Source organism: Melospiza melodia, chromosome 19 (assembly GCF_035770615.1).
Source record: "Melospiza melodia melodia isolate bMelMel2 chromosome 19, bMelMel2.pri, whole genome shotgun sequence".
NCBI lineage: Eukaryota > Metazoa > Chordata > Aves > Passeriformes > Passerellidae > Melospiza > Melospiza melodia.
In genome coordinates, this window is record NC_086212.1 from 3,832,819 (window position 1) to 4,986,251 (window position 1,153,433).

The window sequence follows — 1,153,433 nt, forward strand, 5'->3', positions numbered from 1 at the left end:
CACATCTCCCCAGCACACAAGTCTCCTGGCCAATTTACTCTTTGCAGCACTTTTTCTCCATTGTGAATTACTCCAAATTAATTACATTTTATGACAATTGTGCACGGCTTTTCAACTCAGCTCACTGTATAATTACTTGGGAATGGTTTATGGAGGCCAAAAGAAAATTTCATAACTGTATCCAGGTTTGGGAGTTCTGGTGGTTTTTGTTTTTTTTTTTTTTTTTTTTTATTCAAAAGAACGGTAAGAGTAGAATAGGCTGAATTATCATTATGATCATTAATGATAATTGAGCATCAGGCACTTGGGATGTTTCCAGGTTCCTGACCATTTTTGGGGGCTGTGGATGGGTGGAAGGGGCAGTGCAGCTGGGGAGGGGTGTGAGGGTGTGCAGCTTTCCCCTGCTCTAAAGCTCATTTTGAGCTCCTGGGGTGCATGAAGGCAAAAGGAATCTGCCCCAATCCAACCCTGGGGCTCATTTCTGCAATTGCCATCAATCCCAAGGACAAATAGCTGGAAGAAGTTGATATCCTTCAGCTCCTATCTGGCCACATCACGGCCCCAAAGGCTCCTTCCCCACTGGGCAAGCAATGCCAAAGGAGTCTGGCTGTGGGGTTCTCACCAGAGAAACCTCCAGGCTGGATTTGGGCTCTCAGGAACCATTTTGGGACCATTCCTCCTGGCTTTCCTAAGTGTCCAACACCTAGAACTCCTGTTGGTGCAGCAGGAGCAAGAGGGGTTTCACCTTTTTTGGACTCTGATTTGATTTTTCCATTGAATGCTTTGCCTCTCCCCCCAGAGAGAAGCAGCCCCGTCCCAAGTGTGGGCACACCAAGCCTGTGAGACCCTGCTCCTCTCAGAGCTCCCTCCCACACAGACACATCCCTGCTGTTTCCTCACAGAAAAAGCAAAAATGGGCTTTAAATTTCTACCATTCTGGGACAAAACTTGCTGGAAAAATATCCCCAGACAAAGGGGCTGGTGCTGCTCCCAAGCATAACTGGTGGCTGTGGTGCACATTTTTCCTGCAGTGAGGAGCAGAGTTTGATTCTTCTTCCTTCACAATCCTGGTCCTTCCAGCTTCTTTCCTTGCAGAATTGCTGCTAGCCCCTGTCCTCATGCATTTCCCTTCTTGTTGGAGTTTTTAGTTTTCTCCACATTTTTTCCTATCTCTCCCCATAGCCTGAAAATCAAATTAAATCACTTTATCCTTCATTACAAGGATGGACAGAGAGCTCTGGCTGGAGGGTGAAGTCCTTGCCTTGCTGTGGGGATAACTACAAGGATGTGGGAAAAATAATAAAGGATTTCTGGTTTTTTGAAAAGAAAGGCAGAATACAGTTTTGGGAGGAAGGACTGATTTCAGAGAGCTGCAAATTTCATCATCTTGTGGTGTTTTGGGACATTTTGGGTGCTTTCCCTGTGCTGGGGATACATCCCTGCCTTGGAGCCTCTCTGGGGAGCAGGTCCCAGCTCTGCAGGGCAGAAAGGGAGGGACAAAGATGAAAACCATCAAGAGGCTCAGTCAGAGCATTCCTGGCATGCAGTCAAACTCCTCCAAAGGCACAGCTGGAGTGGAGGGCAGGATTTTGAGTCAAAAGCTGCAGAGGGAGGATGGGCTCTGACTTTCAGGCTCTAGATGCTTCCAGGAGAGAGGGGACAAGAAGGGCTGGAGGGAGATGATCCCAGAGCAAAGGGAGCTTGTGGAACACCTCTGTACCTGCGCCTCCTTCACCCAGCCCAGCAAGGCAGGACAGTGGGCACAGTTTGCTTAACCTTGAATGCTATGTCCAAAATCAATCCTGATAATGTAACAGAAAGGGAAGGAGCCTGGCAGACATTGCTGAAGAAATGTTTGATTTCTGCTTTCACTCCAGGTCCTGCTCAGCCAGGTGGAACTCATGGTCTCACTGTTTGCCTGTTAACCTGGCCCTGAGTGATTTATTCATGGATGCTTTGAGGGGCTGAGGGTCTCTAGAGCTGCTCCTGCATCCCTGGGCATGAACAGGGAATTGTCCCCAAAATCAGGCCCAGCACCTGGGGGCTTGGAGCAGCAGGGTCAGCTTTGGTTTGATGCTGTTCCAATGATGTGAACCCCAAAAATCTTTCTGCTTTAAGGGGTCTGCTCTCAGCAATCATCCCCCTCCCTGAATGAATCACCCATCCCAAGGAAATGTGGGTGGCTGGAGCTGCCCAGAGGTTTTGATGAGAGCATTTCAAGCTTGCACACAAAGCTTTTGCCCAAAGCTGAGGTGCACATCCCACCTGGGAGGTCTCTGCCACCCTGCCCAGAGGCCATCACAGCCCCCAGCCCACCCAGAGCTCCACCTCCTGCTCCTCAGAGCCTTTCCTTTCTCTGCACAGCCACTCCAAGCTTTTCAACTTGCCTGCTGGCTAAAGTAAGTAAATGTAGGGTGAACATGATGGTTTCAATGCTCAGACTGTAACATCCCCCTCTCTGGGTCATTGTCAGGATCTCCAGCAGATGCTGTGGGTCTCTGCCTGTGTATTAAGAGGAAATGAGCTGGGTCAGCCCCTGCTCACGAGATGCTCAGACACACCCACAGGAGGGTGAAGGTTTAACCTGTGGCTTTTCCCCCTCGTGCATCAGCCTGGGCAGGAATGAAGGTGCCAATTTAAACTTTGGGCTCTTTGTGCTGATGGCAGATTCTGCCCACAGGGACCTGGTGTCCAGGCTCAGCACAGCTCCAAAACCACCCTCAACCTCCTCTGTGCTGCTCCTTGTGAGAACCATCAAGAGACCCAGCCAGCTGAAACTCCTGCAGGCTCTGGACCACACTGCACTGTGCCATCTTTGGTACAGTGCAAAACAAAAGTATCAAAAATGCTTTGGGAGCATTTTGGGAAAGGAGAAAAAAGAGGCATGGGAAATATTAGCTGTTACCCCATTTTGGAATTACAGAGGCCAGATCCAGAAGGCCATCAAGATGATTGTGAAGACTTCCCAAAGCTCTGGGTGAGATCCCCAGGGTGCTGGACTACCCTGTAAACTGGAAAAAGCCATGTGCTTGTGGGGCCAGTGGTGCTCCAAGGCAGGAGGGCAGGACCCTGGCTGGACTCACCCACTCCAGGGATGATCTCCCATGTTCACTGCCTGTTGGGGACCCCAAACTCATATCACAGGTGAAGAGAAACGTCTTCAGCCTCCTGGAACTTGCTGCAGCTTTGAAACCCTTTTGCCAGGCCACGGAGTCATGGATAGAGGCTGGTCCCAGGAGATATTGAATAAATAAAATTTGGAGACTTAGAAATGCCTACTCATTCCCATGTTACTTATTGTTTACTTCTTATTATTTTTATTATTATTATTATTATTGTTTACTCCCTATTATTTTCCATGTTACTTATTGTTTACTCATAGTACTCAGGCCAACCATACATGAAACAATCTGATATAAAGTGTTGGAAGCCAAAGGCTCTAAAAGACCTCTCCTAGAATTATGTAAGATCCATTTCAGGCTGCCCAAAATCTTTCCACAGACTAGTCAAAAGCAGAAGGAAAAGTTAGCATAGAAAATAGACGCAGTATGCCTCCCCCTCAGCCAGGAGAGCTGTATCTTACAAGCCAGGCATATACAGAACCTAAAAATACAACAAGACCATGACAATAATAATATAACAAATAAATAAATTAATTAAACTAATACTAATAATAAATATAGCAATTGATAAAACAAATATAATAAGAGCATGAGAGCCATTCCAAAAGGTTTGGGATACCCAAATGCCCCAACAGGCTCAGCCAGACCTGCCCTTGTCATATCTCAGCTGTGCCTCTGTGCCTTTCCTGCTGAGTATCCCTCATGTTGGGGAAGATTTTATTCATAGCCCACCACTTTCTACCTTTTTATTATTCTGTTATGCCCTCTGAGAAGTGTGTCCTGTGTAGAGCTGCAGATGAAGTTTTGCTCTTACCAATACATGGTGCGTTGAAAAACAAGATGACAACAAATAGAGAGCTGAGAGAAGCCTGGCTCTTATATAACACACAGAGTGTGCTGATATAAATGAGTCTTCAAAATGATAATGTCCTTCTCCCCCAGGCCTGCTCTGCCGTGAAGTTGGATTTCTGGGGCCAGAGTTCCATTTGCAGCTCATTGTGTATGCTGGAGTTTTTCCCTTTTCCCTATTTTTGAATTTGTTTGCAGGCTGTAATGGGCCCCTTTCTGGTTCTTTCTCATATCCTTTGAATTGTTTTACAGGAGTGAAATGGAGGTTTTTGATGTATTGAATATATTTAATATTTTAATGCTGAGAATTTGCAGGACAGAGCAGAGACTGCCTCTTGCGATAAGAGACATTATTATTGTTGTGAAGAATTCCTTTAAGATTCCATCTTAATCATTCTGCTATTGAAATGGAAGAATAAAGTAATAAATGGTTTGAATAGACTTGATTAAAAAGAATAATTATATTCTTCGTGTGGGTTAAATATATAAACTCTTTGTGGTTTTGCATTCTTCCAGCATTTGCCTGGTAGAGAGAGCTTTTCTCTTCAGAAAGGAGAAGGGAAGGAGAGAGTCCTCTTGGCAAGGAGGTTTGGATCCTGGTGGCCCCTCACCTGAAGCCAGGCACTGCCCATGTTTTTCTGCCCTGCCTTGGGGCCAGATTGCTGCCAGAAGTCTTCTCTGACCCCTGGGAGATGCTCCAAGTCCTTTGGGAGCTTCCCTCATTCCCTGCCTCTGTGGGGCACCCACAGTGGGCCCAGGGACCTGTGGTGGGATGTGTTCCAAGGAGGACACAGCCATGGAGCTCCTGACTCCCTGGGGAGAACAAGCTCAGGAATTTGGGCAAAAAAGGAACAAATTTCCCATTGGCAAAGGCTCCCTTGTATCCTGGGTTGTAAGATTTGTGTGTGCTCTATCCCCATGTGTCAGAGCTGGGCAGTTCTCTGCTGTCCATGGGGCAGTTTTTCCTTTCTCTCTCCCACAGCCAACCCTCCCTCCAGGAGATCTCTGCTGTCCATGGCCACTGAGTGTCCCTGCAGGGCTGAGCCAATCCCAGCATCCCATGGGGAGATGCTCCGCCCAGGGGAGGAGCCAAGCATTCCTGCCTGGATGCAATCTGAGCCTGGCACAGCACAGCAGCCTTTGCCCCCTGCACTGCCAGAGGAGCAGCTTTCTGCTGCCCTGCATGGCCAGAGGGAGCCCAGGCCCATCTGCAGCAGCCCTGGAGCTGCAGAGGAAAACTCCCCCCTTGTGCAGGATCCCTGCTGCAGCAGAGCCACAGCTGGCACTGCAGGAGGGCTGAGCCCCCATGGGATGGGGCTGGGACAACCCCTGAGACACAGGGGCCAGGGCCTGTGATCACTCTGGCAGTGGTTTTTTTTTGTAATATTACATTTGTATTTTTTAGTTTTCCTGTTATTCCTATTCCCACATCTTTGCCTGATAGCCTTTTAATTTCAAAACTATAATAATTTGGAGGGAGGAGGTTTACATTTTCCATTTCAAGGGAGGTTCCTGCCTTCCTCACCAGACACCTGTCTGTTCAAACCAAGACACCTTGCCAATGTCAGCCAGGTGCAGAGGTAGCAAACCTTGGGGTGTTCACCTGTGCACCCTCTGCCAGGCACAGCTTCCACCTGTCCCCTGGAAAGGATGGGGAAAAGCATTTCCTCCCTGCTGGAATCCTGAGATGTGACATCACGTTGCACCCTGGCTTAGGAGGGAATTCGGGACATTGTGCAACACCAAGTGCTTCAAGGTGTTTCTCACCAGCATCCTGGAATTCATGGAGGAGGATACTTCAGGTGGAACATTCTCCCCTACCTCCCCTACCTGTGTGAGCACCTTGTGGAGCCACTTGCTGTCACCTTGCTGAGGTGCTCACCTGTTGCCTGGCAGAGCTTCCTTCTGCACCTCACTCCCCTCTGATGGCATTCCAAAGCTCAGCTCCCTCCTGACAGCATTCCAGAGACAAAACCCACGCCATTGAATCCACATTCCCTGAAGGAAGCTGCTCTTCTGGAATCCACCTTCACCCCAGAAAAAAAAAATTAATAAGAAAAAAAATTAAAATCTCCTTTTCACTCTTGCAGTGCTGGGTCTCACAGGTCTGCCTTCTCCTTTGGTGCTTGAAAACTTTTCTTAGTGAAGAAGACTTTTCTTCCAACCTACATTTTCCTTTCCCCTCACGTCAGAGAGCAGCTGCCTGCCTCCCCCTTCCCCTGCAGATGTGATCATAGATGCTATACTACTAAGGCTTCATTATTTTTACAAAAATCTACTCCAGTAAGAAGTGTTATAAATAATTAAAGAAACACTAGAGTTGTCAAAATAAATGAACAAAGTACACTTTGAGATGCATGCTCTTGGCTTATTTGGGGTTTGTTCAGTTGGCAGCTGAATTTCAGAATTCAGTCCCTGGAAATACCCAGCAGAAATGCAACCAGTGAGGTTCAGCCATCCACCAACAAGGAACCTTTGTGTTTCCCCCAGAGCCATCTAGGAACAGGGCTGGACATCAAATATCATGTATAAAACACCAAGCTCAGTCCTCCTTTTGGCCTTTCCAGGGAAAGCCAGGACCCAAAGCCCATCCAACCATGCATCCAGAAGTTAGCAAGACCACTTGTATGGCCTGCTTTGTGTGATGCTAATGTTCCAAGTGAATGCCTCATTGCTCTGCACAATAAACCTTCTTCTCTTCATTCAATGCTCTTTTCCAGAAGGTCTTCTTTGTCTCCATGACGACAAATAAATTGCTTCTTGTTCACTGAAATCTGCTAAAAAGCTCGTTATTAAGCTAATGTGCCCAGGGTGACATCGCAGCAGAGGAAGACAGTCCTGCTCCAGCAAAGGATGCTTTTCTTCTCGGTTTCCCATGTGGACACCACTTCTCTGGGCTCTCAGGACGGCGTTGCTCTCATTTGCTGTCAGAGATGCTTCAAAAAATCGAAGACATTTGAGAGAGGAGGAGGAAGAACTCTTGAGCGCGAGCCAAAGACACTGATAATTGTCTGCCTGCCCTTTCCATCTGCTCCCTGCCTGCTGCTGTGCTCCTTCCAAACTCCCACCCCGGGGTTTGTGCTTGCCTCAGGCACACGGAGATCCAGTGCTGGTGCCACCAGTGTCCTGCTGCCGTCACCTCCAGGGAGCTGCCAGGGGGACAGGCCAGTGTGGGCAGGTGCCAGGGAATGAGGGATGGTTGGGGAGCTGCCAGGCTGTGCCTTGGTTCCTCAAGTCTCCCACACTTTGCCTTGGAGAAAGCCGCTGTGTGATTGCACAGGTTTTAGGTTTTCTATGGTTGAAATGATTCCTGAGGTGTTAGAAAATCTCTTTTTTCCCAGCCCCTGGCCGAAGAGGAAGTCGAGATTCATCAGTTCTGCTTTTCAAGGTTGTTTATTTTCTTCTATCTACTACATTGTTTTTTTGATTTGTTGAGATTTGTTTGGTAGGTCAGTTTGTGGCACAGTCCCTGCCCTTGGGGTGGTGTTGGCTTTTTATACTAAGAACCACGTGTACTTTATTGACAATAATTTTCCAATAGTTATAACTTAAATTAGGCAGTTTGTCTCTACTCTAAACCAATCCAAAAGTGGATCACAGCAGAAGATGGGGGACAAGAAGGACAGGACATGCCCAGATTCCTCCATCTTGCCTCTTGAATGCCCATTCTAAAAATTCCAAAATTCTACTTTTTTACCCTGTGACAAATTCACTATCATTCTATTCAAACTCTTGTGGCTTGTACACATTCACACAAAGTTGGTAATTGTTTCCATGGGCTAAAATCAAAGGCACAGGTGTGTTTGACTCCTTGCCAAGGTCTCTGAGCCCCCTGAGAGGGTCTCGAATCACCCAGAGAAATCTCCTGGGTTCTGACACACAGGATCTTCAGGAAAACCCCCGGAGCTGCTGGTGGCTTCTCATGGGCTGCCAACACCATTTAGCATTTCAGTGTTCTCCTGCTCCTTTCCCAACCACAGCATTTTTTTTACCATTTCTTGCTCTCCCCACAATCCAAAGTGCTAAAAGGTCCCGTGAGAGTAAACGGTGAGAGCTTTCATGTGGTTACTGTCACTAGGGAAACCACTTCCTTGTGATTCACATCTTCTCTGAGCCTCTCCTCCTTTCCCTCTGCATTCAGAAAGGTAATATTGTGCTGGTGCACATTGCGGGGATGGGGCAGGGAGCAGGAAAATGGATGAACATGCAATTGACTGCAGGGTTTTGGGGAAAATAGACAGCATTGTGTCAGGGTAGGGTAGAGGTCATCATTAGGAAAGGATTAAGAAAAAAACCAAACAAAAAACCCCAAACTGACTCAATGTGACAATCCCACCAAAAAAAGAAAAAAATGAAAAAAAAAAAAGGCTTTTTTCCCCTTCTCATATTACTTTACTTTTCCCTTCAACCTGATCACAAAAGAGCTCATCATTAAGACAAGTGGAAAAATTACAAATCACCACCATTTCTCTTCTGCTGAAGTGGAAGAGCCTGGTGGGAAGGGCCCTCTGCCCCCCAGGTGAGTGGGGCAGGACAGGGAGGTTTGTCCAGCAGGTCAGAGAGGGGCAGACACAGGGCTGGGGTGTGAGACAGGGCTGGTGGAACCAGCTGGGATGAGAAACAACAGCCAGGCAGCAGAAACCCAGGATGTGGAGAACATCCCAAAGTGCCCACAGGATCACAGAATGGTTTGGATTGGAAGGGACCTTAAAAAATCATCTTGCTCCACCCCCAACCATGTACAGGGACACCTTCCATCATCTCAGGGTGCTCCAAGCCCTGTCCAACCTGGTCTTGGGCACTGCCAGGGGTCCAGGTGTGCCAGATCCTCTGCACCATCATTGGGAACAATTTATTCCATATATCTGACCTAAATCTACCCTCCTTCAGCTTAAAGCCATTTTTTCCTACACCTGTCACCACCAGCCCTTGTCCCAAGTCCCTCTCCAGCTCTTGAAGCCCTTCTAGGCTGTAGAAGGGGCTCTAAGCTCAACCTGGAGCCTTCTCCTCTCCAGGCTGATCAGCCCCAGCTCTCTCAGTCTGGTTTCATGTACTGGAACTTTGGAGCCCAGGAACACAGAAGAAACCTGAAAGCCCTTGGTTATTCCATGTCTAGCCAGGATAAAGAGCTGCAGAAATGGAGGCTTTTTTCAAGCACAAATTACACACTTATTCTTGCTTAAAGAAAAAGAAACATTACTATCCTTTACATTAAGAGAAAAAAATTTTAATAGAGATTATTTTTGATCTAACCCCATTTTTCCATTTATGTTAATTTTTACAAACCATGTTTTCATTCAGAAGAAAGTGATGATTTAGGGGAGGCAGAGAGTGAAACCTCTGGAAACAGAAAGGCTGCAGTTAGCCCTTAACTCAGTCAATTCCTGGTGTGCTCCAAGCATGAGAGAAGTCCCAGGTCTTTGGAAGGGTTCCCATGCTGAGCTGGGGTGGGAATGTCCATCCTGGAGCTCCATCCCATCTGTGTTCCTGCTCTGTCCCTCACCTCCATTGCAGCACCTCACATCTGTGCTGGCTCCATTTGCTGCCCCACAAATTGAGTGAACATTCCAATCCCTTTTACAGCCATGGAAGGTGGGTGCCTAAATCAAATGAAGACGAATATATTTGCTGACATATAATTGTTTTCTTTAGTAATTGCTCTCGGGTCTCTTTGTATCTCATGGTTAATGCTGGCCCAGGATTGTTTGTGAAATGTCTCATTGTTTCTGATGAATCCTATGAAAAGTGACATTCCTGATTATTTTGCCATGCAGGAGATTATACCAGGCTCTAGTGCTAAGCACTATTGATAGACCCTGTGCTCTTTTGCTGTTTAGTTGCTACTAATAAATCAGAACTTGGTTTCTTCTCCACATACTGAATCTTTCATCACAAACTTAGAAAACAGCTTTGGATGTGGCAGCTTCCCAGGGGTGTCACATGGAGGAGTGGAGATGCTGGTGCTGCTCCAACATGGGGCTTGAGGAGGGGGTCCTTGTGACCATGTTCACAGGGGTTTCAGGTTGAGGGAAGAGATGAGGATCTGACTCCATGTTTCAGAAGGCTGATTTATTATTTTATTATATATATTACATTAAAACTATACTAAAAGAATAGAAGAAAAGGTTCTCATCAGAAGGCTAGCTAAGAATAGAAAAGAATGAATAACAAAGGCAGCTGTCCCAGACTCTCTGTCTGAGCCAGCTGACTGTGATTGGCCATTAATTAGAAACAAACACATGAGACCAATCACAGATGCACCTGTTGCATTCCACAGCAGCAGATAATCATTGTTTACATTTTGTTCCTGAGGCCTCTCAGCTTCTCAGGAGGAAAAATCCTAAAGAAAGGATTTTCATAAAAAGATGTCTGCAGCAGACATCTTTTGATCATCTTCTCAAGACCTTCCTGGTGTTGGCAGCAAGATGTGACCACCCCTGGTGGCAGCAGGACCTGGCTCCTCGTTTTCTCATGGAATGCTAAGCTTTGCTGCTGGTGCTGGGAGGGAAGGGGCTTGGCAGAGGCATGGCCTGATCCCAAAAGGGAGACCCCAGCACCTGCCAGGGCAATCACAGCTGCCTGACCCGAGACACTGTGAGCAGGAGGTGGCAGAAATATTTCATATGTGAGAGTTGCTGTGCCCTGAGATCCTCCTTTCCTGTGACAAACCCAGTGTGAGGGGTAGGAGGACATGATGTGCCCCATGCCAGGGGACAGGGACATGCTCCCTCCAGCCCTGGTGCCCTGGAGCCTCCCACGTGTGCCATGCTTGGTGCCCAGGTGGCAACATCCAGGACAGGATCCCATGAGTAGGTGGGAAATACCCCTGATGCCAAAAATCTCAGCCAGGCTGGGAGAAGGAAGGTGTTCAGGGGCCAGGAATCCCAAAGCTCAGGCTGCAGCATTCCCAGACACACTGGGGCTGGGGGAAGCCCTGGGTGCCACCAGGGACGACAGCGGCTCCATCATCCCCTGGGGATGGCCACAAACCTCAACCATCCCCTGGGGATGGCCACAAACCCCAACCATCCCCTGGGAATGCCCAAAAAACCTCAAGCATCCCCTGGGAATGCCCAAAAAACCTCAACCATCTCCTGGAAATGCCCATAAACCCCAACCATCCCCTGGGAATGCCCATAAACCCCAACCATCCCCTGGGAATGACCAAAAAACCTCAACCATCTCCTGGGAATGCCCATAAACCCAAACCATTCCCTGGGGATGCCCATAAACCCCAACCATCCCCTGGGAATGCCCAAAAAACCTCAACCATCCCCTGGGAATGCCCAAAAAACCTCAACCATCTCCTGGAAATGCCCATAAACCCAAACCATCCCCTGGGAATGCCCATAAACCCCAACGATCCCCTGGGAATTCCCAAAAAACCACAACCATCCCCTGGGGATGCCCATAAACCCCAACCATCCCCTGGGAATGCCCAAAAAATCTCAACCATCTCCTGGAAATGCCCACAAACCTCAACCATCTCCTGGGGATGTCCACAAACCCTGAGGGCCTGCAAGAAGAGGTGAGGGATCAAACAGGGGGAGTGAGAAGAAGCGCACACACACACACACACACACACCCCTGCATCCCCCCCCAGCCTAATTGAGCTAATTAATTTAACGAAGAGACAGCACTCTGTAATTTGCCTAATTCAGTGACAAGAGAGGCAGCAGCAGCAGCCAGTCCTGCTCCCCTGGATGCTCTCCTGCTCCTGCCAGGGCTCAGCACCCCGGGGCAGTCACACCAGTGCTGGCCACGGCTCAGCACCAGCAGCATCCAACCCCTGAGGAACTGAAATCCCACCAGCATTCCTCGTGGAATTCCCAACAGGAACAGAGTGACTCCAAACTGAGCTCCTGATGGTCAGGAGCAGGGAAATCTGTTTATTCTCCCAGTGTTAGGGTCCCCTATCTGTTGTGGTGAGAAAGCTCCTGGATAAGGGGTTTTTCACAGATTCCCCTCTTGCAGAAGCTGCTTTCCTGCCTTTCTGCTGGGGAAGATGGAAACAGGAAAGCCCTATAAATATGATTGTCTGGCAAAAGATCTTGAGAATATGGAAATTATAAGTGAGATTGAAATGAAAGCAAGCTTTGAGGTACCTCAGTTACTAAACAACAGGAAAACAATGGTGTGGCCAGCTGAAGGTGATCCCCTTTTGATGGAACAACACCCTCTGCTTGCAGACAGGCCCAAGGCTCAGAGCAGATCCTGCAGCTTGGCAGAAGGGGCCCAAAGAGGAGTTTTAGGGTTTAAAATGTAACACAGTATGGTAATGTAATGATTCTTATAGGCTGTATGGAAATGCTGTAGGATTTGTATCTTGTGCTAGATTGGTTAGTGAGAATCAGAATATTCAGCACAGAAGAAGATTTATTGTATTGGAACGGAACGGGAACTTCTCTCTCTTACCTCTTGCCTTTTACTCTCTTACGCTTTCGCTCTCTTTACCCTTTTACTCTCTCCCCCTCTCATCCTCTCTCCCCCTCTCCCCTCTCAGCCTGCTCTGAGCTGTGTCTGGCAGCTCCCAGCAGGGCCCTGCCCCCAGGCCCTTTGCAATAAACCCCAAGTTCCAGCCCTGGCTGCAGAGATCTCTCCTGTCCGTCTGTCCTGTCTGTCCCACCCCCCATCACTCTTACACCTTCCTTGCTTTTTTCTGTCTGTCTCTTAACGAAGGTGTTGTGTGCTCATTCTGGACATGGATGAAGATGTGGAGAATGCCTTTACAGGAGGCTGGAGGGAGCAGGTGGATGAGGAACCGTTCAGAGCCCTCCTGGCAGGGCCCCGGCGCAGGAGGGACTTCTACGCTGAAATGGAATGCAAAATAAAAATTGCATTGAGCTGAGGTCATTTCTTGCATGATGTATCTTGGGAAAAGAGGGGTTTCTCTTCTTTCCCTGAGATGTTCAGAAATTCAAAATAAAAGCTTTTCAGTGAGGTGAGCAGCCTGGCAGAGCAGCACAGGCAGGAGCTCAGAGTGTTTTTAATTTTGCCTTGATTTTTTTTTTCCCTCCCTATCTGGCAATCTTTAGGAAGAAAAAAAAAATCTTGACATTTTTGTTTCCTTATTTGCTTGTCTTCTCAATATGTCAGGCAAGAGACAAGATCATAACACAATCCCTGCTTGCAGCAGACATATATTTGCCATCCAAACAGGTTTTCCCCTTTTAATGTAAGCTATTAGCCCAAGTTGCTGCTATAAATGTAGCAAACCCCATCTATTTTAATCAGCTTGTTTATGAGCATCTTTCCATTCCCAAATTGCACAGGAGCTCTCCTGCTAAATACCCCTTTCTTTTTCAGGTAAGATAATTTCTGGGACAAAATGTCAGGGAGCTCAACACATCCCTTCAATTACTGCAGTACAGATTTTCTCTGAGCTTCTGGACAATAAGTAGCTTTCAGGGAAGCATTAAGTAGATTTGCCCTCAAGGGTTTGCATTTCAGTGGAGTGACAGTTATTTTTGTAAATACAAAATAAAAAAGAGAGGAGAAAAGAAGGGAAAAAACCATATATACACCTTCTCCCCAGCTCCAAGTAAATAGACAGACACAGGCTAGACAACTGCTTATTATCTGAGAACCTTGAATCAGATAGGAAAACCAGAGTTCCTAATGTCTTCAAATGTCACAGCATTATGATTTATACCAGAACACAGTGTACCATGCTTCATTACAGAGAAAAAAATAAAGAAAAATTGAATTACCGAACTAATGTCTTCTCCCTTTTTTATTTTTTTTTTCAGACTACTCTGAGGATATAAAATCCATCATTAGTTGTTTTTAAGCTTGTCTCTAATGATGAAAAAAATAATGGGGCATGAAACTCAGACTTAACAAAACAAAAATACAAAACACAGCATTTTACAGACTTTACGTAAACATAATGTGACAATGCACTTCCTTTCATTCTCTGCTATGACAGTTAATTCCAGACCAGGAAAACTGTCAAAAATGTTTAGTTCTGCTTGGGTTGAGTTAATTACAGGCCCTGGGGCTGTGTTGACTTTCTCCTGCTAATGGCACTGTGCTACAGGTAAAAATCCATTTGCAAGAATGTTTTCAGAGCTACAGATCTAATTTACTGAATATCAAATATTTATGCCATTGCAATTAAAGTGACAACGTTCCACCCCTCTTCAGCATACAAGCTTGGGCTTTTTAATAGAATTTATTATACAGTAAACATTTGGTAAAAAGTTTTGCCGGAGCTTATAATGTGAAAGCTTTGAATATTTTATTGATTTTATTTCTTTTGCACTCTATCCCTATCAATGCTGGGATGTTATGAACTTCTGCAGCACATAAAATTCCATTTTTTACTGTCAGAGCTCGCAGATAAAGGCAGGCACTGAGGGATGGAGCTGTGCTGTCACTGTCACATGAGGAGGAAGAGGAGGGACAGCAGCAGGGAGGGACAAAGTGCCAGGCCAGATCTGCCAAGGCAGGAGCTGGAGCACAAAGGAAATGAATTTTCCTCATTGGATGGATGGGTGAGGGGATTGTTCCTGGTTTATATCCACAGCCACTTTTTTTTTTTTTTTTTTTTTTTTTTTTCATCTGAATGATCTGACAAACATGCTCAGGCTTATTTGCTTCTGCTGAAGGTATTTTTATTTGCAGGGAGAAAATCAACAACAAAAAAATATTGTTTCTGAGCACGCGTTTTAAAAAGCCACGTTTGGTTAAGATCCTAAACACTTCCTACAAAGAAAAGAGCTGTGCAAAAGGGAAGTAAAGAGGGTGAGGAGCCATTAAAATTGCTAATTCTGCCTGAGGGGCAGCACCCAGGCTTGCCTGCATTAGGGAACAGAAAATCCTAGAATTATGGAATTGCAGAATGATTTGGGTTGGAAAGGATATTAAAGCTTACCCAGTCCCATGGACAGGGACACCCTCCACAAGGCCTGGAGCTCCAAGCTCCATCCAGCCCGGATTTGAGCTCTTCCAGGAGAGATCACCCTGTCCTGTCCCCCCCTCAGTGAATTGCTGCCCATGAGTTTGTGCCAGCCCCTCCTTGGGACAGCCATCTCCAACCCTCTGCTGGGAAAAGCAGCTCTCTGACTCATTTTTAAACCAATCCCCACCAGTTTATTGAACTCCTCTGCAGCTGCTCTGCAGCTTCCTGCTCTCTGCACAGCTCTGGTGCCCTTTTCTTTCATTTTTGGGCTGTTCCCTTCTTGCAGACAAGCACACAGGGCACAGGGTGGTTCACCTTGCTGCCCTCCCTGCCAAGCCTGACCAAGCACAGGGGATGCCCCAGCAGCACCTGCATCAACACTAAACCAGACCAGCATTGCCCCTCACAGGCTGTAAAGCTGTAAATCCTCCTGGGACACAGATTTTGTCACACAGATTTTGTCACAAAGGTTTTGTCACGACCTGGGCTGTGTGTGAGCAGCTGACATTTCCCACCCTCATCACCTGGCCTAAATTTGCAGCTTTGCTCATCCCATTTAACCTTTCTCTCAGGGTAGAATCACCCCTGCAGCATATTTGTGCTATTAGACCTTGGGTTTGCCACGCACAGGGATCCCCTCGGGCTCCTCTTTCCACCTGGTGTGTTTATGATGCTCTTCTGTCTATTCCACATGTCCTGCCACCCAGCCACCATCCTGCTGTGTTCCCATTGTGCCAGGAAAGCACCAATCCATGGATTATCTCCCTCCCCTGGATGCCCATGGAGCTGGGATCAGCGGTGATGCCAAGCAAGAGGCCTCATTCACCTTCCTCATCCATGGTCATTGTGTCCAACCAGTCCTTTTGGAGGTGCATTGAGCTCCATCCTTAAATCAAACAGGTCACGTGGACCAGGCATTCCTCCTCCAGTGCCCATTCCCCAGGATAAATATGGCCCAGGATCCCTTTGGGCCATGCCAACCCTCATGGGGCTCTGCCAAGATTAAGCTGCAGAACACCACCCATTGCCCCACCATCCATTGACCACCACCCCACAGAGTGTCAGGTGGTGTTCTGACTCTGGCAGTGTTGGTTTTAGTTTTATTTATTATTTTATCCTTTATTTTCTTCCCTATTATTATTTTATCCATTTATTTTATCCTTTCATCCTTTTATTTTCTTCCCTATTAAAGAACTGTTATTTCCTGCTCCCATAATTTTTGTTGCCTGAGAGCCCCTTAATTTAAAATTTATAGCAATTTAGAGGGTGGGGGTTCATTTTCTCCATTTCAGAGGAGGCTCCTGCCTTCCTTAGCATCTGTGCTGGGTGTTCACCTCCTGCCTCTGCCCCTTCTCTGTTCTGGGCACCATCATCTCACCACCACTCCTGATTCCTGCCTGCCCATCACTTTGGGGATCACCCACTGTAGCCCTGGGGGTGCTGCTGCAGCAGTCCTGGGTATCAGCCCCTGCCAGAGGCTGTGAACCTCCCAGAGCAGCCTCTGTGCTCCTGGTACCAACATGGACCACAACAGCTGGAAGTAATTACCTGGATTTTTCCTGTCCTCTCTGTATCTAGCAGGTAAATGCTCAGAGTCTGCTACCACAGACCAAAAGCCATGGGCAAGGTCCCTGTCTTGGTTTGGAAAGACAGGAGTCTGCTAAGGAAGGCAGGAGCCTCCCCTGAAATGTACACCCTCCCCACCCCTCTGAATTGCTATAAATTTTAAATTAAGGGGCTCTCAGGCAAAAATATGGGAGCAGGAAATAACAGTTCTTTAATAGGGAAAAGAAAATAAAAAGATAAAATAAACAGTACACTAAAACAACACTGACAGAGTCAGAACCCAACCTGACACCCTGTGGGTCAGGGTGTTGGCAGCAGTCCCATTGGAATTGTGGCTCAGCCCTCCTGCAGTGTCAGGGCTGGTTCTGCTGGAGCAGGGATCCTGGAGAAAGGTGCAGTCTCTTCCTCTGAAGATCAGAGGAAGAGGCAGAGGCAGCTGCTGTTCCTCTGGGGAATCCAGTGCAGAAGCTGTGCTGGTGTTCTAGAAGCTCCAGATTATATCCAGGTAGGAATGCTTGGCTCCTCCCTCTGGGCTCACATCTCCCAATGGGATGCTGTAGTTCTTATCAGCCATGCAGGGACATTCAATAGCTGTTATCAGCAGGTGTCTGCCCTGAGGGAGGAGTGATTGTGGTCACTCAAAGAGAGAGATAAGGCAAACTGCCCACTTGACAAAGGTAATCTGCCATACAGATGGTAATGGAAAACATCTTGCATTGCAATCTCCAACAGTCCCCTTGGGGTGAGGGTGCTCAGACAGTGCCCAGCTCTGTCCTGCCAGCCCAGGGCCCTGCAGTGCCCACCATGGCATCCCTGTGCTCTGCCAGCCCTTGCAGGCACTTGACCTTCATCTCCTGCCTCTGTGCACAGCCAGCACAGGCGCTAATCACTTCAAACCCCACTGCTGTCATGTCTTATTGCTTAAACACCAGCTCTGCCAGCTGCACATTTACATCCTCAGCATTGACTCAGCTAATGTAGCTGTCATTTAAGCACCAGTGATCTGCCAGAAATAATACTGGGTACAGCAGCCATGGAGGGTTGAGGTTTGGGGCTTCTGCTTGCAGGGAGCAGTTTCTGGATGCCCCAAGGAGGGCTTGTGGAAGCTCCCACTGATCGATGTTTACAGGATGCGGGTGAGCAGCACATCCACACACTCTGTCAGGGAGCTGTCCACACTCTCTGCAGCCCTCCTGGCAAGGGAATCAAAAAACATGTGGCATGAGCTCTTTCTGGAGGGGTTGGCAGGGTTCAGGGTTGAGGTGAGTGTGGTAGGGTCCCTGGGATGGGATGTGGACAGAGGCAGAATTCCTGATGGACAATTCCTCTGCTCTGCTGGGAGCTGAAGGTAGCTGGCTCTTCAAAGCTGCTGTGGAAGCTGCTCCAACACAGCACTCACAGGGATTTGTTCTCTCCACCCCACCCCTCTCCTCTCCCACCACAGTGTCCAGAAGGGAATAGAGCTGAAGGCAGCACAGCCTCTGAGCTGAGGCACAGGGGAGGCTGACAGGCTTTACAGGAGGATCCCATCCTGGAAAAGGGACTCTGCATGGACTCAAACTGCCTCTGACTGCATCCCTTACAGTGGAGGTGACATCCTTCAGTGAACCTCTGCAGAGCTCAGAGCTGCTCCCAAACCTGCCCAGAGCTCAAACTCTCACCTTTGGCTGTCTCAGCACACCCTGGGGGACAAAGGGGGTCTCAGAGAGCACATCTGGAGCTGCCATGGCCACAAGGACATCCCTTGGAGCAGGGATCAGACCTGCTGGGACAGTCTGTCTTTCCTGGTCCCTGTGCTGCAGGGCTGGGCCTGGAGGCTCCTCGTGAGCTGCTGCCAGGGAAGAGCTCATGTTCTGCCTTTGTCACTGACTTGTTGCCATGAAAGTTTAATGCACCCCCTCTGTCTCCCTGGCAGTGAGACTCCTCCTGTGTCCCTGCATGGAACAGAAGTCAGGCTGGGGAGGATGAATCCAGCCCTGCCTCCTGCAGCCCCTGGGTCCAAGCAGCACAGTGCAGATCAGAGTGTGAGAAAAGAGCCTCACTTCCAAAAAATACTAAAAGGTTTATTAAAACCTTATCAAAAATACAACACAAGACTGAAGAGAGAAAATATTACAGAGGATTTTCCCCACCATGTGCTCACCCACACCATGGAGATTTCACCTTTTAACCCTTTAGCCCCTCCCAAAGTTCTGTCCATTGCCTCCTTCTTCCCTGCCCAGTGGTGGAGATCACTGCCTTAAATCCTGATTGGAGCTCAGGTGCTGCCATAGTGACAAACTGACCCTCCCAAAGGTCCCAAACCCAGGCCAGCCCTGATAACAACACAAGGAGGTAAAGCACATATATATATGTATTAATATATATATTATCTGTAATATATCTCTATATTATATACAGTTATATTATAGCTATATATAATATATAGTTATAGTAGAGATATATATTATATATAACTATATAATATAGAACTCTATTATTATTATAAATGATATAATATATAACTATATTATTATATTATATATAGTTTTATTGTAACTACATGTAATATATAGTTATATTATAGATAATATATATATTATATATATAGCTATATAATATATAACTATATTACTATTATAAACTATATGATATATAACTATATTATTACATTATATATAGTTATATCATAACTACATATAATATATATATTATATAATATATAACTATATAATATATATTATTACAATAAACTATATAATGTATAACTATATTATTATATTAAATTATATATAGTTATATTATAACTATATATAATATATAGTTCTATTATAGATAATATATATTATATGTATAACTATATAATATATAGCATTATTATTATTATTATTATTATTATTATTATTATTATTATTATTATTATTATTATTATTATTATTATTAAAATTATTACTATTACTCCATTATTATAACTATAAATCTATAAAATTCTCTGAACATATATACATAATATCTGCCTTTTAATTGTGAGGGTCCACCATTGCATCACTCATCTATCACAAGAGCAAAGATCTTTGGCCAAACCCTCCCCACAGGTGGGGTGAGTGTGTGTAAGGAGGTCCAGCCCTGGCACTGCAATAATCGGGGCCAGGGCTCAGGGGAGCCTGCCCGAGCTCTTGCTGAGCTGGAGGAAGCAGGCAGACATAATGAAATCTTTCATTTGTCAGTAAATGTCACTGTATGAAGTGTAATTAATGGATTTACCAGGGCTGGATGTAGCCCAAACTGAAATATAAGCACTCAGGGAGCTGACTGGGAGCGGTGTCCTCTACACTGCTTAATTATAAGGTCACTGCCCGAGCACCAGGAGCCTTGCTCACGCTCTGGCCTGGGGAAATCTTGCCAGTTTGGAAATATTCCCCAGCAAAACGATGGATTTTCATGGCAGGGGAGCAGAGTGGGGGTGTGGGCAGAGCTGGATGGGCTGGCAAACCCCTGGGATGGGGCTGCAGGGCTGTGGAATGTGGATGTGGGATCACCCAGCCTGGCAGCAGGGAGCCAGCGTGCTCCCAGCTCTGGGCAGGGTGGGGATGTCTGCACTTGGCATCAAAATTTGTCCACATCTGGGAGTTTTTCTGCTGGTGCCTCTGTCTTGGTTTGAAAAGACAGGTGTCTGCTAAGGAAGGCAGGAACCTCCTTTGAAATAGAGAATTATTATAATGATCATATATATATATATATAAAATAATTATAATTATATATTTTATTATAATGTTAATAATAATATATTATTATTTATTTTAATCATAAAATGCTGGGGGTTTTTTGGTTTTTTGGGTTTTTTTTGGTTTTTTGTTTTTTGTTTTTTTTTTTTGTTTTGTTTTTTAATTTAAAAGGCTCTCAGGCAAAGATATGGGAATAGGAATAACAGTTCTTTATTAGGGAAGAAAATAAAAATAAAATAAACAATGCAGTAATACAACCCAACGCTGCCAGAGTGATCACAGGCCCTGGCCCCTGTGTGCCAGGGGGTGTCCCAGCCCCATCCCATGGGGGCTCAGCCCTCCTGCAGTGCCAGCTGTGGCTCTGCTGCAGCAGGGATCCTGCACAAGGGGGGAGTTTTCCTCTGCAGCTCCAGGGCTGCTGCAGATGGGCCTGGGCTCCCTCTGGCCATGCAGAACCTGGAGCTGTAATTGGACAATTAACCCCAACATGGAAATGGACCAAAACTGATAAAAGTGTGAAAACTTGTGACCAGTGTCCATCTTGGCCTGGCTCTTGTACTGCCCAAGGTGCATCCTTTAAAGTCCTTTTAATAAGTCCCTACTTTATTCCTTAGCTCTGCTCCAGGTTACCTCTCACAAGCAGCACATGTCTCCAGCTGGAGAATTTATTCAGCCAGGACATGTTTAACTCCCATTGAGCCCCAGCAGCAATGAATCTCCAGTTATTCTGCTATGAAAATAATAAATAATGGCCAAAAAAAGCCTGGCAATAGGCAAGAGACAGACACAAGCACAAGTAACCTGTTCCACTCCTGATGAGGATGTGGATCCTCTGCAGCACATTTCAAAAAAACCCCAAGCCCATTATGAGGAACAATCAGCAGCAGATTTTAATAGATGCATTCTGCACTCAGCTGTCACCATCTGTGTTTCCCCATTAGAAATGCAGAGTGAAGGAGCTGCACAATTACAGCTGGGAGGCTCTGGGAGGCCCAGCACAGCTCTGAGTGCAGCCAGCCCTGCTCTCCTCCTGCTGGGGAAATCCTGTCCCTCCAGCACAGCCCCTTGCAGCTGGGCCAGTGCTTGGGGGTCCCCATGGGCCAGGAGGGGGTCCCGGGCATGGAGCATCCCCCAGGTCAGAGGTGTGCAGGCTGTGGGGACCCAGTTTGTCACCCAGAAATGGTGCATGATGCCATGAGACACTTCCAAAGACATTCTGGGGGTCCTGCCTGAGTGCCCCTGACCTCACAGGGTTCCTGTGCACCATCCCACAGGCTGGTGAAGCCTCTGAGGTGTCAGAGGATGCTGTGCCTTTCCCTCCAGCCTTTCCCTGCCTGCAGGAGGGGCTGGAGGGCACCCAGCTCCATCCATGGCCACCCAGAGCTGCACAGAGCTGCCAGGGCAGGAGGGGATGTGTGGGGCTGCTCGGGCTGGGGAGACAGGAATGACAGAACCAGGGAATGTCCTGTGCTGGAAAGGACCCACAAGGCTCCAGTCCAGCTCTGTACTCTGCACAGAACACCCCAAAAAAGCCCCAAATCACCCCAAATCACCCCAAACCCAGCCCCAAATCATGCCCAGAGGGAGAAGAGCAGAAGCAGCTGTGCCTTGGAGGTGGCCTGGCACAAAGTTGTTCCTCCCCATGGAGAGGAGCTCAGCAAGGAGAGGGCCCGAGCTGGAGGAACCTGGTAGGACGTGGGGATCCACGAGCTGGCAGGATAATTACTTTTTTAATCAAGTCTTTTCAAAACATCTAATTTTATTACTTTATTCTTCCATTTCAATAGCAGAACGATTAAGATGGAATCTTAAAGGAATTCTTCACAACAGTAATAATGTCTCTTATCGCAAGAGGCAGTCTCTGTCTGCTCCATCCTGCAAATTCACAGCATTTGAATATTAAATATATTCAATATATCAAAAAAATCCATTTCAGTCCAGAAAAATAATAAAGAAGAAGGGGAAAAAAATCTGCACGCAACAGAATTTTTCCCTTCTTTCTGCTGAAAAAAAAAATTAAAATTAAATAGCTCTCCATTATTTTCCCCTCCAAACTGCCCTCTCCAGGAGGGAGGCAGGAGGGACCTCCTGCTGCTGCCAGGCCAGGCACTGCCTCAGCTGGAGAATGAACCTTTGCAGAGCTCTGATCCTGCAGAACCCACCCAGGATGTGCTGCTTGTTTGGAGGAGGAGTGGGCTGGGATGGTGGCTCCCAGTGGGGTGGCTTGAGAGAACACCCCCATCGCATCCTGAGGGTGATGCAGGGAGGGGATGCCAGCTCTGTCCCCAGCAGTTTTGGGATGCAGGAAGGAGGATCCCAGCCCTGGTTCCCAGTAGTTTTGGGATAAAGGAATGAGGATGCCAGCTCTGGCACCCAGTAGTTTTGGGATAAAGGAATGAGGATGCCCTGGTTCCCAGCACAGTTTTGGGATATAGGGAAGAAGATGACAGTCCTGACCCCCAGCAGTTTTGGGATGCAGGGAAGGGGATGGTAGCCCTGACTCCCATCACAGTTTTGGGATGCAGGGAAGGGGATGGCAGCCCTGACTCCCATCACAGTTTTGGGATGCAGGGAGGGGATGCCAGCCCTGACTCCCATCACAGTTTTGGGATGCAGGGAAGGGGATGGCAGCCCTGACTCCCATCACAGTTTTGGGATGCAGGGAAGGGGATGGCAGCCCTGGTCCCCAGCATTGCTTTGGGACCCCAGCTGAGCTGCTGTTGCCGTGCCAATGCTTGATTTGATCACAAGAAGAGACAGTGTCATCTAAATTTGGGGGTCATCAGCGTGGTCCTGAGTAATGCAGGCTGTGTTTGCATCCCTTTTTTTTTTTTCAGGAGAGCACAAGTGAAAGAAAAGCCTTGGTGCAAATGGACAGGGGAGGGGAGTGACAGTGGCAGGAATGTGTTTGCAGTGTGATTTTTGGTTGTTTGTGACAGGTCAGACCTAAACTTACCTTTCAGAACTCAGGCTGGAATAGGAAAAACCCAAAAGCTTTGTTTTGAGAAAGTGTCCACGGAAATAAGATAAAATGTTGGAAATAAACACAGATGACCCTGAGCTACTGTCTCATTCCAAAAGCATGCATGTAATTTCCTAACTTGTTTTGCTTTGCTTTGCTTTCTAAAGGAAAGAGGTAAAAACAAATTCTACTGTGTCAAACATCCTTTGGATGATTTCCCTTCCTGCCCTGATTCTGTCGGGATGTGCAGCAGGAGCTGCTGTGTGACAGCCCCAGGTTTCCCTGGGACAAAGCCCACATCTCCATCACCTGGCACCTGCAGGGAAAGGAGATGGGAAACAGGGCCAGAGTGATCAGAAAAAGAAAGAAAAAAGAAAAAAAAATTAATTGTCCATGTAATAAATAAAGTTTTGTTATAATGGCCATAAATAGATAATTATCTTTACTTACAGTGATTTTCTCCATTTTCTCTCCCTGTCTATCCCAGTGACTCCTGCTGTCTCACTGGTTCCTTGTTGGGGAAGATGGAACAGGAAAGCCTTATCAATATGATTGTCTGGCTAAAGATTTTGAGAATATGGAAACTATAAACGAGATTGAAATGAAAGCAAGGTTTGAGATAATTTAGTTACTGAACTGGGAAACAATGGCATGGCCAGCTGAAGGTGATCCCCTTTTGATGGAACAACACCCTCTGCTTGCAGACAGGCCCAAGGGTCAGAGCAGACCCTACAGCTTGGCAGAAGGGGCCAAAGAGGAGTTTTCAGGGTTTAAAATGTAACACAGTATGGTGATGTAATGATTCTTATAGGCTGTATGGAAATGCTGTAGGATTTGTATATTGTATATTTGTATCTTGTACTAGATTGGTTAGTGAGAGTCAGAATATTCAACACAGAAGATTTATGGTATTGTAAGGAGAACCTCGCTCTCTTAGCTCTTGCCTCTTACCCCATTTATTCTCTTACCCCTTTTACTCTCTCACCCTCTCACCCTCTCTCCCCCTCTCCTCTCTCAGCCTGCTCTGAGCTGTGTCTGGCAGCTCCCAGCAGGGCCCTGCCCCCAGGCCCTTTGCAATAAACCCCAAGTTCCAGCCCTGGCTGCAGAGATCTCTCCTGTCCGTCTGTCCTGACCGTCCCACCCCCCGTTGCACCAACAGTTCCTCTTTGGGAAGTGCTTCAGAGTTGTCTGGGTCTCTCCTGTGCTCTCCCTCCAGCACAGCTGCTCCATGCAAGCCCCAGGGAAGCTGGGCACTGCTCTGCCAGCATCCATGCTGCAGGCCAGGCCTGGTTTTGGCACCCAGCACTGGCCTGCAGGAGCCAGGCCTGGCATCAACATCCTCTCATGAGACCAAGGAGCAGCTCAGGGGAGCCTTCATCCCCTGGGAGAACCAGCTCCAGAGTCTGATGGACAGTTCCATCCCAAGCCTCAGTGAAATGTGATGGGAAACAGCAATGTGAGTGATCAGCGATGGTTGGGACACTTGTCCCTGTGATTTCTCACCCTGGGTCACTCCTGCCCTGGGGAATGTCCCTGCCAGCACCCAGCAGGGCACTGCTCACACAGGTCTGCAAATAAACCCCAGCCAGGGCCTTCCCAAAGCACAGCAGTGTCCAGCTGCTTCTGATTAACCTGGATTGATCATCTGGGGCTCTGGAAGGGTGAAGGCTAACACAGGTGTCGGACTGCAGGAGCAATCCTCAAGAAAACCAAATTTATTCCTGTGATGTCCCACAGACCCATAAAGCTCAAGGAATTTTGCATGGCTTCCCTGTGCCTCAGTTTGCCCATGAGCAGAATGGCATTTTCAATTCTCCCTGAGGTGAATTTCCCTGCAAAAGCAGCTGTGGGGAGCCTGGGGGTTCACATCTGTTTGCCAGAACTCTTCCCCACACACATAAACAAATTTTGGGTCAGGATTCTCTGATAAGAACCACTCCTCTCCCAGCAGGTAGCACAGCAAACTGCCTACCAACAGCATTTTGCTTTTTAGGGGAGCCCTGGGTTTGGATCAGTTACCCCATGGCAATTCTCTAATGGTTTCCCCTCTTCATCAATCCTCCCTCAGATGAGCAATTTTAAATTGATATCTGTCTCTAACAGACTTTCCTCTGTCTCCACGAGCTGCCTGAGCTGCTGGCTAGAGATGAAAATCTACCTGAACCTGCCCAGTTCATCATTAGTTGATGTGATCCCACTTAATATAAATTCTAATTAAACCAAAAACTGAAATAATACTTTTTTTTTGAATACTCCTGTGCTGGTGGCATGCTCTGCTCTGCTCTGCCCCTTCCAGACCTGTTATTACTCAGACTCTTGCCTTGTGTCTGCTGATGGATCAGACAACAACAAATAAATAGTGTTTTCATTAAAGTCTTTGCCAATCCACCAGCAGATTGAATTATTTGTCCCTCAAGGTGCACAGGAATGAGAGGGAAAAGACAGAAAAGGGAAAGAGAGCAGTGTGCTCCTGTCTTACCAAGCTGGAGCTGGATTCATGCTCTCTTTTCCTGGTTGGGATGCCTGGAAAAGGGATTTAAAGGAAGGGGGGCCCTGCAGTGGTGAGGGGCAGCCAGGTGGGTGTTTGGGGCTGGCAGCTCCTGAGGGTTTGTTGCCTGGAGCCAAATCTTCGTATTTTTAAAATTGCAGACTTGGGGCAGTAGAATGAACAGAAATACAAAAAATTCACACCTCCAGGAGGAAAATCAGGTTTTGTCATTCCACTGGGTGGGTGTCCCCAACCTCCAGGAGATGCTGCAGAGTTTGCTTTGGGGGCCATATCCATCCAGCACACCCAAGTATCTGCCAGCATCAGGAATTGCCTGGGACAGGCTGCCCAGGGAAGTGGTGGAGCCCCTGTCCCTACAAATGCTCAGAAATCAGGTGGATATGGGGCTTATTGACATGGGTGAGTGGTGAGCTTGGCAGTGCTTGGTCAGTGGTTGGATTTGATGGTGTTGGAGGTCTTTTCCAAGCTGAATGACCCTGGGGATCCCAATTCCCTGCCACTGGTGGAATTGTTTGTACCACACAGGTGAAAGGCAGCACTGGAGCCTGCAATTAGTGCCAAGAGTTGGGGCACCTCTGCAGTGGTGGTGGGATGGCTCCAAAGGGGGTCAGGATGTGCCTGCTGCCCATCCCAGACCCTGACTGCCCTCCCAGGCACCCCCCAGCTCTATCCCAGTGCCCAGCTCCCATTTGGGGTGCACCAGGTGCCCCAGGAGCAGTGACAGGCAGTGCCTTGGTGGCCTCAGGGTGTCACACAGAGCGTGGCTGACAGGTCACAGGCACAGAAATGACCTCATGAGTGGTGGCCTCAGCTCTCTTCACAGAGAGCAGCAGGCACAAGTTCCCCAGGATTTTTCCTGGAGAAGCACAGAGAGAAGAAAACAATTCTTATCTCTATTCTCTCTCCTGTTGTTTTTGCACATGTGGAATGTGTTATGGAGATTGTTTCACTGAGAGTGAGTTTGTAATTGGATTCTGGTGATGGTTGTTTGTATTAATTGGCCTATGAGGTCCCAGCTGTGTCATGACTGTCTGGAGCCATCATGGGTTTTTCTTTAGTATCCTTTTAGTGTCTCTGTAGTGTACTTTTAATATAGTATTAGTGTAATGTAGAATAACTTAATAAAGCAACTGCTCAGCATTCTGAACCATGGAATCACATGCCAATCATCCCCAGACACTGGAATTGCCCTGAATTCCACAGTGGCAGCAGTGCAGGTGCCAGGGATGGTCCCATCCTGTCTCCTCCCTGCCCCACCATGCTCATCCCCTGCCCCTTCTCCCCCATACCAGTCCCAAGCCCCTCACTCCATCTCTGCTCCATTGAGGAGCTGGGGCAGCACCGTGCCACCAATACATTTATTATTTTTAGGCCCAGTTCCTCAATCCCTCCCTGCTCCATGAATGCTGCACTCAGGAGCTGGGGCAGCACCTTGCCACCAATACATTTATTATTTTTAGGCCCAGTTCCCACAGGACACAATTTCAGAAATGCAAAATGCAGATTTTCAGGCAGGTACCAGGGAAGGAGAGGGAGAGAGACAGAGAGGGATGCTCTGATTTTATCAAAATCAGTTTTCCTGCCCAGGGGAGGATGGAAAGCAGCTACTCAGCCTCAGGAAGACGATTCTATTTAAACCACAGGATCATGTTGTAGCTGCTTCTTATTTACCAGACTGGAAAGTTACATTAAGAAGTTATCACTTATCTTGCAGGGGAACAGATTAGGAGTGAAGGACCATTCCCTGGTTTGCATAGAGCTGCACTTGCCAGGTTACTAAAAAGACAATTGATGTAGCAGTTCAGGAAGAAATATGATTTTCATTACGATATGCAGGCATCAGGGATTGTGTTCTAATGGTCCCCTGTCACCAGTGAAGAGCAAAATGGCCTGTGACCACTGTAATGGAAAAAAGCTTTCTGGGGTATTTTGCATAGCATGGAAGGAACTTTGTGTTTGGGGTTGGGTTTATTTTTTTTTGGTTTGTAACCTCCTGGTGGCAACATTAAAGGGAGAAGCACCTGCTTTTTCTAAGTAAAGAATTCAGAGCCCCACGGTGTTTCTCCCCACTCATGGCAGAAAATTTATATTTGAACTGAACTTTTTTTATATTTGAATTTTTTGATATTTGATTTTTTTTAATATTTGAAGTTTCTCCCCACTCCTGGCAGAATATTTATATTTTAACTGAACTATTTTTCTATTTGATTTTTTTTATATTTGAAGTTTCTCCCCACTCATGGCAGAATATTTATATTTGAATTGAACTTTTATCTACGAGGTAAAACAGCAGGCTGCATTTTCAGCAGGGGTGGTCTCCTAGACTCTCCTCACACCTCTTGGGGCAGCTGAAATAGGAAGATTGCATGGAGCTCCCTCATGGTACAACTCTGTTTTGGGGTCCATTCGTGCTTTTTTGGAGCCAATGGGCTTCAGGCTGTAGGAAAGCACCCAAGAGCAAAAAATGCTGGTTGGGATTTAAGCTGCAGAATCTGTCTGATTCACAAGGATTGCATCCAAGCTGTGTGAGCATCACACAGCCCCAGATGCTCCACTGCCCCTTTCCTCTTCTTTTCCCACCATGGTAGTTACTTAATGGAAGGGGAAAGTGTGAGTGAACACTTCACCGAAAGCAGAGTTGTGTTTCACCACAAAGTGCGATCTTCCACCCCAAAATTCCTGCCTGGTTGGCTGGGAAGCAGAACCAGAGGCAGGAACACACAGATGGCTCACCCCACCCATGTGAACCAAGAGGAAGATGGGAATATTGGCTATTTCACGTCAATTATCCAAGGATGATTCCCAGAGGAGAAAAAAAAAATAATCCAAACCACATTTGTGAATTATAGAAATTCTTAATAATTGATAAATTAAAGGATTTCACTCTGAGTTTCAGCAAGGAAGACAGGGAGGATGTAGCAGTAAGCGATGCGATTTCTCTCTCCTGTTTAATTACTTGTAAAAAACCAAACCAAGTTTCAAAGGTAACTCAAATTCCCTCATCACTAAACAGCACAGAGCCCTTCCCATCCTGTGAAATTGCAGACAGCTGGGCTGAGCAGCTTTCCTTTAAACCCACCTGAGTTAAAGACAAACAATTTAGGAGCATTGATCTGGAGCTGCGGAGCCTCCTGTTTAAACTCGGGGAGATGGAAGGAGCATAAAGAGAGTGCACAGGATTTTCTTTGCATTGCTTAGATTAAAGGACATCAGGATGAGTGGTTTGTGTGATGATCAAAAGATTCAACACACTCTGCACCTGTCACAGGTACGAGCTCAATTCCTTGTGGATAAAAACAGAGTGGAGCTGGCAGAGCATGAGAGACTTCCAGGAAGGGATGCACGGGGAGGATATTTAAAGCAGGCTGCATGAATATAGGATTAAATGTTAGTATTGGATGGGAAAATGTTAATTTTGCTTAATTAGGCTGTTTCTATCATAGAGTTCCTGTTGATCAGAGCACTCCCTACCAGATGAAGAAGGTGATAGGGAATTGTCCTCATAGAAATATGAGAAAGTTTCTAAATAGGGATTTGGGAAAAAAATAAAACCAGTAAATGGCTGAATTGATTCATGTTTGCAGCTGGGATGGAGAAAATGGGAAGCTCATCTAAATTAGCTGTTTTACTGTTCCTGCAGGGGGTCTGACCTGCCCATGGGAATGTGGAGTCTCCACTTTCTCTGCTCCTAAAATTGGCCTGGAAACCTGGAGATGCTGGGACATGAAGAGGGCAGACCTGCCCTCCCCAGCTGCATTTCCATGGTCAGAGACTGTTATTCCATGAGAGCTGGACTCAGCTGGAGAGATTGCATATTCCTTTAGACCTTTTTTACAATTTTTACCAATTCAACCAGTTCCTGGCCCAGCAGAGCCCCAGCAGCTCTTTGACACTCAGGATTCCCACTGCTGGATCTCCAAGAAGCCTCCAGCAGAGGAATGATCCATGCAGGAGGATCCTGAGCAAAGGGTGCTGCTGCTGCTGGGAGGGAAAATCAAGCTGGGTGATGCACACCAGATCCAGCCACAGGGCTTTAGCTGCCATCTGCCAGGATTTGGCACAGCTGGAGCCTGAAATCTTCACAGATTCCTTCCTCAGGGAAGAAAACCATGAGGAGTCAGTCTCTCTGAAAAGAACTGGTTTGTTAAGTGATCTCCTAAAGCTGAATTTCCATTTTTCCATGCTCAGGGCAAGTTAAAAATAAATAAATTCAGTATAACCATTAGGCAATTAAACAATGCCTGGATCAAGAGGGAAATGGGCAGGGTGCCAAGGAACAGGCAGTTGGGTGATGCTGATTTGGTGATACATTGCATTTTACACCAATTCCTTCTCATTACACGTGTCCCATCAGTGTCACTGGGCTGCCGTAACCCTGGTCCCCATGCGCATCAAAAGGCACAAGCAGAGAGGAGACAAAAAAGCTGGCAAGGTGCAGGTGCAGTGCTGTGCTCTGAGTTTGGCCACTGGTTTCCTTTTCTACTCAAGGACACTAAAATCAGCTCTGAAGATTTTTTGTTTCTCTAGGAATTAACTCCTTAACTTTCAAATCCTTTATTGGACTAAAACCAAAAACAAACAAACAAACAAATCCAAAAAAACCCCTAAATTAAAAAAAAAACAACCAAACAAATGAACAGAAAAACCCCAAAACCACAAAACCCAAACAAACAAACAAACAACCCCCCCCCAAAAAAAAACCAACAAAACAACAAAACAAAAAAAAAAAAAAGCCAAAAAAAAACCAGGGAGAAAGGGGTTGCAGGAGACAGAGGTCTCCAGCTGGCCTGAACCCCAAGGATGAGGCAGTGCAGATGTGCTCCTTGTGCTTTCAGCTTCATGGACCATTCCATGTCATTGTCACACTGTGCTGTGTCAGCCAGGAGAACCTGCAGCCAATGCCACACTTGGATTGTCAAATCATCCAAGCTGTCCAGAAGAGTCAGTGGCACAGGGACAGCTTTTGGAAAACCCAGCAGCAGCCTTGGAGGAGGCTGTGGGTGTTAAGAACTCCAACTCTTTGACCAGAGGTCTGAGGTACCCCAAGAAACCAAAGAGTTTGCCCTGAATGTCACTTGTGCCTCCATGTATCTGCCAAGATGGGTCTAAATCCTCTCTACAAAAGCCAGTCAGCTTTTTTGTACCTCTGTTTTGTATCCCTGCTTTGTAACCCTGTTCTGTACCCATTTTGTACCCCTGCTTTGATCATTGCTGCTTCCACTGAGCCAGCCCCATCCCACCTGGCCTTGGACACTGCCAGGGATCCACAGCTTCTCTGGGCACCCTGTGCCAGGCACTCCCCACCCTCACAGGGAACAATTCCTTCTGCATATCTAATTAAATTTCCCCTCTTTCAGCTGGAATTGTTCTGATTTCAGCAAGTGCTTGACTGAAAAAACAAATTCCAAGCAGGGATTCTTCCTCTGCACAGCTCCAAGCTCTGACGATCTGAGCAAGTGTCCCTCCTTCCCAACACTCCATGTCCAAGGCCAGGCTGGATGGGGCTTGGAGCACCCTGGAGCAGTGGAAGGGGGTGGAATGAGAAAATCTGTAAGGTTTCTTCTGCCCCAAGCCATTCTGTGATGCTGTGACACAGAAAGAGCCACCAAGAGTGACACGGAGCTGGCAGGGACCCTCACTCACCCTGGGAAATGAAGCCATGCCAGTGCTGAGCCTGGAAAGGGTTATTCTTCATGGAGGAAAAAAGAATATTTAAGACTGAAAAACTTCTTTTGACAGGGCTGTCTTTTAATTACCCTGTGGAATGATAAAATCCCAGCACTGAAAATGTGTCTTTACAAATCTCTAGCTGGAGTAATTAGTCCCGTGCCTGGCTCTCCTGAGAGATTATTGCTGCCTTCCTTTCAGATTACTTACCCAAATAGAAGTGGAATCATTGCTATGTTTGACAGTGAGATATAAAATATCAGATAAAGCTGTTAAAATACTGTTTCACACACTGTGTTTCTGCAGAGTAAGGAAGCATCTGCTCTCTCAGTATCAGCAGCAGAGCTGAGCAGAAAATTCACAGCTGAGGGCTGAGATGAATCTCACTTTTTTTTTTTCCTATGTTTTTTTTTGTTCCTGGTCATTCCTAGAAAGATCTAAGTAATCAAGAATTGATTTGTTATTCAAATACTGAATAATATTTGCATCTGTGTCCATTTTAAGGCTTGAATGTATTGGTGGGGGTTTGGGTGAGCCCCTCCTGTGGTCTGAGGAATTCAACCAGAATATTTGTGTGATGAAGGCAAAGGGGTAGCACTGAACCCCACAAAATCCAGGTTTTGTGAAACCAGGCAGAGATTTCAGGTGAAAAGTAAAGTCTCAGTGCAGAGGTGCTTACAGGGAATGCAAACACAGGTAACATTCCTCCTGTTACATCCTTAATGGATGCACTCAGAAGGAAGTTTCTCAGTAGATATGGCACAGATCTGCAGTGAAATTTGCCTCAAAGAAGTTACAGTTGCTATTTATTACTTTCTAGGGAAAGGGGAAAAAACCTCTTCCTTTGGGAATTAAAGTGCTTCCTACACTATGTCAGGCTGCTGAGCTCACAGTGCTCAGAAATGCATTAGTGACAATCCTCATCAGTGGCTGAGCTGCTGTGCAGATCCCACCCTGGTTATTCCCTTCTTTCCTCACCCCTAGGGCAGGTTTATGCCCATGGGAGGTGTCCCCAGGCTGGTGCAGGGGCAGGGTGTGCACTGTCCCCCTCAGGCAAGGAGCATCCCAGCCCTGCCTCTTCACTACTCTGCTTCCTGCCATCTCAAATAAATGGTTTTGTGCAAATAAATGTTTCATTCTCGCTCCTCCCAAGGCGGCTTTTGTGTCTCATTGACTTGTGGTGTAACTCAGCAGTGCAGTGGAGACATTACCTGGGTCACCAGAGAGACAAGGAGAGCTCAGGCAGCTCAGCAGGATGAGGAACCACCAGCTATCCTCTGTCCAGGGAAATTGAAACCATCCTAACGCCTTCCAAGAACAAACTTCATGGGTCAAAAGGCTCTGAAAGCCTCTAGTCCAGCCCATACACTCGAGTAGGTCCAGCTGCAGCAAGTTCTTCAGGACCTTCCTCACTGGAGCCCCAAACATCTCTGCAAACAGAGACCCCAGAGTTTCTCTGAGCTTCAGATTCAATGTTTCACCACCATGATGACGTCTTTACTTTTATAACCAAGCAGAACCTCCCTGGTGCCTCTCCTTCCCCCAGGGTGTGCCTTTGGGGACAGCCTGACCCATCTCCATGCACCTTCTGACCTATCAGCACTGAAACCTCCCCTGGCTCTCTCTGAGCTGCTGTGCAGATCCCACCCTGATGATTCCCTTCTTTCCTCACCCCTAGGGCAGGGTCATGCCCATGGGAGGTGTCCCCAGGCTGGTGCAGGTGATGTTGTGACTGCAGGGGCAGGGTGTGCACTGTCCAGCCACAGCTCCCTCAGGCAAGGAGCATCCCAGCCCTGCCTCTTCACTACTCTGCTTCCTGCCATCTCAAATAAATGGTTTTGTACAAATAAATGTTTCATTCTCGCTCCTCCAAAGGCAGCATTTGTGTCTCATTGACTTCTGATGCAACTCAGCATTGCAGTGGAGACATTCCCTGGGTCACAGACATCTTTTATGGAAAATCCTTTCCTTAGGGTTTTTCCTCCTGAGAAGCTGAGAAGCCTCAGGAACAAAATGTAAACAATGGTTATCTGCTGCTGTGGAGTGCAACAGGTGCATCTGTGATTGACCCATGTTGGATGTTTGTAATTAATGGCCAATCACAGCCCAGCTGGCTCGGGCAGAGAGTCTGAGACAGAGCCTTTGTTATTCATTCTTTGCTATTCTATTCTTAGCCAGCCTTCTGATGAAATCCTTTCTTCTATTCTTTTAGTATGGTTTTAATATAATATATATAATAAAATAATAAATCAGCCTTCTGAAGCATGGAGTGAGATCCTTGTCTCTTCCCTCATCCTCAGACCCCTGTGAACACGGTCACATCCTGGGTCACCAGAGAGACAAGGAGAGCTCATGAAGCTCAGCAGGATGAGGAACCACCAGCTATCCTCTGTCCAGGGAAATTAAAACCAGGCAGAGACCACCCAAGCCACTCCCATGGGTTTGCTGCCCTAAGGATCGTGGTCCCAAGGACCTGCCCACCCCTCTGCCCTGACCCGTGTCCCAGCACTGCTGCAGAGCCCCAGGCAAGGGCACCCACGGGGCCATGCTGCATTATTGGTGATAATTGGTGGCAGGCACTAATTCCAGCCAGCATGAAGGCGAGAGCACAAGCTGCTTCCCTTTATTGCATTTGATTACACTTTTTTGTTTTTGCATGATTCCCTGCAGTAAGTAGCTCATAATTAACAGGGAATGAATAACATTTCTGCCACTCTGAGCATTAAGTTTTCTCACAACAAATGAAAACATAATTGCCATTACACAGCGCCCTTATCAGAGGGAACACGCTGCTGTTGGGAGGAGGGAGATTTACTGATAGGCACAACTTGCACAGCTGCTCAGGGATGGGAACAAAACGCTGGTGGCTGAGGGCTGGAGCTGCTGGGCATGCTGAGCTGGCTTCCTGCAGCATCTCCTGGCAGTCCTCTCCATGGGCTCACTGCCAGGAGCAGCTCATGGGCTCTGCAGAACAGGAATCTGAGCCACAGGATGGTTTGGGTTGGAGGAACCTTAAAGCCCATCTCATCCCACCCCCTTTCATGGCAGGGACATTTCCACTGTCCCAGGCTGCTCCCAGCCCTGCCCAGCCTGGCCTTGGGCACTGCCAGGGATCCAGGGGCAGCCACAGCTGCTCTGGGCACCCTGTGCCAGGGCCTGCCCACCCTTCACCTTCTGCTGCTGCTTCTGCTATGAAGCCTCTGACCATGTTCACAGGGGTTTTAGGATGAGGGAAGAGATGAGGATCTGACTCCATGTTTCAGAAGGCTGATTTATTCTTTTATGATATATATTACATTAAAACTATACTAAAAGAATAGAAGAAAAGGTTTCATCAGAAGGCTGGCTAAGAATAGAATAGCAAAGAATGATAACAAAAGCTTCTATCTCGGACTCCCTGTCCGAGCCAGCTGACTCTGATTGGTCATTAATTAGAAACAACCACATGTGACCAATCCCAGATGCACCTGTTGCATTCCACAGCAGCAGATAATCATTGTTTACATTTTGTTTCTGAGGCATGTCAGCTTCTCAGGAGGAAAAATCCTAAGGAAAGGATTTTTCATGAAAAGGTGTCTGCGACAGAAGCCTTCTTGGAAAGGCTGCTTTGGTATTTCTCTTTTCTTTTTTTTTTTTCCTTTTCTCTTCACTTTTTTTATCCTCCTTCAGTAGGTTTGGGTAAAATAGAGACTCTTCAACCCTATCAGCACTGCTTTGCCCAAATCTTGAGTCTTTCCATTTGTCCAGTGATAGTTCACCCCCAGAGAGAACAATCTGGAGGATCTCTGCGTGGTTTGTGTCAGGACCTGGGACATTCCTCTGGCTGCCCTGGGTGATTTGAGACCCTGGCATGGAGTCAAAGACACCCATGCCTTCCATTTTAGCCCATGGAAACATTTACCAACTTTGTGTGAAGATGTACAAGCCACAAGGGTTTGAGTAGAATGATAGTGAATTTCTCACAGGGTAAAAAAGTAGAATTTTGGGGTTTTAGAATGGGAGTTCAAGAGGCAAGATGGAGGAATCTGGGTTTGTCCTGTCCTTCTCCTTGTCCTCCATCTTCTGCTGTGATGGTGGCACTTCTGGATTGGTTTAGAGTAGAGACAAACTGTCTAACATAGGTGATAGGTATTGGAAAATGATTGTAAATAAAGTACACCCAGTTTTTAGTATAAAAAGCCAACACCACCCCAAGGGCAGGGACTGTGCCACAACCCGACCTGCTGGACAGATCTCAGCAGGTCAGAGAAAGAACGGAATAGATAGGAGAAAATAAACAACCTTGAAAACAAGAACCGACAAATCTCAACAACTTCTTTGAAGAGACTGGGGAAAAAGAGACTTTCTGATACCTCAGGGTCATCTCAACCACAGAAACACAAGAGTTTGCTCCTGTGAAAGTCCCAGCTTCACAGTCACTGCCATGACACTGGCGTAATATCACAGACAAAATGTTTAGGGAGGATATAATTGCCAGTTGCTTCATGAGCTGCCTCCCAACATCTTACCTGGACTCTTTGAATGTGAATTCTCACCACAGGATAGGAGAAATAATGACTTTATTTCTGTGTCCTGGCTGTAATTCCCAAGCAAACAGGAGCACAGAGCACAGGCAAGGCAGAAAATGCTGAACTACACGGATGGGTTTGAGGAAAAGAGCTTCCTCACCCATGTGCTGAGTGTAATTAGCACTCATTAGAGCTCCTTATTATACAGACACTCCCAGAGGCCCTGCCAGGATTTCTGCTGGGCACTGAGCAAATCCATGGAGAGAAACTCCCTGCTCCCAAGGCTCAATATCTGAAAGGCAAATCTCCCAAGGGCAAGGAGTTCAATGAGTTCTGAGGGGCAGATTGATCACCTCGCCCCAGTGATGCACAGGGGAGCTTCCTGCACAGGTGGAGGGCAGGGCTTGGTGTCACAGGGGCTCCTCTGCTCCTGTTCTCCTCCATAAAGAGTCATGGACTCTTTCAAGTTGGAAAAGACCTCCAAGATCATCGAGTCCAGGCTGTGATTGATCCACACCAGAGCACTGAGGGTTTCTTGAATACCCAACAAACTGATCACCTGGGCAGGTATTTTCCTGCAGCCAGGCTAAAAGAGACTCCTTTTCCCAAGGAATATACATCCAATGCACATCCAAAACTGAGCTTTGACATCCCAACCCCCCTTGGAGTGATGCTGGAGACCCCACACTAATTGGGCACCACGACCCTCCAGGTGAGCCCCCATCACCACCCTCTGCATCCAGGGGGTCCCTCACCCTGGGCATCTGGACATCCAGAAAAATAACTATTTAACCATTTGGAAGCTTTGTCAGAATCCCTGTTGCCATCTCCCAAACAACCTGAGCCAGATGCAGGCTCATCTATTCACAGGTTTTAGAAAAGCTGAATTAGAAACAAACAGAAAGTTACAGAAATAAACCAGTTTCTCATCATGTTACTCCAGGGTGGCTGTACCTACCCAGGGATGCCCTGTGTCACAGACATCTTTTATGGAAAATCCTTTCCTCAGGATTTTTCCTCCTGAGAAGCTGACAGGCCTCAGGAACAAAATGTAAACAATGATTATCTGCTGCTGTGGGATACAACAGGTGGATCTGTGATTGGTCTCATGTGGTTTTTTGTAATTAATGGCCAATCACAGTCAGCTGGCTTGGACAGAGAGTCTGAGACACAAACCTTTGTTATTCATTCCTTCTTATTCTGTTCTTAGGTAGCCTTCTGATGAAATCCTTTATTCTATTATTTTAGTATAGTTTTAATGTAATATATATCATAAAATAATAAATCAGCCTTCTGAAACATGGAGTCAGATCCTCATCTCTTCCCTCATCCTCGGACTCCTGTGAACACGGTCACAGCCCTGTGTAAAAAAAAAGCACACAAATAAAACCAGTCAGGCAATAACCATCAATAATGATCCAAAAGAAGGACCCTCAACAAGCCCTGGAGTTACAACCACTCTGTCTTTGGACAGCTCCTGCCAGACCCTCCCAAAGCTCATTTCATTTTTATTTGTCAACCACAAGCGATGAGCTGCAATCCAAATACAACACGAGCGAAAACCACTCCTCCCAAAGGGATTTACAGCCTCTAAAAGATTCAAGCAGCCCTTCCAAAACGTTCCCAGGGCTTGGAGCTGGATGGTTCGCTCCTCACACCGACTTTGGGGATTTACACGCTGTTTTCACAGTGGCCACAGGCCATGGAGCAGCAAAGGGAGAGGTGGATCTTTGGTGACATCTGTCCGATGATGGAGGGGAACACTCTGTCCCCTGAAATTTGCATGTGGGTGTCATCAAAGGTTCTCACCACACAGCAGTGACGTAACAGGCTCAGGATTTGCCGCAATAAAGTACTTTTTCTAATTAAAAAAAATAGTCCTCTGTTTTTCGAATACTACAGCAGTACCTGAAAAGGCAGAAGTGAACAAGAAGACATCCAAAATCTTTTGAAAATGAAGAATTGTCTTGATAAATACATCTCTTAATGAAATACAAGCAATTAAACTAAAAGCCCTATCGAATACTGCTTGTCACTCCACACATCAACATTTAATTGAATTTTTTCCCATCCCCTGGTCCTTTTTCCCTGATAAACAAATTCATTCACAACGGGTCAGGTTTCACTAACCCAGAAACCAGATGATAGTCAATCAACTAATTGACACAACAAAGACATTTATATGAAAAAAAAAAATTGTCTAATTAAAGCTGAACTGAAATTTCACGATACACAGACATAGTAATGAACAATCTTCTTGTACTAATTATTTGGATTTTAACCCTTTCCCTTCTGGTCACTGAAATCATTAGAAGGATGAGGGAGGCAGAGGCAGTGCTGAAGCTGCTGTGTTCATCCAAGAGTTTGCAGAGTTCCTGACGGAGCAGGGGGCACCTGGATGACCCAAAATCTCCTTGGCTGCTCTGGGTCAAATCAGTTAAGTGCCATTGTCACCTCCTTTTCTTCTTCCCTGCCTGCCCCATGGTGCTCAGACTGTGACAGAGAGTGTCCCAAGATGGATGGATGGATGGATGGATGGATGGATGGATGGATGGATGGATGGATGGATGGATGGATTGATGGATGGCAGATGGATGGATGATGGATGGATGGATGGATGGATGATGGATGGATGGATGGATGGATGGATGGATGGATGGATGGATGGATGGATGGATGGATGATGGATGGATGGATGATGGATGGATGGATGGATGGATGGATGGATGGATGGATTGATGGATGGCAGATGGATGGATGATGGATGGATGGATGGATGGATGGATGATGGATGGATGGATGGATGGATGGATGGATGGATGGATGGATGGATGGATGGATGGATGATGGATGGATGGATCCATGGATCCATGGATGTATGGACAAACTTTTTCTTCTCTCACGGCAAGGCATCAGAAGCCCTTGGGAACTTCATTCTGGCCCAGCACCACAAAAATTACTCCCACAGAAAGACCCCCAGTCCCATCCCTGCATTCAGTGAGAGCTCTGCTGGGCATTTTGGCAGGACAACAGAGCCCAGCCCCACAGTCAAAATTTACCAAATTGTTGAAAACATTTGGAATTTTATCTCATGCTTATGAGCTTTCCTGAATAAAGTTGGGCTTGAATATGTGATTAAAGTTCAGTGGGGGACTGACTGTTTTATTGAATTGGGGCTTTGGTCCACCACAAACCTGGGCCAACTCAGGAGAGAAACTGAAAACCTCTCAGTGTCTAAAGTGAAAAATTCAGAAGCTGAACACTTAAAGGGAAGAACAGCAGATACTTCATCCCTAAAGCACATCAAATCTTAAATATATTTGTAAAAACATGGAATAATAGATTGTCCTGAGTTGGAATGGATCATTGAGTCCAGCTCCTGGTCCTGCACAGACACCCCAACAGCCCCACCCTGGGCACCCCTGGCAGCTCCTGGAGCTCTGGCAGCCTCGGGGCCGTGCCCATTCCCTGGGGAGCCTGGGCAGTGCCAGCACCCTCTGGGGAAGAGCCTTTCCCTGGTATCCAGCCTGACCCTCCCTGGCACAGCTCCAGCCATGCCCTGGCTCCTGTCCCTGTCACAGAGCAGAGATCAGAGCTGCCCTCAGGAGGAGCTGCAGCCCATGGTGAAATCTGATCTCAGTGTCCTCTTCTCCAGCTGAACAAAACAAGTGGAGAGGTCAGGGAGAGACCCGTGGAGCTGCTGCAGTGACTGGGTTGGGGCAGTGGCCCATGTCCCTCAGCAGGAGGAGAGCTTCACCCACACATCCTCAGAGGCTGGATCCTGGGTGCTCCCACAATGCGTGGAACCAGTCCTGATCAAAGCGGGGTAGGAAAACATGCCACAAATAATGAGCAGCCATTTGTCAAAAACCCAAAGAGAAGGAAGAGAGAACAGCTCAGCAGAGGAATAAGAGAGAAGTTTTAAAGCTGTCTAATTGTTCGTGCAAGCTGAACCCATGAGGGTGTCAAGTGCCTTTTCCAGCTCCTCCCGCACACAGCTCCGGCCCTTGCTGCTGCTCTTGGCTCTCTCATCAAGAAGTAGCTATTATTTTCACAATCATTTTCTAGTGCACTTTACACCACTAACAGAGCAAGCTGTTGTGAATGGTCATTTTTCTTCCAGGCAAGTTTGGACACAAACAGCACTGAGCTCTTTCACCAGCTGAAAACACCCTGGGCTTCTCTCCCTGGTTTGGAGCCTGCCAAGTGCCCAGGGCAATCCTGAGCCACGCTGCTCCCTGGGCACTGCCACTGCTCTGAGAGCTCATTTATGCTAAACAAAAGTTCACAGGGCACAGAGGGAAGGGGAAAGGGGAATTAGCAGCTCTGACAGACTCCTTCAGGTAATTATCGTTTTTCCAGCTAAAAATTACAACTGCTCTGAGAATGCCACTTTGTTCTGCTGGGTTTGGGATAAGTGTGAATGAAGAAAAGGTGGTCCTGCAGGGGAAAGCTTTGTTTTCCAACAGGTTTGTCAAAGGTGAAATTGCGGCTGAATTGCTTGTGACCAGGAAGAAATCAGCTCCTGGCCATTGCTGAACCCAAGGAATTTAGAGATACAAGAGCACACAACTGGAATACCTGGATGAAATGCTTCCTCATCATCCCAAAGCACAGGTTCCCCATCTCCACCCACCAAGGAGCTCAAAGCCAGGTAGCTTGGATAGGAGGTAGCTCAGAAAAGCCTGAGGCTGCTGGAGATGATAAAGAGACAATGCATCGGAATCTCCCCAGAAGTCTTTTTTCACAGAGCTCTCAATGATAGAAACAGCTTGTCCCGATCCCTGAGTGCTCCCAGCTCTTTCCCCAAAACCCTCTCCCCAGCAAAGATTCCTGAGTCCAACTCTCATCCCCCAAGGCAGAGAGGCTGTGGTGGCACTGGGACATATCAGCAGAAGGCTGTGACAGGGCTCCATGCAGGCATGACAACTGTGTGAGCACACGGAGACCAAAGATCCCTCCAGAAACATGACAGGAGTGCCTGCAGCCCCTGCAGAAAGCCCTTCCCAGACCCTCAGGAATCACTCCTGGCTCCTGTGGAAGAATCAACACCCGTGAGAGAGGCTGCAGGGCTTGTCTACAGTGCAGCTGAATTTCCCCTGATATATTGAGACATATTTCTTGACATTCCCAGAGATGGCAGCCTGACAAATGCAAGTACTCCAAGGGTTAAGCGCTTTTAAATGTCTTGGGAGTTATTTGCAAAGCTATTACTTCTGAGTTTGTTAATAAATCAGGATTTAATACACCTGAGTTACATTATCTCCCTGTTCTAATGTATAAATCCTGTCACTAAACCTTCAGGCCCAAGTGCTGTGTGCTTTTAGTCTTAGCTTTAGCTACCTGGTTTCTAAAACGTTGGATTGTTTCACAAGTCAAGAGATGGATTTTTAAATCCTTCACATCTCTCAGCAAGTATACAAATCTGTGTCTGGAGTTACAAATCCGATCAGAAGGTTTGTAAATCCTACAAAAGATTTATTTGAAAAAGTTTTCATTTACAAATTCTTGCTTTGCCTCTGGGACGTGTAAGTGACTTATGTGCCAAGGAGGATTCAGCAGCCCTGGGTTAGATTGAGAAATCCTTCCCTTCTCTCATCACACACAAGGCTGGCTAAATCCTCATCTAGCCACTCTGTAGCTGTCTCCCAAATGAAGTTTGGGGTTTGGAGGGAGCTCCAGAAAAGTTCCTGGAGAGGGATGGATGCTCTGGAGGGGTGTCAGCCTCTTGGCTCAGGCACAGTCTTGGGATTGCTGGGCTCTGGAGACACCTCCTGTCCCCACTGCTCCTCCCTGAGAGAGGGCACCACAGCTCACAGGAAAGGGCTCACAGTGAGAGAGCTTGGGTGTGATGCACCTGTCCTAGATGTGGACATGAGGGTCACCAGCATCCTCAGGAGTTTAGCTGGAGGAGGTCAGTGAGAGGTAGGAGTGCTGCAGCCAGGTACCATCCCCACTTTGGCCAAGGTTTTTTGCTGTTTGTGCTCCTGGAGGAGGATCTCGTGAGGTGTGAGCAGCTGCAGGAACAGCTGGCTCTGCTAAACAGGGGGTGACACCCAGCAGTGACAGCCCTGAGTGCCTCAGTGTGGGCAGTCCCAGCACAGGATCCAGGCACAGCCTGAGCAGGATCCCATCCCAGACTGTCCCATGTGGCATTCACATTCCCTGAAAAATCCCTTCACCCAGGGTTTTCCTCCTGGAAAGCTGAGAAGCCTCAGAGAAAAGGAAAACAATTCTTATCTCATTTGCTTCTCCTGTGCTGTGCTCACATGTGCAATGTGTTTGGAGATTGTTTACCCACAGGTGATTGTTCCATTGCATTCTGCTGGGAGTTGTTTTCACTCTTTGGCCAGTCAGGGCCAAGCTGTGTCAGGACTCTGGAGAGAGTCACCAGTTTTCATTATTATCTTTTGAGCATTCAGTAAGTATCCTTTCTGTATTCTTTAGTATAGTTTAGTATTCTTTAATATAATACAGAATTATAAAGTAATAAATGAGCCTTCTGAGAACATGGAGTCAGATTCATCATTCCTGCCTGCAAATACAACAGTCCCACACCCAGCTGGGCCTGGCAAAGCCAGAGCAAGGCTGGGCAGAGCCACCCCACCACTCACTCAGGTGTACTCAGGATTCCAGCACATTTGTTTCCTGCCAGGAAGAGGCTGTCATGCTGGAAAAATAAGGATGGATGTGGATGTGGATGTGGATGTAGATGGGGATGTGGATGTGGATGTGGATGTGGATGGAAGGCAGCTGAGCTGCAGCACCCACCTGGGGATGCCTCGAGCCCACCTTGACTGCAGAGTAAAACCTCCAGCAGCTCTCACTCTGTCCCTGAGCCAGTTTCCATGGTTCTGTCACCTCTGTAGGCACTCCCCTACCATGGAATAGAGTATTTAAAAAAAAAATTGGGAAGATCAGTTTGGGTTACATCAAATATTTGACTTTTTAAAATAATTTATTTTCTACTTTGCTGCTTCACTTTCTGGTTTCAGGCCCTTCCATTCACCTTAGAAAATTTTCCTGAGACATAGACCTCTGAGGACATGGAGGCAAATACAAAATGAGATGGGAAAAAAAAATCAGGGAGGTTTTATCAAAAGTAGAGCACATAAAACTAATTTAATATCATTTTAATAGGAAAATAGAGAGGAGCAGAGGAGCTAATCTGTCTAGGTTTAAACAAAATATTACATACAGAGCCTGATGGGAAATCAGTCTTTCAATAGAGATTCTTCCCAGAATCTCTGTGGAAAGAGTTACAGGAGTTACAAAGGGGGTGTGGGTACAGCTGCGCAGAATGAAGGAGAGCAGAGCCACAAGGAGCTGCTCAGGGGCCTGCCTGGGGGTCTCCATGCAAACATCTTATGAAATGGGGGAGGTGATGAAGTTAGGAGTTATTGCCAGTGCTGAAGGAGCCTGGGTTGCCAGACTAGAAATGTGGAAATGGATCCCAACACAAACATGGTCTGGCCACAGCGACCTCTGCCTGGCTGGTCCTGGCTAACCTCATGAGAGGGCTGGGCTCGGGAATGCCATTTCCCCAGGAAGAGGAATAGCAGAGGGGTTTTCTCTGGAGGATGGGAAGAGGTCTGGTGTCCAGATGATGTGGCTGTGGTGGGAGAAGACACCAGCAATGCCAGGGCAGCCAGTGCTGCTCTGTCCCTCTGTCCCACGGGGCTTTGGGAGGTGCCTGGGGCTGCACGGACCAGGCTGGAGGTCAGAGAATGTGGGAATCATGGAATGGGTTGGGTTGGAAAGGACCTTAAAGCCCATCCCATCCCACCCCTGCCATGGCAGGGACACCTTCCACCGTCCCAGGGTGCTCCCAGCCCTGTCCAGCCTGGCCTTGGGCACTGCCAGGGATCCAGGGGCAGCCACAGCTGCTCTGGGCACCCTGTGCCAGGGCCTCAGCACCCTCACAGGGAGGAATTTCCTTCTCATCTCTAATGTAAATGTTCTCCCTGCCAGTTTAAGCCATTCCCCCTCATCCTGACACTCCATGCTCTTGTGAATACTTTCTCCATCTTTCTTGTAGGCTCCTTCAGGTACCAGAGGTGGTTGAGAGAAGATGGTCAGGACCCTCCTCAGACCTGCAGGTCCCAAAGTCACAGCTCTGAGCCACAGGAGAGTGCATCCAGCCATGCCAGGGATCCTGGAGGTGCAGATTCCCTGGAGAGCTGGCTCCCTGTGCCCCAGGCTGGGGGTGTGTTGGAGCACAGCAGCAAATAAACACCATTTCCTTTGGTCCACAGCAACAAGAGTGGGCTAATATGATATGGCACTTCTTAATTATTGGATCACCAACATCAAATAAAAGACATATTAAACCTTCCAGGAACGGATGCAGCTTTAAACTTAGGCTTTAAATTAAAATAAAAAATCCCCCAAAGCTGGTTCAGTGCTGCTTCTCTGCGCGCCTGAAAATCAGAAATGGCTTTGCCATCTCATACTGCTTCTGTTTGTCCATTCTTCCTGTCTCTGTTTTCATGTTTTCATTTTTCTATGGCTGTGTGGAACACATTTCTCAGTTAAGTACTTGCTTTTGAGAGTTGTTGCCATAACAACCGTTTCATTCCACGATATGCACACTATCTCTGAAATACAGAATTTCTCCTTAAAGGAGCATGTGCCACACACATCAAAGAGGAATATGGACTCATTATTTTTACATTATTTTGTGGGCAAATAGATGTTTTCCAATACAGTTTTTTTTTTCTTTTCTAACTGAATTTTCTTGTTCAGTGAAACTATGGTTTTTTAAAGCATTCCTATCTCATAGTATAATTTTTTGCCTGAAACCCAGAATATTACAAGACAAGAACCTTTATTGTAGTTTCTTTTCTCCAAAGGTCTGAGAGAACTATGCTGCAGTTAATGCATTTAAAACCCATCTTATTAGACAGAAAAATTATGTAAATAAAATCCATTAAAAATGCATAGTTCTTGAAGTAAAACCTCAATTTTCCTGCATGAATTGATTGTGGAAGGAGGGAAAGGGCCAAGAATAGTTTGCTTCATTTTTTAGTATCTTGTTTTTGGTGGTCTCTGCAAGAAGCATTATATGTGCAACCGAACAGAAGGTTTTTCCCAAAAAGGCCCCCACAAAAATATTCTGTTTCTGAAATGTCAGAAAAGCAGAGTTTGGAATGAGATGATCTTTAATGTCCCTTCCAATCCATGCCATTCTGTGCTTCCACTGCTGCTCAAACATGAGTCCCGTGGTTTGCTCACCACAGAGGTGTGAAGCCATGAGCTCCAGCGTGAATTTGGATTTATACATTGATTTCTAGGATCCTTAGGAAAGTCAAGCTTTGCCTTGCAAACCCAGAGAGACCACAGCCATAAGAGCTCAAGGCCAGGGAGGATGGAGCTCTGAGCATCCTGCTCTGGTGCAAGGTGTCACTGCCCACGGCAGCGGGCTGGAATGAGTTGGGTTTTAAGGAGGTGGGCTTTAAGGTCCCTTCCAAACCATTTTGTGATTCTGGGATGGAGGAGGCTGTTCCTTCCAACCCCATACCCTGTTACCTGCATTGCTTCCCCTCCACAGGTAGCGGCCACACTTGGCACCGTGGTGCCAGCATGCAACTCCTGCATCAGTGCCAGAGCCACCACACCCCTCCTGTCCCTGCTGCATGACCCTGCCCAGAGCAATAAACACGGGCAGGAGATCTTTCTCCTTTTTAATGCCTTTATTAAAAAATCAGCTCCGGTGGGAAGAACTGATGGATCCACGCTCACACCGCCGCTGCTCCCAGGAGCGTCACAGAGGAGGAGGAAGAGTGCAGCTCTGTCTGCTGGTCTGTGAGCAGAGCTGGGGCTTCTGTCCTCACGAGAGCACCAGGAGATTCCCACTTTTTTGGCTTGACATTCAGGGTTCTCTTTCCAGCCAACATCTCTTTAGGTTAGGGTGAGGGGTATAAAGGGTCTTAGCGGACACTGGATTCTGTTCCTCACTTCTAGACATCACTTTGAGCCCTGAGTTCCATGTTGGCTTGTTGTTTTTAGGAGGTTTTGCTAGTTTTGGTGAGGGGTTTCTCCCTTTGCATGCCAACCCCAATGTCCCTTTCCCTTCACCATCTGGGTGCCATCCTCCAGGAAGGAGCAGGGTGCCACTCAACAAAAATTCCCAACTATCAATAACGGGTAGTCAGTGAAAAACTATTAACAACAGGTGATTACAACAACAAACAGTTAGAACTCCACCCTGGCAGCAACTGGCCCAACCTGTGAACTCTTCAACCTTTTAAAAAATGGGCACCTTTTCTACTCATGACACCCAGGAGCCACCTCATCCCTCCTGTCCCTGCCCAGGAGCCATGCCAGCCCATGGCTGTCCCGCAGCATCACTGTCACAGCAGGCAGTGACATCCCTGCCCCAGCACACACCCAGGCACGGTGACACCCCAGGGCCACATCAGAGCCAGCTGTTGTCACAGCCCCTGGTGGTGACAGGACCATCAGGGAAGCTTGAGAGGCCTACAGCGTGGAGCCAGCAATATTCCCGAGATCCCAAAGCCATTTAGGTTGCTCTTGCACCAAAACCTCTCTCCTGAGCCACAGCACAGGCTGCTCCCAGCCTTGAAACAGCCAGGAGATGCAGGCTGGGAGCAGGAATCTGCATCTGCAGTTCACACCAGTGCATATTTTAGCTCACATTTACAGGCTGAGAAGGGCAGGAGTGGAGGGATGTGGTAGCTAAAAACACTGCTGGGACAGGAGCTCCTCAGCAGCTCGGAAAAGTGCTTGAGAGGTGCCTTGTTCTGCATGTGGTGGGTGCTGGGGAGGGCAGCCAGAAAACACCTTTATTTCTGACATTGTCTGGCCCTGCTTCCAGCTCTGAGAGGAAAATATCCATGAATTGGTGCTCCATGCACTGGGGAAGAAGCTGGACCAATCACTCATTCATCTCTTTCCAAAACCAGCTGTGGACAGCGATGCTGGATTTTACACAAATCAGGTCGTAAGAAAGAGAGCAGGGGGAAGTCAGAACTCCAGATCAGTTCTGAAGGCTGGGGGAGAGAAAAATTTAAGCTCCAGGATCACAAAAATGCAGAGTAGCTGCAGCAGAGGTGCTCCCTTATGCAAAATATTTCACATGGGGTGTGCACCCCACACATGACTCAGGACAGATCCACCTTGTCAGTTCTGTTCTGAAGCATCCCAAGGGGTTTGTGGGGTCCCAGAATGAGAGAGAGGAAGGGCACCTGTCCTTCAGGAGTCAGGGGCTTGGTCCCCAGGATGGGCAGAAGATAGACAGAAATGTCAGAGTCCATCAGGTAACCAGCAGCAGAAGTGTTGAGGGGATGGGGTTGGAGGCAGAGAAAATTCAGTCATTTATCAGAAAACATGGCTTTTTAAGGGCCACATCACAACTCACTCTGACCTGCAGTTTCTGTCAGAATCTTCTACATTTCTGGCTCCCATCACCCACAGCATCTCTGACTGTCTGTGGATTGGAGGTGTCTGTAAGAGCCACTCCAGATCTCTGCAATGGATCCAGGACAAGAGTGAGGGATGTGCTCTGTGAAACCCAATTTCCTTCTCACTGGTGGGTGCAGGGCTCTCCAGCCCAGCCCAGGAGCTGGCTGCTGGTCCTGAGCAAGCCCTGGAGCTGCAGGCAGATCCCTCCCTGAGGCTTCTTGTCCCAGCACCACCTCCTCCATGGCCAGTGGTCGCTCTCCCTCGGTGTCCTTGGGCACCCTGGCAGCCACCAGCCCTCTGGAGGCACAGCCACCTCCTCTGGGACAGAGCCACCTCCTGCAGCAGCTCCCCAAGAGCTGCTCTGAGCCCTCTGCCAGCAGGAACATCCCATTGATTTATTAATGAGGGGTGCTCACAAACATGCTGGTGTGCTCCATGAAATAGCCTTTAGCTTGTGCTGATTACTCATGTTTTACATCAGCCTGATGTTTTCTAGATGGGTTTCAATCAATACAATGGCCTTTTTAGCACACATTACCGCTGCCTTTGGCTAACCAACCATCACATTTCTTCTCAAGTGCCCATTTGCATCAAACTAACCCCAAAGATGCATCAGCTCTCCTTTGACTGCCACCTGAGCTGACGCAAACATTCCCATTTAGGTTTCAAAATGCCTTGCACGCTCAAGCTTCCTTGCTGAGTGCTTCAGACAAGATGTTGGATGTGTTGTGTCATTCACGTCAGAGTAATTCTCCACACAACTTTCCTCACAACTGCAGCATGAATATTCAACTCTCTCTTCTTTTCCCCAGACTCAAGGTTTGCCTGTGCTGGCTTTGGGGTCAAGGCAGCTCCAAGAGGTAAATGCCAGCAGTCAGCTGAGAACAGGGGAAATATTTTGGCTGAGCAGGTGTGGAGTTGTGCACTGATGTGGTTTCATCCTTCTGGTACCCATGGTGGCTCTTTCCAGGTCAGCTCAGATTTGGCACCCAGAGCTGCTCTCATTTCCTTTGATCAGCACCAGATAACCTCTGCTCCTGGATGCTATCCAAGGTTTTCCTTGGGAAGCAATGGTTATGGTATCTGAGTGACCCTTGGAAAAATAGGAGCAATTTTTAAATTTTTTCATTTTAAAATTTTTAATATTTTAGAGGGTTTTTTTTTATGTTGGACCCTGTCTTTGAATATCCAGCAATCCTTAAGGCTTGCCATTAAAATAATATGTGGCAAATGGCTCAGCTCCTAAAGCAGCATAATTGTCCTTTTGATCACCATTCCAGTTAGTCCAGCCAAACCCAACCATCCTTGCCACCAACTCTGTTTTAAATGCTCCAGCTGCACTTTTACTGTTTGGGTCATGCTGGCCAAACCTGCAATTCCCCATTTCCCTGGAAGGGCACAGAGCATCTTGCCTGTTTTAAAGGCTCATTCTTCGTTGGTAGTAAAACACACACTGTTAAATAACACAGCTGTTGTCTTCATTTGTTCAGGAGTGAAGTGAAAGCAAACAAGGAAGGGAGGGGAAGGGACCCTCTTGTGCTGACATTGCTTCCACACACACACACCAGGACAAGCTTCCCAAGTCCAGTGTTTCCTTATTTAGATGCTGACTTTGGTGAATTCCTCTGGGCCACTGCTTGGAGCTTGTTGGCGTTTATTTAGACATGACAGAGTGACAACAGGCCAAGGACAGTGCCATTCCTGGCTGTTATAGATGGGTAATGAGATGATTGGCTCTGGCAATTAAATGATAGCTATTGTGTGAATATTAAGAAAAGCTTTAATGGTGTATAGTTATGTGTGACCGTGTTTACAGGGGTCCCAGGATGAGGGAAGAGATGAGGATTTGACTCCATGTTTCAGAAGACTTAGTTTATTATTTTATGATATATATTATATTAAAACTATACTAAAAGAATAGAAGAAAGGATTTCATCAGAAGGCTGGCTAAGAATAGAAAAAGAAAGAATGATAACAAAGGTTTGTGGCTTGGACTCTCTGTCTGAGCCAGCTGACTGTGATTGGCCATTAATTACAAACAAGCACATGAGACCAATCACAGATGCACCTGTTGCATTCCACAGCAGCAGATAATCACTGTTTACATTTTGTTCCTGAGGCCTCTCAGCTTCTCAGGAAGAAAAATCCTAAGGGAAGGATTTTTCATAAAATGTGTCTGTGACAGTTATGTTATTGTAGTTTAGATGTCCTCTCTTCTCCCCATAGTTCCCTTTTCCCCCTCCTGTAGTGTTACCATCAGACAGCCGGGGTTGTCTAGGACAGGTACAAAGAAGGCTGCACATGTGCCCCTTGCATGGGGCAGTTGGGAATGGAAAAGCTTGGTGCTTAGGGGGTGAGGCATGGCAACACCTCATCTCCAATCCAGTTACAAGAAAGCAATCTCCACTGATAAATGGCAAAGAAGAGCTGACTGACAGACCTTGGGAGGGGCCAGGGCTGGCTGGTGCAACCCCCAGGGGTAAAAAAGACTGAGCATCCATCTTGAAGATGAACCTGATGAACCTGTCACGAGGTATGCATGCAGGCAGTCCCCACTGCTGTAAATTTTTCCTTATGTAGTCCTTTTGTTGTATTTTTGTCAAGGTTTAATAAACCTCTTTAAATTTTCAAAGTGAGCAGTTGTTTCTCACATGCCTCATCCTCCCACACCTCCTTCCCCACCAGTCACACAGGCCATCCAAGCTTACGGTGATTTTGGCATCAGGTGGGACAGCTGGACCCTCCACATCCAGGTGCCTTTGGGGCTTGCTGAGCAGAATGAGGTAAAACACTGGAATGTGTTTTACTTACGGAGCAGAATGATGTAAAACACTGGAATGGGATGGAAGGGGCTGTGGCAGCAGGGTGTCTGACAGCCCCAGGGAGATGTGGTGCTCTCAGGCAGTGCCACCAGAGCTTTAGAAGAGGAGCAGGTGCAGCCTTAGGAGCCAGTCAGACATGAGCAAGTGCCAGAGCACCATGGGCACCTAGCAGTGAGTGCTTTCACCCCTGCTTTGTGGGAAGCCCCTGTTGGACAGAGATCACTGAGGTATCTCCCCTTCCCAATGCTCTCTGGAGCAGCAGGGCTCCTGTGATCCACATCCAGCCAGGCTCCAGTGCTGCCCTGCTGGGGAGGTGTTTGCCTCTTTTCCTGGAGTGCTTTTGTTCTTCCTCCTGTTCAACACTCACCCTGGACCTGAAAACATGTTTCACACCGAGCAGCCCAGCCAACTCCTGCTGCCAGCCATCAGCTCTTCCAGGCATCAGCATTCCCATTGCTTGAATTCCCTGTAAAAACCCAGAGCTGCTTTGTCTTTGAGGTCTGGACAAACACACTCCACTGCAGCTCTGCAGGAGCCCTGGAGCTCCAGAAACCCAGGGACAGACTGGATATCTAAGCACAGATTTGTTCTACCACAGAGGTGGGACAGCTGAGAATTCGATGCAATGGGGCCTATGGGAGACCCACTGCCTCTTGACACTCTGAGGCACCTTAGATTTCTGTCTTAAGGCACTTTAGTCACAAATTCTTGCTTTCTTTTTATCTTCCAGTGAGAATATATGAATGGGTGGTCCAGGATCTGCAGAACACCTGCACCCCACATGTGGTGGGTGCTGTGTCTGAGGTCCATGGGGAAGGTGTGTGGTCAAAAACTGGCCTAAGCTATGAGTGGTTTGAAAAAATATCATAGAAAACTTTGGCCACAGAAATATTCCTGCAAGTAACCTGGACTGACAGGATGAGGATGTATTGATTGGCCCATGAAGGACTCTGCTCCTTGCCATGAGCCCAAGGGGACCTTTACTTCTGGCATGGCAGTCTCCAAAGTCCAGGATAACAGTGGGCTGGTGAGAAACTTCATGGCCTCCTGCACTGTGAAAGCTGAGAACTGCAATAGGAAAGGGAGAGGGGAAGGTGGGGCAAAAAGGCAACTGTGGGTATTGGTATGTGGGACTGGGCAGGGAACTTGCCTGCTACTTTTACCAGGAGTTATCAGGTCAGCTAACATTTCTGAGCCAAAAACAACTTTCTGAAGGCAGCCAAAGTGGAGCTAGTTCATCATCTTGTCTGTTGCTCTTCCCTAAAAAGAGGGAGGAGACCCTCAACCCTGCATGGACACTAGAGAGGATGTGCTAATTATACCTTTATTCCATGAAAACAGTTTTAAGAGCCTGAATGAGGGATGTGGGACTCCAGGGGCTCTCCAAAATGCAGTTTATTGTATCCAAGGTGTTCCAGCAGCCCAGGGTTGTGGGTGCCAGAGCTGTGCCCACAGCTGTCAGCTCCAGCTGCAGGCAGGCCTGGAGACCCTTTGGTTTTGGTTACAATGCATTATAGACTTTTCTTTGCTGAGCATCTTCATACAGCAGAACCAATCTATACCTTAACTTTTATCTATAGCCTATCATAACTACTGTAATTACCATATTCATGTTACTGTTATCCAGTCACTAAAATTTAGTATGTTACAGTTTAAGCTAGAAGTTGTTTTTCAGTTTTCTTGCAGTGGAAAATTCTGGGACTTTTTTTCTACTTGCCACATTTGCTGACTTGTTTGCCTGTGCTATCTTTCTGCTTGGTAAAAACGTCTTCTTGTTTGGGGTGGGTTTATCCTTTGCTCTAAGCCATAAAAACCCCTTCTAACTAACACACCCTTTGCCTTTGTGGTTATCCTGGCTCAGCAATTCTTTTCTTCTCTATCACAACTTGCTTCCACCTCTATTCCTTCATCAGACTCCACATTTAAAAATCTTTCTGCTAAGCACACATATCTGTGAGACTTTCTTGCCAAAATTTCATCCTTCCCAACAGACAGTGAAAAGCAAATCCAATCCTAGGTGGGGTCCCAGCTTGGGGAAATCTCCCTCATCCCTCTGCTCCAGCCTGGAGCTGTCTCTGTGTTCTGGTGGGCTGCTTGCCCTGGCTCCTGTACTGAGGTGACTGTTCCTGGGTTTGCTCTGGTCCCCAAACATGCCCCTGGTTTCATTTCCTTGGTCCCTGCTGTGACAGGAACAGCTGTGCACCAGCAGCTCCTCCCTGCTGCTCTGCTCTGTTCTGGCCAGCCCAGGAGAGGGGCTGGGGATGCTCCAGAGGAGACCAGAGAGGGTCAGAGATACTGCCCGTGCTGCAGAGCCCAGAACACAACGCATCTCTTCATTCTAGAGGCAACATGTCAAGCTAAACTGAAGATACTAAATGTAATTGCAGTTTGCTTTAGCAAAACACACTCTCAGCCGTCTGCGAGAGACGTTTCAGCACCGAGTGCTCCTGATCCAAATATTAGCACATTTGTGGGATTACAGCTGCAGCCCACCCCTGGTGGGAGCTTTGCACTGGCTTCAGTGAGCACTCCAGGGCCGGGAGCTGCATCAGAACCTGGAGCTCCCAGGTGGGTTAACCCTTTCTGAGACACAGGTTGTTAGAAACAAAAAATCTGCCAATTTTTTGGGGGAAGGAAAAGAGTTGCAAAACCAGTCAAGCTAGTTGTTGGCAAGGTGAAGTTCTACCTGTTTGTTATTGTAATCACCGGTTGTTTTAGCTAATTGCTCCTTTTGTATCGGTAAGGGCCCTGCCTGGGGCTAGGTTGATGGCCCTTCTCCCCAGTGAGGAGAGGGGACATGGGGCATCAGAAGATGCAAAACAGCCTCGAGACCAGCATGCCATGGGAAGGAACTCTGCCAAACTTACCGAAAAGACCCCCAAAACAACGAGCCCAATACAGAATTAAGGAATTGGAGTGATGTCTAGACGTGAGGAACAGAATGCTGGAGCCTGCAGAGATGCTGAGAACCTTGTTGCCCCTCACCCTGAGCAACGACCTCATCTGAAACCAAGACCATGAGCCGGGACCCCCATAAATTGGCAAACCTGGGGTTATGCCCACTGCTTTCCTGAGGACAGGACCCGAGCTTCCCAACCTTGAGCTGATCACTTTTAATAAAGGCATTAACAGGAGAAAAAGTCTCTTGCCCTGTTTATTTCACAGGTGAGCGGGACAGCAGCATTGTCCCTCCAGGGGGAACAGGGTGGCCAGCAGGGCCACTCCAAGCCAGGATCACTTGCCATCAGCCTGTGCACCATGGAAACCACTGGCTGGAGCAGGAAGGACCGGGTCAGCAAACCAGGAGCTTCTACAAACCCAGCCAGAGGTTTTGGCATAATGAGATGAAATGGGAATATAAGGTGGGCAGCAGGAAGCTTGAGTAAGTTCCCAGAGTGATATTTAACAGGTTCTGGAGTAATCCTCCAGGGAAATGGTGGCAGGTCCACACCTTTAGGAATTTAAACTAAATTAAACACAAGACAATGGAGAGGAATGTATTTGCAGTGCAAAGATGGAGAAAGAGAGCCTGCAGGAGGATAGTGAGGGAAACCTGTGGTCCAGATTTGCAGCAGACTGCCAGGAATTGAGAGGGAGGAGGAGGGGGATAGCTGATGGATGGCAGTGCTGGGATACAGCTCTGTGGGACACAGTGACAGTGCTGAAACACTTGGAGGAGATGGACCCACCAGGGAGGACGGGCTGTGGGCACTGGGAAATGAAAAACACAGACAGATGCACACCTGCATGGTGGTCTGAAAGGGGATGGGGAGGGAGGAAGGGATGAGACTCTGATAGAAGTGAGGGAAGTGCTGAGGGAAAGGGGGAGATACGGTGAGAACAGGAGGAGGGCCCTGAGCATGACCCAGCTGTGCTGATCTCCACACAGGCACCAGCAATGGGCCCAAAGGAGATGGAAACTCCCTGGATTCTGCCCAGGCTGCCATCCTGGGAAAAGCAGGTTCCAGCTATGGAGTTCTCCTACCATCCTGTAAATCCCTCTCCTTGCCCTGTGCTGGGGCTCTGTGCCCAGGAGGGGCAGAGCCAAGGACCAGCCGTGGTTGATGCTGCTGCTTCATATTTTCCTCTTCTCTTCCCATTTTTCTTGGAGAGGGAGAGTGAAAAGCCATCAAGATGGGAATTGCTGAACTTTCAAACTTAATGCAAGCTGTTTCACCTGCTGAACATGTAGCCTGAATCTATGTTTCCAACCATAGTGAAGAATTTACTTTGGCATTGGTTTTTTTGTTGAAAATAAAACTGAACTGAGGGCAGGATGTTGTCCTTAACTAGTTTGAGATGACTAATTATTAAACTCATTTTCTAAAGGTTACCATATACAGAAAAGCAATTATACAGAGATTAAAACAAGTTCAGAAACCTGATTCATTCTGAAACTATGGTAAACCCAAATCTTGTACTATTTCTGATTTTTAATGACCTCAGGAACATTTTATTTAACTTCGATGTCAAATGCAATTCTGAAACGAGAGATTAAATACATTTTGTGCTTTTCTTTCCTTTATTTGTCCTTCCCCCTCCATAGCACAGTGCACAAATTTCCAGTGCTAATTCTGTTAGTGGATTTCAGCAGGCTGGCAGGAAAGCTGTGCATGGAGAGAGGATCCTGCTTAACCCCTGGGTAGCTGCACTCCTTTGAGACACTCCTGGCTGGGCAATGGGTGCAGCCCCAGAATCCTCACCCTCCATCAGACCCCTCTAAACCTCAGGCTGGGCTTTGGGCTGTGGGGGTGACAGCAAACAGGGTCTAATGATGTTTTTTCTCCTCAGGGCTGCTCCCCACATGTTCTGGCCCTGACACAGTGACCCCAAATCCTCCCCTGGAGGTTTTGCTCACGTGGATTACCTGTAAAAAGCATAATTTGGTTTTGTTTTATTTTTGGCAGTTCCTCTGATCCCAGTCCCTCAGGGGCATCTTGCCTGAGGGTGCTGACACTGAGCAGCACCAAATCTTTGGTCTTCTCTGCTCTGGGGCATGGGGCAAGGGGAAAATGCCCATTTTTAAGCAAGCAGAACTCCCCTGACCTGAGGACAGAAGGGGGATCAACATGAGATATGATGTACACATATTACATTCTTACTTTTTTGGTGTCTGCCTCTGACCACTGAGATGGACCCTCCATCCCAATCCTTGGGGTCATTCCTGGAACTTTAACATCAGTCAGGTCATGTTGAAGCAAATCTCAGCTCATCCAAGTTGGGAATGGGAGTGCAAGAGGCAGAAAGAATACATTTTGGAAGGATTCTGGGGAAAATATCACCTTGCTTTTGTTTCTTGTCTTTATTTGTGCTCCACAGGGGGAAAAAATGAGTAAAATGAACTTAGGACTGAGCATTTGGGCTTGGGATTCTAACAGAACATGAAGTTGTACTCCTGGACATCCCAGTTTCCCCCAGGCTGGCCAAAGACACAAGAAGAAGCATGAAGAAGAAACCCAGGATGACACCCTGTGCCCTCCATCTTGCTTCCATCCACAACACACTAAAAATCCCAAAACCTCAATTTCTCACCAAGTGATACACCTACACTGCTCTCTATAATCTATTGCACACTTTTGTGAATTCCAGTCTATTCTGGAGTTTAGGAAACTTTCTCCATGAATGAGGGTCAGAGTCAGTGCTGCCCTGGGGGTCAGGGCACCCCAGAGCAGACAGGGAAATATTCCCAGTGCCCTGGGTTTGCACACAGGGCCATGCACACCTCCCTGTTTGCAGCCAGGCTGGGTTCATGGCCCAGCTCCAGCCCAGGGCTCTGCGCCAGCCTGGTGTGCTGGTGGCAGTGGCACAGCAAGCTGTGGGACCTGCTCTGCCACCACAGCATCCCAGTTGTCCCCAAGGACACCCAGGGGATGCTCTTGCCTGGCTCTGCAGGACTGCAGGAAGGATCTGAGCAGGTCCCATGCTCGAGTCATGGCAGCAGAGCAGGATTTCCCAGGCTTTTCCATGATTACACAGCTGGAAGAGTTTACCCATCCCTGCGGGGACAGCCACCTGCCCTGCCTGACCTGGCCACCATCTCCTGTGCAACAGGGCTTTATCCCAGAGGAAACACGATCCTCTCGATGGCTGGGGATTAATTAGGGCACTGGCATCTTAATTCAAGGCGCACACTGGCCTCTAGTGGGCACAGGCAAATCCTGCGTGATGGCAGCTCCGGGGCTGTCACAGCAATGGGGACAGCACAGATTATATCACTTATGTTAAAATAAAAATAAAATATAAAATATAAAATATAAAATATAAAATATAAAATATAGTAAAATAAAAATAAAATAAAGTAAAATAAAATAAAATAAAATAAAATAAATAAAATAAAATAAAGTAAAATAAATAAAAAATAAAATAAAATAAATAAAAAATAAAATAAAATAAAATAAAATAAAATAAAATAAATATGCCCACTCTTGTATATGTCTGTTCATGCTTTATATATGTCTGTTTTTTTCATGTATTTCTATACTCACAAATAAATATCTATTTGACCATGTATTTATATATACACACATATATGTCTGTTTTTTTCATGTATTTCTATACACACACATAAATATCTATTTGCCCATGTATTTATATATACACACATCTACATGAGCTGTTATTCTGTGGGTGTCATACCTAACCCCAGTGCTGCCTTGCACTCGATTTCTCTCTCAAATCAGACTCCATGAGTTTCTGTATTGTCCCTTTCTGGCAGAACCAAACCAGCTCCCTGTGAAGCAAAGCTGAGCCATGGAATTAAAATCCAGCAGAGCTCTGGGGCTGGGTGGTGCTTTGGGGAATCTGTGGACACCACACATTGACTGATGGCTCCTTCTGGGTCCACATGAGCTGGAATCCAGAGAGGAGAGTGACAAAACTGGGGGGGGGAAAAATCATCTTGAGACTTTGAGATAAAAACCAGCTCCTCTATGAAAATTCAGGAGGGAGAAAAGTTGGTTTGGGCACACAGGGCAGGTGGGACCATTTGTTCCATCAGAGGTGTCTGACCAAGCAGATCCCAAAAGTGGGAGCCTGAGGAGCAAGGACTTCCTGGGCTGAGCTCCAAAGGACAATCAGAGGCCTGAACCTGTTTCTGCTGAAATCAGTAGTACATGAGTAAATTTGCCTGGTTCACTGGCAGATGTAAGGGAGCACAGCCAGATCCCTGCCTGAGGAACCTCCTGCTGCTCTCAGCTGGGGGAGCAGGAGAAGCTGCCCCTGAGGCTCACTGGGGAGGAAGAAACTCCTGAGATGCAGTCTTGGGCAATCTGATTGCCCAGCAGCTGGCACAGCCCCATCTCGGGGCTGGAAGGATAATTTGGTTTAAAAGGGACCTCCAAAGGTCTTCTAGTGCAACCTCCAGAGATCTCTCTGCCGATGGATGTTCATGGAGATGGATGTGGTTAATGGAGATGATTCTTTAAGGTATTCAATCCCTTAGCCAGGACACCTCCTGGAGAGCCAGGACAAGGGCAAGAGCCTCCCAGCACTGCCCTGTGCTTTGCTGAGCTCCTTCATTAGCTCCTGTTCAACCTCCAAGGGTTGCCTCCTGTTGCAGTTGAGGTGGTTACGACATAAAGCAGAGATTATAAGTAGTTTCAGTTGGTAACACTTGGTAACAGTTTATTAATGAAAATGGCTGATTTTTTATACACTTTTAAGTTGTTTATTTTTCTTCTACTTTAGTTATTGGCTACAATAACTATTGCTATGCTATTGGTGAAAAGTTATTCTGATTCTACTTAACTTTTTAAAAACGCTTCATTTAGCTGCAAAATGCTCTTATCTTCTTTTTCTCGATCTCTTTGGTTACGGCTTTGGAGAAAGCTCTTTATCAATTTCTTCTTCTTCTTACATCTCACTCCTTTAACTAACAAACTCACTACTAACCCCTTCCACAGCCTCCTTCCCAAGGGGATCTCATCCTTCATTCCTCTTCCTTTCCACATCCTGGTGCATCAGAAATGTGCAATATGTTCAAATTCGATTTTGCCACCCCCAGCCCTCCCCCTGGGCAGCTGCCACCTTCAGCACCCACTGACCTGCCCCAGTTTCCTGCTCTGGGAAGTGCCCAGCTGGGATGGGTCTCCTGGCAGAGCTTGGGTGGAGCTGCTGGGTCAGCTCTGCAGAGCACCAGGGCAAAAACATCACATCCACCACCCTTGAGTGAATGAGGAAATGGCCACAGACAGCCCCAAAACCCTGCTGGTCCTCACATCTCCAGGCTGCTCTGGCCATAAGTGCAATTTTGCCATGTGATCCACAGGCAGCTTAATATGGGGCAGCTCCCACAGGGGGGAAATGAGCCACTCATGGACTGAAGAATCACAGCAGCTTCAGCAGCTGTCAAAAAGCCACCTTATCTGCCAGGTGGGAAAAGGGATATTTACTGACTGCACCATGACAGGAAAAAAGGAAAGGAGGAGAGGAGAGGAGAGGAGAGGAGAGGAGAGGAGAGGAGAGGAGAGGAGAGGAGAGGAGAGGAGAGGAGAGGAGAGGAGAGGAGAGGAGAGGAGAGGAGAGGAGAGGAGAGGAGAGGAGAGGAGAGGAGAGGAGAGGAGAGGAGAGGAGAGGAGAGGAGAGGAGAGGAGAGGAGAGGAGAGGAGAGGAGAGGAGAGGAGAGGAGAGGAGAGGAGAGGAGAGGAGAGGAGAGGAGAGGAGAGGAGAGGAGAGGAGAGGAGAGGAGAGAAGAGAAGAGAAGAGAAGAGAAGAGAAGAGAAGAGAAGAGAAGAGAAGAGAAGAGAAGAGAAGAGAAGAGAAGAGAAGAGAAGAGAAGAGAAGAGAGAGAAGAGAAGAGAAGAGAAGAGAAGAGAAGAGAAGAGAAGAGAAGAGAAGAGAAGAGAAGAGAAGAGAAGAGAAGAGCAGTAGCTCGATGCCCCAGTGCTGGGCAGGGGGACCTGGATCATTACCCCAGGCTTTTATCCCACCACTGGGGAGGAGAGGACAGGAGGACAAGGCCAGACAGAGAGATGCATCAGGAAAGGTACCTCGTTGCTCAGATAAGCTGTGGATGATCCATCCCTGGGAACATTCAAGGTCAGGTTGGATGTGGCTCTGAGCAACCTGGTCCAGTTAAAAATGTTCCTGCCCACTTCAGGATGAGTTTTTATGTGACTTCCAACCCAAACCAGCCTGGGATTCTGTGAATTTCTGTTCAGAAATACAAAAAGGAATTGCAGGGTCCCTTCAGAAACAGCTCCAGAATCTCCAGGGCAGAGCAGAGGTTGGAGCAAACTTAGACAAACATGGAGAAAAAAGATTTTTTTTCTCTGGACCCTTCACCCTACAGGATGAGAAGCCAAAGTAGAGGGACAGAGAGGAAGGATCACCAGGACAACCTGATCCCAGCATTGATTCCCTCTCTAGCACAAGAAGCAGACCTGACCTATCAAGTTGTTGCTGTAAATATTTCTGCTTAGTAGCCAACATAAAAATGAACACGAGTTCTTGATCCAGGCCCAGCAAGGACAGGGTTTTTTCCCCCTACCTGAGTGAAATAGGGAAAAATAAAATCAGGGAATGTTTTGACTCCCTTTGAAACATTTTGACTTCCACTGAAGAAACTCCCTTGGGTGCCAGGACATTATTTACCATTGGAAATGGTTTTTGTGCCTTTGTAGTTTGTGTTCTCCCAGGCAGGTGCCATCTCAAAATAAAAGTGGGAAGATTTTGTTTGGAAGATTTTGAACTGATTTTTTTTCCTTCTCTTTTCTTTTTTTGTCAACTACCAAGCGAAACATTTTGTTCAAAAAATGCCTAAACAAAATATTTTGACATTTTCAAAATGTTCTCTTGTTCCCTTTAGCCAAAACACGTTGCTATATTCAAAGCAAATTCACAGATCCCTCCAGCCCTTCCAAAATGCTCTGGGTTTGCTGAACTGCACATTGATGGAGAGATAATCCTGCAGCCACGGGGGGCTGGTGAGGGAACTGAGATGGGATTTGAGGAGTCAGAGAGGGGAAAATGAGGGAGGAACAGCTTGGGGGTGCCAGGCGGAGGTGGGAGAAGCTGGGAGAGAATGAGGTGGAAAGAGTCAGGGCTGAGCAGCTCTGTGGGTGTGGGTGATGAGGTTCATGAGGTGGCTTAGGGGCAGAAAAACCTGCCCAAAACAGAGCCAGACACAGCTTTTGTTCCCACCACCTGTGCTACAGCTGCTGCAGGAACAGGAATATCCATCCCTGCTCCCTACCAGGCCATGCAGACAAAGGGATGTGCTCTTGAGCTGTGAACCCCTTCCTCCTGACACACCAAAGATCCTGGAGGAGAGCTCTGCTCACAGCTTTATCCATGGAGAAACAGGAGGAAAACAAAATACTCACATCTGAAAGGCTCCAGTGACTCTGTTCACTGCCGACTGTGTCAGTGGAAAGAACCCAGCCACCAGCACCATGGGAAGCTGCTCCCAGCTCTCCATCCTGGAGCTGCTCCAGGGTGGATGGGGCTGTGGGACACCATGTGTGTGTGAGGCAGAGGGATGGGCACCATGCATTCAGTCTCCAGGTCTGAGGGTGTCATTTGAGCTGGATGTCTCCTGCACAAGTCCTCTCCACCTCCCAGGGCTGGCAGAGGGGCACTGGGAGCTGTGGAGCTGTCACAGACACATTTTATGAAAAATCCTTCCCTTAGGATTTTTTTCTCCTGAGAAGCTGACAGGCCTCAGGAACAAAATGTAAACATTGATTATCTGCTGCTGTGGAATGCAACAGGTCCATCTGGGATTGGTCTCATGTGATTGTTTCTAATGAATGGCCAATCACAGTCAGCTGGCTCGGATTCTCTGTCCAAGCCACAAGCCTGAGTTCTCATTCTTTCTTTTTCTATTCTTAGCTAGCCTTCTGATGAAATCCTTTCTTCTATTCTTTTAGTATAGTTTTAATATAATATATATCATAAAATAATAAATCAGCCTTCTGAAACATGGAGTCAGATCCTTATCTCTTCCCTCATCCTGAGACCTCTGCGAACACCACTACATGGGGCACATGCTGTGGGGCCCTGCTCTCCCTGCCAGCCAGAAAAGGAGGAAAATCCAGCACCTGGATCCAGGAGAGAGGCAGCTCAGAGCATTTACTGTGCCAGTGCAAAGAGCCCAGCCACCAGCATCATGGGAAGCTGTTCCCAGCTCTCCATCCTGGAGCTGCTCCAGGCTGGATGGGGCCATGGGACACCATGTGTGTGTGGGGCAGAGGGATGGGCAGCATGCATTCAGTCTCCTCCTCCTCCTCTCCAGGGCTGGGGGTGTCATTTGGGCTGGATGTTTCCTGCACAAGTCCTCTCCACCTCTCAGGGAGTTGAACTGGGAGCTGCACTGCTCCGGAGTTGCACTGGGAGCTGTGGGGCAGCTGCTGTGGGGCTCGGTCATCCCTGCCAGCCAGAAAAGGAGGCAAATCCAGCACCTGGATCCAGGAGGGAGGCATCTACAGAGCATTTACCCTTCTGGGTGCCATCCCAGCCCGTTTCCATGGCAAAGGGCACAATCAGCCATGGCTGCCGCTCGTTGGGCCCTGTTATTTTTATTTCCTGTTATTTCACAGAGTTACACGGGATTCCCGGCTGAATCACGGGGTTCGTGACCTTCACAGATCCTCGGCTGCTGGGGACACTGTGGGTGGCTGCTATAATTAGTGACTAATTTGGTGAATTCAGCAGCACAGGCCTCACAGCAGCCTGGCACAGCAGGTGCCACCAGCAGGCCTCAGTGGCAGCTTGGTCACAGTTCCCCGTGGGTGACCCTGGTTCTCAGCACAGCTATGGAAACAAGGATGGGGAAGGTGCTGTAGGACCCATGTGCAGACCCACAACAGACATCCCAAGCTCTACCCTCATTCCATAGAGCTGTCCTGCCCCAAGACACAGCATGCAGTGATGATGGTCTCCACATCATCCATGCCCACACCAAAAAAGAGCCCCCGGAGCCCCGTGGTGGAGAAACCCCTGTGCTTGCAACAGCAGGAAAAAAAGGAGATGCTGAGAGGAAGGCAAAAAAATTGGAGTTTGAGGAGGCTGTGGAAGGATTGGGGTTTGTTTGATGTTTTGAGCATCACACCAATGAAAGATGTTCTGGGAGCTAAGCACTGGGGCCTGAGCTCATCCCAGGGTGAATAATGAAGATGATCCAAACTGGGAGCAGCAAAGAAGAGATTTGGAGAATTCTGGTGAAATAGCATGAAGGCAATTCCAGGTTGGCCAAGCTGGCTGAAAGCTCTGCTCTTAGCCTTCTTCTGGTACTGGTCAGAAGCCAAGATAAGACCAGGTGGGACATTCTCAAAAGGTTTAAAGGGACCTACATTTAAATAAAGCAGAGCAGCTCTCCACCCCTACCCTCCACCACCTCTCTGGAGCTGCTTGGGACCACTGGTGCCTTCCACATAACTCAACATGGTATGGGGTCTTCTGGGCAGGATTCAGCATCTCCCCCTCTTGACCATGCCACTACAAGGCCAGTTTTCCCAGCAGAAGTTTTGGCCCAGCAGTTTATCCTCCCATCAGCTCCCAAAGCTGCACAGATGGAGGATTTCAAGGGGAAATTATTTAGATAAGAGATTATCAGGTATACCTCGATGTCAGCTGAGCTTATGGACTTAATGCAGAATGATGAATCACCCATCCAAACACATATTATTTTCCCTGGAGGCATTGTCCTGTGAAATTTATTTCCCACTGAAGGGCCTTGTAAATCATTTGTAGCAAATAAACCAGAGTATTTCCAACCCTACATGTTCTAAAATCTGGACTCTTGTCTGAAGACTGGCCCAAAAGCCATGAGATCTTTCCCTTCTACCAGTTTCAGGAGATGGACCTCTCTGCTTTCTGGCCTTTTTCTGCTCTCTCACCCATTTTCCAAGCTTCCCTCTCCTCTCCCCTCTCCTGGCTGTGTGTTATTATTCATTTCCCTGTCCTTGTGCTGCTGGAGGACACGATTTGCCCAAAAGCATTGCAAATCCAGGCATTGAATCACTCCCACCACCAGAACCAGAACCAGCCTGTGACCGTGTTCACAGGGGTCTCAGGTTGAGGGAAGAGATGAGGATCTGACTCCGTGTTTCAGAAGGCTTGATTTATTATTTTATGGTATATATTATATTAAAATTATACTAAAAGAATAGAAGAAAAGGTTTCCTCAGAAGGCTGGCTAAGAATAGAATAAGAAGGAATGATAACAAAGGCTCTGTCTCGGCTCTCTGTCCAAACAAGCTGACTGTGATTGGCCATTAATTAGAAACATCCAACATGAGACCAATCACAGATGCACCTGTTGCATTTCACACCAGCAGATAATCAATGTTTACATTTTGTTCCTGAGGCCTCTCAGCTTCTCAGGAGGAAAAATCCTAAGGAAAATATTTTTCATAAAAGATGTCTGCGACACCAGCCCAGAGCTGCTGTGGGATTTGGGAGGCAGGGATTGTCCCTGATGGGGAGCAGTGCACAGAAGCACGCACTCCATGGCAGCTCTCTGCTTTTTTCAATCAACTGTGGGTTTGCTGGGGTTACCCAGGACAGGTTGTGCTGTCTCTTTGGCTCAAGCCATTTTGGAGGCTCTGTGAGGTGATTTTGGCAATGATTCCATTCTCCACTCCAGGGAATGGATGCAGAGTGTCTCAAGCATGGCTGAAGTATAACAGACAGTTTCCTTGCTCAGGGTCTTCACCATCCTCTGCCTGGGGACAATCCTCACCCACAGCTCCTTTCCCACTGCTCCATCTCACCCCAGCTTGATGCTCTCCTCATTCTCTGCCTCTTAGAGCTTCATTTGGAGCTGGTCGTTCATTGAGTTGGATTTGATGATCTGTGTGGGTCTCTTCTGTCACAGACATCTTTTCTGAAAAATCCTTTCCTTAGGATTTTTCCTCCTGAGAAGCTGATAGGCCTCAGGAACAAAATGTAAACAATGATTATCTGCTGCTGTGGAATGCAACAGGTGCATCTGTGATTGGTCTCATGTGGTTGTTTGTAATTAATGGCCAATCACAGTCAGCTGGCTCAGACTCTCTGTCCAAGACAGAAGCTTTTGTTATTCATTCTTTCTTTTTCTATTCTTAGCCAGCCTTCTGATGAAATCCTTTCTTCTATTCTTTTAGTATAGTTTTAATATAATATATATCATAAAATAATAAATCAGCCTTCTGAAACATGGAGTCAGATCCTCGTCTCTTCCCTCATCCTCAGACCCCTGTGAACACGGTCACACCCTTCCAACTCAGGATATTCTGATTCCATGATTCCTCTTTCTTGGCATCCTTTTCAGCCATCCTTCACAGCAGAGGCATCTTCACTCCCACCTTGGAGGCAGCCATGAACCTGCTGGCCAGAGATCAGCCTGGGCCTCCACCACTGCCCTCCAGTGCAGCAGATCCTTTGGCCACCTCCACAGCCAGCCCACACTTTTGGGGCATGAACATCCACCTCTCCTTGAAACAAGCTGGTGGAGGAGATCCTCTCTGGAGCAATGGTTGTGACAGGAAATGTAATGGGAAATGGCTCACAGCAAGACCAGGATTCCTTGCAACCAGCCTCAGGGCCTGAGGAGTTTTGTGAAATACTGGAGATCATGGATGCTGCTACAGCAAATTTTCGCCTCTCAGTGGACATTAGGAGGGAATAATTTGTGCCGAGCAAAGTCTGCAGCAGTTGCTGCCCCATATCTGATCATCTCCTGTGATAGCAGCTCGGCCCTATCTGATCCAGCAGTTATTGAAAACTCAGCTGAGTGTGACTGGGATCATTTTTCAGGGTTTTCATGCTGCTCTTTAACCATGGTGAAAATTAAAGAGCCGACTATGGAACGGGAGAAAGCGCTGTACTTTCACTATAACACTTTCTGGTAATGAGATATTTATTAATGTTCATTTCTTCTGAAAGGAAACAAACCAAACCCAATCCCTTATCTCTCTCTCGGTGTTTAAGTTATGAGTAACACGGGAAGCTTTTAGGCCATGAGACAGCAAATACACCCTGCCTGGGAGCCTGTGGGTGTAGGAGATGCAGTGATAAAACCAAGATAGATCAAATCACTCCCATTTACCTAGAGCTTTCTGCAGCTCTTGAAATGATGGAGGGATTGAAAGATGCTTTGTCTTTTTTATGAGAAAAGCAGCTGTGATTTAGCAGTTTAATCACTTTTGTCACAAAGAAATGCAAAACAAAGCCCATCACCAGGATGGATTTTTTTTTTTCATAGCTGTATTTTGTTTCCTATCGGTAAGGAATGATTTTAAATGCTAATGGTGGGCTGAGATAGACACATAGGAAGCAAAGTCATTGCTTATACAGCAGCCAGGCACAGATCAGCTCTCTGAAGCTGCTGGGGCTTAGCAATGGTGTTCATGGTCAAACTCTGCTGATTTTGGGTGCTGATTGTCACAGTCTGACCTGAGGGTGATTTGGAATTATCCACATAACCACGAGCTGCCTTAGCACCTTGCAGTGCTCACAGGGTTTTGCCAATCTCAGGTGACTTCTGAATGACCTTGCTGACCCTGCAGCTCACAGGCCTGGCTGCTGCAGCTCCTGGCACACACAGCCTGAGTTCTGGCAGCCTCGACTCCCTCCCACGCTCCGGACTTGCAAACTCCTCTCTGCTCCTCACACGGGCCCTGGGGTGAGAGGAGATGAGTTTCTTAAGAAGTAATTATTTCCTTTGTCATTATCATCATGCTCATGTGATTTATTATTAGCAGGGATGGAAACTTTACAGAGTTCTGCCAAGGAAGCTGTGGGTCTCACCAAGCCCTGCTCCCAGCCCAGCCCCAGCTCCCTGCACCAGGTGATTTCCCAGCTGCCCAGCCCCAGCTCCTCACAACAACCACAGAATGCTTGGGGTTGGAAGGAACCTTCCAGACCATCTTGTTCCACCCCCCTGCCATGGCAGGGACACCTTTCATATCCCAGGTTGCTCTCAGACCCGTCCAACCTGGCCTTGGACACTTCCAGTGATAGGAATATCTACTTCCAATGGTTTGGGATCTTTGTCTTATATCTTCCTATTTCCTCTTCCTCACTGCAGCCCAGCTCCCCCAGTACTTGGGAACAAGCCAATGTGCATGCAGGGGAATCCATTTCCCAGCCTTAGTGTAGATGGGAGATGCAAAACAACCCCTGAGTTCCATTTGGGGTGTTTGCTAGATGAGGTTTCTCCAAAGGTTTGTGGTACAGCCAGATTTGGGGCACATTATCCCCACAGCAAAAATCGCCATTTGCTCCCAGGCACCAAACCCTTACACAAAGCCTTCCCAAGGAGAGGGCCATTACATTGTGATGATTTTGTCATATATCTTATGTTTTACACCTTGAAAATTGTGGTCAAGGGATCCAAAGCTCACATGCTGCTGCCAACCTGGACAAGAGGGGTTATACAAGATTTGGAAGCTTTGTTTCCTCTGGAGCCTTTTTTAAGTCTCATTTTTAATTCCCTATTTGCTGGCTTTGATGTATGACTGCATTTCCCAGTGTCAGGCTGCAGCAGTGCAGGAAAAGCTCTTGTGGTGCTGGAGAGCACAAGGGGTGATGGCTTCCCACTGCCAGAGGGCAGGGTTGGATGGGATTTCAGGAAGAAATTCTTCCCTGTGAGGGAACTGAGGCCCTGGCACAGGGTGCCCAGAGCAGCTGTGGCTGCCCCTGGATCCCTGGCAGTGCCCAAGGCCAGGCTGGACAGGGCTGGGAGCAGCCTGGGATGCTGGAAGGTGTCCCTGCCATGGCAGGGGTGGAATGAGATGGGCTTTAATGTCCATTCCAACCCAAACCATTCTGTGATTCTAAGGCTCAAGACAAAGACTGGAAGGGGAAAAGTCTTCATGGAGCTATGGAGAAGCCCTTCTCCTGGCTGAGCTGTGGGGGTTCCCCACCTGGACACTCACTGGGTAGGTCAGCAGCCTCCAAATCACTTAGGCAGGGGCACTGCATGGCTGTTCTTATGGAGAAGAGCCTGCACCAGCATCCCAGCCAGGAGACACATGGTGTTCCACGTCCTACTCTGGCTGCATATTGGAATTAAATACCTATATAGCCGGATGGAACGTGCCTGGGCTTGTCTGGCCCTTGCTGCTTGACCAAGGTGGTGGTTTCACCCCAGAGACACTTTGGGCTGGCTGGGTGTGTGGTGTTTCACCCCACAGACACTTTTGCCTGGCTGGGTGTGTGGTGTTTCACCCCAGAGACACCTTTGGCTAAGCTGGATGCTGCAGCTGGGCCCGTGGGGACAAGTCCAGGCCTGCAGGAGCTCTGGTGGTGCTGGGATGGAGCTTCCCCCCATAACAGGGGCTGCTCCTCAGGTTTCCCTCTGCCAGAGAAGCTTTGAGGCGATGGTGAAGGAAAGGAGTCGGTTCTGATGGAGGGTTTGGATCCAGAGCTTTATTCTGGCCCACAGGCCTCTGAATGCAGCACCAGCTCCAGCAGAACTCCCTGAGCCCGTGGTTGCTGCTCCTTTAACCCCGGGGAGAGGGGCAGGGAAGGGGCAGGGAGCCACCAGCCAGGGACAGGAGGGGAGGGACAAAGGGACAAAGGACACCTGGATGGCCCAATGCCCCCCAGGGGTAGAGGGCATCCTGTGAATCTGCCAATCACTCCATGCCTTCTGGAATGCCAGGACTGACAGACAGTGCTGGGAGGGGTCAGGGAGGGGAAGGGAGAGGTTATTGGCACACCTGGGGAAGGAACCGGGATAACTGAGACAGGCTATGACATTACACTGGAACAGCTGCACATCCATCCCTGCCCCTGAGGTGGGGAAAATGCAGGCAGGAGCCAACAAATGAGCATTTACCCTCCTTACCAGTTATACAGCTGGAGAGTGGTGAGTGGGGACTGGGAGACTCATTTCAATGAGGGGTGGATGGGAGTGAGTCTCCCAGAGAAACACCACACAGGGAATCTTGTGAGTTTGCACTTTATTGCAGCCTTGAGACACGTGAAAAGTCTCTGTTTCGGCCTGCATGTTTGAAGAATGAGTCGGAGTTCTTCAGTTCTCAGTCTCAGAGTTGTTTATTGTATCTTATCTATAAAAATTTTTCTCCTGCCCTGCTGAGGTCCACTCAGCAGGACAGACAGTGGCACTCTGCCTGCCCCCAGGCAGTGGTGTCATGTCTTTATACTACAAACTACGTATAACATGTTTACAATTACTTTCCAGTACCCATCACCTATGTTAGACAGTGAACTTCTATTCTAAGCCAATCTCAAAGTGCCACCATCACAGCAGAAGATGGAGGTAGAGAAGAAGAAGAAGAAAGGCTGGACACGCCCAAGTCCCTCCATTTTGTCCCCAAGACCCCTGTTCTAAAAACCCCAAAATCTACCTTTTCACCTTGTGATAATTTTATTATTACACTACTTAAACTTCTGTGGCTTTCAAGTCTTCATACAAAGCTGGTAATTTTCTCCACGGGTCATAATCAAACCACAGGTGCTCTGGGCTGTGTGCCAGGGTCTCTGAGCCCCCTGGCAGGGGCTCCAACAACTCTGGACACCCAGAGGGATGCGCTGAGTTCTGACAAGGGAACATCAGCTCCCAAGTGGGTCTGGAACAGGAGGCAGCACAGGTGAGAAGGTAAGAGCCAGCCTGGCTGGGATGGATGAGTCTTGTCTCATGAGAAACTCGAGCGAGGCAGGTTTCCGCCGCAGCGCACGCAGTGGGAGCGTGTTTGTACCACAGGCAGCCTGCAGAGCGGGGTGGCTGCTCCTCAGCCTCCCCAGGAGCACAGGCACCTCTGATCTTGGTGGCAGTGCTGGCGTTTCCCATCCCCACAGCAGTGACAGCAGTTGCGAGATGAGCTGGCCGCTCGCCCCGCTGCTCCTTTGCTGGCAGCACGGCTGCTGCTGGGGCAAACTGTGCCCTTCAGGTGACACCAGCAGAGCCCAAAAAGCCACTGCTGTAGCACAATGCTGTAGCATTGAGGTGATCAATCCCATGGGACATGGCAAACCCCAAACTGGGCTGGTATCCACCCCACAGGCCCCACAAGAGGCAGTGCAGGCCTGTCCATGATGTTCTGGTGCCATCTCAACGTTGTTTAAAATGTCAAGACAATTTGATTCCTGGAGGAGTCACTGATGTACCATGAACTTCCACTGCTTTGGCCAAGCACTGGTGGCTCCCAGGAGGTTTGGGTTTTTGGGTTTTTTGGGTTTTGTTTTTTTTTTTTTTGTTTTTCCTGAACCCAGTGACAGGATCCAAGGGACTGGCATGAAGCTGTGTGATTAGGGTGGAGATCAGGGAAAGGCTCTTCCCCAGAGGGTGCTGGCACTGCCCAGGCTCCCCAGGGAATGGGCACGGCCCCAAGGCTACCAGAGCTGCAGGAGCTGCCAGGGGTGCCCAGGGTGGGGCTGTTGGGCTCCAGCTGGAGTCCCTCCAAGCTTAACATATCCCATTATTCTGTGATTCTATCTCAGCCCAGGCAATGCCATCCAGTTAAAGATCTCACCTGTCACTGAGAAAAATGAAGTTTGAAAAGATCTTGGACCCTTAAAGTCCAAGATCTTTTCAAGTCTTGGACCCTCCTCTGAAACAAGGAGGAAAACAGGCAGAGCTCAAAAGTTTTAGAACTTAGTAGTTCTGCAGCCCATATCGTGATCACTGTGCCCTGCTGGGCCCTCAAACCTAACACAGGGATCATTCATCTTCTGCTGCACAGAGTAGTGAGGACCCTTGCAGAAGATACTTTGAGCTTTCCTTATGGCAGGTTAAAAGATTTCTCCATAATCTGCAAAATAAATCTCTCAAGAGTGTTTTCCATTGGATTTTTTTTCTATTTTCAGAGAGCAGAGGGAAGTTCCACAATTTCTGAAAAGTCATATTTTCCCCATGAAAGCAGCTTTTTCAGCTGTATACATGTGCAAAAATTCAGAAAGTGTGTGTTAGTACCCACAAAATAGATTAAAACATAGATAAGCATCATCTGAATTTTAACTGCATTTCACTTGATTCACTATATTTTTGAGTGAATGATGCATGAAGAGGTACTTCAAGATGCTTTAAAACATCCAAGAACTAACCCATTTCTATTGTTAACCTTCACTGAGTTGAATAGAACAATAGAACAATAGTACACCACAAAAAAACCCCCAACAAAAAAACCCCACCAAATAAAACCAAGCAGAAAACAAGAAAGTAGAAAAGACAGGAAATGAGCCCAAACAACCAGGTCTCAAAATGAGCAAAATTCAACTCAGACTTGGCAAGCATCCTATGAAACTTGGTCCCAAAGTTGCAGAGCATGGTTGTGGCAGGGTGGTACCTTGTTATTGTCGTTTGCCTGTTGGTGCTCATCCAATTTACGAGAAATCACAACTGAAAAGTTGAGATGTACAAGCCACAGCCCTGAGGTGTTTAGCTTGGAAAGGCAGGTGTGACAAAGGCTCGAATGGGGACTTGTGAGGCTACAGCTGATCAGTGATAAATTATATACAAATTATAAATGCAGTTTATCCTCAAAACACTGTAGGAGAGATCAAAGAGAAGATCTTGTGGGACTGTCCATGGCATCCTCTACCCAGTCTGAGCTGCAGATAATGGTGCCATGTCGTAGATATCTTTTTGTGAAAATCCTTACTTAGGATTTTTTTCCCTTCTGAGAAGCTGAGGCCTCAGAAACAAAATGTAAACAATGGTTATGTGCTGCTGTGGAATGCATCAAGTGGATTTTTGATTGGCCCATCTTGGATGTTGATAATTAATGGCCAATCAAGACTGAGCTATCTCAGAGTCCGAGAGAGCTGCCTTTTGTTATCATTCTTTTCTATTCTATTCTTAGCTTAGCCTTCTGAGATGAACCCTTTCCTTCTATTTCTTTTTAGTATAGTTATAAAGTAATATATATATATCATAAAATCATAAATCAAGCCTTCTGAACATGGAGTCAACATTTTCGTCTCTTCCCTCATCCAAGAACCCTTCTGACCACTGTCACAGTGCCATGGTTAGTGGCTAAGTCCCTTTTATCACTGCTGCTTTCCCCTTTCCACACCAGTAAAAATCAAAAAGAGATGGGTTCAGGAGTTGGCTTGGTGGGTGGACAGCAACCTTCAGGAGCTCTCCTGGCACACTGCTCAACAGGAACCTGTTTTAGGGAGGTCACTGCAGGGAGTTTTGCACTGCCAGCTGTCACTTCCCCATCTGGGAGCCTGTCCTTTGGAATGCACTGCCACCATGTCACCTTGTCACAGACACGTTTTATGGAAAATCCTTTCCTTAGGATTTTTTCTCCTGAGAAGGTGAAAGGCCTCAAAAAAGAGGTTATCTGCTGCTGTGGAATGCAACAGGTGCATCTGTGATTGGTCTCATGTGGTTGTTTGTAATTAATGGCCAATCACAGTCAGCTGGCTCGGACTCTCTGTCTGAGACACAAGCCTTTGTTATCATTCTTTCTTTTTCTATTCTTAGCCTTCTGATGAAATCCTTTCTTCTATTCCTTTAGTATAGTTTTAATGTAATATATATCATAAAATAATAAATCAAGCCTTCTGAAACATGGAGTCAGATCCTCATCTCTTCCCTCATCCTCAGACCCCTGTGAACACCGTCACATCACCTCACTGCCTCAGAGTGAGGCACCACAGCTGGAGAGGTGACAGATGCTCCAAAACACACTTTGTCTGGCATGGAAATGAGCCAGCACTCGCCTTCAAGGCTCTAAATAATGTTAGCAGGGAAAAAAAATAAAGATCATTAAAATAAATATCATCTTCAAATAAGAGAACAAGGAGCCCTCCAGCCCACTGACATTTGAGTGTTCAGACAGCAGCAGCAGCAGAACTCCATGAAGACTGTCCTCTCATGACACAGACTCTACTGGACCACTTACAAGTACAGACACACAAATTTCCTTTAAAATTATTTTCATGTTGGCAGCTGTGTCAGCTGCAGCACTGTGGGCACTCCTGTGCTTGCAGCCAGCAGCAGAATGGGCTTTTCCCTGGGAGATTTTTTCTCTGGAAAAATCCCTTCACCCAGGATTTTTCTCCTGGGAAGCTGGGAAGTCTCAGAGTAAAGCAAAACAATTCTTATCTCATTTGCTTCTCCTGTGTTGTGCTCACATGTGCAATGTGTTTGGAGATTGTTTACCCACAGGTGATTGTTCCATTGCATTCTGCTGGGAGTTGTTTTCACTCTTTGGCCAATCAGGGCCAAGCTGTGTCAGGGCTCTGGAGAGAGTCACCAGTTTTCATTATTATCTTTTTAACATTCTGTAAGTATCCTTTCTGTATTCTTTAGTACAATATAGTATCATAAAGTAATAAATGAGACTTCTGAGAACATGGAGTCAGATTCATCATTCCTGCCTTCATTGGGACATTCCCAGCAAATTCAATAGAGTGTGGAGTCAGACACTCCTGTACACAGCCCTTGGCTGCAGCAGAGAAACAAAATTCACCCCTGCCCTTTACATAGCAGCAGGAGATCCCTGCTGACTGACAAGCTGCACTAAGTTTGTTTTACATGACCATAAACCAGGGAGTAAAATGTCCCTGCCACCTGTGTTTCCAGAGAGCCATGGGAATTTCTTCTCAATGCTTCTCTCCAGCTGCAAACTCAGCCCTTATCAAACTCAGCCTTTCTATCCAAACTCAGCCCTTCTTGTGCTCATGTGAAAGGTGAGGGATTCTCCCCAACACAACAACGATTTTGAACTTCAAAGTCCAAATTCTGGCTGAGCTGGAGCCACTCACCAATCTTCCCACCCCTTTCCCACTATGTATAAGCTAAATAACTGTTCTTGACATTTGTTTTTCTTTGAAAACCCACCAAGGAAAGCAAATGATGCAGTAGGAGCCTGTGCAGACCCTCCTGACCATCTTGGTGCAAGGAGCTGAGGGCAGACAGACCTCACCTCTCCCCCTGAGGACTTGTCCCTTGGCTATGGGGACAGGATGGATTTATTTCACAGAAATTCTGCCTGTCCCCTCTCTGCCTACAGCCACCACTCACCTGAACACCTCCAGATCTGCTGGGTTAAAAAATATCAAAGTGACATTCCCCATGGGAAAATCCTATCAGGGATAAAGAAAATGAAGCCTCATTCATGCAAATGGGACAGTCTTGGACTTTATTGATGTGAGGTAATGTGGGTGCCACAAGTCCCCATATTAAAAACCAAGACACACTGATGCTAACTCAGTTTTATTTTTGTTTTCTCACTTATCAAGACCCCCAACAGCAAGTCAGATTTTAACAAAACATTCCAAGTCTACACAGAGCCACAGTTCTTTGCGAACACTGTGCAAAATCTTCTGTATGACCCAGTTTGGAAGAGACCCAGAGCAGGAGTATGGCTTAAAATCACATCACCTAAAGGAAGGCCAGAAACAGGCAGCCCATCACTTTCCTGTGTTTTCTGTCCAACTATATTTTTCTCCTTTATTATGTTAGTCAGGTGCTAAACAAATAAAATCAATTCTGAACTTATAAAAAGCAATTGGAAATGTCTAGTCTTTTATAGTGAAATCTCAACTTAAGCAGCCCACAGCACTTGGAGAAAAATCAATCATCATTTCCATCCTGCTACGTGTGCTACTAAAATTAAGAATTGATGTTCGGCTGCAAAGGAAAATTATTTCAAGAGAACCACCTTAGCAACAGTGTTCAGTGTTCATAAACCTCCTGTTTACAGTTCTTCTCATGGCAGACAGACTCCTACATCCCACCATGAAATATAAATAATAATGAGGGATCCTGATTTACATACAGTTTCCATCTTAATAGGCATCAAAATTGCAAGCAGGGCAACAGCACCACTTATGGTAAATAGCAAGCAGTAAACATGTCCTCAGCCTAAAGAGGCCATAAACCAGTGTTCAACACCCCTGTAATTGCAGCCTCTCCCATATCCAAACCACAGTTCAGATGATTTTGCCAGTAGCCTTTCCATGAAGACAGAAAGCCTGGAATGGGGCACCTGAAGCAGCATTTAACTCTGATGCAACCTAAAGACTTTAGCAACGTGCTCTGCCCATTTGGAAGCAGCACTCCCTGCATCATTTTGATTTATTGCAACCCAGCCTATGTAACTTGTATGATATTATGTGCAAACCACATTAATATCTCCCAAAATATACCACAAAGCCATCCCTGCCTGCAAATAATCTCCAGCCCACCAGGTCTATTTATGAATGAGCACACAGGAGATTTCCCTGCCACGGGAGCTGCTGTTTCTCCAACACCCCGGGGCTGTGTGACATGCTGAGCACATGCTGTCCCCTCCAGCCTCCCTGGCTTCCCACAGATTTTCCTCAGCCCCTCTGTTGTGGGGTTTGTGGTGGCCACCTCACTCAGGAGGGGTTTGTAATCAGCCTGTGGCTCTCAGGAGGTGCCTGGGAGGAGACAGCCCCATCTGTCCCCCAGTCCACCCACAGGCTGCTTGGCTGTATAAAGAAAGGGTAAGGAGGGTGATGACCACTGCACCAAACCCAGTTTTTTAAAGTTTTTCCCAACCAGTTTTGATCTAGCTGGCTCTGCCAGCCGCTGGTTTCTTGCCCATCAATCTCTGGATTCAGTCCCACTTACACCACCCTCTGTTCCCCCCCTCTTTTAGTGTTTAATTAGTGCAATTAGCAACTGGGATGTTGCCTCCTGAGCCCAATTCCTCCTTGGAGAGCATTCCCACCTTCCTGGGTCTCCCTGAAGCCAGGATGGGGACACTGCACAGCTCTGGCTCTGCCCAGTCCTGCTTTTCTCACATCTGCTTCAAAAACATTGCAGTCAACTTTGAGAATTAAGTAAGTTTGTGTTAAGTTGTGGCTTTGACAGGGAAATTACTGATCCAGTATACAGCAAACAGCAGTGCTCTAGAACACTGTTAAATCCGAGTCTGGAAAATGAACTTTAATAAAAAGCATTCCAGCAATGTGTCGTGACAGCTTTTAGTGAAATCAGCTCCAGTAGTTTGATTCTCCCAGGAATACAGCAAGATACTCCCACAGCCTTGAGCCATGGCATCAGCAAGAAGATACTTTTATGATAAATGGCCCCAGAAACGCAAATTACAGCTGCAGCAAATGAACAGTATGTAGAAAATTACTCGGTGGTTTTTTGCCTGGGCTATCGTGCTGGTATCTGGGTGTGCACTGACACCTAGTGGGATGGCTCCAGGTTGGGAGCAGAGGGGTAAACTGGGTTATTTTCCTAAGGAATATCAACAGCCAGCCCCTCCTGATACCTTGGCTTTTAAGTTTTTCTGTTTTGGTGTGCAGCCTTTAGCTTTGTATTAAGTGTTACAGGGATCTTTTCACAGGGTGGTGAAGACAAAACAATCCTATAGGAATGGGATGGGAATAAACTGATACCTTTGGTTTGAAGTTTTTCTGTTCTGTTTTGGTGTGCAGCTTTTAGCTTTATATTAATGTTACTGGCATCTTTTCACAAAACAATCCTATTCCAGCTGGAGACTCAAGGACAATCTCTGCAAACTTCAGGCCCAAAGCATCAACAACGTGAGAAGAGGAAGGTGGGCAAGCAAGCAAGGAGGATGAAACCTCATCATTCGAAGCTGTTAATTGGGCAGTTCACTTCTATATGCAAATAGACTAAAACTAATAAAAATGTGAGATCTCATGGCCAAGCTCTCTTTTGCTGCCATCTTGGAGCCATCCAGGTACTGCCAGGGTGTGGCCTTTGAAGGCACCTCAATAAATCTCCACTTTATTCCTCTGAACTCCGTCCAGCCTCTGTTCCAGTTTCTCAAGGCATCAAAGCAGTGCCTGAATCCGTGCACAGAGTCCTGCAGTGCTGCCAGCCTCCTGCACTGGAACTGAGCTTCCAGTGTGCTGTTCCCTGTCTCAGGCAGATCTGAGGTGGATCCAAGACACAGGAGCTGAAGCAGCCTGGCTCCCTGGGAGGGCACTGAGTCCCCTGGGGCTGTCCCTAACCTCCCAGAGGAGCCATGGGTACCAGATGTCTCATCCCTGGCAGTGCCCAAGGCCAGGCTGGACAGGGCTGGGAGCAGCCTGGGACAGTGGAAGGTGTCCCTGCCATGGCAGGGGTGGGATGGGATGGGCTTTAGGGTCCCTTCTACCCCACCCTGTTCTGGGATGCTGTGCTGAGCTGTAGCTCACACCAGGAATGGTCCCTGATTTTGGCACCCTGCAGTTTAACCAGCACACAGAATTTCAACATCAGAGCCATTGGCTGAGCTCTCCCTCCACCTGCATCTCTAGTCTTGCATTGATCCACACCAAATCCCTGCTGTTCTTCCCACCTGTGCCCATAAATGAGGGGGTGACCCAGGCAGGGAGAGCAGAAACAAGAGAAGTGATGAATTAACCCTTTAGATGGCAGAAGTGCAACATTTAGAAATCAAAACTAAATCACTTTGCTTTCAGGAGAGGAAGAGGCACAAACAACCCAACACTCATCTCACAGCAGCTACAGACTCAAAGAATGATTTGCATGGGGAAAGGCCCCAGAGATCACTCAGTTCCAACCACTCCACCATGGACACAGGTTTAGTATCAAGAGTGATGCCTTGAGCAGCTGGAACAGAGGCTGGATGGAGTTCAGAGCAATAAACTGGATATTTATTGAAGAGCCTTCAAAGGCCACATCCTGGCAGTACTTGGATGGCTCCAAGATGGCAGCAAAAGAGAGCTTGGCCATGAGATCTCACATTTTGGTAAGTTTTAGTCCATTTGCATACAGGAGTGAACTGTCCAATTAACAGCTTCAAATGATGAGGTTTCATCCTCCTTGCTTGCTTGCCCACCTTCCTCTTCTCACGTTGTTGATGCTTTGGGCCTGAAGTTTGCAGAGATTGTCCTTGAGTCTCCAGCTAGGATAGAATTGTTTTGTGAAAAGATGCCAGTAACATTAATACAAGGCTAAAAGCTGCACACCAAAACAGAACAGAAAAACTTAAAACCCAAAGTATTATGTTTCCAAAGCAGGTCCTGCTGCATCACTCAAACTTCACCCAGAGCTGGGTTTGAATTTCAGGCAGAAACAGCATGAGGAAGGTTTGTCAGGAGATGCCTACAGGCCAGCAGTGCTCCAGCTTGTCAGAACCCAGGACATCCCTCTGGCTGTCCTGAGCAGCCAAGATCCCTGGAGGGGGCTCAGAGACCCTGGCACAGAGCCCAAGATGCCCCGATATTACCGCGCCTGAGTGGGTCGCAGCTGGTGAGAGAGAGACGGTGAATCTTGTTTCTTGAATCAGAAAGCCGAATTTATTATATATTATATAAAATACATTATATCTATACTAATAAAATATAGAGAGAGGTTTGCAGAGCAGCTAGGCCAGCTAAGAATAGATAGAAAAGAATCTATAACAAAGTTGTGTCCAAGGACTGAGTCCCTGGCTTACACTTTGTGATTGGCCCTTAATTATAAACAAAGAAAATGAGCCAATCAAGGTGCGTCCCATTACATTCCACAGCAGCTGATAATAATTCTTTACCTTGTCTTCTGAGGCCTCTGGCCTCCAGAAGACACAGAAATCCGAAAGAAAGGATTTCTGTGAAGAAATGTCTGCGACACTCCTGTGGTTTTGATTATGACCCATGGAGCAAATTACCAACCTTAGATGAAGATCTGCAAACCATGACAGTTAAGTAGATGATAGTGAATTTATCATGGGGTGAAAAAGTAGATTTTGAAGTTTTTTAGAATGGTGGTTCAGGGGGCAAGATGGAGGGATCTGGGCATGTCCAGCCTTTCTCCTTCTTCTTCTCTACCTCCATCTTCTGCTGTGATGGTGGCACTTTTAGATTGGTTTAGAGTAGAAGCTCACTGTCTAGCATAGGTGATAGGTATTGGGAAGTAATTGTAAACATTGTACATGTAGTTTTTAGTATAAAGACATAACACTGCCCAGGCAGAGTGCCTGGACTGTTTTGCTGAATGGATCTCAGCTAGACAGGAGAAAATATTTTATAGATAAAGAACAACCTTGAGACCGAGAACTTAAAGAGTTCTGACTCCTTCTTCAAGCGCCGGGCTGGGAAAAGAGACTTTCTAACATTTCTCGGAGTCACTCTGAGCAGCGAGAGGCCCCGAGACACCAGCTGCCTCACCCACATCCTCACACACATCCCGGCCATTTCCAGCCCAGCTCCCGGCAGGAACCGCACAGCAGCGGTGTCAGGCACCACGGCCTCTTCCCGGTGCCACCACCTCATTTCTGTGGATAATTTAAATAATGTAAGTGTTACAGATGGAAAAATCCTAACAACACCTAAAGCGCTGCCCTGCCCGCTCAGCGCCCTCCTGCCATTAGCGAGTTCCAGCCTCCGGAGAGGTACCACAGGAACCTCCCGCTTCTCTGCGAGCAGTCCCGGTGATAATTCCCGCAATGAGGGCCCCTCAGCCCGGCCGAGGTGGCAGCGACACCCCAAAATCCACCGGCGCATCCCCGCTCCGTCCGCCAGCCCCGTCCCGTCCCGTCCCGCACCGCCCCGGACGCGGCCCCGCCGTGCGGAGCGCTTCCGCCAGCGCGTGCGTCGAGCGCTCGCCGCTCCCATTGGCTGGAGGGGGCGGCGGGGCGGGGCAGAGAGAAGCGGAGAGCTCTTCCATTGGCTGGAGTGGGAGGAGGGGTGGGGTCAGAACTGAGGCTGCAGTGAGGGCGCTCAGGAGGGAGCGGGAGGCGAGTCCCGGTGCGGGGCTCGGTGCGGGACGCGGCCATGGGGGCTCCCGGCACGGCCGTGCGGCGTTTCCTCGGCCCGCTGCTGTGCCTCCTGGCGCTGCGGCTCCCGGCGAGCAGCGGCGCGGCCGCCCGCGGGCTGGACGTGGCTTCCTACCGGTGAGTACGGAGCGGGCGGTGCGGGGCCCAGGCGGGCCCGGGCTGAGCGCGCCTGCTTGTGCCGCAGGGAGCGGGTGCGGGCCATGTTCTACCACGCCTACGAGCACTACCTGGAGAGCGCCTTCCCTTACGACGAGCTGCGGCCGCTGACCTGCGACGGCCAGGACACCTGGGGCAGGTAAGGGCTGCTCCCGGGGTGGGATAGGGATGGGCCGCCCCCCTCTGCCGGGTCTCACCTCGCTTCTGTCCTCCGCAGCTTCTCCCTGACTCTGATCGATGCTCTGGACACGCTGCTGGTGAGTAGGTGCCAGCCCTGAGAGCCCGCAGACTGCTCAAGGTCTCTGTGTGCCACCTGTACACACCTGGATTTTATGTGGTTGGTGCCAAAAGTCAGTTATTCATTGACCTGAGAACTTTCCATTTCCCTTTGCATCACCCCTTGGGGAGAGTGGCAGAGCGCCCCTTTGCTGACAGCCTCTGATGTAAAGTTCTGAAATGTGTGAAAAAAGATTTTTGAAAGATGGAACTGTCAATTTTTAGTAATGTGAAAAATGCCGATCACTTGTTTTTAACAGTTTAATAGTAATAAAATGGTTATAAAAATAATAATACAATTAGAGTAATAATAATTTGGACAATTTGAATTAGGTCAATATGAGACAATTGAGACAAAGAGTTACGGACGTCTGGGTATTTTTTTCTGGGCAGTACAAGCCCCCTTAACAGAGGATTAACCCTTAAAAGCAACAGCCTGTTGCATATTCATACACCTCATACATGATGCCGAAATTCCATTCAAATGCAGGATTCTGTCTGGTCAGTGTCAGCTTCTTCCTCTGAATCCTGACAGCGCCTTCGATGCGGGAAGAAGTTCATTTCTTCTGATAATGGAGCAATAAATTCTTTTTCTCTGAAAGATTCAGGTGTCCTGTGGCTGCTATTTCGCTGCAAATCCTTTCTTTAAAAAAAGTATCCTACATAGCGTAGTTTCTATTTTAACATTTTTTATAACCTAAAACTATATTTAACACACTACTTAAGAGAATTAACACAGCATTGCTTTCTAACACAACACATATAATATTCATTTTAACATTTGCGAAAAGCCAATCATAAAATAGGCATTTTTCACAGTAATATCTGTAGTTCATGATGTCACCAAATAGTAAAACCAACTAAAAGCAGCCCCAAATATTGAGCTGCTCTTTGTTTTTCCATGAACTCTAAGCCTGATTCTCTGTTTCCCTGCAGATCTTGGGAAATGTTTCAGAGTTCCAGCGAGTTGTCAACGTGCTGCAGGAGGGGGTGGACTTTGATATCGATGTCAATGCATCTGTCTTTGAAACAAACATTCGAGGTGAGGTGGGGTATTCTGGGGGTCTGTGTTGGATTTCCTTCCTGTATGAGTCTCAGAGGAGGTGGTCAGAGGGAATTTGGGATGCAGAGTGAGAGGACCCATAAACAGAGAGAAAAACCCCAAACAAACGTCACTTCCTTTCAGTTTTTGCACATCCCTTTTTGCTTCCTGTCTCAAGACAAGCAGATGTGGCACTTTCAGTATTCTGCTGTGAGCTTTGGAATAAATATATTTTTCACTGCAGGAATACAGATTTTTATCCTGTTGTTTTTGTATACTGTTTTAAAGTATAGATTATCAATTTCTGGGAATTTTTTTTTTTCCTTCAAAATCACAAAGGCTTTTGGAGTCTTGCACCTTGAATGCCTGACTGCTTCAGTGCCATCTAGCTAAATAACACAGTGTTTTTTAAAAAACAGTGGGTTTTTTATAGGTATTTTAAAAAACAGTGTTTATTATAACTGTTAGTTATGCTTTTGTTGTTTGTCCTGTCAAATATTGCTGTGCCAATTTTTGCAGCAGTGTAATTTCTCTGTGGTTGTTATGTGACCATAGTGAAATACCTAATATTAGCTAATATAGCTGTATTAGCCATATAAGTAATTGCTGTATATAGCTAATAACTCACAGCTGCTGTCACATGGAAATTCTTGACTCTTCCAAAAAAAAAAAAATGTCATAGAATCTGAGAGTGGTTTGGGTGGAAAGGACCTTAAAAGATCATCTGTTCCACCCCCCTGTTGTAGGGACACCTTCCCCTGTCCCAGGGTGCTCCCAGCCCTTCCAGCCTGGCCTTGGGCACTGCCAGGGATCCAGGGGCAGCCCCAGCTTCTCTGGGCACCCTGTGCCAGGGCTTCAGCACCTTCACAGACAGAATTTATTCCCAATATCCCACCTAACCCTTCCCTCTGGCAGTTTAAAGCCATCACCCCTTATCCTGTCACTCCACATGTTTCTACTGCCCAGCAAGAAACAAATCACTCTTCCCTTCCCTAAACTCCTTCCTCCCCACATGGTGTAATGGATTCTGCTGTGTCCTTGCAGTGGTGGGAGGGCTCCTCTCTGCTCACCTGCTCTCCAGGAAGGCTGGAGTTGAAGTGGAAGCAGGCTGGCCGTGCTCAGGACCCCTCCTGAGGATGGCTGAGGAAGCAGCTCGCAAACTGCTGCCAGGTGAGCCCCTGTCTGTGTGTGACTGTGCTGGGGAGCAGGAGCTGCCTGTGCTGGGAGATGGCACTGTGGATGAGCCAGCTCACAAACCAGTCCTGTGGTCCCTGGGCTCCAAGCTCAGTGCTCCAGGGTAATTTGTGAGGATGATGTTGTTGTACGTGTGCATGCCAAGCGCTGTGTGTGCTTAGCGCAGCAGTGTGCTTGTTGAGGGGAAATATATTGAATATAAATAATAAATAAAGGTGTGAGACAGCAGCTTGTAAAGACAAGAGGATGCTGCCTCGTGTGCTCTTTGTGGGCTGTGTGCCCTCATGGCATGGCACTGCTCCCTTGTGTGCACCCATGGGCTGATCACAGCCTCGCTGTCTGCACTTTGCTGGCCAGTGTGATCAGTGACCACCTTGTGCTGGAAAAACACGTGGGGGTGCAATCTGCTGCTCTGGCAAGGTGCAAGAGATGCCCAGGAGCTTCCCAGGACTGTGTGTACTGTGGTGTTGTGAGGTCCCCAGGATGAGGTGAGAGACGAGAATTTGACTATGTTATCAGAAGGCTGATATATCATATCGTATCATATCATATCTATTTTCTTATATTATTTTCTTATATTATTTTCTTATATTATTTTCTTATATTATTTTCTTATATTATTTTCTTATATTATTTTCTTATATTATTTTCTTATATTATTTTCTTATATTATTTTCTTATATTATTTTCTTATATTATTTTCTTATATTATTTTCTTATATTATTTTCTTATATTATTTTCTTATATTATTTTCTTATATTATTTTCTTATATTATTTTCTTATATTATTTTCTTATATTATTTTCTTATATTATTTTCTTATATTATTTTCTTATATTATTTTCTTATATTATTTTCTTATATTATTTTCTTATATTATTTTCTTATATTATTTTCTTATATTATTTTCTTATATTATTTTCTTATATTATTTTCTTATATTATTTTCTTATATTTTCTTATATATTTTTATATTTTCTTATATTTTCTTTTATATATTTTCTTATATTTTTATATTTTCTTATATTTTCTTTTATATATTTTCTTATATTTTTATATTTTCTTATATTTTCTTTTATATATTTTCTTATATTTTTATATTTTCTTATATTTTCTTTTATATATTTTCTTATATTTTTATATTTTCTTATAATTTATTTTCTTATATTTTGTTTTCTTACATTTTCTTATATATATATTTATATTTTCTATATTTTCTTATATATATATTTATATTTTCTGTATTTTCTTATATATATTTTTATATTTTCTATATTTTCTTACGTATTTTTTTATTTTCTATATTTTCTTACGTATTTTTTTATTTTCTATATTTTCTTACGTATATTTTTCTATGCTCTATATTTTCTTACGTATATTTTTCTATGCTCTATATTTTCTTACGTATATTTTTATCTTTTCTATATTTTCTTAAGTATATTTTCTATGCTCTATATTTTCTTACGTGTATATTTTTCTATGCTTTATATTTTCTTACGTATATTTTTCTATGCTCTATATTTTCTTACGTATATTTTTTCTATGCCCTACAGTTTGTTTATTATATTTTATTTTTTTATATATTTTATATATTATATTGTATACTAAAACTATATTAGAGGAAGGATACATCAGAAGGCTTTACAAAAATGAGAGTGAAAGCTCCTGACTGACTCCTCAGAGTCCGACACAGCTGATGGTGATTGGTCATTAATTAAAAACAATTCACATGGAACCAATCAAAAATGCACCTGTTGGTAAATTATCTTCAGACCACATTCCCAAACAAAACCAGATAATTATTGTTTTCATTCTTTTCTGAGGCTTCTCAGCTTCCCAGGAGAAGAAATCCTGGTGAAGGGATTTTTCTGAAAATATCATGCTGACAGCGTGTACCTTGGCATACCCTCTCTGACCCACCCAGGACCACACTCAAGTTCTCATTTTGTTCTCTGCAGTTACTCCAGCCCCCCTCCCTGCCCGTGTGCAGTGGGATGTGAGGCACATGTTTGCTTCAGAGTCTGTAAAACACAACACTGAGCATTTCTGTGACCCCAAAATCCTGTGTTCCAGCTTTCCAGACCCCAACTGGGATGCCCTATGGCACAGTGAACCTGCTGCATGGAGTAAACCCTGGGGAGACCCCAGTCACCTGTACTGCTGGAATTGGCACCTTTATAGTGGAGTTTGCCACCTTGAGCCACCTCACTGGTGACCCCGTGTTCGAGGACGTTGCCAGGAAGGCTTTGAAGGCACTGTGGAAAAATCGCTCGGATATTGGGCTGGTGAGTGAGCAAAGGACCGGGGATGTGCTGGGCTGCTTTTTCTGTAGCTTTGTGGATGCAATTCTAGGCATGAAAAAGCACCAACAGAGAGGAGATGGAGTTGGATAAATACCCACAGTGCTCCTAACTGGGCTGAAGGCTCGTGTTTGCCATTGTTGCTGAACACCTGCAGCATCCACATCCCCGCTTCACTGCAGCAGCCCAACATTATCCATTGTTCTGGCCCACACCAGATGTGGCTGGGACACAAATGCCAACTGCTGGGAGCTGCAGCTCTTGTGACAGCAGCTGGAGCAGATTAATGAAAGGTCTGTCTGATGCCTGGAGGGACAAAGGCCTAGGGAAGAGAACAAGAGTAAAGTGCACTGAGATATTAGTAGCCTGTACAGCTCTGGGGTTCAGGAATACCCAGAGCTGGGAGTGTTATCTCTGTTTTCACTGTCTCCTGTTCTTTTCTGTTGCTGCTTTTTTAACCTCTGTGAAGTGTTGGTGTTGCATATGTGAACTGAAAGAGATTTATTTATACCCTGTGTTTATTGCCACGGGGAAATGTTTCCCTTTGTTTGCTTTGGGATTTATTTATTTTTGATTTATACCCCAAATCGTTGATCATTGCTGGCTTTTTTCACATTTGCTAAGAAAGACATGATTGTGTATTTAATCCTCCATCAGCTGGGTTTGTTCACAGGCTGAAGAGTGCCAGCATCTATTTAAATATTAACATGGCAGCTCTTGTGCCTTTGACATTCTTGGCCTCTGTCTCTGTATCTGCACCTCTCCATCCTTCTCTACTCATTTGTAAGATCAGAATTAGGACCAGACATTTCATGTTGAAATTGTGCATTTTTACAGTAGCATTATAATGTGTTGTTTTAGCCAGTGAAGCGTTGATATTGGAAGCATAAAATGTTTATTAGATATATAAAATACATTATCACCATGGAAATTGTATTTTCTACAGTTTGCATATAAGCATAACAGTTATATTGTCCTGTAATGGAAAAAATGCTGGTTGGAATGGACATTGTATGACTGAAAGATGGACCAGGATTTCTTGTGTCACTTTAAGCCCCTCTTCCTTTTCTCCTTCCAGGTGGGGAACCACATTGATGTGATCACTGCCAAGTGGGTGGCCCAGGATGCTGGCATTGGGGCAGGGGTGGACTCCTACTTTGAGTACCTGGTTAAAGGAGCCATCCTCCTGCAGGACAAGGAGCTGATGTCCATGTTTTTAGGTGAGTGGTTGTTGTCTGTGGGAAGGAGGAGATGAAAGATCTATTGGGGCACATTCAAGACTGTTCTGAAGGCTTTGCTGTAATTCTTCTGAACAGTCTGTGATAACAAAGTTACCAAAGTGAGCATCCTGGGAAGTCATTGAACGTGGCTCAAGTGAAAAAGGGGCTTCTCTCATTCTTAAAAATAAGCTTTTCTTTTTTTTTTCTTTTTTTTTTCTTTTTTTTTTCTTTTTTTTTTTTTCTTTTTGTTACAGATGGCTTACCTACCCATCTGTTTCTTTACAGAATATAACAAAGCTATCAAGAATTACACCAAGTTTGATGACTGGTACCTGTGGGTTCAGATGTACAAAGGAACAGTGTCCATGCCTGTGTTCCAGTCTCTGGAAGCCTATTGGCCAGGCCTGCAGGTAAGAGCTGTCATACCAGCAGCATCTGGTGATTCTCTGCATGTGTCAGGGGCTGGTCTTCAAGAAAAGAGTTACAAATATCATCTCACCTGTGCAGGTTTAAAAGTTTGGTTTGCTCTCTGGTGAAATTTGCAGTAGCCTGAGCCTGTAGAAGGTGATGTTGAAGAAAATGTACAGTCTCTCATTCAGCATGATGGGGCACTTCTGTGATAGCCAGCTCCAAATGAGAATGTGAGGAAAAAGAAACACACACCTCTTTTCTATCATCTTACAAATGTTTCATTTGTGTGAATATTTTCCCATCAAGAGCTTTGCTTTCTCATCAGTCTTGTTTGGACTGAGACCTTGTTTCCCTAACTAAGAGATTGGATGCTGTGATTGACTAAACATTTGACTGAAGAAACACAGCCTTCTTTAAAAAGCATCAGAGTCTTCATATGATTTCAGGTGTGGGAATGTGATCCACCAGAAAAGCAGCTTTTAATTCTTAGCTGTTCTTAAGGCATCATGCCCAGTATCAGTTACCCCACTCAGACCTGCTGAAATACCCATTTCTGTCACTGGGTATTTCCTTGCCTAGAGCAGTGCTATTGCATCAGTTCCTGTAGCCATTATATTTTCTGAAAAATCCCTTTGCCAGGATTTTTCTCCTAAGAAGCCTCAGAGAAAAAGAAAGACAATAATTATCTGCTGCTGTGGAATGCAAAAGGTGTCTCTTTGATTGGTCTCATGTGGTTGTTTCTAATTCATGGCAAATCACAGTCAGCTGGCTCAGACTTTCTGAGAGTCGTGAGCTTTTGTTATCATTCCATTCCTTCCCGTGCTAGCCTTCTGATGAAATCCCTTCTTCTTTTAGTATAGTTTTAATATATCATTTTCTTTTAATATAATATATATCATAAAATAATAAATCAGCCTTCTGAAACATGGAGTCAGATCCTCATATCTTCCCTCATCCTGGGACCCCTGTGAACAACCACCACATTTGGTGACCCTGAGTGAAGAAAAATTGCACAAATTCCTGTGCTGGTTTTTCACTGCCGTGTTTCTTTGCTGTTTCCTGTCTCCAGAGCCTGATTGGGGATGTGGACAATGCCATGCGCACCTTCCTCAACTATTACACGGTCTGGAAGCAGTTTGGGGGCCTGCCTGAGTTCTACAACATTCCCCAGGGATACACAGTGGACAAGAGGGAAGGATATCCACTCAGGCCTGGTAAAAAAACTGAAATTAAAAGGGACATGAACTCTTGCTTTAGCTCTGGTTGGGAGATCAACTGTTTGCAGCACCACATTTTCCTCCCCACTTTTGTTCTGACTCAGTTCCTGCCAGGATTTGAGCTGGGATTTCCAGAGTTAAAGCTGCAGATTTTGTTTTCCCCCATTCACAAAGACAGGAAGGAAACAGGAAGCAAACCATAGTGTTACTGTTGAAAGGTGGCCTGGTAATGAATTTTGTTCACAGTGTGGGATTTGACATGTTTAAGTGTTACATTGTCTGGCATGGGGTGCTTCAGTCACATGAAATGTTAAAGGGACTGCTTATGTCCTTTAAATTTGGGAAGTGAAAGTCAGTGTGAATAGACTGTTCCAGTTCTGCATCTAGGAGGGATTCTGTGTTTTCTGTGATACTGTAAGGAAATTATCTCTCTTTTTTTCTCATTTTTTACAACTCTGACCAAAAATAAAAAATTAAACTGATTAGTGGGTCCATAAATGTAAATGAGAATAAAGAACTTCCTTTTGGTCTGAGTGTTCAGGTGACACCCACACTGGACAAATTACCAAAAATACTCATCAGCCCTAATTATCAAAGGTGTTCATGTATAAACACCTGTTCCTTTAGTAAGTAAACACAGATGGTGCCTATGTTGTCTGCATAGAGTATTTCCACTCTATTGTTTAAAAACTCTATTTTGAGGATTGAATTTCTTGTTTGGAATCCTTTCCAGAAGCATTTTTTGTTAACTTTGACAACTGAGTATTAATCTTTTTGTCTCCTGCTTCTCTCCCACTTGCTGAATGTGGGAGGGAGCATTAGTGACATTTACCTGAGCTAGTTAGGGGGAATTTCTTTGTAGCACATCCTTAGGAAAAGGAAAATCTGTGCTTGGAGCCAGGCAAGCCAGGCTGTTCACCTGATTATGCTGAAGTATTTTTAAATTAGTTCAAGGAATAGCTTATCTTCTGTGTGTGTGTGTGTGGTTTGATAATCTTTGTGCTGGCAATGTTTGGGTGCTTTGCAGAGCTGATTGAGAGTGCGATGTATCTGTACCGTGCCACGAGAGACCCCACACTGCTGGAGCTGGGGAGAGATGCTGTGGAGTCCATAGAGAAGATCAGCAAGGTGGACTGTGGCTTTGCAACTGTGAGTGCTAAATCATCTGCCATGGCAGCTGAAGGGCTGCTAAAAATCAGCTTTCAGAAGGTGTTCTCATGAGTGATTATTGGAAAAGGCTCCCAATATTCCCAGTTAGATTGTGCCTGGGCCAGTCTGACCCTCGCTGCCGGGCCAAAGGCAGCAACTGCGGTGTATCACCCCAGAGATACCTTGGCTTGCTGGAGATTGCAGCTGGGCACTGAACAAGTCCAGGCTTGTTAGGAACCCCGTTTACCTCAGGAGGAATGGCTTCAGGCGGTGGTGAAGAGAAAAAGGAGAGGATTCTGCTGGAGGGTTTATCCAGAGGTTTATTCCATGGTTACAGAGGTCTGAACGTGAGCAACTGCTCCAACAGAACTCGGCCGCATGGTCTGATCACCTTTTTAAGCTCAGGGACAGGGGGAGGGGAGGTACAGGTGAGCCACCAACCAGGTGAGAGGGGCAGGGTCTCAGGGGAAGATGACACCCAGACAGGCCAATGATCTCTGGGCATAGGGGCATCCTTTGAACTTGACCAACCACACGACGCCTTGCTGGAATGTTCAGCCTGATTGACAGGACTCACTCAGCATGGGGGCAAGGGGGAAGGGAGAGAGGCATAGGCACACCTGGGGGAATGACCTGGAAGGCCAAAATGGGACATTACAGCACACCACAACAAGTGATGTTTTGTCATGGATTGAAGCTATCGTTTTGGGCAAAACATGACTCTTTTCCAACAAGCCCCTTGTATTTCTCTCTGAAGCTGCTCTGGTAATTGCTGGTCATGTTTCTGGTTGTAGCTTCCTCACAGGGGGCCAAATTCTATCATGGGCTGTTGTCCCAGAGCCCAAAACGTGGGAAAGCACCAGAAGCTTCTCCTGCATTTCTAGCAGGTGTTGCAGCTGAGCAGGAGGACTCTTGTGCAGGCTCCTCCTGCCAGGTGTGTGACCCTGCTTTCCCACTATGCCTGAAAATCTGGTCAAACACATGAGAAGTACAGTGAATGATTTTTATGAAGTTATTTAATAGAGGATTTCAAACATGCTATCAAGATCTATTTTACAAAAAATTGCTTAAAAATATTGGGAGTAAGTAGGTAAAAGCCTTAGGATTTTTTCTTTAGTGGGGAAATGATGGGAATCTCTTCTCCTTGCCCAGACTGAACTGAGGATGAGTTTAAATGTTAGGAAGAGATTCTTCACTCTAGGGGTGCTTAGGCCCTGGCACCAGTCGCCCAAAGCAGCTGGAGCTGCCCCTGGATCCCTGGAAGTGTCCAAGGCCAGGTTGGATGGGGCTTGGAGCAGCCTGGGATAGTGGAAGGTGTCCCTGCCATGGCAGGGGATGGAATGAGATGATTTTTAAGGTCTCTTCCAACCTAACCCATTCTATAATAAGATACAGGGTGAGTTGGTGTCATACTGTGCTGTTTAACTGAAATGAATTCCAAGTTGGTTTTATTTTTCTCCCTAAATTCATAACTTTCTGAATTCAATGTAACTGTAACCCACTCTGTTCTCTTGTAGATCAAAGACTTGAGGGACCACAGGCTGGATAACCGCATGGAATCCTTCTTCTTGGCTGAAACAATCAAATACCTGTACCTGCTCTTTGACCCTGACAACTTCATCCACAATGATGGCTCAGACTTTGATGTGGTGGTCACACCCTATGGGGAGTGTGTCCTGAATGCTGGAGGGTACATCTTCAACACTGAGGCTCATCCCATCGACCCTGCTGCGCTGCACTGCTGCAGGAAGCGCAGAGAGGAGCAGTGGGAGGTGGAGGACTTGATGAGGGAATTCTACTCACGGAAGAAAACCAAGAAATTCACTTTAAAAAGAGCTCCCGACCATGGTGAAGGGGAAAATGCTAAAGACTCCCAAGATGCCTCTTCAGAGAAAGCTGGAGAGAAGAGAAACTCTAAGAAAAGCTCATACTCCCTCCTGAGCTGCCCCAGTCAATCCTTTAACTCCAAGCTTGCAGTACTGGGACAGGTCTTCCTAGATAACACCTGATCCTCTTTGCATCACCAGTTTAAATTATTGAACTCGTTTCAGATTCTGGGAATATATTTTTATAGTTTCATAATGGAAAGTGTGGTACCTCACAATGTGAATTCTATTATGAAGTGAAACAACTTCCCTTTAAATTCTGCTACTGCTCCTTTCTAAGCCATGACTCAGATACCAGCTGTTAATGCTGTTGAGCTGCTGATCTCAAAGCAGTTGGTTGCCTGAATATCAAACAGGTGTCCAGGAAAAGAAAGGTCTCCATGTTAAATGTACCTGTTTTCTTGCATTTTGTGAGTTTTAGAGGCTTACAGAAAGATAGTAGCTTATTTTGTTCTATAAAAATGAGCCTGAGTTTCTTGTCATAAGGGGAAGAGGAAGAATTGCTGTAGCTTCACCACAATTCTCTGTGTGCTCCATCTTTTATTTCTGGCCACTTTATAAACACGTAGTTCATGTTGAAAAATTGCTGCCCAGTGGAGAAAAACTATTTATTTAGAGTTGAAGGCTCAGTTTTGTTGGGCATTAAGGATGGTGTGGGGGGAGAGGAGCACTTGGAACATGGGAAAGTGCTCAGTCCCTCTGTTTCAGATCAGTGTGGGTCAGCACCTCCTGCCTGAAAACCACTTTAGTGAATGTCCAGGTAATGTCTGGACAAAAAACTGAGCTGGAGGGTGGACTAGGAAATGTTTGGTTGGTTCCACAGTGTAGCTAGCTTATCTCTTATTTCCCCATTTCCTTCCTCTTTCTAACTTCCCTTTGGTCCCCCCCCTTTGGTATTTCACTGTACCTCAGTGCAGCCACCCAGGGTTGCCCCAGCTGAGCTGAACACGAGCCATGCACAAGGCTTGGGTGCAAGGGAGCTGAGCCCAGGCTGAAATTGCAGCTGTGCTTTGGTGCTGCAGGCAGCTGAGCAGATGTTCATGAACCTCTCAGGGTTCAGCTGATTCACACATCCAAACCTTTAAATACATTATTGGTGTCTTTGCAACAGCTGTGTGCAGTGACCAGGAAAGGAGGAATTAGTGTGGCCAAGGAACAACCAAAAGCAGGGCAAAAAAGCGTTGGAGTTTCTTCAACCCTGCTGCAAAGTGAGGAGGCTGGAGCAAGCTACAATTATTTGAGTGGGCTAGAGGTACAGGAGAAGTAAATCCCTGTGAGCAGGAAAATACTTAAATACAGCTGGACCAGTGCCCACTCTGTGCTGCTGTGTGGTTGCCTTGAGAAAGTAATTTTTTTGTTGTTGTTTTGACCCATACTAATGCTGTAAAGTTAAATAAAATTTGCATTTTACCCTTTGGGGTAGAAATCCTGTTGCAGTTGTGATTGAGCTATGGTAAGAGACACTTGCAGTGCTGGACAGGTATATTGAAAGGACTGGTAAGCTACAGAGCTTTTGGTTGTGTCCTTCTTTCTCATGGCTGCTGGGACAGTGCACGAATTCTGCATTGACACAGCCCTTGCAGCCCTTCTGAGACAGGAGCACCCAAAACCAGGCATTGTTAGACAATGATGAAGCTCTTGTTGTGGCTGCTTGTTGTCACCATAGGTTATCTTTTCATTTTCCAGCTGTTCACATCTCAAATGCTCTTCATTGTTTAATCTGCAGAAAACAAACCCCAGGCCTTCTCCCACAGCTTTTCTCAGTGCTGGGTCAGGTCCTGAAACCCAGCATTGTCCTGGCTGTGAGGTAGAGGAAAATAATGGGACAGGGGGTAGATTTCCAACTCATTAGATCCCTCCTGACCAGGGCATTTTGGTACCCTCATGCAGGAACTTCCAGCAGCAGAACCAAAGAGCTGTAGGCTGGGATATGAGGTTGTTCCTCAGCATGGTTGGAGCTGGGACAACTCATCTGTGCATAGCTACTGTGGGTAATTAGGTGGATCTTGATTAGATTCCCAGATTGTCTGAGTAGGAAGGCACCCAGACAGATGATGGAGTGCAACTCCAAGTCAATGGCCCGGACAGGAACTGAAACTTTGGTATTATGACCAACTGAGCTAATCTCAGATTAGTGCTGTGGCCTGGGTGACTCAGAACAACACAGAACAGCCTCACCTGTTCCTTGTTCCAGCGTTGTTCCATCTCACAAAGGTTTTTCAACAAAAACCAACTTTATTTCAACAAAAACCAACTGTGATCAGAGTCCTTGGTGATCTTTTCCTCAAACAGAAAAGAGAGTGGCTGGGCCTCACTGAGGGAAATACAGGCATTGGGATGGAAATGGGGTGGGAGGCAGAGCTGGGGGTGCCAGAGGTAAAAATCGATAAAGCCAATTTAATAATGTATAAAAATAATAAAAAATTATTGTAAAAATTAATAAAAATTATATTTTATTTTGTGATCGAAAATATGATCCTCAATAGCCACAGTCAGAGACAGCATCAAGCTTGGGTGAACCTCGGACCTCCCTCTGTTCACAAATGCCATCTCCAGGGCTATTTTACACAGATTTTTCTGCCTGAGGCAGAGGTGCCCCTATTCTTTTCTCACTCTGCATATGCATGAAGTCTCTTTTCTCTGTGCAGGGCTGGACAATGCTGTTTCTGGGAGTGTTGATGTCGGGTTAGGGGAATCCGGTATTCAGATGTGTGTTCCTGATGAATCTGGTTATCTTGATCGAAGATACTTATTGTGAAAAACACCAATCACTTGTTTTTAAAATTTTAACAGTTCAATAGTAATAAAATGCTTATAAAAATAGTAATACAGTTAGAGTAATAATAATATGGAGACTTTGATTTAGGACAATTTGAGACAATAGAGACAAAGAGTTAAGGACGTCCTGGTGCCTTTTTCTGGGCAGCACGAGCACGAAAAAGGACCCCCGTTAACAGAGGATTAACCCTTAAAAACAACAGCCTGTTGCATATTCATACACCTCATACATGTTGCATAAATTTCATTCAAACGCAGGATTCTGTCTGGGCAGTGTCAGCTTCTTCCTCTGAATCCTGACAGCGCCTATGAGGCAGGGAGAAGTTCATTTCTTCTGATAAGAGGGCGATAAATTCTTTTTCTGTGAAAGATTCAGGTGTCCTGTGGCTGCGATCTCGCTGCACGTCCTTTCTATAAAAACAGTATCCTACATAGCATAGTTTCTATTTTAACATTTTTTTATGATCCAAAACTATATTTAACACGCTACTTAAGAGAATTAATACAGCATTACTTTCTAACACAACACATATAATATTCATTTTAATATTTGCAAAAAGCCAATCATAAAATAGGCATTTTTCACAGTAATATCTGTAGTTAATGATGTCACCAAATAGTAAAACCAACTAAAATCAGCCCCAAATATTGGGCTGCTCTTTGTTTTTCCATGAACTCTAAGCCTGATTCTGTTTCCCTGCAGATCTTGGGAAATGTTTCAGAGTTCCAGCGAGTTGTCAACGTGCTGCAGGAGGGGGTGGACTTCGATATCGATGTCAACGCATCTGTCTTTGAAACAAACATTCGAGGTGAGGTGGGGTATTCTGGGGGTCTGTGTTGGGTAAAATACGCATTTTTCACACTTGTCAGGTGTTCACCGCTGTTGGGTAGCCCCGGGAAAGGCCCATCTCCGCACCGGCCACCTCCTTTCGCTTGCCAATGAGCCTTTATTTCCTTGCTGCCATCTGCAATTTCACAATTTCGACGTGGCAACCTGCTGAGTGTCAGTGTTTTCGATTTTTGTTACACATACAATTTTATTAACAACTTTACTTCACATATATATTTCCTAGAAGCACGAATTATCTCACACCGCACATAACACTGAGGGAGCAGCAGCGCGGCCAGGCCGCGGCTACCCTCGCTCCCTCCCACACGGCGGGCTCCCCTTCCGGCCGCCATGTTGGCGCGTCCCGCGGCTGCGCGCTCGGCGGAGCGGCCCGAGAGGAGGGCTCGCTGTTTGTGTCCCCAGCGCGGAGGCCATGGCGGCCGTGGCGGGGGCCGCCACGGGGCCCGGCTCCGGTACCGGCACCGGCGGCACCCGCGCCCCCACCACCAACATCTTAGCGCAGCTGCGGCACGGGCAGCTGAGCGGCCGCGGGCTGACCCGCGGGGCGCAGGTAACGTGGGAGCTGGGCCGGCCGGGCGGAGCGGGGAGGCCGCGGGGCCTGCGGGGGCCGTGGGGTTTGGGGCCGGGGTTCAGCGCCTCCTGCACGGCCGGGGAGAGCCCGGCTCGCCCGGCGGGGCCTGCTCGGGTAAAACGGCCGCTTCCAGGCCGGGCTTGGCGCTGCGGAGCTGCCCGGGTTTAGCCCCGGTGCCTTCGGGCTCCGAGCGCCGCCTCACCGGGCTCAGCCAGCTCGGGCAGCCCCGAGGAGCAGCGCAGGATTGTGCCCGGCCGTTCTCCGCCGCTTCGCTCGCTGCGGCCTTCCCTGCAAAGAAAGGAAACTGTGCCTGGGACTGGAACAATGCAGCATCGAAATTTAAACGTATTTCCTGCACAAAGGCAGCCTCGTGGTTTTAGGGCTTAGGAGACATTTTAGCTCTCTAACGCAGGTGGTTTTATGAGAAACTGCTTGAAGTCTGTTTCTTATTTGTCATCTTTCCCAGTTGATGATGCTGGGAAATACCAAGGAGTGAAATCAGTTCCTTACCCCGGGCCTGTGCCTGTCGTGTGCTGATACTTTTTTAGGAAAAACTGCTCAAGGATAGTGGACTATTAATTTCTTTTTATGGAGAATAATTGGCATTTTTCTTGCACGTTAAATGCAAAATGGTGCAAAGACTTGGAAAATGAAGCGTGAGGTACAGAACTTGCGTTCAGGTTCTGATTTATTTAGCTGAAGTATCTTAAGAGAGGTCAGATGGAATAAAAAATGGCATTTCTTTAATTTACTAGTGCAGACAACAGCATTTTTCTTGATAAACAAGGATTCTGAGCAATTATTAAGAGAAGATGTTTTTACGCCTTTTCAGGACTACCTAAAAACAGAGGCCAGACAAAATTAGGAAATAAAAAGCAGTTATATTTATTGAAGGGCCTTCAGGTACATACAGGGCAGACAAAGCCCCCCAGATCCACCCAAAAATGGACCACAGGTCATGGGTTTAACACTTTTATAAGTTTGGTCCATGTGCATATTGGGGGTTAATCTTCCAATTCCAGCTCTAGGTAATGAAGTCATTTACCCCAGGTTTGCTCCCCCAACTCACTTTTGTTTCCCTCTCTGGGCCCTGAGGCAGTGAGGTGTCCTTGATTGCCAGGCCTGGAGAGGAATTGTTGTGTCTGCCCAAGCTGGGAAAGCAGCAGCTCCCACTGAGTGTGGGGTTTGGAGTTCTACACTAAAGAACTGCAGGGTTACAAATACATGGAAAATAGAAAAGCTCAAATCTTAAAGGCACCATATTCATCATGAATGTCCATGCCTCATTCTCTAGCAGAGAGGTAAAAGAGCAGGTATTTTTTACAGCTATTTTGTCCTTATTTTGCTGCTTCCTCAGCTACTAGTTTGGTTAATCCTTAAGAAGAGCCACTAATTTGCATCAGTACAAACCTGTATTGACTCTTCTCCTTGGGATTGATTTAGGATTGGACAAACTTTGTCTCACTGCATTCCCTGTCCACCTCTGCACTCTTTCTTTCATGCACCTCCTCAGCCACTGCACTTTCAGTCAGGTAAACCTGGACCAACCTTATGCACCTCTGTTGTCTGTAGGATGGTGCTTCCACCTCTGGGCTTTGGTTTGCTTGAAAAATGCAGTGATACTCTTTTCATTTTAGGCTTTTAAGCTTTTATAACAATCAAGGAAATCTCTCCTGGTTTCATCCTCCTTATAATGCCCAAAATTTACGTGGGTTTTTGTTCCTGGGGTTTGGTTTGATTTTGCTTGAAAAATTTTGGCATCCTTGTGCTGCCCAGAGAGTTAAACCTTGGACACACAGACCTCCCACAACTCCATAAATGCCATAGGAGGGTATTTTAAATCATTTTGTGTCAGAGCATGGAGTGACAGGACAAGGGGGAATGGTTTCAAATTGACAGAGGGCAGGGTTGGATGGCAAATTGGGAAGAAATTCTGCCTTGTGAGGGTGGGCAGGCCCTGGCACAGGGTGCCCAGAGCAGCTGTGGCTGCCCCTGGATCCCTGGCAGTGCCCAAGGCCAGGCTGGACAGGGCTGGGAGCACCTGGGACAGTGGGAGGTGTCCCTGCCATGGCAGGGGTGGCACTGGGTGAGCTTTAAGGTCCTTCCCAATCCAAACCATTCTGTGATTCACTTAAACTCAAGCAGGGGGAATAAGTCCCTGAATGATTTTGAACTTTATGAATTCTGTGTCTCTTTACTTTTACCTCAAATCAGTTTTTTGTTTGTAGACAATCTAAATATAAAACACTTTGATGTAACTTTTAGAGAAGCAGTTTTGGCTGCTTTCCTTTTTTTTAAGTTCTATTTTTTATCACAGCATTCCCAGTTTTCCTGCAGTTGACTCCTCAGTGCAGCGTGGGAGCCCTTGCTTACATTTCTGAGCTGATTTATTCCTGCAGAGCCTCAGAGCAGGTCAGGTTGCTGTGCTGGGGTGTAGAGCAAGTCATGAGTGTCCTTGAAGCACTTCCTAGCTGTGTTTTGGAAGGAAGTTTTGTGTCATGTGCTGCCTGCACTGCACTGCTGGTGTCCTGTAGGGAGGGGAAACCCCTGTCAAGATGTGAATTCAGGGAGATTTTGAGCACAATTCTGTGCTGGGGTGCCTGCCATGGGCAGCAGTGGCATTTAGCCCTGAACAAAGCTTTGTGTGCTATTCTTAGGTGATCTCAAGATCCATTTTTGTATGGGGAAAGCAGGGGCTTAGCTGTGAGCTGGGAAGAATCACTGCATCTAAAAGTTCACACTCTGATCTTACAGGGACATAAAAGCATTTTTGACAGCAGCAGCCCCCTGAATATCTGGCAGTTTTGAGGTCAGCTGAGGCTCTGAAATCTGGATCCCTGAGTGTTCCTGCTGTGCTCACCCACCCAGAACCCTTGGCTTCCTTGCCAGTTGGTGTCTTGCTTTATTATTAATAAGAAATTATTCAGAGAAGGGCAGCAGAGCTGGGGAGTCATATGAGGAGTGACTGAGGGAGCTGGGAAAGGAGCTCAGCCTGGAGGAGAGGAGTCTCAGAGGGAAATTCTGGCTCTGCACAACTCCTGGCAGGAGGGGACAGCCAGGTGAGGCTTGGGGACAGAGACAGGAGGAGAGGGAATGGCCTCAGGCTGGGCCAGGGGAGGTTCAGCTTGGACAAAAGGAGGAATTTCTTAATGGAAAGGATGGATCAGGCAGGTTGGACAGCAGGAGGAGTTTCCCCATGGAAGGATGGATCAGGCAGGTTGGACAGCAGAAGTTTCCCCATGGAAAGGATGGATCAGGCAGGTTGGACAGCAGGAGGAGTTTCCCCATGGAAAGGATGGATCAGGCAGGTTGGACAGCAGGAGTTATGGAAAGGATGGATCAGGCAGGTTGGACAGCAGGAGGAGTTATGGAAAGATGGACCAGGCAGGTTGGACAGCAGGAGGAGTTATGGAAAGGATGGGTCAGGCAGGTTGGACAGCAGGAGAAGTTTCCCCATGGAAAGGATGGATCAGGCAGGTTGGACAGCAGGAGGAGTTTCCCCATGGAAAGGATGGATCAGGCAGGTTGGACAGCAGGAGGAGTTTCCCCATGGAAAGGATGGATCAGGCAGGTTGGACAGCAGGAGAAGTTTCCCCATGGAAAGGATGGATCAGGCAGGTTGGACAGCAGGAGGAGTTATGGAAAGGATGGATCAGGCAGGTTGGACAGCAGGAGAAGTTTCCCCATGGAAAGGATGGATCAGGCAGGTTGGACAGCAGGAGGAGTTATGGAAAGGGTGGATCAGGCAGGTTGGACAGCAGGAGGAGTTTCCCCATGGAAAGGATGGATCAGGCAGGTTGGACAGCAGGAGGAGTTACAGAAAGGATGGATCAGGCAGGTTGGACAGCAGGAGGAGTTATGGAAAGGGTGGATCAGGCAGGTTGGACAGCAGGGGGAGTTTCCCCATGGAAAGGATGGAGCAGGCATTGTCAGGGGCTGCCAGGGAGATGGTGGAATCCCCATCCCTGGAGATCCCAAGGAACAGTGGGGCTGGATGATAGGGTGGGGATAAATCACAGGTTGGACTCTTGGTCCTGGAGGTCTTTTCCAATCTAAATGATTCTGTGATAAGAAGTTGATTAGCTAAGGCAGATTTCAGCAGGTACTGCCATTATTTGTTCTGTATCCATTTTATCCATATTGCTGGCATCAGCTGCTGCCCTGCACACAAGCCTCAGTGTTGGTATCACATTGCATAACCTTGGATCAGGATGTGCCCTGCCCTGAGCACAGTGCAAGGGCTTTGCAGGTGCTGGCAACCAGTGGCAGAAGAATTTTCCAGAAGTGACACATATCTAACAAGGGGAGGAATATTGGTTGTGAGGGGCCTGGTGTGTTGTCCTCCTTGGGGCACAGCTGTGCCATGGACCACAGGCTCTGGGACATTTGTGCTGCTGTTCCTTGAAAGCCAAGAACACTCTGGCTCAGCTGATCCAGTTCAAATCTGCTTAGCAAGAAGGTGCAGACTTCATCTGCTGCAAGCTGTGAACAGCATGGATGTGGCATCAAACCAGAGGGTATTTGGGTGCAGCTCTGGGAATCCCTGTGGACAGAGCAGTGTCATAATGGACTGACCAGGGATTTGTTGGCAAACCAATGTGCTCCTGCTGCAGTCCCAAGAGCTGGGGGTCTGCACTGCTCTCACCCTCATAGGATTACCAGGACTTAGCTGAAACAACCAGAATGGAAAAAAGGATCCATTTTTCCAGCTGTATTTCATGCTTTGCTATCCCTAGGAGCAGACACTTCCTTTAGCAGCATAGTCCCTATCCACTGTAAAAAAGCTCTGTGGAAGGAAAACATTTTCTCCCTCAGACATCCAGATTTCAGGTTATCAGCAGGAGTAGCTTCCTAACCCTGAGAAAAGATTTTGGTTTTGAGTCAGTTTTTTGTCTCCTCCTTACAAGAGCACCAACAAAACAACATTCACATGAATATAATCCACTTGAGGAGCTCTGATTGTGTGGGTGTTAGCAGGCTTAGGCTCTTCAGGGGAGGACAGTGAGGGAGTGTTGGAAAGCCTGGACGTGCTTTTGTTATGTAACAACACCAGAGCTCTGTCATGCACTAGAAATGCTCCAAAAAGTGCCTGTGTTGGATTTAAGCTGTGTTGGTGTCTGATTTTTTTGTGTGGCTGAAGATGAGTGAGAAGAAAAATGTAGATGTGATACTCTTTATCCCTATGCTTTTTCTTAGATAGCCCTACAGATTTTGTTTTCTTTCAAAATGAAATAAAGAAGAAACTTAGAAAGTTCTAAGGAAAAAGGAAAAGTAGTAACTAAGAAGTTAATCTAAGGAAAGATTAAGACTAAGTTTTTCTAAGGAAAAGTAGTAACTAAGAAGTTAATATAATTTTGGTATAATTATGCATATTAATTGATTTATTTTTCTCTGAGAGTAAGGTCAGCAAAGCAAATATTGGTAGCTCTGTTCTGATCTGGTACATCCTGCAGTGGGTTTGGAGAGCTGCTGGTATTAAAGGTCTGTGTTGGAATTGGAGATTCAGGAGACCAGTTCTTGGTAGATGAGCTCTTCTCCCAGTTCTGGTGAGCAGAGCTGTGGTCTGGGAGCTGTGGCAATGGTGAGGCCTGGCTGGAAGCTCTGGCATGGTTTATCCCAGGACAGTGAGTCCCTGGGTTCATGCCTGGCTTTTGGCTTGGCAGGAGAAGGGATGGGGGCCCATGCAGGGCTGGGGAGGATGGAGAAACAGGGAATCCAGCTGAGGGAATCCTGATCTGCACTTGTAAAATCAAGGAGCTGGAGAGAGGCTGGACATAAGTGCTGTTACATGGACTTCTCCCAGCAGAGTTTCCTTTCAGGATTAATGTTTGTGTTTGATCAGAGCTGAGCTGTGAGTGACCACGGTGTGCTCTGCCCTGGAGCTGCAGGGCTCTGTGGGATCTCAGCACCTCAGGACTGAGGTGCAGAGAGACCGAGACCACCCTTGGGGGGCTCAGGAGTCCTGGAATGTTGCCAGAAGTGTCTGGTGGCTGGACTTTGATCCTGCACGGGAGATGACACCTGTATGAGGACGGGAGGATTTCACTGGGTGAATGGTGAAGGGATAAGTTAATTAGAGTGTGAAACACAGGGTTTGGGATTTCTGTACAGGGGGGTCTAGAGAAGTAAGATGGAGGAATTGGGGCGTGTCCTGTCCTTCTTCTTCTTCTTCTTGGCCTCCATCTTCTGTGGTGATGGTGGCACTTTGGGATTGGTCTTTACTAGAAGTGCACCGGTTAATAAGGGTAGAAGGTATTGGGGAAAATTGATAAATATTGTACACGTAACTTCGGGTATAAAGATAAGTGACCGCCCCGGGGGCTGCGGAGTGTGCCCATGGCTGACTTGCTGTGCAGACCTCTGTCGGGCCCAGAGAAAATCTTTTAGATAAACAATTAATAAACACCGAGACCGAGAAAAGATCAGAAGTCTCTCCTCGTCCTTTGAAGCGCCGGACTGTCCAAGGCCACCCCGAGCCTTTCCAGGCCACCTAAACAGCCGAGAAACCGACAAGTGGCATCCCTGAGCTATCTCTGGCCATAAATCAGCAAAGAGAAACATGGAAATCAACAGGGCTCAGCTTCTCCCTTGGAACACTTTCCAGACTTGCTCCATGGGCCAGCAGCTGTGTTCCTGCAGAGCTGCTGTGTTCAAACCAACACTTGCAGGGTCATTTGTCTTGGTTACAGGCTTTTGTGGGAAAAGTTGTGTGAGGGAGGAGACAGCTCAGCCAGGCTGATGGATGGGTGTTAGCACCTGGAAAGGAAAATGGAGTGCAGGGCTGGAATGGTGAGGCACTCCCCAAAATCCTGAATAGTCATTCTCCTGGCAGACTGTCAGAGATTACTTCCTAAGTTATTACTGTTCAGAGGAAAATTAAACATTTAATTGCACAAATTTTAGTTTCCTGGTTTTTTTAAAGGTACAGCTTTAATGGCTTGAAGGAAAGGATTTGCAAAGGCTTCAATTTTATTGGGAATACAGAGAGACCATGTGCTTGCATCTCTTTGTTGAGATCCATAATCTTGTGCCTGTTTGCTTTTAAACTTTCAAGACATTTGAATAGATACTTCAGAAGTGATCATGGAAAATCCTGAGAATGGAAATTCTGCTTTTTTAAAAAGCACTTCCAGTGTTAATTTGTGGTTGCAATGAGAAATGGAATTAAAAAACCTTGTAAGTGATGTGTCATAGCTGTGAATCCTGTCACAGCAGGATCCCTTCAGTGCTGTGAGGGATGCCTGGACACCTGAGTCACTGGTTTGCTTTCTGAAAGATGACAGCAAACACTCAGCAAGACAGTGGAATGTTTGAAGGGTAAAATGTAAAATAGAGACACAATTTTATCAGGAGACTGTTTGCCCTGCCCTGGAGAGCAAAGGGAGGATTAGCTCCTGGGATTTCTGCTGCTCTCACCACTGCTGGTGGTCAGCAGTTTGGGGAAGACACTGAGAGGTGTCACTGAGCACAGCTCAGCTTAGGAAAATCAGAGGTTTGCTTTGTAGGGCAAGGAGAATTGTCACAGTGTGGGAACAGAAGGATTTGGGAGCAACTTTATCTCCAGGAGATCTCAGGGCAGTAAGAAATGTTTTGGCAATGCTGAGCTCTTGCCAGGGCATGGACACAGAGCAGGGGGGAAGAGCTGTTCCTGTGCCTGGAGGATGGGCAAAGTGCAGGGGACAAGTAAAAAGGAGACAGACTGATCAAGGGGTGGATTTAGGCAAATATTAATTTATAATTTCATGAAGATGCAGGTATTATTCATGATATTTTTTATGCCATCAGGGGAGGTTTAGGCTGGATATTAGGAAAAGGTTTTTCCCCCAGAGTGTGCCCAGGCTCCCCAGGGAATGGGCACAGCCTCAAGGCTGCCAGAGCTGCAGGAGTATTTGGACATCACTGCCAGGGATGCCCAGGGTGGGGCTGTTGGGGTGTCTGTGCAGGGTGAGAATCTGGGCTTGACAGTCCTTGTTGTGTCCCTTCCAAGATGGGACATTCTGTGCTTCTTATAATTTTTTAAAAGATTTAAAAGACAGTAGGATTAGAAAGAAATTTAAACTAAATACTGAGAGGTGTGTGCAGTGTCTTTTTTCAGCCCTTTGTATACTGTCAAGGAAAATTATGCACAGAAGTTACTTAAACTGTGTGGTTGGAAAGTGTTCCCATGGTAGTTATCAGTCTTTGGAGTAATCTCCTGGGAAATCCTGAGCTGCAGTTCCTTAGGAGTGTTTAAAGAGAAAACCACTCAGTCTGTTCTACCTTGCAGGCATGGCTGGGCTGGTGACACATTTTTTATTTCTGAATTTAAATCCTGTCCAAGGTCTGTGATTGCCCTTCCAGCAAATGGCTTTGTGGCGTGGCTGGAGCAGGGGGACATGGAGGTCCTGGTGAGGTGGGGATCACCTGCCTGGGGAGCAGCATTCAGGACAGCACAGGTGTAAAAGCAGGATTGTACAGACACCTTTGGACTGGGACACAGCTTGGGAGCTCTGGGTGAGCTGCTGTGTGCTCAGGGATCAGAACAGAACCACTCTGCAGAGCCCCAGTGTGCTCTCCTCAGGTTTCTCTGTGAGCCAGAGCTGGGATGTGTTGCAGCAATGTGGGCAGTGATCTCTGCAGCCCTGGTGTTTGTACCAGTTTGGTTTGCTGTGCCTGGCTCTTACAGAGGTTTGTGCTGCTGCTCTGTTTTCCCAGAAGGGATCCTTATTCCCTAACATAATGTAATGCATGACAATTCCAAACCCAGCTGCCAGCACTTGGGGAGATTCTGGCTTTTCATGGATTCCTCTTCCAGCTGGGCTGCTGCAGCCTCTACTTCTTGCTAGATTTTACCTAACTTCTCACATTTTGTTGCAAGATTTCAGCTATTTTATCCAGAGCTTTTCAGTGAATGAAGAAAATCAGTGTTGGATTGCACTTTTTGTGCTTGAATGAGACCAGAAAATTCCACAGAGGAAAGGAGCCCTAAAAGACCCAGTGCTGATTTTGATGACTATTCAGTAAAATATCCTCAAGAAGAAAACCATTTTTGCTTATAAATGAAAAAAAATTCCACAGAGGAGAGGAGCCCCAAAAGACCCAGTGCTGATTTTGATGACTATTCAGTAAAATATCCCCAAAAAGAAAACCATTTTTGTTTATAAATGAAAAGCATTGACTAGCTGCTGTTATGGAAAACAGGAGATGCAGTTTTTGACCAAAATGGCTGTGAAGAAAGACAGCTCCACAAAGTCTGATTGAATTTTAATCCCTTCCCAGAATCCAGAATTCTTTGCATTGGCAAATACCACCCAGCCACAATGGAAATATCCAGAGCCAGGGTAGCCTCAAATACAGAGCAGAGCTTGCAGTGAAACCAAAGATGTGTTAAATCAAGAGCAAGAAAACCTTTTTTTAATTTTTTTTTCTTTTGAAAGCAGATAAAAGATGATGAGAGCAAGGAAACATTTGCTTCACTCTTTGAGAATTTCAGTTCTGAAAGTTTCCTGTGGCTGCCTCTCAGAGCCTGGGGCAGGGAGAGGAAGCCCTGCTAGTACAGAAATGGGAGTGGAGATGGCTCAGATGGATCCTGCCCCAAACCAAGAAGCACACATGTGATTAACAGTGTGGTGTTAAACCCAGCACAAGGTTTTAATGTTAATTAAAGGCTTTTGGCCTTCCCTGAGAGCATTTAAGTGCTGAATTCTTCTCTGTGCTGCTGGAACCTGTGCTGGCAGCCTGTGCACGTCATCCCTGCCTCTGGTATCTTCCACATCAGCTGGAGCTGCAGAGTTGGACTATTTCCCTGGCATTTTCTGTGTGTTCTGTGCACTCTGCCCAGCAATTAATCCCATTCCTCCCACTGCCTGTGGGTTTGTCCTCCTCCCACACCTGGGATGGGGCAGTGGCAGAGCTCCTTTGGCTCACTCTGTGCTTGGTTTCTCAAGGGGAAATGGAATCTGTGACTTCCAAGGAGCTGACCCAGAGGATGAGAAGTGATTTTGGCTTTCTGGTTTGATCCTCTGCTCTTTCTCCTGCTCAGAAGGAAACTGTGTCATTCTCCAGCAGTGCTGGTTGATTGCTTTGATTCAGAAAGCAGGGAAAAGTTAAAAACTGGAGAGAATTTTATGTCCCAAGTGTGCTCATGGTGCTTCAATCACTCCTTGTAGCAAGAAAACCTGGTACTTCAAGACCCTTGGAGTTCTTATTTATTTGAAATTCTTATTTACCTAAAAATTGAGGCATTTCATCAGGAAAAGAATCCTGAATACTTGGGAATCTTACAAAGAGGGTTGAGGACCCACATCAGCCTCATTGCCAGGCTGAGTTCTCAGCTTGAATCAGTTCTCTGATCTTCCTGTAAATCCAGGGAGAAAAGGGTTAAATTCTGCCAGGAGTTGGAGTATATTTGCATATAATTGCCTAATCAGGAATTGAATGGCCCTTTGGAATTGTGCACTGAGCTGTGTCTGAGAACCATGTCTTGGCTGAAAGAATAAGTGAGATTTAAGTAGCTGGGAGGGAAATGTCACTGAACCCCAGGAAGGTGCAGAGCAGAGCGGCTCAGGGCTTCAGCCTGGCAGTGAGGGCCAGCCCACAAATGTGCCAGGGAGGGTCAGGCTGGATACCAGGGAAAGGCTCTTCCCCAGAGGTTGCTGGCACTGCCCAGGCTGCCCAGGGAACGGGCACGGCCCCGAGGCTGCCAGAGCTCCAGGAGCTGCCAGGGGTGCCCAGGGTGGGGCTGTTGGGGTGTCTGTGCAGGGCTGGGGCTGCCCTGGCTGATCCTGGGGGTCCCTCCCAGCTCAGGACATTCTGTTTTCCAAGGTTTGCCTTGAGGTGCTGACCAGAGGATTGGAGTTTTCTTTATTTAGTTGTTTTTATTTGGAGAGCACATAAATCATTAGTAAATCCAAGCAAAAATCCTGCTGGAATTGTTTTCTGCTCTACCTTCTCCCTGTATAAGTCCCTGTATTGGGATTGGTGTAGGCACCTCTGAAGTACCACAGAGGAAAGGAGTTAAAGTTTGATCAGCATTGACTGCATGGTGGATTTTAATTGAATGCCCTCAGCTCCTCCTTGACAGATCTGGCATTAACCTGGAAGTATTCAGACTTCAAAGCATCTTTTGTGGATTTTAAGCAGAATATTTTAGTCTTGTGCTGCTACTTTTTTTTTAGGTGTTAAACACAGTGATGAATATTAAGATTTTTTTTTTTTTTTTACTTTAGGGAAGAAGGGGAAACATTGAAGAAAGTTTGGACAGCTGTAGTAGTAAATGCCAAGTGTTCTTTTCTGTGGTTGCAGCCTTTTTTCAGGATAATGCCAGCATTGTTGTTCTGCTGATTTAGTTGGTGATCTCCTTTTACAACCAGCCCAAGACTACAGAGGGAATTTTCTCTCTTTGATATGTTCCTGCTTGTAAACCTTTGTGGTTTGGGTCATTGCTGTGACCAATGACTGCAGGAATTTGGCTGAGGAAATTCTCCTTTCTAGCTGAATGCATCAAGTAATGAAGCCTTCCCCTCCTCAGCACTCTCCACCTCAGAGCAGTGTAATTTGAGATGGTCTCAGGGCACCCATTTCCTCCTTCACTGACCTGTCAGCTGCAGCTCTGCTAATGGAATTGTTTAGAGACTAATGTGCTGCCATTTTAAAATACACAATCAATATAAAAATACAGAATGAGATTGTGTACTCTAAATGACATCTGCTTTAAGCTCTGTGCTGCTTAAGATACTTTACATCTGTAAAATTCTGCAGCTGCCTGTGCTGGATAAATTGCTGCATGGAGGAAAGAGGTGCTGGATTGTCACTGTAGGACACAAAACAACACGACACAAACCACTGCTCTCAAGGTAGAAAAAAGGAAATTTATTTTATTTATTTCTGACTCCTACCTTTATAGTTTTCCAACAGTGACAGTGGATTGGAGGGTGACAGTGCCACCTCTCCAATGACAGTGGACAAACCAACAGTCCATCAAATTTCTCCTCCTCCATAGAATGCAAAACAATAAGTTATTTACAGAAAGTGTGTGAGAAAGTTTGCTACAAGAATGTAAATATCAGAAGGCTTAGAAAATCTTAAAAAATCAGGGTGACACTGGATGTTGTGAGCTCTTTTTCCAGGAAGGTGATAAGATTGTTTTCCTGGTTTTGAAGCTCTGGACACATGACTCACATTCTTCCTTCTTTGCAGATCACAGAGGCCTTGTTGAAGGAGAGAGATAAACAGGCAAAATGGAATGGGATCCCCTTGCTGTTGCAGAAGCTGTATGAGCACAGCCACCCAAACAGTGACTTCTCCCAGTGCCAAAGCATCCTAAAGGTACTGCCTGCACCCTTCTTCCTAAAGCTTCAGATGATTTTGTTGTGGTTTTCTTTAAAGTCTACTGTGCTCATACTGTATGAATTTTTTTAGCTGTCTGCATGATGATATCTGTCAGAAATTGGCTGGTTGGTAAGAGCTGGGGGTGCAGGTGATGATTAGTCACACAGATAGTGGAAGATAATTGTGTTTACAGTGATGAACAGTTTTCTTTTTGAACCATCTCTTTATTTTTCTCCTACCTGCAGGAAATTTCTCCACTTCTCTCGATGGAAGCCATGGTTTATGTCACAGAAGACAGAAAAGCTGCTCAAGAGTCCAGTTTCCCCAACACATACACGTTTGATTTGTTTGGAGGAGTCGATGTGAGTGTGTTTTTTCAGTATCTAAAGATCTGCATGATAATCATCCCACTGAATAATCTCTTCAGTGAGGTCTTTGAAGCTTCTAAATGCAAGCTGCAGAATGACTTTAGCAATTTAATGTAAAGCATTAGAATTGTGCCACTTTCTGTTAATCAAAATTGGAAAAGGGTGTATCTTTCAAGGTACTACATGCAAAGTGAGGTGTTTTGTTCTTATATGATACAGAATACTTGGCTGTTTCTTTAGTCAGTCTTTTTTTACCTTAAAAAAGATTAGACCTTTAGTTCTGAATGAAGACAGTTTCAAATCATTCCTGGTTGTGAGATAAAATAACCCAATTGGCATTGGAGCAGTGAGAATTTCACTTAACACTGGGGGATCTGTGGCTGTTTAAGCACACCAGGGCTCTGTTTTAACCAGGTTGTTTATGTTTATTGCTTCATCTCTGGCAAAGTTTTCAAGCAGAACTGGAAGGTTTCTGTGGACATTCTGGCAATTTATCATTTTGTTTATTTGCTTTAATTCTACATTGCACAAATACCCATTTGCTCAGTTTTATGGTGCCCAACTCTGACTTTACTTTCATTAGAAATGTATTATTTGTATTTTCCAGTGAACTAATTAGCACTCTCTTTAGTTTAACTAAACAGATTTTGCTATTTATTTTTTGTCACATTTATTTTTTGTTATTTTGTCTTTGTAACAGAAATAACATTTTTGTTATTTTATTTTTTTACACAAGTAAAAGCTTGCTTTTACTTAAAGCTGCTGTTGATGTTTTGAAATGAGCCCTGGTTTAGTTGCTGCTGTCAGTTGAGGGCAAAAGCCTTCAGCTACCCAAGCAAATGAGAACACTATGAAAATACTTTAAATTTCCCTTGTTTTTAAAGGGAAATAGTGGTAATTTTGTATAAATGATTTTAACATAGTGCACAGAATCTGTGTGTTTTGGGGACAAGTTTTTGGTTTGGTTGGTTGGGACTTGGTTGGCATCTCCCTTGGGCTGGAGATGGTAAATATCAAATCTACCATACCTGGTGGTATGGTCAGAGATTTGGATTGAGGTGGGTTTAATGTGATTAAAGGCAGTGATGGAAGCCAGTGCTGTGTGTTTTCAAAAATCCTGCCCTAGGATCTGAAAGGGAAGAAGTTTGATCTGCTGGTGCTGTGTGTGCCATGTGCTGATTTATGTTGCAATATTTTGAGCTGTGGAACATGAGTAACTTTGAAGGGCACTCAGTTTGCTGTGTACTTTCTAGGCTAGAATGTGTGAGAGTTAAAATATTTTTGGATTCTGACAGTCTTTACATTGAGGAAGAACAAAACCAGCTTGGTGGTTCCTCCCTTTGTATGGATCCATGTAAAATAAACACCTGAGAGTGGAAATACACAAACCTCATGGATTTTATACCTGAATGTAACCCCATCCCAAGAAACAGGATCTCATAATTCCCTTTCTGCTCCTTCTGCCTTTGGGGAGAGGCAGAAACCCCAAGAATTAAAGCATAAACCCCAAACTTTGAGAGGTGCATTCTCCTCCTAAAACACAAACAATTAATATGAGATCTGTATTACTGCAGTCGTTTTTCTCTACCCTATTAATGCTACAGCTACTACTACAAATATTGCTAAAAATGGATATTCCTCTTAAAAGCTGCCAATTTATTTATTTGTTGGTGCTTTTAATGTAGCCTCCAGTGATGTCAAGGTGGTTTCCTCTGTATGGATCGATAGTTCATTAAAAGAAGATGGGACAAATAGATGTTGTAAACTCTCAAATATCTTGTGAGTTGGCACTGATATTTATTACTGAGTGATACCTGCATTGCTGTCAACAATTTTAAGCTGAATTTTAAAACCAACAGCATTTGCAGTAGTTCTTGCAGAAGTCATCAGTTCCTTCTGTTTGCCAACTTTCATTTTTAAATAAAGTGCTGTTTTTTCAAATATTTAAAGCCAAACTAGACTAGAGCAACTAAAGATCAGTTCTACATCAGTCAGAACCACAGTCCTGGTTTTGCTAAGCTGATAATATTCCTTAAATGGAAATATAAATGTAAATATACATCCAGGATCCTGTACACAAGCAGTGGCTTTTTGGTGCTGAGATAAAATCTGGAGCTGCTAAATTCTGTCTGGACCTGAAATGTTTTTGAAGCCCAGCAAGATTTAGTGACTTTGCAAAATTTGCATCTCTTTGCAGATTATTGCTAAAGATTCCTTATTTTAAGAGATGTGTGATCACCATCCTTGATGTTATCTGGAGGCATTCCTTGCAAGCTCAAATTCTTTAAAACTTGCCAGTGGGAGATTATTTTGTACAGCTCTTACTGTTTCTTCAGGGTAAATGCAACTATAATTTGTCAATATGATTTTGACACCAGTTGGGGTTTGATTGTAGAGCTTTCATTATTCATCTCTGTGACTTCAGCAGAAACAAGTTTGGGTTTGACATTGGCAAATTAATTGGTTATTTGTATCTCAGTGATCATTCCCTTAATTCTTTGTCTTATTTTTACAGCTTTTAGTAGAAATTCTCATGAGACCAACTCTTATTACACAGAAAAAGAAGCAGAAAAGTAAGTAAATAGGTGGTTTATCTCTTTCTTTTCCCCAGTTATGCCTGATGGTTCTGCTTCAGACAGAAATTGTTCTATTTTTCTGTTATTCCCTTTCCATCCCAGCAATTTCCTGTTGATTCATTTAGGAGTGAATCACTGTTTCTTTGTTCTCCCTGGTACTGATTTGTGCTGGGATTTGGGAGAGTCACCTGTTTGTGGCACAGTTCTGGAGCTTCATACACTCAGCACAACAAACTTGACTCAAAGCACTAAATCTGCAATCACTGGAAACTCTTCTTGTTCCTGTGGCTACAGCTACAGTGAAAAATTATTAATAATAAACCAAAAACCATTGTTTATGTCATGGGAGCTGCAGAGATTGTAAGATGAGTAGCTCAGGAGAACAGCATGCTTTTTGTTACATGACTGCTCATTTCCACATTGCTGTAAGGACAGGGGGTGCAGTGAGTTCAGCTCACCCTTCCTGCTGGAGCAGCTTGGCTGCAGTGTTTTCATTTCCCTGCTTGGGATTCTGCTGGTGCTCTGCTGAGGGAAGGGAATGTCATGGTGCACCCTGTGCCTGCCAGCCAGGGAACTTCAAAGGTGGAGTGACTTCAACTGGAGCTTCAGGCAGTTGAAGGTCTGTACTGAAAACATGTTTTAAATATTAAAAAGCTGTGGCAAAGCAGATTGGAAGTTTTTCTATGAAGCCCAGGTGCTGAGAAAACAAGCATGAGTTTCTAGTGGAGAAAACTGCACGAACTGACATTTTTTTCTCCATACAAAAATAATTCAACATGTGAACAGGTCGGGTGTAGAGTGTTTGTTGTGGCTTCTATCCCATAAAGCATTTGCATGTGTGCTGTGAGCTGGCAGCCTGGAGTTGTCACCCATCCCACAGCTCTCCATGTCCCTCCCATGCCAGGGGTGTTCCTTGGCAGGGAATGGCTGCTGACTGTCTGCTCTCTCCTTGCAGTAAGTGATGACCTCATCAAGGACTGTTTAAGCATACTGTACAACACCTGCATATGTGTAAGTACAACTCTTCTGGTGACTTTTTACATGTGCTGCTTGATAAGACAATAAACAGACTCTTTTAAGTATAATTTAAACTTACTCTGAAGCTTTGCATAAAAATTCCTTCAGTTAAATACAACATCTGATGTGTTGCTCAAATAATTTGTTTTCTGACCTGCATTGTCAAGCTGAAATTCCCTTGTTTGGATCTTTCTGTCTCTGTGTTTCCATAGGAAGGCTGTGCCAGCCTTTGTCAATGTTGCAGTTTAAAATCTGAAGCTGAGAATGGATTCCTGTTAAGCCCAGCCACAGCTGGTCTTGTTCAGAATTGGGGCTGGCAAAGGGTTTTGATTTTGATCCTACAACTGCATGTGCTGGATTTTAGTTCAGTCCAGTCCAGTCATGGCAGATCAGTGCAAAGGAAGGTGCTGGGTTAAATACCTTGTCATTAAAATCCTGAAGCTAAAAGCAAAGGCCTCAGATTATGCATGCAGGGAACATCCTCAGGATTGTTTACTTCATCACACCCCTCATTATGCCAGAGCCTAGGGAACATTATTTAACAAAAATTTTAAAAAGAGCTGGTCAGTGGCTTGGAGCTCTTCCAAAACCATCAGTCTGATCTCCAGAGTTTGAGTCTTACTGGATCATGTCTCACTGATAAGGGTCTGTGTGCACATGGGACAGGGAAGAGAGGGAACACTTTTTTCCTTGGCTTGGATGATTTATTTTTTTAAACTGCAGGTAATGCAACTTTTGCAAACTGAGAATAGCATGATAAGCTAAAAACCAAGTTTTTAATTTCTAGACTAGCTGCTCTGTTTTAATTCACTTTGGTATTACTGCAGGGATTGGAGGAGAAGTGTCCAGGATCACAGAAATGGTCTGTGGGCAATATTAGCTGTTTTTATGCTTATCTGTAAATATTTGGGAATTATCTTTGCCACTCTGGTTCTGTGAGCACTGGGGATGGGTCTCATGGATAAAACACAGCTTTGCAAGCAGTGAGGGTGTAGCTGTGACTTCCAGGAAAGCCTGGCTGTGCTCTCAGCAGAGCTCAGAGCATGAAAGGCAGCCTTAAACTTGAGTTTCCATGCCTCAGTCTGACTTTGGGGTTCATCACCCTGTTCTTCTAGGCCAGTGCTTGATCTGGGTTGCTCAGACAGCAGTGCTGAGGTGTTGGGATCTTTAGCTTGTCAGAGTGACCCCAAGAACAGTTGGAAAGTCTCTTTTCCCACCCCAGGGCTTGAAGAAGGAGTCAAAGCTCTTCATTGCTCGGTCTCAAGGTTGTTTATTGTTTCTTATCTATAAAATTCTTTCTCCTGCCCTGCCGAGGTGCATCCAGCAGGACAGTTCCAGGCACTCTGCCTGTCCCCAGGGCAGTGTTATGTCTCCATACTAAAAACTACATGTACAATGTTTACAATTACTTCCCAATACCCATCACCTATGTTAGACAGTGAGCTTCTACTCTAAACCAATCCCAAAGTGCCATCATCACAGCAGAAGATGGAGGCCAAGAAGGAGAAGGAGAAAGGGTGGACACACCCAGTTCCCTCCATCTTGCCTCCTGAACCCCCATTCAAAAACCCCAAAATCTACTTTTCCACCCCATGATAACTTCACTATTATTCTACCTAAACTGTTGTGGCTTGCTGATCTTCATATAAAGTTGGTAATTTACTCCATGATCATAATCAAACCTACAGGTGTTTTGGGCTCTGTGCCAGGGTCTCTGAGCCCCCTGGCAGGGTCCTGGCCATCCTGGACTGCCACAGGGATGTCCTGGGTTCCCACACTGAGGGTTTAGGAGCTGCTGGGTGTGCAGACCATGGCATGGAGCTGCTCAGAGTTTGTATGCAAAGCAGAGCCCAGCCCCTGTGCTGTGTGCCCAGGCAGGCAGGGCTGCCTTTGGATTCAGGCAAGGAAAAGCTGCCTTGAGGTGAAGCCTCTCTCTCATCCCAGCGTTGTTGCCAGCGCCACAGTGACTCCACACCAGGACTGGAGATGTTTTTTTGTTCCCACAAACACATTCCCTGGTTTCAGGAGCAGCTGGCTCAGCACACATCATCTCTAAGGCTGTCTTGCCTGTGCCATGTGGCTGCTCGGGGTGGGCTCTCACTGGGTCTGTCTGTGCTCATTTCCAGACTGAAGGAGTCACAAGGCGGCTGGCAGAGAGAAACGACTTTGTGTTGTTCCTGTTTACACTCATGACAAACAAAAAGACATTCCTACAAACTGCAACGCTCATTGAAGATATCCTGGGAGTTAAAAAGGTTAGTTACTACTTTCTTAATATCATTTGTGTGGCTTTTCAGCCCAGTGGAGGAAAAGAGAGCTGTTTCTTTGAAGAGTGTCTGAGGATAGTCCTCAAAGCTGTCATTCTCACTTCTTGGAGCTTGTTTGAAACCTGCCTGTTCACAGTGGTAATTAACTTCAATCACTTCTTACAAAGAAGCCAAACTATTCCTGTGGTGTCATCCTTGTAGTGCTTTTAGCCAGTTCAGAGAATGGTGGCAGCTGTGTCCCCATGGTCTGAGTCATTAAAGACTTGCCAATATTACAGACAAAGAAAATGAACCTCATATAAATTCAGTTTTCATCCTGGCCTGCTGATTGTATTTGACATACTTCACTTGTCTTCCTCACATCTGGGAGGTTTCCTGTATATTCCTGGGTGGTTGTCACCTCTCTGAGAAGTTGCAGGTTGGGGACACAGGGCATTTAAATCTTTTCTGCACATACCTGGTTATTGAACTTATTTGCCAGCATCATTGCAGCTCAGTGCCCTGATGTGATGCAAGTAAAATACTCAAGGTGTAACCTTGGGAAAACCTTGATTGGAGGGAGTCTGTGTGCATTTTGTGGAGAAGGCCAGGAGTCTGTAATCTAATACTTTATTATTTAAAATAAGATTGAGGTTGATGTACCTCCTGAAATTGGAAACAAGCTCAGTTTATCTGAACATTTTTTTCTTTTGAAAGCTGTTTTCAACATCTTTTTATTAAAAAGAACTTCTGATGAAAAGACTGAGAAATAATTTAGAAGTTCTTATCTGTGAGTTTTGAAGAAAAGACAGGATTGAAAAACAAAATTGAAGTCTAGTACCTAAACATAATTTATGTATTAAATCAGGTTGTGGTTTTGTGATTTTTTTAGTTAAAAATAGACCCCCACTTTTTTTTGTAAATATAAAAGTAATATTTAAAATATGGATATCTGTACTTTGGGAATTGCTGAGCCTGACAGCTGTTGTAAATCCCAGCTGCTTCTCCTTTGCTAGACTGGAATAGCCCAGAGAGCTCCCCAGGGAGGATCTGCCTGTGTTCTCTTGCTGACCATCCCATGTGACTGAGCTGCTGTTGCCTCCCCAGGAAATGATCCAGCTGGATGATATTCCCAACCTGGCCAGCCTGGTGTCCAGCTTTGACCAGCAGCAGCTGGCCAACTTCTGCAGGATCCTGGCTGTCACCATCTCGGAGCTGGACACGGGCAGTGATGACAAGCACACTCTTCTGGCCAAAAATGCCCAGCAGAAAAAAAACTTGGGCCCTTCCCGAGCTGAAATTAATCAAGGTAATTGTTGTGCTGTAACAAATCAGAATAATCTCAGCAATGTATAAAGTTTTCCACTTCTCAGTGTCACACAATGTTATGTTTTGAAAGATACTGAAAGTGTTGTGTCTTACAAAGCACTTCTCTTGATTCACTCCCCTCAGACTGTTTCCTGAAAATAATGTTTCCTGTTAGTGAAACTGTGTAGCATTTGGTTTCATGTGGTGTTGCTAATTAGGTGGATAGTTTCTGTCATTTCAGCATTCTCTGAGTGGCTTAAAAGAATTGGATTTGTTTTCTGTGCCTTAGCCACATCCATGGACTTCCCATTAGCATCTCTCAATAATTCTGTGTCCTCCATAAAATATGAATTCCTGAAGTAAAGCTGCCTTCAATGTGGTTGCTGTTGGAGCAGTTCCTTCTCTGATTTTATCTGATATTGTCCTGAACAGGATGTCTTGTCTTTATCAAAAAGAGAAGTGTGTTTAATATTAGTTATGTTCCTCAGTGTTAGCAAACCAGCCTTGGAAATCTGTGGGACTGATCTCAGCCTTAACTTTGGGCACAGTGCAGCTTTCCTTATTGTGCTGAGTACTTCTCAGGTGCAGAAGTCTTGCCTAGAAGGATGAATAGGAATTGAAAAAGTTAAAGTATCATCAGATGTAGAATCTGCTGTTTTCAGCTCTTGCTGTGCTGAAAAGCTTTTGGGCTTCTGAAGCAGATATTTGCATAGGCCCATGCCAAGCAAATGTTTAGCTAATCTTTTTTTTTATGGGCACAATCAGAGACTGATTCAAAGGCTGTACAGTATATTCTATTTTTAAAACTTTATCAGGGAGCTTATTCATTCAGAGTTGCAGCCCTTTCATGTAATGTTCATGGCCAAAATCTTTGTCCTTTTCTCCTTGCCCCTGCAGGTGGGAAGTGAAGCTTTAGCCGTGTATCTTTAATAGACAGGTCCTGTAATTAAATTATTCTTGAAGGCAAACTGCACCTCCCCAAACATTTTGCAGAGCAGTGACTCCTGTCTTTCCACTACTCTTTTTGAGGGTGCAGCTCCACAGTTAAAACCCTCACACCTGGGGCTGCTGTGGTGTGTTCTCCACCTGTTTTGCTCCATGAGGAGCTAATTCAGGAACTTTTTACTTGAAAAGCTGTCAGATTCCCTCCCCGCTGCTGCAGGGAGCCAGTTCAGTCACTACAGACTAAAACCATGGGAAGGAAAATGAAGGAGGAAAGGAGAGGTGAGGCTGCCCCTTCCAAAGGCTGCTGCTTTATTTCTGCCAGCTTAGTTTTCAACCAGATCAGTTCCTTGGTGAGACTGTAGAGCAGCCCTGAATTATTGCTCTTTTCCAGTCCTTAACAGAAGAGTGTGCTGAGTTCTTCCATCTTCAGATATTTTTAACCAGCTCTTTTTAACCATACACTTCTGTATTCCTGAAGTAGATGTACTGGTGATCTTATACTGTAATTAAATTCTTTCTCTTTATTTTTTTTCAGCTACACTTCTGAATATTCCAGGCTTCATCGAGCGGTTGTGCAAACTGGCCACAAGGAAAGTGTCTGAAACAACAGGGACTTCCAGCTTCCTGCAGGAGCTGGAGGAGTGGTACACCTGGCTGGACAATGCCCTGGTGCTGGATGCACTGATGAGAGTGGCAAATGAAGAGGCAGAGCAGAGCAGCACAGGTACCTGGCTTGCATCCCTCCACCCACCAGCAGCTGATGAATGTCTTAACCTTGCTCAGGGTTTGCCACGTGTTGCTTTTCCTGTCCTCTGGTCCTGATTCCCCTTTCCTTCCAACATTTAGGTCTGACTGCTGCTTTGTTCTCATGTAGCACTGATTTTTTCACTGAATTAAAATTAGCTAAAAGAAAAACCCTCCAGCAATGTGTGCCCTTTGCATGCCTAGCTAATACTGAAGGGCTGTGCATCCTCAGCCCTAACCTCCTCTGGAGTGATTAAAATAACCCTCCTGAGGTAAGTGGCTTCACCAGCATTTTACCCTAAAACTTTGGCTCCTGACTGTGGGTTCAGATGCTTCATACAAGACAAGTGTCCCCTTCTTCAAAAAGGAAGGGTAGTTCCAGCTAAATTAAAGAAATTAATTGGAAAAACAAAAAAAAAATGTTACAGTGGAGGTGTTAATACAACCTTAGGAAAATGCTTTGGAGCATGTGTGTGGTTTGTTTCTTCACCCTTTGTTATGACAAAAATGCAGTGTATGTCTGGTAGAACTCAAAGTACTTCCTATTCCTGTTTCTGCTCTTAGCAGGGTAATTCTCTAAGGTTATGAAATTATTTAACTGAGGCCTAAGAATACTGGTACTGAGGTATGAAATAAAAATAGATTTAATAGTGCTTCTGATAATCTGCCATCTACTTTTATTATCTTTATGCCATGACTTGGTGCAGTAATCTGTTAATTCATTTAGGTGAGCCGACTTATTTTAAGGAGATGCTGCCATTTAGTCTGTTATGAAAAAAGAATTTAAAAATCTGATTTTATCTCCTCTAAATTTTCAGCTATATTTTTTCTCTAGCATCTAATTCAAATTGGTTATTTCCTCTACATTACTATTTTTAGTTAAGGAGAAAATTCCAGCAGCTGTGTGCTGCTCCTGCATCTGCAGTGTTCAGTGTAAAAGCAACAACTGTAACAAATTCTTTCCTGTTGAAGCTGCCTCAGTCTCACATCTTTACCATCTTTTTCAGAGTCTTCAGATGAGAGTGGACTGGCCAACACCTCCACAAGGACACAGCTGCCCCAGTCCATGAAGATCATGCACGAGATCATGTACAAGCTGGAGGTGCTGTATGTTCTCTGTGTGCTGCTCATGGGCAGGCAGAGGAATCAGGTGAGCCCCAGTGGATGCCCACACTCACATTTTAAACCTGAGTGCTGATGAGTGAGGTCGTGGGCACAGAAATGCCAGGGCAAAGCTCAAGGTACCAAGCTGGGCAGTCCTGCCCAGAAACCAGGCAGCATTTCAGTGGGAGCAGCTGGGGCTGCTCACCCCCTGCTCTGGTGCAGGAGGGATGCAGGAGGATGCAGCAAGTGTGTGGGTACCTGGATGATGTCAGGAGTTTTCCCCCCTCCTGGTGCCTAGTTTGGATGGAGCCCCTTCAGGCCTTACCCTTCTTTGGCTGCTTTCACTTTTGGAAATGCTCTGGATGATTTTTGCAGCGTATTGCCATGACTTGGCAAAGTGTTAAAGTCCCAGCACTTCAGTGCTGTCTGCACTGGTCACTGCCTGCAAATCCCACTCATCTGTTCCTTTGCCTTTCTTCCTTTTAAAATGAAAAAAAAAAAATTGTTCCCTGCCTCACACGGGCTTATGAAGAACCAGTCACTGCAGCTTGGCTGTGGTTTGATTTAAATAGGTCAAAAGCAGGTTGTGAAGGGAAAAGCAAAGCAATCCTTGGTGAGGTTTTGACAGGTTTCCAGCATTGGCAGTCTGCTCAGCTCAGCAGAGCTTGGCATAGGAGGGGCATTCAGATGTCCTGGACCCTGGGAGGGCCAAAAGAAAGGCTGTTGTGTTAGGCAGGAGAGGCTGTGTTGTGAGCAGGGGTTGGGGCACATTTATCTGGAGTATTTTGTTCTGCAGTAGTAACTTCCCAGGGTATCAAACACCCCCCAGGACAATCTCCTGAATCTCTTGATCTGAATGCAGGTGCAGCTGTAGCTCAGTCCCAAACATAACTCACCTGTTCCCTCCAAACCTGCAGCAGAGCTTGTGGACCTCCTGTCCCTGGAAGTGTTCAAGGCTGGGGCTTGGAGCAGCCTGGTCTGGTGGAAGGCAGGGCTTTAACATCCCTTCCATCCCAAGCCATCCTGGGATTTTGTGACTCTAAGCAGACACTTGGCATTAAAAGAAGCAGATTCTGCATAAGAGGAAGCAGAGGGAACCAGTAATTCTTGCAGAAACCATAAACAACTCCTAATCATGTTGTCATTCCTTTTAGAAGTCTGTTCCTGTTAGACATGAAATAAAATGTAAACAAAGCCCAAAACATAACTGAAACTAGCAGAACATGGATCTATTAGAAGGACTTTTTCTTTTCCATTGTATTCAGGCAGATAATTCATTCCTGCCTGAGCTCCCAAAAGAATTCAGGTTTATAGATTCTGCAGAAACTGCTTGCAGCCTGCACTCATCCTGCTGCAGCTGGAGGTCCTGGATTCCTTCCCTCCCTGGGTCACTTCTGGTGTGTTCCTGTCAAATGTGACAAGGCAAAAAAATCTGCTGCTGAAGCAGCTAGCTTTGAAGATGAATTTATGTTTTAATTTCCTGGGAACACAATTCTTATCCTTCATCTGCTATTTCTGTCCCCATGCAGATGGGGAAAGCAAGGATAAAGGTGGCCTGCAGTTCAGTTCTTCCCAGGACTTATTCAGGACTGCAGTTGAATTCAAATCTTGAAAGATTTGAGTTATTGCATTCCCAAACACTTCTTATCCATAGTCAGGGTTTTTTATTTTTTTGTTTTAGGGTTTTGATTTGTTTTTTGTTTGTTTGCTTTTGGGAGAGTTGGTTGCGGGGGGTTGTCCTTTATTTTGTTTTGGGTTTTTCTTTGTTTTGATTTGTGAAATCCTCTGCCTTTAAAGCACATGCTACATCCTTCATTCCTCAATCTGCATAAGATTTGTGTGGCAGATCTTTTTGTGTGAATTTGTGTGAATCCCCTGCCCTTCCTGAGAGCCAGGCACTGGAGCTGAGCTGTTCTCCAAGGGAAGCTCTGGAATGCAGGCACAGCAGTGTGCAGCAGCACCCTCAGACAAGCATCTCAGCTGCTTTTTGGTGTCTTTTCTGGGAAGGAATAAAAGCACAGGATTTGTGGTACCAGTCTGAGCAGCCAAAGGACTTGCTGGTTTTAGATTGGATTACTTTTTGATAGAATTTATTAAGGGCATCACAAACCTGCTTCAGTCTGCTGTAATAATTGACATAATGGTCTGGCATTTGCTTGAAGCAAGGTGCAGCCTCCCAAACTCAGCCTGTCCCCAAATGAATCTCTGAATGCTTGATTTAAACTTGATTGCTGGCTAATTTGCATAAATTGATAACTCTGGTAGCAGTGACTTAACTCCTCCTGTTGCCATGTTGGGGATGATCTCACCTTGGGAATAAGAGGTGTTTCTCTGCAGATCTGGGCCTTTGCTGCCTTCTCATTATGGTCACACCCTAAATTATTCTCCTTAGGTATTTTTCTAGGCTGTCCTGCATGTCTGTGTTGTGGTGAAGAGCCATCAGATGATTTCCTTGCTCCTGCTGTAGGGAGCCACACTGCACACACAGAAACAGCTTAGCAGAGACAGTTTTAGTGTTGAGAAAGAACAGAGCAATTCCTGTGAAGCTGGATGGCAGTAGGAAAAAGCCAAAGTAGCTTGAAAGTTGAATATAGAACAGGGATTGTCTTGGCATCCTCAGGCAGAGTAATTGTAATGAGTTTGGGCTCTGGGAGAGAGTGATGCAGAGGCAGAGATGTGACTGAGGAGCTTGGTCAGGTGAGCATTCAGAGCAAACTGAGCTGCCCAGATTTGAAATCTGAGTCATTTGGAGAGGAGCAGATTGAGGAGTTAACACTGAGTGTAGAGAGCTGTTCCTTTGGTGAGGGTTGAGGCTCTTGCAGGCAGCTCAGGCTCTTGCTTGGCTCCCTCCTGCTGTGCCTGTGCCATGGAGGGACAGGGGCACTACAGGGAGCACTTTGTGCAGAGGGAATCCTGTCCAAGAGTGTTTCAAAATAAAGGAGCACCAGAGGACTCCAAGCTCAGCAGTCTGTCAGGGCAGTGTGGGTGGGTGGGAAGGAGCTGGATGCTCCTCAGGTGTGTATTTGAGGTGTCCAGCATTAATTTATGATTTCCATCAAGGTGGGACAGCTGGTGGCTACAGCCAGAGGAGTGCAAAAAGCCATCAGCTGTGCTGCAAACTAGAACCAAAACCTGTAAAACATCATCAGCTTCAGATATTTTTATTCATTTAGGTGTTTGAGTAAATAAAACAAAGATTGATCTGTGTTAAATGATGCTGCTTACAGTTCTGGATATTCAAACAACCTGGGGTATTTTTAAGTGATTTTGTTTGTTAGTTTTAAGGAACATGTCCATTACTTGGCTACTTAATTTTTGCAGAATGTTGTACATTCCAGTCATGTGGTTTTCATGTGAAACCACATCTGAAAGAATGCTTGTACTAAGCCTACAGCTAATGAGAGTCCCCACTTTCTCTTTCCCTTACTCCTCATCTTCTAAACTCCTTACATCAAAAGTATCTCAGCTTCGACTAAAGGTATTAAACAGCTGTTCACACCAAAATTATTAGCTTTTTTTATAAGAATAAAAAAGATGTACCAGGCAGACTGATAAATGAGCAATTTGACTTTTTTTTTCTCTAAAGTTCAGCTTCTCTTTAACCTGAAGGAGCAGTGTGGTGTGGCTGTGTTACTGCTGGACTCTGCTCAGGTGTTTTGATGAACAAAACCAATATTGATGGAGTTTTTTGCCATCAGAAGCCTGCCTGAGCTGCAGCTGTGTGTCTGCAAAGGAAAGGACACTCAGGAGATTGAGTGGCTGCAGAATATCCCCAGCTCAGCTGTTTGGTGTAAAATGCATTTTCAGTGTGCTGGAAGTGATGTCCTGATGCCCAAAGCAGCTTCCAGAGACACAGTGGTTAATTGAAGTGCTGGTGAAGAGCTTTATCCCAGAATAAATGCTTGGTTTAAACCTGTTTTCTATCCAGTGTGGATGTTTTCTATCCACACCCACAAATAGAAACTGCTGCACTGTGGTTAACACAAACATTTGCTGTTTGAGACAAGAATTCACATCCTTTTGTCAGGGGATGACATCACTGTGCCCATCTGTTTGCAGACTGCATTAAATCTGTGTTTAGGCTGGAGCAGACATGTTTGTACCTGTCTTGTTCCCCAGGTTCATAAGATGATAGCAGAGTTCAGACTCATTCCTGGCCTCAATAACCTGTTTGACAAACTCATCTGGAGGAAGCACTCGGCCTCAGCCCTGGTTCTGCATGGACACAACCAGAACTGTGATTGCAGCCCGGTGAGCACCTCTGCACTTCTGGGTTTTCATCCTGGCACACAATTCTGAGGATCTGGGTGTTTGCATCATCAGTGACTTGAGATGTGGTAGCACTCAGATTTTGGGGGATTATTGATTTCATTGAAGTCTATCCTTGGGTCATGCTAGCAATGTAGCAGGGCCAGTTTAGCCTCTCCCCTCTTTCTTAGTTTGTTCATTTGAAGGAACATGTCCATTTTGGGAACTGAGAAAGGAGTACATTTCTGGACCCTGGAGGTCAGAGGTAGAAGACAACCAAAATTCAAAGAAAAGATTCCTAGGAGAGGCACAGGGCACAAATTGTGCCACAATCAGGTTTAGGGGGTTGGCTTTGTGTTGGACTCTTTATGTTTTTTTTCTTTCCAAACCTAGACATTCTGAATTGATCAGTACAATTCTAAGCTTTTTTGCCTTTGCAGTGAGAAGGAATTTATTACCTGTTATGTGCATAGACTTGGAGGCAATCTCCATTTCTATTTTGGGAAGTGCAGCCTCTCCATTTTTGCAAGTCACTTGCTCTGCTCTCCAAAGGGGTTTGATTTGGAAAGGTTTTCCATTCAGCTGTTTCATGCCTGCTTGGTAACTGATGATAGCCAAAAATACTAAAGTAATGATGTTTTTTCACCTTTCTTGTCTCCTTTTAGGACATTACTTTAAAGATACAATTCTTGAGGCTTCTTCAGAGCTTCAGTGACCACCATGAGTGAGTATGAGAAGCTGTGGTGGGTTGTGGCTTGGTGCTGTTTGCCTGGTTGTGGTTCCAGGTGTCCTGAGCACAGGGCAGGCTCCATGTGAAGGGAATGTTGTGCTGTCCCTAAACTTCATATTCCTTTCAGCTCTTGCTGTAACAGCCTAAGAATTTGCTCTGTGGTAGGCATGTCTGAATGTGTCTGAATATGGGTTTAACCATATTAAACCCATAATATGTGGGTTAAACCCAGCTCATTTTGTCTTGTGTTGAGATGAGCTGCAACATGTACAGGATGAGTTAACACTTTCTGGCTGAAGGAATAAGGAGGCAGCTTTCTTCTTTTTTGCCTTCTCCTGAGAGCTGACAATGCACCAGGGAAATACAAAGAAATCTCCTGTTTGCCTTCAGAATAAATCCTTTGGAAAACTTGGGTGTGCTGGAATAATTGGAGGGGTGGTGCAGTTTGCTTGGGGTTATTTAATATTTAATATTTAATATTTAATATTTAATGCTGTGCTGCTGGTACAGAGGTGTTTGGGACTTGCAGAATCCTGCATTCCATCAGTGTTGCTCTCATTCAGTTCTGGGAGATGGTGTCCTTTCCTTACAAACTCCTGAGTTAGAGCCATGTTGTACTTGAGGTGCTGCTCATTCCTAGAGCCAGGCTGGTATTTTTGTGCAGGATTTTAGTCCTGTTGGATAGATTTCAAACATCAGCCTTTTTGATTGTGAAATATTAGATTTGAGAATGCAGAGCTGCTGGATATAGGGAAGGAATGCTGACCTGTTGTAAATCCTTCATGCAAGACATTGTTTGCCTGGGAATCACTCCAGGTCTTCCAATAAAATCTCTACAGGTGATGTTACTACTAAAGTGGCTGCTGCAAAGATCTCAGGTTTGTTTGAGCAGCAAACAGCTCCCAGCTGTAGCATTGGAGCAAGTGGAATGTGTGGAATCTGTTGGGGGTTTAAATAATTACATGAACTTTCTATGAAATCACAGATAAGCTGAGTTAACTGAGGACAAGATGAGAGCAAAGTCCTTGTGTGCTGATGTTCATTCAGTGAAATTGTGTCCAAACCAGACTTGCAGAGCTGTTTATTGCAGGGAGAGAAGGGCTCTGTTCTCATTGCAGACACTGTTCAGTCCACATCAAAGGAATCTTTATACAAGAACCTCAGTGAGCACTAACCTGAGGAGAGTGTTGGAAACAAGAAGGAACCTCACACTCATCACTGCATCCTCTGCCCCCTGAGCTTTCCTAAAAAATAATCTTTGCTGTCTGATTTTGAACACTTGGAAAGCAGAAAGACTCTCAGGGAGCACACTGTGGGCAAAGGGGGCCCCTGGACTACATTTCTACTCTGTCAGATTTATTCTTTACAGACAAAATAATTTATTTTCATTATGAAAAGTTCAGTATTTGGTAAAGAATTTATGTACATTCCTGATTTATATTCATTTTTTTAATTTGGATCTTTACTTTTCATAATGTTTTTAAATATTTCCAGGGTAAAGTTTGTTCAGATAACAAAATGCCAGGATGATTGAGTCCTTTTTTGTAGGTTCTGCTTTCTTACTTAGAAAGAGATTTATTACTTTAAAAGAGTAGTCACTATAGGGTAGAGAAAAACTTCAGGAAATTGTGAAAAAGTTTGCTATTTCATACTTATTTTGGTCTGAAATTCAGCAAAATGTTGCTTAGATTTTTTAAAAAAAATGAGCATTATCCAGAAGAAAATATTTACAAAACATAAGATCCCAAACAAGTCAGCAAAGAACCATCATCTCAAAGCTGATCAGTGTTGGAAGTGGCATTTGGTAAATTTTGGAGGAGGTTTTCCTGGCTGGCCTGGTGCAGGGAGCAGAGTGGGAATGCTGTGAAGGCAGCTTGCCCTTGTAGTCCTGTGCCTCTGCTTTTCATGAAATTGCATTTTTGCCTCTTGAATTCATCCTGCTTTTCTGCCCTCCTTCCCCCCTGTCTTGCTTTAGGAACAAATATCTCCTTCTGAACAGCCAGGAGCTGAATGAGCTGAGTGCAATCTCCCACAAAGCCAACATCCCTGAAGTGGATGCAGTGGTCAACACTGACAGGTGAGAGGGGACTCAGGGTCACAATTTAGAGTTTTGGAAGCACTTCCAGTGTAAGTTTGACATCAGCTCTTCTGTTTGGCCTCTGTCTGTCCACCACCCTTCCATTTCAGTGACTCCTTTCAGTGGGAGGTGTTCAGGCTTGTGGGATGTTGATGGTCATTAGCAAATCTCAGGTGTGCTTGTGCTGTAAAAACAAAAGCAACTTTAAAACCCCTAAAAAGAGGGGTTTGAGTTCATGGCTCAAACTTCACTGTGATGTGCTGGATCTGCTTGTCTGGCTGTCCTCATGTTGAGCATTGCAGACAGACCTGGAAAGTAAACTGATCCCTCAAATAATTTAATTGCTATTAAATCATAGTCCTGGCATTCAGGAGCAGTGTGTGCACACATAAATGTCCATTTCTAGGCTGCATGAACACATCCAAGTGTCTGCTGAGAATATTTTACCAGCAGCTAATAACCAGAATAAACTAAATTACATTAACATGTTAAACCACTTAGAGAATCTCTTCTGTTGCATTTGAGTATCTGTTAGATGGACTGTTTTCATCTAATAATCTCTTTAATACATGATTCTGGTGTATAAAGCTCAGCAGATGGAAGGTTGTTTGCAGAATTTATTTTGTCAGAGTACTCACTCCCAGGGTATCAGCAGGGACTTGGTGTGCACGGAGCAGATTTACCTCACTCCAAAAGGGAATCTCTAAGAGGATTTCTAGATTACAGTTATTATCATAATACTGTGTCTAATTGGGAAGAACTTTTTTTTTTTCACCCTTAGCATTTAGTTTTCATGTTGCTTTTCTTGATAAATGAGATCAGGGCATTACTTCTGAATGAATTTCATGCAAGTGGATGCTCCACTGAAGGTGCTGTTCAAGACAAGTAAAATTGCAGTTGTACAGCCTAATGTAGCACACAGCTTTCCATACTCTGCTCTGCCTCCTAAATGGAATTTAGACTTTCCTTTACATTTTTTTGAGGGGAAAAAGAGGGGTTTCTTTCATTCCTAAGCTCAAATGCAGTATTTTTTTTCGTTGATTCACACAAGGTGTGAAATGGTATTTCTGAAATTATTAAAATTCGGAGAGAAAGTTTTTGTTTTGAATTTATTTGGAAGTCATGTTGCAGGTTTTGCAGATATTTACCAAGGGCGGTGAGGAGAACTCCTCTGCTGGTAGAACTAGCACAATATTTGTACTGTGTGCTTCAATACTGAGATTTTGATCATCAAAAGCTCTGGAGCAGTGATTGGATTCAGTGCTCAGTGCTTGCCCAGCCCTTCCACTCAGCTGTCATTTCTCACCTGCTGCAGGAGCCTTGTCTGTGATGGGAAGAGAGGTTTGTTGACCAGACTGCTCCAGGTCATGAAGAAGGAGCCAGCAGAATCCTCCTTCAGGTGGGTTCACTGTGCCTCTGAGGAGGTGTTTGAGACCCCTGGGATGTAGCTTTGGTTTTGTCCAGCTCAGAGCAGCTGAGAATGTTGGAGAACAAGCTGTGGAAAGGTCTGGCTTTGTTGTGCTGTGGTGGCAGTGCAGGTGGGAAGAAATCACAGCCAGTGATTTTCTGCAGGATCAACAGATCTGACTCCAGCTTCAGAGTGGATTGAGATTCCAGTGATTCCAGATCAGCAAACTGGATTTAAATTGCAGTTGTAATCAAGTACATCCCTTGCCCCAAAACCAACACCTCCTGTCTCTTTCTCAGGTTCTGGCAAGCAAGGGCGGTTGAAAGTTTTCTGCGAGGCACCACCTCCTATGCAGACCAGATGTTCCTCCTCAAGAGAGGGCTCCTGGAGGTAAGGAAATTTATGCCAGGTATCCTCCATAGCAATCAAGAAGGATTTATCTGCAGTGAACCAAAAGTGGATAAAAATGTAGTGTTAAATATTATGCTGGGTTTAAAACTCAGGAGGAAATGCCCCCTTGGAGTAGTGGAGGAATAAACAGTCAGGGAGAGAAGTCAGGATCACAGTTTGCTGGAGAAATCACAATAGATGCAACAATAATAAATTATAAACTGTCCCTTATTCCTGTGTAACTGTGACAAATGCTGGGAACACTTAAAAAATACCTGTGAATTCTGTTTGTGGCAGCCAGATGTGGCCATTTGTATAACCTGCATCACTAGGAACTCCTTTTAACAGGAGACTCATCTAAATTATAATCTTTAGTTGGTTTTGTGGCATTCAGTCACCCAAAAACTTGCAGATAAATGCTTTCAATACTGATTGAATCAGAGTCTGTGTTGTGCTGCTGGCTTGGACCAAGCTGTGGCAATAACATGTTTTCCTCCCCTGCCAGCATATTCTCTACTGCATTGTTGATAGTGAGTGCAAGTCACGGGATGTGCTTCAGAGTTACTTTGACCTTCTGGGAGAGCTGATGAAATTCAATATTGATGCATTCAAGAGGTTCAACAAATACATCAACACAGATGAGAAGGTAAATATTTGTAAGATCTGTCCCCTTTGGCTCAGATTACACCCTTTTATAAGCAAACATAGCACTAAAACTTGGATTCATTTGGGTTTGGTGTGGTTTCAGAGCTTGGGGCACAATAAACATTAAGGGCTGAGTTGCCAAAGCCCCTCAGTGTTTTCAGCAGTGCTCCAGCTGTCCTGAGTCACTGAGTGCTGAGCTGGTCAACAAACATTGCCCTGTTCATGATCAGGGAGGCCTAAGGTCAGGCTCAAGGGAGTAGAACATTTCCTGTGCAGTTGCCAGATTTGTGGTTAAGTAATAGTTGTGGACATTGAGACAGCTCCAAAAAATCTTTCACTGGAGAATTCCTTCATGAATAAGGCTTAAAATACTTGGTACTGCAAACAGACGTAGATATTTGATGTTATTTAAATTTAGAGACACTTTAAGAAGCCATGGCTTGTGTAATTAGCTGTAAAATTGAGCTGCACATCAGTGGGCAGCTCTATACAAAGTGGTTTCATGCTCTTGTGCACTTTGGACATTTAACATCAGCTGGTGGGTAGGTTCTGAATGGCCTTACACTGTTTTTTTGTTGCTGTAATTTTTCTCTCATTGCTGTTAGGTCTGGTAGGTTTTGGAGAAGGGATGTATAAATGTATTTTAAAGAGCTGTATTTATTTTGGAGGTTCTTCTCTAGTAAATGAACTCAGACATTCTAGAGAATGTCTTTATATTTCCTCTGTGCTTCCTGTTTACTGATCTCTGACTGGGTTTAGCTCTCATTCTGTGTGACTCCCTCACTGTATTCCTCCCTAGTGCTGTCTGCTTGTACAAAATCACTGTAGGAAAACATGGAGCTGCAGGAATTCTCCCTTTCAAAACAATTAGTGTATGAAACCTCACTTTCAATGGAGTGACATAGCTTCAGAAGCGATTTTAGGAGTGCCAGGATGGCATTTATCTATTCCATAGTGTTTTTAAGTGATCCTTTTGTCAGCCCTCAGTGCCAGTGTTGGCTTGGGCAGGGTGAGGCAGAGCTGGGAGTGATGTCTCCTCTTGCCTTGTTAGAGATACCAAAAAGGTAATGACCCTGAGTGTTAATTATTTAAATCTTTGAAATTCAACACTAAAAAGTGTTTCTGTTCAGTTCCAGATCTTTTTAAATCAGATCAACAGCTCTCTGGTGGATTCCAACATGCTGGTGCGCTGCATCACGCTGTCCCTGGACCGCTTTGAGAATCAGTCTGATGCTAAAGGTGAGCAGTGGGGTGGGACTGGGGGGTGTTCCCTGCTGGTAATGGTTCATTTAAATCTGGGCTTTGACACTTTGGGGGTTAGACAAGGAAATGCCACGTGGAAAATTTGAGCACCAGTTCTTACTGTCCAGGTGCTTGGATCAGTGTGTCTGAGCTCCAGCACCTGGAAATAGGAGTGTGCCTCCTGTTGATGGAGTGACAGAACTCTCCTTTGTCCCCTCAAAAAGGAAGGAAGCCCAGAAGTTTCTCTCCTCAGTTAGGTGAAAAAGCCACCTCATAGGCCTAGGGGACTTCACCTCAAACTTAAGGATAGCTAATTGGACAGGAGCCAAAAAGTCCCACTTGGGCAATTTACTAGACATGGACAAAGAAACTAATTGCTTTTGTAAGGTTTTTTACCAGAAGAAAAGATCTCTTGCACCTAGCTCAATTTTTCTGTTTGTTATTTTGCCTTTTATTAAACCTTATTGTTTCCAACACTGCAACAGAAGCCATCCTGCTGATTTTTATGCTTCCAAAGGTAGCTGAGCTATCTTGGGTGTGTTATAGACCTCTGAGAGCTTATCAGACCTGGCTCAAAGAAGCTGCTGTAATGTGATGATGTTCGCAGGAGTCCCAGGAATGAGGGAAGAGATGAGAATCTTGACTCCATGTTTCAGAAGGCTGATTTATTATTTTATGATATATATTATATTAAAATGATATATTAAAACTATACTTAAAGAATAGAAGAAAAGGATTTCATCAGAAGGCTAGAAAGGAATAGAAAGTAATGGAATGATAATAAAATCTTGTCACTGACCTGGGTCCGAGCCAGCTGACTGTGATTGGCCATTAATTAAAAACAACCACATGAGACCAACCACAGATGCACCTGTTGCATCCCACAGCAGCAGATAATCATTTTTTTTCTTTTCCTCTGAGGCCTCTCAGCTTCTCAGGAGAAGAAAGTCCTAACGAAAGGATTTTTCATAAAATGCATCTGTGACACTCTAACACCTGGTGATTGTGTTTGTTTGTCCTCTTGCTGCAGTGGCAGAGGTCCTGTCTGAGTGCCGCCTCCTGTCCTACATGTCCCAGATGTCCATGAGAATGTCCTTCCTCTTCCGTCTCATCAACATCATCCATGTACAGACACTTACACAGGTAAAGAGCTGCCAGACCTTGCACTTGCCTTACTGGGACTGCAGTGGTGAGCAGGGCTGAGCCTCCTGTCCCCGGAGGACACACACATGTCCCTTTTTCCTTGCAAGAACACTTCCACTGTGTGCTCCCCACAGGCTTGTTTTATAGGAACATGTATACAACAGCTATCTTGGTGTTTATTTTTTTTTTTTTTTTTTGCTGTGTCATTTTTACCTCCAGGAAAATGTCAGTTGTTTGAACACAAGTTTAGTTATCCTAATGCTGGCCCGAAGGAAAGAAAAGCTCCCTTTTTATCTGCGCACCTTGCAACAGATGGAATACACAGAGAAATACCCTGGCTTCATCCTGAACAACTTCCACAGCCTCCTGCGGTTCTGGCAGCAGCATTACCTCAACAAGGACAAAGACAGCACCTGCTTAGAAAATGTATGTGACCCTCTTAGCATGGCAACACGTGTCTGCCAGCCCCCTGGCAAAAATGGGAGCTTGGGAAGGGAAAGAAGGGAGGGAGGTCTGCCCCCAGTGTAGCTCTGTGGTGCTTTTCACACCTCAGTCAGGCTGCCACAGTGCAGGTGCTGGGCTTCCCCAGAAACAGAGCCTGAGGTCTGGCTGTGGCACTTGGTGAGACTTGCCAGTGCTGAGTGGGGTGGAGAGGTAGGGCTGGCAGGATGGCCAGGGAGGGGGAGGCAGGACAGAATGCAGTTCCCAGAGTAGTTAGCACCTTAGCCAGACTGTTCCCTCTTCCTGGTGTTGCAAACAGTGCAGGAAGAATATCTGATGTAGCTGCAGGAAGCCAAGGGAGCATCCTGCAGGTTTCTGTGCCAGAGCTGGCTTGTCCTGGGTCACTGGTGGGTAGGAATAACCAACTATCCAGTTATGTTGGGAACATGTGGCCTGGTGTTGGGCTGCTGGGGTGGCCTTTTGGCTTTAAAGGAATAATGCAGAAGGGGTGTGAGCAGGAAGTGTGTTGATTTTTGTGCTCTCAGGAGCAGGAGCTACTTCCAGCATTGGCTTATCTGTGGCACTACAGGGTACCAGTTTGTGTTTGGACTGAACAGCAGAGGAGAAGTTTGGATTATGGATGTAGTGGTCCAGGCAGGCTGGAGTCACCCTGTGCTGCTCTTAGCAGCTGCCAGAGGCACTGGGAGTCCTTGTCTGCATCTGGAGAGTGTAGAGGGTGTAGTTGTTCAACACCCAACCCTTCTGTGGGCCCCAAGGAGGGAGGGCAGAGAGGGGAACCCAAGGTGCTGGTCACACTGTGGGGCTGGGCAGCTCAGGCTGGACAGGGAGTGATTCTCAGCTTTGGGAGGTGTTCCCTGCTGTGGCCTGCACTGACCCCCTGTTATCTGTGCCCACAGAGCTCCTGTATTAGTTTTACCTACTGGAAAGAGACTGTTTCGATACTGCTCAGTCCGGACCGGACGTCCCCCTGTGCCATAGTCAGCTACATCGACGAGGCGTACATGGACATTGACAGAGACTTCTCCGAGGAGTAATTGCCACCTCCAGCTTGTGATGGGCAGCTCGGAGGGTCCCTCCCAGCCCGGGGATTTTCAGGGATACGCTGTGTAGTGTGTGTGTGCAGCTCGGAGCTGCGGAGCGTCGTCCCACCCCCGCCCCTGCCGGCCCCCAGCTCTGACCTCTGAGACTCGGACAGCTCTCTGGGCAACACATTCAGGGATGTATCTTCCAGTTGTTCTGGGATAAAAATAATCACCTGCACAAACCAGCCTGTATTATTTTTTTTTTCTCCTCTCTCCCAGTCCGGCGAGGCTGGCAGAAGGGGTTTTGCTGACGTGAGGGTTCTCTTCTCTGTATGTGCCGGTTGAGGGGTGGCTCTCTCAGGGCTGCCAGGACGAGCAAGTTGAAAAGCACAGCAATTGCCCTCCAAGTGTGAGGTCCAAGGAGCCCATCTGAGCAGGACCCCAGCACCAGCCACGTGCAGAGCCACCACGAGGACTCCCTGCAGGTGTTAACTCTTCCGCCGGGCTTTGGAATCAGGCCTTTGGGCTTGGTTAGAGCATGAGTGTGTGTGCGTGTGTGTGCTTTTAATTCCTGAGAGCCCCAGCTCCAGTCACCTCTTTACCATTGCCTTTTGGATCATTTGGTACTAAATCTATCTGCATTAGGAGAGAACCTCTGCTCCTGCTGTCCTTCCTGCACATCCTTCCCATCCGGAGGTGTTTGCAGTGCTGGAGAACAGAGACATTTCAGCAGTGGTGGAATTGCAACAGGGGTTGGTTTTTTCACGGAGCACTAGCATTAAAATGTACTAATTTTTTAAACTTGCGGCTTGTCCCTTCTTGGGTAACTAATCTGGTTTTAAAATCCTTTTCAGGACCATTGCTCTTGATGTTAACCTGCTATGCCTGGAAGTCTTATGTCAGTCTCTGCTTTCAGCCCTTAATATCAACACACACATTAATCTTGAAAGTGCAATATGTACTGGAGATGTCCGTTTTTTCCTGGATCTGTTTTAATCAGAATGTGTTAAATGCTGGGAATAAACACTCCTGGTTGAAAGTAACTTTGTAGGATATGTTGGGAAGGGGGAATGGGGTTTTGGCAGTCTTGATTGCCCTGCCTGCTCTCCAACACATTCCAATACCCAGGAATGAGATACACTACACTTAAGCCACTACATTTAAGTCAGAAATATGTCTTGCAGCTACAGCTAAAAGAAATCAGTTTTGAAACCACATCTGAATTTTTTTAACATTTTCTAATTTATTTGACGAGATGACTTCAGCTCTGTCCAGGCTTCAGAGGGGTGAGGATGTCCCAGAGCTGCAGCCTTTTGTCTCGTTGTTGCCAGCAGCATGAAACCCACCCTGAGGCTCCCTGTGCTGGGGCTGGAGGATTGAAGGAGGCTCCAGCCCCAGGAGTAGGACTTGTCTCTGAGCATCTCCCTTCCTCCTTTCTCTTCTCCCACTCCTCGGTGTCCTGCTGTGGGCTCACAGGGTGGCCAGAGCTGCTGAGCTTGTGCATGAAGCTGGAGCCTTGCAGGAGCTCCTGGTGTCCCTTCCTGGGAGCTGCACTCTGCTCTGGTGAGGGTACCCTGGGGAGCTTCTTGCCATGGCTGCTTCACCTCTGTTCCTCACCAGGTCACCCCCACCCTGCCCCTTCCCTCCCCTCAGCTCATTTCTTTCTCATCTGTACTTTTTTTGTTCTTGGGTATTTGTGTTTTTGGTGTATCTTTGCTTCTTCTTAACTGTAATAGATGTACACTTCAAATAAATGCTTCAAATTAAAAGGCTTTTAAGTTAAGGGATGCCTTTTCCACAGTGTAGTTAATGGGTGCATCCACTGATCGCTGCTGTAACCCTGCAGTCTCACTCCCCTCTGTGTGTTAAGGACAATTTGGGGCCCAGCTGCCTCTGGCCTTGCCCCTGGGCCTGGGGGAAGCTGAGCTGAGCCCACACCATCTCTGGGGGTCCTCCCAGGCCTGGCAGCACAGGCTGGGCTTTGCTTTTGGGATGATTGAGAAGGGCACAGGGCAGAAACCCCTGGCAGCTCCTGCAGGGGTGGAGCACGCTGGGCTCCAGGAAAAGGCTCTGCCCCAGGGCACAGAGGGTCACAGGCAAATCCCAGCTGGGGCCATGTTCCTTTGGGATGTCTGTCCATGCCAGATGCCACAACACCCTCATGGTGAGAGGGACCAGACCCATGGAGGTGGGCTGGGAGGGAGGTGGGACCCCTGGCACTAACAAATACCTCTGAAGTGTCCCCGTGGATTGCTGAGGTTCGCTTCGTGCTGCCCTGATTAATGCCGATTTGCTAACTGCAAATAATCATATTAAATGGAAACTATTAAAGAAATCTATTTTAAAGAAATGAGTGGAGGTGTCTTCTTTCCAGTGCCTTTGCCAAAGCCATAACCCCCTCCAGGGCTGTAATAGGGGGCTTTATGTATTCAGGAGTAGTGGCTGAGCTCTGTCTCAGTTCTGGTCCCCTGCAGTTAGACGTGTTCTGGTGGGGAGGTGTGAGGAAAGGGCTCTTTTCCTAAAACCCATCCCAAGCCAGGGCCATAGAGCTGGGAGAGAGAGGACTGAGCTTCTCTGCTGTCTGTGCCTCCCTCTGAAGATGCTCCAGGGGCAGAGGCCAGGCCCTGGTTACCCTGTGACACACAACACAGCCAGTCCTGGTAATCTACGTTTATTTATGCAAAGCAAAGCTGACAGTGACTGTTGCAGCCACTTGCCTCCAACCTACAGCAGCAGCTGGAACACGACAGGACAGCCAGGCTCCTAATGCTGGAAAAAATCCCCAAAGGGCTTTGGTGAGAGGAGGGATCTGGAGGCACAGAGCACTGCCACCCTTCAGCCCCGCAGTCAGTGGGCAGTGAGGCAGCAGTGCCTCAGCTGCTGTGGCTGTGCCTGTGGTCCCTGCCCTGGCTCCAGGCTGGCAGGAGCCGTGCCCAGCTCCCCACACTCCCATTGCAGGGGTGCCCACCTTGGAGATGACCACGTCCCTGCTGCGGGCGCGCAGTTTGTTGACCTGGCTCTCGGCGATGTCGGCGCGTTCCTCGGCGTCGTCCAGCTCGTGCTGCACCTTGCGGTACTTGACCAGGTTGGAGTTGGCCTGCTGCTCCTGGGCAGGGACAGGGAAGGGGAGGGTGCATGGGGCACAGGGCACAGCGATGAGCTCCCCACATTGCTGCCATGGAGGCAGTCCCAGGGAGGGACAGCCCTGTCCCCCATCCCAGAGCAGTGCTGGGCACTTACTGCCTCCTCAAACTGGCGCTTGTAGCTCTTGACCTTGCTCTGCAGCTTGTCTATCAGGTCCTGCATCCGAGCCAGGTTCTTCCGGTCCTCCTCAGCCTGCAAGTGCCCCAGCTCCCTTAGGCAGACCCCAGCAGCCCCTCACCTCCACCTTTATGGGAGTCCCAGAGGTGCCAGGTCACAAACACAGCACCAACCTGCCCCATCAACCCAGCCTGGTGCCACAGCACCCGTCCCTTGCTCCCCCCTTGTGTCCCATCACCCAGCTCAGGAGGTGCTGGGAAATGGGCAGAAGGACCCAGTTGTGACATGGAGAAGTTTGTGCCGTTGTCATTGCCCACACAGAACCCAGAAGCAGCCCAGGCTAGGCTGGGCTTTGTGGATGGGTTCTGGAGTAACAGAGGCCAAGCAAAGAGGATTTGTGCCAGCTGCTGTGGGACCAGGGCTGCACCCGTGCCCAGAGCTGCTGTACCTGGTAGCTCAGCTCCTTGATCCTGCGCTCGTACTTGCGAATGCCCTTCTGGGCCTCTGCCATCTTCTTCTGCTCCCCATCCAGCTCTCCCTCCAGCTCCCGCACCTGTAGGGGGCACAGACTGGCTCAGCACTTGGCTCCCAAGCACCAGCACTAGCCCAGCTAAAGCCAAGGCACTTTCCCAGCTCAGAGAAGCCACAGTAGAGGCTAAAAACATCCTGAGCTGGGCCCAGCCTGGCAGGGCCTTGGGGACTGTCCCTTGATCCCCCAGAGGCACCACCTGTCCTCAGAGAGATGGGGCAGAGTCTGGTGCCACAGGGACTGGGGCAGCCCCAGGGGTTGGCTCCTGAAGAACACAGCCAGGGATCTGCCCCCACTGTCTCACCCTGGCCTCCAGCTTCTGGATCTGCTTCTTGCCCCCCTTGAGGGCAATCTGCTCTGCCTCGTCCAGGCGCATCTGCAGGTCCTTGATGGTCTGCTCCATGTTCTTCTTCATGCGCTCCAGGTGTGCGCTCGTGTCCTGCTCCTTCTTCAGCTCTTCTGCCATCATGGCAGCCTGCAAGGCCAAGAGCAGGGGGACATCACCTCAGGGCCAGGCAGCCCTGCCAGACCAGGGCTCAGTGGAGGTGTGAGACCCACGTAGCAGTCCCCACCACTCTCTTACATCTGTGATGGCTTTCTTTGCCTTCTCCTCGGCGTTGCGACATTCCTGCACCGCATCCTCCACCTCACCACTCAGCTGGGAGACATCTGCCTCCAGCTTCTTCTTCTGGTTGATCAGCCCCATGTTCTGCACAGAGAGCAGGCTCAGTGTGACCAGGGCTGGTCACTCACCATGGCTGGACAGTCTCACCAGTGCAGGCAGGGGCTTGGCAGTGCCTCCTCACCTGGGAGTGGAGCAGGGTGACCCTCTCGGTGGCTTCCAGCAGCTCCTGCTCTGCCAGCTTCCTGCTCCTCTCGGCCTGCTCCAGCGCCGCCCGCAGCTCCTCCACCTCTGCCAGCAGCAGGTTGCTGCGGCGCTCCAGGGCCCCCACCTGCTCCTTCAGGTCATCATTGTGGCGCTGGGTGTCATCCAGCTCCATCTGCAGGTCCTGTGGGGCAGCGTGGGGTCACTGGGGACAGCCAGGAGCCGGGCTGGCAGCAGGGACAGCACTCAGTCTGTCCCAACCTTGATCTGGGCCTGGAGCTGGCGGCCCAGCTGCTGGAACTCGGCAGCCTGGCGGTTGGCGTGGTTCAGCTGGATCTCCATCTCGTTCAGGTCCCCCTCCATCTTCTTCCTCAGCCTCACAGCCTCGTTCTTGGCCCGGGCCTCTGCGTCCAGCGAGGCCTGCATGGAGTCCATGGCGCGCTGGTGGTTGCGCCTGCAGGACAGGGCATGCATCAGCCACGTCCCCTGGGGACACCCAGCCCTGCCAGGGCCACAGTGCCAGCTCTGCTCCTGCAGAAACATCCCCTGGGGACACCCAGCCCTGCCAGCTCTGCCCCTGCAGCCACGTCCCAGCCTGTCCCCTCACCCCACACACCTCAGGTTCTCAAACTCCTCATCTTTCTCTGCCAGCTTCCTGTCCATGTCAGCCTTGATCTGGTTCAGCTCCAGCTGGATGCGCAGGGTCTTGCTCTCCTCGTGCTCCAGGGCTCCCTAGAGACAGCTCAGCCATGGGAAGGTGGTTCCTGGGAAGGGGGTTCTCCCCAGCCACCCATCCCACCCTGGCTTTGTTCCCCAGCCCATTGCTATGAGGGGCAGAGCAGGAGGAGCCACCCCAGGGCCTGCAGTGGTTGCAGGACCCTCCTGAATGGGATTGCCAGGGGTCACAGCCTGGCTCAGGACTGTCACCCCACACAACCAGAGCTGCAGGGTGGGCCAGTGGCTCCTGGGGACAGCAGGAACACATGGGAAACAAGGACTCACCTCAGCCTCCTCCAGAGCTGCCTGGATATCGCTCTTCTCACTTTCCAGCACTTTCTTCACCTTCTCCAGCTCATGGATGGTTTTGCCTCCCAGACTGATCTGGTCAGTCAAATCAGCAATTTCCTCTGCCAGGGGCAGGAGGAGTTTGGTCAGGAAGGAGTTTGTGGGACCAGCCCTGTGCAAGTGACGTCCCCATCCCCCTGCCCAGGCTCAGCTGATGTCCCTCAGACCCTCAAAGAGCAACCAAGGCAGTGCTTGGGAACATTTCTGGGAGACCTGTTTGTCCAACAGCAACACCCCCAAGGCAGCATCATGGCACTTGGCAGCACCATTTGGGGACAGGACCCATCTGGGGACAGGAGCCAAGTGGCTGTGCCAGTCCTCCCAGAGTGTGCCCAGCATGAGGGCAGGACACATGCTGGCATCCCAGCAGGGCTGCTGCACCCCCCCAGTGGATGTGCTGAGCAGCAAAGCCTCTCCTGGCCAACAAGGGACCCAATCCCACGTGTCTGAGGAAAGGGCAGAAGCCAGGGGAGTGCCTGAGCCCAGCCCTACCCTGCAGGTTCTTGTTCTCCCTCTTAAGAGTCTCCAGGTTGTCCAGGGACTCCTCGTAGGCGTTCTTGAGCTTGAAGAGCTCCGTGCTCAGGCTGCGCGCCTCCTTCTGCGACGCCTCCAGCTCCACCTGGCTCTCCTCGTGCTTCTGCCTCCACTCTGCCAGGATCCTGTCGAAGTTCCTCTGCTTCTTGTCCAGGGCGGCGCAGGCCGAGTTGGCGCGCTCCAGCTCCACCGACAGGTCCTCGATCTCGGTCTGCAGCCGGTGCTTGGTCTTCTCCAGCGAGGAGCACTTGGTGTGGGCGGCCTCCACGGCCTCCTCTGCCTCCTGCAGCCGCGTGGCCAGCTTCTTCCTGCCCACGGCACCGCGGTGAGCGTGCCCTGCCCCAGTGACACCCTGCCCCACAGACTCTGGTCCTCACCACGTTTCTCCTCACTGAGAAACGCAAGGCACAGCTCCCCGAAGGTATTCTGAGACTCATGTTCTCTGAAGCTCAGAGAAAAGAAAAACAGCTCTTATCTCATTCGCTGCACCTGTGCTGTTCACAAGTAGAATTGTGAACAACATTGTGGAAGATTGTTTACCTGAAGGGAATTAGTAATTAGATTCTAGTGTAAGAGTTTTAATTCAATGATCAATTAAATTCATGTGTGTCACTGTCATAATTTCTGAAAAATCCCTTCTCCAGGCAAGATGAGAACCCTCAGCTTCTCCATGTTTTGCTGCTCTGGAATGTGGTCTGGAGATTGTTTATCCAAACACGTGAATTGTTCTAATTTAATGACCAATCATGGTCCAGCTGTGTCGAGGCTCTGAGGAGTGACGAGTTTTTATTATTCATTCTTTTCTAGCCTTCTGATGTATTCTTTCTCTTTCTTTAGTATAGTTTTAGTATAGCATAATATAATGTAATGTAATGTAATGTAATATGTTATTATATATAAAATATATATATATTATATATTTATTAAAATTATATACTATATATTTATATATATGTATATATAAATATACATATCTATAAAAACATATACATAATATATTTAATATATGTATATATTATGATATATACATAATATAATGTTACATTATGTTATATTATCATTATATATATAATTATGTATATATAATATCATAAAATAATAAATCAGCCATCTGAGAACCTGGAGTCAGATTCTCATCTCTCACTTCATCCTAGGGACCTCACAAACACCACATACGTGTGCATGTGTCAGGACTGTCAGCTGACAGTCACGAGATGCTGTGCAGTAAAATGGAGTTGAGTACTTAGCAGATTCAGTTTAGATGTAATGTAATGTAATATAGAATAATATAATAAAGTAATAAATTAACCTTCTAAGAACATAGAGTCAAATGTATAATTTTCTCCTCCTTCATCAGGGGTGCCCTAATTTTACAATAGGCAGGAGCATGCTATGTCACCCCAGGTCTGGGAGAGCCCCACTGCTGAACAGAAAGCCACCACCTACAAGGAGCTGACTTGTGCCATGGGACTTACTTGGCTTCCTCCAGCTCCTCAGTCCTCTGGATGGCATCAGTCTCGTACTTGGTTCTCCACTGGGCCACCTCAGCGTTGGCTTTGGACAAGTTCCTCTGGAGCTCGCTCTTGGCCTCGCCCTCCTCCTCGTACTGCTCCCGCAGCAGGTCACAGTCGTGCCGGGAGGCCTGCAGGGCGTGGGCCAGGGCGTTCTTGCCCTGAGGGAGAGAGAGCAGCAGCTGATTCTGGGCTCCAGGACACTGCCCATGGCACCTGGACTGGCAGCAGCAGCAGGGAACTTCTCTTATTCCCAGGTGAAGAGCTGCCCTGCGTGCAGGGTATGCCCCACCTCCCTCACAGTGTCACTCAGAGACCAACCATGCCCTGAAACCTCACCTTGGTCTCTTCCTCCAGCTGCCTCTTGAGTTCCTCAATGCTCTGTGTGAAGGAGACCTTGCCACGGCTCAGCTGGTTGATGAAGGACTCCTTCTCCTCCAGCAGTCGGGTGAGCTCCCCTGGGTTCAAACACAGCCAAAACAGCTATTTCAGGGCTGTAGGGCTGCACTCTGCACTAGCCCACACTCTCCCAGAGCCTGTGGCCTCCAGCTGTCCCCACACACAGAGCAAGCTAGGCAGAGGTGCACCCAGTTAAAGGCAAAGGATGCCAGTGAGGAATCCCTCCTGAGGTACACCTAGTTTTTCCTTCCATGGGAGGAGGAGGACTGTCACAAACATCTTTTATGAAAAATCCTTTCCTTAGGAAAAATCCTTTCCTTAGGACTTTTCCTCCTAAGGAGAAGCTGAGAGGCCTCAGGAACAAAATGTAAACATTGATTATCTGCTGCTGTGGAATGCAACAGGTGCATCTGCGATTGGTCTCATAGAGTTGTTTCTAATTAATGGCCAATCACAGTCAGCTGGCTCAGACTCTCTGTCTGAGACAGAGCCTTTGTTATCATTCTTTCTTTTCTATTCTTAGCTAGCCTTGTGATGAAATCCTTTCTTCTATTCTTTTAGTATAGATTTAATGTAATATATATCATAAAACAGTAAATCAAGCCTTCTGAAACATGGAGTCAGATCCTCGTCTCTTCCCCCATTCTTGGACTCCTGTGAACACGGTCACAGAGGACAGCTTGCCTGGCTGAACCCCACTCCCCAGCCTGGCTGAACCCCGCTCCCAGCCAGGCCAGAGCACTCTGAGGCAGATGGGTGCCCCTGGTTTTCGCTCGCTCACCGTTCTCAGTCTGCAGCCGGCCCCGCTGCGCGTTCACGTCCGTCAGCTGCCGCTGCAGCTCGTCCACTCTGGCCTTGGCCTCGTTCAGCTGGTCCTCGTAGGTGCGGCACAGCTTCTCTGCGTTGGCCTGCAGCACCAAGCACAGCCTGGCTGAGCTCAGCTCTGCACAGAGCACCATCTCCCACCCTGGGATACCCCGCCCTGCTCAGTGGATCCTACAGGAACACAAGGCAGAGAGCAGGAGCCTGGCAGAGCTCGCTGCCAAGCTAACAGCGGCTCTCTGCAGTCAAGCTGCCCAGGAAATGCCTTCCCAGAGCCTCCAGACTTGACTAGGACAAGTAAAGCATCCTGTAGTGACATAGGGACAAGCTGCAGGTCAAACAGGACTTGGTCATGGCAAAGCAACACCACCCCATGGACGTGGCTGTGCTGGTCACGCTGCACCCTGTCACAGACGTATTTTATGAAAAATCCTTTTGCTAGGATCATTTCTCCTGAGAAGCTGAAAGGCCTCAGAAACCAAATGTAAACAATGGTTATCTGCTGCTGTGGAATGCAACAGGTGCATCTGTGATTGGTCTCATGTGCTTGTTTGTAATTAATGGCCAATCACAGTCAGCTGGCTCAGAGTCTGAGAGTCACGAGCTTTTGTTATCATTCCTTTCTATGTCTTTCAAGCCTTCTGATGAAATCCTTTCTTCTATTATTTTAGTATAGTGTTAATATATCATTTTCTTTTAATATAATATATATCATAAAATAACAGATCAGCCTTCTGAAACATGGAGTCAAGATTCTCATCTCTTCCCTCATCCTGGGATCCCTGAGAACACCACCACAGCACTCAGTTGCACTGATGTCCACAGGAAAGACCAACCAGCCCTGTGGAGAACCAGGACTGTGAAAAATGTGTATTTTATTATTGGCTTTTCACAAATATGAAAATGAATATTATATGTATTATGTTAGAAAGTTATGCTGTATTAATTTTCTTAAGTGGTGTGTTAAATATAGTTTTAGTTTAGAACATAAGGTTAAAATAGAAACAATGCTATGTACAATACTTTTTTTCTGAAGAAAGGACTCACATTGAGATAGCAGCCACAGGGCACCTAAATCTTTCAGAGAAAGAAAATTAATTCTCCCTTATCAGAAGAAATTAACTTCTTCCCACCTTGCTCAGCCAAGTTAGGATTAAGAGGAAGAAGATGACGATGACCAGACAGAATCCTGTGTTTGAATGGAATTTATGCATCATGGATGAGATGTATGAATATACAACAGATTATTGTTTTTAAGGCTCAATCCTCTCTTAACATGAGTCCTTTTTCGGGCTTATGTTGCCCAGAAAAGGATACCTGGATGTCCATAACTCTTTATTGTCTCATATTATCCTAATCCAAATTGTCCAAAAATTTTATTACCCTAATTATATTGCTAATTTTATAACCATTTTATTACTATTAAACTTTCAAAATTTTTAAAACAAGCGACTGGCGTTTTTCACAAGGGCCCACCTTGCTCTTGGTGATGTACTCAACGTTGGAGGAGAGATCATCAATCTCCATCTTCATCTCGCTCTTCTCCTTCTCCAGTTTCTGCTTGACGCGCTGCAGGCCGTCGATGCGCTCGCCCAGCTCGGCCACGCTGTCCGCGTGCTTCTTCCTGAGCGCGGCCGCCGTGGCCTCGTGCTGCAGCGTGGCCTCCTCCAGGTCCCTCCTCAGCTTCAGGAACTCGGCCTCCCTCTTCTTGCTGAGCTCCAGCTGCGTGGCCGTGCTGCCGCCCGCCTCCTCCAGCCGCTCGCTCAGCTCCTCCAGCTCCCGCGACGCCTCCGCGCGCTGCTTCTCCACCTTGGCCCGCGCGGCTCGCTCGGCCTCCAGCTCCTCCTCCAGCTCCTCCACGCGTGCCTGCACACACAGGAATGGGCAGGTGATCCAAGATATGGGTGAAGATCCAGCATTGATATATGGTCTCCTTGAGCTAGGTCTTGTCTAGCTCGAAGACACCATATATCAACAGTGGAGATTTATATCTTGGAGATTTGTATCACACCCGAGATAGCTCAGCTACCTTAGAAGGCATAAAATCAGCTGGATGGTTCTGTGGTAGTGTTGGAAACGGAAAAGTTTTAATAAAAGGCAAAATAACAAAACTCTTTACAGAGTTTTACAGAGAAAAACCAATCCAGGTGCAAGAGGTTCTTGCTCCTGGTAAAACACCCCACAAAAGCCATTAGTTTCTTTGTTCTCTTCTATTTCTAGTAATTGCCCAGGTGGAACTTTTTGGCTCCTGTCCAATTGGCTATCCTTAACTTTGAGGTGAAGTTCCCCAGGTCCTATGAGGTGTCTTTTTACCTAATCAAGGAGATTAGATAAAAAATCTACCTAATATGGGCTTTTTCCTTTTTAAGGAGACAAAGGATAGTTTTGTCACCCCACATGCCTATGTAGCATCTCTGCTCTCCACAGTGGAGCAGCATCTCTGATGATGATGGGAGGCAAAAACCCACCAGTCTTGGGCTGTTTTGGGAGGCAGGTGCTCCTTGGAAGCATGTTTGGAGCTCCTGCTCTCCTCTGTCCCTGCCATCAGGATGCAGCTGGCACTAGCTTCTTTTCAGGGGAACATTCATGATTGTGGAGACCTGTCTCAGATAGGAAGAAGCCCAGTGACCTAGATTTGGATTTTCAGAGTTTGGTTACTGGATTACAGGTTTTATTTTGGACAGAGAACTAGATCTGGAAGCTGTTCCTCAGGCTGGTGATAGTGTTCACCTCAATAGCTCTTTCTTTAATTTTCAACCCATCATGTTCTGGCAGAGGGTTTGGCTCCTGCTACCCATGCCAGCTTTTTCCAGGGAGATGTCCCTGTGCTCAGAGGGGGACTGGCTCATGCAGATTCCCCTGCACATCACATCTAATGGAAATTTTGAACTCCCAGGATGTAAGAACAGTTCTTCCCACCATACCTGGACCTCCTTGATCTTCTTCTGCAGCTGGGCCTCCATCACTTGCCCATCTTCAATCCTTGAGTTCAGCTGACTCATCTCAAAGTCTTTCCTGTACAGACAGAAGACACAGTCTATGATCAGACACTGTCCTGACAGGTCCTTCTGGTTCCTAAATTTCCCTGCACTCTTACACCCAGGCCAGAGGATGAACAAGCCCACAATGGAAAGGGATTGCAGTGATAAGCAGCAGCTCATGGAAGGCTCACAGGAAGGGCTCAAGTAGCCAAATTGGCAGACAGCTGGCTCTGAGGGTTTTTCTCTGAGGTCCCAAGGTGTTCTGCAGTTCCCCAGTGAGAATGGGACATGACTGAAGACTGTACTTGCAGCTGAGGCCCAGCAGTGTGCTGGATCCCACCAGGCAGGTCCCTCCTCTCCAGCCCCATGGACAAAGGAAGGTCTGTGAGCCCTGGTCTATGAGCCTGCCACAAGCTCCTCAGCCTCTCTGCAAAATGCCCAGGAAATCCAAGCCCTCCCTGTGCCAGGACTGGTCACACAGCAGTGCCCAGAGGAGGATCACACAGCTCAGCCCAGCTGCCCCTGCAGACACCACACTAAATCTGATGGATTTAGAGGTGCCCAGAGCCCAGGCATGTGTCACACACTCACTTCTTGAGCTTCTCATCCAGTTGCTGCTTGTCATTCTCCAGATCCATCACAGACTCTTGTGACAGCTTCAGGTCTCCTTCAAGCTTCCTCTTGGCTCTCTCCAGGTCCATGCGGACCTTCTTTTCTTGCTCAAGAGAACTTTCCAGCTGGAGAACCAAGGGAGGTGGGGTAGGGAGGGAAAGGACCTTCTGCAGCCCCACCCTCACCCATGCCCACTGCTGTGGGAGCTCCACCAGTCCCCTGGGGGCCAGAGGTGCTCCCCAGCTGTCTCCAGTCCCACTCCCTCAGCTCAGGACTGCTCTCCATGAGGTGCTCTACACCACCTCTTGTTTCAGAGGTAGTTTGTCAATGGGATTATTCATCAACTGGCCACATTAAAGGGGGATCTGGTAATGATCCCACATTCCAGATCCCACTCAGGGACAGCCTTTGGGCTCTCCTGGAGATGTGACTCAAACCTCTCTTGCTTTATTCTCACTGGCCTGTCACTCACATCATCCACTTGCTGCTCCAGTTTGACCTTGGCTTTGGTCAGTGTGTTGACCTTGTCCTCCTCAGCCTGCAGGTCATCCAGGGCCTGCTGATGGGCCTCCTGCAGGGCTTTCTTCTCCTTTGTCAGCTTGGCAATGATCTCATCTAGACCAGCCATCTCCTCAATCAAGTTTTTAACCTGCATCAGTGAAGATAAAAGTAGAGAGCATCTCAGAGGGAGGTGCAAAGCTACTCCAGCAGCCTGACCCTTGCAAGGCAGGAGTCCATCCATGGGAGAGCAGCTCTGCCCCCTGTCAGCAGCCAGCCCCTCTCCCTTAGCCAGGCTGGCCCCACCAGGTGGGTTTTCCATGCCTCAGATCACTTGCCACAGCACAGAACCATTTGCCCACAGCCCTCTGGGCAATGAGGCAGGACACAGAGGGTTTTTCCCTCTCACACTCCCCTTTCCCTCTGCCCTGCCCCAGTTTCCCCACACCAGCAGCCTTATCCCAGATATTCCTCTGGTGTGCCCTGTTCCAGATTGCAAGGCAAGATGTATTCTCTCAAGATGTATGGCACTTCTCTTGTGTCAAGTGGGCAGTTTGCCTTATCTCTCTCTCAGTGACCACAATCACTCCTCCCTTGGGAGGGGACATTGCTGATAACAGCTATTGAATGTCCCTGCATGGCTGATAAGAACTACAGCATCCCATTGGGAGATGTGAGCCCAGAGGGAGGAGCCAAGCATTCCTGCCTGGATATAATCTGGAGGCTCTGGAACACCAGCACAGCTTCTCCACTGGATTCCCCAGAGGAACAGCAGCTGCCTCTGCCCCTGGATCTTCAGAGGAAGAGACTGCACCTTTCTCCAGGATCCCTGCTCCAGCAGAACCAGCCCTGACACTGCAGGAGGGCTGAGCCACAATTCCAATGGGACTGCTGCCAACACCCTGACCCACAGGGTGTCAGGCTGGGTTCTGACTCTGGCAGTGTTGTTCTAGTGTACTGCATTGTTTATTTTATCCTTTTATTTTCTTCCCTATTAAAGAACTGTTATTCCTGCTCCCATATTTTTTGCCTGAGAGGCCCTTAATTTAAAATTTATAGCAATTTGGAGGGAGGGGTTATACATTCTCCATTTCAGGGGAGGCTCCTGCCTTCCTTAGCAGACACCTGGCTTTCCAAACCAAGACAGTTACCTTGTTCTCTGTGGCATGTTTCTCCTTCTCCACCTTGGCCAGTGTGATCTCCAGGTCATCAATGTCCTTCTTCAGCTCTGCACACTCATCCTCCAGCTTGCGTTTCTTGGCAGTGAGCTCTGAGCTCATCTCCTCCTCATCCTCCACACGCTCTTGCAGCTCCTTCACCTTGGCCTCCAGCTGGATCTTGGACTTGATGAGCAGGTCACAGCGCTCCTCTGCATCTGCCAGGTTGTCCTGCTCCTGGGAGAGGCACAGGAGAGCAGTGCTCACCCTCTGCCCCAGCACTGCTCCCAGCCCTGCTGTCCTGCCCTTCTCCTTGTGGAAGGGGCAGAGCAAGCCCGAGGTGCTCATGTGTACAAAAAATACAGCTCCAGTCACTGCCTGTCATCAAGGTTCAACCATTCACACTAACCAGGGCCAAAGAGCAGCTCAATCTTTCCAGAGGAAGGACCAAAAAAAAAAACAGCACAGAATTTGGCAAGCAAACATTGCCATCCCCTCCCACCCCCCTGTGAGGAGAGCACCCTTCCTAGAGCCAGGGGATCACAAATCCCTGTGACAGCCCCAGCATGTGATGGTACTTCAGGACTGCAGTCTTAGGCTGTGTTTCAGACAGATTGTGACAATGAGGGAGCTTCAGAACTGCAAGAGGCGGAAGGAGGGTTCCAGGATGTTCTGCTCCTTCTTCCACCCATGGACCCTGCACTGTGTTAAACCCCACAGAGAGGGTGGGGCACTCACTGCCTGCAGCTGCAGAGCCAGGTCGTGCTTCTCCTGGATCATGGAGACTTGCTTCTCTTCCAGCTCCTTCCTCTTAGCCTCAGACTTCTCCAGAGCCTCCTTCAGCTTCTGGAATTCCTCCTTCAGGTTGGACATCTCCTTCTCAGTCTGAGCAGACTTGAGTAAAGGCTTGATCTTGAAGAACAGCTTCATCCAGGACCAGTTCTTGACAGCATTGAAGGCACGGATATTCCACTGGATGGTGTAGAGGGCTTCCCTGGGGGAATACAAGCACAGCATCATCAGGGGTGGACATTCTCCATGTCCCACCTGGCTTCTGCAGGCCTGGATACGGCTGCATTCTCCCCCAGCTGGACAAATGGCAGAATGGTGACTGAATGGGACACTGTCTGCACACTGTACTGGCCCTGCTGGGCTGGGTGGGGTGGCCTGGATCTCAGCTCTCCTCACTCTGCCTCCCTCTGAATCAAACCAGAGGCTCCTCACACTTAGATCCTCCCTACCAGGGCCATGCCAGACCTCTTCCAGGTTTGTCTCCATCCCTCAGGACCAATCACTGCCAGACACAGGTAAACCCCACGGGTCAAACCCATGGATACATGCAGAAAGGACAAGGTGACACAAAGTTCTGCCTTTTGCCCCCCATCTACCTCCTGCTGATGATCTTCTGATACTCCACACGCATGAGGAACCCCCGGATCCTGGCCTGGAGCATTGTCAGCACCTTGGCCAGACGTTCATCTCGCATCTCCTCCAGCAAGCCCAGCAAACCAGCCTTGAAAAAAACCTGGGGGCAAGAGAGTGGAGTCACCAGCAGAAGGACAGAGGGCTCAGGGGTAACACAGACTGCCAGGGAAACCTGGAGGTGCTCCCACACATGGCACAGGAACCAGACCTGGTTCCTGTCAGGCAGCAGTGACCTGCTCAGAGCTGCTCTTTCTCTTCCTCTGCCCTGCTGAGTCCCTTCAAGGGCCACACTGACCCTGCAGAGGGCACGGCTGCAGCAGGGCCGTGGCCAGGCACAGAGAACAACAGCAGGGGAAACTTCTCCCTGCCAAGGATCAGCTGCCCTCTCTCACCTTGGTGTGACCAAACTTGTACTGTGCATGGTCCAGCTCCAGGGAGCTCAGCAGCTTCTCTGTGGCCTTCCTGCTGTCCACAAACTTGTCTTCTGGAATGGCTGCTGGGTTGAGGATACGGTAGCTGTGGGGAAAGCAGAGGGAGGCCATGCAAGAGGGAATGCAGTCCCAGCATCACCCCAGAGCCCCAGGCATGTCAGTACCCACTGGGGCCACGGGGCTGTGTGTGAACCAGCTGCTCCAGGGCACAGCATTGCAGGCACCAGGGAACCCTGGCAGAATTTAGTCCCTGAACATCAGGGAGACTGTGCCAAGATGCCACTGCCCTCATTAGGCAGCATGGATGGGACCCTAAGGTGAGAACCCTGAGGATCCGTCCCAAGGGCAGAGAGAAATCTGAGCCAGGATCAGAGAAGCCTGAGCCTGTGGATGCCATGGGACAGAGACAGGGAAACAGCAAGTGTTTCTCACAGCAGCCTGTGAGAATTTTTAGGAAGTTGTAAAGATGTGATAACTTGTTAAGCATAAACAATCTGCAGGTGGTGTTTCTCTACTTCGTCTGTCTGTTCTCAAAAACAGTGTGTGAGGAAGATGTTTTTATTAGTTAGCCAATCAAATAAAATCTATTGTATCACTCTATAAAAACCGTGCAATTCTCTTGAATTAAGCCTTCTTTGCTCTTTCTACAATATTGCCTCTCACCTGCTTTTGTGTCATTATAAAAGCTGCACAGTTCTCTTGAATAAAACCTTCTTTGCTCTTTCTACAATACTGCTTCTCACCTGTTCCTGTGTCATTATAAAAACTGTGTGGTTCTCTTGAATAAAGCCTTCTGTGCTCTTTCTACAATCCTGCCTCCTCGTTTCTGTGTGATTCTCAGCACAAGAGTGACACGAGCCTCGCCACCTTCCCCCTGCAGCAGCACCTCAAACACCCAGATCCCACCCCAAACCCTCCCTGGCTGGCACCCCAGAGCCAGCAGCAGAGCAAACCCAAACTGGGCAGGCACTGGGGGTTCAGAGCAGCCCTGTACAAGCTGGGGAGCAGCTCAGAGCCAGGACAAGTCTGTCTGCCCTGGAACCACGTGCTGGGTGAGGAAGAGGAGGGCGTTACCGCTGCTTGAACTCTGCATAGAGGATCCTGTTGGGGAAGCCCTTGCGGCAGATGCGGATCCCTTCCAGCACCCCATTGCAGCGCAGCTGGTGCAGCACCAGGAAGGAATCCATGGCTCCTGTGGGGCAGGACACACACAGGGCACAGGCTCAGCCCAAGCAGACAGAGAAAATGCAGTTGCAGCCTGGGTGTGAACCCTGGGAACTTCCCATGATTTGAACACGAGTGTCAGCCTGTCCTGCAGGAGTGTGCTGAGCGCAGTGCTGCAGCCTGGGCCCTGCATGTGGAACTCTGTCACAGACATCTTCTATGAAAAATCCTTTCCTTAGGATTTTTCCTCCTGAGAAGCTGAGAGGACTCCAGAACAAAATGTTCCTGAGTAAACAATGGTTATCTGCTGCTGTGGAATGCAACAGGGGGATCTATGATTGGCCCATGTTGGTTGTTTCTAATTAATGGCCAATCACAGTCAGCTGGCTCAGACTGTCTGAGCCACAAGCCTTTGTTATCATTCCTTCTTTTTCTATTCTTAGCCAGCCTTCTGATGAAATCTTTTCTTCTATTCTTTTAGTATAGTTTTAATACAATATATATCATAAAATAATAAATCAGCCTTCTGAAACATGGAGTCAGACTCTCATCTCTTCCCTCATCCTAAGACCCCTATGAACACAGTCACAGGACTCAGCCTGGAGGACTCATCCCTGCCTGCTGTGCATCCCATTTTGGGTGTGCATCCATGCCAAGTGCCAGGCTGCACACCCAACATAAGAGCCTGGCAAAGCTCATTCTGCCCAGCAGAGAAGATTGACCTGGGTCACAGGAGTTTCAGCACTGAGATGGGGCCAGGGCTCAGTGGCAGCATGAAGAGGGCTGGGGAGAGGCTGGGTGGCAGTTCCCAGGCGTGGCTGTCCCCAGCCCCCTGAGCTGTCCCATACCTGGGGTCTTGGTCTCGTTGGGGATGATGCAGCGCACGAAGTGGGGCTGGGTGGAGCGCAGGTTGGTCATCAGCTTGTTGAGGTTCTCCTGCAGGGCAGACACGGGGTGAGGGGACAGCTCTGCTTCCCTGCAATGCTCCTCTGTCTCTCCAGCTCCTTTCCCCCACAGGCAGGGAGGGAGCAGGCCCTGAGAGCCCCTCATGGCAGCAGAAAGGGAATTTCCTCTGCTATCCTGGCAGGGGACATCCCCACCTGGGGCAGGGTCAGAGCCTCCTGCAGGGTGGGACACTGTCCCATGGCACAGGGGGCTGGGCTGGCACACAGGACAGATGGCACTGGCAGGTTTTGCTGTGCTACAGGAGTTTGCAGTGCCAGATGCTTCCCAAGTGTTTGTAGGTAAAGTTTTGCTGCAGGGGAGAGCCAGGGACATGGACTGAGCATATTCCTGCTACAGAGCTCTGTGCTCTGCACCCTGCAGTTCCAGTGCTGGTGTCCACACTGGCTGCAGACACAGAATGTCAGGATATGCAGGATTTCCCTGCACCTCTACAGTGCTTCACTCCCTTTGGCTGTGCCAGACTGCTCCTCCTTTCCTCTCCAAGGCAACTCCACCCTTGATCTTTCCAGCTGCCTTTCCCTGCTTGTACAGGCTCAGCCTGTCCAGGACCAGCTCAAGGAAGAGAAAACCTTCCCAAAGCTCCACATCACCATGGGGCACCTCCTCACCACAGACACCCTTCCCCAAGGCCTGTGACTTGTCCAGAAGGAACAAAGTCACACTTTTCCCTCAACAGGAGCTCTGCCACAGAGCTGCCTTCTGCAAGCACCTTGGCAAAGGATCACAGAATATCCTGAGTTGGAAAGAACCCACAGGGATCATCCAGGGCAGGTCCTGGCCCTGCACAGACACCCCAACAATCCCATCCTATGCCTGGGAGTGCTGTCCAAGCTCCTGGAGCTCTGGCAGCCTCAGGGCTGTGATCTTTGCCCTGTCAGGACACATCCCTCTGTGCTGGTTTCCAGTTGGTTGAGCTCTGGGCTGGACCAGTAACCCCAGTGGTGAGCATGGGCTGGAGCTGTGTGACATCCTGAGCTGTCAAATGGGCCAGGTCACCCCCCAGCACAGGGAACTGCCTGCTCAGACACCTGCAAGATCCTCCTCCATTGTCTTCTGTCCTTCCAGCTGACAGGAACGAGGAGAGAAGTAGCACAGACTTAAAGTGATGTTCATGGAATTAATTATCTAAACATCACTACAAGTCTTAACTGCCTCTCTCTCAGAGGTGGAGGAGCTGCTGCAAGCATCACGAGGGTGGGAGGAGCATGAGCCCAGCTCCAGGGGAAGGCAGCTCTGCCAGCCTGGAGCCTCCTGTCCTGCCCTGCAGCATGGGGACAGGGCTGGGACTCTGCCAGGCACAGCCCCCTTGGCCAGGGATGGAGGGATTTGGGGGCTTTGGGCTGGTGGTGATCCCTCAGGAGCTCTGGTGGTCCCTCAAGACCTCTGGTGGTTCCTCAGGAGCTCTCATGGTCCATCAGGCCCCAGGAAATGCAAGAAACCAAGTCTTGGCAGGAAGTGTGACTGCTGGTGGGACCCTCAGCAGGTTTCCCTGGATGAGGGGCTGGCTCTCACCTTGTGCAGCTGGGACACTGTTTGGAAAGAAGCTGCCTTCTTACGTTTCTCCTTGGTCCCTGGCTTGTGAGGCTCCTCTGTTGGGTTAAAATATTGATTATTTACATCAGCAAAATATCTGCCTGCCTTGAAGGACTCAGGGGCACCCCCAGACATCCCTAAAATACCCACAGCCCTTGGTGTCTCTAAAGCAGAGGTGGTTGTGCCCTGCTGCAAAACAAAGGCACTGACCACCACAAACACCCAGCAGCCATCTCCCACAGCACCCAGCTCTGGGTGTTGCTCCTCAGCTCCTGGTAGCAAGACATTCCTTCACATTCCCAAAGTCACAGGGCCACCACCACAACCCTACAACTCCACACAAGCCCTTAAACCAGCAGGAAAGGAAAAAGAGGGAAGGGAAAGGGAAAGGGAAAGGGAAAGGGAAAGGGAAAGGGAAAGGGAAAGGGAAAGGGAAAGGGAAAGGGAAAGGGAAAGGGAAAGGGAAAGGGAAAGGGAAAGGGAAAGGGAAAGGGAAAGGAAAGGAAAAGAGAAGACTGAGGTAAAAAAGGGGTGAGGGGGTTCCTCACCTGAAGCAGAGCCCACATAGTTCTCATAGAGGGAGGCCAGGAGCTTGTTCTGGGATTTCTGGAAGACGGACACCACTGTCTCGTTCAGGGGGTCCTTGTTCTTGTCCAGCCACCCCACGATGTTGTATGGCACCTGTCCCAGGACAGGGAAGGTCAGGCCAGCCCTGTCCCTGCCTGGGGGAGCTGTGGGGGCAGGGAGGAGCTGCCAGGGACGTACCACACCAGCGTAGTGCACCACCTCAAAGTGCGCCTCGTACTTGCGCTTCTTATCTGGCCGCGGCTTCTGGAAGTTGGGCGACTTCCCGATGTGGTTGTCGTAGAGCTTGGACTTGAAGGTCATGTCAGAGGCCTTGGGGAACATGCACTCCTCTTCCAGGATGGACAGGATTCCCATGGGCTGCAGGGAGAGGGAGGATAAAGAGGACTGAGCTTGGTGTTGCCACATCCCATCCCAAAACAGGGATGCTCGGGAGATCCCATCCTAGTCCAGGTGCAAGACACTGGCCATGGGGCCAAGTTGTCATTGGCATATTCCTGACCTCCATGTGGGACTGGCCAGGCCTGCAAGACATGGAGTTTTCCCTAGTTCAACAAATTGTTGAGAAGGAGGGATCTTCTCCAGGATTGCTCCTTTTCAAAAAAAAATTTACAAGTGTTTCCTTCATGCAATGGTGGAAATATTTTCTACAAGCTGCTCTGAATCAGTGAATGCTCAAGAGGCATTGATGGGCTGCAAGTGGGTAGGAAAAAAGGGGAAGAGATGATTGCTCTCTGGAGGAAAAGGCTGCACCAGTTTTTGTGGCTCCCCAGTGGGTGGAAATAGAATTTCCATGTTTTCATAAAGTCAAAATTTGTGTAGAAAAGGTCTCAAGGGGCTGGAGGATCTAAGCTGTAAGTATTGGGAAAAAAAATGTTGGGTATTTGCAACTGACCAGGGAGGGAATAATTAAATTTTGGTAGCAGAGCACCTCTCTGTTGCAGCCTTTGCAAACAAACCATCCCTCAGCAGTACCATTTCTGTGCCCTGCCTCACACTCTACCTTCTCAATCAGGTCAATGCAGGCCTGCAGGTCCAGGCCAAAGTCAATGAAGACCCATTCAATGCCTTCCTTCTTGTATTCCTCCTGCTCCAGGACAAACATGTGGTGGTTGAAGAACTGTTGCAGTTTCTCATTGGTGAAGTTGATGCACAGCTGCTCAAAGCTGTTGAACTGCAAGAACAAAGCAGATGTGAGTCAGAAGGAGGAGCTCCAGAAGGGAAGGTGTCTCCCAGATTTTTTAAGTTTTTCAAAGCTTTCTGATGTTCACATTCTTGTAACAAACTTTCTCACACACTTTATGTAAATAACTTATTGTTTTGCATTCTTTTATGGAGGAGGAGAAATTTGATGGATTGTTGGTTTGCCCAGTGTCATTGGAGAGGTGGCACTGTCACCCTCCAATCCACTGTCACTTTTGGAAATCTATAAATGTTGCAGTCAGAAATAAAAAGTGCTCTTTTTACCTTGGGAGAGCTGTGTGTGCACATTGTGTTATTTCATGTCCTATAGTGACACGAAGGGATCACTCTTGTGCTTTGCCTGGGTGTGAAGGGTGATCCCTGCCAGGCTCAGCTGTGTGGCTGCCACAGCAGATAGCCAGTAATCACTAGAGATGTGCCCACAGCAGTGTTAAATCATTCCTGCTCGTTCCAGATACATCAACCCAGACAAGAGCCCTTTTCTCATCAAGCACCTTCTTAGAGGAGCTCTCAAACCCCAGGGGACTGAACTCCCTGAACCCACTGCAGGGGCCTGCAGAACTCACATCAAAGATCTCAAAGCCTGCAATGTCCAGCACCCCAATGAAGAACTGCCTGGCCAGCTTGGTGTCCAGGGTCTTGTTGATGCGGGTCACCAGCCACTTGAACATGCGGTCGTAGGTGGCTTTGGCCAGGGCCCCCACAGCATACAGCACCTGCAAGGCAAAGCCCAGAGCACACAGGGAGTGTCATACACATGGTTGATGGAAAATCCTTTCCTTAAATGTAAACAGTGATTATCTGCTGCTGTGGAATGCAATGGATAGATCTGTGATTGGTCTCATGGGGTTGTTTCTAATTAATGGCCAATCACACTTCAGCTGTGTCTGACTCTCCGGTCAGTCACAAAATTTTATTATCATTCCTTTCCTTACTAGACTTCTGATGAAATCCCTTCTTCTATTCTTTTAGTATAGTTTTAATATAATATATATCATAAAATATTAAACCAGCCTTCTGAAACATGGAGTCAACATTCTCATCTCTTCCCTCTTCCTGGGACCCCTGTGCAAACTACCACAAGTGAGCTTCTCCCTGCTCCTGCAGGAGCCACAGGCTGACAGAAAGCTCCTCCTGGCACACAAAGGATGGACAGACACATCCAAGGAGTTTGTGGTCACAGCACAAGCTCCAAAATTAGCTTTGCATCCCTCGTAGGTGTGTTCCTGCCTATCTGGCCTATCTTGCCTCCAAGGTTTTAGGATATAAATTCAGTTTAAAGCGACATTTTCAGAAGCCTTGTGCTTGGCCAGAGACTACAGTCCACTTTGGATAAGATATCAGGTCCTGAGGTCCTCCTGAACTGTGCTCAAGGACTGGCTTGCACTATTCAGGCCAGGTCTGGGTTCCCAGCTAGGATGTGGCTGGAATCTGACAAGACACATGTTTGGTCCATTTCAGTCTTCTAAAAGATCAACCCAGATGAGTGTTTAGATATCCAGAGTTTTCTAATTTTCAGGGCTGAACTCTCCACAGGAGTGTGACTGTCTCTGAAGCAGACCCACAGGACCTGGACCTGCTCTGGCTGGGATCCAACCCACATTTCAAAGACACCACATTGAATCTGCAGCCTTGGTTAATGTGCAGAGCTATCAGCCAGCTCTGCCACCCATTTCCCCTGCTCCTAAAGGCCAAGAACTGTGGATACACCTTCTCTGCTGCTCTGGAGTCTCCTCCTACACCCAAGACAGTGAACTGAAGCAGCAGTGGCAGCCCAGTGTGACCAGGGGACACGTGTCCTGCTGTCCTGTCACTCACCTGCTCCACGTTCTGCCCTTTGGTCACGTACTCATTGCCCACTTTGACACGAGGATGGAGCAGCCCCTTGATGAGGTCAGCTGAGCTGATTCCCATGAGATAGGCAGCTTTATCAGCACCTGCAAGGCAGCACAAAGGCATGAGGAGCCCACAGGGAGGGTCTGGGAAGGGGGGAAGGGACCAAAATAAAAAATGACCTGCCCTTGTGATGATCAGTGCTAACCACACTGTTTTTCCACCTCCTCCAGTGTCTAATGTGATTTTCCATCTTGGATAGTCTACAATGCTTAAAGTTTGAACCTTCTGACTGAGAAGTTACTTTTTGGAGGCCTGCTGCACCTTATCAGGTGCTTATCAGGTTTTAGCCTTATTGATCTGGGATTCTCTATCTGGGATTCCAGTGGAAATTCAAACCTCCACTGGATTTTCCAGTGGAGGTTTGAATTTCCACACAGGGAATTTGAATTGGCCAGAAGAGAGGTGATTGTCTTCCATAAACTCCTGATAGCAGACTGTAGCTAGCAAATCACCTCTGTAGGGAAATCAGTGCCATATCAAAACCTTCATTAATTACCAGGTAGCAGCTAAAGGCTGTGTTGCCACTCCTGAGGCACAGAGAACTTTTCCTTCATGAATGTTAACATGACAAAGACTGATCCAGGCGATCATTTCTGCTGGATCCCTGTTGAAACCTTCCAAGTATGTGCTAGAGCTCCTCCTTCTCACCCTCCTACATGCTGGAAATTCATTCTGTCCTTTCAGGTTTGCTCTGCAGCCTGACTGTTCTTAGATTTGTGCATTGCATCAGACTTTGCTGAGCAATGAACCAGGAAAAGTGTGGACAGGGATTGTGTCCTACTCTAACAGCTCTGCAGGAGGCTGTGAGCTGGGCAGGTCCTGCTCCCAGCCTGGCTGGAGTGCTGTGCAGTGAAGGGCAGGAGGTGAAGAGCAGGAGGACACTGCACAAGATGAAGCCCAGCAGGGCTGTGACACCCTGTGATGCTGCTGAGACAAGTCTGACGCAGATGAGAACACCTTGAGAGAGACTGTCCCAAATATTCCTGCTCAAGGCCGAGCCCTTGGTGCACCCAGCAGGGCCTAAGTCAGTGAGGGATCAGGGTCCCTGACCTCCACAGCCCAGGCAGGGGGAGTTATCCCAGCCTGGGCAGCTCTGGAGTGCTGGGGAAGATGAAACAGGAAAGCCTTATCAATATGATTGCCTGGCAAAAGATTTTCAGAATATGGAAACTATAAGTGAGATTGAAATGCAAGCAAGCTTTGAGATCCCTCAGTTACTGAACAACTGGAAAACAATGGCATGGCCAGCTGAAGGTGATCCCCTTTTGATGGAACAACACCCTCTGCTTGCAGACAGGCCCAAGGGTCAGAGCAGACCCTGCAGCTTGGCAGAAGGGGCTCAAAGAGGAGTTTTTAGGGTTTAAAATGTAACACAGTATGGTGATGTAATGATTCTTATAGGCTGTATGGAAATGCTGTAGGATTTGTATCTTGTGCTAGATTGGTTAGTGAGAATCAGAATATTCAACACAGAAGATTTATTGTATTGGAATGGGAACCTCATGCTCTCACTCTCTTTTACTCTTTCATCCTCTCACTCTTTTGCTCTCTCTCATGCTCTTCACCACGCTCTTGCCTTTTACTCTCTTTCCCACTCTCTTTACTTCTCTTTTCTGCTCTGAGCTGTGTCTGGCAGCTCTCAGCAGGGCCCTGCCCCCAGGCCCTTTGCAATAAACCCCAAGTTCCAGCCCTGGCTGCAGAGATCTCTCCTGTCCGTCTGTCCTGACCGTCCTACCCCCGATGCTCCTGCACTGGAGCCCAGAGCCCCACTCACTTTCAGTGCCATCGGCCTCTGCCTGCTCCTCCCGCTGCTTTTGCTTGAATTTCATGTTCCCAAAGTGCATGATGGCCCCCACTATTTTATAGGAGCCATATTTCTCATCACTGCTGAAGCCCAGGATGTCCATGGCGTGCTGAGGAGACACAAAGCATTCAAGATAGAACAAATTCACCACGCTAAGGTGAGGGTTGGTTCTTCTCCCACTGTCTCCTAAGGTACTCTCCCTGTCCTGGGGCTGGGCAGGGTGCCCTCTCTGGTGGGCATCTAACCAAGGAATCCTGCCCATGGGGTTTGAATGTGGCTCTAACCAAGGAATCCTGCCCATGGGGTCTGAATGTGGCTCTAACCAAGGAATCCTGCCCATGGGGTCTGAATGTGGCTCTAACCAAGGAATCCTGCCCATGGGGTTTGAATGTGGCTCTAACCAAGGAATCCTGCCCATGGGGTCTGAATGTGGCTCTAACCAAGGAATCCTGCCCATGGGGTCTGAATGTGGCTCTAACCAAGGAATCCTGCCCATGGGGTCTGAATGTGGCCCCAGCTCCCATCTGAAAGCAAAAGGACTGGCCTAGCATCCACAAGGTGAAGGCTCCCCAAGCTGAGGGCTCAGGAGCTCCCTGGCAGGACGGGACAGCCAGGGGGGATCAGGCTCTGCTCCAGGGAACAGGGACAGGATGGGAGGGAACAGCCCCAGGCTGGTTCAGGTTGGACATCAGGAGGAATTTCCTCACAGAAGGAGTTGTGAGGCTTTGGCAGGGGCTGCCCAGGGCAGTGCTGGAGTCCCCATCCCTGGAGGTGTCCAAGGAAGGGCTGGACATGGCACTCAGTGCTCTGGGCTGGGTGTCAGGGTGGGGATAAATCACAGCTTGGACTCAACCACCTTGGGGGTCTTTTCCAAATTTAATGATTCTGGAATCTTCCTTCTCATGGGCACTATGGGAAATGCTAATGTGCCTCAGGCCCTTCCTGATGCAGGGATTGACTCTCCCTTCCCTGCCTGGATGAGGCTGTTGGTGCAGATCAGAGTCACTCTGCCCCTTCCTAGAGGCTCCCAACAACCACCAATGAACCATAGGGAAATCCCAACTGATTTAAAGAGGGGCACACAGAGGGAAATCCCGACTGATTGAAAGAGGGAAGGCAGGGCACACCCCCAGAGCTGCCCAGAGGAAGGCTGTGCCCTCCCCAGCCCCAGGGCTGTGCACATACATCTGTGGCCATGAGCTCCTCGCCGTCATCCAGGTTGTCCACTGTCGTCACCCCCTGGGAGCAGAAGTGGTAATCATAGGGGTTGAGGGACAGCAGCAGCATATCTGCAGGGGGAGGACATGCAGAGGGTGAGGCCAGCCTGGCAGGGACAGCCCTGCACACAGATGGAGCAGGAAGGCTTTCCCAGCCTCACCAGCTGGGGGAGGAACGGCCTCTTCCAGCACAGGCAGGTCCACACGTGGGTCCACCTCTTCTGTGCTTGCCTCCTGCTTGCTATCTTGGGATATGGCCTGGCTGCAGACTGATTTAGAAGTGGCCACCATGCCCTTGTGACTCCAGATAAGATTACTGCTCCCTCAGACCTGCCTAATAAGGTGCTGCTCAGCACCAAGCTCAGGAGCCCTCAGCCAAGAGCTGAGCACCCCAGGGGCTGTGCCAGCCATCCTTCTGCGTGGGGAAAGGCTTCCTGAGTGGGATGTGGCACCAGGAGGCTGCTCAGAGCTGCCCCAGCACAACCTCAGATCAGTGGAGCTGTCCTGAGGATCACATCTACAGCAGTGCCCAGAGAGAGCTGGGCAGCTGTGTCCCAGCTCACCTGGAACAGGTCCCACCTGCTGAGGAGGCTGCAAAACATTTCCCTCCATCCCAAAATGAGTAAATGTGCAGCCTGCACACGCTGAGGTCAGTGCTGTACCCACCAGCCCACGAGGACTCTGAGCAAGGCAGCTTTGCAAAGCACATTCCCACCTTGCAGACAGACCCTGGGTGACCTCTGCTCCTACACAGGGGCAGAAAGGGCTTTAGTCTGGCTTCTTAGCCTGTGAGGGTAATAGAGGCTGGGCTAGATGGCCTCTTGAAATCCCTCCCACCCTGAATTCCACCAATCCCATGATCCTGCACAGCTAGCAAAGCATTCAAGGGCAGGACCTGCATGGTGAGCTGGGTCTGCTCATTCCTGTGGACCCCAAAGAGCTCTCTGAGGCTGTTTTCAGGCCATCCTGCTCTAAGGGCTGTGCTGCATCTTTGGCTGCCCTACCTTGCAGTTCTGGTTTCTTCCCAGACAGGATCTGGTAGAAGATGTGGTAGCTCCGCTCTTTGGGTTGCTGGAAAATCACTCTGGATTTTTCCAGAAGATCTAGAATGAAGGAGGGCAGAGGGGTCAGAGCAGGGCTTGTCCCTTCCCAGAGCTGAGCACAATGTGGGATGAATTCTCTCCCCAGGACAGCTACTCACAGATGTCAATGTCTGCAGAGGCCAATTTCCCTGAGGGACCAAAGTGGATCCGGATGAACTTGCCCTGAAAACACCCACAGGAGGTAAGTGCTGGGCTTGTCTACAGAGCTACAGCTCTGAACAGCCCCTAGAAACTGAATTCATTTTCCAATTCTTGAGCTTCTGCTGATGCCAGGCAATTTACTGAACTCTGTAAAGGGGTGAAATTCTCTGCTTTGCAATGTGAAGAAGCTCAAAGAGCATTGCCCAAGGGTTTAAATACCAGGCAGGCAGAAATTTCACTGACAGCAGCTAAACCCCTGTCCTCAGGTCTATTCTTACCACTGAGCATTCTGTGACACAGAGGCTGCCTGCAGCCCCTGCTCCGTGCTGGGCTCAGGGTCTCCCCCAGCAGTGCCTCCCTCCCCTGCAGGCACAGCAGAGCCAGGCTGGGCTCAGCAAAAACGGTGCTGCTTCCTGGAAGGGACACACTTGTCTGTCCCAGAGCACTCCAGGCTGTGCTCAGTGTCCCTCTCAGCCTGGTCCTGTCAGGGATGTCACAGGCTGTGACACCAGGGCACTTCGTGCTGGCCACCATTTGCTGCACTGGAAAACCAGAACAACGTGGCTCTGGCAGTCCAGTGCCGCTGGGAAGCAGCTCCATCTCCCTGCCACGTGCCTGTGGCGCCCAGGGCACAGTGCCACCCCCTGTGCATGCAGCCCACCCCAGCAGCCCCAGCTCCCTGCCCGTGAGCCACTCACAAAACGCGAGGAGTTGTCGTTCCTGATGGTTTTGGCATTGCCAAAAGCCTCCATGGCAGGGTTAGCCTCGATGATTTGATCCTCGAGGGTGCCCTGGGGGACAAAGCCAAAGGGTGTGTCACGCACACAGCCAGAGGGGATCTGTCACCAAGAGCAGGAGCAGTTTCAGAGGCTGCACTCCTCAGCTGTCCCGAGGTATCTCCGTTTATCAGCACAGCTGGGGTTTGCAGCAGTGCCCAAACCCAAATTGGTGAGCAGAGGGCCACAGGGCTGGCACCAGCCCCAGGCTGCTGTCCCCTCTGCACACAGCAGTCCTTGCCCCCTTTCTCAGGAGCTACACTATGCAAACCAAGACCAAGCTCATGTTGTCACAACAGGCTGAATCATTTCAGGCTCTCTGGCATCAGGCATTTCCTCTTCTACCAAACCAAAGTCTAGGGCAGCTCACATCAACAGCACATTGTGAAACAAGGTCCCTACACCAACAACGTGCATTGCAGGGTCCCAGTGTGATGGGAATACACCACAAGTGCCAGCTGCGTGATCTGCTGCAATACTGGGGCTCTCCTGAGCAAGCCCTAAGATGAATCCTCTCCTAACCTTGTTTTCCATGTGTGTTTCTCTGTTCAAGGATAGAGACAGCCTCTGCCTAATGCAGGTAAAGCAGGACAAGGATTTGAGGAGAGGAGCAAGAGACTGCTCCAGTCTGCAAGAGACTGCTACACCATATGGAGGATGGTGGGGTTTGACCCCTGCTACAGAGTTTGGTGCAACAAACATCTGCAGGACTTTTCACGGGAGCTTTGCCCATTCTCTGACACATTCCAATCACAGGGCTTTCCTCAGGTGGGGAACATCAGCTCTGGGCTCTGCCCACCCAGAGCCACCCTCTCTTTCCAATGCCAGAACCACAACTGCTCCCCACCTCTGCAGCTCAGATGTGTGAAGGACAAAACAGGGAGCAGCTGTGCATCACACAGTCACCAACACACTATCACCTGAGTATCCCTTGAGCTCTTATCTCTAAATTCAGCCTGGCCTGGGCTGCCCCAAGACCCACAGGTCCAGCCCCTGAGCTGTCTCACCCTGTTTGTCCCAGTGGACACTCGTGTGATGATGAACATCCCCAGGCAAGGGTGTGCACCAGCTAAAGGCTCAGAGAAACCAAGGATGTGTGAATGAGCCCTTGGGGCATTGGGAGTCACAGGGGCTGAACCTTTGCTGGGCTTCCTTGGAGGAAACACCTCAGAAATGTCCCCCAGGCAAGGACATCAGCTCTAGATAGAAATGTTTCTATCCAGAGTAATTATCCCTTGAAGGAGAGGCTGGAGTCAGAAAGGCAGAAAGAGATGAAACAGCAAAGCTTCCAGCTGTGGGAAGGAGGCAGATACAAAGCCAAGAGGAGAACTAAACAGTGCCCAGGTGCTGCTCCCAGACCTAAGGAGGAGGCCCCACACATCACCCCATCACAGATCTGTGGTGCAGCAGAACTCTGTCCTCAGCATTACAGAGCCCACAACACTTACCCCAGTTTTAGTGGCAAGAGCTGCCTAGAGAAAGGAGAGAAAATGATCTTTAGAAATCCAGAAAAGCCAGGCAAGAACCACAAGAAGCACGGTCAGAAAAGCAGGGCATGACCATTTAGTGCCAAAAAAAAAGCCCAAGAGAAAAAAAAATTTGGAGGATTAAACTTTATAGGAGAGGCCAAAAAGTTGTTAAATAGATTAGCTCAAGAAAATAAAGAAATGCATCAAAAAGCAAAAACAGTTAAATTCAAACTTGAAGAAGAGGAAAGAAAATAATGCTGAAGTATTGTTTGTCTGATACCTAAAGCAGCCAGTTTGCTTCCTCGAGAGGAAAGCAGGCTGGAGCCTCAAAGTATCCAGAAGAAATAAGCAATTGCAAGGGCAGCTCAAAAATAACCAGCACCAAAGAAACGCAAGATTCAAAACAAGAGCAAGAAAAGCACAAGGTAGAAAAGGGTCAAAATCAACAAAAGGAGGGGGAAAAAAAGGAGAAAATGCTGAAAAGCAAGGCTTAAAAGAGGCAAGGTGGGAAATGGAAGGTTTACTTCATCGCTTTAGTGTTCCTTAAGAGGATCACTGGGGTGTTGAAAGAGGAAGAGAAGAGAAAGAGAGCAACTGAAGCACCGCTTCCAGGCTGCACAGATTGAGCAGCCACATAAAAAAAAAAAAATCCATTTCCCCTTGAGCAGAATAATTTCAAGCCTTGCTTGTTCAAAAGTCAGGGAAAAGCCAAGCCCTGGGTGGGTCAGACCAAAACGCAAAAAGTTGGGGAAAAAGTAAGAAGAAAGGGGAAGGTGGGGAAAAAAATTAAATAACAAAAAAAGAAAGAAAAGAAGAAAACAAGAACTTGTTTGAAAAGAAGATCTTACTAATTTCTTGCCCGGTGTGTCGCCCAAGGCTGCGACAATGGCAAAGTACTGAATGACCCGCTTGGTGTTTACAGTCTTACCAGCACCAGATTCTCCGCTTAGAGTAACAGAAATACACAGAGAAGGGCATGAGGCAAAGAACATGCACAAATCCTCCGCTTAGAGTGACAGAAATACACAGAGAAGGGTATGGGGGAAAGAACAGGTACAAATCCTCTGCTTAGAGTGACAGAAATACACAGAGAAGGGTATGGGGGAAAGAACAGGCACAACCATCCCTGACAAGCCAAGCCTCGGAGGATGGTGAGGCTGCGGCTCTCGGGGGTATGAGGGGGTACGTGCTTGTGTTTGGGGTTTGCCCTCAGTGCCACACCAGCTCTGGCTGTCCGTGTGTCCTGGCAGGGCTCAGCCGGCCCTCAGTGCCACACCAGCTCTGGCTGTCCATGTGTCCTGGCAGGGCTCAGCTGTGGGCCTGGGGGCTGCAGCTCTCCGGGACCAGCCCCGGAGCTCTGAGCATGGCCGGCCTTGCTGGGCATGGCGGGGATGGCAGCAGGGGCACGGTGCCGGGGTGCAGGGTGCCCGCTGAGGGGGGCTGAGCTCATCCCTATAGTTAGTGCTGCTGTGCCATTGTAATCCCGGAGCACAAAGAGCCGGGGGGAGCGGGGCCGCCACCGGACACTCGCCAAGCATCTCTCCGCAGCCCCTGCCTTTCCTAATTAGGCCATGGCCGAGGCTAAAAATGTCCCTGGCTCCTGGCAGCGGCGGAAGGTCCTTTAGAGTCCTTTATATAGCCCTTATCTAGATGTCACTTGAAATCAACCTGGCCTCCACCCTCCCACATCACCCTTCTCCCTCCGGCCACCATGTCGCTGCGGCCTTGGCCTCCATCTCTGCTTTCCCCCGGAGGGTGCCGGGGCTCGGGGCGCTCCCGCAGCTGTCGGGGTGCGGGGGAGCCCGGCCCGCGCGGGGCTTTGTCACCTGGCACGGTGGCGGGGCAAGGGTGACAGCTGCCGCCACGGGGAGGGGACACTGCCGGGGGGGGCTGCTCTGGGCACAGGGTGCCCGTGCAAGGGAGCACAGCACGGGGATGCAGGGACACTTACGTGATGAGCATGGACTGGTTTTCACGGTCTGCAAGAGAAGGAGCCGGTGTTAAGCAGCGCTGCCGGGTGCCAGGAGCCCGGGTGGCCGGGATGGGGTCCCCCAGGGCAGGGCTTACTGCGGAGCATGTCGTTGTAGGCGTTGTCAGCGATGGAGTAGATGTGCGGCGGGGCCTCCGAGCGCCGCTTGCCCTTGTAGGCTGCCACCACGGGCGCCGTGTACACCGGCAGCCACTTGTAGGGGTTGATGGTGACACAGAAGAGCCCCGAGTAGGTCTGCAGGAGGAAGATGGGTAGATGAGGGATGTCCCAATGTCCCCTGACCTCCCCATCCCAAGGGTGCTGTGGGCTTACGTAGATCATCCAGTGGGAGTAGCGGCGCTTCAGGTTGTAGAGCACAGAGGCCTCGTTGAGGTGTGTCAGCATGGCCATGTCCTCAATCATGTCAAACTTGGGGGGGTTCATGGGTTGCACCTCGTCCTCCTTCACCACCCGTGTCTGTCAGAGGAGGGGGACACGTCAGAGGGACCCCAGCCCTCACCGAGCACCCTCTGCCCCAAAACCTGCCAGGTGGGGACAAAACCCTGACAGTCCCGTGCTGGGGACAGCCTTGGTGCCAGTGCCTGCTGTCATCCTGGCAGGGCTGCCCAACGTTCTGGGTGGCAGCCCCAGGGCAGCCCCAGCAGCACCCAGCCACAAAGCCCAGCTGGGGCAAGCACACCCAGGTTGTTCCCTCCTCAGGGAGAGGGTTGAGCTTGAGCTCAAGTTGTTGCTGAGCCTGACAGGGGGGTCCAAGTTATTGCCCCAAAATTTGCTTGACACCCCCATCCTGTGTTCTTCTTCCCAGCCTAAAAGCCCATGCCAGCGCTGCCTTTTGCTCCAAAGACATCCCTGGTTATTTGGGCAAACAGCTGAAGCCTGTGCTCCATCACTTAAAACTGGATTTATTTAATCCCACGAGACCAAGCACGGGGAAAATATCACGTTACGTATCTGGCCTGGATGGAGAAGCTGGATTTAGCAAATGGTCTTGTTAATAAAGACTAAATTAAATCTTTCAGAGGTTTATCTTTTTCATGGGTGAAGATGAAGCACGTGGTGTAAAAAGGCACCAGGTGTTAAAAGCAGGAGGGTACACAGAATGATAAGGGAGGGCTTTATGTCTCAAAACTTTCTGCTGGAAATTCTTATCCAGGGAAAGCTGATATAGTTTCTGATTTTGTAAATCCATGACAAATCATTAAAAAGACAGTTTCAAGAGGAAACAGCAAAAAAGGTTTTGGAAACTGCTCTGTTGTCAGAATTGGAAGGTGTTCTAAATATCAGAAGAAACTTCTAAAAGTTATAACTCCTCTATGACAAATTTCACTTTGGAGAGGGCAAATCTCTTTACTCACTTTCCAAAATTCTGACAAAAATATTTTCAAAGCCTTAACACTTTTCAAAAACAATTACATATATCTTTTTTCACATTTAGCATGCACAAATCGTTCTTAGTACTATTCTAACTAGAGAAGAAATAGAAATAAAGAAATCTATGATCTACTGCCTGGTGAGGTTCTTGTTCCTTTCCCCAGTTTCACACCAGTGTGCTCTGCAGTTAAATTGCAGGGTCATGAGACTTCCATAGTGAAGAGAGGAATATTAATTAAGCTCATTTGCAGCTAATTGCACTGGATATTATCTTGACAAATACCAGCTGGTCCTTGCTTGTTCTGCCACGGAAAGCTGGAGCCTCTCCGCCCGTCACAGCCTGTCCTCCCAACAGCTCACCCCACTGCAAATCTGGGCTAAAAGGAGCAGGAATTGGCCAGCTGGCCCCTTACCTGTTGTTCCAGGCTCCGGGATGAGCCAGGCACTGGTTCAGCATCACAAAGGGCTGTGCTGGGGGTGCTCCCCATCCAGGAGCTGTGCTGGGCCAGCCCCACCGTGTGTCCTGCAGGACACCCACAGGGCTGTGACAGCAACCCCTCGGTGGGAGATGCTGAACTGGTGCCACTCTTGGCAAGGAACTGGCCTACGTGTGCTGACACTGCCGTGTGTGTCCCCCCAGGGCACCACTGATCAGGGTTATCAGCAAGAGCTCCTGGCTTCAGACGTGATCCTGTCACACGTATCCCCCTCCACACACACTTGCTCTCCCTTGGAAAAGGAAAGGAATTTGCTTACTTCCTTATCTTTGGTTTCCACAGTGACTTTGCCACCAGAGCTTTCTTTTATTTCCACTTCGATATAGGCTTCTTTCTCATCTGGGATCCAAGCTCGCTTCTTCCCTGAAGGAAAGGAAAGGAAAGGAAAGGAAAGGAAAGGAAAGGAAAGGAAAGGAAAGGAAAGGAAAGGAAAGGAAAGGAAAGGAAAGGAAAGGAAAGGAAAGGAAAGGAAAGGAAAGACAATAGAGGTTGTAATGTAGGAGACCATGTGAGATTGTCACTGAAAGCCACATAAAATGCATTTTGATAAAGTGGAAGGACAGTGATTATTCTTTCCTATGTTCTTGGTCATAGCAGCTGGGATTTCTTTGCTTTCTTCATGTTTGGCAGCTTTTTACTTAGGTGGGGTCAACTTCTAGCCTGACAGAAATCTGCTGCCTTGCCTCGTGTGCCTGCACTCGAGAAGGGAAGAGAAGGGAAGAGAAGAGAAGAGAAGAGAAGAGAAGAGAAGAGAAGAGAAGAGAAGAGAAGAGAAGAGAAGAGAAGAGAAGAGAAGAGAAGAGAAGAGAAGAGAAGAGAAGAGAAGAGAAGAGAAGAGAAGAGAAGAGAAGAGAAGAGAAGAGCCTTCTCTTCTGCCAAACTGCAAGGAGCAAGTTGGGCCCTGGATCCCAAGCCATGGAAGAGCAGAGGGGACACCAAAATGAAAGAGCTGTAGAAGGCTTTGACACCAGTCCCCCAGCCCTCCTGTCCCTCAGGGCCAGGGGAGATGAAGGATCACCTCCACCCACACCTCAGCAAACCAGGGGAAAGTCAAAAACCTGCTTTTCTCACTTGTGAGATCTTTCTGCCCTCCAGGATGCTGGGGGTGATGCCTTGAGGAGCAGCACAGGGAGAGGGGCAGGGAGGACTCCTGGGAGAGCCACGGCAGAGAGGCAGGCTCGGGGACAGACCCGAGCTGTGCTGGGCTGGGGGACACACCCGGGCTGTGCTGGGGACACACCCGGGCTGGCCTCGGGGACACACCCGGGCTGGGCTGGGGGACACACCCGGGCTGGGCTGGGGATAGACCTGAGCTGTGCTGGGGATAGACCTGAGCTGTGCTGGGCTCGGGGACACACCCGGGCTGGCCTCGGGACACACCCGGGCTGGGCTGGGGACACACCGGGCTGTGCTGGGGGACACACCCGGGCTGGGCTGGGGACACACCGGGCTGGGCTGTGCTGGGGACACACCCGGGCTGGGCTGGGGACACACCGGGCTGTGCTGGGGACACACCCGGGCTGGGCTGGGGACACACCGGGCTGTGCTGGGGGACACACCCGGGCTAGGCTCAGGGACACACCCGGGCTGGGCTGGGGATAGACCTGAGCTGTGCTGAGCTCGGGGACACACCCGGGCTGGGCTGGGGACACACCCGGGCTGTGCTGGGGACACACCGGGCTGGCCTCGGGGACACACCCGGGCTGTGCTGGGGACACACCGGGCTGTGCTGGGCTCAGGGACACACCGGGCTGGGCTCAGGGACACACCCGGGCTGGGCTCAGGGACACACCCGGGCTGTGCTGGGGACACACCCGGGCTGGGCTCAGGGACACACCCGGGCTGTGCTGGGGACACACCCGGGCTGGGCTGGGCTCGGGGACACACCCAGGGTGGGCTCGGCAGCTCGGGGCTCTCTCTTACCATCGAACGGGACGGTCTGGAGCTTCAGCTGCTCCGTGTAGCTTTTCCGCAGGTACGGAGCAGCCTCCCCAAACTCGCTCATGTCCAGCAGGGACAGCTTGTCCATCTTGGGAGACTCGGCGGCAGCAAAGGAAGAGTGAAAGACACCTAAATGCTGAAAGGAGGGAAAGATAAGGGGTCAGTGCATGGGGAAGGTGCTCACTGCAGGGTTGAGAACCACAAGTGACAGGGTCACCAAAGAAGCTTTTGATTTTAGGGAGTGAGAGAAGACAGGGACAACAATGCTAGCTGATAAAAATTATATTAATAAGACAATTAATGATACTTTCCCTTCTGATGCTGCCATCCCCCCACTGGAAGTCCCAGCTGGGTGAGCTGGAATCACTTTGCTGTCAAACTCCACATTCCCACTTTAGGTGAGATTGTCAGTAACAGCTCTTTCCTTGATAGCTCAGCTACAACCCATCCCAGCTCTACAGACCCGCTGGAGCCCTGGTGCCCTGCACAGACCCAGGGCTATTCTACTGAAGCAAGATAAAAGCAAGGCTGGGTGTATTATCTCTGGGAAGAACTTCTAGAAGGCTGCTGTGGCAGCTGCTTGGAAAAGCACTTTTATGACTGTGCTTCTTAATATCCATCTAATGCAGTGCCACCCTGCAAAGCCCTGGAATGCCGCTGCCATCACGGATGGAGCCACAACTTGGCAAAACACACAGTCCTAAGCAAAAATGCTGATGATCCAGGTCTGTCCCACCCTCCCCTGTGCCAGCAGATCCTCTGGGATCAGCCACCCTGCAGGGGTGAAGCGGGTTAGTACAGGGGACACGCGTGCACACAGACATGCTCTGTATTACTGACCTTGGTGCTAGGACTGAGTGGCTCTGTGCATGCTGCAAAGCCCCTTTTTATTGTGTCTGTCAAGGTCAGAGTGGGAAAAGATATGTCAGAAATTCCCATGTGTCATGTCCACACAGCTCCATTGGTGCTGCTGTCCCACTGCCCGGACAGACACAAAAGGCAAACTTCACTTTTATCTCTCTGCAAATGCAGCCTGGTTATTTTTATTCCTGTATTGTCAGGCGACTACAAAGGCAGAGTGAGAGACTGCAGCTTGGGAAGGCAGCACAGCCCTCCCAGCCTGCTCTGCCTGCTCCGGTGAGGAATGAGAGCTCTGCCAGTTTCTCCTGCACCTGAGCACTCAATCCTGCTGCTCCTGCCTCCCACCATGCCAGGGGAGCTGCTGCTTGGGGGCATGTGTGTGGCTGCTGCCTTTTCCAGCTGGAACATCCCAGCTTCTCACTCAGCTCTGCTTTAGCTTCTCCCAGACAGACTTTCTGGAAGGGGAAGGATCCTGGGGCTTGATCCTCCAGGTTCTGCCCCCTGAACTCCTCACCTTGGCACGGGAGCTGGTTTTGTGGCCAGGCCAAGTTCTTAATCTCTCAACAGAGAGGTTGCTGGGTTTCCTGCACACCATTTTCCCCAGAGGTGCTGTGTACAGCCTGGAGCACACCTCCATCCTGGCAGCACCACCATGGGCTGCCCAAGATGAGAACAGGACACCCTGGGGCTGTGCCAGCTCAAGGGAAAGCCATTTAGCTGCTGGCATCCAAAGTGCAATGAGGTTTCTACCCTGGAGAACCAGGGCCTGTGACTGCAGGGTTTGATATTTATTCCCCATTCAGCACCTCTCTCACCCCAGAGTAACTTGGGGCTGCTGTAGTGGGGGAAACTGAGGCAGGGAGTGGTTAGGGATCAGCTGTGCAGTGCTGTGCCCAGGCTGGATGTGGCACAGGCTCTGTCACAGCCAGAATAGCAGCACCAGAGGCTGCTTTGGGCGTGTGGCTTCAGCCTGGGCACACAGCCGAGGCTGCAGAGGGATTTTTGCAGCCCCAGCACCTGCCCTGAATGCAAGCCCCAGCCATAGTCAGTCTTTCCATCCAGCACTCAGGGTTGCTGCTACACCCCCCCAGTCTGGGTTCCCAGTGCCATCCTCTCTGCACCCCCAACAGAAAGGTCCCTGCCCTCCCACCCTGCTTTGGAGAGATGTCTGGGAGATTCATGGGGTGAAAGAATGTGGGAAATAGTAAAGGTAAGATTTTCAGAAAGCTGGAAAAGCAGGCTTTGGAAACAGAAAGAACAGAGAATCAGTTACAGCTGTGAAGTCTGAAGGTAGAAAAAGTTACAATAGTTTAGCAAGTAAGGACATAAAGAAGAGTTTGAGAAAACCTCCAGACACAGAGGAGGACTGCAGAGCCAGCCCCTGTGGGCTGAGCCCCAGAGGGAGGAAGGCTGGGCTCAGGGGTGGGTTGATGTCAGTGCTTTGCAGGGTGCCAGACTCCCCCAAGAACTGAAATGCTGCCATGGAGGGGAATCTGTAGCATGAACAAGGCCTTGGGTGCAGAAGGATAAAATGGGGTGCAGGGCCCCATCCCCGTGTCCCATGTGGGCACTCCTCAGCAGGTTAGTGTTCAGGAGTGCAGCTCCTCATCTGGATTTGTGAGCAGCTGGTGCAGAGCTGGACTCCACCAACACATCTGCTGCAGCCCCCCAGGGGAGACCACGGGGACACCAGTCCTGAGGTCCCTCTTGACCATGGCATGCTCAATCTTGCCAAGATGGCAGAGTTCCAGCAACCTGAAGAGCCAGAGGCTCTGGGGGACCACAGAGCCCTCTGAGGTTACCCTGGTGGTCTTCTGCCTCTCTGTCCTGGGCTCGGGGTCAGGTTTCCACCCACTCCCTGGAGGGACTCAAGGCTTTGGTGGGTCCTGTGCCAAGTACCTTTGCCACAAGTGCCCAGCAGTGGGATGAGCCCTTGGCCCAGCCCCACCAGCTGGCCCAGCCTCACACATTCTTCTCAGGGCATGTACTCACCCCACACTCTGCTCACCCTCTCCCTGCCTTATCTTTAAAGAGATTTTATTTTCGGAGATTCCTCCTGCAGTTCCTTCTGTTCGCCTCGGTTCCTCTCCCTCTTTGAAGAGCTTCCAGCAGGGTCCATCAAAGGCCAGGCAGATTTGTAGAAGAGGAAATGTGAATTGGTCACTCCAGCAGCTGCTGAAGGGTTCTTCCTCCAGGTTTGGGTGGTTTTGGCAGGTTTGGTGTTTGTGATGTGGTTTTTCTGGATGGTGGGGAGCTCATCCTTGTATGGTTGGCAGGGCCTGAGCTGTGTCCTGCTCAGGCAGGTGGGACAGGGCAGTAGGATCCTATGGACCTCTCAAAAAATCCCATGGTAGAATGAGGAGCTCATGGCTTCAGCCTGAGCAGAGGGGAGTTTTCTTTAGGTGGCTCTAGCCCAGAGTGAACAACATGCCCAAACGACTCCCCAGCCCTGCACACCCACCCTCAGCAGTGAGACCATCTCCCCTGACCACTGAGACACCTCTGCTCTTCCCCTGGGCTCTGTGCTTGGTGTTGGTGCCCCACAACGTGATGGAAAAGGAGAGGGGTCCTCCTGAGGGCTGGACAAGCCTCTCCCCATGGGACAGGGCACCACCAGCACCAGACAGCAGAGCTGCCCCTTCAGTGAACGTTTTGTGGTCAGACCAGCTCCTACCCGGCCCTGGAGAGCCAGGAGGGTGCCAGGGGCTCAGCCACCCTCTCCAGAGAAATCCCCTGGCTGCTCCCTGACCCCCAGCAGGAATGTTTCCCATTAGCAGGCTCTGATAAGGGGCAGGAAGGAGAATTACTGTCCGTGTCGGCCAGCTCACTAGAGGTTTCCACACTTAACATATCCCCACTATCAGCTCCCTGAAATGCACTGGAGGGGGGTGCAAAGGCAGCTGATTAGATAAAGACAATCTGCAGAGGGGCTATTTCAGGCATATTTCCATGGAGTGGGAATGTCTGCTTGCAGGAGGTGACAGGCCAGTGCTGCCAGACCGCTCACATCCCTCCAGCTCAGCCTGGCCATGCAAGGCCCCCTCCAAGGCAAAGCCCTGTCCCAGCAGGGTGACAGAGACAGCAGCCACCAGCCCAGCACAGCCCCCTCAAAGTGAGCAGGACATGCTGCTGCTGACAGCCCAAAGCTAAGGTGCTCCTGTGGGGTTTAGGATGGGGATCCCCTCATCCCACAGCTCTTCCCACCATGGAGCTGCCTGGATGTCCCTCCCTGGGGACAGTGCTGGACCCATCCTGAGCTGGCTGTCCTGCCTCTCTGACCCTCCATGAACACACACACAAAGCTGCTGCTGCCATGAGCACCCTCCTGCAGTGATTCCCACCTTGCCTGAGCAGCACAGGCATGTTGGCGGCTGACCCTCCACACAGGAGCCTCCAAAATGAGTATCAGGAATGAGAAAGTACCTGGAAGAGACATGGCATGAGGAATTATTGTATAGAGTTAGCAAGAAAAGTCACACACAGGCATGGAGAGAATGAGTGTCCAGACATCTTCCACTGGGAAAATTGGAGATGTTTTGTTTGTTTGCCTTGAATTTTCCAGCTTTGAGGTTCTGGGGGTTTTCTTTAGAGGATTGCCATGATGAAGCAGCTTGTAGGAATGAAGGTTGTACTGAACACTGCAAAATTACAGGAATATGTGAGCCTCCAGTGAGGTTTTGGCAATGCACTTCAAAAAAATGAGGGTAAAGAGAATCTTGCCCTGTTCATCTGAATACTTAATAGCACCTTAATTGCAGCTGGCCTGCCAGGACAGACCCTGGAACACGGCAGCCTTTGGAAATCATGACCAGCAGCTGCCTTGGAGGCTGCAAGGGAGGGGCAGGGGCTGATCAGAACCAGAGCTGGGCTGCAGTTCTGAACTGTGGGCACAGTCTGGCCCTGCAGTGCCTCAGCTGCTCTGGTTTTGCCTGTTTACCAGTTTTCATCTGCTGTGAGATCTGGAGCAGATTTGGGAGATTTTTGGAGGAGGTTGGTGAGTGTTATCCTGCACATACACACCAAGGCCACCCAACCAGTTCCTGGGGCAATCCCATCCCAGCCTCCTGCTATCTCCATCCCTCTTGCAGCTTCTCCCTCACTCCATGGGAAGCATCCTCACTGCTCTGGGTCATCAATCCTCAATGAGATTGAGCTCAGTCCATCTCATGGCAGGGGACAATTGTTTAAAATGGAGTGGCAACAGGCGTGGGAGCTCCTTATGGGATCTGCTCAGCTTGGACCTTTCTCAAGACCCAGGAGGGAGGAATATTGCTGCATGTCCTCACATCACAACAGGAGAACTTCTCACTATGGCACATCAGCCAAGATGTGCTTTTCTGTTTAAAACCACAGTGAATGTCTAGTTCCAGGTATCCAGTCTCTAGTCTGAACTGCAGACAGCAGCTTTCCCCTCTAAACCATCCCCTGTCCCTTAACAAGGCTCTGTCCTATGGCTTTTGGGCTCTGGGTTTTCCTGAGCACCCCAGCACAGCAGCTGAGTTGGACACACAGACACACACAGACACACACACATATACATACACAGAGTCCAGGCTCCCACCCACTTGCTGGCTGGTTGTTGGATTATGGCAAAAAAAAAAAACCCATAATCCAACATCCGGGAAAAAAAAAAAAAAAAAAAGCATAATCAGAAAAAATAATAATCCAGCAGCTAGTAAGTGAAATAACCCTCCCTAGAACTCTGTAAATCCCTCCTGAGTGGCAGTGGAGGGACAGGCTCTGATCTTTGCTCTGTGACAGGGACAGCACCCAGGGCATGGCTGAAGCTGTGTCAGGGAGGCTCAGGCTGGATACCAGGGAAAGGCTCTTCCCCAGAGGGTGCTGGCACTGCCCAGGCTCCCCAGGGAATGGGCACAGCCCCGAGGCTGCCAGAGCTCCAGGAGCTGCCAGGGATGCCCAGGGTGGGGCTGTTGGGGTGTCTGTGCAGGGCTGGGGCTGAGTTTGATGAACCCAGTGTGTCCCTCCCAACTCAGGATATTACAGAAGCTCCCTGAGGCAGTAAGGACTGGTGTTGGGGGGATTTGGGCCCAGGAGCAGCTGCTGGGTCCCTGCACTGGGGCTGTCCCTGCAGGGTCCTTGCTGGCAGAAGGGGATCCTCACCCCTGGCTGGTCCCCACTCTGAGGCCTTGGCACAGCTCAGGGGAGCAAAGGTGCAGCCTGGCACAGCAGGCCCGTTTGCCACCCCTGGTGCTCCTGCCCCTCTGGCAGACAGGCTCAGGTTATTTATACCTCACCCACAGCCACTTCATGGCACAGAAGGGTCTGGTGGAAAAGCCAAGGAAGTGAAATTACTTTGGGGAAGAAATGACACTACCCACTTATAAATAAACCCGGGTTTCATTGATCTTTTAGATGCTCCCTTGGCAGAGAGTCCAATGTCACCGCTCCAGCAATGCAGACAATACTGGGGCATTGTTTTATTCTCAGTTACACGGGAAGGGACAGCACCAGCTGCCGTTCTATCTTTAGCCCATGAGAGCACCCTTCAATTGTTCTGCACTTCAAACAATAGCCCCACGTGGGGGAGAGGAGGATTGCTGGCTTCACCACAGCGTTTTGCATCGAAATGCAGCCTCAGAGACAGCAGATTTCTGTCACTGTCACTTCTGTCACCTGGCAGAAGCTGGTGCTTAAACCACAAAGAAGCCAGGGTTCCAGAGTGTCTTGTTTTTCTTGTGGATGATGGGCCAGCAAGAGGTTTGGCTCCCCGAGGAGATCTTTGAACTCTCTTCCATGAAAACAGCCCTATTGTTCTGTCTTTAGAGTCTGGTGCTGGGCATCACATCATCTCCTCCTGCCGTGCCTTTGGGGCTGCTCTATTCCAAGCACTGTTTTCTGCACTGATGCCCACATATCCTGATGTAAAACAGAGCTGCCCAAAACCTCAGGCTGAGCTACATCGGTTTCTCTGCAGCTGGAAATGCAAAGGAGAACCCAGAGGGACTTTGTGTTTTTTTTTTTCCCTATTCCAGGGTACCAGGGAAGCGAGTGTGTGAGGGATGAGCAGTTCCTTGGAGGCGAGGAGGGGCAGGCAGTGCCCGGCTCTGCACCCACTGGCAGCTGCAGGGTATCGAATGCCCTCGGTGCAAAGCTTGGCACTGCCGTGGGCAAGCGAGCTGCTGCTGCCTCTGGTGGCTCTGCCCCTGCTGGTGCCCTCGGGCACGGCCGGGGGAGCTGCGATGTGTAAGCGAGATGAGAACTGACTTTAATTTCTGACACCAGGATGTTGTCTGATAATTCTGAGGAATCAAATTTGTCAGGTGAAGAGAGGGACCTTTCTTTGTTGCAAGTTGTCACGTTATGTAGGTCTACACCGAAAACAAATTGGCTGATGCAACATCTAAAAGCATACTAGTGACTTCCAGCAATATGAGCTTAACAGAGTATTTATTGATACATTTTGCTTTTAAAATCTCAGTACTTATGTTGACACAAAGGTTACGGAGATTATGGACCATCCATCCCTAAACATTTATTTCTCTTATCTTGATTCCACCTATAGAGAAGCACTACATGACTTCTTCCAGTCCCTCAAAACATTAGAATTCCTTTAACTCTGTTTTAAAAATTATAAGTTTACTTGGTATTACCATGGGTTCTGTTTAGTTGGTTGACTGTTCTAAAAGATATCACATAAATGTGCATCTATATCTATAAACAAGCTAAAAGAAATCGGTGTTTTTGAAGGGTAGTAAAGGTCTTTACACTGATTGAACAATACAGAAACCAGGTTTGAACGTGACTGCTTGCCCAGGAGATGTACCTGCTGCCCAGGGGATTTACCTGCTGCCCCTGGGATGTGATGTACCTGCTGCCCAGGGGATTTACCTGCTGCCCCTGGGATGTGATGTACCTGCTGCAGAGCTGCTGTTCTCGTTGTCAGGCTCGGCTCAGGGAGGACAGCAGGGTCATGGCACAGCTATTCATTCCCCCACCCCGCTGTGGCCGAGGTTGTCTCGAATTTCAATTGTCTGAGCGCAAGGCAGCCTTTGAAAGGGGATGCGACAGCCCAAAGCCACAAAGCCCATCTTTGAAGGCTCTTTAACAGGGAGAGGAGAGGTTTACAAATATAAAATGCTTTTCTTTAAACTTTGCATGGCTCTATATTTAGCAAATAAAGATAATGCCCCAGTTGCTGTTGTTCATCTTTTGTTGCATGGAACATGCCAAATACTTACCATGTCTGCCATATTTTTTAATGATTCAGCCTCCTCTGAGCTGCATTGCAGCTCTCTCACCCTGCAGCAGAGATTATGAGCAATCTGCATGTACAAATCCTCCCTGGGCTACTGGATTACTCTGAAAAAAATCTCATTCTCCAGAGTCAATTGGGAAAACAAGACAGAAAAGGCAAGTCACAGCTCTCTATAAAATACTTCTCCTATTCTGAGCAGGGTGCATTAATTCCAGGAACTCCCAAGGAAAGGGCAGGGCTTTTTTCTTCAGCTTTTTGCAATGAATTTGAGATTATTTTTGCAATGATTTGCTTAGAAACTGAAGCTTTTTATGCCCTTTCTCAGAGCAAACATCATGTAGGGGAGATAGAGAACCCTGAACAGGACTGAGGATTGAGAAGGGAAATGCTTCTGTTTGAGAAAACTTTGTATTTCTGCACCCTTATTAAAATTTGTTCCTCACTTCTGGTGGGGTCTGAGCTGGATCCTGGCCCAGGGCAGTTTTCCAGTGAGATAAGACTGAATTACCAGCTGCCAAATTCACAGCATGGATCTGTATTTATTAAGGTGTGAATCCACAGTTACTGATGGACGGGGCAGCAGAGAGGAAAAAGGAAGAGTAGGATTCTGTGCCCAGAAAACAAACAGGGTGGGTGTTTATAGAATCACAGAATGGTTTGGATTGGGAGGGACCTTAAAATTCACCTCATTCGAGTCCCTGTCACTTCCATATCCATGTCCATGTCCCTTCCACTAGACCAAGGTGCTCCAAGCCCTGTCCCATCTGGCCTGGAACACTTCCAGGGATGGGGAACCTGTGCCAGGGCCTCACCACCCTCACAGAGTAGAATTTATTCCCAATATCCCATCCAACCCTGCCCCCTGGCAGTGGGAAACTCATTCCTCTGGTTTTGTCACTCCATCCCTTGTCCAAAGTCCCTCTGCAGTTCTTGGAGCCCCTTTAGGCACTGGAAGGGGCTCTGAGGTCTCCTCAGAGCCTTCTCCTCTCCTCTCACACCCCCAGCTCTCCCAGCCTGGCTCCAGAGCAGAGGGGTTTCTGCATCTTCATGGCTCTGCTCCAACCTTCCAGGAGAGCTGTAACTACAGAGCTTCATTCTGGTGACAGATCCCAAAGAATAGAGCTAAAAGGCTCAAAATGACCTGGACAGCTCCTGGCACAAGTAGCAGGATGAAGAGCCAGTCATGTCCCAGCCTGTCCAACAGTGATGAACTCTGTGGAGGGTGACCAAAGGCAAATGTGACAACAGGCACTGTCCAGCTTGCTGGAGGCACATCCCAGAGTCAGGGCTGCCTTCTCATCCTCCTCTTAGTGTGTCCCACTTCAAAGTGCCCTCCTGGGATTTTCCCTTGCTGCCCCATGCTGGTAGAGAAGACAGAAAAAAATAAGTATCCAATGTCAGCACTCTAGAGTCAATTAAATAATCTAAAATCTCTCAGTTTAGTGACTGCAGGATCTGAGCATCATACATGAATTCACTCATCCCACTCCCAAAGCTGTACTAGTAAAAACTGAAGTCCAAAGATGCAGATGTCAGGCTGGTTCTGTTGGCTACACAAGCATCACACACGCATCTCCTCACCAGCCATCAATGGTTTCAAACTTTTATAACACCATTCCAAAGGCCGTCAGGGGCTGAGCAGAGTCAATGAGGGTCCTGCTTATTCTCTCTCTCACGATGGGGCACAGGGTGTTTGTAAAGTACTACTAAGTAAACCGCAAACCCTGCGGAAGCTGCGGGCCGGGGTGGGAGCGGACAGCGGCAGCAGCAGGGTTGGGTGCGGGAACAGCAGGGTTTGGTGCGGGAACAGCAGGGTTTGGTGCGGGAACAGCAGGGCTTGGAGCGGCAGCAGCAGGGTTTGGTGCGGGAACAGCAGGGTTTGGTGCGGGAACAGCAGGGTTTGGTGCGGGAGCAGCAGGGTTTGGAGCGGGAACAGCAGGGTTTGGTGCGGGAACAGCAGGGTTTGGTGCGGGAACAGCAGGGTTTGGTGCGGGGCCGGCCCGGCTGTGGGTCCGCAGGCGGAGCGGGCAGGACGGGCCGGGCCAGGGGCCGTGGAGCGGAGCAGCCAAGGCAGGAGAGCGCCGGGTGCGGGCCCGGGCTCCGCTCCCTGAGGGAGCGCTGAGCAGGGCTGCAGGGAGCGCTGAGCGGGGCTGCAGCGAGGACAGCGCCAGCGCGGCGGGTGAGACGGGCCGGCAGGGCTGCGGCAGCCCCAGAGCCTCCAGCAGGGCCGGCCGAGCCCCGGGGCTGGCCTCGGAGCCTGCAACGGGGCCGAGCCGAGCCCTCGGAGATCCCCCGGAGCCTCCAGCGCTGCAGAGCCCAGCAGAGCCCCCAGGGCTGCCCCCGGAGCCTCCAGCGGGGCCGGCCGAGCCCTCGGGCTGCCCCCGGTGCTGCCGGCCCCCTGCTCCTGCCTGCCCAGGGGGGCAGCGCCTGGGGGAAGCTGCCCGGGAAGGGGCCGAGTTCGGGCACTGCTGGGCCCCGGGCTCGTTGCACTCGTTGCTGTGTGAGCCCGCAGCCCTGCCCTGCCCATCGCCCCCGCCGGGGCTCGGTGCCAGCACCCAGCGCTCCCACAGCGACCCTGCAGCCACCGCGGGCACCGGCACCCGCAGGCCCCGGCCCAGCACGGCCAGCGCTGGGCCCTCCAGGCCCTACCCGAGTGGGGCACAGGGGCTGAGGCCGCTGCGGGCAGGGCAAGGATCCCCTCGCTTGGCTTTTTTCTCTTGAACAATCCGGGCACAAAGCTGGTGGGGAAGCAAAGGCTGGAGCCTTTGGGGGCTCCAGGCCTTTAACATCGGCCGCTGCAGCTGCATAATCTGCTCCCCAGATCCTGGCTCCGGCTGCTCCCAATGCTGTGATGACCTTCAGAGTGTGAATGTGGATTTTGTGTCCCTGTGGCCTGATGCTGGCTCGGCCCAGAAGTCCCCGTGGCCAAATGTTTCCTGCCTGCTTTGGTGACATCGCTGCAGGGGCAGCTGCTGTCAGAGCCCCCTCTCTGCTGGTGACAGCTTTGCTCTTGGGGACACCGGTCTGCAGCAGCCCAGGAACACGAGTAGTGCCCAGTTCCAGGAGTGGCATCAGTGGGACCCCCTGTGCACAGGGACCCCCAGCCCCAGGTGTCCATGCCAGCACCCCCAGGGACCTCCAGCCCCAGGAACCCAGAGAAAGTGGAAATCACAACTCTGCAAACACTGCTTGTGCCCAAAGAAAATGCAAAGAGAACTGTGACAAACAAGGACAATGTATTTACAGAAGAGGAGTAAAACCAACAAACTTATTTACATGATAAGAATCATTGTAACAACAACAATCTATAGAACATATTTACAGAAGGGTCCAAGAAAAAACAATCTTCAAAATGTATTTACACAAGACCCAATGAAATAACAACCTGTGAAACATATTTACAGAAGGCTCTATGAAATAACAATATTCATAACATGTTTACAGGAAACTATCAAAGAACAGCCTACAAAACATATGTACAAAATGAAGATTCCACAGCCAGCATCTCTGTCAGTTCTGGAAGAGAGGGAAGCAGCACAGGACCGTTCCAGCACAGCCCTGAGGGCTGTTCCCTGTGCCCCCAGGCTGGCACACGCTGGCACAGTGGCACTCTGCTGCCAGCACTGAGCCCAGCTGGGCTGGGAGCCAGGCCCCAGGAGCTGGGATGGGGCTGGTGTGGCCCAGAGCAAGCACAGGACAGGCTGGGGTGGTGTTTGTGCCACCACAATCCAGAGCCCCCTGGGCACCGTGTCCCTGAGCAGGGCACCCAGCCCAGCCCCAGCCTGGCAGCAGGGGACCCACCCTGCCTGTGGGCAGGGCATGGCCAACACCTGCCTGTCCTGTCCTGGGGCTCCATCTTCATCCCAGGATCATGGGCTCTTCCTCATCTTCCTCATCGACCTCCATGTCCTCCATTCTTCCTCCATAGCAACCTCCAGCTCCTCAACAAACTCTTCCACATCCACCTCCATCAGGGGCAGGGCATGGCCAGCACCTGCCTGTCCTGCTGTGGGGCTCCATCTTCATCCCAATATCATGGGCTCTTCCTCATCTTCCTCATCGACCTCCATGTCCTCCGTTTCTTCCTTCATCAAGCTCCACCTCCATCATTCCTTCATATATCCACTTCCATCTCCTCCTCTCCACCTGTCAGGCTGCAGCAGGAAGCCAAACCTCACAGTGGGGTCTCTGTTCCACACCATCCCCACTTTGCTCCAGCCTGTCTGGGCAGTCAGGGGTGCCCCCCTCCCTGGAATGGCACTGCACCTTCACTGGGGCAGCAGTGCACATCCTGCAGGGAAAATCCAGACAGCAGGAACAGCTCAGAATTGATGGACATACCGGGGAGCAGGTGACAAGTGACCACTGGCAGCAGGTGAAGGGTGTGCTGTGCTCGTTTCCAGCTGCTGTCTTCCAGTGCCATCTGGGAGCTGTGGTATCACCAGAATTCCAGGGCTGCTCTGCACTGGTGGATAAGGATTGTAAAATGATCAAATCCTTGAATGATTACACTTAGAAGGACCCTAAAGATCATTCCATTCCAACCTGAACAACCTCCCAGCAGCCCTGAGGTTGCTCAGGGCCCATGGAACCTGGCCTTGAATGTTCCCAGGGATGGGGCATCCACAGCCTCTCTGCACACCCTCAGAGTAAACAATTTCCTCCCATCATCAAATCTAAACCTACTCTCTTTCAGTTTGATCCCATTGCCCTTGTCCTGTCATCACAGTTCCTGACAGAGTCCCCCCACACTGCCCTGTAGCCCCTTCACACCCTGGGAAGGTGCTGGGAGGTCTCCACACAACCTCCTCTTCTCCAGCCTCAACAGCCCCAGCTCTCTCAGCCTTTCCCCATGGGGAAGTTCCCCTCAGGAACTTTGTGGCCTCCTCTGGAGCTTCAACAGCTTCTTCTGTCCTGGTGGAGCCCCAGAGCTGCAGGCAGCCCCACAGGCACAGAGAGAGGAGCAGAGAGGAGCAGAGTCCCCTCACTGCCCTGCTGCCCAGTGTGGGGTGAGCCTGGCACACGGGGGGTCTGGCTGCCAGGGCACAGGGCTGGCCCCTGTTGGGATGCAAATGTGAGGCTGCTGTCCAGCTCTTGCTGCCTCGGCTGCACATGAGCATCACACCCCATCTCCTCACCAGCCATCCATGGCTTCAGACGTTCCTAGCACAGGTGACAAACCAACTCCAGCCCTGCAGTTTTGGTTGGAGCCGCACGGTTCTGTCCTAAATGAGCTGTGAAAATGCTCAAGTCATTCTATTATTTCAGTGGATGCACAAATGTTTGCCTTGTGATGACAATAAATCTTGTTTCTTTTTACACTGTTGGAGGTACCAACACAAGGTTGTCCCATTTCATTACACTTATTCAGAGGACAGACAAACTTAGGACTGACAGTTCGTCTGCACATTGAAATAAAAAAGTAGAAAGGACCTGTTTGGGTTTGATTTATTTACATCCAACTTCTGCTTGTTCCTAATAGAAAATTAACCCTCTCGATTTCCCACACTGTCATTTCAAGCCCTTTTGTTGGGAATTGAATGTCCTGTAAGTACATGAAAGGGTTCTGAGACCTGCTCTTTGCCAGGCATCCCCAGGTGAAGAGGCCCAAAGATTCCCAGTCTTGGCTCTGTGTGACATGAGGGCAGAGAGCACAAAGCCACGGTCACAGGGCCAGAAAAACCTCAGCACTGTGCCCCAGGGCACCCAGAACACTGCTGAGAACCTGGGAGCACCTTCCTGCAGGGCACATGGCCGGGACATCCCCCGGGGACACCGGGGAGCACGGCACAGCTCCATGGGCACTACAGGGGACATCAGCCCTGGGGCTGCACAGGGAACCCTCGGCCAGCCCTTCTCAAAGGCACCTGCGTGAGGAACAGGGCAAGAAACGGAAAACAGAACAATATTCCAAATTCCCTTCCTCAGGCAGGTCCGCAGTTGCTCTGTTCTGCCCCGCCTGCCCAGGGTGCATTCAGCTCCCGTGAGGGCAGCAAGGGCGGGGAAGGTTCGCACGGAATTACAGGATCGGTGATGTTGGAGAGGGCCTCTAACAACAATCCGCCCACCGTTTCCATGGCTCTGGGCTCCCAGCAGCTCTGGCCCCGAGCAGCCGCCGCACGCAGTGGGCGGATTTCACGAGCCGCTTCTTCAGCAGCCTCGTCGCCCTCGTGATGTCGCGACATGGCGTCACACCGCCGTCACACAGCCCGGCGCGTGCGCGCTGCGCGCTCCCGACGCGGCTCCTCCTCCTCCCGCCCCCGCTGCGCGGCATCGCACACGAGGGGCGCTTTCACCACACTGATTGGTTCATTGAGCTGCCAATCTGCGTGAGAGGCGGAGCGAGGGGCTCGGCCCGTCCAATCACGGGGCGGTCCGCAGCGCCCGCACCGAGCGGCCGGAGCGGGTCCGGGTCCGGACGGCGGAACCGGGGGCGCCGGGACGGACCTGGGGTCAGTGAGGGGCTGGGACGGACAGCGGGCTTGGGGGTCAGGGACAGCGATGTACCGGGGACTGGGGCTCAGGAAGCGGGAGCGGGAACCAGGAAGGGGCCGGAGGTTGCCCGCCAGGGTCGGGGCGCGCTGACAGTCTAGGGGCAGGGGGCCGGCGAGGGGACAGGGAGCGGGGTGAGAGCACAGGGAGCGGGGACAGCCGGGTGCTGGGATCAGGGCGCAGGGGCTGGGGACAGCACAGGGGGTCGGGGCACAGGGGCCGGGGACAGCACAGGGGCTGGGGACAACCAGGGGCTGGCGCTCAGAAGCTGGGGACAGCCGGGGACCGGGGGTCAGGACACCGGGCCTGGGGGACAGCCGGGGCTCAGGGCACAGGGGTTGGGGGACAGCCGGGGGTTGTGGGTCAGGGGCTGGGGACAGTCAGGGGCTCAGGGCACAGGGGCTGGGGACAGCCGGGGCACAGGGGCCGGGGACAGACAGGGGCCGGGCTCAGGGCACAGGGGCTGGGGACAGCCGGGGCTCAGGGCACAGGGGCTGGGGACAGCCGGGGCTCAGGGCACAGGGGCCGGGGTCAGACAGGGGCCGGGCTCAGGGCACGGGGGCCGGGGACAGCCGGGTCTCAGGGCACAGGGGCCGGGGACAGCCGGGGCTCAGGGCACAGGGGCTGGGGACAGCCGGGGCTCAGGGCACAGGGGCTGGGGACAGCCGGGGCTCAGGGCACAGGGGCCGGGGACAGACAGGGGCCGGGCTCAGGGCACCGGGGTGGGGACAGCCGGGCCCGGCTCAGGCTGCGGGCCGGGCGGTGACGCCGTGCTTGCTGTGCCCGCAGCGCTGCCATGGCCGCGGCCTGGCAGGACGTGGTGCGGGACGCGGCGGCCGTGCGGGAGGCGGCGGCGGTGGCGGTGGACGCGGCGCTGCTGGCGGGGGTGCTGATGCGGACCGGGGAGCAGCCCAACGCCTCGGATGTGAGTGCACAGCGCGGGGAGGAGCCGGGGGTCCCTGAGCCCTTGGCAAGGAGCGGCTCCCCAAGGGACAGCCTTCACTGGGGTGCAGCTCACAGCCCATCCCAATGACAGCCCTGCCATACAGATTCCCTTTTCCAAGCAGAGAGATAGGTCTGAGAAGGCTTAGGAAGCTGCCTGTTGTAGTGCTGGGAGTTATTCCCTTTCCCAGCCTCTCACCACCCATATGAACCTTTGAACCAGAGGAGAGTCTCACAGAGGGGCCTCTTTTGGCATGTTCCCAGCTACAGTCAGCCTTTGTCCCATAACTAGGGTGAGGTGACAGGGGTGGAGATGGCTGATGTGTGGGATTTGCCTCTGAGCAATCCCTGGTGGATGGCTGGGGTGGGAGGGCTCAGCCTGTTGGAGCAGAATGCCATGAGGGGTCTCAGAGGAAGAAGTGCCCCTGTGCAGGAGGGGTGGGGCACCATTGGGGAAGGGTCCCTGAGGAGCCTGAGGGCAAGCAGGCAGCTGGCAGGGGTGCAAGGAGGGAGGTGTTCACCACAGCACTGCTACTTGATGTCAGATCAGGGCTCTGAGTGATCTCAAAGGGTGAGGGAGCCTGGGAGGAGAGGCCAAACACACTGCCAGTGTCCCTTGTTTGATGTGAAAATCCAGGTGAATTGGAAACTTCTCTCTGGTGTAATATATGGGCTGTGAGCGTGACCCTGTGCATGTAGGATGTGCCAGGGCTCTGGAGCAGGGATCAAAGGAAGTAAGAACCAAACAGCCAGAACCCAGGACTGGCAAATTACCTTTTTCTCTGCCCCTGAATAGTTCTGGAGGCAGTGCTGTCCAGTTCAGGGGGAGGCAGGGAGAGGCAGTCAGCCCAGCCCCTCTGCAGGTGGTTCATAAAGCAGAACCCTCAGAAGTGAGCAATCAGCAGGGTTGAGGCCATCCATATGTCTGCCCTGCAGGGCTGGGGGTGCCCTCAGCCTTCAGACAAGCAGAGGAAGCACCTCCTTAGCCCCTGTTGAGCTGCCCAGACCTGAGTGCTGTGTTGCATCCCTGCCTGCAGGTGGTGAATTATGCCCCCTTCACGCTGCTCCCATCCGCAGTGCCACGGGCCTTGTTTGAACAAGCCTATGCTGTTCAGCAGGATTTTAACCTGCTGGTGGATGCTGTCAGTCAAAACAGAGAATTCCTGGAGCAAACTCTGGCCAGGTAATGTTCTTGCATGTTGCATTTTAATGAAGTATTTTAAATGTAAAGCTTTATTACCCTTGTGACATCTCTGTCTTTCTGAGGTTTTCTTGGGCCCCAGAAAATGGGACATCTGGCCAAGACCTGATTCCCTGCTATCATCTTCAACTTTGCCACTTTTTCAGGCTTATAAATTCATACTTGTGGACTTTTGAGCCCCTGAGCCTTAAATGCAAATCACTGGATTCTCTGAGTCCTGGTTTTAGGAGTTTCTTTTAGTTTTATTCTGCATCTGCCTGTGTCTGTTCAGTACCCACCAGCTGTGCTGCAGCAGTGATGAAAAGGTGTCTGTTCTGTTTCCACACCCTCCCTCAGTCACCCCCTGCCCTCTTTCCCAGCCACAAGCTCTGGCTGCAGGAGAATTGTCCAGCTCTGGCTCCTGGGTGCTGCTGAGTTTATCTGTGGCTGTTGCATTTTGTCACTCGTGATTGTGGGGCTGATGCTTGCACAAATCCCTCTTCCCTTCCCACTGCCTGTTCTGTGCTGCCTGTGCATGTTCTGCTGCCTCTGGCACTGGGACAGAGCAGAGGAGGCTGTTTTCCAGCATCCTTTTGTTCTGTTAAATCCTCACCCTTTGGAGCTGTTCCAGAGCTGGCTGCAGCCAGAGCCTGTGGGGACATGTTTGTACCTGTGCTTAAAGAATGCAGCACCTGGGGCTTGTGTGTGCTCAGGTGCCTGCCCTGTGCCAGGGCAGCTCCCTGGAGGTGCTGTTCAGGATTTGGGGCCCTGAGGAAAAGCCAAGTCTGCTCTAGCACGGCCACAGTGTGTGGGGTTTGGAGCCTGACAGGACAGGGGGATTGGATGAAGCTTCTCTGAACTGTGTGTGCAGGCCCAGAGAGACCTGTGCTTTCTGCCTGAACCTGCAGAATTCTGTCTCATCTCTGCCCTGGCAGGGAGTCACCTCTGCACAGGAGGGCCTTTTGTGGAGAGGCTGTGCTTGGCAAGCTGGGTTTGTGTTGTGGTTTTGCACTGAGCATTCTTGGAGAGGTGTTTCACAGTGCTACAGCACTTGGCTGAGCCCCAGTTCAAACCCAAGAGATCCCCAGAGGACATGGTTCTGCTCTTTGTGCTGGAGAATGCCCCTGCTAAGGGCTTTTTCTGCAGAATAATTAATTTTCTTGTCCCTCTGTGACAGCAGCAGGGGACTGACCTGGTCTGTGTTTCTCTCTAGCACCATCAAGGTCGATGACTTCACAGCTCGGCTCTTCAGAATCTACAAGCAGGTTTTGGAGGAAGGCCTGGCTCAGGTACCTGGGCAGGGCATCCCAGGGGTCTGTGCCCCTTGGCATTGTGCTGGGGGTGCCTGGGCTCTGGCTGCAAGCTTTGGCACTGTGGACTCTGAGCTGTGCCAGGCTGGTCACTCCCTGCCCTGCAATGTCTTGTCACAGTGCTGAGCTCAGGACCTTGCCCTGTTGAACAGCTGAACTCTTTGGTTGGTGCTGCTGGAAACAGCCTGGCCTGGAGAGGGAGGAGTTCATGGGGTTTGTCCTCTGGGAGCCTCAGGGTGTGCAGGGACATGTGTCCTGTTGGGACCTGCACCATCCCTGCAGAATCTCCTTTACTTTCAGTGTTGGGATTCCCTCTGGAGCTCTGAGAGGGCTGTGGGCAGGGAGCAGAGCGCCCAGGGGTGTGACCTGCATGGTTTGTATCAAACTGAGGGTGACAGGACAAGAGGGAATGGCTTCAAACTGACTGAACAGGTTTAGATGAGATATTAGGAAATTTACTGTGCAGGTGGTGAGGTGCTGGCACACATTGCCCAGAGAAGCTGTGGCTGTCCCACCCCTGAAAATACTCAATTCCAGGTTGGACAGGGCTTGGAGCAGCTTGCTCTAGTGGAAGGGGTCCCTGCCAGCTGCAGGGACTGGGGTGAGGTGGTCTTCAAAGTCCCTTCCAACCCAACCTATTCTGGGATTCTCTGGATCTGCTCTGGGAGGATTTTGAAGCAAGGTCAGCAAAGGATTTGCAGTTTCAGACCACAGGAGACCCCAGCTGCCCTCCCTGTGTTGCAGACCGTGTTTTTGGGCATCAACCGCTCGGATTACATGTTTGACTGTGGGCTGGAAGGCACAGCAGCTCTGAGGCAGATAGAAATAAACACCATTGCTGCCAGCTTTGGAGGGCTCACCTCCCGCACTGCTGATGTCCACAGGTAAGGAACACCTGCCCCTGCATGGCCCCTGTGCTCTGCAGGCTGCTCCTTGCTCCATGGACATGGCATTTACAGCTTTGTGTTCCACAGGTTGGTGTTGAAAGTGCTGGGAAGGAGTGAGGAGGCATCACAGCTGCTGCCCAACAACCCAGCCAAGGGGCTGGCCTTGGGAATTGCCAAAGCTTGGGAGCTCTATGGGTCCCAAAGGTAAGGAGCAGTGCAGGGAGCCTGAAGCACAGAGATGGAAAGCTGTGCTGCTCAGGTGGGGTGATCTCAAAGGATGAGAGGAAGAGGGAGCCTGGAGGAGATGCCAAACACACTGCCAGTGTCCCTTGTTTCATGTAACAATCCAGGAGAGCTGGTGATCCAGCTAGGAGCATGTGGAGTGTTTATGGGTTTGATGATGTCCTTGGTATCTCTTCCAGGGCTGTGGTGATGTTTCTGGTGGAGGATGTCCAGAGGAATATTTTTGATCAGCGTTGTGTAGAAAATGAACTTTGGAACAGGTAAAGTTTGAATTTTCCTGGGATGGGAAAGGAAGGAGGTTATGTTTCAAAATCTGATATGGAAAGCTGAGCATACAGCTGGCAGATCTTAGGAAGTGTAGGATGGGTTCCTAAACTGGGAGTTTTTTGGAACAGGTAAAGTTTGAATTTTCCTGGGGTGGGAAAGGTGGGAGGTGATGGTTCAGTTTCTGATATGGAAAGCTAAGCAAGCAGCTGGCAGATCGTAGGAAACACAGAATGGGTTCCTAAACAGGGAGTTTTTGGGGATTTGTAGGATTTCTCTGGCTCCATAGCACAAAACTTCGGCTGTTTGTGAAGGAACCTATAGATGCATGAATTCCACCCCTGACCTGCAGCTCAGGTGCCTGTGGGCAGCCTGGTGACTGTGGCACTGCTCTTGCAGGAACATCCGCGTGCTGAGGAAGCGGTTCCGGGACGTGTTTGAGCAGGGCTCCCTGGATGCCAGCAGGAGGCTGTATATGTGAGTATGAGCCAAGGTGCGCACTCCTGCCTGCTCCTGGGCACCTGGGGCTGCCAGGGGGAGCCTGCAGCCAAGGCTGGCTGGAAGAAATGGCTGAGGAAACAGTTCTCTTCCATGCTCCAGGCTGCTGCTTCCTCCTGGAGCTGAGATGGCTGTGTGTTCACAGTGGTGAGATTTTGCAGATACACATCAGTGCCTTACAGTTGCAGTCATAACCTCCCTCCTTCAGCCTTCATTGCTCTGGGGGATCTTTACCTCCTGCACAAAGGTCTGCTCTGAGCAGCCCTGGCTGTTTGAGAGGCTCCCACAGAGCCATTTCCTGTTCACTGTTCACGTGCTGCTCTGCCGGGGGGAGCTGGGCTGGGTTTTTAGTGCAGGAGAGGAAGCATTCCATGTCCTCTGGGGATCTCTTGGGTTTGAACTCTCTGTGTCTTGCCTATCCCTGTGGAGACCAGGATGGGAGGATCACAGACTCCCAGCTGGTCCCAAGTGTGACGTTTGTCCTATTTCCAGGTAATGTGCTGGGAGCTATATGAACCCAAGGGAAGGGACTCTATGAGCTGGACTATGAACCTAAGGGAACATGTAGTTTCAGGACAATGATTTTTCTGTAGTGAGATTTTTTGACCTTTGGGGTCTGTGCTGTGTTTAATTAATGAATGTATTGTCATGGCTGGATAGTTGAGGGGAAAGTGTGTCCCTTGTTCTTCCTCCTGAGCATCCCCCCTGTCGCTGCTGGATATCTCCTGTCTGCCTGAAGGAGCTCCCAGACCAAGTGCACAGTTTGGATGCCAAAGCTTGGGCATGTGGTGCTACAGCAGTGCTGCCAGCCCAGCCCTGGCAGGCTGGTTTGGTGCCTCTCAGGTTGTTGAGTTGATGTCTTACCTTGAATTGCCACAGAAGAACTTTGTTCCTTCCAGCTTCAAGAATCACAGAGCTGTTAAGGCTGGAAAAGACCCCTGAGATTGAGTCCAGCCTGTAACCCAGCACCACTGAACACGTCCCCAAGTGCCACAACCTCACATTTCAGGTCCCTCCACTGCCCTGAGCCACCTGTCCTAGTGCTTGATCACCTTTTCAGTGAAGAGATTTTCCTTAATTTCCAGTCTAAACCTCCTGTGCTACAGCCTGAGGGCGTTTCCTCTTATCCTGTCCCTGTTCCCTGGGAGCACTGCCCAACCCCCCTGACTGTCCCCTCCTGTCAGGAGTTGTGCAGAGCCACAAGGTCCCCCCTGAGCCTCCTTTTCTCCAGGCTGAGTCCCCCAGGGCAGCTGTGGGGTAAAAGCTGTTAAAAATGAGGTGCTTACCTCTCTGCAGAGCTGGGTGTCAGAATTACTGAGCCTTTGGTTAGAGCAGAGGCTGGTGTCAGCTCCCCGTGCCTTGGGACAGGCTGAGCTGTGGTTCAGTGGAGAGGAGCCAGGACTTGCTGTGGCAGAGCCAGGCAGGAGCAGGAGGGCCAGAGGAGAAGGGGCAGGGGGCTGTGATCCCCCCTTGGTGCTGGGGCCTGGCTCTGTGAGCACTTCTGGTTTCCTTTCCAGGGATGGCCAGGAGGTCGCAGTGGTGTATTACAGAGAGGGCTACGTGCCCCAGGTCTACGATGAGCAGGTCAGTACCCACCCCCCTGCCCCAGAAACCACAGCTGGGCACTGCCCAGGCAGCTCCAAATAACCCCAGGGGCAGCTACCCTCTGAGGGGTGGGGTCAGTCCTGCCTGGTGGGGCTGAGAGCATTGGGAGGCTCCAGAGAGCAGGTGGGTGACCCTGCAGTAAGAGAAATGGGTGGCTTTCTTCTCCAGGGGGTCATCCCTTAGTGCAGCACTGAATAGTTTCTGTACAGTAGGGGTTAACAGGTATGTTGTACAGGTATGTTCTGTACAGCAGGGGTTACCAGGTATGTTGTACAGGTATGTTCTGTACCACAGGGGTGAACAGGTATGTTGCACAGGTATGTTCTGTACAATAGGGGTAACAGGTATAACTTACTTAAAGGTTTCAGACTTGGTCTACAGATCACTCTGTGCTCTCTTAGCATGATCAGGCTGCAGGTAGTAATAGCACAGAGCAGATCTGGCTGTTGTCTCGAGGTGGCAGCACTGGACCAGCTGGGGAAGGTGCACACTGTGGATTAATTTAACTGTGCCACCCAGAGGTGGCGGGAAATTCACGCCTGCTTTTCTCTGGAGTGCTACTCCCACCCCCTGTCCCTGCCAGCAGGCAGGGAGGAGACAAACCATATGTTGAGAACTGCACAGAAAAGAGCAGAGCAAACCTTTTGTGTGCTGTTTTCCCTCCTGGCACGGCTGCTCCTGCTCTGCCTCAGAACTGGGAGGCGCGGCTGCTGCTGGAGCGCTCGCGGGCAGTGAAGTGCCCCGACATTGCCACGCAGCTGGCGGGCACCAAGAAGGTGCAGCAGGAGCTCAGCAGGCAGGGGACACTGGAGAAGCTGCTGCCAGGCCACCCTGAGGCCGTTGCTCGGATCAGAGCCACCTTTGCAGGACTCTACTCCCTGGATGAGGTGAGTGGCAGCGGGGCTGGAGCAGGGAGGGACATGCGCTGCTGTGCTCTTAGCAGAGCCCTCTCTTCTTCTCAAGCAGTGGGTCTTGGGGAGTTTGTTGGTGGTTCTGCTCAGAGGGATCTGCTGAGGAGCCCCTGCTGCTCCCTGATGCTTTGCTGTTCACAGAATCATTTAGGTTGGAAAAGCCCTCCAAGAACAGAGTCCAACCTTTGCCCAGACACCACATTATCAACTAGACATGGCACTGAGTGCCACATTCCATCATTCCTTGAACACCTCTGTCACAGACCTATTTTATGAAAAATCCTTTTGCTAGGATTTTTTCTCCTCACAAGCTGAGAGGCCTCAGAAATGAAATGTAAACAATGATTATCTGCTGCTGTGGAATGCAACAGGTGCATCTGTGATTGGTCCATGTTGGTTGTTTCTAATTAATGGCCAATCACAGCCCAGCTGGCTCAGACTCTCTGAGAGTCATGAGCTTTTGTTGTCGTTCCTTTCTATTCCTTTCAAGCCTTCTGATAAAATCCTTTCTTCTGTTCTTTTATCATAGCTTTAATATAGCATTTTTCTTTGAATATAATATATATCATATATATCTCTTTTAATATAATATATATAATATATATATTATATTAAAAGAAAATGATATATTATGAAAATAATAAATCAGCCTTTTGAAACATGGAGTCAAGATTCTCATCTCTTACCTCATCCTCGGACCTCTGTGAACACCACCACACACCTCCAGGGGTGGTCACTCCATCCAGCTCATTCCCATATGAAACCACCCTGTCCATGAAGAAATCCTGGTGTTCACCCGTTTCCCTCCTTCCCTGCCAGGGTGAAGAAGGTGACAGAATGGCTGCTGCAGCCATCGCTGACCCCGACCGCTTCGTGCTGAAGCCTCAGCGTGAAGGTGGAGGTATGAGCTGGGCTCTGGAGGTGTGAGCTGGGCTCTGCAGGTGTGAGCTGGGCCCCTGGGAGTTTCCATTGTGGTTTGTGCTGTTTTTGGGACAGGCAGGAGCTCTGTGCCAGCTCCTGGCCTTGTGCTGAGGGATAAAGGGTGGCCTGTGGCTGCTCGTAGCCATGGGGACTAGTCCTGCCACTGAGGCAGTTCTGCTCCTGGAGGAGCTGCCAGGGCCCTGGTGCTGGGTGTGGGGAGCCCAGGCAGCACCTGGGGAGACAAAGGCTGGGTTATTTGGGCTGCCAGGGCCACAGAGCTGGGGCCAGGGGATTCTGCTGTCCTGGAAGGGGTTGATGTGCTGCTTTTGTTTGCCAGGGAACAACCTCTATGGTGAAGAGCTCAGGGAGGTTCTGGAGAAGATCAAAGACAGCCCTGAGAGAACTTCCTACATCTTGATGGATAAGATCAAACCCCAGCCAGCACTGAATTACCTGCTGAGGGCTCACAGTCCCCTCCAAGTGTCAGAGTGCATCTCTGAGCTCGGGATCTTTGGGGTCTATGTCAGGTGAGCAGTGTGCTTGTGTTCCAGGGCAGTTCTCTGCTCCTGATGTGGAGCAGGAGCATTTTGCCCTCTGTGCAGCCCAGGCACAGCTGCATGACAGATGTCTGGGGACATGCAGGTGCAGGGGACAGATGTGACCATTCAGTCTGTGCCCCTGGAGCAGCTCTGAGCACGTGAGCTGCTGCTCTAAACCTGCTGCCAAATGAGCTGTTGGAAAACCACAGGGCTGGTGCTGGCAATTATTGGTGCAGTGGGATCCTGGGCTCCATGTGTCTCATCCCTGATTTCTGGGGGCACTTCTTGGGTTCTGCATGCAGCCCCATGTGTGGCTTTTCTGAAGCCCTAATGATCTCTGAATACCTGAAGGCCTAATGCCTGTTCAACTCTAATAAGAGCTGGTTTTGTAACCCTCTTAGGCCACATTTCCATAGAGTATAAATGAAAGTCCTTTACACACAGTTTTGGGAACAAAGGTGCTCTGGCAGCATTCAGCCCCTGGCAGTGCCCATTTGCAGAATGGCCAGTGCAGCCCCCACTGCAGGGCCCCCACATTAGCCTTGGTGTGCCTGACAGGGACGGTGCAACCTGCTGCTCCAGAGAGCTGCCAGGGGCCCTGTGCTCTGCAGGGCTCAGTGCTGGGCAGAGGCTCAGTGTCCCTGTCTGTGCTCAGTGTCCCTGTCTGTGCTCAGTGTCCCTGTCTCTGTGCTCAGTGTCCCTGTCTGTGCTCAGTGTCCCTGTCTGTGCTCAGTGTCCCTGTCTCTGTGCTCAGTGTCCCTGTCTGTGCTCAGTGTCCCTGTCTCTGTGCTCAGTGTCCCTGTCTGTGCTCAGTGTCCCTGTCTGTGCTCAGTGTCCCTCTCTGTGCTCAGTGTCCCTGTCTCTGTGCTCAGTGTCCCTGTCTGTGCTCAGTGTCCCTGTCTGTGCTCAGTGTCCCTGTGCTCAGTGTCCCTCTCTGTGCTCAGTGTCCCTGTCTGTGCTCAGTGTCCCTGTCTCTGTGCTCAATGTCCCTCTCTGTGCTCAGTGTCCCTGTGCTCAGTGTCCCTCTCTCTGTGCTCAGTGTCCCTCTCTGTGCTCAGTGTCCCTGTCTCTGTGCTCAGTGTCCCTCTCTGTGCTCAGTGTCCCTGTCTCTGTGCTCAGTGTCCCTCTCTCTGTGCTCAGTGTCCCTGTCTGTGCTCAGTGTCCCTCTCTGTGCTCAGTGTCCCTGTCTCTGTGCTCAGTGTCCCTGTCTGTGCTCAGTGTCCCTGTCTATCTGTGCTCAGTGTCCCTCTCTGTGCTCAGTGTCCCTGTCTGTGCTCAGTGTCCCTGTCTCTGTGCTCAGTGTCCCTGTCTCTGTGCTCAGTGTCCCTGTGCTCAGTGTCCTTCTCTCTGTGCTCAGTGTCCCTGTCTCTGTGCTCAGTGTCCCTCTCTCTGTGCTCAGTGTCCCTCTCTGTGCTCAGTGTCCCTGTCTCTGTGCTCAGTGTCCCTGTCTCTGTGCTCAGTGTCCCTCTCTCTGTGCTCAGTGTCCCTGTCTGTGCTCAGTGTCCCTGTCTGTGCTCAGTGTCCCTGTCTCTGTGCTCAGTGTCCCTCTCTGTGCTCAGTGTCCCTGTCTGTGCTCAGTGTCCCTGTCTCTGTGCTCAGTGTCCCTGTGCTCAGTGTCCTTCTCTCTGTGCTCAGTGTCCCTGTCTCTGTGCTCAGTGTCCCTCTCTGTGCTCAGTGTCCCTCTCTCTGTGCTCAGTGTCCCTCTCTGTGCTCAGTGTCCCTCTGCAGTGTCAGTGTCCCTGTCTCTGTGCTCAGTGTCCCTCTCTGTGCTCAGTGTCCCTCTCTGTGCTCAGTGTCCCTGTCTCTGTGCTCAGTGTCTCTGTGCTCAGTGTCCCTGTCTCTGTGCTCAGTGTCCCTGTCTCTGTGCTCAGTGTCCCTCTCTCTGTGCTCAGTGTCCCTCTCTGTGCTCAGTGTCCCTCTCTGTGCTCAGTGTCCCTGTCTGTGCTCAGTGTCCCTGTCTCTGTGCTCAGTGTCCCTGTCTCTGTGCTCAGTGTCCCTGTGCTCAGTGTCCTTCTCTCTGTGCTCAGTGTCCCTGTCTCTGTGCTCAGTGTCCCTCTCTCTGTGCTCAGTGTCCCTCTCTCTGTGCTCAGTGTCCCTCTCTCTGTGCTCAGTGTCCCTCTCTGTGCTCAGTGTCCCTCTCTGTGCTCAGTGTCCCTCTCTCTGTGCTCAGTGTCCCTCTCTGTGCTCAGTGTCCCTCTGCAGTGTCAGTGTCCCTGTCTCTGTGCTCAGTGTCCCTCTCTGTGCTCAGTGTCCCTCTCTGTGCTCAGTGTCCCTGTCTCTGTGCTCAGTGTCTCTGTGCTCAGTGTCCCTGTCTCTGTGCTCAGTGTCCCTGTCTCTGTGCTCAGTGTCCCTCTCTGTGCTCAGTGTCCCTGTCTCTCTGCAGGCAGGGCAGGGAGCTGCTGCTGAACGAGGCCGCCGGGCACCTGCTGCGCACCAAGGCCACCGAGCACGCGGACGGCGGCGTGGCAGCCGGGGTGGCCGTGCTGGACACGCCGTTCCTGGTGTGAGGAGCCACGGCCCCACCCTCCTTCTCTGCTGCCTCAAGAGCTGATCTGCCCCAGGGATTCCTCCTTAGGGTGCTTGCCACGGTCTGACTGCTGGAGGCTGTGAGGAGGGACTGTGTGATGCAGCTGCTCAGAGCTCCTGGGTGCCAGCCCCAGCTGCTCAGGGCTCCTGGGTGCCAGCCCCAGCTGCTCAGGGCTCCTGGGTGCCAGCCCCAGCTGCTCAGGGCTCCTGGGTGCCAGCCCCAGCTGCTCAGGGCTCCTGGGTGCCAGCCCCAGCTGCTCAGGGCTCCTGGGTGCCAGCCCCAGCTGCTCGGAGGTGGTTCCCCCTCCAGGAAGGATTCCCTTGCTCTGCCTGCTCAGAGGCCCTGCCCTGGGCACAGCCCAGCTGTGACTCCCAGCACTGCAGGGTTCTGGGGGCAGGGGGATGCAGAGCAAAGGGTCAAGGTGCCATACAGGCCTTTGTGCTGCTCCCACTTCTGAGCTCCTTATGCTGCACGGTTTCTGGAGACATACACAGCCTAAGGAATGAGAGGAGAAAGGTGGATGGGCAAGGATCAGCCTTTATGTGCCTCAGTGCTCTCCAGATTAAAGAGGAGAGCCCAGCTCCACTCGCCATGGCCCCTCCAGCCCTCCTTCCCATGCTGCTGCTATCCTGATTTCTGTTTTCCTCTGTGCCTGAGGATCCTCAGGGTTCCTGCACCAGGCACAGCTGCCCTGGGTAATTTGCCCAAGGGCCTTTTGCTTTTGCTTTGCCCAACTCCTGTTTTATTGGACTGAGTGCCTCTGTGCCACACAGGGCAGGCAGCAGTGCAGGGTCCAGGGCAGGCTCCCTCTGCCTCCTGCAGCCATGTCCAACAGATCTCCACAGAATCCCTCAGAGATGGAGGCAGCTCCCAAGGCAGCAGAGAATTGGAGCCTTGTGTGTGTTGATAAATCCCAAAGCACCCTGGGTTTGGGCCAGTGCATCCCACTGCAAATCAAACCCTGAGCATCTTCCTGCCAGGGAGCCCCAGGCTTGGGAATGCTCCTGCTGAGCCTGGGAGCTCTGTGGTGAGCAAGGAATTGCAGGGGAGGCTGGGCAGCCCAGCCCCAGCTCCCAGCACCTTACTGTGGGACCAGTACCAGCAGAGGGGAAGATGTCGCTCCCTCCAGGTTTTATGGATCAGTGGGAACAGCACAGCAGTGGAGCAGTGTGGGCTCTCCTGCTCAAGGTCTTCTGCCTCTTCCTGCAGCCCCTTCTCCTCCTCAGCCCTAAAAGCTGCACCTTTCTGGCAGCAAAGAGCTCAGGCAGCCTCAGCCCAGCCCTGTCAGTAACACAGAACCAGCACAGAGGCAGAATCCCTGCAGAATGGGATGTGCTGAGTGGCAGAAGCAGCACAAAAGCAGAATTCCTGCAGAGAGGATGTGCTGAGTGACAGAAGCAGCACAAAGGTAGAATTCCTGCAGCCTGGGTGTGCTGAGCGCCAGCCCTGCTGGCTCTTTGCTGCTGCAGCATCAATCACCACTTGGTCACCTGGGAAACTGCTCCATTCTCCAGGTGTGACTGAAACTGGGCTTCCTGGGTGTTTTGTTGGGGGATTGATTACCCCAAGCCAGAGATTAAAAGGAATGTGCAATCTGACTGCTGTTTGTGCCACGTTTGTCCAAGCCCAGGGGCACACCTGGCCAGGTGTGCAGAGATCCATGGCTGTGCCTGCAAGGGGAGCAGGCCTGGGGTGGAGGTGGGGCAGCCCTGAACCTCCTCACCCAGCTCCCTGGAACCAGTGATGCACGAGGGGGTTGGTGACATGTGGGTGTCACACTGTGTTGTGCTTTCCATGAGCCTTGGAGCAGCACTGGCTGAAGAGCAGGGAGAAACTGAGGCACAGGATGGAGCCAGCACTGCCAGCCACAGTAAATCACATGTGAAAAAAAAAATAATCCATGGATAAACATCACTGGCAGGAACCTGCCCCTCCCATCCCAAAAGGCAGTCCTGGTTTCTGAGCACTGAGCATCTCCCACCCACACCCACTCCAAGCCTGTTTCCATTTTGTTTTCTTGAATTTTATTCAATTTTGCATTAAATTCTCACTGTTTTCCAGCCAAAATTACATAGCTAACAAAGAGTAACAGGAGGAACGAGGATGTAGGAATCCTTGTCACCAAGGTGGCACAATCCAGTGGTACAGAGCTGTGGGGGCACATGGGGACAGGCAGGCACCGAGGTTACAGGTGACACAGCTGCTGTGCCAGTGAGAGCAGCAGGTAACAAGTGAGATTTGGGACTTGGCCAACAGCCCAGAGGAGCACCCCAACACCTGCCCTGGGCACCCTGAGGCAGCTGCTCCTCCTTTCCAGCCCCAAGTCAGCTCAGGTTGCAGGTAATCCCAGGCCACTGGCACTCCCCAAAACAGCTGTTGCAGCAAGTTTTAAAGCCCAGTTCTCCTTTGGTTTAAGTGCAAAATCAAAGAGTTCACATGCAGGTTTCACAGAGACATTGCAAAGGAGGTATGAGCCCCAGCTCAGCCCTGGCTGGAGTTAAAGTTCCTTCACTGGAGGAAGGATGGCTTTGGCAGGACCCTGGTGGTGGTCAAGGCTCTTGGGGAAAAGGGTTGTGGGCCTGTAGCTCTCATCATCCTTAAGTCAGGTCAGATTGAAGCAAACACTGACTTGAAACATCTCCCACCATTTTTCCTGATGAGGAGATGAGTAGGACTCCCACAGCCCTGCCTGCCTTGGTTTCTCTGCTGTGGCAGTGCTCATGGTGCCATGGGAAAGGTGCCTCTGCCTGGCTCCATTTCCTCTCCTTCCTCCCCCAGGACACAAGAGGAGCATCCAGCTGCTCCAGCTCTGAGCTGGTGCAGCAGAACTGGAGGAACTGGGACTCCATGGAAACGTCACACCAAGGCTTTTACCTTCCAGTGGTGTCCATGGCCAGTGAAGGACCCTGGGCTGGGGACAATGCACCAGCTGGCACAACACAGTGAGGAGCAGCAGATCTTGGTATCAGATTGCCCCACAAAACCTGTTTAAAGCCCAGAGCTCCCTGGAGCCTTGCCCCAGTGCCCTGGAGGCTGCAGGGAGCTGTGCTAGCAGCAGGCCAGTGGATGCAGGACGAGCACAGCCCTGCAGTGATGATGTGGCTGCTGCAGTGCTCCTGCAGCTCTCCAAGCACAACAGGAAGCTCAGCTGCTCTGTGGGCAGTGGTGGATGCCCCTCCCAGGCCTGCCTGCATTGAGTAACTCCAGCATCACTTCCCCTGCAAGCCCCAAAGCTCCTTCCCACTGTGCACAAGGTGCCAGGGCCCCTCCAGACAGAAAGTAAGCTAACACCCTCTCCCTAACCCCCCAAAATTAAATTAAAACCAAGAACGAGGTGCTGAAAAAGGAGGAGGATGAGTCCCTCTGTGCACCAGGCTGACCCTCAGATGTGTGACATCCATCTGGAACATGACAGACACCTCACCCAGGGCATGGACACAGCCTCTCCAGAGCCAGACTCTCCTTGTTTCTACCATTGGTACATTTAATTCAACAGGTGAAGGTTTCCTTCCCGGGCAGGCAGTGGCTGTTGGAGGGACCTGCCCATCAGATGCCACTGCCACTGTCCTACTGAGCTGCTCCTGCAGGAGCAGTGTCACATCTGCTGTTGAAAAGCTGTGTGATGACACCCGGGTCTGCCAAGGTGGAGATGTCTCCCAGCTCGTGGTCATCTTTGGCAATCTTCCTCAATATGCGTCTGGTGATCTTTCCTGTAATGACAGCCAAGAAAGGGAAGCAGGAGTCAGAATCCCAGGATGGTCTGGGTTGGAAGAGACCTTAAAGATATCTCTTTCCAACCCCCTGCCATGGGCAGGAACAGCTTTTACTGTCCCAGGTTGCTCCAAGCCCCATCCAGCCTGGCCTTGGACACTTACAGAGATCCAGGGGCAGCCCCAGCCTCTCTGGGCACCCTGTGCCACGGCCTGCCCACCCTCACAGGGAACAATTCCTTCCTTATGTCTATTTAATCTACACCTGCCTTCCACCAGTTTAAAACCATCACCCCTTGTCCTTCATTATCTGTCTAGATAAAAAGTCCCTTTCCCCAGGAGTCAGGATCTCTTCAGCATCCTTAGCAGAAGAGGGAAGTACCAGACCTGCACATCCTGCTCACCCTGAGTTTGTACCACCCTAATCTGAGCAGCCCTGGACCAGCAGAGCAGGGCTGCTCAACTTCCACTGGCAGGAGCTGTCCAGTCCTGCCCTGGAACTCACCTGAGCGGGTTTTGGGCAGGCTGGGGGCGTACTGGATGTAATCAGGTGTTGCTATGGGCCCAATTTTGTCTCTGACTGCAAAAAAAAAAAAAAAAAGAGAGATTTTCATTGTAGGGCTGAGGAGAAGCCACACATCCTTTCCCTGATAAAAGGACAGAAGGGTAAGACACAGAGCCCAGCTCCTGGGACACCTGGCAGGGCAGTGCCTGGGGACAAGACCTACAATGCAAACAGGGCCAGAACCACAGCTCCCCAACACTGAGAGTACTCATTTTTTCACTCCCTCCATCTTCCAGACTCCTCCCTAACAGCTACAACCAACACCATGACCTTGATAGAGCAAGGATTGATTCAAATTCACTCTTGGGTTCCTCCAGAGGAGCAGCTGCCATTGGGTCTGTTTGGTGTATTCAATGCTGCAGTTTGCAGTGAAACAGCTCCTTGAGAGCAGAGCACAAACACCCAGAGCACCTCCCTAAAGAAACACCATGATCCTCTCAGGATGTCCCAGTCTGGAAGGGAAAGCCCTGCTGCAAACAAAAGCCTGCTGAGCACCCCAGCCCCTCGCAGGGCTGCCAGCTCCCAGAAGGCAGAGATGGCACCACATGAGCAGCCAAAGGCTGGCAGAACTAATTTTAGTCTTTGCCACCCTGCTGTGTAATCAAGAGGCACCTTGTGGCACTTCTCCACACTGCACCCCCCAGACCACAGGCAGCACCAAGCCTTCAACCCCTCCACCACCTGTGCTCCCCCTGCCTGCTCCCCAACATTTGCCTGTTGCTACCTTGTTTTTTGAGCTCATCTGTGAGGTCCTGGCTGAACTCGTAGCCCTCTCTCAGGGTCACAAAGCAGTAGAGGCACTCTCCCTTCAGGGGGTGGGGGTGGCTGACCACGGCAGCCTCAGCCACTGCAGGGTGCTCCACCAGGGCTGACTCCACCTCTGCCGTGCTCAGCAAATGGCCTGCAAACAAGGGGGACACAGAGCTTTAGAGACCTGCAAACAAGGGGGACACAGAGCTTTACAGGCCTGCAAACAAGGGGGACACAGAGCTTTACAGGCCTGCAAACAAGGGGGACACAGAGCTTTAGAGACCTGCAAACAAGGGGGACACAGAGCTTTAGAGACCTGCAAACATGGGGGGACACAGAGCTTTACAGGCCTGCAAACAAGGGGGACACAGAGCTTTACAGGCCTGCAAACAAGGGGGACACAGAGCTTTAGAGACCTGCAAACAAGGGGGACACAGAGCTTTACAGGCCTGCAAACAAGGGGGACACAGAGCTTTAGAGACCTGCAAACAAGGGGGACACAGAGCTTTAGAGACCTGCAGGAAGACGCCTGAGGCTGTAAAAGGCCCTAAACTACAGATCTGAGGGCATCAGTTTGATGTGCTTGGGAAAGGACAACAGCTGGAGAGTGACACTCGTTTCTGCAGTGCTCTGGAAGCTGCCAAGTGTCACCCAGCTGCAGAAGCCACCTCCCTTGGCTGCTCCCCCTCCCACCTTTAGGCTTTCTGGAACAGATCATGAACAGTTCACAGTGATGCCTTTCCAAGGCACAGGCTGAGGAGGAGCTGGATTTGGCAAGAGGAGAGCTGCCCACATGGTCAGCCAGGAAATGCAGAGGAAGAGGTTGGATCTGCAGAGTCCAGGCTCCAGCCCAGTGCTGTGGGGAGGGGCAGTGACACTCCAGATCTTGGGACAGGGGCACAACTCAGTCCTGCACACCTCTGCTCCTGTACCTGTGCTCTGACCTTCCACCCCAGCACTGCTGTCACAGAAAGCCACAGCAAAGTGGTGAACTCCCAGAATGATCAGTTGGTGGAGAATCAAGCACTGCTGGTCAGGTGAAAGGATCTAATTTGATCCAGGGGCAAGTAAAGCAGCACCTCAGAGCCAGCAGGACACCCCTGAAGGATACAGGCTCCAGGAAAGGAGGGGGGGAGGTATTAAATAGAGTACATGGAAAATTATGGGCTGAGAAGCAAGTGAATCTCAAAGACTCAGTTAAGAGAGGTGGGAGAATCTTCCGAGCTGTGAGCAGCCTGATCCAGCCTTGAGGTGAGCCTTTCATGGAGCAGCAGGTTGGATTAGCAACCCTTATGGTCCTGCCCAAACTCTGTGAATTCCCCGTGGCCCTAAATCCTGCAGCAGAGGTGCCCTGGCTGGTTACAGAAGGTTCCTTCCTTCCAAGGCTTTGTCTCCAGGGAAAACGGTGCAGAAAGTCACCAAGTCACAGGTTGGTGTGTCCCTGAAATAACCCTGACCCAGAAACTGGATCCACCTTGAGAACAAGTTGGACAAGCAGAATTACAGGTGCAGAACCATCCCCTTAGAGCAGGGGGCTTTTGAAATGGATGTAGAAGTGTCACAAAGCAAGGTGTCACAAAGCACATTGGTCCCTACTGAAGACAAAACTCCTTCTTACCAGAAACATTCAACATGTCATCAATTCGCCCTGTGATCCAGTAATAACCATCTTTATCTCTTCTGCAACCTAAAAATAGCCAGAAATGAGTGTGAGGCAGCAGTGCCAGCCTTCAGAGCAATTGATAAGGGATTCTGAGGGCAGGACAGGGCAAGATTCCCCCTGCTGTCCCCAGGCCCCTGTGACCACAGCAGCCTGGAGCCCCTTACCATCTCCTGTCAAGTAGTAGCCAGGGAACTTCTGGAAGTAAATGGTTTCAAACTGCTGGTGCTTCCCGTAGACCGTGCGCATGATCCCTGGCCAGGGCTGCTTGAACACCTGGGGTGAGACACACAGCTGGGCAGTGAGAGCCAAAGCAACAAGCCAGGCTGGCACCACAGGGAGAGAGATGTCAGACAGCCATAATCAGCACTCAGACACTTGCTGCCAGTGCTGATCCGCTGGGCAAGTCCCACCAGCTTTGGCAGGGGGAAGGAGCTTGGCTGAGCTGTTGTTCCCATGCTGCTGTCTTGCCCACATGTGCAAGTGCATTTAGTGATCAGCTGGAAAAGCACCCATAGTTCTGGCCTTGGAGGGAGTTCCCACCACCCAAGGGTATGTGGACCAGAATTAGTGGAGGCAGAATCACAAATTTTTTAAGGTTGGAAACGTCCAACCATCACCCACATTCACTATGTCCTCAAGTGCCACCTCCACACATTTTTTGAACACTTCCAGGGATGGTGTCTCTACCCCTTTCCTGGGCCAAAAGATGTGGTTATTCCAGCAGGAATGTCCCAGAGGCCACAGGGAATGGACAAAGGGAGGCTGGGGAAGATCAGCCCTTCCTTACCACATTATTTTTTAAAGCTGGAAATGTCCAACCATCACCCACATTCACCACTAAACCATGTCCCCAAGTGCCACCTCCACACGTTTTTTGAACACTCCCAAGGATGGTGACTCTACCCCTTCTCTGGGCTAAAAGATGTGGGTATTCCAGCAGGAATGTCCCAGAGGCCACAGGGAATGGACAAAGGGAGGCTGGGGAAGATCAGCCCTTCCTTACCAGGAAACCTTCTGCTTCTCCTTCCAGCTCTTGCCCCAAGTCGTTCAGGATGGCAGGGACCACACCAAAAAAGGGGAATGTCTGCCATGAGGACCAGGGAGAAAGGAGAGATGGAGGTGAATCCCTGCATTAGACCCCCATTAACCAGAGGGAGTGGGAGGCAGGGCAAGGGCAGCTTTGGAGAGCTGTGGTACATGGGGCCCACAAGTGTGGCTGCATGGGGATTGAGATTTTGGGTGGTGGTCACCTCCCCATGTGCACCACTGTGCCCCCAGCCCCTGGCAGGCTCCAACCCCCCAGCCATGGCACAGCCAGGGCCCTGCTGAGGCTGCTGGGGAGGAGAATACGAGTACTCACGGCAGAGCCTGGCTTCGTGGGGGTGGCAGCAGGAAGGGGTGTCAGCATGTGGCCTCCCTGCAAAGAGAGACAAAAACCAGTGAGTTTGGGCCATGCCAGCCCATCCCACAGCTGTGCCATCAGCTCTGGGAACAGCACATCCCAGTCAGGGCTACTCAGGGCAGGTGTGGAGATGGGCCCTGGGAAGGATATGGCAGTGGATGGGGAATCTGGGCACACACTTGGAGCTGGTGGAGAGAAAGAGGGGCAGGAGAGCAGTGTCCAGAGCAGAGTGAGGAAGAGAACCTTGGGAGAGGAAGGTTTCTCCTTTTGGAGCGTGCTTGAGTTGCAGGATAGGAAGAGAAGGAGCACATTAGGAGTTTCCTGGGCAGGCCAAACAAACAGACCCCACACACCCCAAACCCCACTAAGGGAAAGCTGCAAGGAGGCCCTGCAGGGAGCACAAGGGACAGAGAGGTGCCAGGGACACCCGGGCAGGACTCACCGTCTCTGTCTGCCAGAAGGTGTCCACAATGGGGCACCTCTCCTCTCCCACCACACGGTAGTACCACAGCCAGGCCTCGGGGTTGATGGGCTCACCCACGGTCCCCAGCACCTTCAGGGACTTCCTGCTGTGCCTGCAGAGAGGAGGGGGCGGGCAGGGGCTCAGCAGGCCATGGAGCTGTGAGCCAGCTGCACAGCAGAGCCTGGAGGAACCCCTGGGCTACTCAAAATGCACCTTCCAGGTACAGGTCAGAGATTCCTCAGCACTCTTCCACAGGGGAGGAGAGGAGACCTGGGTCATTTTGGCATCTGCTGTGCAAAGCCAACATCCTCCTTCTCCTGGGACTGGCACTCACTTTTTGACAGGCTCCTCGCCGTACTTCATCAGCATGCGGATGGCCGTGGGTGCTGTGTAGAACTTGGTCACCTTGTACTTGTCAACGACGCTCCACATCCTGCCAACATCTGGGTAGGTGGGGACGCCTTCAAACTGAGCAGGAGACAGAGCAGTGACACAGCTGCTCCTCACTGCTCCCCACCTGCAGCACCTGCCCAAGCAGGAGGAGCCAAACAGCAGCTGGACCCCAGCATGTCCCTATAGGGGTACGCAGTGAAACCAGCCCGGGTCAAGAACCCCCTCACTGGGCAGATGGCATCCCCCCTCATCCTAGCACGTCCCCTGACACCCCCTTGCAGCACAGGCACTCGGGTGGCCACCACAGTGACACAGTGCCACTGGCCCAACTGACCCTGCCCACGTGGCAAAGGGCAAGAGGTCCAAACACTGAGACAGAATCACAACCCAAAGCACCAACAACTCCCAAAAGGCCTCCCCCAACACAACAGTGATTTTCCTGCTTGCATTTCCCTGGGGATTCTTGGGCACAGCTCTCTGGCTCCCTGATCTGTTACACTGCCAAGAGAGATACAGGCACAGGAGTTAGACAACAAGTTGTCAAATCAACATCAGCAGGGAAAACATCACTCCCTGATTGAGTTTTTGCATTAAGTCAGAGCAGCACTGACTCCATTGGTACACAAGGCTTGTACTTTTTTGGGAAAGAAACAGGGGAGCAGTTTGAAACAGTTTGAAAAACTACAAAAATTTTTGTAGTTTGAAAAGGCCACACACAAACTACTCCTCCGAGAAGTCATCATAGAGCACCACCCTTGCTCACAGAGCCCTACACACCATCACAGAGCAATGCAGGGGTGCAGCTCAGCACCACCACCTCCCTTTTGCTGGAGTGACAGCAGCCAGGGGCACAGGGCACTCACCAACACGCCAGTGGCCCCGTTGGCCAGGGGGCCGTAGGTGATGTAGGAATGGCCTGTTATCCATCCAATGTCAGCTGTGCACCAGTACACGTCCTCAGGTTGGTAATCAAACACGTATTTAAAGGAGGTGGCGGCAAAAATCATGTATCCACCCATGGTGTGCAGCACACCCTGCAAGGAGAAAGCACAGCAATGTCAGGGTGTGCTCCCACCAGCACCCTCACCCTGCCAGGCCCAGTTGAGCATCGCTGCCTCCAACAGCTGAGCAGGAATGACCAGCACAGCCCTTTTCAGAGACCTCTGTGGCTCCTCTTCCTGCTGGGGCCTCCCAGCACCCCCCACACCAGTTCCCCCAGCTGAGGGGTCCCCAGGGCTCAGGCTGCCCTGTGCAGGGAGCTGGGAGCACACCTTGGGTTTTCCAGTGGAGCCGCTCGTGTAGAGGATGAAGAGCTCGTCCTCGGCGTCGCACCACTCGGGCTCACACTCTGTGCTGGCACCAGACATCAGCTCATGCCACCACGTGTCTATGGCTGGGTTCCAGGGGGTCTGAGGAAGGCACAAGGTTGGGAACAGGCTTGTCCAAAAACAAGAAAGGGGGAATGAGGAGCACAGCCCAAACCTTGCCCCCATCACAGGCCATTGAGGGGGATGTTCACAGCACAGCCTGCTGCAAACCATGCACCAGAGCTGCAGCTCCCACTCCCAAAGCTCCTTTTGACAGCTCACAGGCACAAGGAAACCTTCAAACACAATCTAGCTGCAAGGCCGTGTCTGAAGCAGTGTCCAGACCACAGGTGATGGTGGTGAATCCCCGTGGGTGGCAGCAGCAGCTGCTCTGGGCTGGTCCCACTGCCAGGCTCCTCCTGCCCTGTGCTGCAGTGCTACAGCCAAGCAGCAAGCACAGCCACCTGTCCCACACACCTTGTGGGGACCCTGATGGCAGCACGGCCTGAGCTGAACAGCAGCACTGTGGGCTCACACTGCTTGGCCCTGCAGGCCCTCCAAAATATCTGTTCTCTGGGTTTTTATATAATAACTACCCAGCTAAGAAGTGACTGCACCAACGCAGAGCCATGCAGCACTGCTGACTGAAGATGCCAGAGCTGTGACAGAGCCACCAAGCCTGTGGCTGATGGGCAGAGGGCACCCTGAGGGTTGTTCTGGCTGCCCACCTCTCCAGGGTGGTGGCACAGCTCAGGGCAAGATTTAACTTCCCCTGACCTTCTCACCTTTCCTCAGAGAAGCCTGGGGAAAGCTGAGCAGGGAATAAGCCCAGCCTCAGCTCAGACCTCCACTTCTCACATCTCTGTGAGGGCAGGACCTGACCCAGAGCCCTGCACATTTCCTCCTCACAAAGCCAGGCTCACCACAGCTCCCTCAGCTGGGGTGCACAGAGAGCAGCCCTATGGTGACTCTCTGCAGCCCTAAAGATGTTCATGAGACATCTGGAGGCACTGGGACCCCAGAGCTCTTGCACATGGGGAGGGGACACCAGCTGCTTGACAGCTTAGCACACTTGGAAAGCTTTCACAGACCCTCAGGCTCCTGGGTTTACCTGGCAAAGCAGTTTCCATAATTCTGTCCCACCAGCAAGCTCCCAGCAAGGCACCAGCTAAACAAGCCCAAGGCTACCCAGTAGTTTTCTCTGATTTAGCAGCCAGCCTCCAGTGCCCAGGGAGGAGGTCACACCATGGCACTGTGTGTCTGTGCCTGCCTGCCCTGGGGTCACAGCCACAGCTCCTTGGATGAGGCAGGACATCAGATGGTGGCTCTGGAGATGCAGGTTTGCTGCAGGCGCCCCCTGCCAGCCTCCCCACGAAGGGAAGGGCATTGTGAGAGCTGCTTCCGAAAGGCAGAGAGCCAAAGCCTGGCCTGGATGGTGACATCCCAGCGGCTCTGCACTCCCAGGGGTCACCCCTGTGGCTGTTTCTGAAGCACTGGTGGCACTGCACTCACCCCCAGGCCCTGGGCAGCCCTGCCAAGCTGGGTGGGCTCTGTCACTGCCATGCAGCTGCTGCACCACGGTTAGGAGGCCACGTGTGGCTGGGCAGCAGTTAAGGGAGGTGGGGAGCTGCATGGGAAGCACAGGGGAGGTGCCAAAAAGAGGAAGGCAGTGCTGTGTGTAAATACCTTGGGATGGAGTCTCTTTGAGCTTTCAGTCTTTTTTTCCTGTTAAAAATCCACAAAGAGGGTGTGAAATCTGGGAAGGGGGGGATCCACACCGGGCTTTGCAGGAAGGGAGCTGGAAGCCCACAGGCCTGGATGCTGGAAAGGCTGGAAAATCACCACCTGGCAGGCTGGAAAATGCTCAGAGATCCAGGGCCAGGCCAAGAGCTGCCCTCTGAGCACAAGCCTGCCCATTTCCATCACCTTCCTAGGGGACCAGCTGCCCCCAGGGCAGGTCCCCAAGGCCACCCCCTGCACATGGCTGCCTGGGAACAGAGGCACAGAGCCAGCACACAGCCCACAGACCATCCAATAGCCTCACACAAGCCAATGGAACAGTAAAATGCATCCACAAAGGAAAAAATCCTTAATAAAATATGGAAACAAGTAAAGAGAGCCAAAGCGTAAGAGACACCCTCCAGCCTCCCCCAGGACATTCTGCACAAAAACCTCACCTCACCTACTGGAACCAGCACAGGGACAGGCTGCCCTGCAATCACCCTGCCAGGGAAACCTCACACAGAAAGGCTGGTCTGCTCCACTTTTCCCATTCATTGCATCTACCCTGCTCTCACAAGAGAAATGGCAGAGCAGGCCAAGGAACACGGCCAGGCTGTCAAACAAAGAGCAACACCTCCAAAAAATTAACACAGCTGAACAAGGGAAAATAAGTCAAAGGTAGAGAATCTGCTGGACTTCTTGTTCCAGGGATGTGCACAGACCACTCCTCCTGAAAGCAGAGTCTAAAGCTCAAATACTCCCCAAAAACAACCCACTTCTGAGCCAGCAGCAGCCTGGGGATAACTCAGTGCAAATAATCACCCAACACAGAGGGACAGAAGACAACATGGCAAGATTTGGAGCTGTGGGGGAGCTGAAAGTAACCTCTGGAGCAGGTAAGGGCTGGGCACAGCAGGGCTGCTCAGGAGCTCAGCAGGCAGGACACCTCTTCCTTCCACTCCCATCTCACCACATGCCTCTGGCCCACATCCTTTCATCTCTAGCTGCAAATGAAAGCTCCAGCCTGAGAGCTGACAGAGTCCCTGTGGCAGCTGCACAGCCCCTGCACTGCTCTCAGCAGAGGGTTGCTGCCCTGAGCTCATGCCATGAGCACAAATCTCCTGGGTGTCCTCTCCTGCTGCCACTGTCACAGCTACAGTGCAGCACAGCATCACTCTCTGCACACAGGGGAGAGAGACAAAGGGTTAGGAAGGAAAAACCTTGTACTGGGCAGAGGAAAATGGCCATCTTGTCCCTAGTGGCTTTGGAAGCTTGCAGCTTGTGAGGGTGGCAAAGGAAGCAGCAGGGAGAGGATCTCGGTAAGGAATAGGAACCATTTTTCAACCACTCACACGGCAACATCAGCAAGGAGGGGTGAAACAGGAACAGGAGTGTTCAGAGAACCACTGAGGCGGTTTTGCACTGATCAATTTGCTGGTTCTGGCCTGTGATAATAAACCCCCCTCTCATGCCACCAGGAACACACCTGCAATTCCTGGCACAGCTTTTTCTGAGGAGGAGACTTGCTGCAGGTCCCAGCCGCTCCCGCCTCCTCCCTGCCCAGGTGCTTCACCACGATGCACTTTTTCAAAGAGAATCCCCTGTAAAAGGAAGGAGCTGTCACACTGGGCTGCTCAGGGGCCGAGCCAGCCCTTCCTGGGGTTCACAGGCAGCACGTGAGGCAGGGCAGGGGCCTGGAGCTCCTTTGGTTGAGCTGGAGCATTTGCTGCCATGCAAACTCCAGGTACACCATGAATTTCCAATGGCACCAGCCACAGGAACAGCTCAGACAGCAAAAACAGTCTGAGTTTACTGGGGATTTATCAGGTGTGATTCCTCGGGGTCCCACAAGTCTCTCTTCCAGGACACTGCTGTGGAGACTCCTTACAAATCCCAAATTTGCCTGCCTGTGACCAGGAACAACCCCTCCTACCAGATGTTAGTGGCTGCTCCAACCCCTAGGCATGACTGACTGCCTCAGAGGGAGGAAAAGCTTCCAAAGCTTGATTATACATCAAGGAGAGGAGTAGGTGTTTGCCCCCTTCTGAGGGAAAAGACAGCCTACAGAACACTGACAGAATGATCTTATTTCCCTTCAACCCTGTTCAGGGTGTCAACACATTCTCCACCAGTTAATTCCCAGCTTCAGGACCACTTCTGTCCTCCCAGGTACCTATTTTTACAGACATAAAGACTTAGATTTTCTTTAAGAGTTTGAATTTGTAATATGCAGACTATCTGCCCTGAATTTCCATGTTTGATCTAACACACAAACCCACGTTCAGTCTCACACAAGCTACACAGATGCTGTGTCTGTAAGCTTGGCAAAGGCATTTCAGCAGGATTATTTCCCTTTCTGCAACATCTGATGACTGTTTGTGTCAGATCTGCTGCAGAGTCTGCCCACCTATGACAACTCCCACTTGTGCAGGAGCAGATTCTGGCAGCAATGCCCTTTTCTAGAAGGGAATCCAAACTTACTTGTCTGCACATTTCTGGATGGCTTCGTCTGCAATCTGCTTCAAGTTGACCAGCTTGTCCCCTCGATAAAAAGCATCTGCAAAACATTGAGGGAAATGTCAGGATTTCCCAGCCAAGGCAGCCTGAGGCAGCTGGAGCAACAAGCAGTTTCAGGAGGACAGTGCAGACTCATGCACTGGAGTGAGGGGAAGCAGACAAACAGCTGATGGGAAAGCTCTCCTAATGCACCCTTTTATTAGCACAGAGAAACACATGCCAAAAGACACAGTGGAATTCCTTCTCTGGGAGAGGTCCCAGTTTGACCTGACAAATCTCTTGGGGATATTCTGTGGGAAATAATCCACTGCATCCAGAATACAGACTGCAGTTTAATGGGTCCTTTTCATGCCATGGGAATTAATAAAAACACTATTCCTTGCACTTTTGGAGAAAACAGCTGGGGAAGTGCAGTGGGCTTACATGCAGCTACTGCCACACTCTTGATCCTTTGCTTTAAAAAGCCAGGAGCTGCAGCAGAAATGTCCTTCAAAGTGGGAAAGGTGGGAATTCTTACATTAGGCCTCCCTCATGATATATCTTGCAAACATCTGGCTGATTTGCAGGAGAAACATGGATGAGAAGTGTTAGGAAACATTCTATTAGCAGCTGGTGACATCAAGCTTTACAGGACAAACTGAGGGGCTGCTCAGTGTGTGGAGTGGGAAGCAGCATTTGGGCACAGCTACAGCCCTGCAGCCACTTTAGGAGGCTCAGCTGAGGCACTGGCTTTCTCACTCCCACTTCCAAGCTTTTAAAATAAAGACCTTTCAGCCAGGCAACAGGAAGAGAGCTGCTCAGATGTGTGTTTTACCTGCTGTGATGAGGAGGGAGCAACTGCAGTCAAGGATCCGCTCGCAAAGGGAGTCAGCAGAGAAACCTGCAAACTGCCAGAGAGCACACAGCAGAGTCAGCAAGGACACACAGAAACCCAGCCCACACCCCTCAGCTCCTGTGCTGTTCACCCAAGGTAAATGATTCACCACCAGGCACTGATGGAGAGAGCTGAAGGAGCTCATTGCACAGTTAGTGCAGGCCAACAGTAGCGTCTTAACTGAGCTTCCATCCATCTCATGGTCAGCATTCATCTCTCCAGCTCCTCTCCCAAAACCAAGAGCTGCTTCCCTCAGAGCTCAGCACCAAGAGCAGCACCAAGAGCTTGTTCCTACCACAATAGAGTGCAGAGCTCCAATCCTGGCACAGGCAAGCATGGCTACGACCAGCTCCACGATCATTGGCAGGTAGATGGAAACCCTGTCTCCTTTCTTCAACCCTATGGAAGGAAAGTGAACATGGCATTTGTCAAAATGAACATTGCATGGCAAAAGAACAGGATATAGAAACAAATCAATTCTTTTAATTCTACATTTATATGCACACAATAAAGCTTCAGCTGCAATGAGAGCTGAAGCAGCCATGGGTTTCGCCTTTCAAGCACTCTCAGGATCTCTAGCTGGTCAGAGTGACCCCGAGATGGGTTAGAAAGTCTCTTTTCCCAGCCTGGTGGTCAAAGAAGGAGTCAGAGCTCTTCATTTCTGGGTCTCAAGGTTGTTTATTGTATCTTACCTATAAAATTCTTTTCCTGTCCAGCCGAGGTCTGTTCAGCAAGACAGTCCAAGGCACTCTGCCTGCCTCAGAGGCAGTGTTATCTTTTTATACTAAAAACTACATGTACAATATTTACAATTACTTTCTAATACTTATCACTTATGTTAGACAGTGAGCTTCTACTCTAAACTAATCTAAAAGTGCCAACATCACAGCAGAAGATGGAGGTCAAGAAGAAGAAGGAGAAAGGCTGGACACCCCCAGATTCTTCCATCTTGCCTCCTGAACCTTCATTCTAAAAACCTCAAAAATCTATTTTTCATCCTGTGATAAATTCACTATTATTCTACTTAAACTTTCATGACTTGTAATTCTTCATACAAGGTTGGTAATTGTTTTTTCCAAGGGCTAAGTCAAAGGCACAGGGGTCTTGGGCTCTGTGCCAAGGTTTCTGAGCCCCCTGACAGGGTCTCGAGTCCTCCAGGGCAGCCAGAGGAATTTCTTGGGTTCTGACAAAGCACTATGGCTCTTGAAAGATGATAACTAACAATTCATGTTCTCATCTGCCTCCCTGAAGGGAGCAGGAAAGTAACCAGAGCCCACTGCTTGTTGGAAAACCCCGGAGCATCATTAAACACTGATTTCTTCCTTGTACAGCTGACTGACAGAGCCAGGAATGAATCTGTGCATTGCAGAACAAATTACTCAACAGACTGGCAACCCACACAAGCAGTGACCCCAGTCTCCAAACCCTTGGCCAAATGCCTCCCCTGTGTGCAGTGCTCTGCTGGCCCAGCTGTGTACCTTGGCTGCGGAGGACATTGGCAAACTGGCACACTTTGTGCAGCAGCTCACGGTAGGTGATCTTCGCGGAATCCCCAGGTTCATTCCCTTCCCTGGAAAAGCAAGATAATCTTTGTTACTGTGCAGCAGTACAAGGTAAGGGTGACACTGAAAACTGCTCTGGCCAACAAATATGTCCTCCCTGCCTTTCTGAGCACAGAGTAAGCAAACTCCAGAAATTCAGTTCTGGACTAATAGTAGGAAAATCAAGTCCAAAGTGCCCAGCCCTGAGTAGATCACTACTGAAAGCAACTGAATGTGTGAAATGGAAATACTGGCACTTTCAGAGAGGCAAGAAGAGTCCAAAGCTCAACAAAGAACCAAAGCTAAGAGTGCACAGGCTCAGGAGCACTCTGGGATTTATGGCATGGCTCTCTCTCTCCCGGGTGCTCATGCCTGCAGATATCTTGGTATGAAACACAGCCCCCAAATACCTGACATCTGATGGGCTGTGATGGGATGCCAAGGCCTGTCTTGTTTTCCAAGGTCATATATAAATACACCCATGTATGTGTGTTCAGTGCAATGCCTGCTCTGCCCTATTCTCCCTGCGCTCCTCTGTGAACCAACTCTAAGCTCCTGCAGCCCAGGCTCGGATGGGAAGGCAAGCCAAGGGACAGGAATGTCACATCCCCAGGGAAATGATTTGCTACTGAAGTGAAATTTTAATGTGACTCAACACTTCAGCCATGTAAATCAGGTGGCACTCCCAAAGTATCAGGAGATTCAAAAAGAACTTGACATGACTTCACAGTTGAGCAACAGCAGTCTCCTACACTCTGGAAGGACACAGACACTTTGCAGGTCTCTCCAAGGCAGCCAGCACAGAAACCCCAGTGATCCATAGATGAACAGGGGTATCACATCACTCTCAGCTGCCAGTGCTTCTGCAAAAGTGTCCCCTCAGTGTGTGCAGCCAAATAAAAAGCACCACTGGTGCTGGGGAGAGGCCAGGAAGCACTTCCATGCCATGTGCTCCCTCAGGATTGCAGCCAGGCTCTGCCTAGCTCTGAAACAGAAATTACACCACTTTAACATGTCAAACAGAGCACTCCAAAACTAAGTATGGAATTCTAGCAAAACCACTTCTCCCAGCAATACAAACTGCAGGAAGGCTTCTGGGATGCAGAAATGCATAAAGCAACACCCGAATTTCCCAAATAGTACTGTAAATCATGTCATTCACACCAGTGACCACATGCTCCAATGGCAGACATGGTCCTGGTGGAGAAACCACAGCAACTGGGAGAGCCTCACTGATACAAGCTCTGCTCCTGCCCCATGTAGAACAGGAGTTACAAAACTGGGGTCTACACCTGGATCATCATTTGTGCAGCTGCTGCTTACACACTTGCCTTATCCCTCTTGATACCCAGTTACACTCCTGGCTTCCACAGTGCTCTGCAGCAACTGGAACCATGGATACCTGCACTGACACAGAACTGACAGGAATCTTCCCACCACTGGTTGCTGGAAGGGTGATTCCCTGCTTGATATTTTATGCAAATTTGGCCCCTTCTAAGAGCAAAGGGGAGAAACAGAACAATACAAATCTAAAGTAAAGTGTGGGAATGTGAACCAGTGTCCAAGGCAGGCAGCTCAACCTTGACATCCCAGCACTTTCCTCACCTTTTCCCATCACAGCCAGAAGCACAACTTTGAGCTAAATGACATGTGAAACTGTTAGTCAAGGTGCTTACAGCAAGACTCTCAGCTAGGAAAGGGAAACCAGGAAATCAGTTTCCCTTTTTCATTCTGTTACTTGAGGTCAAAGATGCAAGAGCTGATTCCAGTGCTGGGCTGAGCAGCTGTAACTGATCTGGCTCACAGGAACAGCATCTGCCTCTGCTGTGTCTGACTGCACACTGATTGCCTTCCCTCACCATCCAGCTTTTCCTTTGTGCACCTACATCAAGGCTGGTGCTGTGCAAACCTGTTTGTGTCCAGATGTACAGCATCACTGTGTGTGCAGCTCTCCCCTCAGCCACGAGCCTTGCTATGGAATAGCTCTTAAAAGACAATTATAATGCTTCCAAATGCAAGCTGGAGCAGCCCAGCCCACTAATCCCTCACCTGAAGGTCACTGGGGTCTGCTGGGCACCACAAACAGGCCCTGTGCAAGCAGCCCCCAGCTCAACAAACAGGGCAGGAGGAAGGATGTCCCTTTGTCCATGCTCCAGCCCAGGAAAGGATCTAATTACAGCCTTTACTAAGAGAGGAACACATTGGGAGGAAAGACTATCACAGGCTGCCCAGTGTGCTATTTGGGGGCTGAGCAGCCAAGGGGAGAGGCAGCCAGGTCAGCCAAGCTGTGGTTCTCAGGGGAACTGCCCTGCACAAGGTGCCCATGAGGGACACAGAGCTGCCCTGAGCCACCCGGCACGAGGCACTGCTGGGACATTCCTGGTCTCCCTGCACAAGAGGGGCACATCCCAAACACGCCAGGTCCTCCTCCTTGGCAGCATTTTGGAGGGGCATTCAGGCCAAGGAATGTACCCAGGCTAGTCCTAAGGCCTCTTGCATAAGGCACTGCAGGAAAAGCACAGAGCAGACTCAAAGAGATGTTAAACTTTTACAAGGATTTTCTGGGGTTTTTCAAAGTCCTTTCCATCCATTTGTGTGACTGTAAAACAGCTCCCCAACCACTAGCAGGGCAAACCTCAGGCTTCAGATTTTAAGAAGAGCTTTTGTTCAATGGGAAACAAACCATGTCCTTGTTTCTACAGGACAAGATGCCTCCTTTCAATGCATCTCCAGTCAAGGCCTCAAGCAGTCTCCCAAGAGCAGGCAATTGTTTTACGTATCCAAGCCTCTGAAAATAGTCTGGAGTGCCCACAGCTGTACTCAGTGGGCTACAGCAGCACTCAGGCTGCTCAGGACTCTGCTCTGGCACAAAAGCCCAGTGAAAGATGCATTTTAGACAGGGCATTTAAAGGAATGCCCACTTGCAAGCTATTGAATGCTCCCTGCATCAAAACCGAGCCTGTAAAGTCATGGCATCCATCTTCTGCCAGCAGCACCTTCCCAACAATGCCCTTCTGACATCAGTAAGAGCTGTCAGCCCTGAGTGTCTCACATGGGCTCCCTTGTCCAAATTCAACTGAAAAAAGAAATAAAACTGCAGAAATAAACCTCACTCTTCTAAAAACAGTGCTGCAGAACTCACGTCCACAGTTCTAACCCCACCAAATCCAACACTCCCCAAATACATATTTTTTTAAGATCTATTGGTGAAAATAGGTGGCAGCAGCGCTGCTGTGATTGTTCATGTGCAATCTGTGCTCTAACAGCAAGGCTTCTTCTGAAAGGAAAATCCAATTCTCAGCTCCCCAAACATCCCAGATACATCATTAGATGAAATACATGGTGAAGCATAGTGAGTCTGACATTTTTTTCATCTTCAAACCAAGTCCTACATTTAGCAACTGTAATCCAAAATTTTACAGTATCATCTGGCTCATGGCAGGAATGCATTTGAGATTTTTAGCACTTGAGAAGCCTGTGTTTTACATATTGCATGTTGTGTGAATTCTCAGCTGGAAAAAGACAAATTTGGCCATATGGAATACATAAGGAAGAAATTCTTCCCTGTGAGGGTGCTGAGGCCCTGGCACAGGGTGCCCAGAGCAGCTGTGGCTGCCCCTGGAACCCTGGCAGTGCCCCAGACCAGGCTGGACAGGGCTGGGAGCAACCTGGGATGGTGGAAGGTGTCCCTGCCCATAGCAGGGGGTAGAACTAGATGAGCTTTAATGTCCCTTCCAACCCAAACCATGCTGTGACTGAGTAAAAGCAGCAACCCAAAGTCATCAAGCACAGGTGGAAGGCACCTGAAAGATAAATTTTCAGAGCACAGCAAATCATCTCAAAGCTACCATGTCTCATTTTCTGACTGGCAGAGATTGATGGCAGGCCACAGAGCAATTTTTCTTAATACAGGACAAAGGTTCTGCATTTTACCAACTGGAAAGCACCCTTAAGAAAACACTGATTCCCAGTTTGGAAAAGGTGTTGTAAGAGGGAAAGAAACCTTTATCAGATGATGCCATGTCACAGGAACAATTCACACAGTGGGGAACCACAGAGAGGCTCAATGATCTCAAAGGTCTTTTGCAATGTGGTTATTTGTGTGATTCTGTGACTCCAGCAGAGCAGAGATGGGGACTGTGGGAATGTGTGGGATCTCAGCACCTCAGGACTGATGTGCAGAGTCACCGAGACCACCCTTGGGGGGCTCGGGAGTCCTGGAATGTTGCCAGAAGTGTCTGGTGGCTGGACTTTGATCCTACACGGGAGACGACACCTGTATGAGGATGGGAGGATTTCACTGGGGTGAATGGTGAAGGGATAAGTTAATTAGAGTGTGAAACACAGGGTTTAGGATTTCTGTACAGGGGGGTCTAGAGAAGTAAGATGGAGGAATTGGGGCGTGTCCTGTCCTTCTTCTTCTTGGCCTCCATCTTCTGTGGTGATGTTGGCACTTTGGGATTGGTTATTACTAAAAGTGCACTGGTCAATAAGGGTAAAAGGTATTGGGGAAAATTGATAAATATTGTATACGTAATTTTGAGTATAAAGATAGGTGACCGCCCCGGGGGCTCTCAGTGTGCTCATGGCTGGCTGCTGTGCAGACCTCTGTCGGGCCGAGAGAAAATCTTTTAGATAAATAACTAATAAACACCGAGACCGAGAAAAAACCTGAAGCCTCTTCTCGTCCTTTGGAGCGCGGGCTGCCCAAGGCCACCCCGGGCCTTTCCAGGCCATAAAACAGCCGAGAAACCGACAGGAATGTCTGCCCTAGAACATCTCTGTTGCCATCTAAGCTAAAACATGCTCAGAGCCCAAAATCCCTTCTAAACATGGAACCAAATGCATCATGAGAGATCTCCAGCTCCTGCTTCACCAACAGCCTGTCCCCAGAGCAGGGTCCAGGGCAAAGGAAGGAATTTTCCTGCTGTGGTGACAGCTCTTCACGTGCAAGGTCACCAGGGGCGGCCAGGAGGGCTCTTGGGCTTCCTGATCCGTTCCACATCCAGAATTAGAGCAGCCAAAATGCCAGGCAGAGCTGGGCCAGCCAGGCTGCTGCCATGTGGGGAATGTGCTCACGTGTGAGCTGCATGGGCAGCGAGAGCCCCCAGCGTGCTCGGCCACCGTGGTGTCAGCTGCTCACACACCTCCTGCCACAGCTGCTCCTAGGACAGCCCCAAAAACTGCTGCCTGAAAAGGCTCTGCCTGCACACATCTTGGTTTCTCAGGAGCAACAGCAGGCAAAACTGAAAAATAAATAGGATTTTTCTCCCTACGCCGCAGCTTTGCTTACGTCATTTGAGAGAGGAATGGCACTTGAGTAAAGACAGCCTTTAAAATCTGTTTTTGAGAAAATAGAAACATGAAGCTGAACATTGAAACATGAAGTTTAGGGAGAGCAGCTGTGCAAGATAATCAGAAAAAGACACCCTTTCATCAGGAAAAAAATTACGGTATTTGCATGGATTGTTCAATATGGAAATGCTCTTAACTGCACAAACAGATGGGTCTGCAGCAGGTCTGCAAAAAAACCTCCATGAGAACATTTCATAATAACGGGGCAGACTGCCCAGCCCTGCCCATGCTTAACGTCACCATCTCCCATTGCAGTAATGCAGAATTCCCAAAGGAGTTCTGCGAAGCCTGAGGTTCCCTGAGCAGCAAGTTTACCAGAAAGCTCAACCCCACCATCACCAGGCTTAAATCCTCTTGCATCACACCACGGATCAAGAAAGAAGAAGTTGCGTAATGACAGAGCTCAGCTTGGGAGGGGCTGGTGAAAAGGTTTTCCCAGTGTGTTCAGAAATATTTGGCAGCACTGAGAGAACATTGTTGAGAAAACCTGGGTACAGAAAGCCCAGGGAAAAGAAGAATCTTACCAGTTTAATGCCATCACTTCCTAAATCCACACAGCTGACTCTGACCACTGCATTAGAACCATCCATCAGTTTTCCCCTCCAGTGTCCCCCACATGCTTAAGTAGGGCCTAACCAAGCTCTGCTCTCAAATCCATCTCTGAGCCAAACCATCCCAACTTAAAGTTGATCATGTATCTAGCATGAACAGGCTCCTGTTGCTGTTATGAAACTCAAATCAGCTGTGTCAAAGCAGGAGCCCTGTGCTCTACAGGGAACAATGTTCTGTGTTCAATCCCTTCAGCCCAACTGACTCCAAAACAGGCACTATGTATTTTACAGAAAGCCAAAATGGAGCTTATTTCCAAAGGGATACTGGGTCACCATTTGCTCTTCAATCAAGGAATCAATCCTTTACTCACCTTTAAAAACAGCTATATGGACACATACCCTACAAAGCAAACACCCAACACCCTGCATAGCTGTTACGGTCCCATAGGAAAACCACATCCATCTTTCTGTCCTTGCTTCTCATTAAATACATACCCAGCTGCTCTTTGTATCTGCAGCCTTTCAGAAGCTGAACAAATACCAGATGCATCTAAAGAAATAATATTTATCTTGTGCAGCCCCACCACTGTTCTCTCTGCCATACCCTGAGCGATCCTACACCACAGAACCCAGACAGAGGTGGACACTGCTCCAAAACTACTCCTTATTTATCAACCTGCCAAAATTCCTTCCAGTTATCCCACTCATGCCAGGATATGCCCTAAAATCTACTTCAAGCCCCTTCCTTTAGGCAGTGGGGTGCTCAGACATCTCTAAAGGAACCAACACCTCCCGGTGCTGCTGGTTCATCAGCCAACATGGGCAGGTGAACTCAGTGCCATGGGATTTGTACACTCTGTGCTCACACCTGAGAGCCAGAACACCCCAGGGAAGAGTTTTGGGGAACACAGGATCAACAGCAGCCAGGAAATCCCTCTTCAAGGGAAATGTACTTTCACCCTGACTCATTTGACAAGATAAGTCATTTTACAAGTCATACAGACCACATGTAAATACCCTGGCAATGGTGTCAGCAGCCCCTCTGTGCTGAAGGGCTCAGCAAGGAGAATTTGCTCTCTGTGGCTTCATAATTTTCCTACTTGCTTGATACCAAGTAACCACCAAGTGAAGAAAAAAAGCATTAACTCTTACTTTCTGAAGTACTTTAAAACACAAGAAAACAACCAGTGGAGAAAAACAACAGCTTTTTGCCTATTTTATTTAGGGGAGAGGTTTTTTCAAGCAAATTTTAATTACTTTTTTAAAAACAAAACAATCATATAGCGTTGCAACAGAGATCATGTGCAAGACTGACCCAGCACATCAGAGTTTGGCTGCCCTCAGCCAGCACTTGTAACCCTATCAGCCAAAACCACTGAATGCTGCAGAAGAATATGCGAGTTTGACAGTAGGGGAAACATTTTAGATGTTTACCATCAGTTGAGTTTTCAAATGAGCATGGACTATTTTTACCAGTCCAGTGGGAGTAGGGCTTATATTCAGTACAAAACAGCTGATTGCTTGTTTAAACAATTTACACTTGGGCTGTTGAACACACCCTGGATGAAGCTTCTGTAGGTAAAATAATCAACAAGCCGTCTGCCGCTGGGAAATGCCCCATTTTGGGAAATAGATGCATCCCTGGTGGGAACATTCTGCCAGATTTTGTAGAGCTTCTAGAAACACAGAAAGCCAGGCAAGGCAATTTCAATGGAGGTTCAAACAATATCCATGAAGGGCACGGGAGGAAATTAAGCTTGTAATCAGATTTTTGGTGGACATTTCAATTCCATGCATCATAAATCTCCAGAGGTGGAGGCCAGGTGTCACCTGTTGGAATGTCATCTAGAAGATGGTCAGTGGCAACAGGAATGGAAACCATGCTTCATTATCACAGAATGAATCATAAAATGTCTGGGTTGGAAGAGATCTTAAAGACAATCTGGTTCCATGGGCATGGACACCTGCCACTAGACCAGGTTGCTACAAGCTCTGTCCAGCCTGGCCTTGACCTCAGGAATGGGACAGCCACAGTTTCTCTGGGCACTATCAGGTAGCTAGGTGTGAGAAAGCAAACAGGAAGGCCCTCAACTTCCTTGAGGGATTCCCCTGAACAAGGGAGGTGATATCTATGAAAATGTATTAATGGCAAACTGCCAGCGCTCACAATTTCTTACCGCACCTCATTACGACATTTCCAAGTGATGTGCAGAAATGCAAACAGAGAACTGAAACCCTGCCGCAAAAGGGGGGAGGTGAGAGCTCTTGTGAAACCACTGCCCATCAACACTTCAGCCCAGGAGCTCTGGGCATAGAGTCCCCCAGGCACAGCAAGTGCAGCAACCCACCAGAAAATGCCATGCTCTGAATGAGCACCCACTCACACCTCTGTTGGCAAAGCCTGAGCATTTTGTCCCCTACTTGGAGCAAGTCTCACCCACGTGTAGCTGGAGTCCTTGTCACTGCTGTTCCATTCAGGGTGCCAAGGGAGAACACACAAGCCATTCACACAGCTAAAATAATCAGGTTTTCTAGTCCAACGAGCAAACTGAAGGCTCTGATCTTCCGTGTCCTGAATCCATACAGAAGTTCACCATCCTCTCTGTCCATGAACTCCATTTATCCACTGCAAGTTTCAAATCTCCAGCCAATATTTGTAATATGCCATCACTGCACAACCACACTGCCCTTCCCTAAAGCAACCCAGTAGTTTTAAAACATATCCAGTTGTTTGTAACAGCTGCCAGCAGAATGAGACAAAAGTTTCACAGACATGAGAAAATCCAGGCGCCATCTTCTGTGCACACCCACCCCTCATACTGTCCAGGTAGTTATTGTAACAACCACACCCCCAGAACCATGCAGAAAGACAGCATTGCACAAAACCAACTTTTTCAGGTAGGGCTCTAGGTTCAGCACAAATTATTAAATCCCTCATGCTGTATCTAGAGAGCTGTCAGAGCAGTGAGGAGGATGAGGAAAAAGTACTAAATAAGAACATAAAAATTGTCACTGGTGTCATTTGCACAGCAGCATTGCACTTGTGCTCACAGCAGCTCAGCCAAGAGCCTCTCAGACTAAACTAAAGGACCATGTTAGGTCAGAACCATGGCTGGTGTTTGGCCTTCAGGTGCAACAGCAGCAGGAGGTGCTGTTTCTGGAGCACGTCAGCCTGGCCACCACCAGCAATTCTGTTTCAGCACTGCCCTTGGCAGTCCTGCTGCTGACCCTGAAGAGTGTCCACTGAAAGTGAGGAAGCAAAGGGCAAGGCTAAAGCAGCTCCATAAAAACATTGTTCTTCCAGGCACACTTGAACTACTTTCCTGAACAATTTTTTGTGGGAAACCTCCTGAAGAAGGTGTGAGAAGAGCCATCTCTGCATGCTCAGTGCCACCGGCCTCGTGCTCCGGCAGTCTGCCAGCAGCTCCGCCACCTCTCCCAGTGACCCTGTTCCACTGCACCCCCAGGGATACAAGTCAGATTTACTGGTTCCCAGGACCCTCTCCATTGCCCTCTCTGGGCTAAGGGGGACTGGCAACCTCCCAGCCCTTGGCACTGCAGCCTTTTGTAAATACCACCAGTATACCCTGGCCAGCAGCTCTGCAATTCCACATTTAAGTTCCTACCCCTATCTGGGGCACATGCCATTTAATCCTGGGCACTTATGGACATCCCACTTGTTTATCTGGTCCAATACTTCCTGGATAATCCCTTGGATTTATATGGATGGATGCTGTATCCCTGCCAGAAGCAGCTACCGAAGGTTTCTGAGCAAAAGGCTGGAAAGAAACAGATCCAACAAAACTCAAATGAAAGCTGCTCTCTTGATTCAAGGCAGTTGAGCTGCTCTCCCAGGCAGGAGAGATTAAACAATCCCTGTCCTCACTGCTTTACCATGGAGTAACCACCCAAGTGCTACCTGAGTGCCTTCTCTCTTAACAGATTTGATTCAACAGAGAAGAAAAATCCCACTGTCTCCAGGAGCAGGATTACGTGGTATTTGAGCTCAGTAAAAACTACTTCCAGAGGATATCTTCAATAATGTGGAATGCCCTCCCATGGAGGCACATGTCCAGGGGGGCTTCTGAATGGGCAAAACCACAGGAGACCACACAGGCACTGGGTAATCAAGTGTCACCAAGCTTTAATATCTGTCCCTTTCCTTCCCTGCACTGCAGAAAACAGCAGAACAGAGACTGAGAGCATTGGCAGCTCCCTGCTCCTGCCCTGCCTGGCATCCTGGGATGCAAGAGGCTCTGCAAAGCAGGAATGGGGCTTGAGATCTCCAAAACATCAAACTTATCACCCTTCCCTGCATCTCCCTGCAAACCAGCTACTGTACCTGACAGGGATGAGTCAAGTTCTGCTTTCAAGTCACTCCTTGCAATGGAAAAACAACTTCCAGGGACTCTGAGCATGCCAAGTGCCTGAGCACCACAGTGCTCAATCTGCTGACTCACAGCATCCAGGAAAGCACACCCCACATGTGCCTGAAGGAGGCAGTTTGCTGTTCTCAGATATTTATCTCATCCCTCTGGCACAACCACTCACCTGGGAACTACCCTGGAGATTCCACTAGTAATGAACAGAATGGAGGATGCAGCACATAAAGTACAACAGAAACACTTAGGACAGAAGAACCTCAAGATATGACAGGGGAAAATGGGTCTCAGCACACACACAGAGAGCCCTTGGTTACAAGTTTTAGATCACAATCCCTGTGTTTTCCTGCCCCTCAGGCCAAAGTGACAACCTCAAACCCTTAAGCAGCATCACCATGCTGCCCTGGAGCATCATCATCTTTGTATCTGCACCCTAGAGCAGGGAATTCAGAGCAGTTACATGAAATCAGTTAATTTTAAACCCATCATGACCTTGCTCCAAACAGCCACAGCCAAACCTAGAGACTCCATCCACCTATGGAGAGAGGTCAGGGAGCTACACCTGGGGAGAAACTGTGAGTCCCTCCTGTCCCAGCCTGTGCTTCATAAATGAGTGTCCAAACACAGGGGCTGCTTGCACTACCACACCATGCTGCTTGGTGACTGCCCAGATCTGGGAGAGGAAAAATTTCAAAGAAGGCAGGAAAGCACATGCCTTGACATGCCTGAGGTACTACACTACTCCCTGTTTTAATATCCCATGTTTCTATTGATGCTCCCCCCACTCCTGCACTACCCACACAGCTCAGTCATCCCCACGATGCAGGGATATTCCCTTTTGGAGGGATGAGAAATGCTGTCTGAAACTCCCAGTTTTGTCACCCTCTCCCACACTGGCAGATTTCAAAGCCCACCAGAAAAGAGCTACACTTTCTGTGATGGAATCTACAACTGTCATTTCCCTTGAAGAAGGTACAAGATTTACAGCTTCATAAAATACTAATATATTCAATGTAATTTATTACCTATTTTAGGTGCACATAATGTGCCTGATTTCCAGAAGCACAGCACTGTAGTGTTCAGCAACGCTTCTAAACTAATTAATATCTGCCAAAACCAACAATCTATCTCATCTCTGGGGCTCTGATCACCAGAAGAGCATTTAAAGAGGCTGCATCACTGGAAGGGTAACAAGTCATCCAGGAAGTCACCAAAGAATTGAATGGTCAGTTTGACACAGGATGATCCAAAATCCTGGAGCCAGTGGGAGCAGCAGAGCCAATGTAGAAGCATCATGTAGAAGCCCTAGGAAAGGCTGGATGTTAACAGCCAGCATCTGTGCATATAACAGATGTGTGAGGCTGGTTTGTATATTTTATTTTTTTTAACATGCTCTCATAGTTGTTTGGTTTTTTCTTATAGAAATATTTATAGGAAGAAACCTCAAGGCTACAAGGCCCTAAATCTATGATTACATTTTAAAGTCAAATCATATAAAGAAACCCGAACCAAACAAACCACACCTCCTAATTCTATATTTGCATGTCCTGTTTGTTCTAGGCCCAGAAGAGAAACCATAGGCACTTATTATTTTGTTAAACAAAGTTCCAATAAGCTCTGGCAGCCTTTACTATCTTTATTGCTCCTTTCTAGATGTGCAATGTCATATGCCAATAAAAATAAAAGCAGAAGGTGAATACATTCTCCCAGAGATGGCAGAAGCCAGGAGCACTGGCCAAGCCCCATCTCCTTGGTTAGAAGGACTCTAAAAACAAAGTTTTACCTCCTGCCTCTGCCCCTGGTCCCACCAGGCACTACCAACACTGCAGCTGGGGTAACTGGTTTGAGAAACAGAGGCACAGGTTACACATAAAACAGGTCTCATCCAAATACCTTCACATCCCAGGGTCTAATTAGAGAGTTTTGCAATAGGTGGCTTTTTTTTTTTTTTTTTTTTAATTCCCTCATGGTTGTATTTTTACCTCTACAGGCTGCCCAGGCTGAAGTTTGCATGAGATTATTAACAGACACTTCAGCACAGAACTAAGGGCTGTCCAAGTGACTTAGGCATGTCTACAGCAGGGTGAAGGAATACTGTGCCCCTGCCCTAATTAACCACCCCTCACAAAGTCCTCAGCACTGCTCCAAGTCCCCTTAATGTCCCAGTGACTGCTCCAGCCTGTCTCCCCTGCAAAGCCCACCACAGGTACCCACCTGCACAGCAACCACTGCTACTGACCTCAGCCTTTACACACCATTATGAGATTTCACTTTTGAGAGCAGCACTTTAACAGAAGCATTTCCTGGAGCTTCTGTTCCTTTTTTTAAGGCCACATCAGCAATACTAAGCAGAGAAAGAGGAATCAGAAGCCAAGAAACCAGAAATATCTGTAACGTTCACAAGCAGCCAGAGATAACCTAGTGAAAGAGAAAACAGGGAAAAATCCATGTTTCCTACCACCTCAGGATGGCCATTTGGAACTACATGGTCCTATGAGGAGGACACCACAACAGCAAATACCACCTATGTACAAGTTCTGCAGCATTAGGCAATGCCATGTGCTGCTCTTTGTGCTGCAAACGCAATTCCATGTGGCTTGGGATTCCACCCTCTGAGTGGAGCCAATTTGGGCAGTCCTGGACTGCTGCTGGTGCAGGAACCTTTAGTGCAGCTTGGCCCTAACCAACCCAGATGAGCTGCTTGCTCCTTCCCATCCAAGCAGGACTGGAGACAGCCACAGGCAGCAGTTCTGAGTTTTGTAAGGACATGTTGCTTCTCAGAGACACTCAGCAATGCTCCAAACATAATTCAACTTTTCCCTAATCTCCTCCTCTCTGAAAGCAAAGACCATGGTTCTGTATCTTTTCAGAGCTCTCAGAGCTGGGCAGTCAAGCAAACCTTGGTATAAGTTCAGCACCTCTCCCATCTAGTAGGCTACAGACTTTCTTAGGCGCAATCTAGTGGCTCAGGTGTTTAAAAATAAAAAAAAACTCTTCACCTTTCACAGGCTTTAATTTCTTTTTTGACCTTTCATACAATATGATAAGTCTTAAGTATTTCACGGAGTCAGGCTCATTCCAGAGTGTTACAACACAAAATGTGAGAGGACAAGATCAGAGAAATTAATTATTGTTTTGAAGAAAACCACGTGCCTAGAGAGGAGTAATTTTATGAGTTACAACCCTCAGCCCTGCTTTCCCCAGTCCTCAGTGCCACAGGTTTGTCACAGAGTGCCTGTTCCATTGCTCCTACCAGCGCTCCTGGCTGACAGCTCCACACTACAGTGCCTGGTCACCTGTGACAGAGCCACACTAGGAGAGTTTGTCCCAAAACAGTCAGGGGAAACTCTCTGCTTAGGAGGAAGAGATTTTATTTTTTTAGCACTGTGAGCACCATGACTGACAGCCACCCACCATTTTCATATCCACTCCAAGCTTTTCTCAGCATCACAAATACCCCACAAAGGCTGCTAGAATAACTAACAAGAAAAGTGTTCACCAAGCCCAAATTAAAACTGTGAGTAGCTACCTCACTGTCACACAAAGATTTACGTGCATGAAGAACCCAGTCCTTCAACAAACCGCAGCACAGGGCCAGCACTGGCTGCCAAATGGCTTTGTTTGCTTTACAGCTTTACCTGCAGGAGTTTACAAAGGAGTTTTCATTCAGAAGCTGCAGTCATTTTACATCTGAATCTAGCCAGCCATAGAATCTATTTAACTAGCATGGGAGTAAACACTTTCCAGCATTTCACCTGTGCCTTATCAATATGATTAACTACTAGGCAGTGTGTGTAATTCTTTCGCTGAAGGAAAAGGGCTGTGGATAGAAACTGCAGAAACTCTGTGAAGGCAATTTGACAGCCACTGTCAGAGCCACACTGCTATAACCATGTTCCCTTCAGCAGTGGGGTGGTTCCCCAGTCAACTTTACACCAGGTGACTCAGGGGGACCTTCAGCTGCACAATAAATCACTTAGACTATCTGATATTTTTATTGCAATGACAGTAAGATTTCTCCATCTGCTCTGCTGTGCTCAAGGGACTCGCCATATCCCAACGAGTTACTGCATGCGTACCATGGGGTACATCTAATTGTGCTTCTGCCCTGTCACATACAGTCACAGCCAGGTTACATGAATACAAGCTCAAGGGAAACAGCAAAATGCACAGGAGAGCCAGGCACAGCTCTGTCTGAGGACACAGCTGCCAGCTGAGTTAGTTCAGCAGGAGTGCATTACTTCTGGAGCTTGGATATCACGAGTGAAACCTACTTTGCATCAATATGAAAAGTAAGTTTTACATGGATTTTAACACTAGTAACTACTCTTGTGAAAAAAAAAAAACAAACAAACAAAAAAAAAAAAACCAGAAACATACTTCAGATAAGGCTGAAAGTAACTTTTCATCCCAAAGGTAGAGAAGTGAGGTGTCTGAAAGCACCTCACATTCAAGTTCAAGGAATCTACATATACACTCAGGTATTAGCAGAACCTTTCTGCCACAGGAGTGGAAACTCGCCAGCCCACAAAACATAAACACGAGAGATAATGGAGCTCATTAGCTTTTAGCCGTCGGATGTTGGCTGCTGCTCTATCCACATCTCCCTCCTTCCCCAGGCGGTTGTGGCACCTACCTCACTCCAGTCTGAGCGCCCGGAGCTCTCAGCAGGTGCAGCTGCAGAGGCAGAGCTGGGAGTCAGCGCTCTCCTCACTGCCATGCCGGGCACCTCCTGCATCCCAGAAGGGAAGAGAAGCTTCCCGGGAAGGGCAGAGAAGCTTCCCGGCACAGCTCTTCCCAAGGACACCGCAAGCAAACACGTGCTGAACCCACCTAAGGATTAGCCCCCCTCAGGTTTTAGGTTTTCATTCACCTCAGTAGAAACTGACACTGTTTGTACATTTCAGGGTGCTATTCACACATCCTCTCCACCGCTATAAAAACAGAAACTTACCAGTAAAAAGCAATTTTGTCCCCAAGCTTCTTTTCATTGACATTTCTGTCCAGGACGTTGTAGCAGATGTTGGTGGTCGCTCCTTTCATCCATTCGATGAAGATCTTCCCCTTGGTCACATCGAAGTTGTACTTCAGGAACGGTCCCGTGGGCTGACTCTTCCAGTAGAACTCTTTAGCGATGTCCCCCCAGAATTCTGCAAAGGCAAGGGGCACCGGAGCCCGTGAGCGGGAAATAGGGATGAAGGAAGGGGGATGAGGCAGGTAACGTCTGTGGGGACACGCGCGGCACCCCCGAGCACCCCACAGGCGGAGGCTCTCGGGGGGCTCCCCACAGCCCCCGGAGGGCCCGGGCAGCCGCCGCCCCGCCGCGCCGGCCCCGCTCACCGTGAGGCTCTTCCACGGAGCGCTGGTACAGGCGCTGGTAGTGGGACAGGGAGGGGATGTGGGCCGCGGGCAGCAGTTCGGGCCGCGGCGGGTAGACAAGGGCCTTCTCCCCCGGCAGCCCCATGGCGAGGTACCGTCGCTGCGCGCGGGCGGGGGCCGCCCAGTCCCGCTCCGCCGCCGCGCGGAGCCGGGGGCGGGTACGGCGGGCACGGCCCGCCCTCGCGGCGGAGCGAGGCGGCGGCCATGTTCAACGGCCTCTGCTGGTGGCACCGTTTGTCTCGTGTCCCGCTGTCAGCGGTGTCACCCTCCCTGCAGTGTCCCTGTGTCAGTGGTGTCCCCTTGTTTGCTTTGTCCTTTCTGTCTGCGGTGTCCCCTGTCAGCCGTGTCCTTGTTTCAGTGCTGTCCCGTGTCAGTGGTGGTGCCCTGTCAGCCTATGTTAGTGGTGTCCCCTGTGTCAGTGGTGACCCCCTATCAGCCATGTCACCCTGCAGCTATGTAAGCTATGTACCCTACACACTGTGTCCCTCCTGGCACCAGTGTGTCCCTCTCCAGTGGTGTTCCACTGTCAGACATGGCCCTTCTGTCAGTGGTGTCCCCCTGCTGGCCACGTCCCCATGACCAGCAGTGGCCCCTGGCAGCAGTGTCTCCTGTCAGTGGTGTCCCTGTGCCAGCCACATGCCCATGATCAGCAGTGACCCCTACACTGGTGTCCTCCCCATGATCAGCCATATCCCACTGTCAGTGGTGTCCCCCTAACAGCCATGTCCCTAAGACCAGCAGAGACCTCTGTCAGTGGTGTCCCCTGTCACTGGTGTCCTCCTGACAGCCATGTCCTGCTGTCAGTGGTGTCCCCTCACAGCCATGTCCCACTGTCAGTGGTGTCCCCTGTCACTGGTGTCCTCCTGACAGCCGTGTCCCCCTGTCCGGCACCATCAGCGCTGTCCCTCCATGCCAGCAGTGTCCCATATAACAGCCCTGCCCTGTCAGCCACCTTTCCCTCACCAGCAGGAGTTGTGTCCCCTCTGTGCCAGTCCCTGCCACTTTGCCAGGCAGAGGGATTGAGATCCATGAGCTCCTCCTTCACCAGCCCCAGCGCAGGCCAGCAGGTATGGCCACACTCCGTGCCTTGTCCCCATGCAGAAAACAACTTGCCTGTGGATCCATGGCCCTCCACTTCTCCACTGAGCTGTGTGTGCACAGCAAGCTGTGGCAGTCCACTGAGCACCTTCCTCCTGCAAAAACTTTGTACAGATCTCCTGAAGTAGTGAGAAATTAAACATTTTTTCACTTTTGTTCACCAAGAAGGCAGTCAAATGCTGGAACAGGAGGCCAAAGTAGGAGCAGGATCACAGTCCTCAGATACAGAGAAAATTCAAGATAAGCCCCTGAGTGGCCATGCCCATTGGAGCAGGAGGCTGGAGCTGGGGTCTCCCAAGGACCAACGTGATTCCAAGAGTCTGGTCCCAGAGCAGGAGTTGCCTGTGGTTGTTCCTCCTGCAGCAAACCCCTTCTCATCCCAGTCCTTAATATTCCCTGCATTGAGCCCAGCTGCCCCAACAGCATTGCCTGCCCCTATGACATTGCCTGCCAAGAAGATATTTCTTAGGAAGGCTGCCAAAACCTCAAATTCCTTTTCTTCACTGGGGAACTCACCCCTTGGAGCAAAGCACAGGCACAGGCAGCCACCTGCCCTGGGAATCTCTTGCTGGTTTGGGCCAGGGCCAAAGAGCACTCAAAAGATTAAAGTGCATAAACTTAAAGTTGGTACAGTGTCAGTGGGCAGGTACAGCCTACTCTGGTATCCTTGGGTTTTCCCAAGTGCTTTGTGCACTCCCTGGGAGTGTTGCCCTGCTCTAGGCTGGAGAAGACACAAACCTGTGGATTAGTGAGCACTGTCTGCCACTCCAAGCAATGTTCTCATCAGCAAAGAGGCCAGAAACAGTTCTGTGCACAAAAGCAGCAGCACTGGTGTGTATTTTTCATTAAGGATGTTCCCTAGTTTTGAAGGGCACAGCTGTGCTGCAGCTCCCTGCTCTGGTGTCAGTTTGCTGCCTGCCCACACTGCTTCAGGGCAAAGGTTCTCCTGTGACCCCTTGTGGGAGGACACAGCTGGTTTACTCCGAGGTGAAACCCAGGAGTAGCTCAGGTGATACCTCCCTCCGTGGACTGTGTCCTATGGGCAGTCTCACTCCAGAGATATTCTCTACACACCTCCAACATGAGCTCAGCAGGATTTACATCCCAAATCTGTCAGTCACCTTCACACCCTGCTGTAGTCCATGTAACAAAGCTTCCTCAGCCGTGTAATATAAAATCCCTGTTCTGGAAAGCTACAGGGTGGCCTTATATTATTTATTTTATTTTATTTTATTTTATTTTAATTTAATTTAATTTTATATAAATATAAATATAAATATAAATATAAATATAAATATAAATATAAATATAAATATAAATATAAATATAAATATAAATATAAATATAAATATAAATATACATATACATATACATATAAATATACATATAAATATACATATAAATATACATATAAATATACATATAAGCTATATATTATATATATAATATCAATATAGTTTATATATATAAGCTATATAGACATTATATATATCATATATATTTACACAATATATAATATATTATATAAAATATACATTTATATATTATTATTTATATATTACTATTTATATATTATTATATATAATATTATTTATATGTAATATAATATGGATAAAATAAATAATAAATAATAGATAATTTATTTATATACACATATTTATATATACACAATATTTATATATTGTGTATTTATATAATTTTAATATTTTATTATATATTATATTTTAAATTTTATTTTAAAAAATAAAAAATTAAAAAAAAATCACAGGAATATTAGTGTGAAGGGTCTCAATCTCTAACACACAGATGAAAGTGAAGTCTCCAACACAATTCCAATGCCCAGATTTAGCCCATTCCTTTTTAGGCTTTCAGCCTGCGATCAGCAGTTTCTGAGCCCAGGTCTTCTCTGTGGGTAAACCAGTAAGGATGCAGCCAAATCTTGCAAGAAGTTTCCCTTGACCAGCCAGCAGTATCATTACCTCCAAGTTCCCAATTACAAAAGGTGGGTTTTTTTTAAGAAAAAGTCATTTTGGCTCTGCAGCCTGAGCCCTTGGACAGGGGTATTTTTGAAGCTCCTCAGGCGTTTTGGTAGTTGCACTCCAGCACTGTCCTTGAATCGATGGTCTGGGAACAGCTCCATGAGTTTCTGGATACACTTGGCACATCATTTAACCCCAGCTGGAAACCACTCTGTTCCTCTCCTGAGAAGTGGGACAAACCCTGCACCTCTAATGGCCTTCACAAGACACCTCAAGCTGATCATTTTCTGAGTTGCTAACCTTCAGTTCCAGCAGCCTGTGTCCCAGGGATTTTGCATTTACCAGCAGCTCTCTAACAAACCGTCTGTCCCCCTCAGTGCCAGGAAGGAGGCTGTCACTCACCCCATGGCCTTTGTCACTCTCTTTGTCACAGGACAGTGTCCCAGAGCCAGTGAAGAGGTGGTTTGCAGATCTGGGAGGTGTCCTCTGCTTCCCTTCTCATTGGCCTTTTGCCTTCAGTGATTTGGCCAGCTGAAATCCCTCACCAGCCTCAGTGACAGCATGATTTCTGTCCAGCACCTGCTGCCTGGGTGTGTAGGACATTGTGAGCCATGAGGCTGGGACAGCCCCACAGCTGTCCTTATCCAACATTGTCCAGCCTGGGCTGCTGCAGCCAGGGAATTTTGTTCTTGTGCTGCAGCTGGCCAGCCCAGGAATCTGCCTGATGCGGAGAGGGTGTATCTCCTCTCAGAAAGCACCTGCAAAGCAGAAAATTCCAAATAGCCTCCTGTTGTTTTCTCCAGCTCTCTCATGTTCCAGTAAATCTCCCAGCAGTTGCATACAGGGTTGTGAACCACAGAGACCCATGGCACAAACACAGCCCTCCTCACCTTTTCATTTCAGTGTCTCACAGCTGGAAAACCACAGAATCATGGAGTGCTTTGGGTTGGAAGGGAAATTAAAGCTCATCTCATTCCAACCCCCTGCCATGGGCAGGGACACCTTCCATTAGGCCAGGTTGTTCCAGGCCCCATCCAACCTGGCCTTGAACACTTTGTGGGTATGCCCAGCCTTCCCTTGGTGATTTTACAGGATCTAGGAAAGGGAATCCTGCTGTGTGACCATGATTTGCTGCTCCAGTTCCTCCACCCCAGAGCAGTTTGCATCCAGCTGGGCTCCTGCCCTGGGGGCTGGTGTGTGCTGGAGCTGGATGCTGCAGGGTTTGCTCTGAGCTTGGCTCCCAGCTCTCCTAACTCACCAGGCAGTCCTGGAAAATCACATACATATTAGATTATTGCCTCTTCCTGTAAAGGAATAAAAGTACTTAAAGTGTGTATGTTAATGAAATTACTTAAAGTGGATATGTTAATATATATTAAGGTCTCTTGAAGAGATTCAGAGGGTCAAAAAAAAAATATACTGGCCAGGATATGTGGTATCTTGCTCACACTCTGCTTTGGATAGTCTGGAAACTTGGGGAAACAGCCTCTAGGGCAGCACCCACAGCAGCTCAGCAGCTGTGCTGGGATCCTTCACTGAAAGATCTCAGTCCTGGAGATGCTGGGGGTGGGGGAAAGAAACTGGAAAGTGTGGACTGGTTTGTACACCTCAGACCTTCTGATGCTGGTTAGGTGAGCAGGAGGCAGCCTCACATGGGAAACTTGTACTAGTTTGGGGTAAGTACTGCTCCAGGTGGGCAGGTGACTTACCTGGGGGTCCAAGAGGGGTCACAGGGCATTGCCTTCTGGCCTTATTGCCAATAAATGTGGGAATCACATCCCCATTCATGCAAATCACTGAGAGAATCAGGCAGGAAGGATCCAGGAAGGCACGGAGGTGTCTGAGCTACACTAAGGCACCAGTGGGATGGCTGAGCCTCATGGGCATGTCTGGAGGATGGCAGCAAGCCAGCTCCTCTCCCACTGCCTGTCCACTCCTCCCAGAGCATCTCCTGGGCACGGCAGCCTGGACCAGGGCCTGGTGAGGCAGGTGTAACACCTGTCAATGATGCTAATCAGAGAAAGCATCTTTTTATCATGGATCTTACTCTTGGTGAACTTATCACAAGTTTGTGCCTTGCATGGCTGTGCCAGAGGCACTTGGAGCCTTTATCAGAATATCCCAAAGTGGAAAGGGAAAGATTTCTTTAACCACAGGCAAGGGCAGAGAACTGAGGGGCAGAACAAAAGAGCAAAGGATCTGGAAGGAATCACAAGTGACACCAGCAAAAACTCCTGGGACCTGCAGAGCAGGGGTGAGATGGAGTGGGAGGCACAGGAGATGGAGTGAGAGGATGTGACCAGGCTGTGGATCTTCCTGCTGGGGCTTTCTGGGCTAATTTTCAGCACATAGCCAGGCTGTGCAGCCCTTCACTTGTGCTGGATGAATCAGCACTCAGCAGCAGCAGGGTTAAACACCGGGTTGTTCTGTCTCCCCACTGAGGACACTCCCCCTCGTCACTGGCTGCAGAGGAAATTTTAATCAGCACCGTGATAAGAGCCCTTCAGTCCTGCTGGGAGTTATCAGCTCCTTTGTTTGTAAATGTAACTGCTCAATACCAATACACTTGGCTCTGGGTTCCTGCACTTCCCTGCTCCACAGCCCTTTGGCTCAGGCTGCTCCCTCCCTCCAGCCACCCCTTAATCAGGGTGTTAAACCAGCCCAGGTTGTGCTGAAAAAACGGATAAACCCTGAGCTGTTTCCTTTCTACCCCTGCTGTCACTGGGAGACAGAGTTCTCAATCTGAGGCTGTTTTAAGCTTCAAGGAGTAGCTGATGAATATCAGAGCCTGGTAATTTAGCCCTCTGCAGAGTACAGACAATATATTCATAATCATTCTATATGGAGATGAGCTAGTAATGCAATCAGGCTTATAAATCAAACCCAGGAGACATGTTGGTGCTGTTTGCCTGAGCTTCTTGAACGATCTATCCACAGGAAAATGTCTGTCTGACTCTTAGATGGGGCCAATTAACTTATAAAGATGCTCTCTCCTCTCACAGTGGCTCATTTGTTTACTTGGGCTCTGCCAGCTGGTGCTGTTTTCATTCGGGGAGAGGGGGCCTGGTTGGTAAGAGATTTGTTGGACGCCTGGGCTGCAGAGGAAGGGAAACTGCCTCAGGAGAGGCAATGCCTTCATCAGCAGCACAGCAAGGAGACTGGGGTTTAATCAACAGCTTCCCTGTGTGAGCTGTCCCCAGGCTCCATAGCATGTCCTTTCACTCCCATAAACGTGCCTGCCTCCTTTTGTCCCTGTTTTACTGAGCAGGGAGGGATAGCTGGAGCTCTGATCATGCCCAGGGTGAGGCTGTGTGGGCACAGGAGCACATCCCACACTCTGGCAGATTGGGAATCAGCACCAGTGGGGCTGGGAGGGTGATGCCAGCACCCAACAAAGCAGCTCTGCTCTTGCTTTGCTTCCTTCTGGCCTGGCCACATCCTGCCCCACGCCATGTGCTGGGAGCAGGATGGGACCTGCTTTGAGTGAGCAGGATTTAAGGTGTGCCAGCAGCCAGGCAGGGCTGGGAGCAAAGGGACAAGGAGCAAAGGGACACAGCTGGAGCAGGGCCAGCACAGAGCTGAGATCGGTGCTGACACCAGAGGGTGGTGTGGTCTCACGCTGGAAATTCACCGCTGGAGACACATCCCTGCTCTGGCACGTGTGTAAGGAGACAAGCTCACATTTATTTTTTCATTGAGATTTTTAATGTTTATTTTTTAACAGACTCGGTTTAAATTTTTGCTTTCTACAATAATTCAATGTAAAAATCCCAGTACAATATACAACAGTTTGAACATTTGGAATAAGAAATCCAGCTTGGGGAGACACGTAAGTTCAGCTAGTTCCTAACACAGGTAGCAAATTCCCTCCACCCTCCCCCAGATTTCCCAGCCAGGAAGGCATATGGGCAGGAATGCTTTACAAATGTCACACCCACCCTATAAAGACACTGGGTGCTGTGTCCCTGCAGTGGGACATCCCCTAGGAAAGGGCATCCTCCCCTCCATGGGATGGCTGGGAGCCTCCAGCATGGCAAGGCAGTTTTCAGGGAAGCAAGGCTGGCTGGCCCTTGTGCGTGAGTGATACGGGATGCTCTGAGAAGTTCCTGCATGCAGGTCCTGCAGGGTTTGGAGCTCCCTTGGCATGGAGAGGAGACCTGTCCTCCCCTTGGCAGCACTGCCAGCAGCCTGGTGCCCTACTGCAGCTGTAAGGCTGTTGGAAGGGGATGGCCCTGCAGGGCCCAGCCCAAGGGGCAGAAAACAAGGATGATGAAAGATCCCAGGCTCTTGAGTCTGAGGGGACATCTCAGGGATCACTCACTGGCCTGGGAGCTGGCAGCTTTTTTAGAAAGCCTCTTTGGGTTGGTCCATGGTACTCAAGCAGCGTGGGAATAGTCCTGCTTGAACAGCCTGGAGTGGTCCTGCTCAAGTGACATGGGGTGGTCCTGCTTGGGCAACATGGGAAGGTTCTGCTCCAGCTACATTGGATGATCCTGCCCAAGCAGCCTGGAGAGGTCCTGCTTGAGCAGTTTGGGGTGCTGCTGGTCAAGCAGGGTGGGATGGTCCTACTCAATCAGCATGGGATGGTCCTACTCAATCAGCATGGGATGGTCCTGCTGGAACAGCATGGAATGGTCCTGCTCAGGCAGCATGGGATGGCCCTGCTGGAGCACAGTGGGACGGTCCTTGTGGAGCATGGGATGGTCCTGCTGGAGCAGTGTGTGTGGTGGTCTGCTTGAGCACCATGGAGCAGCTGCAAGTGGCAGGGATGGTTCTTCATGTCCTCCAGCATCCCAAGCATTGCATTCAAAGCCATTCCTGGCCTTTCTCGCCCCTCTTGGAAATCCTTCACTGCTGGAAGTGATCCTAGGGGGATCTAGTCAAGCTGCATGTTCCACATCAGTTATTGCTAATGTTAGATTGGGACATTGGTGACTTTATCTGGCTGAAACCTTTATCTGGTTACTGAAACCTTCCAAGGGCAGAGGACATCCCCTTTTCCCCCATGACCAGTTCCAGCTGCACTAGCCCTAGGGAGAAGTGTTTTCTGATGTCAGGAAGGGCCCTTCCTGTGTGCATCAGGGGTGGCTGAGCTGGCAGTAGCTTTCCTGGGTCGGTAAGGGATGGGATATAAGGCAGGAGAAGTGGGAAGAGAAGCAGAAAATTGTAGCTGGAGTCAGATGGGCTGGGAGTAAAAGAGGGCAGGGAGGAATGGAGAGGTCAGGCTGGGAGAAGACTGGAAGTCAGGACAGAGGTAGGAGATGCAGGAGAATGTAAGGCCAGTTAGAGAGGGAGCTGTGAGGTAAGGAAGGATGGCTGGAGGTCAGGGAGGGGTGGAGAGGGAAATTTGTGAGGTTGGTGGACACTTAGAGGGTAAAGAGGGATAGGAAGGTGGGGAGAAGTGGAGGAGCATAAGGAGAAACAGGGACACTGTGGGAGGCAAATGACACAGGATGGTGAGACAGCCAGAGATTGAGTGTGAGAGGGACAGGAAGAGGTGAAACTGCAGGAAAAAGTATGGGGAACAATGGGAAGTGAAGGGTCACAGGAAGAACTGAGATGGAGGAAGAAGTGTGAGATGGAGGATGAAGGAGATGGAAGATGGGAAGGACAATGAATATGAAAAGTGAGGTTGGGGAGGATGAGGAGGCCAGGCAGATGGTAGGAAGTGGAGGGTGAGGAAGGACAGGCAAATAGTGGGTGGTGTGGGGCATGGGGAAGGATGGAGGAGAGTGGGAAGTGGAGGATGAAGAAAGTGGACAAAATCGAAGAGGAAAACAAGAAGAGTGGAGGAAAAGATGGGGGGAGATAGAGAAAAAGAGGAGGGATGAGGAAACACTGGGAGATGGACACAGATGATAGGAGGAACAGAGAGACACTGAGGGGACAGAAGAAGACGAAGACTGGAGGGCAGTGGAGGAAGATGAATGAGGAAATGGGAAATGGATAAGCACAAAGAGGGACTGGAAATGTGGAGGTTAAGAAGGTAAAATTAGGTGACATTAGCAGTTGAAAGGATGGTGAAATAGTGGGAGGTGAGGGTGGAGAAGTTAAGGACATTAAGAGAGCAGACAGGAAGAGAGAAGAGGATGAAGAAAGATGTGGAGAAGATGAGGAGGGGAGGAGGTTGGGGTGAAGGTGGGAACTAATGGGGAATAAGCAGGAATAAACTGATGGTAAGATGTAGAGGGCAGCAGTGGGGGGAGCTGAAGAAGACAGTGAAATGTTGACATGAATATGAAAGGAAAAGCTGGAGGCAAAGCAAGGCAAGGATGGATGGGGCAGGGTGAAGGGGAAGAAGGGAAAAACATTAGAAGAAGGTGGGGGTGAATGAAGCTAAGGAACAGGATGGGGTGAATGGAGGAGCAGGTTAGAGGGATGGGATTGAAGTGTGGCAGGAAGACTGGAAGGTGGGATATGGAGGGCAGTGGGGGAGCACAGCAGGAGGGATGGGAGGTGATGGGTGGTGGAGCAGAACAAGGAGGGAGAGGATGCAGTGTAGGATGCAGGAGCACAAGAGGTGGGAGGGGACATGGAGGAGCACAGCACGGCAGGGAGGGATGGGACACAGCTGATGACAGCACACTGGAAGGAGTGTGGAAGGAGGGATGGGATGTGAAGGGAGTGGGGGGAACAGGGGGGATTGGAGGTGGTGAGTGACAGTGGAGCACAAGAAAGGACAGGACACGAAGGAGGATGCAGGACAGGAAGGAGGGACGAGACATGGTGGCTGATGGATGAGCACAGAACAGAAGGATGGGACCTGGTGGGTGATGGAGGAGGGTGGCAGGGAAGGATGGGACAGTAGATGACTACAAGGAAGGAGGTGAACAACAGAGGAGCCGTGGAAGAAGGCTTGGGACATAAAAGAAGATACACAGGAGGGATGGGGTATGGTGGGAACAAGGGAAGGAGGAATGGGATGGAGTAGCACAGGAGGGAGGAAGGATGGCTGGGTTGGGGTAGGGTTGATGAAAGAGCACAATAAAGAGGGATGGAAAATGGCAGATCAAAGACGAGGGATGAAAGGGATGGGACAGGAAGCATGATGGAAAAGCAAAAGGAGGGTGGGTTTTAGTGGGTGATGGAGGACCTCAGGGTGGGACAGTTTAATGGAATGAACCTGAGGGGAGGCTGGGACCAGCAGGTGATCAGGCAATCGCAGAATCATTAAGGTTGGATATGATCTCTGAGATCATCAAGTCCAACTGAAGCGCACAAGGGCAGGGAGCCATGGGCAGCAGAGTAAGGGGGATGTGGGTGTGTGTGCAGGCTGGGGTGAGCTGCTGGGCAGGCTGGCATGGCACACGGCAGCTGTAACAAACACCAGCATCACAGGGACAATGCAGAGCTGAGGGCAGCCTGGTGACAGTGCTGGCAGTGAGGACCCACAGGAGCTGACAAGCTGGCGTGGCACAGCTGGGATCAGCACATGGGGATGGTGTCAGGGACAGACAGGTGGGTGAGGAGAGCATGGGACACCACGTGTGGGCTGGGCAGCAGGCAGGATGGCAGGAACAGAGGCACAGGATCAGGTCACCCCACACCTCCCTCTGCAGCAGCACTGCCTCAGACAGGACAGGCAGCACAGTCCCCCACCACAGCACGGGAAGGCAGCACCAAGGGTGGGGGTGAGGGGTTGCAGGGCCTTTATTCATCACACAACAAGCAGGCATGACACAGGGGTGCAGGATGGGGTGGGCAGAGAGCCTGTCATCGGGGCAGGAGGTGCCCTTCATGCGACCTTGGCATGGGCTGGTGAGAGGCAGCAGGAGGACAGGGCAGGGACAAATAGCTTTACCCAAAACACCTCAGGTTTCACCCCAGGCTGGGCACTGGCATGTGGACAGGGGCAGAATCATGGAGGGGCTGGAGTAGAATCAGCCACCTCCACATCTTAAGCAAAGTTTCCCCACAAATTCCTTGCCGGCCTCATCTCAGCCCTCCTGGGAAATGCCCAGCACCGCTATTTACAGAGTAAGACAGAACTGACCAATATTACAAATAATTAAAAGGCAGTTTTAAAAATGAGAAACCACATTCCAAAAAAGTAGAGAGTCTTTTAAAAAAAACCAAACCAAACCAAAACCCCGATTATCCATGAAAATGCTAAAAACCACCCCAAAAATATCTATGTACAGCAGGAGATTGCCCGTGGCAGTGCTGGACCCAACAACTCCATGGCAGGCAGGGACACAGCCCAGCCCTGGCTGCTGGTGAGGGTGGGCAGCACCCAGCTGGGTGATGAGGGTCCCCAGGGGGCTGGCTGGGTGCTGCAGGAGCAAAAGGCCATGGGTAGTGGGCCTGCTGGGCCCTGGCTGATGCTGGTGTGTCCGGGGACACCGGCAGTGAGCGGCTGTCGCGGAGACCCTGACGGAGGCTGCGACGTGGCAGTGATGCAGCAGCTGCTGCGGGCAGGAGAGGGCAGCAGCCTCGGCAGCACCGGCAGTTCTTTAGAGAAACTGCGAGATGACAATGTGCAGAGGCCCTGGGAGCGGTGTACAGAGCTCCAGAGCAATGCACAGAGCCCTGGGAGCGGTGTACAGAGCTCCAGAGCGATCCACAGAGCCCTTGGGGTGGTGTACAGAGCTCCTGGAGCAACGCACAGAGCCCTTGGGGTGGTGTACAGAGCTCCAGAGCGATCCACAGAGCCCTGGGAGTGGTGTACAGAGCTCCAGAGCAATCCACAGAGCCCTTGGGGTGGTGTACAGAGCTCCTGGAGCAACGCACAGAGCCCTGGGAGCGGTGTACAGAGCGTCAGAGCAATGCACAGAGACTTGGGGTGGTGTACAGAGCTCCTGGAGCAACACACAGAGCCCTTGGGGTGGTGTACAGAGCTCCAGAGCGATGCACAGAGCCCGTGGAACAGCGTACAGAGCCCCTGGAGCACTGTGCAGAGCCCCAGAGCAATGCAGAGCCCTGGGAGCAGTGGATGGAGCCCCTGGGGCAATGCAGAGCCCTGGGAGCCGTGCACAGAGCCCCCAGAACAAGGCACTCAGCCCCAGAGCAATGCGTTGAGCCCCAGGCACCTGCAGGCAGCTCCATCTGGGTGAATCCCTGCCTGGCCCCTGGCAGGCGGCTGGAAAATAGGTCAGGCAGCTGCCTCAGAAATCTCTGTTCTCTCCTGGAGCTGCACAGGGGCACCAAGGCTGCTCTGAGTGGGACTGGATCGCAGTCCCCCAGCCCCAGGAGCTCTGCAGTGCTGTGGGGGCTGTGGCTGCTGCCCCCTCCCTCCCTGGGTAAGGCTTTTTCTGGTGGTGACAGAGGGACGTGCGGCGCAGACCACGGGCCACGCTGCAGCCTCCCAAACCACAATCTCTTAATCCAATTGGTGCCTCTCCAAAGTAGCTCATTTCGGTATTTTTAAAATGCACTTGGTTTTACATTGCAGGCTGTCCGGAGTTGGGCAGGGCCAGAAGTGGAGAAACAAAAAACAAAAAACAAAAAAACAAAAAAAAAAAAAAAAAAAAAAAGAGAAAAGAAAAAAAAAAAAAGAGAAATATGTATATTCAGCACTTGGAGAAGAAATAACTACAAGTGGCCCCAAGCAGGGAGGTGGGTGCAAGGCAGGGGCACCACAACCCCTTGGGAGCAGGGGATGTGCACACACACACACACAGAAGCACAGGCCACCTCTCCCCACGCTGTGCACCCAGCGATCCCAACCTGCAGCTGGAGGAGCCCGGGGACCACCCGGACCCCTGCCAGCAGCCAAGGGCCTCAGCAGCACCCCAAGAGCAGGAGGGTGGCCGAGGAGGGCCCCCAGCCAGCCCAGCCCGGGTGAGCACAGGGAGCCTCCCTCCTCCTTCCTGCCGGGGAAGCACGCTCAGCCCGCGGCTGATGCAACCGCACAGCAATCGGGCAACGGGCCCGGGATGGGCAGGATGCTGCAGCCACAGCCAGCACCAGCACCCTCCATCCGCGGGGTGGCTGCAGCATCACCCCTACAGCGGCCCAGCCCTCCCTATCGACAGCAGCAGCCTCCCCTGGCCGCTCTCCCTTTCTCAGCCCTCGGCACAGCAGGGTCTCGCTGACACTCCCGGCGCGGCGGCACCAGCCAGGATGCCCCCGTGCCGTCTCTGCACAGGCAGGAGGTGATGCAGCCACCCTGCCAGGGTGTCCCCGCACCCCGGGGCTACCTCTGGCTCCACATCTGCTTCGTAAGCGTCCCCGGGGCCGAGGGGACGTTTAGGAGACAGATGAGCCCGCGCCGCCTCCGCGAGGGGCCCCGCGGGCTCAGCGCGGGCGCTCTTCCGGCAGGACAGTGGATGGCAGGCACGCTGCGTCCCCCGGCCCCCCGTCCTCACTCACTCGAGGCCCCCGGCTTCTCCTCCGCCCTGGGGGGCTCCGCGGGGTGCAGTTTGCACTTGGAGGGGGAGTGGCGGACCGCGGAGCGGGACGGCCGGGCAAAGCACGAGGTGAGGGACTGGGAGCTGCAGTCACACGCCGTGTCCTGCAAAGATAGACAGGGCACAGCGGAGTTAGAGGGGTCAGGCACCCTGTCCCCCGCCACGGCGGGACACCCCGGGGGCCTCTGTGCCTCGTTACCTCGCTGGCTAGAGCCGAGATGAGGTCGGGGTCCCGCAGGGCTGCGTCCTTACTGCCCTGGCCAGGGGACGAGGGCTTGGGGTCCTCGCAGCTGCCCTGCTTGAGGACCTTCTTGTTCAAGACACGGGAGATGTTTTCGTGGTGGGTGGTGGGGCTGGGGTGCTCGGCTCTCTTGCTCTCTTCCCCGGTCGCCTCCTTCTTCTCCTGGGGGGCAGTGGGGCTCTGTGCCCGCCCGCAGACGTTCCTGAAGAACTCCTGCACGAGGCCGTACTTGGGTGCTTCGGGCTTGGCCCGGCTGCTCTCAGGGCAGCCCGGCTTCCAGATGGACTCGGTGCTGCCCGCGTGCTCCACCACGCTGAACAGGCTGGACAGGCCATCGTTGATGTTGCTGAGGACGGGGCTGTCGCGGGTGGTGGTGGAGCGGGCCCAGGCAGAGCCGTTCTGCTTGCTCTGGTGCAAGTTCCACAGGCTCCTGTCCTTGGAGGCGTCCAGCTTGGAGGAAGACCTCCTCTGGAGCTTTGGAGAGCCGTATTTTGGGGAGCAGCATGGCCGCTCGATCCTGGAGTGGACCTTATCCAGGGAGGAGGAGATCTGCTTGCTGCGCACGGACACGAGCGAGGAGCTGCGCGGGGACCAGCTCTTGCCGTGCATGCCGGCGCCGCGGGGCAGGTCGGTCTGCAGGCCCACGCTCACCGTCTGGATGGTCTGTGTGCCCACGTGGGCCAGCCCCACGGTCTGGCTGGAGGTGCTTTTCACCTTCCTCTCGAGCGAGCTGGAGCGGATGGCCTGGCGCACGCAGTTGGTGATCTCCTTCATGTCGTCGCTCATGTTGCCGGAGATCTCCAGGTCGTGCAGCGAAGAGGGGAAACGCGGCACCGGCGGCACGGCGCTCTCCCCCGTGCCACCATCCAGCAGCTCCTGCTGCTGCTTGGAGAAGTTGCACAGCCACTGGCTGTAGGTGCCCTCGGCGCTGGCCGACTCCTCCGGCTCCTTGGGCTTGGCCATGGTGAACAGGAATCCGGGCTCGATCATGATCTTGCCCTCCTTGTTGTGCACCAGCGGCGCCTCCAGCCGCCGCACCACCGGCGGGCTGTAGTAGATGCGGATCCCTGTCTTGTCGGGGGCCGTGTAGCTCCTCTGGATTTGTTTCTGAGCTGGGTCGTGCCCAGAGAGGCTGCTTGCCCGTGAGTAGTCCCAGGAGGAGATGCCCAGCTTCTCCTTGGCCAGGCTGTCAGGGACAGGTTGTTCGATATTCACATATGTACAGTTGGAGGGAGGGAGGCTGGCGCTGTCCCGGATCCCGTTGGGCAGCATCTGGGTGGTTGAGGATGACTTTTTGCACCGGGCATGGTCACCCAGCCCTGGCACGGTCTTTCCAGAGAGGTAGGGTGAACAGTCGAGCAAGCTTTCAAACTCTGACATGGAGGAAACAGACTTGGTCCTGTGGGAGGAGACAGGATAGGGATCAAAACAGGGCAGGGAGGGGGATTGGGGGACAGCTGAGACACTCTGCTTCCACCCCAATGGGACCTTCCTGGGCACCCAGTCCTGCTCCTCACAGGGATCCCTTTGCTTCCAGGACTATCATGGAACAGGGTTGCATCTCCTCTGTGACTCTCAGGGATGTTAAGCCCTCTGTGTTCCAGGGGCTATGGAGGCACCAGCACACTCACCTTTTGAGGTTGGTTCCCTTGGCTTCTGCTTCAGAGATTGTCTCCTTGTCTGTGATTTTCTCATTGAGAACCTAGGAGGGCACAGGAGAAAGCTCCAGGGTCAGATGGCACAGGACCAGGGCACAGAGATGGGCTGGAGCTCAGGGGCTGCATCCTGCTCCCCTCCAGCACCACCAGCTTCCCCACACACCGAGGCACAGCAGTCCCAGGACTGCATGGGGCTTGCTACAACCACATCTATTTAAAATCAGCTTTTTATAACCCCACAAAAGCTCTTGGAGATTCAGCCGTGCCCTTCATGCTCTCATTCTCCTGGTGTTCTCCCTTGCAGCCTCATTTGCTGTTTAAAGGGGTGTTAATTTGGGTTCACACATCCTCCAATCTAACCCTTAGCACAGATGTGGGCCCTAAGAGCATCCTGAGAGCACTCCACCCTCTCTTACTTACCTCTTTCCAGTTGCTGCCATGCTTCTCCATTTCAGAGTGCTTCAATGCCCATGGATTGGATCCTTTCTGCAACTGGAGAATGTATTGGTCACTCAACAGGTGACCAGGTCACTCAACAGGTGAGCCTCTCTGGGCAAGCAAAAGCATGAAACATTCTCGGGGCAAGCAGCAGAGGCTGGAGGACACGTGCAGGATGGGGGACACCATACCTGGTTGAGTTTGTTCTGCAGGTCCTTCGCTTGCTGCTCTGCCTGCTGCTGCTCCTCCTTGAAGCGAGCCAGCAGCTCCACCTTCTCCTGGTTCCAGTTCTTCTCGCTGATCTGCAGCTGCTTGGTGAGGTCCATGACAGCGCTGTAGGACTCAGCCAGGAGATGCTGGTGCTCCTCACGCTCCCGCTTCAGTGCCACCTTCCAGTCTGGCAGTGCACGCTCTGCGATCCCTTTGCCTGCCTTTGACTCCAGCTGTGGGGACACAGTAGTGGCTGTGAGGGACCCAGGGCTCCAGTGTGGTGCTGGACATCTCCAGCACACAGGCAGGGCTGCAGGCATCCCTCTTGCCAGTGCCAGTCCCATGCTGCCAGGCTGGGCAATAAGCATATCCACAAGGACGTGACACACACAACATGGCTTGCCAATGGCTTGCAGCCACATCATGCCAGCTGGCCAGCAGATGGTCAGCCAGCAGGACACAGGCTGAATGTCCTGCCTGCCTGGCTGTGCTCCTGCCTGCAGGACATGGCTCCTGGAGAGGGGCACCATCACCTGAGCAGCCCCCAAGGATGCAGCACCAGTGGGGCGGTGCCACCATAGCTGCTCTGCTCGCTTTTGAGGAGGAGATATGGGAACTGGGGACTCATGCTCTGCCAGGAGAAATCCTGCCTGCAAAGTGCTGGGGAGCAGAGCTGATGTGCAGCCATGGGCTGCTGTCAGCACAGCGTGAGTGGAAACCTCTCAGCGCTGGGAGGGCAGGGCTGAGGGACTGGTGGGACTCATCCTACAGGCAGGAGCTTCCCCCACTGCCCAGGCTGCCCTCCCTCCACCTCCTGCCTTCCCTGCAGCCGTGCATCCCTCCTGCAGCATCCACAGGGATCCTGTGCTGTGACTCAGGGTGGGGGAGAGCTGGGCTCTGATGCTGCTCTCAGCTGCCTGTCCTCAGGGGGGATGCTGAGCCCCTGCCCCGTCCCACCCTCCCCAGACAGGGAATAAAGAGCATCCTCTGCTGCTCCACAGGCAGATTTCCATGCCAGCCCCGTTGTCATGGAAACTCTCCTGCCTGAGTGGCTGCTAATTAAGATTCCCACAGTGCCACCCTGCTCCCAGCCCAGCGCTTGGCACAGGGCACAGGCAGGCCCCCAGCCCCCCAGCAGGCACGGGGGGGCTCTGCCAGCCCACAGGGTGCCCAAGGCTCCCACCTGGGCGATGTGGCACTTGAGCTCAGCACGCTCCATCTCCCAGGCAGCCTTGGCCTTGGTGAACTGCTGCTGCAGCTCGCTGGCACCGCGCCGCTCCTCCCGCAGCTCCGTGCACAGCTCCTTCAGGGTCACCTTCATGTCTGCCAGAGTCTTGATGCACTCGTTGGGCTGCAGGAGAACGGGGGTGAGCACAGGCAGCACGAGGGGACTCTGTGGGAGCTGTCCTCTCTGCATCCCAGCCCTGCAGGCTGCTGCCAAGGTGAGGGACGGGGGAAGCCACCAGGGCAGGGGACCATCCCCACCCAGCCATGCGTCCCGAGAGGAGCCACCAGCCCAAGCCATATAGCCACAGCAGGGCCTGATCCTACCCTGATCCACCCCTGGGCTCATGGGGACCCTGCTCACCGTGTTGGGAGTCCAGGTGTCCCCAGCACACATCTTGTTGTCTGCCTGTTGCTGTGGGGCTAGCTCCTCCTCTTCCAGCAGCAGGTACAGCTCCTTCATGCTGTTCACCTGTGGGTGACACCGTGGCTGGGGTGATATGGGGACCCACAGCCCCTGGGCAGGATGGGGGACACCCAAACAGCCCTGGGCAGGGCAAACAGGCATGAGGGACACACCCAACAGTGTGGTCTCCCCTCCATGACAGCCCACTGTACCTCCAGAAAGTCCTCGCCCTCATTGTGCACCACCTTGCCCTGGCGCCAGCGCTTGAGGAACCACTTGAGCTTCATGAAGAGCAGGAGGAAGCTCTGCCTGAACTGCTGGGACTCCTGCACCAACAGGTTCTTCTCCTGGCTCCAGAACTTCTGCTCCAGCCGCCTCTGCAGGTTGAGGCTCTGCAGCTCAAACTCCCGCCGCAGCAGTGCTTTCTGGTGGTCCTCCTTCAGCTGGGGAGAGACGAGTGGCTCCAGGACAAGCACTGGTGGCAACCATGTGATGCTTCCCACCCAGGGTCTGCGCTGAGCCTGGTGCCAGCCCCATATCCCCATCTGGGGGAGCTTCACCACTCTGGGAGCATGCTGGGGACGGGGGAAGCCCTGCATGGCTCCATGTGCAAGGAGGAGTGTGCTCAGCCTTGAAAATGGGATATGAGCCTGGTGCCAGCCCCATATCCCCATCTGGTGAAGCTGCACCCCTCTGGAGCTTGCTGGGGACAGCAGGGCCATGGGGGAAGCCCTGCATGGCTCCATGTGCAAGGAGTGTGCTCAGCCTTGAAAATGGGACATGCTGTGTGTGCTCCCAGTGACACCCAGGTCCCCAAGTGGGTCATAGGGCTGAGGCTGGAGGTGGCACTGCCATGGGTTGAGGACAGCTGTCTCCCAGGGGCTGAGGCTGTTCCCTACTCACCTGGCAGATCTTCTGGGAGAAGTTGTCCACCTCGTCCTTCCTCAGCTGCCTCTCCTGTGAGAGCTGCTCCTGCAGCCCCCGCAGGCTCTCGTTGGCCTCGGACAGCACCAGCTGCAGCTCCTTCATCTGTAACAGCCCCAGAAGGGGATGGCAAAGCCGCCCTGCACTTCCCCATGTCCCCAAAGCCTGTCCCACAGCCCTGTGGCCAAGGGGACACGGCTGCCAGGCTGTGCCATACCTCGGTGGCGTAGGAGTCGTTCTCCTCAGCCCGGCAGGGTTTGTAGCTCCGGGCGTGGGTGGGGTCCGTGTCCTTGGCGTGGGGGATGCGGAAAGGGTCGGCGTCCCTAAAATCAGGCTGCTGCATGCGTGGGCAAGTTAATGAGAACAAACCAAAAGAGCGGGAAGGGAGAAAAAAAAACAAAACAGAAAACAAAACAATGGGTCTCCGAAACAGTAAAGAACTACAAGACAACAAAAAGGATGAGGAGGAGAAGGAGCTTCATCACCATGGCGGGAGACAATGCGGAAACCAAAAGGAAACACAGGATGAGGAGACACGTGGCCTGGATTGTTTGGGGAAAGGGGAAAAAAGAGAGAAAGAGGGAAAAAATGTGCAAACACCAGTTACGGTGCCATGCAGTGACTGGGGGAGACTGGGACCTCGGGCTGGGGGGACCACATGCAGAACAATAGGACTCTGAACAAGGGAGTGTGCTCCAGAAAGGGGCTTGTGCCTGCAGCCCCCACCACCACTGACACCCCTGGCACGAGCTGGGACCCCTGAGGACAGTGGGACAGCAAGGCATGAGCTGCTCTGCACTGCTCCTAAGGTGTTCTCCCCTGGATGCAGATTTGCTCTGAAGCCTTTGCTCTCCAAATTACCCTGCCTGGGTGTTTCTGGGGATGGAGGATTCCTCCAAGTGGGGTCCCTGCAATTTGGGCTGCTTTCGGAAGCTGCAGGCTGCTCTCCTCCCACCCCCAGCTCATCCCCAACAAGTAAAGAACTTCTGAAACACAATGTTGGGCTAAGCCAGGGAGAGCAGCCAAAACATCAGTCCCTGCTAAGGTGGGATTGCACCTGAGAGCCCCTGGTCACAGACAGGGCAGCCTTGGCACAACCGGCCTGTGCCAGGATGCCCACTGCCTCCTGCCCTGGGCACACTCTGTTGGAGCAGAGTCCTACCTTGTCCCCGGTGCCACTGGCATGCAGTGAGGTGTTAGTTTGGATTTTGCTCTGGAGAGGCAGGAGGGAGGTTACAGTGGGGATCAGGGTTTGCTCCGTTAAAGCAGGAGGAAACGTGGTGGCAAATAAAGCGGCAGCTGCTGTGAGGGATGTGGGAAGAAGCCATACCTGGAAGTCAGAGACATGCTCTTTGGTGACATCGTGGCTGCTGGGGCTGGAGAAGGGGAACGAGTCCGTGTGCTCCTTGAAGCCACCGGTGAGGTGGTCCACCTTCCTCACGAAGCAGCCCAGGTCCTGCTGGAGCACGCCCAGCCTCATCAGCAGCACGTTCATCAGCTTGGCATCGCTGGGGCTGTCACCACCGCTGCCCACCGCCTCGCCCAGCAGCACCCCCGCACACTCATTGTCCAAGCACGCCTTCAGCCCCGCGGTGAACCCGTTGGCATCCGAAATCAACACGTCGATCGCTTTACTGACCAGCGTCGCCTGGTCCCGGATGCCCAGCAAGGTCTCCAGGTCCTTGGGCTTGAGCAGTTTGGCAGGGCCATCGGGCACCTTCCCGGTGCCCAGCCCCCTGTCCTGCCCGTCGGCCTCGCCGCTGCCCACACCGGCCCTCCAGCCGGCGGTGGGCACGCACTGCGCCGAGTCGCCGGCCTCGGCATCGGTCTCCAGCATGGGCCGGGTGCTCTGGCAGGAGGCCAGGTCGCAGCGCTGCAGGTTGGAGAGCAGCACCCTGTTCTCGTACTGCAGCTTCTTCACCTTGCCGCTGAGCTCGCTGATCTGCACCTTGGCCGTGGCCAGCTCCTCCTGCGAGGGCTCGCTGACCACCGAGCAGCTGTCCTCCGACAGCGTCACGTCCAGCTCGTGCTCCGACTTGTACTTGCTCAGCTCGCTCAGGAGCAGCTTGTTCTGGTCCTCCAGCTCCAGCAGCGAGCGCCTCAGCAGCTCGGCCTCCTCCTCCACGAACTGCAGGTGCCGCCGCAGCTCGGCCACCGTGTCCCCCGCGTCCCCGGAGACGCCCGCCAGGAACCGCGCGTCCTGCCCCGGCAGCTCCCTGTCCCCCTGGCCCTTCATGTCGTCCATCTCCGCCCGCAGCCCGCGGTTCTCCACCTCCAGCTCCACTATCCTCCTGCTCAGGATGTTGGCTTCCTCCTCCACCAGCTTGAGGTGGACCTTCAGCTCGGCCTCGCGGGAATGGGGGGAGTCAGCCAGCTCCTCCACGGACAGGGAGCTGTCCAGGTCACCATAGAGGGACCTGTACTTCAGCAGCTCCTCCTTCATGCCGTCGTTCTCCTTGGCCAGCTTGGTCAGCTTCTTGCACATCAGGGCTGATTCCTCCTTGGCAAAATGCAGCTGGCACTTCAGGTCTGCGCTGTCCTCCTGGGGACCCAGAGGGGGTGGGTGTTAGAAAGATGCTCTCAGGAACCATGGTGATTCCCAGAGAGCCCTGGGGACATGCCACCTGTCACAGACATCCTTTATGAAAAATCCTTTCCTTAGGATTTTTCCTCCTGAGAAGCTGAGAGGCCTCAGGAACTAAATGTAAACAACGATTATGTGCTGCTGTGGAATGCAACAGGTAAATCTTTGATTGACCCATGCTGGATGTTTGTAATTAATGGCCAATCACAGTCAGCTGGCTCAGACAGAGAGCCGAGCCACAAACCTTTGTTATCATTCTTTGCTATTCTATTCTTATCTAGCCTTCAGATGAAACCTTTTCTTCTATTCTTTTAGTATAGTTTTAATGTAATATATATGATAAAATAATAAATCAGCCTTCTGAAACATGGAGTCAGATTCTCGCCTCTTCCCTCATCCAAGAACCCTGTGAACACCGTCACAGCCACCCTCCCATGCCAGTCATCCCAGGGAAGCTGCTGGCTCTGCTCCTGGGGGAGGAAAAGCTTTGAGATCCATCCTGGAGACTTTCAGGGTGAGCCTGGAGATGGGACAGGATGCTCTGGATGAGGAGACCTGTGGGTCTTGCCCCAAGAAGGACATGGAGCCATCAGCAGGGATGTAAGGACCAAGTCCAGCCTGATCCACAACAGGGCAGAGGGGAAGGGAAAGATCTCAGGACTCCACAGGGTTTTTAAGGCTTTCTCCCCAAAACTGCTACTGAAATGCCCTCATCAGGGCTCTGCTTCTCTCACTCAGTCCCCACTCTCATCACAGGGCAGAGAAGCTGCTGAAAACCTCTCAAAGTCCCAACCCCCAGCCTTGCTGCCACCACCTTGCCAGGGCACTGAAAACCCAGGCAAAGCCTCACCGTTCCCTTCCCAAGCCCCTCTGCTTCCCAGGACTGTTTCTGCATGTGTTCTTTTTTTATTCAGCAGTTAGGCTCTTGGCTGCCTGCCCAGCCAGACCGTTTCTCTGCTCTGGGAGCTTTTTGGATGGCGGACCAGGATTTCCTGACGTCCAGCTCGCAGCTTCCCGTGCCCTGGGGTCACCCGAGTGCTCTGAGCTGTGTTGTGGTCACTGCCAGGAGGGGACTGGCTGGGCAGTGCCCCTCACCTCACTGCACCCACTGCAGCTGGGCAGTGCTGGGGGTGGCTGCTGGCCCTGGTACCCCTCTGCCTGGCTGAACTCACCCCGTTTCCCCCTTCCTTGGCTGGAAAAAACAAGCTGTCCCCTTCTTTGGGTGCTCTGCACCCCCAGCCACACCCATGCTCACCCCAAACCCCACAGCAGTATTTACTCTGCTGATTCCCTGCACTGCTCATAACAAGGCCAGGGGTGATGCAAAGGGGGGGTCCCATGAGTTTGGGGTGCCATTTATGTGCCTCAATGTCCTGCAGTGACCACAGGAACCACCCTGCTGCACTTCCATGCTTGTGCACGGGACACGACCTCACTAAGGAGCATTAAAGCTGTGCCCCCCTAATTAGGTGAGGAGATTAGGGGAGGGCTGCTGTGGGCAGGGCAGACATGACCTCAGTTCCTGTTTTTCCAGGGGGAAAAAAAAAAACAACAACCCAGTGTGTCCCTCTATGGCATCAGCAAAGAGACACACACAGGTCCCCAAAACCACCTGGAGTGCTCCTGGGGTCTGGGGAGACCTCAGTGTTGAGTCTGTCCCCACCCAGCTCCATTTTTGGGGAGTGCTGAAGCTCAGCCAGCACAGCCAGGCAGGAAAGGGGCCCAGGAAGCCACAGATGAGTCACAGCATCTGTGCCACAGGGCCACCGGCCACAGCTGAGCAGGGACAAGGAGCCCATGGCGGCCACATCCAGGGGCATCTGCACCCACCTGGGGAAGCCCAGAGTTCCTGGAACACTGGTCCAAGCAGAACTGGGGCCACCCTGACCCCAAGCTGAAGGGTCTTAGCTCCATAGGGAAGCACAGGGGCTGGGGTTGTTTCCTGCCCCAGGAGGAGGCAGATGAGGAGCTTGGCCTCAGGAAGGGAGAGATGGAGGAGCTCCCTCAGCTCAGGGCAGAGCTGGCTGGAAGTGCTCTCTGGGGAATTGAGGGGAAGGATGCTGGGACCATCAGCTGGCCAGAAAGGGCTCTGAAGAATGGAGTTAAAGGGAGGTGATAAATAAAGACTGGAAGGGAAAGTCTTTGAGGGCCTGGGGGTCTCTGTCCTGTGGCTGCACAGAAGGGCCTGTGCCAAGAAGGACACAGGTCACCCAAACCCCTGGGGCTGCTCAGGGCTCCTGCTGGCAGACACTCAGCACCATGCCAGGAGTGTATTTCCATCATCTGCCTCCATGTCCCAGCTTTGGGGGAGCAGATCTGTTCCCCAAAATAAACCCTTCAGGTCTGTTGCCTTTGAAAGAGGATTTCTCCTCTTGCCTTTCTATCCCTGCAACAGCAGCTCTGCCTCTCCAAGCCCTGGTAACAGCATTAGTGAGTCACAGCAGCTCAGCTCAACAGCAAGTGACAGCTCAAATCCTGCTGCCACTGGCAAATCCCCTGAGAGGGCAGGAGTGCTGTGGCCTCCAGCCATCCCCACAGGGACCCTCTGCTCCCCCAGACCCTGGGAAGCTCCCAGGGCACCCTCAAGCACAGCTGGAGGGACACAGGCTGCAAGAGCCACGGGAGCAGGAGCAGCTTGGCAATGTCAAAGCCAAACTCCTTCAGCTCCTTACACAGGGAAAGGGTTAAAGGCACTGCTGCTCCATTGATAAATGAGACAAGGGAGCAGTGAGGACAAAGAGGATGGCCCAGCACATCAATCCCTCCCTTATGCAGGGGCTCTGAGAGGCAGGAAAGCTCTGCAAAGCCCTGCAAGGGGGGGATGGCACTGCCATGCCCGGATTTGCTCCAGGTCTGGGCTCAGTGTCCAGCTGGCACCATGAGCTGGGGATTGGAGGTCACTGTGGCATGCCCTGGGTGCTCAGGTGATACCCTGGGTGATACCCTGGGTGCTCAGGTGATACTCTGGGTGCTCAGGTGATACCCTTGGGTGCTCAGGTGAGCCCTTGGGTGCTCAGGTACTGATACCTGCACTGATGGCTTCTTCTCAGTCTTGCCCAAGGAGCGAGAGCTCCGCTTCTTCAGGGAGTTCTGCAGGAAGAACAGAGAGTTATGATGGCCCTGCACCCCAGCAGTGACAGACAGACAGATTCAGTGTGCATGGACATTGGTGCTGACATTCCCAGGTGCTCCTGGACCCCAGGAGAACACCCTAGCCCTGGTGTTCCCTTTGCTTTGAGGCAGCTGGAGTGGCAAGCATGCATCATGAGGTTTGGTCAGAAATTCCCCCTGCAGGCAAAGGAGCAGTGCAAAAGCAGGAGTGAGCAGGAAATGAGCCATGGAGAGTGGAGAGGCTGAGTCACTGTCCCTGTCAGGGCTGGATGCAGCAGGGAATCCAGCCCCCAGGCCAAGGGACAGCTCTCAGGACAATCCAGTGTGCGAGCAGCAGATGATGACATTCCCCATCGCCTCCCCAAGCAAGGGAAATGTGCTGCTCCCTCAGCAGCATGATGCTGACTCTGCTCTCAAGGTCACAAGGGGACACAAGGGACAATGTCCAGGCTAGTGAGGACAGCTGGGAGGTGGGGAGGGCACCAGAGCAATAAGGCAGAGCAAAAACATGGTCAAAATGGAGATGCCCAGAGCAGAGCCAGTTATCTGGGGAAAGACCCTCAAGAACAACCACAGAGCCTCCCATGAGTGCTGGCTGATCCATGCAGCTGCCCTGGACCTCTTTCCAAGCTGGTGCTGAGGCCCCCAGCCAGAGAAAGCAGCTGTGAAATGTAAGCTGCTGCCTGTGCCAAGGTGCAGGGCTCCAGGCTTTCCTATTAAGGCCACGACCATGCCTGGAGCTGCTGGAGCTGCAGAGCCGCTCCCAGGGGCTGCTGGTGCCACATCCCATCCCTCACCCCCACCCTGCTGGGGACTGCAGCTGGCAAAGGGCAGCTCCAGGAGCCCCAGGCACAGCACCCTGGGGCAGATGTGGCTGTCACTGCTCCACCCTGGGAGCAGCCTCGGGGTGCCCTCAAAGCCAAGCGTGGTGTGGCAGGCTTGGCATGGGGTACCCAGAGTGATCCCACTTTTTCTGACCTCTTCAGGAGACAGGAGAGGGGAAAATGCCTGTGCCTCTGGGAATGATCCCCTAAAATCATCCAATTATGGGAGAAACCTCTGGGAAGGGAGGGATAATCAGCCCCGAGGGGTGAGTGCAGCCCTGCACAGCCCCTGGCTCTGGCTGCTAACAAGCTCTGCCAGGCTCTGTGCCCTGCAGCAGCAGGGAGGAGGAGGGCTTTTAGCTCACTTTGTCTCATGTTTGCCTAATTAGCACTCTGCAATCAGCCAGTAACCCCGACGCCCTTGCTAGCCTGGGGGTGTGCCATGCTGAGCTTGGGGACCATCTCTGAGCCAGCAGTGTCCCACCCCAGCCCCTTCAGCAGTGCCTGCCTCTCAGAGCTCCCCACAGAACCATTTTCCCTGCCTGTTTTCCTGAGCTCCAGCCCGGCTCCCACTGCTGCCATTTGTTATTCAGCCCAGCTCCCAGCTGCAGGGAAACCCATTTCACAGCTGTTAGCAGGGCTGTGCACGACACCAGAGTGGGGGACGCTGCTGAGTGTCACCAGCACGGCCACGGCTGACAGGGATGGATCCTGCAGCCTCCCAGGAGCTGGGCTTTTAGCAGGGATGGCCCCAGAGATGCCGAGCTGCCTGTGCAGGAAGCACAGTGGGGGAAGTGAGAGCCTTCCCTTGGCTGTGCCTCCTCCTCCACACTGCCCCGAGGCTCAGCCAGAGCCATCCCGAGGCTCCCCGGGGACCAAAGGCATCCTGGGCAGTAGGGAAGTGGGTTACAAGGGCTGCAGTGGATCTCAAGTCCATGCTGTCACCAGGATGCCTTTCCTGTCGCTGAGATTGACACAGATCCCAGCCACAAGCCGGTTCCAAACAGAGCATGGCATGGAGTGCCCTGGACCTGGGCATGTGGGTACATTTGTGGCTGCCCAAGGCACAGAGGGGATTGTGCACCCACCCAGCTCCACAGCAGCACTGGGACACTGCTGGCACCTGCAGGATGCAGCCAGCAGCAGGCTCTCTGCCAGGGACAGGGACCCCACACATCATTTGGAGCTTTGCCCAGATGGAATTGGGCACGGCCCAGGGGGCTGGGCTGAGCAAGTGGCCAGGGACATATAAAGTGTCCCCAGAGCAGTGGGGAAGTCCCAGAGGCCCCCCTGGCTGGGGCAGAGCCAGCAGGGTGGGATGGAGCACGCTGAGGGCAGGTGCTGCTCGGGTTTCACAAGCATCTGTAGCACGGTTTGGGTTTCAGTGACTCAGGCAGGGCTGGGGGATCCCATGATGCAGGGCCAGGACACCTGCTATGAGCAGAGCCTCGGGGACACCTCCTGGTCCCACTCACCTCTCTGAGCTTGTCCATCTCGTTCTGCACCACCTGCTTGGCCAGCTCTGTCTCGATGAGCCGCTGGCGCAGCTCCTCGTTCTCCTCCTCCAGCCGGATCCTCTTCTTCTCCACCACCTCCAGCTCATTGTGGAGCCTCACTGAGACGTCCTTGGCCACCTGGGGACACAGCAGGGCTCTCCTCAGACTGGGCACAGTGTGCAGGGGGCTGAGACTCCCGCTCCTGGGCACCCACAGTCCTCATGAGGAGATCACCAGGCAATTACTGAGACCCTCAGGGGGAGATTCTGGTCCTTGTGTCTGTCCCTGCTGTGACTGCTCTTGTTCCTTCACCAGCTGCAAGGCTGCCCTGCATCCCCATCCCCTGGCCAAATCCTGCCTTCCCCAGCCCTAGCATGATGCTGGGAGACATTAATCACCTTTCTCCCATACCACAAAGCTGGAGAAGCCCCCAGCAGGCTGGAAGAGCTGGTAGGCAGCAGCAGAGCAGGCAGCCTGTCACTGCAGGCAGCAGCTGTGCTGGCCAGGAGAAAGAGGAGCTGCTGCATCACATTACAGAAAAAGCAGCAGCTGCCCCAGGGTGAAGAGTGCCTACATCCCCCCCAGAGCTCCTCCTTTCCAGATCCCTGCACAGCAGCACTCCCCAGCATAAAGGGAGCTTAATAACACAAAACATCCACTCCTGCATTTGCAGGACAGCAAAACTTGTCCCAAATGCCACTGCTCTCCTGCACAGCCTGGGATATGAGCACTGTGGAGGCAGCAGCAAGCCCTGCTGCAGGATCTCAGGCCATGGGGCTGGGCTCTGCTCCCCCGAGGATGGGCTGTGCTTTCTTTCCCAGAAAGGGAGAAGCTGGAGGGGGTGTTTCTGGCAGCAGCCACCCAAGCTGGGGGGGAAGCTGATGCTGATGGGTGGTTTGGGGAGGGGATTGGGGCCCCAGCAGGGATGGGCAGCGAGGAGGGTTCACAGCCCAGCACTTGTGGCACGTCTTGGCTCCAGGACTGGCTGTTTTCTGCTCAAAAAACAAAGCCAGTCCTCGAGCTGTTGCACATCCATCCCGAGCTGTCTCTGAGTGCCACCGCACCCCCTCTTGGCAGCAGGCTCGCTGGTGAGAGCCCTCAGCAAACACTCACCAGGCTCCTGGAGGGCGAAGCAGCGTCACCCTGCAGAAATCCTCCTGTCCCTGCCCCAGCCCCCCGTGCCACCATGCCTGGGGCTCTGCAAGGTTTTCCTGAAGGCCGAGAGAAGCAGCTCCCAAGCCTGCAGGGTCCTGGTCCCCACCCTCCATCCTGCAGTGGTGGTCCCATCACATCCCCACAGGAGCAGGACAAGGGAGCTCAGCCCAAGGGCACAGGGCTGGCCTGGGCTCCAGCCTGCACAGGATGAACCTCACATATTTCAGGCAGTTTCAGGCACATTCTCAGGCAGTGCTGGCCCTCTCCACCACCAGGACCCCCTCAGACCTGTGAGCTGAAAGCACTGCTCCCCACTTCCCACATCAACACCTCTAGCAGGGAATTATAACGCCTCCAACCAAACGGCACATCCTCACAAACTGCACATCCTCACAAACTGCACATCCTCACAGAGCTCCCTGCACCCTGACATCCCCTGCCCACAACTCATCAAAACCCCCTTGTGGAGGGTGTCTGGGCGGGGAGGAGCCCTCCCAGGCTGACCTTGACGTCCTGCTCGAGGCTGTGGATGAGCTCTCCGTCCACCTGGCCGGTCTGTGCCACGCGCAGGCTGCGGCGCTCGGCCTTGCGCAGCCGGTACTGCAGGATGCGGCACGTCTTGCTGGCCTGGTCCAGCTGCTGCCTCAGCTCCTGCAGCTGGTACACGTCCTCCTCCATGTAGACATCCCGCATCTCCAGCATCTCGGCGCGCAGCTCCTCGATCTCATCCTGCAGGGAGATGGTGGGTTAGACCATGCAGCTTGCTCTGCTTGCTTTTTGCCTGTGACACCTCACTATGGCTCTCCATCCTCCATCCTCCATCCATCCATCATCCATCCATCCATCCATCCATCCATCCATCCCTCTATCTATCCATTCATACTCCATCCATCATCCATCCATGGATCCATTATCCATCCATCCCTCCATCATCCATCATCCATCCATCCATTCCTTGATCTCATCCTGCAGGGAGATGGTGGGTTAGACCATGCAGCTTGCTCTGCTTGCTTTTTGCCTGTGACACCTCACTATGGCTCTCCATCCTCCATCCATCCATCCATCCATCCATCCATCCATCCATCCATCCATCCATCCATCCATCATCCATCCATCATCCATCTTCCATCCATCACTCTATCTATCCATTCATACTCCATCCATCATCCATCCATGGATCCATCATCCATCCATGGATCCATCATCCATCCATCCCTCCATCCATCCATCCATCCATCCATCCATCCTCCATCCATCCATCATCCATCCATCCATCCATCCCTCTATCTATCCATTCATACTCCATCCATCCATCCATCCATGGATCCATCATCCATTCATCCCTCCATCCATCCATCCCCCATCCCTGCATCCATCATCCATCCATCCATCCATCCATCCATCCATCCATCCATCCATCCATCCATCCATCCATCCTCTCCTCCATCCCTCTATCTATCCATTCATACTCCATTCATCATCCATCCATCCATCCATCCATCCATCCATCCATCCATCCATCCATCCATCCATCCATCCCTCCATCCATCCCTCCATCCATCCATCCATCCATCCATCCATGAGCCATTTTCACAGGTCTCCCAGCCCCTGGCCAAGCCCAGTCCTTGCAGAGCAGGCTCAGAGCCAGCTGGATGCCGTCACCCAGGGGTGAGCCAGTCACGCGGGGGGGAACAGCCAACAAAAGCGCCTGAGAGTCTTTGTGGTAAAAGAAAGAGGAAGGTGGGGGAGGGAGAGGAGCTGCAGGAGCAGCTCAGGCAGCAGCCACAGGGAGAAGAAATTAGGTTATGTTTGGAAAAGACGTGTCAGGGAGGCAGGCGAGGGAAGGAGGAGACGGCAGGCGAGGACAGCTCTTAGGGGAGGCAATGTGGGGACATGAACCAGATGCCACCAGTGCTGGGGACCAGAGGCTGCCTCTTGTTTTGCCACCAAGCAGCAGTCCTTGGGCTGGCTCCCTGTTCCACCTCTTCCCAGCCTCATCGGCTCTCCCAGTGAGCTCCTCCAGCACAGCAGAGCCTCTGGCACGGAGCAGTTGCATCAGTGCCACAGCAGGGCCAAGGGTGACATCCTGCTGGCACCAACACTGACCCAGAGCCTCCTCTGGGGATGTGGCACACGACTGCTGTGGGGTCCCCAGTGCCACCTCCTCATCCGGAACCAGACTGTGGTCATGGGGATGCTCAAGGACTGTCCCGTGGTCCCTGGGGACTGACCAAGCTCTGTCCATGTCACCATGAACATGGTGCCAGCCCAAATCCCCCAGGCAAACACTCCACCCACCACACCAGTTGTCCTCCTTGACCAGACCCAGTGGGACCAGGGATCCCTCCAGAGAGGGATCAAGCATCTGCCGTCCTGCCAAAACCCCTGCCACTAAAGACTCCTGACACTGCCAATGCCACTGCCACTTGAGAGTGGCTCACACTGCCACTCTGCACTGTGGCACGGTCAGGGAGGGAACAAAAGGATGTGGCACAGGATTGGGGATGCTCAGCCCTGATTCCCCCTGGGCAGAGGGGACAGGGGACTGTCCCCTCATTGCTGTGACAGTGCCCTAAGCCTGAGATGGCAGCTCTGTGCTGGCTCTGCCAGGCGCTGGCACAGTGGCTGCCACACTCGCCCTGCCTGACAAAGCCCCAGCTGCAAGAACTGCCCGAAAGGAGCAGCCAAGCCTGGGGAAAGGGCCTGCAGCTGCAGGGACGAGTCACAGTCGCTCACTGTTGGCTTTAAACACTTTGTAACAAAGAAAGAACCTCAATAAGACAATCCCGGATTATCTCCTGGCCTGGGAGCCCGGTGGCACCACGGCCACCAGGGTCCTGCCACCCTCTGCTGCTCTGCTTCCACTCAGGGGGTCCTGAGAACAGATCTGCCTCTGTTCTGTCAGAACACAAACAGCCCCGAGGCTCTGAGATGAGCACAGGGGGTCCTGGGGACAGACAGGCTGCTCAGGGACAGCCAGGGACTGTGAAGGGATGTGAAGGGGCATCACTGCAGACATGTCTGAGAAAACCTCCTGGACAGGTGTGAAACCGCCCAGGGACAAACCACACGTTCCTGCAAGGGCTGGCATGCACCATGGGGTGACAAACTCGATGGGAATCCCCCACCAGCACTGCCACCTCCTCACCCTGGCAGGGCCACAGCAAAACCCCCATAAGGCAAACCAGGAGAGCTGATTTGTGGCATGTATTCCTTGCAGAGCTTTTGTAAATAAAAAGGCATTATGGATTGCAGGTGAGCAGGCACACTGCAGCGGGTGAGGAAAACCCTTCCTTTCACCACCAAGGAATCGTGGCTTGCATACAACTGCAGTCCCCCTTCAGTGCTCACCATTCCAGCTCTCACTTGCCATGTGGCTTTCCCAGGCAGCAGCTGAGCAGGGCAGGGAGCAGGGACCTTGGAAAAAAACCAACCACATCTTGCATTTGCTGGAAGAAAGCCTGGCCTTGCCCTGCCTGCTAAGAGCTCCTGCTTGTTTATGCTCTGGGTTGTAGCAACCGCTATTTTAGGGGGGAGGCTGAGTCCAGCCTGGGCAAAGCCTGGAAATGCAGCCAGGGAGTGGGGCTGGGGGGATCTGCAGCACAGCAGTGCCTGTCTTTGCTCCAGCTGCAGGAATTCACCCGCATCCATAACCTGATAAATCCTCTGAGTGCATGCAGCAGGCATCCACAGCCTGCCCCAGTTTGCCCCACGGAGGTAGAGCATGCTGCTAAGCCACAGTAAAGGGATTAGGATTGGAGAGTGGAAAAATGCCAGGGAGAGAGCTTGGAGGACAGAGCTGATCTGCTAAGGCAGCACATGGGGTGCACTGGGGTTCCCTCACAGCTGCAGGGGTCTGTGATGGCCACAGAGCCTCACCCTTTGCACATTTTCTGGAATTGATACCTAACCCAGCAAAAACTCAAAAAAAATTGGATTAAGGTGAGAGCAGAATGAGGAGAGGGGAGGAACCCCACAGAAACATCCCAAATTCAGGGGTGGCATTGAGCACTGATGTTAAATGAAGTGTGACATGGTGACAGGTGGGCAACACTGAGGAGGAGACAAATTACTTCTCTCCACCACAAATACCCCTGGGACTGCCCTGCTGCTCCATCACCCTGTAAACAACAGAATGCCCATCCCTACGGGAGTCACAGCCTCCCAGCACCCATGGGCTGCTCCCCTGCTTGTCCTCCAGGATCACCCAGCACTGCACCCTGCTCACCCCATCTCTGCAGCAGCAAAGATTTCACAGGGTTTTCCAATTCAAAGATTTTTTTTTTTTTTTACACCAGAAATTTCCTGTCTCGGAAAAAACGCTGGGAAGCTGCAGTCCAGAGAGACTCATTTGAACGCCCCAGGGATTGTGTGCAGAAGCAAACAGCCCATTTCGTGGCTGCAGGAGCCAGGTTATGCTCAGTGGAGGAGCTCAAGAGACAACCTACCTTCATCCTCCTCTGCACAAACCTCAGAGACACTGTCTGTCCCTGGGGAGATTATTAAGGAAGCTAAGGAGCGGAAAGGTGGGATGCAAAGTGCCTGTTTGCAGCTCAGGAGAAAGAAGCCATGCATTTTTAGGGCAGGAGGAGGCAGCAGCTGTGTCCACGCATCCACTTGAAGGACATCAGCTCTTTCAGGAAGGGCTGAGCTTTGGGGTGATGACCCTGAGCAGTGACAGGGCAGGAGAGGGACCAGCAGAGATGGCAGAGCACACCTCAGAGTGCACACCAGACCCCTTACAGGTTGCAGAAGCAGAACTAAACCCTCAGATCTCCTACCTGAGGAGGGTTACACGCTGACTTTGGCTCCTGCAAAATGCAGCAGGCTCTGAGCAGAGAGGGGGCACACACTGAGCAACCCAGCAGGACCTGCTATCTCCAAGGAGCAGAAAACAGCAAGGGACACACAACAGCCTCATGCATTGCAGCCATGGCTGGCTGTGCCTGGCTGATTATGGCAACCTTGGCAGGCAGGGCTGAGTTTAGGGTGATAACCCTGAGCAGAAGGACCAGTGGAGATGGCAGAGCACACTTCAGAGTGCAGACCTCACCAGAAGCAGAATTAAACCCTCAGATCTCCTACCCAAGGGGAGTTACACGCTGACTTTGGCTCCTGCAAGGATGCAGCAAGCTCTGAGCAGAGAGGGGGCACACACTGAGCAACCCAGCAGGACCTGCTATCTCCAAGGAGCAGCAAACAGCAAGGGACACACAACAGCCTCATGCAGCTCACCCACTGCTGGCTGTGGCAACCTTGGCAAGCACAACCAAGCAGCAGCAGCCTGCCCATGGAGGATGGGCAGCATTTTGGGGGGCACACCCTGCAGTTTCCCCCCAAACCTCAGCAGAGGAGGAGGAAGGGTGGGAGCAGGCTGGCTGTGAGGCAGAGGAGCCTTTGTGCAGAGCTGGCTGTGCTGGCAGGGCTGTGCCTGCGGCTGGCCCCGTGCAAAGATGGGGATTACAGTGCAGGAGAGCAACAAGCACGGCTCCCTCCCAGATTACAGCACAAAAGCAGCAGCTTTCAATTAACTCTGAGCAGGCAGCCCGGCAGGCAGCACAGGGAATTATGCCTGAATTTGCTAGGGGGGGAAAAAAAAAGAAAATCCAGAGGAGATTTTTAAAGGAAACTGCCCAGGGTGCTCAGGTATGGGAGATGCAAAGGGAATGCAGGAAATGCAGCACACCACAAGCCCACGGCAGGGTGCAGTGGGTGAAAGGATGGGCAAGGCACACCCATGTCACACCCAGGGGTTTCTCTGGGTGCATTAACAGCAGCTCTGACAGCAAACACTGGCCATCCATGTCGTGCTGGAGCTCAGTGCAGCAGCCTGTGTATTCATCCCTGCCCCTGGCTGGCATGGCAGCTCCCCCTTGGTATAGGGAGTGAGGGAAAAAATCAACATTTCTCAGCTTTACCCCTGGCCCCATAAATTACCAGGCAAACAGCTGGGGGCTCTCTGCAGCCCATCCCATGTTGTGCAGCATCCAAAAAGGCAAGGGGCTGCAAAAGCCCTTCCAGGGTGGCTGCTCGACAGAACTCTGCTCCCCAGCTCTGCAGGTGGCTGCTGGGGCTCCCAGGCAGGGCAGGGACTCAGTGCCAACCAGGCTGCCCAGACACAGCCCCCAGTAACCCTGTGGGCGCTCTCAGAGAGCCCTCGCTGGTGGCATGACCACCTTGGGGTAAACAAGGCACCCAGCCACATTAAATGTCTCTCCACAGAGCTGGGAAATGCATGTGAGCCCCAGGGGATGTGGGATGGCTCAGGGAGGGAGCAGGAGGGGGACAGCAGCAGGAAAGGGCACTCAGCTCCCAGGGTTACACGGCTCTTGCCCGAACCCCTTCCTTTGCAGAGGAGAGGGAGAGGCTTTGCAGGCATCCCCTCCCTTGCTCCAAACCCTCCCGTGCCCACTCTTTGTCTGCCCGTCCCTCTGCAGCTGCTGCCGTATCACATCTCACATTTTCCAGCCTGCTGAGCAGGGCTGGGAGCTGCTCTCCATCACACAGCTCAGCAACAGCGAGCTGGGGCAAGGACACCGAGCCACCTCCTCCCTCCCTCCCCTCTGAAAACAGCCCTTTTTGGGGAAACACTCAGAATAACCCCTCCAGGGGGGTCACAGCAGGTGCAGAGAGCTGAGGGCAGCGGCAAGAGGAGATCCCAGCACAGCCAGAGCAGGAGGATGAAAGCAGAGCCTTGCACAAATGCGGGGCGCACAGAGAAATGGGTGAAATGGGCTTAAACAAGTGGGGTTTGTATGGCAGCTGAGGGAGGATGGGACGTGAGCTGGCACTGCTGGAGCTCTGCTGGGAAGCTCCCAAGCCCAGCGTGCATCACACGGGTGTAGTAGCACCACACACGTCTGGCTCGTGCCACGACGTCACCAAAGCCCTCCCTTCCCACCCCCAAAAATCCTCATCTCGCTCCAAACACGCACTGGCGCTGATGAATACGTGAGAAAAATATTCATCTGCAGCTTTTTGGGTGAGTCCTAGGATATAAGTCACCTGGGATAAGTCTGATTCATCCACACCCGAGACGGGCAGTGCCAATCCCTCGGGTTAGGGCTTAATTTTTGTTTTTAATCCTGAAATGCCTGAATTTTTATGACAGATGGCACAAGCCAGCACTCTGCTGCAGCCCAGCCCAGTTTCCTGCTCCTTGCTGGAGAAAATAGGCAAATTTTCCAACATTTTTTGGAGCATGAGAGGTGTGTGCTCTGGGCTTCTGCCCAGCTGGAGCCAGGGCAGCACCCCAGCCACCTCCTGCTCCAGAGTTAGCAGAAGTGAGCTACAGCATGGAAACAGATATAAGCAGGATGCACATGTCCTGGCAAAGAAGGGATGGTGCCAGCATCCCCATGGCCATTCCTGGCGCATGCCTCCAGCAGTTCTGCCCTCTCCCACTGCCCCTGGCCAGGGGGTTTCAGCTGCCAGCCCTCAGGACAGGTAAATCACTCACTCCCTGCTGGCCTGCAGCTTGCCAGGAAGGAGATCACGTGGCAATGGAGGAAGCAGGAATGGCAGCACTCGTTCTTGGAAGCCCAGGGGCCTCATCTGTATTTTTCCAGCCCCCAGTAAATGAAAGCCTTTAAGCTGTTGCTGCTAATTTTGGCAGGAGTTGGGACAGCAGCCGTGCACTGGGGCTTTGCTGATGGACAAAGGGCCTGACTGAGCATCACCCAGTGCATCACCCAGTGCCCACCTCGGGCTGGCATCCTGACACTTCCACAAACTTGGGCAGCAGCAGAGGAGAGCTGGCCTGACGTGCAGCCTGCAGCACCCAAAGAGCAGCTGGGGAGCCCTGGTACCCAGCCCTGAGCTTGCCAGCAGCTGACTGCCCCAACAGCTCAGCCACAGCTCCACCAGGAAGGAGAGCAGAGGGCACCAAATCCCTGCAGCCACCCCAGGACGTGGCACCTCGTGGGTGCTGGTGCCCACCAGGCTGGTGTGTGATGATGGCTCAGCGTCCCTGTCCCCTCACAGCACGTCTGCCCCTATGAACCAGGCAGACCTGGAAAATGGCCCCAGGGAGCAGAGGAAGCAGCGGGAAGAAGAGAGCTGGAAAATGTCCCCAGGGTCTGGCAGCAGCAGGGGAGCAGCAGGGAGCCATGCCCACTGCCAGGCCATGCCCAGCTGCACGGGGTCGGGTTATGCCACACTGTGTCCCAGGCTGAGCACATCCATGCCATGCTGAGCTGTGCCAGCCCAGGCTGTGCCAAGCCTTGCCATGCCAAGCTGGGTCCATGCTAGGCTTGGCCGTGCTGCACCCAGTGTGCTGTGCCAGGGCAAGCCATGCCCAGCTGGGTCACGCCTGGCTAACCTGGCCCACGTTGTGCCAAGGCTGCCCTGTGCCAAGCCGTGCCATGGAACACTGAGCTGAGCAGTGCCACACCACGCTGGACCATGCTGTGCCAAGCTGAGCTCTGCTCTAAGTTCAGCATGGCCATGCCAGGCTTAGACAAGCCAGGCCCTACATCCAGTCATGCTACACTGTGCCAAGCCAAGCCGAGGCACAGCGTGGCAGGCCAGCATTCCCTGGCTGTGCCATGCTCAGGGATGCCATGCTGGGCTGAGCCATGCCAGGCTGAGCTGAGCTGTGCCCTGTGCCCAGCCATGCCCTGGCATGCTGAACTGCACCAGGCTGGACCCGAGGATGCTGTGCCACACGGAGCTACACCTTGGGATGCAGTGCCATGCCACGTCATGCCATTGCCAGGGATGCTGTGTCATGCTGAGCCATGCTGAGCCATGCTGTGCCATGCCATGCCATTACCACTGCCAGGGAAGCTGTGCCACGCTGCACCGTGCACAGGGATGCCACGCTGTGATAACCACGGATGCTCTGTTGTGCTAAGGGATGCTGCACCATGCTGACCCCTGCCCTGAGATTCCACCCCATGCCATGCTAAGGCCAGGGCTGCTGCACCATGCTGAGCCATGCCCTCAGATGCCCGGCAAAGCTCTGGTGACTTTAAACCACGCTATAGCCAGGGGATGCTCACCCTGACTGACCCGTGCCCTGGGATGCCATGATGTATCACTAATGCCCAGGGATAATACCGTGCCACACCGAGCCGTGCCAGGGATGCCACGCCGAGCCGTGACGGGGATATGACTGCACACAGAGACGTGGCAGGGATGCCACCCCGAGCTGTGGCAGGGATGCCACCCCGAGCCGTGCCCACCTTGAGATAGTCGTTCTCGGAGCGCAAGTCCTCCAGCTCGCGGAGCAGCCCGTCGGTGCCGGCGTCCAGCATCTCCTCGGTGAGGTCGGAGAAGGCGAGCGAGGTGCTGAGCTGCAGGCGGCTGCTGGCCACGGAGGCGGCCGAGGGCTCCTCGGGCAGCGGCGACGCCTCTCCGGCCGAGGGCGGCGGCGGCGGGGCGCTGCCCGGGGACTCGCCATCGCTGCCGCTCAGCCCCAGCTCCAGCGACAGCAGCTTCGCCTCCTCCGAGGCGCTGCAGTCCGACACCTCCGAGCTGCTGTCGGTCAGCCCCGAGCCCGGCCCGGGCGCGGCGGGCACCGAGCGGGGTCCCGAGCCGCTCCTCCTGGCCGCGGGGGCCGCCGTGTCGGCTCCGTGCCGCCGGCCCTTGGGCCGCACCGCGCCGCGCCCCGCCGGCCCCTTGCCGCCGGCCCGGGCCCCCGGCGGGCCCCGCTTGTCGGCTCGCCCGTCCTTGCCGCCGCCCGGGCGCCGCGGGTGCGGGTGCGGGTGCGGGTGCGGGTGCGGGTGCGCGCCGCTCGCCGCCAGCCGCGGGGCCGCGCCCGGGTGTCCCCCGCCGCCGCCGCGCCGGCTCTTGGCCAGCGACCAGCCCGGCACCTCCTTGGGGCGGGCGGGCGACGGCGCCCGCTGCGGCTTCTTCTTCCTCTCGGGGAGCGGCGGCGGCGGCGGCGGCGCGGGGGGACCCGGCTGTGCTGCCGGCGCGGCCTCCATGTCCCGCTGGGCTGCGCTGGGCTCGGCCCCGGCTGCGGCTGCGGCCCCGGCCCGGCCCCGGCCCCGGCTCCGCCCGCCGCCGCCGGGCGGGGACGAGCGCGGGCGGCGAACAAAAGGCGGCGGAGGGAGTGCGGGGGGAGGCGGGGGGCGGCCGTGCTGGCGGCAACAGCGACCCCTCCGCCCGCCCGGAGCCGCACCAGCCCACCCTGCCCCGGCGGATGGGGCATCCCCGGTGGGTAGAGCATCCCCGGGGTGAGGGGTGCCCCGCGGGTGTCTTCAGCAACGCGTGTTCTTTGGGGAGCCGTGACATGGCAGGCGGAGCATCCCTGGGGACAGGGTCCCCTCGCGTGTCCCCTGCAGAGCGGGTCGCTGCGGTACCCCTGCGGAGGAGGGTTACTCCGGGGTATTTCAGCTCCTGGGACCCCCCGAGGGTAAATGTCCCTGAGCACAGGTCTGGGGAAGGAGGTCCCCAGGGTGTTCCTGTAAGCGCAGCTCCTCCGGGGCAGATCCCCGAGGGACACTGAGTGTGACTGTCCCCCGGGGCACCACTGTCACTGCAGGGCATCCTCTGAGCTGGAAGTCCCCCATGTTCCCCGTGGGTGGGAGCTCCCTGTCCCCCCTGAGCCAGCTCCGCGCCCCTCACGCTGCCCAGGGCCGCTGCAGCCTCCTCCGGAGCCGCGGGAGCACGGTGCCTCTCCAGGGGGAAGCCTGGAGCAGCGAGTGCCTGTTCCAGTCTGCTCCCACCCACCCTCCGCGCCTGCCGTACGTTACCAGCCGGCCCCGAGCCCGCTGCCGAGCGTCCAGAGGCTCAGTTTGAAAAATGCTCCTCGGCTGTATTTGTAAAATGCTCCTCTGCGCTTTCCCGCGTGGCCTCAGCACGGGAAGCGATGCTCTGCTGCATCGCACAGAGCCCGGGAGCCGCTCGCTGCTCAGATTCCGTTCCCGATGCTGGGCGGCACAGCCCCAAGGCAGCGCCTGCTTCTGCCCGGGGCAAACCCGAGCCTGGCACAGGGGCAGAACCCGCTGCACATCTCGGTCTTAATCCGCCCTAAATAAACACACGTGGGGTTGATTAGCACGTTGCTCAATACCCCTCTCTGTTCAGCCCACAGCCCCCTGCCCCCCTCCCCAAACACCCTCTGGACACAGGCTGGGATTGCACTGCTGCTCTGCCCTGAGCCAGATGTGCCTCCAGCACAGGAAAACCGGGATTGTACAACACACCAGGGCTGTACAGCACACCAGGATTGTACAGCACACCAGGGCTGTACAACAAACCAGGGCTGTGCAGCACACCAGGATTGTACAACAAACCAGGATTGTACAGCACACCAGGATTGTACAGCACACCAGGATTGTACAGCACACCAGGATTGTACAGCAAACCAGGATTGTACAGCACACCAGGATTGTACAGCAAACCAGGATTGTACAACACACCAGGGCTGTACAACACATCAGGGCTGTGCAACAAACCAGGGCTGTGCAACAAACCCGGGCTGTACAGCAAACCAGGATTGTACAGCACACCAGGATTGTACAACAAACCAGGATTGTACAACAAACCAGGGCTGTACAGCACACCAGGATTGTACAGCACACCAGGATTGTACAGCAAACCAGGATTGTACAGCAAACCAGGTCTGTACAACAAACCAGGGCTGTACAGCACACCAGGATTGTACAACAAACCAGGATTGTACAGCAAACCAGGTCTGTACAACAAACCAGGGCTGTACAGCACACCAGGGCTGTACAGCAAACCAGGGCTGTATAGCACACCAGGATTGTACAGCAAACCAGGATTGTACAGCAAACCAGGATTGTACAACACACCAGGGCTGTACAACACACCAGGATTGTACAGCAAACCAGGGCTGTATAGCACACCAGGATTGTACAGCAAACCAGGATTGTACAGCAAACCAGGACTGTACGACAAACCAGGGCTGTACAATAAACCAGGGTTGTGCAACACACCAGGGCTGCAGTGGTACCTTTTGTTGCAGGTATCACTCCCTGCAGCTCGTGCAGCTGTAAATCGCTGTGTGCCTCTGGCCACGGCTTGCTGAGCCCCCCCGTGGCTTCAGGAACGCCAGGGCGGTGTCTCCAGCCTGTCAGCAGCTTGTGAGCATGACAAGGGGGCTGTGGGCGGAATAAGGGACCCCAGGAAGATGGGAAGGGCTCTGTGTCCCAGCCCCACCCTGCAGCACAGCCACTGCGCTGGGACAGGAAGGTTCCTGGGTATCCTGCCCTTTCCAGGAAGATTCGCAGCCACAGGTGCCGCTTTCCAGGCTCTGGCACGTTGCCTGGCACCACACCTTGCAGCAAAGCAGGCTGAGCGGTGCCAGGCGCTGTCCCACGAGGGATGCAGGGCGGGTGGCACAGCCGTGCCCTTCTGTACGTGCCCGTGGCCGGGGCTGGCGGCAGGGCTGCCCTCCCCAGCACCATTAGCAGCCGTGCCGGGACTCAGAGCTGCTGCATGACTGCACACGCCCCGAGCGGGACAGGCGCTGACCGAGCCGTGCTGCCTGTGCTCATTAGCGATCATCATTAGTCCTGCTCCCGGCAGTGCTAATTGCGTAACGCCGGCACACGGTGGGCTGCCCTCGGGGAGCCACAGAGCTGCAGGGCGGAGAGGGATGAGGGCAGCATGTCGGCAGCCTGGTCCTTGGGAACAGCCCCTGGACCTTGGGAACGGCCCCCAGGATGTTGGGAACAGCCCCCGGACCTTGGGAACAGCCCCCAGGATGTTGGGAAGGGAACCTGGTCCTTGGGAACAGCCCCCAGGATGTTGGGAAGAGCCCCCAGGATGTTGGGAACAACCCCCAGGATGCTGGGAAGAGAACCTGGTCCTTGGGAACAGCCCCTAGGATGTTTGGAACAGCACCTGGTCCTTGGGAACCACCCCTGGACCTTGGGAAGAGCCCCCAGGATTTTGGGAACAACCCCCAGGATGTTGAGAACAGCCTCTGGTCCTTGGGAACAGCCCCCAAGGATGTTGGGAACAACCACCAAGATGTTTGGAATAGCCCCTGGTCCTTGGGAACAGCCCCCAGGACCTTGGGAACAGTCCCCAGGATGTTGGGAAGAGCCCCCAGGATGTTGGGAACAGCCTTGGGAACAGCCCCCAGGATGTTTGAACAGCCCCTGGCCCTTGGGAACAGCCCCTGGTCCTTGGAACAGCCCCAGGATGTTTGGAACAGTCCCCAGGATGTTTGGAACAGCCCCTGGTCCTTGGGAACAGCCCCAGGATGTTTGGAACAGTCCCCAGGATGTTTGGAACAGCCCCTGGTCCTTGGGAACAGCCCCAGGATGTTGGGAACAGCCCCTGGTCCTTGGGAACAGCCCCCAGGGTGCCATGAGGAGGGACAGGACATGCCCCAAACTCTGCCTGGGGCTGAGCACAGGGTAGAAAGGCTTTCCCAGAGCTCAGCCTCCCTTAGGGAAGCCCACCTCTGTCAGGTCTCATCACTCACAGCCCCCCTGCTGGAGCCAGGCTCTCATCCCTGCCCTCCCAGCCTGGCCCTGGCTTGTCCCCACTCCTGTCCAGGTGCTCTCAGATTGTTGGGTTGGATTATTGACTGGGTTTGTGTGGCCACGTTTTGGCAATGAGGAGAGGGCTACAGGGGTGGCTTCTGCTTCCCCCACGTCCAGCAGAGCAAATCCCTGGTGGCCTCAAGATGGATGTGAACCTGGCTGTAAATCTGGCCAGCCCAAAGAGGATGTGAATGCCATCAGAGCAGGATGTGCCTCCCGTGGTACCCGTGCATCCCCACAGGCAGGTTGTGTCTCACCCCTCTTTGGAGGCTTTGGAGGCAGCTGAGGGCTGAGCCCCTTCTGGGACTGCTGTCCAAGGCAGGAGCAGGTTTGGGGTGGAAGTGGGAGGGATGTGAACAGAGCTCAGAACATCCCCTGGGGCTGGAGGCAGTGCAGGCAGCCAGGTTTAGAGCTGAGCCAAGCCAGGTGCCTTGCCCTGTGCTCACCTCCATCACCCTGGCACTGCCACGGAGCTGTGCTGGAGAGCACAGAGCCCTCCACGGCCAGAGCTGTGCCAACTGATCTCACCGATGGTCTGCTGTAGTGGCTGCTCCTGAACTAGTTGTTCCCAGGGGAATTATTCAATAAATTTGAATTAAATGTGGGCAGGCGGCTTTCTGAAGCCTCTGAAAGGAAAGCAATGAGCTTAAGCAGCCCCCTGGGCCCTCGGGAGGTCTGGCTGGCAGCCAACTGAGCCAGGATCCAGCACAGCCCTGAGCAGAGCAGGGGAGAGCTCTCACCAGCACCGTGCTGGGCTGAGCAGGGCTCTGCTGCCCACCCAGCCCCTCCTGAGCCTCAGCAGGGCCTGCAAGGGGACACAGGAGAGGGCACCAGAGGCACCAGAGGCAAAGTCAGCCTGTGCTGGCTCCTGGCACAGGGACAACCCTGCAGATAGACCCCAGCTGTCACCTCCAGAGCCACCCTTGCTGTGCACAAGGGCAGGAGCACCCCAGGGGCTCGGGGGATCACCCCAAACCTCCGTCCCCAGTGCAAAGGGCAGGGCCCAGGGGAGAAGCAGGAACCAGTGAAGGTGTTGACACGTGAGCACCCTTCTGGACCAGGCTCTGCACACTCCCTGCTCCTTCCCTGGCTCCCAGAGGCAGTGCTGGCTTCTCTCCAGCCCTGTGATGGGTGAGGCTGTCAGGTGCATCACAGCTGAGGGTGCTCAACCCTGTAGCAAAGTGCAGCAGGGCCTGAGGAGTGGCAGGAGGCAGGGCCTGAGCCCTCAGTCCCCAAGGTGCGGATGGACCTGGCCCAAGCTGTGGTGAGCAAAGCCAAACCCCCCTCCCTTGAGCTGATGATTCTGCAGTTTCTTAGGGAAAAAAGCTGTAGAAATGGTTGTTATGCTCAGGCACCATTCAGCATCCCCCTTGTTCAAACAGCATTTGCACCTGCTCTCCAGCACTTTATATAGACACTGACACACTGTTGGAATGACAAATATCCCAGGTGGATCATTTTTAAACACCTACACGCATTGTTTGCTGTTTACTGTGCTCCCCCTCCCCAGTGCTGCTCCCACTGAGGGGATTTTGCTGCCAGGGAGGGCCCTGAGCAGGGACACGAAGCCAAACACCCCAGGGCACTCTGTGTGGCACCCCAGGGCACTCTGTGTGGCCTCCCATGCCTTGCTCACACCTGGGGAAATCACTTTGCTCTCCAGCTGTGGCACATCTGCTTGCAGAGCTGCTGAACATGATGCTGCATCAGGATGGTCTGCAGCAGCCATAGCAACGGGGCTGCCTTGCATTCCTACCTTCCCCAGCAGAAATGAGGCTGATTTCTCCCAAATTCGCTGCTGCTGCCTGAGAGACACCAGCAAAAACCTCTGGCCAGGCAAGGGAGAGGAGTTCTGGGAAGGTGCTCAGGCTGAGGCTCTGCTGTCCCCTGTCAGGTGAGGGCTCTGGTGCAGAGAGCAGCTCCAGAGGCTCCAGCCAGTCCCACCTGCACCAGCTGGACCCTCCACAGATCCTGAGCTGCATCCCAGACCCTGGTTCAATCCTCCAGGGTGGGGAGCACTGCTCCTCTGCCCTACAGTTGGATTCCACAGGGGGCAGGAGGAAGCACCAGACACCCAACACCTCCGTGTGCCCGTGTTCACAGGGGTTCCAGGTTGAGGGAGGAGGAGATGAGGATCTGACTCCGTGTTTCAGAAGGCTTGATTTATTATTTTATGATATATATTACATTAAAACTATACTAAAAGAATAGAAGAAAGGATTTCATCAGAAGGCTGATGAATCTATTCCTTCCTATTCTATTCTTAGATAGAATAGGAAGGAATAATAACAAAGGTTTGTGGCTCGGCTCTGTGTCCAAGCCAGCTGACTGTGATTGGCCATTAATTAGAAACATCCAACATGGGCCAATCACAGATGCACCTGCTGCATTCCACAGCAGCAGATAATCAATGTTTACATTTTGTTCCTGAGGCCTCTCAGTTTCTCAGGAGGAAAAATCCTAAGGAAAGGATTTTCCATAAAAGATGCCTGTGACACCTCTGGGCTCAGCAGCAGCCTGTGGAGGGACAGCTGTGCCAACCCAACAGCAGAGCACGATGGCATTGCCCTCTGAAATGGCTGCTGGCCTTTGGAGATGGAGGCCCTGGGCCCAGGAATGGTCACAGGGATTGGGGGAGTCAGAACAGCCCTCCCAAATGCTGAGGGCTCCCTGGGATAAGGGCAGCACCCAGTTTCCATGGCACAGCACAGGCTTCTCCTTGACTGGCAGGGAAGGATTAAAAACCTGCAGGTGTAGGGAAAAAAACCAAACAAGAGACACTCTGGGCTCTCCTGCCCTGGCCCTGAGCTCACCCAGTCCTGGGCCAGCCAGGATCAGCACCCACTGCTCTGCCACAGCCTGCGTCTGAGCCAGTCCCAGCCCCCAGTGCTTTGCAGCTCACACTCTCCTGTCATCACAGCTTCCCCACCCAGCCCTCAGAGCAAGCCCCAGAGCCCCACTGAGCCCCCCAGCCTGCCCTGCCCTCCCCTCTGGGCCGTGTTGCTGCTGCTCAGTGCTCCTGGGACCTGCTTTGGGGAGGAAGTGGGGAGCTCTTGCTTTTGGGGTACAAGATCACCACACTGAGCTCCACGCTGCCCTCCCCTTGCCTTCCCCCACCCTGGGCAATGTGGCTCTGCAGGGACAGCAGTGCAGGACACCCAGGCTGGCTGTCCCCAACACCAGCGTGGCAGGGTGGGGATGTTCCTGAGCAGAATCCTGCTCCAGGAACGCAGCACAGCCCTCAGCACATCCCACTGGTGTGGGACAGGGAGGTGCCACACTGGCAGGACCTTGCCAGGGCTGCCTGGCTCTCCTGGGCTGGAGATGATGGCTCTCCCAGGATGGAGGAGATGACTCTCCTGGGCTGGACATGGCTCTTCCCAGGCTGGACATGCCTCTTCCCAAGCTGGACATGGCTCTTCCCAAGCTGGAGATGATGGCTCTCCTGGGCTGGATGTGGCTCTCCCAGGCTGGAGGAGATGGCTTTCCTGGGCTGGATGTGGCTCTCCTAGGTTGGAGGTGATGGCTCTCCCAGGTTGGAGGAGATGGCTTTCCTGGGCTGGACATGCTTCTCCTAGGCTGGAGGTGGCTCTTCCCTGGTTGGAGATGGCTCTTCCCAGGCTGGACATGGCTCTCCCAGGCTGGAGGTGATGGCTCTCCCAGATTGGACATGGCTCTCCCAGGCTGGAGGAGATGGCTCTTCCCAGGTTGAAGGTCGCTCTCCCAGGCTGGAGGAGATGGCTTTCCCAGGCTGGAGGTGCCTGCCGTGGTCCAGGAATGCCTGTGGTAATTTAGGACAGCAGAGTGGCCCCAGAAACGCTGAGAGCTCCCCCAGCCCAGCTGTCAGTGACTCCTGTTTGGGACAGGGACAATGGCCATGGGCCAGGTGGGTCCTGTCACTCGTGATCTTCTCCTACCCAAAAGCCCAAAGCAAACCGAGGCCTTTATCAACAGAGTTGTGCAAAAAACTCCAAATTTGCGTTTTCTGCCCCATTTCTGCTGGCGGGAGCTGCGGGGCTGCGTCGCCACCTGGTGGTCACAGGGAGTAGCGCAGCCGCCTTAGCGCTGCTGTCGGGAATGGGGGGAAAAAATGAAAAAAAAAAAAAGGAAAAAAAAGGGTGAAAAGAGTTTTGAACACTCTGCAGACACCGCAGCGTAGTAGAAGTACGGTTATAAATCGTTATCCATATGTATGTTACTATGTTTGCCTTCATATATAAAAGTGATACAAAGTTCCTTCAGTTTATATCCAGTGTTTAATTTGAATTTTGTATCCCTGTGCTGGATATCTCCAGGGCTTTTGTGCCTTTCCCCTGGAGAATGCAGCTGTGCTCCAGCCCTGCCCAGAGCACTCCAACCTGTTTTAGGCACTACCAGCAACATTTTAGCAGGGCAAAAAGCCTTCCCTTGGCTCCCGCCACACTGGTGGGTTTGTGCAAGGAACATTAACATGGCAAAGAGTGGGCTCATAGTGAAGGGATACAAAATATTAATTTATTTTTTTTTCCTGGATACCCAACAGAACATTTTAACAAGACTAGAAATGTAAAACCAAGTCAGAGCTGAGAGCACAGGCGTCCATCTTCCCTACAGCCACCAGAGACACCTGAGGATATTCAGTCAGGGCTCCAAGCTAGGGAGGAAGGACAGCAACTCAACCAAAAGCTGGAGAATACATAAAGAGAAACCTAAATAAACTCTTTCCTGTTGTTAACCTGGCCACTGAGAAATTACAACCTCCTGCTGTGTGAGAATTTTCAAGGCTGGACTCTTTCATTAATGTACTGACCCCAAATTGGCTTTTGAGAAGTCTTCAGAATGCATAACAAGCATTTAAATAATGTATCTGTCAGAAATGAAAGAAGCAAACAATCAAAGCCTGAAGTTTTAGCAATATTGTGAAGCCATTGCAGTATTCTGCAGCTCCAGCAGTGCCCAGGAGCTCTGACCCCAGCTACCCTTGCACTCACCCTTCAGAAAAGACTTTGTAATCAGAAACCCAGGGCAGGACTCGAGCAGTGATAAGGAAGAGAGTTCCTGAAACCATCAGAGCTGTTCCGAGGAGAGATCTCCTAAAGAAAAGCAAGAGCTGCACTTTGTAGCTTTCAAAACAAACTGTCAACATTTACCAATTGGATAGAGACAGCAAGTGATCACAAAGGAGAGGAAATAACCCACTCATATTTAATCTTTGCTGGGATTCCCGAGGTAATTTGGCTTTCTCTGCCAGCTGCACTGACCATTATGGGGGCTCAACTCATCCAAGCAGGGTCATTGCCTGACCAGCTACCCCTGATCAGCCTGAGCTCCCCCAGATCCCACCTGGGACCCCACTGCCACCTCCACATGAAGTTCTGGAGCTCTCTTTAAGTGCAAATCCCGGCTCCTCCTCTCAGGCCTTGCCCATGGCACTTTCTGGGCTGTTTTCTCTCTCCTGACTGCTCGGGGTGATGCTGTGAGGGAATTCCTCTGCAGCCTTTATCCACCTGGGCTGCTCTCCAACAGGCAGGGAGCGTTGCAATGGCTTTGCTGTTTGTGAACAGGCACATTTCCACACAAAGGAATCGTTTGCAGCTGCCAAGGGCAGTTTCCAGCCCTGACCCAGCTGTGGGCCAGTGCTATTCCAGTGGGAAGCCCTAGGGAAGAGCTGTGTTGCGAGGAGCATTTCCCCTACTAGGAGATAGGGGGAAATTCCTGTGCTTGCTGTGCTGCTTCTCCCCTGTTTGGTGAGTCCAGGGATGAACATCCTTGGGCAGCTCATCCTGGAGCTCATTTGGATGATCAGAGATCTTGATCAGCCAGACCTTCCTCTAGGGAAAATCTGGGTGCAAACTGGAAAGGCTTGGAAGAAGCAGTGAATGGTTCTCACACCGCCATGGGTGAAGCTCTTTGTGCTGAGAAAAGAAACCTTTTTTTCAGGCTCAGAAAAGAAACTTTCTGTCACCTTGTGGGAAGGGAAAAGGGCTGGGACTGAGGGCTGGGCCAGCAACTTCTGTGGTATTTTTGGGGTCCCCCATTGTTGGGAGGAATGATGAATCTGACTCCATGTTCTTAGAAGGCTAATTTATTATTTTATGATCTATATTATATTAAAGAATGCTATACCAAAACTAAAGAATAGAGACAGGATGCAGACAGAAGGCTAAAAGATAATATTGAAAACTTGTGACTCCTTCCAGAGCCCTCACACAGCTGGCTGTGATTTGCCATTAAGTCAAAACAATTCACATGTTGGATAAACAATCTCCAACCACATTCCAAAGCAGCAAACACAGGAGAAGCAAATCAGATTATATTGTTTTCCTTTTCTCTGAGGTTTCTCAGCTTCCCAGGAGAGAAATCCTGGGCAAGGGGATTTTTCCAGAAAATATTACAGTGACAAACTTCCTGCAAGGAAGAGGAGTGAGGGTGTCCATATGTGATGGAGGAGACTGGCTGGATGTGAAAAACAAGTCAGAAAAGTTAAAATAAGTTGTAAATTTAAATGTGGCAAGGAGGTCTCTTCAACCAAGTGATGGGACCTTGCACTGCTCCATTCCCTGTGCCCTGGATGTACCATGTCCTCCTCATCTTTCACATCTGTTTCATGTGTTGTTTGAAGATTGTTTCTAATTAGCAGAGCTCAGACAGCAAAATCCAGAGGAGAGCCAGTGCAGAGACCAAACCCCCAGAGTTCAAGGGGATTTAGTCCAGCCAAAAACGAATGGCACACTTAGAAAAGTCTCCTGAATTCAAGTTTTGGTCAGTCTGTGTCCCAAAGTGCTTGCATTTGGAGCATGAGGAAGGCTCTGTCTCTGGCAATTTTTGAGTTGTGACCTCTGTAGGAGCAGTACTGGAAATGTGGCTGCAGCTCTTTGGCCTGTGCTCTCAGCTCCTCTCAGCCAAGCTCAGCAGCTTTGTGGCAGGTCCCTGGTAACCAGGAGAGCTGGGATTTCTTGGGATGAGTGCCTCTCCAGAAATAAAACTCACACTGGCTTCGCTTTTTCTTGAGAGCTTGAGCAAAATGGGATTTTTACAAGTTTTATTCACTGTAGGGCCTTCAGACCATGTGAAACCAGCAAAGCCAAGGCAACTTTTAAGCAGTGGGGCAGATCCATGTTGAATAGAAACAAGTAGTTAATGTAAGGTAGATTCTCAGTATAAGGGATCAAAATTCTCAGATAAGATATAAGAATAAGGTAGAGAATTCTCAGTATAAGGTATAACAATAAGGTATAAAAATAAGGTGGATTCTCATTTTTTTTTTTACAGCTTAATCCCTGTGTTGCCTGTCTCAGCTCTGTTGCTGTCCCCTGCTCTGTGCAGTGTGGGGAAGGCCACCTTGGTGCTGGTGACAGGGACAGTCCAAGGGAAGGTGCCTGCAGTGCTGCCTGCCCTGAAGGTGGCAAATGAATCCCCTGTAATGAGCTGGCCAGGGCACAAGGGCACAGCCACCACCCCCAGATGGGCTTGGAATTGTTTGGCTTTGGGCAGCAGCCCTAATTACTGCTCATTAATGGAAAACCCTTTTCAGTTTAATTGCTGAGAGTTTGTGCTCTGATTTAGAGGGTTTGGTTTCTGATCTCCTGCTCCAAGCAGGTCCTGCACTTTAGGGAGGAACTTCAGCCTCCATCTGGTCACAGCAGAATTTGAAATGTGACTGAAGTTTTCCATGCTGGGCTTTAATTCCCAAAGATCTGGATGCCAACAGAAATCCTGTGGTGGTGTTTGCAGGGATCCCAGGATGAGGGAAGAGATGAGAATCTTGACTCCATGTTTCAGAAGGCTGATTTATTATTTTATGAAATATATTAAAAGAAAATGATATATTAAAACTGTACTAAAAGAAAGGATTCATCAGAAGGGAGCAAGGAAAGAAAAAGAATGATAATAAAATCTTGTGACTGCTCGCAGCCTCGACACAGGTGGCTGTCATTGGTCACCAAATAAAAACAATTTCCCATGCTGGGTAAACAATTCTTCAGATCACATTCAAAAAACGTGGAGAAGCTGAAGCTTCTCACCTTCTCAGGAGAAAAGATCCTGGCAAGAGGATTTTTCATAAAATATGTCTGCAACAAAATCCTTTCCATCTTTGCCTCTTATCCACTTCTCTGAAAAACAAAGCATCAGCCAGGCTTGATTTCAGTGAGTTTGAGGGGTGGAAGCACTGGGGAGCTGATGGGCTGATGGTGTGATAAATAAATGGGTTAATAAGTGTTGGAGAAAGCCCATGGGAGTGGACCCTTGGAATGTTTTGGGAGGTTTCAGCTCGCAGCTGACTCCCTGTGCAGGCAGCTCAGCCTTTCCTGGGTGGAGAGAGCACAAAATGCTCGTGGTGAGACAAAAATCTGTGCAAAACATGAACTAAACAAACTTCCCTGCACGGGCTGGCTCCTTCAGGGGATGGAGGAAGCTGTGGGGTGAACCCTGGGCTCTGCCCTGCTAAGTGGACTCACAGAATTCCCAGAATGACCAGGTTGGAAGGGACCTCCAAGACCATCGAGTCCAACCCAGCCCCAACCCCTCACCCAAACCCCGGCCCCCAGTGCCACATCCAGGCTTTGTTAAACACACCCAGGGATGGGGACTCCACCACCTCCCTGGGCAGCCATTCCAGAACTTTATCACCCTGTCTGTAAAAGCTTTTTCCCAATCTCCAGCCTGTGTTTCCCTTGGTGCAGCCTGAGGCTGTGTGCTCTGGCTGTGTCAGTGCTGCTGCAGACAGAGCCCAGCCCCAGCTGAGCACAGGCACCTTTCAGGAGCTGTGAGAGTGATGGGGGCAGCCCTGAGTCTCCTTTTCTCCAGGCTGAGCACCCCCAGCTCCCTCAGGGCTTCCTCACAAGGTTTGTGTTCCCAGCCCTTCTCCAGCCTCGTTGCCTCCCTAAACATCTCAACATCTTTGCAGAGCAAAGAGCATCTAGTGCAGAAGGGGAGGATGGAGCTTCCTGGCTGTCTGACACACCACATTTCCACGTGCTGGTGGAAAAAAACATAATAAATGGAGAACAAAAAACAAAAACAAAATATGGAGAAAAATAAATGGAGAACAAAAAACCAAAATAAATGGAGAACATCAATAACCCTCCGGGGCTGGGGTCTGGAGGAACTGGGAGCTCCTACAGCTCCAAGCTGGAGGTTGAATTCTACTTTTGGGTATGGAGGTGGGAGGTGTAGCCAGACATCTGGGGCTCCTGCCTTTGTGTGCAGGCTGCTGCTCCCAAAGGGATCCCAGCGCTGGGGGTGTGGGGGGAAGAGGCATTAGCTGCTAATTTGATGTGCTTTATGTCAAATGTTTGCAGCAGAGAACAGCTGTTTGCTACTCCCACTGTTCTCACTGCAGCTAAGAAGGGTGAGAGTTTCTGAAAAGGGTGATAATTTGATTAAAGATGCAGCAGAAGATGTTTTTATGGGATATCTGTGTGGAGGCCCATCAGGGCAAGCAGTGCTGCTGAAACAGGCTTGGGTGATGCTTTTCTAGCAGGTGGAAGGTGTTGGGTGTCTCCATGGCCCATGGTGGGACTCAGCTGATGTCCTGGACTACTCTTTCTTCTCTATTTTTCCCCAGTATCATGTAAATCCACAGCTGAGATGGAAATCATGCTTTTTTCCACGTAGAAAATAAGAAAAATTTCATTAAACAATGGTTTTTAACATGGTACCAATGTGGAAACCTCAGGAGGAAGAACAGGCTCTGAGTCTAAGCCTGGCACATTCTCTGGGCAGGAGCCTCCCCCATATCCAGGTCTGGACCCCTCTTCCCTGACACCCAGCAGTGCAGCCATGGCAAATCTTGTAAATATTGGAAAAATCATCCCAGTAATAGCTGCTCCAGTTCAGTCATGGCCTCCAAAAGATGGAGCCACAAATACAAACCTGTTCTTGAGATGATGAAAACTTTCTCTGTTCTAAGCTTCTCTTGCATATCCTACAGGCACATGTCTTGCATCCACTGAAAGGTCACCCAGACCAGCCAAGGAGAGATTTTATGAAATTATTTTTTGGCTTTGGGGATTCTTTTGGATTCTTCTCTCACTGATCCTGTTGTGAGACCTGAGCAAGCAGCACTGCAGGGTCTTCTGTGAAGGGTGGAGTTGCAATAGGGCACTTCACAGATGGGCTAAATAGTTCAAAGAATTCAATAACTCCATAATAATTCATGTGATTCAATAGTTCAATAATTCAGTTTGGAAAAGCCTTTTAAGGTTAAGTTCCAACCATTAACACAGCACTGCCAAAGCCACCAATAAACCCCATCCCTAAGCACCACATCTACACCTTTTAAAAACCATTTCCAGGGCTGATGATTCCATCACTGCCCTGGGCAGCTCTTCCAATGCCTGGCAGCCCTTTCCGTGAAGACATTTTTTGTAATATCCAATTTCCAATTTCATAGTGGAATATCCAATATCCAATTTTGTAATGTCCAATCGAAATCCCACTGGTTGTACTTGAGGTTGTTCCCTCCTGTCCTGATGTTTGTTACCTGGGAGAAAAGACCTGGATTTCTTTGAAAAGACCTGGATTTCTTTGAAGAGACATGGATTCCTTTGAAAATACCTGGATTTCTTTGATAAGATCCAGGTGCATTTGTGCACTTCTGGTCCTGGAAAGATAAACTCAGGGTGAGGCTGTGCCATGGAGGTGCTTCCCTGTCCCTTTTTAGGGGAAACACTGCAAGCCCTGCGAAGATGCAGTGTTTGTCCTGCTGTGCAGAGATTTGGAGCTGAGGGAAGAGCAGTGGCATCCTTGGAAGTGGATTTACTCCAGGCTGGTGGTTTTGCTGGTGGGTTTTTCCAAGCTGCAGTCTCCCACGAGATGGTGCTGTGGGATAGGGGACACTGTCACTCAGACACGACTGCAGCTTCTGGCTATAACAGAAAATGAATTTGTGGCTTTGTAAGAAACGGAGGGTTTTGTTTGCAAAGTCTCTTCAGGGAGAAAAATGGGGAGTGAGTAACATCAGCTGCTTTCCTTCCCCAAGAGCCCAATCACAGAGAAAGGAGTCCCCAAATCTCACAAAACAATTCACAGATGGCACCTTGTACTGAGTCATTTTTCACTCAGAAATTAATGCTGCTAATATTCTGCTTTTCACAGCATCACAGAGGGTTTTGGGTTGGGAAGGGACCTTTCAGATCATCCCATCCCACCCCCTGCCATGGCAGGGACACCTTCCACTGTCCCAGGCTGCTCCCAGCCCTGTCCAGCCTGGCCTTGGGCAATGCCAGGGATCCAGGGGCAGCCACAGCTGCTCTGGGCACCCTGTGCCAGAGCCTGCCCACCCTCACAGGGAAGAATTTCATCCCAATATCTCTGTCAGGTTAAAGCCATTTCTCCTGTCACTGCAGGTGAAAAGAAGCACATTTAACATGTGAAGAAAGCCTCACATATTACTGGTATGTTCAATATCTCAGTGGTTTAATTAGATAAGTTTTTACAGTAAAACAATTAAAGTATTTCTGCATGCACTTGGATTTTACTCTTTTTTTGTGGGGAGGGGTTTATGCTCATCTCTGCCTTGTTCTCCTGGCTGGGGAATGAACTCCTTGGTGCTTTCATTCTGGGAGATGTGAGGGATGTTACAGCAATTTGCCAGTGCCTGAATCCTTTGCTAAGGATGTGAAGTTCTCAGTGGTGATTTTGGATTCCTTGCCCCAGGCCAGTTCTTTGTTTGCTGACACACCTTTACACCTCTGCTCCCTCTCTGATTATTTTAGAGCACTGCTGCTTCCTTCATGGTCTAAATTTATCCCATGCACTTTTCATGCATTAGTTGCTGATTCTGCTGCTCCTAAACCCAACCCTGCCCAGCTCTGGTGCTGCATTTCCTTATCTGTCCATTACTGAGGTGTTTGCAGTCCCCAGTGCCAGCCTGTGTCACAGCTCCTGTCACCCCTCTGTGCTGCAGCCCATGGCTCTGTTGCAGTCCTGTGTCACTGTCACATTGTCTGGAAAAATCCCTTTGCCCAGGGTTTTTCTCCTGGGAAGCTGAGAAGCCTCAGAGAAAAGGAAAACAATATTTATCTCATTTGCTTCTCCTGTGTTTTGCAGCTTTGGAATGTAGTTGGAGATTGTTTACCCAACACGTGAATTGTGTTTACTTAATGACCAATCATGGTCAGGCTGTGTCAGGTCTCTGGCGAGAATCACAAGTTTTCATTATTATCTTTTTTTAAATTTATCTTTTTTCATTGTTATCTTTTATCTTTTATTATCTTTTAGCCTTCTGTCCATCTCCTTTCTGTATTCTTTAGTATAGATATAATATAATATAATATAATATAATATAATATAATATAATATAATATAATATAATATAATATAATATAATAATAAATTAGCCTTCTAAGAACATGGAGTCAGATCCATAATTCCTCCCTTCAATGGGAGTCTCAGAAAATACCACAGTTCTGGGCTTTTCTTAACTTGGTACAAAGCTTTTTTTGGTGATGGCACTGCTGGGTTCCAGGGTCTGTACTTACACTGTGGGATTTCTGTCCCACAGCCCTTTCAGATCCTTTTTCCTCCACTCACTTTATACATCCAGCAGATTTTTGGGTCTTTTTCAACTCTGAGCTGCTGATCTGAAAGTCTTGTTAGGGGAAAATGATTTTTTTTGAACATGCCCTGTCCAGTAATGCTCCTTGTTAATAATGATACCTTTGATCAGTGCCATGGAAAATGTGGACAGTGCCTAGATTTGGTATTTTGCAGAGAAACTGCAAGAAAGTGAAGGAATGGACAAATATTTGCCACAGGGATTCTGTTTTCTTTTCAAGCAAACATCCGGGTTATTCCAATTAAGAAAAAAAAAAAAAGGTGCTGTGGCAAATATGAAAAGATCCAGGAATTTCATGTCAGCCTGTGTTTTTATTCTTTAATTTCAGAGCCTCTCCATCTGGAAATAAAAGCATTACTGGGGTTTGATCTGGAGTCCTCTGAAGTCCAGGGAAGATTTCCCCTCCGAGTGCTTCAGTAACAGTAAATGCTGGATGGAGAGAGGCTGAATAATTTAGGCAGCAATTCCCAGTGCTGTGTGCTTGCTGCCCAAACACACTGTGAGCCAAGGGTGCCCTGAGATGCCCATGAATACAGAGATTCCCCCTTTCAGTGCCCTGGCTGCTTCCAGCAGCAGCTGAGTCCCTGCCAGCCCTCCTGGCTCCTTAAACCTCCCTTTGTGGCAGCTCCAGGGTTTTGTCCATGTTCCCACCGTGGGGATGGGGTGGGAATTGTCCCTCCTGGGTGTAGATTGATGATGGGCAGAGCTCTGTGCTCTCACCAAGTGATGTTGGTGTCTCTGTAGCCCAGGGGAGCTGTGGGTGACTGCCAGAGGCAATGGGGTGGCACTGTGCAATTAATTCAGTCAGCTGAATTTGCCTTTTTCTGTTTGTTTTTATTCTGAGGAGGAAGCTGGCCAGCTAACAAGTAAAACACAAGTTGGAACCTACTCCTGTAATGTGCCAAAAGAAAAATAATCTTAGTTTGGGGTTTTTCTCTTGCTCCTGTTGATTGGCAGGGCCCTTCATTACTGTTCACACAGTTATTTTAAGCTGTGCTTCTACAGCAGTAAAAATGATGATCAGTTGTATTTTTCACCAACAAATGTGATTAATTTATCTCACCCAGTCACTCAGGGGTGATCTTCCCCCAGTCTTTCCTTAATGAACTGTTTTGTGATATAATGCACCTCTGCTCTAAGGCTACAGGAATTGTTACCTGCTGCAAAGGGGGTCACGGTGGGTGGGCTTTGGGTAGGGAAGGTGTCCCTGTCCATGGCAGGGAGTGGAATGAGGTGAACTTTTCATCCCTTCCAACCCAAACCCTTCTGTGGTTCTAAGAAATGCTCAGCTCCTGATTTTGTACAGATGAATTCTATCTGTGGTCACTCCACTTGTGTTTCCTCTGTCCACACAAAAATCTCAGCCTGGCTCTTCAGTGTCCTCTGGAGTCAGAGCCATCAGCCCAATCCCCATGTGGCAGAGTCCTCAGCCTCTTCCCTGTGCCCTTCCCTCCTTGATCTGCTGCCAATACTGTGATTATCATTCAGGTCAGCTCCCTGTTGCTTCCTCAGACTCACATTTCCCTCAGGGTCCTGATGTTGAAGTTACTTCTGAATTTTACAGAATTTCTGTCTAATCTTTCTATAATTCAACCCTTCTGGTCCAGGGGTGCTGTGTGTGCCTGTCAGCTTAGCTAGGAATCCAGTGTTTCTGCCTCACTGCAGGGGGAAGAATTAAAAACTTCCACAGCCACAGTGGGTCTGGGGTTTCTCCAGCTTACTGCAGGTTTGGAGGTACCTCAAGACAACTCTAATTATTTCTCTTAATGAACTTCCAGAGAAATGCCAACCTGGGCAATGTTGTGAATCCTGTTTTCTTCTCCTCACCAAGACTTTTTTTTCATTGAGATGGAAAAGAACACCATGACTAGGTGTCCAGTAAACCCAGATATATCAGAAAATTGGGAATGTGACTTCACCTCTGGTGTTGTCATGTTCTTCCCTCAGCAAATGCAGTCCTGCCCCACTCAGCTTGGTTAAAGCTTCCTGAGAATCTTGTTTCAGCAAATTTTCTAGGATCATCTCCCCTCTACCTGCACCCCTGCAGCTCCCCTTCCCTGCCACAGCAAAAGCTGTTGTCTACAGCACCAAAGCTCCAAAGCTGTTGTTTTCACTCTTCAGGTGTCTCCAAGTGCATTCCTTCCCTGATGCTGCTCTGCCCTCTAGACAAGCATCTCTGCAGCCCCTCCTCAGCATTCCCCCACAGCTGGATAAAATTTGCCTGTAAAGAATTCCTAGATTCCTCACCATGGGCCTTTTCAAATCTTGACATCAAGTAGAGCTCCCAAATGGGATTTTTTTCTGTGGGGCTGCTAGTCTGTAGTCCCCCTGGCTCCTTATTGCTCCTTTGCTCTCAGTGAGGGCAGCAGGAGGTCATGGGGGAATGACTCATCACAGAATCATGGATTGGTTTGGGTTGGAAGGGTTTTAAGATTGTCTTGTTCCAACCCCCTGCCATGGGCAGGGACACTTTTCACTAGATCAAGCCCTGTCCAGCCTGGCCTTCAACTCTTCTAGGAATGGGGCAGCCACAACTTCTCTGGAAACCTGTGCCAGTGCATCCCTGTTAGCAATTTCTTCCTAATATCCCACCTAAATCTCCTCTCTGTAAGTTTGAACCCATTCCCCTTTGTCCTGTCACTCCAGGCCCTTTAAAAACTCTCTCTCCATCGTTTTCTAGACTCCCTTCAGTTACTGCAAGGCTGGAATTAGATCACCCAGATCCTTCTCTTTTCCAGGCTGAACAGCCCCAACCTGTGGGACTCACATTCCCTGAACGAAGCAGTGAGAGAAGCAGAGAAGAGAATGATTAAAACAATCCTTATCTCATTTGCTGCTCCTGTGTTGAGCCAAAGCAGAATGCAATGTGGAGATTGTTTACCCACAGTGATGGTGCTTTGTTTCCTTGGCCTGTCAGGGCCAGGTGTGTGCAGACTGTGGGTCAGCAGGCAGTCACAGGATTCTGGGCAGTTGAGTGCTTGGGCAGTCCCAGTTGAGATGTAGTGTAATATAGTATAGAATAATATACAATAATAAAGTAATTAGTTTCTGACATCATGGAGTCCCCCTCATCATTCCTCCTGCCAATCGGGTGAGATTTCACCAATACCAACTCTCCCAGCAGAGCTGCTCCATCCCTCTGGTGATCCTGCTGCCTCCTCTGGGCTCTCTCCAGCAGCTCCACATCCTCCTTGTGCCCTGTGATGGAAGGAGGTCACACCAGCTCCCTGCCCTGTGCTTCTTGCTGCTCCCAGTTCCATGGCCTGGAGACTTGCTCCCAGTTCTATGGCCTGGAGACCTGCTCCCAGTTCCACAGCCCATTCCATGGCCTGAAGGCCTGCTCCCAGTTCCACAGTCTGGAGACCTGTTCACAGTTCCATGGCCTAGAGACCTGCTCCCAGTTCCACAGCCCATTCCATGGCCTGAAGGCCTGCTCCCAGTTCCATGGCCTGGGGACCTGCTCCCAGTTCCATGGCCTAGAAACCTGTTCCCAGTTCCATAGCCTAGACCATGGCTGGAAACCTGCTCCCAGTTCCACAGCCCAGTTCCATGGCCTGGGGACTTGCTCCCAGTTCCATGGCCTGGAGACCTGCTCCCATTTCCATGGCCTGGAGAATTTCTCCCAGTTCCATGGCCTGGGGATCTGCTCCCATTTCCATGGCCCAGACCATGGCCTGCAGACCTGCTCTCAGTTCCTTGGCCTGGAGACCTGCTCCCAGTTCCACAGCTCAGTTCCATGGCCTGGAGACCTGCTCCCAGTTCCATAGCCCAGACCACAGCCTGGAGATCTGCTCCCATTTCCATGGCCCAGACTTTGGCCTGGGCACCTGTTCCCATTTCCATGGCCCAGACCATGGCCTGGAGACCTGCTGCCAGTTCGATGGCCTGGTGACCTGCTCCCAGTTCCCTCTGCCAATCCCACCAGTTTGGCATGTGATGCCTTCATCATGTGAGGCAGAGCCTCTTTGTGCTGAGAACACCCGAGCCACCGCCGTCCTTCCCGGCATTTGCGCAAACCATCGCTAATTGCATCCCCAGGCTCTGGCCTGCTTTCCTGCAGTCACACGGCCCTGGGGCCAGCATTGTGAAAAGTAGATATTTTCTGATTGGCTTTTCACAAATATTAAAATGAATATTATGTGTGCTGTGTTAGAAAATTATGCTGTGTTAATTTTTTAAAGTAATGTGTTAAATATAGTTTTAGGTTGTAACATAATGTTAAAATATAAACTCTGCTATGTAGGATACTTTTTTTAAAGAGAGGACTTGCACCAAGATAGCCACAGGAACCTGAATCTTTCACAGAAAGAGAATTTATTGCTCTCTTATCAAGTTCTTACTGCCTCACTCAGCCCTGAGATGCTGTCAGAATTAAGAGGAAGAAGTTGACGATGACCAGACAGAATCCTGTGTTTGAATGGAATTTATGCATCAGGTATGTGGTGTATGAATATGCAACAGGCTGTTGTTTTTAAGGGTTAATCCTCTGTTAATGTGTGCCCTTTTTCAGGCTTATTTTGCCCAGAAAAAGGTACCCAGACCATCCATAACTCTTTGTCTCTATTGTCTCATATTGTCCTAATTCAGTTTGTCCAAATTATTATTACTCTAATTGTATTACTATTTTTATAACCATTTTATTACTATTGAACTTTTTAAAATTTTAAAAAAAAGTGATTGGCGTTTTTCACAAGCATGCAGAGGGAAATTGGTGTGCTGGACAGGGCTGGTGCTGGCCCACATCTCTCTGATGTTCTTTGTCTCTGCAGCTCCCAGGCTTTGTTTGTCAGTGCTAAGTCACGATGCAAAGCGGAACAGTCCAGACTTAGGGAAACTGGGTCAAACTCCTAAGGAGGAGCACAAAAGCCTAGTGTGTGAGCTTGGGAGGGCAGAACAAACAGGCCAGGGCACAAAATGGAGAGGGAACTGGGAAGGACAGAGAGGAAGATGCTCTGCACCAGTGTGTTAGATGCAAGAGGCCATTGGGGAAATGTTGGGCTGGTCCTTGGAGCACAGGGAAGGTTGTGGAGGAGCAAAGCCCAGTTCGTTCCTGTTGATGTTGAATTGCTTCAGATTCAACTCAAATGTGCAGCTGCCACCAGGCAGCCAACACAAGAAAAAAGAAATTAAAAAGTGTGGATTGTTGTTCTGGAATCACGTAGGTGCTGGGGAAAATCACCACAGGGTGATTTGCTCCACCGTGGAGCTGCTCATCGCTGGTTTTGCAAAGTGTGAAAAATATGTCCTGGCAAAGATAATAAAAATAAATTCCCATTCAAATGGGGTTAAGGAAGCTCCATATACAGATCAGCAGTTTAACTTTATCTGCCAGGAAAATATTGGAGCAAACAATGAAAATGTTAGCACATAGTGAGGAGGTCAGCAGCATCCTGTGGGCTTGTCTAGAACAAGTGGCTTCCAAACAATTTTGATTTTTCTCCTGTGACAGTATAATTCAGTTTTAAGAGCAAAAGAAAAGCAGTAGATTTTATATAAATTGACATTAATAAAGCTTTTGATTTTCTCCAATTATGTTTTTGATAATCAAGATAGAGAAACCTCATTTAGAAGAAAATTTTCATTTGGTGGTTGCAAAACTGGTTGGAAAGCTATGCTGGAAAGTTGTTTCTTATCAAAAGAGAAAACTTCACAAAGTGGGGTTCTGCAAAGGGTTTGCTGTCAATCAGTGTCTTCATTAATCATCTCAAGGATGAGATAAAGATTGCTCTTATTAAATTTGCAAATGAGGTCAAGCAGAAAGTCTAAGCTGTAAATATGTCAGAGAAGAATGAGGATATAAAACTAACCTGCTCTCTTTGTCCACTGTTCATGGGAGGAGAAGTTATGGGTGTAGGTTCAGCTATTTAGAGCATTGAGTGAGACTTCCTAACAGGAAGGATGATCCAGGACTGGCATCAGTGGCCTCCAGCACAAGCTTGGCGTCAGAAAAGGGAATTAAGCTATGGCTTAATTGTGTAAAGATGATCCTCCTCCAGTGCAGAGAGCTGCTCTTTGAGGTGTCTTCCCACCTCATTCCTGGTCTGTAAGGTAGGAGAGGGCTCCTGGGATCAACCCCAGCATCAGGAACCAGCCCTGTGTGTGGCTGCTGGAAGGCAAGAACATGCAGGTTCCCCTGCCATGACTTCCAGATCTTTTCTTTTTACAGAGAATCTTCTGCTGCCTTGAGGACCACCAGGGCATTTAAAACTGCTTTTGCTGTTCCTTCAAATTTCTTTCGTTGTGGGGGTGAATGTGGGAATTCATAATGTACTTTATCAACTACACAAGTTAATAATGTGGATCTTGTGTAATTTGGAACACTACCAAAGGATGAATCAATGATGCACAGTTCTAAGTTCACTAAATCCCCAGAAGTAAAACTTATTCAAAATATATCTGTATCTGGAATAGTGTTGTCTTATCCTTTACACTTGTGTTTCTATTTCTGTACTGATACAGCTCATATAACATTTCATTTCCCGTTTTGAACTTGAAATGCAGCAAGATGAAAAACTCATTTTTGGTAAACAGGGATTTTTATTTTGGATTCTATAGAGAGAACAAAATTGGCTGTGCGTGGAAGCGCTTGCTGCTTTGAAGTGGTTAATTTGCCTTTATCTTCCAGACACATGACATCAGATTGGATCCAAGTGTGTTCCTAAGCAGAGATGAAGTCCTGACACCCCCTAACTTGGGGTTCATTTACAGCTGGATTCTAATCCTGCAGTAGAAAGCAATCCTCACTAGGGCCAGGCAAAACCCATGAGCTTTCCCCCAAACCTTGGCTTAAATGGGTTTTTTGAAACTAGACCTGACCTGGATGCTAATTTAGCACTATTTTTTTGTGCTTAAAGGCAATGTATAGGCAAGGAACATATTGTGCTCTGTTGTAATAAGATCTGAGTTTCATCAATATTCAGTACTAGCACATGCTGGGTGGTGTTAGGGACTGAGCAGATACTGCGAGCACCAGCTGCTGCTTTTATGCCAGTTTTTCATGCTGAACAGTAGGAGACTAAACTCTAGCATCATGCAGAATGGAGAGCTATCAGGAGCTGGGAGCAGCGCGGGGAAATTCATGCAAATCCCCCTGTGCTCGTTAATGGTGTCTGTGATTGGGCTGGAGGAGGCTGTGAGGGGCAGAGCTGTTCCCCTGTGCTGTCACAGTGGCTCTGCCACCCCAGGCATGTCTCCAAGGCATAATTATTTTGAGATATTGAGGTCCACAGAAGCCTTTACTTTAAGGTTGACTAATGCATTATAATGTCTTCAAAACTCTGGCCCCCGGGCTTCTTGGTGGTGAGTCATCTGACTAAAAGCATCTGGCCATGTGCTGTTCCCTCACTGTGGGAGGGTCTGCAGCTCTCTGGGCCCTCAGCTGGTGACACAGGGCTCCCCAGGGCCTTGTCCCAGACTGTCCCAGCCCTCAGGGTAGGCACAAGCACCCTGCCCAATCTGCCTTTCCTGCCTCTGCATGCAGCCATTTGTTTGTCTTAATTCTCAACCCTCTGCTTTGCACAATGACCTTGTAGGTGTTTTTGCTCTTTTCCCAGGTACTTTGAGAAAAGATCTTGCTTTAGATGACTCCAAAAAACCGAAGGAAGTGTTCAAGGATGACAAGTACTGGGGGTGGAGGCTGTGCTTTATTCTAGAGTGACAACCAGTCAAAGTTGTCATACTGCCTGCCCTGGGGCCACCACCAGTAGAGGCAGGTCCAGTGTTATCACCAAAGGGGCCTCCAGTTATCACCAAAGGGGTCACCAATTATCACCAAAAGTGTCACTAATTATCACCAAAAGGATCACCAATTATCACCAAAGGGGCCTCCAGTCATCACCAAAGGAGTCACCAATTATCACCAAAAGGATCGCCAATTATCACCAAAGGGGTCACCAATTATCACCAAAGGGGTCACCAATTATCACCAAAAGTGTCACTAATTATCACCAAAAGGATCACCAATTATCACCAAAGGGGCCTCCAGTCATCACCAAAGGAGTCACCAATTATCACCAAAGGGGTCATCAATTATCCCCAAAGGGGTATTGGGGACAGACAAACGTGATACAGAGACTCCATCAGCAGAAGGCATGAAAAGGAACTTTATTATTAGAAATTCACAGTTCTTATAGAAGCAATGGTGGACCTAAGACCTGATTGGCCTTTAGGAATCTTCTGTCACCTCTTGGTCAAGAAGGGACAGCTCCTTCTTGTAAACATCTTTGACAAACAGAGATTGCCTGCCAGGTGCGGAGATTGAGATAATAATTGTTTTAATTCTTTCTCTGAGCTTTCTCACAGCTTCCCAGGAAAATCCTGGGAGAGCTGTGTCTCTCTCTGCTCAGAGGATGTGTGATTACTGCACAGTGTTACCAGGAGATCCCATAATTGTCTTGATGATTTCTTGACTGACACTGGACCAGCCATCCAGCCCCTCCAGATCTCAGCAGATTTTTGTGGAGAGCAACAGTTGTCATTTTCCACTCTCTGCCTGCCTTGAGCTGTCAAATTGAGGCATCCCATAGTGGGATGTTCTTCTTTCAGTGACTGATCTATTGGGAAAGCTCAAATCTTGGTGGCAGTCAGGGCAATTTTAGAGCTCCTGGGGTTAAAGTGTTGGGACTAATGTCTGGAGAACCATTTTTTGGTCCTCTAAAATCCAAGCACAGCTGTTCATCCTCTTTCAAACTTGTATTTACAAAGGATATATCATAACCTTAGGAAATTCTCCTTTGACTAGGAGTGGAAGTTGCTCTGAGATTGGAACCTGCTTTGATTATAAGTCTGCAGTGTGTGGTCAGAAATCTCAATCTTTAATGATTTAGACATTTTTCCCCCAGTCCTGTTATTCTTAGTGGCAGCTTCTTGCCACAATATAGAATTTCAATTTATGTATATGTGTTTTTGAGAGCAGGTCTCCACGTTGAATGCCTTTAGGCTAACTGAATTCAGTCATCAAATTCCAATTAAATCACAGCTCAGAAATGTCTGTAATTAGGACTCTTTAAGGGTTGTTATTATTACTATTTTTGTAATTCACAATACAAAAGTGACTTCTAGTATCATGTAAAGTTTTACTGTTAATTTTCCTATACTGAAAGACAGGAAGCACTGTTGGACTTTATCTCTGATTTGCAGGAATGAGGGAGGTGGCATCAAACAGCAATTTCCATCCTGTCTGGTCCAATGACAAGATGGTGAATCTGCAGGAATGGGAACACACTGGGTTATGTGCCATTTGCCAGGGGAGGAAGCAATTTCCTGTGGAGACTGAAGGCCTCTGTTCCCTCAGCAAGGTCAGCAGAAGCATTTGCTGCCTTTGGCTACATCATAATTGCATTAATAAAGACAGCAGCTCCCATGGGGCAAAGGCTGCAATTAGCAGCAGCATCAGAGGTTTCATCCCTGCCTCTGCAGTGCTCCCCTGCAAGCAGAGAGGTTCTGCTGGAATTTATTGATGCCATTCCTGCCTTTGAATGAGCAGCTCCTGCCGTGCTTTCACCACCCAGCAAATCTCTCCACAGCTGGAAATGGGCTCTGGGGGTGCTGATGGGGAAATCAGGTCTGCCCCGTGCAGCCCCCAGCTGGGGGAGGTGCTGGGAGCTCCCCCCAGGCCAGCACTGAAAATCAAATGATTTGGGGAATCATCTGGTTCTTGCAGGGAAGGAGATGATCATGAGCAGCTTGCTGTGGTTGTCTGACTGTGCAGGGTGTCTTGGTGTAACTTCTGCCTGCTCTGCCTGCCTTGGATGCTCTTCCAAGTTTAGGGTTGGTCAGGAATGGAAATATGTGCCCACAGCATTCTGCAAGAGTGACAGAATCCCAGAATGGATTGGGTTGGAAAGGACCTGAAAAATCATCTCATTCCAACCCCCTGCCATGGGCAGGGACACCTTCCACTGTCCCAGGCTGCTCCCAGCCCTGTCCAGCCTGGCCTTGGGCACTGCCAGGGATCCAGGGGCAGCCACAGCTGCTCTGGGCAATCCTTCATGCACAGGGAAGATTTTTTTCCCACTCTCTGATCTAAACCTACTCCTTGTCAGCTTAAAGAAATTCCCCTTTGTGCTGTCACTCCATGGCATTGTCCAAAGTCCCTTCCCAGCTCCCTCAGAACCCTTTAGGCACTGGAAGATGCTCTCAGGTCTCCCCAGAACCTTCTCTTCTCTCATCTGCGCCTTCACAGAACCCACTTAAGTGACAATTCCTTGGCAAACCTTGGCTGGATTGGCATCTTCACTTCATTGCAAAAATAAATGGTAGAATACAACATTTGAAGACCCACAATCCATGACATTGGCTGAGATTTTGGAAGTGTGGGTCTGTTTGAGCACACACACAGCTGCACACACATGATGACAGAGAAAGGCACAAACCCCCTGTGGCACTGTTGGTGACCTGCCAGCCACAGCTCCTGCACCCATACCTGGGAGAGCTCTCCAGGAGACCTGCTGCCTGCCAGAGCTTCCACTGAGCTTTTCTTTCTGAAAACTCCCTCCTCTGTGCTGCTGCCTGCTCAGGAGCTCATTAACTTTCTCCAAAAATTGAAAATACCGGGGAGCTCTTAAACAGCTTCTTGATCTACCCGTTGCATTTTGTGGAGCTGCTGCTCTTCAACATTTCAACTTGAGTGAAACTGCTTTTAAAGCAAAGGAAAGGAGTAAAGTAGTGTGGTAGTTTACTCACTGCTTCCATGTGGGAAGTGTGGGTTGAGTGGAGCAACGGTGCCGGAGAGCTGATGGGCTCACAGCTCGTTAGCACTCCCCTCAGAGCTCCAGTGAGGAGGGGCACAGCAGGGATGTGTAGGAGACTTGGACTTGACCCATAACTGGAGTAAATCAGCCAGATCTTTTGTTGGATTCAGTGGAACAGAACATGAAAAAGCTCCCACCCAATAGCAGGAGTATATTCCCATCCTGGGCTAACTTTGGCGAGCCTGCGGTGCTGTTTCATTCCATGTCATACTCCACAAATGGAGGAGAATGCTCCTGGTTCCTCCCCCTGCCACATCACCACCCACCAACCTGCTGCACCACACCACTCCTCTCTCCCTTTTCCCCTTGCCAGTCTGAGAAACTTTAAATGGGGGGGAAAAAAAAGAAAAAAAATGATGAACCACCATCTGGTCCCCACGAACAGGATCAGCTCTCAGGCCATTTCCTCAGCACAAGCTGGCACAGTTCCCTCCTCTGCAGCAGATCCACTCATCTTGCTCTAGCTTTGGGTCTGCTCCCATATGGTCAGTGCCTAAATTATTGATATTATTTATACTGCTGTTGTGCCTCAGGTCCAGGGCATTTTTGTGCTGGCTACTGTGAAGAATAAAAAAAACCAGTCCCTGCTCTGGGATCTCATACCTGTTAGTACCAATTATGCTCAGTACCTGGCTGTATTTTTACACAGGAACTTTCCAGGAGCTTCATACTCTTCCTCTAGACAATGCCTGTGGCTCACAGCTTCTCTTCAGCAGCATTTGACCATTTTCTTCAAGTCCCAGGTGGAGCCATGCACTTATATGAAAATCACTGCTTTTAAAACAGGAAATTGAAGTTTATATCAATATAATTTTTGTTATGAAAACTTCATATCCTAAAGACTCAAACCTCAGGGGTTCCAGCAAATTGAATGAATTTCTTATAAGATTAAGTTTAAGGAGACATTGACTTCGTCAGTCTCAGCCTGAGGTGAGAATTGAGATTAATAATGGCAATTCTGTCCCAATAAAGCCTGTTTATCATGGAATTGTACACAGTATTTAAACTGTGTGTTCTCTTATTTACCTAATAATTTGAGACAAAAATAAAAGGTTTAAATGATGTTCATCAAATGAAATATCTGGAACTCTTTGCCCTGCAAAAGTGAATGAATAAGCAATTGGAAATGGATTCTCACTAAGCCACTTGGTTGTTCAGGCTGTGGTATGTCTGTTCTTTCAAGATGTCAATAATAATGGGATCTGGACCAGTGGAAATTAAATGGCAAAGAGTTCTACCCTGTGATGGAAGCCTGGGACCTCCTGGTGGCAGCAGCCCCAGCCCATGAACACAGAAAGCACCACCGGAGCTGTTTTACCTGCAGGAATCATGTGAAAAAATCTATGTTTTCACATCCAGAACGTTCTGAAGGATCTTCCTGACCAATGTAAAACTTGTAGCCAGGGTGGTCTTCCCCATTTGGCAGATGGAGGGTGATAATGGATAGAATTCATGACAACAGAGAAGCCAAAGCCCAGTGGATGCTGCTCTGGAGCTTAAGTGAAATCTCCACAGCAGTTTGGCAATGGAGAAATTGTCTGCACTGAGGGGAAGAAGAGAGGATTACTACAAGAAAAACTCAAATTTTTTTTTTTGTTTTGGTGGATTGATCAAATTTAGTGCAGTTAAATGGCATTTATAGCCCCTGAAAGCAGGAAAATAACTTCAAATTGAATAACCTTTGATTTTTAAACAAACACTAATAATACTGGATCAATGAGTGAAAGTAAATTACAGTTCAGTTAAGCTGTGCCCTTTAAAGTATCCCAGAACTGCTCTGCTGTTTCCTCCAGTGATGTATCACAGCTCCCAGGGCTGCTCAGACAGTAGGAACCCTTCTTTAATTCCAAAAACCAGAAAAAGACAGTCCTGAGCCTCTTTTCCTTCTATCTTCTGAAAGAGGGAAGAGTTCCTTAACAGCTGAAGAATTGTCAAGGGAAGAAGTGATGAAAAAGCCATGTGCCCATCTGAAATGGAAAACTCTGACATGATCCCCTGCCATTCCCCATGGGTATTTCTATAAGTGACAGCCACTTATGCCTTTAGAAATGAAACCCGGTCACTGACAGGGCACAGCAGCGCAAAAGGGCTTTAAAAAAAAGGAAATAAAAAAAAAAATTAGTACCTTATGACCACAGCCCTGCTGTATAATCTCAGATTCTGCTTTTTGCCCCTGTTATATTTATTTACTCTGTGCTTCGAACCATGTTTTGTGGGTTGTTATGGAAGCTTTTCAGTGGTGGCCACGTCTTTCCTTCATGATGGAAGACAGAAATGCCTCCTGGGGATGCAGCTGAGTATCTGGATGTGGAAGGGCTTGAAAAGGTTGGTATCAGGATATCTCCAACAAATTTGTTTATCAGCAACATGAAACAGTCTTTGTAGACATCAGGCAAATTTTTTTTCATGTTTAATTATATTAAAAATCAGTCTTGTACACACTGAGGAGCCAAGTTGGAAGGGAAGAACCCAAAAAAAAAAAAAATCTACTAATGGCTTTGTGTGTACCTTGGATTTACCCAGCACGAGATGAAGTGAGATACTGATGCAACAGAAAGCACAAAACTTAGATTCTCTTTGTGCTATTGAACTCTTGGACAGTTCTGTTGTATGAACTGCATGTAGGAAGGCTCAGGAGGAATGGGGCACCTTGAGCCTGGAGTGTGGTGTTTCCATCATTTCATCCCTGTGAACCACGAAAAACCTTTTTCTTGAAGTTTTGCCTCCTGAAGGAGCTACAAAACTCTGTTTGAGAGGACATCATGGTTGAGGGAGTGTGTGTGGCACTGCATTGCAATTACCACGAGCCAGCAAGTGCAAGGAGGTTTCTGCTAATCCAGAGGCTGAATTTTATCTGTAAATTAGGGGATAATACAGATACATAAAAGTAGTAGCATGTTACAGTGGAATGATTTTGTGGTTAAGCTTATTAAAGAACAATTTCTCAGCTAGTCAGTGTCCCAGGCTGGATTTGCTGGGAGCCTTTTTCCATTTCCATTTCCTTGTGTGCTTTGGTCTAGATGGAAACATCATTTTATGTGTGGGACAGGCTGGGTCCTGATGCTTTTTATGATAAAGAGAAGACAGATATCTAAGGCAGAAAGAGTTAATCCATTAACATCCTTTAATTGTGCTGCTGCCAATCAGGTTGGTTGTGCACCTGACCAAGTGAACCTGGGATGCTTTTTATGCAGCAGAAAAAGAAGCTTCTGGAAAGTGTATCCACTGTGGCTTTTCAATTACTGCTGCCCTTTTTGTGCTTTGTTCATTTTGCATTAATTTAGATGAGTTCAGAGATATCAGGTTAGCCAGGATGATAAATAAATTAACCTTTATTAATTAGACTCTTTAGGACTGATTCATTTATTTTGTTTCAGCATTTGTGATTCACCACAAATGAATGTGCTCTGTCTCTCTGCCTCACAATCTGTTTGTCTTGAATTTCAGTTTATTGTTGCATCTGTTTGGGATCTTTCAATATGGGAGAGAGCTATGATTTGAGGATTATAAACATGTATAAACAGTGTAGGAATAAACTGAGAGGCTTGGCATGTTGCTTTGGGCTCTGTGCCCTGCTAATGTGACTATTGGGTTTATCTGGTCCCGAGCTGTCTCATATCTGTCTGCTTTGGGCATGGTGAGAACAGGCAGCTGTCTGTGTCTGTCCATGCTGAATCATTCCTCCCTGCCAAAATTAAGAAACACTCCCTGCTGAAGCACCAGGAAATAGCCCAAGCTGCCTTCCAGTGGTCAGAATTTGACTGGTTTTGGTTGGATGGACACACACCCTGCAGCATGTCTGTTGGACACACCTGGCACTGAGCACAGCATCCCTGCCTGTCAGCCTTGCAGAGTGGGACTGAGCATGGGCTGAGCTCTGTTTCTCCTCTGAGAAGAGGAGCACAGCTCTGATGTCCCCTGGTTGGACACCAGCCAAGCCCCCAGAAGACAGAGGGGAGCAGTCAGGCTGTGCTGCCCTTTTCTCCTGCTGCTGGGCTGAGCCTGTCCCTGCACAGATTCTGTCACACACACTCTATCTTCAGCATGGCACCAGGTTTGTGCCTTGACAGCCCCTAATAAAGCCATTTTTCTTTCCCAGGCTCCACCAGGCAGGCCTGCTCGGGATGCTGATCAACAATTTAGCTTTACTTGGGTGACTTTACTTGGGAACAATCCTGGTTCCTTCAAGGCTGAGTGGAAAAATGTTCCCAGCATGTCTAAGGGAAGACCTCAAAGATTTGTCTACAGTTCTTACTGCTGGTGCATCCCACTGGGCATTTGATTCCCACGTTGAAATTCTGAGCAGATAGCATTTAGTCTTCACCAGAACAGGGTTTTTTTTTGCAACTCCACCAGCATATCTGAGAACAATATTAATGCTTGAAAGTGCAAGTCCATGACACCCCAGCTCTGCCAGGAGCAAGCAGCAGGCTGAGGCATCCAGTGGTAAATAAGCTCAGCAGACTCCTGATGAAAAGTAAGAGAAGGGGCATGTTGGGAAAAAACAACAAAACGTTTGTGAGTCCATTTGACTTTGTAAATTTGCTAGAAAAGGACATGATTTCCACACAGCACTTTTGGTGTGTAATTTGTGTGTCTCCAGCTTTCTGGTTTGCTCATATCAATGTTGGTTTGTCCAACAGAAGATGTGTTGTACCTTGCCAAAAATTCCCTCACTCTTTAGGCACTGCCATGGTATCACTGCAGCCCAAGTAGGAATTCCAGGCTTTGTGTGTGGTTTCACTTTTCCTGCATCTGTCTTCAGACATCCCTCTAAATAAACAGGTCTAAAATATCTCAGGCAGTCTTTATGTAGGGAGCAACTGGGCATATAATACAAATTTTGTAAAATACTACTGGGATGAGCACCCCTATTCCCTCTGAAAGTGGAGGGGATTAATTACTTTTGGGAAGCAATAGCTGCTGGGCTTTAACTCCATCAATGACTGTCTCAAGTTTGAAGTTTACATTTCTTATTAAAAAATAGCATTAGGATTCAGCTAGAGTGAATTTCTCAGAAACCTAGCCTTGGAAAAGGATAGCTTTCTTTCCTGGAGAACACAATAACTCACAGTTGTTTTCTTTTAAATGGATAGCATAAAAATACATGTAAAAAACCCCAAATCTTAGTTCTCAACAATTTTGAAAATTACTTGTGGAATGCCATGCTTGTTTATTGTCAAGACAGGCTGGTGAGACATGAGCTTGTATCAGCCATGCTTGTAGTTTTGTGCGTTGAGTAGCTGAGAGGGTAAAACAACATAAACAGAGGTAGTTTGGGCAGATTTGTTAATGGGACTGGTAACTTTCCCCACCCACTCATCCTCTTCCTACAGGTTCTCATAGGTAGAAGTCACAAAGCAGATTTTTTTTTCTCTTCCTGCCTGTCCTTTACAACTTACCTTGAGCTGTGGAACCATCTGGAGCCATAAAACAAAGAGCAAATCCTCACTGGAGCTCCTTTGCTTCTGTACATGTCACTTTTATGGGCAAATAATTAACGCCACGTGGGATTCGAAAACAAAGGTGATAGTTGCAAAAATATTTGCAGGCTGTGTTTCATTTCCAGCAACCTTTGCTTTATGCCCCAGGACTGAGCAGCAGAGATTGTTCCTCTCCTGAAACAGCCCCAGCCAGACGTGCCTGGGGTGTTTTAGCAGCAATACTGAGGAGGAATTGCTAATGTGCTTTTTCATCTCGAGAGCGAGCGGCTTCTGTTGCGTGTGCCTTGCAATTAATAGGCAAAGAGACACCTTGTGTGAAGCTGGCATGCTCAGACTCAAAACACCACCCCTGTTAACCATTCTGCTGCTGCATTTAAGTTGGAATGTCACTTCAAACCCCCCAAAGACAGACACAAACATATGCTGCAATGCAAAGGAGCCCTGAGCCTCACGTCCGCTTCCTCATGCTCCGCGGAAACAAAGAATGAGATTTTGATATGCAAATCTCTCCTCTCATTAAAATATAGTGCTGGCTTGTCCTTTATCAACAGGCTTGTTCATCTCTGAGGCTCAGCTTGTCATATCTAATCGTGTGCTGTATCAGCTGGCCTCTGGGGAGGGGGGATATTGAGACCAGACAGTTGGTGTTGGCCAGCCACATCTACTTAGATCTCAAATATTTCTGCCTGTGCCAGCATCAGTGGCCTTGTGGAATGTCCCTTTCTGGCCTTGCAGCCTCTCTTGCTTCTCTGATTTCAGTGAATTGCTCCTCACTTGGCTGGAGCTGCTCTGATCCGTATCTGTTAAAGCCAGATCAAACTCCAGCACTGCTTTTGCCTCCTTAATTTGATTGATCTACCCTAAAGTTTCAGAAGAACGAGCTCTGTTCTTGCAGACAGGCCTGGGTGTGTAATTGCAGAGAATGTGACATCTTGCACAGGGATCTGTCATCTCAGAAATTCCTCTAAAAAGTTTTTCTGGCGTTGATTTCTCTCAGACACAGCAGTTCCCAGCCTCCAACACCACACACCTTAGGGCAGACTGGATTGCAGATTATTTTCCTACCATAACCATTCCTTACACTTTCTTCTGGCCTCTGCTGAGATTCCAGCACATGATATAGACACTGCTTAGAAATAATTTATTTTATTAAACTTATCAATTTGTGGCTAGAGAAAGCAAATCAAAAGCTTAAACTTCTCATACCATAGGCAGGTGTGATTTGGGGAGCAGCACACTCTACTGCCATCAGGGATAAAACCTGGAGAGCGCCACACAGACATTTCCTGGCTGGTTTTATCTACTGGGATGGATTATTGCAACAGCAAGACAAAGGGAGAGGAATATTTCCTGTCATATACATTATGAATTTGCAATGAGTGGGATTATTTTAGTTTATATGCAGCAAGATTCCCAGCTCCACGTTTTCCATGCTGATATTTTTGACCACACTCGTCCTCTCACCTCTCCTATTTATCTCCATCCACGTGCTTGGTGAGTTGGGGGCATCACTGCCACAAAAGCCTGGCTGGGCACCAGGAGTGACACCCAGGGAGGCAAAATCCATCTTGCTGTGCCCTGTCCTCCATATCTTGGCTGAAGGTGGGTCAGGCAAACAGCCCTGGCCAGCAAAACAAATCCTCCCTGAGCAGCAGCACGTTGTCCAGGTCTGCCTGGTGCAAAGTGCTATTGATCCCACATTAAGGCATTTAGGAATGGCTGTAATACACGGGAATAAATGTCACACTCATAAATAAAGAGTTGAACTAATTTGAATTATCCTTGCAAGACAATTAGAAGCTGTTCCAGCTCTGGATCTGTGTGCCCCATGCTTGAGATAGATAATTTGGAAGCAGACAGCCCCTTTCTTCTGTATTTGTATTTTTTTGCAAACTTTCAAAGGGCATGACAGTAATATTGGATGGAAATGAGAAAGATGCTTATAGCATGGATTGTGCTTTCCTATCAGGCATCTAGGAAAAGCTCTCTCCTCATTCCATGTCAATAAAAAAGCTAAAGATAGAGGGCAGAGAAACAGAGCCTTAAGCTTTTAGAAGCAATCTTTCTAAACTTGCTATCCCATACTGGCTTTTAAATTAAAAATTTATCCTCCAAATTACTTCTGGTTTCCATCTGATTTCAGTTTTTATTTACCTTTTTTTGACTGGCTCCTATTTTGTCACGTGCAGGAGCACAGAGAGGGGTGGGGGTCAGTCTCTCCATGGGTGTGGGTGCCTTCCCTGTTTACCTCCAGCCTTGCATCTCCCTCCTCTGCTGCATATGCTGAGCATCTGGCAGCTACCCAAACATGTTTGACTACTGTCTGCAAATAACAGGATTCCAAATATAAAATATTCTGTGACTCGCATTAATTACAAACAGAAAAAGAACAAAAGGGGAGGGGGGGAGGGGTGAAAAAAGGAGAGAAAAAAAATTAAAGGAGGGTTCTAAAGAACTGGAAGTTTTCCTGGGAAGATGAAGACATCTGCCATGAACCAAGTAAAGAACAAGATAAATCCACAGAGGAAAAGAGAAGTCTCAATTACAGTCTCGAAGACAGTGAGCTGTGTATTTTAGATAATAGATTTAAAATTATACTGTTTTACAGTAGTCTCTGATCACATCCCACCTTGCCTTTCACTGTGCCCTTTTCCAAAGCTGAGAATAAGCCAAATTTATTTGTTGGTGTTTGGCAATGTAGATATTAAACCAGTTCAAATATATTTTGTGCACCCACTTTCCTTGAAGGTTGGGGTATCATGCCAAATTGCTGCAGCTGCCCTTTCCTCTGCACTCCCATGTTAGGACCTCTGACTTTTCTCTGTCCCTCTCCCAGACTGCCTGGGCTACCTGTTTGCAGGGAAGTCTAAAAACTCCATAGAAAAGCCTGGAGAAGGAGAAGGTCACCCTCAGTGAGAGAAATGTTATTTTCAAGCTTATAGTCAAGTACTGCAAATAATTGTTAAACAGAGCTCTGTATTTATGTAGTTAGTGTTATTTTAATGTGCATTGATCAGTGCTTGCTCCAACCCTTTGCCTGGAAAATTCTGTGGAGGATAATCCTGAAAGGTGCCTGTGCTCAGCTGGGGCTGGGCTCTGTCTGCAGCAGCACTGACACAGCCAGAGCACACAGCCTCAGGCTGCACCAAGGGAAACACAGGCTGGAGATTGGGAAAAAGCTTTTACAGACAGGGTGATAAAGTTCTGGAATGGCTGCCCAGGGAGGTGGTGCAGTCCCCATCCCTGGGTGTGTTTAACAAAGCCTGGATGTGGCACTGGGGGCCAGGGTTTGGGTGAGGGGCTGGGGCTGGGTTGGACTCGATGACCTTGAAGGTCTCTCCCAACCTGGTCATTCTGGGAATTCTGTGAGTTCTGTGAATTCTGTGACTTCTGTGAATGCTCATTCATCCCAATTCCATGGGTGGGAACAGATGCTCAGGTGATCCAGCCACGATTAGCCCCGTTAAAGCAGATATTGTTTTTGTGTGCCTCTCAAAGGCTCACAGGGAGAAAGGAAGGAGTGCTCTGAGACAACAGCGAGCTGGTTCAGGAGCTCCACCTGAGCCAGGCTGGAGGTGCAGCCCTCCCAAGGCCAGGCAAGCATCCACAGCCTGCATGAAATGCAAATTATGTGGATGAAAGGAGAACAACTTGCAGAAACAAAGGAGAGACCAGCAACGGCCAATTAAAATGAGATGGATGCAAATCTTTGCAGGGGTTTGGAAGGGAACCAGGGCTGAGCTGTTCTGTCAGTGTGGATGCTTGCAGAGCTGCTTGCTGTCAGATTGGCAGCTGGGACAGGTAGTTGGAGTGTTGATTTCTTCAAAAAATGCATGTTTTTGTGTGTTTCTTGGATGTTTTAACAGGCTTACAAGGCTGGAAGAAGCAGAGACTTGTTCTCCAAATCAGGTACCGGGTCAGGCTTTCTGTACAAACACCACAGAGCCTCAGTTAACTGTTTTTATCCAAGTAGGTAACAACAAAAAATTGTATTTTAAAGGTCACACTAGTTTGTCTTGTCTGTATCACAGTACAACCTCTCCCTGGGCTGGGAGCTGCTTTTCATAGGATTGGGTTGGGAGGGACCTTAAAGCCCATCCAGTGCCACTCCTGCCATGGGCAGGGACACCTTCCCCTGTCCCAGGCTGCTCCCAGCCCTGTCCAGCCTGGCCTTGGGCACTGCCAGGGATCCAGGGGCACCCGCAGCTGCTCTGGGCACCCTGTGCCAGGGCCTGCCCACCCTCACAGGGAAGGATTTCTTCCTAACATCAATTCTAACCCTGCTGTCTGTCAATTTAAAGCCATCATCCCTTGCCCTATCACCCGATGCCCTTATAAAAAAATATATCTTTGGATTATAATGGAAACAATACAAAGTGCATCCAAATGTTGCACTACCCTAAATACCACGGGGAAATGGCAGCACTGGGCAGAGAGGTGATACCCCAGTGTGCAAAATCCATGGAGGTGCTTTGCGGGGGGCTCAGGATAAACGAGGTGTGAAACTCTCCCTTGAGTCAATCCTCACTGAATGAAACTCTTTTTTTGTCCTGAATGCCCTTTACTTATTGAAGTAGTTCATGACTCGGAGGAGGTGAGAACTCGAGGATGTAATTAGATGTACATTCATCACTCCTGCTGCTAATTGTTTTCTAAGAATGCATGAGGAGAGCATGGATTGCTTTCTGAAGTGCCTCATCCCGCTGCAGGTACCACTCAAGCAGCTCATGGAGCTGTGAGCCCAACCCTGTCCCTGCTGGGGCTCATCTCCAGATGGACCACACTGCTCTGTGTCCACAGGAAACCTGGGAGCTGTGCCAGGAACAAGGAACCAAACCTGGGAGGGTTTGGTGGCACCATTCCAGCTCCTACAAAGGGCCCTCAGGAGGGATGGACAGGGGCTTTTGGCCAGGGATAGGGCAAGGGAGAATGGTTTAAGGTGAAAGAGGGTAGATATTGATTCTTTATCTTCTTTTCTACCTGGGTCAGGGTCGGGATTGAAAGTGCCAGAGATGGTATTTCTTGTTTAGACTCAGATGTTTATTAATTCTTATCCATAGCACAGTCCTACAAGTGGTGATTTCTGCAGCATTTCACTAACAAGGTACAAAATGGCCCCATATCTAGCTCTGCAAGTCCTTTTAAGGATAAACTATCACATTAAGAAATGACACCTAAATTATTTTTTCTTTTAACCCAATAACTAATCACCCATGTCTCGCAGTGTGGACTTTTCTGTCCAATTACATAAAACCACCCAAACCTATGAAGAAGAATGTGAACAAGAAGGTAAAGAAGGAGAAGAAGGAGGTGAAGAAGAAGGGCTAACCACCACCCTAAACCCTCCATCTTGCTTTATGTCTATTACTGTATTCTAAACCCTTAAACTCTAAATTTTCTACCCTGTGATATCACATACTTCTATTCAAACTCCACACCCACAATCCCAGTTCTGTCATTCCATTTTGGAAGCTTCTCCATGGCCTCAGGTCAATGCAGTGTTCTCTTGGGGGTCAGTGCCTAAAACCACAGAAAGTCTGAAATTCTCAGCGACCAGGGTTCCAACAGGCAGATTCACTTTGGATATTGGGAAGAAATTCTTCCTTGTGAGGGTGCTGAGGACCTGGCACAGGAGGAAAAGGAAAGGAAAGGGAAAGGAAAGGGAAAGGAAAGGAAAGGAAAGGAAAGGAAAGGAAAGGAAAGGAAAGGAAAGGAAAGGAAAGGAAAGGAAAGGAAAGGAAAGGAAAGGAAAGGAAAAGGAAAAGGAAAAGGAAAAGGAAAAGGAAAATAAACCAGGTTACTTTATTCAGATTTGTGATTCAGCCTTTGCCTTCATTGTGAGAGCGTGCATCAACCCAAATTTATTTTAGAGAGCTCTGACTGCAAAGGATGCATTTTGTGATCTGTCAGGGAAGGGTTTAAAAGTCTTGCTGTAAAAATGAGGCCAGTTGATCTGTGCCTTGGCTGTTTATTCCACAAAATCAAAGTGTGCATAAAATGCTCCTGACTCAAAACAGCAAAACTTGCTACCAGCTGGAGAGAGCCTCTGATCAGCGCCCCACTGCTCATGTCTGCCCTGAAGTTTATCTTCTGCTGGGTGACCCAAAATGGGCTGCAGATGTGGTCTAATGATGACCAAGAGAGGGAAAATTCTTCTTTTGAGTTGCTTCTGTGTCCACAGCAGGGATAGCCAGCCAGGGCTGTTACAGGGTTTTCTCAGGTGAATAATAAATTATATAAATTTATATAAAATATATAAAATATAAATACAAATTGTATAAAATATAAAAAATATATATCTTAATATATTTATATATAAAACATATGATATAATTATTATATAATACAATTATATATTATATTATATTATATTATATTATATTATATTATATTATATTATATTATATTATATTATATTATATTATATTATATTATATTATAATTTCTATCATATTAGAATTATTATATTATGTAATTATATAATTATATTTATAATTCATTTATATATTATATTAAATATATTATAAATAAATATAAACATAAACAAGATTATATATATATATATATATATATTAATAGTAAAGGATTTTTCCCCATCCATTCTCCCCTATGTGATGGGGCTGCCCTGACACTCCCCTGCCCACTGGCTGCAAAAACCCTGGGAGACACCAGAAAGAATTAAAACTATCACTGTGGGTTTAACAACAAAAAAACCCCAGACTGTAAACAAATACACAAACACCCACCCCATAAGTAAATAAATAGCATGCTGCCCCCTCAAGCAAATCAGAGCAAAACATCAAACCAATAACAGAACATCAAATAACATGATAAACAAATTTAAAAATCACTATTCAAGCAAGTGCTTCTCCTGGCAGGGTGAGGACAGGCCACTCAGCACAGCCTGGAAATGATGGATCCATCCCTCCATGTGTGATTCAAGCTCCATTTTTATGAAAACTCTTCTCTCTGGAGCTGACAGCACACAGGGTAACCTGTTCCTTCTGCTGGTGTTCAATGAGGTTATGTCTACCAAAAAAGTGCAAACCAGTCTTTTGTTTCATGACCCTTTTAATTGGCTGCACAGTCCATAATGTGCATTATTGCACTCTGGAAATTACGTTTATTGTATGTTGCACCAGGTGCCATTCCAAGGGGCTCCCTGTGCCCCCGTAAATGCTGAGTTCAGCTCGTGATGTAGGTGCTGAATAGAAAAATCTGTTTCTCTGTGAGCTTTCCTGTCACTGTGATATTTTCTGAAAAATGTAAATAATAATTATCTGATTGCTTCTCCTTGAGTTTTGCTGCTTTGGAACATGGTAGGTGATTCTTTCAATGGTTCCATGTGAATTATTTTAACTTAATGACCAGTCCCAGTCTTGCTGTGTCGGGACTCTGGTCTGTCACAGGTTTTTATTATTCATTCCTTTCTAGCTTTCTGATGTATCCTTTCTCTATTCTTTAGTATAGTTTTAGAATATTTAATATAATATAATATATGATATGATATAATATAATACAATATGATATATGATATGATATGATGATATATGATATGATATGATATAATAAATATAATATAATATAATATAATATAATATAATATAATATAATATAATATAATATAATATAATATAATATAATATAATATAATATAATATAATATAATATAATATAATATAATATAATATAATATAATATAATATAATATAATATATCAGCCTTCTGAGAACTTGGAGTCAATTTTTCATCTCTCATTTCATCCTGGGGACCCATCAACCCCACATTTTCCTTCTTAGTAAACTCTAAAAAGCTGCTGAACAGCATTCAGTGCACCAGTTGAGAAACCTGCCTGCAATGGGAGCCCCTTGGAGGAACCTGTCACTATAGGACATGAAACACGACGTGCACACATTGCTGTTCTCAAGGTGAAAAAAGGGAAGTTTACTTTCTGACTTCAACATTTACAGATTTCTAAAAGTGGATTGGAGGGTTAAAGTGCCGCCTCTCCAATGACGCTGGACAAACCAACAATCTATTAAATTTTTTCTCTTCTATAAAAGAATGTAAAACAGTAAGTTATTTACAGAAAGTGTGTGAGAAAGCTCATTGCAAGAATGTAAACATCAGAATGCTTAGAAAACCTTAAAAAATCAGGGTGACAGAAACCTGCCTGCAAGAGGAGCCCCTTGGAGGAACTCACCTGCAATAGGAGCCCTTTCTCCGAGCCCCAGCCCTGCCAGAACAGCAAACCCTGCCAGGCACGACAGTAGATGGTGCTCTTGGTTTGCTTTAGCTTCTTTAGCAGACACAGCACCAGGAGATTCTCTGCTCTCAGGCCTGTTCCCACGGAAATGTCCCGCAGAAAACAACAGCTGGGATGCACCAGCATCTTGGTGAGTGTCCCAGTGGCCACAGCCCCCAAATCACCCTGTGTGCAGTCCAATATGTGTTTCAAGATCTGCTGAGGCTAAATGTGTATTTCCCAGAGCAGCTGGGGCTGTCCCTGGATCCTTGGAAGAGTCCAAGGCCAGGTTGGATGGGGTTTGGAGCAACCTGGGACAGTGCAATGAGATGAGCTTTTGGTCTCCCAACCCAAACATTCTGTGACTCTGTTAGTGTTCAGGAACACATCATCATGCAATGATTCTATGCAGGTTCTTTTATTCAGAGTTCTGGCTGTCAGGGTACACAAACCCAAATTTGACTCTGACATGGTTTCAGGCCCATGTTTTATATCCTATCATTATATCCCTTACATATTAATTATTAAACTTACATTGTTCTGTTGTATACATTGATTTCATCCAAGTATGGATTTCTCATGGTCTCCCTCAATCCTCTAACGTAGTTGCTCATGATTCTTTAAACAATAATTATATCTAATCACATCTAACAGTTATATCATTTATCATATACTGACTACACAAGTGCAGTTTCACATAATCTAGCAAATACAAGGCCTAACATTTCCCAGGGCCTAACTTTAACATTTCCCCAGGGCCTACTAAGCCTTTCTTTCTAACTCCCTGAATTTTCTATGATTTTAAATTCTTTTACTATCAACTCTCTGATATAGGCAACAAAGGAGCTTTTCCATGGCTTCTTTTCCAAGCACTATGTCCATGGGTGAAGGAGCTCTCCTTGCTCAGCTGATGAGTGGTTACAGCTCTGCAAAACCCTCCAGCCAGCCCCTATTGACAGGAATAATGCCAGATTGCTGTTTTATGGTTTTTAATGTCTGTAGGAAGTGGAAAGGCAGTAAAGATGGGTGTGGGCAAAGCTTGGTGTGGTGAGCACACTCCCAGCAGCATCCCCAGCACAGAGAGGCTGCTTGGGGCTGGTGGTGCTCTGCACTGAGAGGATCTATCGCCAGGCAGGCAAGGGAAAGCCTTAAAAATACTTTCCAAAAGGATGAACACATGTGTGAAGTCTTCTCTGGGGATTCAGAGCTCAGGGTGAGAATGTGATAAGGCCTTAAAATGCAAGGTGAGCTGTAAAAGGCTTGGCTGCCCGGTGCTGGTATAAACAGCTCCTTCTCAGTCCAAACATGTCTCCAGAGCAAAATGTGCTCTCTGAGCCTTATTGATTTATATAAACTCCATTCAGCCACTATAGGCCATGGCTGAGCAGCACCTGTTTAAGATTACACATAATCTATAAAAATATTTCTACTTCAACAAGTGGTGTTCCATCATCAAACAGCACAGCTGTGCCTGGGTGGGAAGGAGAAGAACAGAGAAGATTTTACACACACAGATGTATATTGCCTGGATGTGCCTTCATGCCTGTGCACAGGCACAAACTCATCTTTTAAACCCCGTTGCCAGGACATTAAAAGGCTTGAAAAAAACTAAGGAAAAATGAATGCTTCTGCAGCTCCCCTGGCACTAATTGAATTTCTGTCCATAACATTTACAGAGTTTAAGAAGAACCCACTTATTTACCTTTTCTCTTGGATTTTTTTTTTCTCTCCATTTAAAACTCATTGTGTTGTGTCATTTTATAGGCGCCAGGAATAAATCTTTTGTCAACTCTATTGCATTATTATGCAAAGTACACAAAAAAGTATAGGAATAAAACAGCCCAGGAGAAGCTGAGTGCTGTTCCTTTCAGCCCTCCCAGTAGCAAACTCTCCAAGTTTGCTAACACAATCATTTTCTCAGGAAAACTTCCTCACCCTTGGTCATTGATTGCAAAAAGAGTTCACTTGACCATGCTAATGCCGGATGCTGGGAAGTGAATTTACTGAGGGAAGAAAGGCTTGATGAAGGAGCCATCAATTAAATCTGCAGAATTTATCCTGGGGGATGAAGGAGCTGCTGGGCACTGGGAGGATTTCTTGGCAGCAGGAGAGAGGTCAGCTGCAATAAACTCCCTTCTTCCCAGTGCTGGAGATGTGTCCCAAGAAGAGTCAATTTAGGGAAAACCAAAATCATTGCTGATAAAAATATTTCAGGAGGCAAAGCTCGAGGCACAGCTCAGCTTTTACAGGTGCTGTGGTTTGTGAGAGGGGCTCAGAGCCAGACCTGAGCTGTGAGAAGAGGGACCTGAAGCTGGGGGTGACCCTGCCAGCAAACCCCACATTTCAGCTTTGCTCCCACAGCTTTGACACCAAGTGGAATTAAGTAACTTAATTAGGCTGGGGGGAGCACAAAGAGGGATTGAGGAGTGAGGCAATAAACTCCCTTCTTCCCCAATGCTGGAGATGTGTCCCCAAAAGAGTCAATTTAGGGAAAATCAAAATTATTGCTGTTAAAAATATTTCAGAGGGCAAAGCTCGAGGCACAGCTCAGCTCCTACAGGTGCTGTGGTTTGTGAGAGGGGCTCAGAGCCAGACCTGAGCTGTGAGAAGAGGAACCTGACCCTGCCAGCAAACCCCACATTGCTGAGGGGCTTCAGCTCCTCACCCAGGCTCGTTAACATTGCTGGAGCACAGCTTTGCCCTCACAGACTAGTCACCAAGTGGAATTAAGTAAATTAATTAGGCTGAGGGAAGCACAAAGAGGGATTGAGGAGTGAGGGGACTTGGCTGCTCTCTGCAAGGTGACATCAGGGGCTGCTGGAAAAGCTCATCCACACGGCTTTGACCCTGGAAATTCCCTCTGCTGGAAAAGTGCTGGAGAAGGATGTTTGCCCATGATTTGTTTGGTTTGGTTTGTGTTGTTTTTTATTCTGTCCTACCATAAAACACTGCAGGGAGCAGGACTGATGGTATGAGAAAACCCTGGCACTCCTGCCACCCATTTCTCTTCCCCTCCTTGTTTACATAAATAAAGACCCTTTTGCTTAGGAGAAGGCAAGTACAGCAACTGTAAATAAAGGGAGAAAAGAATCAGGAGGGAGCCAAGAGGAAACTTGTACCTTCTGGGAGGTAAATAATAAATATATGGTCACTTGGGGAGCTCTGTCCAGGGGGCTACTCAAACCTATCCACTCCCATCCACCTATTATTGCCCATTTTTTTCAGATGACAACATGGAGCTTGCAATGATGGGAGCAACAGCCCCCTGCCAAATGGAAAAGTGTGAAATATCTAATGTTATTTTTTTACTCAAGTATGTGTTTAAATGGAAGGCTGAGGACTCCACACACACCTCCTGGAGCCATTCTTGGAGCACCTTTCTGGTGGAGCACAGACCCTGGACCTTGCTCAGTGCCTGGAGCTGGATCTGTATAGGGTGGGATGGGGTCTGGGAGCCTGGAGCTGCTGCTGGCTGTTGGCTCTGCAGTGCCTTGTCTCTCTTCAGAGGTGCCAGAGCACCGTGGGAAGGTGGAGGAGCTGCCAAGGGAAAGGTCTCACTCCATTTCTTGGACAAATGTGATGCTTGTGGAAGTTCAGATGGAAACATGCATCCCTGGGAAGGGTTTACCACCAGTGCAGGCATTAATCTCCCAGGGATGTGTTGCACAGTGGGGTGGTTGGGTTGCTTCACCTTTCCTTGGCACGAGCTGATCACTTCTGATCCCACAGGGATCCTTGCCATGAGCCAGCTTGCTCCTCCCCTGCCCCACAGCCCCAGCTGGCTCCCCTCCTCCTGCCCCGGGGAGCTGTTTTAGTCATTTAAATGCCTTCAATATTTATTCACTTTATTCCTTAAATACATGAATGGATATTTTTTCTGAAGATTTTTCATTATTTTCTTTCATCATCCCCAGCTATTTTTTACCTTCAGTCAAGCCCCTTATATACAATGTCACCTGTCTACACCTTTGCCTCAGGTATCCTGGCACCCCAGACTGTACTGATAAAACATCCCACCTGCAGACCTGAACAAATGAGGAGGAAACCAACACGTTTTAAAGCAGGATGATGCATTTAAATTCATCAAGCCTCATGACATTACCTTATGTGACTTGGCAGATCACCCCACTGCGAGTCCTGAGCCCTGCCACTGAACCCTTTATCAAATCAAACACTAATGAGAGCAGGCTAATCCCATTTCTTTGGGATGGAAAGACATTTATTGCTGTGCCTTATCTTGCCCCTTTTAGTACAGCTGGCTGCAACTGTTTGCTCTGCTTTTATGCTGCTGTTTGCAAATAGAGATGGAAAAGGGACTGGGAGCATCATTGCACCAACAGGTTTCTGTTTGTGGAGCTGTGCTGTGCATGGCCCCCAGGATGAGCAGAAACAAGTATTTATGAATTATTTACATTTCTTTAGTTGCTGCTCATCATTTTGCTGTTTAAACAGTTTGTCCTCTGTTCTGGGAGCAGAAAGAAAGCCAAAATGACTTCAGTGACAGCTCAAATATCCCACAGAATGACTAGTAAGTAATCAAAGTAAACAACTTGTGAGGAAAATAGAGCCTGAAAAATTATTCATCCCATCCACCCAACAAATCAGTCATTGAAGAGGAATTTTTATTCTACAGAAAACCCTCAAAACAAAAAGCAAAGAGAAGAAAAATGGTTTACCTTTTCCACCACAGAATGGGCATGTTCCAAACAAAGTAGAATAAATATTCAATATTATTGTGGTTCTTTGTCTCTAAATTGTGAGGACATCTGAATCCTGCAGAAAAGTAAAGAATTGGACTGATTCAGCTAAGGAGGTGATTTTTTTCCTTATCAAAATGAGACAGAAGCACTTTATTTTGACTTTTCCCCATCAAAAATGTTATGGAAATCAGTGATTTCCTTTGCAAGATTTCGATGAAGATGAAAATCCTATTTGCTAATGAAATACCAGCCTGCAGTGGGTGCCTCTCAGCTGTGGGGCTGTTTCTAGTACCAGCTTCCCCTCAGCACAGGCCTATGGAGTTCTCTGGGGCTGCTCTTGGCTCCAGCAGCTCAGAGACACCTCACAAAATCCTCCTGAGCTCTGCTCATGGCTCATTTATTCCCCATGAATAATTCAACCACTTCTTGTCATTGCTGTGCCACACACCACGCTGGATTTTATCACTGACACCTCCAAGAGGAGCTGGGAAGGGCAGAACAAGATTCCCAGGGCCTGGTCTGGAACATTCCCTGTGGCGTTGGTGTTGGGTGGAGATGAGAACTGCAGCAGCTCAGGGCTTGCAATCCATCCCCCAAACCCAACCAATACATCTCCCAAACCCAACCAATTCCTGCAGTACATCCCCCAAACCCAACCAATACCTGCAACACATCCCCCAAATCCAACCAATGCATCCCCAAACCCAACCAACACCTGCAATACATTCCCCTAACACAATCAATACCTGCAGTACATCCCCCAAACCCTACCAATATCTGCAACACATCCCCCATACCCAACCAATACATCCCCCAAACCCAACCAAAACTGCAACACATCCCCCAAACCCAACCAACACCTGCAATAAATTCCCCAAACCCAACCAATACCTGCAGTACATCCCCCAAACCCGACCAACACCTGCAATACATTCCTCTAACACAACCAATACCTGCAATCCATCCCCCAAACCCTACCAATATCTCCAACACATCCCCCATACCCAACCAATACATCCCCCAAACCCAACCAATATCTCCAACACATCCCCCAAACCCAACCAATACATCCCCCAAACCCAACCAACATCTGCAGTACATCTCCCAAACCCAACCAACATCTGCAATGCATCCCCCACACCCAACCAATACATCCCCCAAACCCAACCAATACCTGCAACACATCCCCCAAACCTAACCAATATCTGCAATATGTCCCCCAAACCCGACCAATACCTGCAACACATTCCCCAAAACCAACCAATATATCCCCAAACCCAACCAATTCCTGCAGTACATCCCCCAAACCCAACCAACATCTGCAATAAATTCCCCAAACTCAACCAATACCTGCAATACATCCCCCAAACCCAACCAATACCTGCAATACATCCCCCAAAACCAACCAATACCTACAGTACATCCCCCAAACCCAACCAACATCTGTAACACATCTCCCAAACCCAACCAACATCTGCAATACATCCCCCACACCCAAACAATACATCCCCCAAACCCAACCAAAACTGCAACACATCCCCCAAACCTAAACAATATCTGCAATATGTCCCCCAAATCTGACCAATACCTGCAACACATCCCCCAAAACCAACCAATACCTGCAACACATCCCCCAAACCCAACGAATACCTGCAGTACATCCCCCAAACCCAACCAATACCTGCAACACATCCCCCAAATCCAACCAATGCATCTCCCAAACCCAACCAATACCTGCAATACATCCCCCAAACCCAACCAACACCTGCAACACATCCCCCAAACCCTACCAATACCTACAGTACATCCACCAAACCCAGCCAAACAAGGGCTGTGGATAACTACAGCATCACTGGGTTTGAATATTGGTATTTTAGCCAAGTTTACTGAAAAAAAGAAACACAAAACCCCCAAAACCAATAAAAACCAAAATCAAATCAACTTGTTTCTGCACATAGGTATGGAGAAAATGGCATTTTTTATGTAAACAAAAATTGCAGCAAAAAAATCCATTCTTGTATTTGAGGATAAAAAACTCCAGGGTTTATTTTGCAGGTGAGCTGCTGGAGCTTTAACTCTATAAATAAGCCTGGCTCCATTGATCTCAATGGCACAATGCTGATTGACACCTGCTGAGGATACATGCAGAACTATTTCCCATAACGAGCTCCTTCTGAGTGCCAGCTGATGTGGCAATTACACATTAATACCTGTGACTGTGCACAATCAAACTGGGCCAGAAGGGATGCAACCTTTTGTTTTTTAAAATTAATAAAATATTTATTGCAATCAGCTCATACCTCCCAATTTGTTGCCAATTAACTAGAGTGTTTAGTGGGAAGCTGATTGAGGCTGCAGCCACGGGGCTGCACTCAGGCAACAAATTGGAGGCATCTTGCCCTGAATTTCTCTCTGTTTCATTCTCTCCAGGTAGGAACAGAACAGCAGGAGCTGGGAAATGGTGAGGACTTTCCTCTCCAGGGAAAGACATCTCCAGTCATCAAGAGGAGACTAAGGCAGCAGACAGCTAAAACACCCCACAGATTAAAACTCTGAAGTGCATCAGGCTAAACTCCTGTTGATAAGAATTCAGCCAATAAGATGGCTTTTGAATATGTTGGTTTTTTTTTTTTTTTTTCAGGAATATTGATTAAATGTGGAGCTGCAGAACAGAATGACACCAAGCTTTGAAATATGTCTGCCACGGAAATTCAAACTTTGATTTTTTAGCTGGTCTGGTGTATGGGGTCTGTTAATCTAATCTGAGGAGATCCCTGCAGTGTGGGACCTCAAGGCATGGCAGATGATTTATATGATCACACAGAGGCCAAGAAAGGGCAGGAAAAGTACTGGAGATGGTGTCTTGTGTTGGCAGAGAGCCTCCCCAGCTGTCATGGGCTGCTCTAATGCTGCTGGGAAGATGACTTGGCTGCTTGGATGGCACGTGGTGTAAATCTCTTCTGGAAGTCAGCAACAACAGAACTGCCTTGAACTGGAGATCTGATGAACATCTACTCCTGCCCAATGCTTTGCCCCTGCTCCTTTTGAGCATCTTTCTCCTGGCACAGCACAGCTGATGTCCCTGGGCAAGCCAAAAAAATCTTAACCCCAAACCCCCAAAGGCCAAGTTATTCCAATACTTGAATTCTCACTTGTGTCCCGTAGAAGTTCATTATTTAAATTACATTCACAGCCTCGGTGCCTTGATGACTTCTTCTCAGAGCATTTTCTTCCCGTTTGTTTATTTTTAATTTAAACCAATGAACTATTCCTGCATTCCTTCCCTCATGTCAGAGAGCAGGACGGACTTGTTAGAACTCCAGTGAACTCTGGAAATGAGTTTATAAAACCTTTACTTGGGATGTTTCAGGGGAGCACAGGCTGTGTCAGAGGGAGAGCCAGGTTCTGTGCCAAGAGAAAGAGCAGGCCCTGGGTTTTGTTTATGGCTTTTGTTCAGCTTGTTCAAACTCTATAATGAGGGACTGTCTCTTCATCACATCTGTCTAATGGGATCTTTGATCTCCATTAGGAGCTGGAGCTCAGCGAGAGCAGAATCAGCATCAGTAACACGTTTTATCTGAAGCTCCCCACTGATACAGAAAAGGTGATTCATCCCCAAACTGGGCCATTTTTTTCAATGAGCTTGCCATTCATGGGAATTAGGTCTAGTTCTGGCTGCTGCAGCTTACATAATTAGTAATAAACTGAATGTCTGCATCTAAAACAAGATCAAATCACATCTTCTTTTCTAAGAATGACTGGGCAGAGCAGAGCTGGCTTTGTTCTAGCTGAAGGGCAGCAGAGAGCCAAGCCCCAGCAGAGGGACCATTTAATGGTGGCTCACACCAGCAGAGAAGGAGGTGCCAGGGACACAGGAGGTGGCAGCAGTGTCACAGATTCCCCACTTGCATCCTTGTTGGAGCTGAGATGGGTTGGACAGGGCTGGATCTCTGCTCTGTAGCATCCCCCAGGGTCAACGTGTCTTCTTGGAGCTTCACAAATGTTTACTGGGAACATGGGAAGGGACATGATGGGTGAGGAACTGGAAGAGGACAGGGAATGACCCTCGGAAGTCTCCCTTTTCCTTCTTACAGTGATCTGAATTCATCATTTCCTGATGGAAATGATTTTCCCCTCATTTTCAGGGGAGGTTAGCACTTCATCCTTTCTGCACAGAAAATTATCACCCACATGCAGAAATACCCTTTTGGCACAGGACCAAGGCATTTTTAGGTGATCCAGGCTCAGGTGGAGCTCAGCAGCTCCAGCCCTATCCCCTGATGGTGCTTTCAGCCTTCCCAAGGGTGCTGCAGAGCCTGGAGCTGCTCCCTGAGCACAGCTGGGGAGTTCATCCAGCACAGACTGAGACAGGCTCTAAATCCACATGTGCAGCTCCACTCCCCCTGGAAATGGGCACATATTGGGTCCACGACAGCAAGATTTATTGCAGTGAGAACAGTGGGGTAGAGCAGAGAAAGAACATTGGGAAGGAAACCTCTGGCCAAATATCTTGATCTGCTGCTTTCTATTACTTTGTTGCGGAGTGTATAATGGTGAGGCAAAAAAATCTTGCAGAAATATAAGGGAAAAAAGAATATTTCTAGCATTTCACAACTGTTGGTGGAAATCTAGGGAGTAAATAAATCCCTGTCCTAGTGCAGGGGTCATTTAAATGAAGTCAGTGCTGAATCCTGTCATGTGGGAAAGACCTGTCCTCCACTGCAGGGGCTGCAAGTGGGATCAGTGGGATTCTGCCTCCTAAAACTGTAAATGTTGGAGGATTTCTCCCAGACAAAAACTGCCAGGGACAAAGGGTCTCTCTTGCCCCAGTGTCCCTGGGGATGTCTCTCTGCTGCTGCAAAGACACTCGAGCGCCAGACTTTCCTTCCTGTAGAGAAGAGCTGCCCTCCAAGGCAGGGAGCCTGGTGCTACAAGTGGGATTTCACCTAAAACTGCCAACATCCAAGCATTGCTGCCAGAAAAATGCTGCCAGATGGGTCTGGCTGGCCTTGGCCTCCCAGGGGCCACCTCAGCTCATCAGTTCTGGGACACTGAGGGGCCTGGTTGACCTTCCTGTGGCAGAGCCATCCTTCTCAGCTTTCGCATCCTTCTCATCCTTCTCATCCTTCTCAGCCACGCATCCATGACCCAAGGTGGGATTCTGCCTCCTAAAACTGGGAATGTCACTGACCTGTTTTAATTTATTTCTGAGAAAATACAGGTAGAATTGTTGAATCCTAGAAGAGTCTGAGTTGGAAGGAAGTTTAGAATCATCCAGAGCCAGGAGCAGGGACACGGGCAGGAACAGATTCCACTGTCCCAGGCTGCTCCAAGCCCTCGTCTGGGACATTTCCAGGGATCCAGGGGCAGCCATAGCTGCTCTGGGCACCCTGTGCAAGGGCCTCCAACCCTCCTCAGTAAAGAATTTCTTCCTAACATCAAATCTAAACTCACTCTCCTTCAATTTGAAGCCATTCCCCTTTGTCCTGTCCCTACAGCTCCATGTGAAGAATCCCTCTCCATCTTCCCTGCAGGCTCCCCTTGGGCAGGTTGATATTTGAGGTGCATCAGAAAAAGGGAGAAATGCAAATATTGTACTACTCGTCAGCAGATCAGAGAGAGAATGACACAGTTACCATCCATTGAATTTCTCACTTCGAAGCAAATATTAGGAGATAAATATTTCTTTGAGGGTGGGTTTGTACAGAAAAAAAATAAACTTGCAGACAAATTCAATATCATATTAAAATAGAATTACAGTTACTAGCTGAAGGGGATGTGGTGGGTGTAGTCTATTTGAAATTTAGAAAAGCATCTGATGCAATCTCTCATAAAATTTTAATCTCAAAATAAATTAAAACTAGCTTTGATATAAGCACAGCGACGTGGATCCATAACTGGCTAAAGAATCATAAAAGTAAGAATGAAAAGTGGCATTTACATGGCACTGGAGGAAATCATCTTTCTTACTGCAACTCTGATAAGAATAATTGCCCTTATTTATTATCTGCCCAGCAATAGAGAAGGGGAAGCATTAACAGCACATTGCCAGACTAAACAGGAAGGCATTTAATGCTCATGAACTTTGGAAAAGAAGTAATGCAGTGGTTTTCTGTCCGTGGTGGGCAGTTGGAGCAGGAAAGGTGCTTTAAATTCCTGGCTTTGCTTGCTCAGAGGTACCTTGGGCAGCTGAGGAGCAGCAGGGAGGCAGATCTCCTGCTCTGAGCCCACAGGCAGCAAAGTGAAATGCTTGTCTTTCACGGGCTTTAATGTGCACGGTATTCATGATATTAACAGGGTAATCAGTGTTTCCCCTTAATTGGATACAGCCTGCAAGAAGGAGCCTGCTGAGTCTCATTAGGAGGCTCTGGGGCCCTGCTGGGGCTTGGGGCTGGCCTGTCCCTCTGTCACCTCTGTTTGGGGAAAACTGAGCTGTTCTCCCATTTGGGGGTCCAAACTGGATGGGCTGGAGCTGTCAGTAACTTGTCCATACAGAAGGTGGGAGTGAAAAGCCATTGGTGACTGATCCTCCACTGCTTTGGGATCTCAGCACCTCAGGACTGATGTGCCGAGTCACCAGGACCACCCTTGGGGGGCTCCGAGGTCCTGGAATGTTGCCAGAAGTGTCTGGTGGCTGGACTTTGATCCTACACGGGAGACGACACCTGTATGAGGATGGGAGGATTTCACTGGGTGAACGGTGAAGGGATAAGTTAATTAGAGTGTGAAACACAGGGTTTAGGATTTCTGTACAGGGGGGGGTCTAGAGAAGTAAGATGGAGGAATTGGGGCGTGTCCTGTTCTTCTTCTTCTTCTTCTTGGCCTCCATCTTCTGTGGTGATGGTGGCACTTTGGGATTGGTTATTACTAAAAGTGCACTGCTTAATAAGGGTAGAAGGAATTGGGGAAAAATTATAAATATTGTATATGTAACTTCGAGTATAAAGATAGGTGACCGCCCCGGGGGCTCGCAGTGTGCTCATGGCTGGCTGCTGTGCAGACCTCTGTCGGGCCCAGAGAAAATCTTTTAGATAAACAATTAATAAACACCAAGACCGAGAAAAGATCAGAAGTCTCTTCTGGTCCTTTGAAGCGCCGGACTGTCCAAGGCCACCTCGGGCCTTTCCAGGTCACCTAAACAGCCGAGAAACCGACACACTGCAGCACCTGCAATTTGGGAGTTGGTTTAGACCTCCTCGCTCTAATTAATCCATATGCACAACTGAGCTAGTTTGCCTGGCAAAAAAAAATAATTAAAAAAATCTTTGAAAGTTCTGGGAGAGCAAAAAATTGAGCTGGAAAGTCCAGATGAGGCAGAAGGAGATATCATCTCTGCACAGAGGTAATTGACTTTGAAGACACTATTCATCTGAATTACTCAGTTTGCAAGGGTTTCCATCCATTCCGTCTTCACAGAGAAATTCAATATATTTAAGAGTAAAGATGTACAAAGAACTGATTTTTCTGTCATTTGCACAACCCAAATGAGGAAATGTAAAAAGAAATCATTCACATCAAGCTGAAGCAATTTATGAAATTCATTCAGGGAAATTAAAGTTAAAAAAATCTTTCTCATGAAACCAAAGACTTTCATTATCCATTTTTAATTAATTTAAAATAAAATAGATGTCTTGTTGTTATATAATGTAGAAATATTTCATCCAAAGGCATTGAGAAAAAAATACCCTAGTTTAGATTTTTCTCCAAAGGATTTTTTTCCAAAATAATTTCTCAACCCAAAATTTATTCAAAACGCTACTTCAATTAATAGCTTCATTTTTCTGATGGGAAATGTTCACAGCAAAGCCTTCCCCAAGTCTGGCTGATTCTGGATATTCCTGGCTGCTCGTTTTCCTCTGTGCAGTGATGCTGTGCACGAATGGGCACTGCCTCCTCACGGCTCTTCCTGAGGGCCAGCATCATCATCCTCAGCACCCAGGAGGGCAGAGGCAGGTGCTGGTGACCCCTCAGTGCTCCCCACAGCAGCATCTTCTCCAGGAATGTCACCATGATATTTTCTGAAAAATCCCTTCACCAGGATTTTTCTCCTGAGAAGCTGAGAAGCCTCAGAAAAGAAATGTCAACAATAATGATCTGATTGCTTGGAACGTGGTCTGGAGGTTGCTTACCAACAGGTGCATCTTTGATTGGTTCCATGTGGATTACTTTTAATTAATGGCCAATCCCAGTCCAGCCGTGTGGGACTCTCTGGTCAGTCATGGGTTTTTTATTATTCATTCTTGTGAAGCCTTCTGATGTATCCTTTATCTTTCTTTGGTATAATTTTAGTGAATATAATATAATATAATATAATATAATATAATATAATATAATATAATATAATATAATATAATATAATATAATATAATATAATATAATATAATATAATATAATATAATATAATATAATATAATATAATATAATATAATATAATATAATATAATATAACATAATATAATATAATATAATATAATATAATACAATATGATGTAATATAATATAATATAATATAATATAATATAATATAATATAATATAATATAATATAACATATTATAATATAATATATCAGCCTTCTGAGAACTTGGAGTCAATTCTCATCTCTCACCTCATCCTGGGACCCTCATAACACCACAACAAGGAACAAGCTCCCACTGTGTGATGGGGCTAACCCTGCACTGTGCTGGCTGGAGCTATCACTGACCCTCCTTCCTGTGGGATTTTGGGACCATTCCTAGCTTTGAATGGGCTACAGAGTGCAGACAGAGTTTGGAAATTTAATCACAGAGAAGATCTCTGCAGTGCAGGTGTTCCAGAACCTCACTTGTAGCCATGCAAGTCTACTTCACACTCATGGGGATTTCCACAGAGGTCTTAACTCTTGGCATTCCAGCCTTCCTCTGTCCCAGCCTTCCATGCCAAGGATCCCACTGAGCCTTGGACTAGAGCTGGGCTTGTTGTTAATGATGCCACATCCCTGGAAGTGTCCAAGGCCAGGCTGGATGGGGTTTGGAGCAACCTCTTCTAGCGGAATTTTGACCCTGCCCATGGCAAGGCGGAGGAACGAGATGTTCCTTCCAACACCCAAATCATTCTGGGACCCCATGCTCCCCCAGGGAGCACATTGACTCACTCTGCTCACCTGGATGAGAGGAAATGTGGGCTCCTGGAGCAAGCCTGTACCTGCTGTGCCGCCTCAGCCTGGTGCTCCATCTTCCTGCCCCATAAAGCACCGCTGTCACATCTGGAGCTCCCTGCTCCAGCAGCCTTTACTGCATCCTTCATTTTGATACCTCGTTCCAGGTTTTAAATAGCTGTGAGTCCCTCATTGCTCATTAGCAGGCTCAGAGAAACGGCTTTTATAGACCCATGTATTAAACAAATAAAAGACGTCAAGGAAACTTAAAAACACATCCAGCTGCTCGCAGATTTACTGCGCCAACATTAAACTCTCATTAAATGCACTTTTACAAGGGGTGGCTCTATTTTTTGACTCTGAATACCTGTGACAGCGGGAAGTGGGGGTTATCAAGATCTACTGGCTAAATGAGAACATTTATTGGTGGAAGGTTTATTGGGCACGTCGTGGTGACAGTGCAGAGCATGCCAGGTGTTTTGTGGGCTGTCACGCAGGAAGGCCTCGCTAACAGGGAGTTTATGAAGCAAATAAACATTTTCTTGCTGTCTGGCTTCCTTGCTTCTCCCCCCCCACAGTCTCTTTGTCTCCTAGGAAGGTATGCTAAATGTTTCAGGGCATTAAAAATTTCACTGTTTTATCCAGAGGATGCCTTTGTGCATTCAGGAGTAACCTTGTCTCGAATTCCACATTTGGAACTCTGAGGTAGTTGAGATGGGGATTTCACAGGAGCATAGAAAAAGTTTGAGTTGGAAGAGACCTTAAAGATCAACTCATTTCATCCCTTTCCATGGGCAGAGACACCTTCCACTGTCCCAGGGTGCTCCCAGCCCTGTCCAGCCTGGCCTTGGGCACTGCCAGGGATGCAGGGGCAGCCACAGCTGCTCTGGGCACCCTGTGCCAGGGCCTGCCCACCCTCACAGGAAGAATTCTTCCTAATATCTGATCTAAACCTGCCCTCTGCCAGTTTTAAGCTGTTGTCCCTTGTCCTGTGACCACCCCAGCAGAGACCACCTTTTCCCATCAGTCCTGCACAGAAATGTATTGAAACCAGTTATTTCTGCCTCTGGTCCTTACTGCAGCCAAGGCCAAAGGTGCCCCATGAGGTTTGCAGAAGGGCTGGCTCTCACCTGGCCCCCACAGCCTGTGTGGGCAGAGGTTTTGGTGGACACACCCTACAGGACAAAGCAGTGACACCTCTGTTGGCACCTCTCTTTCTCCCTCACTGCCAAGGTGCTGAGGCAGAGCAGGGAATCTGCTCACTACAGCACTTGTACTCATCAGATGCTAGATTGATATGGACAAATGTGAACAAACCAAATTGGTTTATGCCATATTTGAATTTTTATCTGCAACAATAATCTGTTTATTAGTGAATAATTCAGGGTATTAAATACTAAAAGCACGTCTTTGATGCTGAAAGTCACTGAGCCCCGGAGTGCTGGAGGCTGAGGGAGTGTGCTCAGCCAGGCCTGGGACATGCTGCTCCTCTTCTTCATCCTTCAGCTGGTGCAGATGTGGTAAAAGTATAGACAGACCTTCACTCTGACCTAATGTGACCATCCTAGTTCTCTGAAAATAATATTTTTCTGATATAACTTATTTATATTCAATTTCTTGTTTCAAGTAAAAAGTGATTTGATGGCAGAAGAAAGGGTTTATGTCTTTGGGGCCCAATTTTCTGAATACTGCACAAAAATATACATGCAATTCCTGGCAATAATTGAGATTTTGTATGCAAATTGGGTCATTCTGTGTGTGTAATTGCCCTTTCAATGCATAATTGCCCGTGGGCAGGTTTTGCAGAAGATCATATCAACTGCATGTGCAGATAAGTCACACATTTTTATTCACTTCAGGAAATGTGCACAAGCAGGAATTTAAAACCAGACACCCAAGAGGGCTGGGGACTTCTTAGCGGTCTGGAAACAATGAATGTTCAGGCTGTAATCAGCAGGCAGGATTTGGTGAAGATTATGAACCTGAGAAACAGAATAAATATTTGTGATGGATGCTGAGAACATCCCGTGGCACTGGAGGGGACAGCACGGGGATGGATGCGCTGGGAGCCTGGCTCACCTTAACCCTTCCTTCTTCTGTGCAGGAGACAAGGGAAAGGCAAACTCTCCTTTATTAATTAGCACCCCTTAATCACTTTGCAGGGAGGATGGCATTTGGACAAGCATTCCATCCCCTGTGGAACCCTGATTCTCCATGCACAGCAGAGAGCAGAGCCTGCTGAGAGTTAAGCCCGTGCTTAAGTTTAAGCATGTTTGTTTTCTGTTCCAATTAATACAAATGCTGATTACTTAAGAGCTTTGCTGAAATGGGTCCAAAGCACCAGAATGGCCTGAATGGGAGAGGCATTTTGATATCCTGATTAGAGAAAACCTGTTCCAGGTTCTTCAAGGAATATCTAGAGAATTTTTGTGAGCCATTTTCCCTTCTGCAATCTTTCTACCTAAGTTTTAAAGACACTTTTACTGAAGATTTACTGATAGAAACCTTCTACTGAGTGCATTTGATTGCTCCATATTTCAGAAACAATGTGGGAATGGAAAAATCTCTCTCTTTAGGCTCCATTATCTTAGACTCCTGTTGTTGGCATGGAGTTATAAAGAACCAATACTACCTTTAAACACCGAATAGTTTAACTGCTCAAAACATAAAATGAAAGCACTAAACATATCAGTTTTGTGTAAAAAACCCTGTGCTTTTTCCCTTGTAATAAACAAATATATATATAACAGCAGCCAAAATAAACCAGGTAAAAGCTTCAGCTCCTCTTCTCAAAGTGCTGGGCTGTAACTGCTGGATGAAAATCCATCACTGTGTGACTTTAGCCTCCATACTGGGAATGAAGGTCGCTGTCTGTTCACAGCCTCCAGTGACAGGGTGGGTCATTTCAAGGGTTAGCAGTGAGGAAATGCTGTCCCTGGAATTAGGGTCCCCTTGACAAGGGTGTGTGTCCAGCAGAGCTGCAGGGAGCACAGCCTGCCCTCCCATTTTCTGTTGCAGTCACGATCGTCCTGGTTGGTGATTAAATTCTTCTGGGCAAACCCTGTCTGTTTGTGATAAATTTGATAAGATAAATGATTTTTCTAGACAAAGGAAATGCAAGATATCTCATCTATCTGGACCAAAGATGCCATTTGATATAGTGCCACATGGGAAATTATCAGCTCAGCTGAAAGCGCCGAGAATTTATACAGGAGCTGTGAAGTGGGAACAGCGCTGGCTAAAGGGGAGCCTGTGACAGGGAGCAGCAAAAGGGGAATTATCACTCTGAAGTGAGGTTACCAGCAAACATCCCTGAGGATCAGGACTGGATCTGAGCATATTTCATTTCTGCATTGACCTTGGAAGGGAATGAGGAGAGTGACAATGACACTCGGAGCTCATGCGATGGAAGGTGCATCCTCAATGCAAACCAGGATGGGGCTGTTAACTTGAAAACTGAACTTGGGGACTGACCTTGGAAACTGAAGCAATAGAAAAGGCATAAAATACAATAATATATCATGTATGGAGGAGTACTTATGGAGCAGTAGTGAGAATTCTAGCTATTTGTTAGAAATGACTGAGGAAGAGAAAGACCTGAATGTACTTGGGCATCACAGGTTAATCACTAAGTGGCAATTACATGGTTTGAAGGGAAAAAATGATCAGATATACCCAATTCACTTTTTTCAGTTAAGGCTACAGGTCTAGAGAAGCACTAATTCAATTTCACAAAGGCAGGCCTGACCTCATCAGAATAGTGTGTACAGTTCTCTTCCCCCAAGAGTGAGAGGGAAGAATTCAAACAGTAAATGGTGCCATAAGGGGATTTAGGACAATCAGAGGAATGCAGGGACTGTCCAGCATTTCCAGAGAGGAAAAAACCACTTAGTTTAGTTAGGTAAATACTGGGAGTATAACATATGGAGGGGCAAACACTCAAAGGAGAAAATTGCTGCTGGAAAGAAATAACAGTGATGGGCACGAGGACAAATGACTTAAATAAGCCAGGAGTTAATTTAGGCTTGAAATTAGAGGAAGATCGATGTAGGAACAAGTGGGGGCAAACCCCTTTAACAGTAATGTGAAATAGAACATGAATGCTGTATTACAAAATTTTTAATGGAACTGGAGGAGGATTTGGGTGCCAGGACCAGGGACATGTCCCTGTGTGGTGTTTTTTGGGCAGGACTGAGCATTGTGGCTGCAATGTGCTGTGCAACGGCAGCCCAGGGCCATGTAAAGATTTCTGTCTAGAGGGAAGCTGGAGGAATAGCAGCTCATAAAACAGACACTTTGAAAGTAAGCCTGAGGAAAACTATTTGGGATTGCCATTGTACACTTGGTTTTAAGCCTCTAAACCATCCACTGAAAGAGGCAGAGATTGGATTGTGAGAGTTACCTGTGTGACAGTGTTCACAGGGGTCCAAGGATGAGGGAAGAGATGAGGATCTGACTCCATGTTTCAGAAGGCTGATTTATTATTTTATGATATATATTACATTAAAACTATACTAAAAGAATAGAAAAAAACATTTCACCAGAAGGCTGGCTAAGAATAAAATAGAAAGGAATGATAACAAATGTTTGTGGCTCGAGCTCTGTGTCCAAGCTAGCTCACTGTGATTGGCCAATAATTAGAAACAACTCTATGAGACCAATCACAGATGCACCTGTTGCATTCCACAGCAGCAGATAACCCTTGTTTACATTTTGTTCTTGAGGCTTCTCAGCTTCTCAAGAGGAAAAATCCTCAGGAAAAGATTTTTCATAAATGATGTCTGTGGCATACCTGCCCTGACTGAGGGCTCTGTGTAGCCAACAGCCCTGATGGGCAGCCCGTGCTCAGCGTCAGAGGAGAGGAAATACAGAAAATACACTTTTTTGCCAAAACTTGACTCTGGCCATGAATGATTCATGACTGGAAAACAAGGCTACATTCATCAGATAATTTATATGTAAACCACCAGTTCCAGCAGGCCCAGATGCCCGTGGGTCAGAGCTGTAATGATCCTCTGGCGGAGGGAAGGATGCTCTGCTGGCACTGCCCGGGGCTGTGTCCCCATTAGCCTGGCACAGCCCCTCATGGCAGGGCAGGGGGTGCTGGTGCTGCTGAGCTCTGTGGCCCTTCCTGGCTGTCAGCAGCTGCTGCACAGCCTTGGCTGGGCTCTGCTCACCCAGGGCAGCCTCTGTGGGTGCTGAGCTCACTGCAGGAGTGTGACCGTGTTCGCAGGGGTCTCATGTTGAGGGAAGAGATGAGGATCTGACTCCACATTTCAGAAGGCTGATTTATTATTTTATGATATATATTACATTAAAACTATACTAAAAGAATAGAAGAAAGGATTTTATCAGAAGGCTAGCTAAGAATAGAATAGGAAAGAATGATAACAAAGGCAGCTGTCCCAGACTCTCTGTCCGAGCCAGCTGACTGTGATTGGCCATTAATTACAAACAACCACATGAGACCAATCACAGATGCACCTGTTGCATTCCACAGCAGCAGATAATCGATGTTTACATTTGTTCCTGAGTCCTCTCAGCTTCTCAGGAGGAAAAAATCCTAAGGAAAGGATTTTTAATGAAAAGATGTCTGCAGCACAGGAGCTTGAGTTGAGCAGTGATGGCAGAGCTCACTGAAACCCAAACGCCAAAATCGTTCTTCCCACCATGACTGGGGTGTGCTGGGTGGGAAGGGAATGATGGACTGCTGGCTGAGCTCTTATCTTCTGCAGTTTTCTGGGGCAGAGGGAGGTTTTCAAGGTGTGCCTGAAGACCTGCTCAAGGGCAGAGGCCAAGGGCAGTGGCACCCAAGTACACTGAGTAAAAGAGTATTTTCACAGAGGTTTGAGGCTGGGAAGTTCAACCACAGCCTACACTAATTGCTGTGCTCACTGATGCCCATTCATTGGTAAAATGCAGTCCAGGGTCACCAGAAACTTCCCCCACTGCTGCAATGAGTAATGAACTGCACCTAGAGAAAGAGGGGATGAGAGACCTCACCTGTCCCTTGGTGCTTGCCATGGCCCTGCCTAAGGCAGCCCCAGCCTTATGGACATATATAAATCCTCCAAAAATTCACCTCTCCTTCGTCCTTCCTGAGATCTGTTTGTTAAGCCCTGGCTCTTTCTATTCATTTTCCATATAATGAAAGCATTTTCCCATGGTCTGGTCAACTAGCAAACAAAAAATAAGCTTCACTAGTGGAAAAAGTAACCTTCTCTAGTATTGATCTGCCAGTTTAGTTGCAGAAGAATCCTGAACCTGCTGCAGGATATAATAGACAGTAGAAATACGTTTCACCTGCAAGTAAAGGGCTTGGAACCTATGAAATTTAACTGTATGTGCTCACCCAACCCACTCACCTTGTACCAAGCAACCCTACCCATTAGCTTTTTAAAACCTCTTTCTTTATGGGGAGTTAGATGAGATGGACCGCTGGTGTGACCCAGTAGTGCTGCTGTTATTTTTTTATTAGAAATAGGCTGAGTTAATAGCAAATTTATACCAGCTTCCAGCTGGAGCAGCTCCAAGGCTGTGCAGCTGCAGAGTGATGCGACCAGGGGGAACACACGTTCCTGTTGGGAGTCTGACTTCCCAGGAGGATTTTGCAGAAGAGGCAAAAAGTCCTGTAATATCACTGAGTGAGCCAGACAAATCAGTTGTCCATATCTACCTGTAGATTATCAGTGTTGGATTTAGGAAATGAGCCAGGAGGCTTTCTGGGCATGAATAATGGGAATGTGATCTAATGCTCTGCTTCCTCCTGGCTTGGAGAACAGCAGAGAGGTGACCCCACTGTCCTGACCCCACTGTGCAAGCTGTCCCCACTGGGAAGGCAGAGCTCCTGTCCTCAGTGCCATGTCCAGGCTGTCCTGCTGGAATTAGCACCATCCAGACCACAAGTCTTTCACATTCATGTTAAAGGGGTTTGGCCCCAACTTGTTCCTACATCGACCTCCCTCTAATTTCAAGCCTAAATTAACTCCTGGCTTATTTAAGTCATTTGTCCTCGTGCCCATCACTGTTATTTCTTTCCAGCAGCAATTTTCTCCTTTGAGTGTTTGCCCCTCCATATGTTCCAGACCACAATCAATTCAGTTTGTGCTTTGTGCCCTGCTCCACCTGGGGCTGCTCCTCTGCCACAGCCTCCTCATTTTCTGCAAAGCATTTTTACTTTTCCATTCCCTTTGTCCTGGCCTCTTACCTGTGACTATGGACATCTCCAAAATGTCTCACCACACTGGTTTCCTACTCACCTGGTTTTCCTACTGTTGCTTTCTAAACTGAATCCCTCTGCACCTGCCCTTCCTCAGGGCTCTCACTGGCACCAGGGTTCCCTCCATGGGCTGGTTCCTTCCTCCTCTGGTGCTTGCAGCTCCCTGCTCCATCTCTCCCTCCTGCCCACCCATTTATTTTTAGCTCTTTTCTCACACCACTGCACTGATTTCAGCCCTCCCCAGCAATTTTTAAAAGACATTCTGTCTCCAGCCTACCTTTGCATGCAGTTAAACACAGTAAGTTTTCTCCTCTGAAGAGAGGCTAAATAGAGTTAGAAAGGGACCTTTTCGACACTTCCCTCACATCTTCTTTTGGCTCTCCAGATGTGGGCAGATGTGTTGACTTTCTTCTTAGCAAACACATCAGGCTGTTTGCTATGGATAACTTCAGAGATCTGGTAATTCCCTGAATTTTTAGAAATAAATTATATTTGCTATCAAGAGTTTCTGTGGCATTTGCTCTTAAAGCTATTTCATATCTGCCTATATCCACTATGGATTTTCAGTTTCCACATTCATATGTTAAGAGAGAAATGAAAAAAGGAAAAAATGCCCTTTTGGATGGTAATCTACAGAGTTTCAATAACCAAATATTTCTTTTTAAGATGGTAGAGGCAGCGACCATCTTCTAATTCACAGCATTATTTCTTCTCTGAAATTTTCACAACACAGGAGATTGTTGCTGCCAACACATGCCAAGAAGTTTGTTAATTGTCATCCCTACCTTCCAAAGCTGTTATTGAGCCTGAAACCACTGCAGTGATAGCTGAGCTTGTTTGCAGCATGAATATTACAAGTATTTTCCCCACAGCTCTGCATTGCCTTCTGGTCCTCACTTCAGTGTTGGCTAAGCTGTCATTTACAGGAGTGATGCTGTCATTACAATATTTGATATTTTTCTGAGCTTAGCTGTCGTTGTAAGCACATTATGTACTTCCTAAGGAAACTTGCTATTTGTCTCTTGCCATGAGGTTGGTGGCACTGCCAGGTAGCAGGTGTGGATAAAGTCACCTGTGAGTTCAGCATGGCTGAGCATCAGGCAGACAAGCTGCCACTGGGTCAGCCTGGCCTGGGACAGCACCTGACAGAGGCACATCTGTGTTTGTGTTGTACTTCACCTCCAGACATCCCAGATGTGCTGCCATGGGCACTGCCAGGTGTTTTTTACAATCTAGACACTATTTGAGGGTAATTCCCTGAGCCTCGAGACTGGGATCTTGATTACTGGTTTTATTTTTTAAATTATGATTTATGCTGTTTTGATTTGTTCTCATGGTTTATAGAATCATTGACTCATTTAAGTTGGGAAAGCCCTCTAAGACCACAGAGTCCAACCACTAACCCAGCACTGCCAAGCCTAGTGCCACATCTCCACATCTTTTACAGAACCACAGAAATGTGTGTTCTTGTGAGTCAAACCACAGTGCTCACCCCACTTGTCCCATAGCCAAGTCCCCTAGTTTGGTGAGAAAGACACTGCAGACCTTCCCAGTTTACCAGAACATTTCTCTTTCACAGAATTCACAGAACTCACAGAATTCCCAGGATCACTGGGTTGGAAGAGACCTCCAAGATCATGGAGTCCAACGCAGCCCCAGCCCCTCAACCAAACCCTGGCCCCCAGTGCCACATCCAGGCTTTGTTAAACACACCCAGGGATGGGGACTCCACCACCTCCCTGGGCAGCCATTCCAGAACTTTATCACCCTGTCTGTAAAAGCTTTTTCCCAATCTCCAGCCTGTATTTCCCTGGGTGCAGCCTGAGGCTGTGTGCTCTGGCTGTGTCAGTGCTGCTGCAGACAGAGCCCAGCCCCAGCTGAGCACAGGCACCTTCCAGGAGCTGTGAGAGTGATGGGGGCAGCCCTGAGTCTCCTTTTCTCCAGGCTGAGCACCCCCAGCTCCCTCAGGGCTTCCTCACAGGGTTTGTGCTCCCAGCCCCTCTCCAGCCTCGTTGCCCCCTCTGGATGTGCTCAGTGTCCCACGGAGAGATTTTGTTTGTTCCTTGCAGGGCTTTGCTGGCTCCAGGTTTTGCAGAGCAGTTACAAGATTTCCTGTGTTCTTCCATTCCAGCACATGTCCTCATTCCAGTAACACTGATGGACTGCAACTTTGAGAAAGCTGCTGTTGAGTTTTCTGTGTAGTGTTTAACTCCTGTTTGTCTAAATGCTCAAAGTTTATTTACCAAAACCAACAGCTTCATGCAGTTTCTGTTTGCTGCTTTCTAGAAGTGGCTTGTCCACTTAACTTTTGCTTTTTGCTGTCAAAAATCTTCCATTGTTGATCCCTGAGAGGGGCTCCAGCTGCTGTAACCTGACCATATAAACCTTGGTGAGTGAATGTTTTCCTCTCATTTATTTGAAAATCCCCTTTGCCTTCATGATCCATCTCCTTCCCCTTGTCTTGATTTGTGTGGCATTTTGCAGCAATGCTCTTTGTTTTATGAAGGATTTCTTCAGCTGCTTTTGTGAGGATATATTGGAGAAGCTGATAGTGCTGTTTCAAGCCTCTCACACAGTCTCAGATGACCTCACCTGCCCTGACTTTAGGTTCATTTACCTGTAAGCTGGCAGAGGCTGCTGCTGCTTGATAACATCCTGCAGGAAGATGTGTGACCTGTAAATCCTTGTAGCAGCTGATTTATTCTTTAGTTCAAATTGAAATTGATCCTGTGCTTGTCTTACAGCTTTCACTGTCAGTTTGGTTAATGAATTAGGATTTTATTTGGGTCTGTAGTTTAGTCCCATACCTTTCCATGCACATTCTGGTTCCCTCTCCCCTCTCTCAGTCCATACCAGTGGTGGCTGTGCAGCTGCAGCTGATAGTGGGGTAAATGTTACCAATCTCTCACCGTGTGCATTTTCATAATCTACTCAGCCATTTGATTGCTTTTCCTCACAGTGGTTGATCCTTCTCAGCAGAAATCTCCTATTGTTTAGAGGAACTCATGCCTGGGCTTTCATCAGAGTCTGGAGACAGCTCCAGCCCTGACCCTGCCTCCCCTCCCCATGGCTCCTTGGAGGTGTGTGATGGTGGATAAATTACAATCAGCTGCCTGGTAACCTGGCTAGAAGCAATTCTTCTGACTTGCAAATTGCTGAAAATTATTGGTTGTGCTCTCCTAACACCAAAGCATGCACATAACCTAAGCATTTAAAGCTCAGTGCAAACTGCTGCAGGGGCGTTGCTGCTCCCAGCAGGACTGGAAGGGAGTGCAGCAACAGATATATTTACTGTTTTACGGGTCTTAGGGCTCAGCATAGATCCTATAGGTTGAACCAGTGTAACTTCCTTGGTATTTTCCTGTTGTTCCAGATTGCAATGCAAGGTGTTTTCCATTACCATCTGTATGGCAGATTATCTTTGTCAAGTGGGCAGTTTGCCTTATCTCTCTCTTTGAGTGACCACAATCACTCCTCCCTCAGGAGGGGACATCTGCTGATAACAGCTATTGAATGTCCCTGCATGGCTGATAAGAACTACAGCATCCCATTGGGAGATGTGAGCCCAGAGGGAGGAGCCAAGCATTCCTACCTGGATATAATCTGGAGGCTCTGGAACACCAGCACAGCTTCTGCACTGGATTCCCCAGAGGAACAGCAGCTGCCTCTGCCCCTGATCTTCAGAGGAAGAGACTGCACCTTTCTCCAGGATCCCTGCTCCAGCAGAACCAGCCCTGACACTGCAGGAGGGCTGAGCCACAATTCCAATGGGACTGCTGCCAACACCCTGACCCACAGGGTGTCAGGTTGGGTTCTGACTCTGGCAGTGTTGTTCTAGTGTACTGCATTGTTTATTTTATCCTTTTTTTTTCCTTTCCCTATTAAAGAACTGTTATTTCCTGCTCCCATATTTTTGCCTGAGAGCCCCTTAATTTAAAATTTATAGCAATTCAGAGGGGTGGGGAGGGTTTACATTCTCCATTTCAGGGGAGGCTCCTGCCTTCCTTAGCAGACTCCTCTCTTTGCAAACCAAGACACCTGCCTATTGGATTACAGGAATTCTCCTGTCCCTTTATGTTCTCCTTAGTGGTGTCTCTAGTGCTCAGGCAGCTCCACTCCTCCAGCTGGGAGGTCTGGTTTGTCTCTTCAGCTCTTACAAGAGTCTCAAGAACTGAACCTGTGACATAAAGCTTTAAAATTCTCCAAAATCAAAGATATTCTTTCTGTGGCTTCACGAATTCTCTGGAGGAATTGCTGCCTAAAATAACCCAGTGGCACCCAGCCAGGAGCACATAGTACAAATCAAGTCTCGTTATCTCAAGTTAGAGACATAGAATTAATTCCAGAATGGTTTGGGTTGGAAGGGACCTTAAAGGACAACTCATTCCACCCCTTGCCATGGGCAGGAACACCTTCCACTATCCCAGGCTGCTCCCAGCCCTGTCCAGCCTGGCCTTGGGCACTGCCAGGGATCCAGGGGCAGCCACAGCTGCTCTGGGCACCCTGTGCCAGGGCCTGCCCATCCTCACAGGGAAGAATTTCCTTCTAATATCTAATATGAAACTACTGTTTTCAGTTTGAAGCCATTCCCCTTGTCCTTTAACTATCTGACTATAGAAAAAGTCACTTTCCCTCTTTACAACATTCAGGAAAACTCTCAGTCATACACAGAAACTGTAAAGCAGAGGCAATGTGCTAAAAGACTTATAAAAAAAGGGGGAAAACTGAAAGTTGTGTTGAGATTGGTACTGAAACATGCTAACTTCCATTTTGCTCTGGGGTCAAAGTTCCACACTGAGCTGGTGACAATGTGGGATTTCCTGCAAATTTCCAGTAAACATCCACAGGGGAGAGCAGCATCCTTGTCAGCCTCCTCGTTCAGAGCACTGACTGAAAGGTTAAAATGGACCAAATCTAAGAGTGGACCAAGTGTGGTGGTCTTTGCAGGGGTCCCAGGATGAGGGAAGAGATGAGCATCTGACTCCATGTTTCAGAAGGCTGATTTATTATTTTATGATATATATTATATTAAAGAAAATGATAAATTAAACTATACTAAAGAATAGAAGAAAGGAGACATCAGAAGGCTTGAAAGGAATAGAAAAGAATGGAATGAAAATAAAATCTTGTGACTGACCAGAGAATCTGAGACAGCTGGACTGTGATTGGCCATTAATTACAAACAACCACATGAGACCAATCACAGATGCACCTGTTGCATTCCACAGCAGCAGATAATCATTGTTTTAATTTAGTTTCTGAGGCTTCTCAGGAGTAAAAAATCCTGTCAAAAGGATTTTTCATAAAACATGTCTGTGACAGACCAAGTCCAAGAGTGGGGCAGCTGCTGAACCTCAGTGTCAGATGCTGTAAGAGCAGCAGGAAGGCTTTGCCTGACTGCCTCTGCTGTATTTCTGTTGGTAATTTTCTTTCCCACTGTTTTGGAAGTGCCCCCTTCCCCCAGCCCTCCCTGAGTGTTAAATCCTGACACTGCAGCTGAAGCTGTGTGTGCAGCATCTGCTCTCCTCCCCCTTGCATCACATGCACGGCCTCTATTTATAGCAGGAATGAAGTTTTGTTCTTGTGCATCATTCCAGCCAGCAGAAAGCAAAACAGGAGGAGAAGCTGATGCAGGAAAACGTTCCCTCAAGTCAGATTTTCAACAGAGAAAGGAGCAACAGCCTCCTGCCCTTTGCAGTGCCCTCACAGCCCAGAGTGTCCATCCAGGATCCTCCATGGCCAGGTTCCTCCTGGAGGCCACCACGCCACAGTAATGAGCACATTCAAATTGAGCCAAGTGTATTTAGTTTTTAGAAGACTGGCATAAGTCATCTTTATTGAATATAATTTAGTTTTAACATATTGCTCTGTGCTTGAGTTATTATCTTCACTGTGCTTGGAGAAATAAATTACATTGAAGCCTTTATTTTTGACCTGTGACATCAATACACGCCATGGACAGATTCCAAAATCTTATCAGCTTTGGCATGGCTATTAAATTACAGTGGTGAACAAACCTCTTTAGAAATGAAAAATGCTTTTGGAGCTTTGACCTTTTACATTTCAATTCGTAAAGAGCCCAGTGCAAATGGGAAATGCTGATCAAAATCCAGTTACTTTAATCTTCTGGGGCATCCTTTCTGCAGAAGAAAAGAACAAAATGTATCTTCTTGCTTTGTGTGTAGCCCTTCAGATCTTGACACCAAACTTTGCCTGCAACTCTGAGATTTGGTGTTGGAAGCAGAGCTTGAAAGCGCAGAACATGGCAAATCAGCCAGAGTCACACAATTTCCACAAAGAAACCCACTGCAAGATAAAGATATTAATTAAAACTGGACAAAGGCACACAGCTGTTCTGCTGCACAAGGGCTGTGTTCAGTGGTGTTCCAAGGGGATGTGTGAGGATCTGCAATATTTTTACCTCTGCTCCTCTTCCCTGAGAATGCACCGAGGCTTTGTCTGCCTGAAAGATGAGGAATTGTACCCAAACTGCAATTTTATGTACACTTAACCCAAGTATTTCAGTATTCTGAAGCCAGCACACCAAGATTTGGGCTGTTTTCTCACTTCTCCCACTGTCTTCACAGAGCCATTTTCCACTTTTTAAAAAATTCTGCCTGATTCCTTGTGCAGCACATGGTGATACCCAGTTGGATGAGGAGGTACACTGGGATCAAAGGACACAGTTTAGGAGCAATATTGCAGAGCTCTGGGTGTCACTTGGCTGAGGGAGCTGCAGGGACAGGTCTGTGACAAAATGAAGCAGGTTACAGAACTATTATTCACATTACCCATGGTTTTCCACATGAAGCACAAGGTTTGGCTGCCTGTGCTCATGGGGGAAGGGTGAGGGGGTTCCCAAATCTCCACAGTGCAAGTGGAGATTTAACCCAAGTATTTCAGTGTTCTGAAGCCAGCACACCAAGATTTGGGCTGTTTTCTCACTTCTCCCACTGTCTTCACAGTGCCATTTTCCACTTTTTAAAAAATTCTGCCTGATCCTTGTGCAGCACATGGTGATGCCCGGTCAGATGGGGAGGGACACTAGGGTCCAAGGACACAGTTTAGGAGCAATATTGCACCTGGCTGAGGGAGCTGTAGGGACAGGTCTATGACAAAATGAAGCAGGTTACAGAAATATTATTCACATTCCCCGTGGTTTTTACCTTCCCTTGAGGGTTTGGCTGCCTGTGCTCATGGGGGAAGGATGAGGGGGTTCCCAAATCTCCACCTAGCACAGCTCTGAGGCACCTTTAGAGTGGTGAAAACTCATTCCTTTCTCATCAGTCCTCTGGCTGTGCTTGCTTTCAGTGTTATTTAATAGAGCTTTCTGTATTTCTCACAGCTTTTGGAGAGGGATATTTTTTCTACTGCTGATGAGAACAAAACCACAAGTTACACTGAAATTAATGAATACAGCTGGACAAAGACCCAGTTGCTCCTTATTAAGCTTTAATTAAACTGTAGCACTACAGAGAGGCAGAGGAGATTCTGGGTTGTTTGTGATGTTTCAAGTGAGTAATTCCACCCTAGGACATCCATCAGCAATGCTCATTTAAATTCCACTTTAATCCTACATTACCTTTGCAGAGCCAGGGAAAATCCTGACATCCCAAAGAAGGGACAAGCCAGTTTCTTTTGTTGAATCAGAAAACAAGGATGGCCCCAACAGCCTGGGGCACAGAAAGGTCCCTAGAGCTGGGAACATAGAGAAGATAATTGAGTTTACTGATGCACCAAATGGGATTTACATTTCTAAATGAGTAATTATGGTCAATAAATTCACCAAGAGCAAGATGGATGTTAATTTTTTGGTTTTGCTATATTCTAGGTACCATGTTGGACCTAAATTATGGACAGCAAGTGGTTAACAAGTCTGCAAGGCTGGTCTGTTGGACAGAGAGCTAAAATAAAGCACCGTGCTGCAGGAAAAACCTAATGTATGTAAATTGAATGCCAATTGATTAAACATATTCATTGAGGTTTCACATCTAGGTCATAAGTAATGTATCTATTACATACTTGTTAAACCTCATTAAATAATTGCCTAGTGGTATTTAACATGCAATAAGTATCCCCTGAAATTCAGCTAAAATGTATTCCTGCGTTTGCTTAGGAACTTGCCCGAGTGAATTGATTGAAGATTTGAATAAAAGGGATCTGCTGTATGGTGGTGTGAGATATCCCAGAAAATCTGCTAGAAGACACAGAGTATCTGCACAATTATCCATGTAATTCCATGCAGAGGGAAGGATTAGTCTCTGCAAAGCTGAGCTCAGGGATGGAGAGCTGGAGCCTGCAGGACAGAAGCAGAACAGGAGACCTTGGAAGAGTTTTCCAAGGTATATGGGCTTGGAGCTGCAAATTTTACTTTTATTTTCATAGGTGAAAAATGTTTGCTACAAATCTAAATGTTTATGCCCAGGTACAGGGCTCACTTGTTGCTGGTGAATTATTAGCAACGTCTTGCAGTTACAGGCTCTGGAGTGAAACAGCTCCAGTCACCTCTCCAACATAAATTAAAGACTCATGGGGTCTGTGGGAGGCAGCCACTTTATCTCATCCATTGCTCATCGAAGGCATAAGCAAACTCAGGCACTGAGTTTAAATTATTTGCCTAGGCTGTCTCAGGAAAATCGATGGGGAACACCAGCCAGAAAATTCAGACACATCTACCTCTCACCCAGGGCTGTGCCAGGTAACCCCCAGCGAGTGCTGCAGCCTGGGTGTGCAAATCCTCTGCTCCTGCTCCTGCAGAACAGCCTGGAAACTCCCCATTCCCCTCAGCCCAACACACCTGGGCTCCTCTGCAGCCAGAACCAATCATGAGCAGCAAACTAAAAACAAAAACAAAGCAAAAAAAAAAAACCCCCAAAGTCTTAGAACTCAGTGCATCCCTCTGGGTGTCCAGAGTTGCCCAGGACCCGGTCAGGGGGCTCAGAGACCCTGGCACACAGCCCAGAGCACCGGGGGATTTGACTTTGACCCATGGAGCAAGTTACCAGCTTTGTATGAGGACCTGAAAGTCACACAGGTTTGAATGGTGAGGTAACAAAATATTCACAGGGTGAAAATGTAGATTTTAAGGATTTTTGGTATGGGGGTTTTGGGGAAAACATGGAGGAATCTGGGCGTGTTCAGCCTTTCTTCTTCTTGCTCTCCATTTTCTGCAGTGATGTTGGCACTTTGGGATTGGTTTGGAGTAGAAGTGCACTGTCTAACACAGGTGATAGGTATTGGGAATTAAGTGTAAATATGTTATACGTAGTTTGTAGTATAAAAGGACAACACGATGAGTGCCTGTGGCTGCCCTGCTGAGCAGATCTCAGCTGGGCAGGAAGAAAATTTTATAGATAAGAATTGATAAACAACCTCAAGACCGAAAGGTGAAGAGTCCAGACTTGTTCTTCAGTTGTGTGGGCTGTAACAGAGACATCCTGCACATCTCGGGGCAGCAATTATCAAGAGCAACCCGAGACCAAACCAACAAAAGTAAAAATAATTTTATCAGCTACAGCCTAATTTTTGATGGATCACAGATGCCTGCTTGTGGCACAAATGACCAGCTTGTGCAATGGATGGTCCTTCCATCCTGCTCAGGATGTTGGCCAGGATTATTCTTCACAGGATCTTCCTGCAGAGCCCCACTGAGCCCCAAGGAAAGGGGAAAATTCCCCTTTCCCCCCTCACTGCTCTGAGCTCTTTCCAGTCACCAGGGAGTCCTGGGGGCATCCAGCTGGAGATGAATTCCCATTAGCACCTCTCGCATCCCACACAGACCTGATCTTGTAATTAAACCACTTTAATCATCCCGTGGAGCAATTCAGACTGATTCCTGAGAGACCAGAGAGACAGAAGTGTGACAATGACTAAGAACCCTAAATATCTAAGTTGCTTTTTTTTTTCTGTGATATTTCATAGACATGAGTTAGAAATGTTGCTGAAACCTGCTGATTTCCTCCCCTACAGCTTTTTCTAATATTTTTTAAGCTTGTAGGGAATTTCTACCCAAAACTCTAGTAAAAGGACGAGAGCAAACACACGGGGGAGCACTTAGACTGTAACATCTGGAGTACTCCATACAGCCAGCTCGTGTACCTGAAATGCCCATTTCAGTGGAAAACCTGCCTTTTCAAACCACCCCCATTTGTTCTGAAGAGTTCACCGTTTCCCAGAAACCAAAAGTACCACGTGGGATTTTCTAAATGCCAGGACCACAGGGTGACCCACTCTGTCTCTCTGTGCAAGAAAAGAGGAGCACTTTTAGAAACTCTCACTATTCTCAGCAACAAAGAAATGCTGAATTTTGAAGCCTGTTTCCACTAAATGCCTTTTAAAAAAAATTTACTCTCAGCTCTATAGCTGGATATTTTTTTCAACAAGCTTTGCATTTATATTGGGTTGCCGGTTTGCCTAATCTTCGATGTCCAGCTCAGCAAACTCCTCTGTTTGGAAAGGTATCTCCTAAAATGCAGATTTGAGACTTAAAAGAGGGTATTTAGTGTGTCCACCATATGAGTGAAGCACTTGGCCCCCACAATAAATTCCCTGCATTTGCAGAGTTTTTGTCATGTTTGCACAGCAAACATTTGTGAAATCGATTTAATGGTTTAATTTTTCCAGTGCTTGTGAAGATAGGTACTTCAGGAACATTGCTTAATACACAGCCAAAGCATAAACCCAGCCACTAAACAGTATTACATAATTAAATTTCTATTTATTGGTGTTTATGCTTCTGTTTGGAAGCTGGAAATGTGATATATGCCCACACCTCATAGCAGGTGTGTTGTAATGTTATTAGCAGGCAATGATGCTAACGCTTCGAGTTCCTTTAATTTGTGCATTATTAAAGAATCCTTGCCTCATTCTCACATAACAAATTCCAGAATTACCTTCACAGAGGTAAATACCACAATGCTGGAATAACTATTGCCTCTTTGCAGCCATCAAAGCTCTCTGTAAGACACAGGTGCAGCACTTCTCCATCCTCCCCAGTCTTGCCCACAACTCAGCTTGTGTTTAATAGGGCCCAAGAGAGAGCAGAGATGAGGAAAAAGGGGTTTTTATGCACATACTCACAAATACAGTAAGGAAATAGCACAGGAAATAAAATTCCTCTGGCTCTTTCCTGGAACAACAAAGGGTTCTGAGGCTGAGGAAGAGTGTGGCTGAAGGGAGAGGAAGGCAGGCATTTTTATTACCTGGTAAAGTGAGGAGTTAATTGAAAGGAGTAGCACATTTCACTTACTTTTATAATCTGTTGTATTTAAATGTTAACATTAAAGTTTGGTAACTCTCCAGAAATGGGATAAACATCTTATAGTGGCACCAGGGACATAGAACTTTTAGCATGTATGGGATTGTGCAGGTGATGAGTTGTGGGCTCCTTGGAATAATGGAATATTTTGGTGGGAAAAGCCCTCTGAGATCACCAGGTCCATCCACTAACCCAGCATGGCACGTTCACCTCTGAGCCATGTCCCCAAGTGCCACGTCCACACATCTGCTGAACACTTCCTTGCAAGTCCACAGGCAGGCTATTGTGTTTCAACACCTCTGGATGCTCCTAAGGCTGTGTTTATGAAGGTTTCCAGATGGAAAATAACAATACCTCTCTTTCTTGCACTGATGCTTATTTACAGTCAGCAGGGTTAATGGAAAATTGTTATCGTGATGATTTAAGAATGGATTTTACAGAAAACCAGAAAGATCTGGTGGCTTTTTCATCACATGGTTAGAGAAAAAAGATCTTTACATTATTTTTTGCTGTGGATGGGTTCAATATGCTTAACAAAACAAGGTCGATATCGTGATCTGCATTGTTTAAATGTGAAAACAGAGCCAAAGTGTGCTGCCTCTCTGGGGTTGTGTACAATGCAGTGTCACAGGCTGCTGATGGAGTGGCAGGTACATCACAGGTGAGAATTTCTCATTAGGAAATACCTGGAAAGCAAAGAGAAATGGTACTCACTTTAATCAAATAAATGAGCTAAAAGTATGGTGGTGATAAAATGCTGCTTAATCTGATCTCATGGACAAAACCTGCTCCATGCTGTAAAAAATAATAATCATTTCTCTCCAGCCTATTACACTTCTTTGTGTTCCTGCAGCAGAGCGGAGAGAGCAGGAGATTTCAAAAATTTCCATCTGCAAGGAGGTTTTAAATAGTCTCATGCAAACCTTTCCTGGCAGAGCTGCCTTGTGAGGGGAAGGGGAATAACACAGACAGGGCAGGGCTGGAGCTGGGATGCTCCAGGACCAGCGAGCCAAAATAAGGATTTCAACAGCCAAAGGCATCAGTGAAATGATAAATCATTCCAGGAGTCTCTAAAAGAGCTGGGTGGAGTGCGTTCCAGGGATCAGCTCAGCTCAAGTAAGCAGAAGTGAAGCGTAGTGAAAGGAAAAAGAAAACAATTTAAACTGCTCACGTGTGGTAAATTAACTGTAGGGAGGCAGGAGAGCAACAAGGTGTCACTGCCAACCAGGCATCCCTTCAGTGAGCAGTGGTGGCCAGAAAAGCAAACAAAATGTTGGTTTGCATTAAGAAAAAGCTCGAGGAAAGCACAGAATTATTCCTTATCTGTAATATGAAGTGACACCACACTATGGATCCTCTGCTCAGCTTCGCTCGCCAGTCTTGTGGAAGGAGAGAGCAGAAATAAAAAAGGTCTGGGGAAGGCAATGAAAATGATGAAGTGAACAGAAAGTTGAAGTGTGTGGAAAGATTAAAATATTAGAACTATATATCTTAGACATTAGAGGAATAAGGGGCGATGACAGAGAGAAATAAAAAAATAGCAAAGTGATGATAGAGATATAAAAAATAGCAGAAGGTTTAAAGAAGGTAAGTCAAGCACTCCTCTTCCTTGAGCAGGAGGTGTATAAGGTGAAACTAAAAATCAACACTTTAGACCTTTACACATTGAGTGATGCTCAAGAAAAGACTGATGTGGTATTTTTGGGGTCCCCCATCGTGGGGAGGAAAGATGAACCTGACTCCATTAGTTCTTAGAAGGCTAATTTATTATGATATGATACGATACGATACGATACGATACGATACGATACGATACGGTATTATGCTATGCTATGCTATGCTATGCTAAACTATACTAAAGATTAGACAGAGGATACAGACAGAAGGCTACAAAGAATGATAATTAAAAACTCATGACTGACTCCTCAGAGTCTGACACATCCTGACTGTGATTGGTCATTAAGTCAAAACAATTCACGTGTTGGATAAACAATGTCCAAACCACATTCGAAAGCAGCAAAACACAGGAGAAGCAAATGAGATAATATTGTTTTTATTTTTCTCCGAGGCTTCTCAGCTTCCCAGGAGAAGAAGTCCTGAAGAGATTTTTCATAACATATGACAGTGACAGACTGACATCTGTATAAATGGTGTCCAAGTGTGCATTTGAACAGTAACCTGCAACAGGTAAGAACCCTGGGCTCAGCCCAGCTGTGGGTTCTTGAGGTTTGAATGATCAGAAGGTGTCTTAGCTCATGAATGGATTTATTGCCTCTGCCCCTGGATCAGCAGGCAGAATGAATTTCAGAGAAAAATACAATATTATGTATCTCTGCACTGAGATAGAGATCAGGGGTGGTGTTTTTTTTTATTCTTTGGAATTAATGAAGTAGAAACCTCTCTGTGTGAAATCTACAGCAACAGGAATTATGCTCAGTGCGTCTGCCAGTAGATATCTGAGATACGTCCCAGACAAACACCACACCTTTCCCAGCAGACTGTTCTAAGTGCTACAGGATAACAAAGAGCAGATTCTAAAACACTTCCAGAGCCGTCCAGAACAAAATCAAATGGATTTTGTGTGTGGATAGTGCTGGGAGAGGTGAGCTCACATCACACCGGGTACCATGGCCCAGCTCTGAGCCAGGAGAAGGCTGGGCTTCCCAGGAACACCATAAGAAATCCTGTGCCCAGCCCCATCCCACGGCCCTGGCTGCTGCCCTGACCCTTTGGCATGGTGAAAGAGAGATGGGAGACTGATGGGAGGCACTGCCATCCTCTCAGAATGTAAAGCTGGCCCTACTCTTTGGCATTTATTACAAAGTGTATTTCACTGCGCCAGCAGCGCTCTGGGCTGGGCATTTCCAGGGAATTGTTACACTTCTCCAATGGTTAATCACTTGGCCTTTGGTCTCTTGCCTTATAACTCTGTTTGACATGTGCTATAATTACTACTTGGAGAGTTTTATTACTTAATTATGCAATCAGCTATTGCTGTTTAACATGCCATCAATCCCTCCCCACCAGCCTCCCTTTAAGGCCCCAAACAAGTTTTCCTTTTCAATCCCGTTTCTCAAAAATTTTCCACAAAGCAACGAACTGCTGAATTTGTGTTTTGATGAATAAGGTGTAAAATTTTCCAATGCACAAAATCCTTCCTGATTTTCAGTGCTTCTCCCACTCCTCCACTCCTGAGCCCTTTGATTTCAGGCTGTGATAATATATGTAGTCACATTTACCAATGCTGGCAGAAAGCAGAAAGAGCACCTCATCCTTTTTACTACATCTCCTAAAAACAAATTAAGACTCCACCAGACAAGCTGTTGGCATGTGTGAACATCTGCCTGGCACTTTGTGGGCTGCTTGCAGAACACTCCCAACCCCTGAACCGTGTCCTCTATGGATCGGTGGCTCAGCCCTTTCCACCCAGTGCACGTTTGCTGCATCCATGAACCATTCCAGCACACTTTATACACCAGGTTTGCTGCTCTTGTGTCACTGGAAGATGAAGAGAACATTGCCATGCCATTCAGGAGGGTTTGGATCTGGGGAAGAGCTCTCAGACACTCCTTATTCCATGGTCCTCCCATCAGGAGAAGCAAGGCTGAGGTTCTTCAGTAGTTCCTGGAGGCAAAAAACCACAGTGAAAAATAATTTTAAACCAACTTGGTTGTCATCCCCAGTCCCCAGTGCAGGGTGTGCTGATTTATGACAAGCTCCCAAAGCTGCCCCCAGACTGTTTGACAGCCCAGACAGACAGAGATTCTTAATAGCATGAAGTGCAGACCCATCCCCTTCCACCTCCAACATCTCCCCTGCACCAGGACCTCAGCTCCACATAAATCTGCCGTGCCTGTGCCAGGGGAATTGTCTCCTGGCCTCCTGCAGCTTGTAAGGGCTGTTTCAGGAGATAGAATTAGTACCTTGATGCTTGGTATTGATCTCTGTTTGATTTATACTCCCCTGATCTGATTTTCTGCTCGGCGTCATGAGTATAAATCAAAAGTAATGCCCACAGGAGTCAGGAGTTACGCTGGCTTTAGACTTGTGCAAGTGAAATTGAGGTTCCTCAACTCCAGACTGTTCTGGTGAAAAGGGAGGGCAGAGTAAAAGATCAGCTGCCTGTCTCATGGGAAAACAAAATAGCCACTCAGTGTAGGATGGAGTCTTCAGCCATTCCTTTATTTCACTTTCTGAACCTGGTGAAAGAATTCCTGGAGTTTCTGTCCTACGATATTTTGGAAACATCCTTGTCTGCAATAGCCAGCAATCCTCCCTTTTGGACCTCCATATGGGAGCTGAGTTAAAATTTCCTTTGTGGGATGTGAGGAGGGATCCTAGGAGGGACAAGAAATGTCCCTTTGCAGTGTGATTTCTAATGTGTGACCATTTCATGTTGTGTCACTTGGGTAAAAACCCACAAAGACACCAAAACTCTGTTGTCACAGGCATCTTTTATGGAAAATCCTTTCCTTAGGATTTTTCCTCCTGAGAAGCTGGAGGCCTCAGGAACAAAATGTAAACAATGATTATCTGCTGCTGTGGAATGCAACAGGTGCATCTGTGATTGGTCTCATGTGGTTGTTTCTAATTAATGGCCAATCACAGTCAGCTGGCTTGGACTCTATGTCCAAGACACAAGCTTTTGTTATCATTCCTTCTTTTTCTATTCTTAGCCAGCCTTCTGATGAAATCCTTTCTTCTATTCTTTTAGTATAGTTTTAATGTAATATATATCATAAAATAATAAATCAGCCTTCTGAAACATGGAGTCAGATCCTCGTCTCTTCCCTCATCCTAAAACCCCTGTGAACACAGTCACACTGTCATCATTTTTATTTCCAAGGCAGTCTTTGATGGCCATTCATGGTTGTATTCAAGGGACTGGAGATTTTCTTTACAAAATTTGGTGCATTTTTCTAAGACCACTCTTCAGATGTCCTAAAATATCCATTAATTTATCCTGAAGCTCTCCCTTACGTGCTGAAGAGCTGCTGAGTGATGGAAAAAGGAGGAAGAGTGGTCTGCATGCACTATAATTCTTCGTTGTGGCAGATGCAGAGAGGGTTGAGAGAGGTCTGGGGGGATCAGGCTGCACCCTCACAGAGCGAAAGTCCACTCCAGGTAATAGAACTGGTGTGAAAAATTTATAAAGGAGAAAGCTTCCAGGGGGTCCCCTGGCAGCAGCCCGGAGGTTCTGATGTGACTGATGGAAAAGTAAATGTATCTGAGCAAAGGCCAGGGACCATAAAAGGCTTTGTGGAGAAAATGGACCCTCTTAATTAAGTTCTCTGTGTGTTTTTGCATAGCTGGAGGCAGAAGTGCTGGACTGTCAGGAGGAGCCACACAACCTCCTCCTCTTTATTTCTCCTCCATGCTCAGGTATTCTTCAGCAGCTTCCTCTCAGCACTCTCTGATAAGGCACAGAGTGAAATTTTAGTAGAAGCATTGAAAGGATTTTTTAAAAAAAATTATTTATTTTTAAACCCAACAGTTTAGAAGCAAGTACCTGTGGGTGTAGCGCCAATTATTCATATAGTATCAGTATTGCCATAGCTTGCTTAAATTTAATTTAAATATAAATGGTCTACATTTACAACACTTGCTTGGGGAATAATCCCAGCCTCTTTCAGTCCTTTGCCTTTAAATTATTGACTGTCATGCTTTGGCCTCAAGTGAAGGAATAAAGCTGTTAAAGGAATGCATTTGCATGCCAATGGTCTGAGACTGCATCAAACCCAGCTCCACAGATTATTTTGAGGTTTTGTCTGATTTTATGTTTGTTACACCACGCTTTGAGAGAGCCCTGCTGTTGGGCTCCAACACGCCCTGGGGGAAGGCTCTCCACACTCAAACACCACCTCGGGGCAGGAGGCAGCAAACCAGGGAGCACCTGCACGAGATTTTTGCAATATAATGCTGCAAGTATCATCTCATAGCCTTGGGGAGAGAGAAGGGAATCAATGCAGGCAAAGCAATGCCTTTTCTGTTTGTTGTCAACACACTGCCAGCTCTTTCTTGTATTCCCTGTCACCTGTTAATGACAAAGGGAAAGGGAAGTGATGAGGGATGGAGGTTTTTGGGTTTTAGCCTTGCTGCAGCTCCTGTGAGCAAACACACACGCACAGCACTGTGAGAGGTGTGTCAGCAATGGGACAATGGGAAAGGGAAGTGATGAGGGATGGGGGTTTTTGGGTTTTAGCCTTGCTGCAGCTCCTGTGAGCAAACACACACGCACAGCGCTGTGAGAGGGGTGTCAGCAATGGGCTCTTTCGTTTCCACGAGGCCTCATTTCTTAGGGTAAACAATAAACACGTCTGGTGAAATTCCAAAGAGCTTCTGGGATTAGTTGTAGTCTCTGCTGGGAAACCAATTACTCTCAAGCTCCAGAGCTCTTTCAGATTGCCACACTTGCTAAATTGGGTTCAGGGAGCGCTGGGTGGACACAAAGGTGTGTGTTTTTGTTATTCCATATCAGAGAGCTCCTGTGTGTGTGTTCTGTCACAGACGTATTTTATGAAAATCCTTTTGCTGGGATTTTTCTCCTGAGAAGCTGAGAAGCCTCAGAAAAGAAATGTAAACAATAACTGTCTGATGGCTGTGGAATGTGGTCTGGAGATGGTTTACCAACAGGTGCATCTTTGATTGGTTCCATGTGGATTGTTTTTGCTTGATGACCAATCATGGTCCAGCTGTGTCAGACTCTCTGGTCAGTCACAAGATTTTATTTTTCATTCCTTTCTAGCTTTCTGATGGCTCCTTTCTCTTTCTTTAGTATAGTTTTAGTATAGCATTTATAATATAATATAACATTATAATATACTATGGTATACTATGATATAATACGATATAATATGATATAATACAACACGATACGATATAATATAATATAATATAATATAATATAATATAATATAATATAATATAATATAATATAATATAATATAATATAATATAATATAATATAATATAATATAATATAATATAATATAATAATCAGCCTTCTGAAACATGGAGTCAAGATTCTCATCTCTTCCCTCATCCTGGGGACCCTCAGACACCACCACAGTGTTCAAACAAAGAGGAGGAGACAGAAAAAAGCCATTTCCCACCAGCCTCCATCTCTGAGGGATATCAGACAGAACAGAAAGAGATGCAGGGACTGGAGGAGATTTGAGATGAGTTTGGCTCGTGGCTGCAGGATGGAAACAGGAACGGCTGCCTTTGATTAATGTATGCCCAAGGTCACACATGCAACTGGAGCAGTCAATAGCAATCAGATTAGTGTAATGTATTATTCAGTGTTTATGATGGTGAATTTGTATAGCGCCCGTGAGGCGGCTTTGATCCCCTTGAAATGTTTCCTGAATGCCATCTGGGAATGCCTCAGAGCCCAGGCAGCCCTGTGGCCTCTCCAGCTCACCCTCCTCCTGTCAGCAATGCAGAATTACCCACCTCTGCTGCTCCTGTGTGGACACACACTCACATTTAATTAGTCTGCAATTGGTTACCAGCCTGACTTTTTTTTTTTTTTTTTTTTTTTTGCCCCTAGGTGTTAGGGAAATAAGGGAAATAATAAAAAGTAATGCATTTAATTGAAAGTCCCAAGTGCTTTCCAAATACTGCTCCATTAGGCTTTGCTATGAATTGGTGATAGCTTTATCCATATGCAGTCCTGGCCTGTGGATGAGCACACAGTGCCCTGTGGGATGCAGCACCACTCTGTGGGATAGGTAGATAATAGAGCATAATTTATGCTTTATTTATCAATCTTGCTCTATGGAGTCTTGAAATCATTTTCAGCTCCCTTCACATTTTGAAAAGATTTTTCTGAACGATTCTACAAATAAGTTTTGGGTTGTTTAGTTTTTTTCTGTTTTTCTCAGTTCTTTGCAAAGGTATTGAGGAGGTGAAGAGAATTTACTCACATACAGGACATCTCTGAAAATGAACATCAACATTTTGACAAAAGTGAGCAAATTGCTGGGGAGTGGGATGAAATGCTCATTCTGTTCAGTTTTATTGCACTCAGTCCACCTCAGGACTGGACCAAATTCTGGTGGTGTGGATGCACCATTGGGGTGTGTCTGCAGGAGAAACCCAGCATTGCCCTTCAGCCCAAAGTGCTGCTGCTCCCAGCCGGACCAGACAGGGCAGGATGCTGACAGGAATGGGAAATGTTGAAAAGGCCTGGAAGGAAGCTGGAATTCCCTCTGGAAGGGATTTGGAATTATCTGGTGTTTAGGGCCCTTCCTACCCAAAGCATTTTGGGATTCATTCAGGTAAATGATTCACAATCCATAAGGGGACCTGCATAAATCCCAGAGGAGAGGAGGATACACAAGGGAGAGCAGCTGATGTTTCTAACTGAAAGAAGCATGCTGGGTTAGTTGTTTTATTAAATTTGCGTGTCAAACCTTTATTTTGTCATTTTTGGACTCCAGTAAATGATTTTATACAGTGACTTACAAACCCTTACTCAAAAACCAGCTCAGTATAATTCCTTGGAGTGATTCCACCTGGACTGAGCATTCCCTGGGTTCTGTTAGCTGTGCCACATCAGCCTGCAAGGCCTAGTTAGGGGAAGCTGTGCTAAGGCTACCTCAGGGACTCCTATTATGTCGTCTTGCTCAAATTCACAGTTACTGACCTGGAAAAGCAGGTGGAAAACACAGTAATTAAATTCCCAGGTGATGCTCAAATTGGAAGGCATAGCAAGCAACAATGGGGAAACCATTGTGGGGAAAACACTGATGGACCAAGAGAGAAAAGAAATGAGGCAAGGTGCAATGAAACCAATGGTGAGATGGGTTCTAGGTGGGATTGATTGGTGCTGGTAGGTGGGACACACTCAGCAGGGGGAGGCAATATGGAAAACCCCAAATATCTGATATTTCAGAATATATTTTCTGAATATATTTTGCACAGCTGCAAATAAGTCAACCAAACAGGTCTGAAAGAACTGAGGCTTGAAAGGGAGAAAAGATGTGAATATTGTCCATAAAAGAGCAGCTGGGCATGTGTAGAAAATTGTATTCTGTTATGACCACTTCAACACCAGGAAGAAGCCAACAAATGAGAAGCAATTAAGGAGTGACAGAGAGTTATGTGATAAATAAAAGCTGTATTATGGCAGTGTTGCTGAGCTAAAATTTGGATGGAGGAGGGAGAATTATAGTAAGCAACAAGTATTTAAGGTGTAGATAGAAGCATTAACATGTAGATAAAGAAAGGGAGGGATTTCTGGTGGCAGCCAGATAGTGCCCACTGGGGAGGAGAGGGAAATATTGGCTGAACATCAGCATCAGTTCCCTGTTATGCGAGCAATTAGTCCTGTGGAATGAGCTCTGGAGAAATGTGCTGACTGATTGTAAACTGGTACAGTCAGAACTGGAAAACAAACCATCCAGCAGCAAACAGCCTTCCACTGGCACAGGGATTCAAAAAATCCTCCTTTTCCAGAAGTTTTGTTTACAACTCCTGACAGATAAACCATCCTGACATCCAACATTGTGACTTGCAAGGACTTTGCTCTTTGCCACTTTTATTTTAACACAAAGGAAGGCAGCAGTTAATAAGGAAAAACCTCCCAGAGTGGATGAAGGACCTTTCCTATTCATTCTTGGTAAAACAATGTGAGCAGAAGACTAAACCAACTTTCATCAAACTTTGTGATGCTTTGAGTTGGTGGGAATATTTCTGCAGCTCCTTGGTGTCCTGCTCCAGCCTGTGCAGCCCAGGCACCCCTGGGATTATTTGTAAAAAGCTGCAGGACATAACAAGACATATTTCAGCTGACTCTTGTCAGTCTTTGGTTAAAATGACATAAAAGTGGTGCCTACTTGCTATGCAGAGTGAAACCACAGTGAAAGGTATTCCTTTGTGAAGAGGGAGAAGGGTTTCTCCAGCTCTCCATTTTGTTCCCTCCCAGGGATTACAAGAAACTGAGCACTTAAATCAAGCCCTGTGTCTTGTTTCAGCAGGAGGAGATGCTAGGTGCTGAAAATGGGGACTTCAAATGGTGATATATTTGTGTGGAAAGAGTCAGCTGTGAATGCAACACCCATTTTCAGAGCTGCAGGAGAGAAAAGGCTGGTTAGATACAGGAACAGCTTTTCCTCTAGCCTGAGACAGAACAGAGACAGATAATAAGGTCCTGGAGCTCATGCAAATGTGATTCTTTTTGAATTTATGCTACTTTGAAGCTAGCCCAGCTCTGAGAAGTGGGTTGGACAGGGTGACCTCTAAAGTCTCTTCCAACCTGAATTATTCTGGATTTGCCATTGTAATTCTGCACTTTCATCTCACAAAGATGTGCAGTGTAGGCTGCCCAAGGAGGATCAGGACTGCTCCCAAAGCATGTCCTGCTGACCATCCCCTGCTGGGGAAAGGACATGTCTGCTCCTGAGGCTTCCAGACATTTTTAGGGAGCTCATTATGTTCTAGATAAATTCACAGCATTTAGCATTCGTCTGCCAGTGCAATCTGTTGAGTTTGGATCAGAAAGAGAATTTGACCAAAATGAAACTTGGGAGTTTCATGAGAACATTCACGAATGAGCGTTCAGTTCTGCCTGCTGATGGAAGGCTCAGATTTCCCAGCACCAATCCCGCCCCAAAGGCTGGATCAGGGTGCTGAGCCACAGATTGGTGCTTCCACCCTCCACAAGCCACGGCACTGCCTTGCACAGGGCAGGGTGCGCCCCCAGCCCCTCCTTGTGCCACCACTGTCCCCATCCAGGGCTGCTCCATCCCCAGGGCTGGCGCTGGACCAAGTGTCAGCCAGCACCAGCAGCAAGAAATGCTCCTGCAATCATTTCATTGCTTACACAATGATTGTGCTACGCTGCAGGATAAAAAGGTTCTTTCATATCCAGTGCAGGAGCCAACCTCAATCCCTATTGTACCTTCTCACTCACTTTATTAAGTTTACTTCATTTCTGCTCTGCCTATGTACCTCTGTGCCCTCTGCTGTGTGTACCAAATCTTATTGACATTTTAATATTAAATTATTATGACAAGAAGATATTCCACTTGCTAAGTAATTTGTTTTATTCTGAGGAAAATTGGAAGCTGCAGAAAAACCATTATGAAAGATTAAGACAATGGAGTGATACTGACTGATACAATATAAATTATTATTTTGTCGGCAGCACACCCAAAACCTCTACTAAAATTTTAAGCAATAAAGCCAACAAGTCAGAAAATTAAATTTGGGGGATGAAAAGAATATTATGCACACAGAAAAAAAAAATAACAGCAGACAGACATTATAGAAAAACACAACCCAGAGAAATCTGCAGGAACCAGAAGGGAATCAAGAGAGGAGCTGGGCTCATCCAGGGTGGGGTTGTTGGAATTGTCACTGACTTTAGGACACAATGGATTATCACAAAAACAGATTAATAAGGATAAGGAATTTCCTTAAGTGATTGTTGAAATGTGTGTCCTTATTCTGTCATCCCCCCTTGTCCTGCTGAAGGCCTGAGCACCAGCCCTGATGGAGGAACTTGCAGTTCCTGTCCCTTATTTCTCTCTGCCTTCCATCTCCAGAAGCTCTTGAGATGCTCCAAGAGCTAAAATAAGCTCTTGCCTCCTGCACTGGGACAGTCAAACCTCAAATATTGGAAAGGAGGTGACTTGAGGAGTGCCATGTCATGGTTCCCAGGCAGCCTGGGGAGTGCAGCACACGTCCTTGCTGCTCCTGCGCTCCTCTCAGCAAGGGAAGCAGCTGGCAGGGATCGTGCTCTGGCACGGAGCAAAGCTCCTGACTTTTGGAAATGCCTTCCTGCTTCGAGGGTAGACCCAAGCTCACAGGAAATCTGGGAAATAGGGAGCCAGGGAACATGGCGGGTAAAGAAAGGATAATTTTACATGCAACTTGTTGGGTTTTGGTTAAGATGTGCCACCTTTTGAGTAAAGAACAATCAACCAAAATATTGCTCCCACCTGGCAATTAATCTCAAAAGCAATAGAACTGTAATTTAAAGCAATGTAACTGGTTCTTTATCATCATATTTTCAAGAGTGAGGTTGCTGTTGGCTTTCTGGACACTCCTGATTTGACATCACCATGTGTGTTCACCTTAGACACAATTTCCTTTGTTCGAGCAACCTTGATAACACATGAGGGGAACAGAGGTTTTATATGAGTGTGTGAAAAGATTGTACCTTGCAGATACACCCAGGAATGAAATGCCAGGACTCTTCCCACCTCGCAGGGGTCTGGGATGGGTAAAACTGGCAAAAACCTCTGACCTTGTGCAGAAGCCAATTGTTGTGGTGTTGTGAGAGTCCCCAGGATGAAGTGAGAGGTGAGAATTTGACTCCAAGTTCTCAGAAGGCTGACTATTATATTATATTATAATTATATTATATTATATTATATTATATTATATTATATTATATTATATTATATTATATTATATTATATTATATTATATTATATTATATTATATTATATTATATTATATTATATTATGTTTAAAGAAAATTATATACTAAAACTATACTAAAGAAAGAGAAAGGATACATCAGCAGGCTAAATAAGAATGAACAATAAAAACCTGTGACAGACCAGAGTCCTGACACAGCTGGACTGGGATTAGTCATTAAATTAAAACAATTCACATGCTGGGTAAACAGTTCTCCAAATCACATTCCAGAGGAACAAAACATGGAGAAGCTGAGGCTTCTCATCTTGCCAGGAGAAGAAATCCTGGCAAAGGAATTTTTCAGACAATATCACTGTGACAAGCCAAGGATACACATCTTCCTGGTCTAACTTGGGCTGGGGAAGCCTAAGGGCTGTAGGATTTCAGGGGAGCCAGTGGAGCAGGCTGGGGAGAGACAAACATCACTCACTAAATCCAGTCAGGCCCGTACTGGAAATCAGAGCAAGCTGCAAAGCTCAGTGCCTGTGTGGGTATCACTGTCCCAGTGTGTTCCACACCTCCAGAGAAACCTGAGGATTACCTGTACACAGCTGCTCAAAGAATAGCCCATAAAAAGCCTTCCCAGAGGGCACAAGTTAAGGCACACACACTTTTTTGAACCCAATAGATCATGGGCACCAAAACACTCACGTGGCTGCAGTCTGTTCAAGGAGGGTGAGCTGATAGCAGAGCCATGACCTGACTCCTGCCTCTGCTGGGATTTATTTTTTCAGATGATTGCAGCAGCTATGTGACTACAGGTCAGTGTATAAGCAGCTTTATCCTCTACTGGCTGGATTTGTCCATAAACTCACTCCAGATTAGAAATGAGCCCTCACTACTCACACTCACTGTCTGGTTTATTCAAAACCAATGGAAACTTCCTGCTGCAAATCTGAGAAGGATGGGGCTCCGCAGAATTTTTGGGTGTCTGAGGTGTTTCATTCCAGGGTTTACTTGCTAGCAAGAGAAAAGTAACTATTGTCAAGGGAAGTCAATTCCGTAGATAGGAAAGAGGAGCTGCTGCCAAAATGGAATTGTGGCCAGAATGCTTCCAAACTGGAAGTGTGTCCTTCCCTGTGAGGGTGAGAGGCCCTGGCACAGGGCACCCAGAGCAGCTGTGGCTGCCCCTGGATCCCTGGCAGTGCCCAAGGCCAGGCTGGACAGGGCTGGGAGCAGCCTGGGACGGTGGAAGGTGTCCCTGCCATAGCAGGGGTGGCACTGGATGGGATTTAAATTCCCTTCCAAACCACACCATCCTGGGATTTTACAATTCTTTCGGCAGCTCTTCAAAGTTTGTGGTGCAAGATTTTACCTTGCATTACATGAAGACACCAGAAAGGAGGCTGTGGATTATCACTCTCAATTCCCAAAATGAGCCCCATGCCTGAGAGCAGCACTTGGCGTCGCCTCTCCTGGGGAAGGAAAACCACCCAAAAGCTGGAGCAGGCTCCTTCCACTCTGCTTTTCGGGAACACCAGGGCTTGCACCAGGCTAAGGTGACATTTTCACACTGAGTCAATTTAGCATTTTGTTCTTCTCTCCTCTGGGCAGCCTGGAGCTGTAACATTCTCCCTTCCTTCACTGTTTAAGGCGGGAGGAGAAAAGGCAAAGTCGTGATTTGTTGGGAAATATAAATTTTTACAGCAGCTGTAAAATAGGGGAAGGATTTGGTTCATGGGCCTGTTGTATGTAATATCAGACTCTGAGCATGTGAGGTATTTGACTGACATTTGGAAAAAAAAAAGATTCATTAACTAACTGGGAAGTTGATGTATTTCTTGAAGATCTTTCAAAACTTCCTATTATAAGGACAGCATTCTCATGTACTAGACATGGAGTCCCTAGACACTTAACAGATGGAATTAGATCACAGTCTCTTTTTAATCTTTCAATGATGACCTCAATTGCAAAGGTACTGCTTCTCATCCTGTCCTGGCACTGATCTGGCTCCTCCTAGCATTTCACACTTGATGCTCAGTGGTACTGAATACAAGCTGAAGAGAAAATAGAGAATTAAAAGTGTTAGCTCATTTTTTAAGGCTCACAGGAACACCATCACTGCCAGTGGGAAACAGAGAGGGAATTCAGGAATCCCTGTGTCCATAAAGTATTGTTATCATACTGAAGGCTAACTTTTGTAGGTCTATGCTCATCAAGGTTTGAAGATGAAAGACTGGCCTGTAGAAATTACATTATAGAACAGACATTAAATATTAATCTTTGGGTATCAGAGAGATATCAGATTAAAATTTATGATCTAGAAACATCTCCACATAAAAACACCGATTTTTCTTGGGAAATGCAACAATATTTGAAGAGAGAAAACAATCCAGGTTGAGAGCCCAGCCAAACATCTCTGTGCAAAGCCAGGGATTTTTAGTGGAGCACCAGTGACTGTGGTCATGGCATGTCCACGGGAGGGCAGCAAGGAAACGTCCTCATCTCCTGTGTGGATTTTCCACCGGGATCCCTCTGCTCTCCAGGGGCCACCAAAGTCAATGCTGGGCCTGTCCCTGAGTGGGAAGCAGGGAGGGGTTCAGAGGAGCTGCTGCTGCTCTGCAGGAGCTGTGAGATGTGCAAAGACACAAAAGCTGTGGAATAGGTGAATTCTTGGCTGAGCTTGCAAAGTGGAGCAGAGTAATCATCTGGGGTGAAGCTGTAATTAAAGGTGTGCCGGCGTTCTCAGGGAATGAGAGCAGAGGAAAAAAACATCACTTTCGGCTGGAAGGTTAATTTAAATGCCAAGTTTCCCTTAATCTTTTGAAATAAAATTGGAATTAATCTGGAGATTAAATGTCACTTTGAGTACTTGTTAAAAAATGAGCCAAGCTTGCCACTGCTAGTGTGTAACTGAGCCAGTGCTTTCAGATTGGTTTGCCCTGCTTTTGGTTTGTTATTACTATGGCCATTTTTCTCAAGTAAAAACTGAATTCCTGGAATTTTTTTGGAATATTTCAGGGTTTCTGTAAATTTCCCATGAATCAGGAGCATGAGAGCACCTGGAGCACCATCCTGTGACGGTGGTCATAGGGGTCCTGTGTTGAAGGAAGAGATGAGGATCTGACTCCATATTTCAGAAGGCTTGATTTATTATTTTATGATATATATTACATTAAAACTATACTAAAAGAATAGAAGAAAAAGTTCTCATTAGAGGCTGGCTAAGAATAGAAAAGAATGAATAACAAAAATTTGTGGCTCGGACTCTGTGTGTGCCATGATTGGCCTTTAATTAGAAACAACCACACGAGACCAATCCCAGATGCACCTGTTGCATTCCACAGCAGCAGATAACCATTGTTTACATTTTGTCCCTGAGGCCTCTCAGCTTCTCAGGAAGAAAAAATCCCAAGGAAAGGATTTTCATAAAAAGATGTCTGCGACACCATCCCAAACCCAGCCCCTGCTGGTTTCTCTCTCCAAGCCTTGCCTGGGTCGGTACCTGCACATGGCACAACTGTCCCCTGTCCCCTCCCAGGGCAGGGACCCCTCATGGAGACCTGATTCCCCAGCCCTGCTGTCTGGCAGCCAGTCTCCAGGGATAAGTGTCAGACAGACCCTTCCAGGCAGCAGCTCTGCGCTGAAACAGGAGGAGAGGTTTCCAGAAGTGACGTGCTTGGCAATCAGGCACGAGGGCTGAGTGGAGAGAGATGTTCAATAGGGCTCCAGTGGAACAGAAATCATGGGCTATATGAATATTTTTTTTTTTCATTTTATATCGATCTCAAAGCTTCCACACAGAAAAAAAAATAAAAAATAAAAAAGAGACTGCAGACTGAACAATAATTGAGCCTGATCTTAATTGAACATTAGGAGATGTTCCTGTGGCCAGCTCGGGGCTTCTGCTGGTTCAGCACTCAGGATGGTATCTCCCAATTACTGCCATTAGCACTGTGCTTAAGAGAAACGTTTTAACCTTTCCCAGGGAGGCTGAGCACCTGGAGGTGTCAGTGTGGATGAGCGAGGCTGCAGAACTGCAATTTGTTCTCCTCTGTTGTAAGTGCCCTTGTACCTGCTTTCAACCTCTCCTAAATGCAGTGTAGCTCACTTTTTAATTTTTTTTTTAATCTGTTGAGTGAAATGTCTGAAATTCCTTCAGAGAAAACCACAGGTTTGGAGATTCTTTATTGAGGAGGTGGGGAGGTCCTGGCACAGGGTGCCCAGATAAGCTGTGGATGCCCCTGGAAGTGTCCAAGGCCAGGCTGGATGGGGTTTGGAGCACCATGGGATAGTGGAAGGTGTCCCTGCCCATGGAACTGGTTGAGCTTTAAGGTCCCTTCCAACCCAAACCATTCTGGGCTCCTGTGGTTCTGTGTGCAGGCAGACTCTTAAGTTACTATGGAGAAGAGAGCAGCTGTAAATTCACAGCCCCTTGAGCTGCTGTGGTGGCTGCACCACTGAGAGCCAGCAGGCTCAGGAGTGATTTTCTGCAGGCAATTTCTGCCTATTTGCACACAGGAGTTTTGCTGGTTTATTGATTTACCCATTTCTTCCAGCCAGATTCATTCCAATACCAGAAATCCAGTTTGTCACATTACAATTTTCCCTTCAGAAATGATTTGTGACAAGAGCACTACAAAAGTATATATTGACGGCAGTGTTATAAAATTATAGAATGGTTTGGGTTTGAAGGAACCTTAAAGCTCCTCTTGTTCCAGCCCCCCACCTCACATAAACCAGTTTGCCCAGTGCCCCATCCACCCAGGCCTTGAACACTGCCTGGGAAACATCTATTTAAAAATCTGTATTTTTTCACCATCCAGAGCTTAGGGAGATGATTTTTTATTCATCCTCTCCCTTCCCTGCTGGCTGGAAGTGCTGTGATACTGGAGATGCCTTACATTATGCACAGACTCGAGGAAAGCAACACGTATATTTTCCTGGTAACTTCACTCTTTTTTTCTGGTTTTTTTGGGGATGTTCCAGTGTGTAGTAACTCTCCCCAGCTTTGTTTTCAGAATGCAGGCTGCTCCAGATGAAGTTTGGAGCGTGCTGCAGGGAGTTTCTGCTGCCAGGTTATGCCGTGCGGAGCCGCAGAGATTTTTGTTTATCGTGTGGTTTCCTTACCCAAACACCCAAGATCGTGTTTTTTTCTCACTTCTCTTCCGAAGACATCACAAAGTGAGAGATGATTGTCATTTTGCATAGCTGATTGCTATCCCAGGGCCTCAAGTGATTGCTGGAGCTTTTTTGGAGAGCTCTGCCACGCATTGCTGCCTGGGCGAGCAGTGACACCTCTCAGAGGAAAGCTGAATATGACAGAGGAGAAAATGCTCCTAAAGCCCTTCCAGGAAGGACATGAGGATGTAGAAAGCAAAAAAAAAAAAAAAAAATTATTTTTAATTTGTTTCCCCAACACCCAGGAATGGGCAGTGCTTTGCTGGGAGATCACAGGGGAGGGAGCTCTTTCCTCTGTCAAATGTTCTGCAGGCAGAGCCAACTTGGTGCTAATTACATGGTGTTCATCTACCACCAGGGCCAAGAGTTATCCAAGGAGACTTTTTATCCTGTTGTTCAGCTTTAATTGACTGTGCCTAAATGAAATTTGCCTTTGGAAGTCGCTCCATACTCCCAGTATCTTGGAAACAGAACCTTTTCAAGGAAGAAGCCTAATAATATATTTTCCTTTTCCCAGCCAGAACTTAGCTTAACAGACAAAAATTGTTAAAATCCAAGTTCTAAGTAATTACAATCATTCAAGATGTGGAAGCTCTTCCAATACTGAGTTTTGTGTGTCTTTTTGCTTCCACACAAATTCCCTCTGCTCTCTCTCCAGACTTTCAAGATTTAAGCAATCAAGTTTCGTGTTTTCTTTTAATGCTCTGCATTTAGCCACCAATAATTCTGGATCGTGCTTTCCAAGCAAATGTTGCCAAGAATAGAAATGGATATAATTTTAATTATGGGGAAAAAAGGGATGAGTTTCTTAAGGAAAATGAATGGAAGCAATTTATCCTGCGATTCCAACAGAGGTTGATATGGAGTATTGGACAAATCTTGAGTTCCTGTACAAATTCTCTTGTTCTGTTTTTAGTTTTCACTTAGAGCTGAACACAGGTGGCAGGAGAGAAGAGGAAACACTTGGAGTTTGTAAGGAACTGTTCCTGTCAGAAATCTCTCTACTCTTCCTTTCCTTCCACTGACAGCATTCCTCATGCTGATGAAGAGCTGCATAAATCCCTCCTCATTCCCTTTTTTATTTTCAGGTAATTTCAGCTCTGCTGGAACTTTTCTGCTGCTCCCATCTTCCATTTGGGATATATTCCTTAAATTTCTCTTCACACCCGGTAATGTGCAGTATTCAATGATCTCTCAGGGTCCCAAGCACTTGAAACATTGTCTGTATGCACTGCCACATGTGCAACTGCTTCTGCTTAAAGGAGCATGAATTTCCTCAGCGTGTCCAAATCCCTGTTTCTGAGAACCTTTCTTAGTTACAGTCCCCAGTGCTGTAGTTACTGCCTTTAATAATTGTCTTTCTCCATTTTTATGTTGGGGAGTTCTTTTTAAGGCTCTCCTGGGGGGAACAAAAAGGCCATAAAATTCTTTAGTCTCAGGGTCATTTCAGATCAGGTACAAATTTTGCAGGCACCAGACTGGTGCCTTATTGCTCCATCTGCAGAAATTCACTGAGGTAATGGGAATAGCTCCGCCTGTCCTCATGAGATCAGCTGAATGTCCTACAGAGCTCTGTGTGACACTGCCAGGAGGGGCTGGGAGCTGGCCATGGGGTGGCAAAGCTGCCCTGCATCCATCCCCTCTGTACCTTGCTGCAGGTACAGCCCCAGCAGCTTCCCTGGGATTGCTGTGGTCATTCCAGAGGCTGGGATACGTGACAAGAGGTGGGAAGTGCTGGTCACCACCTGGCTCAGATCCCTGTGCTCCCTCACCAGTGCAGCTCCCAGGGAGGGCCAGCTTGGCTTTGCTCCCTGGGAGCTCTCCAAGTGTCACAGATGTGTTTTATGAAAATCCTTTCCTTAGGATTTTTTTCACCTGAGAAGCTGAGAGGCCTCAGGAACAAAATGTAAATAATGGTTATCTGCTGCTGTGGAATGCAACAGGTGCATCTGTGATTGGTCTCATGTGGTTGTTTCTATTAATGGCCAATCACAGTCCAGCTGTCCAGACTGTCTTGGTCAATCACAAGCCTTTGTTATCATTCTTTTTCTGTTCTTAGCTAGCCTTCTGATGAAATCCTTTCTTCTATTCTTTTAGTATAGTTTTAATGTAATATATATCATAAAATAATAAATCAGCCTTCTGAAACATGGAGTCAGATCCTTGTCTCTTCCCTCAACCTGGGACCCCTGTGAACACCACCACACTCCAAGGAACAAGAACCAGCACAGGGCACTGCTGTGGGTGAGCTGTGCCCAGGGATCTGGGATCCCCTGATGGAACCCAAATTATTCACTCCACAACTTCTGGAGGCCACAGGCTGTTGTCATTACAGTGCAAGGGTTCTATATTGCTAGAGCTTTGTACCTCATTGATGTTTCTCATAAGCAGCTCCTCTAGGCACTGACTCTTGTCCTCACAGCAGCCCTCTGACTCCAGCTCCCACCAATCCACTCTTTTATAACACTTTTTCTTATTGGCTACAGGTGTGGCCTGTTAACATCAGGCCTGTTCCTAATCTTTAGTAATTCGTTCAGCTGCAACTCTTTAGGGGATAAGATTACATTCTATACCATCTTCATTTACCCATACTGTGTCCCCCTACAACAGGCTATGAGGGAGCTGGGAGAATCACAGAAACACTGAATGGTTTGGGTTGAAAGGAACCTCAAAGCTGATCCAGCTCCTCCTCCTGCCATGGCAGGGACACCTTCCACTACCCCAGGTTTCTCCAAGCCCTGTCCAACCTGGCCTTGGACACTGCCAGGGATGGAGACAAACCATTCATTGCATTTCAGCTGCCTTCTTTGTGCCTTTAACAAAGCCTCATCCTTGGAAATGGCTTCCTCCCCTGGATCCTCACAAAGCTCTGGTTGCACACAGGGTTTTATCCTGCAGAGCTGGAGAGCCAGACAGTCTCTTGCCTTGCTCTGCATGGGCTTAGGAGTAATGGAATGAGTCATCAGCTGGGAGCTTCAAATTATGATGTGTGGCACCGCTTGTGAAAACCTAAAGAGATTAATATTAAAAAAAAAAAAAGGATCCAGTTCACTCAGTGCTGTAATGAAGAGGTATTATACACACCAGGCACCTGTGTGAAGGTATCCCTGTAACAATCTATTACCATTTGAATGCAGACAGATTAAATACACACTAGAAACTGAGCACTGGGGAATTTATAATGTTTTCTCCAGGACTGCACCATGAGAGAGAAGAAGCAGCAAGGAAAAATGTAAAAAAACCCCCAAAATGCTCTAAAAGAATATTGCTGCCCTATATTTTGTGTCTCCCTGCTGCTCTCAGCACTAGGGATTTTCATGTTAAAACCAAAATACTGATGCAGGAGTTGGGTCCAAGGTCTTCCTTGCACATTCAGGGACTGTTTCTAATGATCCTTAATGGAGATGCTCCCAAATGAATTTTCAAAGCCTCAGCTTTCCAAAATCCTTATCCATATCACTGATGGTCATGTTGGTGTTGGAAACAGCATTCAGAAGGGAGTTCTGTAACAAATAAATCACTGCCAAACTCCAAGAAACCAATACTGACACAAAAGTACACACTTTCAAGCAAGTACTTCCCTTGCATTTTCCTTTCCATCATTGCTGATAAATAAAATAATGTTACTTTTATCTGCTGCCTTTGTGAAGTGCTGCACATGTTATTTGTGCAAGGAGAATGCCAATGAACTCATTCTTTTTTTCCTTTACTTTCATGAGAATAAAGCTCAGTTTCTCAATAGAGGCAGCATCATGTTTCCAGTTGCTAGATGAGGCAAACCAGATTTTTTGTTGTTGTTTTTTAATTTTTTACTTGAAATTTAGCAGAGCTGAGTTTTCTAACACCAAGCAACAAAGCTTTTGGGATAGATCAGTGACCTAAGGAAGTGCTGCCATTCCTCAGGTGCCCTGCAGATCCCCCACATATTAATGTGCCAAAGCATCCTGCGGCCCAAAATGGGTTTTACTGGTGGTTCTTTAGGTTCTGCTTTTGTTGATGCTGTGCCAGACCCACCAGAAGGTATTTCAAAGGAAGCTCTTGGTGTCTTTAATGAGTTTGCCCTATTCGATGCTCTTTTGACTGCCAAATTATTGGGGGGTCATCTTTGGAGCAGAAAAAATTTTGTCACATCTCTTTTTGTTTCTTAGAAAGTGAATACAAGCTGAACTGTGGCACTAGGTGAGGCAGAACCTTGGGATCACAGCTATTTCTTGACCCTTTCTACACCTGTATTTTCATTTATCCCCCCTTGTCTCGAGTTCTCTTTGTACAGCAGAGTTTTATCAGGATATCCCCAAGCTCTCCTGCAGATTTGATTTGTTGCTTTATTTTCATCAAGAAAAATAGGTGGGTGAAGAGGGAGGATGTTGATTTCTCCTGCATTAAAGCTGGCAAAGAAAAGCAGAAAGGATCTGAAACCTAAGGAAATTGCACCACTAATCATATTTTCGTAAAGCCGTCCTCTGTAGCATTACAGTCACAGAGTATATTTATAATTTGGTTTATATGAGCAACAGTTTAAGTTAAGGGAAATTGGTTTCCTTTTCAAAATGTCATGTTTCTCATTTCCTCACCGAATCTTGGGCTGCTCTGAGCTCATATCAGACTTTAAATCATTCAAAACCACACTCCATAATTAAAACGCCGTAAATCCTCATTAATCAATTTAGCGGGTTTGATTTGTTCTAAAACACATTAAAACCAAGCTGAAAGCTCACTAACAATCTGGGTAGCGCATACACAGGGGCAAAGCAAAGGAAAGATAAATCCACCACTACAGGAAGGCTGCACAGGGGTGGGATTGGACTTGGAATTTTTTGATGCTCTGTCCTGACTAACCCTGGGTTAAAGGCTTCAGTTCTCAGCTTTGTTTTGCTTGGGAATTGACCTTTTCTTTCTGGAATATTTATTGCTTTCCGTAGCACTCACAGTGTCCAAACGCTCTCCTGACTCTTCAAACTTCCCTATTTTATCCCATATTTTCCCTATTTTTTCCCTATATTTTATTCCCTATTTCAATCAAAACCTTTGTCTTGATTGGTGAGGGCTCTGGGATTCTTTGTTGGGTGGAAATGGATTCAGTTCTGCCACAGTTCACAGATGTGAAATAGATATTTTGGACATTGCTCACCATGAGAGCCAGAAACAAATCACTGATTAACACAAGAATCTTGCACAGCCTTGTGACATTTGGTCTGGGGTTTGGACTTGTCCCGTTAGTAATTATAAGAATGTGATAAAATCACAGCATATCAGAAGACATGGAGACAAAATCTGTTGGTTCATGGATCAAAAATTCTGAGTTTCACAGTGCAGTGTTGGTCAGCTGCCTCTTCCTTAAACCTGCTTTGTGTGAAAATTAAAATAGGTGGGTTTACAGTGTTATAGAAGTCCCTGCTGAGGCTATATCCAACTACTGGTAATGGTATTTAGATTTATTCAACCAGAATACTTGCCTTCAGATCTCCATAAGTGTTAGAGTAAGGGAAAATAAATTAAAATTAAAGCAAAGAGAAATGAAATAGGAAAGAGCTGACCCCTGGGCCCCAGGAACATATTTGCTCACTGCAGGCCTCATTGCAGAGGCAGGTACAGTAACAAACTGGTTGCATTAGAAACAGCAAATAAAGGTGCCACCCTAGAGGGAACAAACATTAATATTTCAGAAAGGATATCTCCAGAAAAAAAAATTATACTTGGCCTTTTTTTTTGTTCAGAGTTTTCACGCTTGTTGTTAGTGCAGGTAGAGCCAAAGCCAATAATTACACCTTATGTAAAGATTTAATGCTTTTGCTGGAAATTTAACAGCAAGAAAATGTGGCAAGGGAGAAGCAGGTTGTTGAGGATGAACACTATTAATACAGCACTTCATGGAAGAGAAAAATGAGGTTTTCTTGGAAAGGCAGGGAGATCAGGGTCCTTATATGTTTCTATTAAAGAGTGATAAAGCCCTGCTCTCCCAGGTTGTGGGACGTTGGCAGGCTCCTTGCATATAGATTTCCCTTTTCCTGCCAGCACTCAGCTGGATGAAAGCCCAGCAGTGCATTCTGTTAAGGAGCTTATTCATACAATTAAGTTTAATTGTCAGCAGTTTTGATACTTCAAAGTAAAATGAAACCTGGCTCCCTTTCTGCAACTCAGATTCACCTGCAGCCTGGGAGAATTCTGATGGTATTCAAATTAGAGTCTTGTATTGCTGAAACACCAGCCAGCTGCAGGGATGAATTCTGAACAAACAGGTTGTTTCCTCCCAGGCCTGGGGAGCAGAGCAGCAGGTCTTCAACAGAGTCTATTTATTTTTCTTAAGCAACAGTTTCTCGGGTGCTGGAGAAGAAAGAAGGTGTCTTTCCTGCTCATGTTGGCTGTGTGGTCCTTCCCCATCTCCATGTGCTTCAGGAGAGGTTTTTGAAAGATGGACACACAGAGCATATTTCATCTTTTCCTCAGGCTGAAGGATGTGACATTCTGCCATCATCACCAGACTCATCACAATGTGCTAATGAGCCTGAACCTCAGTGCTGCCCCCAGTATAGAAAAGAGAATTTGAGGAATGTTCTACTTCTGCTGTTGCTTCCTCTGACACTGGATCTTCCTGATATCTGACTCAAGAATGCCTGTGCTTTGTTTCTCTCTCATCCCTGAAAGTGTTCCAGGCCAGGGTGGACAGGGCTTGGAACAACCTGGGATAGTGAAAGATGTCCCTGCCCCTGGCAGGGGGAACAAGGTGGTCTTTAAAGTCCTTTTCAATCCAAATTATTTGGGGATTCTGTGTTTTTGTGGTTCATTTTAAATCAGGATCTAACAAATCAGTGTCTGTGCTTCTCCAGTGTCAGTTTTTGCTTTAGGAATCTTGCTTGTGCACATTCTGAGCTGCCTGGGATGAGGATTTTATGCAGTTAAAAACAGTCCTGGCTCCCACACCAAAACAGGTGGGTGTGGTGACACCATCTAAGCTTTGCTTTGATGGAAGCATCAGGAATTCATTATCTATCTCGGCCTGGATCATAGGGTGAGGTTGTGACCATGACTGGGCTGTTTGGCCTGGAGGATAAAAGGTGAGTGAGATGTTCTTTATTTGAACATTGATTTAACCAAAATGCACTTTCTGTACATGAGTGCCCAGCCCCCAGGCTGGAGCCATGGATGGTGAGAGGCACAGAAATGTGGCAGAGGCTTTGTCAGTCTCATGACTGGGATGGTCTCATAAAAAGCAGGATTATTTGGGTAAAACTGCTGCCTTAAATTGGTGCAAAGGAGGATTTGAGCCTGAAATTCTGTAATTTTGGATGAGGCTTTTAACATTTGGTATGTATGACCAGGAGAGTGGCATTCTACTTTCCCTCCTGCTTTGTAAAGGGTGGCAAGGTCCTTTTCTAGCTCCACCACTCTCCTTCTATTTCTCCTTCACCTTTTAAAGTGCCCAAAATCAAAACATTGTATTTTGCTTCATTTAAATCAGTTTCACATGTTCATTCAAATTGCTTTAAATGCAGTTTCCAGGTGATCTTAATGGACTGTTCCTTTTCCCCCAGATCTCTCATTATAATCACCTACTACAGCAGTGATAATTTCCTTGTGCTTTACTCAACATTGACAGGAAAACTTCAAGAAGCAAGAGTTTGGTGCACAGCCCAAGTCACATTTCTGTGACATGAGCAGTGATTTGCAGAAGCAGGATAGCCACAACAAATCACATTTTGCAATTCATGAAAATTGTGACATTACTTAATTAGCTGCTGCCACAAACACCAAAACCTCTGTTCCTCTTTTTGAAACCAAATTACACGAGAAGGAATTTCATTCGAGCTTTACCTGTCTGTTACAGTGCTGCTGGATCATTAGAGAGAGTAATTAAACATCAAGCAGAAATAATTATTGTAATTATAGGACGTTTGAGATTTCATTTGCTTTCATGAAATATGAGTTACATAAACCAATTCCTTTTGTAAGGTCCTCTCATAATGGCAGTGAATGTCCAAACAGCTCCAGTCTTTGCCTGCTGATTTTGGCAGCACTATTGGCCCAACCTTATAGTAGCTATTAAAAACTCAAAAATTACCAACTATTATGATACCAGGATAGCCAAATGGCCTCTGTGTAGTTAGAAAATAGGAAATTACCATAGTAATTGTACTTGTTCTTTCTGTTCCTGCTTTCAGAGCGAGAAACTCTGGGAACAGTCCAGTATTTTCTCTACCACACTGAAAATGTTCAGTTCCTGATGGCAACAGCCACTGCTATTTTTTTTTTTTTAATATTGTATTTCATAATTTGTTTACAGCTGGAATTTGGTGCTGTGGTGACTTTGTAAGGGTGCTGAGCTAATTCAGCACCCAAGCCTGCAGCATCCTCTCCTCTGCCTCCTCAGGAGCAGTTTGCTCTTGGACCCTAGCTGAGCTGTGTTCACTCCAGGATCTTGGCCAGCATGGCTGAGGCAATCTAAAGCAGCACCACTGAAATACTTGACAGTGAAATACTCCTTCCTAGTGAAGGCTTTGAGAGAAGTGAGCTGGCTCCTAGTGAAGTGCAGGGCAGCTTCCAGAGGGACTCTCATGAGTGTGTTCTTTTGCATGAGATTGCTCTGACGTGTTGGACTGGCTTGAAAGCAAACCAGGGAGAGATTCCAAGTCAGAACTACAATTTAATAGGAAAATTAAAGTAAAGGCAGAGAATACTGGCTTAAACTGACAGAGTCAGGATACAACCTGGCACCCCGTTGGTCAGGGTGGTGGCTGCAGTCCCATTAAATGGTGGCTGCAGCCCTGTTGGAGTGATAGATGTGGCTCTGTTGAAACAATGATCCTGTAGAAGAGTTGGGTCTTCCTCTGAATGTCCAGTGGTGGCTATGTGGCTCTTGCCCTCTGGGAATGCAGTGGGCAAAGGCTGCTGGGGTGCTCCAAACCTCAGATTGTATCCAGGTAGGAATGCTTAGCTCCTCTCCCTGTGCAGAGCATCTCCCAGTGGGATGATGGGATTTATCAGCCATGCAGGGACACTCACTGGCCATGAACAGAAGATATCCACAGGGGGAGTAATCATGGATGAGTCGTGGAGGAGAAAACATTGCCCCAGCTGTTTTCAACAGCTTATGAAGATGGTGACAGAATACATACTTTTGGTTACATCTTACATTGAAACCTAAGACATATGTGTACAGAAAAATATAGATTTTGCCAAAAGACTGCATTAGGTCTGGACACACACACTTACTTGCCTCTCCATTTACCTCATACACCAGGTGATGATGTATGGGACAAGGCATCTCATTCACAGAGCCCTGCCCTATAAAGGCACTCCTGGTGCAATAGCAAGGGGTGTGTGTAGTAACAAAAAGTGAAGAAGTCCCACAAATATCAAAACCACCATTTTAATGCTGTCTTATAATTGAATTTCTCCAAGAAAGGGAATGTGTCAGAGTAGTGAGGCAATGTAAATGATAGAAATTAACCTAGAGAGATTGCATTTATGTAAAAAGTTTAAAGTAGGGCTGTGTCTTGGCTAAACAAATCCTTTGGACCTACATCCAGAGCACTTGCAAGCAGACATTGTTATTATTTCTTTTAAACCCCTTCCATCAGTTTGTGATTGGCAAGTACTTTACATGCAGGGTACAGGGAGAAGGACACAGACTTGAAAAAATGGCCAGAAAACACCACCAGCAACAGGAAAAAGCGGCTTTATGTTGTTTAATTTCTGCTAGACACATTAGCAGCAAATGTCCCCAAACTGCAGAATTTGTCTCCTATTTTTGAAGCAGCAGAGCAGAGCTGCAGGGCAGGGGTAAAGGCGTCTCCCTGTGAGCTGTGGCAAACTGGGCAGGGCTGGGCAGTGCCAGCGGGCTCAGCTGGGGATGGAGGAGGTTTTCTCTTCCCTCCTCCCCCTGACCCACGAGCCTGGATACCTGGAATGCATTTTCAGTTTGAACCAGCCTTCCCACCTTCTTCCCTTTTTTCCTTTTCATGACTGAAACTCCAACCAGCCATGGCCACCCCACGGAGCTGCTCCAGCCAGGACTTGCACCAGCTGCCCTTTCAAATGGAAATAAGCACAGAGTGGCCTATGAATGCAGACTTCTTGAACAGGTTCCAGGATTACATTAAAGTGGGTGATTTGGGCACAGAAGATCAAAAAGAAAGTCACAGCCAAAGTTTACCCAGGTTTCCAGGGAGCAACCTAATAAAGAAAAATGAATAATACCCAACGAGAGGCTACGACTCCTATTAATTCATTTGTTTGCTCAGCTCCCAGAGAGGTTCCTGCCACATTATCCTGCAGAGGAGGCTCAGGTGGCTTTTTATTTGCTTATTTAAACACCTTCCCCACCTTGTGCCAAGTCCCAGTGGGTTGTGAATCTTCCAGGCTGATTCTGCTACTGCTGTTCCCTGGAGTGTCTGAGTTTATTCAGTTTTCCATGGGATTACCAGGCAAGGAAGGAGATAACAAAGAGATCCATTGTCTACAGGTAGGAGAATAGAAACATTTGAAATGAGTCCAGCATCTCCACAAAAGTATTTGTCTAAATGTATTCCTTCTCCTCACATAATGAAACAGGAATTAGAAATCATCATTGAAAAACAAAATTAATGCAACAAGTTACTATTAATGCATAAATTTGGCAACCTGTTTGTCTTGTTTCCCCTATTCAGTTTCAAATGTATGCAATTAATAATTGCATTTAATCTCTGTTCTCCCTCCAGTCTGCAGCATCAAACCAGCACTTGATGGTGTCAAAGCTCATGACAGCCTGAGGAAAAAAATATAGGAGACCTTGCTGTACAGCTTCTAGGACTCTTTGGTATAGCAATTAAGATGTAAATGGAAAGGAGTTAATTGATATAAGTAAGTTATTATAATCACCATCGATTAAGTATAATCAAAATCGGTGTCTACACAAGCTATTGATTGCCACTTGCTTTTGTAAGTGTAATTGTAGCATGAATTGTCTGTGCATGGCTGGGCCTTTCATTGTTGTAAATACCCAGGCAAAGCAAGAGATTAAATTCTGTACAAGCTCTAAAGCACCTGCACTAAGTGTGGAACCTTTGCTTTCATTCGTTGCCGTGAAGATTTCAATAGAGTATGAAGGAATATTTTTCAGTTCCCTCAATTGGATTACAGTTCTTGTCACATTTGTGTGAGGATAACAATCTCTAGGATGTGAGGTAGCTTTATAACCAGACCCAAACCACTCTGCAGTCCCTCAGGCCATATCTGGCACTGTCCACCAGCCTGGGCTGCTACAGAAGAAGCCAATTCTGCAAAACAGATGGGCAATGGCATATGCAAAATTTAACTTCTTGCATAAATTCTCCAATTTGACCACAGGATTTACCCAATACCTAATACAGTAGGATTGCAGTCCCAGTAAATTTGGAAGTGCTTCAAGTGCAAAATCACTGCATTTCATTGTTGCTTATGGCACGTTTTGGCAGCTGTGATCAGCATTGAGCCTTTTCAGTCACGTTACTTGAAAATCTGACTCTCTGTCTCATCTGGGGTGTTTATGCCATAAGGAAAACAAAGACCTGATTGTACTGATTCACCCCTTTGAAGGCAATACCAAGAATTCTGATATAAATAGCAAAATACAGTAGGTGATCACAATGGTTGATTAGAAAAGTTACCTAATTACACTTTCCCCCCCCTAATTTGTTATTTAAAATCTGCTTCTGCTTTTCTTGCTTTGCACACAGTGTGGGACCTTGCTTCACTTTCTCTTTGCAAACTCCATGAGAGGATGGGAAGAGTTGGGGGCTGGCAGTCTTGAGTGGGTTTTCAGTATCAGACTATAATCTGAAATTATTTCAGTGTTACCAAAGGCTCCAGAATTCCATGGTTGAGCTGCTCCACTTCACCCAGCCACCGAGCCACATTCTGCAGTGAGAAAATTAGGAGCAAATATCAGGATTCCAGACAGGTAACATCACTCTCAGATGGCTTATTAGCCACACTGGAAGATAATTCTGGAATCTTTTATCTTCAGTATTGGTTTTCAAATGACAGCTGAAGTTCACTGGAGAGGCAAGGCAAGGAAATCTGCCCAGCTACTGTGGGTGCTGCCTGCTCTGTGCATGGGAGATTTCATTCTCCTGCTCAATCCTCCTGCTTAATTTTAATTTTAAAAAGTTTAATATTTATTTTCCTTGATGATGTTGCTCTTATCCATAGCTAGTACCAGAGAGTCAATCATTTGAGCTGGAAGGGGATGGACACTTGTTTTTAACATTTTTTATGGCACTGGTTCTTGTCAGTCCAAGCTGGACTGAGCTTCATAAGCAAAGAACAAATGTAGGTTGTCTGAGAAGGCTTTCCAAAGCTGTTTCTTCACCCTCATCAGCAAATTTAGAAAGAAATTTGAACCGAATGTGCTCAGCTCTGGGAGTTGCCATGGTTGCAACACAGACGATCTAAATGTGGGAGATTATATAATCAGACAGAATGACTATTTATACAAAGAGTTTAATTTAAACAAAAAAAAAAAGGGAGAGAAAAGCAAATGTGCTGCACAATACCTGACTCTGTCCCTACAGCAGAGCTGCAGGAGCACCAAGGTGTTAAATCCCAGTGCTCACACTCCCCTTCTTGGCAAGGTGTTTGTAATGTGCACCAAATCTGAAATAAAAACAAGGAAAGCATAAAGCAAAAAGTAGTGTAGATTACAAAGATCCATCCAGGCCAGAAGGAAGCTGTTTATTACACCTGGGTCAAAAGCAGGATCTTCTTAATGGAAAATCCTGCAAAGTTTTAAAGCACAGTGGTGTTCTCCTCCTTTGGAAGGATTATCTTGTGTAATTCTGTAAATCAGAGGGGCTGATTTATCTTCCCCAGCAGTGATTAAACATATGGGAGCAGATTCTGTGGCTCATGAGATGTTACCTATAGATGGTCGTGTCCTTCCTTGTGGTTCAGCTCTTGTGCTGCTCCCTCAAGGCTACTTCCTTGCAATTCCCTCTCCTGCACATCCCGGGTTCGTGCCCACATCAGAGGCTGGCTGGAGTGGGATTTCCCCCTATAGATTTTCCTTTAAACAGCTCCTTGGGTCTGTAGAAATGCTGGACCTCGGTGGGAATCCCCTCACAATGTGCTGTTACCCACAGTGTGGTGAAGAGCAAGGTGATAATCAACATTAACTGCAGGCAATGAGGGCAAAGAGCTGCAGCCCAGCGGTGAGGAGAATTGTTTTCCTGGAGCTCAGTCCCACCTTTGGTTACAGATTAGGCAGATGTGAACAGATTGCTTTCATATCTTAACATTATACGACAAGTGCTCCCACAAGATCCCCCTTAATGCCCACTGATGGGAGGCTGGAAGGAGTGTGTATTTATAAAATAACTTTTTGGAGTGGGGGAACTTTCTGCCCAGTGACAGCAAACGCTGAAGCAACCAAACCAAGCTGATGCTGCATTCTGGCATCAATCAGCTGAGCCATTAGTCTTTACAGTGGGTGTTTCTCCTCCCTGCCTTTTACTTTCTGTGATGATAAACTTTCCATGGAAGTTTAGTTCTGCTCAAATGACAATGAGAAATGGGTTGGGGAACTGCAGGGAGCAAGGACAGAAGAAAATCTCTATTGCAGACACAAAAATGTTCAGGTTGCACAAGTAAATCCAGTTAGAGGAGAGAGATATACAGCAGAACCCATCTGTTCATCAGACCATGGAGGAAAGGGCTGATCTTTTTTCTTACTTTATTAATTTTCCAAGTTTTTTAATTACCTTGTAGTATAGTGTGGACACACCAAGACTGGGGTTTGAGTCGGAACGAGCTCTTTTCAATTTTTGATGTGGTTGGCACTTGACCCCAAAACCCAGTGCTGGGTCTGACATAACTTCCCATGATGGGGAGTTCTGAGTTCTGGCTTGCAGAGACATCCATGGCATCCATGACGTCCATGACATCCCTGATGGGCAGTGCTGAGCTCTGGCTGGCAGAGACACCCATGACATCCATGACATGCATGACATCCATGACATCCCTGATGGGCAGTGCTGAGCTCTGGCTTGCAGAGGGAGGTTTGAGCTCCCCATGGGTGCAGGGAAGATCACAGTTTCTGTCACTGCAGGGCTCTCTGGGGAGATGGCTCTGAGGGGAACACACAGTCCTGCAAGGAAAACAAAATTGATGTCAGGAAGTTTTCTCTCATGGCTTGGGCTGTTGTGGGAGCTGGATCTTGTCTCACTGCTGAGAGAGTCCTTGGGTGGCTGCAGAGTGCAGAACACACACAGCCCCTTTGGTAGGACATCCTGCTTTTTTCTCTTCAAATCCCATCGTTTGTGTCTCTTGCCATTGTAGGGCTCACCTCTTGTATCTTCCAGAGTGAAAAAGGCTTGCATATGTTGGCCCACTTCTGGGAAATTCTTTATTTTCGTTTTAGAGGAGTAGAAAGAGAAACTTTACATTTATAAATCAAAGACTGATCTGTGTCTCTAAGCTGAAAGCAAGGTGTGAGAGAGGCCTTGCAGCAGCCTGGAGCAGGTTCCTGCTGCTCTGCTATAAATCTCAGCAAACAGGGATGCTGCAGCCAGCGCTCTGCTTTTGCACAGGTTGTTGTCACTAAAAAATATGAGGATTTTTCAAAGGTGATTAATGCTGCTCTCCCATACCCTAAGGAGCCCCCAGCTCGCTGTCTGCAAGGCTTGTTCCAAAGGAGGGGGTAGGTGAGAGCTGGAGGAGGGTCTCAAGGCAGCAGGGCACAAGCACCTTCACATGGTCAGAGAGCTGGAGGTGTGCAGAACCTGTGTCCAGGTTAAATACCTGCTGCTTCCACGTCTTAGCTGGGACCTTTAAACACTGCTGCTGCAGGCTCTGTCCACCCTTCTGCCACCTCCCTCTGGGTGGATAGCCATGGGTCACAATAAATGTGAGAACTGGGCTTACAGACATGTGGGAAGGGTGTGGGAAGCATTTCCCATTCACTTTTGTCTGTTGGGCCTCTTAGCTCTCAGTCTGGACAGGCAGAGGAGAATGTCCTTGCTGCATGTGCTCTGTGGTCACAGTCACAGGGTGGGGATGGTTTTGTTTTGCTGTGATGGTTTTGCTGTGTCTTATGCTCATCCTGAGGCACAGACAGCCCCTGCTTCCTGCACACCCTGCCTTACAGGAGGGTGACGCTGGTGCTGCTCCTCTGCCTTCCAACCTCCCTTGAATATGGTTCTAGATAGAGGAAAGGATAGACAAGACAGTTTTAGAACTCAGGGAGGCTTGTGAGCTTATCCCATCTTCTGTTCAGACCCCCATGGCCCAGTCTTTGACAAGGAGTGGGGTGGTCATTTGGGGTGGATTCCCCTCTCTGTGCTTCAGAGCCCTTTAGCATCTTCCTGGACTGAGTGAGCCCAGATTGCCCAAGGAGCAGTGGGTGCTTGTATGGGGACACAGTATGGGTGAATGAAGGTAATGTAGAATGTAATCTTATCCCCCAATGAGTTGCAGCTGGAACCAATTACTAAAGATTTGGAGCAGGCTGGATGATAACAGGCAACACCTGGAGCCAATAAGAACCGTGGTATAAAAGAGTGGATTGGTGAAAACTGGAGTCAGATGGCTGCTGCAAGGACTAAGAGGAGGTAGTGCTTAGAGGAGCAGCCTGCAGGAGACATTGAGGAGGTGTGAGGCTCTGGCGATATGGAATCCTTGCACTATAATGATAATAGACCTCTTGATATATATATAAGGCAACAGGTGCTTTTCCAGGCTGATTCACCTCTTGACTGTGTTAGCACCTCCAAAATAATTATTTCTTTCCCTTGACTTCAAGGTGGCTCCCAGAAATGGAGACATTTACTTTTGGGCAAATAGTTCTACCCTGATGATCAACAGGTCCCTGAATCTGATCTGTGAGTGTCAAAAATTTACATACTGAGATCCCAGGTTCAGTTATTTGAAGGTGTTTTGGTGTTTTATATTGAGATCTAAGGCAGTGTGCCTGGCATTGATTTAATTTCAGACATTCTTTTTCATTGGGAATCTTCTCTACAAGCTGTCATGTTTATTTTACCACCCCCCAAATCCTATTCACTTATACATGTTTCCTTAGTGGCATTTCTGGGATGACATGGGATTGTACTGAGGTCTTAAGAGGTCTTTTTTCATCTAGCCTTTTATCTTTCTAAAGCTCCATGTTATCTGAGAAGTACTTCAAACTGAATCTCACTGTCCTCTCATGTCTTCTAAGTAAAAAGTATGAAATAAGCTTAGTCCAAATCTCTGGGGGAATTTTTTTCTGATTGACAAGTCCTTGCAAATATGTCCTGGGACCTGTCTGTTCTGCCTAATAAATTATCATTAACTCTCAGCAGATGAAGAGAGATTCTCATCATCTGACAGGGTATCAATTCACTTGCCTTAATGTATGGAAGGTTTTAGGTCTCTCCCCCAGCGCTCTCCAAGAGAAGCTTTCTGTCAAGTGAAAAAATGGGATTCAGGCAGCAGAACTGAGCTGCCAGGTTTGCCAGTGATGGACGAGGCAGGTGGGAATGAGGCTCTTTCCTCCTCTGCTTTATTGATCCTGTGGCTCTGACCAGTGTAGCAAAGCTTCCACAGCACTAAAACCAAGCAGGAAATGAAGAAGGGGGAGACAATGGCCTGAAATCAGAGTCAAAGCCTGGCTGTCCTTGGGCAGAGCTTTTGGGAGCCCATCAGCATCAGCAATGTCACCTCCAACCTGGGCCAGTGCCTGACTCACAGGACAGAAAGTTACAGTCTGGCACCAGCCTGTTGCAATAGGACACAAAATGAACGATACACCACACAAGCTGGAATTTCTAAGGTAAAAAGAACATAGTTTATTTTTGAACTCTAATATTTATAGACTTTTGTCTTGGTTTCAAAAGACAGGTGTCTGCTAAGGAAGGCAGGAGCTTCCCCTGAAATAGAGAAAATGAACCTTCCCCCACCTCTCTGAATTGCAAAAAATTTTAAATTAAGGGGCTCTCAGGCAACAAAAATGATGGGAGCAGGAATTAACAGTTCTTTAATAGGGAACAAAATAAAATAATAAAATAAACAATGCAGTACACTAGAACAACACTGCCAGAGCCAGAACCCAACCCGACACCCTGTGGGTCAGGGTGGTGGCAGCAGTCCCATTGGAATTGTGGCTCAGCCCTCCTGCAGTGTCAGGGCTGGTTCTGCTGGAGCAGGGATCCTGGAGAAAGGTGCAGTCTCTTCCTCTGAAGATCCAGTGGAAGGAGAGGCAGCTGCTGTTCCTCTGGGGAATCCAGTGGAGAAGCTGTGCTGGTGTTCCAGAACCTCCGGATTATATCCAGGTAGGAATGCTTGGCTCCTCCCTCTGGGCTCACATCTCCCAATGGGATGCTGTAGTTCTTATCAGCCATGCAGGGACATTCAATAGCTGTTATCAGCAATGTCCCCTCCCGAGGGAGGAGTGATTGTGGTCACTCAAAGAGAGAGAGAAGGCAAACTGCCCACTTGACAAAGGCAATCTGCCATACAAACGGCAATAGAATACATCTTGCCTTGCAGTCTGGAACAACTTTCAAAAGTGACCATGGATTGGAGGATGAAACTGCCACTTCTCCAGCTACACTGGTCAAACTTACAGTCTATTAATTTTCTCTTCCTTCAGGAAGGAATGCAAAACAATCATTATTTACATGGGAAATGCATGAGAAACTCCATTACAAAATGCAAACATCAGAAGGCTTAGAAGAATTTAAAAGAACAGGGTGACACCATCCCTCTGGTAACACCACGGGAAAAGCAGTTTTCCATTTTCTTGATCTTTATCTTATTTAGGCACATCAACAAAGAGCTCTTCATAAGCAAATCAAGAAACCAGTATATGCCAGGCAAGACATGGTTGCAGTGTTCAGTGTTAGCCAAACCTTCCCATGCTGGAATTGAGAGGCTTGCTCTGGTTGAAGGGATGTGCTTCACCTGATCTGCCATTCTCTCCTGGACTTCCTCGTTTCTGCTGTACAATGCTCAAAAAATCCCCCAAAGCCCCAACCCATCACATTGTCCTCCTCTGCCTTGGCCATTATTCTTAGGGACACTTTTTAATGTGCTAATAAATTAGAAGTAATCGCCCAAATGTGATGAAACCTTACAAAATAATAAAAACCAGAATGTTTTTATGTTATTAATTAATAAAAACCAGAATAGTTACAAAGTGTACAAATTCCTGCTAACATTAAATACAATCCAGTATTTCACTAAGGCCTTCGTTTTCTTATCTTTCTCTTTCTTAACTATTTGTAGATTAAAAAAAAATACTGCTATGTATAACTGCAGCTTATATTCGTTTGCATTTTTCCACATAAATACCAAGATTAAAAAAAAAAAGAGAAAGATTTAAGGATTTTTCAACTTAATCTTTTCCCTGCAAGAGCTCAGCTATAAAGAAATACACCAGACTGAAGTGTTTTAATGCACTCAGAAAAGTGGCAGTACTGAAATCTCTGCAGTTTTTTAGTCATTGTGTTTGAATACCAGGATCTTGCTTAGGAAAATAAAAGCAGTTTATTGTCTGTTTGTTGGCTGAGTTGCTATGGCAGAGGGTTCAACATGAGTGGCTCTGTGGGGAGGCAAAACACCTCGTGGTATCTAAGATTGGGCTGTGGCTCTGGAAGAACACAACAGAATTTGTACTGCCCATCAAAGGAGATGTGCAGGGAATATTCTAAAAGAGTCCAGGACATTCCAATATCCCAGCAGAATTTTTGTGCTCCCAGATACACCATAAGGACACCAAGGAAGTCAGATAAACATGCTGAGGTTGTTGAAATTATTTGTCTGGAATCAAGTAGATGTGTCTTTGCCCAGCTGGGGGGAAGAAGTTGGGATGGAGAACAAAATTCTAAAGAAACACATAGCAGATGCCACCAACCAGCTGAAGGAAAGAGGAAGAAAGGAAAATTATTATGGTTGAGGCTGTTATGAAAACAGTCTGAGTGCCCAGATAAAGGAATCGACTGAAAAGTAAAAATCCCAGAATAGTTTGGATTGTAAGGGACCTTAAAGACCATCTCCTTCCAAGCCTCTGTCATGGCCAGAGAGACTTTCACCAGAGCAGGTTTCTCCAAGCCCTGCCCAACCTGGCCTTGAAATAAGTGGTTTTGTTCTGTTAATCACTAAAGTTTGTGTCGTGGATTGCAAACAAGGTTAAAATATCTATTCAAATATTTCCATTCTGAATATGCAACTATTTGAATAGTCATCCTCTTAGGATTGTCCTAGAGGTAAATCAGTTCCTTTTTAATGTACAGCTTCTTTTCTGTCTTCTCCATTCCACAAGAAAGCTGAACTTTTGAGTCTGTTCTCCTTTCCAGCCTTGCCTCTATTAAAAAAGATAGATTATTTTTATTGTCTGGTCCAAATTTTCAAGCTTTTGACAAGGCTTTTGAAAACAACACAGAAAATAATAGTAAAACACCTATACCACTCAAGATTTTGCCCAATGTTTAGGTTGTGAGAGCATAACCATGTAAAGGTGGCATCTGGGGAACTGCTGCTTGCACTGCCTCTGAGGATTGAAGGAAAAACAGGGCTTGGGGCATGGAGCAAAAGACCAAAGAAATGTGCAGCAAATGGCCACCAACCAGCAGAAAAGACGAAGGAAGGAAAATGCAACTACTCACATGGTTTAGTCTGTGCTAGAGAGAGTCTGGGTGTCCAGATAAAAGAGACATCAATGGAAAGTTAAAATAAGCAGTAGAATCAGCCATCACTAAAGCATGAGTGTCAAGAGGCACCCAATGCAGAGCAGAGTCCTTTTCTTTCTTATGTCTGGCAAGCAAAGGAGGTGTTGGATTATATAAAGGAAATTTCTTAGAGTGCCTTCCAGTGCTCAGCCCTGAACCACTCAGTGCTTGGCACTCCTACAGCACCTCTCACCTGGGGAAACATTGAGTAGAGAGAACTTGTAAGACTTTTGTGGTGTGAGGTAAATCACATCACCCTGGACATCATGAACGTGCCCCTCTTGGATGGACTCTGAGCTGCTGAAGTGCCAGAGGACTGGGGTTTATTCAACTCCTCAGTCACAAAAAGCAGAAGGAAATAACCCTGTGGAATAGGAAATCAAGAGTTCTGCTGCTTTTTTTTTCTTTATTATGGCATGTGTCATAAATTTACAAAGGGTTCCCGACAGCACGAACACTGTCAGGCTTGTTACAGCATCACGGTTTGTTTATGGCTTGGTTAACTTCACACACACATAAAAATCTACCACAGCTGCGTGGAATCCACAGCAGAAACTGACATTAGTTGCCTCGTGAACTTTGGTTTATTGTGATCCTAAATTAGGCCTCTTTCTGTAGGTAAGTAATATTGAGTAATTTGTAGTTTTCTGGAGGAGGTTAACCAAGTGTTGGTGTGTCAGTGTGAGCTGGGGCTGTGTTTTCTCATGGCCTGTTACTGAAATACTGCATCTGCTACCTTTCTGTTGATAGCAGCTTGAGAAAACCTGGCCAGTTTCCAGAGCAGCACCTTTTTTTCATCACTGTCAGCTTCTGTCAGTTCATCTCTCAGTCATAAAATTTTTAAAACAAAGTCTACTGTCTGTTGTCTAATATTCCTTCCATTAGCCATGCCCTGCACTTTCATTGCAGGCATCTGACATTAACTTTTGGCACAGACAGTGTTTCACAAATCTAAAATACCTTGCTGACACTCCCTGACCCTCTGAGCACGCTTAGGAAATTGCCATAACTATCTCTATTTTATAGAAAAACTTGAAAGGAGCCTCAGACAGAAGTGATACCACAATTTTCGTTCAGGGACGGTAATTTAGGTGTCTTGTTAGTTGTGCTCTCAGCACTTCAGCCTGAATTTCACTGCTGTTAAATAATCAGCTCTAACAGGATATGTGTTTGGTTTATTCTCCTGGAAACAAGGCATTGTGAGCAGGATGCCCTAAAAGGATGTGCACACAATAGAAATTTTAGCCCCTTTAAAAACTGAAGTTTCTGTCCTGAACAATAGACAAGGACTTAAGGAGCCTTGCAGATCTTCTGCAGGAATTTCAATGTGCTTACAACTTCTTTATTATCTGGCCTTCATTTTTTTCCCCCCTGTCCTTCATCTGTGCTGTTTTCCTGCAGTAATTTCATGACCTTCTGTTGAGGTATGATGTGTCCCAGCTAGTGGAGGTCTTGTTCCTTGGTATTGACTGTGCTGCATTATTGGAAACCTGTGGTTCAGTTTATAACCCATCATATTGTCCCTGGTTCTCTCCAGAGGAATAGTGCTTCTGATTAATTTTATTAGTGGGTTTATTTCAGTTCAAAATGAGGCGTGGGTTTCCAAGTGACAGAAAATAGTCCTTTTCTTAGAGTATAACAATGTAGTTCAGAGAGGTATTATCCAGAGAAAATGAGAAGATTTTAAAGGTTTCTTTAAAGGAAGAAAATTTCAGGCTTGATTAAAAACAGAACTAAAGGGGGAAAGAAAGGTTCAGCAGTAATTTCAAAACAGGAGTTGCAAAGATTTCTGCCATGGGTGACTGCTGTAGTCTATTACCTTCACAGCAACACAGTGCTGAACACTGGGTGGCAAAAATTTCATTAGTCTAGGAGCTAGTGCACAAAATTTAGAAATTTCCAGATAAAAGAGAGGGACTGACTGAGGAACTAAACCTTAATACAAGAAGAAAAGGGGGGAACCACAAATTGTGTGTCAGTCTTTCAATCCAAGGGCACCAAATGAGCTGGATTTAATGATCTTTTCATGAATAAGATTATTTGTCTTAATTATCTGATGCAATTGATAGAAAATGACCAATTCTGGAATTTTCTCCTGTTCTCCCAAGACAGGCAGCATTCTTCCCCCACTGAGGACCATCTTCTTCACAAAACATTTCCTCGTTTTTATTCCAGCTTCCCACCTTTACACCGAGCTCCTTTCTCACCTGTGAATCATCTGCCTTGCCTCTTGATACCAGAAGTAAAATGAATACTACATTTTGCTTAAATTCAATGATCTTCTCTCCCAGCCCATCTCTTTTTAAAGCATTCATCAAGCAAATTATGGAGCCTCAAGAGAATGAAGCCTTCCTGTTCAGCTCTTCCCTCCCATTTAAAGCAGTGAAGGCAGGGAGCAGAAATTAATGCAACTTTTGTCTCTGCCTTGACTTGAGAGCTCTTAAAACAGAGCATTTCCTTTTATCAAAAGCTCTCTCCAAGGTGGTGCTCACTTATTCAGAGTCTGTGTGCATTCATCTTCCCCCGTGCTTCAATAATCACACAGGGGAGGTCTGTTGTGGAGGATCCTGGCTGGAATTCCACCTGTGTTCTGGTTTAAACTGGGGGTTAATGGTTTGATACCTTTGTAGAACGAGCCCCTGTGGGGCAGGGAGTGCTCTGGGAGCACTGGGAGCTCAGCCCATGGTTGTTGGCTCTGCTCACCCCTTCACACTGGGGCTTTCCAGTGAAGTTTTTCAGTGTTAGAAAGCCCAGCATTGCTTCCTTCTAATGTCCTTTATTGTGCCAACAGCAGTGGCTTACTTTTCCTGGCTGACATTTCTATACTTTTGTAAATGAATGATTGCACTGCCTGGTTCATGGTTATGCACTTGTTGACAGCTACATGTTTAACTTCATTTTTATGAGTTATTTACAAGGGCAGAGTTAATTACAATTGTTTTTTACCCGGTTTGTATATAGGGTACATACAATTCATGTGAAATATTTCAGATATCTGTGATTTTTTTTCTGAAATGGCAAAGGCTGAACTATTGCAGAACATCAAAACCAAACAAGTAACCCCTTTCCCCAGGAGCTCTAATTTAGAATAAGCTTCCAGCCCAGCACTTACAAATCAAATAAAGATTTGTTGTGACAGTATTTTGTACTTCCAGGTGTCTTTATATTCCTGGTATGCCCATTTCCCCTGTATAAGATATTCAAATTTTCATCCTTTACGTAAAAGCAATTTCATTTTGCGTCACTTGTTGTTGCATAAAGTAAATCTACACGGGTAGGTGGTTTTTAGCAAATTTATTTATACTGTAAGTCTCCTCAGCAGATCATTGGTGAGCCAACATATCAAGACAGACCTTGAAAAGCAGAAGGAGAAATTGAGAAAAGGAAAGGAAGATAAATAGGTTCAGAGTTGGTAGAGTTTAAGAAGGTTTAAAAGCATTGACAGGAAGAAGAAAAGACTGATGGAATTCCGGAGCTGGCACAAAGACAGGCCTTGCTCCACCTTACCCCACTACCCACGGAAAGAAATAATGCAAATCCTCAGTGATTAAAAATTACTTTGAATCAGTCCCAAATAAGGAGAAATCTGACCTCATCATGAGACATCCCGTGTTCTCATTTCTTTCGGATTTAACTTTTTTAGGATCCAGAATACAAACCTTCTTAACACAGGGTAACAGACAGAAATTCCATCTGTGAACTTCAGTTGAATTGGGAGTCGTTGGGAGTGGCCCAATTATTTTCCTTGAAAAGAGGGCTGAAATAAGGATGTCAGCATGACCCTCATAGTATATGTACATATATATATCTATATTTACATATCTATCTATCATCTATCTATCTATCTATCTATCTATCTATCTATCTATCTATCTATCTATCTATCTATCTGTCTATCTATCCATATATATCTATATATACATACATATATATATGTATAGTGTGTATATATGTATATATATATGTGTGTATATATATATATGTGTGTGTATGTATATATATATATATATATATATATATATATATATATATATATATATATATATATATATATATATATAAAACTAGTTACACAAACATTTGGGATTTGAATTAATAGGCCCCAGGCTCCTTAATCCCATGGCAACAATCAGCCTTAAGGATCTTATAACCTGTCATTACAGATATAGGAAAAAGAAAAAGTAGTTGAAGAATGGAAGATGTTAGGTAGGAAGTAAGGTTTTCATTTTAACAATATTCCTTAATCCTTTTTCCTTTAGCTATTTCTAAGGACAAGTCAGGTTTGGATACTTTCAGGTGGTGTAAAAAAAAATAAAAGAAATATTTAGGAGAATAGAGCCGTTAGTGGAGATAAGGGAGCTGATGTTACTGCTGCTGCTATTGTTCCTGTTGAAATCTAATTCTAATGCCTGAGGGGAAAAAATAAAAAGGAAAAAAAACCCCAAGACACTCACACCAGGAGCAAGAAGAGATTAGCAAAGAAAAGATGCATCCTCTGTCTTTTGTGGGACAGATTGTCCCTGGCAGTTATGCTTGTAGAGAAGCAGAGAGAGCCTGTGATCTGATCAGCTTCTCCAGCACTGACTGGGGCTACTGGAACTTTGCTTTTAGCTTCATTTCCAGCAGCAAACACAGCCGTGCTGCAAAGAGATAGTGAAGTCTTGCCTGGCTGACCCTGCCTTCTTTGTTCTAATAGAAGAAGAAAATAGAGGAGGAGAATAGAAAACATAAGTAGATCTGTGAGGAGTACAAATTACTGAAGCCTTGTTTTCTACAGATATGTGTCCAGTGCCTGACTGGATTTCCTGCCTGGGAAGCTTACGGTGGAAATTCTTGTCCCCTTATCTTGGGGCTTTGAGCAGCCTGGTGTAGTGGGAAGCTTCACTGCCCATGGCAGGGGGATGGAATAAGATTTAAAGTCCCTTCCAACCCAAACCATTCTGTGACCTATTTTTGGAACCCAGGACATTCCTCTGGGTGCCCTGGATGGCTCAAGCCCCTGGCAGGGGGCTCAGCGGCCTTGTCATGGAGTCAAAAACACCTGTGCCTTCAATTTTAACCCATGGAAACAATTACCAACTTTGTGTGAAGATTTAAAAGCTATGAGAGTTTAAATAGAATGATAGTGAATTTGTCACAGGGTGAAAAAGTAAAATTTTGGGGTTTTAGAATGGGGATTCAGAAGCCAAGATGGAGGGATTTGGGTGTGCCTTGTCCTTTTTCTTCTTCTTAGCCTCCATCGTCTGGGAGATGGTGACATTTCTGGATTGGTTTAGAGTAGAGACAAACTGTCTAACATAGGTGATAAGTATTGGAAAATTATAAGTATAAAAAGCCAACACCACCCCAAGGGCAGTGACTGTGCTACAATCTGACCTGCTGGACAGATCTCAGCAGGTCAGAGAAAGAATAGAATAGATAAGAGAAAATAAACAACCTTGAAAAGCAGAACCAACGAATCCTGACTCCTTCAATCTCAGAGCTGGGGAAAAAGAGACTTTCTAACACGTTGGGGTCATTTCAACCACAGAGACTGAGAGCCTGCCATTTCTAGGGGCATTAATGTGTTTGTATTCCTCCTTGCGCCTGTCCCAGCTACCCATCCTCAGCACGCTTGTGAGGATCCAGTTGTCTTTGAGCTTTGCACTGTCAGTTCTGCTCAAGACAGAGCTGCAGGCTGAGGAGCTGTGTGTGAGGTGAAGGGATGAGAAAGACAGCGGGATCACATGAGCCTTGTTTCCATAGTAAATGAGGCTGAGAAGGTGGAGGAAGAAAGAGGAGCCATATGGCAAGTGGTGATGGCAGGAACCAGAGCTCCCTTCTGAGGGTGGCTTCAGGGTTTAGTCATGTGTTGAAGCCAGAGATATAATTTCTCTCAATCAGCCAGATGCTTTAGAGGATCACACGGAGTTGCAAGAGCATCGGGGATCCAGGAAAAATAAGATTTGTTGTTATGGTAAACACTGTTCTTCTTCATGTCCTTCTATCCAATGTCACAATGGTTGGTCACATTCCCTTCTAGATTATTTATTTGTTTATTCATTTTATTTGACAAAATATCCAAATTCTGATGGCTCACATTGTTTTTCAGGCCATTTTTTCCCTTCTACTAGATGAGGTTTCTTCCACCCAGCCTGGCAGGAGCCTCTGTTGGGGGCTCCCCAGACCCCACCACATCTCTTGGAGCTGGCAGTTTCCATCTGATCTGTTATTCCTGACTCCTCTACATCCAACCCCAGCATCAGCTCAGACCATGGGGCATGTGGAGCTGGTGCCAGTTAATAGGACAAGAGGAAAGGGCAGGAACTGGTGCACAGCAAGTTCTACCTAAGTATGAGGAAAAACTTCTTTGCTGTGAGTACTGGAAGAGATTTTCCAGAGAGGATGTGGAGTCTCCCTTGATGCCTTGGGTTTTAGCTTTGATATTTTTTAGATTCTTTGCTGCCTGGTATGTAACTCTGAAATTTCCTATTAGGTGTTAACAGGTTCTCTTCACAGGGTAGTTTGACAAAGCAATCCCTTCCCAGCTGGAGAATGAAGAATAACATTTATTAAAAAAGCACAAACAACAGTGAAGGGGGCAAGGCAGGGGGCTGAGACTTCATGACCTGGAACTGCAATTGGACAATTGAATCCAATATGTAGATAAACCAAAACTCATAAAAGTGTAAAAACTCGTGACTGAAATTCATCTTGGATTCAACCTGGGTGTAGCCCTGGCCAGGCTCTTGTGCTGCCCGAGGTGTGTCCTTTTAAGGCCTTGCAATAAATACCTGTTTTGTCCATTTAGATCTGTCTAGTATCTGTTCCAGATCAGAATCTCAAGCCATCACCCTCACTGGAGACATTCCAGACCCATCTGGAGCCAGCCCTGTGCTCTGAGCAGGGAGTTTGGCCCAAGTGACCCACTGAGGTCCCTTCCAAGCTGAACCATTCTACTAGAATTCTGCAGTCCTGGGCTGGAAGAATTCAGTGGCAGATGCCCTACATTTTCCCCATGTGCTTGGAAGGCCATCAGCTCGGGAGGTGTGCTCTTGGTAGGACAGGCAATGTCCCCAGCAGCGGTGACACCGCCACCGCGGGTCCTTCAAAGCAGCTGCACGTGATGCTCGCGCCAGGAATTGTGCCACCGCCTCTGGATGGCTGATTGAATGCAACTTGTTTGCCTCTGCCTGTCTCCTTCCCTCGTGCTCTGAATGATTCACTGTCAGAGTGAGGATGAAAGAAAGCAGAGCACAAAGGCCCCTTTGTCTGCATCCCTGCTCTCCGCAGAGCGCGGCCGCACGGGGACCCAGCTCCGCGGCCCAGCCTTGAGGATGCTGCTCTGGGGGGCTGCTGGAAATTAGGGGCACTTCTGCACCTTGTGTCCGGTCAAACCCAAGCTGTCCTTGCCCCTTGGGCTGTGCTCAGCCCCTGGGCTGCAGGGCAGAGAGGGAGGGTGAGGTTGTCCTTTGCCAAAGTGGCAAAGAGTGAATTAACGCAGCGGGCGACGTTTCGTTGCTTTTAAGTAATTGTCAAACATAATGGCAGTTACCTGCCTGTTTTCTTGAGGGATTTGTACTGAACAAGGGGAAGAGCTGCTAACAGGATCCCAGGGTTGAGGAGAGATTTGAGAGGAAGGATCAGAAGAATTAAATATGTGACATGTAGTGAGGAAAGATGATAATGAATGGGTATATCTGCCTGTGCTGCTCAGTGCCAGCCACTTGAATGAATTTATTTAGGGAACAGAAGCAAAATAGCTGAATTGCTGTGGTTCTCCATCCAGAAACATCCTTTTTTCCCCTCAAAAATGTCAGTTAGCTTAAGGAAAACCTTCTTTCCAGTCACATGGGGCTGAATTGTTCCCATAAGCATATTTTTGGGGTGATCCAATAGCCATTCAAATCTATGGAAACCCTTTCTTGGATCAAGATTTTAAATCCAGCTGTTTGAGGAGGAAGGGATGTGATAGAGCTCTGTATATTTTGGAGGCTGTAAATGCTGAGGTGAGAGGAAGGGGTTATTTCATGTAGCACAAAGAGATCTATTTAAGCACAGAGCTGCACTAAAATAGGAATTTTTATATGAGCCATAAGAGTGTCAGATGGCTCAGATAATAATAATATCACATAAAATAAAGTAATTGTATTGTATAAAGGTTGTCAGTTTATTTGCAACACATCTAGTCATAAAGCTGATTATTTTCTGTTAAATTAAAGTTGCACAACTTGCCTCTGAGCAAGAAATAAAGGCCTGGTGCTCTTTATTCCATTTTTGTAATTTGGCTTGCTCTGTTTATTGGATTTTTAAAGTCATTAAGTGAAAGACAGAGGGCCAGACGTCGACTCACTCAAATCCAGTCCATTTCAAGTGAAAAAGTGAAGTCAGCCTTGGAATATTGCTTTTAAAAAAGCACTTGGATGATGGAGAGTGTCTCTAGGAAGGCAAAATGAGCATCAGGACTCGGCAGGGTTAAACCAGGCAGGACAGGGCAGCAGGAGGATGTTGCATTGAGTGCACTCAGGGGCATGGACTGGAACCTAATGGGGCTCTTACCTTGCCTGGAAACCACTTGTAGCAGAAAACTCTCTGTTGCAGAAAAGCACAGGGTAGGAAAAATTAGGATGGAAGCTCAGATTTTTATGAGGAGTGCCAAAGTGGTTCCCATTCTGTATTCTCAGCAGCAAGTCTTGTACATCTTCCATCACAGGGCATCAGTTTGGTGGCCTGCATTAAGTGGCACAGCAAATAGCACTCATATTTTATTTACTCTCTGGAATGGGACATATATAATTGTCAAAACTCATCATAAAACCCCTTTTTTTGGTCCTTGATAAATGAGTTTAAAACTCCAACCCTTCAGATCAGCGAGTAAGGAAGATGAAGTAGTAAAGCAGAGAAGATACTTATTGCCAAATGGATTAGGAATTTGAGAACTCCCTCTATATAGACTATAAGTCCCAAATCAGATTTGATAAATCAAGTGATATTAGAAGAGATCTTCAGGGCTCAGTAGACTTAAATATTGCAAGGAACTATTACTGTCATATCCATCTCAACCCACAACAGTGCGGTATATTAAATGGCAATGGATCAACCTCCCTCTGCTTCTTAAATATTCCAAAGACAATAGATCAGTAACTTAATTAAATAATATAAAAAAGCAGTCCAAGTGGAGCTGCATGAAGGACGATTTCTGGCTATTAATTTATTTGCACATTACTTCTGAGCAGCACAATATGCTTCCCCTCCATGGGGGCAGTACAGCCACAGCTGGGTATACCAGAGACATGGTTCAGATCTCTCAGACTTGAATGTGATTTTCAATTTTTTATTAAACTTATTCCAGCTAGCAATGAAAGCAGGGTTAGAGAGTGGTCTCAACCTCTCACAGGTTTGGACAGCACAGTCAGGGAATTTACACTAGACCTTTAATCCCTTCTGCTCCAGAAGGGATTAACTGGACAACTGGATATTCCAGCTCTGTCCAGAGTCGTGGTGAACATTTCGCTGGGAATGCAGCTCCTTTTGCTGGTGGAGAGTCACTTCAGGTCCAGGTCAGTTCAAGAGTGACACAGGTGCTGTGTAAGGAGCCCCTGGGTGTGTGACATGCTGTACTAAATTGACAAACCCTGGGAAAATGAGTCAGTTAAGGTACCAAGGTGCTGCTCCAGCACACTCAGAGTTTACAACACACAGCCTATTGTATTTGTGGGGCGCCCTGATGAAGGAAGGAATGATGAATCTGACTCCATGTTCTCAGAAGGGTAATTTATTATTTTATTATATTATATTAAAGAATACTATACTATACTAAAGAATACAGAAAGGATACTTACTGAATGCTAAAAAGATAATAATTAAAACTGGTGACTCTCTCCAGAGCCCTGACACAGCTTGGCCCTGACTGGCCAAAGAGTGAAAACAACTCCCAGCAGAATGCAATGGAACAATCACCTGTGGGTAAACAATCTCCAAACACATTCCACATGTGAGCACAACACAGGAGAAGCAAATGAAAGAAGAATTGTTTTCCTTTTCTCTGAGGCTTCTCAGATTCCCAGGAGGGAAATCCTGGGCAAAGGGATTTTTTCCGAGAATGTGAATGCCCCAACAGCTCCAGTTTAACATGCTCTGGGTAAGACTTTGGAGCAGTAGGGAAGGCCTCTTTGTTCTCACCTGGTTTAGTGTCTGGTGCTTCATGGAAATAAAATAAGTGGCATGAATCTGCCAGCCTGTCACCTCCAGGGCTAGAGGCAGATCAGGGGACCAAAGGGTGCCTCCAAGGGATCCACCTGTGGCAGGACATGCCCCCCTAGCACAGCAGAGCTCACCTGCTCTGCCCATCAGCTGGTGGTGTTCAGGACCTTCTCCCCTCACATGAACTGATGAGATAACCCAGGCCACCTCACTGGCCTCACTAGTAAATTCTCACTGGCTAGGGAGTTATTTCTCTCTCTGGTGTCAGGGGTGGAATTCCCATAAACAACTAGCCCTGAGAACAAGACATGGGGAAATAAGCTGGAATTCCTGACTGAGAGACACTACTTTTATAAACTATAAAAACTACACAAACTTTCATGAAGACAGAAGCCTCCTACACACATCCAGGGAACATGTAGGATTTCTCCTGTGGAGCTTGGGTACAAATTCTGTGGATACTTTCATGGGAACTGAATGAAAGAATTCTATGTGTACGCCATCAGTTTGGTGATAAATTACATTGAATCCTAGTCTATACTATTTCTTCACTAGATGTAATATACTTATCTTTATTTTCTGTAATTTCTCAACTGTATTTTATCTACTGGTAATTATTTTTGTTTTATCCTGTGCAGTGAGAAGTCTGTTCAAAGTCTTATGTCTGTTAAATTTGTCTAATCAATAAATAATTCATTTTGCAACAGACCTAATCAGCCATTATTAAGAACTTGTGAATGAGAACAATCTGGGACACAGGCTGCCTCAAACAGAGCTACTGCCAGAAATCTGAGTCAAGTCCTGCCCAAGCTCTCATCTCCATTTTTAACAACACATCCATGTCTCTGCACTCCTCCTGCCCTCAGCTCCCACATGCCCTCATTCCAGGGGAGCTCCTGGAGAGCCCAGGAGTGTCATTCAGCTGCTGGGGATGGCATGAGCCAGCACAGAGACAGAGCTGGGGGTCAGCACCTGCCACGTGTGATGGGTTCCTCTTCCACAGAGGCATTTCCACAAGGTAGATGTTCCTTCCCAGCCACCAGGCTTCTTCCAGAAGTTTTTTAATCAAATGCAAAAGTCTTTTAGAGCAAGCAAAGGGTAATTTTGAGGACATGCATGAGGTTTGGAGAATAGTTACTCAGTGCAGTTCTCTGCATGTGTGTCTTGGTTTCAAAAGCCAGGTGTCTGCTAAGGAAGGCAGGAGCCTCCCCTGAAATAGAGAAAATGAACCCCCCCAGCTATGAATTGCTATAAATTTTAAATTAAGGGGCTCTCAGGCAACAAAAATTATGGGAACCGGAATAATGATTTTTTATTAGAGAAGAAAATAAAGAGGTAAAATAAACAATGCAGTAAACTAAAACAGCACTGACAGAGTCAGAACCCAACCTGACACCCTGTGGGTCAGGCTGTTGGCAGCAGTCCCATTGGAATTGTGGCTCAGCCCTCCTGCACTGTCAGGGCTGGTTCTGCTGGAGCAGGGATCCTGCAGAAAGGTGCAGTCTCTTCCTCTGAAGATCCAGTGGAAGAAGAGGCAGCTGCTGTTCCTCTGGGGAATCCAGTGCAGAAGCTGTGCTGGTGTTCCAGAACCTCCAGATTATATCCAGGTAGGAATGCTTGGCTCCTCCCTCTGGGCTCACATCTCCCAGTGGGATGCTGTAGTTCTTATCAGCCATGCAGGGACACTCAATAGCTGTTATCAGCAGGTGTCTCCCCTGAGGGAGGATTGGGTGTGGAAGAGATAAGGAAAACTGCCCACTGCCCAGAAGACAACTGCCACACAGATGGCAGCGAGAATACAATTTGCTTGGCAATCCAGGACAAGGTGTCCGTATTTCTTGGTAGGCAGTTTGGTGCTCTAAATTTCAGCTGGAGTACCCACAGTGTGCTGAAGATGTGGCTGTTAACACCATTCAATTGTCCGTGTCTTCACAGCCAGTTCACATTTTGCTTTAACTGGGGTCTGACAGCTCCAGTCCTGCTAACTCCTGTACAGATATCAAAATAACAGTACTTATCCCTGATAAACTGAGGATTATTTCACATCCACCTTTTTTTTTTTCCCTTCCAGCCTCCTGTGAAGTGTAAAAGTGGCTGCTAGGTAGTCAGCTCAAAAAAAGAGAGGTAAAAGCACTTTCATTGACTTACTCTATAACCTACCTTAAAAGGCTGGGTTGAATTCCACAGACAGAATGTTTCTCCCTAGTAATTATGGTCATTTTTCATTATTATCACAACCAGGATCCATTTAATAGAAGATATTCTCTTTAGTAATTCCTTTTTATGCTATTTGCCAGTGCATGTGCATTGCCAGCACATATTTTTCCATGTCCAGGTTATGGAATGACAAGCAGAGATTGGCCAGGTGCAAAATAGGTGTGTGTGCAAAAAGGTGAATTACTCAGATTTGGAAAGGAACCCTCTATAAAATCATCTGAGACAGGGAGATGGTGGTGTGATGTCCAATATAATTGAGCAGTAGGGTTGGAAAGGCTTGTCAGAGGACTTGGATGAGGCTCCAGAGGAAGGGAATTCTGTCCAATTGGACAGGCACCCTTGGCTCTGAAAATCAGGCCTGGACGTGTACAAATGTGTAGATTTGATGAGGCTATTTAAAGGGAAACTAATTAGAAATATAGACAATCCACCTTTCTTAAATGGAGTTATTGTAGTCTCTGATCCATAAATCTGACATTTATACACATTTATATGCTATTGCTTAATGAATACCTGATTAAGGAATACAGCTGCCAAGTGAATAAATTTGTTGTTAATCAAATGATCCCATAAAGACAGATCATCAGACCTATTAGAATATATTCATTTGGCAGATAAATCTGCTTGCTGCAGCCTGTTAGTGCTATGTGTAATGCAAATCAAATTGTTCTTTAGAGCTAAACCTTCATCTTTGCCAGAATAAAAAAGACTTTGCACGGAGCAGATGAGATGAAATCCTATATTTTTATGGAGGGTGTGAAAGCCCTTGGCATTATGTCTTGTATTGAAAGTAAATTTCACCCTAATTGAACACTAAAGACTGAGGAATGCTTAAGTCTGTGCACTGAAGATTTTACTGTGGTATATAATTGCCTCCCTTTTTTGTTGCTGTATCTAATTCAGCAGTATAAATTACCAGCTTAATTTTTGTCTTATTGTGTGATGTACTTATACTATTATTTTGTACTACCAAGAATTAGCAACTGGCATTTGTGTTTATAGATCCTTTCATCCAGGGAAAATCTAATAACAACATTGGTCTAAATATTACATTAAAGGGCTGAAGCATGCTGGAGATGAAAAGATAGCCTGAGGTAACTGTGAAATGGCCACAGTGTTTACAGGGATGTGTCAAAACACTACAGTGACTCTCAGCAGCTTTGCAATGCTGGTATATTTTTGAATGCAGATTTGAAGGGCTGTTTGCAGAGCTGGGTTTCATGCTGAACCATGAAAAGTGTATTTATGTTTCAGATATGAAAGGAAGGCAGACACAGGGCCTCTAGTCGGTGCTGGGAACTGCCCACCCTCCTCCAGCAGGCACTGATTCCATCAGAGTCAGCTCGAGGAGCTCAGTCTGTGAATTCCCCTCATGAGGAACGTGCTGATGCCTTTCCTCCAGCCCCTCACCAAGGCTGGGCAATATTTTGAAGGGAAATGATGCACCTGTGCACAGCTGAAGTGTTCAGGGCAGGTTTATATCCAGCACAAGCCTTTTTACCCTGATCAACATGCAAAACTCCTGGCTGCCTTGCACAAAACATTAAATCAGGTACTTGCTCCATTTTTCCACTTCCAGCCAAGTTTTACTGCCCCAGCTACTTCTCCTCTTCAGCCTACTTTTCACCTGAGGAATATTGGCTCCTGATAATAAATAAAATAGTTCATGTTCAGTTGAAATTATTCCTACTAGGTTTATTAGTATCTGTGAAGGAATAAAGGATGTGAACAAAAAGTTCAAGAAGAAGGGGAAAACGTTTGAGAGGTTCTTTTTTGGGACTACTTGGTCCAGACTGTAGATAGGAAGAAGTCTCATATTTCCCCATATTGTTTTCTTCCTCTGGCTGTGGAGAACTTGCTGGGAAAGTGGAAAAGGCTTGGAGAGGAGCAGGAGGAGGCTGGGCTGCAGTTTCCACCCAGGCCACCACCAAAGGAGCTGGGCTGAGGGAAGAGAAGACAGTGTGTCCAGGGTGTCACCATGATATTTTCTGAAAAATCCCTTTGCCAGGATTTTTCTCCTGAGAAGCTGAGAAGCCTCAGAAAAAAAATGTCAACAATAATTATCTGATTGCTTGGAATGTAGTTTAAAAGTTGCTTAGCAACAGGCGCATCTTTGATTAGTTCCATGTGAATTGTTTTTAATTAACAACCAATCCCAGTCCAGCTGTGTCAGACTCTGGTCAGTCACAGGTTTTTATTATCATTCATGCTAAGCCTTCTGATATCTTTTTTCTCTTTCTTTAGTATAGTTTTAGTATATAATATAATGCAGCATCATATCATATCATATCATATCATATCATATCATATCATATCATATCATATCATATCATATCAATCATATTTTTAAGAACTTACAGTTAATTCTTATCTCTCACTTTGTCCTGGAAACCTTCACAACTCTGCAACACCAGGGAAAGGCTGTCCTCATCCTGGAGATAACTCAAGAGCAGAGGAAAGGAAAGCACCACGGCTGCCTCTTGTTTGCTGGGCTGCTCCTGGCACAGTAGAGTTTCCCACTCTATCTACTGTGCAAGATTGAATGTCAAAATCTAATCTAGTGCCTTATTAATTGCATTTATCATGTACTTTGACCATCTCACATGAAACTTACCCATTAATTTGTCTCTGATGGATTGACTTGCTCTTAAGAAACCTTTGGAGCTGCTTCAGAAAATGTTTTTCAAGACATATTCTGGGCAATTTCTCCTTAAAACCCAATTAAATCTCCTCAGCCTGCTCCAAGCATTGCCAATGTAACTGTATGGAATGCAGCTCAATCTGCTTGCTTGTGCTGGGAATGTTCTCCTGGGCATGGACTGGCCAGTGGGCAAATACAACCAGTCAGGAATGCAGAGCTTGAGCCAAATAATCCAAAAAATGCAACAGAGAAAATTAAGACTCAAGTGGATTGGAGATTTGTCTTTATTTGCATTGTTATTCTTGCTTACAGATGTGTACAGATGTGTGCACACTGCAGAGCTCAGAGCTGCTCCTGGTGGTTTCCTGCTTTTTTATGGATGCTCTATCCCTGGCAGTGCCCAACACCAGGCTGGACAGGGCTTGGACCACCCTGGGACAGTGGAAGATGTCCCTGCCCATGGTTGGGGGTGGCACAGGATGAGTGGTATCAGATGAGCTTTAAGGTTCCTTCCAACCCAAACCATTCCACAATTCTATGATTTCTCATTCTACTCCCAAGCAAACTCCAAGTCCATATCTAAGAAGCTTTCCAGGATGATTAATGGGCCACATGAAGGCCTCAGATATTCCCTTTTTTCCTAACATACAGTGTATTATTCTTTCCTCTAGTATCAGTTCAGAAGGAGTCTTGATGTTTTTTATTCTGGAATTTGTACAGAACCTTCTCTTCACTGTGAGAAGTTTCAGCTGAGATTTTTGCACTCATCAGCATTTCTCAGGTTTGTCTTGAATAACTGAAATGTTGCTGAGAACAACAAATATTGGTTTTGACAGTCCCAGAAGTTTTGCACACAGTGGAATCCAAGCTTATGTCTCAGTTGTGTCAAAAGGTCATTTAAAATTATTTTTTAAAATGTTTTTTTGAAGTTGACAAAACAAACTGAGCACACAGAGGCTCAGCAGTAAGAAATTTGGAAATCTATATTGAGAAGCAACAAATGTGTATAACCCTAGAAAAAAACCAAGGATTCACCTGAAAGTAGTGAGATACAATGGGATAAGGGGACAAGTGTGATTTTTTTTCTTTTTTATTTTGCAGGTTGCATATCAGGAGGGAGAAATTGGCAAAAATACCTATTCAATTCAGAACAGACAGCAGAGGAAAGATTAAGCAGTGATTTTAAGCATGCTGTCTGAAGAATCAGGTTGTGCATATGCTTAGGGTATGCACAGCTCTGTGATCCCACATCACTCCCATCCATCTCCCTTCCTGTTTGTTCCCTTCCTTTGTGTCATCCAGAGCTAAATGGCAGGAAATCTGTGAAAATGTCTGTCTGCCTTGTATTTATATAGCAACCAATGCAAAGGATTTCAATAGTGACAAGTTTCTGAATAGTGCTGTAATAGAAGCTCAGCCCTCCTTCTCCCTGTCCCAGAGATGAGTGCATACATAGAGATGAGTGCTCCAGCTCTTCACCAAAGCACACACACTCTGAGAGGTCTGATACTTCAGTTTTCAGTTTCATTTCAGTGCTTGTTAGAGGTTCCTTTGTGCTGAGCAGGGCTACTGTATTTGTTGGGAAATGTCCTGATGAAGGTAGGAACGATGCATCTGACTCCATGTTCTTAGAAGGTTAATTTATTACTTTATAATATTATATTATATTAAAGAATACTAAACTAAACTATACTAAAGAATACAGAAAGGATACTCACTGAATGATAAAAAGATAATAATGAAAATGAAAACTGGTGACTCTCTCCAGAGTCCTGACACAGCTTGGCCCTGATTGGCCAAAGAGTGAAAACAACTCCCAGCAGAATGCAATGGAACAATCACCTGTGGGTAAACAATCTCCAAACACATTGCACATGTGAGCACAACACAGGAGAAGCAAATGAGATAAGAATTGTTTTCCTTTCCTCTGAGGCCTTTCAGCTTCCCAGCAGAAGAATCCTGGGTGAAGGGATATTTCAGGGAATGTGGATGCTACACAGGGCAGATCAGGAGCTGGACAGTGATTTCCAGCAGCTGGTGCAGGTCCTGGCTGGTGTCCTGCTTCATTTAGCCAAACTCCTCAGTACTGTCCCCATCCATCCCACCCCAAGGTCACAGCAGTGCTGTCCCTTGCTGTCTCCCATGGAGAAGAAGGATGTGTGGAAAATCCTCTCAAACTGCACCAGCAGCAAGCTGGAGGGGATGATTGAATCCACAGGGATGGTAATCGTAGATTTAGCCAAGTGACTGGAATTAATGCACCATCTGAACAGCCCTGTGAGGTCTGCCTTGATGTTCCTCATTTCAAATGAATCTCTCCAGACCTGAAGGCTGTTTGGGAACAGCTGATGGTGCCCATAATGAGGATTCCAATCTTCAAGTCTCCAAACTGAAATTAGACATATGTCCTGACATGTTGACATTAATTTGAGCTGTTATAGCTATAATGGGTTTATTTGACTGGCATTTTTAATAGAATTTCAAGGGAGACAGGCTTTGCTTCATGAGTCAGGTTGGGGAAAGGCCACGAGCAGCCATAATTTCAAAGGTTAATTTGAAAATGCTTTTCTCAACAGGATTTTTCTGAATTGCAAGGTTACTTGAAAATGTGGTGTCATAATAGCTGGCGCTATGGCTGCAAAAAACAGGCTGGGGAATTTCCAGTGGGAATTTCCAGGTATCAGTTTTCAATCCCAACTTGACACAAAGTGAAAGGCAATAATAAGTAAATGCAATAGAGTAAAAGTGATAGATTCTATTTCCTGTATAAAATATTGAGGTACAGACCACAGACCCAGCACCAAACTTCAGGTTTCTACTAAGAAAACTTGTAATGGCTGGAATGAACTGGCTGAATGTGTTAACCCCACACAGGGAGGGTCAGTGCCTGGTTTATGTGATTTTTTTAAACCCATGAAGTAGCTGGGTGGGGCTCTGAGCATCCAGGAGGTGCCCATGGCAGGGGGGTGGATGTGGATGATCTCTAAGGTCACTTCCAACCCAACCCAGAGTGTGACTCTGTGGTTATGAGGTGACAAGCCATGGTGACCCTTGGGCCCTACAGGCAGAAGGGCTGGTGGCTGAGTAGAGATGATGGTGATGATGATGATGACAATGACAATGATGATGATGATGATGATGGGCTTTTGGAGGCCATGGAGGAGGCCATGGAGGAGGGCAGAAGTGTTTGTACCCCCATGGAGACAGCCATCCTGTGGGCACCTCAGTCCCACAGCTCCATCACAAACCACCTCAGCTTCCCAAGGGCAATCACTTCCAAACACCAGCTGCTGTTGGCAAAACTGCAGATGAGAGGCAAATTCAGGCATGAACAGGGCTGAGTTCAAGCTCTGTGTTGGAACTGAGGTGAGATGGAGACATTTTCTGGACTGTGATGCTCTGGGGCTGGCAAACAATTGGTCACTTGAGATGTAGTGTCTCACTGATTTAATGTGCAGCATCAGGGGAGGAGAAGACCCATCAGGGAGAGAAAACCCTTGTCCTGACAGTTTTCTTTGGGCAGAGCCATTCTGCCCCTCCACAAACCTGCCTCCTACTGCAGGGACCCCCACAGTGATGGTGAGCCCATCTGCTGCCCCACACCCCACAGAATGTCCCACAATGAGCCACAGCTGAGCCCAAACTATTTAGTTTATTAGATACCATTGAAATCTCACAGTATTTCCAGGGCCATTCTGTGAAGGGGCTGTCTGCCACCATTAAAAGAAACTCAATTTAGGAGAATGCTGGTTTTGAAGGGTAAAATGTCACTGATGGCAGATTTTTTAACTCAGTGCAATTTAGCAGATATTCGATACTTTTATTTCCTTCTGCTGACTTTATACAGTGGAACAGGAGGCAATTTGCAGAGATTAAACAATATTCTGCTCACAAATTAAAATCAATAACTTATTTATAGGGCTGCTGATGCTCCCAGAACAAAACAGGCCTGCCAAGAGGCTGTGAAAGTCCTGAATCAAATGTCATGTATCTCCAGCCCATCTACACACTTGGCTGTCTGTGACTGCAGATATAACACAGCCCACCCAGCCATTCCATCACTTGATAATCACAGTACATAAATAAATATCATTTCTGAACCAAGCAGTGCTGGTGGTTTCTTTCAGATCTATACACTGCCTGGTTATTTCTCCCATATATCATTGATAAATTTAATATTATTCAGTGGGATTTTTCAGGAATCCATTTCTTTTCATGAAAGGGGGTTGGCCAGATGCTACATTCGGTTTTAAATTTCTGTGGATACTCAAAAGAGCAAATCACACCATGATAAAGGGAGCATGACAGAAGATCGAAGCTCTATAATTATTTTATTCCCATTCCTTTCAGCAAACCACATTCATGGGACTTGACACTGACTTAAGTTCCCTAATTCATTATTTTGCACGTATTTCTGGTGACCATTCCTCATCCTTGGGGTGTTTTGGCTCAGAGTGATCTTTGTTGGGTCACTGGCACCTCTGGTCTCTGAAGGCAAATCATTACATCAGAATTGTTGGGGACAATTTTGTCTCTGAGCTGTGACAAGAATACCTTGGAAAGGGGAGCTGTGTCTTCAGAGAAGGTGTTTCAAATAGGAATCATATATTGAAGTGATGCTTTAGATGGGCTTGATGAGATTTTTATACCTGCAAAAAGCTCATATTTCTTAAAGAAAGAAATCTGTGCTTTTATTGGCCTGAAGAAGTGATAAGTGCTTGAGCATGCAGGCTGTTCTGGGATATAAAAGTCCAAGATTTTTAACTTTTTCTCTCTCTTTCAGTCTGGAACCCTCTAACCAACACTTTCTGTGAGTTTTAGCTGAAGTAGATAAATATCCAGGTTCTTGTGCATCAATATTTTATTGCTTTATCTCTGAATATATGGGATCTTTAGGTTCACCTGTCTGTTCTGAGACTGGTAAAATAGAGTAATTTTCCCATCCTGTTATCTTCAGAGCCCTGCAGGTTTCTGCCCTGTCCTTTCCTCCCCTGTCTTGGGGCACTGGGCAGCCCTGGCACCATCTCCTTTAGCAGCAGCAGGGCAGGGATGCAGAAATCTCCCTTCTCCTGCTGAGAAAATCAAGGCAAAGGGAATGGGAGGGGAGATGGAAATAGATGCGACACAAATTGTCATTTTGCAAAATGACTTTTTCCACGAGCACTGCTCTGAATGCACAGTGACACTGTACAGATGATTCTTGGCCTGTTAAATAACAGTTTTCCCCATATTTATTGCTCTCGAGCTGTGCCTGACAGCTTTATTGCATGCAGGCTGGCACATTATGAAAAGAAAAGTAAATAGGTCTGTGCAATCATGGCTGCAGTATTCCTGTTTAAGGGGAAAACAACTCTTTGGTTTTACATGTTTGAAAAGAGGAGACAGCTCTCCCTCAGTGTTTTATGGCAGCTCCCCCTCTCGCCTCCCCCTTCTACCTTAAACAGTCTGGGTTTGTTTTGCTTGTATAATTAGGCAACAGCAGCTGATTGGCTTGGAATGCATGGCATTATATCATCCTGAGCTGCCTCAATTGATGGACAAGAGAGGCAACAGTCTGTTTATTTGCAAAGGCTCCAAACGGGCCTGCCTGAGCCATGCACGCAGGGAAAGTGCATTAGTGCAGCTTTTTTAGAATTCTTTGAGAGCAGATATACTGCTAAGGCACTTGAACTCTATTATGATGTCAAGCTTCTGCTATTTCCTATTATCCTTAGAAAGAAAGCAGAAGAAATCCCCTATATGGTTTCATGAAAGAGAATCTATCATTTGAGAATAATTGTGCCCACAGCCCTTAATGCACTGTCGAACCTATACAAATTAAAAGAACCATTATCAAAGTCAGTGCAGTATTTATACACTCAGCCATCTCTTTGCTAAATAATTGCAATAATGGTGCACAGCAGCAGTGCTGAAAATGTGTTTTACTGACTTATTTCCTTCCTGCAAGAAAAGATACAGCTATCTTCTTCTATCAGCCAAGATTTGGATGTAATGACTTGCCCTCTTTCCTCCCAGCCTTCTCTGTCTGGTCAGTTAAGAGCTGCAACTCTTATTTCTCATATATCCCACCCTATTTTTGCCCTCAATTGCTTGCCATTATCTCCTGCTGGGAACATTTTCTGCATAAAGTTGCTTGGTACAGCTGGCAGTGTGAGGCACCCCAAGGATGGCTGTATGTGAGGATGCTAAAAAACCCAGGGAGGAAAATATCCCACAGAGCCAGGAGTTTTTTCACTGATTTAATTGAGACTTTGAGACTTCACTGGTTGCTGTAAAGCTGTGCTTGCTAGCTCAACCATACCCTTTCCAGCAAAAGTGGTTTAATTTTTCTGCAGCAACTCCTGTGGAATTAGAGTTGAATAATTCCATGAGTGCTGATTCAGATTAGAAATTAGAAAGAAATTATTCCCTGTGAGGGTGCTGAGGCCTTGGCACAGGGTGCCCAGAGAAGCTGGGGCTGCTCCTGGATCCCTGGAAGTGTCCAAGGCCAGGCTGGGCCCGGTCTAGTGGACAGGGCTTGGAACTGGGTGATTTTTAAAGTCTCTTCCAACCCAAACCATTCTGTACTTCTGTGACTCTGTGATATTTGCACAACAAGACATAATCTAATGTACCCATGCCTTTGTTCACAGCCAGACCAATTTACCATGCTTGAAATCATTATCATACTTTTATCATGCTTGAAAATATTTCCTTCCTTTTGAAGTGGAAAAGCAAAATGGAGTTTTCTTGGTGCCTAAGCACTACCACAGATGTTTCAATGACCCTGCAGCCTCTTCTTCAGTCCCTCTGTGGTTTGGTGACAGCGAAGTGAGGGTGGCCCAGGAGGGGCAGCTCAGGCTCTCCTGGTGAGGATCCCCTGTCTGTCACAGACATCTTTTATGGAAAATCTTTTCCTTAGGATTTTTTCTCCTGAGAAGCTGGGAGGCCTCAGGAACAAAATGTAAACAATGATTATCTGCTGCTGTGGAATGCAACAGGTGCATCTGTGATTGGTCTCATCTTGGTTGTTTGTAATTAATGGCCAATCACAGTCAGCTGGCTCAGACACTCTGTCCGAGACACAAACCTTTGTTATCATTCTTTCCATTCTATTCTTAGTCAGCCTTCTGAGATAAAACCTTTTCTTCTATTCTTTTAGTATAGTTTTAATGTAATATATATCATAAAATAATAAATCAATCCTTCTGAAACATGGAGTCAGATCCTCATCTCTTCCTTCAACATAAGACCCCTGTGAACACGGTCACACCTGGTGCCTGACAGGATCTGAACTCCAGGTGCTTCAGCCTCAGTTGAGCTGCTGGGAGGATGCATTTCCTCACCCTGTCTCCTTGTTTATAATGTATGATTTAGGAACTAATGGGAGCTTGTCCCACTGGGTGAGATAGTCAAAGGTCTCGAAAGGTTGGGTGTAGGGAGGGATCAGTGCTGGACAGGAGGATCACAGGAACTTGTTTGCTTAAACACCTCTCCTGAAAACAGGAGTCTCAGAATCTCTACTGCTCAGAATGATCTTGAGATGTGTTAGAAAGTCTCTTTTCCCAGCCCAGTGGTCAAAGAAAGAGTCAGAACTCTTCAGTTCTCATTCTCAAGGTTGTTTATTGTTTCTTATCTATAAAATTCTTTCTCTGGCCTGCCGAGGTCCTTTCAGCAGGTCAAACAGAGGCACACTGATGTTATCTTTTTATACTAAAATCTACGTGTACATTATTTACCATAACTTCCCAATAGCTATCACCTATGTTAGACAGTGAGCTTCTACCTTAAACCAATCCAAAAGTGCCAGCAGCACCCAGAAGATGGAGGCCAAGAAGAAGAAGAAGGAAGAAGAACAGGGCATGGCCAAATTCCTCCATCTTGGGACCCTGAGCCCCCATTCTAAAAACATCAAAAATCTATTTTTCACTCCATGACAAATTAACTATTATTCTACTTAAACTCTCTTGACTTGTAATTCTTCATATAAAGGTGGTAATTTGCTCCATGGGTCAAAATCAAAGGCACAGGGGTCTTGGGCTCTGTGCCAAGGTTTCTGAGCCCCTCTGGCAGGGTCTCGAGTCCTCCAGGGCATCCAGAGGAATTTCCTGGGTTCCAGCACAGGAGAACTGAAAACTCCTGAAAACTCCTCTTCTCCCTTTCATTCTCCTTGCTCTTCTATCTGTTGTGCAGCCACCCAGGAGCTGAAATGAGGCAAGGAATGAAATGTGTATTTGAATGAAAATTTCTGTAGCCACTGAAGTGCCACGGGTCAGTGTGGTTCCCACCTTCAAAGGCTGCTTAGGTCTCTATTGAAAAGCAGTTTATTTGTCTCTCAGAAGATGCTTTTAGCTCCAGATGAGGCAGAAGAACCATGCAGGCTGTGCTGGGAAGGGGCTGCAGGGCTCTGCTGGCTGCAGGGACAGAGCTCTGATGGACAGAGATGTGCAGGAAGATTAAATTTCCCTGGGAGAAGCTGTGCCTGGCCTGGCTGGGGCTCTCAGGCTCATTTTCATAAATAGCAGGTTTATTGTGACATTACAGTGAGTATTATTCTCTTGCCTGAGATGGGGGAATGAACCAAGGAGCAGCACTTGGCTAAACAGGTTCTTTCCACTCAGCTGTGTAAAAGGTGCCTGCCTTTTACACTTGTAAATATGAGAGAGAAAATGGTGTCATCAGCTTGTAATAAAGTATTCCAGTCTCAGATTGCCATCTGTCAATGATATTTTAGCTCATTTTCTTTCAGGGAAGAAAGGGAGCTTGTTTTCTTTAATCTCCTGATAAAATTCCAGTTATTTACAGCATTGGATTTTCCTAAAAAAAGAGATTATGCTGCAGCCAAGGGAATTATTTGACCAAATAGGTTTTTGTGCCTTTGTTTCACTGCATTAGTTTATTTCAAAGGAGGAAAGAAAGGCTTAGCTGGTGCTTTGTGGAGGCTGCTAAAAGTTTTTTACTTGCCAGCTCTTCTGTCTCTGCAAAAAAAAAAAAAAAAGAAAAGCCCAACAAACCCATGATACAGAATTATCAACCTCACACCCTTTAGAAGTTATAAAACCCAGACAACCCAGGACTGATTTTTTAAAAAAGTTAATTTTTACACCATATTTTCGTGCTTTTATTTGCTCTCTGCTTTGAGCCTCAGCTCATTGAAGATGCTCTATCATTGGGATGCCATGGGGATGGAAATTTTCTGAGGGAAAACAGAGCTTTGCTGTCACCTCCAAGAACAGAGACTCCAAATGAACCCCTGAGCAGGTACCAGTGATGGTCCCAGCTTTGGGAGAGATGCCAGAACAGGAGTAGAGAAAGGAAAAGCAGCTATGGGGAAGAAGAGGGATCCTATTTTGCTTTCTGAGGGTCAGGGATGCCTCAGCAAGTGACAAGGGGGGTGTGAGTAAATAAAACAATGTGGAATGGGCACATTCCTGTCCACCATTTCCAAGCCCTTCTCAAGGAGGGTGATCCTCACCCCACACACACAACCTGCATTGAGCCAGCTGAGGCAGGAGCAGGAATTCAGCATTTTAATTAAACTCCAGGGACTCTGGTGAGATCAAATCCCATCTCCTGGAAGGAGGCAGGGAATGCACCTGGGGGCAGCCACGTGCAGCTACTGATGTGCAGATCTGAAAACTGGGAAACAGTTCCCACTGGAATTACTCTTTCCTAAATATTGCAAATTCCATTTACTACAGCAGCTGGTGCTGGAAAGAACCTAAAGAATTGGCTCTAAAGCCCATTATTCTTTTCACTACCAGCTAATGAATTTTCCCTCTGCCCTTCTACATCAGTTTTCTTTTAGCAAGAGACTTTTTTTCATATTACTTTCAGCTATCTCTGGTGTTGGAGCTTTGATATCTCGTTAGTACAATCTGTAAATACGACTCTGCAGACATTGCTCAGGGGCACACTTTGACCCTGAGCACTCCAGCAGCTCCTGCTTTAGAAAATCCATCTACAAAGAGCTGCTCAAAGCTGGGGCTGAGGGCTGCAGCAAAGAGTTAAATGTGAGAAGTGAGAAGCGGAATGTGATGGTGGCCAAGTTTATCCCTGTCACACACAGTTGTTTTGGCATAAAAATACTCTATTATGTCAAAGTGTTGCCAACTCTTGCAGTTTTAATACGGTTCACACGTTATATTTGTTTGGGCTTTTTCCCTTAAAGTCCTGGTTCCTGGAGTTCTGCCAGCACAAGAAATTCAGCTTTTTTTCCCCCCCTAAAAGTAAGTTTCTACTTCATGGCGAAGAACAAAGCCTTGAAAAGATGATTTAAATTCATTTCAACGACTCAGAAAAGCAGAAGATAAATAACTGAACACATATTATTTTTCTGAAAGATAATACCTCATGTTTTTGTGAGGGCTGACTTTTAAATACTAGTGGTTGGCAGCACTGTTGTTATAATTTATGACTAAGTTTGCTTTTTTTCAGTTTTGTGGTTGCAATCAGTCATATCTGTGTCTACATACTATATACATTCCAAAATAAATGCATGTAGCTCCCATGTTTGTGCTTCAGGAAGGGGTTTCTGTTTTATATAGTTCATGGAATAATTAACATTGGAAAAGATCAATCACATCCAAACTTTGGCCATCTAAGACCATCACATCCAAACTTTGGCCAAGTTCTCCTGTGTTCGCTGAAGGATATTGTGAAGTGCCACATCTGCTTGTTTTGTGAAGAATTTCAGGGATTGTGACTCCACCACTTCCCTGGGCAGCTTGTTCCAAATTTTCACCACTTTTTCACTGAAGAAATTTGTTCCTAACATCCAACTTGAGTCTCCCCTGATGCAAATTGAGGTTGTTTCCTCTTCTCTTATCACTTGGGAGAAAAGGGAAATCCCCCATCTGGCTCCAACCTCCCTTCAGGTGGTTGTATGTCACACACATGTTTTATGAAAAATCCTTTCTTTAGGATTTTTCCTCTTGAGAAGCTGAGAGGCTTCAAAAAAATGTAAACAATGATTATCTGCTGCAGTGGAATGCAACAGGTGCATCTGTGATTGGCCCATGTTGGTTGTTTCTAATTAATGGCCAATCACAGTCAGCTGGCTTGGACTCTCTGTCTGAGCCACAAGCCTTTGTTATCATTCTTTCTTTTTCTATTCTTAGCTAGCCTTCTGATGAAATCCTTTCTTCTATTCTTTTAGTATAGTTTTAATGTAATATATATAATAAAATAATAAATCAGCCTTCTGAAACGTGGAGTCAGATCCTCGTCTCTTCCCTCATTTAAAACCCCTGTGAACATGGTCAAAATTGTAGAGGGTGATAAGGATCCCTTGAACCTCCTTTTCTCCAGGGGAAACAACCCCAATTCCCTCAACTGCTCCTCATAGCTCCTATGCTCCATAAAATATCCAGATATATCCCAATATCCAATCCAGATACAATGTGAATTTCAGAAAGAGTTAAAAACCAGCACAACAGAGGTGCAGTTTTGATTTGAGTGGTGTCTCTGTAATTGTGTGGAAAAGATGAGAGACCCAGAAAATATCTTTCTCCTCCCCACATCAAGCTGATCTATTTCACACTTGCCAAGGGGGGTTTTTTGGCCCTCCTCATACTAATTTAAAGATTTATTTCATGTGGAGTTGGGGATGTGCTCGTGCAGAAGGGTTGCCACCTCTGGCATGACACCAAGGGCTGATGAACAGCTCTGAAAAGGGCAGGCAGAGCTCCTCAGTCTGTCACTATAGGACATGAAATAACACGATATGGACACTCAGCTCTCTCAAGGTAAAAAGAGAATTTTTAATTTCTGACTCCAACATTTATAGTTTTCCAAAAGTGACACTGGATTGGAGGGTGACAGTGCCACCTCTCCAATGACACTGGACAGACCAACAGTCCATCAAATTTCTCCTCCTCCATAAAAGAATGCAGAACAATTTACAGAAAGTGTGTGAGAAAGTTCATTACAAGAATGTAAACATCAGAAAGTTTAGAAAATCTTAAAAAATCAGGGTGACATCAGTCCCTGTGACCGTGTTCACAGGGGTCTTATGTTGAGGGAAGAGATGAGGATATGACTCCATGTTTCAGAAGGCTGATTTATTATTTTACAATATATATTACATTAAAACTATACTAAAAGAATAGAAGAAAAGGTTTCATCACAGAAGGCTAGCTAAGAATAGAAAAAGAAAGAATGATAACAAAGGCAGCTGTCCCAGATTCTCTGTCCAAGCCAGCTGAGTGTGATTGGCCATTAATTAGAAACAACCACATGAGACCAATCCCAGATGCACCTGTTGCATTCCACAGCAGCAGATAACCATTGTTTACATTTTGTTCCTGAGGCCTGTCAGCTTCTCAGGAGGAAAAATCCTAAGGAAAGGATTTTTCATAAAAGATGTCTGCGACAAGTCCCAACATCTATCCCCAGGACTGGGTGCTTTTACACTTTTTAAAAATTAAATAACCTCATAAAGTCAGGTTTTGTGCTGAAAGAGGTGCCTCCATCATAAAACCTAAATCTTGACATCCTCTGTTCCTGGCCAGGTTGGGGCTTGGAGCAGCCTGGTCTGGTGGAAGGTTCCCTGCTCATGGCAGGGGGTTGGAATGAGATGAACTTTAAGATCCTTTCCCACCCAAACCAGTCTTGGATGCTAAGATTATAGGGTTACAACAGCCTTAAGTGCTCCAATCCAGAGCCAGCCATTGGTGCTGCAGGGGTCTCTGGTTTGGGAAACCCTCCCTGCTCAGGCTCCTCTCCTGGTGCCATCCTGGCTAAAAAGGCACCCAGATAAGAGAGTTGTTAGAAGAAAAATAAGATTCAGTCTTGGCTTTCCTTTTCTCAGCTTCTCTTTCATTCAGCCCTTTGTTCTTCCCTCCTCCCATAAAAAATCCCAAACAAACCCATATGTATCATATTTATTTACTGATGTTACTGCAAAGCAGGACATTCTATAATAAAATATATTTCAGAAAGTAGCATTCTGAGCAGAATGTTTAACACAGAGTCTCTTCCATGCTGAAAATACAGGATTTCCTGTGTGAGCAAATCTCTTGCTCAGTACAACACTTTATGAGGGGCTTGATTTCAGCAAAGCCTTGGCATTGCAACAAAAATCTACTCAGGAATCTGAATTTTGTTCAGTGAGCAAAATCTATTTGGGAAGCACAAGAAAATGTTTAGAAATAACATAAGTAACATCCTGCCCCCAAATATGCTGAACATTCAGGGTAAAGCAGCATTTACCTCACTGAGAACTTTGTGTGAGTGGCCACAGGGAGAATAAAATGGCCACAGAAAGTCTCCTGGCCCTGGATATTTTGCCCTGCCCATCCCAGCAGTCCCAATTTCAGGTTGGGAAATGGCTTTGAGTGTGTCTCACAGACCCACTCTGCAATTAGCCCCTGGATGTATTTTCTAATCACGCAGCTCTCGGTCACACCTTCCATTTTCAGGGCTCCTTCCCGCAGCCCAACTCCAATATTTGCCTGGTTTCAAACCTCCTGAGAGTGCCCCCTTCCCAACCCTGCTGGCACACGATCCATCAGCTCTCCACGTGCTCCTCAAACAGGGAGCTGGTCCAGTGCTAATAAACACCCTGCAAGAGCCAGGAGAGGCTGCTGGAGTGCCTGCAGAAATAATATTGGAAATTTGATTTACAGTTTGCAGAGCCTCCTAAGGATTACGTCTCAAAATTAAGAAGGGAAAACTTATTTTTAACATCTTGGAGGATGAATAGAAGGCAGTGAGTGCTTGCTTTTGCTGCTTAACTTACACCTTTGCTCCTCTCTGTCTAAACATAGGCTTGGTACTTCATTATTTCAGCCTGGAAAATTCCTGAAGGTGGACTAGCTCAAAAAATCTGGGGTAACATTTAGTTTAAGCTTTCAAACTGAAAGGTATTTGCATTGATTTCATCCTCCACAATTAACCCACTTTTCACTGATGCTCTTCCTTTGTTTTGCTAAAACTCCCCAAATTTAACCTGTCTTTATGTAAAATTTGGGGCCAATAAAGAATTACTTCAATTAAGTAATTTCCTCATTTTCCCATTAGAGGCATTTGGGTTTTGTTTTCTTAGGATTTATTTTGATGTAAACATCTCAATAAAGAACATTATGTAATGTCAGTTCTGAAAGGTAAAAGAGAATTATGTTAGCTTGTGTTTTAGTTCAGGAGACCCCCTTGCATGAACCAGAACTGGTTCCCTACATCAAACACCCAGCTGGAAAATCAATGTACAGGCTGCACAACATAAATATTTGCACTTTAGCTGTTTTCTATGAGGGTTTTATTTTTAAGAAATGTTAAAAATTTTAAGAGTCTTAAGGACTGTTGGTCTGCTGATGTTAACAGCATAAAAGCAGAGACTCGGGCCCTTTATTTGTCTGATAGGATCTCTAATACATGTGTGAATACTGAAGGTAAGTAACTGTGTCCAGCTCCATTCCGAGAGAAATTCATTGCTGCAGCAAAAGTTTTCCATCATATTGCTGTGATTTGATAATTTCAGTGCTGCTGGTCAGGGAGTCTGAGGCAAAAGCTCAGAGAATTATCAGCTAATAGCTCCTGAAGGCCTGCAGCTGATATTAAACTTGAACTTTTATGAAACCGGATTTTCTGCTACAAAGAGGCAAAAAGCACATTAAATCTGGGCTAAATGAGAAAACATTTTTTCCTCTTTGCATGGGGAAAAGGTGATTCCCTTCTCCCACACTTGCCCTGGGCTAGCAACAAGCAGAGTTTGGCCAGTCCAGATTGCAGAGCTGGTGCTGCTGTGGCTGTGTAAAATGAGGAGAGGGGGGATGTCTGTCTTGGCTTCTTAACTGGTGGATGCAAACAGAGAATCCCAGAATTATTTGCATTGGAAAAAACCTAAAAAGTGTCAGGACCCAGAACATCCCTGTGGCAGTCCAGGATGGCCAGGACCCCTGCCAGGGGGCTCAGAGACCCTGGCACAGAGCCCAAAATGCCCCTGTGGGTTTGATTATGACCCATGGAATAAATTACCAACCTTAGATGAAGATCAGCAAGCCACAACAGTTTAGGTAGAATAATAGTGAAGTTATCACAGGGTGGAAAAGTAGATTTTGGGGTTTTTGAATGGGGGTTCAGGAGGCAAGATGGAGGGAACTGGGCATGTCCAGCCTTTCTCCTTCTCCTTCTTGGCCTCCATCTTCTGCTGTGATGGTGGCACTTTTAGATTGGTTTAGAGTAGAAGCTCACTGTCTAACATAGCTGATAGGTATTGGGAAGTAATTGTAAACATTGTACAGGTAGTTTTTAGTATAAAGACATAACACTGCCCTGGGGACAGGCAGAGTGCCTGGAACTGTCCTGCTGGATGGACCTCAGTAGGGCAGGAGAAAGAATTTTATAGATAAGTTACAATAAACAACCTCGAGACCGAGAAATGAAGAGCCCTGACTCCTTCTTCAAGTGCCAGGCTGGGAAAAGAGACTTTCCAACTTTTCTTGGAGTCACTCTGACAAGCTAATGATCCCTACAAAAAAGATCTTGTTCCACCCTTGCCATGGGCAGGGACACCTTCCACTGTCCCAGGCTGCTCCCAGCCCTGTCCAGCCTGGCCTTGGGCACTGCCAGGGATCCAGGGGCAGCCACAGCTGCTCTGGGCACCCTGTGCCAGGGCCTGCCCACCCTCACAGGGAAGGATTCCCTTGCTGCAAATCAAACCTAAATTTCACCTCCTTCAGTTTGAACCCATTCCCCTGCCCTGTCCCAGCAGCTCCTCATGCAGGGTCCCTCTCCAGCCTCCTTGGGAGGCTGCTCTGAGGCCTCCACTTAACCTTCTCTTCTCCAGGCTTGATATTGAGGCAAAGAAAAAGCGACATTCTTGCTATCTTTTAGGCAAACCTGAATTTCTGAGAACCCACCCCAAAACCAGGTGAGAAATAATAATGGATATTTTGACTAACCTTTTTTAATATATCTGGGCTGTATGAAAAGCTGCTTCATGAAAGTACCCCACTGAAAACTCAATTATTTCAGTGCCACACTTGTGTCAGCTGGCATTTTGCGCTCCCTTTGGGGCTGGCATGAGGAGAATAAATCACACCCCACACGAGCCTCTAATCACTCACATTTTCCAGAGGAGCTCCTAGCAAGCTAAATGAAGCATGGTGACCAGGATTTTAGCCTGCTCAGCCTGCAGGTAGGTGCTGGAGTGAGAGTTTTTAGTGCAGAATGAGCAAATCTGGACCAGCTGCCTGCAGAACTTCCACCTCACCCTGTCCTGTGGGGATTCCCAGGTCCTGGGAGTGGGGAGTGACCCTGAATTTGCAGTATCCTGGTCCCAGGAGGCAAAGCTTCAGGGAGTAAATTTAGGTGGCAAAGTGTGGGCATTCTGGCAGCAGGGTCAAAAAATATGATAAAATTTGAATATGAAATAAAATATGAATAAAATTAATATTACTATACAGAAAGTATGAATAAAATATTACCAGAAAAAATATTATATTTATGAAATAATATAATATAACATAACATAATATAATATAATAGTAATATTTTATTAATATAGTATAAGGTTACATAATGTCATATTATATTATATTATGTTACATTACATTATATTATATTACATTATATTACATTATATTACATTATATTACATTATATTACATTATATTACATTACATTACATTACATTACATTACATTATATTAATAAAATATTATAATTAAATAAAATATTATATAATATTTCTAAATGATCATGTGTTTGTCCCCTGTGTTCAAAATACAATTGAAAGCACAGTCAGGAAATCCCCACAGTGCCAATAACCATAACCAAGAGGCATCTGAGGACTGGCAAACACCTGGTTTGTCAGACTCCAGAGCAGAAAAAGAAGGAGGAAACCTCACAGGTTTGTGCCTTCTGAAAGGTCTGTGTGAATAAAAAAGGGAAATTCAGTGAGTGAGGGCAAAGCTTTGTAGACAGAAGCAATGGCCTCTATTATCTATTTATGTCCCAATTAATGTGGCTGTGTAAAAAAGCCTGGTGAGATGTTAATTAAGCACAAAGGCCTTTAGAGTGAGATGATGTTTGAGGATGCAGCCCTTTCACAGGGTGTCCATTATCCCACAGCATTTGGGATGTTTTCTGTCAGAAATCTCAGTTAACCAAAGCAGTTTGAGGGCTGCTGGTTGCAGCAATGTCACGGCACACCTCTCCTGTGGTTTACAGTTAATCTCCTAATTGCTCCCAGTCTGAGTAGAGAACCTCAGAAGCTTTCAGTTGTGGTTAGAAAAAATATTGCATTATATAAAAGACAAATTAGGCTCATATTTTTTCTTAATTGATAAGCTTTTTATCTAAGTTTCTCTGATTGCTGTGAAAAAACCCAAAAGCAAATAAAAAAGAAACCAATCCTCTTGCTGTCTTGTGTTTTTGAAGATGCCAGGTGGGATTATAGGGACCAGCTGGGCAGGGCTGGGACAGGTAGTTTGCAGAGAGGGAATTGGATTCAGGTGAGAGCAGGAGCCAGGTGTTTGTAATTATGGAAACAATAAATTCCCAGGGAGGGGTGAGGACTCTCCCCATTTTATTGTAGGAGCTTTGGGAGGAGGACTCACCTGGCTGGGCAGGGGAAGCTGGTGAGGAAATATCTGAATTTTTTTTTTAAATTCTGGGTTTAATTTGATGTTTTAAGTTAATTAGTCTGACTTCTATCCTGCTAGAACCCAACTCTTTCAGCTCAAAGGCTGCTTTAGTTTTATTGTGCTCTGCTCCAAGGGAGAGGTGTAGGCAAGTTTGCCTCAAAGCCATGAGGATTCCTGATCCTGTGCAGCCTTCCCTACCTTTGGTGAAGGCTTGTGGGCATGTACCTGGTGGTATTTACCCTTCTATGCTTTGAATTTTATCAAAAGGGAAGAGTGCTGGGAGGGAATTAAGTCTAATTTAACTTTACTCCAGGTCAGCTTGGTTAATTAAAGAGAAAATCCAGCCTGTAGCAGAGTCCAGTGGGGTCTGAAGCACAGAGAACAAGGTAAGGAATATACTTAAAAATAGCATCTTTTGATCATCACAGAGTTCCTGTTCTTAAGTTAAATGTTTTTTGTCTGCCTCCCCAACCAAATCCTGCCATTTTCTGGGGGGTTTGGAGCTGCTGGGGCAGGGGGTGCTTCCCTGCCTGCCTGGTTGGGTGGTGCTGGGTGGGTTTGGGTTTTTCTGCTCTTAGGGCAGAAGGAACCCCTTGAACAATGGAGGGGATGCTCTGCACTGGGTGGGCTGAGGAATGTGCTGAGATGAGGATCAAAAAGGGCTTTTCCAGGAGATGTGGGGACTGTGTAGGGTTGGCAGCAACATAGAAACTTTTTAACCTGGATTTTTCATGAAAAGGGGTTGGAACTGGCTGGTCTTTAAGGTCCCACCCAAACCATTCTGAGGTGTTCTGATAAAAGCAAACCTGCAAAGACCTTGGGTGTGGGGAAAAGTGGTAGGAAAGAAGCCTCTTTCAAAATCTCCTCTTAGTTCTGCTGTCTTTGTTTCCTCTCTTTTACATTTGTGTCTGTGTAGTGTTTGCTCAAAGACAAAGTGTTGTTTTTCTTTTATGCTTCAATCCTCTCAGGGGAGCTAGGTGCATTTTCCTGAAAGCTGTGCCTCACCACAAATCCTACCATGTCTGTTTTGTTGGGAAGGTGATTCTGAGCCTTGTTAGTCATGATAAAACAGAGAGTTGGTTAAAAAAAATACAAAAATATTGAAGTTATCTTTTGAACTCATGTTTTGACTTGAGGGATTTCTTCTTCCTTCTAAGCCTGCTTGCTTTTTTTCCCTTCATTTCTGATGATCTTTCTAGTAATGAGAATGCAAGTTATTCCAAAGGGTTTATAAAGGTTGACAGTGAATTATTATTGGTCCCTTGGGTGTTTAAATTGCAAATATTATACTCAAAATCAAGCTTTAGAAGCAAGCTCTTCCTGAAAGATTTATGGCTACAGTCACAGAGGGTGTGATAAATTTAACATGGCATACAAAGCTGTATCAGTCATGGCTTTCCTTACTGGATTGTGATAGCTGCTCCCTGTTCTTGAGTGCTCAGGAAATGTGTGAGTGCATGACCCTGGCAGGAAAAGCCTTTGGGATGCTGTGGAAATCATCACCTGATATAGGAAGAGGGAAAAATGGTGTTTGTGTGTCTGGGGCTCTGCTGGTGGCAGCAGCTCTCCTCCGTGCCCACCCAAAGGGGGAGGAGAAAGGGATGAAGCCAGCAGTGAGTTCCAGCCCTGAGAAATCAGGAAGGTTGGAAATGACATCCAAGATTATAAAGTCCAACCTCTTAATGGTGCCCTTCACATGTGCTCCCAGTTACACTTATGGCAGCAAAACAAGAGAAAAAACTAAACCCACCTCCAACAAATGCAAGCTCCATTATCAGCTGTGCGGGTGGCAATTTATTTTTACTACAAACTGCTGTGCTTTTGGGGTGTTTTCTTCAGGAGTTGGTGGAATTTGCTAAATGTTCCTCACCTGGAATTCATTGCTCATTGTGATTTTCTTGATGCTGTGATGGCAGGGGCTGATTTGCTGCAGCTGAAATTTTTCCACACCCCATCCAAATCCTGAACCTCCTAAAATCCCACCTTACCCTGAGTCAGTTGCTCAGTAGAGATGCGTTTCTTATGTTCCATTATTCATACAGAGCAAAAGTAATCAAAGCTACCTTTCCATCCCTTTGGTTTTGTGCATTGTGAGGTGTCATTTACAGCACATCTCTGGTGCTCTGCTCCTCTCTGAAATAATTAGGAGATTATTTTGGTCAATATGACTGAATGATGATTTAGTGCTTTTCAATGGAGAGCTGTGTTAGTGACTCTTTAAGGATTAGAGGCTTAATGAAATGCACACATCAGGGTGGTGATTTAATCTTTTTCTCATAAAAATCTTCACAACAAGATAATAAACCATAAGAATAAAAACCATTTTGACAAACCTGTCTAGCTTCCAGGCTGTGAAAAGTCTGAGTTAATTACCTGTGGGCCCCTTCTGTTATACTGAGGATAATTGAAAGGGCATCTTCCAGGAAAGGTGTAAAGTTCTCAGGTAGGCAATCGCAGTTCAAGGCTGGGGATGGAGGGCAGGAAATCTCCTTTCCTGCCAAGGCATGGACCCTCAAATGTATCCCTGGGTGTGTTTGCCAACAAGTGATTTTAAATTTTCCAGTGTTTAATTTTAAAAGAAATCCTCAAATGTTGTATTAGAAGGAATTCTTTATGAATGAAGTAGCTTTTCAAAATTTAACAGGACAGCTGCTCATTAGCAACTTGTTGGGCTGGCAACTCTTGTTTTTTGAGACAGTTTTGTCTCATTTGTTGGTCAAAATTTCTCTCTCTGGGTTATTAAGGTGAGCTTCTCCAAGACTGGCAGAGTAGTGGAAAATTTGAATTTGGGTGAAAGGTTTGGTGTCTCAGTCCAGTTTGCAGCACACAGAGATTTTTTGTCCTGGGCATGTGTATTTATCTTTGTGCCACCTCTGGGAGCCCTTTTTTCTTCTCCCTCTCAAGTGGGGGACACAGCTAAATGATGGAGAACATCCTTCTTGGAGGGAACCAACTCCTGAATGGTGCTGGAGAAGGAATTTCCAACACACAAAAAAAGAAATAAATCTAGAATTAATCATTTATGACTTGAAAAAAGTTTCTGAACTCAGGCAGGAGCTCCTGTGCCGATCTATTGCAAGCTGTGCTGTCACACTCCTGGTTTTCCCCCCTTCTCCCTCATCCCCCCTTTTATTTGGTGTAGAGGGAGTTGGTTTCCCATTTCCATAAGAAATGACAGCAGGTCCCCAGAATATCCTTCAGACAAGGTAAGGAAATGGCTGGAGGCATTGCAGCCATGCGTTACACCTGGGTTTGGAAGCATTGAAGAAAAAGATATTCCAGTAGAAAGGTAAATGCTGCATTGTGAGTAGCAAACTGGAATTTAAATGCAACAAAGCTTCAATTTCTTAGAAATAGACCTGAAAAAAGAGCAGAATAGAAAAATAGATTTTTTTTTTCTCATTAAATAATGTTCTGTGCTTTTTATATTATCCCTTCTTTCCTTTGGGAGTTTTTTGAGAGCCAATGAATTGCTTTGTAAATGGTTACAAAATGGAAAGTGCCCCTTAAATGGGAAGATTTTTGCCAGAAGTAATACAGCCCAATGGTTTAGGGTGAGCACAGTATGCTTCTATAATCCCATCTCTTTTGTCTATCTCTTGTTCTCCCCCTCCCCAGCTCTAAAATTTTGGGGTGGCACAGGGAGCAGCATCTCCTTTGTTGGATTTAAATAACTGCTCAGGGAGGAACAGAACCTGCATAGGGGAAATCTCATTTATCAGCGGCACTGCTTCTAAACTTGGACTTCTAAGACAGATGTGAGGAGGATGAACAAGACTCCAGGGAGGTTGAAATGTGTATTCTTAGGGATAATGGCAAGTCTTCCCAGAGAACTCTCTCTTGTTTCTGTAGACTGCATGCCCTCAAGCTGCTATCCTGACACCTCTCTCCATATTTCTGTCTTCCTGGTAATCAAAGCTGAAATGATTCTCAGAATTACTACATTTAAATGAACTGCTTGCTGGTACTGTGATTCAAGGATGATTAAAAAAAAAAAAAAAAGTAGTTTTGAGGTTGAAGTCTATTCTGGGCTGGAGTGTAATACAGAATAATCTGCTGGCTATCCAAGTAAATTCTTGTTAATTATTTAAACATTTACTTGGCTTTGATACTGTGGCTAAAACTAAGATAATCAGGTTTTGAAATCTGATTTAGAAAAGGCAAAATATGTTTTGGTATCATTTGAAAGCAGACAGAACATGAATAGACCCCTTTTATCAAGGATCTGTACCAAAGCAAAAAAACTCAGGAGCTATTTTTCAACTCCGCTGCCATAAAAAGCAAATGCCACTGCTTGTTTAATGTTTTCTTACTAATGAACCCAAATGTTGTGACCTGGGTCTGTGAATGTGCTTGATTTGTAATCAACTTCATCTGACAAGCTGTAGTGCTGCCTTTTTTTTTTTCGTTGTTGTTTATTTTTGAGGGGATGGGATGCTTGAAATGGTTCTTTTCATCTTTGAGATGCTCCCAGCAACTGTGTGTGCTCTGCTAACGAGCCAGGCTGGCCCTGCCTCTGTGTGCTCACTGCAGTGCTGCCAGCCTGGGGTATGGAACAGAGCAGCCTGAGCCCAAATCTGAGCCCAAATCCATGGTCTAGGTGGGAATTGAAGGGCTGCATGGATGGGATCCGATGAATAGGCAGGATGGCAAGGATGCCATGTGGTCTGGGAAGGGTAGGGAGGAGTGTGGTATTTTCTGAGCCCCCCCATTGAGGGGAGGAATGATGAATCTGACTCCATGTTCTTAGAAGACTAATTTATTTTATTTTATATTGTGATATTTTATTTTATATTATATTGTAATATCACAGCATAATACCAATGTAATATCACAGCATAATACCAATGTAATATCACATCCATAATACCAATGTAATATCACATCTATAATACCAATGTAATATCACATCTATAATACCAATGTAATATCACATCTATAATACCAATGTAATATCACATCTATAATACCAATGTAATATCACATCCATAATACCAATGTAATATCACATCTATAATACCCATGTAATATCACATCTCTAATACCAATGTAATATCACATCTATAATACCAATGTAATATCACATCTATAATACCCATGTAATATCACATCTATAATACCCATGTAATATCACATCTATAATACCCATGTAATATCACATCTATAATACCCATGTAATATCACATCTATAATACCCATGTAATATCACATCTATAATGTTATGGTTAATGTTATGTTTACTATACTAAAGAATACAGACAGAAGGCTAAAAGATAGTAATGGAAAAACTCATTGCTCCTTCCAGAGTCCAACACAGCTTGGCCCTGACTGGCCAATAAGCAAAAACAATTCACATGTTGTATAAACAATGTCCAACCACCTTCTAAAGCAGCAAAACACAGGAGACGCAAATGAGATAATACTGTTTTCCTTTTTCTCTGGGGCTTCTCAGCTTTCCAGGAGAGAAATCCTGGGCAAAGAGACTTTTCAGAAAATGTGATGGTGACAGAGGAGAGGAAAGAGGATTATGATTTTTTTTTTTTACATTTGTGGTATGATCAATAGCCAATGAAGCTGCTGGTAATGAGGAAAACCCAGCCATGGGAAAATCCTGATCTCAGTGTGGGTTGGTCACCAGGAGTGGGTAATCACCTTCTGCTTTGGTCTCAGGCTGCTGGAGAAGGAAATAATGACAAACAGAAGTGAGCTTTTCCTCGGTATGCCTGGCAATAAAAGCTGTTCCCTCTTCAGAAGTGCAGCAACCCCAGACATCAGGAGATGAAAGTGCAGACCTGTGAAGGATCCTGAGAGCAGTGCCTGCCTGACAGGCTGCACTGGGGGATGTTTCAAGTTTGGTTTCAGGTGAACAGGCAAGGGGAGACTAAGGCTCTGCGTGGAGGGGAGTTTATTTAAAGAGTAGTAGCACAAATCTCATTATGGGGAGAGCTGCAGGATAGACCCATCTGTGGCATTAATAATGAAAATTCAGAGGTGATTGCTGGCAGAAAGCAACTTTGTGCCACAAGAACTGAGGAAATTCAAAGCAGCAGAAGCAAAAATGTCTTGAGCAAGGCTTATGAATAGACAGAATTTAATAAGCTAAAAGTGCCCCTAAAAGGGGGCTCGAGTTCCTAAGGGCAGTTTGCAGTGCCATAAGATTTTAGTGATAATTTCCCACCAACCTGTGAAGCTGTAAGAGGCCCAGTGCTATAAATACCTCCAAATTGGACACCTGTAAAAGCCAAAACTTTGCACTTTCAAATTAATGCAAATAAGCTGGAAGTGAAAAGAAAACAAAGCAGTTTGCCTTGGAAGCAGGGGGAGTTATAAAAGCGCTGATATGGGGACTTCCCTTGTTGGAATGAGGTAATGCACTTTGCAGAGCTGAACACCCTGGTGAGTGCAGGGCTGTGTGTGCCAGCAGAGGATAAACCACAGCTGGCCCCTGTGGAGAGGATTTAGCAATGACAAAAGAAACAAATTGCTGAGTCTGGTGGTCCTGGGCCAAAGACAAAGTCTGGTTACAAGAAACTAAAACTACTGTTGGGGAAAGCTTTACGAACAGGTTGTAGCCAGATGCCAGGGCTTTAGGAACCCTTGACTTCCAGCCAGGCATTTCTAAAGGAAATTTGCTGCATTTAGCAACCACTTCATGGCTAAGATACAGATCCGCAGGGGGGGTTTCAAGGTAAAATCCTAGAAAAGAGAACTATTCCATATGTGCAGAGAATGCTGGGAGTTAAGGATGTCTGAAATGGAGGACAGAGTGTCTTAGAAGTTTGCTGAATGAATGATTGATAGATGATTTGCTGATGGATGATTGATATGACTTGGCATGTAGGGATGTGTAGGAATGTGCCCCCTACTGATGGAGGGACTCAATTATTTTTGTCTGCTTAAAAAGGTAAAAAGCCCAGAAGTTTCTCCCCCAATTTGGTACAAAGACACCTCATAGGACCTTGGGGACTTCACCTCAGACCTGGGGCTGCCCATTGGACAGAGGCAGGTAATTCTAGTGAATTGCCTCCTTGGTAATTCACTAGAAAAAGAAGATAACTAAGAAACTAATCGCTTTTGTGGGGTGTTTTACCAGGAACAAGAACCTCTTGCCCCGGCTCAGTTTTTCTCTGTAAGAGCTTTGTTATTTTGCCTTTTATTAAACCATTTTCTGTTTCCAACGCTACCACAGAAGCCATCCTGCTGATTTTATGCCATTTGGGGTAGCTGGACTATTTCAGGTGTGATAGGTTCTCTGAGAGCTCATAAGACCTGGCTTGAGGAGAAACCTATCAGGGATGGTAAAACCATGAATGAATTCTTCATTTGAGGGGGTTCCTGTGCTCTGTGCAGGCATGGCTTGCTGTTTGTGCTGTGCATTAGAGTCTGTGTGGCTGCAGGAAGGATCTGATGGCCAGGTGAACACCTCCCAAGTGAACAGCAGGACAGGGATAATGAAGGTTAAATGCTATAAATAAGGTGGCTTTCCCTAGGGGAAGCCTGGACTTTTCTGAGATGAGCGAAATTTGTTGAAAGACGCATTTTTGTGGTGAGGATTGACAGGCTTTCCACACTGAAGGAAATAAACCTGAACGCTTGTCAGTGTTGGAAAAGGTGTTTCAAAGTGTGTTTTTGCTGCCTCTTTTCCTCCTGGAGCCAGCTGTGAGATGTTTGAGATGGGGAAGGATGTGTTTGGTAAGAAAATGATGGGTAGTGGATCTTGAGTGTCCTACAGGTTTGTCAGGCACAGCTGTGCTGTTATTGCAGATTTCTGCTCCATTTTCAACATGTTCAGCACCCACTGCCTGCTGGGTGGTGCCTCATGTTGAGCAAAGAGGATTTGCCCGAAATCTGAAGTTTTTAAGCTCCCTGGAACTGTTTGGGCAATTCTTTGTCAGCATCATAATGATTCCAACCAAGATTTCCGGTGAAGCAGCTTCCTTTTTCTTACAGAAAGCAAAATTTATTGGCAAACAGTCAACTTGCTGCAAATCCATCAAGGTCAGTCCCACAGAGGGAACAGACTCTCTCCTAGCTCTCACAATAAACACTTTTTTCTTTTGTTTTTATTTATATGCCAGTAATACTCATCTGGAAAGCTTTTTATTTTTCTATCAGAAATTGTGCAGATAACAAAGAACAGCTTCAACAACTTCATTTCTTAAAAAGCCTAAAATGCATGAAAAAACAAAGCTTTTTTTTTAATTAAAAGAAAACAAACACGAAAATGAAAATGGAAGAATCAAATGGCCTGTGAAATTAAATAAATGAGAGGAAGTTGGAGAGGAGGAGGTGCCTGACCAAAGAACACAACCACCCTAGCATGTCTCAATATTTTTAATGTGGTATAAAGTTCCCACAAATAACTTGGAGGAGGTGGCATTGAGGTTTTTCTGTCACCCCATCCTTTGAAAGAGGGTTGTGCTGAGAAGTTTTGTTATATTTGGGAAGGACACTGACCCTTCACATGGGGTTTGCCCTTGCTGTATGCTCCAGCCCTTGTTCTGACAGGGAGAAAGCTTTTTCCTGTGCATTCCCTTCCTTCAGCACAATGGCTGAAAAAGTTTTGTGCATGGATTGATTTCTCTGCTCTGAGATATTGATTTGGTTTGTGGAAAATGGTCAAATAAAATCAAGTAGTGTTTGGTGCAGACCGAAAACCATCTTGTCCAGGCTCTTAGTGATTAGATCACGCTGGGCTTTTTTCTGTGCACATCCTGCTCAGGACGGCACTAAAAGCCCTTGTGGCAGTTTGGCTGTAAGACCTCAGTAAATAGAAGTTGTGTTTCTGAAAGGCTTTAAAACAAAAATCTTCCTGTTCAACAGAGAAGGTGACCTGACCCTTTGTTCATCCCACCTCTAACAGGTGAGACTGACATTTTTCAGGCACATTTAACTCAGTGTCCCAGATATTAATGGCTGTGAATTTTTCTCTCCTTCTACCAAAAAATTCCTCAAACCAACAACAAAAATCCCTTGCACCCTGAAAAAAAAAATCTCCTAAAAAAGGACATAACTCCCCCCAACAGCCCCCTTGTACTTTTATTTTAGCTGTGAAGCTGGTTACTGTCATCGCTGGAGATCAGAATTTTGATAAGAATTTCTGACCAGCCAGATGAATGATATTAATGCAGTTCAGTTTATTAAATTGATTTTGGCAACTTGAAAGAATTCCACAAAACCTGAAGAAGTCAAACTGAAACTGAAATCCTGTTCAGCCTGACAGAGGGGAAATTTAGTTTGGATATACAGAAGGGGAATTGTTCCCTGTGAGGGTGGGCAGGCCCTGGCACAGGGTGCCCAGAGCAGCTGTGGCTGCCCCTGGATCCCTGGCAGTGCCCAAGGCCAGGCTGGCACAGTGGAAGGTGTCCCTGCTGTGGCAGGGGGTGGGATAGGATGAGCTTTAAGGTCCCTTCCAACCCAAACCATCCCATGGTTCTGTGATTCTGCCTCTTGGCACCTCTGAGGGCTACAAACATTTTAAAGTCAGTGTGGTAAAATTTTCTTGCCCAGGAACATGGACATGAAACCTTTCCTGACACACCAAGAGCCTTTTTGGAGCCAACTTCTGGGGTCTGTAAGTGCTGAGAGAAACTGGGCTGTGACAGAGGGAAGGCTGGTAGCTCCAGGTGATACTTGGCCAGGCACTTGGGGTTTGTCTGCAGAGAGCACCAGGTGAGGGTTTTCTAGGAAAGATGAAACAGGAAAGCCTTATAAATATGATTGCCTGACAAAAGACTTTGAGGATATGGAAACCATAAAATGAGATTGAAGTGAAAGCAAACTTTGAGATCCCTCAGTTACTGAACAACTGGAAAACAATGGCATGGCCAGCTGAAGGTGATCCCCTTTTGATGGAACAACACCCTCTGCTTGCAGACAGGCCCAAGGGTCAGAGCAGATCCTACAGCTTGGCAGAAGGGCCCAAAGAGGAGCTTTTAGGGTTTAAAATGTAACACAGGATGGTAATGTAATGATTCTTATAGGCTGTATGGAAATGCTGTAGGATTTGTATCTTGTACTAGATTGGTTAGTGAGAATCAGAATATTCAACACAGAAGATGATTTATGGTATTGGAACAGGAACCTCGCTCTCCTATGCTCTTATCCTCTCTTTTACTCTCTCTCATCTTCTTTACCACTCTCTACCTTTCTCTCCCCTCTCAGCCTGCTCTGAGCTGTGTCTGGCAGCTCCCAGCAGGGCCCTGCCCCCAGGCCCTTTGCAATAAACCCCAAGTTCCAGCCCTGGCTGCAGAGATCTCTCCTGTCCCTCTGTCCTGACCGTCCTGCCCCTGATGCTCCTACAAAGGGAGAAGCAGCACTTGGCTCCTGAAGGGCACTGCAGGACAAGGGAGAAATGGAGAATAATGGAAAATGTTTTTATCTGGTGGTCAAAGCACTGAGAGGAGCAAAAGCTCACACTGGTGGGCTCTCTTGCCTCTGAGGGATGGAGAGAAGGTTTAAATAACTTTGTTGATGGCAGCTGTGCCCTCTGTGCTGTGGGCCACTTCCCCAGGGCACAACACACAGAGTGAATACACATTCAGTGTATCCACACAGCCCTTGAGCCCTGCCCTTCCCTCCTCAAGGCTCTGGAGTGCCTGTGATCCCCTAAAGCTGCTCCCCAGGAGCCTTGGGCAGTGAGTGCTCTTACCCTGGTGTCCCCTGATGATTCCTTGGGCAGTGAGTGCTCTTACCCTGGTGGCCCCTGATGGCTGCAGGTGATGTTCCTGCCACTCCAATCCCATTTATTTCGTGCCTGCCCCTTTGGAGCAAGGAGTTGCAGTCATTGTGTCAGACATGAGCGGTTCCGCTGCTGCTCTGTCAGCTCAGTGACTCCAGCTCTGTTCCTGACTTGCTTCAATGTAAGAGAACATCTTCAGGGGATTAAAGATTTACTATAGGAGCAGTTGATTTGGCTCTCACTGTAACATTAAATGCTCTTATTCTGTGTTCTGTAAAATAATTTGTTTCCTTTTGTTGTCTGCTAAAAGTATTTCAACAACTTGGCAGAAGAATAAACAGACACAATTTCAAAATAACTCAAAGTAGCAAGAATTTTTTTAAAATTAAAAGAGGAGAAAACAGGCATGGGGGAAGCTTATTATTTAACACTTTGCTGCGATGATGAATTGCCTGGTTCTGATGTTTTTATTGCTGTTCATGTGACATCAGGTTGCTTCCTGAAGTCCTCAGGTGAAAGAAAAATGAGGGTTTCTTGTGATTCACATTGTAATCTCTGCTTCATGTAATATAAACAACTTTGGTCAATGTATTAGCATAGAAAAAAATGAATAGATTTAAAGCAAGGCTATGTTTAATTTGGGAGTTTTAGTCCTGAATGCTTCTCTGTGGAGCAGAGCAATTTCTCAGTTGTGAATATGAATGTCAGTGTTCAGCACATGGTGCTGCCTCAACTCTGTCAGAAAACAATTGTTTTATTCAGCACTGCTGTAGGAATGCTTGGGTTTCTCTGGGTAAAAGGTGGAGGGATGCAGATGCAATCCAAATAGGGAATTCTTGCTAAATGTGGTTGTTTAGCTTTGTCCTCACAGCAGGAAAATCGCTAGCACTGTCCTTGGTGCTTCAATCACTGTTCAGATCCAAGGAGTCTGTGGAAAGAGAAGCAGGAGTTATTACATCAGACAGAAATATACATCAGAAAAATATCAGTGCTGGGGAGAAACCCCTGGTGAGCTGTTGGGCTGGAAAAAGAGTTGTGTGTTCACCTCTTATGCCCCATCAAGGCAAAAAGGAGCACAGGAATAACAATGTTCAACTGGTTATTCCCATCTCCAAACATCCCCTTATCAAAATGCTGCCTCTGAATAGCCATAAATGCTGAGATTTTTCCTGGGTGGTTGGTTCTGCTCTGGCTCCCTATGGCTGCACTTCTGCTCCTGGATCAGGTGTGGTGTGTCAGGAGGCAACTTCCCAGCCCTGATTTTTCAGGGTTACCATTCTGCGGTTTGTTTTATTGGGTTTTTTAAGTCTGCAGGAGCAGGACTTTAATATTGTCACAGCAGTTTGTGGGTGAGCTAAATCATATTTGCAGAGCGTGCTTAGGATTTTTTTGCAGTTTAATTATTTTTTAAAATTATTTATTAGCCCAGCTTCCCTAAGGCAGGATGCAAGGTAAATGAATTACTTCATGTGTGGATTAAGATACCTTGGGAGCTGCAGGTTTGGCAGGAGCTCCTCACTACATTTTGGCATCTGCTGCCACTTTGCACTTCTGGTGTGTGAAGTCACACAGGGCCTGCATGAGAAACTCCTGTGCAAATGCAGCCATGTGCTCTGGGGTGCCTTGTGACTTTATCTGATAACCCATTTTCTCCTGGATCCTTTGCTCCACCCCAGGCTGTGGAATTAAATGGATTGATGGGTGCCAACAGACTGGGCTGCAGGTCTGTCCATACCTGTGCTGAAAAAATGGGGGCAGGTAGAAAACATCAGAAAATCCATGTGGGAGAGCACTAAATATGCCATGTGAGTGCTTCTGGTAGGGCTGTTGAGATAGATAAAGCTGTACTTTGTGCAAGTATCTCTTGGTGTATTTTCTCATTGTAGGGCTCTTCTAAGTATTGCTAAAGTGCTGTTTCCCTGCTATAAATTTCTGGAGTGAAAACCAGAGAAGCAGGCAGAGCCACCTCTCCAAGAGACCCTGTAATTACATTTTTGACGATTCAAGGCTGGTGTTTGTCTTTTTTTGTTTGATGCTGGCAGGAGCTGTGTAGCAAAAAGCCTTTTGAAGTTAATACCTAATTAAGATGGATGGGGAAGGTCACAGCCCCTGGCAGTGCTGCTGGTTCAGGCTGTTGGCTGCCTCAGGAAGGCATCAGCAGGGAGATTTACTGGGAGCCATTCTGTGCATCCAGGGTGGGAAGCGTTATTTAAAAATCAATGGGTAAACAGGAGTTCTGCACTCAGAGAGGGAATTTTGTCAGATGGGGAACTGAGGTACTTAACTCACTTTGCTGTCAGAACATCCTTGATTCTCCTCTGATTGAACACAATGGGAAAGGGGTTTGAGTCGCATGGAGGAGCTGGAAATTTTGGGGCTCAGGGCCTGAGGTGGGATGTTGCCGCTGTGATATTTTCTGAAAAATCCCTTTGCCAGGATTTCTTCTCTTGGGAAGATGAGAAGCCTCAGCTTCTCCATGTTTTGCTGCTCTGGAATGTGGTCTGGAGATTGTTTATCCAAACATGTGAATTGTTTTTAATTAGTGGCCAATCACAGCCAGCTGTGTCAAACTCTGAGGAGTCAGTCATGAGCTTTCATGACCATTCTTTTCAAGCCTTCTGATGTCTCCTTTCTCTTTTCTTTAATACAGTTTTAGTATATAATTTCTTTTAATATAATATCATAAAATAATAAATCAGCCTTCTGAGAACATGGGGTCAGATTCTCATCTCTCACCTCATCCTGGGGACCTTACAACACCACAGGATGCAGCTGCACCCAGGGTTTGGTGTCAGGCTGGAAATGGAGCTTTGGCTGCTGTGTGATCTGCAGCACTGCTGGTCCTCATGGCAGTGCCACACTGCATCTAAGTTCAGGATCTGAGCACCAAAATGAGGGTTTGGGATGTGTTCTTAAGCATGTTCCCAGTTCTGAGCTGATGCTGGTGTTTCAGTGTAGGAGGAAACAGTGAAAAACCAAGTGAAACCCAAAAAGAAACTGAACCTCAGACCCTATTGCACAGGGAAAGGGAAGCAAGACAAAGTTTGGATGACACTAAACTAGTTGACACTTCTCTGTTCATTGTGCTCTGTAGATCTGGGACTCTGAGAGAGATGCTGAGATTATTTGATCTGTTTTACAATAACAACAAGTGAACAAGCCAGCCAGACCATTTCCTAAAGGGGTGACGTGTTTTGTGTGACTAAAGCAGACATGGCCTAATGAGTGCCTGAGTTAAGGCAATTCCCACTGCTGCTAGGTTGGATGTAGAAAAGCAAATTAAAGTGTAGCCTGTTTAAGTCTGCTGTGTGCACCTCTGAGTTTTGCAGAACAAAAGTATCCCCAGCCTTCTTTCTGATTGAGTCCCAGCTTGGTTATGTTTGCAGCCTTGCTGCTCTTTATTTGCTGCCTCTGCTCAACCAGCTGAAGGTTTTTGCAGCCTCAGATGAGGTGTTGTTGCTAAATTACAGAAATCTAGCCTGATGCTGGAAAGCTAGAAGGAGGTGGTGCTGTTAGGTAACCCATAATTTAGTGTATTTACTCAGGCCCCAGTAAATGTTTTGCCCCACTTGAAAATTCAGGATGTCTGGTGAGAAAAGACTGTTGGATAATAACAATACAGAAACTTGCTTCATCCTGGATAATTTCTGCCAGCTGGAAATGAGGGCTTGCTGAAGAATAAAAGCACAGAGCTCTGCTAACCCAGATTCAATCTCCTTTTGCACAGGGTGGCTTGGTCATGCCACAGGGATGGGAGGCATATCTAGGTCTGGTGGTGGGTGGGGTGGCACGTTAGATCAGAGAGAAACCCCCCAAACTTCTCCTCAGAGCTCCATTTGTTCCAGCTCCAGCCTTATTTCTTCGTGTCAGTTTGTTATTGCTGCCTCCTACACGTTCCTTAGCACATTGGCCCTGCCATGGTCTCTCCTGCTGCTTCACAGAGTTGGGAAAATATCTCCTTGTGCCTGCAGTCAGAGTATGAGGTTGAACAGGGAGGCTTTGGAGGTGTGTTTATGAAAGATGGCTGGTTTAACTCTGTGGGGATTATAACTGGGCTTTATACCAGCTCAGGTAGCTCAGAATGGGTGTTTTATGCAGATAATTTCGATTAAATTGACTTTGTCCCACTATCCAAGGAAATGGTTACTACAGCAAAAAGCCAAGATTTGTTTATTGTATCTATCTCTCATTAAAAGCTAATGAAGAAGCCCTTCAGTAGCTCTGAAAGAAAAAAAATGGAAAAAAGATGATGATTATAATAATGGTTCAATAATGTTGTAAGTATGCTATTACTACTTTTGGAGGAATTTCAGCTAGGATTAAATTAGTCCCTTTGTTTTACTTAGTCCAGCAGCACCTTGGATTAATTATGGGGAGAAAAATTGCAATTTGGCTGTGCTAGAAGAGATTATTAGATATCTAGATCAGTAGACCACCAGAGCAGAGATAAGTGGAGAGTAAAAATCTGAGTGTTTCAATAATCATTAGGGATGCACCTTTTCTTCAGTTTTCTGAGGCTCTTTAGGGATGAAAGCTCAGCCTCAAATGGCACAGGGAAAACACCCCTGCTCTAATGGTATTAATGGTTTCATGGTTTAAAAGTCTGTGCTACAGTCCAGTGGCACTTGGAAACATTTTAAAGGAACTATTTACAGCAAATCTGAGCATTTCCTCCAGTTTGAAGTCCTGGAAAACAATGCTGAAGGTTCCTGTGCCTGCCTGGCTTTTGCTGAGCAGATCACCTTGGCATCAGAGCTGCAGATGAGTGGGAGGGGATACCAGGGGAGAATATTGCATATATTGCCCTGTGCTCAGCTGGGGAAGCTGCCAGGAGGCTGGGGAGGGAGGAGGAGGGCCTTTGGGATCAGCACCCAGGGAATATGTTGGTTTTCTGCTTGCTGCTCCGGGGGATGGATCATTGTTGCTTCCATCTGCTGCACTGAATGCTCAGCTCTTGCCCTATATTTTTTTTTCCCTCCTTTCCCCACGAGTGCTGCTGATTCATTTGGAGAGCAGGGAGCCACACATATGTCAGCACTCAGAAAAGGCAGTGGGAGTGTTTGCTGAGATTGCTTTGGACATTTAACCTTCCAGGTGAAGCTGTTGGCAGCTTGCTGAAGAGTGAGGGCACCTCCTCTGGCCCATCATCCTTCTCCTCCTTTTCCACCTTCCATGGCTGTCTTGGTTTGGAAAGACAGGAGTCTGCTAAGGAAGGCAGGAGCCTCCCCTGAAATGGAGAATGTAAACCCTCCCCACCCCTCTGAATTGCTATAAATTTTAAATTAAGGAGCTCTCAGGCAAAAATATGGGAGCAGGAAATAACAGTTCTTTAATAGGGAAAAGAAAGGATAAAATAAACAGTACAGTACACTAGAACAACACTGCCAGGGTCAGAACCCAGCCTGACACCCTCTGGGTCAGGGTGTTGGCAGCAGTGCCATTGGAATTGTGGCTCAGCCCTCCTGCAGTGTCAGGGCTGGTTCTGCTGGAGCAGGGATCCTGGAGAAAGGTGCAGTCTCTTCCTCTGAAGATCCAGTGGGAGAAGAGGCAGCTGCTGTTCCTCTGGGGAATCCAGTGGAGAAGCTGTGCTGGTGTTCCAGAACCTCCAGATTATATCCAGGTAGGAATGCTTGGCTCCTCCCTCTGGGCTCACATCTCCCAATGGGATGCTGTAGTTCTTATCAGCCATGCAGGGACATTCAATAGCTGTTATCAGCAGGTGTCCCCTCCTGAGGGAGGAGTGATTGTGGTCACTCAAAGAGAGAGATAAGGCAAACTGCCCACTTGACAAAGGTAATCTGCCATACAGATGGTAATTGAAAACCACTTGCATTGCAATCTTCAACAATGGCACACACCCTGTGTCTATCCACCCATCCATTCCTTAGGCCCTGAGATAATTACTCTGCCCTTCCTGTGTTAATTGGGAATTAATCCCAGCTGAGTGATGGTTATTGGAAATGGATATTAAATATTTGGTGGTGAGTTCTGGAGTACTGCAGAGGAGTGATGTCTGTCAGGGTGTTGTGAACTTTGCAGGGTGTATCTGAGTGAATGCTGAATTGTTTGTTTATTCTGAGATGAGTCAGGATGTGGCAGGGTCAGGCCCCCAGAGAAATGTCTGGGGGTGTCTGAGAATATGTAGGAATAAAGTGGGCTGTGAAGAAGAAACAGAACAAGGAGATTCTGAAGGGCTGAGGAACAGAAGAATTCAAGGCAGAAGACAGAATGGGAGTTTAAATGTGTGTGAGGAAGAAGAGTGGAGGAAAGTGTTTTGGAGCAAAAATAACATTTGCTAAACTGCTTAAGAATTAAAATTAGGTGGAGTGACTGAAGAAGCTGCTATAAAACTAAGCAGTCATGAAATTGAGGAAGTAGTTACCACAAATACCACACAAAGAGAGGCATGGAGGACTTAAGGACTTGGGAAGATGTTATTTGGGAAGAATTTTCCTTAAATTTAATCATGTGTGTAATATTTCCCACAGGAGTGATGAAATCTTTATGTTCCCAGGCTGAGGAGTCTCTTGAGGACTCTGGCATGGAAGTCCCTGTTGGGGGATGAGGCAGAGCTCTGCCTCAGAGCTCCCCGGAGCCCTGATGTGTGTCAGAGCTCCCCATCAGAGCTGGGCTTTGGGGGCAGGAGGAGCTCTGGGGCTGTTTGTGTCTCCTCCTGCTGCTGCCGTGGATTTGGGGTGTCTGGGGGAAAGTTCCTGAAGTTTTCAGCCTGCTATAAAAGAAGGTGCTATTTTTCAGCTGGTCTATGACAGTGTTCACAGGGGTCTTAGGGTGAGGGAAGAGATCTGACTCCATGTTACAGAAGTCTTGATTTATTATTTTATGATATATATTGCATTAAAACTATACTAAAAGAATAGAAGAAAATGTTTCATCTCAGAAGGCTAGCTAAGCTAAGAATAGAAAGGAAAAGAATGATAACAAAGGCAGCTGCCTAAGACTCTCTGTCCGAGCCAGCTGTGATTGGCCTTTAATTAGAAACAACCACATGAGACCAATCACAGATGCACCTGTTGCATTCCACAGCAGCAGATAATCAATGTTTACATTTTGTTCCTGAGTCCTCTCAGCTTCTCAGGAGGAAAAAATCCTAAGGAAAGGATTTTCATAAAAAGATGTCTGTGACACTGGTCCAGTGTAGTTGTCCAATGGGATAACTTGAGCTTGGGGTCATTGTTCTTGACACTCACCTTGCCTTTAGAGCCCTTCCCTGTTTTAAATTGTTATTATTAATCGGGTTATTCCTTGGGATATTTGTCACCTCTGTGTGGTCTTCTGCTTTGCAGTTTATAGTTTAAGCAGAAGTGTTGTTTCTGCATTTGGTCAGAGGATACCACATTGTCACAATGCTCTGCCTACCATCCCCTACAACCAGGCATAAATGAGATGCGAAGTGCTGATATTTATGAGTGTGCTACACTACAAAGTACTTTATAGCCTTTCTGTCATATGTTTCAAATGATTCCACTTCAACCAAACAAATTGTCCCAGCCTTATTTCCAAGAAATCATTGTCAAAATTGCTGAACCAGTTTAATTCTAAAGCACATATTTATACTGAGCTGCACAAAGCACACCGCCAAGCGAGATTACAAATGGCAGAGAGGAGAGTTTAATCAGAAATGAGATTAAATTTGAAAATGTGGAGTGTTAGTGATTGCTGCTGAGGCTCAGACAGGGTGTAAAGCCATAGATTTTTCTTAGCAGGGCTCAGAATAGCACACTTGAGGAAGCTGAGGAGCACATATGCCCTGGTGCTGACAGTAGGAGAATGTGGAGCTGGCCTCAGAGCAGGGGGCTGGGGTTGGGAGCAGGGTGCTGCAATGTTGTGTTGTGAAATGGGGTGGAAGAGGGAGGAAGGAAACCCAAGTGGGGATGGCAAACAGGAAATAAATGAGCTGGTGTGACCTGCCTGGCACCAGCACCTCTGAGGGGCTGGGAACACAAACCCTGTGAGGAAGCCCTGAGGGAGCTGGGGGTGCTCAGCCTGGAGAAAAGGAGACTCAGGGCTGCCCCCATCACTCTCACAGCTCCTGAAAGGTGCCTGTGCTCAGCTGGGGCTGGGCTCTGTCTGCAGCAGCACTGACACAGCCAGAGCACACAGCCTCAGGCTGCACCAAGGGAAACACAGGCTGGAGATTGGGAAAAAGCTTTTACAGACAGGGTGATAAAGTTCTGGGATGGCTGCCCAGGGAGGTGGTGGAGTCCCCATCCCTGGGTGTGTTTAACAAAGCCTGGATGTGGCACTGGGGGCCAGGGTTCAGCTGGGGCTGGGTTGGACTCCATGATTTTGAAGGTCTCTCCCAAACTGGTGATTCTGTTCTGCTCTGGCTGCTGAGGGCAGCTGGCTTGTCTTGAGTTTTTGGGCAAGCTCTGTGTGTTTGAGTGGAGGGTTTTGCCAGCTGTTAGAGAGGTGGTTTCCAAGGTGGCATTTCCCCATGGATGCAGTGTCTCCCCTGTGCTCTAGCAGTGAATGCCATGGTGCTCATTGATACCAGGGTCAGTTTTAAATGCTGCCCAGCCTGCTCCAAAAGTGGCCTCTTTGTGCCATTCCTTATTGCATTACAGTTGGATGGAGAGTCCCTGATCTTATATAAAACACTTGTATGAATATGTTATGTTTGTATCCAGAGCTGTTGTCCTGCACATCCCATCCCTGGCTCTCTGTGTGAAGGAGCACTGGTTGGGTGTGTGGAGGAGCAGGAGGAGACACAGTGTTGTCTGAATCTGTTTTTCAGGAAAATGTGCACTTGGCACAACTTCCTTCTTTTTGTATTGCAGGGTGAACGTTTCATGCTGATCACTTCAGCTGTAGGAGGAATTCTGAACCTCAAAATGGGATGTTTTGCCTTGGGGGAAGTTTTTTTTTTTTTTTAATTTAAACACTTTGGTTTTTTTTTTTTTTTCTTCAAGTCACCCCTTGAGCACTCCTAAATAGGGAAGAATGGTACAAACCTGCTGTTGTTGCCACATTCCCCCTAGTGAAATCTGAAAAAAAATCCCCTAATTGAGAAGTGAGCGGATCCCTGCCCCCCAACACTGAGATTATGTGCTGTTTTATAATCACTACAGGGAGAAGCAAGACATGGCAGCTTGCTTTATTACAGATGAGCCAGGATGTGCTCAGTAATCTCCCAGGCCTGTGTTAAATCTGGGCCACCTCTCCAAACTGCAGGTTGATGAGCAGTGCAGCCCAGGAGCAGTGTTAATGTTTTGATGTGTAACACAGATTACAGCAGCTGCTGCTGCTAAGATGCTTGTGCTCCCTGCACTCTGAAGTGCACATCCAGGCCACCAAGGGGGTCCTGATTGTCCTTATTTATTTTTTATAAAGCATTAATGAGACAATTTAAGCCTTGTACTTCTGTGACCAGTTATCCTCAGCTCTGTCTGTACTACCTTCTATTTTTCTTGTAGCTCTTTAGTTTTGTGTTTCCATCTAAAATGGGTAATTCTGTCTTGCTGATCCACATTTTAGTGTACAACAGGGTTTAAATTGGAGGAGGTTGTTGGGTTTAAAGGCTTATGACCCTTGTTTAGGGGATCTAAGCAGCACCAAGGACTGCTGACTGTTTGTGGTGCACACTTGCTTTGAGGGGAGAACGTCCACCAAAGAATAGATCCTTCTCCAATGTCCTCATGGAAAACTGACCCAGAAGTGCCAAATGGGACCAGTACAGAAATGGCATATGTCATAGAAGAGACCTTGATGATTTACCTGGGTTAACACATCAGGAATGACAAATTCCGTGCCTCTGTGTAAGGAGTGATGGTGAATAATCCTTTGTCTACTTTGAGTTTTGCCATTCAAAACTCTGCTGCTTTTGAATTATCTCTGAAGTTGACTTAATATACATTGCATAAAGGTATTTGTCCTGGGAATGGGGTGGAACATCCTAGGAACTGGGAGAAAAGCTTTAGCTCCTCTTGATGCTTGTTTGGTGCTTTGAAGGATGTGGTGTTGCTGGGCCTGTGGCTGCAGGTGGGATTTCATCTGCAGGTGCTGTGGCTCTGTTTAAAGAACTATAAACTGTGGGGGCTGCAAGCCAGGCTCTCTGCAGGTCTGGCTGCTTGTGCTGCAGAGGTGCCCATAATGGTGTACTTAATTGGTTAAGAAAAGGTCAGGAATGTGTTACAATTCAAGAATCTCAATGTTTTGCATGGAGGTATGACCAATTTTCTGAAATGTCTCCCTTTTGCAAGAATTGTATAAGCTGATAGACAAAATTTTAAATAAATCATAAAGCAAAAGCTCCACAAAACTTCCTGACATGCCAACACCTGACTAACTCACTTCATATTCTGATTTTAATTCATGCAGTCAGTGTCAATCAGCCACAAATTAGATTGTACGGCTGCTATTAAGAGCAAGTGTTGTGTTTTGGTCTTTAAAATGCTGGACAAGCACTTCAAAAAAACCTTTACTGAATTTCAAATATGGCCATGGTAAAATCGGAGCAAGGATTATATTGTCACTTCTCCCTAATATAGAATTATTAAAGCATATAAAGAGAGGAGCAGAGCTGGAGGCCAATGCATCATGTGATAGACTTTGTGTCAGGCCACTGAGGGAATGCTGCTCATGGAGGACAGGGCAGAAAGGATCCCTCCCAGGGAAACAAATGGGGATAAAGTGGCAGAAAAGCTGGGCAGGGATTGAAGAGAGTGGAAGAAAGTTGGGCAGGGATTGAGGAGGGGCGGGAACTGGAGAGTGTGGCAGAAGAGCTGGGCAGGGATGGAAGGAGTGCAGGAAAGGTGGGCAGGGGTTGAAGAGAGGGGCAGAGAAGCCGGGCAGGGATTGGAGAGTGGCAGAAAAACTGGGCAGGGGTTGAAGGGTGGCAGGAAAAGCTGGACAGGGATTGAATTAGAGTGGCCTCCAATTAGGGCAGAGGTTTGGTGGCTCCCAGCAAAGGGAGCTGGTAGGCACAGCACAGCCCCAGCCATGGCAGAGGGAGGGCTGTGCTGATGAAATAACAACCTTGTGCTGTGGAGAAATCCATGAGCATCCCAGAGGGACCCATTAGGGCAGCAAACAGTGGATGTGTCCTGCACTGGGAGGGCTTTGGGGATGGGGGATGGAGAACACAAGGGGTATTAAGCTGTTTTACAGTCTGCCCTTAAGTGTAATGATTGCTGCAATGCCAAAATGCCACACATAAAACGGGCTCTGATGTACTGAATGCATTTTCTGTGTAGCTCTTAAGAGGTGGCTTTGTCTGTGTATAACTAGAAAATGAAAATGTCAAGAAACATTTCAAGTGCCATTGCTTCTTAGGGAAATTATTAGCTTTGCATTGACTGAAAGGGGAGTTCTTCACCTGCCTGAGCCTGGATCCTCTCCTTGCGTTTGTGTGGTGCCTTCCAGAAGCTCCAGAGCAGCAGGGCACACATTAATCTGTAACCTGAGCTGGGGCTTTTCCACCAGCAGTGAGCCTGAGTCATTTGTGTAGTGCCAGCACAGACTGAAGGGTCTGAAAGAGATGGGCTGCACGTGGGTGAGCAGAGCCATCAAAGCACAGCTTTTTGTTGTGCTGCAAGCATCTTAGGAAGGACACTTATTCAATTATTTTCTTTCCCTCCACTCTCCCCTGGAGCAGGGATACAAAAGGAAACAAAGACTGAAGAGTGAGACTATAATTTTGTGGCATTACAAGGACACTTACTTTGTTCAATTCCTTGCTTTTTTCTCCTCGATATTGTTTCACACTACTTTTATTTCAAGTTGGTGCTTTAGCTCCTTGCAGATTGCACCCCTGAAAGGGTGACCTGGGTGAGTTGTGTGTAGCATGAGTTAAATATGGCAAGCAGCAAACTCTGCAAAGAGATGGAAAACTTTGTCTGTGCACGCCAAGTTTATGAGAAGTCTACATTAAAAAAAATAGCCCTTGGATCTCAAGAGTTTTATCAAATATTGGAGGAATTATCCTTATTCCATGCACAGGAACTGGTGACAGAGACAACAGCAGATGGGGGAGTGTGTGTGACCAATCCAAGCCAGTCCTGTAGTCAGCAAACTGAATGTGTGGGGACTGGTTTGAAACCCCCCAGAGGAAGCTGTTACAGCTTTTAGCTTATAAATCAGTGGGACACTGGGTTATTCTGCCTTTAAAGGAAATGGTGCCAAGCAGATCCTGTCGGGTTCTGAACTCACAGCCCCATCAAGGGTGCCATTCAAAAATGAGTGTGTCTGACCAAGCAGCAAACAGGAGGGCAGCCAGCTTGGTGTGGGTTACCACCTGCATCCCATGGAGAGAAGTGGGTTTGCGGTGGAGGATTCTTGCTGGCTTCTGTCAGCCAGCCAGGAGTGGATTATTCTGGAGGAGCAAGACCCTGGGCTTTGTCAGCTTCAGGGCTGTTTTTCTCTGGTTGGCAGCCAGAAACTTGCTGTGCTACTATCCTGCTCCTCAGACAAATGAAGCAGCAGTGAGGATGGAGAAAGAAGTGGCAGCAGTGTCACAGACATCTTTTTATGAAAAATCCTTTCCTTAAGATTTTTTCCTCCTGAGAAGCTGAGAGACCTCAGGAACAAAATGTAAACTATGGTTATCTGCTGCTGTGGAATGCAACAGGTGCATCTGTGATTGGTCTCATGTGGTTGTTTGTAATTAATGGCCAGTCACAGTCAGCTGGTTTGGACAGACAGCTGAGCCACAAACCTTTGTTATCATTCTTTCCTATTCTATTCTTAGCCAGCCTTCTGATGAAATCCTTTCTTCTATTCTTTTAGTATAGTTTTAATGTAATATATATCATAAAATAATAAATCAAGCCTTCTGAAACATGGAGTCAGATCCTCATCTCTTCCCTCATCCTTGAACCCCGTGAACATGGTCACACAGCAGCACTGGCAGGAGATGCCCCTCAGATTCACATGTGCTTGGTGAGCCAGCAGATCCTGCAGGGTGTTCTGGGGATGGAAGTGTCAGTGCTCAGCTCTGCCATGACAGGAGATGCATTCCTTCCCTCCTGTGATGACTGAAGTGGGAGCTGGGCTGTGTGCCAGACCTGTAGCCTGTGGCATTGGGCTGAGGAGATAAGAATTCACAGAAATGTAGAGCACCATAAAGTGTACGAGAAAAATTGAAATGACAAAGTTCTTCCAGTAGAACTTCCATAACTGGAAGCGTTTCAAGCTGTTCCATCCTCCCTGATAACTGCAGGCAGCTTTCATGCTCCCTTCTTATCTTCTCCTGCCATGTATGCAATTATCAGAAATGTTTGTTGGAAAAACTTCCCCCCTTGGTTGGGTTTTCTGTTCTGTGTGAAATCCTTACAGCCAAACTGAGTGTGCACATAGGGGTTTTCTCTCAGAGGTTTGAGCACTGATGTCTCCATATCTCAAACACTGGTTGTAAATGTAGCAGGGTTTGGGGTTTACAGGCACCCAGAGTCCAGGGTGGTCAGTGTGCACCCACAAAAGCCACACAGTTGCTCTAAAAACCAAGATATTGCTTGTTTGCAAATGCCTGATGCAGAGTTTTGCATATGCAAATTGTTTTTGAAGGCATTCTGTCCTGCTAAAGAACAGCTTGGGTGCTGAAATACAGCTACTACTTCATTGGCAGAGTTTTCTGATGTATGAGAAAAACTTATGATGAGCTGGGAAAACATCATTTGCCTCCTGTGATCCTCCCCCCATGCTTGCTTTTCACAGAATCATTCTGTCTTGTAGTGAGCTGAGCATTTTGGGGAAGGAAGTGGCACAGGGAGGACCTGAATCCTTCAGTGGGGCCCTTGTGACTTCAGCAGGGATGAGGATTTAGGATTTCATCGGTTCCCATCACAAGGGATGGTGTTGCTGTGGCACTGTGATACTCCTGGTGCTCAGGAGCCAAACCTGTACATCTGTACTCTTTAAAAGCCATCAGTTGCTCTCCTTTGCCAATGGATAAATTATTTGACTTCTTAGGCCATTAAAAATGATCTTAGTGTCATTTGTCACAGTTTCAAAAGATCACTGCTAATCAACAGGCCATTCCTTCAAAATTAACTTGGCTAAACAGCAGGAGGGATGAGCAAGGTGTGATCTTGGCCCTATCACTCATTTCTTCTTCCATTTCCTAGAAAGCAGGATTGTTTTTCAGAACCAGAATTTGGGGATGTTTTGCTGGAACATGCTTGAATTTCTAGGACAATCCTTTTACCATGGTTTTTCTTGTTCTTGATGCTGTGGGTAGGATTAGAGGAGCTCAGGAGTGAATGTGTGTGTGTGTGTCTGCTCTCCATCCCTCCTTGCGCTCCTCTGCCTGCAGAAGAAAAGGGAAAGGATAAAGTGTAAATTTGCCAGATCAGGCTGATCTTTTGAGTGTCATCAGGCTGACAGAGCTCTCCAGGACAATCCAATAGGTGCAATAGGTTCAGTAAATTTTCCAAGCCCTGTAGTTCAGAAGGCATTCCACACTGCTCTGATGCTGGGCTTGGGCATGGTGGCACTGCCAGCTGGGGGAACCCTGAGCTTCTGAAATTCTCATTCCATGGTGGTGTGTCACTGTCATATTTTCTGAAAAAAACCCTTTGCCAGGATTTCTTCTCCTGGGAAGATGAGAAACCTCAGAGAAAAACCAATATTATCTCATTTGCTGCTCCCTGTTTTGCTGCTTTGGAATGTGGCTGGAGATTGTTTACCAACAGGTGAATGTTTCATTGGTTCCATGTGAATTGTTTTTATTTAATGACCAATCACCATCAGCTGTGTTGGACTCTGAGGAGTCAGTCATGAGCTTTCATTATCATTCTTGTCAAGCTTTCTGATGTATCCTTTCTCTATTCTTTAGTATAGTTTTAGTATAACATTCTTTTATATAATATAGATGATAAAATAATAAATCAGCCTTCTAAGAACATGGAGTAGATTCTCAATTCCTCCTTCATCCTGAGGACCCCAGTAAATACCACAGTGGGGGGATTTACATTCCCAGGTGTAAGTGGTGCTATCTGTTAGACACACAATGCAATTTTTTGTTTTTATGCTGTAATAGGAATAAATCTAACCATCATAAAGACTTCTGTATTGCACAGAGCCTGTTTTCTATAATGTATGCATGCACACCGGTGTGTGTTTTTCCTTTGCACTGCAGGATGTTGCAGGACTCTGCCTTATTTAAGTCTTCAGCAGTAGAAAAATCACACCAGGTTCATTAGGAAAGGCCATAAATACGTTTTTTTGGAGTAGGGATGCAAAAGGGATGAGGAGGAATGGGAGGGTGAAACAACATTGACATTTATGAGTGAATGGATGGTAATAAATGGATGTTGTAGCAAGAGCCAGAGTGATACTTTTCTCTTCTTGCTGACATTCAGTGATGCTTTGAAGACAGCAGGAAGCTTTGCTTTGAATCCCCAGCATATCAAAATTAGATAATTTAAATTTATTTTTTTATAAATTTACCTTATCCTGGAGCAGTTTTTATTAAAGATGCTAATTGCCCAGACCCTGACTAATGCAGGCTGCACTGTGCTGCTGGATTATTCTCCTCTGTGCCTTCTGAAATATAAGGCAAGGCAAAAATAAAAGCAGGAGATGTAAGTACCCATTTAGTGCTTTAATACTGCAAATGCCATTGCAAGTGGAATTTAGCCTGAAGCCAGGGCACCATGGGCAGAGAGCTCTGTTCCCTATTAGCACATCTGAACCAAGTGTGCTGGACACAAAATCCTTCATCAAGGAGCTGCTGCAAGTTTTTGTTCTGCCTCTAACATGTGTGGAGTTGCACACTGAATTTTATAGATGTCTATCTGTATGTGTGAACTGGGTCACAATATCCTGGCATCACTGATATATCAGCTTCATTAATGACATAATTAATGGCAGGATATGGGGCGGCCGTCCTGCAGCTGGTGGCTGTGTGTTTGTGCCCTTCACATTTGTGGGGGATGCTGCCTCCACCCCATCCCACAGCAGCAGCTGCTTGGCCGTGTTAGTGAGTGTTGCATCTGGGATAAAAGGGACTTGAAAGTCTCAGTGACAGCCTGCTGCACGCTTCCTCCTTTGTTGCTTTAAGGCAGCCTTCAGTTTTTCCTTTTAATTTTCTTGCATAAATCGAATGTCTTAAAATATCAACACTTCCTAATGACTTTTTTTTCCCTCAAACCGAGCCTTATTTCCCTCTAACCATTTTAAAAAATCCTCATACTTGTCAGATTTATCTCTTTCAAGTATTTAGATGCCTCTTTAATAGATTAACTGTTTGACCATTTTCTTTTATGCTTCCTTTATTGGTGAGGAAAGAAACTATAGATTTTTTTTTTTCCAGGCAAAAATAAGTCTATGGGGCAGCAGTGTTTATGCTGGATGAGAGCCTGGGAATCTTAACTGCTTTCTTCACAGACTGTAAGCACAACCAACTTAATGTCTCTTTATGGATTACATTGAATTGTAACTCTTCAGTGTTCCTGATGCTTATTTAGATGATGTTTTTTAAGGATGCTGAATGATTCCGTGCACCACACACGGTATATTTTCATTGTCCTTGTAATTTATATTTTAATGTACTTTTGCTTTTTATAAGCTCTGCCAGTTTAACTGATGACTTATCTTGCTGGTTTTTATGTGGGGAGAATAATTAAAGATACAGCAGCTCTGGTGGAGCCCAGACTCTTGCCCACATTGCACAAAGAGTTTTTTCTCCCTGGATTCACCCAGCATTCCCATTTTACTGTTGTACCCTCTGAATCCTGTACTTGCTGGCTCTTTGCTGGCATAGGGGTGACCTGGGAGAAGCAGACTGTGTGCTGTGCCTTTTGCTGGGCTTTCTGGAAGGATCCTGCTTGCCCTGGCTGGTGGGACTGTGTGAATCCATCACTGGGTTCAATCAGATTAAACTCGGCTCAGGTGGGAGCTCAGGGAGTCAGCACCAGTTAGGGTGGCTGGGATTTATCCCAGAATAATTGCCTGTCTCATCCTCCTCTAATTCAATAGTTTACTGAATATCTTTCAAATTTCAGGGCAAGATAAGGGGTTTTAAAGGGTTTCAACTTGCTGAGCTCAGGCATAGCTCTGGTGCCAAGGAGGTTTGGAATGAGTGGTTTCATTCACAGCACCTTACTCTGGGTGCAGGGAGTGGTGAGTGTGTCTGAAATACAAATTTTCAGAGGAAATGGGATCACTCAAGTACTGACCAAGGTGTACATTTGCTTCCCAGAGCAATTGGAAATGTAAATTGGCTTTTCTAAGTCAATTAGTGTTAATTTGGGTGGCTTAAATGGCTAATGGCAAGCAGAACTTTTTGTACTCCTGGTGAGGTGAGTAGCTGTTGAAAGAGTAGTGGATTTTTTATGGGGTTCTAAAAAGAATGTAGAAATACTCTTTTTGTTCTTGCCTATGCACTGAAGTGTACCATATTCAAGTCTAAGTGTCTGAACTGCCACAGGAACTGTTCTCATATTTGTCACTAATTTGCCAGTTATTTTAACTTGTATATCCTGTAACCTCTTGCAGTAGCAGTGCCTGTGATAGCAGACATGTTAAAATGTGTTTTAGAGATGCATCTGCAATACTCTGTGGATCTGGAGAGCTCTACAAAGCAGCTGGAAACCAAATTGTTCCTCACTGGTGATTCCAGCTCTGTTCAAAGCAGGAGCCTTACAGGTGCAGGCTCAGGTGTTTTCACACTGTTTTTAGAGTCTTTTGGAATAAATAAAGTCTCTGCAGGTCAGTGCTGGCATTCTGGGAACTCTCCTCAGCCATACAAACTGTAGGGTCTCACTGACATTAATGACTTGCCCTTACCTGGAACTTGGTTTGTGCAACATCCCAGCTAAGGCACAGAGAGAGAGGGAGGAAGGAATGATTGATCAAGGCTCAGTTCTGGTGAGAGAAGCTTGTATCCTACCAAAATGTGTTCCTAGAATTGCAATTTCTTTCCTCGGTCCCGGTTTGAATAGAGGGAATTTGGAGAACAAAGGTACGTGAATAGCAATCTCTGTGCTTATTCATTGCAATTTGTCTTGAGTCTTTCAGATGAAAGATGCTGTGAAAGACTCAAAATACCCTGTAAAATAAAACAAGACCTGCCTGGAAGGTGTAACAGACCTAAGTGAGTTAACATGTGCTCCATGGGCTCAGCTGAAGCCTCCAGGGCAGATCTCAGCTCCCAGAAAGCTGAGCTGGGTGAGGGGAAGCAGAGCTGTGCAGGCTCTGCAGAGAGCCAGGTGAGCACTGAGGAGTGAGCTTTTATGTTCTGATGGCTCTTTATCACCTGCCATTTCTGGGGAGCCTTCCCACTGGGTTGCTATTAGCTGTATAAAATGTGTGAGTGGCATTTACATTTTCTGAAAAATCCCTTCACACCCAGGATTTTTCTCCTGGGAAGTTGAGGAGCCTCAGAGGAAAGGAAAAGAATTCTTATCTCATTTGCTTCTCCTGTGTTGTGCTCACATGTGCAATGTGTTTGGAGATTGTTTACCCACAGGTGATTGTTCCATTGCATTCTGCTGGGAGTTGTTTTCACTCTTTGGCCAATCAGGGCCAAGCTGTGGCAGGGCTCTGGAGAGAGTCACCAGTTTTCATTGTTATCTTTTGAGCATTCAGTAAGTATCCTTTCTGTATTCTTTAGTATAGTATAGTATTCTTTAATATAATATGGTATCATAAAGTAATAAATGAGCTTTCTGAGAACATGGAGTCAGATTCATCATTCCTGCCTTTGTCTTGGGGCAACACAAATACAATATATGCCTTCAGGAAGGTGTAGAAACATCATGAGCTCCTTTAGTTTTGCCTCTGAAAAAGCTGCATGCTGGGCAAGGGAAAATAAAGAAGTGTGTGTTTACAAACTGGCAGAGAAGAGAATAAACTCATATACAGAATTAAAAGATCCTGTTTAGCTTCTTAAGAGAAGCTTGCCCTGTGCTGTCATTTTTTGTGGCACTGTTTCAGTAGACAGGTGTCACTGTCATATCTTCTGGAAAAATCCCCTTGCCCAGGATTATTTTCCTGGGAAGCTGAGAAGCCTGAGAAAAAATGAAAACAATAATTATCTGATTTGCTTCTCCTGTGTTTTGCTGCTTTGGAATGTGGTTGGAGATTGTTTATCCAACATGTGAATTGTTTTGACTTAGTGACCAATCATGGTCAGGCTGTGTTGGGGCGCTGGAAGGAGTAATGAGTTTGCTTTAGTATCTTTTAGCCTTCTGTCTGTATCTTTTCTCTATTCTTTAGAATAGTTTAGTATAGTATTTTTTAATATGATATAGATAATAAAATAATAAATTAGCCTTCTGAGAACATGGAGTCAGATTCATCATTTCCTCCCCTCGACAAGGGTCTCAGAAAACACCACAGACAGATATCTTTACAAATTCAGCAATATGCCACATTCAAGAGCTCAGCCATGTGAGTTTGGTCTTCAGCATCCCCAGTGATTATTTTGCTGTTTCAAGTGGTGTAACCTTTTTATTAAAGGTGGTGGTGGTGGAAATGATGTTGCTGAGGTTTTGTGGTTTGCTTCTTTTTTCTTCCCCCTCATTGTGGTTGGGCAGAGGAGAAAACTTGCCAAGTTTTTCAACTTGTCTGGTTTAGCCTTGCAGACACTGCTCCTTGTTATGCTGCTCTCTATTACATTAGGAAGCTCTTTAGGAGCTGGTATCTCTTCCCCAAGGACACACTTGTAATCAAGTCCCTTCCAATCTTTTTGATAAAATAACCAGAGTGATCTTTTGCCTACTCTTTGTTATGAGACACTTTCTGGCCCTAAAACAAATCTTCTTCTGCTTTCCATAGCATCTTGACTTTTTTACTGTGTTTTTCCAATATTGTCAGTGAATATTGGTTTTAAAGGTACCAGTATCTGTCGTGTGCAGTGGTGGGAAGAGCTGCTGTTCCTGTCTCATAAATCCAAGAAAGCCTTAAAATTGCACAGGTCATTAGTGCTTTATTACTGGTTTTGTGCTTCATTATTGGTATTGTTACTGAGAGTATGAACCATTAATCTCCCTCGACTTCTCCACTTTCCAATATTTCCCAATCCACCAATAGTCCTGCCCTTTCCTAGAGCAGCCCTGCCTGGAACTGCACTGAAATCCCAGTTGTGGGAGTGGATGTGTCCCTGTGAATCCCTCCAGGCTGCTGGGTGGGACAGACCTTCCTGATCAGCATCTCCCAGTTCACAAACTCTTGTGCTGGAGGTGTTGAGTTCACCCCAGCTGCTGATAAACACTGATATCTGATACACTGAGCTGCTCCTTGCTGGAGAGCTCATGACAAAACTCAGATCACAGCTCCTGACAACCACTGTTGAGCAATCAACTCCCTATTTCTTACTCTGATTTAATTTCCTTATAGCTTACAGTATCTATTAGGGAATTGTGTGCATTATTAAAGCCCCTTAAAGCCCTCAAAACCTCACATCTGCCAAGGTCAGCCTGATGAAGGGATATCAACCCAACCTTCTATAAATTTCTGCCCCTTAATTTATCCTCAGTCACAAATCTGGACACATTTTTTTCCTCTTTTTTGCCTAAGATTTATCCCAGAGCAAACCAGTTTTTGTGCAGCTGAGTCACTTCCCTTGCCTTACATGGATATTGGTGTGATATTATCAGTCTTCAGAGATGTATTAAAATTAGCACCAGCATGTCAACCATGTCCCAGGGTGCTTTCAGCGAGTTCCTGTTGTTATCCTTTGAGTTGCTCTTGATTGCAGCTGCAGCATGAAGTACTTTGTCTTTCTCAAGTGATACAAGTATATCCTCCTTCTTCACTCAAAATGCAAATGCAAAAATATTTATTGAACTTTTCTGTCATTATTAATAATTTTGCCCTTCTTCTGCAGCAATGGGCCCATGCCAATGATAAAAATCTCATTAAGCTTTAAAACGACATCTCTTTGTCATACTTATCCCTTGTGCTGTGGGTTTTCCCTGGTGCCTTTTGATTGTTTTATCAGTTATTCTCCATTTTACAGTCTTGTGTCCATTGTCCTCTATTAGTTTGTAATAATCTGAGTTTCTCATCTCATGCTGTGGGGAATGTTGGCTCCTTGTTAACCCCATCAGAGGTGATAAGGATAAATCTCCTCAGATAACTGAGCATTGGAGCAGCTCTGGGACTGACCTATTGCATGTGAGCCACCTGTGACTCAGCCAATGAAATCTGATGCTTATTTTAGAGCAAATCAACTTTTCAGTGTTTTTTTTTTTTTTTCTAGTGCCACCAAGGGAATTAATTTTAAATTCACTGGGATTTATTGGAAGCTTAATGCTACCTTTGAGTCTCTTTAAACTCCCAGCCTGATTTCTTTTTTTCTAAGTGTCATGAATATATGTGTAAGTGCTCTTGACTTTGGTATTTCTGACAAAATTGTAACAATCCACTTCTGGAAATTGTTGGGATTTGGTGCTGAAGTGGAATTGTGTAACACCCAACACCATGGAGCACACAATATGTGCCAGACAGAACTGGATTTGTTCTAGGCCTGATGCTGTGTCCTTCTTCTTATTTTCAGGGACATTTTTTAGGATTTGGAGGGGGAAAGATGGTAAATATTGCAGAGAGCTCAGGTTTCACCAACCTGTGATCACTGGCAGTGCTTTAATTTGATGTTCTTGCTGAGTGAACTGGATTTTTATAAACTTTGCTATGGTTGTGCCCTCAAGTTCAGAGGAAATCTTGTCTGTTTATCTGCAGAGGGAAGCAGGGCTGAGGACTTGTGCCTTGTATGAGCTGCCTTGTTGCTGTATGACATGGACAGTGAAATTTAATCTTTGCTTTGCCTAAGCTTTAAAGCTAAAAATAGTTCACCTGTCGTGTAAGGGACACTTGAATTGTATTAACCAGGACTTGGGGAAGGCTGTGAGAGTGTAATGGGGGTGTCATGCACATGGAAGTGCTGGACTACATAACCTGCATTTTATTTTTAACCCCATTTCCTCTGCTTAGAGGGCTGAAGGAGGGGAAATCCACTCCTGGCCCAAGCAATGAGGGTGAGGTGAAACACTTCCTAACTGGAAACCACTTGTCTGGCAATTAGTAACCCCTTCCCATGTGAGATTTCTCTGATTACACAGATTTTGGAAGTTGTGCTTTTACAATTTCACTTGTTAAGATATTGCTTTTACTGCAGACTGAACAGGTTTATTTCTGGCCCTAGCAGAAAGCAATTACTGCAGCTACAAAAACATTGAGTATTAAACTAGAATTCTCAGCCTGAGAATTTTTGGACTAATCTTTTTTTGCTTCTGGTGAAGCAGAATTTGGTGGTGCTATACCAAGAGGAATTGGATATACGCTGTTTTGATTTTAAAACAACAAAAAGCACCCTTAAATTCCCCAACCCTATAAAAATCTAAACTATGGTTTGAGACTTAATGCATATCAAGGTGGGTTTTGTTGGTATGGTGTAGAGTAACTGGGTTTGTGGGTTTTTTTGGGGGTGAGTTTTTATGATCTTGATTTTAGTACAGTGGTGTCTTACATTGATATTTTATGTATGAGGGCTGGCTGGAGACTTGGTGGTAGGATTTTTAATTTAAAGGTGAAGTGAAATTTTAGCTGAGGATGTTGTTTCCTGTCTGGGTGCCCAGTCTGAATTCAGTCCTGCCTCCACCCAAACCAGTGGCAATCCTGTGTCAGCTTCCTGGGCTCAGAACTGGATGGTTTCAAACAGCAGCATAACCTTTGGTTGCTTACAGGAATAGAAAAAGTGCAACAAACACTGAATGAATTCAAAAAGATTTGTGCAAACACTGATTTCTACATGTGTTTGTGGAGTTCTTGCCGCCACTTAGCTCCTTTATGTGCCTCTGGTTCTGAGGGGTTTTCATGGATTTTGTTTAGTGAGGTATTTCAGCTGGGCATGGCTATTTCAGCTGACAAACCTGGATCAGCTGCTTTGATGCAATTCTTGCTCAGGGTTAATGGAAAACCAACTTTGGCACTGTAGTCTAGGGGGTTTGAAGCCAGCCTGAGCCTCCAACTCTGGAATCAACTCTCTTGGGATGTGGCAGGAGTGCTGCACAAACCCATTGCTGTAGCAAGTGAATCAAGCACCTGGGAAGTCTGTCTGAAGCTGGTTTAAACAAATTCTTGAAACCTTTCCATCTATTTTTACTAAAAGCTCAGCTTTTGAAAGGAAGCTCTGATTATTCACTAAGTTTCCCATCCTTGGGTTTTGTTTGACTGCTGTGAGCCATAAGGATACTGATAACAGGGCATTAATTACATGTTTTAGCTCTAAAACTGGTTCTGCTCTGCACCTCTTCAGTGTGTTGGCAGCACTTGACCCCTGTTTTCCTGTCTGTCAAATGAAGATAATGATGCTGCTCTGCTCAGCGCAGTGATAAAATACTTGAATGTGTATAAAAAGATGGCAGCTGAAAAAGGAGCTTTAAAAAGTTTAGGTGTGCCTACATGTCATGTAGATAATCAGGAGAGTTTGTGCACTTGGTTTGAGTGGGAGTGTGAGAGCCACACCTTGCCATAGCAGGAGGGCTGGAAATGAGGTGAGTTCTCTGCTTTCAGAGAAAACTCTCAAATGCTGTTTTCTATTAGGTGGTAAAGCTGATGGTTTGGGCACTGAGAGCCTTGCCAGGTTCCCAGTAGGGGACTGATTCTTCACACAGCTTTGAGTGCACAGCCACTTACTAACTTTCCAGGCTAAAATGCTTTCTCCCATCAAAAGCTTAGAGCTTTGTGTTGTTGAGTTTTTTTTTAATTATTTTTTTTCAAGAGACTCTGTGTAAGTGAGCTGGAAATATCATCAGTAGCTGTGATTCAAGTGAAATTCCTGCTGCTAATTACACAGGCTTTTTGCTAAAGGTAGTAAATAGAAATCATTCATGGGTCCTTAGAGGCCTCAAAATCATTCAGTATTCAGGGTAAATGTATCAGGGAGCTTCATAAGAGAATAATTTTAAAACAAAGCCTGGTCAGCTCTTTAATAATTTACTGATTGTGATAGGAAGGAGAATATCTAATAACCAGCAAGATTGGCTTTCAAGTAGAAAATAAATTAGTGTTAGAGGAGCGTTTTTTCAAAGAATCATAATTACTATTAGAGAAACATTTGGTTATCATATCAGTGCCTGATTGCTTTACAAGCACTTACCGAGGCAAAGGCACTTTATGTGATTGTTTAGGAAGCTGCAAAGACAAATTTATTCACATGACACTTGTCTGAACCAGGGAGCTCTCAGCAGCCTTATCAAGTCCAGGCTTAAAATGCTGCAAGTGGTGCAGTGAAAGGTTTTTGTATCTGATGGCCACCTCTGTTCACTGCTCTGCCACGGGAAGGGAGGCTCCTGGACCCACAAAGATGCTCCAAGCACTGGAACACCTTTTCTATGAGGCCTGGGGTACTCAGTCTGAAGAAGAGAAGGTTCCAGAAGGCATCAGAGCCCCTCTAGTGTCTAAGGGGGCTCCAAGAGAGCTGGAGAGGGGCTCTGGAGCGACAGGACAAGGGGAAATGGCTTTAAACTGAAAGAAGTTATATTTAGATTGAATATTGGGAAGAAATTCATCCCTGTGAGGGTGGGCAGGCCCTGGCACAGGGTGCCCAGAGAAGCTGTGGCTGCTCCAACCGTGGAAATGTCCAAGGCCAGGCTGGACAGGGCTTGGAGCACCCTGGTGTCGCCATAGACATGAAATAAAATGATGCAGACACTGGAACCTCCAAGGCAAAAAGAAGGACAGTTTAATTTCGGACTCCAACATTTACATATTTTCAAAAGTGACAGTGGATTGGAGGATGACAGTGCCACCTCTCCAATGACACTGGGCAAACTAACAGCCCATCAAATTTCTCCTCTTCCAGATAAGAATGTAAAACAATTATTTACATAAAACTGCGTGAGAAAGTTTGTTACAAGAATGTAAACATCAGAAGACTTAGAAGAACAGGGCTTGGAGCACCCTAGGACAGTGGAAAGTGTCCCTGCCCATGGCAAGGAGATTGAATGAGATGAGATTTAAGTTTCCTTCCAATGCAAACCATTCTGTGACTTTGGCCAGCTGTCAGCTATTGAGTTTTATTCCTAAAAGCTGAATTTAGGATAGCTATAGGAATTCAATGGGCAATACAGGCTTGCACAGGAAGGCCATTCCTTGCTGTAGGATATCTCGCATCTGCTGATGGTGCTGACTATGGCAAACCCAGATTAGAGCCTGCAGGAGAACATTAATGGGAAAAGAGAAATATGAGCAGTCCTTGCCTCCACCCCCCAGGCTTTGGGTGTGTTTTGGTCCAAGAGGCCCAAGGAGTTTGCCACTGGAATGGCAGGGCCAGGGGGTTGGTCAACTTGGCTTTGTGGGAGGTTTTGGGCTCCTGAATAGGGAAGATGAAGAACCATCATGTGGGAAATGTAGAGATGTCACAATATGACACAAAATGAACGACACTCACACAATGAGATGTCTAAGGTAAAACATGCTTATTTCTGGATCTTGATATTTCTAGAATTCCAGAAGTGGCCATGGATTGGAGGATGAATTTGCCACCTCTCCAGCCACACTGGTCAAATCAACAGTCCATCAATTCCCTCCTCCTCCAGAAAGGAATGCAAAACAATCATTATTTACATGAAAAGTGTGTGAGAAACTCCATTACAGAAATGTAAACATCAGAAGGCTTAGAAGAACTTTAGAAGAACAGGGTGACATAGAGGGGAGGCCTTGCACCCTTGTCCAAGTTTTGACGAGGTCTACAAATGTTAATTGTTCACCTAAACACCTTTAGATGGACTGTGCTGTGGGATGGGATGTCAAAGGAGGAGGGAAAGTTGAATTAAATAGTGAAGGAATGGCTGTTCCAAGAATATTAATAGGAAGGGTGGCTGGGGTTGTGTTTGCTACAGGCCCTTTGTCCCTAACACCACCTTGGCCTGAGGAGGAGATTGCTCCTTTGCTTCCCAAGCTGCTGGAGCTCTGCTCTGTGACTGTGTTCCTGCATCCTCTGCTAATGACTGTTAATGACACAGCACTGAGAGCAAAATATGGCCTTAATGAACCCTGATGAATGGCTATGTCTTAAAGAGGAATTAAGTGATATTTTTTTGGGGAGGGGGGAGAGTGAAGATACATTAATTCTAATTACTTTTATTTTATGGCACTCTATATTTTCCAAATAACTGATAAAGTTTATGCTTGGCTGTAACACTGCAGCAAATTCCTAACCAAAAAATATTTGCTATCGTTATGTTAGCTTATAAATTTCCCTGTAGATTTTATTAGATAAGCTTCATGAGCAATCCATTAAAAATGGCAGTTGTGGAATTTGCAAGTTTTCCATGGAGTTTACTTGAAAACATCCACGTTTTCCTGAATGAGGAGAGCATAATGGATGTGACTCTTTAGTCACAAGTCCTTGGCACATTGCAGGGGCTGGTGCTCTGTGTGCTGTGCAGGAAGAAGGAAGGCTTCCACCTCCTGCCAGTGCTCAGCTGCTTCCTTTATTTGGGCTTAAATCCGCTGGTACAGCTCAGAGAAAATAAGGGGACAATTTATGGTTTACTCTGAGCTAATGCACGTTGCCATAAATTTTAACACAACTGGTTTACTTTTAAAATAATTCCCAATGTTCTAGGCCTCTTAGACTTCCTAGAGAAGTTGCAATCACAGAATTTCGAGGTTGGAAGTGACCTTTAAAGGTCATTAAGTCCAACTGTGTCAATACAGCAGCAGCACCATGTTCAGCTAATCCCCATCCTCAGTGCCACATCCACAGGGGTTTTGGAGCATTTGCAGGGATGGTGATTCCCCATTTCCTGGGCAGCCCATTCCAATGCCTGCCCACCCAATCTATGCAGAAATTCTTCCTACTTATCTCTACTTTGTACTTTTGGGGTACATCCATGTAGTGACAGGTTCTGATTTTCTGTCTGCAAGCTAAAAGTGAAAAACTTGCTGTAGGTTCACACGTGTATGAAGTGCTGAATGCTTCTGCCTTCTCCTTTCTGACAAACTGTGCTTTCCAAAGTTTTACAAGCTGCAGTGGTTGAGACAACTCTGTCTGCCATTTTTCATGGATTAACCTAAATGGCTTATACTCTTGTTCGGTTTTGTTTAGGTTTTTTGTCGGGTTTTTTTGTGGTTTTTTTTTGGTGGGGGGGGGGATTGGGTTTTTTTGTTTGTTTGTTTGTTTTTTTTTTTTTTTTTTTTTTTTAGGGTTTTATTTGTTTAGGTTTTTAATAGGTTTTTAGGTTTTTTTGTTTTCTTTTGTTTTTTTTTTTTTTCTTTTTGTGGTTTTTTTGGGGAGCATTGGGGTTTTGGCGTTTTTTGTTTTTTAGGGTTTTTTGTTTGTTTTTTTTGTCGTGGGTTTTTGTTTTGTGTGTGTTTGTTTGTTTTTTGGTTGTTTTTTTTTTAATTTTATTTTTTGGGTTTCTTTTTTTTGTGAAATGTACCTTGTAGAACTTTACCTTCCAAGTCAGGATCCTGCAGTTTCTGGGAAGGAAGACAGAGCGAGGCAGCGGAAGAAGTGTCTGTGATTTGTCATATTGCCCTTGATGTATGTGGGGAAAAATTTACTTTCAGTTATGCTAGCTGGAGTTTAACTTGTCATGGTTGTTTATTCTTCCTTCTACCCTAAAAAAAAAAGAAATCAAGAGATTTTTAAAAGTTTTCAGAGTTCATGCTATTGCCTGCTCCACAAACTGGGCTTAGAGTAATCTTTAACTGGAAAGCTCCCTTCTTTATAGCTGTCAAACACAGTAGCTGTTTCTGAATCCCAACAGACACAAAGAATATCACTTTCAGATGTTTTGCTGAGGTTTCCTATTGCAAGAGGAATCTCTGAGTAGTGTGAGTTGGGGACAAATTCATGTCCCCTGCCTGGAGGAGCTGCCCTGTTCCTTGTGGCTGATGGAAAGGTCCTTAGTTCCCCTTTCACTGGCAGCATCCTCTGAAAAGCTGTGCAGAACACCTCCTTGATTATGCAAATGTCTTCCAGATCCCCACTTCAGTGTTAATTTGGGTTAATTTTATATCAAACAAAACTTGCATGGAAGCTTTCAATGAGAAAAGTGAGCAGCATCAAGCACTAGAACTTGAGATGTGCCATGGTACATGGTGGAACATGGGTAAAAGAGGAGTTTTACCTGCTCAGTGAACCCAGAGGGGGAACTGTGGGAATCCATAAAATCAGAGTATTTTGGGAAAGCTGCAAAAGGCAGAGACAGCAGAACTGTGATTAGAGCTAAGCAGCAGCCATGAGATAGGTCAGCAGAAAAATTATTTAAAAAGTCGAAAGTAAGGACAAATAGAACAATGGTTTGTGTATTAACACTTGTCTAGAATAGCTCTCTAAGCTACAGAAAAGTTTATCTAGCAAGATATTAGGAAGTTTGAAGCTTAATAATGGAGCTCTGTGCATTGTGCTTTAAGGCTCACAAGCAGGTATTGTATTTGAAATAAGCAGCATTGTTTAACCAAAGGTACCTGTGCTTATTTATAGTGGTTGGATAGAACTACTGTCAATGTGCTTTTGCTTTGTGTGATTGGTCAAAAAACTCATAAAGTGAGTTGTAACATTAAGTTCTTTGTCTGCTGCCTGGGATGTGAGCTGGTGGCATCTTCCCATTGTCATAACCATGGAATGAGACTGATGCTGAAAAATCAAACAGCTCAAGGCACGTTCCACAGCAGTCCTGTCCTGTTTGTGATTTGTAGAGCCCCCATCCAGAAATAGGTACATGATGGAACTTGGGTAAAACAGGAGTTTTACCTGCTCGGTGCTTTGGAAACAGTTAAAAAGGATAGGATTAGTGGGGAAATACTCCGTGCAGGGAAATGCACTCGAGGTCTCAGTGAGTCAGAAGGTGGCAGCAATGACACTGACATCCCTCTGTTGTGCTTTGCCTTGACAATAACTTACAGCTGGCACTGCAAGAGCTGCAAACTTTGGATAATGGTGAAGAGCTCAGAGGGATCTTTAAAATATTGAATAAAAATAAAAGGTTGGCTAAGCAATCTGCCTGTGCCCAGCCTGTCCCCTCATGGAACAGCGCAGTGCAAACTCTGCACCAGCTATTCCTGCTGCTCAGAAAATCCTCTCCAAGGCCTGCTGTGCATCTGCAGTGCTGCTGGCCCAAGCTCCCTTTAGGCTGGCTCTGATTTCTCTGTCCCTGCCAGCTCGGGCTGCACATGAGAGCTTTCCCCACTGAGCACAATCAGGTGTTTTCCAGAGGGAATATCCCCTCTCCCAGGGCAGGTTCCACCCACCCTGAGCCTGCAGCCAGCACCAGGAGCCAGGTGCTGCCCCTTCTGCTCTTCTGCCAGCTGTAGTGAAGCAAAGCCAGGCAATCTATACCTTGTGTGTGACAGCTGTCTCTGGAATTTCATTAATTGTGATCCATAAATTCAGCTACACCCATGGAAAGCTGTGCTTTCTTTTAGAAATATGCTTATCAGGGTCCTCTGACTCTAATTCTATTATATGGGAAGATAAAGTTTAAATTCAAGATTTGCTGCTAATGAAGAGCAACTGCTGGGCTGTTTGACATTTTCAGACTGTTTTGATGTTGCCTCCTTGCTGTACCTTTCTATTTACATGTGTCTGCCTATGGTATTAATAGATTGCTTTTCCACGATCCAGCATTGTTAAAATAAACTGCTGGATCCAGGGCCTTTTAGCATTTCCCAGAAGGTGTCATTGTGCTCATGTCTAAAGGTGAACTTGTATTTCTGAATAATTGATGGCTGGTAGTTAATTTCTTTATCTTCAGAAAGGAAGAAACTTATTAATGAGGATAATGCATGAGAGATCAATGCCAATGTGTGTGACATCGATTAATGATTTCAACTTGTAACCAGGTTGGAAAAAGCAGCTGGGCTCTGCATTTGAGCACATAATTATCTGTAATTGTGCTGATTACTTGGTGGGAGTGGGAAAACAGATAAGGCACCACTTACAGGGTACAGAGAACTGGGCAGAGGTTTTCTCCCTGGTACACACTGAGCTGGGTTATCATTAACTCCTCAGTGGTGAAGTTTATGCACAGATGTGGTGTGTGGGTTTATTTTTCCTGTGGTGATGGCATGTCTGGATGTGCACATATATATCTGTAAAAATGGATTAATCTGCACAAAGACATGAAACTAGTACTAGAGAGACAGTTTGTTTCTAATAATAAAAAATTGTAATCAGGAAGGCAGATGGTGAAGTTGCAAATGGTATCAGGAGAATGACCTGAGGAGTTAAGTTTCCTTTCTTTAACACCATGACAACAAAAGCTCAACAGATCATATTCCAGACCCAAACTTTCAGTGCATGATATAAGGAAGTGGAAACTTTTAATCCATCCATCGAAGTTTACCTAAAACTTTTGCCCATCAATCCTGTTTTTTAACCAGGATGCTGCCTAATAGGCAGCTCTGTAATGAGAGCTGTAAGTTGTGTGAGTATTTATTTGTAAGTACATATTTACTGCTTGCCTCAGGGGAGAAAAAAGTTTGCTGTGTTGAGCTAACTGATCTTGGTGTGTATTGAACTTGTCAAAGCTGAGGTTCTCTTTAAGCATCCACTGGTGTGTGGGATTAAGCTTCTCCTGTACCTCCAGGACTCTGCCTAGAGCCAGGCTTGAGTGAGAGCTGTGTTTTGGGGACCTGTGCACCCTCAAAGAATCCTGTAGAACTGCAAAAAGACATTTTCCTCCCCTTCAAAAACAGCCCATGGGCTGTGGAGTACTCACTTGCAGGCAGAGGAGCTGTGGTGTCTCAGCAGAGGCAGCCTGGCTGTGGTCTGTAAGTCAGCTCTCTGCTGGAGCTGAGATGCTCTGCACACTGCAGGGGACTGGAGGAGTTCCTCCAACTTCCCTTTCTAGCCTGGTAGTAGGATTGGGTGTTTACATACTAACTTTTTTGTTAAACACTTCACAAATGTACCTATTGCTTCAGTTTTTGTGAGCTGACTGTGTTTAACGTGTTTCCTTGACTAAATGCATCAGCTGTCCTAACGTGACAGTGCCTTCAGTTGTTTAGCACTTCATTGGCCCCACCACAAATGGTACAGATTGTCCCTGGAAACCAAAGAATTACCTTTTTTTGGTCTCATCTGACCCAGTGAAGGAACAGTTTTACAGAGTCAAGAAGCCTCAGGCAACAAGCTCAAGAAATCTTCAGAGTATGTCAATGTTGTCTTTTTTTAAGCCACTTGAGAGTTATTAGTAACAGCAAAATCAGCTGTGGTGTTGTACACCAGGATGAGATCAGACTTAGAACTTTTCTTTACCATTTTCAGTAAATAATACCATGTAATACATACTAGCCTTGAAATGTAGAAGTCTAACAAATTTTTTTGTAGGGGTTTTAATTCTTCATGCCAGCTCCAAAGCCACCTATTATAAAAGCTTTTGTGTGCATCACTGCTTTGTGAACACCTGAGTTGTAGAGCACAACTTGTCCCTGTCTTGCTTGATGGTTTATGAACCAACATTATGGCTCTGTTTGAATTTCAGGAGCTCCCTTAGCTGTAAATGAGTTATACTGATGGCTCGGCTCTTTATTTTTAAATTACACATTCCTTATCTGCAGCATGTTTTCTCATTTCCCTTCTCCAGCCTTACAACTTCTTTTAATAGCTGGATTTCATCCCACCACTATATATCTAGTCCTCAAAGATGTTGCTGTTGTCTGGAAGACTATTTCAATCCTCCTGGGTTACAAATATCTATTGACTTTGCCATTAACTGAAATAATTTCAGACTTTGGGATTTTGTGCTTACATCTGCCTAATTTTAATTTATCCTGTTCTTGCTGCAGTCATCCTGCATCTTATATTTTTTGTTTTCCTTTCTTACAAGACTTTGAGTTCAGACAATCCTCCATAAAGTTTTAGCCTGATTTTAGTCCAGCCTAATGTTTGCCTTTGCACTATTTGATGTCCAAGACAGTTGTCTCTTGTCAGTTTTTTCCTAGATTCTTGTAGGCAATTTATTTCTAACCTTTCTTCTCTATCCAGATTTTCCCTTCCACCCTTCTTCACCTTGCTTATGATGCAGAATTCTTAGTTTGAAAAGCTGCACTGTAAGAAGTATTGTTTCTCTCCTTTTCACTCCCTGAGCTCCTTGGACCTCAGGAAGTCACTTAGTTTACCAATTTTTTTTGTCATTCTGAACATGAATGCCAGACTTGCTTCTGTTTCTTCCCTTTTCTTCAGTTAATATGAAAACAACTTTATTTAGAGTTTGTTTTTACAGCTGTTCTTTGCTGCTGTTTTATTAATTTCTTACCAGCACCATCCCTGTGTTTCAAGACTTTGTTCTTATTGCCCAGGCAATTTGCACTGATCTAAGAATTATATATTATTATTATTCCAGTGGTTTCTATGTCTGCTGTGCTGGCTGGATCCTTTCTGCTGCCTAGCAGATTATTTAGTGAGGAGGTTTTCTTGTTGTTGTTCTGTTCTCTTTTCTCCCTTCATCTACAATTGTACTGGTTTGTGATTGTCCTTGTGCTGAATGAAAGATAGAGGTGTGCCTTAATTCCTGAGGTGATGCTGACACCTAAAGAGAAGGTCACACATCACTGGCTGGAGGGGTTTTAGGGCTGGGCATAGGATTTGGTTCCCAGGGAAGCTGTGGCTGCCCCTGATATCTGGAAGTGTCTGAGGCCAGGCTTGGAGCAGCCTGGGACAGTGGAAGGTGTCCCTGCCCATGGCAGGGGTGGCACTGGATGGTCTGTAAGGCTCTTCCAACACAAACCTTTCTCTGTTGAGGTACAGGGACCTCTCAAGCTCATTTCTGGCTCAGGCTGTGAACAGCTGAGGGGGAGTATTTGCTGTATAGCAAGCTGATGCTGTCTGTTGGTTCCCAGGGTGGTGCTCTTGCAGTGAAGGACTGCAATGTGCAATTCTTCAGTGGTTACTCCAGAACCATAGCATAGTTCAGGTTGGAAAAGACCTTTAAGATCATTGAGCCAGCAGTGCCAAGCCCACCACCAACCCATAACCCAAATGCCACATCCACCTGCCTTTTAAATCTCCCCAAGCCAACCTCTTCCAGTGCTTGACCACTCTTTCAGTGAAGAAATTTCTGATTATCCCACCAGGCTGAGTCCTGAGGACATCACAGCCCCTAACAAACTTCCATACTCTGTGGGATTCACATTCTCTGGACCTGAGAGAGGCAGAGAAAAGAATGATCAAAACAATCCTTATCTCATTTGCTGCTCCTGTGTTGAGCCAAAGCAGAATGCAATGTGGAGATTGTTTACCCACAGTGATGGTGCTTTGTTTCCTTGGCCTGTCAGGGCCAGATGTGTGCAGACTGTGGGTCAGCAGGCAGTCACAGGATTCTGGGCAGGTGAGTTGGGTGCTTGTGCAGATTCAGTTTAGATGTAATGTATTATAGTGTAATATAATATAGACTAATGTAGTATAATAAAGTAATTAATTAGCCTTCTGATATCAATGAAGTCAGATGCATCACTTCTCCCGGACGTCGGGCAAAAATATCACCGGTACTACTCCCGTAATTCCAAGTCTCCGGCGCTCTCGTAGTACTTGAAACGAATCGCCAGGCGCTTGTTTCAAACACAGAGCGGGGCTTGGGAGGGGGAGCGCTGCCCGTGCCCGGGGCAGCCCCGGGAGCGCCGCAGCCGCCGCCGGTCCAACACCGCCCCCTTCGGGCCCGGCCGCGCCGGAACCACAGCGGGGCCGGGGAGCGGCGGGAAGGGAGCGGGGCCGGGCGGGAACCAGGGCCAGGGGAGCCGCGGGAAGGGAGCGGGGCCGGGCGGGGAAGGGAGCGGGGCCGGGCGGGAGCGGGGCTCGGCTGCCACCGGCAGTGCCAGCCCGCCTGCCCCGCTGCAATCCCCGGCCGCACAGGTGCTCTGTCCTTTTCCTCTCCTTTTCCTGTGCGAATCCAGCCCAGGTGACTGATCCAGACTGATCAGTCCTATTCAAGGCCTTAGGTGTTCCACCCCCCTACCCCCCCACCCCTTCCCACTTTCTCCCTTATCATTTTGGGTCAAGAAGTTACCTGTGGACAGCGATTCTTAGAATTGCACTCGGAATCGTCTCCCTGCCTGTGCCTGAGCCCTAGGAGGAGTGCGCAGGGCGCGGTGTGCCTCGCTGTTCAGCAGCGAACTCCCGAAAGTAAAGTGAATAAGGATGCAAATGACTATTTTCAGCTGTAGGTGCCCGTGAGCCGCTCGTAGCAGCCGCCCCATCAAACAGCAGGGCTCGGGGGGTGGTGGAGGGGTGCCTATCTCCTCCTTGGCTCCAGCAGAGGGTCGCTCCCTCCATCCCATCCCATCCCCGCGCCGCTGCCGGCCCCAATCCCACCCCCAATCCCAGCCCTCCGTTTAACGCCAGCCCCTCGCTGCCAGGGCAGTGGCAGCAAACCTGCCTGCGCCGCGCGATGCTGCGCTCCAGCCGCTACCGCGGGGCGCTGTGCGAGCGATCGCCCGGCCTTGAATAAAGCGCCGAGCACCCCCAAAGCCGCGCTCCGCTCGGCAGCGAGCGGCTCCCCGGGGGGCAGCGGGGCGCGGCCGGCGCTGGGCTCGGCTCGGGGGGCGCCTCCAGCCCGCCCCCCGCCGCTCCGAGCGCACCGCGGCTCCGGCTGCCGGGGCCGCCGCCGCGCACGGCCACCAATGCGGGGGATAGCGGCGGGCACGCAGCGGCTCCGCGGCAGCGCGGAGGGCAGGTGAACTCCGGGGAAGGATGACCGGCGTGGCCGCGATCGTCTTTTTCCTGCAGCTCTTACCCAGGGCGGACGGACAGGTTTTCCCAGGTGAGTGATGCCCCCGCTCCTGCATCCCTCGGGTGGCTCTCCCGGCAGCCCGAACTCCGCGCTCCAGCCCCGCGGCCTCGCAGGGAGCTCCCGGTGCCATCCCGGGGATGGAGGCGCCGCGGAAGGCGCTGGCCAGCGGCAGCGAGCAGCCTCGGTAGCCGGGATGCGAGGGGCTCTGCCCCGCCGGGGCTGGGGCCGGGGAGGGCTCGCTCCTGCCCAAGTTGCGTGTGGCAAGAGGTGACAGCGTCGCCTTTATGGCAGCGTCGCCTTTATTCTGGGATTCGCGACACGCGAGGCGGATTTTGGTGGTTTGCGAGCCCCAGGCAGGAGTTGGCTCCTGCGGGATGTGGAGCCGCTGCCTTTCCCCTCCGGCCAGGGGAAGGAAGGGGTCTGGGCTTGCCCTGGGAAGTTTAGTGGCAGCTGTTTGAGCACTTGCATGTCACAGCTCCAGGAACTTTCTCGGGGGGCTCCTTCCCAATTGTCACTTTGTCTGTCGCTGATGTTTAGGAGTACTTTGCTCCCTGGCATGTGTACAGTAATAGTAGCCGGCTATTTTCCCACTCCTACGAGTTCCTTTAGGCATAGTTTGAATGACTTGAGGATGACAGGTGCTTATAGAGCTGGCTTTCTCCTCCTGTGCTATTTTATAGGTAATCCAAAGCTACATGGGTCTTGTTTTTATCCTGGATCTTGCAATACATTCATTTTCTCACTGCAGTTTGTGCTTATACTAAAAGATAAGCAGTTATAGCTTTCTTCTCTCTTGACTTAGGGGAAAAAAAAGTATTTTAAAACAATCTGTATGTTTAAGACGACTAAAATTTCCCTGTGTTATGTTGCTTAACTAAATAGGGATACATCTCCTTGACTTGGGCGTGCTGGAGGCACGAAACTAAGTTGAGTTCATCTCAAACACAAGAAGGTTTTTGTGACTGGAAGCAGCAGCTCGGGTGACTGTGTCTCGCCGTTTCAGAGCAGCAGCAGTGGCGTGTCGGGGATGCTGAGCTCCGTGCCCACCTTCCCCCGAACCCCTGGGCTCAGGGACCGGGCTGGCTGGAGGTGCTGTCACCAACCCGGCTGCCTCTGACACCACCGGGATCGTGTGTACATTGCTAGGCAACTGCACAAAGCACAGATTTATTAGAGAGGCTGGGAGATCTAACCTAGTTAAATAACTGCTTCCTTGAGTAAGCAATATGTGGAGCTATTTATTTCCCCCCCCCCTCCCTTCTTTTCTCTCCCTTCCAACTGTTTTTCGTGTTCTTGACACTTGTCATATCAATTGTGATTAGATCCCGGGCTTTTGATGAATCATTTAGCCAGATGCTTGGAAAGAAGAGTGTTCTGGGAAAATAGCAAAGTTTTAAGGGGGCAGAAGGCACTTTGTATTTGAGGGAGATAATGTAATATGAGCTAAACGCATGAAGATTTAACATATTTCAATTATTTTTAGGACAACCATGAAATATTTTAATTATCAGCTCAGTGGAAATAGTAACTGTGAGGGTTTTAAAAAAATCATTAGAATCCCCTTCTCCCTCCTATTTGAGTGTGCATCCTGCCATGCAAAGTAAGAGGCACTGATTTTAATAACTGTTTCTGAGCTGCTTGTGGGACTGAAATGAGGAGAAAGCTTTCTACTCTTAAAATAAATATCTGCTGTGAAGCGTACTGGTCTGGACTGTGTCCCTGTAGGTGATTTTAAAAAATTTTTTTGAATGGTAAAAAGCAAAATTTTGCAGGTTCACTTTGTCCCTGAAAATTCCGTGAAGTTTGGAGTGGCTCCAGTTAATGTCATCGGTGTCTTTCCACGTCTTCCATCAGGTGGTGCTCTCTCCATAACTTTTAGGATGCAAATACCTCCCGTCTCCGATTATTTTTCAAAGACTACTGCGTTTATACAGCAGCCTTTTGTTAAACATCCCGAAAAATCGCTGTGCAAGTTGTTGGCTGTTATTATTTTTTTTAAACTTATTTTTCTTAAGTGATCGCTGGACTAGGAAATAGGAAAGGCACAAGTCAAGAGGAAATGTAGTCAGTTCTTACCCGATTTGCACAGCTGCTGCTGCTTTGTGTTATTCCACACGTAAAATTAGGAATACTACAAAGAGACAGCAGAATGCTCTTGGTTTCTCCCTGGAATACCTCATTTCATCCTGAGGGAGCTGGGTACCACTCATTTCTTTATGCAATTTCTCCATCACTCTATTTATAACTCTTTCCCCCAGCAATTACTTCCCCTTCCCTGCAGTCTCTGTATTTATTTGTAACTCAACATATGCTTTTCGACGTTCTAAACTTTTTGTCAGCTTTAGGGTCAGCTGCTAATTTAAATGCTTTACTTTTCCGTGCCAGACACAGAAACAGCACCAGGTAATGATAGCAGTACCCAGTTCTTTCAGGATTTTGGGGCAGCATTACTTACAGGGAAGTTTTCCTGAAAGTCCGTGTGCGTTTTTTCTCTCACCAGAACATGTGGGGTATTCCTGCAGTTGCCGCACACTTTGCTATTGTCTGTTTTGTGAGGATTGTTAACACAACAGGGGGGATAAATAGAAAGATTAAAGTCATTTGCAGCTGTGAAAAAGCATCCGGTGGGGAAAGTAGGACAGAGGGTTTACATGGGGGCTGTTGACCCGCACACCAGATTATTTAACACTTGTTTTTCTTCTGATGGCAGCGCTTAATTTAATTTCCCCCCTGTCCTGCTCCTTGCTTTGATGGCAGAGCTTGAACCCTCCCAAGGGCCGCTGCCACATCGCGAACTTGAGGCTGCTGGGAGTTCATTACACAGGGCTCGTCCAGCCGGGAGAGAAGATGAAAAGGGAGCAAACTGCGAGGAAATTTTTTGGGGGAAGCCTTGATTTAGTAGGAGTTCATTTGCTGAGGTTTTGCTGTCAGTAAATTGGCGGTGAAAAACGGGCCTTTCTGAGCGAGCTGCTCTGTGTGGCAGTTGTTAACAATGCAGCCATTTAACTCAATAATCACTTTTCTCTCCCTCTGGGGAGCTGTTAGCGCCACAATTCCACTTTATTTTTATCCCCGGCTGGCTCGATTTGTTTTCTAATACATAAACAATTAATCCTAAGAAGGTGGTGTTGTGAAACTGCCTCTTTCGACAGCGGCAACGAAAGGTCACTGTGTGTATAAAGGCGTCTGTGAATCTCTGAGGGATAATCCTTCTCTTTTACAAATGCAGAGCCCTTTTTAACCATCCAAGTCCCTAAGCTCTGCTTCTCTTGTTTAATTGTACTTTTAAAGTCTGTTATGCTCTGCGTGCAGGCCCACGTGCTCCAGTTTTCATTAATATTACGGGAATGATTTGGGGCACTTACTGTAGAATATTAAAGTATATTTTTTTTTTTCAGAAGGCACCATCATCTGTTGCCATGGAAACCCGAATAGTAGTAAAGATGTAGGTCTGAGGCTTTGAACCTCGAAAGCCACGGACAAGGGTTGTTTCTTATAGGAACAATTACTTTTGTACATGAAATCCAGTTAAGTGGAGAGAAGAAAGAGAAATAAATTGATCTGCTCAGCATTGCTCTGACAATCCTCTTGAATAACGTTCAGCACAGAAGGATCAGTGTCTCTGATTCTCTCTATGTGTATGGTGTGGGTTTTTTAAAGCTCATTATTTATCATAATAGTTGTTTTATGCCTCAGGTAATTTTCATTGTGATTTTATAAGTGAGGTGCACAAATGTGTATTGGCAGGTATTGTTCTTTGCCTGAATGGGAAATACTGACTGTACAATGGAGAGGTGTGCATTGGAACTTAAATATTTTGGCAACAGGCAAATTTGAGACTGATTAAATGTGGCCCTAATTAAGAAAAAGAATAAAAATAGCAGATGTTGTCTGAAATCAACCTACCAAAATCTGATTGAATACATGGCTTTGCTCAGTGATGAGAGTGATAATATTTCTGCTTTCCCACAGAAATCCTGCAGCCTGGTTGACATCCCCAGAAACCCTTACGGTGTTTGGGTGATGAGCAGCAGGATGTGTGTGTGTGTGTGCATTGCTATATAAAAAGCCCTCTGTCTTTCTAGAGAGACATCCCTTAATTTTTTATGGAAACTGCTGCAGTCTGTTTCCTTGCTGTCTTGTAAGGCACAGATTAAAAATGTAACTGAGCTTCCAAAAAAATGCTCGTAGGAACATCCATAGATGAGACTTCCCTTACATGAATTTGAAAGAGCAGCAGCATGCAGGGGTCACCTGCTGCTGTGAACAAGTTGTAGTCCAGGTCTCCATCTGTGAAGCAGGAAACCTTCTGTGTCTCCCCTTGCCTCAGTAGCAGAGGGCTCCACTCCCCTGGGGAAGGGCTTGTGGGTTGCCATTCCTTGGCTCCGTGCTCATATTCTTGATAAGAAGGTGGTATATGGCTCTTGTGGTATTTCTGGAACGTTTTATGGAGCAGCATTACTTGGCTCATTGAAGCCAATGTATTTGGCCTGGAGTCACTTTTTTTATACCACTCACTGTTCCTAGTTTTCCTATTTTTCTTTAGCTGGTGCTGTCCCCTGTTTGTGCTGGATGTACCTTCATTTAGGTGGTCTCTGCTTATTTTTGAGACATCCTTACCTACCTCTTACCCTGCCACCTTCCTGGCCTGGTGCTGTCCCTTGCTTTGAATGCCATTCCAGGCAGAACCAGAGAAAAAGAGCAGGCACGCAAAAGTGGTGGATGTTGTTGATGGCATCAGTGAGGACTTCTCACAGCCTGGTCCTATTTTTCTGTGCACTTGTCATTACATAACAAAAAGGGTTCATTATTGTGAGCTCTAAAGATCATGCATCTTCATGGTAAAGGAGACAATTACTGTCTTAATCAGACTATGCATCATTTAATCAGTCCTGCTTGTTTTTTAATATCCAATAAATACATCCCATCTATCACTGCAGTTCAGAGATGTCAAATGCTTTGTAAACTGGATGGCAGGACATTGCACATTCCAGAGGAAAATGCTGATAAGAAGGAAATTTCAGCTAAAGAAAAAAGGATCTCTGGAGAAGAAAAGCTGCTAAGGTGTTGTTCAATGCCCCAGTTAAAGATGATGTAATTCTAGGAAGTCCTGGTAAAACAGGACAAGAAACCCCAGGAAGAAAGAACCTACATAGTGCTTGGTCTCCTCTGGTTATCTTGTTTTCTTTTAAGTAGTGCTTGTAAATCAATCCAAGGCCAGTTGCTTGATTCCTTTTCTCCAGCTGGATCCCCCTGGGACTCCAGCCTTGGGAATTCAAACCGACTTGGTGAATTCTGCTGCTGTTTGAAGCTGTGCTGCTCATGTAGCTGAAGAATGATTGAGCTGCTTATGAATTTTGGGAGGATAGGACCTGGCTCTTGTTCCTTGATATTTTTGAGTTCATCTCTGAGGAAGGCTGTGGGGTTTGACAGCTGATGATGTTGTGTGGGCACAGATCAGTGCTGCAGCCTGAGCGACCTCCGCTTACGCAAAGCTCTTTGTTCAGCCATGCTGCTCCCTTTGTGCTGGAAGTGCTCAAAGTGTCCCACATCTCATGTTTGCTTAGCTGAAACGGCTTCAGATCTGGCTTTGCAGAGGAAACAGAGTTTATCACTTTTTTTTTTTCCACATATATCCTTGTCAATCTCAGCTTCCTTCCTGGTAGTGACTGTGTTGAATCACTGGGAAGCAGCTCCTGGCTGTGAATTCAGCTGTGGAGTGAAGGAGGGCTGCTCCACTCTTCTCCTCTGCAATGCTGTAAAGAACAACAAAATCAGGAGTATTACCACTTCACCGCTTCAGCCAGAGTTTATCCATTTTTTTTTTTTGTTGTTGAAAATCAATCCTTCCCTCTTTTGAATTTGAGGAAAGTATCATTACCTGTGTGAGCAAAAGTAGGGCTTCAGGCTGTGCTGGGGATGTTTTATTGGAATATTTTGCTTTTGACTCCAGCATTGCTGAATTTGTTGCGGCTACCTTAATCTGAACATGTGTGAATCTTCTTCCCCTTATTACTGACTCAAAGATCAACCCTCAATAGCAGAGGGGAGAAAAGAAATCCTAAATAAGCAAATATACCAACTTTGAAGTGAGCTTTCAGGGTCTTTTATTTAATGGCAAAGTGTGGAGTCGGGGATGGTAGTGGTGCCACGTGGTTTTGTTTATTTGAGAAGATAATGATGATTTGTAGGAGTGAAAAGCAGTGTGTGATTGTGACCAACTAGTAGAAGTAGGGCACAAAGCAGGGGAGGAAGAAGGGAATTAAAGCAATCTGACTGCTCTATAATGGGCCTTTCTTCCTTTAGAAATGTTTACTGGAAGTGCAGCAGCATTTGCTGGATAAGCAGAAGAGCACTTCTGTCAGCAGGATGGGAAGCTGCTGAGCTTGATGGTTCGTTCCTCCAGAAAAGGGATTTGCTGTCAACATGTACCCACTTAGGTGGGGGCAGCCCAAATCTCATTCTGCATTCCTAGGTGGGAATTCAGTGCTCTAATGGGAACAGTTGCTGCTGAAAGTGTAAAGTGCAGTGTGTTTCTACCACAGTCAGTCATTTCTCAGGGAAATATTTTGTGGTTTTGATGTTTCTACAGAGATGTGTGGCTGAGAGGTAGATTAAAAAAAAAAACCCAACCAGCTGAGGCAAGAGGCTGTCTGTGTAACTCTGGTTATTCTTGGCTGGTACCAAGAATTTTTTACTACTTTGTTCTTAAGCACCAAAATAAACAATAATGAGCTATTTCTGGTGTTTTCCATTCACACCCACCTGTTTAAAAAAGGTGAATATCTCTAAAAAGTCTGTTCTGGGCTTTCTCTGGTCTTTAGCTTGGGTGTGATTGTCAAGTGGCTGGGCAGAAGTGCTTGTGACCTTCTCATTGTTACCTTCTCATCCCAGAGAGGCAATTGCCACTTTTGCAATGGTACCAACTCCTCTCCTAATGAGCCTCTTTAATAGAAACTCCTTTTCCCCTCCTAATTGTTTATTAAACCTGAAGGGACGGCTTTGTTGTGTGGTACCTTTGGAACCCTTGAAGAGCCAACTGCTAAATGCTTTAGAGTCACAAATTACTGGAGTTTTTGATATCCTGAAGAATGTTTTCTTTGCAGTTGTATAAGGGAGAAACAGAAACAGCAGCAGCAATGTGAGCAGTGCCACAGTCAAGCAAGAAGGGTGGCAGCTCACAGGATCCTGGTGTTTGGTGGGGGTTAGTGATGAAGAGTGTGATGGGAAGGAGAATATGGTAAATTTATAGCAGTAGGAAGAGAAAGAGGAAAGGGGACTTTGAGAGAGAAAGTCTCTCTTTGAAAGAGAACAGAAACAGTGAAGAAGCAGACATAAAATAAAGCTCTGAAGTGGGCTGCTGGATGCTCTCAGGCTGGGATGGTGGCTGGCACTGATAGAATCTCTCTTTCTTTTAGCTAAATGTCCATCAGAGTCACTGTGAGATAGCTCATGGCTGCAAATTTTGCTCCTTAGCCTGAAACATGGCATACAGCACCTAGCTCTTGTCTTTCATTCCACTGATTGAGTATCTCCCTTCACAAACCAAATTGATGTGAATATTTTGAATTTACCAGCAGCCCATTCTAGCTTTGCTTAGAAAAGCATCTATTTATCTGTTATATTTGCCAGTTGCTAATATTTTGAGAGCCTTAACCATGCCAGCAGCAGTTCTCCCTGTTGCTCCTCCAGCTCAGCTGGTATCTTATAGTTCTGCTCGTGTGCTCACACTACAGTTGCACACTTGATTTCAGAAGTGGGAAGGAATAAGCATGTGAGAGGAAAAGCCTATTATATTTACACTCTGGCTCTCCCACAGTGGCTGATCAGTGTGGAATTCACGTTCCCTGGACATGATTCCTTTGCCCAGGTTTTGTCTCCTGAGAAGGTGAAGGGCACAGAGAGGCCTCAGAGAAAAGGAAAACAATTCTTATCTCATTTGCTTCTCCTGTGTTGTGCTCACATGTGCAATGTGTTTGGAGATTGTTTACCCACAGGTGATTGTTCCATTGCATTCTGCTGGGAGTTGTTTTCACTCTTTGGCCAATCAGGGCCAAGCTGTGTCAGGGCTCTGGAGAGAGTCACCAGTTTTCATTATTATCTTTTTAGCATTCAGTCAGTATCCTTTCTGTATTCTTTAGTATAGTATAGTGTTCTTTAATATAATATAGTATAATAGTAATAAATTAATAAATGGTATAAAGTAATAAATTAACTTTCTGAGAACATGGAGTCCTCCTCATCATTCCTTCCTTCATCACTGGCCCTACACTTACAATAGATCAGGATATGCCTCACTGGGCCTGGGTCAGAGCCTGTGCCAGACAGCCCAGATGTGCCTCAAACTGTGCAGCAGCCAACCCTAATTAAACATTCAGGAGCTATCACCCACCTGAATAAAACCAGTCACTCATCTTTGCCCCTTCCCTTCAAGATCTGGTTTTGAGCCTTTCACTTGAGACAGATTTTTTGTGTTGCATTGGCTGCACAGGGCACAATCAGCTGATGGATTTGACTTTCAGATGGGTGGCTGGAAGCTCCTGTGGTGTGGCTGCTGTGCCAGCACTGACTCATTCCCTCTCTGGAAGGTGCCCTGGGGCCTCTGCTGCTCTCCTGCCTGGCAAGGCAGGTACAGAGAGCAGGGCTGGAGGGCTGCCAGCATCCCCTGACTCCATGGCACAAACAGTGCATTTGGTCCTTACCAGGGATGCTGCATTGCACCCCCTATTTCCTTGTGGGAATTGAGAATTTACTTGTTTGTATAAATTAAATCTAGACCCACTTGTAATTTCCTGTAAATCCAACCTGAATAATTATTTTGTTGAAAAAAGCTGCTCCAAACCAGCCACTTCCCCGCAGTTCTTGAGTTTCAAATATATTCCATCAGGGAGGATGAATCCGTGTGATCTAGTAAAAAATAATAGGTTTCCAAAAACAGAAAAAAAAAAAATCTCATTTTAAAAGAGATTTTTTGCTATGCAAATGTTGTTCAAAACATTTCCCCAGCTTCGTGAATAAATTTTTTGTTGGCGATAGGGTTTCCTACGCAAACAGTAAATATTTTTATGATTAAAACATGGGAGATGGTGTATGTACTAACAGCTATCAGCACGTGGTAGGAATGATCAGAGAAGTGGAAAGCTTGGAAATAAACACAGTGTCTCTGTTGGCACAGGGATAACCCTGGAGACTGCCAAGGCCAGAGCCTGCAAAAATAAGAAAGTATAATTAATTGTCCTTAAATGAACTTACCAAGCAAAAATAACCATTTTAAAGTAAACACTCAACTTTGCATTTTTCATAATAAAGCTTTTCTATCTGCCAAAGATTTCCATGTTCTATAATGTGTTTATTAAGATTTCTGTCCATATTTATTGTGAAAAAAATTAACATACAGAGTACAGCTGCACTGGACATCTGCTTTACCCTTGCACTTTGATTTTCTAGTAATAATACAAAAGCATTTCTGATAATGGCTGGGAAGTAAAGTTTTGGAATGTTTATTGGTGATTTCTGAAGGTCACTTGGCAGTTGTCTATATTGAATCACTCCTGGTTTTGGTATGATTATTTGGTGTAGGTTTTTTGATGGTGTGGGGTTTTTTTGTTTTGCTTTTGTTTTGTTTGTATTTTTAAAGAGGTTTTGCTTCCATGCTGACGAGCTGCTACTGCTAACAGAATGCCCAATAAATGAATGTTTCAGTGAAAGAAATATTAAATTTCCTTCTGTCCTTTAATGTAATTCCCAGTGGTCACTGACTTCAGGGTGACTTGCAGATGTTTAAAACACGAAACAGCAGCAGCATTAACAACAAATAAACCCCAAACTCGTATCATGCTGCTTGCCAAGTGTAATTCATGCTAGAATTGCTGCAGAAAATACAGGAGAGTATTTGGATTATCCATTCTGGATTACCCACAGAGTTCTTCCTCATAGGGGATGACAAAAGGATCACTCATCACATTCAGACTTCTGATGCAATTTCTATTAAAACTGAGAACATTTAGAAGTAGTTCCTGTGTAAGTTTTGCTTGGTGATGGTAAACTTTCAAATTTTCAGTTCTTAAAAAAAAAGTCGGCATTGAGCGTCTCAAACAGAAATTTAGCAGAAATCCTGAGTAGTATTACAACGTAAATGCAGAGCGAAGGTATATACAAAGTGATTTTTGAGTGGAGGAGAGGAATCTGGGGGTGATTAATGCTGAGATTTTTGAGAGGACTGACTGGCAATTGGTGGCATATTTGCATCAAACTGAACGTGGGTTTGAAAAGCAGCAAGTGCACTAAGGGCAGAATGTGCCACCTGCTGTGTTTGTATTTTAAAAAGTATATATCAGGATGTTTTTTCTGCCTGGAATATTCCCCCTGAGCATCCTCTTATTTCCAGGGGTGACAAATTAACATATTGAGAGTACACACAAGTGACAGCAGTTTCTCCTCTTTGAAGAGAGATTTACAGTATCTAAATCCATTTAATTTCTGCATCTCTAACTGAGAATGGAGCTGGGAAGGGGAGAGTACCTCAGAGGGAAGGAAGGGCAATAAGGGAGAAATATTTAATGTACAGTGAAAGGAATAGAATGAGATAAAAACAAGCAAATAATTACTTTGGGCATTATGAAAATCTTACTGCAGATCCATGAAGCTGTGGCATTGTGTCCCAGAGGAAATGGTGGCAATTCTGTCTGAGTCACTTTAATTTAGACAGGACAAAAAATTGAACAATCCACTGCAGGCTTTTTTTCCTCTAAAACTTCTGACTTTATTATAATGCTGTTGAAGAGGGAACAGAAGAGGAGGTAGAGTGAGGAAAAAAAAAAAGTGTGATGGTGCTGTATTTAGCATAAGTCATAACACATACTAATGCTCCTCTGCTGTTTCTTAATTAATCTGATTATCTGTGAAATATCAACAGCATCATGGTAAAGGCAAGATTGAATCATGTGCCCCTCCAAATCCCCCTCACCCCCAAATCTGCATTTACACCTTATCTAGCCTGGGGGCAAATAGTGAGTGTGGGATTTAAAAGCCCAACCAGCACAGCACACCCCAAACAAACAACCAACCCCACAAAAAACCTCAGCCAAACCCCCCAAGCAAACAGAAAAGCAGCCCAAACAAAACCCAATTAGAAGTGCAATCTATGATTTGTAGGTGCTGAAGAAGCACATAATGTACCAGTCAGAGAGAGGAGGAGTGTTAGGCATGTGATGCTTTATTTCTGTAGCAGAATTCCTGAGTGCTCGTGGGTGAATTGTTGGAGAGCTGAGGCAGGGGAGCATCAGCTCTTACCCTGGGGGGGCTGAGGTGGGACCCCAAAAAGGGCTTTAGGTGTCACATCACACCTGTGTGAGGGGTCCATGCAGGACCCTGAGCACCCTAAAAATCCCTGAGCTGCCAATGGGGAATGTGAAAAATGCATATTTTATGATTGGCTTTTTGTAAATATTCAAATGAATATTATATGTGTTATGTTGGAAAGTTATGCTGTATTAATTTTCTTAAGTAGTGTGTTAAATATAGTTTTAGGTTATAACATAATGTTAAAATAGAAACTATGCTATTTTTTCAAGAGAGGATTTTTAAAGAGATACCTTTTTTAAAGAGAGGACTTCCAAGATAGCAGCCACAGGACACCTGAATTTTTCAGAGAAAGAGGATTTATTGCCCCATTATCAGAAGAAATGAACTTCTTCCTGCCTCACACAGTCCTGAAGATGCTGTGAGGATTCAGAGGAAGAAGCTGACACTGACCAGACAGAATCCTGTGTTTGAATGGAATTTCGGCATCATGTATGAGGTGTATGAATATGCAACAGGCTGTTGTTTTTAAGGGTTAATCCTCTGTTAACGTGGGTCCTTTTTCGGGCTTATTTTGCCCAGAAAGAGGTACCCAGACTGTCCATAACTCTTTGTTTTTATTGTCTCATATTGTCCTAATCCAAATTATCCAATTTTTTATTACTCTAATTATATTATTATTTTATAACCATTTAATTACTATTAAACATTTAACATTTTAAAAACAAGTGATTGGCGTTTTTCACAGGGAACATCACATTATGTTAACGTGGGTTAATCCTCAATCTTTGAGTGCTTGAAAAGACAGGGTTGAACACAGAACTCTGAGGTGGGGTGGTGAGTGTGTCTGAATGTTGGTCAAAGTCCAGAAATTCTATAGCTGTGGGGAAACCTGAGAGGAAATTAATAATTCTCTCTGTGGAGCTCAGTTTGCATAGCGTGCAGTAAATAATGCATGGGCCCACAGAGCCAACAGTAAAAATAAAACAAAATATTGAGTAGCTGCCCCTCCAGTCAGGCCATCCATCTTTTGCATAAACAACTAAAGGTCCCTTGGCAGAAGTGTGTGCTCAGGTGATTTTTTCAGTCAAACCTGCAAGAGGATTGGCACAGGGTTTTGTGGATAACCTTCCACTAGTGCAGCTAAGACCCTTGGGAAAGCTTGATTATTTATTGATGTTAATATTTTTCTTTTCTTAGTGTGCCTTTGTGGCAGGGAAGCCCATCACCTGAGTGGTCGGGAATTTGTGGGCTTCTCTTTTTGGCTGCATGGATGTACAGGGGGGTTTTGCTGCTCTCTGTGTAATTCTGCAATACCCTCAACTTTTTTATATCACTCCAGAATTGATAAAGCAGGGATATAAACAGAAGTTTGGGGATTTGGGCAGAGTAAAATGCTGTTCCAGTCTAAACAATTTGTGGTTCTATGTAGTGAAAGAAGCTCTTGACAAGCCACAGGAATTTAAGGGAAGTGTGCTGGAATTAATAGATTTGCTTTTAGCTGTCACAGATTTAAATTCCACTGGCACCTAATTCATGCAGGAAGGCAGAGCTGTCACTTCTCAGGCTCTGTCTGTGTCAGGATGGTGGCTTAGATAATTGCTCAGAACTAGATAGCACTGGAAATTTTTCTTTTATGACAATTCAGGACAAAATGGGAGCCTGGAAACTTAACCTGTATTTTATTGGTAGTGCATGTCCTTAGAGCTGTGCAGGCAGCTCCTGTGTGATCATGAAGGGCTGCCAGGAATTTTATTGTGGTTTAGACTTGCAAGGAAGCAGTTGGACTGCAATGAATTGGGATTTGAGCCTTTATGGGCTTGTTTAAATTTGTATTTTCTATGTGGTGCAAATACTTCTTGTTTGAACCAAAATCAGCATCATGTACACAATTAAGGTCACCCTGTGCTTCACTGGAGTATAGAATGCTGGGTGGGGAAATCAGTACTGTTGCAATTAAAAGGAATCATTTGAATTCCATTAAAGACAAAAAGGAGGAGAGAAAACACTGTTATTTATCAGTCAACTTGAGGGAATTAATGTCTTCTGAAAATTAGCTTCAACCCTGTTTTTTTGCTATTGTTCTCAGCATTGATATTACCACAGAGTTAAAGAGAACAAATTATGAGTTTTTTCCAAACTTTCCTTTTTCTTTATGCCCTGAGGCTTCCAACCCATTTTCCTTACTCTGCTCTCTCCTTTTGCAAGGCATTTAGTGGCTGTTCATTCCTGCTGTGTTCCTGCAATGCCCATGCATGTTAAATGATATTCTAGGAATTTATAGTGGCACAGCAGCAGGTGTTTATCTGTGTGCTCAAAGGATGTGCCCAGTAAATCTGCAGATCTCTTTCTGTTCTGATGCTGTCAGGGTGACTGGAGTTATTTAGGAAACCTCTAGATTTTCCACTGTGACAACTTTGTTAGGAGAAGTGAAAAGGTAAAAGATAGCAGTGGTTAAAAATGTGAAAAACGCCAATCACTTGTTTTTAAAATTTTAAAAGTTTAATAGTAATAAAATGGTTACAAAAATAGTAATACAATTAGAGTAATAATAATTTGGACAAATTTAATTAAGACAATATGAGACAATAGAGACAAAGAGTTATGGACAGTCCGGGTACCTTTTTCTGGGCAGCACGAGCCTGAAAAAGGACCCATGATAACAGAGGATTAACCCTTAAAAGCAACAGCCTGTTGCATATTCATACACCTCATACATGATGCATAAATTCCATTCAAACACAGAATTCTGTCTGGTCAGTGTCAGCTTCTTCCTCTGAATCCTAACAGCACCTTCAAGGTGGGAAGAAGTTCATTTCTTCTGATAATGGAGCAATAAATTCTCTTTCTCTGAAAGATTCAGGTGTCCTGTGGCTGCTATCTCATTGTGAGTCCTTTCTTTAAAAAAAGTATTCTATACAGCATCATTTCTATTTTAACCATTTTTATAATCTAAAACTATATTTAACACACTACCTAAGAGAATTAATACAGCATTACTTTCCAACACAACACATATAATATTCATTTTAATATTTGCAAAAAGCCAATCATAAAATACGTGCATTTTTCACAAAAATGTTCTAGCAGATTTTTCTTAGTCTTTGGTCTTGAGTTTGACTTTCACCCATGTTTTTTTCATGAAGGGAAGAGAGGAGAATGGTGGTTCATGCCAAGCTGCAGGGTCTTGAAACCCAAGGGTCTCTGAAAAACCCAGGAGGACCAGGGCAGGGATTGTTCCCCTGTGCTGGGCACTGGTGAGACCCCACCTCTGATTCTGGGGCCTTGTGACAAAGGCCTGGAGGGGCTGGAGAATGTCCAGGGAAGGGAGTGGAGCACCAAGAGGGGCTGAGGGAGCTGGGAAGGGGCTCAGACTGGAGAAAAGGAGGCTCAGGGGTGACCTTGCGGCTGTGCGCAACTCCTGACAGGAAGGGACAGCCTCCTGGAGAGTTCTGTTGAGAATGCAATGCTCACCAAGGATCTTGAAACCTCTGAAAAACCCAGCAGGACCAGGGCAGGGATTGCCCCCCTGTGCTGGGCACTAGTGAGACCCCACCTCTGCTTCTGGGGCCTTGTAACAAAGAGCTGGAGGGGCTGGAAAGTGTCCAGGGAAGGGAATGGAGCACCAGGAGGGGCTGAGGGAGCTGGCAAGGGATTCAGACAATGCTCAGCAAGGGTCTTGAAACGTCTGAAAAACCCAGCAGGACCAGGGCAGGGATTGTCCCCATGTGCTGGGCTTTGGTGAGGCCCCACCTCGAATCCTGGGGTTGGTTCTGGGGCCTTGTGCCAAAGACCTGGAGAGTGTCCAGGGAAGGGAATGGAGCACCAAGAAGGGCTGAGGGAGCTGGGAAAGGAGCTCAGACAGGAGAATGGTGGTTCATGCCAAGCTGGGGGTGCAGGGAGGGAAGCCCTGCTGGGGGGGGATCTTCCTGTGCTGCTGGGCTTTGCTTTTCTCCTCCTTGGGCTCATCCCACCCAGCTGTGAGTGCTTCACTTCAGGGCTGCTGCCTGCTGGAGATTTCTGCAATGCTCACCAAGGGTCTTGAAACCTCTGAAAAACCCAGCTGGACCAGGGCAGGGATTGTCCTTCTGTGCGGGGCACTGGTGAGACCCCACCTCTGATTCTGGGGCCTTGTGACAAAGGCCTGGAGGGGCTGGAGAATGTCCAGGGAAGGGAGTGGAGCACCAAGAGGGGCTGAGGGAGCTGGGAAGGGGCTCAGGCTGGAGAAAAGGAGGCTCAGGGGGGACCTTGCGGCCGTGCGCAACTCCTGACAGGAAGGGACAGCCTCCTGGAGCGTTCTGTTGAGAATGCAATGCTCACCAAGGATCTTGAAACCTCTGAAAAGTCCAGCAGGACCAGGGCAGGGATTGTCCCCATGTGCTGGGCTTTGGTGAGGCCCCACCTCGAATCCTGGGGTTGGTTTTGGGGCCTTGTGACAAAGACCTGGAGAGTGTCCAGGGAAGGGAATGGAGCATCAGGAGTGGCTGAGGGAGCTGGGAAGGGGCTGAGCCTGGAGAAAAGGAGGCTCAGGGGGCACCTTGTGGCTCTGCACAGCTCCTGACAGGAGGGGACAGCCACAGGTTGGGCTCTGCTCCAGGGAACAGGGACAGGAGCAGAGGGGAAGGCCTCAGACTGGGCCAGGGGAGGTTTAGTCTGGAGATTAAGGAAAATTTCTTCATGGAAAGGGTTGTCAAACACTGGTGCAGCTGCCCAGGGCAGTGGTGGAGTCACCATCCATGGGGGAAATGAAAAGGTGTGTGGATGTGGCATTTGGGGACTTGGTTTAGAGGTGGCTTGGTCAGTGCTGGGTTAACAGTATGACTCAATGATTTTAGAAGTATTTTCCAGCCTAAACAATTCCATGATTCAGCGTTGTGGGAGAAGCTTGTGGCAAGTTGTAAAAATCTGTGAGAAGCATGGTGGGATTAAGAAGTTTGCTTTTTGCAAAATTTCCGTTTTCTCTTTGTCATGGAGAGAGATTCCAGTGGCATGGAATTCATGCAGGGGGACAGGGCTGCCACTTCTTAGCCTGTCTGTCAGAACAGGAATTTAGCTAATTGTTCAGGAATAGATGGAACTTGGAATTTCTCTTTTATGGGAACTCAGTACAAAATAAAAGCCTGGAAACTTAAACTGCAGTTTACTGGCAGTACATGTCCTTAGGACACAGTAATAAAAGAGTACAAAGTAATGGAAGCAGGAACTGCATCTCCAAGCTAAATATTTATGTATGAATTGACCTTGGCTCTTTTTACTCCCTTCCTTGCACTTTAATATTTTAAAGAGGAAATAAATACCAATGAAAAATTATTTGTTGTATTGAATACTGTTCCCCTGGATACCTCTCATCAGATGATAACTTTGATTCCAAAGATATTAGGGAGGAGGAAAATGTTTATGTTGCTGTTTTACAGCAAGGCAAATCGAGTACAAGAACATTATCTGTAATATATCAGTAATTGCACAAGGAAATTATTTAAAGAAAATGTATTTAAAGATGAACATGAATCAAGGTTCCCCTCCCCCAGCCCCTGATGATACTGCACTGTTAATTAATTCTTTCAGACTAAAGGATATCACAGCTCTCTGTCTGCTCCTGGTTTACCAGGAAAATCAAAGTACTCTGACTCACCACACTTGTATTTGGTTTTCTCACAGGTGAGAATGAAATCTTGCCTTTTTATGCTAACTTCAGCTTTCCTTGGGGGCAAGGCAGCCCAGTGAATGTTGCACTGAAATCGTGCAGTGTGTGAGAGCTGGGCTCCCTTCACAGCACTCTTCATAATCCCAGGAATTGTTGCACTGGGGATGCTCCATTAGAGAGGAGGTGGAATTTGGTATTGTGTTAGTGTTACTGTCATAGTTTTTGAAAAATCTCTTTGTTAGGATTTTTACGCTTGGGAAGCTGAGAAGCCTCAGAGAAAATCAAAACAATAATTATTTTATTGCTTCTCTTGTGTTTCGTTGCTTTAGAATGTAGTTGGAGATTGTTTATCCAACATGTGAATTGTTTTTACTTAATGGCCAATCACAGCCAGCTGTGTCAGACTCTGAGGAGTCAGTCACGAGTTTTCATTAATATCTTGTTAAGCCTTCTGTCTATCCTGTCTCTATTATTTTGTATAGTTTTAGTACAGCATAACATAACATAACAGCCTCCTAAGAACAGGGAGTCAGATTCGTCATTTCCTTCCTGATAATTTCTTCCTGCCATAGGGGACCCTGAAAATACCAAATCCTTAGATCAGGGATTTGGAGGCTCAGCTTCCCTGGTCCAAACTCTGTTCCCATCTTGTTTGATAACCTTGAGCAAATGAATTTTTTCCATGTCTCACATGAGTCTGTTGTAAGGACCATCCTTGTTTCTTTTCTATCTCTCAGAAGTTTGGGGGTGCTCAGTGAACACTGGGGAATTATTTGAGGATCTCCTGATGTAAGGTGGCATGGGGATGTGTGTTTTCAGGTTGGCTCCTATTTCTCACTAGCATCAAAGGATAACTTCTCAAAAAGGTTTGTTTAGACCTTGGCTGTCATCCATGAACATGTATTCAATAAAATCAGTGGAGTTACTTCTTGTTCACCTTCCAAAAACCTCAGGAACACTGAGTGGTGCCAGCTCTTCCTTGGAAGAAGAGATCATGGAATGGTTTGGGTTGGAAGGGACCTTAAAGACCTCATTCCACCCCTGCCATGGCAGGGACACCTTCCACTGTCCCAGGCTGCTCCCAGCCCTGTCCAACCTGGCCTGGGACACTCCAAGGATCCAGGGGCAGCTCCAGCTTCTCTGGGCATCTCCTTCATTCCTTCCCATGGACATGGATAATCCACATGAACCTTCCTGAGGCTGAGCTTTCCCAGCTCTCCCCGTGTGTCAGGTGCTCCAATCCCTTCATTATTGTTGCCTTCTGCTGGATTTGCACCAGGACATCATGTAATAATTGTGTCTGTGTGTTTGTTTAAATCCTCTCTGCACACATCAACCCTAATGCAAAACCTGTTTGTACTGTCACATTTTCCTCTGTGTGTATTTTACACATACATGTATATTTTAGGATTTATTTGGAGGTAGCTGATGCACAGGGTAGGATTTCCCAGGTGATTCTTGCTTGATTAAATTTCAGTGTGTGCTTGCTCAAATATTTGGCTTTGCTGAATAAATTGGTGTATTATGTTCATCTTGATTTACTGTCTCAGTGCTGTCCACTTGGTACAGAAAGCTAATAATCAGAGTGTCAGCAGCTGTTATATTTTCATTTAAGGGAAAACATACTAATTCTTTTTTGAGACAATGTACAAGAGGAGAGATTTACTTTTTGTGTCACACTGACTTGTCTATAATTATTTTTGCTAGAAGCTGAGTTGTTTTTTTTTTTTTAAGAGCTTCTTGAACAATTTATTTGGTTCTTTTGGAGAGCTGAAAATGCTTCTAGTACTTGGCCTCATTAAAGCGTGGACATCCCTGCTGTCTTGTGGTTTGGACTCTAGGACTAAACCTAGCTTAGAAGCAAGTTTAAAGTGTGTTTTAATTTCGTAAATTATAAAAAAATCAAGTCAGTTTTGTGTCCTGTGGTGTGTTGGGTGGGCTGGGGCTGTTTGTGGTTTAACTCACATCCATAGGGAGTGGTGCCACCAAGTGTAGTGCTGCATATTTGACACCTCCAAAATCCCTTTTCTGCCAGCACTCTCTTTGAGACTTATTTTTGCATTTGATCACATCTTAATATAGCAGAGCAGCCTTTGTAGGAGAAAGAGGGTTGTTTCTTTTTTCATTGATGGGGCTGCAGTAGAGAGAGCTCTCAGTGGAGGCAGACTCTGCTGTGTGTGGGTAAGGCTGTGTGCCCAAACCACCCTGATTAGCCTGGCTTTGCTCCTGTGGCTCCACTGGCACCTCAAACCCATTACAGGTTTGTCAGTGCTGCTGTCTGTCTGCTTGGAGCAGTCTTGTTAAATTTAATGATTTCTGAAATATTCCCCTGCCTGCCTGTGGTAGTGTGTGAACTGCAAGCACTGCAAGTATTCCTGGAAGCAGGTTTTATAAATGAGAGTATTTTAAATGTGTGCATTAAACATGGTAAGGGAGAGCTCCTGTGCTTTGAATCCCCCTGTTTTGGTGAGGAAAATGTGGGCATTTATCTGGACTTGTACACATCCATGGTTGGTGTAGTTCTCATCTTGCCTGAGTCTGAAGGAACTCCTACATTGTTTTTAGCAGATGGAAAGGATGGTTTAGGATGAGCTGAGGCTGTCTGAGCTGAGGCTGTGCAGGCTCCTGTGGCTGCAGAGAGCCTTTGGTTCATGTTGGAGGGGTCCCAAGTGTTATGAATAAGAAGCTTGACTAGGCCAATGTTCAAGCAGCAATCAATTTATTAATTAATATGGTAAAGTCTGAGCAATACAGTGCTGTGTACAGTGGGGGAAGTTTTCCCTCCACCTGCACACTGATAGTTAAGGCTTACAGGTATTTATAGGGGTCCTCATCAGCTTTCTCAGCAGTTTCTATTCCAATTTTTACTCACCAGCAGTTTTTATTTCCTAATTTTTACACAGTCACAATTCTATACGCAATTGTGATTTAGTTTTTCTCAGGATGTATCCCAAAAGGAGTATCCCAGATGGTGGGGGTCTGGTTTCCAAAAGGAGAAAGACAAGTCCCATCTAGTGAAGTCCAGCTCCCCAGATGTGGGTCCACCTTTCAATTACAAGGACTATAAATCTCATAACAGTGATGTCCAGCTTCCCTTGGTCAAAACCATAAACGCTTGAGGTGATGTTTATCGTCCTTTCTCAAGCTGCTTTTCTCTGGTTGTTAAGGTGTAAGAAAAGCATATTTCCTTTATAAACATTCCAAAGCTATAGTTTCAAGGATACAAGCAATATTCTAAAATTATACTTCAGAAGGTTGTTATTGCATTACTCTTTAGGCTTAACTACAAGCAAAGAGCAACATCCTTAACTCTTTAATTCAAATGCTCCTAAATCAACTAAGGTTGATTGCAAACAAAAGACAGGTTCAAAGGCCTTCTTCCATGCTTTACTTTCCTCAGTTATTATTAAAATTTGTAACTGTTCCATGGTTTGTCTCCACACACATCACAATCACAAATACACACATTGCCTGTGTGTACCTGACACGAAACACAGCTTTGTATTTCACACAAGGAGACAGGGTGAGCCTCAGTCCTGTCTGCAGCTGTGCAAGTGGGGGCAGAAATAACTCATTTACCTCTATCCCAGCAGTGTTAGCAAGACAGGAAGAAAATGTGTCAGTTTTCACTGTATCCTTGCAGCATTACTTACTTTTTTGGGGGAAATCTTAAAGTTTTATATTACACGATGTAGGAATTGCAATGGAGTATTTTATTGATGAGTGAAATCAAAATCAATACTCCAACACTTGTTGAGGAGCAATCCTTGGCAGAAGGCTTGGAAATTCTGCTTCAGTTCAGAACAAAACATTACTTTGGAATGAACAATTAAAATCCATTGATTTTTAACTTGGAGGTATTAAAGTAAGGAAGTTTAGTGTCAGCCTCTAAATTGCTTTCTTTTAGCACTGTTTCCTCATCCAGATAAAGCCTTGCATGTAGAGCTGGCTGCTTTTTTCCTTTCCCCCTGGCACCTTCCTCCAAATCTCTTTCCACATCTGTGCTGAGCTGTGGATAAGCACAGGCTGAAAATTGTCAGAATTGCCAATGGGAGTAGAAATATTTCTGAATTGGGTTGTAAAACAAGTGTTTTTGTGAAACCTCTGCTGGCTTTGGGAGCCAGGTGAGCTTTGGTAGGATGTTTTTCAGGTTTCCCTGCTCCATGTGTGTCCCATCCCTCCCCTGTGGATTTTGTACTGGGAGAAAAATACTAAATTGTGAATTCTTTCCCAAAGCAGACATTGAGTCAAATTATTCTCTTGGGGTTTTTCTATGAGCTAAAGGATCCAATCTGCACAAAATCTCTCCACACAAGCTGGTGATTCTTAGCAAAGCTTGGAATAACCCCCTTTTTCCCACAAATCCCTGTGGCAAATATTTTACCTCAAAAAAAAAAAAAAAAGCATATGAACAAATTTTGGGTCTTGGGGTTGATTTTTTTCCTCCTCTCCCACCTCATTTTATAGTGTTTAAAACTCAAAATAATGTAGCTGCCTCTAATTCTGCTGCAGACTGTAAAACAGTCTGCTCTGCACTTTTTTATTTGACTCTAAATGTTGCAGGTTTTAAAGTCTTTGTTTTGCAGCCCTAAAAGTTCAGGAGTCTGTATTTATATCCACTTCATATACTTTTTAATCCATTATTCTTATGCAGAAGAGGGGACAGAGGCTTCAGGGGGGCCTTGAAGGCAGTTCTATTAATTCTAACAAAGCTGAAAGTTGATTAGCAATCCCATAAGCAAATGTTGTGGGTTTGTTTTGTTTGGATTTCTCTGCTGTTAATAATTAAAGGTAAATTACAGTGTTTAAAAAAAAAGTTTATGGAAAGATTGTAATTTGCATATATGGGCCAAAGTCTTCTCAGGTATGGTCATTTCCAGTGTAGCAAGGATACTTAAGGAAAGGCTGGGGGAGGAGATGAATTTCTAGATTTGAGAAGAAGAAACCTGGGTTTCTGATGTATCTGACTTTCATTGATGCTGCTCACAGATAAAATACAAGCAGCACAATTTTGCCTGTGCCTTCAGCTGGATGGAGGAGACATGAAAGCATTCTTTGAACTGATGTGAAGGTTTGTGCATGAACAGCTGAGCAGCTGTGCTCAAGGATCTGCTTCAAAACCCGCATGTGGGAAAGCTCCTGGGCACTCCTTGGATGAGTCTGAGGTTTTTAGGTGATCTTTGTTGTAGGAGCGACGGGGGGTAGGATGGTCGGGACAGACGGACAGGAGAGATCTCTGCAGCCAGGGCTGGAACTTGGGGTTTATTGCAAAGGGCCTGGGGGCAGGGCCCTGCTGGGAGCTGCCAGACACAGCTCAGAGCAGGCTGAGAGAGGAGAGGGGGAGAGAGGGTGAGGGGGTGAGAGAGTAGAAGGGGTAAGAGCGTAAAGTGAGTGAAGTACCCATTACAATACAATAAATCTTCTTCTGTGCTGCATATTCTGATTCTCACTAACCAATCTAGTACAATACACAAATCCTACAGCATTTCCATACAGCCTATAAGAATCATTACATCACCATACTGTGTTACATTTTAAACCCTAAAAACTCCTCTTTGGGCCCCTTCTGCCAAGCTGTGGGGTCTGCTCTGACCCTTGGGCCTGTCTGCAAGCAGAGGGTGTTGTTCCATCAAAAGGGGATCACCTTCAGCTGGCCACACCATTGTTTTCCAGTTGTTCAGTAACTGAGGTATCTCAAAGCTTGCTTTCATTTCAATCTCACTTATAGTTTCCATATTCTCAAATTCTTTTGCCAGGCAATCCTATTTATAAGGCTTTCCTGTTTCATCTTCCTCAACACTTTGTGAGTGTGGCATCTCTGTTTGCAGACTTCTGACAGGATCATTACCCACACTTCAGCTGGCAGAGGGTTCCCCTCCAGGAGGGGAAGGGGCTCAGCTCAAGTCCCAGCAGGGACAGGGACCTTGACCTTGCTCTGCTCTGATTGAGGATCCCTGTACTCTGTCAATATTTGGTGGTTCTGCTCCTCATCTGTTGGAATATTGCCCTTCTCAAGAAAGCAAACATTTGCTCTTCCCTCATTTTAATAGTGGGCTGTTAGGGAAAGGTGGTGATTACTGCTTCATACCAGAGGTCTGAAAGGAATCTGAGTGCTGCTGGTTTGTTTTTCTTAAATGCCAACTTGTTTTTCTGCTTGGATTGCTGAAAATAATGTGTGTGTGTGTAGCTGTTCTGTACCATGTGCAGATGGAGGCCCTGACTAACTGTGAGGTTTGGGGAGTATCTTGGCCCTGAATTAGGAGGGTTAATCATACGTAGGAAGTTATTCCTCTAGTTTCACTTTTGCCAAATGTAAAGCTTCTCTGGCACATGCAGTATCATATTTGGGCTGATGTCCAAAAATAAAAAAATGGTCAATAAGGATTGCCAGTTACTCTGGCAAGGAACCAATTATCCCATTCTGTTTCCATCCCTCTGTGCACATGTCAATAAATAATCACTCACCCGTGATCCCAATCAACTCCCTGAATAAACATATGTGTGCTGAAAGCTTTGAAACTCTAAGTGGTAGCAAATATCAAAATGCCTTTACTCATTTGGATTTCTTTCCATCTGTTAAAATACCCATTGAGGCTTTAAATTGTTTGATTACACTTAAGGTTGACTATGGAAAATCAGTTGCACATTGCATGGACTGATCCATATTGACACAAATACTCATGCCCTGTGTGAGCTGTGTAATAGCACTGGGAGAGTGTCTCAGTGCTGAATAATGGGATGCTGTGCTGCAGTAATGGGATTTCTGTCCATTTTAGAGCTGCTCAACTTTGAAAGTTGTACAAAGTGACTTTGCAGTTGTCCTTGTTTGTGAGATTTATAATAAGCTGTTCTGCATGTCAATTCTGCAGGCTCGAGACTTTCAGATGAATCCAATATTAGAAGAATTATTTTACAAACAGTCAACAGCTATAGTAATGGGTGCTGATAGAGATATTTTTGAGGCTGGAGTGGTTTTAGTGGTAGTTGTGTGGGCAGCATGTTCCCAGTGTTGCTTGTGCATTCCCCAGCCTGCAGTGATGCTGACTCTGACTTTGGTCTGTATCACCTGCAGCAGCAGCATCAGATGGGCTCCAGGGCTCTGGAGAAGAGAGAAACTCTGTGGCTGCATGACTTGAAACAGAAGCAGCATTTCTATATTTCCATGTGCATGGCCTGTATTGCAGGAACATTCAGGGACAGCTGTGGTGACAGCAGTGTGGGTGTTTGCAGGGAGCCCTTGTCCTGGTTCACTGTGGCATTCACATTCTCTGGAAAAATCCCTTTGCCCAGGGTTTTTCTCCTGGAAAGCTGGGAAACCTCAGAGAAAAGGAAAACAATTATTCTCTCATTTGCTTCTCCTGTGCTGTGCTCACATGTGGAATGTGTTTGGAGATTGTTTACCCACAGGTGATTGTTCCATTGCATTCTGCTGGGAGTTGTTTTCACTCTTTGGCCAGTCAGGGCCAAGCTGTGTCAGGACTCTGGAGAGAGTCACCAGTTTTCATTATTATCTTTTTAGCATTCAGTAAGTGTCCTTTCTGTATTCTTTAGTACAGTATAGTATCATATTCTTTAATATAATATAAACAATAAATTAGCCTTCTAAGAACATGGAGTCAGATTCATCATTCCTGCCTTCGTCTGGAGGCAACTCAAATACAATAATTCACCCCTGCTGCACACACAATGAGCCACCAGGCAGGGAGAGACCTTCAAGACCATCGAGTCCAACATGCTGGGACACCAAACACTGTGCCACACAGCTTTAATGTTGGTGACAAGTTTCCCTTTGAGTGTCCCTTTAGTTTAAGAGTCAACACGTGGTTTGTGGGAGCGTACGAGGCTGAGTCTGAAGTTTGCCAGGAGCACAACTGAATGTTAAATGTAAATGCAGGGCTGCAGATGGCATCCTTGGGTTTCAGGCATGTGAATTCAAGCTGCTGCTGAGCTGGGTTTGATTTCTCTGCCACCATAGAAAAGCTGAAGCTGCACGAGATGGACCTTGGGTTCGTCTTTGTTCAGAGGAGAACAGATTGCTCATTTTATGACTGACAGCATTTTGCACTGAAAAAACCTCAAGTTCTCACAAAGTTCCAGGTGCAAGGTGCCTGGGCTGTGACAGATTTTTCCTGTCTTATTGCTTTGTTTACTTGATTGCAGCCATGTTGTATGTCATGCATCAGTAATTCTTTAATTTGTAATGATCCTGCACTTCCGTGAACTTTCTATGCTCAACCAAACAAAACCTGTCTCTTTTTAAAAAGAAACTTCTGCTTTCTATTGATTCTCTCAGAGAAAAAAAAAGGTACATAAATAGTAGTATTCTACCTATTTGCATTTAGGTGTTTCTGTTGGATGTGCTGTTTTTTTTCAGTCCTGTTGTTGGGCAGCATTAGCAGCTGTTCCTCCTGGCATGTGCTGTTTAGTACAGTATGACACCATCAATTAGTAAACCTTTTACTGGGATGAATAAAAATGTTAAATATGAAAGTTACAATGTCCTAATTTGATGCTGTCTTGAATTTAGTGAAATTCTCTTCCATGCTGCACCACAAGTTAGCTGTTGATACTTATTTTACTGTCTTTTCTAATGCTTATATAATTGAGGTAAGTTCATATAAATCAATCATTTGAGATTGTGTAATGTAGAAATTTCTGTGGTTTAAAAATAAGGGAATTGAGGCTCCTGTGGCAGATTTTCTAGCCCAAACTCCTTGGATTTACATTGTGCTGCTACTCCGAGATCATTTCCTACAATTTACAGCTGTGTTTAGACCCTGATCTCAATGTTAAGGAAGTTCAGCTTGCTTGACTTCAGTAGGAGTGAGCTTGAATATGTAAGTTCTGTGCAAAGTGAGTAATATTTATCAAATGGGTTACTCAAGGCTCATGTTTCTCTGTGTATGGTGCTTCCCCTGGTGCTCTCTTTTGGGGACCTCCCTATTTCTCCCACTTTCAATTCATCTGGGGCTCCTGCCTATGCAGAACTGAAGTTATTTAGGAGTAGCCTGGCTGTTCGCAGGTGCTCTCTGCAGACTGGATTTTGCCTGTGCTGCAGAACCTTTTGATCTGTATGGCACAGGACGCACTTTTCACTCTGCAAAACATCAGCTTTAACCTTGCTCTGCTGTGCTGCCAGAGCTGTGCAAGGGATCCCTGTGAAGGAGCCCTGCTCCCAGCACCTCTGTGCAGCCAAGGCACAGCTCAGTCCCACCCAGGCAGAAAGGATGCATTTAAACTCTGTTTTCTTGTAAAGAATAATTAATTTTCAGTGCCTGGACTCTTGAGAGCTGGTGTTCAAGTCAGACTTCATCACAGGGCACAGTTGTTTCCTCTCTTGGTACAAGGGGCGTGCAAGAGCACAAATGTCAGGTGACAAGTGTTCCTTAATACACCAGAAAGCTTCTTACTTACTGCTCTGTTTCTATAGGAAAAACCTTCCACATAACAGAACTTGAGAATAATAATTTGTAGAAAAAACTTTCTTTTATTGGAAGAAGCTAGCAGGGGAGCTAGATTTGTGGTTTTGTTCTTTAACTCCCTGAAAGTAGTTTAGGAGTTCAACAGGAGTTATTTTCAAATTAACATTAAGCAAGATGTGTGAAATGGTTCTCAAAGCCCTCTCTGTGCTTCGTAAAAGCATAAAACATTTTCATGTTTGTCATTTGGCTCCTGAATTTTGCCAACAAGCTCCTCTTTTTGGGCTGCTGTGTCTGGGGGGGCTTCACTGGCCATCCTGTGAGACTGGACAAATTGCTGGAGGTGACAAGATGTCCCCAACCTAAACAGGCAGATGTCACAGGAGAAATAATTTTTGTGTGAGAGAATGTGTGTGTCCAGAGGGTCATGTACAGAACATTATTAAAGCCCTCTCTGTGCTTCACAAAAGCATAAAACATTTTCATGTTTGTCATTTGGCTCCTGAATTTTGCAAACCAGCCCCTCTTTTTGGGCTGCTGTGTTTGTGGGGGGTTCACTGGCCATCCTGTGAGACTGGACAAATTGCTGGAGGTGACAAGATGTCCCCAACCTAAACAGGCAGATGTCACAGGAGAAATAATTTTTGTGTGAGAGAGAATGTGTGTGTCCAGAGGGTCATGTGCAAAACATTATTAAAGACCTCTCTGTGCTTCACAAAAGCATAAAACATTTTCATGTGATTAATTTGGCTCCTGAATTTTGCAAACCAGCCCCTCTTTTTGGGCTGCTGTGTTTGGGGGGGGTTCACTGGCCATCCTGTGAGACTGGACAAATTGCTGCAGGTGACAAGATGTCCCCAGTCTAAACAGGCAGATGTCACAGGAGAAATTATTTGTGTGAGAGAGAATGTGTGTGTCCAGAGGGTGATGTACAGAACAGTCAGGAATTTTTACTTTTATGACTTTGGGGCAGGTCAGTGGCAGATGTCACTGCCCTGAGCAGGGAAAATGGCACCATGTGAATGGACTCTGTGCCAAAGGAAACTTGATGGGGCTGTGGATGACATGACCACTAGAAAAAGAAATATGAGCAGATCAATACCTTCAGATAGCTCTTCTAATTCAGACAGAGGCACAGCATTGATTTGTAAAATAAGAGTATGGATGCAGCAGTTAAAGCACCCTGTGTGTGCATGTACTAGCTAATAAAATAATGTGCAATGCCCTCAGCCTCAATCAAAGGCAGAGAGTAAATCAGAATCGTGTGTCCCCTCTGAAGCAGGAGGCTGTGGAGCATGGAAATGAACAAACTGCCTCAGAGAGGGAAAACTGCACCCACAGAGGGTGTTCATCAATCAGGAAGATGAACAGTCCTTGCTGCACGTTGTGCAGTTGTCCTGCATGATGCCATGGGTGAATTAGAAGTGTCTGGAGGATCCCACAATGTAAAAATCAGTATTTCCTACTGTGGACGTCTCTAAATCTCTCACTTTTGGGCTGTTTTGGGAATTACTCAATATCTAAAATGAAGAAAAATTCATTTTTCTCTCCTGAAGGATCCTGCATCTTGCCAATGTAGATATGCAAAGAGAAGTGCTGAGTTTAACTGGGACTCATGGATGCACCAAAATTTTTAAGTTTATTTTGTTCTTACACTTCTGTTTATGGCTGAAGGGCTGTGTGACCTTTCCTAGCCTCAGTTTCCTAAGTGAGTACCTGTTTTTAGGGACAGATGTTGCACATAGATCCCCTATTAGGAATATCTGAAGTGGGGAAATCCAACAAGGTTGCAGAAACGGGTTCAGTTCAAATAACAGCCCTGAGGGGAACAGCAAAAATTCCTCACTTGGATGAGAAAAAGTTATCATTGAACAAAAGTTGCCATTAAAGGAATTGTATTGTTTAAAAAATACAGCCCCTTGTGGTTTAGACCACTTTTTTCACACTTTTTCCTGCTTTTATCACCGACTTTTCCTGTGGCTGTTTTTGTAGATGAGCCTGGCAGCTCTCACATGTGATAAGTTATATTAATTCAGGTTTGGATGTGTGTAAAGCTAAACTAGCCAGGGTTTGTGTGTGCTATGGGCACGTGCAAAGGTGAGTTATGAACTGCCTTTATAAATTTCCTGCTCTGAACACCTGATTGAAATTGGGTATCTGAGGCCTGTGTGAGACAAAATTGCTCTGAATTTAATATTGCAGCTTTTCTGGCAGTTCTCATTTCAGGTAGGCTGTGGCAATTAATAATTAAGAGCCATACGTGAAGTTTTGGTCTTGAAGATTATTAAAGTTGCTTTCATTTGTGGTTTTTGGAAGTGGGGGATTATCTCCCCATGTGTGTTGAGCTGAGTGTGCTCTTCACTTGCCTTAGGGGAAATTTATAATATTAGTGAGAATGAAAAGCTGCAGCCTTCCAGCTCTTCAATGCCTTTGCTGCAGAGGTGTGGAGGGAATAACTTTCCTTGAAAGGGCAGATTTTGCACAATTTTTATTTTCTGTCAGAAATGCTGCAAGGTGAGTGACTGCAGGTGTTTGTGCTCTGTCTGTGTGTTGGGAGGGGAAACTCTTGTGGTGCTGAAATCACATGGATATAGAGCTTTTCTTGTCCAGCCACTCAGAGCTGTCCATGTTTAGGCTCAAAGGTCACACAACAGCTGTTGGTATGGTTGTATAACTTCACAGGACAGAGCAAGCTGCTGAGTTGGGCTCCTCTGTGCAGGCAGGGATGATTTCCTAAGCCTTTGAAGGGATGGTAAACAATCTTTAAGTGCATTCTTTGCAGAGCAAACACCTGTGTGAAACCCCTGGGTGACTCCTCTGAGCAGGAACCCTACTCGAGGAGTGCCTGTGTTGGGTTGGGAAAGCCTAAAACAAAATAATCCTTGCAGAACAACTTCTGAGTAAGCAGCTTTAGTAATTCAGCCTTCCTGTGCCTGTGAATGATGTGTTGTCAGAGATAATGTTGCAGAGAGATGTTGGTGTATTATAAAAATGTTATCGAATTAAAATGCGAGCACGATCCTGCCCAAGCCATTCTATAAATATCTTATTATGAAAGGCTCAGAGATGTTTCTCTTAGCAAATTTAAAATAATCATTAGAATCCTTCAGCAGATTGCTGTTAATTGGATTGAGAATTAAACAGCTTTGTATGAGTGCAAAGTTAATTAATAGCTCATTACTTTTTAATAAGGCAAATTCATTTGGAAATAAAAGAGATGCCATGGAGTTTACCACAGATTTGAGATGAGATTGGGAATATCAGCTATTCTTTGGGAGACAAAAGATTTCTAATGATGCTGCCAAGGTTGGCTGGTGGTGAGGGAGATGGAAGTGAGCAGAAATTTGGCTCCTCTGGGAGCTGGAGCCCTTGAGGTCCCTTGGGATGCCCTGTGTTGGGGTGGAGCAGCAGCCACAGCCTCTGACCCTCCAGCTCTGGAGAAAGGAGGCACTGTGGAGCAAGAATGGGGACCTAAGGTGCCCCAGAACATTGTGGAATTAAGTTAAAGTCTGAAAAATAAAAAATTCTATTCACAAGGGCCTCCTACATAGAATGTTTGTGGCTTTTTTTCTTTCCTTTACAGCTATTTACTGTTGCAGTTTCCTGTCTGGAACTTTCTTTCTGTCACTTACCTCTGCAACATTTTGGCAAAAAATTAGATCAAAGGAAGTTTGATTCTGGAGGTATAAAATATATATATATATAGATAGATATATAGATATCTATATCCATATCTATAGATCTATAGATCTGTAGATATCTATAGATATGTATCTATATCTATAGATATATATATCTATATATCTATATCTATAGGTATATGTCTATATATCTATAGATATATATATATAGATATCTATATATCATCTAATAGATATAAATATGTCTATCTGTCTGTATATCTTAAAAAAGATAAAGACAGCAAAGAGGAATTTGGGATAAAACAAAAAAGAAAAAAAAACAAACAGCAGAAAAAAAGAAAATATTTTTAAATTTTCAGATGATTTGAAACAATAAAGAAACCATTACAACTTCATACAATCATAAAATGGTTTGGGCTGGAATCATCTGGTAGATTGAAAGGAAATGGCCCCAAGTTGTAACAGGGAAGCAATTATTTATTAGGAAAAATTTCTTTACTGCAAGGGTTATCAAGCACTAGAATAGGGTGAGCAGGGAGGTGGTTGAGTCTCCATCCCTCTTGAGTAGAACCAGCCCCTGGCTCTCCCTGTTCTCCTTCCTTTCTCATGTCCCACATCCTCTGCTTGCTGCTCTGACCCCTTTTCCTGCCCATGGAACACCCCCCAGACCTCTCATGGCTCAGATGTGCTGGTTTATTTCCACACCAGCAAACTGGGGGATTAAGGAGCTGCACCTCATTTCTGTCTCTGGCTCCTCATGTGGGTGCCTTGTCAGCTGTACCAGGGGAATGTTTGGTGCCAGTGATCCCAAAGGAGGACTGGAAAGCCCAAATTGCTGAATATTGGAGAGGGAGAGGATGTCTTCCCCACGAAGGAAATGTGGGGAAGGTCCTGCCCTGTGCTGCTGCAGCAGCAGGTGAATGGGGCAGGTGCCACCTCATGCCAAGGGAGATGCCCTGGGGAACTTTGGAGTAACTTTATCAACACTTCCCTTTACTGGCATTTCAGAAGTTTTTATGGAAGGGAACCTCTTACTATATTAAGGGGTGTTATTTTAGTCAACATGGATTTATGGACTAATTCATTTAATGGATTATTTAGTTTATTTATTTATTAATTGATTTCTGTATAAATTCTTTCTTTCTATTCAATTCTTTTACCTGGAGTCGATGCCAAGCTGATAACTCTGTAGTTGCTCCGGTCATTTCAGTTGTCCTTTAAAACTGAAAAATAAAAAAGCCTCTGCTGCAAATAAAAACACCTCCCCTGCATTTCTGCTTTAGGCTAAGTCACAGTGTTTGGCTTTTACTCAGTACATAGAAGTAAATTACATAACTTCCTTATTTCTCTTCCTCTGCAAACACACCACAGATTTTGGAAGCTCTTGTGCTCTAGAGCTGTTTCTCCCCCCTTCCCCATTTGCAGTGTTCATCCCATTCAGTGGCTGAATTACAGGCTCAGTTTTCTCTATGCATAAATCCATAACTGTTTTTTTACCTCTCTCTTTATTTTCTTGTATGGCTGCAGTTTGCAAAGTGTCTCCCAGTCATGTGGAAATAGGATGATATTTTGTACCATTCATTAAACCGGCTTGGTTTTGAAAATTATTTTTTCCCCTTTTTTCCTCTGAAGTCAGGATACGATCACCATCTGCTCTCCTTCCTTCCATCTTTTTTCCCTCCCCTATAAAATACTTGGCCAGGTGAGAGTCTGTTAGGGTGGCTGTGAAGAAATCTTTGTTTCCTGATACTTTTGAGGGCAGGAGCTGCCCTTTGTGTCCCTGTGCCATGGCCAGTCCTGCAAGCTGCTGAGCCAGAGCAGCCCCTGGGCTAACAAGGTGCTTTTACAAGCAATTACTGGAAATGAATCAAGAACAGAAGCTGATCAATTTTGTGGCTTCTTGAACTGTGACTTTTGGGATGAGGTGGGAGACTTGATCTAGATGAAAAAAACCCCAAAGATTTTACCAAGTCTGGGCTGGCCTCACATGGAATCTTTGGGGTGTGTAACAGCTCCTGATAAAAGCTGAGCATTAACAGAAGTTTTATTTAGAGTAAGAACAAGGAAAGTAATTTCAATATTAAGAAGCAGTTTTATTCCTGAATGATAAAAAGCTTCACCAGCATCCCCCTGTGACCTGGTGTGCCAGGTAAGGAGTTCCAGCCACTGGGAAATACCTGCCTGGGCATTTCTGGCTGCATCCATCTCTCAAATCCTCAGCACCTACTGTGCCCAGCAATGTCCCTTGCAGATGACCCCTGTGGGAAATGGTAAAGGCAAGAAGATTTTTAGAAAGTTAGAAAAGTAGGTCTTAGAAACAGAAAAAGCAGAGAAACAGAGAACTAGCTGTAGTTAGAGAGTCAGAAAGTAGAAAAGTTACAATAGTACAGCAAGCAAGGACATGAAACAATAGCTTGAGTTTTAGGCTTGGCTAAGATAGACCTTAAGACTGCAGAAAAATGTGCTTAGCAAGACAGGAGAAGGTTTTAAGCTTAATAATGGAGTATTGTGTATAATAATAATAAAAATAAAATAATGGTAATAATAATATAATAATGGTAATGGTACAATAATGGTGTATTGTATTGTTAATAGAAGGCATACAAGCAAGCATTGTGTGAAGCAGGTGTACATGTGCTTTTAGTAATTGGCTAAAACAATTGTCTGTAAGTTTGACACTGTGCTATTGGCTAGAAAGTTTTTAAGATGCTCTGTAACAAAGAAATCTTTGGCTGCTGCTGATTGTAAGTGAAATCTTTCTGTTGTCTCAGCCATGTCATGAGGCTGATGCTGCAATAAAAGCTCAAGGAACAAATCCCTGCAATTCTGTCCTGTTGCTGGAAAAATAAAAACCTCCCCCAGAGGTCTCCAGCAATCAGTGAGTTGTCATTTGAAATCTCTGCTGGAAAAAACAACAGAGAATAAATACTCAGGCACTTGGTCATCCCATCTCTCAGTTATCTATTAGTAATGTTTTGAGGAGAGTTATTGAAATCACTGGCTGAGAAATGGAACTGAGAATTTCCAGTATTACCTGGAGAGAAGGGAGGGGGGAAATACCCCAACCCCCTCTAGGCTTATTTAGAAATAATTAGGTCAGAACAAATGCCTGAAACAGACAGATGATATTTCAGCTGTTTCTAGGCTGTATTTTCAGCTGTATCCAGACTTATTTCCAGGACAGAGCACACTGTTCCTGGGAGTTCTCTAAAGTGATGTGGAGTGTACAGGTGAGGTGATGGTCACTGTGATGGTGACCAAGTGTCCAAGGCCAGGTTGGACAGGGCTTGAAGCACCCTGGGATGGTGGAAGGTGTCCCTGACCATGGCAGAGTGTTGGAACAAGATGATCTTTGAGGTCTCTTTGAACCCAGACCTTTCTGTGATTCTCTGATCCAGCCAAAACTTTGTGTTATCAAATGCTTTGAGTGGGGAAGTTCTCCTGTTGAACGTGCAACCTTGTAGGCAGCAAATCAACCTAACCTGGATGGCAGCAGGGTTGGGGGTTTTGCCTTTAATATTGGAATTTCACTGATCTGTGCAGGGTAAATCCTTTCCATGGGCACTCCCAGCATTTTTCACTGCCCACTTTAGGAGAGCTGCACTGAACCCTGAGGTGAAAACCCACAGCTCTGTGATTGCCACCCAAGGCAGCCCCTTCTATTTTAACCTCCTTGTGTTGCTCCAGTGGTGGGGAGAGATGATAATTCAGAGACTGAGGATGCACCTTCAGGTGTCTAATTAGAGCAGGAAGGAGTTGAGGAGCTGCACTCTGGGATTAAAGAACCCAACATGGTCCTGCTGAGTGCTGCAGGCACTGAGGACGGGCTTTAATGCAGCTTTTACCACTTAATCAAGAAAAAGCCATTGTCTGGGCATCACTATCATTGTGGGCTCCCAGAGGCATCAATCCTGGCCTTTCTCTAAGATTTTTTTTTTTTTAATTTCAAGATATTTTTGAAATAAGATGAACTGATGCTTTTAATTCAGATGTTGTGCCCCAAGCTTTAGTGAAGGAATGATTTTAAAAGGGCCTGAAATAAGGATATGTTTATTTTTGTGATAAGATGAGAAAAATGTTTGTCCTGAAGTATGTGAAAGCCTTAAAGACCCAGAAGTTTGTTTAATGTAAGAAAACTAATAAATAAAACTCCATGAAAACTATGTCTGAAGCTATTTGTTAGCAATTATTTCTGACTTTTCAGAGAAAAAGCTTTCTTTCTGTGTGAGCATCAAGAATGGCAAAAAAAAGACATTCAGGTGTGAAACAGACTGAGCATTCTTTGGCAGAACAGCCTGGGATTTAAAATTTAGGTTGCCATCCAAATAACTTTCAATTCAGAGGTCAACAAGATTTTTTTTCCTTGGTGATGTGTTTGAAAAACCTGGTAAAGTCCCAATTAATGAAAATAAGTTGCTTTCTCTCCTTATGTGTAGAGTATCTAATATTTGCTGTAGGATTGGGTTTTCCCTGGCTTTTTTGAACATGTTTATTTGCTTTTGTGGTGTTGTGATTTGTGATAAATGTTAGAGTAATGATAAATTGGGTTCATCTTTGTGTTTTGCAACCTCGTAATTGCAATTCTTACTACAGGTAGTAGGAACTTAATCCATGTAAACTCTCTGAAGAACTCAAATCTTAAATAGTACTGTAAACCACACCATTGATCGTCCTACAGAAAAATGAATAGGAATTGAAATAGCTGATGGTTCTGACAAGGAAGAAGATAAGGCTTGTTTTGATTTTATTTTTTTGAAGTTTCTGTAATTTTTGTAACATTTTGAATACATGCAGCAGCCACGAGTTGTGCATATAAAATGTGTTTTGCATTGGGTGCAGATAACACTGCCTTTATTTAACCCATTTTTAGAAAATGATACCATCCTGAAATGTTTTTCAAGAGGAATCACTAACAAATTTGCAATATGTCTCTCTGCCCAAAGCAAGTGTCTCCTGAGGTGATGAATAGGTGGGAAGATGAAATTTGCACCTTCTGCAGACTGTTGTCTACCACTTACCTCCAGATATGTAGAAATCTTCGAGTATTTTCCCCTCCAGCCTTGCTGTGAGATGGTTTTTCGGCATTTTCATTAGGTTCCAGGAATCCTGGAGAACATTTGTGTTTTATCCTGGTGAATGCAGCCAGGAGATGGGCTTGGGCACTGCTCCCTTCATGGGTCAGCCTTGTCTGCTGTGCATTTCTGATATTTTCCATAAAATACCAGTTTTCATTCCCTTAAATTAAAGAAATTCTGCTTTCATGGATCCCCAGGTCACAAACTACTTTTATTTTTTTATGTGGTCAGTCCTAAAGAGATAATCCAGGTGCAAGACCCATTTATCCCCAGGGAGATGTAGGTGATGGTGGATGTCAGTTTGGCTTGTCCATAATTTTGGTGGGGTTTGTGTCAAGGTGCCTCACCACAGACTTAACTTCCACAACTTTTGTTTATTTTTACAGCTTGAGGGTAAAGCACAATCACTTGTGATGAGTAATATTCATGGTATGAAGTTGGCCCTTGAGGTCAGTTAGCTAATGTAAGTTTAAAGCCACTGAATCTTAAAATATCTCATGCTGGAAGGTAAAAGAGGCTCATCTGTGTCAGAGGGTGGTCAAGGGGAGCCCAAATCTGGCCATAAATTGTTGTGTTCCCATTGGAGCTGGGCCAGGGACCCCAAATACCACATGGTTGGCATCCAGCTGATCAACACTCCAGAATCCCAGGCTGCTTCCAGGGCTGAGCCCCACGGTGATGTGTGGATTTCTGGATTTCTCCATCTCTGAGCCTCAGGCTGGGCCCTCCCTGGGAGCTCCCCTGTTGGGAGAGACCCTCCTGGGGTGGTTCTGTGTCAGGAAAGAGACACACTGGATCTTTTTGGTCTTCAGGTTCTTGTTTATTGTTATCTTACAAAAGTTTTGCACGCTGTCCACACCAGGCTCAGCACGCTGGAAAAGCACCACAAAAATGGCAACAATCTCTTGTTCCAAGGTCTTTTAAGACTAAACTATCCAATTAAGGACTGACACCTGGATTATTTCCCCTTTTAACCAAATCACTGATCCCAAAGAGCTGCAATGGGGACTTTTCTGCCCAATTAAAAAATGCCACCAAACCCATGGAGAAGAAGGAAGAAGCAGCATGAAGAAGAAACCCAGGATGACACCCTGTGCCCTCCACCTTGCTTCCATCCACAACACACTAAAAATCCCATAACCTCAATTTCTCACAAAGTGATACACCTACACTGCTCTCTATAATCTATTGCACACTTTTGTGGATTCCAGTCTATTCTGGAGTTTAGGAAACTTTCTCCATGAATGAGGGTCAGAGTCAGTGCTGCCCTGGGGGTCAGAGCACCCCAGAGCAGACAGGGAAATATTCCCTGGGCCCTGGGTTTGCACAGTGATGGGTGGAACAAGGTGACAAGGACAGAGTGAGGGAGAGGCAGGAAGTGAAATGAAGGTTTAAGGTCTGTTTGTGCCTTCCCATCAAACCTCCTTTCAAAAGAGGGAAATAAGATGAATGTTGCTCTCAAAGAGAGTGATGGTACTGGAGAAGAGATGTTTTGCCTCAAGGAAATACATTTGAATAGGTGCTGGCTTAAGCAAGTGAATAATTTATTTTGAGAATAAGGCATAATTTTGTGTGTTTCATGTGTATATTTTTTGCCTTTTTCTTATTTGCTTGAATAGTCATAAATTTTTTTAAAAGGAATTAAAGGCAACATTAGGGTTGGGTAATGCAGTGTTAGTTGTCCAAAGGTTTAATTGATTTCTGCTCTCTAATTATTAGCTAAGATTGTTTTCACACAGGGGCATTTAAAGAGGGAAGCATGAGACAGGTACCCACATACAGTATCAGACTGCAGTTCCTGATTTAAGCATCTGGCCCAGCCAATTTATCTCTCTGTTTTGAGATACTTCTGTGTCAAACACTTGTATTTGTGTGAAATCTTGGAGTGTGAACTTCAGTTCTGTTTTTAAGGGTGTGTATTTAAATAAAATAACGCTTTTCTTGTATTGTTTAGTTTGTTTTGGAGATGCATAATTCCTTTGAAAGCTGCACCCAAAGAGCAGCAGAATTCCCCCAGCAAATCTGATTCAAAATCTGTTTCTCAGGATCAGATTTCCTGAGATGCCCTGGGATTTTGGGTGAGGCATGGTTTTTACTTTTGGATAATCATTGTAGGGAAAAGGAATTGTTTAACATTTTGTGGATTAATTTTGAACAAATAAGTGTCTTCTGTGATCCTGTAACTGCTGCAGGTTTATTTGTATGCAGCAAGAACACAGAGAGAGATTTTGGGGGATAATTCCAGATATAAATGAACTTTACCTGTGTCCTGGCAGAGCTGCCACAGGTAGCATTCCACTTTCTGGAATTCTGCACCATGCAGCAGCAGCTGGGATACAGGGATGCTTCAGACCCAGCAGCTGTCATTTCTTTTTTCTTTTTGTTTTTAAATTTTGCTGGGCAGGGCAGATAATTGGTGATTCACAGGTCAGAAACGTTGCCCTCAAATTTTAAAACAGCAAGATCAGGAGTCAAGGGGCTCATTAAATTTTGCACCAGGATTGAGTAGAGATGCTTCACGAGGAACTTGCATAACTAAGCAGTTGGTTTTATAAACCAGAGGTTTGGATTCAAAATGTGCAAGGACAAACATTTTTGTGGGGGTGTCCAAAATGTGAAGGAATGTCAGTTCTGTGTGACTCCAGATGTGCTGTTTCATGTGATGTGTCCTTCTGTCTGTCTCAGGCAGACTGGTGACTTATTAAAAAGATGCATTTAGGCATTCAAGGCTGAGAACAAAACAGATGCTGAGCTTATCCCATCTGGAAGGGGGGATCCTCCCTCCTCCTCCTCCTCCCTGCCTGAGCTCCCCACAGGGCTGTCTCTGCCTGGCTGAACATGTCCATTTGTACCTATTTAGCACCACTGATGAGAGCTAACCTGCCTTTGATAGATTTTTGGCACTTCCGTGGCATCTTATTTCTTCTCTGTTGAAGCCTTTAACTGTTTAAAGGATTTTATCTGCCTTTCCTTTGCATGCAGAGCAGTTTTATCAGCACTGCTGTGTTTTGCACATGGCAACTGTGGTGCCACAGATCAGCCAGGTGACCAAGGCAGGGTGGCTGGGGTTGTGTTTGATTGCAGCATCTCAGAAATACTGATTATTTGATCTCATGATTCTTAAACAGAATGCCCTGGCTGTGCTGCTGCTGTGTGAATCCTCCCTCAGCTTTGTAGGTTTCTTGGAGAGGGGAGGAGAAGCTCTTAGTCCTGAACTTGCTCTGCAAGCCACTCAAATCCTCATTTGGTGCTGTGTCACTATAGGACATGAAACACAAGCACACACTGCTGTTCTCAAGGTGGAGAAAGGGAAGTTTATTTTCTGACTTTAGTATTTATAGTTTTCTAAATGTGACAGTGGACTGGAAGGTGACAGTGCCACCTCTCCAATGACAATGGACAAACTAACAGTCTATCAATTTTTGTTTTTCTTTTATAAAAGAATGCAAAGGAGTAAGTTATTTACAGAAAGTGTGTGAGAAAGTTCGTTGCAAGAATGTGAACATCAGAAGGCTTAGAAAATCTTAAAAAATCAGGGTGACAGTGCTGTGTGCCAGAGCTTCCCAAGGAAAAGAGCTGCTGGATCCTCTCCAGTGGCTGGAATGAAGGACATGAGACCTGAGCAGGACTCCAGGACTCTGGTTTGTTCCTCAAACACCTGAAAACAGCAGCCCAGCCCATCTTTCCTGCTGCTCCTCTCCCACCACCACCCATCTCCTCTCTATCCTAGCCTGGAATTATTCCTGGGAGCAAAACACAAGCTCTGCCACAAGAAACATCTCACTGCCACTTGCTGTGGGTAATTCAGGAGGGGTGCTCTGCTCAACAGGCTTGTAATGTTCCTTCCCAAATGGCATTTACTGGTTTTGCTTGCACTGGGAAAAGAACCATGAAAAGATTTAGCATAGAGAGTTTGCTGTGTCTGTTAGGGGGTGGGGATTAAATTAATGATCCTAAATTTAAAGATGCTACTTATCTTTCTGCTTCTATTGCAGTCTTCAAATAAATGAAATTCATGAGGTTTATTGGCTCATAGTTATAAAGCATCAATAATGTTCCCCTTGGCAGGCTTTTATAAGTGTGTGTGTGTGTGGTGAATAGAGGGAAATGTAATCTCCAAGTTATCAAACTGTTTTACAGTGTTCTCCTGAACTGCAGAAACCCTTGGGAATATTTATGCCTCTCCTGGGTCTTATTACCACAAAAATTATATGTGTATTTTATGGGATAGGAAATATATTGTACTCCTTTCTGATAATAAACAAAACAGAAATATGAGCTCTTACACAGAAAAAAAAATTATAGGGGATGCTTTTGGGCTGGTTTCAGTTGTTATATCTCTTTAGGATGCTTTTCCCTGGGTTCTGACACCCCTGAAGATGGTTCTTGGGTTCATGTGGCTCCTCTCTCTCAGGGTGTCTGCTGCTCACAGTGACCCTGAGATGTGTTAGAAAGTCTCTTTTCCCCAGTCTGGCTGTTGAAGAAGGAGTCAGAACTCTTCAGTTCTCATTTTCGTTCTTATTTAATGTATCTTATCTATAAAATTCTTTCTCTGACCTGCTGAAGGCCTCTTGGATCTGTTGGAGATGTGTTCAGGCACCTGCTTATCCTGCCAAATCTGAGCTGTGGGTCTTGTGATTTATTTGCAGATTCGCTGAGGGAACACAACTTCTCTCTTGTCCAAGGATCCAAGCAAATTAATAAAAGGACTTGATGTGCCCAGAAGTTGCAGAAATGGGCCTACATCATTAATATAGATGTAGCATCCTGTTGGAATTCCAAGTGACTCTGAGGACCAGGGTCTGGATGTTTATATCTTTGAATTTTATCCATGTGAGAGTTAAATCCTGTGTGAGGAGTAAGGGCAGTGTAGAAGAAACCTGGTCAAGTGGTTCCTCTCCATCTTCCACAGGCCTTGTCAGGTGTGTGACCACAAAAAGCAGTGGAGTCACTTCCTCCATAATTTATAAATATGAGCATGTAAAAGGAGGCTTCAGAAATAATATTCTTGTTTTAGCTGTGTTTGACCTGCAGTCTGCCTTTTCAGAGAAACTCAGAGAACTATTTTGTCTTAAGATGGTAATTATCAATTGCTCTCAAGACTTGCACTCTCTTGGAGGTGAGGAGAAAGTGGAAACAAGGGATGAGACCAATTTGCTTTAGATGAACCTTTTATTAAGGAGCTCACTTAGTTTCTGCTGTAATACTGTGCAGTAAGGGCTGCTCTTTTTTTTTTTCCCTCCCAGCTGAGTTTCTCTATAAATATTGCTCAAACTTCTTTCTTCCCAGGAGACCCTAATTATTTTCAGGAATTTCTCAGTGCTTTCCACACTGGAAGTGCAGCTTCACAGAGTGTGAAATGCAGTTCTTGCTGTGTCAGTGTAGAGCTGCTCTACTTCCACCCTTGTTCCCACTGCTCCTGGGCTCTCCAGCCAGCTCTGGGCTGCTCTGGTGGTGCTGGAAGGTGCCAGCAATCCCAATTAGGAGTGTCACAGTCAGGGACTGTCATGATCTGCCCTTATGAATGGGGTTTGTGATGGTTCGTGGATTGATCTCAGGGTGCAAAAAACCGACACGGTACAAGGGGGTTTGCAGTGATAATCAAAACAAATGCACCTTTATTGAGTGACCACAGCAAAATGCAATAGAGGGATAAAGGGAGGAAAAAGATAGAGAAAGAGAGACAAAAAGAGAGAGAGAGAGAGAGAGAACGAGGGAGATAGAGCTACCAAATGTAGAGACAAAGTCCTTTGGTCCAGTCCAGTTGAGGATCCGCCTGTTATGCTGGGGAGATCTAAAAATCTCCAGCTAACTCAGAGGCTTTTTTTATGATAACTCTATTGGAAATTGTGAGGAGGGGGAAACAGATCCAATACGGAATAGATGTAACAGGTAGTCCATGTTCTCTGCAGTAAACAGGAGCCATTGTCTTCTTGTTCCAGCGGTCACAACCTGCAGGCAAACATCTCGCTTTGGTCAGCTTGCCTCCCCCTTATACCTCCCCTGGGTTGGGGGTTTCAGTCCCAGTCTTTGGAAGGAGCAGAGGGGCCTTTTCACATGGGGGTTCCATGTCTCAGTCCTTGATGGAGAGGCTCCTTACATCCCAGTCTGTCTGTCACGGTGGTTGTGAAACAGGTGAGGGTCTTCTGTGGGAGACCACCTGAAACTCAGGAGAAGTCCAGCCAGGCCGAGAGGTGGGACAGCTCCCAAGGCTGCTGTTGTTGCAAAATGGGCATGGTGCCCCCTTCTTAGCATACAGCAAACAACACCTGTGAAAACAATAATTTAGCAATGCTCTCAGATCTCGGGGCCTTTGGCGTGTGTAACTTTCTCCTTCAGAGCCAGAGATTTAAGACAGGCGGGTCCTTCTCTTCAGTGGTCCCCAAATGATGATTGTGAGGCAGATGAGGGAAAATTTGGACAGACTCTCAGAGGGACAGAGCAGCAAACCTGGACAAACAAGTGTGCAGGTGACAGTGCCATTGAAATTGCAGGGGAGCTGAGCAGGAATAGTTTGCAGATCCAATGGGAATTCAGCAAGGGCACGGGGCAGAGCTGTTAGGCTGAAAATTTGCTGGGGGAGTTTTCTCAATGACCATCAGAAGGCAGGATCTTTGCTGAATCATCAGTTTTGGATTTGCTTTTCCCTTCTGATGGATCCTGCATCCTCTTTTAGCACTGCTGCTCTGTCCCAGCTGCTGTGCTGGCTGTCCTGACCCCTGGTGTCCCCAGCTGTCCCCAGGGTCCTTCCTGCACAGTCCCAGGAGCTGTTGGAGTGGGTGAGCTGGATGCAAGTCTGGGAATTCAGCACTAATTAAGCTCCTGGACATGAACTGCTTCACCACCTCCACTTAGAGGATTTGTCTAATTGACTGAGGAAATAGTTTGAAGTGGAGGAACACTTCTTTCCATTAATGTTCAAATGAGCTGCAAATGACTGAGTGTGGAAGCCTCCATATTTCCTGAAGATAAAAGCTTTTTCAAAAATGGCAATTGAACTTTATTTTAAATCAGCAACAGATGCATTTCTGTGGGGGGATGTGTTTTAAGTAATTTTCTGCATGGATTATTTGAAAGCTGCTGATGACCAGTAAGGATGGGCTGTAACTTTTCCCAGTCTGAGATTGGGCAATAGATTTAATTTTTTTTCTCTTATAGAATGGGAAGTGATTGGGAGAGAGCAAAGACATTCCCTAGGCTTAGCAAATATCTCGTCATCTGAGCTGTCACCGGTGCAGAGTTATTCTCTTCATGCAGCTGCCAAGATTCACAGTATCTAGGATGTACCTTTCTGTCATCATGGAGTAGCAGAATTAAGGAGGGAATTGCAGAACCAAGATGTTTTCCTTCTGGGATGGAGTATCAGAAGAGGCTCAGAGTGGGAGGGAGGGGGCAGAAGTACCAGACTAAGCATTTGACATGAAAACAGAGGCAGGTGGGTGCTGTGGAATTAGTCATGGACTGATGCAAGAGCAGACCACCATCAGAGCAGGCTCACTTCATTTTCCATGACCTTTTTGCTTCGTGATGGATTAACTCTTGAAAAAGCCGACAAAAAAAAACCAAAAAACTGCTGTTTTCCTGTATTTCCCTTTTTAAAAAATTCAGAATACAGGTGTGGAACATTTTAAGGGTAAACATTGTTGTTCTACAACAAATGAACCTTAAGATTGTTTCTATGGAATTTTTAAATTTCTAGGGGCTGCAGCACTCTAGAAACCCCTCCCTGCTCTGGTGTAATTATATAAGGAGCAGAACCAGTCCTTATAATGTGGGTTTGTCCTAATAATTGTATTGTTTTCCCCATCTGTTCTGCAGCCATTATATTGCTGTGCAGAGCAGTGCAGGAGGAGCAGAGTCTTTATGCACAGCTAATATGAGTACTCTGGGGGATATAAATATCAAGGCTTCTCTGGAAAGGGGAACAGATGGCACCCAGCCACACACACACTGGGATCTTCTGCACTCTGCTTTGGTGCTGTCTCGGGGGAAAGGGAAAAAAGAAACTTTACTATTGAGCTTGATGCCTTTTGGGGCTGCCTAAACACAGAGGTCACACAAAGTTAGGTGTGAAAAATGCCAATCACTTGTTCTTAGAATTTTAAAAGTTTAATAGCAATAAAATGGTTATAAAAATAGTAATCTAATTAGAATACTAAAAATTTGAACAATTGCGATTAGGACAATATGAGACAATAAAAACAAAGAGTTACTGACAGTCCAGACAGCTTTTGCTGGGCAACATAAGCCCGAAAAAAGACCCACGTTAACAGAGGATTAACCCTTAAAAGCCACAGCCTGTTGCATATTCATACACCTTATACATGATGCATAAATCCCATTCAAACACAGGATTCTGTCTGGTCAGTGTCACCTTCTTCCTCTGAATCCTGAAGGTGTCTTCAGGGCTGAACAAGGCAGAAAGAACTTGATAAGAGACCAATAAATTCTCTTTCTCTGAAATATTTAGGTGTCCTGTGGCTGCTATCTTGGTGGGAGTACCTCATTCCTCTCTTTAAAAAAATACCCCACATACAAAGTTTCTATTTTAACTACAAAAGCTACATTTGAACTACAAACTACATTTACCATACTATTAAAATGTTAATACAGCACTACTAATCAATACAACATAATACATATAGTAAATATGTATATGTATATATATATAGTATACTATATGTATGTATAGTGTAGAGCCATATAATTTCCACTTTTCACATTAAGGGAATAAAAAGCAGTAATATTTATGGAAGGGCCTTCAGGTACATTGATGGAGCTTCCCAGAGGTTACACCCAAAAAATGGACCACAGTTCTCAGGTTTTCACACTTTTATAAATTTGGTCCATTTGCATATTGGGAGTTCATCTTCCAGTTACAGCTTCAGGTAATGAAGTCATTTACCCCAGGTTTGCTCCCCCAGCTCACTTTTGTTTCCCTCTCTGGGCCCTGAGGCAGTGAGGTGTCCTTGATTGCCAGGCCTGGAGAGGAATTGTTGTGTCTGCCCAAGCTGGGAAAGAAGCAGCTCACACTGAGTGTGGGGTTTGGAGTTCTACACTAAAGAATTGCAGGCTTACAAATACATGGAAAATAGAAAAGCTCAAATCCTGAAGCATCAATCCCTTCTTGCTGCCCTCAGCAGCTCTGTGAGCAGGGACAGGGTGACGGGGGGGGTCCCTGCACAGGCTTTTATCATGGGCAAGGAGGGTGCCCTTGCAGCTCTGCTCCTCTCACGACCACATCAGCCCTTCCCCACCCCTAAAAAGATGAAAGGTGTTTCCTGGGGAGAGCAGTGATGCAATATTTACTCAGAAATGGAGATGTAGATAAAAGGAGCTGCTTTGTTCTTCCCCTGCTCAGAGTGATGATGCTTTGTCTTGAAGGATGTTAAAGGAAACTCGCTGTTCAAAACAAAGCCTAAAGGAGAAAGATAATAGGGATTGGCTTCTGGGGGGGTTTTATTCAGCTTCATAGGGGTGCATCGCCTTTTTATTGTGGAGAAATAATACCTGCTTGGGATGAAGCTAATGCAGATCTACACTGTTAGCTTAATTCTAATTTAAAGCACATTTGATACCATATCATACATATTTGATCTATCTAAACATTTCACTTCTGATTTCCTTTTATTAATTCCCCTGCTAATTCAGGTTTATAACCCTGAATAAACAGGGATTATAACCCTGTTTTTAACCCTGAACCTGGATGTGATGATCAGTCTTTGACCCCAAAGTGTTGCTGGTGGGAGCTGGTGGAATGGGATGAAAACCTGTGTGCCACTGAAAGAAATTATGCAGATGCTAAAGAGATTCCCTGTTCTAGATTATATTTTAAGCATTCCAAGCATCGAGTAATTCAGGAAACTGCCATCACTTAAGTTAGTCTGCTCTTTTTTATTTTTTCCCACCCAGTTCTTTTTGACCATTTCCTAGAGCAGGCTCTGCCTCCGTGCTCAGGGTGGGTTTTGTTCAGTTAGGCAGCAATTACAGCTCTTGAAAGCCCTTGCCTGACTCTGTAATGAGGACCTGGGAGCTCAGAGCCACGGGAGAAGCCCAACAGCACAGATTTTATGTGTATATAGTGCTTAGCAGAGGTAGTTTGAGAGGCTTTTATCATTTGTCAAGGAAGAGTTAGGAAGGAGAAAAAAACTCAGGATGAATGGGTACTGTCAGAAATGTCTCTGGCTGTGTAGTGAAGAGGATGCATTCAGTATTCCCTGCCATGCAGGGTCAAAGTGAGCTGGGATATTTCTCCCCTGGGCCAAAACAATCCCAGATATGAAGTGGTCTGGGAGGTGTGTGAGGAATAAACGGTGTTGGGAGCATTTTCCTGTCAAACTGAGCTGCTGGACAGACCCCAAGTGTGATCCTGGGCTCTGTGGGGTGGATGCAGCTTTGGGCATTGGGGCTGTGCTTCAGCAGCACCCTGGGCTCTGTGGTTTGAATCACTAAACCAGGCTCTGACTCTGCTCTGTTTTTTCTTTTTATTTAAACCCTAAATTAGGGTTTAAATAAAAAATACCCTAATTAGGGTTTTTATTTAGTGCCATGCCTGAGATGTTCTGTAAGAGCATCATTTGGCCAAGAGCAGAGGGGAATTGGTGATGGGAGCCCTTGTGTGGCTGGGTTTGCAGGGCAATCCCTGTATGCAGTGATGCCTTGGAGTGGCTGCATAAAGCAGAGGCTGGGCAGAATTAAGAGGACAAAAAGAGGGTATTTATTAAATTAAATTTATAAATACATTATTATAAATAATTATTAGTCATTAATTATTTGAAATAAATTAATTATTCAATAGGTACACCCTGGGCAGTCAAAACCCTCTGAAGGGCTACACCCAAGGTGAACGATGGTCACGAGTTTTTCATACAGATTTGGTTTATTTACATATTAGGGGTTATCCTCCAATTACAGCTGCAGGTAATGAAGTAATTTACTCTCTTTGGCCCCCAATTCACTTTTGTTGCCATCTCTTGGGGTCTGAGGCAATGAGGCGTCCTTGATTCTCAGGAGAGGAATTGTTGTGTCTGCCCAAAATGTGAAGACAGTGATCTATCACTGTACGTGGAGTTCAGAGTTATACCCTAAAGAATTGCAGGATCTGAAAAATATAAAAGCTAAATGCTAAGGCATCAGCAGCAGGGCAGGGTTTCATGTTGAGGAAGGGATCCTGTGGGATCTCTGGGGCTGAAGCACAGCTCAGAGCCCTCAGAGGGTCAGACCTGGCCCCTGCTGGAGACAGAGCACATCCCTTATCACATCCCTTATCACATCCCTTGTCAAGGTGAGGTGCCACCAGCTCTGCTGTGGAAACTTCTCTTGGAGCCTCCTGGGCAGCCCCCACAGCTCCAGAGGTTACCCACCCAGCTGGAACATAATGTATAGGTGGCATTCTATTGAAAATTAGTTTTCTTCATGCCTAATGTCCTCAGCTCATTCATCTGTTGAAAGGAAACGATTGCAATAGCAGCTCTAAATGCCTTTAAGAGACTTTTTGTAGTTCCTGTGCAGTCACACACATCTCTCATTTTCCCCTCAAGGCTGCTAAGGAAAAGCCCAAATGACAAATCTGTGAAGACAACTAATGGGAAATTATATTGATTGTTCTTTCAGAGTGTTACTTTTTATGCCTGTGGTCTGTGTGTCAACTGCTCAGGTTGGGGGGTTTATTTTTTTTAACAGGTTCTGCTGAGGGACCTTAGGGATGTTTGGAATGACAGCAGGGGGTGCAGGGAGTTGGTAGGAGCTTGTTTTAATTGACTTTAAATGCCATGTTTGTGAGAAATAACAGATGATATCCAATTCCTGAGTGTCTCTTTGCTGCCTGTTAAGCATCTCCAGTGTAAGGGTTTTTTCTGGCCCTGAGAGGAGAACTTTTAGCACTCCTGATTTCAGCCTTTTGTGTTGATGGAAGGAGTGTTTTCTGATGAGCAGCTCTTGCACAAAGCTGTGACACCCATCCACACAGTACAACTCAGAGGCAGATTCTGTTGAAAAAATTCAGCTTTTTTCCATTTCACTGGGGCTCTTGCATGACACTGACTGCAGCAGGGTGGGCCCAAGGCTCTCTCTGAATTTAGGCTTTGTCAATATGTCACAGTCCTCAGCATGAACACTTGCTCTCCAGAATAAGTGTAAAACCTGAAAGTTTGGTTGTAACAATAGCAAATTCCTGCCTTCCATGTTTGCAAAGGAATGAAAATAAAACCATATTGCACCTTAATAAACCCACTAAATGTCTCCTTAGGATTTTCCAGCTGTCACAGCCAGTTTGCAGGGCCATCTCCAGCACCCCAGCAGCAGTGAGCTGTGTTTCTGATGGCAACAAGCAGCTAGGTTTGATCTCCACCCTGGCTTGGCTGCATTGGCATCCACAGATGCCCTTACAGAATTTCCTGTGTGCCTCTAAACCAGCTCTTCCTCTAAATTCATGTTCAGCAGTTGTGACCATGTTCACAGGGGTTTTTGGATTGGGGAAGAGATGAGGATCTGACTCCATGTTTCAGGTGGCTCGATTTGTTATTTTATGATATATAGTACATTAAAACTATACTAAAAGAATAGAACAAAAAAAAAGGTTCATCAGAAGGCTGGCTAAGAATAGAATAGGAAAAGAATGATAACAAAGGTTTGTGGCTCGGACAGAGAGTCCAAGCCAGCTCACTGTGATTGGCCATTATTAGAAACAACCACATGAGACCAATCACAGATGCACCTGTTGCATTCCACAGCAGCAGATAACCATTGTTTACATTTTGTTCCTGAGGCCTCTCAGCTTCTTAGGAGGAAAAATCCTAAGGAAAGGATTTTTCATAAAAGATGTCTGCGACAAGCAGCCTTCATCCACCTCAGATGCAGCCACAATATCAGTAGTAAATGACCCTTTGCTGCATTTTTGTTGCTGCCAATGTACCAGAAAATCCCCAATTTTCCTTACCCTTTATCAGAGAGTTTCCTAAACTGCTCAAGAAAATATTGTGCTGTTGCACAATTAGCATAGATGTGTACAGGTCTCCTGGAATATAAACCCTACATCTGTTTTCTGGAATAAAAATGAAGTTTGTTGCCATGGGCTGTCCAGAGAGAGTAAATCTCTTCCTGGGACTGCTGAGAAGAGATCAGGTAGTGCTTTGTTGGCTCCCTGCAATGTCATCTTTAACCAGCCCCATCCCATAACTCCAGATGATGTGCTGTGCATCCACTAACACTGAAAAGTTGGTGCTTGTTCACAGCCTCAGATGTTTATCTTGAACATATGTGCTGAGAAAGGAAGAAAAGAAGAGGAAAAAAAAAAACCATTTTCCTTCCTCTGCAGGGAAGGAAGAGTCGAGGCTGCTCTGGGTGGGCTGGAGATGTCAGCTTGGTTTCACATTGGGAAATGTCATAAGCATTGCTAGAGTGTGGGAGAAGTCACAATATTTGGTTCAGGGTTTTGAGGTGCTTTTTTTTTCTTCCCCTTGAAATCTCTTCTCTCTTCACCATGTGTTCTTGTGGAAGTGTCAACTGATGTTATTACACTTGGCATCCTGAACCCTGGGGTTGCTAAAAGAGAAATGTGAAGCGTGCATTTGTTTTCTCTTCAATAAAGCAGAGTTTTTTGATGTTGTAGGATCTTCAGGGCAGGTTCAGCAGTGTTTGCTCACTCCCTGGTACAGACAGTGCTGCAGCCTTTTCTCTGCCACCAAAATACAAATACATACCAGCAGCACATTATTCTGAAGGGGAAAAAAAACCTGAAAGAAAATCAGTCTAATCTTATGGCTTCTCATGTGCTTGACCTCTGCAGGAGCAGTTTAATTTCTGGTGTCACCTTTTTCCTGTGCTTTGAGATATGGTCTCACTCTGTTTATTCTGCCATACAGTGTGGGTGAGGGCTCAGCCACAGCAGCCCTGGGGCTCTGGCACACTGTTTGTTCTCTTGGCTCGTGCAGGAGACATTCCCTTCCTGCTGGAGCATGAAAATGAAAAAGAGTGAAGGGTCTGGAGGGGCTACACGAGGAGTGACTGAAGTCACTTGCCTGGTTCAGCTGGAGGAGAGGAGCCTGAGCTCAGATCCCACCAGGGTCTGCAGCTCTGATCTCTGCTCTCTGTGACAGGGACAGGACTGAGGGCATGGCTGGAGCCCTGAGTCAGAGGGGTCGAAGTTGGATACCAGGGAAAGGCTCTTCCCCAGAGGGTGCTGGCACTGCCCAGGCTCCCCAGGGAATGGGCACGGCCCCGAGGCTGCCAGAGCTCCAGGAGCTGCCAGGGGTGCCCAGGGTGGGGCTGTTGGGGTGTCTGTGCAGGGCTGGGGCTGCCCTGGCTGATCCTGGGGGTCCCTCCCAGCCCAGGACATTCTGTGATTCTATGAGGCTACAAAAATCCATAACCTGTACAATTTGTGTGTGTGCATATCCCTGTCTTTACTCATTTACAGTAACATCTCCTCTGTAAAGGCAGAATGAATTTCAGGGTAACAAATGGCTGAATGTTAAACACTTAAAACCAAATTAAACATGTCTAATTGCATTAAAATGCAGTGAACCCAGGAAGTGAAAGGCAGAGGTGCCCTGGAGGGCTGCAGTGTGCAGATGTTGTGGGTGCAGTTGCTGGCTGGGGCTGGGGGCTGCATCTGGCCGGGGTGGGCTGTGAGAGCCCCAGTGTTCCCCTGCAGGCTGCCCAGACAGGCAGGGCTGTGTTCCCAGCCCCAGCTGCTCAATGCCAGCATTGATGAGGAGCAGCAGTGGCAGGGATCCAGGGGAAACCTTCCTGGGGCTGCCAGGGCTGCTGGGATGGCTCCTGCATGCAGCTGGGGGGCACTGGGGGCTGCAGGCTGTGCCCCACGAGCTGTGTGCGCTCTCAGAGCTTTGGGGTGAATGTTCTCATCGTCAACAGATGCAGGATTTCTGTTATCTGAGTGAAATGGTATATTGTGTCTGCTTGTGGTTATTTGGTAGTGTGAAAAACGCCAATGACTTGTTTTTAAAATTTTGAAAGTTTAATAGTCATAAAATAGTTATAAAAATAGTAATATAATTAAAGTAATAATAATTTGAGCAATTTGGATTTAGGACAATATGAGACAAGAGAAACAGAGTTAGGGACAGTCTGGGTACCTTTTTCTGGTCAAAATAAGCCCAAAAAAGGACACGTGTTAGAGGATGAACCCTTAAAAGCAACAGCCTGTTACATATTCATACACCTCATGCATGATGTATAAATTCCATTCAGACACAGGATTCTGTCTGGACATCGTCAACTTCTTCCTCTTAATCCTGACAGCACCTTCAAGCCTAAACAAGGCAGGAAGAAGTTTGTTTCTTCTCATAATGGGCCAATAAATTCTCTTTCTCTGAAAGATTCAGGCGTCCTGTGGCTGCTATCTTGCTGCGAGTCCTTTCTTAAAAAAAATATCCCACATATATAGTTTCTATTTTAACATTATGTTATAACCTAAAACTATATTTAGCACCCTACTTAAGAAAATTAACATAGCATTGCTTTCTAACACAACACATGTAATATTCATTTTAATATTTGCAAAAAGCCAATCATAAAATACGCATTTTTCACAGTAGGGATTTGTTTCTTTTCCTCTTGCCTCGAAACTTCATAACCTTGTTTTTTGTTATCTACTATCAAACCCTCTTTTTCATTTAAAACTATGAACATAAAGTAATTATAATCTGTTTTATCCCATTATAGATTTGTGAGCGCTATGCTAATGGTGCAGAATGTCCTTTTAATCTCTTGTTTAAAGTTGGAGTTAATCTTTTATTTATATATGTACAGACTGAAAAACCCTGAGCTGTTCCAACACCCCTCTCTCTGTAGCAAGCACTATTGAATTTCTTTTTGCATGCAGGGTGTGTAGCTGCAGATCTGTGTGATCATCACTGCAAAGCAGCTAAATGACTTAAGGGAGGTTTCCTGCCTCAGAAACGTGGGTTTACCTTGTGTGCTGCTTAAAGAGAGTGTCTGCCAGCCCTTCCAGTGTTCCAGGGCTTCTTGTCGTGATTTAACCCCACAGAACAATCCAGGCCCACACAGATGCTCACTCAGCCACCACTGGGGTGGGAGACAGACTCAGAATGGAACAGTGACAGCTTCTGATGTAACTAAAGGTTGTTTAATGGGGAAAGCAAAGGTGTGCACACAAAGCCAGCAAGGAGCTCATTCCCTGCTCCCCATGGCTGGGCAGCTGTTCAGCCATCCCCATCCAGGGCAGCAGGGCTCCAGCACACTCAGGAGTGAAATAAACAGGGCCAGGAGACTTCTTCTCCTGTGTAATGCCTTTATTAAAAAGTGATCAGCTCAGGATTGGGCAGCTCGACGGGTCTGCAGCGTCCGTCGTCTCCCAGGGCGACTCAGAGGAGGAGGATATGCGCAGCTCTGTCCACCAGAGGCAGAGCTGGGGATCAGATCCTCTTGGGAGCCTTTTTGGGTCTCCTGATCCCATAAGATGGTGTCAGATGTTGCCCCTCCCACTCAGTCGGCCTGGTCTCAGCTCCGGGGTCAACTCCCATGGTCAGGGCGAGAGGGTCCGAAGGTGTTCCGCGTCTCTGCAGGCTCGGCACTCGGTTCCTCACGTCCAGACATCACTCTAGTCTCTCAACTCTTAGGTGGCTCGTTGTTTTTGGGGTTTCTCCATGAGTTTGGAGATGGGGGTCTCACAAAGCATTCTGGTCTTGCGAGTCACTTTGCATAACCCCCCCCACCTTCTCAGGTGTCTTCACTATTCTGGGAAAGGTACAACTTAGCTTCGGGCAAGGTCCCCACCCAGGAGAAGAGCCATTACCTCGCCCCAGCCAGGGCTTTTACTAATACAAAAACAACCATTAACGACAACGACCCGTGATTACAATAACAAAACACACAGAACTTGGGCAGGGCCAGTGGTCTGGCTGCCTTTTTGAAACTTTTTCTCATAAAAAAATATTAACCGAGTTTTTGTTCATAACAGGAGTGACTCCAAGTGTCTCCCTCTCCTTTCTTCTTCCCCCACTTTATTTACAGAGTATGATGTACACAATGTGGATCATCCCTGGGGTCATTTGTGGTCACCTGTCCTGGCTGTGTCCCTCCCCAGCATAGCCATAAGAAAAGCAGGAAAGGCCTTGGCTCTGTGCAAGCCCTGCTTGGCAATAACAAAAACATCTGTAATTATCAACCTATCAATTAGATATCTGTAATATCTATTTTTACAGGTATTTTACAGAACAGATATTTGTAATATCTGTATTATCTATTTGTTCAGCACAACCCCAAACCCCAGCCCCAAAGCAGCCTCTGGGAAGGGAATTAACTCCACCCCAGCTGAGACCAGCACACTTCACTGTATGAATCCATCACTGGCCATGAGCAAGGTGTGTTCAACTGTGTTAACATTTCTCGTTTTTGAAAGCAAAGGTGTGCACACAGAGCCAGCAAGGAGCTCATTCCCTACTTCCTGTGGCTAGCCACGTGTTCAGCCATCCCCATCCAGGGCAGCAGGGCTCCAGCACACTCAGGAGTGACTCTAAAGATCCTCCTCTTCTTTCTTTCTTTTTCCCCCAGTTTGTTTACAGAGTATGGTGTACACAGTCTGGAACATTCAGGGTCAGTTGTGGTCACCTGTCCTGGCTGTGTCACCTCCAGCCCCTCCCCAGCATGGCCATAGGAGGGGCAGGAAAGGCCTTGGCTCTGTGCAAGCCCTGCTCAGCAATAACAAAAACATCTGTAATTATCAACCTATCAATTAGATATCTGTAATATCTATTTTTACAGATATTTTACAGAACAGATATTTGTAATATCTGTATTATCTATTTGTTCAGCCCCAAAGCAGCCTCTGGGAAGGGAATTAACTCCACCCCAGCTGAGACCAGCACACTTCAGTGTATGAATCCATCACTGGTGTGTTCAACTGTGTTAAACCAGTGACACTGTTAAAATCAGTGATTTAATTGGTGCTTCTCTTTCTGCAAAGAATCTGGGCCCTGTGTGCTGTGCCCCTGTGTAAAGGGAGGATTTCAGCAGCTTGGGCTTTGGGGTGCTCTTCTTCCTCCTGCTGTAGGATTGCTGTGCCACTGAGTATATTTCTAGTGGAAACTGTAAAATGGGGGTGGGAAAAGACGCTGAGGATAGGCTGGGGAGAGGAGGGAAACTTTGGAGCGAGGAGAGCTTGCAGGGAGCAGTCAGACACTTTTCCCTGATAAGCTGGCATTTAGAGGGATGTGCAGTTGTGATCTGCTGTGCCTCTCAGTCAAGCTGAAGAATTTGCAAGCAAGGGAGCTGTAGGTGATATTTTTTAGCTGACTTGTGAAATGTCTGGTTTTACACCCGGTTTTTGGAACCGTGAGAGAGGAATTTGTAGCAGTGATTGTAGTCAGTGAATGGTTAATCTCATCTCCTTTTAAACTTGAACTTTAAAATTGAAACAGACTGTAATAATGCTGAGATTGGGCTCTGCTGAGTTTATAGCCAAAGTGAGTTAATGATGTAGTCCTTTTCTGCCTCCTCATCACTGCCCTCATTCCCAGAACACTTCATGTGCCTGTTTTGATTTTCTTTCAAAATCAAAGACATCCATACTGGGCGGCACTATGAAGTCTCCATAATAAACAACCACTAAGGGCTGACACAAAGTCATTTTCTGTAGTGAGAAAAGTCAAGGTCTGTAGCAACCTTGTGACAAAAGCAAATCTAGCATCAGCTATTCAATTTAGCAACAGCCAGCAAATTGAAAATGTGCAATAAAGAGAAAAGGTGACTGACTCTGGCAAGGAGGGAGGGGGTAAATGGCAGATGTTGGAGTTGAGTATTGACAAACATGGGATGGCCTCTGTGCTCCTTGGGATGGCTCCTGGTGCTTTTGGAAGTGATGCTTTCCAAAATTGGTGGGATCACCAAGTCAGAGAGAAGAGGAGATGGGAATTGTGCAGCCACACAGCAGAGAGGGGCACAGGGATTTCCTCCTGTTACACAGAGAGAGTTCCTGGTTGAAATACTGGTTTGGGTGGAAGTAAACACTTCAGAACAAGCAAATCTTGCTGTCTGAGAGGAATTTATCAAGAGCTCTCTGCACTGTAATCGGGTTATAAATGTTCAGTGGGTCCTGACACATCAAAGGGACTTGTGTGTCTGAATGCATCTTAGTGCAAAGCAAAGCCTTTGCAGGGAAAACTCAACAGGGAAATTCTTCAAAAGGGGGAAATTCAGCCCAGGTCAGCCTGTCACAAAGCAGCCAAGGCTGTTACAGCTTTTCCAGACGAGTCTTGGACTTAGGTTTTAAGACTTGCATTCTGCTCTGGTTCAGCCCCCATTGTGAAAAACACCAAACACTTGTTTTTAGAATTTTAAAAATTTAATAGCAATAAAATGGTTATAAAAATAGCAATATAATTAGAGTAATTTAGGACAATACAAGACAATAAACAAAAGAGTTACAGACAGTCTGGGTACCTCTTTCTGGGCAGCAAAAGCCCAAAAAAGGACCCATGTTAACAAAGGATTAACTCTTAAAAGCAACAGCCTGTTGCATATTCATACACCTCATACATGATGCATAAATTCCATTCAAACACAGGATTCTGGCTGGTCAGTGTCAGCTTCTTCCTCTTAATCTTAAGAGTGCCTTCAGGGCTGAGTGAGGCAGGAAGAAGTTAGTTTCTTCTGATAATGGGGCAATAAATTCTCTGAAAGATTCAGGTGTCCTGTGGCTGCTGTCTCGCTGCAAGTTCTTTCTTTAAAAAAAGTATCCTACATAGCGTAGTTTCTATTTTAACATTATGTTATAACCTAAAACTATGTTTAACACACTACTTAAGAAAATTAACACAGAATAGCTTTCTAACATAATACATATAATATTCATTTTAATATTTGCAAAAAAGCCAATCATAAAATACACATTTTTCATGCCTATCAATGATGTCATACTGGGATAAGTCTGTAATACCAGTGATATTAATGATTTCTCCTTAAAAATATCCTGGTTATTCCCTACCCTTTATTGGAGTGGCTGTGTTGGTTCTCTTGGGGTGGCCCCGTGGGAATGTGCCAGGAGCTGGGGGAGGCTGCACTGTCCCAATATGACACAAAATGAACAACACACACTGAGATGTCTAAGGTTAAAAAGGGGCTTTTTAGTTTTGGGCTTTGATATGTATAGAATTTTGTAAGTGACTATGGATTGGAGGATGAAATTGTTACTTCTCCAACCACACTGGTCAAAACAACAGTTTATTAGTTTTCTCCTCTTCTAGAAAGGAATGTAAAACAATCATTATTTACATGAAAAGTGCATAACAAACTCCATTACAAAAATGTAAACATCATTAGGTTTAGAACTTTGGAAGAACAGGGCAACACTGCGCTGCCCAGCTGCTCTGGGCTCTGGAGCCCCCCTGTTGCAGCTGCTTCCAAAAGTCCCTCTGTGGTCTCAGGAGGAAGCAGAAACCTCTGAAAAGGTTTAATGAGACAAAGGTGGGAGGACAAGTGATCCTCCTGTGGAAGTGGCTCCTCGGCCAGTTCCCTGGAGAGCTCAGGATGCTGGGCACCAGGGTCCTGCCCTGGGGTGAACTGGTGGGAATATCTCACTTTGACGGGCTTCATGGTGATGCCTCAGGATCTGAGCTTTTCTATTTTCCATGTATTTGTAACCCTGCAGTTCTTTAGTGTAGAACTCCAAACCCCACACTCAGTGTGAGCTGCTGCTTTCCCAGCTTGGGCAGACACAACAATTCCTCTCCAAGCCTGGCAATCAAGGACACCTCACTGCCTCAGGGCCCAGAGAGGGAAACAAAAGTGAGTTGGGGGAGCAAACCTGGGGTAAATGACTTCATTACCTGGAGCTGTAACTGGGAGATTAATCCCTGTCACCACATTTCACAGAGAAATGCGAGGCACAACTTCCCAAGAAATTTCGGGGATTCATATTCTCTGAACTTCAGAGAAAGTAAAAACAATTCTTATCACATTTGCTGTGCCTGTGTTGTTCACAAGTGGAATACATTGTAGAAAATTGTTTACCTAAAAAAAATTAGTGATTAGATTCTAGTGTAAGTTTTTTAATTTACTGACCAATTGAATCCATGTGTGTGTGTGCCAGGACTGTCAGCTGACAGTCATGAAATTCTGCGCAATGAAAGGCAGTTAAGTACTTAACAAATTCAGTTTAAATGTAATATAATATAGTGTAATATAATATAGTGTAATATAATATAGTGTAATATAATATAGTGTAATATAATATAGTGTAATATAATATAATATAATATAATATAATATAATATAATATAATATAATATAATATAATATAATATAATATAATATAATATAGTATAATATAATATAATATAATATAATATAATATAATATAATATAATATAATATAATATAATATAATATAATATAATATATTTATCTTTTAATAAAATAAAATCCTCCTCATCATTTCTCCCAAATGCTAAACAAAAATATCACAAATAAACCCCCAATACGCAAATGGACCAAACTTATAAAAGTGTGAAACCCATGAATTGTGCTCCATTTTTTTGGCTGGACCTAGGGGGGTTTAATCTGCCTGAAATGCACCTGAAGGTCCTTCAATAAATATAACTGCTTTTTATTCCCTTAATTCTATCTGGCCTCTGTTTTTAGGTAGTCTCAAAAATACATCAATGGTCTTTAGGATGGAAAAAGTGGAGCTGTAGTCCTCATGTGCTGGAATGGGGTTTTTAAGTTGTTTTTTTAAATTATTATTAACAGATGGCATTTCTAGGAGAAAGGTTAACAGGAGATAATTTGAAAAAGCTTTACTTTTAAAGACAGAGAAATCTCATGTCCCACGCAGAATAAGTGCAAGGAAGATGGACAGAAAGATTTAGAAAAGCTTTCATAGCATTAATGTCTGATACATCTATTTATTATGCTTATTACTCGATTTTGTCAAGTGGCAAAGACAGTAAAAATTCTTTATCAAGCATTTCCAGCACACCATTAACTTCTTTAGACCTTGTGAGTGTTGTGCAGCACTTATGGCAGAGCCACTCTGTAAATCACCATAAAAAGAATACTAAATCTGGAGGTGGATAAGCATGATTATTCAAATAGGGAATAATTTTGGTCAAGTAAAATGCTAAGTTTTTTTTTTCTTTTTAAGAAACAAATTCTCTAGAGAATATTCTGTCTCTTGTATAAATTTAGCAGAGAAGATTATCAGTTGATTTGCCTCTACTTCATGCTCAAGTATGCAAAGCTGCTAAAGAGTTTTTGCCTTAAACTTCCCTGGGCTTTTTTGTCCTAATTTTTTTTCTGTATTTCCAATTAAGCTGTATGTTGTTAAAAAGAAAAAAAGTTACATATTTTTCCTCTTTTTTTTTTCTCCCTGAAAAATAATTTTCTCTTCTGGTGGTATAAATCCCCAATGGAATCTTCCTGCAGCCTTTATTGAGACAAAATTACAATCATTTTTCTGAAAGTATTTTTCATTCTGGAGTTAATGTGGCCTCTGCAGAAGTCAAGGATACACACTTGATGTGATTATTATAGCATTCTTCTGCCTAAAAATTCAAATGTGGAACACTTACAAGAGTTTGTAGTGTAAGAAACAATGTATTTATGTTTTATTTTAGATTTGGGGGGTAATTCCACTGCATTTAAGCAGAGGTGCAGCAAAGGGTGCTGGGGTCAGGGTGTGGATGGTTTTCCTCTTGCTAGGAACGGCTGGAGAGCAATGACCAGGCACCCTAAGGAGGCACTCTGAAGGGTTGTTTTGTGGCCCAGGCACCCTAAGGAGACAGTGAGGGGTTGTTTTGGGGCGCAGCACCCTAAGCAGACACTGAAGGGTTGTTTTGGGGCCCAGGCACCCTAAAGGAGACACTGAAGGGTTGTTTTGGGGCGCAGCACCCTAAGCAGACACTGAAGGGTTGTTTTGGTGCTCAGGCACCCTAAGGAGACAGTGAGGGGTTGTTTTGGGGCCCAGGCACCCTAAGGAGACACTGAAGGGTTGTTTTGGGGCTCAGGCACCCTAAGGAGACACTGAAGGGTTGTTTTGGGGCCCAGGCACCCTAAGCAGACATTGAAGGGTTGTTTGGGGTCCAGGCACCCTAAGGAGACACTGAAGGGTTGTTTTGGGGCCCAGGCACCCTAAGGAGACACTGAAGGGTTGTTTTGGGGCTCAGGCACCCTAAGGAGACAGTGAGGGGTTGTTTTGGGGCCCTGGCACCCTAAGGAGACAGTGAGGGGTTGTTTTGGGGCCCTGGCACCCTAAGCAGACACTGAAGGGTTGTTTTGGGGCTCAGGCACCCTAAGGAGACAGTGAGGGGTTGTTTTGGGGCCCAGGCACCCTAAGCAGACATTGAAGGGTTGTTTGGGGTCCAGGCACCCTAAGGAGACACTGAAGGGTTGTTTTGGGGCCCAGGCACCCTAAGGAGACAGTGAGGGGTTGTTTTGGGGCCCAGGCACCCTAAGGAGACACTGAAGGGTTGTTTTGGGGCCCAGGCACCCTAAGGAGACAGAGAAGCCTTGTTTTGGGGCCCGGGCACCATAAGGAGACACTGAGGAGTTGTTTTGGCCCAGGGATGCTGTTATCCCTCAGGTGTGATGCTGCATTGAAGTGTTCCAAAATCTCAGTCAATTTGTTGGGTTTTTTCCCCTCAGCCTGCCATTGGCACCACAACTGCAGGAGTTGGGAAATCACCTCTGAAACAGCTTTATTTATTATTATTTATGGTCTCTAGTGGTGAAGTGGTGGATGGAAGGGTTAATTGTGCATCAGTGTTATTGTTGAGGAAAAAGTGGTGATGGACAAGGCTGAGGGACATGGCAGAGGGGCAAGGCTCAAGCTGTGCTTGAACTGAGGAGTTTTACCAGGTAATGGCTCCATGTTCCCCTCCAGCTACAGCACTTCTTTAGTTCCCAGGTGTGGATGTGTCACTATAGGACACAAAAGAACACAAGCTCACAGCGCTGTTCTCAAGGTGAAGGAAAAAGGGAAGTTTATTTTCTGACTCCAACATTTATAGTTTTCTAAAAGTGACCGCAGATTGGAGGGTGACAGTGCCACCTCTCCAATGACACAGGTTGAACCAACAGTCCATCAACTTTCTCCTCCTCCATAAAGGAATGCAAAACAATGAGTTATTTACAGAAAGTGTGTGAGAAAGTTCACTACAAGAATGTCAACATCAGAAGGCTTAGAAAAATCTTAAAAAACCAGGGTGACATGGATATTTCCCATAAACCTGGAGTTGATCTATACTTGGGAATGGTAGAAAGAAAGGAGGAAAGCTGCTCTTTTTTTAATGCACATTTTGAATTTGGCCTGTGCTGCCTGGGGTGAGATTCCTTCAAAGGCATGGGATATTTTCTCACAAGGGATATTTTCTCACTGTGAGACTCGTGTCTGCTCTTTCCCCAGCTCTGTGTAGCCCTGGCAGAAGCTGCATCATCCCCTCTGGGCCCACCAGCACTCCAGGGGAACCAGAATTTCCCTGCCATTATTGAACACTTGGATTTTTAGACTTTCAGGCTGGAACTTTTGAGCCTCTTGACTGCAGTGAGGGTTTGTTAAGAATAAAATAATGGGAAAAGCAGGGCTGCATTTCAGGTGTTGGCACAATCAGATTTTTACCTGCAGCCTGCTTTAAAGACAAATAAGGACACTGCATTTCTGTGTTCATGCAACTCCTTAATGTTGTTTTAAGATGCTTTCAAGAGTGTGACAGTAGATATATTTCATTAGATATCTGTAACAAATACCCAGTGATTTACATATTACTATCAAACATCAGCATGCAGAGGAAAATTAATTACTGCACAAAGCACTCACAGGCAAAGGCAGGGCACTTTCTTGATAATTACAGTATTACTGCAGAGGAAATACATTGCTCTTCATCTGACAATGTAATTTATAGCAGCTCTGGAGCAGTTTGACTGCTGTACTTCTGTTCCCAGGATGATTTTCTGGGTGGTTCTGTTTGCTCAGAGCCTCTGGAAACCACATCAGCCGTACCTGCAGTTTGTGTTTCTCTTTGATTGACGAGTTGCTGAATTTTGGGAGATAGGAATAAAGCAAATTTAGGGTTTTTTTTGTTAAACTCTCTGCTCAACTGAGAGAGAGGAAGACAGACAACATAAAATCCAGAAATAAAAACCCCCAGTGCAAATTTCTGGTGCCAGGTTTTTTGACAGGTTAGTCACAAGAGTCATCAATTTGAACATTTTGGCAGAACCTCAGCTGAGGACACACAGCTTTAGCCTTTCTGCTCTGACAGGGTGTGCCATGAGGATTAAATATTTCATGTGCCACTGAAGGAACAAGGTGTCTCTCTCTCTGTTTTGGTTGTCCACCCTCTGTTTTCTGGCTGGTGCAGTGTCCAGTTCTGCAGCTCCTGAAGCTTTTACCACCCTGTCCCATTGGTCATCAGCCTTTGGCCACCTAAGCAATATCATGTGTGAGCGTGTGATTGATTCAGTGCTTAGAACACAAAAATCAAAACAAATGCTTAGAACACAAAAATTAAACCACAAATATTTAAAAAAAATTCCAGAAAAATTGGAATTACCCCTGCCTTTCCAGTCCCTCCTGTATCTCTGAATTGGTGACCAGAGCTTGAGTGTGTTGGACAAACTTTCATGTTTTCTTAATTTCTGGGGGAGTTACTTTGATTTTCGTTTAATTCTCTGCTTTTATAACTCCCACTTTTCTGCTCCTGTTTGTCAGGGGCATTACTTTACCAACGAAAATTACCAACCAAAAAATTCCCCCCTAACCACACTTGAAATGCTTTGTTGGTCAGATCTGTGAAATTTTAAAGCCATGGCACTATTAATTAGTGCCATTAAGATTATGTAGTCTCATCATATTTAAAGCTAAGCCTCAGGTAATAGTTAATGGTGCTGCAAAGTATATTAATAAAATTACTTGGAGTAATTAAGGGAGAAATGGAGGAGTGTGAGGGAAGTTTGGAGTGTTAGGTTAGGAAGGAATGAGAATGCAGCTCAAGGGGCTTCTGGGCCCATCCTCCCCTCTGTGTGTGGCTGGTCAGGGGGGACACTGGGCTTTGGGAGCTGGGGGAGAAACTCCTCAGTGTGCTGGGAGAGCATCCTGTGCTCCTGACTGGGCTGGGAGAGCATCCTGTGCTCCTGACTGGGCTGGGAGAGCATCCTGTGCTCCTCAGTGTGCTGGGAGAGCATCCTGTGCTCCTCCTTGGGCTGGGAGAGCATCCTGTGCTCCTGACTGGGCTGGGAGAGCATCCTGTGCTCCTCAGTGTGCTGGGAGAGCATCCTGTGCTCCTGACTGGGCTGGGAGAGCATCCTGTGCTCCTCCTTGGGCTGGGAGAGCATCCTGTGCTCCTGACTGGGCTGGGAGAGCATCCTGTGCTCCTGACTGGGCTGGGAGAGCATCCTGTGCTCCTCCTTGGGCTGGGAGAGCATCCTGTGCTCCTGACTGGGCTGGGAGAGCATCCTGTGCTCCTCAGTGTGCTGGGAGAGCATCCTGTGCTCCTGACTGGGCTGGGAGAGCATCCTGTGCTCCTCCTTGGGCTGGGAGAGCATCCTGTGCTCCTGACTGGGCTGGGAGAGCATCCTGTGCTCCTGACTGGGCTGGGAGAGCATCCTGTGCTCCTCAGTGTGCTGGGAGAGCATCCTGTGCTCCTCAGTGTGCTGGGAGAGCATCCTGTGCTCCTGACTGGGCTGGGAGAGCATCCTGTGCTCCTGACTGGGCTCCTCAGCACCTGGGCTGGGGATGCTGCCTTGGAGAGGCTACCTAGAACAGAGGCTAGACAGGGTTAAAAGAATAAAGTAGGTATTTATTGAAGTCCTTCAAAGGATGCACCTTGGGCAGTGCAAGAGCCTGGCAGGGGCTACACCCAAGATAGATAAAAGTCACGAGTTTTTGTATTTGGTCTATTTGCATATCAGCTGTAATTGTCCAATTATAGCTTCAGGTAATGAAGTCACATTCCCCCAGTTTGCTCCCCTCAATTCACTTTTGATGATACTTTTTGGGCCTGAGGCTGCAGTGATGCCCTTGGTTCCCATCTGGAAAAGGATTGTTCTGTCTGACCAAAATGTGAAGAGAGCTTACAGACACTGTACAAGGAGTTCAGAGTTATACACTAATGCAGGATCTGGAAAATATAAAAGCTAAAAACTTCAGGCATCAGGGAGAGCATCCCCTGCTCCTCACTGCCTGTGCTGGGCACTCGTGTTTGCACAGAGGCAGCTCAGGGGTGGATTGACCCCTAAGTGTAAAGTAAGAAAGGATGGATTTAATTCTCTTCATTAACTCAGAAGAATTAGTCAAGGATCATTTGCAGTGCATCTGCTGCTGTAGAGAAGCAGTGTAAAGACCTGAAGATTGATTCCTGCTGCTGCTTTGAAGGAAGCATCTCAAGGAGTTGTGTTCTCAAAGCAGCTCCAGATTTGGACATTTTGTGTTATCAACAACCTCTGGCACCTCAAGTCACACCTGTATGAACTTTGACTTGGAGCTGACTGTTACTGCTGCATTTTGTGTCCATCCTTCCTTCTGTGCATGCAATTGGGTGCTCATTTACAGCTAATCACTAAAATCAAAGAGATTTTATCGACCATGGAAAGGTTGCACATCTTGCCAGTCTGTTTGTTTATATAATTGATTATATCATATGTAATTTATTGCATAGCCAAAGGTGGGATTTGGCAGAGTGGAGGTGAAGAGACACCTCTGTGCCATGCCCAAAGCATTTCCTCCCAGCCCTGTGGGCATTTCTGCCCCTTCCAAACATCCCTGCACCTGCTCATCCTCCCCTCAGCTGCTCTGAGTGTTGGAAAAGAAATGAAATTTAGCAAAATATTTAATTATAGTGAGTTGTGTGTGAACTGGTTTGTTAAAAAGTAGTTTTGTAGCCGTTGAAAAGTGTGTTGGGTTTTGTGTGTAACTAAAGGTAGTCTTAGGGATTTAATAAATAATTAAACTAGTGCAGGAAAATAAGAATGCTAACCTGTCTGGAGGCAGCATACAATGCTCTTAGAATAAGATAAGCAGAGGATTAATGATCTTGTTTGTGAACCAAGGCATGTATCACAAGGGGTCTGTGACCAGGCAAGGGGAACGGGGAACTGTTTCTTGGAGACTTTGTTGTGAATCCCATGTATAAGAGGGAAGCACCCGTACGTGAATTTGGGGGCTCGGACTTTGGGACGTGAGTCCCCCATTTCCCCGGGCCCTTAATAAAGCACCCACAAAACTTATCCGAGTTTTGTGTCATTTATCAATCGGGCAACATGAGTGCTGGAAGGAAGTGGTACCTGCACTGTGCTTTTCTCTCCCTGGCTTCAAACTGTGCCACTAATTGCATTCCTTTAATTAAATGTTAATAGAAAAGGTAAAATATTGTGTTAAGCTCTCTGTATTTGAGAGAAAAGGAGAATTGAATGGTGGTTAATGGCTTGAGAAGCTGCATGGCCCCTTTGCAGTCCCCTGCCAAGCACAGGACTGTGTTAAATACCAAAACCTCAACACTGCAGCTTTTTACATTCCTTTAGGAAGTTCTTCTCTGTATTTAAATGAGTTCGATCTTTCCTCCTGATACAATAGGAACAGTGAATAAAAGCAGGTCTCCCTGACAGTACATGAATATCTATGCTTGCTGAATTTCCAAGCCATGTTTCTCTGTTCTGTTGCTTGTTGGTATTTGTAGCTTCTTCAGATAATTTTGTTGGGGTTTTCTTTTTGCTGGCTGCTTCAGAACAGACAGAAAAAAAAACCCAAAACAAAACAAAAATAGCCCAACAACCCAACCAATCCTAAAAAAAGGCAATTGAAAGATTAATGACTATTGGAATTAATTCTAGTGGCCCATCAACCACCACTCAGCCTTAAAGGAACACTGAGGGGAAAAGAATTTTCAATGAACAGTTCAAATATGAATTAAATCACAGTTTTAAATAAAAACTGCTTGGAAATTATTAATCAATTATTTTGTGGTAGAAAGTGTGTTAACTTCTGAGTGAGTTTCTCAGTGGAAATTTGAGGACAAGTTTGAAGACAAGCAAGCAACTTCCCTCTTGCAATTTAAATGAAACAGAGGATGGTTTTCTCATGGCCCATAACAAAGTATTGGTACTTGGATTGCAGTGTCTGAGCTGTCTTCCAGTGTTTTCCTTTTGAATTGGAGAAATTGTGGCTTTATTTTGCTCTGAGCTCCTCCCTGCCTGGGCCTTGGGAAGCTGCTGAGCTTATGGATAAAAGGCTGGAGCTGCACATCCTGCATTCCCAAATTCTGATGGATCCCCAGAGCTGGAACGGGGCATCCACAAAGGGCTGCTCCTGCCAGGAGAGGGGAGCTCAGGAGGAAAACATTTCTCCATATCAGGCTGACTTGCAGCTTTGAGGACTCAGAGAAGTGATGCTGAAATATCCAAATGTGTCATATTGATGAAAAAGATGATCAAAACAGAGCCTGACAAGTCCTATTTCAGAGGTTAAAAGAAATTCAGCTCTTTACTCTGATTTGGAATGCAAATATTTTCATGTTTGAATTTTGTTCTGACCCAGAAATTTTCAACTTAATTCAACTTCTATTATAGCCTGGCAGAAATCTCCAGTGCCTTTGATTCTTCTGTTTGTTGCAGCGAAATGTTAAATTAAAATGCGAATGGCTTTGGTTTATCCAAATGAGAAATTCTTCATCAAAGTTTCATCTCAGAGCAAACCATCAATGTGAGGGCTTCCCAATATAGATCTGTTTCCTCTTTGGAGATGCAGTTAGAGCAGAAAACATCCTGCAGATTGTGTTATCCTTGCCGCGCAGTGGGCTGGGAGAGTGTGGCTGCTCAGCAGGCACAGGAGCAGCAGATGGAGAGGCTCTGGGCTGTGCATTCACTGGGGTCCTTGTCTGTCTGATGCCTTTGGGGCAAATAAATCCCTTCTACTTTCCTCATTTGCAGAGTGCAAGGATAGACCTCGGCTCTGAAGTGTTTAATGCACTGATCTTTCTGCAGACATTTGCTGCTACCACAGAAAAATGTGCAAAGGCAGATTTCAGCTTGTTTTCCTCAAGCTTGTTTGTTTTAGGGTGGGATGTAAAAACTACTTGATGTGGTTTAGGTTTTATTTCCCCATGGAAGCCTGTGCCAGCTTCATCCCAACTGGAGCTGAACTTTGCTGGTTAGAAATCTCCACTCTTCATTCCCTTTAGTTACATAAGGAAAAAAAAAGGTATTTAACAAGTAAACAGTAGAGAGCAGTTTCCTTTTGATGTTTCCAGTAGTATTATGTAATAAGAGATGTTAAAAAGAATTATTTCTCCAGTTTTTTTGGGAGGTTTTGGGCAGTGGGTGGCAGAGGAAGGTGTGTGCATCAGGAGATTGCTGAGTGGGCATTTTAGTAGCTGATTCATGGCATTGGGAGAAGCATCCATTGCATTTCCTGCAGTTAATGCAGGGAGCATGGGAATGCTGGCCCAGGCAGAGCCTCCTCAGAGACCCTGAGTTGACAGGAATTTGTCTGAGATCAGCAGAGAGATGGAAAAAAAAATTATAGATGTGGTGAACAGAGAGATCATTGCTTCCTCTCTGCTCTGCCCACAACTTGTGCTGCTGTTCTTACTGGGCAGAATGAAGTTTGGGATGAGATTTTCATTAGGAAGGTTAGAAAAATGCCAGTTTGCTGTGTCTCTCCAAAGTGACTGCTATGCCTCATAAAGAATGGAAATTAAGAGCATCCTGCCTCTGTTCCTGCCACCACAGCTGCTCCATGTGCAGAATTACTCTGGATGGAGGAGAGGGCTTTTGGTTTTTAGATTCCAAGTTGCTGTTTTGATCCTGGATAACCTCTGAAAGGCCCTGCCCTCTGCCAGCTCTCCTGTGGCTATGTGGGAATGATTTACTGGCTCCTTTATCCTCATTTCAAAATAAACACACCTGTTCAGTGCAGCCCTGCATCCAGGCCTGGGATTTTACCTCTAGAGATGGATTTTTGCTTTTCAAAGTGTGTGTTCCACCTTAATTCCCTGCTGTTCCTGCCACTACAGATGAGGGCTGTGCTCTGCACAGGCACATTGTGGCCACAGGTCTTTTCACAGAGACCAGCAGGCACAACATTCCCAAGGATTTCTTCTGGGGAAAGGCAGTGAGAAACCTCCGAGAAGAAGAGAAAACAATTCTTATCTCCATTTGCTGCTCCTGTTGTTTGGCACATGTGGAATGTGTTATGGAGATTGTTTACCACCCGCTCACAAACAGGACAGGGCTGCTGGAATGTGCCTTGAGCTGTTTGATTTTCCACCATCAGTCTCATTCCATGGTTATGACAATGGGAAGATGCCACCAGCTCAAATCCCAGGTAGCAGGCAAAGAACTGAATGTTACAACTCACTTTATAAGTTTCTTGACCAATCACACAAAGCAAAAGCACATTGACAGTAGTTCTATCCAACCACTATAAATAAGCACAGGTACCTTTGGTTAAACAATGCTTGCTCATTTCAAATACAATACCTGCTTGTGAGCCTTAAAGCACAATGCACAGAGCTCCATTATTAAGCTTAGAACTTGCTAATATCTCCCTAGATAAACTTTTCTGTAGCTTAGGGAATTATTTTAGCCAAGTGTTAATGCACAGATCATTGTTCTGTTTGTTCTTTTCTACTTCTTACATAATTTTTCTGCTGACCAATCTCATGACTATAGCTTAGCTCTAATCACAGTTCTGCTGTCTCTGAGGCCTTTTGCAGCTTTCCCAAAACCCTCTGATTTTATAGATTCCCACAATTGTTTAGCCAAAGTGATTTGTTAATTGGACTCTGCTGATGTTTGTATTGTTTGGCCAATTGGGTCAAAGCTGTGTCTTGACTATCTGTAGACAGTCATGGGTTTTTGTGTAGTAATTTTAGTATAGTTTTAATATAGTATTAGTGTAATATAACCTAGCTTAATAAAGCAACTTTTCAGCCTTCTGAAATCATGGAGTCAGAGCACATTATTCCCTGAAGAATAATAATAATCCCTTGGATTATTTGGAAGAGAATAGAGGCCAGACACTGCTCATTCCAGCTACTTCTGAGCTCTGAATTTCACTCAAGAGCCCAAAACAACCTTGTGTTTCCTTGAAAACGCTGCCCTGTATGGGAATTCACTCCCTCTTAAGCATCTCACCAGCTGCCACTATGAAAATCAGGTTTCAGACACAGGGAATGCCTGCTCTATATTCTACTTGCACTTCCAAGAACTTCCCCCATTTAATGGCCAGCTTGGGCATTATGAGATCCATATGTTTATGTAGACTGTCTAGGAGCTTTTAGACTTGTGAGGAGGAAGCTCATGAGCTAAATTTGGAGCCATTAAACCACAGCTCTTCTCCTGAGAGAAATTTTCCTGAAACAAAAATTGGATTTGATCAAGATGTTCCTGTTTGCATTGCAGCTTTCATTCCCTGGAGGGTTATTTCATTAACATGTGACATCTGCTGTGGGTTTGGAGAGGTGATATTGAAAATAGAGGTAAAGGAAATAGGGCAGATAAAACATTGCTGTGTGGGCTGGGGAGGAATTGGGCATTAAAGGGCTCTAAAAGATGGAGAGGAGCTGGTCATGTTTGGAGCATCCTGTACCTGAAAGGCATCTTGAGTCCTTTCCTCTGATTTTGGGACATTGAATTGGGAGGAGCTGGTTTTGAGGGTTCCAAGGTTCTTTCCTTCCAGATGGTATTGAATAACAGAATTGCTGAGGTTAGATGGTGTCTCTAGAGATCCTTAAATGTTTTCTCTGTCCTCAGAGCAGGGTCAGCTGGAGCAGGATGTTCTGGGCCTTGTCTAATTTTAAATATCTCCAAGGGTGGAAACTCCACAGCTTTCATGGGCAAATCTGCTTTAGTGTTCAATCAAGGTTGTGATAAAAATTAATTTTTATGTTTAAATGAGAATAACAGCAGTTCACCTTTTCCTCCTCTTGTCCTTTCATGGACACCAGTGAGGAGTGAGTTCCTCCATCAGCTCTGTTCTCTCTTTTAGGTGTGCCAGCTGTACCTGTGACACTGCTGCTCACAACAGCTGCTTTAGCACCACTTGGTCTCTTCATCCTTTCTTGATATTTTACCTAAATCTGTCTTTTCTCCCCTTACCTGTTGTGACATTCACGGGCTCTCAGACTTTCTCTCACCAGTAGCTCACCTTTGATTTCTTGCTGCCTGCTGTTGGCACAGGCTCCTGTATCTCCCTCAATACATGCCCTCCTTTTTGTCAACCTGTGGTCAAACCACAAACCAGATTCAAGTAAATCTATGGCAGTTGGCCTGTTAATGAATGAAAGTGTTGGTGGGGATCAGTCACAGCTAGATCAAAGTCAGGAGCCAGTTTATAATGGGAATTAAACGCCATTTTAATGCTACAACAATAATCAGAGTGGCTGGGATCCTGAAGTTCACCTCTCCTTATAGGAGAGAATTCCCACAGAATAATTTCTGCTTTATCTTCTCCACCCTTCCCCTAACAAAAATTCCTTTATTAGCATTTATGTGAAAAGATTAAAGTGGCATTTTAAATAATAATCCAAATTCAAATCTATATCTCCTTTAGAAGCAGTGTCTAAACAAACCTGGCTATTTTAGAGCTGTGACATTACTGGGTGCATTATCTTGGTAACCTTTGTGAGCTGTTATTAACAGAGCTGCACAGATCCCCAAAGAGCATTTGCAGTTCAGGGGAGGGTAAAGATGAGGACACAAATCACAGAGCTCCAACCCCTCAGTCAAAACAGGTGGAGATATTTAAAGAGAAATTGGTAAATAAAATAACTGCTCAGAACAAATAAGGAGGGAGAAAGCTCTCCCATCCTCATTTTTATTATAAAGTGTAAAATCACTGTTTTCCTGCATGTCACACTGTTCCAATAGGACACGAAATGAAGGATGCACAGAAGCTGAGACATCTAAGGTATAAAGAGAGTGGTTTATTTTTGAACTCCAATATTTATAGACTTTCAAAAGTGACCATGGATTGGAGGATGAAATTTCTACCTCTCCAGCCACACTGGACAAACCAACAGTCCATCAAATTTCTCCTCCTCCAGAAAGGAATGCAAAACAATCATTATTTACATGAAAAGTGTGTGAGAAATTCCATTACAAAAATGTAACATCAGAAGGCTTAGAAGAACAGAGCAGCATCACAGCCCATCCAAAGCATCTGAGAGTGATTAACCCTTGCTGTCCCTGGCAGACAGGAGGCTCAGGAGTGTTTTGTACAGTTCACACCTCTGACCTGCCAAATTTCACCTGGGGAAAGCCCACAAAGGGCAGAAATGCTGCACTTCTGTAGATCCCTCCCTGTGCATGATACATCTATTCCCTGTGCAATCTGCTTCTGGTCCTTCACTAGGATAAATAAATTGGTGATGGAGTAATTTTTATTGGCCAGATGTGCCCAAACAGCTGGAGCTGCCTCACTGCTGCTATATCAATGCCTTTCCCATTGATTGGGTTTTTCCCCCTTTAATATTCCCATTATGGCATATTTTTAGCTTAATTAGCAGCCTTTTTTTTTTTTTTTTCCTCCCTTAGCATTTTGAGGCATTTTGAGGGGGGGCATTGGGAAGGGTAATGTGTGCCTTCCCAACTTCAGCACAGTTGGCAGTGCTGATTTGATATTGAATAACCATGGAAAGTAACTGTAAATCATTCCCTTTGCTCCTCAGGGCGGACTTTTCCTATTTTCCAGGAATTTTCTTAGTTCTGCATGGTCTATGCACTTCTGGAGTCAGGAACAACAAAGTTAACAGACTCCATCTTTGGTAAAAGAAACCTAAATCAAAGATACTGCATTTTTCATCATGATTTACAGCAGTTAACCTGTCATCCTTAGTGCCTTATTCCCAGTTGTGCCCTTAAGAGAAAGGCAGTGTTCCTCCCACCGAGGTAATCCTTTGGAGAAAATAATCCTGGCATGATCTGCTTCCTCCAAGTGCAAGTGTGAGTGTGAATCTGTGTTTTTCTGTCTATATACTATGAGGAAAAAATGTCATTTATGCCTCTCTACTTTGTCAGTGTTAGGTGCAACCAATTATTTCAGCTGATGGATCTGCTTAGTCTCTAGGAGCTGTAGCTCTTTGATATCTAGTGAGAGTATTTGCCACTTTTGGTGCTTTACATCTTCAAAGCACTGTATAAACACTTAATTTAGTACAGAAGCCACTAGGGATGGTAAATGAATGAAGAATGTACAAACTTCCACTTAGAGGTCTAAAAGGCCTTTCAGGGAGTTGATGGAAAGTTACTCTTGCTCTGCACAGTGTGTGATTTGTGCCAGTGCTGGTTTGTTCCTGCATATTACCTGTAAGGGACATCTCTGCTCAGATGAGGAGATTAAAACCTCCTCCACCCTCCTTCACCTTATTTTCAGCCATTCCTTTTATCTATGTGAAACACCACACATTGATCCCCTGATCAATAAAGTTATTCCAGGATATTCCAGGAAAGGATTTTGCTGCCCCTTAAAATTCCAGCTGGACCAAGCAGAGCAGTTGGACTTGATGCTCTTAAAGGCTCCTTCCAATCTAAATGATTTTAGGATTCAATGAAAACCCAGATTTTCATCTTTAAATATTTCCCTGCTGATCTTGTACTCTATTTCATTGTCCTGGTGACTTTGTCCTGGTTTTTCCAATGCCAAGGAATCTGGTTTATGGTGTTTTGTTCCTGTGCTGAGTGGAAGGTCCTGAGGAGCCTGTGGCTTAGTCCCAGGGCATCTCCAGTGTAGAGCAAATACTTTTCCACAGTCAGACCTCAGAGCAAGTCTGGGCATCTGGAATAACAGTTCTCTCCTGTCCCTGTTTGCCTCCCCTTTGCCTGTTCAGTGTTCTCAGCCTTTTCTCAACACTCACTCTGCTCTACCCAAACCAGAGTTTATTCCAGCTGTTGGTATCAATACTGCCACCAAATAAATCACAAAGCTTGACAAAGGGGGGTGATGAGTGAGCTTAATTTGTTGCAATTAACACTGCTGATTCCCAGCCAGTTATGGAGACTGGAAGTGTTAAACCAACTCACACTGAACTTGCAGAGAGATTATTTTATCTTAATCCAAGCAGGGACATGGAGAAGGGGGGTCTGTCTTCCCAGGCCCAGGATATTTTGTGTGGTCCTCTCTGCTGTGTTTTGGAGATCACTTTGGGCCATTTCTCTGCTATAGTTTGTCACCCTGATTTTTTAAGATTTTCTAAGCCTTCTGATGTTTACATTCTTGTAATGAACTTTCTCACACACTTTCTGTAAATAACTTATTGTTTTGCGTTCTTTTATGGAGGAGGAGAAATTTGATGGACTGTTGGTTTGTCCACTGTCATTGGAGAGGTGGCACTGTCACCCTCCAATCCACTGTCACTGTTGGAAAACTATAAATGTTGGAGTCAGAAATTAAAAATTCTCTTTTTTACCTTGAGAGAGCTGAGTGTCCACGTTGTGTTATTTCATGTCCTATAGTGACACTTGGGAACATAAAGCTACTCTTTACGTCTTTTGTTATAAATCAGCATGTGCAAACTTTCTCACACACTTTCTGTAAATAACTTACTGGTTTGCATTCTTTTATGGAAGAGGAGAAATTTGATGGACTGTTGGTTTGTCCAGTGCCATTGGAGAGGTGGCACTGTCACCCTCCAATCCACTGTCATTTTTGGAAAATTATAAAAGTTGGAGTCAGAAATTAAACTTCCCTTTTCTTCACCTTGAGAGCAGCAGTGTGTTTCGTGTCTGATAGTGACAATAGCTTCCAGTAAATGGATACCCACAGAAGCACAGTTAGAGCTGGGGATCTGAGTGCCTAGCAGACATTATACACAGCAGGATATATTTTGCTTTATGACTTTTGATTCTCAGAGGTGTTTCCATCCTGCTCCAAGTGTTGGGTTTGACGTGGTTTAGACATTGGTGCCTCCAAGCAGCTGATTCCCATTGCTGTGCTCTGCATCCCTCATGGGTTTTGTAGTAAAAATCTTAACACAAATTGCCTTGCTAATCTTTCTTTTCTAAATACCACTGCAAAAGAGACAAACTTTGCATTCATGCATCCTTTCATTATTATGATAATTAATTTCAATTTATAACTAATTAATGCTGTGCTATGGCTAACCTGCCCCCTATTAGTGGCAGCAAGTAGGAATCAGTGAGTGTATGAATTGCAGATGCTGGGCTGAAAAACTGACAGAAAACCCTTTGCAGGGGCAGGGATGCTGCAAGGAGCTGCTTTTCCCTCCTGTCCCACTTCCCAGTGCTGCAAACCACGATGGATATGCTGGGTTTTCATCTCTGTGAGGTGTGAGGAGGAAGGGGAGAAGTGGTAATGCCTTGTAATTAAAAGTAACAACTTAGCTGACAGTGTGATCAGAAATACAAACCTGTCTGGTGGAGCAAAGAGAAGGGAGGAGGAAATCAAAATCTTGCTGTGCACAGGTGCTCTTTGATCTCAGCTCTAATTCAGAGCAGCCCAGTCCTGCTGCAGGTGGCATTAGATAAGAGGATGAATTCCCTGGGTGGATTTTGCTGGCACTCTGAAGCAATTAACTTTTGCTTGTTTGTAAAGTGAACATTACCAGGTACTCCCCCATCTTCCCAAAAAAAAAGGGTTTGAGACATCCCCATCTCCCAAATGGATTAATTATGGTTTCATCTCCCTCCTGGATCAATTATAGAAGTCTATGCTACTGGGTTTGCTAGGGGGGTTTCTTGTTCCCTTTCTCTCCTTTTTCTTTTCTCCCCTGAAAGGTGTTCCTGAACTGAAATCCCTCTTAAGGGGGATTTCAAAAAGTTCAGAAACTCTGTAACGCAAAGCTGAGACCCAGATAGTTTTAGTTCAAGGGCCTGGAAGTTCCTGGCTGGAATGTGATGATATTCTGGAAGGAATGAAGGAATGGGGCAAGATGCAACTGGGGGAAGCAGAGCTGCCCCTCAGGGCTGGGATGCTGCACGTCCTGCTGGGTGATACACGGGTATTTTCCAGGCTGCCTTGATAACAGAATACAAATCTCTGTGGCTGCTTTTCTGTTTTGTCCTAACTTTGTGCCAAATGACCCCTGCAAGGAGTAATGATGTGCATTGGGAGCTGCAGGAGAGGCAGGTGTGGCGCTGCTCAGGAAGGTAACCCAGGTCCAGAGGGGGCAACGAGGCTGGAGAGGGGCTGGGAACACAAACCCTGTGAGGAAGCCCTGAGGGAGCTGGGGGTGCTCAGCCTGGAGAAAAGGAGACTCAGGGCTGCCCCCATCACTCTCACAGCTCCTGGAAGGTGCCTGTGCTCAGCTGGGGCTGGGCTCTGTCTGCAGCAGCACTGACACAGCCAGAGCACACAGCCTCAGGCTGCACCAAGGGAAACACAGGCTGGAGATTGGGGAAAAGCTTTTACAGAAAGGGTGATAAAGTTCTGGAATGGCTGCCCAGGGAGGTGGTGGAGTCCCCATCCCTGGGTGTGTTTAACAAAGCCTGGATGTGGCACTGGGTGCCAGGGTTTGGTTGGGGTGTTGGGGCTGGGTTGGACTCGATGATCTTGAAGGTCTCTTCCAACGTGGTCACTCTGTGATCCTGTGAGTTCTGTGCTAAAACCTGACCTCAACAGGTATTTTCCTGCTGGGCTGAGCACAGCCTGGGAGGCAGAGGAGAGGTCCCAGTTTGGGAGAGAGATGTGCTGCTCCATCAGGGATCAGGGCTGGAGGAAAGCTCCTGCTGCAGCTCGCAAAATGCACATTTTTGACAAAGCTCCTTTCTCTGTGAAGAAACTCACAGGCAAAGAGGGAAGAGAGTTTGGGCTACTTTCCCATCTATTTTCTGCTTATTTTGTACATTTTTCAAGGCAGATCCAAGGACCCTTCTGGAGAGTGCCCTGGGAAGGGCTGGGATTGCATTTGGAGCCGTGGCTCACCCCAGTCCTTACCTCCAGCAATTAGTTTAACAAATCAGCTTTCTCAAGACCCTCAGCCATGTGCTGCTCACAGTGTAATTGTGCGTGACTGTTCCTCATTAGACAGCAATATTTACCTCCAGGGAATGAGCATTTCAGCCTGGGATGAATCAAACTTTGGCAAATGTCACTGCTTTTGTCAGGGCTGAGATAAATGAGCACACAGAGCTCTCAGCACCTGGGTATTGTGTCAGGGGCTGCCAGGGGGGGAGGCAGGGCAGCTGTGACCGAGCTGATGCTTGCAAACCCTGTTCCTTTCCTTTGGAGCAGGAATTCAGAACCTGAGCAAGGCTGGAGAGTGTTTTATTGTGCACAGTTGGGCTGCACTGGGGAGCATTTGGCAGGGAAGCCTCGTTCCTAGCAAGGCTGCACAGGCTGCCAGACTTGTTAGCAGTTGTGTTTTAGGGGATGCACATCTGTGATCCTGACTGGGATCCAAGCTATTTAGCCTATTTGTGCAGGAATGCAAGAGGTAAATTCCAGCTTTAAGGTCCCAGCTCTCCCTTAGTTTCATCAGGAAATGTTGGGTAGCACTCATGGATTGAAAGACATTCTTACTAAACTCAGAAGTATACAACAGTTTTTCTTTCCCTGGGAGGAAAACATTGCTGATATCTATATATCTCTATCTATATCCATATCTATCTATATCTATATCTATATCTATATCTATATCTATATCTATATCTATATCTATATCTATATCTACATCCCTATCTATATCTCTATCCCTATCTATATCTATCTATATATCTATATAATCTATATATCTATAATCTATATAATCTATATATCTATATCATCTATATGTATATATCTACATATCTATATCTATATATATTTATGTGTGTGTATATATGTTTAACAAAGTAGGTACCAGAGAGGTTAAGCAGTCATTCCCAGATTAAAAAAAAAATAACAGCTTGGGTTCAAAGAAGGCAATAAATAAGATTACTCCACCAGCTCCTGTTCTCTGTCTACTAATTCTATTTTCACCTGAGCAATATGATACTCCTGCACCTCATCTATGTGAGGGGTGTCTAGAAAAGAGTTTTTGAAGACTGTGTTTTACAAGTAGTTCTCTGCCTGTGGGAGAATTAGTATCTAAAAGAATATAGAAAGGAAGGGCTCACCAATCTCAGGGAGTTCTGCTGTTTTTGTGCCCTAGAACATTCTTCAAATAGAGCTTTCTATCTGAGCTTTCTATTCTTTTCTATTTGAGAGCTTTCTATTTCTATTTCAATGTGTGAGCTTTCTTTCTCTCTAAGGGAAGGTGGGGATTTCTCTGTGTTTGGGGCTTTACAGAAGGGGGTAAAGCCCTGCTTTGCCCACTTTGTCATGTCTTACATTGTAATTTTTATTTATCTTTTGTTGCCTTCATGCAAATCTGTTCCAGACAGTGGATTCTTATCTCCAGGGTCAGCTAATGAAGCGTTTGAAGTGCAGTACCCACTGATCTCTGTAAGCTGAATAACCCAGGCTGCAGCTGCCTGAGCTCCCCTGAGTGCTGAGGGACTGAGGGGCTGGCAGGGAGAGAGGAATAGGGGACTTCAGAGAAGCAAACTGGCCTGAATTTTCTTTTTTATTAAACTTATTTTACCAGTTGTACAAACTTCAGTGTTGGTACCTTCCATAGCAGCAGAAAGCAGGGAAAGCAGAAGGACCCAGTGTAGGTAATTTGTCCCTACAAGGGGAATTTGTTTATTTTGAGCTTGGAGGGTATTGATCAGGAGATGCCAGAATATGGCTGAGGCTGCCTGTGACTGCTTGAATTATTTTGTAAATCTCAGGATGTGCTCTGTGGATAGATCAGGGACTGGTGTTTCCATGCCTCAGCCTGTGTCACAGACATCTTTTATGAAAAAACCTTTCCTTAGGATTTTTCCTCCTGAGAATCTGAGAAGCCTCAGGAACAAAATGTAAATAATGATTACCTGCTGTAGTGGAATGCAACAGGTGCATCTGTGATTGGTCTCATAGAGTTGTTTGTAATTAATGGCCAATCACAGTCAGCTGGCTTGGACAGACAGACACAGAGCCTTTGTTATCATTCTTTATTTTTCTATTCTTAACTAGCCTTGTGATGAAATCCTTTCTTCTATCCTTTTAGTATAGTTTTAATATAACATATATCATACAATAACAACTCAAGCCTTCTGAAACATGGAGTCAGATCCTCATCCTCAGACCCCTGTGAGCACCATCACAAGCCTGGATGCTCCCTGAGCTTGGTGCTCCTGGGGGTGTTTGCCTGGTGTTGGGATCCCAGCACAGCCTCAGCCTGCCAGTGCCCTGGCTTTCCTCACACACTGCTGCAGTTGTCATGCCATTCTCTGCTGTCTATGTTACATTAGCAGTATTAAACAGAAAATGGATTTTTCCCCATGGACTGGAGGTTTCCAAACACAGAAAAGAGCAGACAGGTATTTCTGTGAGAATACCAAGAGGGCTCAGCCTGTGCTCCTCAGTGAAGGAACTTGGGGCAATGAAAGCTTCAACTCTGGTGTGGTTTTGAACTTAAAAAACCCAAACAAAACACAGCAAAAGAAAAGGAAAAAGGGAACAAGAAAACATCAAAACTAAAAGGTACTGAAAAGATTATTTAGAAGAGAATGGCTTCCCACTGCCAGAGGGCAGGGTTAGATGGGATATTGGGAAGGAATTGTTCCCTGTGAGGGTGGGCAGGCCCTGGCCCAGGGTGCCCAGAGCAGCTGTGGCTGCCCCTGGATCCCTGGCAGTGCCCAAGGCCAGGCTGGACTTTGGGGCTTGGAGCAGCCTGGGACAGGGGAAGGTGTCCCTGCCATGGCAGGGGTGGAATGAGATGAACCTTTAAGTTTCCTTCCAGCCCAAGCCCTTCCACGTTCCTAGTGCAGCTCTGTCAGGTCAGGATGGCCAAGAAAAGGGAGTCTGGTCATGGCTGTTCCAAGGATTGAGCTGGTAATCTCAAATTTTGGTCAGATTTCAGTGGATGGGTGGGGTTTGTTTGGCTTCTGGCCCCTGAGGAGTGAGATCCATCTGTGAGAGGTGTCTGTGTCACTGACAGCTGCCCCGCAGTGACCCCTCAGCTCCCTCAGAGCCTCTGGAGAGGAGCGAGTGTTCTCAAGTGTCACTGTCGTATTTTCTGAAAAATCCCTTCGCCAGGATTTCTTCTCCTGGGAAGCTTCAGCTTCTCCATGTTTTGCTCCTCTGGAATGTGATTTGGAGAACTGTTTACCTGGCATGTGAATGGTTTTAACTTAATGACCAATCCCAGTCCAGCTGTGTTGGGACTCTGGTCTGTCACAGGTTTTTATGATCATTTTTGTTTAGCCTTCTGATGTCTCCTTTCTCTTTCTTTAGTGCTAACATAACATAACAAAACATAACATAACATAACATAACATAACATAACATAACATAACATAACATAACATAACATAACATAACATAACATAACATAACATAACATAACATAACATAACATAACATAACATAACATAACATAATATATCTCAGCCTTCTGCAAACTTGAAATCAATTCTCATCTCTCACCTCGTCCTGGGGACCCTCACAACACCACAACAATTGGTGACCACACTCAAGGGTGATCCATCTTACCAAGGCATCTCCAGGAGGCTGGGATGAATTCAGAATAAAAGGATCAGTTTCTCTTCACTAACTGCAAAGAGAGCAGAGCTGATGTGGGTGTCTGTGATAAACATCTGGGATCTGGGTAAATCCCACCTGATGTGACTTCTGCTCCTTGCTGAAGCTGGTGGGATTTTACACCATTCAGTTTGATGTGAGGGATGTTCAGCCTCACCAAATCAAGCTTGAGCTGCCTGTGTCAGATGTGGAAATTGTTCCACTTTTGTCCTAAACTTCTCTGGATGGCAAATGTCTTGCTTTCACATGTCATGTGAAACATCATTACTGTTTGAATTATGACAATAAGGAAAAATCCCCCATATTCTTTTGATCTTTACAATAAAACAGGATGTGGAGATTTGGAATAAGCCACTGTCCAGTGATACTTGAGCACATCTCACTGTATCAGCTTAAAAGCTGGATAGATGCAGATATTTAAAATTCTCAAAGATCTTACTTGGTTACACTCATTTTAATGCTTTTCCAGGGCACCACAGTTCATTCTCTTCCTTGCATTTCACATGCAAAGCGTCGGGTTTAAATACAAATTAGTCTGAAAACAATCCTCTCTTTACTTTAAATTTTAAAAGCTTGGATTTAGCTTTTAGGCTCATTAATATTCACAAACATTGCTTAGTTAAGCTTGCTTTAATTTCTCTGTGTGCTTTGTTAAAAGGGATTATAGTGATGTTTGCATTCTCATGGGAGACTTTTAATATTGTGCAAATTTTGGTCATTATTATGGAAAAAAATGTTGAAAATCTGCCTCAGTCTCTCCTGTACTTTCTCTAACTTCTTGACAGCTTAGTGAGAGTGTTTTTTCCATATGTATTAGGTGGATTTTGCATTTCTCTTTGAAAGGTGTTTGAGAGTTTCAGAACCCCAGAGGAGAAAGAGACTTTTGGTGTCCAGGTAGGACAAGGGAATTCACCCCTTCAGATTTGGAAAGCCCATCAGCCTTGGAGCAGCCCCGGATTTGCACAGCCTTTCCTCAGCCAGCGGCACCGCGTCAGGGTTTGTCACCAGCCTTGGCCAAACGAGCTGGAAAGCACAGCAGCCTCTTCCTAATGATGTTCTGGAGCCAGAGCCAGCTAAACCCCTGGATGTGCAGTGCTCACAGAGGATGGAGAGTCCCTGCTGCTTTTCTCCCTGCTCAGCTCCAGCCCTGCTCTGTTTCAGCCCAGAGGGGTTGAGAAGCAGCACATGAGGGGCTCCGGCAGCTGCAGGGCTGGAGCTGCTCCAGAGGAGCCCAGGGCTGCTGCAGGGATGGGGCAGAGCTCCTGCAGCCCTGGATAGAGGGGCAGGGAGTGCCCAGCCTGTGGGGCACTGCAGAGCTGAGACCCACAGTGATGCCACCTGTGACAGTGTTCACAGGGGTCTGAGGATGAGGGAAGAGACCAGGATCTGACTCCATGTTTCAGAAGGCTGATTTATTATTTTATGATATATATTGCATTAAAACTATACTAAAAGAATACAAAAAAGGATTTCATCAGAAGGCTGGCTAAGAATAGAATAGCAAAGAATGATAACAAAGGTTTGTGGCTCAGCTCTCTGTCCGAGCCAGCTGGGCTGTGACTGGCCATTAATTAGAAACAACTGCATGAGACAGGCTGCTTCTGGTTTAAGCCATGCAAGGAAATCAGAGCTTGTGTCAGAGCACTAGGACAAAGCTAAGCTGAGAAAAGCTGCTCTGCCTTCCTCTGGGCTTTTCAGCTGGAATTGGTGCAAGTGGCTCTTGGAAAGTGTCAGAGATGGGGAAGAAGAGAAAAATTGGCCATGTGCTATAGGTGACTTCCCTTGCAGAGGAAGAACAGCAGGATACTGATTGCTAAACCCTAAAATCTCACAAATCAGCAGCCAAGTGAAATTTGTACATCCAGGAACTTGTCATGCAAAGGGAACTTCTTTTTGGATTGTTTTGTCTGCATCTTGCATGCTGCACCTTCCCTTGGGATCTTTGACAAGTTGTTCCCCCCAGTCTGTAATTTCATGCACCCCTGTAATTTATCACTCAAATAGTTTTGGCTTGTGCAGCAGGAGCTGTAGCAGAATCTATAAATCAAATAAAACATTACTTTGATCACACAGTAAGTGAAACTTTCATTTCATATAATGCCTTCAGTGGCTCTTGGGTGCTGTTTTTTGAACCATGCAGGGTGTTAAGGGGAAAAATGCAATGGAATTCTCTGAGAGCACCATTTGGATTTGGCAGGAAATAATTCATTAATTGAATACCAGCTGTGTGCCCAGCCCCATTGTTGTGGGATGCATCACAGGAGCGTGGGAGAAACACCAGTGCAAAGTGCTGGTGTAACTTTTAGGGATTTTCTCTTCCCCACTTCAGCTAGAAGGGTTAATGTTTCTTAGGATTTGTTTATTTATTTATTCACATTCAATCTGATGGATTTAGGGGTTTCCATTATCCATGTCAGTGTCTAATCCTTTGTTGAATCAGTAGTAGAGGGATGCAGTTCTTTGTTTGCTCCAATTTAATAAACCATGGCAAAGGTTGGCAGGGGGGATAACAGTTTCTGTACTTTTTTCACTCGGAGTGCTTCATCCAAAGTCTCATTAAACTAATCTGTCCTGCTCAGAGAACCTGAAGGTAACTGAAAAAATAATAATGCCTTTATTTAGCAGAAGTAGCAATTAAAACTCAGGTGTTTGACAGCTCTTTTTGTAGTTTTGGGCACTGTTCTGAATTTATGAAGGAGATGCACATATGTGTTTCTTGCTCTTGCTTATTTATTTGCTTTATAAAGTCAAGTCATGGTGAATATTACTCTGGAGAATCTTGTAAATTTGTGTGATATCTGTCCCTCTAAGTGAGGATTGTAAACTTGCTAGGCACAGCTCGAAAATTATTGGTTGTTATCAGTTGTTCTCTGTTAAAATTCTTGCTGAGGATTCACTTTTCTGCTTTTACTCTCTAGTTGTTGCTTCTTTAGTGCAGTTCCTGCTGACCCTGACCCCCACCACTGGTCACAGATGTATTTCATGAGGTCTCTGGGGAGCCTTAGTGAATGTGCTCCTACAGACCAGCATGGAATGGTTTGGGTTAAAAAGGATCTCAAAACTCATCCAGTCCCACCTCTGCCATGGCAGGGACACCTCCCACTGTCCCAGGCTGCTCCCAGCCCTGTCCAGCCTGGCCTTGGGCACTGCCAGGGATCCAGGGGCAGCCACAGCTGTGCCAGGGCCTGCCCACCCTCACAGGGCAGAGTTTCCTCTTCATATCCCATCTAAATCTCTCCTCTTTTAGTTTAAACCCATTCTCCCTTGTGCTGTCACCATCAGCCCCTGTCAAAAGTCACTCTCCAGCTTTCTCATGAGCTCCCTTTGAGCACTGAGGCCTCTGGGAGATGTCCCTGGAGCCCTCCCTTCTCTGCACACAGTGTCACACAGAGTGGATTTGGGCTGGGATTTGTGTGCTCAAGTGGATAAAACTCAGTTCTCTTCTTCTATTTCAAACCATCAAAACTTCTGAGGACAACATTACATCATTGCTGGCTTTAGTGTTGGAGTTTCTGGCTTCCAGATCCTGATTCATTTGGGTGTTTTTTGGTTTAGTTTTGTCATTTGAGTAGCTCCAGCAGAGCAGTGGTTGGAGATCAGTGCTGCAAGAGGCAGAACACTTTCTCCTGTCAAATACAAATACATGCGTGTGTGGTTTTGAGTCCTGCTGACTCAGATCAGAGTGCTTGAGATTACATAAAGGGATATCAATAGAGTTTAAAAGACTTGAATTAAAACAGAGGATTTGTCACTCCAAGATAAAGTAAAATAATGGTATTTTGAGATTTAGTTTTAAGTATTAACAAAGTAATGTTGTTGAAAGTGCAAAATCATAGAGCATCATCAATATAGAAGTAATGAGAGGCAGAATCATTAAATCTTCCACATTTATTTTTGATGAGTCAAGCCCTGCCTTGCTGGATCAAACTGAAATAAAGGGTGGTCTGAGAAGTGTGTGCTTCCTTCTCTTTCCCTGGGCACCCATAAAACCTCTTCATATATCCTACCTAAATATACATTAGCCATTGAATAACTGACAGAAATGTTAATTATCTTTTATTTAGGGTCAATGAGTCTTTGGATAGTTTTTGTTGTGGCATTATGGAAGCGACAAAAACATCTACAGTAGTAAGGGATTAATTACCTGAAACTTCACTGCTGCAGAGACTCTGTTTTGATTGAAACATTTAAGTTTTATCAAAGCCACAAGGTATTATTTGCATGCAGAACATCTGAACAGAGAAATGATTTTGAGCCTGAGGCTTCAGGGATGTTTGTGTTTCTGTGTGAGGCTTAATGCAGCATTGAGGTTTAAGAATTGTTGTGTATGTGACACATTAATTTATTGTGAGAGAAAGGAAGGAATCTAAGGAAAAGAGAATAAAGACCCCATAAGAACAATGAAGACATCCAGTTGCACAGATGTGTAAACTGTAAAGCTTAGCACTGGTAAAGATGGGATTATTGTTTCTGGAAACGTGTTGCAATTATGCACTCTGCTTTGGAGACCATAAGTCCTTTCATAGCCTTTCTCATTTTGAGATGAAAACTGCTAAGCAACAGAAGAGTTCACTGTGCACTAACAGGATTTCTCTGATTGCTTAGAAAGGTAATTGCAAAATCAGGGGTTTTTTTAAAGGAACAACAATAAAACATCCTTCTAAAGCAAAATCACCACTTTCTAGATTTATTAAAGTTCTGAAATACTTTGCTCTAGCTAAATCTTTTCATTCACATGGTTTAGATCTTCACATTTACGGTATCCCATGCAGGGACCAGTGTTGCCAGACATGTTCTTATGAACCTGTGGTTACTCTGAAGGAAGGGAGATTTAGATATTTAGAAGAAATTCTTCCCCATGAGCCCTTGGCACAGGGTGCCCAGAGCAGCTGTGGCTGCCCTGGATCCCTGGAAGTGCCCAAGGCCAGGCTGGAACAACCTGGGATAATGGAAGGTGTCCCTGCCCATGGCAGGGGGTGGAACTTGATTAATTTTAATCTTCTCCAACCCAAACCATTTTATATTTCTGCCTTGAACTGGTTTTATTAAGGCAGCTGGGGAAACTGGCCAGGTTAGAAATACAAACCTTCAAGCCTAAACTGAACTGGAAATGAGATTTTTTTTTGTGGAGTGTGGTGAAATCTGGAGCTGTGAGATTGAAATGTTTTTCTTTTTTCCCTTGTCTTTGGGTTAAGTTCTTACAGTTCAGGACATTTGAAATGTTGTAGAGCAGACAGAAAAGATTACCCAGTTTATTGAATCCTCTTTGCTTTTTGCCATAGTAATCACTTTTACTTGAAACAAAGCAATAGCTCAAACTATGGATTATTATGCTATCATAAGAAAATGCTTGTTAAGAATGAAAGAATTATGTTATCTAAAGTAAAGCCATTTTAATATTCCATGGCTCTGCAGGCTTGAAATCTTAAGTTATTGCCTTAAAATCCTCTCACATAAAATCCATAATCTCGCTGAAGAAAGGGTTCTTGTTTCAGTTCTCTCAGAAGGGGTGTCCCCTTCTGCTCCACTCCAGCCTGTCACCATCCTAAGGAAAAACTTTGGGAGTGAATTATGGGATGGGCCATTCCCACCTCTGGGACCTCACTTTTCTAAGCAGAAGAAGTTTTTTCAAAATTATGTCTGATAATAATAATAATAATAACAACAACAACATCATTATCATCAGCATCATCATCATCATCCTTAAAACTCACTCACAGGAATTAGGCACAGGAGGGACCATCCAGGGTACTGCATCTTTTGGTAGCCAAACTCCTGATTTTCACTTATTTTCCTTCACTCAGAGCCACAAAAAGCATTGTAGCTCTTAGAAAACCTAGCTTATGTTTTGTCTAAATGTGTCTTTAGGAAACTTTTCATCTCAAACATCAAGATATGGCAGCTCCAATCCTTCCCTTTGCTGTTTGCAGCAGTGGTTAATCACCCATATACTGTAAAAAATGTGTCCCTTCCTCCTAATTTGAAATAGTCTGAGTGTCTGTGGAACAGCAGCTGTGAATCTGACAGAACAGTGTTTCATGTTCTTTCCCTGAAGTGATCTAATAATATTTAACATCTGTGGACCACTCGGGCTGCCAGGATTTTAAAAGCCTGCAGTGAGAGGGTTTGCATTATGAAGGACACCCCACTTTTCTATTGCTCTCATACATGTACATTTGATGGCTTTTTTTAGTAGCAATTTTGTGGGCTTGCAGGTTTGCTGCACATTTATTGAGCTCTGCAGTATCAGTGTAAACATGGATTTGCTGTGTATCTTCATCTTCCATCCCTGGATGCATTCTGCATTCTCTGTGCTGCCCTAGAAAAAAAAAAAACAAACTAGTTTGGGCAGAAATAGTAACTAGGTTTGGGCAAATGTTGCACGTGTTTTTCAGTCCTAGAAAACTCAAAATTAAAACCTGGAGGGTGAGTTCGTGCTTGAATTCATGACTGATTTAAAAAACCCCAAACAAATGAACAAATAAAACAGAGGCTTGTACTCTGAACAGAGATTTGCAGCAGGTTTGTTTGTGCTGCTTCATTTTGCTTTTCATAAATAAGAGATTTGGTGGTACAGGAAATCAGAGCTTGCTGTTTACTGAGACACATGTATTTGGAGGCAGGATGGAGGATTTGTGCCTGGAGGTTCCACCTTGTCTCTTCCTGGGTTTGTGAGATGCCCCAAAGAGCCTGGGAGGCAGGAGGGCTCCTGGGAGAGCAGAGTGGCTCTGGGGCAGTGCTGAGGGATGTGAGCAGTGTCTGAGCTCATCAGCACAAACCCTGGGAGCCCCAGAGCTCTGTCAGGGCTGGGATGCAGCAGGAGAGAGCAGGGGATGAGGGCTGGGTACCTGTGCTGCTGCAAGGGTAAACAGGGCTGCTGGCTCCTGCGCTAACCAAATTAATTTCCTTTTTGTGGAGCTTTGTTCTGCTGTGGCAAAACACTGATGTTGAGATGTTTGAGCACATCCTGAAGAGGCAACGAGGCTGGAGAGGGGCTGGGAGCACAAACCCTGTGAGGAACCCCTGAGGGAGCTGGGGGTGCTCAGCCTGGAGAAAAGGAGACTCAGGGCTGCCCCCATCACTCTCACAGCCCCTGAAAGGTGCCTGTGCTCAGCTGGGGCTGGGCTCTGTCTGCAGCAGCACTGACACAGCCAGAGCACACAGCCTCAGGCTGCACCCAGGGAAACACAGGCTGGAGATTGGGAAAAAGCTTTTACAGAAAGGGTGATAAAGTTCTGGAATGGCTGCCCAGGGAGTTGGTGGAGTCCCCATCCCTGGGTGTGTTTAACAAAGCCTGGATGTGGCACTGGGGGCCAGGGTTTGGGTGAGGGGTTGGGGCTGGGTTGGACTCGATGATCTTGGAGGTCTCTTCCGACCTGGTCATTCTGGGAATTCTGTGAACATCAGATATTGGGGCATTTGTTTTTGTGGGTGACTGTCACAGACATGTTTATGGAAAATCCTTTCCTTAGGATTTTTCCTCCTGAGAAGCTGAGAGGCCTCAGGAACAAAATGTAAATAATGGTTATCTGCTGCTGTGGAATGCAACAGGTGCATCTGTGATTGGTCTCATCTGGGTGTTTCTAATTAATGACCAATTACAGCCCAGCTGTCTCAGACTCTGTGTCTGAGACACAAACCTTTGTTATCATTCTTTCTTTTTCTATTCTTAGCCAGCCTTCTGATGAAATCCTTTCTTCCATTCTTTTAGTATAGTTTAATATAATATATATCATAAAATAATAAATCAGCCTTCTGAAATGTGGAGTCAGATCCTCGTCTCTTCTCTCTTCCTCGGACCCCTGTGAACACGGTCACAGAGGACAGCACAGGCTGCTTCAGCATCTCTAAGAACTAAAAGAAAAATATTTCTTGCACTGGAAGCTGCTGAAGCTGAGCACTGTGCTCTCTATTTGCCTCTTTAAACTCTTTTTACGTACTGCTGTGCTCACTTGAGTCTGTTGTCATAAGTGTAGGAAATGCACTGACAGCTGGAAATGAGACAAGGTTTCTGGTCCTGGAATTTCACTACTTGAGAAATTCAGCTTCTTTGCTAGTCCTAGCATTTCCACTTGAACCTTAACTTCTTCTCTAGAGGCTTGACTTCTCGATGGCTTTCATGTGAGTGGCGCAGTGGGGCTGGAACAAGAGGTTGTGAAAAATGAGTATTTTAGGATTGGCTTTTCACAAATATTAAAATGAATGTTATGTGTTTTATGTTAGAAAGTAATGCTGTATTAATTCTCTTAAGTAGCGTGTTAAATATAGTTTTAGGTTATAAAAAAATGTTAAAATAGAAACGATGCTATGTAGGATACTTATTTTAAAGAAAGGACTTGCACTGAGATAGCAGCCACAGGACACCTGAATCTTTCAGAGAAAGAGAATTTATTGCTCCATTATCAGGAGAAACTAACTTCTTCCTGCCTCAAAGGTGCTGTTAGGATTAGGAGGAAGAAGCTGACACGGCCCAGACAGAATCCTGTGTCTGAATGGAATTTCTGCATCATGTATGAATGAGGTGTATGAATATACAACAGGCTGTTGTTTTTAAGGGTTAATCCTCTCTTAACGTGGGTCCTTTTTCAGGCTTATTTTGCTCAGAAAAAGGTGCCTGGACTGTCCATAACTCTTTGTTCTTATTTTCTCATATTGTCCTAATACAAATGGTCCAAATTTTTATTACTCTAATTATATTACAATTTTTATAACCCTTTTATTACTATTAACCTTTTAAAATTTTAAAAACAAGTGATTGGCATTTTTCACAAGGTTACAGAAATCCCTTCCAACCCAAACCATTCTGTGGTTCCATGAAATGCTGAGCATTTGGACTGTGTTGAGCCATCCTTGTCCAGCCAGGTATCAAGGCCACAATCCAGCACTCATCCCTTGCCTTTTCCAGGCATTTTGGGACAAGAACAAATTACCTTCTGTTAGAGGGACTGGGTGTAAAGTGTCTGGATTCAGCTCTTTGGTGTCCTCCAGAGTTTTTGTGCAAGTTTGATACAGATTTCCATGTTGTTAAGGACATGGGAGCTATACAGGAGCTAATGCCAGTTTGACAAAGGTGTTAAGTGATTAGTTCCCACTGGTTTTCTGTAGGAGTTATGAGCCTGGCTGCTGCTTTCAGCCTTGCTAATTGCCATCTTACAGCTTTAGGTACATTGCTACACATAAAAGTGCATCCTGTGGTGCTTATATGACAGTTTTTCACTCACACAATAGGGACAATGTTCCTTCATTTCTCAGTAATGAAGAGCGTGTGAAAAAATTTGTTAGATTCCCGAACTGAGTGGAATCATGGGCTAAACATTTAAATGTTTGAATGCTGCTAATCCTGATCATAAGCAGTTCCCTGCTCATAACCTCAGTTGCTTCACTTCTCAGCAACACCTGAAAGATTTTGTTTTTCATTTGAAAGCTGAGTTTTGTATAAAAACATCCAAATTTAGTCCTTAGCTTTCCTCTGGAGCAAGGGGCTATGAGCACAAAACACTGGGGCAGAGGGATTGCAGGGAACTGCATTGACACAGAGGATGTTGAGAGGGGAGGGGATGCCTGAGAGAATTTCCTCTTGTTGCAGAACACTCACCAGCCTCTGTTGGGCATGGCTGCAGTCCCACTGTGCTCCCAGGGGCTCTGCAAGGGATGGGATTAGGGGAGCAGTGATTAAGATTATCTTTTCCTTTTAATGCATGTGTTGTGTCTGTGTTGGAGTAGTCACTCTGATTATCCCCGTACCCTGAGACTGACTTCCTGTCCTCAGATGATGGAGTAGGAGTGTGGCTTTTATGCAAACATACTGTGAGTGTTGAACAAACTCAATATTGGTTCTGAGCTCAGAGGATCTTTCTCTAGGCATTGGTGTGATATAAAATCTTCTTTTACTTTGTCTTTACATGAAAGATCTGCCTCTGGCCTTCAAATCCAATATTTTAGTCCATTCCTGCTCTTGGCCTCCTGTGGAATTAGTTTTTTTCAAATTTGAAATGTTGTTTTGTTGGATACCAGTCTTTAATGCATTTAGCTTCAAATTATGTTATATTGAGGTTCAGTGAAGCTGAATCTGTTTTTATTTCTCTGCCAGTCAAATCAATATCCTTCATCTATTTGCCAGTGAGAGGCAGAAAAAAGAGAATAGTTTATGTGGGTGGCAGTGCCTTGATTGGCACACGAGAGGAACAAACAGAAGCAGATAAATTGTTTTACATTTTTCGAGTTTCTTTGTTTCCCAAGTTCCAGGGGCTTTTTTCAGTAGGGTTTAAGCAGCTCTCAAAATGATGGAATTTCAACCTGTGAGGGACACACGCTCTGTCAGTGCAGAGTTTGTTGCCAGCTCTTCCCTAAGTGAAATCCTTGAGGACCATGTGCTGCTGCAGGTGCTCCTCAGTTGATTTCTCCAATGACACCTGGATCCTCACTAAAAGGTTGAGTTTACTTGGAAAGAATTCCCAGAATCACTGGCTTGGAAGAGACCTCCAAGATCATCGAGTCCAACCCAGCCCCAACCCCTCACCCAAACCCTGGCCCCCAGTGCCACATCCAGGCTTTGTTAAACACACCCAGGGATGGGGACTCCACCACCTCCCTGGGCAGCCATTCCAGAACTTTATCACCCTGTCTGTAAAAGCTTTTTCCCAATCTCCAGCCTGTGTTTCCCTTGGTGCAGCTGTGGCTGTGTGCTCTGGCTGTGTCAGTGCTGCTGCAGACAGAGCCCAGCCCCAGCTGAGCACAGGCACCTTTCAGGAGCTGTGAGAGTGATGGGGGCAGCCCTGAGTCTCCTTTTCTCCAGGCTGAGCACCCCCAGCTCCCTCAGGGCTTCCTCACAGGGTTTGTGTCCCCAGCCCCTCTCCAGCCTCGTTGTCTCCTCTGGATGTGCTCAAGCATGAATGAAAAGCATGAAAAACATGAATACGAACAACTGCTTGAACCCATTCCTGCCTAGAAGAAAGGCTGGGAAAGCCTCTTTTATTCTTAAAATGGCAGAGTCGTAGCATTTTGTCACTGCTCTTTTTGAGTGAGCTAAAGCTGAAATGCCACTTCAAGAGGCTATGACCAGAGAGCAGAAATGAGAGAAAGCTGTGCCAGGAGTGGTGGCTGCAGGAATGGCACCCAGTGCAAGGACTAGTGCAGGTTAAGGATTTCAGGAACGTGCCCATGGTGCCCTGATTCTGCTGCTGCCAGGCTCCGTGGGGAAAGGCTCCTGACACCACTGAGAGCCAGTGTGGGCTGATGAGAGCACTCTGACAACTCCAGCCATGCAAAAACTGCCGGCTGCTCTTGGGCCCTGACGTCTCCAGAGATCTGACGTCTCTTGTGCTCAAGCAGCTCTGGAGTTCTTTGGTCTTTTGTTGCGTTTTCTGGGACCCCCGTCATTGGAAGGAATGATAAATCTGAGTCCATGTTCTTAGAAGGCTAATTTATTATTTTATTGTCTATATTATATTAAAGAATGCTACACTAAACAATACTAAAGAACACAGAAAGGATACAGACAGAAGGCTAAAAGATAATAATGAAAACTCGTGACTCTCTCTTCAGAGTCCAACACAGCCTGGCCCCAATTGGCCAATAAGTCAAAATAATTCACAGCAGAAACCAATAAACAATCACCTGCTGGTAAACAATGTCCAAACCACATTCCAAAGCAACAAAACACAGAAGAAGCAAATCAGATAATTATTGTTTTCCTTTTTCTCTGAGGCTTCTCAGGTTCCTAGGAGAAGAATCCTGGGCAAGGGGATTTTTCCAGAAAATATGATGGTGAAAGTATCTTAAGTTTTAGTTTAACATTTCAGTTTCTAATGGTGGATGTAAAACTGGCAGTCAGGATGTAACCATATTTTGCTTTTTTCCTGGTTATTTTCCCATGTAAGATTCTCAATGGATGATAAATCCTTTTAAAGCTTAATGCAGGGTGTATTCTTAGAGCTGAGTTTTTAGTGCTAAGCCTGCAATGTTTAAGCTATAAACACTTATTTAAGCAGGTTTACAGATGGATGTGGATATGGGTTCTTGGTTTTCTGTATGTTTCTGTCACTGGGTGAATCGAGTGTTATTTTCATTAGATTTGGCTGTTACTTTTGATTTGTCTGTGTGCAGTTGAATTGAAATTGGGAAAAAATGGTGTTTCAGGATGATTAAATACATAAAGCAGTTAAACTTACTGTCTGCAGAAGGAGAAAATAAGCTTATAAGATTTTTTTTTTACATTAAAATTGATTTACTAAAGGAACTTGGTAGATATAAAGTTGAAATGGATGTGGCACTTGCTGCCATGATCTAGTTGAACAGTTAGAACATCGGCTGGACTAGATTATCTTATAGGTCTCTTCCAGTCTTGAAATTCTGTGATTCTGTGATTCTGTGATACGAGCCATGCAAAAACTTTCATTTACTTGCCTTGAGTGTGACTTAGAAGTAGTGGGGATGTTTCTGGCTCTGTGGGTGGGAGAAGGTCAAGAATGAGCAGGGAGCTGAGGGTTCCTGTGCTGGGCACGGTCCTGCCCTGCCTGGTGCAGGTCATTTCCCTGGATTGAGGAGCTTCATCCTGCTCTGGGATCAAGGGCTGTTTTCCTTTCCAGTTCTCTCTCAAGTCAGAAAGCTTTTTCCTAGCAAACCGTAATACCTTGCTAGTCCTCACTAAAATGTTCTTTTGGGTGAATGCACACTCCAGATTTTTACTTAATTCCCACATTTTCACTCTGCTGGCCTCCTGATCACCGCAAATCCTCTTTATCCTGGCAAATTGTGAATATGGAAAACTTCTTTTAAATAATGCTCCCTATGAGCAGGAGATAATTATGTTTATCTATGTCGTGCAAGCCCAGCTTTCACACCACATTAAGTCTGAGAAGTCAAGCATTTAGAAAAGAGCAGCATCACAGCTGAGCAGCAAATCTATGGGCTGTTATCACCACTTGAGAGGGATGCTCCTGCCAGCTCCCCCTCTTCCTTGCTGCTTCCTGTGATTTTGGTCAGCAGAATTCCTCCAAGGGTGGCATGAAAACTGAAAACTCTCTTTTCCAGCAGGAGCAGAGTTGGCTCCCTTTACTGCAGTGTCTGGACTCTTCCCATTGTTTGGATTCACCTCTTTGGGCTTTTTGAGAGCCAGGGAGTGGGGCTTGCTAACACTTTGCTTTCCAAACCTGTGTTTCTGTCTGACTCTGTGCAAATTCCACTTTTTCTTCATTCTGGGTAAATGCAGAGTTTCATCAGGCCTTCAGATAAAGCAGAAATTATCTTTTGGTGAACTTGGCTACTGATCAGGAACAAAATTTATGTGCTTTTTTTATTAACACAAGGCTTAAGATTGCAGCTGCCATGCCATAAATTTTAAGTAAGGCTGCTGAAGTGGATTATTTTATACTTTGTGAAACAGCATAGAATGCAAACACTTAACAAGATTGGACCCAGCAGACACATCAGGCAGCAGCTTTACAGAGCTGGCATGCACACACTGGGATAAAGATGAACATGGAAAGGCCTGATGTGCTTTTGAGACACATAAACCAGCATTTATTCCCAAAATAAGTACCTTCAAGTGTTGGGATGAGCATCCAGACAGGTGTAGCCGTGCCTGATGAAGAACTTCCATTGATAGATATATGTATTTAATAACTCAGCTCACTTCTGCTCCGGTAATCAATCACGAGGTTTTTACTTTTTGGTGACTTCCTGCTCTTTAATGAGCAAGGTAGCTCTGCTCTCAGGCCAGGGCTGTAACTCTGGATAAGAATCCTCTCTCACAGTGGTTGGTTTCAACCTGTTCCTTGTGGTGACAATTCAGAAAGGTAAAATTTGTGGTGTGCGATACAAACACAGTCAAGAGAATCTGTGCCCCAAAGTGGAACTGAATTCTGTGAAAACTGTGAATTCTGATGGTGTGCAGAAGGACATTGTGGAGCAGGGCTGCTTTTGTGCTGTCGTGGAGGGGGGAATGTGGGGATTGAGACATTCTGTTGGTGTCAGCAGATCAAGTTTTTCCTGCTCTCTGTACAGATGTAAAATCACTGCTCAAAAACAAAATTGAGAATAGCAGCACTTGGATTTGTGCTGCTGTAACAAAGTAGAACATTCCTCACTCCATTCTGTGCACTGACCAGATAGAGGCTCAAACACTTTAAATATTGAAATTGTATTGCTTTTTTCAAGATGTTCATTTGCCAAAAACTAACAAGGAAAATATGGGAAGGGGCTCCTGCATTTCCATGCATCTCCAGAGGGAAGAATCCATCTTTATGTGCAAGGAGAGCACTGAGAAGCTCAGCTGGGGACTTGGGAGCTCAGTGGAATGTGTCCCTCTCCAAAAGGCTTCATCTGGACTGGCAGCACTATTGTAACTCATCCTCCTGAAGTCCATTTCTGAGATATTGTTGAAATCTTGCCTCACATTTTGATTTGATCGGATGCACTTAGTTCCATTTTCTCATACAGTGCATTATCAAGGAATAAAGCAGAGTTTGCGTTTTGTTCTTTGTCTGCTCTGGGGTTTATTGGAATTCATAATCTAAATTGTGCATTAAAAATAATGGTAAATGTTGATACAGCATCTTCCCTTTTTAATTTCCTGCCTTTTCCCAGGACCTCAGCATCAATTGTTTCTTTTCAACCACTGCCACAGCAGCCCTGACCTGAAGACCATTCCAAATGATGTTCCCTCTGTTCTGCCAAGTCAATATTTTCTGTCTGCTGTTCTGTAAATACCTCATGTTATTAACTCCCTGTCCTTTATTACATCTCACTGTGGCCTCCCTCCTGGGGCAGGACAAATATTTGCCTCTTTGGAAATGGAGAGAGAGACAAATACAAAGAAGGGTCTGAGGAAGGGATACAAAGTGGTTTTACCTTGTGCCTAATTAGGCTGACTGTTTGGATGTGTGTTTTAAAGCAGTGTAATTGGCCACATCACCCTGCACAACATCAGTTTTTCTGTAACTGTGCAGTTCATCCCTGTGCTGGTGCAGAGGTGTGCTCTTTGACAGGGTGTTCTTTCTGTGTCTGCTCACTGACGTGCATTTTTTGGTGGGGGCTGAGTGGTTTAGGTGTGTGACAGCATTTGGCTCAGTTTTTGAGAACGTGTGTGTTGGGGGGCATTTCCAGGGTGGATTCCTGCCCTGAGGATGGACACTGTGGGGCTCAGCCCAGGCCAGGTGTTGTATTTACAGGAAGCAGAAAACAGCAGGAAAACAGTGCAGACAGCTGGGCAGTGAAAATGCAGTGAAATTACTTCTCCCCATGTCCTTGTTCTGCAGCCTCACCTCTGCTTCCCAACATGGAATAAATAGGAAGAAATTAAATATTTTATTTCCTTCAAATGCCAATGCTATTGAAATCTCAGCTCTAAGATCAGAGGAGACCTTAGAGATCAATGGGTTCTGCCATTTTAGGTAGCTTTGTCACCAGAATGCTGAGAGCAAACCTTCATTGTCACTTGGTCTCAGCAGTGATGGGATCAGGCACATCTTTTATGGTGCAACCTACCTGAGCATCTGAGAGCTCCCAGCTCACCTGTGTGTTTTAGGTGTCTTGGGTGTGTGACAGATTTCTCTGCTGCTCTGCCCAACTCCAGGTGTCGTCCTGGGGATTTGTTCTACAATAGCCTTGGTCATAATGTCTGCTCCTTTCTTTTAACTGAGGGGGTCAGAGACGGTCTTTGGCTTCTTCTGCCTTTCTTCAGAGCACACAGTCTCAAGCTGTGTCAGGAAAGGTGTAGGTTGGATATTAGGAAGAAATTTTTCACCAAAAGAATAATAAAGTACTGGGACGCTCTTCCCAGGGAGGTGGTGGAATCACCATCTCTGGATGTGTTTAAACAAAGACTGGACATGGCACTTGGTGCTGTAGTCTGGTTGAGGTGTTAGGGTGTAGGTGGACTCGATCTTGGAGGTCTCTTCCAACTTCATTATTCTGGGATTCTGTGATTCAGTTATTTTCTGTGCACTTCAAAGACAGAGCAATGGAAGAAAAGTTAATTTACAAACTTTTCAACCGAGTTTGAAACCAGCTCCAAAGTTCAAGATGCAATATTTAACAATTAGCAACAGATACTGTGGAACACCTTCTTTCAGAGTAGCTTTGCTGCTGAAGATGTGTTGGGCAATGAATTGTTTGGTTCCCTGATTCCTGTGCACAGATAAGGAGATTAAAGTTGAATATGGATTTATGGCTATTCTTTAAAGCTTGGTATATCTAAAGCTGGTTCAAAAGGAATTATTAATGTCTATGTTGAGTGGGAGGACTGACCTTTTTTCTTTTTTTTTTTAAACATAATTTCTATTACCCCCTTTGAAAACCTCAATATAATTCAAAGAGTGCAAGACCAAGTATTTCCTTTGGGCAGACACTAAGGCTCTCCCACTCATGCTGCTTGGAGCTGCCAAGAGTGGAAGAGACTTCAGGCATTAACTAAATGCTTTCAATATTATTTGATGTGTGGAGCATCTGCTGAGAGAAATTTGTATATGAGTAAAGTTTTACCTTCTGGTTCTGGTGTAGTTTGGGAGTTTCAGAACTTGAATTGGGTTTTTTCCTGTATTTCTCACACATTGATAAGTCTGGTTTGAGTGTGTTTGCTTTGCTGTTTGCTTTGCAGCTCTCCAGGTTACAAGCCTGAACCTTTTGGCAGCATCCTGAGGCAGATCTGTGTAACCAAAGGCATAAAGGATTTCCCTGGGTCAGGCCAGGCTTAGACAGGGAAAATGATTTTGCACTCAGGAAATCACTCACTTGTGATTTCCTTTAGGTGATTTTTTAAAGAGCACCCATGACAAAGTCCCACTGTTCATGGGGTGCTCAAGAGCGAGTTTGTGTGGCATTGAGTCAGTGAGGAGAGCAAAGAGCTGCAGGGAGTTCTGCTGTGCCTTTGTGGTCTGGGGAGAGGAGTCTGGCAAAGGAGAGGAGGGTGTGGAGGAGCATTGATGAATAAAATGTCACCTGTGGAAGTCAGCATTGTCTTCCTGCACTCTGTGGCAGAGGACTCTCAGCAGTGTTGGGTGGATGGCAGCTCCCCTGTTAAGTGGACAAGGGAACAGGGGGTTTGTTCCAGCCTTTTAATTATACACAGGACACAAAAATGTTGCATTCTCACCACTAACTAAAGAACTTGGGGTTTTTTTAAAGTTCCTTGTTCTTTCTCAGGTGAGAGTGTACACACCAGCAACTTGTATGTCAATTTTCATACCTCTCATATTTGAATTACAATCATGTCTCTCTTTCCTGGACCTGTTCTTGTAGGAGCAATTTATTACAAACTACTTGAATCTGATATTGTGTGAGTTTAAAACTCAGAAGACACTGTGCATTTCTGTGAGTTATCCATCCTATTTACAGTTACCATCACTCACTGTTTTTCCCTTGCTTCAGTGCTGGGCACCAGCTGCAAATCTAAACTGCAGCAAGAGCTGTGGGAGCTGTTCTTGGTCTGCTCCTCAGTGCTGAATTTGAATTAACTCGAGCAATGGGGCTCCTAAACTTTTATCTTAGTTCTGTTACCTTAAAACATGCACTGTTCACTTTCTTAAGCTCTCTGGCTCTTTCCTGATAGTTATATAAAAACCAAAACACTGTTTTGGGCAGAATGTGCTCCAAGGTGAAGATGAAAAACTAAAATTCAAGTAACAGATTTCAGATTTTGGCTGAAATCTCTGCTGGGAACACAGCAGTGACAGAGCTGGATGAAACCCCACAAGTGCTGACACTCTGCTCATTATCCCAGAGGGCTCAATGAGTGTGCAGGTAATTAATGTCAGCAGAGTGGCTCTGCTCTGATTTACACTGATGTCACTGAGCTAAACATCGTGCCCTTAATCATATCTGAAGCCTGGCAAATTGAGAAGTTTTCTTGCAGAGTGTTGTTGTAACACTTAAAGCAAAATCATAAATTTTTCTTGCCCCTGCTGCTCTTGCTGCCCTGTCCTTTCAGGTTTCTTCGGAGCCTGAGGGGGCCCCTTTCATCTCCTAATTGAGGTAAAGGGGGATACTTTTTCTGCTGAATTCTGGTTTTACTTGCTTAAAAGCTCTTCCTTCAGGCAAGAGGCTGTGCAGCACTCCATTAATGCCAAGTGGCAGGGGTTTTCCTCCCCCTTCACTCGGGAGGAATCACAGAAAAAAGGGAAATGAGCAACTTCTGTACAACTCCAGAAGTGAAAGAGAACTTTTCCATTTTCATCTAAGCCTAGTATGCATGTAGAAATTTCCAAAAAGTTGGATTCTTTATCTAAGTTACAGAGAATTCCAGAGAATTCTGGAGCTGGATGATTCCCATGGAGTGGATTTTGTTGTGCCCTCACTGTCCATCTTCTCTCTGCTGCTGTCCCAGGGTGTCAGCAGAGAAACTCAGCAGTTTTAGCTGTTCCCAGGAGATAACTCTAGTTTTCCTTTAAAAAGCCAAAATGTTTTGTTTTTATTTTTCTTTTTTTTTTCTTTTTTTTTTTCCTAAAACTCTAGAGCACTGCACACTTTAAATAACAGAAAGTAATTTAAAGTCTGCAGTAATTTCTTTACAGAAATTACTTTCTTAAACTAAAATGAATTGAAATCCATGAATTTTGCAGAACTTGGAGAAGTCATAGTTCACAAATAAATCAACAACCCCAAGCTGAAAGAGTTTGAATTGACAAGACCTGGCTGTCTGCAGCATTTTTGGGTTCTGGTCTTTTTTGAATGGAACAATTTAGCCTTGCACATGTTCCCTGCCAAGAAAATTGTGGAAGATTTCTTCCAAAGTTACAGACAGGGAAATGGTGTTGCAAAATTACTTGTTTAAAATTGTAAGGGACTGATTTACAGCTAATTAAAAATGTGAACATTTAAAAATTCATTGACCTTGGCTTAGATTTCCAGAAACCAAGCCCAATCTGAAGGGGTGTCAGGCATCCTGCCTTGGACTTTGTTGCAAATGCTGTCGTTGATGTCAGTGAATTTTGAAGCAGGTTGAAAGAGTTGTGTGATATAATACCTTGAATTTTCATTAGTTTTGCTTTTTAAAATGTATTCTGGAGCTGCACAAATGTTTTTTGCCTGTCTGGAAAAGAATTTTTATATGCAATATCTTCTTGGAAGTTATCTCAGGTAACATTTGTATTAGGAAACAGCTTGGGTTTGCAGTGTTGGTTCTGAGAGGAATTTTGTATAGATCAGGCCTTGGACATTTATTGGAACTTCGTGCTCTTACCTAAAAGAGGGAGGAAAAGAAGCCCAGGATTTTTCTTCCATAGATGACAGTGGGATTTTTCAAGCTCCTAACAATAAAAAGATCTTAGCACTCTGATCCCTTCTTATAACAGTGGTGTCCTAACCAAACAGAAGATTTTCACTTGTGTGCTGGAGATATTTGTATTCACTTTTATTGCCTGTTCATCATCTTCAGATCCTGCTCCCAGTCTCAGTACAAGAACTTTGAGAAAAAGTAATTTTTTGATCTACAAGTGTCCTTCCACATCCCTGTTTACCTCCCTGTGCTCCTTGTGTTCACCAAGTCTCCTCTTTTCTCTGGTTTTCCTTTCCAGGCTAATTTCTTCTATGCTTTTTTTTTTTAGTGTGCATTTGATCAATTAACTCATCTGGAATGAAAATACAATTCAGTGATCTTTAATTTTTGTGTCTTGTAATGCGCAAAAAAATCCATCAGAGAGACTGCAACATCTGTGCAGTTCTTTTTAACAGCTATTTGCCACTCTGGTAATGTGGGAACAAAAGGACATCCAAGAAATTTGGAAGGTAATGTATTTAAAACTGAATAAAAAGGAGCACATATTTTACTTGTGCCACTCTGTCTCGAGGCATTTCAGGAAAATAACTGAGCTGGCTTGGCAAAAGATGAGACGTTTACTTGAAAATCCACAGCTAAATTATGTAGGATGAAGTTTTAGAAGAGAGATAAAGCTGCCTGCTTTAAGACATGAGCCAAGCACTCGTGGCCTGGGGTTAGGCACTGCCTTCCTCCCCAGGAGCCTTGTTACTGCCTGTAATGATCTTTTCTGCTGCTTTTCTGCACCTTCTGTCAGAGCTCGAGCCCTGGACAAGCTGCTTTGCTGTTCCAACCCAAGATGTTCCTCTTCCCTTAGTTTACCTCAGTGCACCAATTAATTGCCCATGAAGTTGGTCAGGCTTTTCCTGGCTGGGTGCTGTGAGTGATTGAGGAGCTGCAGGAATGATGTGGCAGGGCTGGGCTCCGCTCTGCTCTGTGCTTACAGCTCGTGCATAGCAAAGAGCTGAGTGCAGCCATTGGTATTCAAGCAGCATTGCCCAAACAGAACTTAAACAAAATAATTATTTAAAATTATTTTTATATTATATTTAAAATTATTTTTTAAAATTATTTAAAAATCATTTAATTTTTAAAAGTTATTTTAAAATATTTAAAATTATTTTAAATTATTTCAAAAATTATTTCAAAAATGATTTTTAAAATATTTCAAAATATTTAAAAATTATTTCAAATTTTTTAAAAAATATTTTTCAATTTATTTAAAATATTTTTTAAATTATTTTAAAATATTTAAAAATATTTTTTAAATTATTTTAAAATTATTTAAAATAATTTTCTTCCCCCAGCGTTTTCCCCTGTGCTGGTTTTGAGGGGTGGCACAAGGCGCAGTCTCCCTGCCCCTTGTGCTTGGCCTGGCTGCTCCCTGAAAGGGAGGCTGGGGCTGTGACAGGGAGGGAGGTTATCAGCTCAGAGCCCTCACAAATACCAGCTCAAGCCACTGGGAAGGGATTTAGGTTGGGAGTGAATGACACAAAGCCCTCTGTTGGTTTAACACGTGTGGGGGGAAACCTAAACAAGCAATCTCTCTGTGCTGACAATTGAATATTTCTTCCTTTTGCTTTACTATGGTATTTCTGTTTCTATGGAAACCAGGGGTTTCTCTAGGCTGGCAAACTCTCCCACAGCAAATCCAAGGAAACAGGTGTTGGGCAAAGCTTTCAGATGTACCAGTTCAAGTACCCAGAGGAGGATTTGGCCCCAGGTCTGCGGGTCGCTGCTTGCCAGGGATGCTGTGCCACTGCACCCCACAGGCCACTGCAGCTCAGTGTATTTAGTTTTAGGCTAAAGGTGGAAATTACATTATCAGGACTCCACTTTTAGGGTATAAGGCAGCCATATAGAAAGGGTCAGAAAGCCCTGACTTGTTTCAGTCACACAATCTTGAGGTGGCTGGCTGGGAGCTCTGTACAAATCACAAACAGGACAGGACTGCTGTGGAATGTGCCTTGAGCTGTTTGATTTTTCAGCATCAGTCTCATTCCATGGTTATGACAATGGGAAGATGCCATCAGCTCACATCCCAGGCAGCAGACAAAGAACTGAATGTTACAACTCACTTTATAAGTTTTTTGACCAATCACACAAAGCAAAAGCACATTGACAGTAGTTCTATCCAACCACTATAAGCACAGGTACCTTTGGTTAAACAATGCTGCTTATTTCAAATACAATACCTGCTTGTGAGCCTTAAAGCACAATGCACAGAGCTCCATTATTAAGCTTCAAACTTCCTAATATCTCACTAGATAAACTTTTCTGTAGCTTAGGCCGTTATTCTAGACAAGTGTTAATACACAGACCATTGTTCTATTTGTCCTTGCTTTTCTACAGTTTAACTAATTTTTCTGCTGACCTATCTCATGGCTGCTGCTTAGCTTTAATCACAGTTCTGCTGTCTCTGAGGCCTGCCTTTTGCAGCTTTCCCAAAACCCTCTGATTTTGTGGATTCCCACAGTGTTGTGGTATTTTAAGAAGCTGCTGTTTCTCCTTCAGATTAAATGTGGTCACTGTAGTTACAATTTCAGTCACCTTGTCACCCCATGCCCAGGTGGAGCATTGATCCACGTTACTCCTAACAAGCCGCATGAACTAACACATCATCTTTGGTTGCTTAAGAGTGTAAAAAGTTGGCTTAATAAATTACATCCTGAAATTGTCTCTGGAATCAACAGTCTGGGCAAGTAAAGTCAGAACTGTGTCAGTCCCTTTCTGCGCATTCTCTGCTAAGAAAGACAAAGAGATGTAAGCTTTCCTTAGCCCTGTTTCTGCAGGCAGTGAGATCTTGTACCAGGGGAAGGAGGATTGTAAAATCAGGCCTGTGAACTTGTATCTCCAAAGGACTTTGAGCTTTCTTTGTCTCTGTCACACATTGCTAAGGAGCTGTATTGCATTTATGCTATCATTCCAGTTTCCTGCTCTCCACATGATTTCCCTACTGCTGGAGGAGGGGAACTGGGTGAAAGAAATGTTCTTTTTTCTTGGTGTGTCTCTGTTGCATTAACAGCAAGAAGTGAGGTGTAAAATAGTCACTGAAGAAAAGGTTGGTTTGGTACAACATGATGCACTTTTCTTGTTGATGAAAGAAGGGAGGATAAAACAACCAGGGACTGGAAATTGTTTATTTTCCTCCCAGCAGAACAGTCAGTAACATGAAGGTGTGAGCTGTAAAGCATGAACTGGTGTGTGTTGCATTCAGTAAAAGCAGACTTGACTCCCCCCATGTGCTACCCTCTGTAAAGTGGCTTGGGAGAGACAGGTGAAATTATGAAATACTGGTTTTTACTGAGGCATATGAATTTCTGATGTGTGCCCAAATCTCTGTAGGCTCAGTCTGGAAGTGCCACTGCATATCAGGCTGCTGAGCAGGACTGAAAACGCTCTGAACAGCCCTAAGTGGTGAATCTGTACATACCTGTGCCAGCTCCTAGGCAGGCTCTGGAGGCAGAGACCAAGTCTTGGAGGGGACAAAAGGCAGAAATTGGAGCTTTAAGGTGTTTGGTAGCATCTTAGATGTGGGTGTTCTGTGCTCATATCTCATGGAAAGAAGGAGCCAAATCTCAAACTACCCAAATATAAATGTGCTTTACAAGTAAATGTAATGGGTTTTTTATTGAACCCCTTGTGGAAAGTTTTTCTCTCTCAGCAAGGCTGGAACTGTGAATAATTTGTACTTCCTGTGATTCCATTAAAGTGCATCAGTCTGGTCACCGTGGCGTGGGAGCAGGGTTTATTTCTGCTGGGCTGGGTGGAGGGGCAGGGTGGAATCCCCAGCACTGGGAGCTGAGCTCTTTGGAGCAGGGATGGTTTGATTGTGACCCTTGTGGCTGCTGTCACTCTGCCCGTGCCCCTGGGACAAGGATGGAACAAGGTCTGAGCTGAGCCCATGTGCTGCTTGGACAGAGCACTAGGGGCTGTGGTTTCTCTCTGCTGAGTAGAAAAGAGATTGATCCATGTTCTGTGCTGGGCACTTGCATTCTTCATGCTGTCAAAAATGTAAAGAAATGTTCTTTTCTCCCTGTGCCCCGCAGAGATTAAAGCCCAAACATTTACCCAATCTGAGCACTCAGAGTTGCAGGAGGATCCAGTGCTTGGTTTTGTAGCAAAACCTTGAGTTAATATAATCACTGAATTGTGTAGGAAAATATCAGAACCCAGCACATTCCTCTGGGTGCCCTGGAGGACTCAAGACCCTGGCAGGGGGCTCAGAGACCTCGGCATGGAGTCAAAAACACCTATGCCTTCGATTTTAACCCATGGAAACAATTACCAACTTTGTGTGAGGAGTTACAAGCCACAAGGGTTTGAGTAGAATAAAAATTAATTTTTCAATGGGTGAAAAAGTAAAATTTTGGGGATTTAGAATGGGGGTTCAAGAGGCAAGATGGAAGAATCTGGGCATGTCCTGTCCTCCTCCTCCTTCTTCTTGTCCTCCATCTTCTGCTGTGATGGTGGCACTTCTGGATTGGTTTAGAGTAGAGACAGACTGTCTAACATAGGTGATAGGTATTGGAAAATTATTGTAAATAAAGTACAAGTAGTTTTTAGTGTAAAAAGCCAACACCACCCCAAGGGCAGGGACTGTGCCACAACCCGACCTGCTGGACAGATCTCAGCAGGTCAGAGAAAGAATGGAACAGAGAAGAGAAAATAAACAACCTTGAAAAGCAGAACTGACAAATCTCAACAACTTCTTCAGTCAGGGGCTGGGAAAAAAGAGACTTTCTGACACCTTGGGGTCATCTCAAGCACAGAAACCTGAGAGGAAAAGACCTTTGAGATCCTCAAGTCCAGCTCTTGACCAGGCACTGGCAAGGCCATCACTTGTGGCATTTAGCCCCTGTGTGGGGTGTGCTGGGGGTGTTACTGACTAGCACTGCTGAAACATTCCTGAGTGACTGGAAAATGAAAGCTGGAGGTTCAGCAAGGCAATTTCTCAGATCCTCTGACAAAAAAAGTCTGGTGCTGGAGATCCTTTACCTATCGGTCCGATGACCTGAGTCTCCTTTGAATGAGAGATTTGTCAATATCTTCCTTCTGCTGTGGGTTCTCCACCTTAGGAAAGCACTTCCAGAGCTCTCAGCATCGTGCTGGGCTGCAGTTTGCTGTGTAGCTCTGATCTTTCATTAGCAATTTGGCTCATTCTTGGGGAGTGGATGTTTTTACAAAGTGTTAAATAAAGGGGGCATCTCTAAAATGAGACAGTTTAGAAGTCTGTCTGATGAGACAGTGACAAAATCCTCACTGGAGCCTCAATATTTAACTTCTGTTATTACTTTATCCAGTCTGTTCATGGCTGTGGAAAAAAATTTGATTGATCCATGACAATTGTTGGCTGTTACTCATTTCCTTGTCATCCCAACAGCTATGGGTGATTTGTCTGTAAGGATGTGCTACTGCTCTGTTGAGGAATTTTAAGTTAACCAAACTGGACTGGAATTAGCACTTTTTTTGGACAGGTGCTATGTTCACCTTTGTACATATTCTAAATTCTCCTCAATCCTCTAAGTTTTATTGAAAAGAAACAATGAAACTGCCAGCTGTGAGAGTTTTATCCAGCCGAGTTACAGATATCTGACATTTATAAAAATCTGTAGATTGTTCAGGTATCTTCCCCCTGTGTTATCTGTTATCACAATAGTGTTTTCTTAGTGGCTTCTGTGGTGTTGCTTCTTTAATGTAGTTCAGGGGTTTCTTGACAGGTTTTATAATATTGTTTTAGCTATTTCTGTGCCGCTGGCCTGATCTCCATCTGCTCCTGATGGGAGCTCACTGAAGGAATGTTGTCCATTTTCATTGTGCTCAGTCTTCCTGCTTGCACATGGAGTTATTGAAGAAATTGTGATTCAGTCCCTTTAGTTTCTCAGTGCTGTGCCATGAAAGTTTGCTTTAAAGAACTGCAAGCTTTCCTCATCTTTCCGTGGCTGTTAAAGTTGCCCAGAAGATGGAATACTTTTTGCTAAGCTGTGAATGCTCTAGGTGATTGGTGTTAACAACATTAGGCAATGAATTCTGTGGAAACTTTCCTCCTGCAGGTGAAGTTCTGTAGCCACCTGCCCTCCAAAGAATAAATCTCAAACAGCACCAGTGTACAGAGCTGGTTCCTGATGGTGTGGTGTGAGCTAAAATAAGGGAATTTAGCTTTAGGGAGGTGTGGGTGAGGCTGGAATGACTGATGGACTTGGCTCACCATTATCCAGATTTCCAAAATGGAACTGTGGGATACAACCCAGTACAAATGAGAGGAAATGCCCTGCAAATAGTTGGGGGGGGGGGGTTGGAAATACCTTTCCTATTTCAGCACTAGCAATGGTTTAATGAATAAACATTTCTCTCCTTCTGATTGAAGTTTAATTTTCTTGGGCTCCTTCCAGAAGGAGCTTGTGCCTTCTGATTCTAGCTCTCTCCACCTCATGCTCTCAGGAGAGGGAGCAGCTAATTAAATTTCATGTTCCCACCTAGGAACAACCTCTGCTTTTGGCTGCCACTTCACAAAACCACAGCGAGAGGGTGAGGGGGAGATGAGAGAAAATAGCAATTCAGGGAGATGTTACAACTTCACAAAAAAGCAGGGAAGAAATGGGAACACCTTATTTTCCTCTAATTATTGCTGCAGTGCTTAATGCCTCACTTTTCTGGGGGGCATGCAGCAAGCTCTGGGCTACTTGGGGCTTTGATTTCAGGTTAAAGATGAACATCCTTATTCTCAGGAGTGTAGAGCTCTCTGTGCCTTCTCAAGGCAGAGATGGGATAGATGCAGGAAATTTAGAGCTAAAGGTGGAACACTTGAGGCTGCTTGAGGAGATGGAAGGTATTCAGCTCTATTTTCACCCTTTCCTTCACATAATGGTCCCAGTGTGCTCTTTGATCCTCTGGCAGCTGGGGAGTGAAGCCATTGCTGCCTGCTAAAAGTGACATCTTGGTGGCATTACAGGAAATTCATTTCAATTCTTGGCTGAGAAATAATGAACAGCGAGTTTAGGGAGAACCAGAGTAATAAGAGACCTTAAGCAATGTGGGTTTTTAAAGCTGTGTTATGTACCTTTAATCTTTCTGAAGATTATAGGGTGACAGGATTTTCTGGAAATGGGCAGGCTTGTTAAAACAGTGTGTGGAGATCAGCTGTGAAACAACCACTTTTATCATAACCCCTCAAAGAGATCTCTCTTCGTGCAGTTGGGAGATAAGCGTAGGTTGTACCTGGGAAGTTATAATAAATGCTAATTGTGTTTAAGAACTACTCCTAAAACTGCTGCTTTTTCTATTTCATGGGAGGAAAGAAGGGGAAGAGGGTAGGATGGCGACTCCTTTGAACAGTGACTGAGCTAATTGACAAAACATGTTATTAGACTCTGCGTGTAAAAATATTTTTCTGCGCTTTGTAATAGATTCCTCGAGTTTACAGGAATGCTCTTTGTTTAGGAACAGCTATGGTTACAGTAGAACCTGCCTTCCCCACCCACATGGTTGAAAACACAAACGCACTGCAGTGAGGGAAGTGCCACCGTTCCTCATTTCTAGCTGCTCTCACAATACCTGCTGAGGTACACGTTCCCTCCGCTGGCAGCAGGCACCAAACCCCAAACGTGGCTCCTGCTGCCGCCCCATATGCACAATTTTCACAGGTCTGCAGTGAGTGACATTGTTCTGGCAGGGGGCTGAGGTGTTTGCTCACAACTGACAGTGCAGCTCTGTAGATCTCTCGTGGTGACATCTCAGAGTTTTGCTGCTTTTTCATTTGGATCTGGGCAGCAAGCATGAGTCTTCTGGCTGAGCAGTTGAGGTCTCTGCTGCCTGTGAAGCTTTGTCATCTCTCTGGGTGTTGTGAAAAACGCCAACCACTTGTTTTTAGAATTTTAAAAGTTTAATAGTAATAAAATGGTTATAAAAATAGTAATATAATTAGAAAAATATATATTATATATTAAAAAATATAATGGTTATAAAAATAGTAATATAATTAGAAAAATATAATTTGAAAAAACAGTAATATAATTAGTAATATAATGATAATAAAAATGTGGACAATTAGGATTTAGGACAATACAAGACAATAAGAACAAAGAGTTATGGACAGTCCAGGTAGCTCTTTCTGGGCAAAATAAGCACGAAAAAGGACCCACGTTAACAGAGGATTACTCCTTAAAAACAACAGCCTGTTGCATATTCATACACCTCATACATGATGCATAAATTCCATTCAAACACAGGATTCTGGCTGGGCAGCGTCAGCTTCTTCCTCTGAATCCTGACAGCGTCTCCAGATCTGAGCAAGGCAGGAAGAAGTTCATTTCTCCTGGTAATGGAGCAAAAAATTCTCTTTCTCTGAAAGATTTAGATGTCCTGTGGCTGCTATCTTGGTAGGAGTACCTCATTCCTTTCTTTAAAAAAATATCCCACATAGCATAGTTTCTATTTTAACATTTCATTATAACCTAAAACTGTATTTAACACACTACTTAAAAAAATTAATACAGCATCACTTTCTAACACAACACATATAATATTCATTTTAATATTTGCGAAAAGCCAGTCATAAAATACGCATTTTTCACAGTGTGATGGACATGTAGGATATGTAGACAGACTTAAGAAAGGCATTATGAAGAATAAAAAGTTGGGTCTCCTTGTGATATGAGTGGTCAACGATTAAGGAAATGGCTTGTTCACTGATTCTGTAAGGTTTACAGGACAGTAGCCTGACAGGCTGGCCTGAGGTGCTTTGTCTCAGCCTGATATCTTAAAACAGGCTCGTCAGCACAATCCAGAGAAAGGTTTGCAGATCTTATCCCAGGTCCTCAGCTGGGACAGAGCACATCCTCCCTCTCCTAGAACCAAGGTGTTTGTCCTTCCCAACGTACAGCTGAATTTGTTACATCTTTGGGACCCTCAGAGTCTTATGCTAGAGGAATATTTTTGCTGGTTTTTGCTTCCTTGGCCCTGTAATTAATTCTGCTCATGAGATGGTGCCAGAACGGAATATTCAGATTGTAGGTTAGTATTAGGCTGTTGGGAAATTGGTCTCCATCCTCTCAGTTTTTGCAGGCTGGATGGATGCGAGTGCCAGGAACTCTGTCCAAATTCTTCCCTTTTGGTTGTGTGACTTTCCCAGGAGCAGGCTGTGCTCCTGCTCATGCTCTCCCATGCTGGGGTGGAGAGAAGGAAAATGCACAATGAAGCCTGTTTTGGATGAAAGGAGCAGCATCTACGACAGCTAAATGTTCCCTGTGGGCCTTTCACACTGTCAGGGAGAAAACTGTGTGTTTTCTCATGAAAATTGTACTTCAGGCATGTGCAACATCAATGGTGCTCCTGCTCCTGTCCCTCACCCGTGTCACTGTGCCATCTGAGGAGCTCAGTGAGGCTCAGGTAAGCAGGAGGCTGAGATGTGGCTGTCAGCATCCCCCAAGGTGGAGCAGTGATGGCAGGAAAGGGAAGTATTGCCTGTTTCAGTTCCTGTTTGGTGGTTTATTTTACTGATTCCCAGGATCACTGGGTTGGAAGAGACCTGCGAGATCATTGAGTCCAACCCAGCCCCAGCCCCTCACCCAAACCCTGGCCCCCAGTGCCACATCCAGGCTTTGTTAAACACACCCAGGGATGGGGACTCCACCACCTCCCTGGGCAGCCATCCCAGAACTTTATCACCCTTTCTGTAAAAGCTTTTTCCCAATCTCCAGCCTGTGTTTCCCTTGGTGCAGCCTGAGGCTGTGTGCTCTGGCTGTATCAGTGCTGCTGCAGACAGAGCCCAGCCCCAGCTGAGCACAGGCACCTTTCAGGAGCTGTGAGAGTGATGGGGGCAGCCCTGAGTCTCCTTTTCTCCAGGCTGAGCACCCCCAGCTCCCTCAGGGCTTCCTCACAGGGTTTGTGTTCCCAGCCCCTCTCCAGCCTCGCTGTCCCCTCTGGATGCTCTCGAGCATCTCAACATCCTTCCCAAACTGAGGGGCCAGAGCTGGACACATCCCCTGGGATTTGTGCTCATTCTTCACTGCAAGCTGTCCATACCACCCTTGCCCCCAGCACTGGAGCCCCTCTGCAGCTCTCGGTGTCTGCAGGAGCAGCGGTGCCTGTGGAAGGTGAGAGCTGCCGCTGCCTTTGACCTACTTGTGAAACTTGTGTTGGAAATCCATCCCATAGTACTCATTCCCCTGGAGCAGACTTCAAGCAGAATGTCACTGTGCATAAAGCAGCTGCTGGGGAAGGCAGGAAATGTGGTGTATTGGAAAGGTTTTTCTTTTCACCAACAGGATGGAACTGCTGGGATTCATTCCTTGAGCTTTTGTTGCAGCATCAACCTCGTGACATGGCTGAGACAACAGAAACATGCCAAAAGCTCACATACAGCCAGCAGCAGCCAAAGATTTCTTTGTTACAGAGCATCTTAAAAACTTTCCAGCCAATAGAATATTGCTAAAGGTTACAGAGAATTGTTCTAGCCAACCACTAAAAGCACATGTACACCTGCTCCACACAATGCTTGCTTGTCTTCTTTCTATTACAATACAATATACTATTATTCTACCATTACCATTATTATATTATTATTAGCAATACCATTACCATTATTATATTATTATTATTATTATACACAATACTTCATTATTGATCTTAAAACCTTCTCCTGTCTTGCTAAGCACATTTTCCTGCAGTCTTAAAGTCTATCTTAGCCAAGCCTAAAACTCAGGCTATTGTTTCATGTCCTTGCTTGCTGTACCATTCTTACTTTTTCTACTTTCTGACTTTGCAGCTGTAGCTGGTTCTAAGTTCTCTATTCTTTCTGATTCTAAGTGTGGAGGGATAGAATGTAAGAGAATAGTGCAGAAGGCGATCTCATACCTGAGGAGTTGCAGCTGTGCTAATCACCAAAGATTAGGAGCAGGCCTGGCCTTAACAGGCTGCAGCTGTGTCCAATAAGGATGGGTGCTATAAAAGAGTGGGTTAGCTGGTCAGGAAAGGGCTTGGAGTTTTTTGGTTGTGCTGTGAAGGAGTCAGGTCTGTGAGGAGGTGCCTATGAGAAATCACTGAGCAGGTATGGAACTTTTGGTATAGGATGGCACCATCTGTGCTTTCCTAGCTTTCTGAAAATCTTCTTACCTTTACTATTTCCTGCAATGTGGAGGAGCTGATGTTAATACACAGTGAAAAGTGCCATGTGCCACAAGAATTTCAGTGTGGGGCCTTCATCCTGTGCTCCCAGGCTCTGGGCTTAGGGGAGCTGGCTGAGTTTGTAGGGAATAATCCCTGCCAGCCTGGCCAGGGAGGCTGGAAAGTAGAAAGAGAAAATTGGTGGAGTGCAGGTTACAGGCTCTTTCTAAGTGGAGAAGGCTTGAGCTGTGTTTTGTGAAAGAACAAAGAAGGAATTTCTTTATCTGATCACTTCATTGTCTGAGAAGTGCGAGTGTTTGTCACATGTGGAAGAAAGGCAATGTTCAAACTACAGGACAGCCTTCAAACTGTGCTGTCTGAACTTGTACCAGACAAAGAGGGAGAAATCTTGCACCAATAAGAATGACTTTGTTATTAGTTTGTTGCAGAAATGTTGTTTGGGGTCCTGCTCTGGGCAGTTACACCAGCAGCATATCAGCAGTGCCACCTGTAAATTATCACAGTGGTATCACAGCTTTTACACATCAGAAACCATGAAAATCATCACCATTAAGCAATATCTGTTGTAACTTGCAAGATCTTTGGTGCAGGAACATTCACTCTGTGCAGTCCTTTGGGTGTCTATCTTCTATACTGAACATATATCTCAATATATATCTCAATGGATACAACCCCAAAACCAACCAACCAAATGAGGAAAAAATTGCAGCTGATAAAAACAGCCACATTTAGCTGCTGTTTTTTCAATGCAAAAAGGAAAAAGTTTGCAATAAACACATTATTTTGATGCACAGGCTTAGAGTTTATTTGAGCTTTTTAATGTCATTATAGTAGAAATCCTGATCAGCGCTGACTCTACAAGAGGAAACTACTCATTACTAGCAGGAACATAGAAATACAGTGGGGAAATTCTCTCAGCTCTTGAAAGATAAGTGGCTTGCAGGGAACGTGAGAGAGTCAAGTCCAATTTTTCTGGTTTTCTCTCCTCCCTGCTCATGTGAAGCAAATAATAGGGCAAAATTCTTCAGACGTAATTCAGAGTGTGCTCTGCTGTACAGAGGGCAGTGGCAAATCTGGGACCCCAAATGTAGTGCTTTGAAATCTAGAACCCAAAAGGAAAAGGGAAATCTGAGACTTCTGCATACTCATATTTTGGACATGAGATGTAGAAATTATTTGTAATTTCACACTTCCAAACCCCATCTATTTCAGACCACAGGACAATGGCTGTGTTTTGTTCTTTGCTGTCCCCACTCCCAGCCTGGGGCAGGCAGGACTATCAGGGAGCTATGCACTTCTCTGTGGTGCCTTTTGAGGTTTTGGGGAATTTGGGGCAGCTCTGCAGATCCTTTTAACTGGCCAGATCAGCCTGTGTGACCTACTTGTCCTGGTGTGAGAACAGGCTGTGATCCACACAGGGCCTGTGATCTGCACTCCTGTTTGCAGTGCAGCTGAAGGGTGCCTGACAGCAATGATGGAAAGCATTTTCAGCCCCAAACTTCACTTCCATGGCGTGTTATCTTCACCAGCTGCTCTCTGATCCTTTTCCCTGATGGTTTTTTGAAAGAAAAACCAGATTCAGCTGAATTCCAAGCATGATTTAGTCTTGGGTAACATTTTGCAGGGGTGGAAGGAGATGTGGGTAGGGAGTAGTACTAAATTTTGTAGAAGGTACCAAATTAGTGGGCACCCACCCAGCTGGGCTCAGCCCTGCTCTGCCTGGCTCAGGTCAGGAGGAGGGCGGGAGAGGGAAGTGCTGAACTTGTGGGGGTGTGAGGAGATAAAAGGAACAGCAATTCAGAAAGTTTATTTCTGCTCAATATCGTATCAGAGTTCTAGTGGTTGATTGTTGCTGTATGTTTTAATAATGCCATTTTGTTTGCATTATTTAACTTTGCTTCACAAAACATTATTATCTATTATTTTAAATAAACCTTTTCACTAAGGCCTTTTTTGGCAGCCATCTCCTGGTTCAGCAGCCAAGGGTGTGCATTTGTGCTGTTCTATTTCTGTGTTTGTTCAATTCTAAAGAACAGGAAGGTATTTGCCCTGTCCTGGCTTGAAATCTTAGGTGGAAAACACTTTTTTACCAAACTCCAAAAGTTTAAGTCTAGCTCTAAAACTATTTTTATGTCAATGTCCTTTCAAATTCAAGCACTAATTAGCATCTCCTTCAGATGTTTGACTTCACTTGTGCAGAGCAGGGCACACTCATCCTCACTATGGCTTCTACCCAACTGCTCCAAAAGTTCATTTTGGCTCCACACTTCAGTTGAAATTGCTGGTTGTAAGTTTGTGTGGAACCAGCAATTTATATTTTATATATATAATATTATATAATATATACATTATAAATATATATAATATATTATATAATATATATTATAAATATATAATATATTATATAATATACATATAAGATAAATATATATTATATATTATAATGTATTATACAATATAAATATATAATATGAATTGCTGGTTATAGTTATAGAGAATATATTATATATATATAATTATATTATATAATTATATACTATATATATTTTATATATATATTGTTATATATATATAATTATATATTATTTGAATCTTCCCAGCACAGAGACTTCCAGCTTGGCTTTGGCTTCCTGACCAAGCAATGCTTGTCTTGACCTATGATTCCTTATTTAAGGACATCAAAATTAATGTTGTGGTTTAATTTTTCATACCTGCTGCTTCTCTGAAGTCCTCTGGAACCACCTTAGTATTTGGCATCAACCAAATTGGGAAGAAGGTAAAGAAATCACCAGAGACCTGCTCTGGATTATGCTGTGTGTTTCATCTCCCAGCTTCAGCCTGGTGAAATCTGCCTGAAGTTGGGATTTTTTCAATGGCTTTACAGAACTATTGCAAAAGGAACTTTGCTTTCTCTCTCTCATCTGAGTGGAACTGGTTTTGTCAGCTCTTTAAACAGTTAAGTGTTTGTACTTTGTTAGAATTCAGGGCTGGTGATGCTGCTTTGGTTTCTGAGATATGGCTTGCCTCTAATAACATGTTTTAAAAAGATAGAACACAACACAAACCCCTAATTCTCTTCTCCTGTCTCTTTTCTACACACAAAACAGAAACAAAACAAATAAACAAAACAAACAACAAGCAGCCAAAAAACAACCCAAAGAAGGAATTCCAGCTTGAGTGCTATCTAGGTCTCATTAGGATTTTATACTTTTGGGTGTGTGTGGCTATACACACCTAAATGTGTAGAGAACAACTCTGCTTTGACAGCCACATGCTTTGGAACAAATCTAGTTTTTACTTCTGCATTTTTAGCTGTAGTTGTCTACAAGGTTTTTGCTTCAGAATATATATATATATGTGTTTCCAATCTTGTCCTTATTTGCAATCCTAGATTTGTAAGCAACTGATTATTTCCTATCTGGTTGAAAGTCATCCTAGGCAGTCCTACAGATGTAATTTTTTTTTTTTTTATTGCAAGACAGTATGCATCTGTGAACATATTTTCAGTGAATATTTGTACACAGAGTTTAATGTTTTCTTTTTACAGAGCGTGTGCCAGGAATTACTGCATTTAAAAATTATACACCTGGCATTGGTGTGATTAGATTGCTTCCCAGTTTTTGAAGGAGTTTTTGCTGTTTACTGCCTTGTTGCCAAGGTGGCAGTAGTTTTGTTTCTGGAAATTGAGAGCGTGTGCCTTCTTTGTGAAGGCCCTGTCAGTGTTATATTGACTGCTTAGGGTACAGGTTGGTTAAAGAGGCAGGTCCAGACATCTTGCACGTGTGTTGGGAAGGATGAAAGTTTGACAAGAAAGTCTCACAGATATGTGTGCTTGGCAGAAAGATTTTTAAATGTAGAGTCTGATGAAAGAATAGAGATGGAAGCAAGTTTTGATATAGAAGAAAAGAATGGCTGAGCCAGTCTCACTGGATAACCAAGGAGGCAAAGGGTGTGTGAGTTAGAAGGAGTTTTTATGGCTTAGAGCAAAGGATAAACCCACCCCGAACAAGATGATGTTTTTACCAAGCAGGAAAACAGCACAGGCAAACAAGTCAGCAAATGATGCAAGTAGAAAAAGGTCTCAGAATTTTCCACTGCAAGAAAACTGAAAAACAACTTCTAGCTTAAACTGTAATGTACTGACTTTTAGTGATTGGAGAACAGTAACATGAATATGGTAATTACAGTAGTTATGATAGGCTATAGATAATAGTTAAGGTATAGATTGGTTCTACTCTATGAAGATGCTCAGCAAAGAAAAGTCTATAATGCATTGTAACCTAAACCAAAGGGTCTCCAGGCCTGCCTGCAGCTGGAGCTGACAGCTGTGGGCACAGCTCTGTCACCCACAACCCTGGGCTGCTGGAACATCTTGGATACAATAAACTGCATTTTGGAGAGCCCCTGGAGTCCCACATCCCTCATTCAGGCTCTTACACATGTAGAATTGTACAGGATAGTTGTACATAAATAAATGTTTGAATGATTTGACAGGAAATTGCTGTACCTGATTTGAAATCAGTGTTTCAGAATTGTATTATTTTCTATTCAGGGTTTATTTTTCTTTGATTCAAACAAGTGAGGGTAAGGAGTGGAGGTCCTATTGTCATCAGAAGAGCAGAGAGCTGTGTGCAGTGTGCTTTCCTCCTGTTCTGTGTGTTAGGCAATAAAGAAAGCAAGAAAATTTGACTGAAATGGGCCATGTGTCTCCTGGAGGTAAATCAGATTCTCCTTATAGCTCCCATGGGGGAGGTGTTGGGGCAGCTGAGAAGTTTTGGCTGAGCTGAAGGCTGTGGAGGGAGCGTGAAGCAAACCTGCACGTGGCTGCTCAGCCCCCTGGTAACACCTTGAGAGGGTTGGGTTTGTGACAGGGGGTGAGGCAGAGCTCAGCTCTGTGTGAAGCCTCCTCATGGAAAGTGCTAATTCCTGCCTGGTTGTGATGTGCTAATGATAGCAGAGCTTTTTGCTCTCTTCTGCTGTCAGCTGAGCCTGAAAATCAAGGTCACCTGGGAGAAAGCTTCTCCTTCCCACTGGCTGTGCCTCGGGGTCTGCTCAGGTCTTCAGAGCTTGAGGGCTTGGCTTGATTTGCTGTGTGCAAAATTGGAAAATAAAACCCCCAAGTGATGATACTGATCTGTGCTTGTTGCACTGGTGAAGAGGAAGAGGAATATTCATGATGAGACCTCCTCTCCTGTGGAGGATGTTTGAGCACTAAAATTCCCATGGAAGAGAAGAAATTTTCTTTGCTCAACTGCAGTTGTTTCTTCTTCTGTGTGTCATTCTTCACGTAGATAAATGTGAGGAGAAAATAAAAGAATGGAAGTAACAATTTAAATTTTTTTTCAGCTAATATAGAAGTACTTTGTGCTTCCAATAAAACATTTCTCTAATATTAAGGCTTGCAGCACCTATTTGTAAGTGGGAAAGGCAGGGACAGAAATCCCAAGTGTCACAAGCATCCAAGTGCTCTTTGCTTCCAGGAGCTAATCCTGCAAATAAATCTAGTTTGCCTTGTGATTTCAGACAAACTTCAGATGTCTCACACCTTAGATTTTGGGAAGCTGAGTACTATACTTTGATTGCCACTTGGATTCAGTACATGAACCAGCTGATACCAATTCCCTCCCTTTGCTTTCCACTTGAAGCTGCAGGAGGTTTGCACGGTGATTTTTCTGAGTATTGACAAATTCTCTAAGTGTTTTGGGGCAGCAAAACAGTAGATTTAATGACTCCTGAGTTTAGCAAGTCTTTACTGGCTTAGAGGCTTTGGAAAAATCGTTAAGAATTAGGATTTGATCTGCACTTTCATTTGCAGGGTCACAGCTACGAGTATGAAATTATCAAAGAAAGTTCAATGAGTGCAAAGCTTAGAGCATTCAGCAGTAATTTATTATTTGCTGCTTGTTTCTCTCTTGCACTGTTGCTTCTTCATGTGTAGAAGTGTGATCTCAAGTTGTGCTGGGGAGGTTTAGGAAAAGGTTTTTTTGGAAAAGGCTGTCAAGCTCTGGCACAGCTGCCCAGGGCAGTGTGGGATTGCCATGCCTGGGGGATTTAAGAGGTGTGTAAATGTGGCACTTGGGGACATGGGTTAGTGGTGGCTGTGGCAGTGCTGGGGAATGGTTGGATTCAATCATCTTGGATGGCTTTTCCGGCCTAAATGAGTCTGAGTTTTAGAGATGGAACATGACTTTGCATTTCAGTGTGGTGACACTAGGATGTCACCCTGTTCTTCTAAAGTTCTTCTAAGCCTTTTGATGTTTGCACTTTTGTAATGGAGTTTCTCATGCATTTTTCATGTAAATAATGATTGCTTTGTATTCTTTTCGGGAGGAGGAGAGACTTAATAGACTGTTGGTTTGACCAGGGTAGTTGGAGAGATGGCAATTTCATCCTCCAATGTATGGTCACTTTTAGAGTTCCATAAATATCTAAGTCTGGAAATAAATGCACTTTTTTCATCTTTAACATCTAGAGGTGTGAGTGTTGTTCATTTTATGTCATATTGTAACACTTGGATTTGTGGGAACCATCGTGAAAATGGAGAATTTTCCATTTCCTGCGTGTGGAATTTCCTCCCAGGGAACAGCAGTCGCAGAAATCTCATTCTGTGTTGTAAAGCAGACTCATATCTAACTCATCCTCTGAGGGGAACTGATGCTGTTTAATTTGAAAGACAGTTTAAAGTCACTTGTGTTCCTCTAGAACAACCAAACACTCTCTGAGGAATTCCTAAATTACAAGATCATGTCATTGCTTGAATGGGCTGAGCAGGAGGATTTTTGAGGAGCAAAAGCTGCTTGGATTGTGTGAATATTTGTGAACTGTGTAAATATTGTGTGAATGCAGAAGAATCCTGGCTCTCTAAAGTGCAGCTCAGGTAACAGAGAAGGTGATCTGTGCTCCTGGTGGGCTTTTCTGTGCCTGCAGGAGTGGCTGTGGTTGTTTTCCCACCTCATGTTCTTTTCCAGATGATGCTCCGAGCTGCAGGTGGTGGTGGCATGCGGGAAACTCCCGTTGCAAACTGCAGCAAAGCAAATGAATTTTGCTGCCCTGCTGGTTCCTTCCTTCCCAGTATCCTGTGGTGTTCTGTCTCCAGAGTGCTGCTTGTGAGCAGCAGCTGCTGGTTGGAATTTTTAGCAGGCTTCTGGTATTTTAAATTCAGCAATCTTCAGTTATTTGGGAGCTGTTTATAGGGGAAAATAACCCCACAAAAACAACAAGCCAAAGAAACAACCCAAACACTCCAAAACCCAGGAATATAGCAGATGCTTAATGCAGGATGGGATGTGGATAAAAGACCATAGGAATTTTCAGTAAACAAATGCTGTGTGATTAACAAATATCAGAGTCATAAAATGGTTTGGGTTGGAAGGGACCTTAACATTTATCCATTCACAGGGCAGGAACACCTTCCACTGTCCTAGGCTGCTCCCAGCCCTGTCCAGCCTGGCCTTGGGCACTGCCAGGGATCCAGGGGCAGCCACAGCTGCTCTGGGCACCCTGTGCCTGGTCCTACCACACTCACAGGGAAACATTTCTTCTTAATATCCAATATATGTTTGGAAACAACAGGATAAGGCGTCTTTAGGAATTAATATTTCTGTTATATTCCCCTGTAGCCCCAAAATTCTCCATAATCAATCCTTGACTGCTCAGCAGGGAGGGCTTTGTGGGGTAACTGTTCAGAGTGGCAGATTGTTTTGAAGTCACTCCTCAGAGGGTTCACATGAAGTTTTTGTGGGCAGGTGCACAAGCAAAAGCTTTCCACTGAGCTCAAGGTTTTGCACCTACACAACTCTGCCATTTAAATTGTGTTTGTGGGAAAGGTTATTGCTGTTCCACAGTGTGCCAGCATCACCAAAGGGATAAAACCACCGAGAGATTGTGGAATGCTGGCACAATGGGATGAAATTGAGTTTGGCACTTCTGGGTTCTCTTTCATGAGATTGGCAACTGTCTACTGGAGAGCTCTTCATACTTAGCAATCTTTTTTTAAAGCAATTTACCAAGGGATTAAGAGTGGTATTTTCAGGGTCTCCTGTCATGGGGAGGAAAGATGAATCTGACCCCATGTTTTTAGAAGGCTAATTTATTATTTTATAATACTATATTAAAGAATGTTATACTTAAACTATACTATTAAGAATAAAGGTTATTTACAGAAGGCTTAACAAGATACTAATGAAAAACTCATGACTCTCCAGAGTCCTGACACAGCTGGCTGTGATTGGTCATTAAGTTAAAACAATTCACATGAAACCAATGAAACAACCACCTGTTGGATAAGCAATCTCCAAAAAACATTCCAAAGCAGCAAAACACAGGAGAAGCAAATGAGATAATATTGTTTTCATTTTTCTCTGAGGCTTTTCAGATTCCCAGGAGAAGAAATCTCGGTGAAGGCATTTTTCAGAAAATATAATGATAACAGTTAAGTGACATTTCTGCTTGTGAAACTGGATTAAAGCTGGGGACTTGTAGGGGCTCTTGTGCAATGCCACGACAGGTTCAAGTCCCAGCATCTCATCAGCTCTGCTGCATGACAGTAATTGGAACCAGGAGACATTTTCTTACACAGCCATGAGAAAATTGCTGTTGTTTGGTTTATTTTGTTTTGGTTCAACCCCCTCCCCCCAGATTTCTGTAATTTCTCAGGAAGGTCAAGGGTTGTGCTCTTGGAAGGAGGAGGGAAAGGATCTCTACAATAAAAAAAGCAGTATGTTATGTTTTGGATCTGTGAACAGCCCTCATGAGCATTTATATGGATCAGCAGCGTCAGTGGGAAGGGTGATAAAGCTTGGAAGAGCTCTGGGATGCTTTGATAAGTGAAAGTTGGAAGGGAGGGAGAGGGGAAGCTCACATTACATAGTATTTAGCTTTTTAAGTACTAGCTGTCTTTTCTGCAGCCCTAGAAGATTTATCAAATTAACTCCTCTCTCTCCCCATGCTTAGTTTTAATATGCCCACTTGTACCAGAGAAAAAATGCAATTAAACTTTTGCTTTCACTCAGGCATTGGTACAGTGAGAACATTTGCTCATTTACAGCAGTGGCAAGGTCATGAGCTGCACACTTATTTCTATCTAATTTTTGTGAATCTGTAGTTGACTTCTTAACTGAAATTTTCAGCTTCATTAATTAAATTTAAGCAGCCTTTTTTTCCCCCCACCTAAGATTATCAGTTAAAAGGCAAAATGAGCAGAGAAAGCACAAACATTGCTTTCTGTTCCTGCATCTTGATTTGAACTCTGTGCTGCTACTATCAGAAGAAAACATGAAAGAGTCAGAGAGATGAAACCCAGAGGTGCTGGTGACAAAGGAGGGGAGGTCACACAGCTCGTGGTCAGTTTAGTACATCAGGGATAGAAGGGACAGACAATGCAGGTGTGTGCAGTCTTTTCAAGCAGCATTAATACAGAGTTTTAAAAGTAGTGTTGAAGTTGTTATTCAGAAAATCCATTATCAGAGGCCACTGCTGGAGCTAAACCACATTTTCCTAATACACTGAGCAGCTGCCAAGTGAGGTCTTCAAACCCCTGTGTGTCCTGCTCCTACTTTCATTTACTTGCCTGCCTAACTCCTCCTGTGTGCAATTTTAGGGAGGTCTGCAAACAAGCCCAGATTGAAAGTCTGTCAGTATTTAAGTTTCTTTAGTAAAAGTAATGCAGCATGCATTTACTTAATGGTAGAAAATTGTATTAAAAGGTCTATAAAGTAACACTTAAAGACTCTCTCACATAATCTAAAGTGATGGTAAGTACTGACCTATAAAACATTGTCTTTTCCAGAAATACTGCTTTTTTTCTGGAAGAGTAATATGATTATTCTTCTATATAGCTTTCTTTTCCATGGTAGGATTGGAAAGGGAGATGCTTGACCTGCTAATTGATAGATCTTATCCATTATTTTAATGCATTCACATCAAGATGCGTTTGAATTGTTTGTTGATGTGTATCCTGCAATCTCACATTAAGAAAGTGTTTCAGTGCTATTTGCCTTTCAGGGAATTTTAAACCTCAATTGTAGGTGAAGGCTTTATAGTGAGTATTGTGGGGGTACCAGTTATTGATTTCTCTGGGTCTGGACTGAAGGCACTTGAGGCAATAGTTCATGTTGGGACTCAGGTGTTTATTATTTCTTATCAGTGAAACAGTCTTACTACTGAGAGTTCTGCAGCTTTTCATTAGAAGGTACAAAATGGCCAACAATCTCTTGTTACAAGGTCTTTTAAGACTAAACTGTCCAATTAAGAACTGACACCTGGATTATTTCCCCTTTTAACCCAATAACTGATCCCAAAGAGCCCCCAATGAGGACTTTTCTGCCCAATTACAAAATGCCACCCAAACCCATGAAGGAGGAAGAAGAAACCCAGGATGACACCCTGTGCCCTCCATCTTGCTTCCATCCACAACACACTAAAAATCTCAAACCCTCAATTTCTCACCAAGTGATGCACCTACACTGCTCTCTATAATCTATTGCACACTTTTGTGGATTCCAGTCTATTCTGGAGTTTAGGAAACTTTCTCCATGAATGAGGGTCAGAGTCAGTGCTGCCCTGGGGGTCAGGGCACCCCAGAGCAGACAGGGAAATATTCCCTGTGCCCTGGGTTTGCACATCTATGAGTGTGAACATGGCACTAGTATGTGCCTGGGAATTCCGGCCTGGCATGAGCAATGAGCTCCCAGAGATCTTTTCCTGTGTCTCCAGCACAGGGATGTAACCTAAAAAGGAAAGCAAAGTTATGTTCAAATGCTTTGGGCATCATTACTGGCCAGTGCAGCTTCTAAACTGTGTTTAGGAAACAAATTACGGCAAAAGGTAGATGGTTTATAATCCTTCAGCTTTCCCCTCCAAAGAGTCCCCTTCTCCCAAGGATTGCAGTGGCCCCTTGCTCAGGCCCAGCAAAGCAGAGTTTCAGCAGGTAAATCAGTGTTTGCAGCAAATCTTGGACTCCTTGCATTAACCCCAAACTGCTGCTCCCCCAACACTTTATAACTGCCCTGTTTAATTAGTACCAGCATGTTAATGCACTGCCAGCATCTCTTCCATCCAGGGGATCCATTCCTGAGGGCTCCAGAGCAGGGAGTGCAATAGAGAACCCCAAGAAGGGAAGGATTTAGCTCAATAACCTGCATTTGATCACATTCTGGCCCTCTCTCAGGTCTCTGGGGTGCTATGATAATACAAGTAATGGGAAATTGCATATTCAGCTGGGTATATAGTTTTCACCGCTGGCATAAGGAAAAAGGATGAATATCCATTCCAGGGGACATTTTTAGGCAAGGTCTGTGATTGATATCTTAGGCAAAAAGATTTAAAACTCTTAGAAAACGCTTTTATAATTGCCTCAAAATGCTGGTATTGAGTGGCAGCAAATTTAATAATTTAAAGATTAAAATAAGAATATTATAGTTTAATGAAGCCTCTTTATGTGCCTGTGGTGTGTAGGGTTTCAGGCAGATCATGGGTTTTAAAAAGTCGCATAGAAAAGGAACATAGTTTAAAAACTTAATAATAATTTAAAAATGTAAAAAAATGGGTCATTCAGTAAACCATTGCCACATCCAGTTCAATTAGTAATAAGCTTTATGATAGCCTAGTCCAATGAGATTGATCAAAATCACCTTAAAAAGGACTTGAGTTATGTTTCTGTGCTTTGACAGCTTTTTTGTTCATATCCCAAAGATTGTACAGCACCACCTCAATGTTCTATAAAGCAAGGGACAGACTCAATGCTTTCACCAAGTTTCCAGGGCTTGTTTCACTGTCCTCAGTGAGTTACTTGTTGTTCACATGATTGTACACAGATTTTTTTGCACTGTGAAGGAAAATAATTGTTGGTACCAGGTTTCATGGAGATCAACTCCCTGAATGTGGCAGCAGAAAGAGGACAGGATCTTTCACTAGCTCTGTATATGAATATACCTGTTATATGTATATAAAAATTAAACTTGCAAAGTTAAGAACCAAAATTTCTGCTCAGTGTGTGCTTCAGCAGTATTTTGGAATTCTCCCAGAATTCAATAAAGCAAAAATCTAACTTTGTAGTAACTAGTAAAGATGCTTGTGAGTTACTGGTTCTAGATTATTCCAAATCATATCAAAACAGTAATGGCAAGTTTGAGGAAGTCAAGTGGATCTTGTTAAATGAAGGGTTTTAGAGCAACTCCTCTTGGTTTTGTGTTTCTCACTTTCACCTGTGGAACACTGTCAGTTTGCCAGGACTGGAAGTCAGGTTCTATTTTATAATTGCCCTGGTTAATTAGTACCAGCATGTTAGTGCACTGACTTTATCTAAGATATTAAATCACATAATTGACACTTTAAATACTGTAAAGTGTGCAATTGAATCATGGAGGATTGGTCCAACAGGGTATAAATTCTTCTATTCACTACTGAATCCTTTAATGTTGATTGCTAAAGCTGGAGAGGCTTAAATTAAAGTGTAGGGAGGTTTAGTAGGTTTAATTTACAATGTAGGTTTTTGGAAATACTAACATAGATCCTAAAAGACAGACTTTGCAAGGGAATTGGTGTATGGAGGCACTATTTACCTGCATGATTAAGATTCTTGTTTAGTGGAAGGTGTCTCTGCCCAGGGATGCTGGAACTGGATGAGCTTTAAGGTCCTTTCCAACCCAAACCATTCCAAGGCTCTGTGACTGGTTTGGAACTCACAGTGTAGTAAATTTAAATTCAAGTTTAATAGCATTGCTATAGACAAATGAGCTAAATGTGTGAATCTAGGACTACCCTGGGCTTTTTGTATTGTAAGCTTTTTTAAATTTCTTTCTTCTAGACTAGTCTGGAGGAATTCTAACTGAGGTTAAATGATAATTTTTGAAATCTAAGTTTATTTCACTGCTGCTATGAACATAAAAACAAGGAATGTGCTGTTACAGGTAGTCCCTCACAGCTGGAGGAGGATAAAATTATCAGACAGGAGGAATTAGGTTTTTGAATTGTGATGACATTAAAAAAAATGGGATGTAATTTAGCATTACAGAATGCAAGGTCATGCATCTCAGGACTAATTAGGTTTTTTGGTTTAAGATTTGAAATCAGTTGGAAATGACAAGAAGCTGTTGCAGCATTAAAGCCAGGAGATTGAGATGAGACGGAGATGTGTTTCTGCAAAGAGAATGTCTTTGTGTGAGGCAAGATGGCAAAACAGGAATGTGCTATATAGATCAGCAATTATTTTATCTGGAGTATTCTGGGATATCCATCTGGACAGCACAGGTGCTTCTCCAGAGGAGAGATTAATCCAGCACATCTCAGGTGTAAAGAAGGGCTATAAGGAGATGTGGCACAATTGAGAATTTTTGCCATGGGGAGGCTGGAGTGTGCAAATCCAGCAAAACAGGTTCTGGGAGGTGCAGTGAAGGAAAGCAGGGAATGCTGCAGCCACTCCAGGCTGGAGAAATAATGAATTGAGCAGGCCTTCAGTGGCTGTGAGGAACCAGCAATGTCATCCCAGGACTTGTAGTTGCAGAGAATAAATAACAGTGTGCAGGAACAGGAGGCAGTGCTTGGAACCTGCCTTGGCACACCCTCAGTCTGTGTGGTTTGGGTGAGATTTCTGTACTGTGGGAACCTCACTCCAGAGCAATCAAGCTCTTACTACAGTGAAACCAAACTGCTGATGAAAAATTGGCACCAAAACTCTTCCAGAATGAAATAATTTTCTTTTCCTAAATACCAATAGCATCAAAACTCTTCCAGATAGAAATTTTCTTTTCCTAAATAGCAATAAACAGTGTTTCACTTCTGTCCTCACCACAGTGTCTTGCAGCCATCCCAAGAAAGCTTTGGTGACGTTGGCAAGAAGATAATATTCTGTGTCATTGGTCATTTTTCTCTTGAGGACACCTCATTATTGTTTCCATCATTCAATGTAGGTTAAAAATTAAAATAATTTAGCTGAGGATCTGTTAATAACTATTGTGATTTTGACTTGAGGCACCCAGCCTGTGCTGTCCCCACCAGTTCAGTGCTCCCAGGGGCTGCTGTCAGTGCTGGGGGAATAGTTCACTTTTTAGCAGCTCATTTCCTTGTTTTCAGCTTGGAGTGCCATCAAATCCCGTGTTTGTGGTGGTTCCTCCACTGTAGAATTGTTGTTGAAATCAGCTGTGGATAAGTGAGGAATCTCCCAGCACAAATGGCTGGGAGCTCTGGAGCTGGAGTGAGGAGTGGGTTCAGTGCAACTGTTTGAAAAGTTGGTGCTTGACTGGAATTCAGGTCAAGTGTGTTCATAAAGTCTCTGTTCACACTTATCCTGCAGCTGGATAGATGATCAGTGGTTGTATCATCTCCATCTCTGAGGAAGGAGAATATTAAACCAAAACCTGACTAACCCAACTCTGGTAAAATCTTTGTATCTGAAAGCAAGTCCACTCACTTGGATTGGTTTTAGTCTCTGTTAATAAAATTATATCTGCTGGTTAAATAATGCTTTAAAAATCCATGTTAATTATAGGTTCTGCTCTGGGAAATTCTATTAGTTTTTGCCACAGATGAGTGTTTTCAGATAAACAACATCTTTATTCCAGCTGGGACTTCATCATCAAGTTTATCTTAATTATCTAATCTTAAAATAGTCTTAAACTGCTAGAAAGGCTGCAGTATAGTCAAGTATCACAATTATTTCCTCCCTGTGAGACAGTGCTTTAGAATTTTGGAAAAAAGAAAACAAACAAACCAAAGCTGATATTGATAGTCTGGTGAGAAGTCTGTCTTGTATGAAGTGAAAATGTGATGGAAAACAGTTGTGCCTCCTGGGTACTGCCAGGCACAGTCATTTCCATGGAAAAACAATATTCTGCATCCCTGTCTCCTCCCTGGGGTGTTGGTTCAGCACGTGGCAGATGCTCTCTCTGCACTGTCACTGTCCCATGCCAGTCCTGGCAGGAGCAGCCCTGTCCCCTCTGTTTCCCTGAAGGTGACAGCCAGGTGTCAGCCTGTGCCAAAGGTGTGCAAGTGATTATCCTGGGAGCTTACGAATTCCAGAAGTGCACAGAGATCCTGAATGTTTGAGCATCAGTGAAGCTTGTCCATGGAATCACAGAATGTCCTGAGCTGGGAGGGACCCTCAGGATCAGCCAGGGCAGCCCCAGCCCTGCACAGACACCCCAACAGCCCCACCCTGGGCACCCCTGAAGGTGTGTGGTGGTGTTTGCAGGGGTCCCAGGTTGAGGGAAGAGATGAGACTCTTGACTCCATGTTTCAGAAGGCTGATTTGTTATTTTATGATATGTATTATATTAAAACTATACTAAAAGAATAGAATAAAGGATTTCATCAGAAGGCTAGCCAGGAAAGAAGTGGAATGGAATGACAAAATCTTGTGACTGACCAGACAGTCCGAGCCAGCTGACTGTGATTGGCCATTAATTAACAACAACCACATGAGACCAATCACAGATGCCCCTGTTGCATTCCACAGCAGCAGATAACCATTGTTTACATTTTGTTCCTGAGGCCTCTCAGCTTCTCAGGAGGAAAAATCCTAAGGAAAGGATTTTTCATAAAATATGTCCATGACAGGGTGGTGTTCAAACCCTCTGGAGCTCTGGCAACCTCGGGGCTGTGCCCGTTCCCTGCGCAGTGCCAGCACCATGGGGAAGGTGGGAATGCGTTGGAGGCTGGGATGTGTTTTGAGCAAGAGTCAGTGTGTGCTTATTCTGTTCATGAGTGTTCCAAATAACCACTGGCAGGTGTCTGACCTGACCCAGCTGTTCTGGTTTTAAGCTCTGTGGAGTTCCCTGTGCTCCTTCCCTTTGCCAGTCATGAGTTTGTGCTGGTGAGGGGACTGGGAGAGGACTCTGGGATAAAAAATGATGCCATGATTGTTACAATAGGCTACAAAGTGCATAGGTAACAAAAAAGAGATGCCTGATTAGCGTATTTTATTATTGGCTTTATCTTACTTTAGCCTTTCAGGTACGAGCCTTAGCACACTGAATAAAGATCAACAGAGAGGCCATAGGACAAAACCAAAGCAGGTCATTGGATCATGGAATGATGGTTTGGGTTGGAAGGGGTCTTAAAGAGGGAGGGCAGGGACACCTTCCACTGTACCACACCTTCCACACTGCTCCAAGCCCCATCCAGCCTGGCCATGAACATTTCCAGGGATCCAGGGACAGCCACAGCTTCCCTGGGCACCCTGTGCCAGTGCCTCTGGCCATCTGAGAAAAGATTTCCTCTTAAATCCTAATCTGAATCTCTTCTCCTTTATTTTAAAAATGTGCTTTCAAACATTCTTTCACTCCATCTCTCTTACATTTTTGGCTGCAATGCCTATTGTGTAGTTAGCTCAAGTATCAGTGTAATTGCACTCTGGTTATAATTGGATAAGTATATTTAATACCAATTCAGTTGATCAGAAACTGAATCTAATTTCTGAATGACTTAATGTCATGATCATAATCTTTTGAAGAATCACATATTTAATAAATCAGATTCTCACACAGGCATCTTAAAATTTAAATTACTTGTATAAAAATGGACAATGAATTTATTAGAAATTTTATACTTAGTTAAGCTGCAGAGCTGAAATCTTGAGGAGGACACTTATTAAAAAATCTTTGCTTCTGAGTAGCTGCACTTTCACCTGGGGCTCTGGGAATGCATTACATTTTAATGGAGTTTCCTGGGCTGTTAAATACTGTATGCAGCTCTACTCACAAATACCCTTTCATCTACCAAAATCAAATGGAAAGGTGCTTTATAGGGCATGGCAAGGAGGTGGATAAAGCAATATTATGCACAAGGTATTTGTCTTATTTCTGGAGATGGCATCATTCAATTACAAGGGTAAAAAGAAGACTTAAAAGCAAAGACAATTATCTTCTTAAATTGCTGGTAAAACCTAATTTCCAGATGTAAATATCCAGTAAAGGAGATTTCTGTGCATCTGAATAGCACTTATGAACTTGGACTATTTCAGTGTGTGAGAACAGCAATAAAGTCTGTCTGCAGTACTACCAAAGGTGTGGGGGTTTACACAGGTTGTACAAAATCCTCCAAGATTCCTGAAAGGAAATATTGATGCACTGTCAGTGAAACAGCTTTGAAGCTTGTTTCAAATTAAGGTTTTTAGAATCTGCCCTTCACTGGGCCATCTCTGCTGCATGTCCATCCCAACTGCACCACCAAGGGCTGCTGAGGTTGGGATGAAAAGCTCAGAGCATTCAGTTCACCTGTCTCAATGGACCAGGGATTAAAAGCTGATTGAAACCATGGTTCATGTGACAGAAAAGGGCTTCTTATTCCAAGCTGGTCATTCATTATACTGAGGAGTGATTGCTTTTAGATTCTTTCACCTCGTGCCTTTCAAGTTTCAGAAAGAAATGTTTTAAGGATTTAATGCTTCCCAGCAGAGTTCAGGCTTGATGCTGCTTAAAAGGAATAAGAGCTGTGGAGTTCAGAAAGTCTGTCTTGAAAAATATTTTCCCTTGGAAATGTATTATTCTAAGTTTCAGAAGGTTATCTATAGCAAAGACAAGAATGAGGCCTTAGATGATGGAATAGGAATATTTTTCTGTATGTTCATTACCAGCCTGGTTTTGTATAAATGGGATAGCACTGCCTGAACCTGTTCCAAAGAGAGAAGTGCAGAGTGAAAATAAGATGTTGAAATTTTGTGCAATTTAAAGTTTGGAATTTCTCTAAAATCAAGAACCTCAGCAGATACTGAGCTGTTATTAAGAAATCATTTTCCCCCATCAGTGGACGGAGACTGGAGTGGCTCATGGGCCATTTTTGAGCCCACCTGTGACTTGTCATGGTCTGCAGGTGACCAAGAATGTGCCAGGATAACACCCAGGGGGATGAGAGAGGCTGTGGTGGCCCCTTAACACAATCTGAGCTCTCTGTAGAGATAACTGCACTGGTGCTGAAGTTCCTCTGGATTTTCTCCTCATTGCCATGCTGCCCCTCATTAATACAGAGTCTGGAATGCAGCAGCTCTGCTAAATGCACATTCTGGGTCAGGCACTGTGAGAGGAAGATTCATGGCTGTAATTAGAGAGGCACTTTGCACATATGCGTATGTAGTAGTAGGAAATTTGGTTAAACAGAAGAGGAGCTCTGTATATTTTTCAAGAACTCACAAGTGCTGTTAGGCAGAGGACCCATTTATTCCTGGCACGTATTTACTCTGTGTTTTTCTCTTTGGGCAATGAATTTACACAGAGGAGGCTGGAGGATAAAAGCAAGCTTTTTTTTAGTTTTTTTTCACACTGTTTCCAGTGTGCTGTAGATGATTGAGGGGATTCAAGGGCTTGGTGTTTGCCCCAGTGCACTGGGACATCAAGGGAGAAAAATGTGAATAAAAAATGCAGAGGCAGAATAAACAAACTGAAAAAAAAAAACCAATTAAAAGTCAGGTAACAAATGACTGAAATTCCAATCTGCAGCTGACTGTCAGTGCCTCAGCCATCAGTCAGCTGATGGAAGTTTACAGGAGCTCTTACAGAGTCCAGGGTTTGGCCTCCTGTTCCCAGCCTGGCTGCAGGGCAGCTGGAAGCAGAGCAGCTGGGGAGCCACTGTCACTTCTGGGGCTCCTGACACATTGAATGAAGATCATGGTTTGACTGAAAACAATTTAAAGTACATGTCTTTAAATATCCTTGACATTGCACTTTAACTGTAATTTGAACCAGTAAGTGCCAGCAACAAGTGAAAGGGCATTTGGAAGAGATAACCTTGATGTGAGATAAGTATAAAGTTGGAGCTACGGGAATTGTTAGAACTCAATAAAAGTTATTTATACAGCCATTTCTGGGAGTAGCTTCCAATAACAGTTATTTAATTTAGCATGATATATCAGTGGCAAGACTCATTGCAAGTTATTACTTCTGTATTATTAACCAGTTAGATTTTATTTGCTGATACTCAATAACAGATGATAGCTGTCCTTTTATCTAAATCTGATATTTAACCAGGGTGAGTTGAGCTAATACTTGTCCAGCATGGTAGCTCAAATATCAAGGAGCTTTTGGCATCCTGCACAGTGCTGCATCTTTAATTGCACATGTTTGGAAGCAATTTAAACAAAATATCAGTACTGTTCATCAAGAATCAACCCAGGAAAATATTTAAACTTCTGATAGTTCTTTTTGGAACTGTTTAGAAAGATGGGATATGTGTGTGTGTGCACATGGACATTTCTGGCCTCATGAAGACTGTGGGTAGTTTTCTGTGAGTGCAAAGTAAGATTCATTTTGAAAGTTCAGCACTGAGTTAATTTACTTCCCTTGGCCTCATTTGGGAAGTTAATGGGATGATTATAAAAAAGACAGTCCAATAAAAACTTAAATTCTTCTCTGAAAAGGGTATGTCTGTGCTAGTTATATTTGATGGCAGCCAGATTGTGTTTAATTCTGTTCTGTGCTTGGTGGTGTGGCAAGAAACCAGACTTCCTACCCTTATTTAAACTAATCCTTGTGTTTTATGACCATGAACTTCCAATGAAACATCTCTTTTGGAAGGAGATCTTCCTCCAAAACAGCAGAACAGGGAAAGGGGAAGGATTGGAGGTTTTGTAGTTGCTGTTGGAATTCCTGGAATGGTGACTGTTGAGACAATATTTTATCCATCACCAAAGATAATGTGAGTCAGTCAATGGCTGCTTCTTGCTTGAAGTTCAAACACATTAATTTGAAGTTTGTATAAAAGCTTATTGAGAATGAGAGGCTTGTTAATGGAATATAAAATAAGTGAGAAACAGCTGCTTCCAGACAGGTTTTTCTGCCTTGTAGAGTAAAAAAAGGGTGTAATTTAAGTGTGCAGCTTGAACAGGTATCCATGTGACAGATGAAATGCTGGAATGAAGCAAGCCAATAGAGAAAATTTAGGAAAAATGCACTATAAATACAATGTTGGACAAGCCTGTTAGGATCCACTGAATAATTAGCCCTAAGAATTTTCAGATACTGGAAAAAAAGAAAAGCAATGTTCCTTTTTTTCTTTTTAAAAAGAAAACAATGAACACCCACAGATAGCTTTTACTGACAAATATAACTAAGCACATCTTCAACAGTCGTGGCTAACAATTCAAGATGTATTTTTGGAATACAAAACAGAATTATTTTAGGGAAAAAAAAAGTCCTGTGACTTAAAAAATGAATTGAAGCAAAGTAAGGGTTTTTAAAAATATTCAGTCTACAAGTATAGCAGCAAGTGTGTGCTACAAATCTGTGGTTTTAAAAAGAAATCTTCATTCTGTCTTACTATGACTAAAGCAGGAGTCTGCTTCAATGGTGGAAAGCCATTAAATTTAAAGATTGAAAGATTATTAGTTAGAATATTGAGAAAAGTCGGTGGGGAATGTCTGCTTAAGGATCTTTTATGGGTTTGATAACCTGTGTCAATTTTACAAGTTTCATTTCCTTGGGACAGGCGAGTCTGAACATTCTTAGCATAAATCTTGGTGTGATGCAGCAGACTGGAACTAAGTGAACTTGGAAAATCAGGGTTCTCTGGAAAGGTGCAGGGTATTAACTGACTATTTTAGCAGCTTGAAAAAAATAATTCAATCAGATTAGGGATATGTACAGATCTCTAATATTAACTTATGCTTTAAGCAATAAAATGTTAATATTGAGCTATTGGAATAGTGACAGCTCAGCTGTCAGTAGCAAAAATGTATTCCTGGTATTAAATAAAGGACATACATTTTTGCAAGGCAAGTTAGATGAGTCATCCTTGATTTGGACATATAAATTGAAACAAATGACATTTAGTGTTAGTTTTAGTCCTGGGATACTTCAAAGTGGTTCCACTGATCCGTGGTGGATTATGAAGTGCAGAATTAGTAATGAGTGCTTGAGCAGGTCTGGGGCTCAGTGATGAGACACAGAGGGAAAATTCAGCAAAGAGAAACCTGTAATGATGAATTTAAGCTGAAAACTCAGCTTAAACTGACAAGTTCAGGGCATGGAGCTTAAACACTCATTCCATGCATGTCAGGATCCACGAGGTTTGCTCTGCTCCATTGGGATTGGGAGCAGAACTGAAAAACTCTGCACATTTGGGACCATCACTTCTGCAGGGAAGTGCTGGGAGAAAAACTTGTTATTACTGGGAGGGCACTTGGGGTGTTCACATGACAAAGCTTCACCTGTCTGTTACTGGTGATGTTCCTCATGGACACCAGGTGTGATCCCTTAAGCAATATTTTGGTTGTAGCAAGGTTCCTGTGCAAGGAACCTCCAACTATTGACTTTATCCCTACATGGGGGATGTGTGTGCGTGGAAACTGCTCAGAGCTGCTTCAAAACATGTGGGAATAGATAGGTAACACTGAACCTGCAAAGACAGCAAGGTCACAGGGTGTATAATTGGAAAAAGCCTTAGAAAATATACAAATATATGCTGATAGTGTGTCTTCCTTAGTGGCTTGATAGAACCTTGGAATCACAATTCCAAGTTTGAACCAAGGAGAGATTTCTAAACTGCATTCAGGATTACATTGATTTAGGGAAAAGAAACCCCAAAACCCTATATATATATGTATATGTATATATGTGTGTATATATATTAATTCTAAAGAGAAATAATTTTCATTGCTGTTTTTAAAAATCAAGACAAGCTCTCTGTATGCTTCCCCTGTAATCTGGATTGCCAGGGCACAGAACATGTAAAAAGAATGAATGAAATTTAGTCAGCTCTTACAAAATGCTTCAGACTTTGGCCAGGCAGTTGTTACTGTTATCTCAGAGAACTGCCACCTTCCAGAGCATAGATAAAACTGTCTCTGCTTACATGTAAATTTAGCAAGACTATGTAAAGAGTGAGACGTCAAGGCAAGGAACAGAATTGTCTTGTGGTGGGTGAATCCCTCTTTGACCATGGGGACTGATACTTGCAGCAGAAACCAAAGCAGGTGGGGTTTATTTGAGAGAATACTGATGGTTGTTTCTGAACCCCAAACATCTGGGTGCCTCAAGAGAAGCATTTCTGTGAGCACCAGCAGCTGAGAAGCCTGGGAGTTGTGTTCAATGCTTGACTGACTCACCTGACTCTGTGCAAGGTCTGTGCCCAGCTCCTAAAGAGCTGACATCAGAAAAAGAAGCTATGAATGCTTTACCTCAGGGTTTATTCCTTCTTACACACTGGAGAATCTATTCCCAGTTTCTCCTGGTGTGGATCCTCTGTTAGCTAATGAGGCATAAGAAATGATCAAAGCTTTCCCTGCAGTTTGGGGAGTCAGAGCATCTTTGTCTCCCTTGTAGAGTCTGAGTTTAAATACACCTGAATACATGGTGCCCTTTGACTCGGTCAAGATGACTCTTTTTTTCTCTGCAGAAACCTGTTCTTTGAAAATCTGTGGCTGTAGAACAAACATTTGGCTAGGATAATAAAGCACTCATGGAAATTGGCCAGTTGCAAGAGCAGGTTGAAATTCACTTGTCTGATGTCTTCTGTCTTCATCTTTGTGGAAGGACTAGAAAGCACATAGAGGACTTACTGCTCTTTCTGAGTGAGGAAATTCCAATATTCCTTGATTTATCCCATCTTAAAGCAACTCAGCACAAGCTTTACATGTACATTTTCATTCTTCATTCTCTCCCACTTCCAGAAGAATATACAAGAAGAGTTCTCAGGAATTTGCTGTATGGATTCTACAGTCTGAAAAATAAGTTACAAATGGGTTTTTATACAATAAATCCCACACTAGGAGTTACTTTAATGAGCCAAATTAATATTTTCCAGCCCTGGTAAACAAGAATGTCTCTGGAAGGGATGAGAATGAATGATCAGATACAGTGGTGGTTTAATTTGTAGAGTTTTATAGTTCATAAGCACTGCCTCATCCGAACAGCATTTGTTTCTTCCTTTACTTGCTTTGCTTTTTGTGGGTTTAAGATAAAAATTGATAGACTAAATATCAGCTCTAATGGAAGTTTCAAAAGGGATGTTTACTGAAAAGTGTTCATGCTTTCTTATCTTTTGCCCATTTTGTTGCTGTTTGGGGGTTATTGTTTTTATTTTGTTTTTAGTAAATGAGAGAACTAACTACTTCTTTTTGGAGGAATGAGTGGATCAATGAGCCTGATGTTCTCATTGTCTCTATCCCTTTCCCACTTGGGGATTGCTGTAAATGCCTGATCAAATTCTATCTGCTGCTCTGTTTGCTGTGTGTGTTTAGAACCACAGGATAACCACTGAGGCTTCTCACATCACTGTGTTCTTTATCCCCTTTTAGAAGTATTGTGTTTTTTATCTGGTGAGTCTGTGAGAGTTTGACATTGGATGACTTTATAAAACATTCAACTAATTGGATTTGTTAAAATAAATAAATCAAACACTAATTGGAATGTGCCCTGCCATTATTTTTGCTTACTGAATTAGATATTATAGCGTGAAGTTCTTTTTATCATATTTGTGCACTTATTTAAACACCCCCCTGGCGCACACTTCTGCAAATTCAATTATATATTCAAAGGAGCCATTCAATTTATGCAAGGCTGGTTTACATATAATCCAGGGGCAAGTCTCAGTAACTGATGATAGGTCTGCTCAAGATTAATTAGCATCACTCAGATGAGCAGTGGCATTGTTACAAGCCCGCAGTGTAAAACAAGGGATATTTTATCCTTCTTATGTGAGCCATTATTTGCTTCAATATGACCCTTTTCAGGAAGGGAAAAGCTTTCTTGCTAAGATTTCATTTTGTGAAAAGGGTTTAACACCACCTGTGTTCTCCAAAGCCATCAAAGCCATCTCCATTCCCTCGTCAGCCCCACTGAGCAACTGCATTTGTGTAATTTTTAGCCAAGCAGGAAAAAGGTTCCAAAGATCCCAAAAATCTTTCCCAAAAATCCTCATTCTTGCTGACAGTTTATGAAGACCCAGCACCCCACTTTAGTGATTGTGTAAATGTTGTCATTTTCCTCAAGCTGCTCTGTGATATGTGATTGAAATGATAACTTGCAGACCTGATAATAACTAAATTCATCCAGTGGTTGGTCTTCCTTTCCCTTCAACTTGAGGATGATTTTTTCAAGGTTAATGAATAGCCCTGTTCTGCCTCTAAGCAGTCAAATATCAGCCATGGATGACTTTGTTTGGGGATGGATCTAGCCTCTTCCTGACTTTGTTCCATCCTATTTGGGTGTAGCTAATATAAAAGTATCTGCATAGGTAGGGTGTCTTTGGAAATATTGAATATTAAGCTTATGCTGCCATCAGTGAAAACAACACTTCTACTTGTTACTATTCCTACTTCAGTGAAGTCCTAAAATCTCTTCAGTTTTCTGAACTTGGCTGCCAGGAAGGAAAGCTGCAATGTCACATCTGCCAACTCCTGCACAAAGCAGGGCCACCACTGATGTCCTTGCTTGGCAAATAGAACACAAATCACTGTGGCTATGTGGCTTTACCAAAGATTTAGTATAAGGAAGAATTTTTGATTGTGAGGGTGGGCAGGCCCTGGCACAGGGTGCCCAGAGCAGCTGTGGCTGCCCCTGGATCCCTGGCAGTGCCCAAGGCCAGGCTGGACAGGGCTTGGAGCAGCCTGGGACAGTGGAAGGTGTCCCTGCCATGGCAGGGGTGGCACTGGATGGGCTTTCAGATCCCTTCCAACCCAAACCATTCTGTGACTCTGTGATTGTTAAAGTAGCCCCAAAGTCTGTGATGTTCTGATATATTGTACTACTTTCCTGTCACTTTCTGGAGTTTCTTTCCTGCTCCATAATACACAACAGTGTGAAGAGGGGAGTTGTTGACTTTTTGGCTCCCAAGTCACTGTGGCTCTGGCTCCCAGCTGAGCCTTTATTTTGTTTTTAATTCTGCTCTCAGTGGACACAGCAGAGCAAGAAGCTGGTGGGCACTGCCCCCCTCTTGGTACCCAGCATTCACACAGGCAATCTGCTCGTCTGAGCCCTTAAAATCAACTCCAGCTTTTTCTCCTTGTCCTCATTTCCTGCAAATTCACCTCCACGTTCCAATTCTGCTGCCTCTAGTAAATTAATCCTCCTGGCTTATTGCCCTGTCACTCTGTGTTTGGAGGTTTCTCCACTAACCTTTTCTTTCTCTGAAATGTAGATGTCTTGCTGCTGCTTTTAAAGCTCTCCATGGCTTATCCTTTCCTTTCCTATTCAGCTGTACTACAAGGTTAGCTTTGACTTTCAGGCAAGGCACTTTAAAAGCTTCCTCAGGTGTTGTCTTGTATCAGCAGATGCTCCCAATTAATTTCCACAAGTTCTCACTGTGTCCCTTTTTCAGCTCCTCACACTCCATCTTCCTCAGTGAGGATAAAACCACCTGTTTAGCTGATTATGCCAGGCTATTGACAATTACATTCCCACTTCAATGAGCACTGCTGCCCCATATTTTGCTACTTATTGCTTGTTTTGCTTTTGGGGCTTTGTAGCAGCTCCTGTGCCATTTTTTCTGTGTACAGGAGCTGGACTGCAGCAGAGGATGTGTTTACAGTTCCTCCAAAGGAACAGCTCCTATATATCCCCATCCCTGTGTGCAGAGCAGGGGCATGGGGATGGTTTGTGTCTGAATTAAAGGGAATCCATCAAAATGAGAATGCCCCATGCAGGCTGAGAGCACAGGATTGGATTTTGCCTCTCGTTCTGCTCGCTGGGATAAAAATGACTTTCACTGCTCACTCCCACACAGTCCAGGCTGCCTGGATCTTCCCTTAGATTTTTTTTTTTATTTAGCCTGTTACACATTGTAATTTTGAACTTTTTCACCTAAATTAATTAAAAAAAAAAAAAGTTACGCAGATGTAATCCTGCTTGTTTTGACAGCTGGGAAGGCTTCACAAATGAGATAAATTAAAGACAAGGGTTATTTAAATATTATAAAATCATGACAACTCAGAAATATTTGCAGAAGCTACTCAAACAGGCATGTTTTCAAGGGTCATAAAATCTATTAACTGATGAAAATATGTAATATATACAAGTTTTAATTTTTTAGGGCAAGCTTTATCTCTTTGAACTTTTCTCAGCAACAGAGTATTTTGTGGTGTCAGGTACTCTATCCAGCAAATCTTCCTAGAATATACTTGACTAGAAATATTTGGTGAAGTTTGTAGAACCATTTAAACAATCAATTACAGTTGGAGTGCACAGAGAATCATTTAACAGTGTGAGGGATTGAAAACTATTAATGACATGAAATATATTTTGTAATTTGTGAGGAGTTCCATAGGAACTGAGAGGAAGTTTGGGCTTGGGTAATATGGTTGAAAATTAAAGAAGGCTTTAATGTCTTCAGTGCTGTGTAACCCTTTATTGCAGAGGAACGCAGGTCAGTGATGTGCCAGGTGTTTATTGTGTGAGCGCAGCTGTGAGAAGGAGGGAGGAGTCAGGAATTTCTCTGTCCATACAGCTCTGGTTGGTGTCAGTGATGCCCTGTGAGGGCTGGCCTGGAACAGAGACTGGACAGAGCTAAAGAATAAAGCAGGGATTTATTAAAAGGCCTCCATGGACGCACCTTGGGCAGCACAAGAGCCCAGCCAGGGCTGCACCCAAGATGAACCAAAATGGTCCCAAAATGCACGGCCGGGCACGGGGTCTGTCACTGTGATCAGTTCTGCTCCATTTGCACCTTGCAGTTCATTGTCCCATTCCAGCTTTAGCCCAGGCAGTCCCACCCTGCTTGTTTTTCTCTCTCCAGCCCACGGTGTTTGTGCTCTTGGGCTGAGATTTGGATCATTTGTCCTTGGTGCCCAGCTGGAGCAGGAATTGTTTTGTCTCCCTGCTCTGTGCACAGAGCTCACCATCCCCTCATATGAAGCTCAGATCCACACACTAAAGCAGCACAGAATGTGAAAAATATAAAAGTTAAACCTGAGCATCATCAGGAGCCATTAGTGCTTGGCTGGCAGAGCAAGGGACGTTGCCCTGAGCACTGTGCAGCCCTGGTGTGTTACCTGTGCCTAGTTCCTTTGGAAATGCTCAGTTCCAGTTCTTTCAGGTGGACTGGGATCTGCAGAGAACAGTGATCCTTTCTTCCCTAAGAGGAAACCAAATCTTTATGAACACACCTTGGGCATGATTCAAGTCTAAACTGAGTTACCCAGATCTCTGATCCAGCAGTGAAATACTTTGGCAGGCTGGGTTGGGTTGAGGTTAAGGTGCATGAGATCATAAGGGACATCCTATTGAATAAACATTCTCTGTTCCTCTGTGTGACCCAAGTTTCAAAGATCTGCACTGGAATACAACATTTCATTCCACAGATCCTGAATTTTCTTTGATTCACAGGTGTTCAGGCAGCTGCCAATGCATTTATGAGAGTTAACTTCTTCCAAGTATTTCAGGAATTGCAGTAAAGATCTTTCAGCCAGCAGTGTGGAAGGTGTGAATGCCAGTTGACATCTGCTGCTTCTCATTCCCCTGTTCAGAAAGTACAGGACCATGCTCAAAAGTATTGATTTGAAAGAACTTGAGGAAGCTCTGTGTGTTCATGGACTGCACAGAAATTTGTGTTGTTAAGTTTAGGAGATGGTTAAAGCCAGGTTAAATATAACCAAGGCTTAAAAGCATGAGGAAACACGACATTGCTGTAGGAACAGTGCTGCTGTGCTTTTTTGTAATTTCTATTCCTCCTTCCTTTTCCTGATTTTTTTTAAAAAAAATATCTTTCTTGAAGGTTCATGCAAATATTCCTTCACAGAGGTATTCTGTAGAATTGTCCTTGAAAATAACAGGTTGAAATAAAGGGGGACTGATCTCAGATGCAGTAGTGTGGATGGAAGAAAACAAGGGCTTCCAGTGGATATAAAACGTGGAAATTACAAAGATATTTTTTGGACATCATCCTTGGAGCTGCATGAAAAATAATGGTTAGGAAATTAGTTTTATTTTTATTTCCTGTGTAAGCTTGGATACAAAATATCTAAGTAAATGGCTTACCACAAAGAGAGAGAGAAAATTAACTGAGAAATGTTTTCATTTTTCTTGGTTGTAGGTGGTTGTTCATTCGATGAGCACTACAGTAACTGTGGTTATAGCGTCGCCTTGGGAACCAATGGATTTACCTGGGAGCAGATCAACACCTGGGAAAAGCCAACAATGGATCCTGCTGTCCCGACTGGTGAGTGAGGAGCCTCATCAGCACTGATGAGATGCAATTCTTGGAGATATTCAGGTGTTATTGCTGTGGATGTGTGTGCTGGCTCTGGGAACACACAATAACAAAGGAGGATTTTACTCTGTGATAAAATGTTAATTTTGTGTTTAAAGTATTCTGGCAACAGAATTCATAGGTGTGAGGTGACTCTTTGCCATTGGATATCCTTGAAGAACTGTTTTACATTTCTTATTCTTATTTTGTTTCTCATTTGAAAGAGAGGAAATGTTTTGGATATAAAACTCAAAAAGTTCAGCCAGCTTTTGGCATGTTTCTGGATGACAGAGTTATCTGGGGAGGTTCATGTTGGACAGGCCAGAAGTAAAGCTTTAAAATACGTGGAAATGTTGGACATTGCAGTTACCATTTAGCTCTCAACTGATTGTTTTAAATTCCAATTTTGAGAAAGACAAGAAAGTTCCTTGTCTAGAGAATTAGTTGTGGTAGCTAATGCTTGATTAGGCTGGGACTTGAGACAGGAGAATTTTCATATGCAAGAAAAACATTTCCAGCAGTGAGAGTTACCAGAGTTTCTAATTTACTAATCTGTACTGAGTATAGTGTAGACTTCCATGTGACAATCGGAATATTCTTAGCAGAGCTCATGGTGGTGATAATTTCCAAGTTTTGTTTTCCATTGGAAGTTACCATTATGGGAATGAATTCTCTCACATGAAATGCTTTGTTTACATGGACAAAAACTTGATTTAAGAAAACACTTTAAAGTTCACTAAAAATCCTATTTTGTCCATGTTGGTTGCCACCTGAAAAAGCAATGCAATTCTCTTTCAGCCACACAGTGGCCAAAAGACTTTATCAGCCAGTTAAGACTTTGATTTCACTCCTAAAAAAAGAAATAATTATTCTGGTTAGTGCATTGCACTGTGAGAGCACGAACTACATGGAAGAAGAGAATATAATGTTGTTCAAGACATATTCTTATGCCTGTAATTATTGGGATAAGAGACTTGTAATTGCTGGCTGCCTGGAAGGACACGGTGAGGAGCTGAGACAGCAATAGCTCCCTGCCACAGCCCCTGACAGACAGCCCAGAGCCCATTCCTGGGTGCTTGTCAGTAAAAACCAGCTCAGGAGACACCAGCCTGGCTGGGCTTCCTCAGCACTGAAAGCTGGTTAAGTCTTGTGGGTTTTAAACCATTTTATCATTGGAAATTGCTCCGAATAGGAGCCTTCAAAGTGTGTCACACCTGGTACTACTGGTCTGGCTGTGGCATCCTCCAAAGGGTTAATTGTGGAGGTTGCAGGTTTTTGGTCCTGCCTGTAAGAGTGTGTTTCATGATTCTGGATGTTGTTGTGTTTTAAATGATGGTAATTTTATCTGTGGGGCTCTTCAGCTTTTGGTTCATTGTTGTGTCCTTATTTTGTGTCCTTGGTAAAGACCAAGCTGGAGAGACATGGCAAATCTTTGAGTCATCTGATTCCAGAGGGAAGGAGTAGGAATTTACACAGTTTTGGTGCAGTTGAGAATCTGGAACAAATGGGAAGGTTTATATTGCTTGCACTGCATGAATTCAATGCTTTGTTAACTCCAAATGTCAAAGTAAACCCTTCCTGGCTTCCTTATTGTCATCTGAAATACCCTGGAACCATGGAGGGGTCAGCAGAAATCACAGAGCTGGAGAAGCCCTCTGAGGTTATTGACTCCAACTGTTTTCCCATCCCCAAACCCTGCTCCCACCTCTCTGTGTTTTATGAATGTGCCACATCTCCTCGTTTTATGAATGTTTGCAGGGATGATCACCTCACCACTTCCCTGGGCAGCTGTTCCAGTGCTTGACAACCTTTCCAACAAAGAAATTTTTCCTGATATCCAATCTAAACAAAAAAAGCAGCAGCCTGGAATGACACAATGAATAAAAACCAAAATAACAAACCTACCCAAAAAACCCCAACCCCAAGCAAACCACTCCATGTACACCAAAAACCCCCATGCCAACCCCAGAACATCATAGTTTAGTGTCTCCAAACACTTGTGGTTTCCCCCTTTCCTTGATATCTGGTATAATAATAATAAAAAAAAATCTATAAAAATATCTACTCCAGCAGCTGCCAATTTAATAAAGGTTAGACCTGAAACAAAAAAAAAAGCAGAAAATTTTATTGAAGTTAAAAGGCAAAGGTAAAGCAGCCATCAAGTGGGAATGTGCTAATAAAGAAATACTATGTAAGAAGGTTTGAGCATGAGTGAAATTGAGTCACGATGTGACTGGTTGATATCACAGGGCTTTTCACACAGAACAAAGGGCAAAATCAGTAGGTGGAAGATCATGGATCACAGAAAATGGGTACAGAAGGGCCTGGTGGAACAAGCCCCAGGTTTTCAGGAGCTGTCCAAGTTGGAGTAATTTGCAGTGTTGAATCAGACCCCCTGAAGCTGGTGAGATTTTTTTGTAGCTATTATTGAGTCTGTTGCTGGCTAGAATTGTGATGTTTGTGTTGGTTACTCTTTGAAAAGCTGTTTGGTGGGAATAAAAGCTGTTTACTTAATATTCATGTAGAGGCAGAGCCCGGTGGATGAACTGAAGGAACAGCATGTTCCACTCCTACAGGCAGGGACATCTTCAAAGCTGGAGTCCCAGAACATGTGATGGTTGACTTTTCATTCCATTGAATTCCTCCACAGCAACTGAGAGAAGCAGGGTGTAAATCCACTGAGCTGCAGGGTGTAAGAGGTGCTAACAAAGAGGTGTTCATGGAATAAGCACCCAGAGCACAGGGAGTGGTGGCAGGAGTGCCAGCAGGGCTCTGGGAGGTAGTAATGCAAAGTCTTTATGTTGGAACCCTATTTTAAACACTGCCTTGCTTTTATAGCTGGAAATAGGTTTAAATTCTGCATTGTGGAAGTGGTGAAAACAAAAAGGGAGCAGGAATTAGGTTGGTTCAGTGACACTGAGTCAGCCTGCAGTGCTGGAAGCATGGCCAGCCCCCAGCTGCTCAGCCCTTTCCTCTGGAAAACGTTTTGGCTTTCCTAAGTACCAGCAGACCCCTTTGAATTCTACCAAGCCACAGAACTGAGTCCTCCTGAATACTAATGATGCTGTCTAGCACTTTTTAAAGTCCTTTTCACTGCTAGAGCTCAGAGTGCTCTTCAAAGGAGGTCAGTGCCATGAATGAGAGCCTCGAGTCCCCAGAGCTGTGTAATTCTCTGCTGCAAAGGTCTCTGCCCAGGGATGTCTTTCTGGTCTTTATTTTTTTAATTAAAATGTCAAAAAGAAAAAAAAAAGAAGCCAATTAAACTGCTCCATTAGCAATGTAGAAGTTTGTAGGCAATTTGTTTTACTGTTGCCAGCAAATAAAGTGTTTCCCATGAATTCTGTGATTAATTCCTTAGGGCTGGAAACAGTGTTAATTGGGGGATTAAGAACCAGATGTTTGTTGTTCTGAATAAATGTTTCAAAAACGCAGAACACATGAATCGTAGGTATCCAACCCCCAGATTTCAGTGGGACTTTGGTTCCACCTCCTTGCACAATAGCAGGAGTGATTATAACAAAATATTCTCTAACAGATGGGTGTTTACTTAAGCCTGAATACCCTCAGTGATGAGTATTCTGCAGCTTTTGGGCTGTTTGTTCCACTGCTTGAATTGTAGAGGTTCTCAAACCTTCATTTTCCTTTCTGTGTCTTCAACTCTTTTTTGGTTTTTTTCCATTTTTGAATAGGGAAAATAATCAGTTGTTGCTCTCTTATAACCTCTCCTATCTAGTAGTATGCAGTTAAATCCTTATTCTGCAGGAATGTGACCCAGTCCTTTTAACCTTTCTTAATTGTCTTTTGTCTTCCCTGTGCTTTAGTCATTATTTTCTCACCTTTTGGGAGGTATTTGTGTGAAGTTGTGCTACCAAGCAAGGTTTCAAGACTCTGCATGGCAGTGCTGGATGACACAAGACCAACCCAAGCCAGAATGGGATCCTGTGAGAGCAGGACTTGAGCTCTTTTCTGGGTCCTTTTTGAGGCAGATGCTTGGTTAGCACAACAAAGAAATGTGTTTAAATCAACCAGGCAAAAGTACTGCTCTTATTCACCACTTTGCAGCATTCCAAAGAGCTGGGACCAGGCTGCTCTGGCAGCAGTTGCAAGAATAATATTAATAATGAAAGTATTTAACATTTAAAGTTCAAAGTATTTTACTATCATTTGCTAATTAACTCCAATGGAGACTTAACCAAGGCTGACTAGACTGAAGTAATTACTTTAATTGTATTAAATATGATTCTATTTGAATGCAAAGGCATCGTGTCTTGTGCATTTGTGCAGCTGCATTCTTTCCTGTTGGATTTCAATCCCACGTTTACTTTGTGAAGTTTTCCTGTTCCAGCTTAGCAGATAAATAATCAACACATAGAGGCTGAATTTCTGGTCCCATCTGCCTGACTGCTCACTTGTTTCATCTCTGTAGCACTTAGAGCAAGGGCTCCTTTGCTTTCACAGAAATAAACAATAATTTTTCCAAAAGAAATGGAGTAGATGTGTGTATAAACATAGATCTCCATCTCTCAGTGCTCCATATCTCTGCTGTTTCTTGCTCCACTGTTTTCCAGCTGGGCATTGTCTAGGAAACAGAAGTGTGGGTATGAAGAATGTATGGATTAGCAAAATGTTTTGGAATAAATGATAATATCCAGAATGACATCACTTGTAGGCTACCTAGCAAGTGCAAATGGCCTCACTTTGCATCCTGGTTCCACAAAACAACTTCTGCAAAGAGCAAAAGGACCTATTATGGTTGAAGGGTGGTTTTGTGATAGAAATTGGTGCATTTTTATCTCCCATGGAGTCATTTAGGTTGGAAAAGCTCTCTAAGATCATCAAGTCCAACCTTTACCCCAGCACTGCCAAGGCCACCAATAAAGCATGGTCCCAAGCATTCCATGACATAGTTTTGAATGTTCTACTGCTGCCCTGGGCAGCCTGTTCCAAAATCCGCCCACCCTTTTGGTGAAGAAATGTTTCCTGAGAACCAATCTAAACCTCCATCTAAGTGGTGGGTGTTTTGAGATTAGATTTTCAGGCCCAAGTGAGTTCTGAGTGTGGCCTTAGAGAGCATCCTGTGTCCCAGTGAGTGAGCCCAGTTCAGAGCTGTTCAGGTGTTGGGAAGGATGGAAGTTTGACAAGAAAGTCTCATAGATATGTGTGCTTAGCAGAAAGATTTTTGAATGTAGAGTCTGATGAAGGAATAGAGATGGAAGCAAGTTTTGATACAGAAGAAAAGAATTGCTGAGCCAGTCTTACTGGATAACCAAGGAGGCAAAGGGTGTGTTAGTTAGAAGGGGTTTTTATGGCTTAGAGCAAAGGATAAACCCACCCCAAACAAGAAGATGTTTTTACCAAGCAGAAAGATAGCACAGGCAAACAAGTCAGCAAATGTGGCAAGTAGAAAAAAGGTCTCAGAATTTTCAACTGCAAGAAAACTGAAAACCAACTTCTAGCTTAAACTGTAACGTACTGACTTTTAGTGACTGGAGAACAGTAACATGAATATGGTAATTACATTAGTTATGATGGGCTATAGATAAAAGTTAAGGTATAGATTGGTTCTGCTGTATGAAGATGCTCAGCAAAGAAAAGTCTATAATGCATTGTAACCAAAACCAAAGGGTCTCCAGGCCTGCCTGCAGCTGGAGCTGACAGCTGTGGGCACAGCTCTGTCACCCACAACCCTGGGATGCTGGAACATCTTGGATACAATAAACTGCATTTTGGAGAGCCCCTGGAGTCCCTCATCCCTCATTCTTACATTCAGGGTATGCAGGGCATCACTCCCCTGCATGTGGTGGATCCCCCACCACCCTCCACTCACTGAGAAATCACAGCAGAATCTCTGCTTTTCCTCTTGCAGCACAGATAAGGGATGGGCGACTCTTCCCACACCTAAATGAGTCTGTTCCTTTGTTCCAGGAACTGGAGGAGCATCTGAGCTTCTCACTGGAAGAACAGAAGGGTCATCATCATTAGTGTTGCTCTGTGAAATACTCATTTAGCAGGCAAGCATGGAGATATATCCAGGAATTCCAGATGGCCAAATTCCACTTGGGCTGCCCTGAACTGAGTGAAGTTTTATGGGATTCTAACAGGCCAAATGCTTTCCTGTGTCACCTTTGTCTTTTTGTGAGTGGCACCATGGAGTTACAGCAGGAATGGATAATTATCCAGCAGCTTTCCTTCTGGAAGGTGATAACCCACGCTGGATGGGCAGGATGCTTTAATTCTGTTCAGGAGATGGGAGATGTGAAGCTACTGCTGACCTCCAGAAAGGCCAGAGACCCTCTGTGCATAGGTCAGGCATTTGTCTCTTCTCCCTGCAGGCCAGAATGGTGCCAGCAGGAGTTAGACTCAACATTTGTAAATTTGAAAGGCGAGGCAGTAAAATTAACATTTCCCCGTGTCTGAGTGTATTAATTCTTGCTTACAAGAAAATACAAAAAAGAAACTTGTTAAAGGAATAAATTAAAATTCATCTGTGTATATGATGAATCATGATTCAGTTTTGTCTGAGAGGGAGAAAAAAAATTGGCTCAGCTGCCTGTATATTTTTTTTCCTCCAAAAATATTTTATGCAGGGGAAATTACTAAGAATGAGTCAAATATGTTTTTCCCCACTCTTTCACTTGCATACAAGTAAATAGATTAGTCTGTGGCTCGTTAATGAGCTCCAAGTAATTTCTCAGCTGTTAAGGTCTAAAGAGAAAGGGATCTCTGGAAAGTTTCCCCATGTGTTTTTTTTTTTTGCTATTTACTCTGCAGCCTCCTGTCTGTGCTTTCAAATTCTGTCTTGTAGTTGTAAATAATTCCTCCCCATTTCCAGAATTCCATCCCTGCTTGATGCTAACCTGAGGTTTTTTGGGATTGACTGCAGGTATTGGGTTTATTTCATGGATGTTGGGTTTATTAACATGGATGTGCATGCCAGCGTTGAGGTTTCCAAGAAAGTGCACACTTTTAACCTATTAATGAACGCAACTTTGGGAGGAATGTAACCTTGCAAGGAACAAGAGGGAGTCTTTTCTGTCCTTCCAGCCTTCAATTTCTGTTTTACTCTCTCCAGGCCCTAAGCCACCCCTGTAACTCATTCTGTGATGCTGCTCACAGCCCAGCACCAGGATTTGGGTGTCTCTTGGAGGAATATGTTGTTATCCATATGTTTTTACTACCTTGTGTTAGGTCTGGGCTGTCAGTAACTAAATCCCACCTGTGTATATGTAGAAAATCTTGCTTATTCAGCAATGAAGACCATGAACTGATTTCATACAGGTAGCAATTTAAATCCATGAGTTTTAAGAGTGATTCTTACCAAATATTTGCTCTGTCTCATGTTCCTGTGTTGTAACACCCAGTAAAATCTTTCCTTTGGGATGGGATGTACTGGTTTTGGATGAAATAGAAACAATGGGGGACTGTTTGACCTAAGTCTGTGGGGAAATTGCAGACCTATAAATTAAGTAGAATAAAAGCACTTGCTTTTATTCAATGATATAAAAAGTTGATTTAATTATGAACATTTACCACTCTAGAAGACTTCTGCTGAGAGGAAGTTGCATCCCAGCTTTTAGTTCTGTGTCATTCCCATTGTAAAGGTGAGAGAGAATTTCTCCTCATGTGCTGTTGTCAGAGGTCAGAAGAACCATCCTTCCACTTAGAGGGAGGTGGAGTTTTGGTACTGAAATCAAGCTCAGCAAGGATGCGCAGCCTTCAGTGAGCTCACAGGGTATAAAGAAATGATATCAAGGACCAGAATGGCTTCTAGGAAGTGTTCTAATAACCCTGAAGGGATTGCTGTCTGCTAGGAGCACACACAGTTCTGCACCTTGATGTGTTAAATGGTACATTTGAACTGCTGTCAGTCTCTTTCTGACCCTTTCCTGCCAGAGCTTCGCCAAACAGAGCTGTTTGTGAGTGTCAGGACCTTTCCATTATCACCATTAGTGAGATCATGGCACTGCTAAAGCACTGTCACAGCATCACTCAGCATAACACGGGAGGAAGGACAAGCAAGCTGCTGGTGAGCTCGTTCCTCCTGCATGGCTTCAGCACAGAAACATTAATTTCCCTCAGCACCTGTTGGCTGTAGTAGGAACTGATGCCTCTCAGCATCTCAGCACACAGCCTGTATTTTTTATAATGTGTGTCATGGTTTGGAAAGCCAGGAGTCTGCTAAGGAAGGCAGGAGCCTCCCCTGAAATGGAGATTGTAAACTCTCCCCACCCCTCTGAATTGCTATAAGTTTTAAATTAAGGGGCTCTCAGGCAAAAATATGGGAGCAGGAAATAACAATTCTTTAATAGGGAAGGAAAAAAAAAAGGATAAAATAAACAATGCAGTACCCTAGAACAGCACTGCCAGAGTCAGAACCCAACCTGACACCCTGTGGGTCAGGGTGGTGGCAGCAGTCCCATTGGAATTGTGGCTCAGCCCTCCTGCAGTGTCAGGGCTGGTTCTGCTGGAGCAGGGATCCTGGAGAAAGGTGCAGTCTCTTCCTCTGAAGATCCAGTGGAAGGAGAGGCAGCTGCTGTTCCTCTGGGGAATCCAGTGCAGAAGCTGTGCTGGTGTTCCAGAACCTCCAGATTATATCCGGGTAGGAATGCTTGGCTCCTCCCTCTGGGCTCACATCTCCCAATGGGATGCTGTAGTTCTTATCAGCCATGCAGGGACATTCAATAGCTGTTATCAGCAGGTGTCCCCTCCCCAGGGAGGAGTGATTGTGGTCACTCAAAGAGAGAGATAAGGAAAACTTCTGACTTGACAGAAGATAACCTGCCATACAGATGGTGATAGAAAACATCTTGCATGCAATCTGGAACAATGTGTTATTTTGAGCTCTGTTAGGACTTGCTGTCGAGATGCCAACGTGTTACAACTGGTTTTTGTTCGAGGGAATTTTATAATCACACCAGGTAGAAAAATATTTCTCACGGATACCTTCAAAATCTTCAGGAGTTGGGAAATAGAAGAAAGAGAGGTTTCTTCCACACAGATGAAATTTAATATAAGTTCTATTGAAATAAATGTGGTTGCAGGAGTAAACAAGGTAAATAGGTAGCATGAAGGATGGGGAAGATCTTTCTGACAAAAATTAAATACTAAAATGGATAAATGTGAAGTTAGTGGATATTAAGGAAGTGGCAAAGCAGTGAGTAAATAGGAGCAGAAGTTTGAGGAGGAAGAAATAAATTTTAGTGCTTTTGAAGGAACTGATTAGGGATATTGCAGGTCTAGTGAGGGCTGAGATTTGTAACAACATTTGAAGAGTGAATTTTTGAGTAGACAGAATTCTGGTTTGTTTTTTTTTCCTCCCTTCAAACTGGGAACCTGCTCTGCATTGGGTATTTTTCCTTTTTTCCTGCAAGGTTTGTGAACAGCCTAGAGATGGGCAGGTCTAACCGGAAAGAAGTTCCCAAAGAAGAGTGACCTGGGAACCTGCAAGGGGCAGGTTCAGACAGACCAGATTTGCAAAAGGGAAGGAGAAAGCCACGAATAGACAGACAAATACTGACAGATGAGGATTTACCAAAGGAAATTTTGGGGAAATAAGAGGCAAAATTACTTCTCAGCATGATCCAAGAAAGCAACTGAGGCATTAAGTGGGGATCCAAAGCAGAGAGTGAGAGCAAAATACAGGAAGGCTAGGGAGGATCACTAAGGCTGCTGCTCAACCCTTATGAGCCCTGGTATTTTTGAGTGAATTTTTAGCTTTTTGTGCACTGTGTGGATAATGCAGTTCCCCCCCCTCATTTGTCTCCTTTTCCCCAGTGAACTCTCTTCTTTCACCTTTCTCACTTTTTTTAAGGTTTTTTTACTTCAGTCACCAACCATCACACCACTTAACAGACTCCCAGCATCTCAGTACAAAGTTATGGAAGGATATCCAAGATTGCAGTGTTGAGAATTATTTAACTAATGCAGTTTCTTTACCACAAGCCCTATTCAGGGTAGAGTGAACTAACTGTAAGTCTTTTTGCCAGCTTCAAAATAAACAGGATGGAGACTCATAATGAGCAGATTTTCAGATGCTTTACTATTTAATTAGAAGGATACAGATTGTTTGATGGAATGATAATAACCTCTGATCACTGGTTCCAATGAGAACTGTTGCTATTGAGAACTTGTGGGGAAAAGAGAGTTCATTTTTCATGCTTAGGAAATATTAGCATTTGCTATTGCCAGTATCAGATATTTAGCATGTGTAATTTGGCACATGAAAAATACTGCCTTTTAAAAGTCTTTTCCAAAAGTCATTTATATATGTACAAAAGCAAGTTGATAGCAACAATATTAATATATCCTCATGGAAAAAAAAAAATAATGTAAGCTTCTCCTACACAGGCAATGCAACCTCCTCCATGTCATTCACCTCCTTTAGAAGGGACTGGAAACTGTTGTGCTTGTATTCCTTTGAGATGTAAAGTTGTTATATTACAAATTATCGCTTGTTTTCAGTATTGACTAGATAAATAAATGCAATTATGTTTATCAATGTTGAAAATTAAGCAACAGAAAGCAATTGTGTGTGTTTGAGGATCTTTTCAAATGAAAAGCTGTATTCACTGAATTCTCATCGGCTCTTTCTCTCCCTGACATGTTTCATGATGTGAGCCCTCAATTGAATGAACAGCTGCAGTAAAAATGGCACCAGCCAAGTCACAGGGAATTCACAGGAAATTGAGATGTTCCAGGCTTCAACACAAGCCACTTGGGCCCTCATTTAGCTTGAGAAATACTTGGCTTTTCCTTAGTAAAATGTCTATAAACATAGGGAAGGTGTCACAGCTTTTTGGGTAAACCTCTTATAGGTAGAACAAAGACACTTTGCTGGGTGAGTTTGTCTTTCTAAGGGTGGAAAAAGCTTTTCCTCAGGTCTTCTACTTTGGATTTACTTACAGTGCATACATAAGGGAGTAATATGAAAGAAATACCAGTGTTTATCAGAAGGATGCAGTAAGGGAAGCAGAATAAGAAACCTTATCACAGCTCAGGTGTCTAAGAACCTCCTTGATTCATCTCATTCTCCTAAAACAAGATCATCCTTCATGCTGACGATCTGAACCTATCCCTTAGATATTTGGAAATGCCTTGCAGGGATGCTGGCAGAGTCAGGATGTTTTATCCCAGCTTCCCACCCTGGCACACACAGAGCAGATGTGGCAGCACGAGGAAAGCACCAACTTGGAGGCAGCAAGTGGCTCACTGTCTTCGGAGCCATGAAACAGCAGAGCTGTTTCTGATTAATCTTTAATGCTTTAGAACAAATGTTTTATGTCCTCAAAGTTTATGCAGTGCTTCCATTTTTAATTTACTTCTGTGCCGCTCTTGTTTAACAGGCAAGTTAGTAAAGGTTTAAGCAGTGTGATGAGCACTGTCATGGGATAACAGTTCCTGATGCCTCCTCACAAGTCAGTCTGCCCCATAAACCCACCATTCACAGAAACATAAACCCTTCAAAATCTTCCTTTCCCTCTATTCCTCTTGTTTTCCATGTATATGAGACTTTTGTTCCATTTCTGTTTTTCCTGCAATACCATCTTCATCTTACAATCTCCTCCAGTTACGGTAGCGAAGATCAAGCTGTGAAGAAATTTGGCAATAAACCCCAAATCACCTTCTCCATCAACTCCAGCCTAATAGGAAATACTCAAAGCATTAAAAAGCAAACAAACTATAAGCTAAATTAACTTCTTGCTAAATTTGTTGCAGTCTAGGGTGACTGAGTGAAGATGTGCCATGGATATTGCTGTGCTTTCTCATGGCCAGTTTTACTACTCCATCTGTCCACAGCAGAAGAATCTCTTTCCCTGTTTCAGTTTTATGGGTCTGAGTTGTTTAGCAGTACAGTTATGGGAATATTGAAAGGAGGAATCATAACCAGAGAGAAGTGGTTTAGCTTAGTTCTCATTAGCTGTTCATCTAGAACAGATTGCCTAGGATGGACTTCTGGAGTGTGTCTGATTGCTGCAGCATGGTGACTTAATGGGGAGAGGTTTTTATCAGCTTAAGTGTGCCTGTGCCAACTGACCTCACAGCATGGTGTGCAGTGAATGAGCTCTAGAAACTATGGTTTCAGTCAAGGATCTCATTTGTATGCCCTCCTTTGAACTTGACTTGCTGTTGTGTATTTGTTTGGTTTGAATTTGGCATCTGGCATTGCTGATCTCAACCATCCACCTCCACCATGCAGCCATAAACATTTGTTGTTCTTCAGTCCAGCTTCCTAGTCCACAAAATCCTGCTCCCTACATTTTTCCTTCTGTTTCCTTGTGCTCTAAGCCCTTCTTCTGATGTAACATTTATATTCCTAATCCTACTTTTTCTAGAAACTAGGTTTTACTCCTTTTCTCAGAAGTGTTTTTATATAGCCACAAAGCAAGAAGCTTTCAATCCTCACTACTGCAGCTCTTATTAAACCATCAAGGCCAGGTTAGACAGGGCTTGGGGGAACCTGGTCTTGTGACCATGTTCACAGGGGTCTGAGAATGAGGGAAGAGACGAGGATCTGACTCCATGTTTCAGAAGGCTGATTTATTATTTTATGATATATATTATATTAAAATGATACTAAAAGAATAGAAGAAAGGATTTCATCAGAAGGCTAGCTAAGAATAGAAAAAGAAGGAATGAATAACAAAGGCTTGTGTCTTGGAGAGAGAGTCTGAGCCAGCTGGCTGTGATTTGCCATTAATTAGAAACAACCACAGGAGACCAATCACAGACGCACCTTCTGCATTCCACAGCAGCAGATAACCATTGTTTACATTTTGTTCCTGAGGCTTCTCAGGAGGAAAAATCCTAAGGAAAGGATTTTCCATAAAATATCATGGCTACATGGTCTGGTGGAAGATGCCCTTGTCCATTGGCAGGGGGTGGAATAAGATGAGTTTTAAGGTCCCTTCCAGCCCACCCTATTTTGTGATTCTGTAACTTCTGCATTGATTCCCAAGACTTTGTGTCCATTACCTTTCTTCCTTTGTTCCCTTCTTTGCCTTCCTCCCTTAGGATCTGCCACTCGCAGCCTTAAGCCCAGGGAGAAACAAATCTGCACAACTCTCTCCTTCAGCTCACCAGGAAAACAGCACAAACCCACTCCTGCAGCTGAGCTGAGCTGGTGCAGACAGCATTTCCCAGCCTTGTAGCCTTAAAGTGAGAAACAGGATTTCAAAAGCTAATTTGCTTGTTTTCCTAGCACGATCTTAATTCTACAAGGGAGAGAAGATGATCTAATCTAATTTAATTTTGCTCTTTGAGGAGAAGGGAGATCACTTGGCCAGCTGCTGCTCTGAGCAAACAGGAGCGTGCAGGCTACAAGATAAGCTTTGAACTTTATCAAGTCTCTTGGCAGTTTATGCTAATGTGTGCTGTTGGGAGAGTTCTGAAACTTTCGCCTCTGATTGTATTAATTAGTTTGCTGCTCTAAATGAGCCGTATCTCCCTGTAAAATAAGGAGCTGTTACACATCAGGCTTTGCCTGTCCCTGATGCTTTAGTGTTTGGGCAGAGTGGACCATGATTTCAAAATCAGGCCAAGCCCATGTCTTCACAGTACTGTTGCTGTTTTCATTTCTTTTTGAAACTTTAGGCATAATCTAATCAAGCTGTTGATTTATTAAAAGAGGGAAAAGCATGGTCTTCAATCCTGTGTTTGAAGAGGAAGACTTTTCCTCCCCAAAAACATTTTAACTTTTCAAACCCATGGTAAGGAAGCATCTCAGAGCTTCTGTGGTCATATTGTCTAGACAGTGACAAACTCCTTCAAAATACAAATCCACTGTGATTTAGGGCTATAAGATTCTTAAAGTCAATGCTGTGTCTGAAGTGGATTTGTTGCATTCTTAAACGTGCAGTTTCTAGATGAGGTAAATTTACCAGCATTTTTAGATGTGTTTTCATGTCCATCACTTTTACAACAGCCTGGCAGCGCCCCAGACCCTCCAAACCTTCCACTGACTGGGGATTGCCACCTCTGCTTCCACCCCTGCCCTGCACTCCCAGCAAGAGCTCTGGCCTCCTGTGAAATCCACAGGGCTCTATCACAAGGTGCATGGTGCTGGCAGGTGTGTGCTTTAGACATGTACAGTAATGGAAAAGTCATAAATGCTTTGAGAAAAATCGGAGTTTTGTTGTGATTATCATCTTCTTGCCGATGAGCTCATCAAGGTAATTAGCAGTGCCCTGACTCTGATTCTTTATATCCCAGAATTGACCCAGGCTGTTTGACAGAGCCACCTCTGTCTTCAGGAAAATAAAACTAACCAGGGGTTCAGTTTCAGGGCTTCTGTGTTGTATTTCTTGGTGCTACAGAAGTCCTCGACTGTTCCAAGACAAGCCAGAGTTCCTGTTGCCCTGTTTTTTCAAGATTTTGGTAAGCCTTCTGATGTTTATGCTCTTGTAGCAAACTTTCTCACACACTTTCTGTAAATAACTCACTGTTTTGCATTCCTTTATAGCAGAAGAGAAGTTTGGTGGACTGTTGGTTTGCCCAGTGTCATTGGAGAGGTGGCACTGTCACCCTCCAATCCACTGTCACTTTTAGAAATCTATGAATGTTAGTGTCAGAAAATAAACTTCCTTTTTTTCCTTCACCTTAAGAGCAGCGGTGTGAGCTTGTGTTGTTTCATGTCCTATAGGGACAGGTTCCAGTGCTTGGGAAGTGCAGCCTGATAAGCTGGGCTGAGGACCAACACGCTGTGGGGTGGCACAGAGTGGCACAGAGCCCCAGAAGTGCCCACCCAGCCTGGTGAGCCCAGCCTGCCTCGCTCCCTGCATTCCAGAGCTTCTCCTGTCAGCATGCTCATTTTACAGATTTGCAGTCTGGTGGGACAAAAAGTTCAACTTCATTATATCATCTTAAAGGTGATATATTTGCTTCGTGCATGAGGTTTAAGTGAAATGACTGACTTTTTCATCACTTTTTGTGAGCAAGCACAGGTCCAGCCTACAGCTGGACTGTTGCTAAACCTGATACACCAAATACCTGCAGGTTGTACATTGTGCTTACACCCCTCAGTCATCTCTCTGAGCAAAGAGATCTAAACATTTGGCTAAAAATCTCAGTTTTGGCTCAAAGATAAATGTGAACTGTTCAGAAATCCATTTGGATCCAGGTACTGCTCTGTGAGAGCCTTTCCAGCACAGGCAATACACTGAGAATTATTTTGGCTTCCTTGTTCTATCAGCCATCTCTTCAGATTTCTTTTTCCATTTAACTGAGAAAGACTTAGGAAGTAGATGAATCACCAACATCCTTCTTGTGAAATAGAGAGTTCATACCTTCCATATTAAAGATAAAACAACATCTCAAGTCCTTCATAAAGACTTCACTCAGTCTCCATATTCTTGTGGAAAAAGAGAAGATACTGACATTTCTATCTGAAATTAACTCTTTGCTCCAATTGCAGAAAACCCAGTGATTTTTCCCTTACTACTTTTAGTTACAGGAATGTGACCAACAGCAGGGTTTTTTTAGGCAGCCTAAAAGCTCTGCCTGCCTTTATATATATTTTTTTCTTTTTAGCTCATGAGATAGCAGACTTAATACTCCCACCTGCTTTTCCTGAATACTTTTTCATTATTCCAAAAGCAAAGGCAATAAGCATTATCTCACTCAATGACAGTTATATTTAAAGCTTTCTTAAACTGAGGTCAGATAAAAAACATGAGCAGCATAAACTGGGGTTGGGAATGTACATTGCAGCAGCCTGGACAGGATTCAGTGGGTTCTGGCAAATCTTCCACAAGCACAAATATTATTCTATGTATTTGATGTGTGTGTTCACATAACTCTACTTGAGCTTAAAGAAAGCGATAAAAACCTATCAGATTTCAGGTTGGACAGGGCTTGGAGAACCTGGGGTAGTGGAAGGTGTCTGTGCTCGTGTTCACAGGGGTCTCAGGTTGAGGGAAGAGACCAGGATCTGACTCCATGTTTCAGAAGGCTGATTTATTATTTTATGATATATATTACATTAAAACTATACTAAAAGAATAGAAGAAAGGATTTCCTCAGAAGGCTGGCTAAGAATAGAAAAGGAAGGAATGATGATAAAGGTTTGTGGCTCGGCTGTCTGAGCCAGCTGACTGTGATTGGCCATTAATTACAAACAACTGCATGAGACCAATCCCAGATGCACCTGTTGCATTCCACAGCAGCAGATAATCATTGTTTACATTTTGTTCCTGAGGCCTCTCAGCTTCTCAGGAGGAAAAATCCTAAGGGAAGGGTTTTTCATAAATGATGTCTGTGACAGGTGTCCCTGCCCATGGCAGGGAATGGAACAAGATTAATTTTAAGGTCTCTTCCAACCCAAGCCATTCTATGATTCTATAAAGAATAAAGTCCATTCCATATTTAATTTAATAGGGGGGTTTGGGTAGTAACTGAAGCATTTTCGTTCTGTTTGTAGATGTTTATTGCTGGAGATTGGCTGGCTGTGCAGCTGTCTCCTTGCTAGACTGGAGGGATGGAGCTTTTCCTCTCTGTCCCCCTCTCTGCCAGGTGCTTGGGGCAAGGCAGAGACCCTTGTCCACCTCTGCCCAGGTGTGTTCCTGCAGTGGGATGGGCCTGCCAAATCTGTGCCCAATTTGCTATTAAATGGGGTTTTTTTTCTTTATCTCATCCTCCAGCCTGTGATCCAAACACCAACCTGCATTTTCCCCTTGCTTATTTACATCCCTGTAACTAATAATGCTTTCACAATCCAATTATGCTTTCACAAGCTGATTATGCTTTTACAAATACACGCATAATCACTGATTGTCTCTAATAGAGAGTTTGCTGCAAAGACTCCATTATCCAGGCCAGTGTAACAATTTCTGTTGGGTTTGTCCTGCTTAGCTGGGATTGCTGAGGCAGTCCAACAGTGCTGTGCTGCCCTCTGCACTGATTTCATTCCAGTGAAATCAGGAAATCCCTGCACACAAACAATAATTTCTGCATCCTTTCATGTCAGCAGAGCTAAGAGAGGGCAAGTGCTCAGGTGCATAGGTGAAAGCTGAAGGTTTGGATAGCATCTTTACTAATTAGTTCAGGCATGTAAGATAATTCTGCTAATTTTTGATTAGTTAAAAGTAAGTGGAGGATGGTGCAGAAGGGAAGGAAATCATTTCAGCTTCAGTTAACACACAGTTAAAAGTACCTTTTCCAGCCTTTCCGCTGCACACTTACTTGAGAATATTAACAGTTCAAAGTACTTAGCTCTAAAAAATCTCATAATGAACATTAGAATTATTATTTTTATTTCAGGATACTGGTCTAACTGCAGCAGCAGTTCAATCAACCTTGCAGTAGTGCAATCTTATTGAATTTCTGCCAGGAATGTAAATGAGAAGCCATTCCTTTTTAAAAGGTTCAGCTAATATAATTAATTGCATTCATTTTCAAGGTGATGTCTTGCTTGTTTGGGCCAGTGAGCAGTAGGGGATAAAAAAAATGGAAATTTCATCAGTGATTACAAAAGAGATAGTGATTTACTAATTGCCTTTCACCTCTTCCTGACAGTTGGTATCTCTTACCAATCTGCCTCCAGCCACTGGAAGCTGTTCTGTGGTGAGAGATTAGGATAAATACACTGTGAGGAATTCTTTAGTGGTGGATTTGTTTTTCCTTCATGGGGAGCTACATTTGTCTCCTGTGCTTTGTAGCAAGTGCAGCCATTTACCCTGTGACCCCTGTGCTTTAGGCTAAAATGTGTTCCAGCAGAGAGAATTGTACTTGGGAACAATCCTCCTTTGCAGGGTGCTGTGTCTCATGTTTCCAGTGCCAGAAACATAAAATAAAGACTGATTTACATCAGTTCACTAGGGTGCCACAGTGGGATGCTGCAGATGCTGCCCCCTGCTTCATATTGCTGCCTTGTCACAACTCAGGTTTGGTGTTGCTGAAATGGCTCCCAAGGTATCAGAAAGTCTCTTTTTTGTTTTTTCCCAGTCCCATGACTGAAGAAGTTGAAATTCCTCAGCTCTGCTTTTCAAGGTTGTTTATTTTCTCTTATCTAATCTATTCTTTCTCTGACCTGCTGAGATCTGTCCAGCAGGTCGGGTTGTGGCACAGTCCCTGCCCTTGGGGTGGTGTTGGCTTTTTAAACTAAGAACCACGTGTACTTATAAGTTATAATAAGTTATATTAGACAGTTTGTCTGTACTCTAAACCAATCCAGAGTGCCACCATCACAGCAGAAGATGGAGGACAAGAAGAAGGAGAAGGACAGGACATGCCCAGATTCCTCCATCTTGCCTCCTGAACCCCCATTCTAAACACCCAAAATTCTACGTTTTCACCCTGTGACAAATTCACTATCATTCTATTCAAACTCTTGTGGCTTGTAACTCCTCACACAAAGTTGGTAATTGTTTCCATGGGTTAAAATCTAAGGCACAGGTGTGTTTGACTCCGTGCCAAGGTCTCTGAGCCCCCTGCCAGGGTCTCCATTCACCCAGGGCAGCCAGAGGAATGTCCTGGGTTCTGACAGAATGAAATGCCCAAAATCAGATTTCACAGCCTGGTGGGGTGTTGGATATCAAGCAGGGCAGCAGTTCACCTTCTGGGATCTCTCCTGTCCCTTGATTTCCTTGCTGCTGTGCAGTTCCAGTGTGCAGTGACCTGTGCTGGGGCAGTGCATGAGCTGCTCACAGGTGTGAAGAAACAGATGTTCTCCCTGCAATCTGTGATTACAGATTGATGCTCGCTTAAGGAAACATTGCTCTTATATGAATATAAATACAGCTGGATCTCCCCTGCCCCAGTTCAAGGCTGGGAAGCTGGCTTAGGTTTTACCAGAGAAAAAATTAAAAAGGAAAAGCATCAGAGTCAGAGAACCCTGAGAACTGACATGATCGCACATTCAGGAGACTTTTAAAAGCTATTTAAGCTTTGATGCAAAATGCATTGATACTCCTGACAGTTTCACTTCTTACTCTTCCATTTAAATGTCAGATATTTCATATCTGCAGGAAACTCACAGTGATACGGCTCAGTAGTATCAGGGAACCACCTACACAAGAAAAGAGCTCCAGAGTTTCATTTGAATCCCACCTGTGTGAGGAAAGGCAGGAACCATCAACACAGGCTTTGCCAGTGCCCTCAGGGGCTCAGTGATTCCCATTCTAGACAGCAGGATGAGAGGGGACACTCCCAGCAATTTCTTTATTTCAGACCAAAGGGAAGCCATGGGATGCTCCAGCAAATCCTCTGTTGCTGAAGAAGAACTGGAGAAACCTTGAGTAAAGGTCCAGAGCTGTCAGGTGTGCCCAAATCCATTTGTCTCCTAACAGAATTAGAGCTTGTGTGACAAACTGTCTGTGAGGAACTATTTAAAATCAGTTTTAACTCTTCTCCTCTCTTTTAATGTGCAGTAGCAATTTAGACAGATTTAAAAGTATCAATTAGAATTTAGGAAGATTTTCCCAATCTCTTTTGCTATTACTTATTTGTTTTGCTAGAAGCAGGATTGGAGCTCGTTCCAGCCCAGAGGTTGGACAGGGCTAGGTTTGGGAGATGCAGAAAAATGGGATTTTGTGTGTCAGGTGGCCCAGCTGTGCCATGAATGAGGGCAGTGGTTCCTGCAGCCTCCCTTGGCTGCACTCTGGTCCAGCCCTGCTGGCAGCACGCAGATAACTCATTAAATCAATCTGTGTAATGAGATCTGTTTGACTCCGCTTAATTTCGTATTGAATGCAGATGGAATCAGGGAAGTGGCTCCTCTGACAGATCTCTGGGCTGTGCCTGGGTGCCTTGGGGCATTTCCACGGTTCAGAAGGTGCCAACGTTGACCCCAGTGAGCTGGCAGACCCCAACCCATCAGCGTGGGGATGCAGCGAGGCAGAGCCCCTGCTGATGCCAGCAGGTTCCCATTGCAGGGCTTTAACAAACCACAACTGGAGCCTCCAAAAAACCATCAGCAGATAAGCAGAAACCATCAGAAGCTGAATAAACACTGAGGGGTTGGACAGCATTGTGAAAAAGATCACAAACAATGTTTGCTGCTTCACTGAGGCTTAAGTAATTCCCCCGTAGCCAGTTCTGTTTGGAAATGCATAAATAAATACTTGGTGCTGAAAGAACGATTGCTTCTCTAGGAAAAACAAGCTGACAGTTGTTCTTGGGTTTTATTCCTAAAGTACTTTTGTTCTGGGCAAAATCAATGCAACAGAGCCGACAAACCTAGAAGGAACAAAAGTAACAAGGTGTTAAAGGTCTGTCTTTCCTATGGCTGTAAATACAATCTCATTCTATGACACTTCGTTGTGGTTTTGCAGTTATCCTGGAGTACTTTGCCAGCTGGTTCTGGTATAAATTTGCTTTGCTTATTCCTGGTTCATCTTCCTGTAAATACAATATCATTCTATGGCATTTCCTTATGGTTTTGCAGTTATCCTGGAGTACTTTGCAAGCTGGTTCTGGTGTAAATTTTCTTTGTTTACTCCTGGTTCATGTTCCTGAGGGTAAAGTGGGGCAGGAAGGAGTGAAATGGAGTTTTCTGCTGTCTGTGGAGGATCCCTGTCCCTGCAGGTACAGGTTGTGCATTGCCCATGTAGCCTTAAATGATGCCAGAAACCTTAAATACTGAAGGCACTCATTAAACTCAGAATTCAGCATTTGCTTCTTTCCAGCCCAGCAGTTGTTGCTGGCATTCAAAGCCCCCGGGCCCAGTTGAGTTAACTGTGGTGGCCATCACCCAGTTGTTCTTCTCTCCTGCCTAAATGAGATGTCTCCCCTGAAAATAACACAAGCCTGGCATGCAGGTGGCACAGCTTTCAAATGTTAAACCAGACAGCAATTACCCTGAGTTAGTCACTCATTTGCAATACCCACAAGTTTTGGAGTTGGGATTTTTTATTTTTTTAAAGCAGTTGTGGTTGCTGTTTGATGTTTAAAGCCTTGTTTGCTTTTAACTGGTTGCTAAAGTCATGGACTATTCTCAGATAAGGGAAAGGCAGTGGGATGCTCCCAGGCCAGCCCTGTGGCACAGAGGGACAGGAGGAACCAAGCTGGAGACTCTCACCTGTTCCCACTCAAAAAATCAGCATTAATTCCATTTAAATGCTACCTTAGCCATATATTACTTTTTTTTGTTTTGGAAATTTTCAAAAAAATTGCCTTTAAAGCTATAACTTAAATACAAACTGTTAGAAACACATAATCATGAGAATGATTCTATGCAGGTGCTTTTATTGAAGAGCTCTGGGTGTCAGGGGTACAAACCCAACTCTGACCCCAACATGGGTTTGGTATGAGCATGTTTTTATAGTCTATCGTTATAAAACTTTCATGTTAATTATTAAACTTATATTGTTCTATTGTATACATACATTTCATCCATCTATGGGCTCCTCGTGGTCCCCCTCAAACTTCTAACACAGTTTCTCATTATTCTTCTTACAATTAAACAATAATTATATTTAATTACTAAACAATCATCACATCTAACAATTATATAATTTATCATATAATGCTTATGCAGGGGTAGTTTCACATGATCTGGCAAACACAAAGCCTAACATTTTCAGAGTCTATTTTTAACATTTTTCCAGGGCCCCACAAAGTCTAGCTTCTTTCTAATTCCTCAAATTTTATGATTTTAAAACCTTTTAGTATCAAAACCAAGGCATGAAACTCTCAAAAAACTGCTTTAACTTCAAGTTACTTAGCCTGAAGATGGTTTGTGGAGCCTCTTTGCTCTGGAAATGCCCATCAGAAAGTTTTGGTCCCTGTCTCTGCTCCAGACAGGAGACACAGTTCTCCAAGTAGATGTGAAGAAGCAGAATGACTTCATTTTCATTTTAGAGGATTTTAAAACAAAATAACTTTTGATTAATTAGAAGAGAAGTGTGGCTTTTTAAAATGTGAATAGTGATTTCTGAAATTTAAAAATCAAGTGATATTGTATAATTTCTCTGCAAGAAAAGAAATCATCTCATCAGGAAAGGGGAAATGTAGAACAACTTTGTTGCATCCACAGAATCATTCTGCCTTTTGTAGTTGCTCTTGGGTCAGTGTGGAGTGTGGGCTGCAAAGTGGAAAAGAAGTGGTCAGAATTATTTCATTTCAGTATCTTCAGGAAGAGTTTTTCCAATCTGTAAAACTCTTGGGTACCTCTGCACACCTTGTGATTTGTAAACTCAGTTTATGGTTCATGTCCTGGCACAACTCTTAAGAATCCAGTTGGATTGAGTAGTCAGTGGAAATAAAAAGTGGATTATTTCTTGTGAAGAAGTGATAAAAGAATAATGAGTGTAATCTGAAGTACGTGAGGGAATTGCAGCATCCTCCAGAATTAAGGTTGATGTTTGTATACATTAAATAAACTTAGGAGAAATATTTATCAAAGGAATCTATGAAAGATCCAAAATCTCTGTTTGAGCTGGCCTTAAGTACATATTTTACCCCTTTATGAGGTAGTAAATTGTCAAAATAAAACCTCCTAGAATTGGCTTGTGGACTTACAGGAATGAGTGGGAAGTCTGTAGCAAGATGTTGAAAATACAAACTTTAGTTTTTGTATAAAGGTTATTTATAAAAGGAATAAAAAAATAATAGAATTTTGCTCTAGCCCAGGGGTTAAGACAACCTTTGGTTTGGGAGTTGTAGGAAAACATAAGGCAATGAAGCTGTAAAAGCTGAAAAGAAGGGGAATATAAAATAATCATACAGTTAAAAGAGAAAAACAAGGCAGCAGCAATAGACAAAAGGGTTATAAAGGCTAGGGATGATGCCTTTAATGCATAGCTCAGCAGCATTAAATGCCCAATAAAAAGCAAACAAATTCTGGAGTGAAGGAGCAGAGTGAGGGGCTGGGTGGAGCTCCCCTCTTATGGAAGGGCTGCTCCAAAAGGGATCAGGGCACAGCCAGGGCCAGACTGGGCTGATCTGGGGTCTGAGGATGTAAAAGTACTGTGGGACATCTGAAAAACTGGAGTTTAATGGCCTTTGGTAAAACAGAGGTGGGAAAAGGATTAATGGGGGCTCATTGGTTGGTAAAGGTGTTTGTTGTGCTGGGAATGGAATGGGAGATGCTCCAGGGATGTCTGAGATGCTGGGACCGTGAGGCCAAGTTGAGAAAGGGTTATATGCACTTGATAATGATTCCTTGGAATAAAGAGAAATACACCAGAGGCTTTCAGGAAGAAGAGTGGGATAAATGCTCTGAGGACTTCTAAAACACTGGTTAAGCTGTGACTCAGTGTGAGGAGGAAAAGGGAAGCAGCTTTCCACCAGATTTTCTTTGCAAGAGTGTTTTATGCATCCAAACTCTTAGCATGCTGTTGGAATAGTGCTGGAGAGTGGAGATGATTGAGCTCATGTGGCTGCTGGGGTCAGTGCTGAAAATCCAGGCTGAAGGGTGAAAGAAGAGGGGAGAGGTGCTCTGAAAATTGGGCATTGCTGTGATTTAGGTGTTAAAATGGACCTTCCCCAAAGTGTGTGCCAGTGCTAGAGGTGTAACATTCTGACATGAATTTATTTCAGTAGATGTGGCATCACCTACTGTACTGCTGTAGTTTTCTACTCTCTTTTATCTCTTAGATTGACTGGTTTAATTATACATTAATCATCCATTTAGACTGCAGTCATAGTCAAAACAGTGTGTTTGTACATCCTGTGTTTCTAAACGTGACATTTGGCCAGGCTCTGTGTTTTACTGTGGACGAGTATTTCATGGATTTTCTCTGCTAGTTTTAAGAGACATTCTGTTTATTATTTTGTCTAGCTGCTTATTGTTTATTTGTCAAATTTTTCAGCACTTCAGTTGTACTGATGATGTTTTTCTGGCTGTGAAGAGGTTGCTTTGTCCTGAAGGAATGATTGTTGTTTGTCTTGGTGGATAAGAGTTAACTTAAGTGTCTTCATAAACAATAAATACAACAAAGCCATAAATATTGATTCTTTTATTAAAGAAACATTTATTTTTTTACTCTGTTTTTAAACTAGTTGTTGCAGGCAAAAAGGAAACATTTAAGCATTATTTTTGTTCATAAATCTGTAAACTTTCCCAGAAGGTGGGCTTCAGGTTCCTGGGTTGATTTTGACATATGTACACAAGAATGCAATTACTGCAAAATAAAATTTTCTGGTAATATTTGAAAGCAGAGAAAAACCAGCCCTGTCTATGGCCCTGTTCTTTGGATGGTGGTAATGGGAATCCTTTTCCATCTCTTTGCCCTGCCTCATCCATGTCTGACTGGATAGTTTTGCAATTCCCATGGAATATCTCCAGTGGCAAGCAACCAGTGGCAACATTTGTCATAGGAAGTTTGAGAAAACACTGTCCATTATCCAACACTCTTGTTTATTGGATTAGTTGTATCTCTTTGGAAGACTGTTGTACTGAAGGAAATTAAATAAATTTCCTGTATCAAGCGATTTTTTTCTTAATGATATTTACAAATGGCTGCTGTTACCTGGAGCTGTGGTGTTAAAAGGGAGTAGAAGAGCCTCAGTTTGGAGAAGTGTTTTTGTCTTTCAGTGTGTTTCCACCTGGACTCCAAAAGTGAGGAGTAACCTGCACCTGGTCCCTTGCAGACCTTGTCACCATGGGCTGATTCCTCTTCCAGCAAGGAATCCCCTTAAGAAAGGTGAAGATCCAGAAACTCTTGGTCATCCAGGTCACCCAGAAACTCTTGGTCATCAGTAAAGAGCTGGCTTGGGTGGCTTTTGGTGAAATCCAGGATAATATTTGTGCCTTTGAGATATTTTTAAAGGGAGAGATGGGTTCTTCACTGTCTCAGGACAACCCTAGCACAAACTTTGTCACATCTCTCTGGCCTTTGAGGTTTAACCCTTAGGGCAAGATCTTGAATCCCATTAGCAGCTGAGGAATTACACTTGAGAAACATCAAAGACCTGTGCTCATTTTATAATCTCTGCAAATAACAAAATCACCATTGTCTCCGCATGCCCAGCTAAAGCTAAACAGACCTTTGAGGGCTTTTCTGTCTGTTTTTTAGGGTTTTTGGTGTGGCATTTCTCTTTCCCATTCCCACGTGGTGGTTTCACTACATCTCTTACCTCTCTCATCTTTCTTGGAGCTCGGCCAGTTTGCAGCAGTTGAGGATTTAATTTTTTTTCTTGAAGGTCTCTCTATCAATTGCAGTTGTTTTCTCAGGGTGGGGAGGGATCTTTTCCCATTCTGCAACCTGTCTTTCTCATTCATGGTGCTTTTCAAAAGTCATAGTATCTTAGCACATTCTAAATGTCACAAAGGATTTGAATAACTTCAACATATGGTGTGGATCAGCTGTGAATTCCACTACAAACACCAGGAGCAGAAAGCAAACTGCATGAGGGAGGCAAGGCAGAAAGCAAATTCGGAGGGAAAAAATAAAAAAAAATGTTGAATTAGTGGAACAATGAGATAAATCAACACACTAATTTAAAATATTTGGATAAAATAATATGCTTCAAATTCAAGGAGAAATTACTGGCTCATCTTGTCTATGCCCATATTTATTTAATGTTTTCTGCCTGCTTGTATTGTCCTTATAAAAAACAATTATCTGCCCACATTTGACATAATTTTAAGTATTGACAGAAATGGGTACTTGCAATTTAAAAGTAAATGTCTGTATTAATTAAGATCCAGAGATGAGCCAGCTTGAACTCGTTTGTGGTCAGACAAGGTCTGTAGATGACTAGTGAAGGAAGGAGCATTTCCTTTCATGGCCCCAGAAAACCCCATGAAACACAAATTATTTATCAAGATCACCAAGGTCAGAGGGTGACCTGCTACTTAATGGTGTTTTGTGGAATTTTTTTTCTTTTTCTTGCAGTTATTTCCAGTTGATGAGGTGCTCCATTATGCATTAGTGTACAGTGAGTATATATATAAATGCTGTGTGTATATATAGTCTTTGCACACTCATGAATAAAATATCCATTTGTACAGATATATACAGGCATTTTCTGCTGAGAAGGATGGAACAGGCAGGACTATATTAATGAATTTCCATGTAGGCTGTTCTGAATTCCACTTTTCCTGTTGGCTCTGTGGCAATGTGTGACTCCAGCCTCCCTCAAGTGACCCGGTGTGATTGACTGAATGTCCAGAATGTGCAGTGACACTCTGCAGGGTGCAGCTGTGCATTCCCAGGCTGCCCCAGTCTGGCTGCCTTTCCAGGGCTGCTGTTTTAAACACAAATTTCTATATCCAAAAATATGAAAGAAGCAGCTGAAGTGCCCTGGAATAGCACTGAGACAACTTGTGGAGGTAACTTGTAGGAGGTTCATTCTCCTTCACTTCTGACTTCACTCTTAGAATCACAGAATGGTTTGGGTTGGAAGGGACCTTAAAGCCCCTCCAGTGCCACTCCTGCCATGGCAGGGACACCTTCCACTGTCCCAGGCTGCTCCCAGCCCTGTCCAGCCTGGCCTTGGGCACTGCCAGGGATCCAGGGGCAGCCACAGCTGCTCTGGGCACCCTGTGCCAGGGCCTGCCCACCCTCACAGAAAATTTGTTTATCCTGATATCAATCTAACCTTGCCTTCTGTCAATTTGAAGCCATTCCCTCTTGTCCTGTCACTTCAGGCTCTTGTAAACAGTCTCCACTTTCCTTGTCAGTTCCTTCAGGTACTGGACAGCCACATTGAGGTCACTCTGAAGGTTTTTCTTGTCCAGGTGAGCAATCCCAGCTGTGCCCGCCTTTCCTCCCAGCAGAGCTGCTCCATCCCTCTGATGCCCCTGGTGCCTCCTCTGGGCTCTCTCCAGCATCTCCAGCTCCTCCCTGTGCTGGGCCAGGGCTGGGGCAGCTCTGCAGGTGGTAAATCACCTGAGCACAGGCACGGAGCCCCCTGCCCTGCTGCCCACACTGGGGATCAGCCCAAGACAAGCTTTCTTCCTTTTAAAATTCCTTCTTGCAGCACATTCTGCATTCATATGTGAGAGATAAATCTCATTTTATTGTGTCACCTGGCCTCTGTCACCTTGTGTTTAAAGGAAAGCCACTGTCCCACTAAGGAGTTTTTATCTCATTGTGCGTTTCTGGTGCAGAGAGTCACGGAGCAAAGGGAATGCCAAGGAATTGCTCTCTGGGATCCTTACATCCCTGTGGAAATGGTTTCATTTAACTTGTGGCTCTTCCTTCTGGACTGAGCAATGTTCAGTGTTGTTTGGTTTTGCACAAAAGGCAGAAATACTGTGGACAGTTTGTCTGAATCCCCCCAGGCTTTGACTCCAGCCCCTTGGAGCAGCCCCAGCCCCTCAGGGGCTGAAATCCTCTGTGTGAAAAATGCCTATTTTATGATTGGCTTTTTGCAAATATTAAAAATGAATATTATATGTGTTGCGTTAGAAAGTAATGCTGTGTTAATTCTCTTAAGTAGTGTGTTAAATACAGTTTTAGGTTATAAAAGTGTTAAAATAGAAACTGTGCTATGTAGGATACTTTTTTTAAAGAAAGGACTTGCAGCGAGACAGCAGCCACAGGACACCTGAATCTTTCAGAGAAAGAGAATTTATTGCCCCATTATCAGAAGAAATGAACTTCTTCCCACCTCGAAGGTGCTGTCAGGATTCAGAGGAAGAAGCTGACACTGCCCAGACAGAACCCTGTGTTTGAATGGAATTTATGCATCATGTATGAGGTGTATGAATATACAACAGGCTGTTGTTTTTAAGGGTTAATCCTCAGTTAACATGGGTCCTTTTTCAGGCTCGTACTGCCCAGAAAAGGTACCCAGACTGTCCGTAACTCTTTGTCTCTATTGTCTCATATTGTCCTAATCCAAATTGTCCAAATTATTATTACGCTAATTGTATTACTGTTTTTATATAACCATTTTATTACTATGAAACTTTTAAAATTTTAAAAACAAGTGATTGGCATTTTTCACACTCTGCCAGCAGCAGAGCTGGGACTCTTCAGAGGGTCACAGTTCATCCCATGCACATACAATACATTTTAATTCCCTTAATCTGGACTTTGCTACATTTAACTGATCTAAGATGCTATTGGAAATGTTTGCTACTGGTGGGTCTCACTTTATTGGTTATCCAAAACACATAATCTACAAAGCAAATTAAAGCTGAGTGAAAAAGTGCTGGGAAATGAAGTGTAATAGGAGGCAGATATCACTATATGTTTTACAGAAATAGACCTGTCAGAGGTATTTGTTTGTGACTTTACAGCTGAAATTGAATTTTCTAAACCATGTCAAAAACTAAAAAAATGACACAGTGCAAAGACTTAAAGATGTAGATAAACACAGAGCTTCTGTGTGGAAGCACAGAGAGGATCTGTGGTAATTGTAGGAATAAATCCCCTGGTGTGAGTGACATATGTAACTACAAAAATCCCCTCACCAGTGACACACATAACTCTAACAGCCTTGTCTTTTTCCTGTCCTCAGCTGTGCTCTCTGTCAAGGGACAGGCTGCACCACAATCCTGGAGATTTGAACAGCTATTTAGAAGTGTGTCAGAATTTTAAAAAACCAAACAAACTTGAGATCTCCAAGTTTTGAAACAGCAACTGCAATATAGGCTGGCACTTGTTTCCCAATGGTTATTACAGAAAACTTTGGTATGTGTTTCCATGCCTGGGTGTGGTGGTGTTCACAGGGGTCCCAGGATGAGGGAAGAGATGAGAATCTTGACTCCATGTTTCAGAAGGCTGATTTATTATTCTATGAAATATATTATATTAAAAGAAAATGATATGGTAAAACTAAAAGAATACTAAAAGAATAGAAGAAAGGATTTAATCAGAAGGCTTGAAAAGAAAGGAAAGGAATAGAATGGAATGATAAAATCTTGTGACTGCTCACAGCCTCAACACAGGTGGCTGCCATTGGTCATCAAGTAAAAACAATTTCCCATGCTGGGTAAACAGTTCTCCAGATCACATTCCAAAGCAGCAAAACATGAAGAAGCTGAAGCTTCTCAGCTTCTCAGGAGAAAAGATCCTGGCAAAAGGATTTTTCATAAAATATGCCTGTGACACCCGGGTGCTCTTTTGTGACAGCACAAATGTTTCCATGCCTGTGTGAGATGCTGGTGGTGGAGACACTTGCAGTGCAGACCTGCTGCTGTCCCCAATCCCTGGGGATGGTGAGGCACAGCTGAGTGTCCCATCCCAGCCCACAGGGTGGTGATTTGTGAGATATGAACCATTTGTGCAGGACACCAGCTGAAGCCATGAGCTGTTCTGTGTCAGTGCAATGATATTGGGCACCTCCTGTTTGTACTCCACTAAGTTCAAGATCATCTCTTTTAACAGGGTAAAATAGACTTGGAGAGTTCAGCAATCAGGACACTTGTGCACCTTTGGGTGATGCCATGGTCTGTGCTGGTGCAAAAATGTGAGAATAGAATGAAAAGCTAAAGGATTCCTGAGAGGAGCACAGGGCCCAACAGTGCAATTGAGGCTCCAGCTGAAACACTCCTTAAAATAAGCTTGGAATTGGGCACTTAATTAAAGATTTGTTATCAATGGCATTGAGAGCCACAGTCCCACCCCTGCCATGGACAGGGACACCTTCCACTGTCCCAGGCTGCTCCCAGCCCTGTCCAGCCTGGCCTTGGGCACTGCCAGGGATCCAGGGGCAGCCACAGCTGCTCTGGGCACCCTGTGCCAGATTTTTAAATTTTTCTTTGTACTTTCTTTGTACAAAGTACTTTGTACTTTTTACTTTTTCTTTGTACCAATCCATTAGAAGGCAAAATACTTTTAAGGCGATTGAGACTGCATCTTCCAAATGCAAAAATATTAAAAAGCAAAATAAAATGTTACTTTTATCAGATTTGTTTTAAAATTAAAACTCTTGCAAGGCTTTTCATTTTCCTATATGATGTGTTGGTTGTAGTGTCTTTCTCCCCTGTGCATCCCTCACTAGTTATAGGGTTTTACAGATTAGTTCTATCACTAAAACCAGATTGGTGCTTCTTTCTGCCACTGAAGGAAAAGGTTGGCTCAGCAGTTGGAAAAACAGGTTTTTTTTCTGTAAATACTTCCCCAGCCCCCAAAGCTGCTCAGTCTGTTCAAAATCAGTGTACATGCTCCCTCTGGCACCCTTCTGACCCTGCTGAGGCTGATGGTTCCCATGCCTCTCTGAGGACGTTCATCTTATTCTCTTGATCAAGGACAAATAAAAATGAAATTGGACAGAGCAAGAGAGATATTGGGAAATCAATCACAACGTGAGTAGGTTTGCGGTTTTAGGAGATGGGAAGCTTAGAAATTTGGGCAAATGGCTATTACTGACAATTTCAGAGTCTGCCTGGGAAAAATGCATCTGATATTTGCTATTTGTTGTGGGAGCAGTTGTTCCTCACTTGTAAAAGGCTCAGTGATCCAATCCAGGAATAGAAGCAGCGCTTTTGTTGCTTGGAGGCACATGTTGTGATGAGCAGAACTGAATAGTGAGCAACCCATCAGCTGAAAAATGCCACAGCCAGGATTTAGGCTATTACAGAGCCCAAACAATTTCCAAGGTGTCAAGCTGGGTTGGTGAATAATTCATAAATGAGAGAATTGCCCATGTTGCCAGGTAAAGCATTTGTGCAGGGTTTTGCTGAGCCCCTTCTCATGGTGGTGACTTATGAGCTTGTGTAATATTCTCTACACCCCCACAAGAATCCTTTTTTATTTCATTTATTTCATGGCTGGGTCAGGAATTCAACTGGTATCCCAACCATTCTGCCAGAATTTCACGGGGACCTCAGACCTCCATCACCTTTTCTTCATCTTTTCTTTTCTTGATCTTTTCTTTCAGATGGCCTAAAAAAACTCCCAGTTTAGCCCAGGTGGGCTGAAAAACCTCCCAGTTTACACCAGGGTGGCCACTTCCATGGCTTCCCCAGGATCCCGCTGACAAGAGAGCAGAACAGAAATGCAAACCATGTGCTGTCACATTCCTTCCATGTAGAACAGCATGGCATGGAAAGCTGATCCTACATGGAGTGAAGAGCTGGGTGTTTGCAATGCTTTTCCATTTTTCCTGTGGGTTTTTTTTTTTTCCTTCTCTAAGAGACAGCTCATAGCAGGAAAGTGTGAGAATATCAGTGATTTATTCATTTTGCCGAGCATAACATCACCCTTGCTGAGAAGAAACCTTCCAGGGAGTTGCAGTTTCATGTTTGTTTGGGTTTTGATGTTGTAGCAATAAGCAGGAAAACTCTGGCCTTAAGGGCGAGGAAGGCAGCTGGCACATGAATGGCAGAAGCAGCTGAACCCCTGAGATGTCTGAATAATTTCCAGTGTATTATCACCTCCTTTTTCATTACTGCATTAGAGTTCATTTAAAAAAAAAAAAATGCTTTTTGAACTGGCTGCTCACAGAAATATTTTGCCCAGCTCCCACCACTGGCTTGCATGTTAATAAGTGAAGCTCAAAGTCTGACCCTTGGTTTTGAAATCCTCTGGTGGCATGTCAGGACTGGGGAATAGGCTTGTAATTGGATTTTTAACAGATACGGGTGTGTTTTAAGCCCTCCTTGAACTCTGTGAGTAGAACTGATGGAATATGCCAGTAAATAGGGAAAAAGCAAGTAAACACAGGATTTGGAGCACAGTGATCACTCTGTATCCCTGAATTTCTGAAGGAATCTCTGGGATGCTCTTCCACCAAGTGCAAATAAAAAAGATCAAACAGCTGCTGTAAATAATACTGGTGGCCAGTTCAAATGAAGATTCAAGTGAGAGATAAAGTTATTCTGTTTATTTTCTTTCCTATTTCATTATTCAGCATAGAAAATCAATGTATGTATGTCTGCTGCATGCATTAACAAGGTGTTATTTGTGGCACCTGGATGCCTTGAGAGGAAAAAGCCCCAGAGAAAATAAAAAATAAAATTTATGAGTTAATATATTGAAATTAGACAACATCAGCCTTGAAAGGCCTTGTTATGAGTGGAGTAGGGCTTGGCAATTGTTATCCTAATGACTTATTCATTAAAGAGAAGAAAATCTATATGGAAAGAGCAAGAGAAATCCATGTTTCTTCACAAACATATGCATCAGCACAGACTCCACAAGTGCTGTAAGTGTGTACTCCTCCCTGTGCCCATCACAAGGGACTGAATTATGCTGCCACTCTCTGTGGTGAGGTATTAGATCTGAGCAGTGCTGACTTTAGAACACCAAGGACATGTGTTTCCATTAATTAGGGAGCACATTTTGTGTTTGCCTTTATCCAGGGAAGCTGTGCTGCTTGGACTCTTTGGGGGAGAAGGACAGATTCTTTCCCTTTCTCACTTTTTGTATCTGTGCTCAAATTTGAGACATTTTCAGGGCAGAAAAAGGCAACTCGCCAATGAAGCAGAGATATCAGGGCAATAAAACATCAGGAATGTGTCTATTGATTCAGGAAGGAAAGGCAGCTCTGAATTTTATGGTGTTGGAGATGCCCTTCAGATCCTTGGCTTATTTAAAATTTGTCTTAGCAACAAATTCTCTGGTAGCACATCTTTGAGCAGCAGCAGCAACTCTGCTGTGATTCTCAGTGGCTGAATAGAATTTCCTTTCCTTGTGATTTTCCCCTGTATAACAAACCTAAAACATCTTCACTGTAAAGGTTTCAAGGTTGCTCACTAATTACCCAGACTCAGAAGGCTTTCTCTGGAAAGTGTTGTACTGCAAATGCTCAGGATAAGATTTCTTGTACTATTTTCTTTGAAAGCATAGCTGAATCTAAAGAGAAAATACCAGACTAATTAGTTGCTTATCAAGTGGGATCTGTCAATTTTTATATTCTTTATCTGAAGTAAAACCCACAGTTTCATGCTGTTGAAATATAAAACAATTGGACTAATTTCAGGTTGACCTTAATGTTCACTCTGTCTTTGCTTTGAAGGAAGAACCGTTCTCCCAATATTTACATTTATTAGGAAAGTGTTGATTTTTAAAGGGTCTCTGGGAGATCTGCAGGAGGAGAAAGTGGCAGCAGAACTGATTTTATGGATTAAATCCTGTTTCAGCCATTGGAGCCACTCCTGGGTGTGCACTGAGAGGCTCGAGGCCAAAGCCAGGTTGTGGTTTATTCTGTGGCCCTCTTGGCTGTGTAAATGGCATTTCACACCTTCTGTCTGGCTGTGATAAATGTGATAAATGTGAGGAATGAGTGCTAAGAACCCTGCCCTGGCTCAGGGAGCCTTGGCTGAGGGAGCCTTGGCTCTGGTTTCACTGGGAGCTTTAGCAAGGGCATGGTCCAAGCTGGGACAGCTGAGAAGTTCAATGAAAAAGTGGAATAAAATTAATTTTTCTTGTCATTTGTCCCTGTATAGTAAACCTAAACCTTCTTCAGATGTGCTTTGTTGTCAGCTTTCAGTGCTGCCTCAGTGTTGGTCAGAATACTTGGAATTCCCTATGTGTGGTTTGAATGCTTGTGAAGGCTTTGGTTTTTTGGGAGGTGTTTGGCATGGGAAAGATGAGTGAGTAGGTGGTCTCCAACTGGCCAACAGCTCCCTGGAATTGGCTCTTGTCTTGGTTTGAACAGACAGGTTGTGTGCTGAGGAGGGCAGGAGCCTCCCTTGAAATGGAAAATGCAATCCTCCTCCCTCTGAGTTGTTATAATTTTGAAATTAATGGGCTCTCTGGCAAAGATATGGGAGTAGGAATAACAGTTCTTTACTAGGTAAATCAAAAATACAAATGCAATAGTACAAAAAAAAAAAAAAAAAAAGAAAAAAAACCATAGCACTGCCAGAGTGATCACAGGCCCTGTCCCCTGTGTGTCAGGGGGTGTCCCAGCCCCATCCCATGGGGGCTCAGCCCTCCTGCAGTGCCAGCTGTGGCTCTGCTGCAGCAGGGATCCTGCACAAGGGGGGAGTTTTCCTCTGCAGCTCCAGGGCTGCTGCAGATGGGCCTGGGCTCCCTCTGGCCATGCAGGGCAGCACAAAGCTGCTCCTCTGGCAGTGCAGGGGGCAAAGGCTGCTGTGCTGTGCCAGGCTCAGATTGGATCCAGGCAGGAATGCTTGGCTCCTCCCCTGGGCGGAGCATCTCCCCATGGGATGCTGGGATTGGATCAGCCCTGCAGGGACACTCAGTGGCCATGGGCAGCAGAGATCTCCTGCAGGGAGGGTTGGCTGTGGGAGAGAGAAAGAAAAAACTGCCCCAGGAACAGCAGAGAGCTGCCCCAGCTCTGACACATGGGGACAGAACACACAGCCCCAGGCACATCTGGCAGCCTAAGACAGCTGTGCAGCCCTGAGCACCCTTGTCGGGAAGTTCCCTGGCACATTGGTCGTGATGCATGGGAGCACCAGGCTGAGGAGGGAAACCCAGACTTTGTGGCTTGACTTACCTGTAGACCATCTTAGACGTAAAAGCTGTCTTGTAATAACATCTCTGAGAGCTTGATGAGTAATTAAACTAATTTCAAAGTTACAGGTATGCAGTGCTTCACATTATAACACATCCTGTAAGACTTTGGCTGTAAAATTGTGCGATTGAGTGCATGGAATTTTAAAATCATATAAAGGTTTGATTTGGAAGGGACCTTAAGGATCATCTAGTTCCAAAAAAAGCCCAAAACCCAACAAAATACTTCAGAATTTGTTGGTATGTGGTGTTTTAGATGCCTTTTGATGCTTGATTTCTGTGTATGAAACTACTTGTTCAGTAGTTTCCTAAATAACAAATGGTTAAACAATTTTTTACTCTGAAGTGTAAGAAAAATATGTCAGAGAAAAATAAGTATGTTAAAGAGCCAGAGAATTCCAGGGGGGTTAAGGATATACTCTTTAGAAATACAGCTCTAAACAAACTGATAGCGAAATGGTTGCATGCTGAGTCTGGCTGACTCTGGAAACAGGAAGAAATTACACTCCACTGTTCTTCCAAATTAGTCCCCTTGATAGAGGCTGCATGAGTACAAAATAGAAACTGAGCCAAATGGGGCAAATTATCTTAATTTTTGTTAATTCGTTTATGTGCTGTCACAATACACTGACTAAAAAAAATCTTGAACTGTTTAAAATGGTGCAATAATAGAGCCAATATTTTAAAAGAAAAGAAGGATAAGATTCCTAAAGATGATTTATTTTTTTGAGGAAGGGTTGCATTTAGCATGTGCTACCTACAGTGCTATGAAATCAAAATTTCATAAAGATATCTGTGTTTTAAAAGTAAATCTAGGGCATGTTACCAGTTTGTGGTGGAATATGCTGAGCCTTTGCCTTACAAGAGTGAAATGTATTTGTGTCTCAGGAAAGCTGCAAGTGGTACGTGTTCCAAATGGAAAGGTGTGTTTTAAATGGACTGCCTGGAGATTTGGAAATTGGATTCTTCCTTCTAACATAACCAGGCAAATCTGCAAAGCAATTGCCAGGTGGCAGGACTGCTCAATCTGGGTTCCTCTGGTGGCTCACATCATGGGGCTCTGTGCTAGAGAGCACTGAACAAATGGAAAGGAGCTTTGTTTTTCCACAGTTAGTTTCTACATTTGCATTCCATTCTGAAGTGTTTCATCTCAGGTACATTTCTTACTCAGCCACTGAAAATGGTGTGTGCAGAACTGCTTTGAGCAGAGCATTAAGAAGACTATCTTAAGATTTTTACTGGTTTTCTTATTTTCACAAAGTTTGTTTTAATGTTGCAGCTTCCTAGAGTTGGGAAGGGAACAGTTTTGTGTGTGGAGCAGCACTGAGTCCTTCATGTGTGGTTACAGCATCACCATCCTCTGAGTTATCACAGATCACTGACACAATTAAGATGCCAAACTTGAAGCATCAGTGCATCTCATTAATTTATCAAAAAACAAGAGGAGGCAGGCTAAATGCCCTTGCTTTTTTTGTTGAGAAATGTTGGTAGTTTGAGAACTACTCAAGTTGTCCAGGATCTGAAATCATTGCTCCTGACAAATCAATTATCCTGGCAATACAGTTGGCTATCTGTATATGCACTCCCATTTAAAGGGAAATATTCTAGAATTTCATGAGGTTACTCCTCACAGAGAATTTATGATGGCAGTGATCGCTGTGAATGGCAAAGTCATGAGCAACTTCTGCACTCTGATGGTGTTTCAGCAGAACCTCCAAGGCAAAAACTGCTGTTTCAAACCTGCCCTGCCCTGGCCAAGGAGGTTGGGATTAAATGATCCTTAATGTCCTGTCCAACCCTACCTGTTCTGTGATTCTGTGATAAACATGGAGATAATTTCAGCAGTTGTTTTTCAGGAGTATAAACTTCCCAATTTAGTCTATATTAGAGTTTAATCTGTGAGGGGAGTGTCATTCTAGCCCTGTGCATGGAGGATGTGTAACACCAGTAGCAGCCAGTCTGTGGAAGGGTCCTCTGGAATGGGAGCTGTAAAAGATCTCTCCCACGTTTCTGCTGTTAACACTGCTGCATTTTTAACTGCCTATTTTTTGGACTGTGTTGCAAGTTTAAGTAATGGTAATAAAGAAGATTTTGTAATGATCTGTTTTATGCTGAACTATTGGAGGAAGGAATCTTAATCATTTATGCATTTGAAGATGTTTTCTTATTTCTCCTGTGATTTTTTTCACCACATCTGTCTGGTTGAGTGCAATCTGAAAGACAACAGGGACACTCAGTTTTCTTTTGGAGTTGCCTTCTTAAGCCAAGATGGTTTATGTTGAAGTATCCTGCTGATTCTCGTGGTACCTGTGTTCTGCACAGATCAGAAAAGAGTTCTGAATACTTACTTGACAAATACTTTGAAGATTTGGGGATGTATCTGTAAAAGATAAAGTTACCAGGGTAGTTTTCTTGCATGAAGAGATCTGAGAGCTTTAATCTCTTCAGGGAAATATCAGCAACCTGTAACTGTGACATGCAGAGACACACATGTTTATCAAGAGATATTGCTGAATTTCCTTACAAGCCAGGCATCTCTTTAATGCTTGGTGTGGTATTGTCAAGGCAACCACAGGAATAAGTGACACCAGGTGGCATTTCTAGTGGCAGAAGCACAGTGAATATCTGTCACACTGTGTATGGTTTGGGTAAATCTAATGTACATCCCAAATTACACTGTTACTGTCAGTGGAATAAAAACTCTCATGTCCAGAGGCTGATAGGAATCTGGGGTGTGTGTTTGTGTATCTGGATGTGGAGGATGGCATCCAAATTCTGTTCCTTCAACTCAGTTGGAGTTTACAAGTGGAAAGCTGAATGAAAATCATCCTGTTTGCTACAACTGTTTAAACCACGTTCTAAAAATGAGCAGGATGTGGATGTTGGGAAAATCTCCATCCCCAAATCCATATCAGAAAAATGTAATGCTTGGAACTGTCTAGAACACAACTCTTCAGTAAGGGTGGAATTTGATATATTAAACTGGGAGGAGTAGGAATATGATCCTGGATTAGATTTGTGTAGCAGAGATTAATGAAAAAACTGCAAGCTTAACTGTGTCTGCATGCTCAGAAGGTCAGGCTGTGTGTAGGAATTTGTGAGCTAACTCAGTGTAAATCCTACATAAATGGCTTGTTTGTTTGCAAGGCTGTGAGGGGGTAATTATTTTTCAGGGATAGATAATCCTACTGAGAAAATGCTTGTTAATAATTTGGCACTGATGCTGATCATGCTGAGTTCAGGGGGAGGTTCATTTGTCTGGGTCATTTAGAGCAGGATCAGAATTAAAAGTGTGTTTTAATTTGAGTTCCTTCTACTCAAGGTGTTTACAACCTGTTTCAACTGCTAAGTGTTGGAATTGTAGGATAAGCCTTGCCTGTGGAAAAATCTCTGTTCCCTTTTGAAGTCCTGCCAGGACTGAAGCTGCATTCAGGTTCTAAAACATGACAGAAGTTTCTACTTTACCTCTTGGCCATCTGTAATTGCCTAGCATCCAATCAAACCACAGTGTTTTATATTGTTCCAAGATGTTTAATTTAGCATTTTAGTTTTTATTCCTATTTATGCCAGGAACATCTCTTGGTATTCTTTGTCTGTTAATGAGCAAAATGTGTAATCCCCCCAAATGTTTTACACCTGCTTAAATTACAGCAATTTTGATAAATAGAATTAGTGAATTGAAAGTGTGTCAGAGAGCTGCTTTTTTACTGAAGTGCATGCAGATCTTGTCATTGCTTCCAGTGGAAGAATTAAGATGAGCCTGTACACAGGAAGCTACTGCCAGCTGTAGTGTAGATCTGGATGTGTTTCAAACACAGAATCATGGTGCTTGGGTTGGAAGAGAACACAGAGATCTCATTCCACCCCTAACCATTGTCTTTATTTTTAAAAACAGCAATGAAAATTATTTATCTTTAGAATTAAAATATATATGTATAGGGTTTTGGGGTTTTCCCCTAAATCAATGTAATCCTTAAAAATCCTGAATGCAGTTTGGAAAAGCTCTCCTTGGTTCAAAACTGGAATTGTGATGCCAAGTGCTATCAAGCCATTAAGGAAGACACTCATATTATCAGCATATATTTATATATTTTCTAAGGCTTTTTCCAATTATACACCCTGTGACCTTGCTGTCTTTGCAGGTTCAGTGTTACCTATCTATTCCCACATGTTTTGAAGCAGCTCTGAGCAGTTTCCATGCATACACATCCCCCATGTAGGGATAAAGTCAATAGTTGGAGGTTCCTTGCACAGGAACCTTGCTACAACCAAAATATTGCTTAAGGGATCACACCTGGTGTCCATGAGGAACATCACCAGTAACAGACAGGTGAAGCTTTGTCATGTGAACACCTCAAGTGCCCTCCCAGTAATAACAAGTTTTTCTCCCAGCACTTCCCTGCAGAAGTGATGGTCCCAAATGTGCAGAGTTTTTCAGTTCTGCTCCTAATCCCAATGGAGCAGAGCAGACCTCGTGGATCCTGACATGCATGGAATGAGTGTTTAAGCTCCATGCCCTGAACTTGTCAGTTTAAGCTGAGTTTTCAGCTTAAATTCATCATTACAGGTTTCTCTTTGCTGAGTTTTCCCTCTTCCCGGGATCCAGGCACGGCCACGGCTTCTCTGGGTCTCTGGGCACCCTGTGCCAGGGCCTCTGCACCCTCACAGGGAGGAATTTCTCCTAAAATCCCATCTAGCCCTGCCCTCTGACAGTTAAAACTATTCCCCCTGTTCACAGGTTCCTTTCCAGCTCTCCTGGAGCCCCTTTAGGCTCTGGAAGGGGCTCTAACCTCTACCCAGGGCCTTCTCTTCTCCAGGCTGAGTAGGCCCAAATCTCTCAGCCTTTCAAATAAATGTGAAGTTTGAGGATAAAAATGGCATTCAGCTCTCCAAAATGAAAAGGAGTCTGCTAAGAATAATTCCAAACTGTAGTGTAGGGACTTGAAACTGGGGTGAAGAGAGAAGCTCAGAATAAGAATAGGAGATTCTAGGTTTATTTAAATCTCTTAGTTGCAGGAAATGGGAGCTGGTGAGTCAGTGAGAACAGCAGTAATTAGCTGCTTCACTTAGAGAAAAATGCACGCTTCAGAGGCTCCAAATGATTACTTTGCACTAGTGTTAATTCTAGAAATTACTGTGTCTTTTTATGGACCTTTCTGGTGGATGTCAGAGCGAGGAAGTGTTGGGCAAACGGCTGGTTATCATTTTGGTGAGGAACAACAAAGTCTTGGATCATCTGAGGGGATTTTGGAGTGAAGTGGCTGCTTTGCTGATGTATTTCTTTCATAGCTGTTTAATTGAGCAGTAAATAGAAAAGCAGTGGGAATTTTTTCTTTGAAGAAGAGAAAATGGGGATAATTTCAGGAAGCTTGGAGAGAACATAATCAAAACAATAATAAAAAGATGAATTCATTTAAGGTGGGTCCAGCACAGCAGACTCACCATCAGAACCTTTACAGAGGAAAACTCTGACTTTCTATTGTGCAGAAATTACTGTGCCAGTGTAATAATGGATTTAAACTGGATTTATTTCAGAGCTTTTGAAATACCTTTCAGAGTTTATTATCTAAAGTAATCCTCAGGGGGAAACAAAACTTCCTGTGGGTTTTGAAGGTGAGTGCAGACAGCAAATAGTCAAAAGTGTCAGAGGGTTCACAACAGATGTCCCAAATGTCCTTCCTAATAATGCATTAAATTCCATTCTGTGAGAAAATATGGACAATTGGATAACTAGAGTAGCACTGAGAGAAAAAGGTGTGGGGAGCTGTGAGGAAATCGAGATAAGCTAGCAGCTCATCAGATTTGGACAGGCTGGGGGCAGTTTCTCATAAAAAAACTTCTGATTTTTTTGTGAATACTATGAACTCTGCTTACTCTACAAACTCAGTGTATTCCTGACCATCTGAACCAATTATTTTGTTGTGGCAGGAACCACGGGAAAAAAGGTAGATTTAGATGGACCAAGGAACTCAGCAGTTACAGTATTTGAAGCTCCCATCCAAGCAGTGCTATCAAGTCCATCTGCCATGGCCTGCAGAGCTCAAAATGGCTCTGGTAGTATCCTGCCCTGTTGGTTTTCAGCAGGAAAATCAGGACCAGAAAATGTGATTCAGTAGATACCATTAATTTCTAATAAAAATTTAACAACATGCACATAACGCTGTTTATTTCTAAATGAACTGCAGTCCACAGGAAATAAATCTCTCTGTACTTTTGGGCAATTTAGTAAAAAATGTTTACACAGGCATCCAGCTCAGAAAGCACATGGGACTAACAGCCTTTGTAGATACTGGTAATCCTGTTTCTGCCTAATATCAAAAAGACCAAGAAGTGAAACATGATAAAATATTGCAAATTGTGTGTCCTTTAAGTGTTCTGAGGCTATTTGATTAAAACAGGGGCAAGTGTGCAGTGGCTCAAAGGCAGCATGTTTCAAGCTACTCAAAAAATGCTTTGTTACTCAACACAAGTGTCAAGATATTTGAGCAGAAATACTTGTCAAGTTTCAGTGCTATCAGATGTTTCCATAAATAATGATTGGACTTTGGTGTAATGATGGATATAGTTTAATAATCTTTAATTATAACTGTGTGTTTTCAGATTTCTTTAAGCACAAGTACTGTGTTGTGGTGTGAACCAGTCACCAAATTATTGATTTGATGCAGAAATCGCTGCTATTTGGATTAAATTTTTCTGTTAACACAGAGACTTAGGCACCTTCTGTGAACACCAGGACCAGCCACTGTGGGCACTGAGCTGCTTCAAGCTGGCATTTCCTTTTCTCTTTTATTTGGAAATATAACTCAGAACCATTCAGCCGGACATTGTCCCCCTGAATGCTACAATCCCCTGGAAAAGAGGGTACTGGTAGCAGCCCCCCTGTTTAGGTGCTGCAGTTCTAACAGGAGTTAAGATAGGCAAACAAACCGTGAATTTAGAAGAAAAATGTGGTGTAATTTGGTTCCCATGGGAATGAGCAAATGCGGGTGATCACAGCTGGGAAAGGCGTGGGCTGGCCGTGGCTCCTTCCCCCCGTGCCAGCACACCCCTCTGGGGCTGCACCAGCCTCTGCTCTGGCACTCTGGAGCTGCTCCTTTGCAGAAATTGTTGTGCTGTCATCCTCTGTGGTGGCTTGTGAGATGGCCTTAATTATTTTTGAGCCCACTCTGCCAAATTCCATCCTTGGCTGTGCTGCAGCGCTCCCAGAATAGCAGCAGTGACTTCAGCAGCACCCAGTGCTCAGAAACTGAGCTCATCAAAGTTGAAAATTTGGTGCAAAAAATAGCTCAGCCTTTGACCTTTAACATATTCTGAGTTTGGAGCTGTAGTGTTGATTTCTTAGATGTACACAGAAGTGACCATATGGTTAGAGCAGAGTTATGTAAAACTGAAGACACAATTCCTTTTCAGACATCATTTGCTCTGGTTGCCTTTTGGCATTACATTTAATATGTGCTTTCTGTCACAAATAGAAAAGGTAATAATCCCTCTGCAGTTTCCTAGAAAATGTTGCATATACAAAACATATGGAAATGTTAGCTGAGCTGCAGAGAACATAAATGTTGGCTGGCAATGGAGCTGCATGCCTGCTAATGAGACATTTAATTCTGGCTGACATGGAAACCGCTCCTAATACTCTAGAATTATGTAATAAAATATATTTAGCTATTTGTCTTTAATGATTAAGCAAACACTGAGCCCAATGTATTGAAAATAAATATGTGCCTGAGCTGTGGAGCTCAGTGCTGCCCAGGAAAGTGATGTTTGCACCAAAATACTTCTGGCAGCTGCCTGGCTGATGCCAAAGGCAATTCAGGAGCGGTTTCCACAAAGCCCTTGTTGGTTCAACCTTTAGGGTCCAACTGGCCCAGCAATTTAGATTTGATGTCAGTTTTAATTAACCACAGCAGCACGAAGATAAGCACAGTTTATTAACTTGCCACGAGCAGGAGGCTCTGGGTAGAGCTGTCTCAGCTGATGGTCTTGTGAGGCTTTGGAGACACAGAGGCTTTTTTTAGACACAGCAGACTGAGAACCTTGAACAACACCAGGGTAACCACCTGAGAGCATCCAACCTCAGCGGCTCCGGAGTAGCCAAATTAAATAAATTCAATTATGAATTATTGTTATAATTGTAATTCCTTGTTGTGAACCTGGAAACATTCATCCATGCACCTCTCACACATGAGGCTGCAGCCAACAGCTGCTGCATCTTTGGGAAGGGAGAAGGGGGCAGAATGGAGTTTGTACAGTCTGTCCTTTATCTTTTAAAGTGTTGTTAGGGGAGAGGATTAGGCAAAAATAAAAGTATGTTTTCAGAGAAAAAACTAAGTTGGAAAATAAGATGAACACAAAATAAAAGTCGAGAACAAAGGCTGCCCTGGCAAAGGACTCTTGTTAAATTTGTAATGGCTTAATTGATCAGCCACTGGATCTGGGTGATGCAGAGCAGTCTGTGAGGATAATCATGTGCTATTAGAAGTTCTTTTCTGTGTCTTTTCACCATTACATAAGTCAGATCTTCATGGGATAGAGAGCACTGGAAACATGACTTTTTAATCCAAATTTTGTGCATGTCATGTACATTTAAGCATATCAGATCTATGTACATTTAAGCATATCAGATCCTCTTCCTGGAGAGAGGTTTTACACTGGGAAACAACAGACTTTTTTGGCTTGCTGCCCCCTCCAAGGAGAGTTGATGTTGCAGTGGCTGTGATGCAGTGATTTAATTATTCAGTTGCTTGTAGTCACCAACCTAAAACATGTGTTCTTTGCATCTATATCCACCTGGTTGGAGAGATTTTTATTTTTAACCATAGGGTTTTGACAGGATACAGAATTTAATTTTTCAAATAAGCACCGTGTTTGAATACAAAGCTGAGGCACACAAAATAAGCAGCAATTACTTGCTCAAAAAGCACTGACCATTTCCTCTGAACTCCTCTCCTGTTAGTATTGAGAGAGAGAGGTGCATTTGGCAGCAGGTTATGCCCCAGGTTAAATCAGAGGAGGAAGGGATGGTGAATTCTGCTGAATCCTGAGCCTTCTTGAGCAACATCTGTGGGAGAGCCTTCGAGCAGAGGCTGGGACTCCTGTCCCCACAATGTCTCTGGGACTTCTTTCAAGGTTCAGCTGCAATAAAGCTCTTGGGTGTTAAGAACAGGAATTTTGATGTCATTAAATGAAGATATTATACTGGATAATGGCTATTACCCCTATTTTTACTTGCCCATTTAATTACATAAACATTATTAGCTGTTTAAATAAACTGCCTATATTTTACCAGAGTGGTAAGATAGTGATTGGTAGGATAAGTAGTTGTCAGGCTACTGGAAATGAAAAGCAAATAAACCTCTTCAGTTTGCAAGGTTTAGTGTACATTTTCATCAGTTTTGAAAGATAATCACATTACAAAATTAAATTTGCAGAGAATTCCTGACTATTGTTTACAGCAAATTGTATGGGTTTTTATTACAAATGCCATTACCTGATAGACTGGTGTAACTCCACTGTTAATGGACTCTTTTTTAAAATATCCCTGCCAAACAATTTATACCATGCTTGTAAATAATAGAATAAGGACACTGTTGAAGGAAACTACTGCAGTGACCTTAGCAATAGTGAATGCTGGCAATGAGTCTATTAAAAAGGTTTTTCACTGCTGAGATTTATAGAATTGTTTCTGATTCTACAGCACACATAAGTTTTTGCTTCTCAGTGAACCCAGGCTCTCAGCTGTGACAATTGGGCTTTTATTAAAGAAAAGTTTACAGAATATGGGAGGAAAATTCTAGAAATAGTAGTGGACTCTAGAGAGAAGCATGAGATATGTTGTGCATGTGGACACCCCATCCCTGGAAGTGTCCAAGGCCAGGTTGGACAGGGCTTGGAGCAACCTGGGACAGTGGAATGGGTCCCTTCCCTTGGAAAGAATGTGGAATTAAATGTTTTTTAACATTCCTTCCAACCCAAATCATTCTGGGATTCTCTGATACACAGAAGAGCTGCCACAGGCTGTAGCTATAGAGCAAAGGTGTTCTCCTGAATCCTCATGGACAATGATTTATGTTGTAAATAAAAATGTTTCTTGGTGGAGAGAAAAATGTGATTGGAGTTCTGATGCTATTCCAGCTGGTGATTTTTAAGGAGGAAAGGACTGTGCTCCAGAGATGCAGGTGGAAAGCCATGCTGGATCACCTTGCACCACTGAAGTGAGAAATGTTGCCGTGAATCTTTGTGATAAACTGTGCAGTGCTTGTTATAGACAGGAAATGTTTGATGTCAATGCCTTCAGGAGCTCACTGACTCAACAAATGTCTTAGAACAAATGGCTGGAGGTGCAGTGAGGTATCATTGCTGTGCTTGTGTCCACAACAATGAGAATTCATTTTTTTGAGCTGATTTTCCACACTGGATCCAACAGGTTTCTATACTGAGTACAGACTACTGGAGACCACTCTGGCCTGTAGCTGAGGCCAGAAACAGGCAATAGAGCTATTATTTCTTTTTTCTGCCTTGTCACTTCTGAGGTGTTACAGTCGGTTTTCTTGCACTTCAAGATCATGCCTTGGTGAAAAACTGAGGCAATAAGTCCCTCCTGTGCTTAAAAATGTCCTCTTGTCTCTTCTGTGTTGGACACTCTCACTCTCCCAAGTGCTGCTTTTCATTGCTATTCTTAGGAGTCCTGTCTTCATGTTTCAGTTGAATTTTCTTCTGGACAATAAAGAATAAAAACCTGTGTCACTGAGGAAATGATGAAGTCAGAACCTGAGTCCTGAACTTTATATTTCTATTGCAAATCTCTCAGTCTGTGTCATTGGCTGTCCTTGTCAAGGCCAGCCTTTTGTGACCAAAAGTTGCACAAAACTGCTGGAAGAATGCTTTTAACAACAGAAGCAGCTATTTTTATTATTGATTTAAATAATCTTGCAAGGTTAAAAGAGCATCCCATTAACAAATGCAGTCCTTCCCAAGTCCCTGCTTCACAGCCTCTTGCAGGAATCCCATTATCCCCCTTAAAGCCCTCTGCTAATTAGGCATTTGTTGGCTTTTTTGTCACTTGACCACCTCCCATATGGATTTTGTAGTTGAAGAGGGTTTGGTGACTCTGAATCACAGAAAGTCATTAAAATGTGTTTTATTTTTTTTTTTTTTTAATCCATTATGTAGTTTTGCCTTGCTCCTTCTGTCAGGGGTAGTTTAGTCTTCGCCATCCAGGTTGGTGAAGCCTCTGCAGTAAATGTTGTAAATGTTCCTTTCTTCAGCATTAATTTGAGGAGGGGATAAAGGGAAGCTGCCACTTGGCTGGAGACAATTCTGATGCCTCAGGTTTTAGCTATTGTATTTTTCAGTTTCTGTATTGCTTTAGTGTGTAATTCTGAGCTTCACATGAGGGGATGGTGAGCTCTGTGCACAGAGCAGGGACACAAAACATTTCCTGCTCCAGCTGGGCACCAAGGACAAACGACCCAAATCTCAGCCCAAGAGCACAAACACCGTGGGCTGGAGAGAGAAAAACAAGCAGGGTGGGACTGCCTGGGCTAAAGCTGGGATGGGACAATGAACTGCAAGGTGCAAATGGAGCAGAACTGATCACAGTGACAGACCCCGTGCCCGGCCGTGCATTTTGGGACCATTTTGGTTCATCTTGGGTGCAGCCTTCATAAGACATCAATTCTGGGTTGTGAACATCTTTCAGTGCCTGTGGGTCACCGTGATTCAGGCTTTGGGCAGCATTTGTAAGAGGAGTGGAGCTTGATAACAAAGCACTGGTGTTTTATGGGTAGCAGGATCTGGGCGCACACTGAAATGCAGCAGTCCTGCATGGCTCAGTCATTCCATGGCTCAGGCCATGCAATCAGTGGAAGAGTCTGCAGCTGGCAATTATGGACCTGTGGGAAACCTGCTTTTGTAATTCCGAGCACAGGCCCAGAATTATTTGGTTTTATATATAAAGCAAAGGCGTTGCAAGCTTCTCCCCTCCCCAGGCCTTTTGGAAATGGGCAAAGCAGACCCACTTTTGCACACACTTCATTTCTCGGGGAGGACTGGAAAAGTGTTTATGTGACACTCTTTACTTTAAATATCTACAGCAAATATTTGAGGTAATATGAGGTCAGTCTCATTCTGAGAAGATTTTTCTTACAAAAATCCCCCCAAATCATAATACTTTTAATAACATTCATTTTCAGAAGAAAAGCTTTTTACAAGCAGCAGGCTGTCTCTTTAAAAAATTCTTCCCTATTATCCAACTATTTCCCAAGTGAATGAATTGTCCTCATGAATGATACTGAGCTCATTGCCATTTATATTCATATTTATCAGCGAATCAAACAATTTCACAGCTAAATTAATTCAGTATGACTCACATTTAAGAATTAAACCCCATGGGTTTGATTTTGCCCTAATACAGGGAAAAGGGATATGCTTATGAGATTTAGAATTCCTGGGTTTGTACAAACGCTGCTGTCTGTAGTACATCAGTGAGGGGAAGACATTTCTGAGCCTTTTCTCAGTGTTATACAGAAAACTGGATGTAAAAATGTGGGAAGTGTGCAGCAGGTAGGTAATCATAAATTTTGTAAAATAGCTACAAATTAAGTTACAGAACCTTAAAGTGCTTGGAAATATTCATTTATTTTCCCCAGCACAATGTATAATCAAACTCCAGAGCTCATTGACAGAGTCTTATTCCTGACTCAACAAAAATGATGAGAGAAAGATCATTCTGTGGCTAATTAATAAATGGGGTTAATGCAGCTCTTGACTTCAAAAAAATCTTTATATTACTGATTTTCAGAAGATTGGAATGGTAAATTCTGCTTCACAGCACCCTGTGAAGAATTCTTATATTCTGCTTAAAGTGGCTGCTTTGCCACTGCTGGAAACCTACTGTGGAGGTAGATGGAATTTTGTTGTGCTGACCACAAACATATTTTGTCATACTTAACATATGGAATGTTCAGTGTCTGTTCTGTGACCTTCAGAGTGACTTGAAGGTAGTTCAGAGAGACTTCTTGTTCTGATCTGAGCTTCTGCACATGCCTGTGAAAAAGAGGTGGATGAAGGGAAAGGCTCAGTGTATGAGGTAGGGAAGTGACCCCAGTCCTGTTCCCTGGGAATGGGATACTGGGAAAGGGTCAGAGCACTCCTGCAAAGCAAAGCCTCGCCTCACAAATCCTTTCCTACCAGGAGGAGATCAGGAGCACTGAGTTAGTTTGTACCACAGCAGGTGCCTGGAGGATGAGAGACAGAGGATCTAACTGGAAATGAGAGGTTTTGGGTTGAATAAAAGGGAGAAAAATAAGAGGGTAGTGAAGCAGTGGAGGAGGCTGGGGATGGGCAATGCTCTGGGGAGGTGTGGAAGGCTCAGTGGTAAGCTCAGGGCTGATCCTGCTTTGAGCAGGGCCTTGGCCTGAGGCCCCTTCAGCCCAGATTATCCCACGTTGCTTTGTTCTGCCTTAACAAGGACAGGTGTCAGACTCACTTTCTGGGAGATAGAGTTGTTCTCTGGCAATAAACACAACTGTGTCTCAAAACAGGCTGGTGCACCTGCTGCAAACCTGCATCTTCATGTCAGGAAGAGTCTGCTCTTTAGAACAACACCGTACACCTGGGTTTGGCGCTCGGGCTTTTAGAAGCCTCATTTTGCAGCGGAGCATTTTGACAGCTTCTTTTTCAAGTCTTTCCTGGTTGCTGTAATTTGACTTTTGAAGCAAGCCCAGCTCTTCAAAGCCAGCAGTGAGACAGCACCAGCCAAGGTCTGCCGGGCGCTGCCGGCGGCTCCGCGTTCCTTCAGCTGCCATTTGTCAGAGCACACTCGTGTAAACTTAATGAACAATGTGCAAAGCCATTAAAAACTCAATTACAGCCTTCTCTTTACTGCAGACGTGAGAGAAGGCAAACATAAAGTGCTGATGTGTAAACACAATAGCCACCATCTGCTGCAGAGCGGCGTTTCGGCTCCGCAAACGGGAGCTGGGCTGCAGATGCATCAATAATAGGACGCTTATCAAGGCATCATTATCCACCAAGCAGGGGAAAAATTGAAATTTATGGCCAGCTAGAGAGCACTTCATGGTTTAATTCCCCAATTTTCAGTGGTATGTTTAATAACTAGGAGAGAGTGGCGTTTTATGTTGCTGCCGTTGGAAAGGATTTTTGAAAATGAATTTATTTACAGTCTCCCTGTCCTTCTTGCTTCTGACTGATGTGAGCATAAAGCATTCATTTTTACATAGTCAGGATAAAACCAGCAAGATATTAATTAATTTAACCTGTTGATCCAAGAACACCATGTTTAATTGACCTTATGCTCAATTTGCTTGAATGAGCTTATACTTTTCTGTCAAATGAACATAAAAAAGAACTTTTATCCAGCATAGATAATTTTTCCTCCAAATTTCATTTTTTTTCAGTTTAGTGTAGTATTGGAAACTTGAACTTTGTAAGGAAGTAAACAAAACAATGAAACTCAATAATATTATAGTTTCTTTTTTCCCCCATTTGGATATGCAACAGTCTAAACAAGAGTTTCTCCAAGATACCTTTTGTTTTATTCATACTCTTGCCTGGAGACATTCAGGAGGCTTTCAGTCATCTATTAGTCAATAATTTCCATTTGTGACATGTTAACTCATTCCTTAGTCCTTTGTATGAGTGGAAACTGTGACAAGTGATTTGTTGGTGCCAGAGCAGATGGTATCTCTTTTATTTGCACACATAGGCCTATAATTTGAGAATAAGTCCCATCAGCTTCAGCTCTGTGCTCAGCCTAAAGAAGGCTGTCAGACCCTAAATCACAATATGTCAATTTTCATTAAGGATAATGAGGAAAACCACATTTGTCTTTAAAAGGCTGGCTTGTCTTTTATTTATTTTCTCCTGGTGGGAGCTGTTTTCATGATCTCTCACCTGCTCCTAAGTGATGGATCTTCCCCACACAAGTTCCATAGACAAATTTGGAAATTTGTAAATAGGAGAGTGGATCTCATCTGTTGATGTTGGAGCATGAAGAGCAACTTTGTGAAAAAGTCCTGGAGGACAGGATACGTGTTCAAATTCACACTATAAAAAGAAAAAGGAAAAAAAAAAGGAAAAAAAGTCTATTTGGAGTCAATTTATAGGATATTGGGTATAATTTATTCACAGTTGACTTTTATATTAAATATTATATTTATAGATTTATAATATATAAATTATATATATGTATATTTATAGATATAAATATAATTTTTATATATTTTTATATATATAAAATATATATGTATATTTTTATATATACATATATATATTTATATATATATATATAAACATAGATATAATTTTTTGTAATATTCATATATTATTTATGTCAGTGATTACCCTGACAGAATCACAAGTTTTCAGCCCCTAGGATGGCCAGGCTTGAGGTTTTTCTCTGGATCCTGTGGGGTGAGCTGTGCCTGGGGTATCCCAGGGAAGGGTTTGTGGGGAAGCTGCCACTCCAAGCTCTGCAGAAAGAAAGGAACTGTGGTAGAGTTCCTAGGGAACAAATCCCAAATCCCTTTAAACAAGGTGTGAGTTATTTTCTCTGGCAGAGATGGCTCTGTAAGTGGATATTTTTCATCTTTTCCATTGTCATAAAATAATACCTCTTATCAGGACTTGATAAAGTTGTGTTTCTTATAGGATTTCCTCCTGTATCTCTACACATATTGTATTAAACAAAATCAAATGTTATAAATAGGAAGCTGGGAATAATTTATCCATGACAATTGTTTGCAAGATTTTTTTTTGGTAATTAAGACGAATTATTTTGATACGTGTTTTTAGGTGGATAGGTATTTTTCTTGTTGGTGTTGTCAGTTGCTGGATTCAGGTTCCCCACTCTCCCCAGAACTGTCAGCACTTGCACAAAAGGCCATGAATAGCTTGTGATTCATTATTTTGTGGGTGGCAAAAAATAAAATTGTAATTATTGCATGGAACTTTTTTATAAAAAAGCTGATGTTTTTTCTCCCAGAGGAAAGCTCGTTATTTTTATATACGGATCTGTAAAAGTGAAATACTCCCTAACTTTTGCTGTCATTGAAGCACTTCCCTCCCCCAGTGCAGTTCAGGGCTGCATTGTGTTAGACACAGCACAGATGAGAGCAGTTCTTTAGGGCAGGATAATCTACATACTATCCAAATTAAAAAGAGAAAAGTTGAGAGGCATGGCCAGAAGTGGAATGCTGTGCAATCAATTACTGTGTAAAAATCCCTTTTCCTGGGTGTCTCCCCAGTGTGGGGGCACTTGGTCAAACCGTTGTGAATGTTCAGGGGCTCTGCTGTCCTTGGAGTGATTCTGGGCTGCACCTGCCTCCCCCGGGGTGGGATCTGGCACATGGAGAACTTGTCTGCACTGTACTTCAGTGAAAAGCCTCAGGCAGAGCCTTTCACAGCAGCTGTTGGACTCCTGCAGACCTTGCCACCCTTACTCTGTGGTTTTCCATGGTCTTCCCTCCCAAATTCTCTGCAGAAGAGCAGTTCTTGCAACTCTGTACTGGCAGAGATCCTGGAATCCCACAGTGGGTTGGGAGGGACCTTAAAGCCAATTCAGTCCCTGGGGCACCTTCCACTGTCCCAGGCTGCTCCAAGCCCTGTCCAGCCTGGCCTTGGGCACTGCCAGGGATCCAGGGGCAGCCACAGCTGCTCTGGGCACCCTGTGCCAGGGCCTCAGCTCCCTCACAGGGAACAATTCCTGCCCAATTTCCAATCTAAATCTCCCCTCCTTCACCTTAAAGCCATTCCCTCTTATCCTGTCCCTCCATCCCTTGTCCCCAGTCCCTCTCCAGCTCTCCTGGAGCCCCTTTAGGCACTGGACAGTGCTCTAAGGTCTCTGTGGAACCTTCTCTTCTCCAGGTGAACCCTCCAGCTCTGCCATCCTGGCTGCAGAGCAGAGGGAGGATCTGGGTGTCACAGCTCCAGCCCTGGTGGATCTGTGTGTCCCACTCAGCCTGCCCAAGCCTGGCTGGGTCAGGTTCCCAGGCTGCTCCCTCAGCTGACAGCCTGTGCTGCCTCTCCAGGCCTGCTGGCATCTCTGCTTGCTGATTATAAATGTTCTCAGCTCTTAGGAACTGAACCCAAGTGTCAAAAGTTTGTCCCTCAAAAGTTTATTTGAGTAGGTTTTTAAGAGTATTGTGTATACATTGCATGCTGAAGAAGAGTATTTTATGGTTGACTGGGGTCAGAGTTACATCAGCAATGGACATTTGTCAGGATCTTAATTTTTAGACCAAAACCAGAAAGTTTGGATTCAGCTCTAACATTTCTCCAAGTTCTTTCTGAGAATCTGGAATTTCTTGACTTGGGACCATTTTGTTTTTTGTTTTTCCTTCATTTCCACTGAAAGGCAGCATTGCCAGAGACCATCTTGCCTATAAATTTTGTTAGAGTCTCTTCCTCTTCCTCATCTGTGCTTGCATTGCACTGGAATTTTCCAAGGTCTTTACAGTGTGTGACTTTAATAATTTTTTTTTTTTTTAATTGACTTCCTCCTGTTGTTCCTTTACAAAATGAACATATATCATATAAACACAGGGGGAAAAATTTTCTAAGAGAAAGTTGCTTGTAGCTGTTACAAATTCATAATATATGACTGTTCACAGCACAGAATTGATCCAAATGTTTGCCTGGCTCTTCCGAGTCACGTGCTATGGTGAGGAAAAGGGAAAGTCAATAGGTCAGAAGTGAGGCAGGGCTTTTCAAACTCAATCTGAATCTGTGAACTGCAAGAGGCCAGCACACAAACACATCTGCAGTGTGGCTTGGCAGCAGCATCAGAGCCAGGAGTGTCAAGAGGGCTGTGTTTGATTAAAAATTATCATGCCTGGCTGCTGACACACAGATTCCCCCTTCCCCATCCCAGTGTTTTCTTTAGTTCTGAGTGTGAGTGTCTGCACCCACATAAAGGAGATCCTGTAACCAGAATTGAATCAAATAACTCTCATCATGTTCTCCCTTATTGCTGACATTTGTCACCTTGATGCATCTGTGAGGAGATGAGTGGAGACACAATGTGCTATAAAATAACTGCTTGATGAATCCAAATGTGAGTTCAACATTGAGTGCCACAGTTAATATGATGCTGACTTCAAGGTTAACAAACTCATAAATTGCCTCAATATACATTTCCCTCCCTAAATTCAGCCTACCCTTCCCTCCCACATGAATTATTGTCCTGTTGCATTATTACAAGTAAAGATGTTGATGTTCTGACGACATCCCTCACTTGGTTGGGCTCTGAAAATTGGGGTTTTCTTAACATGACCTTCAAATATTCAGGTGCCAGGGTTCACAAATATGGACTGGAATTAAGGGTATTGGTTGATGCAGGCAAATATCAGCTGAGAGCTTGCTCTGTTGTAGTTTTAGTGTTGAATCATAGACTTGTTAAGGTCAGAAATTACTTTTATAGATAATCAAATCAACCATCAACCAAACCACCATGCTCACCACTAAACCACATCCTCAAGCACCACATACACACATTTCTTGAAAACTTCCAGGGATGGTTGCTCCTCAGTCCATTCCAGTGCTTTCCAACACTTCCTATGAAGATTTTTCCCCTAATATCCAATCTAAACTTTCCCTGGTGCAACTTGAGGCTGTTTCCTCTCATCCTGTCACTTTTCACCTGTTATTGAATGTGCCTTTGGGGCACAGTGTGCAGCAGGAGAACCTGGCTGTTGCTTGAAGTGGGAACGTGCTTTTGTTTAGAGCGACTGTGTGATCACAAGGTGATAAAATAATACAAGCAAGCCAGCATTTCTATTTTGATTTGCAAGTTATTTAATTAAAGTGGTTCTAGCTAGCCCTGAATCTACTGGTCTATATACCCTGCAATTTTAATGTCCTTTCTCTCCCTAACAACTAGCTCCAAACAGCTGCTTCCTTCAGAGGAAGGTTTGTTTTGTGGGTGGTAAAAGGCTGAATTTTCAAACATAGCTGTTTACACCTAAAAATCCAACCAAACCCTCTCTGTTCTCTTTTTCCTTCGCTCTGCAGGCTCCTTCATGATGGTGAACAGCTCTGGGAGAGCATCAGGGCAGAAAGCTCACCTGCTGCTGCCCACTCTGAAGGAGAATGACACCCACTGCATTGATTTCCACTATTACCTGTCCAGCCGCGACCGCTCCAGCCCCGGCTCCCTCAACGTCTACGTCAAGGTCAACGGGGGCCCCCAGGGCAACCCCATCTGGAACGTGTCGGGAGTGGTGACTGAGGGCTGGGTGAAGGCTGAGCTGGCCATCAGCACCTTCTGGCCACATTTCTACCAGGTAGGGGTTTGTGATATTTTTCCCCTCTCTCTCCCCTTCGTTAGTTTTGAAAATCGACACCTCCCTCCATGAATTTTCCTCTCAGAATAAATTCACCTATAGTGGATATATAGGCAGCTTGACTATTTCTTTCCTCCTCACTTTTTTCTTTAGTTTTTGGCAGGCCACACTGATGGATGGGAGGCAATTATTGACAAGACCCACTTGTGGTGAAATTGCCACTTGTATTGGCACTTTCTGTGGCACCGTGTGACTGCAAACAAAACAGTTTCTAGATATATATCTATAGTTTGTATAAATCTCCCTGGATTAATTTTGGACCTTGGTTCCATAAGAAGGAACAATTTTGGACTTGACTTTGCATCTTGTGCCCATACAAGGGGTGTAAGGACATGAGGTACTAATAAATTCTTGTACCATATCATATGTAGATATTCTTCACTAGATCCTCAGCTCCTTCTCTTTCTAGCACATCTTTATTTATTCTGTCAGAAGATAACTTTTTTTTATACAACGACAAAGCCAAGGAATGTAATGGCTACACTATTTTTTAGTTATATTAGTTTTACACCAACTTATTAGTTGTCTGCTTCAAAATTCATGTGGCAACTTTGCAGCCATTGTTTTAATTTCAGTTAGATTGTTCACACATAATGGACTCACATACTGCTTTTTAGTGGTTGAAGGGGTACTTTTGTCTTGTTTTATATTCAAGACACACACCAAAAAAAAAAAAAAAAGCCTAGGAGGTAATTGCATCCTAAACCTTGCAGGAGATTTGATGTCCATGTGATACTAATAAAAGCCATGAGTGAAACAGGCACCGGGATAGAATGAACTATGAAAAGGCAGCAAATAGTCTGTGTATAAAAACCAGCAGGTAGAAAAGCCTCTCTTTTTCTTGCTTCTAATAACTGGGTAGGAGGTCTGTAAAATCTGAGCTGGAGGAAGATGCTTTAATGTTCTGCCTCTGAAAGAGTTGTGGATACCAGGAGAATCCACAGAGTGCACCAGGCGGGCGAGAGGGAAGGATAAAGAGATGCAAATGTGTGGAAAATGGTGTTTTAAGGGCAGTGCACAACTTGTGACTGCTCTGAAGGCACACTGGAGTGCTCCTACTCCATTCATATTAACATGATCCCGGGCATGAAGCAGAATTTGCTTCATCCTTGGTGCTCCACAGAGATAACAGAAATGATCTTTCACCCAGAAAATCGGTGCTTGAAAAACTTGCAAAAGGCAGTCTGATCTCACACTAAGAGGGATCCTGCTCTCAGATATATCAATAGGAGGCTTCCTGAGCCTCACTTAGGTCTTTTACAAGTACTTTGGCAGGTCAAGTTTGCTTTTCTTGAGCAAAAGAATCCTTTAAATCAAACAAGAATTTTCTACTGAAGCACAAAACTGAATGGATTGGAAGGCAGCAGTACCTGCCCAGGAGTAGTTCCTTCCTAGAAATGCAAGGGGATTCTTTTTAAATTTGTGATGAGTGAGAGTGATGTTTCCTTCTGGTCATCCTTGTATTTTTGTTTGTTAAGCATAGCTTTTAAAATTTGAGATGTTTCCTGGATATTATGGGGGTCTAGTAGACTGGTTTCAGCCTCTGGTTTTATGAATCCCTTTGTTGGTAGTCCAGTGAGTTTCTACAATTAAGCAAGGTTTAAGAAAAAGTAAAAAGAAAAAAAGAGAACTTGAAGCTTGAAAAATTGAAGAGGAAAATTATTGGTATTTGCCAGCCTAAAGTAACACTTCTGACTAAATAAGTCCAGAGGTGGGAGGATGACAAAACCTGGGTGTGTTGCTGCCTGAGAAGTGTCTTGTTTTTCACACTCATGATCTAGAATGTGTCATTGCAGTGTTATTTAATAAAATCCTGGCAGGGCTTGGGTTGGAAGGGACCCCAAAGATCATCACATTCCACCCCCTGTCATGGGCAGAGACTGCTTCCACTGTCCCAGGTGCTCCCAGCCCTGTCCAGCCTGGCCTTGGGCACTGCCAGGGATCCAGGGGCAGCCACAGCTGCTCTGGGCACCCTGTGCCAGGGCCTCAGCACCCTCACACTTGCTATTTCTTTGTCAGCTTTAAATCAAAGTTGCATTCTTGGAGACCTCTCTGCACACAAGAAGCCTGACAGCCTCTTCTGTATTTTGAGAAGACCATGCAAAACCAACATTTTCCCTAAATATTGAACTCTGCATCAGGCAAAATGTCAATTATCCTCCTAATGCACGGAAACCACACCATCCTGGACTGGGATGTGCACCAAAAATTCAGCCAGGCAGAACAACCTGAAGCTCTCTGCCCTGGTCTGAGGCTTTGTCAAGTACTTTGAACTTTGGAGATGTGGCTAGTGGAAAACTGGGATCCAAAGCAGCTGCCAGAGGTTGTGTTTGAGGTCTGTGCAAGGGTCATAGGAGTCATCTGGCTGCAGAAGCACTTAGCTGAGACAGAAAAACGTGGGGAGATTTATCATGTCTACCCTGGAGTTACTTGTACTTGGATTCTCAGCCTGCAAATGTTTTCCAGCGTAGCGAGAAAAAGCTCTAATGGTTCTTGGAGAAAGGTAATACGTGTAATCTTGAATTACTGCTTGCCATGAGGATGAACTCGGTCCCAGAATGCACCAAGGGCAGCACTAGAGCCTGCCAGGAAGGTGTTTTTGTGATGTATAGCAAGGAATGTTATTGATCCATGCCTGGAGAAAAGTGTTGTAGCACAACAGATGAGCTGGGCTAGGCTGCTAACACAGACATTGTTGGTAAATCACAGCTGCAACGGGGGCTTGTTCAGGGGGAGAGAAACATGAAATGACTTTGTGTTTGCAGACCTCAGGAGCATTTAAGAATGCTTTTTTGAAGAGTGATGCTTTGTATTGTCAGCTTTATTAATTTCTGTGGAATCCTTTAAATGCAAAACATTATTAATTGCAAAGCATTGCCTGTCTCAACCATCATGCTGCATTTCCAACTGAATTGAAAAGGACATGAGGGACCCTGAGCATGAGATTTGCAGAAATGGGCCCCATAAACATTTATTCCTGCCTTTCCCCATGCTGGGGCTCAATTCCCAGTTTTCAGGAAAGCCCAGGTGCTTCCATGCTTCTCACTTTGATAGAGATGAGATACTTCAAAATACACAAAAAGACAATAATGTGTAAGTTTGAACTGGGAAAGGACTGGGAATATCTGAATGTAAAGCAGAACAGAATAAAATAGTCAAACAATATTGCTTGAATTGAGAGGAGTGCTCTACTCAGTGGATTCTGCACCAGTGGACAGGGATTTTTTAGAGGCTGAGTTGGTTATTATTAAGTCAGACTGTGCTGTATTAGAGACCCTGCACATGTTGGTAATTAACCAAAGCCAATTCTCTATGTGTTGGTGCTTACTTTTGCCATCCACTTATACCTGATGCCAGTGCCTTGGAGAATTTATCAAGTTCTTGACTTGCAGATAATTGAGAATTAGTTTGTTGTGGCTTATGACTTTTCACAACTGTAAAACCAAAATAAGATTTTGTAGCTGAAATGTTGCACTTGAATTCAGGTCTGAAGGGAGTTGCAGTAGAGCCTTGCATGACCTTCCCAGTAAATGTAATTTTTATAATGAATGATATTTAATTGCTAAAGTAATTATAATGTCCATACTAAAGACTCCTATTTTATACTCTTATACTCTAAAAATTCTATCAAGGACCTTGATAACACAAAACACTTGCTAATGGTTTTTGGATTACTTTATCTTCCAGTGGCTTGCTTCTTCCTAGTATTTCCTGGGCAGCCTAATTGTTGTCCAGTCCCCTCTGGAGGAGAACTTTGGTTCTGCATATTATTAGCACCTGAGCTTTTCTTAACTTGTCTTTGCCTGTTTTTATGCCTTTTTTTCCTTATGGATGTATTTCAGGAGATCTCACATCTGACTGTGTTTTAAATTGGGGGAAGAGATCTTAGGAAGTCATGAAAACATAAGAAACCATGTTCTGGAAGCCCAAATGCAAAGCAAAATGAACATCAGCAATTCTGGTCACTTTTCATCCACGGCAATATTTGGACAGTTGAACCTTTTACTGTATTAAATCTTTTGATGAAGGAGATAAAGAAGAGGCTGAACAGTGACAGGCTGAGAATGCCAGCTCTTATTTAGAACAAAAAGAGCTGTTGAACACCAGTTTTAAACAGTTAACTCTGTTTAAGTATTCTTTACTCTGTTGAAGTGTTCTAGTAGTGAATTTTAGAAGTTACAAATGACTAGAATGCATTGACACTGATTCAGGAAGATAATTCTGACTCGTGTAGTGCTTTGTCCAATTTTCCAAGGCATACTGAATGCAAGATATCAATTTTTTTTTTCCACTTAACGTTCTTGGACTGGTTCTTAAGAGAATATAGGTGTGTGCATATACCCAGGACACTTATTGCTTTTCCAAATCAGAGATGCACAGAGCTGTCTTTAATCCTATTGAATGTTGCTCTAATCCTTTGTTTTGCTTCCCCAACAGATTTGGTGTTGCATTCACACACTGAATTGCCCTGGTATCCCTCCATTGTTAATAAAATGCCTTGAATGACTCAGACTTGGAATAACAGAAGAATGTGGTGACTGCTGAAATTACTGATGCAAATGTTCTTTCTCAGAATTTTCTTTTCTTTTGTATTTCAGGTGATATTTGAGTCTGTCTCTTTGAAAGGACACCCTGGGTACATAGCTGTGGATGAAGTCAGAGTCCTCGCCCATCCCTGCAGTGAGCACTCTTTATTTTTCTGACTGTACCAGCATGATGTAGGCCACAGTTTGTGTCTAAAGGAGAGATTTACCCAGTTGGATCACCACTAAAATGTCTTGTCTCCCTCCAAGACCCCTAAGGACAGTCAGCCTTGCTTAATTTTCTATTTTTGCAAATTGTACAAAAGGCAAAGCTGCTCTCAGTTTATGGCTAGTGGAATTCTCTCTTCTTTACTTGCTAATAAACTGATGGTTTTATTGTTTCTTAATCTTACTGCTGTAGAAAACAATCTAAAATGCTTCTCATAATACCTTTAGAAAAGAACAACCAAACAAATTGTTTCAGTGTTTCCTTGGTAAGAGGCCTGTCCCAAAGGTTGGTTGGTTTCAATGTATTAGATCTGCTCAGAAAGCTGTGCAGAGATTAAAAATTAATCTTATTCAGACACTGCATTTATACAGGAATAGAAACAAATTCAGGTTCATTACACTATTCAAAAATGTTAGTGCTGCATTTCTTCTTTTGCAGACACAACAATAAGCTGAGATTTATTTACTTTTTTATGTTTAAAAAACATTGTGCCTCAGTCTTTGAGCCTGACCTCATTTGGTTCCTTTACCCACCTCTAGTGGGGCTTGTGGACTTTGTATATTTTATGGATGTAATGTACAGGTCCATGTAAAGATTTTTTTTAACAGCCCCCTCTTTCTGGCTCATGGTTTCAGTGAGTCAGTGACAGCTGCTCACAAAAAATGATGGATCTTATAGATGGAGTGAAATAAACTGTTTTTGCTGTGATCAGAATGTCAAAGAACATCTGCCTTTCAATGTGACAGACATGGTTCTGCTCAAGTTTAACAGGACATTTCTGATAACTGCAGTATGCTTAATTGCTGCTTAAGTAAATTATATTTGTATTTACCATGTGCTCGTTGCTCAGGCCTTTGGGTGCATTTACTTCATTAAGGAATACTTACAGTCTGTATTAACCAGATGTTGCTGATATCTGGCAGCATCCAGACAAATCCCCAAATGCTCAGTGTGATGGGTGATTGCTGGTCCCTTCACTGGGATAGAGGCCACTAAACAAACCCTGGGGCAGAGCCTCAACAAGAAAATGATGGGATTTAAAGCAGGCAGGCAGGATGCTGTGTTGTATCCCTGCTTAATTAGGTAAACTGATTTTGAATCCATTTCTTCAAGTATATACAGGTCCTTGTTAAAATTAAATGCACTCTTGGTGACTCAGCAACAAAATGTTTGAGACAGAGTTGGTTGGTTGGGTTTTTTTTCAATCTGTTTACAACCCCCAGCATACAGAGCCCATTGCAAGCTGAAGTTCTCTGCAGTGTCTGTAAATGCTGCTCCTGTCTGGTTCCCAGTGCTGCTTTTGCTGCTCTGCAGTGTCAGTCACCAGGGTGAACACCACCCATGTGTTCCCTTCCCTTGCACAGCCTTTGCCCCTCAGATTCCTTTTACAATTGTTGGAAATCAAAACACGGGGGACAGTGAAGATCCTGGTGGCCCTGGAGGTTACTGAAATCATTGGTCTTATTTCTTCATTTTGGCTTTGCCTTCACACATGACAAAGGCAGGCAAACCAGTCAGCAAAAAGCAGTGAAATGCCCCTAATGACACAGCAATACAGAAAAATAAATGTATTGCTGGTGCTGCCTCTTGTTTTCCTTTGTCCTGTGAAGCAATACACTGGAATATCCATTTTTCTTATGCTAAAAGCTCCTTGGCTCTGTGGGAATGACCCCTTGCCATCGCAGCACATCTTGCTCCAGAAGCTGGGCACACCCAAGGACCAGAATGTTGGCATTGGTGGGACTCCACAGCTTTGTATTTGTAGCTGACTTACAGCTGCACACTTTAGGCTGGAGGCACAAATATTAGAATTATCCTGAAATATTCTGTAGAATGTTCTGAATGTCACCCAGAGGGAGTTTCCCAGTAATGCTTGATGCACTCCCCTGCTGCCCAGAAAGCAGGACGGTGCAGAGTCCCTGTCCTTGAGGAGCTGTCAGTGAGCTGTGCTGGATGGGGCACAGGAGCACATAAAAACATTTGACATGGTGTATGAACATGTGTTCTCTGCTCATGTGTCAAACACTTGTACATCAAGTTTCAGCCATGCACGGCCACAGATGCCCACTTCCCTTTAAAGCTGTTTGCTCCAACCAAAGAGAGGTTATATTGTCCTCTGAAATGATGTATTTCAGTGTCTAATCATACTAGAAAATGTGCAGATATTGTTGAAAAACACTGACCTTTTTAGGTGTTTTTTCAGAGTATCATACTAAAATTTTTCAAATGATGCACAAACCTTTTTCTGCAAGAAAATAGTTCACTTAAAGGTGTTGCATTTGCTGCTGTAATCTTGTTTATTCTTTTAGTTTAATAGAGACCTAACTCAGTCTGATATTTAATCAAAAAGATAATCCTCTCATCTAGTTTCTTTGTGATAAAACCTCAATGTCTGCATTTTTAATATCACTGGTTTAATTTTGAACTAATGCTGAATTTAGTGTCAGCAAAACATTGATATCAGTGATCTTAAACTAAGCCAGTGATGCAATACTGTCAGTTAAATGAATATTTCATTTAATATCTGATTTGATATTGATGAAGCATTATTCTAAAGGTCTAGGACATATTTGATAGTCAAGAAAAGAAAAAGAATAAAAACTCATGTGAAAATGGGGTTTAGGTCAGTCATGCTTGACAAGCACAAAAGCATTTGACTTTTTTTGACCTTTTTAGAAACATAGTTTTGTGAAGAAAAGAGATGACTCAATTACTCTTTATAGCAGGCAATAAGAAATTGTGCCAGTGACCATGAACTTGTGATTTGATCCAAATCTGTATTTTCAGAGGTGCCAGGCCACCTTTTCCCAGCTCCGTCACCACTTCTCCCTACAGGGAGCAGTTCAACACCCAAGGGCAGCTTTGTTTTGCAAAGCCACTTTTGCAAAGGCTTTGCTGGGTGCTTGGGTGGGTGCAGCAGGGGTGGTTCCTGCCTGGCTCTACCCTTGCCATCCTCTCTGGTGGTCTTCTCAGGGGTCCCAGGATGAGGGAAGAGACGAGGATCTGACTCCATGTTTCAGAAGGCTTGATTTATTATTTTATGATATATATTATAATAAAACTATACTAAAAGAATAGAAGAAAGGATTTCATTAGAAGGCTGGCTAAGAATAGAATAGCAAAGAATGATAACAAAGGTTTGTGGCTTGGACTTTCTGTCTGAGCCAGCGGACTGTAATTGGCCATTAATTAAAAACAACCACATGAGACCAATCACAGATGCACCTGTTCCATTCCACAGCAGCAGATAACCATTGTTTACATTTTGTTCCTGAGGCCTCCCAGCTTCTCAGGAGGAAAAAATCTTAAGGAAAGGCTTTTTCAGAAAATACCATGGCTACAATCCTGTGCCTCTTTTGTCAGGAAAAGCCCCGCATTTCCTGCGGCTGCAGAACGTGGAGGTGAACGTGGGGCAGAACGCCACCTTCCAGTGCATCGCCGGGGGAAAGTGGTCACAGCACGACAAGCTCTGGCTCCAGGTAAAGCAATGGCTTTTTGTGGTTCATTTGGGGCTTTCTTTGCTTTTGCAAGTGAAATGAATAGCTGGAGAAAGATTGGTGGTGAAGCAAAAGGTTTTCATCACGATCCTTTGAAGAGCTGCCATAAAATGCTTATAGGTGAGAGTTTGAGGTTATAAAGTATGGAATTAGGAGACAGAAAAAGGAAAAAAATGGCCAGTGACAGCAAAATTCTGGTTTCAAACAAATGCCCATGTACCTGTTAACACTCAGCCATAAAGCAGAAGGGAGAGGAAGTGGAATAGTTCTCTTCTGCTTTATTGTGCCATCTGCTTTCCTTTCACCCTAAAACTGTTCAGCCTGGAGTCAATTGATATTTTTTAAGAAGGAAATCTCCAAGGTCTGAAATTACTTATCTGGGTGGTTAAAATAGGCAAACCTAGTTTGCAGCCAGTTCTTCTTGCTCCCAGTTTCCCTTGGCTGCATTGACAACAGATTTGGTCTTGTTCCTTTTAGTCACTCACTGAAAGACTAAAACATTCCCTCCCTGGATGTTTTATTTGCAGTCTACTGATGAAACATGTCTGGGTCCTGCTCTTCTGGTGGGTGCATCAAAAACCTTGGGAATTCATTGTCAGTGTTAGAATTGACACCCACCCCAACATCAGCACATGGAGTGTGTGTGTCCCAGTCGAGGACACAATAACTTCTCCTTCCCCTTGAATTTTTCTGATGTATGCACTCCCAGCATCACCATTCCAGAAGCTTTTAAAATCATTGAATTCCTAAATGTTCAACTCCTGAACAAGTCAAGAGGATTCTTGTTGTATGTACGCAAGGCCAAGATAATTTGGAGAACACTAAAGCCAGTCCAAAAGTTTTATTCTCAGCTTGGAATGATGTGACTGAGGTTTGATCACCCCATAGTTGTAGCATCTGGGGCAGACAGGAAGGGCCTTTGTAGTCAAATAATTACCAGATTTTATCTAATTTTATAATTGACTTCAGGCATTTTAATAAAATTTAAAAATAAGATTTTCAAATCTAGCTTAAATCAAGGAATTGGCTTATCTAATCATAAAAATTAAAAATAGTACTGGGAAAAAGGCTTAAGTTGGTGATACATGTAGTTGGCATTATATTAAAATGATTTTATGCTCAGTAACTATACTCTCATCACAGCTGTTCTTCTAAAAATTACATTTTTAACCTTAATTTATTTACCTGTGGCATACGTCTAGCACCCACTGAGATATATTTTTGACTTATCTTTGTTTGGTTCTTTCATTAAAATATTTCCCCAGTTACAATTACATGTGTGTAAAAACAATTCTGACCTACAGCAATATGAACATTTCCCTGTGAGAAGCAGAGTTGGAAAGGAAAGAATTGCTATTGTTAATGAAAACCTGCTTTCCATTCTCTGAAACTGCAACATTTAATGAAAATAGCCTTGGAAACACCCCTAAAAACTGTTTAGTGAAAACTGCCAAAACAGCAATGTGCTTTTCTTTGAAATTCCTAATAAACTGGACAAATGAGCAAATCGAGGTGTTTATACTGTAGAGAACAATTTCTGGCTAATTCTTCGTCTGTCCCTTTTCCAGTTGGAAAAATGTGGTCTGGCATTGGTAGAGAGGTTTATTGGGGAATGTTAGACATACAAGGATGTCTGCTCATCCAACCAATTTATTTAAATTGGTCCAGAATCAGTGTTTTGCATCTGAAAAGGCCAAATTTACAGAATCTGTTCATTTGTAGTGTTTGGAGGTGAACACAAAGCCTTCAGCTGTTGTGTTTTCTCATCCAAGCCGGGCCTCTAATTACACGGGGTGGAAGTGCACAGTGGCAGTGAGAGCTGCTCCTCTGCAGCCTTTGCAGGAACTAATCTTTGAGTCAGAGAATGTCCTGAGCTGGGAGGGACCCCCAGGATCAGCCAGGGCAGCCCCAGCCCTGCACAGACACCCCAACAGCCCCACCCTGGGCACCCCTGGCAGCTCCTGGAGCTCTGGCAGCCTCGGGGCCGTGCCCGTTCCCTGGGCAGCCTGGGCAGTGCCAGCACCCTCTGGGGAAGAGCCTTTCCTTGATACCCGACCTAAACCCCTCTGACATAGCTCCAGCCATTCCCTGGGTCCTGTCCCTGTCACAGAGTTCCTACTCTGACCAAGCCAAGTGTCCTCAGTGTCCTGCCCCTCATAGGGGTTCCCTCCGGAAACTTTATTCTCTTTGTATCCTTAGGACACACCAAAAGCCCAGATATATCTCAACTATTAAATAGAAATGCAAACTTAAATATATAATAGAATCACAGTTGTGGGTTTGAAAGGGACCTTAAAGCTCATCCAGTCATGGGCAGTGACCTTCAACTATCCCAGGCTGCTCCAAGCCCTGTCCAGCCTCGCCTTGGGCACTGCCAGGGATCCAGGGGCAGCCACAGCTGCTCTGGGCACCCTGTGCCAGGGCCTCATCACCCTTATATTTAGGGCCCAGCTCAGACAGCCCTGTGGGTTTTCTGAGGGAATGGCTGAATTTTGCCCTTGAAAAGCCATGCTTGTCCAAAACCTCTCCCAGCAACGTGAACGCGGAACTCTGACCACGTTAATCACCCCAAGGAGTGACTCACACACAGATGCGCCAACACCTATCCTCCCTGTCTCCATGATGGCATTATTTCTCTCTGCCCCTGCAGCAGTGGAACGGGAGGGACACAGCCCTGATGGTCACTCGAGTGGTCAACCACAGGCGTTTCTCAGCCACGGTGAGCGTGGCCGACACGTCGCAGCGCAGCATCAGCAAGTACCGCTGCGTCATCCGCTCCGACGGCGGCTCCGGCGTCTCCAACTACGCCGAGCTCATCGTCAAAGGTAGGAGCAGCAAACCATCCTCATGCACAAGGAGTGGTTCCTCCCTGTCACTGGCAGATTTTCTGAAAAAATCTCTCTGCCCAGGTTTTCTTCTCCTGGAAAGCTGAAAAACATCAAAGAAAAATGAAGACAGTAATTACTGATTCGCTTCTCCTGTGTTTTGCTCTTTGGAATGTGGTTTGGACATTGTTTACCAGCTGGTTATTATTTTATTGGTTTCATGTGAATTGTTTTCAATCACAGCCAGGTGTGTCGAGGCTCTGGAGAGAGTCACAAGTTTTCATTAGTATCTTGTTAAGCCTTTTGTCAGTATCCTTTATCTATTCTTTAGTATATTTTTAGTATATCACAATATATAATATAATATAATATAATATAATATAATATAATATAATATAATATAATATAATATAATATAATATAATATAATATAATATAATATCTATTTTATATAATATAATACAATGTATACAATAATATACATATACAATATATAATATATATAATAACACACATATATATAATTATACAATATAGCACAGTAATATATATAAAAAGCATGTGATTTTATAATTTTCATGTGAATTGTTTTAACTTAATGACCAATCACAGCCAGGTGTGTCAAGGCTCTGGAGAGAGTCATAAGTTTTCATTAGTATCTTGTTTAGCCTTTAGTCAGTATCCTTTGTCTATTCTTTAGTATATTTTTAGTATAGCACAATATATAATATAATATAATATAATATAATATAATATAATATAATATAATATAATATAATATAATATAATATAATATAATATAATATAATATAATATAATATATACAATAATATATATACAATATATAATATATATAATAACACACACATATATAATAACACACATATATATAATTATACAATATAGCACAGTAATATATATAAAAAGCATGTGATTTTATAATTTTCATGTGAATTGTTTTAACTTAATGACCAATCACAGCCAGCTGTGTCGAGGCTCTGGAGAGAGTCACAAGTTTTTCATTAGTATCTTGTTAAGCCTTTTGTAAGTATCTTTTCTCTATTCTTTAGGATAGTTTTATTACAGCACAATATATTATATATATATATATATATAATTTTGTAATATAGCACAATAATATATATATTTATATATATTATATATATACAATATATATAGTATATATAATTATATAATATATCACAATAATATATATATATATAACTATACAATATAGCATGATATCATATCATATATCATATCAGACTTCTAAGAACATGGAATCAGATTCATCAATTCCTCCTTCGTCCTGGGGACCCCAGAAAGTACTACAGATAACTGTCTATAAAAACTGGCATTCTGTTGGACCTCTTTTCATTTGTGTTAAAATAAGGAAAAAGGGTGAAAGTGACATGAGTTTAAGTTGGTATCTCTGGTATTTGAGTTTAAGCTTTGGACACAGCCCTCTTTGGGAAGTTTTGTAGTAGAATATGGTGGCTATGGAGGCTTTTGCTGTAGTCAGCTGAATAGTTTGGCTGTCAGTCAGCTTCACAAGCTGCTTTCCTTTCCAGTATTTTATCAGGCAGAAATAATCTTGTGGTGGAGCCTTGCATGTCAGCAGAGACTGTTCAGGGCTGCTGGCAGTAAGTGCTGGAATTGATTCTGCTGACACCCTGAAGTCCAGAATAAAAGCATCAGTAGTTCTTGAAGGGTGTTTGGATTTTAGCCATGTTAATTACTGTGATTCAAGAGCCTGACACATGCAAGGGGTGTCTTAATCTCACCTTCCTGAGGCAGGTGGTGAAGTGTTATCCCCTATGCTGAGTTCTTATATATTTATTTTTTAAATCTACCTTGATTTGCAGCACTGGAGTGCTCACTGACTCTTAGGTGGTGAGTTCAGTCTGGGTCTGTTCACAGGATGTAATTTACTAATCTAAACGGAGGGTATGAGGACAGAGGGCAGCTGTAGAAATGAGATCAGGTTGTCCACTGTGCTGCTTTCTGCCAGCTGCTCTGTCCTTTGGTGATCAGTTGCCTTTGCTATGCCTTGGAGTGTTGTGTGGTGCAGATGTTTGGACCACACAGATCAGGAGGAGAATGCTTGTGCTGGATGCCAAGTGCTTTTCATTCCCACCCGGTGATCTTGTGTCTTGCTCAAATCTGGAGGAATTAATTCAAGATTAAAAGGGGATTGAGCTGCCAGGAGTGGCAAACCTAGGATTGCACCACAGCTAAACAGAGGGAAGGCAGATTCCAGGGCAAGCAGCTGTCAGAGCAGTCCAGGCTCAGTTAGGTGCCTGGAATTCACAGAATTCCCAGAATGACCAGGTTGGAAGAGACCTCCAATGTCATTGAGTCCAACCCAGCCCCAACCCCTCAACTCAACCCTGGCCCCCAGTGCCACATCCAGGCTTTGTTAAACACACCCAGGGATGGGGACTCCACCACCTCCCCGGGCAGAACATTCCAAAACTTTATCACTCTTTCCATGAAAAACTTTTTCCCAATCTCCAACCTGTATTTCCCTTGGTGCAGCTTGAGAACTTCATGTTTGTTGATACAAACAGGGGAAAAAAAAAGAAGAATAAATTAAAACCTGATGTCCAGCAGGAAAGATGCTGATGGCTTCATTGCTGGGTTGCTCAGCAATGCACCCACCTGGAAGGAACTTGAACAGGATCAAATTGTTGTGGGAAGGTCCCATCCTGCTCCTCATCCCTGATTAGGAAGCAGGTGAGGTTAAGTGGCTCATTTGAGGTCAGTTTGATGCCACCCTGTGACACACTGGGCTTCCAACCAGCCTGACTAATTTTAGTGTGAATAATAGCAATTTTGTAATGCATGTGCACAGGCGGAAATGAAAGCAAATTGGAATTGTTTAATTCTGAAGAGATGATTATTGAATTGTAATAATGTACTTGAGCATACATTCAATTAGCCTGTAATTGAGGTTTTGCTCAATTGATAGTCCTGCTCCTAAACCTGCTAAATCCAAGCTAAATCTCTGCTTCTCACGTGCTTTCTCTGGATCAGGGGAACATAAAATCACAGGGTGTTTCTTCAAAAAAGATTAAGATTTAAAATTTTGTTTTAATTGAAGATTTTAATTGAAAGATCTGTTTGCTTCCCCATTCATAAGAAGCTTTTTTGGAGTATATAGAACAGAAAGTACTTTACATTTCTCAATTTGAATGAAAAAGTTTGGTAGATATCAAAAGAGAAGTTTTACTTTGAAATGTGGATACTCCTAAACCCCAAATTGGGCAGTAAATACCTGTTTCAGCACATGGAATGATCAATGAAATTAAACACACCACCTTGATTGTCTGTGGGCAGCTTCACTAAGAGCAATGTATTATTGAAAAGAAATTACTGGCAATTTTATACAAAAGAATATAACAGTATTAGTTCCAAATTATTCCAGTATGTTTAGTGGCAGGAGATACATTTGTAATCCTGTGAAAATGCTGTTCTCTAGGCAGCTATTTGCAGTATGTGCTAATGCTTCTCTGTCTTCTGGCTTGAATAAATGACAATACATTTATTCTTCTCTTTGCACTCTCCAATCATAATAGGCAGGCCAGAAAAACCTATCATTTCCATCTGCCCCCCTTGCCATCCTTTGGTGCTCCAGTGGAAATAGCTCATCTCTATTTCTTTTCTCTCACTGGTGCACATATAGTAATTTAATACAATTTTGTACAGGGCAGTTTAAAAAAAAGCCCAGAGATTCTGTGTCTCACTACACTGCTCACACCTGAATGGAACATTTCCTGCCTGTAATTTTCTTTAAAGTAAAAGCTGCGTGGCAGTTCCTCGTATTCTGAGCAAAATGTGGGCCTTGCTTGTACAAAGATTGTTTAAAATGCTGTGGAAATTGGCTGGAATGTTATCATTTAAGGTCTGTATTAATGCTGGTGTCCTTCCAGGACACTTGTCACATTAGGTAAGGCTGTGGATAACATTTTAAACTCTGTGGGGGTGTATGGAGGAGTGTTTGCTGTTGGTTTTTTATTCCTTGATCCCTTTCAGGTACTCTGGATGCCCAAATTAATCATTCACTATATGATAGGAATCCGAGTAGAGCTGATAAAGAGGGAATATTACAGCATCTATGTCCTATTTTTATCAGCTGGTTTTTCTGAGGTTTTCACTCTCCAGAAGCCTCTCAAAATTAGTTTCTTGGTACCTGTTGCTACCTTAACATCCTTTTAAGGCTCCTGGCATTTTTGTAGGGTCTGTTCTGCTGCTGCAGGGTCAGGAGGAGCCTCTCCACAGACCTCCAAGGGGATCTTCTAGCTCTCTTCAGTTTTGTCTTAGTGGATTTTCAAAGTGTTTGGCTGGAAAAATAACCTGCCTCTCACCTGAGAGGCTTTCTGTCATCACTGTGGTATTTGGGACAGCTCACTTGTGCTTTTATCAGGCTTTTATCAGTCACAGGAGGAGCTGATGCCTTGAGTGACACCAGAGGGAGAGGTGGGCTCCTTGTCACAGTTGTTTATCATTCTCTCTCTGGGTCTCTCCTGGTGTGATGCTCATCACTGCAATTCCACCATCTGTTTATTGACTCACCAGGTACACGCTGAAATCTGCTCCAGTGATTGAGTCTCTTCCTAAAAGCAGGCACCAGAATTTACAAAATAAAACTAACCCCAAACCACAAAACTAAGGAAAACAACATAGACAGAAGCACTAAAAAATGAACTAAATCAACAAAACCTGTCAAATTGTTGGAGTTGAGATATTCAAGTGTGAAAAACATGATAAATAATTATATATTTAAATAAATCCATATATGGAAGCTTCTCCAGTATGAAATACACTTTGAAATTTTCAGATTTACAGTTTTAAGACAGACTCATCAAGGAAAAGCTCTACAGGTATTTTGCTGTCTCAGTATTTATTACTGGAGTTGACTCCAAAATAGTTTCAGTTAAATATTCAACAGCAGGAAGTCCTATGAGGAAAAAGAATTTTCTGGAGCTTTAAAATCATAAGAAATTAAAACATCTTTGTTCTTGAGCTGAGGCTGATCCTGGGCTGGAGCTGGTTCTACAAATGTCACATCAGGCTCTCCACTGATTTCCTTGCAAACACAAAGTTCAGTGTGGGCATGGAAGTGTGTGATTCATTTGTGTGTAACACACTCTGGAATGTGTTCCTGGGATGAAAAGAGAGTTCCATGTAATCATTGAGGAGACTAACTTCAAAGTTTTTCACTTCCTATACAGCTGTTATGGATGAATATGAAAAGACCCTTTAAATATTTTCTGTATTGGTTAGTTTCTTTGGAGTTTTTTTTTTATATTTTCATGCCTGATACACAGATAGCTCTGTACCCTGAGATATTAATGCCAAATGTGCTCATTAAAATGGACAAATGGGGTAAAATATTGCCAAATATTGCCCCCTTGCTATCATGGGGTAACATAACCTCTGCTGGTGATGCTCAAGTCCCCATACTTCACCCAGGAGATGAGGTGTGGACATGAAAAGCAGGTTCTGTATTGGAACTGTCCTCTTTTGCCATCAGGCTGGCTGGAAGACCACGTCCCTCTGTCCTTTAGAACTCTTTGGGAGACAAGCTCAGCTCTGTCATGTCTGGTTTAGATTTTACTGTAAAAAAAAAGCATTTTTTCCATGTGCATTAATAAGCAGCTGTCAGGTGTGAAGATTCCTATCTGAATTTATCAGGTTCATCCAGATCACAGAAGTTTCTGGGCACCTTTAAATTTATCTGCCTGAGTTCTGCCCATTAATCAAGGCCCTCAAAGCTCTCAGCTTGTGAGCAGGAGTCAGTCCCTGGCTGGAGCTCCCAGCAGTGTCAGGACACTGATAATGAGGTTCCCTTGGGCTGCTGCTCTCTCTTTGCCTCTTTTCTCCCAGTTTATACAAGTACAGCCAGTGTTCACAGTGCTGTGCTGTCAGAAGCTGAGTACAGATCTGCTAAAACACCTGATGCTTGTCCTAGGGTGTAGGAGCATCGGGGGTAAGACAGTGGGGACAGACGGACAGGAGAGGTCTCTGCAGCCAGGGCTGGAACTTGGGGTTTATTGCAAAGGGCCTGGGGGCAGGGCCCTGCTGGGAGCTGCCAGACACAGCTCAGAGCAGGCTGAGAGAGGAGAGGGGGAGAGAGGGTGAGAGGGGGAGAGAGTAAAAGCATAAGAGAGTAAAAGGGGTAAGAGGCAAGAGGCAAGAGAGCAAAGTTCCCATTCCAATACAATAAATCTTCCGTGTTGAATATTCTGATTCTCACTAACCAATCTAGTACAAGATACAAATCCTACAGCATTTCCATACAGCCTATAAGAATCATTACATTACCACACTGTGTTACATTTTAAACCCTAAAAACTCCTCTTTGGGCCCCTTCTGTAGGGTCTGCTCTGAGCCTTGGGCCTGTCTGCAAGCAGAGGGTGTTGTTCCATCAAAAGGGGATCACCTTCAGCTGGCCACACCATTGTTTTCCAGTTGTTCAGTAACTGAGAGATCTCAAAGCTTGCTTTCATTTCAATCTCCCTTATAGGTTCCATATTCTCAAAATCTTTTGCCAGATAATCATATCTATAAGGCTTTCCTGTTTCATCTTCCCCAACACTAGGGTGACATTATGATGCTTGTATCCCCAGTTGTGTGTTCTGTTCATGCTGGATATCATGTTCTGTGCCTTCAAGACTGGCTCTGAAGAGTGAAAGTTTTGTTTTGTTTTGTTATCAGCTGCTCCCCCATGGCTGGTGGGACACAGAGATGGGGCAGTACATGGTGCTGCTTTTGCTTTTGGCTTTGCTTCTGCTTTGCTCCTGCTTTTTGCTCCTCCTCATTAGTTTAGCTGAGCAGTTCAAATTTTTCCCTGGATTGTTTCTCCTTTCCCTTTTTTGGAACCCCTCGAGCCTGCTCTGGACTGGGCCCTGGGAACACCGAGAGTTTGCACCTTGTGGCTGCAGCAGCTGCCTCAGCACCAGAGGGACTGAGAACAGAGCGAACACCCCCAGAGAGACTTTCTGAATTTGTCATCTTTGTCAGAGCAGTGACAGAGTGGTGTCACCCGGTATTGTTCATTGTGTGTGCTGGGGGTGCTGTGCCTGTTCAATAAACAGGTTCTGCCCACTTCTCTCTGAGGAATCCTTCCCAAACTGGTTGGAGGCAGAGGCTGTGTGGGTTTGCTTTCTGGAGGGGTCCCTTTGGAGGCTTTCTCCCAAATTTGCCCTTAATCAGGACATGATGCAGCTCTGAGCACTACACCCAGACTGGGAGGTGCACCCAGGCTCTTTGTGAGGGTTGTGCTGCCTGTGAAATATCTGAATGAAGGAGAGTGGCTCTGTCATTAATAGAATGTCTGAAAAAGCCACTTCTTCCTTTATTTCTCTGCAGTCATAGTGCTGTAGGGAATGTAACAATCCCTTTGTTGGTGTTGGCTGGTAATTACCTGAACTTGTCACTGCTCTGTTTAATTCAGTGCAGCTCAGTAGCTGTTGCTTTAACTCAGTTTTAATCATGGGGTGGGTGTGTGCTAGGAAAGGAGGAGGCAAAGAGATTACAAGCACTCCAGTTTCTCTTCTTTCCGTCCAACTTAGTATCTGTGAAGCCAATGAGGGAGATGGAAGACAAAGCTGTTGTATTGTAGATGTTCAGTAGTATGAAACATGAGTCCTCTCAAAAGGAAATATTTCCCTTTCTTTATATTTGACTCCTAAAACAGAGCTGGGAAATGAAGCCATTTCCTTAAGGAGTGATAAATGTGCAGTTTATAGAAAGGATCCAGTTGTCAGCTTTGCATCCAGTGTCACACAGACCTGCAGTAATGGTCCAGAATATGTTTCCTGGTTTCTCTTGTTTATATTAATCAATAGGGTGTAAACAAACATATTCAGGAGGAATACTAAGCCACAAGGGGTACAAGACAAGTTCATAAACTAATAATGTATTATCAATTAAATCTATATTTCCCCCAAATTTTTGTTTCTCTCCTCAGCAGCCTTTTATTTTGTGTTCCTCTGTAAGATGAGCAGGGAGTGCTCAGGGTTTAAACTCGACCTTGTTTCTAAACCCGGGAAATGATAATTGCTCTCCTACCACACTGCTAAATACACTATATACGTGCAAACCTTTTAGTTTCTAGTTAGAATTATTAAGGAGGTTTAAGGCAACTGCACAGAAATTAACTTAGGACTGTTGATGCTCAGAAAATAATATAAAATACCAAGAACACAAAATACCAAGAACACAGCCCTGTGCCTTTGCTACCTGGAATTGTCCTTGCAGGGAATGGCCACCAGATATGTCCATTATCAAACAAACCTGGCAGCTTTTCATTCTTTGTTCCTTTTTAAAGTGCAGATTTTCATGCAAATTGATTGTTAATGATCCTCACCTGACATTACAATTCAAAATTACACTTTTTTTTTATTTGCTTATGACTGAACTTAAGACTTACCATGAGAGATGAGTCACATTCATTGTTAACTCTCCTCTGCTCATCCTTCTTCTGCCTGCTGTATTATAGGGGAGTTATTAATGGGCTTCTCCTGAAAAAAAGGATCTAAAGCTGTTCCTAATTTATCCACCCTGTGGTTACACTGCTGTTAACTGCTTTCCATTCAAGCAAACTTGCTTGAATTGTCACCATTTGTGGATGTTGGTGAAGATTCTGGGATGGTTCAGGCAGATTTGGGCACTCATGGGGTGTAATTGTTGAGCATGAGCTGTTAGCTCAGCAGGGCAAGGATACTCCTTTTGCACCAAAATCTATTTCTTTTGCAGCAGGAAAAAATCCCAAAAAACAAAACACTAAAAAAGTAATATTTTTCTTAGTAAGAATGGATGATTGTTAGTATGAGAATCTTTAATGATAAACCTGCAAAAAAAAGGGTATATTTGCAATACAGTGAGACCTGTTGATCCCATGTGTGTGGGAGAAACCAAAAATTTCCAAAGAAAAGAGAAAACTATCTCTGTAGATGCAAATACCTAAAGCCAATGTGGTTATTAGAACTTTTAAAAATTTCGCAGCACCAGGTGCTAAAGAAGCTCAAATACTGATCTCTTTCAGCCATGCAGTAATTCCTGCAGCTAACAGGCTTTGTGCAAAATCCTGCATTTGCTGTAGGACACTGAACTAAGGAGGAAGGGACAACTTCTGCCCTGAGCCAGGTGCTGATGAATTCCCAGCTGTCTTGCTTTGATTTGCTTTCATTTTTTGCTGGCAGCATCCTGTGAGTCTGCAAAGTGCACGGTTGGGTTCCTTAGGATGTGTGAAACATGCGCCCAGAGTTTATTTTTATTGCTTTTAAGCGTACTGCAAGGCAAGATATAAAACAGTTAAAATCATTTGTTGTTTCTTTATATTGCCCTGACTTACTGAACTCAGATTTCTTTTGTTTTGTGCATCTTGGAGGACTTTGGATTGTGGTGAGGTTTAACCCTTCCTTAAACAATCTCTTTAGAGATTGCAGGTCTGGTGCCACCCACACTCTTCTCCCTCCTTCCAACACACCACTACAGACTCTGCAAGGTTAAACTCCTCTGCTGGTTTTAGAGTTGGCATTTACAAGCTGAGCCTCTAATCCTGAGGTGAAAAAGGTTGAAAGTTCACGAGGAAATAAATGATGGAGCTCTGTAAAGACTTGACTGATGATGGGGTAAGCTCCAGAATCTTCTTAGCTTCCAGTCTGGGAGCTGGTAGAGGCTTTTGGAGTCTGTGAGTGGTGCTGAGACCATTGCAGGAGTTTGTGTCAGGAATTCAGGTGAATGGGATTTTGAATGTTTGCATAGCATTTAGCTCTGAATGCTGAGCTGGTTTGCTTTCTGAGCCAGTGGAACTGAGCTCCAGGGAGCAGCTGATGGTGATGTTTGCATTTGTCCTGTCTGAATGAAGAGATTGCAGAGCCTGTTGCAGTGTTAAGGAAAGCATGGTCACTTGGAAGTTGGTTAATTGAAATTGTGAGACCAGGGAACAGCCAGAACTGCAGTTTGGAGTGGAGATGTTGCAGCCCTCCTTTTCCATCTCTACCCAACTGAAGAATGATTCATTTTTTCAAAGCAAATCATTTCCCAGCATCCATTCTAGCTGCAAGCTGATGAAATGTTCGTCTCATAGAACCACCCCAAACCTGTTGCACTGCTTTCCAGCTTTGCTCTGATGTGCTGATTTTCTGCCATGGCAAATTCTTCCTCTGGTACTGGGAGATTGCTACAGATCACACCCTCCCCATCACCCCTGTCCTGTTTTTTTTGTGACTTTTAAAGGTGCTTTAGATCTAAGGCCAGAAACCTGCTGAGCAACAGAGTGATGGTTACAGGAAGCCCTGCAACCATTTTATGAATTGGCCTAGGAATTTGAGAAGAAAAACCCATGATATGATGTTTTCTAGCTCCCAAAAGTCCACACTGCCTGTTGAACAGCTGCACTATCACAAGGTGAGCAGGAATGGTTTAAAACTATGAGGGAAGAGATTTAGATTAGATGCTGGGATGAAATTCTTTACTCAGAATGTGCTGAGGCCCTGGCACAGGGTGCCCAGAGCAGCTGTGGCTGCCCCTGGATCCCTGGCAGTGTCCAAGGCCCGGCTGGACAGGGCTGGGAGCAGCCTGGGACAGTGGAAGGTGTCCCTGCCATGGCAGGGTGTTGAAATGAGGTGAATTTTAAGGTCCCTTCCAACCCAAACCCTTCTGTGTTTCTGTGCTTGTGCTCTGCTCTGGTGCCAAGATACACAAAACCCCTGTCTAAAGAAATTATTCCAGCCCTCTTTCTCCTTATTTTTTCCTAACAGGTTTCTCTCCAGTGCATCTCTTGCCTTTCTCTCTCTCTCTTTCTCAGCAGGAAACTTTCCATCAGTGCTTGTTTGCATGTGAGGAAGATGCAAATAGCTGCAAGACTTGGGCTCTCTCTGTTTGGATCCCATAAATCAGACTTTGCATATGCTTTACTGTCCTATTTATTACCCTGCAGCTACTACTGACTTACATGACAGACTACAACTTCCAAACTGTTTGTTCCCTCAGCAGGGTACAGACACAAATTAAAATGGAAGAGGTTTGGATTACTTGCTTCTACAATTGTCTCTTTTCTTTCCTTCACATTACAGCAAAATCTTCTTTTGCTGCTGCTGTTTATGAATTTTGACTGACCCTTGTGAACACTGCTGACCATATCCTGCTGCCTTTTGATCAGCAGTGGGGTATTATTGAGTCTTCTGACCCAGATTGCTCATCAAATAGTGATTTATCAGTGTTTCCCATGATTCTGAGGTTGAAATTCTAAATATGAGCACTTCTGTTCTTGTTCTTACATTGTTTTCTCCCACCTCCCTTTTACTTAATCTTACCTATGCTCTACTTGGGAAGCCTTGTAGATAATTTGGTTTCCCTTCTGTCAAGAATATGGTGCTGGAAGGATGACCCAGAATTTTGGTACATTGATTTTTTTGCCTTTTGGTGAGGCCATTCAGAGCATGCAGCAATCAGTCTGCTCATGGAAGGTTTTATGCTCATTGTCGTAGTCACAAACCCAACTGCTCTTGAGAATTGAAGTCTTGTCATAAACAAGCATTCTATATCTATGTCTATATCTATGTCTATATCTATATCTATATCTATATCTATATCTAATCTATATCTATATCTATATCTATATCTATATCTATATCTATATCTATATCTATATCTATATCTATATCTATATCTATATCTATATCTATATCTATATCTATCTATATCATCAATATCTATCTATATCTATATCTATATCTATATCTATATCTATATCTATATCTATATCTATATCTATATCTATATCTATATCTATATCTATAATATATCTATATCTATATCTATATCTATATCTATATCTATATCTATATCTATATCTATCTATATCATCAATATCTATCTATATCTATATCTATATCTATATCTATATCTATATCTATATCTATATCTATATCTATATCTATATCTATATCTATATCTATATCTATATCTATATCTATATCTATATCTATATCTATATCTATATCTATATATATCTATAATATATCTATATCTATATCTATATCTATATCTATATCTATATCTATATCTATATATATATATATATATATATCTATAATCTATATCTATATCTGTATCTATATCTATCTATAGCCACCAGGATTCCTTAAGACTGTTTGATTGATTTTTCTTGCAGGATTTAAAGTGGAATAATTAGGAAAAATCCATTTTTTGTCTCCAAGACAGAACTTTTTCCCCACATACATGGTCCTCTCAAAGCCTGTCCAGTGGGATTTGATTCAGCATTAGTTGACACTGCATTTAGTCAAGGAGACTAAGGAAAATCATTCTGGTATTGAATCATCCTCAAATTCACCATAATGTCTTTATAGCTCATCTTTATGGAATCACAGTACTGTTATAGTCTTTAGAGTGGGATTATTGGTGTTTCCTGAGCAAAAAGGGAATTTTAATAGCCTTCATTAGAGCTGTGATAGTTTCAATAGGGACCAGACTATTCTCTCTTCCAGGATTTACTTTCAGCAGAGAGGATGAGAATTGTCTGTGTAGCTCAGCCTCAGGTGTAGCAGCTCTGCACTCATAAGGAAGTTTTATTATTTTTCATATATCTCACTTCAATTACAGCTGTCATGACAGGGAGAAAAAAATGTTTAATCTCATTCGACATTTTGTAAAATGCAGGCCACAGAATTCACAAGTCATTCTTGCATCATGAGCACTGCTGTATAAATAAAGCAGAAGAGTCTTCAAAAAAGATTGTGATTGAAAGGTTTTAAATTATAGAAAATCTCACCAGCCTTAGATAAGCTCTTTAAATACTTAATTATCTTCCCTGTGTAGCATCTATACCTTATTTGAGTGGGATGTTTCCAGCTTTTGCAGCTAACAGATCTTAAGCCTTTCTTCTAAATATAATCAATCTTGAAGTATTGAATGTGAGCCTGTATTGATCACAATCTTGGCTTTGTTTGGTTAATTTATGTGTCTTAAGTGTCTCCACAAGGTCCCTTGTTCTGTTGAAGAACTGCTGTCAGTTCTGGGGAAAATATATCAATCTGGACTCTCAGGTATTTTTGTGAAATATTTTCTTTTGTTTCCACAATGAATATATTTCCTTACCAGCTTTGTTCTCTTTATTGTTGTGGAATGGGGAAAGCTTTAAGCACATGGATTTTATTAATATATCTTTTCCCAATTCTAACACAAGGAAAGGCACTATAAACATGTCTTGCATGGTCAAGGAAAAGAACTTGTTCCATGAGCAGTGTTTCATGTGGCAGGAGATCATTGCCCACATGGTGAACTTCTGCATCCAACAGGAACAAATAATACATAAATTATGGAGAAAGTATCCTGGGAACCTCACAAATAACTAATGGAGGCTTGATGGAAGGCACTGGTTTTCAGTTCAGGTGTGGTTAAATGTAACATTATTTTTAATCTAACTCCCTTTTGGTGTCAGTCCCAGAAAGAAACCCCCTGAGCCACCCCAGAAGGGATTTCTGTGCCACAGAAAAGCTTTCACAGCTGGGACATGCAGGATTTTTGTGTGTGCTCCTGCACCACGTTTCTAACCCTGCACACACCAGGGCTGAACTTGTACCCCAGCACCAAAATGTGATCCCTGGCATGTTAAAATTTGGGTATTTTAAGGGAATATGGGGACTCCTGCTGTGCCAAGCATTTGGATCTGTACACGAGTGCCTTGGGAATCCTGTGCTGTTTTATCAACAAACTGTCCAGCAAAAATGAAGGATGAAGGAAGGGACATTGTGTGTGACCTTGCTGTTCTGAGAGCTCTGAGCTCCAGCCCTGTCACCTTGAGAGTCCAAGAATTCATCCAGGAGGTGAAACTCTCAGATTTGCAGTAAAAAATTTTGCAGAATTCCTTCTGTTGCTCTCTGTACTTATGCCTTTTAACTCTGAAAGGAATAAAGCACAGAAAGTATTTTGAGATCTGGCAACCAGTCTGTCACCAGCAGTGAGCTGAGCTGCTACTCTGGCCATTATACACATTCTTTTGGAGTAAATGAGTCTCAGATTTTGTTTGGTGCTGTCTCTCCCACCCTTTTCCTTTTCTTTCTTTCAGGAATAATGAATGGTAGTTTCAATCCTGCCCAATTTCTGGAATGCTTTTTGTGAAATCCCAGCACCTATCACCCATCACTGCAGCTCTCAGGGTGAACAGCACACTGTGCAGCATATTGGAATTTCTAGCATTTATTACTGCCTCAAAGTGCATTATGTGAAAAAAGAAAGAGCTGATCTTTTGCTGTAATACTGTGGAGTCTCTCTGAGGGAACAGCCTAAATCAAGAAGTATGTTCCAAGGCTGAGTTTTAAACTGGAAATAAACAGAGATACAGCCCAGGAGAGGGAGAGCTGGAAGGAGTGTTGTGGTCTGCAGGGTATTGTGAAACTCTCTGTATCATAAAAACCTGAAATAAAAAGAGAACTATTGAGTGGTAAAGAAAGATTCACCTCAACTATTATCAGGCACTTCTGGTGTGTCTGCCTGCTGTATCTGGGACATTAGATTACCAGAGCTGGTTCTACTGCTATTGCTGACTTTTTATGGGAGGTGTAGGGGATTTTTGGACTAAATCCTGACGTTTGCTTCATCCTTGTTTTTTTTTTAATGTGGTCAGGGAGAGGGAGGGCTCCTGTCACCAAAGGTGTCACCAGTTATCACTGAAGGGGACAGACAAAGGTGATACAGAGACTCCATCATCAAAGGCATGAAAAGGCACTTTATTATTAGAAATTCACAGTTCTTATAGAAACAATGGTGGACCTAAGACCTGATTGGCCTTTAGGTGTAGGAGCATTGGGGGCAGGACAGTGGGGACGGACAGACAGGAGAGATCTCTGCAGCCAGGGCTGGAACTTGGGGTTTATTGCAAAGGGCCTGGGGGCAGGGCCCTGCTGGGAGCTGCCAGACACAGCTCAGAGCAGAAAAGAGAAGTAAAGAGAGTGGGAAAGAGAAAGAAGGCAAGAGTGTGGTAAAGAGCATGAGAGAGAGCAAAAGAGTAAAGAGGGTAAGAGAGCGAGGTTCCCATTACAATACCATAAATCTTCTGTGTTGAATATTCTAGCTCGCTATCCAATCTAGTACAAGATACAAATCCTACAGCATTTACATACAGACTAGAAGAATCATTACATTACCACACTGTGTTACATTTTAAACCCTAAAAACTCCTCTTTGGGCCCTTCTGCCAAGCTGTAGGGTCTGCTCTGACCCTTGGGCCTGTCTGCAAGCAGAGGGTGTTGTTCCATCAAAAGGGGATCACCTTCAGCTGGCCACACCATTGTTTCCCAGTTGTTCAGTAACTGAGGTATCTCAAAGCTTGCTTTCATTTCAATCTCACTTATAGTTTCCATATTCTCAAAATCTTTTGCCAGGCAATCGTATTTATAAGGCTTTCCCGTTTCACCTTCCCCAACATTTAGGAATCTTCTGTCACCTCTTGGTCAAGAAGGGACAGCTCCTTCTTGTAAACATCTTTGACAAACAGAGATTGCCTGCCAGGTGTGGAGATTGAGATAATAATTGTTTTAATTCTTTCTCTGAGCTTTCTCACAGCTTCCCAGGAAAATCCTGGGAGAGCTGTGTTTCTGTTCAGAGGATATGTGATTACCACAGGCTCCCAGCCAGAGTGATCCCTTCTGGTTAATAACTTGGGTTTTTGTTTGGTTTGCTTGGGTTTTTAGATCCAGAATTTACTTATGCTTAGCAAAGGCTCTGTTTTTATCATTTAATTTTTATTTTCGTTGCATACGTCTCAATAGGTTGCCAGCCTTAGCTGTGAGTTGATTTTTTTTTTCTTTCCTGTCAAGTTTGCCTTGATCATTTGGGGTAAGTGAACCCACAACCTGACCTTAAATGTGAGGGCTTTTTCTGTGGCTCACAGTGCTTGAGACAGAGCCTCCCTGCTTGTTCCAGCTAGAGGAGAATCAGATGGAGTGAAACTGGGAGGGGGAAGAGCTGAACAGATGTATTTACTTGGAAAACACAACTTAGTGCTCACCATCCCAGCTGGCATATGAACAGACATATGTAAACCACAGAGTGTCTGTGACCTCTAAGCACATGAAAAACACCCCAGAATATTTTTACACTGTGTGCTCATAGCATTTGCTTCACTCTCTGAGGCCTAAGGAGCCTCAGAGCCATCTTTGTGGCAGCTGAACTTGCTTTAGGAACCTGCATTTTACTCCTGGCATTTTTGGGCTGGGGGGTGTTGTAGAGGTTTAGCAGAGAGTTTTATTTCTGCTTCAAAAGCAGGAATGAGAGTTATATTTCTGCCTCAAAAGCAGGATGTTGTAGAGGTTTAGCAGAGAGTTATATTTCTGCTTCAAAAGCAGGAATGGATCAGACTTATCTGAGGTGTGAGCAGGAAAAAATAAATGATATAAACGATAATCAGCAGTGGACTTGCTGCTTAGCTGAGTGTGGCTTCCACAATGATGCTGCCAGGAACTACAGGAAAATAAACTTTCTAACACAAAGCATGCCCTGAATACCACGTGAGATCATGAAGAAACAGCCTCCTGAAGTTCACACTGTGCATCTGGGGAGGTGTTCTAATGAAAGCTATTTTGAGTGGCTGTGTACAGTAAATTAGCAGCCTCCTGTATTTACTGCACTCAGTGGTATGCACTCTACTGCCTGCTTGAAAAGCTGTAAAAAAAGCAAAGATTCTGCCTTGGGTAAAACCATTGTAGGTATTTGTGTCAGCTCTGAGGTTTTTATAGGCACCTGTTGCTTGCCTTTCTCATTAGCTGCTCTCCAGGGCAGCAATTGCAGTGACAGCTATAACGTTATCCACTCACAGACACCTCTGCCCACATCAAAATGTTTTGCTGCAGGTGAGGTGATAATTTTCCTTGCATCAATCAAGCTTCTGTCAGTAAGATCAGACAAATGGCCCTCTGGCTCCTGCAGCATGTATTTATCCTGTTTTCAATCTGAACAGGAGAAAATACAGCAGGTAATTCTGGTGGAAGGGAATGGAGGAAATGACCAATAATTGGCCAGTAAGACACTTGCATTGATAGGGTTATTCCACAGTAGTGGAGGTTTATTTGCAATTCCAGCAGGGTGAGTCCTTGTGTGGAGGCTGCACTATTGATACCTGTGGATTTAGATGTTTTGTTGTGGAAAGCAGAAGAGGAAAGGCAGTTTATTTCAAAATATTGGTGCTGTCTCTCCCACCCTTTTCCTTTCCTTTTTTTTTAGGAATAATGAATGGTAGTTTCAGTCCACCCCAATTTCTGGCAGGCTCTGGAATGCCTTTTGTGAAATCCTAGCCCCTATCACCCATCATTGCAGCTCTCAGGGTGAACAGCACACTGTGCAGCATATTGGAATTTAATGTTAATATTATATGTAAAACATGTATATTTTCAAATTTGTTTCTCAATTAGGATAGAGTGCTTTCTCTTACCTTTTGTGTCTGTTAACCAAACCAATGTTCCAGGCAGTTGTGCAACAAACCAAGAACAAAAAGTTCAGCTTGTTGTTGGATATGTGAGATACTGTGTTTATATCCTTGGGGAGAAATGGGTCAACTTTTATTATCAAACTGTGAAGTGCTTTGTCACAAAACGTCTTTAAGTAACACAAACCAAAACAAAGCCCAGCTCTGTACCAGAACAAAGCACAAAAAGCACCAGTGTGGCACAACTTTGATTACATCCCTGTGTTCTTCTTGTCCCATTGACCCCTGCAGACACCACCAGGCTTTGCTTGTCCTAGAAGCTCGATTTAGGAGAAAAAGCCAGCTGTGCTTGCCACAGCTGGGCTGTGTGTGTAGGGATTGGCTGCTGGAGCTTTTTGTGATGGTAAAGGAACAGAGCACTGAGTTCTCCCTTCTGTTTTCTGCCAGGTCTTATATTTTTTTTTGTTAATTTATATATATATATTTTTAAATATATATTTATATATTTATATATTTATATATTTATATATTTATATATTTATATATATACAAACATGTATATATATACATATATATACATATATATACATATATATACATATATATACATATATATACTTATATATATACACATATACATACACATATACACATATACACATATATACATATACACATATACATTTATTTATTATTTATTTATTTTGAATAACCTGTGGTTGTTCAAACAAGGCTTATCATAGTTAGAATCATTCTGGCTGGAAAAGCCCCCCAGGGCCATCAAGCCCAGCCTGTGCCCAGTCCCCACCATGTCACCCACCCCAGAGCACTGAGTGCCACATCCAGGATCTCTGAACGTCTCCAGAAAGGGTCTTCAGGGCTCCTGAAAGGAAAAAAGATCTTTTTGTGTTCGCAGCAGAGAATCAAACTGGGTATTTGCTGAGCTTCTGTAAATAGATGGAGGTGGGAGACAAAGTAAAAGGCAGCAATTATGGCAGTGATTGCAATTCTCCAAACAAACAGAAATTTGCTTGTTAGTTGGCAAAATGAGGCATCCACCTGCCAGAGCTGGGTACCCAGAGCTGAGCAGGGCAGACCTTCCTTGGAAGACTCCAGACTTCTGCTTTTCTTTGTGTGTAAAAGTGACTGAGGACTTGCTCTCTGAGGCTACTGAATGAATGCTCAAATAGCAGTACTCGAGATCACTTCACGTGATTATTTCTGATGATTTCTAGAGTGGCTGTAGCTCTATGGCAGGGTAAACTTTAAATCATGGTGCATTTAGGGCAGTGGCTGCAGTTACCCAGGAGTAAAGCACAGGGGGATCCTGCCATGCCCTCTGTCATGTGGGAGAGCAAACATACACTCTAAACCTGTATTTGTTATCTTTTGTGAGGAACTGAGCCCAGGGGACTTAATGTGATATTTAACTAAATGACTGTGATTGAAGCCACTGGCATAAAATGTGTCAGTGTGTTAGCATCACTTACCTGAAATTGTACCTCAAACAATTTATGTTAAAGGAGTTGTCTGATACCTTGGGAAGGTATGCAGCCTGTTTTCTGTTGCACGGGTTGGTATGTTCCTGTTTGGAAGCATCTCTTGGAGAGAGAATAAAAGAAAAGCATTCTTAGCATGTAATTACATTTGTATTTTTTAATTTTCCTGAAAATGGAATCCAAAATTCTTCTGGATTCCATTTTCAGGAAAATTCAAAAATACAAATGTAACTAGAGGAATAAAATCATGAAGGATATAGAGTGGTAAATCTTACCTGAAATCAATATTCAGGAAGAAAACAAAATTCTGTGGGATGTGCACAAATGTGCTAGTCAAATATTTGCTATATCAAATACAAATATCAAATACATTGCTCTGTGATCCCAGCAGGTAACCCAGTGCAGCAACTACACACCTGGATGATTTGTTTTAATATGTGGCTCAGACACCCCTACCCCTGTGATAAGAGGAAAATTCACTTTTTTGTTTAGTTTTCTTTGGTTCATTTGCACTGAGGGTTGCTTTGGGATGAGACCTTAAGGAATGTCAGAGGACCTAAATTTCTCTATTTTAGCTGTCAGTGGTCAACTTCTACAATCTGCAGGAGTGGTGGCCATTCCTATTTCTGTCTGTGCACTGAAGTCCACCCTTTCTTGTATTTTTCTGCCCATTCACCAAAACAAAGCTTTCCACTCTACATATCCTATCCTATCCTATCCTATCCTATCCTATCCTATCCTATCCTATCCTATCCTATCCTATCCTATCCTATCCTATCCTATCCTATCCTATCCTATCCTGTCCTGTCCTGTCCTGTCCTGTCCTGTCCTGTCCTGTCCTGTCCTGTCCTGTCCTGTCCTGTCCCGTCCTGTCCCGTCCCGTCCCATCCCATCCCATCCCATCCCATCCCATCCCAATCTCTCCTTTGTTTCCCAGTTTTGCTTCACTATTTTGATGCTGTTCCCCTACTCTGACCTGGAAATAGGCTTCTAATTCAGGGATAAAAGGATGAGACTTGGAGCTGAGAGTCCTTGATGTCCTTAGGGAGGAATTACTCTGTCTGGAGCTTTGTGCAGTCATATGATTAACTGTGTGAGGGAAGAATAAGTTCCTCTCCCTTGCCACAACTTGTGCAAAAATAAGCCATTATATCTCCACCTGAATCCTAAAGTTTCTGTGGAGTGGGTAACTCAAAAGGAGGCATTTTTTTAGATGAATATTGCTGCTGTTGAAGTCCGTGTTCATCAAGCCACTGCTGGGCTGAAAAGGAGGTTTGAATTCTGTTTTTCCAAGTAAAGGACAGGCAGATGATTAGCACAGTGCCTGGGATATCTGGAGGTCACGTCAGTTAGAACCAATTAGTGTTTTATTTATCAGTTGAAAAAAAAAACCCAGTGATTTCAAATGTAATTAGTAAACAAAAGCATTTCATGTTCTTTAAACCCCAGGGAGTGCTGGTTTCAGACATGTCAAAGCCAGTTCATTTTTCAGATGATCATTTGGAGCATGGCAACAAAGATTATTTTAGTGCAAGACACTTTACTATTCACTGGTTAAAAAGAAACTTCCTGAAAACAGCTTTTTCTTTGTGGATTTGTGGTGCAAAAGAACCCACAGTAAACACCACTGCCATCTGTTTCAAAGAAGAAATGTTGGGCTATGAACGTCCCTGCAAAAGCTGAAAAGCTTTTTAGGAGCTAAAAATGCATAATTTTAGGATTTTTGTTTGATTTTTCATTGATTTGATTGCATTGAACCAGATGGATGTTTTGTTTGTTTTTTTTTCATGAAGAGCCTTCACCACATCCATGTGTACAATGCTTTGAGAAAATACATGGCTGGCAAATGTGGAGCTGATGATGATGAGGAGTGATGCTGTTGAGTCAGGGGTGGAATGAAAGACTCCAGTCTTCAGGTGGATCAGAAGGCTCAAAAAGAATCTTTATTAGCAAGAAGTTGTGAGCTTTATAGTCTCACTTGCTAAGTGGGACCTGATTCATCTCAAAATAGAAATATCTCACGTTATTGGTGACTACGAATAGCGCAATGTGGAGAACCACAACTATAAACAATGGTTACAGGAAGAGATATAATAATTGTTTGAATTATTTTGTCTGAGATTCCCAGGCTCAGCCTAGGAGAAATTGTCTCTGTTCTTTCTTGGACTGAACTGAGAATATCCACAGAGGAGATTTGAAGCTGCAGTTTCTCCGTTTTTGTAGCACTTGAGGAAGAATGTGAACCTGCTCTATCATCTATGATGGATGAGCTTGTTTGGCCCGATTTTCTATGTGCAATGCTCATTTGTGCATCTGTCCGCTCCCTTCCTTGTGTATTCACAGGAAAGTAAAGGAACTTTGATTCCAAAAAGTTTTTTTTTTTAACCCAGGGAATGGGCACAGCCCGAGGCTGCCAGAGCTCCAGGAGAGTTTGAACACCACTCCCAGGGGTGCCCAGGGTGGGATTTTGGGGTGTCTGTGCAGGGCCAGGAGCTGCCCTGGGTGATCCTGTGGGTCCCTTCCAACTCAGGATATTCCATAATTCCATAATTTTTCTCTCTGAGGAAGTATTCCTCACTAAGATTTGCCACGTGAATGGAACAAAAGCTGTGTATAGGCCAGAGCAAGTGAAACTTCTCCATGGGCTGGGAACTGCAGATATAATCAGGAATGCTTTTATGTATCTGGAAACAGTGTGTTCCTCTAAAAGCTTGCTAATTTTATTTTTTAAAGGGAACATAAATATCTGAGTCACTCTCCCATACGTCTGCTGTTCTTCTGTAGAAAATGCCTTTGCTAACAACACTTACATGTGGCTTGTCTTTTTAATGACTAAACAAGGATTTCTGAATAACAACCATCAAGCAAATTAGCAGAGATCATAAACATCCATTTTATTAATCCTGATAAAAGATGCTGTGATTTCCCTCTCTGATTCAACCTTTTCTTTTATTGATAACTTCTGAGGAGGCTGCACTTGCAGATCTGCCTGACCTCTCTAATCTTCTCTCCCAGACTGACATGTCACACTCCTTTGGGGGAGGATTTGAGTTCTCATTCTCTGTGGTGGATTAAATAAGTGTCACTGGGTTTCTGAGTACCTTCCAGGAATTTCCTCTGAGTGAACCTTAAGTATTTTATTTGTCAAGAACTGCAGTTCCTGTAGCCACCAGATTTGGACCCCAGTTCTCCCAGCTGGAGAACTGGAGAACTATAGCAGGGTTCAGCACTCATTTATATTAATGGTGCCCCTCCAGGCATTGTTCCTCTGACCCCTGAGCTGTCCCAAACCCTTGGGCCAGGTGTTTTCTGCATTGTTCCCTCTGCATTTCATCTGAATTGGCTCCCTGATCCCATTCTTTTATTTGTTTCTTGTCACCAGTTGCCTCCTGAATTTTGTTCCTGCTTCTCTTGACCCTCATCCCCCTTGGTAATATGGAGAGCTGATTTGTGGGTCTGAATTCCCAGTGGTTTTACTGGGAACTTAATATTAATTCATACTTGGAGTCTGATGAGGTTGTAAATACACTCAGAAAGTGAAAACCACCTTTTCTTTTCTTTTTAAGAGCTCTATGTGCCATTATTTAATATGTAAGAAATAATGAAATACTGGGTACTCTCTTGCTGTTACATTAATTTTACCTCAGCATTGTTTTCTGCATAAATAAGGACTGCACCTGGATTTGGAATAGTTTTCCTGTCTTATCCCAGTGGCAGAACAATTAGTGCATCTCTTGCTGACATGGTTATAGTCACAAGCCATCACTGCTGCTCTCTAATCTATCCAGTTCACAGGCAAATAAAATATGCCATCTTTCAGGATTGAATTACAGAATGGAAATGAAAGAAAAAAAAAAGATTAATAAAAAAAGTAATGCCTGAAGAGTAGCCATATTCTTCAGGGAGAAAATAAAATACCTGCTGACAGCTCTTACCTTAATGATGTTCTTGTTTCTGTCAAAACATCAGACGCCCCATCATTTTCACTGGCATTTGCAAGACTCTTTTAAGAGATGCAGAGGAAAGCCGAGTGTTTTGATGGGTGGGTTTTTTTTCAGTTGGAATCCCTTTTCATAGACACTGTTTTTTTGTGAAAAGAATATTTTTTTCTTTTTTTCCCCCATTTGTCCCCTCTCAGGTTGATTTGAGAAGGATTTAGGAGCAAGAGGGAGTAAAGGGTAGATAAGGTATAAAATATACCCAGGGCACAAGTTTCTCTCCTGTAACGTAATTCATGGTGGGAATTGCTGCTGCACAATATCACTGCAATGGGTGCAAAAAGAGATATTTGTAACATGGGCAAGCTGGCAATGGGAACTGGGACACTGCCAAAACCAAGCACTCTGGTGGGTTTGTATTTACAAGGTATGGGAATAAATTACACAGACTGCATTTTCTTCATGGAGGAAAATGCCCCTTCTTTATTCACATAACTCATTTTTATCCAGTTTTACAGACATCACGTGTGACTCCAATTGGTCAGGAGCTTTCTTGCCCATTATTTTATTGGTTAGTAACAAGTTGTTTTCCTGTATTGATTGGTCACTCAAACTCTCCGTGTGTGCATGCAGGGAAAGTTGTTCTTGAGAGACAGTTTTCATTTTTCTGTCTAAGGTGTAAAAACAGTTTATACTGGTTGTTTTTCACCCAGGAATAGATTGTTCTGTTAATGAACTGCTCATACCAGGATTGCGTTCACATGGGAACTTGCAAAGGGCTGCCTTGACAAGGCCAGGGACTGATTGTAGGAGAAAAGGCTTGATTTTGTGAAGCCTTTCTTTATGATTTTTCTACTTTACTGCACCAACAAGGGACTGCAGCTCCCCCTGTGCACAGGTGTAATGTCTTCAAAGAAGACCTTGGAGAAGAAACTCCAGCAAAGTTTCTCTCTCTTCCTCTATAGAAGCATCACCTAAATAGGAGGGGTGGTTGTATCTGTGTTTGAGGGTGCCACCACCTGCTCTGCTGTGGGGCAGGACAGCACAGAGAGACCCCACAAACCCCTGAGAGCTGGGCATTTATGGAGTGCTGGTGGAAAGGATGGCACACTCACACGTCAGTGACCAGTTTACCTCTCATTTCCTTCAGCAAACACTCTGGCACTCTGATTTTTCTTTTTTGTCCACTCAGATGACAGAGAGAGGATGAAACAATAGAGAAACAGGATCATGGAATCAGGGGGGGATGAGGGAGGGATTCCCTGTGCAATTCCCTTTTTCCACACAGTCCTGGGTGTGTCTGACAGGCAGGGATGAGAGGGAATCCTCTGCAGCATTTGGACAGCATTTTCTCCTCTGCAAAGCTTGTTCAGCACTAAGCTGCCTCTCCCAAAGTTGAATCAGTTTGTTCTTTACCTCAAGTATTCTGTATTGATCTCATCTCCTCCCTCACTGTTCTGCTGTCAGAGTTTGGGAATCAGAAGCATTTAAAATTGATGTGCCATTGAAAGCAGATCTATTCCAGCTGACACAGAGTGGATTCTAACCCTGATTTTGATTCATACCCTGGCGTGTGCTGCTTCCCACAAGGTAGTATTGCTTCTTTAATTATCTGTCTCTCAGGACTTTGCTGAATCTATTCTGAAAAATTTCCAACTCTGCTGCTGCTGGGAATTAAGATGCTCTCAGCATTCATGTTTCATGGAAAGACAAGATCTTAATGTAAAAATTATCTGCTTCTCTTTTCTTGAGCAAGTTTTCAGTACTGGAGGGTTCATGCAGGGATATGGTGAACAAACAGTTCATTGTAAGATGCATGGCTCTTGATTCATTCAAAGTTTTCACTTGAATTACAGCTCTATGAAAAGTGGTTTTCTCCTTTAATTGTTTTTTACTTTCTTTCTCTATCTTCTTCCTTGACCAGATGGAGTAAAATTCAAATATAGGCAACTCTCCATTCATTCTAAGGGGCTTTTAAAGGAAATAACAAATCATGGGAAATTATATTCTTCCTCATTTCCACTCTTCAGAGCAGATTTAGATTGCCTCATTACAAGTCCTATTTTCTTTCATAAATTTCATAAATTTGCCTTCAAAGCTTTGTTTTCCCATTTATACCTCTAGAGAGTAGAAGTTGCCTTACTACTTTCTGGGGGTTTTCTAGGTTTTTTTTGTTGTTTTTTTTTTTAACAAAAAAAGTTAATAGGGCTGATAGTTTAGAATGCACACTTAGGAAATGCATTTGGGAGCTCCTCTAAATGTAGGAGTCTGTCTAAAACAAGCTTTTCCAACACTTTTTCCTTCTTGTTGTTAAATGAGCAATTTTCAACAGCTGCAAATTCTGCCACATTCTGGAACCCCCCTTAAAGGTTGAGGACCTTGATCCTTCACAAGGCCAGCACCTGTGAAAATATTGATGAATATTGTGTATTTATGTAAAGACAAATTTTGCTCCAGCAGAATTATGGATACTGGAAGGGAACTGTTGCGGTTGCATCAAATTCTGATATTCTGCCCTTGCTCCCCACAGTTCCTCTGCTGGTATCTGTTTATCTGATTAAAGAGAATAAAACAAGCAGTCCTTTAAGGCACCACATTGTACATAAGGGACACAGAGCTCTGTCAAACAACCAGAACAGATAACCTGATAAGCAAACTGCCCTGCAAAGTGCATATTGCAGGCATAAATCCTGGGGTGCTCCTGCCACTCCTTAATGCCACAGGTGGAATCACAGGATGCTTTGGGTTGGAAGGGACCTCAAAGGTCATCTTGTTTCAATCCCTTACAGTGGGAAAAAAATAAAAAAGAAAGAGTTTGTGTCCTTGTGGTGGCCTGTTTAATTCTTGATGCACTTCTGGTTTCTACCAGCCCTTCCTTGGTTGTATTTGGAATCTCTTGTGTGGTGAGCACATTTAGCATAATTTAAGATGGATGAATGACTGGGTTTGTGGGCAGTAAATCTTAAGCTCTGGCTATTTGTGCCTAGCTGTGAAGTGTGGACAGAAGGCAGCACAGAACCCTTTGGGAAGAGGGGCAGCACAATTCCTATGGCCCCAGGAATGAGTCCCTGTCCATTCTGAGAACCTTGTAGGGAAAAAGAAAATGGAATTATGTGTTTAATAGAGGTGGAATGAATCATTTAGCAAGGCTTGATCCATTGGACACACTGACATGGATTAATGAGAAACTCTAAAGTCCAGGCAAGGAGGAACAGCAGAATGTAGATCCTACCAACTGTGCCTTTTCAGGCTAAAGCAAATCACAGAATTCACCACTGGAGGCAAGTTTGTGTTATCATTCAGTCCTGGTGGTGGAAAAAGAAGGGTTTCTAAGTGTCTGCCATATTCAGTTTGCAGATCTTACCTGTTCCATGGGTGGCTTGTCATTTGAACCACCAGAAATGATCCATGATCCCATTTTCCACTGCTATTCCCAACAAATGAAACAACAGCAGTAAATCCCATAATACAGATAATCTTGGGACAGAGGTAATGAGAAGATATTTTTCCCACTCTGAGCCCTGCTGCATCTCTTTAGGGCTTTTTGTGTGTCAGATTACACCTGAGCCACGTTGGAAGGAGTATGTAGGGGGATAGAATGTAAGAAAACAAAGATAGTGTAGAAAGTAATCTTACTCCTAAGGAGTTGCAGCTGGGCCAATTAACAAGATTAGGAGCAGGTCTGACTTTAACAGGCCACAGCTGTAAGCAATGAGAAGCAGATGCTATAAAAGAGTGGGGTGGCTGGGTGAGAAGGGAACTGGAGTCAGTTGGCTGCTTTGTGAAGAGGAAAGAGTCAGTGCTCTGAGGAGCTGCCCACAAGAAACACTAAGAAGGTATGGAACTTTATAGATAAGGAGACGCCTGTATGGAACCCATGTGATAAAATGACAACAGGAGTAGGACTGCATTCAGCAGTTGTGCTTCCATGTTGCTCATCAAGATTCTCCTGCAGGCAGAGGAACTGTGAGGTTTGCCATGAAATTGGCCCTGTATGGGAGAGCTGAGATATCAAAGTTCTGGTTTGAGTGTTTGAGCCCCCTGTGTTACATGAGGCTGCAGTTAATTCTGCTGAATATGTTGGGAAGGATGAAAGTTTGACAAGAAAGTCTCACAGATATGTGTGCTTGGCAAAAAGATTTTAAAGGTAGAGTCTGATGAAGGAATAGAGATGGGAGCGAGTTTTGATATAGAAGAAAAGAATGGCTGAGCCAGTCTTACTGGATAACCAAGGAGGCAAAGGGTGTGTTAGTTAGAAGGGGTTTTTATGGCTTAGAGCAAAGGATAAACCCACCCCAAACAAGAAGATGTTTTTACCAAGCAGAAAGAGAGCACAGGCAAACAAGTCAGCAAAGTTACAAGTAGAAAAAAGATCTCAGAATTTTCCACTGCAAGAAAACTGATAAACAACTTCTTGCTTAAACTGTAATGTACTGACTTTTAGTGATTGGAGAACAGTAACATGAATATGGTAATTACAGTAGTTATGATAGGCTATAGATAATAGTTAAGGTATAGATTGGTTCTGGTGTATCAAGATGCTTGGCAAAGAAAAGTATATAATGAATTTGTAACCAAAACCAAAGGGTCTCCAGGCCTGCCTGCAGCTGGAGCTGACAGCTGTGGGCACAGCTCTGTCACCCGCAATCCTGGGCTGCTGTAACACCTTGGATGGAATAAACTGCATTTTGGAGAGCCCCTGGTGTCCCACATCCCTCATTCAGGCTCTTACACGAATATGTTACAGTGACATCCTGAGGGATGTTTTTTAACCAGGAACACAAGAATCCTGTAACTGCAAACTGACTTCTCATGGGCAGATACTTATCAGCCATGATAAGGGACTCATGAGATGGTCAAAGAATATCAACTTATTGTGAAGTACAAATGCTTATATAGTATGTTAGGAAGGCTAGTAATGTTTTACTACAATGATTGAGTTAATGGTCACACAAACAATCTTCTGCATTTTAAACATCTCTTTCTTGCAGAAGTCTGATGTAATTTTCTTTTTCTGGTAAGTCAGTCTGATTGAAGCTTCTTGATTTAACCCTCAAAGTTCTGTTTGCTCTTGCCAAGCCTTTTGTCTATCAAACCTCTTATGCTAACCAGCTCGAAAGCCCATCATCTGCCTTGTGTATCCCAGTAGGTACTGAGCATTTTTTGTTTGCTTTTGTGTAAGAATACAATGCCTTTAGATTTATTTCACACCTAATTGTGAGATGCATGTGCTGCTGTGATCCACATGAATCACTTCTCATTGAAAAACCTCGTCTGCAAACACGATTGAGTTTAACATCCAGGCACTTCAACTGAGCCATAAAGAAATATGTCCCAATGTGACATCAGCTTAAGCAAAAGAATTTATTCTCTCTTAATTCCAGTGGAACTGAACACAAGACAGGCTGCTCAGAGACAAATTGGTGTTGCTGTCCTAGCTCAGCTCACCTGCAGGAGTTTGTTATCCTAAGAAAGGGTGAGGTGTGTCTTGTTTGTCATCACTGGCTCTTTTGCTGTCTGAACACTACAACTCCTTTAGAAAATGTTGATTCACAGGCTTACAACCTAAATCTGTGCTGTGATTTTTGGTGGTAGGAATTGGGTGCAATTCTGAGGCAAATAAATGCAGCTGAGTAACTAATCCTGTCAGATGAAACTTCTGAAATCTCCACTTTGGTGTGGCTGTGCTCCTTTCAGGTGGTTACCCTGGGTCTCTGAGGGATCCTGCTGATTGGAGAGGCAGATACTGCTGGTGCTGAGCATGGCAAGGAGATTGAGCTTAATGAGTCAAAGAAATCAAGGAGTTTGTAACGCCCAATTCAAGTAAAAAACCACTTAAAAGATGCTTGAAAAGGGCCATGTGGGTCAAGTTAGCTAATTGTGCAGGGCAATTTGTGGATTCTATTCTGGCCACTGAATGCAGGCACAGCTGGGGATACCTGTGGGATGGTGCCATGGGAGCAGAGTGTGAGCTGCTTTCTGTTGTGCTGCCTGCTGTCTCCACACAATCAAAGCTCAGCAAAAGCCTGTGTGTACCTTATGCTGATAAGACAAGCTGCACCACAGCCTAGTTTTTTTAATTCTTTAATGTGTTTTGCTTCCTTGTGTTGAATAACGCAAAGATTTTTTTTGTTTGGCGTGTTTCTGTTTTGTGTTTTTTATCTTAATGGTTTTTTTCAGGTAACTGGGGACCTGCTCTTAGTTGTTGAGGGCTCTTTTTGGCAGGTAGATCTTTAAAAGTCCAGATCTTTAAAAATCAAGCCCTTGTTTATGCCTGCAGTGAAAATAGGCTTAAACGTGTAAGTGTAAATTACAGCAGCAGCTCTGATGAACACGTACACAAAACCTTTATGAAAATATTGGTTTTCTGATGAAGAGAATCTTCAGTATGCTGCAAGCACAAAATTGACAATCTGTGGAGCTGCCACAACTCCCTACACCCCTCTCTGGCTTTACAAGGACAGTATTTCCCTAGTCCTGAGCCTCTTCCAGGCTGCTGGTGTGTACATGTCCTTGAGCTTTGGAGCTGTGTGTGCCATTGTGAGCTGGGTGCGCTCTGCAGGGCCCCAGAACCAGTTCCAGCGATTCTGTTCTCAGTGGGAAGAGCTCAAGGAGCAGCTCAGCAGGGAACACTGAGCTTTGACAAGGTGCTCCTTGGAAATCCAGCAGTTTTCTGTGACCATGTTCACAGGGGTTTTAGGATGAGGGAAGAGATGAGGATCTGACTCCATTTTCACAAGGCTTGATTTATTATTTTCTGATAGCTATTACATTAAAACGATACTAAAATAATAGAAGAAAAGGTTTCATCAGAAGGGTAGCTAAGCTAAGAATAGAAAGGAATGATAACAAAGGCTTTGTCTTGGACTCTCCAAGGCAGCTGGGCTGATTGGCCATTTATTATAAACTTCTAAGATGAGCCAATCACAGATGCACCTGTTGCATTCCACAGCAGCAGATAACCATTGTTTACATTTTGTTCCTGAGGCTTCTCAGGAGGAAAAATCCTAAAGAAAGGACTTTTTATGAAAAGATGTCTGTGACAGCTCTCCTGGACCCCTCTTCTGTCCAGGACCTTGAAAAAACCAAAATCCTCTTTCCTGGTGCCTGGGTCTGTGATCCTGCTCAGTTCCCTGGTTGTGTCTCAGGGCCATGAACTACTGGGGGGGTATCCAGCTTCACCTATAGCTCTTACAGAGGCATTGTGCTGGATTTCCCAGCTAAAGGAACACTTCTGTCTGCAGCAGAGGTGGCAGGGGACATTTCCTGCTGACCTTCCTGTTGTCCCTGGTCACCCTCTGGAATTGTCATTTCAATGAATAAGATGGAATAGGCAGCAATATCCTTTTTTTTTTTTTTTTGTCTGTTCCTACCTGCTGTGGTAATGCCTCATAAATAAGGGCCTTAAACTCATGGTTAAATTTAATAACTATCTGTAAAAGTCATTTTAGCGCTGAAACTCTTTGTGGTGGGACAGAGCTCACTCACAGCCTCTCTGGTGTTTGTGTTTCCTTTACAAAACCTTGGGCAGTGTTCGAGCACAAGCACCCCTGATTTGGGAGGTGGGATGGAATGTTAACAAAGTGATTTCCACAGATCTACATGATTATCTGAGTGTGAGAACTGGGATCCGGACCTGGTGCCTCAGGCAGTTAGGAGCTGTAAGTTAAAATTGCAGGGCTGGGTGTAATGGATTGGCAGTAATGCAGCACTTGGAATTCATTTGGCATTTACATGCGCCGTAAATTCCAAATGAGCTCCTAAGAACCCTATAAAAAGAAAAAAAGGGTGTATGTGAAGCACTTGTTTCTCCCTGTGACACATATCCTCTGTGTTCTAGGTTATAACCTGACTTTGTATCATTGGGAAGATCTTTTAATTTATACAAAGAGGCGATTTACATTCCTAGATAAAGTCCAGGCATTTCCAATAACATCAGGATAAGTGAAGCACTGTTTTCTTTGCAGCTGAAGCTCGGAGTTTCTGTGTGAATTCATCTCAGTTTTACTGCCCATGTTTCAGGGCAGCTTGCTTTTATGCAGTGAATATTGGTAGATCTCAAAGAAATATAGCCCCAGATTTTATTGCCAATGAAGGGAATGCCTGCCAGTGGCGTGGCAGATCGTGTTCAACCTGGCAGCTGGTGACAGATGTGGCTGTAATAGCTCTAAATCACTGTGTGGACTCACTGTATTCCATATTTTACTCAACTTCCAATAAGAGTCGTGCAAATAAATTAAAGTGCAGCTGTCAAGATCAGCAGCAGAGTTGAAGGCGTATGTATAATATGAAGTATTCAAGAGCTGATGCTTTTTCCTGGAAAAAATGTTGAAATGTGTTTTCTTAGATGAAAGCAGCAGATTTGTTTCCCCTGTTTGTTTTTCTTGTCTCACTTTTAATAATCAAGAGCACTTGTAATCAAGTTTCAGCTCTCAGAGGGGTTTGTTACAGTTTTGGGCTGGTTCTGTATCTGTTCCATTACTCCCAGTGCACCCTTTTCTGGTTATTCCATCACTTAAATTCCCAGTGCACCCTTTTCTGGTTATTCCATCACTAACTCTGCTGGAATGAGATCCTGTAATGCTGGGTTTAGGGAGTAGAGTACCTGTGCATGAACCAACCACAGCAGCTCAGAAGGTGCAGACAGGTTTAACTCAGTTCTTGCCTTTTATGAAATTATTGCACGCTTCTTAAAACAAGGGGTTTTTGTAATCTTATCACAAACCATCATCACACAGCTCCATTTAAACCCCCATTAATCCCTCTGTGCCCCAGCTCTGGGTGTCTGTCACCAGGGTGTGCCTGGCACACTGAGGAGCTCCTCAGCAATTCCATTTGTCTCCAGTCCCTTTGTACCCAGCTGGCACTGCCTGCTTTGTCTGTGAGCTCCTGGCTCTGCTCTTCCCTGGGTTTGGGAGGGATTTAAGCCACACTTGCAGGCAAGGCTTCACTCTCTCACCTTGCAGTTCCTTTCTTGACTTTTCCATTTTTTCCTATTTCCTGGTACTCTGGGATCTGATCAAACATTCCTGTTGTGGTGGAAGGCACAGGCAGCCATGTAGAAGTTTCTTTTCCCTCATCCCCACACTTTGTCCCTGATCCTTGCAGAGTTTTTGGCAGCTATCAGTTAATGGAATTAGCACTCTTGGAATTTGTCTGTGCTCAGATCCACAGAGCTATTGTTGTTTAAACAATTTTAGAAACCATTAAGTGTTTCCACCTTGCATAGAGTGCTCTTCCTTCCAGCCTGGCTGCAGCCACCTGTTCAATGAACTACATTCATCAAGTCATTTTTAATTATGTTCATTGGACTAGGGAGCTGTGCCAGGGTCCTAATAAGCAACAAATGGGTTCAGAGCAGATTCTGTTAGAAAATGGTTTCCCGTGGTGCTGGTTCTTATCAGCTTGCCTGTGAAGGATAAGGAATCGTCAACATTTCAGATTACTGAGGAACAAAAGAGCAGAAACTTGGCTGATTTGCATCACAGTGGTAACTCCATTTATTTTGGACATCTACCAGCATAAACTAGAGAAAAATTGGGCACAGAGCCAAAGAATTATTGTATTTCTTAAATAATTAAGTGAATCTACAAGGAGCTAAGCTGGTGAATGGCTAACAAGCTATTCATTAAAGCCAAGCACTGCACCATCACCTGTGCCTGCCTGCTCTTAACTCCAGAGATGTTCTACTCTTCTTAAGGACACCTTGGAAAGAGGAACTCTGAGTGTAGCATGAAGAATTTGGCTTGAAGCAAAAAGAGTTTGTTTTTAGTAGCCTCGCAAGCAGGAAAACTCTTTGGTGCAAATATTTTGGGCAAGATTTGACCTATGGTATTTATTGTTCCTCTGAAGGTGATGATTATGTCTAGCAATTCACTTCTGGAGTTGTGTACTTGAGACCCATGCAGGGAATGTAAATTTACAAGTTGGAGCAACAAATGGTTTTCTGTGGCATTGAACCAAGATCTCATCAGGTATTAACTGGAGCTTATTTGGACAATGGAGGTTTCTGCTTGTAAAGATGGGAAATAGGAGAAAAATGGAAGAATTGAACACTTTACTGTGCTTATTTGGGTCAGGTCCTTTCATACAGTTGCACAAGACCCTCTGAGGTTTTTGTGCTGCTGTTCTTCCCTTGGGTGCTTTGATTCAATGAAAATCTGCAATCCTGTTTGATAGGGAGATGTGTAGGGATTGAATGTTTCCCCAGGTACCTGACAGGAATTACTGACAATGTGAAGGGTGAATTTTGACCCCGTGCTTGGTAATTACATGGTGATAAAACCACTAACAGGCATTCCTGGTGGTGGAAGTGACAGCTGATACAGTGACTCCTCTGCCTAAAATTTGCTTTGATCTGCATCAACAGGAATTCCACATGTACAAAGTGATGGGAAAATAAACCCTCATGTGTTCTAGCTCATTTTATGTGTGTAAAAAACACATAATACTCTTGTGATATTTTGATTCAATGTGAAAGCTGCAGCTCTAGAACTGTAAACAAAGATTTCAAAATTGTGGCATTTCCTTGCTGATCTTCCTTTTCCATCAGTGCTTAAAATTAGAGAGTAATATAACCAAACATACTGAGTGAACACTTGTGAGTCCTTGTACCAAGTGATGGGCATCTCTTACAAGGGAGGAAAAATAATTTTCTAAATCATGATTTGAAGCTCTAATGCAGGAAGAAAACTTCTTGTACCTGCTCCTGTGTTGGTCACTTTGCATTTTTCCTGCTGATTCCTCAGTTTTGCAGGATGACAAGTTGTTCAGGCTGCTGCTAATTATGTGCTCGGTGTTATGGTAATTGGCATCTCTCAGTTTTGTTGTTATGGCTACAGAGTCCCTGGTGACAGGCTGGTGATGCAGGGAGGCTGCAGCCTGTCCTGCAGGCTCGCACTCCTCTCTGCCCTGCCTGCCCACACGGGCTGTTACCAACTGCTGCAGGGACTGTGCAGAGTGCTTAGCTCCAGAACATCACAGAAGTGCAAGTTCTGCAGGTCTGTCCGTACATAAACACATTTCATCCATTTTTCTCAGTCAGAAGTGACCTTAAATCCCACTCTGCACTCAGTGAAGTGCAGCGGAAGGTTTGACCTCATGCTTAGGTAATCTGCTGTCCTCATTTCACCCAGAAAACCTGAGCTGCTGTTCCTTGATGAACCTTGACTTGTTTGGGGGCCATCCTTAGGGAAAACAGATACTGGGAATTGGCAGGTTGTATATCAAGTCTTGTTATACCAGTGTGCATCATCCTGAAAGGGTGACCAGCCAGTATGATCTTTCTACTGCTATGATTAATATATTTTTTAAAAAACTTTCCCTTGTGTCCTAGTAGATTTTCCATCTTCTTTTCTCCTGCGTTTAAAGCTTATGCAGCATATGCAGAATCTCAGGAATTTAGTCAATGTATGCCTGTAGGGGAGCAGACTATGTAAGGAACTCTCAGCTGATTAAATCAGTAAATCCAAATTGAATCTGGACCTTCTCAGGAAAGCCCAGGTTCAATTTGCATTGATTGAGGGAGTGATAATGTACTGTGAGCAGAAAGCTCTGCACAGGGAAGTGCTCCAGTGAAGAACCACCAGCACTCCTTAGTCATGTATTCAGATATTGCCTGGACATCTGCAGACTCTGCTTTAGGAAGATTTGTGGCACAGTAAATATTTGTCTTACAGCTCCTTGAAAAAGCCTTTGAACATATAATTTCTACTATTAGAACATATATTTTGTAATAGGAGTTTTCTTTGGAGGAACCTGACACGAGGCTTTGGTGGACCTGCATAAAATTTGTTATTATGGGAATGAAACACAACTTCTCTTCTAGATGGACAGATTTTTCTTACATAACCCTAAATGCAGAAGGATCCAGGCTGTGCAGGACCCAAAGCTGAATTAACACTGGTTTTGAAATAAAGACCCATTAAAAATCACTTCAGTTCTGTAATTTTAACTCCATCAGCCATAATGCATCTCTTTCAAGCCCTTTGTCTGGTGGTAGATCTTGTTTTTATTAACTGTCCCAGGACAGAGACAGCAGCAAAGAAGAAAGAATAAAGAATTCATTAAGTAACTGCAGATATTCTTGGAAATATTGTCAGTCTTATAAAAAGTAAAACTGGAACCTCCAGAATCCTGGGTCTCTGGTGGCCTCTAAGTCTTTTGGGTTAATAGGATCATCTCTGAGGTGTCTTTGCACTTTCATTCTGAAGCAGAATGTTTGCTCCTTCCATTGGGGAAATAAAACAGTTGAAATACATCAGCCTAACTGCAGACATTCCTTTTGGGAGCGCATCTCTGTGTGGCAGACAGGATTTCTCTTGAGTGTGCTGTACTCTGGAGATGCTGCTTCGTGCCTTAGAGGTGGAAGAGATCCCTCTATGTTCTGGAAATTGCCCTGGCACTTGGAGTTGTTCTTCCTGGTGTTTAACTACCTGGACAAGGATTGTTTTTGTCCCCCCAAGCAAAGATTGTTGCCATGCAGGCTTTGTAATAAATCCATAGGTTGCTTCTGCAGCTGTGTAAGCAGCATGGCTTTTGTGGCAGCAGAACAGTTATTGGTAATGGACCTGGCTTTTTTTCACACTTTGTTGTCAATAAAAGTGGGAGGATGATTGACCTTCATCTTGAATTTCTGGGATGAAATGTGCTACTTTAGGTGTAAACCATAGGACAGTTTCTGTAGGTGGTATTTCTGGGAATGTTTTGGAACCTGCATGAGGAACATTTAAATATCCCTGATATCCAGTTATTCAAGTAGTTTCTTCAGGTTTCCTGGGGTGCCCATCTGTTCTACCCCAGAGAAAGGAGTAAAGTGAGAAAACTTTTAAATTTGAATGAAGCATAGCTGTGATAACAGCAAATCCTGCTCTTCCCTTGGGCTGTTAATGTTCCCAGGTCTGTAATTTCAGTCAGTTAAGGCAGGAGCAATGAGTGCCCAAAATGAGCACTCGGCCAAGTACCTTGGAAATGAGTCATGTCTGCTTCAGCCAAGTTCCACACTGAGATCACAGCTGTGCTCTTGTTCAGACTCATACCTAGCAAACCTGCACTCAGGTGAGCACCCACTCTGACACTTGCTTGCCTGGATGTGGAAATTGATAAAGGTGTGCAGGTACTGATTGGCGTCACAGTCCTTTTCATGTTTGTGCCATGTCTGCTTTAGTGTATCTGATGGTTGAGGCTGTCAAAGGAGTGGTTTGGGTTCAAAGAGAAGGGGGAGATGTGGAAACCCAAGTGTGGAATTCCCAGCACAGGAATATTTCCCTGTCTGCTCTGGGGTGCGCTGATCCCCCAGGGCAGCACTGACTTTGACCCTCACTCATGGAGAAAGTTTCCTAAACTCCAGAATAGACTGGAATCCACAAAAGTGTGCAATAGATTATAGAGAGCAGTGTAGGTGTATCACTTGGTGAGAAATTGAGGGTTTGGGATTTTTAGTATGCTGTGGATGGAAGCAAGATGGAGGGCACAGGGTGTCATCCTGGGTTTCTTCTTCATGCTGCTTCTTCCTTCTTCTCCATGGGTTTGGTGGCATTTTGTAATTGGGCAGAAAAGTCCCATTGAGGCCTCTTTGGGATCAGTTATTGGGTTAAAACGGGGAAATAATCCAGGTGTCAGTTCTTAATTGGACAGTTTAGCCTTAAAAGACCTTGGAACAAGAGATTGTTGGCCATTTTGTGCCTTCTAATGAAAAGCTGCAGAACTCACGGTAATGAGACTGTTTTACTGATAAGAAATAATAAACACTGAGTCCAAACATGAACTACTCTCAAGTGCCTTCAATCCAGACCCAGAGAAACCAGCAACTGAGACCCCCACACCTGGATAGTTTTCCAGCTGCTGCTTCAGGGTATAGAGCTGAAAAACCTGCAAAGTTCCTTGGGGGGTTCCCCCTGAGATCCCTGGTGGCACATTTGCTATCTACTATTCCAGCCTCAGCTTTCTTTGTGTTAAATTTGACTTACCTCCTCATGGTCAAATGTGATCCATGTTTTTCACAGATCTGTCACAGGAAAACAAATGCTTAAGTGAGAACATTTTTCTTTATGGACTGAAAAACCCTAAATTTGTGTGTCAAGGCTGGCACACTCTCCTTTGTAGGAGGTCATAAAGTCTGTAGGCTGGAACACAAGTCTGCATTCAGTCTCTGGCCCTGCAGCCATCCTTTAATCATTGTTTCCAGATACAAAATGTTATATTCCTATTGTTGCATCAGGGTTTTGTGTGGATTAACTGCGGGCAGAGCCTGGAAGTGCCCTGAGTGGAGCCAGCTCTGGGTACAGGTTGTGTCTGAGAGGAGGGATCAGTGTCAGTGCCTGGGACATGGTTGAGTCTGTGACTCACTGCCACGCACTCTCTCCTGTTTAACTCCAGCCTGGCTGGTTCCTCTGTTTTCTGACTGCTCCCCATCAGTCCTGCACAGCCCAGGGATGTAAAGGACAATGGGATTTTTACTGCCCTGCTTTGCCTCAGATGAAGTGAAGCATCCTGCCTCAGGCTTTTCCTGCAAACCTAGCAGGTTGCTATGGATTAAGCTCCTTAATCAATCCAGGCAAGCCATTCCATGCTGCTTCCTGGTGGTCAATACCTCCAATCACTTGCCATTTCAGCAGCTTAGAGACTAATGATCCTTCACTCTGCACACAGGGATGTGCCAGAAAGCAGAAGTTGCTAAATATCCACTCTAGGCAGAACTATAAAATCCTTTTGCCTCTGTCCTTTCCCACCACCATCAGCTGGTAGCATAGCAACTGCTGAAGCTGCTTGAACTTGAGTTGACCTGAAATTACATGTTTCCCAGTTTACGTGTTTATTAACGCCTTTCTACTTTTTTTGGTGCTTGTTAAGATTACATTTTTTAGTCCCTGTGGGATATTAGAAGCTTGTTCATGCAGAAAGCAGAAACAGACTTAATGCCATGTGATGGATGAGCTCAGATGGACCCTGGGATTAGAAACATGAGCGAGAGCTGAAGGTGGCCCTGAGCAGTGACTGGTGGAGAGACCCTTGGTTCTGGTAGGATGTGCATGCAGATTTCCATTTAATTGTACGGAATTGGAGGAGCAGCATCTCATAGGCTGGTTTTTTATACTGTAGTGATGGAGAAGTGGCTGCTAAAGGCAGCAGAGTGAGCTGGAAATCAGCAGAGATTGTAGTGCCCTGGAATTTCTCACCTGGGAGGGAGAGAACTCAGACACAGGTTCATGGGTAACCTGCAGCTTGAAAGATTGTTGGTCCAGGGGCAGTTGCAGCAATTTCTAGTGGAGGAATCAGTGTTTTGACCAGAGTTTCCGCAAAGTTACTATACTTCATCTCTATTTTTAAAAGAGATGATGCTTCATTCTCATACCTTTGTAATTAATGTATTCAGATATGTTCATATATGGTAAAGATATGTTCAGATATGTTAAAGCCTAGCTTGTATTTCTTCATGGGTCATTTCCAGATTAATATAAAACCTTAGTCCACACTTAGATGATGTTGCTGTCATCAACTCCAAGAAACGAGGGAAGCAGCAAAAATTAAAAATTATTAATTGTTGTGTAAGGAAAATACATCAAAGATAAGTCTGGAGAACAGGATTTGGTTCAAGCATGCTGGACATGCTCCTTGTGGAGCAAAATGGAGCAGTCAGATGCTGCACAGAGAAAGTAATGGTCTCTTTATTTTTACTGGCATTTTGGTCAAATGAAACCTGAACCATTTTCTGTGTGTGACACAATCTCAGCAGATGGGACTAAGATGCTCCATTCTCAGAACAATCTTAGTAAGAGAATGAAATCCTTTCCCCAGCAGGCACTTTGAGCACTGAATGATTAAATCAGAGTGATGCTGTCATCACTGTCACATGCTTTGGCTTCATGGAGAAAAGGAAAGTGAGTTGTGCTCACCTTTCCCAGAGAAAGGCATCATCATTTATCTTCATGGGATGGGTTTAGACTGCAGCACCTGAATTCTGCCCTGAGTGAGGGCTCTCAGAGAGGATTCAAGGGGCTTAGAGGTGCTCACTATTATCTCTTGGCTTTCCCCTGAACAGACTGATCCAGCACCTCTCTGTGTTTCACACTGAGGGCCACAAGCTGAGAAAATAAAGAGTAAGGAAGTAAAATGCATCTTACATCTATTTTAATACCACTCAAAAGATGGAGGGAGCAGGGAGCAATTAATTTTATCTGTCTTATAATATGCCTTAAGGTGAGCCCATTCTCTCCATTGATAATTAAGAGAACCTGAGATAATTAGTGCAGGCTGGAACATGGAGGAGCTACAGTAGTGAAAGTCAAGCTGATTGTAATCAGCTCCTGGATGGCCAGAAGTCCTTGTGTTGGGCCTCTTGTGATCCATGGAAGATCCCTGTAAAGAGTGACATGCCAGAACCAACAAGCACGGCACTGCTCTTCTCCATGATGTGCTTTTGTAGCTGTTTTACAGTTGGCAAACTCAGAAAATTACATGTGCTTTAAAACTGAGAGTGAAATGTGCGTGATTCCAGCCCTGGGGATCCTGTCATTCCTTACTGGAAAAAGGCTCCCAATATTCCCAGTTAGATTGTGCCTGGGCCAGTCTGACCCTCGCTGCCGGGCCAAAGGCAGCAACTGTGGTGTATCACCCCAGAGATACCTTGGCTTGCTGGAGATTGCAGCTGGGCACTGAACAAGTCCAGGCTTGTTAGGAACCCCGTTTACCTCAGGAGGAATGGCTTCAGGCGATGGTGAAGAGAAAAAGGAGAGGATTCTGCTGGAGGGTTTAATGTCCAGAGGTTTATTCCATGGTTACAGAGGTCTGAACGTGAGCAACTGCTCCAACAGAATCGGGCCGCATGGTCTGATCACCTTTTTAAGCTCAGGGACAGGGGGAGGGGAGGGACAGGTGAGCCACCAACCAGGTGAGAGGGGCAGGGTCTCAGGGGAAGATGACACCCAGACAGGCCAATGATCTCTGGGCACAGGGGCATCCTTTGAACTTGACCAACCACACGACGCCTTGCTGGAATGTTCAGCCTGATTGACAGGACTCACTCAGCATGGGGGCAAGGGGGAAGGGAGAGAGGCACAGGCACACCTGGGGGAATGACCTGGAAGGCCAAAATGGGACATTACAGCACACCACAACAATTCCTGGAGATTGTTTCCAGGGCAGCACTCCCATCCAAAGGCTGCCTGCTGGCCTCACCCTGCACAAGGCTTGGCAATGTTTTGCTGCAGCACTGGAGGTTCCTACACATCAACAGTGTGAGTCTATAGGCACATTTAAACTCTGTTACAGAGCAAACGTTGATTCAAAGAGAAGCATTCAGGTCTAATCTATGTGAGTCCTTGTAATGAGCTTTACAATTAGAGCACAGACTCTTCCACCTAATTCACTTAATTTACACTGGGAAATGAGATACTGTTCAACTAATCCGATGCTATTTTCTTTATTAGACAATGAAAGCATCCTCTGAGGCTCTGGTGGGATTCAGGCTAAGCTTCTGAGGCACAAATAGTGTGAAATGCTAATGAATTAGCACGCTGCTGTAATTCCCACTCAGGATCTGGTGCCCCTCTCCTTCAGCCTCTCACACCATTGGAAGGGCTGGCAGGAGGTCCTGGGTCTCCACCAGCTCTTTGTGCACTCAGGGTGGCTCTGTAAATGTTTGATAAGGTGACCCTGATACTGATGAACCTTCTTCAAGCAGGGTTTGTTCCAGACTGCAGTACTTTCAGGTGCTTTCTTAATTTTTTTAAGATTTTCTAAGCCTTGTGATGTTTACATTCTTGTAATGAACTTTCTCACACACTTTCTGTAAATAACTTATTGTTTTGCGTTCTTTTATGGAGGAGGAGAAATTTGATGGTCTGTTGGTTTGTCCAGTGTCACTGGAGAGGTGGCACTGTCACCCTCCAATCCACTGTCACCTTTGGAAATCTATAAATGTTGGAGTCAGAAATAAACTTCCCTTTTTTACCTTGGAAAGAGCAGTGAGTCCATGTTGTGTTGTTTTATGTGCTATAGTGACATTCAGGAAAGGGTTAAGAGGTTTTCTCCTGCTTTGCAGCAGCTCCTGTAAAGGTTTTTGTGTTCTCTTTAATCCCTGACAGCCCAGTTGCTCAGTTTGGAGCTAATGTTCAAGTCACCAAGGGGCATTTCCTCTTCTTCTGGAGGGGACAATACAGAGGGAATGTTTTCTCTGTTTCATCAGAGAAACTTGATGGATCAAGTTCTCCCTTCATATCTGTGTACTGCACCTGTGCTGTTGGGAGATGTTGAGGGAATAGCCTGTAGTTTTTGAGTTTGGGGTTTTGAGGAGATGATAGAAGACAAGCATCCTGCCAAATATTGAGTTTCTTGCTCCACTGGCTTTCTTTGGTGTCATTGATTGCTGTCCCCTGGGTTCTGCTCATCTTTTCATTGCTGTTGTGCTGATTCTCTGACCGCTTTACTCAGTTATCTCACATTTTCTGGCTCATTTTTACTTTCTCCTTTGCTTTATGTACGTTAAATGTGCGTTGAGTCCCCTGCAGACAGAAGCAGCAGCTCTTGAGGGAAAAGCAAAAGGGAAAAAAAACCCCACATTATTGTGGCAAATGAGTATTTTATATCACAGAGCACTAAAGTCACTTATGGCTGTGTTAGTAAATCCTGTGTTGGGAGGAAACACCAGATGGAGAGCAGTGACATGGAGTGTGCCACAGGATCCAAAGAACAGAGCTCCATCCCACGCCACTGGAATGCTCACAGAGGAGAAGGTGCAAAGGTGATGTCTGCCTGCTGGGAATGCTCTGGGTGGTTTGAGTACAAACCCAAACGGTAAATGCTTTGCACCTCTGAAATTTATAAACCTCTGAAACCATTGCCCCTTGGTCTATAGGCTGTAGAAATCCTAAATCTGTCTCTTCTCTCACTCTTCTGGATTTTGGCTTTACTTAAATATTCAGAATTGTTGATTTCAGAATTACTTCTGGGCACTTTTCCTGGGGCTCAGACTGACCACATCATTCCCTGGTGCAATTAATTCACCTGTCCAGGTGAATTAATGAATCATTTATTGCTGCTGCTGGCACACTCCTATAGCACTTGACATGTGCCACTGCTGTCAGCCTGTCACAGTGCTGAGAGACACATCTGAATTTCCCTCTTAGACACAATCTATTAGTGCAGTGTCAGCACAGTGAAATCTTCTCAGGCTAAGTATTGTAAAATCCATGTGCCTTCTTTCTTTTGTGTATTAAATGGAACTGGAAGTGTGGACCATCACTAGAAAACTAAATTTACCTGCTGCATTTATGAAGAGTGGAAAAAACCAATGCCAGTATAAATATTGACACTCAGAGCTCTTAAGACTCATTGTTATTGTATGAAACTAGAAAAGGTGCCCGTGGATGCTGCTCAGACACTCTGGCTGTTGTGTAGAAAACTATATAGATGCCTTTTATTCTGTTTTCTGCTTAAAATAGTTTTGAGAAGCTTAAAATTTGGTTTCCTTGCCTTTCAGTCCCATCCTGATCATTTTGACGAGCACACTCCACAGCTGCTTGTTTAGGATGTGGTGAGAAAAGCTTTTATAATTCCCATGAGTAGGAGCATGATCAGGATCATGTTGGAAAACACAAATCCTGCTTGTCAGGGAAAGGTCTTTGAGCAGCAGCTCCCATCCTCACCTTTTCAACCCTCAAAGAATAAGAACCACTGTGTCTCTTCTGATCTTGTTTTTAGAGCCTGTGCTCTGTCCTGTGCATGTGAGAAAGCAAAACATGGAATTGCTGCACTTGCTGATACAGCAGAGTTTTGTGACATTAAGAGTTCTTTTTGTCTAAAACAGCCACAGCCCATCCCATGCCAATGAGAGTTTATGGTCACCTTATCTGTACAGTTTATCAGATGGTTTTGTTATGAAAAAGGGAGAAATAAAAAAAAAATCATATAAAATTCATAGTTTAGGAGTTGTATCCAGCTGTTTTAAGATTGCATTTTCTGTAATGTCTTTCTTTATGGATTATTTCACAGGAGAAAGTGCTAACAGTTGTTGAGAATTTTTCTCTAGTTTTTCAGTCTTCCCAGTGGCATCTTAAGCATTCATGAAGCCAGTTATTCTTCCATCATGTAAAAATTGCTTAGAATTGCCTTGCTTAGAAAGCCAAGTAGAGAAATATTCCAGCAATAGAGTAGAAACACTCAGGGATATTTGCCAAAGAGTAAAATAGAGGTTTTTTCCACAACAGTTGGAAAGTAGTGTGTTAATGGAACTACGAGTGTAAGAGTTGAGGAGGTGTCTGAGTGATGCTCTTTGTCACTGTAGAATCCCTGAATGGTTTGGGTTGGAAGAGACCTTAAAATTCATCTCATCCCACCCCCTGCCATGGCAGGGACACCTTCCACTGTCCCAGGGTCCTGTCCAGCCTGGCCTTGGGCACTGCCAGGGATCCAGGGGCAGCCACAGCTGCTCTGGGCACCCTGTGCCAGGGCCTGCCCACCCTCACAGCCAAAAATTTCTAATATCCAATATATCCCTGTCCTCTCTCAGTTTAAGGCCATCACCCCTTGTCCTGTCACTAGGGATGATGCAATTTTAGGTGATCCTGCAAGGAACAGATTTGGACTTGATCCTTGTGGGACTTGACATCCTCTGCGATTCTATTTGGTTTATTCTGGTCCTTCATGTTAACTTTCTCACTCTTTGCATTAGTTGAATTCATGACATTTTTAAGTTCTGACTGTTCAGCCTTCTGAGCTGCAGACAGGAGCTGTATTTTCTGTTCTAACAGGAGGAGAAAGGCACACCCCAATTCCTTTTGTGTCTGTACAACTGGACCTGGTTTTAGTTTCAATAAAATGTGCCCATGGTCAAAAAACTTCCCCCCTTTTTTTTTTGAGCCTGAGCTGCAGTGGCTTTTGGGGTGGGCTTGTATTTTTGGTTGCGGTTTTTTTGCGTGTTTTGTTTGTTTGGGGTTTTTTGTTTGTTTTTTTTTAATGAGCACCCATAAACAAATTTTTCCATGTCCTTCCCAAGTCTGGGGTTCAGTTGGGTATCCCAGGAGCAGCAATCCAGTTCCAGATGTGCTGGTTGTTGGTTTCCTCCTCTCTGTCTGGAGAGTGGCTGGAAGGCAGCACCAGGCCAGGCAAAGCTTGTGATATAAAACAGTGTTGGGATGAAATGGGGCTTAAAATATGGTTGTTCACAATTACATGTGTACAAGGCCAATCTGTCAGCATGTTTGTTTAATCAAGGTCAAACAGAGATTTTAATTAAAATAGTGAGCTCATAACATCAGGCTGGTCATCTGTAACTGGCAAGTGGGTTTTGTAACACAGAGAAAAAAATGGTCTCATTTATGTGCCAGTTTTGCTAAATAATGGGGAACTTGTTTAGATCACTTGCAGTAATTTGGCACAGTGTGATATTAGAAAAGTAAAAGCTTTTGCTCCAGTTGATGCTAGTGGGAAATAATTAATTATTTTCAGTGAGGTGGGACTGATTCTTTAAAAACTACTGGAACAGCTGCTTATTTTAGTTCCTTAAATTCAGAAAGCAGGAGCAACAGTTAAAATTTCTACTTTTATTATGTTTTACAGCACCTGTTTCTTCAGTGGTAGAGAAAGGGGAAAAGAAATGGGGGAAAGAAGGGACACCATAATTTTTTTTCTTTTTTCTTGGTGGGGATGATTTGGATTGGGACAAAAGTAGGGAAGATGGGCGTGCTGGGTGACATCATAATTTAAATCAGTTTGGCAACAGTGGTTACTAAACTCACTAGATGAGATCTTCATGTCTGCCTAGTAGGATAAACTGCTCTATTAATTAAGCTCAATCCCATAAATCTCTTCTAAGTTGCCATGAAATCCCAAAGTAACCTGTATCATGTTGCTATTGAAATCTGCAGCCCAGGAGAATGGAGTTTAATATTTCATTTGTCTTGTGTTCAGCTATGATGTGACTTGTAAGATGTAGCTTTTGCATTGGGAATAAAAAAGAACCAAATCTCTCTTTTAATTGCCTTGCACCAAGAAACAAGTAATAAACTGCTTGTGATCTATATTAATTTGATTTTTAATGAAAATGTATCCACACATGTTTCTTGAAAACAATTTTCCTGGAGAAATAACTTTGTAAGTCAAAACATAATCAGCCTGGCATTTCATATCAGAAAAAGATTCTGGCAGGAGTTATGGAATAGTGCAGAATTAAAGCAGAAACAGCCATTCCACAGAAAACATATCTGGCATCACTGATTTTTGCTCATGTTGGATACCTGCTGTAATTGCAATTCACATTGCTTTTTCTCCAGAGGTACAACACGCAGCTCCTGCAGCCAGTCTCAAGGAGATGGAATGATTTGTTGTAAACAGTTAAAGGAAAGGAAATCAAGCATAATTTCAGTTGATCCTTTTGTACAACAGTTTCTTTCTCTTTCCTGAGCAGATCTTAACCTGCAAGAATTATCCTGAGGGGAAAATCCAATCTTCCTCCCATCATGTGGCACTCAAAGTCCTTTCTTCCATTTCTCCTTGGGTCCTGAATTCTTCCAGTTTTTGAAGAATTACCTTTAGGAGAGAAGGGTTCAGAATGACTCCCACTGAACTCCAAATTTCTTGTGTTGTAACATTTATGTGTTTCTTTTTCAGAGACAGAGATCACAGGATGGTTTGGGTTGGAAGAAACCTTAAAGCTCATCTCATTCCACCCCTGCCATGGGCAGGGACACCTTCCACTGTCCCAGGCTGCTCCCAGCCCTGTCCAGCCTGGCCTTGGGCACTGCCAGGGATCCAGGGGCAGCCACAGCTGCTCTGGGCACCCTGTGCCCGTGTTTTAAGTCCCTCTTGATAAAAATATTCTTTATCACCTGATTTTCACAAGAGAATGGAGTTTGTGTCCTCTGGGCTGAGGGCAGACCACATTAGAGTGTGGCAGAGGGAAGGCTGGGTGAGATTCAGGCAGTTGCTCAGAATCTTGCAGAGTTCAGCTCAGGTTTTCAAAGCCACAAGGTGTATGCTATTCATGTGGTTTCCAGAATGAAAGTGTTATTTACACTGACAGAGAGGGGAAAAAGAATAATAAAAATCAGGCAGGCAGCCAGAGCTCTGTAGCTTTTTTTCTTTCTTTTTTCTTGGTAGCTTCCATCAAAGGGAGCTGCTGAGATGTCTTTTATCAGCTTGCTTTGCTTTTTCTCACAGAGGGGGTACTCAGTAGCTGGTCCCTGCCTCCTTATACTGCTTCTCAAACACCCAGGCACTCTTCAGGTGTCATGCAGGCCTTCTTGAGTACCTTTGCCCAGGCAGTTGAGCAAACTTTGCAATCAAACACCGCAGGAGGTGTTGATTCACTGTTGCCTTGGAGTTTTTTTCTTTATTCTGAGCCACCAAGAGCCCCACTCAGAGCCAGATCCAACAGCGTCCTGGCTGCTGGGCATGGGAAGATCACTGGTGTTTAAATTTGCTAATGTTGTCTCAGCCAGCGCTTTGATTAGAAAATCAACATCCTCTTGTTCTTCTCTATTTTTGGGGGATGAAGATCAGAAAATGAACATGTGATTTCAGTTTTCCTCTTGTTGCTAATTGTGTCAAGTTAAGCATTAGAATTTGGCTGAACCACAGCACCATGATCAGTGACTGGAATATTCTGCTGTGTCAGGGCACAGGGCAGAGGAAGGGCTGTGCTGGAACACTTTGATTTATGGTTTGCGCTAAGGGCACTCAGTTGTCTTTATTTAGGGTTTCTTTCTCTCACTCTCCAAGATGTTGAGTGATGTTATTCACATGCTTAAAAGAGGGAGCAAGTATAAACCTCATGATGAGGTTTATAAATGTTTATGAGGTTTATGAAGGCACTTTTAAACCAGAAAGCTGTTTTGTGGTTCCTGTGTTTTCACAGGTGTTTCTTAATTGGTAACACAACCACCAGTGCAAGGGGGCTGAAATTTAAGCACAAAAAAACCAAAGCCTGTGGTATTTTGTGAGACCTCTGTCGTAGGGAGTAAATGATGAATCTGACTCCAAGTTCTTAGAAGGCTAATTTATTATTTTATGATCTGTATTATATTAAAAATACTATACTAAACTATACTAAAGAATAGAAAAAGGATACAGACAGAAGGCTAAAGGATAATGAAGAAAACTTGTGACTCCTTCCAGAGTCTGACACAGCTTGGCCATGATTGGTCATTAAGTCAAAACATTTCATAGCAGAAACCAAGGAAACCATGTCCAAGCACATTCCAAAGCAGCAAAACACAGGAGAAGCAAATCAGATAATTACTGTTTTCTTTTTTCTCTGGGACTTCTCAGCTTCCCAGGAGAAAAATCCTGGGCAAAGGGATTTTTCAGAAAATACGACGATGACACAAGCCCAATTCTTTCCAGTAACAGATTAAATTCTTATGAAATATTTGGTAAATGAGAGGTTACAAGGGGTTGTTGGGATGGGAATTTGGACATTTTCTGACTCCTTGTGGTTTGTATCTGTCCCCAGAGCCTCCCACCCCGATCGCGCCCCCGGAGCTGCTGGCCGTGGGGGCCACGTACCTGTGGATCAAACCCAACGCCAACTCCATCATCGGGGACGGGCCCATCATCCTCAAGGAGGTGGAGTACAGGACCACCACGGGCAACTGGGCAGAGACACACATCGTGGACTCCCCCAACTACAAGCTGTGGCACCTGGACCCCGACGTGGAGTACGAGATCCGCGTGCTGCTGACGCGCCCCGGGGAAGGGGGCACGGGACCACCCGGGCCCCCCCTGACCACCAGGACCAAGTGTGCAGGTGAGGGCTCTGCTGCTGACACTCCCCAACAATGTCTGTCAATGCAGGGTGTAATTAGCCTCTTCTTGTTGGAGACATGGGGAGGAACGCCTGTGGTTGTGCACATAGGGGAAATGACGGTGCAATGGCTGAACCTGCCGTTGGTGACACTGCAAATGGCAAATTGTTGACACTGCAAGTTCATCAATGTAGACATATAAAGAGTATTTACAGGGGATGCAGAAAGGGTGTTGCCATCTTGCTGTGGAAAAGAGGTTTGAGGAAAATGTGCACTGTGTCATGGTAGGAATTCCCAAGTGCGTTCTCTGAATTGGAGGAAGAGCTGTTGTAAAAAGTCTTTTGAAAATAGGAAAACATATGAGTGAATTGTGGGTTCCAAGATGCAGAAGGCTGAACCATTGCTTTAAGGGAGTATTTACAGAGGATGCAGAAAGGGTGTTGCCATCTTGCTGTGGAAAGGAGGTTTGAGGAAAATGTGCTCTATGTTGTGGTAAGGAATTCCTGAGCATGTTCTCTGATTAGAAAAGTTGTAAAAAGTTCTCTGTTGTAAAAAGTCTTTTGAAAATAGGAAAACATATGAGTGAATTGTGGACTACAAGATGCAGAAGGATGAACCATTGCTTTTTTCTTCTATACTATATTATTACTATATTCTTAAGAAACCCATAACCCCTTCCAGCCTGTCTGACACAGCTTTGACCTCATTGCTCAACCAACCAAAACACCACCACACTTTGGTAAACAAATCTCCATAACATGTTCCACATGTGCCTGGCAACAGGTGCAGCAAGTGGAGATAAGAATAGTTTAAATTCTTTCTCTGAGCTTTCTCACAGCCTTCCCCATGGAAAATGCCTGTGTGTGCTCTCTGTGGCCAGAGGGCTCTGCCACACAGCCCTGGTGCAGGTGCTTCAGCAGGGTTCTGATACTGGGAATTTGGATACATCCTGCAATGTTTTGTTTTGTTCCACCGGCAGGTGTTTAAGAACTTTTGGTTTTATGCTTGTGGTTTAGCTGACAAATTCTTGCCACAGAGTGAGGCTGCTTTCTGTTGAAATAGGCAAAGAACTTTGTTTTCCCACCAGTTCTGCAGTAAGGAAATTGTTCGTAAGACCAGGCTGTGATAACATTTTCATCTCTAAGTAGAGAACAAAATTTATGTTGTTCTTGGATGGTGGATCTGCAGTGAATATTAACAAATTGATGCTGATATCAGTTTTAGTGCCTTGTGGTGAAGGAGGAAATTTTTTAAATAATAATTTTAGTTATTATCATTTATTTAATTTAATAATTTATAAATAAATTAATTTAATCTATTTAATTGCAATAGTAATTTTTATAAAAACATTTTTGTGTTCCATTTCCACCTTCATTTCTGGCAAAGGACTGTGTTCAAACACTTGCAGCTCCCTTCTTTTCTCGTTCATGTTGGAATGGATCAGTGCTGATCCAGGGGCAGAAGTAGTCCATCTTTCTTTCTAAGCCATATTGGACTTCCTGTGAAAAACTGACGGATGATGTTGCTCATGTTTCAGATATATTGGCTATTCATCCTGTTGTCATACATTAATCATTAGCCATTAAGGGAAATCAAGCCCTGTGCCTGGCAAGGGGATGAGCAAAGCACTTTCCTGCCTCAAAGGTTTTTTTTCCACCACACAACTTCAATTTCTTGCGTTTTTGTAGTTTTTGCAAGGTCCTTACTGTGGTGTGAACAAAGAACAGGGATTAAAAGGCTTCTCTCCTTTTCCTGCAAACCCTCCTTCCCTCCCCACAAATTAGTCGTTTACAACGTGTGGATTTAAGAAATGAAAACCTTTTAAGAACGTTCTGTTTCCTGTTACTCTTTCTGATCAAACAGCAAATCTGAAGTGGGAAGAAGGCATCCAGAACACCCAAAACCATCCTAGGATGGGATTGAGCAGTGCAATGTTAGTGGCAGGAACATTTCCAGCAAAATCCCCTTTTTCTACAAGAGAGGAAACCTGGCTGTGTTTTGGGGGCCACATTTATTGTGAAGATTGTAAATTAGTGAATGTTTAGTGCCTCTTTGAGAATGCTTGGATAAAAATAAATAAATCTGATCACGAGGCCCTGTCATGGAGGTGTTGGCTTGGTTCAGCACCTGTTCTTTGATGGAACACAGGTGTTAAAGGCTTTGCAGCAGCTGTGTGGAAAGCTTCAGGTACATGGATGATGTCCTGGCCTGTTTGGGAAGCTGGCCCGTGTTCTGCTGCTCACCTTCTGGCCTTCTTCTCCTTTCCTAGTCTGGTTAAATTCTCTGACCTCACCAGAAGTCACTGTAGGCCTGGCCTGGGACTGCATTTGCAGATGGAAATGTGTTGTGCTCAGATTTCCTCTGGAGCTGATGTCTTGTCACTTTGCAGTTGCACTCTCTGCAGCAGCCAAACTTGCAAACCTCTCTTCCTTACCTGTAAAAAAGTCTGAGTTTGGCTTAATTGAGGAGTTAAGATTGAAAAAAAAAAAAAAAAAAAAGAGTTGGCTTTGTGCTCAATATTGTCTTGTCCTGTGTCCCAGATTGCTGAGTTTCCTGCCCAGTTCAGGTATTGACTGACTCCGAGAAGGATGACGTGGATAATTTGTTCAAATTGGCAAAGCTGAGGCACTTTCTGTTTTCCATCCTATTTTACTAATGAAAATCTAACCGGAGAAGGTCATTCTGTTAATGTTAGCTGTCATACAGGCCTTGTTGAGATTGATGGTGATGGCATTTATGTTTTGTTTAGGGCACTGGGTAGGAGAAATTGTAATGATCTTGGTCTAAGCGTGGACCAGGAGGAAGGGAGAAACTTAATAGCTTAAGATGTACAATTTCACCAAATGCCAACTGAAATGATAGACAAGAAAATGCAACTTTATTCCAATTTCCATGCGTCGTGGAACTCCTTCAAAACACCATTTTGAGGGTAATTACACAAAACTTTCACGGTGAAGATTTTCAAAAATGTGCTGAACTGAGAAAACAGCTCTGCTGCCTTGATTTTCCTGAGAGTACCTCATGAATGACATCGGGGAAAATTGAGGGGTTTTAAAATAGTTGGGGGATGAGTGATGCTGCTTTTTTTTAATGTGAATTTTTTTGGTTGTTTTATTGTTTGTCTTCACTTTTTCCTGAGCAAGAGGGAAGTACCAAACTCCTACACATTTGTATGCAACCAGCAGGTGATGGGAGCAGCAGCCCAGTTTTACTGCACTGTCTGCTGTTGTGCTGCCTTTATTAAGGCCACAAATAAAGGTAACAAAACTGATTGCACAAGTAAGAGTAGAGAATATCACCTGTACTGGAGAAGCATTTACTTATTTAAATCTCTAGAAATCAGTGTAACAATAAACAGAAGGTGGCTGCAACCTTCTAAGAGAGGGAAGTCAATATCCCTTGGACTGAATACTCTGCCTAGGCTCTTTTCACATAGAGACTGTATTTTTATAATTTTTTTTTTTTTGTTCTGGGGAGGCTGAGTAACTGCTGGCTTCAATTCAAGCACAAGCTGCAATGAGATTCTTATTTAGAGATGAAAATGAGGAGAATTTGGGAAGGACCAGGCTTCTCTTACAAAGTTGCCCTTGTGTTGTTTCTTGACTGTCAGCTTTGCATCAGAGCAAAAGCATGGCCAGGATGGTCCAGCATGAGCTCAAACATCAGGACAACTCTTACAAAATCATTAATAAGTTTCTGATTTTGATCGCACTGAATGGAAGGTGTCTATATGGACAGTTTTGAAAGTTTTTTTTTTTTTTTAGATTAGGTAAAACCAATAAGGTAATTATGGAAGGTCCTACTCTAAATGAGCATAAAGACGTTTAATAAAACTGGATAATATCTAAATTTCTCTTAGCAGTGTGTGCCCAGGCATGTTACCCCACTGGTATTGCTTTTGGTATTCTACAGGACAGCACTAATTAATATTTGTCAGCAGACTTAATTAATATTCGATCTATAGAAAATGGTACTGAAATCCCAGCTTAGCTCCTTCAAAGGAAAGCCAACTGCCAGAAAATATGGCAAACCCTGCACAAATGATTTGTTCTTTTGTTTTTTTTGCGGGTTTTGTGTTTTGGATTTGAGTTTGTTTTTCCATGGACTGTTCTGGGTTGTGACTTAGGACAAGAAAAGATGAAATGACCTCGAGGCATAACCCAGTAAAGTGTCAGTCAGAGGGAAGAGTTGTCAGCAGGGAAGGGGGAAAAGAAAGAGATTGGCTAAGGTTAACACCAGACATGGGGTTGAAGGTTGGTTAAAGCAAAGACAGATATAAAACATTAGTGTTTATCCCCAAAATAATCAGTTGAGGAGATAACAGGATTAGAATAAAGTGTTTGAACACAGTTCCCAATAGTGCCTTGTATTCAGCACTAGTTCTCTAAGTGTGGGGTCTTTTTAGCCATGCTCTGTAGATAAACATAGCTTTTAAAATCCTTGTTCCTTGGCCTTTGTTCACAAGCGTGTGCTTTGGGAAGCTTGAGGCTTATTTTCTTCCCTGTGCTTATTGACTATTCCTTGTTTTTTTTTTTGTTTTTTTTTTTTTTGTTTTTTTTTTTGTTTTTTTGTTTTTTTTTTTTTTTTTTGTTTTTTTTTGTTTTTTTTTTTTCTTCCTTTATTCAGTTTCCACAGAAAGGGAGAATAGGGCAAAAGTTGTTTTTCGCTCTGGTGGATGGAAAAAAGGGAAAAGTCTGCCTTTGAGGTCATTATCCTGCAGGGAATCTCATCTGAAAACTGTTTGCTTCTAGTGGGGCAAATTCACATGAAAAACAAGGCCAAAGAGTAATATTTAAATGAATATTAAAAAGGGGACAGATTAAATACTTTCTTTATGATCAATACTTACTCCTGGCTAAAATACTGTCTGGAAAAGCTGCCTTGAACATTGATTTCATTATAACTTTATCTGATCTTCATTAGCTGTTGAGATTAAAGGAAGGGAGCCCCAGGGGGACTTTGTCTCTCTCTAAAACTGTCTGAAAAGAGATTGTGGCCAGGTGGGGATCAGGCTCTGCTCCCACGGAACAAGTGGCAGGAGGAGAGGAAACAGCCTCAGGGTGTGTTAGGGAAGGTTTTAATTGGATATTAGGAAAAATTTCCTTACTGGAAGGGTTGTCAGGCATTGGAACAGGGCAGGGCAGTTCTCCATCCCCAGAAGGTGTGTGGATTTGAACATGGTGGTGCTGGGTTAATGGCTGGGCTCTGACTTAAGGGAGCTTTCCCAACCTCAGTGATTATGATTCTCTGCCTTCTTGGATGGTGACAACAGGTGACTTTGGGTTAATGGCAGGATTCTGACCTTAGAGTACTTTTCCAGCCTTGGTGAGTTCATAATTCTTTGCATTTTGGCAGAGACTTGAATGTTGTTGTTGGAATTTTGGATGATGACAGGTTATAAAATGGTTTGTAAAATGGGGGCACAAGTTTTACAACCTTGTGGCTTGGAAGAAGGAAACTGTTCAGTCTGAAAGGAGAATTGTTTGGGAAGGAATGGGAGGGGAGAAAAAGTCCTGAGAAACCCCAACATCTCCCACCAGAAAACACGTGGCAATGGCTCCTTGAGGCTGGTGTTCATAGGAACTTTGTCCTCATGTGAAATTGCCATGGCTCACAGGCAGCCCCTCCCTCCAGACAAGCTGCTGGAGGCTCCCTTAATCACCACAGGGTGATTTAGCTCCTGCACAAAGAGCAGTTGTCAAGATCAATACTCAGTTTTTGGTGTAGGCCTAGGGAGATGAAAGTTAGTCTTAAATGATGGGGCTGAATTCGATACTCCCCTTAAAAATGGCCCAGATACAGTGGCTGATACAAATGTAAATGATCTGAACATTCTGAGTTTGAAGTGGTGCTACCAAGAAGCTGGAAAACATTTTTCTCTGGTGGTTGTTAACAGGTGACTTTGTTGCCTTGAAATCTAGTAAAGTTTACCAGTAGTAAGCAGATTTTGCCATTTTTTGTTGGTTTAAGAGAATCATTCAAAATTTATAAAAATATTTGTTTTTTTGATCGATTACAGGTGTTAGAAAAAAGAAAGTATTTGCACACTGTTATGAAATGCATTAACTGAACAACCACAAGAATGTGCACTGAGTATGAGTTCAAAACCATTTATTTCTGTTTTAATTTTAAGGTGATATCTCCCATTAAATGGGAAACTTCCACATGTTAATGTGGAAAAATATGATTCAACGTTGCTACACTGCTGCCTTCATTTTTTTTTTCTCAAGCTTATAATAAAAAAAAATTAAAACTCAGATCTCTAAATCAAAGCACTGCACAAAAAGCATATCAAGTGATTTGCAAGAGTGTTCTGTACAACTGATTTTTTGGTATTATCAAAATCACTGATTCACAGACTTATTTAACTTTGAGCAACTCTAAGCCTTGTACTGAAAGACACATTCATTTCCCCTATTAATATTAAATTTCAACTCTTGGCTTCAGTTTCCTGTAACTTTAAATGGAGAGGGTGGGGGGGAATAGAGGCTTTTTTAGCAAGTGAAGGAGAAAGTTATGACTTTTTTCTTGTTGTTTTTAGCCACGTTGTTGCCCTGGAAAGCCACCTTTTAGAGAATAGGGGATAGATTGGATCTGTGAATTATTTCCTGGAAAAGAACTGAAAGAAGGAGCAGCTCTCTTGGCTGAGATATAACAAGAGTGACAACCTGTATGGGACAGGAAGGATCTGGGAGGAGAAGGAAGGGGGAAAGGGGAGCAGAGTGCTTTGGAGCATTTGGAGTGGCTGAGGGCATGCAGGACTCCTGAAAGGCAGACTGATGGAGCTGACAGCATCCTTGGTTGTTGGGGTGCCTGGTGCTGATTCCCCAATCTCTGAGCCTCAGGCTGGGCCCTCCCCTGTTGGGGGAGACCCTCCTGGGGTGGTTCTGTGTCAGGAAAGAGACACACTGGATCTTTTTGGTCTTCAGGTTCTTGTTTATTGTTATCTTATCTCAAGTTTTGCACGCTGTCCACACCAGGCTCAGCACGCTGGAAAAGCACCACAAAAATGGCAACAATCTCTTGGTACAAGGTTTTATAAAGCTAAACTATCCAATTAAGAGCTGACACTTGGATTATTTCCCTTTTAACCCAATAACTGATCCCAAAGAGCTGCAATGGGGACTTTTCTGCCCAATTACAAAATGCCACCAAATCCATGGAGAAGGAGGAAGAAGCAGCATGAAGAAGAAACCCAGGATGACACCCTCTGCCCTCCATCTTGCTTCCATCCACAACACACTAAAAATCCCAAAACCTCAATTTCTCACCAAGTGATACACCTACACTGCTCTCTATAATCTATTGCACACTTTTGTGGATTCCAGTCTACTCTGGAGTTTAGGAAACTTTCTCTATGAAAGTCAGAGCACCCCAGAGCAGACAGAGAATTATTCCCAGTGCCCTGGGTTTGCACACTTGGTCTGGAGTGAGGCTGTGATCCATCCAGAGCTCAGGCTCTAAATTCCAAATGTGGGAAAGCAGCAGCATGCAGAGGCAAGGCTGGGATTTACTGCTGGAGCACATCAGTGTGCCATAAATCTGATATTTGTTTCCAGCACTGACCAATCCCCAAACACTCCTGAGTCTCCCAAAGCCTGCCCCCCATTGCCTTTAACCATGGGACATATGGTGAGGAATTTTCTTTATCCTGATCCTTGCAGAAGATCAGCTTTTTGTCCTGGGGCCTGGGGATTGATTGCCCTTATCTTAGTCTGCATAAATACAGTTCTGAATATAAATCCAGCCACAATAGTGCTTTGGTCTGGATTTTTTTTTTTTTTTTTTTTTTTTTGCGGAGGGATTTTGCTCACGATGGATTTAAATTCTAGGGATTTACTTTTTTTATCTGCAATGGCAGTTTGTTATCCAGAAATATTTTATTTTTATTTTTATCAGGAGGAAGTCTAGTTATTCATTTCCACATCACACTGTTTCTGTCTGGTGCTGTTGCTGTTTAATATTTTTCCAGAATGTGGTTTGAATTTAGTATTATTTTTAGAGTGGGCAGGCTGGTCAGGAGGATGACAACTTCCAGAAAGACATAAGGCTCTTATGCCAAGAACTGTTCTCACTAATAGTGGGATTTCACAACTTCTCCCAAAAGCAGGGAAACCTTCCCAGCTCTTGCGTTCACACCAGCTGAATTTAGGACACTGTTCTTTTTGATGTTTCTTGTCTCCTGAGTTCTGTCCAGGCTTCCTCCCAAACAGCTATTCTTAATCTGAAGAGGCAAAAATAGAAAAGGAGAGGAAAGAAAACAAAACAAAAAGCCCTAAAACAAAACTCCATTCTGTTTTGTTGGACTCAGAAAAATCCTCAAGCACAGCTTGACTTTGTGGTGAGGCAGTGAATATCTGCTCTTCCAAGGGAAAAGTGGGATGAATCAAATTTGGAGGGAATACAAACCACCTGGATTTTTGCTGCAGTTTTTCAAAGGTGTATTTCTGCAGTTTGAGGTGCTTGAGAGTGTCCAGGGAACATCCTGATGAAGGCAGGAATGATGAATCTGACTCCATGTTCTCAGAAGGCTCGTTTATTACTTTATGATACCATATTATATTAAAGAACACTATACTATAGTAAAGAATACAGAAGGGATACTTACTGAATGCTAAAAAGATAACAATGAAAACTGGTGACTCTCTCCAGAGCCCTGACACAGCTTGGCCCTGATTGGCCAAAGAGGGAAAACAACTCCCAGCAGAATGCAATGGAACAATCACCTGTGGGTAAACAATCTCCAAACACATTGCACATGTGAGCACAACACAGGAGAAGCAAATGAGAGAAGAATTGTTTTCCTTTTCTCTGGGGCCTTTCAGCTTCGCAGGAGGAAAATCCGGGGCGAAGGGATTTTCCAGAGAATGTGAATGCCACAGGCCCGTGGATGATTGCAGATCCTCAGAACTGGAGTCCAGACACAAGTGGTGCCCAGAGACACGGAACCAAAATTGCCGGAGCTGCTGTGTTACCCAGCCAGCCTGGCATAAGCAGGGAGCTGGGTTCTTTGTGCACAACACAATGGTGGTTGAGTTTACTTGTGTGCTTTTGGGTAATTGTGTGATTCCTCTTTTCAGCTCGCTTAACAAAATTGTGCAGGGAGGGAAGCAACATAAGCAGATATTTGATGTGTTAATAACTTCTTCCCTGCTTGCTTGTGCAGCTTCATTTCAGCATTCTCAGTTCAAGGGTTTCTCCAGTGTGGGCCTAAAAATGTGACTCCTTGGCTCGTGCAAAGCTGGCACTGCTGTGCCCAAGTCAGCATTTTATACCCACTGAAAATCTGCCCCACCACTTGCAAAAACAGGCCAAGCATTTTTCCTCAATTGTCACTCAGTCCCCTGCTAGAAGCAATTTTATTTAAATTGCATGGTGTCTTTTAGTCTTCAGTTAAGAGGCATCTTTCATCAAATCTCATCCCTTATTACCATGTTATTACTGCCTCTGTTGGCTTGCCGAGGGTGCGCGAGATGATCGCTTCCAGCTGTGGCTTTATCCCAGCGTGAAAAGCCCAGCCAGGGGGAGGGAGCTGGGCAGGGAGGATGCTGTGGATGTGCTCCCATTGAGCTGGGGCTCAGGAGGACCAGAGGGAGGTGCCTTTGCCTCCTCTGTGCCATAACTCATCCTGGGAATCAATGGCAGCCCCGTCCTTGCAAAGCATCCATTCAGGATTTGCATAGTCATGATCCCATCTTTGTCCTTTGGGACAAGTGTTGCTTCCTGCTTGTGTTTCTCTGTTGTTGCGTTTCCAAAGGCAGCTGAAACATAAATGATTTTCATTTTCAAACGTGGTTTTAATACACACAAGTATTGAAAAGCACTCAAATAATAAGAGATGCTGAGACTCTATACGCTAGAAGTGGCCAATTTTAAACGTTTCAAAGAATAAAATGCACATTAATTGGCTTTCATGGATGCTTTAACATAGAGTACAAAAGCCAGGCAGAGGCAAAATGGAAGAGAGCACTACATTTTTACCATGCTAAGGCTTTTAACCCTGAGGCATTTGCAAGACATTTAGGAACAGAGCTCTTCCTCACATGTTTAGCTGTTTTACATTTTGTCATAAATATTTTACCCTTTTATTTTTCCCCAGTGGACTCTGAAATGTTGAGATGAACATGACTTCTCGTTTAACACTTGGTAGTTCATCCAGATGAGCAGGGCTTTTGCACAGCTGGGGGACAAAAGGAAAAGGCAGCTTGGTGTCTTAAATCGTGCTGCAGAACCAGCAGATGGAGCATGAGAGTGCAAAACCCGGCTGGCAATGCTGTGTCTGTCTGTCTGCACCACCACGTTGCATGTTCATATTGTTTGAGCTGGAAAATGGACTTTTAAAAGTCATTTTTAGCCATTTATTCGGTCCATGAGCATTTCTGCTCCCTGTTAAAGGCAGTTCCTGAACATGACAAACCCAGAGCAGATCTCTCCTTCCCTTTGAGGAGTTCTGGGGTCCCTTCACAGCTCCCATTACACAGATGAAAAACAAAGACCCCAAACCTGCCCAGGCTGTGGATTTGTGATCCAGCTGATTGCCATGGCCTTGGGACTGGATTGCAGTTTTTACACTTAACCATCCTTTTAATTATTTGTTATTCAACTGAGTGTAGTGAGGAAAAGGAAATGCTTTCAACTCCTTTTAACTTATTTTTGTTTTTTAGTTTCATAAGCTAAAAGCTTAAAAGCTTTGGACTTTTATTTATTTAATTTGTTTTTCTTTAGCTGTTTATTTTTTTTTAATGTGAAGCAGTGGAATATTTTATGACTTCAGAAATAATACTGAAGTATAAACCATAGTTGTGACTGCATCAAAGTACTCCAGTGTTGCTGGGGAGACTTAGAGGCCTGAGCATCCAAATCAGCCTGACAGTTGTGATTATAATGTATTTTGCTCAAGATCCACAAATCCTCATTTCAGCTGCCAATAATCCTTCAAATTATTAAACTGAAGTCTTGGTGCAGGGACTATCAGAAGGGGGTTGAAAGCGAGACCACAACTCACAAGATAACAAAATCTGAAAGCCTGAACATCATCATTTCCTCCCTGTGGCACTTGGAGATGTTTCCTAGCATTCCCTAGAGAATAAAAAAACAACCAGGAGGGAAGTAGGTCTTATAAATAGATCCAAAGCACCAGAAATTGATTTGTTCATTAATGAATTTTAACAGAAATCTTTGGTGAGCCTGGGAGATTAGATCATATATCAAGGAACTTGATATATGATCTTCCACCACTTGGAAGATAAAGCCTTCAAGTGATAACTGTATTTAAGAACATTTTTAATAGGAAGATAAGCTGTTGGCATGGAGTTGGCTGTTTGAACAGAGGAGGGACTGAGGCAGAGGAGTGGGAAGCTGAATTTAAGACAAGGAATGCTGCATCAAGGCAATGCTATGTATGAATTTCTGTATTTGTGTAAAAACAGTTTTCCACAGTTGGTTTTATCCCCTTCAGATGGATTAGTTTTTAACATGTTATAGGAATAAATCTTTCCACTTGTTGTTCTATAGGTCCCTTTGGTATAGTGTTTATGTTTACATTCATAACACATTTCTCTGTATAAAGATCCACACAATTCTTTTTCCTGGACAGAAAGAATCCTATTTCATTAGAGAAACTGTGCCTGAAAGCAACTCTAGAGCTGTGATGGTTTTTCATTTCATATGGAATTAAAACTGTCTTTTGGCAGCTCAGACAAAGCAGTTGCTGCTCTAAGATTGCATAAAAGTCTTTTGAGTAGTTGTCTGAGAGGTGCCATAGATTAAAATCCACATCTGAAGTGCTGAATTTTCGTTATATAATTTGCTCTGTGGTGATGGAAGGGGTTTCAAGTGATAAGAGTTAAGTTTCTTGTAAACACTGATTCCCATCACATCTCAGAGAGTGCATCATCTTTTCCTTCAAAATCAGACAGGGCACAAGTTCCAGGTACAAAACTTCCCTCGCCTTTGTGAAAGCTCAGCTTTTCTGATTGTGCTTTTTATCTTACTCTTCTAAAAAACCCAGGAACCACAGAGTTAAAAGATGAACTTTGCAGTACCTGACACAAAATCTGCAGAGTGAAACTGAATTTTGTGTCTATTTTGTTGTTCCCATTTCTGTTCTGAAGCTGTTTTCAATAGTTGTTGCTTCCAATTAATGTTGTGTATGTGAACTCCAGACAGGCACCTTCTGCCAGCCTTCTCCTGTCTAGGAGAGGCAATTCAGAGCTTTCCCCTGATCCAGCTGGCACAGCAGAGCAAATATTTACTTATTTTCAAGCAGAAAGCAAATAGCTCAGTGTGAAAGAGTTGGAAGCAGGCTCTGTGCAAACAGGTGCTTCATATTCTGTTGGTGTGTTCTGCTGCAACCCATCAGGCTTTTAGAGAGAATTTTCCCCTGGCACTCGTGGGATTGGGGCTCACAGGTTGGTGTTAGCACTCCTGGGGTTTCAGGCTTGGTTAATTAATTTGTATGAGTGATAGTTTGTGCGTCCCTATTTGTCTCTGCCTGTCCCAGTGTAAAAGATGCTTATAATAAGAAATAATCTCCCAAACTTGTTTGTGGTGGCCTGTGCTAGAAGGAACATTGCCTTGTTGAAGTCCTCTTTAGGCTGTAGGAGCTGAATGCACAATTCTGGCCTTTTGTCTGTCCCTTGGCACTGAAATGCTGGGGAATTTTAAAAACAAGGGCTGGTTACTGAGAGAGGGGAGGGCAGAGCATTGTCTGTGCTCCAGGTGTGTTAAGCAAAGGTAACAGCATTAAAGGTACAATGTCAGAACATTGAAAAAAAAATAATAATATTTTTATCCTGTAGCAAAATATCTCAAATTGTTTTCAAGCAGTGCTGTTTGTTGGGGTGTGTGTTTTCTGTTCTAAATTGCTTTAATGCTGTTGAGTTTCTTTGTTTGGGGAAAAAGGTCTGGTTTTTGTGTTGTTGTTTTTTTTTTTTTTCTTGTTAGAACAATTTGGGCTAAAATTTTTGCACTGCATTACCTTAATTTTGAGCAATGAAGAAACGTGTTGGTCCTTAAACCACAATATTCCAGCAGCAATCAGGTCCTGTGGCCACCTTCTCTTATGTGCAACACAGGGCTCTGAAATATCCACTTTTGCCTTATTTACCAGTTGGGTTGGAAGGGGCCTTAAAGCTCATCTTGTTCCACCCCCTGCCATGGGCAGGGACACCTTCCACCATCCCAGGGTGCTCCAAGCCCTGTCCAGCCTGGCCTTGGACACTGCCAGGGATAGGGCAGCCACCAAAAAGACCCAAAAATTCCTATGTAAGTTTGTGTCTGAGAGCTTTGTCTACACAGTTCTGGAACTGTGGTGGCTTTTATTCATATTTATTCAGCTTGTCAGGGTCGTGTCTGCCATGAAGAATCTAGAGTGTGCCTGGCACAGAATCCTTTTTTTTATCTTTACAATGTTCTGTTTTTCATGGCAGCTGTCTAGAGGCTCATCCTCCACAACTGTCCCCTAGAATTTGTTCCACTTAGAAGCTGATGATGTTAAGGGGAAGCAGGAGGAGTTGTAGAAACTCAGAATGTATACCTGGATCTCAATTTTTCCATGACAAGATAATTATTAGAATTCATATATGTTCTGTGCAATGTACTCTTTGTCCACCAAAAATAACTGAAGGCTCTCTGACCTGCCTGTGACACAGCCATGCTGAACATTGCTTCTGTGCAAAAATAGAACTTTCTGCTCAAAAGTTCTTTCCTGTGAAGTCATCACTTGATGAGGTTGGTGGGAAAGGGATGAATCTTTATTTAAATTTTGGCAGAGTACTCAGGCTCCATAAACAGCAATATCTGGAAGAACATGTGTGACAGTGTTCACAGGGGTCCGAGGATGAGGGAAGAGACGAGGATCTGACTCCATGTTTCAGAAGGCTGATTTATTATTTTATTATATATATTGCATTAAAACTTTAATAAAATAATAGGAGAAAGGATTTCATCAGAAGGCTAGCAAAGAATAGAAAAAGAAGGAATGATAAGAAAGGTTTGTGGCTCAGACAGAGTCTGAGCCAGCTGACTGTGATTGACCATTAATTAGAAACAACCACATGAGACCAATCACAGATGCACCTGTTGCATTCCACAGCAGCAGATAATCAATGTTTTCATTTTGTTCCTGAGGCCTCTCAGCTTCTCAGGAGGAGAAATCCTAAGGAAAGGATTTTTCATAAAAAGATGTCTGCGACAAACATGTAGAGAAGTTTGGGGTTTTTATTTCCAGCACACTTCCCTCATTCATGTTATGGAAAAGGACCTCACAGACAATTCAGTTTCTTTGTAGAAGGTGTCCCTGCCCAAGGCAGGGGGTTGGAGTGAGATGAGTGTTGAGGTCCCTTCCAGCCCTAAGCTGGGGTCCTGTGACAGCTCTGTAACCTCTGCTGCCTGTAAAACAGCTTTTCCTCCCTCAGGGGTGTATTTCCCTCACTGCAGCACCCATTCCCTGTTAACCATCCTCCTTGTCACAATCATTTTTATCCCTTCAACCCTTTTCAACTAGATTGCTGCAGTCTTTTCAGCTGTCAGCAAGTCCTAACAGTGCCTCCCTCAACCCAGCCATTCCTACCCAGACAGAGGTGTTTGTGTGACCCCGCCAGAGGTAAATAACTCTAAGAAGAGGTTAGGTGAGAAAAGCAGGATGGGATTAAATGACTGCCTGAGTCACAGACTTGGAGAAATGCCTTGTATTCAGCACAGGAGGACAAACCCTTGAGCCTGTGCAGAGATTTGCACAGGAGTCACGGAGTGGCACTGCCTCTGATCGTGTACTTGAAGGTGTTGACAGACAGAAATGCTTTTAAACTCAAACGCCTTTAAGACTTTATGAAACAAATCCTACCTCGGGTTGTCCCCAGGGTTAAGGACCAGGGTACTAATGGTGTGTCACCTTCAGCATTTCCTTCAAATTTGTCTTCCTCAAAGGAGTGGCAAAGTGCAGCCTGCAGCTCTCCATCTGTTCCCCCCTGAGGGCAGGAGGACGCTGGGGATGCTCTGGGCCCCCTCAGCCACTGCAGGTTTCCTTCCTGAGTATTCAGAGCACAGAGACAGCAGAGATGTGGTCACATTGTGAGCAGCAAAGCTGAGTGATTCCCAGACTGTGCTGACAGGTCTGTCCTTAAAAATCCTTCCTGCTTGGCTTTTGTGATATTTATGAGATAAACAGTGTTGGTCCGGAGAACTCAAAAACCCTGAGTCAGAAGCTATTCCTCTCCCCACTCTGTATTCATGGACTCTCATGAAATGTAGTCTGGTGTTTTTTGTGTTTTTAAACTTCATCTTGCTTTTCCTTTCATGAGGAAGTGTCAGGCACACATCACTCATTCATTGTCCATGCAAAGCTGCAGGCAGTGACCCCCTGCAGTTCCAGGCTGCTGTCTGTGTTCTCCTGTCTGCTGCATCCCTCCTCCTCAGCATGGAAAACCTTTCTGGAGTGGCAAAGCTGGCAGCTTTCCCTGTTACACCCTGGCACAGGAAAATGGGAATTTATTTTAGCTGTGTGGTGGCTCCATGTCTCTCAGGTTGCAGTTGATAATTGCTCCCCAAGATGTGCAGGATGTCTCTGTTTCAGCCCACACAACTGAAGAACGAGTGTGGACTCTTCACTTTTTGGTCTTGAGGTTGTTTATCAATTCTTGTCTATAAAATTTTCTTTCTGCCCAGCCGAGATCTGCTCAGCAGGGCAGCCACAGGCACTCTGTGTTGTCCTTTTATACTACAAACTATGTATAACATATTTACACTTAATTCCCAATACCCATCACCTATGTTAGACAGTGCACTTCTACTCTAAACCAATCCCAAAGTGCCAACATCACTGCAGAAAATGGAGAACAAGAAGAAGAAAGGCTGGACATGCCCAAGTTCCTCCATCTTGTCCCCATAACCTCTATACCAAAAATCCTAAAATCTACATTTTCACCCTGTGATCATTTTGTTATTACACCATTCAAACCTCTGTGACTTTCAGGTCCTCATACAAAGCTGGTAACTTGCTTCAGGGGTCAAAATCAAATCCCTAGGTGTTCTGGGCTGTGTGCCAGGGTCTCTGAGCCCCCTGATGGGGTCCTGGGAACTCTGGACACCCGGAGGGATGCACTGAATTCCAACACATGTCTACTTCAGGCATCCAGGACATGAAGGTGGGGGCAGGTTGCTCAAACAACTCTGTGGGATCTGTTCCTTGTTCTCCCTCATGCCCAGCTCCAAGAGAGTCAGCAGAGAGTGGAATGTGGAGCCAGAGCTGTGAGGTTGGCTGAGAACCTGGCTGGAAGTGGTCTCTCCAGCCTCAAAAAGCTGCTGAGAAAGAAGCTGCTCTCACTGCCTGCATTTACTCTCTTTGCTGTGCTGCTTCCACCTTGGAAGAAGCTCTGGTGCCTCTTCCAGAGGTGCCCATGGAGCACCAGGAATGCCTTTGCTGCTGCAGGAAACACACAGCTCCTTCTGATCACACTTAGCTCAAACAATTCCTCTGAGCTTCCTGAGTTTCTTGCAGAGGTACCCACCAAATTGTACAGCTTGCTGTAATTTTAGCTTTGCTTACACTAAAATACCACTGCAGACTATCTAGGGAGCCCTGCTCTGTGTTGTCTGCTGGAAGAGATGCGTGGGAGCCCCAGGATCTGTGCCAGTCTGTGTGATGTGCAGAGCTTTACATGTCCTACACTGCTGAGGATGCACCACGCTGGAGACATCCACCAGGGAGCTTTGACAGGGCTTCCAGCAAGCACTGCTCTTGGCAGACAGTATTTTTGGTGTATGGTGGTTTTTTGGGGGTTTTTAATGTGAACAGCTCAATTTAGAAGGGAGCAGCAGTGGATGTTGGGAATGCTGTCAAGATCACTGTGGATATAGCAGTGCTGGGTTGAGTGCTGTTCAACTTTTACATTATCACCTCTCACTTCTGTTTCCTGTATTTTCTTTAAATTTTATTATCTCTCATCTGGTGAAAAAGCAGTATTTGAATTTCAGAGCTGAGCTGGTGCTCTGTCCTGTGGGAATAAGAGCTCAGCTTCTCCTCCCTCAAAGCACAGTCTCAGATCTCTGTTTCCTTTAAGTGCTGTCCCAGCTTTCAGCTGTGGAGTGCCTGTTTGCTTTGGACTGGTGTGTGAGCTGGGTGCTGAGTCCTGCTGCCTTCAGATTCTAGGAATTGTCCTAGGAGGATGAGGCACGGTGGAATAGGATATTTTTCATCCTATAAATTGTGTTGTCTGGGTAAGACTTTTGGTTTTTAATTAATGTTTTTAGAAACTTGCATGGTGAGTCAAACAAGCCATTTTCAAGCAGTAACTCAGTCATTATATCATTGCTTAGACACAATTTCTTCACTGGGGGGGAAATGGCCTGAAGATGTACATTTGAAAAGGTGTTTGTAGGGAGAGGGAAGTAACCTCTGAGTAAAATGCCTGGCAATTAAATCCCTAAGTCAGGTCACTTTCTTGGAAGCAGCTTTGGGGAGGGCTTCATTATTTTATCCCACCTAATGTATCTTTTATAATAATGTAAGTTTGTGACATTTTGCCTCTGCAGTACCTTGCAGAAAACTGAAAGAGGGCAGGTTTAGATTAGATGCTAGGAAGAAATTACTCCCTGGAAGTGTCCAAGGCCAGGCTGGACACAACCTGGGATAGTGGAATGTGTCCCTGCCCCTGGCGGGGGTTTGGAATGAGATGCTCTCAAACCATTCTATGATTCTAGAGAGGCATTAAACATTTCAATATCATTGTTTTGTCATTGCAGTAAAATCTGGAAGAGAGGATCCAAGCCCCACATATCACAGTTCACTTCAGTTGCATTTCTAACTCCTGCTTCCTCAGAGAATCACTGTCAAATTCATATAGACATTCTGTAAATATTTATTTATATACTGAACTGAAATTGCCACCTAAAACTGAAGTGTGAAGATGGTTACTGTGTTCAGTGTGGCTGAGGCTGAAGTAGCAGATGAAAGAGGAGGAATCACCTAATTATTGCCTAATTCTAAGCACTGGTGTTCAAGTGGGAAGTGCTACTGTAATTAAAGTGTAGAAGAAGCAGTGAAACTTTCCTATTTTCAAAATGTTCAGCTTGACATACAATGTGGAAAACAGAACTTCTTTAAGCCTTCAAGTTAATCAGTGCTGAGGAGCTATTTTCTTCCTAATACCATCTGCAAGTCTCCATCAATACTGTGCAAGTGTTGATTGTGTGTTACAATACTTCATTTTAATTAGGCTCCATAGGAGATAGTTAAAGGGCTGAGGGGGGAAGATGTTGTAGCAGTAAATATTATGGCACATTTGGAAATGGAGAGGGGAAGAAGAACGTGTGGGCTCCAGTGTTGACGTAAGTGACGCTCTGCACTTGGGGACACACTTGTCGCTGGTGGGCACTGCAGGTGCTCAGTGACATATTGCATTTCAGTCTGGCAGACCTTCCTCAGGGGGCTGGCTTGTCACTGCAACAGCCCGTGGGGAGATGCAGCAGCTGTGGCTGTGTGAATCAGCAATTGCTGGGTCGCCCTGGCAGGGGAGGGATGGCCATGGCAAGTGAGGGGTGGCCATGGCAGGTGAGGGGTGGCCATGGCAAGGAAGGGATGGCCATGGCAGGTGAACGATGGCCATGGCAGGTGAGAGGTGGCCGTGACATGTAAGGAGTGGCCATGGCAAGGAAGGGATGGCCATGACAGGTGAACGATGGCCATGGCAGGTGAGGCGTGGCCATGATAGGTCAGTGGTGGCCATGGCAGGGGAGGGATGGCCATGACAGGTGAACGATGGCCATGGCAGGTGAGGGGTGGCCATAACAGGTCAGTGGTGGCCCTGGCAGGTGAGGGATGGCCATGGAAAGTGAGGGAAGGCCATGACAGGTGAGGGATGGTCATGGCAGGGGACGGAGGGCCATGGTAGGTGAGGGATAGGCATGGCATGTGAGGGGTGGACATGGCAAGGGATGGATGGCCATGGAAAGTAAGGGAAGGCCATGACAGTGAGGGGTGGCCATGGCAGGTGAAGGATGGCCATGGCAGGTGAACAATGGCCGTGGCTCGGGAGGGAGGACCATGGCATGTGAGGTGTGGCCATGGCAAGTGGCTGGTGGCCATGGCAGGTGAACGATGGGCATGGTAGGGTATGGATGGCCATGGCAGGTGAGAGGTGGCCATGGCAAATGGCTGGTGGCCATGGCAGGTGAGGGATGACCATGGCTGACGAGGGATGGCTATGACAGGTGAGAGGTGGCCATGACAGCCGATGGGTGGCCATGGCAGGTGAACAGTGGCCATAGCTGATGGCCATGGTAGATGTGTGATGGCCGTGTGGGTCATAGAGCAGAGCAGACCCAGCTGGATGCTGATCCAGAACCAGGGCACCTGGATGGGGTCAGGACTCAGTCTCAACATTCCCTGTCTGAGGAGGTTCCTCCCAGAAGGACACGAGGAGCAACTGGACAGGGGACAGCAGTGTCTCTGCAAAAGCAAAGATGCACTCAAATGACTGTCCCAATCCTCTAGTCCCAGGATCAGGCAGTGATGCTTTTATTGCCATTTTGCTTCTATTTATTGATCAGGCTCTTCTGGCCCAGAGGCTGCCCAGAGGACCTTTAGCCCTTTGCATTGTGTTTCATTGAATTCAGAGTTCTTTTTCTGCCTCTTTGGCTGTAACTCGTGGCAGGGTCAGCAGGTTGTGGCATTTATTCACCCTAAATACTGAACAGACACTAAAACCTAGTTAGAAAACAGAGCAGCTTCCTCCCTATCCCTGTACAGGATTGGGAAAGTCATTTCAGGGAAATTAAGTAACCTGGCCTAGCTTCTAAAAATAGAGACATAAATAAAAGCTGAGGCAAATGTGGATTTCAGTGTGACTCCTGGGCCAAGCAGTAACTATCACATTTCTGATGCAGTGCAGGTTCTCACATGGATTCTCAGTTACTGGTTCTGCCATCATAAGATGAGACAAAATGAGGTTTCGTTGTGTAGTAGGTGGCAATTTGAAGCATTAACTGCTGTGGAAGAAGATTTGAAAGGCAATTTCCCATCTCAATTTTCTCTTCAGTCATTAAAATTCATCTTCAGTTCTTGAAGTATCCAAATTTCTGTTCTGCTTAGGTATCTGGATTGGAGATCTTACTGCACTGAATATCCCTAAAATTTATGGCAAACTGCTCAACACCATTTTACAAGCCATCCATGATTCTCCAGATTTATCTTTAGAGGAATAATTTTTTCCCTCCCCACAAAATTGATGCTAATCTTGCTATGAACAGAGTTTAAAACTGTTTAAACCTGAAGTTACTTCTTTGCTCTTTACTTGTGTGAGTTCAGCACTGCTCAGCTCCTTTCTTCCCACTTATCTACAGATTGTTGTCATTCTCTGGTTCTTTAATATGTTCTCCTGTGGCACTGATCACTGTGGCATCACTCAGGTGAGGGGTGTGAGGAGCTGAGTGCGCTATTTCCTCCTCCAAGCATTAAAAAACATCTAATTGGGAAGTGAGGGGGACTCAAAGTTTGTCCTAGAAGTGCACAAGAGGATAAAAATAACTTAATAACTGTGCCACCTTATTTGAATTTAAAATAGCTCTTCTTTTTAATTCATAAAAAGAGAGTTGTCAGGCTTTGGGTGACAGAGGGTGATGAATTTGTGTGGGAGTGTGGACTTCCTGCGCTTCCTTTCTTTAGGAAGCTTGTGGAAGGGGGAATAACCTTTTGTCATGCTCATGTCACATTTTATTTTGGCTTAAGTCTGATGAGAGAAGAGAGAAATCTGGCTGTCAAGAACAGCCTGTCTCCTCCGTGTGTCTTTTTTGTTGCTCTGATCCTCAGCTTCTGCTGCTCCTTGGCGTGCAGGGGAGGCAGAGCTCCAGCTAATCCCAGCAGGAGCATCCGTGGGGCTTTTCCTCTGCTGCCACTGGTCCTGCTCCATCCCTGCCTTTTGCCTTCTGTTTTACTGCCCTCTCTCCTCACTGCTGCCTCCACACCACACCTGATCCTGTAATTGTGGTTAACTCCCCGGCCAGGTTAGCTGTGAGCACTCAGTGCTGTGTTACATCACCTGGGATGATGTGGGAGCTGTGTGGGGCTTCTTGTTCTGGGCAATAACCCTCATAAATGGCAATTTCAAAGATGTAAATTTTTTCATAAAATTTATATATATATTTATATATAATATATATTATATTTATATTTATATTTATATTTATTACAAAGATGTATAATTAGCTTGAGGCTAATTACAACCCTCTTGCCAAGGTGCTCTGATAGAATTGCTGGGGAGGGCAACATGGATACAGAGAGGAATTATTTTTTATATTTTGACTCTTCTGGAAGGCACAAAAGGGTGTGAGGACATTCGTGTTGTTCTCTGACATTCTTTGGTGTTTAAAGGCAGACACTAAAGGAAAAGGTTAAATGAATAGCGAGAATCTCTTCTTTTTTCATTATTTTTTTTTCTTTGATTGTGCCCATAATTGTGTGCTAGTCATTAAGTAGCCAAAGGCCTTTTGAAAAGTCCTTTCATTTGAGAAAGATGCCAGGCAGAGCTGCTTGTGAAATAATTACAGAAAATGAGTGTTGATGCATGTTTTGACTCTGCTGTAGAAGTAATTCTGTCTTCTCTAGTTGAAGTAATTACGTTTGTTTCTAAATAGAAGAAGAGAAATGGCAATTGTAAAAAAAAAGCATAGATCTCACTTCTACATTTATGTAGTGGCAGATAGATGGGTACCAAAAAATTAATTATGATATTAGAGTAGTCATTATTGTGTGTTATTTATTGACGTGAGGTACCATTATTAAACACATCGAGTCATGGAAGATTTGTGGGACTTACAGACTCCTTTGCTTGATGGTTGCTTTCTTTAGCACTGAGGAGTGGAAACACTTTTACAGTGTGTTAAGGTAATAATTAATTTAGGATAGATATCTGCAAGGACTCACTAGCTATTAATTACTTTTTCTTTTCTTCAGAGAGAAAAGGTTTTCAGTTATTATATTCCAGAGTGCTCACATCAGGGAGGGCTGAGTGCTTGGATTTCTATGTATGGGATGTTTCCCCTCAGTTCAGATGGCCAGGGGGGTAAAATTGTGCAGCAGCTGGGATGGTGCCTTTGCTGCCTGTGGAGTGGGAGGGATCTGCTGTGTTTTGTGTGGGTCAGAAGCAGCCGTGACACAACACCACTGCTGTCATCCCAGGCAGCATGGACCTGAGAATCTGACAGTCAATTCCCATCTCACCCTCTGCTTTTTATTTTTAGGAAATCAACTTTTGTGTTGATTTGTGTTGATGCTGAAAAGGTGACCTTACCTGGAAAGTAACCTTTGCTGAAAATTTAGATTAAACTTCTTTTGAATAAATCCTAGATACATTCTGGCCGAGGGTACTAAAGTCTTATTGGCCCCTATGTAAAAGCAGAATTGGGCATCTGGAATACACAGTGTGTGCTTTTGTGAGTTGTTTGGTGATAGATTATTAATTACTGAGTGCATTGCTAAAGAGAGAAGTTCAAGTCAAAGGAATGAAGTGGAAGGGTGCTTTGAGTTCTCCATGAGTTGCCTGATTCTCTGTTTAGTATCAGTTAATCTACACATTTCCTGGGGAGGCTTCTTATCTCTGCCTTCCTAATGCTTTCACTCACCTGACAAGAATAATTTGCATTTCCAGGACTTGATATTGAATGGATGTACCTTGATTTCAAACTGAAAGAGCAGAAATTTATGGTAGACATAGGAAAGAAATTCTTTCCTATGAAGGGAGGCCCTGGCACAGGGTGCCCAGAGCAGCTGTGGCCGCCCCTGGATCCCTGGCAGTGCCCAAGGCCAGGCTGGACAGGGCTGGGAGCAGCCTGGGATGGTGGAAGGTGTCCCTGCCATGGCAGGGGTGGGATGGGATGAGATTTAAGGTTCCTTCCAACCCAAACTGTTCCCTGATTCCACCTCAGTGTGGTGTCATGAGCTCAATGTTGGTCATAGGCTGGACCTGGCACTTTGACATTTCTGAGGTCTGTGCTTGTTGGGAACGTTCTCAATCACCCTGCTGGTCATTGAACATGGAAAACCTGTCCATGTAAAACAACTTACAGGGTTCCAGGATTAATTCCATGAGTTTGCTTTGTTTTCCATAGAGGACAAAGTGTTCAGCTGCCCTCTGTGTGATGAAGGCAGACAGCAAACCCCTCTGCTCCAAACCAGGCCTATATTAGATTTTAAACAAAAAAATAAAACCTCTCTTAATTCCCATGGTGTTTTATCATCCTTTGGAATTGAATTCTATTTGCAAGGCAGTTCTTTCAATTTCTAAGGGAGGGCTGTCAAAAAGTGAGTCAGGAACCCTCCCTACATTTTTACAGAGCAGAAGGTCAGAGTCCTGAGAGTTTTGCTTTGGCATAAAAGTTTGATGAGTTGGCCAAACCACTGTGCAGAGTTGCATACAAATTGCTCTTCAGTGAGTCACAAAATAATACTCTTCTTCCATTTTTTTGATATTTTTTCTTGCTTGTGCTGGAAATCTTTGGAAGACACATGATGCTGTCAAGCCTGTCAAAACTTCATATAGGCAATTTCAGGTTTAAAAAAAAAAAAGTTAAATAAAAAATACAACTGGTGTGAATGGGAACAGGGAGAATCTGGCAATCTCACTGACATCAAGGAATGAGGAGAGTGCTGAGAGATTCCCTCTCTCCAAAATCATGAGCACCATATGTTCAACTTGGATTCTCTTGGTTTCTTGGGGAGTACAACAAAAAGGCCATCTTCCCCCCTCCTCCCCACCTCATGCCTGTGAAAGAAAACAGTGTATGTTGCATTTTGGTGCTAGCACAGCACAGATGAGGAGGAAGGTTTGTGCCTGGCTGGGGATGACACTGGGCTGGGCCTGGCAGGTGTGAAGGCTCATTTGGGGTCTCCTGGAGGCCTGGGGGTGACTGGAGCTTCTTAGAAAATCTATTTCCATGCAGAAAGTGAATCACCAGTGCTGGTAGGGTAGCATGGCAGGATCCAAGCACTCCAGGAGGTTTTGGAGTGCAGCAAGAATCATTGCAGGTGCTGAATGAGCCAAAAAGGGGATGCTCAGCTGGAGCTGCTGCTCCTGAGCTCTTTGGACTCTGGAGGCAGCTTTGGCTGCTGGGACCATGAGATGGGAGGTCCTGGGGGAAGTGAGGAGGGTGATGGTTGGGAAAAAGAGGAAAGAGCCACATCATTTTGGAGATGTGTAGTGAGAGGACTCGAGAAAAAATGCATCTGTTTGAGTTTCAGCATTGAATGTAACTTGGAAGTTGGCTGTGCTTTTGGTAGGGAGTTGAATCAGATGACTTGGAAATGTCTCCTCCAACCTGAATTATTCAGTGATTGATTTTACTCATTTGTCATGGCCTTTAGTGGGGAATATCACAGGTTATTGCCTTCTTGTTCAACAGGAATCTTTAATTTGCTGTTCTTCTTCCTCAAAAGCCTCATTCTTCTGTCCAGAAGTCTGAGTTCCTTCTTCATCTTTGCTTTTCATGTTGCAGTATCAGCATGTTTTTGGTGTGCATTGGAGAGGGAGTGATGAGGGAAAGAGATGCAGGATAAATCAAGGATTCTTAGGGGATGAGGAGAAATGGGATAAAAAGCAAGACTTTATGGTCATCCTGTCAGGGGATTGTTGTTCCTAGGAACATCCTGCAGGAAGAACTGCTCCAGAGGTATTCATGCAAATATTTTTCTCTAGGCTGTTCTTCATGAACCTTCCCTGTGCCATTTTAACTCGTGGGGAAACACATTTTTTATTAATTCCATTGTGCAGCCTTGGTGAACTGCCTGAGCTCCCAGGTGGATCACACACAGCTGAGGAGCAGCTGTATGAGGAGTGAGGTCCTTTTTACTCAACGGGGAGCTGCATACACTGGATTTTGAAAGAATCCGTTTAAGGGAAAATAAGAGAGCTTCAAAGCTGGCATTTTTCAAGTAAATAACTCCTTAGCTTTGATATACTTGCTTCATGCTGCCTTGTCAGTGGAGAGGAAATATGTGTCTTAAATCAAAGTGGACAACTGAGAATGAAAGCTAATAAAAGATTACAATAAAAAAAAAGGAATCCCTACCACAGGAAAAAAAAAAAAAAAAAAAGGGTTTGTATCCATTGCAGGAAACATTCATAGGAATGAATAGTTAAAGTATAATTTGTGAAGTTTTATCAGGTACTTAAAGCTCTGCAGAGTGATGTGAAAAATAATAATAGGGGGAAAGTATTCCCAGCCACTCGGTTTTTCAGTCACCTTGCAGACTTTCCTAATGTTGCCATTAAAAAAGAAAAATCTCTAATGGGCTAATATCAGTTTTGCTGAGCAGGCAGGTGCACAGCACCTAGAGCAGGATTCATTAGCCTTGCATTTCACACCTGGAATCATCATGACTAATATTCAGGGGAGCAGTAGCCCACTGACCCTGAGCAGCCCTGCAGAGCCCAGTCATCATTACAGAGCAGCCGTGCAGGAGGCACCTGCCTGTTGCTATAATTGAGAGCATTCGTCACTTTTAAGGAAATTTGAGCTCCTGGACTGGAGGGAGTGTTTCAAATGAGTGGTGACTGCTGAGAACAGGGTACACCAGTTGGGTTTGCTGGGAAACTTTGCCATCCTGTTGTCTTTGACAAGGTAAATTGCAGTTCCTGTTTCCGGAGACCTGGGTGTATTCAACACTTGCAGTGTTTTTCCAGTGGACACAATTTTGGAGTTTGTTCCCTTCCTGATTTCAGTAATATTGCTGCACAGAGGACGTTGGGCCATGCAGAAAGATTTAGTGTCTCTGTTGCTGATGGCAATAAAAATTATTGAGGAAAGGGAGGAACGAGAAGACCAAAACCCAAAAGAAAACAAAAAAGACACCAAAAAAAAAGGGCAAGAGAAATGAGAAGTCTTAGTGACGAACTGGAAGGGGAAGTGATGAAATTCTCCCTCCAATACCTCTGCAGGGAAATTCTATAACACTGATAAAGAAACCATTAAACTTGTCATCAGGACCTTCTCAAACTCCTGGTGGGCTGCAGCAGACTGAGTCAGGGCTTGTCCCGGCTGGAGCACATTTTGGGCAGAGTTGAGCCATGGAAATCCTCGGGACCACAGGGACTGAGGCACTGGAGACATGTCATGGTCACTGCTAGCAATGAAGGGATGGGACTATTTTTGGGCTAAGAATGATTTATTGCTCAGATAAACATCAGTCACAGGGGCTGTGAGATTTTAAAGGAGCAAGAACTTGGCCATAGCTCAGGGCAGTCACAAGTTTCTTTGTTACAAGGCAATATAGAACTTTCTAAACCAATGAATTGATGCCACAAGTTTATTTTGCCTTTCTGACCTATCACCTTTACTTAATTTTGCTGCACTTTGGATACTTTTGCCCAATAGGCTTGTGTCTCACAGGTGCACATACGGTTTTATTATAACTTCTAAACTCTTAGCTTACTTTATACAATTTCATTTCTACATTATAAACCCTTCACCATTTTATCAGTAGAATTTCTCACTTAAGACATATTCTTACTTACAACTATAGAAACGTAAGTTTATGATTTTTCTGCTTAATGTCTGTGTATTGTACTTTTACATTAATCCAAGCTCCTTCCACAGCTCCAAATCAAACTCTTCAGTATCTGTGGAAGTTTCTGTTTTTCCAGAGAAAATCAGAATTTTGACCAGCACCTTGTAATAGTTGATTATCCCCCTTTCCTTCCCAGGAATGCTGTAGGAAAAGGTGGTAGTATGGGGAAAAAGTGTAAATAACCATGTTATTCTTCCAAATAAACACCTTTGTGCTTTGACAGGGAAAACTGAGTGCTGCAGTTCTGAAGCAGAAGGCACATAGTACTGTGATGAGTAGGATTTTGGCTGACTCTCAAAATAGTGCTGGTATTTCTATCTTTTATAGGGAAAAATTGCAACAAGTTTCACTACTTAAGGCATGGGCCCTGCAATGAAAAAGAATCTGAAAAAGCAGTAAAGCAATAGTACCAGCACGTCCCTCTGCCACTAACATCCTGCTGTTGTATCCATTCTCCCAGTGTGTAAAATTGTCAAAGATTTCCAGGGTACTTCATGCCAAACTGCACCAGAACCGAGCTGCTCAGTGCTCTGAACGTCATCGCTTGTTTTGTTTTCACAGTCAATGTAAATGAATTAGTAATGGTTCACCACTTACTATAAATAATGCCCTATTTCCTACCTGTAGCTGTGCAGATCCTGCAGAAAATGATGTTTTTGACAGCCCATAGGCCTGACAGAGCTGTTTCTCTGCAGACAGTTTAGACTGGTAGCAGTGATGTGCGCATGGTTTTAGGCATTGCAGATGTGGGAGCAGCTGGTTTTCACTTCCATTTTTCCTGTGTTATGTCCTGCTCCATTAAAAAACCCCAAAACAAGAGTCAAGTGATCAAACTGTGCTTGGCAGGTCTGGAAAAGTGAAAAGCTTGGAACTGGAGCAGGGAATGAACATTGAACAGAGGCTGGGATTCAGCTGGTGGTGAAAGGACAGATGAGGGGGGGTACAAGGGAGCAGCTTCATTAGGGAGAAATAGCAACAGATGCAACATGGTATATGGAAAATATGTTATTTGATGTCAAGTATTCCTGTTTCTCTCTGTGTATCAGGGGTTTCCCTGAGCAGAAACTTGGCATGAACAGGGTTCTGTCCAAACCCATGGACAGGTTCATATGATTAGATCCCATTGAAATTGGAGGTGAAAATCTACAAATTCTGAGCATCACATAAATAATTTCAAATCCCAGAATATATTATAGGTAATGCACCTTTCCTAGAAAAACAAGCAGAGAGACTTGGGGTTCTTCTGCCTGGAGAAGGCTCTGGAGACATCTTAGAGCCACTTCCAGACCTAAAGGGAGCTTATAAAAAGATGGAGAGCAAGTTTTACATGGGCAGGTAGTGACAGGGCAAGGAGGAATGGACTTGAGCTGACAGAAGGGAGATTTAGATTAGATACTGGAAATTCTTCCCTGTGAGGGTGGGCAGGCCCTGGCACAGGTGCCCAGAGCAGCTGTGGCTGCCCCTGGATCCCTGGCAGTGCCCAAGGCCAGGCTGGACAGGGCTGGGAACAGCCTGGGACAGTGGAAGGTGCCCCTGTCCATGGCAGGGGTGGAATGAGATGATCCATTAAGTTCCTTCCAACCCAAACCATTCTGGCATTCTCTGCTCACTACGATGCTGCAAAGCACTAAAATTGAGCCTACCCAGGATAAAACTGGGGAAATAAACTCTGTCCCTGTTGTGCCTCACTAATCATTCCTGGCTTGTTAGAGCAGGCAGGGGAAAACACTGCTCTGTGCTGAGAGAGCAGCCTGGCTGAGCAATGGAGACAGCAGCAGCACCAGCTAAAGGTGCTCCCGCCAGCAGAGATTTGCAGCTCCTGAGCTCTCCTCTGAGAGCAATGAATCACAGTCTGTGCACTGGGACTCACATGGGATAGGGATAACAACCCTGAAACTGCCTCAAGCAGTCCCTAACTTCTTAACCCGGATTTGTGGTGCCTAAAGGTTTGTTTTGAGACGGCTGGATTCACTGGGAGTGATGTGGCGGTTTAAAAGCTGTTGTTCTTAGCGTGGAAGGATCTCAAACCAGAGAAATTCAGTGTTGCAGCAAACTGTGTGCAGTGATATCCCAGGGAATGTGTGGGTTGTGATGTGTTTGTAAATGTTTTACTTTAATTTTAGAAAAAACATGTGGTGGAGAAGAGATAAATAGGGAAAGAGAGGCTGAAGCAGCTATGACAGTCTTTAATGGAAAACTGACAAGTTTAAATGTCAAGGCCATAATAGCAATTAATTCCAAACACTTAATTATCATTTTATAGCCAAGATTTGATCTACATTCCACAAAGCCAAATACAAATTAAATTGCCTTCTGTTGAAATATGGCCACTGAGAGACTAAGACCTAGCAAGTGTTTTACTCCAGGAATATTATAATTTTGGTGAAAATGAGGTGGAAACATCTCTTAAGGCTCCATTTTAGCACACAGAAAGACAACATCTAGGAATATCTCACATAGCTGTGTTTTGTATTGGCCAGAATGGCTCAGGACTCACCTCAAAAATGCTGGGTGTCCCACTGGGAATGAATTTTTGTGCTTAGCTACTTTTACAGAGGCACACAAATGCTTCCCTGCCCTGGGCTTTCATGTTTTGAGCGAGAAGAGAGTTTGTCAGGAAACAATGCCGCACATTCTGGGAGAGCTGGAAAAGCAATTATCCTCCCTGGCACCCTGGGCTCAAACCAGGCAATATTGTGGGGCAAGGAGCTAATTGCTCCATCTGCTGCTCGGGGCCTCTCAGAGGGACAGGCTCTGTCTGCTGCCCAGCACACTGGACATGCAGGGCTGGCTCTTTTTGGAAATTTAAAGTGCAATTTTCCATTTTTCCTCTGGCTTTGTGTCTCGGTTTGGAAAGACAGGAGTCTGCTAAAGAAGGCAGGAGCATCCCCTAAAATGGAAAATGTAAACCCCCTCCCTCTGAATTGTTATAAATTTTAAATTAAGGGGCTCTCAGGCAAAAAATATGGGAGCAGTAATAACAGTTCTTTAATAGGGAAGAAAATAAAAGGATAAAATAACAATGCAGTACAGTAGAACAACACTGCCAGAGTCAGAACCCAACCTGACACCCTGTGGGTCAGGGTGTTGGCAGCAGTCCCTTTGGAATTGTGGCTCAGCCCTCCTGCAGTGTCAGGGCTGGTTCTGCTGGAGCAGGGATCCTGGAGAAAGGTGCAGTCTCTTCCTCTGAAGATCCAGTGGAAGGAGAGGCAGCTGCTGTTCCTCTGGGGAATCCAGTGCAGAAGCTGTGCTGGTGTTCCAGAACCTCCAGATTATATCCAGGTAGGAATGCTTGGCTCCTCCCTCTGGGCTCACATCTCCCAATGGGATGCTGTAGTTCTTATCAGCCATGCAGGGACATTCAATAGCTGTTATCAGCAGGTGTCCCCTCCCGAGGGAGGTGTGAATGTGGTCACTCAAAGAGAGAGATAAGGCAAACTGCCCACAGATGGTAAGAGAATACATCTTGCCTTGCAATCTGGGACACTTTTTTATAACCTCAGTGATTTTCAGTGCATTGTTGCAGTAGCCAGAGTCCTTGTGTGCTTGCAATCAATGAGGTTCCTTGTTTGCTACCCCAACTTGTGCTGGACACATTTTCTGCCCATTGGTTCAGTAGGAGCCTGATAAAAAGTGGGGAATATCACAGGTTATTGTCTTCTTGTTCAACAGAAATCTTTAATAAAGATTGTTTGTGGTGGAAACTGCTGGGCAAAAATGCATTTTGCTGCCATGGCCCAATATTACAGCTACATTTGCAAAGCAGTGAACACCAGTTTGTATTGATAGTCTGTTTTACGTGGTGTGAAAAAGGCATATTGGCTTTTCCATCCTCAGCCTTGTCCTGCAGTGTCTTTATGTCCTTATCCATATGGATGATGTTCTGATACATATTAGCATTGCTTTGTAATCTCACTCTTCTGAACTGCTTGGGGATTCTGCAATGGCACTCACAAGATATTTGTGAATTAAAATTACAGACTGAGCTCTTTCCTCCTTCATGCTCTTTGTTGCTGTTCACACTGCAGCTTGGAAAGGAAAAAAGCCTTAATGCACCTTTCTCAGCTCATGTGCAGGCAGTGCTTTTGGCATCTCCTATAATGATTTTAGGAGCTTAAAATAATAATAATAATAAAAACCCAACAAAATTCAAGCCCCAGCAGGGAGAATCTTTGATTATTCAGAGTTCGTATCAATGTCAGTTGGTAATTTTTACTGGTCAGTACCTTCTATTCTTTAAAATTCTTATAAGGATAGAATCATAAAATTAGTAAGGTTGGAAAAGGGCTCAGAGAACAAGTCCAGCCCTTGACCCACACTGCAAAGCCCATCACTAATCCATGTCTTTAAGCACCACATCTGATTTTTTCTGAATGCTTTCAGGGATGGTGATTTGGTGATTTCACTACTTCCCTGTTCAGCCTGTTGCAATGCCTCAAAACCCTTTCAGTGGAGAAATTTTTTCCTGATATTCTGCTTTAGGCTCCTGCTGTCTCAAGTAATGACTGAAAAGCGATGAGAAGGTGGATTTGTATCACCTCATACAAACAGCATTCATATCTCCATTGCAATCACATTTCTTCCTGGGAGCTTCTTGGTTTGAGAGAAATCATAAACCTAGTTTTGTCCTATTTATGAATGGCAAAGTTTGACAGTCACTGCAGAGTGGACAGGAGAGGAAATAGAGGAAATTATTAATGTTGAAATATAATTTGCTGCCTGGATGGCTTGGACAGGACAGTGTGAGCTGTGGTCACACACCTCTGGGTGAATCACCTGGCCAGGTTCAGGTGAAGATGTATTTAAGCAGATGCATCCCAAAAGCTCTGGGGGGATGGCAGTGGGACTTCCTTCTCAAAATTACAATGCCTTGTAGCCACACTTCTAATATTAGCATATTAGGGAGGTTTTATTAAGGAATCTGGCTGGAAGAAAGATCTCAGCCTGTTGGACATGACCAAGGGATGTGGGAGGCTGTGACAGTGTTCACAGGGGTTTTTGAATGAAGGAAGAGATGAGAATGTTGACTCTGTATTTCAGAAGGCTGATTTATTATTTTATGATATATATTACATTAAAACTGGACTAAAAGAATAGAAGAAAAAGTCCTCAGCAGAAGGCTGGCTAAGAATAGAAAAGAATGAATAACAAAGGCAGCTGTCCCAGACTCTCTGCCCGAGCCAGCTGACTGTGATTGGCCATTAAATTACAAACAACTCTATGAGACCAATCACAGATGCACCTGTTGCATTCCACAGCAGCAGATAACCATTGTTTACATTTTGTTCCTGAGGCCTGTCAGCTTCTCAGGAGGAAAAAATCTTAAGGAAAGGATTTTCATAAAAAGATGTCTGTGACAGGAGACCTCATTCATTGTACCAGACTTCAGCGCACTCTGCTGTGTCTCATGTGAGAAAAGAGAGATCCTGCAGGCTGGAATAATTAGTTATTATAGGTAGAGTGGTGTTGAAAAAAGCAGAGATGCAAACTCCTGGAAGGATTGCTCTGCTGCTGACAGTGCTTTCTGCTTGTGGAGGGAACTCCTCAGCTGTGCCCTGTTCAGGTTTAGATTAACAGAACAAGGAGGTGCTCACAAGGTGCTTGTAGAGTTGTGGTTTTAGTTGCCTTTTGCCTTTGTTTCTTACATTATGCAAACCCCCAAAACTCGAGTCAATTTTGCTGATTAGCTCATCAAACAGATGAACTCCTCAGCACCCAACTTTGATCTTTGCTGTGCTGGAGATTTAAATGATAAAGCAAGTCTGTGATTTTCTGTTGAGGAGTCAGAATTAAGAAAGTACAAATTTAAAGAACCCAGGAGATTTCTTAGCAGTCTAAAATTCTATTTATGGTAATTTATTTTGCAAGATGCTCCCCTTAAGCCTCTCTTCTTCTGTAAATACCATCACCAAGCCTTCCAGCTGTGGCTGCCCCATCCATGGCAGTGCCCAAGGCCAGGTTGGATTGCTCGGAGTAATCTGGGATGGCGGGAGGTGTCCCTGCCATGGGACAAAATGATGTTTAAAGTCCCTTTGAACCCAGACCATCCTATGACACTTCTCAGCCCCCTTCTGGTGGTAGCAGCAACAACTTAGAGTGAAATTGCACATCTTTGACTTAGAAGTTCCATGGTCAAAGGCAGCTGAACACAAGGAGCTGTGACCAGCAGGTCCCATGTGTAGGGATGAGTCTGCAGCACACCCTGCTCTCCCTGGACTGGGGGAAGAATAAATAATTTCCTGTTTCTAAGAATAAATTATTTCCCTGAGCCATGTTCAGTGAAGACACTGTGGATCAGGCCATGGTGAAAAGGTGAATTTTTCTTTGTTGAACTCCTTCAATTTTTATGGTCTGAGATTGAGAAAAGAATTAGAAAAAGAAGAGTTACATTTCTAATTTATGAGGTTAATTTTTAGAATTTATAATTTATGTGAGCGTGCTTTTTAGATTGATTCTGGTACTTTAAGTGAAACTTAGATCAAAAACTTAGATTTGGGGAGGTTAATTTTCAGTCTGAAGTTAAAGATTACTGAATTGGCTACAGGACAAATACCAGGTTTGCATTTAAGGCTGATTTTTGAGGGATTGTGGGCTGTAGCAAGTAATATTTATGTAGTTTGGGAAAAGCTACAGTTCAGAAAGAGCATGTTTTATCCAGTGCCTGGTTCTGCAGTTACACAAAACTATGAAAAAGATTTTTTTCTCCTATTTTCAATACCTAGGTACATAGCTTGGAGTAATCTGTCCAGCTAAGTGACGTGGCTGTAGCATCTCAGCCCCTGCAATAGTGGATGCAGGATATTCTTTCCAAAAGTTTCAGACCAACAAGTTCCTGATCATAAAATTGAGTTTGTTTAAAATGTAACAAATATCTACTGCTTGAAATACTAAACAGTCTGCAAGGACATGTATTTAAACTAAGCCCAAACAAGCTAAGTGCCCCAAAGTGTTAAAAGATAAACCCCAAACAATCAGGAAAAATAATTTCAAAAACAACCTCGCAGAACAAAACAAGAAACAGCCCAAATTTGCAGATACTGAGAAAAATTACCTCCCACATGAAAAGTTCCGTGATCTTGATAGCATTTTTGTTCAAAGACCCCTGATTGTGTGTGAACTTACTGGCAGAAGGTCCCTGAGGAGCAGGTTCCTGAGGCTGAAATCCCAGGTGCTCTCCAGAGCTGCATCCAAGGAAAGCTGGAGCATCCCAGTGAGGCCCATGGGGCAGAGGAGGGTTTTTGCCAGGATTGTTGCTTTGCTGACATCAGTTTTCACAAGAGTCAGAACTGAATCCTGGCCTGTCACTTCCATAGATCAGAAGAAAGTAAAATCTGAAGCAACCACAACCCTTGGTTTGATTTTTGTAGCTCAGCCTAGAGCAAACATGACAGGAGCAAACTTGCTGTCTTTTTTTTTCTTTTAAACCAAACAAAAATGTAGGTGCTTGGGTGTTGTCTGAAGATTTATTTCATGTACAACAAGACATCCAGCCTAAGGAATCAGGATTCTTGTGGAGCATGGATCACAGGGGAGAGAAACTGGGCAGACACAGGCACAGACAGGGCACCCATGTGGCTTTAGAATTTGGGTTTATAGACATGAAAGTCAGTGGCATGGAGTAAATGGGACCTGATACTTTAAATAACCTCTTTAAATAACTTTGTCATCTGCTGGTGTTCCATGTTCTAAAATGTGGAAGATTTTAAATGTGGGTGATCCTGGCAGAGCAAACCTGACTCTTGGATTGGCTCAGGGAATTTTGCCAGCAAAGTGATAAAAGGAATTGCATGAAGACAATGTTCAGTTCCTGGAAGAGACTTGGGTAATACAAAGGTGCAGATAATTTGACATTCATGTATTTTGGATTTTGATTCATTTCTGTGGGTGCTCTGTTGATGGAAGTGGGTGTGTGTATGTTCTGTGTATAAAGGATGAATTTTCAAAGCTTTTAGGGAACCTTGGTCACTGGGCAAGCAGGATGAGAGCTGAGCCAGGCAGCTCTGGGGGTGAGGAGTTGTGCTCTTGGCTCTCCTCCCTCCCACATCATGCCCTGCCTGTCTGCATGGACCTGCAGAAACCTTTTTAGCACTGGTGCCCATAATTCCAGGAACAGCACTTTGCCTTTTTTCAAGTCCCCATATGCACACAGCTTAAAGAATTAGGCCATATTTGCATCTCAGGCCACAGAGGATGCAGAGCAGAATATAGAAATCCTTTTAACAGCATTATTTAACAACAAAACAGCATCTGTTTTGTCATAACCAGACACAGAATAGCAGCTAATTATCTTTCTTAAAAAGAAAATCCTGATTGATCCTGGATCAGTGACCCTGAATCCATGGCTGCTCTCTGAGATCCAGGCTGGGGATTTAAATGGGAAACAAATACAGAGATAGATGATATGTGGGTAGGTAAAAGAGGGTGAAAAAAATGGCAGGAGGATAAAATGTATGTGTCAGTACAGGCAAAAGTACAACTCTGCAGCATTAATGTAGTGCAGGGATGGGGCTGATGGTAATGGGAATCCACAGAAAAACAAGTCTGGGAAACAGCAGGGGTCTTTTTCACTATTAAGCCCATGAACCTTCAGGCTACTCTCTATTAAGGGCATACAATAAAACACTCTCAGGGGTTTCCAGACCGCATTTTATGTCAGTGACCACAACAATATAGTGAAAGCGTTGCCTGCATTTTACAGAGGCTTCTGGAAGCGTGAAGTACTTGAGGAATATTTTGGAGAAGTGCTTGAAATCACTCTGGGTCTGCTGTAATGCTGGGCTGCCTTCTTCTCTCCTGTGTTTTCAGTCTCTCCTCTTTCTGTGCACTGGCTTCCAGGCCAGCCCTGTACAGAAAATCAACTTGTCCCCCACGACAAAGGTGCTTGAGGAGTGTCTGTGCTGGCAGGGAGCTGCTGATGGCAGTGGCTGGTGGGAGGTGGGTGCTCAGCTCCCTCCCAGCTCCATCCTGTCTCTGGAACTGAAGATCATTAGCGAAATTAAATTTAGCAATGCATTTGCCTTCATTCTGTGGGTGGCTGAAGTTGGCTGTGTTTGGATGCAGGACTCCAACTGCACTGCTCTTTAAAAATCCTTCATTAAGCATTTATTTAATTTAATAATAGGTATTTAATTTAATAATAGATATAATTTAATAGGTATTTAATTGTCCCTGTGGGTCAGTGTTGCTGCTAATCTTCCCCATCCATCCCTTAAAGTGATTGCTGGATTTTCAGCCAGGTTTCCTTTCATCTCTAGTGCTGTATATTGAATTATGTAACCCATTGTGGTCTATTTCCATATCAAGTACTGGGCTTCTTCTGGCAGTTGCATTTCCAACCATATTTAACAGAAAGGGGCGCATCAGCTGCTTTGAAAGGAATTGGCATTGGGTGAGAAAATAATTTGGTGTAAATTCATTATTGGACAGTTTTGGCCCTTCCTTGCTGTCCCTGTGGCCAATCAAAAAATGCCATAAATAGAAAAGTAGTTGTTTTGGCTGAAGGGTCTTCTGCTTCCTAGACATAAACTGAGCACTTTGTATACTTTTTAAATGTTTGGAAATCTGGTGATTGGATTTGGAAATTTTAAATGCTAAGATGAGCTCCATTCACTAACCCCATGTTTTCCTTTGCCCCCAGTAATCCTAGTTTAAAACTGCTATTTGGCATGAAAGTTGATAGCTTGTGATGACAGTATTCATGAAAACAAGATCACTGAAAATGCAATTCCTTCCACAAGGTGCAGATCATGAACTTGGATGTTGCTGAAAACAAGGTGTAGGGTGGCAAACACAATTTCTTAGAGGACTCAAAGAGGACACAATTCAATAATTCAATGCATCATGCACAAGAACAACTGAACTCTTTCTGAGCATGGGGTAAAATAGGTGGCATGAAAAGGTTACAGAGCCACAGAATGGTTTGGCTTGGAAGGGACCTTAGAGATCATCCAGTGCCACCCCTGCCATGGCAGGGACACCTTCCACTGTCCCAGGGTGCTCCCAGCCCTGTCCAGCCTGGCCTTGGACAATTCCAAAGATGCTCTGGGCACCCTGTGCCAGTGTCTGGTCACTGTTTTTGTGGAGTCATTAATATTTATTCAGCCCTTGTTGATGGGGAGCAGCATCTCAAGTCCCTTGCTGGAGGGATAATATTTGTTCTGAAAAGAAAAGCTCATTTCACATATTTCTGTGGTGGGTGAAGGAGCTGGAGCTGAACAGCAGCATTGGCTCCTGTTTGTAAATAGAGAAATAATTGAGTGACCCCTGGCAGCTGAACTCAAATTGTTCCACCTCAGAGTGGAAACAAAAGCCAAAGTTACTGTGCTCTGTATCCTCTGCACGTGCTCAGACAACCTCTGTGAACTATAGCTGAAGAATTTATGAAGAATGAAAGCAAAGAGGTCCTGCAGGAATTACTTTAAAAACCAGCAGAAATTAATAAAGAATTATGTCTACTCCTAAAGATTTTTAAGGCCTCCCTATAAAATTCTATAGCAGGAATAAAATTAAATATTAGGTTCTATACAATGGTATGAAAACACTACATATAGAATGTAATAGAAAATTAAGTATTTTGTGGGATACTTCCTCATAAGGGATAACTAAACAGTCTGCCTGGACCTTTAATCAATACCTAATTCAATTTGAAAAGGGAATAAAAATGGTGACAACATCCTTGCAAAAAGAAAATCACAATATATCACAGTCCTGGGAGCATAAGCAGTTCTGAAGCAGAGCAGAAATGTTTCGGCAGCAGAAAATGACAGGGGAAATGTGCCCTGAATGGTCTCTGCACACCAGGGAAGAGCTGCTGTCACAGTGCTGCTGTGTCCCACGGAGGGACTGACGCCATCGAGGACACAGAATGTGAAATGAGGGGAGGGCAGGCTCCAGGCTCTGTAGAGTCACGCTGAGGTGACTTCATTTCTTTTTTTTGTGAATAGCCTCAGTAATTTTACCTGTGTTCTTTATTGAGCTGCAGAGCAGTGACAGGAATTCCAGGTGACTGCAGCCAGGCAGGGCTGGGGACAGGGAACAGTTCAGATCTCAGACAGGGTCTGGTTGCAGACGTGGAAGGTCCCATTTCAGCACATATTTTAGTTATTTTTTTGTGGAGAACACTGGTTATTTTTGGAGGTCACCAACTCTGCCTGTCTGGGTTCTCAGTTATCTCAGTCCATGGGGTATTATTTTACCTGTTATTGCATAAACCCCAGAAAATGTGTTAGAAACAACATCCAAGTTCATGATCCGTGTTGTGTGGAAAGAATTGCATTTTCAGTGATATTTTCTGTGAAATATTCACCATCAGATGGTTGGTTTCTTCAGCTGCTTTGTGAAATGACCAAAAAAAACCCTCCTCTCTTTTGGGCATTTAGTACAAAAAGCACTTTTATTTTCAGCTATCTGACCTTTCCCAGTTCTCTTTACCATAAATGCAGCTAATGTTCGAGTTTCTTTAGAGTTACAATAAAAAGAAATGTCAATGGCATCTTACAGCTGATTTGATGCTTTAAAAGAGATAAATATATAAGAAAGGAAGAAATAAAGGGGAGGAAACAGATGATTTAATGGGAAAGTGGGCACTTGGAGAGGTGCCTCTTATCTGCACATGTCATTGTGGCACATCCATACTGATATATTTTGGTGTTCTGTTTTGCTTGTATTTCATCAGGAACGTGTTAGATGAGATGTATTTTACTCCAAGATATTTCAAATCACTTGATCCTATTTTAAAAACTAATTTTTGAAGCTGATGCATTGAAACACCACAAAGGTGTTCAAACATAAGGGCTCTCAAATGTCCTTGTGCTATTGACCATATCTTAATAATATCTCAGGCTTGCCTCACATCACATTAAAGTCACATAAATCATTTCTCCCTGCACCCTGTCCCTCTCCCATATCAGAAATGAGATTGTTGTGTACCTGCAAGACATTTTTTTTTCCTTGGAAAGCGAAAGCAGAATGATTCAGTAGCCAGTGTTTCAGAAGGAGCCAGTAGCATGGTTTCAAGCAGTTATTTTAGATTTAAAGTGACTTCTGAGCAAAATCCACAAGTTTTTAACATTAAGGTCAGTACTGTGAAGTAGAAAATGGCAAAAGAAAAGAAACTATTTTATTCTTTGGGCTGTGTGTGTCGCTGTAAATATTTTATAAAGCCAAGGCTAGCCAACAGGTAAATATTCAGTTTACCCATTGTGACTAATTAGGAGATATCTGAGCTTTCTGCTGCCACAGAGCCTTCAAACACCAAAGGCCAGGAGCACAGCAAAGACATATTCCTTATTGACTTGGACTGTTTATGTTTTACCTTTATGCTGTGCTGCTGCAGACAACATTAGATATCTGTCTGCTCAGCCCAAAATCTAATTGAGCTTCCTGCTCTTGTCCTAATAATGTTAGAATGAATGGACTCAAACTTTGGTTTCGCTCTCTGTGTATTTAAAATTAAACAATAAGGAGCAAGCAGAAAATCTGTATTTTATGGCTGTAGCTGCTGGCAAGAGCAGTGTTTGTGTCTATGAATTCTGTTTGATATTGTTGGATCTCTTATGTGACAGCAAGGTTGAAATGAAAGTATTGCTGCAGAGAATCCAGGCAGGAATTACACATCAGCCTAGTGGTGCTCAGATGTGGGAAGGTGGCCACAGCTTGGAAACCAAGATTTTTGCTTTGTTTTCCTTTCTCCTTCCTCAAAGACTGGGAAAAATATTTTTGAATGTAACTTGGTTGTTCATGTAACCTTCATTGTCTGTTTTTTGTTTTCTTTTTCTTCCACAAATAACTTGCTAGAGGAAAGTGTGGCTGGAGAAGATGTTTTTTAGATGCCTTTGAAGATGTAAGAACAGCAAATGGAGCCTGCAGTGGCATAAACTTCAAAGATCAGCCCAAGGAAAATCAAAGCATTTCTTTCAGTATATCAGCTTGCCCATAAATTGAAAATTTTCAACTCCTGGATGTATCCTCCATAGCGGGCACCTTACTGTTGATTTTGATGCCACCCAAAGATAAAAGGATTTGCAGTACTAAAAATCTGCTTTTTCCATAGAATTCTACATCCCCATTCTAAAACAGTTTTGCTGAACTGTCAAACTTTTTTTCTTAAACAGCCCATTTTAAAAGTTTGGGGGCACAGGCAGCAACCTTCCTGCTGAAAAATGAATAAAACAGTTGGTGTCATCCCAAAACTGGTACTGGGTGATGATGATTTGAAAACCAAATTGATTTGGTTGGTTGAATTATATTTATTGGTCTCGGTCCTACAACATTTTGTTATCAAATATTAAATGCCATTATTTTTGCACAGAGGGTGTGTGGTGTATATTAAATAGTTCAGGATTAAATGCACAGCAGTGGTGCTGAGTCCTCTGGGCTCCTGATTTCAGTTGATGTGCAGGAGATGTGAGCATGGCTTTGATGAGAGGGGAGAAGGAAAGAGGAATATCCAACCTTGAGCTGGATGTGGTTGTCAATGAAATAAAGATCCACCACCAGCTCCTGTATCCCAGTCTTTGTCTCCCACAGACTTACTTCTGAATCAGGGCACTCAGGGATTGATTGATTGATTGATTGATTGATTGATTGATTGATTGATTGGTGCCAGTGGGACATGCACATTATAGATTTATGAACAGCACTTGGGAAAAACCGTTGCTTTGCTAGGAAAAAAAAAAAAGTGTCTACTTTTTTGTCCTGGTGCAAGAAATAAAACAGAGAAGTGAGAGGTCTTAGAGCCAGAGAGCCTTGAACCATGGGGGTGGATTTGCACATGGGTGCAGAGAGCCAAATGAACCAAAATCTGCCTCCAGGCCTCTCAGGAGTCTGCAGTGGAGGGTTCAGGGTGTTTAGCAGGTTATTATTGTATCAGAGGTTGTTCAGTTGTTGTGTATAGGTAAAACCTTATAAAATAAGGGCCTTTTACCCTTAATGGTTCAGGCCTGCTACTTTGGCTAAGCAGAAAAGTGTCACAGACATCTTTTTATGAAGAATCCTTTCCTTAGGATTTTTCCTGCTGAGAAGCTGGGAGGCCTCAGGAACAAAATGTAAACAATGGTTATCTGCTGCTGTGGAATGCAACAGGTGCATCTGGGATTGGTCTCATAGAGTTGTTTGTAATTAATGGCCAATCACAGTCTGCTGGCTCAGGCTCTCTGTCTGAGCCACAAACCTTTGTTAGCATTCCTTTCTATTCTATTCTTAGCCAGCCTTCTGATGAAACCTTTTCTTCTATTCTTTTAGTATAGTTTTAATATAATATATATCATAAAATAATAAATCAACCTTCTGAAACATGGAGTCAACATTCTCATCTCTTCCTTCATCCAAGAACCCCTGTGAACACCATCACAAAATGGGCTATGGGAAAGTGACTCAGCTGAATAAGAAAAACAAATTATAGGAGCATCTCATTGTGCTCACTTTGTGGTTTATGGTGGTTGGTTGAGTTACATTTGTTGTGTTTAAGCGAGATGTAACTGATTACAGAGTAACTGCTTAGAAAGGCCTGGTTTTTGCAATAAAGGGCTCTCCTTTGCACCTGCCTGGGGACTCTGTGTCCCTCTGCTTTGTCACATTTAGTGAAGATTTCTCTGATTTTGTCCTACAACAGTGGTGCTTTGCTTTCTCACTCTTTTTTCCCTTCACCTGTGTTTGCTGTGCTGGGGGGTCACTGGGAGCTGAATTGGGATCAGGTTTGGTGGCTCAGTCATAGTGGGGTCACTCACAGAGACAGCAGTGCTTAACTTAAGCTGCTGCCAGAACATGACTAAAATCTTAAATAGCTAAGGAAGCATTTTTTTAATGACATACACCCATAAACTTCTCATAAATGCTGTGTTAACCTGGCTTTTCAGGCATCCTGAGATTTTCCATAGTTTCATGTTCAAGGGTATCTCTACATTTTTGTGCCTGGGAATGGGAAAAGTTCATGTAAGATTCTATATTTGTTAAATGACAATTAAAAATTTTCCAGACTCTGATTTTATGCCTCATGGCTTGATAGGATTGGGGAATATATTTTTAATTTAAGGAAAAAAAAGCAAAAAAAAATATTTATTTGTATTGCTTGTGGTGTCTCTGTATAGGAGAGGTCTTTATATTGATAGCAGCTGGTCTGCTTTTGAAGTGAGCAAAATACAGCAGGACCCAGTAAGAACTTCTTTTTGTTTTTTCTCTTTTTTGAACATTCCTGTGTTTTGTCTCTGACTTGGAAGAGGTTGTTTATTGCCAGGTTCCTCTTTTTGTTCTCCTCTTTCTTCCACGAGGTGGAATGTGCATTCACAAATGGATCTGCAGAGATGTGAGTGTCCCTGTTAATGCTCCCAACAAGCCTCAGTGAAATTCTTGGGGAGAACACAGAGTTTGTTCAAGGCCTGTTTCAAAGAATGTCCACTGGGTCACAAACAAGGGATCACACATCCCAAAGCAGTACAAGGATTACATGTGTGATTGCTGGCAGATCAAACTCACTGTCCTCTATGGCAAAATGAGACATCTAAGCTGTTCAAAGGGTTCCTTTTTATCACCCATGCTGACTGCAGGGCTTTGAACAAAAACCTCTTTGGAAACGTCTCTCCCAAGATTACATTTTTTTCACTGTTGCGTGTTAAAAATGTGTGTACTGTGTGTTTGGGAAGAGAGAAGTGTGGAATTAAGAAGGGCACTGTTATTGTAAAGGCAAAACACATTTTATATGCAATTCAAAAGGTGCCACAATTAAATTTCATGTCTCAAAGATCTTGAAGACCTTATGCCTGTTGCACTGGAAAATATTTGAAAACTCCTCTGCATGAGCAAGTCCAGGGCTTGTGGAGTTCACTGAAGTTCAGTGAATTTCTGCTGTGTCCTCACAGTCTCTGTAATCTGCTTTTGCAATTACTCTGCCATATCAGTGCAGAAATACATGTGATGCCACTATTTCAGGCAATACATTTGGATTTAAGGACCATTTTTGATCACTGGTGCAAGTTCAGAGGTTATTCCATGCAAAATCCAGGTGGTCAGACAATTCATACAATAATATTGTTTTTTCTCTCCTCCACAAATATAAATGCTCTTGGTGCAATTGGCAAAAAAACCCCCACACACAAACAGAAAAGGGGAATATGTGGATGTCACAGCCCCTGGTTTGAGGTGAAAATTGTTGCCTCCAAGGTAACAGCAGCTCTCTAGTTCAACTTGCCGTAAACTTGGAAGAGAAAATGACTTTGGTTCTCTCAGCAAGTGCAGGAAGGAAATGAGCAAAGTGAAAAGCCCCAAAAGCAAAGAACTCCACACCCACTGGGTACATTTCTGGCTGTGTGTGCTTGATACAGATTTCTTACAGCAAACTCTTTGAGCTCCTCCAGCAGATTTCCCCTGCCCTGCCTGGATCCATGGCTGAGTTAGATCCTGGAGAGGTGGCATTGCCCACTGCAGACCATCTTTGGAATGCTCTGTGCAAACCTGGCCAGCAGGTATTTTGGGAGCAACACAAAACTATAAAATTGACTAAGTGTCCTCCCAAGGTGTTCTCCTTGTCACTGCTGCTGTCAGCTCATGCTCCAAGGCAAGCTGGAAATGTTCCAATTGCTGTTTAAGAGGCTCTGGAAGTGTTGCAGTACAATGAGCCTTGGGTTGAATCTGTCTGGAATGTGCTGAAAGAGAAACTGCCTCTGCCATCACCCTCTTTACCCAATAATTTGTGTTTCCTGGTGTTCTGGAGGAGGTCTGGCTGAAGACCTACCAGGTTATGCTTGGTTATCCTGTGCTCTGACAGGGATTTTTACATTGTTTCTCATTTTCTTTGGGACATGAAGCTGTTAAGGAGAGTTTTTCTTAACACAGTTATTCTTGACTGTAATAAGATTTTAATAATGCTTCAAATGAAGAAGCTAATCCAGTTTTGGACACTGCAGAGCTACATGTGGAAAGCAACAGAAAAAGCCTGAAGGAAAACAGTAAGAGCAACATGGAAGGCAAGATTTAGTTGTTACAACAGTTTTGTTGGGATGACACCATTTAAAGAACATAGAATTCTTCAAGAACATAAAAGGAGAGAGTAATCTCTCCCTTCTGTCTGTAGTGGGCAGGAATAGAAATTAATGGGGTTAAATAGCAGCAAGAAAGATTCAGTTTAGACTTTAAGGAGAAGCTTTTTAACATTAGGGTAGTGAAGCACCCAGCTGGATTGTGTGAGGAGGTTGTGCCACATCCCTGAAGGAGAGCTGAGGCAGTCACCTGTCAGGAATGACACAGCTACAGATAATTACAGTGCATGGAACAAACATGGGCTGGTTCCCATCTGTTGTCTCTGTGTCTTCTCACACTGTGCTCACAGGCAGGTGGTGTCTGTTGATTAATGGAGTGGCAGTACTTGTGCCAAGTGGGTTATTTTATAGGTGCTGATAAATCCTGGGAGGGGAGGGCTTGAGGGGGCACTTCTCACCTGCTTGGAGCTGCAGGATAGACCCACATTTCCCTGTGCAGGTCACAGCTTGAGCAGTGAGAGCCCAGCTGGTGCAGGACAGAATTCCCAGAATGACCAGGTTGGAAGAGACCTCCAAGATCATCGAGTCCAACCCAGCCCCAGCCCCTCACCCAAACCCTGGCCCCCAGTGCCACATCCAGGCTTTGTTAAACACACCCAGGGATGGGGACTCCACCACCTCCCTGGGCAGCCATTCCAGAACTTTATCACCCTGTCTGTAAAAGCTTTTTCCCACTCTCCAGCCTGTGTTTCCCTTGGTGCAGCCTGAGGCTGTGTGCTCTGGCTGTGTCAGTGCTGCTGCAGACAGAGCCCAGCCCCAGCTGAGCACAGGCACCTTTCAGGAGCTGTGAGAGTGATGGGGGCAGCCCTGAGTCTCCTTTTCTCCAGGCTGAGCACCCCCAGCTCCCTCAGGGCTTCCTCACAGGGTTTGTGTTCCCAGCCCCTCTCCAGCCTTGCTGTCCCCTCTGGATGTGTTTAAGCATCTCAATGTCCTTCCCAAACTGAGGGGCCCAACACACAGAAGGGGTTTATTTCCTTCTCACACCCAAAGAGATTTGGATTTAGCCCTACTGGGCAGGGCTGTGATCACCTTGCTTTGATATGAGTTAACTTCATAAAAAAACTCATGGAGGAGAGCTCTGCAATTAGGCTTGATATTAACACAGGAAAGGCAAGGCTTCGTCTGTAATTTCTGCTGTAACGCCCATTTGGCAAATTTAAAACTATGCTCTGAAATATAATTTACTGTCATGCAAGAATTAAATAACATCGGTGGGGGAAAAAAGATAAATTATATTCTTTACCTAGGGAGATCTTTTGGTGGTAATGCTCGGAGATGTGTGTGCCTGTAATTAAATGCCCAATTTAATATGAGCATCTCACCTTGATCATTAAGCAATAAAGGCACATCAGAATGCATTTCTGGGTGCTTATAACCTGACTTGGGTGATGCTATAAGGCATGAGGCCAAGGATTAAGTGGCTTAAACCACCTGAGAAATTCATTAATTCCTAGAAATTTGCTGCCTGCAGTGTTTTGTTGCCACTGGGATCCAGACTTGTACATAAAAGGGAGGAAAATGGATGGTGTTACTGGGAATTTCACACAATGGGGCTGAAAGCTTTAGGATTCTTCAACAGTGGCTATATCAAGTGCTATCAGAGAATAATTTCAGGCTTTGGTGTACTAATTTAGGTTGATAATCTAAAGGGACAGTGCTGTTTTTAAGGGCATGGGAACAATACTGACCACAGTAATATTTCTCCACTTCACCTTGTTCCATTCTTGTATTCCCCTTCACTTTTTTTTCCAAAACCCAAAGAATTATGTGTATATTTCACCCAATAATATGCTTCTCATATATAGCAGCAAAATCTAGGTGAATGCACATGTATCTTATTCCAGTTTTTATCTCTAACTCTATAAAACTTCTCTGAATATACCCCAAGGGAGTGATTTATCCCTGGGGCATCCCCCAGCTCTGTGCACACACTGGTGCTCACCAGGAGAGAAGCTTTGGGCAGTGCAGCATCCTGGGCTGGCACTGAGCAGAGGAGAGTGCTGAGTGTTTAATTAATGCTTTTGTGATTCTCTGGGTTCACTTCATCAAAAAAACAACTCAGAGTCTTTTCTCTGGCATCCAGCTTTCACCAGAGCTCCGATGGTAATGGATTTACACTGGATTTACAGGCATGTAGGGAATCTAAAAAAAATCAAGCCATTGGAGTATATTTTGACAGATGAAACCATTATACATTTTGGTGCTTTGTTTTTTTCTTTCCCCTTTGATTCATTCAAGATTTATATTGTTCATTTCCCTCTGTTTCCATGCACATGCCCAGAATACCTCTCTAAAATTTTGTTTTCTGATTACTGCAAGGCAATGGATTCCTAGAACTAGCACACATACCCCTGTACAATTTTATGTCAGTGGGGACTTGATGAGAAGTGTAGAGATGATAGTTTTAGCTGTCATCAAAGATGTGATGCCTGTCTGTTTATTTTTGGTTGGATGAGATATAATTGCTCTTCTGGTTGACATTAATAAATGGTGTTGACTGGAGTGTATTCTTCTGATTGCTTCAATGAGTGACATGTATCATGTGCTGATTTTTGACTATGAAACAAATATCAGGAGAAAGGAGAGTATTAGCTTCTTGCAATGATGTGAGAATTAGACCCTATAAAATGGAGTAAATAAGGATCTCATGCTCCTTGGCATTTAGTGAAGTAACATCAACAAGAAACTATTAATTCTCTCTCAATTCATGCTCTCAGGATAGGACATGTGCTTATTTTTAAATTCTAAATATTATTTTAAAAACTGAAACTAAGATATTATGTACAACACCACAGGAACTTTTGAATTGAGTAAAATTTATTCAGAAATCTCTGTTATACTTTTTTTTTAAAATGCAAAACTGACATATCTCAGCAGAGATGTGTTTGCAGTTCCAGAATTAGAACTGAGATTTGGGATGCACTAAATGTCTTTGGTTACATTTTGGCCCAAGTTCTGTTTCATTTGAATAAACAAACTTTGGAAGGGCTTGGGGGGAAGTGATTGAAAGGGAGAGATTAGACTTTCCTTCCCATTTGAAAAAAAGGAATATATTCCAGGCTCTCTGTACTTCTGCAGTGTCTGAAACATTCCCCTTTCTCTTGTGGCTCTGCAAATGTTCTGCCTGGCACTCATCTCATCTCCCTCTGTGTTGGATTTCTAAATTTATTTCCTAATGATTTATTTGTGACATTTTTCTATGCTTACTCATATTCCTATGATGTGATGCCTAAACTTGTGCACTAAAATTCATCTTCAAGTACTTTTTTTCAGAGAATTTTGTGATACTGAGTTGAAAACGAGGGCAAATGTTTGTTTCTCAATACAATGGAGTACCTGCTACCTTCCTTTGGAATATCCACAATATTTCTCACACACTCATCTACTATGTGTAAAAATTTCCCAAAAGACAGCAAAAACTCTGCTTGATAGGAATTGAGTTTTTTCTATAATTTACATAATCTGACTTAAGTTGTTTTATAACTTAGTAAGATAATTTTATGTAGGATTGTTGTACTGTAGGATTTAGGGAATGCTACAGACCTAAATACAATGCTGGTAATCAGGAACAATGCATTTTTTGCCAGATGATATTTTTCTTGTGCTACTTTTAGAATTTTTTTTTATATTTGCTTACATAATATTACAAATACAACTTCAGGACCTACCCATCTTATAAGTTAGGAGGATTATTTAATGCTCTGGTTCAAAGCATGGAGAAGGGGAGAAGGAGAAACGCTCCTGAGCATATAATGATAATCATCATCATCATCAGTGATTATCTTTGAGATGGTGAAAAACTGGAAGGCTTTGAAATAATAGCACTCAAAATGCTCAGGGAAAAAAAAGGAGATGTTGTGGGCATAAAGAGATAATGAGACATACATATTGTGCCTCTACTGGGCAGCATCTGGGCAGAGAGCACAAAATAAGGATTGTAATACAGGCACTTGTAAACACTTAGGGGGAAGAATGCAGGCTGATAGCAAATATAACTATGAATAGCTGAATGGGAATTATAAAAGGAAAAAAGTGAACTAATTCTATTAAAGCTCAGTCCTGGGCAATGTATTAGAATGAGTCTCCTCTTTGCCTGGGGCGTTCTAGCCTAGCATGGAAATTGCAGTGCCAGATCATTTCCTGCAGGATTATCCTAATGATCTGTGGGCCTGAGGCATTTCTGAGCTCAGCTTCTTGGTTCATGTAAACATAATGCTTGGGAGAAATTGAATGATAACATTTTTCCATCTCCTTTGCTGCTGTTCAAGGCCCCATAGCAATATGAGTATCTGTGTTGGATAGGATCCCATCAGATTGTGACACCAAAGGTGTTCCTTTAGGAATTGTGCTTCTGAACCTCTTGCATAGAGGGGTAATGGATGGGACACATGATTCGAGCTGTGTGTGGTGACGCCTGCCTTTGTTCATTGAGTAGCTGTACCGTCCACTTGAGCTGCTTTAGGTCAGAGCAATTTTTGAGTTAAAACTCTTTGGTTAACTGGTGGCCAACAAAAATTCTCAGCAAAAGCTGTATTTAAAGGTAGATATGTTGTAACCTGTGGTTTGAGGACTTTTAGAGCTTGATGTGGTTGATACCTTTTCCAGGAATTTCCATCTTTAGTCTTATCCTTTGTGGTGCTATCTGTGCTATTGATCGCACAGTAAAGGTCGATCCCAGATCAGTAGCTGCTAATTTACAGATGTGCTTTCAGCCTCCAGAACTGCTGCCACACTAATGAGAAACTGGAGTGTCATTAGTGACTGCAGTGACAAATATCCAAGGCATTGCCCTGGGACCATTGGAAAACAATCACATCAGTGCCAGCAAACTTCAGCGTGTAATTCCTTGCATGGACTCTGCAGGGCCCTTTAAAAAAGCAATTTTGAATGTGTTGTTTCCTCTCTGAGGTTTTTTGTTCTTCACTGTGGTACTCTCCTCAGAGTGCACATCTGGGCTAAACAGTTTTCCATTGCCTTGGGAGAAAAGTGAGACCTTTAGATGCAATCCTTGCTTTAGTTTGCTCTGTCTATTCCAACATGCACCTGTTTATATTGTTCAGTCTGTAGCATAATGCACCTACAAGTTCCTATAACTTGAATGTAAAGCAACCTGTGAAAGCAGAGAGAAAAAATGTCTTCAGTTTGCATTCACATGCAGAGGGGAAAGCATTCAAGACAAACTCCATGCTGCAGATTGCACACAAGCAATCCAGTTGGAAAGGGAGATTCCAGTGCTTTTGTAGCATGGCAATTGCACAGCAGCCACCCAGCCCTGAGCCCTGTTCCAGGAGCCTGAGCATGTAATTGAGCAGCCACAGATACTCTGAACTGCCACCTGTTTCCTCTCAGGACTGTAGAAGGATGTAAATATCACACTTCAGAAAATCTTAACAACACGTGCAGGTATTTCCTGACTCATGAAGAATTTATCTCCAAGGTTACCCACCCTGTGCCACAGGTGGAATCAAACACTAAAGGCTGAAATATTTTGTAAATGGTGTGAAAACCTCAGAAAGCTGGCAGTGGCTCTCCCTTTGGAACACAGAGTGGAGCACAAAACCAAAACCATATGAAAATCCATAAAGATTGAAGACACCTTACAATGGGCATATTCAAATCTGAAGGGCTGAAGATAACTAAAATTTCTTCTTGAGCAGGCTGGAACAGAATGGTTGTCCTCTGAGCTGGGGGTTTTAAAATTTGTTTTTACAGTCGGCTATTGAAAAATTGGAGAGCAGCTATTTTGGAAGGATTTTATCTGAAGTCTGCCTAGGTCTCTGCTAAAGGGCATGCTTGCGTTTTTGACAAATGGGACCATTATCCTTTTTGAATAGGGCTTCTGAAAACAGTCTTTTAAACATCCTCCTATCCTATTAAAAACCATTTGAGATTTTAAATAGGTCAATATAAATACATCAACATCTGTGATTATCAGCTGACAAAAGTTTTGCCTGCTCTGGACAAAATAACATCTGAAGTTCAGACCTTCCTATTAAAGGAGCCAACTAAACAAACATTTGCTGAAAATTCAAAGGCAACAAAAAGCAATATGGAAGTGCTGAATGATAAGACTACTGTTTTATTAATATAAAGGCTTGCCTTAATCTCAGAATTCAATGGCAAATACAGAAATATTCAGGGATTTGCAACGGGGGGCTGCTCCGTGAGGGTGGATGAGCTGGGAGCTCTGGCAGAAATTAAGAAGCAACTTCCCTCCCTATGCAGGATTCCATTCATAAGAACACCCCTTTGAGGACTGACAGAGAGAAAAGCTCCAAATGCCAGTGTCTGTTAATGTTTGTGGCTCTTGTCTACACAGAGAACTTCTGCTGCCTTTCATCAGCATGACATGCTCATCAAAGACAACTTCTTTTATTCCCATTTGATTACTGTTACAGTTTTGGACTAGGAAAAGCAAGTACAGAGATAAAAGCAGACTGTCAGCAGTGACTGAGAGTTGTTTCCCTCTATTTCTGGCTAGCTGGAGACAGATCTCTGTGAGCACTGATGACAGATTCAATCTTTGGGCCAGACTTGTTGTGTCACTTCATGCTCCTAATGCAGCTTTTTGAGGCACGAGTTCTTGGGGACCACTTCATTCCTGCTATTGCTGTGTAACAATTGTAGTAACATCCATGGGCTGATCCCAGAGCTTTTGGTAAAGTTGGATAATTCCAGCCCCTGAATCATCTCTGGCATGGTTCAGGGCCTGGAAGGGGAGCAGATCCCCCCAGAAAACCAGTGTGTACTCCTACTGCTTTTTACACAGCAGCAGGAATTTGCCAATTCCCTGACCTTTCACAGGAATTGTAGATGAAAGTTACAGCTCTTGTGGTGTAAGATGAAATACATGAAGTTTACATAATTGTAGGTGAAATACATGAAGTTACAGCACTTGTGGTGTAAGTTGGAAGCTTCCAAGCATGAAGCAGGGTGGCTGTCTCTAATGCAATGATTACAATATTTATTGTATCAAAGGCAACCCTTTTGTCCTGTTCAACCTGAGGAGCATTTTTCCTGCTGGATACAGGTGGGAATTGAAATCTGAGGCCATTTAGGTGTTCCCATGTCACATGTCAAGCTTATTTATTTGGTGCTATTGATGGACAGCAGATGTAAGATTTTAGTATTTAGCAGTACTCTGTTTAAAGTTCTAAGAGAAAAATCAGAACATTCCCCTCCCCCAAAAAAACCCAAACCACACAAACAAACAAAAACAAACAAAACCCCCACAAAACAAACAAACAAAACCCAAACAAAACAAAGAAACCAACAGGATGAGGATTTTCTTTGCTGTCTGTTCTGAGGAAAAAAATTTGTTCTCCAGAGCATCAGCTTCTGAGTGTTCAGCCTTCATCTCTGTCTCTTTACTCTGTACAACTTATTTGGTGTGTTTTTTTATTCTTTTGAAGCATTAGACACAAAATGTGGAAGAAAGACTTTCAGTTACAGTTACAGACATTTTATCTAATATGTTTAGATTTGTGCCTCTATTCAAAGCACTGACTTCAATTTTCTTAGTTCCTTTTTTAACAGTGTTTTGTAAGAAAAGTACAGTTATAATTGCAGCAGTTACCTTCCATGGGAGGCTCTTATCATATTAACCTATTGAAGTAGTTCTGATCTGTTTTCTATCTGAATCCTGTGGATCTTTATGCACATGTAATGATTACTTGCATAAGAAAATCCATAGCATTCCTGAATCAGGCTTCAGCTGCTGAGTGCTGCATTTGATCTGCTTCACCATCAAGTTCCTCACTGTTGATATATTTGATTTTGGAGCTGGCATCTCAGGAGCTGGGCACTTTGCAGTTTAATTCAGGATGTGGAATAACAGAATGTTTTGGGTTGGAAGGAACCTTAAAGCTCATCCCATCCCACATCCTGCCATGGCAGGGACACCTTCCACTGTCCCAGGCTGCTCCCAGCCCTGTCCAGCCTGGCCTTGGGCACTGCCAGGGATCCAGGGGCAGCCACAGCTGCTCTGGGCACCCTGTGCCAGGGCCTGCCCACCCTCACAAGGAAGGATTTCTTCCCAATATCCAACTTAAATCCCTGATCTTTTTGTTTCAAAGATGGGGTTTGTTTCTTGGTTCATGCCCCACACTGCAGAAGGAAAGACTCTGCAAAGGTCAAGACACTGTCTCACTAGGAAGGCAGAGGAGCTGCTGAACATTCCCAGTGCAGAGAGCAGAATGGATTTTATCTACAAAATTTCTCCAGGACAACTTGAAACCACTTGCTTCTTAAACTTTGAGAAACTTCTGGGTTCCAACCTGCCCCTCAGAAGAGCTGCAGTGAGGTCTGACCTCAGTCTCCTCTTATCCAGAGCCCTTAACAAATTGGGTCTTGGTTTTAATAAGCACAGACAGGAAGGTCAAGCCTAATTGACCTAAAAGTACACCCAGAGGATTGTTTATATAGCAGAAAACAGTCATCGAATCTTTGTGGTTAGAAAAGCCCTCTAAGATCCTGAAGTCCAACCTTTGATTGAACGCCACCATGTCCACTAAATCCCATCAGGGAGCCCCGTGACTGCTGATGTCCTCATTTACAGGAATGCTGAGTTTTATTTACAGCCCTGCCTGCTTCCATCATATCCCATAGGCAAGAGCAGGAAAGTGGTTGTCCACCAGCTGGGAAATTTGGATCTGCAATCTGGAAATTTGGATTTGGATCTGGAAATTTGGGTCACCACAGGCGCAGAGCTCTGTGTTACTGCAGCCAACAACTCCAACACACGGACCACAGTAGCCCATGGAAGGGCTTGGATTGTCTACATGCACATGGAGCACAGCTGGATGAACCTGGATTGACAGGAAGCACCTCTGCACTGCCCTCACCTGTGGCTTGTGAAACAGAGATGATAAAAACAAGGTTTACAGCACTACTTAAAATTACACTGCTAATGAGGCAGTTAGTCATGCCCTAAAAGTTAGGGAAAAGCTCATTTGTCCACATCAAGATCTTTTTTACTTTAGAATGGGGATTTTTTTCTGCATGAATAGAGTTTCTTCCACTGGCTGTTTCTTACTGTGTATAAATAAATAAATAACTGAAAAGAGCTGAAGTGGAAAAAAAAGCAGCGTGTTCTGTTTTCGGCAGCTATGACTTGATTCTTTGCTGCCATGGCTTCAGCAAGGCTAGAAGGAAGTAGATGGGCATTCATGTGTGAGAAAAAGCCTATGTTTTTAACAGAATTAGGCAGCTGAGCTCATTTCCACCCCATTAGGATCACTCTATGAGACAGTGCTGCCAATGAAAGTGCAAGAGATTAGTTTTCTCCTCAGTAGCTTAAGCAATGCTCTGGGCACCAAATACAGATCATGACGCTTTTCAGGGATATTGCAAAGCTCATGCAGGGAACTGATCCAGATCCTACCTTTCAATTTCTCAGCAAAGCCATTTCCACGCAAACACACCACTGTGCCCTGAAAGAGTTTATTTGGAAATGGAAAGAAGAGAAAGGAGCTAGATGCTTATTGGAAATCCATTTGCTGGAAGTGTGTTAAAGAAAGCTAAGGGTTTTAAGAAAAGGTCTGTTAATAGGTTGCTGAAACATTCCAATAACTACTGAAATAGCTTGGCACCACAGGTCTGCAAGTTGTAACAGCATTTGTGGTGAGATGCATTTTTTTTTTTTTCATTTACCATGCTACTGAATTTATATAAAGAGCATACCTTATTCCTAACCTCATTTTCCTCTAATATTCCTACGTACAACCAGTGCTGAAAAAGTCAGTTGGATGGTTGGTTGTTTTCCAGCTGTTAATGATTTCCTCCTGTTCAGAGTAAAGGGCAAGAAAGAAGGGCAGAGAAAAAATAATTACTGCTTGACTATTAAAATAACAATATTCCTACTGGAGATGTGTTAGCATTTGCTCCCTAGGTGGTTATAACTTATCCTGAGAAGAAGATTAGAAATATCCTGGATCTCCAAGTGGTATCCATTCAGTTCCACTCAAGATTTACAGATATAAGCACTTTCTCTTCCCTCCTCAACTTCAGAAATTTTCCTGTGAAATTTAAAATTCAAGAGCATCACAGCTGCAAAGTGCAATGGGTCTGGTTAGAGTGAATGTCTGAATGTCTTCAGAACCATTCTGTGAGGATTGTCCATTTTTCTCAGGATTCAGGAGTAGCAGCCACTCCTTTTGTCACCAGCTGTGGATGCTCACAAGGAATCTCAGTATGATGGGGATGATCTGATTCCCCGGCCATCTGGAGGGATTTGCTCTCTACAACATTTCAAAGTGACAGAAAACAATAACAATAATCACAGGAGAAACAACAATAATAATGAAAATCCAGTAACAACAATCCCAGAATCTCTGATTTCTAAGGCTGGAAAATTACTTAGAGCAATGTAGAATATGCCACAACCATAATAATGATAAGGATAAGCAAATGGGGAGTCCTCAGGAATGTGGTTGGAAATTGAGCTGGGGGAAAAGAGGACCGAGATGCCAACTGGTTCCTTTCCCCAATTATTCCCTTAACCAGATGAAGAGATATTGAAATTCCTGCAGCTGAACTATGGCTGCAATGCACTCCAGCAACACGTGTTTATGAAGGGTCTGGATAGAATTTATGACCAGCTGTTTAATTCTAATTTCATGCTCATGTCCTCCCTCCACCAGGGTGTTGAAGTCAGCAGTGCAGTGCCATTAAGGCCATGGATGGTTAGCTCTTATGGGAATGTACATATTTGAACAAATGTGCATTTCCAAATGCTAGAGACACTTGTTGGGGTAGTGGAGGACAGATAAGAGTTTGCTCTGAACAAAATCAATGCCTTGCATTTAGCCCAGTAATTGCCCTTTTCCAGGATGTGCTTGCATTTTAGCTCAAACTAAATAAAGCAAAACAATTTTATGCCTGAGGGAAGTACCAGCAGAGCACAGTGGGAGGGGCAGGGTCAGCACTTCTTTAAGATCATTTTTATCTGATCAGCCTGACACTAAGAAAAGACCCTTAAAGGATTTTAATAGAGGCATTATGTGGGAGAAAATACAAATAAAACAGCTCTTTAGACACATTGTCAAGCCTATAAAAAGTGTAGCTGCTAACCCAGCCAGGGCTCTCAGTGTAATCTGAACATACAGCAGTGTCAGGATTACAGCAGTCTGGTTAATACCCCCCAGCAGACGTTTTTTAAAGTCTTACTGAAATCCAAGCTCTTTTCTCAGCCCATGAATAAATCTTTAAATGCAGCAGTCTTTTTTTTTTTTTTTTTTTTTTTTTAATTATTATTGTTTAAATATAGCTGGATCGTCTGCTCAGAAAATGACTCGACACAAACCAATACCAAATTGTGTGATAGTGTTCACAGGGGTTTTCAGGTGAGGGAAGAGACGAAAATGTTGACTCTATGTTCAGAAGGCTTGATTTATTATTTTATGATATATATATATATTACATTATAACTATACTAAAAAGAATAGAAGGAAAAGTTTCCTCTCAGAAGGCTAGCTAAGCTAAGAATAGAAAGGGATGAAAACAAAGGTCTGTGGCTCAGACAGAGAGAGAGCCAGCTCTGCCATGAGTGGTCACTAATTCCAAACATCCACATGAGACCAATCACAGATGCACCTGTTGCATTCCACAGCAGCAGATAATCAATGTTTACATTTTGTTCCTGAGGCATCTCAGCTTCTCAGAAGGGAAAAAATCCTAAGAAAGGATTTCCACAAAAAGATGCCTACAACAAAATTGTTCTTAATACTAAATTGTTCTTAATAATCTCCCTGCTGAATCTCACTGCACATCCACAGGTTTCTATCATCAGACATAGATTCATGGAATGGTTTGGGTTGGAAGGGACCTTCAAACTCATCCAGTGCCATGGGCAAGGTCACGTTTCACTATCCCAGGGTGCTCCAAGCCCCATCCAGCCTGGCCTTGGACACTTTCAGGGGTCCAGGCGCAGTCCCAACTTCTCTGGCCACCCTGTGCCAGGGCCTGAGCACCCTTATCCTCATTTCTTTAGGCACTGGCAGGGGCCCTGAGGTCCCTGGAGCCTTCTCTTCTCCAGGTGAACACTTCCAGGTCTCCCAGCCTGGCTCCAGTCCTTGGGGCACCTCTGTGGCCTCCTCTGGACTTGTTACAAGAGGCCCAGCTCCTCCTTGTGCTGGGATGCTCTGAGCTGCATGCAGCGCTCACAGAGTGCTCCTTCTCCTTCTCAGCACCTGAGCTGGCCAGGAATATCCCTGTGCTGGGCAGAACATCCCCCTTTGTGCTGGCAGAGGAGACACTGAGCAGTCGGATGCAAGCTCCACTCTCAGCAGTCCAGGATTAGTGACAAGTCTGGCTTTTTATCACAAAGAAGTGTAAGATTGGAAATGCCAAAACTGCATTCTTATGTGAAGGGTGGCATTTCAGCTGATGAACTAAATAAGTCTGATTTAGGGTTATTTCTACCTGGGTATTAATTTGTGCTTATAATAGAAGCACCAGACATGTGCTGCCCAGTGCAGCTGAATGCAGCTTTATTTTATGTCTCAAAGCCATCTCCTAGCAAGTTGGATTTGTCACATCCTGGACAGGAGGATTATCCTCACAAGAGTATTACCCCTGTAGCTGAAAATTTCTAGTTCTTAATTTCTGTTTCTTCTTTCTTCTTACCTTCCTTATTTTCTGGATGATGGACTGCACACACAGAGTACGCTCTGGTTTTTAGCTGTTTGATGTTCTTGCCTCCTGTTTGTGAAGACATGCTCAAGCTAGCTTTAAACTGCCTGTTGGAAGCATATCCCAGAGGAGAATAGGATCCAACAGGAAGAAAAACATCCTTGTATTTAATGAATTTATTCAGTGCCATTTGCAGCATTTATGGAGTTTCAGTGGCTGCACTGCTAAGGATGAACAGCCCCTGCATTTGAGAGCTAGGCTGGGATTAGAATAAAGCAGACTGGAGAGATAACAAGCACATTGCTTTGCAACCTCATTCCTGGAGATTAAAATCTTCCTTTAAGAAGGAACAGAAAGGAAGGAACCCCTTTTAGTAAGTGTTCAGGTGTGTGTTTGCTTTGACAGTGGGGAAACTCTTCCTGGCTTTGTAGTTTCACCAAATTAGCCCCAAAGTCTGTTGTGGTTCCAGTGCTACATTTCCATGCCACTTTTCTTAAGATATAAATGGATTAAACAGTAATGTTAATTGATATATTTATGCATGGGCTTGTAAAACAGGATTTCACCCATTCTGAGACTAAACTGCTGGAATGTCAGGCCATGTAAAGCTTGGAATTCTGCATGAACCTTATCTTAGATGTGGCACCTGGGGCATGTTTTAGTGGTGGGCTTGGCTGTGCTGGGTCAACACTTGGGCTCAATGATCTTAGAGGGCTTTTCCAACCTTAGTGATTCTGTGATTCTAAGATTCTACCACAACATTTTGTGTACCACAACTGACACAGGGTCCCCTTTGTTTGTGAGGTCAGCACTAGGGTGCTCCAGTGTTATTGAGTTATTTATTGATCTGTAGCCTCTAACATCGATGGTTTGAAGGAATTCAGTCAGATGGGAGACCCTGCATGGTGCCAGGGTTGTTGCTTTGCTCTCTGGAGCTTGGTCACATTCCTCTGATGAGGCAGCCTGTGAGGGCGTGGCTTATTCAAACTGACTCTGATGAATTTATCTCAGCCAACTGCAAGTCTTGTTGCAGTAATACCTTTGAGAAAAATTGAAGTTAAAGTGCTCTGAGTTGGTACAGAAATCTCCTTATGCTGCTCCCTGTATAATAACATTAACTTGGGCAGGAGTTGCTATGGGATTATATAAAGAGATTTGTGCTCTGTGGGTAATCTATAACTTAGGACTGTTCTCAGGATTTTTAACTCCTTAATTAATGTGTCCAGTTGGCTTCCTATTAAATACACATTCCTGGAATCAACTTTATCATGCTCAGGCAGCACAGTCATGAGTACATAGCGTGAAAATCAAACTCTGACATCCCATCATAGTCCCAGTGTGGGAAAGAACCACTCTGTTTTGTTTTAATTTCCAAATAGTTGATGCTCAGCATGGGTATTTATCATGAGTCTCCTCTGTGTCAGTGAAATGGCAAAGGTCATATTTTGAGCCAAATATATAAATTTCGGTTCTTATTTTAAAAGAGTGTCTTGGGCCCCATGGTTTCCTGTCTGGTATATTTGGGGATGGGAGCCTCTGGCTTTCCTCCTGCAGCATCACAAATCACTGCAAACAGGAAAAATGGAGGGTTCTAATATGGAGCAAGAAACCAGAAAAAAGTTCACCAGAACTTAGAATGTCTGAGCTGTGCCTGATGCACCTGCTATGAATTGGAACTTACTTCAAGCTGTTTTCTCAGGGGTTTTGTTAACATTTGCATGTCAATTCATGCAATTGGAAACTTTCTGACATTATCAAGTCTCATTGCCTCATATTGCTACCCATTATTTCATAAAATCTTCCTTTCATACAACTACTTAGGTTGACTTTGAAAACTAAAAAGACTTTTTTTTTTAGCTACACTTAGAAGATTATTTTTTGCAGGCATTTGGAAATACAAGAGTGTATTTTTATGCCTTACTGGATGTTATTTGGCCTTCATTTTCCAATGGAAATAAGAAAATAAAGGTAGATAGTTCTTTCTCCATCCATCAGCCCTTTTCCCCCAGGATCTGATCACTGGATTATATCATGTTTGCTTTTGGACAAGGTGCTTCACCAGCACTGGCTGATGTGGATTAATTACCTCTCACCCAGCTGAAATTGTGAGACCATTGGGGGAAGAAATGAAATTTATGATTTTTGATTGATCTTATTGCCTGTCTTCCACATGGAAAGTACCACTACTACTCTGTGGCTCCAGGAAAAAAATCTTTCCTGTCTTCTGGAAGTGCTGGAGGTAAAACAAACAGAAGGCATGAACATGAACACCTGAGCAGAGATGAAAGGCAGTGAGATTTGCTGAAATCAGTCACTCTTGTGCCTGAAAGCCACCAGTGCCATACATCTTGTGACTATGTTGAATATGCCTTGTTGGGATAATGGGATGTCAGCAGGACAAAAAGGCTTCCAAAATTTTAATTTTTTTCAGTGTAGAGGGCAGAATACGCCATGCCATTGATGTGAATGAAACTGGATTACAAGGATGCTCCAGAGCAGGATTTATGACTGGAGTAGCAGGGCTTGGCCTGTTTTCCATATGGATTCATGCATAAATTGGAAAATTTAGCTGAGGAAGAATACAGCAGCACAAATGGAGATGCAGGCTAAGCCTGCAGACACACAGCAGCTGACACATCTGGATTTGCCCATGGTGGGTGGTGGTTCCCAGTTAGTGAGCTGTGCTGTTCCCTGCAAATATACCAGGCACTACTCATGGGACAGATCACAAATTAAAACCCCAAATCTTGTTCTACTACAGAAACAAATCCAGTGTGTTCTGCAGTTAATCATCCTGTAAAGCAGACACAAAGAGTGTGCTGCTCCTTATTTCATCAAGAATCCTGTTCAGTTCCTTAAGTTACAGCATAAAGTTATTCTACATTTTTACTGCTTTTTGCTACTTTCTCTTCACATAATTTCTGAGTGAAATAATTCCATTTGGCTGATTGATTCAGGAATTTGGCTGTCACATTCGAGGCCTGACATTTGAAAACGCATGGTAATGGACTTGAAATGTGTTGCTGTAAGTTTTAAAGTGATTTTTTGTAATGTTGAGGTGGAGCACTAATATCCCTTTGGGTAAAATCTATTGCCCCTAGGAACAATATTTCAAAGTTCACTAATATTCATGACTGCCTTCCCCTTGTAATTGCATCACTGAAAGAAAACCAATGTGCTTTACAGGCTGGTTGGAAACCGCTTTGCAAAGATTTTTACAACACTCTGTGACGAAAAGACAAAAGTAGTTCCAGAGCAGATGAATCTGACTTTCTGGTCCCAACTCAGAGTTTTTGGTCCTATATCAGAGTGGCTTTCTGGTCCCACCTCAGGGTGGCTTTCTGGTCCATCTCAGAGTGCCTTTCTGGTCCCATCTCAGAGTTTCTGGTCCTATCTCAGAGTGGCTTCCTGGTCCATCTCAGAGTGACTTTCTGATCCTATATCAGAGTGGCTTTCTGGTCCCCTTTCTGGCTGACCCTGATGTCCCTGGAAGTTCAAAGCCCAGCCTTGCTCATATCTGTGCAGGAAGAGTGCAGGGCTGCCCTCAGAGTGAAGCTGGATTTCCCCCCTGACCTGTTCATGTCAGGATAGTTCCTCTTAGAGCTCAGCAAACAGCAGCTGGTCAGAAATGCAAACTGGGAGTGCAATTATGTATTTAAATTCATTGTTTTACTTCATGTTGAGCTTCAACAAAGCTCATGTTCATGCTGGTAGTGGGGCTGGGGCTGACTGAGGTCTATTCTGATGTGTTTTTAGACTGAGGACTGTGCTGAAGTCTGGTCTGAATGTCCCTGCCACACAAAGCACAGGAAATGATCCCAGTTTATCATTTACACATTTATATAATTTATAAATTTTGTCATTTATACATTATAAAACTACCCTGCTGGCATTCTAAGCTTGCAGTAGTGTGCCTTTTCATGTTTGAGGAACTGAGGCCAGTTCTGCCTGGTGACTGCGCAGCAAAGCTCACCTTGTGAATGAGAGGAGCACCAGGCAACTGCTGGCTACACCTGCCTCTCAAAAGGGGAGCAAGAGCCTCGTTCCAGGTGCTGCATTACTTGTGATGTGCAGTAGACTAAAATGATGTGAATCTGTTTCCCAAAGTGAAAACAGATGGTTGACTGTCAAAAATATCTTCTTTTTTTTAATTTTTGTGTTTTTTTTTTTATTTTGGGGTTTTTTGTTGTTGTTTTTTGGTGGTTTTAAATTTATTTTGTTTTGTTTTGTTTTTCTGTTTGTTCGTTTTTTGGGTTTTTTTCTTGCAAGCAGAGCATGAAAAGCCTGTAGTGAGGAATGAATTCAAACCGGCAAAATGAGACTTTCACCATCTCTTCACCACCCCTACCACCACCATGTTTTAACCTCAACAGGGCTAGAGGTGGAAATTGTGTGTTTGCAATTTGAAGTGCTGATAAATCACTAATCATATCAAAAATTAGCAAGCAGCTCACCTGATAAAGAGGAGACAGTTTCTGCAGACTGTCACTCCTCAAGGATAAATAATGTGTTTTACAGGGAATATATTTCAGCCAGAATAATTAGGGGAAATACAGATGAGAGCTGTATGTCTGATGGAGTTACCCTCTCAGAGGACCCTCTTGAAAATCGTATCTGTAATGGATGTTATGGAGATTTGAAAGAAAATTTGAAACATGCGACTTTTTATCTGCTTTTGATGTTACATTCAGCTGCTTTCATCTCAGAGGATAAAAGTAATTGAACAATAATCCCAAAGAGAGTCAAATACACAAATCAATAAACTGCTCTCACAGGAGAATTTATTTTGATGAGCACACTGGTACCTCACACTTCCCCAGGCTGTGAGGTTTCCATTCAGTGCCTTGTTCTCTTTAATACAGATAGTGTGTGCCCTGATTGGGAACATAAACAATGAATGAGGCAGATCTACTCACTGAGTATCACCAGACTAAAAACAGCTTTCTGCCTCCTTTGAGTGACATCCTAAATCTTAATTGAGTATTGAAAGCTTGGCACTGTATTTTTATTTTTGAGCTCTTTTGGGAAGCACAATGAAAGCCAAGGGCTAGTGCTTCCATTAGACATAGTGAGAATGCAGGCTGCTGTTAGGCAAGAGTGTTTTCCTACCTTGTCTGTGATGTACAGAGGAATTTTTCATCCTTTGTATTCCTTTACTCTGCAGTGCTTTCCAGTAATTTTGGATTTTTAAAAATCTATTATGATTTATTCTTCTGAACTTTTTATATGCATTCTTTAATAAATCCCAGGATGGGTAAGGTTGGAAAGGACCATGGTGGGCTCATCTGGTGGCACTCCCTGCTCAGGCAGGGCCATCCCAGAGCCCAGGGCACAGCAGTGTCCGTGTGGCTCTGGTGTATCCCAGGGAGGAGCCCCCAGAGCCTCTCTGGGCTCTGCTCAGGGCTGGCTTTGCCCAGGGCAGCAGCTCTGCCTCAGGGCAGGGGAATGGCTGAGATCAGCCCTGCCCGGGGCTCTGGGGACATGGCTGGGGTTGGGGACACAGGGATAGACAGGGACACACAGACAGGGACAGACAGACAGGGACAGACAGGGACAGACAGGGACAGACAGGGACAGACTGGGCTGGGCTCAGCCCTGCCCGGGGCTGTGGGGCCATGGCTGGGCCTGGGGAACACAGGGATGGACAGGGACAGACAGACAGGGATGGACAGGGACAGACAGACAGGGACAGACTGGGCTGGGCTCAGGCCCTGCCTGGGGCTCTGGGACCATGGCTGGGCCTGGGGCACACAGGGACAGACAGGGACAGACAGACAGGGACAGACAGACTGGGCTGGGCTCAGCCCTGCTCGGGGCCATGGGGATATGGCTGGGGCTGGGGTACATGGGGATGGACAGGGACAGACAGACAGGGACACACAGGGACAGACAGGGTTGGGATCAGCCCTGTCCGGGGCTCTGGGGCCATGGCTGGGCCTGGGGAACGCAGGGATGGACAGGGACAGACAGACAGGGATGCACAGAGACAGACAGACAGGGATGCACAGAGACAGACAGACAGGGACAGACTGGGCTGGGATCAGGCCCTGCCCGGGGCTCTGGGACCATGGCTGGGTCTGGAGCATACGGGGATGGGCAGGGACAGACAAACGGACAGACAGGGATGGACAGGGATGGACAGACAAGGATGGACAGACAGGGATGGACAGAGACAGACTGGGACAGACAGACAGGGACAGACTGGGCTGGGCTCAGCCCTGCCTGGGGCTCTGGGGCCATGGCTGGGCCTGGGGTAGGGCCTGGGCCTGCTCTGAACTCTGCACACAGGGACAGACAGGGACAGACTGGGACAGACAGGGACAGACAGACAGGGATGGACAGGGACAGACAGGGACACCCAGGGCCACCAAGGGCCAGCCAGGGCTGAGGCCCCTCTCTCTCCCTGGGCTCCTCTCCAGCCAAGCAGCCCCAGCTCCCTCAGCCTTTCCTGGGCATGGAGCTGCTCCAGGCCCTGCCCCAGCTCCAGGAGCTCCTGGCCCTGCTGTGCTGAGGGGCCAGAGCTGGGCACAGCACCCAGAGGTGCCCCCAGGGCTGGACACAGCACCCAGAGGTGCCCCCAGGGCTGGGCACAGCACCCAGAGGTGTCCCCAGAGCTGGGCACAGCACCCAGAGGTGCCCCCAGAGCTGGGCACAGCACCCAGAGGTGTCCCCAGAGCTGGGCACGGCACCCAGAGGTGATCCCAGAGCTGGGCACAGCACCCAGAGGTGATCCCAGAGCTGGGCACAGCACCCAGAGGTGCCCCCAGGGCTGGGCACAGCACCCAGAGGTGTCCCCAGAGCTGGGCACAGCACCCAGAGGTGCCCCCAGGGCTGGGCATAGCACCCAGAGGTGATCCCAGGGCTGGGCACAGCACCCAGAGGTGCCCCCAGAACTGGGCATAGCACCCAGAGGTGCCCCCAGGGCTGGATCACCTCCCTGGATGTGCTGTCAAGAGCTCAAGAGGTTTAGGACAATTTGGCTGTTCCAGTAGTGCTCTCAAAGCCACTGTTTCATCAAATTTAGAAGCTCCTTCTGCCAGATCAACAAGCAGAACCAGGAATATTTTAGTTTTTTTATATATTTCTGTTGTTGAAGAACATGATTCCGAGGGAATACTGAGAACTTCTCTTGCAGGTTGCACAGACATTAAAAGAACCCACAGTTACAAATAAGAGAAAACATGTCTTAAAAAATAATTACTTTTTCTGCTGCTCAGAATAATTGAACAGCCTGTGTAGAGGAAGCCTCTCTTTTACTCACTATTTTGATTACCTTATTTATTTTATAGAGATAATTTATGTTTTGTTAGGATCTAGCTTCTGTGTTACTCTGAGTCTCCTCCACTTAGTCCATTTGAGGATAACAGCAAAGCACACAGAGGAAGAGATAATAAAAATAAATGCATGTATGTGTTGGTATAACAAACAGTTAAAATAAATATTTTATTGATGCATAATGAAATAAATTTGTAAAATATGCTTTTTTACTTTTGGTTGGCAAAAAAACAGTGGCTTACCTGCTTTCTAATCTCACTTTCATTAGCATATTTAATTAAGCTGTTGTATTTAATCATCAAAATGCTCAGTAATGTACATTTTGTTCCCAGCCATGGAATGCCACCGCTATGTGTATCCATGATAGATATTTTTAATAAAATCAGTAATTACCCTTTATTGTTCTTTTAAATTGTTATTTTTTAAGTGTGTTAGGGCACAACAGGTTTGGGGTATAAAAGAAAGCAAGCTCTCATTTTGCCGTTTCATAATATAATGAGAAAAAAATTCCTTTAAATAGATGCTAATAAACCTTTTTTTAAAAAGCAGTGCTTAATTATCTTGAAGTTGTTTACAAGTGGAGCTTTGGCAGCTCAGCTCTGGCTGTAGCAGCGCTGGGAAGGCTGTGCTGCCAGCTCAGGTCCTGCTCTGCACAGCCTCTGCTTTCCCTGTGCCCTTGGCCAGTCCCTGGACTTGGTCTGGGAGTGTACAGGCACATTTTGTAACAAATAGAGGGGTCCAGATAGATCTGGGATCTATTTCAGGGCATTGGGGTTGTTTTAAATTTGTTTTGTTTGGTTCTGTTTAGCAAAGTAGAAGTCTGAGATTAAAGGATGTTTTATGGGATTTCTAATGTATCAAATATTTCCCTTTTTTTATAGATATTTTCGAATCTTGGGTGTCTTTCAACTCAAATTTGCAACTGAAACAAAACCAGATCAATAAAAAAATGAAGAGTATTTGCAGTGAACTGAATTGAAATGATAATGTTAGTTGTGGAGAGAGCTCAGTCCCTGGTTTGCCTCACCACATACTCCATTATCTAACTTATTTCCTATTTCTTTTATAATAGTGTGGCAGCATTCCTTTTTCTTTATTGCTCAGAGAATGCCCTAAAATAGCCTGATTTAGTTTATCAGCTGTAATGACACCTATTTCTTTGTACATGATTTGGGCTGCAGTGATTGAAGGCCTCACAAACAGATTGTTTGTTCTCTGGTGATTTTATTGTGTCAGTCTCACCCCTTTCTTCTCTTTTCTCTGTTGCAAGTCTTTCAGAACACCCCTTTCTGTATAATTGCCTACTTTCAGCTCTGTCTTCACTGCCATTGGACCAGTGATGATATGTGAAATGGTCTAAAAGAAAGCAAATTTAGATCCAGATATTAGGGAGATGTTCTTTCCTCAGAGACAGGCAAAGCCAAACACTTTCACAGCGCTGCAAGACTGGTGATCTCTGTTTAATCAGCGCTTTCATCTGTCATGTCTGCAGAGGTATTTATCCCACATTTTGGCTCAGAGGCATTGAAATGTGCTGGGCAGCAGCAGCTGAGGGCTCAGCAGAGGAGCTGTCACAGAGGGACACATTGCACTCTGTTGCAGACATTTCTTCACAGAAATCCTTTCTTTCAGATTTCTGTGTCTTCTGGAAGGCAGAGGCCTCAGAAGAGAACATAAACAATTATTATCAGCTGCTGTAGAATGCAACAGGAGCACCTTGATTAGCTCGTGTTCCTATGTTTATAATTAAAAGCCAATCACAAAGTGCAAGCTAGGGACAGAGTCCTTAAACACAACTTTGTTAAAGATTCTTTCTTTCTTGCTATTCTTAGCCTAGCAGCAGCTCTGCAGCCTCTCTCTTATTCTATTTAGTATAGTCATAATGTACTATATATTATATATCAATAAATCCAGCCTTCTAATCTAAAAACAAGATTCACCATCTCTCTCTCACCAGCAGTGACCCAGTCAAGACGCTGTAATAGCACTCGAGGCATGGACAGGGTTGTCCATCACTCAGAGATGGCTGTGCTGGGACAAGGCTGGGGAAGGTGTTTGTGGGACAATTCCTCTGGCAGGATCTCTTTGATGAGATGATCAGCACACACTGTGGAGGGGCTGGGCTTACCCTGAGCCACCACACACCTGTGAATTTTGCATTTAAGTTAAACCTCTGGATTATTTTTGCTCTGTTTGCTTTGCTGCATTTTTTGATAGTAAACGCGTTTCCCTAGACTTGTTTCATCCTGTGGAAATTAAGGGAGGAAGATGAGGGATGAAGAATAAAGGGGAGAGAGAAGGCTTCAGCTTTTATCTAACATCCTGAATAAAACCACACATTTCAGTGTGGTTTTCCATCCATAGACCAAGAACGCTGTATTTGAAAAACACAAAGGAAACCTTCTGACTGCTGATTGCACACCTGGCTGGGTGGGGCTTGCAGCACTCTGCTCCAGAGGAAGGTGTCCCTGCTCATGGCAGGGGTGTTGGAATGAGATTATCCTCAAGGTCCCTGCCAACCCAAGCCTTTTAGACATTCTGTGATGATGAGTTTTGTTGCTGTTGCTTGAAAAATGGCCACTCTTTCAATTTATTGTGGGAGTGAAATATTCTGTGCACTTCACTCTGTGATGATGCCAAATTTATATTTTGTAAATAAAAATGAATTTAAATTTTTCCTGGGCTACAGACAGAGGCTGTACCGTTCTGGTAGTTGGGAGAACATAGGTTTTGGTGGCATTACCAGCTCCCAGTGCACTCAATTTTCTCCTTATCTCCTCCCACTCTACCTAGAGGAAGGGCTGGGGACTTTACTGGGGTGCCCAGATTCTGGATTGTCTGTGCTGGTTGGGGTGATGAGAGGAAGACAGAATTCATAGTTAAACCTGTTTTCTCTATTTCTGTATGTGAAAGTATCAGTTCAGGACTCACACAAAACTGCTGCTCATGGCACACTCCTTTTTCTTCCCTTTGTGCATTCTCAGTCTCTGTAACCTGCTGCTGGGAAACAGAATTTAATCAGTGCTCTGCTAATAAACTCTGCCTGCTGCTCTCCACAGGGTCAGGGGACACGGGCACAGGGCCCCAGATGAGGAGGGACGTCTCCACTCGCTGTCCTGTCTTTACTGACAGCAGCAATTTCTTGCAATTAGGCTCCTGCAGCAGGTACTTAACCCTGGGGCAGCAGCTGATTGTCTGTGTTTAACTTCCCTGCTCGATTTGAGCTCTGTGTTCAAACCCCAGTGTCCCCCCACGGCTTCCTTTCCTCTCTATTCTTCCCCTGGTGGAGGGTTACAGAGCTCTGGCAATTGTTATTGATAATCTAAATCATCCTTTTCTCTTCTGTGCCTCACCTTGAGAGGGAGGAGGGCTGAGAACAAAATGAGCTCTGTGACACTCAATAAGGAATGAGCAAAACTGGCCTTAAAAGTCAGCTTTTCTGTGAAATTCTGATGCAGGAAAGGCAGTCTCTGGACATTGTTTGCTCAACAACGGACTGAGAACACACTGAAGGATCACTGGAGAGTTTGTTTCACTCAGGCCAGCAGAATCATCAAATCATTTAGGCTGGAAAACCTGTGACCGTGTTCACAGGTTTCTGAGGATGAGGGAAGAGACGAGATCTGACTCCATGTTTCAGAAGGCTGATTTATTACTTTATTATATATATTATATTAAAACTATACTAAAAGAATAGAAGAAAGGATTTCATCAGAAGGCTAGCTAAGAATAGAATAGCAAAGAATGATAACAAAAGCTTGTGTCACGGACAGAGAGTCCGAGCCAGCTTACTGTGATTGGCCATTAATTAGAAACAACCACATGAGACCAATCACAGATGCACCTGTTGCATTCCACAGCAGCAGATAATCATTGTTTACATTTTGTTCCTGAGGCCTGTCAGCTTCTCAGGAGGAAAAATCCTAAGGAAAGGATTTTTCATGAAAGATGTCTGTACCAGGGAAGCCCTTTAAGATCGAGTGCAAGTGTTGGCCCAGCACTGCCAAGCCCCCTCTTAAACCATGTCCCCAAGTGCTCTACACCTACATGTGGTTTAAATCCCTCCAGTGGCTGTGACTCTGAAAGCTCCTGGGGCAGCCTGTTCCAACACCTGACCATCCTTTCTGTGAACAACTTTTACTCATATCTAATCTGAACATCCCCTGGCCGTTCTCTCTGCTCCTGTCCCATTCCCTGGAGCACAGCCCGACTCCCCTGGCTGTCCCCTCCTGTCAGGAGTTGTGCAGAGCTACAAGATCCCCTCTGAGCCTCCTTTTCTCCAGGCTGAGCCCCTTTCCCAGCTCTCTCAGTGACCCCTCATAGGACTTGAGCTCCAGACCCCTCCAGACTTGCACACCCCAAGGATTCAGAAAGGCTCCTGGCTGCTGAGTGTTTGCTGCAGCCCACCAGAGTAATGAAAGGTAGCAAAGCCTCAGTGGGTGATGAGGTATTAAAAAACACTGTTCAGTCCCTGACTTTGATGTGAACATTGCAAACGTAATTAATGGTTCAACCAGGCTGAAATAGAAATACAGCATTTGCACAGTGAAATCCCAGAGACTGCAATTTTCCTTGCGTGGGTTCAAGACTCGTTTCAGATCTGTGGCAGCTGTTTCATTGTTTAAGCTTCTTAAAAATGTCTTTTTTTTTTCCCCAAGCTCTTGGGACATATAGAAAATTTTACTTCAGGGTACATAGTTTACACCAGTATCTGATCTCCTAAGTATTCAAATTGCTGGACTGTTTCTATCTTGCTTTGGTAGGTATCTTTGTATAGTTGAAGCTGATATATGTATTAGCAGCTTTTATTACACTAGTCAAGTGCAAAGTTACTACTTTTCAGATATTTTCTTGCATTATTTGGAATCTATCATCTCAGGAATACAAAAATGGAGACATTTGTCCAGTTTCATATACCAGCATTCCCAGAGAATTGTACATGAATTATAAATTTCCCTTATCTTTTGGAAGGAAACATTATGAAAAGGGTGATGTTAGGCAGGTCCCAGGAATAGCTACAGACCTTTTGAGACTGAATACTCACAGAGCTAGTAGGCAGAAAGAATTATACAGAGAGGACAGTAGGACCACTGCCCTTTAAAAACAACAATACAAAATCTCATCCTGGGAAAGGAGGTTTCAGTGGCTTCTGCTGTGGAGGAAATCAGTGAGGCAACAAGAAAACATTTTCAAAATTATATAGTCTCAGTATTCAGAAAAAAAGGAGATTGAAACTGGAGAGAGTAGAAAGCTTTCCAGGGCCAGCTTCTGTTTGTTGATTTAATCCCAATTTGGTTTCTCCCTTTCTGAAACTAAAATTTAAGTAGTTTTTACTTAGTCTCCCTCTACTTAAACATCTAGAGAGCCACCAGACTTGTATCTCTACACTTGCAGGGACGCCTCAGGGCATGGGTGTTTGAGCCCTGGTTTAGGACTGTCAGCCTGAGAACAGACGGTTCTTGGGGAAAATGTGGTGTAGTGGGGTCTGCACTATGGGTTTTGCCTTCTTGCTTTGTAACCAAACTCATCTGTGGTTCACAGGCTGGTTACTCAATCTGAGGCTGTTTCAAACTCTGCGTGTGTCATGGAGCTTGCAGCATTTACAGCAAAGTTTTGAGCAGAATTAGAAGCTGGTTGCAAGAATCTTCTAGCACTTAGGGTTTGGGGTAGGAAAGGAAAGGGCAAATGTGGACAGGATGAGAAAGGAAGCTAAAAACTGCAGGAAAGCTTCCCTTCCCAGCTTTGGGCAGATGACTTGGTGAGGCGATGATCAGGTTGTTCCTTACTCACAGATAGAGTCAGCACATCTGACATCCATTTACCAAACACCCCCTAATTGCTGATTCACTCCATAACATGACTGATTTAAGGGCAATATTTGTAATTAAAAAAAAAAATACAGTCAGTATAACATTACCATGCTGTTGAATTGTCATTTTCAGCTGCCTTACTGCATTTTTGTGAAATGTTTTTGCCTCATCTCAGCCACGTTCTGAGCTGGGCTCTGCAGTTTGAGTGCTTGGTGTAATGCAGACTTCAGGAGGGCAAATATCTGCATTTGCTTTTACTTTTCTTTCCTTTAGATCCATCTTGGAATTATTACCTTTACTGTTTCAGAAGCTGAATATGTTCAGAGAACCATTCTTTTGTTGACCTAATTTATCTGTACAATTCATCTGCAGAAACATAAATTTCAGGGATTTATAGAAAATGAATGTTCAGCACCTCATGCTAAGTATATATGTGTATGTTCATGCATAGAAATTTCCTAATTTCTAAATTAATCTTTTTTTGTTTGACACACAGAGTTAAGGACTCACTTTTAAGAGGTGTTTTCTGGATGCTGAGGGATTGACATGATTTATAAGGAAACCTAAAGCATTTGCTAGCTTTAGACCCCTGGTCTTTTAATATCCATCCCATTTCCAAAGTGTCTGCACATGTGAATATCTATAAAAGGATGCAAATACTTTCCCACTGCCAGTCCTTAGGGGATTTTTAGCAGTAATACAGAATGTGCAGGTTGTTAAAATGTATTTTCTGCTTATGCATGAGTAGATTGAAGTCAGGGTGGCTGGTGCGTGCTTTACTTTCAAGAATTACTAGAAGGGTTTTTTACACTTTAATTATCTCTCAAAGAGGTGTGACTGGTATTCAGGAATCCTTCCAACTTTTTTGTTCCCATGAAAACATTTTTTTGTAGGCTGAAGTCGTGAGAGACTATGAGGAGAGGGAAGAACCCTGAATTGTGCTATAAATTAAGAAACTTTATGTGAAATTATGTATTTTCTGATTACCTTGTTCAGATATATATTGAGCAAAAGAGCAAATACTAGTTGGAGAAATGTCAGATAAACAAACCCTGACATCTGTAGAATTTTTATGGTCTGACTTATCTCAAACACTGATTTTACTCAGTCATCCTTCATTCTTTATATCTACATGTCTAGTGGCACATGCATTTATATTTTATATAAAGGGCAGAGTCTAGTCAGAGCATTTGAGTTAGGCTGTTAAAAATAAATTAAGGAACAGCAGGTGAAAATGATTCCTCCACATGAATATTCAAAGTTTACCTCAGCCAGATACTGTAGAAAGAATAATAAAGAGCAAAGAAACTTTGATGGGACCAAGGCATGGAGACGATCAGAAATTAAAGTTTTATTGGCACCAGCTTGAGATGACTCAGAAGACATACTCAGGAGTGGCAGGATCTCATTGCCAGAACATCCACTATCGGTGTGCAGTTGGAGGGGAAACTTCCCCACTGTACCCAGCTGTATTGCTCGTACTTTACCATATCAATTAACAAATTGATTGCTGCTTGAACATTGGCCTAGTGAAGCTTCTTCTTTCTAACCTTTGTGTTTCCCGTGCTGCTCCCCAGACCCCGTGCACGGGCCGCAGAACGTGGAGGTGGTGGACATCCGCTCGCGGCAGCTGACGCTGCAGTGGGAGCCCTTCGGCTACGCCGTGACGCGCTGCCACAGCTACAACCTCACCGTGCACTACCAGTACGTCTTCAACCAGCAGAAATTCGAGGCAGAGGAGCTCATCCAGACCTCCTCCCACTACACCCTGCGGGGGCTCCGGCCCTTCATGACCATCAGGCTGAGGCTGGCCCTCTCCAACCCCGAGGGCAGAATGGAAAGCGAGGAGCTGGTGGTGCAGACTGAGGAGGATGGTGAGTTGTGGTGGGGCATACAGTGTGACTCACTTGAGGTCACCAGGTGTGGTGGTGTTCACAGGGGTCCCAGGATGAGGGAAGAGATGAGAATCTTGACTCCATGTTTCAGAAGGCTGGTTTATTATTTTATGATAAATATTATATTAAAATGATATATCATTTACAATATACATATATATTACCGCACCTGAGTGGGTCGCAGCTGGTGATAGAGAGACGGTGAATCTTGTATCTTGATCAGAAGACTTGATTTATTAAGATATTATAGATAATACATTTTGACTATACTAAATAGAATATAGAGAGAGGTTTGCAGAGCTGCTAGCTAAGCTAAGAATAGAAAGAAAGAATCCACAACAAAGTTGTGTCCAGGGACTCAGTCCCCTGGCTTGCACTGGTGATTGGCCCTTAATTATAAACATAGAAAATGAGCCAATCAAGGTGAATCCTATTGCATTCCACAACAGCTGATAACAATTGTTTACCTTCCCTTCTGAGGCCTCTGCCTTCCAGAAGACACAGAAATCTGAAAGAAAGGATTTCTGTGGAAAAATGTCTGCGACACATATATATATATATATGTATATATATGTATATTGTAAATTATATTATATCATTTACAATATACATATATATATGTATATATACATATATTATAAATTATATTATATAATTTACAATATACATATATATATGTATAATGTAAATTATATCATTTACAACATACACATAGAGCCTCACTAGGCCACCTCCTGCCAGAAGCATTACAATGATGTATTAAAACTATACTAAAAGAATAGAAGAAAGGATTTCATCAGAAATCTAGCAAGGAAAGGAAAGGAATGATAACAAAATCTTGCGGCTGCTCACAGCCACGACACATCTGGCTGTCATTGGTTATCAAGTAAAAACAATTTCACATCCTGGGTAAAAAATTCTCCAAATCACATTCCAAAGCAGCAAAACGTGGAGAAGCTGAAGCTTCCCAGCTTCTCAGGAGAAAAAAATCCTGGCAAAAGGAATTTTCATAAAATATGTCTGTGACAGTGGGGTTGGTTGGTTGGGTTTGGCGGGGAGACTCGTCTTTAAGTTGTAAATAACAGCATAGCCCTCTGTCCCACAAGACTGGTGCAGCTTCTCTGGACAGTGTGTTTGTTTTGTGTGTAAAACTTGTAGGCTTAAATGATTTCCATTTCACAGCTGTGTTCTTGAAAGGGTGAAGGTCCCTAAAATGCTTGGGCATGACAGACACCAGTCTGAGAGGCTGTTAAAGAGCTGTAGGTTTAATTCTTGGTGTTCTGAACCACCCAGCAGCTTCCTTTGTCATATGGGCAAATGCAGTCCTGGTATTTATTGATTTTTCCTGTGCCTTCACTAAAAATAAGGCATCCCAAAAAATGTATAGTTTCTTCTTTTTCAGAGTATAGCTTTTCTTAAAGGTGATCTTCTGGGCATCACATTTTATAGAGATCTCAGAAGCAAAATTAATTGTGGGTATAAAAGAAGGGTTGTGGATATAAAAGAACAGTTTTCTAGAGGAATTGATGGAAAGTTTCAAAGTGTTATTATCCCACCGGAGCTATTTCAGACCAAGGACTAAATTCCTCTGCCTGGGCTGTACAAGGTGCTGTCCTGAGTTTCTCTCAGCTGAAAGTGGCTCCTTCAGCCCCATATATCACATGGGGAGACACAAAAGGATGGCAGATACTTCAGAAAAATGAGCAGGGTTTTTATCAGACAGGCTTGGGAGTGCGTTTAGTTGGTTATCTCCCATGGCATTAACATTTTGCTGGAGTAGGTGGATTTTTTTGAGCTGGCCTTGTAGCTGTAATGAAATATAAATCTGGCATTGTTACTTCACTAAGCAAATCAATCTTTCCTATGGGTAAAGGTGTGCAGCCCCTTAGCATCTCCATGCCAAGGTGCAGTCTGGCTGTTTAGGTGGAGAGTTCTGCTGTTGTGTGGGTGGAGAAGGACAAATTAAATTCCCTGCTGCTGCTCTGCTGTCCTGGAATAAAATCATACTGAAATTAGCATCATATTTTCATGGATTCTGATTTTATTTGTCACATAGTGGTTACATTAGGGTATTGTTATTTGAACCAAAAGTTGAATAATAAGCCTTTCACTTTGATAGTAGCTTGGTAATGGTAGTGCCTTGAGGGATTTTAATTTTTAATTTTATTTATTTATTTTAAACACTTTGCTTCCTGTCTGATGGCCTTTTGGTGTCTCATGTGTGTGCAGCTGGAGCTGGTGGAGTTTTTAACACAGTTTGTCTGGGTTCTTTTCCCCCTGCAGTTCCTGGACCTGTTCCCTTGGAATCTATCCAAGGAGGACCTTTTGAAGAGAAGATCTACGTGCAGTGGAAGCCTCCAAATGAGACAAATGGCATCATTACACTCTATGAGGTGAGAAGAACAGATTGTTGTCAAGGAATACGTGCCACAGGGCCCTTTTCATGTGTGTTTAAGCCAATCCTGAGCTCTCAGACATCTCAGCAGGTGCTAAAAGAAGCCTGATTAAAATAGATAAGAATCTTCAAGATAGTCTGTTGCTACCACTGAAAAAGTTTCCCAGTTCAAAAAAGAGAAAGATTTCTTTCCAATGTTTGTGGCAAATTGAGAGCCACACATTTCCCCATGTCTCGGGTGCCCTGTTTCCTTCTGCAGTAGCTCCAAGGTCTGTTTGCTTTCCTTTGTTTTTTTCATCTTGAGGTAAAACACTGCTAGGTTTTGTACCTACACACTGTAACTGATTCCTCTTTGCCTTCCACCTGTCACAGCATTTCCTGGCAATATCAGCAGGATGCAACCATCAACTCTTATCTCTTTTTGAATGTTTCAGTGATAATATTTATCCATCCCAACAATTTATCTGATGACAAAGTAGAGCGGGTTATGGGATGATCACTGGCCATCCTGGATGAGAAATAAACAATTAAATGTGATTATAGAGTTTATCAGAGATGGTGTTTCTTGTGAAATGTTACTGCTGCCATGTGCTCCTGGTGAAACTCTCCATGATGCCATGTACACCCAAATGTGCAGAACAGGAATGTAAGAGGAGGGACACTTTAGGGGATCACGTGCAATGAAATACAGTCCTACAGGAGAAGGTGAAGGCACTTGGATTAAATAGCAGAAAGTGGTGCACCAGTACTGGCTGAGCCCAGTTTATGGGTTCAGTATTCACCTCTGTAAGATTAGAGAAAGTAAAAGTAATTTTGTTTTTATGGTGACATAAAACCCCTCACTGTAGCTTGTGCAGCATTTTCTGACACAGAGGGCCACGAACCAATATTTCACTCTCTCTTTTGTGCTTTTTGGACAAACTCACTTTAGAAAAGCCACAGGTGCAAGAAGCAGCTCTGACACTGCCTCTTTCCTCCTCCCATCCAGCCTCTCATTTGGGACAGGGTGTCCTGTGATATGTCACTCCCAGATGTCCTTACTAGCACTGGCTCCCTGTCACAGTCACATGGGGAAAAAGAAGCAGGTTTAACATCACTGAGATCTTACACTCCATCATGAGCAAAGGATGAAACTTTCTCGGTAACTTCACTTTTAGATCATCATTTGGCTCACAAAGGCCAGCCAGTTTGACACAGCAACACTAAACAGATGAACAGAATTTCTTCTTGCTAATTTAGTGTCATTTCAGCCAGGCTGAAATCCTTGACTAAGTCTGGAGTCATTGTTGATCACTGTTGAAACACTTGTGGAAATGTCTGTGGGGTGCAAATCATCTGTCAGTGCTGAAATAGAACAGGCCCTCATCATTTCATGGTCTTTGAGGGTTTCTGTGTAAAGAATTAGGCAGTAAACCTGTGTTTTAAAGGAATTAATCTGAATAGAATGTTATAAGCTCATTTTTTTCTGGCAACACAGGTGACCTATAACAGAACACATTTTAAATTACCCAAGTCAAATGATGCAAATGATGCAAAAATGACTCCTTTTAATTTTTAAAGAAGCAGTTTCTTACTAAAATATTGCCTTGGGCTCAGCTTGTTGAAAGGACTTCAGCAATCTGAGTAGCTTTTCTGGCAGAGCAGCTGCCTGAGACACTTTAATGCCTGCAGGGTTGTGATGCATCATGACAGTGCCTTTGCCCCTGAAGTCACAGCATTGCTCCAGTCTCAGCGGAGGCACAAACAAATTTCTCTTTTCTGATAATGACTCTCTGCATATTTGGCAGCTGGAGACAAAGAGAAGTCAAGGTGAACTCAAACTCTTCCCTCTTCCTCCTTTCCCTACTCCCCCTCACCTCCAAAAGGATGAACATCTGACTGCTAGAAACACCATGAGAACCAGTGCCTGGAGGTTATCACAATGAAAATGTTGTCCATTCCTGTCCCTTCTTCCATACGAAAACTCCTACAGAAGCTTTCCACTGTCCATGGAAGCCTGAGACAAGTCCATCAGTGTGACCATGTTCACAGGGGTCTCAGGTTGAGGGAAGAGATGAGGATCTGACTCCATGTTTCAGAAGGCTTGATTTATTATTTTATGATATATATTATATTAAAACTATACTAAAAGCATAGAAGAAAGGATTTCATCAGAAGGCTAGCTCAGAATAGAAAAAGAAAGAATGATAACAAAGGCTTGTGTCTTGGACCGAGAGTCCGAGCCAGCTGACTGTGATTGGCCATTAATTACAAACAACCACATGAGACCAATCACAGATTCCACAGCAGCAGATAATCATTGTTTACATTTTGTTCCCAAAGCCTCTCGGCTTCTCAGGAGGAAAAATCCTAAGGAAAGGATTTTTCATAAAAGATGTCTGTGACACATCAGCTGGAGATAAAAATACAGGAGAGCAGTTGCACAAGCCAGGGCACTCTCAGGATGATTTGCTCTGTTTGGAACATGGGGTTTCATGCAGATGGAACCCACACAATTTCTGTACACTGGTGTCACTGGGAATTCTGCTCCATCCTGGTAGATTCAATGATCTTCCAGTGAATTTGAAGCTCTCTGGAAGCTCTGCAGTTGTGTTGCTGTTATTAGGGGGAAAAAGCCACAAAGGTCTGTGAGCATTTATTAAAGAAAAAAAAAAAAAAAAGCCTGCAAAGTATTTATTAAGTATTATCACTTTATGAACTTGAGTTAGTGGTGTCAGGTCCTGCATTACACCTGGAGGTAGCTGGCTAAATTCACACATTAGAATTCTGCTACTGAGAGTCTCTCATACCCCGCTGGGTACAAACCCTCCTAATAAAAACAAATAAAACCTCACCTTCTCCTCCTAAGTAATAGTTCCCTCCTCGCCATCACCATCACAATCTGATTCATTGTATCTGGATATTGTATTTTCCCTCTAATTCTCTTTAAAAAAATGTTATCAGCTTCTAAAATGCTTCAAAATAATCATGCTGTCTATTCTACTTACATCCCACTTGTTTCCCTTTGGGACTGATTTTCTTCTCAGGTCCCTAATCATTCCTGCAGCTCCCTGCCAGATGTCCCCATAACCCAAATTGCTGTTGCACTTTTCATATCCACTGCTTGGGTGCCAACTGGGCTGGGATTCAGCAGCACAACCTTCAGCAAGTCTTTTGGCAGCCAGAAGCACTAATTTCATAATGACTGCATGCTTCTAAAGAGCCTAAACAGAATGGAAGGACCTTAATGAAGATTTTTGACTTCTACAAGTCTCTTCTGATGGGTATTTTCCTTCCAAATGCTATTGCTGCCTTTTAACAAAGTAAGAGTGTTGCATTTAAAAGTGGTTTAACCCCCTCTGTGTTCAGTTGCAGAATTAATTGTTTCACTGGGTACAGAAACAGCTGGATTTTTAAAAAGAAGGACCTTTCAGATCCCTTGTAATTGCAGTTCTAGATCCTTCTCTAATTGCAGTCTCTTTCTGGGGAGCAGAAACCTCTTGTTCAAGACAACTTGGAAAGCTCTGGGAATTACAAATCAGTTAATCAGTGTGCTGGGAAGATGAGGATATGAGCTGGGATCATTCTGGGTGCTGGGGTGATGCCTTGTGAAGGCTGCCCTAGAACAGAGGCTGGACAGAGCTAAAGAATAAAGCAGGGATTTATTAAAAGGCCTCGATGGATCCACCTTGGGCAGCACAAGAGCCCAGCCAGGGATGCACCCAGGATGAACCAAAATGGTCCCAAAATGCACGGCCGGGCACGGGGTCTGTCACTGTGATCAGTTCTGCTCCATTTGCACCTTGCAGTTCATTGTCCCATTCCAGCTTTAGCCCAGGCAGTCTCACCCTGCTTGTTTTTCTCTCTCCAGCCCACGGTGTTTGTGCTCTTGGGCTGAGATTTGGATCATTTGTCCTTGGTGCCCAGCTGGAGCAGGAATTGTTTTGTCTCCCTGCTCTGTGCACAGAGCTCACTATCCCCTCATATGAAGCTCAGAATTGTACACTAAGGCAGCACAGAATCTGAAAAATATAAAAGCTAAAACCTGAGGCACCAGGGGAGCCCAGCAAAGCTCACAGGTGTGTGGTGAGACAGGAGGTGTCAGTCTGTCTGTCGCTCAGGGAAGCTAGGGAGATGCACAGCTGCTATTGGAAGAAACAGAGGGAAAGCTTAAAGCCTCTAACAGGTCCCCAGGTGGCCTCAAGGTGTGTAGGTACCTACAGGATGCAGGCAGACCTATCTGTGCTCAGAAACCCAGCTGAGAGCAGAGCTGGGCTTTGCCAATTCCTTGGTTTGGGTAAAAGGCTCCATGCAGATGGTTCTGCATGTGACACTCATGGAAGAGGCACTCTTCCACTGATATTGTCCTTACTATCCCTGGGAGCAGCCTGGGAGAGGCACAATTCAGTAACATCTCAGTAATCCTGCCCCACCATCAGTCTCCTGGCACACTGAAAGCACCACGACTTGTTGAAATTTCTATTTTACATTTTTTTAACCAGTCCTGAAAAGCTGTTCTGCTTTAAAGTCCCTAATAATCAAATTCTGCTCATTGTCCTCACACCATGTGGGAGTTAAGCTTCAAAGCCTTTGTGTACAAAGGCATGCAACAAAGATTTATTCCTTTTAATTTATTTTTTCCTAAGTGTGTGTAAAGTCAAACTACCATCAAACAGACACTGTCATTGGGCTGCAAGGGCAAGCAATCTAATTTAAGGTCATGAACCACCTTTGGCACTAAAATTCTTCTGCTTTTAGATGAAATGAGGTTGTCTAAGATATATGTTTAGTGCAAACTTGCATCTAGAAAATTTTAGTAAACAAAACTTATTTATCTCTTCATTTTGCTGTTTGGGCAGCTGAGAGCTTTCAGGTGCACTCTGTGAGTGATGCTGGCTTTTGCCTTTGTAAATACATTTTTTGTATGTGTTCTATTGCTCAGAATTGTCAGTTTTTAGAATATTTCACCCTTAATCAGGAAGAAAAAAATGGGAAACCCACCTATCATTGCTGCCTGAAATACTTGTCCCCTTGCTTGGGGGAAGGCAATTTTAGGGATATTGCAATCCTAACAGCATTTAAAGGGTGGATCCCAAATATTCACCTTCTTGGCTGGAAAAATGGCTCCCAGACTGCTGAAGTCCTTTCAGTGAGCCATGCCTAAGGGCAGTGTTGAAACAGCAAATTGTCTTTTTAAACATTGTAAGATGCAGTCCTGTAATCACTTATGTCCTCATCTTTAGGATTGTTAAATCCCTGGTGGTTTTGGGGAAAAATAAGGATGTATTTGCAGCTTCTAACTAGATAGTTTTGTCAGTCACTGTTTCTGAAACGCTGTAAATCTCTATTTTGATGCCAGGAATAATAATACAAGGGACTTTCATACACAATTTCAGCTCTTTAATGGGATGCTTGGAGCCTAGTACATCTAATCCCAGTGGATTTGAGTTTAAATTGCACTTCAGAGGCTACAGATCCTCTTAGTTACCATGTAAAATTGCAGTCTGCCCTTCTTCATCTCTCCAGTTGCCAATATGCCATTTCTTCTCCATCACCTCACTCCCTTTTGCAATGCAGGAGAGGTTGTTACACGCAAACTGCCTCTTTAGAGAGTCTTGCATGAGGTCAATATTTGTGGGATGCATTGCCTGTATTTATAAAAGGGTGGAAACAAATTTCTTCCACCCTTGACCCCTGAAAGTGCATGCTTATTATACCAAAAAGCAGGATTATCTGGTGTGATAGCTATGAAGGGATATGCATCCATTTCTATTCATAGCCCTTCTCTAAGCTGTTCAGGAAACCTGATTTTTTTTTAGATAAATTCTTTCCTGCTAAAAGATGTTGCAAGAAAAAAGGTTTCCCCAGAAAAAGCTGCAAGGGTTGAAAACTCAGCTTGGCTTAGTCATTTGTTTGTTTATTTAAACGGTTTGGGGGCATTTTTTTTTGGTTGTGAAGGGTGGAAAATGGCTCCCACAAGAAGGAAAGCAACAACCACAAAATCTTGCAACCGATTTATATAAAGCTCTACCGTTGAAATAGTGGAAAGATGACAATTGTGGGAAATTGCCTTCAGTGAGAAGTGGCTTTGAATGTTCCCATGAAAATCAATCATGTTACAGCCTCTCAATTGCATTCCATGGAGGCAGAGCTCCTGGGATGGAGCTTTCTCACTTGAACTCAGTGGGGCTGCATTTAGCTGAGCACCAGCAGAACATCCCAGAGACCTGTTCTGGTTTGAAAGCAAAACCAGTGAGAGACTCCAAGTCAGAAATGCAATTTATAAGGAAAAGGGAAAAGAAAACCAAAATGCATGTAATAACACAAAATAAAAAGCACTGACAGAGTCAGAATAGAGCCTGCCACCCTGTTGGTCTGGGTGTTGGTAGCAGTCCAGTTGGATTGGTGGCTGCAGTCCTCCTCGAGTGGCAGATGTGGTTCTGTTGGAGCAGTAATCCTATAGAAAAAGGTGGAGTCTTCCTCTGAAAATCCAGTGGAAAAGACAGCTGGGAATCCAGTGGAATGACTGTCTGCTCTGTCCCAAACCCCAGATTATATCCAGGTGGGGATGCTTCCCTCCTCCCCCCTGAGTGAAGCGTCTCACAATGGGCTGATATCATTCTGTGAGCCATGCAGTTGGTCCATTAAACAGAAATGGCTCCCTAGGGAGTTATCTCTGAATCATTGTTATCTCTGAGTCATTGGCAAGGCCTTGCTGGGCCCGTTAGCAGGAGATAAGGAATAAAACAATGCCCCTCCTGGTTTCAGCAGCTCTTGAGGATGGGAATAGAATACATTTTATACTGTAACATGGGACAAGACCCTGTCAAGGGTTCAAAACACAGGCAGTGAGCAATTAAAGATGGGGTATTGGGTCCTGGCTTTATCACTCACCTGCAGGAACATTGTTGTGAATTATTCCCTGTTCATCTGCAGCACTAATGCTGTTTGCCTCTGACACTGCATTTATAAGATGTAGTCTCTTGTTTGTCCAGGGTCCATGAAAGTTGATTACCTCAAGAATAAGGGGTTTGCTGCATCTGTGCCATATTGAATTAGACTTCTTTAATAATCTAAGCTAGCGATGGAAGTGTGTGGCCATGTGTCATCTGTTCAAGTTTGAAGCTCTGTCAGCCCTACAGAGGCTGTGTCACCTTCTCAGTGACATGTAAGGAAAGCTGTTCACATCTACCCAGCTCAATTAGGTCTGGAGTTTATGGCTCTGAGCACAGAAGGGCCCTGCAACAGGGCTGGGCTGGCTGAAGAGAAATTGTTTCTTTTATGCCTGCTGACTGTAGTATTTACTGAGCACTTGGTGAGCAGGTTGGTTAAATGCTGCCAGTGTTCTGGGCTCCACTTAATAAAGATTCAGGCCAGAATATGGGAAATGAACGGTGCTGATTGCACTGATTTATTATCATTTCTTGGCAACTGAGAAGGGTGATAAATCTGAGCGCTGCTCGCTCTCTCAGGAGCTTGGGATGCTGTGTTAGTCACAGATCCTGTGGCTCTGTTCCTAGAACCAGGCAGAGCTCAGTCAGACAGCATTCCAGTGAAACTTGAGCATCACAAAGTCACAGGAAATATCTTTCCCCCCACCCCACAACCAGTGGTACCCCACAGAGAGCTCCTCCTCTCCCCCTCCCATGCTGTTTATTCTATTTTAATAAATTAATAGGGTGAATTTAAGGTAAAGAGGGTAAATTATAAGCTCCCCTGTCAGTGTAGAATATGAGTATGTGCTTGGGTGACCCTCCTGCCACACCCAGGGTGTTCAGTCAAGGTGGCTTCTCTGACCCTGCAAGGAAAGCACAATTTGCCCGTGTGCAATAATACAGAGAGTACAAAATGCAGCTGTTGTTCTGGTGGAACATGATGGTTTTACTTCTCCATCACATTTGGAAACATCAGATATCGTGGCAGGACTGGGGTTAGTCTCAGCTGTGTTGATTTAAGGTGCTGTGGGGAGCTATCAGGAGTTAGGCTGGGCTCTGTCTGCCTGGCACAGCCTGGGGTGCTGGCTCTGCTTGGCTGCTCCTGCCTCTCCAGCTAAGGACAGCAGCAGGGAGGATGATCCAGGTGCAGGCTGGGGTTACTCAGGGATTACTCCTTGTTGGAAAGAGCTTGCTGTATTGATGCTTTAGGACTTTAGCTGGTATATTTTCCATATATTTGTAACCCTGCAGTTCTTTAGTGTAGAACTCCAAACCCCACACTCAGTGTGAGCTGCTGCTTTCCCAGCTTGGGCAGACACAACAATTCCTCTCCAGGCCTGGCAATCAAGGACACCTCACTGCCTCAGGGCCCAGAGATGGAAACAAAAGGGAGTTGGGGGAGCAAACCTGGGGTAAATGACTTCATTACCTGGAGCTGAAATTGGAAGATTAACCCCCAATATGCAAATGGACCAAACTTATAAATGTGTGAAAACCCTGTAGTCCATTGTTTGGGTGTAGCCCCTGGGTGAGCTTCATCTGCCCAAAATGTGCCTGAAGGCCCTTCAATAAATGTAACTGCTTTTTATTCCCTAATTTTGTCTGGCCTCTGATTTTAGGTAGTCCAAACAAAACCCCAGTTTTTTATTTCTCCTATTCCTCTCCACCCTGTCCCAGTTACTTTAGCACAGCCTTAGACTTTGGGAATGTTTAAATGTTTCCCTAATTAGGGATTTTTTTCTGAATAAGCACCTCAAAGAGCTTTTGAACAAACTTCTTCAAATTATATAGGATTCTTAATTGTGTGTTACTCATTTGCTGTTACTTGCAAGATGTGCTTAACTTGGGAGCATTTGTTAATGATGCTTTTTAAAATCCTCTGGTTTCCAGTAACATCTTAGGAAGAAAATGAGAGGGTTTTTCTGAGAAACTCAGATGTCAGGGTTTTTCAAATGTATGACAACCTCCAGGTAAGTAGCATACTTGTGTTAAAAATGGAATGAATCAACTGTTTAAAAAAAATTGCTTGATCAAGCTTTTCAGAAGTAAAAGCATAATGTGGTCCCTTGAGCACAACAATTTCTTTGATTACCCTTTTATTGTTCTTTTGAAGCCAATAGACATGCAGTGATATAAATCCCATGCAAATGAGAAGATGTTTGGTTACAATGCTTTTTTTTTTTTTTAGGAGCTGAATTATTTTAGTGTGCACATTGTGCTTTTTCTAAGCCAAACTAAATGATAAGAACTGAAAAAAAACTCCAACTTATTCTTTCTTGTAATGAAGTTCAATTTTAAAACATCCTTTTGTAGATACATCAGCATCTTGTCTTTCTGCCTTCCAATGCCTTTTTTTTCCCCCCCAAAAAAAAACAAAAAAAACAAACATTTCAGTCTATTATTTTTTCTTCTCTATATTGCTCATTCTGGAGAACAGCTGATCCTTAATCCCATTTCCTCCATTTCATCTTTTCAGGTGGCAGTGTACCTGTGCAGTTAGGGTACTCCAAAGCTCTTTAACAACTCCATTTTCACATCTTGCAGTATTTTGTTTACCAAAATGTAGCAGTTAGCTAAGTTGAAAGCAAACTGCAGATGCATGTTTGCACTTCCTTCCTAGATTATTTTTTCCCCCTCTGTTTCATCTTTAGTGTTTAATTTAGAAAGTACATACAGCTGGATAATTCAGGTGTGGTGTTGGTTTCATCCTGTTAATGGATGCCACTGAGGAACTTTGTGAAGGGGGAGAAGCCAGCCAAGGTGACCTTTGCATCACCTTCAGCAGTATGGATGTGTGGATGCATGGCTCCTGTTGGGAAATGCACCTTGTTGCTGTCCTTTGTGTTTGTGTCTTGGAGCCAGTCTTAATGATCTGCCATCCAGTGGACAGGATGGGTTTGGGTTTAGCTTTCTGTGCCCTGCTCATTTACCAATTTCTGTCTCTTGGAGTCCCCTGCCTCCTTTCTCCTTCCCCTTTTCCCCTTCCCTGTTGGTTCCACTTTTCCCTGATCCTGCTCTCCCTGCTGTCCTGGTGGTGTTGCTGGCAGTGAGGCTGAGGTGGCTTTCTGAAGAATGAAGGCTTTAGCACAGGGACAATTTTTCCTTTTGTTCTCAGTGCACTTGCTTTGCTCTGAATCTGGGAAAAAGTGGCTTAGGATGAGCTTGGATGGGTCTTGGAGCAGGCTGGTCTAGTGGAAGGTGGCAGGGGGTTGAACTGGGATGATCTTTAAGGTCCCTTCCAACCCAAACCATTCATGAGATGCTTGACTTGGAGAATAATACAAATACATATTTTAAGAGTCAAGTGACTGAAACAACACCAACTCACAACTGTCAGCTACAATAAGAGCTAAGAGTGATATTTGACCTATAAATGTGGCCAAACCATTCTGTACACACCTGGGCCTTGCTGCTGCTGCTTTCTGCAGTGCAGCAGACACAGCAGCTGTGTGTGATGCTGCTCACACCCCACTCTGCATTTTGGGGGCTGTTCCTTTGCCACAGCTTTCCCTACACCCAGTGCATCATGGCCAACCACAATGAGGGGTTTTAGGCAGAGCTTTCAGCATCAAGGAATAACTGAGGAACGAGTATAGAGATTGAATAACCGCCTCAATGCTGCAGTCCTATCAAAGCAATTTCTATAGTTGTCATTTTCTGCTATTAAGCTGAACAATGAGGCTCTCCAATAAAATCATATGAAATAACAGCTCATTAAAAGCTCTCCTTAATATATAGCATGCTAATTAATGTCAGTGGGGTGCAAGCTTGAATGGCAGAATAGACTATAATGTTTAGAAAGTAGGTAAAATAAAAGAAGATATTTTATCGTTAATGACCTTTTAGTAAACCTAATGAAATCCTTAACGGCCTGAATACATTACTGAGGCACTCCCAATTGCTTTGCTACCTAGTCCATTCTTCCTCCTTTTCTCACAGACATTAAACTTGGCTTTGTTTATTAAAAAAAATGCCATAAGGAAATATTTCCCAAGGAAATATGAAGAGTAAGAAAGAGTCTGTGCAAAAGGAGAGTAGAGAATAATTCTCAGCCCTGCTCTCCCTGTCCCTGGTTGTGTTGCAGGACCATGTTCTGTCCTGCCTTGGCTGAGCTGCCTGTGTTTGTATTCAGGTTTAATTGCCCCCTGTTTACGTGGCTCTCAGTATATAGGCCAGGGAGCCAATGGGCCTCTTTTATTCCCAGGGTCTCCCTGGGTTAACTTCCATATTCATTCCTAATGAATAGCTGTGCTCTGGCTTTTTATACTCCTACCAGCCATGCTGTGCTTGTGCTGTGACTCAATTAAAAGATTTTATTCTGCAGGGCTTTTAGTCTTTCACGTGTTGCCAGCCTTAAATATTACTTGCAAATGCTGATTAACTCTGCCTTAACCTTATCCCAAAAGAAGTAGCACAAGAATGGAAAAAGAAAGGCCTTTGGTTCTTCCCATTTCCTGGGTGAAAAATCAGTGGGCTGGGGAAGGATGTAAGTGCAATAATTGCCTGTCTTAAAGTGAGTTTTAAGGTGGAAAACGTCCCCATTCATCTGGTCATGAAATACATTCTTCAGCTCTTTGCTTTTCCAGCACTGAAGAAGGATGAGGATTGTTCACTAACCTGTTCACCAGCTTTTCCCTGTCATTGGAAGATAACTTCCTTCAAATTACTCCCTTTGTGCCATACTTGGTGCAATTAACTTTAGTCCCCCAGCCCAAAATGTCTGAAACTCCCTGATAAGATTGAACCTAAGTCCATCCCAGCTGCAATCTGAAGTCACCTGCAGTAATAATTGTTCCTGGGAAGCCCAGGCACTGGGGAATCTCAGAGAAGAGCCCCTGGCTTGCTGTGTAATCATGTTTCAATCAGCTCCATGGAACCATGAAATGGATTGTCCCCCTGACATTCCTGCGCTCCAGAGCCAACACTCTGCTGGGCCACTCAATTCCTTGTTTGGCTCCAAGCACAAAAAGAGCTTCTGGCTTCTCCTCCCAACCCTTCTAACCAAGGAGGAGAGGAGCACAAATCACCTTGAAATCAGAATTTGAGAGCATAGCAGCATCAGCCAACCCTGTTTTGTTTTCCCAGCCATCCAGTGAGTGGCGCTTTGGGAGGAAGGTGCCCAGGCTGTGTGCAGGGGGCTTGGATGAATGACAGAGCCAGCAGTGGTGACAACCCCAGGGTGATCAAAGAGCTGCAGGAGCTGCAGGCTGACAGGACAGAGAACCCAGCCAGTGTTTTGTAATTGTGGTGTCCTCTTGGATGGAGATCCTCTCCCCTCTCTCCTGGAGCTGGAAAAAAGATGATGCGGTGAGGACACAGTCCTGAGGCAGTGAAGGATGTTCTTTTTCAGATCCTTGCAAGAAGGTCTGATCATGTCTCGACAGAATTTAATTCCCATTTCAAACTCCCACATTTCAGGAATATTTTGGCCTTTCAACATTAGTGAAACTTCCTTCAAAACAAATGCAAAATCAGCTCACCAGTGAAAATTCCAGGAACCGTCTCTTACACTTGAGTCTTGTCCCTGTAAGATTTAACATATCTGGCAGTTTTATACTTTGTGTTGAAATGTTCCCAGTTTGGGATCACTCTGAATTTCAGCTCTCAAACCCTTCTGCTGATGGAAATGATTCATTAAGCCCTGAGCTTTCATAGGCCAACTCTACAGTTCACAGGAAGGAATCAAGAAAACAAGGCTATTGCTGTCATCCTTAAAATGTTTCCACAAGGCCCATATCTGGGAGAGAGGACACAAGCTAAAAATATCTATTAATCAAATATAACAAAACAAATTCCCCCTGCTGAAATAGCAAAACATGCTTCTATCCAGAGTTGTCTTTTAGAATGAGTGATTTTACCTAAGGCTCACACCTTGATGCTTTCAAGGGTCAGGAATGTTGTTCCCCAAAGTGCAGGGCAAGCTCAAGGTTTTCCTGCTCCATGAGCCCCTGCCCAGAGCAGGTCCCAAGTGAGGGTGGTGGTCCAGCTCTTCCCATGGCAGCAGAGCAATGGGAAGTGATGGGGTTTATTTGTTTATTTTCTTTTACACAGAGCACAAGGGCCTTGTGGCTGCCCAATCATTATTAGTTTGTCTGCTGGAGATGAGAAATCCAAACACAAGTCATGCATACAGGACTCTTGCATGTTACTGTCTAGAATATTTTTCCTTTTAGTGCTTGATAAGTTTTTTTCTATTGAGCCAAAAGATTTTTCTGAGCTGTTTGACTTTGTCTCTGTGAGAGTGTTGAACTTGCACTAAATTTAAAGAGAAAAAATGCATATACAGCATTACTAACTTGCCTTTTTCTTATTTAGGCCACAGACAAATTAGAAATTATTCAGGTTATCCAGACAAAAGCTACATCCTCACCAATCCAACATCCTTATTACAAGTGAACTTTGTGAACTCATCCATGTTGCTGCTGAGCAATCACTGCTGCTGGGTGGATGCAACTCAATCCTTTCCCTCACACTCTAATCTTTCTCTCTCATTATATTTTATAAAATCTGTCTTGCAACAGCCCTCACTCCAGAAGCATTCTTTCTTCTTTCCAAACCTCTTTTTCTAGCAGACAACAGGTTTCCAGCTAGATAAACCCATGGCTTCATCTTTCAGAGGAGTTGCCAGCAGGAGACCAGTCTGTGCTGGAGTGACACTGAGGTTGTGGCAGCCTTGGCTTGGGCAGGAGTAATGAGACACAGCCCTGGGCTATGAATTGCAGTGACTTGGGAACAGGGGAATTCATTCTGCTTTGCCTGAGGCTAAGGTCTGCCATGCTGCCAGCTGAGTTCCTTAGGCTCTCCTTTTCCTCTGTCATGGTAATAAGTGCCAAGAAAGCTGCTTGGGAAAGACTTTTAGGAAATCCCTTGTTACCTGCTACTAGTTTAAGTTGTGTAATCCTGCAGCAGAGGGACACCTATTTCTGGCTGCTTTGCTGACAGGTTTAAATAAAGACTGTGGACTTTGCAGGACTTTGGAACAGCCTTTCTGGACCATGAGAAATTCCCTGCAGCTACAGTGGTTTGCTAGGAGTTGTCAAGGGAAGGGTGACAATCGATGAGCTGCAGTTCTGCCTGCTGCATGGAAATCTGTGACCGTGTTCACAGGGGTTCTTGGATGAGAGAAGAGATGTGGATCTGACTCCATGTTTCAGAAGGCTGATTTATTATTTTATTATATATATTTCATTAAAACTATACTAAAAGAATAGAAGAAATAATTTAATCAGAAGGCAAGCTAAGAATAGAATAGCAAAGAATTATAACAAAGGTTTGTGTCTCAGCTCTCTGTCTGAGCCAGCTGACTGTGATTGGCCATTAATTACAAACAACCAACATGGGCCAATCACAGATGCACCTGTTGCATTCCACAGCAGCAGATAATCATTGTTTACATTTTGTTCCTGAGACCTCCCAGCTTCTCAGGAGGAAAAATCCTAAGGAAAGGATTTTTCATAAAAGATGTCTGCGACAGAAATCTTGGTGTTTTCCTTTACCCTGAGCTCCTCAGTGGTGTGAGACAAAAACTATGTCAGTGTACCTGACATTTCTAACAGGGAAACATGGTAGCAGTGGCTCTTTTCTTCCCCAGCAAATCTGATGAAGAGGAAGCCCTAGTGAAGCATTCATGCCCAGGAAGAACCAAGATGTGCAGTTTACCCACTGCTTTTTCATGTGATTACATAATTGTTTTAGCAGCTTCCCTCCTGACGGGCTCCACACACATCTCAGTGACCAAGTTATTTGCTGGGATTTAACATAGTGCTGTCTAAACAGAGGATGTGTGAACATAATCCTTAATGATGTGCTGGGGGCACACACTGCTCCTGGAAGACTTGCCTGTGATTAATCAGTTCAGCATAAGATAAACCCAGCAGAGTTTTGGTAGGTGGTTCTAAACCTGCTGAGGCTGAGTGTGCATCTGTGTGCAGTTCCACATTGGTGTTTCAGTGTTGTCTGAAATTAGATAAGCACAGAAAGAAAACAACTCTCCAGTTGTTGCTGTGCACAGTGGTGGGTGTGTCAGGAGTGGTAGCATCTGCTTTTTGGAGAAAGCCACCTTTTTGTACCAATAGTAGCATTTATTGTACAGACCTGGACAGCAGTGATTTGCCATTCCTGCCAGTCTGTGGCAGGTGGGTAAGAGATTGTGGTTTGAGTTTCTGCTCCCTGTGTTGCTGTGCTGAACAGGCTGGGTCCTGGATGAGATTGGCAGAACTGCCATCTGCTCAGGAGATCTCAGAGTCCTCACCAGTCTATTACTGAACTGTGTCAGGTGTAGATGAGAAAACTGACAGCAGCTCTTAGGGAGTGAAGTGTTCCTGCTGGATGGCACTGATCCCTTTAGGATCCCTGCTTGCTGTGAGCCTTCCCAGCAAAATGCAGCCGTGCTGCCCTGAGCACCCAAGTGCTGGCACCATGTGCAGTGCATCTCTTTGTGCAGTGCATGTTTCTTACCCTCTCCCCAAGTGAACAGAGGGAAATCAATAACAGCAAAAGCAGTGGACAGCTTTGTCTTGGTTTGGAAAGCCAGGAGTCTGCTAAGGAAGGCAGGAGCCTCCCCTGAAATGGAGAATGTAAACCCTCCCCACACCTCTGAATTGCTATAAATTTTAAATTAAGGGGCTCTCAGGCAAAAATATGGGAGCAGGAAATAACAGTTCTTTAATAGGGAAAAGAGAAAATAAAAGGATAAAATAAACAATGCAGTACACTAGAACAACACTGCCAGAGTCAGAACCCAGCCTGACACCCTGTGGGTCAGGGTGTTGGCAGCAGTCCCATTGGAATTGTGGCTCAGCCCTCCTGCAGTGTCAGGGCTGGTTCTGCTGGAGCAGGGATCCTGGAGAAAGGTGCAGTCTCTTCCTCTGAAGATCCAGTGGAAGGAGAGGCAGCTGCTGTTCCTCTGGGGAATCCAGTGGAGAAGCTGTGCTGGTGTTCCAGAACCTCCAGATTATATCCAGGTAGGAATGCTTGGCTCCTCCCTCTGGGCTCACATCTCCCAATGGGATGCTGTAGTTCTTATCAGCCATGCAGGGACATTCAATAGCTGTTATCAGCAGATGTCCCCTCCCAAGGGAGGTGTGAATGTGGTCACTCAAAGAGAGAGATAAGGCAAACAGCCCACTTGACAAAGGTAATCTGCCATACAGATGGTAATTGAAAACATCTTGCACTGCAGTCTTCAACAAGCTTTGAGTTAGTTTCCATGCTCCATAGTAACTGTTGGAAGAGGTGGTGCTTCAGAAGATAGAGGTGAATTTTATTTTTCATTTAGTTCCATTCAGAAGATGTGGTGGCTCCTACTGATGATATTTCAAGTGTTCATCCTGATAAAGGATAACTAATTATTTATGGGAGGACCTCTTTCCTCTGCAGCCTGTTCTCACTTAAAGGGCTGCAGGATTTGGGCAGAACGCTCTGTAGCATGGCTTGTGCAGACTTTGCCAAGATGACAGTCTCTAAATTTACTGTTTATAAATACTTCTGCATATAAATTAGTGATTATAAATATTGCCTGCAGCTGAAAACAATCTGGTACAACCCATTCAGCCTTTTCTGCCCCTCAGAGAGCCATTGTTTTGCTGAGGAAGGTAACAGATGAGGTGACAGAGCTCTTCTCTGAGGTGACACTTGTTTTTCCTACTTGCCATTGCAGGCAGATATGTCTCTGGATATAAATGTAGAGGAAGATATGTTGCCTTCTGTTCAGCAGCTTTTCCTTTTCATGCCCAAGTCCCTAGAGGGAAATATGCTTTAGTGGATTGGGGCTCTTGCTAAGCATCAATGCAGTTTTATGATATTAAATTAAATTTAATGTCAATGCTGAGCCTGCAGTGTTCAGGAGCCAATGTCACACGTTTGAGGCAGGGACAAGAGATGGCCATGGAAGAGATGATGGGTTCCTGCCTTCTTTGCAAACTTTGGAAGCTGAAGGGATGGCTAGGTAAGTTTTGTAGCTCAAGAAGCCAAATCTCTTAGCAGATATCTGTGTAAATCTGACTTGAGTTTGACTTCTAGAGAGATGTCTGAGGTCATTCCTTTCATTCAGGACACACACACTGCAAGAACTGCCTGGGCTGATGAATTTTTGGGTGCACTTACACCCAAGTTCTAAATATTACTATTCTAGACTAATCTAATAACAGCGGACTTGGGGTTTGATCATCAATTTTACAGAATAATCTGAGTTGCAAGGGACTCACAAGGATTAGCAAATCCAGCTCTTAAATGAATGGCCCTTACAGGGGCTGAACCACCAGCTGCTGTGTTTTTAGCACCTGGCTCTGACCAGCTGAGCTAATCTCAGTGTCTCTTCACTAAAACTGGCTTTTCTTCCTTTATTTTTTCCTGGTTTTTCCCTGGAAATGCTGCCATTTCCAGCCTCTTATGGGTGTTACAGACAGTGCAAAGAGAGGGTGTGTGTGAGGGACCTTGAGCTGTATCCTACTGTCCCTAACAAGTGTTTCTAGCAGCTGTGTTCTCAGTGCATTGATTTTTGCCAATGTGACAGTAAAAATAAAAGTAACTGTACGAGGGAGTGAAAGAGGGTGAACAAAAAGCCCACAAACCTCCCAGTGTCTGAAATTAAGCCAGAACTTGCTGTGAGAGTGGGAAGAGTCCTCTCTCTGCAGATGAGTTCTGTGAGCAGCAAGCCATGCAGACATCGGTGACTATGAAATAATGACTTTGTGTTGGAGTGTGGCTTGTGCTCTTGTACTGCCATTACTCTCTTCCCACTCAGGGTATTCATTGTACCATACTTCCAACATGACAAACATACCTGGGATGAAAATGCCTGGCTAAAATCCTCATACAGGAGCTCCTAATTATAGGAGAGGTCCTGAGGTTATGATGACAATGCTGCATGAATGCAAAGTGGTTCTTTCCAAAAGGGCTCCTGGAGAACCCTTATTTCTGCCTTGTCTTTTCAATGTCCACCTTGGCACTTTGGGGTCAAGATGTTCCCATGTTTTCAGAGGGCATCTTGACTTTTACAATGCTCTGGGTAGATCTATCTCACCACTCTCACTCTAATAGCTGAATATTTGGAGCCGCAAAATGCAAGTTATTAGTAGCAGCTCTCCATGGATCTATTTGTGACTACATTGCACAGTGGTAGGTGGTTGTTGTTGGGAGAGGAAGATGCAGTTGTGAAAAATATCTGTATTACTTCTGGAGGGAGTTGGACTGTCTTTTTCACAGACATTTTAGCTGCACATTGTGAGGAGTGAAAAGCTCTCAGTGAAGAGTTGTCAGCCTTGCCTAGCAGCATCCTGGGCTTCCCTGACCCTTTATCATGTTGGGTTTGTGTGGCTCAGTTCAGAGAAATGGGGTAAAAAAAATAACAATAAAAATAACAGGCACATTTGGCCTGTAGAGCTAACACTGGAGAGACAGGAGATGAGCTGGACCCCACTCAGCACTTGGAGGAGGAAATGGATTTGCAGGGCTGTCACTATAGGACGTGAAAGAACACAAGCTCACACCACTCTTCTCAAGGTGAAGGAAAAGAGAAGTTTATTTTCTGACTCCAACATTTATAGTTTTCCAAGAGTGACAGTGGATTGGAGGGTGACAGTGCCACCTCTCCAGTGACACTGGACAAACCAACAGTCCATCAAATTTCTCCTCCTCCATAAAGGAATGCAAAACAATGAGTTATTTACAGAAAATGTGTAAGAAAGTGAATGTCAACATCAGAAGGCTTAGAAAATCTTAAAAAACCAGGGTGACACAGGGCTGGAGCTGCAGAGTCAAGCACCCTTCAGACACAGCTCAGAAAAACAGCCCAACATCAGCAAGGTTTTCCCTCTGCATCAGCTGAGACCCTGGTTCAATATTTTCTTTGCCAACTCCAGTGCAGGTTATTGCTAAATTCAAGCCATTAAGAATGAAAGTCTGCGATCCATGAGTAATTTTTAAAAATTGCTTAAAAATAAGATTGTAATTATTCAGCAGGAGGCAGTTTAAAAAAAAAAAAATAAATATTGCACCATGAAAGCTAATAGAACCTTGATGCAGTATTCAAAGTGCCTGAGATTTTTTTTAGTTAAGCTGGTTTTCTCCAAAAATGGCCCATAAAAATTTATATTATTTTAGAGCTTTAATTAGCTAAGTATGTAAACTAAAATAAATAAGAGTTTTGCAGACATTCGGAGGGGAAGAAAAGACAATATAAATGTTCATTCTAATTCTTATTTAGATGAAGAGTAATTATTTCCTTTGATGTTAAATCACCTTTTCTTTTGCTCACTCCATCCATGAATTTTCTCTCTGCTAACAGAACCTTGGGATTTTATTCCCAACACTTTGGCCCTGTTATTCTGCTTTATTAAACTAGCAGTTTGTTTGAACACTTCAGTTACTCATTAAATTTTACATTTTCTCTAGCTGTATTAATCACTGCTTTTTACGGACTGGGAATGTAAATGATCCCTTTGCCATCTACGCTGTGGGATAATTTGCCTTTGTAAGAGGCTCCTCAGCATTTCATGCAGTTTTCCTAGTCTTGTAATAAGTGGGTTTTTCTCCCTTCACTGTAAGATTTACTTTGGATCCTGCTTTTTACTATTGTTTGGCACAAAGCAATTCCCCCCAAAAGTCAGATTTTCATAAAACTAACAGTCCTGTTTACAGTGCTGCTCTGGCATTAAACTGTGCATATGCAAATGGCAAAATGCAAATGTGGGAATGTGTTAAAGGAGCCACTCTGTGGCTGGGGGAGAGAAATCACTTCTCTCAAATCTCCAAGCCTTCCAAGCAGATGAAACCTGGCTTAAATCCCTTGGGAAAATTTAGCTGCAGAGATCAATAATGTGTGAAGGTGGCACAAAGAACCTGTTCACAGGGAGGAATGCCATCACTGATAACCTGGCTGTGGTGTGACACAGGGACAGCAGCCAGGGATGTGCTGAAGGCAGGGACTGTTGGTGTTTTACATTATTTCCTCATAAACATGTGAGCTTTGTAGTGAGGAGCTCCAGGAGAAACAGCCTGGTTGTCTCAAGAGCTGGGGAAGGGAATCCAGTGCTCCAGGTGGGGTTGATGGGGTTAGGATCACACAGGAGCCTCATTCCTTGCCACAGCTCAGGAGGAGGAGGAAACAATCAGATGAGAATATCCTGAGCTGGGAGTGATGCCTTGTGAAGGCTGACCCGGAACAGACTAGACGGAGCTAAAGAATAAAGTAGGGATTTATTAAGATGCCTCAATGGATCCACCTTGGGCAGCACAACCCAAAATGGTCACAAAAATGGATGAGTGGTCACAGAGTCTCACGCTTTTATAAGTTTTGGTTCATTTGCATATTGGAGTTGATTATCCAGTTACAGCTTTAGCCCATGAAGTCTCATCCATGTTTTTCTCTCTTCAGTCCACCATTGTTTCTGCTCTTGGGCCTGAGATTTGGATCATTTGTCCTTGGTCCCCAGCTAGAGCAGGAATTGTTTTGTCCCCCTACTCTGTGAAGAGAGCTTACTATTCCTTAATATGAATCCTAGACTTACACACTAAAGCAGAATAGAATCTGAAAAATATAAAAGCTGAAATCTGAGGCATCAGGAGAGACCCCCAGGATCAGCCAGGGCAGCCCCAGCCCTGCCCAGACACCCCAACAGCCCCACCCTGGGCACCCCTGGCAGCTCCTGGAGCTCTGGCAGCCTCGGGGCCGTGCCCATTCCCTGGGCAGCCTGGGCAGTGCCCATTTGGTCCCATCCACACTCCAGTTAAACTCTGGGATTAGTAGCCTATCCCTGGAACTCTGGCTGTAGGGGATCCAGCAATTAAAATAAGATGAAGCATTTCGTTTTGGAAGTGTTTACATTTGGAGCCAGAGTTGCTCCATGACTGCTGCAATTTCTCTAATATGTCAGTTTGTCCAGTTTTATCATCAAGATTTCATCTATGTTTGAGAAATGTCAAATCTGGAAGAATTGAGCAGCTTCCCCGTGGAGCAATGGCTTCTCTTGGCAAATGGTTGTGATGTAGACAACACCAATGTTTTTAGGTCTGAGACCTGCACTCAGATGTCCCCTGTGGTTGCTTGATCTCCCTGGAATAGTTCAGGTTTGTTCTGTTTCCAAGAGCTGTGCAACAAAGGCTCCTCACACTTTAAGGACAAAAATCCACTGACTGGGGATCCTGGGACTTTCTGAAGCTGAGGACAATTAGATTTCATTGCTTGGAAGGGTCAGAGAGGATAAGAATGACCAGAGTGCTCATGATAGAGTAAAAGAGGGGAGAAACTTGAAGTGCCAAAGGACTGAGCTGTGTCAGAGCAAAGGTTCAGCACCAATTGGTTTTCTCTTGCAGTGACTGCAGAGCTTCTGCTCTCTGCACCCAGCAGGCTCTGTGTGTGTGTTTGAGTCAAATGGATCAAAACACACTTACACTGCTGCGTCTTTCAGCAACGGCTTTCATGCAAATTGTGGCTTTTTTTTCAATAAATTACCCTTAATTTGAATCAATAAAAAAATCTGCCTTTCCATTACTGTGTGATGACTCTCTCTGGCTCCCTAGTGAATTCACAAATCTGTTTCATGTTCAAGCCTCCAAATTATTTTGATGAGAAATAAGGCGAAGCAGTATAAACTAAGTTTTCTGCGTGACTTTTCAGGACCAGGTGCCTGCACTCTAATTTGCCACATTTTGATGCCACCCTCCTTGCGTTTTAGATGTGGGAGCTGAAGCTGAGTCTCATTCAAATTCCTGTTCTTGTTATTCCTATTCAGATTCTGAATACTGGCTGGTGAAAGGCTCTAATACTCCAGTAAGTCCAGGAGCAGCTGCTAAGTCTGCTTCAGTCTATTTAAATTATACTTTGTACCAAGCTCAAGTTGTCAATAAAGGACCTTTTTCCTTCTATAAAATGCCCTGATTTTTTTTTTTTCAGGGTAAGTTTAGGCAACAACTATCTGAAGTTATTTTGCCTTTCAGGTATGGGTAAGCATAATGTTTCTACACTTTTTATTTGAAGCCTATTGCCATCTTCAACTGACTTACCAGATTTGGAAAATTCATTTCAAGGGTCTGTAAAACCCTGAAATCGGGCTAAAAGAAGCTGGTGAAAAATACTTTATTCACAGCTTTGATATGTCCAATAACATGCAATTATTTTTATGTTCTTTGAGGCTGAACCACTATAAGGCTTTGAGGTTGAGATCATGGATCACTTGAGACAATCAGAAAATAAAGGCTTGCGCTGATCAAGGGCTTTTATTGCTGAAATTACAACTCAAGCTTGACCACAAATAGACATCCTTTTTCTAGTGGTGGAATTTAGAGTTTTGAAGTCTGTAATGTGAGTCCTGCAGGAATTAGTAAATCCTCTACCCATTTTGACTTGTGGAAGACCCTGGACTACTTTCCTTCCCCTGGAACATTTTTTCTGAAGGTGCAGAGTACTGTACAGCAAATTTAATTATCCTGGCTAGCTTGTTTTTCAGTCATCTTTAAAACAGTCTGCAGCGTGTCAGACATCCAGAAAAAAAAAAAATTACAGAAACTCTGTTAGGATTTGAAAAGTGTGATCTGGGTGGATGGAGGAGAATGTGGCATCAGGATGATTTGCTGCATGAATCACTGTGACTAAGTGTCCTTTACATACTTGCCTGGGGTTGTAAAAGCCTGGAGTCAGAGCCTGAGGGGGTTCCTGCTTTTCCTCCCCTGGCCCTGCTGCACTCATCCTGCAGTGTGGGAAGCACAGCCCAGGGTCACGGTGACTGGCTATGTGGGACAGTGTGGCAGAGGAAGAAATGCCTTAAAGAGGAAGAAACATCCACCATTTCTTGTTCTGTGCTCCTCTAATTGTGCTTTATAATGGAAACCTGATGAAGTACACTTTGAAAAGTGCCCGAGCCATTCAGGCTGAGTTTTATCCCAGTATGGGAAGCCCAAGTCTGCATCTGCAGCAATTAACCTTGGTCACCTCCTCACCAGGACACATTAAAAACTCAGGATTTCCTCTGGCTGCTCATCAAGGCACTGCAGCTCTGCCCCTGCCCCAGCTCTGTGCCCAGTGTTGGCACTGTGGCATCCCTGACACAGGGTGACAGTGGCACTGAGGAGCCAAGCTGCTTCCTTCCCCTTCTGCCCTCCCCAAACCCTTCTGGAGTTCTGGGGAAATCAAGGAATGCAGAACACTTTGTTGGAACCCCGGTTACTGAGAATTTCTGGCTCTGTGCTGACAGGCTCTGGTCCCCAAGAGAACACTGCATTTGACCTGCGGCCATGGAGAAGCTTCCAAAATGGAATGACAGATTTAGCTTTGATATTGTGATATTATGGGTGTGGAGTTTGAATAGAAGTGTGCGATATCACATGGTGAAAATTTTAAGGTTTAAGGGTTTAGAATATAAAGCAAGATGGCGGTTTTAGGACAGAGGCTGGTCCTTCTTCTTTATCTTCTTCTTCACCTTCTTATCCACCTTCTTCTCCATGGGTTTGGGTGGTTTTGTGTAATTGGATAAAAAAGCCCCCTTTGTGGGTCACGAGGTGGTTGGTTATTGGCTTAAAAGTAAAAATAATTTAGGTGCCATTTCTTTATTGGACTGTTTATTGTTAAAAGGCCTTGTAGGAAGAGAGATAGGGCTCCATTTTTAGCTTGTTAGATATATTTATTAGTTCTTGTCTATGCTACAGTCTCACAAACTGTGAGCTCTACAGCACTTAAATCTGAGTCTGAACAAGAAATACTGACTCATGATTTAATCCTGACCTTGGCAAAAAGGAAGCCAAGACTCTGTTAAGTGGTGATCCTGTGTGAGGAGGACACCTATCAGGGTGGGGACCTCCCTGAAGAAAGAGAGATAATGGAAGCAGCTAGAAGCTGGAAAAACCCCTGGGGAAGAAAGAAAAAAAATGAAGATAAAACTTGACAACACTGCACCAAGCAGGACAGACCCAGAGCAAATTCCATGTGTGCTCCTGGGGACTCCCTTGCCAAGGAGAAGTGTAGGGGGATAGAATATAAGAAAACAAAGCTAGTGTAGAAAGCAATCTTACCCCTAAGGAATTGCAGCTGGGCCAATTATCAAAGATTAGGAGCAGGCCTGACTTTAACAGGCCACAGCTGTAAGCAATGAGAAGAAGATGCTATAACAGAGTGGGGTGGCTGGGTGAGAGGGAACGTGGAGTCAGTTGGCTGCTTTGTGAAGAAGAAAGAGTCAGTGCTCTGAGGAGATGACCACAAGAAACACTAAGAAGGTATGGAACTTTTGTGATAAGGAGACACCAGGGTAGGACCCCAAAAGAGTCTCTAAAGAGTTGAAGTGCATTCTTTGTGGAGGTTGTTCTCCTTATTTATAAAAGAGAGGGAGAGGTGGAACTAGCCAGGCTCCTCTGATTTTTCATCCTATTAGCAAAAGGGAAGAAGCAGCAGAGGGAGATCACCCTAAAAGGGGAGTTGGAAAAATAAATTGGATTAAAATTTGTTCTTTGAGACTCAGAGCTGGGAAGACTTTCAATGCCACCTAAAACAATTGAAAATATCTTTGGAGTGTCCCTAGGGTGGAGTGAAGAGTGCTCAGAGTATTGCTGTTAATGTGGGGAAAACAAAGGGAGTTGAACCAATCTAATGGATTAGCCAATAAACAAAATTAATGGCTGACAATATTCCTACAGATGAAGTAGTAAGAAAATTCAATAGACTATTAAAAAAGGGAACAGAAAAGTATCTTTTTTCACTTCTGTTTGGAACCCGAGAGCAGGCAAATGTAATGAAGTCCAGCAAGTGCCTTATGCCAAGAGTTTTGCAAAACATTTTTAAGGTGTGATTGGAATGTTTTTGTGTGGATTGGAAGTTGATTACAGCACCACAAAACCAGACCTGGAGCTGAGAGGTATCTAAAGATCTTAACAGTTCACTTTTCATTCACAATGTCTCCACACTGTGCCTTCAGAAAACAAAATAACACAGCTGAAATAAACCTTACCATGTAAAATGGGCCATAATGCACATAATACAGTTATTTTTGTGCTAGTCAGTGTTTGAGTGAATGCCCATGTTTTTAAAATTGAGCAAAACACAAAAATCAATGTAGCATGGGGAGAAAGGTCTGGAACTGGCTTTAGTTTGTCCTTGTGTGAACAAAATGAATCAGCCTCTGCCCTGAGTTCTGTGTGAGGCTTCTCTGATGTGGGTCCTGGGATTGCTCATTTGGACACCCTGTGGACCAGCAGTTTTATTTGAAGACAGCTGGATTTTAGGAAATGAGGAGATATTTATGCAGAGAGGCACACAAAGAGCTGGTTTATATTGGTATATTTTGGTATATTTAGTATTTTTTTCCTTCTCCAGTTTTTTTTTAGTAGGCAAGAGGTTGGTAGGCACTGGATTTTTAAGTCTTATCCTTTGAGCAACCCTGTGTGGTCAGTCCTGTGCCCAGGTCAGATGCCCTCAGTGATCCTGGAGCACTGTGATGACTTGGGGAGGAGCATTGTCTCAACTTCTGATTTTGGAACACATTTTCTGCACTTGCTGTGTGTTTTCTCCCTCTAGAAAGAGTATTTAGCTGTTCAGTGAGACACAGCTCACTTGGAGCTAATGGATAGCTCAGAGAAACCTTTGTGTGGGAAGTCACTTAAAAAAAAAAAGAAACATTTGTTTTGGTTGGAACTTTTTAACTTGCTTTATAAACTGTGGATTTTACAGCCTCTGGCTTCTAGGAAAATATAGTTCAGGTAAATAAAGCAGGAAACTTACTGCAGCAAACCTGATTGGAGACAACCTCTTCCACAATAGTAATGGGATTTTATTCATGTAGTACCTAATGTGTCTGCAAAAGCTATATCCCATGTATTTGCTCCAAAGCAGTTCTGTCCTGAGGAGCAAAGGATGTTGTTTTTCCAAGGTGATGGAGGATTTCCAGATGTCTTCTGGCTTTGGATTATCCCCAGGATATTAGAAAATCAGGTCCAGGATTTATTCAAGAGGGAATGAGCAGCAGTGAGTTTATTCTGCAGAAGTTGCAAACAGTCAGTGCACAAATGAAAAGCCTCTGGATGTGAGCACTGGGAAGTCTTTTAAAGGCTCTGTAATGTTGGGCACAGGATTTGTTCTTTCTGATGATGTGTTTTTTTTTTTTATTAGAGGGGGAAGCAAAATGTCAGTGTCAAGCCATGTGCCCTTGGGAGAGGGAGGGACCAGGAACTTTCCAGCAAGGATGGGAAGAAGGGAGGATGTTATGGGAGGAATTCAGGAGTTTAGGAGGGTTAAATGGCTTTTTTGAATGGAAATGTTTAGGGGGATAATATATAAGAAAACAAAGATAGTGTAGAAAGTAATCTTACCCCTAAGGAGTTGCAGCAGGGTCTATTATCAAAGATTAGGAGCAGGCCTGACTTTAACAGGCCACAGCTGTACCCAATGAGGCGAAGATGCTATAAAAGAGTGGGGTGGCTGGGTGAGGGGGGAACTGGAGTCAGTTGGCTGCTTTGTGAAGAAGAAAGAGTCAGTGCTTAGAGGAGATGCCCATGAGGAACACCAAGCAGGTATGAAACTTTTGTGGCAACAAGACAGCAGTATGGAACCCCTTTGATAGGATGACAGCAAAAATGTAGAATGAGTTCTTTAAGTTTTAGCTGGTACAGGATGTTGAGATGTAGAAGGTGTGGCATTCACATTCTCTCAACAGAGAGAGGCATAATTCTCTCTCCCAGCATTTTTCCTGGAGCAGCACATAGAGAAGAAGAGAAAACAATTCTTATCTCTACTTGCTGCTCCTGTTGCTTGGCACATGTGGAATGTGTTATGGAGACTGTTTACCTGAGGTGATTTGTCAGTTGGATTCTGCAGAGGGTTGTTTGGTTTCCTTGGCCAGTTGGGTCAAAGCTGTGTCCTGGCTGTCTCAGACAGTCACAGGTTTTTCTTTAGTATGGTTATGATACAGCCTTACTGTAATATAGTATAGTTTTAATAAAGCAATTGTTCAGCCTGCTGAATCGTGGAGTCAGAGCGCATTGTTCCCCATCCAAGGTTCACCTTTTTCTTCAATAGAAGGTTCAGAAGAGATTTTTGGGATTGGGGCAGTTGGTTTTTTACGCCTCAGGCTCGGCCTCTGTGCTGCTCTGAGATGGGGTTTGGGGAGCTCTATCCCCCTTCTCCATTTCCCCAGACCCACCCTATGGCTGTGCCTGGATCCTGCCCCTTTTATCCCACTGGCACAGCAAGATGGTCCCAGCAGAGAGCTCTGCAAAGCCCAGCTCCATCACAGCCTGAGCAATATTCGTGAGAACCTCAACCTTGGCCACCTTTGCAGAGCTGCTCAGGAAAATGTGTTCCATCTTGCTATAAATACTAATACAAGATAACTTCTTAAGCACTAAATTCCTAGTGAATGTTTTGCATATAAACATTTATTTTCTTCACTGTTATCTAGCTCAAAGCTGACCATTTTTCTGCTAGAGTGTTTCAGAAGCAGCTTGGCTTTTTTTTTTTTCCTGCTGGATGAAGCAGTTCAGGTGGATTATTTGCTATTACTTAGGGCATTAAAACAAGGTTTTTACATTGGCTTCAGGAGGAATTTCTTGCCCTCTTACTTATGGCAGGTGTGTATTAATGGGGGAGCTGGTTTGGCTTCCATTCTGTTCTGCAGGGCTCATTTAGTCTTGAAGCAGTTTCCAAAATCTTGTAAGTGGCCAAACTATTTTTTGGCAATTATGCTAGACAGGAAGGGTGAAGATATTAAAAATTTGGAAAATGGGTTGGAAAATTGCATAGCCTGTTTTCATCCCACACTTTCTCCATAGAAGTTGGTGGGGTTTTTTTCTTTCTGGTGAAAAAAAACAATCAAAAGTTGAGAAAACTTGATGGTGTAGCTTGAGAGACAACTGTAAAAAGTGATGTCAGAGTCATTGTTTTAACACATGATGTCAAAAAATGGTTGTACCTGCTCTTGTGATGCTTTTTGCTTCTAGTATGGCAAACTAGGTGTGTAAAAAGCATGGTGAGGTACAGGCATTTTGTGGTTAGCAAAGTATGACCATTCTTATTTATTATTCATGGATTTTTGGGGTTTGAGTTGCTTTCATTTCTGCTCTAAGTCTGAAAATTTTAAGATAGAAGCCAGAAAGAAAGGGGAAAAAATCAACACAGAAAAGTAAATTCTCTTTTAATAGGTTTCAGAACTGATTTACAAGTGAGTCCTCATCTTTAGTGCTCTGTGATTCCTTCATTGCAGAAGAATTTTTAATTTTTTTGTGTGAGTGATCCCAGGTTGATGTTGGGATAAGAACAGAGCTCTGGGCTTGATTCACTGATCCTCTGCTTTTGAGATGAGAAGGTAGGGATGCACTTCAGATCCCATTGGCAGGAGAGGAGGTTAAATGTGTGTTTGAGGGCTCAGAATATTGCCTTGGTGTGGTGTTCCTGTGCTGAGTGCTCCTCCTGCCCTTCATCCCCTGCAGATGTGTCCAGGTGTGCAGCCAGGCTTCTTATGCTTCTTGTGTCTTAGGAATATTGAGACTTTTGTAAGGCTTCCCACAAGGTTTGGGGTTAAAGCTGTGACTTCCCCTCTGTGCTGCTTTTGCTCCTGTGTTCATCAGTCTGTGACAGGGGCAGGAATGTTCAGAGAATCCTGGAATGGTTTGGGTTGGAAAGGACCCTAAAGCGCCCTCCAGGACTCAGCCTGGAGGAGAAAAGGCTCTGAGGAGACCTTAGAGCACTTTCCTTTACCTAAAGGCCTATAGGAGAGTTAGAGAGAGGCTTTGTGAAGACAGGACGAGGGAAAATTGTTTTAAACTGAATGAGGGCAGAGATTCAGATTAGATATTAGGAAAAGCTTCTTTACTAAGAGGGTGATGCAGCACTGGAGTTGGTCACTGAGAGAATCTGTGGCTGCCCCTGGATCCCTGGCAGTGCCCAAGGCCAGGCTGGACAGGGCTGGGAGCAGCCTGGGGCAGTGGAAAGTGTCCCTGCCATGGCAGGGATGGCACTGGATTAATTTCAAAGTCCCTCCCAACCCAAACCATTTGTGATTCTTTGAATTGAGTCTCTGCTATTACATTCCTTACATTTAACAGCCCATGGGGTGTTGTTGAAGAATCATGCTTCTCTCCTGCTCCCTTCATGTAAACAAGCAGCTCTGATAATGTATGTGGAAAAGAAGGGATTCCTTATGTTCTTCATGCCTTATCTTTCGCACCCAAGTGAGGCTTGTGCTGGAATGTGAAGATGGAGGTGAGCTAGACAAAATATTAGCATGCTTTGCTGCAAAACACAGATCTGAGTCCTCCAACTCTGACACTCTCAGCTTTGAACTTGAAATCAAATGTAGGGCCCCCATTCTGGGCCCTGGCTGTTTGTGATTTACACTCTGCTTGATACCAGCCTCAGAGCTGGAAGTGGCAAGTGCTACCAGCCATGCTGTAAACAGGGATGGGGACTGTGCCAGTCTCCATGTGCTGGGAACCTGGAGTGGAATCTCTGTTGCAGGAGGAGAATCTCTGTAGCTACTTAAAATGATAAAAAGCCACAATTATATTTCACCTCTGGAAAGCAAATGATCTTTAATCGTCTGCTGAAATTGCAGTTTGCCAAGATTAAAAGTAGGATTAATGCCTGAAAGTGAGGATTTCTGCAGAAAAAGGAGGATAACCAAAGCCTGGGCTTGTCCCATAGACCTGTACCTGCTTTTTGCTCTTGGGTTCAGCAGGCAATGACTCTGTAGGAGTCTGTAAGAATAACAAAGTACTGGAATGCTCTTCCCAGGGAGGTGGTATCACCATCTCTGGATGTGTTTAAAAAAAGACTGGACATGGCACTTGGTGCTATGGTCTAGTTGAGGTGTTAGGGCACAGGTTGGACTTGATGAACTTAGAGGTCTCTTCCAACCTCATTATTCTGTGATTCTGTAATTCACTGTTCTATTGCATCAGGTGCCCATGCAGTGGTGTTTTACTGGGGCAGTGTGGCTCTGAGAGTGACCCCAAGCAAGGGGGAGAAAAGAGCTGATTTTCATTCTCCATGAGTTTCAGGCTGGGGAAGGTGTTGGCTTGCCAGGTTTGAATTCAGAAGGGCTAATTGTCCTTACCCAGCTTGAGCCCTGCTGCTCAGAGCTGTCACTGCAGGGGAGGGGACAATTAAATCTTTGTGGCTCAGCCTGGTGAGCAGGGACTGGGGAGGAGCCACTGGTGGGGCTGGGATGATCTGTGTTACAAATATATAATTTTAAAAGCATCTTATGGGTCTTGTCAGGTGTCAAATGAGCAGGAAGAGAAGGCTGTGGTTGGGAATGGCTGTTTCTTGCTGTTCTTCCCATTGAAATCTGGAGCTGTTTTTGATGTTGGGTATCTTGTGAATGATACAAACTCAGGTTCAGAAAGATGTGGTTTGGAAACTCAGTGCTGACCACATGAGAATAAATCCCCCTGTGGATTATTAAGAACTGTGGAGAAGCCTTATGAAATTTCTGGAAGGTCTCTGTTGTGCTCGAAATGATGGTGAGTGAGATGTTCTGTAGGATGACTTCAGGTCTTTCACTTCATCCTCTGCACATGCTGAATTCAAAAATAAAACATTTCCAGCAGACACCCTGAACTGCAGCTGGTTTTCTTCCATCCCAAAAACCTGGTCTAGTGGAAGATGCCCCTTCCCATTGCAGTGGATTTGGAATAAGATGATGTTTCAAGTCCCTTCCAAGCCAAACCACACTGTGAATAAATTCCTTTTTGTGGTTAACTCACATTGCACGTGGCATCTTAACACCTGGCTGGAGGAACACTGCTTCCCTGAGGCAGCAACTAGGGAAATGAATGGTTATGTTTGTGTAACTTTGAGTTCAAGGATATTTCTGTCAGACTTGAATGCATCAGTTGATTTGTGTTTATTTTTGGGATACGGGGAGAAATGAAGTTTTCCTGTAGGCTTTATTAGAGCATGGAGTGGAATATGTAAGGCAAGATTTAAAACTAAATAGCCTATTGTTTCCTGAGGTGTTTTCAATCATGAAGCCTTGCAGTTGGTTTCCCCTCCCCTCCATCTGCAGTGCTGAACCCTGTGAAACACATCCAGCTCTCCGCTGATACCTGACTCCCTTATCTCTGCACGCTTATGAATTGCAGAATGTTTTCCAGCCCTGGAAAAATCACACTTTGCCCGTGACAAAATTCTCCATCATATTTGTGAAGTGTTGTGCCAGCCCTGTTATGAATTTGAAGCAAGTGGCACAGGGGAGAGCTCCTGGTGGCTGCAGGGGCACAGCCTGGCACTGGCAGAGCTGCTCTGTGTGGGCTGGGAGTGCACTGGTGCTGGCTCTGGCAGCTGAACACTGAGCATTCCTAAAGCTGCTCTAAGGAGGATTTGAACACCACTAAGCCAGGCTCGTTCACAGCTGAGCCTGCCTGCCTGGGTGTCATCTGGGTAAACAGAAGTGACTCCAGCTCCAGAGAGGATTTTGCAATTGGGACCTAAGAAATTCTCAAAATGAGAATTAAAGAACCCCAGAAAGGTTTGGGTTGGAAGAGACCTTAAAGCTCATCTCATTCTACCCTCTGCCATAGGCAGGACACCTTCCACTAGCCCAGGTTGCTCCAAGCTCTGTCCAACTTTGGATTTATGCACATCCAGGGATGGTGTATCCACAAACTCTCTGGGCAACCTGTGCAGTGCCTCTCCATTCTAATAGTGAAGGATTTCTTCACAATATCAAACCTAAATCATTCCCCCTATCCTATCACTGCATGCCCCTATGAAAAGTCCCTCTCCACTTTAATATCAGAAAGGAATTAAAGCTGGGGCTGGTTTTGCAGCTTTAATGTTCTGGGATGGCAGCAGCTTTGCTGTTTCCGTGGGTTTGGTCCCAGGCTTTTCCATCAGCTGAGCAGGGCAGTCAGCACTGGGACAGGACACAGTCCCACAGGGCAGGGGAAGCTGAGCCCAGCCCTGTGGGAAGGAGCTGCAGACAATGGGATTTTCTGGCTGGATGGACGGGCTGCCTCCTGCTTGCTGAGCAGTGCTGGAGGAGCTGACATCTGTGACAGTCTCTGGGATCTTTATTCCCAGGGCAGTCCACCTCCTTGTGCCCTGTGTGCTGCTCAGTATGATAAGAACTGAGGGATAAAAGTGGTCTTGATGCCAGGTCTTGCTTCACAAGGCAGGAGTGAGTTCAAAAAGCAGCAAGAAGTCAGGAAAATCTGCCTTTTTTTCTAGCTCAGTAAAGGGACAGAGAGCAGTGAGGGTGTCCCTGCAGACCCTGCTCCTGACTTTGGCACACTCATGCATGGAGTGGCTGTGTCATCTTCCTTGTCCTGCCTCCCCTCTTGTCCATAGCAAGAGATTGTTTTAGTCTTGAGGCGTTGCTGAGTGAAAAAGGGGAGGAAAAAACCTATTTTATCTATAGAGAGAGCTAGTGCAGCTACCTGTCAGCTCCAAATCATCCCCAGATGGGAGAGGTTGCAGAAAGGGATGTTTTATAAGGACAGGCACATCAAACATCACTGGGAATGTAGGGGAATAATGCAATGGATTTATAGGCTTCAAATGCCTTCCCCAAACTGCTATGCAGGCTGTCACTAAAATGGAAAATAGATATAAGGTTGTATAATGTGCCCACAAAGTAGTGTGTGATTTAACAGCAGCACTTACCATTTGCATTGAAACAGGCTGCAATTGCTAAAATCAGAGGGGAAGCTTGAAGTCCTAATGTTTAATGGTGGATATGGCTGTAGAGAGCAAAATTCTGCTCACTGGGGCTGATTAATTCTGTATGGCAAAAGATATAAGATAAAGTGGTCTGCATACCAGGATCAATTGCTGTGGAAGAAATATATGAACATATTTTTTTTTTCCCCTTGACAGGCAAGCTCTCAATCCTGAGACATTGGAGTGTTCTGCCCTCAGTTTTAAGGTTATGAACACACAAAATCCTGACAACTCTGTTATTCATCAGGGTGAAATCTTACTCATATGTACCAAATGTATGGGCAGGCTAAATGGATCTATCAGCTGTGATTTGAGCAGAATATTCTGCCTTGTTAATTTATTTATTTAACAGGATTAAAGAGAGTCTGAATAGCCATCCTGGGTTCCCTGAGGATTTCAGTAGTATGGGGCAAAAAGGGCCATTACAGTGGAGTGATGAGATCTTGGTCACAATTTGTTCTTGTACCAAGCTTAGGGCCTCGTGCTTGTGCCATTATAGGTTCTTCCAAAGGAACTTCTAAACCCAAAGTTAATTCATCACATCTCTTGATGGTCTATTTCCCTGTTTAATTACCACATTTTGAACAATAGGTACCCTTTTTTTTTTCTATAGGGATTTTTTTAGCTTCTAATTTTCAACTCTTGCTGTCATTTCTAATTTAGAAAGCAGAGGACAAAGCAATTTCTTCCTCCACCATTCAAAGGAGGAGTAAAGTTTTCCAGACTTGTGCATTTGCTTGTTCACCACTGGAGTTTTGAAAAATCCAAGCAGGTTATTTTTGTTATTTTTTAAAATATGTGTTTTCTCTCTTGCAGTGGGAAATAAACTTGTGCTTCCTAGTTTAGTTAATACCTCTGCTATCATTTCTCCCTTCCTCATGAAAGTTTTATGTCCTTGTAAGAGAAGTTCTGCAGTCACAGATGATGACAGTTAGCAAAGTGTTCACATCTCCCCAGAAAATTGTGTTAAATTGGGCTCTGGGAAGGAGAGAAGAGCTGTTCTTGTGCTCTCAATATTACATCTACATCTCCAGGGTTGTTACCATAGCTCAGTGATTTAAAAAAGTTAATATTCAGAGCTTTAAAGTGGATAAAAACAGAGAGAAAGATGGAATAAGAGGGGGTGCCCCTGGTTAATGGGGACTAGAGTGCACTGGTTGCTTAAAAAACAACCAGGAGTGAATTTGTTCACCAGCCTACTCCTTTATGCTGATCTTTTCTTATTTTATTCTCCAATCTATCACAGCAATTATGCACCACTGAACACCTGGCCATTAAACTAGAAAGCCTTTTTTGATCGTTTCCAGTAGACTCAAACTTGTACTGTTGGCCTGTTTTACCTTGCACAAAGAATTTGGACTCATGTAACCAAACTTTGTTGGAGATTTCAACATCTGAGCATCCTCCTGAAATCCATCCCTCCTGCCCAGCTGGGAGAACCCCAGGTTCAATGCTCTGCCCCTCGTGTGCTGTTGGGAAAATTGCTGTTCTTTATTCTTCAGAGTTCCTTCACCACTTGCCTTTTTGATTTTTTTTCAAATTTATTGCTTTTATTGCTTCAGTATGAGAAGCATTTAATTAACTCAGTGAAGGAGGTTCCAAGGAGATTTAGCATTTTTTAATGTGTATTTCTTTGCCTGATTTTGCTGTGTTTAGATCCATAGCAGTGCTGGCCACTAAAATTTTCCTTGGGACCATCAAGTTCCCCTGGAACTGATGTGTAAACTCTTCATTCTTTATGGAAACCCTGGACAGACATTCCAGTTTGCAGAGCAAAGAACAAGCCAAATTTAACTTTCCACTTAGGACAGTACCTGGCCTGCAGGGAGATCAGGAAGGTGGTTAAAAACCATAGAGTTTCAGTCTTGTGAGAAATTTCCTCTTATTTGTACTTTCATTCATTCTGCATACAAATAAAAACAAATATTTCAATATTTCCAATCAGAATTATATTTTAAAATATATTTTTGGATATTTTTCTCTTTGTTTTCTGTCTGTGCTTTTAAACTTTTAAATTAATAATGTTTCTTCCTTTTTTTGAGAATACAGAAGTATTAGATGGCTGGGCTTGTCTTTAAAATAGATTATTTAAAATAATTTAGAACAGCTGTTTTCAAGTGATTGAGTCATCTTATTTTTTTAAATTAGAATCTCTTGTTTGTTTTGTAATGAAATGCTTTGACACTCGGAACAAGAAATTAAGATAAATATTCAGCATACAAACCACAAGACAGGTGTTTTTTCCAGCATCCTTCTTGTTCCAGAGAAGTGCCATATTTCTTCTCCAGACATGTTTTTCTGCTTTTATAAATTACTCCAGAGTTGGAAATTTCCATGGTTTTTCAAAAGTTTTTCACTCAGATTCCCTGCAATTTCTCTTACTTAAGAAAATTGAGTTTAAATCAGTGGAGAAGACTGGAAACTTCTTGGTTCCTTCCTTTTACCCAGCTATAATTTGGTAGATGACACATGGAAATGAACAGAGAATAATACAAAAATTGATTTTTGTGGGCGAAATCCTCCCACCCAGGGCCGTGGGTACACACAAACCCAGGAGTGTGGCACTTCTGGGTTATTCCAGAGGGGAAATCCCAGTGTCTTGGAGCTGCTGCTGGCTGGAGGAAGGTGGCAGAGCAGGACTGTGTGCCAGGCCAGCCCCAGGACATGCTGCTGGCAGTTCCAGCTGTGGCTGCAGCTGGAGTGGCAGCTGCTGTTGCTGTGCCTGCAGCTCCAGAGAGGAATGAGTCTGAGACAGAGCTCTCAGCTGTTGATCCACACTCAGGGCAGCACTCAGAGCTGAAAATCAGCAGGTAGCTCACTTGGAAGAAAAAAATGATTGGTTGCTTGTTTGTTTTTTGCTGAGCTGGAAGAGTTTGCATTCCTTTCCAAGTGGACAGCTCGGTTTCCAGGGCAGCTTCCTCTGCTTCACCTGGGGTTTGGCTGCTTAAGCAGCAGCAGCACTCAGCAATTTCAGAAATCCACACACTTCTCAGCCATACAAATGCTTGTGTAGAAGCTCTGGTTTTATAAATGGCAGCTTGGAGAACATCAGGTGCTTGTGGTGGGGAGGAGAGTCCTCCCAGAGGTGGGCACACAGCTAGGGGCTCTGCTGGTAGGGGCTGTGTGTGACTGTCTTGGTTTGGAAAGACAGGTGTCTGCTAAGGAAGGCAGGAGCCTCCTCTGAAATGGAGAAAATGAACCCCCTCCCCGTCCAGATTGCTATAAATTTTAAATTAAGGAGCTCTCAGGCAATAAAAAATATGGGAGGAGGAAATAACTGTTCTTTAATAGGGAAGAAAAGGATAAAATAAACAATGCAGTAAACCAAAACAACCCTGAGAGAGTCAGAACCCAACCTGACACCCTGTGGGTCAGGGTGTTGGCAGCAGTCCCATTGGAATTGTGGCTCAGCCCTCCTGCAGTGTCAGGGCTGGTTCTGCTGGAGCAGGGATCCTGGAGAAAGGTGCAGTCTCTTCCTCTGAAGATCCAGTGGAAGGAGAGGCAGCTGCTGTTCCTCTGGGGAATCCTGTGGAGAAGCTGTGCTGGTGTTCCAGAACCTCCAGATTATATCCAGGTAGGAATGCTTGGCTCCTCCCTCTGGGCTCACATCTCCCAATGGGATGCTGTAGTTCTTATCAGCCATGCAGGGACATTCAATAGCTGTTATCAGCAGGTGTCCCCTCCCAAGGAAGGTGTGATTGTGGTCACTCAAAGAGAGAGATAAGGCAAACTGCCCACTTGACAAAGGTAATCTGCCATACAGATGGTAATGGAAAACATCTTGCCCTGCAATCTGGAACAGTTACCTTTAGCCCAAGGGCCCTCCTTGTGGGGTCTATGTGCCCTTTAGCCCAGGGGCTGTCTTGGCAGGGGCTCTGTGCCCTTTCCTGCCCACTCCAGTCACTCAAAGCCCTCCTGGAGGGAAGCAGAGAAGAGCTCAACCCTGATAAGAGCAAGAATTGGTTGCTGTTTCTGCACCATTTGCATTTATCAGCCCCTAAATATTTCTGCTGCTGGACTGGGTGACTGTGGTGGTGTTTACAGGGGTCCCAGGAGGAGGGAAGAGATGAGGACCTGACTTTGTTTCAGAAGGTTGGTTTATTATTTTATGATATATACTATATTAAAATGATATATTAGAACTATACTAATAGAATAGAAGAAAGAATTTCATCAGAAGGCTTGCAAGTAAAGGAAAAAGAATAGAATGATAACAAAAGTTCCTGACTCTCAGAGAGTCTGAGCCAGCTGACTGTGACTGGCCATTAACTAGAAACAACCAACATGGACCAATCACAGATGCACCTGTTGCATTCCACAGCAGCAGATAATCAATGTTTACATTTTGTTCCTGAGGCCTCTCAGCTTCTCAGGAGAAAAATCCTGGCAAAGGGATTTTTCAGAAAATATCATTGCTACAGGTGACCCTGGGCACATGCACAGCTTTGCTCTATGCTTCTATTCTCTGTGCTGCATCCAGGTACTGTTAATGTGTTCAAGTCAAAAGTTCAATTTTGGGGACAAGGGTGGCTCTGAATGTCCCCACACCACCTGGTTTAACAAGATCTGTGTCTACTGGGAGAGGCTCTGCTGCAGAAAAGGTAAACTTGCATTTGGCTGTGCCACAAATCTCTCTGCTGGAGTTGATATATCCTGAAAAGAGCACTGGGAAATCCTGAAGTCTGATTTGAGTGAGCAGTTGCTCTGAAAATTGACCCACACTACAATATCAAATTGGGGACATTGTCTCAAGTGCTCTTGCCTCCTTCTCTGCTACTTGTCACTTGACCCAGGTTGTTTTAAGGTCCCTTGTACTCATTCTCTGCTACAGTCAACAGAAAAATAAAGACTGGGTTTGTTTGTTTGTTTTTAAATCACTGCATTGTTTGGGTTTTTTTCTTTTTTTTTCTTTTAGAAAGCTTTTGTAGCTCTCTTTGCCTTAAGGGGATAGGGGTTTTTTAATAAGGAAAAATAACTGTTTCTGTAATGATTTTAGAACTGCTGAAGGTAGCAAAATACATTTATTTATATGGATGGAGATCAAGGACAAGTGCATCTTTCACTGTATTTATAACCTTCAGTATAATGTGCTTGAAAATAAATACCACTGATTTTGCATAGGCCACTGCCTGACCTGGGCAGCCTGTGAATGTGCTGTTCAGTGCCCCAGGTATAGGAAGTTCCTTTTCTTCTCCCCCAATTCCTCTTTTGCTGATTCCCATATGTAGTTTTATAGAATTTCTATTATTCTAGCTCTAGATGTGCCATCAGAGCATACAAGATTGCATTGGCTCATTCCTACATAACATTAAATTAAATGCATTTTTCTTTCTGGAGTTTAGCTATGGCATGGACAGGGTCATGGCTCTTGATTTAAGTATTTGTTTCCCAATTTAATTCCAGTGGTCTTACAAATTCCCTTGCCTTGAAGTGCCTTGATGCAATATGCTCTCAGAATACTGTCCCATGCCATGCTGGTTCTTGACTCCCTGAGGGAAAAGCAGTGGGTGTAGAGATTTTCCTCCTGTATTTAATTTTTTGTTTGTTTTACGAACCATTATGCTCCAAGGTCTCTCTTGCTCAGGTGTCTGGCATGTAATAAAAATTTAAACCCAGATTGTAATTCCTGGAAAAATTAGCTGGTTTTCAATGAAATCACCTACAAGCTGTAATTAGAATTACTTTGAGTTCTGCTTCTGTACTTTCTTGTTGCTGGTGTAATTTATGCCCTTTCTCTGTTACACTGCCTTATCTTGGATGTCAGCTCTGTCTGAATTTTCTTCTCTGTCCAAATAACAGGATTCACATCCTCTCACCCTTCTCTGATGTCAGTAACGTCAGTCTTGGTCTCTTATTTATCCTGTTATTATTAAAGCCTCCCTTTTTAAACAGTGGATATTTATTTTTCCTCAAAATGCAACATTTCCCTCCTGTCATAAACCAAGTGACATAAAGATTTTCAAAGGCTCTTTCAGAAAGGCTGGGAATTAGATTCTGGTGGAGACCTTAATAAAAAATTGAAGACCTCATGTATTAACATACATTGATTTATTCATAGTGTTTCATTACAAATAAGTGAGGATCCCATAATATCAAAAAAGGTTAGGAGAGCAGCAGAGCACGGTACATTACATTGACAGCTCTGCTGAAATTGAGCTGCCTTGGGATTGAATTTGGAGCTCAGGCAAGGAATTGGCTGGTAAATAAGTCATGAGTTTGCCTTGAAGTGTCTGTACATCAGGAGGGCTGCCATGGGTGAGCGTGCTGAGCTCAGGCAGGTTTCAAGGTGTGCTGGCACCAGCTCCAGGTGTACTCAGGACATCCCTCCATGGTGTATGGTCTCCTCCAGCCAGGTCTCGTCAGCTCTTGGAGGTCTGTTTCACACCCGAGATAGCTCAGCTACCTTAGGAGGCATAAAATCAGCATGATGGTTCTGTGGCGGTGTTGGAAACAAAAAAGTTTTATTAAAAGGCAAAATAACACAACTCTTGACAGAGAAAAACTGAGCCAGGTGCAAGAGGTTCTTGCTCCTGGTAAAACACCCCACAAAAGCGATTAGTTTCTTTGTTCTCTACTTTTTCTAGTAAATTGCCCAGGTGGGACTTTTTGGCTCCTGTCCAATTGGCTATCCTTCAGTTTGAGGTGACTTCCCCCAAATCCTATGAGATGTGTTTTTACTTAATTGAGGAGAGAAACTTCTGGGTTTTTTTTTTTTTCTTTTTAAGGAGACAAAGGACAGTTTTGTCATTCTGTTAATGGGGAGGACATTGCTTCACCTCCAGGTCTGGAGCCCTTCTGGCTTCAACCAGGTGTAAACCAGACTGCACCACATGTTAATCTACACTCTAAGGCTCAGAATGAGGGCAGGGAAAGGACAGCAGAAGCTGGTTTCCACAGAGAGAAAGACTTTTATCTAAAGATGTGGTGATCTTTATTTCATTTAAACATTTTATTTCAGTTCAGTATAGTCTCTGTAGCACAGGAAAAGGCCTCCAAAGCTTTTGTTGCCAGAAAAAGGCTTCCATTGTTTTCAGCAGCCTTTTGAGGAGATGATTTGCCAAAAGGAAACATATCCATGTTGGCACTGAGGGTTTTCATGAGCTGTGGGGGTTGCATGGGTGATTCTCATGTCAAAACCCTGCTGGCCATGCTCTGTGCTCTGGTTTGAGGACAGAAGTTCTGAGCTTGGATGTCGCCCTGATGTTTTTAAGTTTTTCTAAGCCTTCTGGTGTTTACATTCTTGTAATGAACTTTTTCACACACTTTATGTAAATAACTTATTGTTTTGTATTCTTTTGTGGAGGAGGAGAAATCTGATGGACTGTTAGCATGTCCAGTGTCATTGGAGAGGTGGCACTGTCACTCTCCAGTCTGTGGTGGTGTTCATGAGGTCCCAGGATGAGGGAAGAGATGAGGATCTGACTCCATGTTTCAGAAGGACTGATTTATTATTTTATGATATATATATCATATTAAAACTATACCACAAGAATAGGAGAAAGGATTTCATCAGAAGCCTTGCAAGGAAAGGAGAGAATGTAATGATAATAAAATCTTGTGACTGACCAGACAGTCTAAGCCAGCTGACTGTGATTGGCCATTAATTAGAAACAACCACATGAGACCAATCACAGATGCACCTGTTGCATTCCACAGCGGCAGATAATCATTGTTTACATTTTGTTTCTGAGGCCTCTCAACTTCTCAGGAGGAAAAATCCTAAGGAAAGGATTTTCCATAAAATGTGTCTGTGACACCAATCCACTGTCACTTTTGGAAATCTATAAATGTTGGAGTCAGAAATTAAAAATTCTCTTTTGCCTTGAGAGAACTGCATGTCCACATTTTGTTATTTCATGTCGTATAGTGACACTTGGGAACATAAAGTAACTCTACATCTTTTGTTATAAGTCAGCACATGCTGAGGCTATAGCTGAGAGAGGAAGTTAGGTTTTCCCTAAGTAAAACCTTGGAAAAGTTCTCATGTTGGTTTGACAGCACCCAAATGCAAAATGGCTCATGGGAGTTACGGAAATTACCCTGAAATAATTCCTTATGTTTGCATTCTGCCTCAAGAGGTGCCAGAGCAGGGGAGCAGCGAGAGGCCAGTGCAGAAGGCCCCTGATCACCACCTGTCCTTGTTCTTTGTTTGCAGATCACATACAAGGCCGTTGGGTCTCTGGATCCCAGTGCTGACCTGTCCAGCCAGAGAGGGAAAGTCTTCAAGCTGCGCAATGAAACCCATCACCTCTTTGTGGGATTGTACCCAGGCACCACCTATTCGTTCACCATCAAAGCCAGCACAGTCAAGGGCTTTGGGCCACCCATCACCACCAGGATTGCAACCAAGATTTCAGGTACTGCTTTGGAGAAGAAGGAAAAAAAAAAACCCAAAAAACTGGAACTTTGTGCTTTAGACTCAAAGATGATGCATAAAATTATAAATATATTAAATATATATTAAATATTAAACACATATTAAAATATATATTTATATATTAAATATATATATATATTAAAAATACTCAGCTTAATGTCTTTTTAAAAATATTCAGCTTAATGTCTCTCCAAGTTTCATAGGGCAGAGTTTTGAAACAGCCACAGATCTTTGTTTATTTGGGCTACAATTACAGGGGTTAATTTGTGGGTGTCCTAAGTATCCCTGGATATCTGTGGAGCATTTGAAATGAGAACCATCATTAGTTGCACAAATGAACTACCCTTATAGTAATTATTGTTAGCATTATCTGGCTGGCTGGGAGAACTCCTTCTGTAATGTGGTTTTTATTTTCAGGATGTACCAAAATGGATGTAATGAAGTAATGGAATTAATAATTTCCTCCCTAAAAATAAGGGAGGAAAGCTGTTTTTCCTTGGGTTTTTTAATGGGTAAGAGCAGAGAGAGGGCTTGAGACACATAAGAATATGAAAGGCACTAAAATAAAGAGGCAATGGCAAAAAGGTGTGAAAAAAAAGGGAAGCAGGGCAGTTATAAAAAAATGGAATGTAGTGGTGATATTGGGCAGATATATGTGGAATTTAACATTTAGTTGATAGCACTAAAATAGATTTTTAAAATAGGTTTTCTAACAGAGAGAAAAGCTGTCATTTTTTGGACTATTTTAACAGGGTTTTTTTAAGTAAAGTCAAAATACACATCTGGAACATTCAGGACACTGGTAATGCTTGAAATTATGGCTGGTTATTGTAGAAAAGATTGCACTACAGTATAGATTTTCCACTGCCCTATTTCAAAATCAGTTAATAATAGCAAGTTGTGAGCAGTAAGTGACAGGGTAAATTTTAAGGAAGCAAAGCACATCTCCTCCCTCTGCTCAGGGTTTGAACCTTCACATTTAGCACTCAAGCCCTGAACCACTTGAAGTAAAAGCCATTAAGTGTCCAAACAGCTCCATGGGCTGTTGGGGGTTCTGCAGCCCTGCTGTGAAGGGACAGCACAGCTTGCACTCTATTCCCTTGTGACCAGAGAAATAAAAACACAGCAATGGTTTGGGGGCCTTTTGTCCTCTTTTTCAGTTTCTTCGTATTTTATCATCCCATAAGTGCTTCAATTGTGTTAGCAGCCTGCATGAGTGCCAACTATATGCATACTGAGCTTGGTTTATTGACTTTTTTACCCCCCATCTCCCAGATATCTGGCTCTCAATAAGTGGGTACAAACTCCATGCGAGCATGGGGGTAGTCTCTGACATTAGATTCTCTCATTGTATGGTCAAGTTTCTGGTACATTTTCCAAATACTTTGAAAATTACCATTAAATTTGCTCTAAGAGGCAGCTTTGCGGTTATTAGGAAGAAGAAGGATTTTTGCTCTGACAGGAATGTCCTTGTGAGGCTGTATTTTTTTTTTCCTCATGAAAAGCCACTTGTGCTGTAGCAGTGTGTGTGAATTTGTTTCTATGGGTGCACTAAGTTGTGCTGTAGCATCGTCTCCTCTGGCCAGAGCAGGGGCTCAGCACTTCCTGCTGATCAAGGGAGGGGATTTTCCTCCTCTCCTCTGCCCTCGTGAGACTTCACCTGGAGCTCTGCATCCAGCTCTGGGGTGCTCAGCACAGGAAGGTGTCTCAGTATGGAAAGACAGGAGTCTGCTAAGGAAGGCAGGAGCCTCCCCTGAAATGGAGAATGTAAACCCTCCCCACCCCTCTGAATTGCTATAAATTTTAAATTAAGGGGCTCTGAGGCAAAAATATGGGAGCAGGAAATAACAGTTCTTTATTAGGGAAAGGAAAAAAAAAAGGATAAAATAAACAATGCAGTACACTAGAACAACACTGCCAGAGTCAGAACCCAACCTGACACCCTGTGGGTCAGGGTGTTGGCAGCAGTCCCATTGGAATTGTGGCTCAGCCCTCCTGCAGTGTCAGGGCTGGTTCTGCTGGAGCAGGGATCCTGGAGAAAGGTGCAGTCTCTTCCTCTGAAGATCCAGTGGAAGGAGAGGCAGCTGCTGTTCCTCTGGGGAATCCAGTGCAGAAGCCGTGCTGGTGTTGCAGAACCTCCAGATTATATCCAGGTAGGAATGCTTGGCTCCTCCCTCTGGGCTCACATCTCCCAATGGGATGCTGTAGTTCTTATCAGCCATGCGGGGACATTCAATAGCTGTTATCAGCAATGTCCCCTCCAAGGGAGGAGTGATTGTGGTCACTCATAGAGAGAGATAAGGCAAACTGCTCACTTGACAAAGGTAATCTGCCATACAGATGGTAATGGAAATCATCTTGCATTGCAATCTGGAACAGAAGGACATGGAGATGTTGGCTTGAGTACAGAGGACGCCACAGAGATGCTCTGAGAGCTGGAGCCCCTCTGCTCTGAGCCAGCCTGGGAGAGCTGGGGGTGCACCCCTGGAGGGGAGGAGCCTCTGGAGTCACCTCATTGCAGATTTCTACAGTAGTACCCAAAGGGGCTCCAGGAGAGCTGGAGAGAGACTTTGGACAAGGGCCTGGAGTGACAGGAAAAGGGAATGGTTTTAACCTGTTAGAGGGCAAGTTGGATGTTAGGAAGAAATCCTTCCCTGTGAGGGTGGGCAGGCCCTGGCACAGGGTGCCCAGAGCAGCTGTGGCTGCCCCTGGATCCCTGGCAGTGCCCAAGGCCAGGCTGGACAGGGCTGGGAGCAGCCTGGGACAGTGGAAGGCGTCCCTGCTATGGCAGAGGTTGGAATGGATGATCTTTAACATCCCTTCCAACCCAAACCATTCTGTGATCTCCAGCATCTCCAATGACCTTTGGTGTGCAAGACCACTGGGGATGTGTCTCCTTTCAAGGAGTCACTGCTTCCCCTTGATGGAGAGCACCTTATTCCAGAGAAATCCTTCTTAAGCAGTTGACATTCACTCTGAACACATCCCCAGCTTATTGACAGGGGAGCCAGCAGCTGAGCTGATAATAGCAGCCCCCATTCTTGACAGTTTTCAGGCATTTAGATAAAAATCCTGATTGTAAACAGGATTACAGTGGAAATCACTATGAGAGGATTAAATATGAGATCCCCCACAATGCAGCTTGCCCTTGTGAGCAAGATGAACTTGCATGAATTTTTGTGAATTCTTCTCTTTGCTTTATACTTTACCGTTATTTTAGCAAAACATGCATCTTTGGAACAAATTTGGTGCTGCTCTGACCTCATGGTCTCTTCAGGTCTTCAGCAGTAAAACTTGTCCCAAACAGATGCCTGCTCCTGGGGAAGGAAGAAGCAATAAGTGAAACATATTTCCTAAGGAAAGCTGTCCTACTTTCATGGAATGGTCCTAAGAGAAGATGACTAAGCAGAAGGAGAAACTAGAGTTTGGCTGAATGGGTTTTTATTCAGTGGGTTTCTGTATTGCTGGGGGGAGCTCATCAGGGATGGGGATGGCTGGGCACTGCCCCAGGGTGGCACTGGGATCTCTGCAGCTGCCTGGTGAGTCAGCAGCACTTAAGAACTGGGGTAAAATGTCCTGGGTTTGGGGGCAAAAATAACCTGGCTAATTAGTGCTCCTCTCTTTTCGTCTTTTGTGTTACCTAGCACAGCCTCCAGCTAATCAAGGGGATGCAACTGAAGTCTGTGCATTAAAATCTTAAAATGTGAGATGGCAAATCCACTGACCAGAGCAGGGAAAGATTCAGGATTCAGGGGTACTTTTAGCTCTGCCACTCATTCACTCATCCTAATAGTTTGGGTTTCTTTATAGTGTCTGTACACTTTCCTTTCTGCACCTCAAGGCCATACTGAGTCTTAAAAATTCAAGATGGGATTTTCAAAGCCAGGTTGAAGATTGTCCAGTTCCTGTTTCATTGGAATGGAAAAAGAGTGTACAAATATTTGTTGGGAAGGATGAAAGTTTGACAAAAGTCTCACAGACATGTATGCTTAGCTGAAAGATTTTTAATGTTGTCTGGTAAAGGAATAGAGATAGAAGCAAGTTTTGATATAGAAGAAAAGAATTGCTGAGCCAGGTTTACTGGCTAACCAAGGAGGCAAAGGGTGTGTTAGTTAGAAGGAGTTTTTATGGCTTAGAGCAAAGGATAAACCCACCCCAAACAAGAAGATGTTTTTACCAAGCAGGAAGACAGCACAGGCAAACAAGGCAGCAAATGTGGCAAGGAGAAAAAAGGTCTCAGAATTTTCCACTGCAAGAAAACTGAAAAACAACTTCTAGCTTAAACTGTAACGTACTGACTTTTAGTGATTGGAGAACAGTAACATGAATATGGTAATTACAATAGTTATGATAGGCTATAGATAATAGTTAAGGTATAGATTGGTTCTGCTGTATGAAGATGCTCAGCAAAGAAAAGTCTATAATGCATTGTAACCAAAACCAAAGGGTCTCCAGGGCTGCCTGCAGCTGGAGCTGACAGCTGTGGGCACAGCTCTGTCACCCACAGCCCTGGTCTGCTGTAACATCTTGGATATAATAAACTGCATTTTGTATACAATAAACTGCATTTTGGACAGTCCCTAGAGTCGCACATTCCTCATTTTGGCTCTTACAAATATTGAAGCAGTTTTGATCATTCTGGTCATAACAATGTGAAGTACATTGATATTTCATTTGGCAAATGTTAATATGATGTTTATATCTAACCATTCAATTGCAATCCCTACCAAGGGCAGGTGCCTGATGAGGTTGTTCTTTGTTCTGCTGCAGCTCCGTCCATGCCGGAATATGACACAGACTCTCCCCTCAATGAGACTGACACCACCATCACTGTCATGCTGAAACCTGCTCAGTCCCGGGGAGCACCTGTCAGGTGGGTGTTGTGTCTTTTTTCTTCACGCTTCCCTCCTCTCCTTCCTCCCTCACTCCTCTCTCATTCTCCTCTGATAACGGAGCTGCAGAAAGCAGGCGCTGACTAAAAGGCCAACTCAGCTGTTGATTCTGCTTTTCACACTCTGCTTTCATGAATGCTTCAGCCTCCTTGCCTCCCGCTGTTAACCTCCAGGAAGGATTGCTGCAGGCACTGTCGGGGTTATTACCCTCTCAGCATCACTTCAGATGCCTTTGCAGTGCTGCAGCACAGCGGGATGTGGAGCTGGAGACTGAACACATCCCCACACGAGGGTGGAGGAGGCTCCAGCTCTCCATCCTGCCCCCTCTTCCATGGTGAACAAGGCCTGCAGGTAATGATTCTAGGAGTGCCTGCCTTGTCTTTAATGCTTGTGGAGGTATTTGCTCAGTTGCTGGGTTTAACACACTTCTCACATTCCTAATCCAGCTGTGCTGCTGGGCTGTCTGTTCAGTGAAGTCCAGAAAGAAGGAATTTTGATTTAGTGAGGCTTTGCTAGCACAGGCAAGCAGATCCTGCTGCAGAGTAGAGGATTTACAGATCACAGAATCATTAAGGTTGGAAAAGACCTCCAAGACCATCTTGTCCAACCTTTCACCACTCACCACCTTATCAACTAGCCCCACCTCTCTGGGCAGCCCCTTCCATTGCCTGACCACCCTTTCTGTGAAGAAATTCCTCCTGATGTCCAACCCGAACCTCCCCTGGCACAGCTTGAGGCTGTTTCCTCTTGTCCTGTCCCTTGTGGGAACAGAGCCTGACCCCACCTGGCTGCACCCTCCTGTCAGGAGTTGTGGAGAATGAGAAGGTTCCCCCTGAGCCTCCTCTTCTCCATGTTAAACAATTCCAGCTGCTCCTCACATGACTGAGTCTCCAGCCCCTTGCTCAGCTCCATTCCCTTCTCTGGACATGCTCCAACCCCTCAAGGTCTTTCTTGCATTGAAGAGCCCAGAACTGGATAGAGGACTCAAGGTCTGACCTCACCAGTGCCAGGTACAGGAGTGCCATCCCTTCCCTGGTCGTTTAGGGGCAGGGAGCTGCCCAGGCACCCATGGCATAGAGTGGGCACCTTGCAGGGAACCTTGCTGCCTGTCTGAGCTGGGTCCTGCTCTCCGTGGTGACATACTGACGGTGATGTGCTCTCCATGGTGACATGCTGATGTGGGACACTCACCTGCAGGTCACTCCCTGATTTGAGTTCTGTACTCATCGCTCTCTTCCCATCTCAGTGAAGTTGTGTTTGTTGCAAGGCACCAGCACAGAGGCACAAATTTCCCTTCTGAGCCCACATGCCTTACCTGTTGCTGCCACTCATCCTGCCAGGCTCCTCTGCTGACAGCAGCAATTGGAATCACTTAGAAAAACCCCCTGCCTTGCAGAGGGGTCCAGCAGGTATTCATTACCTCCCTGCGGGATCTTGAAGCCTTTGCTTCCAGTTTTCACAAGAGAAGTTTTTCCCATGGGTGTTATTTTTTCTTGAAGTTTTTCCCATGGGTGTTATTTTAAAAACACCACAGTCCCCCCTTTTATAATGGGTTTCTTTCATTTTGGATTTCTGTATCTCACTGACAAGTTCTTAATGCTTTTGAAGGATGCCCACTAAGTATTCAGAAGCAAATTGCTCCAGATGCAAACTACTGGATTTAATTAAATATCCTATATCACTGGTGGTCCCCCAGCTGTGTTGTGGCTTGGCCCCAAATTGCATTGACAAGCTCAAACAAAAAAAAATCCCATTCTTTAAGACTAAGCACCATCCCTTCTCTTGTTTTTCTGAGTAATGTATTTCAAAGTTTGCCTTTCAATCTCTGGTACTCCATATGAGCAAATTTAGGAGCCTATTTTCTGAGTCCTTTAGGGATGTTTTTTTCTGCTGGAAAAGAACAGTAAAATCACACAGCTTTGTTTTGTTTTATTTCTTTATATGGGGGAACATTCCTGTATCTCGTTTTACCACCTGCTGTCTTAGCAATGTTGCTATTTTGTCTTTTTATTGAAAAGTCTTGTGATTTTTCTCAAAGTCGATTTACTGCACTTTAACTGCATTCAGTGAATAATGCCTTTTCCAGCAAATGCATCTGTACATAAAATTGGTAGAGATTTTTTATAAATTTTCACTCTGATTTCTTTAATTGCATTGTAGCCTATTACACATGTTTGCAGAAAGTGCAATGTTTACATGCCACATCTAAGTGATAAAATTATTTCCTATAATGAGTCCATTTCATTGACTTACAGATGTGTGTATGAAAAGCAGAAGGGCAGGAGGAGTAAGGGGGAGGGAGTCTTGGGGAGAATTTTAGCTTTTTATTAACTCTGACAAGCTCACAATTCTTCCCCTATAGAACCATCCAGACTGTTCTTAGACTAACCTTAATAAATCCAGTTATTTCAAGCTTCAATTTGCCTATCCTCTTCCCTTTTCTTTCAGTCTGTTCTGCACATTGCCCCATTTGTGAAATTCCCTCAAAATACCATTTCCAGAAATGGGTCCCATTCCCTCAGAGGGAAATTACATGAGTAACCTATTGTGTAACTGCTTTTGGCACCCACAATACAAAAGAAGAAGGTGTTTTTTCCTTCTCAGTGTGTTTAATTCATTCAGCTGAGATCAAATACTCTTTGCTGTTGTCTGGTTAGGTGTTCTGCCTTTTGGTTGTGTGGGGTTTATGTCCCTCATGAGTCCCCTCTTGGTGGGATGCCGTGCTCTGCCCAGTTGCTTAAGGCAAGCCCAGGTTTGAGACAAAGGGCTGAGCAACCTACCTGCCCAGCAGTGAGATGGTGCAGAGGGTCCTGCCCAGTGGAAATGCTGGTGGGAAGCCTTCTCCTGGTGGATGTGGCCATGGATCCTGGGTCCTTCATCTCCCACCTTGCCTCAGATGGGGCTGAGCAGCTCCTGGGAGGAGTCTGAGGTGGATTTCCCTCACACCTCCCTTTGAAGCTCTGCCATTCAGAGCTTTCTCTGGAAAGGAATAGGTCGACCCCTTATCCCATCAACCTGACAGAAAAAAGGAATTTTGATTTTGCTCTGCAGTTCTCCAGTTTTAATTATGGTCCTTCCAAATTGGGAAGATGTCACTATAGGACACTAAAGAACACAAGCTCACACCGCTGTTCTCAAGGTGAAGAAAAAAGGGAAGTTTATTTTCTGACTCCAACATTTATAGTTTTCCAAGAGTGACAGTGGATTGGAGGGTGACAGTGCCACCTCTCCAGTGACACTGGACAAACCAACAGTCCATCACATTTCTCCTCCTCCATAAAAGAATGCAAAACAATGAGTTATTTACAGAAAGTGTGTGAGAAAGTTCACTACAAGAATGTCAACATCAGAAGGCTTAGAAAATCCTAAAAAATCAGGGTGACAGGAAGATGAAAAACAATTAATATACAGTAATTATTGTAATATTTCCTCTTCTGTTCAGGGGATGGTGAGTTGGAGAGCATGTAGGGATGTGACTGTAAGGCAGTGTTTGTACTTTGTCTTGAGTTATTTCATTCTGCTGTAGCACAGAGATGGAGCATGATCTGCAAGAGCATCTTCAGAATAATACAGAAGGATCTTTAAAATAAGAATAATTGTATTTTCATTCATCTGAAATGGAGCTACACCAAATCCAAAGTCACTTTCAGCATTAAGACACTTCTGATGTTCCCCAGTGCTCATGATAAATAATATAAATGTGGCTGTTTATGAAAGTAACGATCATGAACTCGGCATTGTTAATGATCTATAGATAACAATGAGAACTCTTCCATGCAACCTAATAGGATTAATATAAACTTAGATATTCTTTGATCTCTTTTGTCCTATTGCCAAAAGAAAGGTGATGCCTCACCAAGCAGAAATATTCTCCCTTGTGGCACAGGCGTTTCATTTTTGCCTTTATTTTTCATGGTATAACCTGCAGAGCTTGACTCCACATTGCCCTTTAAAAATAACTTTTAGGTGTTCCTATATCAATCTAAACCATGTGAATGGTGCTATGATTGATTTGCTGGAGGCTGACATTCATCTATAATACATTCACAAGAGGAAGGAAGAATGCAAGTGTTCTCAATCTTTACTCCTCAACTCTTTCCTGAAAGCCTCCAATGTGATTTTGAGGATATTTCTGCCTTTGAATCTGTTATTGTCAGGAGGGCTGAGTTAGTCCTTCATAGATTATTCACATATGACATCTTTAGACCTCAATTTGAGAATTTATATCCCACTCCCAGCTTGGAAATAACACTCTGAGGGGTTTTATCTGCAGGACATGGCCACAGGCTGGTTTTTGTGTGCTGGATATTTGAAGGTCCATCTGCTTTATTAACACACAGTTGGTTCTGTCAATCCACCTGTATTACTGTTATGGAGAAAATCAAATTTCCAGAGCATGTGTTAGTTCTGAGGGTTTCAGAGCTTAGATAAATGCTCCCCTTAGGTGTGATTGCCTTGTCAATACCCTGCTCTGTGTGGTAGAGCTGTAGGACACTGCAGAAGGACATTCAAGAAGAGCCTGCAATTATTTTGGGGTGGGGTTCAGAAAATAGAAAACTTTTTTGTTGGAGAAATATGGATTTGGTCTCTCTTCCTGCAGTTCTCAGAGGTGTATCAGTAAATAATATGTGATATTCTTTAGCATGCTGCCAGCACACAGGTACTGATGGGTCAGTTTATTAATTTACATCTTAAAGGAAATACATAAATCTGAATAAGAGAAGAGAGTTTAAATATTTAAAATATATTAAGAAGGAATGAGCAAAGGTGAAATAAATATTTTCATATCAACAGCCAGCCAGGAGGAAAAATTAATTTCTATAGACCAAGCCTTGTGTTACACTTGACTGTTATTATTTGATTATTGATCTTCCAAGCATGAAATAAAGGGAAACTTTGTTATACATGATGCTAAAAAATTTAAGAGAAGACAGCTGTAGTGTTATTTACAACACACCTAGGAACATTGGGTTTTTTCTGGTTTTATACTGAAGCTATTCTCGCAGGAAAAATCCTGTTGGATGTATCTGTGTACTTAGTTTTACTCATTATTGCATGTAGGAATACTTTCCTAGAAGGAAAGGCCATGCTGTTGCTTCCATCTTATGTCAGAGAACTGAAAGTAGCTAAAACTTGTCCTTCTATCTGCAACAAAGTAAAAATGGAGAACATTTGGAGCCATAGGCTTGATATTTAACTCCAGGTAATTTCTTTTCTGTAATTTTGGTCATTATCTGTTCATCCTGAGCCTGCCTTTCCTGCACCCCTCTCCCTGCATCCTTAGTCTGATTTTGCCTTTACTGCACAGTAGCTCTGCCCCGCCTTACAAAGGAGTCGTTTGCAAGCCCAGTGACCTTGATTCTGTGGTGGAGAAACTCTAAATTCACAGTATCTGCTGGTCCTTTTGTTTTGCTTTGGTTTGTGGATCTCCATTGGTACAGAGGGAGCAGTGCTGCTCAGATCTCTGCTCTGCAGCTTCTTAGTGGCATCACCACATGAGCCTGCCTCAGGCAGTTGTGCTGAAAATTGATTCACTAACGCCACAAAAGGGTGGCAGTTTCTAGTTCTTGAAACTCCCACCTAGAGAACCTTTTATATGAAAATAAAGACTAGAGTGAAGGACCAGCAAAACAATAAAAAGGGCGGTAAGGGTGAAATTATCATGCCCTTGGGTAATTCAGAAAGTTAGATTCCCTTGAAAGGCACGTTCTCAGTACTTGGAAAGGAAAATTCCTGGTCTGCCTTTTCTGGGCTCCTGTTGAAATGTCTGCATCACATGAGTTGATTCAATACAGGGCAAGCAGTCGTCGCTTTTAATTTTGTAGTGTTTAATGTCATCTTTTAATTTTGTAGTATTTAATGAGAAATGAGATTATCAATCTAGGCTTCTGATCTTATAAGCCAAATTATCTGTGTTAATTAACATCTCCTGTAATATACCTCAGGGATATTGTTCTGAAATGATTCAAGCTGAGTTTCTCCTGCCTGACACTTTGCCTTCAATTTAGCTGAGTTTGGAGGTACATGGAGAAGTTTCTTCTTAGAGACAAACCAGATGTACATTTTCTTCAACTGTGTGAGAGAAGGAAATTGAGAATTTGGGTGAAAGGCATTAAGTACTTGAAATTATTATGAATATTAGAGATGCTTTGCTTATTGTATCAGGAGAAAAGCAAAATGGAGGTACAGGTGTGTAAGGTACAACCATAAGTATCAGGAAGGAATATTTAGTTTTTTGTGTAACATGGCAGAATTCATTGAATAGAGGCTTAAAGATTCAGGTGTGAGTCCCAAAAAGTGAGGCAAAAGGGCACTTTGGGTCAATTTTCTCATCTGGTACAGGAAATGCATTTTCCTACTGGATCAGCACAATGTGCAATTGAAATTCAGCCCCTTAAAAGGGACAAATCTGCCTTTTACCATTTTTCAGCCATCCAGACCATGGCCATTTTCTCAGCCTGGGTGACCTGCTTTGTCTTTGACCATTCCACAGGGAGCTTTGGCAGTGGGCAGAATTGGGAGAGGAAAGCCATAAAATTGGTGTCTATTTGAATGATACTATTTTAACAATCAAATTACACGTGGAGCAAATTCTTTGTTGCCAAGCAGCATTTTATTAGTGATACAGGGAGGCTTTTGTTAACATCTTTTAGTGTTGTGAATACCTGAGGATACTGAGTAGGGGAAGAGTTTTTTTTGCATAAATCTTTTATGCTGAATACATAAGCTGTCAGATTTAATTCTAGCAACCAACAGGTTAATGAATTCTGAGCTTTAGGCTGATATTCAGAAATTGATGACCATTTCCTGTGACCCTGTTAGATAAGGGAACAGGAGAAAACACCCATGGTTCCAGTTTGAGGGTTCCTTTTCCCAAGACATTTCTTTGCTCCGCAGCTCTCAGAGCCACTGTGCCCCTTCCTTGTTATCACAGAGCAAAAGGGTAATAACAAACAACACAAAATACTTCAAAAATCATAAACTCTGACTTCAGGAGGTGTCCCAGTGCCAAACGTGTGAGAGCTTTTGGCTCAGACCCTTTGGTGGAATGAGCTGAGCTGGCCACAGCTGCTCAGGGGTGGGAAACCCACAGGAAGGACCTTGGCTCTTTTGGAGAATCGCCATCAGGGATGATTTACTTAATTGAAGCAGCTCCTTAAGGCACTTAAAATGAAATGGGATGAGTCTGAGCACAAGTCCCTGCAGTTTTTCCCCCCTCAGGAGCAGTGCCTGTCCCAGGGTGAGGATGCTGAGTTCAGAGGACAAGTGGCCCTTCCTTCTCTGCTGCACATGGCAGGAGATGTTCACACAGGCAGGTGTCCCTTGGTGTGTCTATAACAACAGAAAAACACAATAAAAGGGAAGATGAGCAAGCTCTGCTTTGCTGCTGCAGACTAAGGCATTGCAGGATTTAATTATACTCCAGGTATATAAATTCAGGAAACATGGTAATGCTCCCGTGATTAAAATTATAGAGGGCCTAATTGAAAAAGCATAAACTGAATTGAAGAATTCCTAATTATAGTTTGCTTTGAGGTGTTAATTTCCTCCATAATGAATGCATAATTTCTTGGAACTAGAAAATGGGGTTGCTGCACCAGTGCGTGGGATGCAGATGGAATGAAGGGATTATCATAAATGCAGCCAGACAATTCTCAGGAATAAACCTCTGCAGCCATGATGCTCTTCTGCCTCCCCATAATTTCAGCTCTTCTTGCACTGTGGAAAGCAGAAGGCAGAGGCAGGAAGGGTGAAGGATTTGCTTGCAGTGCAAAAGGAAGGGGAAATAGGGCTGGTGTCATTCGGAGCAGCCATGGTGCAAGGAGAGAGGCAGAATGTGCAGTATTTCTAGTAGGAAAGTCAAGCATTAAAAGAGGAGGAAATACCAATTTGCCTTGTGGCCCACCTTGACAGGTCCCTGAGGAGCTGATGTTGATGCAGGTTGAGGGCTTTTTTCTGCCAAAGGACACAGCCTTTATGTAATGTTTGCTCTTTTGTTAAAAATCCTCTCGGTTTAGAAGGGAGTTGGTGGACTACAGGATTGTCAGACACAATCTCCTAACATTTAAATCCATCCCATTCCCACTGTGGTGAGGGTGGGAGGTGTTTATGGATTAATTTCTGCAGAGAAGTTGGGATTTTCCAACTCCCTCTATCCTCAATTTCTCTTCATTCTGGGGCAGGAGATCTTGTAGTGAAGGCACCATTTTAGATTTCTCCCTGGTTATCAGAAGCATGGCAATTTTGCACTTTCTGAAAATCAAAACATGTCCAGAAAAAGTGGAAAGGAGCTGGTGGATACTCCTGCAGCTTCAGATGCTGAAAATCTGTGCTAGCCTTCCCCAGGAGAGCTCATCATCGCTGCACATTGACCACAGGAGTGGGAGTAGTTGAGTAATGAAGTTTATCAGAAGGTTGTAAACAGAGCAGGTTCTCTCTTTTTTCCCAGTGTTTTTCTTAGTCTCTTAATTTAAAAAATATCCAAACAGACATGACCTCAATACAATTATGTTTCTAGTGTTTTCTAGTGTTCTGTCTTAAGAAAAACATCAGATTCTTCAGTGTGGGTTTTCCCTGCATGGTAGCCGTGGCTGTGGAAAAGGCAGAGGAAGCTTGAATTCCCAGCTAGATTATTTCTGCATCCAAACGAACCTAATTTGATGGAAGCCATTGGAAAAACCCAAATTAATTCTGACTGAGAATATATGCAAATACCCCCATCCTCTTGTTCAAGCTGCTGCTTTTATGGAGTGATGGCAGAAGGGGCTTGTAAGGGTTTGCCATGGTCTCTCATTGCCCTGCAGATTGTTCAGGAACCACTTTGGCTCTTCTTCTCCTTAAAAAATCCTCCTGGTGTTAAACCAGCACTTGCTGAGGATGACAGGACCTCACTCAGTGATGCCTGTCTAATACAAAGCAACATTAACAAAACAGAGGTGGGGTTTGGCTTTTTAATTTTTTTTGTAGATTAAACAGATGGCAGGTGGCTCAGGAGGGAAGGGACACCTCCAAAGCCAGTCACATCAGCTCCTGTTGCAGTGAAAGCTGTATCTGTCTGCACTCATTATCTCTAATCTGCCAGCAGAAAACAGCATTGAGCTGGAGAGAGGGACTGGGCCAGTTCCACCAGGGAGCAGCAGCTATTATGGCCAATCTGGGTTGCAAGCCAGGTCAGGTTTATGGAGTTGTGGGTTGTTTTTTTTTTGGGGGTGGTTTTTTTGGGTGGTTTTTTTTTTGTTGTTGTTTTGGGTTATTTTTTTTTTTTTTGGGTTTTTTTTTTTTTTTTTTTTTTTTTTTTTTGGTGTTTTGGGGTTTTTTGGTTTTGTTTTTCTTTTTGTTTTGGTTGATTTTCTGCTTCCCAGAAGATTTAATAGATAATTTTAAAGCATTTAAGAGATTGCAAGTAATGTACAAATGTACAAGTAAACACATGTAGGAGCAGTGTTCTGGTGGGGTGGGGATGGTGTTTCTGCAAGTCTGAATTCCATCTTTTATTAAGACAAAGACTGGGCCAGTTCCACCTGGGAGCAGCAGCTATTATGGCCAATCTGGGTTCAAGCCAGGTCAGGCTTATGGAGATGGTTGAGATAATGGAACACAGAGCTTTGAGATGCCCTCTGATTCTTTTTTTTAAAATTTTTTATATTTTTAATTTTTTTTTCTTTTTTACTTTCTGGAAGATTAAATAGAGAATTTAAAGCATTTAAGAGAGTGCAAGTAAAATGACACATGTACAAGTAAACAGAGGCAGGAGCAGCGTTCTGGTGGGCTGGGAATGGTCTTTCTGCAAGTCTGAATTGCATCTTTTATTAAGGCAAATGATCCAGCTGGGGAAAATGGCCCTTTAAGTGCACAAATCCTTCTTTATGGTCAGTGAATACAGCTGTGTTCTGAACAGCTCCTTAGGTTTTGTGCATGTCACCACACTGATGTTTGCTGTGGACAGGGGCTGTGGTGATGGCCAGACTTGCTTAGAGCTATATGGGAATATTTGGATTTTTGGATACCTTTCCATAGCCCCTTCAGTGAGAGAAGAGCCATGGTGGGTGGAACTTCATGAGGTTGAAAGCATTGATTTTAATAGACACATTTCTGTGTAGGTACACACAGGGATGTTTAGGTGTGCACATATAGAGTCATAGAAGCACAGAATGATTTGTGTTGAAGGGATATTAAAGTTCACCTGGTTCCAACTTCCCCTATCCCAGGTTGCTCAGAGATGCATTATTTAATCAATCATTATTGGCACAATGTTGTTTGTGGTGTTTATGGTTCTGTTGCGTCTTTTGTGTGGTGCAATTTTAAGACAGAGCCAGTCTCCAAACTCCTTTCCCAGCTCCTCCCTTATCACTGCAGGTCACATCTCTAGCAATGCTCAGAAGTCACATTTATTTTTCCTTTTTTCCCCCTGATTGGAAAGATTTGGTAGGAATAGCATGTGTTCAGCCTGGATACTCCAGACTCCATTAGACAGGACATATTGGCTGGTGGGTGGATGGAGGAATATTGGACAGGAAAAGTGTGGATTTGTTTACACACAACTGATGCTGTGATATCAGAGTCACATTCCCCATGTCACTGTTTGTATATTTGCAACAGTGGGATGATTGCTGTACCTCAGGGGTCTGTCAGGATAAAACAAATGCAACCTATGAAGGCCATGGAATATTTGACATTACACTGTCACTTTTTTTACTAAAAACCCCACCTAACCACCACCAAAAATCCCAAAAACCCCAACCAACCCAAACCAAACAATCCCCCCTACACACACACCTTCCAACAGAGTTTTCATTTTTTCAGTCAGCTCTGGGGGTTGTATGTGAGACTGCAAAGGAATTTCAGACAAAGCATGCTGGCCAAAAAGACAGCATTTGTTAGAGTGACACTGGCAGGTTGCTTTTCTGCAAATACAAACATTTTGTTTGGGTTTGCTGTTTCCTCAGGCTTGACACAGTGAAATAAACACTCCTGAAACAGAGCTCCAGCTTTTGGCTGGGGACAGCACAGCCCCATCCCTGTCCCCTGTGAGGAACCATGCAGGCTTTAAACATCCTCACTTTTTCTAGAGCCCATTCCAATCACTGGAGAAACTTAACAAAGCCTGAAATTTTAGCAGTAAAAGAATGCCTGTGTGAAAAGGGTGACTCCAAATGGTTTTATCCAAGTGTGAAATCGTTACCTTTTGTTTCATGGATTTCAGGGTCTGACATGCCCTAGTAGTAAATCTGGAGCACTGAGCGGAATATGAGAGTGGAAGAGAATGTGAAGAGACTCTCTTCCCAGCCTTCTTGATTATTAAATGGATTTCATTATTGTTGGCTCTATCTCAGCAGGTTTTTTTCATTGCAATGGTAGTAATTACCATCTCTTCTTCCTATGCCATTTTTTACAAATTTGGCTGAATTTGAATCTTTTTTTTTTTGGGGGGGGTATTCTTCAACTTTAGTGAACGTAGTAGAAGAGTTGTTTAATTTAAATGTCTGTTAAAAGAACATGCAAAAATAACTCCAAAATGAAGGCTCTGGTGTGAATAACTTTGCAGTATGAGAGACTGTTTCCTCAAGCAGCATCACTATTATCAGCTTTATTTTTGTGAATGCCTTGCAGATGTGAGCAAGCTGATTGATGGCAGTGCAGCCCAATATTCATGGGCCACTTTTTGAGTCTTTGAAACAGCCAGAATATGACACTGTAGAACAATCTCCTTTTCCCCCCCTATTTTCTGCATGTTTATTGAAAGCAAACCTTGACTTCAGCATATTGTATTCTGCATGGAGCTGTTCCAGAGTGCAATGGAAACAGCAGCAATCTTTAGTTGATTTTAATGTGTTTCGAATCTGTTCTTAAATAGACAGAAAATTGCAGAACACAGCGCTGGGTCCTGTCAGTGTGTCCTAGGTGGCTGTGAAACACAGTTCATTATGGTTTGTAGATTACTTTCAGAGCTTCTGATTAAAAATGCTGCTGGAGGTACTGAGGGTAACATTTCAGAATATGTGAAGGCAATAACTCAGTTCTCAGGAATATATTGGCACCTGTTGGCACTCAGAAAAGTTTATGAACTTGGGAGCTCTCTGGGGAATTGACTCTTGGGTGCCTGAATGTTTGACTGCAGGAGGTGCCTGGTCAGGAAATTCACCCTTGGAGCCCAAGGGAGGCAGTGCTGCAGTGGGTGCTCAGAGCAATCAGCATCAGCCTTTCTGGCAGTTATCCCTTGGGATTTGTAAACTTTAGGGAATGTACATTATATAAAGCTTTTTTAGACTTGGGTTGTGTTGAATTTTTTACAAAATCTCCCATATGCAGATTCATAGTGGGACTGGAGACTCATTGTGAGAAGGATTTATTTGCAGTTTATTGTCACCATTTTTTTAGGGTAAATAATACAGAGTACTGATATACGGAGTACCTTTCTTCCAAATTCCCATTATTTTATTTCTTACTGCCTCTGTGGCAGAATTCAGGCTTTGATCTCAATATCTTTAAGGGGGGGAAATAAAGATGTTGATGCTACTCTTGTGTCTCAGTGTGCATCACTGGAGGCAGCTTGGCCATAAAACAAGCATCTGCACTTCCAATGGCTAATCTGAATTCTAAATGTGGGTGTCAGGCAGCACATCAAACCCTCTCCCATCCCAGTATCCTGGGAGATGGCTCCATACTGTCAGAATAAATGTGATGAACCTTCATGGATATATACAGATATACTTACTTTGGCTCAACCAAATTTAACAGGATCACAAGTTAAATGGAATAATCAAATGATAAAAAAGCTGGTGCTCAGTATCTGTAGCTGGAGTCCTGTGTGGCACACAAGGGGAAAGCAGCTGGAGTGGTTGTTGGTCCCTCTGTTTATTGTACCTTTGTCCCTGTTCATGTGCTGCTGATGCCTTTTCTTTACCTCTGTGCAGGTCAGACAGTATTTGAGGCTTATTTACGTGGGTTTTGATGGCCTTTTTGGAATAGTTGGATCTGTTCTTTCCATAGAATATGTGCAGGAGTGGAAATTCAATGTCCAGCTCCACATCAGCTATGATATTTTCTGAAAAATCCTTTCCTTAGGATTTTTCCTCCTGGGAAGCTGAGAAGAAAATGTAAACAATGATTATCTGCTGCTGTGGAATGCAACAGGTGCATCTGTGGTTGGTCTCATGTGGTTGTTTCTAATTAATGGCCAATCACAGTCACCTGGCTTGGACTCTCTGTCCCAGACAGAACCTTTTGTTATCATTCTTTCTTTTGCTATTCTTAGCTAGCCTTCTGATGAAATGCTTACTTCTATTCTTTTAGTATAGTTTTAATATAATACATCATAAAATAATAAATCAGCCTCCTGAAACATGGAGTCAGATCCTCATCTCTTCCGTCATCCTCAGACCCCTATGAACACTGTCACACATGGGGAGGCACAAATCCTTCCTTCATTTGGTCCCTTTTGTCCTTCATTCTTTGAATTAAAAGAAACAGTAACAAGGAAATCACTACTCTCTTATTTCCTGTAGCCTATCAAATAGTTTCCCTGGACGTAATGTGTTCCTCTGAGCTAGGGGTTGGAAGTTCCTGTTCTCTGTAGGATGAACAACAAAACCAGCTCGCAGTAGTCTGCTAAAAAAAAGAAAAAGCACTACAAGATCAAGCTGTACTAATTGCCACTTATTTTTGCTCCCTGGGAGAAAATAATATTGGAAATAATATATGGCTGATAATAAATTTATGTGTTAAATGAAAATATATTAAATCTTTATATGATGCGAAGGAAAGTTTAATAACAAGATTGGTCCAGAGGGAGTACTCAGCTGCTGAAACATTGTTCCTTTTAAGCTTTAATAATTCAGGTAAGTGGATCACTGCAAGGTTACAAAGAAATGATATTCCTTTTCCTACCCTCTCATTATCAAGAGTGTAGAGAATGTTTCACCCTGTTGATGTGTCAGGATACCAAAGTGCATGGGCCAGATGTTGGATGCTTTATGGAGAGCTCTGACTCAGCTTTTCCTCCCCATATTCCTGTGCATCCTACTTTGAGACTGGTCTTAATGCTTAATTTGTGGACAAGTATTGTCTCAGTCCATCCTCAAAAAAAAAAAACAAACAAAAACCCAAAAAAACCTCAAGATCAGGGAAAGGAGAAGCCTGAGGCAAACAGAGAGATCTCCATCACAGCAATGTGCTGTGACTGGGAATGTTGATTTTTTTCACACTGAATAGGGAACTCATCATTTTAAAAATTACCTTGTAGCTGGTGATAAGGGCACCTTTCATTCCTCTGCAGACAACACTTGTGCTGTGGCCCATTATGGTGGGTGCTTTTATCAGTGATTTACAGCCAAGCTGTCAAAAACTTTTAAAAGCTTCTATTAAATTGATGTGGATTTATCTATCTAAGGCCTTTGAAATAAAGGAGCCCAGTTTTGGCCTCCTTTTCTAATCAGAGTGTGCAGCTCACACAGGGCACTCAGCTCCCCAGCCTTCTCGGAGGTCAGGCATTTGTTTTGTGGCCCAGATCTGAGAATCCCTCGAGAGCTGTGTGCAGAGCAGAGCCTGTGGATGTTTGGAAAGCAGTCCCTGGTGTTTTTTACAGGGACAGCAGCATTATTTGGCTGCACCAGAGTGGGCTGGGGTGGCACTGGGAGCACAAAGCCCCTGCTAACCAGCACCACCCTGCAGCACATCCATGTGCGTGTTTGATTGCAGTGTTTCCAAATGTGTCCTGACGTTAAAAACTGGAATGCAGGAGTTAGTGTGGCTGTATCATCTTTCATGCCAGTGGCACTGAAGTTGTTATCTTGTGTAGGAGTTTGAATGCTCTGTTTTTGTTGTCTCTTTTAATGTCATCCCTGTGGATGACACTGACTCTCGTATCCAGCTGGGTGTTTGCAGCCAAGGCTTTGATTCCTGCCAGGAAAGCCAGGGCAGCTGATCCTGCCTGGGAGCAGCAGCTCTGAAACCTGAGATGGGGAGAGCCCCAGGAGCTGCCTACCTGGTAGATGGAATAAGAGCTATTAGAATAGTTTTTATCCTATTGGAATTTTTTTTTTATCCTTCCCTCCAGTGCCACTTTTTTGAAAACCACTCCTCCTTTCTCTTGTCTGTAATCACACTGGTGACAGCAGGGATAGCAAATGGCAAAGGGGAGACCCTGCTCAGCCCTGACCCTCACCCAGAGATGTGAGTGCAGCTGAAGGGCTCTTTTAGGCCACAAGGACAGATCCTACCCACCAAGTTTATCCTGAGTTAGTGCCCAACCATGGTCTTGGGGATTGTGGTGCATCCCACCAAGTTCCCATCTTCTGAGCAAAGCTGGATTAGTTTTACTCTGCTGAGATATGTTGTAGTAATGCAGATGGTTTGCTAAACCTTAGGGTGGAAATAGGACATTTGCTACTCAGAATTCCCACAGCAATCCCATTTGGGTTTAGGATTGGTGGGGTTTTTGCTCCAAGTTACAAGAGCACCTCAGTGCAGGTGTGGAAGCAATTGCTGTGCAGCACTTCATGGGTTAATGTAGAGAAGTTGATCTCTGAAAATGCCCTAAAGGCAGGCAGGGAAATTCTGCTCCTAGGTGTAAACAAAATGGGAGGAGAAGAGAATAACTCAAAAAAAACCAAAAAACAAAAAACACACAAAAAAAAAAAAAAAAAAAAACAAAAAAAAAAAAAAAAAAAAAAAAAAAAACAAAACACAAAAAACCCCACAGAAAAACTCCACAATGATAGAAACAAAAAAATAGAGTCTGTGCCAGTCTGTGCTGGGGTGATTTTGGAATCCTGCCCTTCTGGAGGGTCTAGACAGATCAAAATACTGGGATCAAAACAGAAAGTGAGACCTAGAGTAACCAGCTAAAAGGGAGCCAGAGCTCAGAGTGATGCTCTTCAGCCCAAAACAAGCTTTGAACTCAAACATGCTCTTGGCTGCTCAACCACTTCCTTTCAGAGTGGCCAGGCTCAGAGAAGAGCAAGGCTGGAGGGTGCTGGACCCCAGCCAAGCAGTCAAGGCAAAGATGAGGGTGCTGTGTCAGTCAATGTGAGAAAAATGCCATGAAACCCACCCTGAGTGTCACCAGAGGAGGGTTTTCAGCCAGGGGGAGCAGTGACAGCAGTGCTAGCTCAGATGGCTCTTCCATGGACAAGGAGTTTGAGCAGGAGATGAACAGGATTTTAACTTGAACACAAAGGGGAGAATTGCTACACCCCAGCTGAATATTCGTGAGCACACCATTGTGCTTCCAGAGGAACCTTGATTCATTTCAAAAGCATAAACATTAAAAGTAAAATTTCAGGCCACTACAAGAGTGAGTTATCTCTGTGAAGGGAAGAAGTATGTTAACAGCTAAGTGGGAGAGAGAGAAAATGTGAAAGAGTAGAGGCAAAAAGAGTACCTGTGACTGGGTTCTGTAGGTATCAAAACTCTTGCTCATGATGAAAAGTGTCTGTAGTGCTCTAATGATTGGGAAAGAGTTCAGTTACGTGGCAGTTCATGTCCCTGGGAGCTTCCCCTTCTCCAAAGACAGACAGTGCATGAGTTCATGGCTTGCAAGTGGGATAACTGAGAGAGTGAGTGTCACCCTCAGGTCGGGGAGAGAGGACGAGGGAGTTCTTGGCCTCTGTGTAGGCTGAAAGCAGATTAATATATGTCTAAACATATGTATTTGTTTATATACCTAAAGGAAACATTTTCTATGACCAGAAAATGCAAGTGTTTAGGGTTGGATGAAACAGAAAGCAAATATTTTTAGGTTAGAAGGCATCTGGCAAATTTCCATAAAAGTGTCAGCTACAATTTTGCACAGGGCTGACGAACAAAATTACAAACTTCCCCAGTAGTGTACATTATTATGGCCAGAGAGAGGGGTCAGAATAAGAATGTACACTCTCAGTAAACAGTGGCCAAACCACCCCAATATGATTTGCTACTGCTGAGCTGAGGAGAGGGTTTGTGTTGAACAGGCTTGCAGTTCCCACTGCATCCTCAATGATATTACTTAAAGTGTTGCTTGGAAACCTGGTTTTGTCTTTTAAAATTGTAAAATAAATAGCAGAGAAGGTCTAAAATAATTTATTAAAGGTTCTGAGGAACTGGAGGAGGAGGACAGCTTTCCAAAATGTTGATGGGGCATCATTAAAGGCTGCAGTCCGTGCAGCTGGTGCTCCTGCTACAGAATTCCCAGAATGACCAGGTTGGAAGAGACCTCCAAGACCATCGAGTCCAACGCAGCCCCAACCCCTCACCCAAACCCTGGCACCCAGTGCCACATCCAGGCTTTGTTAAACACACCCAGGGATGGGGACTCCACCACCTCCCTGGGCAGCCATTCCAGAACTTTATCACCCTTTCTGTAAAAGCTTTTTCCCAATCTCCAGCCTGTGTTTCCCTGGGTGCAGCCTGAGGCTGTGTGCTCTGGCTGTGTCAGTGCTGCTGCAGACAGAGCCCAGCCCCAGCTGAGCACAGGCACCTTTCAGGAGCTGTGAGAGTGATGGGGGCAGCCCTGAGTCTCCTTTTCTCCAGGCTGAGCACCCCCAGCCACATTAGCAAACACCAGGGTAAGGACAGCTTTACTATTGAGTAACTCACAAATTGCACATGCTTGTACAGATTAGCTGGGATTGTGTCTGGCAGTGGGAGCCAAATGGTTTTCAAGTTCTTCCCTGCCTGCCCTGCTGTCAGCAGAGCACGAGCCAGATCCCACAGGCCCCAGGCCCTGGGAATTCAAAAGCAGGAATGTCACTGTCACATTTTCTGGAAAAATCCCTTTGCCCAGGACTTTTCTCCTAGGAAGCTGAAAGGCCTCGGAGAAAAGGAAAACAATTCTTGTCTCATTTGCTTCTCCTGTGTTGTGCTCACATGTGCAATGTGTTTGGAGATTGTTTACCCACAGGTGATTGTTCCATTGCATTCTGCTGGGAGTTGTTTTCACTCTTTGGCCAATCAGGGTCAAGCTGTGTCAGGGCTCTGGAGAGAGTCACCAGTTTTCATTGTTATCTTTTTAGCATTCTGTCTGTATCCTTTCTCTATTCTTTAGTATAATTTAGTATACTATTCTTTAATGTAGTATAGTATCATAAAATAGTAAATTAGCCTTGTGAGAACACAGAGTCAGATTCATCATTCCTCCCTGCCATGGGGTACCCCACAAATACAACACAGGAGCTGGGGCTTCTTCACTCCTCCTGCATGCTGGAGGAGCCAGAACTCAGTTTCTCAGGGAGCATTGATGAGCTATTGCCATGCTGGAAATCCCCCAGCCCAGTCTTTGTGCAGCAACGAGCCTGTGAACGCTGGGACAGTGACACACGAGGGGCTGGTCCCAATCTCTCCATCGATCTCCCCTGTCTGCCTGAACAAAGGCCCAGCCTGACACAGACAGGTGAGGGCAGCACATCTGAATAGCCTGACACCAAGCAAAATGACTGCAGCCCTATCTCTCTTTGTCAAGCGTGTGAGTGGTGTTAAACAGACAGTGAAACCTGCCTGGGTTGCAGCAGCATGGAACTCCAGGGCTTTGGTAGCTGCCTGAGGAGGAAAGGAAAATAAAGCAGAGTGCATTTGAATGCTTTGCAAGCTCTGAGCCTGCAATAGTAAGCTAGAAATAACAAGATTGCTATTATATATCATAATGGCCAAAAGCTTAGCAGGAATCAAAAAGGATTACTATTTCATAGAGTCAGAGGGAATATGAGGAGTTGTTGCTGTTTCTTGAAACAAAAGTGGATTGAGGGAGCTATAAAGCCACCTGCTCAGTACATAAACAGTCCTTGAGGGAATGAAGGTAGAGGGAAACTTGCCATTGGGAATTAGAGAATTCTACATTGCAGGATATGCCAAAAAGAGGTCATAGAATACCAGAATGGTTTGGGTTGGAAAGAAACTTGAAGTCAAACTAGTTTCAACCCCCTTCTATGGGCAGGGACACCTTCCACCATCCCAGGCTGCTCCAAGCCCTGTCCAGCCTGGCCTTGGGCACTGCCAGGGATCCAGGGGCAGCCACAGCTGCTCTGGGCACCCTGTGCCAGGGCCTCACTGGGTCCTTATGAGGACATCAAGATATGAGGGAGGGCCAAAAAGAGTGATGTTCAAGATTCTTTTTGGCCTAAATAGCTTTTTGACCCTAAAACTGTTCCCACAGGCACCTGACAGCATTGCCACCTGCTCATGCTCTCCTCCACTGCAGCCACCATTTGGGCCAAGCAAAGAATTCATGTTTCGGTTTGATGGCTGAAGGAGAAACCATCTGCTTGCCAACATTCAGCACATTACAAATTCATTCTAGACTGGATATTTTATTAGTTACTCCTTTTCCTAAAGAGTGACATGATTGAAATCTGTTCTTTCACCCAGGTTGATCCTGATTTACTCAATTAAACCAACAGAGCACATAGCCAGCATCTTGCCCCCACAGTGACTTTCAGTGGCCACTGCCCCTGCTACTGCTGTGCCAGGAGCGAAAAATGTGCTGTGCTTGCTGGTGTGGAAAACGCCAATCACTTGTTTTTAAAATTTTAGAAGTTTAATAGTAATAAAATGGTTATAAAAATAGTAATACAATTAGAGTAATAATAATTTGGACAAATTGAATTAGGATAATATGAGACAATAGGAACAAAGAGTTACAGATGTCCAGGTACCTTTTTCTGGGCAGCACGAGCCCCAAAAAAGGACCCTTAAAAACAACAGCCTGTTGCATATTCATACACCTCCTACATGATGCATAAATTCCATTCAAATACAGGATTCTGTCTGGTCATCGTCAACTTCTTCCTCTGAATCCTAACAGCACCTTCGAGGTGGGAAGAAGTTCCTTTCTTCTGATAAGAGGGCAATAAATTCTCTTTCTCTGAAAGATTTCGGTGTCCTCATTCCTTTCTTAAAGAAATCCCACTAACATAGTTCTTATTTTAACTACGAAATTACCTTTTAATTACAAGACTACATTTATCAGATTATAAAAATGTTAATACAGCACTACTAATCAATACATCTAAATACATATGGTAAATATCTGCGTAGAGCCATATAATATATGGTATATGATATATAATATATGGTATATATTATATATTATATATTATATATTATATATTATATATTATATATTATATATTATATATTATATATTATATACCATATACCATATACCATATATTATATACCATATATTATATACCATATATTATATATTTTATATATAATAAAAACTTTTCACACTGGGTTGCCTCAGCTGTGTGTTTCTGACTTTTCTATGCTCTTGTCCTTTTATTCCTTGCCAACATTGAAGGCTCTGGGGTCTCTAATCTCACCTTTCTGTGTCTCTCCCAGTGTGTACCAGCTCGTTGTCAAGGAGGAGAAGCTGCAGAAAGCCCGGAGAGCTGCAGACATCATCGAGTGCTTCTCCGTGCCAGTGAGCTACAAGAACGCCTCCAGCCTGGACTCCCCACACTACTTTGCAGCTGAGCTGAAGCCCATCAACCTTCCTGTCACACAGCCCTTCACCGTGGGCGACAACAAGACCTACAATGGCTACTGGAATGCTCCTCTGTCTCCCCTGAAAAGCTACAGCATATACTTCCAGGCTCTTAGCAAGGCCAATGGAGTAAGTGCAGGGAAAATTGAGCTGCCTCTGTAGGTGTGACTGCCTCTCTCTCTGTCCTCCTCATCATTCTCCTTCCTTCTCGATTGGATGCTGGTTTAACTTCTCCTTCTTATTACCCTCTTACAGAAATCTGATGAAAATCAAGCATGCCATTACTTGTCCTTCACTCAAATCTCCTCTCTCTGATGCTCAGATCCAATGAGAAATCTGTTGAGGACCCTGATTCTGTAAAGGCACATGTTGCCATGTGATTTACTAAATGAGCTGCTTAGAATTTAGATATTTTTTTCTATCCTTCAATAAGCATGAATGTCAGAGTAGGGGCTATTGTGCTTTTAAGAGCCATAATTGCAGTGTCTTGATAGTTCACAGTGCTTGTGATTTTGGAGGAGCTGTTATGAATTTGGATTAGCTTGGAGCTTGCACTTGGCCATATCCTAATGCAGCACTTGTGGCTGGGAGTTCCAGCCTGTGGAAATCAGGTTCTGCAGTGGGGACTTTCTGCATCTCTGTCCTACCCCTCTGTAATTCTGTAGTTTTATATATTTTTACTCTGTGTTATTGGGTTTAAAATGCAGACTGCACAGGGAATGTAGCTCCCCCCCTATTCTCAGACTCCAATGACACAAACAATGCCACAACACACCCCATCCTACCACAGGAAAACAGGAGGCCTCTCCTCTCTCTCCTCTTCCAGCTGAGGGTAATTTGTGACCTTTTACCTCTCCTGTTTCAGGCCAGACCCAGCCTCAGTGGATCACCTTCCTCCCCTCTGGCTCCCCAGCGTGTTTCATTCATACATAACACAAGAGAATTTGCCCCTCTGGCCTCCTGAAGAGTCTTAGAGCATTAACAAGGCATCACAACTTTGGGTAGCAGAGTCTGCTATTATTAGCCTGTTTGCCAGTGCTTTCAGAAATTAAATTTTTACATAGATAAATTCTCTATGATATCACCCCTGAGAGAGAAAAATTACAAAAATCAGTCAAAGGTGAACAGTGCAGGCTTTAGTGGCTTTTACACCTGAAATGCAGCTGCACATTGCAGAGGACTGGGATGGTTTCACAGGCTGGCAGTGCCAAGGAGTGTTCACAACACATCTGAGTGCTTTACACCCTTCATTTATCACCATTTTCCTGCACAGCTTCAGCTGTGTGGCTGACAAGTACAAATTCTCTTCAACACTATGCTGGTTTTCACCTTGGTTTCCTTTCTAGCCAATACAGTTTCCTTCCAGCACTGCTCAGTTAATTCAGTTTTGGATTTGCCTTTATAAAGAAATTGTGAATATATGTATGTGTCTCTCTGTTTCTAGTTAGTTCCCCCATGTGTGATAGTTAATTGCTAGTGAATGGATCCCCAGGGAAGAAGAAACTTTATTTGCTTAAGTACAATATAATATTCCATAAAAGGGTAGTGAGGATGGAAGTGTAGGCTTCCCTTGGTGTTCTGGATTCAGGCAGCACTGGTGTTCCTGCTTTTCCTGCATCTCACCATTCCAGGTATTAAGGACTCAAAAAAGGATGACTTGCTTGGGCTGTCCTAACAGGAGAGCTTTTTAAGCATAAGTTAATAAAATAGTCTTAATTCAACAATGCACAGTTCATGACAGGATGAGAAGTATCCAGCCAGACACAGTAAATTCCTATTTGAGAAAGCAATTTCCTCCTGTGTTAATTATTTATATTTCTACAGGATATGCTTTATATATCCTGAAAGTGTAAGGTGTGGGTAAAAGTATAGAGGAAATGCCCAAGAGTGGAATGTGGATCTTCAGAGGTGTAGCTTCTGCTCTGATCCCTGTTTCTTGGTAAAATCATTATGCCCCACATTTCAAACATTAGGGTCAATTTGCATCTGTGAATAGCAGGTTTTTGTTCCATTCCCAGAATTATTTGCAGGTATTATTTGTATTGTAAAATTCTGAGTTTTCACTTGTCTGTAACCTTAGCAGCTTTGAAAATTCTTGGAAAGGATTTCCAAATCCAGGTCTTGGAAAATCCTACAAATAATTATGGCTGCAAAATGGCATTTCCATCCCTGCAAGTGTCCAAGGCTGGGTTGGATGGGATTTGGAGCAATCTGGGATAGTGGAAGGTGTCCCTACCATGGCAGGGCATTGGAACTGGATGGTCTTTAAGGTCACTTCCAACCCAAACCATTCCATGATTTTTGTTAAAGCACATCTGCAAAAAGCCTGCAACAATAACAATTTAGCAGGGTTAAAGTAGAGCCTTATGTTCCCTTACACATGATAAAACTTAACAGAACATTGCCACTCATTTTCTAATTAGGATATTCCATAGTTTCATTAATCACTGACAGTTGTGGAATGATGAAATTTCTTTCCACACCTGGAAGCTGCAATGAGAAGCCTTCATGCAGTGAACCAGAACATCTTCCTTTGGAAACAGAGGGCTCTGGGGAGAGCCTGATTTCAAGAAACAGCCTGGATTTGGTCAAAAAGCTTGATGAGGAGGAGGTTAGGAGTGTTGTAGGAGTTGTGCATTGTTTGAGCTCCTCTGTACATGGAGGGCTGTGCTCATTCGGTGTTCCCGTCTGCTCTGCAGCCATTAGCTCTGATTGTTACACTGAAAGGAACATAATTAACAGCTGGATGCAAAACAAGTGTGGCAAATTGCTGCAGAGGCAGATCACCAGCTCTTCTGCCTTCTCTTGTGCACTGCTGTGGTTGTCTCAGAGTGTGAATGGAAAAGCTGGGGCTGGCTGGATCCATCTCCTGGGCACTTTGGTCACTGTGGTGCTGCCTCCAGACTGGAGTCTGAGCAGAACATGGTGAGACTGGGTTCTTTTCAGATTTGTAACACAAAACACTTCCAAATCATGTGAATTTCTCTCCCAGACACTGCTGAGACGCAGATGCTGAGCTGAAATGTGGCAGAGTTTGGAGTGAGAGAGGGGAGAAGGAGGAAGGGCACACAGAAACTGCAGGCTTGGTGGCTGTGGGAGTGAGGAGCACCACTAGTTACTACTCAGGTGATAGAAGGAGTCAGCACAAGAGGTGGCACAGAAGCAGAGGGCACATTTGGCTTGGCTGTGCTCTGGCAGGATCTCCAGACAGTGTCACAGCCATCCAGGTAGGGAGCTGGTGTTTGCTGCTTGTCCTGGTGCCACCTGCTACAGATGGCTGCCTGACAGAGCATGAAGGTTTGCTTGTCTGGAAACCCTCCCTGAGCTCAGCCCCTTTCAAACTCCAGCCCTGCCAGTGTTTTTCCCTCTGGAAGGTGAGGCTGTGATGGTGTTCACAGGGGTTCTTGGATGAGGGAAGAGACGAGAATGTTGACTTCATGTTTCAGAAGGCTTGATTTATTATTTTATGATATATGTTACATTAAAACTACACTAAAAGAATAGAAGAAAAGGTTTCATCAGAAGGCTAGCTAACAATAGAAATCAAAGAATGATAAAGCTTCTGTCTTGGACAGAGAGTCTGAGCCAGCTGACTGTGATTGGCCATTAATTACAAACAAACCAACATGGGCCAATCACAGATGCACCTGTTGCATTCCACAGCAGCAGATAATTAATGTTTACATTTTGTTCCTGAGGCCTTTCAGCTTCTCAGGAGGAAAAATCCTAAGGAAAGGATTTTTCATGAAAAGATGTCTGCAACATGAGGCCAAGTTGACAACCCTGTGTTACTCCTTATCCTTACACTGGCTCAATAATCAAACTGATGCTGCAGGTTTGGTTGTCCCCAGGTCTTTTTCTAGTTGCTGATCCAGCACCACACTCCAATGGGGAGAATTTTTGGCTCCTATGTGAAACCTGCCTGAATTTTTGAGCAGCTCAGAAACCAGAGCTCCTTAAAACAAATCCTTTCTGGAGCTGCATTTTACCTCATTGAGTTAAAATGAAATTTTTAACAGCACAGTTGCAATCAATAACTCTTGGCCATTTTTCCTTGAAGTGGGAGATGAGCAGGAGCCTGTGTAACACAGCCGGGAGTGATGGGGGGATGCTGCCAGCTGCTCTGCCAGCCTGGTGGTCCAACAAGTGACTGATGTCTTTAACCCAGAATTGTGAAAAGTAGCACTGCAGGAATCAATGAGAATATTATTTTTTTTGAGGGAATGATAGACTCTACCGAGATTCCTATTGATTTTTTGCCTCTCTAATGACTTGTACTACATGCACAATCGGGCAGCTCATTATTATCAGGGGAGTTGAGGCTGGATTTCTTGATGCTGACAGGTCTGCTCACAGCACACCGCATTATTCCTCTGGAACATTTGGGAGGTATGGATAGAACTGCCAGCAGAGAGATGCCATTCATCCCTCTGGAGATGGCCATGAAAAAAACAGGGAGGCTGAGTTCAGCACGAGCTGTGCTCTGAAAGATGAAATGGCACCAGGGCTGCCTGCATCACTTCTGTGAGCTACTAACCAGCTCTGTGCTGGGGAGGATTTTGGGTGTGCAGTTTATCCACTTACATTCACTCCTTCTTAATCTCATCCATAAAGCAGCTGTGGGAAGTTTTCACTCTTTGTACACCTCTGTTTCCACATCTGGTTGACCAGAGGATGTGGACCTGAATGTTTTCTGCATAATGAATAAAATCCTCCCCCAGCCTACATCATTTTTGAGAGGTTTAGAGGAATGGGTATCCAGTCATCAACTACAGATCATTGACATGACTTCCTATTGTAAATAATAAAAGCCCTAACCACTTTGTTAAACCTCCCTTCTCCAAATGACACAGATACTAAAAAAAAGAGCTGATAATTGGAATAGCAATAATAGTCTTTGGAAGGAAATAGCAATTTCCTGGAGTTGGCAATAAAAATTATAGGGGAGTCCATTGACCCTGCACAGACATATTTTAAGACTACAAACCACTGGCTGCAATGGCATAGAAAATAAACACATAATTTAGATTGGGCAAAATTTGTTGAGTACCAAATAAATAACTCCTTAAGGCTGGGCAAACCCATGGTTTCTATGCTGTGTGAAGCAGGTTGTTAACAAATTCCATGTTCAGCTCTGGGATGCGGGGAACTAAAGGTGGAACTGAGGCCAGGGGGAGAGTGGTGATTCCTTGTCTGGTCCATGCACCATCGGCAGACAAAATTTCCCAGTTTGAGGTGCCTAAAAAGCTCTGCCTGTTGTAGGGCAGCCCCCGTGGCACACCTGGGGACAGCAGGTCCTGCTGGGGCTGGCAGGGGGCTCTTGAGGCAAGGCAAGCCCTGTTTGACTGCTGCAAAGTCATAATCGTAGTAAAGGAAAGGGAGAAATGGTGGGTGTGAAAACAGATGGATGAAAAAGCTTTGCTGCTTTCATTGCTGTTGGTAGTCTGTAAACAGCAAGCTGTCAGTTTCAAAGAAAGGGGGGGAAAAAAAAGATCATGTGGCTTTTTAGGTTGTGAAGATGCAGCTGTCACATAAACATATGTCCTGCTGCCCTCGTAGCCCTTTTCTGCAGAAAATTGTTCCCATCCAAACACTGAAGAGACAGAGGCAGAACTCATTTTGTTATCGTGCATTTCACTTGAGTGAGATGCGCATTTAGGAACCTCAGTAATTAGTAGACAGCAGCAGCTCCTTTACTTCTAAAACGAAAGAATAAACTTATACTAAAAGAACGTTTGAAGCAGCCCTGGAAATGCAGGGGGATGCTAAAGCAGGCTCATGGTGTGCAGTGCCCAGGCTGTGGGCACAGAGGGCTCACAGAGGGTCCCTGGGCTGTGCTGGTGGAAGCTGCAGCTCCTCCCTGCAGGAACAGGCTGCAGCACCCTGACACACACTGCTCATACGTGCCCATGCTGTGTGGACTGGAAAATACAGCCAGGCTTCAGCCTTGAGTGAGGGTACTCCATACTCTTCTTTTATTCACTGGTAAATGGGCTCCAGAAAGCAAATTTCCATCAATATGTTGAGGTAGGAGGTGGATGGGCTCATTTTGCAGGGAGCTTTCAGGGTGTGGAGCATGTTGGAAAGTGAGGGTTGGGTCAGGAGCTGCAGGATGTAGCCATGGAGTGTTTTCCTATTCCATTATCTCAGTTAAAATGTGCCTACGTTGTTCCATTACTGTTTGGCTGTAAAATGTCTGCCTTAACCTGGCAGTGATACAGAGCTGAAGCAGTGCTGGCATCTCAATTTAATTTATTCTTGTGAGTTCAGCCATAGCATGAAACAGATATGCAGAATATGTTGGCTCTCTGGGTATCATTAAGATTGTTGTAGATATATAAGACCTTGTAAAACTTCTGTGATATCATAAAATGGGAAATAAGTATTGCATCATTTGAAAGAATATTCAGAAGTACCACAGAGACTGAATTTTGGGGAAATAATTGGGGTTTTTTTCTAAAACTTCTACTATTGTGTCTTTATTTAATTATTTTTTTGCCATTGCTTTAGGTAAGCTGGATGGACCATTGATAATTACCAACATTGTTTATTCCTGCTTTGCTGGTGGCTAAAAAGAAGCCCCTTGCAGTGATAGGACAAGAACTAGTGTGTACAAATTCAAAGATGGGGAATGTAGCTTAGGGGAAAAATATAAAAATAAAAGCATTGCCCCTGCCTGTGGCACTTTAAGGTGCATTCCAGCCCATTAACATTTTATGATCTTTACTGTGTACAGGAAAGAGCCTTGAAGCAAAAGTAATATTTTTCAGAAAACAAACATGATTGTGCGAAACTGGGTTTTGTGTTTTTTGGGAGGATGATTGGGTTAGTTGGGTTTTTTTTTAGTTGTTTTGGGTTTGGTTCATTTTTTGGGGGGGAAATGTATTTATTTATTTTGTTCCTTCTTAAAAAGATTCATGCAAACTTACAATTCTCAGCATCAACCAAAGAAAAATAGAGTAGATTGAAAGGGATCTCATTTTTATGAGACACCAAAGAGATGAGCAATGGAGAGCAGTGGAATAATCAGCCTTAATCCAGAATATGGACTAAATTCAAGTCTTTACACTTTAGCACCTCTGGGAGCTGGTGTCTGTGCAGGTCCTTTTATGCTTTCCTCCCCAGAAGATGCAGTTTGAAATGAAGTTCTGAAGTCCACATCTTGTCCCTGTAGCTGTTGCTTTTGGCAGTGCCAGTTCTAAGAGCCGTGGTTGTACTCAGTGCAGCCATCAGTGGGTGCAGATGCAAACAGAGCAAATTCTGTATTCCCAATCACCCTGTGGGAGGGTCTCATGCAGGAATACACACATGTCCAAATGAGATCATTCTAGACTCTTCTTTTTCCAGCACTGACTAATTTCTCCAGCTTTCTGTTATATTCTGAAGCCAGCAGAAAGCAACAAATACACAAGAAAATGGGAGCAAGTGCCCACCTACTTGCAGACTGCAAAAATCCCATCTCTTAATATTTTATTTTACTCTTCACTGCTGATTTTCCAGCTCACCTTGTTGTAGATCAGAAACTACATCAGGACCTGTCTGTCTTTGGTTCCCAGCACTATGTGCAGAGTCAGCTCTGCAAACAAAGCTGTGTTTTTCCTGCTCCATACATCCCAAGCAGCAACAAGGACTTTGGATTTGCAGAATAACTGGGAATTCCAACTCATTGGAATGAGGGGAGTGGGGAGCTCTGTGTGCAGCTGTGGTGACTCTGCAGTGCCAGTGTTGGTGCAGGTTGTGCAGGGGAGCTGATTTTGGGGGGACAAAGGGGTGTAAGCAGAGATGTCTCTGGTTACACCCCTTTGGGTAATCCCAGGGTTGCTGGGATGAATAGGGCTTCAGTCCCACTCTGGACTGGGAAATAGACATGGATTGTCCTCAAGGAGCCAGGAATTCCTTAAGAGAGTTTGAAGGCAAGGTCAAAGGGAGGGTTTGTCCTTCTGGGCATCTCATTGTTCTTAGAATGCACACAGTGTGCCTTATATCCAGATTGTGTGGCATCACAGGAAGGGATCAGAGGGAATTGCTCCTGTGATTCCCAGCATTTCCCAGCATGGATCCTGCAATCATCCCCTTCCTATGTGCAACAAAAGCACGAGGAGAAAGGCACAGTGTGTGTCTGCTCCAACCAAGGAGGATTTGTCACAGATGGAGCAATTTTCTCCAAGAGCAAATTCAGATTTTGCACAAGGTTTGTCCAGTTGTTTGAGGATGGAAGGAGGTGCTCAGCAGTGCTTGCTTTGCTGGGCTGTTGTTTCCAGGGCACAGACAGCATCCATATTAATGGAGCATTGTCAGCACAGTAATTTATGCTGGATTCATTACACCTGAGACGTGTAGAGGCATAAAGTGCTCTGCAAGCCTTGCAGCAGATTAGTGCCTGACAGAGGCAGCTCTTTAGCAGGCAGCACATTCCCATTTGGATGGCAATCACAGGCTGGACAGCAGCAACCCCTGCCAGGAAGGGCTGAGCACTGAGGAGCCGGGGGCTCCACAGAGGTTGTGTTTGCAGCAGAGGTGGCCTGAGAAAGCTGCAGAGTCTGAGCTGTTTGCGAAGCCAAAGCCAACATTTGGATCCAAATCCTTTTTCTGCGGCTCTGCAGGCTCCAGGGTGGATTGAACACAGAGCTTTGGGCTTTGTCCCAGCTCTGCAATGAGGAGCTGCAGTGGTGAGGGTTGTTAGAACAGCTCGTTTGGCAGAGGCAGCAGCACAGAATGTTGGTCTGCTCCACATCCATCAGAGAGCTGAAACATTCAAATGACTTCTTCGGTGTCTGTTTGCCATGTGTTTAAATAAATACCCAATTTGCAAAATTTGCAGTAATGGTGCATGAAAATGAGATGTACAGTGGCGTGTACTTTTGACCCAAGGCTTGTCAGTCTATTACAGAGCAGGTCATTTAACTGGGAAATTCTATTAGCTAATCAGGCACTTGTGTGGGACCCATCACTCACACGTGGAGCGTGGAGAAACGTGCTGTCACTCCCAACTTTTCAACACTTAAGAGAACCAACTGCAAGCAAATCCAGTAGTGTGGAGTGTTTTATGCAACAAAAACTCTTGGTGGTATTTTCAAAGATGAAGTGAAAGAAAAGATATATATGTATTTTTAGTAGCTTTTTAAAATAATGTGTGTTTACTGTAGATGGGCAAATTACACGCTGTGATGTTTTCCTATATATTTTTCTTGTGTTTTTTTATTTTTCAGGAAACAAAAATCAACTGTGTCCGGCTGGCAACAAAAGGTATGTGGGTCTCTCTTTCCTGCAAAACACAGTACCAGAAATGTAAAAACTACAGTGGTGGCACAACTTGATTACAGTTCCTAGCCAAAGAACCGGCCTCTTTATTTCCTCTTTTATTTTATTTTTTTAAAAAAGGAAGATTGCCAAGGCAGAACAACAATTTCTAGGACCACTCCACTATATTTGTGGCCTCTGTTATTTTTTTAATGCAGGGTATAATTCTCTGTGGTTCCTCCTTCCCCTCATTCTGTTGACAGCTTTTCTGTCCTGAGGACTGTTCTTGCTGTTGGCAGAACATCACTGAAAAAGTGACATTAACTTCCCATTCAATTTGTTCTCTCCACAACTGTACAAAGTAGATAAGAGGAGATCTCGTGTAAGCCTAACCTTGTACACAGCGGGGCACAATTCTTACATCATGCCATTTTCATGGTATAATTGAACAAACATTCCTGATTTCCATTGTGGTGAGCTCAGAACAGAGCGAGCTGACAGGTCACACACAGCAAACCCAAAACAGCCCCAGGTTGGTTCACAAGGTGCATCTCCTGAGGGACCAACAGTGACAATGCCTGAGCTCCTTCTCTGAGTTTACAGCTGCTTTTAACAACTCTTCTAAAGATTTCAAAATCACCCCAGGGGCTACTTTTCCAGAAAATATGTCAGACACCAGTTTATTTGCAGCACAGAGTAGCTGTAAAAGATTTCCCCACCACAAGTTGTAGTGTGCCAAGGAGCTGTGAGGAGATGCTGAGATGCTGCCATGGGCTGTGCTGCAGGTGCCTCTCCATTCCCAAACTTTGCCAGCTTGTGCTCTTGCTGCTGTGCTGAAATGTCAAATACCTGCATGGCTGCCTGTGGAGAGTTCACCAAAATTGGCAGGAGCCCAGAAATCCTTTGAGGCACCATCCCATTTTTTCCATTTTTTTCCATCTGTTTTGACTTGTGGCAGAAGTTAACGACCTCAAGGTCCTTTGTCCTGATCCCTTCTGCATCTGCACTTGCAGGGGAGTTGGGAGGGCTCAAAGAAACCCCATTAGGCACTGGAGAGCATATTCCATCTCCCTGTGGAGCCACTGGAGCTCCCACCTGTGCAGGTGTTTCCCTGCCCAGGCTCTGTCATGCACACTGGTGGGGCTGTAAGCAGTTGTGTCACCACTGAAAGCTGAGGAGGAGGAGGAGCCGTTTCTCCCATTTCTCCTTCCCATCTGTGGCTCTGGTGCTCCCCGTTCCCTCTTGTTCCTTTCCTGTTGAAAATCTCCTTGTAAAATCTTTATTTAATTCATTCTCTGGGTTACAAACATTCTGTGTGTCTCAGTCTATGTGTCTCCTTCCTCTCAGTTCTCTCAGCTGGTAGTAACGTGACCATTTCAAATACCCAATTTTGGCTTTCTGGTGGTAGAAAGAGCAAGAGCAGCACTGGGTGAAATGAATCCCCACAAGCTTTTCCAATAGCATAGGCTCTTCATGAGATCAGAGATACTGGATTAATTAATTTTTGGAAACCAGTTGTTCCTTCCATTTCAGTTGTTCATTTTTCTGGAGCTGGTGGAAGAATGTTGTCGTGCTAGCAACAAGGATATTTGCTCCGTGATTACTCAAAACAAAATAACTTACACAGCTTGAAAAATCCCATTCTGACACGACCTTTTGTTTGCACACTCTGATTTGGGTACCTCAGCAAAGTGTCCTGTAAGTGTTTGACCTTCAGTTGATTTTTGCAAACTGAGATAATTTCATTAACCCTGTTAGGTCACCAGGAAAAGTCACTGAGCCACTCAGTCAATGACCCCCCTCCTTCTGTTGGTTCTGAATGTCATCTCTTTTTATAAAAAAATCTCTTGCTAGGATTAATTTAATAAGAGACACTAAAGAGATGGGTAGAGCCTGAGGATGTCTAGAGCCACTGCTTTTTGGTGATCTTATTCTTTAGTTTTTTTCCTTTATTGACTTGAATGGAAAAGGACAAGAAATGATGGTAGTTCTAGTGTTTATTCTTGCTGTCTCAATTCATATCACTTTTGATTTATATCACTTTTGCTTCATATCACTTTTGATTTATAGGTAGGTATCTTATTCCTCTGTGTGCAGTGCAGAAATCTCTGTGGAAATTCTCTTCCTCTTTTCCCTGGCTCTGAATTGCAATTCCATAATTCCCAGTGCCTGGCCCCCAGCACGGAGCTGGGATGCCCCAGCTGTGCCGGGTTTGAGGCAGGTTTAGATCTCCAAAGGAGCAGAGCTGGGTGCAGCTCACAGGAGATGGGGTGATGGTAATGCCACAGGAGCTGCCACAGCTACAGCTGAGCAAGGTGGTTCTGTGAGCTTTCCCACAGTTTCAGGTTTCCATACATCCTGAGGCTGCATTCCCACGGTACGTTAATTCCATATGGATAAAGGGACTAGCCCCTGGAGAGGGCAATGCACAGAAACGCTCACAAAACTGTGATTACACCATGTCCTGATAGCTGGAATGTTCTAGATAACCTCCTGTGTCTGTGCTGTCTTCTGTCTGCTCGTTATATTGATTATCCTTAACGGCATTGCTCTGTATTCCCCTTCATTTGCATTGGTGTTTTTCTGAGGATGGAATGAGCAAACCTGCAGTCTGCCTTGAACAGAATCATCAGAGCTGCCAGTGAGGATGCCACTGTGGTGTCTTTAATAGAAATCAGGGGGGAAAAAACCCCTACTTTGGAGTCAGGCTCTATCTCAGCATTAAAAGCTCTACTTGAGTTGGTACCAGAGGAGAAAAAAATTGATTTGATGCAAGTAAATAAATACATACTACTAGTGCCAGACTAAATGTTCATTTTGGAATAGAAGCCTAATTTTCCCATTCCTAGACATTTGTCACTCCATTAGCAGCAGTGAAAGGAGTTCTGATTTACACCAGCGACAGCAAGATTAGGATCCAGGCGTGTTTAAGCAAGGCAAGAATTCTCTTGAAGCACTGGATTAACAAGGGCACTGAACGTGAGTGTGGGAGTAATTAGGCAGTGAAATGTGTTAGGCATGTGTTGCTGGGGGATTGTAACACATCCTGGGTGTTGCTGCAAGGCACCTGCTCAGAGCTGAGGCTCTTTAATCGCTCGAGAGACGCTCGGGGCTGCTGCACCGCCTCTGCTCCAGCTGGCTGCAGGGACCTGGCTCTCTGTGTCCCACTGCCCCAGCACCAAGAAAACCAAAGCAGAGTGGCTTTAAAAGTGGTTTAATCCATAAAAAAAAAAAAAAAAAAAAAAAAAAACAAAAAAAAAAAAACAAAAAAAAAAAAAACCAAAAAAAAAAAAAAAAACCAAAAAAAAAAAAAAAAAACAACAAACTGGAGCTTTCCCAGTTTTTTCCCCTCCTCTTTAGCCAGAAATAGGCTGCTCAGATGCGCCCTTTTCAGTTCAGCCCAGCTCTGTGCAGGAGCTGCTTCCCAGCTCTCTGGTGGTGTCTTCTCTTCATGGTTCTCTGTGAGCTGCCCCTCCTTTGATGAACTTGATCCTTGTGGTGGCAAGAAAAAGCTCTCAAATCCTTTTGTATTGGTTATTAAATGCTGGGAGGAGGGTTTGGCATCAGCATTTCAGAGCAGCAGCTCCTCCAAAGCAGAACCAGTGTGTTCCCATCTGGGCCAGCACATCTCCTGAGCTCATTTCCCTCCATCCAGTGGCTCCATGAGAGGCTGGTGCTGCCTTGGGAAGGGCCAGAGGCAGGGAATCACCACCAGCCCTTGCTGGGTGACCTGGGATGATCCATCAGAAAGCTCCCTGTGTTTGTCCACTCTGTGTAGCCATCCCCCACTTTGCCAGCATGTTAAACATTATGAACCTTTTGTATCTACGTTTGTTCTTTATTTTCAGATTTGTTGGTCTCAGATCTCTTGCCACATCCCTCCTCACATGGGCTATTCTCTTTTTTTTTTTTTTAATTACTGGACTAATGTTATCTTTCACAGCATTAGGCACTTGGATGCATCTCATTAACATAAAACAGTCTTTAAAAATGTTTATAATTAAACCTCAATTTACCAGCTCTCTGCCATACAATTTTCATTCAGATGGGTTATTTATAGGTTTTGCCATTTGGTTTCCTTGACAGCATTTGTTTTAATATGTCCCATTCTTTCTGAATTAACTGACTTGTTCTCCCTGTCTTAAAGCAACATATTTATATCGACACTTTATTAGAGAAAATTGCAACCTCTTACCAAGAGAGAGCGATTACCTCTTGTATTCCTAAAGTGCATTAAATTAATTTCACAGTGTAATTGAAACCAAGGCAGAGGGCTCATTAATGGTTCCTTATCTCCCCATACTCATTTCTCCTTTCCTTAAAATGTGAGTTCTTGCAAATGAAAGAATGGAACTATAATAACCATTATGAGGTAAATTTTTTTTTTCCTTTTTTTTTTGTCTCGTGCATGCTGCCTGGGAACCATTTTGCTTGTTCTTAGCAGTGATAGGTAGACACCAGGTGACCACGCCAAACCTGCCCAGCCTCTTGAGCACAGGTGATTATCAGTTCAGAAAAAGGAAAACTGGTCAAGCTTCCAGAGGTCTGAGCAGCTTCGTGACTTCTTGTTTAATGCTTGTTTTGCATGAGAAATTACTTTTACAGTTGCTCCAACTGCAGCATAAAGGAGGGCAGTGCTTTCATGGCACTCCTTCAGTGGAGATCTGTCTGTGCTGAGGGTCAGCTGAGGGCTCAACAGCTCTCAAATCTTCTCAGCAGCTCCTGAGCGTGATGGAAGAGCCCCAAGGGTCCCCTGAGTGTGCATGGAGCTTGCATTTCCATTTAAAGGAGCTGTGCCATTTTCTGGGGCTGATTGTTGTGCATATTCATAGATAGCTGAGTCCTGCTGTGGGAGAAATGGTGGAGAGAAAAGGAAAACTTGATTCTGCAAGCTCTCCGTAGAGGAACTGTAGAAACTGTAGTTTCTATAGAAACTTCTGCTGGAGCCAGAGATGCTGCAGAATTGAGCCTCAGCAGCACCAAGCCACTCACAGTGGGGAGGTTCAGAACCTCTCAAGGGTTTTGCAGTTTCCATCAGAAGGAACTTGGAGGTGTGTGTGCCATAAAGTTGCCCCAAGATATGTAACAGTGGGACCAGGATCATCATTAACTCCAGAAAATTTAAATATGGAGGGGAGAGCCCATTAGCTTGTGGAATTAGGTTCTTTTACTTCAGCCTGATGTGCACAGAATGAATGGCTGGGATGTGGCAGTGTTACATGACATTAATGGGAAAGAAGGGTTGCTTTTCCAGTTTTTATATGGATTACATTTCTCTAGGAATACTCCCCTCCCAGTGCTGCATGGCTGTTCCTGCCTCTCTATGACTTCCTCACCCAACAATAAAAAATTATTTCAACTGCACATCAGCTGTGAGGATACAGGGGCAGGAAGGCGCTGGGATTACTGGGAAGTTCAAATGATCCTGATTTTTGGTAGTGCATCAGCACTGGAAGAAGGAAACTTCCTGGGAGAATGTTGAAATCTCAATAAAAAACCTGGGTCTGAAATGTGACCAGGGAAGTCTTGGGCTGGTGGAGAATTCTGCAAAAAAATCAGTGGAAAATGAGGAAGGAAAAAGTTCCAGCTGTTCCCACACAGTCCTGCTGCACATGAAAACTGTTGATTTAATAATTCCTGCTCCCTCAAATCCATTGAAGAGGCTTCTTTTGTTTCCTGGAATACATTCTGGTTTTGTAGACAGATAATGTGTTTTTTAAACAGATCTAATCCCACTTCAAATCTGTTTGTTGCCGCATTTTGTCTTCTAATACACTGGAATATTATTCCTTTGACAGGTTTATTCTGTTTGGTGCTATTTATTTCAGATAAAGTTGAAATTTTTAAGTTGAATGCATGAAAACGGTTGGCTGGGGTTTTTTCCCTCTGAACAAATTTCTGCTTTCTGAAAGTTATTTTTTAGCACAAGTTTTGTGCATTGCAATCCCTCTAGGGGCTTTCTTATCCCAGGGCACAGCTTTGAGTTAGTGCAGAATGGGATGAGGCCAGGAGTGAACTGAATTTGGTATTTCCAGCCTCGTGTCCAGGGGTCATTATCTACCCCAGAGCTCTGCTGCATTGCCAAACCCTAATCCTGAGCTCCCCAATTAAAACAGGCAGCTGGAGGTAAGAGGAGAAGAAGCACAGTGTTTAAGATGAAATCTGGGGTAGTTCAGCAACAGGAGACTGAAAACATCACCTTTGTAAATCAGAGCACCCACTGCCAGGACACAAGTAGCTTCAGGATGGAAAGGTCTTTGGAGAGAGGAAAATAAAATATATTATATCCGTGTGAGCCAAGCCCTCCAGGAACCAAAGCAGGCAAGGATTTACCTGGAACAGTGTAGAGGTTCTTGTCCCTTTTCAAGTCCCACCTGGTGGGAAGGGATGCTCTTGGCTGTGGCTGGCCCTGAATCATTGGACATTCACCTTTTTATGCAGATCAATTGCAAATAAATTGCAGATAATTGCAGATAAATTGATAAATTCCTTATCCCAGAGCACAGCTTTGAATTAGTGAGAACCTGGTGCAGAATGGGATGAGGCCAGGAGTGAACTGAATTTGGTATTTCCAGCCTCGTGTCCAGGGGTCATTATCTACCCCAGAGCTCTGCTGCATTGCCAAACCCTAATCCTGAGCTCCCCAATTAAAACAGGCAGCTGGAGGTGAGAGGAGAAGAAGCACAGTGTTTAAGATGAAATCTAGGATAGTTCAGCAACAGGAGACTGAAAACATCACCTTGGTAATTCAGAGCATCCACTGCCAGGACACAAGTAGCTTCAAGATGGAAAGGTCTTTGGAGAAAGGAAAATAAAATATATCTGTGTGAGCCAAGCCCTCCAGGAACCAAAGCAGGCAAGGATTTACCTGGAACAGTGTGGAGGTTCTTGTCCCTTTTCAAGTCCCACCTGGTGGGAAGGGATGCTCTTGGCTGAACCAGTGGACGTTCACCTTTGTTTGCAGATAAATTGGTAGCCAGGTAAAGGAGTGGAAATTAAAGAAAAGTCAGTAGTTGGACATGAAAGCCACATGTGAAGGTCAAATTAAAAAAAAGTTTCCTTTGGCTTTCTTTTACTTAGTTTGAATGCAGGGAGCACTGGATGACTCTTCACTTATGAAATTTAGGGACTTGTTTTTCATCTCTTCCGCTTGGAAATTTGCAGTAAGAGCTCTTTGGATCCCCTTGGAGCCTCCTCTGCACAGGGACTGAGGAGGGGGCAGGCAGGAGGAGACTCTCATGTTTTAGAGGACAGTGGGGTTTCATGTTCCTGACCTTCACACCCTCACACCAACTCATTTGGGTGACCAGGATTTTGTCTCCATTTCCTGATACAGATCCTTTCTGAGGTGTGTCAGCCACTGGGCAGGTACTTAAAATTATTCTCCTAAATAGGTTATTATTGTCAGTGAGAGGAATGACAGATTTGCCTTTACAAACAAGCTGTGGGTCTGCTGGTAGATAAAACCAACACTGAGAGATAAACAAAACAATGGGAAAGATTCCACTGATTGATGAATGGAAAAAACAAAGATTTGCCTTTACAAACAAAGTGTAGGTTTGCTGATAAATGAAATGGGATATTGAAAGATGAAAGAAACAATGGGGAAAACCCCTAAATTCTGTGAGAATTTAATTAAAAATTAAAAGGGAGGGTTATACATAAGAGGGAAATCTCTGGTATCAGGCATTCTGGGAAGTCTGTACCTCTCAAGTACCTGAGCCAAAGGGGAAAGAGAGAAGAGAAATGTGCCCAGGAAATTGGGATAAAAAGGAGGCTGAGTCCTCCAAAAATTAGAGAGACCCCAGGGGAATGTCCCATAGGCTCTCCATTTATTGGAATAAAATTAAAGAACTCCTCTTTATGTCTCCTTTTTGGACATAGACCTCTGATGTTTGTGGATTAATTTTCCTGACATCAGTGTCCTTTAACAGCACTTCCAAAGGCATGACACACCCAGGACTGTTACAAATACATGATGCCTGTTCCCTTAAATATTTTTTTTTTTTTTGACAAGCCAGTATTAAGAAACAGCGTTGATATTAACAAGCTTCTGAGCTTCTTCCAGGAGCTGGACACTAAAAACTAGGTGGTTGCATTAGGATCTGTGATAAAACTACAAGGTAGGTAGTGTTATTGTAGAGGAAAAGGGAAACCTTCATTCCAGTCTTGCCTGAAAGTGCTGCTTCAGCCTGGCAGAGCACAGGAAGCGTCCTGGCGTTCATGCAGCACACGTAGAGTGTGTGTGCACAGGCTGCTGACCTGCCCTGCTGATCCCTTTAGCTGGAACAGAGATTCCTCCTCTCCTGCTGCTCCCTCAGCTCGGGGTGAGCCTCTCAGGGCAGCTTTTTGTGGGTCACCCTGGTACCTGAGGCACCTTCATCCCCTTGGGCTCAAAGGTGACTTTATTTCAATGTTCACACTGGTTTGGCAGCTTCTGCAGCTGCTGTGGGTGTGGATTTTTCGTGATAATCATGATGACAGCAGGGTAACTATTCAGAGGGGGCTGACTGGGGGAAAAGTCAGTAATTGTGGTGAATCTGTTGATATACCCATAACACTCAGAGAACTGAGAGTTTTTTGTCTCTTATCAGTCAAAAGGTTGATCTCCCTGTGTCTGACTTCACAAAAATTGTCACATCTCTAAATCTGAATTTTTCATTTAGTAATTGTCCTTGTTTTCCATTTCTATAATTTTGGAGCTAGTTTTTAAATACAGTTCTGCAAAAGTGAAGAGTTAAAACAGAAATGTGCTCTCACCCCCTGAACCATCACATCACTTGTTGGCACCACAGCAGCTCTCTTTAGCTGAGCTCCTCTTTCAGGGAAATGTTCTAAACTTTGTTATTCTTGGGGACCATAAATCTGCTTCTAGCACAAATTAAAGGCTCCTCTTTTAAAAAGAGAGTAGGAAGAAAGAATAGCCTAGGATTTGCCTGGAATCTCCAGAATCAATTATTCACTTAGAGCTATTTTTTAATTCTCATTCAGCTTAGCAATGCTGATCTTGGTGTCTCACTGTGTGTTTACCCTCATCCTCCTACAGATTCCACCTGTAAGCCTGAAAATCCCTCATACAAATTCTGCTCTGTCTTTCTCTCCAGGACTGCTTTGTTTTGCTGCTCTCTCTGCTCAGAATGTGGTTGAAAGCTTTTGGCTCTCATCATTCTGTCAATTCCTTTTGAGCTTTGTTAAAGAAATGAGTGTGTCTCATTACAGGCTTAAGCCTGTGCTGTTTGCAGTCTCCAACAACTGGAGGTGGAAATTTGGTGTGGTGATGTTGTGTGTGGTGATCCTCTTCGTGATATTTATTTTTTAATGAATTACAACAAAGAAACAAAGAGGAATCTGGCTTTTAGATGTGATGAGCTGTTCCACTCTGTTGGCTCATGGTACATGGAGGCACCAGCATCATGCACAGATTGGTTTTTAGTGCTGATAAATTGCTGGAGGGTGTGGTCAGATGACACTGGGCTGGTTTCCTCATCAGGATGTAAAAAGGTGCCTTTCCACCTTTATCTCAGTGTTATCATTCCTGGAGGTACCTGTCTGCCCTTGTGTTTGCACTCCAGACTGTGTTTTACAGGCATAGATATTATCAGGAGCTGAAAACATGAGGGAAAACATTCCTGCATGCAGAGCTGCTTTAATAATTTGTAGGCCACTCACATAGAAAGCGCCATAAAAAAATAAATAAAGGAAATCGTGTTTACAAGTGATTTGAGAATAGCTGTCTTTTGAATACAAGCCTCTAGGTCTATTAGGAGATTTTACATTCAGCCCACTGCCTGGCCATTATGTGCTGCAAAGAAATTACTCTGATTGTGCAGATCATTTCAACACATAATGACTGGGAGCCCAATATTTTTCATTAATTTTTCTGGGTTAAATAATGCTCTGAAGTGATTTTTCTGATTGTTTTTTGTTCCAAGAGCAGATTTCTTTCTGAAGAAGCTGTGTTTTTAGGTGCTGCAATTTTGAAACCAAACCTCATCATTGCCAGACTTGTCCCCTTGCTGAGTCTTTCCTGTCTCCTGCAGGTGGCTGAACCTCCCATTTCTTGTGCTGCTTCTCTCATTTTGTCCCTCCCTCCTTTACACTTGCATTGCCCTTTCCTGGACTCTGAACATTTGACCCAGCTGTCCTTAGAATCATTTTATTTGATTTTTTTTCTTCTCCTGTTAAGCCCTGGGATGCTTCTCTCTCCTCCAGAGTCTTGGCTACTGGTGATTGTGGTGCCCCTTCCACTGCAGGAATTTGTGCCTCACCAGCTGGAAGCCTCCCATAAATACCTGACTTTTCCTCCTGTTTATGGCTCTCTTGAATTCCTTTTCCTGACAGTGTCATTTTTTTTTTTTAAATGCAATATTGTAATTGCTGCCTGAAGTAAAGAATGTTTCAAATTGCAGTTTGTGAAATAGGTTTTATGGAAGAAACTTGTATTATCAGCCCTGCTTAGTTACATGCACTCAGTAATCACTCTTTCCTGGATGTTTTTCAGAGTGCCACCTCCACAGAGGAGGTTGCTTTGTATTTTGTGGCTTATTTTCAAATAACATACCTTGTGCAGAAATTGCCGGGAGAAAAGATTGCCATGGTACCTTTCCCTTAGATGCCACTGCTGGTTTTCCCCCAGAGGGCACTGCCCAGGCTGCCCAGGGAATGGGCACAGCCCCGAGGCTGCCAGAGCTCCAGGAGGGTTTGAGCATCACCCCAGGGATGCCCAGGGTGGGGTTCTTGGGGTGTCTGTGCAGGGACAGGAGCTGGGTGGGGTGATCCTGATGTGTCTCTTCCAGCTCAGCATATCCTGTGATTCTATAAATCAGCAGCAGCATGGCCAGATTAGACCTTAATTAAAACCTTAATTAAACCATCAGTGTGTGATGATCCAGAAACCTGACTTCTCATGGGCTGATGAGCTGGACAGCTCTGGGAAATTGGCCATGTGCCCCTGCTCCCTTTGCATCTCTGCAGCATCACCAGAACTGCATCTCCCATCAATGTGCTGCCCGTAGTGTCTTCTGGCCCACTGCAAGGTGCTGGGTCTGGGAATTTTGGAAGGGATTGAAGAGAAACAACGTCAATTGGGCTGCTAGGGAAAGAATTAAAATAGCTCTGACTGACCAGTGGATGCTGGGTGAGTGTCAGTGCCTGTGGAAGTCACTCAGGGCACTGCTCTGGCTCCTGGGATGAGAATTTTGTGCAGCACAGAAAGGAGCATTGTGACCGTGTTCACAGGGGTCCAAGGATGAGGAAAGAGATGAGGATCTGACTCCATGTTTCAGAAGGCTTGATTTATTATTTTATGATATATATTATATTAAAACTATACTAAAATAATAGCAGAAAATGTTTCATCAGAAGGCTGGCTAAGAATAGAAAAGAAGGAATGATAACAAAGGCTCTGTCTCAGACAGAAAGTCTGAGCCAGCTGACTGTGACTGGCCATTCATTAGAAACAACCACATGAGACCAATCCCAAATGCACCTGTTGCATTCCACAGCAGCAGATAATCAATGTTTACATTTTGTTCCTGAGGCCTCTCAGATTCTCAGGAGGAAAAATCCTAAGGAAAGGATTTTTCATAAAAGATGTCTGTGACAGAGCATCTCTGAGAGCATTAGCCTGGTGGAGCAGATCAGGCACAGACAGGGAGTTAGGGGGCTTGCAGTCTTCACTCACCTGGCACTGCCTGCTATCATTTGCCTTTCTTATTAAGAACTCAAGCTTAGGGCACAAAATTGTCCTAGTTTGTGTTAGTGCAGAGTAATGGGGTCCTGACCTCCATGGGGGCTTTGGGTGCCACTGAAATCACACACTAATAACAGTGGTGACCTGCTCTGTGCCTTACTGTTCCAGCATCCAGCTCCTGTTACAAGGAACAATTCATTCCAGGAAATGTGGTGGAAGTAACCACTAAAAAATACAGTTATAGTTGTTTTCATTCCTTTTTAATGCCAGCAATATATAAACATGGTTTTTCAGAAAGAAAAGGGTGGCCCCTCAAGTACAGTAGTGCAGAGATTTGCAAGTTTGTTTAAAGATATTTGTAGGAAATGGCCATCTGAGCAGTTTTTATGGGCTGCTGTGCTCAGAGCATCTCAGATCCTGCATCTCTATAAGGGAGAGTGTCGCAGACATCTTTTATGAAAAATCCTTTCCTTATGATTTTTCCTCCTGAGAAGCTGAAAGGCCTCAGGAACAAAATGTAAACATTGATTATCTGCTGCTGTGGAATGCAACAGGTGCATCTGTGATTGGTCTCATGTGGTTGTTTGTAATTAATGGCCAATCACAGTCAGCTGGCTCAGACAGAGAGCCGAGCCACAAAACTTTGTTATCATTCTTTGCTATTCTATTCTTAGCCAGCCTTCTGAGGAAATCCTTTCTTCTATTCTTTTAGTATAGTTTTCATGTAATATATATCATAAAATAATAAATCAGCCTTCTGAAACATGGAGTCTCTTCCCTCATCCAAGAACCCCTGTGGACACTGTCACAGGAGAGAAGCAAAAGTGAATTCTAAAACAATGTTTCTGTCAGAAGCAGCAGAAGTCATGTCCTGAGAGAAACAGCTCTCAGAGCTCCTCCTGCCAGGACAGGAATGTTCTCACCTACAGCTGGTGCTGGGGCAGGTGGGAAACCAGAGCAGCCAGAGGAGATTTAGCAATCTGCATGGAAAATCTGCCAGAACAGCAGGAAAACAATGGACTTTTGCAGTCCTGTTTCACTGCAAGGCTTGGAGAATCCCAGAGCCAGGAATTTGCTGACTCTTGTCACATTCTCCATTCTAGGCACTATTAGCTGAGACAAATTACAAATGGTTGGGCTGGTAGCCTAAAGGAATTGCTGGCCTTTGCCAAGAGAGATAGAGGTGCCCAGAAGATTGGAGTGAATCAGTCGCCACTGTGTGGAGGTGTCAGGATGGATAATGAACCTTTCTTCCCCTCCTGGAGCTGCAGGAGTTTGCAGTGGGGTGGGAAATATCAGATAAAACCACTCTGACCACACATTGCCTGGGGTAAGGAGCAGCAGCCTGGCAAAATCAAACCAATCTGGGGGATCAGAAGATGGAGTTGACAGCACATTCTTATTTCTTCTAACACAGCTCACGCTTCGTGAGGGTATTCAGATGGTACAAAAATGAGGGGCGTCTGACTGTGCTGTTTATAGTAGAAAACCATTCTCCAACACCTATTATTTAGGGTCATAAGAGTAACTGCAGCTCAGCTGAAGGATAATTTGGAGTACGTCTGACTTTCACTTCAATGAATAGAGTTTTAGCCATTTTCAGGGAGAAATTGTACCTTTCTCATTGCCTTTGTTGTGTGACAGATTGGGGATTGCCTGTCTGATGGTGTAGAGCTCACCTCTTGCACACATTTACTGCAGGGTTGTGGGAGAGCTTGTCAAATGAAGATGGGAATATGCAACTGATCCCTTATTTTATTTTCATGTTCAGGAGTCCCATTAATGCATTTCAGACCTGTGAGCACAGAAGTTATCAGTGAACTCTTAACTGAATGGGCAAATTGGTGAATGCAGCAGAATAGCAGAGTTGTCAGGGGCAAAAGCTGAAAATGATATGTGTGATTCCAAGAGCCAGTCCTTTTTGCTTGGTAATTTTTGTGTTTTGCTCTGAGTAAACTAAATTAACAGCTTAGCTGTAGGAGAAGTGAAATCGTGCTTTTATCAGTGCATCATCTCTTAAAGCATGTGCAGTTTAACGTGTGGCAAAGAGGCAAAACACCACCCCAGTGACAGTAACACTGCTGTCACACCAACACATGGGCTTGACTGGATATTATCTCCCCCAACAAGTGACTTTGAACAGAAGTGATTCAGATTTCCTGAAGATCAGCAGCACAGAGCTGCTAAAAGAGCAAAACATTGTGGTGGTCTGATGTCAGCCCTCTGTGTTCACCTTTGATTCCCTTTGCCCACGTTTAAGCTGCATGGGAAGACCTGGCTGGCTGCAGCAGCAAAGGTGAAGCCCAAGATAAGAGTGGATCTCATGTAACATGAATTCATTTAACTCTGTGAGCTGCACTGGTGATATTTTTAGGAGTAGTTAAGTGTAACTGGAATATAATGAAGATAGGCTTATTTAGTCTTTAGTGTAGCCATGAGTCAAATCTTGTGGGGCTTTCTAAATCAAGCTCACTGGCTTAAGCTATATCTGGAAATATTCTGTGCAGCAAGCACTGAAGTCAGCACAGCCAAGGTCTGTAATGAGGACTAATGAGGTCTCAGCAATAGGGTAGAGGGCAGCTGTCTCCAAGGTGCTCAGTTAGAGCAGAAATGCCGTGCAAATAATGCTCCTAAATATGGTTTATTTTCAGGTGTGTAGACTTTGCTTGTTAAAAAACCAAACCAACAAACCAAAACCCCCTAAAATTTCAAACAGAAATTATGCTCTCTGGTTTGGGCTGAAGAACTCATGCCTGGTGTGTGATGATAGAGGGTGCTGAGGCACTGGAATTGGTTGTCCAGAGAAGCTGTGGCTGCCCCTGGATCCCTGGAAGTGTCCAAGGCCAGGCTGGATGGAGCTCCAAGGTTCATCCTGGTCTAGTGGAAGGTGTCCCTGCCCATGGCAGCAGTTAGAATGAGATGGGCTTTAAGGTCCTAACTCAAATCATTCCATGATTCTGTGTGGAGGGTGCTGCTCTATATGTTGGATTAATGCTTGTTACATGTATATCTGTAATGGGATGTTTCGAAAAGCCAGGCCTCCAATACACTGAGAAAGACAAATGTGAGCTGATTTTGGAGGGAAAAAAGTTTCTGCCAGAAAAATTATTATAATTACATGTTACTGTGCTCACTGTTTCCAGGAGTAAGGATTTCAAGTCCATTTAAACTATTTGAGATTAAAATTAGAACTGTTGTTATCCTGTTTCTGGGTACATGCTGAGTGCTTCGGAAGAGTAAATGCCCCATTACAGTATAACTTAGTAAAATATTAGTGTCATTTGCACTACACTGGGATTTTACACCCTATTACTGCTCTGAATTATCTGTCATTAGCCCTCATTAAAGGCAGATTTGGTTAGATGGACAATTGTCTATTGCAATCTGATTGCAAATATGTTGTTAGGCTTTCAAATGAATATTTAAAGTGGATCATTGCACAGTTTGCCTGGAAATGATTTTTTTTTTTATCTTGTCCTTCCTCTCCCTCCATGTTTTAAGGAGCTTCCACCCAGAATTCCAACGCAGTGGAACCTGAAAAGCAAGTTGACAGCACGGTGAAAATGGCTGGAGTTATAGCTGGTCTCCTGATGTTTGTTATTATCCTCTTGGGAGCAATGCTTACCATCAAAAGAAGGTAAGTTTCTGCTTGGCTTCCATCTTGGACCTCTTGTTGTAGTTTCCAAAGGAAGAATAAGTAAAGATAAAACATTCTTTATGTGTGACACAGAGCAGCAATTAATGCCTGTGTTATAACACTGACACTAAGGGTCCAGAGGAAATTCCAGTTTTGGGACATCCAGCAACAGAAGAATGGCTGTTACTGCAAAGAGATAATGATAATTAATTGATAATTAATGTCAAGGGATAAGTCACAAAGTAGCATGGGATAAAGGGGATATAATGAGAACCTCTCCTACCAGGAAAGGCTGAGAGACTCTGGGGAAGAGAAGGTTTGGAGTGATCCAGTTGTGGCCTTCCAGTACTTGTAGGGAGCCTACAGAAAGATGGAGAGAGACAGCACAAGAAAGATGGAAAGAGACAGCTCAGAAGGGGCTGCAGTGACAGGACAGGGGAATGGCTTCAAGCTGACAGAGAGGAGGGTTAGATTGGATATTAGGAAGGAATTCTTCCCTGTGAGAGAGGTGAGGCCCTGGCACAGGGTGCCCAGAGAAGCTGTGGCTGCTTCATCCCAACCATTTTTCCAACACTTTTCTGATGCTTTGGCTGTCATGACTGCTACAACCTAAGTTATTATCTCCCAGATTACACAGACAAACCCCCAGGCAAAATTACTCCTAATGCAGAATGAGTCCCAGAGGTTGGGCACTGAGGATCCATTGCTCTGTGTGAAAGTTCCCAAGCTCCTGGTGAGCTGAGCTGGCCCCTGAGACAGTGCCCAGGACCTTCAGCTGAGCTTGGCAGGTCCCTGGAGCAGCAATGTTTGCTGAATTTGGGGGTGATGTCCCACTCACAGAACCTTGCTCTGGCTGGTTTTGCCATAGGCTCTGTAAACCTGGGCAATTTTCTTCAAAGTTAACATTGGAAAGGAGGTGAGTGGGAGTATTAGAAATCTAAATTCTCCCTTTTTTTTTTCCCTAGAGCTGGAAAATTGCAGTTTCCCCTGTGTTGTTTCCACAGCCCCTCCCAGGGCAGACAGGCAGAATCCCTGCAGTCTGTGTCTGTTTGCTGCAATTTGCAGGGATACCTGCTGGAAGGAACACTGAAATAAGGAATAAACTGGCTCATTGACTTTAAAATCTTTTCCCATTTAGAATCTCTGAGTGCCGGATGAGGTGTGGGAGGCTGTAGCTCACCTCCAGCCCCTCCAGAGCTGCTGATCACATCCCTGCTGGGCTCCCTTGGATGGGCACCACTAGCCATGTCCAGCTCCATATGGACAATGTGCCCTGAGGATGAGCCTCAGCCTGTCAGGCTCATTGCATTTGTAAACCAGTGTGGGTTGGGACCAGCTTTTATAAAAGGAGAAGCTTATTTGTGCCACAAATGGATTGGAGCTTCTGGAGGAGCAGAGCTGAAAGCTTGAGCTCTTCTGAGAGAGCACTTTAACAGCAGAGTTCTCTTTTAATTTTGCAAACAGAGGCATTTGGAGCTTAAGCTCTTGCATTCCATGTTTGCGTTAGCTTCATTTTAAAAACAGCTCCCTTCCCAGTGCACCAAGGCCTTGGTGTGCAAATAGTGTAGCCTTGCAAGGCAACAATTCAGAAAAATAATTTAATGAGCTGAACTTGAGATGCTGTCTTCAAATGCAGCTGGAAAATATCCCAGTGGCATTTGTCCATTGTCCAGGGCATCACAGCTCTTTGGGAACAGGCACAGGATTTCCTGGATGAAGCATTTTGTTAACAGAGAGCAATGAGAGGCATTAGAAGAGGAGGAAGACATTGGTTTGAGATAAGTGCTGGTATCATCAAGAGCCTCTTTTTGTTCTGTGGCACTCACCAGGTTGGCAGCACAGTGCTTGGAACCTTTCAGACACAGAGCATGAGCAAGCAGTGCCCAGTTTCTCACAGTTTCAGCAGAACAAATTGCAAAAAATTCCAGGAACTCAAAACTTTCTGAGGGCTGATAAAGTTTTAGAGGGTTCAGTCAGATATGTGAAGCTAAATTAAGACAAGCAGTGTATTTATACAATGGAAAATTTGGTTTTGATGTTATGTTTGTTGTCTGAAAGTTTTAGTTGAAACTTAGGGTTGTCTAAAATCTGCTAAAGTTTCTATATCTATAGATCTATAGATCTATATCAAAATTGTGTGTGCATATAAATTTCTGGTTTTAACATGACTGTCTTACAGTATTTAAAATCAAAACCATTAACAGTTTGTTTTCTTGGTTTTGGGAACCCACTAACTCCAGGAGTTAAGCCATAGTATCATCATTACATGTACGTGAAATATAAAAATTGCTGCAACATAATGGAGAGAAACCTCACACAAGGACATGTAGGGACAGGACAAGGGGAGATGGCTTCAAACTGAAGGAGATTAAATTTAGATTGGATATCGGGAAGAGATTCTTCACTCTGAATGTGCTGAGGCCCTGGCACAGGGTGCCCAGAGCAGCTGTGGCTGCCCCTGGATCCCTGGCAGTGCCCAAGGCCAGGCTGGGCAGGGCTGGGAGCACCTGGGACAGTGGAAGGTGCCCCTGCCATGGCAGGGGGATTGGAATAATCTTTAAGGTCCATTCCAATCCAAACCACTTTGATTCTGTGATAATTTAACCTGTTAATTTAGAGGTGGTCATCCGTGCCTACATGAGTGTATGTGCTCACAAAAGGCAGAACCACGTTCTTTCATTAACAGATACATATCCTGAGAGATTTTTATTGTATGAAAATATTTCTAATCCTCCAAGCAGCTTGTTGTTTTTTCCTTAATATTATTTAAATACATTTGTGGAAGAGAGTATACAAAATAATTTTGTAAAAACAAAAGGAAACAAGAAAAAAAAAAAAAGATATTTTTTGAGAGGAAATACCCTTTGACTTTGCCCCTCCCCAGATTATTTGATTTGGGTCTGTTCTGATTTCATCTGGGCAGTTTTAATTCTGGTGTAATCGTGCCTTGTGTTTCCCTGGAGTGAAGAATGTGACACCTCTCAGGCTGGTGTGTTTGAGCAGACAAAGCCTCCACTGACCCCTTTAAATATGAGACTGAGTAAATAGGATCAGACAGCCTGTCATGGATGCACTGTAAACAAGTGCTTTAAACTGCTGTCGGTAGCAAAAAAAGGAGATTTGGGGCTATGTAGGGTCTAGGATTATTTCCTCCTATGAAAATTCAGCTCCTTATTCTGGATTAGGATTTAGGTGGTTACCTTAAACTAATTAAATAAAACCCCAAAGCCTCTTGGGCAGAACATACCCAGGCTGTAGGACAGAATTAGGGAAAGGGACATTTGCACATTGAGTGACCTGTGTCCCCCTGTGTCCCTGTTTCAGGGAGACAGGCAGGGCTTGGGCTGTGTTCTACTTTCTAGGACCAGGTCATGTTTTTACTGAACCATAACTCTGACCAGTCCTCACAGTTAATCCTTGAAATATTCTTTAGTAAAGTCCTTATTTCAGGTTGCATGTTTTGGAAGAATTTAAGCCAAAATGTCCAATTTCAAAACACAATCCTCCTTTTGTTTGTCTTCCTTTATTTTCTGTCCTTATGGATCAAACCTTTGTGAGCTTTCCCCTGCAGCCTGGAGGGATGTGAAGGTTTTTAGTGAGGGCTGAGAGTCTGGTGGGATCCCAGATGTCTGTGGCCCAGCCAGGAGAGCAGCAGAAAGAACAGGAGGGTGTTCAAGGGGACACTTCCAGTCAATAGAGCTGTGTGAGCCCGGGTCTGACCTCTCCCAGGGCTTGGTTTAATGGAATTATTTGGGGGATTTCATGGGTTCAGCTGCCTGTGCTCTCATTTTCTACATCTTGGTCATGTTTCCCTTTGTTTAGAGGCTGGAATTTGGATTTTCACAGAAAAGATCAGTGGCAATCACTGCACCTTAACTGGTGCATTGCTAGGGCAGAATTGCTGCCTTTGGGAGATTTAAATTATTTAGTTAAAATACATCCAGGTGTACCATGGAATCAGTGCCCTTCTTATAATGTGGTGTCAGGATCCAGAATATTCCTCTGGCTGCCCTGGGTGATCCGAGACCCTGGCAGGGAATCAGAGACCTTGGCACGGAGTCAAACACACCTGTGCCTTTGATTTTAGCCCATGGGAACAATTCCCAACTTTGTGTAAGAGTTACAAGCCACAGGAGTTTGAGTAGAATGATAGTGAATTTGTCACAGGGTGAAAAAGTAGAATTTTGGGGGATTAGAATGGGAGTTCAAGAGGCAAGATGGAGGAATCTGGGCGTGTTCTGTCCTTCTTCTTCTTCTTGTCCTCCATCTTCTGCTGTGATGGTGGCACTTCTGGATTGGTTTAGAGCAGAGACAGACTGTCTAACATAGGTGATAGGTATTGGAAAATTATTGTCAGTAAATACAAGTAGTTTTTAGTATAAAAAGCCAACACCAGCCCAAGGGCAGGGACTGTGCCACAACCCAACCTGCTGGACAGATCTCAGCAGGTCAGAGAAAGAATGGAATAGATCAGAGAAAATAAACAACCTTGAAAAGCAGAGCTGAGGAATTTCAACTTCTTCAGTCGTGGGACTGGGAAAAAAAGAGACTTTCTGATACCTCAGGGCCATCTCAACCGCAGAAACCCAAGAATGTGGCATGCATCAGCAATCTGGCTAAAAGAGCAGGTTTCTAGCAAAGGCCATCAGCAGGAAAACCATGGCACTTCAGTGAAACTCTCATGAACTCTTTACCCCAGGTGTGCACACACAGAGGGTGATTGTGCAGAGTGACTGAGCTCAGCCTGGTTTCCACCTGTGCTTATGGAAGTTGTGTTCAGAGCAACCATAAAAGTGAACACCTGAAAGCTGCATTTGTATTTCCAAGTGATTCCTGGTCATCCTAGTATCTTTAAGGATGAGCTTTCAAAGCTGTGCAATAAGTTGAAATTTGTGTTTCATTTTCTCTGTCTTGACCACTGCTGCTGCTTCTGTGGCTTCTTGTGGCTGGTGGTAAATCTCTAATACCCTGGGCTAGGTCTGTTGTGAAGCAGTCTTTTCAGAGAAGCCCCTTTCCAGCTATGAAAGGGTAAATACACAATTTCTTAGGCTAGAATTGAGTGCCAAGGCTCAGTTTGTGGTGCTGCTCAAAATGTTGTGAAATGAATTGTTGAAAAACTGTGGTAGAAAATGCTTTAATCACAGTGATGCAGAAAGCTAATGCATGCCCCCAGTGCTCAGCTATAAATATGGAGTGATGCTTGAATTGTTAATGAACTATTTGCATTTTAGAGTTTGATGAAGCTTGATTTATCATTAGACAATTTGCTCATTGTCTAAATATTCCAAAATTGTGGCGTTCTTACATTGTCACTTCCCTATTTATTGTTATTTGTATTAATAGCTCTGACATCTTTTTCCATTTCAAAAATATCAAAGCACTTGAGAGGCAAAATTAAATCTATTTGCCCATGGTACTGACATGATAAAGAGAGGGAATTAAAGGTGAGGGGATTTATTCATGGTGGCAGAAGTGGAAACACAACCTGTCTCCAGTTCAGTTTCTATTTATTCCTCACCAATGTACAGCTCCTGAAACAAGTGTAGGCAAACAGGATCTCAGTACAGAAAACGGTACAAACACTTTATATATTGAAAAAGAAACCTGGAGTTCACCTAAATCTAATTATGTGCTTTTCTCTTTTTCTCCTTTTGGATATTTTGTTCATCTGACTGGCCATCAATATTTAGAAGAAATGCATATTCCTACTCCTATTACTTGTAAGTACTTGACTGGGGATGAGGTTTTTTTAAGCATGCTCTCCCTGTGGTAATTTTGTGCTTTGCTTTATTTTTTTATTTTTGTTTCTCTTTTTTTTTTTTTTTTTTTTAATTTTTTTACCTCTCCATTTATCCTTGTCCTTCCAGCAGAATGTGGTTTATTTTCCCAGTTGCACGCTGTTATGTTTTCCCCATTTTCCCACTGCACCTGTAGCTGTGCCTGCAAACATATGAATGTCCACACATACGCCAGTTATGGTTTATAACTCTTCAAACTGGATATTCATCTTTAGATTGGATATCAGGAAAAATTTCTTCACCAAAAGGGCTGTCCAGCACCAGAACATGTGGCCCGGGGAAGTGATGGAGTCACCACTGAGGCATTTATTTAAAAGTTGTGGCACTTGGGGACAGGGTTTGGGGATGGACACAGCAGTGCTGGAGGAACAGTTGGACTTGACGATTTTGGAAATCTTTTCCAACATAAATGATTCTATGGTTCTGTAAATGCTAATGAACAAATACAGAGCGTCCCAAGTGCACCTTTTTGCTTGTAGCCACACTTCAGGAAAATTGACACCTGAAAGTGATTGTTGGGAATTTCTCAGCCATGGGGGTAAGCTTTTTAAAAACCTTAAGGTTTCTGACAACTGGGAGTTGACATTATCCCAGCAAACATCCCTGTTCCTGGGGCTGCCAGGTTCTGAGTGTTGGTTTCGATCATTGGATGATGAAGTGGTTCAGATATTCAGATCTAAATCACCTGTCCAGTCCTAATGACAATGCTGCATAATTAAGGCAGTTGTTAAGGCACATGAAAATGCTTCACACATCAGTACTTCCAGAGCCATCTGTTGCCTAAAGATTGAGGGGATGGGAAGCAATCAGGGCCAAGCTGTTTCTGCCATGCTAATGGTTGTCTGAGGATCTGGGGGAGGAGAGAGCTGGATCAATGATGTGAGGAAAAAGTCCTGGAGAAGCGAGCTGAGGCCTGTGCTGCCATCAGAGGGCTGGGAGGGATGGGGAGGGCAGCAGCTGCTGGGGACAGCAACAGCTCTGCCCTCTCCAGCTCTCAGCAGCAGCAGGAGCTCTGTCCCTGGCACCAACCCTTCCCCAGAGCCTGCCAGGCTTGTCAGGGCTTGAAACCCAGCGAGCTGTCCAGAGGGCCACACCAGCCCTGACAGCCCCTCCTGGTCTGCTGCTCCAGGATCTGCCTCCTTTGCCCTCCCTGCAGTTCCTCCTTGGCTCATCTTGGTGCTTCTTTTCTGGTTTCAGCAAGTCAGGAGAATGAGAGGTTGATGTGCTGCCATTTTAACTGGAGCTGATTTCCTTTCCATACAAATTGCTTTATGTCCGAAGAACAGGGCAAAGGAGGATCCCTAGTCACCACTGCTTGGAGGGGTTTTGTTTCTCCACGACCTGTCAGGAAGCTGTTGAAGGAGGAACCTTTCCCACTTCCCAAGCATGTGAGGAGCCTTAGGACACCATCAGGAGCCTTGACTTTGCCCAGTGATGTAATTGTAAATGCAGAGCAACTCCGTTTCCTCTAGACCTCCCACTGGTTCACCCAGAATGGAATTTGACCTCAAGTAGTCAGATTAAAGAGGAGGTTAACTCAGTGTAAAGTAGGGGCTGGTTCTAACCCAAAGGTGCTAGGAGCTAGCTGAATTTATTGCTAGAACCTTTCCTCTTCTGCACATTTCTCATGCTTTACTGTTTGGTTTCCTTACAACCAGTAGCACCACTGCCTGAGAAATTCAGTGCCATTATAATTCTTTCTTTTTCCAGCAGGCAGTGTGTGGTCAGCATGTTCCCTGCTTTATTTTATTTTGAGATCTGTGTGTTTAAAGAGATGAACCAACTTCCGAGCCCTCTGTGACCCATTTTACAGCTGCACAACATTGCTTTAAGCAGTCAGCTGAGGATTGTTCTGCCAGAACAAGCACAAGGGTCTGTTTGCTGTGGGTCACTTTGCTGGACCCCTTTTCCTCAGGGATCAGCGCAGTGACTCAGGAAAAGTGAAGACAAAACCCTCAGGAGGGTCACCCCAGCCCGGGGTTGCAATGAGCTTCGGCAGAGGCAGAAGGAAGGGCTTTAATAAGGTTTAATGAGGCAGATGTCCACCATGCAGCACATCACACCAGGGAAAAGCCATCAGGCAAGCTGAGCGTTCACAGGAGCCACTGGAGGCTGGGGCTCAGCTTGCAGAATTCACAGAGCTTTTCCTCCCCAGTACCACACCCAAAATGCTCTGCAAGGAGCTCACCCTTAGCTCTGGTGCTGTCCCAGGGACAGCTCTGCAAGCTGGAGGCACCACATCAGCAGTGACCTCACCATAGACACTGCCAGCACCTGTGACCGTGTTCACAGGGGTCCCAGGATGAGGGAAGAGATGAGGATCTGACTCCATGTTTCAGAAGGCTGATTTATTATTTTATTATATATATTAGATTAAAACTAAAAGAATAGAAGAAAGGATTTCATCAGAAGGCTGGCTAAGAATAGAAAAAGAAAGACAATGATAACAAAAGCTTCTGTCTCGGACAGAGAGTCTGGGCCAGCTGACTGTGATTGGCCATTAATTAGAAACAACCACATGAGACCAATCACAGATGCACCTGTTGCATTCCACAGCAGCAGATAATTGTTTACATTTTGTTCCTGAGGCCTCTCAGATTCTCAGGAGGAAAAAATCCTAAGGAAAGGATTTTTCATAAAATGTGTCTGTGACATGCACCAGGCTCTGCGTTCTTGGCTCACATCTGGTCTGTTCCCTGCACTGGGAAAACCAAGCTCTGCTTTGGAATTTTTCCCCCTTGAGCAACAATCAAGGTAAAAGGGATGTTCCAGTACTGAGGGAAGGAAGCAGGAGAGCCCATGAAGGAGCACACAGTGAAGTTCTACTGAGTTTCATGTTTCAAGTTTCACATGAAATAGGGTGTAAAATTGGAATTGCTAAGGACTGTGCAATTCTTACCCAAACTTGATTCAAATTGCCCTGGACTCCTATGAGCAGAGAGGTTGGATTTCAGTTTATTTGAAATGTTGTGGAAATAACAGCAGCAATGTGGATATATACAGATTTTTTTAAAAAAGAATTGGTTTCTATGCTATGACCTTGCATGAATTATTTAGTCCTGAAGCAAAATTCAGTTGAATGAGTTACCAGTATTGAAAAGCTGGTTCCCAAATAGATCTGCTGGCAGATCTTTAAATGTGACCATATGGACTGTATCCCTTCATGTTTGGTTTCAGTTTCTGGACTTCAAAGCTGTGTTTCTTAGAGCAATTCTTGTCTGCTTTCAGATAACTCCTCCTGAGTATTTGTCATCTTCTCTCTTCTTGTTAGGGACCAAAATCTCCTATCCTAACTCTTCCAAACAGTTCTATAATGATAATTCTATAATGATAATTCTATTAAATTCCAAGCAGCTCAAAATGATAATTCTGTTAAAGTCACAGAGACTTTTTTGAGGAGTACCTGGTCTTTACAGAGACAGGCCACAACATTTTGGTCATCTCTAGACTGGAGCTCTGCCCTCAGCCAGTCTTGTGTTCTGCTGCAATTCAGGACTAGAAAATCTGATTTTGTGAGATGGTTGAGTACCTGCACTCTGACTGGTGAGACCAGTCCAAAATATTCACTTATAGGAGCAGCTGCTTTGGGCATGCATAGTTATTAGGTAAATTGTTGTGGGATTCTTGTATAGACACACTTGATTAAAAACTTCCCACAACATATAGGAAAGGATGAAAGAGAAGGCCATAAAGATCTTTAACATGCTTTAAATGGAAGTACAACCCAGGAGACTTCGATTCCTGAGTTGTAACTCATTGTGCAGGGTCAGCATCATCTTGTGTACCTCAGTTTACCCACCAGCAAAGGTGATTGCTTGTGGGTTGAGATCCTGTGAGGAGACAGAGATGGAATTAGGGGTTCTTGTCCTGGAGCATCCCTGTGCCTGAACCTTTCCAGAGGAGTTACTCTGTATTTACACCAACACAAATGGTGTCTGAGGGGACAGAATTGCTGCTTTCTCTCTGCGCTTCAGTTTAATGTGCAGTGTAAGATATCAGCCCAGCCAGGTCTGGAAGATGTTGGTTTTATTCCCAGCTGAAGCTGTAAAGCACAGACAGCAATTCATCCAGTTTACAGAAGGGTTTGCATCTAGTGACAGACACCTCTTTTGCAACAGTATTTTCAACTGCAGCAATCCAAATCATGATTTTATTATTTGCTCACCAGGAAAATAAATGGAAATGTTTTCTGTGTGTGGGTTGTTTGTTTTGGTTTGTTTCTTTCTCCTGGGCTGGGTAATGGCTGCAGAATGAAATTTAATCAAGAGCAGTATGAGACCAGGGAAGAATTTTGGAAATACAGAGATTCGTGTATGTGTTACAAGCACTCAGTTTAATGTTATTTATTAGAAAAGAGGACTCAATGGCCTAGATGTTTTCCTTTTCCCTGAACTGCCCAGAGCTCCAGGGACATGATTGCAATGTAGGAAGCCCCTTTAACTCCCACTTGGAATTTCACACCAGTTTTAATTGTTGGGTGGTTTTAGCTGGGAGTTTCTTTTCATGGGAGACATTGCAAAGGTTATTAAGCTAAATTTATACTTGGATTTTTTTGAGATAACAAAGTTTATGCTGAATTTATTGCCACCATCTGTGGGACATTTGAAAAGAAAAACATCCCTTTATTTTATTTAGAAGTGTACCTCTGTAGAGCCACATTCACACATAAATATCTCCAAGTATTTCCATGGATGGTGGGATCTGCCTGCACAGGTCAGCTTGCTAAATCAGGATTTTAAGAAGAAACATTCTCATTAGGTGCTTTTCTCATCAGATGATGGAAAAACAGGATCATTAATCAGTGACTATGCTTGTCTAATGAAAGCAAATTAAAAAATAATATATCAAAATGCAGAAAGTAGATGAGATGGTATTTAGAACGTGTCTGTATGGTGATTGCAAGCCTCAGCCTTGCAGAGGGCAGGGTTTGTGGGTGTCTGTACCAGCAGAGACTAATCCTGCATGGCTCCCACGTGCACCTGGCTTGTCTAAAGTCTGGTTGTAAGTAAAACTAAAAAATAAATATAAAAAAAAATCCCCCACAAGTAGTGATTAATTTGATCAAGTGAAGCTTAGATCATACTCTCAAGAGCCTGTGCTTGTACACCCACAGCACAAAACACTCAGGGCATTCTTTTGGCTTATCTCCACTTTCTCCTGCCCTGTGAAGTTTGCTCTGTGACATTGGCCTTTGCTCTTCACTACACCTTTACTACAGCTCTACTACAGCAACCTCCCTCTGCTCGTGCCACAGCCTGGCTTCAGCAGAGCAGGTGTTGGAAGCAGGTTCAGCAGGGGCAGGTGAGGAAGCACACATGTAATCCAGAGCGTGGAGCAGGTGTGTGACAGAGCACTGCCCTGAGCTCCCACTCCTCTGGCTCTGCTCACACCCCTCTAGTGACCAGCATTTCCCTGCCTGCTGCCCCCCTGGCTTCAGAGATGGGCAGCTCCTCCTGCATGGAGCTCTTCCCCAGTTTAGGATGAGCAGCTTCCCCAGAGCTTCCCACTCCCCAGCCCCTGCAAGCAGCGAGAATGTGATGGTGTTCAGAGGGGTCCCGGGATGAGGGAAGAGACGAGGATCTGAGTCCATGTTTCAGAAGGCTGATTTATTATTTTATTATATATATTATATTAAACTATACTAAAATAATAGAAGAATGGGCTTCATCAGAAGGCTAGCTAAGAATAGAAAAAGAATGATAAGAAAGGCTTGTGACTGACCAAGACAGTCAGGACAGCTGGGCTGTGATTGGCCATTAATTAAAAACAACCAACATGGCCCAATCACAGATGCACCTGTTGCATGCAGATAGTCAATGTTTACATTTTGTTCCTGACGCCTCTCAGCTTCTCAGGAGGAAAAATCCTAAGGAAAGGATTTTTTATAAAACATGTCTGTGACAGGAGAACAACTCCCCTCTGGTGTGTTTTCATGTCCGAAAGCCTATCAGCCCTACCTGATTTCCTCTTCTCTAGATTAAAGGTCCACATTTCCTTTGGCCTTTGCTTGTAGATCATTTCCAGCTTTACCTTTCCTGTCCTTTGTGTGAGCCCCTGTGGCACGTGTCTGATTTGAAGAGCAGTGTTGGCAGCAGAGCCCTCTCCAATCCTCAGTCAGAGCAACAGGATCACCCAGTCAGTGATCACCAGTTACAGTGCCATGTCCTTAGTTTTAAACCAGCATGAAACCATTCTTCCAAATTGGATTTGTCATCTACCACAGGTTTAGGGCATGGAGATCCTTTCCAACAGATCTGCTGTTTGATCAGTGTTCCCTGGGATTTGCATGGTTCATCACTGCCTGCCTTGAATTGGAGCAGATTGCATCACAAATTACAGGTGTACTCCTAGGAGTTTGCTACGAACAATTCTCTAAAAGGAATTTTATTATTTATTTTTTAACTTTCTCAAATTGCTTATTGAAAATGAGCAATACGCAATTTGTGTCTGTAGGAGGAAATTTCATGTTTAACTTACATGATCTATACCTAATGTCTAAATTACCTGTGCATGCAAATCTACACCACAGTGTACAAAATCCATCCTTGGAAACATCTAAAATTAAATCTGTCAACGTACGTGCACGAGAGTTCTCCAAGAGTGGCAGTTACAGATTTAATGTTCATGCATGTAGAATTGATAGAAAAAGTTAGAGAAGAGTTTGAAGCTGCTTTTAAAAAATAATCCCTGACAGTCATCCAAACCTCCATGAAACAGGAATCTGATCCTGCAGATAGTTCTAACAGAAAATATTGCTGGAGCTTCCTGATTAATGCCCATGGCAGTAAATGGTTTGTGCTTGATAGCAGGTTTGCATTCCTTGACTGTTTAAGTAGAACTCCCACAATTTTAATATAGTGCTTCAGATTTTATGTCTAGTCTCTGATAGGAGTAGAAGTTTCAAAAAATAACCAAATCAAATATCTGTCTTTTTTTTCCCCTCAAATTCACACTTGTGTTCACTGCCTATGGCTTTTCTCCTTGCTTTAGTGGGGTCAGCATCAACTGCCTGATTATACAGCTGGTTTCATTTTTTCACTCAGCTTTGAGCATCGTTCTGTCTCACCCCTCCTCTGTGTGTGTGCTGCTTGCAAACATCATCTTTTCATTTCCAAACTGAGAAGAGCAACCCCGTAAACTCCATCCATGGACTCCTGCCTCCTTCTTGCCACATTTCCCTTTACCCTTGGATGTAAACCAGCATTAAGATCATTTTATGCACATCCTGACATTCTGTGTCGATTGTATCACACTCTTTTCCCCCCAATATCTGCCTGGTCCTTTATTCCCTCCCCTTTTCAGCTGCATATTGCATGAGTGGGGAGGTGTCTGCTCCATGAGGGGTGTCAGCTGTGCTGGGGACACTGTGGGCACGCAGCCAGCCCATGACTGACACTGATGCTCCCAGAGCAGCTTTGTTGGGGCGTTGCAGAGGCTCTGTGCAGGGCACTGGGGGCAGCAGGAGCCATGTCACCAGCGTGGCTTGTCAGTGATTCACAGAGATCTCTTGGAGCGCCCTATTTTTGGGAACGGCATTTCTAGATAAATGCTTTTCCATTTCCAAAAGGTTTTTTTTTTTTTTTTTTTTGACGTGCTGGGAAATAAACCTCTACCTAGCTGTGGGTTTTAAGTCACATCCCTAACATTCTGGAAAGTGCTAGTCATTTGATTTTCTAATCTTTTCTATGAATTATAATGATGGTAAGGACCAAATAGGCTTAGTCCTGTGCTGCCACTCTCTCCAGACACAGAACGGCAGCAGCAAAGGCACGTTTAGAAACTGAGAGCCCCTTGATGTGTCTGGCAAGCTTAGCTCTGAAATCCTCAAAAGAGATCTGTCTTCCTTTTCCCTCTAAATTTAGATGAAGAATTTTTACATTCTTGGAACAGAGAGGGAGGAAGGTGGAAACTGATAAGGCGCTGTGGAAAGAAAATTGTGGCGTTTTCAGATGCAGACCTGGGTTGTGTGTGCGAGGTAGATTGAGAACTTTAAACTCATGTCACCTTTTCTTTTTAGGCATTCAAGCCAATGTTTTAGGGGCCTCTCTGTCTTCTACAGGACCAGGTAGAACTCCTTTGCATAGGGCTTTTGTAAGCAGGCCTTTGGGGACTGAGGGGCTTGGGTTTGGGGTTATTTTTTTCCTGCCTAGGACATGCAGAAATGTTGTTGCTCATTCACTCAAAGACAAAACAAGTTTGCCAATTCCTGCTCTTTGTAGCCTGTTGGCATTTCTGAAAAGATACCAGGCAATGGGGACTTAAAGATAAGTATTGCCACAAATAATTTAACTTATATTGAATGAGGAAGTCGCCCCTTTTGATTCACCATTTTCAACCATTGGAGTCATGGTCTGTAGTGGCTCACCCCAGCAGTCCAGAGTGCTTGTTATTAAGGACTTCTGCATTTTGGATTAGTGTTTCCCACTGAGTGATTTTAATTCTTGTTGCCAGGGAATTCACACAGGCATGTACGATTAGCAAACCATCAGGATTAAAAGATCCACACGGCAGAGTTAAAACACTTCAAGGCTATTTTAGTTACCCCAGGTACCACAGCACAAAAAAAAGCAGGGGCTCCCATGTCTGCAGCTCCCAGCTCCTAAATCTGGCTGTTGAAGGCTGGAAGCAAAGCTTTTAACATCATTAAACACCAGCTTTTTGCTTCATCACTCAAGGACTGCTCCCCTCTTTGCATCTTCATCTGCACAAGTGGATGCACCACAGGGGTTTGGGGAGATCTGAGTGAGCCCCCTGGGATGATGGACCCAATTTGAACAGCTCTGGGCTTGGATTGGAACCACCAATTGTACATGGCTGAACCCCAACTGGCTGAGCAGATGAGATACATGTGTTTCTTCAAAAGTTTGCAGCAAACATCCAAGTTTTTTTCCCATAAATCTGTGCTCTCCTGATCTGGATTATCTTTCTTTAAAACAGGCTTTCCCCACAGACATAGGCAAAGGATTTAGCTCTCTTTGACCCTTCTTTCCAAACAAGTCTTAGTGGCCAAGCTGCCCATCTCCTGAAGGCTGGGGCTCAGCTGTGTGCTTGAACTTGCCTGTAAATGCCACTCTGACATGTTCTGGGCATAAATAGAGCCTGTTAGACTATGTTGGAAGGAGTACCTTTTTTTTTGGAATCTAATTAAGTTTGAAAGATGGGTAGTACTTACCATAAGCATGTTGTTTTTAGAGAATGAAAACCTCTTTGCAAAATGATTTAGTTGTTAGGAATTTTTTTTCTTCTTTGAGTTGGAGAAGAGAAAGAAAACTAAAGCTCCTTCTTACAGTAATCTGTTTTTCTCCCTTTTATTTTATTTTCTTATCTAGGGAAGTGGTGTAAGCAAAGTTCTTTGCTGGTGCTAGGGATTTGTCTGATATTTTTTCAAGGTGTGGATTGTAGAATGTCACACATTCATTTTTAAAGGGTTTTGCTCTCTGATACAAATGAAGCACAGGGCAGTCAAATGTCAGTAGAAGCTTAGCAGCTTACTTTTCCTGCTTCTCTCCATTTTATTATGCTCTGTGTTTGCAAAAGAGGAGCCTCTTATGTTCTCAGCTTTGTTAGTGTTTTCAGAGCAGGCATGCTTGTTGCCTTTGACAAAGTTTTTGCTGTCTCCTCAAAACAAGCAAAGACCCATTTTCCCAGAACAGGGCCATATTTGGGCATGGCTAAAACAACTTCAACCTTCAGCATGCCCCATGGCTGGGCATGCTGGCTGGGCATCCCAGAGCAGTTCCAGGCTGTGTCAGGGCTGCTGCCCTCACTGCTGTGCTTGGGGACAGGACAGAACTCTGCTCCAGCTCTCAGGTGGCACAGAGCCGCGTCTCACACTCCCTTGAGGAGCATCCCATGGGATGGATGCAGATGTCGTGGTCCCCTGGAGCGAGCAGTGCTCCCATCCCCAGCCCTCTGCTCCTCCTGGAGCGCGCGGCACCCGCTCTGGGGCTGGCCCTGTTCCACCCTCTCCAAGGCACCTGCTCCAGGGTTTGGACCCATTGCACCCTCTCCCAGGCTGAGGTAGCACTCCCACTGCTGGGGTGATGCGGGTTTGTGCATTGAGTGACGGGGAGGGAGAGCTGCAGGCTGGTGTCACGATATTCCTCGCGCTCCAGAAACTGCGTTAAAAACCCGCGGGGCTTCCTGGCGGGCTGTTTGTCACATGCCTTGCATCTGACGGGGTGGGGTAATTTTGTCTGACCAGGTGGGGTAATTTTGTCAAGATATTTTGCCATTGTTTAGTTTTTAACAAGGGCAAACTGACCTTGCTTTCTCCCCTCTCCAAACCACCCAAAGGAAGCTAGCCAAGAAGCAGAAGGAGACTCAGACCAGCACGCAGAGGGAGATGGGTCCTGTGGCTTCTTCTGACAAGACCTCCACCAAACTCAGTGCTGTTCACAATGAAGAAGCTTTTTCTTCCAGCTGCCAAGATGTTAATGGATTCAGTAAGTTTAACTTGCTTGCAATGGATATGACCCCCTTGGAGAGCTCTGGGTTCTTAAAAGGACCCATTCCCTTGGGCACAGTGTTGAGGAGTTAGGAATGGCAGTGATAGAGATGGTTGCAAAAGCTCCATAGAAATCTGGAATGTCTCTGATATTGCCCCTGGTTTCACTGTCAGACAGGTGGAGAACATTCCTCTGGGTCCAAATATACTGAGAATAATTTATAAAGCTTGTTCTAATAACTGCATCAGAATAAGAGGCACGTGTTTATTTGTTGTTTAGAAATACTTTTCCGTTGTGAGTAGAAGAGTCAAGTCCCTTAGTTGACTTGTGGGATGAAATAACATTTTCTGTATGAGATTGTTATGAAAGCAGGCCTGGTCTCCTGGCTAGAGAACTGGAATGGAAAGACAGCATTTCTTCCTTTGTCTGTGTCCTCGGTTTATTCTTCACACGGGTTCAGTAAAACTGATCTTAGTTAACATTTGTGAACCACCCAGACCTCTGTAGCTAAAAGAGTTTTGTGGGTAAAGCAGCACCAAGTCCTACTTTAGCCTCACTAGATCCAGGTTGAGTGCATGGTGGATTGCATGGTGGATTTGTAAACTTTTTTTGTATTAAATAAATTTAAACTTAGACACTATGGGCATGTCACTCCTTCTTTTGACACTCAGCCTGTTAGTCTGGACAAGGGACAGCTCTGAAACTCAAGTGTGTACTAGAACTCTTTACTAAGCATCTTTAGTGAAGGGTTTTTTTCCCCTGATTACTAAAATGGAAGTTCTCATGATAGAAAATGTGGTTTATCATTGAAACCTCCCCTGAGTGGGACAGGTTGAGTGAATTCTTCCTTTCCCTCCCTGCAGGTCATGTCAAATCCCATCTGCATGTGCTGCTACTGCCACTCTGTGTAGCACACCTGTGAGATGGATAAATAGGTGTCTGGGGCAGCCAAGGCTGGCAGGGAACACTTCTCTCTGATATTAAATTGACTTCAGTCTAGATCTAATTTTCTCTGGTGCTGAGTAGCTCTGTCTTAGTAAGGAGGCAGCAAAAGTTCTGTGGGGTTCATATCTCTGAAGGCCAGGAGAGCAGCAGACAGTGTTGTATCCCCAAAGAGCAGAGGCAGCTTGGCTGGAGTGTGGGGAAAATCAAGTGTTGAACACTTCCCTCAGAATCTGGGCGTCTGAAAGTTTGGGGATTCTTTTTCCAACCAGAAAATTAGAAAAGAGACGAGCTTGAAATGTGACCTCATCTTTTTCCCCCCATCCTTGTTATTTTGACAGGCTAATTAAGTCAGCTGACTCATTTGCTTGAAATGGCAACTGTAGAAAATGCGATGTATCAAATTTTGTAAAGAAACAGCACTCCAGGTTTTCAATTTTTTTAATCAGTTAGATCTTTACTTGTCTGACATCTCTGCAGATTTTATCACTGATTTCCCCTATAACCTGAGTCTGTCATGGGTGGATTATTTTTATTTTTTTTTTCCTCATATTTATTTTTTTTCCCTCTCATATCTATGAGAAAGACTTATCAATAAACCTTCGTGATTTCTCCAAATTTTTTACTGCCAAGTCCAGGATGCTGAGGTGTTGGAGGTAAGTTCTGTGCAGTAGTGTGCACATGCTGATACAGGAATTTTATGAGTAAAAGAATTCCTGTAAAAGAAAAATAAAATAAATTGCCTTAATGGAGTTTAATACTTGTGGGTTCTATACAGGCCTACTTTTGAATAATAGGATTATTTCTTAACCTTCCTGCTAACTAATAGAGTTTTAGAGGGTTTATCCACCAGAGCTGTTGAAATCAACAGAATTAAGCAGCAGTCGGATTCATTCTTAAATTGTTTTTTTTTTGCCTGCCAACAGTAAACAGCATTTACAGCAGCCCATGGTGGGCAGCCACCTTCTCTGTCCTGCCCTCAGCTGGCTGCAGCAGGGATGAGGAAATGCCCCTCTCCTTTTGCAGGAAGAGCCCACCAAGAGAAGCAAAGTGTTTTCAATGCCAGGATCACCTTGCCAGCTCACAAAAGCAATCAAACAGAACAAGACAATTTGCTAAGTGGGATCCCTCCGTTATTGAATGACTTGCAGGCAACTTTACCTGCAGAATGAAATGTCCTTGCAGGGCTTGTGTCCTTGCCTCCGGCTTTTACTTTCTGTCACAACAATTCTGATAACTTTTCAGACAGAACAAACTCAGGGAGTGCCTACAGAAGCTTTTCTTTTCCCATCTCCCTCCACTTGGCCCCTGCTCTGCTCCTGGGTGAGTCCTGCCCGTCCTCCTGCTGTTTTTTACCCTGTTTCCCTGCCCTGCCACCACACAGGACTATTTCTAAATCAATTAAAAATCCCATTTTCAAGGTGCTGCCTGATGCTCTGCACCACAAGGGAGATAAAAAATGAACAGCTGCCCTCCTCCTTATCAGCCCCGTGTTTTCTGTTGAGGCATCAAGACTCCAGGTCCTGCTGAAAAGAGGAAGAGAATTGGGCATTTATCTTCCCTGGCCTGAAGCAAAGCCCCTCATCCCTCTTCCCATTCTGCAGTGTTAGTTGTTATCCTGCAGGATTCTCACTGATACATACAGGTGTTGAAACTAGAGATTTTTTTTGACTCAGCCTCTCTCTCTGACACTCCACAGAACCAGAGAAGGTGTTTGGTGAAACATAGATTGGTCTGTGGCTGTTTCAGCTTGTCTGCTTTTACCTGGGGATTATGAACAGTCACAGTTGGTCATTTTTTCAAATAGCTTGGGTTGTTTTAAGCTATCAATATATCCCAGCTCCATGAAAGGCAGGTGATGGCCCTGGCAGTGGCTGAGCAGCTCCCTGGAGTGCAGGAATGTTGGGAAGCAGCACAGCCACCTGTGGACATTGGCTCAGGGCAGGGTTATTATGGAGCAAGGTGGGAAATGGGAAACAAAGTGGGCCTAAATTTGCCCCCCAGTGTCTGCACTGACCAGAAGGGTGTGCAGGGGGTTGTGAGCACACAGAAATCATGGGCAGTGTGGCAGAGATGGGATGGGCAGCAGTGGATCAGCGCAAAGGAACTGCCATGGACCAGCCTTGTCCAGGAGAATTCCCTGTCCCACCCTGGCATCCTTGCAGGAGTTTTGGCAGGAGCTGTTGGATTCTGAGGATTTCACCCATTAAAATGCAGCCAGTTTTGCTGGAGACTGATTAATAAGGTGCTTTAATTAATGCCTTACCTGTTTGACATCCCATTTTGGGGGGAGACAGCTCTGCAGACACCCTGCAGGAGGGACACAGATGAGGGAGGGGCTTTGATGCTTCAGGCGGAGCATTCTGGAAGTGGGGATCTGAGTTCTGCGTAAGAACCACTACCATAAGTTACCAAGCCAGTGTGATTTCACTTATGAGAACAAGAAGATGAGAGGGAGGTGTAGGCAAGTAGCACTCAAGGTTTATTAAGGGATCTATTTGTACCAAGAACCATCAAAATTCACACCTTTCCACAATCTTCCATGATTTTATGATCAGTGAGATGCAAAGGTCTTCACAGAAGACAAGCACAGCAAGGTGAAGTTCTTACTCCTGCCCCATGGATAATTTTCACTCATAATTAGGTGACCTGCTAAATGCTGTCTAAGGACTTGTAGGGTTGTGGACATGAGACACTTCCTTTAGTAAAAAAAATCTTAAAATAATTTAAAAATAAAAGACAAGTCCACATTTTATCAAAGGCATAAAAAGAAAATGTACTAAATTCCCTTTTACTGGCTTCCATGGGATTCTTGTGGGGTTTGCTAGTTTAGGAAGTATTATAAAAATTAAAGAATAATTTTCAGAATAGGAAGGAGCCTTCACCACTCTGCATGACTGGAGGGATCTGTGTGGCCTCACGTGCCACTCCAGGGAGCACAAAGAGAATTTTTAATGAAGTCTTAATCTCTACCCTGATGTGAAATCCTCTCTGGACGTGTTTCCTTTGATTACAAACCCAAGTGCCTGTGAGAAATGCTAGTTAGAAAGCAGCCCTGTGTATACATCTCATTATACACCCTGACTGATTTCAGAAACAAGTTCCCCAAAGTTTTAAGAAACTTCTCTTTTGTGTTGGTGGGTTTTGGGGGATATTTGTTTTGGTTTAGTTTTTTTTTTTTTTGTTTAGTTTTTAATTTGTTTTGGGTTTGGGTTGGGTTTTTTCTTGGTTTTGTTGGGTTTATTTGGAGTTTTTTCCCCCTTTTTAATCTGAATTTAAAAGTCACTGCCCCATGTCACAAACACAAATTCATGTCATAAACCTCATTTGATAACCTCTTTAATCAAACTCACTGACATGAGGTGTTTATTTGGAAATCCATCCTCAGCAGCTCTGGAAGGGCAGCATGCCTCTAGGAGCTCTTTTACACTCCCAAATTCCAGAAAAACTTGAGTCCTGCCCCAAGCCCTGAGTGTGGCCTTGCCCTGTGACACTGGGCAAACCAATTGATGTGTTTAGATCTTATTTGATGTTACCTGAAACGTGGCCGTGCCCTCAGTGTGGGGAGAGCAGGGTCTGATTTAGGCTGGCAAAGTGCAAGAGGCCCCAGAGCAGAGGAACTTTGTGAGTTAAGGCAGCTGGGGCAGAGCTCCAGCAGGGAGGAATTGGATTGTTTTAATGTGTTTCCAAGTCATGTAGGTCTGAAAATAAGGTGTGAGAATGCAGAATGAGAGTGAGTTCATGAACCAGATGATTATAAACTGCTCAGGAGTAATTCTGATTTTATGGACTTCCCTAGACCAGTGACTTCTTTGGTTGTCCCCATAGAATAACTTGAAATTTTAAAGCAATGTTTGCTCCGTAGCTACAAAAAATTGCTTCTGAAATTACTTTGATGTACATTGAGTTTTATCTACTTCTGTTGGGCTATGGAATAGTTTTTCCTGTGTTATCTGTTGTCATCTTTCTGATGTACTGAGATTTGTATTAGCTTGTTTCCCAACATTCTGAGGAGGAGATATATAAATGCCTGTAACTCTGAGAGTGAATGCTGAGTGATAACAAAAGAATATGCCTTCAAAAGTGATGGATTACCATAAGAATGCGCATGTTTGCTGCTGTAGGTGTAAACCAGCCTCATAAATTTACTATCAAGACAAGAATCTGCCACGAAGATGTTGAGCCCTTCCTCCTTTAAAAAACTATTTGATTAATATGGAAATTTGTAGATTCTTGTCCAGAGAAAGTTAATGTTGTAATGGGGGAAGGCAAGGATGCTTGACAGAACCCAGCTCACAGGGGAAGGGATTATAGGATTTGCTATGAACAGTTCTGGGTTGAAGAACAAGTCCCTTGTAATGTTGTAATGTTTTAACCAAAAAATTGCTACCCTACCTCTGTACTTTTGTGGTACATTGTGTTTGAGTAGGTTTATTTTACTGTCAATACTGATTCTCTGTAGTTTGTATTCTGGGGGTCATTTTTGAGGAATTTCCTCTTAGAGACAAAACCCTAAGTTTGTTCTTTTGGTTTAAAAAAAAAAAAAAAAGAACATTTAGAATATAGACCTATGAATGTAGCTCTGTGTGTATCCTATTTAGGAACACATTGATTTACAGTAACTATAATCCTATATTTGGGGTCTGGAGTGCTTATATTAAAGAAAATCCATCATGATGACAATGTAATAAATGTAATATGCATGTTGAAATGAAAAATATAATTCATTTTGATAAGCCTTATATATCCCATATTACTGTGTTCTTTGAGGAACATTCTCCCTGTTCTCTTTCTCTCTCTTAATATATGTCTAAAGTCTTTTCCTTATGTCTTTCCTACCTAGCATCACCCTCTCCTTGTTCATTTTCTGTCCAAAGCAAAACCCTTCAGAGCAAATCTATGTTGAATTCCTACTACTCAGGTACTAGTGCCAGACTTTTCTTTCATTCCTAAATTTTCTTTGCTTTTGTACGTTACCCAATATAACCCATAACAGACCGAGGCTTCCGAGTGCGAGGCACAGCTAACCTTGTTTTCATTTTCTGTAACTTTTCTTTTCCTGTTGATCCTCTGTTGATTTCCATTGAATCCCTGTCGTGTGGGTGAACGGAATTCCATCTCAAAGTTTCATCAGACACCGTCCCATCGACCACGCTGTTAGGTAAGAGGACAGGTATGGTGTGTTGGGGCTGAGCTGGAGAGCAAAAACACTCGCTGTGAAATGAAAAAACCATTCCAAAATCGGAATTAATCCTCTGCTCGTGGGTTCATCAGAAAACTTTTCATTTGTGTTTTGTTGTTGCTGTTAATTGCTTTCGAAGGAAAGAAAAATTCAAAAATTAAGGTTTAGTCATTTTTGCAAGGATATGTTTGTGGTGTTTGTGAGGGTCCCCAGGATGAGGTGAGAGATGAGAATTTTACTCCATGGTTCTCAGAAGGCTGATTATTATATATTATATTATATTATATTATATTATATTATATTATATTATATTATATTATATTATATTATATTATATTATATTATATTATATTATATTATATTATATTATATTATATTATATTATATTATATTATATTATATTACATTATATTATATTACATTATATTACATTATATTATGCTATACTAAAACTATACTAAAGAAAGAGAAAGGATACATCAGAAGGCTTAACAAGAATGAATAATAAAAACCTGTGACTCCTCAGAGCCTTGACACAGCTGTACCACGATTGGTCACTAATTAAAACCAATTCACATATTTGGATAAACAATCTCCAGACCACATTCTTGAGCAGCAAAACATGGAGAAGCTGAGGGTTCTCATCTTGCCAGGAGAAGAAATCCTGGTGAAGGGATTTTTCAGAAAATACCATGGTGACATATATTGGGTTTTTTTGTCCATGAGGTTTGGAGTTCTGGGCCCCTTTCCCACTCCCCCAGCTGGTTGTGCCTGTGCAGCTGACACAGAACCACAGAATGGTTTGGGTTGGAAGGGATCTTTAAAAGCTCTTTAGGCCATGGGCAGGAGCACTTTCCTATGGACCAGATTGCTCAGAGCCCCATCCAACCTCACCTGGAACGTTCCAGGCATGAGGCATCTTCCACCCCTCTGGGCAACCTGTACCTTTTTGTAGACAGTTTCTTCTTTGTATCTACTCTGAATTACCCTGTTTCCATTTAAAACCACCCTCCTGTGCTGTGTGTGAGGCTCAGCTAGACCTGCCTCAAGGGTTGCACATTTAAGTGAGGACTTGCACATGTGCAGCAGGTGAGAGCTGCAGTTTTGGGTGAAGTTGCATGGATAAAGGTTATTTGGAGAAATTCCTGGCTGGGTTTTGGGAAGTGGATCCACCTGGTTCTGTATGCTGAGAGTTAAATGCTAAATCTTTCAGGCAGTCAGGTATGGATTTGAGAGGATAACAGAGGTCCTGAGAGGCAGAGGCTGTTCTGTGGCTCTATTAGATATCAGAAAGGAATTCTGCCCTGTGAGGGTGCCCAGAGCAGCTGTGGCTGCCCCAGGATACCTGGAAGTGTTCCAGGCCAGGTTGGACAGAGCTTGGAGCACCCTGGGACAGTGGAAGGTATCCCTGCCCCTGGTAAAGGGTGGAACTGAATGATCTTTCAGTTCCCTTCTCACCCAAACCTCTCTGATTCTCTGATTTATTAATTCTTACTCTATGGAGCAGAAAGCTGATGTGTGGCTGATCAGAATCTAGCCAGTGGGATTTATCATTTTGGATTATCCACAATAAATGTTCCTTCCAGACACAGTAAAGTGCCATGACTGCTTCAAACATCACTCAGAACATGCGGAGGGGCCACAGTTAGACCTGGAAGAAATGACAACCAGTGGCTGTTCCTGGGTTGTCACTTGGCACAGAGGCTTGGAGGGGCTGCCACAACACACACATCCATCCTGCTGCCTGCCAAAATGCTCTGAATGGGGTGGGGAAGGAAAGGTGGCCATTTCCCAGAAGGTTTGCTCTCATTTCCCAGAGGCTCGGTGTCATCAGCAGAAAAGCCTAAAGGCAGGATTCTCTTTTGGCTGCACTTTAGAAACAAGGCCCTGACGTGCAGTTTGATGGAAGATACCAAACTCTGTCTGTCTGGCATCTGGAAAAGCCTGGTCATTCTTTGGGGAGCTGTTTTCCCCCCTCTGCCCTGCTGGAATTAAGATGTGAACTGCACTCTTGGTACTCTTGGAGCAATGAACAGGTTCCCTCTGTGCTTCTCCTGCCACAGCAAAAGCCCCCAAAACTTTTAAAACTCAAAATTTTATAGATGAAAAAGAGGAAATAAGAATCTAACCAGCCTTGTGCTTATGTATTCAAAAATATTTCAATTTTCTACTAAGCACTATATCTGTGTAAGGATTGATATCCCTGTTTTACACATGGGAAGTTAAGTACAGAGCACTTTAAAGACATAAATTACACAGACTGGTCACTGTCCCAGTTTCACCTGAATTTAACAGCCTGGGAAACAGCCCCTTACATTGGAGAAATTTCTATCTTGTGACTTGCAGACAAATTATAACCTTGGCATTCTGGTTTCTCAGACAAATCCATCAGATGTTAGATGTGGCTGTATGAGCAAAAGAAGCTTAATTTTTGATGTTTATTAATATTAATTCCCTGGGAAGAAAAACATATCTTGAAAAGAGATTAGTCATACCACTACCAATATCTGTACCTGCAATTCAGTACCGTTTGTTCCCATCTATTATGCTTTCTGCTAATAAATGTTCTATATTTGCAGTATTGCATGTCTCCCTAGGCTTGGCTGTGACATGGAAGATACAGGAGATTTGGGATTTGCCTCAATCTCAATTCCTTATTAATGCTTTTTTATTAATGTTTTTAGTGAAACCATTTTCTCTTCCAGTTGTGGACAACTCTGCATTTTAAATGCTTTGCTCAAACACCCTTACTTAGAGATAGGGAATGGTGTTAGATAACACTATTTTTTAGTGTTATTTAACACTAAAAAATAAATGAGGTAGATTTTCACTTGAAGATGAGGTACCACAACCTCAGGGATTATTTCTTGGAGAAAAGATTCATGTCCAGCATCTCTTGAAGATGTTCAGGAGATCTCATCAGGGGAACCAGCATGTCCTTCCCTTGGCATCTCCTGGCAGCAGGAAAGGACATTGAGCCTTGTTCTCATTCCAGCTGCTCATGAGGATCCTCACAGGAGTCACCACCCTCCAGACAGGACAAGGATTTTAGTCAGGATGTCCTTCCCTTGCATCCTTTGGCATCTCCTGGCAGCAGGAAAGGACATTGAGCCTTGTTCTCGTTCCAGCTGCTCATGAGGATCCTCACAAGAGTCACCACCCTGCAGACAGAACAGGGATTTTAGTGCCTGCAGATGGGCAGAACAAGCAGAGAGAGCTCTCTGATGCAAAGACTGAGACAAAAAACTGGCTGTGCTTAGAAAGACATAGAAATTTTCCATGGATTTTAGATTCTGTAGCTTTTTTGCCCACCCCTAACCACTCTGCTGTGTGTACACCCCTAGTCTAGTTTGAATAACTCAAAGATGATAAGAAGCCAGTATTGCTGCTTTAGCAGGTGCCTCTGCCACTGAATTTTTACTGTGGGATGAGTGATTTTTATGCAATGGATGCTCAAAAATTCCATGGTTTGACCTGCTCAGTTGCATCAGAAGCCTTCCAGGCCAAGCTAGCCTCTAATAAGGAGCTGTGGGAGAGGTTTTCCCAGCATTTTTCTGTGCTGGGGTTTGTCAGGAGCAGAGTGAGCACCAAAGGTTCAGATCTTGGCAGGCTGGGCCTTGAGCTGAATTTCTCTTACATTTCTTCCTGCCTGCAGAACTGGAAACCCCTCTCTTCCAGTCTTTAGTGGCTTGTAGTTTCATGTGCTGTTTTGAAGTTTGCAGATGTTTTCCAGGTGTAAGTGAATGCCTCTGGAAGGTGGGTTGGTCTGGCAGCCTCTTTTCACTGAGGAGGCAAAGACAGAATTGGCTTGGTGAGTTCCACACATCCAAAGAGCTTCACATTTATATTTCCACCAAATAATCCCAAATAATTGGCCACCTCACCAAAGCATCTTCTTTGCACCTTTAACAGGATTTTCTTCTATGTTACCTGATGAAGAAAATGTATGTAGTAGTTTTTATAAGATCACAATACTCTTATGCTAGAATACACTTAGAATATTTCAATATTCTTATTAGAATGCTCTTATAAGATTAGAATACTCTTATTCTTGGTGTTAACCAAGCAATCCTTACAAAGTTCTAGAATCTATAAAAAAATTACCTACTTTTTAAAATGTGGCTTCTTCATGCCTTTGAAATGAAAGGTGCACCCTCTGTGCTCTGTCAAGCCTGCTGTCAGAAGGCTTTGTTAAGGACTGTGCCTTTTCAGAGCTCAGTTGATATCATTAGATAAATGGTGTTTTGCCTTCAGTTTGCCATACCACTGTTGGTATTGTAGATAGAATATTAGAGCTGGGTATTTATCATATAATAAAGCCTTGACACACACAAAAAAACAAATTATTTTTCATCTTGCACCATATCCCTGGTGTAGAGGGAAGAGGTATTAGCCATGCTCTAGTCACCCTCGGAAGATGTCAAAGAATTGACAGCCTTTGCTCTAGTGTGGAGAGACTGGCTCTGTGTGTAATTAAATCCATCACAAACACCACTCAAAACATAATTTATTTTGTGCAAAGGATGTCGTATCGCATCTTATCACTTGCCAAGGCTAAGAGAATAAAGAATATAAGCAGATATGATAGCCCTGTCACTTTAGTCACAGGAGGAATTTGTGGGCCTTAAAGCAAAAGTTTTGAGAGAAGTGTAGAAGATGACACAAGAGTGCAGCTTTGCTTTTAGTTGTGAGAGGCATGGCTGAGTTTTCTGGTCAGGAGACAACATCACACCCTGTGCCCAGATATCAATTTCTCAGCCTAACTGTGTTTACAAAACAAATGATCTCTATAAAAGCATCTAAAAGCTTTAATCCCTGAAGGTGCTCTGGGTGAGCAGGACCCCTCTCAGCAGCCTCACTGGGATCTTGCACAGGGCTCTGATCATACAGAGCCACTTCCACACTGGCAATCTAATTTCTCATCTGCTCTTCATCTTATCTGTGACATTTATGGAGAAGTTCATCAGTTTTTCTGTGGAGGCAAACATATTTGTTTTACTTGTCTGAGAAGCACAAAAGTACAGAACGCAAGGTGGTGCAGCAGCAGGCAAGCAATAATAACTCACTGTCAGGGCTGCTCATCAGGTGGGGGAAGATTCCACTGAAGTGAGCTCTGCTTCAGCTCCTCTCTGTGTGCTGCACTCTGTTACTTCTGGGCACAACAAGACCTCAGGGTTGATCCCAGCAAGTTCATTGTTATTTCCCCTGCAAAGGCATTCGCAAAAATCACCATTTCATAGGCAGGGAGAATTTGAGAATATGTGAGGTCAGCATTGTTACATTTGCTTATCTGCAGTTTCACACTAAACATATGAGCCAAGATACCTGAAGAGTTTCCCAATCGGCCAAACTGTGTAAGAGACAGGGAATCACTAATTTACTGTCTTCTACAAAATTTCAGGGTGTTAGGTGAACTCTCAAGCTGATCACAGAATGGTTTGGGTTGGAAGGAACTTCAAAGCTCATATCCTTCTGATAGTAAAAGACTTTAAAATTGTAGAAAATTCAGGGAGTTAGAAAGAAAATTAGGCTTAGTGGGTGGGGACACTTCATGAAAATGCCAGCTTCCAGAATCAAAACATCTGAGTTGGCAAAGGACATCTTAATATGGGGAGTAAGAGTGGCACTGAAAAGGGTTAAACAAGCTGGCAACACACTTTGCTGTCACAAGCTGCTGATTTTAGAAGCAATCCTGTCACCAACAGTGTGTTCCCAGCCACATGCAGAATACCTGCCTTATTTACAGCTGCACAAATGGAACTGTGGAAAATTGGAGATTGTTCTAGGAAGGAACCGGGGCCCTGAGCAGCCTGCCCTAATGAGACTTCAGAAGCTCTCAATTGATTTACTTGATCAAAGAGAGGCTGAAGAAGTGATTTGATCAGTGCCTGCACGGGTCAGGATTACAAATGCTCAGAGGACTCTTTAATCTAACAGAAGGTATAATAAGATTCAGTGCCTGCAATCGAAGCTAGGCAAAATCAAATTGCAATTAAGAAATGTTTAGTCAGCAAGGGTAATTAACCATTGCCACAATTTTTGGGGTCAGAATGGAATCACCACCTCCTGAAATGTTTTAATTTGAATCATTTCTTGGAATGGTATTCCATCTTTGGAGTGCAGTGAAATGTGGTGGGGTGAGTTCCTATCAAAAGCAAAAGGATATATAACTAGGATAAATGTGCCCATGAAATATAATTTAAAAAAAAACACCTGATGCGTGATCCTCTACATTTAGTAGTTTCTGAGTAGTAGAGTGAATTATTTCCTGCAACTTTCCCACTTTAAAAAAAAAAAAAAAAAAGAACAAAAACTATTTTTCTGTTTTGCTTTTCTCACTGAAAACTCACCAAAGGCACACATGCTTTATAGGCACTACCAAAAATTTAGTACAAAGTCTTGGCCAATTTGTCCTGCAAAGTCATTTTCATTTGCAGGGGACTGGGGAAATGTTTGTGAGAAGCAGACAGAGAAAAGGGACTGTGGAAAATTACTTTAACTTCTTTAACTTGCCTTTAGTACAACAATTAAAGCAGCAGCCTGACTTAGCTGGAACCTTTGTTGTCTTTCCCAGTGATAATGGTGCCAAAAGGAATGAGATGTGCTTTATAGCTGCGCCCAGAAGGAAAAGCAAAGCCTGTTTGCCAGCCCTCCAAAGACTCTTTTGGTTGACTGTCCTAGTGAGAGATTAGTGTGCTGCTACCTCCCCTCCCACCTGCATTTTGAATTGTTCACAGAATTGCTGCAAACACATCCTGAGAGGTGCTGGTCTCGCCGAGCGCCTCATTACCGCGCTTAGCTCCACACTCTGGGGTGATTAGATGGAGAGGGAACAACGTGTAACCTGCATCAGCCTTTATTAGCAGAACATGGAAGCGTTAAGCTCAGCTCACACACAGCAATTTGTGCCCAGAAAAGCCCCTCTATATTTTGCTTGGCCTAGATAAAATGCTGGTGGGAGTAACTGAGAGTCCAGCGCTGTTGTTGTTGTTGGGGTTGGGATTTTTTTGCAGGTAGCTCAGGTGCCATGTATGATGTGTTTGTCACAGAGGACTGGAGGAGGTGATGGCCTGAGCAGTTTCAGCTGTGTGTCCCAGGGTGGAGAGGGGGTGACCCACATTGTGTGGTGCTTTTCTTCAAGCAGAATCACCTGATTGTGTGAGGCACACAAACAGTGCTCGGTGCTGCCACAGACCACACTTTGCATTCTTCCCTCTGAGGGTGCTGAGGCCCTGGCACAGGGTGTCCAGAGAAGCTGTGGCTGCCCCTGGATCCCTGGAAGTGTCTAAGACCAGGTAGGATGGGGCTTGGAGCACCCTGGGATATTGAAATGAGATGGTCCCTTCCAAGCCCAAACCATTCAGAGCTTCTGTGCCACAAGAGCTGTTCCTACAATCAGAGGGACTTGCACCAATTTTTATCTCATTGACCAAAGAGACCAGCTGTCACTATGGACTCAAAGGCCAGAGACAGACCCCTCTTTGCTGCTGAGCACCTTCTTTTAGTCCCACCTCCACACCATGAGTGCCTACCTTAAGGGAAGCTATCTGGAAAGAACAAGCCACCACTTTCCTGGCTCTCACCTCTCCCCGTGACACATTACTCTGAGAAGAGAGCCAAGTACACCAGAATTAAAGGAACTGATGAAGAGAGAAATTAGTAATTGCCTGCAAAGCAGCTGGCTGATCTGAGCTCCATTTTAAAAGTCGCCTGTGCTCTGCGTGTGCCCTGCCCGAATTAGCACCAGAACCACACATTAGTTTTAAGGCTCCCTCTTGAATTGGGATCTCGTAATGTTTTTTAATTGGGGCTGATAAAAATGTGGCATTACTTGCAGGTTCCTCGGAGAAGCCAATTGTGAAATTGGGTTTGTATTAAACCTAATGATGGAAAATTAAGCATAGTACGTCTGTCGGAAATGGTCCGCGATAAAAATCTTCTCCTTTTCATTACAGGAGGTTAATAGGGAATAGGGGAGCAAAGATGCACTGGGAAAGCGAATCCAACTAGGGGAATTAATAAGCCTTGAAATTCCCTCTGTTCAGAGTTCTCACACTGTCATTAGTCAGAGCATTAGGGATGATTATACAAATGCTTTGGATGTTACTCTTCCTTAAATCCCAAATTTATTCACATTTTGTGTTTGAGGGTTGCTTTGCTTGAGCCATGGTTCTGTAAATCTGAGCGTCCTGGGGATGTGACTGTGTTTATGAGAACCTGGGACTCAGAAATCCTTAAATTCAGGAGTCTAATCTTCAAAGCAGATGATCACTGTGCTAATTTATTTCAGAGGAGCAGGCTGTGTTCAGCATCTCTGATAATTCATCCCCCAGCCGTGTTGATGTCCCACTGCTGATGAGCTTGCCCTGCAGCAGTGTCCACTGCTGGCATTCCCATCTCCTCACCGTCCTGCAGCTACCAAACAGAGCATATTCCTGCTTTCCCATCTTGCCCTAATCTAATAATAAGCCAGCTGAATTGCTGTTTGCCATGTCTGTGCTGAGGACACGGTGGGATGCCCTCAGCTCTCTGCTCCTGCCCACCTTTGCAGCAGGGACATGGGCAGCCCCTGCCCAAACACCACAGTGGTTTCTCAAGCAGAGCAGCGTTTACAAGAGCATTCCAAGATTATTTCTGCCTCACAGAAATCGCCCTGAAATTGCAATTTGATTTATTCTTTATCCCTTTAAAAACGTGGCCGCAGTGTTGCTCTCAAGGGGTGGTGTTTCAGCTCTTTGTCAGTGAACTTGCTGTAAGAAACAAACCCTGTGTGTGGAAGCTCAAGGGGCTTTTGTGAACAATCTTTGGGAGATGCATTTTCTGTTTGCTAATACCTTGGTCTGGGTAAGGCCAGAAGGAATTGATGCAGGTTTTATGTGTGAAAGGAGATGAGCATCTCAGATCCCTGCAGTCCTAGACAAAACACTGCTATATTTGGCCAAATACTTAAATTTGGACAGCTCTGCTAGATAAGTCATTGAATTTCTCATTTAGTCTGAGTTCCTGTTGTTAAAGATTGTTACAGTCAATTGTTTGGTTATTGAAGTTATTATTTCTTTTCTCTTAGTTCACTGGGAATATTTTGTTGTACATACAGTTTTGCTGGGAATATGAAGTTGCAATTCCATCTTCATAGTGATAGAATTCTTTAAATCCACTTCTTTCAAAATGACCCGCTTTTCTATTAAGTTTACATATATGAAATTTAAATTTCTGCACACAAGATAACTATATTTTTATGCCGGTTTATTTTTTTTTTCCTGATGATATTCCATCTTTCTCATTGACATACAAAATTTTAGGCCCGAACTAGCAGAACAGTTGACTTTGCCTGAGCATCCTGACTTGTTTGAAATGCTAATCATTTGCTTGCTGTTCACGGGGGTCCCTCTCAGTTATCTCATGCTGTACGCCCCAAATCCTGCCTGGATCTCATGCTGTACACCCCAAATCCTGCCTGGATCTCATCTCTGAGAGATCATCTCTGTGTATCTCTGAGCCATGTTCTTTGCAGGTTTGGGAAGACAGTAGCTCTGTTGGAGTTGCTGTGGAGATGTGCCATTTCCTTGTTAGCCTGACTGGCCGTTCAGTCTCTCCTTGTCTTATTTGGGTTTGCCTGCTTGACACAAAAAAAAATATTCAAGCATGATTTAGTCCTTCTTGGCATTTTAGATAAACCTGTGCTTTCTAATCATTTCTTTACTTCCTTTTGCCCGCGCCGCCCTGCGGGGTGGTGTTAAATAAACAGAGCAAGATGACGAAACTGGGGAAATCAGGTAGCTGAGAGCTTGTTGTGCCCGCTGTGTCCCCACAGACAGCAGCCACGGGGAGCTGGCCCAGCCCACGCTGACCATCCAGACCCACCCGTACCGCAGCTGCGAGCCCGTGGAGATGTCCTACCCCCGGGGGCAGTTCCAGCCCGCCATCCGCGTGGCAGACCTGCTACAGCACATCACCCAGATGAAGAGGGGACAGGGCTATGGCTTCAAGGAGGAGTATGAGGTGAGAGGAACTCTTCTTCATGCGAGAAAATGCATGTTTTATGATTGGCTTTTCGCAAATATTCAAATTAACATTATGTGTGTTGTGCTAGAAAGTTATGGTGTGTTAATTAGTGTGCTAAATATAGTTTTAGGTTGTATCATAATGTTAAAATAGAAACTATGCTATGTAAGATACTTTTTTAAAGAGAGGACTCACAGTGAGATAGCAGCCACAGGACACCTGAATCTTTCAGAGAAAGAGAATCTATTGCTCCCTTAGCAGAAGAAATGAACTTCTTCCTGCCTTGCTCAGGTTTGAAGGTGCTGTCAGGATTCAGAGGAAGAAGCTGACACTGACCAGACAGACTCATTTTGTGTTTGAGTGGAATTTATGCATCATATATGAGGTGTACGACTATGCAACAGGCTATTGTTTTAAGGGTTAATCCTCTGTTAACGTGGGGCCTTTTTCAGGCTTTTGTTGCCCAGAAAAAGGTACCTGGACTGTCCATAACTCTTCGTTTTTATTTTCTCATATTGTCCTAATCCTAATTGTCCAAATTATTATTACTCTAATTATATTACAATTTTTATAACCATTTCGTTACTATGAAACTTAAAAATTTAAAAACAAGTGATTGGCATTTTTCACAACTGAGTAGGGAAGTTGCACTCATGAGGGGTGGAAGCTTGGGAGAGGAGAGGGGCTGGGTTTGAGAGTTTCTTTTCCTTAATTCACCCTCCTAATCCTTTTCTTTCCGATGCTGGTTTTGAGGGCAGGGTTTTGCAGTGTCAGTCTTTGGAGGCCCTCAGTTCCAAAGAGAAGGTGTTCACTACAGCAGTAAGTGGGTGACACTGTGCCCATGCCTCTGTCCCATAAAGAGCAGACAGTGAACATTCAGCGGGTGCTGAACATGCACTCCCACAGTCCCTTCCTCATGGATGTTTTCCTTGAGTAGTGTGAGCCAGGCTGTGAGAAAAGGAAAGGGTTTTGCCTGAATTTTTTGGGAGCTCCAAGTTCTCTCCCATAATTGATCACGTGAAATCACAGAGCAATGACCTCAATGCACAATTGTCAGGTATTTGTGTAGCTTAAATGGAGGTGAAATTTTCCAATATGATCAAACCTCTGGCTCAGAATAGGCTTGACTGACATCCTCTATCAACAATGAGTAAAACCTATGCTGGAAAAATGAAAGCTGCCCTATTTCCCCTCACCTCTTCCCCCTGCAACCTGGAATTACCAGGAATATAATCCACATGACCAGAAGACATGATGTTGGGGATGATTTGGAAGAGGAAAACACATTTAGAGCAGAGCAAACAGAAGAGGGAAATAGCATCAAACATATGTGAGACTCAGCTCTAGCAAGTGATAATTATAATGAATGTAGTAAGCTCGTGGGAAGGCAATAAGAAATTAATATGCGTAGTGGCATTAAAACTATTTAAAAATAATGTAACAGCTGTGAAAATAAGTTGCTTAATGAAAACAGCTCACTTTTCTACCCTGCAAGTATGAGTCCATGGGGTTTGTGTCCTCAGTGCTGAGGTTTGCTGTAATTGGGAGCCTGTCTTTTCCTGGTCCTCACCAGGGAGTGCTTTTTTAATCATATGGCATCAAAAACTGTCATAGCACGTGTTTCTGGAACTGTATGTTAACCAGGTCTAGGCACTCTTGCCCCATAATCAAGTATGCTAATTAAGCTACCTATATAAAGAGCTTTGTTTAATATTGAAAAAGGTTAATAAGTCTCTGAGGAGATTTACTTAGCCCCCCCTTGGCCTCCATTTCCATGAGGAGTACCCAAAACTGCATTGAGCTCCATTACAGATGCCCTAAGACCCAGTTCTTGATGTTCAAGGAGAAAAACAGGTGCTGGCATATATGTAATTTTCTGGTGCTGGCATGGGTAATTATCAAAATAGCACATTAGCATGAAAAATGTCAATGCAACTCTCAGCTCCACGAGCTCTGCCTTCCCCACAAAGTGCTGTCTGCAGACCTATGTAAGGATGATGGCATTACACAGCTTTGCAGAATTCCTTTCTTCACAAGGACTGGCCTGGAGAATGCCACAAGCTCACAGATCCCCTGTGTCGTCCCACCAGGCATTTTCCACGGTGGGATTTGGGTTTGGAGATGGGGTGGAGGCAGCACCTCAGCTCCAAATAGCATTGGGAGGGTGTCAGGGGGCAGGAGAGCTCCTGGAAGGTGGGAGGTTTGAGCTGGCTCTGAGTGGGGGCTCAGCCTGGCATCTGCAGGAGCACAGAGCTGCAAAATTGGCTTTGCACACGCTTTGCAGAGCAGCTGATAAAATCTCAAGAAAGAATTTGATGTCTCTTTTAAAGTGTGTTTTCAGACACTAATATCAGTGTCACCTCCAAATATGCTCTTTTTTTTTTCTCTTCTTCTTCTTCTAAGGAGCTGATTTTCTACTTACTTTGCAAATTGATAGCATAAATTGCAGCCTGTTTAGTGACATGTTACCAAATAATTTTACTCTCATGAAAAATCACTTTGAACGGAGCATATCAGTCACACATGACAATCTCTTATCTCCGTGCCTTCCCATCTCCGCCGAGTAACCTGGAAATTGCATTCTGTATTTGTTTAAAGGATGCCTGCACCTACACGTGTGAGCACAGGCAGCTTGTTTTGCTGAAGGCATCTAGAAAAATGTTGCTGGTAGCTCCAGGAGGAGCTGAGAAGCAGGAGGGGATGGTGTGAGTGCTGGTGTGAAACGAGTGTTAACCGGGTGTGAGTAGTGGGAGAATCTGTCAGCACTCCCTGTCTGTGTTATTTTAGGGCTGCACACTGCACCTGAGGGCAAAGTGGGACTTTGGGCCTTTTTGGCTGCTGCTTCTGTTCAGTGATAAAACAAGAGGAACAGAGGAGAAAAATCTGTCCGCGGTGCTGGGTGTAGATGGCACTGTTTGGGGTTGGGAATAGCCATAAACATTTAAACAGGACACATTTAAATGTCACCAGTTCCTTTTCCAGAACATATCAGCTCTGATTTGTTGGGAGCTGTGGGACCAGTCCCACAGACTTATTGCAAGCACCAATTACTGGCTAAGGAGATAATAGGCTTAATTATCCAGACTCATTTTCCATTATGATTTAGGATGTCACTAATGCACATTCTCCTGCTGCATTACTGAGACTGTTTAGTTATTTTAGATTTTGTGGCTCCTTTCCTCAAACATCTTAGTGCTGAGAGCCTTCAGATAGTGGAATTCACCCCCAGACTTTAACCCTTTGATTTCTGCCTACACATTTTCATTTGGCCTGAAGAATAGATCTGATGGTCTGGGCTATGATGGGACACTGCAAAATGAATGGCTGAAATACCTATTTTTTCAGATTATGTTTTTTAGCCCAGGTAATTTTTAATTCTGGCTCCCATCAGATTTGTAGGAAGAGTTTGTCCACCACTGTTGAGAAGGGAATGGCTTCAGAAGGAGGGCCAGGGCTCCATGGCACACTTTGGGATGAGCAGGAAGGCTTTGAATTGATGTTGTTGGGTTTGGCAGCAAAAGTGCAGCATTAAGGTGGATCAGTGAAAATGAAGGATTAGATTTTTTGTATTTAAATTAAAAGCAAACAGCAAACTAACTAAATGCATCCATCCAAAATTCAAATTGGCTTGCAGGGAGCCTCAGTTTAATGGAAACACTTCAGTTATGGCTGGGCTGTGGTGCTTAGGAAGCTTGATTGAGATGAAGCTGACTTTGAGAGATCTATGCTTGTAATTTCAGCTAAAATTTAGATCAATTTAGCTTAAAAAGCTTCACTGTAACCTAAATTCCACTAGTGGGAAGATATTTCAATATAGATTTCACAAAACTTCTCTAAGAGAAGTTTAGGCAGTTTTAGAAGTAGAAAAAGCTTAAAAATCAAGTATCATTTTTTTTGAACACTAAAAGTCTTCTGTTACCAAGTCAGAGAAAGAAGGGGGAGAATTTCCTAGGAAAAATGGATTAAATACCAGTGCCTGAGTGATCTGTCCTGATTTAACATTGATGATAATGCAGATAGAAGCAGGACTCTTTTCACAATTATAGAGATACTTATTGCACCATAAAAACCTGAAGGAATAAAGCATTAGCCATTCTCCTCATTTTCTGGATGCAAGCCAATTTATAATCCATATTCTTGTCTTTTTTTTTAATGTAACTCCAATTCTTGGTGCTGCAATTTTTTGGGATCTCACGGGCAAATTCTTTGGGTTGCACATGGAGTTCCTCCAATTTGTTCATCTGATGTTTATAAAAGTGGGGATGTAAGGGGCAAAGGTGGTTTGTGTTCACCACCGAGCAGAGCTGTGCTCCCTCCCTTCAGAGCTGGTCAGTTCTCTGGAAAGCATGGATTTCTGTGGGATTGAATGCAATGAAAAATCCTGGCCTCTTAAATCTTCGGAGGCTCCATCAGCAAATATAAAAACATCAATTTCAGTGGAGAATTGCATGTTCAAATCAAATGAAAGGATACGGTTTGTTGAGAAGGGATTTATTGGGCCTGAATATATTTTCTCTAGCCAAGATAGCTTCTCCCATGTGGAAGTCATGAGAAAGGATCTTCTTTTATTTCTTTTTCTTTTCAGATAGCTCTGATTAGGCACCTAATGACAGTTGCCATTCTCTGGTCAATCTGCTGTAATTCGATATTAGTGGAAAAATAAGGCACCTTTTTCCTTGCTCTTTGAAGATGAAAATGAGCCTTCTTCACCTCTTTTCTTTCACTCAGAGGTTTTTTTTTTTTTTTTGTGTTGTGTGTGAGTTTCTTGGTTGGGTGTTTTTCCTCAGAAGATGAGCTGCTCTTTGGAAACAACAGTCTGCAAAGGAAATATATGTGTGATCAAAGCCCTCACCAATTACGGAGTTATTACTCTTTCTCCTGGGCTTTTGAATAGGAACTCGGTGTCCCTGTCTCTGTCAGCAGAGCTCGTGGCAGTGCTGCAGTGCCTGACATTTTCTGTCCTGGAACCCTTTGCAGGAAATTCACAGCGATCTGCTCTGCCAGGGCTTTGCTCATATTAAGTTTAATTGTAACTCCAGTGTTGTAGATCCTAATTGTGTCTCTCTGCTATTGCATTCAGGCACATAATAGACCTGGGTGGCTTGTGAAGATGAATATAAATTCATTTTGTAACACAGCTGTGTCAAACTACCCGCTGCTGGCTGAGGCAGATGTGACTCTACGACGACTGTGGTATAAACCCTCTGTAATTCCCCAAGGACAAGAAATAATAAAACTTCCAATGATGATTTTAGTGATGTAGAATCGTGTTAGGGGGTACATCTGGGAGGAGAGGCAGTTCAGGAGGGGCTGCTCACCCATGTTTTTTCCAAGAAAGGCAGGACCATCCCCAACTGGTGCTTTCCAGGCTCTACCTTGAAAATCCCTCCTGGACATGTCTCTAGGATAAAGTGGCCCCTGTGAGGGTGTGCAGAATAGTTGTAGGGCTGAGCTGCAGGGAGGATGGCAATGTGTGCTGCCAGTTCCGTTCCCTCTTCCTTCATCATCTGAAAGAGCAGATTTTAGGAAAATGGCTGTTTATTCTTGTGCTTCACGAGCATTCTTTACCTTGTTTTTCCTCCCTTTCTTATACATGATCTAAAACCCTGAGCTGTTTTATCTTTCCCCAGAGAAATCCAGCAAATGGCTTGTGTTGCATCACCCATTATTAACACAGAAATAGATGAAACCACTCTATTTTCAGCTTAAATATTGAAGGCTGAGCACTGGGTTTCAACCATCTGAGTTTTCTTAGAGGTGTAGGTAAGTGAAATCTCCCCAAGTCTTGTTCTACAGGGGCAATGAGATTAACCTGTGACTGTGCAGCCAGAAACAAATTCCCCTGATTTTTTTAGATGTGAAGTAGCAGGAGGAAAATGATTCTTGGCTAGGAGAAGACAAGAGATGCAAATGGTCTGCGCGAGCTCTGCTTTTCCCAATAGTGGAGATGCCCTTTCCTCACCAGCAGTGTTTCCTTGGTCAGCTACTGTATTATGCAGCTCCTTTATTTTTGCCCTGCTCTTCTTTAGGTCTCTTCCCCCACCTGAAGGCACTGGCCAGGTGTTTTGAACCCTCCCTTACTGTTTATTTTGCAGGCACTCCCCGAGGGGCAGACGGCGTCCTGGGATACGGCCAAGGAAGACGAGAACCGCAACAAGAACAGATATGGAAACATAATCTCCTGTAGGTGTAAATTCACATTGGACTGGGCATCCTGGGGGATCTTACCTGTGTGCTGTGGAGAAGGGTGTGTTTGAGAAGCTCACCAGGAGCTGGCTAGCAATACTGAGTGTGTTCGGTCCATTTGTTGCAGGCTTTATTCCTGGGGTTTATTTTATTTCACGTTTTTTTAATCCTTAGTTTGCATAACATCCTTGCATGATGTTACACATTTTCTGCCTGCCTTCCTTCCTGCTTTAGGTTTGTAGCTCAAGGGCTAAATCCTTTTGTCACTTTTTATGTGATGATGTCCATTTTCTGTCTATTTTCACTGCAAACCCCAGAGCTTCCAGGGCCACAAAGGAGAGGAGCTGCAGATGGATCAGACTTTTAGCCGTGGCTCAGAGGCCAGGTTTTCTCCTTCCCTGTGGTCAGCAGCCAGTGGAGCAGTCACTGCTGGTCCCTAGAGCTGGTTTGAAGGGTGGGACAAGCTTAACTTCTGCCTCAGGATCATAATAAGGCAACTGAAAATGCACTAAAATGTCTTGGCTTACTCCTTTCAGTCGTCAGTTCCTGTTGGTGTTACAGGAATATCAATACATAGCAGAACTGCAGGGCAGGAAAGAGTCCATAAAACTATTTAGGACACCTTTATTCTTCAAAGCAAGACTAAACTCACCTTCCTCGTTTTTGTCAGATATTTGTGAAGCCTCCTCCAAAGTTTCTCTCCAAAACTGAGCTTTCCAGAAGCTCTCCAGACAGTTAACCAGTGTTTCATTATTCCTGATAATGACTGGGGAGAGGAGGTATGAGAATTAATTCTTTTCAAGGGCTGCTGAGCTGAATCAAGTTGGAGAAGCCAAGCTTGAAACCATCAGAATAAGAAATCAGAATATAAATGAATGTGCCATAGATTTTCATGACTGGGAAAATCTATACAATGCTCTGAGAGCCAAATTAAGTTGTGCTGAGTGATATATTTCATATTATATTTTTGTTCTTGGGTTAAAAATGTATTTCTTGTAGAACAGATAGAATGTACTAAAAAAATTTTTAAAACCACAAAAAAAAAAAAAATCACCACCAAAAAAGCACCAAAACAACACCTCAACTGACCCAAAAACCCAACTTCTTCATAAAGAAACATCAACTCACACATCACTACTCCTCTCTCTGAAGCCTTGAGATAAGTGATTCATGTGCCAGTTTTGGGGAATGACCTAGAACATCTCAGTTCAGGGGCCCCATGGTAAAGATGAAGGAATCTGGAAATGAAGATTGAAGTTTGTGAGCCCTGATGCGATCCCAGTTCTGCTGCTGGCTTTGTGTGGTTTGTGAAAAGGTCACCAAGTTCAGCAGTGTTTTTTATCCATGGGGAAATGGAAGTGACAGTACAGGAATGTTGCAATTAGCATGGAAGTTGTCTCCCTCAATTTCAGCTCCACCTCACCGTGAGCTTTCTGTGTCCCAGTGGCAAAGAGAGATGTCCAGACAGAGCCTCTGTTCACCTCTCCATACAATCAACTCCATTAAATGAGTCTAAAACAGATGAATCATCCACCTCTAGATTGAAAGTGGAAGTGCTGTGGTATGATATAAGGAAGGAAATGTGAAAGGATTTGTTTCTCTGTATTATTTTGAGGAAGCACTTGGCATAATTCAAAAGAGGAGGTGAAAAGAGGCAAAACTGTGCAAAAGCCTCCATCTCATTTCTGTTGAAGATGGTCATGAAGAAAACCTTGAACTCCAAGTGAAATGTGAGGAGTTCAAGAAGCAAAATCAAGGAAGATAAATGGGATGTTATCTAAAGAGAAGGTGTTCACAAAGACAAATTGTTGCCTAACGAAGAGTGACGTGAGGCTTTTAGCTCTAAATATAAATACAGCAGCCGTGCAGATAGGAGGTGATGAACTTGAATAAGGGAATGCAAAATGTAATCAGAGCTAAGGAACAAGAATCTGCACGGTGTGAAGTGTCAGTAAAGGAGCTCAAGTTTGAGGACTGTTGGGAAAGATTTGGGAATGGGGCTGAGAGGGTGGAGTGGGCTTTCTTCTCTTCAAATATTTATTGAAGAGGAGACAAGAGCTCTTTTAAAAGACGGCAAGGAGAATTTAGAAATATACAATAGTGATATTGAGAAGGCTTGGAAGGGAGAAGAAAAGAAGGATGCCTAGGGAAGGAGCATGTAATTCATCTGGTATTTTGTAAAATTATTTCAGAGTTATCAGCTGAGCCTGGAGCCAGACCTCACTGGTGGGTGAGTTGGGCAAACTCCCTGAGTAGAGTCAGGGCAGGAGCCAGAGCAGAGGATGGAGAGCAGAGCTGAGAATAGCAGGGCAGTGCTTCCCTCCAGGCAGGTCACGATAACAAATTGTGCTCTGTGGGTACAAACTGGGCAAAAGCCTGGCAGAGGAGGTGGAACACAGTTATACCCTGAGCTGTTTTGTTGTACTTCAGTTGCAGTGGCTGATGAAACCCAGAGCAGGCACTGGTTGCCCCTACCAGTTTATTTGGTAAAAGGCTGCATGTAGCAATTAACATTATTTATTTAACCATTTATCCCTCCTGTACAACAAATCCCCTGCCTTCTGGGGAGTGAATTGGAAAGTCAGGTTTTGATCTGACTTCTGAAGCAGCAGCTTCAGGGACTGGTGTTAGAATGTGGGTTTGTAAGCCCTTGCAGTGAGTAGCATTGCTCAGTGAATCACAGCAGATTAGATCTTGTCTTTACAGCCTCGTGGGTAACAGCACGCTTACAGGACTGTTTTACTGGCTCACTGCTCTCCCAGAGCTGCATTAACACCGTGCCTCTCTCTGAAAACCTGGATCACACTGCCAGCCCCAACACCTGCTCTTCTTCTTACATTTGCAAAGCAAAGCTGCAGACCGGCCTGAGAGCTGTTCATGCAGAGGAGGGGCAGGAGAACTCAAAGAGCTCTCCCAGCTTTCCATCATTCCCTCCCATCTGTAACAGTTTTTGGAGCAAGGAAGGAAAAGCTGGGCAGTGGATTTGGGGTCTGCACCACCACGGAAATCCACTATGGATGGTGGGAAGTTGCAGACAGACTTACCATGCTAGAAGAAACTGCCCTGCTTGAACCTTTTATTGTATGAACAAAGCCCATGAGCTTTGCTCCTGCACTTTTATAAAAGCTGTAAAAACAAAGAGAGTCGTGGAGATGCCAGGATTTTCTTTAGGGGACAAGCGTAGGCAGTGTACCCATTTATGTGCTGCAGCAAAATGATTTAATTCTGCTTTAGGGCCCAGATATTGAGAGCTTCAAAGAGCATCAGAAAGTGATTGTTGGGCGAGGGATGTTGAGCTGAATCTATTACAAGAGAAGGGAAAATGTCCAGAAGCTATATGGGACCTTTGGTTCTATTTGATTTCTCTCCATCTTGCCAAGATTTAGAGCCATTAACATTGTGGGAGAATAAAAGCTCTCAGATGAGAGCTGAGGATGGGAAGAGATAGGATGATGTTTTGCTTCTGCTGATGGAGAGAACTTTCTGTGCCTTTCTTTTTTCCCTCTATTTGAATTCTCATGATGGTCCACTAAAAACTGCAGAGCTGGTGACAAAAAGACAGTGGAGAAATTTGCTTTGTTTCCTTCATTCTCTGACTGCCATATGCTTTGGGTTGGAAAACTGACAATTAATCAGAGAATTTTGGGGTGGAAGAGATGAAGCTTTCAGCTGGCACACAGGTGGAGAGAACCTCTTGCTCACAGACAGGGATAAGAAATGAAATAAAAAAAAAAAAAAAAACTGCAAAGAATTCCAGACTTTGAGTGGGAAGGGACCTTAAAGCTCATCCAGTTCCACCTCTGCCATGGCAGGGACACCTTCCACTATCCCAGGTTGCTCCAAGCCCTGTCCAACTGGCCTTGGGCACTTCCAGAGACAGCTGGTGCCTGTGCTTGACATTTAGAATACAAATCTTAAATTTCCAGGCATTTTTATTCCATTATTTCTTCTGTAATTCCTAAACTCTTGCATGTCTGTGTGATATCCATGGAATTTGTGTGATATCCCATGGAATTTGTGTGATATCCATGGAATTTGTGTGATATCCATGGAATTTGTGTGACATCCCATTGAATTTGTGTGATATCCCATTGAATTTGTGTGACATCCATGGAATTTGTGTGACATCCCATTGAATTTGTGTGATATTCATGGAATTTGTGTGATATCCCATTGAATTTGTGTGATATCCATAGAATTTGTGTGATATTCATGGGATTCGTGTGATATCCCATTGAATTTGTGTGATATCCATGGAATTTGTGTGATATCCATGGAATTCGTGTGACATCCCATTGAATTTGTGTGATATTCATGGAATTTGTGTGATATCCATGGACTTTGTGTGATATCCATAGAATTTGTGTGATATCCCATTGAATTTGTGTGATATCCATAGAATTTGTGTGATATCCCATTGAATTTGTGTGATATTCATGGGATTTGTGTGATATCCCATGGAATTTGTGTGACATCCGTGGAATTCGTGTGACATCCCATGGAATTTGTGTGACATCCGTGGAATTTTGTGTGATATCCATGGAATTTTGTGTTATATCCATGGAGTTTGTGTGATATGCATGGCATTTGTGTGATATCCATGGAACTTGTGTGACATCCCATTGAATTTGTGTGATATCTATGGAATTTCTGTGATATCTATGAAATGTGTGTGACATCCATGGAATTTGTGTGATATCCAAGGAATTTGTGTGACATCCAAGGAATTTGGCCCTGGCAGGGTGTGATTCATCCCGCCTGGATGTTGCCCAGCTCTCATGGCACACTCCAGGGTCCGTGGGGGCAGAAAGGGGAGCACAGAGTGAGGATAAGTCATGGTTCTGTCCCAGAACTGGGGTGAATCTGCAGATTTGTGTGTGTTTCTCCACCCCTGAGTGGGGAGCCCTGGCAGGCACTCGAGATGAGCTGTGCAATGTTTCGGTGGCGAAAGTTGTGTGAGATCAATCCAGCGCTGGTGTCAAAATGAGACGTGGAGAAATTGCAATGATACTTCAAACGATCGCTAATGGGAATTTTGACAGGAGTTTAAAACAGTAACAGTTTTGTGCTAAAGTGGGAGCACAGAGCTTTTCAGTGAAATTCTTGTCATTTTTGAAGTCTGTTTTAAGACCAATTTTCAGTCAAACTACTCTTCATATAAATTTAGAGTTCTGCTAACTAGCAGAAGGAATGGAGTAAGCAGGGAGAAATAAAACCATTTACACATTTCTTAAGTTTTTTTCTATTTTTTGTGGTCCTGAATGCAACTTTTCCTTTTTTTTTTTTTTTTTTCCTGTTTACCCTTCATTTTTAATATTTTTAGAGTCCATTTTCAACACACAGGGATATAATGTCTGATAAATTTAGTGAAGAGTTGAGCAACACTTTCATTTCAGTCTGCCAAGAATTCTGTGTCCTTGGCTAGAGGAGTCCAGTGGATAAAGAGAAGAATCAGAAATAAGTTTTAACCACTGGGAGAAGAGATAATAAATGCATTTGCTGTTCTTTAAATAGCTCTTTAAAGTCTGTAGGCAAAAAACCCTAAGTACAAGATCCTTACTACTAAGAGCATAATAATTTGCCTTATTTTTTTTTTTTAGTCAAATCCCAAAGTTTTTTTTGTGGAAAAAAGCGATTTACAAGTGAACTTATTTTATGAACTTTTATCCAGACTGTTCTCCTAAACTTTGGAACAAGGTTAAAGAAACCATTAAGACATCATTAATATTTTCTGTGCTTCACATATACACAGATTTTTTTTTTCTGCTGCACTGTTCTCACTTGGAAGAGCAATAAATCTCCCTCAGGAATTAATCTCATTTTAGTAAAATACGCAATGAAATATTTTGAATTCTGTCCTCTGAAAGAAAAGTTCAGCTTAAAGCATTTTTCATTTGGTCCCAAAATATGATTAGAACTGAGTGTCTCATTTTAAAAACAACAACAAAAAAATAGCATTAATCTTCAGTTAAATTTCTTCATCCTTTATGTTTTTTTTACCATATTTGACTTTTAAAAAGGGGGGGGAAAGGAAAACAAACCAACAACAGTTTTTTGCACCTACAGAGCATCTTTTCCTTAGCCATAATTATCCATAATTGTCTGAAATCATGGAGCTGCTCTCAGCCTGCTTCCCAGGTCTTCCCCGTCCAGCTCCCTCTGGATGTATTTCATCCTGACAACTTTAACTTTCTGTCCAAAGAGTGGCACAAAGTGCTGAAACTTAATTTTGATGTTTGGCTCCATTAAATGAAGAGAGGCAGGTGCTTCCTCCAGGGTTATTCAGAGCCCTCCAGCTGCAGACATTGTCTGTATCCCTCATTAAAAAATGAACCTGAAATCCTTTTCCTCTCTCATTGGGGATGGTTTTGGTCCCATCATTTTTGGTCTCATCATTTTTTGGTTGCTGCAAACAGCATTTCATGTTGTTGCAATGAGTTGAGACTTCCACAGTGGTGTTCTCTTGGGAGGAGTCAGTAAATGTTCCCCTCCCAGGCATTTGCTCCGGGGTTTGCTTTTTCTTTGCTGTTGTTCCATGTGGCTCCTAACAAGTTTAGTTTGCTGCCTGGAATTGCAAGTGTGAAATTGTCTGTGGGAGTTTCCCTGTATTTCACCCACATGTCCGGTTTAATCAGCTCTCTGTCTGTCTCTGTGAATTGCTCTAAGTATAAATTCTTTTGTTGTCTGTCTAACCACATGATTTACTTCCACTCCTCGTGCAGCTGCCTTGAGTGCAGGTAATTGGGAACATCAGCACTTAGAGAAATATCCCCCCTTCCCTGTGTCCACAAAGGTTATATTTATTAATACAAATATAACAGAGCTTTTGATGGATTCATGTGCAGAACCTTCTTTGAATGCAGATATAGGATTTGATAAATGCAGCAATGTGGTTGTGCGTTTTTTTTAGGTGTATAAATCTCACCCAATGGCTGAACAGAGTGGAATCATTCCTTTACACAGCCAAATGAATATTTAATATATGTCCAAGTCTTGGTTTTCAGAACTGCTCCCACATCTGTCTTCACAATTATTATCCGATTCTACATTTAATTAAGACATGACTAAACCCCTTTTGACTGAGTTACTGCAGAATCACACCTCATATTTTTATGTTTCATTGCTATGATTCTTTTTAATTGAATGTAAATCATGCTCAGGCCTGTGTTCTGCAAAGTGCTGCTGAACATTAATGCTGCTCTGACTGAGAGCTATGCTCCATAGAGCTGGTAGGGAGGAAATAAACTTAATGGACTCGATATTATACTTCTTTTAAAAAATCATTTTAAAACGAGCACAGCATGGCCAGCAGTGACCCCCATAACCCAGTGGCCTCTGCCAAGCAACTGGCCCTTAGAAGCAGTTCTGCAATTAACTGCATGCCAGGGCTGGGATTGCCAGAGCAAATCACATCAGCAGCCTGGCTCTGGAGTATCTCCTGTGACAGAGCCCAGCACCAGCTGTTCCACAGAAAGATCAAAATATTCCCCTGGTGGAAAATCATGACATAATCTGCCCGCTGGGGTCGTTGCTTTCTGCGTCTGAGCTGTGGAGCATGCTGGGAGATGGAAAGATTGATCTCTGCTATTTTATTGCCTTATCTAAAGTAACTTTGAATCTCCTCAAAATGATGAACAGTTCTGATTTTGTTGGTTTTTTTCAACGCTGCCTCGATGCCATTTTGCTGCTGTGGGTTGCATAAAGGAATGTTGCTCTGATTTAATTCGTATTTCCTTCCAGTTTCTGGGTTTTTTTCCATTTCCTATTTGCAGATATATCTTTTATATCTCTGTCTATTTAATTTTATATCTCTGTCTATTTATATCTGTGATCTATTTAATTATGTCCTGGTCTTGTCAGTTTTAGCTCTTGCCTCAGTTTCCATAGATCAGATGAAGCCAAGGGAATTTGGAGCTTCCAAGCAGGAAAATGGTTTTTTTCATGGAGATACACCTTGCAAAGATCTGTCCCAAACCAGGTGACATTTGTGACCTGTCTCAAATCTCCGTAAGGATTATGGTGACAGAATACAGAGCATGACTAACTTAAGGATCTAAACATCACATCTTAAACACAAAACAAAGGGCTTTTAGCAACAGGGATACATGTGATGCTATTCCATTGTTGATTATTGTAAGTATTCAATTATTCAATTACCCTGGTGGGATTCTTGAGGCCAGGAGTTGCCCTTTGTGTGTCCCTTTCAGCTCAGGGTATTCCACAATTCCACCACACCACCCTTGCAGGAGCCAGCAGACGCACCAGAGCACTTAGAAACTCCTCTTTATCGTTACTGTCACTTCTTTTCCTTTCCTTCCCTCAGATGATCACTCAAGGGTGAGACTGCAGCTGCTGGATGGGGACCCTCACTCCGACTACATCAACGCCAATTACATCGACGTAAGGCTCCTGGACATCCCCCTGTGCCAAACCCTCCTGTGACAAGCCTGGTTATGAATTTGGTGCCTCTGACACAGGGACAGGCTGTGGAAGTGAGATGAGTGACAGCTGAGCGTTGTACAAACGCTGTGTTGTGACAGGGAGAAGGTTCTCAGTCTCCAGTTTATTTTGTCTGACCAATCTGGGCAGATGGAGATTTCCCGTGTTTGACAGATCCACCAGCAGAAGTGGGACGTGGGCTTAGATGATGGATGCAGAAATCAATATCAGCCCCTCACAATAGCATTAGTTGATATCAGAGACTTGCCAACTACTCACAAAGTTGTGGTGCAGAAGGCATGTATGTAAACAGATTGACTTTTTTTAAAGTGTTCTAAAATGACATTGGAAAAGCAGCCTCTGTCTCACACACAGTGATCCAATCTATGAGCATTTCTTCAACACAGCTCTTAAGTCACAGCAAAAGGAAATGTTTAGAATAGTTTCTTGAAAAGATAAAATATGCCCTAGAATTTTCACAGAGACAAATTCATACCTTTCTTCTTTTCAAACAAGAAGATGCCATGTTTTGCCTATCTGTTTTCAGTGTTACCCTCAGGTAACTCAGGATTTGTGTTTCTTTGTGGAAATTGTTTAAAAGTACCTCATTCCTGTCTTATCTTTGGCAAGAAGAGATTGTGTTATTCATCTGAAAGAGATGCTCTTACTAAAAATCTCTTAGGGTCAGCCCCTTCATTCATTCATTCATTCATTCATTCATTCATTCATTCATTCATTCATTCATTCATTCATTCATTCATTCCATAACCAGTTAATTATAATATACTACATAATTATACACTGTCCAGGGAGCAGTGGAAAGTATCAAATCCCTGGTGGGCTTTGTCTGAGCTGTGATTTCACAGACACTCATCTATTTCCTTTTTTTTTTTTTTTCCAGGGGTACCATCGGCCTCGCCATTACATTGCAACTCAAGGCAAGTTCACTCTTGTATGTCTAAATATTTGTAAACCCACTGCTGGCTTACACTGTTGTAGGAGCTTTTTGTGGGGTGACATCATCTGTTTTGGGGAACATCTGAAAATTTGTTATATGAGTATCACTGAAGGGGTGTCAGGGACAGATAAAGGTGATACAGAGACTCCATCATCAGAAGGCATGAAAAGACACTTTATTATTAGAATTTCACAGTTCTTATAGAAACAATTGTGGACCTAAGACCTGATTGGCCTTTAGGAATCTTCTGTCACCTCTTGGTCAAGAAGGGACAGCTCCTTCTTGTAAACATCTTTGACAAACAGAGATTGCTTGCCAGGTGTAGAGATTGAGATAATAATAGTTTTAATTCTGTCTCTGAGCTTTCTCACAGCTTCCCAGGAAAATCCTGGGAGAGCTGTGTCTCTCTCTGCTCAGAGGATATGTGATTACTACATATGGGCAAAAGAGGGAAGGATATAGAATTTTCCAAGATCTTTATGGCACTCAGAGTTAAAACCTCAGCTGCAGGAATAGAAAATGCCACAGACTTAGAGGTGGCAGCACAGCCTAGAATGTGTCATTTGTGCATGAAATATGAAAGGACAACTACAGGGGACTCTGTGGGTCTTGGGTTTACCCTGCTTGAGGAGGGCAGTGTGAATAAGGAGCAACTTATGAGCCTTTGAGGGGAGCTAGTGAGAAATGCATTTGAATATCAGTTTCTGTAAGTCACCTGAAGAGTTTCTGATAAGAAATAAGGTCAGGGAGAAGCTCTAGGCTGACAAACCTCTTGTGGGCACTGGTTGGTTGGCTATTGGAACCTGAAATTTTTATGGGGGAAGCTTCAGAAAAGAGCTAATTTCTGCATGTTTCCTTCCTCCTTCATAATTAATCAGCATTGAACCGTGAAATGGTGCGCTGCATCAGGTGTGAGTTACAGCACAGCCTTTATACAGCTTCAGTGTGGGGTACATCCTTGTCCCATCACACATACAGTGACCTACTGGGGCCATCCTTCTGTTGCCACCGTGGAACCTCAAATAGCTGCTGTGAGGAAGGGTCTGACCTCCCAGAGAGCTCAGGCTGTACACGTCTGTAACCCTGAATGGCACAGGGATGCTCTGAGAGACAGCAGGATCCTGAGGGAGCAGCACAATGGCTGGAGAGCAGCTGGAAGGGGTTATTGGCATTCCATGCACTCTCTTGAGATGTCCTTTTTGTCTTCTCTCCTGCCCCAGGGCCGATGCAGGAGACAGTGAAGGATTTCTGGAGAATGATCTGGCAAGAAAACTCTGCGAGTGTTGTCATGGTCACCAACCTGGTGGAGGTGGGCAGGGTAAGGTGCCACTGCCAATGTGTGAAACCAGACCAGGGCTGGCTGTAACACAGAGCTGCTGCTCAGGAGAGCTCAGCAGCACAATGCCTTTTGCTTCCTGCAGGAAGGGAATTAATTCAGCCACTCTGGGTTTTGTTGTACTTATCTGCTTCCCTTCTAGCCTAATAAGGATGGTGTTCCTGCTGTAAGTCTGGGCTTTGGCACTGTTATACACATTTGTGCTAGCTCAGAGGCTGTCTCCTTCCTCAGTACAGAAGGAAAAATGTACTTCTGTAATAGTTATTCCTTGTCTGATGATTTGAATACACCTCTAAAAATCCAGAGGAGGGAGGATATGTGACTGGTGCTCCAGCTACCAAAAGACCTCTTTGCATGAGAGTCCAAACCTGGAGTTCCTGAGGTCACTGTTCCTGGGGGTTGAGGTTTCTGTGGATCCTGGGACCACCCAGCAGTGTTGGCCTCCTAAACAGCCACCAATTCCCTCTCCTGCACTGACCTGGAGCAGACATCCCTGTGTCAGCACAAGGCAATGCCCAAAGCCCATCATGGGGCCAAACAGGGATAAATCAAAAGGTGTGGGCTGGACCTCAGGAAATAAGAAGGCAGGATGTCTGGGGTGGCTTTTCCCAGCATGGTTTTTGTTTTAGAGATGTTCTCAGCCAGAAACCGGAGTTCTTAAAAAAATTTGTCCTGATGTTTGTCACTTTCCATTGCTTTGGTACTAAGAAAAATTTAAATTCTCATTTACTCAGAGCCATTAGTAATTCAGCTGCTTTGTGTTTGATTTCCCTTAGATCTCATGGTTGAATGCCAGCTGCTTCTGTTCATTTATTACTATTTATTCTATTTTACCTTCTACTGACACTTCAGTTCTGAATAAATGCCTCTGTGTAAAAGAAAAAAAAACCAAAACTCAAACAACAAAAAACCCACAACAAACCTCCATTAATCATATTTAATATTTATAAAACCCCTTTCAATTATGACTGGAACTGGAACATGAAGCCTGCTTTGCTGCAGCTAATTGCTTCAGGTTTAGGTATTGTTCCACTCTTCATGCTAGAGCATTTAATAACCTGATAGTCTTTGTTAGCCTAAATATCCCTTCTGGAGCTTCACAGCCTTGCTTTTATTTCTTTTTGGTGGTTTTGCACGTGGCTCCTAGAACTGGCCAAGCTGGGATACGTTTACCTGCTCAGGAGATTTCTCTCTTGAGCTTTAGCTGAAGCCTGTCACAGCTGGTAAAATGCCAAGTTTGTGTCCACATCTGATAAAGAAAGCTCAGAGTCAAACAAATTTAGTGTCTCAACATGTATCCCACAATCCCCATGAACTGAAATTCTTTGGCTAAACAGAGAGAGGTGAGAATTACAGGAGCAGTAGCAAAGATTTTTCTCAAAAGGGATGGTGGTGGTGACTGTCAGGTGTTCTGTACATCTGATATGGGCCAGACGTGTATGGAAATTCAAAGAAGATATAAAAAAATAAATCTAAATGCATCCTTTGCATTTGTATGGACAACAAAGGGAACATTAAAAGAGTCCTGCCTGTGGTTTCTATGTATGGTAAAGGAATTTTGATCTAATTTATACGGTTAATTTTGGCAACTCTGCACACCAGAAAAAACCCCAATTTTCATTGGCTCCGGCTTGAAAGAGGAGGAAAATGTAGGTCAGCTGTGACTCAAGTTGAACTAGTTCCTCTCAATATTTTCCTTCTGCCCCCAGGTGAAGTGTGTTCGGTACTGGCCAGATGACACCGAGGTCTATGGAGATATTAAAGTCACATTAATTGAGACAGAGCCACTGGCAGAGTATGTCATACGCACCTTCACTGTCCAAAAGGTAAGGAGGTCTTCAGGCAGCTGGGCTTGTGACACACTTCATTTGTGTTCAGGAACCCTGGGAAGCACATCCAGAATGCTCTTGGAGGTGGGAGCTGTGCTATTTGGACAGGCTTCACTTCAGCAAACTCAAATTTTTGACAGGGATTCCATTTTTGGACAAATGATTTTACAGGAACATCTTGATGCAGCTACGAAAGTAGAATCCACAGTGCATAAAGTTTAACTGCATCCAAAAGGCAGCAGATAGCTGATGGTATGCCAGGAATAATAACTGCCTTGTTTCACAGTGGCAAATGGCAGAGGAAAAAAGGTACCACTTAAGCTGATGCCAGATAGGGTCCCCTTTCATCAGAAATGAGAATATAATAAGAGCAAGAGTATAAAAACTACCCCCAAACCAGCAGGATTTGGAAGATTTTGTTACTTGTAATTAGAAATTGGAAGTCTAAGTGTCAGAGTATTCCAGGTCTGTCCAAATTACTTTCCAAACACTCAGTAAGTGGTTTTAAAGCCTTTCCAGAATTCTTGCTCAATGAACTTCAGTCACACTGGGAATATTGTTTCAGTTTTCTGATACATCAACTCCATATTTCATTAAATCATTGAAAAACTTGGTGAGAAATGCTAATGCCAAAATCTGACAAGCTAGAGGAGCTGCTGCTGGATTCCACCCACATTTCCTGTGCAATGAAACACAGCTGACCCAGGGTTGTGGGTTACCCTTTGCAGGGCAGATGAAGGTGTTATTTTCCAACAACATGATTTTAAAGATGTGTTGATACCAACAACTCGCTTTCTCTAGAAAAGATGGTTCTGGGTACCAACTCCTGCTCTTTTCACTGCCAGCAGCATCTTAAACTGAGAATTTTTGGCAGCAGGTAACAAAAAATCTGCTGTTACCTGGGGCATACCCACTCTTGGCATGTTCATTCCCCAGGCTCTTGCTTCAATGCCTCAAAGAGGATTTAAGAGTGAATTTGTGCTGGTTTATGGCTGTGGGTAAACACAGCCATGGAGTGCTAGGGCTGAGGTCACCCTGATGAGGTGGGTGTGAGCTCTGAGACCACAGGTTGGAACTGAAAACCTGCACCTACCTTCCCAGCCCTCAGGCGAGTGTTACCCACTGGGAGCTGGAATTTGGCTGGAAATGTTCTTTAGAGTGAAAAGCAGCTTGGGACACATTTCCATGCATAGCGAGAGCTCAGTGCTCGTTATCCCCCTGCACGAGGGAAGGCAGCAGGGAGCAGGATGTGCCGGCTGGAGTCTGATGGGAGAGAAATAGAGGCTGTGTTGTCTCCTCAGAAAGGCTACCATGAGATCCGGGAGATTCGGCAGTTCCACTTCACCAGCTGGCCGGACCACGGCGTGCCCTGCTACGCCACGGGGCTGCTGGGCTTCGTGCGCCAGGTCAAGTTCCTCAACCCCCCCGAGGCAGGACCCATCGTGGTGCACTGCAGGTAGGCCCGGAATAAACGTGCATCACCTGTCATGCCTAACTTTGTTTCGGTGATCCCTGTTGGAATCTATAAAGTTAGAGGGTTTTTAGGAAATGGTTTAAAAAAGTACAGGCTTCAGACTGAAGTTTTGTTGGCGTTGCAAATGCAGCAGAAATGTTTCTCAAGCAGTAGAGCGTACGTGACAAATAACAATAGGCCTCTGTAGAATTGGCTTATGGTTATTTAATGTATATCTTTATAACAAGGTTATTTAATGTATATCTTTAGAAGGTTAGCATGAATAGAGCTCTGTTCTCTGTCTCTTATGAACCAGTCTTTGTTTTAACTACCATTACGTGTGTTTTATAAGATTGGATAGAATGTTTGTCAATATGTGTTGTTCTATGTATGACTGGCTGAAATCTAGACTGAGATGGTTTTATGTCATCTTGTAATACTCTACTTTCCCTGACATTCCCTGTGGATCAGCGAGCTATTAACATCCTGTCTCCATTGTCTAACAATGTCCTGAGACTGATGTGCTGAAAATAAAAAAAAAAGCTCTTCACTGGTCTGGTTTGTCCAGTGTTGTCCATATCTGGACGTAACTGCCACGGCAAGTGGGTTCTTTTGTAAAACGTGAGTTCCTGACCCTTGCAATCCCCACCTGGTATCAATTAATTTCCTTGTTAAGCTCTAATCACAATGTATGATCTTTGCTAACTACATTTCTAACTTAACCCCTTGATTCATTTAAGCTCTTAATTAAAATATATCGTTTTCACTATTTTACTTGCATTCCTAGCTCAGCCCCTTGACTCATCACCTGGAAACAAACATTTTTCTTCCCTAAAGTGGCAGATCTGGAGCCAAGATGGCATGAGTTGGAGATGATGGGAGTAGGTCAGCATTGAAGGCCTCACCTGGTCTGGTGGAAGGTGTCCCTGCCCACAACAGGGGAGTTGAAACTACACCATCTTTAAGGTCCATTCCAACACAGACCATTCCATGATTTTATGGTTTTATGGTCTGAAATATTTGTCTGGCTGAGCCTGGCTGACAGCCCTTGGGCACCTTGGCTTCCTGAAAGCCCAGGAGTTGGGTGAGAATCTCAGATTAAAAACTTCCAGCTAGCAAAATTCCAGTGGCTTCCAGCTGGCAAATAAAAGGAGTTAAATTACTTCAAATTCTGCAAAACCAGAGTTTGGGTTTGTACTAGCAGCAGGGCTCTGGGCATGTGTGAGCTAAAGATGTGGCTTGAGCACAAGGCTAGAGAGCAGAGCTGGCTGTCCCAAAAATCTCACCCCTAATCCATTCCATCCACAAGGAATTGCCTCTAGTTCCCACTCTGTGTCTTGAGAAAGAGAGAAAAAATACATCCCACAACTACTTTAAAAAGGAAAATCAATTAAATCTCATCTTTTCTAAGCAGTTTTGGATTGGGTGGGTGTTTTGTTTTGTTGGATTTTTTTTTTTTTTTTTAAGCAAGCAGTGAGTCAGTTTTATAATCAAGTAAAGCTAAGCCTGAGGAGTTGGCAGAAGAGATTTCATTTACAGCTGAGGGCCTGAGTTTGCTGCTTTGGTGCCATGGTATGGGGCTGGCCCTGGAAGGTGTCTGAACCTGACTCATTGTCACCAAGAAAGCAAGGAGAGATTTTTCATCCTTCCCATTTTAATGAATAAATGCCATTTCCTCTACGTTATTTATCTGCTTTTGAATTTTAATGACTTGCTTTAAGTGGTAATTACCAAATTCTCCCCACTGATGCCTGGCTGGATAATATCACTGTTCGATATTTATGAAGTGCCAGGATCCTCTAAATATAGAACTGTTAAAACTATTTGTTAAAATTCTGAAAAGCTGAGAGATAAAGGGAGAGGAAATGCCACTTATTCATTAAAATTCTGCAAATGAAAAATATCTTCTCACTATTCAGCAGTTGATTAATCTGGTCCATTAATTTATGGTCATTCATATCTCCTTGCTTTCGGCTCTGGTGGAGTTTTCAGTGCAGCTGAAGTTTCCTTGGCTTGAGCAGAGTTCTGCTTCCTTCAGAGTAATGTGAAGAGACTTCTTCTCTCTCCATCCTTCACACCTTAGCAGCTTGGCTGATTTCCCAGAGGGGAAGGAGGACTCGATGACAACAGAGTTTTGCAGGAGATGGCCCCGTTCTCACAAGCAGTGGGGAGCTCTGAGCTGAAGGGTTCCAGCAGCCTCCAGCTCCTTTCTCTGAGATTTACAATCCATAACTTCATGGCTTCAAATTACCCTCCTCGGGATCCAAACTCCTCAGGATTCCAAAGGGAAAAAAAGTGTTTGAGGTAGAGGACTGAGCTCCTTGCATCATGCCCACGGGGGTAAATGTATGCATGCCTTCTAGAGAGTCCCAGGGAAGGAAATTTCTGGAATTGTGTCTGTTTGCAACCTGGAGGCTGCTCTCACCTGTGTGATGAGAGGTGTGCAGGTGACCTGACCTGTGAAATTTTAATGAGTATTTTTGCAATATTTTGTTGATGTTCAATAACACAAAGCTTTTGTTTCTGCTTCCCTTTCAAGAAGTACTATTTCCCCTCATTCTCTTAAATCCCACAACAGAAAAATGAATCCTGCAGGGATCAGGAGCAGCTCCCAGGAGGAGACAGCAGTGTGTGCTGCTGTTATTCTCTCCTCCACAGAGCCCTGCCTCTCCACAGCCCCTTGGTCACACAGATCCTCCTGTTTTTTATCTTTTGCAGTGCTGGGGCTGGGAGGACTGGGTGCTTTATTGCCATTGACATCATGCTGGACATGGCAGAGAACGAGGGCGTGGTGGATATATTCAACTGCGTGCGAGAGCTGCGCTCCCAGAGGGTCAATTTGGTGCAGACAGAGGTGGGTGCCAGCAGCTCTCCCTGCTCCAGTGATGCTTTCCTGTCAGCTTCCCTGCCCAGCAATTCATGAAGCCAACACTGGCTCGCTCTGTGCCTTGATTATGCAGAGCTTTTGGTGGCCAAACATGCCCAGATTTGCACTGAATCAATTCACTGGCGGCTACTCGGGGCCTCCAAGACAGGAGGGCAAACCTTGGAGTTGAGGTCTGTGCATTGCTGATTAATTTTATTCTCATAGTAGGAAAAAAAGAGCTCCTGAAGCCTCTCATGACTCATTCATAGGAACACTGCAGGCCCCAGTAGTACCTAGTGTGTATCAATTACAAGCTAAGCAAACAAGATGTCTTTGGCTCAAGCTTTGGGTGCTGATTAAGCAAGGTGCTCCATCACACAGTGTCTGGCAGCTGCACAGACTCCTGTGGAACTGTTATCCTGTTGCACAGGTTTTATGTGTGTCCCTTAACCCCTTCCCTTCCTGAGGGACACAACAGCCCCCCTGGAACAGACAGGGGCTGTTAACTTTGTTGGACTTCCCATATTTCATTTAGGGAAAGAGTTTTACCCAAAATACCCAGAACCCAGAAGAAACCTGTTAGTTCTGTACCGTTGTGCCAGAGGAAGCTAAATTGAATATTATCAAAAGTTTCTTCATTTAAAGGGTTGTCCAGCCCTGGCACAGCTGCCCAGAGCAGTGGTGGAGTCACCATCCCTGCAAGGATCTAACAGACATGCAGATGTGGCACTTGGGGATATGTTCAGTGGTGAATTTGGCAGTTCTGGGCTGTACTCAGTGATCTTAGAGGTCTTTTCCAGCCTACACAACTCTGTGATTCTCTGGTGTTGTTGGAGGTGGCCATTGCCTGTGGACAGAGAGGCTTTACACCCTGATCTCCTCCTCAGCCCGCCCCCATTTTGTCCCAACATTCCTGAGAGTGCCAATTCCCCATTTTCCTTGTAAATCCAAAATGAACACGTGAGACCTCACATTCAATGATGGCTGAAATATGCTCACAAAGCTGTCACACAGCACACTGTGTAATTTGTCTCCACGTGAAACAGAGCCAAATATGCATATTGGGCATGACTTAAGAAAAAACAAAGAGTGATATTTCATGATCTGTGTTAAAAATGTGCTTTCAATATTTCAGGAGCAGTATGTGTTTGTCCATGATGCCATTTTGGAGGCATGTCTCTGTGGCAACACAGCCATTCCAGTCTGTGAGTTCAGATCCATATATTACAACATCAGCAGACTGGATCCACAGACCAATTCCAGCCAGATAAAAGATGAGTTTCAGGTAATTTCATATGTCTCAGTCACTGCAGTTGGTGCATTGAAGGTGTTTAATCAATTTCTGTGTGTTTCTTTGTGATTTCCAGCAGAGCAAACAAGGGGGACACTGAGCCAAGGTCTGATTTCAGTTGATTTTTGTTGTTGTACTACTGGGTCAGGCAGAAATTTGTTTTTTTAACATGGACTATTCAGCCTTCAGCAAGGAAAAAATTGTCCCCATCACTCCAGTAGAGCAAGGGTACTAATTTTCACACATAATGTTGTACTTATTTTAATGAGTATTGTGTTGTTCATTTCCTTCCATAATTTATACAGAAACATTTATGCCTCAAGGTGCCTTATTATCCATTCTTGTGGCTCATATGGTGCTTCCAAGCTTTGACAATCAACTTGTTGACAACTTTCCATACAGGAGAGAGAGGGAGCTCAGTGAGCACTATTTTGGCTATTGCTAATTTTCAATTAAATGTGAATGAATCAGTTCACTGCAGATGTTTTGCCAGGTACCTGGTGATGAGACCCAAAATAATGGACAGCAGAACTCACAAGTGCTCCATTAGTGCTCTTTGCCCAGGACAAGCAACAAAATAGGGGCCCCTCCTTTGTTTCCTGTCCCTGTTGCTTATCCCACCCTGGTAAATGGGCTGGAGACACTCCAGCCATGGGCCCTGTGCAGTTGTTCCTCTCACAAAGTGGAGAATTCACCCAGAATTCTGAACACTGAACTGACTTTTCCAGTTTTATTCCCTATGAATCTATAATTCTTTACTGTGAGGGTGAGAGGCCCTGGCACAGGGTGCCCAGAGCAGCTGTGGCTGCCCCTGGATCCCTGGCAGTGCCCAAGGCCAGGCTGGACAGGGCTGGGAGCAGCCTGGGACAGTGGGAGGTGTCCCTGCCATGGCAGGGATAGAATAGAGGGGCTTTAAAATCTCTCCCAAACAAAAACATTCTGTGGATCTGTGATTTTGAGCCAACATCAATGTAGGGAAAAAACATGTGGGGAATTGCAGCAAGGCGAGTTTGACAGGAAAGAGAGAGACATCTACTATTTGTTGAGGCTACTCATAGTCAGAGTGAAAAGGTGGAGATTGCTTTAATTGCTTTTCCTCTCCCAGGAAAGTGTCTTTTGCAGCAAGAGAATGTCTTTTGGGATCCCCAGCCTGAGTCAGAGGCCTCTTTTCCTCCCTCTCTATGTACAGGGAGAACGTGTGTCTTTTATCTGAAGCCTTACAGGGAATCATCAGGGTTGGTACAGTGAGATAAAGAATGTGGATCCCAACTGATGGCAGCTCAATTAAAAAAAAGATCTGGTTCTATCAAGTGATAGCAGGCCTGTAAAAGTGTTTTTGGTTTGACATGGAGTCAGAGCCGAACTTCATCAAATGCTGTTTAAAAAAAACACTATTAAAAACTCAGCCACCGCTTGCTGGGTGTATTTTGTCATGATATGAGACAGGATTTGTCACCTCTGTGCTTGTTCTTTTGAGCTGCCAGGGGCTGGCAGCTCCTGTGGGAAGGAACTGCTCCACTGTGCTTTGCATAAGAGGTTCAGTGTCTGTCTTGCTGTAGGATCTATTTTTACAGGATTTTGGCTCAGAGCGTTCCTCAGCCCTGATTGTCTGGATTTAATGCAAAAGCTGCTATCTCTGCTGCAATCTTTAGCAACCAGTTGATATAACTATAGATCTGTGCTTGCAGTTTGTGGTATTTAGGTCCCACTGGCCCTGAGGAAAGGCTGGATGTATTTCTCATGTTCTACATGTTGTCTGGACACGCATAGCTCACTCTGGAGAGTTTTTGTAATTTGAATCAGTACAGGAACAAGGGAGGGAGGGGAGCAGCATAAAACAGGCAGGAGTAAATCACTAGCAAGTCACCTGCCTGATTATCTGCACTGTCAGAGATCTGAGATTTCATGTTGTTTCCCCAGCCAGACTCCCTGCTTTCCATCTCCAGGCAATGCAGAACCTGAATAATTTAGAGCAACTATATTATTTCAAGTTTTATACTTTGACACATTCTTTTATCTTGGATTGTTTGACCTTCCTCTTTTCTTCATTCATAACCTCTCTGTGGCAGAAGTCCAGCTCTCCATAAGTTTGGTTTTTTTTTTTTTTGTTTTATTGGCCCCTAAATATTTTGTATTCTTCTGGCTGCAGAGAGTTCACTGTAGGACTCCATGGGCTTTGCTCAGGAAGGGCAGATGCAAAAGTGGAAATACAATGACATCAGATAGCCATTGATCTACCACCACTTAAGCACTGGTGCTAAGATGCATTTACTTTGATTTCTGAGTTTTGATCCTTGCTGACCAACCTGGACTGGTTTGTCAGGAGGCCTCCACAATGGGGAACACAAAAGTAAAATAGATTTAAAGAAACATACTTTGTCAAGCTGTGGAAAAGGCAGATAACAGTCAAAGACTGACAGCAAGGCCCCAGAGATTAGGGATGACTATGTAAGTGAAGCATCCTATGTGTCACTTCAAAAGGAAAGTAGCAATCTAAGTAATATATAAAACAAATAGACTTTTCTGTTCAAGAAACCCTCAAAATGGCATTTTATCTGAGGTTTTTATAAGATAAGTCAGTAGTCTGAGGAATCACCAGAGGCTCTGAACACTCTGCTGGGTGTACAGGGTACAACTGCACAGGATCCACTTAAGAGGGGAAGGATTTGTGCTTCCACTCTAAGGATGGTGAAAAACAGGAGGAGGTTTCACTCCATCACCAGCTCAAAGCTGCATCTTATACCTGTGGCACCCATTTCCAACCTCTAGGAAAGAGCAGGAATGTTATCTAGCTGCTCTGTGGGTTTAGAGCTGGAAATGTTTGGGACGTGTATAATGCTTTCAGTTTATCCTGGAGCTAACAGTGTTTGGGAGAGTACCTCAGGACAATTTGCAAAACATAACGTGTTACAACAGCCACAAGCTCCTTAGTTCTTCTTCCTTTTTATCTCTGGGATGCCAAATGTTCTGAAGCTGAGTAACACAGAATCCCCAGGCAAGTGCAAAGGAGAGCAAAAACCAGGCCTTATTGCAAAAACCAGGCCTTTATTGCAAAAACCCGGCCTTTCTAAGCAGTTACCCCATAATCAGTTACATCCTATTTAAGCACAACAAATGTAATTCAACCAACCCTCATAAACCACAATGTGAGCACTTGATGGTTCTATAACTTGTTTTTCTACCTCTAATTCAGCTGAGTCACTTTCCCATAGCCCTTTGCTGCTTAGCTGAAGGCCTGAGCCATGAATTTATAAGGCTAACAAGGCCCTTATTTTATAAGTTTTTACCTATATGCAACAGCCAAAGCCCTGCTACTCTGAGTCCCTTTAAAACAAACATATTGTGCATATGGCAGCACTGGCACAACCAGAGCACACAGCCTCAGGCTGCACCAAGGGAAATACAGGTTGGAGATTGGGAAAAAAGTTTTTCATGGGATGAGTGAAAAAGTTCTGGAATGGCTGCCCAGGGAGGTGGTGTCCTGGGTGTGTTTAACAAAGCCTGGATGTTCTCAGGGCTTTAGCTGGTCACAGTGACCCTGAGATGTGTTAGAAAGTCTCTTTTCCCAGCCTGGTGGTCAAAGGAGTGAGAACTCTTCAGTTCTTGTTCTTAATTCTTTCTCTGGCCTGCCAAGGTCCATTCAGCAGGTCAGACAGAGGCACTCAGCCCACTCCTGGGGTGGTGTTATCTTTTTATACTAAAAACTACACGTACAATATTTACCATAACTTCCCAATAGCTATCACCTATGTTAGACAGTGAGTTTCTACCTTAAACCAATCTAAAAGTGCCAACATCACAGCAGAAGATGGAGGCCAAGAAGAAGAAGGAGAAAGGCTGGACACACCCAGATTCCTCCATCTTGCCCCAAGCCCCCATTCTAAAAAACAAAAAAAATCTATTTTTCACCCTGTGATAAATTCACTACCATTCTACTTAAACTCTTTTGACTTGTAATTCTTCATATAAACGTTGGTGATTGTTTTTCCATGGGTCAAGATCAAGGGCACAGGGGTCTTTGGGCTCTGTGCCAAGGTGTCTGAGCCCCCTGGGCAGGGGTTCCAGGGCAGCCAGAGGAATGTCCTGGGCTCCAACAGGACGTGGCACTGGGTGCCAGGGTATTATTGAGGGGTTGGGTGGGACTCAATGATCTTGGAGCTCTCTTCCAACCTGGTCATTCTGTGCCTCTCGGAGGTGGCCTGCAAGGCGCTCAGGCTGTTTGTGTCCTTGTTTCCCAGACGCTGAACATCGTGACGCCGCGGGTGCGGCCGGAGGACTGCAGCATCGGGCTGCTGCCGCGCAACCACGACAAGAACCGCTGCATGGACGTGCTGCCGCTGGACCGCTGCCTGCCCTTCCTCATCTCCGTGGACGGCGAGTCCAGCAACTACATCAATGCTGCACTCATGGATGTAAGCACTGCTCTGCACACCCAGCGCGGCCTGACATGGGATTATTCCCTCTCATGATGCTTGTCTGGTCTCGGGGCTTCTGCTGGTCAGAGTGACCCTGAGATGCATTAGAAAGTCTCTTTTCCCAGCCTGGTGGTCAAAGAGGGAGTCAGAACTCTTCAGTTCTCGTTCTCATGGTTGTTTATTGTTTCTTATCTATAAAATTCTCTCTCTGGCCTGCTGAGGTCCGTCCAGCGGGTCAGACAGAGGCACTCTGCCCATCCTTGGGGTGGTGTTATCTTTTTATACTAAAAACTATGTGTACAATATTTACCATAACTATCCAATACCTATCACCTATGTTAGACAGTGAGCTTCTACTCTAAACCAATCCAAAAGTGCCACCATCATAGCAGAAGATGGAGGCCAAGAAGAAGAAGGAGAAAGGCTGGACATGCCCAGGTCCCTCCATCTTGACCCCTGAACCCCCATTCTAAAAACCCCAAAAAATCTATTTTTCACCCCGTGACAGACTAACTATTATTCTACTTTGACTTTAGTGGCTTGCAGATCCTCATATAAGGTTGGTAATTTTTTCCATGGGTCATAATCAAAATCACAGCTGTCTTGGGCTCTGTGCCAGGGTCTCTGAACCCCCTGGCAGTGGTTTGGGCAATCCAGGACTGCCAGAGGGATGTCCTGAATTCTGACATTCTGGGAGAATGGATCTAAAGAAAAAAAAACTTATTTAGCTGTAATTTCTGAGTCTGGTATCACCAAACCAGGCAAAGCACATGAATTTTCTCTTTGTCACCAAAATATGTCCTCCAGAGTATGGTTATCCCAGGGAAGTGGTCACAGCACTAGCCTGGCAGAGTTCAAGAGGCTTTCAGACAAAACTTTTGGGCACTTTTGGGGATGGTGCTGTGCAGGGCCAGGAGTTGGGCTCCATGATCCTTGAGGGTCCATTCCAACCCAGAATTTTCTGTTACATGCTGTTATTCTGTGATCACACAGCCTAGTGCTGCACCACATCGATAGAAATTTTTTGGCAAAGGCATTCCTCAGAGTGCAGTCTGAGGCTGGATCACAGAAAGGCAGACGCACAAAAACATGGGGGAACAGCTCTCCCTATACATTGGTTTTGTATCCATTGGGAAGAGAAATGTTTGCCAGGTCAGCTGTTTGATAAGGATAATTTGCAGTGTGGAGCGAGTGATTGATATGATCTTGTGCAGTTAAGAATGTGGGAGTGCAGGGATCAAATGTGCAAAATATTTTCAGGCTAAAGGATGTGAGTTGAGCTGATGTGACTCTGTCCGAAGGCGTTTTCCCTCGCTTTGTTTATAGCCTGGAATCTCACAGCACGGGTCATTTGTGGAGGATGAATTATGTTGATGGCTTCTTTTTGCTGTGCTGCCTTTGGACACAGATGTCTTTAAAGCCACTAATTATTGCAGTTGGAGTATGTGTAAATATGATCCGGGGTGAAATGCCATCATTTTTTCCCTGGCAGCAGCAGGGTCTCTGTTTTTTAATTTTGTCTATTCTTCAATCTTTGGGAAACAGCAATACTGATGCATTTAAGATATTCAGTCAAACGGTCACAGAATTTATTTTAGATTTTTTCAGCAAGATTGTGATGTTTTCATTGCAAACATGCCTAAGGAAACTTGTTATTTTAAAGTGTGTTTAGTGGTTTTGCACATTTGCAGAAGCACAATCCAGTCTTTGGTTTCTTAGGGGTGGGAATGTTTATACATTTCAGCCCTTGTTACCTCAAATCACTTTGCAAATATTTGGATCCTTCCCCACAAAATTCCAGTGGATTAATTTTTTTAGTACAAAGCAATTTTTCACCTGTCATTGAAATTCAGCCACTGTGATGTTCTCTGGCTCTCTTTTATCTTTCCATAAAGGATTCAGGAACCTTTGGGGACAAAAATAATCACAGGGGAACAGCCAGAATCCTACATTTTCATGGCTGTTCTTGCTGAGGTGTGAAGTCTTGTACTGAGCAGGGACTTTCAGAGGACAACCTCCATCCATCCCATATTGCCCTGAAAGGAGCAAAACTGTCGCTCACCCTCCCCTAAAACAATGGAACATAATCCCTAAAAATGAGACTTAAGTCACATCATGAGTCAAGTCATGAAGAAGGGATGATAGATTTGTGTTTAACCCATGGGCTTTGGAGAAAAAACATGAATTTACGTGTCCCTAGCATCATAATTTCCCCATAATCCCACACATGTTCTCTTGCATGAGTAATTCACATCTCTGTGTCACATTCTCTCTGAAATAGGACAGTGAACCTGGTTCCTCACCTGTAGCAAGGAGCTGGGCAGGGTTTCTTTTTCTCCTAAAGGCAAACCCCACAAGCACATGAGACCTTCAGCCACAAGTTAAGCTAGATTTGCTACTGACACACCATTAAAAACCACATCAGGAACATTCTGGTGTTTAATTAAGAGATAAACCTCAGTATTTTATTTGCCACTCTGCTGCCGCCACTGGTCTGGTATTTCACAACTTTTGACCCATTCTGGTGTTTCTAGATGCGGAATGCAGAGTGGGGAAAAAGACAAAAATCTGTTCTAAATGAAAGTTTCCCAATAAATAATTTTGTTTTCCTTCTCTGTACATCACTTCCCATCACCCTCCTCACACGTGCACACTCAGAAACCCCTTTTCCCCAGCATGGCCCAGCACTTCCACCCACATCTTCCTCACACAGAGGAGAAAAGGCAAACCCCACAAAGAGCAGCTTAACACTTCAGAATTTTATTATTTATTATTGAATTTATTATCTTCACTTTAAATCCAACACTTTATTCTGCTGGAGGGTTTTTTTGTGAGTTTTTGGTTTTTTTTTACCCCAGAATTAGCATGCCTTTTGATTCAAGTCTGCTTCACAGATGTACAGCACAAAGGACTGTGCAGTTTCCAGGCTCGTTTAAGCCCTGCCTGCCGTGGTTGGGAAGCGATAAAGTTTTCAGCTTGTTGCCTTTCATCCCAAACATTCATTAACTCAGCCCTGCAGAGGTTGGGAGCACAGCTCCACCCCCTCGTGCTTAGGGAGGCTGAGGTCAGGGGGCCTTTTTGAGGTGAAAGAATAACAGCAGAAATTAAATGCCAATGTCACAAGCTCTGAATGTGCCCCATAAAGGATGGCTGGGATCCAAACGTGCCACCTCTGTCACACTGCACCCCCAGGCAGCCCCAGCAGACGGGGCTAATCCCTTCTGGAGCTCCCCGAGGCCACTGCAGCACAAAGGAGAACATTTGCTTCCAGCTGTTTTCCTTCCAATTATTAATATTACTGATAGTCGTAGTCGTAGTAGTAATAGTAGAATTAGCATTATTTGCTGAGTCTCAAAATATAAATAATTGATTTGGGTAATCTCTGCTCTTGTGACACTTCTTTAATGAAATGTCTTTATTGGGAGCAAAAGAATCCCATTACGAGGCGTTCATTCATTGCGGGCCGATAACAAGGAGCAGGAGATGTGATTTGTATAATCTGGTTAAATGGCTCACACTGCCTCCCCACAGCCTCCCGGGTATAATATTCCTTTGAATAAAAGTTGATTGATTTTTTTTAATTTTTTTTAAACTAATCTTACTCTTTTGTTAGAGCCACAAGCAGCCTGCTGCCTTCATTGTCACCCAGCACCCTTTGCCCAACACCATCACAGACTTCTGGAGGCTGGTGTTTGATTACAACTGCTCCTCCGTGGTGATGCTCAACGAGATGGATGCAGCACAGGTCAGTGGCTCCTCATTCCTGGCTCTTCCTTCACTCCCTTCTCAAGTCCAGGGGGTTTGCAGAGAGTCCCTGCTGCCATTTTATTGGGGTGGATGCCTTCCCACCCGAGTATATAAATGAGGGGGAGCTGAAAAGTAATAGGTGATGTTTTGGGGTTTCAGTGGAGAATAAGTCCATATGCCTGGCTCTTTGTAAGCTAATTCTTATTGCAATCAATAGGGATCATAGAAGAATTTGGATGGGAAGGGACCCAAAAGACCATGACACTTCAACCCCCTGCCATGGCAGGGACACCTTCCACTATCCCAGGTTGCTCCAAACCCGATCCAACCTGGCCTTGGACACTTCCAGGGATCCAAGGACAGCCACAGCTTCTCTCTGAACCTGTCCCAGGGCCTCACCATCCTCACAGGGAGGAATTTCTTCCTGATATCCCATCTAATCTGCCCTTCTTCAGCTTAATGCTGTTCCCCTTTTTCCTATCACTCCACACCCTTCTGAGTTGGAGTATGTGTAAATATGATCCAGGGTGAAATGCCATCATTTTTTCCCTGGCAGCAGCAGGGTCTCTGTTTTTTAATTTTGTCTATTCTTCAATCTTTGGGAAAGAGCAATACTGTTGCATTTAAGATATTCAGTCAAACGGTCACAGAATTTATTTTAGATTTTTTCAGCAAGATTGTGATGTTTTCATTGCAAACATGCCTAAGGAAACTTGTTATTTTAAAGTGTGTTTAGTGGTTTTGCACATTTGCAGAAGCACAATCCAGTCTTTGGAACCTTCTGAGAAGTTCCCCTCCAGCTTTCCTGTAAGCCCCTTTTATGTACTGGAAAATTGCTATAAAGTCTCCCCATTTATTATATAAATACTTTGATATAAAAATATGGAAAATATAGTTAAAAGTATCAACAAGTTTTATATGCATACTTTATATATTACAGAATTACTTTGTGTTTGCAGGCCAACATTTCCCTCCCAAACCCACTTTCTCCCCTTTCATATTTTGTCTGTGTTTGATTCAGGAAAATGCTCCCTACCACAGCCCCAGGGTGCTTCATGTTTGCCTTTTTCACATGGCATTTCCAGAAGAATAAAACCAAGAGAGCTGAAATAATTTGAAGGATCTTTCCCCTGAGATTTCCAGTATGATTCTGTAATACTGAGAAATGTGCTTTGCACAGTTTGAGGATAATCTAGTCCTTTTATCTCTTTTTCTTTTCCTTTTTAATGTCTAAGCTGGGTTTTGGCTACTGGACACAGCACTATTTTCAGCATTTGAGCTTGCCAGGAAGGAGCTTTTGCCATTCCTCCTGCCCTGGTGTTTCCAACCACCTTGCTGATGGGTGGCAGAGGAGAACAGCTTTCAAAAAGGTGTAATCATGCAATTTGTGTGGAGAGTTACATTTGGCATGGCTAATTCACCCATTACAGCCCTTGTTCAATGAGAGGAGAGGAGTGTTGAGTTGGTACTTCATGGATTCATTTTTCATTTGTCTCTTCCATTTGTCTTACCACACTTGCAGGCAGTGAATTGTTGGTCTCTTTTTTGGATGGTGATGGAGAATCCAATCACCCCAGCCCTTAAGGGGGTGTCCCATTGGGGGAGCTTAGTGGGATCCCATTCCAGCCCCAGTGACAGCTCTGATCAGCAGTGGGCTCTCCTGTGCCCTGCAGGGTCCCACCGCTCAGTGAGGAACCAGAGGTTCTCAGCATCTTCTCTTTTCCTCTTCCATCTCTTTGATTCTGCATCTTGGTACTAAATACAGAGACAAATTTCACCTTTTTTTCTTCAAAGCACAACCCAGCTTTTTCTGGAAATGACACACTTTCTCACACTCACTTCTGGGAAAACACAAACCTTTCAGCCCCAGCCAGCATTATTCTTGTGACTATCTTTCACAAAGCTTAGATTTTCTTTTTTTTCCTAGCAAAGTTTTGCTGCTCTGATGTAGTCTGTAGGCACAGAAAAGGGGATTTGGCAGTGCATGAATTCACTTTGACAGTTTCTGTAGCACGATGTCACCTCCCTCAGGAGTGCAGCCAATGCTAGAACACCCAGGTGGCACTGGAAGTTAAGGAGGATTTTAAAGTTTGTGTTTTATGAGCTACCAGGACACCGTGAGACAGTTTGACATCACAGAATCATTTGGGGTGGAAAAGACCTCTTAGATTATTAAATCCAACTGTTACCTCAGCCCTGCCAAGGCCACCACTAACCCATGCCCCCAAGTGCCACATCTACACATCTTTTAAATCCCTCCAGGGATGGTCACTCCACCACTGCTCTGGGCAGCTGTTCCATTGCTTGACCATCCTTTCTGTGAAGAAGTTTTCCCTAATATCCACTCTAAGCTTCCCCTGGCACAGTTTGAAGCTGTTTCCTCTCACTCTGTCCCTTGTTCCTTGGGAACAGAGCCCACACTCAGGGATTTGTGCAGAGTGAGAGGGTTTTCCCCCCAATCCTCCTTTTCTCCAGGCTGAGCCCCTTTCCCACCTCCATCATCTGCTCCTGGGGGCTCCAGACCCTTCCCCAGCTCTGCTGCCCTTCAGACCATGCACAACCATTGTGAGATTGAATGGCTTCAAGCCCATCAATCCAGATCTCTGTGCAGGTCCTCCCTACCCTCCAGCAGATCATCAGATCCATTGTGGAGAGGAGAAGAGAACTTGGCACTGTCCTTGCATCACAACATTGTCATTCCCTGTCTGTTCATCAGTGCCTGATGCCAGGCTGTGCCCTGAGTACAGGGAAAAGGCAAATAAACCTTTGTGGAGGTCAGAGCACACACACTACACTGCAGTGTTCAGCAGTTATACACCTGTGTGTTTGGAGGGGTGGCCATTCACAGACCTGCTCTGGAAGAAGCAAATTTTCCATCCTAAGGAAAGATTTCATTTTTTTTTCTGCTTTCCACTGCACCTTGAGGTTGTTTGCCAAAGCTCAGCTCGGCTCACATCTCCCTGCCTGAGGGACAGATGCTTTGAGAGGAGATCACTAGGCAGCTTGAAAGTCTGAAGGAAGAGTAAAGAAACCCTTCAAAGGACTTGCTTGTGTGGTCTTGGCTGGCTTGTTTAATCTTGAAAAACTAACAAGGGCAAAGATGCATAAGATTGTGTGAATATCCCACCCAATTTCAATCCTATATGATCAAAGGAAGAACAGGAGTGCAGAATTAATGCAGCCACATGCACACACTCCACGTTGTTGCTGGCAGTGATTGAACTTGAAAAGCTGGAGATCAAGTTCAAATGAGCATCTGGGGGTTTCAAAACTTGTACAAAATTACACTTGAAAATAGGAAGGAAAAAAAAAAAAAGGCACAAAGAAATACAGTCTTAGCAGAAACTGCTAATGAGATCTCATGCAAAATATTTTTGCGCCATGATCTATTTCCAGCTGGATTTTAAATTCTTAGATTGTCATTTGTGTGCACAGGGTGGGTTTTGTCCTTTCAACTCAGTAATATCAGCACAAGAAAAAGACTCCCAGCCTGCTTCACAAACTTCAGAGGTGCAGTTGTGGTTCACCCTGAAACCAGAGCAGCTCTTGTGCTCTCAGAACAAACTCACTTTCCTTCTCCTGCTCACTGGTAGAGCCAGAAAATGAAAAAGTTCATCTTACAGAAAAAAAAGGAATTTCAGTTTGTTTGAATTAAGATTAATTTTCTTGGTGCCTGTACTGTTTCCTCTTTTTTACCAGATCTCTATGGTTCCTATTAAATTTATCTACAGATGCTAATCTTTCAATGTCCCTGTTAAATCTCTGCCTTTACAGAAGCTTCATTTGTAAGCCACCTTTCTGCACCTCTACACTCAGAATCCAATCACTTCCAAACTCTGTTCATACAAAAATAAAGAGGAAGAAAATTCCAGACCCTAAAATATATTTCTTTTTTCCTTCATATTCAGAATATAAAATGTTTTACTAAGCTAGAATGAGGTCTTGTCTGAACAAAGCCACAATAGACAAATTGGTGATGGATTTTGAGCTGGTTATAGATCCAAAAGAAATTACTGGATATGTTAATAATTAAGATTTCTATTTAGTTTTGTGGTTTTTTTTTCCTAGCTCTGCATGCAGTACTGGCCAGAGAAGACATCCTGTTGTTATGGCCCAATCCAGGTGGAGTTTGTTTCAGCAGATATTGATGAAGATATCATCAACAGGATATTCCGGATTTGCAACATGGCCAGGGTAAGACAGGAGAAATACTACATTCCCTAGTTATTCTCAAAAACACATTTTGGCTCAAGGAAGAGGCAGAGCCAAGACTTGGGGTTTAGAGATGCAGAATATCTCACCTAGGAATGAAATTCCATTGCAGCTACTTCCTTTAATTAACATTTAATCAGCCTGCATTGCTAAAGGACTCTTGGCTGAAGGCAGCGAGTGAGTGGATGATACGAGCTGAAAATCTGTATTTAAATGGTGAGCATTTTTCTGTGTGTATTTGAGAACAATTCATCACTTAGTAGCCAATATAAAGCCATCAGTATTGCAGGAAATAAACTGGGATGGTGTCAGCAGCTCTCCATCTGTCAGCTCCCAGGCAGCATCTCTGAAGACAGATGCAATGTTTACTGGCTAGACTGGGATTCCCAACTGCCACTGCTTTCCCTATAAATAAGCAACTGCCATTTCTGTGAGCAGCTCTTTGTCTGTGTCCCTCAGCCCCAGGACAGCTGAAATGATAGAAACAAAGTTTATCTGCACACTGAGCCTTGGCAATCCAGCTTCAGGGCTGCAGGAAAGGGCTTCAGCAGAGGATTTTTCTCTCATTAGTCGTTTCCCAGATTGATTATGTTTCCTTTGTTGTTCCTCTTTCATTTTTTTTCTTGTCAGAAATGGAAGCAGGCTCTGCAAATTGTATTTCCATGCAGTGTAACCCATCAGTGTCTGCATGGTCAGAGCCTGTGCGGCCGTTCAGGTGTGGCACTGCAGAGGGAACCTTGTGCTCCAGCACAGAAACTGATAAACTGGTTGGATATCAGACACCTTCCTGTGTCCCAGGGGGGTGATAAAGCTGGTCAGAGCAAGGCTCTGTGGCTCTCGGATGGAGCTGGCCCATGGATGCAGGGCTGCAGGGCGGGAGCTGTGCACTCACAGCTCTCTGCACTCATCCATGTCCAACACCGCGGCCACTGCCAGCAAATTTGTGAGGATCCTTTCCCTCCTCAACCCCCAGAGAATTTCTGAGGGCTGCCTCTACTTCTTATGGCACAGCACAGAATTTATTGTATTTGACTTGTTTGTGCAGTTTGATGAAATTTGATTCTGGAAGCCAAACAAAGCTCCCATGCACTTGGTGTCTGCTTGGCTCTGTAACAATTGTTATCCAGGTTAGAGAAAAGGCCTTGTTTCTGCACTCTACCTGTCACCCTGTTTTTTAAAGTTCTTCTAAGCCTTCTGATGTTTACATTCTTGTAATGAACTTTCTCATGCACTTCATGTAAATAACTTATTGTTTTGCATTATTTTATGGAAAAGGAGAAATTTAATAGACTGTTAGTTTGTCATTGAAGAGGTGGCACTGTCATCCTCCAATCCGCTGTCATTTTTAGAAAACTATAAATGTTAGAGTCAGAAATTAAACACCCCTCTTTTTTACCTTGGGAAGTCCAGTGTCCACATCATTTTATTTTGTGTCCTAAACCAACACTGTACCCAGCATGGAGAGCACCAGCACTGCTGGTGCAGGTGCAGAGGGGAGGCTGCTCTGCAAGCAGTGCTCCTGATAGAAAAAGATTTTAAAATCACAGAAAATTCAGGGAGCTAAAAAGAAAGTTAGGCTTAGTAGGCCCTGGGAAAATGTTAAAGGTAGGCCCTGGGAAATGTTCGGCCTTGTATTTGCTGATCATGTACTAAAAGAATAGAAGAAAGGATTTCATCAGAAGGCCAGCTAAGAATAGAATAGGAAAGAATGATAACAAAGGCTTGTGGCTGGGACTTTCTGTCCGAAGAAAGTTTTGTTAGAAACAGCTAACATAGGCCAGTCACAGATCCACCTGTTGCATTCCACGGCAGCAGATAACCATTGTTTACATTTTGTCCTTGAAGTCTCTGAGCTTCTCAAGAGGAAAAATCCTAAAGAAAGGATTTTTCCATAAAAGATGTCTGTGAGATGAGAGGAATTTCCTGGGTTCCGACAGCACCCCTGCCACCCAGATCTCTTAATAAAAACACAGAACCATAATAATTCAGTGATGGTGTGTTGGTGGTGGCTGGCCCTGAGCAGCTGTGTGTTGCAGCCGCAGGACGGGTACCGCATCGTGCAGCACCTGCAGTACATCGGCTGGCCGGCCTACAGGGACACCCCTCCCTCCAAGCGCTCCCTGCTCAAGGTGGTCCGGAGGCTGGAGAAGTGGCAGGAGCAGTACGATGGCAGAGACGGGCGCACCGTGGTCCACTGCCTGTGAGTAAGGGCTGGGGAATGGCTGCGGCATCACGTGTTGTGGGTTATGGCTCTAGGAATCCCCCAGGCTGCAGGTGGGGGAAAGGGAGTTAAAGTACATTTGTACTGCTAACTTCACACGCTTCTGCATGCTTGTACTAAATGTACAACTTCATGTACTAACTACACTTATAATAATAACCTCAAGTTGAACATTGTATTGTATTATAGTATCCTGGCCCAGGGATTTTGCTGATAGCAGTGAGAGATAGCTCCAAGAGCCCTGGTACGTTGTGGGTCTCGTGTCTGGAGCACAGACAGAGCTGAAGCAGCCCTGCCATGTACCCAGCTCTGATCACAGAGCTGCTGTGAGCCCAGAGCAGGGGTTTGCAGCACTGCAGTCCCTGAGCTCCCCTGTCCCTTACTCCAGGGGGACAGGGAAGCTCCCCTTATCCCTTAGTCCTTCCATCCCTGCCCCAGTTCTACAGGTTTCCACTTTCACAGACTCACAGAATGGATTGGGTTGGAAGGGACCCCAAACACTACTCAGTTCTAGTGGACTCCTTCCACTGTCCCAGGCTGCTCCAAGCCCCGTCCAACCTGGCCTTGACAATTCCAGGGATCCAGGGGCAGCCACAGCTGCTCTGGGCACCCTGTGCCAGAGCCTCACCACCCTCACAGGGAAGAATTCCTTCCCAATATCCCATCCATCCCTGCCCTCTGGCAGTGGGAAGCCATTCCCCTTTGTCCTGTCACTCCATGCCCTTGTTCAAAGCCCCCCTCCAGCTCTCTTGGAGCCCCTTGAGGCACACAAACCCTTGAACATCAGAGACCTTCCATGTGTCAGCAATCTCTCCATTAGAGACCTGTCCATGGGCTGTGAGCTGTGTGTGCTGTCCTTGCCCCAGCCTCACCAGCCCCTCCTTGCCCTGTCTGTCCCTCTGCCAGGAACGGTGGTGGTCGCAGCGGCACCTTCTGTGCCATCTGCAGCGTGTGTGAGATGATCCAGCAGCAGAACATCATCGACGTGTTCCACATAGTGAAAACGCTACGGAATAACAAATCCAACATGGTGGAGTCACTGGTAAGGCTTCTTCCTGCTCATTCCCCACCCAGTGTGTGGGCAAGGGACTTCAGGATAGGTAAAAAATGTCAAAATTAGTTCAGGATGAATCAAAATGAATGGGAACATGGAGACACCAGAGTTAAAACTGGTCCTGTTTTAGCATGTTCAGTGAATCTTCCTGCTTCTCCTTCTGAGAAGAGGGGATGCCCAGGCAGAGAGGTGGACACTGTGTCCCATGCCCAGCCACCTCAGGAGGTCAAACCCCACAGATCTGTCACCATGGCTGTGGGAAGAGTGGGATTTGTCCTCCTGTCCATGCAGGGGTTTGTCCTCCTGTCCATGCAGGGATTTGTCCTCCTGCCCAGCCCAGTGCTGGGTGCTGTGACACATCTTGAAACCAGGAAAGGAGAACAGTCCCGCCTCAGGCCTGGCTCCCTGCAGCCCAGGAGATTAAACTGTCCTGAATTCAGTCATCTCCATCCATCACTCTGAGCTCATGCCTCAGAAGCAACACGTGCAGTGAGGGCTGGAGGCAAATAATGAATGGTCCAGACTGGGGCTGTCTCTTTGAGTGCTTTTCTCTGCCTTTGATGACACCATCTCCCAGCCATGCTTGCTCAGGATCACTCAGAAACACAACCAGTGTTTGCCTGCTCCTGCCAAAGGGTATAAGAGAGAGGGAGGAGGTAGTTTTTCTTGTAGGACAAGGCTCTGAGGAATTTTCCCATATCCTAATGTGTGACAGTGTTCACAGGGGTCTCAGGTTTAGGGAAGAGACGAGGATCTGACTCCATGTTTCAGAAAGATTAATTTATTATTTTATGATATATATTACATTAAAACTATACTAAAAGAATAGAAGAAATTATTTCCTCAGAAGGCTAGCTAAGAATAGAATAGCAAAGAATGATAACAAAGGTTTGTGGCTCGGACTCTCTGTCCAAGCCAGCTCACTGTGATTGGCCATTAATTACAAACAACCACATGAGACCAATCACAGATGCACCTGTTGCATCCCACAGCAGCAGATAATCAATGTTTACATTTTGTTCCTGAGGCTTCTCAGCTTCTCAGGAGGAAAGATCCTAAGGAAAGGATTTTTCATAAAAGATGTCTGCGACACTAATGCCATTCCTTTGTGTCCTCTCTTTCAGGAACAGTATAAATTTGTATACGAGGTTGCACTGGAATACTTGAGTTCCTTTTAGCCCAGCCAAGGGAGGGGACCCCACGATGTGCCAGACCCCAAACTCTGGTGGATGCTTCTCCCCTGTCCCACACTGGAAGGCAGTGACAAGTGTGGGGAGGAAAACTTCTCCTGCCTTCTCAGCAAGAGACTGAGGTTGCAGAGACCTCGCTGGAAGGAGGAGGCGATGCCTGTGTGTGCTGCTGCCTGCTTTCTATGGGAACATCTACTGCTTCTTAAATAACTTACTGTAAAAATTAGCAACGTGGGAGACAGGCTGAAAGACTGGACTTTCTAATCCCCTCTGACTTCTCTCCTCTTTTGGATTGTGTTTTTGTTCTGCTTGCTGCAGAGAGGGGAAGGAATGAAACCCTTAGGAAATTCTCTTTTAAATGTCTCCTTTTTAATTTATAATTTTGTTCTCAAATCCCAGCCTTTTAATTTTTTAATTTCATGCAGCAGTCATTTGGGAAAAATGAGATAGCCATAGGGGATACATGAAATGTTTCATTACAATTTGTCTACCTTATCTGTTTCCTTTTATTTGTTTTTCCTAATGAAAGGGCCAACACACACATATAAAAAAACAAAAAGACTATGCTGGAATTCTCTTCCCAAATGTAGTAGTCCCTTTAAGCATGAAAATAGATGGTGGAGATGAGAAGCTGTACATGGATCCACTGCCTCCACAGAAATATTTCCTCCCAGTTTCTGCTCAACTTCAGGGCTGCGCATGACCCAGTTCCATCCCTCTGGTCTGTGTCCTTTCACTGCTGGTGAAGCTGCTGAGCAGTTTCCCAGCCACTTGGACCTGAAAGTTAAATATTTGCATCAACAAATGGCATTCATCTGGCAACTTTGGTGATTTGGTCACCACATTTCCCAAGTATTGCTGGGGTGCAGTGTGTCTGTCAAACAGGGTATGAAGTAGGTATTATTGCTCATATACTATGTATGACTATTTTTTATTTATTATGTGTATTACTGTAGAACTTAGGAGCCCTAGTCACGCCAGGAGCCTGCTGAACCAGGCACTGTGCAGGCAGACAGCAAAGAAAGTTCCTGCTCAAGAGTTTCAAAGTCTGAAGTTCTTAAAATTGAGTTTGGGCAAGATTTCCTCACTATTTCCAGGAACCTACAAGCTTCAAAATTGTAACCCATTGGAGCTGTAGGAAAGGTGATGTACATACACAGAAACCTGTAAAGTGAAGTGTTAGCCCAGCACAGCAAACAGAACTTCTCTTCTTAAGCAAAACAGCTTTTGTTTTATTCTGCAAAAATGCCTGTGCAAGTCTCCTTCTCTGAAACAAGCACCAGATGTGTTTTGCCATGGTTGTGGACCTCATTCTGACTTCTTAGCAGCCAAGAAATTGCTTTTCTGAAAAAGTATGTTTAAGTAGTTAATCACTAAGGTCTGCAGGGTAATCTTGGGGAAAAAAATAATTGAACGAGCAAGGCTTTACAATAATTAGTATTTCAATTTAGCCATTTATTTATCTTGAGGGTGCGGGATATGAGGTTGCTCTGTGTGTAAAATGGATTCTGGGGTGTAGGTTCTCTAAATTCAGACTTGCTAAAGGATAGACTGGAGGTAAGAGTTGAAGGAAACTTCAATTTTCTTATCACCCTGTAGTTTTCCACCCTCAGGTAAATCCTCAGAGGCTGCTGAGAGCTCTGTCCTGGCACAGAGCATGCCAGAAGTTCAGAATGTTTTGCTAATTCTGTCTGTGAATTCAAAAGGCGCCTCTGCTTCACAATCATTCTTTCTTCAATAGTCACACCCTCACCTTGACCAGGAGGGATGGAAATGAAATCTGGCAAAAGCAGCTCTCAACTCAGCCACAAACCAGTACCCAAGCAAACCATTGCCATCCACCAGGACCTGCACCGGCCCAGGGAAGGATGCTTGGAGTTTCATTAATACCCCTCTTGATAAGCAAAGGATGCTGAACCACCTGGGGTTTCTCTAAAGAGCTTTGGATTCTTGTCTTTAATACCATGAAGGTCTTAACTGATCATGAACCACCTTCTCACAGGAGCCTCTGTGCTGTTTCTGGTTGGTCCTTTCTGCTGCCTGCAAAAAATCAACTTTAGTTCCAGTTGGGGCTGTCAAGTGACTTGTCTTTATTTATGCAACAACACAATTCAGCAGGAAAAATAAGTAGAAGGCAAAGTGAAACTAGGAGATAAAAGTGAGAGGACAAGGATAATATTGGTGTTTTGATTACAGGTGGCTGGGTGGAACAGTGTAGGTCAGATGCTGGGAGAGAAAAGGGAAGAGGGAATTCTAATCCCAGGATGGGATTTTTCAACAACTGCCTAGGTATGAAGAAACTACAAGTCAGCAAAGTGTTTTTGACTCTGCTGACTCCAGAAAGCCAAGGGGAACCACTCCCTGTGGATAATATAGAAATATTAATTAGTAATTAGCATTCTGTTAATTTTACACAGAAGGTAGCACAGTGACAGCTGTCCCTGGTGACTTAGGGGAGTGCAGCCAGCACCGAGGGTGACAGCTGGGCTAAGGGAACAGGGAGGTACAGAAATGCCACTATCACTGAGGTGTGAAGTGTAGGAGGTAATTTAGGCTTAACTTATGAGAAAGTGGATTGAAATGCCAGAGTTAGGCCCACAGGAGGGGTGTGTGAGTGAGGGGAAGGATGTGTGGGATGAGCAGAGCAGAGCAGCACCGGCAGTGCAGTGCTTTAGGGTCTGGAGGTGGGTTTGGATGTGTTTTATGGTATGAAAACTACTAAAGGGTCAGGTACCTGCATCAGCTGGCCCACAGCAACTCCCTGTGTGCTCAGCCCTCTGCAAAAGCCAAGTGATGTTGGCACAAACTGCAGGGAAAGGTATTTAAGCTAAATTTTACATTTGGTAGGAGCTCGATGCAAATGTTGGTTCCCACAGCCCAACTGTTAGTCACAGCTTATTATGTGGCCACTCAACCATGTGTGTGAACTTGCTAATGTCCAGCCTAAAACCCATATGGGAAGATGCTCAGCAGACACTGCAGATTGTGTTGCCAAATTGTTATAAATTCCTGCAGTTACAGTGCTTTTGGGGGACTGACCCAGCTCCAGTCTGTGTTGGCTCAGGGATCTTCATGCTGTTCCTCCCTGCACAGTGCATATATGCCAAGTGTGAATTAATGATGAAGGGAATTGTGTGGAAAAGCTCACTTGAAATCACTTTATTACCTTGAGGTTGTTTAAACCCTAGAGAACAGCCCATAGTGAAGTAGGTAATGTGTTTGAAGCAAGATTATGGGTGATGGGTTTGTTTTCATGGGGAAAGAAAGGAATTATGAGATGAGATAAAGGAGGTTTTCTCACTCCTGGAAGGATTAATAGTCAGTGTGAGCTTTTCAGCCTAAGCATCCCCTGCTGTGGATGAAAAGTGATAATGTGCAGTAAAAAAAAAGGTGAATTCCTCAGTGACTGAATCTTAGGCTGGAAAAAATAATCACATTGACAATATTTGAATGGACATAATGAAGATGAACTTATTCCCATGGAGACATCCTTCAGAGGCGAGGGGAACTGTTTGTGATAGCAGAGTTGGTGTAAAGTTTGGAATGGAATACAAGGAAGTAGAAACAGGTGGTTTGGGGTCATTATCTCATATAGGGGGTAAAAAACATCTTAAATTATTATTGGTGTAACTGCAGCAATGAACTCCACTGGTTATCAGGAGTTTCTAGCCTTCTATTCTGGAGCTGTAAACTCCCTAGGAAAACAACAACAATAAAAAGTCCAGTAGCCTCATGGATCCCACAGTAGTAAATTTAAGCCTGTGGGTGCTAGAGTGGCTTTTCCATTTACTTTCCACAGGCCCTGCAGCAGCAGTTTGTGGGATTTCCCTTGGGAATCTCAAGCCAGGGATTTCTGGTCACTGCTCTTGGTGTGCTGCAGAGTCAGAGGAAGGAGAGAGGCTCCTGCAGAGGGTGGTTCAGGAGGCAGTTAAACCAGTTTTCATCTGGAAGAAAAGGAAAGGAGAAGAAATCTCCTTTGGGAGGAACCAAATATTGAAGGAAAAAGCAAATGAAATGGATCCTGGAACAGGTAGGAAATTTGCACCTTGCTCTCTCTCTCTGATTCTTGCACAGCTGCTCTCATCTCACTCTCCTGAGTTCCTGCCAAGATCATAAAAAACACATAATGTCACATTCCCTGCTGTGGAGATGGAGCACTCGGAGTGTGACAGAGGGAATAAATCCTGAGGGACAAAGATAAAAGAAGATTTGCTCAAGAGAGGAATCTTCAAATATGAGGTGCTTCTATCTGTCACACTTGCAGAATTTTTAGTAGTCACAGAGCAGTGCACAGTCCTGGCATGGTCCTGGATGGGCAATGTGGTGGAAAAGTTCCCCTTGGAAAACTTCATTGTCCTGTAATAAATGTGAGCAATCCACTCCATGACGTTGGCAGCACAGTTAATTTTTGTGATCACTCCAGCCAGTGAAAGGGGCATCTCAAGATGGTGTGAAACTGCTGCATTTTCATTTGAGAATCTTTAATTTGTCTTAAGTGTACAAAAGACAGTCAACCCCATTTTTTCTTTTTTTTAGGAAAATAAAGGGGGCCATGTGGCAAAAGTGGCAACATTTATTCAGTATAACCACTGCCACTGGGTCAAAAATTCCATATTCCTGCTGTGTGAGGGCAGAACAAAGCACTGCAGCTGCCCTGCCCAGACAGAGGAACAGGAGGAGCCAGCTAAGTCAGAGAGACAGATGTGAGCAGTGAGGATCCTGTTAACCCTCCTGTGCTCCTGCTTATTTAGATTGCAGTCTTCGATAGCCATACATACATAATATACAATTTCAATGCAAGTGCTCTTTCTTTCCCTGTTCCCAAAAATACCTCCAGCTCTTTTTCCTCGAGGGTGAGCCAACAGCACAGCGAGCAAAGCCCGATTTCTGCAGTTTTGGCAAGGACCACAAGGAAAATCCATCATGTATTATCTGTTCATTGACTTGGAAAAGGTATCAATCATCTGCCTCATATGCATACTTGAAGAATGTACAATTTGCTCAAACTGTCAAGCAGAATCATACATTTTCATATACCACCAAATCCTGGTGGTACAGAGTGTGATGGAAAGAAAAAAAAAAGAGGCAAAAACTTGCTGACTTTCAGTGACCTCTAGTCTATAACCATTAACTGCTGTGTTAAAATATTTTAAAAGTTTCCCTTGTGAAAAAAAAAAATAAACTATGTTCAGAATATCCTACAGTTTAATGTTGGACTAGCAGAAGGTGAAAACCTGGCAGCTTTTCCAGTTTGTAAAAACATGAGGGATCTAAATCAGTCTTTCCATCCTCATCCCAGTTCATGCAGCAGATTTTCCACCACTATTCTGTTTTCAACCTGAGCCTTAAAAGACAAACTAATGCAGCAGACTGAATGCCAGATGCTGGTGTTCCCATAGTGTTTCCTGGTAGGGGGGAAAAGAATTAAAAGGATGAAAAGGGAAAAGAACAAGCTAAAATGGTTTTTCTTGGAATTCAATTCAATGAGCTATTTCTGAGCAGTATAAACATGAGCCAGTCCATGGCACTCTGGAGGTACAGGGTGAAGATGCTGTTGATGTCCCTTAGGGATCAATCCTGGTATTTCATATATAGGTGCCCAGGAGGTAACTATATATGAAATATCAGGATTGGTCCTGATATTAGTGGTTCCTTTAGTGGAGGCAATTGTCACAGAAGTGTTTCAGTGGGAATCTGTTACCCTGCAATGCCACCCTTTGGGACACCCTGTGAGACACCTCAAGTGTGTTGCACTGGATGGATTTCCTTGTGTGAGTACATCATCTTTCAGTGAGGGAATCCCCAGGAACTCTTCTTTGTGTGAAATAATGGAAAGGAGTGTCTTTTGGGGGATGGAAGAGGAAGTGGGGCCAGCACTTTACAAGCTTTCATGAATTTAGGTACTCAGAGACTCCCCAGGACAAACACTGCTCAGTGTTTCACATTGCTGACAGTCAAACCAAACTTCATGTGCTGGACTTCCATGTACCTGGAGCAGAACTGGAATTACCCCCTCATTGCCCTTCTAGCCCTTTCCTGCATTGCCAGCATTTAAACACTGTACTTCTATGCCAAAACTTTGAGCTGCATCCTTAACATCCCCCTTAACCCACCCCGACTAACCGCAGTGACAGAATTCACTCCCACCCCGATTTAATCTCCTGTGGGCACCCAGATGTGCCAGCATCGCTTCTTGCCAGCCTTGCCACCTCCTCAGAGGGCAGTGGCTGCCTCTGGCTGAGCAGTGTGCCATCCCAGCCCCCTGGATGTGTTTTTGGGCAGGGAGGAGTGCTGCTGCATGAGAGGAGTCTCTGCTGATGCGGCGCCGCCGCCCCCTCTGCTCCCCCTCGGCCTTTATGGATTACTGGTGAAAATCACTTGTACAGTTTGGATGTTTGATAGATAAAGCACGTATGAAAAAAACAAAAAAAGGAAAAAAATATAAATACAAAACTCTCAACACTGTGCATTCAGTGTCTTTTCTTTCTAGCTTAAAAGAAGGAAGGTAAATAATGTCAAGTCAATGAATATCAGATATATTTTTTGACTGTACATTACAGTGAAGTGTAATCTTTTTTTTACAACTGCGAGTCCATCTTATTTATTCTTGTAAATGTTCCCAGACAATGTTTGTAATATGGGCTGTGTTGCAAATCCATAAAATAAATCTGTGATCTGAGATTAATGTTTTACTAAGAGACTCTTGTACTTGTGCCTTTTCTTTGGACTTAGAAGAGGCAAGGCATTGTGAGCAGCACTGCTGGAAATGATGGGGTGATTGCATGACAAAAAATAAGACCAGCATCTTGTCACAGTGATGGGCTTTGCATCATGGTTGTCATTCAGGAGATGAAGAGCAAAAAAGAGAATTCAGCAGGCACTTCAGCCTAGCTGCAGATTTTGTGTCAGTCCTCTCAGAAAGCCTGTGGATGTGAGCTAAGTAGTTTTGAAAATTACAGTCTTAGCAGCATGGGTTAGAGCAAAGCTTGTTTTTGCAACTTTTTCTCTCTAACAAGTATTACTTTATTGTTTCCTTGGCACTCAGTGCTGAATGACAATTGCTGATAGGTTCCTGAGATTTTTTCTGATATTTCTATAGATGGACTGTGCTGGTTCAGCTAGGGTAGAGTTAATTTCCTTTCCAGTGGCTGGTTTGGGGCTGGGGTTTGGGTTTGTGCTGAACACAGGGCTGATAATATAGATATTATTGTTATTGCTGAGCAGGGATTGCACAGAGCCCAGGGCTTTCCTCATACAGTCAGCTGGAGTCTGGGAGGAGACTCAGCCAGGACAGGTGACCCAAACTGACCAAAAACAAGTCCCAGACCATGTGACATCATGCATAAAGTGGGGGAGGAAGAAAGAAAAGGGGAATATTTGGAGAAATGGTGTTTTTCCTCCCAAGCAACCAATTAGTGTGACGGGGTCCTGCTCTCCTGAGGATGGTTGAACCTGCCCAGCCATGGGAATGAGGAATGAACCCCTTGTTTTGCTTTCTCCTTGCTTGCACAGCTTTTGATTTATCCTGTTTTTATCCCAACCCACAAGCTTTGTGGCTTTTACCCTTCCCATTCCCTCCCCGATCCAGCTGGAGTGGGGTGAGTGAGCGACCAAGGGGGGCTTGGCTAATCCTCCTTGCTGGGACTAAACCATGACACAGAACCATGGAAATCACAGAATCATGGAATATCCTGGGCTGGGAGGGACCCCCAGGATCAGCCAGGGCAGCCCCAGCCCTGCACAGACACCCCAACAGCCCCACCCTGGGCACCCCTGGCAGCTCCAGGAGCTCTGGTAGCCTCGGGGCCATGCCCATTCCCTGGGCAGCCTGGGCAGTGCCAGCACCTCCGGGGAAGAGCCTTTCCCTGGTATCCAGCCTGAGCCTCCCCCAGACAGTTCTGTGCCATTTTATTGAGTCCTGCCACTGGTGACAGCACTGAAGAGCTCAGAGCTGCCCCTGCTCTGCTCCTTGTGAGGATGGTGAAGATCTCAGCGAGGTCTCCCCTCATCTCCTCCTCTGCAGGCTGAACAAACCAAGGCACTCAGGGAAGGGATTTTGTGCTGCCAGACCCAAGCAGTGGATATGGGTGTCAGCAGTGAGTGTTTTCATGTTTCCTAGCACACATTTCCCACGTGTTCATCAACAGACACCCAAGGCAGTGCTTGGCCCCTTCAGTCAGTGCCAAGCAGTAGATTGTAGGAAAGGGACTAGATGAGGCTGCCCTGCTCTGAAAACCTCTTTATTCTAAGAACACAAGCAGGAGTGCATTGAGATTCACAGCTTAGGGTGTGAATCAAAACAGGGTAGTCCAGCCATGCCACACCTGTATAGCCCACCTGTGGTAAAAATTGCTCTTTTAGGAATCGTCTATTACTGAAAAATAAAATATAAATTAAAATAAGTCTTATTGACAAGAATACATAGTTCTTGTTTTTGTTAGAGGAATTGGAGTCAATGATCCTTGTGGCCCCTTCCAACTCAAGCTTATATATGATTAAAGCACTGTACATGTACCTTGGAAGTGTAATTTATTATTCTTTTCTGTATCATTATTTTATTTTGAAAATATTTAATTTTAATTCTTCATTGGTATGAAAAAAGCTCGGGGTGTTTGGCTCAGATATGAGTGTTTTGCTTTTTTTTATTGGCCTGATGAAGCAAATTCCCCATCTTAATTGTGGTGAACACTCAGATACAACTGTTTGTTTAAAGAGTTCATCATAATGAGGTCAGACTATAAGAAACACCCTTCAGAGTTATTGTTATACCAGGGGGAGTGTTAAAAGAAAATGATACCAAAAAAAAATCTCCTCACTGAACTGTCAGACTGAGGGGAATTTTTACTGAGAGTCCCAACTGTGTGTAACAGAAACACAGTGATTAATTACAGTTCAACTTGGCACTTCGTCCAAAATATTTTGCTGACACTTGATATTAACAACAGGTTGCATTTAGGGAAGGTAAACAGCAGAGACAGCTCTGCCATATTCCAGATGGTCTCATAAAAACCAGCACTGAGAAACAGCCCCAGATTCACCTTTCTGTCCCCTCATCTGCCCAGCACAAGGAAAACAATGGGATAAAGCTGCTGGGGAGGACAGGACAGATGGAAAAGCCCCAAACCCTCAAAGTGTTCCACACCCTGTTCCTGCTGCTGTGCTGATGTGTGCCCAGGTGTGAATGCACAGGTATTTCATGCAGGTCAGCCCCTGCCTGCAGCCAGCAGCTGCTTTTCCATCCCCCATCCATGCATCCCTCCATCCATCCATCCATCCATCCATCCATCCATCCATCCATCCATCCATCCATCCATCCATCCATCCATCCATCCATCCATCCCCTTGGCAGCCAGGACCTGCTGCAGGGTCTGCCAGGTTTGACAAACACTCTCTGCCTGAGCTGCAGATCTTTGTCTCACAGGCTGAACCTTTAAATGCCAGCTCCCACACTGAGCTGAGCATGCAGCTGCTGTTTTCCAGCTGACTCCAAAGCTGGGACTTAACTCAGGCTTGGTTGCTTATATGCTAGTTAGAAACACAAAATTGTTTAGATTGGAAAAGACCTTTAAGACCCTCAAGTCCAACCATTCCAACTCATTTTGCTGTAATTAAAAGTTTTCCATGAGTGTTGGGGTTATATTTGTTCTCCGCCGCAAGGAATGGTCTGGTTTGAATCTGCTCTACTGGGATCACAGGATCATAAATTTGTTTAGGTTGGAAAAGCCTTCCAAGATCATTGAGTCCAACCCTCAATCAGCACTGCCAAGGCCACCACTAACCCATGTCCCCAGGTGCCACATCCACATGGCTTTTAAATCCCTCCAGGGATGGTGACTCCACCACTGCTCTGGGCAGCCTGTTACAGGATTTAATAACCCTTTTCCTGAAGCAATTTTTCCTAATTTCCAATCTAAACCTCCCCTGGCACAAGCTTGAGTCCATTTTCTCTTGTCCTATCACTTGTTACACAGGAGAAGACACCAAGTTGTCCAGCCCTAGAGAAGGAACACAAAAAAATGACCTTGATGGTGAGAAAAGGTCTCTCCAAAGGGTGAGTCTGTCTTGAATAAAGCAGCCCGAGGCACAGGGGTTGGGTTGTCCATTGAATGAGCCATTTTCCTCCACTGTTTGAGTTAGCTCAGGGACAAACACCAATTTGGGCAATTAATTTTGAGATGGCTGCTTTATGTGAGATGTGAGGTGTTCTCTTATCAATAGATACCTGCAGGAAAATTACCTATGCCATAAATTAAAAGGCATAAAGACAGAAGGAACAGGGAACAGATTTAATGCTTCTTGTTTGTACTTGGAAATTCTTCTGATCTATCTATCTTGGCCATTTCACGTTCTCTTCTTCTTTTGTTGAGTCACATATTTGAAAAACAATTAAAAATCTCATTTATATTACTTTCTATTTATTTTATTATATCAACTTTAAATTCTACTCTGTGTTAATTTTACTGAGGTAGAACTTTAATTTGCAGAAGCTGAACCAAATTAAAAGACTTTTAGTCTTCCTCATAATGACCTTGTTTCCTTGTGAGTTATTTCTCTGTCTATTTGGGAGTGTGTCATATTTCTCACTAAGAGTAGTTTTATAAATGGCTTGTAAAGGTTTATCCATAAAGTGTTTATATATATATATATATATTGTGAATCAGTAGCTACAGGGCTTTTATATTACAGGTCAATGGGGTTACTTAAAAGTCTGTAACATTTACTGATGTGTTTATAAACACTGATAATGTACTCTTTATGCCAAAACCAATATAATATTTATAGGCCTTTATTAGTGCATTGTAAATGATAGACTGTTGAGATAAAATATAACCTGGTGGAATTTTCAGCAACGTGGTGAAATAGCTTTTTTATTGCATATATAAATGGTTGTCTCTAAAACAACTGTGAGAAATAACCTGGCTTGCATAGAAAAATCAGTGAAACATACAGAACCTGATTCTGGAGATGGATAAACCCAGAAGTTTCCAGCAATTATCTTCTTAGCAGGATGAATGTGTGCCTTGGTCTGTGTAGGATCAGGAGACTGAGGAGCTTGTACTAAATACCCTTTTATTTGAAATTTCCAGAGGTGTTCCTGGGAGCATCCTTTCCCTTGTGTGTCATGGCTGAGTGTGCTGAGAAGGTGGCAGAAGGCAGCAGTTATTTCCTGAGTCTGTAACACTGGAAACACTGAGTTCAGCTCTCAGATTCACTGTGGATTCCCCACTGCTTGTTGAGGAAGTCGTGTTGGTGGCACACAAAATGATGAGTTTACAATGTCCTTTCCTGGTCCAGTGCCTGAGCATGGGATATCACAATTGTGAGGTGAGACCTGGATGGATTTTTCTTCCAAGTAACGATCTGAATTTGAACTTGGCTCAGACTTTTTCCATCCATCCAGTCCTTGTAGGATGTCTGTAGGAGCATTGTGGGGGTAGGACGGTCAGGACAGATGGACAGGAGAGATCTCTGCAGCCAGGGCTGGAACTTGGGGTTCATTGCAAAGGGCCTGGGGGCAGGGCCCTGCTGGGAGCTGCCAGACACAGCTCAGAGCAGGCTGAGAGAGGAGAGGGCGAGAGAGGATGGGAGGGTGAGAGAGTAAAAGGGTAAAGAGAGCGAAAGCATAAGAGAGTAAATGGGTAAGAGAGCGAAGGTCCCGTTCCAATACCATAAATCTTCTGTGCTGAATATTCTGATTCTCACTAACCAATCTAGTACAAGATACAAATCCTACAGCATTTCCATACAGCCTGTAAGAATCATTACATTACCACACTGTGTTACACTTTAAACCCTAAAAACTCCTCTTTGGGCCCCTTCTGCCAAGCTGTAGGGTCTGCTCTGACCCTTGGGCCTGTCTGCAAGCAGAGGGTGTTGTTCCATCAAAAGGGGATCACCTTCAGCCAGCCACAACACTGTTTTCTTGTTGTTCCGTAACTAAAAGATCTCAAAGCTTGCTTTCATTTCAATCTCGCTTATAGTTTCCATATTCTCAAAATCTTTTGCCAGACAATCATATTTAGAAAGCTTTCCTGTTTCATCTTCCCCAACAGACTTCTAACCCCCCAGCTGAGCATGCCAAGAGCACAGACAGAAAGAATCTCCATGCAGGATTGACACAGCCCAGCTCTGTGCATCAGTCTTGTAGATGAATCTGTTGGATCAGGGAAATTATTGTGTGTGTGTCTGTGTGTGTGTGTGTGTGTGCACTCACCTGTGTCCTCTCACCAACCTGGCCTAGTGGACCCCACTTCATGCAGGGACATTGGATTAGGTGGCTTTTAAAGGTCACTTCCAGCCCAAACTATTGAATAATTCTGTTACCTCCTCCCAAAAGCTGAGCATCTAAACCCAGCATGACTGCAAATCTCTATCAGCAGAGATTGCACAGCCCAGAGCGCTGACAATGAAAGAATGGCTTGTCTAGGAAAATGCTGGTGGAAGTGCAAAGATCCAAAATTATTGTTTATTCTAGTGCTATAGAACAATCTTGCAAAGAAAAATAGGCTCTGACAAAGGAGGTAATGAGCAACCCCAGTTCTCTGTGCCTGTGTGTACATGCAGTTGAATTATAATTGCACCACGTGGCTGAAGGTGCACATTCACCCCCTGTACCCAGCCAGTTCCCAGCTCAGCCTCTAACAGGAGAACATCACAACTCGTGATACTGGCTCCTCAGACACTTGGGATGTGAAGGATTAGCTGTGGCCTGAGTCAAAATTAATATCAAAATCCCAAATAAGCACTTGGTTTGCTTTGTGTCTGCTCTGGATCCTAAGGAAATTGCTTTTTTTTTTTTTTTTTTTTTTTTTCAGAAGCTGTGTGTAGAAATTACGTTGCTTTTTATGCATTTGTTTTTTGCTTATTCCATACCAGTGGTAGCACTGTCTCCATTGCTGCAGACAGAAACTTTGCTGAAGAATTTTGTGTGGTACAGGGGAAAGGTTGGTTTGATGTTTGGGGAGGGATTTATTCCTTCTAGTCACGCCAGTCATCCACACACCCTGTAACCCATCAGCACAACACTGAGAGCTGCTGCTTCCTCTTGTGCTGCTGAAAAAAGAGCCAAGTGCCACTATTCTGGTTTAGTAACATTTCTACACCAAAGTCTAGAGCCTCAAAGTATTTTATAATGAATGAGACTTGCTATGTGTGCTCACTGCTTGCTGTGTTACTGGTACATGATCCTTTTGTTTGAATATGGCTCAATTCAGGCTTCACTGTCAAAAAATGACATTTTCCTACCAGGTGTTGCAAAAAAATACCCCCTAATTCTAGAATTCCTATCACCCTGCAGGACTGAAATGTGAATCTGGGGCTTGGCCCAAGCTCAGGGATGGAAAATGAGAATCAAGGAGCTCAAGGCTGCCTCCACACCTCTCAGATAAGGTGTAGCCTCTCACCATCCTCCCACCCTCAACTGTGGGCAGGATCCAAAGCAAATTGTCCCCTTCCTCCTCCTCCCACCCCTTTTTTCGGACAGAACAGCTGCAAAAACTTCCATTGTACCATGGACAAGTACTAAGTCAAAACTCAATTTGGGCTGTAAACATGCAAATAATTCTCTTTGACAAACTCCTGCTGCTGCTGCTGATTACATGAATCAACTTTGCAAGTCTGGAGATTTAATTTGTGCAAATTGCAGCTGGAAAACCATAGGACCAGGCTAAAAAGACAAGACTAACACTGCAGAAATACAAAGCAGAGAGTAGCTGGCTGGAAGAGAACAGATCTCTGTCAGTACCTGTTCTTTTAACAATTTGGGGGCTGAAAGGATTTTGAATAATGTCACAATTATGTACCTGCATCAGGATATGGGAAGAAAATTCCCTTCATTGGATTCTGCTATGTTTTCTTTTTTTTCGTCTGCAGCTTTTAAAGTGATTTTCCTGCTGTGGCACATGCATGAAAGTGTGGGAGCAGTGGCAAGCATTGGAAAGCAGGGTCCATGAGGAGATCAGAGAGGGACATTTCTTCCTGGGAATTGTACTGGATTTTTAGGGAGATAACTCCATCACTTCAGGATGTAATTATTTGCAATTTTCTCGCTCTTTCACAGACTTATGAGAAAAGGAGAGGCTTAGAAGTTATCAGTCCCAAAGCCAGCTCTGAGGTGTTGATAAGAACACGCTGCACCCTTTGAACCTGAGGGACAACCTGAAAAAAAGGGTATTACAGATGGATTTAACCTCTTTGGCAAATGCAGTGGAAAGATGGAAATGAAATGTTTTCCTAACACGTTCCATCCAATTTGAAACAACCTAAGCACTGAAATCACTTTCTGGCGCTTTGCCCTCCCCTGGTTTGGTGGTCCTCAATGGAAAGCAATTTTCTTTGGTCATTATGTCCTTGTGCTTGCCTAGATGGTGGGGCAGGCAATAGCACTGGATGTTCCAGCAGCCTGGGACATTCCTGGGCATTTGGATTAAATATCACTTTGATCTTGCTTTGATCTTGCTGACCTTTTGCACCTCCACTTTGGGGCAATTCCGACTTTTTTTTAAATTTTATTATTTTATTTACAAGTTGCGTAAATAGTGGCTTGTGTCAGGATGTGCTTCTTTATGTCCTCTATAGTTGTATGTCCTACATATATATATATATATATGTGTGTGTGTGTGTGTGTGTGTGTATGTGTGTGTATGTGTGTGTATATACATATATATAACTTAATACTTATATATGTAGGTATATAAGTATATATTTGTAGTATATAAGTATATAAATATATACTTATATAAGTATATATTATATTATATTATATTATATTATATTATATTATATTATATTATATTATATTATATTATACTATATACTATATACTATATACTATATACTATATACTATATACTATATACTATATATCTCTGAGCAGCAGAGGAGGCTACCAGGTGGTAAACAGAGAATATAAGTATATAAGTATATACTTATGTAAGTATATATTTATATACTTATATACTTTATATACTACAGTATACAAGTATATATATACTTATATACTACATATATACTTATAGATATTGTACATAAGTATATATATAGATGTGTATAAATAGTTTTTATGTTACTTGTGGCTTAGCCTAAACCTGCAACTTGTTATACAGCACACCATATATATCTATAGACAACTTGGAAGCTCTATTTACACACATACATGTGTGTATATATAAATGTAAATACTGTTATGTTGCTTCCTGTGGGGTTATCCAGCAAGCTGGGTGTTATCTTGGAAATGCTCACTGGAGTGATACCTGGTGGAAAAGGGGTTTGTGGGGTTTTTTCACCATGACAGAAGCTACACTGCGATATGTTGGGAATTTTCTCCCATATTTTCCCAAACTTTGCTGTTTATTCTGTGTCCTTTAGAAATATCCACACTCCTGACCCACAAGGCTGAATCATTAGGTGCCAATATCTTATAATCACAATGTAATACACAAATTCAGGTCTGAAGTGTCCTGCGCACTTTTATAGTGTTAAAAATAACCATTAAAACAAGGCTCAAACTCCCAGATATATTTAAATAGTTCAGGATCAGGCGGATGGGTTAACCCAGGTGTGCCAGGGCTGCTGAGGTGAGTTTTTCTTACAATCTCACACCTGAGTTGAGGGTGGAACCTCACAGAGGCCAAGACCTCTTTTCCCTTCCTGCCATTCCCAGTTCCCAAGCATTCCCAGTTCCCAAGCATTCCCTTCAAGCTGGAAGCTGGGACTTTAATTTCCACCCCTCCTTTAGGAGGAATATCTGTGTTTTAGGAGGGGGCTGTGTTTGTACATCAGCATGGTGGGAGCTGTGTGCTGAGCAGCAGAGGAGGCTACCAGGTGGTAAACAGGGAATTTGAATTTCTGAAAGCTCTCCTAAACCTGTTCAAATCTCTGCACTGTGCAGATAAGGCCAAGCTCTTGTATGAGCTGACACAGTCAGAACAAACTTCTGGCATATGCACAGCAGTTACAGAATTAGAATTGTAAAACACCTATTTCCCCTCTGCTTTTTTCTTTTTTTTTTAATCAAGGTAGGAGCAAGTTTGAAAGGATGATTTGTGTTCTGTGTTTTCAGCTACAAACAAGAAAAAAAACAAGGGTTGGAAAGGAGGTGAGGTATCTGAGCAAACACAAGAAGTCTGATCTAATTAATCTGGTTGCCTCAAATGTCATCACTATTTTACCTCAAATACATTTTAGTCTCAGGATATTACAGATGTTAGTGTTGTTCAAATGAGGGGGAAAAAAAACCCATATAAACTCTTCTCTGATGGATTCCTTCCTTCTGGGAAGGATTAGCCTAAAATCTGTGCCTTAAATGACTTTTACCTTTATCTTGGTGATAAAAATTTACAATAAGAGGGGAGAAAGTGGATTTTTTTTTTTTTTAATAAGCGGCTTGTTTGGGTTGGTACATGCAGGTGACAACAGGCACTGGTTCTGCCACCCTTCAGGACAGAGTTTGTTTCCTTTTCTTCCACAAGCATGTTGTAATCTAACACACTTAAAAACTTTGGAGACTCTGATTTCCACCCGGAGAACATCAACATATTTTAAAATTCAGGTCTAAAACACACACACAAAGCAAGCGTTGCTGTCTTGTAAGGACGTGCTGGGTGTCACTCAGCAAAACACCTCCCAGCAAACACCACTCTCCATCTGCCTCCTTCCCTCCTTCCCTGAGCCAGGCTAATTGCAAAGCTCTGCCTTGTGTTTGATGTTCTGCCTCTAAAATCTCTGCCACGCTCTGGCTCTTGTTATAGCAATGCTGCAGGTAAGAAAAAGAAATGTATTAATGTAGTTTTTGATTGCAGAGGTGCTAATTTAGTCTGAAACTCAGGTATGGCAGTGCTACTTTAGAAATTCCTGCACTGGAATTTTCTGTTTTGATGTTACAAAAACGACTTGAAAGGAATAGGAAAAATACTGTGTGTATAAGGTCAAGTGCATTATTCTCTGGCTGTGTTTTCAAAGCAAAATGCTGAGATGTATGAAGGTGGAGAGAGCAGGGCAGAACCTGGAAATGCTGTAACATGGGCAGAATCAGAGGAAAATGTGAAGGGACTGAGCAATTTCTTTAAAAACGTGGGCCACACATGTTGTATCAGCTGGGTTGTAAAAACAACCTCCTGACTGTCAGTCAGGGTAGCAAACAAAGCTGTTCCCCTATGTGAAAAATGCGTATTTTATGATTGGCTTTTTGCAAATATTAAAATTAATATTATATGTGTTGTGTTAGAAAGTTATGCTGGATTAACTTTCTTAAGTAGTGTGTTAAATGTAGTTTTAGGTTATAAAAAACATTAAAATAGAAACTATGCTATGTAAGATACTTTTTTTAAAGAAAGGACTCACACTGAGATAGCAGCCACCTAAATCTTTCAGAGAAAGAGAATTTATTGCCCCATTATCAGAAGAAATTAACTTTTTCCTGCCTTGCTCAGCTCTGAAGACACCATCAGGATTCAGAGGAAGAAGCTGACACTGACCAGACAGAATCCTGTGTTTGAATGGAATTTATGCATCATGTATGAGGTGTATGAATATGCAACAGGCTGTTGCTTTTAAGGGTTAATCCTCTGTTAACGTGGGCCCTTTTTCGGGTTTGTGCTGCCCAGAAAAAGGTACCCGGATGTCTGTAACTCTTTGTTTCTATTGTCTCACATTGTCCTAAATCCAAAATTGTCCAAATTTTTATTACTCTAATTATATTATTGTTTTTATAACCATTTTATTACTATGAAACTTTTAAAATTTTAAAAGCAAGTGATTGGCATTTTTCACACCTAGAACTGCTTTTACAAAAAGGGCCACAGCCCATGGGGAAAGGACCAAGGGAGACCCCTGGGCTGCCCTGGCCAGAGGTTCAGTGTGTGGGAGCTCACAGTGGGGCTGCACAGCTGGGGCAGCTCTTTGGGGGAGAGCAGCACAGAGGTTTATCCATCTGTGGATGATTTAAAGCATAAATATGCAATGGATAATTAGGCAGGAGGTGCCAAGGAGGCCACTCTGGGGTTCCAGTCTCTCAGTCCACCCTTGGTCACCAGTGATGCTCTGTGGGCGCCACCAAACCCATCAGTGTCACAAGGAGTGACTTTCTACTTCTGGTCTTGAGGGGGAATCCTTGAGTTCAGCAAAGGGGAAGAAAATGCCAATGACTGCCATTGTCACAGCACTCAGATATCAGCAGAAGAGGTGTTAAAAATTAACTAATGAGCATTGTTAACAAAAACAAAAATGCTGCTTCCAATCCAACCTTTGCTAGTTTCAGTTTTCATCTCTTTCAGCTCAATATATTGATTAAATCCTGACCAAAGCAGAAAATTATATATTTTTATTTTTAAAGAACATAAACAATAGCATTTTACAAATGCAGCCATTTCCCTTTGCCCAGAAGGAATGAGAATTTTGGCTCCCTGCACAAGATGCAGTTGCCAAATGGTGTTCAGCTACTGTCCCAGCTTTGTGATCCCCACAGCACTTATGCCCCCAAAAATTTAATCCTTCTGCTATTGTCTGCCTGTGTCTCTTCCTGAATGCATTTCCAAAACAGTTGGAGATGGGGACATCTGTTGGCTTTAAAACCTGCTGGATGACAGCTCAGCCTGACTTCCAGCATAAATGATCAGGGGAAGAACTGATTCTGCCAGGGAATGTGAGGTCCCACATCCTCACAAGAAGAATTCTGCTGAGCCTTGTCTAAGGCTGTTGTTCATTTTCTCCTGATATTAATTTACTCTGCTTGCTTAGCACTGTTAAGACTCTGCACAAACTTGGTTTTCTTTTGTCCCCCATTGCTCTGACTGTCCTGGATACAAGAGGGCTCTTGGAAGAACATCCCATTGGGCTGTCACGCTAAACAGACTCTATATCCACATAATAATGATGGGAACTCAGTTTTATGGGATTGGTGGGCAAGCAAGAATGATTTTTCAGCACAATTCATTGCTTTATAGCACTGCAGACAATCTGAAATGCCTGTTTCTGAAATCAAGTCTCCCATTCAAAGCACTATTGTTTGGTGGTGTTGATGTGTGTGCATTGGGAAGGAAAAATACTGGTAAAAATCAGTTTTCTGTTTTTCCGTTTACTGAAAACCCACACTGTTTTCCTTCTATTAACTCTCCTGAAAGTCTAGAGCTGTCTATTACCTTGCACTGCAATGGCTTCAATGGAGTTTTATCAACCTTTGGCCCTGTCACTATAAAACCCTTCCATGTTTTTGCCAAACCTCCCTCTGAAAGATTACTTCTGCTTGGAGGATGCCAATAAAGGAAATTGCTTTCACAAAGAAAGAGGTAGGAGGACAACCCTAGACCTCTCCATTTGGATTTCCTCCAATCTCAAATTTATTGGGAAGAAGAGCAATCCCAAACACATTATAAACCCCACCATGATCCAAACAGTGTGGTCTCTCTGGGCGCTGTTTCAGTGCCTCCTCCCCCTTCAGCTTTTGAGCAAAACGTTTCAAAGGGGAAAAAAAATCAACCTCCATGCAGGCAGTGAGGTACAAAGGCTTGGCACAGGACTGCCACAGCGGCCACAGGGAGGGGATGAGCCCTCCTGCCACATGGAACAGCCACAGGAGCAGAAATCCCAGATGGTGAGTGCAGAGCTGGATCCTGGCCCTGTGCAGGTGGCCCTGTGCCACTTTCTGCCATCACAGGAATTTGTTCTTTGTCACTGCAGGACACAAAACAACACAACATGCACACGCTGCTGCTCTCAAGGTAAAAAAGGGAAGTTTATTTTCTGACTCCATCATTTATAGATGTCCAAAAGTGACAGTGGATTGCAGGGTGAAAGTGTCACCTCTCCAACGACACTGGGCAAACCAACAGTCCATCAAATTTCTCCTCCTCCAGAAAAGAATGCAAAACAAGAAGTTATTTACAGAAAGTGTGTGAGAAAGCTCGTTACAAGAATGTCAACATCAGAAGGCTTAGAAAATCTTAAAAAATCTGGGTGACAGTTCTTTCTTTAGCTGAGGGGCTTTCTGCCACTTTTCTTTTTACCCCAAATCCCTTCGTGCAATCCGAGGAGCAGTACATGCTGCTGGACCAGCTGGAGGCTGTTGCATGATGGCATAAACCTGGAAAGATGAGGCAAGGAAGGCACTGTCTATGCACGGACTGGGGTCTGCTCCAAACCAAAAACTGAACAAACTTGGGGAGTTGAAGGCAGCTCTGTGCCTGTCCCAGCCAAGCCCAAAGCCAGGCTGTGCAAATGAATGAAGGTTCCCTTGTTCCTGCCCAGATTTCCTGGAGGGAGCCCGGGGAGCTGGAACCAGCACTAGGGGAGGTGAGAAGTGCCAGAGGAGCTGCACATGGCTGTGCCTCCTGCTGCTGCCAGCTCTGCCCAGCCCCTGCAGCAAGCTTTGTGCCAGGCAGGCAGGCAGGTGACAATGTGTGACAGCACCTCTCAGCTCTTTAACGAGCCTGAGGACATCCACTGGGTGTTGTCACCACATCCCTCACCTGGAGTCAGCTGCAAGGACACTCGGGGCTTCCAGCTGGACCAGCCTCCCAAGGTGGCCAAATCATGGTCTGATAAAGCATCCAGAGTGTCCCAGGTGGGTGAGGGATCGATGGTGCACACACAGACCTCCCAGCCCAGCCTCCTGCACTGGGATGGGGCCTTAAAATGGCTTTTTCTGCATGGGAAGGGGCAGGAACACGGAAGGGGAAGGAGAAGGGGAAAGGGGAAGGGGAAGGGGAAGGGAAAGGGAAAGGGAAAGGGAAAGGGAAAGGGAAAGGGAAAGGGAAAGGGAAAGGGAAAGGGAAAGGGAAAGGGAAAGGGAAAGGGAAAGGGAAAGGTGTGCAAAAATATCTATGTCCCTGAGACCTTGGATTATTGTATTTGCAAGATGCCCTGTGGCAGGAAGGAATGATGAATCTAACTCCATATTCTTAGAAGGCTAATTTATTATTTTATGATACTATGTTATATTAAAGAATACTATACTATACTAAAGAATACAGAAAGGATACTCACTGAATGCTAAAAAGATAATAATGAAAACTGGTGACTCTCTCCAGAGCCCCAAAACAGCTTGGCCCTGATTGGCCAAAGAGTGAAAACAACTCCCAGCAGAATGCAATGGAACAATCACCTGTGGGTAAACAATCTCCAAACACATTGCACATGTGAGCACAACACAGGAGAAGCAAATGAGATAAGAATTGTTTTCCTTTTCTCTGAGGCTTCCCAGCTTCCCAGGAGAAAATCCTGGGCAAAGGGATTTTCCAGAGAATGTGACGGTGCCATTGGATCCCTGTGAGTTCCCTGAGAGAGGTTGTGTGGAGCTGCCTGGCTCTGTCTTCAGGGAGCCCTTCCAGAGCTGAGCCCTCCACTGGTACATCCATCACATCTGTGTTTTTCTGGTCTGGTCAGTCTCCTCTGAGGTCAACCCAATCAAATCACCACTATTCAAGATTTGAGAGTGCAACAGAAAAAACAGGGACCCCATTCTTTTTTGATAACACATTCTTTAGATTTGCCTTGTAGTTATCAAGATGCTTTTCTATATGCATCAAAGCAGGAATAAATTCACTTTTCTTCTTTGAGTAATGATTTTGCCTTTCACTTTTTTCAGTTACATTTATCTCCAAGGCATTGATTTCATTCCTTTTAAAATTTTTTAAACTTCTTTTTCCTCACCTTTTTTTTTGTAGTGATTCCGAATGGATTATCCTGGCTCTGTAATTATTTTGAATAGACACTACACTTAATATGTAGTGCCCCCAAAAAAAGGTAAAAACCTTAGGCTAAACTCTTCTAATGATAACTTTCCTTGCACCCTCAGAAGGTTTTATGAAATCCTGCTGTGGTAATAGTGTCACTAGATGCATCAACTCAAATAAATTATTGTTTTATGAAATCCTCAGAAGGTTTTATGAAATCCTGCTTTGGTAATAGTGTCACTAGATGCATCAATTCAAATAGTTGATTGTTTTATGAAAGGTTTTATGAAATCCTCAGAAGGTTTTATGAAATTCTGCTTTGGTAATAGTGTCACTAGATGCATTAACTCAAATAGTTGATTGTCCCCTTGTTCTCTGGACCATTCCTAACCTTTCTTCATGGCAGCATTCATGGTCTGGGTGGGACAGGGTATCAAAGGAGTGCATGGGAATTACTGGAGATCAGACTTTCTGATTAATTTTCACAGAATTAATAACAATTAATAATCCACAAGATTTCAGAGTGGAAGATTGAGGCAGCAGTTGAGCTGGGTGAGTCCCTTGGAACTGCAGAAGGGTTGGGGAGAGGGGCAGGCAGAGGTGTTCCCATCAGGGCAGATCTGCTGGGCAGGTGTTGAGCTGCTTTTACGTCCTCAGAGCAGCACATCCAATTCTGCCAGTCCCTGGAGCCACTGGGATAATTTATTTACATAACTTTGGTTTCCAGGGCTGGGTAGCCAGATCAGATTATATAACTGAGGACTCGAGCTCTGCCTACACAGCACCCTGTGGTTATTGCCTGGGATATTCAGAGTCATCAGAAGGGCAGGCTCCACCTCTGGGACCCCAAATTAGGCAACCTGGAGGCTGGGAATGTTCAAATGGAGCTCCTGGACTTTGAGAGTGTTCCTAACCATGAGCTGTAGGAACAATAATAACTCTTGTGTGATGGTACAAACTGTACTAGAGAATGTCCCCGAGTGCTTTTTATTTTTTTCCCCCCTTCATTATTTTGTTCTTCCATCCTTTTATGTTTTATGTGATGGTTCTAAATGTTTCATTGTTAGCTCTGCTCAAACATAATTTTGCACAGAGCAAGCAGCTGACCACCAAATCCCATCATTTGAGATGTAATGTTCTCTGTAATAACAGCTCCATCACGAACTGGTGACAGTGATGGCCCTGGCTGTTGCGTCAGGAGAGAGGCAGCACTGTGACAAGGACTGGAGTTTTATTCTGGTGGAAGAAAAAGCTGGAAAAAACCTGCATGCAGGAATTCACATCCATTTGAGTAATTTCACAAAATTACCAGTGAGAAAATTAACCTGTTCAGAGCTGGAAAGGAGGTGTTTGAAGCACGACACACATTTGACACCTATCTAGGCCTCAGAGAATCCAAAATACCAGTTGCACATCCTGAAGTACAGGTTTCTTGTCCAGAAAGGGGGTTGATTATGGAATAAACTTTCAGAAGAAAATGTTCAAGGCCAAATTCCGAGTGACTCAGGAAATTGCTGCAGCTCCATCCCCTTAGGCAGCACTGAAAGAAAATGGAATTTGCTTTCAGCCTCCCTGGAAATCAACACACATGGACTCACTTCCCATGGGATTCTGCATACACTAAAAAATGACAAAGAACCAGGAGCCCCACAGAGACTCAGATTTTGCTAATCTGTTTTACATTTCTGATGTTCTGATACCATGGTGATGAGCAACAGCAGAAAGACCTAAAGCAGAGTTTAAGTGTTTTCAACAGCTTTCTCTTACTAAGTGCACGTCATACTATCAAGAGAAAGTCCTCTTGGGGTTTTTTTTCCTCTTTCTCCCACTTCAAAAAAATTGTCTAGTACCTAAAAGGTCATTTTGAAGAACTTTGCTTTTCTATAAATTACCAGATTTTGTAAAAACACTGCATGTAAGTGATGATTTCTTGTGTGTCTGTATTTAATCTTCCTTTTAGACTCCTAAGAGAGAGCCTTTACCAATTTTCTCAAAAAGAATGGGGCGAGGGAGACAAATGGAAAGGGAGGAGACTGTACTGCATTTTCTTTCTGAATTTTCCATGAATCTTGAACACAAAAGGAATGAATCTCCCAGAATAACTGGTGTAATGATAATAAAGAAGACAGAAAAGGTCTATCTTCTAAAACGTGTGTTTGTTCCTTCTCTTTCAAGTGCTGTACATGGCCTAGCCTGGTGTGGGTGCACTTCTCCAGGGAGTTGCACTTGAGTAGAAAGTGGTGAGTTTTGTGGGATTTTGCTGGTTTTTGAATACCTTTTATTTCCCCCTGCCTTCTGGAGCTAATCTTATGCCTGGCTTCAATCATTTTGAAGGCATTTGAGAGCCCTTTGTTAATGAGGGGTTCGGTTTATCAATGCTTCTATTTCAGTCCACAGGGTGATGCCTGGGTGCCAAGCTGGCAGCACTGGGAGGTGACACTGCATTCTAGGGCTGGCTCCCAGCCTGCTCCACACAGCTCAGCCTCTGCACACAGCAAGGGGCTTTGAAGGCCTGAATTTAGAGTCAAACTCCATCACTTTCTGTTAAAGAGGTGTCTTGGGTTGGAAATGCAAGATGTGGCTGGGGCTGCGTGCTCTATTTGCCATCTGTCATAGGTGGGGCAGCTCTCTGCTGTTCCTGGGGCAGTTTTTTCTTTCTCTCTCCCACAGCCAACCCTCCCTCCAGGAGATCTCTGCTGTCCATGGCCACTGAGTGTCCCTGCAGGGCTGATCCAATCCCAGCATCCCATGGGGAGATGCTCCGCCCAGGGGAGGAGCCAAGCATTCCTGCCTGGATCCAATCTGAGCCTGGCACAGCACAGCAGCCTTTGCCCCCTGCACTGCCAGAGGAGCAGCTTTCTGCTGCCCTGCATGGCCAGAGGGAGCCCAGGCCCATCTGCAGCAGCCCTGGAGCTGCAGAGGAAAACTCCCCCCTTGTGCAGGATCCCTGCTGCAGCAGAGCCACAGCTGGCACTGCAGGAGGGCTGAGCCCCCATGGGATGGGGCTGGGACACCGCCCTGGCACACAGGGGACAGGGCCTGTGATCACTCTGGCAGGGTTGGGTTGTATTACTGCATTGTTTCTTTTATTTTTATTTTCTTCCCTAATAAAGAGCTGTTCTTCCTGCTCCCATATCTTTGCCTGAGAACCCCTTAATTTCAAAAATTATAATAATTTGGAGGAAGGAGGTTTACATTCTCCATTTCAAGGAGGCCCCTGCCTGCCTTAGCAGACACCTGTCTGTCCAAACCAAGACAAGAGACATTCTGTGTGTGTAGGATGTGCTGAGCCTGTTGCTGCAGGGAGGCTCCTATCTCTCATTTCTTTTTTTTTTCATATCTTTCTCTTCCCTATTTTCCCTTCACCTTTCAATTTTCCTCTCTGTGCTCAGGATAACTTCCCCTTCCGTTGGTGCTGTTGCAAAGCTCAATGACCCATTCTAATGCAATATTTAGGTGCCTCCTGGCTGTGGTTTAAAAGTTGCTTTAACATTTTCTGCACTAAAGTGGATTTTTCTTATAGCCCAGCAATTCTCAGTTCTTAGCCCCTTAGGCTCCTGGAGTTCAGACTTCCACAGTCAAACCACAGCCCCAGATCTCAGTGGCTCACATCTCATTTTCAGCATCAGGTGTTTCATCTGACAGCATCTTGTCTTTCTGCATCATTCAGAGTTGTTGGTGGTATTTCCTTCTTATTTTACAAGTGCTAAATGGCACTTGGAGGCAAATGAGTGCTTATGTGGAATACTTGCTATATCACTTTTGTGTGTGTAACAGAGGTTGAGGCTGAATGTAAGGCAAGTATTTAAACCCTGATGACAGAATTTGAAAACACTCTGAGAGAGCAGAATTATTTCTTTTGCCTCTGTGCAACACCCAACAAATCTCCCTGGTTTTCCACCTCCTCCTGAGGTCCAGCAAACAGCAGAGGGAGAGCTCTAAATGCCTTCTGGAGATTATTCCATTTCAGACTGCTCTGAAGCACTGCATAAATTGCTCCTAAGAAGACACAGGATCACTTGACCTTTCTGAGGCTGACAGTGGCTGCTGTGTCACCTACTCTTCATTTCAATACCATTTTCAGGGGGGCGAAGCCTTTGGTATAATCTGCTGCTCCAACATTTGGGGCAGTGCCCTGCTTGCTTTCAGGCCTGTCAGTCTTGGCAGGAGGGGAAATCTCTTGGGAAATTCTGGAGCTCAGCCTGTAACAGGCTATCAGTGGAGCCTTTCAGTGCTTTCCAGGGACTTTGCTTCAGGCCTTTGAAGTCTGTGATTTCAGAACGTGGGGGACAGGTAGGAATTACAGTTTGAGTTTCTTCCTTACACACGCCCATTCACAGAGTCTCACAGTTGTGGTAAAAAAATGCTGGTTTTGGATTTATCCATGCAAAGCTGGGATGTACCAATAACCCACTTTGCAGGAAAAGAGGTGAGAAGGATTAAATGACTTCTCCTGATTAATGCATGTGGGGTAAAGCACTGCTGAGAAAGGCAGCTGGGCTGCTGCTCTCTGCTCAAAGGTGTGATCCTTCCCCACCCCGTTTCCCCTTCTGGTGATCCCACAGCCCTGCTAAACCCTTGACACGTCCATTGAGCTTTCTGAGCTGAAGAACACAATTATTTTTCCTGTAGGTAGCAAAGGGCTGCAGGGTGAGCTGAGGGTTGAATGGGAGTGGGCAGAGGCCTGGCCAGGGGATGACCAGGAGGTCATGAACAGTTTTTCCAGGGGCATCCACAACTGTGAGGATCAAGACCTGGATGTCGTCCCCTATTCCCTGTCATTCCCAAAGTTCAGACAGAATTTCTTTATAAAAGGCACTTGGCTTGACTAAAAAAGCAGGTCATTCATCCCAAATTCTGAGACCCATCTTGGCCTGTTGGGATATGTGGTGTCATGCAAAGGCTTCATTTGGTGGTGTCTTCTTGACTTTTTCCTTCAGTTACTGTTTTGTGCACAGGGTAAATGAGATTTACAATTTAGCAAAGCCTTTTCCCTGTGTTGTGGCCACCCAAACCCACATGGCTCCTTCAACATGAGGCACGAGCACCCATAACAGGTTTAGATTGGATATGAGGATGAAATTCTGCCCTGGGAGGGTGGTGAGGGTGGCACAGGTTGTCCAGAGAAGCTGTGGCTGTGGCACGAGTGTTCCTGCAGCCCTGCCCTGCTCACCTTGTCCCAGGGACACCAACACACACCCAGCTCCCTCCGTTTGCTGCCCAGGGCTCTTCAGCCCACAGTGCATTTCATGAGAGTGTTTGTAATCGATTAATTCCACACTGGAAGCACACCCATCACTCCTGCGCCATATGGCAGCTAATCTCTCCTTAAGCAGTTAATTAGGCACCATTTGCATGCATGTCGGCCTTTGCACGCCAAAGCAGCTGGGATTCCTGTAGGAAGCTGTTTGTTCTGGGCTGTCTTTCTCCTTTGTGTGGAAAAATGAGATGTTTCCCACTCATTTCTTGGTGTATGTTCTTTCCAAAGAACAGGTGTGCTGAGGTGCTGCCTTGGGTGAGAGAGTGGCCTGGATTTTAGGGCACTGGATGCAGTTTGAGATGAGCCGGGGGTCAATTTTTGCTTCTGTTCATGATTCTTAGAATCATGGAATGGTTTGGGTTGGACCTTAAAGATCACCTTGTTCCAAGCCCTGCCATGGGCACAGACACCTTCTACTAGACCAGGTTCCTCCAAGCCCATCCAAAACTTCCAGAGATGGCCACAGCTTCTCTGGACAACCCATGCCAGGGCCTCAGCACCCTCACAGGAAAGAATTTCCTCCTAACAACCAACCTCTGTCAATTTAAATCCATCCCCCCCATCCTAACACTACATGTCCTTGCAAAAAGCCTCTCCATCTTTCCTGCAGGCTCTCTTCAGGGACGGAGAGGCTGCAATTAGGTCACCTCAAAGCCTTCTCTTCTCCAGGCTGAACAACCCCAATCATCTCAGCCTACTCCTGATCACAGGGGTCATGGTTAAGTTGGCAGAAATTGCCCTCCCTGAGTTCTAAGGAGGGACAGGCATGAGGTGCCTTGACAGATCTGATCAGGAAAACTTATTTAGAAGGCACTTGCATTGTTAAGGAAAATTATTAGCCAGCATGATTTATTTCTGAATTTAAGAGTATTATAATCTACTGCATTTATGACTTAAAGGATGTTAGTGCTTGATCTTGGGGAAAAAAAAATCCCCAAACCACATGGATTTGTGCAGGGTTTGGACTTGATGGTCTTTGTGGCTCTCTTCCAGCTCTGGTTATTCTACCTTTCTAAGTTCTGCACCCCCAAAATTGGAGATTTTCTTTCCTGTTAGGCACTCTCCAAACCACTCCATCAGCACAGTCATCTCTTCAGTGTGCTCATAACAAATATCAAAGGCCAGGAAAGTTTGGGACTAGAAATGGGTTTGCTTTTCCATTATGAATGGGGAGGTACAGCAAGGATTAATTAAGATCTAGGGGTAAACATGGGGTCTGGATTCCTGAATGTCAGATTCAGTGCTGCAGCTAAGGATATCTTTGTTCCCTGGCTGAATTTCTGCTGTGCTATCATGTGTCTGACATCTGGATGGCATTCTGAGAACTTTAGAGGGAAAATGTGTAATGGACAATCAATAAACTGTTTGTTGGGGAAATTTTCTCCTAGCAGGATGATAAAATCAAGGTTCTGAAAAGGCATGGGAAGACATCTCAGAGCTGTTCATCAATTATCACTGCTATTTATTTCCCGAAATTGGAATGGAAAACTCAGTGCCTGACTTGGTTTGAAGACACAGGAAGTGCACATTGTTCCACTGCCTCCAACTTTGGCAGACCCCTTGCAAGCCTGTGACAAATTACTAATCAGTCTGCAATTTTTCACACCTGTCTTGTCTCTGTTTTGCTGTGCTCTGGTGTGATTACTGCACATTCCATCTCCCAGCAGCCTGTAAATGATCCATCAGCCTTTACTGAACGCGGAGCTCTCTCCTGCATCCCCTGAGCTGAGCCCAGGCTGGGCTCCCTGCACGTGGCTGAGCCTGGCACGTGTTGGGCTGAGCTTTGCCTGCTCCCTCCATGTGGGAGGCAGATTGCTGAAGCCAGGAGATGAACAAAAAGTTTCAGAGTTCCCCCAACCGAGCTGAATTTCTCCCCTTCATAATAACAGTGTGAAGCGCTTCAAGTGGCTTCAGATTTTTCTGTAGTTTTTACTGTCTTCTATTAAGTTAAATGTCCTTTTTCTTTCAGAGCAAGCGTAAATCTACTAACTCCAAGTAATACACAGCAAAACAATGTTGTAACATGATTGGTTTGCTTAATCTGCCTGTGAATGACTCTTCCCCCACCAGCAGCCTCGTTAATCCAAAGTAATTTTTGTCTCTTTCCCGCAGTGATTGGTTTTTTGTTGTATAGAGCTGATAAATTCCATTCTTTCAATGTAATATATCAGAGATTTCTCAGTGAATTCTTCAGAATCCTTCTGTGAGAAGGCTTTTCATGACCCTTGCTGAGGGTACCCTGTGCATGGGACAAGAGGGCACTGCCAACTCTGCCAATGTCCCTTAGGCTGCAACCCCAAGAGTTCAGGTGCAGGAAAAGATAAATTGATGGGAAATCAACTGAGGCAAATGACTTTGATGTTTCTAGAAGAGTGAGTTACAAATAATATGAGAAAAAGCAGCACAACCACCTTCATGTACCATTGAGAGGAACAGTGGATTTGTCTTTCCAAACCAGCTGTGGGTCTGCTGGTAGGTAAAACCAGCACTGGGACATAAAAGGGGATAAAATGGGAGGGATTCCACTGATTGATGAATGGAAAAAGATATTTGCTTTTACAAATAAATTTTAGGTTTGCTGATAAACAAAATTAGTTGTTGAAAGATGAAGAAACAATGGGGAAGAAAAACCCCTAAATGCAGTAAGAATTAAAAATAATAAGTGAGGGTTATGCATTAGAGGGAAATCTTGGGTATCCGGTGTTTCAGTCTGTACCTCTCAAGTACCTCAGCCAATGGGGAAAGAGAGAAGGGAAATGAGGCCAGGAAATTGGGATAAAAAGGAGGCTGAGTCATCCAAAACTTGGAGAGATCCCAGGGGAATGCCCCATGGCCTCTTCCTTTATTGGAATAAAACCAGAAAGGACTCCTCGGTCTCCTTTTTGGACATAAACATCTGGTGTTTGTGGATTAATTTTCCTAACACCAGGGACAGATAAATGAGAGAGAATTGCTTTTTATTTCTTTTTCCCCCAGCTATCCCTGCAATGTCTCCAGGCTGCTGTTGGAGTAGCTGCCTCAGTGCATCTAAGCACACTGGGCAGGTTTGTTGCTTTTGGAGACACAGGTACAGCCCCAAGGCTTCTCCCTTTATTGGGCTGTCTGCTCCCCATCAGGTTTATGCCATTCCTGAGCAAAGGGGGAGAATGGATGGTGCTAAACAGCCAGCAGCTGTTAGCTGACTTGCCCTTGGAGTCTGAGGGGGTGGGATTGCTGTCAAAAGTGTCACAAAGGTTTCTATCCCACGAGCAGAAGGTTCTCAAGGCTGCAGAGATCAGCTCTGTTCCAGATTGCAAGGCAAGATGTTTTCCATTACCATCTGTATGGCAGATTACCTTTGTCAAGTGAGCAGTTTGCCTTATCTCTCTCTTTGAGGGACCACAGTCACACCTCCCTCAGGAGGGGACATTGCTGATAACAGCTATTAAATGTTCCTGCATGACTGATAAGAACTACAGCATCCCATTGGGAGATGTGAGCCCAGAGGGAGGAGCCAAGCATTCCTACCTGGATATAATCTGGAGATTCTGGAACACCAGCACAGCTTCTCCACTGGATTCCCCAGAGGAACAGCAGCTGCCTCTTCTTCCCCTGGATCTTCAGAGGAAGAGACTGCACCTTTCTCCAGGATCCCTGCTGCAGCAGAACCAGCCCTGACACTGCAGGAGGGCTGAGCCACAATTCCAATGGCACTGCTGCCAACACCCTGACCCACAGGGTGTCAGGTTGGGTTCTGACTCTGGCAGTGTTGTTCTAGTGTACTGCATTGTTTATTTTATCCTTTTTTTTTCCTTTCCCTATTAAAGAACTGTTATTTCCTGCTCCCATATTTTTGACTGAGAGCCCCTTAATTTAAAATTTATAGCAATTCAGAGGGGTGGGGAGGGTTTACATTCTCCGTTTCAGGGGAGGCTCCTGCCTTCCTTGGCAGACTCCTGGCTTTCCAAAACAAGCACAAAATGAAGAAACCCTCAGTCATAGTAGGAGACACTGAACAAAGGGGGCTGAGTGATTAAACAAGTCCTGTTGGCCACACTCCTGCAGGGATGAAGATGTGTTAGAAGGAGGTTTGAAGTCACCCAGCCCCCAAGTGAAGGAAACAGTCAGATGGGATTATCGTGGTGATGGCTGTTTGTATGCCAAAGTGACATACGGATGAAGCTAAAAGGGCAGGAGCTCAGGAGTGGAGTGGGCTCTGTGTCAACTGGGAGGAAAAAAAAGGGATAAAGAAAAAAGAAGGGAGAAGGTGGCAGGGGTGAGGGAGTTGAGAGGCTGCTACAGCTTGAAAGAACCATTAGAAGTGCTACTATATTAGATGGGGAAGGGCATCAAGGGGGAATATTTTGCTTTTTCAGAAGTTTTGAAGAACTGCACTAATAAAGTAAGGTGAGCAGGCAAGGTCAAGGAGGCCAAAAATGAGCAATGAGGCAGCTCCACTGTTCTGACAGATACATGGCTCTGCACCAGCCATGGCCCAGATGTGGGACAAAGGCATGGAGCAAGAGGCAGAAGATAAATAGTGGTGCAGGAAGGCTTTAAATTACAAGCGATCAATTCCTCTGACATAAATAAAGTTTCTTTAACCTCAGTTCCCCCATGAGTCAGCATTTTGGGCTGGAAATGATTTACAGAAAAACCCAAGAGATGTTTGAGATGTGATTGTGAATGGAGAATGGAAATTTAAGGAAAATAGTGCTTAGTGAGGGGGGATGAAATAAGATGCTGTTAACAGTTTTGTAGTTTAACAGGTTGTTAGGCTGTGAGTGTGGCAGCATTCTGAAGTCATTGCTCCCCAAATTAGGGCTCCAAACTGCCTGACTTCAAGGAGACTCTGCTCATTCTGCCCCTAATAAAGCTGAGATCTGTCTTTAACCAGGCTCTAAAGGGGCTGAACTTTTCCAGACTCTCCCAGATCCCCTCCTTTGCAGAAGGTGGAATGCTGACACTTGCCTATTAACCCATGAACCTGGCATGAGCAGGGACTCACCTCCACTCTGCTACCACTTCAGCTGGCCAATTTTAGCTCATTTGCACACATAATTCTCTGCCAAGGTGACATTATCGAGCACTCCTGATGATGAGGACATTATTTAGGCCAAGGGAAAAAAAAAGCAAAAACCCAGGCTGGAAATCTGAGCTGAAGATAAGGTTGTTTGACAATGAAACACAGCACAGGGATGGTTGTAGGGCAGAGCTGCTTTGGTCTCTGGTTGAGATGCCTGCAGGTCATAAATCCATGGAGGTCAAACAGCCTGGATGATACCTATGGCCTGCTTTAAAAACATTGCTAGAGATTTGTTATGGATTTATTTTTGCCTGTAGGTTTTAGGTTGGTGAGGGTGGAGGTTTTTGTTTGGTTTTGTTGTTTTGTTGTTATATTTTTCCTTGCTTGTTTTGATTCTCAAAAAACTGGGATAGGACCAGTGCAGGTCCCCCAAGGCAGGGAGTGCCCCAGGTCCAGTTCAGCCTGAGCCAGTTGTTACTGCAAAGTAAAACATGTAATTTTACATCCATTGGTTTTAAAGGTCACATTTCCCTGCTTATAGTGTTTCTACTATATATATATTAGTAGCTTTCATAAGCCAAAAACATCTTTCAGCCTCTATGGTCCTAAAGGACAGAAAAGTGTGGAGGAATTTTAGCTCACTGCTCACATTGCCAGCATGATCAGGAATGGTGGGAAGTCAAGACAAACAAACAGGACGTGAAGGAGCTTGTAGAAACATCTGGAGTTGAACTTGTCAGTGCATCCTCAAGGCCACAAATCCCAGTGAATTCTCAAGGTCAGAAATCTCAGCAGCTAATCACAGCTCATGCTCTCAGCCTTGGAAAATCCCAGGACTGGAGGTCTCCTGGAAGAAGGAAAAAGTAGAGGAAAAGGACCAGAAAGGCTGAGGTTGATCTCTTTGCCATTTCTTGTTATTTTGAACTATTCCAATAAATGGGGGAAAGTGCCCATTGTTAAATGCTGAAATAAGTCTCAATAATTTCCTATGTTTCTCTTGATTTTCCAGCATTAGCTGTGAGTACTTTTAATGACTCTTTATGAAAACCTCTTCTGGTGTGGGGGAAGTTATTAAGCCTGTTACAAAGGGATTTTATGGTTTTAATTATAAACAGGTAATAGAGTCTATGTAAAAATTACCTTTTGACTTTGCAATAAAACCCATTTCCCCCAAGGTAAGAACTCCATAAAGAGAGAATTACACGGCAAGGGAGAGGAGAAGTCAGCTCTGAAATCACAAGGTGCCTCCACAAGAGCAGATTTTGAGAATCCCTGGGGATGCACTGACCTCAGTGTGCGTCTGTCTGTCTGTCTGTCTGTCTGTCTGTCTGCTGGAGGCCAAGGGAACAGCAGAGGGAAATGCAAGGCTCAGGCTGCCCAGACTGTCTCTGTCTACCTCAGAGCAGCCTCAGGACTCCATTAACCTCCTTAATAGTCACATCCAGACCAGCCCAAGGCCACAGCTGACGATTGATGCTCAGTGCAGGGATGGAACAGCTCTGCTTCCTCCCTTTCAGCTGTGCCATGGCTGGAAAGAGTCACTCTCTTCTTTCTTTCTGAATAATACTCCGAGATTTATCCACCCTGACTTTCTTGCTGTGATTGGCCAACTCTGTAGCAGGAATTGCTTGTGTCTCCATGTCCCGTTTAGGGCAAATTTGAGAGAAACCCTCCAAAGGGGCCCCTCCAGAAAGCAAACCCACACAGCCTCTTCCCCCAGCCGGTTTGGGAAGGATTCCCCAGAGAGAAATGGAAAGAACCTGTTTATTTAACAGGCACAGCACCCCCAGCACACAGAATGAACAATACTGGATGGCACCACTCTGTCACTGCTCTGAAAAAGATGACAAATTCAGAAAGTCTCTCTGGGGGTGGTCGCTCTGTTCTCAGCCCCTCCTGTGCTGGGGCAGCTGCTGCAGCCACAAGGTGCAAACTCTCGGTGTTCCCAGGGCCCAGTCCAGAGCAGGCTCGAGGGGTTCCAAAAAAGGGAAAGGAAAAACAGTCCAGGGAAAAATTTGGACTGTTTAGCTAAACTAGCTAATGAGCAGAAGCAAGCAGAAGCAAGAGAAAAGCAAAAAGCAAAAGCAGCACCATGTACTGCCCTGTCTCTGTGTCCCACCAGCCATGGGGGAGCAGCTGATAACAAAACAAAACAAAACTTTCATTCCTTAGAGCCAGACTTGAAGCCACAGAACATCATATCCGGCATGAACAGAACACATCAATGGGGATACAAGCATCATAACGTCACCCTAGGGCAATCCACCACAGAGAAAGCCCCTGTACTGCCAAAGCTTTCTCTTCCAGTGATTTCCACCACAAAGAAATAAGACTTTTCTGCTAGCCCTGTCCTGGGGAGGTTGGTCAAACTCTGAGCTCTCAGTGCAGCCAAGCCCAGTAGTCACCACTGCCCTTTTCTCTGTCTTGAAGGGAAAACAGTGTGTTTGCCTCCTGATGTCAGACACACATTTCCTGATTACTGGAGAAGGCATTTTCTTGGCACAAAGTCCCAGTGCTGGCGTTCAGTGCTGAGCTCAGGCATGCGGGTCCTGCAGACTCCTTGTGCCCTTCAGTAAGTCACTTTATTTTCCTTCTGCTCTTTGTTTCTCCCCTCTTCCTTCCTTCCTCTCCTTCCTCACCTGTGCACACGGAGGACAAGCCCTTGATTAATGGGTTGCCTTTTAGCATAAGGTCAAATGATCCAAAGAGAATGAGCTGCTGTGACTTAATGAGTTAATTATGTCACCTGCCTGTCAGCAAGACCTGATGGAGCTCTGAGATGGCTCCTGCCAGGAAACACAGCTCAGAGGTTTAAAAACAGAGTTTATGCTGTTTACAAGAGGTTACTGCATTTCCAGATGCTTTAGTGCAAACCAGCTATCTATGCCACCTACCAGAAGTGATCAGTTATTTGACTAAGTTAATACCCAGTTGGTCAATAAAAATTTGAATTCATTCTTTCAGCTGGAAGACTGAGAAAGAAAGAGGTGAAGAGGAAAAAGCACAAGAGTGAAGACTGCAATTTGCTGTCTTTTAGCTCTCCCTGTACATCATTTATAAGGATACATGGACTATTATGGCTCATCTGTATCTCTCTAATCATTAATGAGGTGCCTTCCATGCCCTAAAGTTAAAGTCATAAAAGTAAAGTGTGTTTTCTACTGCAGGTCCATTTCAGTTCTTTATACAAATGTTCTGTTGCCCTTTATAATGTATTTGCTATAAATCTTGACAGCATTATTTGTTTTGTTTTTCTATCTAAATGCAGTGTTGAGTGGAAATGGCCTCATTATCTCCCTATTTCTGAAGAGAATTCACTGTCTCTAAAAGGTGCTATATTAACAGCCCTAGAGATAGAAATCCCTGTTCAGAGAGAAAAGACAAACCCAGCCTGCCCTTGCTGAGCTCCCCTGATAAATGAGCTGCACTTCACTGGCCTGTCCTGGTCTGTGGGTTGAGCTCACCCACACCTCATCCTTACCCTGGCTAAAAGCAGTGTCAGGTGAAAGATTTTACCAAATCTAGGGAGACAAAAATTCTTCTTGTACAAACCAGGTTCCCTCTTTTCTAACTTGCAGACAGTTAGTGTGTAACAAGCTGAGCCTTGTTCTTTTATTTGTAATGATCACACTGATCACAACTGCACCTGACAGGTACCAGAGTTAACACTGCAGCAGGCTCTTGGTTCCTTTGAGCTCTCACTCTGGCAGTGCCTCTGTGGCTCTCTTGGATGTTTCCTTGCTTTTCTTTCCTGCACTTTGTTTTTGAGCATTCCAGCAAGCTGCAATTCCATCAGGCAACATCTCTAACCCTGCTGCAGCACCAGGGAAATTCTGCAGGTCACATTCCCCAGCTCCAGCAGGAGCCTGCAGGGCTCTGGTGTGGTGTTGAAGATTGCAAGATGTTTTCCATTACCATCTGTATGGCAGATTACCTTTGTCAAGTGGGCAGTTTGCCTTATCTCTCTCTCTGAGTGACCACAATCACTCCTCCCTCAGGAGGGGACACCTGCTGATAACAGCTATTGAATGTCCCTGCATGGCTGATAAGAACTACAGCATCCCACTGGGAGATGTGAGCCCAGAGGGAGGAGCCAAGCATTCCTACCTGGATATAATCCAGAGGTTTTGAGACACCAGCACAGCTTCTCCACTGGATTCCCCAGAGGAACAGCAGCTGCCTCTGCCCCTGGATCTTCAGAGGAAGAGACTGCACCTTTCTCCAGGATCCCTGCTGCAGCAGAACCAGCCCTGACACTGCAGGAGGGCTGAGCCACAATTCCAATGGGACTGCTGCCAACACCCTGACCCACAGGTGTCAGGTTGGGTTCTGACTCTGGCAGTGTTGTTCTAGTGTACTGCATTGTTTATTTTATCCTTTTTTTTTTTTTTTTCTTTTTCCTTTCCCTATTAAAGAACTGTTATTTCCTGCTCCTATATTTTTGCCTGAGAGCCCCTTAATTTAAAATGTATAGCAATTCAGAGGGGTGGGGAGGGTTTACATTCTCCATTTCAGGGGAGGCTCCTGCCTTCCTTAGCAGACTCCTGGCTTTCCAAACCAAGACATGTGGGTAGGGCTGTGCTCAGCTGTAAAACCACAACAGGAAAAGAAGAATTTATCTGTCCCAGCGCTGATGCCCAGGTGAGATTTTCCTTTCAGATTAGAGGCTGACTGCTCAGCTTTTGCTCCTAATCTCACATTTACCTTTCAGTTCACCTGATATCCAAAGCAAAACACATCTTTCATAAAAATGGATGTTTACAACTAACAGGCATCATTTTTAAAACACAGTGATTGCCAAAGCCTGCTGAATGAAAAGCCAGATAGGGAAGTTTTTCACAGCTTCAGAGCTAATGAGTTGTAGACATTGGCAAATACTGACTTTTTAAATTAGGCTGCTATAGTTCAAAGGAGACAGATGGTTTTATTTATGAAAAGGGATTTAAGGACCACACAGAGAAGACTCTACAGAAACACAATGTGTTGTTGGAGACCATATATCATAAAAGGTTATATTTAAAACAGTTCAAATTTCCAATTCCCCTTTTCCTCCTTGCCAGCCAAATTTGGTGCAGAGGCTTGTTGAAATCCAGGAGCATTTGTGCTCTGATAAAAACAAACACAAAACAAGAACAAACTTTGAGAGGTCACTTTCAAAGTTGAAAATATTGTAGAGTTCACCTTGGGCCTGATTCAAACCCTTTGAAGTATTTTCTGTTAATGACAGTGTCATTGTCTTCCATTCAATACTCATCCATATCCAACTATGAGACCTGAGTGATGAATATTTTGTCTTATTTCCAGGTTCCTCTAACACAACAGCCAAGGCATCTGGAGCACCAAGCTCCTGCTAGAAAGGCTACAACAACCATTTGCCAGAGTTGTACTTAAGCCTCAGTTTAAAATAAAGCTTGATCATCATTTAGGCCAAAGTTACAGAGATTTCAGCTGCTGTTTTTGAGCAGAACTCAAAGCAGTAATAGATAACATGGTTTTGGAATAGGAAGGAATAAAATCATTCTTGTTCAGAAAATGGCCCTCATCTCACAGGAGAGGTCAGAAATGGGGCAGACATGGAGAGCATTTTATTTCACCCACAAAGCATCCTGATCTGGCTCAGCCTGCACAGATTCCAGTGGGAAAGAGCCCCACTGGAGACCCTGCTGGGAAAGCTGCTCCTGCCCAGAGGGACAGGGAATGTGCTGACACTGTGATGGGCAGGACTGTGAGCCTGTGCCTGGTTTAAAATGAGGATCAAATCACAGCCCAGGCTGGTACATAGCTGTTTGTGCTCTGAGGGGACCAGCTCCTCGTAGGGGAAGACATTTGTCTCCTGCTGCTGCTATGTTCTTTGCCAGCTTTAAGAAAGCTCCAACAATCTCTTTGCTGTCAGCACAGCATATGTCTCCTCTGCTCTGCTGTTATCTGAACAGAATGCAGGATGGAAGCAATTTCCAGAAAGCACAGCAAATATTAACACATGCACAAGTGCAGGGCACGGAGAAAAAAAAAAATCCCAGCAGTTATTTGACTCTCCTGAATATAGTGGGGCAGCTGAAATATTCATCAAGTTCATACTGCTCCGACAAGGAGGCAAATTCTGAACCTTCAGTTGTACCAAGTGAGTTGTTTGTCTGTCTTGCAGCCTTCATATGTCAGTGTTCCTTCTGCATTTGCCTGGTTTCGTGCCCACACCTGGGCAAAGCTGGGCAAGCTGCACTGCTGTGTCCCTGCATCAGTCTGTGGCACTGCCATTGTGGCCATTTGTGGCTATGAATGTCAGAGATCATTTGTGTAAATCATCTTTTTGTTTTCTAGAGTGTGGGAACATCACTGATATGTGGGAACCCAGAACATCCCTCTGGCAGTCCAGGATGGCCAGGACCCCTGCCAGGGGGCTCAGAAGCCCTGACATGGAGCCCAAAACACCTGTGGGTTTGATTGTGACCCATGGAGCAAGTTACCAACCTTAAATGAAGATCTGCAAGCCACAACAGTTTAGGCAGAATAATAGTGAAGTTATCATGGGGTGGAAAAGTAGATTTTGGGGTTTTTGAATGGGGGTTCAGGAGGCAAGATGGAGGGATCTGGGTGTGTCCAGCCTTTATCTTTCTTCTTCTTGGCCTCCATCTTCTGCTGTGATGGTGGGAGTTTTGGATTGGTTTAAAGTAGAAGCTCACTGTCTAACATAGGTGATGGGTATTGGAAAGTAATTGTAAACATTGTACACACAGTTTTTACTATAAAGACATAACACAGCCCCGAGGGCAGGCAGAGTGCCTGGAACTGTCCTGCTGGATGCACCTCGGCAGGGCAGGAGAAAGAATTTTATAGATAAGAAACAATAAACAACCTTGAGACTGAGAAATGAAGAGCCCTGACTCCTTCAAGTGCCGGGCTGGGAAAAGAGACTTTCCAACTTTTCTCGGGGTCACTCTGACCAGCTGGAGACCCTGACACTGATGCACTTATGTGGGTCCTGCAGAGGACTCCAGAGACCCCAGGAAGTTTTGAAATCTTCATCTCTGGAGACCATGACATCCCAACAAGTCAATGAGCAGCATGTTCTGATGGGACCTGCTCTGAGCTGGGTCCCTTCCAGCCCAGCTGGTGGTGGAAACAGCAGTGCATGGCAGTGGCTGAACTTTTGCCACCTCACTGTCCTGAACAAAATGCTCCCACACAAGAAAAGCTGCTGGTTTCTGCTGGCAGCCTGTTCCAGACAAAGAAGGATTACTTTCTCATCCTAACCCTACACACTCCTGTCAGCCAAGCACAGAACTGCCCTAAACCATCAGTTACCAGTGCTGCTTTTCCCACACCACCTGGCAGATGTGTAAAGCATCCATAGACGGGAGGTTGGAGCCTCTGTGCCAGGTGAACCCTCAGTCCTCAAGCAGCAGAGGAGCCATCAGTGCCCTGCTGGTGCCATCTGTACCCCCAGGGGGAGGTGACAGCCATCACTGCACACAGAACCCTCAGCATCCACCCTTTGGTCACTGTCCACAGCTGTAAATTCATCAAACCATGTTTGCAGCTGGAACCCCCATCCCCAGGCAGTGACTGAGGTCTGCTTCCTGATTTAAAAGCTCTTTCAGGCTTGGTGGCTGCTCCCCAACATCGACATGTGTCACTGCGATATTTTCTGAAAAATCCTCTTTGCCCTGGATTCTTCTTCTGAGAAGCTGAGAAGCCTCAGAGAGAAATTAAAACAATAATTATCTGATTTGCTTCTCCTGTGTTTTGCTGCTTTGGAATGTGGCTTGGACATTGTTTGATGAATGTCAGGTGAATGTTTGATTGGTTCCATGTGAATTGTTTTTAATTAATAACCAATCACAGCCAGCTGTGTCAGGACTCTGGAAGCAGTCCCAAGTTTTTATTATTCATTCTTGTTAAACCTTCTGTGTCCTTCTCTTTCTTTAGTATAGTTTTAGTGTAATGTAATGTAATGTAATGTAATGATATAATATAATATAATATAATATAATATAATATAATATAATATAATATAATATAATATAATATAATATAATATAATATAATATAATATAATATAATATAATATAATATAATATAATATAATATAATATAATATAATATAATATAATATAATATAATATAATATAATATAATATAATATAATATAATATAATCAGCCTTTTGAGAGCATGGAGTCAGGTTTCTCGTCTCTCACCTTGTCCTGGGGGCCTCACAAACACTACAGACATGTTCCATCCCTGGAAATGCTCAAACCATGAGGGATCAGTGGTGGGCTTTCCATGGGTGGGTCAATGGATGCTCTCGAGGATCTTGGAATCCTTTTCCAACCTAAAAGAGTCTGTGATTCTGTGGTTTGTGGCTTGGAGCTGGAAGATCACTCTCCAAATTGTGCTGTCCATCTAATTACCACAGTGAAAGGGTTGCAGACAGCACAGACAGACACACCCAGAGTGTCTGCTGCTAATTAAAGAGCATTTAGGGAATCCTGGGCTGGATTTGTGCTATTCTGGAAGAGAACACAATTTATATGAAGATCTCACCCCTGGAAAAGAAGATTTGTCACCACAGGGACAGGCAACAAGCTGCAGACTACTGGGAAGGGAAAGGTCTGCTGGGTTTGACATTCTGTAATCATTAAATAAAGTGTGATTTAATCAATGAATAGGAACCCTTACAGCTTTAACATTAAGACCAATCTGACTGCTGGCACTAAATGTAGCTGGGAATAAAGGCAGTAGCAAGAAATTGAAGGAGAATAGCACAGGAAAGTTAATTTTCAGCAAAGCATAAGGAGAGGGAGTGTGTGTGTCCATTTATTTTAGGGTTATGAAATTGGAGTTGGTTTGGTTTTTTTTTTTTTAACAAGATTCCAGCAGAAGAGGATAAATGAAGATAAGTGGCTGACTCAGGCATTCTGAAATTAGCACTGAAGCTCTCTGTTATAGGCTGTCATTACTCTGTGGACTTGCAAAGTGAGAAAAAAATTGAAGTATTAAGTGAAGATGCCATTGAAACACAATGTGCAGTTATAGGGGCTAAAAAGCAGCTTGTTTTTATTGGCCCTTACACTTTCTCTTTTAATTTTGCTACTCACTTCTTGTTTTAGAAGACACTGCTCTCCAGAGAGAGGGAAAAGAGCCACACAACCTACTGACCTCTGTCTGTATTTAGAGTTTGTGTGTGCATTATTATGCCACGTGGATTTATTATAAACTAATAAATAATATCTTAGATTTATATAACACCTTTCTATTCCCAGAGATTCCAAAGCACTTTGTAAACAGCAGGACTTAATTGTCTTCTCACTTTGCTTTTATGCACTTTTGACTTTAGGGGGACTGCTCTTGATTTATACTAAAAATATCCAAGAATTGGGTATCTTCCCTCTGGACCAGAGCTAAGAGGAGCCACAGCAATGTAAGAAGCATAAAAAGCCATTTAAGACAGAGAATAAAAATTAGGGATTTTGACTTAATAGGAAAGAAAGTGCTGTAGAAAAGCAAAATATTCTAAGCTACACCTGGAATTTGGCTGGGAGGTGAGGCTCAGAATGATTTTGTCCAAAGCACATTTATCATCAGTGGCCATCCTTGAGTTCATATTTGATGGAGGGAGGGAGGGGACTTTGGGACAGCTCTGGAGCATCAGTTTGGTGCCTGTGGCTGCTCACTGTCACCTCCTGTTCGTGGATTTCATTGCAGTTTGTCCCTCCCTGTCTGGGCAGTGCCCATGGGGCCTGGGCATTGATCAAATTCCCTTCTATCAAAAGGCAATTCCCTGGGAAACAGGATTTGAAACCAATACTACATTTTTGTCATTAACCTGTGAAGTGTGTGTGTTCTAATACATGGAGCAGAGAGATCAATGTCCTATAAAGAGGACAGTACAAATTGCAGTTCTGAGAGCAGTGTCCTTGGCTGGCAAAGGAAAGTTTTATTATCAGAACATTTTAAAAGAGCAGATTTCCATTTTTGCAAAAGCTGATGCTTTAAAAATCTTTGCCAAACCATTCAATCCACAAAGAATTATTCATTAGAAGAGAAATCAGAATACTATGATGTTTAAATATGTTTTACTATTTTGAACTTTCCCTTAAAGTGACTTTTTTGGTCCCACTTGATATTTGAAGTGTTGTAGTGCAAATAGCATTCAACCAAAACCAGGACATGGGGGAAAATCTAATTGCTCTTTCATATTGTTTGAATTTTCAGCCTTCCTAAAAATGGAATATTTTTATTTTAATTAGAAACACTTTCCATTTCCAAGGATTCCAGCTGGTCTCCTTATTATCTCAGTTCTGCCACGTGGTGGTTTGGTTTTCTAAAGATGGAAATGTAGACAGTGTGGCGAAGATGGCTGAGGGATGACAAAAATCATTGATAGTGGACAGAGCTGCTCAGGAAAATTGAGATGATAACATTCCCATGGGAAGATCCTGCATTCCCTCTGCGGTGCAGTTTTTTTTTGAGCAACATTTGAGAGTTGTATTCAGCCATAAGCTCATGAGAAAGACTGAAGAAATCCGTATTTTTGCTTAGAAATTAAGGACGTTAATGCTCTCAGGGCCACCAGGGCTGTTTTTCAGTCACTGTACAAACAACAGCCCCTGAGCTGGGCTGTGATGAACTAAACTGGGCTCCCCTTGTGTGTCCCCATGGAGAGAGCAGTGACTTCAGCCAGGAGCACCAGTTTGGGGTTTGGCAGGGCCAGAACAGCACCCAGGCCACCCCTGTGGCCACAGCATTCCTCACAGAGAGCAGCAGGCACAACTTCTCCAAGGATTCCTCCTGGGGAAAGCAGCAAGAACCACAGAGAAGAAGAGAAAACAATTCTTATCTCTATTCACTCCTCCTCTTTTGCACATGTGGAATGTGTTATGGGGACTGTTCACCCAAAGTGATTTGGTTATTGGACACGGGTGAAGGTTGGTTTGATTTCTTGGCCAGTTGGGTCAAAGCTGTGTTGTGGCTGGCTCCAGACAGTCACAGGTTTTTCTTTAGCATCTCTTTAATGTAGTATTCTTTAATATAGTATTCTTTAATATAGTAAGTATCTCTATAGTATGTAATTTAGTACAGTATTAGTGTGATATAGCATAGCTTAATAAAGCATTTGTTCAGCCTTCTGAATCATGGAGCCAGAGCACATCATTCCCTGTGCTGGGGTTGCCCTGTTTCTACTACAGGCCCCTGGTGCCCAGGTGGGAGGATTCACTCAGGTGCCAGAAACTGAAGTTCAAATACTTTGTGTTTGCAGACACAAAGGAGGAGGAATGGTGACCACCTAAGGCATCTCCTGAAACTGCAGTGAGCCAAGCATGGGCTCAGTCCTGTGGAAATGTCCTTGCTCCACCCAAGGAAATGCAGGGGAGGATGTTGGGCTTTGCCTTTGTGCCTGCACAGCTTCCCTGGCTCTGCCCAGCCCCGCTTTTTGTGAGGCCCCAGGTTCTGAAGCAATTCTGTCCAGGCAGCCACAAGTCCAGCAATGACACAGAAAAGGTTTCAGAGTAGAGATAGCATCTTCCCTGAGGAAATGAGGAACGATCTGTGAAGTTCACAGCACAGCACGTGAGGGCAAAGTGCTCTGGCTATTTCAAAAATATACTTGTTTGTTCTAAAGAATGAAGTGGTGCTTTGGAGAGAAATAAAACCAGGATGAGGAAGCAGTAATAAAGCAGGGCTGCTGTGCAAGTTGCCTTCCCAGAGGAGCATTTACAAGCCCTACTGATGTGTGACAGACTCCTTATGGCTTGGTGCTACCAGCCTTTGGAATAAAAATGGCCCTGGGATGGCTGGATGGGAGCTCCTGGCTGAGATGTGATTGCATTCAGCCCTCTGGGCAGAGGAGCTGCCTTGGATCTGGCAGGGTCTGTGTCTAAGTCTGCATCTCCTTGCTTGCTGTTTATTGATCCCCAGAGAAAAGCTCCATGGAAGGTGGGAAGGGTCATTTTTCACTGCCAGCTCGTTAATGGCATAGGGCAAACAGCAAAATCAACAAAATGAGCGGAAGAAAGAGGCTTTAATGAGTAGTTCACACCTGAGATGTGATGCTTCTTCACAAATCAGAGGCTGAGTAACTCCTGCACCTCTGCACTGTTTTATGTCGAAGTGTTTGCAGTGTTTCCAGGTGGGTTCTTACAAGGGGCTGCAGTGGCACCTTGGAAACAGACTCAACTTAGAGGTGGTGGTAAATACAATACTTGCTCTCAGAAGGCATTTATTACATGTAAATTCTGCCAAATTTTTTTCAAGGCACAATAAAGGGTTTGACCTCTTGCTGTCCTGAAGGCTAGCATAAAAAAATAAGGTCAGACATAAATACGTGGAACTGTTGCTTTTCCTAAATGCACCTGTGTTCAGTGGGTTTCAAACCAAACTGGTTTGCTTCAGGCAAATTCAGCCTCCCATGCATTTCACAGAGCTGGGAAAAGTAATTTGGTATATTCTTGCTCAGAACTTTTTTTTTTTTTTTGTTTTTGTTCTTTTGCTGATTTTTTTATCTATTTTTGGGGAGGTTTTTTGTTTTGGTTTGGGATTTTTTTTTGTTTGTTTGCAGTTTTTTGGTTGGTTTTGTTTGTTTTGTTGGTTTTGTTTGGGGCTTTTTGGTTTTGGTTTTATTTGTTGCAGGAATGAGCCATAATGGAAAGAAGACTCAATGTCCAGAGCCTGCATGAGCAATGCATTCAAACCCCAGGGAGCCCCTGGTGTGGCACCTGCTTCAGGCAGTTGTCTGATGCTCACAGAGTATGGGCATGTCCAGGGACGTCTGGTTGTCCATAAATTGCTGAAGGAGCTTGGGAGACTTAAGCACAATGTTTAAATGGCAAATGCAATGTGAGGTGACTCTGGGGAGCTCTTGATGCCCTCCCAGGCCTTTGGCCAAGCCCTCAGACAATGAAGACAACAGCCTGGATGATGTGTTCACAGTTGCTTTTTGCTGACAGTAGAAATCTGCATCTCCATTGCTAAAAAAAAAACATTTCCCCATTATCCCTACAACTGTGGGTTGTTGAAATCCTGGTGTAGCTTTAGCAAATGGGATGTTATGGAACATTGCCTCCAGAGCTGAATTTACCAGCTCAGTCTGTCTCTAGGTGCTAGTTAATGTTGTAGGAGTAAGTCCAGAAATACCCACAAGTGATGCTACAAGAAGAAGGAAACTTGTTTTTTTCCTTTTTCTAATTTAGAGATACCTTGGTGTTCTGCAATTACACCAGCACCCAGAGCTGTGGGGATGCTTCTGATTCACTTCTTAGCTGGTCTATATCCCTATTTCCTTTAACAGCTCATTAACTTATTATCTTTGAGACACCCCTGCAAAGGGAAACTGAGGCACAGTGAGCCTGAGGGACTTCTCTTAAATTGTATGAGGATTAGGAGAGAGATGGGAATGAGTCTCAAGTCCCAGTGTAGTTCCCCAAGCATTGAGCCTCCCTCCTGAGGCATTTTGGGACATCAGTGCAGGGTTCTAATCAACTCCTGATATTTCACAATTCTTCTCCTGCTTGCAGAGTGCTCCCCTTGGAAGGGCTCTGGCTGGAATTCAGAGTGAAGATTTTCAGAAGTGACTACCACTTTTTGGTCCTTGGAGTTCACAAAACAAATCCAAGAAGTAGCAACTCTTTCTCCTCCCCCCCAAGAGGACTAAATATTCCATTTTCCACAAGTTCCTGTTCATTATCCTGGTTAAAGTCATTAGCAGGAAAGCAGCTGGGGAGTTCACATGTTTTTCACTCCCTCTCTCTGGTGCCCAGGCTGGAGAGGGCGTGGTTGGAGCATCTCCTTGTTATTGCTGCAGTCTAGGGAGATTTAAAACAAATTTTTTTGATCAAGTAATTTTGTAGTATAAGAATGATAATGCTCCTACTGAAATAATATTATAAGCATAATTAAAAGAACTCCCAGAAGAGAGTCAGCAGTCTTGGAAAAAAAATTAACTTCATGCAAACAATAATAAGAAAGGGCAAGACACAGGCTTCTGAATGCTTTCATTTGTGTTGACTCTGTAGCATTTCTGTAGGATTTACAAAGAACAGATTCTGTAAAGTGATCCTTCTCCACCTGTATGCCACAAAACTATGCTTTAACAGTTGAGCATTCAACAGAAAATGGAACAAAACATAGTTTTGTCTCATTTGGCTATGCATAGGAGCATCAACTCTGCACTGTCCTAAGGAATTGTGGAATATTTAGGGCTAGAAAAGACCTCTAAGATCCTTGAGTCCAACGTTTAACCTGACAATGCCAGGTCCCCAAATAAGCTATACCCCTAAGGGCCACAGATCCATGTTTTTTGAACACTTCCAGGCATGGGGATTCCTCCCCTTCCCTGGGCAGTCTGTGTAAGGATTCCTCTGCCTCTTGCTCTGGGGAAGAAGAGTTGTGTTCTGTGCCTCACCCAGCTCCAGCCCCTGGGCATTGCTCCCTGGATCCAGAGGGGAGGTGACCTTCAGCCCTTTCCTCCCTGCCTGCCACCAGCTTCTGCTGCTCACTCACTGCTGAATCCCAAAAGCTCACTGTCTTGGGTTGGAAATGGGGGTGTGTATTCTGTTCCTATCTGACGGGGCAGTTTTCTTTCTCTCTCCCACAGCCAACCCTCCCTCCAGGAGATCTCTGCTGTCCATGGCCACTGAGTGTCCCTGCAGGGCTGATCCAATCCCAGCATCCCATGGGGAGCTGCTCCGCCCAGGGGAGGAGCCAAGCATTCCTGCCTGGATCCAATCTGAGCCTGGCACAGCACAGCAGCCTTTGCCCCCTGCATTGCCAGAGGAGCAGCTTTCTGCTGCCCTGCATGGCCAGAGGGAGCCCAGGCCCATCTGCAGCAGCCCTGGAGCTGCAGAGGAAAACTCCCCCCTTGTGCAGGATCCCTGCTGCAGCAGAGCCACAGCTGGCACTGCAGGAGGGCTGAGCCCCCATGGGATGGGGCTGGGACACCCCCTGGCACACAGGGGCCAGGGCCTGTGATCACTCTGGCAGTGCTTTGTATCACTGTATTGTTTCTTTTATTTTTATTTTCTTCCCTAGTAAAGAACTGTTATTCCTACTCCCATATCTTTGCCTGAGAGCTCCTTAATTTCAAAATATAATAATTTGTAGGGAGAGATTTTACATTTTCCATTTCAAGAGAGGCTCCTGCCTACCCTAGCAGACACCTGTCTGTTCAAACCAAGGTACTCACAAATAAAACCTGGCTGGCTCTGTGCTCTCCTGAAGGCACAACGTGGAAAAGGCCAGACCAAGATCCTGGGAGTATTTTCATGCACTGAACTTGAAAGCAAAAGTGACTCTGGACTAGGATTTATTATTTTGGTTTGCAGAGTTTCAGATAAACAATCACATTTTAGTCAATCAGCTGGATAAGGCATGAAAGCTGTTTGGGATTTTTTCCCCTCAGGAAAACCTGTGTGACTTAAACTTTGTGACCAGCAGTTCCCTTGCAGAAATGAAGTTGGCTCCATCTGCATTCAGCCACAGGAAACTGATAGAACATAATGGCTCTGCCAATTTATTCATACAGCTGATATTTGCTAATGCACTTTGATTTATTGGCTTTCTCGCCTCACAGTAAAGCTGTATTTTTATATACTTTATTTCCTCCACAATCCCCAGCATGCACAGTTCCTGCTGGGCCTTCACAAATTAATCTCTGAGATTTTTTCCTTGTGTCTTGAGCGAGCAGAGAGCACCATCCATCTCGGTTTGAAATTGGTTGTGCTCCAACTTTCTGCTTTTGCTTTTTCTCTTTTTGGCTTTTCTGGTCCCGTAGCACTTTCCAGTGTGGATTTGTGTCTGTTCACAGCAGACATGGCTCACATCAGTGTGAAAAGGGAGGATGTGAGACCCCTTTGCATGTCCAGGACTTTCACAGGATGCTCAAGAAGAATTACAGTTTGACTGGGGTGCTGAGGTTAGGTTTAAATTCAGATGTAGTTGTCACTTTTTGCTTGTACAAAATCAGGGGAATGATAATATCTAGAAAATTTGCCTTGCTATGCTTTGTTGCTGCTGCTGTTGTTCTTTTCAAGCACTGTAGTTGTGGCACACAAATATAAACACCTAAAACAGGTGATGGGCATTGTGAGCTCCATTCTGGATGTCCTAGGGATGAAGGAAGGGTGCACAGGGACAGCAATGAAAGCTTTCATTTTGTCAACTGTGTTTGAAAGCTGCATTCACAAAATAGTTCAATGGAAGGATTTGGATGCTGGATAATTCTTTCCCCAACCCTTTTAGATGCACTAACTGAAAGAGGGATAATCAAATTTAAGTGATTCTGCTTAATTCACTGGAAACCATATGATCCACCACTGTGACAGCTCTTTTACAAGGCTTGGGCCATTATCCCAAACAATGTGGGGCTCCCCGTGTGCACAACTGTGTAGAGCAGAGAAACTCAGCAGGACTATCTCCCAAAACTGCTGGAATTTTTATGATTGCTGTATTTTAAACTACTTACAAACTCACTGTTGATCTGCTCCCAAGTGCTTTAGGATGGAGGTAAGTGTGTTTGAATGCAAATGTGGATAATACAGTACAAATTGCTTTAATGAAAGGGACGCTGCCTCTTTGAGAGCATTGAATCCAGGGTAGTGCAACTTCCCAGAATCCAGGAGCTGGCTTTCAGCACTTTCAGAGCCAGACACTCACCAAAGGAAGGTGCATTCAGTGCATAGAGAACAGTGAAAAAGGAATAGAAATGGGAATAAAGAAGAGATGAAAGGGAGAGGAGGAGAGAGCAAAGTCAGAGAGAAATAGGATGCTACAAGAATCAGCGGAAGATTGAACTTGGGTTTGGTCACAAAAGAAGAACTACACTGGTGCAGCCTAGATACAGCAGTATTTATACATTTAAAGGAAAATGAGTATGTCAGGGAATGGGTTTAAGCTGACAATGAAAATCCTGAGGCCCCTCCTGTTCCAAATGTGAATCTGAGTGAGATGGACAGACATCCTCAGTGTTCCCAGGCAGGAAGGTCTGTCCCTGGCCTGCTGCAAATGAACTGCAGCTGCACTGGGAACCTGACCCACTTTTTAGTCTTTAGTCCAAGTCTGAAATGTAAAATGGGAAGCAAAATAACCAAGACTCCCTCCATCCTTGACCTGCCTGAAATCCAGAATGGATCCGCTTGACAGTAAGTGCACTGGGATTTCCACAGGAATGGCAGAGAGCCCTGGTATCCTCCCTGGTTATCAGCAATATTCATGTCTCACAGGATCACTGTGTAAAGGAGACAGTGAGAGAGGAGCCCTGTGTGCCCTCAGGCCTTGCTGTGGCTCTTTTCCTCTTCCATGAAGCTCTAAAACTTGTGTATCATCCCACTGACTTTGGTGAAAATGGTGCAAAATTTCTCTTTTACTTTGTGGTTTCAAATCCGCTGATCAAATTAAAAAAAAAAAAGTGTGAAGAAGAAGTGTGTGAAAGAGAAAGAAGGGAGGCACACTGATTGCTGCTCCAGATGTTTTCTGCACCCTGCCATTTGGTTTCTGCTCTTTCCAAGCACCAGGAGTTAATCTTCTCCAGCGAAGTAACAAAACCGAGTGACAGCTGCTGCCAACACCTCTGTGCACAGCCCTGGGGGGAGCAGTCTGCTCACAGGTCTGGAGGGTATCAGTGGTGACATCCTGATTTACTGCTGCTCAGTTACATCTCTGTGAGGGAAAGAGCTGTCTCTGCCAGCTGGGGCAGGGAGGCAAAGACAATCGCAAGCTGTGTGCCACCGTGGTGGGGGTGACATTCTCCCCCACAGCAGAAAAGGTTGGATTGCAGCACATGCTGCTGGATCCCTGGCACTCAGGGAAGTGCAAATGACATTGTGGAGTTTCTTCTGTAATGAACTCTCTGTGGGGCCAGGCTGGGATGAAGCACATTGGTGACAATGACACTGTCATTTGGAGCTGGGTGATTTCTGTGGGGCTCTGCAGACTGAGCAGAGAACTCGACGGGGTCCCAGTGGTTAAAGTTCAATATTGGGATCAGCAGATTTTTGTGTTGTCTCTCAGCTTCCATGGCTATTTTAAGGATATTTTTGGCTTTGTGTGTCTGTGAAAGCCATCTGCATGAGAGTAATGGGAATGTGTGTTCCTGTCTGCTGTCTTACTCATCTTCTTAGGGCAGCCTGGAGGAGGAGGAGGCAGAGAGGGAGTGGGGAGCACTTGGTTGCTCCTCACCCTGGCCTTGCTCTGTACCCAGGCAGGACAAGGCAGGACAGTTTGTGATAACAGCAGCTTGCAGAGGTATCCCTGAGCAAAGAGCAGGAAACAAAAGGATCAGGAAACGAAAGGATCAGCCTTAGATCATGATGGATACACGGACAGGCCTTGGACATTTCCAGGGATCCAGGGGCAGCCACAGCTTCTGTGGCCAGCCTCTACCAGGGCCTCACCACTGGCACAGTACTGAATTATTTTCCTCCTAATATCTCCTGTACATAATATTATATTCCTTCGTAATGTCTCCTCTAATGTCAGTTTGAAGCCATTCCCCCTTGTGCTCTTGTCAGAAGTCCCTATGTGTCACAGACATATTTTATGAAAATCCTTTCACTAGGATGTTTTTCCTGAGAAGCTGAGAAGCCTCAGAAAATAAATGTAAACAATAATTGTCTGATGGCTGTGGAATGTGGTCTGGAGATGGTTTCCCAACAGGTACATTTGATTGGTCTCATGTGAATTGTTTTTACTTGATGACCAATCACAGGTCCAGCTGTGTTGGCACTCTGGTCAGTCACAGGTTTTTATTATTCATTCCTTTCTAGCTTTCTGATGTCTCCTTTCTCTTTTCTTTAGTATAGTTTTAGTATATCATTTTCTTTTAATATAATATATATAATTTTCTTTTAATTATATTATATATATATAATATATAAAATATATTTTATATATAAAATATATTATACAATATATATTATATATTATATATTATATATTATGCATTATACATTATATATTATATATTATATATTATATATTATATATTATGCATTATACATTATATATTATATATTATATATTATATATTATATATTATATATTATATATTATATATTATATATTATATATTACATATTATATATTATATATTATATATTATATATTATATATTATATATTATATATTATATATTATATATTATATATTATATATTATATTGTATATTGTATATTATATATTATATATTACATATTATATATTATATATTATATATATTTCTTTTAATATAATATATAAAATAATAAATCAGCCTTCTTAAACATGGAGTCAAGATTCTCATCTCTTCCCTCATCCTGGGGACCACAAACTCCACCACAGCTGAGCATCCCTGCAGTGCTGCTGTAAGAGCTGGCAGTGTGGCACTGGGGCTCTGCACAGCTGCTCTGCCTCCCTCTGCCCTGGGTCTGTACCAGGAGCAGTGAGTGCTGCCCTGCAGGTGTCAGTGCCAGGAACAGCTCCTGTGGCAGCTCTGAGACACTGAGCCCAACACCAGAGCTCTCAGGCAGCTCAGGGAGCATTTCCAGCCCCTTTCATTCTCTCTCTTTTTTTATTTCTTTTTTCCCCTAAAGGTGATGATGTAGAGGTCAGTGACAAAAGCTAGAGTAAATTGGATATCCTGCTCCCAGGATGTGCTGCCCCTTCCAGCACTGGATTACCTATAAACTGCTGGTTGTAGAGAGACTACACACAGGTTTTGCCAAGGAGTTTGCCTTCAGATGCTGATTCCTGACAGCAAACCCCACAGATCCTTGCCATTTCCTTTCAGGCCCTTTGCTGCGTGGAGGACACATCTGGAAACCCTGTGGGTCTGGGCTGTGGTGCTGTAGCAGGGCAGGAATGAGAATTCCAGTCTCCCTCCTGTGCCTGACTGGCACCAGCACACCCTGCTCAGTGCCTGTGCTGGGGAGTTGCAGCTCTGAGTCTGTGTGAATCCTTTCCTGCAGGGAGATAATCCAGGCTGATATCAGTTTTCTGCTCTGCTGGTTTTTTCCCTGTAACCCATTACCAGGGATTGAGATGGATGCTTTCCCATAAGAGGTTTGCATTAAGGCAGATTCTCCATCCAGGTTGAGATTTCTGGGTCTGACCCTCCCTGGTTCCCAGATGTCCCAGGGACATTGGGAGCTGCACAAGGAGTGCAGGAGGAGGGATGAAACTCTGCAACTCTGCTGTGTTTCTTTTTTTTCCTCAGTGTTGTCAATTAAAGAGGATTTATGTGTTATTTCTCTGTTCTGTAATTACCCCCTGGGATTTATTTCAGATAGCTGGAGAAAACAATATACCTCCAGAACTTTCTGGCTGCTGGGAAGAGTTATTGCTGCTCCTCCTGATTGTGCAGCAAAATCCTACTCCCTTCATTACTGCCTTTACCTCAGTGAAGCATGAGAAGGGATCCATTGTAATTTTGTTCCCTTTCAGGAGGGGACATAAGAAATGGCCCTGGACATGCCAGGTGCAGTGATTCTACAGGACAAATGGAATTACAGGTCACAGAGAGTATTATTAAAGCCCTGTGTGTCAGGCTCTGAGAGCTCTCCTGTGCTTGCCTGCACAGTCAGACTTCACAGCAGAGAAGTTGTCATTAGTGATGATTGAAGGCCAATCTGTTGTTTCTGATTAAACACTCACTAATGATGGTCTGATGTTACAGGTTGTTTTTTTTGTTTTTTTTTTATTCTGTGTTCATTTCAAAAGCAAAAAAAGAGATATTTTCTTCTTCTACTTATGCCTTGAAACCTATGATTGACTGGTACTTGAAGAGGATATGTGGTTGCTTGATTTTTTTTTGAAAGCTGAGGGGTGGGAGAGGGATTTGTTTGCATGTGAAGGAGGGCTTGACAAAAAAATGAGAGAAATATTGACATAATTTAGGTAACACACACTGTAAACAAGCTGCTAGGTTTTGCTTACAATAATTTACATCCATTCCTCTGCAGAGCACAGGCTGTGTATTTCTCCTCACCCAAGACAGAGCCAATCATCCTGACTTGCAGGGCTTCCTTGCACATATTTCTGCCATGTCTGCCCTGAACTTTGGGGCTGATGAAACCCCCACATCAAGTGAAGCTCTGCTGAAGTCACCGAGGGTTTAATCCGGGATAACAAATTGGCTTTGCTTTATTCATGTGTCTCAGATTCCCTTCCAGCACAGTTGTTTGGATTGCAGGTTAGCTGGAGGTCGGGCAGCTCTGCTGCTGGAGGAGGGGACCCCAGGAAACATGCCCAGTGGGGATGTGCAGCTTGTCCTTACACATGCAGACAAGTGGTTCTGCCTGCAGCCATCCCAGGCAGCAGGAGCAGCCCTGGAAGGGATTCCATGGTCACTGTCACTGTCACTGTCACTGTCACTGCAAGCAGGGCCACCCAGAGAGAGCAGCAGCTCACTGAGATCCCGTGGGTGCTGCTGGGCACTCTCAGGGGTTAAACCTCTTTGCTCAGTGTCAGAACCCAGGACATTCCTCTGGCTGCCCTGGATCATTCAAGACCTTGGCAAGGGGCTCAGAGACCTTGGCACGGAGTCAAACACACCCATGCCTTTGATTTTAACCCATGGAAACGATTACCAACTTTGTGTGAAGATTTACAAGCCACAAGAGTTTGATTAGAATGGTTATTAATTTGTCACAGGGTGAAAAAGTAGAATTTTGGGGTTTTAGAATGGGGGTTCAAGAGTCAAGATGGAGGAATCTGAGCATGTCCTGTCCTTCTCCTTCTTCTTCTTGTCCTCCATCTTCTGCTGTGATGGTGGCACTTTTGGATTGGTTTAGAGTAGAGACAAACTGTCTAACATGGGTGATAGTTATTGGAAATTTATTGTAAATAAAGTACACCCAGTTTTTAGTATAAAAAGCCAACACCACCCCAAGGGCAGGGACTGTGCCACAACCCGACCTGCTGGACAGATCTCAGCAGGTCAGAGAAAGAATGGAACAGATAAGAGAAAATAAACAACCTTGAAAAGCAGAACTGAAGAATCTCAACTTCTTCAGTTGCTGGTCAAGAAAAAAAAGAGACCTTCTGATACCTTGAGGTCATCTCAACCACAGAAACCCGAGAGCTCAGGGGCACACTTAGGCCCTGGGCGGGACACATGGATGGGCACACGGATTCCTGCAGCCCCTTGGCTGTGCTGGCCCTGAGGTGGGGCTGGCACATGTCCCTGTCGCTGCTGGTCCTGCTTTAGTGACGAGGCAGAGCAGGGCAGATTGTGAGGAGCATCCTTGGCAGAGGCAGTGGAACAAATTGCCTCACTCCTGCCTCTAGATCCAGACTGCTCCTGCTCAGCAGAACACTTGTGCTGGCAAAGGCAGGCTGCAAGGTGCTGCTGTGCATGGAAAGGCCGCCTCGCTTCTCCAGACATAAAGGGCGCTGCAGCTCATCTCCCAAGTTATTTTACCACGGCTCAGGTCTGAAAGATGTGATATAAACCCAAATTTTCTTTTCCTCAGCAGTGTCTTTCTGTAATCAGGCCCCAAACAGGTCCTCCCCAAGGGCTGTGTCCCAGGCAAGTTGTGCTGAGTCCCTCAAGGCTGCACTGGCCTTTCCCCATGATGAACATCACTATTAGCCTTTTTCTGTGACAGTGTTCACAGGGGTCCAAGGAGGAGGGAAGAGATGAGGATCTGACTCCATGTTTCAGAAGGCTGATTTATTATTTTATGATATATATTACATTAAAACTATACTAAAAGAATAGAAGAAAGGATTTCATCACAAAGCTAGGCTAAGAATAGAATAAGAAAGAATTGATAACAAAGGTTTGTGGCTCTGACTCTCTGTCCGAGCCAGCTGACTGTGATTGGCCATCAATTAGAAACAACCAACATGGGCCAATCACAGATGCACCTGTTGCATTCCACAGCAGCAGATAATCATTGTTTACATTTTGTTCCTGAGGCCTCTCAGCTTCTCAGGAGGAAAAATCCTAAGGAAAGGATTCTGTGAAAAGCAGAAGAGTAACCAAGAAAGAAAAATGAGGTTTTTCATAAAAGATGTCTGTGACATTTTTCTTTCTTGGTTATTCTTCTTCTGATTTTCATAGAATCAAAGGCTGGTTTTGCTTAGATGGGACCTTAAATATCATCTTGTTCCAGTCCTCCACACCTTCCACACCTTCCACACCTTCCACTAGACCAGGTTGCTCAGAGCTCCATCCAGTCTGGCTTTGAGCACTTCCCTTTGGGGCAGTTCCAGGTTTGCTCTCCCCACAGCTCCATGTCTTTGTGTTCTCCCAGTGTTGGGAAAGGCACCATCATGTCCCAGAGGGGAGAGAGAAATGGAGATGGCAGTGGAGGACAGGAGAAATGGAGATGGCAGTGGAGGACACAGCTTTGCCTTCATCAGTACTTGGGAGGGTTAAAGCAGTGATGGTGGACGAGGTTTTCATTGCAAACTCAGGGGGATGGAGGCCCATAATTTCTGGTTTTGGTGTTTATTTCTATTTATGAGTAGCTCTAAATTTAAGAGGAATTCAACCTCGTGCTGCCTCCAGGAACTCAACCCTGTGCTGCAAAGGTTACTCTTGCCATTAAAATTCTAGGAGTCAGAGTTGTTGCTGAAGTTTCCTGCTAATTATCTCAGAAGATGATGTTCACATTTATTTGTCATTCTGAATGGGGCTGCATTCAGAAGTTCTTGTAACAAAAAGTGCTGTTTGCTTGTTAAAAAGAACTGACTGACTCGAAAAGTACCTGAGAGCAGCCAGAGAGAGAACAAACAAATTTTTTTTAGTATTATTTCCACATGAAAATGAAAGGTCCAAATTAGAGCTCTGGCATGTATCTGTTGAAGGCTTCATAAACAGTGCTCATACCACAATTGAAATTACAAACACCACATCTGTGAGATCCTTCTTCTGTCCTCATGCAGTGTTTGTAATGTTAATATTTGTTTCTGAAACTGTTTGGGCTGAGCAGCTTCAGGCATTTTTACTTGTTGTTATTTCCCTACAAGTGTCAAGGAGGTAATAACACCTTCTGGTTTTAACATCTTTCTCCCTCTTTTAAATGTATCTGTGAGTAACCATCGGGTTTTCTGGGGAAAACAATGATTAGTCTTTTCATTTAAACAAATGAAAAACAAACTGGCCGTTTTCAAGTTCCCTTTTAAGGCACTGCCTTATATTTTTTTCTCCTATGGTAACTCTTGAGCGGAATTCTGTAGGGTCAGGAGCTCTCTGGAGTGAAACTGTGCAGAGTAAATGGCAGCAGGGTAACAGTATCTCACAGTCTATATTGCAAATCAGCTGGGAAGCTGACACCCTGAATCGGACTGTTTGCTGAATAACAAATCTGGAATGGATGCCAATGTACTTTCACCCCTTGGAGAAAAACCTTTCATTTCAGCTGAGGGGAAAGAAAGTATTGTTTCCATCAAAGAATCAGCTGTAGAAAGTAGATTCCCAAGCCCACAATATTCGTATTTCGGTGCAAAGTAGATATGTAAACAAAAATTGAGGGGAAAAAAGCAAAGAATTCCAGAATTCCACTGCAATTGTCACAGATTCATCCAGGAGCTGGGGAGAACAACTCCTCAGGCAGGTCCAGAGAGTGCCTGGAAAAGCTGGTGTCTGGAAACAAGAAACACATCACTTGGCAGTTTCTTTCTGCATTTCTGTCCTCAGGGTCCATAGGCTGTGAAATATCCCTCCACAGCTGTGACATTTGCCTTACTCCATAAACAGAAACATTCAGGTTTCTGTCTTCACTCCCTGTGTCATCCAAACCCACGGAGGGAAGGGAAAACCTCTGCCTCATGCTGGGGGGCTCAGGAACAGCTGGAAAAGGCATCTGCTGGGGAGGCTCAGGCTGGATACCAGGGAAAGGCTCTTCCCCAGAGGGTGCTGGCACTGCCCAGGCTCCCCAGGGAATGGGCACGGCCCCGAGGCTGCCAGAGCTCCAGGAGCTGCCAGGGGTGCCCAGGGTGGGGCTGTTGGGGTGTCTGTGCAGGGCTGGGGCTGCCCTGGCTCATCCTGGGGGTCCCTCCCATATCAGGACATTCCATGATTCCATGGGCTGCCACTGCCTGCTTTATGTGCAGTGGAAGGGGGATGGATTTTACTGGGTTTGGTTCTTGTTTGTGTCGTGTAGGAAGTCTGGGCTCTGGGCTGTTCGAGTCACAGCTGTGTGGAGCAGAGCTGGAGCTGAATCCTGGTCAAGGTTGGGGAGAGGGAAGAGAGCAAAGATGCACCATGGACAAGAATGTACAAAGAGGGAGGGGGGAAGTGGAAGGCAGCAGATCTGGGGGGTCTTTGGGAAGCTACAAAGCAGCTCAAAGAGCTGCAGCAGGATCTGAAGGGTCAGAGATGGGAGAGGCTACACCCGGCATGGGCAGCCAGCAGCTGTAAACCTGGCTGTCCCCACTGCTTTGGAGCCACATCCACACATTGGTTTTGTATTTCCAGCACTCCTCAGAGAGCTCAGTGTCAGGGCTCCTTAGGGAAAATGGCAAATGGAAAAAAATTCACACATCTTTTTCCCTGTGACTTTGGATTCAACCAGGGTTTTAGGCAAACAGTCTTTTCTTGCTTCTACATCCTGTAATCTCTTGTTGCTATTTCCCTTCATATCAGATCAACACTGAGAGAAACTGGAGCAAATCTTGTGCAAGATTTCCTCTCTCATATGGCAAATTCCTCTGCTTCATATGTTGGTTGGGTGGTTGATGAAGAACACCAGGAGGAAAAAAAGCAATTACATCCAGCACAGGCACTCACAGCTGGCATCACAGCCATGTGTTCACAGTGATGGTTGCTGTACTGCTGGGAAGCCATAACATTTATGGTTTCCAGCCATGTTAAACCCTTCCCAGTTAAAGCCACAGTGCTTTTATCTTCAGAGTTAAACCCCCAGATCTGGGCTTTAAAGTCACCACACGCCCTGATTCTCTCTCGAGGAGTGGGGCAGCTGCACTGTGCGTGGCAAGGAAATGTCATTGCAGGGGTTCATGTAAGGCTAGTCTGCTTCAATTATCTCTGCTCCTGGGCAATTACCACCTTCTCTTGGATCTTTCCAGGTTCCCTGCTTCTGCCACCCACATTTCCAATGGACAGCTGGATTTCTCAGCCTCAGCTCTGTGCTGCTCCCACTTGACATGTTGTCAAATGACTGCTCCAGGAGTGGAAATGGCACAAAATCCCTGCAGTGGATTAAATGACTGTTAGCAGGGAACTCCAAATTAGGCTGTGTAGGTAGGCAAAAGGCAAGGCAATGTAACACTTCACTGGGGGCCATGATGGAGGATTGGTGACGTTCAACAAGGGAGTACAAACGCTTAAAATGTATGGCAGTCTTGAAATCCATCACTCTTCCTCCTCCCTTTAGATTTAGGGCATTTCTCAATGATTGTTCGTTCTTTAGGCTGGATACCAGGGAAAGGCTCTTCCCCAGAGGGTGCTGGCACTGCCCAGGCTCCCCAGGGAATGAGCACGGCCCCGAGGCTGCCAGAGCTCCAGGAGCTGCCAGGGATGCCCAGGGTGGGGCTGTTGGGGTGTAGGAGCTGCCCTGGATGTACTTTGTGGGTCCCTTCCATCTCAGGATATTCTATGATTGCTTCCTCATCTTCTGCCCCCTCTGCTTTCCTTTCCCCTCTCTCCCATCTCACCCCAGTGACATGAAGAGGTCAACACTGTCAGTTAAGAAATGGGGTATAAGCCAACATAAAGTAGTTTTTAAGAACACAGGTGATACTTTGATTTTCTTTTAAATTACTTTTGGTATGATCGCCGCACATGTGATCCCTGCTGAATTGCAGCAGACCTGCCTCTTCCCTCAGAAATGCCCATAGCCCTGGGACTGCTAGGGCTTTCCCAGGGCTGTGTATGGGATCCTATTGCACTGGAAAAGGCCAGACTGCAGATCCCCAGCTTTGATTCCTGCCACCACAGAACCACGAAGGGTTTGGGTGGGGAAGGACCTTAAAGCCCATCCAGTGCCACCCCTGCCATGGCAGGGACACCTTCCCCTGTCCCAGGCTGCTCCGAGCCCCATCCAGCCTGGCCTGGGGCACTGCCAGGGATCCAGGGGCAGCCACAGCTGCTCTGGGCACCCTGAATTTCTTCCCAATATCCCATCCAACCCTGCCCTCTGTCAGTTTGAAGGCATTCCCCCTTGTCCTGGTACTACATCCCACAGGAAAGGTTGGGCAGCCTCTGGCTGCTGCACAGAGCCCAGGAAAGGGTGGCTGCCAGCCTCCACGTTTTCTGCTTCATCTCTGCCTACAGGAGCATATGGATATCTGAACCTTGCACCATTAAATTAGTGCAACCTTTTGGCCTGGGAAGGAGGGATTTGCTCACACAGACAAGTGAATTATTAATACAATTTGCAGGAGGTAACCTCGCTGGATGGCTCACAGGGCTGCTGCTCTCTCTGTATGTAGGGCTGCAACAGCAGCAAGGTTAATACAGAGCATCCATCATTTCCATTAATAGATGGCTGAGCTGTTTGGATCCCTTGTGTGGTCTGCCTTTAATTATGTTTTAAGGTGGCCTCTGCATATTTCTTTGCAGTGAAAGCTGTGGTGGAGGATGGCAGTCAGGTCTGTGGACTGACTGATTAAACCTGCCCATCACACCTTCTGTACAGGGTTCTTTCCAATGCAAATAATACCTTGTAGAAGGAGAAATAGATAGGAAAATTATGCTGGTCCAGCCTGTATTTGTCAGGAGGCAGATTTCAAATGTTGTTTTTTTTTTCTACTTCCAAAATGTATCAGGAACACTGAGCTGCCTTTTGTGACTCCAAATCCTACGTGCACCAAGGATGGACAGAACAGCACTAATGTAGATATTCTTTGTTAATGCCCTTTTAGGGGTCACGATTGCCCTCAATTCTTCAGTTTAATAATTAATTTTATAGAGCATGTTGTGTTTTTAAAGGGTATCTGTTACCTGAGAATGACACTGTATCCAAAGATCTGTTTTGCTTTTATCTGTCCTCTGAGCATCCTGTTGACTTTCCAAGATTTGTACCACATGCACAAGAAACACAAAGCATCTGGGATTTACTAGATTGTCACATTTCACCTCACATCTTTTACTGCAATATTAACATGCAATAATCAACCAGAACATTTCTTTCATATGTGCTGCTCTGACCAGAAGGAAATGGTTCATGTGAGCCCTGTGTGTGCAAGAAAAGCAAAGGAAGAGCATTAAAAGCAGCAGTCTAATAAATTCACTTTACATGTATAGTACATAGAGAATAACAGCAGGAACAGGACCCCTGGCCCAGACAGGAGAAAAGAGGGGAAAAGAACTGGAGGTTACACTCAAATTTCTGTGGTGGGTCTGGCCCCTGTTTTCATTGATTCACAGGCTCTTTGTCTCTGCCTTTACAATGGCCTGTGAGGTACAACTGGACCCACTCTGTTTCAGATGATCATGCCAAGGGTGAGCAGCAGTGGAATGGCCTCAGATTTATTCCTGACTCACTTTTTCTGGCAGCCAGAGGAGCCAGGAGTGTTTGCATTGTCCTGCCCAGCCCAGCCCTGGTGTGCTGAAGGCATCTCCTGGTACAGGTGAGGGAGGGATGTCTGGTGTTACAGGAGCCTCCTCGAGCCAGGTCTCACAAGCTCTTGGAGGTCTGTAACACACCCAGGGTAACTCAGCTACCCTTGGAGGCGTAAAATCAGCAGGATGGCTTCTGTTACAGTTTTGGAAACAAAAAGGTTTAATAAAAGGCAAAATAACAAACAAGAAAAACTGAGCCAGGTGCCAGAGGTTGTTGCTCCTGGTAAAACACACCACAAAAGCAGTTAGTTTATTTGTTCTCTTCTTTTTCCAATAAATTGCCCAGGCAGGACCTTTTGGCTCATGTCCAATTGGCTGTCCCTAAGTTTGAGGTGAAGTCCCCCAGGCCTATGAGGTGGCTTTTTCACCTAATTGAGAGAAACTTCTGGGCTTCTTTCCTTTTTGAGGGGGACAAAGGATAGTTCTGTCACTCTGTCAACAGGGAGCACATTCCTACAGTCTGCCTTCACTCTTGGTGTCTCTGTCTCCCTATAGATCCATAGAAATAGATAAAAAATAGATAAAAAATAGATAAAAATAGATAAAAATGGCTTATGAGAGAGGTACATGGCTGACAGAAATGTGGCGAGCAGTGTAGAGTGCTCTCATCACATGATGGACTGAAAACTGCATGGCAGATGTGAAAAACGCCAATCACTTGTTTTTAAAATTTTAAAAGTTTAATTGTAATAAAATGATTATAAAAATTGTAATACGATCAGAGTAATAATAATTTGGACAATTTGGATTAGGACAATATGAGACAATAGAAACAAAGAGTTACAGACAGTCCAGGTACCTTTTCCTGGGCAACAGAAGCCCAAAAGGGGACCTAAGTTAACATAGGATTAACCCTTAAAAGCAACAGCCTCTTGCATCTTCATACTGCATCTCATACATGATGCATAAATTCCATTCAAACAAAGGATTCTGTCTGGTCATCATCAACTTCTTCCTCTTAAGGTGCCTCTGATCCTTAGCTAGGTAGGAAGAAGTTTGTTTCTTCTGATAATGGAGCAATAAATTCTCCTTCTCTGAAAGTTTTAGGTGTCCTGTGGCTGCTATCTTGGTGTGAATCCTTTCTTTAAAAAAGTATTTTACATAGCATAGTTTCTATTTTAACATTATAACCTAAAACTATACTTAACACACTACTTAAGAGAATTAATACAGCATTACTTTCTAACACGACACATATAATATTCACTTTAAAATTTGCAAAAAGCCAGTCATAAAACAGGCATTGTTCACAGCAGAGCATTGGGAGCTGCTTCTTCTCTCCTGGCTGGAGCTGAGGCTGCCTCCTGGTGTGTTCCACCTGCTGCAGCCCAGGGTGTCACCAAGCCTGAGTCAACTTGTTTGCAGAGGATGTGTCTAATGCAGTGCTCTGATCATCCCAGCTCACCAGCTACTCCCACACCACTGAATAATATCCAGCCTCAAGAGAGCACAGGCTGCTGAGGGGTCATTAAAATTCCTCCTCAGTCGTGATCATTAAACAAAGCATACAAGAGGCAGACTCCATACCTGGGGAAAGTGGCACGTTAATGGAGATGCACCCGGCATAATTGCTGTCATCCATCACCCCCAGCCCGCTGCTATTGACAAAGTGCAGCTAAATATTTAAATAAGCCATTTTTCTTCAGAAGCCAAAGGATTAGATGCAGCCAAATTTCTCAGTCTAGTCAGCAAACGATACAAATCCAAGGATTAAACAGGATTTGCTGGAGTGAATGAGAGCTGCTTCTGCATTATGCTTTATGAAAAAATATTCTTCGCTGCCAAGACTGTTGCTTGGGGCAAGAAGGGGAGGACAGACAATTCTCCTTCCTACTGGAAGCAAGAAAAATAGAATTAGTTTCTCTTTACTCGACACTCTTGATTTACTTTGACTGTGTAGTTGAAGGAAAATGTGGCTTTCCCAAGCTGCATTAGACACCTACACTTCTTCTAAAAAGCAAAACATAGGAAATGAAGATGTAGGTGTTGCAAGGCTCTGTGCATCTGTTTTGCTTCAGGGTCAGCTCCCTGGAAGGCTTGCCAGGTTGTTCTCAGTAAAACAAAGGAGAAATGCTTGCTGAAGTCATTTTTACTTGGATACATGCTGGTATGCTGCAGTTTTCCCACATCTGGAGACAGGTACATTGAATTTATTGGGTGAGATAGGAGGTCTTCATCGAAGCACTACAGGTACTTGTAGAGGGAGGCAGGAAAGATTTACAAACAGAAAGAAATATTTGCTGGGGCTGGTTGGGAATTTTTTAAAGCAAAATTCCATTTCATTTGGAATGGAATTCTCAGTTCGTGAAAAGTGAATGAAATTATTCACAGGAAAAATTGTTATTGATTTTTTTTTTTTTAATAATCCAAGTGTAAATTTCTAGGCTTTGGTTATTGCTTTCTTCCAGGATAAAATATCTTGGTTTTATTCATTTGTCCTTAATAATAATATGGCTAAAAAAGCGAAACAAACCAGCGGAACAGAGTGAACTGAGCTGATTCAAATTAAATTGAACTGAAATATTTGAAAAGACCCAAACCACAAAAGACAAAAATCTTGAGTTTTCAAAAGTGATGTGAGTTATAAGCTTTATATTGATTTTAATGCCAATATCTCCCATCATTCTTCATGGGATACAAAAAAAATCAGTTCTTGGCCTTTCTTAGTGGTCAGCTCAGTTTGGCAGCTCACAGGAGTGACTTGTGGGTTATTTTTTATGGAAGCGTGAAATCCCTTTAAATCTTGCTTTTTCTGATGGCTGCATGTTGGTGAGGGAAGAAGAGATTTTTCTTTGCAATGATAGCAGAAATGTTTGCATGTCTTGGCATTTTCCAGGAAATGCCTCAGATTTGTTGATCTGACTGATTTGGAAACCATGGAAAAAGTTCTGTCCCTTCGCTTCAGGCAGGGTGTGAATCTCAAGGAGAATTGGTGTAAATGAGTTGTCCAGAGCTATTCAGTCTGTGCCAAACTTGGGAAGACTTTTTCTCCCAGCAGGTTATTTCTCTTTACATATTCACAATAATTTCTTGCAGGATTATTGAACTCAGATAACATCTGACCAGAACCCTGTTCAGGATAAAAATATGAATTCTCTCCCTGGTACATCTGTCCAAGGATTGCATGTGCTGGCCTTGTCAGATCAAATGTGACAAACTTTTCCCCCTTGAATCAATCAATGTCAGGAATCTGAGCCTCATGCCCATCTCTGGGGAAAGACAGCAGCATTTATAAATCATGGGGAAAAAATTAAAATAGTAAGATAAATATTTCTCAGCTCAGGCTTGCAAGGGACTACAGAGTGAATATTTTTCCCTAAATTACGAAAAATAAAACTGCTCTACCCTTACATCATAGAGAGAGGGTTTGGTGGAAATTAAGTAGATTATTCTTTATAGCTTTATTGAAATTCTACTAAGATGTCTAAAAATCCACAAGCCTGTTGCTTTGCAAGTGAATTCAGTGTTTCATCTTTGTGAATTGATAGTGATACATAAATGTCAGCTTTATTGAACATGCCTCCACTGTCTGGCTATCCAAACAGTATTAATTAACTCCCTAAGTCCTGCTCCAGCATGTATTTGAACTCATTTAAAAACTTGCTTTAAAGCAGTTGCTGCAGAAGTGCAGACTAGAAATATGGTGCACATTTTTAGCAGGGAGTAATTAACCACTGAAATAAATTACCCAGCAGCAAGGTGGATTCTCCATCATTTGAAGCCCTTGGCTGGAGGCTGATTGTCTTTGTGAAGGATGTGTGCTAACAACAGGAGCTGTAAGCTTGGGGCTGGGAGAACATGGCTGTGTATTTACAGCTCTGCTGAGCAGGGTTTGTAGGAGAGTTATCCCTGTTCTGCACCCCAGCTGCAGGAATTCCTGGTGGGACACAGCTCTGCTGCCAGCTGGGAGCAGGACCCAACATTTTTCCTGCTCTCTGCAAGATTCTCAGTTCATGAAAAGTGAATGGAGTTATTCACGGGAAAAAACTGTTATTGATTTTTTTTTTCTAATAATAATACAAGTGTAAATTTCTAGGCTTTGGTTATTGCTTTTTTTTTTTGCAGGATAAAATATCTTGGTTTTATTCATTTGTCCTTAATAATAATATGGTTAAAAAAGCGAAACAAAGAGTGAACTAAGCCGATTCTTCCCTGTGCAAATGGGCAGGCCCTGGCACGGGGTGCCCAGAGCAGCTGTGGCTGCCCCTGGATTCATGGAATTGCCCAAGGCCAGGCTGGACATTGGGATTTGGAGCAGCCTGGGACAGTGGAAGGTGTCCCTGCCATGGCAGGGGTGGCACTGGGTGAGTTTTGAGGTCCCTTCCAAGCCAACCCTTCTGTGGTTCTGTGTTACCCACAGTAAAGCCAGCTGCCTTTGGTTTTGGGCTCTTCCTCACTGCAGGAAGGTGCAGAGAGTGTCCAGGGGAAGGAATGGAGCTTGTCTGGAGCACAAGGTGGGTGAGGAGAGGCTGAGAGAGATGGAGGGGCTCAGCCTGGAGAAAAGGAGGCTCAGGGGAGACCTCACAGAGCTTTGGCCCCTTCTGCATGTAACAAGCTACAGAACCAGAAAGAATGGCCTTGAGTTGCACCAGAAATTTAGATTGGATATTAGGGAAAGCTTCTCCATGGAAAGGCTTGTCAAGCACTAGAAAAGTGAGAGAGCTCATGGCTATTATTGATCTGTCCTTTTAAACTGAAAGGTGAGGAACCCTCAGTGCCCCAAGGGCTGGAGGAAGGGGAAAGTGCACCACAAACCAATACAAACACACGTACAGCAAGGCTTTGTTCACTGTCTTGCTCATCTGAGCTGAGCAGAACATGAAAATCTGTTGGATGTCACCAAAATGGAAAATGCTTCAGAAATACCTTAAGCAGATTTTTTATTCTTATGCTTATTTTGACTGAAGGAAGTCTGGCAAACCTTGACGGGGGTTAGCCTGGCAAAGCTGTCAATTGGCAAAAAGAAAAACTTCTTTGGATTTTGTCTCCAGCAAGCAATAAGATTTCACATAAAAGTGTGGAAAGGAATCAGAAACCCCCTTTCAATGTGGTACCTGTTTGCTGCTGCCCTTTTTCTGTGCACCTGGGTGAACAGACCGTGTCCACGTGGTGAAAGGAAGGGAATAGGTCAAACACAGAGCCAGATTAGCACTAAAGGGAGGCGTGTGGGGCCACTTTCAGGTGCTGAGCCTCACCTGGGGGCAGCAGGAACATCCCAGAGCCACCTGTGTGGAGGGGCAGCTCCTGTGCTCCCTGTGGCAGGGCTGTGTCACATGAACCTCCCTCAGCCTCCCCGAGAGCTGCCAGATAATGTGATTAAACAATAAACATTGTGTCACGCTAATGAATCCTGGCATCCATCTTTCTGATATGATTAAATCAGTGTGGAGACAAATTCTTCATTTCTGACACCAGGTCACTGCACAAGGAGCAGGTTGGGGTTCGTTCTTTGTTTGTTTTTATTTAAACACTGAGTTATGCAAGGTGCTACCAGCAGTAATGAGGGCACTCTGGATGAATTCCTCCCTTGTAAATGGCAGGGAGCACAGAGCTTTTTGATTTTCCCAGCTGTGGATGTTCACAGGTCTCATCCTGGCAAAGTGGGGCTGGTTTCTTTCCCCAGCAGGACCCTCACCCTGCATGCACAGACACATGGAACTGTGTTCTGCCCATCCCCTTGGCATTCCTTGGCTCCCTGTGGGAGTAGCTGCACTGGATTATGCCATAAGGCACACAGAGAGCTGTTAAGGGGCCATATAATTATTGTCATTGATGAAAAGTCCCTTTCACAGCAGTTCTGCTGCTTGCAGGTGAAAGAAGGCTCTGCAAATACACCATCAGCCATTCACAATTAACTTGGTTATGGATGGCATCCCATAAATATTTAAAAACACTGAAGGAGAAGTAATAAATGGTTGATTTGTTTTCTTGACTGCAGCTGCTGCGGGCTCGCTCTCTTTGTGTATAATTCTTTATTCCATTTAGCACCAATGGATATATCTTCCCTTGCCTCCCCCTCCTTTTAAACTTTTATCATCTCCTGAAACCTGTTTCGAGGTTGTTTCTGGCCACTGCACTTGGCTGGAGGATCTGGGGTGATAAAGAGAAAGTCTTGGCTCTGCCATCCGTGGAATGCACTGCCATTAACTGCAGCTCACAAATACACTCAGCCCTCCTCCAGATACCTTGTACAGCCAAAATGATCTGCACTTTCCTCTCCTCATCTGGGGCTTCCTTTCATTCATCATTAACATCTGTAAATACAAATTGCACTCGGGTGCAATTCTCAGGAGCTCAAGTGCCAACAAATTAATTTTGCAATAAACTGGTCCCTTCTTTCTCTTTGGTAGCCACTGTAGCAATTCATAAGGCACAGATTGCAAGTTTGGAAAGAGAAAAAAAAATGTGATCAACAAGAAATTGTAACTTTTGTGCTGTTAAATCATCATGCAGTGCTGCTGCACAGCTTAAAAATAACTGTCCTTGCTCCACGTCCTTTTTCACTTCCAGCAATAGTTTTAGACTCTTCTAATCACTCAGTTTGCTTTCCTCTGGGCTGGCAGGGGCATCAGCTATTGTAAAAAATAGTCCATCCAGTGGAATATATCTCCTCTGAAGGACAAGATTATTCTTTATTTCTCTTTAAAGAAAAAAAAAAAAAAACAGAAGAAGGGAAATGTTAAATGTTTGCTAAAATTCCCTTCAGCCTTGCTGTACGTGTGTTTGTATTGGTTTGTGGTGCACTTTCCCCTTCCTCCAGCCCTTGGGGCACTGAGGGTTCCTCACCTTTCAGTTTAAAAGGACAGATCAATAATAGCCATGAGTTCTCTCACTTTTCTAGTGCTTGACAAGCCTTTCCATGGAGAAGCTTTCCCTAATATCCAATCTAAATTTCTGGTGCAACTCAAGGCCATTCTTTCTGGTTCTGTAGCTTGTTACATGCAGCAGGGGCCAAAGCTCTGTGAGGTCCCCCCTGAGCCTCCTTTTCTCCAGGCTGAGCCCCTCCATCTCCCTCAGCTGCTCCCCATCCACCTTGTGCTCCAGACAAGCTCCATTCCTTCCTCTGGACATTCTCTAGACCTTCTCACAGTGAGGAGCCCAAAACCAAAGGAAGCATTTGAGGTGTGGTTTCAGCAGTGCTGTGTGCAGGACAGGCACAGCACTTGGATTAAACACAGTCAGCTGCTGCACCTGGGAAGGAAAAGTGTTGATGGAGCTGTTATGAGTAGGAAAAGTTGCCCAATTTTTTTTAAAGGTTGCAGAGTTCACAGGTTGGGCCAGTCGCTGCCAGGGTGGAGTTCTAACTGTTTGTTATTGTAATCACCTGTCGTTTTCGTTTGCTACCTGTCGTTGATGGTTAAGAATTCCCCTTAATTCTTAACCATCAAGTGACACCCTGCTGCTCTCTAGAAGATGGCACCCAGACGGTGAAGGGGAAGGGACACGAGTCAGCATGCGAATGGCATCGGATCCAGCATGCAGCGGGAGAGACCCCTCACCAAACCCAGCCAAAAACCCCTAAAACAATGAGCCAACACAAAACTGATGAATCAAAGTGATGACTAGATGTGAGGAACAGAATCCAGTATCTGCCAAGGCCTTTTTACCCTTTACCCTAACCTAAAAGATGTCAGCTAGACAGAGGACCTTGAATGTGGAACCAAACGCTCTTTCTCCTCTTCCGAGTCAGTGGCGGCATGAACGCAATGTGTCAGTTCTCCCCACCCGATCTGATCACTTCTAATAAAGGCATTAAAAAGGAGAAAGGTCTCCTGCCAGTGTTTATTTCAGAGCCCCAGAATGGGAGATCCTGTCTGGGAAGGTGATGGCTCTGGGGTCATGGTGGGGCAGCAGCCCCAAAGGGAGCTCTGAGCTCTGCAGCACAAGGACAGCCCTGTGCACATGGAAAGAATCAAATAGAATCACAGGAGTAACCTCATCTCTGTCCTGAGACCTCACCCACTCCTGCCACTGACTGGAAGGTGTTACACAGACCTCAGAGGAAGGCCAGGAAAATGATCCAGGGCATGGGAAATGAGTTACATGACCTGAAGCACCACGAACTCTATTCATTATCTTATTAAAAGATGGAGAGGAGATTTTTATTGCTAGTTTTAAGAGTATCTATGTAGACAGGAGTCTTGAGAGTAAAAAGGCCTTTTGATGCTGACACTGAAAAGTGCTGATGGAGCCACAGAATGGGAGATCCTGTCTGGGAAGGTGATGGCTCTGGGGTCATGGTAGGACAGCAGCCCCAAAGGGAGCTCTGAGCTCTGCAGCACAAGGACAGCCCTGTGCACATGGAAAGAATCAAATAGAATCACAGGAGTAACCTCATCTCTGTCCTGAGACCTCACCCACTCCTGCCACTGACTGGAAGGTGTTACACAGACCTCAGAGGAAGGCCAGGAAAATGATCCAGGGCATGGGAAATGAGTTACATGACCTGAAGCACCACGAACTCTATTCATTATCTTATTAAAAGATGGAGAGGAGATTTTTATCGCTAGTTTTAAGAGTATCTATGTAGACAGGAGTCTTGAGAGTAAAAAGGCCTTTTGATCCTGACACTGAAAAGTGCTGATGGAGCCACAGAATGGGAGATCCTGTCTGGGAAGGTGATGGCTCTGGGGTCATGGTAGGACAGCAGCCCCAAAGGGAGCTCTGAGCTCTGCAGCACAAGGACAGCCCTGTGCACATGGAAAGAATCAAGTGGAATTACGGGAGTAACCTCATCCTTGTCCTGAGATGTCACCCACACCTGACACTGACTGGAAGGAGTTACACAGACCTCAGAGGAAGGCCAGGAAAATGATCCAGGGCATGGGAAATGAGTTACATGACCTGAAGCACCACGAACTCTATTCATTATCTTATTAAAAGATGGAGAGGAGATTTTTATCGTTAGTTTTAAGAGTATCTACATGGAGAGGAGTCTTGAGAGTAAAGGGCCTTTTGACCCTGCAAAATAGAGCCTAACAAGAGGGCTGTAAAATGAGTGTGGAGAAAGCCAGCCTTGAAATGCAGCAGCATTTCCCAGCAGAAAATCACCGAGCAGAACTGGCGGTGGGCTTGCAAGCAGATTGTGTATAATGAGATTTGGTATCTTAAAAGAAAAGGATTCCCATCCAATTTCAGTGAGAACCTCTCCTCCTTGTGCTGACAGCAGCCAAATTGCTGGGGTGCTCGTGCTGCTGTCAAAGCTCTGAGGCACGCTCCCACAGCACCATCCCTTCCCTGCTGCCTCCTGGGCTAAACTCACAGTCTGTCTTCCCCAGGGCAAGGAGCAGCCTGCTAGAGAACTGTCACAGGCACCAAGGGACCAGGATATCTGACCTCTGCCTTCCTGCCTTTATTTGATGTTTTTTAAACTTTTATTGAACAGCAATCTGGGCATTTTAAACAAATTTGAACCTTTTCCTTTTGCAGCAGCCAGGGAGAAGAAACAGAAAACTGTGCTCCTCTTTGGAGACCATCTTCTCTTCCAGCTACAGAAGTGTAGGCATGAATGGAGGCACCAGGATTTAACCATTTCCCTGGAAGGGGCTTTGTAAATAGCATTAGCAGGTGGAAAATGATGGATGTGACTCCTTATCCACAAATCCTCACTGCAAAGTGGAAGCACCACCTACTGACCTGTAGAAGGGAATCCAGTAAAAAGGGGGACAAGAGAGGTCTTTATTTAGATTCAGTTCTTTGTTCTTTTCCCTTTTTTTCCCACCATTTCACTTGCCCAACAGCTTAGATCTAAACAAACTATCAATGCACCCCACTGTGTTACACCAGGGACACATTTGACCCATTTATTTTTAAGTGCTCCCGCTCTCTTTTTGGTGTCTGCTCCAGTGTGAGCTATTAAAAAAAGCATCTTCATTAAAGCAAAAGGTATTAGAAAAGGTGCCTGTGTGTAAAAGAACTAGTTGGGAGCTAATGGGATCCTTCAGGAGACTTGACTTTACCAGTGATAATTGAAACAAAGAGACCTCGGTGATCTAAACTAATTCAGAGGAGCTGTATTCTTGTTTTTTATTGCACAGGCAGTAGTTCAGCACTCTGCAGCTCCCCACTGGCATGAAGAGACACTTACAGCTGTTCTCCTCCCCTGATCCCAGCTCTCTGTGGAGCTAATGGGGGGCTCCCAAGGCCTGATGAAGTGCTCCAGGGCTGTGACTGCACCAGCCAGAGGACTCGCCATCTGCCTGGGGAATTTCACCTCTATTCAGACTCAATTCAGCCCCAGCTCCCAAGGTGAAATTCCATTTAGGTCGGTGCATTCTGCACTGACAATCACAGAGGTGTGGTGGAGGCTCTGTGCTCTCTCTGCTGGCCTGGTGTCTGGGGGTGCAGGCAGGCACCCCTGCCAGGGTGACCCCATTGCAGCAGGGCAGAGGAAATTGAGATCCAGATGGGGAAAACTTTGCTGCAAATAAAAATAAATGGAAACACAAGAAGAAAACAAGGGCTTCTTGTGCTGATTTTCTCTGCTGCTTCTCTCACCAGAACAAGGAGGAGTATAATGTAAGATTTTCTAACCCCTATCAGCACAGCAAATTTCATTCTTCAAGTTTCATTATTCTTAGAAAACTCCTTATGTGTGTATTTTTACAGCTGTTTCTCTGGTGCACTTTTGGCAGATTGCATTGGAGAAAACTCCATTTTAATGTCGGGCTAAGGGAAATCTCCCACCTTGTGCTGTGTTGGAGACTGAATTTCCCCAGACCACATCCTCCCCTGGCTCCATTTGCTGCTCCCAGGGAGCCAGGACTGGGTTTTGTATGGGGCTGGTTATTTTAAAGAATCAGGGACTGAATATTGTATTAACTCAGGGGCTGGGTATTGTATGGAATCAGGGGCTGGGTATTTTATAGATTCAGAGGGTGGGTATTTTATAGAATCAGGAGCTGAGTATTGTGTGGAATCAGGGGCTGGGTATTGTATAGAATCAGGGACAGGGTATTTTTTGGAATCTGGAGCTGGATATTATATAGAATCAGGAGCTGGGTAATTTATAGAATCAGGGGCTGGGTATCGTATGGAATCAGGGACTGGATATTGTATAGAATCAGGAGCTGGGCATTCTATAGAATCAGGGACTGGGTATTTTACAGAATCAGGAGCTGGTATTTTATGGAATCTGGAGCTGGGTATTTTATATATTCAGGGGCTGGGTATTGTATAGAATCAGGAACTGGGTATCTTATGGAATCAGGGACTGAATATTGTATGGAATCAGGAGCTGGGTATTGTGTGGAATAAGGGGCTGGGTAAAGTATAGAACCAGGGGCTTGGTATTTTATAGATTCAAGGGCTGGGTATTTTATATAATCAGGGGCTGGGTATTTTATAGAATCAGGGACTGAATACTGTATAGAGTCAGGAGCTGGGTATTGTATGGAATCAGGAGCTGGGTATTGTATAGAATCAGAGACTGAATATTGTATAGAATCAGGAGCTGGGTATTTTACAGAATCAGGGACAGGGTATTTTATGGAATCTGGAGCTGGATATTATATAGAATCAGGGGCTGGGTATTTTACAGAATCAGGGACAGGGTATTTTATGGACTCAGGGGCTGGGTATTGTGTAGAATTTTGGGTCTGTTGGTACCACCTACATCTTCCTGTATCCAACATGCCTGCTACAAACCCGAACCCTTGGTGGAGGTTTTATCTCCTTTCAGGTTTGGTGCTCTGTGCAGCTGCTGTGAGCAAGGAAAGCCATCGCTGACCTTTTGAAACCATGACTTCCATCACTCATGTCTCACTAATTGCTGCTGCAGTTCGTGGCCCCGCGTGGAAGGGAGAGCGGGACGAAGCTGCCCTCGTGAAATATAAATTATTTTAATTACAGTCAACAAGCACTTAATGGCAAATACAGAGGGGGAAAAAAAATCCAGATTTTATTTTTAGCTGCGTCTATAAAATTCACATTTTGGCTGTGCAAAAGCTGGGTATGCTCCTGGGGGGGCGGTTCCTGAGGGTCTGTAGCTCACATGGGTGCACTCCTCCTGCAGTGAGGACTGTCCCCTCAGAGAACAGGCAGGCTTGCAGGTTTTGGCAGATATAAGTAGCAAAACACTAAAAATGCAATCTAATATTTATAGAATTATAGAATCATAAATAGTTTGTGTTGGAAGGCAATATTAAAAGTCTTTTAGTCCATTTAGCTGTTTAGTTTCTTGGTGTTTAGTTTACTATTCTTTTTTATTCTTTTTCTTTTGCATCTGGTAGATGGGTATCAATATCAAATATCTTTCTGCTGAGGTGCTGCAGCCAAGTAATAAACTTCCCTGCAGGCTGAAGATAATCTGGCTTCACACCACTGATACCTTCTTTTTCAGATAATGCCTTTCCTCTGTAGCAAGGCTCATCAGGAAAGGTACAGGAACTAACCTAAAGCCCTGGCTTGTAGTTCATTCCTGTTAGACAAAGGTTTTAAGCACGTTTCTTTACTGACAGCCAAAGATCTGCATCAGTCTTGGCTGAATAGGGATTGATTTAAACTTGTCCTTAAATACCTCGTGCAAGGAGGCTCATGCACAGAAATACCCAGCTGGAATTTCTCTTCATTTGTACTGATACGACTGAGGCACAAATTCCCTGGAACTGGTGCTGCATATGGGAGAAGAATCAGGTCCTGGGCATTTTAATTTCAATTGTCTTACAATACTAACACACATTTGTAGGACACTTAAACTATCAGCCATAGCTGTGCTGCAAAAATCAACCCCTCAGTGCCAGCAGCACGGCCCTGTTCCATTATCCCACACCTCCTTCCCAACAAGAAGCATTTAAATGTTCATTCCATCAAGCTATCAAGTTGGCTGAGCATCCTTCAGAGCTTTCTAACACACAATAGTGTGGCCATCACTTTGTGCTCAATGTTTCATTAAAATGCCATCCATCCCCTCCACTTTCTTGGCTCCCCATCTTCTTTAATGAAAGGTTGCAGGAGTTTCACTTCCAAATGGTTCCTTTACCAATGACAAAAAAATAAAGAGGTAGGATCCTATTGTAAAATGCTCTGTGATTGTGATGGTGTGGAGGGAATTTGGCATCCTATTCCCTCAAAAGCAGTACCTCAAAAGCAGGAGCATAATGAATGTATTACCCACCACAGTAACCCTCACATCTCATTTCTGCAGTTGGAGATGACATCTGTGTTTATGTTTACCATTTCTTGTGTCTCCCATGGAAGGTGCTGGGATTTTGCAGGTCACAACAGACACACTGAGCCCCTGGCCTGGGTGATTTTCCTCCCAGGTATTAATTAATACATCAGCAATATGTGGATATGTAGGAATTGGTACAAACAGCTTCCTGAGCAGCACACACAGAGCTCTGCTTTGTTCCTCCTCCTGCCTCTCTGCCCAGTAATGTTGTCCTATGTATTCAAAGAGAATTTCTCATGGGCAATTACCTCTCCATGCTGTGCTTCCTGCAGCTCTCAGGAGCAAGCTGAACTCTGGTTTCTGAAAAATAGGCTTGTGGGAGATTCATTTTATCCCCCCCCCCAATCATTTCTGATCCCTGCCTCCCTTTTTATAGGCTTGGAAAAGCTACACTCATTTATACTCTCACTTTTTCTAGTTGAATTTTGTAGGCACCTGACTTCGCACATCTCTAATAAGTGGGCAGACATCAGAAAAGCCACTCACCATTGCTGTGGGTTCATTGACATTTGGAAAATGGGCTTCATTTTATCATCTCCAAAATGCCTTCCCCTGCAAACATCATACTTAGAATGATTTATTAGCCTTTCTGGAGATTTCTGGGGTTTAATGCCTGCTGGGGAATTTTCCAGGAGATTGCAAGGTTGTGGAAAATTGCATAGGGATATATGTACACCTGCATGTGCATACATGTGTGTTTAGTGCCACATCTGACTAACAGCAAAAGGAAAAACCTTTTTTTAAGGTCTGAAATGAGGAACTGATTTGAGAATAAATATTTTTACATCTCTGTCAACACATGGGGCTGACTTTTTAGATTCAAGCGTGACTGAAGCACTCATAGCCTTTGTGGTGAATGAATCAAGGCACCCAGTGATGTGAACAGGCTTCCCAAGAGGGAGTGCAGCTCCTCTCAACATACAGGAGCTCTGACTCCTCATCAGTGGAGTTTGGGTCTGAAATACTTGTTCTTTTACCCAACAAGGAGCAAACTCTGTTGACTCTGAGCTAAGGAGATGGCTGTTGAAAATTCAGATGCTTATCTGTTATCAGTGTTGGCAATATAAAAACAGTGACTCCCCTATGTCTGTCCAGATTTCCTCCCCATTTCCCAGATGGAAATGCAGATGCTGTGCTGTGTTTCCAGAGTCAGCCCACTGAATCCAAAAAAGGCAAATTTTGGGCCTCTGCAAACACAAGTACCTCTGAAAGTGTTGGTGTGTGCTCTCACAAGACACCCACGTGCCTGTTTGTCCACACTGAGAGTGTCAGTGTCTGAGAAGCTGGGCAAGTGTCCAAAAGAGCAGAAAGGAAGCCAGCAACATGGGAAAAAATGTAATTTGAGAGCAAAGGATGAAATGTGGTACACGAGGCCAAGAGAGGGCATTTTGGTGAGCTTCTAGTACAATATTTACCTTTGTGATAAAGGAAAGGGCAGATGGAACAGTTCTCTGCATGACTGGGGTGACACAAAGAGGCAGAGTGTGAGGGTGCAGCTTTTCCCTTCCTCACCTCTCCAGAACCACAGCAGCACCACTCCTCACTCCTTTAAAGAATGCTTTCTTTAACCTTAATAGGATTTCCAAAGACTTGAAGCAGGCTGGCAGTCTTCTTCTACTTGAATCCTTGTGGAGATAATCAGGCTGATGCGCTAATCACATTTGTGCTGTATTTAAAAATAGAGGGCTAAAGCCTGAAAAGTGCTGAGCAGCACGATTCACCTGCAGCTTGTTTACAAGGGAAACAGAAAGGGGAGAGGTGGTGGGCAGCATAGCAATGGGGATGTCCAGGTGCTTTGCATTTGAATTAGAAAAATCAGCTGAACTCTGATTATTCCCCTCACTGAGGTTCCTGTGCCGTGGTGGAGGGTGAGCAGGGGAGAAAAGTTGTGTCAGCTGGATCAGATCTGAGGATAAACCCCCAGACTGATCCTTGCTCAGCCCTGTGAGCAGGCTGTGAGCTGTGGGATTTATGCTGCACATGATTAGCTGTGAAACAGAGGGGAAGTTTATAGCAGAGAGCCTGGCACGGGCTCGGGGAGCGAATTGGTAAAGATGACATGTACATTGTCAGCTCGGGTGCTCTGAATTTATAGAAACCCTGAGAGCCATTACTCAGTTCCACCTGTGCAGTTCTCCCTGCCAAATCCTACTGTATTTATAGGAATAAATAAAAAAGGAAGAACTGGTTAAAGACATGTAAAATGCTCAGGTTTGAGTGTCTGACAGTTTTTTTCCTTGATGAGAGCTCTTACACCACAAACTAGCTGAGGTAGAGGTGTGCAGGATGAATTAATTCTCCAGCTTTCCTCCATTCAGAAAGTCTCTTGGGTGTCATATAAACCACTCTCCCCAGTCACATAATGGGGTGCAAAAGTGGAAGGAAAAAGGCAATGCACCTAAAATTTCCTAGAACTGTAGGTGCAGATCACACCCTAAAATAATCACCCTTGCTCACAGTGGGGTTAAACCTGTTATTCTGACTTCCAGGTGAATTTGGAGCTGCTCAGGGAATAAATGGGCTGCAGATCCCTCTGTGCTGCCCTGCTCTGGAGCACACACAGGGAAGGAAAAGGCTCTGGCTGTCCCTGGGGCACTGTGGTGTGCCTCGGCCTGGGAGTGCTGAGCTGGTCATGAGGGCACTGCACAGGGAAGGGAGGGTGTCAGGACAAATCCACAATGTTCCAGTGCCCCCAGCTCCATGCAGAGGAGCTGCCCTCGGTGAGCAGGGGCTGTCCCTGTGGGTTTGGGATGTCTCTGCTAATGAATGTGACCATTCTCTGGCTCTCACATCACCTCCCTTTACTCTGTATGTGAAATACAAAGCTGTGTTTCGTGTCAGGTATGCACAGGCAGTGTGTGTATTTGTGATTGTGATGTGTGTGGAGACAAACCATGTAACAATTACAAATTGTAATAATAACTGAGGAAACTAAAGCATGCAAGAAGGCCTTTGAACCTGTCTTTTGTTTGCAATCAACCTTAGTTGATTTAGGAGCATTTGAATTAAAGCATTAAGGATGTTGCTCTTTGCTTGTAGTTAAGCCTTACAGAGTTTTGCAATAATAACCTTTTGAAGTATAATTTTAGAATATTGCTTGTATCCTTGAAACTATAGCTTTGGAATATATATAAAGGAAACATGCTTATCTCAGGCCTTAACAAAACAGAGAAAAGCAGCTTGAGAAAGGAAGATAAACATCACCTCAAGGGTTTATGGTTTCGACCAAGGGAAGCTGGACATCACTGTTATGAGATTTATAGTCCTTGTAATTGAAAGGTGGACCCACATCTGGGGAGCTGGACTTCACCATATGGGATTCGTCTTTCTCCTTTTGGAAACCAGACCCCCCCCATCTGGGGATACTCCTTTTGGGATACATCCTGAGAAAAACTAAATCACAATAGGGTATAAAATTGTGACATAAAAATTTGGAATAGAAACTGCTGATGAGTGAAAATTGGAATAGAAACTGCTGAGAAAGCTGATGAGTACCCCTGTAAATACCTGTAAGCCTTAACTATCAGTGTGCAGGTGGAGGGAAAACTTCCCCCGCTGTACCCAGCACTGTGCTGCTCAGACTTTACCATATTAATTAATAAATTGATTGCTGCTTGAACATTGGCCTAGTGAAGCTTCTCATTTATAACATGTACCATGCCTGACACCCTGAACATGCTCCCTCTCTGCCCTGCACGGGCAGCCCTGCTGCAGAAATGGCAATGCAAATGTCTCCCTGATAGTTTTGTCACACCACATCTGATCACATTTCTCCAGTGTCATGCACACTCACATGCACACGCTCCACCACTTCTGCCCTGAGGCTTCAAAGCCAAACTCTGCTCTTCTCGTTAAAGGAACCCAGCAGGAAGTTGTCCAGAGTGCTTGTGTGTTAAGTGACCTGTTTTATTCAGTTTTATGGGCTGGCTGAGCTTTGTGGTACAAAAGCACTGGTGGCAGTGAACAAAAAAAAAAAAAGCACTCTCTAGTGGTGTGCTGGGAATGGATTGGGGAATCAGCCTTAGCCACAGCCTTGCATAAATCACTTTGTGGCTCCGTGCCTTGCTTTGATAAACTTTCCCTATAGGTTTATTTACTGGAGGCTTAATTAATCTGTTTGCCATGTCCTTTGAGATGAGGTGTGCTCAAATAATGTCAAGAGAACAGTAAGAGTCACTTCTTAGAAAGGGCAACAGCAGCCATTTCTCAAGCCTGAGCTTCCTAATTCCAGGTCTAATACACAGATTTCCTGAGAGAACATGGGAAGTTTTGGGTGGCATCAGTTACACAGGCTGAGCATTGCTGGACTTGTTGATGTGATTGCCTTGCTCAGTTTCCTTCCCTTTTCAACAGAGAGACCCCTCAAAGGATTTTTTTGAAGCACAGAGCTGTTCCAGAGCTTGGGAGATGAAAGCCAGGCTGATTCATGTTCTGAGGAGGAGCTATCAGAGTTTGATGCCCACTGCCAGCTTCTCCTCCTGACAGCAAACCTCATCTATTCTCATTTGCTATGGCCTCCATATTTCACAGGTGATTAATTCCACTTCCTCTCACCTCCTGAGACCTTCTAGTAGTTTGCTCCTCATCTATTTGCAGGTTTCATTTAATATGTGCTGTTGGAGGAATGGGTGAAAGTCCATTGTGCCAGGAGGCTGCGGGCAAGGTTCAGCTTCATTCAACCACTTGCACCCATCTAAAAAGCTGTAAAAGTGAAATCAGGAGAAATCAGACATCCTGAAGGTAAGCAGAAAAATGTAAGAGTTTGGTAAGAGGGAAGACTTTGTGTCCCTGTGATATGGGCAACAAATTCCAACTCTTTTTGATGTGCAGAAACAAAAGAAGGTGAAAAGCATTCCCTGCTCAGAAGTGAGGTTTTTTCTTCTTTCAGACACTGGATTTAGGTCTGAATGTTCTCTGCAATGTGTGCCCAAGTTCCAGGACCCTGTGCAAGCCCAGCAGCTGGAGCTGATACGAACAAGGCTTTAGCTGAGCTCACCCTTTGCTGATTTTTTTTCTTTCTTTTTCTTTCTTTTTCTTTCTTTCTTTCTTTCTTTCTTTCTTTCTTTCTTTCTTTCTTTCTTTCTTTCTTTCTTTCTTTCTTTCTTTCTTTCTTTCTTTCTTTCTTTCTTTCTTTCTTTCTTTCTTTCTTTCTTTCTTTCTTTCTTTCTTTCTTTCTTTCTTTCTTTCTTTCTTTCCTTCCTTCCTTCCTTCCTTCCTTCCTTCCTTCCTTCCTTCCTTCCTTCCTTCCTTCCTTCCTTCCTTCCTTCCTTCCTTCCTTCCTTCCTTCCTTCCTTCCTTCCTTCCTTCCTTCCTTCCTTCCTTCCTTCCTTCCTTCCTTCCTTCCTTCCTTCCTTCCTTCCTTCCTTCCTTCCTTCCTTCCTTCTTCTCTTTCTTTCTCTTTCTTTCTCTTTCTCTCTTCCTTCCTTCCTCTCTTCCTCTCTTTCTTTCTCTCTCCCAGTGAAGCCAGAGGTGATGCTGGAGAGAAGCACTGCCCTCCACACTGCAGCCACTGCAAGGCAAAACTGAGCATTACAGCTGCTCAGCCCAATGCATCTTTATTTCCAGAGCATTTTATGTAAAAAAAAAAAAAATTAAACATTAGCAGCTGTTTGTGGGTGAATATGTAGCAATTCTCATTGGCATAATAGCCCTGAAGGAGCAGTAAACTTTTATCTGTTCCACTCAGTGACGTTACCAGCTTACACAGATCTGAGCAAGGACAAGGAAGGGAACATTGTAATCAGGGGCTTATTGATTGCCTTAAAAAAAGTAAATAAAAGAGTTTGTGCAGTGGGAATGCATCTTCTTGTCAGTCATTAGATGAGTCAGTGTCTCAGTGCCATGTTGGTCACATTTAAATTTTCCCTTGTGTCCATGGGCTGTGGCATAGGCAACAACTTCCAGGTTTTTATTCTCCTGTATCTTCTGAGTGTGTTTAACCCCATATAAAGCAGGCTGATGCATTAATAATCAGACAGGGCTCCCGTTTTTTTCATGCAGAAAAACCAATCCTTAATTTTTATACAGTTTTTACAGACCTCATGTTCAACCTCAATTGGCCACTAGTTTTCTTGCCACGCAATTAATTGGTTAGTAACTGGCATTTACCTTTGCATCAAACTCTCTATTCTTGGATTGTTTACATATCTGATTCTCATGGGACAGATCTATTGTTTATGCAGGTGTAAAGTTACTTTCCTTACTAGAATAAGTTGTTGTGTTAACTGCCTTCATTCTGTGATTTTTCTTTGTGGAACTCACAAGCTACTCTAGCTTGTAAGCAGGACCTAAAGCATACTTTATAAAATGTTTCTTTATAATATTTCTGCCTGTCTGCAACAGCAGGCCTTGCTTTTCTCTCATTAGTGGATGTGTTAATAAATATTAATATGCCTGCTCTGTCTCCTTCATGCCTGTGCACGGGAAACAATGTCCCTTCTTCCCTTCCCTCCCTGCCTTGAGTTGGGGACAATGATTTCTCTCTCTCAGTACAGAAAATAGCCTCTGTTCTCCTTGATAAAGACAAGGATTTGATAAATCCCTCACCCCTTTGTTGGTGTTCTGACCTCCAGGACATCTCAGGGGTGCTCCCCCAATTAATGTGCAGCTCTGTGTCAGGGTGCCTTCCCATCCTGGGGGTTCAGAGAGGCAGCCTGAGGCAGCTCAGTTCAATGTTTTAGTTCTGTTATAATCTGAATTCCTCCTCATGCCCAGACTATTTTAGCACTGGCAACTGGTAATTGTGTCAGATCTTAATATATGTATATAGAGATAGACATCCAGCTGATGTGAATCATTGCATGCCCCTGAAATCAAAATTAGAAGCTGGCCAAGTGTTGCATAAGTCTGTGTTAGGCCCTTTATTTTTGATTTAATTATTTTTTTAGGCAAATCAGGCATAATTCTTCCTAGAGCCCAGGAACTGCCCTATTTCCCATTTTTCTCCTGCTTTTCCCTCGCTGGGGCTGAGCCTCTGTTAGTGCAGGCAGGGCCCAGGGTGATGCTCACAACCTCTGTGGCCCAGCAGAGCTGAGGAGGAGCCCAGCAACGCTGCAGAAAATGCTGCAAAACCCAGAAATGCTGCAAAAAACCAATAATGCTGGGGGGAAAAAAGAAAAGGCCCTAGAGCTGCTTTAGGAGATCGAGACTGGAAAGATAGCACGGGGCTGCTCTGCTTGATGAATTGCCCTCCTTGCTAATCATATTTGCTATTCTGTGCCACTTCATCTGCTAACAGTGTGAATTTTTGCTTTTCGTGTCCCCATGGAGCTGTCAGTGTGGAATACACATTTCCACACTAACTGGGATCCTCTCAATTATGCAGAGATCTCCAAGCTGCCTCAGCAAGCCTTTTAAGTGAGCTTTTACTTCTGGATGTGATCAGGTACACAGCTCAGATGAGCACAGGCTGTGTGGCTCCAGGTTTTACCTGGCACTTACACAGCTGAGCACAAAATGAGCATGAAAAGCCCTGTCCAAAGCTTTCTGGTCTGTCTGTCTGTCTTGTAGATAACATTTTGGGGGAGTACAGGGTCAGATCAGGTCACACTCTGACAGCAGTGACATGGGGAACTAATGAAAAAATGAGGTTGCAGCAACATCAAAAGATTGCTGTATCAAAGTGTAGTAATTACCAGAACAGGAGAGATTTGAAATATCTGATAGCTCCTTTATGAGATTACCAGTTATCAGAAAAGGGGAAAAAAAAATCAGAACTGAAAAACTCATGTGCAGAAAATGAGGAAAAGGCACAGAAATGGTAACATGGCTTCTTGGATCCTGTTCTCAAAAGCAGAGCATGGGTGAGACAAAGAACACTGAAACTCTAATAGAGACATTAGCAGCTCTTCCAGACTGGCAGGAGCTCAAGGATTTGTACATGTCTGATGGAAGGATTGTTCACTTAATATCTATTTTTCTACCAGGAGATGATCCTGGCATCAAATCCAATCTCATCCGGAGCCACCCGAGTGTTTCTGTTGCTATGAGCAGGTGGAGGCTGTCTCACTCTGGAGGATGACCCCGCTCTGTGCTCGGTGGCAGCTCAGGAGATGGCACAGACTTGGTGAGGAATAAATCCTGCAGGGGAAGCTGCAGGCACTCGGTGAGACCGGGCAAAACACATTTATCACAGGATGTGCAGCTCTCATTCAAGGCAGGTGAGGCATTGATGATAACTTCCGAGTGCACAAACTCAATCTACATCCAGAACAGTTTTAATTAACGCTCTGCAGCTACAAAAGGCAAACAATCAGCAGATGATTTACCAGTTTGGTGTCAGCCCTTGGATGATACCGGGCTACAGAGCTTTCTTCTGCTTTCTTTCCTCTCCTCTTGCCTGCTCCACCAAGCTGTCCTGTGCAAAGTGAAAAAGTGAAGGGATGTGGCAGAGGCAAAGCTGTTGTCTATCAAATTGTGCAGGGCATAAATATATTTCCCTCTTAAGTTCAGGAGAGAACATATATGGGTGAAAATTACTGTTGTTATTTCACTATTGTTTCAGCTGCTCCCCTGCAATACCAAGTGCTAAACTTTAACTGCAGTGACTGAGGGTGACAATGAGCACATCGTTGTTACATCTACCAAAAAAACCCAAAAACAAACAAATGAAAAACAAAACAAACCACCAAAAAAAAAAAAAAAACAAAAACAAAAAAACCCCAAACAACAAAAAACCCCAACAAACAAAGCAAACAAAACAAACAAACAACTCGGGGAAAAGTGAAAGAGGGGGATGTAAGAATATGAAATGATCTCATCCTCCCAAGCTTTAATGGAAATGAATCGAGGCTGCTAGACAGCTCAGGAAGGCAATTACAGGGAAATAATCTGTGGTGTTTAGTGAAGCAGTGATGTGGGGCATGCTGAACATGATGGATCTGGCTGCTGTTTCCAGTTAATAATAATGCACTTTTAGGAAAGGCGGTGCTGCACGTGTTTGTGCTTTTGTGTCTGTTTGTGTAGTAGAAGAGCCAGCCAATTTTTATTTATTTTTTTTCCTCCCCTGGGAATTGCCTTGAACCCAGGGGCTGAAGTGGCTTGTAGCAGTGCAAGTTTCCCCTCAAGGCAAGGCTTCTGCAGGGCATTATTTGCTTTTGTGGAGATCTTGGCCCTCTTTCCAACAATCCAGCTGCTGGGGAATTGTGCCTTAGGGAGCTGCTGGCTCTTTGAGGGCTGGGATGTGCCCTGCTTGATAGCCATTCTTGGCTCAAGTCCCTGATAGAGGTCAGAACCAGCTGTGAAAAATAGAAACGTGTGTGCCTGGGAATAAATCCACTCATTAACAGAATAAACCAGGGAAAGACTTTTATCCTCTTCAGCTTCAGGTCTTCCTTTCTGCTGCAGGGCTCTGGAGGCAGCTGAACAAGCTGTAACAAAAGAGACACTCAAAACTGGCCTGAACTATTTACTGGGCTTGAAAAATGGGGTTAGATTTGCCTGCCCTTGTTTCCTTTGAAACAGGAGCAAACATCACTTGTAGAAAGGGCAGCTCAGAGGAGGATCTGGAGGGCTGCAGGTGCCACAGCAAACAAACTCTGCTTTTGTAAGAAAGGTGGAGAGGGACTTTGGACAGGTTCATGGAGTGTCAGGATGAGAGGGAATGGTTTAAAATTGACAAAGGGCAGGGTTGGATGGGATATTAGGAAGAAATTCTTCCCTGTAAAGGTGGGCAGGCCCTGGCACAGGGTGCCCAGAGCAGCTGTGGCTGCCCCTGGATCCCTGGCAGTGCCCAAGGCCAGGCTGGACAGAGCTTGGAGCACCCTGGGACGGTGGAAGGTGTCCCTGCCATGGCAGGGGAGGAATGAGATGAGATGTAATTTCTATTCTATTCTACGAATCTACTTTCCTGTTTTCTTCCCCAGCAGGTCCTAAATCTAAAGGGATTTTTTCAAACACCCTCCCTTGTCAAGCCACCCAACCACCAGGCACCGCTAATTTATTCTGCATTCAGTTTGTGGGCTCTGTCAAGCTGTTCCAGACTCCAAAATCCTCAGTGTGATTTCCAGGCCAAACACATTAGAATAAGCCCAGAGAAATGTAATAAAGACAAACACATTTAAATATTTATCTGGAATGAGTGGATCTGGAATGAGTGGAAAGGAATTCCAAACTCTGGAGATTTGCGTATTGCTAATGATTTGCTAATAAGACAGTCTGATGCAGGCTGACAGGGAAATACTTTTCCCAATTGACAGGCTTGTGTTCTTGTTTTTTCTGTCTCATACTGGTTATTTTAAGGAAGAATCATCTTCACCCCTAAAAACCTGGAAACCAGGTGAGAAGAGAAAGAAGGAATCAGCAGATGACACCACACAGCATTTCCAGAGCGGTAAAGAGAATTCATGTTCCCATTGTCCAGAAATTTGCTTACAGATAATATTTTGTAAAATCTCTATCTCCATCTCATTCCAGGTCTGAGCCATGTTTCATAATATCCCAGAAATGGAAAATAAAGCAGCATTTTAACCTGGTTTTCCACAAAGGTAAGTGTGAAGTTAGTTTAGTGCTGGTGAGGTGCTGCAGCTGCTCCATAAACACCTCTATAATTACAGAGAAATGTGTCAGTGGTTCTAAGCTGGACTCCTTTAACTCTTAAAAGGACAGTTAAGGAAAAAGTAAAAAAGTACAACCATGAGGAATGGATGGCTGTTTACAAGGAGCAAATGTGAAAAGACCCCAAACAGAAAATTAGAGGGATGAAAATTATACACAAAATAAGCTTCAACTCAGTGCAACCTTTGGTGAGAATACACGTGTGGATTTTGAGACTGACATTGGTTTTCTTTTTTTGGCATTTCAGAACACCACTTTACAAATCTAAGTTCTAAAATACCCACCTTTAAAAATTAACCTTCATGGAAAATATTTTTGAACCATCAGGGAGTAAAGTGAAGCCAAATTTCTAAAGGAATACCAGATATTGGCTGGTGCAAAAAAAGTTTTCATTTTTATTTCATCAAACACAACGCAAAGTAAAATACATAGAGATTTTACATAACTCTGATATTTTTTTCTCCTGCCTTTAAAGCAAACTGTGAGGTTCAGATGTCATTGATTCTTTAACACCTAGTTTATTCTTCTGATTTGGAAGTGTAAAGGTTGACAGAATTCCTTTTTCATCTGGATAAGTTTTCTGTGGAGATTTATTTCAAACTCAAAAAAAAAAAAAAAAAAAAAAAAAAGGAAAGGAAGGAAGGAAGGAGAAGGCAGATGTGCTAAAGAATGTTCTGAGCCACTGGTGGAGGTGGATGTCCAAAGGAGACAGAACAGAAGAGTGGGAGAAGAAGAGAGAAGAGAAGAGAAGAGAAGAGAAGAGAAGAGAAGAGAAGAGAAGAGAAGAGAAGAGAAGAGAAGAGAAGAGAAGAGAAGAGAAGAGAAGAGAAGAGAAGAGAAGAGAAGAGAAGAGAAGAGAAGAGAAGAGAAGAGAAGAGAAGAGAAGAGAAGAGAAGAGAAGAGAAGAGAAGAGAAGAAGGAGACCCTGTCCATATCCTGGGTGTGGAGAGGGAACAGCCTGTGCAGAAATGAAACATTTGAAAGGGAGCTGAAAGCAGGTGAGCACACAAAAAGGAAAGGGAATCTGGCAGCAGGATTTGGTGCCTCCAGAATAAATTGTCCCAGCTGTGTTCCAAGCATTCAGAAAGTCAGATAGCCCCAAAATTTCACCTTCTCCCATGGCCACAGTGCTCTGCAAGCGCTGGGAAGGGAACCTGCAGGAAGGCGATTCCAGCCCATGCCAACAGCTCAGGCAGAGCCTGAGGAGGGATGCTCAGACAGCGGGGATGGGATGGGGGAGCACTGAGGGAAAATGACAATTGCATCACCCTGTATTCCCTCTCAATTCCTCTGGATTTGCCCTTTGATTCCCAGTCTTGACTCCACCAGCACCACCTGCCCTCCTGGAGCCTCTGGCAAAGGATCCAGCTGGAAGGAGGCCCAGCCAGGAGAACGCTGGGCTCTGTTTGTGTTCTGCATTTCTGAGCCATCCCTCCTGCTCCAGGAGCGTGTGTGTGTGAGCGTGTGAGTGCGCGGACGGGGGATAATCGTGCGTTAATGATTGCTGCTTTGATTACAGGATGCAATTGTCACTGCGGTGGGAAGCCAATCAATGCGTTGTGAGTGGGAGCCCGCTGGTGCTTTCCAATGGTCCTTGATTAAAAAGGAAGCTCTTGGCTATCTCCAAGCAGCAGGAGAGGAAACGGCGCGGATGAAGGTGAGGCAAGTGCCAGACTCTGCCCCCCGATGGATCACAGCTCATTTTCACCGGAGTTAAGTCACACAATCTGCTTTTCTCTGCTCTCCCCTTTGCTCCCAACCGGACAATGGCCACAGCATGCTCTGCTTTGCAGGGACCAAGCCTGAGCGCTCAGATCTTGGTTCTGGTGTATTTTCCTGCAAATCAAACACCCACTGTGCCCTCACAATCCATCTCCAGTTTATATACACCATTCCTTGCCTTGCAACTTGCTCTTTCTCCATGCAGCTGCAGATAAGCAAGTGTGCAGGTGGAATGCAGCTCAAAACCAGCAACAATTTTCAGGTGCACTATTTTAGTCCCACAATGGGGCATTTTCATTAAAGGGAAGTCTAGGTGCAGGCTCAGGGCACTAAACACTCTGCCACACTCTTTTCCCCTTAGAAGCCCTGCTGATACATCCATCTTTTTAGCTTTTTAAATCTAGGATTAGGCTGAAAGGTGAAGATCCAGATTCCATTGTCATAGCACAAATAATAATAAAGAAACCCCAATTTACAAGCTCCCTGGAGATCAGCAATAAATACATGTCTCCAGTAGCAGATCTCAGGCTGTTTTTCTGTACCCTTTCATTAGCCAACCAACGTGACACGGCAACCCACACACTCCCAAACAATTCTGAAACAGCAGCCCCTATGGGGCGGCGCTGGGAACCAGAACTCAAAAAAAATGGGATCTCTGTTCATTGATAATGTGAGAGTGGTTTCCAGCCAACAGCAGAGCCACAGAGAAAGAAGAAAGGGATGGATCAGATGAGCAGCTCTGAGGGATGATGGACAGGAGGGCAGGACACAGACTGACCTAAGCCAGGCTCAGGGAGTGGAACTGTGTCGCAGACATCTTTTTATGAAAAATCCTTTCCTTAGGATTTTTTCCTCCTGAGAAGCTGAGAGGCCTCAGGAACAAAATGTAAACACTGATTATCTGCTGCTGTGGAATGCAACAGGTGCATCTGTGATTGGCCCATCTTGGATGTTTCTAATTAATGACCAATCACAGTCAGCTGGCTCGGACAGAGTCTGAGACACAAGCCTTTGTTATCTTTCTTTCTGATTCTCTTCTTAGCTTGGCTAGCTTCTGATGAGAACCTTTTCTTCTATTCTTTTAGTATAGTTTTAATGTAATATATACAATAAAATAATAAATCAAGCCTTCTGAAATCATTGAGTCAAATCCTCGTCTCTTCCCTCAGCCTGAGACCCCTGTGAACACCATCACCGTTCTTTTCTTTGCTATCTGGGCTGCTGATTTGGATCTGCAATTAATGGCAGAGGAAGGCAGCACAGCCCTGCTTCCCTGCCAGCTATCTGCCATGGATAATCTGCTCTGGGAGCAGAAGCCTGGACACAAAATGCTGCAGGAAAGGGCCCCTTTGACTCCAGTGGTGTTTGAACAGGGGCAAGAGCAGGATGTTTTCTGCATGTCTTTCACAGCCAAGATCCTTCCAAAACCCCCCTAATCCGTTTAAAGTATGAGGAAAAGAAGAGAGGGCAGGTTTGAGGCTCATGGTCACAGTTCATCAACTCTCTTTTTCATCACTTTTTAGTCCCCAAGTGTCTCTGTTGATAAACATCCCTGGTTTCCCACACTGAGTTTGATTCCACCATAATCTTGTCCTTTCCACAACCAGTTAGCTTTCTCCAATGGCACCATTAAGACAAGGAAAACTTGTTTTTATCTACAGATAGGCAATGTTTTATTAAACAGACCATTTTCTATATGGTGTTATGTCATGTCACTGCAAAGAGAAAACGCCACTCTGATATAAAGCAAGGTATATTGAAGATATAATGCAAGCAATCTGAGGTATAAATGGGCATAAAAATCAGAATTATTGTAGCCTCCAACCCCTATCCAGTGCCATCTGTGGCCCAGCTCCTCTCCAGGCACTTCATGTGCCAGGCAGGCTCAGGTGGTGGCCATGCCATGGAATTACTGCCATAAAAATGGAAGAACTGCTGGATCAAAGACTAACTCCCTGTTCTGATCATGATGGGAATGATTGTCGCAGACAGTTCTTCACAGAAATCCTGTCTTTCAGATTTCTGCATCTTCTGGAGGCCAGAGGCCTCAGAAGACAAGGTAAACAATTATTATCAGAAGGCTGCGTGTTCGAATCACGTCGGGGTCACCATATGTTACTGCGCCTGAGTGGGTCGCAGCTGGTGAGAGAGAGAGACGGTGAATCTTGTTTCTTGAATCAGAAGGCTGATTTATTAAGATATTATATATAATACCTTATTACTATACTAAATAAGAATATAGGGAGAGGTTTGCAGAGCTGCTAGGCTAGGCTAGAATAGATAGAAAAGAATCTATAACAAAGTTGTGTTCAAGGACTCAGTCCCCCTAACTTGAACTGGTGATTGGCCCTTAATTATAAACATAGAAAATGAGCCAATCAAGGTGTCCCTGTTGCATTCCACAGCATCTGACAGTAATTGTTTACCTTGTCTTCTGAGGCCTCTGGCCTCCCGAAGGCGCAGAAATCCGAAAGAAAGGATTTCTGTGGAGAAATGTCTGAGACAAATGATAGCAGGTTCTCTCGGATGGAACCTACAAGGAGAAAGGTAATTTTTACATTGATGATCTTCCCAGCTTCAGGAGTTCAGGGCTTTTTGGGCTTCATAATGTGTAATAGGTGTTATAGCTTTGTGCAACAACAGCAGTTAATCTCAATGAATCTTTTTCCAATCTGTTCACAGTTTCAGCCACTGAAATATCCTGGGACGATGAGTTCCTCAAAGCAATTCTTTGTTTTGTGCTAAAAATATGTATTTTTATTTGCTTGAATTCTGTTTTCCACTCTTTTCATTATATACATCCCTGGTTTTATACTGAAAGAAACTGAATAATCTCTCCATGCACATCTTCTCCCCACAGCCAATAATTTCATAGGTTTATCTCATCTTTTACCCTTCTTCATACACCACAGTTGAATCATCACTGCCTATTTAACACAGTCCAGACTCCTATAATTTATCCAGTCAAAAATTCCCTCCCTCAATGTATTTCTTCTATGATCTTTATATGTCCTGGGAATTGTATACACTTCTTTGAAATAAATTCCAAGTCTGGTTATAACGTGTACATTTCTATCCTCAGCAATTTGCCATATTCATCTCCATTTTGAGGTCATGTAGAACTACTGAATAAAAACAGTTCAAGCAGACAACCTTTTACAACCTTGTTGGAAACCAGTAAAAACACTCCTTACCTTTTGTTTCTTATATTATAACCAGTTGTTAATGCACAAATTGAGAAGTTATTTTATCCCATGGAGGACTCAGTTCTTTAAGACCCCTAGTGAGGAAATTTAATGGAAATCTTGTGGATATACCGCTATGCTATGCTGACCAATTCTTTTCATTTACAAGCTCATAAACACCCTCAAAGAACTCTATGAGATTTCTGGCCACAATCTGACTTAACAAAAGCAATATTGACTCATTCTATTTATTCACATCCCTGCTTACTCTTTGCTTTATTATTCTGCTACGAGTTGTCTGGTACAGACAATTATTTCTCTAATGAAAGAGAAATAATGGAGGAGATTAGTCACTATCTCTTAAGGATGAGCAATGTCTCCAGGAGAGCACATCTTGCTATAACACATATTGGTTTTGTGTCAGCTGTTCCTGACTTTCAAGGAGTTGGAAGGAGAAGGAGCATCCAGGACTCCCTGATGGAAATAAAGACAATGATGCAGGTGCTCACACTGCCATCATGGAGTTTAAAGTAGGGGAAAGAGATCTGGAAGGGGAGGAAAATATCTCACATCAACTGGAAAAAATCTTCATGGCATGGGCTGAAGTCCTTTTGGAGTATTTCTGTACAGTGGAGATGTTGGTAGTAAAGCCAAAGTTCCTCTGATGTGAAAATGCTTGTTTAGCTTTTACATTTTTTCTTGAACATTTAACTTTTCCATCACAGTACATTTATTTCCTGGGTTTAGTTTGCCACCTGCAGACAAAGTACAAATGAGAGTGCTGTAGCACCTGCCTATGTGTGATGGATCTTTGTAGGTGACACATGTTTTGCAAGGAGAGCAGTTATTGAATTTGGATTTTATTTATTACTTTTTACCCAGAAATCAAAGCTAACTATAAATGCTGATGGTCTCAAGTTCCTTTACTGTCATTGAGGAAATCTGTAATGCTCTAATAGGGCTGGAGGAAGCCTGCCTTGGTTGGAAAATTTAATTTGATGCTTCTTGGTGGCTGTAGCAGTAAATATTCCTGGGTAGGACGTGTCAGAGTGTTTAGTCTTGTTACAGGAGAGAAAGCACACAAGCAACAATTCTGACAGCCCATATAGACTTTCACCCAAACACAGCATCTACTACAGCAGCAGAAATAATAAATCACCAGCTCAGACTGCTCATCTGGAGCAGATTCCTTTTAAGCTGCAGCCTGTCCTGCTCCTATTAAAGTCAGCCACTGTTCTCTGCCCTATTTTTTTGCCATTGATGCAGAAAATGGACATTTTCAGCCTTCAGATAATGCCTGGTATCCACAGTGCCAGATGCACTTTCAGAACTGTGTTTTACTCAGTCTGGCTGATGCACTGTCCTCTGAAATGAGGGATGCTGTGGGCAGTGGGTGCTGCTACAGCACCTCCTGCAACGGATTCTTCTGGGAAAAAACTAAAATATTGTGTCTTCTGAGCTCTCAAAATGATACTGAGAGCAGTGGGTAAAGTTCAGGAGCAGAAAAACAAATCAGAAAACCTGGCTGCTGCAAAGTTCTCACTGTGCTGCAGGGACTTGCAAAGGCAGGAGCACGGTTTGGTGCCAGAGCCTGAACTCTCTGCTGCTGGCACTGCTGCCATTCTCATGGAGCTTTTCCAGCCACATCAAACCCTCATGAGGCCATGAGCCCATTTAACAGTCCAGATATGAAAAAAAAAAAAACAACTGAAAGAACCAATTTTGAGTATTTGTAATATCGGAGGATTCACTTGGATGTAAATCATTGTTCTGATTTTTAGGTACAAACAAGAGGGAAAAAAAAAATCTTGTTTCACATTAGACATTGCAAAATAAGTTTCCACTTGCTTCAAGATTAGTAGCAAGGCATTTCAGGGATAGATTATCCATGAGCTGAGTGTTAAAGACCAAAAATTGTCTATTCTCCTTAAGAACAGATGTTTAAACTGGAAAGACAAACAAGGAAGCCCATATCAATGCCAAAGTCAACCAGCCTGCAACCTGACTGAAGGCACTGGGATTCCTCACTCAGTAGTTGCAGAATTTCTTCCTGTCATGTATGGACATCTTTTGCCTGCATAAAGTATGAATTTGGACTCCATTGCCATGGGAGAGTTTTAAAAGGATAGGGAAAAGAAAAAAAAATGAAGAAACATATTTGTTTATAGGCGGTGTCAGGAAAAGAAATAAAGCCTGCAACAGTGTCTGGGTCTCCAGGGCAATGAAAGTGGCATTTTCTACCTGCACAAAATTTACTGGAAGCATAAAACCCAACAAGGAGAAATGTTTCATTCGTGTTGAGAGTCTGCTCTAGAGGTTCTGCTGGAGAATATTACCTCCCATGACTCCCTTTCTCCTCATGCAGGAACACTCCTGGTATTTCCACCCAGAAGGACCACCTAATTAATCAGGGCTGATCGTTAGAGTGTTGGATTATCCTCTTGTCTTCTCATTTGGCCACAAGGAATTGGCTTCTTTTGCAGGGTGAGAGGAGTCAAGATTTACACAGGTGTGAAGAGCAGATTTGTGGGCAGACATTGCACTCAGTGAACAGTCTCTAACACCTTCCTGGACAAGGCAATTTATCTGAGCAATGGGTGGAAGGATGCAGAGGGTGAGGCTTGGCCAGGAGTGCCAAGATTCACTTGATCTCCTGTGTAGAAGTACATCATTTCTAGCTAGATTCAAAGAGAACTATTAAAATACCCAAAACTGTAATAGTTAATCAAGCAGGAAGCTTCTAAATGTATTAAGAGTTTCTGAGCTCTTCTCTAGATTTATTCCCTATTGCACTAGGGATTTGTTACATTATTTTCTTGGGTGGCAGGTTTTATATTTTCCTCTGAAGTTTCTTTTTTGATCATTTCCTGAGGTAAGTCACTCGGTTATACTCTCACTGATCCTTATCCATGCTGGCAATTGTCATGTTACTCTCAAAGCTTTCTGAAAAACAGTGTGAAGGAAAATGATTGTAAGAGTGACCCACAGCTGCCCTGTCCCAGCCTGACTCTGCAGCAGTGTGGAAAGGAGCCTGGGCACAAATGAGCTGAGCTGCACTGCCCTGAGCCACCAGCAAAGAGCTGAAACCCAGCCCTGCTTTCAGATTCTTCTCTCTCTGCTTGAAGACAAAAGGAAACCAAGGGCAGAAAGAGGAAAGTAGAAGGTTACCAGAAAAGAAACCTTACTGTATTAGCAGAAGTATTTTCTGTATTAAGAGAAAAGAGAAAAAAATCTGTTCTGGAGAATAAATGTGTTCTTCATTGATCTCATTCTGCACCACACCTGCAGGCTGAGGCTGAGCTATGACCAGGAGGAAAATCCCTCTCCCACACAGTTCCATTTCACTTCCAGCACCACTTGCTTTCTTCCCTATTCCATGATCATTCCCTGTGTGGCATTTCATTATCTCATTCATCCCTGGATCTCCACACAGAGAACCATCCCAATCATTTCACAATTACAGCATGATTTACCTGGAAAAACAACTTCTATTAAACAATTTTGGCCCCTTTGCCTCTACTGTCCAATCTTCTTTCACTTGGGGCTGTTTCTGAAAGCCTGGCATCCCTGTAGCTTTTGTAGGACCATCACTGCTGGTAGAGTGAATTTTTCCAAAGAAAAGTTGATCCTGATTGTTCAAAAAATGGAATTCTATTCTTGTCTCCTCCATGCCCACATTAATTTGGTCTAAAATAAAATGATGGTTCCCTCATCTATGCAAAAGCAAAACATTTTTGAGTGGAGGAGATACTGGTGTTGCAGATGTCTGGGTAATTAAATAAATGGGATGTTTTAGATTTCCGTTTTCTCCCACCATCCCACCCACAAGATATTTCAAAGACTCAAACAGAAATTGACTGTCAGGGCAAAAGGCTTTTCTTTTTTCTGGTGTGCTTTTTTTTCCTTTCCCTTAGGACAACCTCTTCTATTTATTTCTCTCTCCACTATTTTTAATTTGTATCAGATATGTCTTTATCATCTATCCCTAATACTCATTTATCTGAAATAAGCAATGGCTTAAACACCAGTCCATGTGAAGAATGGTTCTGTGTTGAAAGCAAGATGCAAGCAACCAAACTGGATTGTGTTCCCAGTGGTGGTGCTGAATTTCCTTGGGGTTATGGGTCACAGCCTTGGAATGTCCTTGAGCTGGTGGAAGGTCACAGCCACGGCTCTGGTGCACTTCACTCCTGCATTTGGGTGTTTGATGTGTCTTGGGTTTTTGGGTTGTTAATTGCTGCCCCGAGATGCGCAGGGTGTCTCTGTTTCAGCCCGTGCAGCTGAAGAACGAGTCTGAGCTCTTCACTTTTCAGTCTTGAGGTTGTTTATCAATTCTTATCCATAAAATTTTCTTCCTGCCCAGCCGAGATCTGCTCAGCAGGGCAGCCACAGGAACTCTGTGTTGTCCTTTTATACTACAAACTACGTATAACATATTTACACTTAATTCCCAATGCCCATCACCTATGTTAGACAGTGCACTTCTACTCCAAACCAATCCCAAAGTGCCAACATCACTGCAGAAAATGGAGAACAAGAAGAAGAAGGAGAAAGGCTGGACACACCCAAGTTCCTCCATCTTGTCCCCATAACCCCCATACCAAGAATCCTAAAATCTACATTTTCACCCTGTGATCATTTTGTTATTACACTACTCAAACCTGTGTGACTTTCAGGTCCTTGTACAAAGCTGGTAACTTGCTCCAAGGGTCAAAATCAAATCCCCAGGTGTTCTGGGCAGCGTGCCAGGGTCTCTGAGCCCCCTGACAGGGTCCTCAACAACTCTGGACACGCAGAGGGATGCGCTGAGTTCTGACAGATGTGCCTTTAATCCCTCTGCATTCCCATTTAACCTCTGTAAAATCAAACCAGGAATCCTCCTCTCCTCCTTGCCCAGGTTCATGCTCGATCCATGGGCAGCAGCTCTGCCTCAGGAGCTCAGGCATTCCTGAGCTGGGCTGGATCCGCGTGCGGGCGAGTGTGTTTAACAGATTAAGTTAAAAACAATCTTCACCGCTTCATTTAACTAAAGCATTTTTCCAGACAACTTCCTCTGCGCGAATGTTCCTTCTAATTATCATTTTCCCTTTACAATATGTTGTGTCATGCTGCTTAGGAGAAAGCTCATAGCGAGAGGCAGCGCTGGGCTTGTGAAGGAAATATGTCCTGGCTATTAGGAAGTTCAATGAAGCGCTGACTTTTATATCATTGTGTAGGGATGGGTGAAACAGTCCAGAAAAAACCACTGCCATCTGAGCAGAAATGTGGGGCTTAAAATAACCCTCCACTTCAGAATGTTTTTTTAAGGTTTCTCCATCAGTTGCAAGATTATTTTTCTCTCTCCAAGTGTTTCATCTAAACTGATTGGTCTTGGAAGTGGAATCTGGCTTGGTGTGGAATTCCAGCCTGGCCAGGCTGATTGCTTTGTGCCCTCAGCACCAGGGGCCTGCTCTGCTCAGGAGGAATGATTTGGAGCCACGATCATTTGCTTTCATCCCAATTCTGTGAGCTGTTTGCAGCTGTTAATTTAACAGTTTAGTGCTTCCATCTTCCATGGGCAGGAGCGACCGCGCCAGTGCCCGAGACATCGAAACTTCATTTCCAGTAACAGGGCTTGGAGGACTGGGAGATGGCAGGAAAATGCTTTTGCTCCAGTGAGCAGGGACCACATGGTGGGCACAGAAGTCAACAGAGAGAGATTTTGTAAAATAAGCCTCTGCCAGCTACAGCTCTGCGGGGATGAAACAAGAAGAGGAGAAGAGCCATGAAAGCAAATCCATCTTGGGAGAGTTTTTCTGGGGCAGTGTCTGCAGTGTCACGGGAGCTCTATTAGCCCAAAAAGGGAAAATATTTGGTTTAAAGAATATATTATTTAAATAATATCTGCTAATACAGGCAAGGTGCGTCCTTAAATACATGTGAATTCAGGATTTTTCTCATACCTCAAGTCAGACTTAAGACAGATCCGTTTTCCAAGCAGAATTTACACCAAAGGGCTGTAGAAGAAAGAGTCAAACTGCTCTATGGCTTATGGAAGAAAATATATTTCCATTTTATATCATCTGAAGGACTGATAAAGTTTATAGTCATGAAGTTATGCCTAAAATTTCTTAGCCAAAGGTTATTCATGAGTCAGTACCACTGAAGTTGAGAGAAAACATTTCAGTAATTTAAATTTTTTTTCCTATTTCTTTTATTGAAAAAAAAAAAAAAAAGTATTATTTTGTTTGTTTTCAGCCTTTGTTTTCAGAACTTGTCAGATCTGTTGTCAGGCTGTGGAAGAAGTTGAAAACTTAATCATTATGCTTCTTATTTTGAATGGTATTTATTCAATCTTTGTTTCACAAGGTTTTTATATTTTATCTCATAAGGGGGACGTCATCCTCCAACATTGTTGTAAAATTATTTTCTAAAGTCCAAATTTTCTATTGCAAACACCTACACCTGCCACGAGAAGTTCTGCCTTTCAGCACCTCTGCTGTGCTACCCTGTCATACCTGTGCTCTGATTTGAATTCTAGGAAAAATAGATCTATCCAGGATTTTGGTGTTAATTGTCACCTTTCATTTTGCTTTATTTTAAATGCCATTCTACAGCATTTAAACAACATTTTGTGCAGAGAACTTTTAGCAGCAGCAGCTACCAAAAACCAGCAGCAGCTGGAAAGATTGTACAATTCTTGTTGGGTGCAGCTCAAGGTCTTTTACACCTGCCTGGAAACTGTGCTAATCTTTCAGTTCTAGGGCACTTTGCAGGATATTTGTACCAGCAATTTCAGACAGGTAATTTCATCAATTCCCTTTGCTACCTGATCTCCTTTACTTCCCTCTGTAATCAATGGGGAGCAGGGAGAGCCCCCAGAGTGAGACTTGGAGCAGCTAAATTAGGTTCCTGGTTGAAATGCTGCTTCACAGCATTCAGGCTGCTTCTCCTTTAATTTCAGAGAGAGTCAAATTAGCCCAGCTCATCATCTCAGAGTGGCTGCTGTGAATTCCTGCCTTTCCACACTTACCTGCAGCATCCAAATGAGAGATCTCAATTCTGCAGTCCTTCCATAAACACACTCCAGATTGCTGTTACCTGCTCCATCAGGTAAAAGAGGGAGAGTGTGATGCTGTGAGAAGCCCCTGTTTAACAATGAAGTTATTCTCAAAAAGCCATTGCTCAGCCTGGGCAGGACAATGTGCTGGTGACTCTCCACAGATGTCCAGGCCTTCACAGCTCCCATCCCAGCCTCCCAAGATAAATAACTTTGTCCTTCTCAGTTTTAACATCCACATTTAGGCAACATAAGGCCAAGCTGGATGGGACTTTGAGCACCCTGGGATGGTGGAAGGTGTCCCTGCCCATGGCAGGGGGTGGAACAGGATGAGCTTCAAGGTCTCTTTCAACCCAAGCCATTCTGGGATTCTGTGAACACTGAGTTACAACCCCCTGACTTTTCAGTGATATAACAACTTCAGTTCCTGCCCTGTTCCACACTGGAAAATGCCAGTTCAAAGTTACTTCAAAGCCCAACACGCTTGTCACAAGCCTCAGCTCCTGGCTTTATATATTTCTGCATCTACGTACAGATGCTGATTCCCAGGCTGTTCATTAAGAAAACCCAATGACCTTTTCAGAGTCACTGGAATATATAGGTTTGTCCTCTTGGGAGCTGCTGCCAGGGTTGTTTAGTATCTCAGCATTAAGAACATTGGTTTTTCCTCTGATGTGCTTAATAGCTCAGCCCCTGCTTTCAGTATTGGTGTGTTATTTATTAGCAATTCTTTATGCTTCTATAATTCTCCTTTGAATGGTCATTTGCTTTGCTGGCCAGCTTTTTAGTCCTGAGATCAGTGATTTTTCTCATGGCCCATAAAATAAGAAAAGTAATTTTGTACTTTATTTCTGCCTGGTGGAAATCTGTATCTGGAAAAGTGGAGCAGGCTCACAATTCATTGGCAACTTATATAGGATGAACTCAAACTGCAAATTATTTTTCATAAATAAGTGGACACTTCTTTAAAGAATCCATGTGATCTGTAGACAGCTAGGTTAGGTAAATAATCTCTCAAACCAGAACTGGAATGTGGATATTTTAAGTTGCCTGCTCAGAAAGATGCAGTTGTTGTACGAGATGTGATATTTGAGGGGAATTTCCCTATGCTTTATTGATTTGGATTATTTTGGTGTATTTCTAATATCTCAGTGCTGCCCACATGCAGTGGAACCCAAACATGAAGCTAAACAGCTTCTTCAATATTACCTATTTATCCATCTCCCTGACAGACAGAGGACAACCCTCCCCATTCAAGGATGCCTTTTAGCTCTGCTAAGTGGTGGGGGGCAAGTGTGGGTATTCCAAAGCAGGGAACCTCAAAGGAATTCAGCCTCCAAAAGCTTCTCCCAGCATAAGGAAGAGGTGGGGGAGCAGGAGGGATAATGTGGATAAATGATGGGTCACCACAGAGGCTGGGAGCAGCCTGAAGGACCCAGGCAGAGGGGAGAAGCAGCCTTGTATTCAGCAGCTTATTACTTTTAATGTCACTTCTCTCTGACAAGCTTTTATTTTAATGGACGGTAAAATATTTGAAAAGACTGAGTGTGCAGTCAAAGGCTGCTTAAAACTTCCCCCACGTTGGCCATCGCGCTGGTGAGTGTCTGTCACATGAAGGAAGAGCCAAAAGCTGCAGCTCTGAGCAGGGAAATGGAGGCAGAGACCTGAGGGACCGGGTGTGTGGCGTGGCTGGGGGCTCAGGTGCTGTTTTGTGTACCTGGGCTAATTCTGGGCATTGGAATATTAGACATGTGAAACAGCTCAGTTTACAGAAATATTCCTAGAAAGGGAATGTTGAAACGAAAATCACACGCCCTTTTTTAGTTTGGAAACCTGATTCTAAGGCATCTGCCCATCCCAGAAGAGACCACAGTGATTCCAGGTACTCTTTGCATCTTACTGAAGCAGAGCAAGCACTGAAGATCCCAAGGAAGCTGCTCACTGGCAATGTATCAAGTGAGAATTGTTTACTGAGGCTATCCAGCAAATAATTCCAATAGTGAATAAATAAAACAAAATCACCATCTGCCTGAGGATAATTGGAAAACAGAACCAGAGGCCAAATTCACAGAGCAGATTATTTCTCCAGCTCTGTTAGGAATGCTGAATGGAGCTGTTCATACTATTCTTTTTCCTAGACCAAATAATCTTCTACTGCCCTGAATGCTGAATTAACTCCTGAGCACCTCAGCTGATTACAGGCACATAAACCTGTGTTCTTTAGTTAACCAATGTGTTTACACACCCATTCAGGCTCCTTCTGAGGCTTTTTCATTCATGAACCCTGGAAAAACATTTTCTTACTTTTGCTATGCAGTTTTATTTGCTATTCTGTTGGTCATGAACACTTCCAGGGATGGGGCAGCCACAGCTCTGGCTGTGCCAGAGCCTCACCACCCCACAGGGAAGAATTTATCCCCAAAATCCAATCTAAACCTACTTCTTTTCATTCTGAAATAACTTCCCTTTGTCCTCACAGCTCTCCTGGTCCTACCTCTACCTCTGTGCCAGAGGCAGGATTTGGGCAGTGGGTGGGATTTTCCCTTTTCCAGTACTGGTGTTGACTTTGGGACTTATTCTGGTGATGATATTTTATTTTGGGTACAAATAAATGCTGATTGAAAGCCCACAGAAAAAACCCAAATATCCCAGTTTGAGAGGGATTCAATCTCATACTAATTTGACTGAAGCTTATGGATTTTATGTGTACATCTACTACTCAAGGTTTCCTCAAAGCCTGAGCAAATTTAATGATGAGACCTCTGGAAAGAACACTCTGAGTCTTTTTCATGCTTCTGTTGTTATTATAACCTGAGATGTATATTTTTAAAATGTTGGAGTTTTTGTTTACTTTTGAGTCTAACTTGGAGCCTTGATTCTTTGTATAGAAAAATAGTTATCCTCATCTCAACCCCAAGACCACAGAAGCTTCACTTTTTGGGGAAAAATTCAAATTTTCACTCTGATAAGACACAGCAAATATTCAATAATAAAGGACTATAATCAGAAATCTCTTGCTTACCATCAACCAACATTAAAATTGAAGGGAAATACTTTTGCCTGAAGATGAAAAGGCAAATTGCATTCTGCCATCAGCACCAGTGTTTTGTGCTTTAGAAGTCAAACATTTGGCCCTAGGACTGCAGACAATCATTATTTTATCACTGATATCATATAATCTGTTTCTGTTCAATAGATTCCATTGCAATGGAAAACTGAAATAATGCTTTAATAGTGTTAATAGCTATGGAATCCATGTTATATTACTTATGGATTCTCCTCTTAATATTTTGTCTAAGCAAAAAGTGAGATTACTGGTCAAAAGAAGCATTAGAGAGACAGAGCTTTTCATATTCAGAGCAATGCTATAATTTAAGGAAGCATAAACTGGGAATTCTTGAAAAAGTAATTTGAATATAATATATATTATATATATATATATATATATATCAGAATATATAAGTAAGTCACTTTGTCAGATTGACAGAAAAAAAAGACATGTCAGTGATCTGGTAAATAAAGCTCCTCACATGAGTTTAGAATTAAAGACTGGGATAAAATCCCTACCACTTAATTCCTGTCCCCCCAGTGCTTATTCAAATTTATCACAACAAGGTGGGTAATAAACAGGAAGGTAAACATCCACTTTGGCAGCCAGATGATCAACAATAATGATTATTTCATTTCATTATTACTTCTAGCATTTAAGCAAAAAGAAAGACTTTTGCTTTGTCTATTGTTTCTTTTAGCAGCAGTTTTGCTTTGTTTTCTCTCTTCTTCTTGAAAGGTACTAAAAAAAAAAAACTTACAGTAAGAGGTTTCCGGGGTTGCATTTTGCATTAAAAACATAGATTTTTATTTGTTTGTCTAATTTTCTGTTCACTTCCTTTCATTGCATGAATTGGAAGATGACAAATAACCCTGTGAAGGAATAAGAGAAGGAGATTCACAGTGACATTTAAATTTGAGCCCGTGCTTGATGGTGTGCAGATGATTTAAATACATGTCACCAATGCACAGCTCTAAAAGCAGATTTTAAAAATGCTTTTGCTTCCCTTATTGCTACTTTAACATGCATCTGGAGAGTGCTACAAGCCAGTGGAGCTGTTGTAAATAAGCTGCAACCATCTTTTAAAGCTTTTTTTTTTTTCCCTTTTGCTGCTCAGGTGGGGGTTATAAATAATGATTAGAATCAGAACAATTATTATGCAGATGGAGTTGGCTGTGCTAAAGTCACCTCAGAGGCCACAGGCCTGACCCTGTTCCCAGGTTTGCTGTTCAGCAGGGGTTCCCAGCCTGTCAAACTCCCAAAATTCAGATCTCCACATCCATTGCCAGCAAATGTATTCTTCCTTTCTCAAACCATATGCAGGGGTAGAGCTGGGATCACCAGCACTCTGGGTAAGTAAATTATCCTCTGCTATCAGCACATGCTTCATATGTGGGCTTGACTGTGACGGTGTTCACAGGGGTCTCAGGATGAGGGAAGAGATGAGGATCTGACTCCATGTTTCAGAAAGCTTGATTTATTATTTTATGATATTAAAACTATGCTAAAAGAATAGAAGAAAGGATTTCATTAGAAGGCTGGCTAAGAATAGAATAGCAAAGAATGATAACAAAGGCTTGTGGCTCGGGCTCTCTGTCTGAGCCAGCTGACTGTAACTGGCCATTAATTAGAAACATCCACATGAGACCAATCCCAGATGCACCTGTTGCATTCCACAGCAGCAGATAATCAATGTTTACATTTTGTTCCTGAGGCCTCTCGGCTTCTCAGGAGGAAAAATCCTAAGGAAAGGATTTTCCATAAAATTTGTCTGCGGCACTTGACCTTCTTTCATTGTTCTCAGGAAGGTCTCCATCCTTTTCCAGCTGCTGTCATGCCCAAATCCAGGAGCATTGCTCTAATACCCTCTCTGTTCTTGTTAGGAGTAAGTTTGAATTAAATTTGAGCATAGAAGCACCACTGAAAGGTTTGGATCCCTACCAGCCTGTGATGGCTCAGGCCTCATTTGATTTAGTGCTGGAGCAGACGGGTGTGTGTTTGTTAATGCTTTTGCTCACTAGCAGAGCCAAAATCAAACTCTGAGGTGAAAGCCCTCCAAATCCAGGGCCATCGATGCTTAATTGGCATGGAAACCACCAAGTGCCCTTGTGGTTTATTATGTGCTGATCCACTGTGGTTTGAACAGCTTTGCAGACTCCATTAAACAACCTCTATTAAATAAAGACAAACCCAACGATTAAATGTCTCTGGGTACCTTGCATGAACTTGCTGAGACATTAACAGTGTAAAATCTGAATATTCCCATGAATCAGCTGATGCAAATATATGATGTCATGGTGACAAAGAAGGGATCGTTTAACACATTTTTTTCTTGTTTGGGGTTAGTTTTCTTTCTTTTTTTTTCCTTTTTACTAGGGATTTTTTTTTCCTTTTTACTAGGGATTTTTTTTTCCCATAAGGTGCTAGGAAACACTAACTGGGGTACTTAAGAAAAACAAAAGAAGTGGCCAAGCTCAGGGGAGGAAGGCATATGGTTGCACTTCTCTTGTCTAGGAGTTTCTCTCCAAAGGTTTGGGTTTTCTTTAATGATGTTTGTTTGTTTGTTGTCTTTTTTTTGGTTTGGTGTGGTTTTTTGTTTTGGTAGTGAGTTGGATTGAGGGTCAGCCCCTCTCCTGTTCTCCTGACCTTGACACATCAAACAGCTCAGCTCTCCCAGTGTCTGTGTGGATGGTTATGGTTCCTTGTCACACAAGGAACCCAACTTCTCCCTGGGGTGTTTTCATCCTTTTGTTTTGATGGTGGAATGTCTGTCAATGTATACATGCTTACTTAAACTGAGACTTCTCACTCATTAACTCAGTTAATCCCCCTTTGACCCTATTCACGGTATGAAAAAGTTCATAAGCCACAAAGTTAACTCTGTTCCTCATTAAATAAGAATTGGCCTTTTCTGTCTTTTGACATTTTACACCTCTGTCTCTGCTCCCAGATCATCAAATCTATTTTATTGCCTTTTACTGGGACCATTCTGAAAGGAACCACTGGACTTTTTCCTTCTTTTACCTAGTTAGCTCCACAGGGTCTCCAGCAAACACCTTTCCAAATCTCCTCAGTTTTGTCCAGATTTTACATTTCACAGCCCTTTTATTCTCCAATTCCCTCAGTCTCTTCTCTGACTTTTATTCCTTCAGCCACGCTGCCACATTTTTGGACACATTCCTCTCCTTTTCCCCAGACAGCCTTTCCTCTCCTCTGTTAAGTCCATCTTTCCCCACATTCCCTTCACCTTTCCAGTCCTTTCCATTTCTTTCCCTTCACTCTTCCAGTCCTTTCCTTTTCTTGCCCTTCACCCAGGTGTCCCCACTCCCTCCAACCCTCAGTTATTATCCAGCACACTAGTTTGGCTTGTCTCACTTTGCTGGAAGCTCTTCTGGGCACAGACTCACTCTTATTTCAGATTATTAATGGGGTTGGGAACCCCAGGTGCGAGGGGTTGCAGAAATACAGGATCACCACTTGAAGGTTGTTTTTTCTCCCCAGTGAGACAACTCAGGATGTGTTTCATTGGTCCTGAGCATCCCTTAGAGCAGCAGCAGTGTCCATTCATGTGAGGGTTATTTATTTATCCCAGAAATGGCTCCACCATGGTATTGCCAAGCCAACTGCAGCCAGCAAAGGCAATCTGGCCCAAGGCTGAAGCAAGATCTGCCAGGATGGCTTGGGAAAGGAATATTGAGTCCTTGGGCAGCTGGGCCCATGGACGGAGCGAGGAGCAGCACGTGGAGCAGCACACAGATCATCAGGGGGGGCTCCAGGGACATGCTGGGGCAAATGGAGCTGGAAGGGGTGAGGGTGTTGGGATCTTTAGCTGGTCAGAGTGACCTCGAGAAGAGTTGGAAAGTCTCTTTTCCCAGCCCAGCACTTGCAGAAGGAGTCAGGGCTCTTCATTTCTCAGCCTCGAGGTTGTTTATTGTTTCTTATCTATAAAACTCTTTCTCCTGCCCTGCTGAGGTCCTTCCAGCAGGGCAGTTCCAGGCACTCTGCCTGCCCCCAGGGCAGTGTTATGTCTTTATACTAAAAACTACCTGTACAATGTTTACAATTACTTCCCAATACCTATCACCTATGTTAGACAGTGAGCTTCTACTTTAAACCAATCCAAAAGTGCCACCATCACAGCAGAAGATGGAGGCCAAGAAGAAGAAGGAGAAAGGCTGGACACACCCAGTTCCCTCCATCTTGCCTCCTGAACCCCCATTCAAAAACCCCAAAATCTACTTTTCCACCCCATGATAACTTCACTATTATTCTGCCTAAACTGTTGTGGCTTGCTGACCTTCATCTAAGGTTGGTAATTTGCTCCACGGGTCATAATCAAACCCACAGGTGTTTTGGGCTCCGTGCCAGGATCTCTGAGCCCCCTGGCAGGGGTCTTGGCTGCTCAGGACAGCCAGAGGGATGTCCTGGGACCTGACATGAGGGTGGCAGACAAAGGGAAGGGCCTTTTCACCAGCACAGAGCTTGAGGTGGCCATTCCACTCCCATCTGCTCAGCAAAGGTGAGGTGAGCTCAGCAGGGCAGCCTGGGCCAGAGTGCTGAGCTGGGAATGTCCCAGCCTTGGTGTCACCCCCACTGTGGGACAGCCCTGTGTCACCAGCCTGGGACAATGTGATGTCCAAGTGCCTCTGTCTGCTCATCACCAAAGGCTTTCTGTCGCCCCAGCTCTGCTCTGGGGGCTCGGAGCATGCAGAAAGAACTGGTGCAAGATGTTATGGAGGTGCTAAAATTCCTTTATTTCCCCCTGAAAATGCACGCCTGGCTCTGTCTGTCCAAAAGCCATTGAGAATCTGGACCCAAGAAAGGACAATTTGGGACAACACAGGAGAAGGATTCATAGACTTGAGGGCCAGGAGGGACTATTATCATCTAGTCTGACTTCCTGCATAATACAGCTCAGGAAGATTCAGCTAATAATTTCTGCATCAAGACCATAACTTCTGTTTGAGTTATAGCACCAATTTTCAAGAGACACCCAGTCTTGATTTAGAGAGGATAAACTTTGGGTTCTTTTTATCTGTCTTCCAATGCCTGAGCCTTGAGGGTGCACTCACATCTGGCTTTGAGCTTTCTGAAAACCTAAAGGCTTGATACTGACTTATCAAAAAATAAATTAAATTAAAGCTGAATTTTTCACAGTGCTTTTTTTCTTTCACATCCGTGACTTGGGGCTTTAAACAGTATACCCCAAATTTTGAAGCTTCTGATAAGAGCTCAACTTCAGACAAAACACCCCTTCCCAGAGATAAACTGGATTAGTGGTTTCAGAAGGCTACCCCTTTTCTGAAGATTTCCACCCAAGAGGAGGCGACCTGGCAGGCAGCCCTGGCACCCTCAAACAGCAAAACTTGGATTGTGAGATGCAGCTCTCACATCCCGCCTGAGATCTGACTGGCTTTTGATCCAAAACACCCAGAGCCACTGATTAAAAAGGCATAAAAGGGTCTGAATAAAAGGAAGGTTAATAGATGCTGATGTGGGAGTAACCAGGGCTGTCAGGGAGCGATTAAGCTGCCGGATAATCTTCCACCTGGAGCTGTCAGGCCGGTGTCTAATGTTTCATTCAAAGGAGGAGCTCTGCATTCCTGATGAGTAAATGACAGAGAGGTTTCAATTAGAGCTGCTCTGTGACTCAAATCCTGACATAACCTGATGGTTTACTTTCGGTTCCCCCGCTGTTCTCCGGGGGATGCCGACCCCTTAATGGCACCTTTTAGGATGGAGGAGGGATGGCTGGCATCGATTAGCACGTAGCCACCAGGGGGGAGGCAGGGCACGCCTTTCCCGAGCCGGGAATTGCCTTTATTACACACATTTGGATGGGGCAGAAAGGAGCTCCAAGCTGCTAATTTGAGGGAGCTGGTGCTGTTATTACAGCCGTGCCCAGGGAGGCAGGAGTGAATTCCTGCAGTGCTGCTAATGCTCCACCAGCCTGGCCACGCACCAGGGCAGGAGGGCTCAACCTGCAGAAAGGTTCCCCTTCGCTCTTCCATGTAATTCAAAAACAACACAAAATAATTTGCAAACCCGCCTTGCATTAGAGCAGAGTTCCCCAGGTGAGGGCAGGAAGGTTAGAGAAACTATTCAGCTCGACACAAAGCATTTTGCTTGATTGGTATTTCTTGTTTTGAATTTAGCATGAATTAATAAATGGTTGAGTACTGTGGAAACAAAATGACAGCTTTCATTTTGGGTCAAACAGAATGTTTCGGTTGATTGAAGGTGAGTATTTGCTGCTTTTCTCTCATTATGGTGGAAAAATACTTCAGGTCAACGCTGAACAGCTCTTGTTTTGTTTTCTAAATGAACTGAAAAACCCATTACACTCACAGCTGCACCTGCAATATCTCGGCTACTCTGCTCCTGAGGTCCCCCATGGAGCTGTCAGCAAAACACAAGACAGAAGACACATTGAACCATACCTTTTCTTATGTGTTCCTTGCACTTGCAGAGAGGGAAGTGAGCCACATCTCTCAAGCCTGAACCTCCCTTTGGATCCCACCATACTCTGATCCTTATCTCTAGGCAGGGTTCAAGTGAAGCTCAGGAATTTGACCCTCATTTTTTAGTGTAAAATAACATTTGAAGGGTTGTGGCTCCCCCTGTTACTGCAGGTCATGGTAAAAACAACTAACCCAGGTGAATCCCCAGGGAATTTCTGTTCCCAGCTCTGTCTGCTCTTCAGTCCCTGCTCTTGGCTGTGCTCCAGCTCCCCGTGGATCACCAAGCTGTGCCCTGGCATGGCTGGCTGTAAACCCCACCAGGACACAATGGAGGGACTGGGCTTTCATGCTGGGACACTTGGGGGTTTTCTTTCATGAACTTGGAGAGATGGATTTGTTAGGAACTGAAGATTATGAAAAGACTGAGTGCTTCCAGAGTCTGGAGTTGCTGTTGATAATTGCTGCCCTGAGATGTGCAGGATGTCTCTGCTTCAGCCCGCACAACTGAAGAACGAGTCTGAACTCTTCACTTTTCAATCTTGAGGTTGTTTATTAATTCTAATCTATAAAATTTTCTTTCTGCCCAGCCAAGATTGCTCAGCAGGGCAGCCACAGGCACTCTGTGTTGTCCTTTTATACTACAAACTACGTATAACATACTTACACTTAATTCCCAATACCCATCACCCATGTTAGACAGTGCACTTCTACCCTAAACCAATCCCAAAGTGCCAACATCACTGCAGAAAATGGGGAACAAGAAGAAGAAGAAGAAAGGCTGGACACACCCAGATTCCTCCATCTTGTCCCCATAACCCCCATACCAAGAATCCTAAAATCTACATTTTCACCCTGTGATCATTTTGTTACCTCACCATTCAAACCTGTGTGACTTTCAGGTCCTCATACAAAGCCGGTAACTTGCCCCAGGGGTCAAAATCAAATCCCCAGGTGCTCTGGGCTGTGTGCCAGGGTCTCTGAGCCCCCGGTGGGGTCCTTGGCAGCTCTGGACACCCGGAGGGATGTGCTGAGTTCAGACACCAGAGTGGCTGGATTTGAAGAATACTGACTTAGGAGGGTTTGTATGGCATGAGCATTTGGATGTCCCTGCAATCTGTGCACGGCATGGGCTGGGGGCAGCTTTCCCATGGGGTGTGTTTGTTCTGTTGGGGAGCAGCCACAGGGGCAAAAAGGTGATTTAATAAAGTAACTCCATGCAAGTAACCCAGTTCGCCAGAGAAAATGACATGTTTCACAGGTATCCACCTCCCTTTGCAATTCAGTGCCTCTCTCCCGGCTCTCCCTGTGTGTATTCAGAATGCCTCAAGCTGCAAAGGAAGCAGAGAGCTCTTTGCAGCAATCTGCACCCTGCAAAAACCTGCAGGAAGCCTCAGTTTCTCATGCAAAGGGGTTACAACATGCTCCTGCACTGCTGCTCTGCCTTGTGTGCTCTGCCTTGTGCCATGTCCTGGTTAATCCCTCTCGCACAACGAGCAGCAGGCACTGACTGATGGTCCTGTGAACTCACTGCCAGCTAGGCGAAAATCATTTCCCCACTCCGTTAAACCTGAGAAAAATAGTTCTCAAGCTGTTATTTTGCTTCTCAGGGAGCAGTCCGGTGTGTATCCACCACGTTTCCATTCACCTCGGGGCAGTGGGAAGGCAGGTGGGAAACACTGCCGGGTGTGAATCTGTGGAGGGTCCAACGTAGAAGGTGAACATGAGTGCAATTTGCTTTTCCTTTGGACTGTGAAAGGCCAGCCTGGCTGGGAACAGCCCGATTATCTCTCTCTTTCTCTCTCTTTTCAGCACTCCCTGGCTCATGCCCATCACCAGCCCCTGTGTGCAATAAATCTCAGTGAAGAAGAGTCAGTCCTGTCTGAGCTCTGCTTTCTTTCCCATTTGTGTTCTGCAAAGGGACAGAAGTGAGGTGGCACCTCTGAGCTCCCTCTGGACCTCAGGAAATGTCGCAAGGAAGGAGCAGGATTTTCTGACTCACTCTTTCCTCTTCACTGGGCTCTGGAGGCTCCAGCCTGGATTTATGGCCTTGTTCTCTCTGCTGTCCATTGGGTCTCACGTTGGTGAGCTCTCAGAGGTCATTTGGCATGCCGTGGCTGTGCAGAGGGCCACAAGAGTCTGAGATTTAAGAGCAGAGCCCCAATGCTGCAAGGCTTGTTCCTACCACAGCTTTGACTCTGTGTATGGCACTTAACATGTAAAACCCAGTTAGGAAAGTGGATCTGAGATTTAAGAGCAAAGCCTCAGTGCTGCAAGGCTTGCTCCTACCATAGCTTTGACTCTGTGGACAGCACTTATCATGTAAAAGCCAGTTAGGAAAGAAGTGGATCTGTTTTTCCTAGCTTGTAATGGTGCTGTGTGTCTGGGAACAAAACTGTTCTGTGAGTTTCCAAGTTGTCAGAAGGGACTCATCAGGGAAAAGTAAAATTTGGAGCAAGTGTGCTGTGGACTTTGTCTGATACTTCCCAAGCCTAATTGGTAGGAGGGACACAGCCAGGGATAGGAATTTCCATTTGCTCAACTCATCCAGAGCACAGAAAGAGGAAAGAAGAGGCCCAGGGTTTGGCTGATATCTATATTTTAATTTTGTCTACATAGGCATTTGAGTGACGATAAATATCAAATAATTCCTGTGATAATTTCTGAGTTCTGGTATTTTTAGAAAGTTATTTGTAGAAGCAGAGACGGAGCTGAGAACTTCTTTCCAACAGGCTCCTGGAGACTAAAACCTCTCACACGTTTTGGAAGGCAGCAGTAGGAAATGGTTTTAAGTTTTATTCCTTTTCCTCCTCTTCTTCTCATGTCTGCTTATGTTACCTTCATCTTGACCCTCAGAAGGGCTGCCATATTTTTAGTTTCTTACTTCTCAAATGCCTCCTGCCCTGCTTTTCACGTCTAGGGCTGCACCTGCCCCATTGATCTCAGAGACAAATGTGCCATTCTATCTAAGGGATGCAAGTTCAAATCCAGACCCACTGATGGGAAAGGCTTGTGCATCCACCACGAGCACTCTGGGCTGTTTGGTTTCGCACTGTGCCTTTTCCCAAGGCATGCTTCCCTTCTGGAGTGAGTGTGCTTCCAGCATTCCACACACCAGACATCAAATGAGCTCTGCTGTCCTCACAGTGGCAATGCTCTTAGAAACAGCCTGGGATCAAAGGTCTTGTCCCTGGATATGAGGTGCTGCTGTTTCTTCCCTTTTCCAGCTCCCCCAGGCCATGCACTGCATGTAACCACTGATGGCTTCAGTCTTTGGGATGTGCTTATAATTTTTGGGAGTGGGAGAGGCACTCAAAGGAGCTCCAGAATGGAACTCACACAGTTATTTTGGTTGGAAGGGACCTTAAAGATCATCTCATTCCAAAATCCCTGCAATGGGCAAGGACACCTTTCACCATCCCAGGCTGCTCCCAGCCCTGTCCAGCCTGGCCTTGGGCACTGCCAGGGATCCAGGGGCAGCCACAGCTGCTCTGGGCACCTGTGCCAGGGCCTGCCCACCCTCACAGGGAAGATTTTTTTCCTAATATCCAATTTAAACCTATTCTCTTTCAGTTTAAAGCCATTCCCCCTTCTCCTGTAGCTCCAGACCCTTGCAAGTTGTCTCTTTCCATCTTTCCTGCAGGCTCCCTTCAGGTGCTGTCGTGTCACAATTAAGTCACTGTGAAACCTTCACTTCTCCAGGCTGACCAATGTCAATCCTCCCAGCTTTTCCTCAGAGGAGAATTGTCCCATCCCCTGCTCATCTTGGTGACATCCCCTGCCCTTTCTCTGCAGGGTGATGTCCCAGGTGTGCCTCCCCCTGCATATGTGAGTGATGCTTGTTCTACACCTGGAGAGCAGCAGCTAATTAGCCAGAATAAGACTCCAGTTATTTAGCCCTGCACTGTCCTGCTCCTTTTCTGACTGTCTCAGCAAAGGAAAGTCAGGATTTGTAGTGGCTTCCCATGGTTTCCAACACCTGCTCATGCACCACCCACCTCATCCATTGAACAGAAGCTGTTCCTTGTGGGAATCCACAAAATCAGAGGGTTTTGGGAAAGCTGCAAAAGGCCTCAGAGACAGCAGAACTGTGATTAGAGCTAAGCAGTAGCCATGAGATTGGTCAGCAGAAAAATTATGTAAAAAGTAGAAAAGCAAGGACAAATAGAACAATGGTCTGTGTATTAACATTTGTCTAGAATAACTCCCTAAGCTACAGAAAAGTTTATCTAGTGAGATATTAGGAAGTTTGAAGCTTAATAATGGAGCTCTGTGCATTGTGCTTTAAGGCTTACAAGTAAATATTGTATTTGAAATAAGCAAGCATTGTTTAACCAAAGGTACCTGTGCTTATAGTGGTTGGATGGAACTACTGTCAATGTGCTTTTGCTTTGTGTGATTGGTCAAAAAACTTATAAAGTGAGTTGTAACATTCAGTTCTTTGTCTGCTGCCTGGGATTTGAGCTGGTGGCATCTTCCCATTGTCATAACCATGGAATGAGGCTGATGCTGGAAAATCAAACAGCTCAAGGCACGTTCCAGCAGTCCTGTCCTGTTTGTGGTTTGTACAGAGACAGCCAGCCAGTGATATTCCTCAGACTCTGAGTGGTGAATTGCTACCCAAACAGGCTCCTCCCAGGAATATCCCAACATGAAAAGATAATGTAATAGATGAATATTTATTTCTAAGGAAATTGCTGGGTGATGAGTATAGATTCTTTTTTCCCTGAATAGGATATGGCAAGGTAAGTGTTAAAGTGAGATTTTGCAGACTCCAGCTTGAGGACTTTAGTGTTTCTAACAGATGTTGACTTGGGCAGAATTAAGTTTTAACTGTGGAGTGAATAGTGCAGGGGATTCACGAGTGGCTGCTAAATTCACAGGCAATACCAGTCTCAGAAAAGCCCCTGAGATAAAGGAGGGTGAGACTGGAGTGGCACCAGGGCCAGCGCACAGGGCTGGGTGCACACTTGGTCTCACCCTCCCTGACTCTCCCTGCACCCCTGACAAAGACAAGTCTGAGAGCAGACGTGACACAAATCAAGGCCAGAGAGACAAAACAAGAGGCCAGAGTGGAAGTGCCATCGCTGTGTCCTCATGTCTCATCTTCTCCACCAGCACGTCCTGGGGGAAAGGCAGGGCATGTGCACAGCCGTGTGTGAGCAGGGAGGGCTGCAGGGGATGCAGGAACATCTCTGGGCAGCTCTTGGGCCACCTGCCCTGAGCCACTGTCACTGCTCTCACTGCTGAGCCTCACCTCACCGCTGCCATTTATTCAGGGCTTGGTTTTGTTTTATTTTAGACTGGTGGCAAGAGGAGACTGCTGTGCAGGCGACTCTGGAGCGGAGTCAGCGTGCATAAAAACCCAGGGAGATGGGAGGCATTTGTCTCTTTAATGTTACCTTGACTCCTTCTGGAGCTATCTGTCTGCTGCCACTGTGTAGGTCCACAAGATGATGAGGCAGATAAAATGGGATGATGAGCTTGTGCGAGAAGACAACCCATCAGCAGAGCTGTTGATGTATTGCACTTCTCAACTCAGGTGGATTTAGGGGCAAGGGGAGGATAAATTTTCCCCTTTTTTGCTGCTTTTAGATATCCATTAGCTCTCCACAGACCATGACTTTCATTTCCCATCAGCTTTGAATTACTCAGTCTGGGACTGAGCTGGAAAGTAATTTCAAGAGACAAAAAAAAAAAAAAAAAAAAAAAAAAAAAAAAAAAAAAGAGGTGGGTAGAACCCCATTTTTTTATTTAATTCTGACTGTGGATGGCTTAAATCCTGCCCTTTATCAGGGCTTGCATCAAAAACAGGCTGATGGAGGTGCTCTATGGGGAGATGATGGATTTGCCTGGATGGTCAAGGAATTGTGGGCCAGTCCTGGAAGGAAATTAGAAGGACCAAAAAAAACCCAATTCAGCAGAGGTATAATCAGTATTAGCTTCAAGATAAAGGCTTTGGTAAGTCCAGCCATGTAACAAAAGATGAATAGTACACTGATTTTTGTCTATAACTGTAGAGGGACTGGGGATCTTTTCCAGCCATTTTTAATAAAGGCTGCAAAGGCCATAAACCTTTAAACTGAGAGGGTTAAGAATGGTTTTGTTCCTCCCACAAATTCAGGCTTTGTCTCTCTCCTTCACCCTGAAATAGTGCTTAAGGACAGAAGCAAATCCACTGCTTCACTTGGAAGAAACAAATGGCTCTACATCTACTGTGCTCCCTCTAATGGATTTAAACCTCTCTCAGAAGTGCAATCCAGGCCCTCTGGGCTGTTCTCACACCTCCCCAGCCATCCCTCACCCACTGGAACCAGCATCTGTCAGGCAGGGAGCTGGGACTGGCACAAACACTCCTCTCCTCCTCAATGGGGCTTTTTACTTTTGCTCTCCTTCTCACTGGGGCTTTCCCTCCACAAACAGACACAAAATTCTGTGTTGTGCTGTTTTTCTGACACTGCATAAACAGGAATCTGTGGCAAAGATTTGATAGGAGAGCTGGGTCACGTCGGGCAGCTGAGTAATGGAGAGATCTTCAGCCATGATGAGCATAACATCAGAGAATCCAGAATGGCTGGCATTGGAAGGAATGTTAAAAATCCCCTCTTTCCCCATCCCTGCCATGGGCTGGGACATCTTCCACTGTCCCAGGGTGTTCCAAGCCCTGTCCAGCCTGGCTTTGGGCACTCCTAGGCATGGGGCAACTACAGCTTCTCTGGGCAAGCTATGTCAGGGCCTCCTCAGAGAGAAGAATTTCTTCTTATTATCCAATTTGAACCCTTTCTTCTGTCAGCTTAAAGCAATTCCCTCTTGTCCTGTCACTCCATGCCCTCTCCAACTCTCCTGCAGCCCATTTAGGCACTGGAAATACAACAAGGCGGAGCAATAGATAAATCAGGAATGAGAGAGAGGGTGAGAGAAGATTTACCTTATTCTCTTCCAATGTTTGGAAGATATTTCCCTATTTCTGGATTGTCTACTACAAAAACAAGAAAAACCCAACCCAACCAAATGTGTGACCACCTGGTTTTCCAGGCTGAGAATGTCACTGCAGTGACAGCACTGCCTGGGGTCTCCGTGCTGGTGGCACAATGAATCCTGGCTTCAAGTAGTGGCTCTTGTCAAAAATGTAGAGGGGCACTAGAAATGATTGTCACTCATTGTGCTGACAATGGCTGCAGTGCCCATTAGGAAATGTTGTCAGTGTTTAGTGGCTCGTGGTTTGCTCAGTGAAATTGCTGCTGAAGCTGCTTTGCCTACTCCTATCCTGCCCATTGCTCTCCTCTTCCCCACTTAGTAAAGATAAAATTCACGTTATTAAAAGCTAATTGATGACAAGACGACAATACCAGCACAACAGCCTGTGCTCCTAAGTAACAACAGGCTCCTAAATAGCACCAATCCAATTTTTGAAAGGCAGTGTCAATATTCTAGCACCTGAAAACTGCTCTCACTAATTGAGGAAAATGATTAAAAGGTGCACTTGGGCTTTTGTCTGGGTGTGAGATGTGCACAGGGCAGAGCCAGGAGGGCACAGCTTGATAGGGTGAGATTTGCAGCTCCTGCTGCCAGGCAGGGAGGGATGTGGCAGGGAGCAGAGCTGCTGCTCCCCATCCCACAGGGGATATTCCCTAGCAAACACCATCCTGAGCATGCCAGTGAGCAGCAGGAGCCAGCCAGGCTGTTGTGGGCTCTGGCCCAGGCGCTGTGGGCAGCACACCAGCCCATTGCTGCTGCCCTGGCAGTGCCCTGCTTGCCCAGCTGGCTCTGCCTGGGGCACAGCTGGAGCCACAGCCACGCTCTCCTCACCCAGAGCAGCTTTGGTCAGGCTCCCCTGGGGACTCCCTGAGCCTGGCACAGAGTCCTGAGGGGGCCAGAGCTGCCTGTGCTGCTCTCTGGCTTCCACATCCCTCCTGCCCTGTGCCAGGCTGTCAGAGCCCAGTGCATCCCTCTGGGTGTCCAGAGTTGCTGGGACCCTGCCAGGGAGCTCAGAGACCCTGGCACACAGCCCAGAGCACCTGTGGTTTGATTATGACCTGTGGAGCAAATTACCAGCTTTGTATGAAGACCTGAAAGCCACAGAAGTTTAAATAATGTAATAATAAAATTATCACCAAGTGAAAAGGTAGATTTTGGGGTTTTTAGAATGGGGGTTTTGGGGACAAGATGGAGGGACTTGGGTGTGTCCAGCCTTTCTTCTTCTTCTTCTTCTCTACCTCCATCTTCTGCTGTGATGGTGGCACTTTGGGATTGGTTTAGAGTAGAAGTGCACTGTCTAACATAGGTGATGGGTACTGGAAAGTAATTGTAAATATGTTATACGTAGTTTGTAGTATAAAAAGACAACACTGCCCCAGGGGCAGTCAGAGTGCCACTGGCTGTCCTGCTGAGCAGACCTCCTGTGTATGAACGGAATTCATGCATCATGTATGAGGTGTATGAATATGCAACAGGCTGTTGCTTTAAGGGTTAATCCTCTGTTAATGTGGGTCCTTTTTCAGGCTTACGTTGCCCAGAAAGAGGTACCCAGACTGTCTGTAACTCTTTGTTTTTATTGTCTCACAGTGTCCTAATCCAAATTGTCCAAATTATTATGACTCTAATTATATTGCTATTTTTATAACCATTTTATTACTATGAAACTTTTAAAATGTTAAAAACAAGTGACTGGCATTTTTCACAAGGTGTTTTGGATTCACTGACCAATTGGATCCATGTGTGTGTATCAGGACTCTGGGGCAGAGAGTCAAGGGTTTGCTAATTAGTTAGTAGTAAGTATGATATAGTGTAGTATCTCTCAATATAGTTGTAATGTAATATAATATAGTTTTAATAAAGCAAGTGTTCGGCATTCCAAAGCCTTGGAGTCAGATGCCAGTCATTCCCAGGCATCAGGGGTCCTGTAATACTGTACAGCAGGCTCCTCCTCACTGTGCTCCTGTGGGAGCTCCTTGCTGGAAATCCACACCTGGCTCAGCGGAGCAGCCCCAACATCACTTTGTAACAAAGATCCATCTCACAAGGGTGATGCCTTTGAAAGACTGAGACAATTAGGTTGAAGAAGAATTAATTCTGCTCTTTTTCTTGATTTATTTTCTGTTTGGTTTTTATTTGTTCTGTGAATAGACAGTGCTGCATCTTATCAGGAGAAATGTGCTCTGACACAAGCAAGGTTTCCAAGTTTTCCTCTTTGTTTCCAGGACCCTGTGGGTTGTGTTGGGATCTGGGATGGATTTGGGAGTGAGGTGCTTCAGCTTGGCTGGTCCCACTCCTTACTGTGGCTTGTGCAAATTCTTACACAGCTTTGGGATCCAGCAGTGCCTAAATGTCAAAGTCATTTTTATAAATGTTCCTTTTACCCAGGTGTGAAAGTGACTTCAGAATTATTCCCTGAGGGTTTTGGTCACTGTCCTACAGAAGGGAAAATAACTTTATATTAGATATATATTATATATTATATATATATAAAAATTATATATATATATATATTTTTTAATATATATAAAAATTATATATTATATATATTATATATATTATATATAATATATAAAATATATATCTTTATATATAATATATATAAATATATATTTTATATATAATATATAAAAATAACTATATATTATATATATAATATATTTATATTATATATAATTCAACTTTGTTGAATTATATATATAATATAAATATATTATAATACATAATAAATATATTATATATAACATATATAATATATAATTTATAATTTATAATATACAGTATAATATGTATTTTATATATTATATATATTATATATTGTGTATATGTGTGTATATAAAATAACTGTGGGAGCACACACAGGACTCTGACACTGCTCCAGTCTAATTCTGGAAAGTCTGACCTTTGTTTCCCAATGAAGACAAACCCATCACAAACCCTTCCCTGCTCGTGGAAGCCCCTGGCTGTTCCAGATTTGGTGTTTGCAGTGGCTGAGGGATGGCCAAGGCCAGGCAGCTGCTGCTCCCAGCAGGGCAGGGTGGGCAGCAAAGCCCTTCCAAAAGTCAGGTTTAGCACCTATTTGTGGAATCTGGTGGGAAATAAAAGAGTTTTATGGAAGTTCCTTGTTCCATTCAGGGTTTTTGACAGCATATACAGCATTCCCAGGGCTGCTGTGGGCAGAGAAGCAGCCAGGTGAGGCTGCCTTTCCTGCTGACATCCAGACATCCTTGCATTTATCCTCTTCAGCAAACAGCAATAAACTTTGCTATTAACTTCTTGTGTTCACAAAATCATGCAAGGAGAAGCATTCACTGACCTGTTCCAAAAAAATTAAATGGTCCTGAAGACCATAAAGCTGGACAAGTTGTTAGAAATGCTAGAGAGAAGCACTGCATGCTCTGTTGAGTTTTTCATTAGAATTTTTCTCCCATCTCTGTTTTCCACACACACAGGACTATGCATTTGAATGCATTATAAGGAGAATAGCTACAATAATGATAGAATTTATTTTTCTGTAAATTTTCACCCAAAAAAATATTATTGGACATAAGCAAATGGTCAAAATAAGAAGGAAACATCCAATTTTGAATTTTGTGTTTTCATGTCTCTTGTGGTGGAAATGTGAAAATGCAAAGTGAGCCTGGGCTGCAATCTAAATTTCATAGTTGACAGAAATAAACCATGTGGTGAGGGTGCCACATGAACTGAACATAAACATGAATTAAACCCTGCAACTGTGAAGGAGCAAGGGCTGTTGCAAAAGTAGTACTAAAAATGTAAATTTGAAACCGAAAAGAATGGATGGAAAGAAGGTTTAATTGCCTCAATAAAGGGGTTACATGAAAATTATGGGTGTCAGAGGAGATGAAATACACCTCAGAAATCAGAATAGACTGTTAATGTGTGATGGATGAATGGCAGGAACCTGACAGAAGGCTATTAGGCAGGTGCAATTACACAGAAATTGTGGATAAGTGGTTGAAAAAGGTAAGTGGAAGGCAGGTGCTTTTGCTGGGTGCAGCAGGGTCTTTGCATCATGCTGTGACCTTGGGCTGAGCTTCATTTTGTGCTTGAGTGCCACCCTTGGGTCCTTGTACTGCTGGAGCAGCAGCCTGGGATGGTGGAGGATGTCAGGGGGTGGCATGAGATGATTTTTAAGGTCCCTTCCACCCCCAAACCATTCAGTGATTCTAGGTTTATACTGGCTGTGTCACTCCCCTCTAATCCACCCTTATCTGTTTCTATCTCCTCTTCAGTTTTGGGGAAATCCTTTAATCTTTGCCAACTCCTTTTCCCCATGATTTATGCCAGTCCTGACTGCAGCCTGGGCTGTCAGCACCACACCCAAATCACTCTGCCTGTGGCTTCCCTGCATCCTCCACCCACCTTTTAAAGCCCTTCAAAAGGGCAGCAGGAAACCATAATTTGGGAATTTTTCAGAGCTGCTTGTAGCTTTTTTACCTGCTGCCATGCCTGACAACTTGGACTGATGGGATTATTCCTTGGAAACCAAGCATATGAGGAGTACAGCTATGGATTGTTATAAATGATTTATCTACTGATTATTTTATCTATTCATCTATTTATCTATTCATCTATTTATCTATTCATCTATTTATCCATTGATTATTTATCTACTTATCTATTTATCTATTGTTTATGTTGCTGTAGCCCCTAATGGGTCCTTCCAGCTCCACAGGGTTAAGCTTTGCACACAACAGCACTAAAACAATGTTTAGTTAAGGATATAAAACAGGCAGGTGTGGGGCAGACAGGCAGGGGAATAATCATGTTTGGTGTAGTGAGTGACTGTCACAGTGCAACCTGCTCTGCAAATGTTTTGTAGGCGTCTGTCACAGGTAAATCTTAATGAGATATTTGGAGGTGGACAACATTTTCATTCCTCCCATGGTCTGCATGGTAATATCTAAAAAAGAAGAAAAAAAAAAAAAAACCTGTTAGGGAATGTAATTGATAAGCAATAAAAGCTGGTGTTGTTATCAGAGCAGGACGTGGGCTTGGTGGATTTTACCTGTCTGCATGCAGGTTTTCTTTGGGGCTGTTCAAGTGCTCATCTCTCATGACTGCCTGGCAATTCTCAAGTCCATCTGTGCTCTCTCACACACATTTTAGCCCACGGCCTGACTTGCAAAATCACACTTATGCATATGAACAGTTGGTTGTTCAACCCTTGGGGGAGGATTGCAGCTCTGCTGTTCCCTGGGTTGCACACTCAGTCCTGTCCTGCCTGCTTATGAATAACTCAGCCAGCACTGAGCTTCACAGCTCTGCTGGAATTAATGGAGTGAACTTTTGAAGATGACAGGCAGGATCCTTATTGGGAGCACTCTCAATTCAATGAACATAACTCAGCTTTGTTGAGTTGTGAAAAAAAGAAAGGCCCCGTTTGTCCCTGGAAGATTAGTATGTGGCCATAGGAGTAACTGAGCCCAGGCCAGGGGCTGAAACAGACCCCAAAATAATAAAAATTACATGAAAAAGTTAATTTAATTAATTAATTAAAATAATAAAAATTACAATGTCAGGAAATTTGGGGAATCAGACTCTGAACTTACAAAAGTTAAAGGAGAATTACAGTAAACTGACCAACTTCATGTAAGTAATATTAAGGAGTAGCTTCTCTGGAGCCTCATTAGCTCTGCCCAGGTGATCAGCTTATTTGTCTCACAGGTGCTTTTCCAGCAGCTCCATATAAAAAGTCCCATTTTCAATTAATATGAAACAACAATATATCAGCTGCACAACAAAGCCTCCCACCTCCTCCTGCCTGTTCAGTGTTGGCACTGAGCTCCCTCTGTGGGAGCACCCACATGACAATTACTGCATCATCCCCAGCTTTGCTGCTTTCTTTCAGGCCCAGAGATTTCAGTGCTTTGGCAGAGCCTTTAGTAAAGACATTTTTATTTACATGGCCATTATGTTTCTGTCTTTTGTCAGGCTTCCATCTGGCTGGGCAGTCATGCAGACATTCATCACTGGGCTGTCTGGACACCCACTCCAGAATGGGAAATTCAGAAGTTCACTGCAAGATTTTACATCAGATTTCACAGCTTTTAAGGGATATTGATTTTACTCAAAGAAGAGAGGGAATGCTTTGGGTGTTTTAATGACTTCACCTGTCTGGGTTTTGTACCTGTGTTCAAAGCTAGGCACTTTGGTCATTTCAAATGGGTTTTTAATTATATCCTAAGCATCCTGAAAATGCTTAAGTATGAGTTTAACACATGGAATTTAATAGGCTTCAACAAGAAAAAAAAAATTTCAGTTTAAAAATAAAAAATCCCCATTGGATTGTGAACTTCCACAGGCTGAATAATTTCAGAATTAGGACCTGTGTGCTGGAACTTCCAGCTACCAAGTAGTTTAATATCACCATAAATTCTGTGCCTTCTCTAGCCCTTGAATTCATGGATTTACAGGTTAGCTTTAGGCTTTTGTAGTGTATTTTTTGCCTTGGTATATGTGCAATTGCTAAATTGTAGCTATTACTGAAAGCAATATAACATCACTGAAAAGACATCACACACCAGAGCTGTGTGTATTTAACAAATATCCAAAGGCCATCAAGAAATAATTTTGACCATGCCCCTGAACATTGAATTTTGCCTGCGAGTAAAGATAGAAATGAAACATAATCCTGTAGCATCTGTTCTGCTGCCATCCAGCAGCAGACAAAGAGGCTTTAAAAAAATTTTAAAAATAAAAATAAAACAAAAGCTGAGATGGCTGCAAGCAAAGCAGAGTGTGAGGGTGAGGTGGAGCTGTCCTGGCTGACTGCTGAGGCTGGGAAGGATCTGAAAGAAAACATTGAAAATGTAGACCAAAGGAGAGGTTTTTACTGTTTTGAACTGCTTTGGAAACCTAACAGTGCTGATGGGGAGGAGAGTGTGAGAAAACCTCCCAGGAGATGAGATGGGGAGGCTCAGAGACGTAACTTTAGAGCTGCAGAAATCCTTTTGCTGGGGAAACAAAAAATAAGTGAGAAAGTGCATTTATGGAAGGGTCTAATGTGGATTCTGTGTATAAAGAAGAAAACCCACAGGTCATACTAAAGGAAAGGGAAAACCAGAGTCGAAGTCCCATAGCCACCTTCTAATTCTTGGAGACCAAGGTGGGTTGTGTGGGTCATTCACCAGAAGAGAATTTTGTTATTTTAGTAAAAGCTTTGATAAAAGAATCAGACTTATGTAGAAACTCTCTGTTTTATTGAAAAAATAAACCTCACCTCAGAATTTAATTCAACACCCATGCACACAGGCCAGTGCTCCTGCAGGACCAGAACTGCCTTCACAAATCCAACAAAAATTAAATAAAAATGGTGTGACAGGAAAAAAACCCAAACTTTTACAAACTGCTTTATTGCCTCATTGTCTCAAGCTCAGAAAAATATTTAAAAGTCCCAGAGAGTTTAATATGCTGTGTGTGAGCTCTGTGTTGGAGGGTACCCTGAGGACTTCTAGATCAGCCCAGCAGTTTTGCCTCACACCCAGAATCCCCAAATCAGTTTCCAACCCCTGTTTCAAATTTTCTTGACTTGGGTGTTCCCACACAGGATCGCCAAAAGGGTTTGAATAGTTTGATATCCATGATATCTTCCTTTTCTTCCTAAATATACGTTTGTCCAACATTTCCCTTTAAACAAGAGCAAAGTCTCCTTAATAATTCAGCATCAGGAGAGTAATGAGTTCATTAGGAGGTGCTGTATGGATTAAATCATGCATAAGGGCTGGAGTTACAGGACAAGAGTAAAACAACCCAGTGTATTGCTATAATTGGAGTTATAGTAAAGGAGCACCAAAAGGTAATTTCCATTTTGGCTAAACTCTCCCTTATTCCCTCTGGCCACAAATTACCGTATTTCTTCTCTGAAACAGACCTTCCCTACGTTTTCAAGCTCCTGTAAATTCCATGTCATTATAGTAATCTCAAACCCTCACACAGACCACTGAAATTCTTTTATTTTTGTTTACACGAGGTCATTTGTGAGCTGCAGACTGCTGAGAGCCTGATCTTGGCTTCAGTTCAGCTGATCAGTAGGCAGAGAAAGACTTTGAGCTCAGAAAGACAAATAAATATTTGAAACTGATTAAGCTGGAGGGAGGTTCAAGTGTATAATGTTCTGGGGCTGATTGAGATACACGAAGTCAACAGCAAAGAGAAAGTGAACACAGCAATCTCTTGGTCTGAGATGTGAGATCCTGCTCTGAGGGGCCCTTACAGGCTGGGAAAAAGGAAAATTTAAACTTACACAGTTTGTTTAAACTGGCACAACTGTGCTGAGCAAAGGCAGGCGGGGTAAATCTGCAGCGCACCAGTGAGATCTGCCACTGATCTTTATGTTTTGTTGTTCCTTTTTGTTATCCTGAATGCATTCGGTGTGTGGTCCTGAGACAAAAGAATAACCAAAGTTGGAGGAAGAACTCGTGTTTAATGTGAGATGGATGCACGCTTCAGCACTTAAACTGAGCTTCCAGGGAAGGTGCAAGGAGGATATCAGGGATAACTGCGTCTGCAGCTGCCTCTGGTGAAAATAATGAGCGTGCAAACAGCACACGAGGTTCAGTTTGCAGTCTAGGAAATAGGTCAGCATTATCAATCTCAGTGGCCTGTGCTCTGCGATGGTTCTGCAGCGAGTGGAAGGTTTCCAAATTCGTGACATATTGGCTTTTCTGCCTTCTAATGGATGCTCCATGCTCCATAATAACAGTGACATATGCAGCCCGTGCTCCTGCCGCTGAGCATCGCCCTTTGAGGGGAGGCAGAGCACCTCAGCCTCTTCCCCTCTTTCTCCTGAGCAATCCCTTAACAGGGCTACAATCATCCCGAAATGCATTCGGTAAATCATCTCTGATTGCGCTGTTAAAGAGCGCTACTACCTGTTGGTCATTTAAATCATCTTCAAGGGTTTCCTTGATGAAGACTTTCCGAAAGGAAAGAGGTAACAAGGAAGATCTATTGAATTTTTGAGTCTCAAATCAGATGCAGCATTTCACAGGGAAAAGGAAAACAGACGAGTCAAGTGAGATAAAGGGCTGTTTATCCATGGGGAGACGTGATGTGTGTGAGAAGATCCGCCTAACAAAGGGGCGAGCTGTTCAAAATGCCCCCTTAAAGAAGATGCAATTAGCGCTTAATTGCCGCTTTCTGCAGCTCGCAGCTCCCCCATGGCAGCTCATAAACACGTGTGCCGAGTCAGCCCGATTGTACCTGGCTCACCTTGGCCATTAAACGGCTCTTTGCCAACGCTGCTGTTCCTGGACCGCGCATCCCTGAGTGGGAGCAGGGATGGAGGGTTCGCTCTGCACAGCATCGCATGGAATTTCCTCCTCCTAAATAAATCCTAGCAATTAATTTACAAATTAGTTGATAAAAAGCTAATGGATGCTAAATTAACCGCGGGAGGGCTTGTGATGTGTTCCCTGAACCGCAGGAACAGGGTGGAGAATTGTAAGGTAAAATAAAATCGATGGAGCCCAAAAAGTTAAAGAAAGGTGCAAACGTCACTGGACAGCAAATGCAGAGCAAATTAATTTGTCAATGTGTGATGCTGCACCGTGTGTTTGGGGCTGTTGCATGTTAGGGAGGAGCTGCAATGAGGAGTCAAGCTCTCCAAGCTGTGCCTGTGCTGGTAAATTAAATATTCCCAGTATGACTGTCTGACACTGGGGCTGGCAGGCTCATCTCTACTCCCTCCTCCTGCAGTGCAGGCTGCTGTTTGCAGGGTGCTGAAATAGCTCTAGCATGTTAAAACAGCAATCTTCCTTGGGAATTGTCTAGAAACAGGTTTGTTACCCTGGGTCAAATTTGGGGAGTGTTGCAAAAAATTTTAACTAGCAGGGATATCTGCCATGAGTGCCTGGGGAGGGGGGAGAGGGGACAGAAGTGACCCTGGGCTGAGCTGTGCTGGAAGGCTGGCTGGGACTTGGAGCATCCTGGGAGCTGGCTGGGACTTGGAGCATCCTAAGAGCTGGCTGGGGTCTGGACCATCCTGGGAGGCTGGCTGGGGTCTGGACCATCCTGGACTATCTTGGATCATCCTGGGAGGCTGGCTGGGGTCTGGACCATCCTGGACTATCCTGGATCATCCTGGAAGGTTGGCTGGGACCTGGACCATGCTGGAGGGCTGGGACCTGGAAGCAGCATGTTTGGGAGCACTGAGCCCTGATAAATTCCCAGTGTCTCCAGGCTCAGACATGCTGTGTCACACTGTTCTGACCTGCCTCCAAAGCTGTCTCTTTCTGAAGAGCCAAGTGCCAGCCTTGTGCATGCAGAATTCCTTTCTGGAGTAGGCTTTTCCCTTTTCCTGCCCCAGATCAGTTTCTCTTTCCCTGTTCCATCTACAACACCCCCTGTTTCTCTCCTGTCAGGGGATGTTCCTGGGGAGCAGTGCTGAGGCCACTGTGTCGCAGATATCTTTTCATGAAAATCCTTTCCTTAGGATTTTTTCCTCCTGAGAAGCTGAAAGGCCTCAGGAACAAAATGCAAACAATGATTATCTGCTGCTGTGGAATGCAACAGGTGCATCTGTGATTGGCCCATGTTGGTTGTCTCTAATAAATGGCCAATCACAGCCCAGCTACCTTGGCTCTCAGTCTGAGCCACAAACCCTTGTTATTCTATTCTATTCTATTCTATTCTATTCTATTCTATTCTATTCTATTCTATTCTATTCTATTCTATTCTATTCTATTCTATTCTATTCTTAGCTAGCCTTCTGAGAACCTTTTCTTCTATTCTTTTAGTATAGTTTTAATGTAATATATATCATAAAATAATAAATCAAGCCTTCTGAAACATGGAGTCATATCTCTGTCTCTTCCTTCAACATAAGACCCCAGTGAACACTGTCACACCACTGTGCACATTCCTGAGGGCACGGCTTTGGTGCTGGCTGAAATGATCCATTGGCCTCATCCTCTTGGAATTGTGCAGGTTTTGGGGCAATTTTGCTTTGCTCCAAGCAACTGAGCACTTTCCTCTTGCTCTGCACATACAAGACATCACACCCCCACATACCCTTACACACACATCCCCCTGTGCAGGCTGTCTGTCAGTTATGTGTTGTCATTTCCATAGAATTCTTCTTAAACCTCACCCGGCAGGGTGCTCCAGGTGTGGTGTTTCTGTCCACAGGGGTGTTTTCATTTGCCAGCACTCTGGCTGGAGCTGCAGCAGGACAGGAGCACACACAGGTCCCCCGCTTGTGTCAGTTCAACACTTACAAATTGATGCCCATCACACTTCATCAAACCATGTTTTTACAGGCCCCAGGAGCTGCTCATTCATCCCACAGCCCAATAACACCTGCCGCACCCAAGGTTCCTTGTAAGCAGTGAAATCCAATCCCCAAAGCCTTGTAGTGGTGATGTGCAGAAAATCATAGCAGCCTGTATTGGAAAAATAGGAATTCAGCTAAAGCAACAGTACCTTGACAACACTTGGCACTGCAAACATCACTTAACTTGACAAACAACCAGTAATAGCTAGAGTGAAAATAAAGGGTTAGGCAGGTAGAGAGATAAGGTATGAAGAACATGCTGAGCAAATAACAGCCTTTTGAGAATCAACATTAGCATAATTACTAAACATAGGTAATTGCTGAAATAGCATTTGCTGGCAGCGTTTCTGTTTCTAAATGCAACACTTTCTCTCCCTAGAACGTAATCTTCTGCTAGGACTAGAAACTGTGCTTACTCTGCTTTTAGCTGGGAGGGAGCTGCTGTGGAAATTGGCTCCATCTGAAAGCCGAGGGCAAGGGGAGGAACAAAAGCACTTAACACCTTGGAGCCCAACCATCCTCCTAAACAAGGTTGTCATACTCGGGCTCCGTGCCTTGTTAGATGTTACACCACCAGCTCAGCCTTTGTCCCTGCACCCTGCTCGATACTTGATAAGATTGGACGTTCTCAAATCAATTCCCATTGATTTCTCCCTGCTGAAATAGGATAAGCATGTGACAGACACAATGAGTGTTTAGCACAGCAGAGAGAGCCATTCCAGCACTAGAAAACAACTTGCTTGATAAAAATTATAAGCAAACCCCTCTCCCCCCAGCAGACGCAAAAGCAATATCATGAATAACCAAACATCCTGGCTACAATCAAAAGCATTATCTGGTTCTGCTTAGAAAAGCATTTGGACACAGTTTTGCTGGAAGGGGAAGGTGGAAATTAAAAAGAAAAAAAATAAAATAAAAAGAAAACAAACACCCCAGCAACAGATGAGGTTACATCTGTGAAGGTTATAGGGCTGATCTGCAATTATTTATGAGCACTGTGTGTGACCTGGGTACTGAGATGATGCTCTCTGCACCTCTCCCTGGGTGTTGCCTTGCTGGGCAGTGAGGGAGCTTCCAGGGGCACTGGATGCCCTCTACCTCAGTAAATTACCTAAAGATGCCACGGGGAAGGGAAAAATTACATGTGCACAATTAATTGTGATGATTCCTCTGAGGAACAAGAAATAGAAAAGAGATTCAGCCTGGGTTTCTTTTTTTTAAGAAGAAGCAAAAAAGTGATTTGAAAGTAACTGCAGAGTGTGACAATGTTCACAAGGGTTCTTGGATGAGGCAAGAGACGAGAATGTTGACTCCATGTTCAGAAGGCTTGATTTATTATTTCATTTTATATATATATATATATATATTTATATATTACATTATAACTATATTAAAAGAGTTAGAAGGAAAGGTTTCCTCAGAAGCTAGCTAAGCTAAGAATAGAGTAGAAAAGAATGATAACAAAGGCAGCTCTCTCAGACTCTGTCCGAGATAGCTCGATCCTTGATTGGCCATTAATTATAAACATTCAAGATGGGCCAATCACAGGTGGACCTGTTGCATTCCACAGCAGCAGATAATCATTGTTTACACTTTGTTGCTGAAACTGCAGCTTCTCAGAAGGAAAAATCCCAAGAAAGGATTTTTAATAAAAGATGTCTGCCACAGCAGAGGGCAAAAACAGGACCAGGTCTGGCTCAGAAAGGACAGGACACCATGGAGACAGCCCCCATGCAGAAGGCTGCAGCAGTCAGCCCTTCTAAACCATCAATATGGTGGCAAGACACAGAAAAATCATGTATTGAAACAGTGAAAAAAACAGGCTGAAAAGGCATTATTGTATTAAAAAATGCCATATTCTAGCAGTGAGGTCAGTAGTTGATATTCACCTCTGGACCACTGACCAGGCCCCTCTTGCCGATCATCTCATGTGGATGAATGGATGGGAATGGGAGTCAGCCTGGCAGGGGCTGTGGATGGTGGGATCCCAAAAGGATGAATTCTCCCTGCACAGGCAGCCCCATGGCTCTCAGAATTCCGACCCATGGGCCCCATGAGGGGTTTCACCAGCAGCACGTGTCCTGTGGAGCACAAATTGCACTCTCCTCAGGGATATCTCAAGCCTTGAAAATTTGCACTGGCATGCGCAGTCCTCAGAGGAAACTCAAACACGGGAAGCAGGAGGCCATTTGTGATGCTCACATAAAGAAAGGGATAAAAAATGGCAGACCCTACAAAAATAACCCATCAAAGCCTTCTACTGCCTCACCCTTTGGTGACATTTAGACAGATGTTTCTTTAGGCAAGAGGATCAGTATTTTTCTGTCATTCATTACGGATTTACCAGTTTTGTATTGATTTTGTTGTGGCCTCCTATGTACTTTAATTGCTGCAATAGAAAAACAAGTTGCTATACATGACATTTCCTTTCTGGGAAGCTGGCAACAGAATTGCATGAACCACTGGTAGATTCACTGATTTCCCTTGTGAGCCAGTAATAAAATGATGACTGAAACAGCTTGTCCTTCTTTCTGTTCCAAAACCGCTATTTTTTGCTTTTTTTTTGAGAACTCTCAGTAGCTGTGGGTTTAAAAACAGAAATCTTCCTAATTGCTGGATAATATGGCAGACTTTGCTCCAGTGTTTCACAGTTATTAACTCTGAGGTGTTATTGATTTGCACCTTGGCTTGAGCACTTGCTCAGGCTGCAGGTGAGGTGCTCCCAGAGGTGGCCAAGGGCAATTGGAATAATTGATGAAGAAGTTTCTGGTGCTCTCATTGCTAGATGGAGCGCAGCTCTCAGGAGTGTGGGTTGAACAAGAAGTGCTGCCTTTCCTGTGGGATAGCAGCCACCAGCTCCAGTCCAAGGCTCCTCACCTGAGAGAGTGGCAGCAGCTGGAAACCCATATGGTGTGGGGCAAAAAAATGCCACAGTGTGCTCCCAGACTGAGGAGCAGGTAAGTGATTAAGTTACCTCACCTCCTCCTTCTATTCTCCGTAGGCTGGTGTGGGTCCCGCTGCATGAATTAATGTGGCAGGAAAAGAAGCACCAAATTCTCCCCTCTTGCAGCTTGGTGTGTGCATATTTAGGTCTCATAATGAGAGGTGTTACAAGAAAACACAGATAGATGAGGGCCTGTGAGGTGATCCATTAGAATAATTCTGTGTGTCCATAAAGAAATTAAATTCTGCAGCAACCCCAGGAGGTAAGTCAGTATTACAGATATTTTTGAGGTGGATAAACTAGAAGATTACTGGAGATACAGGTGGTGATGAGTTGTCTCAGCACCATGTCAGAAGCAGAACCTGGACAAGCCCTGCTGGGATTTTACAAGTGTCAAGGCTGCTGAGGAACAAGAGGATTTGTTAGAGTTGGTCAGTTTGATAAGAAACAATTCTATGTAATTAAGCCAATTAAAATGAGATCTGACAGCTCTGGAGGTGCGTGAGGAGGCTTGGAGGAACCTGGTCCAGGGGAAGGTGTCCCTGCCCACGGCAGGGAGTTGGAATGAGATGATCTTTAGGGCTCCTTCCAAGCCATTCTGTGGTTCCAAGATTTGTACCTTTATTTTGCAGAGACACAGGATCTACTTCCCAAAAGTGTGACTGACAGAAGTGACAAAAACCTGCTCAGCCCAGAAAGCAGAGGTGTGCTGAAGGAAAACAACAAAACAAACCAACTTTCTTTGCCTTCTGCTGATGCTGCTTCAGGTCTGAGCTGCTGGAAAGCTCCTCAAGGAGTATTTGCAAGCTGCTCTGCATGGCCATTTCAGCACAGCCCAGCTGGTTAATGAGAGCAAATCTGGGCTGGTAACAGCTCCTGAAATAAAACCCATCTTGCCAGAAGAAGAAAGTCTAAGAACAGAAAAGTCTGGTTGTATTTTTTTTTTTCCATCATTGCCTATGTACTTCTCAGAGCTATGTAAACAAAGCCAACTTGTTGATGAGAAATATGTCAATCAAGGAGCTGCTGAATGTTCTGGAGACAGTTACCACTAGATGTTTTGACTAAATGTCTGGGAGCTCGTGCTCCTGGGAAATTTCCCAATAGATCTGAGGATAAACACACAAGCTCTTGGCATCTCTCCTGCCTGGATGAGACTCTGAGAACTGATAATTATTTACATTTAGCCTGTGCACCTTGTAAAACTTGTGGTGTGTCCTTTAGAAGGCAGCACTGGAGCATTTCACAGGGGTGTTTATTAAGGACAAAGTCACAGTGAATATTTAAATTCTGCCAGACTACTTGTCTACATTTCAAATCATGTCAGAATAAAAATATTACTTGCTGTGTCACATCCATCTACAGTCATTTTGGTCACAGTTGAAATACAGAGGTAGCAAAAATCAGAGGAATGAACCTGTTCTGCACCAGGAGGTAACACCACAGGCACTTGGTGAGGCAGCAAGGAGAAATTTGGTATTCAAAGCAACTTTCATAAGTTTTCATTTAAGCCAAGTATTTAATGATCTCCTGCTGCTACAGTTGTGTGCTGCTGAATGATCCTTCTTTGGGTAGAGCTCTGCTAAATCCTCGGGTTTGGGCTTCAGGGACGCAAGATGAGTTACTGGGAGGTTGGCCTCAAACAGCAAGAAGTAAATATTCACAAGCAGAAGCACCAAAGCAGTGGGCAGCAGATCATTCCTGGCGGTCCTGCTGCTTGATTTGCTGCATAACACTCTGAAAATGGGCTCAGCTCACTGGGATCTGGGTCTCCTCCCAAGGAAAGTGCTCTTGTGCAGTGACATCCTGGGATGGCTGCTTGAGAAGGATGTGGGGCACTGGAGGCCAGCCCAGGACAATGTGTAAGAAAATGACACCCCCATAACCTGACCAGCAGATAATATTTTTTTTCCTGCTTATTTTCCTTTTGATAGGCAGTGTGTTCTGTGCAGAAATTTTGAGGAATGAATCCAAAGCGGAAAATTTTAATCCAAAAGCTCAAATTTTTACCTCTGCCAGCAATGACCTTTCCTATTCGTTTACCAGGAGCATGCACAGGAGTGATTCTTTCTGTTGTTCTGGTGACAGGAACAGCAGTGCATGGTTCTGTTCCCCACCTCCAGTGCAGATCACTCCTGTTACAATGAGTCTCTCCTCTCCCACCTGACTGGCAGAAACTCAAGCCCACACAGCCCATGGAGTAGTAAACACTGCTGTGAAATGTCACAGCAGTAACGAAAATCTCACCGATCAGCACAAGGAATAAATATCATGAGCAAATGGTTTGCCCATGAGAATGAACCAGTCTCCATCTGTGGGAGTAAATGACTGTCTGACTTTATTCCTGGAGCCTGTAGAGCTGTGTAATTCTTTGTCTCAGCCATGAGCCTGTTACTGGCTTGCCCAGGCTCTGCATCTTTCATCTCAGTTAAGTCAACAAAATAGTCTGGTTCAGAGTAAGCTCTTGCAGGTACACAGTGCATTAGCACAAATATCATTGCACAGTTTTGCAGCAGGATAAGCATTTCCTCTGATCTGCAAAACCATTCTGCTCCCCAGGACAGGCAGGGGATGGTCAGTGTAGTGTGTGCTGCATGCCCAACACAGCCTGGTCAGTGGCAGAGATGGCATTATTTACACCCCAAAAGCACATCACTGCCAGGACACTGCTCCACTCTGACTGTGTGCATGTTGGTAGAGGTGCTTCCCTCTATATGTAGGTATAAATATGTGTAAAACACAGCCATGCATAGCTCTAAGTCCAGATCTCTGCAGGAAGAACTTCACTGCCAGGTTGGCTGGAGGATTGGGCTCCCATTTTTGTAAATTTGTAGCTTAAAGGATCACTTCATTGTTTCCTACAAACACCCACCAATGTGTAGGACTTCTCATGACCCTTTAGCAAGACCTTGCCAAAATGAATTAAATACATGACTTCAGGGACGCTGTGCACAGCCTGTGCACATTTTGGTGATGAGCTCACACATTTATAGCACAAAAGTTCCTGCTCCCAAGCCTTGGGAGCTCACAGGAGCCTGAATGACTTCAGTGTCCACAGCACCAAAACTGAAAATGTCCAGAAATTGCTCCCCCAGGACAGAAAGCTGTTGCTGGCCTTGACTTCTCCTGGAAGCCCATCCTCTGCACCACCAACACTGGGGCTAGGTGCTTTCCTTACCAAGGAAAGAGACTATTTCCAAGTATCAGAGGCCAGCTCCAAAACTGAAAACATCCAGTGATTGCTCCCACCCAAAAGGTGTCAGAACAGAAAGCCGCTCCTGGTCTTTTCCTCCCTGGCCTCCTCCTGCCTTCCAGGGGGCTGGCAGGCAGCATCAGAGCCCATTCCTGTGCTCCCACAGCTTAATTAGCTTCTTCTCGTTAGTTCCTTCAGTCCCTACCTGGAAAACATAAATAAAGGGAAGGAGAGCCCTGCACAGGCTCAGCTTACACCTTAAACTATCAGTGCCACCATCTCTTCCTCAATGACTTTGCCTGATTCTTGTTCATCCTGGAACACAGGGATGCTCTAGCTGGCTCCTTATATCCACAGTACTAATTTTGGATTTTATTCCTCCTTTTCATCTTCAATTATCAATATAGCCCTAAGATGAGCTGTATTCCAGTTCTGGCATGGAAATGGTATGAACTAGAACAGGAGAAGGACAATGAGGGGATTGGTGCCTTCTGCCTTTTTCCAGTTTGTCCAGCCTGCAGTCCAAGACAAGGTGTGGGACCATTCTGGAGCTGCAAACAGTCTGTGTTTGCTCATCTTCAGAAGTTTCTACAAAGAACATTGCTGAGAGAACAGGTATCCTGGCTGGATGTCTGTGTATTTGTACTGCCCTGGGTAACTGTTCATTTACAGTGGTATTATGGGAACAGTTAATAACAATAATTTGTTTGCATAAAAACTGTTCTCTGTGCCTAGATCTAAACACACGAGTTTCATAACTCATAAAAATTAAACGACTCCAGAACAAACAAGCACAAATGATAATTAAGTTTCAAGTCTTCCAGCATTCCCAAGCCACTCCTGGGGCTTTCCAGCCTTGTCAATATTTTCACATGTTCAGCAGCTCTTGAAAGTAAACAAATGGCCACTGGTGTGTAAGCACTTCTGTGTTTGTTTTGCAGAATTGCTTGCTCAGGTAGGTTGCATGTGTGTGACAGGCTGAATACATTTGCTTCAGAGGCTCCAAAACCAGGCTTAGGCATGTGGAAATGCTGAAATCTCAAACGTGTTTGTACCAAGTCCGAGCTCAGATTACGTGAGGTGCTTTCTCTACCAAATAATCAGCAAATCACCCACATAGGGCAGATGGAAACCCAGGACTCAGACAAATCAGTCTCCCTGCCTTCTACTGACCTTTAACAATCTTTTCTGCTAGTATTTCCTTTGGCAGATAATGGGAATTTCAGAACACGTGCTAAAGGAATCAAGTTCAGTGGGTACAGATTCAGCTTGACAGTATCCCTTATAAATCCCCGAAAAAGAATATTCTGTGTTCTGAGTGGCACCCTTGTCCTGTGGCTTTTCAGATTAAAACTCTACGTGATCAGCACTGGCTACTCATCTTTCAGGACCCAAAGTCAGTGAGGGAAAAATCCACATCAAAGTCATCAGAAACAGATTACTGCTACTGGGAAGAAAAGTTTATATAACCAGCCTGCAGCTCCATCCAGGGAGTGAAGTTACAAGAAGCCTCTGCAGATGGTTTGATGTGGGCAGAGATGCCCCTGACAGCTGGGTGCACCTGATGCTGTGAGGTGGAATAAGCCGTGAGGCTGACAGGAGGTACAGAGCAGCCATCCAGATGCAGCTACACCCCTCTGGGTAAATCAGGCCCTGTCTCCACGGGTGAGAAAGCTCCAGAGGATGCCAAAGCAGCCAAGTTATTGCAAACTCTTCCTGCAGAGCCATTGCAGTTCCTTGCCCTCCTGCAGGTAACTCCTCACATCCAGTCCTTGGCTCCAGGGTGTAGGTGATCACACAAACAGATGGTAAAACATGTGAAAGTTGGTGGTAAATACTATAACAATACTTCATAAATAATGCTTATCACAAAATCAGTGATAAGCAATTAATACAGTGACACAATTAATTATATATTTATATATTATATAATGATATATTTATATAATTTGTTTTATTTACAATTAATACAATATATATATTGTATTGTATACAATGCAATTAATCACTGATTTTACAATTAATGTATTAATTGTAAAATCAGCAATTAATTGTTAAATCAGTGATACAATTAATACATTAAGTGTTTGAAGGGGTTAAGACAACATTTTTGTAATATTTATGTAATATTAAAGTAGTTGCTATTTATTAGTATTACTTATAGAAAACAGAAGCAACAGAGGTTACAAGTTTGCTATTAGTAATTTCTAAAATTTTGAATCATTTGGGACAAGGTTGCAAATGTACCTGTACACTGTACCTGGATTAGGAATGGCCATTCTGCCTGCTTAGCTCACCATGTCACAGAGTCACAGAAATCCTGGGAGGGCACAGGGATCAGCCAGGGCAGCCCCAGCCCTGCACAAACACCCGAAAAACCCCACCCTGGGTATCTCTGGGAATGGTGCTCAAACTCTCCTGGAGCCTCAGGGTGTGCCCATTCCCTGGGGAGCCTGGGCAGTGCCAGCACCCTCTGATGCAAGCAGAGCTCTTTGGAATAATTAATACAGCCAAGCCCTCTTAATTCTCCTTTTCCCCCTATTTTTATAGTAGAGTGGAATGAGCTCTCCATCTCCCCTAGGTCTCTGTGCCCCTCGTGGCCTGGACTGTGCTCAATTGTCATAAAACAGCAAATGATGGATCCTTGCTATAAAAGCTGACCCATGATAAATCTCAGTGTCCTGCTCCAAGGTACCAGAAATGTTTTACCTGGACAAAATCCATATATATTTGTTCAGAAACAGCCACACAAGCAAGATGCAGGGTTTTAGTTTATAGGCTGGTGTAATTCTGGGTCACTGGAAAGAGCTATAAATGTACAAGCACCAGGCAATTATAATAATTAAACAGAACCATTTTGGGAACATCGCCACTTGCAAAAGTCAGTGTCTGGGCTTCTGCAAATATTCTGATCCATACCTAATTATTAAAAGCGGCAATGGGCTGGGTATGCATGCACAGGATATAACTGTATAGCCCCCCATTACTACATATAAGCACATTTTCTTAATTACCACGTGAAACTGCTGCCTCCAAAAATTCTGTGGGTGGTGTGAAGCAAAATATTGAAGATTAATACAGTTTTAAAGTAGTAAATTACTTCTTGTGTAGCTTAGTTTAGTTTTATGTAGCTGCAATAATAGTGTATCTTGGTGAAATGTTGAATATTGCATTACATTGTACTATTTTCCATTGTGCTGAATTATGTGTTAGCATTTTCCCACAATGTAAGATGACAGAGATCAATTACAAACCTATTAAATGTCAATTAACATCTTTGCAATCTGAATCCCAAATGAACTTGTTAAAGCTACCTTGTTATATGTCACTTACATGTATAAATGCTGGTTAAATGTTTAATGAATGCATGAGAAAGTAATTACCTGTTTACTGTTTATGTAGCAGCAGGCTAATCCCATCACTGTTAGTTATGGCCACTGGAAAATTAACACTGAATTTGCAAAACTGAGTGGCTAATATGAGGTCTGAAATGAATCATTCATTAATCAGGTGCATTTATATGTAGTGCCTAAATATAGATTTGGGAATCTAATTTTCAGCATTTCAGCAGGAGTATTTTGTCCTGTTAAGCTGTGAAGTTATTTTTAGTGTGGTCTAGTCAAGACTGTAGTTCCTTACTAAAGAATTTAAGTGTTGTGCAGCATCTACAAAGCCTTGAGCTTTCCTGGAAAAGGTCGTCATCACACAGAAAATTCATTCTTTTTAACAATAACTTAGGTTAAAATGTAGTCAGTACAACAAGGTTAACACCTCCACTCACAGGAAAATGTAGTCATTGCCCTTGGGATAAGAACTTTCCCCTTGCAGAATATTAAAACCAGGATTTTTATTTATTACAAGCAGTGAAGACTTTGCTTTGGCATCTGAGCTGAAAAATGGCACCTTTAGGAACACTGCAGAGATCACATTGCCTGCCTCACTTATCAATCTCTGCTGCCTTTGCTGATGACCTGTTCTCTTTGCCTGGTCCTTGGAGAGCTCAGGAGGGCTCCCAAACAGGCTCTGGTGGTGCCAGAGGGGCTCTGAGAGCCTTTGGAACAGAAACCTGTGCTGGGTGGGTGAGGTGGGAGGTGTAATGGTGTTCGCAGGGGTCCCAGGATGAGGGAAGAGATGAGGATTTGACTCCATGTTTCAGAAGGCTGATTTATTATTTTATTATATATATTACATTAAAACTATACTAAAAGAATAGAAGAAAGGATTCCATCAGAAGGCTAGCTAAGAATAGAATAGCTAAGAATCATAACAAAGGTCCGAGCCAGCTGACTGTGATTGGCCATTAATTACAAACAACCACATGAGACCAATCACAGATGCACCTGTTGCATCCCACAGCAGCAGATAATCATTGTTTACATTTTGTTCCTGAGGCCTGTCAGCTTCTCAGGAGGAAAAGTCCTAAGGAAAGGATTTTTCATAAAAGATGTCTGTGACAGGGAGGAGGAGCAGTGCCCATGTCAGAACAGGTGTGTCCCAAGGAAAAGGCACCTCTGTCTTTGCCTCACAGCTAAAGGAAACAGTTTTATTTCCCATGGGTGCTGTTCACACATCTCCCTTCCCTCCCAGATGAGTTGTTAGAGTGGCAGGGAGATTAAAAGGGCTGTTCAAAAGCAAAGTCAAACCAGCAGGTAGATACCTACAAGGACAAAGTAGGGAAATTCTTCTGTTTCTCCCTCCTTGCTGGTAAAGTAGGGCCTTACAAAGCTAAGCTAAGGGACAGAGTGGGATAGAAACCCTTGCAGATGACAGAATGTGGGCAGGGAGGCTGTCAGATGGGGCAGGCTGGCAGATGGAGAGTTGGAAACCCTTGGGTTCCTCAGGCAATGCAGGACTCCATGGACAATGAGACCATGGCCAGCACCTGAGGGAGCTACCAGCCTGCAGGAGCAGAACAGAGCCAGCTACATCTCCCTGTGCCTTGCAGCCATCCTTCTGCTCTTCTTGGCAAACACAGCACCCTTTGTATTGAAGGAATTGTCTCTTTGTCACCAGAAAACACAGCTCTGTGTCACATCAACAGAAGGGACAGAGCAACCTTGGGAGCACCAGTGGGGCAGATCCCACATGCAGCCACCAGCCTGAAACACTCACCAGGACATCCCCAGGGAGCAGGATGTCATTCCTGATCCAGGAGGAGTGACATCCTCAGGGAGCAGGAGCCTGGGCCTGCCTGGAGTGCAGCAAGGTGATAATTTGGAAATAAAACTGCATAAACCCCACAGCCTGTCATGCTGGAAAGGGTGCTAGCCTGGGGGAAAAGGAACCAACAGGCTCAAAGGAGCTTTTGCTGCTGAAAGCTGTAGCTCAGGAAGGGATTTGTTTGTGTGGATGGCAGAATTTCTGTCAGAGGAAACAGCATTAAGGGTGTGTTGAAGATTGCAAAGCAAGATGTTTTCCATTACCATCTGTATGGCAGATTACCTTTGTCAAGTGGGCAGTTTGCCTTATCTCTCTCTTTGAGTGACCACAATCACTCCTCCCTCGGGAGGGGACATCTGCTGATAACAGCTATTGAATGTCCCTGCATGGCTGATAAGAACTACAGCATCCCACTGGGAGATGTGAGCCCAGAGGGAGGAGCCAAGCATTCCTACCCGGATATAATCTGGAGACTCTGGAACACCAGCCAAGCATTCCTACCTGGATATAATCTGGAGGTTCTGGAACACCAGCACAGCTTCTGCACTGGATTCCCCAGAGGAACAGCAGCTGCCTCTGCCCCTGGATCTTCAGAGGAAGAGACTGCACCTTTCTCCAGGATCCCTGCTCCAGCAGAGCCACCCCTGACACTGCAGGAGGGCTGAGCCACAATTCCAATGGGACTGCTGCCAACAGCCTGACCCACAGGGTGTCAGGTTGGGTTCTGACTCTGGCAGTGTTGTTCTAGTGTACTGCATTGTTTATTTTATCCTTTATTTTTTTTCTTTTCTGTATTAAAGAACTGTTATTTCCTGCTCCCATATTTTAGCCTGAGAGCCCCTTAATTTAAAATTTATAGCAATTGAGAGGGGTGGGGAGGGTTTACATTCTCCATTTCAGGGGAGGCTCCTGCCTTCCTTAGCAGACTCCTGTCTTTCCAAACCAAGACAGAGTGTTGTTCAGAAGTGGGCCTGTGCTGAGCAGATCTTGCTCTTCCATAGCTGCTGTTTTCTGGAGTCATTCTGGTGGGTCTAATGACAGCAGATGTTTCAGTACAAGTCCCAAGGAAAAATACTGGGTGTTTGGGTTTCCCCCCAAGAAAAGAGTCACAAAGAGGCTTTTTTGTTCAGTCGGTTTAGGAATGCAATTTGGTAATTCAATTGCTCGCCTGATAAATGTCTGCCCTCTGATCCCAGCTACAGGAGATGGAATAAAATGTAACTGGATTTGACAGGCAAAATTAATCTGCTGTGTTTGAGGCACGACAAAACAGCCTGGGGAGAAAAACATTACAGCAAATTATGCTTCCTTATCTCCCTATGCTAACAGTGCCAGGTCAGCTCGGAGCAGTGAACAAGGTTTTGAAAGGACAGCACCCACCCAGCTCAAACAGCAGCCCTGCTCTGCTCTGACTCTAGGCCTGGGGAAGCTGCCGGGAAGTCCCAGGCAATCTGTTTTCCCTTTCTGGTCTCCCTTCTGTGCTTGGTTTGCAAGTTTGGGGCAAGGGATAGGGGTCTTGTTCTGAGGTGTGGCTGGTGCTGGCTGCTGCAGCCCCCTGTGACTGCACTGTCCCTCTCTGCCAGGGCAGGAAAAGGCTCCCCCATATATTTTGTAGCATTTTTCAGTCTTTTTGGAATGCTCTCACACTGCTAATCCATCCTGTGCAGACACCCACATCTCAGCATCTGCATGGCAATCACAGTTGTGTTTTTTTTTTTTAATTTGCCAATACAAAATATGTTTATTCTCCTATTACCTTTTAGGTCAGTTCAGCTCTTAGAGCTGGTTTAAAGCATCATTAAGCACGCCTGTTAACTGTTGTTTTTTATCTCAAACACACTCAGTTTGTTATGAACTGAGTCGTATTCAAGAGCAGTGGATGTCCATGAGTCAATCTGGAAAGACTGAACTATCCTTTGCTGAGCCTGTGGCCAAAGTTTCCTGTCTGCCTTGCTGCTTTCCTGGTGGCTTTGTGTTGTGGGGATGTTGAGGTGTGGATGCACAGCACTGGGAAAGTCACATATCCAGAAGAGACTCCAGCATTCTGCCCAGGGGTGACCCAGCTCAGCACCACTGCACTGGGTTCTAGCAGCAGCTCTCCTTATATTGGTGTTTTTTTAAAAGATGTCTAGATGGCCCTAAAATTTGTGTTTCAAACAGTGTGGGTGAAGTAAAAACCCTGTTATCCTCTCAGCAAGAGGAAATGTTCCTCCAAGGTATTGCAACTCAATCCCTAATTTCACACAGAGCCACAGGGACTTTTCTGTCAGTGTGGTGACTCTGATGCATCTTCAAAGTGATGGGGAAGGAGATGGAAGGGATCTTTTTTTCCTGTGTTCACCACCTGAATTGTAACTATCTAACCTGACCAGATGTTCTCCATTTCTCCCACGTCAAAGCCTGCCTGCTCCTTCCCTGAAACATCCATCACACCGTGGGTCAACTCTCCCTTGATTTGTCAGAGATGGTTGCCCAGTCTGCCTCCCCTTTAATCATCCCTCTGACAACAGCTACAGAGATGAAAAGCTGGGGGGATCTAAGTAATCCATTTCTAAGTGTAAAAAGCCTCAAAAAGTGAGGGGGAGAAGGGAAGAGAGCGAGTCTGTCTGCTGAGCAAACAGACTGATTACGTCAAGGGACAGGAAGAGCAGCTCCTGGAAATCAATAGGGATGAGGCTTTGAAAAGGTTGACTGACTGCACTGGATTAGCTATTGATTTTTGTCATTTTCACAGCCAGTGCCACGCTCTCCACCCGTTGAGGCCATTAAGCTCCGAGGCCTTAAACTTCTAATCCCTCACTAATAACAACAAGACAATGCCAGGCAAGCTCAGGATCTAATGGATGTCCAACATCCCAGAGATGGAGAGGGTGCCAGCACCTGGGAGCAATCATGGGAGCCCGGACACAGAGTGGGAACAAAACTCCCAGAAAGACTCAGATCATGCTCAGAGGTCATCTGTAAATCAATGTTTGTTGGCAAGAATTTCCGAATTTCCAGCTGGTTTCCAGTTAGCACCAGTAGCTTGGGACATGTCATTTTTGCAGGATCTCTATGAGCATGGATTTTGTTAAAATAACCACAGAATTTTTTTTTTTTGTTTTCAATCTCCCTTAGGCAGAGATGGGCAACACTGTGGGCCCCAGCAGCTCAAGGGCTGCAGCTCCATTCAAACATCATCACTTTGTAGTTCAGCACACCCAGCTGTAAAGAAAGCCTGAGTTTATTTTAAGGTAGGACTGTAAAAAAGGGATGTTGGAAGGAACCAAGTCCTGGCCATGCACCCTGAATGGAAACAAAACACAGGAAAGCATTAATGGCAATGCACTTCTGAGATGGATGGGAAAGGGGGCTAAGGAGTGTCTAAAGAAATGGAAAGGAGACATCTGGCTTTGAGGGAATGCTTCCAGAGCTGGGAAGCTAAGTCAGCTTTTTCCTATAGCACCTTTAATATAGAGTAGAGTAGATTTGCCAGGACATGTCAAAGAGCTGACCAATCCCAGAAAGTCTGTGAGTGTGTGAACATGCTCATGGATGTGGCTTAACAAATTCCTTTCATACAGCTGGTCTCCATCTCACTGAGAATAGCTGATTTGCAAACTCTGGAGCCTGAAGTAGGGTTCAATCCCACAAGAAAATAATTTACATCTCTCAGCTTTGTTCCCTTGGCTCTGGATGTGGTGGGCAGAGGAGTGCAGCTCACTGGAGCAGCACCCAACCTTTCTGAGGGGCAGAGTATGCCCAGAAGGAGAGAAAAAGGAGAGAAGGAGATCTGCCAACTGTGCCTTGGACACACACAGCCACACTCAGCAACATCCCCTCCTTTGCTGCAGCTCCATATCCTTCCTCAGAGCCCACATGGTGAAGGGCACACTCCTATCAGCAAAGGGGTGTTGGGGACAGAGAGAGGTTATACAGAGACTCCATCATCAGAAGGCATGAAAAGGCACTTTATTATCAGAAATCTACAGTTCTTACAGAAACAATGGTGGACCTAAGACCTTTAGGAATGTTCCTTCACACTATTGGTTACCTATGAATAGCAGACTCTGGAGAACCACATCTGTGGACAATGGTTACAGAAAGAGAGTTAATAATTGTTTGAATTCTTTCCTCTAAGTTTCTCCCAGCTTCTGCACAGCTTCCCAGGATTTTCCTGGGAGAACCATGTCTCTCTCTGTTCAGAGGATATGTAATTACTACACACCCCTCCAACAACCAGGCACCTGCTGTCCTACAGGGACCAGTCCCAAATGCCCAGAAACCACTGTGGTTTATTTTTATTTATTTGAGAAACTGGGAGATCTGTCTGGAGCCAGTGCTGCTGACAGAAAACCTCTGTGAGCTGCTGGGGCAGCATTTCCAGCAGCCCTTTCTGCCTGTGCTGTAAATGTTTTGCTGAGTGAGAGCCCAACTTCTCTGAGCATCTCAGTCGAAATGTCGACAGTTTTGTTTTGCTCCGCTCTGGTATTTATTTTAAGGGCCTTTGTGGTTCATGGAAAAGAAACCAAATGGACTGTGCCAGATTTCACCCCTTTGGAAGCAGGGAGACAATGCTCCTGCAGTGGTAATCACTGCTGCCCACCCAAAGGCGCCGCAAACAAAGGCTGAGGGATGTGCAGGGGAGCAGATAGAAGTTCTCCATTCACCAGCCCAGTGCTGTGCTCTCCCCTGATGCTTTCCTTCGGCACCTGGCCAGCTGGCAAAAACGAGGCAAATTGAAATGTTCCCTCACATTTCCTTTTCAGAGTCTCCCTTCCTTTCTAAGTGCTGATACAAAGCTGCAGCCTGCACCTCCTGAAGTTTGCTACAAACACAGGAGAGGCAAAAGTGCTGAACAAAGCAATAGGGACAAACGAAAATAACTCAATTTTTTCACTTACTTCAGTGCACCTAGAGTGCCTGCCCTGAAATCAATGAACCTGTTCAGAGCCAATGCTGGAATAAATGATGAAAAGCTCTTTAAGGTGAATGTCTTCAAGGCTACTGAAGAGAAAATAACCCTGTTTGTATTGTGCTTTTATTTTTTGCTTCTGACATTACCTAATGTTTATTTTAATCACGAAGATAAACAGTCAACAAATGAGCATTGTACATAGGAGCTAAACTGAGGTGGGCCATCTTATAAATAATTTAAATATCTTTAATTTATAAATAATTCTTCCCCTTAGGAGTGGCTGGAGAAGAGGTTATATGTAAAGCTTTATTAAATCCTAAATTAACAGTAGTTGTAGATTTTTTTTTTCTTAAAATTGCTTATACAATTAAAAGTTTCATTCTATTCAAAATTATTTTTGTCAAGATTGAAGGTAACAAATCCTTTAATTTCTCAGCTCTCATCAACATCATCCCCCAGAGGCTTAAGTAAAATGGGCTTTACCAGAGTCAGTATTATCAATGTTTGTGCAGAATTTGTCTCTGACCCCATGGAGGGACTCGTGGTCACCTGGCTCCTTGTTCCTGCCTGTGTAGCCCTGCCACCCTCAATGCACGAGAAATGTGCAGTCTGGTATTTGTTTCACAAGAAGCAGAACGCTTCTATTTTCTGTTCTATCTCTTTCCAGACAGTTGGCTCAGTTTAATGGACTGTCTTTCAGCCTGTGCATAATTCTTCTCCAAATTAAATTCTCTTAGTAGCCCAACATAACACAGACCGTGTTGTCAGCTCATTACTTTTACATCCTTTCTTGTTCTGTTTATGTGAGCAGAGGTTTAATTAACTATAATCTACTGCATAGGCAAGAGGATTAAAAAAAAAAAAACACTCTATGTATTTATACTCTATTATATTTTTTATAATTTTTTGGGGGTTGGGGGAGTTATCCTTTTTGTCTGTAAGCAGGGCTGGCTGCTTTGTGTTTCTGTGCAAACACTAGAGTGAGGTTTATAGAGAGGCTGCTTGGATCTCTCAAACCATGGGTTGAAAAGCTGTAAAAGTTTTCCTGGTGACAGGTTTATAAAACAGATGCTCTCACCCAGAATATTTATAACATTATCTATTTCATCTACAAATTAGGCTTGTACCTGAGAGCCTTAAGTGCCCAAACAATCCCACACACATTGGCAGGAGGGAATTCAGCAGAAGGTGTTAATTTTTGCACAAATGCAAGGATTAGGTGTCAGATTAAAGTTGGATTAGATAGGGGCTGCCACTTGTTACTTGAGCTAAATTTAGATCTCACCAGGCAGATTCCAATTCCCTCAGAAATTCACAGTTTCTATTCAGAAGATAACAGGAAGCTACATTAGCATTGCTTATTATTAGTTTCAAAGATCAAATTAAGTAATTACACTAAATTTAGAGAATTTGCTCCTACACATCTTTTACCATTGTGCACTGCTAATGCTATTTCATATTCAAACAAGGACTGGGATTTCAAAGGTTCAGTTGGCTATTCCACTGTGTCAGAGGTTCAGAGGAAAGCTGTTCCTCATCCCAGCTGTGCCCAAAGTCCTGGTCCTGCTGGCAGGGGTGACCCTTTGGCACCCACACCAGCTCCAGCAAGGCTGGTGCTCTCCTGGGATAGCTGAAAAAAACATTCCTGAACAAGTTTTACTGAAGCCATCTGATTTATATATAAAGCTGTGCCGTGTGTTTTGAGATGTTTGTTGTATTGGTGAAATGACAATCAGATTATCCAACTAAGATCACAGTAATTTTACAAATAATTTATCTCCATTGCCAGGGTCAAGGCATTGGAGACATTACTCAAAATAATCTTAACATTTAGTCTCAGCCCATCTCACAACTAAATATACACAGATAAAAATAAACTGGTGGCTTCTGAGTCCAGGATAAATCATCCTGCTCTGTCGCAGACATCTTTTCATGAAAAATCCTTTCCTTAGGATTTTTCCTCCTGAGAAGCTGAGAGGCCTCAGAAACAAAATGTAAACAATGGTTATCTGCTGCTGTGGAATGCAACAGGTGCATCTGTGACTGGCCCATGTTGGATGTTTATAATTAATGGCCAATCAAAGCCCAGCTGGCTCAGGCAGAGGGCCGAGCCACAAACCTTTGTTATCATTCCTTTCTATTCTTAGTTTAGCTAGGCTTCTGATGAAACCTTTTCTTCCATTTTTTTAGTACAGTTTTAATGTAATATATATCATAAAATAATAAATCAAGCCTTCTGAAACATGGAGTCAGATGCTCGTCCCTTTCCTCATACTCGGACCCCTGTGAACACTTTCACACTGCTCCCACATCCTTTACACTTAGCAAAGCTCTTGCCTGATGAAGCCCCTTGGGTGCCTAATTTCTTCCTCCTTATCTCCCCAAAATTGCCAGAGCACTTCAGTTTATCAGCACTGGTGTGTGTGCACAAAGCTGGCTCTGAGAGCAAACAGAAGGCATCAGCCACAACTGTGCCCACAGCCACAGAGGTGTTTTTGACCCAAAATGTGTTTCATTATGGTTGCCCAAACAGGCAGAACTGGTTAGATGTGAGCTGGCAGGATGTGATTCCCCAACAGCTTTCAGGTGGTGAGGATTGTGCTGCACACAATCATCATGTTGGAGACCATTGCCCAGGAACTCCAAGGCTTGTCTGTTACAAGAACCATGGCCAAGGAAGAGGGTGTGCAAAAAATTTTCAGACAAGGTCTGGTCTCTTGGAGTTCTTTGGCTTGCAAGTTCTTTGGCTCCAGATATGGACGAGGGGAGCTGCAGGCCTTGTTTGCACTCTCACCATGAGCAATTTTCAGCAACTATCCTTCCCTCCTACCCATAAACTTCTCACCTCTTTCCTGTCTCAGATTTATGCAGACTCTTCCCTTGCATGTGGGCAGAATGTGAGCCCTAAGCATCACATGAGTCCTAAACATTTAGAATTTAAAACCCTGGGGTTGTTCACACGTGGTGGATGGAGTTGCCTGTTCCTTGCCATGGGAGGGTGACCCTTGAAGTGGACACTGCCACAGCACATGTTCTCCCAGAGCACGGACACTTGGCTTTCCTTTCACGCTTTCCAGTTTGAAATGCTCACCCTCCAAATGGCTGCAGGACTGAATATGTTGGTTCTCATATTTACAGAGCACTGCTGCACACTCCAGTGAGCAGAACTCTCTTTCATGCCAATGAGCACCAGTGAGCTTGGAGCCAATCCTTTTTAATATCAGAGACTATTCATGCAGCTACTCCCTGGCATTCCTTTTGCTCTAATTACAGCTGTGCTTTTCCCTGCTTTTTCTTCATTAATGAATGAAGACACTCAAGACTTAATTCACAAAGGTACTTAGGCATCTGACTCCTGCTGAAATCCCTGGAGAATCTGAGCATTAGGCACAGCCCAACTCCCCACTCGCCCATGAAATAACTCTGGGGACTTGTGAGGTGTTTGCTCCTGATTTACACTGAGCTTGTGTGAGGGAAAAAACAGAATCTCTGTGTTTTGAGGGAAAAGAAGGATCACTCAGTGTTTGAAATCCTAACAGGGAGGTTGGTAATACAAGGGCTGTTTCCCAGCTCTGCATCTGACATTGTGAACGACCTTGAATAAATCACGTCTCTCCATCTCTGTTTGCTTCCACCCAGCATGTCTCTGCCTCACAGGTTTGGGGCTCTGCTTTCATGTTCTTAGATAGTCTAGTCTAGGCTTTCCCAAGGGCACTGCATGTTTATGTCCCTTTTGGGACTCTCACTTCCTCAGTCTCTTTGAAAATGCCAATATTGGAGATTTCTGCAAGGAAACAGCAGCAAGATCCGGGAGAGGAAGGAAGAATCTGTCATTCAACTCCGTGTTTCCATCTTCAAAAACAGTAAAGAGGACAGCACAAAAAAACCCACAGGAAATGCTAATAGCCTTATGTTTATATGGGAGGATCTGGAGTTTCCCTTCAAGGCTGCTCATTTGCCCACATCTGTTCCTAGCCAGGGCTGGGGTCTCCCAGTGCTCAGTGACAACTCTGAGCACGGGATGCATCAGCAGCTCTGGCAGAACCTGCTGGCTGCTTACTGTTGTGTCTCTTGCTTGTCTCAGGCAGCTTTTCAAGGGCAATATTTGCCAGTAATTGAGGGTTTTGCCATTAAAAGTCTGTGCTTTAGCTGACAGTGCTGAGGAGTTGATCCTCCTCTGTACAGCACTGCTGTCCCACCATGGAGGGCGAAACTTCAGACACACTCTGGTTTATGGACCTGTTTATTGCTCCTGTCATGCCCTCAGTTGTGCTGTTGGGTTGTGTTACACTACACATTCATTAAGCCATAGAGGGGTTTTATAGTTTTTGTTTCCCTCCCTCCATGATTCTGCCTTACAGCCATCAGAAATGGTCAATCTGGCCCCACTTTGCTGGACAAAATGGCCTCAAAATACAGAGGAAGCACTGCTAAACCCCAGCTCAGGCAGTTCTACTCTCTGTGAGTCCAGGAGTCCATCAAAGGATTCTTCAGGAAGCAAATTTTAATAATTACCTCCAAGTGCATCCTCTATTTCCTTTAGATGACTATGATTTCCTTTCTTGTCTTTGTAAGGTCATAATGGACTTATTCTCCAGCATCACAAAACAATTGTATGATACATGACACAAAAAAAATGATTGCCCAGAAGTCACAGAGGACCAAAGTGCGAGATCAGGGAGCAGCCAAACCCAAATTCTTACAAAAGCCTGCTGGCCCTGGTGGTGCACAGCTCCCCTCAGCTCTGGGCTCAGGCTGGCAGGAGCAGGGGGCTGTCACACACCTGCAGGAGGTGCTCACAGCCTTGCAGGAGCAAGCCATAAATTCCAACCCGATGAGGTTTCTGAGCAGTCACACAAGACAAGGAATGAATTACTGAAGCCATTCATGCTTAGTGAGTTATTAAGTGTAAGGGCAAAGACTGCAAGTGCTCTCCACGCAGCAATGTCTGAGCTAATAAAGCATCACTCAGCCACTGCAGAACCTGACTGCAGAGCTGAATTGTTATTATGAAATGTATTTTTTTAATAGCCATATTTGTTCGTTAGGGGAAGATGTTCAGAGGTTCTGGGCAGTACATTATGCCTGTCATGTTCATCTCTCCTGGTAGCCATCAGCCAGCTCTGCTGCCCTCATCCCTGCCTGCTCTCACACACACAGATGGGGAACACACCCTGCTGGGGGGGCATTCAGGGGTTTGTTGCCCCCTTCACAGAGAGGATCAGGAAGGCTCTCTCCAAGCAGAGGAATAAAACAGCAAAGAGGAGGCTGCAAGCAAGGAAACAACTCCAGGTCACTGTCTGAAAACAGGCTCAGTTAGACTCTTTGTGGTGGTGTTTGCAGGGGTCCCAGGATGAGGGAAGAGACTAGACTGTTGACTCTATGTTTCAGACTGCTTGATTTATTATTTTATCATATATATTATATTAAAACTATGCTAAAAGAATAGAAGAAAGGATTTTATCAGAAGGCTAGCTAAGAATAGAAAAGGAATTATAACAAAGGCTTGTGACTGACCGAGACAGTCCAGACAGCTGGGCTGTGATTGGCCATTAATTAGAAACAACCACATGAGACCAATCACAGATCCACCTGTTGCATTCCACAGCAGCAGATAATCATTGTTTACATTTTGTTCCTGACGCCTCTCAGCTTCTCAGGAGAAAAAATCCAAAGGAAAAGGTTTTTTCATAAAACATGTCTGTGACACTTCTTTCCTCTGCCTTCCTCTCCTTCTTCCCACATTATTTTTGCAATTCAGGGGCACCACTTCAAGAAGACCCACAGGTCTCTATAGCTGTCCAGGCAACCACACAACTCACTCTCTGAAAATGCTGGTGAAGACTCAACAAACAAATCTAAAACTCTCTGTGAAAGCATAGCAGTGGAAGGCCTGAGATCCAAAACCACCTTTCAATGTTTCTCCTCCTGGGGTTTCAGTTCTCTTGTGAATGGCTGCACAAACTCAGCCTTGGAAAATTGTTGCTTCTTAAAAATAGTCTAAATGAGTACCAAATCCAAATACAGCTCATCTGAATACCCTGAAAACTTGCCAAGAATGCACAAAATAGCATCATTTAAATCTTGGGGTTTTTTTAACACATTGGCCCCTCTTGCTATCCCTTATGAAGCTTGTATCATACCCTGAGCAGTTTCCACTCTGCCTTCCCCAGCTGCCTTCCTTCCTAAACTCAGGATTTATGATCTGCACTGGTTTAGAATTGCAGGGACATTTTATCAGAAGCACTAAGCAAAGGAAAGGCTGGACTATTTGTCCTCCATGCAAGGTCTGTTCTTGTCCAATGTTTCTGGTTGCTGTGATCTCCATGGGGGCTCCAGTTGCATAAATCTGGTTTTCAGAGCTAAAATTGTCTCTCTCCATCTTTCTTCTCAGCTCCCTTCAGGCACTGGAAGGCCACAATTAGGTCATCCCAAAGCTGCTCTTCTCCAGGCTGAACAATCCCAACTCTCTCAGCCTATCCCAAAAACCATTTGCATGAACCTCAACACATCTTAGATGGGGCAACAGAAGTAAATGTGCAATACCTTCACATGCTTTCCAAATTCATTATTATTTGGTTTGTTGTTTAGTTTTGCAAACATTATGGCCTTTTGATGCATTTGGTGAACTGCTACATTTCTCTACATATTTCTGTCACATCCTATTCCTGGCCAATACAACTCCTTTGGCCTAATTCACTTATAACACAGTAGAAAGTCTCTTTCCAACCTTAGAATAATTTCTATTCTTAGTTGATATTTCACAACAAGGATTTTTAGCTATATTTTGAGCCTTCAACTTGTTGGACTGCAATGCCCTGGCAGGATTTTTAGTATCTTTTTTTTCCCAGTGAGTTTAATGCAACCCCATTCATTGCTGTTAGAGGAGCTTCAACATTTTCATGCTTATGCAAAAATTCAATGTTTGCAGTGAGAATTAATTCATTATTTTTTCCCCCCAGCTTGACAGCAGCTATGTCATCCAGTAACCTTGTTTTATGGCCTATATTAACTATCTCAGGGAAAAAAAAGAAATATTTTACAGTTGTGTGCTCCCTCTAGGGTGACATTTCCTAACATGGCTGAGCGTTGTTTTCAGTGGGGGTTAGTGTGTTAAACACCTTTAGGGATTTGGAGTCAAAATCTCAGATGGGAGGACATACACAATGGAGCCATGAATTTTGATAGGGATAGCACTGAAATGCCTGCAGTGAATGAGGAAAAACAGAAGAGAAGCTCCTCAGGCAGAGTATAAATCTTGCTACACCTTATGAGATGCTGTGTATTCATCATTTTTATTATTACCCCAAAATAACGAAAGAAATAAATAATGGCAGCAGCACAGGAACGCGGGGTCATAGGAAAGATGAGGTGGGAAGGGAGCACAGAATTGTCCAGCTCAACCTCTCACTCAAAGCAAGGTCATCTGTAAGGCCAGGGCAGGAAGTGCAGGACTTGACCTGTTTATTCTTGAAAATTCCCAGGGCCTGAGACTCAACTTCCCTTGCTCCAATGTTTGACTGCCCTCATGGAGGCAATCTCTCTTCCTTATATCCAGAGTGAGCTACTGGTTTAATTTACACCCCTTGTGTCTCTTGGCCTCCCTCCCTTTTGCTGCTGTGACCTAAACCCCTGAAACCTCATCCTTTCCCAGTTAAACCAACCCTGGGCACTGGGACCCCTTTATATGCACATGCACCCCACGAGTGTTATGTTGGGGAGAAGGAAAATGCATCCTGATGTCCTCAAAACCTAACAAGAAGCAGAATGCAAAGCTGTTGCTCTGGTCTCACATTATTTGAAGCAATTAAAAAATTAAATTTAGCACGAAATAACCACAGACAAAATATGGTAATTAATGTCAATTACTCTGGTTGCCATAGAAACCTGACTGAAACAAGTGGAAGTTACAGATAAGTTCAAGGTGAACCACAAATGTAAAGTGACTGGCATGTTTTTTCTCTCTAACTGATTAGGACTTTAACTCTTCTGGCTGACAACCAGTTATCGATAGAACTTAATCCATTTAATAATCCCATAATCACTTTAATCCAGTTGGCTCAAAGTATTTTGCAACTGGTTTCTCTAACTGATTAACAAGTGTCTTTTAGGCAATAAATAACAGCTATCTGTGCTCTGCACAGCAATGTTTAGCACACAGGGCTGGTTCCTGCAGGGTGAGATGGAATGTGCAGCAAAACCTCTGTAATTTATAAATGCATAACCCCAGGGCACAAAGGGCTTGTGGGAGCCTTTGATTTCATTAACAGGCACCAATATCTCTTAAGCTTTTGTGGAATATAATTGGGAGGGATTTGCCAAAGGACAGCCCCTCCACCAAGCACCCTCAGATGCCAACGTGCAGTGAGGGCATCATGTGAGGGAAGAGTGAGCTCTAATGTGTCGAGGTGCTTTGGAGGTCAAGGACAGGCAGGACATGGACTTTGCTCCTGATCTGCCCCTGTTTCATTGAGAGATGCTGAAACGATTGCCTGATACTTTGGTGGTGAATGTTTAAGGACTGCTTTGGTTCGGAACTACACTCAGCTATTTGCAAGATTTTCTGTAAGCTATCAATTCCTCCCTGCCCGCTCTCCTTTCCCCCTCAATGTTTCTGGAAATTCTATTTCAAACAGAGCTTATGGCTCAGATAAAAAACAAAGGTGTTTTTAAATCATTTGAGTTTTGTAGGGCATTTCACATACTGAAAGAAGGGGCAACAATAATGAGACATCTCAGGTTTATTGAGGCATCATTTCCCACTGGAACACAGTTTAGATGAAATTATGCTGACCAGGTCTGTAATCACATACTTTGTCAAGTGCTTTGAAATCTATTAGTGAAAAAGAGCATTTTATACAAGATCAGTATTAATTATTATGATGATTATTTGGTTGCTTAGCTCCTGGACATTTTTGTGGTGCTCTTAACTCAGGATTTATTGTGCGGTGATTTATGAGCCCCAGGATCAGTTATAAGTACTGTCTAGCCAGTGATTCCTGTGCATGTGTACAACGCTCAGAAGCTCAGATGTAGCACTACCAAGAGTTTGATTAATCACCCTTTGGCAGTTTGGGAGGCTGAACTTGTTAAAAGTTTTAAAGAAAGGGATTTCAGAGAGATTGTTTTGATTGGAGCTATCTCATCATTTGAACTTGCTGGAGGCAGCTGGCATGAGGGGCACCACAAAGAGATCAGGGCAGGTTGGATTTGCCAGCCAAGACCTCCTGAGCCATCACCTGGAGTAGCTGGGCAGAGCAATCAGCTCGGGGTGTATTTCCTCACTTATCTGAGGTGTTTCACACAGCACAGAAATCTCTTAGCCCATCCCATGCCAAGGGGAGCTTTTGTCTGCTGACACCTCTCTCAGTTGTCAGGAGGAAATTAAACTCTGGCAGAGGCTGTGGAGCCCACAGGAGCAGATTCAGGGACTATCTCTGCTGATTGGACTCAGCCCCACGAGTTACACAGGCTCTCTCAGGCCAGAACAAATAGAAAATAAAGAAGACAACACAGATCAATGGCTGACTTGTGTTTACAGCTGTAGGCAGTTCTCGGATTTCATTAAATTTCCAGCTGAAGTTTGGGCTCAGTCCAATTTGAGATGTGGGTGATTCACAACAGGATTTCATATCTGGATGGAAATTGGGCTCTGGAAATTGGACCCTGGCCCCCAGTGATCCTGGGCTCACTCTTCAAGGGAGGTGGAGTTCATCTTCAGTTTTGAAAGGTCTTCATAAGCTGTGGAATTTGGCACGAGCTGCTCTGGAGACAGGACAAGAGAGTGTCCACACTAAAAAAAAAAAAAACAACAAAAAACAAAAAATTGTTGAAATAAAATTTATTTCAGGCCAAACTGAAGTAAATACAGTTGGAAATTCTAGGTAAATTTTTTGGGCAGGGATAGGGAGAGAAAGAGTTAATGAAATAACCATCATCTTTTTTGTGAAAAACCAGAAAATAAACCCTAAATTGCAAAGGTTTCAGATCAGCTGAGAGCCCTTCAAGTTAAAAACCAACTGTGGTGTTTTTCTTTTCTCCATTATTGAAGCCTTTTTTAAACTTTGAAGAATCTGTGCCAGATTTATTTTTAGGAGTCCAAGAGAAAAAAATAACCCTTTTTAAAGAAATAATTTTTTAAAATATATTTCTATTTCTACATCAAACATGTTTGCCAGACTAGAAGAGACAAAAAAGCATCACATTAATAACTTCCTCCTGGAGATCTATTTTTCCACCATTTCTGCTTTGGTAAATTAACCCAATTATTGCAAAAAGCCTTTGCTTATAAAGGGAGATTCAGTCCAACTTAACTTTGTGCTGTTGCTTCTTTGCACCCATTGCTATTCATGGCAGATCAGAACAAAAGAGTTACAAGTTTATTTTCCCATGTAATTCATGATTGAGTGGGATTAAATGCCCAATCCTACTGATGAAGAGATCTTCCACAATTCACTTCCCAGAGTTAAGACTTCTCTGTAGTTTGTATTAATTCCTTTTAAATGAAAAGGGATGGATTTTCCTTTGTTCTGCTTGTAATGAACATTTTCTGTTTCTCCTTTGGGGGAATTATGGAGCAGAATTAATGGAGCTTTTAGGCCATAAAGCAGAGTACATTTTGGAAGTGGGTTACTTGCACCTTGGTTATTACCACATATTATTTTATAGGTGTAATAAAGGGAGAAAAAAAATCCAAGCCAATGCTCAGAGAACCTTTAGGCTATTGTTGAGACTTGTTTAAGGTGCTGTTTTACTGAAGATATTTGCAAAATAATGAAAAATAAAAAGGAACAGCATTATATACTACATAGTACAGGTGTGGAAAGGAAAGGTCTTTCTTTTAATGGGGTTTATATGAAGAGTGGAAGCAAAGTTTGGCCAGAAAAGGGAAGGTTGAATAGCTGAATGTGGAAATAGGAGTGGCTAAGAAGGAAATGAACTGAAAAGCCACCTAAGCATTATTTATAGAAGTGAAGCACGGGCAAACCAACTGGCAGCAGTGTGTTCTCAATTACAAACCAAGAATTCACCTCTGAATTAGGTTTGGAAAAGCATCCAGCCACTCTAACATCCCACAAACCAGTCCTGATCCAGAGATGGGTAAAGCAGGCTCACTGACTGCCCTGCTGCTCCTGGAAACAAATCTTTAAATGAGGCTTTTTCTAGGTCTGGGTGAGCGCCTGATAATTCCAGCTGAGTCTGGTAATTCCAGTCTTTCTGAGGAATACAGAAGTAGGCTTGGTATTATAAATGAGTTCTAGGACTTCCAGATATTTGGCTACCTTAGGAAATACCAATGAAAGGGAGGTGAAGGAGCACAAAAAGAAAAAAAAAATCCCTGTTTGAAGTTTGCTCTCAGCCCAATAAATTTTGGGTCAATGCTCTGGTCAGTTCTTACCCAATCTTTCCCATTTCCCACTATTCCTGAGAACAGCCTGGGATAGAAAGGGTGGGATCTGTGTGCTTGGGGTCCTGCACACCTGCTGTGTCACCCCTGCTGCTGCTGCTGTTACCTGCATGCCCAGGTGGCACCAGCTTGTGCTGCCTCCTGTCATGAGACTGGTGCTCTGGGGCAGCTGAGGATGTCCCTGCTCACTGCAGGGAGGCTGGAACTACCTGGCTTTTACAGGTCCCTTCTGACCCAAACTATTCTGTTTTTCTATGAAGCACAGCCTTCACTGCCAGTTCTGTGAGGTCATTGTCCTTGTGGCTGATTGTCCCCTCTGCACTGACAGCAGTTGTTATACAAAGATTACAAAGTGAGTTTTCCCAGTAAGAAAAAATGACATTGTTCTCTAGTTGGGGCACTTTTGTTTGATCCTTATTAATTCCTCTCCCCAGAAGCAGAGACATCCTATCAAAGAAAGCTTGGAAACGTCTCACAGGCAAAACTTTCCAAAGAGTTTGCATTTATTCTTCTTGCTGGCACTTCCTAATGCCCAGAAACTCCTTTTGCATGATGCAAGCACAAGGCAGCAGCCCTTTGCCCATGCAATTACTGTGATTGTGTGCCCAAATCAAGTGGGTTTGTGTGCAAATGGCCAGCAAACAGTGGCTTGAATTTTAATTTGCTGTGAAGAGTCTTATATGCAAACACAAATAAAAATGTGTTTGTGTATTAATATCTGACCAATCACCAAACTCCCTCTCCAAGAGTTTTTTTGGCTTTTTTGTGTCTTGGCTGGGCCACTTGTAACCCCTGCAAGTGAATGGTGGCTCTTGTGAAAGCAGTGATTGTTGTTAACACCCAGGCACTGTAATGCTTCCAGATATGCTAGGAAGCTGATTCCCAATAATTAGCAATTAGCAGTAACTATTTTATGGAGCAGAAAAGAGTTGATTACAGTTGTTTTATCAGCTGGTATAATAATAGAAAATCTTCTTTCAGAGAGGGGAGAAAAAAGGATGATTTCAGAAAGTTGGGTCTTGCTTGCCAGCCGTCCATCACCAAAACAACAGCTTCAGGGAGCAGGAATTATTGATTTTGAGGGGATTAACTCTCAGCTACAGATAGCTCAGTTTCAGGGCATCATTTGTAAGCTGAGCTGTAGCCACACACCAGCTGGCACTGGGGGCCTGGTCCAAAACTCCCTCAAACGATTTGGACAGCAATTTCAGAGCCACCTTTGGGTTAATAAGTCCCCATCTTGAGAGGAGTCTCAGATCTCAGAGCATCTGGCACCAGGGAGAAGCCCATTTACAGACAATTTCTCCCAAGATGGAAGAAAAGTGATTTCTGAAATGAGGAACAGGTTCCTTCCGTGGAAGTGATCTGTGAGGTTTGCAGCTGGCACACATCGATTCCCCCAGAGCTGCCTGAGCCAGCTCAGAAAGGGCAGACAGGTAAACAGTGTCTGCAGACACCAGACTCTCCCTTCTAATGCTCACCCAGTTAATTAATTTTTGCTCAATTTGATTTGACATTCAGATCTGTGATATGTTTATCCTCCTAATGGGCACTTCTCCATATTCCTGGCTTCCTCTGAAAGGTTTAACAAATGGCAGGGACTTTTTGGGGCGGGTAATGAGCCTTTAATTTTGTACTTATTTATTCATTGAGCTTCAGTAGTATCTGGAAAACAACAAATCGAAAGACTCTCTGTGTATTTAGTCTCTGCTCTTTACAAAATAAACCGCTTGCAGCCACAGGTCTGTTATAGCCCTGGAGAAAGTTAGAGCTAAGATATCTCAAGGATTGCATTTTTCACATTGCAAGCAAGACATCTATCATTGTAACGAGCCACGGTGCCATGAAACCCCCCCGGCCCAGTCTGTCCCTGGGCTTTTTCTGCAGGGACCTCCAACAATTATGCCAAGCCACAGTGGCTCTGAATGTCCTTGTGCAGACCTGAAATGAAACTCATTCCCCATTTTCAAATGTCTCCTGCCCATTCCTGTTCCCAGGATCTCATCCTACATGAGGGGGTTGGAGAAGGGGGTCTGTTCCCATTTGAATCCTATGGATCATCCCATAATATCAGTGCAGAAATGAATGTGGTTATTGGTAGCAGGAAATCTGTGAGATGGAAGAGACAGAATGATTTAGCAGTAGAAATTGTGACAGAAAAAAGAAGATGGCAAATGAGAGAGGTTTGAGGCAATGAAAGACATGGGTGAGAAAAAAGAGGAAGGACTGGGTAGAAAGAAATAAGGAAATAGAGGCCAGAGCCAACCCTCCAAAGCACTTTGCTTGGGTGACCATTGAGACAGGACATTACACAGGATAAGCCACTGTACAAATCTAGTTGGACAAGTCCTAAGAACTGCAGGCAGGCAGAAAAACTGTCCCACAACTATAATTTTAGATCTGGTGATGTTAGCAAAAGCTGGCAGACAGCTGGCTACCAGGCAGAGGCACTCAGCAAGAAAGCTGACTGGGAAATTATATTTTTTCCCCACAGATAATTTGTCACAAATAATACTGAACTGTTCCATTTCCTTGGAAAAACTTATCCTGTCCTATATATGGAGAGGACATAAAGGAGCTCTATTTCATTTTATTAAACTGTTCTGCCCCAGACCACTGACACTGCTTCCAGCACCCAGGAGCTTTCTGCTCCTTACCTGGCTGGTTAGGCGTCCAAGCTTGGAGCAGGGACACCAGAGGTGACAGGCTGAACAAAGCCACCAACACCAGCTCCCATCTCATCCTCCTGCTCCTGAAGAGTTGAGTATTATTGTGCTTTAACACTATCCAGCACTGCTTGAGAGGATGTCTCACATATTGTTCATGGCACCAGAATGGTGAGGTGCCCTTCCAGGGGGAACCCCACGGCAGGGACAGGAACAAGATCACTCTGAAAGTCCCTTCTAAGCCCAACCACTCCATAATTCTAGGATTCTATGAAATTCAAAGAGGAGCTGAGTCCCTTGGAGACGCCTGTAGGTCCCAAACAAGCCCTCCATGCTTTAAAATCTGATCTTCTGCACCTGGCAAAGGCAAACCAGAGACCCCTCACCCCCATCCTCCTTTCATTTACCTATTTCAAAGCAGCTTCATTTTCCCACTTTCACTAGTTCTTCCCCCACCATCCTAATAGAGTGGGTTCCTGCCTAATTCTTTCAGTTCTGCTGTGTTTTTAGAGCTCTGTGTGTGTCTGTGAGTGTGTGTGTGCAGGTGTGACCCAAAGGGTGCTGTGCTCTCTGCTCTGTGCCCATCCTGCTGTGCACAACAGCCCTTGGGGAGCTCTCAGCTAATCAGTGTTATACACTTGGAGGCTGAACCCTCTCATTTTACCTGCTGGGAGGCTCAGGCATGGCTGGCAGTAATTGGAAGGAACACAGTGTTGTGATTGCTAATTGTTCTGGGGAATGTTGTGCTTTACCTTTGGAAGTGCATCCGTGGGTAGGTTTTTATCCTGATTTCAGAGCTGTGGCTCACAGGGTCTGTGACCATTTGGGGTTTCACTCCCTGTGCAGCATTTCCAAAGCAGAGCTGGATTTGTTGGCTATTTTTTGCTGGTTTTATCTGCCAGACAGCCTCTGTAGCCTTTTTACTTTGGAGTACTTATGATCCACTATATGCTTGAAGATTATCCATGTGCCTTTTGCAACTTGGAAAAGAAAGAAATAATGTCTAAATTTTTGTGGGAGAAGCTGGAGGTTCTCTCTCTGAAATTTCAGAACAGTGAGGAGTGAATGTGTGCCCCTGGCCTTTCCCAGCACCTGTAGCCATCACAGCCCCAGGAAGATCAGCTAAAAGCTTCAAGTGCTGGTGGCTCATGGTGATCCCTAGACCTGCATGGTCTGTAGTGCTGTCCTTACCACCTTTGTGGTGCCTTCTCTGTGCTCCTCACTGCTCTCCTGCTCCTTGAATCCAGCTGGGGACAGCACTACCTGATACCATTTGTTCATCAATAAAAGATCCCTTTTTTAGTTCAAAAGCCTGATTGTTTACCACAGCATTTCCCAATTCCCCTCATAATTTGCCTAGAAATTAGGCTGTGCAGGAAGCCAAAAGCATCTGCCCTGCTGTTAACACAAGAGCCTACCCCCACAGCACATAAGAGCTCCAACAGGAAATAAATCCAGAAGATTTATCCAGAGGGCTGCACAGGGAGAGGGCTCGAGGCAAAGTCCCTGGAAAGGAGAGGCTCTGAGAGTCCTTTTGGCCAAGCAGGTGAACACCTCACTCGCGCCCTGGGTTTATTTTGCTTTCCCAGCATTTTGGCAGGATGCAGCAGGCTGTGCAGGGGTCGCAGGGAAGGGTGACTCTCAGATTTTGTGTTGCTGAAATGGCCCCCAAGGTATTAAAGTCTCTTTTTTCCCAGCCCTGCAACCAAAGAAGAAGTCGAGATTCCTCGGTTCTGCTTTTCAAGGTTGTTTATTTTCTCTGATCTATTCCATTCTTTCTCTGACCTGCTGAGATCTGTCCAGCAGGTCGGGTTGTGGCACAGTCCCTGCCCTTGGGGTGGTGTTGGCTTTTTATACTAAGAGCTACGTGTACTTTATTTACAATAATTTTCCAATATCTATCACCTATGTTAGACAGTCTGTCTCTACTCTAAACCAATCCAGAAGTGCCACCATCACAGCAGAAGATGGAGGAGAAGGAGAAGGAGAAGGAGAAGGAGAAGGAGAAGGAGAAGGAGAAGGAGAAGGAGAAGGAGAAGGAGAAGGAGAAGGAGAAGGAGAAGGAGAAGATGATGGGCAGGACATGCCCAGATTCCTCCATCTTGCCTCTTCCTCCTCTTGCCCCATTCTAAAACCCCAAAATTCTACATTTTCACCCTGTGACAAATTCACTAGCATTCTACTCAAATTCCTGTGGCCTGTAAATCCTCACACAAAGTTGGTAATTGTTTCCATGGGTTAAAATCAAAGGCAGAGGTGTCTTTGACTCCGTGCCAAGGTCTCTGACCCCATGCCAGGGTCTCGAGTCCTGCCGGGCAGCCAGAGGAATGTCCTGGGTTCTCACAGGTGCCCTCTGTAGCCTCACTGGGAGCCTCAGCACTCACCCCAGCTGGGCAGGGAACCTGTGTGTGGCCAGATAACCAGCTCCTGACCATGTCCCTGACTCCATCCTGCAGCCTGGGTCTCTGTAAAGGTTCTGTGAGGCTGGCAGCAGTGGCAGACCAGGCAGGGACACTAGGAAGTTTCCTACTGGTTTTTATTCATGATAGAAAACAAGGAGGAGTTTTCTTGGCCCACATGATCTCCAGACAATCTTGCACCAGCAGTAACACCACAGGAAACCTCCTTCAAACACTGTGTGGAGCTCCTTGATGTCTTTGTGCTGCTTTTCCCCACAGGTGCAGAGCTCCTTCAGGCCTTGTCCAGGCCCTCAGGTTCCTCCATCACTTCCCAGGGACACCTCTTGGCCTGCATTGTTTGATCCTAATCAAGCACAGCCTGTGTCTGTGTGTTGGTGGCATGTAGGATTGACAGGGGTTGTACGGTTGGGACAGATGGACACAAGAGATCTTTGAAGCCAGGTCATGGAATTTGCAGTTTATTGCAAAGGGCCTGGGGGCAGGGCCCTGCTGGAAGCTGCCAGACACAGCTCAGAGCAGGCTGAGAGAAGAGAGGGGGAGAGAGGGTGAGAGGGAAAGAGCATAAAAATATAAGAGAATAAAAGGGTAAGACTGTAAAAGGCAAGAGCTAAGAGACAAGAGGTAAGAGCATAGAAAGTAAGTGAGCGAAGTTCTCGTTCCAATACAATAAATCTTCTTCTGTGCTGAATATTCTGATTCTCACTAACCAATCTAGTACAAGATACAAATCCTACAGCATTTACATACACCCTATAAGAATCATTAAATTACCATACTGTGTTACATTTTAAACCCTAAAAACTCCTCTTTGGGCCCCTTCTGCCAAGCTGTAGGGTCTGCTCTGACCCTTGGGCCTGTCTGCAAGCAGAGGGTGTTGTTCCATCAAAAGGGGATCACCTTCAGCTGGCCACACCATTGTTTCCCAGTTGTTCAGTAACTGAGGTATCTCAAAGCTTGCTTTCATTTCAATCTCGCTTATAGTTTCAATATTCTCAAAATCTTTGGCAGGCATTCATATTGATAAGGCATTCCTGTTTCATCTTCCCCAGCAGTGGCAGCTCCTCCAACCTTGGCAGCTCTTTTCTGTGCAGCTCCTCAATTTCTCTGGGATCCTTTGGGTGGCAAACCCTGCTCCAGCCTCCATGCTCAGCCCAGAAACACAGGACACAACCTTCCAGTGCAGCAGATCCCTTCTCCTAGCAGCACCACAGCATCACATGAGCTGCCTTGGGAAGCACAGGGAAAGCATATCTGTGCTCACCCAGTGTGGCACAAAATAATAGAGAGGGGAGAAAAGATGCAGCCTGAATATTATGCCTGAATTTCCCATTATTACTGTATCACTGTGTCAAAATTGAAAGCGGTGTAAGATTTCTCAAGAGGAGCCATCCATAATGTATTGCAGAGCTGTGTGTAGGTGTTTTATGAAATGTATTTTATTCAAACCAGTATATACAACACTAACATTATTGAAAGAAATTGAAGGCCCAGTCTTCTCTCCTTAAAATATTCATTATTCATGTTATAGTCCTTTAAAAAAACTAAAGCCAAATACATATTCAATTTATTTTTCCCCATTCAGACTTACATGCTATTCATCTCTAGTGTCCAATGGAGATGAAATGTCCTCTTATTATTCCTGTATTAGCTTCTGACAGTTCAATTTCTCTGAGTGCTGTGCTTGAGACAACTCTTAACAAATAGCCATATAGGTAATTGCCCTGGTTGAAATTTCTTGCCAAATCTTTGAGATCTGATGTAGATCAGAGGCAGGGGAATGTTTTCACATTCTGATTCAGCCCTGGCAGCTGCCTCTGTGAGGCCTTTCCTTCTGATAAATATTATTAGAATAACTTTCAACACATGCAGTTTTCATTCCTTCCAAATCAGACCCTGCCAATGTATTGTGCCAGAAATGCTCTGCAGCCTTGTTTCTGCCTTCGTTTTGCATTCACAGAAATTATGAGGCTATCCAGTGGGAATAAATTGTGCTGTTTCTTTTCAGCTGACTTCCTGGAATAGAGATCATCTCACCAGTTCGTATAACCTACCAGCACTCTGAACACCTAAGGAGTGCTGCTCAAAATATGTTGTAAAATGACTTCATCCCCCAACAGTTCAAGGCCATCCTTCACAGTGTGCTTTTCCTGATGAGATTTAAGGTACTCGTTTGACAAATTCCCTCCTGGAAATCTGTTTCTTGCTTTGCTTTCTTTTTTGCTTCTCAAGCATATTTCAGCCCAAACTTCTTCATGAGGTATTTCTGTTTAAGAGCTTGAGGTTCTTGGCAGGAGTGGGAGTCTCCTGTGTGTTCAGACAGCCAAAGCTGCCCTTCCCCGGGTCATAATCTGAGAAAACAAAGAAATCCAACAGGAGAGAAAGGAAATGTCACAGCTTTAGAGCAGTTTAGAGCAGAGAAACTGAGGCAGGGAGAGATTAAGGGCTTTGATTCTCAAATTGTGTTTAGAATTCTGAACTGCCTAATTATTTGTTTTGGTGCATCAAAATTATTTCTTTTTTGAAGGTGACTAAATTATTTTCAATATCTAGGGCTCCAGTGGGCCATTTTTCTTGGGAGGCTTCTAGGAGAGGTGCAGTGTCACAGCTAGTCTTCAGTTTTAATCACAGGCTCATTAGCCCTGCTGCAGACTGCCATAATTTTGCTTTGTCCCCTTCAGTGGGATTTTGTGTTCCAGAAGATTTTGCCTGTGATGAGTTACTATTGATTTTTCTGGGCTACGATTAATCTTGCAAGCACTTTTAAAATAAATAAACAAAAAAAATCCTCTGGATTATCAACACGTGTCTGTGCCTTTGTACCACTGAAATCCAAGCTGAAAATGCCCTGTCTCCTTCCCAGCCCCTCTCCCTCCCCTTTCCCTTTGCTAGGTGTACCTGCATCCATCAAACAAACACAGCAAACCCTCTGGCAGCAAGGACCTCCAAAGGGGCAGGAAGGCAAAGAGAGACAGAAAGACAAAAAAGAGGCAGAAAGATGAAAGCAGACACACTCCTGGACTGACCTTGCTCCAGCCCTGGGTGCTGTGCAGGACTGACAGTGCCTTCAGTGCTAATGGCACCTGATGGGCAGCTGGAGAAGATGAAGGAAAACCACTTTCCACTGGGAACAGTGCTGAGAGAGGTGCAGCACTCACCCCCAGTGTCTGCAAAAAGCAGCTAATGCATGTCCCAGAGCATGGGTGAGGAAGACTCTGCTCTCTGAGGGGTCCCCAGCACCACTTTGGTCACAAGTCCAAAACCAGGATCCTGCTTTTCCTCCCTGTTTCTGTCTAAAAGTGAGCAGCAGGAATCTCTGTCTTGAATTGCAATGCAAATATTCAACTTACACATACAAACCTGGCCTGCTGAGCAAAGCATGAATGGATCTGGCCTGGGAGCAAATGTCTGATGCTTTCATCCACCAAAATAATGCCTGTACAACAACAGTGGTACAGACTATTTGTGGTCTTCTCTCCCCAAAAATTATTTGGGAACTTCTCTAGTCCCCTCTATGGAACAGCAATGCCATTGTGGTTCCCAGTTGCTGTCAAGCTCTGTTGTCACTTGAGGGGTGCTGGGCATTAGCAAACATTGAATTGCAGCTGTTACAGCTGGAGGGAAAAAATGCTGGGTTTTTAATTAAAAAAAAATAATATTATGTGAATAAAATATATTCTATCCATTTTTTCAGCTATTAAAGATCAGTGGGATGCACAAAACTGAGTGGAAGTTTTGTCTTTAGTTGTTGTTATTTTCCCAGAAAGTCTGTGGAATTTTTTGAATCTAACACCTCTTGGGAAAGTCTGCTCAGAGCTGCAGTAAGGGCTCATTTGTACAAGACCAAATGTATCTTCTAAATCTGCCTGTCTGAAAGGAAGTAAAGCTTTAAAAAATAATTAAGATTTCCTACAAGTGCCTCATTCACAATAGAATTCATAATATAGTTACATTAAGAGGAAATGAATGCCTCTCATTCGAGGCTATTACCACAAATGAATTAAATGAGCAGATACCTTTTGGAGACTGGCTTTAAAATCTGGATTTCACTCCCAAATGGAGCGGTTCCAAAATGCTCTGTTAGTGCCATGGCACACGAACAAGGTGTGCAGTACCCAGGCTCTGGTGGCCAGGTCAGGAAGGCACCACTCCACATTTAATGAGTGTGTGCTGGTACAGCCTCCACCCCATTACCAGCAGCTCTTGGCAGGGTGAAACCAGCAACTTTATGGCACAATAACCAAATGAAAAGATGTTGGTTTTGAAATAACAAACCTGGAGGAGTCCCAGGAGCTCCCAAGCTGACCCTACTGAAATCAAGAGAGGATGAGCACTGAGCAGATGTCCTGGCTGGGATGTGCATGGTTGGATCCATTGCTCTCTTGGCTCCATTTCTTCTCCAATAAGCTGTTCTGAAAAGCAGGTGGATAAATAGTGTATTTATCAGCTACACCTGATTGTCTTGGCTAAATATATTTACTGAATCACACAACTGGAGTAGTGTATTGGTAGTTGAGCTGATATGAATTACTCTGTATTTAATGAGAATATTTTGCTTTTCCTCTGAGGATCCCAAAGCTCTATTGTCAGGGAATGTATTTTTTAACTTAATTTTAAATATCAAGTCTGCTTCTCAGCAAGCCAAAACCCTGTCCTGAGAAAGGTAATGACTGCTCTCAGTTCATCCCTGGAGGGATATAAAAACATGTAGATGTGGCACTTGGGGACATGGTTTTGTGCTGGCCTTGGCAGTACAGGGAATTTTGGACTTGATGTTCTCAAAGCCCTTTTCCAACCTAAATGATTCAATGATTCAAAGACAAACAAACCCTGTTGTTTCTTTCCTGGTTTGCTAGAGCCTGCTGCAGGTAGCACAGCACTTCTGGGGAGCAGGGAGGCCAAAGCTGGAACTCATCTTATTCAGAGCATTGCAGTTTGTAAGAGTAGCTGAGTTGTTTTGCAATAAATTCTTTCAGCTTAAAAATTAATACCCAGAGTAAATACCTCCTTATGCACTTCTCCTTTGTGTGCAACCCATCAACTTCAGGATTTATAACCTTCTTAACAATTAATATCCAATCTCCTTGCAGTAGCTTCTCATTATAGTTGCCTTTTGTCTTCAGACCTGAAGGTTTTTTAAATACCATTTGCCGGGTGTTCTATGATTTCCTGATAGAAGACATTGAGCCTGAATCTTGTCACTCTTTCTGCAAGGTGATCACTGTGTTTCAGCCCCGTGCTTTGATATTCCTGCTAATGTACAAAAGAGATGCAAATTCTTCAGCTGTGTCTGTTCAGCACACAAAGGAAAGGTTTTCAAACAAAGGCCAAATAAATAAGTAAAATACAGGTTGACATGGAGACCATTATTAGCTCCTCAGTAAGTGCATCTGTAAATAAATATGTCTCTTGTGTTCTCTCAATATTTGAAACAAGATGATGCAGAGAAGGGCACAGAGCCTTCAGCCCTGTGAGGCTTGACTGCTGCACAACCATAAAATAGAATAAAGTAAACATGTAGCTGTTGCTTCTCGCTTCAAGGATAAATTGTGTGAAAAGGTACATAAGGGCCCGCAATCAGCTGCTTAATCAGATTTAAATAATAAAATAAAAAAACCCACAAACATCCAGACAACCTACTTGTGTGTAACTGATATGCTTGATTGGTGAGAATTATGGGCAGTAATCATATTATCATTTCCATTAGATTTTTCTCTTCCACAGTTTTTATAACTCAAGTGATTCATCCAACAGATGAATGTACAGGCACAGACAAATACTTCAGATGGCTTTTTGGAGCTGTTTATGTGTAATTTGTCACACAACAAGTTCATCTCCACTAATTTTCCAAGAGCTGAAGTTGTTATTACCAGCACAAAGACATAAAGAATGCCAAGGCCATGGAGCTGACAGGGAAGGAAAAGCCAGGAATGGGAAGAGGAGGGCAGGAAACAGCAGGTTCTGCATCACCTGCTGAAGGAGGAGTACAGTGGGAGAGGAAATAAAAAGGAAGAATCATCCTGAAGGAGAGGGATCGGGATTTTCTCAGCTGGGAAAATGGGAAGGGTCTGGCATAAAGGAGAAAATGACAGCAGACAAAGGCTTTGCTCTGGAGTCCAGCTGGGCAGGGGACACAAAGGTGCCTCAACTGCCAAGACTTGAGGGTCACATCATATGTCACTGCAAAGATCAATTCCCCAGACTGGCAACAAAACCACTGCTGCTGTCCAGCACCTTTAAAGCTGAAGCCAAGGCTGAGCCCTCGCACCTCAGAGAGGGGGGAAGCTAGACAAGTGGAAACAAACAGTCACAGTGCTTCCATTCTCTTTTGTGTGAAAAATTCCTAGAGCATTATTAATTTCTGATGATACTTGCAATCAGCAGAACTCATTCATTTTTTAAGTTTCACTTAGTTGCTGTGAATGGATCTGTTTCTCAGCTGGGTGGCTGCATTCATTTTGCAATAATGGTATTTGTTTGACATCTGAGAAATTAACAATGCAAATGCCTCTGTGTCTTGGTAGCACATTTAAAATAAAATATCTCCTCACACTGAATTGATGGTATGACTGTGAAAAGGGCTCCATAACAGTCAAAACATTTTTCAAAACCCATTATAATGTGAAGCACTTGCATGTGATGGGATTGTCTCTCTACCCACACTGCCCAGATAAAGGGAGGCTGGGAATCATTGTGTGGCTCTGTGGGATGGTTTTATCCCTGATCCCAGGGCTCCTGGGGCAGGCTGCAGTGGGCAATGCAAACCCAAGGAATCCTGGCCATTTAGAGAATCTTGCATTTTTCCTCCTCATGATTCAGTCTTGCTAATGCAAGAGGTGTTCTGACATTAAAAATGTGGTGGGGTTTAGCCTTATGTTTAACAAATAGAAGTCTAGAAATGTTTAACAAACATGAGAAGTGGAAAAGAGAAGAAGAAAACAAAAAGTGAATTGCAGGCATTGTGCCCACACAAAATCTAATTCTTTTTAATCCAATGTAAGTTTTGCTTTCTTTTGGTGGTGGAGGCTGAATGTGGTGTGTTAGTACAGAGAATTAATAATGCATTACATTCCTGCCCTGGCTGACAGGAAGACACAATTCTTACTGCATATCTTTCTGTTGACCTCCTGTTCCTATCACCCATTTATGCCTGCTCATTTCTGTATTTTCTTTGGTTCATAACCAGAAGAAAAGCCCTTGCTTTACAAGCCATTGATAAATTGTCATTTACAGGAGGCAATAATTTCCTTAAAAATTTGCATAATGCTTTTACTGGTCATTTAGGGCTGCTGTGTATGATATTAAACCTTAAATGGCACAGTTTTATTATGCATTAAGCCTCAAATAGCATTACAAACCCACCAGCCTCACTGGAATATTTTCTATTTCCTAAAATTTAATTGTGTTGCAAGCCAAGGCAGCTCAATAAAGCTTCAATAAGTCTCATTACTAAATTGGGATGTTGCACTGGCAGTTTCAGATCACTTACATCCAATAAAATGGACACATGGTATTGCCAGCAGGCCTGCAAGGGCCGAGGCCATGGGAGAGGGCTTCAAAGACAGACTGAGGAGCAGCCCAGCTTGAGGAGTGGTTTAAAGCCTGGCTTTAGATCTTCCCTCTGCCTCACAAGCTCTGGCACTGCGACCAACACATTTATATCTATATATATATAAATATATAATGAGGATGCAGCTGGCAGGGACGTCACATTTTCTCCAGGAGGTTCCCCTGGGGCAGAGGCAGAAACCCAGCTGTAGGATGGAGCTGGAGCTGGCACAAGCCAGCTCTTGTCAGGGTGAGCAGGGGGAAGGAGAGATTTGGGAAATTGCTTCTCCTTCCCCATGAACGTGGGTCACTGGGGCCAGTAAATCAAGCGAGGCCATTGCTGATTGCTGATGTCACCCAGGATCTACTCCAGGAGCCATTAAGTCAATTGAAAGTCTCTCATGGATATCAGATGGCTTTGAGTTAGAGCCCAAGGTCAGGTTTAGCTTAAGTTCACCTGGCAGTGTGATTTGTACTCATGGAAGTAACTGGCCTCAATAACAAGTGCTGAACTGTCATGGCCCAGCTCACTGCTTAAATTAACTTGCTCAGCTGGACTTTCAAATAAAGCTGTTTTAGGAATGCAGTGTAGCATAGAAAGCAATTTGTTTCCTTAAGATTTAGTACCAAATGCCTACCTTGATTTGGATTCTAGAGAAAGCAACAACTGGTGAAGTGGGCAATTTGAAACTTAACATATTTCTCCTCCCTAAGACTGGATCCCATTAAAACAAGGTGCAAAGTGCTGCTAATTTGTCAATCATTCCTCATGTAATTTTATTCTTTCAAGTAAATTACCTGGGAGAGTGTTTCCTTTTTCCTGCATCTCCTTTCATTTGCCTGGATCCCTGCTCAGGCAGGAAAGCAGCACCCCACACCCACCTTCCCCCATCTCCATCCCTCCAGCTGCTGCCTCCAGATGACATCTTTCTCTTGCCATCTGCAGAATAGCTGTGTAAAATGGGGTGAAGAGAATAGGACGACTCAATGAGCCTTTAATCCAAAAGATAAACTCTTTGTATCCACAGCTAAAATAGCCATAGCAGGGGAAGGAGTGGGAGTATCCAAATACCTCTAAGGGAAAATGGTTCGGCTGATTTTTCACAAAAAGTACCAGAAATGGCAAAATGCAGCTTTTTCTTGTGGAATTTCCATGTCATGTCTGTAGCAAAAAACACTCAGGTAAGTTTCTGATTTAGAGCTATCAGAAGTATACACAAACCCAAAGCAAAACACATCAGTTCTTGGAGTTTGTGCAAAAATGCTTACATTTACATCAGTCTCATGGAGCAATAAAGAAAGATTCATAAAACCTGAGCCTAAGTTTCAGGGCTGCATTGCATGTAAGCTGTTCAGAGGGATACAGACAGTTATCTGCTCACCTCAAAACCAGTCTGTGCCCAACTAAACCCGGGATGCAGCTCAGGATCATGTCATGCTACTCAGGGAAAACCTGTGCTAAGCAACCCTGCTTTCCAGCTCAGACAAACAAATGTAAGGAGTGTTTAACTGATCCACCCTCTGGAACTGCAAGGCATCAGCCTCCAGTAATGTGTAATTGTGTGAGAAGGTATTTATCCACAGCTCGATCATAAATTCTCCCTGGAATCTCAATGTACCTGGGTGTTATTTAAAATTCCAGACCTCTAAGCCAAGCATGATAGCAGCTGTCTTCTGTCAGCTGCAGGAGCCCTGGCTTTGTTGTAGTGGATTGATTTCTCTCTGAGAGTGGCCAGCACCAGCTCAGGGTTAAAATGCCCCAATGTTACTATAGTAACAGGTGTGTGGTGCTACAAAGGGAGGGATGCAAAAACTGCAGGTGGAAGAACAGGACAAACTCCTTTTGAAAATTTTATTGTTTTTATACTCCTTCATACCCTGAGCTTTGTGTACTCTGTTGGCTACATAGGTAAGATGCAGAGCAAGAATCACCCCAAAAATTCAGCACCATGTTTGACTCCTTGATTCTCAGCAGTGGTGTGGGGTGCCACTGGCTGATCCCACTCTGCAGGAAGCTGCAAATCTTGCCATAAACTCAGCTACTACTAACACTCTGGACTGAGCCCATGTTTCTTGGGTTATGAGATACTCAGAAAGAGCTTTATTCAGTCAGTGCCACACTCCTCAGACATAATCCTTGCCCCAGAGAGGTCCTGCCTGCTCCCTGTGACGGTGTTCACAGGGGTCCCAGGATGAGGGAAGAGACGAGGATCTGACTCCATGTATCAGAAGGCTGATTTATTATTTTCTGATATATATTACATTAGATCTATACTAAAAGAATAGAAGAAAGGATTTCATCAGAAGGCTAGCTAAGAATAGAAAAAGATAGAATGAGAACAAAGGTTTGTGGCTTGGGCTCTCACTCTGAGCCAGCTGACTGTGATTGGCCATTAATTAGAAACAACCAACATGGGCCAATCACAGATGCACCTGTTGCATTCCACAGCAGCAGATAACCATTGTTTACATTTTGTTCCTGAGGCCTGTTACCTTCTCAGGAGGAAAAGTCCTAAGGAAAGGATTTTTCATAAAAGATGCCTGTGACAGCTCCCTGCTTGGGGCAGGAGGATGAGAAGCATGGAGATGTACTAAGATTTTTACATGGCACCATGAATGCTCTTTACTCATAAAATATGATGCTTTTTTAAGAACAGAAGTAGAAAAAACATAGTGATGTTGATTCAGTAGAATTCCAGACTAATTCCCCTAATTCTCCTTTTTAGAAGATGGCTTCCTCCATAAGCCAGCATTTCTCAAGAAAATGTAAATTTTTAGGCTGATAAATTTGCCACAAATGAGCAAGCTTGATTCTGATTCTCCCCTTTCCCTCTCACATTCTCCACCATTTCCTTGAAGAAAAACAGGTCTCAAGGGAATTCCTCCCAGGTGTTGCCCATCCATAACCAGCTGGTATAAACTTCTGCACACACCAAAGACAACAGAGCTGCAGAGGAAGAGCCACACTCCATCATGCAGAAACCATTACTGCAGCAGGAGCTAAAACATGACCTCATTTTCAGCCATTGGATTTACCCTGCAACTCTGGCAGAGAGGGGAAAAGAGAGAGAAGGGGGAGAAAAACCCTCAAGTTTTGATTTTTAAAATGAGAAAATTGATGTGGAAGTCACAGATGGTGAATAAATATGGGGCAGAGAATTGTCATTTGGCAGCCAGTTCTCCTGACCAATTTAAGAGGGATATGCTGTTATCTAGTTTGGTTCAGGGAAAATACATTCTGGGCAGCAGTTAGCCATTTAAGAGGCTTCATTGTTTTATAAAATATATTTGGGTTTGATACAAACACAATTAATTCGGCTTTCTAATATTGTGCTTGAACCATATCCAAAATACATGTTGTGAACATTCATTCTTTTTATGACATTTATGGGTTCCAGGTTCTGAAGGCTTAGATTTAAAAAGGGATTTGTGACAAATAAAGCACATTTGGGGTGACTTCAGCTGGTGCAGCAAACTCCATTCTTATGCACTGTTTTGAGATGTGCATCCAAATTATCAGACAAATGATATGTTCCAAATTAAGTCCCTCATTACGGGTGCTTTTCTGCTGCACAGCATTCTTCATTATTGTCCTGCTGCATTTTGGGGACTTGTCAGGCTCTGCTGGGTGTAGCAATGAAAACAGAGGATTGGGATGAGGAGCAGCATAGGCAGGGCTCTGCCAGCTGAGTCTGCACAACTGCACTCCTCACTCAGCTCTGGTTCTCCAAGGGACAGCTCTGAGGACACCTCGGAGCACCATCCAGCCCTCCTGGTCTAGAGGTTTCTCCTCTCCCAGCTCAGACCACCTTGGCTCTGTTCAGCTCATTTTTTGGGTGCTGACAACAAAGGATATGGCAAATGAGTTGAAATTAAAAAATATTTTTGCAGGTGAAGAAGTATCTGGTTCCCAATCTCCTCCTGCTGAGACTGCAGTGGGAAGGAGCACCCAGGGCACTGCAGACCCTGCTGCCAGTGCCATGAAACCCATCATCACCAGCTCCTGCTGAGGGCAGTGCTACCCAGAGGTGTTGAAGATCGCAATGCAAGATGTTTTCCATTACCATCTGTATGGCAGATTACCTTTGTCAAGTGGGCAGTTTGCCTTATCTCTCTCTCTGAGTGACCACAATCACACCTCCCTCAGGAAAGGACATCTGCTGATAACAGCTATTGAATGTCCCTGCATGGCTGATAAGAACTACAGCATCCCATTGGGAGATGTGAGCCCAGAGGGAGGAGCCAAGCATTCCTACCCAGATATAATCCAGAGGTTCTGGAGCACCAGCACAGCTTCTCCACTGGATTCCCCAGAGGAACAGCAGCTGCCTCTGCCACTGGATCTTCAGAGGAAGAGACTGCACCTTTCTCCAGGATCCCTGCTCCAGCAGAACCAGCCCTGACACTGCAGGAGGGCTGAGCCACAATTCCAATGGGACTGCTGCCAACACCCTGACCCACAGGGTGTCAGGTTGGGTTCTGACTCTGGCAGTGTTGTTCTAGTGCACTGCACTGTTTATTTTATCCTTTTATTTTTCTCTTCCCTATTAAAGAACTGTTATTTCCTGCTCCCATATTTTTTTCCTGAGAGCCCCTTAATTTAAAATTTATGGCAATTCAGAGAGGTGGGGAGGGTTTACATTCTCCATTTCAGGGGAGGCTCCTGCCTTCCTTAGCAGACTCCTGGCTTTCCAAACCAAGACAAGAGAGCACTGGCCACCATGAACAGTGCATCAGCCCTGCCTTTCCTCCCCAGAAATGTTTTTGAGTCAGTGGCTTCTGTGAAATCCTGTTTTCCTATGCAGAGCCCATAAATCTCTCCATGGTTCTTAGGTCTGGCATCACACTTCTCTGAGTTCAGCCAAGCACTGATGACACTACAGATTACACAGGGGAAAAATTCCAATCTCCACTTAGACATCAATGCTTTCCTCCACATCCCTGTAACTTTAGGAAGAGAAAGGAATTGGGCACAAATATTTCAGGACTATGCTTGAGATTCCCTTCTGAGTAAAAAACCCTGTGGTGTAAAGCTCTGCTGCAGATCCCTCTCTGTCAAAGAGAATCAAAAAGAGATTTTAAAAACAAATTATCACCAAATCCAAAAGAGATTTTAGAAGCAAATTATCACAGCCTACTCTGCTGTGATTATCCCTCATCTGGTGGTAAATCAGCACTGCTCATATCATCGCTGACTTGCAGAACACATCCCTCCATCCCAGACATAAATGTTAATTACTGAGGTTTCTGCTTCAAATTAGTGATGCCAAAGCACTTTCAGACTCCCACATGAGTGGAAAAAATCCACAGAGGCCAAAGTGTCCCTGTTGCCTTTGGTCACAGTGGTTGAAATAGGTGTCCTTTAATAGCTCTGTTTTCCCCTCACAGGTAGGTGGGTAAATGAGCCCTGGTGCCTGCCCAAGCTCCCTCAGACACACAAGGAGGCAGGAGCAGAGCTCTTTGAAGCTCCTCCACACTCACAGCCCTGTGCAGGGGAGGGACAGGGGGTGTTAGCAACTTTTAAAATATACATATGAACCAGAGAGATTAGGATTTTCAGAAGAGAAGGATCCTTTTCATGTCTAAGATACATATCTAGCTCGCTAGATTCAGATTCACTATCTGCACAGATGAAAGCAACCTCTGATGGTATCTTCTCTGCTCACCACCTTATCATATCAGTGATAAAAAGACCAGCCAAGCTGCCTGGCTTTGGAACTCATAACGCAATTATTAATATTTTCCTGGTTTCTCCTCCCTTAGATGAGTGTGTGTATGAAGGAGAGAGCAGGAGGAGGGCGGGCAGCTGGGGAGGAGAGGTCACCTGTGCAGGAGCATCAGCTCTGGTGGTTGCAGCACTGTCTGCATCACCCCAGATAGGGTGGGAAAAGAGCTCCTGGTGCTCAGGCCCCTGCTGCAGGTGACAAGAGGAATGTGCTGTAACCCACATCTGTCACAGGACACACCATGGCCATGGGCACAGCAGCCAGGAGATGGAGAAGGACAGAGCTCTCCTCAGGGATGCCTTGTGAAGGCTGACGTAGAACAGAGACTAAACAGAGTTAACAATAAAGTAGGGATTTATTTAAAGGCCTCAATGGATCCACCTTGAGCAGCACAAGAGCCCAGCCAGGGCAGCACCCAAGATGAACCAAAATGGTCCCAAAATGCACGACCAGGCACGGGGTCTGTCACTTTTCTAAGTTCTGCTCCATTCGCATCTTGGACTTAATTGTCCAGTCACACTTTTAGGTTATGAAGTCCCATCCTTCTTGTTTTTCTCTCTTTGGTCCATGTTGTTGATACTCTTGGGCTTGAGATTTGGATCATTTGTCCTTGGTCCCCAACTACAGAAGGAATTGTTTTGTCTCCCTACTCTGTGAAGAGAGCTCAGCATCCCTCATATAAAGCCTAGACACAGTAAAGCAGAATAGAATCTGAAAAATATAAAATTTAGAACCTGAGGCACCATCATCTTGATTCTTGGCCTTGAAACACACAGCACCACGCACCCTCCACGCTCCATCCACCACACAGGTGAAGCAGGCTTGGAGCTCTCCTGCCTTAGAGAGGAGGATCTCCTGCCTTTTCTGAAGCTTGCTGCACTCACAAAATACCTCAGGAAGCCATGGCAGGGAACTGCTGCTGTGTCAGGTGGTGTTAATCATCTCTGCATGCTCTGGAAGGGCAGGGCAAGATGCACACAATGGAAAGGGGATGGTGAGAATGTCGTGCTGCTTCCACCATGCAAGGTGTGAAAAGTGCCTTCTGCAACAAAGAAATAACAGTGCTTGGGGTTAATTGCAGGTTTAGAGCTAGGGGATCCCACTGGGTTATACACACATGGTAAGCCCTTTCCCCACTTTGTGCGTGGAGAAAAGAAAACAAGAAAGAGGAAGAGATGCCAGCAAGCACACACCAGCATGGATAAAAACAACAGGAAAAAAGGAACTTTTTGAAAGCACAATCATATAAATAAATATTTATATTAATATAAATAAATAAATAAATGTCTATAAAGCAAACCACAGATACTTTTTGCTCTATAAACAGTCTATTTAGATTTCAAGATTCAATGTTCACTGCATAAATTTATTATAACATATTACGCACCTAAAACTAAAAGTGCTCTATCTGGATGTCACATGCTGGTGACTTCAGATAAGAGAAGGTCAAACCAACTAATCTGGCTCACCCAGAGCTGATGTTCACAGAGATACATAAGCTCATGGTCAGTTTTGTAGGAACTAAAGGACTTGTTTTTGTGATTTCAGCTTCTTCAGCCATTGTAGCAATGACAGGGCAATGCAGAAAGTCAAAAAGTTATGTCTGTTAAATCCAAGAGTATAAATTAAGGGTGAGAGAAAAAGATCCCTCTTTAAAAATACACTAAAAGGTGACTAGAAATATTGTCTTCATCCATTATCTTTTACACCCAGTGCTTTGATGGACTCTTGTTTAATGAATAAGACTCATAAGTAAAACTCTGCCTTTTCACATCCTGAAGTCCCCCTTCCCATCCATGTGATTCCCCACTGGTTAAGAAGTATGGCATTCCCCCTTTTTTAGTTGCAAAATGTGAAAATGAAGGACTGGTTAATGTAAGGTTAAACAAAATACTTAAATCACTTTGTCTAGTTATAGAACATTATTTTATCTAGGAGAAAAAAGGAAAGTCCATCTTGAATAGAAACCATCTGTTCACTAATTACGTATCCAAAAGTTCCCAGATTTTCCAGAAAAGCTATTATTTTAAATAATAATACAAAAATCTTTTAATTAATAGTACAGAATCATACAATCAGAGAATGACTTTGTTGGAAGGGACATTTAAAGTCCATCCACTCCAACCCCCAGCAAAGGACAGGGACAGCTTCCATGAGCCCAGATTGCTCAGAGTCCCTGGGGGTGCAGAGTAAAACTGCAGCTAGGAATTCACCATCCATCCATCCATCCATCCATCCATCCATCCATCCATCCATCCATCCATCCATCCATCCATCCATCCATCCAGACTTGAATTTCATTTTTAATACCTTCATATCCACATTGTAAACTTAAATTCCTATGCTGCTGATGGCTCACACTGCCCTGTCCTGCCTGTGTGAGCATTCCAACCAATTCCTGCCCCATTCCAATCTTGCTGCAGGGCAGCCACAGCTCAGCCACACACACCTGTCTGCTCCAGCAGTGCTGCCAAACTCCTTCCCACACTTCCCTACTCTCCAGAGCACTCTCTCTCCTAATCCTGTGCTCAGCAGCAGCCGAGAGGTGCTTAATACAACCCCATTTGGCACCTTCCCTCTGAGCTGCCTATTCCAGGCTGCCAATACAAGCACAGCAGCTCCAAACTGCCCAGCCGAGCCAAGAATTCTCTCCCTTGTGTGCAGCTCGCCAGCCAGAGGCAAAAGCAGGAACTTTAGAGATTATCTGGAGGGAATATTCCAGGAATTTAGATTTTAGCTGCAGCAGGAGGACCATACATCATTAAAGCTGCCTCTCCTGCCAATGTAAAAAGCAAACATCAATGATTTAAATCACGGCTCCCCAGTGGCTCATTTAAATCACTTGGATGGAAATCAGTCCACCTTGTCACTGTGGAAAAGGTAGAAATGGAAGTTGTGGATTCATGACTCCCAGGTCAACCCTCAGCACAGGACGTGGACCAGGTGGCAATAAATCCTATGAGGCACAGTATATAATGAACAGTTTTGTGATTTTTGTGTGGCACTGATGAAACCTGATTCCTCCAGTTCTGTGTGTTGTGTGTGGAGTGTCTGTGTGACTATTGACCAGAGCTTTCCCTGCAGTCAATATGTGCAGCCTCGTGCCTTTTAGTGTTTCTTGAGGGTTAAACTCATTGATCAGCTCCTTGCTGGGAGCACTTTCATGGAGCCTTTCTTTTATTTTCACCAGAAACCTGCACCAGACACAAGGATGGAATTTGCTGCAGATGGGGACACACAGCAGGGACACACAGGGAGAGGAGCCTTGGAAGAATATATCCAAGGATATTCCCACCTGGACAGGCTGGTCTGGCTCACCTACACATCTTGGGCTGTTCTGAGCAGCCTGTGAGATGAAGGACCCAAAGCAGGCATCTGCCCCCATCACTAAAGCTCTGCATTAGCAGTGGTGTCTCTGCCACAGAAAATCCACAGCTGGGCTGGAGAAGCCTAAGAGAGGTTGGCAAAGGGAGGAAATGCTGCTGTGTTGCTACAGGTGAGCAGCTGATACAGACAAAAAGCTCAGCCCAATCCACACAGAATCAGAGCAAATCCCCATTTCCCTGCAGCTAGAGGAGCTCTGCCAGCTCTCTGGCACTCAGATATGTTTCAATTGGTTTTAGTTTTTACAGCTGTACAATAACCAACAAACAGCACAACCTGCTATGTTACAGAGATTCTTTGGCTCCACATTCCTCTGCCTGTTTGATTATGTGAAAGTAGCAGGTTTTATTGCCTGTATTGCCTACAGAAAGAGACAGTTCTTAGCATGTAAAAAGGTACCAGAACCCAGACCCAGGTGAATGCTTTGTGTGCAGGCAGCTGGCCACTTTTTGACAAACTTGTTTGACACTTCCAGCACTGCAGAGGCATTTGAAAGGTGATTTCAGTCAGCGTGGCACTGAATTTTAAGCAGGGACACTCTCATGAGAGGTGGGGCAGGCACTGATCTCTGGTCTCTGTGAGCAGCTACAGGACCTGAGGGAAGAGCTGGAGCTGTGCCAGGGAGGCTCAGGCTGGATACCAGGGAAAGGCTCTTCCCCAGAGGGTGCTGGCACTGCCCAGGCTCCCCAGGGAATGGGCACGGTCCAGGAGAGTTTGAACACCATTCCCAGGGATGCTCAGAGTGGGGCTGTTGGGGTGTCTGTGCAGGGCCAGGAGTTGGGCTGAGTGATCCTCGTGAGTTCCTTCCAGCTCAGGATGTTCTATATTTCTATGATTGTAAGTGCTGTTAAGAAATCTTCCTGGTTTGTGAACAATTTTTTTTTTTTTAATCCCACAGAAGGAAAGAAAATAGCAAGCCAGAAGTGATATCACTGCTCTGTCCATTACAGATTTATGGGAGTGACAGGGAGATCAGGACTTGGACTGAAATGCCTCCTGCTCCTCTGGCTGCTGAGCTGCCTCATCCTTTGCTCCATGATGCTGCTGTGGCTGTCTCTGCACTGAGTAGGGTCAGGACAACATTTGGGTTGTCCCATATAAAAAAAGTCCAACTATATTAAAAACTGATATAATCTTCACACTGTACAGAGGAAAAAGCTCCACTTAAAACACTGTCCTCAGATAACAGCAAAGATTTACCTTGATAAACCTGGAGAAAGCTGGGATGAAACAGAGATAGCACAGAGAGGAAGGTATTATTATAAAAATCTGCTTTCTCTGCAGGTTCACTTAAGCAGCTCAGCTCCTTAGGAGCTGATTTCAACCTCTACTTTTTAAAGTGATAACAACAACATAATTAACAATAACATTAATAACTCATTAATGAGGATCTTACTTTCTGTTAGGGAATACAACTGGCTTTATTTAGGGAGCATTCAACCCCTGCTTGCTTTCTTTGTCCTACTTAATGCTTTTCTCTCTCAAATCTTTGCCAGTGGTCAAAGGCAAAAAAAAAATCTATTTTCATTATAAGGAAGGCAGTGATTTTATCTTTCAAAAGACCCTTTCCATCTGCCTTTCTAATGGTTTGAAACAGAGCAAGAAGCTGGCAGGTGGCAAATGCCCAATATCTGATCAGTCATAGCACAGGGAAGGGAAGGGCTTGAGTTGGTGCCCTAAGTGTCTCCACTTAAGTGTTTTCTCTTCTGCTCAGGTGGCAGAAAAGCCACCAACCCTCCCAATGCCCTGTCCCTGTAACCAGCAGAATCATGAGGGATCAGCAAAGAAATAAGAGATCAAAGAACATCGAGGGAAAATAAATGGTGGGTACTGAGCAGGCTGAATAGGAGCAAGAACATGAGGAAACATGATAAATTCATGCTGAGACATCTGAAGATGGGGATAAGAGGGTAAGACAGAGAAGCAGAAGGATATGAATGTAATTGGGATTTGGTTTTAGCTGTGAGATCTGTTAAATTGAATTTCTGTTTGGTCTAACATCCCTTGTATATGTTAATCGCTATGTGCTCCAGCAGCCTGATTTAGTGTTATTATCAAAAAGAGCTCCTGCCTTTGTCAAAGGAAGATTACAAATTATTCCAGATAAGTAATGAAACTAAAGACCTTTAAGACTAATTGGCCATTGTGCAATCCTGTTAATATCCTTTCTTGTCTAACAAAAACCGAGGAGGCAATTAAGGGCAAATACCAAAAAATCTGTACCTGGTCTCTTGCATGGAAATATGATTTATACACCCCTGGATTTTCCTATCAGGAGAAAAAATATGGGAAATGATCATCCATCAACAGCCAACACAGCCAAGGAAACTCCAATTTTGTATTAAACCTGAGCTGGGAGTGGCTTGAGACCCAACCCATCCTAGGCTTGCCAGTGAAAACAAGAATTTCTGTGTGTCTCCATATTAAATAAGGAGTTTTTAATGAGTTTAGCCAAGCCTGAGCTGTCACATTCTTTGAGACACATCTGCTTCCTGAGGGCTCAGAAAGGATCCTGCCCAGCAGAGCCTTGGCTGGACATGGCATGGGCTCACAGGACCCAGCTGTGCAAACCTGGTCAGGCTCCATCAGAAAGGCAAAACAGACCCTGGAAAGTGCTCTGGGGCCCTCAGGACCTCACAGTCACCTCCAATCAGTCAGGTCCCAGCTGCTGCTTGGTGCTGCTATTAATAATCATCCTAATCAGCTGGTTTTGCATGACATTGCCTCTGCATTCCTCCTTCTCTCAGTCCTTGCAGTCCCCAAAGTTGCATTAAAACAGAGAAAATAGGAAAATAAGTGCAAGTCATTGGTGGGGTTTGGGGAAATGAGCCCCTGGCTGCTGCAGGGTGGTGATGGGCAAACACTGCTCCAGCTGGAGTGAGGCTGGGGAATTTCTCTGGAGAAAACAGCCCTTCACAGGCTGCCCAAGGAGTCTGCTCAGCCCAGCTCTCACTTTTACTCTGCCATTAATTCATTGCACCGCTGTCTGAGACAGCTCCTTGATCTTGACAAACTTGATCCCCTCTTTTACCTTAGCGTGTTACCTGCTTTGTTCATTTGTGTGACTGCCTTAATCTCTCCTGGATGACTCACATCAGCTTCAGATCTTTAACAACTTTATTGCTTTATTTAATCCTGTGTTTCATGTTCACTAGCTCAGTTAAAAGAGGGATAGAGTCAGAACTCCTTCCACCTCATTGCCAGGCTCTGTCCTCCAGCCTCCAGCACCTTCCTGTGCTGTTCTCCTGAGGCTCCAAATCAAAATTTGTCAAAGCATTTTCACGTGGATGCAGCAGTGATTCACAGATCTGCATGCAAGCACAGGGGGAAATGTGCAGCTTTGGGCACCACATCCTGCACCAAAAGCTGTTCCCTGCACTGTGGAAAGCTGCAGGGAGGAAAGGGACAAGGACATCACCCCATGAGCTGTGTCTGGCTATGGAGGGCCCTGATGGACCAGCCCACTGTAACTGGCAGAAATCAGCTGCAAGTGTAGGGATTTCTCCTTTTTAAAATGAGATAAAACAGGATTAAAATGAGAGAGATTAAGCCAAAACCTCTGCTAAGTATTTGAAGTTGCCCAATACAACCTGCTTTTAGGTTGTTTTATAGCCCCAAGCCACAGCAGGCTCCTCCTGAGTCTGAAGCTCCTGCATTTGAACTGAAGTGCTGTGTCTGCCTGGTGGATATCCTAAATAAACCTTCACCTGTGGGATGACAACTCTCTAATGGCACGGCAAGATCTCTGTGAGGTTCTTATCCCTAACAAATCCTTGAAGATTTAGGTCTTCCTAAACCACATGATGGAATCAAAAAGAAGAACGAGCTGAGAGAGGGAAAGAGTAAAATAAAAGCCAAGTGTTGAGGAAAGTGCTTTCTTTTGAGTTGGGAGGCCTGTGAAGGGAAGCATTCAGGACAACTTCCAGTGGGAATTGCAGCCAGATGAAATTTGCCTCATCAGAGGAGCCCTGGTCCCTGCAGCACCTGAGAGCTTTGCAAGACTGCCCACAACATCCACAGCCTCCATGCAGCATTTTGATTTTCCCTAACAAAGCTAAATCCACCAATCTCGGGTTGCAGTTGATATTTGCTGCCCCGAGATGTGCAGGATGTCTCTGCTTCAGCCCGCGCAGCCGAAGAACGAGTCTGGACTCTTCACCTTTCCGTCTTGAGGTTGTTTATCAATTCTTATCTATAAAATTTTCTTTCTGCCCAGCTGAGATCCGCTCTGCAAGGCAGCCACAGGCACTCTGACCACCCCCGAGGCGGTGTTGTCCTTTTATACTACAAACTATGTATATCATATTTACACTTAATTCCCAATACCTATCACCAATGTTATACAGTGCACTTCTACTCTAAACCAATCCCAAAGTGCCAACATCACTGCAGAAAATGGAGAACAAGAAGAAGAAAGGCTGGACACGCCCTGATTCCTCCATCTTGTCCCCACAATCCCCATACCAAAAATCCTAAAATCTACATTTTCACCCTGTGATCATTTTGTTATTACACCATTCAAACCTGTGTGACTTTCATGTCCTCATACAAAGCTGGTAACTTGCTCCAGGGGTCACAATCAAATCCCCAGGTGCTCTGGGCTGTGTGCCAGGGTCTCTGAGCCCCCGGCGGGGTCCTTGGCAACTCTGGACACCCAGAGGGATGTGCTGAGTTCCGACACACCAAGTCAGTAAACTCAGAAGGATTTTGTCAAGACCTTGTTGGTGAAATATTGCTCCCTAAACACCCCTTCATGCTGATGTGTTTTTGCAGTAGAAATCTGCCCATTTTGCTGCTGTGTCCTCTCTTGGCTGCTCAAGTGGTCACTCAGCCATGGCACCTCTCAGCATCACCATGAGGCCCTTGCAGAGACACTGCTGCTGCTCAGAACCCAGGTGGCCATTTGCCTCTAAAGATCTGCTTTGCCTTTAATGAATTATTGCTTTTCACCAGGCTGCATTTTCCAAGTGAGGCAGAGGCTGCAACCTCCCTGGTAAAAAGGATCTTAGGAAAGCTAATTTAAATTTCAAGGACCTCTTAGGGATAGTTGCTAATGGTTATGCTAATTGGCATAGGGTCTGAGTGACAGTTATGTCCTGGAATGATTCGCAAATCACATTTTCTTGGAGCTTATTAGCAGACTCATTAACTGTACAACAGTACATTACTTTCAGAAATTCAGATCTAAGCAGAAAATTAAAATTATTTGCTAAATGACCTAATAAAATTGAATAAAATGTGCTGAGAAAGTGAAAACTGAGGTATATCAGGACTCCAGAATTTGGCTAAAAATAATCTCAATTTACCACTGATGTTCACCCATTCCTCTGGGAGTAGCTGTAGCCCAGGTGAGCCTCACTTAGAAACCTGTTTAGATATGAAAACCAATCAACTCGAATCAACAGCAGCAAATACCAGCTCCCTGCATCCTGAGCTGGCATTAAATTCACTGCAGACCCAGCCAGAACTCTCTTCAGTGATGCATCTCCTGGTGCCTCCTCCTCAACTCCATTCCCCCTTCCCTCTGCAATCCTCCATGCAAACAAAACCCCAAACAGCTGCACTCCCTGATGAAACTTTTGGCAGAGTTATTTGTAAAAATAAAAAGTCTTTTTTGAAGACAAAGAGAGTGTGGGAAGGAATGAGAAGCCAGGTATTTATTTCTGCTTACCGGTGAGACAGGACACTGTAGAATCTCCAGCCGGGTTAAGATGGTATCCAATTTTCCTCATGTGAAAAAGATGCTTCCCAACTTCACAAAATTCTCTTGCAAAACCATTAAATGGACATATATTTAAATTTTTACAAAACTATCAGCTTTTCATGCTATCCAAAAGCATACATTTCAGTGTATGTAATACAGATGTGCATTTCCACACAATTTGGATTTTTTGTGTACTGCCAAGATACCCAGTGCCAAATCTTTGAAGGAAGGAGAATATCTGATTTATGATTGTGTGAGCATGTGTATAACATTGATGCTCCCAATCCAAGTTTGCTGGCAGGCAAATCCTCACACATTTAATAATTTCCCACTGAAAACCAGGATCTCCAGTATCCCCTGATGATGTACCATGCAGTATTTCCATAACTTGTGTCCCCCTGCTCTGACTCTTGAGTGCCAGCTGTAAAAGCACCAGTTCTACCTCCTTAATCACAGAATCAGGGAATGCTTTGGGTCAGAAAGGACCTTAAAATCATCTTGTTCCAACCCCCAGCCATGAGCTGGGATCTTTCACTTGACCATTTTAAAAAATTAATTTTTTTTATTTCTTAGCTCTCTAAATACATCAGCAAGAAATAGTATTTTAAGGGTTTAAAATCCTTTTTGAGGCCTTCAGTACAAAAATCACAAGAAAGCTTGGCTGGATCAGTTATACTCCCCAAGGCAGCCCCAGATCAGAAATTTCTGTTAAACTCTCTATAAACCTGGTCTTCACCTCATATCCAGAATGAAAACGTGATTTCTTTTGGTTCCAGATTTTATTGAGAACTCTTGAAATATCTCAACTTCATAAAAGCTCGAGCTGTAGCAGAAATATCTGATGAGTGTATGGCTTTCTTGGCACACTGAAGTGCTTGAAAATTTCCCTCCAGTTCCCTGTTTCTCACAGGCATTGTTACACTTGCAATTTATCTCAGGGTGAATAAAACACATTCTGCTTCATGACATTTTTTGTTGGATTTTTTTATTTTTTGAGTCATATAACAGCAGGTCTCAAATAGAATCCATGGGAATATTTTTCACTGAAGAAATCTCAAACCAAAAGAAGCTGTTAAATTCAAACATGTTTGTCAACCCCACAAAACTTTGTTTTACAAAAGCAGCAATCTGATAAGATTGGAGTGGTAGGCAGAGTTTGTTTTTTTTTTAACTGCAACTTCAAAAGAACCAACTTTTGAAATAAAAGGTTTTGAAAAAACCCCAGAAATTAGAATGAAATATTTTGATGCCATGGAAACAATCACTTCACATGAAAAAAAAAAAAAAAACCACCTCCAGCTTTAGTGCTTTGGAATTGAAATGCTGGAAATTTTGACACTGAATAAATGAGGAAATCTGTTGTTGTTTGTTGACTTCCCGGTCCTGCACCTCAACAGGACATTGGCAATTCCTCACCACCCTGAAGTCAATGTGATGCAGACCCACTTTTTAACATGTCCAAAATTTTAACTCAACTTCTAAACTAACAGCCCTTGCTTTTCCATCCCTTGTGCAGGTCACAGCTGCCTCATCTTTCTCCAAGTCCCTTCCCAGACCACCAGACCCAGGGTTAGCAGTGGTGAGGGGATGGGTGGTATGGACATTTGTCAGCTGAAACCTCCTGACATCTTCTACCAGAGTCCCACCTACCTTTCCTATCACAGAATAATACCTAGGTCCTGTCAGGGTAATTTCTAGGAATTATCACTGCATTCAAGCCCAGAAAGTCTGTTTTTATGTCAGCAGCTTTGAAAAGCTTTGAAAGCTTTTCCTCAAACTACAGCAGAAATGCTGTTTCAATCCATATTATTGATTTTCAAGGCCAGTTTGGATGGAACTTTGAGCAGCTTGGTCTAGTGGAAGGTGTCCCTGGCCATGGCAGGGGGTTGGAATGAGGTGATCTCTAAGACCCCTTCCAACCCAAACCATTCTGTCATTCTGATTTTATGGTTTTAATATGGTCCAAATTAAGAGTACTTACAGGCAAGTGGACAGTCCTACTCAGGGCAGATGGAGAGGCCAAATCATTAAAATCTCCAGTGAAAATTGGGTGAAACAGGCTCTAGAGAGATTTTCTATTTAGGAAAACCCACTATTTTTGACAAAATGTGCTGTATTTTCCCCATAACACTGGGATTCCTCCTCTAATAAAAAACCTGTGAAATTGCTGTCACTGCTACATAAAGCATTATGGTCTTAGGTATAATATAAAGAAAGAAATACAGCATCATATTTCACTATGGGAATGCAGTACAATCTGCATCCCAAACACATCTGCTTTGGGCTGCAAAGAGCCACTGTCCAGGGAGATAAACAGAAAACTGCATCCAGGTACCTCTGAGCACTGTGTGTGGTGGGCAGCACAGGTGAGGCACCTGGCAATGTGGAGTGGGAATTAATCACAGGATCATGGCTTGGGCTGGAAGGGACCTTAAACTCATCCAGTGCCACCCTTGCCATGGCAGGGACACCTTCCACTGTCCCAGGCTGCTCCCAGCCCTGTCCAGCCTGGCCTTGGGCACTGCCAGGGATCCAGGGGCAGCCACAGCTGCTCTGGGCGCCCTGTGCCAGGGCCTGCCCACCCTCACAGGGAACAATTCCATCCTAACATCCAATCTAAACCTGTTCTCTGCCCACTTGAATTAACAGCATAGATGGACATTGCCCCAGCATCCAGACATCCCCAAAACCAGGCTGCAGTGAGCATGGAAATCTCGACCCAAGTTTGGTCTGACCTGCTACCAAAAAAAGGATCAAAGCCAAAATGTTCAGCTGCAAGTCTGAACCTTCCTGGTGCTTCAAGAGCTGGATTGGGCGTTCCTGTGTGATGTCCCCTCAGTCACAGAGAGCAAAAAGCAGCGCAGAGGGTGGCCAGGAGACAGAACATCAGCTGCATGTCCCCACCTCTTCTTCCAGAAGCCAAATAAGAAACACAGACAAATAGAAACTCATGCCCAGGGAGAAAAGGTCATCTAGAAAAAAAAACAAAAAACAAAAAAAAAAAAAAAAAAAAAAAAAACAAAAAAAAAACAAAAAAAAAACAAAAAAAAAAAAACAAAAAAAAAAAAAAAAACAAAAAAAAAAAAACATGAGGAAGTCTGGTCTTCTTTCGGAGCTCAGATTTGCAGTGTATGATCTCCAAAAAGCCCACTTGTGCTGCCTAATACCTGCATCTTTAGACTTGCTTAAGCCTCTGGGAGTCTGTGGAGTCAAGGCAACTTCACAACAGAGTGTTTCACACAGAGCTTTTCATCCCAAGCCCTTTCCACAGCAGTGACCCAGCTGTGTCTCTAGATGAACTTGTTCTTGGCTTCAGCAGCTGCTCAGCATGCTGTAAAATCAGCCTGCTTGTTTAAGAAACCTCATGGAAATTTAGAAACTCAGCAATACACTCTGAAAAAAAAAAAAAAAAAAAAAAAAGCCACTCTGGGTTGATTTCTATTTTGATAGCTGTAAAATGGGGATAAAGAAACCATGAAATTCCCAATATTGGTCTGAGTGGGGAGGGTGGGGCGCTGGGGCTCTGTGGTGGCAGAGGAGGAGGTCACCTTGTGAGCCCACTTCAGTCTGTGATTTTACACCACTTCAGATCTGTCACAAATTGCCTGGTGCTGCTGCTCTGCCTCCCAACAGCTTCAGTTCTGGGAGCTGTAACCACAGTTTGAAGGCATTCAAGCACTGTTATTCTGATACTTTCACAAAAGGAAAGTGTCTCAGGCATTCACCCCTTTAAAGCAAACCCCAAGCATTTGCAGCCCATCCTGTGGGTTTGTTGAATTTTCCCCTGTAGCTACATCTTTCCACTATATATCTGTGCCTGTAGCAATAAAAACAAGGCAATAATTTACCTCCCATGGTTGTTGTACCAAAACTGGATTTTTATCCCAGTGTCTTATCTTCTCCATTCAGAGCCAATGTATGTTATTACTTTGCAGCAAACACGGGCAGAGATGAAAGATTCTCTCATATATTTCCTTTTCTATTAAACCACAAGGCTTTATCCTTCCCTTTCAGTCTCAGGTTTTATTGTTTCTATCTCTGTCACATGTGATTTTGGCTTTTATGTGAATGTGAATATGTGCATATATCTATTTATCCCCTTTATCACAACCAAACAAGATCAGGCCCACTTTAAAATACCTGGCCACTGAATGGTGTTTCATCAGATACTCACAGCAATAACCTTACCACACAGACTTGGAGTTATGCAGATACCAGAATAAAATATTTTTGAAGATTTTCAATATTTCCAAATATTCTCTGTTTCATACATGAGTATGTCACACCAGGAAAAAAAATATGTAGAAGGGTCATTTTTTCATCCTAGAAGGATCTGAGCAGGCCAAACCCTGTCCTAGGACCTAGGACAAAACTCAGGCAGGACTTGGCATGACATTTGGGAGGCTCAGGTACTGCCTAAACTGAATCTTGTTCTCTTCCCCATATCAGCAAAACACAGCCCAGCTGCAGGTAAAGGATTAAAATTCTTGATCGTTCAGTGGCACAGTTAATTATTTACCCCTCTATCTTCTCCCTTCAGATCTCTATTTTTTTCTTTTTTATCATGGTAAAGGGTTGGGTTTGCTGCAGCCTCCGTGAGCATCATTTCTATCCTGCTGAGGGAGAAATGGGGGTCAGAAAAATAATCAGAGTTCTGAAAAACATTTAAGTTGTAATAGTTCACCTTTTTAATTTGTACTTTGAGGATGGAATGGAAGAGAAGCCAGAAAGATCAGGGTGCCTGAAGGATTAGTACCTGATTTGAGTTTAAAGGAGTAATCACCTCACCTAATTTAGTCTGCTAATGTCAGAGGCTGCATTTCTCTGTATAATCAGTGAAACTAAGTGATGATTCCAGAGGGAGACTCAAGCTGTGCTTCATACACAAAACCTATAAGCGCTGCCCATCCTTGTCCTGTTCAAATTTTTGTTTCTTTTTCCTTTGGTTCATTTCCTTTTCTGCTGTCCAAAAGGGAGCTGGGGCACATTAGAGGCAGACGCTGCTCGGGCCAGGCAGCAGACAGGGATGAGTCCATCACTGAGCACTCCCACCCTGACACGTGGGTCCTTCCAGCTCATTTGGGGTGAGCAGTGGCTGGAGAAGCCCTGAAGAGCCATCAGACCACTGGTTTGGTCTAAAAGCCAGTGCAAATCCCACTGCACAGAAGAGAACCCAGAGTTTTAGCGTTCCCTGAGCCACATTGAGTTCACTTTGCAGCTGTCCACCCACTGCCCAGCTGAAACGGTGGGGCTGGGATGGTGGAACAGGAAACCCAACAGGCAGCATTGCTGGGTGTGATTTCCTATTCACAGCTCTAATTAATGTCAGCGGAGCCATCAGTGGTGTAGTTACATTAATTACATGTGAATGACAGCTGAAACGGCTTTGAGAACAAGTACAATTTCACCAGACTGCCAGAAAGGAAAGGTCTTGGACATAACACACAGCTGAATGTATTAAGAAATAAATTGTGATTTAAAATATTTCAATATTAAAATAGATTATATTGCAGTAGCAATAGACAAGATTACCCCCAAAAATGGGGAAACAGAGGAACAATTAGTGCAATGCTTGTGGTAATTACTTACCAACAGTTTCCTGGAAGAAGAAGAAGCTATAAATATTTCCATGGTGGTCATTAGGCCTTCCAAAACCTTGGGAAGGCACCACCTGCTCTTCTGGCCTTGGCTGCAAGAGAGTCTTGGGAGAACAAAAGCACATGAACCACTCATGGTGGAAGCTGCCAGACTCTGCCACAGCCTGGGGACCTGAGGGTGCAAAGACCATCCTTGCCATGGGGCATAAATTAGAGGTGTGAATAGGAAATCACACCCAGCAATGCTTCCTGTTGGGTTTCCTTTCCTACCATCCCAACCCCACTGTTTCATGGAGCCCACAATGGATGGAGAGTCTGCAAAGGTTGATTTAAACCATGCGTGGGCTCAGCCAGGTCATCTTGGGGAGTTGTGGTGATGGCTGTGGTCAGAGGAGCCACACAGCAATGGGGATGAGGATGAAGATGAGGATGAGGATAAGGATGAGGATGACTCTTGTCAAAGGGTACCTGTCCAGGCAGTGTGTGTGACAATGTTCACAGGGGTTCAAGGATGAGGGAAGAGACGAGGATCTGACTCCATGTTTCAGAAAGTTTGATTTATTATTTAATTATATATATTACATTAAAACTATACTAAAAGAATAGAAGAAAGGATTTCATCAGAAGGCTAGCTAATAGGCTAAAGGCTAGAATAGAATAGAATAGAATAGAATAGAATAGAATAGAATAGAATAGAATAGAATAGAATAGAATAGAATAGAATAGAATAGAATAGAATAGAAAAGAATGATAACAAAGGTTTGTGGCTCGGGTCTGTGTCGGAGCCAGCTGGGCTGTGATTGGCCATTAATTACAAACATCCAACATGGGCCAATCACAGATGCACCTGTTGCATTCCACAGCAGCAGATAATCAATGTTAACTTTTTGTTCCTGAGGCCTGTCAGCTTCTCAGAAGGAAAAATCCTAAGGAAAGGATTTTCCATAAAAGATGTCTGCGACAAGTGTGGGGCTGTGGGAGTAGCACAGGCAGGCAAACCTATGGTGCCTCCATCACAGGAGCACACAGCCATTCCATTATGGAAGCACTGAGGTTGGAAAACACCTCCACGATCATTGAGTCCAACCATTAACCACCACAACATGCTGCAGCACCTCTGTCCCAGCCAAGCTAACTGCAGAGATTTGGAAAGATTCATTCCAGGCAAGCCTGGAGTGTTGTCCTTTGGCTGGCTCCTGACTGGGAGAGGACAATTTCCACTTACACTTAATGTCTTCATGTGAAAAAAACCCCAACTCCCAAAGTGTAAAGATCAAAAACCTTGCTACAAAGAGCATTCCACCACTTTGTGTTAACAACAGTGAGAATTTAATTTTTTCCCCCTCCCATTAGGAGATATTTTCCTGGCCATTAACATCCCCATACTCCTGTGCAGAAGTGCATTACCTCTGACACGGGAGGGCTGACAAGCAGCAAGAGATGAGCAGCTCCCTGATGGTTAAATCTATAGGAAACCTCTGGTGTTAAAAGAAACCCCTATGGAGACCTCCATATTAGCCATGGTTTAATGTTCCATAATGGCAGTGAATAATTTATCTATGAGCAACAGCAGCTCCTGGTTCTCTGGGCATTAGGAGTTATTTATGAGGTAATTTTAACAGTTTCACACTGGCTGGTCATTATGCCACTGAGGGCTGACTCTAGCCAAGGAGGAGAGAAATACTCCTGATCACTGGCTAAGCAGTAAACAATGACAGGGGAGCACTTGCAAGGAGGTGTGTGCTCAGCAGAGGGCTGACAAGAAACCTGCCGAGATCTCTGCACAAACAGAGCCCACTGCTGGCCCCAGTGCTCACACTGCTGTTCTCAAGGTGAAGGAAAAGGGAAGTTTATTTTCTGACTCCAACACTTACAGTTTTCCAAGAGTGACACTGGATTGGAGGGTGATGGTGCCACCTGTCCAATGACACTGGACAAACCAACAGTCCATCAAATTTCTCCTCCTCCATAAAGGAATGCAAAACAATGACTTATTTACAGAAAGTGTGTGAGAAAGTTCACTACAAGAATGTCAACATCAGAAGGCTTAGAAAATCTTAAAAAATCAGGGTGACACCCTGCAGCTCTCATCTTCCTGCAGCTCTCATCTTCCTCCTCCTGTATCTAATGGCACCTTCCAGCTCCCTCTTCCTGTGCCTAATTCCAAAATTCCAACAAGTGCTGTAGAAGAGGTTAGAGAGTAAGGGGAATGTAGGGAACAGCCCAGGGACACTGGAGAGAGCTGGACACACAAAACAGGGCCTCACACTTAGATCTGCTGTGGTCCAGTGAAGGAGCACGTACTGCAGCATCTCAGAATGGTGGAGAACAGTCACAAGCTGGCCAAACAAACAGGAGTAACTACTACAGGTACTTCCTGCACTTTCTGAGCACACAGAACACTGTACACAAACTTGGAGCACTTCACCTCCAGGTGTGTGCTGCCCCAGGCTGTGGGACCAGAAACCATGGCAGAAGGAAGTTGAGGGCATGGCCATAAAGCTGTAGCACGGGCTCGCATTGCAGTGTGACAGCACAGGACACTGGCACAGGGACGTCACAGACATCTTTTATGAAAAATCCTTGCCTTAGGATTTTTCCTCCTAAGAAGCTGACAGGCCTCAGGAACAAAATGTAAACAATGGTTATCTGCTGCTGTGGAATGCAACAGGTGCATCTGGGATTGGTCTCGTGTGCTTGTTTCTAATTAATGGCCAATCACAGTCAGCTGTCTCAGACTCTCTGTCCGAGCCACAAACCTTTGTTATCATTCTTTGCTATTCCATTATTAGCCAGCCTTCTGATGAAATCCTTTCTTCTATTCCTTTAGTATAGTTTTAATATAATATATATAATAAAATAATAAATCAGCCTTCTGAAACATGGAGTCAGATCCTCATCTCTTCCCTCATCCTTGGACCCCTGTGAACACGGTCACACAGGGGGGTGACACCACAGAGAAATGGAGAGGGGCAATGGGGCAGCCAAGCTGGGATAAGGGGGATTGAGAAGGTGGTCCAACCAACAACTGGCCAGAAGGGACAATGGAAGGTGTAGGAATGAAGCAGAAAGTGACTAACCATGGAACTGGGGGATCTACAGACTAGAAAGAGCAAAAACACAAATAAAAACTAGCATGAGGTGCCATGGACGAGCATTGTTGTGAGTTTGGGATGTCCGTGACCTGCTCAAGGTGAGGGCCTGATGCCAGGCACAATCTCACTATGTCCCAGTAATGCTCTGGCCTTGGCAGAGCAGCAACTGCTACCACAAGAAACAAAATAATGAAGAATATTGAAAGCAAACATGTTAACAACCCAGAGTAGGACTGAGGTTAGAAGCAAGAAATGAGCAAGGAGTTGACAAGAAGAGGCAGAATTTGAAAGCTGGTACTAGTTGTGGCAGCAACACAAGGAGTTTTCTTAATTGAGATTTGTTGGTTTTATTTCTTTAAAAATTTCTTGCAGAAAGCCAACAGCAGCACATGAGAAATGGGGCCAGATCAAAGCAGGCTGCTCCTTTGCTCCAAAGCTGCAGGATCTGCCTCCAGCAGTGTCCCCAAGGCTCAGATCCTGGCTCAGCTCTCCCCCTGCAAAGCACTGCTCAGCCAACCCTGCCAGCTGCATGATGTCAAAAGTGCTGGTCTTTTAGGGAGCTTCAAGTCACAACTTGTCCTGAGTTTGTTCTCCAAGCCAGAAATTGACCCATCCTCTTTCTTCCTGTGTCCCAGAGCTCTGCAGGTTGTGCTAAATTCCGTGGCAGATGTGCTGCTGCCCAAAATTGCTGAGCAGATGTGCTCAGTGAGAAGGTCCTTCAGCTAAACCATTTTTTCAGACTGGAAGTTCACATCAGGAGAATTTACTTCAGGGGAATGTAACTCCTCAGCTGTACATATGGGTTTGCTGAAGCCAGTTCAAACACGTTTGCTTATCACAAGGAGCAACATCTGGCTTGCTGGATTCAGCCCAACAGAAGTGCTAAAAATAAACCTTGTTCCCACTGTCCTTTTGCCCACATTAAAACTTCCATCACTGTGGAGTTCTGGCTGAGGTGTCCCCTTACCATGTGCCCCATTCCCAGTGCATCTTGCCAGGTGTGTGCTGTGGAAAACCTTTTTCAGGACCTTTTTCCAGTTTACCAGCTCTCACCCTTCTTCCAGCAACAGAAGACATCCTTAGCACTCCTAAAATAATCCTTTTTCCCTAGCCCTATTCACAGAAACAACTCAGACACTTTTGCTGAGTCCTCCAGAAAAGAGACAGACTAAGACAGGTACCCAGCACAAAAAAAATTCAGCTTAAGCTGTTTGTTTAAAAGAGGACAAAAGAATCTTTTAATGGGGAGTGCTGGGCCAGCAAAATTGTGCATTGTGGCTCTGGAGCTGGCTGATATCTGGGCTCAGGGAAGAACTCCTTAACATGCAAATGGTTCTGTGAGCCAAAAAATATACTGCAAATATCAGGGGAGAAAGTGCTATTTTAGATACCAGATCTCCTGACTGCAGGAAGAAACTCGGATATTTCAGCATTTACTGAGCAGATCAATACCTCTAAACTGAATCCATAAACTTCCCAGAGAAAACCCCTCCTCCTACACCACACTATCACTTTATACTTTTTTTTTTTTTTTTTTTTTTTTGCTGTATCACAAATCTGCCATGGATACTGGCTGAAAAGTCAAAATGACCCCAAAATACCAGCTCTAGATCCCCAAAGCATTTTTCTGAAATTATTCTCCATTCTTTCAATGAGAAAGGAACCTGTGCAACAGCTTCCAGAGCTAGACTCTTAATTTTCTATTTATTGACATTACCTGGTCAGAGACAGGCCAGTGCATTGTGGACAAGTCCATTTTGTCACTCACCTGAGCCCCCTCAGCCTTTTTATACTGACTCAGCAGCATTTATGTGTTAATTACACTGCTCCATCCTTTGCCCCAGTCTGGAAATTCTTTATTAAAAGCCCCCCCAACATATTTTCTACTGGTGGCCTTTACTCACACAGCTCCCAGTTGTTCAATACTGTGCCTTGAACCACTCCTCAGATATTCCCAGGTGTTTCTGAAGCAGCAGAGAGTGTCACAAGCACAGACTTTCCTACCCCACCTGTATCAAAGCTGGACTTTCCCATTTACAGACCTAGACCTGGGACTGAGCTCATTTTCATCAGCACAAGCAAGGAGCTTCTAGAAACCAGCAAGACTCTCCTGGAACACAGCTGCCTTCACAGAGAGTACATTATTTTATCTTCTTTACCCAGAGAAGGCTGAGTCACCTTCCTTTCTCACTGCTTCAGAGAGGAAGACTTGGCTAAAGAAGCCCAAAAACAAAACCCTTCAATACACAAACCCTTCCTTCACCATCCTTTTTCCTTTCTTGAGCACCAAAATGAACAGATGCACCTAGGAGAGTCACTTCCATGTGCCTCCATATGTTTGGCTGAGCATTAACACTTTTCTCCTTTTATTCTTGTGGCTTTCTGCTGAAATCCAAGGCAACATCAGGCAGTGAGGAGACACATCCAGCTGACATCAGAGGTGGGATGGGAGGGATGGCATTTTCACAGGGCTCTGCTTGACAGCAGATACCTGGAACAGACTTGTACTGGGAAGAAAAGTGATTTCCTGACATTTTCAAATCAAGAGGATTCGGAAACAAGGTTGGAATAATTGCACGCTGCTGGGAAGATTTAACCTTGGAGTGGGTTCAGCAAACTCCATTTTCCTCAGGTTTTTCCCTATAATGGCACAAACAATAGCTCTCTGGTCCTTTTAAATGCCATTAAGTGGTTAGAGAGAAGAAGTTACTCTAGGTGGAATTTCAATACATATAACTGCAGTGACTCACACTGTGGAAATTATTTATTTACACCTTTAAATTGGGTACTTTTACAAAGCTGACTGCTACTGAAATCAATGGAGATGCTTTGGTGCATTTCAACATTTCCCCATCTGCCTCTGTAAGTCTTCTGGTTTTACAACATTCTTTAAAATCAGGGGTTTGCCTGCCTTTCAGGCAAGGAATAAGTGAGGGCTAAGATATATCCATGCAATAAAGCACAGATGCTCATTGAACATTTGGAGGGGGAATGAACTGTGTCAGTTTTATTGAGGGTCTTGTGGACCAGGCTCACAAAGTCCACTGCAGACCTGCTGTGCTTCTGCCCAAGCTCCCCAGAGGTGACATAACGCACCTGGGGTGTGCCCAGGGCAGTGACAACTGGGAAAACTTGTGTGACACCTCCAAACTGCCTCCAGCTGAATTGGAGACAGATTCTGTATATTTAGAAACCCTCATATTAATTTCCAGGCACTCATGAAATTGGGGGAAATAGTAAAAAACCAATGTCAATCTACCCTCCCTCCTATAGGTTTATGGATCTCCACGTCCTCCTCTGCTGTTTCCTTTCCAGCATGTCATGAAGGGAGTAATAGTAGTACAAATTATCAGACCTATTTAAAACAAGATATTATGGGTTTTTAAATCTACAGCAACTGCAACAATCCCCTACAGAGTAACATTTGTATAAACTGTTGATGAAAAGGAACTTTTATGGGAAGTACAGGAGGAGAAAAATCAGTATATTTCCAGCTAATCAGATGAGAACAGTAACTACAATGTAATTATTGCAAGAAAGTTGTTCCATCTGTACTCAGGCAAAACTTTGCAGCATCCCTGCTATTTAAATCTGCAATTTGTCCTTGCTGCATATATAAAATATAACCATGACACAAGAACAAATGAGAAATGATGCCTTGGGGGAGAGTAAGTTTAGGCTGGAAATTAGAAGGATTCCAGCAGTAAAAGGAATGAAGTATTTGAGCATCCTTCAGCTTGGGGTAGGAAGAATAAAAAAGCCTAGATGGTTTTGTCTAGTGTGTCATTAACTCCACCTGATCCAACACAAAAAAAGATTTGCAGGCTGTAGAAATTCAAGCTTTTGGACCGAAAACCATGAGTCCTGAACTGCTTGTGAATCCAAATCAATGTGTGGGGTCATAAAAGCAGCTGAGGGAGGTCTCCAAAGAGCCCTTGGAGGGCAGGTGTGTGCAGAGCTCGAAGCCTGGCATGGGCTGGGGCTACTGCAGCAGGAACAAGGGATGTGCCCCAGTGGGATTGCTGATGGCCAGGGGAAGCACAGGCAGGGCTCTCAGCCAAGGTGTGCACACCTGGTGTTGAAGATTGCAATGCAAGATATTTTCCATTACCATCTATATGGCAGATTATCTTTTGTCAAGTGGGCAGTTTGCCTTATCTCTCTCTTTGAGTGACCACAATCACTCCTCCCTCAGGAGGGGACATTGCTGATAACATCTATTGAATGTCCCTGAATGGCTGATAAGAGCTACAGCATCCCATTGGGAGATGGGAGCCCAGAGGGAGGAGCCAAGCATTCCTACCTGGATATAATCTGGAGGTTCTGGAACACCAGCACAGCTTCTCCACTGGATTCCCCAGAGGAACAGCAGCTGCCTCTCCTTCCACTGGATCTTCAGAGGAAGAGACTGCACCTTTCTCCAGGATCCCTGCTCCAGCAGAACCAGCCCTGACACTGCAGGAGGGCTGAGCCACAATTCCAATGGGACTGCTGCCAATACCCTGACCCACAGGGTGTCAGGTTGTGTTCTGACTCTGGCAGTGTTGTTCTAGTGTACTGCATTGTTTATTTTATCCTTTTATTTTCCTTTCCCTTTTATAGAACTGTTATTTCCTGCTCCCATATTTTAGCCTGAGAGCCCCTTAATTTAAAATTTATAGCAATTTGGAGGGGTGGGGAGGGTTTACATTCTCCATTTCAGGGGAGGCTCCTGCCTTCCTTAGCAGACACCTGTCTTTCCAAACCAAGACACCTGAGAAAGCCCAAACTGACATTACCTGGGCCAGATAAGCTGAGCTGTCATCTCCAAGGCTGCCAGCATTCACTTTTGAGAGAGTGACACTTGGAGAGAAAAAAACAGCTTTTGGTTTTGACCTTCACAACAGGGGGCAGAAGTCCATGTCCAACAAAATAATGTGCAATACCTTTAAAGCTCTGTGTGTGTGTTGATTGTAGGTTGGATTTTTTTGTGGTTTATTTTTTTTTTTCTTTTTTGAGCTCTGGAGTAGCTCCAGGTCACATAAAAGCCATCTCCAGCTGAGGCAGAAAAAGATCACAGCAAAGAAGCAGAGAGCAATTCTGTTGTGTGATTGTTTGACCTTGACCCTCTAATTGCAGTGGAGAAAAGGCCACAGAAAATGCCTTTGAGCCCATGCAGTTTGCAGGTACCCAGCAGGATGCAAGACACCTCATGCCAAAGCACAGCCATGTGGTTAAATAGCAATCAAAATAGTCAGTATTTGCTGTGACAAACATGGGGCAGGGAGCTTTTGATGCAGGAGGGGGAGAACAGTGAGGGACCTGTTCCACTGCTGCTTTTGATTTAAGCAGTTTAGCAAATAACATTATTGCTAATCACTGCTCTTGTAGACCTGACCATGCAGAAGGAAGAGAGATTTCCCCATAGAATCAGAGGCAAAGGAAGGGGGAAATCCAAATGAAAGGTGGGGGTGAAGAAGGTGCTGCCATTGCCACGTGAACCTGCACCCAGAAATAAAATATATTAATTAATAAAGTGCTGTTCTCAGCCAGGGAGACACGTGGAGGAAGACTCAGCTCCTTGCCAAAGAAGGTTAAAAGGATCCATCAGTTATAGAGAACTGTTTTAATTAAACACCTTTATCAAGGTTAGGCTTTTAAGCAGGATCAATTGGAATCATTGACAGCAAACACAGAAGACCACAGCAAGTAAACAACATTAAATGTTTGGCTCCATTGTGCCCACTGGCTTCAGGGGTTTGGATTCAATTCTTTCCTGATGGGGCAGCAGACCAGGCTGGTATATTTTGCCCACTCTGACTATAAAAACACAGAGAATCTTTATTGTTGCTATGCAACATTCCAACGTGGCAATTATTTGACAACTTTATGCCCCCAATGCCCTCAGTTTGTTTTGCTGTCTGCTGGCTGGAGCACCAGCTTCTACAGCTTCACTCACTTTCAGTCAACATCACATTGCTGTTCTTCCCCTCTGTGTATGGGCAGGGTATTGCTGCCTCCAGAGCAAAAACAAACCAAAAAAACCCCACAGAGCAAAACTCCAAACCCCATTTTTAGCACTCCATTCTCAGGACAAGGCTCACACCATGGAGCTGCTGCTCCATCTGGAAAGCAGCAGAGCTTTTGCCTGATGTTTTGTTTTGTTTTCTTCAGTGACAGTTTTATTACAGGAAGAAAAATGAATATTTGTATTTGCAGCACTTGGCATGCCACTTGTGAGGTGGTGAAAAAGAATAAAAGTTGCATCAGAACTGATGCAGCTGCACCAAGCCATCCCTCTTTCCTCTCCTGCAGCCTCCCTCCTGCCCTTCTCATTCCTCCTGCAACTTATCTTCCTATTAATATTATCTGCCACTGTTTCATGTAGGAAAAAAAAACATAATCTGGGAAGACTTTAAGCCATCTTCAGCTGGGCTCTACTGTGCAAGGCACTACCAACAAATTTCTGCTCTTTAGATCAGACTTGTGAAAGTGAGACACAAAATTTGCAGTAAAGGACTTTAGAAACTACTCAATCAACTCTTTCTGGAGACAGGGAGGAGAGCTCCATGTGCTGAAGACCTGCACAGAGCTGTTAAAAAACCAATCACTTTAGGAATCTGATGCCATGCATAGATGGTTTCAGGTAGCTGGAGGTGAGTGCATTTTCCCAGTAAACTCAAGAACATCATCTGTGCCAAGCTGAAGGAGCAAAACTTTAAAAATACCAAGCAGAGGTCTCTGCAAAGCTGTCACAGCACCTTCCCCCTGAACATCTGAGTGGGCACATCCAGGTGTAGTCCCAGCAGGAGCACACAAAACCCTGAGCTGCATCTGAAAACACCCCAGGACCTGCTGATCAGGGAAGCTCCATCCCCAAAATGCCACGGTACAGCCTCTCCCTGGCAGCAGAATGTTGAAGATTTCAATGCAAGATGTTACCATCTGTATGGCAGATTATCTTTTGTCAAGTGGGCAGTTTGCCTTATCTCTCTCTATGAGTGACCACATTCACCTCCCTCAGGAGGGGACATCTGCTGATAACAGTTATTGAGTGTCCCTGCATGGCTGATAAGAACTACAGCATCCCATTGGGAGATGTGAGCCCAGAGGGAGGAGCCAAGCATTCCTACCTGGATATAATCTGGAGGTTCTGGAACACCAGCACAGCTTCTCCACTGGATTCCCCAGAGGAGCAGCAGCTGCCTCTGCCCCTGGATCTTCAGAGGAAGAGACTGCACCTTTCTCCAGGATCCCTGCTGCAGCAGAACCAGCCCTGACACTGCAGGAGGGCTGAGCCACAATTCCAATGGGACTGCTGCCACCACCCTGACCCACAGGGGGTCAGCTTGGGTTCTGACTCTGGCAGTGTTGTTCTACTGTACTGCATTGTTTATTTTATCCTTTTATTTTCCTTTCCCTGTTATAGAACTGTTATTTCCTGCTCCCATATTTTAGCCTGAGAGCCCCTTAATTTAAAATTTATAGCCATTTGGAGGGGTGGGGAGGGTTTACATTCTCCATTTCAGGGGAGGCTCCCGTGTTCCTTAGCAGACTCCTGTCTTTCCAAACAAAGAGACAGAAGCAGACTCAGAGATTCCCAATCTCTGGCAAAGACAAAGAGTTCAATTTGCAGGACTTGAACTTGCTCAGTTTTTTTTACAGTGGCTAAAAGATATCTTGCTTTTTATAACAGTTCTTTATATTGCCAACATACTTTGAAACACTCTTACAAAACTCTCAGTACCACTTTGATGTAAATAAGCAGACATACGCACAGTGATCTTTAACTCCCTTACCTCCACAAACCTTTAAGCTCCTGCTGGAACTTAGAGTGCCACAATGGTTATCAGCCTGTGAGGGGGCTCAGCAACAGAGAAAACAGAACTGATCTTTAATAAAAAGGGTTTCCATGACTGAAGAAATAACACCTCTTTCCACGCTCAGTGTAAATAATGCTGGGTTCAATGGGGACCCCTTGGGAGGGGAATCAATCCCACCCCCAGGAAATAAAGTGGTGCCATTTGTATGCTAAAAGAAGAGCAGCACAAGCCAGTTACAATAATGACCCATAAAAGTGAAATCACAGGAGCAGGGCTCTGGCTCTGCGATTTATACCTCTCCACTGGTAAATAATGGGGACTCTTGCTGTTTTTCTCTTTCTTGTGCAAGAGTTCCCATCATCTGAGCCAGAATTGAAAATGCAAAGTGAAACAGATGTTTGTCAGAGCCCTGGAACTGTAACTCTCTGCACCTCCAAGGGAAAGGTAAGAGTTTGCATTTAAGACCTGTCTATGCAATGCTAAATAGGGAAATTGCTAAAAGGTCACCAGCCTTCAGCAGTGCTGAGACACAGAAGTGTCACCCAGTGCTCAGCTCAGTGCCAGAAATGTGTTAACATCCCAGTCAGATCTCAGCTGAAATGCCACTATCTCAGCTGGAGTTTGGAGAGCAGTTACAGCTCATTCCTGCTCTCCATGTGCAGATCTTTGAGGACATCCTCACCCAGAGGCTCATCCTGCCCTGTGTGTGGTCAGGGAACAGAGTCTGGGGCTGTTTTCATACCTGGCATTTGAACCTCCACAGCTCTGCACATCTGCTCCTGTAACAGCTCCACAGCTTTCTATCCTGAAAGCACTGGCACAGGGCACCCAGAGCAGCTGTGGCTGCCCCGGGATCCCTGGCAGTGCCCAAGGCCAGGCTGGATGGGGTTTGGAACACTCTGGGACAGTGGGAGGTGTCCCTGACACGTCAGGGGATTTGGAACAGGAACATCTTTAAGGTACCTGCACCCCAAACCATTCTGGGGCTCAAAAGGAGGAGCAGGGAACAGCCCAGGAGATACCTGGGGGTGCAGGAAGGACAGGCTGCTCTGCACAAGAGGCTGAAGGGAGGCACAGCACCAGGGAGAGACAAGCAGGTCCAGCAGACAGCCCAGGAGAGCCCACAAGAGGGGAGGAAGAGTCAAGGCTGGGCAAAGAAAGCAAGGAGCAAGGCCAGGCTTAACATACTGAGCCATGCCCAGAGAAGGGGAGATATTAACAGCCTAAGTTTAAATGCAGCCCCCAGGCAAGGGCAGGAGGCCCAGGAGGAGTTCAGCAGGACAATTAGAGCCTGTTAGGGCCCTGACAATAGCAACCCTAACACATTTGCCTGGCTCTAATATTCCAGTTCCACTGCTAGAGGAATTTACATTTTGTTTCTGCATCTCTCTGGAGGATCAGAAATTTTCTCTGCATTGTGTGAAGGAAAATGTGGGTCCCTGAGACACGAAGCTCTGCTGTGGGATCTCTTAGGGGGATCTGGGGGAGTCTGGTGATGGAATGTGGGGAGTCTGGTGATGGGATCTGGGATGTCTGATGATGTTAAGGCACACCTAGCTTTGTGATATCCATTGAGGCATAGAAGTGAAGCCTCCATCTGATGCTGGAGCTCATACAAAGCCAGGAAAGAGTAGAACCAACTTCAGTTTTGGGGTGGATGAGCAGCTGCTGCAGTAGGGAGCTGTTTTCCCAGTCAGTGTTACTTGACTCTTGGGGGCTTGTTTCACTTCCAGCAATTAATCAGACTCACCCAAGTCACTTAGACACCCCTGTGCAGCTCAGAGTCTGACACAGAGCCCTTGTGGAGCTAAAATAAGCATCACAAAATTTTGTTTTGTTTTGTTTTCCTGAAGACATTTCGTAAGTAACCAAAGAGCACAATGAAATTAAAAAAGCTGGAATTAAAAAATGTCTAAGGGACATTTTCATGTTTACCTTGTGTGCATTAAAATATATAATAAGGCTTTATGAAATAGGCTGTGTTTCCCCTGCAGACATTCCCAATGTGTAATAGGGCTCATTTGAATTGGAGAAAAGTCTTGGAATCACTCTAGACATAATCTTGGATCTATTCCAGTAAATTCAATTTATTTTGGACTATGCATGTGGGTCTGACTGAGCCTTGGAAGGTTTGGGAGGATTTTTAGAACCTCTGTGTTAGACTTTTATCTCTGTTACACAAGTGGGAACCTGAAACACTTGGATTTATAGTATGAGATTCACTTCAGCTTTACATCTGGATACACCAAGTAAGATCATACTTTGGCTCCATCCCTACATTTTCCTTTTTTTCAATGCAGATGAGAGGGAAAGACAACACTACAGCTCTTCATATGCATTGTATCCAAATGACATTTATGATCAAAAAGTAAAAAAAATACCAAGGAAAAAAAAAGACCACAAAAAATAGGAAAAAATATTCTTGTTTTTTAACTTAAGTTTCTCATGAAAGTCACTTAAGGTCTTGGAGCACTGGATGAAAGTGAAACTGCCTTCCACTGTCCACAAAGACTTTGAACTGGAGACAGTTGAATTTTCTCCTCTTTGAGGCAGCCCCATCTCTGTCATGTGGCAGGGCTTTTTCTTTTATCTAACTAATAATGCAGAGGGAGGCAAAGCAGGCGTGTGGCTCCTGCCCAGGAGGGTCTCAGGGCGTGGGGAGCCCCAGGAGGTCTGGGGCTGGTTTATCTCCTCAGCCAGGGCGCGATCAGCCCTCCCTGCCAGGTGCCAGCCACAGGGAATGGTGCTGAAACTCAATCAGGTAGCCCAGGATCCAGCAGCAAGGACTATGAATTTTAACATGCAATTACTGTTGCTTGAGACTGTTTCATTAGAGATGGACTTTTTTAATAGAGATGCCATGGGCAGGAGATGCAATTAGCAGCAGCTCGGCCCAAGTGAGCAGAAGTGGGGAGAGACTGGGATTGTTACTGCAGCCTGGTTTGTGCAGAAAAAAAATGGATAGGTGTCACAGACATGTTTTATGAAAAATCCTTTCCTTAGGATTATTTCTTTTGAGATGCTGAGAGGCCTCAGGAACAAAATGTAAACAATGATTATCTGCTGCTGTGAAATGCAACAGGTGCATCTGTGATTGGTCTCATCTGGGTGTTTCTAATTAATGGCCAATCACAGTTCAGCTCAGACTCTCTGTCCAAGCCACAAACCTTTGTTATTCATTCCTTCTTTTTCTGTTCTTAGCCAGCCTTCTGATGAAATCCTTTCTTCTATTCTTTTAGTATAGTTTTAATGTAATATATATCATAAAATAATAAATCAAGCCTTCTGAAACATGGAGTCAGATCCTCGTCTCTTCCCTCATCCTGAGACCCCTGTGAACACAGTGAACATAGGAGAGGTAGGAACTAGCTGTTTTTGTGGGTTTTAGTTTTTTTCTGCTTTGACTCAGAAAAAAGGGTTCTGCCTCCTTTTGCCAAAGAATGTCATCCCTAGAGGTTGACATATCTCAACCACAAAATGGAAGCCAAGCCCATCAACACACCCATTCATGAATTAAAGTTTATTTTGCTTTGCTAGATGCATTTTACAATTATTCTTAATCACCTGACAACAAGTTTGGGTGCAATGCTCCCCTTACAATGGCCCCCCCAAAAAACTCTCAGCTCCCTTTAGGCCAGCAGTTTCCTACAAACCCTCCACCAATTGCACAAATATAATTGCTTTTCCAGCAGGGAGCCTGCTGGAGAGAGCTGGCTCTGGCTGCCAGGTGTCTGAAGATGTGAATATATTGCCATGGTTAAGAACCAATGTGATTATGCAAAGCAGAGCTCTGTGCCTGGCTGGGAGTGCAGGCGGGTGTGGAGAAGAGGAGAAGGCAGGAGCCTTCCCTGGAACGTGACTGCCTTTCCTGAGAGAGTGAAAAATCTCTGCTGTCAACCAAATGCTCACAGAGTGCTAATGGAGAGTGGAATCTGAGCAGAAATTAAGGTTCAACCAGATTGCACAGGCTGGATCCTTAGTTGGTATAAATCTGTGCCTGCAGTGGATCTGACTGCAAATCTACTCCAGGCTCGGCTCATCCATCCCGAGCTGGTTCTTTGCTCGTGCACAGCAGCACAGAGGCTGGGTGGATATCTGCACAATCAGGGCCCATCACATCTCATTCTACCTGCAGACATGGCTCAAAAATGAACTGCTCTGTACATCTCAGAGCAGCCTGGAGCTGATGCAAGAAAAATCTCCTTCCTCGGCCATTGGACAAACCAGAACAAACCAGAGCTGGGGCATCGTGAACAAACCAGATCTGGGGTAGGTTTTACACAATAGGTTTGTCTCCTTCCCATATTTCTTCCTCCTCCATTCCCTCTCCCTCTACAAATATGCCTTGGTGGGACTAACACAACAAAGTGAGGAGCTGAAAAGTCAATGATACTTTAGGAAGACAGTGAGAGGTAGAGCAAAGAGTGAGGACGAGGTGGGTTCAAGGAGGCCACAGAAATAAATAACAGATTCGGCTCAGCAGCTGTGCTTTGATAAAAAGTGACTTCCCAAAATGTCCCCTTTGCTGAGACACCAGTGCTCCATGCTGGTGGATGTGACAGCCCACAAAAACAAGAGGGAACGGGAACACCCCAGGAGCTGAGAGATGCAGAGCAGCGGCAGCCAGAGAGGTGCAAAGTGAGTGCAAGACAGCAGCAGGAGGAGAGGAGATGGGCTGTGACCTGCCAGGATGCTCTGTGGCTTCATGGGACACTTGCTCTGATGTGCAGCCACCCACCGGTGGTGCCACAGGGCACACAGTGCTCCTGGCACTGGCACAGGGCAGGTGGCAAAGGGGCACAGGGTGAGAGTGGGGCAGCCCTGGAGGCCCGGGCTGGTTCCAAGCAATGGGGCACACATGGGAGGAGGTCCCTGCACACCTGTGGAGATCCATTTCACTGTTTGAAGTGAGATGTTCTGTGGAAATGGAGAAAGGGAGAGGTGGAAAAAACACCTGGGGGATGTCTGGAGTTGTGGATGCACCAGCAGCACACAGCAAGAGGGAACAGTGAGTAACTCAAGTGAAGCTTGCCAGGAGCCCTGAGCTCTGCCTGGACTGAGCTGGGGGCACACAAGCCCTCTCCAGAAAGCATGCCTGGTTCCCCAGCAGCCAGATTATTTTAAAATACTGTCCCTGGCCCTCCACAGGCCATCGTGGCCACAGCCCCTTGGTCTGTGCATAGGCAGCACCTCACTCCAAGTGGGGAGGGCACCATTAAGGGCATTTACTGAACCAGGAGAGACAAAACCAAAAGGGAACAGTGGGGGATTGCAGAGCCCAGCTTAAGGCTCTGACATTCCCAGCAGTGAAAGGGACCAGCCCATTGCAGCCCCAGTGAGAGAGAACTGGGACTGAACTCTGGGGCCATGCACCATCCCCTAAGGCTGTTAGTGCCCAATGTCCCACGTGCTCCAGCTTGGAAATTACTGGAACAAAACCTGGCTCCTCTCCTCCAAATAGGAGTGAAAAGTTCATTTTGACTACCTGATGACTGGCTCAGAAACATATCATTTTTAGAAAGCTTTCCAGGGTCAGTAAAGATGGGGCATTGGTAAAGGGATTGAGGATGAAATCCTGGTGCCTCAAGGGTTAATGGAATTTTTGCACAGTGCTCCAGAGGGCCAGGATTTCATGCTACCTTTCCAGGGTGTGAAATAGTGTCTCATTATTTTCCTGATACAAACACCACAGCACACAGCTAACAGCAGCCAGAAAATGGTTCTTAGTGGATACTGACCATAAGGAAAAGCGAAATAAATACTTATTTTCCTTTAGGCATGCAGACAAGCCATGAGCATTCAGCCAGCTGAGACTCCACTGGCTCACAAATGTCAGTGAACACACCATGCCCATTTGTTACTCCATCACTGCCCTTTGCTGTGAATTTCCTCTGCTCTCACTGACCACTGCAGTCCCCCAGCCCTGCTTCACTTCCATGGTGCTCCAGGGCACTCACCCAGCTGGGACTCTGACTCCTGCTCTCTTGGCTAGATACAAATGAAAGAAACTTTTAATTCCTATCTGTTCAGAGTTTTAATGTTATTTTCTTCTGGAAAGAAACCCTGCACTGCCCAGACATCTGAAGAAAGGGTTCAGACCTGAGAGAGGCAGGATGGCACATCCATCGTTCAACACAAGCTTTGCCCTGATCTGGGATCCCTCTCCAGGTTATCCAAACCTCCTTCCCAACCAGCATGTGCTCTACCTCTGTCAGCTCCGTTTTGATATTTAGCATAAATAAATACCTGTAGATTGTTCTGCCCTCTTGCTGTTGGGGAAGATGAAACAAGAAAGCCTTATAAATATGGTTGTCTGGCAAAAGATTTTGAGAATATGGAAACTATAAGTGAGATTGAAATGAAAGCAAGCTTTGAGATCCCTCAGTTACTGAACAACTGGAAAACAATGGCGTGGCCAGCTGAAGGTGATCCCCTTTTGATGGAACAACACCCTCTGCTTGCAGACAGGCCCAAGGGTCAGAGCAGACCCTGCCAGCTTGGCAGAAGGGGCCCAAAGAGGAGTTTTTAGGGTTTAAAATGTAACACAGTATGGTAATTTAATGATTCTTATAGGGTGTATGTAAATGCTATAGGATTTGTATCTTGTACTAGATTGGTTAATGGGAATTAGAATATTCAGCACAGAAGATTTATTGTATTGTAACGGGAACCTCGCACTGTCATCTTCTCTTTCACTCTCTCATCCTCTGTACCACGCTCTTGCCTTCTCTCTCTCTCCCCCTCTCCTCTCTCAGCCTGCTCTGAGCTGTGTCTGGCAGCTCCCAGCAGGGCCCTGCCCCCAGGCCCTTTGCAATAAACCCCAAGTTCCAGCCCTGGCTGCAGAGATCTCTCCTGTCCGTCTGTCCTGACCGTCCCACCCCCCCAACACTCCAACATTACAAATCCAGAATACCAAGAGCTATCACTCAAATCCATCCAGATTTAAAAACTTTTCTTACACTCTGTTTCCTCTGAAAGATCCCTGAGTGCTGCTGTAGAGGTGTGAAAGGACCTGTGCTCACAGCATCATTTCAGGGATGTTTCATTAACCCCACTTCACCTGACGCACCAAAGGACAGGACCAGTGAGACAAAACAGCCCAGAAACCCCAGTGCCACACTCTAGAATATATTCAATGGGATGTGCATTAATGCAAAATTAATGGGGATCCATCACTGTGCAGCGGCATTTGCTAATGGTGCTTTATAAGCTAATAAATAATAAACACTAAAGCAAACATGATTTTGATAGCTGAAATCCCTTCTAGCGACAATAGCTTCTGCCAGGAGAGAATTTGGCTCTCTAATTCCAAATAAACACAATTAAAGTAATATAACAAAATAACAAACTGACAGCTCAGCTTCTGAGATTGGGCTGCCCTCATTTAAACACAGGTTAGAGTGAATCCATTTGGCTGTTAAGGATTCCTTGTGGTGCTCTCAGGATTAAAGGCAGTGCAAAGGGAAGAAGGTAGGAGATAACAGAAAATGCAGGTTCCAGGGGGTTTGTGTGTGTTTTATTCTAAACTTGGTCATATTCCCACTGCACTTATCCATCCATCCTGGCCATGACCATTCCTCAAGCCCAGGCACTGCCTGATCCCAAAGAGAACTCTCAATTCCCCCTGTCCCCCTGCCTGAGCATCACAAAGAGGCCCTGAATGCTGGGACAGACAGACCTCAGCATTTTCAGCAACAAAGACCTCACAAATCTTCATTTTCCACCCACTGCATTTTTCCAAATGCACGGAGGGACATGATTTGTGTAGTTTCAAGAAAGGAAAATCCCCAACACGGATTTCAAATCCCAGCTCAAAAGCCAGGAGCACCTTCTAAAAGGAGAGACTGATGGAGGGGTTTTTTCTGTTTGGGTGAGCAAAACAACATTTTTCTTTATCCTCCTTCTTGGAAAATCAAAATCCTTTTGCCTGGACTCTTTCCTAACCAAGTCAGTGGGGGCAGGGACCTGCTGTGAAAAATTGCATCCCAAATACTTTAAATGTGGCAGAATCACAAGGAATTTGCAGTGAAATGTGGCAGAATCACAAGAAATTTGCAGTGAAATGTGTTTGGGGCTAAGCAACAACCCAGTGTGAGAAAGAGTGGATGGATACAGAATGAAATAAAATTAAAGATCGATTTTATCAGGAATTTTAAGGGGTATGAAACATTTTATCTAAAAGGAGGGATGTGGTTGAGTCCAGAGTGGTAAACAAATTAATTCAATATTTAGTTATTACATTAAAAAAAAAAAACCAAAAACTAAAGAAACTACAGATGACATAACCTTCAGCTGAGCCAGACCCTGGCTGTTTGTATTTGACTTGCCAATAAATAACAAAAATCTCTTTGTAAAACTTGTTCCCACATTCAGGTATGAATTTCAGCCCAAAGATCAACTCCTGACACTTAATTGGGTGAATTTAGGAAAAAGAAGGCACAGGAAAGGGAAGATAATACCATTGTTCTTCTATGGAGAGGGAAGAAGGCAAGACATGGCAGGTACTGGGTGTGGATTGGTGTGGCTCCAAAGGGAGCCACAGCCCCTTCAAGCTCTCATTCCACGGCAATTCACAGCTGGCAGATGCCCTGAGTGCTGTGACACACCCAGAGCTGTTGGGTTCACCTGCTACAAAGGGGAAAGATAAAGGTCAGAATATTTTTAGGGAGCAGCTGTGAACGTAAATGTTTAAAAAATCACATTAAACCTTACAAAGAAATTCTTCCCTGTGAGGGTGGGCAGGCCCTGGCACAGGGTGCCCAGAGCAGCTGTGGCTGCCCCTGCATCCCTGGCAGTGCCCAAGGCCAGGCTGGATGAGGTTTGGAGCAACCTGGGATGGTGGAAGGTGTCCCTGCCCATGGCAGGGGATGGAGCAGGACTGAAATTTGAAAAATCCTGTATTTGCACCTGAGCTCAAGGGAATCTCTTGGGGACCATCAGCAGTCAGTGGAGTCCCATGACAAACACAGATATATGGCCCAGTTTGCTGACGTGACCTTATTCAGTGAATATTTTATAATCCCAGCATTATTTGCACCAGTCTTCTGGCTCTGACCTTAATAAATCCCACATCCCATATTTAAGCCTACAGCTTATCAATCATCTTAAAGGTCTTTTGCAACCTAAATGATTCCATGATAAATGCAATCAAAGCTGAGCTACATCCCCGGACGTGCAGCGATCTGATCTCCTGGTATGGTCATCTTTAAATGAAAAATAAGCTTGATACTGTACATATTTTTTATGCATAATTATACCTCTGTCTTATGAAAAAAAATCTGGCCTAGCAGCTCTGCCTCAAAGTAGCTGATGGTGGTTAGATCTGTGGATACAAGATAAAGCTAAAAGATAAAGCTTGAAACCAGGGGGGAAAAAATAAAAAAAAAAAAAGAAGATAAAATGCTTCAGACAAGTGTCCACAGCACTCTTAAGATCCAACTCTGCTTAGAAATGCCAAACTCACTTAAATTGGAGGATCACATCGTAATCCCATATAATTAATGTTTGTCCTCCTGCTGTAAACCGCCAGATTATCATTAGCTCATCTTTTGTATTTCCAGGAGAAACTCATTACTCGGGGAGTGAAACGTTGGGAAATTGTTTACAATTACGCTGCCGAGAGCAGAAGGCTAATTCCATCTCCTAATTAGCCCCGCTCACATAAGTATAGGTAGAGCGCTATAAATACCAGCAGCAATGTGTGCCGGGCTGGCACCGCTCGCCAGGGCTGTGCTGCAGCGGCAGCTGCCCCCTCTGGTGGCTTCCGAACGGGATTTTACTGAAACCACGGGAAATGCTCCCAAAAATCCTCCTTTGCCTGGAGCAGAGAGGAGTGAGCAGCAAGGCAGGTGTTTCTAAGCTGCTTTCTGCATCTTGGTGTCACCGCCAGCTGATGCTGTGCAGCTGTTCTGGCACTGCTTTTCTGGAGGGGATTTGGGGGAGGCAGAGCTGGGAAAAAAAAAAAAAAAACAAAAAAAAAAAAAAAAAAAACCAACAACAACAAAAAAAACCCCCAAAAAAACAGGGGGAAGGGGGAAAAAAAACCCACAACCCTTTGGGTTAACCTGGAAGGTGTTGTGCAGGTTCCAGGCAGGAGCTAGCTGAAATCAGCTCAGCTGGTTAAAAAGTGGTGCTAAAAACGCCAATGTTGAGGGCTGGATCTGGTGATTCCTTCCAACTTAGAATGTTTTGGGATCTGGAAATGAAGACTAAATGTTTCAACTGGATTTTGGAAAATAAAAAATAAAAAAAGTGACACTGTAGAATCATAGAATAACAAAACCGCTTGGGTTTGAAGGGACCCCAAAGATCATCTGGTTCCAAGCTCCCTGATGTGTGCAAGGACGCCTTCCACGAGACCATGTAATTAAACCAAATCTTAAAAAAAAGAATGGATGAGGCACTTGGTGCCATGATCTAGTTGCGGTGTTAGAACATGGGTTGGAGTCAATGATCTTAAAGGTCTCTTCCAACCTAGAAATTCTGTGATTCTGTGATTGTATAATGGATTTTGTGCTGTTGGTGTCTCCAGACCCCTCAACTCAACCACTGCCCCAGGCTGGGGTGTTGCACACCCCCTTTGTACTCAGCTGTTTGCAGCTTTCAGGAGCAGAGGTTGAATTTCACATTCATTAATGATCAGACTGGGACAAAAAAGAAACACAACAAGAAAAAGTCCTGCCTCCCTTTCAGCTCAGTGAACCAACTAAAAGGCAGGGCTGGCCCATGCAAACTAACATAATCAGTGTTATTTTATTTTAATCTGACTTCCACAAACCTACAGTATTTCTGTGCTGCCTGTTTGCTCTCCCTCCATGAATCCTGCTCTTTTCCACACTTTCATATAGCAGGGGCTCTATAATGCACACCCCAGACAGCTCCTCATGATTTGGGGATTGACTGAAAAGAAAATAAGAGATTAATGAATTAAAACAAGCTCTGAGTGGTGCTGTTTTAAATATGGAGATGGAAGTATTTCCTCAGGAAAGTGTTCCAGGCTGTGGACCTTGCATGGGGAAAAGCAGGTCTAAGAGAAGTCCACCTGGGATCAGAGGGAGCCTTCCTTGGGTGCTGTGCAGAGCCAGGACTTCCCCAGGATCCTGGGTGCCTCTCAAGGCCTCCATGCTTAGAAATGAAGACTGCAAAGCCCACATCCTTCCTTGGATATGACTGACAAATGGCACCTGTTTGGGGAAAATAGAAAGAGATTAGTGCACAATTGAAATGAAATCTTTTAGTCTAAGCCAGCATTTATTTCATGTCTGGTTTCCTTTGTCAATGACTTCAGGGATATCTGGGATGTCAGAGAGGGAAGATGAATGATGCTGTAACACCAAGGTGTACACTAAAAAAAAAGAAGCCCAAGAATGTTTTTCCTTAAGGCATTGAAATTTGCAGGAAGGAGCAGCTGCCATCCTAAACCACTTTAAATATTAGTCACATCATTAACCACTTATTTTCACTGTGTTTTCATGTGGTTTTCAGTTTGCACACTTTGCCACAGCCAGAATTTCCTGACAAAGAGAATGAAATTGGCCAACTGATTCAGCCAAACAGTCTCAGATGTTGGAGTCCTTATTACAATGTTCCCAGCCCCAACTGCCTGGAACCATTTAATAAGATGGAATTGCAGTTTGAATGACACATATAATCAAAATTTTCATTTGTTTTCAGCAAGAAAATCCGTCTAATCTCCAGCAGAAGAGAATGGAAGTGGTTTTGAGGCAGGCAGTCCATGTTCCACTATCAATTTAGATGCAATTCAAAATATAGGATTTGCCTTAATGGATTGTCAGGTCTTAATATAGAGGGAGAATGAAGGTATAAGAAGGGTTATTGAATGAGAAGGAAAGACTATATTAAAAGACAACAAAAAAATAAGAGAGGGAAAATAAAAGGTATGTTTTTATGGCTGAAACCAGGAACTATTACATATGGTAGGATTTTTCAAACCCTTCGGTCACTTGTTATATCCAGACCATTTTCCTGCTGTAGCAGAAGTGTTCCCTGTAGTCCATGATCCAATTTGCCAGGCAGTTTTCAATGACCCATGAAAGACATTAAAACAGTCCCTACATGGTTATTACATCACTCCAGCCTCCAAGATGAGATCATATAATTTTCATTACAGGGGAAACCCTCCATCCAAAGTGGCTTGCTTGGACAAGCAGCCAAAAGGAAGGAGTTTATTGCTTTTGCTGCTAGTTTGAAATCCGTAACATTGATTGTTTCCATCTTGGTACTTTAACTTTTCCTCCTCATTGTCATTCTCAAAGGAAATCTGGCTTCTTCTCCCAGTGCTCAAATCCCAAAGTTTTGTGGTTTTGCTGTCTGCTCACTGTCTCATGTCATCTCAACTTTAATTGTAATTAATATATATTCTTAGGAATATATATTCTTTAGGAATTAATATATATTCTTTAGGAAAAATAAGCAATAAAATTACACCTCTTCCTGCCCACACATTTACCTCATTCACACACCTGCTAAACCAGGAGGTGTCCATGGCAAACATGAATATTTCCCCCAAATTTATTGAAGACATCAGAGCAGCATGGGTGGCCCTTCAAACTCCTGGATCCCCACTGCAAACCCTCAAGGGTTGGTCCATGAGCCCTGGTGGCCCCAGAGCTGATTCTGTCAGACCTCAGCAGCTCTCTTGGGGCCCTGCAGCTCTTTCAGGTGTGTGGCATGTGCCTTATGGCACAAGGAATTTTAGGATGCATTTTACAGGGCCATGTTTGCCTGTGAACTCACTGCTGGTGCTGATCCTGCCTGCCTTTCTCCTCTCTTGGCCACACTGCCTGGCCCAGATGCTCTCCTGTTCCTTGTTGGAAAGGTGCCCAGAATCTCCACATTCTTCCTAATGATCTTCCTCCCTGTGGGGCACTTTCCTGATTTGGTGCAGATTTTACAACCACATCTTCCAGCAGTTCACACTCCTTCACTCCTCCTCAGCCTTGAAGGGAGGTGCAAAAGGAAGAGAGATTATTTACAAGAGCATTAGTGACAGAATGAGGGGGAATGGCTTCAGACATGGGTTTAGACTGGATATTAGGAAGAAATTCTTCCCAGTGAGGGTGGGGAGGTGCTTGAGAATGTAGTCCAGAGCAGCTGTGGCTGTCCCTGGATCCCTGAATGTCCAAGGCCAGGCTGGATGGGGTTTGAAGCCCCATGGGATAGTGGAAGGTGTCCCTCCCCATGGCAGGGGGTGGAATGAGATGATCTTTAAGGTCCTTTCCAACCCAAACCATCCTGGGATCCTGTGACACACCCCACAGTCCATCAGCTTGCACAGCCACGGGGCCCTGAGGTGTGTGCTGTGGCAATCATGTTGTTCAAGGGGTGACACCAGAGCAGCAGCAGCATCTCTACCCTGCAATGATGTGTGCAGCAAATCAAACACCCCCTGGTTCAGTACTGGGCTCCACAACCCCCAGTCTGAGCCCAGCACAGTGTCTCTGCCCAGAAGTCACTGACAGGGACAGTGAAAGCTTTGCCCAGAGCCTCCAGGAGCAGCATCTGGCCCATGGCAATGCAGGGAATTGTAGTTACAGTCTGTCTGTGTGAGTAAAGGCAGAAATTACTGGGATTTGGTCCTGCTCACAGCATTCCCTCTGGGTCAGTGCATATTCGGATTTGCTTTGTGAAACATCAGGCAAGAAAACCTTGAAAATTACCTTTACACAGATATAGAAAACCTGAAATACACAGATGCAGACATTCAGTTGGTTTTCTTGCAAACCTTAAAGTCATCACAACACTTTTCACATGTCAAAGGGCAAAACTCTGCCGTTGTTTCATTTTTATTCCCTCTTATTTGATTCTGCATTTCCAGCACGTTATAAATTACAGGTTACACCAGGATGTAAGACAGAAAAGCATTGCTTCATTACACACCCAAATGTCTGGGATTAAAATTACAGGCTAGCGGCCTAGATAAGAGGCAGATTGTAATGAGTATCCAAACTCTGGGGTGATGAATCACAGCAGAGCACTGTTTACCATCAGTCCTGCACCGTGGTGCTGGTCAGGAGTTAATGATCCAAGGGATGCCATCTCAGGGCTGTGGGGTGACATTCCTCCTTGTGCTGTCCCCAAAACTGAGGGCAGGATTGTGACAGGTGCCAGATGGACCCTCCAGACACTGAGAGGGTTTATCTCTGGTTGCTGCACATCATCAGGGATGAAGGAGAGAGAAAACTGGGAGAGAATGAGTGGACAGATAAGTAGAGCTGGAAACTTTTCAGGTTTTTTGCAGGAAAATTCCCATCTCTTAAAACTGGAAATTTCTATGGGGAAGTGCATGTGAACCTTCAGAGAACTTTTTTGGTGGGATAAGGTGAGGAGATGGAGGGTGTGCAGTGGGACGTCCTCACCTTGCCAGAGTGAGAGGAATGAGGGATTTGTCTTTCCAAACAAGCTGTGGGTCTGCTGGTAGATAAAACCAGCACTGAGAGATAAAAGAAACAATGGGAAGGATTCCACTGATTGATGAATGGGGGGGAAAAAAATTGCCTTTACAAACAAACTGTAGGTTTGCTGATAAATGAAATTGGATATTGAAATATGAAGAAACAATAGGGAAAAACCATAAATTAATTAAAAATGAAAAATAAAAGAAATAAAAACCATTTGAAGAAACAATGGGGGAAAATGATAAATTCCATAAGAATTAAAAATTAGAAGGGAGAATACTTTAGAGGGGAATCTTGGGTATCAGGCATTTTGGGAAGTCTGTATCTCTGAAGTACCTCAGTCATGGGGAAAGAGAGATGGGAAATGCTGTTGGGAAATTGGGATCAAGAGGAGGTTGAGTTCTCTAAAAATTCGAGAGACCCCAGGGGAATGCCCCATGGCCTCTCCCTTTATTGGAATAAATTAAAAGGACTCCTCTGTCTCCTGTTTGGACATTAATTTGTGGTTTAGTTTTTCTGACAAGGGCATCTTCCTGAAGTTGAATAGATTATCCCATGACCGACCATCCCCACACATCCAGGCAGATTCTTTGAATTCTTCAGATTTTGTCAAGTCACTGCTAATTAAAAAACAAAACAAAACAAAACAAAACAAAAATAAAAATAAAGGAAATAGTTAGCACAAGTTGATGACAGTAGGGACCACCAGGAGCTCATCCCCACATGAGCCCTCTCCATCCACTGAGTGCATTTAAACACTGACCAGTGGCACAGGGACACCACTGGGGTTTTTAGCATATTTCTCACATTTCTTTTCAAATGCAGAGCTTGCTGAGTGCACACCTGCCGAGCCCAACACTCAGCCCACCTTTAAGAGCCAAACACGCTCCTGTGTCAGTCGTGTGTGTGCTCACGAGTCCCACACACCCGGGAGGGAACATTTCCATTGCAAATCCACCCTGCACCTCATCTGTCAGTAATTCCACCCTCCGGGGAGATGCGTGTGCTGACAGTGAGAGGATTGTGAAGGTGATTGAGCTTCGAAATGTATTGTTGCTCTCCTCAATAGCGCTGATTGGCAGCGGTGATTAACTGGGGAGGGCAGGGATGCGTGTTCACGGGCTGACCAGGCAGGGCAGGGATGCAATCAGCTCCAGCAGCGCTGGTTTTCCTCTGGAGCAGCTCTGTGGTTCAGAGGGAGGATGGATGGATGGATGGATGGATGGATGGATGGATGGATGGATGGATGGATGGATGGATGGATGGATGGATGGATGGATGGATGGATGGATGGATGGATGGATGGATGGATGGATGGATGGATGGATGGATGGCAGTCACCCACCAGGTGAGGAGACGCACTGTGATAAGTAAAAATCTGCCAATTATTTTTTTGGGGAAAAAAGGGTTGCAGAACCAGTTAAACCAGTTGCTGCCAAGGTGCAGTTCTACCTGTTTGTCATTGTAATCACCGGTCGTTCTCGTTAATTGCTGCTTTTGTATCGGTGTGGCCCTGCCTGGGGCTAAGTTGTCCTTCTCCCCAGAAGGCGAGAGCAGGGGACATGGGGATGGGGGGAATCAGAGAGAATGCAAATCAGCCTTGAGACCAGCACGCCATGGGAAGCAATCCCACCAGATTTACCGAAAAGACTCCCAAAAATACGAGCCAATACAGAATTGAGAGATTAGAGTGATGTCTGGACGTGAGGAACAAAGTACCAAGCCAGCAGAGATGCTGAGACCCTTTGCTGTTCCTTGCCCTGAGCAAAGACCTCAGCTGGAACCAAGACCCGAACCTGGAAAACTTGAAAATTGAGAAAAGCATGGGGCTTTGCCTACTACTCTGGTGAGGACAGGACCCCCAGCTCTGCCCTTCAGAGGACAAAGCTGCACATTCCTCCTCCGAGTCACCCTGGGAGTGTCGATGGAGAAGCTGCGGACCTGTCGAGCTTCCCAACCTTGAGTTGATCACTTGTAATAAAGGCATTAAAAGGAGAAAAAGTCTCCTGCCCTGTTTATTTCACACACCCCCTGCAGGAGGGATGGGAGCAGGAGTTTGAATATTTCACCTTTCTTTTTCTTCCTGCCTCTGGTGCCTTCAGAGGAAGATCCAGGTGTGAACACTCTGTGTCCTGAACAATAAACTTCGGAAAGACACAGTCCAAACAGGATTTTGTGGTAATTCCCTCTCCTGCAATGCTCTGGACCAGCTGAATTCCTGCTTCTTTTTTCCAGCTCAGTCATCAATACAACTTGGATTTTCTACTTGGTCACACTTTGGGTCCTGGCAGTGCTGGAAGTACCCAATTTCTAAGGAGAAAAGAGGGATATTGTCAGAAAATTAAAAGATGCTCACAGTGGGATCCAGGGGATCATGCTCATATCACAAATATACTTAATTTAATTTGATTCTCTGGGTTATACCTGGTGGCATCTGAACTGTCTCTATTGGCCTGGAAAATGTTCTGACCTAAGGAAACTACTTTTCTGATCTCATGTGACAACTCCTATCTCCAGCAGCAAATGTTTACTGAGCTACAAAAAATATCAGAACTGTAAGGGTGGAAACACAGAGTATTTATGCCTAATATGATACTCCAAGGAACAGCCATCAAAAATAGGCTTCTAGTTTCTAAAGATTGTCAAATGCCCAGCAGAGTTACTGCATCATGCACCAAATTTCCCTTTTCCAGGATTTAATTCTTCATTTCCCTCACAAGGCAGAAGACAGAGGAATTATTTTAACAGTTGCAGACAGTTGTTATTTCCTCACAGCCTCATCTCTTCCCTCAGATATGACACAGCTACCAGAGCAAACTACCCAGTGCAAAGGTCCCCACAGGAGGGTGTTGCTTGTATAGTCTTGGAGCACAGTTGTGTACCAACCCTCCTCATCCCATTTCTTGGTCAGGTTCCATCATTTGGGCTGATCAGAGAGGAATCGCCATGGCCCCAACCTCTCTTGCTCTGCTGCTCACTCACACAACTCCCAGAACCCATCAGCAACAAGTTCCCCCTTATTTCTACTCCTAATGTTCACTCCATGAGCTGCAGATGCAACACTTTTCAGTATTAAAATGTAATAAATGATTTCACCATAATGAAATTATTAATTAACCAGGGAGACATTTAGACCCTTTGTTGAACAAAACTCGCTAATTTTCTGGTGCATTAGGACTGTCTGGTCTGCTCTGCCTGGGAGGCAGCGATCCCACAGCTGGCAGCAAGCCAGGGGCTGCAGAAAACCTTGTGCTTTTTTCCTGTCAGAGCATTTCTGACAGGCCTCAGCAGCAGCTCTGCTCACAGGCACCATCAGCTCCCAGCTTCTGGATCCTATCAAAGACAGGAAAATCAAAGGAAAAGGTAAACATGGATGGGGGGGAGATTATGGGCTCAGCTGACCAGCTTCCCACCACAAACCTGCCATTTGTCAGATGCCCAGACTGAAAGGTTTCTGAAAGAGTTTAGAGAGGATATTTTGATATCTGCCTTGAGGAGTTCTCTGCAGTAGTCCAACATGATGGCAGCCAGCAGCTGCAGGGCAGGATGAGGCACAGGAGTGAGCAGCTGGCACAGCAGTGCCCTCCAATTTTAATCCCTGTAGCCCCACACCAGTTCCCCTCTGCTGCACCAGCCTCATGTCGCTGCCCCAGGGACAGCAGATAGACACAGAATAACAAATAAGCTTTCACAGAAACACTGATTCTTTAAGAGTTTAGGCTCAGACTGATTGGATTTGTAGTGCATTTGGTAACTCCCACCACAACCTGAGGCACAGATCCTCTGCCACACCACCTAAGTCAGCCTGCAACCAAGCCAGCACCTTCCTTTGGTATTGAGGAATCTTAAGCTAAGATTTTAGCCTTCCCTTGAAGCCAACTGAATTAATCAAGTCCTCCTTGGCATTGAAATAAACTCACTTTCTGCTAGGTGGGTCAAAACCTCACAATCTATTTTGGCTGCTCTGTTCCCATGAATTCTATTACAATAGGTTGCAGAGGGGAAGATTAGAGGGAAAGGCAGAGCCAGCGGCATGCCTTGCTTTATGAGGGGGAAAAAAACCACACACACAATTTATTTTTCATTGCTTTATGATGAATATGAATTCAATTACATGCAGAGGAGAACTGCTGTAGTCAGTCAGAATTATCCTCAGCTAGCAGCAAATATAATGGCTTTTAACAAGGAGGGCTTATCATCAAGGCTCAGACAAGCTTGAGTCCGTGCTGCACCTGAGGAATCTGCGCAGGGAGACAATGCCTATCACAGCTGGATCTCCCATCTGCACAGCTGCAGGAGGGAGGGAGAAGCAAGGGGTTGATGGAGCACTCTTGTCACTGCCAGTCCTCCACCACACGTGTGAGGGTAGCAGCCACAGGCAGCAGGGAGCAGGAGGATCACCTGCACCAATGTGAGCACAAAAGATGCAGAGAAACATGCTTGTCTCCCTCCTGGGTTCTGCCATTTTCCCCACCAGACATAAGTCTCCCTCTCTGTTGAAGATTTCAATGCAAGATGTTTTCTATTACCATCTGTATGGCAGATTACCTTTGTCAAGTGGGCAGTTTGCCTTACTCTCTCTATGAGTGACCACAATCACTCCTCCCTCGAGGGGACATTGCTGATAACAGCTATTGAATGTCCCTGCATGGTGATAAGAACTACAGCATCCCATTGGGAGATGTGAGCCCAGAGGGAGGAGCCAAGCATTCCTACCTGGATATAATCTGGACGTTCTGGAACACCAGCACAGCTTCTCCACTGGATTCCCCAGAGGAACAGCAGCTGCCTCTCTTTCCACTGGATCTTCAGAGGAAGAGACTGCACCTTTCTCCAGGATCCCTGCTCCAGCAGAACCAGCCCTGACACTGCAGGAGGGCTGAGCCACAATTCCAATGGGACTGCTGCCAACAGCCTGACCCACAGGGTGTCAGGTTGGGTTCTGACTCTGGCAGTGTTGTTCTAGTGTACTGCACTGTTTATTTTATCCTTTTTTTTTTCTTCCCTATTAAAGAACTGTTATTTCCTGCTCCCATATTTTTTTGCCTGAGAGCCTCTTAATTTAAAATTTATAGCAATTGGGAGGGGTGGGGAGGGTTTACATTCTCCATTTCATGGGAGGCTCCTGCCTTCCTTAGCAAGCACCTGTCTTTCCAAACCAAGACACTCTCCCTGGGCAGTGTTTCCAACAGTTGGGTTAACTTTTGCCCACCAAGCTCCCAAGCTTAGAGGCCATGAGTGCAGACAACAGCAAAGTGTCCATACAAAAGGCACCACAGCACCCAAGCACCTCAGATACACCTGAGTACATCTGTGTCCTCTCATTTATCAGCTCTGCTCATGCCAGAACAATGCACACCTGTGCAGGAGCTAAGATTTCTCCCGGAGACCTTCTATGGTCCTAACTGAGCGGAAAGCACCAATCATTGACCCATCCATGCTTGGGTCAAAGTGCCTCAGCACAGCTCCCCCAGAGCAATGAGCAGCTCAGCTTGGGGAGGAGGTTGAGTCTCACCACACCCCAAGGGATTCCCTCAAAAATTCTACTGCCTCCATGGCAGCCCTGCAATGCTCAGAGGCCCCTGGTGCTGCTGTCCCACTCCCCAGAAACAGCCGTGGCTGCATTTCCCCAGCTGCCACAGCATCAAAAACAGAAATTCTCAAGCAAATGGGAAGAGGGAATGAAAATTTCCACATACTCTGCATTAAGCTCATGCATGGTGAAATTCTCCTGGGGTGTCACTAATGTTTGTGCAACACTGATATATTCAGGTTTTCTTTCTTCCAGGTAAATCTCAGATTGTTTCTTTGGGAGAACCCAGGGGCAAAATGGGAAGGCTCAGGCAGCAGCCAGGTGAGGCTGAAAGGAATCATTCTGTGTTCTGAGCTATTAAAGCCCAGCTCTGGAGCAGCAAACATGCCAGGCTGTGCTTCCCAAAGGAGGCTGGTGGAGCTGCACTTCCCAGGAGGAGCTGCTCTGCCTTCCTTCAGCACACACAAGGCCTCCTCTGTTGTAACAGCAAAATGTTATTTTGGACCAAAATGTTATTTTGAGCATCTCTTTCCAGCTGTCTGGAAAGACATGCTCAAGTCTTGGTCAAAACCACACATTTCACATTTCCTCTCTGCTCTTTGTGAAACCATTCATGGTCATTTTTGGGTTAAGCTTTGCACCCCCTTCAGTGTGGAAAGGGAGTGTTGCTGCTCTCTAAAGTCAGGAGAAGTAAGAGAAATAAAACATGGACCATCACATTTCATGGTCAAATGTCGCAGACATCTTCTTATGAAAAATCCTTTCCTTAGGATTTTTCCTCCTGAGAAGCTGACAGGCCTCAGGAACAAAATGGAAACAATGATTATCTGCTGCTGTGGAATGCAAGAGGTGGATTTTTCATTCACCCTTATTGGATGTTTATAACTAATGGCATATCACAGTCAGCTGGCTTGGACAGAGAGTCCAAGACAGAGCCTTTGTTATCATTCTTTGCTATTCTATTCTTAGCCAGCCTTCTGATGAAACCTTTTCTTCTATTCTTTTAGTATAGTTTTAATGTAATATATACCATAAAATAATAAATCAAACCTTCTGAAACATGGAGTCAGATCCTCATCTCTTCCCTCATCCAAGAACCCCTGTGAACATGGCCACAGTCAAACTTATGAATCAAGGCAGAGCAAAGCTCTTACAAACCCTGGACATCTCTGCTCCCATCCCCATGTATTTGGTCTCAAAGCAAGAGATGGTTTCAGCCATTTACAAGCAGGGAAGGTGTTTAATCTCATTTGCACCCAGGTGAGGCTGCTGGTGGGTGACCCTACCCCAGCCTGGAGCCTCTCATGCCCCAAGCCCACCCTGCAGAGGCAGAAGGGGAGCTGAGCTCTGCCCTGAGCACAGCAACTGTGCTGCCTCTGGGTCTGGAGTCAGGCTGTGTCAATACACAAAATCTATGGGCTCGAATCCTGCCATCTGCTCACCAGACTTGATTGAAAGTGTAGGAATTACATGAAATTACCTGATTATGTGCAGGTTGACAAATAACAGCAGACATTGCAGAACAGGAGCGTGGCCATTCCTCTCTCTGCCAGAGGAGAGAGGGATTTGCCCTGGTAATAACAAGCATTGCAAGTTTCTTCTCCTTTTTTAATCTCAGTTTGGAGAAGAAAACATCCAAATTGCACATAATAAG

General features: G+C 44.8%; 7 protein-coding genes across 15 annotated transcripts; 4 read left to right on the forward strand and 3 right to left on the reverse strand.

Annotated features, from left to right (window-relative positions):
- The first annotated feature begins 78,631 nt into the window (after nucleotides 1-78,631).
- On the forward strand, nucleotides 78,632-90,924 carry EDEM2 (ER degradation enhancing alpha-mannosidase like protein 2). Its single transcript, XM_063172166.1, has 11 exons — nucleotides 78,632-78,763; nucleotides 78,831-78,941; nucleotides 79,020-79,059; nucleotides 80,015-80,120; nucleotides 81,165-81,290; nucleotides 83,389-83,600; nucleotides 84,694-84,835; nucleotides 85,121-85,245; nucleotides 86,316-86,460; nucleotides 87,491-87,612; nucleotides 89,130-90,924. Exons 1-11 carry the CDS (start codon nucleotides 78,645-78,647, stop codon nucleotides 89,619-89,621), a joined length of 1,740 nt encoding a protein of 579 aa, XP_063028236.1. The 5' UTR covers nucleotides 78,632-78,644; the 3' UTR covers nucleotides 89,622-90,924.
- Nucleotides 90,925-91,841: 917 nt separating this feature from the next.
- On the forward strand, nucleotides 91,842-131,468 carry TRPC4AP (transient receptor potential cation channel subfamily C member 4 associated protein). Its single transcript, XM_063172718.1, has 21 exons — nucleotides 91,842-91,874; nucleotides 92,980-93,085; nucleotides 93,393-93,676; nucleotides 105,875-106,003; nucleotides 106,252-106,368; nucleotides 108,890-108,947; nucleotides 109,906-109,961; nucleotides 112,094-112,222; nucleotides 113,321-113,522; nucleotides 115,002-115,190; nucleotides 116,218-116,360; nucleotides 120,434-120,565; nucleotides 121,228-121,286; nucleotides 123,268-123,369; nucleotides 124,685-124,768; nucleotides 125,077-125,167; nucleotides 125,673-125,813; nucleotides 126,943-127,051; nucleotides 128,085-128,197; nucleotides 128,417-128,623; nucleotides 129,556-131,468. The coding sequence occupies exons 1-21, from the start codon at nucleotides 91,842-91,844 to the stop codon at nucleotides 129,691-129,693; spliced, it is 2,622 nt and encodes an 873-aa protein (XP_063028788.1). The 3' UTR covers nucleotides 129,694-131,468.
- Nucleotides 131,469-132,336: 868 nt separating this feature from the next.
- Nucleotides 132,337-166,342, reverse strand: LOC134426854 (myosin-7B-like). Of its 3 annotated transcripts, XM_063172167.1 has the most exons (43): nucleotides 166,229-166,342; nucleotides 165,371-165,524; nucleotides 163,707-163,810; nucleotides 161,892-162,035; nucleotides 161,657-161,813; nucleotides 161,541-161,568; nucleotides 160,438-160,534; nucleotides 159,569-159,592; nucleotides 158,043-158,135; nucleotides 157,302-157,365; nucleotides 157,105-157,203; nucleotides 156,069-156,172; nucleotides 154,854-154,992; nucleotides 153,002-153,120; nucleotides 151,750-151,899; nucleotides 150,984-151,154; nucleotides 150,161-150,340; nucleotides 149,944-150,076; nucleotides 149,375-149,451; nucleotides 147,745-147,832; nucleotides 146,807-146,924; nucleotides 145,694-145,817; nucleotides 145,265-145,401; nucleotides 144,615-144,870; nucleotides 143,871-144,113; nucleotides 142,694-142,870; nucleotides 142,201-142,346; nucleotides 141,553-141,643; nucleotides 140,105-140,494; nucleotides 138,588-138,714; nucleotides 137,747-137,865; nucleotides 137,372-137,568; nucleotides 135,855-136,204; nucleotides 135,300-135,424; nucleotides 134,914-135,029; nucleotides 134,559-134,751; nucleotides 134,278-134,481; nucleotides 134,055-134,180; nucleotides 133,776-133,946; nucleotides 133,391-133,495; nucleotides 132,922-133,017; nucleotides 132,650-132,787; nucleotides 132,337-132,450 (listed from the first exon to the last, which is right to left on the reverse strand). In XM_063172167.1, exons 1-43 carry the CDS (start codon nucleotides 166,325-166,327, stop codon nucleotides 132,445-132,447), a joined length of 5,979 nt encoding a protein of 1,992 aa, XP_063028237.1. In that variant the 5' UTR covers nucleotides 166,328-166,342; the 3' UTR covers nucleotides 132,337-132,444. The 3 variants fall into 3 exon arrangements, with proteins under 3 accessions (XP_063028237.1, XP_063028238.1, XP_063028240.1); XM_063172168.1 differs by lacking the exons at nucleotides 159,569-159,592; nucleotides 160,438-160,534; nucleotides 161,892-162,035; ... (1 more) ...; nucleotides 165,371-165,524; nucleotides 166,229-166,342 and having other exon boundaries at nucleotides 161,657-161,765; XM_063172170.1 differs by lacking the exons at nucleotides 160,438-160,534; nucleotides 161,657-161,813; nucleotides 161,892-162,035; ... (1 more) ...; nucleotides 165,371-165,524; nucleotides 166,229-166,342 and having other exon boundaries at nucleotides 161,541-161,556.
- Nucleotides 166,343-180,753: 14,411 nt separating this feature from the next.
- On the forward strand, nucleotides 180,754-193,382 carry GSS (glutathione synthetase). Its single transcript, XM_063172173.1, has 12 exons — nucleotides 180,754-180,882; nucleotides 181,937-182,082; nucleotides 183,293-183,368; nucleotides 184,134-184,273; nucleotides 184,364-184,480; nucleotides 184,699-184,779; nucleotides 185,183-185,260; nucleotides 186,799-186,865; nucleotides 187,579-187,773; nucleotides 188,617-188,698; nucleotides 189,056-189,245; nucleotides 191,641-193,382. Exons 1-12 carry the CDS (start codon nucleotides 180,754-180,756, stop codon nucleotides 191,762-191,764), a joined length of 1,425 nt encoding a protein of 474 aa, XP_063028243.1. The 3' UTR covers nucleotides 191,765-193,382.
- Nucleotides 193,383-193,785: 403 nt separating this feature from the next.
- On the reverse strand, nucleotides 193,786-224,473 carry ACSS2 (acyl-CoA synthetase short chain family member 2). 2 transcript variants are annotated; one of them, XM_063172171.1, is made up of 19 exons: nucleotides 224,320-224,473; nucleotides 223,934-224,129; nucleotides 208,629-208,720; nucleotides 207,446-207,549; nucleotides 207,091-207,163; nucleotides 206,241-206,316; nucleotides 205,246-205,360; nucleotides 203,724-203,762; nucleotides 202,002-202,139; nucleotides 201,594-201,764; nucleotides 200,672-200,805; nucleotides 200,317-200,449; nucleotides 199,833-199,889; nucleotides 199,476-199,556; nucleotides 198,637-198,745; nucleotides 198,428-198,496; nucleotides 196,784-196,960; nucleotides 196,000-196,074; nucleotides 193,786-195,494 (listed from the first exon to the last, which is right to left on the reverse strand). In XM_063172171.1, exons 1-19 carry the CDS (start codon nucleotides 224,441-224,443, stop codon nucleotides 195,352-195,354), a joined length of 2,106 nt encoding a protein of 701 aa, XP_063028241.1. In that variant the 5' UTR covers nucleotides 224,444-224,473; the 3' UTR covers nucleotides 193,786-195,351. The 2 variants fall into 2 exon arrangements, with proteins under 2 accessions (XP_063028241.1, XP_063028242.1); XM_063172172.1 differs by lacking the exon at nucleotides 203,724-203,762.
- Nucleotides 224,474-231,121: 6,648 nt separating this feature from the next.
- On the reverse strand, nucleotides 231,122-261,386 carry MTCL2 (microtubule crosslinking factor 2). Of its 2 annotated transcripts, none has more exons than XM_063172176.1 (16): nucleotides 261,241-261,386; nucleotides 252,560-252,784; nucleotides 250,880-251,038; nucleotides 248,497-248,559; nucleotides 244,216-245,427; nucleotides 243,103-243,222; nucleotides 242,865-242,990; nucleotides 242,174-242,404; nucleotides 241,920-242,027; nucleotides 241,515-241,682; nucleotides 240,313-240,564; nucleotides 240,104-240,175; nucleotides 239,657-239,727; nucleotides 237,984-239,424; nucleotides 237,747-237,888; nucleotides 231,122-236,827 (listed from the first exon to the last, which is right to left on the reverse strand). In XM_063172176.1, exons 1-16 carry the CDS (start codon nucleotides 261,310-261,312, stop codon nucleotides 236,799-236,801), a joined length of 4,491 nt encoding a protein of 1,496 aa, XP_063028246.1. In that variant the 5' UTR covers nucleotides 261,313-261,386; the 3' UTR covers nucleotides 231,122-236,798. The 2 variants fall into 2 exon arrangements, with proteins under 2 accessions (XP_063028246.1, XP_063028245.1); XM_063172175.1 differs by having other exon boundaries at nucleotides 243,103-243,219; nucleotides 261,241-261,381.
- A 188,472-nt stretch (nucleotides 261,387-449,858) lies between these two features.
- PTPRT (protein tyrosine phosphatase receptor type T) lies at nucleotides 449,859-943,080 on the forward strand. Of its 5 annotated transcripts, XM_063172177.1 has the most exons (34): nucleotides 449,859-449,991; nucleotides 585,904-586,029; nucleotides 639,348-639,619; nucleotides 644,278-644,359; nucleotides 647,795-647,910; nucleotides 650,579-650,753; nucleotides 698,094-698,387; nucleotides 769,265-769,561; nucleotides 771,866-771,975; nucleotides 812,686-812,887; nucleotides 817,678-817,780; nucleotides 838,116-838,389; nucleotides 847,470-847,506; nucleotides 862,694-862,829; nucleotides 868,520-868,549; nucleotides 876,645-876,692; nucleotides 878,924-879,072; nucleotides 884,861-884,938; nucleotides 885,143-885,178; nucleotides 895,014-895,201; nucleotides 901,300-901,387; nucleotides 909,714-909,790; nucleotides 910,731-910,767; nucleotides 912,008-912,105; nucleotides 913,833-913,949; nucleotides 915,254-915,408; nucleotides 918,124-918,259; nucleotides 919,407-919,556; nucleotides 923,801-923,974; nucleotides 927,591-927,722; nucleotides 931,793-931,918; nucleotides 933,973-934,136; nucleotides 935,064-935,199; nucleotides 936,336-943,080. In XM_063172177.1, exons 1-34 carry the CDS (start codon nucleotides 449,922-449,924, stop codon nucleotides 936,387-936,389), a joined length of 4,467 nt encoding a protein of 1,488 aa, XP_063028247.1. In that variant the 5' UTR covers nucleotides 449,859-449,921; the 3' UTR covers nucleotides 936,390-943,080. The 5 variants fall into 5 exon arrangements, with proteins under 5 accessions (XP_063028247.1, XP_063028249.1, XP_063028248.1 ...); XM_063172179.1 differs by lacking the exon at nucleotides 884,861-884,938; XM_063172178.1 differs by lacking the exon at nucleotides 876,645-876,692.
- Nucleotides 943,081-1,153,433: the final 210,353 nt, after the last annotated feature.

What these genes read in the sequence shown, in the direction of transcription:
- EDEM2 (XM_063172166.1), top strand. Translation starts at nt 78,645, where the DNA reads ATGGGGGCTCCCGGCACGGCCGTGCGGCGTTTCCTCGGCCCGCTGCTG. An exon ending in GGCCAGGACACCTGGGGCAG is followed by an intron (nt 78,942 to 79,019) that starts GTAAGGGCTGCT and finishes TGTCCTCCGCAG; the next exon opens with CTTCTCCCTGACTCTGATCG. An exon ending in GCTGATGTCCATGTTTTTAG is followed by an intron (nt 84,836 to 85,120) that starts GTGAGTGGTTGT and finishes GTTTCTTTACAG; the next exon opens with AATATAACAAAGCTATCAAG.
- PTPRT (XM_063172177.1), top strand. Translation starts at nt 449,922, where the DNA reads ATGACCGGCGTGGCCGCGATCGTCTTTTTCCTGCAGCTCTTACCCAGG. An exon ending in CACCAGGACCAAGTGTGCAG is followed by an intron (nt 698,388 to 769,264) that starts GTGAGGGCTCTG and finishes GCTGCTCCCCAG; the next exon opens with ACCCCGTGCACGGGCCGCAG. An exon ending in CGCACCGTGGTCCACTGCCT is followed by an intron (nt 934,137 to 935,063) that starts GTGAGTAAGGGC and finishes TCCCTCTGCCAG; the next exon opens with GAACGGTGGTGGTCGCAGCG.
- LOC134426854 (XM_063172167.1), bottom strand. Translation starts at nt 166,327, where the DNA reads ATGGGAATTTCTGACATATCTTTTCCCACTCTGACCTTGACAGACACA. An exon ending in CTCTTGCCACTAAAACTGGG is followed by an intron (nt 158,136 to 159,568) that starts GTAAGTGTTGTG and finishes TTTGTCCCCCAG; the next exon opens with GGCACCCTCGAGGATCAAAT. An exon ending in AGTACATCACCAAGAGCAAG is followed by an intron (nt 138,715 to 140,104) that starts GTGGGCCCTTGT and finishes TTGGTGCTGCAG; the next exon opens with GCCAACGCAGAGAAGCTGTG.
- TRPC4AP (XM_063172718.1), top strand. Translation starts at nt 91,842, where the DNA reads ATGGGGTGGGAGGCAGAGCTGGGGGTGCCAGAG. An exon ending in GAATCAGTCTGATGCTAAAG is followed by an intron (nt 127,052 to 128,084) that starts GTGAGCAGTGGG and finishes CTCTTGCTGCAG; the next exon opens with TGGCAGAGGTCCTGTCTGAG. An exon ending in ACAGCACCTGCTTAGAAAAT is followed by an intron (nt 128,624 to 129,555) that starts GTATGTGACCCT and finishes CTGTGCCCACAG; the next exon opens with AGCTCCTGTATTAGTTTTAC.
- GSS (XM_063172173.1), top strand. Translation starts at nt 180,754, where the DNA reads ATGGCCGCGGCCTGGCAGGACGTGGTGCGGGACGCGGCGGCCGTGCGG. An exon ending in TGGAGGAAGGCCTGGCTCAG is followed by an intron (nt 183,369 to 184,133) that starts GTACCTGGGCAG and finishes CCTGTGTTGCAG; the next exon opens with ACCGTGTTTTTGGGCATCAA. An exon ending in GAAAATGAACTTTGGAACAG is followed by an intron (nt 184,780 to 185,182) that starts GTAAAGTTTGAA and finishes CTGCTCTTGCAG; the next exon opens with GAACATCCGCGTGCTGAGGA.
- MTCL2 (XM_063172176.1), bottom strand. Translation starts at nt 261,312, where the DNA reads ATGCTGGACGCCGGCACCGACGGGCTGCTCCGCGAGCTGGAGGACTTG. An exon ending in GCCTCGAGCAGGACGTCAAG is followed by an intron (nt 251,039 to 252,559) that starts GTCAGCCTGGGA and finishes CTGTGTCCCCAG; the next exon opens with GTGGCCAAGGACGTCTCAGT. An exon ending in AAGGGAACCAACCTCAAAAG is followed by an intron (nt 239,425 to 239,656) that starts GTGAGTGTGCTG and finishes CTCCTCCCACAG; the next exon opens with GACCAAGTCTGTTTCCTCCA.
- ACSS2 (XM_063172171.1), bottom strand. Translation starts at nt 224,443, where the DNA reads ATGGGGCTGCCGGGGGAGAAGGCCCTTGTCTACCCGCCGCGGCCCGAA. An exon ending in CCACGAAGCCAGGCTCTGCC is followed by an intron (nt 199,557 to 199,832) that starts GTGAGTACTCGT and finishes TCCTCATGGCAG; the next exon opens with ACATTCCCCTTTTTTGGTGT. An exon ending in CCTGCCCAAAACCCGCTCAG is followed by an intron (nt 195,495 to 195,999) that starts GTGAGTTCCAGG and finishes CTGTCATTACAG; the next exon opens with GAAAGATCACCAGACGCATA.